We start from the raw sequence: 1130294 nt of genomic DNA on the forward strand, positions 1-1130294 counted from the left end.
AGGGACTTGTTCAACTACCTGAAGGAGCTTTTTTGTTTGGCATGGACACAACGTGAACACATTCTTTCACATTAAGAGCTGCAGAGGAAGAAATTCATTCACTCCCTTTTATGGTGACGTAGCCATGGCATTCATGTGTTTTTAACCTTGAATAATGTTTGTCTCTAAAGCTCCAAACAAGTTTTATCCTGTCCACAGGTCAGTTTTGTTACAAAGGCCAATTAGCAGTGCTACCTTAGCCTGCAGCAAAAAGCCAAGTAATGGTGGGGGCAAGCCCCATGGAGAGGTGATGAATAGCCCATAGAGCTATAATTTGAGAGAGGAGGAAAAGGGGGCTGGGGTGGGGAGGGGGCTTTGAAGCATTTACCTTACATGGAACTCCATTGTCACTGCAGGCTGTTTGATCTTAAAATAATTTACTTAATGATCTCACCATGGAAGCAACCGGCAGAGGCGAGATTAGGTTGTAAGGGCCTAATGGACATGGGAAAAACTTTAAATTATTCCACCAAGAAAAAAGTACGCACAGGATTGTGATTTTGCTCTTTGAATAGGCAAAGCTGCCTGTAACACTGACTTTGCATATGCTGTCAGAGGAAGTCAGGAGAATATCCAGCATTTGTTTAACGTTCCTTACCGTTTTAATACCTGTCATTTGACTTTTTACATAAATCACTGAGATTAGGGTTCTGTTCTTCAAATATTAAATAATTCCTTGTTCCAAACTTCCATTGCCAAAAATGCTCGTTTCACAGCATAATTATTCACAAAAGGACATTTCAGGATAAATGTAGGAAATTAGCTTTAGGGGGATTTGATGGAAGTATGAGATGGCTGTGGCTGAGATCCAAAGGAAAGCTTCAGTGTGTGCAGTGCTTTTTATTTCTTTTTTTCTTTTTCCAAATAGCAAATCCATACACACTGCTTTTAAAAGTCCATGAAAGGATAAAATGTTTAGGAAATCTAAGACCAAAGCCCCTATACTAGTTTATACTATTCTTTGATCTCAACTCATAGTAAGGGTGCAACCTTGGTATTTGTTTTTTAATGTACCGGTACTTTTTAGCATCCAAAAAGCTATGTTTTACAGCACACAGTGTACAGCTGCTGTAGAGGCATTCACACTGTAAAAGTTTATCATGAAGAATCACTTTACAATACTGCATATTGAGAAACTGCAAAGCCTTTCATAATACCCATAGAATAGTACCTGGCTACATTAAATGGAAATGAAGGGCTGCACTCAACAAACTCTTACTCAGAATAGGCACATTGAAATGAAATGCCATGGCTAACTCAAGTCCATTAATTTCAGTGGGTCTACTCTGATGAAAGGTTAGCTGAATGCAACTTATGATGCACTGCCTATTCTGAGCATACCAGTCGCTAACCTTTTTAACTAGTTCCAAATACAATGAGTCTTAAATACAATAAGTTGTGTTATTTCCTGTACTTATATATCTGTTTGTTGTGTTGTTGAAAAAAAGATAATAAGGCAGAAGTGAGATATTAGATTGTGTCTAAAATAATTTATTGTTTGTTCTGCTATATGCACTTATGAAAGACAGAAGCATTTTAACGTGTGGATTTTATTAAAAGAGATACAGGCATTTTCGTTAAAATAAACAATTACCAACACTGTTAGAGTGTTCAATGCACTGAGTGCTGCTGCCCTACAACTTTCATTTTTTATTCAAAATGCTAGTAGAGTCCGGACAATTCTCTGCATGCACTCAAAAGACATTATGAGGGGAAACCAGACAGGCTAGCCTCGCCTCCTGCCACTGATATACCATGTGACACACACACACACACACTGACATACACTCTTCATGAGAAGAGGCTCTATGTGTGCAGTTCTCTACACAAGGGGGGTTGGGGCAATGACTGGGTCATTCACTCTTGCATGGAGGCACTGTATGTGTGAGTTTGTGGCAACTATGAATGGCAAGAGGCATGACTCCTGGGTGCAAGCAGGGGAGAGGAGGCTTAGCAAGCCCCTCTCACACATTCTTGGAATCTGTTGGAATCTGTCATTTGAACCTTTCCCTCGCCCAACTGTGTTTAACTCAGCTTGCCATATCTGGCTCAAGCCTTGAATGTGCTGTTGTGAGTCACAGGATATTCAAGATTATTCTAATTTCTGGTGATGAGGAATCTGTCCATCACAAAATACTGAAAACCAAGCCACCTTCTTTGAGGGGACCAAAAGGGCTTTTGATTGGGACAAATGCTTACATGAGGGTCTACATACAAGAGGGTTGCTTGATGCAGGAGAGCTGTAAAAATGGAGAAGTTGAAAAGCCTGGATTAGCCAGAGGAAGAGATAACCTTCACACAATATTTATATGGGATGTCAAGATTGAGAGGCAACTGCTATGTTTGGATGTCATAATAAACCATTGTTTACTGTGATGGAAATGAACTACAACAGTTCTCAAGTCCACACACTCCCTCTTGTCCTTCAGAGCAACTATGAGATCAGAAGCTTTAATCTTAACGATGGTTTGATCAAACAAGCCAGCTTTCCCACTTGCGATTTGACGTTGCCTTGTTTCAAACAAACCATAGTTAATATTAACCGCAGTTTGTGTGTTCAGAAGAAATGACAAGCTCTGTTTGATATTAAAAAAATAAAAATGCAGAGGCTCCTTTGACATCTAAATGCAGCCACTTTTATTTCATTTCACTTTCTAAATATCATGTCATATAAATTCTGAAGAGTGCAATTGTTCCATCATTTATGCCCATGCAACGATGCTTTCAGCATGATTAAGCAAAATAAATGCATATCAGGACACTTTTGTCAGCATAATGCCACATCTATATTATACACCTTGAGCTGCATTTCAATTCTCCCACAGCAAGGATACAAATTGGAACATGAAAAGAGTGCTCACAAAGGGGCAGCAATTCTGTTATATTTTGCTCTTTTACAGTAATCCAATTTATTCACAGATGTCCCTATTATTCTCTGGCATCCTAAAGGCAGAGATGGTAATGTTATAACCTTATTAAGGGACTCTAAACATAGCACTGGGGACGCGGGTGGCGCTGTGGTCTAAATCACTGAGCCTAGGGCTTGCTGATCGGAAGGTCGGCGGTTCGAATCCCCGCAACGGGGTGAGCTCCCATTGCTCGGTCCCTGCTCCTGCCAACCTAGCAGTTCAAAAGCACATCAAAGTGCAAGTAGATAAATAGGTACCACTCCGGTGGGAAGGTAAACAGCATTTCCGTGCGCTGCTCTGGTTCGCCAGAAGTGGCTTAGTCATGCTGGCCACATGACCTGGAAGCTGTAAGCCGGCTCCCTCGCGAGTAAAGCGAGATGAGCGCCGCAACCCCAGAGTCATCCGAGACTGGACTTAACTGTCAGGGGTCCTTTACTTCTACCTTTTTAAAGATAGCACCAGATTTAGGTAGTGCAGGCAGTTCACCTGCAAAGGGCTCTGAGCTGAGGGGGTGCAAAATTGAGAAGATCCATAACTGAGAAGATCTATTTGGCAGCACCAAATTTTGGGCTCATTCAGGGCACCATATTACCAAACATTATCAAAATCCACCCCTGTTAGACACCTCAGGTGATGAGGCATTGCAGGGATAACCATGCTAGCTCTGATCTCCCGCATCACCTTAATGAGTTGGGAAACATAACTTTGGAAGCAAAGAGCCTGGTGTACTTTTGTAGGCTCCCTGTGCAGTGTACAGCTCTTATTTTGAATTCTCCACCATGATCTGCAGATCAGTTCTTAGGAAACCTTTGAGATATGTGTTGAACCAAAAGGGAGAAAACTGCGATCTCAACTTATCAGAAACCAAAATATTTTTGAGGCCCATTGACTGCAGTGGGGGAGATGAGTACCGTATTGCATCTGATCTCATTGATCTACAAGGGACTTACTCCTAAATAAATTTGTGTTGGGTGACTTTAGGTCCCATGGAAATCATTGGGAAGTGCTAAACTGTCATCATAGATGGGAGTTATTAATGACACACATTTAAGGACAAACTGTTAATAAACAATGAAGAAGAAGAAAAACTTGTATTTGAATCTAAGGCAAGTTCAACAATCCAAATTATACAACTGACATATGAGAATATCTACTCTGGATATTCATCCCTTTAGTGCTTAGGCACTAATCTAAGCAATCACTCATTTTTACTATTGTGTAGTTTGTATTTAATAAGCTATTTAATTAACTCAGGTCCTGCATTCTGCTAGAAGGATCTAGAGAGCTGTTCTAAGTGACCTTTTTGTTTGACATGCTAGAATTCTACCAGCTAATCTATTTCACTATTATCAGTGTCAGGCCTTTTGTCTTACCTTGATGGCAAATGGCCACTTTTTAGAACTTAGTGTTAAGATGTGTTTGAATACTTTTCAATCTGCTGAAGTGTTTTAAGACTACTAATATTACTCTGAGAATTGACTTGCTTGAGAAGGAGGGTTAGTGCTCTGCATAAAACCTGCTTTTTAAACTCCTTCAGAAAGGGTCAAAGACCAGGAAATGCTCTCTCTATAATTCTCGTTTTCAAGTGAATTGGCCATGGCAACTGCATGAAGAATGTAAGTGTGAATTTCATTATGTTCCAGAAACCTTTAACTTAGCATCATAATGACTCACAGTACAACAGAATTCAACTGCAACCATTTTCAATGCAGCATACTTTAATTTATAATTTAATAAAGCAGCATTTTAACTGTAGTTACTTTCAAACACAGAGAAAGAAATGGTTGATTTGATAGCTACTAAATGCATCCTTTTGCATGTTACCTGAAAAAATATCCTGTGCTTGCTGACAGGTTAAATGTATACTCTACACAGAGAACCAGCCTTTGTCTTTGTAAGACCGCAGCAGCCTTCACAGCTTTCTTATTATTTTAAACCTCTCCATTGTCTTCTAAACACCATAATTAGAAGCTGAAACTCTTATGGCAAACCAAACTCAATAAATTCCCATAATAAACAAAATATTTTAGTGTTGCTCAACAAGTGACCTATGTAGTCCAACATGCTACAGCTTTCCTTTCTGTGTTTTAGGTCTACTGTTTTCCCTTTACCGACCCTTCCATGAATCAGTGCAATCAACTGCTACAATGTTATCTGCCAAAATATACAATCATATTCATGCTATCCCCCATAATTACTGAATCTCTTTCCTCCTCTTTCCCACATGCAGACCCAGCACCACCAGCATATAACATCCTTAGACAGCTGCCGGAGTTCTATCAGGGACCGCTGCCATAGGACAAAGGACCCCAATGACGTCACTTAGGGGCACTTTGCACAGAACCCCCTCAAATCTGCAGCCAGTCCTGCCCAGTCCCTACAAGCTAGCTTTTCTGCTTAGCTATTGAGTTTACACAACCTTCTTTTTCTAGCAGGGCTCTTGAAAGCTTCATGGCAGATGTAAGAGGCAGATTTCACAATCACTGCATCCCGAAGCTATGTATGGCAGTACCACATGTATAACTATGGGGCTTTCAGTGGTACAGGAGCCCTGATAGAACAAACACGTAGCACACACACCTCTCAGAACAGCTCAGTTCACTCTGGTAAGTCAGTCCTGCTGCTTTTAAGTCTTGCCTGTGGTCTGCTGACAGAAATCCTCAGCTTCACTATAACAACCTCTTCTTCACAGTGTTAAATGCTTGTTGCAACTGTGGTAATCACAGTCAGCCAGACAGATAACAGGACCTTATGCAGATGGGTGCAATAGGAAAAGTCACCATTAAAAATAATTCATTAGTGTGGCTCCATAGCCCAGATACAAGCTGTGGTAGCAACAGGGGAGATTTTTTGTATGGCAGGAAGTGATCTCAATAGTTTACTCTTCTAGCAATTAAGGGGTATGAGTTAAGGAAAACTTGCAGAGTTAGGATCTGCAAGTCTCAGCAGGATTAGCCATGTGTATGCCTGTCTTTATGTTTATAATATATACTCCTATCTGCTATTAGTGATAGAAGTTGGTCCACCCTCTTCTATAAACACAGTTATAGAACTTAATGAGGAAATTTCTGATTTCAGGAAGCCAATGCTGCTGTGCATTCTATTTTACCCCAACATATACCTCATCTCCAGATCTTTAAATGGTGAGGAAAGTTAGCCAAAGGGGAAATGAGAGTTGCATGAACAACGTTTAAGAGCTTGATGATGTTGTAACTGTATCAAGCTTGTAACTGCCTTGGTCCTCAATCATCGGATGTGCAGTACTAGTTATCTCATTTGCGATCTACCTGTTCGCATAACATCCAAGCTCTTCCTATGCATTCAAAGGTAAAGATAATTACACAGTATTGTTTTCTTCACCCCTAGCCCAAAGGGAAACACCCTGTTTGTTTGATTGGTGGTGGGTTTTGTTTTTGATCATTTATTTTATGCCAATGGGTACAGGGACATAAGCCAATAAGTTACTGAAACAACTGAGCACTGCATTTAGAATTAAGTATGGTGGAGCTTCCTAGTCTCTCAGCTTGGGACTTTAAGGTCTGTACCCAATAAACTGTTGGTAGCTTTATGGCTTCAGCTTTCTAATGGAATGTGGTTAGCAGGTCTAGGGTAGTTGTAAAGGTAAAGGGACCCCTGACCATTAGGTCCAGTCGTGACTGACTCTGGGGTTGCGGCACTCATCTCGCTTTATTGGCCGAGGGAGCCGGCGTACCGCTTCCGGGTCATGTGGCCAGCATGACTAAGCCGCTTCTGGTGAACCAGAGCAGCACATGGAAACGCCGTTTACCTTCCCGCTGGAGCGGTACCTATTTATCTACTTGCACTTTGACGTGCTTTCAAACTGCTAGGTTGGCAGGTAGTTGTAGATACACCCAAATAATATGGCAGCCTCTCCTATATAAACTTTCATCTTGGGGAAAACAGGAAAATGTTCCATATTCAAAGTTTATTAGCATGGCCATGCTTTGATCCTGTGAACACTTACTAAGTAGACTTACTATGCACAGTTGAACACAGTAAGAAATGATTACAAGGAAGCATACAATGGACATCATTGCGGACCTGGCATCGGAGACTCTGGGGTTCACATTTTTTGCTCAAGTTATGAACTTTCCAGGTAGACCTAGACAGGGAAGTGTCCTGGCACTGATTCTCCCTTTATAAAATGTTCACAAAATGACATCACATTGTTATGGACTGTGTTCTACCAAATGTAGCTCATAAACTCAACTGAACTAACAGTGAACTCCCCTTCGCAGTAACTGAGAGACAATAACTACAACATTTTGCATACATTAAGCACAGAACTTAATGTTATATGCTTATTTTTATTACAGAAAAGCTACTTTGGGAGGGGCAATTTTGGAGGAGATAAATTATGGGAGCAGCGCTTAAGCTTTTTCTGTTGCAGCTTCTCCCAATCTGCTCTCTCTTGCACACACACACAGATGCATGTCAGGTTAAGCAAGCATGTGTACTGGAAAACCTGTGGAGAAAGGAAGTGGTAGAAAAGTGGCAAAAGAAAGGATTCACATCCTCTCAGCCCCCCCCCCCCCCCCGTATTTCTTTGCTCCAAATTGCCAATCCAAAAGTCAAAAGTGATTTTCTCTAGGAAACGTGGCCATCCCTATTTTTGTAGACATGTTTGCATGTCATATTCCATAAAGCACTCAGAATACAATATAAAAAGCTAGATGTGGCGGCTTTCTGTTATCTGAGAGAAAGGGCCGAGCTTTCGGGTCTTACAAAAATAGCACTGAGAATAAATGTGCAAAGATTTAGTGATGACAGAGCTGCAATATCAGGCCCTTAAACTTTACAAGTGATATTCAGTATAAATGTACAAAGGCAGAGGAAAAGCATACATTGACTTTCAGGACTCCTGGAGGTGGGAGAGAAGTACAAAACACGCTTTTCTTTAACCACAACAGCAATCTTCTAACAGCATACCCACTCACTCAAAAGCTCAGAACTCAAGGGCTGATAATCATCTTTCGGCTCAGGTTATTGCATGCAATTTTTTCACATTCATTCAGCTTTTCTTCATACAGCTCTTAGTAAAGTAACTCTCTTAACAATAAAAGCTTTTATTGTGGCCCATTACAGTGGAGAACTAACCACTCCTATTTTTTTATTTTTTTTATTGGCTTTTTGGAATATTTATAGCAGTCTTTGTTCTCTTTGCAAGCTTATGCAGTTGGGTGTGTATGGCCATTTGGGGGTGAGGGTGCCGGAGAGAGCTGCAATTCAGTATATTTTACATTTGTGAGGTTTAAAGTTTTATCCCTGTTTTTCTACCATATATTCTTTATGATTGCCACTCACACGAGCATTTCTCCCCCGTCTTCGCTGTTTAATGTTCAAATATATGCAGGTGGCCAATTTTCATTCCACGTTGCTTGGCATAAAACTTTATATGCCACAGTGCTTCTTCCTGACAAACTGGTTGTATTGTACACAGAGGTGGAGTTGAAGCCGGCTATTAGGAACAACGCAAAATCCCTTCGCTTCAAAAAAGCGGATTAAATTTCACGTGTATGGACTTCACTTTTTAAAAACAAAACCCCATAAGGGGGGGTGGGGGGGAATCCACATAGTACGGTGAATGGGCACTTTGGCATTGATTGGCTGACTAATCACAATAGCTCTCAGGAAAGTGAGTTATTCAAACACATATGTTCACATTACTTGTCATACTTGTAATTGTCTAAATACAAAAGAGGTGGTCTTATTGCAGAGAGCTGGACCTCCTGTCATGGTTTTATATTCCCTTTTAGCTTTCATTCTTTTGTTTCCTTATTCATATCATTCCATATTATTTTATTCTGGTGCGGCAGCCATGTTAGACAGTTGTAGAAAAACAACAAAGAGTTCTGTGCCACTTTAAACACCAATTTATTTTTTGATGATAATTTATAAATCATAATTTATTATTTATAAGCCGCCCATCTGGCTGGGTTTCCCCAGCCACTCTGGGCAGCTTCCAACAAGAGATTAAAAATACATTAAAACATCAGTCATTAAAAACTTCCCTAAACAGGGCTGCCTTCAGATGTCTTCTAAACGTCACATAGTTGTTTATTTCTTTGGCATCAGGTGGGAGGCATTCCACAAGGTGGGCGCCACTACTGAGAAGGCCTTCTGCCTGGTTTCCTGTAACCTCACATCTCGCAGTGAGGGAACCACCAAAAGGCCCTTGGAGCTGGACCTCAGCGCTGGACCTAATAATTCCATTTATAGCCTGCTTTCGCTTCCAAATGAGGAATTTGCCTCTATGTAAATATAGCAGTCTTAAGATGCTTAAGGAAACCTTGATAATATTGTTCTTAGTAACCTAGATACACACAAAAAAACCACTGGATTCAGACCCTGCAATTTAACCTCTATATTTCAGAACTAGGCTCACATAATATTTTCTAAGTACTCTAGAGTACCTTCTATCTTCTCCATACCCCAGTAGCACCGTTCAGGCATGCTGAGAATTATGGTGCAGTAACCCTTCCCTAACTGTGAAGTCAACGCACTGATGCCAGCCTGTGATAATAGATAACTATAATCACCAGAACAAACTGGGGAAGAGAGTAGGAGAAATGATTGCCTTCATGAAGTGCCACTATACATCAATGAAGCATCTTCACCTGATAAGCCACCCACTTGTCACTCACAGCAGCCTTCAAAAAATTAAGCTTGAATAGCTCTCAAACCAACTGGCCTCCCCATGCATCATTATAATCCATTTGTGCCAGCACATACATGGGGAATTGGGGGTATACCTGCATTGGCTAATGCCATTATTTCGCTACTTGCAGTACATCTCACGCAGGGTTTCTGCAGACACATATTCACTGGAGGGGCCCTGCAATGGACCTTGCTCATACACCCAGATTATGTCCCAGCAGGCTTGTTTGTGGCTAATAAATCACTGATACCCTAAATTCCGGGCTTATTCAAGTACTGCCAGAGCGGTACGAGAACAACTTCTGGGTGGCTGGATCCCACATCCCCATGTAATGTATAGCGGGGGAAACATGGAACAAACAATATAACTTCAGTCCGATGCCTTAGCTTAGCACTATCTCCTTAGCTTAGCGTTCTCCATAGTTATACAAGGCCAAGTAGAATTTAGCATGGGTTTTCTTCCAAACAAGTGATTAATCTATACCACCTAAGGTGGCATGTAAATAAATAAATAATGATAATTCTGGTGGTTCCCTCCCCACGAGAAGTGAAGCTACAGGGAACCAGGCAGAGGGCCTTCTCAGTGGTGGCACCCGCCCTGTGGAATGCCCTCCCATCAGATGTCAAGGATGTTAAAAAAATGTTTTTAATATTCTGTTGGGAGCCGCCCAGAGCGGCTGGGGAAACCCAGCCAGATGGGCGAGGTATAAATAATAAATTTAATATTTACTTATTCATTCATTCATTCTTCACAGCTAAAATATTCTGGTATAAGGCAATCTCAGTTCATAAACTAAGATAGGGCCAGGTCTTATGGCCGGATCAAAGTGACTGCATAGAATAGACTGGGAAATTGATTAAGAAACAGAGACACTGACAGAGAAGAGAGAAGGTTGCATCTAGAGAGCATGGTGATAAAATGATTGTCTTCTCCATTACATTTCAGATATAGCACCCTGCAGTTCTTTTTCCAGTTAAGCATCTTTACATCCTGTGGATTTAAACTGGAGAATGAAGCACAAGGCTGTATTTTCCTCTTAAAATGAATTGGGCTTAAAATGCTTAACTATGGCAAGATTGTGCTTCGGTTATTTTCTTAGTTTAGGGAACAAGAAAAGAGGTATCGTCAATTGAGATTATGGGTCATGAAAGTCTGAAGTGCTTTAATGTTTCATGATAACTATTATTTTTATATATTTGCAGGCTTTGCTTTATTCACCTGTAACAATAGTAATAAAATACGTGTTTTCAACTTTTCTTGCGTGGAAGTTTTAGGGGCTAAGCAAGAGCATGTCACTGTGATATATTAAAGGTCTACTTTGAATTTCTTTCACTGAGAAATAAATTTATTAAAAGTCAAGTTACGAAGCTCTCCTATTCTTTGCTTATTTATGGAGCCAGAAATTCTATGTATGGGGGGGGGGAACAATCAGTAAGAAAAATAAACAACATGGATTATTTAACTCGGGCGAATGTCAGTTACTTACAATTTGCAATCTTTATTCCAGTATAAAGTTAAAACTATGCCCACTTACCTGGGAGTAAGACCCACTGGACTCAGTAGGATTTACTTCTCGGAAGACATGTATAGAATATTGTGCCAATATATGCTTTTTCAAACCCGCAAGAAGCTGTTATGTCAATTATCTGCTCCAAGGACTGTCACTCAATTGCAGTGCCATAGGTCTTAGAGATATTAAAATCTCGGATGGTGGTGATTTTGCATAGTGTTGCATGGAAAGGCAGAGTGGCTGTGATCAGGAGTTTGTTTTGATGACATAAAATACTCTGGGTACTAAATGATGCCAGTAGCAGAAATATAAAAGCAAACAAAAAATAAAACATAGCTAACTAATAATTTGAGGTCAGCTGGCTCCCTCAGCCAATAAAGCGAGATGAGTGCCGCAACCCCAGTCGGTCACGACTGGACCTAATGGTCAGGGGTCCCTTTACCTTTACTAGCTTCTTAGTCTCAAACTTTAGGGCTTACCTTTCTAACTGCCTTCAGGCTCAAGCGCCCCTAGAATTTAGTTTAACGCCATCTTTGTCAGGTTTGCCATGCTTCTGCCAAACATGGATTTCCTAGTTTTTGGGAAGCACTGTGGGTTAAACCACAGAATCTAGGACTTGTCGATCAGAAGGTCAGCGGTTCGAATCCCCTCGACGGGGTGAGCTCCCATTGCTCTGTCCCAGATCCTGCTAACCTAGCAGTTTGAAAGCATGTCAAAGTGCAAGTAGATAAATAGGTACCACTCCGGCGGGAAGGTAAACGGCGTTTCTGTGCGCTGCTCTGGTTTGCCAGAAGCGGCTTAGTCATGCTGGCCACATGACCCGGAAGCGGTACGCCTGCTCCCTCAGCCAATAAAGCGAGATGAGCGCCGCAACCCCAGAGTCGGCCACAACTGGACCTAATGGTCAGGGGTCCCTTTACCTTTACGGTTGTGGTTCCAGCAACAGAACTTCTCCCATCAACACCATCTACATAGCCATTCGTTCCCTGCAAAACTGATGAAAACACCTCATGTCGCCACCTCGTATACCCTTATATCCTGGAACATCTTATTCACAGCCATGCCTGGTGGTGTCATTTATTCTCACATGGACGAACAACATATGATAGGTCTGGGCAAGTTGGGCTTCACAACCTGGATCTGCAGACTGGGGAGACAGCAAGCTTAACACAGCACAATTGGGAATAACCAGTCACCACCATGGTTCTCCGCCTGCTCCTCTGGCAGTGGTTGAGCCACTTCTTTCCCTGAAAGGCCAAGAGTCTTCTTTTGCACTTAGTTGAGCTTTCTGTAGCTGTTCTCCATCAGGATCCTCAAAGCCACCCTCACTGGAAATATATTAAGGCACAGTTCTGTTTCTGACCAACCACTCGCTTCCATGCAGTTTCTTCCCCCTTGTGGTTCTCAAGAACTCTTCACTTTCCTTTCAAGAAGTCCTCATCTGATGAGGCCATGTGTGGAAACTTGCTTCTTACTTGGCCTCATCAGAGAAAATGAGGATACAGTTTCACTTGGAAGTCATGAAGGTGGTTCCTGTATAGAATGTGCATGACGCTGCAGGCTTTCTTGTCCCAGAAGCATGGAAGTTCCACTAGGGATACATGGAACTACCTGTCTGTATGGCCTTGGCCATTTATTTAAATGGAGGAAGCAAATCATCAAGCGCATTCCTTCATGCATAAAGATGTTCCATTGAATGGAATGGAAACAGTACTCCTGCGTATCCTTTCTGTATGTACTGGAGTGCAGATGAGGCTCTGAAAGAGGTGTGTGGCTAACAATTTTAATTTATTTTATTAAATGTAATTTTCAGGGTCAAGGGGAGTGAAAAGGGTAAAATTCTCACTTTAATTGGGCAGGGATTCTAAATCATTTCCCCTGGTTTTCTGTTTTGTATAACTGAACAAAGATTTTGCTCAACATTTTACTATATTAAACACGTCCATGATGTTAGTAAGTATTGTGGTAATCAATTGAGGAAGGGGGGATGCTGTATAAGAGTAATTATGCTTTTACTCTCCCGTGAAAGCTCACAAAGCATCGTTCTGTACAAGATCATTAGCAGAAAGGATGGGAAATAAAATAGTCTTCCTGTTACATGATGCAGTTTATGAAAATATCCCTAGACAATTCATTAGTTTTAAGCTGACATGAAAATCAATTAATTTTAATAGGGAATAACAGATTATGTGTTTAATAATTCATCTAATTTCATGAGGCAAAGCAAATTAGACAATGCAGTGTAAATCTAATAACAGTTCTCACCACATAATTCGACTGTTTGTCAAGAGTAAAGCTTAGTAACTCATCAAGAATTAAGCACGTAGCCATGCAAAAAATTAATTGTGTGTAAACTGAATGACAATTTTATAAACTCCAAAGGCTGCAGGTACAGAGTAGCCATATATTTTAAACTCTTTGAAATTTGTTGTTTTAAACACAAAAAGATGTATTTTAATTTAAAAAAAAACACAAATTAATAATCAGGGTGGGGAAACGTTTCTTACATTTTCAGCTTATGAGTTAAGACTTCCTGCTAAGCAAACAGCTGTATGAAAATTAGGCTGAAATCCTACCCCCACTTATGTGGAAGTAAGCGCTACTATATTCAACAGGATTCACTTCTGAGTTAATTTAGGGTCATACTAATAGTCTATGTTCTATATACAGGTGTGCGGGGAACCTTTAGTCCTCCAGATGCTGCTGAAGTACAACTCCCATCAGCCCCAGCAAGCACAGCCAATGGCCAGGGATGATGCAAGCCACATCTGGAGGGCCAAAACTTCTCCACACTTGTTCTATAGTCATGAAACAATAGTACCTGGATGTCAGGGACTGGCTGGACACTAAGGAGTGAATGGTGGCCAGATACTGATGAGAGGGCACTGTGAGAAGGGGGGTTGGAGACCGACTTGGAATAAGGGATCAGTGAACTGGGGGAACCTGTAACAGCCAGGAGACAAGAGTCAGAAGCAAGAGAAGCTGCAGGATTGGGGAGTGAAGCACAGGTGCAGGAGGAGGGAGAGATAGCTCAGACTGGTGTGAAGTCAAGGGCTTTCACACCTCCTTCTCCTGCACAATTGTCCCAGGCAGTACAGTCTTTAGCATATGCGCTGCCGGGGTGGAAAGATCTGCCCAGCACCCCCAAATTAGCCCCTAAATTAACTTTTATTATGCTTATATCAGACACCATGCTTGCGCCTTATCTCTTGATTATGAAAGAAGCGAGGAAAAAGAAACAAACTTATTTATTTGCTCATTTATTTACAATACACTTATACTTAAGTATACAACACCACCACACTTAAACTAATTAGTATCGTTTAGGCACCTACTTAGGAGAAACATCAGTCGTGTCAAAGGTGCCGCTGACCCTGCTGCCGCATAGCAGCGCCGCTCAATACAATACGTAACATAAAATTTTGATGTAAGAGTTAATTTCGCGTGCACGGGGCCGTTGAGAATGACAAGCATCGCCGCTGGCGTGGCGCGTCTTTGGTAAATGAGCACACAAAGTCAAAAGTCCTTTAGTGAAACAGTACGTATACATTTCGGTAATATCTGGGTATATATGTATTTTGTTTTTATAGCTTGATCAAAATTATTTATTATTTCCTAACAGGTAGATAGTTAAGAGCTTAGGCAGCTTCAGTGATGGGCACCTGGCACCCCCCAGAATTCGGTGCCCGGGTGCCCCGCACCCCTTTCACCCCCAGGTAAAGACAGCCCTGGTCCCAGGACCAGGCAAGGACTGAAGCGGAAGAAGCAGAAACAGGTTACACACAAACATAGTCTTTGCCTGTTTGTGTGCAGCTCAGGTGGGGGAGATACATAAGAAGAGTTGGGGGGGAAGCTCTCTGTTGCGGCAACTGCCTCATCAGGTGCACACCTAGAAGTAGCTGAGAGACTTAGGACGGATGGACCTGCCTTTTTATAACTTGTAAGTGTGCTTTTGATAATAAAGAGTTAATTCCTCACACTGGACATTCCTTGCCCGACGGCATGGTGACAGGGAATTGGGGGGGGGGGAGCACCAAGCAATTTGGAGCAGAGCGAAGTGCTGTTTACCATATTAAAATATTTTATTTGGAGGGAAAGTTCAACTCACTGAATCACCATTTATTCTTGTTTTAGAGAATGCCTGAATGGACAGAAGACAAAATCATAGTGGGCTGGTCACTATCGACACACATCAGAAAAGAATAGATGAAGTGCTTGGTTACGTGTATGTTATGCACCAATCCTGAAACCCAGACAAACCTGACTATATCTGGGAAAACGCAAGTGTCACTAAATAAAGATGAGAATGTTGCTGCCATGTCTGAAATATTAGATGGCTGGGCACTGCTTGTTGCCCCAGCCCCATACAGATATTATGTCCAGCGTAGGCATTTCTATATTCTCGCTTTTACACATCAAGAAATGTACATATTTCCGAGTTTCTTACCCCCAAATATCCATGTATACATGCTTTTATTTGTTTGTTTAAATTTTATACTCCTTAATATGATAAAAATGTCTCTAAGCAGTCAACACAAAGACAATAAAAATACAACACTCAATAAAATGTCCTAAAAACTAGATTAAAACCAAAATGCAACGGTACGTCACAAATAAAACTGAGGGGTGTACAAATAAAATTTGTACAGAGTTGGGAGTCCAAGAACTCTTGGGTAAACAGAGAAGCTTTAAGAGGCATTTAACGGTCATTACTGTCTCCACCTCACAAATTACCCAATTTTGGAAGATGGGGGCTAGCACTGAGAAGGCCCACTTCTGCATTATCATCAAGTGACAGTCCTCTCACTGGTTGTGGAACTCCTCATAAAATCTTAAAGATTGGCCTAGTTATGTACCTGGGGAATGTAGTCTGCTAGGTAAGAAATAATAATAATAATAATAATAATAATTGCTTGTGGAAGGGGGGTTATTGCTTTATTTTTGTTTTATTATGTATTTTGTATTCTCACTTTGTATTTTTCTGTTGTGAACTGTCTTCAGATCTTTGGATGAAGGGCAGTACAGTGGTACCTCAGGTTAAGTACTTAATTCGTTCCGGAGGTCTGTTCTTAACCTGAAGCACCACTTTAGCTAATGGGGCCTCCCGCTGCCGCTGTGCCACCAGAGCACGATTTCTGTTCTCATCCTGAAGCAAAGTTCTTAACCCGAGGTACTATTTCTGGGTTAGCGGAGTCTGTAATCTGAAGCATATGTAACCTGAAGCATATGTAACCTGAAGCATATGTAACCTGAAGCGTATGTAACCCGAGGTACCACTGTATACAGACATATATTGGCGGGAGGGGGGCATTTGATAGAGAAGCTGAGGTTTCAGCCCAGTCCTGACAGAAAATGATAATTACCATGGGGGGGGGCGGGAATTGAATATTTTAGGGGAAGTGGCTGTTGGGAAGAGTAGGAAGGCATTATAATTTCCTTTTTGGGGGCCCAGCTTTTCCACAGACATGGCAGCAACCACATCTCTCCCTCTCTCTGGTCACATCTAACTGGGGTAATAAGGATTAAAGGAGAAGGAGGGAAAGGGGGAAACTGGAGAATCAGGCTGCTTGGCACTTACATTTAATGTGTCCTGTTAATCAGGAAGCAATAAGGGATGCTTGTGTGGTTGCCTGGCAACTGTATACAATGTCTCTCCGCCTCCCACAATTCCTCCACCCTTCCCTTTCCAGTTTAACTTTTGTGAATCCAGCCAGCATGAACATTACCTCACTTTAATTAAAAATGTCAATTGGGGAGAGAAAGGAGCAATACCCCTCCCACAATCCTTCCATGCACAGTATCAGGGTCACCCCAAGTTATTTTGTTGCCTGAGGCAGAAAATGGTGATCCTCCCCAAGTTAAGCGACACAGTATCGAAAGTAAGTCAGGAAATCCCACAAGCATCTCTTCTTGGGAGTAAAAACACAATAAAAATAAAATAAGCAAGTATCAATTTGCTGCCATTTCATTACACTCAGCTGCCTGAAGCAGTCACCTTATTTTGCCTTATGACAGAGCCCAGCCTGCTCAGTGTTGCCCTGAGAGCTAACTCTGCAGCCTTTCCTGCACCATATTCTGCCTGTGAGCTGATAGTTGCTATAATATAGCCTATGAATTAAAGTATAGCAACTGGAAATGCAAAACAGAAAAATTAATTCTAATATATTCAGTAGCTTACACTCATTTGTGAAAAAACACTGGCAAAGAGAAAGACACTTGATGGAAGTAGATATTAGGTTCATTATTCTTTTTGATCAAACTTTTGTTTGGTACAGAATATCGCTGGTTGGTTGGTTGTTAAAGAATAAAAGGAGAATTCCATGGATGCCTAGATCCAGGTTTGGGGCAAGTACTCTTTGGTGAGAGAGATTTAAAATCACAAAGCATGCAGCAAAGTAAAGAGTGGAAATATAGACTGCTAGACCTTTAAAATATCCTCTTCTTAATCGCTTCAAAGGCTACTCATTTCCCTTAGCATGTTTGATAAGTTAAAAATGGTTTACTTACAAACTCTTCAAAGGTCAGATTCATGTGCATTTCCATACAGCAGCAAGAAAAGGCAGGCACTACAACTTAGTTTCAAAAATGGCAAAGGTTTCTAAACTATTTGTATAGAAAAACAAAGATTGCTTGCTTAAGCCATGCGGTCTGGGCTTGGAGCAACCAGCCCAGACATCCTTATTGGTCAGTTCACATGGCAGGAAAGAGAGAGAATGAAGAATTTGGTAACCCTTCCTCCCCATGTGAGAGGGTGTGACCTAGCTATGCCTGACAGGATAGTTTACTCTATGGTCTTAACCTCTTCATGCATGAATTAGAGTTAAGCATGTTAGTTATAAGAAGCTGATTTACCCCACAAATGTCACTGTTGAGTGTGAAATATGAAAGAGGGGGCTGGAACCAAGGAGAGGGGCTTCTTAACATTTCTTCTCAGCAAAAATTTTTGGAAATTGAGGTTTGTTAAGGGTGATGGGACACGTAGTTCTGTGAGGGGCGAACTACAGTTCCTAGGATTCTTTGGTGGGAGCCATGTGCTTTAAACGTACCGTGTATACACATCCTAAACATCACAAACACACACACATAGTGCTTTTACATCCATTGGGGGAATATATGAATCCGCATACCACCTCCTGAACTGAGGTAAAAGCAGTTGGTGTGTATTTTTGGCAGGAAAATAGCCCAAGGGGAAAGGTTAATAAGCCCTTATCCCCATCCCCCATAGTTTCTCCCTTCAAATTGCAGCCTCAGTGGCTGCATTCCATTAAAAACAAACCTGTCCCTAAAAACAATAATGGCACTACATGCAGTGTGTCATTCTGCCATCAGTAAAATATCAAGTAATTCTTAGGTAACATAGCATGCGTTGCTTTTAATTCCACCATTTAAACAAATCTATTATTACAGGCTTGAGAGAAATGAGAAGATGTACGTGGAGCTTTCTGTTCAATTAAATTTTAAAAGAATTATAGGTCAGTTTGAACAGAATTCTATTGATCCTCCTAGTTAATAAAGAGTTAAAAAATAAGCTGAGGGTGGTTTTTTTGTTTTTTTTTTTAAGTAAGTGCTCTAAAGGTGCTGGAAAGTGAAAGCAGAGTCTTAAGTGGTCATGTGGCTACTGCCATTCATCTTGGTAGTGACTATCTGTCAGAAGTGGCAAGAGCCCCTTGTTAACAGCCCTGACCTGTACAGTAATGAAGGGAGAGTGCACCGCAAAGTGTCCATTATCATGCAGTTGGGAGCAGTAAATTGGTGCCGTTTGCCTCAATCTTGCAGCAAGTTGAGATGTAAGATAGTGGGGATCAGCAAGAGGCAATTTTTTCCTATGATCATTTATGTCAGATCACATCATAGCAGGAACTTAGTCACATTTGTGATTTCAATTAAACAGGTCTCCATGCTAAATAACCACTTCTGGAGAAGTGTGTTCTGGTTATCTATGAATGAGCAAGCAAACTCACCTGTTAATATTTAGACAAGAAGCAATGATGGGAGAAATAGGAAGCGCTAAGATGACAATCACGTAGACAAGTGCCACATTCCTTGGCCATATTCTTAGTTATCTCAGACCCTCTAAGTGTCCCTATTTTCCAGGAGCAGTCTTGGATTTAGAGAAGCCATCCCAGTTTCTGATTTGATCCTGGTATGTCCCACTTTCCCTTAAAGGTAAAGGGACCCCTGACCATTAGGTCCAGTCGCGGACGACTCTGGGGTTGTGGCGCTCATCTCACTTTACTGGCTGAGGGAGCCGGCGTACAACTTCTGGGTCATGTGGCCAGCATGACTAAGCCGCTTCTGGCGAACCAGAGCAGCGCACAGAAACACCGTATACCTTCCCTATTTATCTACTTGCACTTTGACGTGCTTTCGAACTGCTAGGTTGGCAGGAGCAGGGACCGAGCAACGGGAGCTCACCCCGTCGCGGGGATTCGAACCGCTGACCTTCTGATCAGCAAGCCCTAGGCTCTGGACGCCCCTATTTTCATCAGAAAAATGGTTGGAGGGTATGGAGTTATGTAACCCCCTCAAGCCAAGGAGATAAGTAACAATACAACCTTGAGAAGACATCTGAAGGCAGCCCTGTATGGGGAAGTAGTTTTTTAAAAAATGTTTAATGTTGTATTATGTTTTTATATATGTTGGAAGCTGCCCAGAGTGGCTGGGGCTACCCAGTCAGTTGGGTAGGGTATTATTATTATTAAGGAAATATTTTCATCAGATAAATGTTGGAGGTTATGTTATCTCTGTGTTTTACCCAACCTATCCATGTTTTCCTAGAAAGCATGGCGCAATGTCCATTGTATTACATAGGAACATAGGAAGTGGTCTTATACTGTCAGACTGCTATTCCATCTAACTCAATGTTATTGACCTTGACTGGCAGCAGCACGCCAGTGTTTCAGATACAATTTTTTTCCTAAACCAACCAGGAGATGCTGGGAGATTCAAAGCAGATGTTCTACCACTGAGCTTCAGCCCTAGGTTTGCCAGTGACTGCAATCTTAAAATACCTTTCTCTTTAAATGGGACAACTCAGGAATATCTATGGAGTGCTAAGTTTTGAGCAAAGGGGTATACTGATTTGAACTTAATAAAAAAAACGGGAATCAAACCTGCAACCTTGGCATTATCAGCACATTGCTTTAACCAACTGAACTATGTCCAAGTCAAACAGTCAGGCTAGGATACAATGGCTCCCAGTATCAAAGGACATTTAGGGGAATTTTATGCAAGAGACTTCCTAAATTGCTTGGATTTGCACACTTTCTGGGAAACAGTTTCAAGCCTTGATAAACAGGGAAAACCCGTAACATTGGCTGGGACAAGAAGAGCAATCCCAGGCCTTAAAATAGACCTTCCCTACCTATTGTGTTTATTGTGGGTCCCCTTAGTCTCCACAATCTGTTGATGGTGTAAATTGAGTGTTTTAAACCAATGCAAAGTGGCCAGGAATTTAGGAGAGGTTAAAAATAATTGTTGGTGTTATACACGTGGTGATTTTCTCTTGCATATTAGCCTGGCTGTTTTAAAAGCCTGTCATTATTGGGGGGGGGGGCAGGTTAGAACTTTGCAGCAGTACTCCCAAATAGAGTTTGTCACTACATAGGTAAATCTATCCATCCATCGCATGTCTGAATTTACATACACAAACTGACACGCACACCCCACCTGCATTGTTCATTTCTTACTCCTCAAACCATCCATATTTCACAGAATGAATATTAATTAAAGAAGGAGAGAAGCAAATCTATTTTGGCACTGCACCACCAGTGCATCATTATGTATACAAAAATTTGTTTTCAACGCATAATTTCCCCACTTGCCAGCGGAGGTGTCTTCTGAACAGTTCCACCCCACCTTCCCCCTTGTCTGCTAGTTTCTCTTTTACTTCTTAAATTTTGCACATTGACAGAGTCAAAAACCATTATGTTAATAGAACACAAGCAAAATTGGGATTCCAGTATACCTGCTAGCAAAGGTCTCAAGGTCTGTTTTAGTAAGGAGCATATTTCTCCACAAAATAGGTTTCATTTGATAACCTATTATTTGGCTTTATAAAGCCTTTCCATCATATTAGCAATTATTGATGAGGTTAAGTACACATTTCTTGAGAATTAAAGCTAAAATATCACACGCTATTAAATGCCCTCGATTTATGCTGCCAACAAAATTCTTATTAGACAAGGGTGGATACCATCTGTCAATCTCAGCGTAACTGTATAGCTCCACAGGTGAGATATTAAAGACATTGCTGAAGATGAGCCTCTCTCTTTTTTTTGCACAAAGTCTCTTCAGATATAAACGAAACGGAATTGTTATTTGTGCTCACTTGGCTGATAAGTACAACTTTAATTGTGGGGGGTTCTTCAGTTTGCTTCGCCACATTCAGATCCGTTCCAGACTGAATTAAACAGGTGGCATACCACCTGTACATAATGATTAACTTTGCTTATGCAATAATTTATGCAAAAATGCTTATCGAACCCTGATAGCTCCACATCTGCTACTAAAGTAGGATCTACTCTGGTGCGATACTTTCTTTTTTTAAAAAAACAAGATAGAATTGGGAGATGTTTATAGTGTTGCCAAGAGAAACGTTTAAAAACTGAGGAATCTGAAGTATCTGAAGAAGTGTGCATGCACACGAAAGCTCATAACAATAACAAACTTAGTTGGTCTCTAAGGTGCTACTGGAAGGATTTTTTTTATTTTGTTTTGTTTAAAAACAAAGTTCCTCTTCATGACAAGTTAATAGGACTTCCTATAAGGCACGCATTTCACACCAAACTTCTCAGTGGTGTCACCCTGACTGTGGAAAGATCTTGCCAGGGAGGTTTGCCTGTGGGTGAGAACTCTGAGGTCTTTTCATCATGTGGAAATTTTAAAAAAAGGAATTTAAAATCTTTTATATTATTTTCTGTTACTCTTATATACTGTTCTTTCACTTTTACAACTGTTTGTATTTCATTACAGTAGTACCTTGGAAGTCGAACGGAATCCGTTCCGGAAATCCGTTCAACTTCCAAAACCAAATTGCGGCTTCTGATTGGCTGCAGGAAGCTCTTGCAGCCAATTGGAAGCCCCGTCAGACATTCGGCTTCCAAAAATAGTTTGAAAACGAGAATAGTCACTTCCAGGTTTGTGACGTTCGGGAGCCAAAATGTTCAGGAACTAAGCTGTTTGACTTCCAAGGTACGACTGTATTATAATTTGCAAACTGCCCTAGGAATATTGAAGGGCAACCCAATTATTTAAAATACAATAATGGCAAACGATTAAGAGCAGAATTCATTAGTAAGCTCTACTGGCTGGGGCAATGCAGCCAGATGGGCAGGCTATAAATAACAAACTTATTATTTATTATTACTAATATTACTACTATAGGGACGCAGGTGGCGCTGTGGGTTAAACCACAGAGCCTAGGGCTTGCCGATCAGAAGGTTGGCGGTTCGAAGCCCCGCTTATGCTCCTAGATTCTTCAGAGCATGCTCAGAAGTTTTAATTGCCACTGGAGAGAATGAAAAATGCTCAGGACTTTTAGCAGAACGGAACTGGGTTCCACATTTTCCCAGGCTCCCTGATGTAAATAGACAAGGAGACTTTCTGGAAAGTTCCAGGCCTTGAAAGTCACTTCTACCACATCTAAAACGTTCAACTCCAGTCTTCTTGGCCATTGGTTCCCCAGGTTACTACTGCAAGCTAGGCCCAATTTTCTGCAAGGTCTGAGCTAGGCTCAGTTCATAATGACTCATGGCTCTCTGCACTTAGGAAGCTCCTAAATAAAATCTTGCATTTTAGCACCATTATTTTTTGTATATTAGCTTGACTGAATTGTAAAGGAGTTTTACAATGTGGAAGAGAATGAAAAATGAAACCCCAAAGCCTTTAAATAAAATAGCAAAAATAAAACAGTGCTCTAGGGGGGAAAACTTGCTTGAAATTCTTGTTGGAGTTGGATATTTCCATTCTTCAAGTGCATATGGCCATAGATGCACAAAAGTATGTTAGGTACAATGCAGTGAATCTGAAGCAAGTATGTATGTAGCTGATATCTTACTTGATATTTTTAAATTATATGTAAAGTGAAGGATGGAAAGAAAAATTAATTCACATTTGACTAAACCCCTAACACAAATGGAAAAATGCAAAATACCAGATATTTTCCATGCAGACCTATTATTGAATACTAACATTTCAGATGAAACATAAAGCTTTTACTTTGGATATGGCGAGAGTTAAAATGCTTTCTACTAGATGGCTAAAAACATGCCACCTACAATTCACGATGGGTTTTTTAATGTCTTTGGGTAAAACTGATAGCTGGAGGTCAAATTACAGACAGCACTGGGAATCTACCTCATACAGAGGTACAGCGTGTTTTTGTGCTACAGTCCATAAGGAATCCTCCTGGTTAACCGTGGAGCCATAAGTAATTGTCTTAATTTGTGAACTACACATTAAGCATATCGTCAGCTGTTGTAAATGCGTAACCAACAACAAACCATTATGTATCTTTCATCTAATTATACATGCTTATTATCCACCTGCACAAGTGTACCCAGCTAGTATCTGTAACAGTTGTGGTTTGTTCCATCAAAACAGCTTTAGGATTGTAAAGTTGCTTTAGAGTTCATAGTCTGCCCAACTTGTGGAATAATTTTGGTTCCGTGCAGCACACAAAATAGTCGCAGCTATTCATTTTCGTATTATATTAGCTTGCATGCTTATTTTGCTGCAACCTCCCTTTTCTCTAATCGTGAATTGGCCACAGATGTAACTACTGAAATGCGAAGTACAGTTGAAGGAGGGTTAAGAGCAGGGGTCAGCAACCTTTTTCAGCCGTGAGCCGGTCCACCATCTCTCAGACCATGTGGTGGGCTGGACCATATTTTGGAGAGAGAGAAAAGAACGAATTCCTGTGCCCTACAAATAACCCAGAGATGCATTTTAAATAAAAGCACACATTCTACTCATGTAAAAACACCAGGCAGGCCCCACAAATAACCCAGAGATGCCTTTTAAATAAAAGGACACATTCTACTCATGTAAAATCACACTGATTCCCGGAGCGTCCGCGGGCCGGATTTAGAAGGCGATTGGGCCAGATCCAACCCCCGGGCCTTAGTTTGCCTACTCCTGGTTAAAAGCAACATTAAATTTGAGAGTGAATGGGCTTCAGCCCAAAAGAAATGCAATTCATACAGAGTGCACCTGCAAGAAAGACATATTCATCCCATAATGCTACTTGCCACTGCAAATATCCTGACAACAGGCCATAACTGTAGATGGTTCCACAGTGAATGGCTTTTTGCTATGCCCTTCATCTCTTCCCACACTTACACATTATCCCGCCCCCCTCATTTCTGAGCTATGTAGAAACCATTCAACCACACACACTGCTATGTTCCAAAGCAACACACAAGTCTCTCCAGCTGTACCATAAAGTGCAAGTTCTGCTTGTGGCACCAGAGCCCCATGGAAAATCGCTCTCTATCTTGATTGAATGATTCTTAGATAAACACACACATAAATGACACTGTTTTTCTATTAAGGTGTTGCTCAGGCAGGTGGGGCAAGGGAAGATCTAGGAGATCTTTCATTACTTACCTAATGGATTTCCTGCAGAGCCCAAAGTCCAGTTAATATTGAAATTCTCACAGTTTAGCCAGTATCATGCCAATGAAACCTATAGTTGTAATAACTAATCTTAAGGTCTGCTACACTAAGAAAACATGTCGAGATATACCAGCTGCTGCATCAGTTCAGTTTCAGAAAATGATGCTAATATCAGAATCACAGTGTTTTCCTCGGAGAGGTACTGTCCACAATATTATGATTTAAATGGCATTGTACCTAGCAGAACAGCTTCAATGTAATACAATTAATTCATTGTACTTAGTTGGAGTAAAATATTAACGGAATGAGTGGCTTTTTCTTAAATCATATATTGCATGCATTCAAATGCAGTTTACAACATTTTTAATTACCATTATATACTGTTTAAATACCATATACTAACTTGCACGAAACATACATTAAAACTTTATGGCCACAGGACTGTATTTCACTCAAAACCTGTTAAGCTTTTCACATTCTCTCTTTTCCTGGGGGAAAAGGTGAGGTTACGCTATGGAAGACAACACATGTTATGATGAACATAATCCTATTATCATAATGGAAATAATACTATTACAAAGGAATAAACAACAAATGGTGCATGAAGCCCTTGGAAAATTCAAATTCATTTGGGACTCCCTAAGGGAATAACACCAGTCTCAGAGCTGAATTTGATAGTTTCTTAGGAAGTCAAAAGCATATTGAAATAAGCAGCACGTTCTACAGAAATATCTGCAAATTAAGTCACAATAGAATAACCTCGGTGTTACAGCTGACAGAAAAAATGTGCAAATGATTATTTGGATGGGAAATGTGGAATTACGGGGTGCTGTTCCTACACAAAAATTAAATGAGATGCTCCCTGTTGGTCGTAAAGATATTATAAAATGTTTTAAATCTTTTTAAATCTAAAAAAATCATCAGATCAAATAAAACATACAAATAGATATGACTATTCTATTATAGTAAGTAATATAAAGCAGGTAAATGCTCTTGGTCCAGTGATTACTAAAGTTATACTGTGTGTTGTTTAGTTTTAGTCAACATAGGCTTCATGTGCCTTGTAAATGCACATCTTGGGAAATTTCTTAGGAAATTTCCAAACAGGGACAGGAAAGCAAGAAAGAATACATGATAAGAATGGTTAAAGAAAACTGTTTACCTTTCTAGCATTCTAGCATGCTCTGCTAGATTATTCTTTCTTCCTTAGTAAATTATTCTTTCTTCCTTAGTCATTTTTCCTTTCATCTAATATCGCCTTCAGCCTCACTGTTAACAACCATGCCCAGTGGGATTTTTGAATGTTTTTCTTTGAGCAGCACATCCCTATGCCTTATCACAATCTATTTCTGAAATCTCCTTCTCCACTTTTCAAAAGCAGCTTGGCACAGGGCACTGCTGGTTGAGAAAATAATGCTCAGAGCTCCATTAGGCACATAATATATGCTTTATGGTCCCATCCTAAGTATATATGTAGCATTTTCCTTACATTTTCGGTTTTTCATCTATGTATCTCAGCAATCTTTATGATATCTGCATAAGGTAGCCCTGTATTGCCACTGGGGTGAGAAACTACAAAAGAGGAGCTTTCCAAAGAACAACCTATAGTTCATGACTGGCTAGAAATTTTAACTTGGGGTTTTCAGTTCAGAGTTTTGTGTACAAACACTATTCTCTACTAGCTTCACAATCACAGGTGTCTCATTCGGCTGTAACTGAGGCTGAGCCTTGAAGGAAACTCGGGCTCGTTCCTTCCTTCCCACGCACAATTAGGATAATTAGTTACTTTCCAGTTTTCAGTAAACCCTGGTTTGCAATCCTGGTTTGTAGGGGAAGCACAAGCCATGGTTTGCTGGTTTAGAAGTAATGGTAACCTGTGGATTGCCAAAAAACAGGAAGTTACTATTATTCTGGGGATATGAGGAACACCCTCCCATCAGATGTCCAGGAAATAAACAACTATCTGACTTTTAGAAGACATCTGAAGGCAGCCGTGTTTAGGGAAGTTTTTAATGTTTGATGTTTTATCGTGTTTTTAATATTCTGTTGGGAGCCGCCCAGAGTGGCTGGGGAAACCCAGTCAGATGGCAGGAGATAGATATAGATATAGATGATATAGAGATAGAGATAGATATTATTATTATTATTATTATTATTATTATTATTATTATTATTATTATTAGAGCTGGGGAAGAAAGAGATGGAGTACAGAAGTCCAAGGCTCCTTCCATGATCATTCTTGTAGAGGAAAGCCACAATTTGGCATTATATGTGAAATGTCACACTATGTATTTTCACCTATGGCTGCTGTAATCACTGATGTGGGTAAGCATATTTCAAAAAGCCATTGAATAAGAGGCTGCAAAATTAAGCCAATCTGGAGTTCAGTTCTAAGTGAAAGCATAAGAATCCATGCTTACAAAGGTGTATATCAGAATTAGTCCCCAAACCTAAACATATTACATGAAAAGAGGTTCCAATGATTTAAATTTGCCTTAATACCCGATAGTATATTAAAACTGGGTGCCAGTCAAAGGAAATGTTACCATTCCAGCAAACTATTTTGTGGATTGAGATGTTATGCCTTTCTATAAACAGTTGAACACCTTCTCCGACTGCAAGTTAGGATTTTTAAATGGTTCAGTTGCTGCAGCTGGATCAACTCTGATGCACTTAGAAAATATTCCGTTTCCCTTCACAGGAAAAATGAAAGAAGAAACCATATAGAAAGAATGTGTTGCCTGTTTTCTGCCCCCAGGCTAAGTCTATGCCTTCAGTTCGACTCTTGTGTTATTTAATTGGACTTTATAACTATTCTGTTACTTTCCAAGCTATAGAAGTGAAGATCAAGTAAAGCGTTACTTACCATTCTCCATCGGTTCTACTTGCTTCCAGAGTACAAGGGCTCCAGGATGCTCTTTCTCTGCATATGTAGATTACCTTTGGTGACATACCTTTTTATTACGGGTCACGGTCTTTTAAGATTAAATTCTCTCAAAGCAGAATGTGTCACCTGCAGGGGGAAAAACAACTAAGTGGGGATTGCTGTTTGCTTATTTGTTGGTGTGCATTTTATGCAGAGAGCAGGTAATATTACCTTTTCACTTGCTAGCAAGTCTGGACTATCTTTTCAAAAAACAAAAAAACCTTTCATTACAATCTTCAATAGATGACTCATTTTGTTTGTTTTTAAACAAAACAAGCACAGCCACAGCTACTTTTGCTTAGCATCCTCATTTCCAAGCGATATTGATCCTTTTTTCCTGTTTTGTGGTTATGTTCTTGTGGCTGGAATAGATGCCAATATGCATCATAGCTGATGCTGCTTTTATGCAAAACTGAGTGTTTGCACTCCCAATTTCCTGTAGGATCTCCAAGGTCAGAGAATAGCAGGGTTGTCTTTAAAATATCTGTTGCAACAAGTGGCGTTAGATTGCAACACAGTGCCCCAGGCTATGCACATCTGAAACGGGGAAAACAGACTTTATACTTGGCCTTCCCGATGTCTTGAACTGTGAGCACAAATTCACATGATTGTTGGTAAAGGGTGACAGGCAAGTTGGAAATTTTAATACCTTACCCTAGCCCATATTGTAATACAGGTTTGGGATTTCTAGTGCTCTATGAATATTCTAAAACACATCAAGGATTTTACGCTCTTTACGTATTTCTCAAATCTCCTTCTTATGGATCTGTTGAAAGGTAAAGGTGTAAAGGACCCGTGGATGGATAAGTCCAGTCAAATTCGACTATGGGGTGTGGCACTCATCTCATTTTTCAGGCCGAGGGAGCCAGCGTTTGTCCACAGACACCTTTCCAGGTCATGTGGCCAGCATGACTAAAATGCTTCTGGCACAACGGGACACCGTGATGAGTGCCAGAGTGCATGGAAATGCCATTTACCTTCCCGCTGCAGCAGTACCTATTTATCTACTTTCACTGGTGTGCTTTCAACACACCACTTAAGGAACAGGGGTGGCACTGTGGTCTTAACTACTGAGGCTCTTGGGCTTGCTGATCGTAAGGTCAGTGGTTCAAATGTGACGGTGATGAGCTCCCGATGCTCTGTACCCAGCTCCTGCCAACCTTTTGATATTCTGACCATGGCTAGAAGAGAAGTTTGAATTAGTGAATTCATCACTAATTAAGATAACTTGGCAAGTTACTTGCTGTCAGCTTAACCTACTTTACTAGTCTGTGTGACATTTGAATCCTGCTGGAATCTGGTTGGAAGAAAGGACAGCAAGCACATGCTTCCTATCTGGGGTGGGAATGCTTGCAACACTTCAGGTGTCGCTGGATCACATCGCTAATCAGCTCTGATCGTTGGGGCTGATGAAGTCCAACAATATTTGGCAGGCCACAGGTTCTTGACACCTAATTTAAATTGTGTTTGACCTTACACCACCCATCATCTTGACATCTTTCCACAGGGCCTGTAAGACGGAGCTGTTCCACCAGGTCTTTGGTCAGGGCCTAGTCTGACCCCTCTCCTCCTACAAAGCCCTATACAGTCATACATCGGGTTGAATGTGCTTCAGGTTGAGTGCTTTCGGGTTGAGCTCCGTGGCAACAGAGTGTGTGCATGCGCAGACACTCAAAATGATGTCATGTGCAGAAGCGACAAAATGTGACCCACGCATGCGCAGACGTGCCGTCACGTCTTATGTTTTGTTCAGGATGCGAACGGGGCTCCGAAACGGATCCCGTTCGCATCCCGAGGTACCACTGTATATAAGAGGCCTCTCTAACTCCTCTCACCAGCTCATATAAATAGCTGAGCCTGGTGAGTACCTAAGGTTCCCAACCCCTATAGTCATAATTTGCTGGTTGCCTTCTGATCTTATTTGATTTCAATCCGATTTTAATCTGTATTTCAGTCGATTGCAGGATATTAAGTTTTAATGTATTTATATTTTGATGTTAGCCACCCTGAGTCCGGTTATGGGTGGGGAGGGCGGGATATAAATAAAATTATTATTATTATTATTATTATTATTATTATTATTATTATTATTATTATCATACAAGCCAACTCCTAGGAGGCCAAGGTCCCTTCAGCCCCGCCAATAAAATATTTAAGGGGGCAGTCCCCACAAAGTTAATAGGCACTGCCATTCAGATAGTGTGACTGTGTTGCATCTTGTGATTGATTATGTAGGTTTGAGCTTACCTGGGCCCTCCCAATATTTTATTCAAGTTGGCACCCCTGCCATCCATATAAGGAAGGCTATTATTAACCACGTTTTAGCAATGGACTGTTGCACAATACAGGCAGATAAGCTATTTTGGATTGAGATTCAAGGCAGGTAAATGTATACTTTTCACTGCTGGTGCTCTATTATTTGTTTTACATTTTATTTTAGTTTTTTTAAAAAAACTTAGTATGGATCTACATGGAGTGCTACAGCTTTAAGCAGCTGCTCTTTGATAGGTCCTGTGATATTGCCTGCAATTAGCAAACCATTAAGCAGGTTTTAAAATATTCTTTAGAGTTTTGCCCCAGTCTGATCTCTTTCTCTCCAAGGCTACATCAAACACTAAGGCTTTGGGCCACCATATTGTGTCTCACTTGTAATAAACAGCATTTCTGGTTATCAAACACCTTGGATTCATTGCTCTGTGGCCTTCAGTCACCCACAAAAGGTATTTATTGCCTCATATACGCCTCCACTATGAACACTAGCTTCTAATTAATACCACTTAAATCTACAAGTATTGCCACAAAGAGACACTTAGGAGCATGCTTGATGCTCAGTATTACTCACAACTGGAAACATGCTTGAAAACCTTCCAGCTGTCTGACACAGAAATTTGAGAGGACACTCAGTAAAGGACCAATTTCACTGAATCATCGGCTAATGTGCTGTATTATATACAGGCAGCACTGGACAAACGGTAGCCTAACTTCTAGCAGAATAGAGCCAGGAGTTGCAGTGGGAAATGGTTCCCACCCCACCCCAAAGTCATTTGTGTTCCAGAAGGGCTTAATCCCTGAAAACAAAGACATAGTTTATAGGTGTGTGTAGAGACACATGTTCCAAGCAAGTGGGATAACAAGTGCATACACTGATTAGTATGATAAGAGGCTAGTATATTTTTCAAACTTTTTTATTACAATGTCAGAATTAGGCCTTTTCTGGAAAATTAGTACATGGTGTAACAAGTGTGTATTTATTGCTTAGGTTCCAGACATCTTTCCTTGATTAAAGGCTTCTGTTTGGGGGCAGGGAGGGAGAAGGGTCTACAATTAAAACTGCAAAAACTGCACAAAGCATTGTTGAACACCCTGCACGTTGGCTGATATTGATGTCAAATGGATGGGAGAACCGGTCAAAGTTGGCCTGCCGGGGTGGCAGAGATAAAAGGTATGGCCTTGGAGCAAAAAGGTTTCCCACCCGAGAGATAGAAGGTAACAAGGTAGGGCCTCTGCCTGAGACTCTGGAAATCAACAGCCAATCAGATTAGAGAATACTGGTGAACAAATAGTCTGATCTGGTATAGGGCAGCTTCTGAGTACGTAAATAAGTAAAAATTCAATTAGCTTCATAAATTAGCTGAATTTAAGATCAACAATTACTTTAAATGAGAAAATATATCCAACCCCCTACAATTGAGCTTGCTCTCCCCACCTCCACCCCATATTTTGCTTTCCAAAAATTCATACTTCTAACAAAATACCATTCCTATGTAATAATAAAGTTTAAGATATGCTATCGTGTCTCAGGATACTAAGAGTTAATCTGGTGTAATTTTCTTAATAAAACTCAGAGCTATATATTATTTTTGTAATCTATGTCACACGGTTTGACACCATGTAATTTTTGAGGTATTTTATAATTTGCAAGGCAAACAACAACAATGCCTACTGTCTTCTTAAAACTCTTTGGCTGCCAAAGAAACAGCCATTTGCTTTGTCACGATTACCACAGTAAATCTTAGAGTGAATGTATTTAATGATGGCTACAAAGCTTCCCTTTATTTTGCCATGGAAAGGAAAGCTTCAGAACCACACTGACCAATTCTGCTCTCTATCTCAAGGAAATGAAAGATCACTCACTGGAGCCTACTTACCCAAATTTACCTGCTTAGAGAAATAACGGCTAATAAAAGACCAGGAGTTTGAAGCAAACTTCTCTTGCGCACTAGCAGATTAAATTGACTTTGGACCATTCTCTGAAATAATTATGGACTGAAAAGTATGTTGGCATATATATATAGGACTCATTTTAGCCTTTAAATTGAGCATACCAAGGAGAGTGGATGCATGGAGGCCTTGTGTACAACCCACTAAGAACTGTTCCACCGCATGCACACCCCTAAAAAACATCTTGCTATAATTCAATGGGCCTGCACAGTTACTGTATTGCCGCTGGTTTGTGACCCTCAACCCTCTTCTCCCATGGACAAACAAAGAATTGTTTCTTTCCCAAATCTGCTCAAATGCCCAATTCTGATGAGGTGACTTGCTTATTACACCAACATCCATGACAAAGCGTGTTCTCATTAAAGAGAGAGCACGTGTTGCGGATGGGGCCAGACAAACATCCTTAGTTGCCAGCCAGGCTGTTGCAAGGGAATTGAATTGATTGGTGATGGTTGTTACTGGGGTAAATTTGATGTTGCCAATTAAGGGGTGGGGTCAGAGGTTATTTATACTGGGTCCACAGCTTGTTCCTTTCTCTTTCGCTGGGGACACCGGATCACCCGCCCGCCCTCCCTTGAAGGGGCTTCTGCTTGACCTTGCTATGCCTGTCATGGGGTCGCTCACATTGGTGCGGGGGCCCGGTAGGAATTTTTCCTTTTGGCTGATTAGTGTGTGCCAATTGGGTTTTGCCTACTGCGTAGCAAATCGTCACAACTTGTAAGGTTGGCGGTTAGGCATTGGTTAAATTGGTTGGTGGAGGGGTATGGATTGGCTGTGCCTACCCCTCCAATGCTGCTGCTGCATGGGAATTCCGTTAAAGGAATTCTGGGGCTTACCATCCCCTTGTCCAAACCCCTGGAATCGGGTGCGGGCCGTGTAAGACCCCAAGGCGCATGCAGGGAGGAACTGAAGGGTCTGTAACGCAGCCCCAGTTGCCCTGTTTGTTCCTCCACACTGACTCACGCTGGAATCCGGGAGTCAGTGCTATCCCCCAAGGCGGGGGGGATAGCTAGTCATAACCAATGCCTACGCAACCACTCACAATTTGTATGTTAATAAAAGTTGTGGCCAAAATTATGCCAAAAACCTTAAACAAAAATTATGTGTGATGTGTGCGTTATTGGGTTAGGGATGATTTGGGGGACCTCAGCACGCAAATACCTCAAAAGTTAAGTCACCTGGTTGCAGGTTACGCTTTCAAACTCCATTATGCTCCAAATCACATATCAGATCTAACAATTCATTTCATTCATCATGTTTGAGTTTTCACTGTGCAGATATAGGAAATCAATTAAACCTATACTTCCCTTTGAATATTCATCTCTTTTACATTTACAGCAACCAGTCTATCTTTGTGGGAACTCTTCAGAGAAGGTTTTTGTTTGCTGAGCCAGCCCTGACGCAGAGGGATTTAGGGTTGTGGGTCTGGCTGACCACATTGTCCTTGTCCACACTGATGCAATCACTCCCTTACACACATTCAGCAGAGAACAAAACAAATATATGTCTAGCACACAGAGAGAAGTCAGTTTCTAGTTTATTTCACAACCTTACATACATCACCGAAATCAGTCAGCAACCTGTGGTCTGAGGGACACATGCCCCTCAGCCTAATTTTGGCCTAATTTTTTGGCCTAATTTCATGCACATGGGGGTTGCCTGGAGGGAGAGGCGTAATGATGCTGAAACCTAAGCTTCATATAAAGAATTAAAATCTCTAAAATGGGCAGCCCTTCTCTCCTGTTTTTCTTCAAGACCTGTGCATCTTGAGGTCTACTCAGAACCAATCGGCTGCCTGAATTCTAGAACCAAAGCTGTGATTTCCCCTCGCCTTCAGCTGAAAACTGAAACCATGACTCCAGAGAGGATATAAAACACATAGTACCATGCCACTCGTTTATTGTGCTCACCTGTTGATGAAAGCACTTTTAAAGGTTAAAGCAAATTGTTTTATGTTGTTACACACACACACACACACACACACACACACACACACACACAAACTCTCCTTACGGTAATTCTGCGCCATATCATATATTCTAACATTGATTTGGCATTACCATAAAAGAATAATGTCCAATATATGAATTAGGTATCTCAATCTCATCATTATTACCACTATAAAATGTTAAAAGAGTATTTCATGAGCAGAGCACAATTTTTTCCTTTGTAGGGGAAATTAGGTAGTATATCAATTAATACTAAATTGCAGTATCACTCGGAATACTTACGACATTCAGATGAATACCAAATGAATTCATTATGATAAGTGCTAACACAATGAATACCGAATGAATTAATATTAGTCAAACCATTATCAAGCATTGCAGTGATATTTGCCTGATTCAATATTAGGGATAGATTTGAACACATCATTAAATAGTATGGGTCAGATTCTGCTTCTGCTGAAGGAAGCAGGATCACTTCAAGGGAACTAGGATTGTACTGCGCTGTGATTTAGAATAACATTGATGTAGGGACAAGGAAAATATACAATGGATGCCTTCATACCATAAAAAGTCCTTTACTCACCGAAGTGCGCTATGTGTCTTCTCTTTATTAATATATGTGCTGCTTTGTGAGAGAATAACTTAACTTTTTGATAAGGAATGGTCTTCCTCAATGATTGACCTGGAGCAGCACACTATCATGAGGGCAAATACTGAGGCCCCAGTTTGAAAGAAATGGTGTGAATATAACAATGTCCATTCATTGTTTGTGCTTCAGACCATAGTAAAGATAAACTAGGCTGCACCCGTAATATTTATGTGTTCCGATGCAATGCATTTCAACAATTTATATCTATTAGAGATTTAGTAAGACATGAAGGCATAAGTGGATTTAATCAGACATGTAATTATTTTTACGCCTGCAATACAAAAATATGCATAAATGAATTTATGGTTATTTGGCAATCAGGAGGAATAGTGTTTATAAATGTTGAAACAGCTGCTGGCAAATCTATGTGCAAAAGCAAGGAAAACAGCTTTTAGCATCTACTAGGCAGGTGAGCAATAAAGGGCTTAGTGAGGCTTGTTTAGTATCTTATGGATGTGTGGGTAAATTTGGGGCAATTTCACGCAAGTCTGCTAAATGTTAGTGGTTGCGTGCATATCTGTTTTGACAGTGCAAGCCTGTCCTCAGTTAGCTGACTGGACAATGATAGGATTGTCATTGTAAGGGGAGAAAATGAAGATGGGCATGCTGGGGAAGTAAGGAAATAGCCAGGTTAGTTGGTTACCAAGCCTTCAGCAGGGCTAGATCGTGTTTCATAGAATCATAGAATTACAGTTGGATGGGACTGCAAGGGTAATCTAGTCCAACCCCCTGCAATGCAGCTAAAGCAGGGGTCAGCAACCTTTTTCAGCTGTGGGCCAGTCCACCATCCCTCAGACCATGTGGTGGGCCAGACTATATTTTGGGGGGGAAATGAACGAATTCCTATGCCCCACAAATAACCCAGAAACGCATTTTAAATAAAAGGACACATTCTACTCATGTAAAAACACGCTGATTCCTGGACTGTCCGCGGGCCGGATTGAGAAGGCGATTGGGCCGTATCCGGCCCACGAGTCTTAGGTTGCCTACCCCTGAGTTAAAGCATCCATCACAGATGGTCATCCAACCTCTGCTTCATGTGTCAGAAGAACACCAGCAAAATAGATGTTATAATTAATACACACCCATTGGAGTCAATAAAGAGTCCAAGATGAATGCTCCACCCACTCCAACCTGGTATGGATGCAAGTTAACTGTGTCTAATTTATGACTCAGCACCAAGATGAACATAAGCCTCAGCAAGGAAAGATAATTAGATTATCAAAGAGAGCAGCATGGGGCTACATCACTCTGTCACCATGTCTTCTGACCAAAGTTGGGGAACTTGCAGCGCATGGGCCAAATGTGGTTGGCCCCCCAGGCCTCTGCCTGGCCCATGGAACTCTCCCTAGGCAATGTCCATCCTATGGGGGAGGGCAATGACAAGCACATTCAAGCAGAAATGAGGCATGGCTCTGACCCTCTGCTTTCCCAGCCTAATGTCTTGCTTTCAGCTTCTTCCTTCCTGCTCACATGACTCAACTTTCAACTCTGGTCTTTGTCTTTCTAACTACCAGCAAGCAGTTTTTTTGTCTGGCGCAGAACCACTTCCATTGTTTCCTTAAGGCTCATAGGCTACCATCGCACCAGGAAGTTAGCCTGAATATTCCAGGAATTTTAATCCTTGTTTTAGATTTTAACACTTGCTGGATCCAGCATACTGCCTACTCCCCGCCGCCCCCAAACCCATAACAATATAATAAATGAACAAAATTAAATCAAGCAGGTTTACATCCTTGCTTAACAACCTGGGTCACAGATACAGAATTTGTTCAAAATCCAGTGGAATAAGAAGTAACAAATGGTCAAGTAAAGAACTTTAATTAGTGGAAGCTACTGACATTCCAAATTTTTATTTAAATCCAATTAAAAGTGGCACTTTCTAATGTCAAAAGTGGCCAGATCTATGACGAACAAAAGAACATTATTTACTGTCACAGATTCATGAGCAAATGAGTGACCCACCCCATGGTTGAATGGGCAGCTCTGATTCCAGCCTGCTCCTCAGCAAAAACCAAAAAGATATGTAATCAGGATCTGCTCAACTCTCAGGTTTGAGAAGTAAATAGTTGGAGCATAAATTAGGCACAATGTTGGTTAGGTTTATAGGTCTATAATTTGAAAGAAACGTCCTATCCCACTTCTTAACAGATTGGAACTGCATTGCTTATATTCCAGCCAGTGGGAATAGCTCTCATTGAAATGATTACATTGAAAGACTTGCTAATAACTTTGACCTACCACTCTTAAGTTGTATGTGTGTGTTTTCAAACTTGCTAGGAATGCCATTTCTTCCGAGGGCTTTGAAAGGATGAGAACAGAAATTGTGCTCTGGCGGCGCGGCGGCAGCAGAAGGCCCCATTAGCTAAAGTGGTGCTTCAGGTTAAGAACAGTTTCAGGTTAAGAACAGACCTCCGGAACGAATTAAGTACTTAACCCGAGGTACCACTGTAATGCCCTGTGTTTCAGTGTCTTGAAATACTTTATTACACACAGAAAAGATACTGTTCCTATGCATTATCATCAAACTAAACACTTGTTAAGTTTATGGTGTTTGCTGGCACCTTTCCCTAAAAAAAAGAGAAGGGGATGGGATCCATATCAGAACTGTGGAAGCGGTTAACCCTTTGACTCCTGTCATGTTCCCAATGAAAATTAAGTCAGCCTTCTAAAAGCCCCAACTAAACGTTATGTGATCTTTCCTCATAGGGAACCTTCCCTGCTGCTTGCAGGAGCTGTGTCTGTAACATCCAATATGAGCTTGCTAAATGTATGTTAGGATACTTTCCATTTCATTTGAATTATAGTGCAATCTGAACTTCCAAATATGTCAACTGGGAGAGGTTAGGCTATGTGGAATATCTCTCCACTGTGCTTCCCCCTATCTGTTTACACCTGGTGATAGAGAGCCCTGGTCGTGTTAGCTACACCCATGTACAGTGGCACAAGGGTGGGGAATTGTTGTGTTGGGGGTGAGGCATAAACAAAATTGCACCGCACCCTAATTTCCATCATTCACTGAGTCCACCCACAGAACTTGGTGTAACTTACATCACCAAAAATACAGCTATAAGTCAACCAGTCCCTTAGGAGTCAATGGAAGGGCAGAACACTGACCCCCAACTCCAGCCACAGACCCTCTGGACACAAGCAGTTAAGGTGATACACCAGCATATCTGCCTTGTTAGGATTGCTCTGCCCTCTGTCACTTTATATATCTTTTGCATAACTTTAACAGGTATCATTAATGGAGAAACAATGGCATTCTGTTAATGTCAAATCAAACACTGAGTTCATTTTTTCATCAAACCAGTTGACATTATCGTGTTTGCTAAATGCTACTGTGCAAGAAATAATCCCATGTGATTACTTTGTTAAAAGCAGTTGCACCCACATCGCTACCACTGTCCTGGTATCATTCTAATTGGTGGCAAAATTTCCTCTGAGATAACAGGTTAGAAGTATTTATACTTCAGCATTTGCTGAACAAGTATCCTAACATTTAGTTTTGCTCCTTTTTTAAAAAAACAGGCTATTTTCCCACTTTGATCTGCCACAACTAATATGATTGAAAAGATCGTATTAGTAATGAAGGGAAGAGACAATGGCTTTCTCTATTGCAATTATTATGGTATTTTTGTCACTAATGTAGTAGCTCCGGAATAGTCAACATATTATCAAGCAATGTATGCAAGTAAGTTACTTAGTATCATTTGTGTCACATTAAAAAGTCTGAAGATAAACATTCAGATATATGTTAATACAGCACAGAATAAATAAGGGCATTTTTGAACACGGTTTCATTAAGTGTCCATCAGCTGAATGCTGATAATTTCAAAGCAAGCAAATATCTGGCTGAAAAATAATGATGTGTATTTTACAGACATAACTGTCTCTGGTATCTGGTGTGTTTTTTCCCCCTTCAAATGATGGGGTTCTCTTTCATTCATGTATTAGATGTTATTGCAAAGATCAGTAATGTTTCCAATAAATTATAGATTGACCAGTCTGCATGCTTCTGTTTGTTGTTGAATCTTGCTCTTCTACAACCTCAGCCTGTCAGAGCTGCATTCAGCCCTCTAAGACAGCTGCCGAATCTTTTAAAACTGCAGACTGCCCTCTGTTGCTCAAAAAGAGGCTGCATCCTATGCAATCTCATTGCGTTCTCAACAAGAAATGTGAGTTTCATAATTCAGCGGCCGCAAAATGCCAACATTGCAAAAACCGAACGCATTAGTTTAAAATATTAAATGAATGTCGCACTGATGCTGTGAAAACACAGCGAAATAAGCATGCAAACATGCACATAAATACTGATTGAATTAGCTAGCTGATTTCTTTCCCCCCTTCTGTTTCAATAGCAAAATATGTTGGCCAGGATACAGAACCGCACGCGCCCCCCCACATCAAACACAAATGGTTCTGTAAGACCAAGTGGCTTTTAGGCTTGTTTTGCCTCAAATGGCGCCCCGCCATGCTGCACGGCAAACTGCTTTGAAAGTGAGGGGAGGATCAGAAGTAGGTTGTAATATGGTAAAGGTATCAGCTGTTTAAAGAAGTTAAAAAATATATATCTACAGAACTGGCTCCCTGTGTGGGCCTCACCAGCTCGTTCAATCCCCGCCATTAATCTGAGGAGGGCAGGCTTATATTGGAGGGAGGACACCAATAGTTAACAGAATTTGGAGAAAAAAATGCAAAGTGTGGTACACTTGGCAGGAAAGGAAACTCAACAGCTAGGTAACTCAGCAGAAAAACAAAACCGTCTAGTAGATTATTATTGCCCAGCCCTGATTAGGCATGAAAGAGCAAAACAGCTGAACATAGCATTTATGTCTATGGGGGGGGGGGGGATGATGCTGTGGATATGCTGGTGGCACTTTCAAGCTTATCTTCTTCAGTGCCTTAATAAAACAGTACAGTGCACATGTTTGTACAATGGTACACTTAAGGCTGATTTCACTCCCCCTCCCTTCACCTTATTCACTTCTAATTGATTAATAATTAGGAGAGGAAAACATTTACAAAGCTTGAATGTGCTGCATCAAATGGCAACAGCAACTTGACTTGTTTTCGTTTGTTTGTATGACAGGCTTTTTATTGACTTTAGCCAAAATTTAAAAAGTGCATGATAAGAGATAAATGTAGAGGTCCAGTATCATGACATATGTACATCCATAAGCTCCTAACAAAATATCCTTCCCTTGGACTTTTAAAAAAATGCTTTTATAAGAATTGTCTTTATTATAGGTAACATGCCCATTCACACTACACAGTAAAAAGAAAAAAAACATATTGGGAACAAGTAGGCATTCATGGATTTCATTTTTTTTTAAAAACTTTTTTGTAGCTGAAATGTATTTAGCTTACATCAAGGACAAAATAATAGACACTATGCATGCTCCCAGTTCATATGTTTTGACTTAAATAGCATGGCAAACATTTACTGAAGAAGCTGGGAATGTTTATTCATTCAGAAATACAATCCGAAAAATAAAAGCACCCATGCTACAAATATTTCAAGTTGCCATTTTGATGCTGGCAAGGGCGAACAATGGAATTGCATAGTTGTAGCTATAATTTTTCAAATGCAAATGTTGACATGAAAACAGTAAGAAGGAATTTAAAGATGAAGAGAGAGAAAAGGAAAACTCAGTTATTGAAGGTTCATACGCTCTCGCCTGCTTAGCATTTTTCTGCAAATCAGATTTTCTTCCTAATGTTATGATTAAAACATGTATTCATGAAACTGATGTTTTAGTATATTGAGAATATGGTAATGCCAAATCTTCTAATGTGCATTCATCATACCATTTTGCATATGATCACATTTTTTGTCAAGGCCGTAGATTAAAGCTTTCTTATCTCTGAATTTTAAAGATATCATGCATGATTCCTTATTTAAAAACAAATAGCAAACACACAACAGAGAACAAGAAAGCCCAACATATGTTTAAAGTTAACAAATGCCACTAGTATTTATTTTCACTACATCTATTTGCAACATGTTATTTAAAATTTTATTTTTGCTATAAATGTTTAGAAGAAAGTATCATATTGTTGATATTTTACATACATAAACTATATTTAGCTGGACATCTTTCACCTACACTCTCTTGTAAAATCCATGGCATGCCTTATATTCAACAGTGCCATATATTAACCCACCTATATTTCACATGATGGGAAAATCCAATGTGTACCACACAAAGGTCTTCGGAAAAGAGACAGGTTACAAATGTGATTTGATGGTGATAACCATTTTATTTTACAAGTAACTCACTATTGATGACTTTAAGTTTCAGAAGGGCAGCCATTTTGGACTGTTGCAACTAAAGGAACAAATGGCACAGTCCTATTCATGTCTACTCTAAAGTAAGTGTCACTGAATTCAGTGGGTCTTACTCTCAGGTAAGTGTCTCTAGATTGCAGCCAGAGTCTTGTGGCACTTTCAGGAATGAGAGTTTATATTTATGACATAACTAAGGTGGCACAAAATTGTTTTTTAGAAGGCTTGCACGGTGGTGGTGGTTCTGAGCTCTATTTTTAAAAATCCTTTTAACGTATGATGGCCACAAACACTGCATTAGCTATGAAGTCGTATTTTGGTTCTAGTCTCTATGGTCATTCTTGAATGTGCCCCCCCCCCCCGATCTTTTATGAGCCACATTACCTGTGATCATATCTGAATCTTCTCCAGCCTCAAAGGCCACCACATTCTCCCACCTGTCTGGTCCAGAAAGCATGCAGCACAGACGACACAAGGAGCCAATGAACTTTGATCCACAAATCTAAATCCACCTCCCTGCACAGTTCTCAATTATTTTTTTAAAAATATGCATGTGTAATTTAAAGCTACATACTGCCCCTCACTTATGCATACAATACAAGAAAGGCCAAGGGTTATTTTTCTAGGCTTCTATCCTATAGCCACTTACCTTGGCATAAGTCCCGTTGAACTCAATGACACTGATTTCAGTTGTGTGTACAAATGCAGAGGACTGTGTGTGTAGTGTTACTGTAGAAATATGGCCAAAAAGTAACTAGCCAGTTCTGATGATTAGAGTACTGGATTAGAAATGGGTTAGACCCACATTCAAATCCCCATTCATACACAAAGCTCCCTAGCTAACCATGGGGCGCTCACTTTATCTCAGACGTTGCCTACCTCACAGGGTTGCTGTTGGAATATTCTCACAAGCTTCCTGTGAAGATAAAAGGTTTGGATTGGTTCCAAAGTGCTTGTGCCAAAGAGCAGGACAAAAAGAGCATAAATAGCTAAATAGTCCTTGATAAACTCATTTAACCATATATTCAGGACTGATTGAATTTAGTGCTGGTTAATTTCTTAACTAAAATACAATTTAGATATCTTTTCTTGAACTCTTGTTTGGTGAGTAACTCCTGCTCTGCTCTCCCTGCAGATTTCTTTAACTGCAGCATATTCCCATGACAACACCGGATACCTTATCCGTGTGATTTTGACATCCCTTTATTTTAATTCTAGCAGACACTGACCACAAGAGGGCACAAAAGGGTTTTTGTTGTGATTTGTGTGAATTTGTAGCTAGGTTTTCCGGGCCTGGATCTATGTAGTTTATCATTCATTTTAAAACATACTTTTGATTTTAAAAGGATTGAGGTATCATTACAGAATAAGCAGTACCACACTAAATAAATCACCAACCATCATGACGAGGTTGTCCCATTGATTTCAACGGGATCCAAGTTCTGATAACTTCTTCTCAATCCAACCCATCACCTGTACATTTTTTAAAAAAACGTGCTCTCTATTCTAGGCCAACAGAGGTTGCTAATGTGATGCACATGAGCCCATAGAGGCCTTCCCTGCCACACACACACACACACACACACACACACACACATTTGGAAAAAGCATTCTGTTGTAGCCAATAGAAGTGTGGGGGTAGGTGGGGGTGCTGGAACCACCAAGTGGGTTGTGAATAGTATTGCCATACATCCAGGATTTCCGGAATACTGCAGTTGGCATCAATGCCCGGGTGGAAATCGTGAAAAAATGTCTGGGAAAATCCAGACATATGGCAGTGCCATTTCCCCATAAAAATAGCTTAACAATTGCATTTTGCAATGCAGAACTTAAAAACCCTAGTTGTGAAGGAACAATGCTTGGGATGAATTTAGGAGGCATATTTGGAAGCCAAACTACAAGCCTGAAATGTGTCTTTGTGTGGAAAAATAGGATCGGTAACTAGGAAGTTGTTTTTCTTTAATCAGCAATAATTAATGCCAGGGAAAGGTTTGACAGGGAGTTTACTTACACTATAAAGAATATTCGTTTTATTTAATTTTTGCCATTTTCATATGGACATGTAGTTGCCTTCGTTACATTTTTGGTTTGCTGTGGTCTGTTGGTTGCTTGTAAGTTGCTTTGGGCAAGATAAAGTGGCTAACAAATGTAATAAGTAAATAAAGACGATAATCTTAATCTGGTTAAAGGACTAAACTGTGTAGCATAGTACAGTCGCACCTTTGAAGTCGAACGGAATCCGTTCCGGAAGTCTGATTGACTTCCAAAACATTTGAAAACCAAATCGCAGCTTCTGGTTGGCTGCAGGAAGCCCCGATGGACGTTCAGGTTCCAAAAGAACGTTTGCAAACTGGAACAATCACTTCCAGGTTTGCGGCATTCGGGAGCCAAAACGTCCGAGTTCCAGGGCGTTCGGCAACCAAGGTACGACTGTATAACCTAACTATGATTCAAAGAGGCGAAATTATGTTGTAATGCAGAATTTATGCTGAAATCCTATGCACATTTCCTTTGGAGTAAAATTCCATTCACTTCTGAGAAGATGCATAGGTTGCACATTTATAGATTGATAGATTTATTTTTCCCTTTTCACACAAGTGTTCCCAAGGCACTTACAAAGAATGCAAAACTGGATTACATTGTTTTGTAGAGTGCTTTTTGCTGATCTTACAAACTCATTTCCAAGAAGTGCTTATTTGTTTAGAAAGTCTGAAACTGATGAGAATAATAAAAACAAATTCTGAAAACCAAATTTCAAAGAAGATTCTAAGTGAAAAAATTTAAATATCCAAATGTCATCAGATTTCCCATGGTCACCATGCTAACATTGAATGAGACATCTGAACTTTATATTTCAATTCATATTTCGTATTTTTCATGTGAAACTGGATGCTTTCAATATCAGTATCTCTTGATGGTTTTTATTTGAGCAGGCTTGAAATTATTATTGTTATTTATTAAATTTGTATACTGCTCTTCATCAGGAGATCACAGGGCAGTTCACAACAGAAAAAAACAAAATGAGAGCATAACTTATGTAATAAAACAAACAAGCCAATACACCACTCCCACAAATACATTATAATGCCATGGAATTTTAATCAGCCAAAGGCCGGGTTATAGAGAAACATTTTTGCCTGGCACCTAAAGATAAGCAGTGAAGGTGCCATTCCACAAATGGGAAGCCACCACAGAAAAGGCCCATTTTGGCTTTGCTGCTCTCTAGACAGCAATTTTTAATGTATTTTTAATCTTTGTTGGAAGCCGCCCAGAGTGGCTGGGGAAACCCAGCCAGATGGGCGGGGTACAAATAAATTATTATTATTATTATTATTATTATTATTATTATTATTATTATTACTACTACTACTAATACAGTGGTACCTCGGGTTACATACGCTTCAGGTTACATACGCTTCAGGTTATAGACTCCGCTAATCCAGAAATAGTGCTTCAGGATGAGAACAGAAATCGTGCTTTGGCGGCGCGGCAGCAGCGGGAGGCCTCATTAGCTAAAGTGGTGCTTCAGGTTAAGAACAGTTTCAGGTTAAGAACGGACCTCTGGAACGAATTAAGTACTTAACCCGAGGTACCACTGTATTATTATTATTATTATTATTATTATTATTATTATTATTAAGACCTCTCCTGGAGGGGGTACATGAAGAAGGGCCTCAGATGATAATCACAGGGTCCAGGTTGGTTAATGTGGGGAGAGGCAGTCTTTGAGGTATTGCAGTCCCAAGGCATTTAAGGCTTTATAGGTCAAAACCAGCACTTTGAATTGGGCTTGGAAACTAATTGCCAGACAGGGCAGTCGGGGTACGATCGGTGCAATATGCTCCAACTGTCTTGCTCCGGTGAGCGACCTAGCCACGGAATTCTGCACCGACTGAAGTTTCTAAACCGTCTTCAGAGGCAGCCCTACATATAACACATTGCAGTAATCTAACCTAGAGGTTACAAGAGCACAGACAACAGAAGTTAGGGGTGCAGCTGGGCCGCTAGCCGAAGCTGATGGAAGGCACTCTGTGCTGCTGAGGCTGCTGAGGCTGCAAAGGCTCCAGAGGTTCCCACAAGCTATGTACCTGCTGCCTGCCCTTGTTTACCCCACAAAGCAGCTCCCCACAAAGGGGCACCCCTCTGGTCAGCCCAGATCTCGATATATCCCTCACTCCCAGATGGATTCTCAATCAGTCATTCAGTGGGGCAGGCTTCCCTCTGCCAGCCAAAGATGCACAACGGCTGGCTTCCTCAAGAGGAGGAGGAATTCCAGCAGCTGTGAAGTGTGGCCAGATGAACAGCTCACTTCCCCCTCCGATGATCTCTGGCTGCTGCTACCTCCAAGAGCAAAATGTCAGTTCTCCACAGAAGCTGCCAACCCTCAAATTCCAAATAACGCCACATGTTAACTATCAAAAAACCATTGCATGTCAATTATCAAATACTGTTAAATATCAGATATCAAACACTGAATTAAAATATAATTGGACGTCAAACACAAAGCATTTGACATTTTCCCCACAACTTACATCTATGTCAGAAAAAGTGTCATCAGCTTAATTGTTGTCTTTCTGACTTGTCAGTCATATTGATTTATATGCCACTAGCCGAGTTGCAAAGCCTAAGCAAATTAAAAATTAATATAGTATGGGTGCCACGTGCTAAAAACTAAATAGTGGATTTTTCTGAAAAAGAGAAAAAAAGCAACATTTTCATTTGTTCCAGCTTTCTAAAGTAAGTGTATTAACTGTTTTTAATATTGTTCTAGTCAGCATAACTGGCAGGCCCTGGAGGAGTGTGTGGTGGAGGCCACAGGGCCAGAGTCCGATACAGGGGAAGGGGGCAGCAATTTATGGGGTTTTGCGCCTCCTGCGAGACAGGAGCCAGGGCTAGAAGGACAGGATGAGCCAGGGGTGGAGGAACAGAGGGTGCCTGAAGCAGGGCAGTAGAATCCCCTCTATCCCCTTCCCAGCTGTTCCCCAGGGTCAGGAGGGGCTTGAAGAGACAGGCATAGTGGCAACTTAGGTGTAGGAGAAGTCACAGGTTGCTTGTGCAAGCTTCATCAGGTGAGGGTACTTAAGTTCAGGTGGGGGCATGGTCGCACTGTTGCTCCAATAAAATGGCTCCGCTTTTGGGGGGGGGCTGTGTTGGGGGCGGCAACCTGGGACCTCCCAGTGACCCGGCTGTGGGCAGAGGGATGCTGCCCATGTCATTAGGACTCCAAGCCATCGTGTCACGCCCCCTGGCTGACCAATCGAGTTAGCCAGGGGGTGTGGCCATATGGTGTTTAAATTGCAGTGCGGCTGGGGAGGGCAGCCTCCATTCGTCTCCTCCATTGGATCTCCCAGCCCGCCCACCCTCTTTTCTTGCATTGCTTGACCATGGCCTTGCTATGACTAATGTTGGTCACCTGGAAGGGGTATAAATAATAAATTAAAAAAAAACCTGGTTGTTGGGGCTGGGTAGGAATTTTTCCATTTGGCAAATTGGCACCAGCCATTTGGTTTTCGCCTACCTAGTAGCAATCATCACAACTTTGTAAGGCCTGATCAACCACATGGCCTGATCAATTCAGGGAAACACCACTGTGAATACTAGATTCTACAAATGCACTGACACAACCAGGTGTAAAACAGCAACAACCAAAATCTTCTACTGTGTGGCAGAGTGGGAAACTCCAACTCCCAACAGCCTTAGTCACCATTGCCAAAAGTCAGGTATGATGGGAATTGTAGTCTAACAACTCAGGGTGGGGAACTGTACATTGGCTACTCCTGGCTTACAGCTCAAAATGTTCCTAACAGAGGCTACAGAACATGGGGTGGAGGAGTACCCCAAAATTATATCACAAAATCCATCCAGAGATTTAAACTCATAAAAGAAATATCTGAGGATGTGGACATTCTTTTTATTCATTCTGAGCAAAAACACTTGTATCATTGCTGGCAGCAAATAAATGGTATACTACTACCTAAGCGAATCAAGTCTTTTCTGCTCAAAGACTGTCTCGGAGGACAAGATGTAACTAAAAGACTAGATGGAATCAGACTGAGACCAGAAGTTGATCCTTAACAGGATTTCCTGTTAATAGAAAATTCTATTTAATATTATTGATGTGGGCGTTACGGCGCTCCAGAGCATGTCACCTTCTTGGAAAGCCCTGTAATTCCTTTAGTAAGACAACTGTAAAGAACTCTGCCTCTCCTTTGATAACTGACCCAGAGGGTATTTTACGGAGTTCAAAGAGATGGAAAAGATATGAATTTCCCCCCTTAAAGGAAGACTCCCTGTGGAACAAGATACAGAAAATATATATACTGTTTTCTTTTTCTTTCTTTTTTTTTAAGGCTCAGTGATCAATTCCATGCCACTTCCAAAAACCTATTTGAAAAGAATTTCAAGTTTATGATATAAAGCATTCAAAAAAGGGGAAGCGAATTAATTGCATTGTCAGTCCTACTTACTCACTTGCTCACACTTATTTCCTCCAGAAGATGCCTGATTATTATTATTTTTTTGAAAGCTCAGACTTGCACATATCGAACATCTTTCAGAGCAATCCTAAACTCAAATTATGCTGGCTGGGAGAGCTATGGCATTTGGTGGAAGCCACACTACGCTGGCAGAGGACTAGATATGTCATGGCATGACAGATGAGCTGACAGAATTGTCCAAATGTGCCCATGGAACATTCTGCCAGTCATAGGAGCCAACTCCTAGGGGCCGAGGTCCCTTCGGGGCCCCCAGTAAAATATTTGAGGGGGCCGGGCTGTCCCAAAGTTGATGGGCATTGCCATTCAAAGGATGTGCATGCACCACATCATGTGATTGATTGTGCGGAGCAGGATTTAACCCCCCCCCCCCCATTTTATTCAAGTTGGCACCCCTGCCATGTGTGCCAACTTCCTATATTCACCCATATCCTATATTCACCGGGGCAAACAGTGCCAGGAGCATGGCAAAGCTGCTCCTGCCCCATACATAGTCCCCCGTCCTCTCCCCCCAGGCCAGGAAGAGAGAGAGTGAGGAAGGAAGGGGAAAGGCCAGCAATGCAGCACAGCTCCCCCCCCCCCCCCGCCCCCAGTATGCGGCCAGGAGCAGCGAGGAATGGAGCAGCTTGTATTCAGGTATTTTTTCTCTCCCCCCCCCCCCCCAATTATAAAGTTGCGGCTTATATTCAGATGTGGCTTATATTTGGGCCAATATGGTAACTATCTTGGACCTGATCCTCACCAACTGGGAAGAACTAGTCAATGAGGTGGAAGTAGTGGGAACCCTGGGAGGAAGTGACCACATCTTCTTGGGATTCACTATACAGAAGCAAGGGGAAAGTGAGGAAGGAAGAGAGTCAAAGGTCTGGAAACGATGCCTTATGAGGAACGGCTAAGGGAGCTGGGCATGTTTAGCCTGGAGAAGAGGAGGTTAAGGGGTGATATGATAGCCATGTTCAAATATATAAAAGGATGTCATATAGAGGAGGGAGAAAGGTTGTTTTCTGCTGCTCCAGAGAAGCGGACACGGAGCAATGGATCCAAACTACAAGAAAGAAGATTCCACCTAAACATTAGGAAGAACTTCCTGACAGTAAGAGCTGTTTGACAGTGGAATTTGCTGCCAAGGAGTGTGGTGGAGTCTCCTTCTTTGGAGGTCTTTAAGCAGAGGCTTGACAACCATATGTCAGGAGTGCTCTGATGGTGTTTCCTGCTTGGCAGGGGGTTGGACTCGATGGCCCTTGTGGTCTCTTCCAACTCTATGATTCTATAATTCTATGAAAGTGAGTGCCATCTGGACTTTTAAAAAGTTGATTTCAAACAGCTTAAGGAACTACAGAGTGAGATCCCATGGAGTTCGTGGTGGATGGTTCTTAAATTGTAAACAATTCCAACTAGAAAGAAAAGTAAGAGGCATCTGATTTTGAGTGACTGCTCAACACCTACTTTAAATCTGTCTTCATCCGAAAGCAAAGCAGTGCCCAACCTGGTGATATTAGGATAAATGATGCAGAGAAGGAGTTGTAGCCCAAGAAGAGGCATTTCTAGGCTCCCTTGCACCCAGGCTGCCCTACTGGGCGCTCTGCCACTCAGAGTCAGAACCATGATTTTGGTTCTCCCCCTGGGCCTGCGCCCTTGGTGGGTATCAACCTGGCTAACCCCTAGGTATGTCCCTGTGCCCGATAGATGGTAAGGGAATGCCTGGCTACTTCGAAAGAATTCAGATCTCTAGGGCCTAATGAACTGCATCCAAGGGTACTAAAGGAGCTTGCAGATGTAACCTCAGAGCCTCTTTCTATAACCTTTGACAATTCTTGGAGAGCAGGTGAGGGCTATCGTCAGCACTTACATCTTGAAAACATAGAATTGCCAGATAGGATTGCTTTGGCCACCTAAATAATCATGCAAAACAGGCTTAAATATGCTGGCCTTTTATGTAACATGAGCATATTAGTAAATAGATTTACTGGACCTATCCTTTTGAGTGGAGAGACTGCACACTTGTTCCACTTTAAATGACAGGAAATAGTTTGGTCTAACATTGCCTCTTCATGACAAAAGGAAACCTCATTTCTTTACTTTTGTTTTCACCCACTTCCTACAGTGAGCATTGGAAACTGATGTAAGAGGTGCCAAGGGGTTGTCATTAATAGGAAGATCATGAACAGAGATTCAATATTTGCCCTTTCTAAAAGGTTTCAGAGCCACTGTACTAATGGCATCCCCACAGAGTGGAAATGTGAACATATATGTCCATGCCAGTGGCACAATAAATCAACTGCTTTGGTAGCTCTTTTGTGCTGCTCTGGAACACAGATGATCGCCTGTTTTATTTCCTAGATGCAGATAAAACATCTTACCACTGAGTCTGTGCTTGCAGCTTTTACTCCTATTTGAAGCTAATAGAACTATGTAGTCCATGCTCACCCCATACAAGCAATATAAAAAGGTAAAAGGACTCCTGACAGTTAAGTCCAGTCGTGAACGACTCTGGGGTTGCAGTGTTCATCTCGCTTTACAGGCCGAGGGAGCCAACGTTTGTCCGCTCTGCAGTTTTTCCGGGTCATGTGGCCAGCATGACTAAGCTGCTTCTGGCGCAATGGAACACCGACACCAGAGCAGTGCACGGAAACACCATTTACCTTCCTGCCAGAGCGGTATCTATTAATCTACTTGTACTTTTTGGGGTGCTTTCAAACTGCTAGGTTGGCGGGAGCTGGGACCGAGCAATGGAAGCTCACCCCATTGCAGGGATTCGAATCATCGACCTTTTGATCGGCAAGCCCAAGGCTCAGTGGTTTAGACCACAGCGCCACCTGCATCCCACACATGCAATATAAGGTAAAAGGTAAAGGTACCCCTGCCCATACGGGCCAGTCTTGACAGACTCTGGGGTTGTGCGCTCATCTCACTCTATAGACCGGGAGCCAGCGCTGTCCGCAGACACTTCCGGGTCACGTGGCCAGCGTGACGAAGCTGCTCTGGCGAGCCAGAGCCGCACACGGAAACGCCGTTTACCTTCCCCCTAGTAAGCGGTCCCTATTTATCTACTTGCACCCCGGGGTGCTTTCGAACTGCTAGGTTGGCAGGTTCTGGGACCGAGCAACGGGAGCGCACCCCGCCGCGGGGATTCGAACCACCGACCATGCAATCGGCAAGTCCTAGGCGCTGGGGTTTTACCCACAGCGCCACCCGCGTCCCTACATGCAATATAAATACATACAAAAAGCAGGCATTATACCCAGCATGGGCTTTCTTCTGTTAAAATAGTTAAAATATGAGGGAGTTGGCAAAAAGTTAGTTAGAACATTAAGAGGGTCATAGAATCATAGAACTGAGGCATTGGAAGGGATTGCAAGGGTCCTCTAGTTCGACCTTTGCAATGCAGGAATCACAGTTAAAGAATCACTGACAGAAGAACATCCAAACTGTGTTTGAAAGCCTCCAATGAAGGAGAGTCCACCACTTTATGAGGTGGCCCCTCCCGCTGTCGAACAGCTATTACTGCCGGAAAGTTCTTCCTAATGTTTAGTCAAAAGTGCCTTTCTTTTAATTTGAGGAGGGGGTGGCCATTGGCAAACAGAGTGAGCACATGCCAGGGACACAGCCCTGGTGACCAGCAAGTGGACTGAGGGGTCATGCCAAAGGCAACTGTTTAGGACCATGGACTAAAAAACGCCTTGGCTGTGCTGGGCCACAAGGGTTCACCTGACAACTTCATTCATATTTCACAAAATTTATGCACTACTTGATCGTAAAAACAAACAAAATGGTTTGCAAAACAGTGAAATCGAGAAAAAGTCACAGCCTTACGTTAAAACATACAAAAGTAAAAATACTCAAAAGAGTTTACAATTACCTCAACTTCCTAAGCATCTGGGTGGGCTTGTCTAAATGAGAATGTTTTCAGCAGGTACCGAAAAGAGTACAGGTTTTGACCTATAAAGACTTAAACAGCTCAGGACCACAATACCTCAAGAACTACCTCTTTCCATGTAAACCTTCCCAGACCCTGAGATCACCTTCTGAGGCCCTTCTTCGTGTGCCCCTCCTCGAGAGGTCTGGAGGGTGGCAACATGAGAACCGGCCTTCTCTGCAGTGGCTCCCCATCTGTGGAATGCTCTCCTCAGGAAATTTCACCTGGCACCTTCATTATACATCTTTAGGCACCAGGCAAAAATGTTCCGTTTTAACCAGGCCTTTGGTTGATCCGATTTATATCCTATGCCCTTTGTGTGCTTTTTTGGTGGGGGTGCCTTGGGTTTTGGGTTGTTTTTATTTTTATGATGTATTTTGTGGTTTTATATCTTGATTTATATCTTGAGACTCCTGGGTATAGGGCAGTATATAAATTCTAATAATAATAATAATAATACAAAAAAGGTGCCTGCTTTATCTCAATAGACAGGCAGTTCCAAAGTGTAGGCACTGGCACGCTAAAAAATCGAGTTCTTACAAATGTGGAACTGGTATCATGTGGCACCTGTAGTAGTGTCAATTCCACAGATTGAAGCGGTTGAGTGGGCTGATGTGAGGTATGGTAATGGGAACATTCTTGTATATAATAGCGCATCCACCACCACCACTCTGTAGTTATCTAGGGGTATAAGTCACAGGGACTCCACGTGGACTGCATCTTCAGAATCCCGAAAGTCTGCTTATCACTATCATGGTGGCCCAGTATAGTCTATTGTACTGTGTCATGGGCCTCGAATATCTGTGAGTGATGGAGTTAAAATGGTTTCAGTGGTGTCAGGGAACTGCCATCGGAAGGACAGGAGGTGGAAGGGCTCACTGAGGTTGAGACAGACTTAGCAGCTGAAGAGGGAACCAGCAGGGGGAGAGGAGGAGCTCCAAGGGAAAGTGAGTCGGAGGGATGGCTCAGAGACACTTCCAGCGAAAACAGTGGGGAGGTTTCAAGACCTCCTATAGGGACACCCACTCCTCGCCGGAAACTGTCGCGCCGAGAGTCCAGAAGACGTGTTTCTGTTAAGGAGCTTTTATGCTGGAAGAGATTCCGTAAGCGCCCACTTTCGGATTCTGCTAGCGACTGACGGAGCCATGCTTGAGGGGCTCCGTCGTAGGCAGAGGTTTGCGGATTCGACCAAACTCTGAGGGACTAGGATTTTACGCACAAGCAGCTCATCATCCCATCACAAGTGGGTATCCATAGTCATGTGTTTTTTCCCCTAACAGAAGGAGGGGAATCCTTGCTCTGTGAGGCGGTATGTGTCTCAAAAGTGGATGTTGCAACAGATGGGCATCTCAGGTGGGGAAGGTCTGGATGCTTGAAGGAGTGTTCCAAACCTCTCTCCACAGGGCCAGTCCTCTGTAAGGTGGTGTTATGTACTGTGCTTGGATCCTAGAATAGGCAGGTAGGACGCAGCAACCTGAATGCAGCCTGCAGGAGTCGCCCAATGAGGCCCCAGGAGGAAATGAATCAGCCTATTACTAGAACAATAGGCAGGTAGGATCCTAGAATGCAGCAACTGATTGGCCTGCAGGAGCAGCCCAGTCAGGCTCCAGGAGGGGAGCAGAATCAGCCAATCATGCGGGACCCATTGTGTAAATAATGTATATAAAGCCAGAGGTTTGGGGGAAAATTCATTCACTGTTTTCTACAAGCTGCAATAAAGAACATGAAATCACTACTCAACTCTGAGTATATTTCAGGGTGAATTTTACCTTATAATATGGAGTACTTTTCTTCCTGCCCAACAAAGAAGGAGAGATAGGAACACTCTAGCACTCATGCTTCAGCTAAGGGTGTATAGGTTCCCTTGGTGGACTCAAGTCCACTTTGTTGGATACAAGAAGTGAAATCTTAGCTGGGAGCAATGTAAAAAGAGGAGTTGAAATGGCAATGACATGCAAAAATTACAGGCAATGAAAATTAGAGGTGAAATTTATGTTAAATAGGGATAACTTCACAGTAGCAGATGGGTGATCATTTGTGTAACATTTTTGAAATTATTGCAGCAATACATGTAGTGGAGCAAAGAATCACACACAAGAAACAGCCATAAATAAAGTAGGTATCTGTCCATTGGTCAGCTAGTAAACACGTATATTGTGATAAATTTGTCTCAAAAGTGAATGTCTCATTTAACCGGTTTTCTTTTCTTTCTTCTTTCTTCTTCTTTGGCAATCACTCATAGCCGAGTAAGATTGTCTTTTTTATAGTTTTAACAATGAGTCCGTAAGTGACTGTGGAGGCCAATTCTGGATCCACAGGTCTTTCCACAGTGAGGACATTGGTTTCTGGATGGGAGTTGATTATGGAGTGGATTTGTCAAGTGTGCCTTCCTCTTAGCATGTTTCTCCCTTGCGTCCTGAGTTCAAGTGTCTTCAAAGCCCATGACACCTTTGGTAGAGGCTGTTCTCCAACTGGAGTGCTCGCAGGCCAGTGTTTCCCAGTTGTCAGTGTTTATACTACATTTTTTTAGATTTGCCTTGAGACAGTCTTTAAACCTCTTTTGTTGACGACCAGCATTACGCTTTCCATTCTTAAGTTCAGAATAGAGTAGTTGCTTTGGAAGACGATCATCAGGCACAACATGACCAGTCCAACGAAGTTGATGTTGAAGTATCATTGTTTCAACACTGGTGATCTTTTCTTCTTCCGTCACTTGGGAAGACAGGCGAACTAATATCAGTGTTTCTTTTCTTTATTTATAGCTTACCTAAATATGCTTTAATGTGACCATTGGTGTTTTTGAGTGGTTTGATCTGTTCTTTCCAATTGTACTGTTACTGATGCTTAACAAAATGTTGCTATTGTCTTTTTATTTTTATTTTTGCATTACTATCACAGTTGCTACCTGTCTTGGGTGCTATATGTAGAAAGGTGGATTATAAATTGAATTTATAACAATATAGATTAAATAACAGATTAAGCTTTCCATGTAGTCCCTTGCTTTGGGCCAATGTACAGCATTGTTTGTTTTTTCTCATCGCTCTTCACCCCCATCTTCCAAGAGTTCAGACCACATCCTGTTAAACTGATCAAACCTCCATTTATTTTAATGAAGATAAGAGTGCGCTGTTAATGTGCATATTTCAGCATACACAGATTCACAGTTCACTTTAATGCCCACTTTTCTGAACATTTAAATAATGCAACAAGTTTTTTGTATACCAAGTTAGACTGGGTGTTAAGACCCATCTTTTTAGCTTAATGGTGTCTTTGCTGCAACTAGCTTAATGGCTTTGGCACAGCGTTCCTTCATTTGTCATTACAAACATGCATTTTAGCAGGAAACCACATCAGTTGAATTAGGATTTCCTGTTGAGCTTTCAGAGCAGTCAAAAGCTGTTGAAGCGTCTGGGTAGTTTACAGTTGTTATCTACCATTATAGGAGATACAACTTTGACATAAAAGCACTTTAGTAGTTCTTCACTGGTAGACTAAAGTGTCTGGGTTACATGGTGTCAAATTAGTTCTGTCCACCTTTGTGGATTGCTTGCAGAAACATGCAGCTACTGGTGCTAGCAAAGTACAATAAATTGCAGCCTAAGAAAGCTGCCTTTGATGTCAGACAACTCTGCTTGTGCTCCAAGATAAAAAATACGTACACACAACCATAAATCAAGGTGCACTTCTTAGGCAGATGGGGATCTGTTCATGGCCATGCTCTTTTCCCACCTCCAAGTAAACGAGGTTGAACTCTTTTATTTCTTAGCAACGACGTTTTCAAGCACCACATAATTCCAAGGAGTATCAGAAAGCAATTTTCTTTTCTCTCACACATAATAACTAAACCTTGAAGAAAAAGAAAGAATTTTGATATGATTTATAATTTGATTTTTTTTTTAAAAAAAGAAGAAATTCTGTTTTTTCTGTCACACAAAAAGCACTTCTCATGTGTCTGTCATAATTCAATCAAAGAAAAAACAAGCATGACCACTATGAAAGAATAGGGACATTTTCTTAAGATATTGCTCTCAATTTCCCCTTTTTAGAAAAACATTAAGTCACCGCTGTACCCTGGGAAGATGACAGACTGGAAGTCAATGGCACTTGCAATTTAAATGTGTTCAAAACTGAGGTGTTGGTTGAAATGGGTTAGTGGAAACTACCGTATTTTTCGTTCTATAAGATGCACCAGACCATAAGACGCACCTAGTTTTTGGAGGAGGAAAAGAAGAAAAAAAAATATTCTGAATCCCAGAAGCCAGAACAGCAAGAGGGATCTGGCTTCTGGGAAAGCCTCTTGCTGTCCTGGCTTATGGGATAGCCGTGCGCAGCCTCTCCCGGGCAGGGGGATGAAGGCTCTCCCAAGAGCCGTGCTCTCTTTAAAGAGCGCACGGAGTGTGTGTGCGGCTCTTGGGGGCTTTTCCTCGGGGAAAAGCCCCCAAGAGCCGCACACACACTCCACGTGGCTCTTTAAAGGGAGCGCTGAGCAGAGCCTCCCGCCTGCATCTGCTCCTGAAGACGCACACACATTTCCCTTTACTTTTTAGGAGGGGGAAAGTGCGTCTTATAGAGTGAAAAACACGGTAACTCCATGTCTACAGTCACTGCTAATCATTATTACCTCTAGACTTTGAAACATTTGGCTATGACATTCATGGAAGTACACCATGGTTAACACTGCTTACAGCCCTAGAGATGTATCCATGTTCAAAAACATTCTTAAATAATCAATGTAAAAAAAAACCCCCAAAAAACCACCACTGTCCACTGGGCAGTATCTGACTAAACAGATCCTCTAGTGGAAATGCTTTTGGCTATGCAAAGGAAAAGCTCTTCCTCTTCTCTCCCCACGCATTCCTGTATCTCCTTAAATCTGTTTTGAGTTTCCCCCCATTCCTCCAGAGCAGATCTGTGATCTGTGTGGAGGGCACAGGGAGAGGAGAGCGAGGGGAAGTTCTGTTTCACAAGTGCATGTCATTATGGTAATTAGTGGATCGATTCAGTTGGATAATGCCCATCTCTAGCAGCGTGCGAATACTGCAAGGTATAGGTCAGCCTTTTAAATAAGCCCCCATTAAAGTTACTAGCCTGCAAAATAAAAAAAAAAATGGGTGGCTTGCAGAAGTAGAACAGAGTTCCTGCAGCAGCACTTCTATGATTGTGTGTATTTCTACAATTGGGTGCAGTTGCCTGCATGCAATTCCTTGGGGCCTCTGGCCACTAGGCTAGTGCTTTCATGTGGCAATTAAAACTGTACTAAGCCTTAATAATATGAACAGAATCTTGGTTTTAAAAGGTTGCACTGCACACCAATCCTAGATACTTTTTCAGGCAGGCTGCTCCTATGCAGTGAAGCACTCCTATGCCCACTGAAACAGATTCATCAAACATGCCTACACTCTGCATAGGATTGTAGCCTCAATGTGTATTTCTTTATTATTCAGACAGCTCATTTCAGCACCACTCTGCAGCTCTTTAAGCATGTGGGGAAACCTGTGTGGTGTTGGCATACAATGATGATTATGGAACTGTCCCCACAAAGGAAAACTAGCAAGTAGAGCCTGATTTTATGCAGGGTTACTCAGAAGTATCACCATGTCTTCAACTGAACTTATTCCCGAATAAATGTGTATAGGATTTCAGCATAAGTTCCAATTACCCATGAAACTGAATCACAAAAATCTCTTTTGCTACAAAATACTTTATCTGAGAGTTTGCAGTACCCCACTATAAGGTGCCCACTTTCCCCCACTTAAGGACAAAGAAAGAGCCCTATCTCAGCCCTACCACGTCCAGCCTTGTTCTCACAATGGACATGCAGATGAACATAATAGTGCTGTTCTGCCTATAAGACAGCATACTGGCTCCGATACCGGAAGAAATATAGCCATTATGACTAGTAGCCATGGATCTTATCCTCCATGGGTTTGTCTCGGCAAAATGCTTGTGCCTTTAACAGCTGCATGGCAGGAGAAAATCCTGCAAACTGCACCTCCATGCTGAGAAAAGTATCACCTGTTGAAGTCTGCCTATTTCCTAATTGTTGATGGGAAAGGACGCCTGCCAGGAAAAAGTGGCAACTGCAGCAATCATTCTTCAGAAAAGGTTTTACGTTAAGGAATGTTGGAACATTCAGCAGTAGCTGCCTATGCTCCTAGCCTATTTTGCTGTATAGAGTAGCAGGAAGCAACCTCCTCTCCAAGTGTGATTTTAATCAAAGGAATTTTGGTCATGATTTAAGTTGTCATGAAGGGACAGTAGACATGAACCTGCCCCCTTCTCTTCACATTGAATCTACACACACTTTTAAAGGTGGGCAGAAATACCTGGGCAGAAAGGTATTTCCTATTAAAGTAAAAAACTACCTATCTTCCTCACTAGTTTCTTCTAATGGCTTAGGACAGTGATGGCCAAACTCAGCCCTCCAGTTTATTTGGGACTACAATTCACGTCATCCCTGACCACTGGTCCTGTTAGCTAGAGATGATGGGAGTTGTAGTCCCAAAACAGCTGGAGGGCCAAGTTTGGCCATCACTGGCTTAGGACATGCTTTGTGCAAATTACGTTTCACTTCAACTAGTAGTCCAAGGCCACCTGAAGGAGGCAGTACTGTAGTAAGACCATTCCAGAAGAGGCCTTCACTAGAGCCAGAAGATCTCTTTTGTCCCCCATGTTGTTCAATATCTGCATACAATTGCTGAGTGGAGTGTGTTGTCACCAGTATGCCGATAGGTAGAGGTAAAGGACCCCTGGACGGTTAAGTCCAGTCAAAGGCGACTAAGGGGTGCAGCGCTCATTTCGCTTTCAGGCCGAGGGAGCCGGCGTTTGTCCACAGACAACTTTCCGGGTCAAGTGGCCAGCAAGATTAAACCGCTTCTGGCACAACGGGACACTGTGACAAGTGCCAGAGCGCATGGAAACGCCGTTTACCTTCCCACTACAGTGGTACCTATTTATCTACTTGCACTGGTGTGCTTTCAAACTGCTAGGTTGGCAGGAGCTGGAACAGAGCAACGGGAGCTCACGGATTCGATCTGCCAACCTCTCAAACAGCAAGCCCAAGAGGCTCAGTGGTTTAAACCACAGAGCCACCCGCGCTAATAACACACAGCTGTTACTCCTTCTCCTTTTCTGTAGGTGAGGCAGTGGATGTACTGAATTGGTGCCTGGTTGCAATAATGGACTGGGTGAAGGGTGATAAATTTAAGCTTAATCTGAACAAAACTGAGATACTGTTAGTGGGTGGTTCCTCTGACCAGCTGAGTGGTGTGAGGCCTGTCTCAGAAGGAACAGGCTCATAGTTTATGGGTTTGCCTGGATCCATTGCTCTTACTTGAGGCCCAGTGCCTTCCAACAGCTTATGCTGGTGGTCCAAATATGACCATATCTGGACAGGAATAATTTGGTTGCAACAAACTATGCTCTGGCAACCTCAAGATAGCCCTATCGCAATGAGCGTTATATGAGGAAATGGTCCAGAAGCTTCAATTAGTGCATAATGCAACTGCCCAGTTATTAAGCGGTTTGAGGCGAACACCAATATCATAACACCAATTCTGTTACAGCTAGAATCATATGGTTGTATGATTCTGGGCCCAATTCAAAATTATGATTTTGACCTTTACAGTTCTTTATGGCTCAGGATCTTCTGAAACACCTCTTCCAATATAAATCTAACCATACAGCTGAGATCCTCATCTGATGGCATTCTCCCAATCCCATCTCTGAGGAAACCTCGGAAGAATATAAGAAGGGAGAGAGTATTTTTAGTTGTTGCTCCCTATCTTTCCCCAGTGAGGTGTGCCTGGTGCCTTCGCTGACTTCTTTTCAGTACCAGATTTAGGATGGTTTGTGCTGTTAGTATGCTGCCAAAGCTTCATGAGGTTGTTATGGGGGGTGGGTGGGTGGCGTTGTTTTGTATATCTTTATGTTTTATATGCCTGTTTTTAATGAATGTGTTAATTTTATAATGTACTTACGGTTATGTTTTTAAATATGTTTTTAAGTTGCTTGGAGACATCTGTGAAACAAGTGACTAATATCTAATAGTAACAGATGCCTTGGCTGTGATTCCTGCATTGCAGGGGGTTGGACTGCGTGACTTCTCGTGTCCCTTTCAACTCTACAGTTCTATGATTCTATGACTAATTAAGCACACTGCAGAGCTCAGGAAGGTGGTGGGCATAAAACGGTGCTAACCAGATCATCTAGATGAGATCAGTGGATAATGCTGGGTTGGCATTTTCCAACAGCTCTCAAAGCGGTAAATGTGGCAATGAAAGCAGGACAGTAACTGAGCTTGCAGCCACAAGTTCTCCAGATCTCACCTCAGAGGCTTGAATCTCCTGGAACCCAAAGATAGTGAAGGTTGTTACATAGGCTACTGCCTAAGAAGACCCCCAAGATGCAAGGAAATTACAGACTATCATTCTCATAAACCTGCAGATAGGGGACCTGAAATTTGTTATTTGATTCCTTCTCCCTGCTACTACGCTGTGTTTGTGTGTGTGGCAAAACCCCTCCTACAAACAGCTGCATGCTTGAAAAAGCACCAGGAGATCCAGTCATGGAACTACCACATAATGGGTACTTTCCTTCTGAACCATGGCATCTCCTGAACTAAGAAACAGTTCCAGAGTCTGTATATGAACATGAAGAAATGTAAACCAGAGTGCCTGCTACACCCTTGTTGGAATTCTTATTTGAATTTCTTTATACTTCTGTCTTCTGGGTTTGGACCTTGCCACACCTGCCATAAACAAACTGAAAGAATATTCTAGATTTTGGTTGTTCAGAAATTCAACCTGTAGAGCAGGGATGAGGAACTCGCAGCTCTCCAGATGGTGTTAAGACTCCAACTCTTTATTAGCCTCAGCCAGAATGGATGACGGGAGTTGTATTACAGCAACCTCTGGAGGGCCACAGGTACCCCACTTCTGGTGCAGATGCTTCCAACTGCGTCTAAAGAAAAAACTGCCAAAATGAGCTTCATTCTGCACTCTTCTTTCCTTCTAAAGTTCAGAAAACAACAGCAAGGTTAACTCCCACGCTCGCAACGTGTAGCAGAGACATGACAGCTCGCAGCAAGAGATTAAGGAGCCTCAATCCAATCTAGGTTCAATTTACAGCAAAGCACCTGTCTAGCATTGCGCACGCGCGGGCTCTCTCGAGCACTACACTTCCCCACATGCAGCGCGCTGCACTAAAACCAATCACAAGCCAGGGTTCGAGCCCCGCCTATCCCCCGCCAAAAAAAACTCCTCTGAATTCGTATCCTGCGGCGGCGGGGGGGGGGAGCTGTCTCCCCGCGCCCCAGCAAAGGCAATAAATAAATAAACGGTCTAGGTTAGCTAAAAGAAGAACTAATAGGGCTGCCCCGATCAGTTTAAGGAGCGAGGCCTTCCTTCCGAAGGATGGGCGCCAGCAGCGGGCGGGCGCGTCTGCGGCAGCGCATCCTTCCCGCGCTGTCAGTTACAGGCGCGCGAGTTGGCTCTCGCCTCCCCTTTTCATTCGTCGCCTGGCTCTCCTGGACTTGTCAATCAACGGCTTCGGCGGCTGTGAGCGCCGGCAGCGGCTAGCAGAGGGGCGGATGGAGAACAGAAACCTTTCGGCTTCGCCCCGCCCTTGATCCCGCCTCCCTTTCCCCTTTCGCGCGCGCAAATCCCCCCCGAAATCCCCCCGCCACCTCACAACGGCGGTTAATAGCCCCGCTCCTTCCCCTCACCCAATACGCCCTCTAGCCACGCCCACCCGCCCCCTCCTCGCACCGCCGCGAGTTCTTCTGTATAGGCCGGCCGGCCTATTTCAAGGCGAGGGCCTGGCTCGTGCGGCTCTCACGCCGCCCTGGCTCCTCCCCTTTCCCCGCCTCCCTTTCCGCCAGGCCGGCCGCCCTGCTCTCTCAGAGGCTTAAGCCTGCTTTGGGTTCCTTCCTCAGTGGGTGTCAGCCTAGGCCTCGCCGGGCTCCGCCCCTCCTCCTCCTCCTCCTTCTCCACCCCCGGCGCCCTCTCTCTCCTCTCGCCCCCTCCCTCTTCCAGCTCCCAGTTGTCAATCAGGCGCTGGCGCTGAGGCCAGGCGGCGACGGCGGGAGGAGAGACGGGCACCTACGCCACAGCCCAGCGGCGGCCATTCGTGGAAAAATAGGCCCGCCTGCTCCTCCCAGCTCCGGCAGCGACCGGCCTTCTCGCCGCCGCTACACCCCCAGCACCCCGCCCTCCGTCCCTCCCCTCCTCCTCCTCGAGCCGCGCCTCAGCGGGCGTTAATGCGGGATGAGCGGTACGTAGCCCCCCTCCGCCCCTTCCCTTCCCCGCCGCCGCCCCCGCGCGCCTTCCCGCTTCCCCGTCCCCTCTGGGTCCCTCTGTCTCCCCCGGTCTATCCCTCCCTCTGCCCCTCCTTCTTCCATCCCCCCTTTCCTTCCCGGCCCTCCCTCCCCGTGCACATCCATCCCTCCTTCGTTTCTGTTTCCTCCCATTTTCCCCTCCCTTGCGCCTCCCTCCTCCTGCCCCTAAAGCATCCTGGGCCACTCAGTAGCCGTAGATGCTTTAGGGGCAGGAGGAGGAGGAGGGCTGTGGGTGGTTTTCCGCCACCACCACCCCCCCCCACCCGGCCCGCCTTACAGTCTCCGAGAGCAAGAAACCAATCAAGCCTCCCCTTTTTTTCTGGATGTTCGCACGCCAGCCCCCCGTGGGCCGGGTTTCCCAAACCACGTTTTATTTTATTTTTATTTTTTAGGACTCCCTTTTCTGCAATAGTAATAATATGGACTGAGTTAAGAATGGAGGGCTGGCGAGAATGTCCTGACAGATTTGCTCCTGGTTGCAGATTCAAAGTGAACAGCTATGTCTAATAGGTTGTGTGTTTGTTTTGTCTTTTGGTAGATCAAAAGAAGGAGGAAGCTATGCCCTCGGAGGGAGAGAAATCTCCTGAGGCTGAAAACAACAACAATAAGAAAAGCAAAACTGGAGCCTCTCAGGTAAAACATAGAGGGAAACGAAGCAAGGCTTAATTACTTTCAGTTCATTTCAAGGGATACTGCCTTGTGGCTTATAGGATGGGTACAAGTCTTTATGGCCTAGACATGTTTGGGGAAGGGGCAAGTTTTCTTGTATTTACTACAGATGTTTGTGGGGGGCTATGAAACCTTTGGCTGGATAAGCTATTCATTGCCATTTGTTCAGTTGTCATGTTTTCTAGCATTCTTTAATACTCAGGATACTGCTTTTTAGTTTGCAAGTACTATTTATCTCCTAATACACTATGTCTCTGTTAGGATTCTCAGCCTTCTCCTCTGGCTCTGCTGGCAGCAACTTGCAGCAAAATAGGGACTCCTGGTGAGAATCAAGCAACTGGACAGCAGCTTATTATAGATCCAAGCCAAGGTTTGGTGCAACTTCAAAATCAGCCACAACAGTTAGAATTAGTAACGACTCAGCTTGCTGGAAATGCTTGGCAGCTTGTTGCGGCTGCTGCTGCTCCTCCTACTTCAAAAGAGAACAACATCCAACAGGCACCTTCTGTTGCTTCTAGTGCAGCAAGTCCCTCCAGTAGTAACAACGGAAATGCATCCCCTTCAAAGACGAAGACAAGCAATTCTTCTGCGGCAACTCCAGGACAGTTTCAAGTCATACAAGTACAGAATCCTGGAGGTACTGTTCAGTACCAAGTGATTCCACAGATTCAAACGACAGAAGGTCAACAAATTCAGATCAATCCTGCTACTACTACAACTCTGCAAGATTTACAGGGTCAAATCCAGCTCATCCCTGCAGGAAATAATCAAGCTATTCTTACAGCTACAAATAGGACAGCTTCTGGGAATATTATTGCTCAGAACTTGGCGAATCAAACAGTGCCAGTCCAGATTAGGCCTGGTGTTTCTATTCCATTGCAGCTGCCTATTGCCGGCACTCAGGCACAAGTTGTAACTTCATTGCCTATAAACATTGGGGGAGTGACTCTAGCATTACCTGTAATAAATGTTGCTGCTAGTGGTAGTACTGGACAGGTTACACAGTCCAGTGATAGTGGAGTTTCCAATGGAAATCAGCTACTGTCCACACCTGTCACAACCACTGCTGTTAGTACTATGCCAGATTCTCCTTCTTCCACTTGCACAACTACTGCCTCCACTTCGCTTACAAGCAGTGAAACTTTAGTAAGTACAGCAGAAACAGGCCGGTATGCAAACACAGCAACAAGTTCTGAGTCTAGTACTGAAGAACCTCAAACAGCCACATCAGAAACAGAGACTCAGAACTCTAGTCAGTCTAATGGATTGCAAAATGTGCAGGATCAGACAAACTCACTGCAGCAGGTGCAAATAGTAGGCCAGCCTATTCTGCAGCAGATCCAGATCCAGCAGCCACAGCAGCAGATCATTCAGGCTATTTCTCCACAGTCTTTTCAGCTCCAGTCGGGACAAACTATTCAGACAATTCAGCAGCAGCCTTTGCAAAATGTTCAGTTACAAGCAGTGAGTCCAACTCAAGTTCTCATAAGAGCACCAACTTTAACCCCATCAGGACAGATCAGCTGGCACACAGTACAGGTCCAAAATCTTCAAAGCCTTTCAAATCTTCAAGTACAAAATGCTGGATTGCCCCAGCAACTAACCATTACCCCTGTATCTTCAAGTGGTGGTACTATAGCTCAAATTGCACCAGTAGCTGTTGCTGGTACACCAATAACGCTAAATGCTGCCCAGATTGCTTCAGTGCCTAATCTTCAAACAGTAAGTGTAGCCAACTTGGGTGCTGCAGGTGTTCAAGTGCAAGGAGTTCCAGTCACCATTACAAGTGTTGCTGGTAAGTGCTGTTAAGAATATCCTTTAGTGATGGTATTGGTGTAATGATAATATTTTACTATGATATGGGCATTTCTGCTTTTAAGTCTCAATAGCAAAATAGTAGATTATATATGCTCAACATTAACAATGCCTACAAAATACTGACTCCTTTTTGCTTGCACTAAATTGACTGCTGAAACAGAGGGTCCCTGGACCATCAAGAATGTGTTTTTGGGTGATGCAAGAGCCTGGGTTGGAAATGGGGAAGCCCCAGTGTCCCAGTGTAAAAAGTCCTAGTATGTGTGTGGAGAACACAAGTGGCACCTTGAGTTTCAGCTATACAGTATAAGAAACAGCTTACAGATTGCAGTACTAAAAGTTACATTGGCTTGTGCTCAACTTTTGTCTTTCACCAACAGTTGTGGTTGGCAGCTCTAATTATTCTCATTATTTTAGCTGTCTCTTGTGAATGGATGAATAAATGTGTACATGGTTTAAGTCATAAATCACTACTTAAAAGTCTTGATTACAATGCCTAAGTTGGAATGTGGCTACATCCTGCAACTAAAGAATAATTGAATATTATTACCTGAATTACCGTAATATGTACAATGTGTGTGTTCATCTAATGTTGTTCTGATTCTGTTCAGGAGCCTGGAATTCACTATGCAAACTGACTGCTTATTTGATTCTCCGAGGAAAAGTTGCAGATCTTTTTTTAAACCAGCAAAACAGAAATATAAATTATGTTGTAAGATGTAGAAACACGTGTGCAAGTTAATGCCCTGTCAAAATCAGTTGGAATTGCATACGATACAACTTGTATGTAGGATTGTAGTGTCTGAAACTTCGTAGAATTAGTTAATTGTTCCTAATGCAAGAAAATAGCTATGGCAAATAATAATTCTACTAGTGAATGAAATGAATTACAGTGGTACCTCGGGTTACATACGCTTCAGGTTACACACTCCGCTAACCCAGAAATTGTTCTTCAGGTTAAGAACTTTGTTTCAGGATGAGAACAGAAATCGTGCTCTGGCAGCACGGCAGCAGCGGGAGGCCCCATTAGCTAAAGTGATGCTTCAGGTTAAGAACAGTTTCAGGTTAAGAACGGACCTCCGGAACGAATTAAGTACTTAACCCGAGGTACCACTGTAAAAGTAAGGTATTGTTTGTAGAAATGGAACACTTAACATATTGAATAATGGTTTGGCCCCATTTCCAACTTGGAAAACAAGTAGGTATAACGTGTATGGAGGGTTGGCATTTACATGCCATGTAAATCACAGAGAGGTACCAGTGTTTCTCAAAACCAGTTATTCTCCCCCCCACCTTGAATAAAGGAATACTTAAAGAATTGCTTAAAAGTAGCATTTCTCTTCAAGTGTGTGATACGAAATAAACCTCAAAACTTGTTTCACTTTAAGGATATTCAGATATAAAGCTTCTTCCCTCCTTGCCTTTCCCTTCCCTTGCATGCAGTAAAAACAAAAACAAAAAAAACCATTTGTGGTTTATTGGCAATTATAGCTGGTCATTTTGGCATAATTAGTCAGGTTACAATTTGGAAGTTTCTAAGTGCCATGAGGGAGAGGCAAGGGAAGGAGGTAGTGCGTAAGCCCAAAGCTCATGCCATGGCTTACCATTGTGTTTCAATCGTCCCAATCTATGTTCTAGCATTTTCCATGTAACTCGAGTTTTCATCTGGAGGTCAGGCTCAATTCTGATATATGTCCTGGAGACTTAAGTATATGTTGCGTTCTGACAGGATGTAGTTGTCATGTCCTGCTGAATTTTATAAAGGGAAGACCAATAAGTGGTAGTAGATACTGAATTGTTTACTTTTATTTCTCACTGAACCTCCCTCCGAGATGTTTGTCTTCTGATGGGCAGGAATGTAATAGGGAGGGAAAGTTTTGGGGATAGATTTCTTTAAAAGGATCCCCTTTCCCCTTCCTATGCTTTTCAACAGCATCACTGAATAACCTCATCCCTGTTTTATAGGAATGTGGCAGCAACCCATATTCTGATTCTGTCATGTCTAGCTTTCCCCACAAGCTGGAGAATCTTTGAAAACTGATCTCTTGCTCTCACCTTAATTTATTGGTTGTATGGATTTGACGCCTTGCTGAATATGTATGGTGTGCATTATATAATACTTAATATTTTATTTTTAATCACAAACCTGGCTCTGCTGTTTCCAGGGCTTTTGCTTTGGCATAACTGTGCACCATAACAGTAAGTGAAAAGTAACTGTCTTGATGTATGAAGAGAGAATTGTAGATAAGTTGTACAGAGACTGTATAAACAGCTGTTTCCTCCCCGCAGAACTTCAATAAAACATTACAAACTTGGTTCCATATAAGTTCATTTGTAGACATAAGCTGTAAATTGCATCCTGGTGTGCCATGTTGGGACTCCTGGTGTGTAGCTTCAGCGTACCAGGCCTCTTTCAGTACACATATTGGTGATGGCTGCCAGTTCCTTTAGTGTCAGCAATAACTTTCCACTACTTCTCTCCCCCTCCCCCCCTTTTACTCCCTTGCTAAAACCATGTAGATTTAGTCAGAAGTAACAACCTTTGTCTCTCACATACTTCATTTTTAAACCATGGTGGGACCAGTGTTATTGGTTTAGTAAGAGATGCCCATCTGTAGAATAAACATAAGAAGAGCCTGCAGGATCAGTTCAGTGGCCCATTTAGTCCAGCATCCTGTTTTTAGAGTGGGTTTGAAAGTGTCTCTTGCACATAGAAGACCTCTAGTAAGCAGCCTCTTTTTTGGACATAATGACCATTATTGTGTTACAGCATTTCCATCTTGCCTAGATAACATAGGAAGTAGCAAGGTGGCAGTAGATACTAATCTCTTAAGGACTCCATTTATTACTCTTCAGTAGTGTACATTATATTTATTAATGGTGAGGAGTAAGCAACTTTATGAATAAGGATTCCTTATATATTATGGCCACCAGCCAACACACATGGCTGGTGGCCATAATACATAGTCCCATCTTTCAAATTCATTCCTACAGGACAAGCACTAGATAGTTTCAAGTCCCGGCTACACATTGACAGAATGAGGTGCTAGGAAGGATTGTGCAAGTGGATAACTTTTGTTAAAATTACCATAATAGCTTTACCAACCCCCCAACCCCCCCCAACCTCTATGCAAATAGAAAACTAGCGCAACAGCAAGAAGGCTGGATTAGAACTTTTCTCCCTAACACGCTAGCTTTCTATTTGCATATGGCAGCACTAACAAAACCTGGTATCATCCAACAGGATCTGAAGCGACAGTCAACTTTTACTCCTTGTAATTCTGCTACCTCATCATTCGTATGTGTAGACGACACTCAAGACTAGCTGACCCCTCATGGGGTTTCCCACTTTCTACTCACTTAAGCTTTTATTTATTTTGTGTTTAAGTCCTCTGTTCAAATTGCAATGTGATATTACATATTCTAATAGAAGGACTAATTATGGTTAATTCAGTAGTGAGTCAAGCCACTTAAATTAGTTGGTGAAAGTGATCCAGAATCATCTCATGAAGTGCAAGTCTTCAACTGGAAATTATTTGAAACTAAAAGAGAATTAGCATGTTTAGCATGTTTGGAACAGGCGTTCTATTTCAGAAAATGACCTTTGTTTAGCTATTATCTGTTTACCCAATTTTAAGTCCCCTTTCCCCATATACATTTCTTGTGCTTTAAGTGTGGAACTTCAGAAAATTAAAGCAATTACTGATGCAGGCAAATATCTAAGTTTTAATCACCACCTTTTATTACAAATATCACTAGGTCTATATGTGTATGTTTAACAAGGTTTTCTACTTTGTGCTTAGTATTTCAGCCCTGAAAGGTTCATTTTCACTGATATAACTGGGCATCAGCTTACTTATGATGATTCATAAATAGAGTACATAGTAGCTCTACTACTATTGTTGATCTAATTTAAACTTTAAGTCTGTTAAGGAGCTTGTTCTTTCTATATAGATTAAGACAGGACTGTTTCGCTGTTATATGTTAATGTTTGTATAGATACTTTCTTTTTGTCTGGTTGCTTGCCTTCTGTAACCTATACTCTTGTCTGAGTTGGATGACTATCTTGCTGCCTAGGTACTGAGAAGAAGAGTTACCATATAGCTATTCTTCTGTAAGAAACGTGGAAAACAAGGAGCCTTGGAATAGTGAAAAGCACTTAAAATTTAACTTAAAAATTTAAGCCATTAAAAATCTTATCTGTCTCAATTTAGAGCCCCAGACTATACAACCTAATTATTTCATGTGAGCTCCATTGACCCTGAGCTGGTTCGCATATATTGTAAGCCAAACTATGGTTTACCAAGACTGTATGGGCTCCTGGAGAGGAGCATGTTGCCACTTAGCTCCTCCCTGGTCTTTTTTTACTGCTGCAGTAAACCAAGGTTTGGCTTAGCATGTCATCCATGCTGGAATGAGTGGTTTTGCTCTCTCCTCACCACGAGTTGTTACCACACCTTGATTACAGCTCATGGTTAGCTTAACCATGAGTTCCAGTTCAGATGACATGCTGTCAAACCTTGGCTTAGCTCAGTGTGATGTTACAGTGAAAAACCAAGTTGGAAATTATTCTGTGCAAGACTGCTTTTTTATGTGGTCTCAGTAAGCCATAGTTTATTTGCCATGCTATTATCCTCACTAAAAATTCATTAGCTTTGTACGGCACAAATGATTGACTTCAAATTTCTCCCCTTCTTTTTTCCCCTTCCAAAAATAGTAGCTGTGGCAGACCATAGCAGAAATAGCAGGTTTGCTCTCCTGTGTCAAAGATACAGCTAGCACTAAAGTTCAGCTACTACAGGTTAAACTTACAATCTTTGGGAAACATTGAGCTCATAAATAAAGCTCATATCACTGAGGCACTTCTAAAACAGACTGTCTACTGTGTTTAATAACACAGGGTTTAAAGGCAATCCCTTGCTACTATTTATTATCCAAGCAGTTACCTAGCTCATTGAAAAAACCCTGTTGCTTTCACTGAAGGTATGTGCACAGTTGGGTTGTACATTAGAACTGGACTTGCTACTGCTGGTTTTCAATATTGTATTTATACTTCGGATCACAGCTCAAATTCTTTAAATCAGACATTTTAGCTTGCAGTTGGAAAAACGTTACGGCTCCAAGTGCTCCTTGGCCAATTAGATTTTATTCTTTTCCCAATGTTTCATCAAAAAGGCTTTTCATTTCAGAGCTTTGAGCCTCTGTAAAAGAATTCCAAATAGTTTGTATCCAACCAGGCTGAGTCAAGGGATGGGTAGACTTGGTATTGTCAGGTTATAAATCTTCAACTGTAGCATGAGAGCAGCTTTTACAGATGAGACATGGTCTCTTGAGTCTCAGCAGTAGGATAATAAATTGTCTCAACAGTACTGGTGCTGTGTTAGAACACTGAAATGCCAGATGAGCTGAACAGTTCAATTACCAGTTTAATTACACTTTCCTTGGAGAAAGGTGCTTACCTTGGTGCCATATCTGGTATACATTTTGACTTTAGGGGGATACACTTTTCACCAAGTCTTGTAATGCATCACAGTCCCTTAATATTGACAGAGTAAAGGACTGCACTAACACACAAGGCTAACTCAAAAATGTATGAGTGACATGTATTAGAAGGTTGGGACTGTGGCCTGGCCCCACTTTCACACATTTCCTCATGTGTTCCAAGTTGTCTGTACAGAAGGCAACTTGCATAGGGTTCTGATCACATCTTTACCTAGAGACAATTACGGTTAATTTATCCCACTTTTTGACCCAAAGGCTGCAAAGTGGTGAACAGCATATTAATACAAAATAAGCACTAAAAGTATAATAAATCTATCATCAAAACAATATAAAAAAGCAAAATCAAGATACACCCATACATCACACTGTATATGCGTTAGGAATGCCAGTTAACCCTGTGGCAAAGAAACAGAAAAATCAGCAATCAAGGCACCTCTTATCTCACACCAAGTGTGTATAACCCTCCTGTCTCACTCAGGGTGTGGGGCTGTGGACAAGTTACACCAACAGGCTTTTACCCTGGGCCAGAAACCACTTCTCTCTCCCACTGTAGTTAACTAGTCAGTAGACAAAATACTTATCAGCTGAGTGTTATAATAACCAGAGCCTGGAGGGGGGGAAAAGACTTGCCATATAATACTTGTCACCTTCCTCTCTCCTATGGGGGGCGGGCAAGATCCCACAACAGCAGGTGCTCACTGTGAAGCATCATAACTTCCTTCTCTCCCTGCTACTGTCCCCAGAAACAGGTAATAAACACCCAACTGTTACATAAGACCCTAGCTTTGAAAAAGCACCAGATCAACAAACTCAAAAAGGAGGTTCTGCCATCACTTTTAGTATCATCTTTTCAGGGTTGTCTGGAAAAGGGTGGCCTGCCACACTGAATACTGAGGGGCCCAGTCTTCAGAAAGAGCCACAGCTGCCCAAATCTTCCTTGTCTCCGTCCTAGCAAGCTGGGCTTTGTTGCAGCGTGTTTTCAGCTAGGCAAGCAAGGTTACCAGGAGTGGGCAGGGGGTAGAGTTATGTTATAAATAGAGGCCACACCCATAAGGGTGAATGTGCCTAGGCACCTGTGCATATGCGATTTCAAAAGTAGGCTGGTAGTGGGGCCAGTCAGTGCCCCTTCACTCCTTCCAAACATTCTTCTGTACAGAATGAATGTCTTAACAGAATCAGTTGCTCTTACAGTTTATGCCTGTCTTAGGGGAATCTCAAGATCTGCCTTGTGGAACAGATGGCACTAGCTCTAGGTGGTTTCTGGTTTCAGTATAAATTATCAGTGCAGGCACTGAATTCACTTGGAAATGAAAACAGAAACATCCTCAAGAGTATCGAATGCAAGAGCAAAAATTGACCTGGCTTCTCTTTACTCTCCAAGTATTGTATTTCATGTGCAAAATGTCAGCATCAATATGAACAATACTTGTCATTTCCCATGAAAATGGAACGCTGGAAAGTTTTTAGTCAATCCTGTTCTGAACAGATGGAACCAATCAGAGATTTGGTGGCAGAGTGTGCATCTGTGGGCAGCACCCATCACCCATATTCTTTCATGTTAGCTAAATGTAATGTAAGCTTGGAGCCAGTGCACTTTAATAATGATATTAACAATATTTACTATGACTTTTATTTTATTTGTACCCTGCCCATCTGACGGGGCTGAAGGATCACCTTACATTATATATGCCCACTCAATTCCTTTGATTTGCAAGTGCCACATAATGTTCTTTCCATATTTCCAAGGAATCAGTCCTTCAGTGTGGTAGCATCTACTGTCATGGACACTAGGCAAGCGCCTGCTAAAAACTGTTTTGTTTAAGCAAGCCTATACTATCAAGTTAGATAAATTTGACGTGTTTCTTAAGATGTAATTTTATTTTATAATGTAATTTTTAAAACTCCTTTTATTTATTTATAAGGTTAACTTTTTAACATCTGATTTTATTGCAAATTTTAATGTCTATTTTATGTACACTGTTCAGAGGGTTAGATGATTAAGTTGTACAGTATATAAATCCTATTAAAGAAAGAACGAACTAGTTGAAGCCCTTACTAAAGAAAATGAAATACTGGAGAGTGATAGAAACCTAAATTTTCTATTTCAAAGAACTAATCAATATATGACTTGGAAGGTGGTATTTTTTTCTTTTTTGTAGTTAAGGTCTTCAGTCTCAGAAAAGCATTTTGTAACTATTTTAGACAATTGTGGTGGTGATTTTAATTCTTAAATGTATCATTCTGACTTATATCTCCCCTATTTTTAAATTTATTAATGTTAACTTTTTAGTAAAAGCAAATACATATCATTTCATATAAGCTTTTAGAGATTTAAGCTTTCATGTGGAGTTTAAATGTGTTTTCTTTTCTTTTTTGATATGGTCTGCAGACTAATTCAATACATTTTATTGGTCATTCAAGTTGTTTAGAACCACATTGCCACTTACAGAAAAACATGGACCTCTACATTTGCACTGGAGTTTTTGTAGGTGTTACTCACAGGGTGGAAAATGTGGCAGTTAGGTTCAGAGATATAAAGGCCTGAAATAAGCCAGGGGAAATAGTGGGTGGGTTTGTAAAAATTGGGTCTTCTGCTTTTCTGTTCGGCTTTTTGTAAATTATGTAATTTGTATGGTAAATGTATATATGTCATTCTGCTGGCGTGTTGTAATGTGCTATTTGATTGCTGATCATCTTGAAAATGGTGTGGGTTTCAATTTCAAAAGGTAGGGCCAGATATAATATGGTGTTGTGTTTGGTTTTTTTAAAAAAAGGAAACCAAAATAGATAGACAACTGAGTTTGGGGAGTATCTTATATATTGGGTAATAAAGTGAATAGAAGATTTAGTACTACTGTATTTAAACTTGTGCTTTTATAAGAACTCAGGGTAGGCAACATTAGTTTAGAAATAAATCAGTTGTTTGAATTCAAAATATATGCTTCAAAACACATGCTTAGTGACATAGCTATAGCCATCTAAATCCAGTCCAATAGAAAAGCCTTCCACCATGTCCAACATCTGTTGACCATGATTTTTGAATAGACAATGCTGTGTATTCAATCTGATACTGAGTATGTTCAGCTTTCAAAGCTTCTTAGTTAGGTCTGCCAGCCCTGTGTGACTTATTCACAGTAGAAGTTAGCATCCATCTATATGGTTTGTTTTGAGGAAAGGATTGACCCAGCTACAAGAGTAATCTTGTTATCTTAAACACATTTCCTTCAACATAAATTCCACTAAAATAGTAATTAATTTCAAGTGATCAGGGATCAGGCAGATTGAGAAAATAGGTTTTTCACAACTTTTTAAAATGAGGGTGAAAGGATTCTCTCTTGTCTGTTCAGTCCAAATTGAAGCCTTCTGATTCTAGCCTGGTTTGCAGTTGCAAAATTTGCTCCAGCTTTCTAAATTGATCTTCACCATCAAACCATATATCTTTCATGTAATCCCATAGTAAGCTTTGTGCCCAGGACATATTTCTTGGAGCGTGCCATGGTCTTAAAGGATCATAAATACTCACCTGAGAGTGAAGTAATCTCTAGATGATCCATTTTAAACCAAGGACTGTTTCATAAATTATTTGAGGACTCCCCTGCCTTGTCTTCCAAGAAAAATACTTCTCAGTCAGTCTTGCTCACTAGAAATATAAAAAAAGAAACTAGAATGATGAGTCTTTCTTACTTCAAACAGAGCACTGGTGATGACAAAAAATGAGCCTTTTTTCCAGAATAAGAATAATTGTACCTTTCCTTTCACAGCAAGAGGTAATACAGGCTTTTGGAACAGTGCCCTCACTTTAGGTCTATTCTCTTTTGCTGTCTTTTCAACATAATTCTCTGCCAAACCTACCTGTGATTGACTAAACTGAACCAGCCCACCAGTAGTGCCGATAAAAGTCCCCCCTCCCCATATGTTGCCAGTCTTGAGTCTGAAAAATTAGGCGGAGCTGACAAGCACCTGTTAATTCACAATACGTGGCTCATGGGCCATATTCAGTGAAGCATGCCTTATGTTGTGCAGGCATATTCTGTATTGACTACAACCAACCTTAGTGACTCTTTTCTTCAAAGTATCCATTAATGTTGATTTTCGCATGGCATTCTGATGATCAGTCACCAAGTTTGGAGAGATTCTTCTGGAGTTCTGTTGCAGCCTGCTCTGGATTTAATCATCTTGAATGCTTTAGTTTTACCTGAGACCTCCGGGTATAGGGTGGTACAGTGGTACCTTGAGTTACAAACGCCTCAGGTTACAAATGCTTCAGGTTACAAACTCTGCTAACCTTGAAGAGTTACCTCGAGTTGAGAACTTTGCCCCAGGATGAGAACGGAAATTGTGTGCTGGCGGTGTAGCGGCAGCAAGAGGCCCCATTAGCGAAAGCACGCCTCTAGTTAAGAACAGTTTCAGGTTAAGAACAGACCTCCAGAACGAATTAAGTTCGTAACTAGAGGTACCACTGTATATGAATTCAATAAATAATAATAATGATGATACCTGCATAGTTGGCTGTACCATTTCCCACCTGTTTATCCAGATCATTTATTAATACATTTTAGTACAGTGGTACCTCAGGTTACATACGCTTCAGGTTACATACACTTCAGGTTACAGACTCAGCTAACCCAGAAATAGTGCTTCAGGTTAAGAACTTTGCTTCAGGATGACAACAGAAATCGTGCTCTGGCAGTGTGGCAGCAGCAGGAGCCCCATTAGCTAAAGTGGTGCTTCTGGTTAAGAACAATTTCAGGTTAAGTATGGACCTCTGGAATGAATTAAGTACTTAACCCGAGGTACCACTGTAATGGGTTTTACTTGCGTCTTGCTTGTGAAATTAAAACACAGTTCCATTAGGAAGATCAAAGGAAAATGAGTTATATTGGAGAGCAGTGACTTTAGCAGTACAGTCGTACCTTGGTTTTTGAACAGAATGCGTTACGGGAGTGCATTCAAAAACCAAAGGGTGGCTTCCAATTGGCTGCAGGAGCATCCTGCAGTGAATTGTAAGCTGCAGCAGATGTTCGGCTTCCGAAAATCGTTAGAAAACCGGAACACTAACTTCTGGGTTTTGATCATTCGGGAGCCAATTTGTTTAGGAGCCCTGAGCTCCTTTGGGAGAAAGAGTGGGATATAAATTCAACCAATCAGTGTAGGAGAAGATAGTCCTTTGTATGATCTTATCCTCAAGCCATGCAAGGCTTTGGTAGTCATAAGCAGCACTTTTAATTGTGCCCAGAAATGAACTTTTAGATGTTCACAAGCCAATCAAATGACTTCCTTTATTGGAAGTATTCACTAAACTCTAAAACTGCTGCAGCACATGAGCCTTGTATTCAACATTGAAATTTGAAGCTGGTCCCACTCGTTTCCATACTGCAGATTGTATTTCTGTTCATAAGTGTCCTGGAGGGATGAGCAGTGAGCTAGCCAAGTTTGCTGATGACACCCAATTGTTCAGGATGGTAAGAACAAAAGGGATTGTGAAACACTCCCAAATGAACTATGTAAAGGAGGGGAACAGGGATAAAAATGGCAAATGCAATTCAATGTAAGCAATTGTAAAGTGGCACACATTGTTTGCTTATGTGGTCTGAACTGGTGGTGCCTTGATGAAAATGTCAGCCCAAAAAAGCTTTTCTGGAAGGGAGAAAATTTGGTGCACTCCAAGAGATCTTGAATCTTTCAGAAAGTTCTGATGGCTGGCCTTGGAAATGAGGAGTCCCATATTATTATTAAATTACTATGTTATTAAAACTGTGTATTCCCATATTATTATTAAATTACTATGTTATTAAAACTGTGTATCTTGTATTATCTACAGCTTTTAAGGTGACTTAACAACATTATTAAATTTACAGAGACCAGTTGAAGAGCAGCTGGTATAGGCAAATGCAACAGTTTTTATGCCCACAATTTCATTTATTTTTACACTGTATTACAGTGTTCGAAACTATCATTGTTCTAGGCACATTTTGCGACAGGGAATTTCATTAGTGTGAGCAGTTTCTGAGCTCTGGGCGCAGAACTGCGCTTAAGATTTCAGATTAAAACTGCAGAGTGGAAGGAAAGGAGGACTTTTTTTCTGCCTCCCCACTTCCAGCTACTGTCTGAAGACTGGAAAAGAGACCCTCTTAATAATATTAGGGGGATGGGCAGGGGAAGGACTAGAAGACCATGTGAAAAATGAACATAATATTTTAGCTGCAGTTCATTCATTTTCAGCTTTGTATTCTTGTTATAAAAAAGTGTGCCTAGACATTCCATTGTGCCCATAACCTAGGTTTAAGGTGCCATTTCGCTCCTAGCTTTCATATCTCAGTTTCTAACACTGCTGTACTGTACTAGTACCAACTTTTACAGTAGTGACTTCCAACAATGGATTCACTGCCCAAATTGGTAACTAGCTGCAGCCATTCTGGCAAAGTGCCACCCTGGATAAGGAATTCAGCAATTTTGTAATCATGAGTTCTCCCTTTGCGTTTGCAATTAGTATAACATAATTTGCAAGCCCAACTGTTTCCTTTTATATTAAAAAGGTGTTGGGTTTATTACTTTTTGGGAGAGACAATTCTTCCAGTCCTAAAGTATTATGCATATAAATAAATTTAATTGACTTTTCTCCATCTTACATTGGAATGAATATGACATTGAAACCATGTTGTGATTTTACTGTGATTAACTAAAGAAGTCACTGTGTTCTTATTTTACAGGTCAACAACAAGGACAGGATGGAGGCGTAAAAGTACAGCAAGCTACACCAACTCCTGTCACTGTAGCAGTAGGAGGCATCACAAATGCAGCCATTGGTGCTGTTAGTCCCGATCAGATAATTCAGGTGCAGTTGCATGAAGCCCAGCAAGCTTCTGATCAAGACGTGCAACCTGGCAAAAGGTTAAGAAGAGTTGCTTGTTCATGCCCTAATTGCAGAGAAGGAGAAGGAAGGTAATTCCCATAATAGCTGTAAAGTGCCAAGCATTTCAGGGCCAACGGTGATCCTTTTGCTCTTGCATTTCTGTTCCTGCTTTGAACACTGAGTAGACTGCTGTTTAAAACATTTTTTTCTATCTCATTAAAAATCATTTCCCAATGATCTTTAACCTTTTTACATGCCCACAACATATGAAAAAAGTTCCCTCCATTTCCAACACAAATCTGATTCTGCTTTATACATCTTAGCCAGTCTACTCGACTGTTCCTGTTGAAACGGGCCAGGATAATTTGTTTCATTCAATAATGTTTGCAACTGACCTGCCATGACCGTCTCAAGTCACCTTCCCCCGAAAGCAGGTGTTTGTGACTGGGCTGTTGCAATCCGATAGCGTTCAGGGTGGGGTTTTTCAGGAGTAGTTAGATCAAATTGTTTTTCTTAATGTGTTTTACAAAATTGTACTTTGGTTCACCATTAGTGTTTTGTGCTTGGTAGAAGCAGTAATGAACCAGGAAAAAAGAAGCAACATATCTGCCATATTGAAGGTTGCGGAAAGGTTTATGGGAAAACATCTCATCTCCGGGCACACCTTCGCTGGCATACTGGAGAAAGGCCATTTGTATGCAATTGGATCTTCTGTGGGAAAAGATTTACAAGGAGTGATGAACTGCAGAGACATAGGCGAACCCATACAGGTCAGTGAATAATTTGTACAAATGTTTTAAAGTGTATTTTATATTTTATAATATACTTATTGTGCTACAGGTATATGCGCTCTCATTTTTAAATGACTATAGAACTTAAAAGTGTTTCTCCTAATCAGAACCTTGCATGGGTAAGAATGCTTTCTTTTATCTTTCCTTCATCTTCCAAAATTTATCTGTCCTGAATCTTCCAACATTCAGCTTCATCCCACAAGTTATGAGAGAGGTAGAAAAACTTTTCTCTATCCACTTTTCTGTGCCACACAGAATTTTATAAACTTCTACCTTGTCACTTTTTACACACCTGTCCTCTAAACTAAAAAGTCTCAAACGCTGCTAAAGTCCCAAACTCTGAAACACTTCATCCCCTTGATCATTTTGGCTGCCCTTTTTTGAACCTCAATGCCACTTACTAGGACGAACAGGAGGGGCAAGGCAGCAGCAAGATTGAGGCAGCATGCCATGGGAGAGGCAGATTGATTCTGCAGATGAATTCACATGGCTCCAGCCTCCCTGCCGTCTCATCCTCCCTGGTAAGCGACAGTGACACTGTTGCCTGGAGGCTGTTAACAGTTCTCTCCCACCAGCTTATGTCCAGTGAGATTACACCTACAGGAGACTTTCTTCTACAGAGCACAGTGATCAGTTGGTTAGATAATGGGTGAGATAATAGATTCCGTTTACTACTCCCCGAGACAGCTGGGACCACTGCCTCCTGCAAGGATATGTCGACCATACCCTGGATCCAGGAAGCTCATTTGACAGTACAGTGGTACCTCCAGTTACGAAAGGGATCCGGAGGCCCAGCCATATCCTGAAAATTCTGTAACTGGAGGAATGCTTCTGCGCACGCACGCAAACCCACTTCCGGGTTTGCTGCGTTCGCAACCCAAAAGTTACTTTACCCGAAGGGAAGGTAACCCGAGGGTCCACTGTAATTGATATGGACAACATTTACCATGTTAGGCACTCTGATGGTCTCTTGAAGTTTTCTTAAGAATTGCATATTTTCACATTCATGTCTTTGTAGACCAATGGAAACATCATGTAAAAAAGGGTTACTTGAATCTGTTCACAATACTTGCATATATCAGTACACATTTTTACTGTGAGAAAAGTCACGTATAAAGGTTTTTAATTGATTTCCATATGGTGAAAGAAAAACGTCCTAAATCTTCCAGGAAGCTCATAAAAGTAGCAGTTGCTGCAGATAGTACTAGCACTTTAAACTACCGTATTTTTCACTCTATAAGACGCACCCAGTTTTTGGAGGAGGAAAACAAGAAAAAAATATTCTGAATCTCAGAAGCCAGAACAACAAGAGGGATCGCTGCTTTCGCTGTGCAGCGATCCCTCTTGCTGTTCTGGCTTCTGGGATAGCTGCGCAGCCTGCATTCACTCCATAAGATGCACACACATTTCCCCTTACTTTTTAGGAGGGAAAAAGTGAGTCTTATAGAACAAAAAATACGGTAAATTCATGTATGGGTACACATGCATGTACACTAGTTGTTTCGCTGTGTGGTCCCATAAATTCATGCTTCTGGTCTTCAAAATAATACTTTTTAAAAGACAAAATTAAGACGACATAACAAGTTGAAATTACTGTAGCTATACTGCTGATTGTAGCCAGATAATTGTCCCATAATAGAAAAATTAATTACTGAACAACTCTTGTTTTGTTTTTTCCACAATAGGTGAGAAGAGATTTGAATGCCCAGAGTGTTCTAAAAGATTTATGCGAAGTGACCATCTCTCCAAGCATGTCAAAACACACCAGAACAAGAAAGGTGGGGGAACAGCCCTCACTATTGTTACCTCAGGTGAATTGGACCCTTCAGTTACTGAGGTGCTCGGATCTCCGAGGATTGTCACAGTTGCAGCCATTTCTCAAGATTCAAACCCAGCAACCCCTACTGTTTCAACAAACATGGAAGAATTCTGAAGGAACATTATTCAAATGCCTAGAGTTGCACTTAAGTTTACATACCTTTCAAGATACGAAAGTGGGCTGGTAAAAGTGTATTACAGAACAGGAAATCATGTAGTCAGTCTTGATTTCTGTAAGTATTCCAAGTTGGAGGACTAGCACAGGAAGTGTACTTTGTATAACAAGATAAAAAAAATAATAATCAAAAATAAATACAGGGCCAATTGTCATAGATAAATTATGGATACAGCAGATGAAGAAAAGATTGCTTCCACACTGTACTAATTTATGTAGCTATATCACGAAAATGATTTTAATTGGATTTTCCTTCTCTTCACATTCTGTGTAAATGTTTGTTGTAACAACAAACAGTACAAATATACAACAGGTTGTCTGTTGGTTAGGGTTGTTTTCACATGAATGTCTCTGGAATTTTCACAGGAACTTTCTTTCTTCAAACGGCACAACAAAAACGCATAATCTAGTAAAGATGAAAACTTTTTGTTTCTTTTTGGTTTGTGAAACATATAGTAAACCTGGCCATCTTTGGTCATTTTTAAAAAATAATTCAGATGGCAGCATGTTAAATGGTTCTGAGGTGCACCTCAGATAATTTTGGCCACTACATTATAGTAGTGTGTATAATGACAATCAGTAAACACAAATTATTCTCTAGGAGAGATAAAGAGATCTATAGAGCCAGTGTACACTGTAGCAAATATTGAATCTTAGAAATATATTGACATAAGATTTTAATTAATTTCTATGTAAAAGTTAAATATAGGAACCTATGTGATAAGTCCTATACTTTTAACACATCCCATTTCAAGACATGGGTGATCCATTGCTAAGCCTTGGTTAACTTCATTTATAAAAAATGTAATTTAAATATTTAATTTTTATTAGAATACTTGGAAATGGTGGGATATAGGATATTGTAGTAGACCTCATGCACCAATGTCAACCTTTTGTCAGTAGCAAATACTGTGGTTATCATACTGAGTTCTTTAGACTTTGACATAACAGCCAAAGAAATGGATGAATACTTTCAACCAAAAATATGAATCTAAATTAACCTGTTCTGTTTCTTTCATTTCAAAAAACTACTGTCCAGGATCCAAAAAGCTACTTTTGGCTTGTCCAAAGGCACACTCAGTAAGGTTATTTGAACTGCAGGCCCTTGTGCCTTATCAGAAATTCCTTTTGAAAATCCCCTTGGTATCAAAAGTGGCTTGCTATATGGCATTGGGGGCTGCTATTTGAGAGGCTCAAGCCATAAGTCACTTTGGAAGCATAGAGGTAGTTGCAAGTGTTGTTTTGTTTTGGTTTTGTTGTTTCTTTTTCTTTCGGGGTTTTTTTTATCCCATCAAAATCTTACACACACACCCCAGTAGATAGGCTAGCAAATAAAATTATTTAAATATTTTTGTTGGATCAATAATTTTAATTCTTCAGAAAGAAAACATATTTTAAAAATATGACTGCTGTATATTGGTAGAGGTAAGCTATTACTTCCTCAGTATGCATTTTGTTAAGCCATTACAGTTCAAAAAGCACCAGTTTGTTTTTTGTCACAGATTCAGCTGTAGTCACTGACTACTAGTCGCCCTGGACAAAGATGCATATTCCAGATGAGGCTCACAATGCAGGGATAGGGATGCACTTCCAGATAAACAGCTGCATCCATATCGTCTACACATGCAAATTGTTGTTTTTGTGTGTAGCTCTGCTTTTTTAGATTGAGGCATCTGTGCAAATTTGAGTATACAACAGAAATATGGCCAAATATATTTTGGAATTTAAAACATTTCCCATAGACATAAATATTATATTTTGCAAATCCACCGTTTGGTAAAGATCACATGACTTTCTGGTTTTTATGTTTTTACACCAAAATATTTCGATGATGGAACTTGCAAGTACAGTGCAAGAAATTAATGTGTATCCTTTAAAAATTATGATTTATGTTTTTAACCTTATATAAACTATCAGTTTTGTGGCATTGCATGCATTTTTAAAGACAAAGATCTACCATTTTGTACTATGTACACTTAGGGATGCCCAGTGTAGTGAAATAGAAGCTGAAAGTCTTTTATACTTTCCACTTGCATACATAGTAAAGAAAACAATTTTACACATTTCTACACTGTGGTTATAAGTGAAAGTTTCTTAAACCTTTTGTAGGCATTTAATAAGTATTTCCATTTTAGTTGGGTTTTTATATATTATTTTGTATATTTTATTTAAAATATTTTCAAGCTGATTTTATCTGGCTTTAAAACCTCAGACTCAATTTGATGATACATTTAATACAGATGACCATTAAGTAATGCTAATTATTATTTTTGCAGATCAGATGAAGCATCAAACACATATTTTATCATTAGGCTTCACAATCAGTGCTATAGAAGTAAAGCAAATAAAATGTTCTTAAAGAATCATGTTTAACTTAGTATTTTATTTTGTAAACAGAAGGTATGAGTGCTCTGCACAGCTGGTAAATATTCTTTTTTGCATATTTTATGTATTCAGATAGGAAATGGAAATTATTTTTTAATCTGCAGCAAATCCCTATTACAAGTGTATCAAAATCTGGTTGGCATCACAGAATCTTAATATAGATTAATCTGTGTTAGCAGGTGCACTTACTATTCCTGGAATTGGAAAGGTTTTAATAATCTGTTCTGCATACCATTCTGAGTCCACTTTTCAGTCTTAGAAGGATCGTAAATTTCAATGTCCTTTATTTGACTCAGTGGGATGTAACTTGTATGTAATAGGGCACAGATGTGCAGTAGTAGCTTATTTAATGCCACTTCACTGTTCATTCCCTTTGCCACAATTACAAGGTTTTGTTTTATCGTACTTATCAGTGCAAAGTGTAACTATCATGGTAGAACTCCAGTGTTGGAATAGGTTTTTTCTTTTCTTTTCAAAATGCTTTCTTGGGATAGGGTTGTGTATGTGTTTCCTGATTACATTAGAAATTGGTGTTAAGTCATTATTTATCACACTGTTTCATGAGAGAAGTAATAAAAGTGTGTTATTTAGAAGAAAAGGTTTATTTGTTAAACTTAGGTAAGCATGATGTTTGGGTCCTATTTTTCAATTTTATAACTGTTTTATTGCAACAATATTTGTATTTAAGTCTCCCATTTCTAATGCCTTGTGATTTTTTTATGCATGTCACTAAATTGTCATCCCGCAAAAATTGATGTGCAGCATAGGGTGTTAAATCTACATAAAGATTTTGAAACAGAAAAAAAAATAGTTGGTGGTAAAATTGTAAATGTTTTGCAGAAAACCTTATAAAAAGTTTTGTAGTAATATTTCACTTGTAAATTTTTTTGTAAGAAAAAGAGGGGGGAAGGGGGTGGGGAAGACAAGAAACACCCATTCTAGAATCTGCAAATTAATTCTGCCAGCAAAGCCTCTAAGGCATTAATTTTTACTATGCTAATTTGTATACATTTTGTGTGTTTTTGTGGATTTGAAACTAAAATTGTGTAGACGTTGTTGCCTGCAATAATACTTTGCAAGTAACCTATTAAAATTCTCTTGAGTTTGAATGTATGTTTATTTTTAAAAAAACTTGTATTTATTTATAATATTTGTATTGTGTGTACTAATTTAAAATATTTGAGTCCTATTTCCACTCAGACTCAGTATTCAAGCTGGTGTATACATAAACAACCTTTAAAACATCAAGATTGTAATAAGATAGTGTGTAAGCATATATCCTAATAAACATGCATAGGATTGTGCTATAAAACTAATATGTAGTTCAGCAGCAGGAAGACACATTCCTAATCAAGAACCATCAAAGGGTGAGAGAAGGTGTGCCCCCCCACCATATATTTCTGAACTACAACTCCCATTAGCCCCAGCCTACTTGGCCAATAGGGACGTGGGTGGCGCTGTGGGTTAAACCACAGAGCCTAGGACTTGCCGATCAGAAGGTCGGCGGTTCAAATCCCCACGACCGGGTGAGCTCCTATTGCTCGGTCCCTGCTCCTGCCAAACTAGCAGTTCGAAAGCATGTCAAAGTGCAAGTAGAAGGTAAACTGCGTTTCCGTGCACTGCTCTGGTTTACCAGAAGCAGCTTAGTCATGCTGGCCACATGACCCGGAAGCTGTATGCCGGCTCCCTCAGCCAATAAAGCGAGATGAGCGCCGCAACCCCAGTCAGTTACGACTGGACCTAATGGCCAGGGGTCCCTTTACCTTTACCTTACTTGGCCAATAACCAGGGGTGATGAGAGTTGTAGTTTAGCAACATCGGGAGAGCAAAGTTTGCTCACACTTCTGTTAGAACCTCAGCAATGTGACAAATGTTTTATGTCTAGGCTGGGTCTTAGACAAAAAGGGTATTTGCATCTGTAAAGAATGAGCCTCCCAAATGGATCTCCCATCTGCAGCTGTGGCAGAGGAAGTGCTAGATTGATGTCTTGCCTCAGTAAGAGTCAGAATGAGAGCCAATAAACAAGCTTAATCCAGACACGACTGAGGTACTGTTAGGGAGTGGATGTGATGTGGCCTGCTCTGGATGGAATTACACTCCCTCTGAAGGAGCAGATATGTCATAATTTCAGGGTACTTCTAGATCCATTATTGTTGGCTTGAGGCTCAAGTAGCCACAGTGCCACCAAGTGCCTTCCAGCAGCTTTGACTGTGGTTCCAACTGTGTCCCTTTGGACAGAGGCAACTAACTTGTCTTGTCTTTGCCCTGATAACCTCTAGGTTGGATTACTGCAGTGTGCTGCCCTTTAAGACAATTCAGAAACTGCAGCTGGTGCAGAATGTGGCACAACTGCACTGGCTACCAATTAGTTTTCAGGCTTAATTCAAAGTGCCGGTTTGGACCTATAAAGCCATATGCGGCTGAGGCTCTTCTTCATGTGACCCATCCACAGGCAACAAAGGGTGGCCATACGAGAATAGGCCTTTTCAGTGGTGCCTCTGTGGAATTCTCTTCCTAGGAAGACATTCCCACTGCCACCTTTATTTTTAGGTGCCAGGCAAATACTATCCTGTTTATCCAGGCTTTTGGCTTTTAATTTGAAGGGTTTCAGGAACTTGTGGCCTCTTTTAATATCGTGAAATCTGTTAACACCCATCTTTAATTTTAGAGAAGCATTTTCAGGCTTTTATTGGTTGTATTTGTCCTAATGTGTTTTAATGTACCGGAAAGTCACTTTGGGTCACTTTTGACCCAGTGAATCAGAACAGCAACATATGTAGGATCCAGGCTGTTAAGACAGCCCCCGTTTTCTTTTCCAAAGAAAACTAGCAACAATAAATACTGGGATTCAAAAATCTATGAAGGCTGCTTCTAATAACTCAATTAAATGACTGTCTTTAAACAGCAGACAATCCACTTCACTCCTATTCCACATCACAAGCTGCTTTTGAAGCTTCACTCAGTTTCAGAAGCCGTTTATCACTAACAATCTGCTTAATGGACAAATACAGGCAAGCCTTCCTAGAGGGAGATGAAGTTACGACTAACTTGCTAGTGTGTCAGGCGTGAGCCAGCAGTAAATCACACTGTGCAAGTTAAGAGTTAACAATTAGCAAAAACGCAATCTGCAAAGGAGTGTCAGGCTTAATGAGCACAGCAATCCATCTCCAATCATAGCTGTCAACCGTCCCTTATTTGGCAGGAAAGTCCCTTATCCCAGTGTCGTGTCCCGCTGCTGTCCCTTATTGATGATGTCCCTTAAATTTCCCGGTTTTCAAAGGAAGCAGCTCCTCTCCCTCCCTCCCTGCCAGCCAGGGAGGAGGGAGGCTCCAACTGTGTTGCTTGGCTGCGTTGCTCACCCAGTAAGGAGTCTAAGAACGACAGGGGTGGAGCTTGCATGCTTTGTGCCAATCAAATTGGCCGTGTTGCCTGGGGACTCGCCTTTGCTCAGCGCTTCCCAGTGGAGAGGTGATGGTGGCTTTCCTTGCTGCATCCCCTTTGCTGGGTTGCTGTGCTGTAGCAACCACCGCTTGAGGCTTCATTTGGCTGCTGGTTGACTAAAATCCCTTATTTTGGCTGCTGATCCCTTATTTTTGAGGCTGCTGGTCCCTTATTTTCAAATCTGTAAGCTGACAGCTATGTCTCCGATAGGTCTTGCCCCCCATGAAGCAGTTGCTGAGACTGAAGATCCCTGTCTCCCCACAACTGCCTAAGTTCGCTCCTCTCCAGGTTTTCCCCCCAAGCAATCGAAGACTGTGTCTGCATGCTGCCAATCTCTCCTCTGCCCTTTTCATGCCTCTTCCTGTTCCGGGAGACAAGTGGGGTGAAGATTTTGTTGCAGCAGGAGGAGGCACTCATGCCTCTTCACTAGCTGACTCATCTCTGCCTCTTGGCCACCCTCTTCTGCTTCCATCTCTGCTTCTGGACTTCTCTCTGCCACAGACTCCCTTTCCTCACTTAGCCCTGTTACCTCCTCAGCATCTAACACAGGCATAGGCAAACTCAGCCCTCCAGATGTTTTGGGACTACAACTCCCATCATCTCTAGCTAACAGGACCAGTGGTCAGGGATGATGGGAATTGTAGTCTCAAAACATCTGGAGGGACAAGTTTGCCTATGCCTGATCTGACACCTTCTCCTTCCTGTCTTCTCTCTGTGACCACTGGTCATGGTCCCAACACAACTCCCTAGGCTCTGAGCCTTCTTCCCTTGGTACCTCCCAGCTGGTACCTCCCACTAGTCCTCTGTGCCCAACCAGTCCATGACACAATGTCACACAAGAATCACAGCACATCTAGCTCCTGAAGATTTTTGTAATAATATTACTGATATTATAAAGGTAAAAAGGCAAAGGACCCCTGGATGGTTAAGTCCAGTCAAAGGAGACTGGGGTTGTGGTGCTCATCTCATTTTCAAGATGAGAGAGCCAGCATTTGTCCACAGGCAGCTTTCTGGGTCATGTGACCAGCATGACTAAATCGCTTCTGACGCAACGGGACACCATGATGGGAGCCAGAGCGCACGGAAACGCAGTTTACCTTCCCGCCACAGTAGTACCTATTTATCTACTTACACTGGTGTGCTTTTGAACTGCTAGGTTGGCAGAGCAATGGGCGCTCATCCAGTCAAGCAGATTTGAACCGCCGACCTTCTGATCGGCAAGCCCAAGAGGCACATTTTTCTTCAGCTCTTGAAAGCAAAAGTTCTAGTTTAATATTCTTCCTAGTCACTAGTGGTCTAAAAACAGTAACAGGGAAGGAAACAAACAAACAAACAAACAAACCACTGGCCAGTTTTTGACGCACTTCCCTAATATTCTCCGTGAATCTGCAGCTTGCCTACTTCGCCATTTCAGAACTCTGAGAAACTGAAGCCATTGGCTGCAAGTTGGGCTTCTGCGACCACCTGCCCAGAAGCACTTGGATAGCGGCACCCGCCCTTGCCCAAATGAAAACACCGTTTGGAAACCTTATAAAAAACCAATGCATATATCGAGCGGCTAGTTTTGCTGCCTTGAAGCGAGCCAGTCCATTTGCTCGTGGGGAGGACCTTTCACTCTTCCGCGCGCGGGGGCAGAGACCCCCTGGAGGTGTGTCGCTAAACATCCGTGTGACGCACCAGGCATTTAAAAACCTTCGCCTGCCCTTAGCTTCTCCGTTTTCCCCCCTTCCCACCCCCGGCGTCGCAGCGGCTGATGGTTCCTTCCTGGCAAGCCGTGGCCCTAATTGGCCAGGGCCGTGATTTGTTTCCCTTGAGGAGCGGCTTGTGGGTGGCCCGGCCGTGACTTTTTTCGCTCGTCCCCAGGGCAACGGGACGCCGCCGCTGATTGGAGCAGACGGAGCAGCGAGTTGAACCGGACGCTGGCGGGGGCGTGGGGAGCAACTCCGGGGCCGGCAATGAGCGCCAAGGAGCAGCAGCAGCAGCAGCAGGTGAGCTGCCCGCGCGCTAATTAGCGGGCGCTCCAGAACTGCGCGGGGAAGGCGAGGAAAGGGCGTCCAGCTCCGCGTCGCCGAGAGAAGTTGGGAAGGGCGCGCAGCCGCGAAGGGGAGCATTGCCAGCCAAGTGCCCCAGTTGCTGCAGCTGCAGCGCCGCCGCCGCCGCCGCCTCCTCTGTGGACGCCGGGCTGGAGATGGAAGAGGACGAGGACGAGACGGCGCAGGAGAAAAGTTTCGCGGAGGACGCGAGGGCCCAGTTCGTGGGGCGCCGCGTGGCGCACTTGCTGAAGCTGAAAGACGACAAATGGAGCCAGTTCCTGGCGGAGGAAGACAACCAGAAGCTCCTGCAGGACTTTCTGGAGAACAGCCGCCTCACTTTGCTGGCTTTCTGCCTCCCTCTATCAGGAGGGCTGGCAGCTGGGACGAAGGTAAATAATGGCCGGGGAGGTGTTTGGGTGGGGCTTCCAGAACAGGGGCGCCCTTCTTGCAGGGCGCCAAGTGGACTGGTTTCTCCCTTGCCCCCTGGGGGCTCCGCCAACACCCAGCCATGTGGATGTGTTTGGTATGGGTGACTTCCAAATCTCGAGGCCACCCTGGGGTGCCAACGTGAATAAAATATTGGGGGGGGGGACAGCTAAGCCCCACCCCACATAATAGATCACATGTCGTGGGGCGCACACACCATCTGAATGGCATTTCCCATCAACTTTAAGGGGTGTGGACCCCTCCAATATTTTATTGGGGGAGCTGAAGGGGCCTTGGCTCCCATGGAGCCATTCTAGAAGATGTTAACTCCAAAAGTCATCAGGTGTTGGGAAAAGGTGGTCAGTCAGGTATGTCTGTACACAGACCTGATGTTCTACTATGTACACATCTCATAAGATTTTTATGTTGATATACTTGTGCTATAGGACTATAACTTCAGATTGCTTATACAGTGGTGCCTCGCAAGGCGAAATTAATTCGTTCCGCGAGTTTTGTCGTCTTGCGATTTTTTTCGTCTTGCGAAGCACAGTGTCGGGAAAGTTTTGGAAAAGCTTCAAAAACCTCAAAAAGCTTTAAAAACCTCAAAAAAGGCTACCACACCGCGTTCTATGAGTTGCTCCTCGAAGTCAAGTCGCAACTGTATTAACGGTGTTAAGAAAAAGGAAACTTGCAAGACGGTTCCGTCTTGTGAAGCAAGCCCATAGGGAAAATCGTCTTGCGAAGCAGCTCAAAAAACAAAAAACCCTTTCGTCTAGCGAGTTTTTTGTCTTGCGAGGCATTCGTCTTGCGAGGTACCACTGTACACAAGTTCTCTATGTGATTGTACCCATGTATACAGTCACTTTCTTGTGAATTGGGTTGAACTGACCATAGTCCACAGTGGACTGTTGTCATTTTCATAACCGGGGGGGGGGGGGGGGGCTGCTTAGCTCAGTCAGTAGAGCATGAGACTCTTAATCTCAGGGCTGTGGGTTTGAGCCCTATGTTGGGCAAAAAAGATTTCTGCATTGCAGGAGGTTGGACTAGGTCCCTTCCAAATGTATGCTTCTGTGATTTTATGATTCTATCCCACCCAACCTCCAATGACAAGAAATATTGCTGGCTATTGTGGGCCTACCTGTGGGCTGTAACCACCTGCAACCTGTTTGTTTTCTTTACAGCATCCATACATAATGAAGAAAATTGCCTGGTTTAGTTGTGGGGACTGTTCCTGAGAAGTTTCTAATTCATAGTTCTTACTTCAGAATGAGTTTGCATTATTTAACACTAATCCCTAGACTAGAGCTATGTACCACTGGTCTGTCAATATATTTCCATTTGGTTATAAAAAGTGCACAGGTAATTCATTGATAGAACCTCATCTCACATATCCTGTTTGAAACATGTTCAGTGCTGTAATCCTGTCTGGTTGCCCCAAAATATAGAACACCTTTCCTTTGAGACCTGCTAAAGCTCAAGTCTAAGCTCTTTTTGGAAAATGTTGTAAGACCTTTGTGCCTGAGCTGGTTTTTTATTTATTTGCAAGTCTGATTTATCTGTTTTATTTATATGCAAGTCTGATTTATCTGTTGCGAACTATAGTTTGATTGTGTTGTTTCTGTATTGTAACTCACCAAAAGCCTAAGCAATGTTACAGGTTACAAACTCAAACAAATGCCAGTAAGTGTGGCCGTTGTTTCTGAATCTGTAATGTAAACAATGTAGGTGCATTTTCTGCCTGTTTGCTGAAGAGTATGTTTACTTATTTGAGAGACATTCTCTGCTGTAGTAAAAATGCTATTGTGTATTGTATGTAACACTTGTTAATTTGCTAAGAAACTGAATTTCAGAAAGATTTGTATTGGTAATTGCTTCCATGTGATTCACAGCTTTCAAAAGCTTCTTTTCACAACTTATTTATCACAAGCTGTTAACTTGGGGTGGTTATGCTAAATTATCTCACCTTGACTTTACATGAGGTAAGATTGCAACTTGGATTGTGATGTAACTTCTGAGTTATGATACCAGTTCATAGGGGAGGGGAAGTGAAGTCTAATACAGTGGTACCTCAGGTTAAATATGCTTCAGGTTACATATGCTTCAGGTTACAGACTCCACTAACCCAGAAATAGTACCTTGGGTTAAGTACTTTGCTTCAGGATGAGAACAGAAATCGTGCTCCGGCGGCGCAGCAGCAGCAAGAGGCCCCATTAGCTAAAGTGGTGCTTCAGGTTAAGAACAGTTTCAGGTTAAGAATGGACCTCCGGAACGAATTAAGTTCTTAACCCAAGGTACCACTGTACTTCTTTCCTACTGCTGTGTCTGTGATGAGAAGGTTCATGGTCTGATTATCTGGAATTCTCTTTTGTTCTTGGTTTACTTTTTACTTCAGATTTGATCTTCATAACAACACACTTACTTTATAAATTCAGGTGGGAAAGGCCAAACAAAACTAGATAAAACTAGATAAAACTCGTATCAATATGTTGCAACTAGAGTTAAAAGTTCTAAATTTCATTATAAGACAATTCTTTTAAAGCCATTTCATTGCACAAAGTAATAGAACAAAAATCAAAGCAACCCACTACAGTAGCTAATAATTTTGAAGTATGCTTCATACTCTCAGCAGTATGTAATAAATCTGGATCAACCCTAATTAAATAAGGTATCCAGATTAAAATTGAGTTTACTAATTAGGGTTGCCATATGTCCTCTTTTTCCAGGACACATCGTCTTTTTCATGGGTATGTAAAACAAGTCGTCATAGAGATCCATAGTTAAAAGTAAAAGTTGGCAAATGTTTTCTTTTTTGCTCTTCAAAATATGGCAATCCTAAAAGTTTACTTTATTTTTCAAATTTATTAATCTAACATCAAGGTTATTTCGTGTTGGTATACTTCGGTATAAATTGCCTCCATAATGCTGCATTGTGGGAAAATAAATGACCAGAAATAAGTTTCCATACATAGATTGTCCTTCAGTAGAGCAGCAAGGCTGTGACTAGGGAGATGGGGAATCCAGCAGCCCTATAAAAGGTAAAGGTAAAGGTACCCCTGCCCATACGGGCCAGTCTTGACAGACTCTAGGGTTGTGCGCCCATCTCACTCTATAGGCCTGGGGCCAGCGCTGTCTGCAGACACTTCCGGGTCACGTGGCCAGCGTGACAAGCTGCATCTGGCGAGCCAGCGCAGCACACAGAAACGCCGTTTACCTTCCCGCTAGTAAGCGGTCCCTATTTATCTACTTGCACCCGAGGGTGCTTTCGAACTGCTAGGTTGGCAGGCGCTGGGACCGAGCAACGGGAGTGCACCCCGCTGCGGGGATTCGAACCGCCGACCTTTCGATCGGCAAGTCCTAGGTGCTGAGGCTTTAACCCACAGCGCCACCCGCGTCCTTATAGCAGCAGCCTTATACACACACACAAATAAAACACACACACACACACACACACACACACACGAGTGGAAGCTCCAATCCAGAAGCATATAAGCACCACAGCAGGATATACAACCACTAATTCACTTGTTGAATCTTCTGTACATCGTACAAGTGTGCACATCATTCCAGTCATCAAAGGGCTTTTTTTTGTTTGGGATACATCGCAGCTGTCCTGGAAAACTTGTGCCCCATAGTTTCCAAAGTTGTTTATGGAATGTTGCAACATGCGAGCATGAATCTTGGCAGTCCTGGTACTGCGTTATGGTAATCCTCTGTAGTTGTAATATTATGGACCAAACCTATTGTGTTGAAGAGCTATTCCACTCTGGTCTGGTTTGCATGGAGCATGGTTATTTATCTTAATCATGGTTCCTAATCTTAATTCCCAGATTGGCACAGTTATAGTGTTGCATGCCACCCTACAATCTCCAAGCAGTGCAAGATTCCAGCGGTTCCAGGAACTTGCCCAGTTTCCTCAGAAAGAAGGACAGTGGTCAGTGAAGACTGTGGTGTCTTCATATGACGTATGGTTTATTTGCACATATATGCATGCGAGCCTATGATGGAGGGGTTCACGGCATTAACATCCCAATAAGGTCTTGCTTCTCCCATAGCCACAGCCTTGGATTCCAGCAGAAATCATGCATAGTTCTGTCTCTCAGCTGCCCAGACTGCTTCCTACTTCTGGTTCTAGCTCACACACCTCAATTCAGGCTTTTGTCTTTCAAACTACCAGTAAACTGAGGGAGGCCCCCCCCCCCACTCATTTGTAGTCTGGCACAGAACCACTTTCTTTGTTACTTTAATGACCCATTACCAAGAAACTTGTCTGGCTATTCCAGCAATTGGATTCTTGTTGAGTCCAGGAATGAGAAGGGACTCTGGCATTCAGCCTCCCCCCCCCCCCAAAAAAAAACCCTCACAACATTGTATAAATTATCAAATGAATGAGTACATATGGTCACAATTCATTCACTTGAGAATTGTAACATATCTTTCTGGTTTAGATACCCAGTGGCGTGAAACTCAAAACCGTTTGTATTATGAAGAACACAGACTGCGTTGGAGCAGAAAACTGCAATGAAGCCCTCAAATTTGCAGAATTGTCTGGAGCACCTATGGAGCATGTAATGATTTTCTTAGAAGAGGTACTTCTAGCTTATGTATTTCTGCGTAATTTTAACTTCTCAGTCTTTAACCACACTACAACAAATAGATGGATTTCAAACCTCCCCCAAACTTGCGAAAGGGTGGAAAATCCTTTGTAACTTCCGATTTAGATCAAATGGTTTGACCTGGATGTTGGTTAATTGGGTTTATGAAGAAGAAGGGGTAGCATGGGCCCGTAGCTATACAGAGCTGGGGGGCCTGGTCTCTCAGGTAAAAAAACAAAACAAGGTATCTTTTACCAGAATATTCAACCCTCCTTTTTTTCCTTGTAAAGTAAAATATAAGGAAGAGTATGCAGACAGTAACACCCGGTAGCTCACAAAAGCAAACAGAATTTTACACATCACACTGACCATTGTTTAAAACAAACTATGGTTTAATGTGAAAGAGCATGTTGTTGGCATGGTGTATAAAATATCTTGCAGCTCTTCCCCCACCCTGCTGCCCTTCTGTACAATGTTATCATCTGAACTTGGTTTCATTGTTTGTTTCCCCCAAACAATCCTAGAGCAGTAACCAAGGTTTGTTCTTGGCTTACTGCTTGTAGTTTGCTTAAAGAAAACCATGAATGAGCCCATGCCGGGAAGATACAACAAGCCAGCCTCTGGTTTGTTTTGTCTGCAGCAGAAGGGGGAAGGAGTGACAACTTTTCAGCACTCTGCCCCAATGTGCTGTGCATTCACATTAAACCATAGTTTAAAACCATGTCTTGTTGACAACACAGGAACCAGGTCATTGATTAGGATTTCTGCTTCAGGGTTTATTCTGGGGAAGTCAAAATGTCATTAATGAAGACTTAGTTTTCTCATAATATGTTGCAGAGAGCATTGTCCTTGCATGCTTTCCACTTAAAATGGCAGGCCGGGGTAGATGTTAATGAAAATGGCTATTTGAGAGCAAATTTACTTGTTAAATAAGTGATCAGTCTGCTTTTGCACTATTGCTTACTCTTAAAAGTTCCCTCTAACATATACAAAAGTGGAGATAGCAAATGAAAAGGGATCCTTTAACCCAAGTTATGGAAACTTAACACCTGGTGTCTCCTCTGTAGTTTTATATGTGGCAGGCAAGAACTTTTCTAATCCCCTAGGCTTTTCAACTAATTCTTAAATACTTTTTAGAAGCTGAGATTTTTACTGTACAGCTCAGCCTGTAGGCATTAAGCGCTCTTGGTGTTTATATTGTTTATAATTTTTATGTTCTGAACTGCCCTGCGATATACATTATGAAGAGTGGTATATAAAAGCACTAAATAAATAAATAAATAAATAGTCTCCATGTTATTCCTTTATTGCAAGCAGATTGGACTAGAGACTGGAAATAAAAGGGTGAAATGGGATTTAGCAAGCATTAAGTTTAACCAGCAAGTTTGCATTTAGCAAACATTATCACTCTGGGAGATGTGTAGCAACAAGCAAGTGTATGTGAATGCAGTGGTTACAAATCATATTTATAGTGCCGCTGTGGCTGTTTACTTAACTAATTTATTGCACAGAGATCAGCTGAGAATTTCACAACAGCAGAAATGCCTAGTCAAATATTTAATGTAAAGATCTTGCATTGCTCAACATGCTTTTGATTATTTCTTACTAGATACCTGTCCAAAGTATTCATGCCATGTTGGGGTTTTTTTATTAAAAAAAATTCTTTATTTAAAAAAGACTCAAAAGTGTGAAGATAAGAGACAGAAATGCTAGCCATTTCACAATCAATCAAGGATCTTCGTTTTCCTCATTATCCTCATGCAAAAACCTGACACTTCCTAGAACATACTACAAAGAGTAAAATCTGTATCTCTATCCCTAATTCCTTTTTTAAATATAATAAATTACTCGACACCATCTATTAGTTTCCAGCTATTCAACACTTGTGCATATTCCCCTTTACCATCAAAGATAATTTTTCTACTAATTAGGTTTGATTTACTTGACATTCAAGTGTTCTTCCATGACCTAATGTACAATTTTTTTTGCCATTGTTTTTATAAAGCCATGCCCAGTATAATCCAAAATGGAGCAGGATGGGCCTGAAAAAGAAAACATGTTGAGGCATGTCACTAAGAAACTGAAAGTGTTGCTAGGTTTGAAGCCTCCCCCCGCCCCCCGCAATGCATTTATATTAGGCTTGGCATATTTCAAAAAGTTAAAAACCAGGACACCTCCAAAGCTGTTGAGCTTTTTAAAGACAAAAATGCGAAAAGAAATGTGATTGACTTGCCGAAGATCCAGGACAAAGTGCCACATTTCAGAAATTCCCCCCCGGACGTCAATTCTGCCTTTGAAACCCAGGGAATATACGGATGTATGGATAGCAGCCATAGTTTATATGTTGTGTTTTTCCTCTATCCCACCACTGTTTTCTCACTTCTTTCAGGTTGTACTGCCCATTCTTTCCAATAAGAAAAATTATGAAACGTGGCCACATGTTGTTTCCCTGGACATGGAACGGCATGTAGAAATCATGAAAAATAAGGCATATGTTATGACTGGAGCTATGTCAGGAAGAACTCTCCTTCCCATTCCAACAGTTGCAAGAGAGACTGAGTTGCATGAGATATGTACTGAAAATAAGTAAGGAGACTCTCTCTCTCTCTCTCTCTCTCTCTCTCTCTCTGTGTGTGTGTGTGTGTGTGTTTACATCAAAAAGAAATACATTTTGCTTCTTGTTTAAGCAGAAGGTAAAACGTTTTGGTAGAATCCTTAAAAATGCCAATAAAACTGAGTGGTAGGAGGCACCTGTCAATGTGAGATGTACAATACCAAACAAAGCAATGTGTACTTCAAGTCTTTGGAATGTAATTGCAATGAGTGAAATAAGTAACGGATGTATTGATTACTGCATTATTTTTATTTTATTTTTTTAGAAAAGCACAAATTACTAAAGCCTATTTTACGCCAAAATTAATATGGTATAGTGATAATCAACATTAGATTTTATTTCACAGAAAAAGAAGTTGTTGGTTTTTTTAAGGCAGATTTTATTAAACCATTAACAACGATACCTTTTTAAAATGGCAAAATAAGAGTTTGAAACTGGATGGTCACAAAAACAATTTGGCTTACAATTTGGTTTGCCAAATCTGAACAAATTTGCCTGGTTGGACACTGTTCATTTAGAATAGGGGTGAAATATGCTGGAAATGGGGTAGAAAAGTTTTTAGTGTAAAACTGGAAATCAGCACTTCCTAATGTAAAAGAGAGACTGTTCCAAGATGAAAAACAGACAGAAAATGAGACAAACCAAAAAATGTGATGGAGGGGCTTACAATGCTAAGCAATATAAACTGATCTAAGTACAAAGTAAGGCAGGAATATAGAATGGTTACATGCACTGTAAAATGTCACTGAATTTAAGAATGTGGGAATCCTGCCATTTTCCTAACTTGCAGGCAAGACTCTTTCACAAGATCAGTACTGCATGCAATAGAATCAATGGTTATCAAGTGGTCGCATCAAATACAAGACACTGTGGGAAGGAATTCAGCTGAAACTCTTCTTCATGGCTTTCACTCAGATCCTCAGGTTGAGCTAAAGTTTTGGGAAGAAAGAAAGGATAATCTCTTGTGCATATATGACCAGGTAAGCAATTAGCAGTTCATGATCATTGTTGTACTTTTATCCTTGTATATAATGTGAGTTGGAGCTGAAAATTTGGATAGTAGTTTTTAACTTGTAGATACTGCCAAGCAAGCTGAAGTTTGTTGTCTGTGCTCTGGTAGTCTCTAGGTTAGATTACTGCAACATGTTATATGTAGGGCTGCCTCTGAGGATTGTTTAGAAATGTCAGCTGTTGTAGAATTCAGTGGCCAGATGGTTTGAGCATATAATGACATCTTGGCCTCACTGCACTTAGTTTCTGGACCCAATTCAAAGTGCTGGTTTTGACTTATAAAGTCTTATACAGTTCAGACTGCAATACCTCAAGGACTGCCTCTCCCCATATGAACCGACCCAGACCCTGCAGTCAGCATCTGAGAGCCTTCTTCATGTGACCCCTCCACAAGAGGTCTGGAGGGTGGCAACATGAGAACTTGCCTTTTCTGTGGTGGCTCCCTGTTTGTGGAATGCTCTCCCCAGGGCGGCTTGCCTGGCATCCTCTTCAGGCACCAGTCCAAAGGCCTCTATAAGCAGGCCTTTGGCCTTTAAATATCTATGGCCTTTAGAAGTGGGTGGGATTTTTTAAAAAATGTATTTCTCTTTCCTCTTGGTTTTAATGCACCCATGTGGGGTTCATTTTCTGTTGGTTTGGTTGTAAGTCACTTTGGGTTGCCCTGGGCAAGATAAAAGTGACTTACAAAGTAAATAAAGGATAAATAAATTGTGACTACAACTTCCAGTATCCTTGAGCATTGGTCAGGCTGGGGCTGATGGGAGTTGGATTCTAGCAACATCTGCAGGGCTTCATATTCCATACCCCTGCACTAAACTACAAGAGAATATTATATTCACCAAATACCTACAACTAGTCAGGTTTCCCTGGGATAATATTCCACCCTTGGGGGGGGGCACCACTGAGAAGGGGGAGGCACCCAGAGCAAGACCGCTGATGGGCTTTAAAGAATGGCCGGGCTCATAAAGATGCAGATGGTCTGTCAGATACCTTGGTACTAACTAAGCCATAGCAAAGTTTAAAAAATGAATAAATACTAGTGACCCAAGTTCTAAGGGACCAGTTCCACTTGAAACATGTTTTGAACCAACTGAAGTTGCTTCAAAGGCTGCTCCACATGCAGTATATAGCAGAAATTAGTTTTGATTCTTACCTAGGAGGTGGATACCTGTGGTAAAGCTAACTCTGTCCAGGAGGGGATATAGCAGGTAAAACCGCGTACTTGATCCTTATGTTAAAAAGGGGCTGTGGCAGTTGAGATTTGGGGCAATAAACTTTCAGCTCCAAGACTCAACATTTTAAATAATTTTCTGGCCATCAACTTCAAGGGTATGATTTGTTAGGATTGGAAATTAATTTTCAAATGTATATCCAACGATTTGTGAAACCCCGCTGCTTGGTCTGTCCAAAGTTTGTTTATTTGAACACTGCCCACTGCATTTTGTGATAAAACGAATTCTTAAAATATACTGGATAGTTGCTGGAGATTCATTGTTCTGTTCTAATTCCAGCTTAAGAGTCCCATCGTTCAGAAAATGATTAGGATCTTAAAAGTGAAGATGAGCAGCTATTATCCCACTTTTCAAGACATTTACAAGGAAGTAGAAAATGGTAAATTTCTCTGAATGAAATGTGTATATTCTGTATACATTTATGTGTGCGTGTTATGGAATAATCCATAATACTTCCTGATGTATTGCTGCAAGCATTAATTAACTGCCTGCGCTTTGGGACAGCCTTAGGTGTCCTCATAATTTATATGTATAAAGTTTGGATATTTTTACTTCCATATAACGCAAGATAAAATGTTTAAGCAATTAGATTAACACAGAGTGTTTTGTAAACATTATTTAGAGACTGTTCCATGTGGTAAAACTGTTACTAGGTAGTTTTAGTTCTAACATAAAACAGTTAAAGTTTGTGTATTACCCAGTTGGTCATGTTTTACTATTTTGTTTGCATATTGATCAAATGAAATGTCAATGAAATCTCATTATTTTTATAGGGTACTTTGTACTTTGTACAAATGTACAAAGAGTTCAGCAAGTGATTTAGCTTGCATGGTCCTTGCTAGGCGGGCAAATATTCTTTCTTTTACACTTTGGAGGAAAGTATCAAAATTTATATTTGAAAGTTAATCTTGTGTGTAAACAGCCACCAGGAGAAATTATTCTCTTGCATGTTGGCCAAAATTCATTAAAGCAGCTAGAATTTCTTCACAGATTTTGGAAAGTGTTGGCCGTTAAAGGTGACACAGGAAAGCAGTGCTTCACTTTCATTTTTTGATGGGGCATTTTTTTTAAAATCCCCTAGATCGGAATAAATTATCACTTCCTTCCTAAATTGAGAGTAGCTGAAAGGAAACTTGGTAGTCTGTGATAACTAGTTTGGCATTCTAATGTTCTGTGATTGGTTGGTTCATGTGTTCAATAATTAGGTACACAGCCTGTTCTGGGAGAGGTTGCACTCCCCCTAAAGAAACTTGTCACTGGAGTCTCTAGTGACTAGGAGTGCTTATGCCTAGCTTAGGCACCTTGTGGTTGAGCAGTGAGTGTATCCCCTTTTCTTCCACTATAAAAATGACTTCATATATGAAATAGGTGTTCCATTCTGATGCCGTATTAGGAATCTCAGCTAAAGCAACCATGACAAATGACCGAGCAACCTCTCCTTAAAAACCTTCAATGAAGGAGAGCCCACCATATTCTGAGGGAGTCCGTTCCACTGTTGAACAGCTCTTACTGCCAGAAAGGTTCTTCCTGAGGTTGAGTTGGAATCTCTTTTCTTGAAATTTGAACCCATTGGTTCAGGCCCTGGCCTCTGGAGCAGGAGAAATTGTTCAATAGTTCATGTGGACTGCTGCTGTTTCATATGTGAGGTCAGCTGAATGGTGGATGGTGATGCTTGCTTTTCTACTTTGCAAAGAGTAATGTCACAGAAACAAAATGTGTGAATTGGAGTAAAGCATTCAAATTTTTCCTAAACACCATGCTGCCACACTGTTGGGAGATTCAGCAGGCTTTATTGTAGGTACAGGGATTGCTTTTTATGCCCTTTTTGTAGAAACTCTCAAAGTGTTTTTATCTCTGACTCACCACCATTTACTATACTTGATTCTTTTCTTTTTCTCAGCACTCATTGAAGCCCAGGATATTGAGCTTTACCTGCGACCTCTGCAAAGACATATTCAGCATCTTCAAGATACAGAATTTCCAAAGATACATATTTTAATTCCCCCTTTGCTCCACACCATCTGTCTGATCTGGAGTCACTCCAAGTTTTACAATACGCCAGCAAGAATCATTTCTCTGCTGCAGGAATTCTGCAATCTTCTCATTAGCCAGGTAGTACAACGTGTGAATAGAAAACAAGATAAGCATGAAAAGCATAATCCTATAAATGCCTACTCAGGAGTAGTTTTATAGATTTCAGTGTGTCTTTCTCTCAGGGAAATGTGCATAGCATTTCAGCCTTAGTCAATAAGAGTCAATCAATACAGGAGAATTGTTTAGACAAGAGAGTATAAATTTATCTGGTGTTAGTTATTTTTTAGCTCCCATCTCCCAAAGTATTTATCGTGAATTTTCCAAAGTCCCAAGATACTGTTTCTACAACTAAAGCTATATAACACACAAATAATTATAGTCATAAATTCTGCTATTTTATGTGCTCTCTATTAAAAATACAATACGCTGTTTGTCTGACAAAGAGGCGGCATTCTTTAAAGATCACATAGCTTTTTACAAACTGTTTTTCATGTCGACAGCTGTGTGCAACATCCATTTTTAATATATTGTTAATGGAAATTGCTTATCAGATAGCAAAACTATAATGGCAATATCTGCTAAGTTCAAGACCACAGGGGATTTATTAGTGAACTGGTTTACTGCTAGGTTACTTCATAGTCTGACATCGATAAACTGCCCTAATTGTAAAAGAGGCAATTCCAATAACTTAACAGAACTCTTAACTCTGATCTGTAAACAAAATCTCTTGGTGCATTGACTGTTTCAGTGGTTGCAGTTTTTCTGCTTTTTCCGTGCCAGTACCTTAGCTTCTACCTCTCTTGGGGAAAGCAGCAAGCATAGGGACTATATAGATAGGGTGGTTGCAGAACTTAAACTCCAGATTGTGGGCAGCCTGGCCTCCATCAGATCAGAAAAGAGAATGTCTGTGAACAAAGCCCATTGAGATGCATTGCACATGTGCAATATACAGTGAGGGGGGAAAGTATTTGATACCCTTCTAAATTTGCCCGTTTGCCCTCTGACAAAGAAATGACCAGTCCATAATTTTAATGGAAGGTTTATTGTAGCTGTAAGAGACAGAATAACAACAGGAAAACCCCCTCACCGTGTTTGGAGGAGGAGGAATGCTGCCTATGATCCCAATAACACCATCCCCACCGTCAAACATGGAGAGGGGATATATTATGCTTTGGGGGTGTTTTTCTGCTAAGGGGACAGGACACCTTCACCGCATCGAAGGGACGATGGACGGGACCATGTATGGGGAAATCTTGGGTGAGCACCACCTTCCCTCAGCCAGGGCATTGAAAATGGGTCGAGGATGGGTATTCCAGCATGACAATGTCCCAAAACACACGACCAAGGCAACAAAGGAGTGGCTCAAGAAGAAGCACCTTAAGGTCCTGGAGTGGCCTAGCCAGTCTCCAGACCTTAAACCCATCAAAAATCTGTGGAGGGAGCTGAAGATTCGAGTAGCTACACATCAGCCTCGAAATCTTACTGACTTGGAGAGGATCTGCAAAGAGGAGTGGGACAAAATACCTCCTGAGATGTATGCAAACCTGGTGGTCACCTACAAGAAATGTCTGACCTCTGTAATTGCCAACAAGGGTTTTGCCACCAAGTACTAAGTCATCTTTTGCATAGGGAAAAATACTTATTTCACTCATTATAATGCACATCAATCTCTGACTTTTGTCTTCTGGGTTTCTGGGGTTTTTCCTGTTGTTATTCTGTCTCTCACAGCTGCAATAAACCTACCATTAAAATTATGGACTGGTCATTTCTTCATCAGAGGGTAAACGGGCAAATTTAGCATGGGATTAAATACTTTTTCCCCTCTCTGTACTTGACTGTCTTCATAGACCCCACTCTATCTGTCACAACTGTGGGTAGTTCACTAGTTAGAGCAGTCCCCCCCCCCCCAAAAAAAAGCTGGTTGTTGGTTATGCTGTAAGCTAGTCATGGCACATACTGTGAAAAACTGTAGCAAGCCAATTATAATATCAACCTGATGGTTGTGTGATTAACCTCCAATGAAATTCTACTTGCAATGCAATACACTAGCAGTAAAAAGATGTTCACAGTTGAGCTTATGTATGTAAGAAGCACATATATACTACTTGCAGTAGACATGAAGGTTTTGAAAATGTACAGAATTTGTTTGACTTTTTTTGCTAAGTGATGTCAACAGACTTCACTTTCATTTATATAGTTGTGTGTTGCTGCAAACATACTGTCTTTTAAAATACTGGAATGGCACTACCTTCCTGCCAGTGGCTCTTAGTTTTCATTTATTGGTGGTACATTTTAAAAATGTTATTACTTCCTCTCTGTAGGCTATATCATACCTTTCACCAGAAGATATTATGAAAAGAGAAACGGAAGAAACTTTGGAACAAGTGCAAGAGGCTCTTCATACTTTAAGAAGTTTTAAGGATAACTTTTTTATCCAAAGGGAAAAAATTACAACCTATTTCGCCAATAGTGAAGAGGTTAAACCATGGGATTTTCAGCCAAATATGGTCTTTCTTAGGTTCAATATGTTTCTAAATCACTTGGAAAAGATAGAGGTATTTCTTACCAACTACTATCATATTTACTAATATTACAGTTGAGAGTAAACTACATAGGAAAATCTACTGCTGCTTATTTTAAGTGAGGACATTCCTTTACACACGTTGGTAGTGCCATTTATAGAGAAATTAATGATTAGCTTTTAGTTTAGGATAGAATCAGTCTTCCCTGAAAGCTTTTTCAATTGGAACTTCACATTAAACTAAAGGCAGAAAAGCAGCATGCTCTTTGCAGTAATATTGTTCTGTTTGCCCTGTTTATGTATACTTAGAGATGTATCTCACTGAATTAAATAGGGCTTGCTCTGGTTAGGTGTATATAAGATCTAGGCTTATTAAACTGAGGCTGCAGCCCTGCACACAAGGGGTGAAGAACCTCAGGGCTGGGAGCCAAGGTCTGTCTAGCACTCAGGATTCTTCCCATTACACACTTCTTAACCAGTCCTACTCTTGGACCCTCCTGAGCTGTTTTCAGGTGGCTGGAATGTATCCTTGATCTTTTATGCTGTCGTTTGCTTGCCCAGGTGGAGAATTTAAAGGTGTGTACGTGTAGAAAACTGACCTTTGTGTGCCTGGAATGTAAGATCACATCTGCTGCTCCACCCACTTTTGCCCCAGCCACTTTGGGTTTCCCCTTGCCTGCCTCCCCCCACCAGTATACAACTCCTGGAATCTTGAGAATATGACTGTCTGGGCGAAGAAGGCTTTCGCCCCGTATTTACCAGAGACTAAGTCCAACTAAAGTCAATGAGACTTACTTCTGATTAGACAGGAATAGAATTGCAGTGTGAACATAGATATGATGAATGTAATGTTCATAATTTATGTGGCCCAGGGAGCTGCACTAAGCCAATGGCAAAGAAAGACACGAAATGGGTACCAATGGTGACGTAGAAGGTCACTTTTGTTCTTAAAAACCCCCCAACCCTGATGCATTTAGAGTTACAAAGCTCTTCCTCAATGTTTTTCCTCCCTCCCTTCAGTGCATTCTCTCTCTCTCTCTCTCTGCAAACCTATCGATGCTTCATATTTAAACATGTACACATAGCAATCCTATGCACCATTTACATGGGGAAGGGAGTAGGGATGCCACTGCTGTATTGGTAGAAAGACCCCCATATTCTAACGCAGAAGGGGAAGTGGAAAACACACAACCAGGAAGTCCAACCCCCCCCCCCCCAAATAAATCACCTCTGCCGAACATTCTCCAAGAGTTTCTTTGTGGATAAACATCTTTGTGAAAGAAACCTGGTTTCTAGCTATGGGGTTCTTTTCTATCCCCACTTCACTAGGTAATAGCAAACATGTGTATATACAGTAAGTATATATACATATATATACATATATATATATACACACACAGACACACACACACACACACACATATATATATATATATATATATATATATATATATATATACATATACATATATACACGCACATATGTATATATGTGTGTGTATATATATGCAACATGCTTTTCATTCTAAGTTAAATGTGGAATGCAGGGTTGTAGAGCAACACACACACAAAATCAGTTTTTCATTGTGGCAGGAATTGTGGTTACTTATAACGTTTATTGTTTTAGGATATTTTTGTTACTACGCTTGAGTTCGAGAAGCTGGAGAAACTGGAGTTTGGTGGAATCAAGGGGAAAATTTTGAATGACCAAATCTGCAAGTTGAATGAAGAATTCATGAAGTCTTGCAACATTTTTAAAGAGCAGACATATGATCCCTTAGATTACAACAATGTGGTAATATAGCATTTTTCATATTTGCGTTTGGGTGTTGTTGTTTTTAATCCTAAAGAAATTGCAAGACTATACAGTGGCAACACATGTGCATCATGGTAAGCCCATAAGCCATTCCTTATTGTGCACGAGTGAATTGTACCTGGTTTGCTCCTCCCTACTAGCATTCAGAGGTGACATCCCATGATCCCTGGCTTAGAGTTACATCCAGTTGTTGTAATCTTTGTTTCTTTCACCAAAACAAGCCATGATAGGTCCAGGTTTGTTTCTGTCTCACCAATCATTAAGGTTTGGAGCAAAACTGACCACAATCCCACCAAAATGCTAAGCCAAGGACCGCGTTTTGTTTGCTCCTAGCTCTGTTGAGCAAAGTTGGTGCAATTTGCACATGCATTATAATCCATGTTATATAGCTTGCCACAAGGATGGGGAACCTCAGTGCTGTGAGCCAAATGCAGCCCCTCAGGGCTCTCTGGCCCTTGAGACTCTCCTCAGGCCCTGAGCCATGGTTCTCCCCTTACCAGCCCTTATTTGCACTATCTGTCTTGGCCTGGCTGGAATGTGTCCTTGAATTCTGATGCTTCTTGCTTGCCTGGATGGAGAGGTAAATTTTGCATTTGTTTCTCTGACCACTTTTGCCTCTGGAACCATCTGTCATGGGTTTATGACCCGCAGATGGAAATAACAACTCTTGGGAGAAAGGTTTCCCACCTCTGTTCTACTGTGACTTGCAAACTTAGTGTCTGGAAGGGAAGCACAACGTAGAGAAGAAATTAACAAATTTAAAGCCTGATCTAAGAATGTTCTCAGTGAGAATAAATGGTTCAGACTTGAGGCATGTCTTCAATTAAGCTTGAGGCTCTTAATCTCGGGGTTTTATGTTTGAGCCCCATATTGGACAAAATATTTCTGTATTGCAGGGCGTTGGACTAAATGACCCTTGTGGTCCTTTCTAACTCTACAATTCTGTGATTCCATAAAAGTTTTCAGTAACTTTAAGCTGCTTCTTCCTCAAGTGTGTGTTCTTGGTAATTCGAATGTCAGTTTTGGCGATAGGGTACCAAGTTTAAGCTCCTTATCCATATTTCATATTTTGAAATTTTTACTCTGCCTTCTATTAATGAATGTTTGAAATAGGTTTTGCATTGTACTTGAGCAATACCTGTTGATTTTATTTCACTGAATGCTGTTTAAAATTAATATATGGTTCCTGGAAAACATTAAACACATTCACATGTTTTATGCTGCTCAGGACTGATGTGCAATACAGAAAGTTTTCAAACAATTCTGGTTTGGAGCTGGTTGACTTTTTAGCTTAATAGTTGCTCAAGCATATTATACAAGTTTGAAGGTGGCTGCAGATAAAAGAAACCTTATTTACCTGTGCAGCTTTGATATTGACAAAAAGCTAAGAACTAACCAGTTATGCTTTTCTTGTCATCACTATACATTTGTTTTCATTCACATTATCAGGAACTGTTTGTCTTTGGGTTTTGGAGTGAATAAGCTAAGAAAAAGTAAAATAAGAATATTTCTTTCCTTGACAAGGGAATTGTTGTTTCAAGTTGGGTTTGGGGCAGGAGAAAAGCATTCAGATTTATCACACCTGCATTTTGAAGCAGTGCTGTTTGAGGAGGGATTTTTTTGAACATGATTGCGTATGCATTTTTTTGAACATGATTGCGTAAGTCATCTGATATTGTGGTGGTTCTCTCAGCAATTAAATCCATGGCAAACTAGCTACAGGCTTCAGGCAGAGAATCAAACCTAAATAGCTTGATCCTATGTACTTAGTGTTATGAGTTTGGCAAGGTGAGGGTGGGAAATGGAGTATGCTGCGTGCCAGTAACCTTCTAACCTAAGTAAGGATTCAAATTCCTGGAATAGCCAGGCTAGTTTCCTGACAACACAACAAGCCAGACCATGGCTTATTCCCGGCAGTGTCATGGGAGTGGGGCAGAACCAAACTGCCCACGATTTCAGCAGTCTGCACTATGGTTTGATGGGATGTGTGAACCAGGATATGTTTGAGGAAATAGCAATTCCAGCCTACATTTTTTATTTGGTCTGTTGTCCTAGATAACTCAGTTTTCAACAAAGAGTTGTGATCTGTGCTCCATGCTCTTCTCTCATGTGTGGAGTGTTTCAGGTGCAGCTATTTGGGTGCCCTTGTGCATAGAGTTAGGCAACCAGCTCTAACTGAAGTAAATGAGACTTGAACAGCCTTTGAGCCGGATTGCAGGCTCAATCACTTGGAGACCAAACCAAACAATAGTTAACAATATTGCAGTGAAATATTTCATTGCATTACATTCTATAATCACACAGAAATTACTGTTGTGATCAAAAGCACTTGGTTGCTGCTGCCGCTTTACAGAAAGCATATAGAATACTGAGGTTTTTCTAAAGTTACTGTTTATGTAGCAAAGTCTATAGACAATAAATAAAACTGTGCTAAATGGCATCTAAGAGTCTGAGTCATTGCTTACTCTATTGACGTAAACGGTAGCGTATTTGAACAGCAGGTATTGTTGGTTGGTACAGCACGATAAAGTAACAAAAAAAGGGAACTGCAAGGCTTGTTAAAACTTGCTAGAATACTAACTTGAGATAAGACAGGTGGGGACCGTTGTTAGTTGACACCAATCCAAATTTATCTGCTTGGACACCGTCTAGCAAATGTTAAATCCCATAAAGTCCCATTGGGCATGGTCCTGGCCTTATTAATTATGAAGTATTTAAGATTTTGAGCTTTTCATTTGTGCTCTTTGGAGTGTTGATTGTGCTATCACTTCTGCAAATGGACCTAATAAACAACTTTATCCCGCCTTTATCTGGAATTCACTGCAGCTGTCATCCTATCCATGTTTGTTGGGGGATACTAAAACTTGCTGGTGGGGCTAGGATTTGGCTGTATGATAGGATAATTTACTTCAAGGAACTTCAGACAATGATTTTAAATCAGTTCAGTGGTAAAACAAATATACTTCATTGTACATTTCATAGTTATTCACTTCATCTTTGGCTTGAGTGGTCTCCATAAGTAGGCCCAGTTTTGTTGCTTATGTCCTACATTTTACAATACATTTTAAAAGAGATTTCCTTTAAAATCTAACTGGTTGTAAATTTGTATTCCACAGGAATTTGAAGAAGACTATGTGGATTTTAAACACAAGACTCTGGAGTTTGAAAGACGCCTTGGATCAATTTTTTGTGTGGGATTCCTTGATTGTTCAGGCTTGGAATCAGCACTTAAGGTCAGTTATGAACAATGAAAATGTTGCTTCAATCTGTTGCCACCATTTAGAGCCATTACAGTAATTGCAATATCGGTTTGTGGGTGGAATGTGCAAGTTACTACGAAGGGTATAAAAATTCAGTGGAAAACTGCCAGTATTTTAATACAGGGTGGGCAGTGCAATCTTTTATAGGTCTACTAAGAAGTAAGCCCTGCTGAATTCACTGGGACTAACTCACAGGTAAATGGGATTAGGATTAGAGCCTCAATGTGTGATAACTTTGCATGCATTTCGGCCCATGAATTGTCATAAAGCCTATTTGTGAATATGTCAGTAGATTTGCTTAATACTGACTAGGATTGAAATAGTTGCTTTAGGAGAATCTTGAGTAATGTACATTGGGACTTTTTTACCTTTCGCTTTTGAACCTTATGAAACAGCTTTTTAATTTCAATTGACTATGCTGAGGTTTGCCATTGCAGAGGTGTAGGAGGCAGCTGTTTGAGGAACCCAAATTTAAGTATTCACACCTGCTCTTGAGATTCAGGCAATACATCAACAATAATAAATTCAACTCACACGAGTTGAACTGAGAACTGAGATAATTTAGTAGCTCCCGTTTGATGCTTGGCATCTTGCATAATTTGGTCATCAGGCACTGCCAGACACTTTGTACTCTTCAAAAGAAAAGTAACCTTTTCTGGTATTGATTTTATATGTCAGAATTTTTTAAAGGCAAGCATGCACTATGTTTAGCTTATTTAGTCTACGGCTATAAGAAGAATAGTATTTGCAAACAGCATATTTAATGTTAACGTTGAGGCAGAAATTTGGTGTGGAATGGTCAGAATATAGAGTTACTGCCTGTATTTAAATGCAACATAAGAAGGCAATTCTTGGAATATATATATATAATATCTGCTTCCCTTTGTCACTAAAACATGCTTTCAGTTGGAATAACTGTTATGTATAATTGTAATTACCGAACTTTTTCATGTATAAGACAAGTTTATTTTCTTTTAAAATGTTGCTAAAAAGTGGAGGTTGTCTTATCCATGGATAGTGCATAGGGTAGACGTCTGATTGGCAGCTGCTGTGGCTGTCAGCGGCTATTGGGCGTGTTATTTGTTGCTGCGTCAATGGCTGGTGTTGATTGGTTTATGCTGTGGCAATTGGGTGGGTGATTGGCAGCTTCTCCCCGTGAGGGGACAGACGGGAGGCGGATTTTGCTACACATGTGGGTGTGTGATTTTCGGCAATTCCCCCTAAAAAAAGCTCAACAACCCTGTTCCATCTCCCCCCATTATCTTAAATCCGAGTCCCCCAAAATAGGGGGCATCTTATACATGGGGGCATCTAATACACGGGAAACTAAGGTATTTTGTACAGTGGTACCTTGGGTTACATACGTTTCAGGTTACATACGCTTCAGGTTACAGACTCCACTAACCCAAAAATAGTACCTCGGGTTAAGTACTTTGCTTCAGGATGAGAACAGAAATCGTGCTCCGGGGGCGTGGCAGCAGCGGGAGGCCCCATTAGCTAAAGTGGTGCTTCAGGTTAAGAACAGTTTCAGGTTGAACGGACCTCCGGAACGAATTAAGTACTTAACCCAAGGTACCACTGTACTTTTTAGTAGCAGCTGCACTCAGTTAATATTCACATTGGGCCAGCTGGAGTAAAACTTTCTAGATAATAAACTATAGTTTCTTATGCCAGGAACATGTGTCGGACCAAAATAGCTCTCCCTCTTCTTTACCTCTTGTATGCTACCTTGGTGCTTTCATCAACCACAGTATCAAATTACATCTGAAATGAAGAACTGTTGTTTGAATGTTACTTTGTTAATGAGGTCCTGATTAGTAAACCACAGTTCCCTATTTTGGACATACTGAGAAACTGCCTTAAGGGGACCAGAATAAAAGTGCAAAAGTTGATGTGCACGGGGCGGGGGCGGCAAGGGGGCAGGACAAGGTGGGAGCTTGAAGGTCCAGTGCTTGCTTCTAGCTTAAGCAAGGAATGTGACCTCTCAGGCTGCCCATTGTGTGTAGTTTCACTTCTGCCACTTCTAAATTTCTGTGCTTGGTTAGTCTGGACATAGAATGAAATTCTGTATAAACTCTGGATTTATTTATTTTTAAGTACCAAACTAACCCATATTTCCAGAAACATCAACACAGTTCTGAATCTGTACAAATTAACCAAATTGCATATATTCCCTTTTCTTGGATTGCTGATAGGTATGTTTGCTTATTGTTTTTTTCTGACAAACTTATTATTTCTGGTTAAATAGGAAAAGGCAATTAAAGCAATAATCAGATCTTTAGCAGTTTTGTGATATGCAGATTTTGCTCCAAATTTTCATTAATTCTTGTAGAATATTCTATTTTGGTTTATTATAATGCTGCTTTCTGCATTGAGAAAATTGGATTTGTGTATCTGGGAAATCTGACACTGTCTTTTATTTATATAGCTTCTAGTGATTTTGGGATATTTTCTGGAGAAGCCTGTTATAGCAGACATTTTCAGCAAAAATTACAAAATTTTACTACAGATGTTTGATGAAGAGTTAGATAATTGCAAACACTTCTATGATGAGCACATTAAGCAGGTACATGACACCGTAAGTGCAAAATGTTCCATGTTCAATCCTCACAATTACTTTATTCAGAATAACTTATCTGGGGTTTTTTTAACCACCACAGGTGGAAGCGGGGAATGAAATAATTAATAAAAACATGCCATTTACATCAGGAAACCTTAAATGGTCCCAAGAAATTAAAGCTCGCATACAGTCATTCTGGTCAAAATTATCATTTGTTCCATATCCGTAAGTATATCTCTTTGGGATTGGAAATTGTTCATGAAAAATAGTCAGACTATTGCTTGATTGCTTTTGAGTTTCCTGCTTCCATATCAAATAGTTTCCTAGAATGAATGCAACGATCACATAAATTTACAGCACAATCCTGTATGTGTCTCACTCCATATATGCTGGCAGCCTTAGTCCATATTTGTACACTTTATAACAAAAAGGGAAAAGCAGGGGAAAGAGGCTATTTTCTATAATGGGCAGCCATTCCCAGCTTGTTTCTGGCCTTGGCTGCCTGTCTCACCTAGTTGCCTTTTCCCAACACACAGACAGAACCGTTGAGAGAGGCCCTTGACCTAGCAAACAGGCCGAGAGAGGCTGTCCCCACCAACTATCACTCGTGTACATGTGTTGCTGTGTTCACACGATGCACGTTGGTGCATATTGGTGCATTGTTTGGACAGCAAGCAGGCACTAGGCAAAGAAATGAGGGAGAAGTGATGAGATGTTTGAAGGCACACACCTTTGTGTGTGCCACAAAGCGTAATCCACTAAGCTCACATGCTGGAGGGTGCTGTCCTATTGCCAGTTTTCAACTGCAGGTCTGCTTTGTTTCAGTCAGCAAAATGTCTTAGCATACCTCAGGGTGCTTCCAGATGACCTGCTTTATTGAGCAGTCATCCTAACTTGTTTTCGAAAGATTAGGTGATGTTGGCTATTCATTCTGAGTTGTTTGCGGGGGAGGTTTGATGATGTGTCAAAGCAAGTGCTTTCCCACATTTGACAGTGCATCTTCTCATCATTTCCCTCATGCTAGAAGTCTGATATTTTGAGGGAATATGTTTGTTGCACAAGACCCTCACACTCGGCCTCATTGCATGGATGTGGTCACACATCCATTCATATTTCCACCATCTGTGGGCATCTTTCTAGTATAAAACAATGTCTTCTTTTTTTAGAATCTTAGAAAGCACAGAGGGTGCTTTAATCTATCAGAAATACATAGAGATGCTGACCTTGCTTGACCAGAATGAAGATCAGATCTATTGTAACTGGAAATCCAAGGTGGATGAAGTTTGCCAGTTCAATTTAGATCAACCCCTAATTAAGCGCAGTGATAAAGATGGTCTCCTTAGTGTGAATTTTGATCCTAAGGTACAGTGCAAGCACTTTTGTTGTCTTTGTAAATTAATCTACTAAGAATCTTAACACAATAAACAATGGGGAAAACTCAGTAAGAATGCATGTGAATAACAGGGCACAATGGCTCAAGAAGTAAGTTCCATTGAACTCCCAGGTAAGTGTGCCTGTGATTGCAGCCTGAGTCCTTTGTAATAATTGAATTTGTTATTAAGAAAAAAGTACATGGATCCTACGTTTAATGTTGAGTTGATGGTTTTTGATTTAATTTGTGAGCCTTGGGGTCCCTCTACAATTCTGATTCATCCCTGGGTGGGTTCGAACCACTAACCTCCTAAATAACAGGCAGATGCACTGACCTATTGCACCATGGGGCTTCTGCACATGACTTAACAGCAGGATTTACTTCAAGCATGGGAAACTTTGGTCCTCCAGATGTTACTGAACTACCACTCCCTTCATTCATGGTGACTGGCAATGCCTACAAGTTCCAATGGAATTGTAGTTCAGCAACATTTGATGGGCTTGAAGTTCCCCATTTATCATCTACAGTGGTACCTTGGTTCTCAAACTCAATCCGTTCTGGAAGTCCGTTCAACTTCCAAAATGTTCGAAAACCAAGGCGCGGCTTCTGATTGGCTGATTGGCCCTGGAAACAATGCCAACAGCCAAAACGGACGTTCGGCTTCCGAAAAACGTTCGCAAACCAGAACACTTACTTCCAGATTTGCGGTGTTTGGGAGCCGATTTGTTCGTCAACTAACCTGTTTGGGAACCAAGGTACCACTGTACTTGGTTACATTGTAATCAAGGATTTCCCCCCCCCCCCTCAAAAGTGCTTCCTTCTGTGAAACTAGAACCTTGGAAAGTGTCGCTCCTTAACTACCCTATGAAAGATTATATTGTGTATTGTTCTTTGCAGCTGGTGGCTATTTTAAGAGATGTGAAATATCTCTTGTTTTTGGATCGATCCGATATTCCACATTCAGCCCTGGAGTTATACAAGAAAAGGGGGACATTTGCTAAGGTATGTGTTTTTAAGAATCTTCAGTTTTGCCTGAGTGTGTATTCTGCAGATTCTCCTTAGTACAGATGACATTTTCTTCCTCACAATTGAATGTAAACTGAAAAGCCTGGACAATTCAACCTTAAACACTCCAGAGGGCCTTCTCAACAAAGGTATTCTGGTTATGGAAGTCTAGCTGGAGCCTCCATTCTATGTATCTAGTTAGTCAGGTGGTTGACCCACATGTCTAAGTGACCCATGATTTGGGGACATTTGGATTTGAGCTAATTGTTAGGTTGGGGTCATAGTGTTTTCATGGTAGAGATTTGAACATTCTGTTGTTTTCTACACAAACAGTATATAGGGAACCTTGAACTCGTGGTCCAGTGGTATAACAAGGTTAAACAGACTGTTTTGGAAGTAGAATACCCTCTCATCGAAAGTGAGCTGAGGAACATTGATGATCAGCTAATGGAAGCAGAAGAAATATTCACATGGCAGGAAGAGAACTGCTGGGAGTACATTGAGTTTGTGAAAGCTATGGTTCATGACTTAGAGCAGAGACTTCAAAGGTCAAAGGACAATATTAAGGCCATTCAGGAAATTATGAAGCATTGGATGGAGCATCCCCTCTTTTCTAGAAAGGACAATAGAAAAGATGCTTTGTTGAACTTGGAAGACAAAGAAGATAGACTTACTAAGAGATTCATGCTATTCCAAGAAGATGGCTGCAAGATTCACAGGCTTACAGAGGTAATATCTGGAACAAGTCACCATGATAATGAGACGAGTATGAAATTTGATAAGGCGGTCCCTTGGGTTACACACACTTCAGGTTACAAATGCTTCAGGTTACAGATTCTGCTAACCCAGAAATAGTACCTCGGGTTAAGTACTTTGCTTCAGGATGAGAACAGAAATCGTGCTCCTGCGGCGCAGCAGCAGCAGGAGGCTCCATTAGCTAAAGTGGTGCTTCAGGTTAAGAACAGTTTCAGGTTAAGAACGGACCTCCGGAACAAATTAAGTACTTAACCCAAGGTACCACTGTACTTCTTTCCTACTGCTGTGCATGTATGCAACATGCACACAACATCTTTTCAACTCACTGCAAAATAAATATATTCAAGTTCGGATGTTAACTGGTAGTAATAAAATGGTGTTTTAATATTTAAGGTCCTTTAACATGCACACTATTATCAGATTCATTTATAAACACATTTTGGTGCTAATTTTCTACACATATAAGTAGCTTAATTCCCCATGTGGATCTGATAGTTACCTAGTTATGTTTTTGTTTTTTTTAAAAATGAAATTTGTCTCAACAGTAGAATTGAAAGTGCCTGTTTTGGGATGTGTGTTTTTAGGAAAACTCCATGCTCTTTAAAGCAGACCTGGATTCAGATTACTGGAAAATTTACCTGGAGTTCATTGATGACATCATAATTGATGGCCTTTTTAATGCCATAATGCACAATTTAAATTTCTTCTTGGAAAACACAGAGAAAACATTGAAGCCAGCTCCGTTATTCCAGCTTCAAATGATCCTAAGTGTCCCAGAAATTGAATTCAAACCTTCACTGGACAAGGAAGCTGCTGATGGCTTTTATGATTTAATAGATGAACTTTTAAGCAACGTTTTCAAAATATCTGCCCAAGTGAAGAGAGTGGCAAAACATCTGGGAATACAACATTACCAGGTAATGGTAATTACTAATCCCCCCCCCCCAATTAGAAGAAAGATACAATGCACTGATTAAAACAATATATGTGTTGTTCACATATAGAGGAACAGTAGTACAGTCATTGAAATAACTCCCCTCCGCTTTGTTTTTTTGGCTTTAGAATGACATGGACAGCATCCCAGAGCTGACTGAGACCAGGCAAAGAGTTATGGAGAGAGTGGCAGATGTTATAACCAAAACTGTGGACTTCAAAAACTCTCTTGAAACTTACGCGTATCTATGGGTGGATGACAGATCAGAATTTATGAAACAATTTCTGTTCTACAGTCGTGTGTTGAATCCCGAAGAAACAGAAACCCGTGCTGACATTGGCATCCCTGATCAATGCCCAATAACTGAGCAATTCAAAGAGCAGGCAAGGAAGTGGAATGCCTGCATGTATTTATATATTCAGAGTCCCTTTCAGCTTAAAAAAAATAATTAAATCTTTTATCCTTGTAATATGTACTTATCTGTTGTAGATTGACATCTATGAGAATCTTTACATTCAAATGAGAAAATTTGAAGACTTCAGGATATTTGAAGGCTGGCTTAAATTGGACACGAAACCTTTCAAAATTAGCTTGCTAAATATTATTAAGAAGTGGAGCTGGATGTTCAAGGAATACCTTTTAAGATTTGTCATTGACAGGTACGAATGGTATTTTTTGGGGTAAAATAATAGTTCTGATTTATTGATCTATTCTTCTCTTTTATTCAAAAGTGACAAGTTGAGACCTTTGAAAATTCACAGGGGAAAATTCACAGTAGAAATGAGGTCAGAGGAACAGCACTCACCCCAAATCCACTTTTCTTGTGATAGGAACAGAGGAAGCTGCCTTATATTGAGTTAGACAAGTAGTCCATTTAACTCAGTACCGTGTACACTGGCTGGCACTAATTCTGGAGGAGTTTTTCCTAGCCAACCTAGGAGCAGATACTGAGAAGGATGAAAGAAGCAAAAGAGATCTATTCCTCTGCTCCTTTCCATTGCTTTTCAGTAAGGACAGCATAAACCTAGCAGTTTCCAAGAAAATTTGAAATCATAGTCTAAACAGCAGCAGTCCAATGGTTATCGTTCTCAGTGCTCATTCACTGTGTACATATATCAGAAAAAGATTCTAGTATTGAAAATCCTTTTTTTTTTCATAGCCTTGCTGACCTAGAAGAATTCATTAAAATGACTGATGTTGGGCTGCAAAAAGAGCTAAAGGAAGGAGATTATGATGGACTCATAGATGTTATGGTTCACCTCCTGGCTGTGAGAAACAGACAGGCAGCTACTGATGAGCTTTTTGAGCCTTTAAAAGATACGATTATGCTATTGGAAAGCTATGGACAGAAGATGCCAGATCACGTTTATGTTCAATTAGAGGTACTGTACATTCAGGAATATAATATTCCATAATTCTATCTATCTGTGAAGATCATCGCTGAACAACCACCTCTCATTTCCAGAAAAGAAATAATTATAATGAAGCTTTCTCTTCACTCCACATTGCTCCCTCCAGTATTAAGAGGTCAAGGGTGTGTCATACATGTGTGTACACACACATACACATGATTTTCCCCCCTGTACACTAAAGGTTATTAAAATGAATGGAAACTGCATGACAGCTCTTTTATTTCTCGTTCATTTCGGTAGGGCTTGGTATGGAGAACTTCATGGCAGACACTGTCTATTCTTCCTCCCAAGTTTTTGCATTATTTTTTTTGCATTGTGTAAATAAGTGTCGTGACAAGAATGAAAAACAAAAGTGAAGCCGTTGAACTTAAATTAGGCTACTGTGTACTAATTTATACAGGGGGAGTCTTTTAAAAGACGCACCATGGAACATGTGTACTCTGTATCCACAGGGCCTCTTTTAAAGGACTCACCCTGTATCTGATTCCAACTACAAGGTTAGAAGCTTTTGGGTTTTTTGTAGCTAAATTCTGGTTCAGACAACTTGGCGACCTAAAGAGAGCTGGTTCAGATGCCGAAACGGGTGACATGTATCTGGAAGAAAGTTGGAATTGATCACTGAAATATATGAAAAGAATGAAATATACTGGTCAAGAGTTAAAGAACCATATAACTAGTTATTTTGGGAACACAGTGACTCTGGATTTCTGTTTTTTCAGTCAACAGCTCCAGGATTTTACATCAGTGACTTACGAGACTTCTAAAGAATATAGTGTTTGGGTCTTTCCCTTTTCCTACAGCTACAGAGATAAGTTGACATTTTTGGCAAAAACCACCCATCTTTGCCAGTTATGCATTGAAAAGTGTCACGAACTGGTTTTCACTTGCGTTGAAAAGTTGAGAGTAGCATTAATTGCAGTTGAATTTGAGCCAGGCAGTTTTATATATATACCCACCATCCTAAATAGTTGTGGGGAAGTATCCTAGCCCTTCCAGAGTGACTCATGAAAGAACAGCTCCTACAGTTTGCAGAATGTGCCTGACCAAACTGTCCTGCAGTATGAAGTCTCCAGAAACTCTCACGACATCAATTTGTCTTTGTTCTTCAGGAACTGCCTGAAAGATGGAATGCCACCAAAAAACTCGCAGTGTCTATAAAGCATGAAGTGGCCCCTCTCCTGACTTCTGAGGTTACCCTTTTCAGAAAGAAATGTGCTGCTTTTGATGTAAGCTAAAAGGATGTGTGTGTGTTTTAGAATTTGTGTGTGTGTGTATATATACACATGGTGTTTTTATGAGGACAAGATTGTTCACAAAATTTATTGCCTGCGTTTCTTTCATCAGGGGAAGCAGATAGGATTCAGAGAGAGATTTAGAGTGTATGCTCCCTTTTGCTTTGATGCCCAAAGCCCATATGCTCTTCTTGATAAGGTAATGGAGAAATCTCAGAGGCGCATGTTATGCTGGTAATCGTTCATTATAAAACGGAGATCTCTATTTACATATTGTGCAATTTGTATTTGACATGTTTTTGTGTGAGCGAAGCTTGACATTTAAGTGCTGAATTTAACGTGCCCACTTGTTTTCTTTTAGAGCAGCCTTAACATTTTAGAAAACAGCACATGCACATTTTAAAAATGCTCACAGATTTTGAAAAATAGCTCAGTAACATTTGTGTCGAATGAAATGTTGTCTTCCTCCACTTGATATTTGTATGCAGTTCACAGACGATAGCTGCAGTCCTGAACTATTAAAAAGAACAAAAGTTTTCTATGTCTAGGTGGATGAAGAGAGCATGCTATGAATTGATGCCTCAGAAGGGCTTGGGCAAAGCTGTGTTGGGTGGGTTTGTGCTTCCTGTCTTTGGAACAAAGAGTCTGTAACCAATTTATATTTAAGTGATCAACATAATAAAATTAAAATAGGCATTTTTTAAAAATAGTACTTCTACAATCCTACCTGCTATTGAATATAGTGCATGTATGCTCAAATCTTTGGTGTTTGTATGTGCCATTCTATGGATGTAAATGTACAAATCATGAGAAGGAGAGGTTCAGGTGATAGAAATCAGTGCTACTGAAGTGAGTGTGATTTATGCTAGCTGAAGAATTGGCCCATAAATGAACCTTGTCTGTCTTTTGGAATATCGAAAATGAAAATGAAACATGCACTATTCCTACAAAAAGTCCTGTGAAATCCACCTGCGTAGGTCCTTTTGTCTGTTATCCTGATTGGATTTTAACCAAACTTAACTTGTCTGTTACATCTCTAAGGCAAATCAGGAACTGGAAGCACTGGAAGAAGAAATGTTACACATCCAGGAATCTGCCAGTCTTTTTGAAGTGGTCATTCCCGATTACAAACAAGTGAAACAATGTCGGAAGGAAATAAAGTTGCTGAAGGGAGTGTGGGATATTAACATTTATGTCACAGTAAGCGTTTTTTGTTTGTTTGTTTGTTTCAAAAGAGCATTGCGCGACTGGCAGTTGTGTGGAACTGAAAAAATTTGAAAGAGTGGCAGTGTTGTCATGGCTTTTGAAAAGTAAAAAAATGTTCTTCCCTCAAAGTAATTCTAAGACCTTAAAAAAAGAATCAGCACTATTTATTTTTATTTGACTTTTAGAAGACATCTGAAGGCAGCCCTGTTTAGGGAAGTTTCTAATGTTTGATTCTATTTTTAATATTCCGTTGGGAGCCGCCCAGAGTGGCTGGGGAAACCCAGCCAGATGGGAGTGGTATAAATAATGTATTACTACTACTACTACTACTACTACTACTACTTATTTTATTATAATGCAAGGCTACAAGAGTTCAGCTGTGGACTCAAACCTATGGAATCAAAATGGAAGAGATGAGGAAATGAGAGAGAAAACCCTCCGCAACAAAGCAGAAAGAGAATGAGGGAGCACCAGCCTGACATTTTGGTGGCTAGTACAGTACATGAATTGCAGTGCCTTGCCACATACTTACTTAGCAGAATTTATATACCACCTCATTGCACTAAAACCACTAAGAAATATTAAAATTATAAACAAAAGGAGTTAAAACAAATGCTTAAAGAAAATTAAAATTAACAGTTAAAAAAATATGTACAGTGGTACCTCGGGTTACAGGTGCTTCAGGATACATGCGCTTCAGGTTACAGACTCTGCTAACCCAGAAATAGTACCTCGGGTTAAGAATTTTGCTTCAGGGTGAGAACAAAAAAAGTGGCAGCATCACAGCGGCAGTGGGAGGCACCATTAGCTAAAGTGGTACCTCAGGTTAGGAACAGTTTCAGGTTAAGAACGGACCTCTGGAACAAATTAAGTTCTTAACCCAAGGTACCACTGTACTTGCAATTCTATATTACAAAATTGGTTACTGTTTTCTGCAGCAGAACAATGCACGTATTTTTGTAAACTAAGAAATCTTAATTTTTTTAAAAGAATATTGAAGGGAGAAATAACATTTACTTCAATTTAAAAAAAAAAAAAATACAAAGGAGAAGATTTTTAGGCTAACCCTTTCCTTGATGGGTTTTTGTGTTTATTTCTTAGTTAGACAGAAGTCATTCGAACATGCAATGCCTTAAAATAGTCCAGCAAATGTAAACTCGGCGCAAAACTTGTACCAGTGTGAATGAATCTCAAAGGACAAGAGGGAAGTTGGTGCACTTTTTATAGGTCTGAAGTTTGAACAACCTCAGAATGCACACGAGGGAACACTTCTCTGAAAACATTCCCATTCTATTGATTTTGGGGGTTGTTTTAAACAAACTTTTAGTCGCTTTGTACGTTACCATGATATGTATATGAGGAAGACAATAAATAAATAATAGCTGCCACATTGAAGGTTTATTATTTATAAAAAATATTTATATACTGCTTGCCATGGGTGAAGAAATCAGTGGTTTACAACTTCTGTACATACAATCATACAATATAAGTCATATGGAAATGTTAAAAACAGCAAACTGTTGTGGAAAGATGCATTCCTAATTGCCTGAATAAACCCTATTGGAAAAGAGAAGTTTTCAGCATGCATTTAAAAGTTGAAACGGAAAGCGCCTGCTGAATCTCACATTGACCGAGTTTTCCACAAGACTGGGCCAATGACGCTAAAGGCTCAATTTCTTGTAGCAGTCCCGTGAGCCTTTCCAACTAGGGGAATGGCTGGCGAAGTGCCTACAATTCAAAGTGTTGGTGCTGACCTTTAAAGCCCTAAACTGCCTCGGTTCAGTATACCTGAAGGAGCATCTCCACCCCCATCGTTCTATCCGGACACTGAGGTCCAGCGCCAGGGGTTTTCTGGCGGTTCCCTCACTGCGAGAAGCCAAGTTACAGGGAACCAGGCAGAGGGCCTTCTCGGTAGTGGCACCCGCCCTGTGGAATGCCCTCCCACCAGATATGTATTTTAATATTTTGTTGGAAGCTGCCCAGAGTGGGGTATTTTTATTATTATTATTTATTTATTATTATTACTTTGCCTCTGCCTATTCACAGAACAGATTCAAGTAGAATTAAGCAGGGATGGGCAGTACTGTCTAGAAAACAGGCCAGAATTTGCAGCTGCATCTTTATCTGCCCCACATCTGGCAAGTGTGGCTTGGGGTATGGGAGCAGCATTGCGAGCCAAATTAGGCTGGCAGGCTAGGGGTTCTCTAGTGCTGTTGTAGGGCTAAGTTAGGTAACTTGTGTGACTGAAGTCCTCCTGGATTGGTGGTTGCATCAACTCCTGGTCATCTACCTTGATGGTGCTGCAATGCCGGAGGGATCAAACCAGCACTTCCTTCTACCTGCAAGCTCTCTTGGTGATAGCAGGGGTAAAGCACTTGAGCAGTGCCACTAGTTACCCTAATTCATTACCCTGCACACATTCCTCTGGCTTGTTTCGCTAGTTTCTGTGTTGATGGCGGTATACACCTTAAAAGTAACGCACTTAACAAAAACAGCAACCTGTAATCTGCCCTACCTTAACTATCATTTTGTTTCCTTGCAGAAACTTGTCTCTACCAAATGTCATTGACATTTCTCTCTGTTTCTCCTGTTTCAGAGCAGCATTAATGATTGGACAAAAAGCCACTGGAGAGAAATCAGTATGGAGCAGATGGATACAGAACTCAGAAGATTTGCCAAAGCAAGTCCCATAGCTTCTCATATTTCCTCCATTTCTTTGGCTTCTTTAGCTTCCTTTCCCCCTGCTCATGCAGTGTTTCTTGTTTTCCCAAAGTATCAATTCTTTCAACCTTCACACTCTTTTTCGACTCAAGCTTAGATCTCTGATGCATGGAAAGTATAAAATGATGCTGTCGCTTTTATTTTTCCTGACACAACATATCACGTTAGATCTACACAGCGAACTAGCATAAAGCAAGATGCTAGAAGCAGATAGAATTTGCATTATTTCTCTCTCGGTGCTGTTTAAAAGTAAAAACCCAATTCTGGCAACATGATTACAACAATAGCGATAAAAGCATACATCATAAATAAATCTGCTAAGTCTTTATGGTGCCACAACACTTTTTTGCTGCTTTTAATATTTTACCAGTGATATTAAATAATGATACCAAGTGTTGTGTGACGCAGTGTTGTGATGCAACATTGTCATAACATTGTTGCGATGCTTTTCCTTAGGAGATGTGGTCGTTGGATAAAGAAGTCCGCTCCTGGAATGTGTATATGAATCTGGAGTTAACCATAAAGAACCTGTTGACATCACTGAGGATTGTAAGCGAGTTGCAGAATCCAGCAATGAGAGACAGACACTGGTATCAGCTGATGGATGCAATAGGTGTAAGTATTGTTTTTTTTAAAATTCCTTTGTAAAGATCTCTTGGCTGTTGTGTCATAAATATTGCTTCACTCACCCTCCCACCACTCACTTGTGGCATGGGAGGTGGCATTCTGCTTCGTTGCCTTACAGACTGTGGTGGCACAACTGCCCACTGGGATGGGGCCGGGGCAGCACAGGGTTGGGGTAGCAGTGGGTTGTCTGTAGTGACAGGCACAGATCTGCATGCACTTAGACACTGACAACCTGGTGCTTGACCTGCCCTTGACCCGCATTGCACTCCCTTGCCCCAACCTGGTGCACAGCACCATCACTTCAGCCAGGTAGGCAGCACAGTGGTGATTCCCATGATTTCTATGTTTGCACTTTTGATTCTCAGAAACAGTTCATAAAACTCCAATGCAACCAGCTCACGGACTTTGTATAGCAGCTTCAGGACTATAGTCAAGAGACTCCCTTTTCTTTTTGAATGTTAGTAGTTCATACTTCAAAATGGAACACAATCCACCAGGTCTTTCTCCTTCACAAGCTCTGTGAGCGATAAGAACAGAACAGGAGAAGGCTGAAGGTCAAAACATCACCGCTTTCCATGTTTTACCTCCATGGATACATATTGCATAAATGTTTTCTTTCCAAATTCTGTCTCAATATTGATCTCACAAATTAAGGGTGATTCCCAACCCTTAATCAGAGTTGATTTCAGTAGGTCTACTCTTGAGTATGGCTGATAGTTATGTAGGTCATCCACCACTGTAGTCATAGCCTGACTTCTTCTTTCTCAAATCAAAAAGCTTGTTCTTTATCTGTTCCCCCCCCCCCCATAACATATAATTGTATTTTATTTATTACATAAAATTTATATACCATTTGACGGGGGGGGGGGGGAATGATGCATTTGGACTCTCACACCTTGCCCATGTAGAGATGTGAGCTTCATAAGTTGTATGGGTAATTCACTCATTAAAAGAAAAACAGGCAAAACTGTGTTGAAAGCCTGTTGCTACTTTGCTGTATTTTGCAGCTTCATTTTTCAATAACCGAAGATACAACATTAGCAGACCTGCTGTCATTGAAGCTGCATAAGGTGGAAGATGATGTCCGGAACATTGTTGACAAAGCAGTGAAAGAACTTGGGACTGAAAAGGTTAGTCTGCTTTTCTCCTCCAAATTTCTCCTTGGATTTTGGAATTTTGAATTACCTATTCTTGTTTTCAAAGCAGAACTGATCCACCATTGTTGGCTTTCCTTCTTTCCCTACTTTTTGTACAGAGTAAGGTACAGTCAGAGTTTATTTACTTTTTCAGTACCTTTAAATTTATTTTTGTCTTTCTTTTCCCTCCAAAGAATGTTCATGTAGGCAATGAAAAACACTGTAAAACACAGCAGATGACTCTGTGGTTTAAACCACTGAGCCTCTTAAGCTTGCTGATCGTAAGGTTGGCAGTTCGAATCCATGTGACAGGGTGAGCTCACATTGCTCTGTCCCAGCTTCTGCCAACCTAGCAGTTTGAAAGCATACCAGTGTGAGTAGATAAATAGGTACCACTGCGGTAGGAAGGTAAATGGCGTTTCTATGTGCTCTAGCTTCTGTCCCAGTGTCCCATTGCATCAGAAGCATCATGCTGGCCAAATGACCCAGAAAGCTGTCTGTGGACAAATGCCAGCTCCCTCGGCCTGAAAGCAGAGATGAGCACCGCACCCCATAGTCTAATTCGACTGGACTTAACTGTTCAGGGGTCCTCTATTACCTGTAAAAAAAAAGCAACCTTGCTGTGCTTGTATATTTATGATTGCATCATTATTTTTGCATGCTCATTTTTACTGATAAAACGTTGCAGAAAAGCAATCTTAATCAAGTCTTAACATCAAGTCTTGAACAATATGCAGGAGCACCACTAAATAAAACAGCATTCACAAAGAGTCTAGATGTGATTGGATGGAGATTGCACATTTGCAGTGTTTTATCAGTGTGCACAAGTACACACTGAATCCCAATAAAACTGAATCCCCGAAAGAGTCACAGTGCAGTAATGCCTACTATCATATTGACACTGCTCGTTTCAATGTTTTTCGGCGTTTTATCAATGCACATTTGCCCTGATAATGTACAAAGCTAGAATTGTGAAAATGAATGAAAGCTTAGCCACGCTGTACATTTTCGAAATCCAGAATTAATTTTAGATAGTATCCTAGTTCAAGTGAATTCAGGGGGAGGGGAATGCAGACAGGGTGAACCAAATGTGCAGAATGTGAAAAAAAATCGCCATCCTTACTTTTCTCTTCTGGTTATATTTGACCAAAAATGTGTGGATTTATGTAAGGATTTCAAGTAATATTTCCATGACCTGAGATGAGGTGGGAAACCTGTGACCTTCCTGATGTTGTTAGACTACAACCTCCATGAGTAACAGCCAATATGACCACTGCTTGAGGATGATGAGAGTTGTAGTCCATCTGGAAGCCACAGGTTTCCCCACCCCAACCTAAGGAGTACATGAAATCTCACCACAACCAATAAGAAAATGGTACCACTTTAGATGGATTTGGGCAGCATAGGAGAACTATGTAGCCTATTGATTGGGTAATAACACTTGATTTAAATATATTTCAAACCCATGTTCTAATGTGTTAACCAGATTCTCATAGAAATCAGTCAAATATGGGCTGCCATGGAGTTTTCGTATGAAGAGCATTACAGGACCAGTATTCCGTTGTTGAAAAGTGATGAACAGCTTTTTGAGACTTTAGACAATAACCAAGTAAGATGTTGTTTGCTAATGTAAATAGTAAATGTGCTTGTTGCTGAATTACTAATGTGTTTTTATAATTGGACTAAACCTAAGGCACTGTTTCCAGAATCTGTATTTACAGTGAATCTTAGCTGTCCCAGATGTTAAGTCTGTGAAATTATACGTGTCCTTGACTGTATACGGTTTTAACAAAAATTCCTGTCTGTGTAGGAGTTAGCAAAATTACAGGTCCTTGGTCTCTCTCTTTTTTTCCTAGATAGTATGGAATCATTTAATAATATGCTGTCCATTTGCAAGGTTTGAAAATGTCATTTGCTGTGATTTACTGTAATAATAGCTTGCACAAGATTTTTTTGTAAAACTTTTGTAGCTATGACTCCTATGCCTGTTAAGTAATTTTATTTATCCTTTAATTTTATTCCCACTCTTCTTCTTTTTTTTCAAGGTTCAGCTGCAAATAATTCTACAAAGTAAATATGTTGAGTATTTCATTGAACAAGTCTTAGGCTGGCAAAAAAAGCTGAATGTGGCAGATGCCGTCATTTTCATTTGGATGGAAGTTCAACGTACATGGTCTCATCTTGAAAGCATTTTCATTGGCTCGGATGATATCAGAGACCAGCTTCCTGAAGATTCGAAGCGATTTGATGGCATTGATGCAGATTTCAAGGTTAATGAGGAATATCATGATTAAAATCAACCATTCCATTGTCCCCTTTTCTTTTTAGCAAAAACATTCTTACAATCTTATATGTCAATGAAATCTCAATATCCAGCTCCCAGGATTGGATGTGTAATATATATTAAATCTTTCTATACCGCTCTCCAAATATGCAGTACTCCTGTGATGTTTATGCATTCTTGGATCAGAATTACCCAGTTACTGGTGTTCGTGTGTGGAAGGAGGTGGAATGTTTGGAGGCAGCGATCTCTCACACTGTCACTTGACTGTTCCAAATAATATATTACAAGCTAAGATAGAATTATAAATGAATGCTGGCTGGATCCCTCCACTCTCAGCTGGTGCCTCTGCCCAGTTTCCTGCAATCACCCTGCTCCTTCTCAGTCAACCATGCCACAGACCAACCCTTCCAGTAGGGTCTTCACCATCCCCCACAGTTTAGGGGAGCCTTTTGGGTGACCTAAACTATAAGAGTTTGAATCCCCGCGAGGGGTGACCTCCCGTTGCTCGGTCCCTGCTCCTGCCAACCTAGTAGTTTGAAAGCACGTCAAAGTGCAAGTAGATAAATAGGTACCACTCCGGCAGGAAGGTCAACGGCGTTTTCGTGCACTGCTCTGGTTCGCCAGAAGCGGCTTAGTCATGCTGGCCGCATGACCCGGAAGCTGTACGCCAGCTTCCTCGGACAATAAAGCGAGATAAGCGCCGCAACCCCAGAGTCAGTCACGACTGGACCTAATGGTCAGGGGTCCCTTTACCTTTAAACTATAAGAAGAAACAGCTTTCTTGAGCATGACTTTCATCTGCAGATTTAGGGTTGCCATACGTCCTCTTTTTCCAAGACACGGCCTCTTTTTCAGGGGTATAATTTCTGTCTGGGAATTTTTTTAAAAAATTACCAAAATGTTCAGGTTTTCTTTTTTGTTTCTCCCTTCTTGCCAGGCTGCCCCCTTCTCCTAGCGGTGCCTCCTCCACTTGAGCCTCCTTTGCCGGTATGGCTCAGCCCTGCCTGGGGACCATTACACGCCGCCTGCCACCTCCTCTCACCCGCTGCCTCTTTCTCTCCCGGTCCCTCTTTGTATAATAATCCTATACACACACACACACACACACAGCTTCTATTGCCTACATATAGTAACGTAAGGGTAAAGGGACCCCTGACCATTAGGTCCAGTCGTGACCGACTCTGGGGTTGCGGCGCTCATCTCGCTTTATTGGCCGAGGGAGCTGCTGTAGAGCTTCTGGGTCATGGCAGACCTAGGATAGCTGCTAGTGAAAATGTGAATGAACCATTTTTTGTCTTAACAAAAAGTATAAGGAAAGGCTTGTGAGCATTAAATATTGAAATGATTATTTCTGCACCTATACCCAGGAATTAATGAATGACTCAGCAAATACAAAAAATGTATTGGAAGCAACAACCAAGCCCAATTTATATGAAAAGCTTGAGGATTTGCAACGCAGGTAAAACTGAGCTAATTGTTTTCTCTAATATATTCCAGTATACAATAATCAGCAGCAAAGGATTGTAGAAGAGATGGTCTGTATAGTTTGCTTTGGGATTCATCCTGTTTTAGATTATTTTTAAAAAATTAAACATGCATTTATAATGCTTAACAATATTAAGCAGTGTGCTACAAACAGTGATGGAATGATAATCTGAAAGAAATATAATACTGGCTAACTGCTGACCCTTTAATTGAGAATGGAAAACTACAATGGTACTCATTCCCCAGCAAATACTTTTTTGGTTTTAAGGTTTTGAAATTTGAGGTGTGCATTAGATTCGATGGCGCATTAGATTCGCGTAAATACAGTATTTATATGCTGGAGTTTGATAAGACCAGTTTTTCAAACTTGTTTAAATGTCTGTGCATTTTAATGACCCTAATTATGTTATTTGGGCATTTGAATTCAGCATTCCTAATTAGGAACACCACAAAGGCTGAACAAACGCCATTCCATTAATTAACAGTAAGAGCAATTCTAGACTCTAGTTGGATGTGGCAGGTTTGTTCATGTTAACAGATGTATACAGAACTGCCCAATCTGCTGAAGTAAATGGAGAAGCCAGCAGGAGCTATGTGTACTCATCAAAGCAAACGATAAGGGAGAAAATTCTGTTCAGCTTGCATTTAAAGGTGAACCTATCTAATTAGCACTTTCTGAAATAATACATGAAGCTAAACAACTGCCTTTCAAAACTTCACACTTTTCTGAATTTTGCAGTGCAGTTCTCCAGCCAAGAAATTAGTACAAAAAGCATATACCAGTGTAAAGTATGCACACACACACACATATATCTATATCTATGTCTATGTCTATATCTATATCTATCTATATCTATATCATCTATATATCTATATCTATATCATCTATATCTATATCTATATCTATATCTATATCTATATCATCTATATCTATATCTATATCTATATATGAAAGTAAATACTATAAATACAAGAAGGCAATATATAAGTGCTGCCTGGTCCAAAACGCTCCTTTTTCGGTAAGATGGTAGCCAAGCAGTTACAGGTATTCCTGAAAGATACAAATTACCTGAATCCATTTTAGTCTGTGTTCAGGTGCAGTTTGGGGACTGAATTGGTCTCTGTTGCCTTGATGGATGACCTGTATTGACAGCAGGATGGGGGAGTGTGACTCTGCTTCTGCTTCTTAATCTCTTTGCAACTTTTGAGGCCATGGTATTGTCCCGGGCCAGTTTTTTGGGATTGGTGTTGGGGCATTGTTTTACAGTGCTTTTGCTCCTACACTAGAGGGTTGTGTCCAAAGAGTAGCACTGGGAGACAGTTTCAGCTCCATGGTCTGTGTGCTGTGGTGTACTCAAGGTACAACCTTGTCCCCAATGTGGGTTAACATCTGCATGAAGCCAATTTGGGTCCAGGATCCCTTACATTCCTGTTTGATATTTGGAGGAGTCACTGTTAATTGTCCCCCATCATGGAATTTCCTGAAGTCAGATAGGTTCCTTCCCTACTAAACTTCTGGCATCTGCTGAAGTCTTCTTTATTCAAGCAGGCATTTTAGTGTAGTTTGATTTTACGCTTTTAACGAATCTTTATTTTTCTGTAATGTAAAGTGCTTGGAGAATCTTGTTGTTAAGTGGTGTATAAATTGTTTAAATAAATGAATTAAAAGTATGTGCTGTTTTCAGTTGCAGTTGTATTGTTTGTGTATTTTTTCTTGTGGCACAGTTGAACGCGGACGAACATTCATATTGCTATGCTGAAGGCAAGCGATTTAAGGTTGCAATCAGCAGTGGTGCTGCGAGAGGAAGGGCAGTGATGAAGGGCATGGAGCACATGCACCATCAGAAACTGTTGGGTGCTCCTGCCAGCATATTTAAATCTCGTTGCCGCCCAGCCCCTCCCAGTATGCAGAACTGACTCCGCCAGAGGGAGGCATGGCTCCACTACCCCATCTGCCACTGGCTGCAGTGCTGTACATACTTATCGTATTTTTCGCTCTATAAGACGCACCAGACCACAAGACGCACCTAGTTTTTGGTGGAGGAAAACAAGAAAAAAATAATTCTGAATCTCAGAAGCCAGAACAGCAAGAGGGATCGCTGAACAGTGAAAGCAGCAATCCCTCTTGCTCTCCCGGCTTCAGCGATAGCTGCACAGCCTGCATTCGCTCCATAAGACTCACACACATTTCCCCTTACTTTTTAGGAGGGAAAAAGTGAGTCTTATAGAGCAAAAAATACGGTAACTGAAAAATAAGTCCCATTGAACTCAGTGGAATTTCTGAGTAGATAAGCATAAAGAGGAATGCTACTGTCCTTGAAAACCAGATTCCATCCATCCATCCATCCATCCATACATGTTTTGGTGCAGAAAGTGCCATAGATAATTAAATGTGAATATCCAAAGTGTTCCCCTTCTCATTTTCAGGCTTTCTCTTTGCGAAAAAGCTCTCGCGGAATACTTGGAAACCAAGCGCTTAGCTTTCCCTCGGTTCTATTTCGTTTCATCTGCTGATCTGCTTGACATTCTCTCAAAAGGAGCACAGCCAAAACAGGTAAAGTTTCTTGTAATCGTGTTTAAAGCATTATCTGCAAAGAAATGCGATAGCAGAAAGTGAAAGAGAAGGTGATTAAAATCTGAGCAAAGCTGGGGTGACTGAGTTCCTTAATTGTGTGCTGCTGTTTGAATGCAGGTGACTTGTCATCTTATTAAACTTTTTGACAACACTGCTGATCTTAAATTTCAAGATGACAAAGAGCAGTCCAGCAATATTGCCCTAGGAATGTACAGCAAAGAAAAGGAATATGTCCCATTCACTGCTGAATTCAAGTGTGGTGGCCAGGTATGTTGGCTTTTTTGATGGCAAAACTATACCTATCTGCTAAAATTGGAGGAAATGTGAAAGTAAATTGGGGTGGAAACATTCATACTGCTTTGCCAGAGAAGGGCGATTGGAAGCTGCAATATTGTACAGATGTAGCCACTGAATTCAATAGGACTTACTTTTGAGTAGACATGCATAAGGTGGTGCTATAAGAGTACCTGAAACATATTTTTGATGAGGCATGAATATATATACATAATGAAATTTTGCCTCCATAAATTCTTTTGCTTTTTTTAAAACAACAACAACAACCCTCTTATCTACCACCTGGTTTTAAAAAAACATGAAGTTACAAGGGAAAACAATAAGTCTGTTGGGTATTGAAATGTTTAACAATGTAATTATGCATCTTTGCAACAAACTTTTCAAAACAACTCTCCCCCTCCCAAATCATACACACATGTGGGTAGAGCACTTCTTCTTTTTTTAAGACAGGTAGGAAGCTTTTAAATAATAATAAGCCAACTAATCCAAAGGAGGAATTCAACATCTCGCTATTGTGATTGTTCTATTTGTGCAAGCATGTCTGCTTAATAAACCCAGGACTACCCTGGAGAGGGCTACTGGACTGGTATTTGAGAATACAGTGGTGGTAACAATACCAGTCTTTTTTACTGTCGGCACTGCAACATAAGAAGCATGATTATGAGCTGTAACGTGTGCAGCTGGCTTCATAGTAAGTCTTGGCTTATCCATCCATTGTCTGCCTTGCTTCAACATCTACATCTCTCCGGAATAACAAGGAGTTGAACAGGCACCACAGTACTGGAGAGAGCACCCATAAGCAATTTTTTCGCTGACCTCTTGCATCTCTTCATAGTGAGACTTAATGTCTCAGCAGAATTATAAGCAATGCCCAACAGAAATCTTGCTAAGCTCAGGTGGCTGTGGGGATGGAATGGAAAAACTGTGTGGAAGTTGTTTATTTTGTAATGTTCATCTAGGATACCGTATACCATGGGTTGCTTTAAATAATAATAATAATAATAATAATAATAATAATAATAATAATAATAATAATAAATAATTTTTATTTATACCCCGCCCTCCTCAGCCAAGGCCAGGCTCAGGGCAGCTAACAAGCAATAATAAAAACAAGTTGAATGAATACAACTTAAAAACAAGATTAAAATACAACATTAAAATATCGAAACTTTAAAATGCAGCCTCATCACAGGAGGAGAAAGGAAAAAGAAAGAGGGGGAGGGAATCAAATTGGCTCCAAGCCAAAGGCCAGGCGGAACAACAACAACTCTGTCTTACAGGACCCGTGGAAAGAAATCAGATCCTGCAGGGCCCTGGTCTCATGAGACAGAGCGTTCCACCAAGCCGGAGCCAGTGTTGAAAAGGCCCTGGCTCTGGTTGAAGCTAATCTAACTTCCTTAGGGCCCAGGACCACTAGGGTGTTGCTATTTATGCAGGGGCAAACCATGGTTTGCTGCTTTGTGAGTGAGACCTGTACTCACATTCTCTCCCATTACCCTCCACATGGGCATTCCAGTTCCTTTCCTTTCCTTCTGATTTAGTGACAAACCTCAACTGGTTGTTACTTTCTTGGTTTACATACATTTGGAAGTGGCAGAGAGAATTTGACCATATGAGGGAAGGAGGGGTGGGAAGAGGGAATATATGGACACTGGACATTCCCACAATTCAAACTGTGTTAATTCTGAATTGGCCCAGTACGTTGACTACAGGCTAATTTAGGTCTCATTGTAATCAGTGGGGCAAGTTTGGCACGATTTCCAAGGGACGAGTCCACCTAAATTGGTCTGCACCCAAACCTAACACCTGCAATGGTTTGTTTTTCCAAAAGGTGGAAACCTGGTTAAAACGCCTTGAAGAAGTCATGTGTGAAACAGTGCGTCATCACATCACAGAAGCTGTAGCTGTCTATGAGGAAAAGCCCAGAGACCAGTGGATCTTTGACTATCCTGCACAAGTAGCACTCACTGGCTCTCAAATCTGGTGGACCACTGATGTGGGAATAGCATTTGACAGGCTGGAAGAAGGGTTTGAAACAGCCTTGAAGGATTATCATAAGAAACAAGTATTGATAGATTCCTTATTTATGTAACAGTCAAGCCATATGTAAAACAGGGCTAGTTTACAAAGCTTGCAGCTAGGGGCGAAGGAAGGCTCTCTGGCCTCTGGTGTGGGGTGTCGAGGGGCAGGGCAAACCACCGCTACGTACGGTGGCGGGGTGAGCTGCGGGGAGGGTGATTCCCTGCGCACGTCGGGGGCAGGGCAGTTTTGTCACCCCTCCTCAGGGATGGCACTCGGGTCGGACCGCCCCCCGCCCCCTTCCTCCACCACTGCTTGCAACATCAAGTTGGTAAACCTGAACTTTACTGCTTTAGGTTGCAGGTGCACATGTAGGATGTTGCTTGTTTGAATGCTTCCACAAAGCACAGAGTCTTCCTTCATATAGAAAAGTGACATGTCAAGGAAAGGCCAGTTTTTGCTGTTTTCCTTGGCTTGGTAGTGCACAAAGCTTTCTTCATGGAGTAATACTGGAAAATTCAGTTCCCCTTTCTATGCAAGCTGGAAGTGGCACAGTCCTGCAAAACCTTATGACTCAGTTCTTGCCAATTGTGTTAACGGGCGTTAAGACAAATGAAATATGTCTGTAGGAGTGATTTAGCTAGAGCGTTAAATAATGCCCTGTCAAGCTGTATTTATTGTCTACTCACTTTTATCTGTGATAAAAGAAGCATTTCCTTTGCCTGTTCATAGATAAGATTGTTTCTGTGTCTTTGCAAACACACCACAAAAAGTTTTGGGCACCTTACAGACAAACAAATTTTATTATGCTTAATAGCCAATGTGTAGTTTTCACAGGCTTGTATTACAGTAAGAATGAATATAAACGAAGGGAATAAAAGCATTTGTTTGATTGCAGTACCAATTACTAGCATTGTCTAAGCTAGTGCATGTACTGCATATACATGTTTTGCATTGGGGGGGGGTCATACTATAGTACAACAAAATTGCTATAGCAGTTGAATTAACTAATTGCATACAATAAACCAGCAAGTGGTCTTAAGGCTAGTGGAGTTCCATTCAATAACATTTCTTTCCTTGTGCCTTTTTCAAGATCACTCAGCTAAATGCTCTTATCTCTCTATTGTTGGGAGAGCTGACATCAAGTGACAGACAGAAGATCATGACTATTTGCACAATAGATGTTCATGCAAGAGACGTGGTAGCAAAGCTTGTTGCTCAGAAGGTAAGGTTAAATCTCCATCTTGTCTTCCATAGCAGGGTCCAAGGACTGGTTCATACTACTTTATTTTACTTGTTTGTTTGTTTGTTTGTTTGTTTGTTTCATATTTCATTTTCCCTGCTGCAGTCCTAAATGTGTCCCAAATATACTTTTTTTGAAGTAAAACTCATCCTAGTGGTGCAGCAATAAAACTGCTAGCACATTTGCAAAGCTAAACTGGGTCCAGTTTTGGATGGGGGACTGCATGCTGAGATTCTGCATTGTGGGGGGGATTGGACTAGATGACTCTTGGGGTCCCTTCCAGCTCTGCGATTTTATGAAATAAATGAGTAATTAGCATAAGTAAATGCTTTCCAGAGGATCAGGTTTTTAATTGTCATGCATGCAGGGTGATCCGAAATATGTTTACTAACGTTAACCTCACTTAGTCTTCTGTGACTAAGGCTGCAACGCAAACTATAGCTTAATGCTATGTGCATAAGCCTATAATTACTATGAGCAATGCCAAGTCATGAGCCTTGGGCTCATCTGCTCATCACCTCTAGCTGCAATGTAGGTGGAAGGAGGAGGTTGGCAGCATCCACTTATTTTGAACCAGAGTTCCTTTTTACATTTGAATGACAGGAATACTATGGTTTGTTATCAAGGCAAGTTCATGAATCATGGTTTTATCGTAGCCTTTTTTTGAATAAGCCAATATTTAACTATTCATTGGATAAATTTATGTACCACTCATATTGCATAGTTATCTTGATGGTTTGCAAACCCAATTAAAACTAGAATAGCAAACCAAAAAATAGAAGCAATAAAACAATTATAAATAATACAAACAGAAAAATGGTATATATAAAAAATCAACATTGGGAGAGCAGCTAAATATTGAGTAAGATGAATGTGAGTGTGTGGAACATTTTGGGCACTTTTGGGGGCGAGCACTTTTAAAAATTGAATGCTTACTGCTCCAGGTTAGCCAAACTTTGGCAATCATTCTCATATGGGCCATGTTCCCTGCATATTCCATAACTCAACAGCAAATAATGGGTTGTGCAGGTTAATTTGCAGGGATTCTCATGTGCACTTGTTGCTGAAGGTGAGGATATGTAGTTAAGGGCATTAACTCAACACTGAATTTAGAAGAGGTATACAGGGCATAGCTGCCCCCCCTGTTAAAACACATCCAGGAAATTGCTACTTGGACAAAACAACAAACACCTCTTCCTGAGTTCTTTTTTCTTTTAAAATCAGATTGGGATGATGGAAACAGTGGTCATGTAGTTACTCCCACAAATAAGATGTGTATCAGTGAGGTTCTCTGACATAGGGCATTCAGTCTACTCAGGCCTTGTCTGGTGTGGGGAGAAAGCCTCGGGATCATTTATTTCCCTGAAATGTCACTTCTTCAGGTGTCACATATCTCCCCTGGGGAGGAGGGCTCAGAACCGCTTGTTTATCATCTCTGAAGCCATGAGGGCCTTGGAGCAGGCAGCTGAGAAAAATGTAGGAACAGGAACCAGTAAAATTGGAGTTTTGAGCTCCTGCTTTGTCACAGCACCTTGGCACCAGTTTGTTGGTGTAGAAGAGCTGGGTGTCTTTGAAGCTATTTGATGAGGAAAGAATCTGCTTTCAGAAGTTTTGCTCATGGGTTGTGATCCATACATGAGTAGGGAATGAGTCTGTGTCAGCTAGCACCACCCTAGTAACCCTATGTTGAACATGGATGTCTGAAGTGGGGAAGCCTAAGTGCATAGGTTGGAACCATGTATATATGTGTGCATAGAGCTCTTATGTGCTTGACACATGGATGTCAGGGGATGGGCCATGAGCAAAACTTTTAAAAGGTCTGTTCAGACAAACCACTGATGCTTCTGTTTTGTGGTACGTCTATGGGTCGGCACTTGCATAGCTTGTGGGCTCCACCTGGTTAGATGGTTTCAGCTTCCCTCCACTGGAGACTGAGAGAAAGGGGATAGGAGAACCGTAAGTAGACTTTGCTATCTGCAATTGAGAGAAAAAATATTTGTGTGCCAAAGGCAGGCACCAGCCCTACATCACCTGCCTGTGACACAAAGGGCTCTGTTTCCACTGATATTTTAGAGACAGTACTGTACAGTATGAGATTAAAAGGGCAGGTGAGAAACAAATGAGACATCAAATATATAATTGTTTCATGGAGCCCAGGGGATATTATTAAGGAAATATGAAATTGAGTCATATCAAATCCCCAGAGTTGGTTTATTGTAAAAGGTGAAAGAGATCTTGGCAGAAGAAGTTGTAATGTCTGCTGCAACAAAAGCCTCTATTAAACAGCTCTTACATTATACTTGCCTCTGTATGGTGTGGAAATGCCCAAGAGTGCATATAATCCCTTATAATTGCCAGTATGAGGGATGTTGCTTGGGAAAGATTGGGGATGAGGCGTGAAAATGAGTGATGACAGTTTTGACATTTTGGCATGTCTGCTTTCTTTCATCTCTTAACACCCTCGGCATAGTAGTTGTGCAATGGAGATGTGGTTATTTGCTCTTGTTTTCTTAGGTCACCAGTTCCCAAGCTTTTGCTTGGCTGTCACAGCTGCGCCATAGATGGGATTGGGCCCAAAAACACTGCTTTGCCAACATATGTGATGCTCAGTTCCAGTACTACTATGAGTATTTGGGAAATACCCCTCGGCTGGTTATTACACCTTTAACTGACAGGTAAAATCTGCTTTGGCTAATAGTGGGCTACCTCGACTTGATCCATCTTGTAGAATGCGAAGGCTAAATATGAAATGAGCTGCCATTCTCCCCTGTGAGAAATCCTTAACATTGCAAATGAGACATTTTGACAAAAACAGTCACATTGTAAAGTAAAATAATTGCGTTGGGAATAAAAGGTATCCCCCATATAATCTGAACAGTTATGTGTTGTGTTGCATGACAAGGAAGGAAAGGGATAGCCTTACACCTAAGAATGGTTGGACAAGACCTCCTAGAGTTTTCTTTTTACCCCCAGTGGGATTTTTCCCATATTGGCATGAAATCACAGCTTTCTTGTATTATAGCTCCGTAGTCACGAGGTTGCCAGCCTTTCTGAGTGCATGGGCATGTTTGGAATTTTGAGAGAGTGCCATGGGCACCGGCCCCTCTGGTTGCTTCTCACACGTACCCTCCCCACACCAGACAGAAAGAGGCAGAGGACACGCAGGCAAGGGCATGTGTTCTTGCGCACCCACATTCTTTAGAGTCTAGGTAAAAGTTGTATCCCGTGGAATGAAAAAGGATTTTATTGAATTTGCATGACTTTAAGGCTTACATTGGGAGTAGACTGCACAAATAAAAATCAAATACCTGGTGTTTGCCAGCAACATAGTGCTCTGATTCTGAGCTGGAGTGGGAAGTAGCCGAGGATGAGGAACTAGCTGTTGTAGCTGGCCTTGTCATCTCAGCATCTGTAGAGGGGTGGCTGTTCCATGCAATTGGAACTTCTGCATGATTGGGGGTCCTGATTACATGGCACACCTAAATGTGAGCAGCTGTTCACGTGCGATTGCTCCTTTGCAGATGTGGGGGTCTGCTTCCTATCTGCTCTTTGAGCCCCTCCTTACAAATGATGTGTAAAGGAAGATTACCCAATATATAGATGTGTAATGGAGGGTTTTGAAATATATTGGCATTGTCTTTGGCCCGCTTTCAACACTAATTAAACTCATTTTTATTTTCCCAGGCTTTCAGTAGGGACTGATGGGATATATTTTGCCAGATTCTGTGTACCCACTGTGGTACTATTGCCGAATAAGTATTTGCTGTATCTTGATGCAATTTTTTTGCAGGCTACTTTCTGTTGTGTTTTATTGTAGATTGCTTAATTTCGTTTTAGCTCTTAACATTGTTACCTGCTCTTGGATCATGAAAATAATGGGCAAAATGTAACGAATAAAATGAAATGTTTTATCATCTGGCATCTGCTTATTTGTAAGCCACTTTTCCACAAGAAGTAGCTCACAACATAGCAAATGAACAGTAAGCATAACCATTCAGAACATATTAGAAGCAGTCATACATAATCATAATATCAGGAAGCTCAAAAAATCAATCCATACAACATTGTGTAAAGCAGTATGAAGAAGGAAACATAATTAAATAATTGAAGCTAAACAGATGAGGGGAGGGGAAATTCTTGGTTTGTTTTTGTTCTTACTTTTATTATATATTTTGTGTTTTTTATATTGTATTTTTATTTTGTAAACTGCCTTGAAATCTACAAATGAAGGGTGGTATACAAATTTAATAATAATACTAATAATAATAATAATAATAATAAAATAAAAATTGTGTTATTGTTAAACAACAGACCTCTTAAACAAGAGGCAGCCCCTCTAGGTACTTGATGATAGAATAGGAGGATATAAATATTCAACAACAACAGTTTATAATAATGATACCCTTACTGCAAGTTTATCAACTATAATGTCCCTGCATTTTTGTGGATTTGGAATGTCAGCCACTAAAGTAATAGGCTGTCGGCGTGTTAATAGTAACTGTGCTTTTGCTTGTTAAAGGTGTTACATCACTCTTACGCAGTCCCTTAATCTAACAATGAGTGGAGCTCCTGCAGGTCCAGCTGGGACAGGCAAAACGGAGACAACCAAGGATTTGGGCCATGCGCTTGGGATGATGGTCTATGTCTTCAACTGTTCTGAACAGATGGATTACAAGGTGCTGAGCCCATATTGAGGGGGAAGCTGTATGAGGGAAGACTATCATAATAAGTGTGTTGTTATACGCACAGACACGTTTGCATCCCATTTTGTGGCCACTGTTGATGGAAAGCTGGGACACCAAATATCAAAATGTGCAGATTTTTCCCCATGTCCTGAGCACACTCAGACCTATGAGAAATGTTTGGAAGTTTATTTCTTTGTTGGCAAAGCCCTTGGTTGCATCAGCTCCTAAGGTACAAGGGTTATACAGACCGCCCCTGCTAAATAGCTGGATAGGCAATCTACCTCTACAGTCCTAGGCTCTGACCCGGATAGTTGGAGCAACAGCATTATCACGCCCCTTTCAGCTTATTTAAACTCGCTTATCTGACGCAGTATGGACAAGTGCCCTATGATTCCTTCTGAGTTTTAAGCCCCTCCTTGTGCATGGAGACAGAAGGATATGGGAGATTCCAAAGGCATGGCTCTCTCTGGGACTGACACTGTCTCTTCCACCTCTGAGATGCCCTGCAATTCTCTTTCCGCCTCCTTTCCCCCGTCTCTGGCTACCTGGTCTCTTCCCCTTGACTCTTCCACCATCCCTGGCACCTGCCTCATTGGTGGCACAGAACCCCACAAACCTCTGACCCTTGATCCTCTGGATCAACCTCCTGCCCTCTGCCTGCACATCACCCCTCTCCTCAAACTTCTTCCTGCCCCTGACATCCCATTGCAGCATTGTCCCCAACTGCAGCTTATCTCCATAGGAATGAAACCCACAAATTGGGGGGAGGGGGAGAATAGGTGCATCAAGGTTGCCTTTTATGCCCCTCTCTTTTACATGGATATTGCTGTGATTCCTTTTAACAAGTCAATAAAAAAGGGGTGAATTCCAGACATTTGTATTCAGGAAAATCAAGGCACACCATTGGAATGTGTGTCCTCTGAATTACATCCCAGATTGCAAACAGGCACGTCCAACTCCCAAGACACTGCAATCTACTCCCAGTATAACAAAACTGGCAGTGATCTACCCATTGTCATTCAAGGGAGGAGGAGCATGTGTGGGGTGGGTGGGCAGAAGAGGAAGATTGCCCATAGTTGTTGAACTTTTGGGGGGAGGGGAGTCCTGAGTTGTTGAGCTATTTTTGTGGGGGGATTACATAAACAACGCCGCTAACAAACGCACACACCGCTAAAGCAGACACCAAACGGATGCCCACAAGATGCAATGGAGGGACAAAGGAAGGGGGACAGGGGGAAATCGACCACGATCACCAGGGGATCTACCTGTAGATCGCAGTCAACTGGTTGGACATGTGTGCTGTAGAACAAAGCCAGTTCCTATATGCACAGTTCAGTGCCATCTTCTGCATAATGCTGTGATTTCTTGAATGCACTAGACAGAATAACCAGGCAACTAGTATAGATAAAGTAGATGGAAGTGCAGTAATACAGGGTTTTGTGATTAATTAGTTGTATATCACTCACTTACATGGGCAGCTTATAAATGCAACAAATGATTGACTGTTGCTTTACATATAAGAAAAAAAAACTTTGCATTTTCAGAAAGAAAACTATAAAATCTGAATTTTATACATTTATTTATTATAGTCCATTGGAAACATCTATAAAGGTTTGGCCCAGACAGGTGCTTGGGGCTGCTTTGATGAATTCAACCGAATTTCAGTAGAAGTTCTTTCCGTTGTGGCTGTGCAAGTAAAGACTATCCATGATGCCATAAGAAATAAGAAAAAGCAGTGAGTATATTAATAGATACATTCTTCACAATTGTTTAATGTATTCAATGTAATTTGAAGATGATGCAGCATATGAAGAAACCACCCACTGGTGCTAACTTTCACATCCTCTTTGAAAAGGCATTTGCATTTGTGACTGTCAGTCTGTCAGTCTATCTTTCTATCTTTCTATCTATCTAGAATGAGGATAATTTGCTGCTGTTTTATTGGGGGTGGGGTTTATTCTGTGTATCAATTGTGACAGCCTGCTAAGCCTAATTCTTCTGATTTATTTGTTATATTTGGTAATAAATAAATACTTTCACATTTAAAATGTTTTATTTAATTTTTCATCTGTTGCTCCAGTCCAAATGGATTCAGAGGAGTTGAACTTTCACCTGAAAGGTTTAGGCTGAAGTCTCGCATGTGCCATATACAGATTATGTGGCCTTGGACAAGGCACTATTTCTTGGCCTTGGTTTCCACTGTGTAAAACAGAAATATTTCATACCTCCGTAACAACAATTATAAAGCATTTTTTCACAGTTGAAATGCAATTAAAGTCAAGTGCAATGATTGCACATCATGTGATATTAGTTGGAAATCGGATCCAAAAATCTGACTGGCATATTATGCGGTGTATTACCCCCTTGTTAGTTATGAATTTCATTTTTATGAATTTTGGGTTGTTTATTAATTGAATCTGTTTTGCTTAGCTATTCAGTGGGAAATCTATAGACCTATTTAGCATTTTTAACCGTTAACACTTCATGTTGGGATAGATCCAAAGTGAGCTAGTCACACAAGCTAGGCTGCAGATCTACTCATGATCTGCGCTGATGGAAGGGGTTATGATTCAGCAGACATCCTTGTCCGTTAACCTATGCCAGCTTCCACCTCAGAGACCTCTTCTGCAGAAAATACCATTGGCAAATAACTCAAATCAGGGAGCCTGGGGGTGTGTGGGAGAAGTGGAGCAGGGTCAGTTATGGATCTGCCAGATCCTATACAGGTCTAGCTCCTGGAGAGGAGTCTGATCTGAACCTTTCTGCTACGCCAGCATGGAGCTGGCACCAGAAAAGAATGGGGGTATGAATTTACTTCCCTACCATCTGTCCTGGCAGGTCTATGCGACATCTCTCTCGCTCTGTTCCACCTACCTGCTCCCCAGCTAGGCATAGGTTTGTTCTGCTTGTTACAACTAACTTAAATTTCATGGATTTCACTGGGGTGAACATGTGACCTAAAGGTCTGGACTCAACCCATTGTTTAGTTATTGTTTGATACTGTTGTATGGAATGCTGAAAAGAAGTGAAATCAAACTACTTTAGGCATTCTGAAAGGTTCAGGTCTGCCCTGTCCAGTATGAAACAGCAGTCCTCCCATAACATAGCATTAGCATATTTTATTTTAGTTTTGAAAGTCACCTCAGTTTCAAAATAAGTTCTGCTATGCAATACCAGAGTGGGGTAAGTGAGCAGCAAAGCACAAGGCCCAAATCATCTTGGGTATTCAGAACTAGCTGTGTGAATTTGAGTCCTGGCCACAGTGTGTGTGTTTGAGAGGGAAATGGAGTCAAAGAGAATTGCTTAAATCCCAACCAATTTCAGCCACTTCTTTCCTTATATCGTGCAATTGATGCAGATTTTTATTCCTTGGAGAAAACATTGCACTGAAAGCATCGGTTGGAATATTTATTACTATGAACCCGGGTTATGCAGGCCGAACAGAATTACCTGAAAATCTCAAAGCTCTTTTCAGGCAAGTATGAAGCCAATTCACATTCTGAGTACTTATGCCACCTAATGTCAGTTGTTTGATTTGCACTTGACTTGTTGCACAATGATGGTGTGAAAGACTTTTCCGAAGTTGCAGTATTGATAGCTTAACCAAGGGAGACAAATTCTTTCCGTATCTTTGCTAAGTGTGCAGTAGAAGAAGTTGTTCTGTGAAAAATCGAGTTGCAATACAAAAATAAATGAGTTAGGCTGAAAACCTAAAACTGACCGAATTCTCTTAAAGCACTGAACAGTATCTCCCTATTACTAAAAAAAAAAGGCCCACAACTCATTTATTATGATGCAAGACAAAGAGCTAGTCACAAGTTCCTTGCCTTCCTGGGCAGCAGGAGAACTTAGCACATTCCTTCCTGAATGTCTCTTTCACCCCGAACAAGAAAAAAAACTCCCTAAGTTCCCAGCTTTCCGTTCCCTGGACAGACGTTTGGTTTCTTGTTTCAGATCTTTAAAATATGGCATATGAGACCCACATTTCAGACAGTCCTGTACATTGTAACTGCCTTAATGTGTCTCTTCCATGCCTGATGCTGACTTATTTTCAATGACCTTTCACTGGATCGAGGTGGGGAAGCACTTTTAGCTTGAGGGACACATTTCCTTGTAGGCAGGAAGCCCTCCAGGGGCTTGCATGCCATTGGTGGGCTGGGCTGGAAGCAAAAGTAGTCAAAGCAACAGATGTGGCCAACTGTATGAAGGAAGTCACATTCCAGCCATGCAAAATTTGGAGGTTTCCATAAACACGCTACAAGCAAGAGGTATTGTCCCAGTTCAAAGACACAATACTCAAGGGCATGGCTTGGGAAGAGCCCCAAGGTCCAGGTAGGCTTGGCGGGTCACATTTGGCCCCCAGATCCGAGGTGTCCCCCCGCCACTGGATAACCTACTGTTCCAAAACCATCTATGTTATGTGCTTAATGCAGTATTTTAATTAGCTATTTGGTCTCACATCACGAAACTAATAAACTATTATTTTGCACACACTCTAATTGGAACTATTGGGAACAGTATCATTTTGCCAGAATTCCATTCTGGAAGAAATCAAGTTGAAACTGGTGGTTTGTCTAGTCTTGCTTTCTACCAACATAAAGGGCCATCTTGCAGATTCCCTGTAACAGCATCTTAGATTTTTGTGATTTGTCTATAGGGGACTTGCAAAGCCTACACCGTCAGCTGATTCCTTTGAAATAGCACTGGTAGGAAATGCTAATAATTGCCAATGAGTAATTAGCCAATTTTTTTGCTTTGAAAGTGCTTGTTAGCAATGAGTGACACACATAATTGTGACTCTCTTGAGCTCTGCTAAAATGTTTGTAGACATCACTGTCTTGAATTTAGGTGAGATGGGCATTTGTTATTCTCACAATGTTTAAATACTAATCCCTGTCTTTGGTTCTTACACTTTTTTTAGACCCTGTGCAATGGTTGTCCCTGACATTGAACTAATTTGTGAAATCATGCTGGTTGCTGAGGGGTTTGTTGATGCACGCTTGTTAGCCAGGAAGTTTATTACCTTGTATACTCTCTGTAGAGAACTTCTCTCTAAACAGGTAAGGGAGCTCTTTTGGACCTTGAGATTTCTCCCATGCTAATCAAATGGTATTGTGCTACAGTATAAACTTGCAAAATAAAATGTAGGATGCTTTTAGGATGCTTTTGAAAGCAAAAAAATTACTCGAGCTATTCACAGTATCTGAGAAAGCACACATTATCTGCAATATATCACATCTACATGCATTGGGGGCCCCATAAAATTATTTATGTTCTCCCAGTAAAGCCCTGTAGCCTACAGCAGATGAAGCAGAACAGATGGAATTAAATGAAAAGGGAATTGCTTACCTTTTCATATGTACAACTTTGTCATGTCTGTTGAATATTGATTTAGTTTGGCTTTATTCATTTATTTCAGCATTATTGGAAACAATTGAAATGGTTTCTGTGTTGGTGTTTTGTTTTAGACAATGTAATGTTTGCTTGGATCTGATTACTGTAATCAATCTTCTAGTCTGTAAGCATTCTAATGTTCCAAAGGAAATACTTGCCTATGTAATCCTATTAAATATTTTTTTACATTCTAATCTCTTAAAATGTTTATTTGGAAGTAATCTTCATTGATTTCAGTGAAACTTGATTCCAAGTATTTTACAAGTAATCTCTTTTTCATTTGCTGGATTGCTACAAAAATATGAGTCTCTTTGAGATTGGCATATGTTGAGAGTCAGGTTATGTATGGACTCTGCCCATTGCTTACCACAGTGACTCCTCAAAGCATTGAGGACAATGGGCTATCAGAGGCCCATGAGCCCAAGGGGTCTGCTCCAAGAACACATTGTTGCTGGTGTGATTTGAGATTAGTAGCCATGAGTTCTCTGGGAACCTGAAAGCACAACATTAGGGGCAAAAGGTGAGGTTGGTAACACTAGAATATTCTGGGAAGAATATTCACTGGGAAGAGTGAAAAGCAGGATACAGACACAGGTGAAAGAAAAAACAAGATGGGTTCTGAAAGCAAGGAGCAACTCAAAAGGGAAGGAGCTAATAAAAAGGTTGAGGCAAAGAAACAGCAATTATTTGAGGAGCCCTAATCCTAACCTGTAACAATCTTACTAATGAATTACTATTATGGTCACAGACCAATAAAATTGATACAAACAGGATGAAATACATAATACAGTCATACCTTGGATCCTGAACATCTTGCGAGTCAAACGCTTTGGCTCCCAAACGCCGCAAACCCAGAAGTGACTGTTCCGGTTTGCGAACTATTTTTGGAAGCCAAACTTACGACGGGGCTTCCATGGCTTCTGATTGGCTGCAGGAGCTTCCTTGGTTTCAGAACATTTTGGAAGTCGAACGGACTTCCGGAACAGATTCCGTTTGACTTCTAAGGTACGACTGTAATAATACATACAGATTTACCCTACCAAGACAACAGTTCCTTAATCAAGCACAACTGTGCCCAACAGAGCAGTCCTATAGTGGGAGTGGGAGTGGTGGGGAACAGAATCCATGGCAGAGCAAGAATAGGATCCACTTTAGATGGACTGTGGTGGCATTCTGTGACACCCCCCAGCCATCTTCCCAGGGAGCATAGGATTGCTTCCAAAGAGTAATGCTCCAGGGAGGGTCTCCTCACGAACCGGAGGCACAGTGCGACTTTGTTGAGGCTCTTCAGGTCTCTCCCCCCACTTATGGGTTTCTGATGCTGCACGCATGCACAGTTGCACATGACATGAACGCACGTAAATGGGTGGGATGCCTGTATATGGATTTGGAGACTTTGACTGAATATTCTCATTTTTAGAATTTTTTTCTCACCCCACCATAGGCAACACTCATAATATCGTCAAAAAGAAAAGCGTAGCAGAGCAACTTTGGTTCCCAGATTTTGAGAATTTATTTATTTAGCCATGTTTCACAGGTGAGCATTTAACCTTTCCCCCCTTATATCTTCACCACAGGATCATTATGACTGGGGCCTTCGTGCTGTTAAGTCTGTTTTGGTAGTTGCCGGCTCACTGAAGCGAGGCGACAAGGCTAGACCTGAAGATCAGGTATGTATAGTAGCACAGATTGGTGCTTCATAAACATAATGTTGGAATAGCTTTTCCCACAGTTTGATTTTAATTATAAAATTACCTCTTTAGAGCAGGAGTAAGAAACATTATTTTCTGCTAAAGGCCACATTTCCTTAGGGGTAATTTGTCATGCTAGCCGTGGGCAGAAATGGAGCCCAAAGTGGGTTGCAACACAGTGGTACCTCGGGTTACATACGCTTCAGGTTACATACGCTTCAGGTTACAGACTCCCCTAGCCCAGAAATAGTACCTTGGGTTAAGAACTTTGCTTCAGGATGAGAACAGAAATCGCACTGCGGCGGCACTGGAGAGCCAGTGTGGTGTAGTGGTTAAGAGTGGTAGTCTCGTAATCTGGGGAACTGGGTTCGCGTCTCCGCTCCTCCACATGCAGCTGCTGGGTGACCTTGGGCCAGTCACACTTCTTTGAAGTCTCTCAGCCCCACTCACCTCACAGAGTGTTTGTTGTGGGGGAGGAAAGGGAAAGGAGAATGTTAGCTGCTTTGAGACTCCTTCGGGTAGTGATAAAGCGGGATATCAAATCCAAACTCTCTTCTTCAGTGGGAGGCCCCATTATCTAAAGTGGTGCTTCAGGTTAAGAACAGTTTCAGGTTAAGAACTGACATCCAGAACGAATTAAGTATGTAACCAGAGGTACCACTGTATTGCAAAGCACGCTTCCTCTGTGTGTCTGTCTCTGCTATCCCATCTCCCTCAATCTCTGTGATTCCTCCGTCTATTTTGTCTCTTTCCTTTCACCACCCACATTAACATAGTTTCCTTTCTCCTTCCATTGCTCCTCTCGTTCCCATTCCCACCCTCCTCCTACCTTCATTTCCACCCCCTCTGGATTGCCTCCATCATGGAGTACACACAAAACTGAAAATGAAAAGTGATGCGCAGAGGGGTGGTGTGCAGAGCAAGACTGGCCCAGTAATGGTCCAGGGGGCTTTAGGCTGTGGGTTGAGGGTTCCTCACCGCTGCTTTTAATGGATGCCCATATTTGTTTTTTACTCAGAGGAACGAATGCTTCTTCAGCTCTGTTACTACAAAAACGTATTTTCTGTTGATTGAAAGCTCTTGCAGGTGTGATAACGTGTGGTTGACTGTCCTTTTCCAGGTACTTATGCGAGCCTTAAGGGACTTCAACTTGCCCAAGATAGTGACAGATGATATCCCCATTTTCATGGGCTTAATCAGTGACCTGTTTCCGGCTCTGGATGTTCCAAGGAAAAGGGACTTGCAATTTGAACAGATGGTTAAACAGTCTACCCTGGAGCTTCGCTTGCAGCCTGAGGAGAGCTTTATTCTCAAAGTAAAATAATCCATTGCCTCTAATTACACCCCTTAAGAATTTCAATCAAAAAATAATTGCAGACAGGTTGTGTTGAATGTGAAGGTTATGCTTGTGTACAATGATAGCATTCCTATTGTGTCCTGGAAGTGGTGGTTTTTCAGTAATATTCCTGTACATGTGCAGGCCAATGTTTATAAGTAAAGATTTGGGTTTCCGAAATAATATGTAGGAGCTACTGGTCCTATCTAGTCATGAAAATGTTTCCTTCCTTCACTGCCAAATGTCCTTAACTTGCTCAGATTTTTGTCAGTGACCAGTGGTTATTAATAGTAGGTTTTCATTCTTCACATAGTACTGAATTTGGGGTGCTGGGGTTGTCATTTGTTTTGCTGTGTCCCTTTATTCAATCAAAATAGAAGAGAAAGATAAATTAATCTTTGTAGTGTAGGAGAGTTCTGTGTGGACTTTTTCTTTTTCTTAGCTGCATTCAAATTGTGCCTCCGAAGATTTTAAACACAACAGCCGCACTTGCTTGCCTTTAGAGAAGATGGGTGACTGTTAGTATGAGGCTCACTGTGAATCACAGAAGCAGAAGAAGCCATCGCAGCACATCTCATGTGGATCCAGCTCTCGTGTTTGCAGACAGGCCATTAGAAACAGCAGTCATGATATGATTTAGAAGTCATCTAAATGAGATCTAAGCCCACTGTTGTGTCTTGTTTGTGGACAATAGCCCTGAATGAGGGAATTCAGACTGATTGAAGCTGTCCACAGTGGGATGTTTGGTGAGGAGGAGCAGAGACCTGTGCTGCCAGCCTCATGCTCCATTGAAAGAGTCTGCTTGGATCAGCCCAACCCACAGTTTTGCATGTCCATACCTCTCTTATAATATATTTGGCCAGCTAATTTGAATTCATTTTGTGAGTCTTGCTGCCCCTTTAGTATTTTTTTTTTTATCTTCAGTCCCTGAAAAGGGACTTGTGCACTTTAAAAAGATGCCTAGAAAGAGGAGTTTTGCCTACATTTGCCACCCGTCCTGTAGTTACTTGACATCAAGCAGTCGGTGACATTTGACATTAGTGTTTTCTTCATTTTGCCAGGATATGGTTGTGTGGCTTAACAAACAAAAAAGGATGGGGAGATTTGCTTTCATTTCTTGAGGCTCATTCATTAATTCAAGTCTGGGTGTAGGGCCTTGAGAGACTAATGTGCCGTCTTCAGGTTATCCTGTTTGAAGTTATTTGGAGGGGGAAAATTTCCTGGCTACAGGAGAGGGTGGGAAGCTGCTTTGTGGGAGGTAATTGGTGTCGGTGGTGATGGGAGGACAAGGAAACAAAACCACTGGCTGTGTATTAATTCTGTTTGACAGATTGTTCAGCTTGAGGAGCTTCTGGCAGTGCGTCACTCTGTCTTTGTAGTCGGAAATGCAGGCACTGGAAAAAGCAAGGTACAGCGTGGTGCTTTAACAGTCATTTTTTTATGGCAGATTTTGCAAATGGAAGGGGGGAAAAGCAGCTCTACGCCAGCTGGCATAACCCTGCATGCTTCACTTCAGGCATCCCCCTCAACTCTGATTTTAAAGTGAAAAGTTGAGCATTGTTATGGTCAGGCTAATCATGACAGAGATGTAACTTCGCCCCCGCCCTCCCTGAGACTCAAACTACCCAGGGATTAGTTCACATACAACAACCACTTAATTAGGAAAGGATTCCTCCCTTCCTCTTTCAGCTGGTCACCCAGATGGGAAAGACAAAATCCAGTGGAGAAATAAAAGTTCAAGCGTGGGTGTGTTTAGGGGGCAGTAATGATTTGGAGTGGCTTCCTTTTATAGTGGAAGCAGAGGCTCAGCAGGAGCAGTCTGGAATACTATGATTCTGGGACCTCCCCCCACAATTATTCTCTCTCAGGAACAATACTTCCTCTGTTTGTTAGTTTCCTATTATTCCTGCTCAGTCTCAAAGCCTTAAGAAAATGCAGTAGTATTTAGGTAAGTTTAATATAGGTTTCTAGAGCCATTGCTCCCACATCTTTTTCACCCCATTGTCATTTCTCATCAAAAGGTCTTACAGTTTTTAAATTTTAATTTACTGCTGAATTTTTATACCCTACCTTTCCTGCAAGGAGCTCAAGGTGGTTGTCCCCAGACTCAGAAAACAGAGCTCCTAAAATCCAAACGTTGTAAACTGAGGGTTGAGTTCAGACTAAGGCAGTGGAATTTAGGATGCATTAAAATTAATGGGGGGGATTAATCATGACTCAGCTTGTCTCTTTGATTTAAGTGGGAACTAGTTTAATCTGGATCTGCCCCCAAGACATTATGGAAAACTGGAAAAGCAGGGTCAATATTTATATAAGAACCTAACACTTTCCCCCCAAATTGAGACCTGGATCCTAACAAGAGAGTCTTCTCCTGGCTGTTCATCAGGTTCTGAAAACGCTGAACAGGACTTATAGGAACATGAAGCGGAAGCCTGTTTGGAATGACTTGAACCCCAAAGCTGTGACTACTGATGAACTCTTTGGTTTCATACATCATGCTACTCGAGAATGGAAAGATGGCAAGTAGAGGATATATTTTAATTACTGTAACATTCACCACACATTCTTCATGTTTTCCTGCAAAATATCCCTCAGCTGATGTTTATTTTGCTAGGATACTCAGACAGAGAAATCACGTAGTGTAGGCTTCCTGGGGCCACACCGTTTTATACTGCAGGCGAAGGGTAGGAAAGATCATGCTTGAATAATCCCAACTTTTTTGTTCTTAAACCCTTTCTTTGTGTACAAAATGTAGCATGTTAAAAAGATTCTGCTGACCCTCCTCACTACTTTTCTACATGCAGGCAGTTATGGAGAAGTATTCAACTTAGAGTTCTTTCCCACTTGCAGTCTGAGGTGGTACTGCCTAGGGCAGACTTAACATGCAGATCAAGCTATTTGCCTGCACAATCTTCTTCATCATATGCTCTATGTCCTCTCTCAGTTGCCAAAGTATTCCAGGACTTTGTCACACAGTTCTGCTGTCAGCACTGTGGTATACAAGTAGGACTGCTGAACTTGATTCTGATGTCAGGCAGGATTTCCCCTGCCATATAGATTACGTTGCCCGGACCCAAAGGATTCCTGTTTTTGAATCCTGTCCTCCAAGTATAATATATGCTTTCTGTAGCCAGAACAAAAAATCAGGGAAACTCCAGGACATACTTGGAAGTCTTTGTGCCCAGGGTTCTTTGGACCCCAGTTGGATTTTTATTTTTTTTATTTTTCATCATTTAAAAGTTCCTTTGCCCAAAACGTATTTGCCTCCCGTTTTTCAGGACTCTTCTCATCTCTTTTGAGAGAGCAAGCTAATATGACCCATAATTGGCCCAAGTGGATTGTCTTAGATGGGGACATCGATCCTATGTGGATTGAGTCGCTCAATACCGTTATGGATGATAATAAGGTGAGCAAAAAGCAAATATATTCTCTTTTCCATTGGACAACTCTGTATGTTACCTCCTTCTTTGTTTCCTCATTTGTTTTCCTTTGCCATACCTCCTCCATGTTTCTGATAGGTAGAATGTGCACCCTATGTTTTACATGGCATCTTTCCCCATGGTCAGAGTTCATCCACAACCCTGTTTGGCCTGCCACTTTCCCCCGGGAAAGCCCGTGGTTTCCTACTGATCAGATCAACTGGCAATCAAGATTCCCAGGACAAAACCATTCAGACCCATTCCTGGAAAGCAAAGGGCAAGCCTTTCTAAGCACAGGGCAAGTGGAAGTGTGGGTGAGCCCTGTGTCTTCAAAACCAGGTTGCATTACTTTCTTGCATTCTAGTACCATTCATTAAAATTAAGGCTCATTTATACGTTTCCCGCCATGTTTAACACAGCATGGCAAACCCCAGTCTCAAATGAGTCTGTTCTCATGTGTGCTAGGGCAGAGGCTGAAAATATGTGCTTCTTGTTGAAAACAAAACAGTTCCTAAGTAAATCCAACCCTTGGGGATTGTGGTTGCTTATACTCTAGTTAATTCAACAAGCCAAGTTCAAACCTGGGTTTCTGATCCTCTTTTGTTGACTTAGGAATTGGTGATTTGCTTGAACTCACAAAACTGAGTTCGGATGTAATAGGAAATTGCGGTTTGTTTAAAAGCTGAAGTGTTCTTCTGGCATATGGCAAAGGACAGGAAAGGGAGAGTACGTAAGTCAACAGGTTGCTACAATTTGTCCCATGAAGTGGGAAACCATGGCCTTCTATAACTTCTTTTTTTAAAAAAATTATTTTTATTCAATTTCCAATACAAGATTTAAACATACATTTTCAATATTGTCACAGATACATAATTTTGACTTCCTTCAGCTCATCCACGAATCTTCCGTTTTCTAATCTTCTATCCGCAATTCTAAATTTAACATTGCCTTTTGTTTTAAATAAACCTATTCCCTTGTTCCCTTTTTACAGTGTTTCTAATATTATTTCTTCACAAAGCTTCCTGTAAAACCACAAACGTTATTTGTGCATCACATATGCTTTTCATATAGTCCACAAATTTACTCCAGTCCTCGGTAAACTTGTGATCTCGTCGGTTTCGGACCCTTCCTGTTAATTTATCTAATTCTGCGTAGTCCATTAATCTCATTCTCCATTCTTCTATCGATGGTAATTCTTCCTGCTTCCATTTTTGGGCCAGTAGTATCCTTGCTGCTGTTACTGCATATAAAAATAATTTATGGTCATTTCTATTTATTTCATTTCCAACCATCCCTAACAAAAAAGCTTCTGGTTTTTTAACAAATGTATATTTCAACTTTTTTTTAAATTTCATTGTATACCAATTCCTAGAAGACTCTCACCTTTTTACACTCCCACCACATATGATAAAATGTTCCCTCTTTTTCTTTACATTTCCAACACTTATTACATACTTTATACATTTTTGCTAATTTTACTGGAGTAATATACCATCTATAGACCATCTTCATCATATTTTCTTTTAATGCAGTACAGGCTGTAAATTTTATCCTTTCATTCAACAATTTAATCCACTCATCTAATTGTATATTATACCCAAAATCTCTGGCCCAATGGATCATAACTGATTTTATCTCTTCGTCTTTAGTGTACCATTCTAGCAGCAGTTTATACATTTTAGACAATTTTTTAAATTTGTTACTCAATATCTCCCTTTGAAACTTTGATTCTTTTTCCGAAAAACCTCTGTCCTTTATCACCCTTTTAGACATTTCATTAATCTGATAGTAATGCAACCAATCATTTACATAATCTTTAACTTCCTCATATGGCTTTAACTTCCATTTTCCTTCTTCTTTAATAATCATATCCCCATATGTTATCCACCCCCCTCTCATATTGATTTTTTTCGCACTCATCACTTCTAATGGAGATAACCAATGCGGTGTTTTTGTTTCTAATAGGTTCTTATACCTATCCCAGACTTCCAAAAGAGATCTTCGAATGATGTGGTTTTCAAAACCTTTATGTACTTTTTTCTTATCGTACCATAAATAAGCGTGCCAACCGAATCTATTGTCAAATCCTTCCAAATCCAACAATTACGTACAATTCCAAATCCAAAAATTCTCTAATTTCATCCACTCCTTCAACCAACAGAGACAAGATGCTTCATAATATAATTTCAGGTCCGGCAGGACAAAGCCTCCTCTTTCTTTCGCATCTGTTAACAATTTAAATTGTATTCTTGGCTTCTTACCCTGCCATATATACCTTGAAATTATTTTTTGCCATTCCTTAAATATCATTGCCCCTTTGATTACCGGGATTGTCTGAAATAAAAATAACATTTTCGGCAAAACACTCATCTTTATCTTCGAAATTCTTCCCCAAAAAGATAATTTCATCCTTCCCCACACCTCTAGATCCCTTTTAATTCCATCCCACATTGGTATATAATTATTTTGGAATAAATCAATATTTTGGGGGGTCACCCAAATTCCCAAATATTTAACTCTCTTCACCACCTCTATCTCTGTCTGTTGTTGCATTCTATTTGTCATATCTTGGTCCATATTTTTAGCAATCATTTTAGTTTTCTTCCTATTCAAAATAAATCCTGCCATTTGTCCAAATTGTTCTATTTGTCAAAATTGTTCTGGTCGAAATGAATATAAGGTTAAAGCCTTTGCCGATGATCTGGTTTTAACAGTAGAAGAACCGGTAAAAAGTGTTAAGGAGGTACTGGAGGAAATCTATAACTTCTTATTGAGTCCTTTGTGTAGATCAACTTGTATGGAGAGATGAGTTGATACTTTACATCTAAGAATATTTTTCACAGCAGTAAACCACAGCTCTCTTTCTACACACAAGTGCATCTCTCCTAAGTTTTTTTTTTTTTTTTTTTTTTTTTTAAATATTTTATTAAGGATTTTCTTGTTTTACAGAAGTGTAGTGCCTCATATATATTTTTCCCCATGTAACATTTTTACAAATCCGTTTCATTTGTTGAGGCATTAGGGGGAGAAGAAAATAAAAATAAAAATAAAAAAAGGAGAGAAAAGAGAAAGGGGGGTGGAGAGAGGGAAGATGGATAAGGGTGGGATTGGGTGGCGGTGTTTCTATTATGTTTAATGTGTGTAGAGTTTGGTGTCAGCGTGCTTGTGTTGTTCACTTGTGTTCCTTTGGTGGTGAGAGAGGTTGGGGTTGGCCTAGGGTGTGATTGTTTGCTTGTGATTGGCTGTGGTGATCTTTGTTTTCGTGTGTGAGTGAGGTGGGTGGGTGTTTTGGATCAGGTTAGCCATATTGATTTGTATGCTGTTGGTGGATTATTGTCATTGTCCTGTTGGGCTGTGTGTGTGATAAAGGGGAGCCATACCGGGGTGAAGGCATCTTCTTCTGTTTGTCCCCGTGTCAGTTTCAGTTTATTAGTTAATTTTTCTAGTAGGGCTGTTTCCCATACTATTTGATACCATTGGTCCATGCTTACTCCTGACAGGTCTCTCCAGTGTCTGGTTATGGTGTTTCTGGCTGCTGAGAGCAGGTGGGTTATGAGTTCTTTGTGGTGTAAATGGGCATTGTTGTCTTGGAAGATGTTTAGTAGGGCCAATTCTGGGGTGGTGTCTATTACTTGCTTAGTTATTTTACAAATTTCTTGTATGGCTGTTGTCCAGAATAGTTGGATTTTGGGACACTCCCACCACATGTGGAAGTATGTGCCTGTGGAGGTGCACCCTCTCCAGCATTTTGGTGAGGTTCCTGGGTGTATTAGCGCTAGTTTCCTTGGTGTTAGGTACCACCTGTAGGTGAGTTTCAGTGTGAGTTCTTTTCTTTTCGTTGATATGGATTTAAAGGGGGGTTTAGACCACATTCTGGTCCATTGAGTGGGGTTTATCTCATAGCCTATGTCATTCTCCCATTGATTTTTGATTGCGTCTAGGGGATTTGCGAGATTTTGGAGTAGTATTTTGTATATTGCGGATACCATCCCTTTACCGTTTCCCTTTGTTGTTAGGAGGAGGTTTTCGAAGGTTGTCAGGGGCCTAGTTGCTGCTGATTTTACTGTTGGGTTGTTTAAGAGGGCATGTAGTTGGTGTTGTGTTAACCAGGGCATTTGGGTGTCTTCTAGTTTGTCTTGTATTTCTTGTGTTGACAAGGGTTTGTTATTTTTATAAAAGTCTATTAGGCGATACAAGCCTTTGGTTCGCCAGGTTTTTATCTGGAGGTTTTGTGCTGCATGGTGGAATAATGGGTGGTATGCCAGGGGGATTAGTGGGGATGGGGTTGGGGATAGTTTGCCTATTTGTGTTTTCCATGCTTTGAGCATGGTCTGTGTGTACCTGTTAAGTGTTGTGGGAATTTTCTTTAGTTTGTTTGGGAGGAGTGGGTATGTTGTGGTGCAGGTGTTTTCAATTGTGTCCTTCTCTAGGTGTACCCATTGTTTTGTCTCATCTTCTAGTATATATGGGATTATATGGCGTATTTGGTTGGCGTTGTAATATGCTTCTATGTTGGGGATTCCCCATCCTCCTTCTGAGGTGGGGAGGTGCAGGTATTTGGGGCTTATTCTTGGTTTTTTATGTGAGAAGATGAAAGAGTGTAGTTTTCTCTGCCAACTGTGAAGTTGGGTTGAGGGGATCCAGATTGGGAGGGTTTGGAATAGGTAGGTTAGTTTTGGGAGTGTGATCATTTTGATCATGGCTATTTTGTCTGAGAGAGTGAGGTTCATGTTATTCCATCTCTTTAGGTCTTTGTTAATTTGTCGCCACAGGGGCTTGTAGTTGTGGAGGTATAATTTATTGAGGTTTCTGGTTATTTGTACCCCTAGGTATCTGAACTTGGTGTGGCAAAGTTTTATTTTGGTGACCTTCGTGAGTTCTTTTTGGGTGTGAGGAGGGGTGTTGAAGCACATAGCTTCTGACTTTGTGAAATTTACCTGTAGGCCCGACACCATTGCAAATGCGTTGAGTTCTCTGATTAGGGAGGTTGCTGTGCTTATGGGGTCTGGTGTTGTGACCATTAGGTCATCTGCAAAGAGCCCTAATTTATAGGTCCTGCCTTTTATTTCCACTCCCTTGATGTCTGTGGCTGCTCGGATGCGGATTGCTAGGGGTTCCAGAGCCAGGATAAATAAGAAGGGAGACAGTGGGCATCCTTGTTTCGTGCCTCTTTGGATAGCTATAGTGTTAGAATCCATATTGTTAGTTCTGCATTTTGCTGAGGCTTGGGAGTATATTTGTTTGAGGATTTGTAGGAAGTTGGGGCCAAATTTCATGTTAGTTAGTACTGCTAATATGTATTTCCACTCCAAGCAATCAAAGGCTTTGAGTATGTCTAGGGACATAATTGTCAATGGGAGTTTGGTTGCCTTGCTGTGTTCGATCAGGTTCAGTAGTTTCCTGATGGGGTCTGTTATATTGCGGCCAGGGACAAAGCCAGTCTGGTCTGGGGCTATTAACTTGTGTAGGAAGATTTTTAGGCGGTTGGCCAAGATTGATGTGAATATCTTGTAGTCTTGGTTTATTAATGAGATTGGGCGGTATGATTCTACTTTGAGGCTGTCTTTTAGTGGTTTTGGGATGGAGACTATTTTGGAGTGGGTCCAGGTTTTGGGGATGGGGCCTCCTTTTATGATGTCGTTGAATAGGCGGGTCATGTAGGGCATCAAGGGTTCTTTGAATTTCTTATAGAATTCTGCTGTGAAGCCGTCTGGGCCTGGGGCTTTGTGTGGTTTCAAGTTTTTGAGGACCGCATCTATTTCCTCTGGGGTGATAGGGCTATCCATGAATTCCTGTTCCTCATCAGTTAGGGTAGGCATGGTCAGTCCTGCTAGAAATTTTTCGATTTCCCTCTCTGGTGGGTTATGGGAGGTGTATAGGTTGGAGTAAAATTCTGCAAATTCTGAAATTATTTCTTTGGGGGAGAATGTTATGTTGCCGTCTTTTTTGGTGATGCAGTGTATTCTTGTTTTGAGTGCTTTTTTCCTACATCTATTTGCTAGTATTCTGGAGTTTTTCCCTCCAAATTCATAGAAACGTTGTTTAGAGTATAGAATGTTGATCATTGTTTTGTTGATTTCTAAGGAGTCTAGTTCTCTCCTTTTCTGTTCTATAAGTTTGAGGAGTTTTTTAGATCCTGTTTGTTTGTAGCGTGATGAGAGGGCTGTGATGTCTTGTTCTATTTTGCTAATTTTTGAGGAGGTTTGTTTTTTAAGGAATGTTTTCTCTTTTATGCAAGCTCCTCTGGTGACCGCTTTCATTGCGTCCCATAGGAGGGGGGTTGTTGTATTGTTTACATCGTTTTCTTTGAAGTAGTTTTGGAGGGTTTTTGTGAGACTCTCTCTAATTTGTTTGTTTGTAGTTAGGATGGGACTGAAGGACCAGGATGGGGTGGTTTGTGTTCCTTCTCCTATTTTAACAGTGACTTCTACTGGGGCGTGATCTGTGATTTTAATGTTACCTATGTTTGTTGATTCTACTGAGGGAATCAGACCCTGTGTGAGTAGAATGCTGTCCAGTCTGGACACTGTATCATGGCGTCCCGATTGGAATGTATGGCTGATGTCTCCCGGGTTTTGCTCACCCCAAATGTCATAGAGACCCCTGTTTTTTAGCATTTTTAGTAACTTGTAAGAGTTCCTGGTTGTTGGGGGTTTCCTTCGGAGGAAGGTTGCCCATGGGGTTGTGGGGTGGATATCTTTCAGGGATATACCTTTCATATTTAGATTGAGGTCCCCTCCTAGGATTGCTTCCCCTTCAGAGAAGGAGAGGAATTTGTTTAGTGTTTTCTGGAAGAATTCTAGTTGTTTCGTGTTTGGGGCATATATGGAGCCGATTGTCAGTTTGATTTTGCCATCTAGTGTCCCTTTAGCGAAAATGAATCTGCCTTTTTTGTCCTTGAGGACTGTTGTGGCAGTGAAGTTCAGGTCCCTACTGAGTATTATGGCTACACCACGGGCTTTCCCTGAGCCTTGTGCGACCCACTGTTGACTAAAGCGGGGGTCGCTCAGGAGTTTGCTGCCTTTGGGTGGATTGTGTATTTCTTGTAGGAAGGTGATGTGTGGTTTCATGGTGTTTATGTATGAGGTGATGCGTTTTCTTTTGATGGGGTTTCCCAGCCCCCTCACGTTTAATGTAATTGCTTTTAGGTTAGCCATTTTGTTTATCTATTATGTGGGGCGATTCCATGCCAACCCGTTCGGGTTGTCTTGTGTCTCTCTCTTCGTGTTGTTTAAAGAACCAGTGGGGTTGCGCTGACCTAGGGTGTGGTGGATGGGGGGCTAGTAGGATTAGAGTGAGATTTGGGTTAAAGAGTAGGGGGTAAGTTGTAGGGAGTTTCCTATATGTAGTCATATAGGTGTTTGTTTGGGGTATTTTGGGCCATCTGGCATTTAGCCAGTTGGTCCTAGGTCTCAGCTGGTGTGGAAGGCCGTGTTCAAGGACAGGCCGTCCCCCCTGTTGTCTGCGATAGGGGGTGATCAGCGAGACAGTGTGAAGTGACTTTGTAACGTCGCTGTCAGGTATAAGGTTTGTAAGCAGTGTTGCCAGTATTATGAGCAACATTGTTGGTGTGTTGGGGTGGGGATGTGGGTGCTGGTACGCTCTGGTGCCACCATAGTGCTGGTTGGGTATCAGATTTTAGCCTGATTGTGGGTTGTGTTATTAAGGTTGGAGTTGTTTTTCCTTAGTATGGAGTATGAGGATGTTGAAGGTGTGGGTGATGGGGAATGTGGTTGAGGTCGTATGGACTGGTGTTGGGGTGGGGATTTCTGTGGGGGTGCGGGGCTGGGGGGGGTGTTGATGGTGTTAACTAAATCTATGTTTTGGGGGGGAGGGGGAAAAAAAGGGGGGGAAATCACCAGTCCTTCAGTTTGTGGTTTTTTCCTGGTTGCTTCTTTCAGCCGGGGTTGTTGTTGTTGTAGGGTTGTCCATCTGCGATGAGTTGGTTTGGTTGATCTTGGTCTGGTTTCTTGTGTCGTATGGTCGGCGGGACGGTTCTGAGCATGATGCTTGCCTGTATTGGTTTGCGTTGTTGCGCCGCTTCTGTTGTATCTTTTTCTTCTGTACCATTGTCCAGTTGTTTGCTGTTGTTTCCTCATGGTTGGGGCTGTCGCTTGGTGGGTTTGTCGGTTTCCATTCTGGTGGGAGGTCGAGTTCAAGGTTCTTTAGTAGTTGCAGGGCCTCGGGTATGTTGGTAGCCATGTGTTGTGTTGTGTTCGTTGTTACAATGAGGCGGAAGGGGAAGCCCCATCGGTATTTGATCCCTGCTTGTTGGAGACGCTGGGTGCATGGGCGCAGGCTTTTCCTCCGGTTTAGGGTATCCTGCGATAGGTCCTGTAAGGCCAGAATGGGGGTTTCTCCATATCGAAGGTTGCTTGAGTTTCTGAGTTGATGCCATATTTCTTCCTTCTTTCGGTAGCGTGTGAAACATACAATGATGTCTCTTGGGGGGGCGCTGGGTTTTGGCATAGGTTTTAGGGCTCTGTGAGCCCTCTCCAAGTCCTCTGCCTCAAGTTTCAGGCTTGGGATTGTGTTTTTCAGCCAGCGTATAATTAGGTCCGCTGGGCTTTTCTCCTCTGTTTTTTCAGGAAAGTTGCGGAAGCGGATGTTACAACGTCTATTGCGGTCTTCAAGGTCGGCTTGCTTAATTTTCATCTCGTTGTGTTCTGCTTCCATTTGGTTTACCAGTTCGTCCAGTTTCTTGTTCACACGTGCGTTCTCCTCCCGGTATTGTTCTATTATTCTTTCTTGCATTTGGTTCTTGTTCTCTAGAGCTTCCACTTTGGAGGTTAGATTGTTGATTAGTACCTGCATGGGAGCCATTGTGGCCTTCAGTGCTTCTTCTAATCGTGCTTCCATTTCCCTCAGATCTCGTTTCGTTATTGGGTGGTCATCATCTTGAAGGGGAGCTACCATCTTAGCATTGTTTGCCATCTCCCTGGTTGGTGTCATCTCGGTCTCCCTGATGGTTTTGGTTTGAGGTTGGCTTGGCGTCCTCTTGGGGTTGGGCGTGTGATGGTTAGGAGTTGTGGCAGTGGTGATTCCTGGGTATTGTTGGGTTGCTGAGCTGATCAGGCTTTGTTGGCTGGTGGCTTTTACAGAGCGTTTCGATTAGGTGGTCATTTGTGTCACTTCTAGCCTGTGTTTTAAGAACTTCTCTAGGGCTTCTGTAGATGCCTCAGCGGTGCCGCCGAGGCGGGGGGGGGGGGGGCAGGTAAGCAGAGATGGGTAGACTAATGGACAGACAGTTCATATAAAGGGAAGGGGGTTAGCAGGTAGAGATGCAAGAGATTAGAGGGTATATGTTTAATTTTCCTCCATTTTTAATTACTTTCCCACAAGCAAAAAATAACAACAATAACCAGGGGGAAATATTATTCTTAAGAAAAACAAATCTAACAAAACCATGCAGTTATTTTTTGTTCTCCAAATGGGTATATGGAGGAAATTTTTGTTTTAAAAGAGAGTGGTGGTCGTAGCTGGGGGCGAAAGATTCCCCCCTCAGGAGCAGGCGAACAAGAGCTTTAAAAAGAGAAAGAAAAGAAGAATAATTGTATGGCTCTGCTCTGTCTTTTAAAAAATAATAATAATATGTCCCCCCAACCACCGCCACCACTCTCCGTCTGCAGAAAAGCAACCAAAAATGTACGGGTAAAAGATAAAAATGAGAATTAAAGGTAAAAAAAAAAAAAAAAGGGGGGGTGTCTTTAAATAGAGCTTTTTATTTATTTATTTATTTTTTTAATGAGTAAAGTATAGGTAAAAGAGGGTAGGTAAAAGAGAGTGGAAAGTCTGGGGCGGAGTGGCAGTCCCAGGAAATGGCCTGTGATGGTTCAGGGCTGTTTTCTGGATACTGCCATTTTAAATCTTAAGAGGGGGGTTTGAGGTGGAAATAAAATGAGGTTTAAATTGAGGATGTGTGTGTGGAAAAGTGTGTCTTTAAATAGTGAGTAGAAAAGATAGAAATAAAAGTAAAGATTCAAATAAAGGGTGGCTGCAGCAGCAGTGGCCCCTCTTTTAAAAAGAAAAGTGGTAAAAGTAGGTATATGGGGGGGGGAGGGATAAGAAAGATGTATATATATATTTTCTTTAAAGGGAGGGAGGGAGGGGGAGGAAGGGGTTAAAAAAAAGGGGGTGTTAAAAAAAAAAAAAAAAGGGGGGGGAAGGTTGTTTTTTCTTTTCTGTGGTCTCCTTTGTTATGCAGCTTCTCTGTGTTCTCCTTGCCGCTGGAGCTCCCGGTAGGGCTCAGCCACGTGCGTTGTTTTTTTTTTTCCCTTCCTCCCCGAAGCCTATTTTGCCTTCACCGTGCTCACCTACCTCTCCTCTGCTTTCCCGTCGGCAGAGATGGGGGCAGCAACGGTAAATTTGGGGCTCCTTTTTCTTTCTTTCTTCTTCTTCCTCTCTCCCTTTCTTTCTCCCTCTTTGCGTTAGTTCCACTGTCCTCCGGGTTTTGGAGCTCCTCTCGGCTGTTGGGGGGGGGGGTCGGGTGCCTTTCCGGCTCAATCAAGGTCGTGGGGGGGTGTTTTGGCTCCTTTGATAGATGCCCGGGCACCCCCAATTCCTCTCCGTTGGCAGTGCTGGCAGCAGCAGTTCTGGGGGGTCCGGGAATCGGTCACCAGAGCCTTTTACTCTGGCTGGCTTCAGGAGCTCTTTTCTTCTGCTGCTGCCGCCATGCTGCCTCGCCGGAAGTCCCGCATCTCTCCTAAGTTAACCAATTGTAAGTTATGTGCAAGTATTTTTTGAAATTGCCTTGAAATTAATTCGAACTATAAAAATAAGCTTATCTGGTGTTTTCCTCACCCCGTAGGAATTGGTGGCCTTCCTTATATATAAATTGTGGCCAGGCATATTTCAGAATGTAGAATTATCCTTATGAAGGCCAAAGTATATTTTAATTTTAACATAGCCTTTAAATATTAACAGATATTTTCACGATAGCAATTCTCTGATTTATTATCAGAAGGCAAACAGTGGATACAGCTGTCAGAATAACTTGATTCTGTGCTGCTGATGTCTAGGTGCTGACTCTTGCTAGCAATGAACGGGTTTCTTTGACACCGTCCATGAGACTGCTGTTTGAGATACACCATTTGAAAACGGCCACTCCTGCCACGGTATCTAGGGCAGGTATTTTGTACATAAACCCGCAGGACCTTGGCTGGAATCCGTAAGTACCTCCTATGGCTCACTTGGTAAAGCATTGAGACTCTTACTCTCAGGGTTGTGGGTTCGAGCCCTGTGTTTGGCAGAAAATTCCTGCATTGCAGGGGGCTGGACTAGATCACCCTCTTGGTCCCTTCCAACTCTACAATTCAATGAGTATGATTCTATGACATTCTGCTGTCAACTTTAACAAAATTTTATGGAAAAACAGCTGGCATCTGATGTCTCGAGCTTGATTTATATTTTCCTTTTTATATTTCTCAGTTGTTGAAAGTGACTTCAAGGTTTCCACGAGGCTAACAAAGTCTCCCAAAACTCTAAAATAGAGAGTGTTGTAAACATGAATGTTGGAGTATAGCTAAGAAATAAGTTTGGGGTTTTTGGGCTCTGCAACTTTTTGGTCCGATGGCACAAATTTCTGATTTAGTTCAGTTTGTAGGTTACAAATATTGTAATAAATAAGAAAACAAAGCCTGGGATTTTTCTCTAGTCGCTTTCCAGTATTACTGCACATTAGCAATTTGTTGTTTTTATTAGTTTTCACAGTAATAATACTCTAATGTAGGAATAGCCAACTGGTGTCCCAGAGGGCAACTCGCTTTCACTTGGCTCCCAGCACTTCAAAGCCCAGATCCTAGTGCCTTTCGTGCTGCTGCCATCCCAGACGGTATTGCTTGGCAAAAAGTTGTGCCAATTGTGGCTCTCTTAACCCAGTTAGGCAACTATTTCTGAATTTTCTCAGCACTAACGGGAAAGTACCGTATTTTTCTATTACACGCAGATTTTTTCTCCTAAAAAGGAAGGGGAAATGTCTGTGCGTGTTATGGAGCGAATGGGGGGGGGGGTCCCTGGAGCCGATTAGGGGAGCGCAGGAACAAAAATCAACAAAAATCAACCGTGCGTTGTGTCCGAGAGGGAAACCTGAAAAGAGGAAGTGGTTGCTTTCCTGCATTCTGCCTCAGGGTCTTACTGCCCACCCCCCTCTGTTTCGTTGCTGTGTTTGCTCAAACGGAACAAAGAGCAGGCAAATCCCCTCCCCTCCAGGCAAGCAGAGGGGAAAGCAGAGGTCTTTCCTTCTACCGGTAATTCCTCTCCGTGCTCCTCGCAGGCAGCCAGAAAACATGCAGGAGGAGAGAGAAAGCTGGCTTCGGTTTGTGGAAACTTTTGCCTTCTTTCTTCCCTCCCGTAAAATCCCTCTCCTGCTTTCTTAGCCAGCTGCTTCTCTGCACACCGCTCTCTTGTCCCTTCTGTGTTTTTCCTTCACTCCCCACTTAAAATGTAGTTACAAAGCATGGATCCACATGGATCCTCAGGATCTTTGCATTGGGCCACCCCAAATTCACCATCAGATCACATAGCAGCCTGCCCCCCCAAAATCACACACCCACTGTTGCCTGGGGCTGCAATGGTGCAAAAACGTGGTTAAAAAGCATGGATCCACATGGATCCTCAGGATCTTTGCATTGGGCCACCCCAAATTCACCATCAGATCACATAGCAGCCTGCCCCCCTAAAATCACACACCCACTGTTGCCTGGGGCTGCAATGGTGCAAAAACGTGGTTAAAAAGCATGGATCCACATGGATCCTCAGGATCTTTGCATTGGGCCACCCCAAATTCACCATCAGATCACATAGCAGCCTGCCCCCCAAAAATCACACACCCACTGTTGCCTGGGGCTGCAATGGTGCAAAAATGTGGTTAAAAAGCATGGATCCACATGGATCCTCAGGATCTTTGCATTGGGCCACCCCAAATTCACCATCAGATCACATAGCAGCCTGCCCCCCCAAAATCACCCACCCACTGTTGCCTGGGGCTGCAATGGTGCAAAAATGTGGTTAAAAAGCATGGATCCACATGGATCCTCAGGATCTTTGCATTGGGCCACCCCAAATTCACCATCAGATCACATAGCAGCCTGCCCCCCCAAAATCACCCACCCACTGTTGCCTGGGGCTGCAATGGTGCAAAAACGTGGTTAAAAAGCATGGATCCACATGGATCCTCAGGATCTTTGCATTGGGCCACCCCAAATTCACCATCAGATCACATAGCAGCCTGCCCCCCAAAAATCACACACCCACTGTTGCCTGGGGCTGCAATGGTGCAAAAATGTGGTTAAAAAGCATGGATCCACATGGATCCTCAGGATCTTTGGATTGGGCCACCCCAAATTCACCATCAGATCACATGTCTGTGGCCACAGCATGAAGCACAAAAATGATACATCCACTGTTTCATTCAGAATTTTTTCCCTTGTTTTCCTCCTCTAAAAACGATGTGCGTGTTATGGTCAGGTGCGTGTTATAGAGCGAAAAATACGGTAATTGTAAGTCCCTGCACTGATCCAGCAAATCTATGCAGAAACCATTGTGTTTTCTTTCTTTCAGATACGTTGCAAGCTGGATAGAGACAAGGAGTCACCAATCTGAAAAAGCCAATTTGACAATTCTCTTTGATAAATACATTCCTCCATGCTTAGATCAGCTCAAAACTAACTTTAAGACGATCACGCCCATCCCTGAGAATAGCATGGTTCAGGTATGTTTTTACTTGTGCAGATACTGTTATTATCACCATTGTCTTCATTTATGTAACCAACCCATCTTTCTGCAACAAAGTGTACTACAAAAAACATATAAAAAGGCAATGAATAACACAAATATGCTACAAGCCAGCTTCAAGCCCCATGTGTGGCAAAGGATTCCTGCATTGCAACGGGTAGTATTAGGTGATCCTTGTGGCGCCTTCAGCTTTACAATTCTGCAATGGATTGGAGCTGATACAGACAGAAAGACAATAAATGAGCACTATGTATGTACAGTTGTATGGAAGCAGATTACCACGGACAGCTTCACCCACATGATGCTGTGTTTTTATTTCCAGGTGTCTGAAAAAGTCTTCAGTGTAATCTTCATTAGAGTTACATTCAGGTTTATTTATATAATTGGGGAGTTGGTACCTCAGTGCTACAAAACAGAGCATGTTAACCAGCAGCAGTTAGCTCAGTTGGTTAGAGTGTGGTGCTGATAATGCCGACGTCGTGGGTTTGACCCCCATCAGGGGCCACCTGCATATTCCTGCATTACAGGAGTTCGGTTGGGGTCCCTATTGACACTACAATTCTACGATTTTATGTTTTGTATGCAAACGGTCTTGGGAATGTCCAGGAAACACCCGTGCTTGAAACATTGGAGAGACACTGCCAATCCCTGTACAACTAGATAGCCCAGTGTTCTGACTTGATATAAGTCAAATTCCTAAGTACTCGTAACCTGCAAAATATTTTTAATGTTTTGTTTTTGCTCTCTTTCGTTATACAGACACTTTGTTCTCTCCTTGACTGCTTACTGACTCCAGAAAATGTGCCCCTTGATGGTCCGAGAGAACTGTATGAGACATATTTTGCCTTTGCCTGTGTGTGGGCATTTGGAGGTGCCGTCTTTCAAGATCAGGTAGGCAGGAAGCAGTTTGCTTTGAGCTGTACTCGGATAAGCAAACTCTTCTCTTCCTCTATGACAGGCATGTCCAACTCCCAAGAGACTGCGATCTACTCCCACGATAAAAAAACTGGCAGTGATCTACCCATTGGATTGACCAAAGTTGTTGAGCTTTTTTTTGGGGGGGGAGAATTCACCAAAGTTTAGCACTTTGGGGGGGGGGGCATTGCTCGGGATCACATACAATTGATCAGGGACGCCCCACGATTGACCGGTAGATTGTGATCTGTTCTGTGACATGTACAATGAAACCATAGTGAAAATCCACTAATTTGACTGTGAGAGAATCAGATGGAAGTCTCAAGTGTTGGAGACGGTATTTGTGTTGGGGCTCAAAGCCCAAGACCGAACGTCTTGGATCACTAACCTCCCATAATTGCTGAAAGGAAGAATTGGGGTTCTAAATCCTAAAATGCAAGGAGAAAACGGCAATGAAAATTTTTTGCAGGGAAGCTGATTAGAATTGCCACTGAAGAAGGAATTTCGAGCACTTTGAGCAGTATCAACATATTGTTGCACACCAACCCAATCTCCAAGTGGTGCAAGATTTCAGGGGTTCTAGGCACTTACCCAGGGTTCCAAGAGGAAACATGACACAGCACAGACTGTGCTGTCTTTATGATCTATGGTTTAGTGGGACGTGGGTGGTGCTGTGGCCTAAACCATTGAGCCTCTTGGGCTTGCCGATCAGAAGGTCGGCTGTTCGAATCCCTGCAATGGAGTGAGCTTCCGTTGCTCTATCCCAGCTCCTGCCAACCTAGCAGTTCAGAAGCACGCCAGTGCAAGTAGATAAATAGGTACCACTGTGGCGGGAAGGTAAACAGCGTTTCCGTGCACTCTTGTTTCCGTCACGGTGTTCAGTTTGGGATGTTTATCACATCTTCTTTAATCTGTAAGGGAAATGTTCATGGCCACTAAAACAATGTGCAGAAGCAATTAATTTATTTGACATAGAATTTTCAATATCTGGTTTGGTCTTTCACAGGAAGATGCCAGCTAAGTTCTTCATTCTCCCCAGTGGAAATGGTTACCATCATTGGGGCAATAAAGAAGCTCATAGTTTCATGTAATTTGAATAATTTTATAAGCCTGTATTTAACCATCAAACTTGCTATGTACATTGAACAATTTACATACCCCCCCCAAAAAACCTAAGAACCTATTTAAAATTTTCTAGCTTTCTAATTATCAAGCTGAGTTTAGCCGCTGGTGGCTGAAAGAGATGAAAGCTGTGAAGTTTCCATCGCATGGAACCATCTTTGATTATTACATTGACCCCAAAACCAAGAAATTCCTGCCTTGGAGTGATAAAATTATCAGTTTTGACATGGATCCGGATACACCATTGCAGGTAAGCACATGTTTAATATAAAATGAGTGCATGCAGCTTTTCATTTTCTCCTCTGGTGTTTTCATTGTTTCCCGCTCATTGGAAAATGAAGCTGTTGGGGATTTTGCATGTACAGCGGTACCTCGGGTTTAGTATTTAATTCGTTCTGGAGGTCTGTTTTTAACCTGAAACCATTATTAACCTGAAGCACCACTTTAGCTAATGGGGCCTCCTGCTGCCGCCGCGCCGCCAGAGCCCGATTTCTGTTATCATCCTGAAGCAAAGTTCTTAACCTGAGGTAATATTTCTGGGTTAGCGGAGTCTGTAATCTGAAGCGTATGTAATCCAAGGTACCACTGTAATGTTAGTTTTAGTCTTTGTGTCTGTATCTGATAATGAGAAGAAATGTAATGGTTTGTGGTGGGGGCTTTTTTACAAAGATTAACTTCATTTCTTTACTTGCTATACAATGAAATAAGTTAACATTTTATAAAGAGGGAATTTAAGGCATAATAGTTACCCGGTTAGGGGTGGGCAGTGATTGCGGCCCATTGCATCCTGCTCTGACATGCCTATTTAGGTGACCAGCCATTGAGAAACCCCCAGGCTGGCTGCGGGGCACAGTGGGAGTTGCCTCCAGCCACCAATTTGAAATTAGGCCATGCATGTGAAAATGCTCTATGTTCACATCTAAACATACATAAGGGACGCGGGTGGCGCTGTGGGTTAAACCACAGAGTCTAGGACTTGCCGACCAGAAGGTCGGCTGTTCAAATCCCTGCGACAGGGTGAGCTCCCATTGCTCGGTCCCTGCTCCTGCCAACCTAGCAGTTCGAAAGCACATCTAAGTGCAAGTAGATAAATAGGTAACGCTCCAGCGGGAAGGTAAACAACATTTCCGTGCGCTGCTCTGGTTCGCCAGAAGCGGCTTAGTCATGCTGGCCACATGACCCGGAAACTGTACGCCGGCTCCCTCGGCCAATAAAGCGAGATGAGTGCCGCAACACCAGAGTCGGTCACGACTGGACCTAATGGTCGGATGTCCCTTTACCTTTATCTTTAAGCATACATGCTCCTAGCAGTCACTTAGATTTTCACCCTTACGTTGCAGAGAAATGAAAATTGAAGCACATAAAAGGAATGAAGTTATTTATTTTTATTTTTAAGAAAATGCTGTTTCAGTGGCATGTTAATATTAACATAAGTCCTTTTGATGCCTCAGGCAGTCCTTGTTCACACATCTGAGACCACGTGTCTCAGATACTTCACAGATTTGCTCTTGAAGAAAGGCAAGCCTGTTATGCTTGTTGGAAATGCCGGAGTGGGGAAAACAGTATTTATTGAGCAGTGCCTTGCTGGCCTCTCTGAAGATTTCCTGGTGTCCAAAGTCCCCTTCAACTATTACACCACATCAGCAGCACTACAAAGTAAGTTCCCAAGCAGACAATGTTGCATGTGGAAGTCTGGTTACAATGAGGGAGTTGGCTATTTATAAATAATCAAAATTAAAAGAAAGGGTGTATTATAACATGAATCAATAAAAACAGATTACTCAGAACAATCAAATTATGCCCGTTTTGGTCCCTGATTTAGCCCCCAAACAGTGGGGAGACAGAGCAGTGGGCATCTGCTGACTTCCTGTGCATTTGCCACCAGCAAGTGGCTGTTCTGGTTGTCATTATTATTGTTACTATTTATTAATTTTGTATACTGCCTTTACGCTAATATCACAGAGCGGTTCACAACTTGAAAATACAATGTGAGAACACAAAATACATAATGAAACGAAAACAGAAACAAACCAGTAACTCCCCTTCCCACAAACATTTGAAAGGCCATAGAATGTTAATCAGCCCAGAGGCCTGGTACCTAAAGGCACCGTATTTTTCGCTCTATAAGACGCACCAGACCACAAGACGCACCTAGTTTTTGGAGGAGGAAAACAAGAAAAAAAATATTCTGAATCTCAGAAGCCAGAACAGCAAGAGGGATCGCTGCGCAGTGAAAGCAGCAATCCCTCTTGCTGTTCTGGCTTCTGTGATAGCTGCGCAGCCTGCATTCGCTCCATAAGGCGCGCACACATTTCCCCTTACTTTTTAGGAGGGAAAAAGTGAGTCTTATAGAGCAAAAAATACGGTATTTAATTGTTAAATATATGGTTGCCAGGGACACTGGGAGTAGGGAATGGCACTACTACCCCCGATTCCTTTCCAACACTGGACGTTGTACGGCTAAATTATACCCACACTTTCTTTGGACAGGTTAGATTCTTTTGAATATATTCAACTTGTTCACGACTGTTAATGAAGGGTTCCTGAAACTGAAAACATATATGCAGTTGCATGCCTTCCCCCTCCCCCCTCTTAGTGATGAATGCAAAGTTTTTATTTCAGAGACAGAAAGTGAAGATTGCATTTTATTGACACGGGTATGGTGTATTTTACACTCCCACACATTTCATGGATAAATTTAGAGTGCTTCTCAAATATCTTATACCTCATATCACAGCTAAAAAGCATTACAGCAGCAAGCAACACCAACTAGTTAATGCCATTTTTGAGAACTATAATTCAAGCCTTAAGGCATTAAAACACGCCAGAAAGTTCAGTATTACTCTGTTGGTTTGCCTGCTGTTTTAATAAGATTATTGCAGCGCAATATGTATTAAAACATTGTGTACCCAGTCTTAGTATTGGAACAATGATAACTGTTAACAGAGCTTATGAAATGCTCCACACAAAGGTTGCATTTTCCCCCCTAATTTGCTTTTGTGTTTGCATTCAAATATCATTTTCTGCTATATTTTTGGCATTTGTGTAAGAGAGAGAAAAAGGGGAAGGAGAAAGGCATTAAAGTTTAACAGTTTTTAAGAGAAATAGTTAATAAAGTACTTGCTGCGGTTTTCTCAGGAAATAGTTAACAAATAATATTTCACAGTTCTTTCATTAGCGTCTGTATTTCAAAGCTAACAGGCAGGGTTAAATGTTAATATGCAGAAGATTATTTTTTCTTAAAACCTAGTTCATTCCAAGATAGAAACCACCCAATACCTGGTACTCTGGAAGCGCCTGCCTAGGACCCTAAAAAATATGAGTGCAGATCGGACTACAGCAAAGCTTCCCATGTTAGTGCTGGGAAGTTAGTGAATCATGCTTTAAAGTGATTAATAACCAGTTACTGTATAAGTAACTTTAATAATGAATGCTGCTTCACAGCAAGAAAACAACAAAGGCTAGTAATTACATTTGTTACTGTAGAATGCCTTGTTTAGGAGGGCATTTAACCCAGGTTGCCGGTGGGCACGTATGACCCTATAACAAAGGCGGGGATGGGAGGGGAATGGTCATAAAAGTGCATATGCACGATCATGCAGCCTGCTTCCATTCCTTAAACTGTTATCAGTATTGAGCCTGAACTTAGCCAGTGTGGTTTGAAGAATCACTTGTGCCTAACACCATAGGTTAATACCTTTCCCAACAAATGGTCCAGATTTGGTGAGCTCTGTCTTTTCCAGAAACGCCAGCATAACGAGTAGCATAATTTATGGCCACTGCATATTTGTAACTGCATTTGGAGTCCCCTTATGGGCTTACTATGCCATGATACTCTGCACTACAAAGTGAGAAGGATCCTTGTCACATCACCAATAGAGTGGAAAAAGTTAAATGCACTGCTGTAACAAACGCAGCTTCTGCTTTGATTTGGAGCTGAATTTGAGTCCCTGCACTGTATACATACCTTTTATACATTTCTGTCTCTTATTTGCATGTTGTCTAGTTACTAGCCTCTGCAGTATTTCACCCAGTAGTCATGTAGCATAATCCATTTCAGAGATTCTTGAAAAACCATTGGAGAAAAAAGCGGGTCGTAAATTTGGTCCAGTAGGAAACAAGAAACTGATTTACTTTATTGATGATATGAACATGCCGGAAGTGGATGCTTATGGAACAGTTCAGCCTCACACACTGATTCGACAACATATAGATTATGGACATTGGTAAGTGACTCCATTTTGATGTTAAGTCAGACTTGTGTAATTTTTGAACGAAGAAGTAATTCTGCTGATAAAAACTGTTAGTGCAAGTTTGAATCAACTGATAAGATAAATTTTAGATTTTCCATATCTGGATAATTGTTAATTTTCCTCCTGCTTGCTCAGATTTGCCCTTTATATCTTTGTTTACATTTTAATGCAAGCTGAATAGTCAACCTATCTGATACCTGTGTTCTGTGTCATCATCATTGTGGTGTCATCTATAATAATTGATAAATTAATTCTAGATGTTTAAATATTTTTTCTGCCTCAGGTATGATAGACAGGCATTAACCGTAAAAGAAATTCATAATTGTCAGTATGTTGCCTGTATGAATCCAACGGTCGGCAGCTTCACCATCAACCCGCGACTTCAGGTAAGGTTGCAAATTGTTTCATAGAAACCGCAATAAAGTGTATGCTTAGAGATTCTCGTTACTGAAGCCTTGACAGATTATTTAGACAAGATCTTTGTACTGCATTCACAAAATACAGATTGTGGTTTGGAGTAGAGTTGACTTATGAGGCAACACAATGTTTTGCTGAGATCTGTGACAGAGGACATGCTATTCATGTGAACCTGCCACATTTCCTTGGGCTGGAGTATATTTGAAGCGCATATGAGGAACAAATCTGCTTCATCACCACTTAATTGTGACATAAACAAGGCCTAGAAACTGTAGCCAAGCACTACAGGGCAAGTTCTTTGGGATGCTATTAAATGTTGTGTCGCAGACACCAAATGGATTCCCTTTCAGTGCATCCCAAACTACTGTCTGCTCCCAATCTGCATATCAGGCATATTAAATCATAGAAAGAGCATGGGTCCTGGTTGTATCACACCCTATAGCATTTTCGTGATGGCTTTCTCCTATTCACAGAGAGCTTTCCAAGGTAGCTGTAAAAATTAGTTGCATTGTGCCTTTTTTGTTTCAATCAGGTTGGATTCCTATAGTACCAGACTCGTAAACTAGGGAGCTCTAACGGAGGAGTGGTTCCAGGTTGTGCACCTGTGTGCACAAAATTCCCAATCCAGGAAGAAGTGGAGGACTTGAAATTCTGTTTAGGGAAGTCATGGAGAGCCCAATGCGAGCTATTCCTGTTGCGGGATAAGCTATTTCTAGTTCCTTGCATTACTTACAGAGATTTAGGGACTAGAGCAATATTTTGTAGGAAGTGATTGGACAAACAAGCTTTGCAACCAGAGACAAAAAGTCCGTTGTGGTCTTTCAAGGATTCTCATTTAGTGAAGGCTAGGTGGTAAATTATTTGCTCCCATATACCTGGATGCTTGTGTGGAGAAGAACAGCTCTTAAAACTTACTCCTTGACAATAGCTTTTGATCTGAAAAATAAATAGCACAAGGACACTTGTGCCAAAGTAATGGTTACACCCTTTGCTAACCGAAATTCTGCCCTACGTTTATTCACGTCATCAGTTATTCACAAATACGTACATAATTTATCATTGATAAGTACCTAAAGCAAGCATTTTCTTCATGTTTTAGAGGCACTTTGCAGTGTTTGCAATGAACTTCCCATCTACTGATGCTCTAAGCACCATCTATAGCAAGATCCTTGATTTCCACTTTCAGCAGCATGGCTTTAATCCATCAGTATTGAAACATGCAGCTGCCACCATCCAAGCAGCAATATGGCTCCACCAGACAATGGTTCAGAACTTTCTCCCCACAGCTGTTAAATTTCATTATATTTTCAACCTTCGAGACCTCTCCAACATCTTCCAGGTTTGTTGTGTCTCTCTCTGTGTGTGTACAGATGCTGATACTGATAGAGACATAAATATGATGTGTGCTTCTCTCTCAAGTTTGGACTTCCTGGGCCTAATATATGCATATGCACATGCATGTGTATGGTGTTAAATTGTCATTTGCATGCAATAATTCAAGCTAGTTAATAAAGTTACAATTCCAGTTTATAGGGTTTTGGTGTTTTGTTGTCGTTGGGTTTTTTTTAAAAAATAGATTCTATCTGCACATGCAGTCTATTTGCATGAAAACTCTTTTTTACTTCTCAGAATTACAGGTTAGAATTTATCCATTTTGGAGTGTGTATCAAATGCTGAAGTGCACAAGAGAGTCTGTAATTAAGTTTGCCTTGCTGTTGAGGCTCAAACTATACATGACAGTGCCAGGTCTGTGTTTTGTTTGTTAAAATACCTAGAGATAGCCTGATTGTGTATGCAGGGATGTGCACAGGCGAGGAACTCATTCTGAAGAGGGAAAAGGGTGCTCAGGTGAAAGGAACTGAACCCTCCTTGCTTTTATGACTCACCCCACAAAAGCCATCTCTTAAGCTGTGTTCCTTCCCTCATCTCTGCTAGAGTCTGATAGCAGAAGTAAGCTTGGTGATTTGAAAAGTGCATAGGTGGGCGGGGGGCAGTGAGAAGAGGAAAGATATCTTCATCTGCATACCGCCTACCTCTTTTTATGTGATTGGGCATTTTAAGCAAAAATAGGGTTGCCATATTTCTTCCCCCATTTTTTATGTTTTTTGTCCAAAAGTGGATGAGCTTTTTGGGCAAAATCACAAAAAAATGGATGGCAAAAACGGCACTGCCAACACGCATTGCTGTGCATCCAGATTTTCCTTGACATTTTGCTGATTTCCAAAAGCAGTGTTCTGGGTATGTCCGTGAAATTCCGGACATATGGCAACCCTTAACAAATAGAGTTTCCATCATCTCAGACAAAAGTAATGTAGGAATATGCAGCTATCAGGATTGGTGTCTTGCAGTAATTGTCTTTTACCAGTATTATAAACATATTCTTTCTGGGGGGTTTTGTAGGGAATTTTATTTGCTAAACAGGAGTGTCTAAAGCATCCAAATGATCTTGTACGTTTGTGGCTTCATGAATCTTCACGTGTTTATGGAGATAAACTGGTGGAAGCAAAAGATTGCAGTTCATTTCATAAAAAGCTGACAGACACTGCACACAGATTCTTTGAGGTAAAGCTCTGGACTGGTAATGGTTGCCTAATACTGCAGCACTGATGACAAGTTTGCCAATCTGAAAACTATTTAGGGTCAAAGTCAATCTCCCAAGAAAACTAATATGGCCCAAATAATAAGCTGTTTTGCTTTTCTTTCTAATAACAAAGCATAGGAAGAAAATATATATATGTCAGATTGATTAAGAGAATTTAGTATGGGACGTGGGGAAATCACAGAAGTGAGGTGTTTTTTGATAGGGGTTCATTTAAGAACCCAAATCCATCCTGTAATAAGATAACCGACCAAGACTGATAGTGCAAACTGTGCAGCTGCAGCTAAACTTCAGTGGCACTCTCTTTAATTAGAAAAAAATAGAAATGCAATAAATTATTATTATTTTTATAAATAATAGCTTTAGTAACTAAAAAGTAACTTATTTAAAACATGTCTAATTTTGCTTTTTTTTGCCACTAATGTTTCTAGATGTATGGCAACCCATATTTTCAACTTTTTTTATATCTTGCCCTTAAAACAATGACACAAAACAGCATATTCTTAGTAGCAGTTCTGAGTGGGGGAAAATACAGTGGTGCCTCGCAAGACGAAAAGAATCCGTTCCGTGATTCTCTTCGTCTAGCGGTTTTTTCGTCTTGCGAAGCAACCCCATTGACAGCTTAGCGGATTAGTGCTACAGCTGTCTAGCGGCTTTTCGTGATCAGCTGTTAAGCGGGTTATCAGCGGAACAGCTGATAGGCGGCTTAGCAGCTTAGGAAAAGGGGGGGGAAAGTGAAAAAAACCTGCGGGGCCGCGCAAGATTTTTTCGTCTTGTGAAGCAACCCCATAGGGAAATTCGTTTTGCGAAGCGCCTCCGCGACGGAAAACCCTTTCGTCTAGCGGGTTTTCTGTCTTGCGAGGCGTTCGTCTTGCGGGGCACCACTGTAACTTAATTGCATGTAGCCTGCACTTAACTCTCCAGATGAGTTTGCTAGTACATGGTGATAGAAACAAATGATGAACACTAGCAAGCTGAGGAAGATTTAGTAAAAGAAACTTGATGAGCACTTAGCAAAGAAGACTTAGAATGGAAAATAAAGTGGTACTATTACTTCTCTTGATCTGGAGACAATACTTTGGTTGATGCAGCTTAAAATTGTGTTACCTGTTTGCTGCTGCATCCCACTGTTGATTCATGTTAAGCTTGTGGTCTACTAAGGTCCCCAGATCCTTTTCACATGTACTTTTGTCACGCCAGACGTCCCCCATCCTATATATGTGCATCTGATTCTTCCTGCCTAAGTGCAGAACCTTACATTTGTTTCTGTTGAAATTCATTTTGTTAGTTTTGGCCCAGTTCTCCAATCTTGTTTAGGTTATCTTGAATCCTGATTCTATGTTATTGGGCATTGAATCCATTTATTATACTCAGAGATGACTGAATATATCTCATGACTTTTGTTCAACCCCTTGGCCATTGGCTTTTCAGGCTCTGCAGGGTTCCATCTTGTTTCCGATACTTCTTAACAGCTACATGAAACTACTGGGATAGGTTGTCCAGGATTTTGGTGCTGGATGCTATCAATACACTGACACATTTTGTTTATTTATTTATAATGCTGAGTAACAACCTCTGATCTTGGCAGTATGTAGGGCATTCTCTGCACATTTAAGGTAGGGTGAATAGCAATGCATTTCCAAGTTATGTGTATCCCTGTGTTTCAGTCTCTCCTTTTGATGTTATGTTGCCAACTTAATAGGATCTGGACGATCACATTCTTCTCCAGCAACCACTTATTTACTGTCATTTTGCAAATGGTGTAGCAGAGCCTAACTATATGCCTGTCAAGGATTGGGAAGGGCTAAGAAATATCCTTGTGGAGGCTCTAGAGAACTACAATGAACTGAATGCATCTATGAACTTAGTCTTATTTGAGGATGCTATACAACACGTGTAAGTAAATGTCTTGTCTATGGCCTGAATTCAGCAAAGTTCGTTTATTTTTATTACTGCTACATATTATTAAAAAACATTGTACATGGTTTACACAAAAACATTAACACTACAAACTATAATTTTAAATAAATTTGCTAGAAAGTAGGTTAAAACAGAACAAAATTTTCACATACAACTTGTAAATTCTAGCTTGGAGTTATCCATTTTTGTATGTAGAATATCAAGGAGAAAGCCACAAAATGCTGCTACTGCACCACTTTCATGTAGGACAGTTGGTGTAGTATGCGGTTAATAGAATTGTTTTCTGCAGTGGTGCCGTAGCTTCAAAATTCCCTCTCCATAAAGGTACAGCTGGTTCCACAATTACAATCTCCTTGGCAGCAGGTTCTCTCTCTCTCTGTGTACAATAGTACCTCTGGTTAAGAACTTAATTCATTCCGGAGGTCCGTTCTTAACCTGAGGTACCACTTTAGCTAATGGGGCCTCCTGCTGCTGCCACGCCGCTGCAGCGTGATTTCTGTTCTCATCCTGAGGTAAAGTTCTTAACCCGAGGTACTATTTCTGGGTTAGTGGAGTCTGTAACCTGAAGCGTATGTAACCTGAAGTATTTGTAACCTGAGGTACCACTCTGTGTGTGTCTGTGTGTGTGTGTGTGTGTGTGGCATTCTAAGGGTTATATCGCCTCAACCTGCTTTTAGTTTTATAGTCTTTTGTTGCTTCTGAGTCTATAAATTGTTTGAATGTATGTTTTGAGGTGTGTCAATGTATTTTAAATTAATTTCTACATTTATTATACACTCCCCCCTTAAACGTCCCCTTTGGGACGCGGGTGGCGCTGTGGGTAAAAGCCTCAGTGCCTAGGGCTTGCTGATCGAAAGGTCGGCGGTTCGAATCCCCGCAGCGGGGTGCGCTCCCGTCGTTCGGTCCCAGCGCCTGACAACCTAGCAGTTCGAAAGCACCCCCGGGTGCAAGTAGATAAATAGGTACCGCTTTCTAGCGGGAAGGTAAACGGCATTTCCGTGTGCGGCTCTGGCTCGCCAGAGCAGCGATGTCACGCTGGCCACGTGACCCGGAAGTGTCTCCGGACAGCGCTGGCCCCTGGCCTCTTGAGTGAGATGGGCGCACAACCCCAGAGTCTGGCAAGACTGGCCCGTACGGGCAGGGGTACCTTTACCTTTACCTTACCCCCCTTAAAATGCATCAGATGAAGGGTGCTTTCAAAATATTTTAAAAATTAAAGATAAAATAACTCTTCTGTGGCCATTAGTCATGTTGCTCCTTTTCCATCATCAGATGTCGCATTAGCCGAATCTTGCAGTCCTCTCGTGGCTATGCGCTTTTGATTGGAGTGGGTGGCAGTGGAAAACAAAGCTTATCAAGACTGGCCGCCTATATTGGATCTCTTGAAGTGTTTCAGATTACACTGAAGAAAGACTACACAATTCAAGACCTCAGGGTAAAAACAACAATTATTACATAATTGCCCTTGGAATTGCTAGGCTTGAAAGCAGGCTATTTAGAATCTGAGGGGTTGAAGTGAAGCATTCTTAATGTGTGGCTTGTGGTGCTAGTGAGAAGGTATCATCCAGGGGCTGGGAAAAGTTACTACTTAGTTTGTTCCCACCACAAATTATTGTAAGCGGTGGGAAGGCAGGGATCTTTATTTGGGCAAGACCTGCTGGGAAGAGTTGCTATGATATCTTGGCCTGAGCTGTTTTGTTTCTTTAAATAAAGAGTTAACTTCATTGGCACTTTGTGGGTTATTGCTGACCGACTCCCACTTTGACAGGGATACAAATTCCATGAGAGAGACCCATGCGATGAACCCCACCTATGTGGCTGGGGAACTTGCTGAACTGCATGGGATCTGATTATGTTAATAAGGTCTGACTGACAACCTGGAGAATATTTAGTAGGCACCGTTGCAAAGATGTCTTGTGACCCTCAGCAGTTGCTCAAATAACCTGAATTGTGTACCTCTGCATTTTTCCCCCTTTGTGAATTCATTTTGATATTTCTCCTGAAAATAGAATTGAGTATGCAGTGAAATACTTCCAACCCATGAAACAGGCATTATTAATACGATTGAAGTGTTCTTGATGCTGATTTGTTTGGCAGAACATTAATAACAATTTCCTGAATACTAGGGGAAAGATTTTCTTTCATTGATTACTGCTTGTTTCCTTTTTTCCTTGCAAACTTATCAAACCACAGTTCTCTTCACCTGGTATCTTAAAACACATCTGGGTTTGTTTGTTTGTTTGTTTGTTTGTTTGTTTGTTTTAAAAATCCTCTGGAAAAGGATATGCCACGAAAATGAAGCAAAGATGCTAAACAGCAGCGAATAGCTCTCAAGTGGCATGTATTTTCACATTGGTTACCGTGCCACCCAGTTTTCTTTCAACGTTTTATTGTAACATGAATGATTGCCTACTTTCCTTACAGGTAGATCTTGCCAATCTGTATATAAAGACGGGAGCCAAGAACATTCCCACTGTGTTTTTGCTGACAGATGCTCAAGTTCCAGATGAACGCTTTCTTGTGCTGATTAATGACTTGTTGGCATCAGGTGATTAGACCTACACATTTCTTGAAAGATCCTCCCAATGACAAATTATCTGCCGTTTCAATGAACTTTAAAAAGGAGATTATTTGTCTTTGAGATGCTTTCTGGTATGGCTAGGATGTCCTTTGGGAAAAAGTGTATTAACCCAGCTAAGTTGGGTATTGTGCCTACTTTGCTTAAAAACAATGTTGCTCTTCAGAAGCTAATATCAAGGTCATGGAATGTATAGGTGCAAGTTCCATTTGTAGGTGTTTCTTTTATATTGATTCACTTACACTGATTGAATGGATTGACTCCATCATGCCAGAAAGTGGGACAGGGTAGTTTTTACATGTGCTTTGATCAATAGTGGTAAAATCGTAGTGATTTCAATGAGAGCATTTTAGTTAGGTTAAGCATTTTCTGTGAACCACCCTGAGACCTTCAGGTATAAGGTGGTATATTATTATTATTATTATTATTATTATTATTATTATTATTATTATTAAATAATACCATCAACATATTCTTCCGGTTAAGAGAGGCAATTTTTATAGTAATATTAGAGACATTACAGAAACCATATTTGGGAGGCATGATGATGTCCTAACCCAGGCATCCCAAACCTTCGGCCCTCCAGATGTTTTGGACTACAATTCCCATCATCCCTGACCACTGGTCCTGTTAGCTAGGGATCATGGGAATTGTAGGCCAAAACATCTGGAGGGCCGCAGGTTGGGGATGCCTGTCCTAGCCTGTAGTTTTGCAAGGCACATTTTCCAAAACAAAATGGTCTAGAATGGAACTGTTTATGTTTGTAGCAAGGGAATTGTTATTAAATATACAAGATTTGTGACTGCATTTTTTGAACTGCCTTATCTTAAAGATCAGTGGGACGCGGGTGGCGCTGTGGGTAAAACCTCAGTGCCTAGGACTTGCTGATCGTATGGTCGGCGGTTCGAATCCCCGCGGCGGGGTGAGCTCCCGTCGTTAGGTCCCAGCTCCTGCCCACCTAGCAGTTCGAAAGCGCTCTTAAGTGCAAGTAGATAAATAGGTACCGCTTTATAGCGGGAAGGTAAACGGCGTTTCTGTGTGCTGCGCTGGTGCTGGCTCGCCAGCTGTAGCTTCGTCACGCTGGCCACGTGACCTGGAAGTGTCTTCGGACGGCGCCAGCTCACGGCCTCTAGAGCGAGATGATCACGCAACCCTAGAGTCGGACACGACTGGCCTGTACGGGCAGGGGTACCTTTACCTTTATCTTAAAGATCACAAGGTGGACAAACTAGTAGAAAACTCAATACAGATATAACAGTAGTTTAAAGCAAAACTGGGTTAACCCATATCTAATGCCATTTCTCAGACACTTGTTACCAGAGTCAGCCAAATTTAAAAAGTGTTTCTAGGTTTAGAGCCAAAAGAGCAAAACATATTGAAACTTGTAATTTGGTTGTGTTCATTTTGTAATTGTGGGTACTTCTTCACCCCCGTTTTTTATTTCATTGTAGGAGAAGTTCCAGATCTATTCAGTGATGAAGATATGGATGATATAATTGCGGGAATTAGGAGTGAGATACGGGGACTTGGTGTTATTGACAGTAGAGAAAACTGCTGGAGATTCTTTTTAGATAGAGTACGACTGCAGCTAAAAGTAAGAAACAATGGATCTGGGGTTATAAATAAGAATACTGAACTTATTTTTAACTAGTGATGAACAGCTAAATACTAGGTATATGAACGCCATAGATATTACAACACCGTACAAAGCCATCTTCCTTTCCTCTATGTTTAGTGTCTAGCAAATTCAGAACCTGTGTTTTCAAGATTTAAGTTTTCTGTGTCACATTTTGCCTGTGCCCATCTAGGGATAAATATTCCCAATGTCTTTGATATCTTCCATAAGCTATGATTTCTAGGTATACGTTGCCATATTGTTTTCTAGTTTGTCCACCACTTCCTTGAGCTCTGGTGGCCAGAAATTATTGATGTGTGCACAGTACTCTATGATAGTAAAGACAGCATTCTCCACCTGCTATATATTATAGAACTGTTTCCTGCCTGCATTTTTAAGAGCCCTTGGGGTGAGGATAATGTCGGCAGTATGGAGCAAAATAAAGACACTAACATGACAGTAAAACTTTTTTTCCAATTGAAATTGGTCTATGCCTTACTTTGGACAACTGTTCAATATCACACATTGCTTCAAGAAGACTGGTTTTTATGTTTTATATGGAGGAAATTTTGGCTCTCAAAAGGTTTGGCTCTAGCTACTGCTTTTTGGAGGAGGGGTGTACATAGTAACATATATCTCTTCTAAACTCCTTCCTTCCATTGTCTTCGATCCTCTAATTTCACTCATGACTTCATTATTTTTAACAGCTTTTTAGAAACTGCTTTCAGAATGTGCATTGCCTTGCTACTGCTTTGCAGGTGTCCCACTGTGCAAAATTAGTACTTCCAGAGTCAGCTATAGGAAGTATCTATTCAGACTTTAAAGTAGAGACTGTGTGTTGCAGAAGATATTAGTTAAAACATCTGGAAGACAACATGTACTGATGGAAGGGGAGAACGTCTGTTGTGACTTAGGACTTCAGTTACTGGGTGCTAAATTCTATTTAAATCTGTTGGACTTTCTTCAAAGTGTCTAGGATGTGAGGCACAGCAAAGCATAATTTTACCGGATTATTTGGAAATATATGGGCATTTATCTAGTTCTTATTATAAAAATTTATTAGAAAAAAGTGGTTCCTATTAGGAAAATCTCAAGGATGGCAGTGATATATTGCATCAAAACCAAAAACTCACCCAAATAGGAATATATTTGTTTATTTAAATATCTCGGATCACACTGACCCTGCACAGGATCAGAAACCCAAGAAGTGGTGTTATGTCAAATTGATTGCTCTGTTGACTGAATATGATTGTTAGGATTTTGCTTTGTTGATTAATACATATGAAGTTCATTAACTGATACTGGACCTAGGTGGGGAGGTAACCCACAAGTGGGAAGATTTTTGGTGAAGCATCAAGCACAGTGCAAGTGAATAAAACATTGTTTTTTTGGGTGTAAAGTCCTAATTTGCCTAAATTCATTAGCTGCTAGGTAGATTGCATTTTCATTTGTGAGCCTGATTGCAGTGGCTCACTGCCACCACAGTTGACTGAGTTCCTCTCTCTTTGATCGCCATGTAATATACTTCATTCTTTCTTTCTTTCCCTCCTCATCTGCACAGATCATTCTGTGTTTCTCTCCTGTCGGTTCCACACTGAGAGTTAGAGCTCGGAAGTTCCCAGCCATAGTTAACTGCACAGCTATTGACTGGTTTCATGAGTGGCCGCAGGAGGCCCTGCAGTCCGTCAGCAGGAGGTTCATTGAGGAGGCGCCTGGGATTAAGGTACAGAGTTTCAAACTTGCCAGTCATATGCAAAAGCAGCAGCACAGCTCTCAGGAAGATCAATCATGGACAAGCTGGGGGGGGCATCCTTTTTGTTTCTTCTCATATTTGTCTTCATTTAAGGTTGCAGAGTTCATGGCAGTTACCTAATACTGTGCAGCCAGTTTCTTCAGTGCAATTTTGACAGTTTGAAATAGGGAGAATTTGTTTTTTTAAGGCAAAATGTACAACGATCCCAACATCTGTACATGAACTATTAGCGATCTCACTGAAATGGAACTCTACCAATTCAGGGGCTTTGCTTAAGTTTTTTTTGGGGGGGCGTGTTTGGGGGTTTGGGGTTTTTTGTGTGCAATTAAACAAATGCACTTGAATACCTGAAAATAGAAGGAATTGAACATTGCAACCCTGCAGTGATTTAATTCTGACATTTTTCTTCATTTTCTAAGGTTCTCCAAAGGTAGAAAGCTGTGCATAAAAATATGAGAACTCAGGTCTCTCTTTAAAAGGGCATCTAAGTTGACAACATTTTGTCTTCTCTTTTCTTGCAGATTTTTGCAAGATGTAAGTACAGAATAAATAACACTGGGATTATTAACTACAATCTAAAAAAATCAAAGTCAGAACTGAATACTGTATGTTGTAATGAAAGCTTATCAATTATTCAGCTTCATTTTCCTCTTTAGTTCCCCACACACACGCCAGCTTTCTCTTGAGGGTGATAAAGAGCCAGATGGAGAAATGCTCATAAAACATTGTCCTCCAGCTCTACAAGGTGTTTTTGTTATGTTCATCATTTGACTTCCCCCTGGATCAACTTTGACCAGGAATGGGAAGTTCAAGAAAGGTTAAGATTTGCATCAAGGTGATTAACCATTGAGGAAAGCCAAATATTAATGACCTGATATCAATACTGGTGCTGATGACAGAGACTGATGTAAAAGAAGATTCAGTTCCTGCTACAGAAGGCATTTCTACTGTATAGTTAAAAAACTTGAAAAAACAGCACTCTAGAAATGAAACAGAATTTTCTTCCATAAACATTTTTAAGGAAGGAAAGCAAAAGAAAACTAGACCTTTGTTTTGGCTATTATTCCAGTATTTTAGTTTGATATAGCAGTGAGCGTTCAGTAGCATTGGTATCTGTTTGCTGTGATGCTAACAAGTTATGTAAGGAATTTGTAACGATGGGAAGTATAGAATTTCAAGAGGGCTGCATGCATCAGTTCTCAGTAGTTCATTGCTTTCCTGTCCTAGAAAAGAAAATTTTGTGGCAGAAAGACACTGTTGCAATGCTACAAAGGCAGCCATTAAAGGTCTGGTCTTAACAGCAATTAAAAATCCATGCTATGCTTCTGGAAATGCGTAAACTGATCGGTGCTCGGTAAATGTATTTACTTAACTTCAGCAAGAAGCCCATTTCAGCGGTCAGGGTAATGCCCCTTCTTGTGAGAAATGATACTTTAAAAAAACAAACAAACCAACAACTTCCATTTCATCTAAATGCAATAATACCAAATGATTGGAAAACAGTCAAAAAGAGGGCTAGGGTATGAAATTTAGTTTTAATTCCTTTACCTCTTCTGCTGCCAGTATTGAGCTGTGAAACAGCTTTTCTGATATTACGAAGAGTGACCAATGACATCTACTGGCCATGGAGAGACTTGTCTTTATTTTCTGTTCAGGGCAGTGTAGAATATTAGTGCAGTTTTTCAGAAATTTAGAGCTGTCATTTCTTGTGATGCATTCAGTTTCTGAGTACATTTAGTTTCTGGGATTCCCAAAGCTTTACTTTTATTCTATGTGGGGGTTTTTCCCCCAGTATGTGAAACTCTGGATGCTTATCAACATATATATGTTTACATATTCCTTTAAAAAAGAAAATATGCCAGACTTACCTCTCCCTCTTAGCAATGCTTCAAAATAAAACAAATTTTAGGAAAGAAACTGAATATGTTAAGAGCTACCCACAATGAATACTGGTCAAGGTCGTCGCTGAAGATTGCCTTGATAAACCTAGCAGAAGTTAGTTACTGCAATTATTAATGCTAGAAATCAAAGGTAAATACTGTACATAGTAAACCCTGCACATGTAATGGTGTACACTAGCAAACTTATAATATTGGATGAGGGCTAGTGCAACTGTAGCAGTTAAGAGGAAAGTCATGACACTTCCTACAGATGTTATTCTGCACATGCCATTTTACATCCACTGAAGTTAATGATCCAGCGACATACATATTGGTGATGCAGCCTAGTTGGGTTCCTAACTCAAGAGAGATGTTCAGGTACCCTTACTGAACAAAACACTATTGCGTCGATGTATTGGATAAATTTGTTGCTAGAATCTATTGCCTTTCTGAGTGTAAGAATGAGAATAAAATTATGAACCACTCCTCACTGATTAAAGGGGGAAATACATACTTTAAAAACAGTGGATATTATACCAATACTTTAGCCCACGTGGATTTTAATTAGGAACTGCTCTTAAATTATTAAGCTTTATGATACAATAGGCTATGGACATCTAGATGGAAATTAAAATTAATCTATGTTCCATCATTTTTAATAACCTTCCCATCAGAGTTTAAATCCCTCACTAAGTCCCCCCCCCCCACAAAATTCACACTCTTCCTATATTTTGCAGACCCATCTCCATACCTTATTGCAAATCCTGCCCCCTCTGCAAGCACAAATTGGCAGCCAGCATCGTTTTTATATCATATTGTCACGACATAATTCTATTTGTTTCAGTGCTTGTGCTGACAGAACAAATTACCTGTTTTGTGGTTCAGGGCAAGGGATGTGCTAGTGGCTTGAGTGACTAGGTGGAACTAGACGGATGTTTTGAGTACAGTCACTTTTGTGAGAAACTGCCTGCATGGCATGAACTGAATGAGAGAGGTCCTGGAAGAATATGGCAGCAGCAACAACAAAAATGTTAATTGGGGCCTACAAAGATAATTCCTGTAGAAGGAATTGAGATGTACAGCAGAACCCCAAGATACGGTTTTGCTAAAGGGAAGCCATGTTTTTCCAATTCTTAAATTGTTCTTGTCTTAAGTATTTTAGGGGAGGGGGAGAGAGAAAGAGAGAGAGAGAGAAAGAGAGAGAGAAAGAGAGAAGCTGCCTCTTCAGAGCTTGCACAAAACTGATTTTGCAGTTCTAAGGGTTTTGTGAAATGTAGCAGCTCTTCAATTAACCTGCAGGCAGTGTTGCATCCTGTTTTAATAATGTACCTATTATATATAGGAAATATAGTAAATAATAATAATAATAATAATAATAATAATAATAATAATAATAAGGCCACTCTATGGCACACTTCTTTGGGCATCTCACAAATAAAATGGTAACGTACAACTTAAAATTTAGGAGCATAAAATACTGCAAAGGGAAGAATAAAAGCAGGCAACTAGAAATATACGGCACATAAACAATGGTTCAGAACACTAAAAACACAGATTTTTTAAAAGGCCTGGAAGAAGAAGAAAAGTCTTCACCTGCTCACGAAAATATTGATTGAAAGAAGGTGCCTTTGGGAAGGGGGGTATTCCACAGCTGAGGGTAGAAGAGTAAGCAATTGATTCATGCTTGGCTCAGCACAGCACCACTAACCCAAGTGCACATGGAGTCTGGGTTTTGCCCATTTGTTTTTAGCCTCCAATCAACAACAGCGCTCAAAGGCTAAAAGGAGCATTATGCTCAACATAGTGACAGGCGTAACAGGTAGTGGGAGAAATAATGGGGAGGTGTAAAGCTGTACTCGGTGCCTTGATTTGAGGAAGTACATTTCCTTTAAAAAGAGGGATGAGATGAAAGAGTGTTATAATCAAAATCAAAACATACTATGCATGAGAGTTATTAGATAGCACATTTAAAAAATGATACGTAAACTCCTTGGGGGGAAAATAAAATTCCTGCTCCCTTTCTCTAGTGTATACAGTCAGCTGAAGATTGATGGATGTAGAGTGGCTTTCTCTCTTATTTTACAATTTACTCCACACTGATTTTAGATATCTGGGGGAAACCTTTTATTTCCATTTGTTTAAAGGACAGTTGACCACATATAATGGTCATTAGTGTGCATGAGCTGCATTATCCAGTAAACTTGCGACAACAAATTCAAGATCTATAATTAAATTCATTAGTAGAACCTAGAGTCAACTTCTAATTGACCCAACCCCATGATTTACAAAGCTATAGTAATTGCATTGAATGAGACACTGTTAAGAAAAAATCAAAAATCAAGGCAGGCTGGAAGTTTGGGAGGATGAAATAATCAATCAAAATGAGACGTCGCAGCCAAGTTTGCATTTCGAATGGAATTATTGGACAGTGTTGCTGCCTACATGAAAAATGTACACATAGAGCTCCCATGTGAGTTGGCATGCAAATTTACATCAGAACTGGGAGGAACTCCACATGTAGATTGGTGATGCCTGCCTGCGTGGAACTCCTCCCTGTGATAAAAGTCCAAAGGAAAACCATTTGGCCTCAGTTCATAACAATGAGCTGCATTCATACTACTACTTCCTCTGGTGATCTTCTCTGCCGGTGATTGCTGCTGTTTTTGACAACGTATTTTCTATTTCAAACACAATTCAACATATAATATCTCACAAAGTGTAATTCCATAGACCAACACATCATGCAAAGAGAGCATATCAAGAGAAATTAAAGTCCCATGGATGGTCAGGAGATAAAGTTGATTCGGTTCCTAAATTGGCATATTGGCAATAACCACAATATGGTATGCTTATGATGTTCCACGTGTCGCTGCTTTGAGGATTCTAACGTTCCTTGTATGTAGATATCAGATTAGATGGAAAACTTGAAGATATGGCACATGTAGATATCGGATCAGATTGGATACTTGAAGGTATGGCATGACAAGGATTCCAGGATAATACCTTGTTTCGCCCAACTGGGCTTCGTCAGCCGTGCATACTCTAAATTAAACAAACATGATGTAACATAATCCATATACAAACTAAGTAACATACAAATTAAACAACAAGTTTACATACCGTATTCTTGTATGACGGAAACATGGAACAAAATAAATTCAGTTAATCCAATCACTGGCCAGGGAAGAAGAAGGACACCAGGAATCAGTACCTCAAAACTAACCTAAGCAGCTAATTATCAGACGGCAGCAACCACCTGTGTAGCAATGCATCCTGGTTCTAAAGCATACTGCGGACATGGCAACAGGTGCTGGCTACAGGGCTTTCCTGCTCCATTCTTCATCCTTTTATGTGTATGGTAAAATGTTTTAAAGGGATATCAATGCATGGAAATTTATTTCTAATTGCTTGCTAGATCAGGGCTTGTCTGTGTGTATGTGAGCATGTACATGTGTATATGTTTGAAGAACAGACCTTAAAGGATTTCCTAGTTGTCCCTGGGAACATTTTAAAACATTTTATTTAGAGGAAATTTGTGTTGGTTATTGGTTTACTGCTGTTTAATCCTTCAGAGTTAAATAAAAAGGGGCAATTTGCATAATTCTTTTTTTTAAAAGGGTCAAATTAGCATTAATCATATTGTTTGCCTTGCTGCCTGATGGAGCTGATACAGCGGGGGGGGGGGCAGGAATAAGGTGTAGTATTGAACAAAACACCACCAAAACCTTGGAGATAAATGAACGGCAGAATAAATAATTTATGCTAATGAAATTACTGCAATTAGTAGTTCCACAATGACCCTTTTAGAAGCCACAGCTGTTAATGTCAGGAAGTGCTGTCACTGCTGACCTTATCATAAGAGAAAGTGACAAATTGAAAATGCAGGGAAGACCAATCATCAAAGAGGTCTGCTCAGAACGATTAGGGTTTTCTGAAAAACAGTGTGAATTACAACCAGCTGCTCTCTGGCCCAGCATGCCTCCCATGCTGTGCCATTTTGTTAAGCTTGACAACAATAGTTATTTTGCCCCACTGGGACAAGTTGTCTCAAGCCACTTCCAGCTCTACCGGAACCACCAGCTACTACCCAGGCTGGTTTTAAAATGAAACTGTTGTTACCAAAGGCTTTTCGGAACTGCTGCCTAAAGGTCTCTCATAAGGATCATGGCTGGGAAGAAGCCAGTCGTTCTGTAGGAAAGTCCCCGTGGCAGAGAGAGAGAGAGAGAGAAGAGAGAAAATGATGGGCTGAGTAATTTAGCCTCTTAAGCTCTAAGGCGGATTCTGGTCTCATCAAAAAGTTATTTGAACATAGACAAAACATTTCTTTGGGGAAGCGGGAGTTTGGTCACTTTGCACCCAACTTGTATACTGATTCCATGTATTTAAATTGCACTCTCATTACTGTAGTTTAGAGGCAGCTCTTTTTAAACGAAGCTGTGTTTAAAAATAAGTTTTGTTTCGGAGATAAATTACAAGTTGTCTAAATGAACCTGTTTGTAATATTAATTATGCTGGCTCGAAACGTTTAGCTGTATCAACAACCGCTCATGAGTAATTTTCCTAAAGCTCTCCTAAGTATTATTGACAATTCTTTGGTAAATTATGTGTGACTTTTCTAAGAGTTGCAGTAGCTCATTTAATTCATATTAATTGATTTTTAAGTTTCCCCTGATTAATTGAACTGGGTACATCTTGTATTGAATGCAATAAATAATCATTAAAATGAGGGAGATGTGATTCCACAAATTAGAAAGTTAAGTATGGTAGAAGTCACTGAGGACGAAATGGAAATTGCTTACATTGATAGTGCAGCATTTTAAGTAGTGTGTGTAGGTGTGGGTGGGTGTGTATCTCACATGTCGAGACATACTGTACATAAATACACAATATAGGTATAATGAAAAATAATGTTTTATAAATGTCTAGGTACTTTTAAATGTTAAAATTCATATGTTTGTGCATACTTGTCTTAGAATCAGTAGTTTCTGCTACAGTTGGCTATATATTTTGTTAGCTGAATTTTTAACACTTGAAATTTAAATGCCCTTTCATGCCCTTTTATGTTTTCAGCCACAGTTTCATGACTCTATTTGCCGTTTCATGGCCTATGCCCACACCAGTGTAAATGAGATGAGTGCAAAGTTTCGGCTGAATGAGAGGAGATACAACTATACAACTCCCAAAAGCTTTCTGGAACAAATCATGCTTTATAAGAACCTCCTGGAGAAGAAAATCCAGAAAATGTACCAGCACAAGGAACACCTTGTGAATGGCATTCAGAAGCTGAAAACAACAGCTTCTCAGGTAGTAATAGTAGTAGTAATAAACAGTAGCAGTAATTAATCACAATTCATAGCAGCTGCTAGCTTATATAATTGCAAATTGCTTTATATAGTAAATTGCTCCAGGGTGCCTCATGGACAGTAAATGAAATTAAGAGGAACAACAATAATAATATGTAAGTCCAAGAGCTTGGTGTAGATCTATATAATTATTCATATACAGTGGTGCCTTGGTTCTCAAACTTGACCCGTTCCAGAAGTCCGTTTGACTCCTGAAATGGTTAGAAAAACAAGGCGCAGCTTCCGACTGGCTGCAGGAGCTTTCTGCACTCAATCACAAGCCGCAGAAGCCGTGTCAGACATTTGGCTTTCAAAAAACGTTTGCAAACTGGAACACTTACTTCTGGGTTTGTGGCGTTCAGGAGCCAATTTGTTCGGGAGCCAAGTTCTTTGAGTACCAAAGTACCACTGTACAGCTAAAGGAGCCCCAGGCAGCATGACTGACCACCCTTCACTTCAGAGATCCAGGTTTGTCCCAGAGGCAGCTAATACATCCATGGTTTATCATGAAAGTAGGTCTCATTCCAAGTATCACTCCAGTTGGATATCTGAGCAAGGGCCCATTTAATATTCTACTCCATCATCTTCTCTGCTTCCAGAAGAGGCCAGGCTGATGCTTCTGGGAAACCCATAAACCAGGTCTTGAGGGCGAGAGCTTTCTCCTATAGTTTGTTCCCTAGGAAACTGAAATCCAGTGATACACCGCCCCTGAACATGGGGTTTTTATTTAGTTATCATAACTCATGCTCTTTATTAGACCTGTTCTCCATGGAAAATGGTAAATTACTCAGTTTTGTACAGGTAACTTTCCCTTTTTAGTAGAGTGTAATACTAGCAATCAATACTTCAATTAATACGCAGTCTCAGTCCAGTGATTATGAGTGTATGAAACATACCAATAATATAATAGTAAACCTGGTTTAGATGTTCATTCTGTCTTTTAAAACTGGGAGCTCTGTGTGCTTTCATTTAACTGCTTGAAGATAGGCAAGTATGCATTTCTTTAACGGATAAAGGGAAGGGAAGAAAAAGGTGTGCCCAACAGTGTTCACTTATTAAGCAATTAAGGCAGATCAAATCATTACTTGGGGTCTTGTTGCAGTTAATAGTCACAAAAACGCTCTCATTGATATCCAGCTGTTGAGAACCCACCTTTTCAGAAAGCTGTCTCTACTAAACACAGTTTCCAGAAACACCTGTTCCAAACTAATACCTTTGCTGTTCCTTAGGTGGAGGACTTAAAACACAGACTTGCCTCTCAAGAGGCAGAGCTGCAACTGAGAAATCAAGATGCTGAAGCTTTGATTACCAAGATAGGGCTTCAGACTGAGAAAGTGGGCAAGGAAAAGGCCATCGCTGATGCAGAGGAGCAAAAGGTCAGTGCAATTCCACAATTTAGTGTTGTTGAGCTATATTTAGTACATAATAAACCTTTGTAGGTGAACAATTTTGAACACCTACCTCTCCAGGGAGCATAAAATCTAAAGAATTATTATACTTGCACATGTTTCAACATTTCACACCATGATTACCACTTGACCTTTCTTTACATTATGCATTTTTCCAACCTTTTAGCTCTTTTAATGATATGAAAGAACAATAAGCACTGAACTCCTTCAAGCATATAATGGATGGGGATCTTGGGAATCGGGCCTGTATGTAATACAGTAAAGGTCAGAGAGTCATCTCTGAGCACTTCAGGTTTTTAAAGGCTTTTGCTTTTTTTTTTAGTTCAATTGAACAGCTCAATTGTTCTTGAAGTCCATTTCACTGACCTGCAGTTTCACTTCCAAATTTTGCATTCTGTGATGTACTTTCTAGGGTTCAGCATTAGCTGTCCAGATTCCGTGTCTTTCTGCATACTGAACTCATGTTTCACGTTAACATTACTTATATTTGGCTTCATTAACCAACATACTGTACTTTTTTAGTTCTGTTACATAAGACTAGATACATGCAGAAAGTATGATTAAAAAAAGAAAGTGTCAAATCTTGCTATTTCCCAACCTAATGACTTGTAGACCAGAACAACTTAGGAAATATGAGCCAAAAGGCATTTCCACTCATTCCCCGTATTTCCTTTGAACTCTCCTGCTACAGGCCCTGTACCACATCCCACACCATGTTGATGTATCCCTCAGCCAGCAGGAATAGTTTGGCAGTGGCTGGGAGCTGCCGTGAAGCCTTACTGCACGAGTAGGCTCTCATGATACTAGCACGTGGAGTCATCCAATAAAGCTGAGTGTTGAAAGATTCAAGTTAGAGTCTAACCCAGTGATGGCCAAACTTGGCCCTCCAGCTGTTTTGGGACTACAGTTCCCATCATCCCTGACTGCTGGTCCTGTTCGCTAGGGATGATGGGAGTTGTAGTCCCCAAGCAGTTGGAGGGCCAAATTTGGCCATCACTGGGTTTAGACTACAGTGGTACCTCGGGTTACATACGCTTCAGGTTACACACTCCGCTAACCTAGAAATAGTGCTTCAGGTTAAGAACTTTGCTTCAGGATAAGAACAGAAATCGGGCTCCGGCAGCACAGTGGCAGCAGGAGGCCCCATTAGCTAAAGTGGTGCTTCAGGTTAAGAGCAGTTTCAGGTTAAGTACGGACCTCCGGAACGAATTAAGTACTTAACCCGAGGTACCACTGTAAAGGAAATGCTTCTTCACATGGTACATAGTTAAATTCCCACAAGATGTAGAGATGAACACCATCAGTGACCACAGTATGCCTCTGAACACCATTTTAGGTCTTTGGACTGACCCTGTTCTTACGATGTTCAGAGCCCCACTCATACATACTCTCCCAAGCACACCTGCAGCTCCTGCACCCACAAACCCAGCATTTAAAGCCCTCCACACCCCAGTTGTAGCATCTGCAAAATGTAAAAGGCAGAGTTTCCACCCATTCCAGGGATGAGGTGTGGGGAAAATGCTTCCTATTCCTCTCAAAAGAGCAGGCAGGGAGCTTTGTCTTTTATCACAGTGCTGTGGAATTTAGCACTAAGATCAAATATCCTCTCTGGCTACTCTTTAGAGAGCATATCTGCTATCTAGGGATCACTGTACAGACCAAGCAGGTGGTCCACAATTTGTGACTTGGCAGGTCAGATTTGACCCACCAGTTGTAGATTAGCTACTCCTGATTTAAAGGTCAACACCGGCGCCTTGAATTGACCTCGGAATACAAACTTGCAGTCAGTGCAGGTTGTGTAAAACTGACAGGATAGAACCAAAGTGCCTGGCACTCACCAACAACCTGAGCGCAGTTTTTTGTACAGTGGTACCTCGGGTTAAGTACTTAATTCATTCTGGAGGTCCGTACTTAACCTGAAACTGTTCTTAACCTGAAGCACCACTTTAGCTAATGGGGCCTCCTCCTGCCGCCGCACCATCTGAGCACGATTTCTGTTCTCATCCTGAAGCAAAGTTCTTAACCTGAAGCACTATTTCTGGGATAGCAGAGTCTGTAACCTGAAGCGTATGTAACCTGAGGTACCACTGTACTAGGGATCCCTCCCTTGCTGAGCCTCCGATTGCTGTTATTCGGTATTGTTCTGATGGTGCTAGGATTGGGGGATGCTGTTGACGTGTTTCAAAACACACTTTTTGAAGCAATAAGCTTCAGCACATAGTGTGATTTTCAGGAGATAACATCCTGTCAACACTTTAAAGAATAAGACTTACTTTTTGTGACCCTCAAAATAATCTCATCATATATTTCCTTAACTGCTTGCCAAAAACACTTTCAAAATGAATGATCAACATTATCACTGATTATAATAAATTTAAAACCTTGTCGGTAGTGACACCCGCCCTGTAGAACACCCTCCCATCAGATGTCAAGGAAATAAACAGCTATCTGACTTTTAGAAGACACCTGAAGGCAGTTCTGTTTGGGGAAATTTTTAATGTCTTATGTTTTTACAAATTTTTATATGCTGTAAGCCGCCCAGAGTGGCTTGGGAAACCAGCCAGATGGACAGGGTATAAATGATAACATTATTTATTTATTTAAATTAAAACTGCCTCAAAAGGCTTAAATTGGTCTACAAAGATTAAACAATATAATTTATTCAAATTAAGAGGGCATTAGACAACAGATATATCCTTATATCTTTCAACTACAGAGATCCAGAAACATTTTAATGCTACATATTGCAATAATTAACACTGGTCATCCCTTTTTTTTTAACCTGTTGAAATAATAGTGGTTCATCATGTACGGAACACGATAAATACATTAGTTTTAATAATGGCTTTAGCAATACTGCAATGTCAGGTACTCACTGCCTTCCCTACATTCTATTCCTAACCGTGTTTGCTCAGAATTAAGTCTCAATTGATTTAATTGAAGCCTACTTTGAAGTAATTAATTCCATGATTGCTGCCTTAATCAAAACTTAAGAGTGTGTGTTCAAATAGGTTGTTGCCATCCAAGCAGAAGTATCTCGGAAACAGAAAGAGTGTGAGGATGACCTGGTGAAAGCAGAACCTGCCCTGGTGGCTGCTACTGCAGCTTTAAATACGCTTAATAAGGTAAATAGCAAACTGTGGTATGGTTGTCTGCCATGTGATGTGTTGACTGCAAATTCCCACCCCCCGCCACCCCAAATACATCCTGCTCGCTTTTCCAAGAATGTAATTTGGGATGATTACTAGCGTAGTTTTCATGCTCTCGTGGAGTCTTTTTTCTCTTTGTCGGTCTTTCCAGATTATTCCATTTTTCATGTAATGAATGCCAAGCTATATTAAATTATTTCATGGCATCCAAACAGCATTCCTTCAGTTTGGATATGTTGCATTTTACCAGCGCTCCAAGCACATTAATTTGCCCTGGGTAATCTTTTCAACACTTCTGTGTTTTGGAATGTACCTTTTGTGACAATGACGTGTATCAATTTGATAGTTTTAATGAAAGTTGAAAGCCTTCATGAACCCATTCTAGCGATCAGTTTTTGCATCATATTCCATTTGAAATTGCATCTACTTGCGTGAAACAAACAAGCTTCTAGCTCCACTGTGTGATAAAATGTGATACGCTTATCCTAGTTAAACACAGAGCAGTATAATTAATAACACAAAAATATCCAAACCAATTAATATTTCCCCCATTAGAACTTAGACAGTATCTCTTATGCAACCATGGAAACAGTGACATCCCAGTTGTGACTATATATTGGGTGCAGAGTGTTGTACTGCGTGATCTTTTGCTCTGATACAATAACACCCGTTATATTCTTACAGTTTTCATTTGTTCTCTACTTATAGACATCTTCTTAGCATTTCTAAAATGCATAAACTTGAGCCGTTGAGCAAATGCATAACAAGAACACAGCTCTCTCCTTTATCAGTCACGGCAAGGATGACCTTGGCTGTCCCAGTGGAATAGGGATGACACTCTAGGTCTTATCTTACGTCCTGACGCACAGACCTAGTCCGGGAACAGCACCAGAGTATGTTCTTGGAGTTGGTGACCTCTTGCTCCAATATAAGAGTAGGAACAGGAATATCCTTTTATGGTCAGAAGTACAGGAAGGAATACCCTTTTATGGTTAAGGATACCAGAGCAGGAACATATGTGATGTCAACCTGCGTGTATAGGCTGATGTGGTTGGATTCCTGGGGGAGGGGGTGCCTGGAGGATATATATACTGCATGAAATTTCTCATTTCTTTGGACTTGCTGTGGACTGACCACGCAAGTGCCTTTCTGCTGTTCCGGAGAGCAGAAATAAAGAACTCTTTCTCTGAACCAACCCTCGGTGTCATTTGACTTCCTTCCTCCTGTTCAGGAGCAACACAGACCCAATCGGTGAACTCCAATAAGGCTACAGTTACATTGACTGTCAACCGATCCAAGGGCGCCCCTGGCTGACCCTGAAATGCCTCAGGTTGAGTCTTGCCACCCACACACCTATGTGCACGCAGCGTTCCACAAGCATACTTGGGCAGAGTGATCCTAACCCTTGCCAATCTCTTCAAGTTGTCACAATGCTTTTTGTTCTCCCAGCACGCGTTTGGCTTTCTTTCAACACCATCTTTGTTGCTGTTCTTCAGGTGAACCTTTCTGAACTGAAAGCCTTCCCTAACCCACCAATTGCAGTGACCAACGTTACAGCTGCTGTAATGGTCCTAATGGCGAATAAAGGGAAAGTACCAAAAGACCGAACCTGGAATGCAGCTAGACTCTTCATGGGAAAGGTTCTTGCAACATTATCACCATATGTAAACTGCATTGCAACCTGATGATATGACTTTGAATTTAAATAATAATGTTCATGTATATATTGAGACACAGGAGTAAACTTCCTCAGGGTTGTGGATTTGAGCCCCATGTTGGGCAAAATATTCCTGCATGATGAGTTCACTAGATGATCCTTGTGGTCCCTTCCATCTACAATTCTATGCTTCTAGGATTCTACTTATCATTTGCAAGTGCATATGCATAAAATGACTTACTTTTTAGATCAATACTTATTTGCTATTTTAAAAACGGGGGTCACTACGCTTGTTTGGGTTTTAACCTTTTGTATTTTGAAATCAACTTGCAGGCTTGAAGTGTTATTCAACAATAATAAGTTAAGTGCATTAACTGCCTTCCAGGTTGATGAATTCTTGCAAGCTTTAATTAACTACGACAAGGAGCACATCCCAGGGAATTGTCTAAAAGTGGTCAAAGAACATTACTTGAAAGACACGGAATTCAACCCAAACCTGGTTCGCACTAAGTCATTTGCAGCAGCTGGCCTCTGTGCTTGGGTTATCAACATAGTGAAATTCTATGAGGTAATGAATGTGTTTGTTGCAATTGGAGAAATAAATTGGGGAAATAGCTTAGGTATCTGGTGGCCGCTCATTGGAGAAGCAATATTTTCAGCAGAGAATAGCAAGATGAAGGTTGCACAGGGTACAAACTTTGTGTAACTTATTTTTATTAGAACATATCAAATGGATGTCCCTCATAAGTTATGATCTAGCTGCTAAGATATGTGAGCAAGTTCAATTCAAGCTTTCTCTTCACCATGAACTTACCAGGTGGTCTTACGCAAGTCCCCATCTCTCAGCCTCAAAAGCACTGGAAAATGCCTTATCGGGGTGTTACCATCATTAGTGAAATAATGTATGTGAAACACTTTGAACACTCTAAATGCACAATGGAAATGCTGAATAGTATTTTGCACTCTATTAGAATGTGAAGAACAGCATGGCAAAGCCAAGTTTTCAGACTATGGCACAACATAAGGAATCCAACCTTGTGATATGTGTGTGGGTACAGTGAAAGCAATGGGACTTAAATCAGGCATGATTAGTATGTCCTTAACTTGGTTTTAGTGAGGCTAAAGAATGGCTGATACAGTCTGGATACAACCCAGTATTTTTTTTAAAAAAAACACCATGCCACCATCCTTTCATGTACACCATCAAGTAAACCTCACAAGGATAGGGTGTTGGGTTCATAAAGCACCTTGCAATGTAACGAGAGAAAACCAATGGTGAGTGGATGGGATGGGTAGGGTAGAAGGAGATCAACAGTAGGTGGAGCTAGAGCTAATGATGTAAAGAATTGCAGCCAATGACAGGCAAAACCAACTCATTCTGCCCCCTCCTCCCTGATTAGTTTTACAAAGGCAAAACAGAGATTGAGGAGGAGGAAATGAACAGGCAGTGCCATTCTCCTGGGCAGGGTGTAAATAAGAAGTCAGGCAAGGGCAGGGGGCAGGTTGAAGTTGGTGGGCCAATGCTCTGTTTGTCCTAATAAACCAGCCTCCCCTGGAGACATCAGACTTTTCAGCAAAGGAAGGAAAAGACTTCCATTCATATTGGAGGCTAAGATTGTGATGCACCAAATAACAAATGCAGAGCAATCTGATAGCAAATGGTTACTGAAATACAAGTGTTAGATTATCTATCACATTCCAGGACGTTACTTTTAATTAAATGTTTATCTAATGCATCCAATTTATCTATTCTGTGATGTTTCTTCCTATGACTTGCAAGTGCGTCTTGAAAACTTGAAAAGAAGGGAGGGTGTGATCAATTCCGGCTGAAATATTGCCTAATAAACTGTGGAAACAACTGAAGGTGGATCACCTTGCGATAAAAACATGACCGTTTCATCACTTCTTGTTAAAACTTTTTTGTGTTATCATAGTTTTAAGAATTTCTAATATTGGAATTCCCAGGTATACTGTGATGTGGAGCCAAAACGCCAAGCATTGGCCCAAGCAAATGCTGAACTTGCAGCAGCTACTGAAAAGCTGGAAGCCATCAGGAAAAAACTTGGGGTAGGCCTTACTCCAATCCTAATCTTGCACTACTTCGTAGCAAATCTAACAAGCTAGCATTCTTTGTGGCAATGCACAGAGGCTGTCTGTAAAGATAAGGTGTTTTATTGCCAGGTTATGAAGCTATTGTTTTGGTGTCTAATATATGATATAGTTATATTGGGCGTTATTGCATTTCCCCCCATAAACCAATTGAATATATCTTCTTTTTTTGTTTGGGGTGGGCACTGAATCTTTTAACATGGAATTAGAGAATTTCCCCCCAAACCCATTCAGCCACATTATTAACATAATATACATTTATTTAAATAAATATAATTGTTATTGATCACTTTTTGCAAATGTGCAAGATACAAAACTAGTCATCTTCTAGATTAATTCAAAGCAAATTCTAGCCATGGGGGATATGACCTCCTATTACTTGCAAGATAAATTGTGTGCTATTTTGATTACCCACCCTTTCAAAATATAATTAAAGATCTCAGCTACTTTCAAATTCAACTATGTAGCCCATTCCTCACTCCTTAATTTGAGTTCTCTGCCAGTGCTTATAATGAGATTAGATGCTGTGCCTTGTACATTTGTATGGTGGTAACTTTTCTATCAAGTAGCATCCTTTATCAATACTTGATCCATTTTCTCATTGGCCTTCAGTTCTCAATGCATCCCTCAGCATTATGTCTGTTTGCCATTTATTGGCCTACTATTCTTTCTATCGTTCAGCAAACCTAACGCCTTTGAAAAATAGAGTCACAGGTAGTCGTCCCCATCTTATGGATTTCCAATGGAATCCTGTCCCATAAACCAGTGCTTTTCTATTGGGAAAGCATGGTTCTAATTTTTCATACAGAAGTATTCTTTTTACCTAGTAATTTTCTGTAATGATTAATAAATGTTGCAGCTATTACTTGGTAATCAATAACACATCATCAATTTGGATGGCACTGTGCTAACAACCCTTCATTTTTAATGCCTGCTAAAATATATTTCAAAATGACAAATTAAATCCTTGTCAGCTGTATGCAACAGCAAAATTAATGTTGTTGAAACGGATGTTATTATTTTTAAATCTTTCCATGAAAATATTTTACATGATTCAAAAGGTTTATTTCATTCTACACAACTCTTTCTATGTCTCTAATATGTAAACTTTGCTTCTATCTATGTGGTGCAGAAACATTTAAGCTGTGGCCTGTGTACCCTCGCAATGACTGAGGAGAGCCCCTGCATTTAGTACCACATTGCACACTAGTATCCAAAGACTGTCTATTCACATTTAGAGGCAATAAATGTTGTTAAAACATATTTTAGAGTGCAATTCACCTATGGATGTAAGAGGTCTCTGAGCAGACCTCCGAATGCTCTTACACCCACGTTTTATGCAGAAGTAAGCCTCACTGTGTTCATTGGGGCATAATCCCCTTTTAATGAGCTGGACCATAAAGAAGGCCGATCGCCGAAGAATTGATGCTTTTGAATTATGGTGCTGGAGGAGACTCTTGAGAGTCCCATGGACTGCAAGAAGATCAAACGCATCCATTCTTAAGGAAATCAGACCTGAGTGCTCACTGGAAGGACAGATCGTGAAGTTGAGGCTCCAATACTTTGGCCACCTCATGAGAAGAGAAGACTCCCTGGAAAAGACCCTGATGTTGGGAAAGATGGAGGGCACAAGGAGAAGGGGACGACAGAGGATGAGATGGATGGATAGTGTTCTCGAAGCTACAAACATGAGCCTGACCAAACTGTGGGAGGCGGTGGAAGACAGGAGTGCCTGGCGTGCTCTGGTCCAAGGGGTCACGAAGAGTCGGACACGACTAAACGACTAAACAACAACAACAACAATGGTGTTCAGGATTGTAGCCTCAATTTTCCCAAACATATTTCTCAAACTCAAAAACCAATGAAATGACACCAAACAAAATTAAGTTGTAACCAAAGCTTTCAGTGGCTTTGAAATTCACCCTTCAGTCTGGTCTGTAATAATCTAGAAAGGTTTGTCTGGATTTCCCAAACTGGCTTCATTTTGAAGCTGACTGTAAAACTGCTATATACCAGGCCGCCCTCTCACAAATCTTAGGTTTTGGTTTTTAGTTTTGTTTTACTATATATATATATATAGTAATATATATATTACTATATATATAGTATATATTAGCTTTCGTAGATTTTCACGGGTACAGGAATGCAGGTTTTGGTGTCCTCGGGTGTCTTCCCGTGTAAAAGTTGGGGTGTCTAGGCGACGTTTCGACGAGGTCTCACTCGTCATCTTCAGGCTGGTGCTTTCGGCTTCTTGTTACTGGAACAGAGCAGGATCTCAGTGTTTGAGTTCCTATAAATACTGTTGAGGAGGTGTGGCCTCTAATGTTCTTGGGCAGAGAGGAAGTTCCCAGGCTAGTGTGCCTTTTCTTCTTTTGTTTCTTAATTACTTGAGGGATATCTTGAGTGATTTCTTGAGTTGTATCCTGAGTACCACTTAGGTGGGTCATTAGGTGTGGATTAGTTGCTAAAGCCTTTGTGTCTTGACCTCTTGAACTTTGTGAAGAGTTTTTCTGGGAAGATGGTTGTACTGCATTTTGTTGTGCTCTGGCTTGGCTTCGTGTATAGGGGCGAGCTGTGGTTTTGTGGTCTGTGCCAGCCAGATCTGTGTAGGGATTGCAGGGGGGTGCAGCATCCGGAGGTGCCACCATGGTTTGGCTACTGGATGGTATCTGTAATTCATCTGTGGAGAGGGTCTGGGTTTGGGTCTGGTGTGGTTGATTGGTGATGGCGTTCTGTGTGCCTCTGGCTCTGGTGTCAGTTTTTGTGGGGAGGGCTAATTTCCAGATGTCTGGCAAGCGGGATGTGTCGTCACGCTTGTTCATGTTGTGAGGGTGTTTCTCTATCTCGATGGCTTCCATGATTATTCTCTTGTGGTGATGTTCCATGTTAAAGAGCAATTTGGAATCTGCAAAATTAATTTCGTGTCCTGTTTCTTTCATGTGTTGGAAAAGAGAGGAAGTTTTTTCTTCTTTTTTGACGGCATTCTTGTGTTCTGCGATACGTGCATTTATTCGTCTGTTAGTTTGTCCAATGTACGTGGCTGGGCAGACTTTGCAGGGTATTTCATAGACCCCTTGGTTTTCCAACTGGATTTTATCCTTGGGGTTTCTGAGGATATTGGCTATTTTTTGGTTGGTGCAAAAGGCTGTTTTGATATTGTGTTTATGGAGGATTTTGCTAATTTTATCTGTAGTGCCCTTGATATAAGGAAGGAGGGCCATGCCATTGTTTTCTTCTGTGTCTTGGTTTTTGGGGGGTGTTTCTTTTTGGATTAGCTTCGTAACCCTGTTTTGCTGGTATCCATTGGCAATTAACACATTTGAGAGATTCTGTAACTCAGTTGTCAAGTGGTTTTTGTCAGCCAGGCGTTTGGTTCTGGAGATGAGAGTCTTGGCTACGGAGTTTATTTGTCAAATAAACAGCCTTTTGCACCAACCAAAAAATAGCCAATATCCTCAGAAACCCCAAGGATAAAATCCAGTTGGAAAACCAAGGGGTCTATGAAATACCCTGCAAAGTCTGCCCAGCCACGTACATTGGACAAACTAACAGACGAATAAATGCACGTATCGCAGAACACAAGAATGCCGTCAAAAAAGAAGAAAAAACTTCCTCTCTTTTCCAACACATGAAAGAAACAGGACACGAAATTAATTTTGCAGATTCCAAATTGCTCTTTAACATGGAACATCACCACAAGAGAATAATCATGGAAGCCATCGAGATAGAGAAACACCCTCACAACATGAACAAGCGTGACGACACATCCCGCTTGCCAGACATCTGGAAATTAGCCCTCCCCACAAAAACTGACACCAGAGCCAGAGGCACACAGAACGCCATCACCAATCAACCACACCAGACCCAAACCCAGACCCTCTCCACAGATGAATTACAGATACCATCCAGTAGCCAAACCATGGTGGCACCTCCGGATGCTGCACCCCCCTGCAATCCCTACACAGATCTGGCTGGCACAGACCACAAAACCACAGCTCGCCCCTATACACGAAGCCAAGCCAGAGCACAACAAAATGCAGTACAACCATCTTCCCAGAAAAACTCTTCACAAAGTTCAAGAGGTCAAGACACAAAGGCTTTAGCAACTAATCCACACCTAATGACCCACCTAAGTGGTACTCAGGATACAACTCAAGAAATCACTCAAGATATCCCTCAAGTAATTAAGAAACAAAAGAAGAAAAGGCACACTAGCCTGGGAACTTCCTCTCTGCCCAAGAACATTAGAGGCCACACCTCCTCAACAGTATTTATAGGAACTCAAACACTGAGATCCTGCTCTGTTCCAGTAACAAGAAGCCGAAAGCACCAGCCTGAAGATGACGAGTGAGACCTCGTCGAAACGTCGCCTAGACACCCCAACTTTTACACGGGAAGACACCCGAGGACACCAAAACCTGCATAGTATATATTACTATATATACTATATATATAACAATATATATATATATATTGTTTTAATATATAACATTAATCACTGGATTAGAAACCAGTGATTCAGAAGTGTGTGCCTAAGTGTGCCAGCATTCTATCCCAGACTCCCATGTTGGAATGCTCCTAAAGAAAAGCCCTCAACAATTTTAGAGCTACTGTGCCTTTAATTAATTTCTTCTGTGTTTAAAATGAAAAGTCCCGCCCCCCTCCGAGGGGGTAAATCTTTTATTAAAGCCTCCCAGGAACAAAAATGACAATTAAATGAGAGTTTTCAAAGGGCAGATAAGGCGTAATTTATTCCTAATCTCCGGCTATGCTTAGAAGAGAGAATGAAGGTTAAATCTGGTAGGAAGGTTTTCATTAACACTGGAAAGTACCTTTTGTTGAATGGTAAAGGTAAAGGGTCCCCTGACCATTAGGTCCAGTCGTGACCGACTCTGGGGTTGCGACGCTCATCTCACTTCACTGGCCGAAGGAGCCGGTGGACAGCTTCCAGGTCATGTGGCCAGCATGACTAAGCCGCTTCTGGCGAACCAGAGCAGCGCACTGAAATGCTGTTTACCTTCCCCCTGGAGCGGTACCTATTTATCTACTTGCACTTTGACATGCTTTCGAACTGCTAGGTGGGCAGGAGCAGGGACCGAGCAACGGGAACTCACCCCGTCGCGGGGATTCAAACTGCCCACCTTCTGATCGGCAAGTCCTAGGCTCCGTGGTTTATCCCACAGCGCCACCCGCGTCCCTTTTTTGTTGAATGGAACCTGTAGGTAAATCTTAGAGGACACTTGACTATGGATAACAACACTGCTAGATATTAGTACACTACTATGTGGAACCTTGGTGAACTCATGGGACTGGACCAGTTTCACAGAAAAGTGTTTTGCTGATAAATTATGTGAGAATCTTCTGTTTCACAGACACCCAGACTGCTGGAGAATCTCAAGCCCTACCATATAATATACATTTTTTGTGGTGAAGAATTTTGGACTCAGTTGTGGATTTGGTTTTAATATTGTTGAAGAAAGCAATAGGTTCTGGCTCTGCTCCTTCCAGTCCTCCTTTCCTTCTTGGTGGTGTTGGTTCAATTAATACTGAGCAAAATATTTCTCAGGAGATACTTTTCTTCCTGTTGGAGCATTCCGTCACCTTGCGGAGAACTGTTGGTGAAATGGCTCCAACAGTTTCACCTCCCAGGCACATAAAATTTTGGCAGTCCATTTGCACTCAGCCCTTCCTCACTGTCAATTGACTGCAGGAAATGAAAAGCTCAGAAGCGTTAAATGGCCCTAGCATGTAATCATTTACATTTACATCTTCCTGAATTGCATTCTGGCATACCCAGGTACAGGCTGCATGGTTGTTTTTTTAAAAAACCCTATCCCAACATCATCCAACCTGGCACTTGAATCATAAAGAACAGTTCCAAGACTCACAACTTGCAACCCACAGAGCCATGCATTGCCCACCACCTATTAGGACCTGCTTAATATAAGACAATCCCACCTTACTTTGAAGACAGAGGCAGGCACAAAAGAACAAGAAGTTTATTAAGCTGTTGGTGAATTGCCCTACACAGCTGATGAGCTGAATTTGGCATGATGATTCACAAGTTTTGCAGGGAAAAAACAATCAAAGGCAACTAGAAAAATATGGGGAGGAGTTAGCTTGTAACTCCCATCTAATGAACAGCAAACAAACTTTGCTGATTATTCCCTTCAATGAGATATATAAGATCCATCTTAATGGAAACAGACTCACTCCCCACCCTCCCAAAAAAGAGCCTGTTGGTATTTTATTCAGTTCTGGGCACTAGAAGTATGCGGGGGGGGGGCAGGTGTCCACATTAGCCTTCTTGCTACTTGCTACATTCAAGACTTGTTCATAGTCCATTAAACATCATAGGATCACAGTTAATGTTCCACATTGCTCAAGTCTCCATTTAAAAGCTCTCGGAAGAGCTGGTGGCATTTTGCCATGCAGAATGGGTCAACCTTCAAATCATTACCATAAATGCCTCCATAAACAAAATTGGATCAGCTACCTCATTACCCACATGAATTCTAGTCACACTTGTGCATTTGGTTAACCAGGCATTGCGGCTATTTCACTTCTCTACAATTTTATCATTCCCAATTTTATAACTCTTGGGTTTCCCCCACCCCTGTGGTTCCTGAATTAGCTTTGGGTGGTCTCCCTGTCCATGGCTATAAAATACATTACAATGGCTCTGAAATTATAGCTAGATTTTATACGATTGCAAAATGCAACATATTCTTGAGGTTATAGTGGCACACAGAATACCAAGGTAAAATACTGGCATTGAAGACTTTACATCAGCCTTCAACTGTCTGGTGCCCTCCAGCTGTTCTGGATTGCACTTTCTATCGGGCCCTAATAGACATGTTGGCAAAAGCCACTTAACATCATTGACAGTTTCAGATGGATTTTATCTGATAAGCAGCTCAGGAGTTCTGTCCATTTCAGCTGATCTGCACAAGCAAGATTTCTTTTGAAAGTCCTCATATATTTGCATAAATTGCTCAAAGAGTTTGGAATGTGGATCCAGCTGTTTCTCTATTGCCAAAGCGACTATTATGTCAACTAAAGCTTTCTTAACATCAAAGGTTGTGACATCAGCAGCTGAGACGATGGCAGCTAGGGGGCATGATATGGGCAACTGAGATTCTTGCATGAATTATAAATGCGACATGAGATGTCCAATGGAAATGAGTGAGAGAAGATGAAGGAAATAGTAGTGAGGCAAATAGCATAAAACATTTGACACTTGTGGCCTGCCATTTTGGTGAGGCTTCAGATGGTTACTGTATGAAAGTATTACCATTACAGTGGTTCCTCGGGTTACATACACTTCAGGTTACATACGCTTCAGGTTACAGACTCCGCTAACCCAGAAATATTACCTCGGGTTAAGAACTTTGCTTCAGGATGAGAACAGAAATCGTGCAGCGGTAGTGCAGCGGCATCAGGAGGCCCCATTAGCTAAAGTGGTGCTTCAGGTTAAGAACAGTTTCAGGTTAAGAACAGACCACCAGAATGAATTAAGTTCTTAACCCGAGGTACCACTGTATTTTTATTATTCACCAACAGGAGTATGTGAAGAATGAATGATGAATAAGTGAATGAAAACTAACTGTCTCTCTCTTTAGGAACTGGATCTCAATCTGTGCAAACTCACAGCATCCTTTGAAAAAGCAACAGCAGAAAAAGTCAGATGTCAAGAAGACGTCAGCCGAACCAATAAGACTATAGAGCTGGCTAACAGGCTTGTTAAAGGACTTGAGGCAAGTAGGATATTCATTAATATCATTCTCAGGAGTTCTGATCAAAGCAGGTGAACCTGTATTCAAGAGAAGGGTCTTGGTGAAATGAAATATTTCTGGAGTGTCAGGTTTTAGATGCCTGAAATGAGAGCCGCTTTAAACTAACAGGAAGAGGAAAAATGCTAACCAATATGGCGACATGGATATTGTGCAGGCTGCCCCAGCAAGGAGCACCTTGCTTGCTCTCCTTCCCTACCTACTGGAGTGGTGTAGGTTAATGTGTGCACACGAAAGGATTAATTTGAGGCAGAGTTTATTGGAGCTTAGCTCCAGAACCAGTTTTCAGTACCAGGACTGAACTCTGTGAAATAATAACACATTTCCATTGAGCAGAAGAAGACTCTATCTTACTACTTAAGTAATCGTCCTCATTGCTCCTTATTATCCATGACTAAAGTGTGCACCAAAGACTTCACCTTCCAGTTACATGCAGCAGTGAGACTCCTTGATCTGAACTCTAGGAGAAAGTTTGCTACTTATTGGGAAATTATTGGGAAAAGCAGCTTATATAGCATTCCTTCTCTCTCGTTGAATAGAAGATGTAGAGAATTATTTTAATTTTTATTGAACAATAGATGGAACTTCATAGATGATGGCTCCTGGATGGTTCCTGAAAAGTCTGGGTCTGTTCAGGCTCCAATAGCTAGGTTGGTTAGATTAGAGATTGCCTGGGCTAGAAATTAACATCATTTTTTTTAACTGGGACTTCATCTTAATCACCATGCGCTCCACCACCAGACATACTTAAGAAGTTCATTTCCATATGTCCCAGTGAGATGCTAAGATAATTGTTTATTTATTCCTTTAAGGAGCTCTATGAGTACGCACACTTCAGAACTCTGGAATAATTATACTGTAGAAATTTATTTTTTGGTGGGTGGGGAGATATTGTTGCAGGTGCCTTCCCCTACAGTGTATTTAGCCTAATTGGCTATCCAGCCCTAGACATTATGCTGCTGTTTTTGCATCATATGCGATATGTTTGCTCCGTGGGTTGTATATCCCCAGAGAAAGGTCTCTGTAACTAAGTCGCTAGATCTGTACAGAAAAGTGAACACTTTCTGACAGCATAGTCAGCCTTTGGTTAATGAGCACTGAGACTGAATAATCTTCAGGTCAGGACAGAGTCATTTTGTATCCACCCACAATGCACTTAACCTTTGGATAAGTGGGCTACAGTCAGTGCATTGTTTCTTATGTTCATAAAAGGCATTAATCTTATTCTAATAAGTATAGAATATACACTTAATTCAGTGTTTCCCAAACTTTTTTGGGCAACGGCACACCTGTTTACTGAAAAAAAATCTCACGGCACACCACCATTAAAGCCCCGCCCCGTGACGTCAGCGCGCAGCGTCACGCCGGGAGGGACGCACGAAAGTGAAAGTTTTTTCCCTCCCCCTTGCCGGGGAACCTCCAAGCTTTGGGGGTGGGAGGAGGCAGCAGAGCGAGGGACTGAGGGACGGCGGCAACTGAGGCGGCGGCGGCTGTTGTGGTGGTGGCGGCGATAGCGGGCGGAGGAGGGGGCAGCGGCGGGGCTTGAGGAGCCGTCGCCGGGAGTTGCTGCTGCTGTTGTTGCTGCTGCTGCCCGGACATGCCGGCCTCCTCCTCCTCCGCTGTCTCGCGCTCCTCCCTTTTGCACGCGCTGCCCCGCCGCTCGGCACCACCACCGCGGAGCCGCCCCCGGCTCGACGCGGATCCTCGCCGCCGCCGCCTCTCACCGCCCGACTCGCCCGCCTCCCTCCCACGGCACACCAGCCAATGTCTGACGGCACAGTAGTGTGCCGCGGAACACCGGTTGGGAAACACTGACTTAATTAACAAAAAAGCACACCCTCTATAAGGAGTTTAGTTTTCTAATTATTTCCATCTGCAGAAAAGCATCTTCATATCAAAAGAGATGATGATTTAATGGTTAGTTTGCACATAGTTGTTTTAATTATTTAATTATTTATTTAATAATTTTAACATAATGGCACTAAGCCAGTGAAATCAGTGGGATCCAGGGAACCCATTTGTGTGTATGGGAAAACAGACAGGCATGCACAGAGAATGCGCACAAGGAATTTCAAAAGTGGTTTGTTGGTCGTTCCTGCAACCCATCGGAAGCCGTGCCTTGGTTTTTGAACGGTTCTGGGAGTCAATTGGACTCCCAGAACGCATCGTGTTCAGCAACCAAGGCAAAACTGCATAGCAAGAGTGGGAAGTGTTTGGACGTCCAGATCTTGATGAACTACAACTTACCTTACTCCTAGCAAGCATGACCAGTGGCCGGGGATGATGGGAGTTGTGGTTCATCAATACCAGGTAGGCCAAAGGTCCCCATATCTAATGTATAGGATTGAGCTGTTGGAAACCAGTAGAATGCACAGGAGTAAGTCTCACTGGAATCTATGGTCTTACTTATGATTAAACCTGCGTAGGATTGCACTGCTAAAAATAATACTATTAGAGCTGAAGTGCCCTGCAGCTTGCATTCCATTTACTCCAGAGTAGTTTTGAAGGGAAAATTGCATTGCATCAACATTATAAGTTGGTAAAAGATTTTTTAAAAAAGAATTGCATATCCTTCATTGGGTCCTGCAATGCCTTGCTTATATCTTGAGTTGCTACTGTGTTAGAATTCTCCAAGTTTCTGTTACTACCAAACAGTGACAGTCCTCTCCACTTTAAAAGTACTTGTGTAAGCTAAGAAAGAAAAAGAAAATATAACAATTAATTGAGAGCATCAACACTTTTCCTCAGAGAATAAATTCTTTTTGACTTAAACAGGAGACAGTTAACTTCTGAAAAGCATCAAGACTGATGATTTTGTCTATATGCCATTGACCTGGAAGCTCAACCATTCAGACTAATAAATCAGGCAATTTATATTTAATCATTAACTAACTCCCGAGCTGAACAGCTGTTCAAAATTAGAAATGGGTCACCCCGGCCAGGATGATATTACAGGCAATCTATAATGCATTAGAATAAAATTATAGTGATTTTTAACTGTCTGGAAATTTATTACACTACATGTTCCAACTCTTAAACCCTTGTTAGCCAATGTCACTTGTGATTTATGATGCTGGGGTGGTACAGTAAAATTACTGAAGATTTAAATAGACAATCATTCTATGTTTAGTAAATCTTCAGATTTCAAAGCTAGTTTGTAGAATGAGGTAGGTGCACTTTATTGTTTATGACTTACCAGCCAGTGACAATGAGGGAAAGAGAATGGATAAATCAAAATTCCCTCCTGCAAGTTAATGGGTTTGTTTGGTTCACTTCAGCTAGTGATTTAAGAAAGGAACTAATAGGTTCTGTAAAAGATACCAGATAGCAAGAATGTTTTATATTGAAATAATATAGAATTGTGGAGTGTAATAGCTGCTACTTTAAACAGCAAAAACTGTTGTAATCTCCTTTGCTGGGCATACTTTCTGCATATTGAAGTTCAGTTTCATAGCTGTGTTTTGAAATTTCAGCTTCATTCTCTGAGAGCCTGTGAATGTGTAGCTGTTTGTTTATTGATTATAGGATTTGTATCCTGTCCCTCATCACAAGTGGTGTCAGGGCAGATCACAAAAAGGGAACAATATAAAATTTTTAAACCATGATCACCACTCCATTTATTAAATGTTGCATTATGGCCATGTTACCATGTGCATGACATCTACATTGCAAGCACTCACACCACCAATTGGGAAGACCTGGTGGAAGAGGAGACCTTCAGTTGGCGCCACAAGATACACAAAGTAGGCACCAGCCGAAGGCCCTCTGCCAAATCACAGATCTTGTTATAACACTGGGGTTTCTTCCCAGCAAGAGGTTTGATGGGCACCTAAGTTTTGCCATGGGTACGAAATGATTAGACAGATCGCGTTTTTGTACGTATCTCTGCTTAATATGTGCTAAAAGCTGTTAATGGGTTGGCCAGCAATGATAGCCCCATATGGTCTGGCTTGGGACCTTGGACCTCACTGACAACCATGGGGCTGTCTCAGTATATCATTGATTCATCACATGTTGCTTGGCATACCTTTTTTCCTGGTCTTTGCCATAGAGCATATTACTAATGCTCCGTTGATTGGTGGACTGTTTATGTGTTTTGTCTCAAATGCACTCAACCTGCCTAAATCTACTGTATTGATCTTCACATTTTGGCAGAAACTCTAATCTGAGACAAAAAACAAACCACTTGTGTGATTTCCCCATGCTATTTTATAATTTTGTCTTTCAGTCTGAAAACGTTCGCTGGACCCAATCTATTAAAACATTTGAAGCGCAAGAAATAACAGTGTGTGGGGATGTTTTATTAACGGCAGCTTTTGTTTCTTACATTGGATCCTTTACCAAACCCTATCGCCAAGAGCTGATGGAACGCATGTGGCTTCCATTTCTGAAATCTCAAGAAGTGAGTGTTTGCAATGCAAAACTTGGTATGGAACTCTTGTGTCTCTGGATTCTGTTTCAGCATGGTGTTGTTGTTTTTACGAAAATGCAGTTCAGCTTTTCTCCAACTGAATGCAATTTATTTACCCAATGTGCCATTGCCAAATAGATTATGTCTGCCCTTATTCACAATACCATCTTGTTGGCTCTTTTGTTAACTTTATTATAAAGTTATATTTCTCTTTGCTTCAAAGATTCGCATTCCAGTCAGTGAAGACTTAGACGTGATTGCCATGTTGACGGATGATGCAACAATTGCAGCATGGAATAATGAAGGTCTGCCCAGTGACAGAATGTCAACCGAAAACGCCTCTATTCTTACAAACTGCGAGCGCTGGCCACTTCTCATAGACCCTCAACTTCAAGGAATAAAATGGATAAAGAATAAATATGGAGCTGACCTTAAAATCATACATCTAGGACAGAAGGGGTATGTGTGCATTGAAAAGGTACTCCTATGCATAAATGACAACATGATACATTTCTTTTCCAGACAAGGTGGTTTTTAACCTATATAGTCTAAAGTTGGCATTGCTGCTTCAGAATAGATTTCCTCTCACTTCTGTTTAACTCTGTGCTTATCAAATCTGCCACTGCAGGGAGCCCTCCTAGTTCACTGAATGTATCTCAGGTGCTTCACTGCAATGTATAAAACTGTTAAACTTGAACGCAGGCATCGGGTAATGCTCTCTGGTAGCTGTTTTCCAGTGCTACGGAACAGGAGGTCTCTGATTTGGCCATTGGGATCCTCCCTCCATCAAGGATACAATTGTTCAAGCTTCCTCAGGTGTATCTAGGGCAAAACAAAAACAGGTAGCCTGGACGCTTTCACTTTTGCATGAATCCAAAGATTGAGCAGGGAGTGGAAGCAAGGAGCCAGATCATCACTAGCCTACTGTAAGGTTTTTGTAGGATGGGAAGCTTTGGGGAAAGTTTGCTGACCTCTCTTGTGCTGTAGCGTAGAACACTCTTATATTGTGTGTGGGAGGGGGGAGTCTCTCAGTGCTCGCTCCCCCCCCCCCTTGATCCATTCAAGATTCCTGCTGGGAAGGGGAATAGAGAGGTATGTGCCACCACTGACAACAAACAGTCCCATACAGAGAGAGAAATTCAGAAAGCAGTAGTGTCATATAACCCAAATTTACTTACATGGGTACTTCTGCTGCACTACCATTCCCCCTGCTCATCCACGTCAGATTTCTTCACTTCCCAGCTTCCCAAATTTCTTCACTTTCTACAGACGTTAGTAATCCACCCGTAGTATCATCTTCTAATCCTATTTTATGTTGTTACATAAAGGTTCCTGAAAACTATTGAAAGAGCTTTGGCTTGTGGGGATGTTGTCTTGATTGAAAATTTGGATGAAGCAGTAGACCCTGTCCTTGATCCCCTGCTTGGAAGAAACACGGTTAAAAAAGGGAAGTAAGTACCTTCTGGAAGAGGTAGATGATGCTCCTGTGCCTTTTTATGTATTGTTCCTTTAGGCAGTGCATTGTGAAACAGGTGTATTGATACTGGAAATATGGATGTGGCTCTTGGAGAATCTAAATCTTTATGCAAACATCAGAATCCTAATAGAAACAACGTAATTTATTGATACACTTATTGTCCCTAGTTAGGCACAACAGAGTCTGAACACTGGTCCACCTAACTCGATGTTATCTAACACTGTCTAGCAGTGTCTCTCCAGAGTTTTAGACATGGGTCATTCCTACCTGTATAGAGAAGTTTTAAACGTTTGTTGCTTCATTGTGTTTTTAGATTTTGTTGGAAGCTGTCCAGAGTGGCAACCTCAGTCAGATGGGCGGGGTAAATAATAAAGTAGTTGTTGCTGCTGTTGTTGTTACCAGCTATATCTGGCATTGATTACTACCTGTACCTGGCATTGACTAGGAGAAACACCTGTCTGAAACCCTGGAGAGGTGCTGCCAGTCATTGTAGACAATATTGAACTTGGTGGACCAGTGGTCTGACTCTGTCGTTCCTAATTGTGCCCATTCAAATAGTCTTCCATTTAGTTGAGAAAAGTTGTCTTAAAGAAAGGGAAATGTGCCACCAGGAAATTAAAAGTTTTGGGTTCTCACAATATATTCTTGACAATAGGCCTACATATACAACATGTGTGGGTGTATATCTGGGGGGATGTGTCGCTGCTTGACCAGCTTGCAACCTCCTCTCACTCTTCCCTCCACCTCCATCCTGTCTCCCTTTCACCCTGCCTTGGCAACCCTTTAGACTTTCTCCTTTCCACTTCAGCAGTTGCTATGGATCCCAAGGCTCCTGCCTGAGGGAGGGAGTGATAAACCCTCCAAACCAGGTGCCACTTACCTGTGGGGAAAGACATTAAAGGTACTAAGGAGGGACAGCTACATCTCTCCCCACACTTCTTAAACCTCACCAAGCGGCCTCCTCCCCTTAGACTTTCTCCTGTGAGGAAGAGGGAGGTGGTCCAGGTGAGCCATGAAGGAACACTCCACTTTCTTTAGACCTTCTCCCACAAGGAGAGGAAGGAAGGGTCGGTGGCCCAGGCAAACCACAGACAAACACACCACTCTCTTGTGTAAGAGCATCTTGTGTAAGAAGGCAAAAGGTTGTAGCAGCCGAGGGAAGCCATGAAGGAACCCCCTGTTAGGATATAGTTCCGTTCCACCTTTAGAACAGGCATGTGGAGTTATTGTATGTCACATGTCTGTTTACTTCCAGCACAGTCTGCTGGGTACGTCTGTTATATATAGCTATTGCTATACTGCTGTTTTGCTCGGACACGAAGGGAAGCAGACATGTTTTCCCTTTGTTCCTGATGCTGAATAAATGCCTGTAAATATGCTTACATATGCCTCTTCCGCCACTTCCGTTGTGAAGATTTATTCCTTCTGCTGATTAGAGCGTGCTCAGTCTCTGAAGGCTTCTGAGGCTTGAGTCGCTGCTAGATGCTGTTCCGAGAACCGGATTTCGCCCGGCTGCTGGCCTGTGGCTGGAGCCAGCTGGGGGCCTGCCAAATGCCCCCGTCTCCCCAGACGCATCCCAATCCCCCCCAACCCCCTTTAGACCAATGTTTCTCAAACTTGGGTCTCCAGCTGCTTTTGGTCTACAATTCCCATCATCCCTGACCACTGGTCTTACTAGCTAGGGATGATGGGAGTTGTAGTCGAACAACAGTTGGAGAGCCAAGTTTGGGAAACACTGCTTTAGACCTTCTCTCATGAGGAGGAGGAGGGAGGCGGTAGGCTGCAGAGGTAGAGTCACAACAGCCTAGGACAGCTCTTCGCCAGCCATCCTGCTTGGAGGAGAAGGCTGAAATGGCATAATTTGTGCAGGGGCAGCAGAGCCCCGATCTGTTGTGACAGTTCTCTTGTAGCTCGCCTGGACCATTTGTTGGGCCACCTGCTGCTGCTGCTGCTCTGTGATGGCCTGGCAGCTCTCAGAAGATGGTCATATTGCTGTAGTTCACAGAGCCACCTGTCTGTGACTTAAGGAAACTGCAACATGACAAGACTTAAAATTGCATGTATGGAGATGGGGATGGGGACATTCTTTGAGTTTATGTGAACTACATTATTTGAACTTTTGTGAACTTAATTGTCATCAGACACTTAGGTGTATTGTTAATTGTAAATGATAAATTAATACAAGGGTATAGAGGATTTTTTTTTTACATTTTGTTTTTTTTTGTTGAAGTTGGACAAACTTGTGCCCAATCACAGCTACAGTCAAATAATTTCCCCCATTTGATTTCAAATACCATATTTTCCCATTTATAAGATGATATTTTTTCCTTAGAAATAATAGGCCAAAATTGCGGGTTGTCTTATACACAGATAGCAGAGGGTGGATGGGCGATTGGTGGCAGAAGCCAGCAGGAGATTGGCAGCAGTGATTGGGCATGTGATTGGTTGCTGTGGCAACTGGGCAGTCGATTTACGGCAGTTGGCAGCGAGTGTGCAGACAATTGTTGGCTGTGGCGATGTATGCAATTTGCAGTGGTGGGCAGGCAGGCTGTGCCCCCCCCCAAAGAAGCTCAATGACTCTGGGCAATCCCCCCCCCCAAAAAAAAGCTCAATAACTTTGGACAATTCACCCCCCTTTTTTTGTTGCGGTCCCAAAAAATAGGGGTCGACTTATACATGGGGGCGTGTTATACACAAAAAAATACGGTACTTTTTTTACTTAGACAAATCTTGGGCTTACCCCCCAGGTCTCCTGATGCCTCACTGTTGGTGGTTGGGTGAATTGTGGGGCTTTGGCTACATCTGTAGATGAATTAAATTGGTGTGTGTGTGTGTGTGTGTGTGTGTGTGTGTGTGAATGAGAGACGAGGGGATCTTCCAAATGAGGATACACTTCACTAACAAAAGTGAATGCTGCAATAAATATATTCATTTCTGGAGGTGCCACAAGACTCTCTGTTGGTGTAATGCATGGTTCTCCCCATAGAATTGAATAAGCAGTGATTGATTTAATTGGTCTGTGCATACGACGTGAGTCCTTCCTTTCATTTTAAAAACACAATCCATTAAATAGTGGATCACATGTTGTACAGGTCTCAAGCACCAGTTTTTGCAGCAAAGTTTAGCAAAGTTTTCAACATTTTATGCTTCCTTAATTTTAGGAATTGTGTCAGTGTTTGTCCCTCCCCCCCCCCTTCCTAATAAAGAAAGACTGGAAAGAGGCAGATGATAGATATGGTGCAGACCAACATTTGAAGTTCATTAATAATTGGAATGTTGTAGAGTATGAAGTAATGAATACTAATTACTCCTTTCATGTCTGACAGCACCCTGTGGACCAATACATCAGCTCAGACTTTAATTTGCTTCTAGTAATGCTTTTATCAATAGTAAATTAATTCTGTGTTTGAAAAGATATACAGTTGAACCTGACCCACACACTTGCTACTGCTGTCATAAAATGACCACATACTGACAACAACTGGGTAATTGCAAATAATTAGATCCACTGAGCTTCAGACAATCCTAATTTTAAGTAAAATATATCTTACAATAGCAATCGACAGAAAGCATCGCTGGGAAGATTTATCAACTTGTGCTCCTTCCAAAGCAAATTTACTAGCTTTGCATATTGGCAAACCTTCTGCTCTATGAAGCCACTTCATAAAATTTTATCCTGGCTCCGTTTTATTAAGATTATTCTTGAGCTGAAAACTTGCTACGTTGTTGAAGATGTAGCCCTGCAATGTGGTGTCTTAGAGATGGCACAGCTGTTGTTCTGTGTACTAGTAGTAGCTTTGAGCACTGGTCTAGAGAGAGATATACGCATAAGATGTGGCTCACAAATATTGTGCATGGATAATAGCCATCCATAGTGTAAGGAGATATCAATACAGTTGTTATAATCCCCCCAGCAGAGCCCACCAATGACCTGAGCCAAAAATCCTTTTTTCACCACCACTAGGTAAGCCTACCAGGGCTAAGAAGAGGGCAGTTAATATTTGTTGGATTCTATGTTTTGCTATATATAGGTATCCAATATTTATCTGTCTGTCTGTCTATCTATCTATCTATCTATCTATCTATCTATCATCTATCATCTATCTATATATCTATATATCTATCTATCTATCTCCTGCTAAGGGATTCTACCATGAAGCAGTCAGGTGTTCCCACCAGTTTATGGGTGGAGTGTAGTTGGTAAAGTATTTAGAGAAGATTATCTAAGGGATGCGGGTGGCGCTGTGGGTTAAACCACAGAGCCTAGGACTTGCTGATCAGAAGGTTGGCGGTTCGAATCCCCGCGACGGGGTGAGCTCCCGTTCCTCTATCCCAGCTCCTGCCAACCTAGCAGTTCAAAAGCACATCAAAGTGCAAGTAGATAATAGGTACTGCTCCGGCGGGAAGGTAAATGGCGTTTCCATGCGCTGCTCTGGTTCACCAGAAGTGGCTTAGTCATGCTGGCCACATGACCCGGAAGCTGTACGCCAGCTCCCTCGGCCAATAAAGCGAGATGAGCGCCGCAACCCCAGAGTCGGTCACGACTGGACCTAATGGTCAGGGGTCCCTTTACCTTTTTATCTCTCTAAGTTAGCCCCTTGAATAGAGCATCTACCTGTAAATAATTTTTTATTTTATTTTTTGCATCTTGTTCCCCAGATTGTTTAGGATACCTGAAAGGAGCTTCTACTGCTTTTCTCATATTTTTGATTGACAGCAAAGTTATATATATGTTTGTGTACTAGTATCTGTAGATCAGAAAGACAGTCTCTCTGCATTCAACGGTCTTTTAACAACCAAATAGTTTTATTATTACCATAATTATAATTGAGTTTTCACAGTGATTCCTGTCACCAGAGGTAATTCCCTCTAATGCAACTCTCTAGTTATGCCAACACAGTTATGAGCCAAAGAGAAGGCCTGAAAAACAGATCTGTGTTCTGTGCTAAATCAGGCCTTCTGAAACATCAACTACACTTCAAGACCTTACGCTACTGATAGCATCAATGACTTGGTTCAAACATAATGCTAAATCATATTTTTTTTAAATGAGCCTCAACTGCACAGGCCAAGGAAAAGGGGGGAGGCTATGAACCTCAGGGACACTGCAGCTCAGCCTCATAGCATTATATACATCCCCTCATGGGATGCATTTAATAATATTTAACAGATAATATTAAACAGTTTCCTTCTATCTTAAATTAGACAGTTCTGTGTGTCTTTGTGCAGCAGCAAGATTATTAACTCACTTTTTTGATACATAGGAAATGCTCCTCTTTTTTTGCCTCGAACTTCAGGCTAGCTGTGCAACTTTCAGAATTTTTTCTCTTCTCCAGTAGTTTCACCAACTTGAACAGTTGGCCTGCTGTGATTGCTAAGTAACAACTCTACACCTGATATGTTCAGATTCACTCTCTGCATTAGCTGCTAGAGTTCGCCAGTTGGATGTGGAAGCTTTTAACTTCAAACAGCAGGCTTTGAAGCAGGGCTTTTTAGATGTTTTTTGAAAAAACACTTTCCCCCCTTAAAACATGAAGATACTGCTCACATTTTCTTTCTTTCCCAGGAATCTGCCTGCCACTTTTTTTCACCTTAAAGGTTCACCTAAGCTGTTCTCAAATGCAGTAGTTTGTTTGCTTGTGGGTTTTTGTTCTCCTTCCCCTCCCCATCAGTATTTTAGGCCCACTAACCATGTTCATTTGAGCTGTTTTTGTCATCCAAAGTCCTGGCCTAATTTCTCTCTAAAGTGTTTTGTACTACAGCTGATTTTGGGGTTCCCTTGAGGCTACTGATACCTCCACCTTTAGCAAAAATGGAGACAGTTTGGCTATTTTAAAAACCCAGATTCATAGAACAAGTTTGCTATTGGTACATATGATTAGACATTATTAGGTTTGCATATTGTTCTAAATGTTGTTGTAGTCAACCTGAAAGTGACCAATGTGTGGACTGGGGATTTTGTTGAGGGGACAAAGATGGAATTTCATAGCATGACATATGGAGAAGCTTTCGTTGAAAATGTGATAGAAAAGTAAACAGCAAGGTTTGTACATTTATTTTAGTTTTGCATTTCCTTTGACTGTAGGAGAACATTTGTGTACATAAATGACTTGACCCAAGGTCACAATATAAATCTGGGCTGATATCTCTCTGAGTAAGAGTGAACTCAGTTGCTTTTTCATTTTCCTCTAGAGGTCTCTACATAAACTTTAGATTCTCTTCTGCAACATGGAGGTGAAGTCCCAGCATATTTGTCTAAGAATTTTACTCACATCACCTATTCAAGGTTCTAAAACCTGAGCCCATGCTTGCTACACCATCATCTACTATACCATGGGTGGGCAAACTAAGGCCCGGGGGCCGGATCCGGCCCAGTCACCTTCTAAATCCGGCCCGCAGATGGTCCAGGAATCTGTGTTTTTACATGAGTAGAATATGTGCTTTTATTTAAAATGAATCTCAGGGTTATTTGTGGGGCATAGGAATTCGTTCATTTCCCCCCCAAAAATATAGTCAGCTCCCCCCCCCCCAAGTTCTGAGGGACAGTGGACCGGCCCCCTGCTGAAAATACTATGCTAGACATAAATGTCTGGCTGAATCTGATATACTGATTCTGTGGTCTCTTCTCCTACTTTTGGCTAATGTCATAGCTGACCCATAAGAGCAATAGCACAAACATTTATTTCCCCCACACCTGCAATTAACAAAAAACCCAACGTAGCTGCAGTGATAAAACTCACTGAGTCATTGTGCAGTGCTTGCCTTTCATAGCTAATAACCACAGAAATTGGGGGTGATTTATTACTTCTGTGCAATGAGCACCTATAAAGTAGAATCTCAGTGCAAGACTCCAGAACTCATTTTACAACAAGACATTTTAGCGTTGCGGTAGCAGAATATTGTTCCCCAGGTAAGGTTCTTGATAAACAAACAAGAACAGTGAGTTACAAAATTGCCCTCTTTGTTCTGTTGCTAATTTCTGAGCTCGGTCTTCCGTTGTCCCCCTGCATTATGGACCTGCAGTCAGCTTAGTCAAATGTTCAGCATATATGGTGCACCCAACCTTTTCCTACACATTGAAATGGCAGTGGAAACTTGTTCTTTTATTTAGCTTGATAAAATAGTACCCTACCAAAAAGAGATCTGTCCGTGCATGTCGATAGTTGTTTTGGGCTGTCTATAATTGGGTGCGTACATCCTTCAGAATGGAAGTTGGCACGATTTTTTTCTCCTTGGGGAAGTAGCAATCAACAGGGTGCCGCAGGTAGAGCAGCGTTGCTCACCAGGCATCCCAAAGGTGAGTGTCGCTGCCAGTTACGAAGAGGCAAGGCTGTCGTTCCCTCTGCTGCCTGCATTTTTACACCCTCTTGATCGAGGGGATGGGGGTGGCATCTCAGAATTGCCCTGCCTTCTGCCTGCTGCTCTACGCCTCTCCCCTTCCCCCCTCTGAGTGCAGAGATTGTCTCACTCTCATGCACCTCTTCCTCCCCGGAAGGAGCTGGAAAGATGAGGTGAAGGAATAGGTGAGAATCAATGGATACTTGCCTCTCCCCCTCCCTGTCACTAGTCTCTGATGCTCTGCCCCTTAGCAGTGGACCCCATAGCCCACTGGGCCCCTCCTCAGGTTCATCCTCTCCCCATTCTGTGCTACCCCTGGGCTCAACCTCCTCCTGGCTCTGTCAGCCCTTGACAATGTTGTCAGTGTCCCCAATGGCCATACTCCTGTTTTTAGCTCATTTGACATTTTTAGTTCATTGGTATTTTTAGTTCTCCTACTCCCCGTGTAGGTTAGAGAACAGGACATGATCCACCAGGGAAAGGGGGACAATAAAGGGGGATAAAAAGAGAAGTGAAATTATTCACGTGTGTTAGAAAACTGAACTAGCTTCACTTTAAGGGGTCAAGTTTGAAATAGGGAAAGATATACGGTATATGGGGAATCAGTAAGAAGTACTGTACATTACTGGCAAACATGGATGTCAGCACATTCCTCGCTACAAGCATGTTCCTCAGGAGGGGAAGAACACACAGAATACATCCTGCATTTCATATAATTAGTTTTGAAATGCAGATGTCCAAAACTGTTCATAAGTATCCCTCTTGCAGAATTGCTCAGTCTATATTTATTGCATCCTTACAAATCGTTTGTAACCCAAACAAAAAATTAGACAGATGTTTATTACAACTTAGAAAATTGTAAAGATGAATGGAAAAACTGGAAGCAACTGCAACATAATTTCTGTGTTCATATAAATAAGCAAATATAATACTTTTCAGCCTTTCTCAGACTAGTTCAGAAAACAGAGAAGTGGAACATGAGCAAGTGAAACCATTGATACCAATAGGAGTAACTGATGGACCTGGCCTTCATTCTATAAATTTTGGGTTAATCTGGCATCCTTATTTAATATCCTCAACAGGCTGCTCATGTCAGGTGCATTCTTACTAACATCAGAAGTGAAAAGTATTAGTGTTGGTGTCAATAATGGGAAATGGATAATCCCTTTCTCAAGCAGGTGTAGTAGTCAGAGGCATATAAGTGGAATGCACCGTCGTACAACTCTGTCCCATGTGAAATAGTTTCTGTGTTCATCGTAAGATGCTGATAAGCTGCATTAATCAATGCTGTGCTTTGTAACAGTTTTCATTTTAATTGATATCAGGTATATTAAGATTGAAGATCGAGAATGTGAATTCAACAAGGATTTCCGTCTCATCCTTCACACTAAGCTGGCTAATCCTCACTACAAGCCAGAGTTGCAGGCTCAGACCACACTAATTAATTTCACGGTTACAAAGGATGGTTTGGAGGACCAGCTGTTGGCTGAGGCTGTTAGTATTGAAAGACCTGATTTGGAGACTGTGAAGGTAAACCCACGTGTGAATTAGTCAGTTCCCTAGCACTTTCAGTGCCCTCTACAAAATCTGTGTATCTCTTGTCATTTGTACTGCTTACTAGTGAATATGATGGTATTATGGCATCACACAGTAAATCAGAGTTAGCTTTGTGACGGCATCACTAAGTGGAAAATAACGCTTTCCAGTTGTCTTTAGATTAGACTAAATGTGTACGTTCAGGGCAGAGAATGCATTTCCATCACCCGGCCAACTAATCTTATACCCTTTTTGTAGGGATTTGGTAGAAATTCAATTCATTTCTCATTTAAAGTTAAGCCTGTCTAACTCGCACTTCTTGAAACAATGTGTGTTCCAAAACAGAGCCATCCTGCCAGATTCACAATTTCCCGAATTTTGCAATGCTATTCTCAAGCCAGGTAATGTGTACAAAAATGCTTATACTGGGGTAAACTTTGCATAGAATGCATATTTTAGTGAAAATCACATACAGGAATTCATTATATTAAGGAAGATTGCATTGCAAAAATGGGTGCATTGGAAGAAATTTCATTCAAAACGGTACAGTGGTACCTTGGAAGTCGAACAGAATCCGTTCCGGAAGTCTGTTCAACTTCCAAAATGTTCAGAAACCAAGGCATGACTTCCGATGAAGCTCCTGCAGACAATTAGAAACTGCAAAAATCACGTCAGACATTCAGGTTCCAAAGAACGTTCGAAAACCGGAACAATCACTTCAGGTTTTCAGTCATTCGGGAGCCAAAACGTTCTGACTCCTAAGGTGTTTGAAAACCAAGGTACAACTGTATATTGATTCATCTTTGTGAAGACTTTAAAAAATATATCATAAACTGATGCTGCCACATGCCGTTAGGAGTGTAGGTCAGTGCTAAAGATGAATGTTAGAAGGATAAGCCATCATACCAAAATTTTAAGTGGATCTTGCATGCAAAAAATAATATGTAGACCATGCTTAAATTCCATTAAACTTTAATAAGCAGGGGATAACAACATACCTTGCATGTTCCACACAAGTCTGCCTGGGTATGCATTCAGGTGAACAAATATATAAGCTTGGTAGTACACTTACACTGTGATAGTCTGTTTCACACCCAAAGATGGCTGGAAGCACTCATAGGCACATACAATGCACTGTGAGAATAGGTTCTAAAAACTTCTTCTTGCTATCAGTTATCCACATTTACAACTAAAACTTTTTCCATTGTGTTTGCCAGTCTCTTTTGACAAAACAACAGAATGATTTCAAGATTCAGCTGAAGCGCTTGGAGGACGATCTGCTGTTTCGCCTTTCCGCTGCTGAGGGCAGTTTCTTGGGAGACACTGAACTTGTGGAGAAACTTGAGACCACAAAGTCGACTGCTGCAGAGATAGAGATTAAGGCACTTGCAGTTTTACTGTTTGATACTTGTCTATTTCAAAGCAACATGTTATGTCCATACAATGCCTCATGGAGAGAGCAATGTGCAAATCACAAGTGAAGACAGAAGGGGCGAGGCTTACTCCTTTCCAGTCATTTTGGCTCAGTATAGTTTGGAGTTGGTGGGGTGGGGATAGATAGATAGATAGATAGATAGATAGATAGATAGATAGATGATAGAACTCCTTTCTCCATGTTTCAAGGTTCACTCATTTTGATGATGGAGCGTTGAGTAAATGCAAAATAATGGAAGGCAATTTGTCCCACTTGGAATGGAGAGGGGCTTACCGTGGTGGTTGGATGAGAGTTGCTTACTTTTCCCCACTTTTCTTTCCTTTTAAAAAATGGGTGGCTAAACTCTAGCCCTTCCCTTGTTGTTGGGCTACAACTCACGTCATTCCTAACCATTGACCATGCTGTCTGGGGGTGATGGGAATAGCAATGACATCTGGAGAACTTCCTGACATGTTACTGAAGCCACTGATAGGGCCTACAGCATATGAACACTAATGAAAGGATAAAAACGTAAGAAGACTACCTTCTGCCACCATGGAAACCATTTCAGGGACTGAGTTACAGCTCGTGAAGCTCCAATTCACCATAAGTGGCTCACCACACGTGTTCATTATTTTGGATATGATTTCTTCAGATGTTTGAAGACTCTTCTAGAATGGAGGCCCGTGTCTTTCCATCTTATATTTGGTGTAGCTAATCCCTCCTCTGTCCTCAGTTTCAAGATAGATTAAAATCTGTTGAAGTAGATGCTAGATTAACAGCACAGCCCTATACATATAACAATGATGGTTTTCTTGACTTACTTTCAAACATGTTGTTCTACAGGTAGCAGAAGCCAAAGAAAATGAAGTTAACATTAACGAAGCCAGAGAACATTACAGGCCAGCAGCTGCAAGAGCATCCCTTCTTTATTTCGCCATTCATGATCTGAGCAAAATCAATCCCATCTATCAGTTTTCATTGAAGGTTCGTTCTCATCCTTATTCTGATACTAAAAAATAAACATAGTGTAGTAAACCTCATGAGATTTGCACTATTTTTCAGAAATGTGGAAGTGGAGCCACTAATACTCATGTTTAGGTACATTCATTTATATATGTACCCCAATTTATGTGACCAAGCACACTTTCTGAGTTTTTGCAGTACATTAAAAGCTTGCAGTAACTGTTTGATCACAAGAGTTATGGGAAGGAAAAAAGAAAGAGGCATATACACTGTGCAAAAATGGCTCTGCCATACCACCTTCTTAAAAACTTGTTGATCTCCAGCTTCAAAGGGAGATATATCAGCATGATGCAGTTTAGAAGAGGTTATCACAATGTCGATCAGTCTGTGTGTGTGTGTGTGTGTGTGTGTTTGTGTGTGTGTGTGTGTGTGTGTGTGTGTGTGTGTGTGTGTAGGTCTCCTGAGGCTTCCTGAGGGCATTTTACATGACATGTCCCTCTGGATCAGATATGCAGGGCCCAAGTTTCTTGATTAAGCCGATCAACAGTGGCTGCAAATCCCCACTTGGGCAAAGAGGAAAGGAAAGAACGTTGAAGTGGGCCAGATCCTATTCCTCATCCCGGTCTACAGCAACAGGAAATGTCATGAATAATCTCTGTACACCTGAGGTTTACATTCTTATGGTGGCATCCAATGGCACCTTCTGTCTTGCACAGTGTAAATCTGCTTGCAGAATGTGGCCCCTGGTTTCTCTGCCCCCAAAACTCGTGTGTCCCAAAAATTTGCTCCAGAGGGTCCTCCACTCCTCCAGAGCAGATCTGACGTATTCAAGGTGATATGGAAGGAAGGAGAAGCCCTCTTGCACAAGCAGATGTAGACTTGTGCTACAGTGGATCCACCCTTACTAGTTTTAAGAGTAAATACCACTTCATTTCAACAACAGCAGACCAATCCAGAGATTACATCAGCTAGTTTGAAGCAATTAGCATCTTCTTTCTTTAAGAGATGATATTACGTTGTTGACCTTGTTTTTAAAGCATTCTGAATTACTGTGCTTTTGAATTATAGAAGCCAAATCCAGGTTTCAAAAATATTACTCAAGAAAAGGAAATTCTGATGTGAGAAATTAATTCTACGTTCCTTTAGGCTTTCAACACTGTCTTCCGTAAAGCAATTGAGCGAGCAGAAGCATCGGATGATATCCAAGGACGCATCTCCAACCTAACAGAAGCTATTACGTATTTCACCTTTCTTTACGTAGGCCAGGGACTTTTTGAAAGGGACAAGCTAATTTTTCTGGGCCAGACAACATTTCAGGTGAGAAAAAGCCAACTTTAATTGCTTGCATCAATTCAGACTAGAGATACACATGTTGGTACAACATAAGAACAGAGGGGAATTAGCATGAAAGACTCAGGGGATATGACACAATCGGGCATGCTCAGTTGTGTAGAGACTTAACTTCCAATCCCTCAAAGTTCCAATCCCTCAAAGTCCCTGCTTTAAATGTAGTTGAAAAGAATTTTGTTACTTCATTCAGTTTAATTATAAGTCAAAGCTAGACGAGGCAAATTATTTGTATGGGAGAGAATGTCTACCAGGAATTTCTCCTTTGGGAAGAGAATTTTTGTTCAGCAACAGATATTTAAGGTCATTATTTGTTACACCAACATCATGCCCCAGCGGGGGGAATAGCAAACCTTTTCAGCATTTAAAGGAACAAATAATTTGATGGCGATTTACCAAATAAAGTATTGAGCATGTCTAAGGAGTCTTTCCATAGTTTCCTATAGTCTGCTCTGCCAAAGGATTTTCAAAATATTAAAAACCTACATTTTGTTTTCTCCAGAAAGTAGGTTGTCTTATTCAGGTGTGCACATTTTTTGTATACTATTCCAAAGCAGATTGCATACTTTCACTTTCCAAGCTGTAAAATGATTAGCTGCTATGATTGAGAGGGGATGAGGAACACCAGCAGATCTCTGCAATGGCCATGTTAGGCCCCATCTATACTCCTTGGCAGGAGTGCCAACTTGGCCCTGCGACCATGGGTGCCCGGCGCTGTGGGTGCTATACAGCGTTCATGGCCCTGGCACTGAAATGTGTGGGTGCCTGGCCCCTTCATGGAATTTTTTAGGTGCTCAGGCACCAAGGACCCCAGAGAATTGGCACCTATGACTCCTGGCATTAAAAACAGCAAGCTGACCAGTGAATGAATGCCTGTCTAGACTCCGTAGTGTGCCCTTCCCAGTCTCACTATCCACCTCACTAGACTCTTCCCCAGGCTACTCTCACACAAACCCTGCTCTGCACTTGCCTGAAGCGCATTTGCCTCACTGAAATGTGTCCTTGTTATGATGATGATGATGATGATGATGATGATGATGATGATGATGATAATAATAATAATAATAATAATAATAATAATAATAATAATATATTTATTATTTATACCCTGCCCAACTGGCTGGGTTTCCCCAACTACTCTGGGCGGCTTCCAACAGAACACTAAAATGCAATAACCTATTAAATGTTAAAAGCTTCCCTAAACAGGGCTGCCTTCAGATGTCTTCTAAAGGTTTGGTAGTTATTTTTCTCTTTGACATCTGGTGGGAGGGTGTTCCACAGGGCGGACACCACTACGAAGAAGGCCCTCTGCCTGGTTCCCTGTAACTTGGCTTCTCGCAGTGAGGGAACCGCCAGAAGGCCCTCGGCGCTGGACCTCAGTGTCCGGGCAGAATGATGGAGGTGGAGACGCTCCTTCAGGTATACTGGGCCGAGGCCGTTTAGGGCTTTAAAGGTCAGCACCAACACTTTGAATTGTGCTTGGAAACGTACTGGGAGCCAGCGTAGGACTTTCAAGACCAGTGTTATATGGTCTCGGCGGCCGCTCCCAGTCACCAGTCTAGCTGCCGGATTCTGGATTAGTTGACAATACCTCTTTCCTTCCTGAATTGCGTATTGAGAGATGTAACTGGTTGTGTGTGTCAAAACTTCATATTGCGTGTGTGGTAGAAGGTAGCTTGAAGTCATGTCTATAGCGCTGCCCACTTTGGACTGTGGCCCCCACTCGGCCTCTGGCATGCAACCCCAAGAAGGATGCCCATAATGTAACGCAGCTTTTGAGCAGGGGAAAAAATAAATATTCGCTGCTTCTCTAGAAGCAGGGAAACCATTTTTGAGCTCAAAGGCTTTGTTCAATCCCAGGGACAACATCCACTCCAGTGGTTGGCAGGGCCCGTGTTCAAGGACACATTCCAGCCAGGCCAAAATGCTCAAGGAAGGTGTGAACCAGGGCCAGTCAGGAGTGTGGCCTAAGGAGATGGGGACATGGGTAGGAAGAATCATGAGGGCCAGATAAGGAGCCCTGAGATGCTGCATTTTTGCCCCCAGGCCTAAAGTTCCACACATCCATATTGGAAAGGATGATTGCCTAAGAACTGTTCATTTGAGAAATGTGTATGTGTCCAATTTCTTCTTCTTTTTTAGTAGTGCTGATTTCACATTTTGGAGCGTCGTGAAGGGAATATATGGGCCTGACACTCCCTTCTTCTTTTCCTGTAATTTTGTTGGGAGCAGCCCAGAGTAGCTGAGTACAGATGGGTGGATTGGAAAATTACTATTATTATCATTATCATTATCAACATCATAATCATCAGACCAAGTGCAAAAAATGTATGTCTAACCAGAGCGGTCATGAAGGCAGAGATACTCAATACTTTGCGCTACTTCTGTATAAAATAGAATTATGGCAGTGCAGAACATTATAGAGTAACACCCTTCTTTGAAATGACTCTCATGGTATTTCCCAATTTTGTTCACTTCCTAGATTTTGTTGAGAAGTAAAGAAATAGAACTCACTGAACTGAATTTCCTGCTACGATTTACAATTGAACACACCTACAAAAGTCCTGTGGACTTTTTAACTACTCAGTCATGGAGTGCCATTAGGGTAAGTTTCACGACTAACCAGCTGCCTATAAGGAACCAAGCAGATGCCTGCATATACCCAGACAGCTTTATGCTTAGCTGTGAGCACCTTTTACACTTTTTAATGTGCTTCTCTACATTGCACAAAATATTCTGTTTTATATAGGAATGGCTTCTGTTTCTCTCCTGCTCCCACATAAAGAAGCAGGCTTGAGGGCCTTGCCATCTGCAACCCACTCCAGCATGCAGGATGTGAGCAAGGAATTACACTCCCCCCCCTACACACACACACACACACACACACACCCCACACACTTTTCTGCTTCCATCTCAGTACCGAGAAAGACCTGGAAGCAGAGGACTGCATGGCTACCTGCCTGTCTGCATTGCCACTTTTCTTTAGGGGCTTCTCTACCTTTCTCAGTGTAATTAATTAATTAATTGATATTCGTATGCCACCCTTCCTCAGTAGATCTCAGGGTTATTCATAATATGAAGCACCCCCACATGCTTACTCACTCCCAGATCTCTTCTTCAGAGGCTGTCATGTGTAAGAGCATGAGAACAGCCTGTTGGATCAAGCCAGTGGCCAATCAGATGCTTGATTCTGTTCTCACAGTGGCCAATCAGATGCTTGATTCTGTTCTCACAGTGGCCAATCAGATGCTTGAGAGAAGCCTGCAAGCAGGACATGAGCACAACAACAGTCTGCCCATCTGTGATTTCCAGCGACTGGTATGCAGAGACAGATGTCTCTGGCAGTGGATGTAGAACATGCCCCTCATGGCTAGTAGCCATTGATAGTTTTGTCCTCCATGAATTTTCAGAAGAGAAGTAAGGGTGTCTACTCAGATGGGAAGGGAGGGCGTGTTCAAACAAGGGAGACCATATATGAGAGAGGAGGAGCTGCTCTGAGTGGGGAAGGAAAAAACCTTTATGGGGCAGGTTTTGGACTAAAGTAGCTTGGGACTGCTTGTGGCCACCAAAGAAAACTTTGCTGGCTGTTTGTGTGCCCGTAGATGTGCCACACTGGCAGTGCCCACACTAAGGTTTAGTGGTCCATGGTGAAATTGCTAAGGTTTGGCGAAATCCTACACACTTTGGTATATTGCAAGAGAGTGTAATATGTGTGGTGGGAGAGGGTAAACAGCATCTCAATAATTGCCACTTATTTCTCTCTTAGTGCGAACAGTTGACGTGTCAATAAAACAGGCTTGCCATTGTTCTGTTTCAGGCCATTGCCTTAATGGATGAATTTCGAGGATTAGATAGAGACATAGAAGGTTCTGCCAAGAGATGGAAAAAATGGGTAGATTCAGAATGCCCAGAAAAGGAAAAGTTCCCTCAGGAATGGAAAAGCAAAACTTCTTTTCAGAAGCTTATCATGCTACGAGCATTACGCCCAGATCGGATGACATATGCTCTGAGGTACTGCATGTTTGACTTTGTGAACTCCTTTTATATTTATCACATTTATTTATATATTCAATTTATTTATGTGTACAAGTTGCATGATCTGTCAAATAGCACTTACAGAAATAACTAAAAAATAGCATCAAACACATCAGCAGATGGCTGTACAGTGGCCATTCTAAATCTATGTGCGTGTCATGAGGTAATCCATTCATATAATACTCCTCCTTCCCAAACACTTTTCCTTTTGTAAGCCTGTGGGTGGGGGCTGTCTTATTTTGCTGTTGCTATTTATTGATTGATTTGTAAGCTGTTCTGGGAGCCTTTTTGGCTGAAGAGCAGGATTTTAAAATTAATTAAATAAGTATCTAGCCACTTGTCTCACAGAACTGTCAATTCTAACACACCATTGCAGTCTCTCTTTCTCGTTACGGTGATGTTCAACTCAGTGTGTGTATTTCACTACAAGGCAAGTGATACATATGAAGTGACTGTTACATGGAGAGTCTTCAGTGCACTCTGGATTTAAAACACCAATACGAAACAACACTCATATATGTGAATTAGACCTTAGGATTGTGGCTCCTGGATAATTTAGAAACAACAGTTCATCAATTGGGATGTTTTCCCTTCAAGCCATACAACAGAACTTAGCTCAGCTTCTTGGGTTTTCTACATGTTGGTGGAATAGAATATATTTGAAAGAATATTTAGGAAAATAGAGAATGTGAGACTTGGGACCTAGAAAAACAGCTGAGACACTAAGGATGTATGCTTCAACCACCTCTTTCCCATCAACACGTGCAGACTGTATGCTAGACTCTTATGTTCTGAATCAGGCTTCCCCAACCTGGCGCACTCCATATGTTTGGAACTACAAATCTCTTCAGCCCCATCCAGGGTGGCCAATGACCAGAATGGTGGGAATTGTTGTCCAAAACATCTGTATGGCACCAGGATAAGGAAGCTTTCTCTATATATGTTAACATATGTTCATTATATATACCTTATATATTTTTGTAGAAACTTTGTAGAGGAAAAGCTCGGCTCAAAGTATGTGGATGGCACAAGAATAGACTTGGCAAAATCTTATGAAGAAAGCAGTCCAGCTACTCCGATATTTTTCATTCTTTCTCCTGGAGTCGATCCTCTTAAAGATGTGGAGGCACTTGGTAAGCATGTTTTGTCGAGGAGGTATTGTTGGGCTGGTTTTTAAAACACGGGCAGGTGAATTGGCAACATTCCAAATCTTGCAAAACACAAAATGCGAACAGAATTTGTCATGTTCATGTGGAATGCTGTGAACCGTGGTTTAATGCTACATGGACAAACCTCACTGAGCCCTAGCAAAGTGTGTTATTAGGGAGTGCTGGAAAAGAGAATGCATGTTTGATGATGGAAAGGGCCCTCATTTTGACATGCGACATTCAGAGGCATTCTGGTAGGAATTCTGACATGGCTGTGGGTAACAGGAACTCTCTCCAATAGTTGTTAATGTTGCTGATTTGCAAAGTCCGCAGAGCTTTTCTTAATGCATAGTTTATGATTGGGAACAACAGGGGTTTGTGCTTTGAGTTAGACAGAGCGGGAGTCGGTCTTTAATTAATGCATGTTAAGCTAACACAAAAAAAGCCCACAAATAGTCATTATCAAGGAATAAAGCAGATTTAAATTTGGAATTGTTTTCCTCAACAAGAGTTAAGTTTTAAAGATTTCCCCCTCTCTTGCCCTAGCCCTCCATTCACTCTGGAAGGGTGGATAAAAAGTGTGAGGCTATTAACGCTGCAGCGTGAAGAAATTTTTAGATTGAACATTCCTCTGCTTGGCATAATGCAGGCTCTTTTGTGCTGTTTCTTACCTTTTGAGTAGATGAGGGCCAGAGGGCAATTTTCTCCATGCTCATGTAATCTTGTGCCCCCTGTGACTAAATAATGGTCATTATACAAACTATATTCAATTGTGTAAGAAACTGTCGCTTTGTACTTAGGATTACTATTCCCCACTGACTCTGCTGAGAATACCAGGTTAATACAGCTGTGACCTGACTGTGCTCAATTTAAACTCGGGCCTCACAAGGTGAGAGGCTTGCACATTTACCCACTGAACCAATCAGTTAAAAAACTGATGTGATAGCTACCACATGTTGCTCCCTTTTTTTATAAGGGAAATGGCTTGCACCCCCTGTAAGAGTTTATAAAGCTCTGTAACAATACCTAGCATCTATCAAAATGTCAAAAGGTTCGTTATCTTAAAACCAAGGGAGCAGATTTCTGCAGGGTTTTTCCCCTAATACCAGCCATAAGGCTGCTGTTGAGAGCTCGCAATTTTGCTTGTTGAAATTGTGTTGAGTGACGAACTAATGTGTATTGTCCCAGTGATTGGTGAAATTAATGGGGCATTATCTTTCCCCCCACCTCTTTCCCTCCATCCCCTTCCTCCTTTCCACTTTTGCTCGCCTCCCCACCTCCGTTGCTCCACTTGCAGGCAAAAAACTTGACTTCACAATTGATTCTGGGAAATTTCATAATATCTCTTTGGGGCAAGGGCAAGAGGTTGTTGCGGAAGAGGCAATAAAGAAAGCTGCCAGGCATGGGCACTGGGTTATTCTGCAGGTAAGTGTGCAATGGCATGATTTGACGTTCCTTATGTGTTCTGTCGTGGGGCTTACTCTGCACATACTTAACCTGTGAAATGTCTGCCTGTAACAAAAATCATCCACAAGAAACAACCTTCTGAGGAATTCTGAGAGAAGACAACTTCACCTAGCATTATTTCTTTTCACCAATCATGATAGCGGATCAAAGAGTTTGTAGAGTGGTTTGTGGGATTTGTTACTTAACTTCCTGAAGTTAAGCACACAAATGGCACCACCTGCTTTATTACTGCTTGGTTCTTTTGGCTCTTCCAAAATGGCTGCCACAGGAATGGGAGATCATCTTTCATCAAAAATATCTTTGAGGTTAGTTTTGCAAGATGGAGAATTTTCCTCTGTCCCTCAGTATCCCTTATGCAGTGACAAACTTGCAAGAGGAAAGTTAACAAAAAAATAAGGATTGGCAAACATGTCAATTTCATTATTCTTCTTTTATCCAATCTTAATTTCAGTCCTACACATTTCTACATCTGACTTTGCAAAACAGCATTTTTGTGCAAATTCCCCCTTCTGTACGCATTTTTTATGTGCCACTCTGTCTCATAAACACATTTATGTGAAGCAATTTTCCCCTATGTAATCCATTTTTAATATTATTTTCATTAATGTATGCATTTATATGCACGCTTTACCATTGTATATGCATTTTTTTTTTGTACACATTGTTTGGCTGAAGAATTGCATTGCAAAGTTCAGATAACTGCAAAGTTCAAATGATGGCTGCGTTTTGGTTCACATATTGATGTGGAAAATGTGAATTTTGTAAGTTTACCTTTAAATATGAACAGAATTGTATTTGTCCCCTACCCCTACTAAGGGTAGGTAAGCATGTGTGCATAAGATTCACACATGTCCACACAATTTTGGGGAAGATGTCCAAAGAAAAATATCCAGCTATGGAAAAGTTCTGTGCCTCTATGTCCAGGTCATTGCTAGACTTTGGGACCGTGATACTTAGCAGTCAGACATTAGTACTTTTTTCAGCTTCTGATTTGTCGCTTTTGTTAATCGTCCCAGCGTTCCTAAATCCTACTGAACATTATCTGAGCTCTGGAGAGAGTTAGCAGGCTTAAGTGCATGGGTGGTTATAGTTGACATGATTTATATATGCTAGTGCTTAGCAAATCAAGGCCTAATAGCACCTAGAGATAATGAAGTCCTTCCTAATGTAACATATTAAAATAAAGTCTCTATCTTTTACTCCTCTCTGCTCTTGAAATTTAGAATTAAATCATATTTGGAGTATTGGCTGTTTTGTTCTTGTTATGCAACTGAGATAATTAAAGCTACATTTAAAATAATAAACTTGCTCTTATAATTGAAGTGTTGCATGCTCTCAAACAGAACATACACCTCGTAGTCAAATGGCTAGGGACGTTAGAGAAGCTACTGGAGGAACACAGCAGAGAAAGTCACCCCGACTACCGTGTCTTTATAAGTGCAGAACCAGCTCCAAGTCCGGAAGAACACGTCATACCTCAAGGAATATTAGAGAACAGTCTTAAAATTATTAACGAGCCCCCTACTGGTATGCTGGCAAATCTTCATGCTGCTCTCTATAATTTTGACCAGGTGAGGAGAAAATGTTCACTGGTAGTTTTGCTTTATTTCTTCTTCAGAATGAGGCATTCTGGGTGAGCACTTGCACTGTCTACCACATTGGGTTGTAGGGTTTAGAAAGTTATTTATTTGACATAATTTAAAAACTGCTTGGTTGTAAAAGTGTAAGAAACAGTGTTTGAATTTTAAACAAGGTTTCTGTCTGTGGCGTTGCAGGCGCCCTTGGCGGCCATCTTGTCACAAATGCCTTGCTCTGGGAAAGGACCCCGTTTGCCCTTTCTCGTGACACGGCAGGGAGGAAGTGGCAACAGAGAAGTGACCAGTGCTGTTGCCACAAACCAGAAATCAGAAAAAACTAATGAGGGTTGAGAGGAGGAGGAGGAGGAATGGGGACAACAGCTGGGAGGAGGAACAGGCAGCAGTAAGAGGGATGGCGCAAGAATGGAGTGCCCATCTTAGGAGGTGTAATCCTTTTTTGCTGGTCCTGCAAACTTACTTTCAGTTTTACCTTTTGCTAAGATGAAAATATTAATAGGTTCTTATTGTTGCTGTTTAGGTGTCATTAATTCTAGTAAGAAAACTACAGTTATCGTCTCTAAAGCTTGTTGGTGATGTGACAGAAATACTGTTGTTTTTTCATAATCCTTTGTTTTAACAGGATACACTTGAATTGTGTACCCGAGAACAAGAGTTCAAAAGTATCTTCTTTTCCCTCTGCTACTTTCACACCTGTGTTGCTGGGAGACTCAAGTTTGGACCTCAAGGATGGAATCGAAGATACCCTTTTAACGTAGGAGATCTCACCATTTGTGTCAATGTCCTCTACAACTACCTGGAAGCAAACTCTAAGGTAACAACTTGGAGACCAAGTGTCTTCTTCTGGCCAAGATGGTGGTGATATTTTTTGGTTTTTGTTCCTTAGTTTTAGAAGTGAACAAGGGAAGGTGAAATATATTTCTTTAGTGAAATAGTTGAAATGTGTATCTGCTGTTGGGTATACAAATTGGGCAGATCAAAGGTTTTCCACAGAGGATGCTTAAATTTCATAACATAGGTTGAACCAGTTGCACACTTGGTGGGTTTACTAAAGTAAGTAAGTAAGTGAGTGAGTGAGTGAGTAAATAAATAAATAAATAAATATGCCCTTCATTATGTTAACGAAAACAGTGCTTTACATGTGCATATATGCCAAATTCATTAGGCAGGTAATGAAGCATTTTGCACAACTGTAATTACATACAGCAGTCCTGACAGTTCATAACATTGCATTAATAATCACTACAATTAATTCTGATGATGGAAGCAATTTACAGCACGTCACATATATAAATAATGGTGTATTTCCTTCATGTGTCGTTATTATGTATTAAGGAGGCCACCTTGTTGTGACTTTCTCAGGAATGTTCCCCTTGAGTTCAAGTTTAAAACTAGATGAATGATTTACTCTGTTTTGAGATTGGTTGCCAATCGGAAGATGCAAAACCATTCAGGTGTTACCATTCATTAAACCAATTATTCACATATGTAGCAAAGGTAGTACTTTCTAAGTCTAGCAAAGACTTAGTAGGTTGGTACTTGCACTTAGGCACATGCAATTTGGTTAGTAATTAAGCTATCCAGTATCCTCACTCTAGCCTGGGAATTAGTTTTGTGTAACTTGCTTACTTGCAATTGCAATATGCTTCGGAATACTGCAATTTCTAGCTTTTCCAGATTAGATAAATAAAAAAACTGGATATCTACTGTGAACCGGTTATTTTGTGAATGTGATATTCGGTGTCACCATTTCAGTAAGCGTTTTATTCTATAGTGATGCACATGGGACTTGATGCAAAACATTGCAATTTTTCCGACCTTCCCTATGAACCAGGAGGCAAGTGGGAGAATATCCTTAATTGGTTCCTAAGCTGTTGTGGTCATGAAGGTTCTCTCACACTCTGACCAAGGCAGCCAGGCCTGGTCAGGGGTCTCACTCATCCAAACAGTTCTACCTTTAGTCTCAAATCCCCTAAACTTAGTGAGCCAGCAGCCATATTTAGGCCTGGCCTGGCCTGCCCTCTGAAGGAAGGCTAAACAAAATTGTCCACCCAAACTCCTTCCACAAGTCCAGCATGGGGAGAACACAAAGCATAGCGGATAATTTTTACAGTCCTCATTTACCTTTTCCCCTTCCCCTTACATATTCTTACTTAGTAAGATATATACTCAGTAACTGACAATGAGATGGGGCATTGCTGTTCACTTGACCTCTGATTAGTCATGTAGCTGCTGCTTACTAGAAGGCAGAGGACAAGGAAGTTGACCAGTGTACGTTCACCAAGAGACATGTCGGATTGTCTCCATCAGCGCCTTTGCACTGTGCTGACCTCCCTGCTGCTTCACCCCCCTTCTCTGTTTGGTAGTAAGTAGCAGCAAGGCAACTGACTGGAGGTCAAGTGAGCAGCAGCATCTCCCCATGCCGTCTACTGCTTCGTATCTCTGGGTTCCCTCTAGGGTAGCCACATGTAAACAGGGCTCCAGCTCCTTTAATAACTCTATAGAAGAGGGAGTTTCAGCAGGTGTACCTTGTCATGACAAGCAACATGCACTTTCCTCTTCTCCATAACTATGAAAGGTGCAGAAGGCCTGCTCCCCCCTCCCTTTTTTTTTTTTTTGCATCTGGCTCCCTTAGATCCCTCCTATATTTGGAAAACTTCAGTTTGTTTGTGGTCATATTTTGCTTCCAAATCATTGGAATGAGCCTACCAACATCACAGTTAATGACTGCAAAACTGGTTTTACAAGCACAGTCCTGTATATGCAGAAATTCACTGGGACTTATTCCCAGGTAAGTTGCTATAGGATTACTGCCATAGTTTGCAATGTTGTTTAAGCAATGTATACTAGACCAGTGTTTCCCAACCGGTGTTCCGCGGCACACTAGTGTGTCGCGAGACGTTACCTGGTGTGCCGTGGGAGGGAGGCGGGCGCTTTCTCGTTCGCGCCCTGCAGCGAGAAGGGCAGCGCAGTGCCGCAGAAGAGGCCCAGGAGGCAGCAGGCGCCCAGTGCACGCCCGAGTCCCGCCCAGCTCGCCATGTCCGCCCGCAGCATTGGCGACCCGAGCCAGGCTCCGCGCGCGACGCCCGTCTTATGGTGCGCGCCTCTGCCGAACGCTCAGCCCCGGCGCAAGCAGCTTAGCAACGCCGTCCAATCAGGGCGCATCTCGGCTGGGCGGCCGCGGCATTCTGGGAAATGTAGTCCTCGGGCAGCAGCGGCATTCTGAGAAGGCGTGCTTCTTCGCCGCTGCGCCTTTTCTTCCTCATTCCTTCTTTGCTGGCAACGCAAAAAGAGGCGGAGGAGGAAGAGCTGCTGGAAATGCCTGCGTGGGCATCGGTGCGCGCAGGAGATTTAGGCCGGGTGGGGTTGTTAGAGTCAAGATTTTATTTTGTTTATGTCCATCTTGCTGTTCGTGATACTAAACTACTCTTTATAGATCTCGTTATAACTTGTGTGGGGATTGCTTAATTTCGTTGTGGGCGCTTTGATACGGTTTCTTATGAGTGCATTTGGGTAATTATGTAAATATTGCCATGTCGTAAGCCGCCTCGAGCATGGTTTTTAACTATGGAAACAGCATGCAAATGACGATGATATCTAGGGAGGTTTCAAAGGCTTTGTAAGCAGAGTGAAGGAAAGAAATCCAGATGTGATTGTTACGCATTGTTTTTTGCACCGTGAGGCCCTCGTAGCCAAGACTTTACCAGCAGACCTAGTTCATGTGTTGGATGATGTTGTGCGCATGGTAAACAGGCCCAGGTTGCGCACTGAATAAAGTATTTTATAATTTTTCATATTTCTGTTTACTTACTATTTCATAATAAAGTAATTATAAAATACTATCTTTGTGTTTATTTGATTCCTATTAAAGAGAGTTACTTTATATATAGTCAATATAGGCACAGAGTTAATTTTTTAAACATTTTCTAATGGTGGTGTGCCTCGAGATTTTTTTCATGAAACAAGTGTGCCTTTGCCCAAAAAAGGTTGGGAAACACTGTACTAGACTAGATTTCATTTCTCATTACGATTGAACTTTGTCTGTTCCAAACCACTGCCCCTTAGTACTTTTCTCCTTTACTGCATTGTTCTTCTCATGTGCCACTTTACTGCCTTTTACTTTTCTCTAATATAATATATGCATTTTAGGCAGTTACTGTATTGCAGAGTAGGGTTACAAAACAGGCTACTGGAGCCTACTAAATATAGTGCAGCCTACTTCTAATGCATAACTTTGTGCAGCCCTAATGTGGCTGGTACAAATCTTCTCTAGTAAACTTGTTTCTCTAATTACATGATCAATTTCACTTTACACATTTCCTTCTGTGTAGTTTTGCCCCCTCGGGGCATTTGCTGCTTACTTTTACAAAGGCCATGAGACCTTTGGGACGGCTGACTGCACTTTCTTCAGTCTTTTATTATTGATTTCTGAAAAGCTGGAGAACTTTGCTCTGTACTAAAGCAATCTAACTAATCCAGTAGTCTTCTGCTGGTCCAGAATAAACTCCAGCACCAGAGTCTTTCCAACTAAAGCAAGCAACTGCATGAGTAGGGATTATTTGGGGTGGGGTAGATTGTCTGGATTAGGTGGTAATGGTATTGTAGGATTTAGTGTGCAAGATCTAGTATAAAATGGCATAAAGTGTTATGGAAAAGCTTGAAGGACAAAAGAAGAAATAGGATGAGTGGCCAACTGTTCATGACCTTCAAGTCTCCAGCCATTTAAAATGATAGAGAGCATCAGCAGTACGTTTTAATGTTTAAAATAAAATTGAAGTGGCTACTATTAGCCCCTGCGAATTACTTTGCTAACCTGAGTTCATTTCAATGTGCGACACAGCAGCAATGAATAATTGTTTGTTCTTGAATAATGTGTCCTTGATAAATAGAGGCAAGCTTATTTTGATAATGTAGGCTAAATGTATCAGCCCTCCAATACCACATGAATATATTGTTTTAAACAAAACACACAAATTCCTGATGCATTTTACCTTTAAAAACGTATAGCTTGAGATAAAGGTTTTGAAGTAATTTGTTAAAGAGACTTCTATAGAAACTGATTTTTGTTTGTTCACTGAGGAACTTTTAAAATCCAGAATTCATACAGTTTTGAAATTATCTCAACACAGAATATGAATTTAATTATTTTAGAAATGTAACTTTTAAGGCATTGAGCAGTGATGTTTTGACATTTTTGTCACTGTTTGGGGCCTTTTTCATCCTTCCCCTGCAAGATTTCTAATAACATATTGAAATATAGTATTGTCTTTTTGGTCTCCGGATTGCAGAGATCTGTATGATTTGCAAAACCCTTTCCCTCCAAAATAGAAAACCCATATGTCTCTGAGAGTAGTCATACCACCCATAATTTGTCAGGGCCTGCATTGCTTATAAATAATACCACTGAGAACATAGGCAAAACAAAAATGAATCAGTTTTACTGAATCACAATTATTAAATAGCTGGAAAGCATCCATGTTTACTTCTGAAATTTATTTTACAAAGCATAATAAGAAAAACAAATTATCATGTTAGTTTTGAAATTTAATAATAAAAAAATTCCTTCCAGTAGCACCTTAGAGAATAATTAAGTTTGTTATTGGTATGAGCTTTTGTGTGCATGCACACTGAAGAAGTGTGCATGCACACAAAAGCTCATACCAATAACAAACTTAGTTGGTCTCTAAGGTGCTACTGGAAGGAATTTTTTTATTTGTTTCGACTACGGCAGGCCAACATGGCTACCTACCTATAACTTGATATTTAATGTGCATTTTGTATTTTATGTCCAAAGAGAATTATATATTTTGAATTCATTTCTTTTGATAGTCTAATACTGTCTGTTAATGTATTTTGATACTCATTTATTGAGACAAATTTGCATCAAGCACTCTGCAGTAGCTGAATCTATTTTCCTTACTTTGCTCTGCCACATAATGAGAACCGTAAGACCTAAAATTAAGTTTTTCCTTGAACTCTTGGAAGGCAAAATACTGCCCCAGAGTATGTAAAAGTTCCTGTCCAGAAAGGCTTCATCATAAACTGTTAACTATTTTGTAAACCAAGGCTAGGGAGGAAACTTGCTCTTTTTTAAAACGTAGCATTGACTTTTTGAGTAACACACATCCTTGTCATTAATCGCGAGCTAATGGACTTGCATTATGATCCCTACAAAGAACTCTCAAGTGAGTATCTCGTGACAGAAGGAATATTTCTTCTATTCTTGCTGAAATCTGACACTGCATCTCGAATCAAAGTAAGACATTTGTCACTCTATTTCCCCCTGAGAGGATGTTCATTACATGAAGGGTCACATAATAAACTCTTTTTGTTTCACCGAATTGTGCTGTCACATCTCACATAGTGGCCATGCCCACACATCATGCCAAACCAACCTTCCCCAATTGTGTGCCTTCCAGTAGTTTTGGATTTCTGCTTCCATCAATCCAGGCAACATGACTAATGGTGAGGGATTTATCCATTGTGTTTAGCAAGTTGAGGTGTGCATGGACACGGTTTAGCAAGAAGGACTTGTAGCAAACATCTAGCTTCTCCACTGCCATGCCTCTCCTTCAAGGAGAACTTCAGAATCTCCAGCCACCCAACCTAGGCTCCCTTAAATTGGACTTGCCTTGTTGTCCATACCAGCAATCTTGGTTGATCACTAACTGGTCGATTTCAAAACAAGCTGGTGGAAGGTGGCTTGTTGAATTAAACCAGAGTTGGGAATCAACTGCAATCCCTGGTGCTGACAATGCAACAAACCAGCTGACTTGAAGGGAAACAATTAAAAATCTCCCAAAATCTGCCTCCTGGCTGTGAGGGAGGAAGGAGAGCACAAGCCCAAGACTCACAGCTCTCTCCTGTTTGTGCACATATTGCTATACCATGGTTTAGCATACTACTCAAGCATGGTCACTGTTCTCAAAGGAATCTGCTGCTGCCACACAGCTTTCTTCTGAATCAGGAAAACAACGGAGTATTGTAGCACCTTAAAGACTTGACAGAATTTATTGCTGTATAAGCTTCTGCGGATTAGAGTCCACTTTCTCAGCTGAATTGTGTTATACATGGGAAGAGTGGAGAACAAAATTCTAAGCAATGGCTGCAAAATGAAAAAAAAAAGTACAGCCAGTGACAATTCTGTGCACTTTTATGATGAGCAAGTTATAATTCCTTCAGCAGTAGTTGATGCGACACAATCATTGTAGCTTTGCTGTCTTAATTAGCACTGGAAAAGGAAGCAATTTTCTTAACTGAAAGCAAAGAGGATAGAATCAGGTGCATTGAAAAGTTTTAATTTTTATTGAGTATCACAGCCACTGGGCTCCACTCTTTACCATTTTTGTTTTTGTTCTACCTGTGTTTATTTCATATATGCACACACACCAACCAATGGCAGCAGAATGTGTCAGTGGTCCCATTATGATTATGTGCTTGTAAACACACACACACACCACTCTTGGGATAATACGATGCACTTCGTGCTGATGAAATCCATGTTTTATTATGCCAGAGCTTTGCCAAGTGACTTAGCTGTGTCCTCCTTAGAAAGCTAACTGGTTCTTTAATTACACATTCCATTGTATTCCATAGGTTCCCTGGGAAGATTTGCGTTATCTCTTTGGTGAAATTATGTACGGTGGACACATCACTGATGACTGGGACCGCAGACTCTGCCGCACGTATTTAGAAGAATTTATGAACCCTTCTCTGGTAATGTATAGATTGGGGGAGACGAGGAAAAGTTTGTAGACTAAATGTTAGGAAGAACTTCCTTACAGCGTGACCAGTTCAACAATGGAACAGACTGCCTCAGGAGGTGGTGGGCACTTTTGTTAGAGATTTTTTTAAGCAGAGACACCTTTCAGGGATTCTGTAGTAGTAGATTTCCCGCACTGGCAGCTTGACAGACCATTTGAGGTCCCTTCCAACAAAGATTCTCTTCCACTTGCATTAGCAACATTGGCAAGCAATACATCCTGGTCTTAAAAGGCACATCACAATCTTAAGTGTGTTTAGAAGTAAATACAGATGGTTTTGATGGAATTTATTTCTAGGTAAGTGTCCTTAGGGTTGCGGCACAAAAGTGTAATCTAGGCCAGAATCATTTCTACATAACGCAATCAGTTTCACTGGGGTTTAAGAATGCCCAGATGGAATAGCAACCTAGCTGTTCTGTCTTTTCCAAAAGTTAACCATTTATCTGGAGGCAGTAGGGGATGGCAAGTAGAGCATCAAAAGATCACTTCTGCTATGCAACATAGATAGCCCTAAGGACATTCCATTTCCCCCCATTGATTCTGCAGTTGGAAGTGTGTGCAGTGGTTTGAAGTGAAGTGAGTTTGCTTGCATCTATTCACTCTGTAATGACTAGGTTTTCATGTGTCACAAAGCCACATTCAGTTTAGCACAATTGGAAGTCAATTGGAAGACCCAGGAGTGAGTTACCATGGAGATGGGAAGGATAAACACTACTGTACTTCTGACCTCCATGGAAGCTGATTTCTCTAAATGACAGTTAAGGTCAAGGGGACATGTGGGAAGCTTATTCCGCTGGTACCTCCTCTGCATCTAGCCCATGGATAAGAATTACTATTTCTAGACCAGGCAGTCCATTAACCTTCAGAAGCCTGAACTTCCATTCAAATATGTGTCAAATACAGGTACAGAACCTGAAAATGGTGTGAATTAGGTGCTCTTAGTTAACTAACCCTAGGTGCAGGTCTACTTACATATTCAGAAACAAGATAATTCATTTTGGTTCAATTGAACAATGGTCTCCTGCAAAGCATACCAAAAGAAACAAAAATTCCTTCATTGACAGACAAGGTAAACGTAAGCAATGGCCAATGGATATACCACATTTGTCTTAGTTTTATGCCTAACTGGGATCTGGCATGTTTATTTGAATTTATATTTGCATATTTTTATTTGCATTTGTTAACAGGTTAAAGTTGCATTTAATCATTAAGGTAGTCAATAGATCATGCATTTTGTGAAGCACTTAAATGGGACTAGGCATATATTTAACCAAATAAAACACTGCTGATTGATGGCTAGATAGAAAGGCAATGATTGCAGCCCTAAATATTTTAACCCAAAGCCGTTGGGTGGTGGAAGTGATTGAACTGCCTTATCCTAAGGTGTCCATGTCCAAAGTGAGGATGGGTGCCTTCTCTGGATCCATCGGATTGCACCCTTCAGTAATAAAATAGCCCTAATTATAGCAGATATAAAATGTTTACACAAAGTGTGAACTGACGATAAGGAAAACATTATTCTTTCAAAATATTCAAAAAATGCAGGTTCAAAACGGAAGGAATTCCTACTGTAAGTTTTTTAAAAAAAAAAACAACCCCCAAAAAACAACCCAGAAATGTTGGGTTGACTTTTTTGTTTTTCCCTTTATATGCCCGCACTCTACAGTTCTGCTGCAGATTGGTAATTACCACACTCCTGCTAGTGATAAGACTGCAGAAGCGCTACATGCACAAGGCCATGCAGACAGGTGCATTTTGATTACAGTGGGGAAATATTGGGGTTTCTCATCAGCAAGCACATAACGTGAGGATGCCTTTGAGAAACCTGACAGCCAGGTTTCCTGAAAGCATCTACCGTACATGGCTGTGTAAAAAATGCACATATAACACATCAAATATACACATTTTTTCACAGCCATAACAGGTGGAGTTGCCATTCATCTATGGCAGAATAGGGTTTGTAGACTTCTAGGTTTTGCTTAGAACGTTTGTTTTCAACAGCTTGAGCCCAATCTCTCCCTCAGCAAACCTGGGATCCTCTGTGCCAACAGAATTGGGGCCTGGTCAGGGGCACCATCTGGGAGGGGCTGAGGGCCCCCCCAAAAGAATTTCAAGAGGGGTGCAGGCTGCAGCTTGCCCACCGGATATTCCCATGGCTGTGGCAGGCCCCACTGGGCATGCCTGCCTTCATGGACGCACTTCTTTCAAGCCAATCTATTCAGCTCCTCCTAGTTCCTGGTTGTCACCCCCCGCATAAACATTCCATGGATATCGAGTCATCATTGGGCTATTTAAGTTGGTCTCCCCCCCCTTAGGTTTTTTTCCTGGGCCAATCTAAAAATTACCCCAAGTTTTCTGATTCCTTCCTCCTGTGCATAGGTGGTAGTTTTGCATAAGCACTGAAAAACTTGGACCAGAAGTTCCTGTGGCATGGAGAAGGGGGTGGGGAAATTAGGGGTGGAATTCGGAATCATGCTAGTGTCATTCCATCAGAACAAGCATATCCCTTCCCCTCTTCTCTGCCACCGCCCCTGCTGTTCTGGGGATTTTCGCAATCCCTCAGAGCCAATTGTGGGGGGCACACGGGGAGGACAGGGGAAAGCTCGATTGTGTGAGCAGGATTCATTCCACTAACTCCCACTAGCACAACTATTGAGTTGAATCCAGCCCTGTGTTTCATCTGTTTCTTAGTCTGCTGCTGTCATCAAAGGTGTGTCCCATGAATTGACACTGCTTAAAGACATCTTGAGTTTTCAAAGACCAGATTGTCTGAAATATGCAAAATGAATACTCAACATCATTTCCCCTTTCTCCCATCAACTACAGCTTGAAGGTGACTTTGCATTGGCTCCAGGTTTCCTTGCTCCTCCCAATTTGGATTACTCAGGATACCACAAGTATATAGATGAAATGCTTCCACTTGAAAACCCTGTACTGTATGGTCTTCACCCGAATGCCGAGATAGATTTCTTGACAGTTCTGTCAGAAAACCTTTTCAAAACACTCTTGGAAATGCAACCCAGAAATCTACTTGCTGGAGAGGTATCAGGACAGTCAGTAGAAGAAAAGGTGAGATTACGGTACTCTGCAAAATCTTAGTTCCATAGGCTTATTTCGACCTCAATACACGGCTTACTATGTAGGTCATAAAGAACGTACAACAATCTCTGTGAATCCCTCCTTCCCCAGGTTCCAGCCAGACTTAATAAAAAACCAAAACAGGTTTCAACACAGGAAAATTCAGCACTGACAAGTACATTGGCCATTAGTTTTTAGATCACTTTTTTTTCAGTTGGAGTGCTTCTCCTGTGAGAAGTGCTAGTCCTTTGTTGGTGGTGTGGCCTTGCCCCCTCAAGTGAAGGAAATACAAGCGAACAATCCATGTGTTCTTAGTCCCAGTTCACAAAGACCCCAGGATGATTACCACCCTTGTACAGTAATTTTTCACCTTCTGTTATGCTGTCAATTACTTGTGTGAAAAGGGTGCTGCCCATCAACACCCAGTTGTGTGGAATGGGAGGGGAGGATAATGTGTATAAGCCTTCTGAGGCCCTGGTTATGATTCTACAATAGTGCAGAATAATGCATAGCTAAACAGAAAGCTACTAGGAAACATAGCTTTTAGTAAGGTAAAATACCTACTTAGCATAATTGCAATGATGGAGGAGCTTGTACATTTGCAGACTCCATTTTGGCTAGTAGGGTGGTCCGCTTCTTTAGTGTGGCATCTATCAATACCACACTGCAGAATTAGAGGGCATGAGTGATGAGTGAATTAAAAATTAAATTGAAGACAATTTAATTTGAAATTGGGACACTCTAATCCAAGTTTCTCTTTCTTAGCTTGTTCTCCCCCTTCTAAATGCTGAACTGGCACTTTTAGCAGTGCCACATAATGTTCGTTCTGTACTTGCAATGAATCAATCTCTCAGTGCAACTGCCTCTACTCTTTGAAAGTCCCTCATAATATCAGGCCACCTTTGCTGTGCTGTTTTTGGAGCCTGCTTAGCTTACTAGTTTAGGCAAGCCTACCCAGACACGTTAATTCATATATTTGTTTTAAAGCAGATAAGATTTATTTATGTTGGTTTATGCAAACCATTTTAAATGTTTTTGTTATATATAAATTTTGCAAATAAATAGCCTTTAACTTCTGCCTCCACCCATCTAGCATCAACAACCTGTTTTACAGAGTTGGTTATATCTGGTGTTGTGCAAGAAGTCTGCCAGTGTAGCAAAAATTCAGAGGTAGCTGGGTCAGGGCATTAGCAGCAGCAAAATACTAAATAAACACACAAAGTGGTTTGCAGGGCACATACTGGAGGGACTTTCAAGGGAACGTGCATGTGGCCAAGCAACTTCTGGTGATTTTGCTTTGTATTTTTGTTTCAAGGTGAAGAATGTCCTGGATGAAATTCTGGAGAAGTTGCCAGAGGAGTTTAACATGGCTGAAATCATGCAAAAATCTACCATACGGAGCCCTTACACTCTTGTTTGTTTTCAAGAATGTGAGAGGATGAACATTCTCATTCAAGAGATACGGAAGTCGCTTAAACAACTAGACCTCGGTCTCAAAGTAAGAGAAATAGATTTATTATGAAAATGTATTTAAAAGAACTTGGGATTTAATTTTTCTCCCTCCAAATGTCTAGGGCGAGCTGACGTTTTCTGTTACCATGGAAGCTGTGCAGTCATCACTGTTTTATGACCTGGTGCCAGATGCATGGACCAAACTGGCTTATCCATCCACTTACAGCCTTGCCCAATGGTATGTTCAATCCTAGTCATTCACTTTACCTGTCTTCCACATAACAAGGATTCCAATTCTGTTAAACACTGAGCATGTTTGACCAATAACTGCATTTTGATGTTAATCATGAATGTTTCAGGATTTAAGAGGGGAAGGCCTCTTTTTCTAGGATACATCTAAAGGCAGGGAAAGTGGGTACCTCCAATTATTATTGAAAGACTGCATTCTTACATCTCGGGTAAAGATACAAAAGGAGGGCACAGTTTCCCCATTCATTAGTTTCATGTCTGCCAAGAAAGCACAATCCCTTAAAGAGAAGTAATAATAATCCACCAAAAAAAGGCTATAGATTATAGGCTAGCAAATCACAATTTTATTTTTTAAATTATCACTTCTCATGACACGTTGATCCCTTTGCTGCTTTTCCTTCAGGTTTAACGACCTTCTCATGCGATGCCGAGAACTTGATATCTGGACACAAGATCTAGTACTTCCTGCAGTGGTGTGGCTTTCTGGCTTTTTTAACCCTCAGTCTTTTTTGACTGGTATGTACTATTGACTTATAAAGGTCAAGTAAATTAGATCGCACAGTAGGGCTACAATTTTTATATAATGGCTTACTGAGGGTTACCTTTGTGGAATTTCCAATGTAACTAGCTCTTAAGAAATATGAATATGAAGTGCTAGTGTATCACAGATGGAACAAATGAGAGCACTTCATTATAAAACTTTTTCAGGGCTAAAATGCTGTAAGTCAAGGCACTGACAATTGAGTGACATACTGAATCAGTAATGCTTTAAGTAATACTTGAGATAGCACGATCTAGAAGTATCAAAAGCTGTAATGCAGCTGAATATAATAAGCAGGCATGGGGCCTTATCAGTACTTGGATGAGAGCCAGGATGGAAGCATAATTTGAGATATTATCTTAAGAATGCACTAAAATTATATTAAATTAGGTTCTATTAATTACAATACTATTTCCACAATCAAGAAAAGTTTAGCAGTTCACTTCTGTAGAAAGCATGTAACTAGACTGCAAAATGACTGTGCATCTAGGATCATTTTATTTCAGTGGGAATACATTGCTTCTGCAAAAATCTGTGACACAAAAAAACCATAGGCCCAAATTTTTAAGAAAATGTAGATTTATTCTTGCAGCAGAGTTAGGTTAATTATATGTTCTTTGCTATGTTTAAGATTACCCCACACCACCCACAGTCATAGTTTTTAGCCATAAAATGATACATCCACCTAACCCTTTTTTCCCCTTGAAAGCCATTATGCAAAGCATGGCACGGAAGAACAACTGGTCTCTGGATAAGATGTGTCTGACTACGGATGTTACCAAAAAAAGTAGAGAGGACTATGGTCATCCACCAAGGGAAGGGGCATATATATTTGGCCTTTTTATGGAAGGTAAGTTTACTAGAGTCTGTAAACATTATTGACTCAAAAATGAAATGTAGATTTAGGCACCCACTCATGAAATGTGTCAGACACAGAAAATGAAAGTATACAACAAGTACCAATGTTGCAATCCAGAAGCTGTTGGAGGTCTAAACACTTGTCTTTTTTCCTTCAAGGGTGCTGTGCAGCCCAAATGGTACAAAAGAGTGAGAAATCAAGTTTATATTCTTTTCTGCTGTTCCAATTTCGAAAGCTTACATGAAATGAGGTGCTAGCAATCTTCTCTGAAAAAGCCACACTCAATAGCTTGACCCACTGTCTCAACAGAATACCAGAGGTAGCCACTATTGTGCCCTCTGGCAATTAATGACCCAGAATGGTCATGAATGATAGAAACTGTAGTCCACTAACACAGTGGCGTAGCGTGGGTTGTCAGCACCCGGGGCAAGGCAAGTAATTTGCGCCCCCTAACCCGTGGATTTGTGCCCCCTAACCCGTGGATTTGCGCCCCCTAACCTGTGGATTTGCCCTAACCCCAGATGTTGCGCCCGGTGCGGCCGGGCCCCCCTGCACCCCCCACGCTACGCCACTGCACTAACATCTGGAGGCACCACACTGGCTATCCTTACAGAACAAAATTACATACTACTGTTTTATTGTTAAATTCACTACTATTATGCAGCATTTTATATTAGCTGAGATACCTTCCACGCAATTCTATAGGTCCTTACTTGAAGATATAAACACTCCCAATATTCTCTATAGTATTCCAAAAATCTGTGAGTCAGCACATGCCTGGCATTATGCTATGGCTGTGTTTACTATACTAGTGATATAACTCCCAGAGATACATTCAATGGTATTCTCTTAAACTACTCTTTTTAAAATTTAAGTAAAAAACTGTGTTTCTCTGGTTACAGGAGCTAGATGGGACATTCAAGCTGGAGTCATAGCCGAAGCCCGACTAAAGGAATTGACTCCAGTGATGCCAGTCATCTTTGTAAGAGCCATCCCAGCAGACAGGCAAGAAACGAAAAACATTTATAAATGCCCAGTTTACAAGACGAAAATTAGAGGGCCTACATATGTCTGGACTTTTAACCTCAAAAGCAAAGAAAAGCCAGCCAAGTGGGTGCTTGCTGGAGTAGCCTTGCTTCTGGCAGTTTAGCAGGTACAAAATTCTAGCCCAGCCTTTGCTATGGTATATTATGTATTGCTGCTTGGCGTTCTCACACGCAGCCCTAGGGATAGTGACACACTGCTTGATATCAAAGCTCTCTAATATGCAGAACCTAAAAATGCACCTACAACTAGACATCTCAAAAGCAGATGAGTAATTTAACAGTGTGTGCAACTTACACCTGAAACATTGTTTGTAGGCAGAGGTACACCCCCCAAAAAAAATTCTTTAAAGGATGTGTATCTCAAGAAATGTGCTGTCCTGATCATTTTAACATCAATATAAAAATATATTAAAATAAACCTTAGGTTAAATACTCCAGTGTATAAAGTGGTCATCTTATTGCCACAATCAGTTTGCTGCAACAGCCAATGTACTGCCTGTCTGCACCACATTCGATCTCCTTTTGCAGTTCTTGCAACCTGCATGCACGTGACTGTGTAGAAAGATATGCGTGTAGCAGGATATACGTGTGTAGCAGGATATACATATCCTGGCCAGGGCGTATGGGTGCAGACTAACTTGGAACGGTGGCCCCCAGGAGTTCAAAAGCTTTTGAAGTAACACCTACTTATATGGGAATTAATATTTTGGGGTAGGTTTAGTTTAATATGCCAAAGAGATTTGTTGCAGTTGAAATAATAAACAGTAGGATGCTAGGAATTCTCTCTCTAGCACTGTTTCTAAAATACTTGTCGCCCTGCTGCGTTGTTGGACTCCTGACTCAATTGTCAGCGATAAGGACAGTTGTAGTCCAACAACTGAGGGAATACAGGTGCTTCATCCCTTTTCTAAAAGCAATGGACTGCAGCTATGTAGAATATTAAACCATTGGCAGCTGGAGTCTAAGCAGCAAAAAAACCTCCATAGAAATGAATAGAAGCTGTTTTAGTCTCCAAAGTTTTTTGCAGCATACTGTGACAAATAATGTACAACACAGATTCCTTTAGCAGGTACTTTCCTGAGAAATCTTTGTCATATGTACAATATCTGTTTTTAAAAGTAATGACTTCTGTCCTATATTTTATAAACATCATTGTAGTAAAACTCTGATTAAGTACAAAAAGGAAAGAAAAGTTGAGAAGGTTTGCAATCCGGTATTTTCAGTCATCTTCAGCAAGTTGCTTTTGCAAGCTGAAAAAGAAAAAGGAGAATGGGACTGTTTTATGAGGGGCAGAGTGTGATGGTGACATATCGTAGATTAAGCAGTCACCGCTCCCGCGTCCCTCTGCCACCATACCACTGAAGGGCATGCAGCTCAGTGGAACACTTTAACAAAGGCCCCACTCGGACTTGATGAGCTGAGAAGCAGCCTTCCTTCAAAAGTCCGCTTCTCGGCTGATCAAGTCCCCCCACTTTCAGCTACCGGGGGCTTTGTGAAACTGCTCTGCTGATGTGCATGCCCCTCAGTGGAGCAGTTTAATGAAGCCGCCCACCTGTGCCTCAACTACCTTGGGGCAGCTGGCTCCCCCTTTCTCCCAGGAGGAAGAGGCTGGCCGCCCACCCGTGGCCAAGGCGGCAGCAAAGCACTTCAGCCATCCTTCTAAAATTTGGTTGGATTCATTCCCTCAGAAGGGCAACTTGTCTGCAGATTTCATCCATTTTCTGCCCCAAAATAACAAGCTACCGTATTTTTCGCTCTATAGGACGCACCTAGTTTTTAGAGGAGGAAAACAAGTAAAAAAATTTTTTGAATCAAATCAGTGTTGGGGCTGAAGGGGGAAGCCCGGGGTTTCCCCATAAAGCCCCGGCATCCCCAAGCTAGAACAGCAAGACGCTGCGTAGCGCTCCGTCTCTCTGTTCTGGCTTCGGGGACAGCCTTTCAAGCCTCTGCAGGGCAGCGGGGTGCCTTTACCCCACTGCCCTGCAGAGTCTTTGCTCAGCTAACCCCCAAGCCTTTGGAGCGCAGCGGGAACTCGCGCTGGGCTCCAAAGGCTTCAGGCGGCTATCCCTAAGGCCTGGAGAGCGAGAGGGGTCGGTGCGCACTGACCCCTCAGGGATAGCCGCTTGAAGCCTTCAGAGCGCAGCGCGAGTTCCTGCTGCGCTCCGCAGGCTTCGGGTTCCTTTCGCTGAAGCCGGGAGAGTCTTGCTGGCGGGGAAGCAGCACTTCCCCCCACCAGCCCCAAAAAGCAGGTCGAAAGGAATCCGAAGCCTCCAGAGCCCAGCGGGAACTCCCACCGCGCTCCTGAGGCTTCGTTGAACGCACCTTGTTTTAGAAGGGGCTGCCACTTCGCTGAGGGGGAGAATTTTTTCTTCTTCTTCTCCCACTCTAAAACAAGGTGCATCCTATAGAGCGAAAAATACAGTACCTCTAATCAAGATGAGTTATCTAGTACAGTGGTGCCTCGCAAGACGAAATTAATTCGTTCCGCAAGTTTTTTCTTCTTGCGAGTTTTTCGTCTTGCGATGCACGGTTTCCCATAGGAATGCATTGAAAATCAATTAATGCGTTCCTATGGAAACCGCTTGCCAGGCTGGCGGTGCGGAGAAGGACTTTTCTCCCCACCGGAAGCCTTCAGGACAGGTACGGGAACAGAGGGGAAGGCGCGCAGCGCTTTTCCTCTGTTCCCGGGGCTTGCGTGGGAGGAGGGTTTTTCCTCCCCACCGCCAACATTCAGAACAGCATTCTGAATGTTGGCGGTGGGAAGGAAAACCCTTCTCCCACCCCAAGTCTTCAGGACAGCCTTCCGAAGCCGGGCGACGGGAGGAGGTCTCTCCACCCCCCCGTCCGGCTTCGGAGCATCCTTCCGAAGCCGGGCGGCGGGAGGAGGTGTCCCCGCCCCGCCGCCAGGCTTCGGAGGAGGTCCGAGGACAGTGGGGAAGACGCGCTGCGCTTCCCCGCTGTCCCGGAGATTTCCCTATGGGCTTTCATCTTGCGAAGGAAGCCCATAGGGAAATTCGTTTTGCGAAGCGCCTCCAAAACGGAAAACCCTTTCGTCTACCGGGTTTTCCGTCTTGCGAGGCGTTCGTCTTGCGGGGCACCACTGTATTAGGTACAAACACAAGTAGACATTCAGATAAGTAGGCTAATTTCAGAATTTATGGAAAATCCACAAGCAACTCATGCTTATGTGTACTTCCAAAGCAGAACTCATGCTTTGAGATGAGAGTGTCTCTACACATCAAGCGATCACATCTCATCATGTGGGGTGGATAAGTTCTGTTTGGGATGTAATGAACAGACTATGAAACACATATAGTTCAGTTACTGACTGGGAAGTTCTTTGTTACCTGCCATGTTCTCAAAACACCAAAGTTCAGTGGTTCCTCGTGTACTTCTGTGTTTCAGTTTCTTACTTTTATCCCTAACCTTAACCCTGTGTAGCTTTTATCACCTGTGTAAATCCAAACAAAATCTGGATGCGTACCACTGATATAAAATTCCAATAGCTTCCTACCTTTCAAGATATTCTTTTACATTATCATGACCGTAAAACTTTGCCAAGTGAATGAGCATTCCTGTGGCACAACGACCATCACGTTTGCGACAGTAGCTGCAGTTACAGATCCCACGGCACGGAGGGCAGAACCAGTCCTTAGAGAGAAAGGGGCATTAATTTAGTCAACAAATATAGGTGCTCTGGCTTAGCACAGAAACAGGAAGGGAGGTAGAGACACAAGGATATCATGTTTTTTAAGACTCGTATGCTAGCAATGCATCTACGAGAGCTCCCATAATTTAAGTAGCTTGACAATACATTGATATCCCTCAACCTGAACAGTTCAGATACCTACTGGGTCTAGAAGTGCTGCTTTCACATCTTCTCCATAGCGATTACGTAGGCATGGTCCGCAGAACTGTCCCCTCACACCCCCACAGCCTTCGTTACGACAAACTGTCTTGGTATCGATAGTCTTCTGTCGACACTGATGGCACGTGCTTCCCTAGCATGATCAGTAAGAGAATTATATAAAAGAACAGTGTTTGGAAATCAACACAGTAGACTTCTTGATGCTTCTACAGAATTTCACAATATTACTGCTAGTGCAACTAGGTTCCCCAACCCCTGCCCACACATCAAGAGGATACACACTCCATCCCAAACAAAAAAATGCTAAGCCCCTGAGAAACATCATTGTTCGCTTTAGCTCCTTCATAAATTAAAGTCTGACTTATATCAAAAGCTAAGGACACTGCAAAAAATCATAATAGAAAATTCAATGGTAGACATCTCTGCCCGGGAATGCTGAAATTGCAGATGTGAACTGAAAATTTACAACACAGCACTCTGTGAAACAGGCATAAAGTACTGGTGGAGTTACCCATTCAAACGCCTAAAAACTTACGAAGGAGTAACTAAAGCGGTCTCCGCACAACCGGAAGCTACAAAATTATTTAATCAACTGGGACTGCAATCAAACAACTGAGAGAAGGGGAGGAGACAGAATTCAGAAAAGGACAGTCAACAAATGGGGAAAAGGGAATAAACCACCAGCACAAAGATGACTTCTCTGTCTGTGGTGCCACTGAAATTACCAACTAAGTCTTCCCAAGAGCTATGAGCTCTATAACGAAAACAAGACAAGAATTGGCCTATTATTCTCTTATTTTGTTAGCAACATAATGTAAAACAGTTTCTGCTTCTGTGGGGAGGTGGTTAATGTTTACATCCTCCAATTGCACCCTAGCTCATGAGCTTTTGGCTCATGAAGGAAAAGACAGGCTATTATACTCTCAGCCAACATATGCAGGAATTATTCTGTTGGGAAGGAGTTTGAATGTTGAAGTTACTCCCTTTGGGGAATTCAAAGCATACAGTGGAACCTCAGGTAACGTAAACTTCGGGTTCCAAAAGCAGCAAACCCGGAAGTGTTTCGCGGCATGCACAGAAGTGGTCTCTCCAGTTGTGAAAACTTTGGGATACAGCTGGACCTCCAGAACGGATCAGTTCGCAACCGGCGGTACCATGGTATTTATTTTGTGCTGATGGAATATGATAACACTGAAATTACTATGATGCATAATACAGTGGTGCCTCGCAAGACGAAATTAATTCGTTCCGCAAGTTTTTTCTTCTTGCGAGTTTTTCGTCTTGCGAAGCACGGTTTCCCATAGGAATGCATTGAAAATCAATTAATACATTCCTATGGAGACCGCTTGCCAGGCTGGCGGTGCGGAGAAGGGCTTTTCTCCCCACCGCAAGCCTTCAGGACAGGTACGGGAACAGAGGGGAAGGCGCGCAGCGCTTCTCCTCTGTTCCCGGGGCTTGCGGTGGGAGGAGGGTTTTTCCTCCCCACCGCCAACATTCAGAACAGCATTCTGAATGTTGGCGGTGGGAAGGAAAACCCTCCTCCCACCGCAAGTCTTCAGGACAGCCATCCGAAGGCTGGCGGCAGGAGGAGGTCTTCCGAAGGCTGGTGGCGGGAGGAGGTCTCTCCGCCCCGCCGCCAGCCTTCGGAGGAGGTCCGAGGACAGAGGGGAAGACGCGCTGCGCTTCCCCGGAGATTTCCCTACGGGCTTTCGTCTTGCGAAGGAAGCCCATAGGGAAATTCGTTTTGCGAAGCGCCTCCAAAATGGAAAACCCTTTTGTCTAGCGGGTTTTCCGTCTTGCGGGGCACCACTGTAGATATATTGTCTGGTACAGGCTGCATAATTTTAAATTAACCTTACAGTGCCCAGAGGCGTAGGAAGGGGGGTGCGGGCCGCCCCAGGTGTCATCGCTGAGGGGGGTGACATTCGGCGCACCACGCACCCGCGACTCCCAAGCCTACCCTGAGTACCCCAATGTGAGGGGGGTGACAAAAAAAAATCTGCACTGACCTTGCTACACCTCTGACAGTGCCATACTTAATTGCAGTAATGTAATGTAAATGGCCTGGGTAAGCCAGTTAAAAGGGTATGGTCTGCTTTAGAGCAAGATAACCCTGACCTTATTTTTTAACAAGACACACAACAACAAAAACACTGATACAAAATCCTTTCTCCAAAGCAGAGTTGGAATGGTACGCCTCACAAGGCGCTTCCAAAATGCAGGGAGGTCAGCAATCTGGGTTTCTCTCAAACTTGATTTTTAGTTAAAAGACATACTAAGTGACCCTAATGTAAGATTTATCTTCCTCAAAGGTCTGTTTGATTATTCCTGTTCAACATTATGCTCTATTTATGTTTGCAATACCTGACAAGAACAATTTCTGGATGAAACTTTTACATTACTGCATTCATTTAAACAAGGTAAAGCGGGAATAGGTGGTAGCTTACATCTTGTACTTAATGATTATTTTTGATAAAAGCAGAATGTTTCAAAACCCACACAAACTGCCTTCTTTGAAAACATCCCTCTGCAACATACTACATAAACACAATTATTTTGATGTTTGGTGCATAACCAATCGAAAAGCTATACATATATGTCAGCATTCGATTGCCTTTCTAGAAACGCCTAAAACTACACCATCAGCTACTATTTTTCTTTCTTTACTTTGAAACAACTAATTTGTTTCCCTGTATGGGCATGTTTTATTACTTGAAATTAAAAATAAAAACTTTAAAAAGGCTAATAGAAAGACAATTGTTTTTCTATTAATACCCTGACTGGGTGGTCAAGCCCATTGATGGTTAGCAGAAGCATGTCCTGCCCTGTCTGTTCTGCCGCACTTTGTCATAGTGTCCACACACAAAAACATGATGAGAGTGCAGCTAACATTTGGAGGACTAATGGGAGGGAAGATACCTTGCAGCTCCAGCCATTTATGCAATAAGCTCTCTCATAATCATTCAACACTTCCTAGAACATCCTTCCACATGGCAGCCTCCACCCCAAGCCTGGAGGCTAAGAAATTCTTTTGGCAAAAAATAAATGAGGGTAGAAGCTCAGGAGATGCCTGGTGCCATTGGTCTGATGCTACATGACCCTCCTAAAAGTGGGTTTACAGTCTCCCACTGTTTACTGGGTGTCTTCTACATGCAGTCAGCAGGAAAGGACACATCTAAATCAATACAAACAGTGCTGTGGCAATTTGATTACTACATAAATTCTAACACCATGTAAAGAAACTAAAGAAGTCAAAATAGCTTAATCTCAAGCATTACATGTGCTCAAAAAGTTAGTTTCATCAAACCCAAGAAGGAGAGATGCACCTACCAGGACTTTATCGTAGATTTTATCTTTAACTGTTATTGCAATGTTTTCTAACTCTTCGTCTGTAATATCTTCAACTGTTCGGTTTGAACAGTATTTTGATGATCTTCGTCTTTTAGGTGTCCCCAAATTGTTCTATGAAAGAAACTCACATCAGTGTCTCTAAACCAGACTTTATGCTCCACTATTTTAAGAACAATAAAAACCCCATATATATATATATATATATATATATATATATATATATATATATATATGAGAGAGCAATCCCTCTCATTATTCATGCAGGTGTTTCCCCTGCAACTCAGTGTGCTTCTTTTTCCTTTCCTCCTCAAATTGTCTGCTTAGAACGCAACTGAAATAAAAATAAAAACAACCTCCCTATACTCTTTGTGCTCACTTCCTAACCTTATCACTCTAGAAAGGAGTCTCATTTCTTTCCTATCCTGTGCACATTACATATATTCCATTCCAAACTGTGCTACGAAAATGTAGAATATCCCCCTCCCCTCATGAGCAGTATTTTAGGATTCATATTGCATTTCTTTAAAATACAATACATACTACATATAGGAATAAAAATATTCTATTTGATCTACTATAATGTATAATACTGGTTTTTCATTTACAGCATCCATTATTTTCTATAGCTTATAATAAAAACAAATGAACTAATCCCCCCAAAAAAGAACTAATCCAATCACCAACCTTTTGAGACCTATTTACAAACCAGAGATACTTTCATAGTCACCAAACACAAATTGCTACCAAGCACACACCACAGCCTATTCTATTTGGCTGTAATAAAATACAGTGGTGCCCCGCAAGACGAATGCCTCGCAAGACAGAAAACCCGCTAGACAAAAGGGTTTTCTATTTTGGAAGTGCTTCGCAAAACAAATTTCCCTATGGGCTTGCTTCGCAAGATGAAAATGTCTTGCGAGTCTTGCCATTCCCCCCCCCCCGCTTTCCCCCCTTTTTCTAAGCCGCTAATAGCCTTTTAGCAGCTTAGCCGCTAATCCTTTAATAGCCGCTAAACCGCTAATAGCGCTAATCCGCTATTGGGGTTGCTTCGCAAGACGAAAAAACCGCTAGACGAAGAGAATCGCGGAACGGATTCTTTTCGTCTTGCGAGGCACCACTGTACTAGCTTGTTTTCGGATCACTTTGCCCTTAGTGTCCCAGTCCTTGTTACCAAAAATACTCTGGGGTTAGGTGAGGTGGTTTCTAAAAGCAACACAAACTAAAAATTGAACTAGTCCGGTATGTACCCCTTTTAGTCTTTTCTTTAAGAGCTTTTGTTGTCTGAAACTGTTAAGCTGCTCTGCAAATCTGACTGCAGAAGCAGTGAAGTTTTCCAAGGCAAATTTCTCTGGGGGACGAGCATTTCTGGTTGGGTTTGTTCGACGCTCTATCTGGCCTTCTGAAAACATTCTCCTTGGCGTTTTCTTCTGTTTCTAGAAAAAACCACAGCGTTTTATAATGAGTCACCATAGGTCTGTTTTAATTTTGTACAATGTAGCTGTGTTAATGAATAGATGCAACTTCTTTAACCTTTCCAAATTCACCCTTTTGAGGGTCTTGTTTTATACCACAGTGCCAATCTCCACATATAAAATGAACTTATTTGGGCCAAACTACAATTGATAGCGCAAATGTATTTTACACTTCTACAAATAGCAGCTGCACTCCTCCATCCTGATCTGGGATCCTGGGGGAAGGGATTAACCCCTTTCTCCACTGAACATTTCAGCCATGCTCTCCTTTTTCAAAGCTGCTATTTGCCCCAACTGGAAACACATGCAATGCCTAACAGCATTTGCATGTTTTTTCCCCAATTGATAAGTAGATATATTCTAAAGGATAATGTCCTAGGAGGGGGAGGGCTAATCCCACTGCTCCATGGTTGCTTTTTATAAAAGTCTGAGATGGAGATCCGTTCACAATGTTCATCATTATGTCTAACTTGGCCCTTTTCTTATGGCTGTTAATGCTACAGTAGCAATTTTTGTAGTGTAAAAAGGAGGTGCACAAAACTGTACGAAGTTGCTCTTCGTACCCTTCAGTTAATTTGCAGGGGGGTTATAAACACATTTATTCTTTCTGAATCTCCTAAACAGAATAAATGCATATAACATAAAGCTGGTTATGAAAGAATGCAATTGTATAGTAACTGGAAGGGAAAAGTCACAAAATACACTAGTGAGAGCCCAATAATTTCCTAGTCATATGTATATGAAGGGCAGGGAAAAGCTGGTATTTCTGTATGCACAAACTTCATAACAGACATGATATTTGTTTTTAATGTTGGCCTGAAAATTTAAGTCCAGAATGTCTCCTAAGAAGCAGTTCTTACACAGCACGGTATCACTGGGGGGTGGGGGTAGCACCTATTGGAAAATACAGAAAGAAAGCCACACAGCCAATCTTAGCAGTGCATTGCAGGTTTCCCAAAAGTATTTACTGATACTTACCGAAGGAGTTGAGGTAGGGGTTTTCACTGGAAATAAGTCAGGTATAGAATTCAGTTCCGCTAATAAGTGAGCAAGCTGAAATGAGAAAAATGACACTGAATTTCTTCTGTATAGATAAATATTTAATATATGCATTGTCCTTTGCAATTTTCATTTTTTTCTTGTTTTTCCGTTTCTTTGTGTAAATTATTATGGTTTCTTTGATGTGAAATTATAAGTCCTGTAATGCTACATCTTAAGAAAGTAAATCTGTTTATAGCGGTTCAGTTTCAAAGTGTGTTTTCAAAATACCAAAATTAAAGTGCACATTTTCAAAATTGCAATGACTCCACGTATTAATCCAGTGTGGATGGGTTTTGTCATTAACTTGAAAGGAGAAGATACTGTAATGTGGTGCTTCCTTTGAATAAAGCTGTATGCCACAGAATATGCACCCCAAAAAAAGTTCTTCTGTTTTAGATTAACTTAGCTTGTTGACATCCAAACATGGACTAACTGTGGTAAGCAGAAACAAGCAACTTCAAATCATAGTTTATGAAGCCAGCTTGTTTTCACTAACCTCTGGCTTAGAGTAGCCAGAGTTTAGAATTTGGCTGACATTGCAAACTGTGCTTAATCTAAAACAAATAGAAAATTCTGATCTTCTGGTGTTAGTACCTGCAAAGAGTTGGAGAGCCCAGAAACTTAAGGCTCATTCTCATAATGCTCAGCCATGCTTTAGCAGAGGGATGGGAAATCTGTGACCCTTTATTCATCAAATTTCGAAGGAATGCCAGTTCCCTATCCCTGGTTCAGTGGCATGACCAAATGCTGCTACTAACAGTTGCTTTCAGATTCAATTCAAGGTACTCTGTGCCTTCTTTTAAAGAGGCCTGACATGAGCATGCATAGGGCTAGGCATTCATAGTGTTGGTGCTTATATTGTGAGCAGCCTGCCCACATTTTTGTTCCAGAAAGCTTTTTCAGTTTGACTATAACGGGCTATGTATTTTGTGTTGCGCACTGATAAAGTAAGGTAAGGCAAATTAAATTTTTAAACATACATGTACTTTTGGGTCTAGAATTGCCATGTCCGTAGCAGCCTGCAATTTCCTTCTGTCTTCTTCGTTATTAGTGCAAACTAAGACTGTTGAAATATATTTTTACAGTTTGTGTACAACAATGTCACCTGCATCCCAGTTCTTACCATGGCTTTATTTTCTTTTATATTCATGGCTCTTTTGAGCAGAGCACTAGAGCTTTCATTTGATGCCTCTTTAGAATCTTCCTCTTTAGAATCTTCCTCTGACCCTGAAGATGCGTCCTGATCTGCCACTTTCCAAGTTTTATTATTTTTTATTTGTGTAAGAGAGCCAGGGTGTTTACTGTCCATCAAGCAGAACTTAGAAGAACGTCTTTTAGGTGCCCTCTTCTCAGCAGATTTCTTGGTAGGGAACTGCAATGCCACACGAAGGCCAAAGCTACTTCTCCTGGAGGAAGCATTTGCTCTACCTTCCTCCATCTCCACTTCTTCTTCTGGTTCTGCCGCCATCAAGGATAATGGATCATTTTCTGGATCTGATTCCACTGCCTGAAAACAATGCATGAAACAACCTATAATAAAATTGCATCTATCACACAATGATTTCCAGTTCCACTAATGAATGAAAAACACCATTTTCATTATTTCTACACAGGCCTTACTGAAAATGCATGTTTTTAAAAGTAATCTAACTTTTAATTTAAATGGACAAACTTCATGTAAATCAAGACAGCCTTGAGCATAGGGACACATCACTCCTTGTATGTGCTGAAACAAAACAAGGCCAAGAATGATATAAATCACGACGGTGCTCAATTATAGACCAAAATGAGGCTCTAGAATAGCCAGTGAATTAACTGCAGAAACACTACTGACTTCACAGGCACCATACTTTATCTAAAATCCTTCAACAAATAATGCATTACACTTAATGTACAGAAATTAGTTGTGGGGGCAGAACTAAGCTTGCAATTAATTTAGGCTGTAATCCTATACACATTTGCCTGGAAGTAAATCTCACTGAACACAAAGAACATTACTTCTGAGTAGCTATGCGCAACACTGTTTTGCAATAAATAATTCCAGGTTGAGGATCACAGCTCAGTAGCAGAGTATATGGTTTGCATGCAGAAGGGCCCATGTTCAATGATCAGGTAGCAAGTAGAAGTTGTATACCTAAGATCTTGGAGAGTTCAAATTGGGATTTAAATCTTATTGTCCCTTCACTGCACAATAACAACTCAGTTTCACATGACAAAAGGAATGTCAGAAGACCCAGACAGTGGTCTTGGGAGAAACCTCCTCCTCTGGACAGTAAGCCAACAGTGACATTGGAAGGAGCTGCAGCATTGGTTACCAGTTCTGATGTTACCTTTATGGTACAGAAAGGAGATAAATTGCAGCAGTACCCACACTGCAAAGGTCAATGTGAGAAGGGGTATGAGAAAATCTTGTTTAGTAGGCTGTAAGTTTCAATCAATTTTTTGCAGCCTTCTCAGTCCTGAACCTCAGTGCAAGTCACAGTCCTAAACCACAATATTTATTAAAACAAGAGGCAAATCCACAGGAGAGACCAAGGTATATGAAGATAAATACTATGAAAAATGTGGCCTGTACCTCCATATCATCCTCTCCATTTACTTCAAATCCTTCAAACGCTTCATTTTCTGACTCAATGTCTTCTCTGAAAATCTCTCTCAGTTTCTCAGTCAGGTACTTGGGCTGACAATGAATGTCCTGCAACACAAGCACAAAACACATTGTTCACTGAACAATGAAGCAAAAAGGAAAACAGCCAAAAGATCCTATCAAAATCAGAGTAGACTGCTTAACAGTTTACTGCATAGATGATGTGAGCCAGGAAAGAACACAACCCTGCTGAAGGAGATGGGAGGGTAAATGCAACCCTGGATAAAGCAACCAAGATAATTCAGGTGAGCAACTCCTTCCTGCTCCCCTCCCTTTGGAAAATGCAACTTTCTCCTTCCACTGATGTGTCTTTAAAATGTCTACTCATTGGCTTGAATACTAAGATAACTTTAGAAAGCTGAAGGAAGGAAAACTTCCCATCCCTTCCTCAGCTCCGTAGCCATTATAAAGATGGCTTCCTGAACATTGCCACCCCCATGTGTGTGGAGGGGGGGGGGGAACAATAGGCTTAAGGTAAAGGGACCCCTGACCATTAGGTCCAGTCATGGCAGACTCTGGGGTTGTGGCGCTCATCTCGCTTTATTGGCCGAGGGAGCCGGCGTACAGCTTCCAGGTCATGTGGCCAGCATGACAAAGCCGCTTCTGGAGAACCAGAGCAGCACACGGAAACACCGCTTACCTTCCCGCCGGAGCGGTACCTATTTATCTACTTGCACTTTGACGTGCTTACGAACTGCTAGGTTGGCAGGAGCAGGGACCGAGCAATGGGAGCTCACCCCATCACAGGGATTTGAACTGCCAACCTTCTGATTGGCAAGTCCTAGGCTCTGTGGTTTAACCCACAGCGCCACCCGCGAATAAAAAAAATTAAATCAGCTGAGACATGAAAACGGTTAATGCAGCATAAGGTTATCAAACTGACATGTGGGGAAGGTGTGGGAGAAGGGAGAAAGGGGGAAGAAAGGGACCCAAGACTTACTTGGGGCAATTGCTCCTCCCCCTTCAGCCCCTCATGTGCCATCCCACCTTGTGCCCATCCAGAACTTTCTCAGAACGGCAGGAAAGGACCAGGTAGTTTCCTTCCATGACTTTCTTAAGGTACCTTAGGAGTCAAGCCAATATGTTAACACAGTCTGAATGTCTGTCTCTCTCTGGCCAGATCCACACAACTTTTAAAACATATGCAGCACATATTAAAGCTTGTGACTCCCCCTGAAGAATCCTGAGGACCGTAGGGTGCTGAGAACCAGCTTTGTAAGGGTGGAAACTACAGATCCCAGGCTTCTTTGGGGGAAGTCATGTGCTTTACACGTTTGTTGGAACTGTTTTAAATGTATGGTGTGGATCTGCCCCTCCCTCCCTGTGCCCACCATCCCATACTCATGCGGTGTAAGTAAATAACTTCCCATGATTGCTCTAGTATCAAAAAGTTATAGAGGTGTTTTTTTTCTTGCAAGTTTAATTTTGTTTTATTATGCACATAGAAGAGTCACAATGAACTTTATGAAATCAGGTGGAGAGGTTTGTAAAAGAAAATATTTCAAAGCACCTGTCAATCTTTCTACCTTTCTAAGGCTTTCATTCTAAGGCTAGTGTAGGGCGAGGGATGGGAGACTCACACGCATATGCAGAAAATGTCAATCTATGGAGAGTCACAACTCTGCATTATGAGAGCAGTTCCCTTGTTTTTCTTTGCGGCTTCCTCCTGCCATGCAAGACTAAATGACCTTTCATACAACTGCACTTCACTAAGTATCTTTATTCCCTTTTACAATGCTGCCCTCACTTCCCTGTATTTAATTATACACTTCTTTATATTGAGATAATGTAAGTGAAAAACAGTTACAATAGATTAAGAGAAAAACTTTGAGGGGAACACAAGAGAAAGAATCGTTTATATACTGTTCCTTTAAACTCGAAAATCATCTCCTATGATAATTGGAGGGGTTCTCTTTGTAAAATTACTTCTTATGCTGATAGCTGCGGTGCAGCTGCTTCAGAGTGGGGGGGGGAGCGTACACACAAAAGGAAAGTTACTTTAAATGAGAAATTGTATTTATAGTTGAAACAGATTGAAACAGGAATGTTGACATGGTTCTTGGAGCGGGATGTACATATCTCCTGGAAGGGACCTCACAGATAATTCAGTTCAACCCCGTGTCAATGCAGAAAATCTGCAGCTGCAGAAATATTCCTAGTGAAGCAGAGTCCTCCAGTATGGTGTCATCTGCAAGTGTCATTAGCTTTGTCTCTATTCCTGGGTCCAAGTCATTTATATCAAAGATGTTGAAAAACCCTGCAGTATCCTACTTCTCACTTCTCTTAGAAATATGAGGACCCATTGATGAGCACTCTTTTGATATAGGCTACAATTCCACCTATCAGCAACACTGTCAAGAACACATTTTACCAGCTTTTCAATGAGAATATTGTGGGGGACCTTGACGACAGTCTTGCTGAAATCAAGATATATTACATCTACAGCAGCTCACTGATCTACCAAATTAGTAACTATTAAAAAAGAATCCTAAGATTTTGTTGTTGTTTAGTCGTGTCCGACTCTTTGTAACCCCATGGACCAGAGCACACCAGGCACTTCTGTCTTCCACTGCCTCCCGCAGTTTGGTCAAACTCATGCTGGTAGCTTCGAGAACACTATCCAACCATCTCGTCCTCTGTCGTCCCCTTCTCCTTGTGCCCTCCATCTTTCCCAACATCAGGGTCTTTTCCAGGGAGTCTTCTCTTCTCATGAGGTGGCCAAAGTATTGGAGCCTCAGCTTCATGATCCGTCCTTCGAGTGAGCACTCAGGGCTGATTTCCTTAAAAATGGATAGGTTTGTTCTTCTTGCAGTCCACGGGACTCTCAAGAGTCTCCTCCAGCACCATAATTCAAAAGCATCAATTCTTCGGCGATCAGCCTTCTTTATGGTCCAGCTCTCACTTCCATACATCACTACTGGGAAAACCATAGCTTTTACTATACGGAACTTTGTTGGCAAGGTGATGTCTCTACTTTTTAAGATGCTGTCTAATCCTAAGATTAGTTTAGCATAAATAGTTCTTGAGAAACCTGTGCTGGAATCACAGCATTCTTTTCTAAACAGATAAAAGAATTGTTCTAGTACCTTCAGCAGAACCTTCAGACATTAAGATGTCATGTCAGTAGTTGCCTGCATCCACTCTTGCCCTGCCTAAGCCCACATTTTAGTGTGCAACTGTTAGTACTGAATGCCACTGAAAGGCCAAAGTTAACCATCAGTACGGTATTTTCTGCATCATCTGGCAAGTTTTGGAATAGGAGACAATGCCCTTTCAGTGGCTCTGCCCATACCTGTTAGATAGGATCCAAAAGTTGTCTCACACCAAGGCTCTGTCCTATGGAAATTAACCTGCAGGGTATTGAAAACTTCCATCTTTTACCCCATGCTGTTTGTCCTCTACATGAAGCCGCTGGAAAAGGCCATGTGAGATTTGAAGCTTGGGCGTCATTAGTATGTTGTGGACACCAATTATCTGTCCTTTCCCTCAGATTCCACTAAAGCAGTAGCTCCTTGAATAGGTGCCAGGAGTCAGTAGCAGGCTGTATGAGAGCCAATAAACTCCATCAAATTGTTGAGGTGATCATGCTCAAATTGGAGTGGGTTACCAGCGTGTTCTTGACTTCCTGACCCTCTCCCCAAAGAATCACTCAAGTTTAGATGTAGTCCTGAACCCAATTTTCCTGCTTGCGTGCTGGTTGCTGTGACCAAAACTATTTCTGACATCCAGTGGTATACCACTGCATCATCTTGAAAATGTCGTCTAGCCACCAATTAATACATGGTCTAACAACCTCTATATAAGACTGTTGTTGTTGTTTAGTCGTGTCCGACTCTTCATGACCCCATGGACCAGAGCACACCAGGCACTCCTATCTTCCACTGCCTCCCACAGTTTGGTCAAACTCATGTTGGTAGCTTTGAGAACACTGTCCAGCCATCTTGTCCTCTGTCATCCCCTTCTCCTTGTGCCCTCAATCTTTTCCAACATCAAGGTCTTTTCCAGGGAGTCTTCTCTTCTCATGAGGTGGCCAAAGACTACCTCTTAATAAATCTACACATTAAACCTAAGGTTACTCAAGGCATTCTTTGCTTTTATCATTTCTACTGCAATTTGTTAAACTGACCTCAGAGATCAAAGCAGCAACTATTACTAAATCACATTCAAGCAAATATCTGGGTAGATTATCTTCTCCACCAAGTTGAAAATTAATCATAAACTGCTAAAGGGCAGTGGTATGCATCTATTTAGGCTACAGTCATGTCCTAAGCCTTGCTGTAATCAGAATCAAGCAAGTTTAAGATGGGAGACATAATCAAGCCCTTACTATCTGAAACACGGTGAAGTCAATGTATTAAAGAGATTTAGATTTAGGAGACTTGAATTTAAGTCCTACCTCTGCAACCAACAAGTTTTTCAGTGCTTTTCTGCCTCATTTATTTCAACAGGAGAGTGCTAAAGAATGCACTTAAGGGTGTTTAATCTTCAATAGATAGTCTATGCAAAAAGTCAAAAGCACTACATTCCAAAAGCATTTTTAGAAAACAATTTCAGAAGAAGGATAATCTATTTTAGTTTTCACCGTGGTTAAATATAATGTTTCAGATTTATAGGAAATTTACAAGATTTCCCTACCTTTTTTCTTGACTCTAGTGAATCAAAACTCTCACAGCTGTCTTCCAGTGACAGTGTTTCCATGGGAACATCTGCTCCAAACCCAATAAAATCTTCATCATCACTTGGGGTATTAAATATATCAGCCAATTTGAGCATCTGTTTTCAGTTTGTAAAGAGAAATGGAAGATAAAGTTAGCTATAGTAGTTATTAGTAGCATCTTTCACAAGAATGGCATGTTATTAACTCACCACTCAGTTCAATTAAACATACATAGAACACATGAAACTACACAGGTCAAAACACAGAGGATGCTAGGAAGGCTGGTTTAGGTTGCAAATCACTTGACACTTGCTCAGGAGTAAGGACCAGGTGCTCACCCACCCTTGTCACAGCAGGATGGAACCCTGGCTCTGTCAAGAGATAGGAACCCAAACCTGGCCCTACAGGCAGAGAGAGGCCATCCAACTCCCCATTGCAGCTCAAAGCTCGAGCTATGCCGCTTCCCTCTGTGTCTGAGAGACCTTCTGAGCAAAGAGCAAACGGATGTCCCTCCACTTCTCCCTTTCAACCCTGAGCTTTCTTCTGCACCCGAGGAACACCACAACTCTGAGCATCTGTCAGGTAGTGAACCAAAGCAAGCCTCTGCCCCCTCCCAGCACTGTGCTGGATGGACGGTTGGGGTCCCAGCTTCAATTTTAAGAGATGGAAAGAGAAGTGATTTCTTCCTGGCCTCCTACAGTGGAGGGATAGTAAGGGATTGCAGATTCCCTTGTCATTTAATTGTTTTTAAATTATATATTAGTTTTCACTGTTGATACACAGTTCCAGTCTTATAAACTTTTACAAACTATCTCAGATTTTGCCTAACAGGACAGTTCAAGACACAGGAGTTTGTAATACCGTATTTTTCGCACGATTGGACGCACCGGACCATAGGACGCACCTAGTTTTTTGGGGGGGAAATAAAGGAAAAAATTTTTCCCTTTATTTCCCCCCCAAAAGCAGGTCAGGGAAACCGAACCAGGTCGAGGAACAGCGGGATAGTGGCGCTGCGCCTCCCTGCTGTCCCCCGAGCTTGTGGGGCTGGCTGATGTCTGCCTGGCGCGCGGGGCGCTCTGCTTCAGGGCGCCCCACCCGCCAGGCAGCAGGCTGCTATCCGCAGCGTGGGGAGCCCTGTGGGGAACTCCTGCAAGGCTCCCCACTCTGCGGATGTCTGCCTGGCGCGAGGGGCGCTCTGCTTCAGGGCGCCCCACCCGCCAGGCAGCAGGCTGCTATCCGCAGCGTGGGGAGCCCTGTGGGGAACTCCTGCAAGCCTCCCCACGCTGCGGATGTGTTCCCAAAGCGCCTGGAGCTCTGCTTTCAGGGCGCCCGACGCTCCAGGAAGCAGGCTGCTATGGCTAGCAGAGCGCTAATCCCGAACCTTGGGGCGTGCGGAGCTCAGCGCGCCCCAAGCTTCTGGGCGCCGGCAAGGTCTCCGCTAGCCTAGCGGAGACCTTGCCGGCGCCCAGAAGCTTGGGGCGCGCTGAGCTCGCACGCCCCAAGCTTCGGGATTAGCGCAGCGGTCCGCTAGCCCTGGGAGAGCCGCGCGACGTCGCGGGGCTCTCCCAGGGCTAGCGGAGACCCTGCTTGCACCCAGAAGCTTGGGGCGCGCTGCGCTCCGCACGCCCCAAGCTTTGGGATTAATGCTGCGCTCCGCTAGCGGTGGGAGAGCTGGGTCTCCCACGGCTAGCGGATAGCTTCCTGAAGCCTGGAGAGCGAGAGGGGTCGGTGCGCACCGACCCCTCTCACTCTCCAGGCTTCAGCGAAAGCCTGCATTCGCTCCATAGGACGCACACACATTTTCCCTTGCTTTTTAGGAGGGAAAAAGTGCGTCCTATGGTGCGAAAAATACGGTACCTCAAGAACACAGGGTTGTGTCCAATGCTAATCTTACTCCAAGCAGACCCAGTGAAACCAAAGGTCAGGATTCACTTATGCTTATTATTTCCAGTGTCTCTATTCTGAGTAGAACTTAGTTGGCTACAACAACCAGCCTCTTAACTTTGTGATGTTTCAAGTGCAGCTCTAAAACAGCAAGCCAGTTCGCTACCCAGAAAGGAGGATATTCTTCAAATGTTTAAAAGAGCACCCTAAGGGTTGGAGGGTGGGGGGACCTATGAATTGAACTGAAGAAATCAACATTACAATGCTAAAACTTTAGAAATGTATTTGGTATGCACTGCCACTATACAGTGGTACCTCGGGTTAAGAACTTAATTCGTTCTGGAGGTCCGTTCTTAACCTGAAACTGTTCTTAATCTGAGGTACCACTTTAGCTAATGGGGCCTCCCTCTGCCGCTGCGCCGCCGGAGCACAATTTCTGTTCTCACCCTGAAACAAAGTTCTTAACCCGAGGTACTATTTCTGGGTTAGCAGAGTCTGTAACCTGAAGCGTATGTAACCTGAGGTACCACTGTATATGCAAATACCTACGATGAAGTATCACTAGAATATTCCTCAAACTCTATTGACTACCTGAGAAAATATGTAAAACAGGCAGGCACTGTCTAAGTGAGGCTGACTGGTTTGCTTTTAATATGAAGTTCACAATGATAGTGATGATGATGAAAAAGCAAGAATTAGAAAATCTAACTCCAGTATATACACTGTACATTTTTCCTCCACACTCATACACATTTTTATATCTTATTTTTATAACATGTTTTTCAGCACTGGAAAATGATTACAGAGTATGTAATTTTTAATTTTCACTTTCCATAAACTTACAAATTGTGCTCACATTCCCATATTTCTTTTCTTCATTGTTTCTCCCTGCTCTCATTTGAGACACTAACTTATATAACAAGGCTGTTTTCCCCTTATTTTCCTCATCCATTCTCATATGGGTGGTTTTTATTTTTTCCAGTGAGGACCAAGGCATAGCCTTATACATATTAGAAGTCAAGTAACTAAGTGTATGCCAGTTTTCCACTTCTGCCCAGATTGTGTACAAAAGAATTGTTTTGAAACTTCTTGGTAATTACATTTCCTGTATAATTTCCAAAATACACTTATTAAAAATGATAGTACTGTGTTGAATAACCAAGTCTGTTCTTCCAGTTACATATGCCATTTACCAATCAGTAAATCTTCCTCCCACTTCTTTTTAAAAGGTGGGAATAACTGCTTATCCTTAGTATGATAACATTTGATATATTCTGCTTATTAAACTTTTTGATCTGGATTAATCAGAAGCTTTTCAAAGGGAATGTATGCACCCAGGGGTACATATTTGGCTTTCAATTCTGCAACAATGCTTAGGGGGTTTAATCTATGAAAATAACAGACTATGAACTGTTGCCCAATAAGTTTGGAAAACAAAACATGCTGAGATTTATAGATGGATAGTGTAATTTGTAAGTTTGGGGGCTGGGCACGGCCCCTGACCTGAACCATGGAAGCACTTGACTCATTTAAGGCCCTGATATTTTTTGGGGGGTGGGACTTTTAATTAGTTTTTAAAGACCTGTTAAATCAGGAGGGGAGCACGGAAAGGAAGCACTGCTGCTCCTTTTCCTGTCCTCTTAACTGCACTACAGAGAGGAGGAAAGTCCAGTCCTGCTGGGTTCTGCTTCACCAACACATTCCCTGTAGGAAACACGCTGGTGAAACAGACCCCTACAGCCAACAGGACTGCATCCTTGATGTGCAGTTCCTGCGGTGCTGCTGCATGGGCTCTGCCAGGCCTGCTTGGCCACCTCCTCCCGCTCCATGGCCACACTTCAGGTCGGATTTCAGACAACGAGTCTTTGCCATCCCTACCTGGAGGTGCCAGGGAATGAACCCGGGACCAGCAACAGCTTTCCCCAAAACGAAACAAGTCAACAAAGTTCTCAGTGCGACTGGGAAAGAGGAGTTAAAAATGAAGCGCGATAATACTGAACATTTTAGTGCCGTAATGCAAAATGCATATGAGGAGCTGTGGAGTCTAGTTGCTATGAATAACTGGCTTCCAGGAGCAAGTGCATTAGTTCCTGAACTATTGTACAGCTGAGCTAGCCGCTGCTGCGATTATCGTATGCCTAACTAATTTCTTCTTCTGCATCTGTACCAGAGGAGTCATTACGGGGGTGTAATTACAGATTATTAACGAAGAGGGGGGGAACCCTTTTCGAGTAAAGTCCCTTTTTTGATCTCTGTGTATTGGTATGGAGGGACTCTGAATAAAGTAACACTGCAGAGGCTTGAAAACAGCCTTTTGCATTCCAAGCCCTCTTCCCTCCATATTGATTTTCAATAGCCTTATTAAAAACATTCAGGAGCCCCAATGCCTTAATTTAAATGAGAGCTGTATAACATACAAGATTGATACAAGATAGACCTTGTCAATCAATGAGTTTTGCACAGAACAACTGTGGCAGTGCATCAAACAGGCTGGTTTCCTGCCACCAAGAACTCACAACTTTTTACTTTAAAATGTTTATAAGTAATTTTGCATGTAACCACTATGCAGCCTTGACACAATAACTAACTGATTCATCTTAAAAGCTTCTACTCTGTTAAAAAAGAAACATCAACCTTGAAGGAAAGTGAATGTTTTGAAGTGGGTGGATCTACTGACATGGTGAGAATTTTGTGAAATTAGCAGTTTGTCTACACCACAGGCCTACAACTGGTAGGCTGAGACCCACAAGCTACTTGCATTCTTAGCTAGGGTGGTCTGAACCTGTGGTTCCTTCTGGCAGCTGGGGAACACCCAAAGGTGCTCAAAGCATCTCCAATGCACAGCACCAAAACACATCCCAACCCCCCCCTCCCCAGCTAGTCAAGAGAAAACTAGGGATTGTTAAAGCAGATTAGGCTGATTGAACCTTGCCTCAAACAGCCAAACAACTGTTTCCAACAGATTGCAAATCTTTCAGTGGAAGTCAAGCTTCTCATTAAATATCACTGGGGATAAAATAGCGTCCTACTGCATAACTCCCACGGTAGTGAAAATCACTCTTCTCATACTACTTTCTAGACTTGGTAGCTGGGACCAGAGCCACTGTAACACAGTTGCCCCAATTCTCATTGAATGGAGTTGGTCCAGAAGGATTCCATGGTCAATATAAGAAAGCAGTGTTCAAAACTCCCAGGAATTTCAGGAGCAGCTTCTGAGCTCTGGGAGCAGTACTGCGCCCAAGATTTCAGATTAAAATTGCAGAGTGGATGGAAAGGACAGGACCTTTTTCTGCCTCCCCACTTCCAGCTACTCTCTTAAGACTGGAGAAGAGACCCTCTTAAGAATATTAGGGGGGTGGGCAGGGGAAGGACTAGACCATGGGGGAAATGAACATAATATTTAAGCTGTAATTCATTCATTTTCAGCTTTGTATTCTTGATGTAGGTCAAACATAAAACATTGTTATAACCAATAATAATGGAAATAATGTTTCCATTGGTATAAATTAGCACACTAGGCACAAACAAACCCTACTGGTATATAGCAAACCAAGAGGGGGCAGCGGCAAATAAAATCTAAAGCAATGGCAGTAGAAGGTCTGACCAATGCTTAACAGTAGGATCTTCTGCATTTAAAATTCCAGAGTAACTTATACCAAATACTTCTTGAAAACCAAGTCATTGAAGGTAGACTTGGACTGCAGGGTAGTTCATGAACACATTGCAGTATGGCAATCAGTGCAGATAAATTTTATCTATCCGCTATATTAAAAGTGAATGCTCTCCACTAGGGGTGGGGATGCTCTGGTACTCCAAATGGTACTCTAGATATTCCGTTGTTGCGTCCGTAACCTAGGTTTATGGTGCCATTTAGCTCCTAGCTTTCATATCTCTGTTTCTAACACTGCAAAAAAGGTAAAGATGCAGGAGCAAAGTTGAAATTCCCTTGTCCTGCTCCCAGTAGAGGGTATCAGGGTAACCAAGACCAGCTCAGTCTCATAGTGAGGTCTGAACCCAAATTAGAGTGGGACTAGATAATCCGTATCATCCAAGAACGTAATGAACCATTAACAACTCTGGACCTAATTAATCACTCCCTAGACCTACTGATTAAATCTGTGAGATTTAGTAAATCAAGAGGGTATGTGGTTGGGTGTGTTGCCACAAGCACCTTGTCTACATCACTAGGCTTCATAAACTGAAACACATCCCACAACACATCAGACTGTGGCACTGGATACTTCCGTTGGAACTGCAACAACTGCTAAGTGAAGGTGACTCCAGAGTAAAGTGACTTTATCCTCAAAATGTGCAGCTAGTTGGACAAAGCAAGTCACTGAATGACCCAAGGGGCTTTCCCCCACAATGTCAACCATGAGACTGCTCAGAATAGCTCCACCAGTCAGTTACTAGCAAGCTCTTAACTTACATGCCAAAATTATACAGAACTTCATGGCAAGAAGAGATCGCAAAAGCCCTGTACAGTATAATAAAACAAAGATAAAAACCAATTCAAATAAAAAAACCAAAGTCAACAAAGACAAAGCAATCAACAAAAAGCAGCAGCAACCAAACCAAGCTTCTTGAATATGCAACAGGAGCTCATGGAAGGCGTTTCCACAGCTCTGGGACTTTCATGAGAAGGCTGTGTTTTTCATGAAGGACATTCTGGCCTTCACCTGAAGCTTCTCAGCTGACTTTGAACTGCAAGGAGGTTCACATGGGAGTAGCCACAATGGCCAATAGTCAGGGATGATGTGAGCTGCAGTCCAACAAATCTCTTGAGTGTCACAGTTTCACCATCCCTAACAGGGCTTCACAGGTCAAATGGGGAAGCGGGGATGCTATGAACCAAAAAGACGAGATGACCCGGATGTATCATTAAACCAGCTCAGAGCATAGGATGCAGGATTATGCTGACTCAGACCACTGATCCACCAGCACAGGTACCTGTTACACTAACTGGTAGCAGCTCTTGCAGATCTCCCGGTTTTCAGACTATCATTTACTGAGGGCAATGCTTTCAAAGTAGGTCAAACATAAAACATTGTTATAACCAATAATAATGGAAATAATGTTTCCATTGGTATAAATTAGCACACTAGGCACAAACAAACCCTACTGGTATATAGCAAACCAAGAGGGGGCAGCGGCAAATAAAATCTAAAGCAATGGCAGTAGAAGGTCTGACCAATGCTTAACAGTAGGATCTTCTGCATTTAAAATTCCAGAGTAACTTATACCAAATACTTCTTGAAAACCAAGTCATTGAAGGTAGACTTGGACTGCAGGGTAGTTCATGAACACATTGCAGTATGGCAATCAGTGCAGATAAATTTTATCTATCCGCTATATTAAAAGTGAATGCTCTCCACTAGGGGTGGGGATGCTCTGGTACTCCAAATGCTGTTTATTGTTTATTTAGAGTATTTGTGCCTTGCTGTTCAGTCAGTGAAAGGCTCCCAAGGCAGCTTACATACAATGAAAACAAGAGAGTTCCTACTCATAGGCTTACAGTCTAAAACACACACACAAGGAAAAAGGGACAGGCTGTCAGAGCTGATAGGAGCTGCAGTCTGTTTTTGGCCTTCCAACACCACTGAAAGCCAAGAAGTTGTAGTCTGGCAAGTCTCTGGAAGGCCACAGGTTCCCCACTTGTCAAAACACTTCTCTAAGAGCTTGCGATCCAAAACCATGCATGCCTACTTGGATATAGGGCCATCAACAAATTAAATAAATTTTGGTTTCCATATAACATACTCAGTGCTGTTTTTCAGGGGGAAAGGTCCCAGAACTCACCATGAACACCTCCCTTCACACATGTGGTGTGCATGTGTCACCACAGGTACTATTAGAGGAATTTCCTCCTGAGTAGGTGGACTGGCTCCTCTGAGATAGTGCTTGCCACCTGTGTGGTTTTTTCCTTTTCTTTTTTTAGAAAGAAACACTCTTATTTTAAAAAGCTTCGACGTTTTAAATAAATCTAGGGAGCTTTTGTATTTACTTAAAAACAGAAATAGTATCTTTGTATAGATGAGAAATACTTTTCGGGAGTAACACTCGCTGAAACATTTAAGGAAAACTTTGTAAGGTTTCTTTATTAACTGGGAAGTTTTATGAGTCAGCTTACATCTGAGTTCGCCGCAATGCAAGAGAGTTTATTTGCCAAACGCCCCCTTCTTTCGCTCCTTTTTCAGATTCCTTCACTTCCATGACTATCCTTACTGTAAAAAAAAAGTGACCAGGCAACCCTGTACGGGGCGGGGGGGGCAACTTTCGCGGCAAGGCCATTTTCACCAGCCATTTCCCGGACTCCTCGAATCCGGGCAACTACAGAGAAGCACACAAACTAGGGAAGGATGCAAACAAAGGCAGCGAGGTATTTCACTCGACTGCCCCCAACCCTGCCGGGTTTAACAGCAAGAGATAACGCAAAAGGAGGAGAAAAGCTGCAGTTAAGCAATGAATCCAAAGGCTGTTAGGGCGAGTTGGGCAGATTCTCTCTTTTCTCGCCCCCCGCCCAATTTCCACATTTGCAGAAAAGTCCGTCCCGCTGGACGCACGTGGCTGCTCTGTGGAGAAAAGCCAGGCAGTTCTATTGGGAGACGTCCATGACTGCAAGGCCTGGCGCTGCAAGCAAGGCGTCGGGGCCATGTTTGGCGAGAGGGGGCTCCAAAGGAGACCACCACACCCCCTGGGCAACCCCATATATTCTGCTCGCCAGTGAGGAGCGCGCGCGAGAGTCTGAGAAAGTGGCGCCAAACTCCCTGCGCCCGGCGCGCGCCGCGAAAACCCGAAGCTCTGCGAACGCCCGCGGGGCGCTTCCGCCTCACCTTGCTCCTCGGGGTCTCCGGGGCCATCCTGCTCGCGCGCCCACAAGCCCGCCGCGCGCCCGCGCCCACAAGCCCGCGCTCGCTCACGCGCCCCTTTCTTGCGAGAAGCTGCTAGAGCTCGAACCAGCCGCCTGCAGACGTCGGGAGCCGGATTGTACGACCCTTGGTCGTTCAAGGGGGAGACGAGTAGGGCTTTTTGCCGTCTTCCCCTCTCCCTTTCTATTCCATCTTACGCTTTGGAAGAAGTTATGCCCTCGGCGCTGTTTTAACAGCTCCTTACCAGGTCTGCTGGGCAGAGGAGCTTGTGGTTGGGGTCTCCGTGCGCTCTGGGCACCAAGGACTCTCCCCGAGATCGGAATGGAACAGTCCGGTGGCGGGAGATGCGAAGGGGCTGAGCGGCGCGGGTTCTTTCGAAACTTTCCCCGCAGAAAATAGTCGCGCGGGTCTAGATACAGGGGCAGTTGTTCCAGTGCCCTGCAAATCTTCACGGGGGGGTGAGCCGAGGCCAATATTGGCGCCTACCGGAATACAGTACATCTTTCCCCGCCTTTTGGGGGCGTGGAAGCCGTTCAAACTGAGAGTCGCCGCCTTTTCCCCTAGGCCTGGCTCCAAACATTACTAGTTGCAGTTGCAGGCGGTCATTCGCCAGGTGAAACTTTTCCCCTGCTTAAAGATGTAGGACTCAACGGGAAGTATGTGCATCTTGGATTAACCGGGCTATTGCGCAGCTGTGAGCGATGCAGACGACCTGTTGGGATAGTTAGATCTTATAAACACGAAGTCGTAATAGGAGTCAAAAACTTTCACTCCCCTCAATTGCGAAGGGAAAAGCCCAGGATTGAATCTCAAGGAGGGATTGCAACGAGCAAGGACGATTCACCCATCCTCAACGTGAGCGGAAAACAGAGATGTACCAATCTTTAATTCTTTACATAATGACTCAAAGCTGCAAATGCAGCCTGGATCTGGTCCTCTGGAGTTTAAACAGTCTAAATTCTAGATTCGCCTTAGGCTATCCCAAATCATTTGTTAAAGTCATTGGGAAACTACTTCCTATGAATTAGTGAGTGATTACAAAAACACATTTGTCTGTAAATGTACTCTCAAGCAGGGTGTTAATATTGAATACAAAAATAAGAGTAAAGCAAAGTATTTAATAGATATTGCTCTCTTGAGAACGGGCATGGATGTGACACTGAGATACTGCTTACAATATTTACAATTTTGTCCTACGTATGGATACCAAAGTTTTATTCAAATCTAAGCTACGTAACTTAAATTTATTTTACATCCACTGGCCCCCTTTGAAAAGAGATCAGAAAGTCAAGCAGATTTCTGATCTTCAAACTTGTAACTACATTTCTAGTTTTGCTGAGATCTCAGCCTTCAAGTCAATTACCGGTACATGTGCTCTGTATTTAGATTTCCTTTAGACCCCTTCAAAACAGGTACAGTGATCAAAGTGAGCTTTTAATTTGAAATGGGTATTTTTTAAAAAAGCACACCAATAATTTTTGAAAATAATTTATTTTTGAAAATAAATGTAGGGTTGAGTTTTGTGTTTCATGCTTAAAATGCAGGATGCTGTTCTGCACAGAACTTTGATTCTAGTATCCAACTATTCCCTGGTCTCATTTAGTTATCACATTACAATCAAACTTACACTGAAAATGCCAAAGGGTCAAATTGAACCAAAAACATTTCTGCTTTCACCTAGTGAATGAATATTGAGATTTAATAACCTCTTCAGCTGAAAAACACTCTTCACACTGCTCAGCAAGATAGAATACCCACCTAAACTTTACAAAATTGTGTCCTTCCATGAGAACATACACACCAACATCCAGTTATGACAGCTCATTCTCCAGCACTTTCCCTATAAAGAGCAGTGTGAAACAATATACCAATACAGTGGTACCTCGGGTTACATACGCTTCAGGTTACAGACTCCGCTAACCCAGAAATATTACCTCGGGTTAAGAACTTTGCTTCAGGATGAGAACAGAAATCGTGCAGCAGTGGCAGCAAGAGGCCCCATTAGCTAAAGTGGTGCTTCAGGTTAAGAACAGTTTCAGGTTAAGAACAGACCTCCAGAACGAATTAAGTTCTTAACCCAAGGTACCACTGTATACCAATTCTCTTTGGTATATACTTTCCTCTGTTGCTTTCCTATGCCTTCAGCTCCACTTTCATTTCAGCTGTACTTTCATTCAAGGAGCGATGGGGGTCTGTTCAACCTGGCATGTCCCTGTGCCAAGACAAGTGCAGCTTGTTCCACATTTTCCTGTCTCTGTCTTTGCCAGAACCTATAAAAACAATTCTGCAACTTTAAAGCTAAAGCTTGCTTTCTCTTCTCTCACCACCCCATTTTCTTTTTGCATCATGTCTATATATGGGCCTTGGGGTCAGGGAAGAAGACATGATTCCTGCCTACTGCTGTAGCTGAGTGTTTAGGAAACTACGGTACTCTGTTTCTGGTGTAGACTTGAGTCTTGGGAGCCCCTTTTGCCTCTGGCATGACTGTTTCTGGCTAGACACTCAAAAGTAAATAGGGCCATATTCACTCCTTCCATCTCTTGCTTCCCAATCCTACACAGTGATCTACTGGGGAGTCCATGATCCATGTTTATTACTTCTTTATCTATAAACCACTTCTCAGCCCGAGGCTATCAAAGTTGTTTACAACAGAATTAAAATAGGATAAACAAAACCATTCTAAAAACAAAACCATTCCTACAGATGTAAAACCAATATTTCATAAGTGACTGGGTCACATCTCAGTCAAATACGTCTTCAGCAAGCAACTGAACATGATGGCTCTGGGTGTCTGTCTAATTTTAGCTGGTAATTGATTCCCTGTGCATCTGTGGCTGCCCTTGTTTGCATGTCATGGCTGCTACCTTTGACTACTTTTCTCCCTGTGTCCCAGGGGACTGCGTGTACTCTCTGCAGGCCTCTTCTGCAGATAGCAACGTGCGAGTTGTCTTGTGTGACCCCTTCTTCCTCCCTTTGGTTGTTGTGCACCAAAACAGATGTGAGGAGCGTAAGGTGAACTGAATCCCTGACTGTACAGATATTAGGCACCAGCACTGGTGATGCAGGGGATGAGCTTGGGACATGTACCTTTGCCTCTGACACTATTGGCTCCCTTTGTATGTGGACACCTTTGCCAGTGTAGTCCCCACATGTTAGGCTCTGGCAGTGTTTCTTGAGATGCTGGAGATGTGTCTATGGTTTTGATAACATACAGGGATTTTCTGAATTTTGAGTTTTCTCTTCCTCACAGGCTGAACATAAGGGAAGTAGCAGAACAGCAGCATATCTCCTGTCCCAGTGTCATTAGTATATACAGTGGTACTTCAAGTTACGAACTTAATTTGTTCCAGAGATCCGTTCTTAACCTGAAACCATTCTTAACCTGAGGTACCACTTTAGCTAATGGGGCCCCCCGTTGCCGCTGCGCCACTGCCACACGATTTCTGTTCTCATCCTGGGGCAAAGTTCTTAACCCGAGGTACTACATCCAGGTTAGTGGAGTCTGTAACCTGAAGTGTTTGTAACCCAAGATACCACTGTATAGGAATGGTCGGCACAGGTTATCCAGCCCACCATTCTCATTTTTTAGTTAGACTCAGTGCTTTTTTTCTTTAAAAAATGTTTAGGGGTACTCTCATTTTCCTACTCATATTGAAATACTGCCCCTCAGTTAGGCCAAGCTTAGATTCACAAGAAATAAAACATTAAAAAATATGCAACCAAACTGAACAATTTCCACATAAATGATAACAAAATCTTTAAAAAGATACAAAAAAACCTAACAGCAACCGCCCTTCCAACAAAAAAAGCGCCGGACACCCGAACTCAAGAGATTGACACAAACTAACCAGTCAAACATACACACCCTCAAACATACACACCCTATAGCTTTAATCACCTTGGGCTATCCTTGGGCTATCCTTGCTGCTACCAAATCAGCTTCTATGCTAACCTTCTTAGCCTAAATTCCAAATGTGCAGATGCTAGTAGTGGTTAATCAGTGGCAAGGAAAATGCTGTCTGCACAAGTTCAAATGTACTCTCTTCTTTTGGATATTACAGGGCTGAGTGCTAGCTTTAGAACAAAGACCACCTCCAGACCTCCTTTTTTATTGCAAATCCATGATGACTTGTTCTCACGGTGTTATCAGGGCAGTCATATATTATCTCACTTTCAGTACTGTTCGTACTGTACTTGAAAAAGTTTTGGGATGCCCACATCGCTTCATTTCCAATCAGTGCATATACCATAACTCCCTTCTCTGGAACATTTCAGACCACAAATGTTTGGGTTTATTCCCCACCCCACCCCACTCTTTTGCTGTGCTATAGCCCTTCCAAGACAACCATAATGTGGTCAATAACATCTTGCAGAATACACCCGTGATAAAACACCAGTCTGGAGGGACCCAAAGTTTCAGCTTCAGAAAAGATAAACTCTGGCTTGCAAGAATACCTTATGTTACTGCTTCAGAAATGTCTATAATCTCCACCTGTAGGCTGCAGAACAGACGTATGCATATACATCCACTAGTGTTCATGTAGTTTAGCAATGAAAGCAATATTTGATCTGACACAATGTAACAAGCTCTCATTGATTATGATATTGTCATCCAATTAAAAACATCCTTGGCTACATTTTAGACTATATCAGAGCTAATAGTGGCGAGTAAAGGGGCTGCCCACACACAGAACCATCACAGTACCGTACATCAAATCACAGCCTATATAAATGTTAGTTTGCATTGCATCTCCCCAACAGAGAAAGATACAGTTGCCACTTATGGGTGTGAATAAGGAGCTTTATTGAAATGGGGGAAATAAAGTGGGGAAAATGAACACTACCAAAGTTTCTTGTGAAAGTGGAGACTTCTGTGTTCTCAAGATGCTTTTTGTGGTTTCTGCTTTTGCCTGTCCTGGCATTCAACATTATGAAGCATTTCCATTTAGCAAAGCTGTCCAGGAGTTCATGCAAACCATGAAGGACTGATCTGAAATGACTGCAGTAGAATGTCCTGTACATTTCATTGAATTAAAATTGCACTGCATTATAATACAAATGTGCAGCTACTTTCAGAACTGTCAAATATTCTTTGGAACTGTATAATATCCAGGGCTATTTTATCCAGCTTGCTGCTTTCTTCCCTCTTTTTTTAAAAACTTTACACTTTTATACAGTTATCCTTTTTATATGCAGTCATTCTTTTCACCAGTATTTCATTTTAAAATGTTTGGCGATTAGGCTGTTCTTTCTGCTTTTAACTTAACAATAGAGTCCACTTCTTCATTTTACTGGAATTAATTTGGCTGTAACCTCCCCAACTGTATCTCAAATACCTCTCACTTTACCACTGTGGATTTCCCATGCATTACTGAATTTCTGCCACTTTTCAAAAACCTCTTTTCACCTTTACTTCAAAGTCTTCTCCTCTAAGCTCTGATCGTCTTTGTGTTATTACCTTTTCTATAGACTCTCATCAGTGTCTTCAGACTTGATGTTATAGCTAGATCCTAGGTGCTCTTCAGCTGCAACCCGATATATCACATTTGGTGTATTTTATAACTATTGGGTCTGGACTAGCCTTTGACTTTTCTCATCATCTTATGAGAGTATTTCTGATGATTGCCCAGCCCTTTGAATATAAACCATGCAGTGAAATTCATAACCATAATTCTGCTCGAGACTTATGATACACCCTATAATTGGGCTGAAGCACTTTTGAACTGCTGCTTTCTGAGCAGAATAAATGTGTACATGAAGACATTATTAGCTGCTATGAAAACGTACCACATCTGTCCACTTATACAAGTCCCCTTCATTGTAGTCTTATAGTGGCATAAAATATAATTATACAATAAGGGCATCATCTGTTAAATGACCTTGCAAAAGGGGGCAAGTATGTTTTAATTGAATAAATGCTGTATCTTGATGTTTTGTTTGTTGATTCTCAAAATACAAGCAGTAAACTAAAATCCATTTCATAAGCTCCATTTTTCATTCGTGCTTCTAACAGTTTCTAATTTGGGGGTCGTGGGGTCTATTGTAATAAGCACTCTGAAGATTTCTGATCCCAAGTTCCTGCCACCACATTTCTCCTAGACCTGTCAAGCATTTTAAGTAGCCTGCACTTTCCCACACTTCTCAATGAATACTGACATACCTAACTTAAAAGGATTACTTGCTGCTGAGAGGAATTGTAATCCTCTTTTTCCTGCTCTGTAAATCCTCCGGTAAGTAAAAAAGAACGGCTGAGACCTGTTTGGCAATGCAGGGTAATCACCATCTCATAAGATATAGCTCCATACCAAAAAACAAAAAAACCTTAAAATTTACTTATGGTCACACTTGTCCAGGCACAGAGTCTAGGTGTTTTAATCGACGACTCTCTCATTTCCTCAGCCTTTCAATATTTGTACTACTTTTTTTTTAAAAAACCCACATTTTTTTTATATCCACAGTTTTAATGTCAGCCATTTGCATAAGAGCCTGAATCTTATAGACAACACAAGAAAATGTTACTCCACATGACACAGGCAAGAAAGCTTGTGAGCTCCTTGTGCTTTTTAGATTTCCTTTTTAGCTAACAACATTCACAGATCTTATTTGTGGTCATGAGCAGCTTATGGATTTCACTACGGAAGAATTGCAGAAGTTCCATTCAAACAATAAAGGAGGAGGAGGATTCATTCTTATTCTTTCCTTGCTGATATGCAATATATTAACTTGCTGTTGGTGGTTCAATGTAGGGTTAAATCTAGACTTTGAGCTAGGCTTGTCCTTCAGTAAATGAAAGGACTCCTTCGATCTAGAGGCTTCCTCTGGTGGATGTGAGGAGGTGATTTTCACCAATTCCCACCCACTCAGTCCCCACACCACCTTACATACTACTTTGAAGGATCCATTAACTCTCGAGTAGTTCTGCAGAGCACAGGAGGCTGCAGGAGGAAAGGGGATCAGTGAAAATCACCCTTCCTTTCCAGTAGCAGGCGCATCCCATTCCCATAAATGTGATTTGTTATGGATCCAAGTCAAAGGCTGCATACCTTATACAGCCAAATGATCTGTATTTGGGCTGCCAAACTGATCTATGGTGCTGATGTTCCATCACCAGGTAGCCACAAAGCATAACACAATGCTTTGTGACCTGGTAGATGTGGCAACCCTTCCTAAGTACATATACGCTGGGATTGGTTTCTGATGACTGCATCTTGGAGCAACTTACTATTTCCTAAACTAGCCAGCAACAATACCTAAAAATGTGCTGAGTTTTTAAGTGGGTCTATTTCCAATTAATGGGACGCGGGTGGCACTGTGGGTAAAAGCCTCAGCGCCTAGGGCTTGCCGATCGAAAGGTCGGCAGTTCGAATCCCCGCGGCGGGGTGCGCTCCCGTTGCTCGGTCCCAGCGCCTGCCAACCTAGCAGTTCGAAAGCACCTCCGGGTGCAAGTAGATAAATAGGGACCGCTTACTAGCGGGAAGGTAAACAGCGTTTCCGTGTGCGGCTCTGGCTCGCCAGAGCAGCGATGTCACGCTGGCCACGTGACCCGCAAGTGGGCACACAACCCTAGAGTCTGTCAAGACTGGCCCGTACGGGCAGGGGTACCTTTACCTTTACCTTATTTCCAATTAACAGAGATTAAGGAATCATCTTTCAGCAGCACGTGAACTGCCATGATCTTGCTCTTGGTTTGCAGAGGTTTGGTCACTAGCTTAGCCTCGAAGAACCAAGAGTTCTTCTCAATGCCTTTTTTTCAGCCGGAGCACAGTTCCGGCACCACTCAGGTGGGTGCCAATGTGGGCCAGCGCTCCCTCCATCGGCTTCTTGCCTTTACGTGCTTCTGAGAAGCCCAAAATGAACATTCCAAGTCAAAATGGAAGCTGGCCAATGTGTGAGAATCTACACTTCCTTCATCTGGGCAAGCACCTTCTACTCGCAACAGCATCCCAGAGTCTCACACAAAGTTCTTTCTCATTCCTGCTGCCCAAGATAACTTTTCCTGGAGATGCCATGGACTGCCCTTAGGACCTTCTGCATACAAATTATGTACTCTTATCACTGAGGTCTGGACTCTTGGCAGATTAGAGCTGTTCTTCTCTGCTAGGCCTTGCATGGAAATCTTTACAGGGTTCTTTAAAGCACAGATTCCCCATCAGCCACCTCACACACTAAGAAAAGGAGGAAAGCGTCATACATAAAGCATGCTTTCCTTCTGGCTTATACTCTATCAGTGCTGGTTTCTTCATAAGAGTTGGTATTTCTTATCTACTATCAATGCTATTCACTTATGAATCTTGCTTAGTTTGGTAAATAGCAGGCATTAATAAAAAAAAAAGGAGTACTTTAAGGGTATTTGCTATGTAAACCTGCAGGTGAAGAAGATCAGGTTCTGTCCAAAGAAGAGGACATTTTATAGGGTTTCGGCAGTCTCTTTTAAGTATGAAAAGTGGGCACACTGTAGCCTTATATAATTTGAATACAGTCCCTGTCATTGCCTGTCATTTAAGTGCTTAATAAACATGCACCCAAAGCTTGTATTTTTTCAGCTTTCAGTTTCCAACTCTACATTTTGTGTCCAACTGCATCCTAAAAAAACCTTGAATGTTTTAGCTTTGTTTTTATTCTGGCTGTGCTTGGGTTTTTTTTATAAAAAATAATAATTTCAGGCCTTAATGTCTTATATTATTGACCACGCTTTGTGGGTTTGTTTGTTTTTTTCAATCAAGCAGAACATCAATATTATGAAACAAATTGATTTCAATGGGACTTAACCATGACCAACTTTTCACATTGTATATTAGGGTGCCATTTTATGTTACAGAATGCAGGGAAGAAATTTGAAAAGGCTATTTTTGTTCTTTTGTTCAACACATACATAAATGCATGTTTGAATCCTACTATAAAGTCAACTCGGCTACTGTTATTTCTTAACTGGGCAGTTTATAACCATGTATGTATATGTAAATAGAAATATATGTGCCAGCTGAACAGAACGCTTTAGGCACCTGATAAAGAAAGCCTTGATCCATGAAAGTTGATGTCACAATAAATCTATTTGTCCTTTAATGGGGATAGGGAACAGGGAGGATCTGCCAGATATTGTCACAGCAGAACTCCCATCATTCCTGGCAATTAGCCATGCTGGCTGTAGCTGATGGGAGCAGCAAACCAACATCTGGAGGGTCATAGGTTTCCCACTTCAGATCTAGGGTTTCCTGAGTCCTAGATACCCAGATTTTCTAGGAGGTACCCACGTTAGCAGGGTATCCATGTTAGCAGGGACGCGAGTGGCACTGTGGGTTAAACCACAGAGCCTAGGACTTGCTGATCAGAAGGTCGGTGGTTCGAATCCCCACAACGGGGTGAGCTCCCGTTCTTCGGTCCCTGCTCCTGCCAACCTAGCAGTTCGAAAGCACATCAAAGTGCAAGTAGATAAATAGGTACCGCTCCGGTGGGAAGGTAAACGGCGTTTACGTGCACTGCTCTGGTTCGCCAGAAGCGGCTTAGTCATGCTGGCCACATGACCCAGAAGCTGTACGCCGGCTCCCTCAGCCAATAAAGCGATATGAGCGCCACAACCCCAGAGTCGGCCACGACTGGACCTAATGGTCAGGGGTCTCTTTACCTTTACTTTTATCCACGTTAGTCTATGGCAGAAAAAGCAACAAAAGAACCCTGAGGTATTTGAAAAGATCAAGATATTTATTATAGCATAAGCTTTCATGGACTTTCAGCTGAAAAGAGAACTCAGAGCCATGAAACTTGATGCCATAATAAATTTGTTAGTCTTTAAGGTGCTGCAAGGCTCTTCATTGTTCTAGATGCCTAGTGTAAGCCGCATAACCTGCTTACCGGTTCTTTGAATACGCCATAGTGCTAAAGTACTATCATTGGGTCTTTTTATTACAATTTAATGCACAGATAAGAAAATGAATCAATCAGAAGACCCTGAAAAGTCATTGCATTTTCTTCTTTCAGTTGGAGCACCTCAAAAGAAATAGATTCCGGGGGGAGGGTTATATCTTCTAAATTTAGGATATGGTAACTCCTCTTCTAATGCCTTGGAGTGCTTATCCTCTTCTGCAAATTGTCAATATTATCCCCCTTAATTATGTAAACTGAGAATGAACATCTAAAAATGCAGGCAGTTTAAGCAGTAGATATTTATATTTTCACAGCATCTTTCTCACTCTATTTTGATTATTTAAATTTGCAGCTGTCCTCTCGTTGCTGAGATTCTTTCTCCACCCACTAGATTCAAACATTTCTCATCTCTTGTAGATTCTTTTTTTCCTGTTTTTACACTCGTTTGGGTGTCATTTAATTTTACAAGGAACAAAGCTTGCCTTTATTCTCAGTTTTTTTCCTCTCCTAGCAAAACTAAACAGCAGCCAAAACAACAGCTTTTCTTCAGATTTCTATAGAATTTGGAACAAATGAAATCTTGTAGAATTTGGAACAAACAGAAACAAATGAGGAACAAAACAGCGCCAAAAACTGATATACTGACTGTAGAAACGTGTTTTTTAAAAAATTCATAAAGCAATGATTATATCTTAGGCCCAATTCATACAATATGTCGTTTCTGAGTAGGAAATTGCTTGAATCCTACCAGTTGCGGTAAGATCCACCAAATGTGTCTCCCTGTTCTCTATGCACACTGAAATTGTGAAATATGTGAGTATGAACTAACTTAGGAAAAATGAAGGAAAAGATCGTACTGGGGAGGAAAGGTCTCTTATTACTAAACAATATATTACTCAGTAGTCTGTCTACAGATTAATACTCAAAATAAAAGGCCCAAATAAAGGTGGAAGAGGAACTTGCACCATTGCTGAAATCAAACGTACATTTGGGTGCCATTGCTAACAATAAGAAACCTCATAGAAAATTTAGTTCCTATTTTATGAGGTAGCAATTTTACAGCAAAGCTCCCTGGAGAGGGAATATATCTGTGGAGAGCACACAGAATGGACTGCAAACGCTACTAGGGCTATTTATGAGAATAAATCAACCAAAAATCAATTGGGGCAGATATATTTTCCCAAAGCCAAATAAATATTTGTCAGCCTTTGTTACTAGGTTCGTAATTAATATTCTTTCTGGAAAACAACTATATTTATAAAGTTTTTGCAGAAAATTCTGGTTTGGTTATTTTTTACTGGGCAGGAATAGGCTTATCTCACTTTCCCAGAAAGAAGCACTGGTATAGAACAGCTATGGAAACTTGCCACGCCGCCCCAGGAATAACATAATGGTTAAAAAACCAATGCCAGGAAATTCTCTGAATCCTCAACCCTAAAATTCAGTTCACGAGACATTTCGAAAACCTGTTGTCTTTGAGTGCTCTGCTCTTCTTTTAGGATTAGATAAGCTCCTTTCCCAAAATCTAACTACAACTACATTCTTCTTTTCCCTACATTCTTCTTGAAAGGTTAGCTGTAAAGCAGCTAGCCATCTCATACTGAAACTATCCTTGTTTTTATTCTGTTGATTTGTAATGAAAACTGGTGTTCAGAGATGGGCAAAGCATAGATGTGACCTAATTTGCATCTTTGGATAGTGTTTTCGAGGTTACCAGCATGAGTTTGACCAAACTGCGGGAAGTAGTGGAGGACAGAGGTGCCTGGCGTGCTCTGGTCCATGGGGTCACGAAGAGTCGGACATGACTAAACGACTAAACAACAACAAATTTGCATCTTTGTTTAACTCGCTGCAGAAAAACACTGCCTGCTTCTTGTACAGAGCCTTTTACCATTATCAGTGTATGTTATCACCTAATAATGAGAATCATATTTAAGGATGCAGAAGAAATTCGATTCAGTACACATTTAGATCATAGAATCAGGGTTGGAAGGGACCCTGAGGATCATCTAGTTCAACCCCTTGCAATGCAGGAATATGCAGCTGTCCCTGCAACCTGCAACCTTGGTGTTATGAGCACCACACTCTAACGGTCTAACCAACTGAGCTATCCAGGCTGATAAAAGGAAGGTCATTAATAGACACTGAAAATATCATAGAATCCTGAATCCGTCAAAGTTGCACTTTCTAAAACAATATATGAACCAAAACACAACTATCCTTCAAAACTACCTTTTAGCTACACACTTACCCCTAATAATAATAATAATAATAATAATAATAAATTTTATTTATATCCCACCCTCCCCAGCCGAAGCCGGGCTCAGGGCGGCTAACAACAATAAAACAGTACAACAGTACAGCACAACACATCACTCTAAAATCATTCCTTATAAAATTAATTCAAATTAAACCACTGGCAACCATTGGGCCAGAGCTCTGCGAAGATTGCCGAAGGAGGGAGTCAGGCTGTGCCCTGGCCAAAGGCCTGGTGGAACAGCTCTGCGGAAGGATGTCAAGTCTGTTCCCTGAACGTTCACCCCAGTTTGATTGCACGGAAATTAGACGATGTTGGCTATTTGTTGAGGATTCATTCTGATCAGTTTGAGGAAAATTAGACGAGCCTTGCATCAAGTAAATGTTATGCCACACTTCCTAGTGCATTTTCCTGACCTTTACCTTATTAAAAAGGTAAGGTAAAGGTACCCCTGCCCGTATGGACCAGTCTTGCCAGACTCTGGGGTTGTGCGCCCATCTCACTCAAGAGGCCGGGGGCCAGCGCTGTCCGGAGACACTTCCAGATCACGTGGCCAGTGTGACATCACTGCTCTGGCGAGCCAGAACCGCACACGGAAACGCCGTTTACCTTCCCGCTAGAAAGCGGTCCCTATTTATCTACTTGCACCCGGGGGTGCTTTCGAACTGCTAGGTTGGCAGGCTCTAGGACCGAGCAACAGGAGCGCACCCCGCCGCGGGGATTCGAACCGCCGACCTTTCGATCAGCAAGCCCTAGGCGCTGAGGCTTTTACCCACAGCGCCACCCGCGTCCCTTACCTTATTACAGGAAGTCTAATATTGGGGGAAGCACGTTTGCTGCGCAAGGGTGCAAAGTCAACTTGAATTGTGCAACTTGAATTTGCTGGTATGCAACTGATCCTACCAGAAAATAGAGACAGACTGGAAGCATCCTAAAAGGCCACAAAGTGGTGCCCAAGTCTATAGTGCTGCTGGCTGATTGGGGAGAACCTAAGAAACAACGGGGGCGGGGGTGGTGGTATTGGAAGGCAAAACAATTGATGCATTAATCAGACAGCCTCAGCTGGCTACCTAATGAGGCACAGGGTTAAGAATGTTGGTTTCTGACCTGGGTTCAAATCAGTGATGAGCAATGAGCTTACTGAACAGCACTCAGCTTGTTAAGTCTCTTAAGCATGAATTCCCTTGCTGGTGGCATAGAAATATAAATGACCTGACTCACAGGCTGCACTGAACAAGATAAGGATCATAAACCTTACATGCCAAGTGTGTTAGTGAAATGCATGTTTGCAACGTTTGCTTAACTATATAAAATTAAATATTTTAAGTGATAGGAACACAGCAGTATGGCATTTCTGCACCTTAGCAGGCGTGCACTCTGCCACTGGCAGTGCTCAAAGTAGGGGAGTGTCCTCCACTGTATTTGGGTCTGGCCTAATCTGAAATGAAATCACCACACTTACTTTTCTCTCCAACTTTCAGTACACGTCACTGCAGAACACCAATGATGGTGGTTCAGTGAAGGGCACTGTTAGGAGAAGGATCATGGATCTTTTGTGCCAGCCCTCCCTTTTCTTTTCTTTTTTTTTTAAAACTGTACTTACAAGACAAATGGGTGCACTGCAAAGTGCAATGCTGCTGAGACACCAGTCACCCACCATTTTAATTTGCCCAGAGGCATATGTACTTATAAATTAGTATGTGCAAGTTTCATGTATGGCATGCGCTAGTACCCAGAGAATCCTTAATGTTCCTAGCAATGCCCTGGGTTCAACTAGTCTGATATTTTCTAAGAGGCAGTAAGAAAAAATGCTATACTCCTCCTCTCTCGAAACACACTATCAGACCATTTTAGGACATGTTATAGTAGACATCCTGAAACTGTACCATTTCAGAATGCTGGTGGGAGATCAAAAGTCTGAAAGACTAAAAGATATTAGGTTAAATATTCACACCACCACTCTAAGATGTTAAGCTTCGGTTTTTATTTCCAACTAAAGTTACTGCTTTTCCTTTTTGTGTGTTTTAGTTTCCAGACTCTGTTTAAAATAAAAAAGGAATAAAATATGTTTCTAATATTATTACAACTACCGGTAATTATTTCATATGAGAGACTTTTTTTAAACTTTGAAAGGACATTTAAACATATACTCTAGCATGTATACATGTACAAATCACATCGGTCTTTCTCAATCAGAAGAAAGCACACATATAATATTTGGCACGTTCCCTTTTGGCTGTTTTTGTTTGTATTAGGTGAGGTTGCCAGTCACCAGTTTTACTGAGTCCTGTACAGCAGCCTGAGGTAACGTTTTCTGGCATGGAGATAAAACAGGAGACTTCCCTCTCGTTTCTTCATGCGTCAGACAGAGAGGAGCAAGGTAAGAAGATAAAATGGAAGGGGGGCCTTTTATTTTAGGGAAGGACAAGGGCTCATTTTGAGAACATGTGTCTTCCATGCAAAAGTTCCCTGGTTCAGTAGTTGAGTGCTCTAGGATGTCCAGGGTAGGACTGGGAAGGCTCCAGGCTGAGTCATTGCCTATCTCCAAACACTGAGCTAGATGGATCAATTCTCTGACTAAATATACAGCAGCTCCTTTGCTCTTAGCAATCTTATCCGAACAGCAAGTAAAATTAATAAGAATAAAATTCTCCAAAGTGGTGCTAAGGAAAAGGGTCAGGCCTCTCATCAAATATAGTTGAGATATTGTTCTTTGAAGGAAAGTGATCCTGGATAGCCATGTGTCTTGCAAGAGCAGATAAAACTTATTCTTATTGACTATTTTCATGAATATTTACTTCTTTATGCATCGTTTGAGAAATGCTAGGCCAATAGGATACAATGCAATCCAAGAGATCAAGGAGCGAGTTGTTTTTAAGCCAACAAACATGAAACATGCTCTCTCTCGCTCTCTCTCTTTTTTTTACAGTGCACCCACTTGTAAAGTTTTGGTACAGTTTCTCAGTTATAAGTCTGTGATGGTTTTTGTGTAGCAACACTGCCATCTGCTGGGCAACAAAATCTACCTTCAACGTTACCCTGTGAATTCACAGGCAGAAAGACAAGGAAATTCTATTTTAATAGCTCTTTTTCTTTTAAGGAACAAAGTTAGTTTGACTTCTCTTATTTGCTTTGTTCCCTTCCAAGTATTATTTACATATTTCATTTCTTTATATACAACCATCTGAAATACAGAGCAGAAATTAGTAGTGTGCGGTGTGGGACAAAATGAAAATCCTACACACAGTGAAGTCAACTTAAATATCGTTTCATTTCAATTGCCTTGCTCCCAGCTAACAAGAACTAGATATTTACAAAATGTGGGTTATCTTTTGCCTGGCAATTACTGATAGATGGCAGAACAACATATAGAAAGCAACCTTTCACATATATCAATCTCAGATTTCCCCCTACATACTGGAATTTGCTAGAAGTGTCTTAGTCATCTCAAAAAACTTAAATTTACAATCTGCATCTTTTATGTAAACCATATTGATTCCCATACCACTTTTGTAGGTCTTGGTAAGTAGGGAAAAATCAGCACATATATTTAATGTATATAGCACCAAGTGTTTCAAATAGTTTGTCCCTATGTACAAGAGTCAAGGCATAGCAAACCAGCCCCTCCTGGAGGCCAATATTGCAAGCTCCAGCCCTTTCCTTACGACTCTGCAAATACTTTGCCTACTTTTCTCTTTTTCATTCACCCACTCACATATGCATGTATGCACATGCACACACGCACACAGAGAGAGAGAGAGAGAGAGAGAGAGAGAGAGGTCTACATCAACACAGACCAGCAAGCGCTGTGGGTCAAATGCTATTAGAATACAAGCCATATACAAGCCAGAGGTTAAAATACATATGCAATACAAATATTAAAACATCTTAATCCAATGAAAACACAAAGACCATCATTATGAAAAATCCGCAACAAAACAACATAGGATTGGAAGACAGAACAGCCATAAGAACCAAATGGATTTCACCAAAGCCATTTAAAATCAGTAGGCATTCAACACCTCTTGACTTAGCTAACTAATTTTGGGGCACACAGAAGCGTCTGTTAATTACCATAATGCTCTGATAAGATTCATACTCAAGGATGCAATCCTTCAGGTACCCCGATTCCAAAATATATAGAAATAGTAGCAGTAATTTTGGAAGTGGCACAGCTTTATTACACCCACCAAAATGTCACAAAATGGTGTGCAAGATTTTGAGGCCCCCACAACTCTCCACCAGGCTAAATAGTAACTCCTATTAGGAACTTGCATAGTAATGCTCACATGATATTTGGGTTTGCCAATTATCAGAAGTGATCCTCAAAGACCAAAACAAACGGAAGCTGTTCTCCCTTCTCATCTGTTGTAGATTAACATAGAAATGCTTAAACCTTTGGAAATGCACAAAAAGGAATAACAGCGAGAAGTGGTTCTGTGGGGTGCAGCAAGAGGGAAAAAAAGTTTTTGCTTTTTTAACATTTGGGTAGGGAAATGACTGTACTGAACTTACGCAATTCCGATTCTACTTCAAGTGGTGTTAGTAAGTAACAACTCCATTGAAACAAATAGAGAGGTAATGGAATGAAACAACAGTCGCTGAAAAATGTGTATTTATATGCTATTGAATGCTGCTGGCATTTGCTTGCTAGAAATGACTGTTATAAATGCACATGAATTTATCCATAGTACATCGTATCATGGGAAGCTTTGTTTTATTGCTGTTGATCATTCTCTCTTATTATTTCTTCAAAGAAATGCAGGGTTATTATCCCAAGCATTAGCCAGCTGGCCTGCTGAAGTTTCCTTTCTGGATTTCCTTTCTAAAAAAAAATTCCCCATAGGCTAATCCAAAACAGTTTTTGGCTGCAGAATGTGTTTTGTCATTACTACCTGTCGATTAGAAATTTTATTTAGCGTAGGTGGTACTAATTGTTTACTACTGGGAACCTTATTAGAATCAAAACTGATTGGAATAAATGTGAGTCATTACTATGAATAAAGCTGGATTCTTTTCATCAGATGATTTAGAATTTGTCCTTTTTAATGTTTAACTATTTAATGTCAGTTTTGCTTATAATTGCCTAATCCGCAATTGTAGGATGTTCAAGTGATATATGAAATTGCTCTTAAATCAGTGAGACCCTTAAAGGACATTCTGTTAAACCAGGAATGTCAAACCCCAGGGGCCTTCTAGCTATTGTATTACTAGTTCCATTATTTCTGGCCATTGACCATGCTGGCTGGGCTGATGGGGGGTGGAGTCCACTAACATTTGAAGGTCACTTATTTTCCCATACCTATGCCAAGTAATTGGAATTAACCAGATGTGAAAAATAGGGGGATTTAAGATGACCAAGTACAGTGTATTGGTCACTTCTAACTTGTTGGCATAATTTGATGCATCGACTTAGGGAAGAGATTGTAGCAATAAAAATAGCACAGCCAGTGTTACCTTGCCCTGACTTTCTTTCAGCTTGCTGTATTTGCAGAGTACAATAAGACTGCCTTCATTGCAGTGCTGTTCACTACAAGATGACTGGCTTCCCACATGAGCAGAACCACTCTGTCTAGTGGACAAGCTTACTTGTTGCACCAGCTTAGGTCATCATACAGGGCGACCAAAGCAGTTTCTGTGCCAAAACTGGGCCAAAACCCCGATTGAAATGGATCCAGAAAATCTGTTTCTTCCAAAAGCGTCTGGATCTGGTCTGTGACCACTCACTTCAGAACCTTGCTCATGAAAGGGAGATTAGCAACTGGCCAGTAGATAGTTGGTTTTCCAAATCCAGGGAAGGTTTCTTAAGGAGTGGTTTTACCACTGCCTCCTTCAAACAGTCCCATTGCAGCATGGTATCTTGCTGTGAAAATGATTTCCTTTGGTTCTCCACAACAGGCTTCCTCAACCTCGGCCCTCCAGATTTTTTTGGCCTACGATTCCCATGATCCCTAGCTAGCAAGACCAGTGGTCAGGGATGATGGGAATTGTAGTCTCAAAACATCTGGAGGGTCGAGGTTGAGGAAGCCTGCTCCACAACATACACTGTTGTTTTTAACATACATACATTACTGTATACATACATAGATTGCTTTGCAATATAAATTGCTTTGCAATATATGTTATTTATATATTCATTTATGGGTGCCTCTTCCCATCTATATTTTCTGAAATTTTTTTGCTGTCAAAGGCAGCCTATGTGCACTAAGACTGCAAGCCTAACCACATCTATATCCACAGAAGTAAACCCCACTGAATTAAGTGGTGCTTACTCCCAGAGGTGTTGGTTAGAATTTTGACCTTAATCTGCATCTTATTGTGAATTTAAAAAACCAATGGACAGCATCTCTCACTTTTCTTTTCAAAAAGTTATTTAAAATCCTCTTAAAGTGCTCTTCTTTGTCAAAGTGGGGAGAATCACCTGGATTTGACTCCGCATTTTGACGACCTGAAGGGTGTTTTTTTAATCTTGAGTTATAATCAGACCATCCTTCCCCAATTCCTGACTGGGGTAAATGGGATAGGATGACAAATGTATAATGAATTGTGAAATAAAGTAGTGAAAGTAGCTGTAGTCCTAGCCCCTTGGCTGTAACATGACACACTGAATTCAATGGAACTTACTTCTGAGTAGATATACTAAGGTTTGCAGCCATGGTTGGCTTTGTGATGAGTCATTCACTTTCATTAACTTTGAAATGAAACACGCAGGGGAGGTAATTGGTTTGCAGATATCTGTTGATAGCTAATATATGTGTGCCTATTATGTGTTACATAAAAAAGAAGTATATTTCCACATCAGTGAATTAAGAAACAGAACAAAGATTTGGGCCAAATAAACCAACTGCAGCAGAACATAAATTACTAGATGAAATTGCAAATGAATATCCAAATGGATTGAGGTATATTTGTACAGCACTAACTATGACTCAGCATACTTGAGTTAAATCATTTTGAAAAGACTTTATTGGATATCGTGAGTTCATTTTGGAGCATTTGCAAAAGCCAGTCAGTATGCCAAAATCACCGAAAAAGCTAACTACTGGTCAGATCAGCATGCCCTCAAAATGGTTGCATTATTTTTGTTTATTTGAAAGTCTCCATTTGTGGAGCCTTGACCATAGCTATTATTAAACTCATCTGCCTGTACTTGATGCTCATGGGCTACTCCAGTCTGAGAAGGTAAGCAACTTTGGATAAATGAAAGGGGTTAGTTGGTAGTGCTGAATCCATTCACAAGATCCAGTTTATTTTCTGCAGTGGAACCAAGGCCAAAGGATGTTTGCCACACCCCACTACCACTTGCCCTTTGACAAGTAGCTAAGGCACACATATTCCATTAGGCTTCCCTTTTAAAAAATGCCCTTGCATTTTTTATCAACATTGTATTTGTAATGCAGTTTTAGTTTAATTTACAAATGTATGAAGTTTGCTATATTATTTTAATTTTTGATTATGCTGTTTGTACTGAGAGCAGGATGGAAATATTGAAAGTAAGCAAATGGACAAAAGAAATCTTAAAGCAGGTACAGAACCAGTTTAAAAGCAAAATGAATTTGACTACTTTCTGCCTAGACCTACCGTATTTTTCGCTCTATAAGACGCACCAGACCACAAGACGCACCTAATTTTTGGAGGAGGAAAACAAGAAAAAAATATTCTGAATCTCAGAAGCCAGAACAGCAAGAGGGATCGCTGTGCAGTGAAAACAGCAATCCCTCTTGCTGTTCTGGCTTTTGGGATAGCTGCGCAGCCTGCATTCGCTCCATAAGACGCACACACATTTCCCCTTACTTTTCAGGAGGAAAAAAGTGAGTCTTATAGAGCAAAAAATACGGTAATTATCCAAAGGTGTAATTCAGGACTACTTGCAGCAGAGTGACTACTTAATTGAGGAAGCCCCTCTTAAAAACACTGATCAAATGAACTGGATAAAGCTACTTCTAAATTATGATTTCTGACACTGTGGTTATAAATTATGGTTTGGGGACAGAAATATGTAGAAGGTAGCGATGTAGAAAACACAATCTGGCTAATTTTAGAATATTTAATCACATATCTGCTGTTCATACATTAAAGCATCCGAACAGAGGATTTCCATTTTGTGAAACAGTAATTTTTTTGCTATTAAACCCTCTTTTCTCCCCTCTGTACTTCTGGCTTAAATGAATGTTGTGGGGACACATGTCTGGCTTGGTGAATTTGAGCACTTAGCAATACTAAGACCAGATGCCTACTAAATAGAATGCCAAATATAAGTGCTGGCATCATCCATGTTTTGGACAAAAGATTGGACGTTGATGATTCCATGGCAACCTGCTCTGCAGGTACTTGGAAAGTACTGCTACAGTCCACAGAACGCGCCACCCTTTCATGAATCCTAAGGAAGGCACATCATCCTAAACCAGCATCAGTTTCCTATAGGCAACAGAACCCTCAAAGGGGGCACTGCTGCTTTTTGCCAGCTGACTTGCTAGTTTCTCTGACCAGAGACAAACACATTGACAAACTAACTGTAAAGCTGTTCTTTCTCTCACACATCTCCATTCCAGGTTTAAGAAACGTCAGTGGATTACCCGTGCCCACTGAGCAAACTCCATTAGCTATCAAACTGTACAAAAGCCTAGAAGTGATCATCTCAATGCTTTACAACAGAACTGCATGACTGAACAATGAAGGGGAAGAGTGCCATCCCAAGTCTAATAAAATGCTCCCCACACAACCTCCTCCACTCCTGTCCTTGAACTTTTGTCATGGCAAAAGTGTCAGTAACACAGGCAAGCCTACAAGCTCTTACTTGCCTTGCTCTGAGGAAGAATCCTGCATCTGTAGGGTCCTTCCACAGACTGAGACATCTAGGACCTCAAACATTTTAAGGCTTATGGTCTAGTAGTACCTTGAAAATATCCTGAAACTGTTCCAACTCCAGCTATAGAAAAATAGCCAAGAGAACAAGAGTTTTATGCCATTTTTTGTGTGTATCCCAAAATTCCTGGTGCAAAAATTGTTTGTTGAGACAGGACTCCCCTTTGTAGAAACTATGCTAATTCTTCTCCAGCTTGGTTCTTCTATATGCTTGATATTTTTATCTTGAACTATGTTTTTCACCATAACAGACAGTGAGCTTACCCACCCACCTCAATTGCTTAAAAAATAGTACATTGGCCACTTTCCAGTCCTCTGGTATGGAAGCTGATTTTAAAGACAAGTTGCATATTTTTGTTAGGATAGCAACAATTCCCCCAATGAATTCTTTAAGAACTCTCTGGGGGATTCTACTCAGTCCCAGTGATTTGTTACTTTTTAATTTGTGAATAAAGCCTTGAACTTCATCTCATGGGACCAATATTTGCCTACATTCAGGAAACCTCCTTCCCAAAAAGGTCAGTTCAGACCCAGGTATCTGCCATGCATCTTCCACAGCAAACAAAAGACGTAGATATATAAGGTTTCTATCACACACTTGTGCAGCAGTGTGGGGGACACTCAAGCACAGTCAGATTCCTTGTTCCATGGACCACAATGGGACACATGCATGCAAGTAATACAATCCCAACAGGATGTTGATTTCTGAAGACATTTACCCTTCAACATTACTCAGATGAAAATAGGGACATTCTGTTTTACCTCAGGAAGCTTCTCCCACATTTGTATATGACGTATATGTGTGAGGTGAGATCAAACATGGGAAATGTATAAGATCTCCCAATTACCTCTTTATACAGTGATATATTTTGCCCTGCCTATGAAATGTAATTTAACAGGAAACAGTTGCTGTAATTTGGAAGAATCAGGAAAGGAGAGAGAGAAAGAAAGAAGAAAAGGGGGAAGAGAAGAATGAAAAGAAAGAAAAGGGAAAAGGGGGCAGAAAGAGAAAAAGAAAGTGAAGATGAAAGGAAGGGAAAATGAAAAAGGAAGAAAAGGAAGGACTGGGGAAAGGAAGGGAAGAAGGAAGGAAGGAAGGAAGGAAGGAAGGGAAAGGGGAAGAAAGGGAGGGGAAAGAGAAAGAAGTGAGAGGGGAAGGAAGAGGAAAAGATTGGAAACGGGGGGGAGAGGATAAGGACATTTTTGGAAAAGGAGAAAGGAAGAAAGAGAATCAGAATTGGTGACAGGGTTAGGAGAAAGAGGAAATATAGGCTGGAAAAAGGTGTGTGTGGGGGGGGAGAAGTGGGTACAGTTATCATGAATGGGAAGGTATTTAGCCAAAGAAAGTTATTTGTGAATGGTGCCCCCCCCCTTTAATAACCTACAAAATGATGGATGAATGAATGAAATGATAAATGGGAGGAATTGTGTTTAAAAGGGGCAGGCTGAAAGAAGGGGTGTGGGGGCGGCTTAAGAGTGGTGGGGATTTTATTTTATTTTTGCGGGCCAGGGGTAGTATTTCTTATTGGTTCTCCAAGAAGGAGAAGACTCTAAAATATGCAGGGAAAACCTCTGCCTGACTTCTCCCTTGCCCCCATATGCCTTCCTCTCCACTGCCCTCTTTCTCTTGCCTGGTCACACATTCCTAGGCTCTATTTACTTAGGGGGCAAGGCATGTGCTGAATGGTGGGTGAATGGAGCTGTGTAGCAACGAATGGGGCTAACATGTGTCATTGTGGTGCAAAAAGCAGAATGGGGAGGAATTGTGGAGGGGGGTAGAATATGAAGGGGAGAGGAGATGGAGGGAAGGGGAGAGAGAGCAAAGGCAGTTCCAGCATCTCAGCAGGGTAGGCTCCTATTTTGAAAGCGCTCTCTCCCTTCTCCTGTCTGCCAGGTGCTGCAGACTCCAAAAACCACCTTTGCTCACACATGCCCTCCACCACCAGGGTTTGCTCCCCCACACCGGGTCTTCTCCTTCTCACAACATACCCATGGGCAGGGGCAGAAGACGGGAGCCAAACTACTCTTAAAGGGACCTTGGGTTAAATTGCAGCTGTGGCAAAGGAAGAAGCCGTGATGGCTTAATTGTTTCTGTGGTGGTGCCAGCAAATTCAGGGCAGCTGAAGGGTATGTCATGGGGTTATGTTATTGACATATATATATATTACTGCATGGAGGGTTCTCGCCATGATGAAGCAGTACCCAATATTGGGGTGTGTGTGTGTGTGTGTGTGTGTGTGTGTGTGTGTGTGTGTGTAAAGGACACCTAAGAAAGTGAGGGTTGTGTGTCTTATCAAGGCCTAACAGGGTGAAACAAGGACTAACTGGCACTCATAGTGCTGACTTTCGTTTAGTTGTAGAGGGATTAAATTACATTCTTCACTTCAATTTAATGCATTTTAATGTTTATTTCTATATATGCAGGACTCCTTAATTTAGCATAATTATTGAGATGAACTTCAGCTAACATTACAAGAAAATTGTAACTTGTCATAAAACAAGAGGCCCATATTGTAGCTGAGCTGTTAACACACTGAGATACCCTGTTAGAATATCTTAATAATGCAAATAAGTCCTCCTCACTCCCCACTATGATAATGCTTTGGTGGCTTGATTAATTATTATGAAGCCAAATGGCTAACAAAAGAGGGTATAAATAAAAATATCTTCTCATGTCCAATAAAAGAGTGTAAATTTTAACTACGGCGCATGACAGCAAGTGTAAGCAAGAATTATACACAATACAACTCACTGAATGAGTTAATATGCTCAGGGCCTTTGTTGCTAGAAATAGTTTGCTCTATATTATAATCATCCATTGTAGCTGCACTCAGCTGCAATTTTGGTTTCTCCTTTAAGTGTATTCAATGACATTTCTAGTACAGCGCAGGCTTCCAGTGCTAGTTATGTCTGACATAAAGGGATGGTGTCTGTACAGGTGCACCTACCTAGACACTTCAATCCTCACATTTTTAAGACCCTCTCAGTAGCAGGGGAACCGAGAACATAAGTAGACTTCCCTTTTGGAAAAGTGCCACAGCGTTCAAGTTTCCACAGTTTTCCATAGATTTAACTTCGGATTCTTCTGTTGAGCCTGAAGTTAACAGAGAGGGTTTGGTAAAAGCAAGGGACAGCCTATGAAGCAAGACATTTGGTAGGAAATTTGGGACAGACAGAAGGAAGTACTTATTCATCCAAAGCGTGATTAATATATGGAATTCATTGCCAAAGGATGGGGTGGTGGCCATGAGCTTTAATGGCTTAATATCTAGTACTAGGCAAACCATTGTTTGTTTAGAATACTTATATCCCACTTTATAGCTCTGAGTGGCTCTCAAAGCAGTGGTGTTGCATCTTTTGCCAGAGCCCAGGGCGTGTGCTCCAGGCAGGGGTGGGTGGGCGAACAAAACCCACAGCACCAGCTAGCCCTTGTTGCTGCCGCTGTGGGGACACACACGCTGGGCAGGGGCCGGGCTCAGAAGTTTGACAGAGCCCACTGTGTCAGCCCAGCCCTCACTACCACAGCAAAGTAGGGCCACGCTGCACCGTCTGCCCACCTGCGCAGGGAGAAGCCTAGCCAGATGACGCTGGTCTTGGTGGGCAAAACCCTCTGACATTGGCTGGGCAGCCTTTCAACAAGGGGACTAGGGATGCAGCAGCGAGGCCAGACCCAAAGACTGCCGGTGGCAGACAGGACAGGATGCGGATCCCTGGGGGGCACCTGGTTCGTGCCCCCCTCAAAATCATGCGCCCAGGGCTACGCCCCCCCCCGGCGCCCTTCCGCTATGCCCGTGTCTCAAGCAGCTGACCACATAGTCTCAAAATAAAACCATGCTCAAATCTGGCACAGACCAGTCTAGCTTTGATGGTTTTAAAAAGGGAGAAGTAGTTTATTTACATGGAGAATATTGGGTAAGTATTTCCAGTGCTTTTTTTTTTTTTACAAAAAAAATGAGGTGCCAACACTCACATGTTGATAAAAGTGCCATGAGTAGCACAAAAACAGCTTATTGGTGAGCACTGTCCCCCAAAAGCACTGGGTCTTTCATGACAATTTTTTTCTGTTTAGGATGTTGGGAGCTATAAAAGGAGGCTTTTGATAAGGAGATTAAATCAACACACTTTTGCCTAATGAAGAACAGTTAAAAATATATAATAACCACTTAGTCAACCATTTCCTTTGAGGTTCACTCTCCCACCAGGATGACTCACTAGAATATAAACCCACAGTAGGGGGATCTAACTTGGAGACAAATACAATGAATCGTGTGATTTTGACAAACAATTTACTCTGTGGGGATACCCCTAACTCACCACTAGCATTCTTTCATTGAGACCATTTTATTTTTCTTTGCCACAGCAGGGACAATAAATTTCCCTCATTTTTACACCAAAACAACCTTGCCAGTCCAAGTGAGAGAAGAATATGGCCCTAGGAGAGGGAAAGGATGTCATCACTCTTGAGATCCTAAATAGATGTGCTGCTGGTTAAAACCATGTGTATGTATATTTTCTTTTATGTTATTTTGATTTTGAATTCAAATGGATCACAAACGGTTTGGGGGGGGGGAGGTCAAGGGGGAAGAAAGTAAAGAATTCAGAGATTAAGAACAAAGGATTGGCTTTCATTCATTCAGCTCAGTAGGTTGTTGCCCCCAGCAGGTGGGTTCAATTTGTTTCACTGTCACATCAAAATTTTACAAGTCAATACATTCTGAAGTTTCATTGAAAACCAGAAATTAACATGATGCATAAGCAGCTTCCTTTATATTTGCCACATTTTAGTCATTTAACACTTGCATCACTAGACTGTGATAAAATGTACTTCTGTTTTTTATCTGGGAGGTGGAGCAAGGCCTGGATTTTATCCCCTCTGGTTCCTTTACTGCCCCAAAGTTGACCAGTACGACTGCCGCTTATCTGACAGGCCTATGTGTACACCCAGCTGGATTGGCGCCACATACACAACAGAGAGGTTTCCTTCCCAGTGCCCTTGTTGTCAAAGAGATCCATGTACTCTTGTAACCAGTGGTGTTTGCGGTGGGGTGGAGGGGCAAGGGAGCACAAGCCCCCTCTAATTCTAAATGCATTTATTTATTTTCATGTGCATTGATATACACATATCCAGCTAGTCAACAAGAGGTTTAGAATGACCTCTGAAACCACTCCTATTGACAGTGGCTGCCAGGCTTGGATTCTCTGCACTTTTCTGCAAGAGAGCCATCCCAGGCCAGTAGACAGCTTAGATGAATGCTACTTGTTCTGATCGAATGCTGCCACTTCTGCAAATGATACAAGATTTGGAAGGCCTAAAAACACAATTATAAACAAAGGAGTTCCGGTGCCTTTTTATGATCTGGTGAGGAACTTGGGAGTGCTGCTGGACACAGCCCTGCCTTTTGAAGGGCAGATGGGGGTGGTAGTAGCCAGGAATAGAAAGCAAAGGTGTCCATCAAGGCTCTTGGGAAATGGGTTCTCATGAAGAGGCTTCTAACTTCCTTTCTGTCATGAGCAGGAAAAAGGTGTCAGTTGAACAGCGACTGAAAAAGCCACATGCAAATGCTATAGAGGAAAATGAACAGAAGCTGTACTATGTGAAATATAGTGGACTAAAAAAAATAATACAAAAATATCTGTGTGTTTGCAGAAAATCACATAAGCATTGTCTCCCAATGCAAGCAATCAGCAGGATAAAGCAACATGGACAACAACTTTTATTGTTTGTCTTGTGATAACAAATATTATTCCCTGCTAGAGCCAGACACCCAAGCTCTGCAGTCTGTGAAGTTAGATGTAATGAAAATGAAATCACATATACAAGAGTTACTGGGGATAATGGAACAACACAGGAAAACTAGTGAGGAAACTTTTAGCAAAATAATAATGAAGTGCAATTGCAGATGAAGTTGATGTGGAACTTATAGCACCTAGACAAACAAGAGAAAAACCATGCCACTCATCACAACCAATCTGCACAAGAGCTCTGCCAGTGGTCCATCTACATTTCCTACCTGCATTTGTTTATTACATCAGTGAGGACTTGTTTCAGTGATGAAACCCAACCTGCTTACATTTTTCTCAGATTTACCACACTGAAGAAAAAGTCATTCAAGCCCATGTCAATTCCATTCAGGAACTTTACAATTTTGAAAACTTTGTGGCTGTATCTGTGACTCAGTATGTGTTGTGGGCAAACAGACATAACAAAGAAACAGCCTTACTGATCTATTGGAACACACCAAACTGTTCCAAGCTATTGAAATAGCCCTCCCTGCAGCACTTTCCCTCCCAGGTACAGCACACACAGTTGAAACAAGGCACTCTCAAGCCCCACAATTTGTTACACCCCAATTGCTAGACTCCCGTCATTAACGTATACTGTTTTCTTTCAGAGATCTTAACATGCGGGACACAACTCTCACATCTAAATCTACTTTGCTGCTCCTGTTTACACACACACACACACACACACACACACACACACACACACACACGTGCCATCACTGCCCCAAATACACATACTGGAGGGATGCAGCTTGATGATGCTCATGTGTCTTCTTTGTAATGTGTTTTTGGTTCTCATATAATTCTTTCATTCTAAATATAGTTAACATTTAAAATTGTTATAGAAGGCAAGCAGCAGTAATCATCTTCTTTGCCCTAATGCCTCTCTAATTGGCAGATTGGAGTGCATATATGCATAAAAAAGGCTAAATAAAAACCCAGAACCAAGTAGCACAAATGTTGAAACTATGAGAGTAAAACCAAACACACAAATCTAGGAATACCATACAAAAATGGATTGAGGGAGCAGGGTCCCCCCCCCCCCGCTCCAACCTAATAAAATATCCTTCATAAACTGCTGATAGTCTATGGTTAATGAAGTAGATGCTGAAAGCTGACCAGTGTATTGGAAATGAATGCAGGGGGAAAGAAATTATTATACACAAAATTGGCAGAACAGAACAGTGTGTCTATTAAGCAAAAGGAAATAGGGTGTAGCTGAATATTTTCTCTGACCAGCTGGTGAGAACAGACAGGGAGCAAAAGAAAACTGTAAAATGTAAAGCAAAAAATAAAAAGGACAGACATGATGGATGTCCTGTGGAGAACTAAATAAACAAAACTGCTGATATTATACAAGTTCAGGATGTTGTAATTAACATTATTTTGCAAAGCAATGATTGGTCAAGATCATTTATCAGATATTGTTGGTGGAATGCAAAAGTCCTTTACCAGTTACTTCATGAATGGTATAGTGAAATATTCATATCTTATTTTTCTAAAATGCAAAGTTTATTGGTTTTTAAGTTTTTCCATAACAGTACAAAGAAGGAAAAAGAAAACCTATCAGTAAAGGATGTCAATTCACAATACCATTTTGCAAAATCAGGCACATGTGGTCAAAATCAAGTATTAAAAAGAAGGAAAAGGTGAAGGGTGGGTTGGATAGGGGGATGTATGGGCAGAGCCCATGTGGCATGTATACCACGCAAATAGTTCAAAATAGGGGTCTCAGATCTCAAAAAAGTTATGCTCTTTGCACTTGCAGGCAAACATAGATTTTTTCATATGTTGCAGAAGATGAAAGGTCCTCCAACCAACAAGCTATCAGAGGAGCCTCGTCCAGTTCTTTAATCAGCAATAATGTGTAGGTGATTTTCCTGTCCAAATGAATTCTTGAGTTTTGCTCCCATCTTTCTCCCTGCTGCTATAAAGGGTAGAACTGAGACTAAGATGGAGAATCTGACAGATGTTGATGGCAGACTGAAGTTGCTGGGGCAGTGTCCCTTTCACCCAAACAGACCAGCCTCCATTCCTGTCATGGGATATTTATATACAGAAACAAGATTTGGGGATAAATGTTATTTTTTACTTCCAATATCCTTCCTATCTAGGAAAATGGGAAAGAACTTCAAAACCTAAACTCTGTTCAATATTCTTGAATAATTATTCATGATTGTCAGTTGTTTTATATATAATCCAGTGTAAGCCAAATTCCAAGATACTTTATAGATTTTGCCAACAAATGTATTTTTGTTATTTGGAACCAATTGTTTCTTCATGTTTTACTCCCAGCCTTCAGATTTACTACAGTTTATTTTTATATCCTAGATTTGTGCAGTGTTTTAATGAATTTTCATATGATTCTTTTTAATATTTGCTGTAAGTCACTGTTACAGGGCAGCCTACAAATGTTATTGATAAAGAAACAATAAATGTTCAAGTGAAACTTCATTTAAAATATGTTTTCAAAGAAAATTGATCACGGTGGTGGAAACAAATGAAAAAGTTTATTTCTCAACCATGGCTGCACATCACCACTAGAGGGTGCTCCTAGGGGAAATGAAACATTGCTGATCCAGCATTTTTTTTCTCCAGCCCAAACGGAAAGCAGAGAAGAGCACAGCATTTAGAAAAAAAAAGTCCACAGGCTAATGGCCACTAGAGGGAGACTTCACTGACTCTGGGAAATTGGGGACATTGATCAGAGACAATTCTGGGGTTGAGCCGTTTATTCAGTCATTAATGTATTTGAGGCAGGAATTGTACTCTGGATTTGGAGGACTGGAGACATCTAGCAAATCTATCTGGAGCTTTTTCAAAGATTTGCAGAGGTATATGAAGTCCGAGAAAATATATAAAAAGAAGTAGGAAGGCACTTTTAAAAAGCCACCAAGCTCTAAGACAGCCAATGGTAGAAAATAAATTCATAAAGAGCAGAGAAAACAGTAAGTGTGCTTTGGAAACCTGAAACTAATGCGCAATATTAAGTACTAGGGTTGCCGAATTTCAAAAAGTAAAAAATCAGGACACCCCAAAAGTTGTTTTTACAAATGCGATTTTTTGATTGACTTGCCTAAGATCCAGGACAAAACACACCACCTTTCGGACACACACACCCCGACGTCATTCCCCCTTTGAAATTCCGGTAATGTCCAGGAAATTCCAGACCTATGACATCCCTACTAAGGACAGAAGAGAGTTCTAAAAAATGCTAGGTTGCAGGATTCACAACTGTACAGAAAGGAGGACCAGATTAAAATGGCTCAGTGGGAATAGTTAATGGAATATTTTAGAGCATATAACACAATTTCAAAAATGTGCCCATGGGGAATGTTTTCTTTGCAGGGTTGCCAACTTCAATGAAATATTACAGGGCCCCATGTAACTCCCGCCTCGCATAATCGATCATATGGCACAGTGCACACACCCCATTTGAATGGGATTGCCCATCAACTTTGTGGGGGCCCGGCCCCTGCAAATGTTTTATTGTGGGGGCCAAAGCCCCCACAACCCCTGGGAGTTGGCTCCTATATTTCTTTGTATGTGTACAACCTATTCTATAACTAAGTCTGTTATATTGCTCTCCCTCAGCACAGGCATCACTTGTCATCTGTCTCACAAGTCACAGAACCGTTTTATACCAATTCAAGCATTCTCCATTCGCCAACTTTCTGCCACCGATATCACAATTCTTTAGGCAGAGTTAAGCAAAGGAAACTTCATTGACCCACACTGGTCAGATGCCTTCCCCAGGTTTTGCCTCTGAACAAGAAAGATCCATTTCTTGAATCCTCCCTTTAAGACCCTCTAAAATCATTGCTATAGTCCTATCTTAAGAAGCTATGTGGAAGTTATTTTATTTGGAAAACCATTTTCAGAAGTTGAAATCAGTTACAAAAGCATGAACATCTTTCCTCTCCCATATAATCTATTTTGTGGTTCCTTTTGAGCACTTTCATGCACTTTAGAGAATGTGCACAAGCTAAATGAAACAACTGGGTTAAATCTCTATAATAGATGCCTACAACAGCAGTAGTTTTTGAAACTGACCTAAAACTTCACATCTTTATGACACTTCAGTCATGGATGCAATTCCTATGTCCTTCAAATGCAACATGCCCATTATTACACAGGAAAATTTGTTGGAAACTGAACTCATACCCCCAAATCATCTTGACTATGTGTGTTTGTTAAGACTATACATACAGAATCTATTCCCTAGATTCCCAGAACCAAGATGTTTTGATTGGGAAGTGAAGTTACTTGTCTTGTCAACAACATTTATAATTTGACTTTACAAAGCGCAGCTCTGTAACGTGTGTTATTTGACCAAAGGAATCTGCAGGCTCTAATCTAGCTTGTTAGTAGTTTGAAAAGTGTGGTTTGCATGAAGCTGCATGAATCAAAATGAATTATGAATCTGAAAATTGGCAATTATGTTGCATCACACAGCTCAGAGCACAATGATAAACCACAATCCAGATTTTTCAGTTTAAATGGTTTTACATTCATGCAAGCAAATTAACCATAAAATGGTTGTGGGGGGGAGAGAAAAACAAAATATCCCAAGAAAGAATAAACTGCAGATAATAAGCACCAATCTGGTGTTGAATGCTGCCCAAGATACCAATTGTTTTAAGTCACGACAAAGACAGCTGAATGCTCATCTTGTGGATATAGAGCATGGATGATTGCTTGCCATGAGTATCTTCTCTCACAAATAACAGTTTTTTCGCTCTTAATTTTCTGCTAAATTGGAAGCTAACTGCTTCCCACATTGTCATTGGAACACCTGCAGCTGTGCTGGATTTCTGCGCACCATTTCTTTTAGGTAAAACAGCACTCCACTTTCCTTCAGTTCCTCATTATGCTTATGTCTTCCTTTCATTGCGCTACAGCACTAATGATTCAGGCAGGCTGGTCAGTCATTAAGTGACAAGCAAATGATACCGTATGCAACGTGTGACTAATCGGTCTGAACAAATGAAATCACAGACTTGCTTTTCCCATCATTCATTTCCCAAACAGTAGCAATGTGGTGCACAGCAGGTAGTTCAGTTAAAACCAGCCTTGTAAAACAAATTTCCTGCAGCCGTTTTAAGTGCACGCGCTGTGATGGGTTTGAGATGCTGCAGTTAGGAGTCTGTGCCCAAGGGAATGAAGAAAGGTTTGGGGTGGAAGCAAAATAGGGATGCAGGGGAGAAGGAGGAGGAATCCTCAGTACATACATTACTGTAATTAAGGGTTTAGTATCTTATTGATGTGGTTTCTGTTTGGATAGCTCTCAGAAATGACTGTTGCATTAGCAAACCCCAAACATAAAGCACTTATCATGGAATGAGCAAGGAGAAAAGGGAACACTTGTTTCAACCAAATTTTCAAAGATGCATGTTTAATATAATCTAAAACCAAAAATATTTACTATATGCAAAGCGTGACACCATTTTTAAAAAGCAGGAGAAATAAGCGCATGGAAAAATCTAAAAGCTGGCCATAATTTTACAGTATTTCATATGGTTTGGAAGCTTTTAATATTTTCTTATGAAGATTTTTAAAGTGGCAATATATTTGTTAGTTATGTTTGTCAACATCAGACTGATTTGCACACAATTTACCAATCATAACTGAAATTAGAATATAGTTACAGGGATCAATTGGCACAGAATGTCCTATATTTGGGACATTTGGCTGAAATGTCCAAATGTTCACACTTTCAGTTATCCCATTTTTTGATCTGGTTTTAACTACACTACCCTATTCCAGGTAGTGAATTTTTACCCAGTGTCTTCCTGAGAATGATCAGGCAAAATGAGATCACATCACCTCTATTCCCAGGGCGGTGCACTGGTTGTGAGCTACCAGGCCAAATTAAATGTGTTACAGTATAGAAAACCATTAAATGACTTCAGTGTCAAGTACTTCTAAGAGCAACAAATTTAAAACAATAAATGAACAAAAGTTATGACATGAACACTGCTTTACATGACATTATCTATTGTATGGAGAGAGCTGTCTGTGTTCATTGGTTTATAATGTGGACTTGGTAACCTTTTTTGGTCAGGGATGCTTGTTGCAGTGTACCCTGATCTAGCTTTTGTGGGGGCAGGTTGGACTACAATCCTGCAGTCTGTTCCGGTCTTATGAGTCTATCAAGCCCAGCTATTAAGATCTGATAATTGGTTTAGATCCAAGATTCCAGATATTTCCACAAATGATGTGGATGTATCTACATTATTAAATGATGTGTATACACTACCAATATATACTGGTTTTATTATATCACTTCAAGTCTTCCCCCAAAGGATCAGGCAGTGAGGTACTGACAATTCTTTGCTAGAGATTTCTTATAACCTTTGCTGCTGCAAACTATAAAATGATGTCGCAGAAATGTGGAGCAAACAAACCTTACTAGAACTTGGCTCAAAATTGCAGCAGCTTCCCCTAGGTTCAGTTTTCACCTGTTTTCAGAGCTGCTTTCCTCCATGCACCCATTCATCGAATACTATAGTTCTAATTATCATCACATCTCCCATGAAATGAAATATTACTCTAGCAGATTTTCCTCTTTCTCTTTTGATATAGTGATAGGTGTCTTACAGAACATACCTAATCAGAAGTTAGCCCAAAATGAGTTCAAATGAGAATTTCTTTAGGGGCACTTTGCGGTGGAAGCAATTCATTAGTTCTGTGAATACACTATTGCTTGTCTGTGTTTGGTGCAAGTATATCTGGGTTTTCTGTTGCTATATACAGTACATCAATGGGGTACAATGTTCAGTACTTGGCAGATTTCTTCTATGGTTCCTGTAAACAGCTGCATCATTATTTTGAACCAAACACAATCTTGGCATCATACTGTTGTTCATTTTGTAGATATTTTGCAAATTTCCACACTCAATTTTTAGAGATGGCAACTGGTTATTTTTCATATTTTGCAAAGCACAAAACATGCATGTTGGTCCACTAGGAAAAACATACACCAAAAATGGCAGTATTTAAGTAAAGAAGTTACCCTACTGTTACTTGGAGGGGGCGTGGGCGTATTTCTGCTGCTTGACATCTGGTACCTGATTGTGCACCAGGTCTTTTAACCTTCCCAAATACAGAGCTTCTTAAACCCTTATTTTACCTATTCCCTATTATTCTTATATGTGGTATTAAGCACTTCTTCTTTTTTACATCTTTTGAAACTATTGATCTGTTATGTTTAACAACTACCTACTGTAGATAAATCCATGAAGAGAACTTTTTCCCTAGGGAGATCTGCCTCACCTCTTCTTTATTATTGTTTAGATGTCAGGTGATTTTGGGCTGTGATATTCAAACTTATTTCTTTTTTAAAAAACCGATAAGAAAAACAAATAAGAATAGAAAACATCCAAAAATCTGCCGAAGCTTTGGGATTCCAGCAGCTAATTCAAGTACATCTTTTCCCTTTATCTCAAACTATTTAGTGCAGCAGGGCTTGTTGCACTGTCATGATAGTCCTTTCTATATGCACTTGAGTTGTGGCATCCTTTTGTTTAAATATAATAACCATTTCCATCTAAATGCCCAGCCATCAATCTCTCCCCACACTGCCCTCCCTCATAACATTCGTCAGTGCTCCCCTGTCACTTCTAACTGCCATCACCTGTTTCTCCTCAACATTCCCAAAGGAAGTTCCCGCCAATTCCTTGCCTATCAAACAAAAGATTCTAAATTACCTCAAACCATTTGCCAGTTTGTAATCACTCCTATAACAGTTATACAAAAATACACAGCCCTGCAGCATATAGACAAACAACTATATAATAATTCTATCCCTCATATACATATTTTTAAAGCCACCCATAGTTCAGTTTGTCACAAAGAGTTCAACTCTGAAGCATACAACAAGCAGAAGATTCATCTCAACAGGTGTAGAGAATCCATTTCCCTCATAACTGAGGGTTGTGTCCAACTCAGAGGAGACCCACTGGAATGAATGGACTTAAGTCAGTCATGTCCATTCATTCCAGGCCTCTTTATCCAGTCATTAGGATTCTCCTCAGATCACAAAGGTGCTGAGGTCCCTTTGGGGTCACAAATAAAATAATTGCGGGCGTCGGGAGCCCCCAAAGTTGATGGGCATTGCCATTCAAATGGTGTGGGTACACCCTGTCATATGATCGATTATGCAGGGCAGGGCCCCCCAATATTTTATTCAAGTTGGCACCCCTGATCCTCTTAGAGTGCTTTTGCTGGGCCGGAATATGTCCTTGGACTTTCATAATGCTTCTTGCTTGCCTGTATGGAGGCAGAACCATAGCTAGGTGATCTTGCACCCCTGGCAGAACCATCCAGATTGCTCCCCCTAGCCACAGACAATTAGCTCTTCTTTCTGCCTCTCCTCCAACCTCCTTCCTTCCACCCATTCAATTCACTCTCTATTTAAAACCATTTCTTATGAGACAACAATCAATATTTTTATTTATGGACGTATTTTTAGCCAATTTTGCAGGGGGGGGCGCAATAGCCTGCAACTCCAGTGGGGGCCCACCTTGCCACCCCATAGCTATGGCCCTGTATGGAGGTGTGCATGGGTGCAAACCTCTGACTTTTGCATGGCAGGAATTTAACCTGCTGCACAAATAAGAGCTGCAGTTGTTCTGCACACTTTTGTCTCTGGCTTCCTTCACACAAAAAGGCAACTGACCTAGAAGTAAAAAGTTGTGTCCATTTATTATGGCTTCTTATCAACCCTATGTACCACTTAGGTGGTACCTAATCTTTGAGGGGCTGCTACCTTTTCATGTGTACTACTAACTTGAAGAGTAACATAGAATGATGCCATCTTCTCAATTATTTTCATTCATGATCCATCTGTGATGAAATAGAGACACGCTTTTAGCAGATGAGGTGAGCAATCTCATTTGCACATGCAGAGACTTAAATAAGTCATAGCACCTTGTTACCTCAGACTAAAAGGATGAATGAATGTATGATTCAAATATCACACCATTCAGCTTAAATTTAAGGAGTTAGTCTATACTGATTTCATTCCCAAATACTTTTATCAATCTACTGTCAAAAAACAGGAACAGAGGCGAGTGTATGCATTATATTACATGGGGGGGGGGGGATCAGGTGTGGGACAAAACAGTAACTGACTTAAGAATGTGACAATTTTCACATTAATGCTGTCCCAGCAGTTTAATTAACTTCAGTATGTTATTGTAAGCCCTCAGTTTCTGTCCATGACAATATATATTAAACATTTTATATGCAGGCAATATAATGTTGACTTATGAATGATTGTATTATTATTTTACCTTTTCCACCGAGAAGTAAATTAACCCCAGCAATTTTAGTACAAGAAATAATAAATGTGTAGAGTTTAACTTGTTTTCAAGGGGGAACCTTCACTCACAACAGTTTATGTACAAGTCTGATTTATGTGGCGTGAACATTCAGACACTTTTATTTGCTTTCATACCTTTTATAGCAAATTGCACAGTGCTTTGAAATACAAAGTGGAAAGTAAAGCTTTTGTGTACCAAATGCTATGCAAGGGATTTAATAGACAACTTTTGCATAAATATGCAGCACTTCCTACAAAATCCTGGAAAGCATTCTTTATTCAGATAAAACAACTACTGTCAACAACAGTGGGGAGTGTACTGTGTAAGTTTAATTATATTTATTGATTTTAAACAATAAAGAGGGCTAGCTGAATGTCTGCCATAACTGCAAAGCTGCCTGGTATCCAGTTATGGAACAATTCACAAAAATGAAAGAAAGAAAAGGGGGGGGGGAAAGATTGTCTGAAGACACCTCTTCTATATGCTCTTCTCTATGGAAAATGTGCCCCCTCACCCCTTCCCCAAGCCACTTCTGGCTCTCCTTGAATTTGACACCCTTTAATTAACACTTTTTTTGGTTGGCAGTGTATACTGTAGGTTGCTTGCGTGACTGGATTCCTACCCCTGCAGCGCTATTAGGCACCCCGTGGAGCACAAACAAAAAGCCCCAGAGAGCCCGACCCAACTATTTTCCTATGAATAGAACACCCTTTCTTTATCAGGATGAAAAGGAGATGCGAGTTCGCCTGGGCTGTGTATCTGGGGGAGGGGAAATGGAGGGCTGCTATACATAGATAAATAATTAGTGTGCACCTGTTTGAGGCAATATTTGCTAATATACTAAAGTGTGTGTGCATGCGTGTGTGGCTAAAGGGACTGACAGCAACAACGTTTTGAGTTGGCATACAGAATGCATACAAATGATAAATTCATAGCTACTGTTATGAATAACTCTGATCAGAATGACCCTTCTCATACATCTAAAAAACACTTGCACTTTTCAAGAATAAATGGCAAATATCAAGGAAGTGGGGTAGTCAGTAACTACTTAGAATAAAATAAGAATGTGCAAGGGTATTTTCTGCTATAGACCAAGCTTAGTCCCTGCCAATACCCTTTCTTAAAACTGCTGCCCCAATTTTACAGAGAAATAGAACCTTAGATGCTACGTGAATGCACGGGGAGAATGGTGTTGCACATAACCTTCTCTATGCATTTTAATAAGGTCTGAAAAGAGAACCTATGTGTATAATTGCGCACAGGGTACATAGACCTCGCTCCATGTGACTAAAATGCCCAAACAACAGGGGTTCCAATCATGCAGAAAACCTTACAGTTGTATGTCCAAGGGGCTCTTTTTAGAAAGCTTGTCTGCATGTAGGGAAAATAGAATCCTGAGGTAGCAGAGTGGATGGTACTGCTTCAGACTACTGATGGGAGATCACTTTTTTTTAAACATTCCTCCATGTAAACTCCCCTGTAAGCTAAAAAAGAATTAGTAGTACATCAGGAAGAAGGTTCTAGCCCAGACTTGCTCCCTGCTGTGCTTGTTTTCTACTTTGAGGAACTGTGTTCTGTTTTTTTGCTTTTGTTTTTACATAAATGAATTTTCACAGATATCTTTACCCTGTAGACTAAAGTAGCAGCAGCTTGCTCTCTTTTTTACTACATTTGTAGCTCATGCTAGAGTCAGACAGAGCCAGTGTCAGATTTCAGGAGGCACTGAAGAGCTTCCTGGGAGCAGCTGGGTGGGTGGTGGCACTTGTGATAAAATCACTTACAATTTCTGGAGTTCAAAGGCCTTATTCATGCATGAACTATTTGTAGGATGAGTGGAGATGAGAGAGAGAGAGAGAGAGAGAGAGAGAGAGAGAGAGAGAGAGGAAAAAATCAGACATTTTGTTTGTCTCAAGTTGAGAAAGAGCAATAAAACAAAATGGCTCAGCATTTATGGATGAAGTTAACTTAGGCAGAGAAGCTACAAACAGAAGGTGGCTAGATCACTAGACAAAGAGTGCCCTCATGTGGTTTAAAGTAACAAGTGTATCAAATGCAAACTCAAGAGAAGGAAAAGTATTTGCTTTTCTCTAATATATGGGTTCATGTCATCTTTAGGCATGGGACTAAAATGGCATGTGCTTTGCTCCTTCCCCTCTCCCTCCTCCTGAGCTGCTGGGAGCTGAGTCTTGGTTTGCTTTAGTGTTACATCTGGGTTCATGGTTTGTTTCCCCCCCCAAAAAAACTTCAAAAAAGAAAAATCTCTATGTCTTGGTGTTCATGTGCCAACCAAAATATGCACAAATACAACATGCACTCATTCAAAAATATAGCAGCACAATCCTATACAGGTTTTCTCAAAAGTAACTCCAACTGAGTTCAATGAGATCTTTGCATGCATGGAATTGCAGGCTAAACTTCCAAATGCTCTGTGAAGGGAGCCAATACACCCTGATGAATGACAATGTTAGCAACTCTCACTAACAAAAATTTAACACAGCTTCTACAAAATAGGGACAAAATCGGGGACAGGGATTTACAAGTGACCATAAAAGAGGGACAGCATATGCCATAATTGTGGTAGAACTTCTAGCTTTCCAGGGTTGCACTGTCAAAAGCAGCTACTCTTACATTCTGGAGGGTTCAATATAGTTGAGCTGAAGCTTTCTTTTCCGCTCAATAGGTTCTTTCATGCTTTCTGCGCCAACTGGAGGTACGTTTTACAGTCAAGTTAGTTCCTATTTATATTTCCTGCAGGAAGGCTATTTACTTTTTAAATAACAGCAAAGTGGCAGGCATCCATTATGAAAGGAATGGAATTTGTAGGGCATAAAAAGTGGCAAAATGAAAGGCTGCATTCTGGCTCCGCATCTGCTACTTGTACGATTACAAAAAGATTTGATGGTTCTGAGTTTTTTCCCTCCCTCAATGAATACTCAAACCCTAGAGGAGTGGCAACCTAGAAAAATGAAAACAGCTCCCTAGAAGCCACAGCCACTGGAATCTAGATGCCTTGAGGGTGGTTTTTGCTGGTCCACCCAGTTGATAACATAATAGTGCTGCCACACACTTCAGAATCAAGCCAGCAATCTCTTGTCAGCTGAGCTGTACAAATAACTTTGCTTCCTTTTACTGCTGTTTTAAGTAGCTAGAATAAGAAAGAATAATTAAAAACTACTACTTTAGCACTCATTGAAAAGTGAAAGATTAAAAGCTGCCTTGGCAGGCGACAAGTGCTGCTGAAAGACACAGCTGGGCCAGGTGGGTGTTTGGCAAGAGCATCTGGCCAAGCGAGCAGATCAGCAGGAGTTTCTGAGGGTGGGCTGTGACTTGCAGAAGAAAGAGCTGCTGTGAGGAGGATCAGTAAGCATTTCTTCCTACTCCACACTACAATATTGGATGCGATGGTCAGCCAAACCAGCAAAGCACACTGTACGGATAAGTTCAGGGATCAGGAAAGAGAAGATCTCTGAAATGGTGAGGCCCAAATATCTCAAGTCATTGTTGCAAATCGATCTTGAGGATGCTTTCAGATGCCAAGATCACTGGCTGTAATACTCATGTTTGTTTTCCAAAGCAACACTTGTGAATAGGGGGTGACCATTTTAGGCACATCCAATTGACGCACGATCACCGACCTGCAGGTACTTTTGGGCCCAGAAGGCGGCAGTATGGGGGTGAAATGGGGTGGGGCGTGCTTATATGTGCTCCAGCAATGTGCACAGGGGCTGGGAACAGAACCCCTGTGCAAAATGGTCACCACCTGTACCTTTTAGTGCCCGTTTTTAAATGATTCATTCACATAAAGACAGGCTTGCCATACGTCAGGAAAAATCCGGACATGGCCTGGTTTTGGGGTGTAAAAATGGCGCCAGGAGAGAATTTTGCCAAATTTGCAAAATGTCAGGGGAAACCCATAAAAAGCAGTGGAAACAGTTCCAAAAGCTTAAAATCACTATTTTGTGGGGAAGTTCCCCCCCCCCCCCAAAGCTCAACAATTTAGGTGTTTTTCTTTGCGAGTGTCAGCAATTTTACTTTTTGAAATATGGCAATCCTACATAAATATTTAAAGATCAACTAAAATGTATTAATTAACCTAGTTTTAAGAAGCACCCCCTGTTGTTTGCGAATGATTAGTTCCCCTACACATGCATGCGCGTGCACACACACACACACACACACACACACACACACAGAGTGTGCTCACCAACATATCTCAAAGCTGGATACAAGTTCAGTTCAGTTCGGCTGAGAGAGCTGAGCAACTTGTCAGTGAGGGGATGAATGCAAGAAATGAGCCATGAGCCCTGTTGAAAATACCAGAGTGTTCTCACTGGAGCGGACAGGGAGCAGGCTGCTGGAAATAGCCAAATTGAGCAACTTGTCAGTGAGGGAGGAACAACTGCAAGGAAGAGCACTCTCAGAGGCAGGCAGGGACCAAATGAAGGGAGCAAATGAAGGACAGTCGAGTGGTCAAATGCTCCGGAAATGCGTATTACAGTGGTACCTCGGGTTATATACGCTTCAGGTTACATACGCTTCAGGTTACAGACCCCGCTAACCCAGAAATAGTGCTTCAGGTTAAGAACTTTGCTTCAGGATGAGAACAGAAATTGTGCTCCGGCGGCGCAGCAGCAGCAGGAGGCCCCATTAGCTAAAGTGGTGCTTCAGGTTAAGAACAGTTTCAGGTTAAGTACGTGTTATGTTGTGGGTGAACAAATCAGACGACACAGCGATTCTTCAAACAGCTCTTGTTTATTCACAGGCCAGGACAGAACTGAACTGAAGGGCTCAGTCAGCCTGCTTATATAGAGCTCCAGTACCACATTACTGTAACAACTTTCTAAAACTATCCAATCACTGAACGTTACTTTTGATCCTTCATTTGCATAACTATCTACAGTATCCATCCAATCACTGAACGTCACTTTTGATCCTTCATTTGCATAACTATCTACAGTATCCCCCTGCTGGCCCAGGGTGAGAACTTCAGTACATAACAGTACGGACCTCCGGAACGAATTAAGTACTTAACCCGAGGTACCACTGTATAGAGTTTATCAGGGTAGAAGGTGGAAGCTACAGACACTATAGATTCCCCCCCCCCCAACTTCACAGAGGCCTTCAAACAAGATGTGGTTGTAGCCATCGCTACCCCAAATTTCCCTAGTACGATTGCTACATGTGACTTACATGTAGGTCTGTTTTATTATTTTTGCTGCCACCAGAGATACTGCTGCTTCAGCCAAATTCAGTAGGTGGCTGAGGAGCCAGCCCTGCAGAGGTTCATAATTCCTGCATATAAGCTCTCTTTCACTGTGTGTGTCCATTTTCAGAAATGCCTCCAGTTATGGGGCATGGTAGTAGAAGCTGGGCCATGCTGGAAGCAAGGGATCCTTACTCAGTGCTGGCAGGATATGTTGCCGCCAGCAGTCTGCCTTTTTCATTTGCTTAGAGAGAGAGGCAGCATGTGTAGTAACCTCTGGCTGCTACTGAAAAGCAATTGTGTGGAGGAAGATTCCCGTACTTATCATAAACTATTGGGAAGTGATGGTTGAGGCAGGAGGCACCTCAGTCAACGCCACCCAAGTACGTGATTGCTGACAGGTCAGCTGCCCATGCTGATATCAGCAGCTCATATAAGTTAAGGGTGCTGGGAATTATAGCTCTGTGGAGGTCAACTACACTTCCCAAGATTATTTGGGGGTAACTGGGTGCTTTACAAGTATGGTGTAAATCCTACCTATAAAACTACTAATTACTTGTAATAAATATTCACTCTCTTTTTTATTTTAAGAACTGTATGAGGCACCTTTCTGGACCATGCCCACCTAAGCAGTTGTCTCTTCTTTAAATGGCTTGGGGCACTGGCTTGTGCCATACATTTGCCTCTAGGCAATAGCTTGGGTCTCACCAGCACCAGTGCTTTGCAGTGGCCTGTGCCACCTTGTAAGCAAAGTTAATAAAATATGGTGGTACCTCTGGTTACGTACTTAATTCGTTCCGGAGGTCCGTTCTTAACCTGAAACCATTCTTAATCTGAGGTACCACTTTAGCTAATGGGGCCTCCTGCTGCCACTGCACCGCTGGTGCACTATTTTTGTTCTCACCTGAGATAAAGTTCTTAACCCAATGTACTACTTCCGGGTTAGCGGAGTCTGTAACCTGAAGTGTTTGTAACCTGAGGTGTTTGTAACCCGAGGTACCACTATAACAAAGCAGGAAAGGGCAGGTGCCCAGTGCAAAAGACCCAGAGTTCACCCCCTAATAACATCCCTGGTCCCACTGCCCTGTGGCCTATTGCAATCAAGGCCAGCTTCACAAGACTACAATTCCATCCATGTGCCAATTGCAGAGTGCACAGAATAAAACTAAAATCTTTAGAATAACGGAGTTCTGAATTTCTCCGATTTATTTTTTTTTGCTCAGAGATTTAGGTAAAGGTAAAGGTAATATAAAGGTAAGCTACCAGCATGAGTTTGACCAAACTGAGGGAGGCAGTGGAAGACAGAAGTGCCTGGCGTGCTCTGGTCCATGGGGTCACAAAGAGTCGGACACGACTAAATGACTAAACAACAACAAAAAGGTAATATAAATGACCCCTGGATGGCTAAGTCCAGTCAAAGGCGACTATGGGGTTGCTGCACTCATCTCGATTCAGGCCAAGGGAGCTTCATTTGTCCACACACAGCTTTCTGGGTCATGTGGCCAGCATGACTAAACCACTTCTGGTGCAACAGAGCACTGTGATGGAAGCCAGAGTGCACAGAAATGCTGTTTACCTTCCTGCCACAGCGGTACCTATTTATCTACTTGCACTGGTATGCTCTCAAACTGCTAGGTTGGCAGAAGCTGGGTCAGAGCCATGGGAGCTCACCCTGTTACACGGATTCCAACTTTCAACCTTCTGATTGGCAAGCCCCAGAGGCTCAGTGGTTTAGACCACAGTGCCACCTGCATCCCTTGCTCATGAAATTATTCATACATTGAAGTATGTCACCTGTACACCTTTATGACGGATGCAAAAATATCAGCCACTGGATAATTGCAGGACCATGAGGAAGGCCCCATCATAACTTTAAATATTTACTTTTTTAAAAAAAATAAGATTTCAGTTCCATGGCATTTTTTGTGTGGCTCTTTTCAGCTTTGCCTCTCCATTATCTTGCAGCTGTAGCTATTGACCGCAATCTAACGAAGCCACACTTCCCCTACCATAGTGACACCTGCTAAGATTGTCGGGTACATGAGTTGCATTATAACAGCAGCTTTCCCTCCCTCTCTCCACAAGGCTGCAAAATGTTTGGCGCTTGCCATCAATATATTACACCAGCACAGCTGGCGTGCTCACAACAAGTAAAAATCCTACACATTGTCATTATAAACTCACCCTTCGGCACCAGATTAAGTCATCCAGAAGACAAAGAAGTGCTGAGTGGAATGTCAAGGAAGCCAATGAGGACAGAGATATAACTAAGTTGCTAAACAGATGGTATTTCCGGCAATAGTCTATGCATGCACAGGCATTTTTTTTTTCAGAGGAAGAATAAAGAGTTTCAGAAGTAGCATTTTCCAGAGGGCTGCTTTTCATGTTTCTTTTTATACACACACATCTTAAATTGTGTATGCAAGAATGTTCAGGTGCTTTTATACTCCTCTGACACACATTTGACCAGTTCGTTGCTAGAGCTTTTCTGAATGCTTGTATCCTGTGATGGCATTACACAGGAACCTGATTAAGTCAACATCAAGCTACTACAACATTCTGCCTGGCTTTCTCTGCTGAAAACAAACACTGAATATAGATGAATAATTCCAAGTCCTCAGTTTGGTACATTAAAATTAAAGACTACCATAAAAAGGTTATTTGTCTCCCGGTTTCTCAGCTGATTTCAGATTAAGAATACCTGATTGGTAAATTCTTTAATAGGCCAGCTCATGACTGCCATTGTCTATGTGGACCAGACCAGACTGAGGACAATTTCACCTTGGAACAGATTTCTTCATCCAGCCCAGAATTCCTTATAAGGTCTATCAAATGATTTCCAAATTAGAAGGCTGCCAAGCCATCGGGACAAGTTTGTAACCCACAGCATATTCTTATATGTGTTAGCAATGACAAAGTTATAGACTACTTTTTGGATCCAAAACAGTGATGCCTGCCAAGCAGATTTTTTAAATCAAAATGATTTGGGGAACTTTATAATCTTATGCCTTGATAATCTGCTTGGGAAACTGATACGATTTAATTTCTGTTTTGATTGGATTGTCTGTCTGCTTTTTTGTGATGAATGTTATAATTACCAGCGGCTCAAACAATAGAGAAAACTCCCTGGAAAAGACCCTGATGTTGGGAAAGATTGAGGAGAAGGGGACGACAGAGGACGAGATGGTTGGACAATTTTTCTCGAAGCTACCAGCATGAGTTTGACCAAACTGCGGGAGGCAGTGGAAGACAGGAGTGCCTGGCGTGCTCTGGTCCATGGGGTCACGAAGAGTCGGACACGACTAAACGACTAAACAACAACAACAAACAATAGAAATCTGATTGACTAACTGAATGTATTTATTATTAATATAATAATTAAATCTGCACCAGTAATACAAAGCATAACTAGAAATCTTCAACCATCAGGTTAAGCATTTGTTTGGATGTGGTTAAATTTAGCTGCTTTAATTTATAGCCCATCTTAATAATGAATATGCATTTGAATTAAACACAGGTTCTCACTATCATATGGCTGATGCATTTAGCTAGAAACAGCTATGCCAGGGTGGCTCTCATGTTGGGGCTCACTAAGATAAGCCTCTTTTCCTCTCTTTGTAGTTGGGTTTTTCATCTCTTCTCCGCCTCCACTGTCCTATCTTCCACTAATTAATTTAGCAGCATATTTTTAAATTTTTAAAATCCTTTTTTCATGCAAGTACTTATCAAAATGCAGAATTCCATCCTATACAAGAAAAGGATGGAGCCTCTTCAGTGCAGATCATTTAAAAAACAAAGAAATAGGCTTTTATTTCCTTCAGAACTTTTTGCATATGCAATATCCCTTCAATTTAATTGATCAAAATTAAAACTCACATAATTGACTAAGATTTCTTCAATCTGGTGACAGCCTAAAATACATTAACCACTCAAGTAATTAAAATCTATTTTCATCCACTGAATCTAATCATTGCTATTATAGAACAGCGATAAATATAAAAGCCACTAGATGGTGCTCAAGGATTCCTATTGCAGATATGTAAATATTAATGTACCAGCTGGAATATCCTGTTTCTTTGTGCTTTGCAACACAAAATGGAAACAAATCAAACACATGGTTATTGCATCTACTTTTCCTTGTAAGAGGATCATTCACAATCCCTTTTCCATAGCAGTGTGGCCTGGACCGTACAGCACTGTAGCCCATTTCTCCTTTTTTGCTGTGATGCTTAGATGGGTTTTGCAGTTTAATATAGCCTATATTAGGTCCAGTCACAGACGACTCTGGGGTTGCGGCGCTCATCTCGCTTTATTGGCCGAGGGAGCCGGCGTACAGCTTCCTGGTCATGTGGCCAGCATGACTAAGCCACTTCTGGCGAACCAGAGCAGCACACAGAAACACTGTTTACCTTCCCGCTGGAGCGGTACCTATTTATCTACTTGCAGTTTGACGTGCTTTTGAACTGCTAGGTTGGCAGGAGCTGGGACCGAGCAACGGGAGCTCACCCTGTCGCAGGGATTCGAACCGCCAACCTTCTGATCGGCAAGTCCTAGGCTCTGTGGTTTAACCCACAGCGCCACCCGCTTCCCATATTAGGTATAGCTCTTTGTAATTTGAGGGGGGGGGGGAGAGACTACAATTCCTTACATCTGACAGTCATAAGGTCATAAGCAGATATAAAGATTGCCATCATTTTTCATATTGTAGGTTAACAAATATACTGACAAAATGCCTTTTGTGTCATTTAACACGCCAGCAGAAAGCTCTCTGTCTGCACAACTGTTGTTTACTGGTACTGTAAACAGAAGCTTGCTGGTACAAATTCATGTAGTACCCTATGAAAAGAAAGCTAGCTATGAAGAGGTGATTCCACCCTAGGAATGTAGGGTCTCCCCAGCATCCTGATTAAATCCTAAGAATGTGTAAGGAGAGCCCTACTGAGTTAGGCAAGGGCCCATCAAGTCCAGCATCCTGTTCTCACACTGACCAGTGACATGCCTATGAGAATCCCACATGCGGGGCCTTCATGCAACAGCACTGTCCCTACTTGTGCTTCCCAGCAACTGGAACTTGCCTGACACCTTCATTACATCTCTTTAGGCACCAGGCAAAAACATTTCATTATAACTAGGCATTTGGTTGATTAACATTCTATGGCCTTATAAACATGTCGGGTGGTTGTGGTGGTGGTGGTGGTTATCACTGTGCTTTTGTTTTATTATGTATTCTCCTTTTGTATTTTTATGTTGTGAACCACCCTGTGATGTTTGGATGAAGGGCAGTATACAAATTTAATAAATAATGCTGCTGCTGATCTATCCAGACAATGAGATTATTCTCTCTTGTCGTTTTTGCAAATATGTGTTTCTTCCTCTCTCCTCTTGCAGCTGCCTGGTTCCATTTGCCTCCTTCTGGCTTCCTCTCAATAGTAAGCCAGGATTATGTGCCTGCTGAGCATGTTTAGCTCCAGGGGTGCCAACTTGAATAAAATATTGGAGGACCTAGGTCAACCCCGCCCCACATAATCTTTCACATGACATGGCACACATACACTCTTTGACCTATCAACTTTGGGGTGGTGCCTCAAATATTTTAATGGGGGGCCGAAGGACCTCGACCCCTAGAAGTTGGCTCCTATACTTAGCCTTGGGGTGTTTAGGGGCATCTCACCAAAATATTTTATTAAGGCTGTAAAAAGAGGTAGTTAAATATAGCCTAGTCCCTCTTGCTGAGAGAACAGATCTTTGCATGACTAGAGAAATGTCCAAGAAGGATGTTTCCAAAAGCAAAGCCTTCTATTTTGAAGGGCTGTCAGAGAACAGCCCTGATGTCCTCAATTTGAGAGCTTCTTTTGGTTTCTAAAGAAAGATGCATCTCATTAGAGTGGTGAATTGTGTCCCTGCTTAGTCCTCTGATCATAATCTGCTGAGCAACATCAAGGCTTCTACTCCTACTCTTTTTTATCTTTAAACCAGTAAATATCTCTAGAATTTCACCTACACATATAGATCATCATATGCAAATATCATTCAAACTGTTGTCCTCTTTTGCCGTGTGTGTGTGTGTGTGTGTGTGTGTGTGTGTGTGTGTGTGTGTCTGATACAGTCCCCATGTTTGGCAATGTATAACTGACCGCCCTATGGCCAAGTATACATGATGTTTGGCCACAGAAACGCCTAAAGATATTTCTGGAAGGGGACATATTTTTCTTCCCCTTCTGTCTTAGCTGGAGGTGATGTCATCAAACCGCATGTGAAACAAAATATTGGCAGTCTTGAAACCAGATCTGAAAGAGACACATAGGCCTGACTTGCTCTCTGTAAGAAACTAAAGCTATAGCACTGGTAGCCCCCTAGAAACCTAATGGGTAAGCAGGATCTGTTGGATTGTTGATGCTGTGAACTAGTTTTATGCTCAGCTTGTATATACATGTAATTTAAAGATTATGTTGCAGAAATGCCCTTAGTCTCTAGTCACCTTCATTTCAAAGAAACCAAAGCCAAGGTACATATTTGACCCCTGAAATCTTATATATTTCAAAACGATATCCATATAAACTTACAGATATGGAAATATGCACTGATGTTTAATAAATCCTTCAATCTTGTAGATAACAATTTTCTAATTAGACCCAGTTTGTCGCTTTATTAATAAATACATAAACAAATAAAATTCAGGTCTTCAAGTGAGCCATGTTTTATAAGTATAATAATGAGAGGAAAGTATAAAACAGGAAATAGCTAAATCCTGTCAGGGTATGTATTGAAAGTACAATTCCCACCACCCAGAGCTATGACACAGGGTAGGGAAAGCAATAATAGCCATTAAAAGGAGGCAATTGTAATCCTGAGGAGATTAAAGGAAGCCAAGCCAAGCCAGCTCTTTTGAAAGAGTACAAGCAATGCCAGGCAAGGAGATCTTTGTACTGCATGGAAAACAGAGCCATTGTCTCAAAATGCAGAGGCAAAGCCGTGCCATGCAAACAAGGAGGAACATCAATTGATGCCCAAATACACCACATCTATAGCATTATCTTCAGTTTGCCACCACCCCCTCTCTCCCCAATATATTTTGTTTTACACTGCTGCTTGAAGTCAACACAGAATTGTACCATATGGTTCATCTCGCCTTGTGGGTGTGGAAGGAGAAAACTTAAGGGATAGCAGCTCTTCCCACCCAAATTGGCCATGCAGCTGAGGAATCTGGCTCACAGAGGTCAAAATCCAATAATTGTCATGAAACTCTGTATGGACCACCTCATCTTCCTTGCTGCCCCCAAATGCCTGGTAACATTCATCATAACGCACCCCCACATATATAGTGCCACCTCTTGCATTCATCTTTATTACTGTTTTCTGTGAAGCCTATTCTTCTACACTCCAAGTTCTGTACCAGTTAATTCTTGAGCTTTCATAGGACAGCTAAAAAGGCAGTATAATCAAATGCTAATTAACTGGCCAGTTGGTATAATTCAGGTTCTCACATTACTTTAACACACACCGAAACCTTATTTTGATTATTAGCTGAGTGTTAGGTTGCTCAGTAGACATGATTACAGATAGGTAGCCGTGTTGGTCTGCCAGGTATCTGAAGAAGTGTGCATGCACACGAAAGCTCATACCAAGAACTAACTTAGTTGGTCTTTAAGGTGCTACTGGAAGGAATTTTTGTTTTGTTTTCAGTAGACATGGTAGACCTTTGGCTAATGGTATGGGTGGAACTCCTACCATTACAGTCTGAACTACTCTGATTTGCTGCTGTGAGCGACATATCAGAATGCCATAGTATTCTTCCTTTTAGCATCTAGACAGCATCGATGTGCACTCTCGTCATAAAGCAGAAAGCAAAAGCAACTAGGAAAAGGTTCAACAGAAAAGCTCAGTAAACATTCTCCTCCAGGAGCATAGAGCCAACAAATCTAATGCACAAATTAAAGCAAGTGTGGCACAGAATCGACCCATCCTGAGAAATCACAAAATCACAGATTAAACAGTCAGCAGGGATCCTGCCTTCAAGACACTAGATGTCAGTGATGTCTGCAGTTTTGCAGGCATCCTGGAAAGAACATACTAGTTATGAAGAAATCCCTTTTGTGGCAAACTTTTGTTTTAGCTTCCACGTGTCTGGGCAGCAGGAAAATCTTCTGGACTACTAGTTTAGGCTGGTCACCACTGATTAAGCCTAGCAGCTCATTTTAGGGATCTTAATTCAGAATTTTCCAAGTTATATTCAAAGGGTTATAACAAAAGGGAAGGAAACTACAGTAAGCTCACAACTTACATGGGAGTTATGTTCCAGGGATTGCACTCAAAGCCAAAAACATGTATAGTCAAAACATCGGGTTCAATGGAGGGTGGGATTGCCAAAATCATTCCACCCCACACCCTCCCCACCTGCTTTTATTTGTATTTTTGCCATGTGTGTAAAGCTGTATATGCACAAGTTAAATGTGCATAACTTGCAGACTTATTATACTATGTGTATATGTGTAAGCCCCGAACCCCAGTGTACTCTGAGGTAAGACCCAAAAGTGCACACAATCCCAAGGAAAACAGCAGAGGGTCAAAAAGTTAAATGATCAAATACAGCTTCAGGTCCAATGCAATGAGAAAGGTTCAAAGTGAAACTCTAAGGCCAGGTTACCGTCTCTGAAGAAGACCCAGGGTTGGAATCCTAGGGTGAGCCCTGAAAGCATTGTCCAGTGGCATTTCCGAAACAGCCAAGCCATAGCCCATCAACGATGAAGGTTGAGCAGGCACAAAGTCTCTGCCTTGTGTCTCTTTTGTTTCTCCCAATCTTACTTGATGCACCTGAGCTTGCTTCAGCTGTGTCTCTCATCTTAACAAAGCATGTGATCCTCACCTGCCCTGAGCTTCATCAAGCTGAGTGTTCACAAAACTCCTCCCACAACTAACAAGTCCCACGATCTTCACCTGAGCAGCTAGTAAGCTGGCTGTGTTCTTTTGCCTGCCTTAGTATCTTAAAGCAGTGTTTCCCAAACGTTTTTGGGCAACGGCACACCTGTTTACCGGAAAAAAATCTCGCGGCACACCACCATTAAAGCCCCGCCCCGTGACGTCAGCGCGCAGCGTCACGCCGGGAGGGACGCACAAAAGTGAAAGTTTTTTCCCTCCCCCTTGCCGGGGTGGGAGGAGGCAGCAGAGCGAGGGACTGAGGGACGGCGGCAGCTGAGGCGGCCACCCCTCGACGCCGTCCCAAAAGCCGCCAAAAAGCCCTAAAAAAAGAGGAGCAGCACAAAAAACACACCACACACGGGGGGCGTGTTCTAATTTGCTTCTAACTCCGGGTTAGAGCGCAGCACGTGGAGGATGGGTGGGGAAAGAGAGAGGAGGCGCACTGATAGAACGCCAGGCACGGGGGCCGCCAGGGAGAGCCAGCGCGCGCCCCACCCCGGACGCTCGCGGCCACCGCCATCCCTCCCTCCCAGGGAAGGCGGGATTAGAGCAAGCGCCCGGGCAGCAAGAAGCGCGCGCGCGCCGGCCCTGCCCTGGATCCCTCAGAACCGCCAGTCTCTGGGAAAGTGGGCGTGGCTTCAGAACTCTCAGGCAGCAGCACCCGCCGCCCGGCAAGGCTTCCCATTGGGAGGCGCGAATGCTTTAGTGGGCGGGGATTGGTGCAAATATAGGCAGGGCGGGCTGAGAGGAGGAGCCGCCGCCGAGGAGCAGCGACACCAGCAGCGTTTCCTCTCCCCCCTCCCCTCCCGTGTCAACAAGCGGGGCGCCTGCGCCGGGGGTTTGCGCGTCAGGCAGGCATCCAGGCAGGCAGACGGCGAGAGCCCCGCGCTGGGCAGCCGCTGCTCGCCGCCGCCGCCCCGCGTCTCGCCGCCCGACTCGCCCGCCTCCCTCCCACGGCACACCAGCCGATGTCTCACGGCACAGTAGTGTGCCGCGGAACACCGGTTGGGAAACACTGTCTTAAAGTATATCTCCCACTGTTCTCACTGTTCATGGAGACGAGGACCCTTCTGGTTCTTGTGATGTGTCCACTTCCCCTGTCTCCTGTGAGCTGGCAGCTGCCCCTTTGACGTCCTCTGATGTCCCTTGAGTACTTCCTAAGTCCCCAATCTCCCCTTCCCCATCTTCAGCTTGCCCTGGTGTGCACCAGTTGTGGTTACATTGCTCACTGGGATCCCCTTCCCCTTCTTCGGTGTCCTGCCAGTTCATGACAGTGTATATCAGAACTTAGACTTTTCAGAGTAATATTAGAGAGGAAGCATGGGCCCTCCTGCACAAACATGACCTTCTCTAGTACCAACATGAACCCATCTCTGTCAGAATATGCACCTCCCTGAATTTTGTGGTGCGGTTCCCCAAAACTTTAAAAAAATCTGAATAAAAAGTATTTATTAGTGAAAATAGCATACAAGAATGCATTAGGGAACGTTGCTTGCAGATATATGCATATTCAGTAAAACTGCATACAAAAATGTGTATAATAGGAAGAATATGCACTAGTATGCAGACATTTTTTTTTAGAATTGCTGCAGAAATGTGGTGAACTGAACTTCAAGACCAGAAAAATGAGAAACTAAAATTTAAAGATTTAACTGTACCCATTCCAGAAGGAATATGATCAATGATTTCACACAGACTCTCTGGTTTATGCTGTTATGAGGTTGGGGGAGGGGCATCAGTCTGGATAATACCCTAGACCTCCTCTATTTGTGTAAAGGTAAAGGTACCCCTGCCCGTACGGGCCAGTCGTGACCGACTCTAGGGTTGCGCGCTCATCTCGCTCAAGAGGCCGGGAGCCGGTGCTGTCCAAAGACACTTCCGGGTCACGTGGCCAGCGTGACAAAGCTGCACTGGCGAGCCAGCACCAGCGCCGCACACAGAAACGCCGTTTACCTTCCCGCTATAAAGTGGTCCCTATTTATCTACTTGCACTTAGGGGTGCTTTCGAACTGCTAGGTGGGCAGGGGCTGGGACCGAACGACGGGAGCTCACCCCGCCGTGGGGATTCGAACTGCCAACCTTTCGATCAGCAAGTCCTAGGCACTGAGGTTTTACCCACAGCGCCACCCACGTCCCAACCTCTATTTGTGAGTGTAGAACAAATAGGGGGAAGCATACCAAGCCAGTTCTTTTTTTAAGGTAATGGCTTTGGCTGGCTAGCTAAGTGCCGCAATTTATTATAACCAAAGAAGTTGCTCTTGGCCACAGAACAAATGGGTGGGCCTCTCCCCACCCCCACCTGGCTGGTACATAGGAGAACAATAGCTAGAGTTGAGTGTGTAAGGGGGAAAAGCTGGAATGCTGGAAGCTGCAGACAGACAGGTTGCTATGTGCTGGACATTGGAGGTCCCCTGGAAATTTAAAGGCGAAGCCAAGATCCATGGGGGTGTTAATGCTGTGACCCCTCCATCCTATGCTCAGGTTATATGTGTGGAAATAAAACCATCTATCTAATAGATAGCAGTTTCCACTGAAACTGAAATCTGGGAAAGCAGGTACCTCTGGAGACTCTTGCTGCTCAGAGATTGGGTTGGCATTTAACAAGATATGGGGGCAGTGACTCCTTGTGATGCTTCACCTAAGTGTATAGAACCTCAGAGATGTACTAAGAATGGGGTCGGAACAGTAAAAGGTGATTCAGGACAAAGGTGGATCTAGAGGAGTGTGACCGGTGTGGTCACATGGGGTGAAGAGCTTCAGGGGGAGCCACAACTGTGACATCCAATGGGATGAGAGGTGGATGGGGTGGGTGCCAGATTTTAGCATCCACAGGGTGCCAATGAAATTTGATACGCCAAGGTCCACCACTGTTCCAGGAGCACTAGAACCAGTTGCAAACACACCATCCCTTCCATAGGTCCTTCCCTAGTTTCTTTCTACTCATCCTCACAAGAGATCACTACGTTCTGTCATAGACAACAATATAGAGGAAGACAGGTAACTTGGAGGTACAATTCATCTGCACCGTCAGAATGCACCATCAGAAGCATTTATAACTAGGCCAAATCACGAGGAACATCCAGAAAGGGCATAATGAGGCTTGGGAGAACAATACTGTTCTTTCTATATAACTTAACCTATTTCCAGCAGCTCACAGTAAGGTATACCTGTGCATGTTGTTGTTGTTTAGTCGTTTAGTCGTGTCCGACTCTTCGTGACCCCATGGACCAGAGCACGCCAGGCACCTCTGTCCTCCACTACCTCCTGCAGTTTGGTCAAACTCATGCTGGTAACCTCGAAAACACTATCCAACCATCTCGTCTTCTGTCGCCCCCTTCTCCTTATGCCCTCCATCTTTCCCAGCATCAGTGTCTTCTCCAGGGAGTCTTCTCATGAGGTGGCCAAAGTACTGGAGCCTCAGCTTCACGATCTGTCCTTCCAGTGAGCACTCAGGGCTGATTTCCTTAAGAATGGATGCGTTTGATCTTCTTGCAGTCCATGGGACTCTCAAGAGTCTCCTCCAGCACCATAATTCAAAAGCATCAATTCTTCGGCGATCAGCCTTCTTTATGGTCCAGCTCTCACTTCCATACATCACTACTGGATACCTGTGCATAGAACAGTCATTTCCCAGTTTGAGCTTGGCTGCTCCCGACATTAGAACCGTTCAGGTTTTGGAAGATCATTTTTGTCTTTCAGTTCAAACTTAAGATGCTGTATGTTCTGGCTATGCCGCTGCCGTGACTGGATATAAATAGCCCTAACTTATGGACTGCACATATTGCTGATGAGGCTGCAGGTGGATAATATTGTGGACCAGTGACTATCCCATTGCTTTCCATAACTGCTCCCAGCATTCTCTCAGAAATCATTACAGCAATCATCAGCTAGGCTATTATTATCAACCCCATATTTCTCTCTTTCTCTCTCTCTCTCTCTCTCTCTCTCCCTCTCTCCCTCTCTCCCTCTCTCTCTCTCTCTCTCTGTGTGTGTGTGTGTGTGTGTGTGTGTAAAGCCGAGAAATGATGTTCTGGCTAAGGTCACCCAGGGAGTTAATGACTATATTGAAATTTGAAAGCAGGACTCTCATGCTCATGTTCCACAGCAGCAGCCCATGAAGTCTGCGATTTAGAAACAAAGGTCAATATAGACTCACACAGACAATTTAATTAATATGGTTTTATATTTTGAAAAGCAATATTAAAAAAGTTTAAACATTAACATTTGCTTTTACAAGTTTTACCTTCGTATTGCTTGGCCATTTCGACATATAAATTATTGCTTATTAGCAATTGCTTCTTAGCTCTCATAAATACACAACACAATGATATATACAGAGGCCAACAAGCATGAAATATGTAAAGGAATACATTGGCAACCGTGATCCTGGTAAATCAGAGCATTTCATACATACCAGTTCTAATAATGTTGGATAAGTACAAGGTGTGGTCCCTGAGAAGTTAGGCAAATAACCTTGGCTTGGGCAATCTAGTCTATTACTGTTAATGCAAGTTGACACCATGAGGGCACTCTAGAGATGGTAGAATGGACAATGCAAGTAGTCTCTCCTCTATTTGTTGACAGTGCCTCAGTATCTAACAGTGTTTAGAAGAATGCAATAAATAGGCTATGCAAATAAATAGTAATTTAACTCTGCTAAAAAGGTTAATATTTACAGCTCACTCTGTAGCTTTTTTACAACACATTTTTTTCATTGAATTGTTGCAGCTTTCCCCTTTGCTTACTAGAAACTAATACATTAAACTCATGAAGAGACTGTACATCAAAGTACTGCTGCAGAACACTGTTTATTCTTAACCCCCGTTTTAATTGCTGACTCTCTTACAACTACTGAGGTCTGTATATATAGATTAATAGAGGGGAACGAGCCAGAATTTACAGCACAATTTATGCAGGTTTAATTCCAGAATAGGTCACACTGTGTTCAATGAAACTTTCTCCCAGGTGAGTGTGTCTAGGACTAGAGACTCTTGAGTCCCTGGATTTTAATGGGAGAATAAAGCATATATTAACATTTTTCTATTAAAGCCAGTGAGATTTAGAGTATGTACAGAAATAACAGCAGTTTTTTCTCCCAGCGGGCTCTCTCTGTTTCCTTCCCATTTGTAAATGAAAGATGTACATACTACCTACCTGAATGCTGGTTCAATCATCAATCTTAACTCTCCCCTCATGCTTCAGAAGGGCAGCCCATGTTTTATTCTGAAGTGCCATATGTACATTTATTTATGTTCATCTGACATCTTTTCCCCCCTTTTTTTCTTTAAAGCAACAATCTTTTCTTTTTTATAAAAAAAAAGTTGCAGAACTGCTCCAGGGATGGGGGAGAGGTAGGTTTGTGATGGCCCAGGTACTAACCAATCAGCACTGCCCACAGCTTGTCTGTGCTGCAAACTTACACACCTGATTTTCCTGAGCTGAACCCTGGAGACAAAATTGTACATTTTAACAGAACACAATCTGAGTGCATTTCTCAAGAAGCCCTACCATTTGGTTGTTTAGCAGTAAGACAACAACTGAGAATAACTGTCTTCTTTGTAACAGTGTATCAGTGCGTGTCCACGTTATTAAAAAAAGTATTTTAGAAAGCACAATCGTTTCTGCATACTTGGTAGACAGAATCTAGCTAAGTCCCCGAAATTTTAAATCAGTGAAACCAGAAGACACTTCACCTCCCAGATGCCATATATAACCAACCTTGAAATTCCAAAACAGCGAAGGGCTTTCACTCTGGTCTGCTGCCAGGCCCTTCCTTCAACCATTCAGGAAGGCTGATTTAGGGAGACACCGTATGAGGAAAGGAAAGGCCCATGTGGCTCTGGGCAACTAGAAAAAGAACATGTCTTTTTTCACTGCCAATATAGATATACGAGCTAGGTTCATCTTGCCTATACAGTGGTACCTCGGGTTACAGACTCTGCTAACCCGGAAGTAGTACCTCGAGTTAAGAATTTTACCTCAGGATGAGAACAGAAATCGTGTGGCGGCAGCGGGAGGCCCCATTAGCTAAAGTGGTACAGTGGTGCCCCGCAAGACGAATGCCTCGCAAGACGAAAAACTCGTTAGACGAAAGGGTTTTCCGTTTTTTGAGTCGTTCCGCAAGACGAATTTCCCTATGGGCTTGCTTCGCAAGACGAAACGTCTTGCGAGTTCTTGCGAGTTTGTTTCCTTTTTCTTAAAGCTGCTAAGCCGTCAATAGCTGCTAAGCCGCTAATAGCCGCTAAGCCGCTAATAGCCGTGCTTCGCAAGACGAAAAAACCGCAAGACGAAGAGACTCACGGAACGGATTAATTTCGTCTTGCGAGGCACCACTGTACCTCAGATTAAAACAGTTTCAGGTTAAGAACGGACCTCTAGAACGAATTACGTTCTTAACCAGAGGTACCACTGTAATACATAAATTCCCAGGTCGCACAGAACAACTTTATACTTCCCTGCTTCTTCAGGATGAAAACCCAAATGCTACACACTCAGTTGCTAGCTAGATTCTTCGCTGCCATGATGGATATTTGTCGAAGGATGGTTTGCGCCACAAACTAGGCCCAAAATGCATGACCTGTGCTCCTTCACACTCCCTCCCTTAGAGTTGCTTTTAACTGTTTGTCCCTTTTTAAGTATGTTTGATATAACCTACTTTTAATTGCTAGTTTTTATTCCTTACCTGTTTTAAGTCATCTGTGTTCAGTTTATCCGTTATGTTTTATCTCATGCTGGTTTGTGACCGTAAGAAAGTTTGATACTACTGATACTGAAGGTTGGGAGTTCTAGACCATTCCCCTATTTTTTCATGGGCCTTATATTATACATATACCAATCAACCATCTCTCATGTATGCTAGGCCAAATCAAAGTCCATAACACTGGTTCATTTCTGGAAAACAAGGGATAATAATCGTAATTTAGTTTTGGCTTGTCCTTTTGCCTGAATCCTGGCCACTGAATATCTTGAAGATGTTATCCGTTACTTCAGTAACTGTCAACAGGGAAACTGCCTATGGAGTACAGCACTGCTTTACCATATCTTATAGAGATTTAAATATCTTTTTAAAATCATTACATATTTGCATTGTACCACACTCAAGAATAAGCAAAACAAGTCCTCTCATGAAATTGGGAAGTGACTTTCAAATCAGCAACTGAACAAGGAAGCCAGAGCTGAAAATACATTATTGCCTTGCAAAAAAAGAAAAGAAAAAAGGATTAACTGTGGTAGGATCTGTGCATTATACCAGCAAACACATGCTAGTCAATGTATATGTGTGGGCAAGGTGGCATTAACAAGTGAAGATTTAGTAAGTGGGGTGTGATGTTAACTAGTCTTGTATCAATCAAATAATCCCCCCAGTCCATTTTTACTCACACAGTCAAGCTTCTTACGGTCTCAAAACCCACATATGGATGTCAGGGGCATTTTGCTGACAAGAATAACAGGTGTGGGAAGGGTTTGTTTTGATTTCATAAATTTATATCCTGCCTTTGGGAACTTTTCCGACAAGGTGATATATGATAACCTATGAACTTTGCAACCATGTCCTGATTCTCTCTTACAATGTTCCCTCTGCATTAGTGTTTTTAGGCAAACATGGGCATGAGAACCTCATTTTATTATGTTTAGATCTACTACCTGAAGGTCTGGTGGCTCAACACCACAGATGAGGAACTGATAACTTCTAAGACTAATTGGGCCCGACAGTTCCCCACCCCCAAGTTAGCCTCATACGCATAAAAGGGGTTATTTACAACAACTGCAATTAAAATAAAGCTACTTACATGTATGCGGTTGGAAATAATGCATGCAGCCCAACAGCTCTCTTTTTTCTTTGTCATAGCAAATCCCACTGCCTAAGAGACAAGCTGCTTTTCGGTTTTTTAAAAAATCCTTGCCTCTTCAGCTGAGTTGCTTTAGGGAAAACCTCATATAAAACTCCATTCATATGCCTAAATAGGTTATCTGGATTGTTTCTAACATGTGCAACCACCTACATAAATGCATACTGAATATTTACTCAAAGGGCAGCCAGTTTTTCCCTTTTACTGGGTTAAAAAAAGCAGCTGCCAGGAGAACATGTATAGCATATTCATAATATAGTTACAATTCTGAAACCTCTTGTCTTTACATTACACTGTACAGTATTTCCACAATTTTCATACTGGGGAGGCCAAAATGCATTGGAAAGAATCTCCATCCTGCTGAAAAAACCCTACCACTTAAAGCTGATTTTATTTCTCTTCCAATAGGACACAATCCCTTGGGGTGGAGATTGTGCAGAAAAAAGTTCCTGAATGATTATACCCTAGCAGCTGTAATAAAAAAGGAGGATTCATTTGCTTTAGTAGACTCACATTTCAAAGAACAATACATTTTACCCACAGTATCTCCTGTCTGGCATAGTATCACAAGAAGTATGTTCCCATTTCTGCTATAAAACAGTATATTGTATAAAGATGCATATAAATAGATTTTTCACAGTGAAATGCATTGTTTTGCATCGTATTTATCACACTCACTAGGCAAATCCTTGCAACCCTTTACTGTCATTCTTTGTTCACCTTTGACTCATGTTTTGACATTAAAGGCTGTGACCCTTTGATACAAGCTTTTGAGAAAGGAGTTGAAAGAAGATAGTATATAGCCCAAGAAATCTGCAAGCATCAGAGTCAGGTATCTTCAACAAACCAGTTTTGCACCAGAGAGTATCACATTTCCCTCGCTAGAGAGCTATACTTCTGCCAGAAGTGTGGCTATGGAATTGTCAAAAAAGTTGTTGGATAGGACCCATCATAGTTGATCCTCTGCTATGCTGCACTACACTGTGATTCCAAAAAGAGCGCTTGACTTTCAAGGAGATTCTCACCCACATGAACCAAAACTGACTACTCTCAAGACAATATGAAAAGGTGCCTCTTGTCAGATTCAAGCCCCACAGCTTGAAAGTTTGAACTAATAGTGTGGATAAGCCCTTAGGTCTATTTGGTCTTTCAAAGTGAAAAAGAATGAAGTGTGCGCACTCACAGCAGGTTAGGTTTCACCTAGCTGTAAAGTATTTATCATTTTCAGTCTTAATAATAACGATTGATGGGCATGCCACTTAGTAGCTCTTCCAGCTTTCCCTCAGGTAGTTTTGTATGCTAATTTTATTGGAGACCCATAAGACTCTTACAGAAATCTAGTTCCTTGAGTGGGTAGGTAAAGGAGCTACTTCAATTAGCAAAAGTTTTCATTGGCAGTGTAAGTAATGCCCTTGGCAAACATTCCAGAACACCCCTCCAATATTGAGCTACAGATGTTTTTGCTTTTGTGACATTTAACCTAAGAGTAATTGAGGTCTTTCCCCTTATTGGAAGCTGCTGGTTGTTGCAATCTCATAGATTCTTGCTTATTTACTTAACCACTGCTTAGAAGTCACATTACACCCATCTAAAGGCAACTGCAGTAATCTTATGGTACAGATATCAAGGAGTAAAGCATACTGCATTCCTTTTGTAATAAACTATAAGCATGTTGGCTCATGAGTTTGAGTATCTAAATTAGACTAATTGGAAAGGGAGTTCTAACTAAAAAAAAAAAAGCTGAGAGAAACATTCAAGAAAGCACTGTGCACTCTGCTACTCAATCCCGTGTAGAAACACTGCACTTGTTGCTGCAAACAGTTTAACAGTGTGAAATTTTGCTTTATGCTGTGGAACACATTCAGAAGGGAAGGCTGCTAAAATGAAGTATCACCTCCTGCTTGTCCAATTCTACAATTTGTTTGAATGAGTCTGTATGCTGTGCTCTAACAAGTTGTCATTCTTTATGTTCATGCAGCAGTGGTTGCTACATATCCCAGGAAAGTTTACGTACTTCTTTTTCTTCAGTACGTACTTCTTTTTCTCTGTTTTCATCTATTTTCTTTTTGGCAACAAACAATCCTTTTGGCAGCTTATAATGATTAGTGAGGCGCATCCGTGTGTGGCAAATTATGAGTGCCTTTCTCACACAGTGCTGCCTGCTAAAACGTTTCTTCATAGTGACACAATGTTTCTTTTCCCCCAATTTAACACTGATAAGAGTCTGAATTGAAAGCTACTCTGGACCAAGGTTTTTTTTTTTTTTAAGAAGTCAAGTCTTTGTATATGAAGAATGCTGTTTCTCTCTTTCCCCGTCTGTAGTTGAATGGATATGGCATTTCTCTCATCCCAGAAGGCTGGTGCGAACAGCTCCTCTTTCTGCTTTGCAAGAGATGGCTGTGCTTGTTATGGCATCAGCTACTGATAAAACTCAGTATTCACCTCTCTCCAAGGGAAGCAACATGCTTGGCATAAACATTCACTTAATTGAAAGTGCTGCAGGTATGTGAATCTGCGTGAACTCACACGCGAGGCTCTATCCTATGAGAAAGCTCAAACAACATCTGCTGGTTATCGATGATGTGCAAGTGATGGACGTAGGGCTTCAGCTCCTGATGTTCTTTTTGGGGAACTTCATTTCCTAGACAAACGAAAAACGAATGAATGAGATCAGTTACTTTACAGCTTCTTCCCCCTGAACTCATGCCCAAAATGCAATTAACTACAGGCGTCAACATTTCAAATAAAAAAGAAGAAGTTTATTTCCAGACTAACTGTGATAATCAATTAAACAGATATGGCTGAGGATGGTGACTCTCCAAAGACTTCTAATTTCACCTGGGCCTAAGGCGATTAGCTCTGCAGATCTTCTCTCCTCAGATGACCTCTAAGCTAGCAAGTAACTTGTCTGTGCATACATTCTCTATATGTGTAGAAAAGGTCTATCAACTCAGACAAATAGCCTCAATCATGAATAATATGAACAAAATTGAAAATATGAACATAAAAAAGATTGCATCAAACAAGAAAGTTGATCCCTTTTCAGCATAAATCCTTTTAGTTCATTCATTGGATTATTTCTAAGCAGTCAACAAACAATAAACAATGGTGTATGTAAATGCCAGATGTACTGGTTCAGTTGTATTTCTCAAGCTTATGCTACAGTGAATAGTCTTTAAGATGCCCATCATGAGTCTCTGTTGCTTTGGGCAAAAAATGGTTTATTGCTGTCATATGGGCTGGTCAGAGAGACCTGCTATGAGGAAGGTTTTTATATTTGTTCAAAGGTTAGCTAAAGAGAGAAATCTTTACTCACCATACTGGTTGTGTCTGCAGTGCCTCAAAGACCGGACTGTGTCTGCAATCATGTGCTGTGAAGATAATATACAAAAGGCACCACTGAATATTAATCCAATAGAATATATATATATATTACAAAAAAAGCTACTCTGGTAGTTGTACAAGAAGAGCAGGCATAACTTTTCCTTTAGCATGGGAGGCAAGCCATATTCTCTTCCCATTTCCAGATTTTTTTTGGTGGGGGGGATGTGAAAATGTAAGATCTTCTAAGAGAAAGCTATCATGGATAACTTCAAGCATTGATTCAGGGCTGCTTTGATACGTTACAGGAGCAGTGGGAAATTATCTGAATTCTGCATGTATCTGTGGTATAAGAATTCAGTATGTGTGTGTTAACATCAGCATTGTTTACAAAAATGACTAGCAATCCAGGCAGGCCCCACATTTTTTCCATTAGTGAAATGACATTCAAATGAATGAAGCTTCTATCTAAATGGGGATTAGATGGCATGACATAAGAAGGAAGAGAATTCTTAACTTCAGAGAAAACATTCTACCCAGTATGCCTCTGGGATTGCAATAGTTGAGTATGAATAGTTATTTAAAAAGAGTTCATTCCTATGCTGTTCTTTTCTTAGGCAATATAGGTCACAGATGGCTGCACCGATTAGAGAGAGGAAAACCTTTCCAATTTCATTGCACATGTATGATTGGATCTTGGGCTGATTTGAACTGGCATAGATTCATGAAGCTACATTGATTTGCTCCAGCTGAGGGCTTGGTCCATAACGTTTTCCTGCAATTATTATTTGATCACAATTGCAATATAAGCAGAGGAGACATTCAACCAGACCCAAACAATTCTTAGTAGCTAAACTTGAAGCAACCTGTCTGAAATTAGCTCTCACTAGTGATATTATATATATATATATAAAAGCACAAACTGCCTAACTTCCAAAGAAGAAAAACTGATTGCCTACTAAAAAATTAGCCCCTGTTTTGTTTGGCATAATATAGATCATGCCACAGTTGTGAGTTATAAAAATGCTGTTGAATGGAATAGCTCTGTGGAAATGCCAGATTACCAATGTGCAAATCATATTTCTGATAATATGGCTCTGAAGTTGCCCTGTTTGCCAGACAAGCCACCAAGAACTCATAATGAGGCTCCTCCTTGAGATTCAAGAGAGCAGCTCTTCCTAGTTTTCTGCCTGGTGCAAAAACATGCCATTAATATAAACTTCGTATTAATATAAACTTCGAAGCAGCTACGAGTCTTCAGTTTTTGTCCCTTTATACTCTGGGAGCAGGAGGCGGGTGGCGCTGTGGTCTAAACCACTGAGCCTCTTCGGCTTGCAGATCAGAAGGCTGGCGGTTTGAATCCCCGCAACAGGGTGAGCACCCGTTGCTCGGTCCCTGCTCCTGCCAACCTAGCAGTTCGAAAGCACCCCAAGAAGTGCAAGTAGATAAATAGGTACCGCTCCGGAAGGGAAGGTACACGGCATTTCCGTGCACTGCTCTGGTTTGCCAGAAGCGGCTTAGTCATGCTGGCAGCATGACCTGGAAGCTATACGTCGGCTCCCTCGGTCAGTAAAGCGAGATGAGCGCCGCAACCCCAGAGTTGTCCGCAACTGGACCTAACGGTCATGGGTCCCTTTACTCTGGGAGCAGGATGAAAGAATGTGTCTTTCACTTGATTTCTCCATTGTTGTGCCCTGCTCTCAATAACTAATCCTGTTTTTTAGCCATACGGCACACCTGGGAGCATGCTTTCTTGCAGGCTGTGCTCCCCACACCAGCCATCTTGCTTCCCCCTCTTGCAAAGAACGTTAAGACAACCTTTGCTTAATGGTAGAACTGTTGGCTTGCCACCTTCTTATCTGTGACACCCTACTGCCCTGCAGCAGATTTGCCTCTTAAGATAGCAGCAGCAGTAAAATTTGCTAAGTATGTTGAAGACCTAAATGCTGGGGGTAAAGTCACAATAATGTGTGCATCAAGGGTTATTTTACTTTTCGTGCTAATGTGACACATTTCAAAGAGAGATCAATAAAGTTGTAGTCAGAGATAAATGTATTTGGGCAAGAAAGTACTTAATTAAATGCAGATACTATTTTATAAGCTCATTGGCAGACAAAAATTGTAATATAAATGTAATAAATTAAAAATACGCCGGCCCAAAATATCACAACACAATATGCAGTTCCGCTTGTAGACAGGCAACCCAAAGTCTGCAAGAAATATTATCACCTGACACTAGTGAAAACAACAAACTGGAATTTATATTATGATTTTTTCTTATGCAGATTCATTTTTTTATTGGACTAATCTTGTGTCCAATCTTTGAAAATATAATAAAATAGCATCTAGCTGAACCTTTGTTTAAAAGCTCATTATCCTACTGTTATTGTAGAAACTCTCAATGGAAAGCAGAATCAAATGAGGAATAAACAGTATCCCTGCTTCTAAAGAAACACTATTCAGAAAAACTAGAATTAACCAAAAAAAATTAAAAAATGGAATGTGGATAAGTGACAATGTAGCAAGCCTTCCATCCTGCCACAATATTGGACTTAAAAACAGAAAATGTTACCTACCAGCTTTTCAAAGTTAACAAGGTTATCCAGAAAAGTTTTATTCCCTTCATGTATAAATGTTACATCTAAAAAAAACAAGACAAACATGAAAATTTGTAAACTGCACTGTGATTCTTGGTTGAAGGGTGGTATAGAAATTTAATAAATATAATAAATAAATATCCCCCATTTTTACGCTACATGGCATGAAATGGTGACAGTAATGTAACACAGTGTTCCATTCTTCTTAAGATTTTCTCTGAACTGATCGGTGAAAAACTCTGAGTAAGGGGAAAGCCTCAAATTTTAAAGAACTGCGGGGGAGAGAAACAGTATTGGAAAAGCAGAAGTTCATGTATTGTCAATTTCTTGATGAAATCATGCACATTAGGTACTTTTCTCTTTTTTTTACATTACAAGAGATTCTGACTGACCATTAGGAAGAACTTTCTTACTATAAGAGCGATTTGACAGTGGCATGGACCACCTCAGAAGGTGGTAGACTCTGCTTCATTGTATGTTTTTAAACAAAGGCTGGATGGCCATTTGTCAGGGATTCTTTTGCTGGGATTCCTGCACTGTAGGGAGTTGGACTAGATGACTCTTGGGGTCCGTTCCAACTCTACAACCCTCTGTACATTATTGCATTATTTGCTGAAGAATTCATCTAGGAAACCAGAATGTGTGAATTTCGACTTTTTCAGTCCTTTAAAATATGTGTTCTTCCCCCCTCTCCACAGCTGAAGCACACATCTCCCTTACTTTAAAACCATGGTTCCCAACGTGGGGCACACACCCTACAGGGGACGATTTGATTTTTAAAGGGGGCAATTCGAGAATGTGTTAGACCAAGTTAATGGTCTTTCAGGCTTCCTCCATGCGAATAGGCGTTCACTTTTTGAATATTAAGAATTATATGTCACCGGGCGGGGGGGGGGGGATCAGGATTGTAGAGATGCGTAGGTGGGGCATGGCCAAAAAAAAAGTTTGGGAACCACTGCTTTAAAACAAACAGGAAATTTGTCCAACTTATAAGATCAGTAGCTTGAGGCTTCTGGGCAAAAGCTGACTATCCTGAAAGAAGCCACCTAGCACCCTAAAGAGCACATCTGTACATGGCAGCAGCAGCAGCAGCAGCAGCAGCAGAAGAAGAAGAAGAAGAAGAAGAAGAAGAAGAAGAAGAGGAGGAGTTTGAACTTGATATCCTGCCTTTCCCTCCCCTTAAGGAGTCTCAAAGCGGCTTACAATCTCCTTTCTCTTCCTCCCCCACAACAAACACTCTGTGAGTGAGGCTGAGAGACTTCAGAGAAGTGTGACTAGCCCAAGGTCACCCAGCAGCTGCATGTGGAGGAGTGGGGAAGCGAACCCGGTTCACCAGATTATGAGTCCACTGCTCTTCACACCACACCACACTGGCTCTCTTCTTCTGGTTAAGGGTCGGAGTGAACAAACGGGCATACCTGTTTATAGAGAAGGGTGGTCCCTTTCTCTTTTTTTTGGTAAGGAACACACCCACATATACAAATTTAGCAGTACAATATAAACAGCATCAATCGGCTACCTACTTCCTATTGGATTTTTCTTCAGACGTTAGCATAAACAAAGGGCTGCAACGCTGAAAATACCAAGACCACTAATGCGTTCCTTTGCTTTCTTAAACTTTTCAGAACTGGTCCCTTTGAAACAGGATGCCTTGGTTGATGCTCACTTTTCCACTCTTTCCACACTGCTGTGCTTTCTGTCAACCTCACCTCCTAGACTCAGGTGCCAACATTGCGTATTCTACACTCCCCGCTGCAATGCCTTGCCTGCCCTGTCACTAAGGCAAAATGGAGAAGGTGAAATTGTTACTGTCAATGCTAATAAAGAAGGCATTCCGCTGAAAAGCCTGAAGTGTGCTTTTTTTTTTATTAAAAAAACTTTAAAGACTGAAGTAAAAGCCTTATGAGGAACAGGGAGGGAGGAGAAAGAATGAAAAAAAAAAAGGATAGAAATTTGCTTTGCTGCCAACAACTATGAGCCTGGATAAATTCAGTGGAGCAGAAAATTGCATCTGAGCTGTATTGTAAAGAGCAAAACAGTGTTTTATTAAATATTTGAAAAATCAGCGAGATTTTCAAAAGCACTGTCTGTGAAACAACAGAGTTTGCTGTAGAAATTCAATTACTTAAAAAGGGGTATTGTTGTTGAGGTACTTTTTACCTATTTAAGAAAGGGGTTATTTCAAATTTCCTTTCCGACACCTGCTTTACTTACTCTTACTTAAAAGGTGTTAATTCCCTCCCACACTTCTCCTTGGAGGGCCCATTCAAGGCTGCTGGGGAGGGGGAAAGCACTTGATATAAAAAAGAAAAAAGGCACAGCTGCTTTTAAAATGACTGCTGCGGAAAAGCCGATAGGAGATGAGAAGCATCCAGTTTGGGACAAACCATCCTCCAGAAGTGAGGATGAAAATATTCAAAAACTGTCCAGAGAACTAGGCATTGGAAGTACACTGAAAGAAGCCAAAGCACTCTGGTGATGAAACATATGCCCCAAAGACATCTGCAGAGACAGACAAGACGATAAATGCATTCCTGCGCTAATGCTAGAAGCCTCCAAGTGAAGATGGGCAAGTTGAGGGGACTGGTCTAAAATAGAGCATAGAAACAGCTTACAAAATGGAAACCTGGTGGGATGGAGAAAAGCAGTGGGACATGGTTATTTTTGGAGCATCATGGAGGTACGTCAAAGAGGACACAGAATCCAACAATTTAGAAATGTCAAGAGGGACAGACTTCTTTGCAGGAGTGCTATGGGTGGTAATACCAGGCCTCAAGAATAATTTAGTACTGGGCATATACTAACACAGACACAGACAGAAAGAAACACACACACACACACACACACACACACACACACACACACACACAGTGCCCAAGGAGAATGAAAAAAGATGAGGCACCCAAAGGAGGAAATGTTGTCATCACCCTCAGATATACCAGGTATGTGCACGTTCCAGTCATGGCAAAGAGGTAAAATTTCTAGATACCCTAAAACAACTGTAACTGGGCATGGCTCACAAAACCCATTTAAGCCACACAACATTGTAGGTGACTGTGCTGACCTTGACCCTGACCTTTAGACTTTTTTCTTCTTTAAAGTTTGTGCCCTAAAACACAGCCTCTTCAAAGATGACTTTATAACTAAAGACTTCGTTGCAATATGTTAACACTCTCGAACAATGAATCCCATTGTGCTAAGGAGATGTTTCTTTATATGAAGATATGCCAAAGGGCTTTAATCCCTTTGCCTACAGAAAAGGGAAAAAGGCAGCCGAGGCCGTTCGTGGTGACTCAAAGGAGTCTCTACAAATAGCTTTCCAGAAAAGAGGGGTGGGGTGGTTAGAGAAGACAGAAACAAAGGCCGATTATAAATCGTAGGATAGAGCTATTGGAAGAAGCCGAGTGCTCAGCAGAATTGCAGGCACTGCAATGTGTTCCGTTAAAAGATGCACCCAAGTGTGACCTATATCCATTATACATAGCCTGTAGGGACTACAAGATCACAGGCACAAAACAGAGCAAGACATGCTGCTGAGAATTTTGGCTTAGCATTGCTAGTTAAGGCCTGAGGCGGCAGGAACTGAGCAAGCTGCTTTATGAAGAGGCAGTCCATAGGTCCATCTTGCCTGGTACTGTCTGCAACATGGACAAGTAGCTCTCAAGCAGCATGTCCCAGACCTACCAGGTATGGAAGCCTGCAGCTTCTGCATCCAAAGCATGCTGTTACTGAGCTGCGGTTATGCCTTAAAGCGGAGCTGCCTTACACTGAATTAGATCATTGGTTCATTTAAATCTGTACGCTCACTTTTGACCAGCAGTGGGGCTCCAATATCTCTCTTTATTTTTTAAATGAAGATACTGAAGATTGAGGATGAATGCAAAGCATGTTCTGTAGAGCTGAGCTATGGGCCCTCCTAATTTTATCCTCCACCATCCAAGGCTGAAGGCAGCAAAAGGTGCAACAGAAGATCAGCGGTCATGAAAAAAGCACAGCAAAATCTCAGGGTCATCAGAAAAAGGGGGGAGCAGGGAACCTATCAGAATTAAAGATGGCCAGCCTACAGTAGGGTGGAATTTTACTTTTGAACATGCACTCTCCTTAATCAGGACATCTCACTTATTGGACGACAGAAACAGGAAAAGAACGGCTTTTTATTAAGCTAACTTTTGAATTCTCAGCTGAAGAACAAAAGGGTTTCTAGACGCTATCTTAGGTCTCATCTTATCTTACAGTTCCATTATTCACCCTCTCTGCTGCCACTCTTGTCAGCACATAATCTCTCTTCTTGATCCTTGGTTTCTCCGTCCATAATGTGCAACATATATCTGTTATCAATATGCACAGCTGCACTGCATTCAGTTACCCTTGCACTCGCTGGTAAACTGCACAGAACAGCAGCAATACGCTTAAAAATTTATCTCACCCATTTGGTACTCATACATAATGTTAGGAAGATGTTTAATGTGGACAAACTGTATTACCTTTAAGGAGCAAAGGCATGAAGGGGATTTTCGGTGACTTCATTTTCTTGAATGCATCTCTGTAGGCTTTGTGATTCAAGGAAGGGTCCTACCGAAACAATTTGATTGCGATGAAAGGAAAGAAGAAAATCAATACTCTTTCTAAAGGATGGCAATTTGTAATCTGTTACACACCCACAAGCTCAATATGCTTTAAATATAAAAGGTTTCCTTGGAAAATGAGGCAGATAAATGTTTCTCAAAGAAAGAGGACTGACTGAGTGAAATAAGAGGTCATTCACTCTAGGGGCTAATAGAGAGTTTGGAGCTACATATGTCTGAAGTAAGCTAAAAAGCTAAGGATCCCAGCTTTAGATGATGAGGTTTACATCAACCAAGGGCTGATGAAACTCTAGATCTAGTTGAACTGCCACACCTATTATCTCTGACCATTGGGCATCCCAGCTGTCGCTGATGGGAACTGGAGTCCAACAATATCTGGAGGGCCACAGGTTCCTAATCACTGCATTAAGCTCTGGAAGAGAACAGCTGGAGAAATCAAAGTCTTTTCTGTAGAAAGTATACTTACTGTCAAACTTTCAAGTTCAGCAAACAGCTTCTTAAACTTTCCAGGGATTCTCTGCAATACACAAAAAAATATCAAAGGGAATGGGATTCGATAGGGGGTGAATCAAGTATGCTGAAAAGTATTTAATATTTCTTTCAGTGACTAGCCATAATAAAAAAACTCATAAAAAATCAAGTTGCTCATCATGAATAATGTTTAAGAGTGATGCAAATCCTTTTGCATTTTGAGACTGCCCCTCTCATAATTCTTTTATAATTGCTTCCTAAAATCTGTGTTCATTTTATTCACTAACATCTCTGTCTGCCTCATTTGTCTTAAGGCCTCTCTGATTATTTCATTTTAAAAAGTAAAACGTATCAACAGTATATTAGTGCTAGCCTGAACTGATACTAAAATCTCCTTGGAGCAGTGGGGATAGCTACGTTTCAGGGGGAAAGCTAGCTTTTCTGATTTTATTATTTTAAATAGGGAAGAATTGTGTCCTCTGCATCTATCTCCCAATGTCATCCCAAGATTTAAAGGAACCACTTGGAAGTGGGCCCTCAGTACCTGATTGTGCACCATGCTGACCTGATGGTTCTTCCATCACCCTCAAACTCAGGGAATGACTCCTGTTGCAGCTTCTCCTATTTCACAACAACGCAGGAGCATGTGACAGAAGACTCTGTTACAATCCCTTTGAGGATTACAGACAGCTCTCTAAGGGAGGGCAGAGCTGCTTGGAAGGGTTCTACCATACCCTCTTAAGCCTTCAAACAACTCTGGTCTTTGTGGGAAATTGCCATCAAACATAACTAGCAAGCTTAGGCATAGTTAAGGCACGAAGGGGTTAAGACCACAGAAATGTATTCCTAGAATCAGCTAGGTCACACCCCTCACCTGAAAGGAAGTTAAGTTTTCTCCTTTGTTCATTTTCTTTCCTCATGTGAACTCGCCAAGATAGGACAAGCCTGAGTTTGCTCGCTACATGCTTAGACCGCATACTTAGAGCTATTTCTGTATTTTGTAAACCCAGTATTTCTACCTGTGTTCTGCATGAGACAACATACGAATCCAACCTTTGGCATTTGTAAGTAAAGTATTTAAACTTACTAACCGTGTGGTCTGTTTATTGTGGGGGGGGGGGGGAAGTGCTATAAGTGGCTAGAACAGGTTATTGTAAAGGTCTATCAGACTATTATTCCTACGCTTAACTGTGCTGCATCATTTTGTGTTTTTCAATTCTCTGCTGGGGGCTCTCTCGTGATGGAAAGTGTGTTTAGCTCCATACTTTAGACCTGGGGATCCAGCCAATTCTTTTATCAATTACCCCACATGGGGCATCCATATATCTATCCCCCCCCCCCCCAGTATTTTGCTAAGTCAACATCTTTAGCACTTTAATCCCCACTCATCTGCTAATGAGCAGAAATTAAATCTTGCTTCCTTGACTGCAGAATCTTGTTCCCTGCTGGGAACAGGGCACACAATCACTGCATGATTAAACCCTGTCCTCCTGCTCATCAGCTGATGTCACAAGTGATGTCAGCTGGAGAGTGGGTGGGTGTGATTTGGGGGAAATGACCTCATGAACCAAATTGGCCTCCTAGGTGTGCCAAGGTTGGCCTGTGGGCTGCAAGCTAAAACAAGAATTTTAATGAATTTTAAATACAAAATACTTGTATTACCTCCCAGGTCTGAGAAAGCCGACTGACGGATGCAGTGTTGAGACCCATAACAATGGCAAAGAATGAATTCAGATTTCTTTGGGCTTTGCAGCTATGAAAATAAAAAATACAAAAAACAAGCACATGGTGTAACTTTCTATATATTCAAAGTCTTAATACTACTAGCGTGGAGAGGCATGGTAGATTAACTGTTCCAAGTATAGTAACACTAAGTTCTGTAGTGACCCAATTAGGTGCAGGCCCAATAAGATGCCCCCCAAATCACTGTTTTTCCCTGTTCCTCAATTTTAATGTAACCACTAGCCCCTTCAAAGGTGCTTCCAGAGTTCTTGTACCTGTATGCAGTCTGTTTCCCAGATCTGTGGCTGCCCTGACACCATTTTTGTTTTACTTAAAGGGACAATGCAGGCAATCTTCTTATTTTTTAGCCCTACTGACAGTCCCCTTAGTATGTGTAGTGACATTTGACTTTAAAAACAACTGAGGATTTAAGACTAATAGAACAATCCTATGCAAGTCCCACTTGCTCAATGGACCTGACCCCATTTTTACGATTGCAGCCTGAGATTTGTGGCTGTGCATTCATGTGAATTTGCACATTTCACTTGTGCCGAGGAAGAGCCAAGCGGCTGCTTCTTGTACTCCATTCTTAATAATAGTTGCACTGTCCCTGAGGTTCACTGCCCTGTGCAATCAAACTGGCTGTGCTCCCCTAAATCCACCTCTGAAATTCATTCACATCTTGGATTATAATACAGAGATATGATAGTCCAAGTGCAGCAATAAGCACAGAAGTTTCACTATATTTATTAGAAACTGTGGCATACTTCTTCCAAATGTTTCATTTTTCTATTATTAAGATTCAAATGTCTTCTCAAATCTACCAATCATTAACAAGCAATCATGTTTCTGTTTCTTTATCCTGGAATTAGTATTGCTTAGTAGCACAGCTCTGAGCTTATCTAAATTAAATCTCTCCCAATGTTGTTTACACATATGCCTACAATCCTGAATCATTTTTCTTTTTCTTTTGCAACCTCCAGTTTATTTTGTTGTTTATTGACACAAATTTAATTAATGTGCAACCTATATATTCCCCTGATCATTTATTAGCTACCTTTGGTCACATTTGGATTATCAAACAGGTGCTTCCTGCTTGTCTATGTAACTATGTTCCACATAGCAATTGCATTAACAATGGTAGTGCTGTCTGGTGGGAGAATTTCACTTTCTCAGCAACACAAAATTGCAATTTACATGCTTGGAAAATGCAACTCAAGAAACACTGCTGCAAAAATGGATGGATTTCATGCATTTAATGAGTGACATTTGCAGAGTATACTGCATTATAAATGGATTATCTAGAAATACTTTTTTACTTGCTTATCTGCAAGTTAATAAAATAGTTGTATTTTTCACACTAAGCTACACAGATGGGAATTCCTATTCCATGTATTTCATGTATTTTAGGGTTTTATGTCATGCTCTTCAAGAAGTTTCCAAGGTGGGGTATAAATGCACAGTATACTTTAACTAATCTGAAGGAACAGTTTTAAAAATGTATTTTAACTGAATGCCAGTGTACTAAGTTGATTGATACTAGAATTGCTGAGCAAATGAGGTAATACATAGACAACATATCCATGTTTTAGTCCAGATGACAAAACATTTGGTAACTTTTGAGTACCTAATTGAAGTGGATCATGAAGAGTTCCCTGTCAGCAACAACAGGGAATGCAAAAAAGAGAGCATTTTACTGATTCATAGTTTAATGTTGTTTAAGACTACAACCCGCATGCTGAACACAGAAGATATGAAGAGTAAAACAAGAAAGAGGTTCTACACACAGAACTCTATCTCTGTGTACACACACACTAAGTTCTATGGTCTATCTGTGATCTATATATAGGTGTGCGCTGAATCTTTTAAAAATATATAATCATTTTTATTAAAGATTTCTTAGTTTACAAAAATATGTGCATTGTTTTTTCTACAGATCAGTTTCATTTGTTGCGAGACATTAGTGTTGCATGCAGTATAAGGCTGGGAAGTAAAGAGGGGTGGAGGGTGGGGCTGCTTCTATTCTTCTACTTAGTGTATGTGTGGGGTTTTGTGTCAGAGTCACTTGTGTAGGTTCTCTTTCTATTCACTTATTAGCTTTCCTTGGTGGTGAAAGAGGTTGAGGGGTGGCCTAAGGCGTGGTTGGTTGGTTGGTTGGTTGGTTGGCTGTAGTGATATTTGTTTATGTGTGTGTGACTGTGAGGGAGTGGATTTTTGGATCAGGTTAGCTATATTGATTCATATGCTGTTAGCGGATTCTTGTTGTTGTCTTGTTGGGCTATGTTTGTGATGAAGGGGAACCATACTGGAGTGAAAGTGTCTTCCTCCATTTGTCCCCGTGTCAGTTTCAGTTTATTGGTTAGCTTTTCTAGTAAGGCCGTTTCCCATACAATTTGATACTATTGGTCCATGTTTACTCCTAACAGTTCTCTCCAGTGTCTGGTTAGGATGCTTCTGGCTGCTGAGAGTAGGTGGGTTATGAGCTCTTTATAATGTAAGTGGGCATTATTATTGGAAGATGTTCAGTAGGGCCAGTTCTGGGGTGGCTTCTAATGCCCGCCGGTTCTTCTTTTTTTTAATCTTCCACTACAGTCTGAACAATCTATACTATTGCTGTCCCAGCTGCGTCTTGGCTGTGAAAAGCTCACATTATTAAATTTGTGTGTGCGTGTGTGTTTAAGACAAAATAGTCTGTCCTTGCCTCGCGTAGCATTTTATATGCACATCACAAAGTACTAGTCAAATTCATGGCATAGCAACACACCTTTCTATCATTTCATTATCCTTAAGTACAGTTTTAAAAGACTGAATGTGAATTCAACATTGACATTGGTTGAAACTTACTGAGAAGCAATTTTAACGAACTTTTTCACTAGCTGTACACGTTTACAGAGCTGGTTGCAAAGGAGAATTTCTGTAGCAACCCAGAGTTGAACTTCATTGCATCTTTGAAGCAGAAGACTAAGATTCACAGTGTTTTCCCCATTGCCCTTTCTGCTGAAGGTGAAGTATATCAGCTCTTGCTGGAAGACAGTTAAAAGAGTAATTAGGCTTTTAAAAAATGCAAATGAGAATTTAACCATTCTGAAAAGTGTAACTGTTGATACTTGGCCAGACAACTCCTTTTAATAATTTATGAACGAACCTCAAGCAGTTCAGAAAGAGTCCAGAATTTCAAGTAATCTTGTGAGATTTTCAGCAATTATCCTCCTGGACATAGTTATGAAAAATGCAAGAACGGTTTGTTTCCAACTTGGCATCCACTAATTGCTGCTATAGGTTTCAATCTGAGAACTAATGACAGCCTGATGAACTCTGTTCTTTTTAGTTCCTCAAAGTCTCAAGTAATTTAGATTTTTAAAATTAATTTGGGTGGCAGTAAAAATTAGCTCCATTAAGCAATGAGAGACACTTTGCATTTTACTTATGCACACGAATTTTGGTTCAAAGTTTAACCCATTTGTATCCTGCCCTTGTATTGGTCACAGAAAGTTGCATACTATGAGATGACCAGAAGAAGGCATTACATGAGCAAACATTTGGTTGAAAACAGCCCAAACTGGAGAACTGAGCACTGATTACAGCAAGCATTTCCATCCATTGCACCTTACCTCATGAACCAAGTTGAAGAGACTCCAGTCAAAATTGGTTAATTCCAAAGCAAGGTCCCACGTGTTAATTCCCAGAATTCTCACTGACCTTTGTTGGGCTTCCTCATTTTCAGCAAAAGGGTTCTAAATCAATAACAGATTGAAATAGTTCCTGAACAAGCATACATAATTGAAATCTTGACCATAAAGCAATGTTTTTTCAGTACCTTGTCTAAACTGTTTGCCTTGAAAGAATTATGGGCCCCAAGACTGAATTAGCTTTCAATACTAAGGAGATCAATCCATTCTTATTGCATTAGGCAACTCCACCACTCTTAAGAATCAATTACACACACACAGACACACACACAACACAACACAACACAACACAACACAACACAACACATCACAAAAAACCATAAGCCCAGTTCAGGCATAAAGCTTGTGCAGAAAATACAAGCACAGGTAAGTGACATCAGGCCACACATATTGTGCCCTCTCTGTTTCCCCAAGTTGAAAAAGGAACATCTGAAGGGGACTTCTACTCATGCTCACCTGAATGCTCATGGAAACCTCAGTGTGATCAGACACAGTGTTTCCAATCATGCAGGGGTTATATATGCACTGAAGTGAAAGCAGGTAAATATTCATCTTCAGATGTTTCTACTCTAGCCAGAAAGGTTGGAAGCTGAGAGAGTAGAAAGAGTGCTTATGCGGGCAATGGGGACAGAACTGGTACACATGGCCCTATGCCCCATGCTCCCATTAATATTTATGACTCAGACATAATACCTGAGGAAGGGGGGAGATGGAGTATGCATTTAAAGATGAATTGATCAATTTCACACTTTCTGAAATATGATAATTGAAACAACTATCCTCTGAAATTGCACTTATATATATAATTTGACTGATTGATTGAACTTTGTCAGCCAAACAATGTTTACAAAGATGCAAATATACTGGGAATGTGTGCATAAAAACAAATATATTAGTGAAAATAACATGCAAAAATGCATTGTATTGGGAGAAATTGCTTGCAGAAATGTGTGTATTAGTCGAAACTGTAGTTTGAAAGTGTTTATTAGGAGAAATTCACACTCATATGTTGTTTTACTGTGTTTTTATATATGCTGTAAGCCGCCCAGAGTGGCTGGGGAAACCCAGCCAGATGCACAAGATATAAATAATGAAATTGTTGTTGTTGTTATGGTTGTTGTTGTTATTATTGTGGATGTTGTTATTATTATTAAGCTAATAATAAATAAGAATTTTCATGAGGATTAAAAAAAATAAATCCCAAATTTCTGCAAAATGTGGAGAGCTGAATTTAAGAATGGAAAAATTAGAAACCGAGAGAACAAAAATGGACAGATCCTGTCATTCCTAATAATGCCTCAACACAGCTATACTGAAACCAACATCTCAAATGTGTTTGGCCTATGAACTGAATTTCTACACCAGCGAGGTTTGTGTTCCAAGTAAAATGTTTTATTATGTTCAACAGAAAACAAATGCATTATATTTTATAGTACGAGTGCCAAACATGGTTCCATTCAGAATCCATGATAAAAGACTTCATAAAAAAAAAAATCTATGATGAAAAATGATTGATTCGAGACACACTGGACATGAAGACATTTTTTAAAAAAGAAAATGAAACAGCTGTCCCTTAAAGGTGAGATTGGCTGTTACTTGTGCACATTTAGATTGCATCTGTTTTCCAAAGCGAGTAAAACCAAAGCTGTTATCTATTAGTTCTTAAGTTGATATGACACCAAACTCCTAGCAGGTATACACAGCATATGAGTGATATTTTCTTCTAAGACAAAGGCTTGTATTCAACACCAAAGCAGTTAGTATGAATGCCCTCTCCCTCAATGAGAAATGCCAGTTTCCATTTGACGGAATTACCCATCTTAAGATGCATGTAGTGCAGGTGTCACTTAAAACAAAATTCACAGTATAGATAAAACATATCTCTATAAGGCTTTGGTAAAAATAATTAATCTCATTTTCTAATAATGTTTTCCTGGCTGTAAAGGTTGTGTAAAAAGCTGTGACGCGAAGTCCACGGGATTTAACTGTGCAATTTAAATGCTTTTTACAGCCATACAAAGAAAACACATTAGATGAAGCCAGCACATTAGACAGAGCCTCATTTGGCTTTTTACTACCTTCTCAAGACTCTCAGCTGATGTAGACTCAAGGCTTCAACACCAGCTGTTTTTTCTCTCTCCCTTCCGAGGCTTTATTCTAGTCCAATGAAGAGTTCTAGGGAACTCAAAAGCTTGCACATTATTTTGGAACACTTTGCTTGGCCTAATAAAGGTACCTAGCATGGTTTTTAGTACAGCCTTACAACTCACAGCTACTTTGGGTACTGAGGGAAACAGAAGATTTTGGAACCCTGCACACACAACCTTACCAGAGTATCTGTCAGATTCTTCCGAAATACGAACATACGAGCCGACGATTCAAGGGATTTGGAGATTGCCAGGTCATTTGGTTGTAATTCATGCTTTTCTTTAGTATAGAAGAAAAACAGAAATATTGACATATTTTGCAGAACAAAATGCATTCTTACAGTCAGAATTCACTGTATCTATCATAAGTACATCTATGCTTCTTATAGTTTCTGAAACCACTAAGAGTAGTTTCTCCAGGAATTTATCTATCAGCCCAATCTCATTCACTTACTACTACTCCCCTACTGGCAGATGATAACTAAATCTCCCATTGCTCCTGTTGCTTTCAGGTCCATCTCCTGTCTTTACATCCCTGAACTGAATGGGTATAACAGCTCTTGACCTACTGCTGTGCGGCTTATGCAGCAAAAGTGCCTCATTAATATGGGCAGAAAACAGTAAATAGTAAACATGTTAAAACAAAGCAGTCTATATGTGCCGGGCACACACATGTACACCTTTGAATCTACACTGTGTAATATATCCACTCAGTTGCCTTTTGATAAACCCCATCACATTTTCGGTTTAACCATTTTCTATGCATTTTCCCCGTATAATATCATGATGTAACAAAATTAAGTGTATTTCCGGGGACTCTAAAATCCTACTGTAAAATACCAAAGCCAGGCTGATCAAACAGATCAACTGCAGTAGTCTAATTCCCACCCACCCCCAAAGGGGCAGTTAATTGGGCCTTGGTTGTTGTCTTTTAAAGAATTAAATATGAAAACTTATTTCTCACAATGATGTGTGGACTCTAGGCAGGGGTCTTTTAAAACTGAGGGGGGGGGGGGAAACCCCATTACTTACATTGTCTTACAAAACATACATTTTTCCAGAAGTCGTATTTTTTCAGTTTCCTCCCCCTTCTTTCCTCCATGTACAAATACACTTCAGCTAGTCCAAAGGGGAAATATCTCTTTCACAGTCACGTCCCTTTTTACAGCTACCTCTCAGGTTAGCTTAAATTATGAACTGGGAGATTTATCTCTTAATGGCAAACCTTATAACATGTTTCTGAACACGAGAACACTCCTTTGCAATCCAGACCCGATGTGGAAATACATTATCCAACAGTACCAAAGAATTAGCAGTTGCCATGGAAACTCCTCTCTGCTAAGTAGCTCCTTATTGTAACTATGGTCATCCAGCTGTGGACCCATAGGGGAACAGCCCTATCCTTGCACTAGAAAGTGCCAGCCCTCTCTTTATAGATAAGATACAGAAAATGAAGGAGAATAAAACTGGGTCTACTGATAGCTGAAAATAATTTACCCCCAGAGAATGAAAGAGCCACCAGAGCCAAGTCTTCCTGCGAATGCTGGAGCTTTTCTGCTACAATTTTCAAGATCTCTTGAGCTGAAGTGGATACTTTAGTTTTTACGCTGACATAAGAATGTTCTGTTATATACACACGACAAAAAACTGTGAAAAGAGAGAAAATAATTCAATCAACAGACAGAAGCAGATTTCACTGAAGGGTGCAACATCTCCAAATTGCTGGGATGCTTTGGCTAACATCTGGTTTGACAGCTATTCCTCAACAGCTGAAGCCACAGCTGCTGCCACATGGACCTACAGGCACATTTCCTAGAAAAATGCAAGGACAAAAAAACCTAATACTGCTTCCAGACCAAAACCAAGTCACAATTTGAATGTGTAAAATGCTATACTGGCAATAAAGGTGACCCCTGGATGGTTAAGTCCAGTCAAAGATGACTATGAGGTGCGGTGCTTATCTCGCTTTTCAGGCTGAGGGAGTTGGCGTTTGTCCACAGCATTCCAGATCATGTGGCCAGCACAACTAATCATCTTCTGGTGCAACAGGATACCATGACAAGTGCCAGAGCGTGTGGAAATGCCATTTACCTTCCCACCACAGCAGTACCCATTTATCCACTTGCACTGGCGTGCTTTCAAACTGCTAGGTTGGCAGGAGCTGTGACAGATGAACAGGTGCTCATCCTCCTGTTGCGCAGATTCAGACCACAGCACCACCATTCTGGTTTCTGTCACTGGTTTCCGTCACGGTGTCCCGTTGCACCAAAGCGGTTTAGTCATGCTGGCCACATGACCCGGAAAGCTGTCTGCGGACAAATGCTGGCTCCCTTGGCCTGAAGCGAAATGAGCACCACACCCTATAGTGGCCTTTGACTGGACTTAACTGTCCAGAGGTCCTTTGCTTTTTTTTTTTTACTGGCAATAAACCTGACCAGCACAGTATTTAGTTCTTCATGCAAAGGACACCCTTCTTCAGAGAGGATAGCTATGCTGGGGAAACATTACCCATTAGCATTCTCTCCTTAACTGGATCGTTTTATTTTCATAAATCAGCTTGGGGGGGCGGGAGAGCTAGAAAAGTACTCTAGCCAATGAATGAATTCATAGCAATGACTGGCATTTAGGAAAGCAAATCTGGCCCATTAGACAAAGAGGAAACTAGAGTGAATACCCATTATTTATCTTGGCTTGTTTTTAAGCAACTTAAGTTGGTATTAAGTTGGTGGAGATGTGGTGCACTATAGAAAACCATTCAGATATCCAGAATCTTAGTGTAGCTGTGACTGGGGAGCAGTGCATCAAATCAAAAACAAAAGATAATAGCAAAGACTAAAGCTCCTGATCTTTCTAACTCAGGTCAAAAACAGTTTTTAAAAATGCTGTTGATGCCAATGCAGATACCATCCATCATTATCAAACTGCAGTAGGCAGGAGCACAGATGAGAGAGTGTGGGTTACGCCAGTCCTGAAAAGTGTTGTTATACTCATTTTGCTGACAGGAGTGGGATGGATATATATAGGAAAACACTGAAGTGTAGTCTAGTATTGTTAAGCTACCCAGGGAGGTATGAAGTACAAGGGGGAGGGGCTATGATGCTTATTGTAGCAGCAGTGCAATTGATTAAGGGTTGGGGGGAGATGAAATTAGCCAGACAAAGTACTGAGGTTTTCAGCAGTAAGCCAAAAGCAGTCATCTGGGCGCCAGATTCACCACTAGATGGAGAGCAGGTCTATCAATTGACAACCAATGAAGGAATACAACTTTTTCAGAGGTCAGGTTTAGCTACCCAGGCTGTGTAACCACTCAGTCAATTCCTGCCGATGCCCATGCTGATTAGAGTTGTCCTATCAGCCCCAGTCAACATTGATAATGGTCAGGAATGATGGGACATTTGGAGGGCCACAGGTTACCCAATCAATCATGTTAAAGGCCGAACATATAATCTGGCAACTCAGGTTTCATCTTTAGCTGAGTTAATATTAAACTCTTAAGGCATTTCACCTGAAAGGTTGAAATGTAAATACATGAAATGATCCCAATATCCAATTTATTTTTCAAACTATTATATATTTTCACCTCCACCATGTGATTTTTTTATCCTTATTATAGATGCTGGGAGAAAATTTAATGTAGCAGTTGACACTTTACATTTCCATAGGAAGAGAGCCATATTTGACACAAGACTAAACATTATTTTCATTGCATTGGATGCTTTTCACCTCATAGCTCTATGGTCTTTTAAGTGGTTTTACCTTTGTCACTGAAAACGGTTCTTTATTTCCAACATATATGCAGAAATATAGTATAATGACATCCTCCTTGTTTCCTTTGCTCCACATCCATTATGCTTACCTTCCTCTGTTTCATTCACAGTCCCTCTGTTCTGGAGCCAGTTCTCCTTGAGACTGAACTGATGTAAAATGGCTTTATGCTATGAGGGAGGGAGGTGGAAGAAAAGAAAAATGAACAAAATGCAATTACTGAAACATTGAAAATAAATCTGACTGCAAATGGTTGGGCGGTTTAAAAAAAGAAAGAAAAGGGAACAAGAAATCCACCTCCCCTGTTTGGGCTAAATAAACTGGGAGCTATCATTTTGGACAAGTGGAAGTAGTACAAATTTGAAAGAATTCTGAGAATAACTGCAAGAAGGTTTTGTAATAAATTTCAGCACAATCTTATTTTCTGCTTTCTATGCTTCCACCGTCATATTTTGAAGAGTATTGTACCCCTAAGCTTTAATATAGTGAACGCCTTGACCACAATATCACATTTCCACAGCAACACAGTCTGGCCTAAATTTTTGGATAACATTTTCGTCTCTCTCTCCCCCCCCCCCTCTCTCTGGGTAACATTCTCCCCTCTCTCTCTCCCTCTCTCTGTCTCCCACACACACTACACAACACAACACAACACCCTCTATTCCAACAGAGCCCCCTGACATTTGCAATCAGTATCTCTTACAGATTTGCTTGCTGAAATCTGCTCCATTTCAGAGCTGTCTAACTTGAAGCAGGCAAGGACATGCTGACTGGGTTTTGCTGAATTCTGGCATCTCAGAACAGACTAGTTAAACACTAATAATGCCAGAGCGACTTTAGCTTAGCTTGCATGACTAGAAGCAGAGGTGAACTGTCAAGAACAAATGCTTTTAGCAATGCTACCTGTACAGAACAGTGTATTTAATGGCCATTTGCCATTATAGATTGAAAGAACTAGACAGTTTAAAAAAAGAAAGGTACACACCAGTAACCAATTATATGCATTACCTTTCTGTGAGGTGAATATTCATCTACAGTGCTGAAACAAAAAGACAATACATTAGTCTTGCTATTCAGAAACTAACTGTTGATATATTCCAGATCTTTACCGTTAACAAGAGCAAAGAGAAGAGGGCATTAAAAGCTATGCCCAAGGAACAAGTGTAGCATTACCTGGAAATAAGTCCTACTGAATTCAATACGGCCTGTGCAGATATGAGCTTGCAGTTTACTGAGAAGTCATGATGCTACAACTGACCTCAACTGTATGTAAGGCAGAAGTGCTTGTCATTAACTAGCACCTTGTTTCATATGACAAGAAATAATTTTACAAGATTTAAGTGCTTATTTTCCTATGGAAATTTTCTTACAAAACTGCAGATCTTAACATTGCACACCTAAAAGCCAAATGGATCAGCATTCTGTGCTAACCAGCAATGTAGGAATTTAAAGTTTATTTAAAATCTATACGTAGCGCATCTTCAGCCAGTAAGTTCTTTGGCAATACTTAACATCCAGTCTTTCAACAATTATATAATTTTAATGACTGTGCATCATATAACATAGTGCATGCCTTAATGTAGGAGTCAAATGTATTTAGCTCACACTCCTGTAAGAAAAAAACACACAGTTATTTGTGCTTAAATCTCCAACTTAGGTCCACAATTTTGTCAGCTGCTTTAGGATATGGTGTAACCACAGTCAAAAAACTGAAAGGAATGAAGGATGTCTGAAAAAGGAAGAAGGCTGCAATGTGCAAAAGTTTCAGAACCACTAGCACAGCTAACAGGAAAATACAGAAGTAACCAGGAATACACTGTCAACCATTGTTGAGCAATTACTTGCTTTAAATTGTGAAATAATTTCAATCACTCGTCATGTATTTTGAAAAATACAGGAAACCAGGTGTGACCACAACAGACTTAAAAAATGATAAGGATTGGCCACCAGCTCAAAGGTTCTTCCCATATAGAGAAATCAATAATGGCTGCTTACCCAGCCACAGGGTGGGTGGCAGTTGTGGCCCATCAGCAAGGCCTCTCAATTCTGGGGAGGCAGGGAGCACTCCCTCGTGGTCTGGTCATTGGGGAATTCCCCTGACCAGCTGCTTAGGATGGTGGGATAGCCCGCCATCCATTAAATTCAGATGGCCCGATCCTGGGCAAGCTGGGGGGCGCAGTGCTTGGGTGGCAGACCAGAGCGGAAAAGTCTTCACTCTGGTCCGCTGCCAGCTGTGCCTGAGTTTGGGACAACAGTTGGCCAAAGAGCACAGTGAGTGGGTGGGTTTGCGACGGGTTCTGTTGTCTAAATTCTTAAATACAATTCCCTCCCTCCTGAAAATATTAAAGACATATTAATGTAACAACTAGCTACAAATCTTCTTTTTACAATACAAGTCATAGTAGAAGGATGAATTAGTGTGACGGAATCAGAATTACTCTATTTCTGCTAACGCTGTATGTGTCAAACACGTCATATCAAATTATTCCTTTGTAGTTGCCTGAACAAATATTAAACGCATGGAATGACACTTACGCTGCTTCTGGCCTCACTTCACTCAAGTAACAAAAGCATAAATTGTCAACTGAAAACTAATTATAACTCTGCAAAAGGCCTTAAAAAGCAAAGCAGCAACTTACTGACGACGATGCATTCCCAGCAATTTTTGAAATTCTTTCAGGTCTTTCTCAAGCACAGGGTATTCGTAGACATCATCTAACACATTCCTGTATATTGTCTTGAAAGTAAGGAGTGGTTGAGAGAGAGAGAAAGAAACACACACAGAGAATCAATCAATCAAATTGATCTGATGGCTAAAGTACAAAACATCATACCACCCCTTTCAGGAAATCAGTTGTTAGCTTGTTAAAGCAAAACTGCACAAATGCTTTCAAGCTAAAATCTCTCAGCGCATAATTTGTTTAAAACACATCCACCAGTCAACGATAGCTGATGCCTTAAGAGGCAGTCTCCGTACCCTTCCTAAGTAACGGTGTTAAAAGTGTCAACTCTCATTAGTCAGTGCAAACATTCTAAAGTGACACTTCAGGATGTTACTTAAAGCCTGCCATAAGCTCCCAAGCATCTCTCTCTCCTCGGCGGAATACTAGATTCATCACAACTCTGCCGCCCAACAATCAAAAGTACAACAGCAATACTAACAAATAGTAGACTGTACTTATACTGTCTTGAATACAGTAATGAATTTCAAATCTCAGGATCTTATCGCTTTATATTTATAAGCCTTTAATAAAACAAAACAATAGAAACATAGAAAGCTGCCTTATGCTGGGTCAGACTATTGAACCATCCAAGTTGGTACTGTGTACATAGATTTGCAGTGGTTCTCCAGGGTTCTCACCCAGCTCTGCCTGGAGATCCTGGGTACTGAACCTGGGATCTTCTGTGTGGAAAGAAGATGACCTGCCACTAAGCTACAGTCCTGTTTAGCTTCTGAGCTTGTTTTAGCATAAAGTTCTGGGCAGCTCCAGCTCAGCAGGAGTCTTGGTCACTCTCTCTCACTCTCCCTTACTACAATGTGCATACAGATGGTTCTTTTTCAAAAGAAAGATTCTTCCCCCAGGTAGCCTTGTCTTAACTCCTTTAATAATGCCTTTCCAAACAGATACCCCAACAATAGGATGATCAGTTTTATCTGAATGGTGGTACACTTGTCATAAATGCCACTGATGCTTCAATAATGCTGACACAAAACTTATAAAAGGTCACAAAAATAGAAGACCTCATGCATTCTGATCAAATAAGCTGCAGATCTTAGTCATAATAGATTCCCTTTAATATCAACTCTCCAACAGAGAGAATTGTGCTAGAGTCAAATGGTAGTCATGAGGCAGGGTGATGATTATGATCTTAGAAAAGTAGTGGTGAACCTTAGTGGCAAATATGCCACAAATCAAGTCCAGAGTTTGAGATGGTAGCACTCAAGTGAAGTGGACACTTCAGTACTGTACAGCTTCACCCCAGTGCCTTGGTAGGTTTATCTTTCCAGGCTTCTCCATTACGCAGCAAGGTGACATGGGGTAGGCAGACAGAAGTGGGGGACTGACTAGGCAAATTCACCTGCTGTGGTAAAGATGCATCATAAATCCCACAATGCATGCCAAGCCACACATGCAACAGGTCCACCACCCATGCTCAGAGAGAGAGAGCAATGCCCTTCAATTATAGTAATCTGTAAAGTTGTCTTTGCATTTAATAAGTTCACTTCCCATCTGTTTCTCAATTTACAAGCATATATCAATGACATTATCACATAGTGTTGAAACGCAGCTGTGTGGACATACCTTCAGAAATTGCTTAAGATGCTCATCTTCATGTAACCAGTCTTTGTAAAGTGAAGTCCACTGAGACACCAAGTGCAATACTTTTCGTTTTCTGCAAGAAACATCTATAATTTCTTCCTTCCCTTGATGGTTTTTAGCACAATAAGTATTCCAAGTTAAGGAACCCACAACCAAGCAAACATTAAATCTCAGATTTAAGAAATGAAGAAGGTTCATTTGGTCCTCCTCCACGACTCATATTTAAAAGCTAATGTAAAGTGGGTTAGGGAATATTAAATTAATGCACCAGTGAAGGATATTGCCTTAGCAGAGCTTGACACAAATCATCTGTTGTCATGAAGACTGTATATGTGAGAAGGAAGTCATCTAGAAGAGTCTCTGCAAAGAAAGTTGAAAAAAAATATTTTTTAAAAATCACAGTACAACTAAAATGTTGGGTAGGCATGATGCCATAGCTAATACTCAAAACATGGCAGGAATAAAGTGGCAATAAGTATGGAAGATCACTCAGTATCAAAAACACTCTGTTCCCAGGCTCATCCCAAATCACTGAACTAGATCATTGATTAGTTTGCTAAAGACTCATAAACCAGAAGGGTTCTGGGTTAGAATTGTGGTCCATCAGTGGGGGAACATGTCTCATTTCAGTTTCTTACACCTCCATCCCTGTACCAGGGGATATGTATGCCATGGGGTTAGAAATAATCACAATTATACAATGCTATAACCCAAATCAAACACCCAAAAGTTGAATTGTTTGACATATTCAGTCTGTGGTTCTTAGTTGTGTAGCTTGGAATACCCAAAATGTAGACAGTAAAAGGACAAATAATTCGCAACTTGTGTCTTTAAAAGAAAATGAAATTTATTATAGGAACAGTTGTAGTATACAACATATATAAAGTAACTATGTACACAGACTGCATGAATAAAAATATATTTCTCGTTGGAAGATCACCAACCAGGGCTCAGAGCCAGGGCTCAGTCACCAAATCCCTACCAAATGCACTTCAGACGTTGGTGGAAAAAGGACAGAAAGGCCTTTCTTACAACATATTAAAACATGAGTGAAATCCTATAGGAGATGGTAACCTGGTACCCAGCTGTTAGGGCTTTATCAATATACTGTGAAGGACACAGAAATATTAAAGTTTGCTTTCTAATGACAATTAGTGGCTTTTATTTGATCCTAAACTGGAAAAATAACTGAACTTGCCCTTTAGTATCCTCAACATTTCTGTGATTTCCCAGTGCAGGTATTTGAATTTAACTAGTTAGAAGTCAGGCAATTCATCAGTTGAAATTTCTAATGTCTGACAGCCCTAAGACAAAGGATTTAATAGGCTTGTAGCTGATATGTGATTTACTGCTGTGAAGCAGGTACTTGGGTATGGCCAATGAATAATCAAAATGAAATCAAATGTAATTTTCAAACGCTGGTGCGATTAATACCTGAAGTATGGAAACTAAACATTAAAAATCATCTAGCATTGTCTTTTTACCAGCTGAAATATTTTAAAAAAGAGATAATAGGCAAAATATCCAAAGCTTCTATTATTCTGGGAGCCTCTTGAATCCCACTGATTTCAAAGCAGAGTTTTCTAGTTTAAAGAATCAAAAGCCAATCATGCTTTGGATAGAAAGAGCTCCATGTTAGAAGTATGAAACTCCATGGGTCCAATTTCTGCATCATTTGCACATTCCCATTTTCACTGAACTCTACATGCATGCGTGAAATTGACTGGATAATAAGACCTCGGGAGGTTTAACATTCAGGATTTCCTAATCACCATTCTGAAAGACAAGGGGATGTTCTCTTCCAATGAACGGGAGCGACTCTCAGAAGGTAACAAGAATGCTGATTGCAAATGTTCTCACAGAAAGGCAGGGAGAAGCATCTCCAGTAGTCCGTACTGCAGAGATAGCATGGTCATCTCAACCTATGCCTTTTGTGCAGGCCCAGCTTATCTCCAAATGTTCCCCAGTGCCCACCAACTCCAACCCTCACCAACTGGCACCGTTGTCTCATCCACTCAGTGAGACTACACAGCTGTGCCATTCTAGTTGGCACTGCATGTGGAGCCAGCAGCATCCCTGAGAAAGCCATCTTTCAAACTACAACCCAGAAGCCTATATTTTGCTTCCAGAATATCACAACTACATTTCCCAGTGTCATTGGTGCCAACCTGCACCATAACCGGTGTCTTTTCCCCTACACATATCAACCAGGCTATCTAGCTGAGAGGCGACACCCACCACTTTCTCTGCAGACCCTTCACATACCCAGCTCCCTGTGTCCCTAAAGACATAATCACTCACTACCAGCTTTTCTCAACCTTCTGGAGGAGTAGCCTTGGCATGAGAGGATAACTACCCATCACACAAGGAATGAGTCCCTTCTTAAGAATCACTTCCTCCTCCTCTCAGAGTGATGACCTCCTTCCCCAAAGACACTCATTCTCCATGACAGCAGGGAAGCTATCATCCTGGAACTGGGACACACCAAAATACAGTATCCCCAAAGGCAGCATGCACTACCCTCTCTGCTTCTCCAGGTCAACCACCTTGGCCTCAAGGGAAAATCCTGTTCCCTGAGGGCCAGGAGCTCATTTACTAATCTCTCAACTGATGCAAAACAATTAAAAGCAAACTATATTTGGATTTAGTAAATTATTTTATACTATTCAATGAAAAGATTCCAGTATACTATGAAGTTATCTCACTACTATCTAGTCTGCACTCTTTTGTCCCTATATAAATTGTTAGTTTTGCCATTATGGCCAAATCCCACATTTTATCTAAGTAATATGTAAAGGATAATTAATTTGGAAACTTGCAATTATTTGCATAGCGTGTTTTGGCAACAGAAAGCCTGTAAGACACTAATTTCTTACGTTTTTGATTTACTAATCTCTTAATGTAATTCAAAATAAAAATAGATAGATAGAATATCCTAATACCTTTTCTCCTATAAGCTTAAATTTTGTCCCACAGTTTTGAGCAAGTTTTAAGTTGTGCAGTTTTTTTGTTTATGGAGCCTATTGTCTTCACAAATGTAACAAATACACTCTTTCAATGTAAAACACTGAACACAACTTGTAAGCTAAAGGGCATTATCCATTCTCTTCTCTACTCTTTGAAGGGCAACATGAATAGAGATTTTCACAATTTGTTTCTTTGTATACTTGTTTAAGGAATCAACTACCTCATTCCCTGCAATACCACTCCCATAGTTCATTCTTAAAATACAATGGTTGAGAGAGCCATTGAATTCGGAAACAGATTTACAGCTCAGGCTCAGTTTGTAACTGTGTAGAAGATTTAGATCACACAGGTGTTTATTCGCAAAATACAATTGTAAAGAGCAACTTCACACTTGTGCATTCCCATTAAAGCCACAAAAATGACAGCTAAGGATGAAAACAAAATTTTGGAACATCTAGAAGTGCTTTCAGACAATTAAAAAGCCCTATATTTTATTCTCAGATATAACACAGGCTGTCTGCATTCAAGCCGCACTTCCTCCATTCAGCCTCCTGCCTGGCTGAAGCAATTTTCCATCTTAGTGACAGTTAAGCAGCTTTTTGGAGCCAATGGTCTGGCTCGCACAACCAAGGCGGAGCAAAGCGTGGCTTAGCATGACTGTGTAATCACGTGGGCTCTGGTGGGAGATTGCAGCTGCTTTGCTCCGCCTTGGTTATCCTGCTGCTGTCTGAACCTGGGCTTGTGATTTAGCTTTCGCCAAACTACAAGCTGCGACCTATGGCCTCCAGCTTGTAGTTTGTCCAGTGAGAGCTAAACTGGTCCCTGATAACCTCAGTTACCAGGAAACCAGAGTTATCAGGAATCAGAATTGTCTGCAACAGTGTTTCCTGGGTTATTTATGCTAGTCTGGACTTAGTCCCTCTCTCAAAAGGCTTTGTATTGTTTTGAAGCATTACGCATATTTAGAAAGTTATGTTTCGTAGGAGAGTAGACATGTTGCCAGAAAATCCCCTCGAAAGGAATATATCAAGTAGCAGCTTGCATATCATAATTTGTCACCCATATCACATTGTCCCTTAGAATATTTCCTCAGTATGTTTTCTGTGTAGAATTAAAAGCTCAAAACATCTGACCTCTCAATATACTGAACAAAGAAACACTTTATGAACACTAGGCAGTAAATAAAATGAAATAACTTGAAGTAAATAATGTCTAATTACTGAATTGTAATAATGTGGAGTAGCAGCCTAGACTAAAGCTCACTAAACCATTTCTCAATTAGTTTCAATTCCCTGAGAAGTATTTCAACACTTGACATGTACTATTACATGTCTATTAAAGGACATTGCTTAGTAAACTGGTCTATCTTACTATTAAAGGACATTGCTTAGTAAACTGGTCTATCTTGATGAGCAATTTGCCTTTCTGGAAGTATCATAAGCTATTATAATTGCATTTTAATATCTACTCATAAATAATTTTTATAATCATGAAAATAGATACATCCGCTATACCACAATAAACAAACAAAAAGCAGTGTATCATTACATAACTCAAAATCATAAGCTACCAAAGAAATAAATAATTTCTTACCACAATATCACTGTAGAACAGTTTAACTGGAAGGGAATGACAGAGAGGAGATAATTCATTGCTCTATAGACTATGGCTTCCCTCCCTTCTTACAGACCACTTTTCCTGAACTGTTCGTGGTGGCACCAAATCTGGAGTTTAGTTGTCGTTCCCATGAGGAAGATGTGTGACTTCCTGTTTCAGATGAAGTATAGAACAAAGGAAGCCATGGGCAGTGGTCACCAACTGTTTTGGGCCCATGAGTATATTGCTCTGGTAACCTCTAGGTTAGATTACTGCAATGTGTTATATGTGGGGTTGCCTCTGAAAATGGTTTGGAAACCCCAGCTGGTGCAGAATTCCAAGGCCAGATTGCTCACCAGGACAACGACAATTTGAGGACATTACACTGATCCTGGCTTGACTGCACAGGCTGCCAATTTGTTTCCGGGTCCAATTCAATGTAACATTTTGAACTGATAAAGCCTTAAATGGCTCAGGTCTTAAATACCTCACTCTCCCCATATGAATTGACCCGGACATCAGGAGAGGGTTGGAGGGTGGCAACATGGGAGCGGGCGTTTTCTGCAGTGGTTCCCCATTCGTGGAATGCTCTCCCCAAGTAGACTCGCCTGGAGCCTTCATCGTCATCATAGTACAGTCGTACCTTGGATCCCAAATGCCTTGCGAGGTGAATGTTTTGGCTCCTGAATGCTGCAAACCCAGAAGTGAGTGTACCGCAGCTTCCGCATCCAATCGGAAGCCACACCTTGGTTTCCGAAAGTTTTGGAAGTCGAATGGACTTCCAGAATGGATTCAGTTCGACTTCCAAGGTACCACTGTATTTTGAAAAGATATTCATTACATATCTTTAGAAGCCAGGCCAAATCATCTCTCTTAAACAGGCGTTTGGCTGATTAACATTCTATGGTCTGTGGGAGGTTCATTTTATTTTGCTCCTCTTTTATTATGTATTTTATGTTTTTAATTTGTATTTTTATCTTGTGAACCGCCCTGTGATCTTCAGGGTGGTATACAAATTTAACTTAATAATAACAATAACAATAACAATTTTACAAACCACAAAAACAATTGGGGGCCCTACATGCATACCTCCCAAGCTCTCTCTCTCCCTCTCTCTGCAGTGATTAGTCGGGGGGGGACGGACACGGCACATTTTATTGGCTAAGGCAGGCTTCTTTCACGCCAAATTTAAGCTGAGTGTGTGTGGCAAGAGCAGGTCCATGAAAGCGCATTATGTGCTTACAGGTGTCACAGTAACATGTGAACAAACTGAATTTTAAAGACACTACAGATAATTATAGTGAAAATGACGGAAAATTCAGAAGAAGAAAACACATTAACACAAACTTTATATAGCCACCCACAAATTGGCATACTAATCTATCATCAGAACCCTCTTTTACAATCAGCCTAATAATTTCAAACTGAAAAAAGAATGCCTGAACCTTAAGATCTTGGGGTTTGCCCCTTTCTCTGGAACATTACTGTGTGAACGATTAAGGATGTTGGCTGGAGTCCATAAGAAATTTTCTTCTAAAAAACAGATTCTGCCAATGCAATTTGTTTCACAGCCAAAGTTGATTACCATAACTGGAGTTGAGGCAGCAATGATTTCGCTGTGGATGTGTAGCTTATCTAACTCATTTTCATTATCTGGAACACTGTGTTCTGCAATATAACCCGAAGGGAGCCTGATCTTGCCACAACATGCAGAATGAATTTGAAGGAATCCGAGACCTTTCCAGCCCCATCATTCTAAGATACCAAGCCTAGGTTCTGTATTAATAATTGCATACAATGGTCATTTAAGGAAACAGCCAACAGTTACCAAGCTTTATTTTAGAGCAGCAACATGGAATAACCAGTGTAACATGATGTTACAGTGGAAATAGAATGCCATGTAAAATATTTTAAGTGCTTTTGAACCACATCTGTAAATTTTCTGCTGACGGATGTTTCCACAAAGGAAACTAAATTCACCACAAATTACACATTGCAAATGATTCATTCAGCTGTGAGCAAAGCTCTGCAGAAACAGCTCTAAGAGTGCAACTTGGTTTGATTAAATATAAACAGGATTCCATCTATAGTCTTCATCTGAATTTTAAATATATTCTGCCATGCAGATGATCTTCTTGTTCTACTTTTTTTCTAAAAGGGACTAACACTTCATCTCACAACTTTTAAACTGTCCCTCTTTGTTCTACCTCACACATACATTCGCATCCTATAACAACACAGCGGTGCCTCAGTTTTAGAACTTAATCCATTCCAGAAAACCGTTCGAGTTCTGAAATGTTTGAAAACTGAAAACTCAATAGCCGACAGCTAGGCCTCAGGATCTTACACTCAGAGGAAGCTACGTGGCATGTTTGACTTTCAAGGCATGTTAGAAAACCAAAGCATTTCCTTCTGGGTTTATGGCGTTCAAAAACCAAAATGTTCGTCAACGGAGACATCCGAAAACCGAGGTACCATAAAGGGGCTGGGTCCAGGCAGAAAGGGGCTGGGCTGAGAGCAGACTGAGGTTGGTGGGGCAATGCCTCCACTGGGAGGAGCTCTGCATTAACATATAACTACTTGTATATTTATACAAAAAGGTGGGTTTAAGGTGGTTTTAGCCATCTTCCAAAAACAGAAGAAACAATGGAAGTAAAGTACATAGTAAAACATCACAATTTCCTAAATCCAACCTAGTTCAGCAGCCTGGGGAATTATTCTAACTCAATATAGTACTGTATTGTATAATATAATAATTCTTCATTTATCCTCACAAATGAGAGCACTCCCCCATGACAAGGGATCATAATTATATTTTACAGTTTCCAGCTGGAAGAAAACAGAGGCCATAACATGATTTGTCCAATATTACACATTGTTTTTTCCTTGAATGAGCTGCAATCTGTATATCACCCATGTCCAGATCCATTTTCACTATTCTGTTGGTATCTTTCTTTTCCAAGGTACTGTGACAACACCCAGAGTCTAAAGCCTTTGGGTCAAGCCTCTTAAAGAAATGATAATTAAAGCACATTCTATGAAACTCCTAGCATCATTTAAAATTTTAATTTTAGACACAAACAAACATTAAAAAAGCTACTATCTACACTTCACAAAATAATTAATGAGTTAACAATTGGACAACGTAATTCTATAAAATGACAATGGGAATCTAAGCTAGATATATAAACTGAGGAGGTGCACTGGAATAATTTGTGGGCTAAAAAACCTTTTAAATCAGTGTCAACTCGCATATGAGAGAACACATTTAAATTACTACAGCGATGGCATCTGACACCATTAGGATATAGCTACATCAGCAAAACACTCCCATTCCAGTGCTGGAGAGGCTGCAACAGGATAGATATAACATTCCACATGTGGTGGGCATGTGACCATGTACAGCCCTTCTAGCAGAGTGTATTTGTGGACATAAGCCATATCACGGGGTCAACATGTAGAATGTACCCCAAGTTTGGGGCTATTAACCATTTTCAGAGAAGAGCAACTGGACGTCTGTTACAAATAATTAACCACTTTTCTTCTGGTGGCAGCATGCATGCTAGTAGCACAGAAAGGAATGGAACCTCTGCTTATATCTCATTGGATTGAACAATACAAGAGACTGATGACTTTATTAAAATTTGACATCCTTTTATAAAACATTCCATTGATAATTCCACTGACCTTATTAAAATGTGGCATGCTCTTATAAAATATTCAATTGATAATCCTGAAAAATGACATCCACTGGAATCACAAACTGGATTTGGCAAAACTTAATAGACTGATCTGTCCTGGGGGAAAGTGGGGGGTAAGTTGGGATGGGAGGGAAACTCTATGTAATTATGTTTATATGTTGAAAATTAACAAAACTTCTTATAAAAGAAAGAAATGACCAGGGCTAATAGCCACTGATAGTCCTATCATGCTGTCCTGGCTACTTTGGGTGGGAGGGAAAGATATAGGTAATTTTAATACATGAATGATAAAAAATCATATTCTATTAATTTGTTAAACTCTTTAGTAAAGCCATCTAAGCTAGTACTCATCTTGCAGCAATTAATTTCATGTTAATTGTATGATGTATGACAAATTTGTTTTCGACTGCCTTGAACCTGCCACAAATACATTTTAGGATGACCTATAAATAAGTAAGTAGTAATCAATTTTTATTTTATAAATGTTGTCTGTGTGCGTGTGCACATGTGTGGTGTGAGATGAAAAACAAGATGTTATTTTGTGTCCTGGGAGTGTCCTGGGAAACTGCGCTGAGATTTATTTTATCATTGGCGGGTTTCAAGCAGGTTTCTCTGCAAGAGGAGCGAATATACATCTCACTTGCAGCTTTTATCCCGTATGATGGATTGTGACAGAATTAAAGTTTAATGTAGGAGGGGAATAGCATGGCAAAACAGTGACCAGATGACAGACTACACATAAAAGCGGGGCTTAGTATGCAGAAGTTTGAAGACTGTCATTTTATGCTCACATCTCCTGTGACCCTATTTGGCACTGTAGACTGCATATAATTTATCACAAGTGTCTCTCTCGCTCTCTCTCCCTGAAACTGGGGCCTTTATGAAACTTCCTTCAGTGCATACTGAAGGAGCACAACACAGCCATGGCACCCCTGAATTTCCACCACCACTGGAGTGTGTACCACTGAGGTGTTCAGGCGCAAGCCTTGCTGCTCTCTTTGCTTCTGGCACGAGCTCATCCTCTACTAATTGAAAGGTGAAACAAATGGGAAACATTGACATCGGAGCAACACATAACCACATTTTCTATTCAATGCTAAGACTAGCTGGCAGGGCCAACTCCTGCGAAAAGTACCCTCTGACAATGGGTTTACCTGGCCATGATGAGCACTGACTGTACTCAAACTTGTGCTAGGTAGCTAAATTTAGCCACCATTCTCCCAATATGGGCCTTATAGGAAATTAAAATGGCAGCTAGACCCAGTTGGAGCACCAAGGCCTGAAATTTTAAAGGGGGAATCTACAGCAAGCATCTGAGGTGGACCCTGATGGGTTCTTGTCAGCCGCCTACAGATGCTGGGTGTTGATGGCAGCATTGATAGGCTGTGCAGACTAGTCTAATCTGCTTTCTATGTCAAACCCATCAATCTACTTGCCTTTGCCCGCCTACCACCTTTTGAAGAGAAGAGAAGCCCATCTGAGAAAACGAGGTGGAAAGGAACACTAATCCCACATGTCTATAGTGGCTATGATGTCATGAGCTTGTTTCCCTGCTCCTTGGCCCTCTTTCCTGTCAGAATACAGCATGCTGTTCTGGTCGTCTCATCTCTGAGAAGAAAGATTGTAGGGCTGAAAAAAGGTGCAGAAAAGGTCAACCACAATGATCTAACATCTTCCCTACGCTAATGCATTTAAGGGAATTTAACTATAATAAAATATATCTGAGGGGAAACATTACAGAGGTTTATAACACTATTCAATGTACACTGGGTGGAAGATTCCTCCCTCTTCTCTCTTCAATAAAATAACTCCCAGTCACCAAATGAAGCTGACTTTCAGGAGATTTATGACAGAAAAGGACATATTTCTTTAACTTGTGAAGCTGTTACAAGATGTGACAATGGCTAATATCCACTGTCTTATGACACTGTAAAGCCATTTAATCTGGTGCCTCCGGTAGCTAAATGGAACCTGCTAGTCACTGTGGGAACAGGACTCTGGACTAGAAGGGCACTTGGTCTGCTGCCCCAGGGCTCCTAAGAGAATCTGGGCCAGGAATCAATTCAAGCAGCGGGAAGAGGGGGGAGATGATGAGATTTTGGATTGCAAAAAAACACACACGCATTGGAGAAAAGGAATACCTGGCCATGATGCATTGTTATCAACTGAGGCACAGATAAGGGAATATTAGGAATTGGAAAAAATAAGGACAAGGTAATCCGGTATCTGAACACAAATCCCATTATGCCAACTATACTTTCACAATCAACAGACTAGTATTAAGAACTAAGATGACAGGTCTTGGAACAGTTGCTGGCATTCCACAAATAAAGCATCAATACTCCAAGGTTTATTGCTGATACTGTACTTTTAGCTGGGGTTTCCCAAACTTGGGTCTTCAGCTGGTTTTGTACTACAATTCCTATCATCCCTGGCCACTGGTCCTATTAGCTAGGGCTGATGGGAATTGTAGTCCAACAACAGCTGGAGACCCAAGTTTGGGGATGCCTGCTTTAAGTAATTTCTTTCCTGTTCCTAGATATTTCCCAGCTCTGTTCAGGTCCTTTTGTTCTTTTACTTGCTTCTGTTTTTGTTAAAACAATTTTAATTACAAATTGCAACTTCCACCGTTACACAGCCATTTCTGTGCAGCCATATCGTAAGACCACCTGGGTCGGTGACAGACGAGAGTTTTATAATATCATCATTATATTCTGCATAACAATAGCTCATGCTAATCAGCTTCCTTTGAAAACTCTGCAGCACTCTGAACCCAAATCAATTCCACACTGGGTTTTAACATTTCAAGATGTAGGGAACACAGACGTATAATTTTAAATAAATCTACACAAAGCCATAACCTGGGGTGGGGGGTGGGGTATTAACTTGTAATACTAACATGCTGAATCACAAGTATTCAAAAAACGTGAGTTATAAGTGTGATATAAAACTGAATGTGGGCCTGAAATAATGGCATTTTGGGAAATGCTACAAGTCCTTAAATGACTATTTAGGATGGAGGAGCTAGAACAGATGCTGAACTATAACTCCCATCAGCTGCAACAAGCATGACAGCTGTAGTTCAGCAATAACTGGAGGGCCAAAGGTTCCCCATACCTAAGCCAGAACCAAGAGGCCTAACACAACTTACAAATCTCTGTTTTAAAGTCTGTAAGTTTCAGGTACTCATGGATAAGAGTTTTTGATAAAAGATATGTCTTTATTTTAAAAAATCCTTTTCCTTTTAAGTAAGAGAAAAGATGCCTTGTGAAATACATACAGAATACAGTGGTACCTCAGGTTAAGTACAGTGGTGCCTCGCAAGACGAAAAGAATCCGTTCCGCGAGTCTCTTCATCTTGCGGTTTTTTCGTCTTGCGAAGCAAGCCCATTAGCGGCTTAGCGGATTAGCGCTATTAGCGGGCTTAGCGGATCAGCTGATAAGCGGCTTAGCGGATCAGCTGATAAGCGGCTTAGCGATCAGCTGTTAAGCGGCTTAGCGGATCAGCTGTTAAGCGGCTTAGCGGATCAGCTGATAAGCGGCTTAGCGGCTTGGGGAAAAGGGGGGGGGGGGGAAAACCCTGCAGGAACTCGCAAGACATTTTCGTCTTGCGGAGCAAGCCCATAGGAAATTCGTTTTGCGAAGCACCTCCAAAACGGAAAACCCTTTCGTCTAGCGGGTTTTCCGTCTTGCGAGGCATTCGTCTTGCGGGGCACCACTGTACTTAATTCGTTCCGGAGGTCTGTACTTAATCTGAAACTGTTCTTAACCTGAAGCACCACTTTAGCTAATGGGGCCTCCTGCTGCTGCCGTGCTGCCGGAGCATGGTTTCTGTTCTCATCCTGAAGCAAAGTTCTTAACCTGAAGCACTATTTCTGGGTTAGCGGAGTCTGTAACCTGAAGCGTATGTAACCTGAAGCGTATGTAACCTGAGGTACCACTGTACATCTGAAAAGACTGAAAAGACAGTCCTGCTTCAGTTAAGAAGATGTATTTTTGCTATTTTAACAAGGTTGTTTATCACTTCCTTAAACTAAAATTCATAAAATGAGATAAATTAACAGTCATGCCTCAGGGCAGAAAATTGCCAGGCTGGGGGTTCTCTAGACATGACTTCTGAAAAATCTGTGCAATGTTCCAAATCTTTCAGTAGTGCAAATGCATTGCCCATCAGGTTTTAATAAGGAGGCGGTGTTGTTATTTTTAAAAAAGGACCAGCAACAAAGACACTGAAGCATTGGAATATATGTACTTTAGCAGCCTGTTATTACAGCAGTGAACTGAAACAGCAGCTGGACCTCTTTTGCCGGAAACATGCTTTTAATACCAGTTACAATTGCATGACCAAACATTCAATGCCCCCATGCTCTTGACCACAGTTAAGAGATTGTAAATGGGCTAAAGGATGTCTACTTCCTCCTGATTCATGTTTCTCTCAGAAGTGAACTTCCCCTTTCCCATCTGTGATTAGCAATTACATTAGCATGAACATTAAGCCAAACCAGGGTATCATTTAACCAAGAATTGGAACAAATTTTAGCACTTCACCTTGGTTTCAAATCCTACCTAAGTGGGAATTCTGCTTTGCATTAATGCTTAACACCGCAGTTAAAGAGGGATAGTGAAATTCCATTCCAAGAGGGTGGGTCTTTTGTATTTCTGCACTGAGCCTCTGTGGAATCATATAGTTATACTCAATTTTTGTTTTGAATAACAATAATTCATATGCCCAACTGTGGACATGCACATCTTTGCAGTTTATGTGGGTATAGCTTTTATATTTGAAGAAAGCCGTAAAGCGAAAACTAGGCTTTAACATGAAAAATGTTACACCAACATAAGAACACAATATGAGAGAGAGAAAATGAAAATTACATTGGTTTTCTGTATTCATGGACCTTTTCCTCCCAACGTGTAACGTGCTGATAATGCATTAAAGTAATTGCCGCACAGCTCCAACAATGGATGCATAGAAGTCTCTCTGCACCAAAAGAGCAAGTCATCTATTTATTTTAGGCATTAGGGTACCCAAATTAGTTAATTTATCCTACACTCAGTAAATTAATATTCCCATTTTGGGAAATATTTAAGTAGTCAGCATTCAATATGCTTGACCTTACTTTGAAGCCTGAAAAGAGAGTTAATATCTTTTGCCAGAGTTATGTAACAGTTACTGCTACTATTAAACATGGTCGCTAACTTGAAGATACCTGAACATGAAAAAAGTGTTTGATTAAACATCCCTTTATTTTAAGTGGAATGCATCCATACTAGATGAAAAAAATATACTGCTGTTCCAATATATTTGCACCATCATTTATGTCTTTTTATTTATGGACTAGGAATAATCACTAGAAGCTATCCAGGCCCCAATTGCCTAGGGGTGAAGAATAAAAGTCTGCATTTTATATTTCCCTGCTAATAATTCAAGAGATGGTAACTATTTCATTTGACAGGCAAGTAGTGACTCACTGTGCTCCAGCTCATCCTTTTGTTCCTATTTATGCTCAGAAATCAAAGCTTGGATGATTTCCAATCATATGTAGAAAAATAACTTCTTCCAGGGAAGTTTGGTCTGCACCCATTTCCATAGCTATCTCATAGCTGGGATAACCTGTATTATTACCATTATCTAGACGGGGCGCCTAACCCGGTACCCTTCAGATGTTACTGAACGGCAACTCCCATCAGTTCCAGTGGTCAGGGATGATAGGAGTTGAACTCCAGCAACATTTGGAGGGCCACAAGTTTCCCACTCTTGATTTACATGAACACAGCTGAATGGGTTTATTACTACTACTACTACTACTACTACTACTACTACTACTACTATTGTTAGCCACAGTTTGAAGAAATTAGATGCACAAATAAAGCATACAGCTAGTTAAAGTAAAAGTGACAGCTAAATAAAAAAATAAAACAAAAATAAAACAAAATAAAATACATATAAATGTGTATCCCCCGACTCAACAACAACAACAACAACAACAACAACAAAAAAGCCAGGCATAAACATAGAATATGTATCCACTTTATAAGACAAAGTTAATCCTTAACTGTATAATACTCGTAATTGGCCATTATTACTATATTTAAACTTATAATATACAGGTGTAGAATTCAACTCATTATATTTGGATATAAAGGCTCTGATCTTTAGGCTCTGATCTCCACATTTAGTCCATGGAGTTCACTTCTGAATAGACAGCTATAAGACTGCACTGCCGATTAATTACTTTTTCCCCACTCACGTTTTCAAAGGATAACTTAAGAATGAAATGTGGGGTTCTCAGTCATATAAAGAGCCTTGCAGACCACTGCCCATCTCTGCTTTCAAGACTGAAACACAGCAAATCATCACTATACTGGCATCCCCCACTTCCCACCACCCATCAAAACAAGCAACATTTTCTTTTTGTTCTAGTTGCATTGAGCACATTCCATTGACAGTAAATGACAGGGATTGCTTCATTATGTTTTTCTCTGATTACTATTGAATACTTCTCCAAGTTCATTGACTTAAGATTGGGACACGTTGGCCAGGAAGCCTTGCAATCTAAGCTTCCGAATTAATTTTGGCTGGCGGCTGGCGTCCACATCCCTTTTTTGGTACAAAAATAAAGATGCTAGTAATGTGCTGGAAAGAAATCTTGCATTTCTGTGCCAGTATTGCCTTGCTTTACTTCCAACAGAAGACATAAACAATTCATACAGGCCAAAAATAGTGCGATAAGTAAGGAGCCTTTGGAAGCTTGGAGCTTATAAAATAGAAAGAGAATTAGGCTGCAAACCTGGGAGCGACTCCCATTGAACTCATCGGGGTTTACTTCTGAGCAGACATGCGTGGAATTGTGGTATTACTGTGCAGTTTCCTTTTGTTCATCAAGAAGGAGAGAAATCAGCAAAGAATTAACACCTTTCACATAAGGCACGGTGAGCAAAACTATAAATGGGGTACTGCAGGGCCACATATTGTCCCCCATGCTGTAACATCTATTTCAGGGGTGTGGAACCTCAAGCCAGACCTCTCTGTCCAACCTTTGAGACTCTCGACAGGCTTCATACCCTACCTGGCCTTGCCCTCTACCTTCTTGAGTGCTGAGGGAGAATGGAGAGCGGGGCATTTAGCAGCATAGAAACCTCTGTTTTTTGTGGTGGGAATGTCATCTACAGTACAAAAGAATCACATCCATTGTTCCATCCACTTTTGTCTCTAGTCCCACCCACCACCTGGATGTGGCCAGTGGAATGTTCCACACAAGAAGTCAGGCATCAAACAGAAAATGGTTCCCAAACACTGGCTTATATGAAGTGACTGGGCGAGGTCAGATGCATTAGCGCTGGGTGCCATCAATATGCCATATGAGTCAGTCTATGAGGGCGCTGAATTGCTGTCTGGACACTGTAACAGATTACATGAGGGACAATAAACTGAGACTGAATTCAACAAGATGGAAGTTCTGTGGTTTGCAATTCTCATGTCTGGGACTTGGGTAAATTACATGGCTTAGATGGAATGGCACTCTCTTTAAAGCAGGAGGTGTGTATTCTGGGATTACTCCAAATCCATCTGGAGACCCAAGTGACCCCAAAGTTCTGTTGGCCAACTTTGAGTGACACACAAGCTACAGCTGTTCCTGAAAAGAAGTACCTTGGCCACAGTAGTCTGTGCTCTGGTAACCTACTGGTCACTGCAATGCGTTCCATGTGGGGCTGTTTTTGAAGATGACATAGAAGTTACAGCTAACGCAGAATACAGCAGTGAAGCTGCTTAATGGAACTGTGTTGGCCTTGGTTGGCCTAATGGATGACCTCTGTAGAAAATAGGGTGGGGCTGCCTGTATTTATTTGTTTGTTTTTTTAAAAAAATGCTATCACTCTTAAATGGCAGCTGAAGCTTCCTTTCCTTGCTCTTTAATGGCCAGTTGCTCATTATGTTTGCCCCATACATGTTTAACAAAAAACAGTGGTCCTGATCTGGTCTAACCAAACACTAAACTATATTCTGCATTTAACTTACGTTTCTATTCTCTTTATGTCCTAATTATTCTTACTTAAACTGCTTTTAAGACTTATTAACATCAATGAAAGTACTACATGCGTAATTATTATCAAGGACATGAAACAATATAGCACACAGATGCAAATATACTATATCAGTGCATGCTAATACATAATTAAAAATACATCTTCCACTATTATTAATGACAAAGCCAAGGAAATGAAAGGAGAGATTTCCTTTCACACAAGAAAACCATGACAACTTCAAACTGCAAGCTTATGTTACAGCCTCATAGTGACACTGCAATAAAAGCAATAATAAAAGTATTTGCTTGTTCTGTTTAAAGATGATACACAGATACAATGCAACCAGGACAAACATTATTTGTATTTTAGTAGCCTAGGGCTATTCACAGCAACTGCCAAAGCTACAATTTCAGACAGCAAAAACACAGTATTACTGTGCAAAGACCCATTGTGCAGCCTTCATTGTTCCTTCCAGCCATCTGCTCCATGCAATAGATTAATGCTACACCTTCATGAAAGAGCTCTTTTATTTGATGCTGATCAAGTTACATTTTCATCCTTAAAGAGGTGTGACCTCAGTTGCGTGACCAAACTGTTCCATGTTTACTTAGATTTGTTGTTTGTGTGATTGGTTTAAATGAATCATTACTAAATATTGTTGGTGGTGTTTTACTTAAAAGATAGCCATTTCACTCCACTATCACCTCACGTTTTAATGCCCCCTGATCTTTTATTTATGCACAATACACATGCTCATTTCACAGGCTTTTGAACACAAGCATCAATAATATTCTATGGCCTTCCCTCAGAATTTCTGTTGTGTACAATGTGTATTATAAAATATACTAACTGAAGACTTTTAGATTACTACAAAACATTGTAAGTGGGGTTTTGAAAACTACTCAGAAACTTCAATTAGTTCAGAATATGGTAGCTAGATATTCAATTGGAACTAGCTGACTGGGTCATATTGCACCACGATTCAAAAACCTGCACTGCTTCCAATTTGTCCCGAGGAATTCAATCTGCCAGTTTTAATCTATAAATCCCAAATTGCTTGGGACCAGGCTATGTAATTCACCAAAAACTATCTAAGCTCTGAGACCCTGGTGGACTGTCAAGTCTTCACATCACAATGCAAACACTGGCCAACTTCACACATTGCCAACTAGGTTGCTAAAAAAAACTTTGAACGAACTGTCTGTAGCCATGATTTGTTTCCCAGACCCACAGAACAATCTGAAAAAAAAATGTTTTCTGTTGGTCATTGCTAATTTAAAAACAGACAAGTCCAGAAAAGGTTCCTCACAACTTGCTCTAACATCTATATGAAGGTACTGGGGGAGGTCACGAGGAGTTGCGTACCCTGACAGTTCCCCGTCCCCCAGGAGCCAGGCCTCAGATAAATGAGTAGACATGACAACATATTTGGGATTAAAATGGCCACAACTTTATTGAATTCAGATGTAGACCTTGGCATAGGCACTGGGCATGTATCCCTTTCAGCCCCTTGCTGGGGGTCTGAGGCATGACAGGGTCATTTGGGGGAAGATGGGACCAACGCAAAACACGTGTTTATGCAGTTGATCCCTCCCCCAAATTGCTGTGGGGGGCTCTATGGCCCATCCATCATGTGCTTGTGAACAGAGACTCCCCTCATGACCCCTCTAACAAAGTACCCTGTTACTGCCGCCGCAGGAAGCGGGTAAGTCACCACTTCACCCTTTCTACAGATGTTAGGCTAAAGGATTCTGTCCCAAGGCCTAAACTGTCAAAGTTGTGACAATTGCTATGGGGAAGGAAAATTCCTGCCCGGCCCTACAAAAACAGCAACCATTGTTAAGACCATATCTGGAAAGAAAAATGGTTAGCCTGCAAGAAAGAGAGAGATGAGTGGGTGGGTGGGCTGGGCGGGTGATGCTCTGGGACCGACTGCACTGCTGAGAGCAGCGCCGGACCCCTTTTAACCATCTGAAGCAGAGCGGAGCCTCCGCCCGCATGGTCCGCACCACAGGTCGCTGCACAAGACCAGAAATTACAAATCTGGGTTTGCCAGGAACCCAGCAAGCACTGCAGCAACCAGGAAAGAGGAGCTAATGGTAGGGGCAAACATGGCGTGGCTTTGCGTTGATGGGGGAGGCATTGCAATGGGCCGCCCATGGCTGTATGGGGTAAGCAGCCAATTTGGAGCATCGCGTTACCAGTATGCTGATAACATGTAGTTCTAGTTCTCATTATCATCAGAAACAGATGCTTGGAAACAGTTATATTGCTCATTTCCCTGGTGTGGAGAGATCCTTCTGAAGCTCTCTGAAATCCATGTTTGCTTTTACCACCATCATAATTTGGTGTCATCCACAAACTTGTCCACTTCACTGCTCACTCTAACGCCAGATGATTCATGGATAAGTTTAAAAGCACCAACCCCCAATACAGATCCTTGGGGTGCCCCACCTCTTACATCTTTATTAGTGTGAGTTGATGGAAAAGGGAAGAGGGAGAATGCTAGAGAGTTAAGGACGGAAGCTTTGGCTCAACTTGTTAATAAACATATTGCAAAGGAGAGCTGTTTTTTAACTTTGCCATTCTTCAAATGCTGTGGGGCGGCAATGAATATACGCTTTTATACTTCACAGAAAACATTACAAACAAGAAAATCTTTGTACTAGAAACCTTTGAGCCTATGCTACACTGGAAACACTGGAATGAATGTGCACAATGAACACAGAAACAGGGTTGTGCTCTCTCACTAAAAGTAAGGGTTTTGTTCTGCAATTTGGTGCATTTGGTGCTCTTGTATTCTGTAGTATTTTTATATATGATAAGACAAATAAATGTGCATTCTCCAAGTACAGAAACATTCCCAGCTGCTAAGGAAAAAGGCCCCAGCATCCAAGGATTGTTGAATCATGGGAAGGGGTGAATTCTTACACACCTGTGACCTGCAAGATATGGCTTGCTCCTATTTTGAGTGCTGTTTAAAATTAGGAAGCAGATTCTATGCAAGTTTTGAATATAGCTTATTAAACTGCTTCATTTTCACTGGTCAGGTTGACATGTGTTTTGTAACAGTTGTCATTTATACTGAGCTAACGAAATACGACCAGAGGAATGCTAAACTAAATTACTACATATGAAACAAAGGCATTTGTCCAGAGTATAAAAAGATTACTGTTCGCCAGTAGACATAGTTAGGACTTCTCACTGGGAAGGCCAACTCTAAATACTCGACTACTGGCTAGCAAGGTGAAACATCCCAGAATAGAAACAGCTTGGATACCTCAGTGAGAGTTAATAAGAGACAATAAGAGATCTGAATTTAAGCTGACCACTGATTTGTTACTGGGGCAGAGGGTCACATGGCCAATCCAGGCAGGGCTGAGAGAAACTGCTGTATGAAGAAATAGCTGCTGCTGATCAGCACGGTCAACACTGAACAAAATGGGCGAAAGTGAGTCCTTCCACTTATCTTCTCTCTTTCTCCTTATAGAGTTCAGTGGCAACAGCACACACTGTTAAGAGGTATGCTGTCTCAGATGAAGAACCCATCTAGCATTGCATCCCACTTTCCACAGTGGCCACGCAATTGCCTCTGGGCAGCTCACAAGCAGGATATGAGAGCAATAGTCCTCTTTAAGTGCTTGGTTTCCCAGCAACTGATTTCCAGAGGCAAGCTGCCTCTGATTCCAGACATAATACTCTCCAGAATACTACAGCGATATACAGTACAGTGCTCACACTATATACATCTGTATAAAGGTACAAGGCTCACTGTTTTTACATTGCAATTTTTACATAGGGAATTTCAGATGAAGTGGACTGTGCAGAGTGGCTGCAAGAGGATGGAAAAAACTGAATGCAGGAAGAGGAGGAGCAATGCATTCTATTCTATATATTACTGCTTTTTATAGGTACAGATAGGTAGCCGTGTTGGTCTGCCATAGTCAAAACAAAAAAATTTCCTTCCAGTAGCACCTTAAAGACCAAGTTAGTTAGTTCTTGGTATGAGCTTTCGTGTGCATGCACACTTCTTCAGATACACTGAAACAGAAGTTGCCAGATCCTTCTATATAGTGAGAAGGTGGGGAGGGGTATTACTCAGAAGGGTGGTGGGAATGGGTGATTGGCAGATAGCTGTGATGAGCATGTTGACGTCTCTTAACGACTGCAATAGGTCTTACAGGAAAAAGCAAGGGGTGAGAAGGTGAAAAATGGCTTTGTCATGTATAATGAGATAAGAATCCAATGTCTTTGTTCAGACCAGGTCTCTCCATGGTTTTAAGTTTGGTAATAAGTTGCAATTCAGCAGCTTCTCTTTCCAGTCTATTTCTGAAATTCCTTTGTAGTAAAACAGCTACTTTGAGATCTTGTATAGAATGTCCTGGGAGATTGAAGTGTTCTCCTTCTGGCCAAACCTTACGCCAAAGAATAAACATGCACACGAAAGCTCATACCAAGAACTAACTTAGTTGGTCTTTAAGGTGCTACTGGAAGGAATTTTTTTTGTTTTGCTTTTTATAGGGTTAGGTGGGCCTTAGATCTTTCAACAACGATGCAGAAAAAGAACCACAAATTTGGAATTCTCAGGGTCCAAAAGCAATTCTGCAGACTTGCTTGAGTGCTGGGAATATTTAAAAACAAAACAAAACAAAACCACACAACTCTTAGGGTTGTCTCCAACTACTCTGAATAGACCCAATGAATTTAATGGACCTAAGTTAGTCATACCTTTTAATCTCAGTGGGTTGAGTCTTCGTAAAACTTTTTAAAAACAACTTGTAGTATTAATGCTGTTACTTCTACTGCTAAGAATAAGCCTGATGTGGTTTATATAGGTCATGCTCCTTACTAGCTACTTGTTTCATAAGAATTTTTTCCCTCTATGAACACTCTTTATTGTAGACAAATACTCTCCCCCAGCACACTCTGCTTATCCAGTATATGAGGCAAATATTGAATGAATACATACATATTTCAGGCTATGAAAAGTGGGCAGATGTGGAAGCATAAGCCTCACTTGGATATAAAAAATTATGATGATCTTAAATCCTGAAAATATGATACCACTACACACACCTAGTAGATTTTTCTTGCATGAACACCACACATAGAGACACAGGTGTAAGTTTCTGAATCATTTCATCTCTGTGGACTAGGGCTGGGAAATAACTGGATTTCAATATCGCAATGTATCACCAGCTAAACATAATGATATATCAAAGTATCATGATATCTGAAATAAGGAAAGAACTACGCAGAGGCGAACAACACAACGTCCTGGCAACTGCTACTACTTAATGGTCTAAAACTGAGAAATGATTATTATTATCAATCACCTTATGGTCACTTTCAGCAGCAGCCAAGCCAAAATGCATCCGAATGAGACTTTTGGTTTTGGACTTGGCTACCAAACGGTGGCATTCAGGACAATTCAAAGTATGGTGATGAGTCATAGTGAGTACAAATAATCTGGGACTGCCAGACTGCAAGCAAGCCTGCTAGGCAGCAGAAGCAACAGTAGCCTGGCGGTGGCAGAATCAACAATAGCTGGGGGGGGGGGGGGGAGGCAGAATCAGCAGCAGCCTGGCAGCAGCGGCATAATAATCAGCAATCTGCAAAGCCTTACCACAGTAATGGGCGGCAGCAGCAGAAGCGGCGGCGGCAGCCTGCGAGGCCTTGTCATGGTGGTGGTGGTAGTGGTGGCCTGCAAGGCCTTGCAGCAGTGGCAAAAGCGGCAACGGCCTGTAAAGCCTTGTCATAACAGTGGCAGTAGCAGTGGCCTGCAGGGCCTTGTGGTGGCGGCAGGAGATGGTGGCAGAAGCAGAGATGGCCTGCAAAGCCTCACTGAGGCAGCCTGTCACAATGTCTGCCACCGCCTTCCACTACCGCCTGGAGGACTTGCAGGCCGCCATCACTTATTGCCTCCATGGCGAGGCCTCACAATCCCCACTGCTTCTGTCACCACAAGGCCTTGCAGGCTGTCGCTACTATTGCCGCCATCTCCCGTTGCCACCACAAGGCCTTGCAGGATGCCGCTACTATGGTCACCTCCTGTCACTGCCACGAGTCCCTGCAGGCCTCTGCCACGAGGACTCGCAGTCCACTGCCACTGCCGCTGCTCCCTGTCACTGCTCTGAGTCCTTGCAGGCCACCACGGTTACTGCTGCAACCTCCCGTCACCGCTGCGAGAATTCGCAGGCCACCACTAATTGTGCTGCCACCGCGAGACCTTGAAGGTTTTCGCCACTACTGCCTACATGTACCATGGTCATGGCAAGCTGTTTCTGCCACTGCTGCTTCTGCCTCCTAGCAGACAGTCTCAGATTATTTGCATTCACTATGACTCATTGCCGTACTTTGAATTGTCCTGAATACCACCATTTGGTAGCCAAGCTCAAAAACAAAAGTCCTGTTGGGATGCATTTTGGCTTGTCTGTTGATGAAACTGAGTCTGTAATGATTGATAATATTGCCATTTATCCGTTTTAGACCCCTAAGTAGTAGCAGTTGCCAGGGCATTGTCCTGTTCACCTCTGTATAGTTCCATCCTTATTTCAGAGATTGTGGTAGATTGCAATGTTTAGCTGGTGATAACATTGCCATTTAGCTGGTGATATTGTGAAGTTTAGCTGCTGATAACATTGCAGTGTTTAGCTGGTGAGTTATCGCAATGTTGAAAACCAGATATTGCTTAGCCCACATATTGTGATTTGCGCTATATTGCCACCTCAAACATTATGAAACAATTATCACAATGTGAACTTCAAAACAGTTTTGGACGATATATTGATATATTGCCCAGCCCTACTGTGGACATACTGCTTTGTTGTTAGGAAACAGGCATCCAAAGAAAATGTGGACAGAATATAAGAAAATAAAAGAACTTCCCCATATTACTGTGTGCAAATGATCCAAAAGGAAAAGCAACAGAATATATAATAATTATGTGCAATCACAACATTAGGAGGACGTAGCTATCAATAGCTGAATATTCAGCAGTGGCTGACAGCCTGCAATCTCTGTGCCTCAAAACCCACACAAGGATTTTGGAGAGAAACTGAGGTTTTCAGATTAGATTAAAGGGCTATGAATATGGAACAGGTGATGTCTTGAAAATTGGTTATTGTAATTAATCCTTTTTTGTTATGGACATTCATGACTTCACTGCAGTTGGGTATACTGTGCCGTCCTTGATCCCAGTATACAATGCAGCCATCCACCCACATTCATGCATTGCAGCTTTTGATCTCTGGCATCTCCACTAGCAAGGCTGGAACAGACCTTTGCCAGAGACAGTTGCTGGCAGAGAAGTCAATACTAGGTTAAAATGGCCTGCTGACTTGCCTCTAAATAAAGTGATTCCTTGCTGCTTTGTATTTCAGGTACTTTGAGGGTCTATAAACCAAAGAGCACATAGGTTGATTTTGACTGAACATAAAGAAGACAAATTTGAAAAAGAAAGAAAAGATTTTGCTACCCCCCTTTTTTCAAGAACAGAAAACTTAGCACTCAGCATAATGAGAAATGGGGTGGGGGTGGGGGACGGGACCAGAACAATGAATGTAAACTGCAAGGAAGCAAAGTTGATAATTTTAGACGACAGGCACAAACCTAGATTTTAGAAGCTGCAAAGAATATAATACAAAAATGGGTGTACTTATATATACTTGTGACAGTCAAATCAAGTGACTGAGAGGTGTTCTCAGCTTACAAAAGCCTATGTCCCACATCTTTGCTGAACCACAAAAACATCTATGCACCAAAGCAGAAGAAAGAAATGGACTTTAAGTGCTTTGTCAGACACTGCACATTGGTATGGAGGAGAGACTGAGAGGGATCCTCCTATGAAGGTATCATAGATATTGCTGGAAGGAACCTTGGAGGTCATCTGGTCCAAACTTTGCTCAATGCAGCATCCCTGACAGATGGCTGTCTAGCCTCTGCTTACAGTATCTTCAGCAAACAAGAGCCCAACACCTCCCAAGGCGGTCTGTTCTACTGTGAAATATCTGCTTACTATTAAGATGTTTCTCCTAACGTTCCGTTGAAATCTGTTTCCTTGCAATTTCCACCCGTTGGTACAAATTGTGCTCTCTGGAGCAATGGAGAACAATCTTCAGTAAAACAGACCTTCAGATATTTGAAGAGCCCTATCCTGTCCCGTCCCCCCCCCCCCTCATAAAATTTGCTCATCCCGGGCAAAACAAGCAAATATTAGTCATGGGAATTGGGTTTCCAGATCTCCTCACCATCCTGGTCACTCTTCTCTGCACATACAAAAAAGATTCCTGCATTGTAAGGGGTTTGGACTTGATGACCCTCGGGGTGCCTTCCAACTCTGCAATTTTATGGTTCTACTCCAGTTTGTCAATATCCTCCTTAAAATGTGTCTTGCAGAAATGGACACAATATTCAAGATGCAATGCTGAACAGAAGAGAAGTATTACTTCGTGATCTGGACCCTATGCTTCTGTTAATGCTAGATTGCATTAGCCTTTTAAATCAGCAACATCACAATGCTGGCTCATGTACAGCTAAGACCAATTTACTGCTCCAAAGCCAGGTCTCCCGCATCCTGGACCTGGACTGTGTGTGTGTGTGTGTGTGTGTGTGTGTGTGTGTGTGCGTGTGTGTGCGTGCACGCACACACACACACTTAAAACACAAGACTTTACTTTACCCCTGAGAAATTTCATCTTGCTCATTTTTGCCTAGCATCGCAGCCTGTCAATATCATTTTGAATCTTGATTCTGTCTCCTACAATGCTAGCTATATTTCCCAGTTTCTTGTCCACTGAAGATTTGATAAACATCCCCTCTACGTCCTCATCCAAGTCATTTATAAAAATGTTAAACAGCACAGGACATAGGGCAGAGCCCTGTGGCACTCTGCTCGCTTTTATTTTTTGGCTTTTGCCATTTGTTTCTTAACGTCTACAGCAGCTTCTGCATATGTTTTGTTTACTCCTATATATCCACATCCTGGAGAGAGGGTCATGGTTCAACGGCAGAGCACAAGCTTCGGCTGCAGAAAGCACCAGACTCAACCCCTGAGATTTAACTACAAATGTCACGTGCCAGGCTGGGAATAATAGCTTTTGCCCAAAACGCTGGAGAGCCACTGCCAGTCTAAGTAGCTGATATTGGTCCATACAGGCCAATTGTTAGATTCAATATATGACAGTTTCATATGTATCTCATTTAAGAATGTCTGGACATGACCATAAGGATGCACAGATTCAGAGCTTAAATGAAACTTTGCAGATGTGCATAAAAGCAAATGTTGATTCAAACCTTGTGCACAAACGGCCAAAAGTTCTCACTAAGGCCAACAAGTAGCGCAGCTCTGGCTTCAGCTTACTGAAAACAGCATGTGCTAGTTTTGAAATAGCATGTGCTGGTTTTGAGCACGCTCACTTGAAGCCAATCATGGCGAACTTCAAGGTGGAAGAGGATAATGAGAGAATGAATTGGAATGTTGCCAGAATATTGCCTGGCTACCAGCCAGATTCAGACGACAGCTAGAAAAGCTCATGGATTGCAGTGGCTCAGAGGAACTGTTAGGTGAGAAACTGTTCTACAGGATCAGTGATCTGGTGCCCTACCCAATCCAATCTTGCAGCACAAGCAAAACGTGAGCACAGGAACAGGCACAAGGCTGGCAGTTCAGAAGAAGCTGGGGGTAGCAACAGTCAACGCTGAACTGGTTGAGGGCAAGCACAGAAAGGTCCAAAATGCCCAGCCAGAGGTTGCCTCCAGTCCGTCAGGTAACTATTTAGATCTATCAGCCTGACTAAGCCAGGGGAATCCTGATTAAGTCAAGTCCTGCACAGGACTTTGGAAGGGACCTATATTTACTGAGAAGCTTTATGGAATCGATCCTCAACATCAAGCAGCAAAAGGGACTGCAGTGAACAGCTGATGAGAGATGCTGCTCTGCTACCAGAATGTGCGCCCTGCAGTTGTTCATATGCCTAGTTGTTTTGCCTACACCCACAATGTAATATCGGAAAATATATCTCAAATCAATTTCTTGAGCCACTTCTTTCAGCTTAACAGTTTTTTTTATATATATATATCATTTATAGTTCATTTATTGTACTTAGAAACGCACCCTGCTACATGGACATGACTGACAGGGTCAGCTTTCAAGGGGTGTGATAAGGGTGGAAGGATGTAGAGGGGAATCAGCCAACCACAAAATATATTATCATCTCAGCCAGCCGTCCTCAAATGGCCATTTTTCACCTATAGAACAATAAAATGTTAATGAGCAGCTGGGTTTAAGTTTGAGAAACGAGGAGGCGGAAATGGAACGTAACAATGAGCTGTTGAACAGTTAAATGCTATCTGGGGGCACTCTTTTTAGAAACTAAAAGCATCTAACAATAATGCACTACATTCCCAGGGAGTCTATCCTCGTTCAGGAGGAGTCCAAAGATGTATGAATAAAGCTGGCAGCAATCTACGGGAAGAGGTTAACCAATTGCTCCGAACCAAAATGCACAAGGAACCAGAAGGGATTCCCCTTGCCCCATGGGATCTATGCAAGCTAGCCAAGAGCATTCTGGCATGAACCACCTCTATTATATAGCCTATGATTTGGCACCAGTAAAATTACAAACAACATTATTATGATTATACCTGAGGAAGCACAGCAGTCAGACAGCGGTGCTTTCTCTGCACAAAATATTAATCTCTGGCCACAGAGAAGGAGCTCAACGGACAGCACAATAAATCACACACTTGGTTTTTCTTTTGGTTTATTCTGTAGTAAATCCACATTGTGCATTTAAGCACAAATGCTTCATGCCTGACAATATTCCACTGATTTGTGGACAGAGAACCTGGCTCAAGAGTGCTGTAGGAATTCACAGATGTTATTTATGCTTTAATCCTTTTAATCCTTGTAAATGTGTTTATTTTTAGTAATCTCATTTGGAAAAGAGCACTAAGAATGTGCACTGAAGCTCCATTGAGAACAATAAGAAAAAGCAAACCCTGGGACCAACTCCATTTCCAGCCTACTACAATTCAGTCCTTCTGCAATTATATTGAAAACTCTGAAGGATAACCACAAGGCTGCTTTAATTAAAACTGTAAATAAATTGCAGGTGATCCTGATAAACTACCAAAGGAGCTTCAGTGACACCAACGTGTGCATTAAAGTCGGGAGATCAAGCTGAAAAATAACCTGCACGTCAAGCAGTCTGATCAATATAATAATTGCTTCAGGCTGGAACAAAATTACAATTCCTGGTTAAAGACAGATAAGTACTACAGCAGGTGACATTGCTGCATATCGTGTCATGAAGCGAAGTCTACAAGACACCTCAGAATGCTCTGTCAAAGCACTACAAGGATGGTAAACATCTGAATTTATAAGAAAACGTACTGAAACACAAAATGCACAATAAAGACACCTGATCAATATAGCAATAGCTTCAGTTTGCATAGATTCATGGTACAGGAGAAGAGTAATTAGTATTGCATTTTGTACACGACAGCATTGCTATGGGTGCAATAGGTAAGCTATTAATTCAAAGAAGTTGGTATTAAACAAGTAGCTGCTGAGTACATTACAAAAATAACTGTGGACGTATCTGCCTAGCAGCTATAAACCTCAGTTTACTACCTCATGCGTGTCACCTCCTGCATAACACACACCCTTCTTTCAGTTCCTTGCATTTGATATATCAAGATGCAAATGAGCTACTGAAAAGGATAAAGGGGAGGGGGCAATCATTTCCTAAAAGTAACTTTCTTTCCCAGGTTTGATCTCCTTTTGCTCAAACCTGATGACACACTAGCTTAAAATGATCAAATATAAATTTAAACACAATGCACATGAAACAGTAACATCTTACGTACTGTAAATTATAATCACTTGAAGTGAAAACGCTGGCAGGGAAACATCATACTGAATACTTGCACATGGGTGAATACTTGCACTATGTGTGCCAGCAGCATCCGAAGGTGCAGACAGCTGCTTTTCAGTAGACGGTACAGGGTTGCAGTTTACCTGTTTCTTTGTCCTGCACTTCTTCCAGGTGCAAGTCGTTCAGGAGGTGCTCCAAAATCTTTTCTGGTGTCCCGGATACCACCACGTATCTGTCAGAAAGCAGAGAGTCCACAGAGTCATCCTCCGTTGAGGACTGCGAGCGGCTGCTCCATTCATCCTCCTCATCCTCCTCGTCAATGTATTTAAAATAAGGCACATCAAACGTGGGCAGAGGCAGCTCCCTGCCTAGAGACAGAGCAGAATCCTTCCTCTCTATGTGCGGCTCAAAGATCCTCAGCCTGGAACTTCCCATACTGCAGGCAAAAACAACAAAGGTATTCCCCCCTACATACTGCTCTGTCTTTCCCCTTCAGTTCTGCTGCCAGCAACCGAGTTCGTCTGGCTGCTGAGGGGAGCTCTGCAGTCAGCTTGTGAGCGCGGCTGTGTCTGAGCACCCAAGGAAAAAACTCTTACCTCCAATCACTCTCGGCACTCCCTGATGTGGGGGCTGGGCTATGTGACGACACTTTCCTAAGCACCAACACATCTTGGTCCAGTTCCTTCACTTGAATAGTAGTCACTTCATCATCCAGCTTTAATTTGGAGAGGGGCACAAATGACAAAGAGAGAGAGAAATGAGTGAAATCTCCAGGGACTGACAAAAGGAAGGTGGGGGAAGCCTTGATTAGAGCTACATTTTCTCTCTCCCTCCCTCTCTCTCAGTGCCGCGGTTTGCAGCAGTCACTGCCCTTGATTTACATTCTGAAAAGTCACAATGCACCAGAATTTTAGCAGAGCTCCCCTTTCCCAGAGGCACAGAGAGTGTACGTCTATGCTTTAACTGCAAAATACAATATTCAAGCGCATAAATGAAGCGGGTGGTTAATAACAAGAAAGGAATTTTAGTATCTTTACCAGTTTCCAGTTTGTTTCAATGGGCTGCTGTTCACTGTTACTGAGCATTTCCGCTTAATGCATGTTATGTTTTACTGATGTGGCCAACGACTAAACAAATAAAATTAAACTGCCAAGGCAGTTTACAGTCATAAAAAACATACTTTACAGCATCTCAACAAGGGTGCAGCTGCTACAGAGACAAAATATACAGTCTGATGAAGCTACTTTCATTCTTTGGGACAGACAATGAAGCCAGTCGGAAATCCCCCCCCCACACACGATATTGTTTCCTGCACTTAAAACTCACAACTTCAATAATTAACTTTTGGAAACAAAAACTTCTAAAGGTTTTGGACAAGATGTGCAAACAGATGACCATGACCCTATGCAAAGCTATATCTGGGTTTCACATATGACCCTGATGACTTTTTCCACCTTAGGTCCTCTAAATGTGAAGGTTTGAGCATTGTTGCTGAATATATAGCATATATACACAAAATGGGTGATGATACAGTGCCTAATAAGGCTTTGGTATTGACTGAATAGTCTATAAAGAAACATATTGATGGATGAAAGGCTCCCATTATTTCCTTCTGAGAGCTTCCGAGAAACCCCCCAGTGTAGCAAGAGGCTCAGCAAAAGCCATAGTCTAATTATATTTTAATTAAGTCCAATGTTAACAGTAATGTGGCTTACAGTGATACTGTTTAATATGCAGGAATATTATTTGTACGTCCTGAAAGAATACAAACATTGGATAGTATCAAACTGGCATTCTAAAATTAAAATGGCCCTTTGCAAGAGAAGATTTATGTTAGATGGGGAACATTACAATGCAATGTCATTTGATGGTTAACCTTTTTCTTCTCCATTATATCTTAATGGCATGAAGGAATTCAGAAACTAATGAATAGTAGAATCATGCTCTGTTAGACACTGGAGGAACCTGCACACACAAAAATGGTCTTACCCCAAAGAGCTGTAAATTCAGGAACATCTTTTCTACTGATTTCTCTCTCCCTTACACACACACACACACACACACACACACACACTGCAATTATTAGATTTTTGCCATGTCAGACATACAGGTACTGAGGTAATTAACATAGGGTATTTGTTGAAAAATTCCCTGGGGACATTAGCAAGACATCATGTTGCAGGAATACTGAAGCATAATTGCACTTTCATTTCATGGTATATGCTTTTGTTGCCTACAATTTATAACACAGCCATAAAATAATGAGATAAGAGTAGACCATAACCTAAAAATTATTGCGTTAAAAAGAAGTCCCAGCACACAGATTTCAATTCATTTTTTTAAGTACTCAGATGCTCATAGGCACTGAACTATACCTGCAAAAATAGGCTTTCAATAGCACTCCTCTCACATATAAGCTACTGCATCTCCAGTTAAAAACAAAAACTATGTAAATAATTAAGATCATTTAAACTGATGGTTAACTTCATTTTGCACTACTGGAACTTTATTCTATGCCATTTATTCCTCCACTCTATAAAAACAAAGTAAATGAGTAAGGAATTCTGAGGTCTCTATTGTTTTATTTATCTCTATGCACCACTTTGTGAGGACTTGGTCCTGAAAAGCAACTAATAAATAATTAGAATAAACAAACAAACAAACAAACAAACAAACAAACACTCAATATTGGTTGGGATACAAACTACCACATGCATAGATAAAGGTTCTACAGCTTCTACTTTTTGTCTTTTCAAAAGTCCACTAATAGTTGGGGTCCTCAGGTGGTATGACACAATTTTGTCAGAAGGAAAATATTGGCAACGCTCCCAAGTTTTCCTGTGTGCACACATAAGTGATTGGCACTTGCTTCCTTTTATCAGGAAAAAAAATATCAAAATTTCTTCATGAGAGCCCCCATAAACAATGGCCACTTACCCAGTCTCTGGGTGGACGTTAGTTGCAGCCAGTCACAGCAAGCCTCAGCTCCACAGAGCAAAGGCTTCCCCATCATGTGGCTGGGAGTTGGGGAATTCCCCCAGCCGGCAGCAAAGGAGGACAGAATAGCCCACCATGCACTGGCTTTTAAATTGGCCAATCAGGTGGCTAGAGGACCAGGCTATGAAGGCTGGCTGCACCTGGCTTTTGGCAGTGGCCTCAGAGGGCCACCTAGGTAGACCACATCTTGAGGATGTCCTATAATCCCAGGCATGACACTGTTTAAGTGTTAGCCCCCCAACTGGAAGCTGAGAATGAACATATACCCAATGCCTGAACCAAAGCCTACCTGCAACTGTAATCAATAAAAGTTGCGGACAATTTTAAACCCCGGGATGTTGTCTTATGCAGTTTGGTACACCTTACATTGTCTAGTCCTTTGCTCCCTGGGGCAGGGGTCACTGCGAGTGGGGCCACAATTCAGCCAGAGTTCATGTTCAGGTCAATGGGAATGTTATGTGCATGAGTCAGCCAAAGTTAAGCACTAAGTGGGACTTAGAAGTGCATAGCTTAGGCTGGATCACGTCCAGTATAAATGTTGATGCCCCTAAATGAAATGAACTAACCAGGACCCTTTACAGAGCAAGTTTTAACGTGCAGGTCTCTTTTGATTAACTGGATATATGACTCAGTTATCTTGAGCATAAAGCTTATTCAAGAATAAACTACAGCAGATACATGCTATTTATTCTGCTTACACTTGCCAGTTAGAATACTTTCCTTCCCTGCTATATAAAAGTATGCAGGACAGTTTCAGAGAAAATCTGACCCTGCCAATTTAAGTACCAGCAAGAACAAAAGAGAGATAAAAGACCGATTCAAATGACTGTGTTAACTAAATAAGGTATTCAAACTACACAAGTCTATACACTGACTTTCTGAATCATGAACAGTGACTTTAAAATACAAAAGGGAGCTCTTTGTATTAGGAGGCAGCGGAGCAAAATGTTTTGGTTTTTTTGGTTTTTTAAAAAAGGCTGCAAGTTAAATCCATTAACAAAAGCAATACCTTTATTATAAGGCCATGCAAAGCAGGAAACTTGTTTTCACAGCTGCATCTGCTGAAACTGACACAGCAAAAGTAGATAGTGCTGATGCATCTAACACTTGTCTACTCTTCCACCTTCTCACAATCTGATGCTGGTACCAGGGCATGACCTTGAGTGATAAGGCAAAGGTACATTGGAGGGGACTAAACCAGCAGCTTTTGAAGGTACCAGTAGCACTGAGGGCTCCTTTCAAAAGGCAACATATTCAGAAGTCAGATGCTAGTGATCCTACATTTCTATTCATACATGTGGAATTAAACCTCTCTCTCTCTGGTTTTGTCATTCAGGCATAGTATTGGAAATGGCTTGAAAACTCTTTCATCCAACTCTGTGCGCTGTGGTAACAATCGGAAAATTGTGGGGGGGGGGAGTTTTTTTAAGGACATCTGCATATAGTTCTATGTCAAATCTTCAAAATGCAATGGTTTCCAAAGGACAGTTTGCACATTTGGATGCAAGTAAGGTATTACGTGAGGGACGCAGGTGGCGCTGTGGGTAAAACCTCAGTGCCTAGGACTTGCTGATCGCAAGGTCGGCGGTTCGAATCCCCGCGGCAGGGTGAACTCCCGTCGTTCGGTCCCAGCTCCTGCCCACCTAGCAGTTCGAAAGCACCCCTAAGTGCAAGTAGATAAATAGGTACCGCTCTGGCGGGAAGGTAAACGGCGTTTCCGTGTGCGGCACTGGCTTGCCAGATGCCGCTTTGTCATGCTGGCCACGTGACCCGGAAGTGTCTCCGGACAGCGCTGGCTCCCGACCTCTTGAGCGAGATGAGCGCGCAACCCTAGAGTCGGACACGACTGGCCCGTACGGGCAGGGGTACCTTTACCTTTACGTTATTACGTTGATGATATATATGCATGAATTAGTCATCTGTAAGAAGTCTTTGTAGCCTGTTCTGTAAACATATTAGAGTTTATGAAAGCTAAGAAGAATGAGTAGGAATAGTAGGCTAGAATGCAGCTTACTGCACCAGGGGAAAAGTCACATCAACTGTTCCACCCATTTTTGCCTTTGGCCCTGCTCACCACCAGCATGCAGTCCCTGGAAGGTTTTCTACAAAGGAACGCAGCCCTCATGCTGAAAAATATTCTCCACCCTTGAAGTACAGGCAACATAATGTGGGACATACCCAAGCAATATATGTATCTGTATTGTAATAGAGAACATGAAGCCTCCTTTGTCTGGAGTTCTCTGAACCCCTTAAGTGTCCATGTAGGCATTCTGGACATCCAAACCCAGTGTCACCATTAAGGCCATACTAGGAAGTGATGCAATTATGACTTCAGGAATAGATATATCGTATTTACTAATCTAGGTCAAACAAATTTAAATCAATGGAACAATTCACAACTTACTTGTTTGTTTAATTTGAACACTGCCCTTCATCTGAAGATCACAGAGCAGTTCACAACATAAAAACACAAAATTGGGTTGTACTCAGTGAAGTTGTCCTGTTGGTGCAATGACTTCCACTTGTGCAACAGAAGTTCCACTACACCTGCTCTCTACCGCACCCCCCACAAAATCTATGCTGGAGGGTCAGGGAAACTACCAGAACAGATTTGGGGGACACCCAGGGAGAGGAGCAGGAAGAGAAGTTCCACTACACAAGCCTAAGTCCTTGCACTGATGGAACACCTTTGTTGGCTACAACTCATTATCTTAAGGTGCTTCATTTTGCTTAATTCTAAAAGGGAAGTATCTGAGAAAGCTGTTGACAAAAAAATTCACTCAGTCAGTATCATATTTTTTCCCCAGTATTTCTTTTCTGCTTATTTTGACCCTACAAAATTTTAAATGTGTGTGCATGCAAATAATTCAACAATTATGGAAGGGCAGGTGTGTACAGAATGTAGACAATTTATATAGAGCATCTCTTCAAACAGTGCTCCCATCATTAGCATAGTATAAATTAACATCAGATGAAGCAGGCTCTAGCCTTAAAAAGTCACAATAAATTAAATTCTTTAAGATGCCACAAAGCCCACCCATTTTTATGCTATTTTGCTGTTATAAATGCAGCTATTAAGATGGCACAAAACTCCCTCCCAATTTTGCTAAAATAAATGCAGCTATTTAGAATTTGCCATTTTGAAAAGCGCTGAAGTAGATGTTCATCTATTTCTTAAGGAAACGTACGTGTGTGTGTGTGTGTGCGCGCGCGCGCGCGCGCACCTGGCTTAATCACAGAGAGCACCTTTGAGCACTTTAGGAAACCAGAACTCTAGTGTAGAAAGGGATGAAAAAGACTGCTGTGGCTTGTTGCTTATTCTTGCTACATCATCTTGCTATGGTTTGTTGCTTTTTTCTTGGTATATTTAATAACAAGAACTCCAGCTTATTTATATGGTTTGTCGCTGGGCTAGGAAAGTTATATCTGAACAAGGCTACTAAGTCTCCAATGCTCTTCCTCCCAAGGAAACTAAACCATGTAGTGCAGCTTCTGAAATGTTATGTCACAAGTAGGAACATTCACAAAAGCACTCCTGATTAAATGCTTTCATGAGCAAGACTTCGGAGAGTACAGCCATACCCCTACTTGCTGTGAACAGGACCTCAACCTCCTTCTCCTTCTCCTCCTCCTTCTACTTCAGCTTCTTCTTCGTTGTCTTATTCGTCTCTTCCTCCTCCTCCTCCCCTTCCCCAAGACCCCTGAAACTTATCCACGCACAAGAAGAAGGTGGCAATGGGCACTTCCCAGGGTCCTAGAAGAACGTCTTCTCTTGCCATGGACAGGAACTATCCATAATTCCATGGGGGGGTGGGGGTGGGGCTTACACTCTGAATATCATTTCCACTACAGAAAAAACCCTCCATAGAGGCACGATAAGCACCCCCATCTCTGTTGCTGCCTTCCCCCATCCTGCCTGAAGTCATTTAATGCTAAGTTTAATGCTAAGGTTAAGTGAAATTGCTGTTCCGTGACAGAGACATACACCTGTACAGTGAAAAGCCCTCATCCTACCTTTAGAAAATGCAGCCATCATGAAATATCAACATTTATCAAAATATGCCGAGACAAGAAAATCCTTTTTATCTGAAATAAATCAGAACTGCTCTGCTGTCAATATTTTCTTAAACACAAGATCAAGTGAAATAATGCATGCACAAAGCACTTCTTTTAAATAATAATAATAATAATAATGCTGATGCTGTCATTTTGGCAGCAACTTTATTATAAAGACATAATTAGTAAAAATCCTTTCAAATGGAACAAGGGGTGGGGAGGTGGATACCCTCCATACTAATTTGCAAGTATACTAAAACTATACTATTTAAGAAGAAAATACACCCAGTGTTTCTCCCACTACCTACTGCTGCAATGTACCTATTCAATCTGGGGTTGTAACTGAGGTAAGGTGGGCAAGGAAAATCTAAGAGGCAGGGAGTATGAATTCAGATTATTTTTTAAATTATTTTCCCAAACCAGTGGACAACAATTACCGTATTTTTCACCCTATAGGACGCACTTTTTCCCCTCCAAAAATGAAGGGGAAATGTGTGTGCGTCCTATGGGGCAAATGCAGGCTTTCGCTGAAGCCTGGAGAGTGAGAGGGGTCGGTGCGCACCAACCCCTCTCGCTCTCCAGGCTTCAGGAAGTTCTGCGCAACCCTTGGGAGACAAGCACGCCGGTCTCCCAAGGGTTGCGCAGAGCTGCCTGCATGCCGAAGCCTGGGGCGCGCTGAAGGGCGCCCCTCGAGCTTCGCACAGCTCTCCGCAACCCTAGGGACTTCCCGCCGGGCTCCCTAGGCTTGCGGATAGCAGCCTGTTCTGGGGTTGGGGGAAGCTCAGGCTTCCCCCGCCCCAGCCCCGTGCCTGGGGGGGGGGGAATAAAAATGTTTTTCTTTATTTCCCCCCCCCCCCCAAAAAAAAACTAGGTGCGCCCTATGGGGCAAAAAATACAGTACCTGAAAGTAAAACAATGTTTAAGACGCCTCAAGTTCACCTCTTTTCACATAAGACTATACAAAGAGGCTTTATTTAAGAAAGTGAAAGTAAGAGGAATCGAAATGATCCTTTCAGCAGCAATTTATCTAGGCCGGAAATTCCCACACTTGCTCCAGCTATATCCATTTATTGCTTTTCTATGTAAACACATGCACGGGTCATAAAACTAAAGCAGGGTGGCTAAGGGATTGAGATACAACTCATGGCCCTTCCTATGACTGACTAGGTGACCACTTTCTCTCAAGCTTGTTTTCCCCCCCCAAAACAGAGACAAAAACCAATTTACATTTTTTGCTTACTTCAACCTTATAGGGCCGTTGTAAAAAATACAGTTAGATAACGCATACAAAGGGCTCTGAATACTCTAAAGTTTAAATAAAGCAATCCCGACACTGCATTACAAACTTTTTTGTTGCTGGATGAAGACCTTCCTATTTGCACAGCCAATTTTAAGATCGTCAATTATTTTGGGGATTCTGCTCCCCCCCCCCCCCGGATTTTTATGTTGTTGCATTTTAAAGAGCATTTGTATGTTCTGTGAATTGCATTTTCTTCTCTCTTTTATACACCATCCTAGAATCATTCAATGAAGGGCATCTAAGGAATGTTTTTAAAATAAATAAACAATTGTGCCTTGAGCACTTTCCCTCAAGGTGATAGGCAGTAAGCAGTTATTGTGTCTATTTTTCTGTGACTGTTGGAGAGTCGTTGGCTAGCTCTAGGCCTTCAATCTTTCCATGTCTTCTTGTGGCCTAAATATCAGTGTTTGATAAAGGCTGATCAAAGGCAAGTCAGGTCCACACTACACCAGACATAGGGAGATCCCTGGCTAAGGCTGAATCTCATAGCCCCCCCCCCCCCATGTATTTGTGGATGGGAGAGAAACTGGATCAGGACTGTGCTTCTGGTAAAGGGGTTGCTCCGTCACCAATCCATCACAATTCCTGTTTTCTATGACTTCCCCTGCCTCAGCTCCACACTCTTCTCTGTCTGCAGATCAGATCAGCCTTTGGTCTGTCTCCCCAGACCTCTACTGCTCTTCCCAAGGCACAAAAACCACCAAATGCAATGTCACATGGCTAGGAACTGCATTATGTAAGCAGCAAGACCCAAAAAGATTTAAATAGAAGTCTCATCAACTTCAAACTAACTTACGTCTACATACACGCACTTATGGTGACACCTGAGGCACATGGGGTACGTGTTAATCCTTTGAGAATTACCCACCACCTGGACTTTGCTTTTCATCGGTCTGCAGGGCAATGACTCATTTTTCATAATAAAGTGCTTAGCAAACAAGTGCATCAGCAGCTGGCCCAGGCTTAAGATAAATTCTAAAAATGAAAATAATGCTGTTGCATAAGTATCCTTGCTTGCTCACAGCAAATTCCAAGATCAACCCCAGGACATTGTCTTCCGAATGAAAAGATACTACAACGATATCTCCCAGAGATTTTAAAAATACTTCCAAAAATTTGAAGTAAGTTCGCCTAACATAAACACGCAATTACTTTAATAACTTGGGAGGCAGGTTACAGTGTGGATAGCAAGGACCTTTCCTAATTACTTGTCTGTATCTCAATAAAAGTGCAGTCCGTTGAGTATAGTTCTTCTGTTGTGAGGATATAGCATCTTCCTAGCATTCATACTACTATTTTGTTGCTGGGAAAATAAGTTCCCCTTCTCTCAATTCACGGGGCAGCATGTTAATGGCATCAGGAAACGTAGTGTGAAATGTGCTGCTGCAAACACCATCAGAACTCAAGGTGGGTCATGTGACATCATAAGCAAGAGATTATCTTAAGTCTGCATTATTTTATGAACTATTTGAATATTCTAAATTCTTTGATGAATCACTCCTCTGCTGTACCACTCATACAATCCTTTAAAAGGGGGGGGGGAGCACCATCAGCATTGTTATGCCTTATACCATTGGCATATTTGTATGGTCTTGCACAAGGTTATTTCCTGGTTTTGCTTTTTTTGGTCGTTTTCAACTGATTTTCTGTTGCTGTTTTAATGCTGGCTTTCAGTTGGTTTCTCTTCTGAGGTCCTGTATTCTTTATACAATCGTACCTTGGTTGTCAAACGGAATCAGTTCCAAAAGTCCATTCGACTTCCGAAAACATTCGACAACCAAGGCGCAGCTTCTGATTGGCTGCAGGAGCTTCCTGCAGCCAATCAGAAGCTGCGGTAGCTGTGTCGGAAGTTCGGGTTCCAAAGAACGTTCACAAACCGGAACACTCACTTCCGGGTTTGCGGCGTTCGGGAGCCAAAACGTCCGAGTCACAAGGCGTTCAGGATCCAAGGTATGACTGTAACTGGTTTAAAACTTTGGATTGCATACTGTTATTTTTTCCAAAAAACAAACAAACAAACAAACAAACAAACCAAGTTGTGAACTGCCAAGAGATCTTAAAATACATGAGCAGTATATAAATGCAATACATCAGGAGTGGGGAGCATCTGGTCTGCAGGCCCAAACCATGTCCATTCACCCCACAACTAACATCATGGCATCAAAGGAACCATTGGGAGTCCAAGTGAACTCCCAATGGTTCCTTTGCTGAAGAAAGGGGCATTCTTACCGCTTATCAAGTCAATGAGCCATGCCTTGCTCTGGGAGGTGGCAACCACTGCTAAGATGCATTCTCCCCTGCCCCCCCCCATCATTTTAACAGTGGTTTCAGTGGGAACCCCTTCCAGGGGTGGGGGGGAGCCTTCAAACAGCCCATAGCTGTCAACTTACAGATTTGAAAATAAGGGACTGGCAGCCTCGAAAATAAGGGATCAGCAGCCAAAATAAGGGATTTGCCGGGCACAGGTATGTTCAACTTTTGAGCCCCTCTGAGCCAAAAGCAGAAAGCCCAGCCAGCAATCAAACAAAGCCTCAAGGAAAACCACTGTCACCTCTCCGCTGGGAAGCACTGAGCAAAGGCGAGTTCCCAGGCAACGCAGCCGATTTGATCAGCACAAGGCATGCAAGCTGCACCCCCCAGTTATTCTTAGACTTCTTATTGGGTGAGCAACGCAGCCAAGCAACACAGTTGGAGCCTCCCTTCTCCCTGGCCGGCAGGGAGGGAGGGAGAGGAGCTGCTTCCTTTGAAACCCGGGAAATTTAAGGGACACCATCAATAAGGGACAGCAGTGGGACATGGCGCTGGGATAAGGGACTGTCCCGCCAAATAAGGGATGCTTGACAGCTATGAAACAGCCCTTCTACCTATGTCACAAGGGCCAATCCCTTAAACTGCTGCAACTCAGGCTCTGTTTGTAATGCTGCACTGTACATCCCTGAGCAGGAAGCAAGGAATATGTACAGACCTGCCCTGCTCTTTGAACCTCCGGTTTTATTCATTGAATAAATAAAGGAGAAAAATCAGGCCTGCACTGCTCTTTGAACTTCCTGCTTATTTCTTGAGTAAATAAAGAAAGAAAACATCAGCAATACCCAGCCGAAGGAAGCATCCTTAGTATCCAGCAATACCTTAGGGGGTTTGGAAACCTTTTCAAAAATACTATGACATCTTTACATGGCATTTAAAAACTATTATGGTTTTCAAAGGATAGAGATGCATACTTTTATTTTTTACTCTGGCTCCTTGATTTATTTTCTCTCCAGTCAAGAGTGTACCAGGTATGAGTGGATAAGCTCAAGTACTAGAGACTCTCAAACCTTGTACTCTGACTGGAGCAGAAATAACATCTAGACTCCTAGATGCAGGAAAATGGTGTTCTGTTTCTCTAATACGCTTAAGTGCCAAACTACTGTAGCGTATCACTGAAAAATTATGTGAACTTTCTTTATTTTATTGTTTTACCATGTTAACTTGGCACAGGGAGGGGATGGATGGATTAGGAACATGGTGCATGGGCAGGAGGGTATAACTCTTTCGTTCCCTGAGACAGTAGGGATGGAAATCTCTCACTCTGTCTCACGCTCTCTCACAGCTAGTATTAGCTACAGGCAGGAAGGTCACATTACGGCAGCAGGATCCATGGTGCTGCTTTTCTATCTACAGCCAAGGCAATATCCCAACCCAGTGCAAAGGGGCCAGTGTAAGGTACGTTTTGAGAGATGTTGGTGAAGAAAGGCAGGTTTAGGGTCATGGCTCAATGACAGAGGATCTGCTCTGGATACAGAAGATTCCCACGTTCAGTCCTCAGATTCTCCAGCTAAAACTGGGGGTGTCCCCTGCCTGAAACCTCAGAGAGTCGCTGCTAAGCAGCACAGACAAAATTGAGCTAGATGGACCCATTCGTTATAAAGGCATTCCTATGACCTATTGAGGTACGTGGGTGGCACTGTGGGTTAAACCACAGAGCCTAGGACTTGCCAATCAGAAGGTCGGTGGTTCGAATCCCTGCAACGGGGTGAGTGCCCATTGCTCGGTCCCTGCTCCTGCCAACCTAGCAGTTCGAAAGCACTTCAAAGTGCAAGTAGATAAATAGGTACCGCTCCGGCGGGAAGGCAAACGCTGTTCCTGTGCGCCGCTCTGGTTCGCCAGAAGCGGCTTAGTCATGCTGGCCACATGACCCAGAAGCTGTATGCCGGCTCCCTCAGCCAGTAAAGCGAGATGAGCGCCGCAATCCCAGAGTCGGCCACGACTGGACCTAATGGTCAGGGGTCCCTTTACCTTTACCTTATGACTTATTAGGAGGTATAGGAGCAGAAGGACCACCTGAAAACCACTGTGCCTGTTAAAGACCACTTCCCCTTTATGGACTTTGATCTGCTACAATTACACATGTCGGTTTTTGTCAGGGGACTGGGATTTGAGAAGTCAGAGGCGTACAGCTGGACCCTTCTACCTACATCCCAAGGGCTGCTCCTTTAAGCTGCTGCAGCTGAAGCTCTGTATGTACTATCACAGGGTATATCCTAAGCAGGAAGCCAGAAAGGAATTAACACCCTGCCCCACTCTCCTTGTAGAAGCATTTCATCATTTCTTAATCGTTTTTTTTTTTTTTTTTAAATGCTCAATCATGTCCCTGTGTGATTTGGCATATCAATGAGGGCTCAATCTCTTTTGTATTTGAAGGCACCAAGGGAGATAAAAAGGTGCTTTTTCTCCTTTTGAGGCTGAGTGAAAAATATTTCATTGCTTGAAAATTAACAATATTATACATCACACAGGAACATCCACACAGTGGGGGGAAAGGAACATCTTATCCAGGATTTATCAAGTGCTCCTGCCATTTTGAGGCACACTGCTTATTTTAGACCACCGCAGTAGCTCTATGAAACAGACAGGATTGCTCCTTATCTCAAAGCACTGCAAACACAGAGCAAAAATAAAAATGCATTGCATTATTCCTTAAAACACACATACACACCACCCGTTACTATCTGGCGTTTCTGCCATTCCTCTGTGAGAGGAATTGCGTAGGGCAATATTTTTTACGTCGGTTCTGGGATAGTACAATTCCAAATATTTTATTGGTTTCTCTCTAGTTACGAGGATTTGGCATTTCCTGTGTAACAAAAGCTAAAAAAGATAGAATAAAAAACTTCATTGCGCAGTAATACTAAGATATATTTCATCAGTATAGTGATGCTAAATAAATCTTGACGCAGAATACTCACACTTTGCCTGCTCTTTTCGTTCCAGAAGCTTTGCTATCCTTCCTAACGAACTAGATACAAACGCCAATTAAAAATCCACCCATGTCAGTGGGGCTTGTGCATAACACATTCTTGATATGCCATTTATTGAGGGCTGGACCACTAATAATATAGTAATGGTACATTGCTATCTTACCTTTACTACTGTTGCCTCTAATAATAATTTGTTCATTGTTTTATTTCATTAAAAAGAGGAGGGGAGCTTAAAACTAGAATAATTGTTCCGACTAAAATAACTGAAATTGCTTTATATATCATCCATAGTTCTATCAGTTTAAAACAGAGCACATTTCTTTCTCTTTCTCTCTCTCTCTCTCTCTCTCTCTCTCTCTCTCTCTCTCTTTCTCTCTCCAGGCATTGCTTTCATTATCATTATTCTGCGCAGTGGTATACAACTTCAAGAAGGGAATAAGTTATCCCAACAAGGGCAATCTGAGCATTTATGGAAGTTAGGGAATGAAAAATGCATAGCTACCATGGTAACAACTAAGTCACATGGTAGCTGCCATGAAATGCAAAGCATCTTAAGTAAACACTGGCATGTTTTGTTTTGTCCTGCAATCTCCAAGAATTCTCTTGTGTTGAACAATGCAAAGCACATACTAGTAACCATCCATTTCCACACACACACACACACACCCAAGGTTCTTTTAATTCTTCAGAATATATCAGTGAAAGAAAAGTTTTTCCCATTATTTTGTGCATCTCAGGAAAAAAACTTTTTAGAACAGCTTGCAGATAGCCATCATGGCAGACCAGGAAATACGTAAAATTAAAATATTGAAGTACAGTGGTACCTCGGGTTAAGAACTTAATTTGTCTGGAAGTCTGTTCTTAACCTGAAACTGTTCTTAACCTGAGGTACCACTTTAGCTAATGGGGCCTCCCGCTGCCGCCGCCACGCGATTTCTGTTCTCATCCTGAAGCAAAGTTCTTAATCCGAGGTACTATTTCTGGGTTATCAGAGTCTGTAACCTGAAGTGTCTGTAACCCAAGGTACCACTGTAATCTTATTTCCAACGTAGGTCAGAAGGGTGTTCCCATTTCTGGGTTGACCAAATATCAGTGGTCCAAGAGTGAAAAGAGTCAGCTATGCATGGGGTTTTAAAATACAGTGTGTCAAAGCATAAAAAACAGCTGTCATCCCTCACTCCCCAACCTTTAGGCATGTTTACATCTACATAAGCCTATGTCAAAATGCCAAATGTGGCTGGAATGAGCAAAAGTGATGACAACAGCAGCAACCGGAAGCATCAGATAGTGGCACAGCTCCTCAATCTCCAAATACTTAAACACAAATACAAGTACTGCCCACTCCCATGCGCAAAGCCTTCGAGTTGGTTTGAAATTATGATAAAAGTAGGGGGGAAAGTACACACTGCTTACACTGCTCTTTTATGACATATGAAGCGGTACTACTGGATCGCACCAAAAACCTTGCGTGGTGTGTTCAGAGATCACATCTGTTGCAAAATCCACACACATCCTGCTTCACATCTTCCAGAAATAGCAGGAGGGGCATAGGTAATAAGCAAGTGAATCAGAATAATTTTCCAGGGAAACAGTATTTTAGATTACAGTGGTACCTTGGTTCTCAAATGGCTTAGTTGATGAACAAATCGGCTCCGGGACGCCGAAAACCCGGAAATAAGTGTTCCAGTTTTTGAACGCTTTTCGGAAGCTGAATGTATGACGCAGCTTCCGCTTGAGTGCAGGATGCTCCTGCAACCAATCGGAAACTGCACCTTGGTTTTCTAACGGACTTCCGGAACAGATTAAGTTCGAGAACCAAGGTACCACTGTATTTGCCTTTGCTTGTTTAGAACTTAGCTCAAGCTCCAAATCCTTAGTTCAAAAACAATAATCTTTTAAAAAATAAACTGCACACCCTAAGTGTTATGTACTGAAGTTCTCACTCTGGGCCAGCAGGGGGATACTGTAGAGAGTTTTCACTCAGGTCCACATATGCAAATAAGGGATTGAAAGTGACGTTCAGTGATTGGATAGTTACAGAAAGTGTTACAGTTGCGTTGTAGTGGAGCACTATATAAGCAGGTTGGCTGAACCCTTCAGTTCAGTTCTGTTCTGGCCTGTGAATAAACCAGAGCTGTTTGAAGAATCGCTGTGTCGTCTGATATGTTCACCCACAACTTAACACTAAGGAGTTTAAATGCTTGTGTTTAGAAGAAAAATATATATACACACATTTGGTTTTACAACTCACCCCATCCCAGTGTAATATATTTACTAAAATGCAGCAGCATGCAACTGAAGGAAACTTATTGAAGCAAGGACGAACAAATTAAATCCTAAAATTTTAAATATACCTAGGGGGGGAAACAGAATGCAGTGTTCTGTAAAATATGCATGCAGGCAGCTATGAGACTGTGTGACATTGGCACCATTTCCCCACGATGAAGCAGTTTTGCCCCAGCTTTCATTTCTATAAAAGCCCTTGCTCATTTAGCATTCGGTTCCTCTCCGCAACAATGCAGTGCAGCTGATGTACATTAGGCATATTGTCTATGGAAAGGAGAGGGGAGCTTGCAGTGGCAAGCACTTAACATGCACATGGTAAATTGGAAGCGAGAGGCTGTAAAAGGATTGGAACCATTAAACTGTCATAAAAGCAGAAGTGACACATGCACTCTTTCCTGGCTCCGACTTGATCCAATTCTCAAAATGCTGGACTGGCACCAGCCCCATTTATTTCAACAGGGCTCACGTTTTCAGAGTAGATTCCCGTATTGACATGCCTGTGTTCTCTCCTGTGTCACACAGGAAATGAGTTAAGCCGCCAAAGGAGATAAATTCCCATAATGAACCATGTTTTATATCTTAATTAAGGTTTATTCCCAGGTGTGGAAAACACTCCACCTGTCTATACAAATCTGTTCCACGTGCTGGTGTATAAAATTCAAGAAGAGTTTCATCCAATAAATTATGCAGTAATGTGGTGGGCTTAAAAATAATAAAAAAAAGTGAATGAAGGTACAGCAGGATTATTATTTTTTTACATTATTAGCAGCACAGTGCTGTTTATGTGTAATTATGTTGAATTTACACCAGAAATGCATTGGTTGCTTTACAGAATAGTAGAACAAAAGAAGGAAGTATTTTAATAGCCTCCTTGTTTAACATTTCTGCACAAGACTCATACTTATTTCTATATAGCACTTTGATGATTAATTCAAGAGCTAGCGTCAAACAAGTGGACGATTCCAAAGGGGCTCCACAGCAGTAGATGAACTTCACGCCCAAGTCACCATTCTAATGTGCCATTGGTATATATGGGGCCACAGAACAGAGTTTTGTTTTTTCAAAAGAAGAATAGAGTCATCAAGCTTGATAATCTAGGTTAAGGGTAGAAAACTTTTTTTGGCTCCAAGGGCCAGATCTTTATCAAGATTGGCCTCACTGGTCAAATGTTAATATCATAATGACCCCATGTGATTGACAGGTGGGTGTGTACAGGATAGCAGCCTTAAAGTACCAAAAAGCCAAGGCGTTTTCCTCAGAACCACGGGTGGGCCACCAAGTGGCAACTGCTCTATAGGAGTCTTAGTACACTGGACATCAGCAGCATCAGCATCACAACAACAACAATTTATTTTCTGTACCGTGCCCATCTGGCTGGGCTGTCCCAGCCACTCTGGATGACATGTTAGACTCCCCACGCTATAGTGTTAACAACTACACTGATTATTCTCCAAAAGGAACAAAACAAGGCTTTACTCTTAAACAATATAATACTATGGAAGTAGCAGAAGGGGTTTTTGAGAGCTACCGTATTTTTTGCTCTATAAGACTCACTTTTTCCCTCCTAAAAGTAAGGGGAAATGTGTGTGCGTCTTATGGAGCGAATGCCGGCTGCGCAGCTATCCCAGAAGCCAGAGCAGCAAGAGGGACTGCTGCTTTCACTGCGTAGCGAACCCTCTTGCTGTTCTGGCTTCTGAGATTCAGAATACTTTTTTTCTTGTTTTCCTCCTCCAAAAACTAGGTGCGTCTTGTGGTCTGGTGCGTCTTATAGAGCGAAAAATGGTATTTGACCTTAAGGGCCCATGGGAAAATTTGCAAACCAGAGAGGCTATAATGGCCGCCACCACCCACAGCTCAACCTATATGCACTGTATGGACAGAGCTTTTTTAAAAAGCCCACCCCTATTTCGCAAACATGATGAGAGGATGGCTGACAAGTAAGGATTGAAAACAGAAGAAAACAAAAGCCCACTGTAAGGGGTTTGGGTCAAAATCACTCACATGCATCAAACTGCATGTATCCTACATCTATATGTTAATGTGTGACAAGTGCATTCGTGACTATATTGCCACACATATACAGGCGACAGGAAGCCTGGATTGCTGTCAGAATTCTGCAGCATGAGCACAATGTGGGATTCACAATGCCCTAGTGTGGTCACCGTCTCTAACAGTAATGTGTGAAGAGGTCTTGGGCAGTGAGTGGAAGAGCTGGAGGCAAGTCTCCTTCTGTGAGGAGGTACATATTAATAGCAAGGTGCTGACTGTGTATGTCCTTAGCACTGCACCTAATTAGTTTTAAATCACCAAGAAAAACATATAAATGAATCCAGGAATTATGATTTCTATAGTACAATCTTATACGTGTTGACTCATTAGTCCAGGAAAGTGGATATAGGACTACAGACATGATTTCCAATAGTCTTTTATGAGGTGGCCCTCTCTCTTCAAAGCCAGCTTTATATTTGGTCAAGCAAAATCACCACATGGACATATAGAGAAGCAGGGGAAGCTCTTATCAATTTGCTTTCTCAAATTAAATTAATATGTAGCGATTTCCTGACTTGTTGCCCCCTAGCTTTCCATTCCTTCCTGCATTTTGAAAGACCTAAGTCTATCTCATGGCTGTTAAGTGATTACAGAATTGCTTTCACGAGTCACAGTTTACACTGGTAAGTTGCGGATAAAATGCCTTATTATCACACTGTAGAAAAACTGTGGGGTGCTGCACTGTGTTCTGTTCAGTCCACTCTTTCACTAAGAGAATAAGCTCAAATTCATCCAGGTACTCATTCATTTCAGGTCCAGCTGAATAACCATCAAGTTTCTTTGCCGTCAGTAAGAATTTTTTCCATTTTCAAGATGTGATTACCAGTTGTAAAACTTGCTTAGAATAACAGACATAGAGGTCTTAAAATTAAACTGACAGAACTGCAAGATGAAAAATAGAAACTCAGCTAAGCCCTAAGAACATAGAACAGCACCACCTAGTGGTTGGAGGTGCTGCTTATAGAATCATGACCATTTCTCTTCTCCACGTCTACACATACAGAGATTAGGTACAGTTTTTAGGCTCATTCATTTCCTCCCTAACTTGCCTCAATGCACAAAGACACCTGGGACAGGGAAATCACAGAGTTATCTGAAGATTCCATTCATAGTTATACCTATTATAAGGTACTCTCATTGACAGCCATCATTAAAACCTAGTTAATAGAGCTAACATTTTTCCATCTATTTGTGTCAGTGTAAGTCCCACAGGTATTGTGCATAGCTGAACATGTTCTAATATTCACTTCAACCCATTTGCAACAACTGTTATTAATACAATTAAAACAACCAGGAGAAATCTCAGTACTGAAAAATCAAAATTGACTGCTCCACCCCCCCCCCCGCACGTGAATTTTGTGTCTGTTTATGGATTAAGCCTAATCATCATTCAATTATCTCAATCAGATAAGTATATAATACTATCATTCACCAACACATCCAGTATTCTAAACCAGTATGAGGCTTTATACTGCGTGATATCATTGATCTATCTATCTAGCTCAGTACAGTGGTACCTCGGGTTAAGTACTTAATTCGTTCCGGAGGTCCGTTCTTAACCTGAAACTGTTCTTAACCTGAAGCACCACTTTAGCTAATGGGGCCTCCTGCTGCCACTGCGCCACCGGAGCACAATTTCTGTTCTCATCCTGAAGCAAAGTTCTTAACCTGAAGCACTATTTCTGGGTTAGCGAAGTCTGTAACCTGAAGCGTATGTAACCCGAGGTACCACTGTACTGCCTGCAGTGACTGGGAGCAGTTCTCCAAGGTTTCAGACAGGCTACAATCCCAGTCCCAACTCATATATTTTTGGTACGATGGGAAGAGAAGCAATAAAAAGCATATTGCACCTCTGGGGGAAAATGAGGAAATGCAGTATACTGTTCCAGGTGTTCCAGTTAGCATGCATGTGTCTCTTGAGAAACTGTTTAGCCCTTGCATCCAAGGATTTGCTTCTTGGAGTCTACTTTAATGTGAGAGGTATCTGGCAACAAGTAAGGCCAACAAAGTGGCAGCGAAAATAATATTACAGTGGTGTTATAGAAGCATATTTTAAAGAAATCATCCTTTTTTTAAAAAAAAAAAGTATGAAATATATATACCCGTCTAAATTTTCCAGTAAAGTGAAGCCTGAACTGTGCCTCTGCTTTCATCAGAACCTCTGATTATTAAGAATTGTTGGCCTCAGCTGGTTTTTGAATGGCTCTTCCTGAAGGAGGAAGTGTGGCTTTTCCTCCCTGTACTTTCCCTTAAGTTCTGTTGTGCATTAAATTGAGTAGAAGCCAGGCTCAGACTGCTGGATGACTGGATTAGAGATGGGTGGGTAGGTCAAAAGAGGTGAAATGTATGCCAGCAGTTTTGTACATATAAACTGGGTGTGGGGGGGGGAAAAAGGTCTGGATTTATTTTACTTAAAGATATATTAATACAGTCTTGCCTTGGTTCTCGAACGAAATCCGTTCCAGAAGTCCATTCGACTTCTGAAAACATTAAAAAACCAAGGTGCGGCTTCTGATTGGCTGCAGGAGCTTCCTGCATTCAAGCGGAAGCAGCGGAAGCAGCGGAAGCCGCATTGGACGTTCGGCTTCCAAAAAACGTTCACAAACCAGAACATTTACTTCTAGGTTTTCGGCATTCAGGATCCAAAATGTTCAAGTCGCAAGGTGTTCGAGAACCAAGGTAAGACTGTATCTCACAAATTTGACATCAGAAACGGTTACTAAGAAACAGCGATGGAACATTTCGATGTTCCAGGTAATTTTGTAAACTCTGAGCTAAGGGTTTTCATCCTGGAGGAAAGGAACATCAAAGTGAGACTGCAACATGAAACACTAAATTAGGATACATCAAGAGATTCAATGCTGCCACTTGTGGATTGAAGCAAATGTTTTTTTTAGCACGTTGTATGTGTTGAATAGGCAAACCAAAGTTGGGATATATGTTCTACCAACAACTGTTTAGTGCATTACCGCTGTTAAACCAGGTATTTCACACTGTCCATACTTTTCTATGTTTCATTCTCCCATCCCAAGCGCGCTCTCTCTCTCTCTCTCTCTGTACCTACCTCATGTATCTGTAACTCAGTACAGCACTTATGCATTCAGCGAAGTAGTCTGTAGCATACAGAAGTTTATGCTTTTTGTTAGGGTTGTAGTCAACAAAGTCCTACTCAGATCAGATCCACTGAAATTAATGAATTAAAGTCAGTTATGCCCATTAACTTTGCTGGGTCTCCTCTGAGTAGGACTAGCATTGAATAGCACCATTTAGTCTTTAAGGTGCTGTAAAACTCTGTTTTAATTAATAAAAAATGGCTGCAGTCAATACCCTGCATTTTGCCAAACATTCTTTTATTGTGTGCCAAGGAAGATCAAATTCTAGTCAGTCTTAATCATGCAAATTGCTGGATTGCATCCATCCATATGCTTATATATATATATTTCTGCTTCCAAAACTTTTTGATGTGTTTCCACTGGTCTTGTCTGCTTAATATGTTGTTTTAAGGTTCCCCTTATGCATTAGTAGCTAATACTTACCATGCCATAACAAGCTATAGCCTGCAGTAGTTCTTTCCAGCATGCTAACCATTACCACCTGGGGGTGCATTTAGATAACATATTCACCACATGAACAGAAACGATAAAATCATTATATGGAGACATCAGTGCATCAAGTTTTTTTAAGTCTGTAGGTTGTGTACAAAGCAACAGAGATGAAAGGTCTTAATGACTGGAAGATACCTGTCCTTATCAAGATATAATCTATTATTGCCATAGGAAAGACAGACTATAGGAAAGGGGGAATGTTGCAAAAATCAGTCTCCTAATAACTAGAAACAATGGCCTAGTCCTTGTTTTCTGAACCTTCACCACATCACAGGGTAGTTTACAATAAACAGACACCATGCTTACAGGAAGGTCCAGCTGAGGACATTGTGGGGTTTTCAGAATGTGCAGACACCCAGAATGGAGGGCAGCCCAAAGTTTTACACCAAGTAGGCAGCAAGATATGGAACCTGTGAGCCGCACTCTGCCTTATCGCAAGGGGGTGGGAAGGCCAAAACTTGATGCCCCCCCCCCCCCCGGCTAGCCCTCATGCTCCCTTCCTAAAGGCAGCTAGGCAAGGTGCCTGGTTTTGGAAAGCGGGTGCAAGGGCTCTGGCAGGGATCCAGAGCCCTCCCACATCCTTCTCAAAGCTGGGAAAGCATTAACTAGGCTTTGAGAAGGAGAAGGGAGGATTCTAGAACCCTGTTAGAGCCCTCATGCCTCCCTTCCCAAAGCCCGTGGGGGTGGACATCAAATGTTACCAAGGGCCACCAAAAAAGCTTTGGCCCTCAGGCTGTGCATTGGATCACCCTAATTTAGATGAAGGAAAGAGGACACACACATGCCCCTCACACACCTTGAAAGTGTGCTAAAACCATGCAACCCCAACCATCAGAATTTCTCTGAAATTTTCTCTCTTCTCTGATAATTTTCAAGTGCAATTTACGGTACTGTTGAACAAATTTCAGTGGTGCTCTCAAATAAAGTTTAATTTCCTTTGTTTGTTTGGGGAAAACAAGAACAAAAACAAAAGGCCCACCCCATTTTGGCATGTTATTTTGCTAGCTTGCCACAAGGATTCTGCAAGATCAGTTTGTGTTTAAAGAAAATATTGGTGATCTGCGCGCGCGCACACACACACACGCACACACACACTGCTACAATCTTTTTGTTTTTGTTTCTGGGCGGTTCTAAACTAGCATGCAGCTAGGAAAAATATTTTCTAATCTACAAACAAAATATCATAGAGAGAACAAAACAAGTTATCCAATAAAGCACGTGGGCCTTTTATTTAATGTCTACCATCTGTATGACTACTTTAGGACAGAATTTGTTTCTATTCATCTCTTCACCTAGGTCTTGGGGAAAGGGAGGGATGGCTTTGAGGACTGTTCTAATTAGTGAATTCTGTATTTTAATTTGTATTTAATGTAACAGCCAAAATTTAAAACAAGAGCACATTAGGTTGTCTTTTAAAGTTGCAGACTGCCTTGGGACTGGCATGGATTGAAATATATACTTGCTTAAAAATAGATGAATAACCAAACAAACAAAAAATTTCCCCAAGTAGCCTCTAAACCATGTTCATTTTTAAAAAGAAGAAGAAAGTAAGTACAAAACTGCCCTTTAGGACAACTCAGAAGCTGCAGCTGGTTCAGAATACCGTGGCTTGTTCCCATAATAAATCTTGAGAGGCAATATATGCATTAACCTGGTTTTGCCACAATTGCACGGGCTGCCTTGTCAGCTTCTGGGCCCAATTCAAGGTGTTGGTGCATATTTGCAAAGCCCTTCATGGCTGGCCATCAACATACCTGCCAGATTGCCTCTCCCTGCACAAAGCCAACTGTGATACCGCAACCAGGCCATCCTATGTATACCTGTGCTATAGGAAATAAAATTTACTAGGCACAAGGCCTTTTCCACAGTTGCCCCTGAAGCCCTAGACTTACCTCCTCCCAGGGAGATCAAGCCCATTCTCCCCACAAAGTATTGCTGAAGGGCTGTAAATCCTACTGGATGACTCTTGGCAGCTGATTGAAAGGCTAATTTAATTTGACTGCTTGATTTATTTATTTTTGGCCAGATTCTATCACTTACAGCCTTGGTTTATGTTTGGTCACAGTGTTAAATTTCTACGTAAACCAGGTCCAATGAAAAAGCAATATAATCATTTAAAATATTTATAAAGTAAAAACAAATCAATTTGAATGCATTTAATGTGTTTCTTAATATCTCAGATTCTACTGAAAGAATGTTATTTGAACAACAAAATTTCATCAGAACTGTTGGTTTCCACAAACATCTCCTCAGGAGAGTGCAAACTTTTCCTAAAGGGAACTTATTTCTGACTTGACATGCATAGATTTGCACTCAAATTAAGTTCCATTGATTCCATTGGGAACTAGTCATGACTCACTTTGCAGAACTGTAAACAGTGAGCTTACTCAAAAACCAAAAACTGAAAAAATGTCCTACCTGATCTGTCTTCTCTTGCTCTTTTTTATCTGTCTGTAGAAGGTTTTCTCTTGCCAGTTTCTGGACAAGTTCAAGGCGTCCAATATCCTCTCGTTCATGAAGCTTGCACATAACTCCTGCCTTGAGAGTTGGAGGGAAAGCAAAGAGATACTTAAATCCACAATCCCAGGACATGGCACTCCAGACTTCTAACTTTAAAAGAAGAACATATTCCACATCAAGCTTCCTCACAACTCTGCAGTTTTGAGCAGAGCAGAATTATAATGTTCTCCCTTGGGTGAAAAGGCTCCCGAAGTTCCTTTTCCTTCTTTTTGTGCTATATAGTGTCTGCTTAGCAAAATGAAGACAGCATGAACTAAATCAGCTGCTGTTATGTGTGCAGCTGATATGCTAACAGTGCGTTTGTTCCCGTCAACCTATTTCCTGTTACGTAAGAGAACCGAAGCAAGAGGTTAGAAATCCATGGGAAAGTTAGCCAAGAACAGCCCTGGAAAAGGATGGAGAGCAGGAGAGTCACCCCTAAAAATAACAGCACAATCTTCTATTTCTCACACTCCACCCTTCTCTTTATGGCTAAAATACAACCGCTGAAATAAGTCAAGAGCAAATGATAGAAGAAAATAAAGAAATTCTTGTGTGCTTCAGACACACAGAACTGGAGAACGGTATAAAAGTGAGTGCTTTGCTTGGTGATCATAATACTACCATGGGAACTAACATAGCATTTTGATTTATTTTTTTGTATTTAGTGGTGTATGCGCATCTATTCTATGCCTACTCGTGTCACTGCAAATGGAAACAGAAGTCTGGAATATACAAACTAATTCTCACCCCAACAAGTTAGAGACAGCACCTCAACTATCAGCATATTATCCTCATAGTATTTATCTGTATTATCCGGGGTTCAACAAGCCAAAAACCAGTCAAGAGAAGAGATAGCGCCAGCAAACCTCAGTAAATCACAAGTTATACACACTCTTTTCATATTTACAATGATGGGGAAGTGAAATCATGCTTGTTGGTCCTATCCTCTGTGTACTGGCTCAAAGGTAAGACTAGACCCTACGCACACACGACAATATAAGCACAGGATCTATACCTGTGATTGGGAAAACCTGATTAGCCATGTAATTGGAAGCTCTCTGCAATTGCAAGCACATAAAGCCTTTTCTCACATTCCATACCAACGCATGGAGTCTGGCATTATAGCATTCTATTCCCATGCATTTTGCCTTATGCATACATGTGAGGTATGTGTAGCAAGATACTCATCAAATTAATGGGATGGAAAAATATTCCCACTCTAAGCTTTAATGTATGTTATCCCCATCAATGTGTGGGTGATTGTATGTGGTTCCTATGTGGGTTGGATGGATCAGGCTGCTACAGCACACAACTTGTAGAGAAACACTCCAAAACAGCACAAGAAGTTTCTGTGTTTTTACACAAAAGAAAAATTACAAGCTTTTTTTTGGCTTTGGCAACAGCCATTGACCAAAGTGTTGACACAGCCCTTTTGGTTGCAAAGCAAGTCCTGGAAAAGACGTCCCTAGAGGAAAGCCGTAACATTGATAAATGAATAAGCTAGAAGTGGCGAGAAGCTGAAATATTGGATCTCCAGAGAAATAGAGGGCAAATCGCTTTCACCACGTTCAACTCAAAGTTCCAAGCAAGATTTACCCTCAGAGATAGTTTAGCTTTACACAAGGACCACAGAAACTCCTGCTGGCTGCAAACAAAACTGTAAAAGCAGTTCTCTTTGCTTCCACTAAACCTGTAAAGTTTTGTGTGCCCTCAATTAAACCATATAAAGCTGGTGTAGGAAACATGTTCCTCCCAGATGTTGCAGGACTAAAACATCCACCAACGCCAGCCAATATGGCCAGTGGTCAGGGATGATGGGAGCTGAAGTCCAGCAATATCTGGAAAGTATCGTATTTTTCTGTCTATAAGACTCCCCCATTTCTGGGGACACATTAAGAAAATGGAGGGAGATGTATCTGTGTATAAGACGCCCCCTAATTTTTCACATTGTTTTTAAGGGGGGGAAACCCAGTCTTATACACTGAAAAATATGGTACAGTGGTACTTCTGGATGCGAACGGGATCCCATTCCGGAGCCCCGTTCACATCCTGAAGCGAATGCAACCAGTGTCTGCGCGTGTCGCGATTCGCTGCTTCTGCGCATGCCCGTGATGTCATTTTGAGCATCTGTACAAGCGGCGAAACCTGGAAGTAACGCGTTCCGTTACTTCTGGGTCGCCGCAGAGCCCAATCCGAAAATGCTCAACCTGAAGCAACTTCAACCCAAGGTACGACTGTACTTCATCCCTGATACTGATCATTTAGGTAGTGTGCATATAATCAGTTGGTGAGCCAGTCATTGTCCTGCCAAGTGTTTTGACACTTTGCCACCTGATCAGAAATCTAGGGAAGCAGGAGACTGGCAAGATTCTGTTCCACACTTGAGCAAGACGATGCTGCTGACCGGATTCTCACTGAATGATAATAGATACATAATCAACCGCCAGCCATTACAGTTTATGTACAAGGTACAAATAAAAACACAACTGAACAGATAAAATTGATTTTTTTAAAAAAAAATATACAAATTAAAATCACTATAAATTTTGGAGACTCTGCTACCACCTGACTGTCTCAATCTGCAAGGAGAAAAGTTACGTAAACATCAGCTAAGCATCCTAGATCAGAAACTAATATTGGAGTAGTTCGTTGTTTGTGCAGATATCTATTAAAAAAAGTATCAAACAGACCGTGTCTCAAGAGATCTCTTGCTTTGCTGAGACCTACAGTTAGTACATTTTGTGGTGAAATGTCACAAAAACATAACCTTAAGTGAATGGCTGTCATCCAACTGCTCTCATGTGAGTTAAGCACAACTAAGGGAAGCAAGCCAGAGAGGTCTAAATACAACTAAAACCAGCAGTTGAATGTCTGTATGAAAATAAGAAAACCAGCTTCTGATTGCAAAGAGTAATTTGAGTCACATTCAGGTACATGTGACTGGTCTAAGGATTTGGGCAATGGTTGCAAATAGACGTCAATCCAAATTTGACTCCAGTAAAATAATTAAGCTCAGGCTTTAGTCTTAAAAACTTCAAGCCTGCATGTATAAAATTTTGGCCTTTTCCCACAGGCAAAAATGCACTACAATTCTGATGCTCTGCACAGTAGACACATATTCCAGATGATTCAAAACTTATGACCTAAACTGTGTACACACTAAAGACCTTTAAAACACATCTGAAGCACATTCTTTCCCTGAAAGCATTCTGGGTCTTGTAGTTTACCCATCACAGAGTTACAGTTCCCACCAGCCCTTAACAAGCTTCAGCGCCCAGAATTATTTGAGGGGAAACATGTGCTTGATGTGTTTTAAAGGTATAGATTACACACAGCTCCCAGATTTGAAGACTTTAACTGGTTCAATTAGCTCTGTGGCCAAAAACTCTTTTGGGTGTTTAGATAACACCAGTATCTAGTCCAATCCCCTGCAATGCAGAAATCTCAGCTAAAGCATCCATGACAGATGGCCATCCAACCTCTGCTGAAAAACCTCCAAGGAAGGAGAGTTCACCACCACTCATGGGAGTCTGTTCCACTGCCCAACAGCTCTTACGATCAGAAAGTTTAGTCGGAATCTCCTTTCTTCTAACTTGAAGCCATTGTCTCGAGTCCTACCCCCCAGAGCAGGAGAAAACAAGTACGCTCCCTCTTCCATGTGGCAGCCCTTAAGATATTTGAAGATGGCTATCATATCTGCTCTCAGTCTCTGCTTGTGTAATGGGATTCTCGTTCTTGTGCAGCCCACCTGCACCCTCAAAATATGCCTTGGGGTTGGGGAGCCCTCTGGAGCAGATTTGAGGGGCACATGAGAACTGCCAGGGTAGGAAAGGAAGGCAAAGTCCCACTGCACAAGTCAAAGTCCACCCGCACATCAATGAATCCCCCCCAATAGGATATAGTCCTGCCAATACCCATTTTTGTCCCGTTTCAATACTCCAAACAATTTCCACGAAGTCAAAATAAGACAGTAACTAATATACCCTTTGAAAATTTCACAAATTTTGTCAAGTAGCTTCCACACAAATTGAATGACTGAATTCACTGAAATTAAATTACTGTTGTTTTCTATAATCCACCCATATAATCTTATTAGCATGCTGCTTATTAGAGCAGATGAACACTTAATGAATTCTTTTGTTTTTAAATATTGAGCAACAAAACCTTGAAATGAGCATTCAGATAAACTAATTATTATACCATGCAGAACCAGACTGATGAGGAAATTTATAGACATGAGAAGCAGCTAAACGAAGGATCATTTCAGCTGCACTGGGATAAATTATTTAATTATAATGGATTCTGTTTACTTCTGAATGAAATAAGCCATCCACTTCTATCAATACCTGCAGAGTTTTCTAGTGTATTGGAGCAACTAGAACCAGTGCAGGAAATACTTATGTATGTCATCATCTGCGGGGGAAATAGCAGGTTGTAGGAAGCTTTGCATTGGCATAAATGGCACGGTGGAAGGTTGAATGCCCCTTCATCAGTGCCACAAACCTGATTTGGGATAGGCACTGCAACTACTATTAAAGTTTTAAAAAACATTCATCGCAGATACTCTGTGCCATGTCTAGTGTGACCTTATAAGTGTGACTGAAACACATTCCACACATGAAATTCTGTAAATGACAAATCTGATTTTAGGATATTCAGTAGGGACAATCAGCTCCATGAAGGAAGGAGTTAAGTAGAGATTGCTCAAACTGTGTGCGCCAATATGCTTAGGCACTGCCAATTTGCAAATCTATGGCAATGTTGTGTCCAAAAGCAGCCATGTCTACAAGAGACTATTTTTTAAAAAAATCAGGATGATGAAGTCTAATGGCATAACGCATATGTAAGAAATATCAAGAAGGGGCTATACAGTCACATAGATTGCCAAGATATTAGAACTTCAATTGCAGGAAACTGCAAGATCAATACACTTTCAATATCACGCTGAACTGCATAGGAGTCATCTTTCTCTTCAGGACAGGGTTCAAGTGTTACCCTAGCAAGTGATATTACTTCAAACAGAAGTCCAGGCTCCTGAATGCTTATTAGAAATATTTTTCTACCTGTGCATCATAGACATCCTTCAGATCGTCTTGAGCTGCTTCTTCTTCAGTGCTGTTTTCACCACTTTGACTCATTGCTAAAATGAGAGGAAATGAAAGACATTTATAACACAGGCTTATTGGCTCCATTCCCCACCCTTCACCAGAAGGTCCCTGAGCAGAAGGTACAGCGATACAAAACACAACATTAAAAAGAAATACAATCACAACTAGAGTGAGTCCTAAAATGTGTGTCTCAAGGCCAAGTTAAAGAGATGTGTCTTCAGCATTTGATGAAAGCTGCACAGTGAAGGTGCACCTCTGTGGGGAGCTCTTTGGGGAGGGAATGCCACAACTTAGGAGCTGCCACAGGGCTCTCTCAGGTCGTCATCACTCACCTGTTAGGGAGGAGGAACTACCAAGAGGGCCCCCTCTGCTGATCTTGACACCTTAGAGTGGCTGTGAGTAAGGAGGCGGTCTTTCAGATATCTGGGGCTGTAGTCATTTAGGGCTTTAAACACTAGCACGAAGACCTTGAATTGGCCCAGAAATGCAGTGGCAACCAGTGGATATAAAAGTTCTAATGGAAGCCACAGCCAGCAATGTGGCCGCTGCATTTTGGACCAGCTTGACATTTGCAAGTCATCTTCAAGGGCAGCCCCACACAAAGCCCATTGTAATCATCCTATGTAGAAGTTACCAAGGTATGGAGTCATCTCTCTCCAAAAGGGGCCATAATTGTCTGATCCCAGCAGGTTAAGGGGTGGAGATCCGCCCCCTGAAGGAAGCCAGGACAATGATCCACCCTAGGCCTTGCAGCTGGTGTGTGTGTGTGTGTGTGCACACTTATCACACCTCTGATGGGCTTAGGCTGTATAATAACGACACTCAGAAGGGCTTTCGCTATACAACCCCAAACCCTGGAATGCCCTTAGACTGGAAAATGTATAGAAAATAAGAAAGCGGCAACTCAGATGAGTCAGTTTCAATTGGTAAAAATATAGCTCAAGGGGAAAAAGAGTTAAGCTCTTATTCTCCAAGCCAGTTCAGGCCTCCATATGGTGGTCATTTTAAAGCTTTTAAGGCATCAGGGCATCTCCCACATCACATATACTTTGTTCTAGACAAGGTCTATAAAAGTTGGCATAGATGTCATATACAGGCACATGTTGAACCACAATGTGCTTTAAAATTTCTATTAACCATATATAAATATGCTTTTAAAAAAATAATTCTGTTGTAGCATTTTTATCCTGTGGGGAAGTAAAGGAACTGAAAATGCCTCTTCTGCCTCTTTTGTGCATCAAGCAAATCTCAAGACAAACAGGCTGTCTATAAATCAAATTTTCAAGCACAACAAAACTCCAGGCAACAGAGTTGGAATAATTATTTTGCCATAATGCCACTTATGTATATGGCACTTAAAAGAGTAGCAGAAACAAAGATACAGATCTCTGCTCCGAGGAGCTTACAATTTGTCCCCCTCCCCATTGTGAAAATGCAAAGGCAGAGGCAAGCCTGACAGAGAAAGGGAACATCATTTAGTGTCAAGCCAAAACTTCATGAAAAGCCAAAACTTCATGAAAGACATGGCTTCTAAGAGGAAGTTCCAGGCAGAACAGGAAGCAAGAGTGGAGATACATCGGAGCTAAAGATGAGTAAAGGAGCAGGTCGCATTGTCTGTCTTGATATCAAAACAATATCAACTCTTTAAACTGCAGCACGTTGTGCTCAAATTTATGAATCACCTGAGAAGGAAAATTATATACTGCATTTTTGCTACAGTTAAGAACTCATGAATATCCCCAAGAATTCATGAATACTAAAACAAACATATGGCTGTGAAAATTAGGTGGTGCAAAATGTACTGTGCAAATACGATGCTGAATTTCTCTCATAAAGTATCAAAATTGGGCAATAATTTTACACTTTCTGGTACTCAACTTTATTCTTTTTTTCTTTAAAAGTGAACATTCCCTGCTTTATCACCACCGTAATGCAAAAAGGTGGGATGAGAAAAATGCTAGAATATGTTGAGTCTTTGAGAGTTCCTTCAAAATCTGACATGACTTACAATCTCTGGGTTGTAGCCAGGCCATGTAATAAAATTTCCTGCTCTGCCAACATAAACTGTGCTCCTCCATTCGTCCTCCAGCCAAGAGCAAAGGAAGCTACTTTTATTGTTTTAAATACAAAAGCAGTGTTTATGAGAGCCACACATCTGTTTGGTGTGGCACGCACAGTGTGACTAGAGTGCAAAGACTGCAATCAGGTTTTATTACAGCCACTCCCCATTTCTACCTATCCTATAAATCCTGTTCTAGCCATGGAAAAGGTCACCATGAATAAAAGAATGAGAGGATGTTAAATGAGCATCAGCTTGCTGAAGTGCAATTTCAAATGCGTCCATCTGCAAATGAGCCGAAGGAGTTCAGGTTGTTGATTTTTTAATGGTCACTTAAAGATCAGGAGGCTATGCCTTGATTTAATTTCCTTGCTCCCTTGTGGGCTACAGGAAGGATTTTCCCTTCAAGATATTCTGTAAAACCAATAATAATGTAAAGGCTTGCTCCAGGAAAGAGACTCGGTATAGTTATACACAAAGGGGATTATTGTTCCTGCTAAGTAAGGCTTATTTAATTTCTTCAGAGCTCTTTTAGAGAGAGAAATAACCTACTTTGACCTTAATGGAAGATTCACTTAAGATGGGTAATAATCATATGTCATTTGTTGCAGCCTAAATTAAGACTGGTTCAGCACTTCTATTATAACTCCCTGCTTTCCAGTAGGTTACCACTCAACTGGAGATAATTCTGTTCTAAAATTACAATCTGGCAAACGGAACCCCCACACAAGAGATGGTTTGCAGGGGACCTTGAGAGATGAACATAAGGGCAAGGGTCTATAATCAGACCTGTGGGTAAAGTTACACAACCCCTAAAGTGAAATCAATTCCAATTAAGTGTCTTTAATATGTATCAACTTTTTGAAATCTTCTGTTTCTAGAATTTGGATTTTTAACAAAAGGAGCTTGGGTTTAATAGCTGGAATAGAGATACTGGGGATATCTAGCCAATAAACTGGGGATGAGGGAGAGAAACAAATCATCACCAGAGATAGCAAGATATGCCTAAATATGTATGTAGTACATATAACACTATGCCTGGCTGTGATACAGAAAAGGGGGTTGTTTCCAAAGGAACAAAAGCTTAAATTTAAATGCAGTTAATATGTAATCCACTGTGTATTGCTTCCTGAGATCTTGGGTGTCCACTTCCATCCAAAATGGTATTTAAATACAAACAGCAGACATTACAAGAGACGTCAGGCAAATGCAATGAAATTCCTTTTTTAAAATATAGTAGCGTAAGGATCATCTGGAGTTATAAGGTCCTAACAACATATTTATATTTTTTTAAGCTATCCACTAAGGCATTATTCAGAAGCTCTGAATATGTATGGGCTGCTTATATATTTTATAAAATACATGTATACCTCACCTTTCTTGTTAGCTTATTGCAAATGCTCATTTTGTGTCATACATAGTCCAGAACTTCCTTGGTTAAAAAAACAACATTGTTTTTAAGTGTTTATTCCTAATTACAAAAAGAGCCATAAAACTCTTGGCATTTGGCTTGTCTATTGCACTGTGTAGGTTTAAAAAAAAATTATACTACTTCTGGTTGGCAAGATAAACTTCTCTACACAAACTAATGAATTATGGGGAAGAGATTTTTGCAGCCAAACAGACTAGAAACAATAAAGTCTAGGAAGGTGTGAATTTCCTCCCTTTAACTTTATAGGGTGTTAACATTTAACACTTACCATTGACCATTTTGTGCTGAATGATTCAGCAGACACACAGGCTAGTACCCTTGTTGGCATGTGAAGACCCCACCCATGTACCATTGACCCACTCATTAGTAATGTTCTTCAATTTGCAGGAAGGGATCTCAAAGCATTTAAGACTAATTGACCATAATAATTTGGTGTGTGTTAATGGGCCATGGGAGGTTCCTTCCTTGCCACAGGACTTAAGGTTAACTCTTTCTATAGACCAAATTCCAGGGACCATACACACAAAAATTAATACCTATGCACTATCCATTCTTAAGGAAATCAGCCCTGAGTGCTCACTGGAAGGACAGATCCTGAAGTTGAGGCTCCAATACTTTGGCCACCTCATGAGAAGAGAAGACTCCCTGGAAAAGACCCTGATGTTGGGAAAGATGGAGGGCACAAGGAGAAGGGGACGACAGAGGACGAGATGGTTGGATAGTGTTCTCGAAGCTACCAGCATGAGTTTGACCAAACTGCGGGAGGCAGTGGAAGACAGGAGTGCCTGGCGTGCTCTGGTCCAAGGGGTCACGAAGAGTTGGACATGACTAAACAACAACATTTAGGGTTTAGTCGTGCACTCAGTCGTGAAATCTGTTCAGCAATGTTTTTAAGTCTCAGCCTTCATCCTTAACCATTCTTGTTATCTATGCATTTTGGCACATGCAAAACCAATGATGTCTCCCATCTGTTTTTAGCCTTTTTTTTTTAATTTTGGGAAAGATTTGTATTCAGCTGGTTTGAATAGTTCTCTTTGTGACACTTTATGCGACACCTTAGTTCTCTGCCAACTAGCTGATAGAGAGCATTTTGTATGCTTTTGTTTCAAAATATATGCATAGGCAGGACAAAGCAAGAACCACACAACTTAATGACAACCCAGAACATACGCAGTATTGAATTCTTGCATTCTAAGCCATTTCAAACCTTTCCTGAGTTTTTTTTAGTTTCTTTGCTTTATGTGGTTTTACAATCCTCCATATAGGATTGACAATACATTGCAAGTATTATACCTTTTTTGGTGCTATATGAACATAAGAACCACCTGCTGAATCTAGCATTCTTATGTCACAGTGGCTGACCTGTGGAAAGCTTTATTATTATTTAAGTTCCTTTATCTCCTTGTCAAGCTGTGGAACCTCCGTCTGCTTAACTTGCCTTGATGCTTGTCAGTTGCAGCTCACGGACAGGCTCCCTTTGCTAGCTTAGTCTATATTTACATCTACATAACTGCGGGACGCGGGTGGCGCTGTGGGTAAAAGCCTCAGTGCCTAGGGCTTGCCGATCGAAAGGTCGGCGGTTCAAATCCCTGCGGCGGGGTGCGCTCCCGTTGTTCGGTCCCAGCGCCTGCCAACCTAGCAGTTCGAAAGCACTCCCGGGTGCAAGTAGATAAATAGGGACCGCTTACTAGCGGGAAGGTAAACGGTGTTTCCGTGTGCGGCTCTGACTCGCCAGAGCAGCGATGTCACGCCGGCCACGTGACCCGGAAGTGTCTCCGGACAGCGCTGGCCCCCGGCCTCTTGAGTGAGATGGGCGCACAACCCTAGAGTCTGTCAAGACTGGCCCGTACGGGCAGGGGTACCTTTACCTTTACCTTTAACTGACAGGCTGTGTAGGCATAGGCAAACTCGGCCCTCCAGATGTTTTGAGACTACAATTCCTATCATTCCTGACCACTAGTCCTGTTAGCTAGGGATGTTGGGAGTTGTAGTCCCAAAACATCTGGAGGGCCGAGTTTGCCTATGCCTGTTCTAGTGCATTGTTGTTGTTTAGTCATTTAGTTGTGCCTGACTCTTTGTGACCCCATGGACCAGAGCACGCCAGGTACTCCTGTCTTCCACTGCCTCCCGCAGTTTGGTCAAACTCATGTTTGTAGCTTCGAGAACACTGTCCAACCATCACGTCCTCTGTCGTCCCCTTCTCCTTGTGCCCTCCGCTCCATCTTTCTGAGCACGCGCAGGCTTCAGCATGCAGGCAAGTCTCCGCAAGCAGTAGGAGCGCTCCCGCTGCTTGGGGAGAGGTCCGCGAAGCCTGGTCGCGCTGAGCTCAGCGCGCGCAGGCTTCAGCATGCAGGCAACTCTCCGCAAGCAGCGGGAGCCCTCTCGCTCTCCAGGCTTCAGCGAAAGCCTGCATTCGCCCCATAGGACGCACACACATTTCCCCTTCATTTTTGGAGGGGGAAAAGTGCGTCCTATAGGGCAAAAAATACGGTACACCATTGATTCAATAAGGTATACTGGTCTGAATCCAAATTAGTAATACATATATTAGTGGTTTAACTCACAGCGGGTGGCGCTTTGGGTTAAACCACAGAGCCTAGGTCTTGCCAATCAGAAGGTCGGCGGTTCGAATCCCCACGACAAGGTGAGCTCGGTCCCTGCTCCTGCCAACCTAGCAGTTCAAAAGCATGTCAAAGTGCAAATAGATAAATAGGTACCGCTCCGGCAGGAAGATAAACGGCATTTCCATGTGCTGCTCTTTTTCGCCAGAAGCGGCTTAGTCATGCTGGCTGCATGACCCGGAAGCTGTACACCAGCTCCCTCGGCCAATAAAACGAGATGAGCACTGCAACCCCAGAGTCGTCCGCGACTGGACCTAATGGTCAGGGGTCCCTTTACTTTTACCTCTATAGGAAACACCCATATAAAATGGACTTTTATGTTGCTTTTGTAGCAACAGTTCCTGCCGCGAAAGAGATAAGAGGTTTTTAGTTTGAAAGGCAAGTTGTTTCTGATAGTGGAATCCACTGCAGCAAATGCAAATATGCACAGAAAACAAAAGCTCTTGCTACATATGCAGCTCTTTCTCCTCCTCCCACCAAGCAAGCATATCAATTTTTTACATCCCGGTTGTCATTTCTGTATCTCTCCTATCCATTGGGATCATTGTGGCAAGAACTGCCTGTATCAAATTTAAGTGTCATTGATGCTAGATTTTCCCCCTCTTGTTGAAGTGTTCTTGGGTGTCCTCATGATTATAGCGTGTAATTTAAATCAATCTAACTATACATTACTCCAGTGTAATGCTGTATTTTTTTAAACTGGAAGCCTTATGAAATGCAAGGAAAATTCCTATCTCTGGTGTGCAAATGGTCATTAACTTTTTTTTAACCTGAGGTGTAAAGCTAATATTGAATTTGCAGAGAAGGCTACTCATTATGCTAGTTTAGTTTCCAGATAGAGAATCAGTCCCGAAGGATCTGTTTCTAAGATACCAAATAGGAAACAGGATTCTACCAGCCCATCTCTGCAAATATAAAGGAGTATTTGCTAGTGTTTAGAAATAAGCAGCAGATGATAGCTTATAGCAGGATGTTAAGCAAGGAAGAAAGTCTTATCATTAAAAAAGCCATCTGCAATTAAAATTAAAAATTTAGAATGTGGCCTGTTTGACATTGCATTACACACGGAGTTAATTAGTGTTCATTTTCTCTACTCTAGCTAAATTGACCGCAAGAGAGATAAGCCACAAATTTAAGCACCAGAAACTAGGCATGCTTGCATTAAATAACAAGTATTAAAATGCTATGTACACTGACTTATAATCTACAATGAGTACCAGTTATTATTATTTTAAATCCATTTCCTGAAATAGGGGTTTTTTTTCTCCATGTCATCAGTTAACCTAATTGTTCCACATGTAAATGTAAGTGATTGTCAGTGATAACATGTCGCATGATAACATGACATGTGAAACCATCATCAATGATATTTGCCCGTCATTTTCTTCATTGTTTGTACCCAGTGGCCATTACTATATAAAATCACCAAAAAAAACCCAAGACAAGTTAAAGCATATCCATTTTCAGAGCTGCAAACTATGAACACTTAAAATTATAAAGTTCCCAAAATAATTTAGAATTTAAAAAATCTCCTTGGCAGTAAATATTTTTCTGGCTTTGTAACTTTCTTGCTGCTAGCGCATGTAAAGCTACCATCTAATTTTGAAATCATCTGATTGACCTTCTAAAGAATATTGGAATGAATAGGGGGATCTATTCCTAGGTGAATTGTATAAAGGGCAATAACGAATACAGTGGACAATGTATTCAACCTGGCCTGATCCACAAATACAATGACTGTCACTTGTTATGTTAGTATATTAAAGAATTTACCAGTCAGATATTTTGTGGGCATAGTTTGAAATCTGAACAAACAGGAATAAAGTTAGGTAAGCAGCCCCTCTGTGGTTGAATTTAAATTTATTCTACCAAATTTGGGATTTGGAATTCTTCATATATTCCAATATCATTTTGGCATCTTCAGCAAAAATGACATTACAGATCTTTCTGTCAGAAATACCCTAAGATGCCATTACAAGGGAAGCTAAATAAGTAGACATTGTTACAACATTGTGCCTAGGCTTCTCTATACTGAGTGTTTAAATGCTGGCGGGTGGAGCTGTGGTCTAAACCACTGAGCCTCTTGGACCTGCCGATCAGAACGTTGTGGGTTTGAATCCCCACAACAGGGTGAGCTCCCGTTGCTCTGTCCCAGCTCCTGCCCACCTAGCAGTTTGAAAGCACGCCTGTGCAAGTAGATAAATAGGTACTGCTGCGGCAGGAAGGTAAACAGCGTTTCTGTGCACTCTGTTTTCCATCACGGTGTTCCGTTGCACCAGAAGAGATTTACTTATGCTGGCCACATGACCCAGAAAGCTGTCTGTGGACAAACACCTGAAGCAAGATGAGCACTGCACCCCATAGTCGCCTTTGACTGGACTTAACTGTCCAGGGGTCCTTTACCTTTACCTATTTATGACTGCATATTTTTAGAGAAGGGAGAGACGTACTTCAGGTTTAGGCAGTGCACCAGGTGTACTGTGCAACACACTAGACAAATAGTATGGCATGTGAGACTCGTATATTTATCTGCTAACATGATTAAGCACAAGGTCAGAACACAACCCTGCTCCCTTGCGAGACAAGGGTCCTGGAAAGAACAAACTTTTGGATAGCCACCAAGTCTAGGAAATATTTGCCATCACTGTTTTTAGCTCCTTTGGGTCCCCCGCCCCCTTTAATAGATGTGTATTCATCTAATACTGTAGTGTCAGCTTAATAGTGTATGAAAGGTATGCACTTTTTCAACCTGCAAAACAATGCACTCCTGTTGTCTTTATAAGAGCCTAATAAAGAACTTTAAAATTAACTCTTTTAGTTTTCTACGTTTGACTCACAGAACAATCCCCCTCATTCAAAGAAAGGGGTTACAGCAGGAGCAACAAAGAATCCTGTGGATTTTCTTTTTTTTTTAAGAAACTTGCTTTCCTTCAATGTACCACAAACCGCTGCTGAAAACTCCCCAGGCTTTGTAACATGGGCATCACGCAAGCACGATTATTCCAAAGGTCTCCTGGGCACATAAAACTACTTGTGAGGTTCTTTAGAACTTTGTTGTGGTATCTTTATAATCCCAATACTGTTTCTTCTGCATCCTATCCTGAAAGGCGTTTCCCCATTACTGTCCTGTTTAGAAGATAGATCTTATCTTCTCTGCTGTCTTAGAAGAATTAATTGCATTTTTGATAACCTATACCTCAAGTCTGTTCCTGTTGTGACAACTTGACACTATTTTTCTTACCAGCACATGACTTAGCTTCAGAGACACTTCATTCTTCTTCTTAACAATCCACAAAAAAGTCTTTTTAAATCGGATGGAATAGCTTTTGCAATAAAAAGTCCTTAAATTATCATTATGACTGTTTCTTTTCATATGCTGCTGTAGGGTTTTTGCTTTGGATTTTTTGAATCACGTCCAAATCTCATTTAAGTTCCTAAATTATTTGGCACAATCCTCCTGGTTCAACCCCAGAAAACACTATTACTGGTTATGCTTTTCTATAATCCAGTTCTTTCCACCTTATTTACTTTTTGAAGAAGCAAACCATGAATTCTCCACTATAACAAGGACACATCTGATTCTCATACACAGCCATCTGCATTGTGGAATGGATCTTTTGGGATTTCTAATTACATTTTCCTTCATAGTCAGTTCACAGTAGGCACTAACTTGCAAGTGTGTACATCCCACACCAGCAAAATTTGCTTAAAGCTTTAAAATAACAGCAGTACTGTTGCCAGATAATCTGGCTGCAAATCTTTACTCAAAAGCTAATGCTTTTCCATACATGAACATCGAATCCATCAACAGAGCTCCCAAATTTTGCAACACTGAAAAAAGTAATCAAAGCACCCTATTAAACCAGCTCCTATTATCAGAGTGTGTATTGATAAAACTGTACTATAATTAAGCCTGCCTGATTTATTATTTTAAAAATTATTAACTTTTAAATCAACTTTTACAGTCACGATTGGTCCAGAAATCATCTTACATGCATTACTTCAAAAGAAAAGATGTTGTAATATGAAGTAAAGTGTTCAGTTCAATAGTTTAAGAAGCCTGCATACAGACTCAAACTTCCAAGTACTGTACTTGCCACTTCAACTACTCAACTCAGCACTGCAGAGTGACTAATACCTAAAATACTGTACTACACTAATTAAGATCTAATTCCACTAGCAATAATACTGTTCCAGATCTGGGGTAACAGAGTTTGGGGGTGCAAGGGAACTCATAACTACTAGAGTTAGTGAATGTCAATCTGGAGTATTGACGGAAAGATGCCAGGGCAGTGGAAAATACAGGCTAAGTCTTTTTTCCAGGCCAGGGCCTCACCTGGGATAGAAGTTGTTGAGAATGACAAAAGGTGTTGGGAGCAAATGATTAAGCTATCAATGGAAACCGTCAACCAGGCAGGAGGCTCTGCAGGTGATGGGGGCGTGATGCCATATATGGGGGGAAATGTATCCTTTTGAAATTTAGGGGTTGTGGGAAAAGGAGAAGTGGATGAGTTGGTGTGAAGGCCAGAGCATATTGGCAGGCTGTGAGAGAGGCACAGATGTGCCTGGGAATCCAATGCTGGGCTGCGGTGAAGGATAGGGCCCCTCCTGAGGTGAGAATGCTGTGAAATCTCTCTTTACTTAAAGCTTCCAGTGTAAATATCTGTAAATAAGTCTTATTTCAAAGACACTGTAGACTCCACCATGCCTCATTGTCCCCAAAGGAACACAGACCCTGGTTGAGTGCCAAGACCCTTAAGAATCTCATGCACCCTTCCACAGATATTGGGGCAGCCAATGACACTATTCTAGTTCCTCTACCAACCCAAAGCCCACACAGTTTATTGGTGCTGTTCACTAACTGTTCACAACATCCACATTTTGGAAACTCTCATTTTGTACCTGACACAACGTTAAATGACTGATGTTGACAAATGCCTGAAACATGGAACAAACTGAGAGTAGCCACAAATCAGGCAGTTATGCTTTTCCATGTATCCCATTTGCCTTTGTTGAGTATCAGCAAGCAATACATACAAGTAATATTAACGGAAGTTAAAGGAGTGGGGGGGGCAGGAAATATATTAAGGTATATCCCTTTTGTATATTTCTCAAAGTCCACATATCATGCTCATGCCTAAACCAAACTATGATGGGCTCAGCTTTAAAAAGAACAGGTTCATGCAACCTTGGCAAGCCTTGTGATTTAACTCATGTGTTATATTTAGGAAGAAAGATTTATTTTTTTTAAAAAAAAGGAAAAGTCATATGGTACTATTGCAAAACATAACTCTTATGCATGGTTGGTGACAAAAAAAAACAATCTTCAAAATCTGAATGTATACGTTTCAACTGAAGGCAATGGATATACAAGCATTAATATACAAAATATAAAAAGATAAGCAAAAAGAACACTTGACTTGTAGGAGAAGCTGTTACAAACAGCTTAGACTAGTAGATCAATTATTATAATAGCTCATCAGGTGAACATTTACTGAAGAGTAGGAAAGAAGGAAAACAGAAGAAAATGTCAAGCAGTTCTTGTCGCATTAAATAAGCTTTATACTATATTTCTTTCTTTTAATATGGTCTGAAAATGCAAAATCCAAACCTGAATACACTCACCTGATTTTCTTGCCTTAATAGCAAGAACAGCCGCCAATTCTCTCTGCACCTAACACACCAAAAAGACAAAGTGTTACAGTCGTGCCCATAAGCAGGAAGTTGTTACATACACTGAGCAAACCATCTACTCTAGCAATCTGGATCTCTTAAGAGTTAGGCTACAATCCTCAGCACAGTTGTCCAAAAGAAAGAGCCGCTGAAAATTGTTCATGCTTCTGAATGAACTCAGATAGGATAGTGCTATTTCCTAAGTGGCAGTATGCTCATAAAAAATATATTTGATTCAGTTCAGCAATTAGCAACCACATTAACACAACTGGCATAAGCAAAGATAGCTACACAAAAGGAAAACAATATGCAACTGTTCGTTTCATCAGTGCCATCATCCTCCCTCCCATGCAGCTTAATGGATCAGCACTGGGTGTTTATAGAACATAATGGGTGGTTTCCAACGAAGTGCTTCTGTTAGCACTTCTGGCTAAACAACAAAACTTATCCTCTTCCTAGAGGCTCCCTAAATCTGTTCTGGGGGTTCTCCCAAACCACTGAGGTAGATTTGGGAGGGGGGAGGGAAGGCACACAGGGCACACAAGGAGAGATGGAGAAGAAGTTCTGTTGCACAATCAAAAATCCTTGTGCTAGAGGAAGCACTTCATTGGTTACCACCCAATATTTATGTCATGAGATGTTCCTTTTCTACAATAAAAGGTAAAAGGTTCCTTCTACAACACCCCAAACATCACTGAATGCCCTGAAATTACTATCAGCAGAAGCATACAGCCAGTGAATCTATGCGTTGTGCTTTGTTATAATGCAAAGATTAATATCCAAGGAGTCTTCTTTCCTGGCAAACAGCTATTGCTGTGACCATTATGGCCAATGTAGGAAATACTGGGAAAGCATGAGATTGGATCCCATATTTCAAAAAAGAAATACTAATATCGGGAGCCACATAAGCGCGTAGAAATAATTGCCTATCAAGTGAGCAAGGTTTTTGTGCAAATACTTAATTTCACCCAAAAAAGTGTTGTTTTTTTTAATTTACCTAGTATGCATCACTGCCTTTGGAACATGACTGTCAGCTTATCCCTTACTATAGGAGTGGGATAAGAGTACATAATGCCATATGTGGTGGTCCTGTCCACAGACTCAATCCTTTTGGGTTGCTCTTTTTGATGAAGTTCAAAAGATAACACATCACTGCAACTGACACTCCTTAATCTCTTTTTGAATAGCAACAGGGATACCACTAGCAAGATTTCTATTGGCCACCTTTTAATGGCTGTGAGGTTAACAATAGCTGAAATTTGGAAAGACCTCAAGGGAGCAACCATTGACCGCTGCAGGGAAGATTATTTTCTTGGTGCAACGATCAGATTATGTTTTTCTTCTTCTACAGCCACTTCATTGGCTGCCCATTAACTCAAATATTTTATAAACCTCTTGTCTTTACTTCTAAAGCTCTTCATGGTCAGTCTCTTTCCTATCTCTCAGACTTAGTGTCCTAATATACATCTAGTCACTCTCTTTGTTCTTCTAATTCTGTGCTTCTTATTCATCCAAGTGCTTATTGTGTCTCCATCCTTTTCCTCTTGCTACTCCATATGCTTGAAATCCTCTTCCAGAACATTTGTGGGCTCACTTCATATGTTCAAATCTCTATTTAAAATATTGTTTTCCCCTGAGTTGTTTTGGTCCGGCTACCTAGTTTTATTCACTGGGTTGTGTATTGTGCATATTAGACTACTGATTTTTATTGTACTGTTCATATTTGTTGTTTCAGATTGTATACCCTTTGGTGCAGAATTTATTGTTTTAGTTGTGCACAGAGCCACATACATTAATGGTGCTATATAAATAAATGTTAATTATTAATACAGGTACCATAAAGCAAAGGTGAGGAACTCTTGATCCTCCAGATGTTGCTGAACAACAACTCCCATCATGCCCAGCATGTGTGACCAAAGAATAAGGATGATGGGAGTTTTAGTTCAGCACCATCTGGAGGACCAAAGTTCCCCACAACTGCCATAAAGTCCGATATTTGGCATATGTGGAAAAATTAACAAGTAAAACAAGAACAGCACAAGGCCTCAGAAAAAGAATTCTGAAGAATCCCCAAGAATTCCTTTTTCTTTAACTTTCAATATTGGAAATGGAATTTGCACATTGGCATTAGCTTGAGATTGCTCCAAGCACTCAGCACTTCCATATATCAGCAAGAGTTCATATTCATATTAATCATTTTTGATATCCCCTTAATAATCCTTTTAATAATTTAAAGTCTACACAGTTGAAACCCAGATGGATCATCATGAGGGAAAAGGTCAGATATCATGGTTACAAGATTAGAGATGACATGGCCATGGAAAAGATGAATACTGTAGATCAGTCATCGTGGAGATACCATCTGAGACTACTGTCAGATTCACAAGGAATCATTCAATCAATTTATGCAATTAGTATGTTCAGGACCTTTCCTGCATATGCAACCCAAAACTTACTGAACATTAAATTTCAAGAGATTGACACTGTGTCGACCAGTAAAACCGAAGCAGCTTTCATAAAGGTTGTAATCACCCAAATTTAATTATTACTTTATGGAACCCACGGATCTCTCTTTGAAAAGGAACAGTAAAAAAATAATAATCATTTTCAGGCCAGGAAAGATTTACATTTAAAAAAGCACAAATTAAGGCTTTCTGCAGATTTAAAACCTGAAGTGGAGAATGCCCTTGTATATTCAATATCCTGCGAACTTTGGGGGAAATTTAGTTTTTATTCTAACAGAGTGCAAGACTAATTCTTTCTCATTATGCTTGCCACATATTTTGCCAGCTTAAGAAATTAGTTCATTTTGAGACTCCTAAATAATATTAGAGATGGGGTGTGTGTCTGGATATCTTAGACTAGTAAGCATGATGGGTTAATATTTGCATCCTGATGTTAAGACACTTGCTCAAATCTTTTGCTGCTTTGCCTCTCAAGGGTTGTGCATGTGTGTACCAAATCTTCCAAGAAAGCCAAATAGCATACAATAGAGTTAAATGTTTGTGTTCCTTCCTGTTCTTGGGTTTTTCTATTTTTCTATGCTTCTATTTTATTTATTAAATCTGTCAGTCGCTTTATCTTGCCCAGGGAAACCCAAAACAACTTGCAACCATACAAATAGACAACAAGCCCCCACACAGATACATTTCAAAGGGAATTTCAAAGGTGGAATTGACATCTAGGGCGGTGGGATTTCTGAAAGACGATGCTTTGTCCTGGATCTTAGGCAAGTCAATCGAAAAATTCCGTCAACTCAGGCAGGGAGACTGTTGGGCAGTGAGGCAAGTGGTAAACCAGCAGAATCTCTCATTTATCCCGGTTGCTCTACACCAGAAACACACACACTAGATCCCTACTCAACTAGACAGAGAAGTGACATTTCTATAGACGACAGCAACCCATCTCCTTGACCCTCAAGTTTCTGTACCATTTCAAATACAGCCCACATATCAAATATTCATTCTTTTATGTTTCACATGTATTACACTTTATTACACACTATGCCACATTAGGAAGGATTTCTCATCAGGTGGAAAGACAAAGCAGTAAATGTAATTTATAATAATTAATATATTATGTTTCTGACACAAAAGCAAATGCTTTGCTGTTGTTTCCTGCAACCTGACCAACTTGGCACCATTCCACACAGCTATTATCGCTCAAGAAGTCCCTCGCCCTTCCATTGTTTCAAACAAGTATGTGTTTCCTTTTACCAACAGGTTCTAGCCAGACTCGAGAAAAAGAAGCTTGTACTATTAATTCTGAGAAAATATACCTTCTAAAAGCTCAGTTACAGATACTGAACCCTTGTGGGAATTGAGCAGGGGGAGATACAAGAAAACATACCTCATTGGTTCTAAAAAGCATTCTGCCAAGTGACAGGAAAAGCAGTATTACACACGCAGGCATAATTAGTTCTTCACTAGCCTTGGCTTCAGTTCATGTGGCTAAAATTCACATTAGTATTTTATGTGTCGATTATTGTTACACTCTGAATTGGCAAACAATCCTTCTGCACGCATTTCAACACTGATAAAAGCAGACCTTTGTTCACTTTGTGGAAATTTTGTATGGGGTTTAGACTCCCAACAATTCCAATAAAACTATTTACTCAAATAGTTCGACTATTTTGCCTTGCTTTAAATATAGGCAACCCCCTATTTACGTGGTGGTTATATTCTGGGTCATCGCGCACATTGGCAGAGCGTGCATAAGCCTGCTTGTCCCCGTTCCATCCTCTTCTGGTGCTGAACCTGGCACGCGCATGCGTGGTCACACATGAATCGAACATGTGCAAAATGGGAGTTGCCTACAATGGCACTGCCACACCCATTGTCAGAATCAGCTAGGAGACCCTCAAGTGGGAGCCTTGTGGTCAATTTGTTAGTGCCTCTTGTGTGGAAGAATCAACAAAAAACAGTGCCAAATTCCAATATGTCTACATTCCCCTCCTTCCCACACCTACACTTTGGGGTTATAAGGTGTTATATTTTAAAACTGCCTTTGTTTTAATGCTCTACTGACCTGTATTTTAATACCGATGATTTATTTTAAAAAAGTAACTGTTTTAATTTTTAGCCACTGTTAGAGGTATCGGTTTGTTGGTTGCTCGAGAGCAATCAGGCAAGATGCCTCCAAAGCGTGCTCTAAGGCTTTCTTATTAGTGATAAAACCTTTAGAATGCAGAGCGCCTGTATTCCGTGTCTTGCTCATTCACTGACAGAATCTGAGAGTGGGCAGTCCTTAAACCTTCCCCAGCAGAGTAGTTTCTTGACGCCCAATCTGCGCCTCCCCTCTCTGCGCGGAAGTTTTCTGCCCAAGGAAGGCTTGGGTAACGGGGGACCTCCCTCCTCCCCGCTTTGCTCCGGCAAGGTGTCCTGGCACCGCCTTGCCTCCTCCGCCCCCTGCCTCTCCTCTCCACTAGAGGCGTGGCTACCTTCCTCCGCTGAGGACGTGCTGCTTCCCACGATCTTTGGGGGCTCTCTGTAATCCACCCAGCCTTTTCCCTCTCGCCCCTGAGCCGATGGCAGTTCCCTGACAGCCACCCTGAGAATCTTTCAGCGTTGAAGGCCAAAATACAAATATATTACAGTTTTAATCTATTGTCATTAAAATTATGCGCAAGAGATTAGAACCATGATGTGAGCATTACAGTTTCTTGAGACCACAGTCGGTCACAAACATATCACTTTTCAATACAGTAAAGAAAAGCTTGTCGAAAGACTCACCGCAGAAGTGAGACGGGCAAGAATTTCAGCATTGGTCTCAGTTGTGTCTTCAATTTTTCTATTGCTCCTGTTAAAACAAAAAGTTTTTTTTTTTAAAAAGGAAAGGTTTGTAAAGGATTGCTCTGATTTGCCTGGTGCCCTCCAGATAATGTGAACTACAGCATCCATCATCTATTAGGAATGTTGGTTGAGCCTTTAACATATTGGGAACACCACCTTGGAAAAGCTGAATTAGACCTTAAGTTAAAGGATGTGCTTAAAAACAGGGAAGTGAGGTGTGTGGACTAAAATATTCTGATTAAGACATGTCATGCTATAACTGAAGTGTCCCATCAATTTGTCTTCCTCTAAATGCTTTTATTTATTCAAACTTGCCCAAGTTAAGAAGAAATGCCACTGTAGAAGCCAAAGGGTACAATAATCTAGTACAATAATTCACAGTGACATATACAGAGGCTGAACTGCAGCCCTGCTTCAGGAATGGCACCCAAAGGAATTAAACTCTTACATTTTAAGGTCAATCAAAGGGTGGCAAGACACCACCCTGTTATCTGTAATCAAATGAGGGGTGCAAGGAGGTCTGAGCTGAAGCAGGACTTGTCTTCATCATGGCAGCTTCTCATGAACTACAGCGAAAACCTAACTGGAGTAACTGGGACCCAGCCTAACCCCAGCTTGCCCTTGGCACCCTCTCTTATTGTTGTGAATTTGGCTAGTTGATTCAAATCAGTTCATGAAATTAACATCCTTTCTTTGATGCCTCTTGACTTTCAGGTCTACAATGGAGGAGGCCTCTGGCTTATGTATCTCATAAGTGTAAGGTAAAGGTAAAGGGACCCCTGACCATTAGGTCCAGTCATGGCCGACTCTGGGGTTGCGGCGCTCATCTCGCTTTATTGGCCGAGGGAGCTGGTGTACAGCTTCCGGGTCATGTGGCCAGCATGACTAAGCCGCTTCTGGCAAACCAGAGCAGCGCACGGAAACACTGTTTACCTTCCCACTGGAGTGGTACCTATTTATCTACTTGCACTTTGACGTGCTTTCGAACTGCTAGGTTAGCAGGAGCAGGGACTGAGCAACGGGAGCTCACCCCATCGCGGGGATTCGAACCGCCGACCTTCTGAGCAGCAAGTCCTAGGCTCTGTGGTTTAACCCACAGCGCCGCCTGTGTCCCTATCTCATAAGTGCACAGGAACACTTACAGCAAGGAGACCCATCAGCCCTATGCCTCCCTTATACAGAGACAGACCCTTGCCTGTCCACTTCCTTTCTACCTGACCTTAGACCCTCTATGACAGTGGTTCCCAAACTCATCCCCCCCGGATAGCTTGAAAATTGATGAAGGTCTTGGTGGACCACTAAATGATTTTGCTGCCTGCTGTAGCAATTGCAATGCTATATTATCTTTAATTGTATTTTTATTGCTTCTGTAATTTCTTAATAGATAGAATTCAAATTGTAATACAATAAATATACAATATGAGAAATAAAAAGCAATAAAAATACAATTAAAAACAGATATGAATATTTAATGTGGACTTCTTCGTGGACCACCTGAATGAAGCTTGTGAACCACTGAGCTCCATGTACCAGTTTGGGAACCACTGGGATACAAGTTACTATAGTAACTCAAACTTACTTAAAATCATTCAATAAAATATGGCTAACCTGCTGCAAGACTTCTTTCCCATAAGAGTGCTTCCTATAAATAATACAGGGCCAGCTATAGGCTGATTTAGGTAACACAAACCATGTAGCCACACAGTTTATACAATGTAAGTAGGAAGATTATGGTAGGAGTTTTCACAGGCAACAGCCTCTGTGATAATATGCATAAAGTAGAAGGGAAGGCTGGTAGATTATTTAACAGATATAACCCAGTCATCTGCCAAACTTTCAGAAAGAATTGCATGGAGAATATACTTACAGATTACAGGTATTAATCCTTGGAGGAATAACAGGCACTAGCTGCAATAAGAGTTTCACACCATTTTTCCATCCATCATCTCTTTCATATTCACAGAAAAGATATGTACACTCATCAGCTGAGAACTGGTAGAAAACGTACTTGTCTTGAAAATAAATCTGTTTATCCACTGTGTAAAAAGAGGGGGGATAATTCTATTACTCTTAGAAAGTGTTTTCTATCAGCTTGCCACAAAACCAAAAACTTGAAGTAACTGCTAAGCAAGTATTGGAAATTAATCCAGTAATTTAGCTTCAGTTGACAATGAAGGGCTAGTTCACACGTACAGACCAACCATATAAGATACGTTTTGAATACAAATCATGTGGAAAACACACTGTGAACTGGGCTATACACTGGGCTATATACAGATACAGCCTGCAGCAACCATTTCAACATTTTAAGCAACATAAAAAACCCAACATGAAGTAGCTTCATGTGAAGTAGCTTCTCCTGCAATATCAAGCATGCTAACAAAAGCAATTACCCAAAACAGGGATTGCTTTAGCATGGCTGGAAGTGTGTGAGGAGGTGCTTTACACAGACAGCTTGAAGTTGGAATAATCTTTACGAATTGCTTTTTTAAGCAGCTACCATGCTGCAAAGGCCATGTACAAATCAAGTTATAGTCAGTGGCAATGACACAGAATCCCTTCAAAGTAAGACAAGGGTAAATAAAAACTGGTGCAGAAGTGACATGAAGCTTGAAAGAATGGAGCAGACACAATCCCAGCCATGGAAGAGAAAAATTACATTACACAGGGAATTTTGAAATTCCCAAAGACATGAGACAAGGCTTAATGGAGCCCCAACATGTAAAGAACCACAACAGAGATGAGAGGTGACTAGGTGGTTCAGCAATAAATGGAGAAAGGGAGCCATCTCTTGTTAAGGAGGCAGAAGACTTGGCAGCGGCCTGAACGTGGATAAATGATTGTGAGCTTGAAAACAGCGACAGAAGAAAAGCTGCAAAGGTAAAGAGTACTCCTTATTCAAAGCCATCCTTCAAGAATTCATTTATTTATAAAATATAGGGTCATCGGTGTGCATACACGTTATGGAGTACAAGATGTAAACTCCTTGTTATGCAGAGCTTGCTATCTAAAACGTAATACAGGGGAAACAGGGACAGAATTTGCAATTCTTCAGTCAAAGGTTCCTTTCAATATACTAAAAAGGCTCCACCATAATCATATGGTGAACTACTGTATTGTTTACTCAGCTGCACAGTATTTAGCAACAGGATAAGGAAAGTATCAAGGTAAAAGGAGGGAGGGAGTAGGGGAGAGAAAAGAATGTACATTCTGAAAGTTGACAAGTATGTCCCTGGGCAAAAATATCTAGTAAATATCTCATCATAATTATTCAGGATATGAAAGATCGCATGTGAAATATATACCAAAGCAGCACAGAGGGAGCCCAACAGAACAACAGATATCTGTCTTTTTCTCTCCCCCTTTGTAAACATAATAAATCTAATGCCCAGGGAAAGATGAGGACAGGAAGGGAAATTGAATACCTTCGTAAAACGGGTTAGACTTGCTTTCATAAAACTGACCTGATAACACAATTCTCATATTCAGTAGGAGCTGCCAGATACCAGCTGCTGTAGATCTGCTCTTTATGAAAGGACAGCGCTTTAAAAGCCAGTCTACGAGTTCAGATCCAATGCAACTTCTCCTAAACAAGCAAAAAAAATTATGGATTTATGTAGTGATATTTGTAAGATTGAGCGATTTGATTTCCTCCCTTTTCTTTATGCTTGGCTAGTCGATTACTTTGATGATAATTCCCCGATTGCTTTATTTGTTCGTGTGTTATTGAGCGTATATTTTGGGGAAATTTCATGTTGTCCACTTATTTTTACTCTTATGTTTGCTGTAAACAAATGTATAGGTTCCTGCAGCCAATTGGAAGTCGCGGAAGTTGCAGACTTTCGGGTTCCAAAGAACACTCACAAACCAGAACACTCACTTCCGGGTTTGTGGCGTTCAGGAGCCAAAACATTCAACTCGCAAGGCATTCGGGATTCAAGGTACAACTGTATGTCACCAAAAAGCAGCAACTGTCTGCAAGTGCCCAATCTGTCCAGGAATGGGGGACCTCATGCCTTCCAGATAATTTTACACTACAACTTCCATCATTCCTGACAACTGACCATCATGTTTGGGGCTGATGGGAATTGGAGCCCAACAGCATCTGGAGGGCTACAAGTTCCCCAATCCTGAAGTACAAAATGAACCACATCGTTCAAAAACTTGCATTTCATCCTACAAACAATTTCTCCTCCTCCAGAAGATTCTTCCTTATTATCTCAAGATGCAACTAGTTGCAACTAGACATCCCCCTCAGGCTAAACTTCTACTAGCTTCCCTACAAGCTAATCTACACATATAATGTAACTTCCCTAGAAGTCACTTATTTCATCTTCTCCCAACCTTAAAGTCTGGCTGTACCATTAACATGGGATATTATGTTGGCAACAGAGAGGCAACACATTTCAACATCAGGCACATGTATGAGATCTTTGCACAGTCAACAAACCAACTCCTACATTTAAAATGTGAGCAAACTTCATCCTTTCAGGAAAGAATTGGCAGACAGCGTCACCATTTTTCAGTTTGGCATAATAATAAATCTGCATGCATTTTTTAAAGATGGGAATTTACAAAAAGAATTGCATTTTTTAAAGATCCTTTCAATTATTTGTTATAAAAACAAGAAAACCAGTTTTGCTATATGTTTGGTTAGCTAATCAATTTGTTCTCAAGTAGTCTGGAAGTTTCTCTACAAAGAACATATACCAAATGCTATAAATAAAAGATTATTTTTTTATTGATTGCATTTCAATCAAAAGGTAAGAAACATCGCTCAAGTCAGAAGCACCGCTACACTGCCTCCCTGAGGGCAGATTCTTATGACAGGGTCATGAAAACAATCTCCATCCTTTGTAGATTCCACCCCCCTTACCAGAGAAGAGATGCACATTATTTGGCAACACATGCATACATTATATTAGATCAACCAAAGTTTGTTACTAACAAAATATTTTCAGGAATAGCACACAAAAGCAACAAAACACAAAATGGGAATAAAATTAATAAGCAAAACTGTCAGCTTTGATCACATCCAAGTTCATTGTCATTAGTAATAGGATCCTGGTATACGAAAAACATTCTAGGATAAGGAGGGACAGTTTGCTTCTCCTTGCCCCAGGAAGATATCTGCCAATGCAGGTAACATATGGTAGCCAGTCCAGTGCTGCAAATGCAAGGGAGTGAGAAATAGTAAGGAGAAAACTGTTTTGTTAAACTAAGGCAAACATGGCTACCTGCAAAGTCCCATCAGAGACATTCTGTCTTTCATCAGATCAGAAGCTTGTAGAATGAAAACATTTCTGAGAGCTCTCCCAGCGCATGAGGCACCCTCTCCATAAATCTAAAAGAAAAGACAAATTGGACAAACAATAAATTATGCAAGCATACAAGGTTATAGCATTAGCACTACATAAAAGTTACAGAATGCATTTGACAAGTACAAGCATGATTTCACCAAGCTTTTCGTATTTGGATAAGGGATTCCTTATCAGCGATATTAAAATCTATTGACATTAGAAAGCTGTAACCCACATTAGCTGTTACAAACTCGAAGATGAACAAATGTACCTAGCTTCAAGGCAGCATTAATGAAATACATATCTCAAAAGAATGAAGGCATGAAAGAGTTGTTAAATGAGGTTTTTAAAAAATTACCTTGCCTGGAGGATTTTCCAGATAGGGATTTGAAATTCTCCTGGTTATAATCTGCAAGAAAAAATATATTACAATCACCATCATTATCTAACAAACATTCAAAGCATGACAAAGAATCTGTTAGGCTGCTGGTGCATTAGGGTGTAGGTTTTGAAAGCATTAGGGCAGCAAATTCATAGGAACGTTCAAATATTGGTGCTGGTACTTTGTCTATAAAGTACTTAATTTATTTTGCTGTTTTTAACACAACAACCTACCCTGTTCCCCTCGCCCAGATAATTCTCCTTTCAGCCCTCAGCTTTGCTCACAAAACACGATCTACTTCTTTATTATAACATTTAATAATACACAAATTTCAGACTGAAAGCTCTCCAAAGATTACAAATATTTAAACCATACATAACAATAAAATACTTTAAAACACACACATACAATATCAGGGTGTTCCCATTCCCATTAGAACATACCAACCCATCACTTGGCTCAGGAAATTGATTCCCCGGGGGGGTAGGGAAATTGAACATCCTGGGGGTAGGGAAAGGATAGAGAAGGTATGGCTGGACTACAGATCCCATTACGTTTGACCACTGGCCATGATGGCTGTGGCTGGTAGGAGCAGGAACCCAACAAAACCAGTTTTGTTTTACAGAAGAGACCAAGAGGTCCAACCCTCTGAAATATTACCGTTACATTTTAATATAACTATATTAATAAGAAGGGCCAGATCTAGAACATCAGATGCACTGTTCAGATCAGTCTTATTGTACGTGGGTAGAAGAGTAAGTGGGTCATACAGCATAAGCTATAATTATAATTAAATTTGTACCTCTCTCTACAGGGGGAAACTTGCGGGTAATGGTAAGTGTGTGAGCTGCATATTGAAATAATTGACTGGCTGGGTCCCACATTTGTGAAATATTACAACTCCCTCTGCCTATATGTATGCAAAGTAAAACAATATATTATTGTTTCAGAGGTTGCTACCAAAGTCTCAGGACTCTGCCTTCTATGAAATTCAAACAGCACAACAACAAAAAAGAGCAGCACAGAACATTGCTAGACCTCCTTCGCTCTCCCTGTGATTAAATATGCATATAATAAAAAGTGCCAGAATGCTTTACAGCCCATTTACTCTTGCTAGCATGCATATCTTCAGCACCCCATTCCTCCATCAGTCTACGTGCTAATGTCCCTGTTTGTTTCCAAACTTTACTGTGTATTTGATCAACAGAAGAGGCACAAATTTCCTTTTTTCAGCACACCCTGGCTGATAAACAGAGAGAAGAGTTAAACCTAAACAATACACACCCCACTTCCCCCAAAGACTGAACTTGTTTGGGCCCATTAGGCCAGAGGAGAGAATTATAGCTGCAGCTCCCACAGGGAAGGGTCACAGATCATCTGCCTTGCATGCAGATTCAATCACTGGTGTATCCAGGCAGCAGCGGCATAGATAGCGCTGGAGTATCTGGGGTACCTCTTCACACCACCCCACAGAGGCCTCAGAAGAAGATGCCCCCAGCCTTAGAGACCCAACAGGGACTGGCTGAAGGTGAATGTGAGACCACCATCTTGCTGCCGGCACAGCATGGTGGAAAGGCTCCCCTTCAGTGCCGGGCACTCGGCTCCCAGGCAGGTACTGCACACAGCAAGCACAAGAAAGGCCAGAACACCCTGCCTGCCTGCCTGCCTGCCTGCCTGGCCTCCCACTTGTCTGTCCATTCCCAACAGCTGGGGCTAGTGGGCTGGCTGGCTGGGCTCCCTCACCCAATTGCTTACGTCAAGGCCACCTCAGCTCCTGGCAACCAGCACCCCCTGGCCAGCCCCAGAGGAACCATTCGCCTGGGGAGCTTGTAGCCCGAGCTGCTGCAACAAATAGTCACACAAGCCTTTGGGAGGCAGAGACTCAAAGGGCATCAGAAGAGGGAGGAAAAGAAAGGTGAACAGAGGCCAGTGTTGCCCACGGCACCCCTGACTATCATTCAAGGCACCCCAGGGTGCCATAGCGCACTGGTTGAAAACCACTGGCTTAAATTATCAAAATCACACACAGAGCCATTTCACGAAGTTTCCCATGCGGAACGGCACACGAATTTTCAAGTGGAAGCTATCCCACTGTATCAATGTATGAAGCAAGGCTGTGTTTCTTTCTTTTTGTTGCATTTTGCCCTACCTTGTTTTACAGCCTTAGCTCCCTATTTCTGCCAGCCAAACTGCTGAACATCCTTAGAAAGGGTTGCACTTTGGGTAGAATCATGGCGTTCCATACAAGAACTTCCCGTCCCTTTTGTTTCTTCTTCCTCAGCATTGTGTTATCTCATCCAGCAGCAGCCCACATAAATTGAGCAAATTGAAACTGAGTGAAAGCACTTGTGCAAGATATTGGATTTATAAATCCAACTGGCAAGTCTTTGCACTTTGATCCACTTTCTTGGATTACAGCGTATCATTCTTTATAGTCCCTGTGGGTAAGAGTATTTTCAGCTCTGCCAGAACAGCAGAACAAAAAAAAAAAAAAACCCAAATCAAAACCCAAGTCCCAACATGCCATGGAACATACCTTTCGAGTACTCCATGCATGAGAAGCACATCTGATTTGAGTGCCTCGTCGCCTACTGATCTCCACCTAGCCCAATTTTAAAGCAGTTGGTGTCACTGGCTTCCTACTCTGTTAAAATCAAGATACTGCAAATCTATAAATCAACGTCAGTTTTCAAAACACACATGCTTTTTAAAACACTAAGGGGGAAAAACAAATCAAGAGAGCACTAAAAACACATACACCTAATTATATAGGTAAAAATAAAGACATGGATATACATACACATCCATGTTGGGGAAATACAGATTTTGTAAACTTTTTATGTTGCCAAAGTAGTTAAGCCACCTAAAAAGAGCTACATGTCACTGTGATTATGGTCAACGGCAAGTGGTATTGAGGTGTCTCATGCATTTTCAACTCTGAAGCTGGAGCTGCAGCTTCATAGTAGAACATACTGTGGTACCTCAGGTTACAGACACTTCAGGTTACAGACGCTTCAGGTTACAGCCTCCGCTAACCCAGAAATAGTACCTCGGGTTAAGAACATTGCTTCAGGATGAGAACAGAAATCGTGTGGTGGCGGCATGGCGGCAGCGGGAGGCCCCAATAGCTAAAGTGGTACCTCAGGTCAAGAACAGTTTCAGTTTAAGAATGGACCTCCAGAACGAATTTAGTTCTTAACCCGAGGTACCACTGTATCCCCTTTTCTCCTTTATGCTTATGGTGCTCCATGTGATATGTTACGGAAGGCACAAGTCCCTCGTTGGTCAACTCCAAGCCAATTTTTTTGCATTCTTTTTAATCCACTTCTACTCAGGAGCTATATAGTCATAATGGTGACATAATGGTGAAATGCCATTCAGGCAAACTAGGCAGACACCATTGCTATTACAAAAGCTAATAGAGAGTTCCTTGGGTGCTTTTTTTAATTAACTGTAAAGTATCACCAAAAATGGAAATCAGTAGTTTACATCCTCTAAGATTACAGTGAAGTCGTTTCCTCAAAGAGAGGGAAACTCTGGAAGGAAATGCCTGCAACAGAAAGACCAAGAGGAATTTCCAACGTCATTTTTGCAATAATGGACCTCCAAACATTCAGACAGAAATACCTCTACTTTTAACATCATGTTTCCAACATCCTGCCATAGGTGAGGTCATTCAATTCTTTTGACAGAAAGGGAAATTAGTGGCAGCAAAATGCACAGGGAATTGTGTTCATAAACCCATTGTAAGATGCAGTGCAAGAGAGAAATAGATCCATTGCAACTTACCCCATAAAGTACACCCAAGCGTTTAATAGGAAGAATCAAAATGGAAATAAAAGGTCCAGCAATATTTTCTCGTTTTTTCAATTTAATGTTAAAGCTATGCCAGTAAATGCTTATGAAATTCTGCAAAAAATACTCTGACTTTAAATTAAATTTTAAATGCCAGCATTAACCAATTTAGGATGTAATCCAATGCCCACTAACCCAGAGGTAAGCCCCACTGAGGTCAATGGAATTCAGTTCTGACCAGATACAGAGGGGGTTGCAGTAATTCTATCTATACAATAGAGAGTGGGAAAGTTTGAGAGTAGCATAAGGGCAGAATTTTATTCTGGCTCCATAATAAAAAAAAGAAACCTCTCTGAAACAAAATACGCTCTGAAATCACTATTAGATTCCTTGCATACTCCAAGCTTGTCTAAAAATGTACTGTAGCTCCAACATGCATCTGAGGACTTCAGCCCTCATTTGCCTCCTAAGTCCCGAGAATCTGTATTGTGAGGCATAGACCTGCTGATGAGATGGAAGCCCCTCACCTGCAGAACATAGTGATCAGGTTAATATATGCAAAAGGTGAGACTATTTTTCAGGTATCTTGGTCCAAAGTGAACAGGGCTTTATACACCAAGACCAGCTTCTGGAACTTAGCATGGTAGCTAATTGGCAGCCAGTGCCACTTATATATGTAAATGTACAAGAATATGCTCTATTCTCTGATGTTTGGACTTAGTCATCCGAAGTCCTTTGCTGAGTCTCCTCCGGGGACCCTGAATAAGCAATCTGAATACAGATCGAAGAATAGTAAAATCTCATTTTAAAAGTTACAAAGGCCACTTGCATCTCTCAAAACCAATACAAAGTCTCCTTGAACAGATGCTATCCAAATTCAGTGTCAACACAGGATCTATTAGCTCCACATTGCTCAGAATGAAGCTTCCCCCTGCTCTGCTTTATTGTGATACTATAACTGCCTATGTTGCTTTCTCTGAACTAGAGGCCATTCCTGGAAAAGTCCCATAAGGCAGGTTTTGGGGGTTTCTAAGCAAAGGTTGCATGGCCACCTGTCATCTAGCTGAGATTCCTGCATTGAAGGGGGTTGGACTAGATAATGACCCTCAGGGTCCCTTCCAATGCTACAATTCTATGGTTCTACGATAAAAAGAATGCTGTCAGTGATAGCGGAAAAACTCCTACGGCGCTCTATCAACTGTTTTGGTTGTGATTCCCTACACACTGTAGTCCCTATGAAAGTCAGGTCACATACCTCTACCTAGGATTAAAGAGCTGTAAAAAAAATATGCACACAATTAACATAGCATGCAGGTAGGCCTGGTCTAGAGAGGTAGTTCCAAAAGGAGCAGGAGAAAGTAAGGAGCCCATGGAGATAGAATTGAAAGAGAGGTAGGGTGGATGGATGCCACAATGCTGGAAACAAGCACTAGAAGGCTTAGGACAGAGGATGAAGTCAGACAGACTGGAAGACCAAAGAGTCCCAGTTCAAGGCAAGGGTAGATGAACCAGGCAGCGCGGTGGGAGTCATATGGTACAGCTCACCATAAAGATTTGATCTGGTCGCGAAAGGGTAATTCCGTTCAGTACCATCAAGAAAGGAATAATGAGGAAGCCAAGTAAAATATTCGCTACTTTTATTCCCATGTCAGGTTCACCTTAGAAGTGTCTGAATAATATACTATTCTGTAGCTTTTGTACTTTAGAAGGGAGAAGAACAGATCAAAGAATAAGTTTTGGCAGTATACTAGAAAACATTCAGTAAACAGGTTTTTTAAAACACTTGAAAAACAATCTGTATGTTGTGTTTCCTAAACTGCGTTTCAGACAGTTGCTCTGGTTTTCAGACGGCAGACTGAAATTTGTCTTCCAATGAAGCCTAAAAGCAGAGGGTGATCACACACTGGACTGTAATTGAAAATGCACTACCTTAAGCATATTTACTAAGAAGTCACTATCTCTACATGCACTGGGTGCATAGGATTGTGCAGTCTTTAGTAGTTAAAACACTGTATTTATCTTTAAGCAACTCATTAATAATGTGTCTCATTAATACTGTGCGCTATATCCCCACATGCATGCCCCTTCTGAATTTAAGCTATCATCAAGCACAAGAGCTCTCATCCACTAAAGTTGGTTGCGACGAACTCCTATTAAACTCAGTAAAACCACTTGGTGATTAGCTTAAATCCCATTGCTTTCAGTCCAGTCCTATTCAGGTTTACTCATATGCTACTTTCTCCAATGTTTATGTTTAGGTCCCACCTTTTCTCCAAGGAGCTGAAAGTTATCTCTTTACACCTTTTATCCTCATAACAACTCTGTGAAGTAGGTTAGGCAGGTAGGCTGGGCTGAGAAACCACGACTGGCCCAAGGTAACCCTGTGAGCTTCATGGCTGAGTGAGGATTTGAACTGTGGTCTCCCAGGTCCTACTCCAACACTTTAACCATTGCACTTCGCTGGCTGTCTACACCACACATAAATCCCAATCCGTTGGGTTCACTTCCAAGTATGCACGCACAGAATGGCAGTCTTAGCTACAACTAACGTCAGTTTGATTGGGATTGAATAGTTTAATGCCTTTGTGTCGTCTCTCTAGATCAGGGGTCAGCAACGTAAGGCCCACGGGCCGGAAGTGGCCCATGGAGGTCATTTGACTGGCCCATGAGCTGCTCCCGAACTGAGGCGCCCGCTCATGTGCTGTGCTAAACCAGCGCAGCGCGGGGACTTGCTTGCCCAGCTCTGGAAATTGCGTCTACACAGATGTCGGAAATCGTAGGCGCACACGCACAGATGCTGAGAAACGCGGGTGTGCACACTCACGCGCCATCCAACCCAGAGGGATCTCCGCGGGACCGATCCAGCCCAGGAAAGATAAATCTTGCCTAGGTAAAGGTAAAGGGACCCCTTGACAGTTAAGTCCAGTCGTAGACGACTCTGGGGTTGCGGCGCTCATCTTGCTTTACTGGCTGAGGGAGCCATTGCTTGTCCGCAGACAGCTTCCGGGTCATGTGGCCGGCATGACTAAGCCGCTTCTGGCAAAACCAGAGCAGCGCACTTAAACGCCGTTTACCTTCCCGCTGGAGCGGTACCTATTTATCTACTTGCACTTTGACGTGCTTTCGAACTGCTATGTTGGCAGGAGCTGGGACCAAACAACGGGAGCTCACGCTGTCATGGGGATTCAAACCACCGACCTACCCCTGCTCTAGATCTTGGCTCATAAGCAATTTCAGAGACTCTGCTGTGTGTGGATGTGTTGGGAGGTGGGGGGTTCATATCACACTTAGCTGAAGAGTTCAAAGGCTTAAAGAGGCCATCAGCTCCAGCATCCACCCAGCTGCAAGAGAAAACGTTGCAACACATGTTAACCAGACCTAACTATATACAGAGGCAGAGACATTCCACCATAATAGATCCAAGTGATACAGACAAGAGGAAGAGGACCAGACAGAAGAAAGTAGACACAAAACCAGCAAGGTTATTCCCTGATTGATGAACCTGAAATACCAAGCACACCAACAGACCTGGGTTTTACTTCTTTTAAAAACTGGGCCGATTCAACTATTTCAGATTTAGTGTGGCTTGTTTTGTTTCAGCATTAATGAAAAACAAACTAACAGCAGCTATGTCAGCTGTTCTTCAAAAAATATGCACACTAAACACCTCGGCTATTTCCGGGTGTTTACTTAATGCGATAAGTTAGCTTTGGTATCATGGAAGAAGTCAACAAAAACTGGCTCAAGAAGAACACCTGTTTAGATTTCAAGAAGCTCAGTGTATTTTGTAGCAGCTGACTCAAAATTATAAAGTTATTTTTTTCTGTAAATATGCACCAAACTCAGCATTAGATCAAAATCTTGTTCTTCAACTTAAAAAGGAATTGAGCTCTGCTTCACATCTTCAAATGTCAAGATGAACAGCCTTGAATAAATTGTAGGTCTTCCTCTCTTTCCTTGATTAAAGAGAATAAGTGGTATTCAAGACTTATAGTGGCTTCACTATTTGGCTGCCGTTTGGACAATTACTATTTAGGCTAGTCAAGGGCTTTCAGATGTTAACACAAACCAACAACTGGGGTTGTTGAATAAGTTTCTACATATAATCATGCTCTCCCAAACTTTATCCGTCTACTGCTCCTCAGAATTAAAAATTAAGAGGAAAAAGTTTGTGGTTTTGAAACCCATGAATGAGTACAGTACGGTTATGCTTCAACTGAGTCCATGTCAGTCCAAATGAAAAGCACTCTCAGCACTAAAGACAGGTAGAAATTTGCTTGAAGCTACTAAGGCATGGGTAGGCAAACTAAGGCCCGGGGGCTGGATCCGGCCCAATCGCCTTCTCAATCCAGCCGTGGATGGTCTGGGAATCAGCGTGTTTTTACATGAGTAGAATGTGTTCTTTTATTTAAAATGCATCTGTAGGTTATTTGTGGGGCCTGCCTGGTGTTTTTACATGAGTAAAATGTGTGCTTTTATTTAAAACGCATCTCTGGGTTATTTGTGGGGCATAGGAATTCATTCACACACACACCCCAAATATAGTCCTGCTCCCCCACAAGGTCTGAGGGGCAGTGGACTGACCCCCTGCTGAAAAAGTTTGCTGACCCATGTACTAAGGGGTGAACACAGAACAAGTTGAAGCTAGGCACTGCATGAGGAGACACTAAACTTGGCATCCTGGCTAAAAGGGAGAGAAAATCATGTCCTATCCTGCTCCTCCTCCGCCTCTTCTTTTTTTTTAAGAGGAACATTGATCTACATTCACTGAAACTTATTTTATGGGCTTGTTGCTGGACTTAAATGGGATCACTGGAGCCCAGTCTGGTGTCTGTTTCCAATGTAAAGGTTTAAATTTGGTATATGAACAGATTAAATTATCCACTCAGAACATGTTCAGACTGCATTTTCTTTACTTCTGAGTAAATAAGAGGGAAAGTAGTACTCCAGGGATTAGGGTGTTGATAAACTTCAGTCCCAGCATCTCTTCCCTCACAAAATTAAATACTACTAAAGAATTTAGTAGTATTTTTAGATTTAGGAAGGCTGTACAGAATTTGTTCTAAGGCTGCAATTCCTTAAAGAGTTACTAAGGAGTAGACCCAGCAGGCAGTCATTTCTCATGTGTGTCTGTGTGCTTTGTTTTTTGTTTGCTAAAGATACAATAAATTCTAAATAAAATATTTTTAAAGCATAGTAACAAAAGAAGAAAGAAAAATATGAGACTTAATGAGAAAAGAATCAGCAGAATGCAAAAGTGAAAAATGAATACACAAAAATTAAAATGTGAAAGAACAGCAGAAACTTTTTTAAAAAATAGATACATAAATAATTTAAATTTAATGGAAAATTTAAAATGTGACTAGTAAGGTCACAAGAAAAGCCTGCTGGATCTGGCCAATAACCTATCAAGACCAGCATTCTGTTCTCAAAGTGGCCAACAAGATGCCTATAGGAACCCCAAACTGGTTTCCCCAAACTGGTATTCATAAGTTTACTTCCTTCAACAGTGGTACTCCAGCAGTAACAGTTAAAAAATGAAAATACATTATCATATTATTCAGGGGTCAGCAAATTTTTTCAGCAGGGGGCCGGTCCACTGTCCCTCAGACCTTGAGGAGGGCCGGACTATATTTTTTTTTGGGGGGGGGGGAATAATGAATGAATTCCTATGCCCCACAAATAACCCCGAGATGCATTTTAAATAAAAGGACACATTCTACTCATGTAAAAACATGCTGATTCCCATATCATCCGCGGGCCGGATTTAGAAGGCGATTGGGCCGGATCCGGTCCCCAGGCCTTAGTTTGCCTACCCATGTATTATATTGTCTATTTTGTTGTGATTTTAATTGTTCCAATGCTATTTACATTGTGAATAATGACATTGGGTTTTCTTTTGTTTTTGTTTTCATTTTGTAACCTATCTTAGAACCTTTCAAAATAAAATGTCAGATGTGGGTGGATGACAGGTAGTAGTAGAATGCAAGACAGAAATAGAGGCTGAATGTAAAAATCCTATCCATGTCTACTCAAAAGTAAGTCCAACTGCCCTTGATGGGACTTAAAAGGTAAAGGTACCCCTGCCCGTACGGGCCAGTCTTGACAGACTCTAGGGTTGTGCGCCCATCTCACTCTATAGGCCGGGGGCCAGCGCTGTCCGGAGACACTTCCGGGTCACATGGCCAGCGTGACATCACTGCTCTGGCGAGCCAGAGCCGCACACGGAAACGCTGTTTACCTTCCCGCTAGTAAGCGGTCCCTATTTATCTACTTGCACTCGGAGGTGCTTTCGAACTGCTAGGTTGGCAGGCGCTGGGACCGAGCAACGGGAGCGCACCCCGCTGCGGGGATTCGAACCGCCGACCTTTCGATCGGCAAGCCCTAGGCGCTGAGGCTTTTACCCACAGCGCCACCCGCGTCCCTTGATGGGACTTACTTACATGTTAATTGTGTATACTTATAGGATTGCAGTCTTAACCTGGAAGCAAGGCTATTTTATGTTATTCAGTTATTAGATTTAGAAACCACTCTTCATCGTAAGATCCCAGGGTGGTTCACGGAATAAAATACAGGATTAAAAACATGAGAATAAGTAAAATGAAAACAGCAAAACAATAACCCCCCTTCCCTCAGACACAATTAAAAGGCTGTAGAATATTAATCAGCCAAAGACCTGGTTGAAGGGGTATGTTTTCGCCTGGTGCCTAAAAGCGAACTCTGGAATGTAGTCAATGCCCACCAAAAGAGAGGCTTGAAGACAGTGCAGATCATTGGTGACATCAAGCTCAGATGGGATTGGCCAGAATATTCTTTTGCAGGAAAACTTGATCTCAAGCTACACAGCAAAGGAAAAATGCTTCAACTGACACCATGGCGATTCCAGTTGATTGACAGGTAGGCAGCCATGCCACATGTCAAAGTGACCCACAAGGAGTGAGGGAGCCAAGGATCTGGTCCAGAAGGCTGAAAAGGTTCCCCACCCCTGAAATTTACGTTAATCCAAACAATGCAAAAGAGAGATAATTAACTAAAAGTGTGGGGAGTGTTGGTTCTATTTTAGATCAACATAAAAGGAAGAAATACTAGCAACATTTAACAACTGAAAGAACCTTAGCTGCTGATTATATCTGAAATGAAATAGAAGTATTTTATCCTTTGTTCACGTACTTCAACGGTTGCTGCAAGGACCAGTTAAAAGGGTAAAGAAAAAGCCAAGAGATTCTAATCTTGATTTATTTCACTTAGGGAATACATAAACAGAGGATTACAATAAGAAAAGCTCAGTATTATACATATGGGGTCTATTTTTAGTCGCATAATGACACCTGCTACAAATTATCCAAATGGAATCTCCATGGCAATAAACGCTCAGGCTGTACAAAAATAAAAAAATAAAGGCCACCAATATAAATTACAGTTTCAAAGTAAATGCTACTTCTATACAAACTAAGTCACCCATTTCAAATATTCATGGAATCATTGGGACTGGCTTAATCTACTGACCTAAGGTTTTCCATGCACTAATGCAAACCATACAATGAATATCTTAAGATATAAAACCCATTATTCGACTATATTATGAAAACAAAGCAAAATGCCTCTCACAAGACCAAGCAACAGGATGTATTTATCCCCTTTATTTAATACTTCTATACAAAATATGGTATACAGGTGTAGCAGTAGATATAGGCCTCACATATACAAAATAAGCTTCAACAGAAAATACCAGCATTACAACACTTGATCAACACATGAGTTTTTTCTGCACTATCTACAGCACAGATTGTGGTCCCTTGCCTTCCTACAACATAGGAATATAGGAAATGGTTGGTTGGTTAGTTGGCTGGTTTCTATCCTACATTTCCTCTAAGGAGCTCATGGCTCCCCCTCCCATTTTATACTCCCAACACCCCTGTGAGGTAGGTCAGCTGAAAGATACCAGCCCAAGGTTACCAAGTTAGCTTCATGGTTGAGGAGAGACTAGAACCCCAGTCTCCCAGGCCCTAGTCCAGCTCTCTAACCACTACGTCACATTGACTCCCTGGTTCTCTTGGTCTTCAACACATATTTGCTATCACGTAGCTTCACAATTAATACTGTGCGTACAGCAATAACAATAACCACACATTAGCATGCACAGAGTGCTAGCAGCATCCAATTACAGCAGCAGGACTGCTTGCATGTATGCATGAGCCCTTGCTGCTCATTAACCCTCACCTTATTATACTCCCACATAAATCAATTGCATTATATGGTCAAGCTCACATGTGGGTGGGTCCACAGCCATGTCACAACATGCCAGGTTGGCTGAGGACTGAGTCTCTCAACATCTCATCCATCATACCTTTCACACCAACAGTGCTTTCTAAATGCTTTGCCACCTGTGTACAGCTTCCCCCACAACTAGCAGCTAATAGAGGGCATTATATCCAATTGCAGCGCAATAATTTCCACCTTGGACTTCTCTACAGTTCTTTGATTTTGCTGTTCGAGTCATCGTCATACCAGTGGCCTTGAGAAACCGCAGATAACCTTCCTTCCTAGAATTTCCATGGCAAAAAGTTTCACAATTAAAACTACCATGTAGAATCTTCCTGTCTTTTTCAAAAATTACCCAGTTCAATAAAACTAGCATACACTGTTTGGTCTCCCAACTTGTTAGTCAAGCCTGAAACTTTCTTCTGCTGCTGTGCTGCCAGCATTAAGGATAGGCAAGCAGAGGCAACAATCTGGAAGTCAGGGAACTATGCAGTCTTTATGCTTTTTTCAAGTCAAAGTGTCACATGTTCCCATTGTAAAGATCTATATTTCCATTTCCACTGTGATCAGAGCACATGCATACATACTGATGAGGTCATCAATGGCTACTGGTCATAATGGGTACAGCTTGTGAATACCAGTTGCTGGAAACCACAAGAAGAGAGAGTTGCTGGAAACCACAAGAGGACTCTTGTGCTCAGGTCATTTTTCAGAGATTCCCACAGGCATCTATCTGGTTGGCCACTGTGAGAACAGGATGCTGGACTAAATAGGCCATTGGCCTGATCCAGCGGGCATTTCTTATGTTCTTACCTATATCTGATCAAGTTTTCAGAATGTTTTGATTGCCTAATGAGTAAACAACGTCTGCCTGATGTTGTAGACACAAAATAAGCCACATCATCCACATATATCAGGCTGCCAACTTTACAATTTATTTTTCATCTGTTCTTGTTTGTGTACACATAACTTATGACTAATAGCTAGTTTCTGAAATGTATGACTAGAAGGGAAGGAGTTTTAGCTACGTTTCCGGTTCTGTCACTCAGATGCCTTGCAATTGTCATGTACCTGTACTAAATATCCGGATGCCCTTACTTGCAAAATGGGAGATGACAAAACAATTACGCTTTGATAACTCATAGACTAATGAAGGTCTGCCTTAACTAGGATGCTATTTCTGAGCAACCTCGTTTCAAAGCTTCTAGATGCCATACAAGTATAATCTTCATATGTAATTACTGTTTGAAGAGAGCTTTGGGCACGCATATAATATTAAAGATAATTATTCTGACATATGAACAACTTACATACAACAGCATTTAAATGCCATGGGTAACCTATCCCCATGAGGAATCTTGCCTCCAACCTGAACTATTCACATGTTCCCAAATGTCAGATCCAAGTGAACAGTTATAGCTATGAACAATCCCTAAAAAGACTTTCAATGAACGTGGCATCAAATGTAACATATGGGTGATATAATCACATAATTCAGCTATAATTAAACATAACTACCTCTAGTATTAAAGTTACATGTGAAAAAAGCTTTGTTTTATGAGCCTTGATAGCTCAGTTAGTAGAGCATTAGACTATCAGGGTTTGAGCTGCCCGTTATGGGTCTGAGCCCCACTTTGGGCAAAATCCTCATGCGTTGCAGGGGGTGGACTAGATGACCCTCGTGGTCCCTTCCAACTCTACAATTCCATGATTCTATGTCTACAGATTGAATGAGATCATAAAGACAACCTAGGACTTCTTTACAGAGATGCATAATTGCAATAGGCATGTTTTCCCCCAGCAAGTACATTTTTAATACAAGTACTTCTAAAAACTGCAAATAGTGAACAACATCTTAAGAAGTATTACCCATTCTCACAAACTTACAGAAAGAATGCCTCTTTTAAGATGATGCCTGCTACAGCACATGTATACATCATCCAAAAACAATGCATGCTTCTTGCTTCAGAATTGTATATGCAAAATTACCGGATGCAAATGTAAACAGTAGATATGGCTAAAAATTATTTGATCAGATTGCAGCCCTAACCATTAACAGATGATTCATCAATGGAATACAGAATCTATACTATACATATATCAAAGATGGATGGAGCAAACAAGTAGGGCCAGTAGACACAAGGTATGGTCTCTGACAGGGACAACCCATATAAACTGCCAGTAGAAATTTCCTTGACCAAGGACCAGGAGAATTGCTGCTGATTGTATCTTGTTGTTGTTTAGTTGTGTCCAACTCTTCATGACCCCATGGACCAGAGCACGCCAGGCACTCCTGTCTTCCACTGCCTCCCGCGGTTTGGTCAGACTCATGTTGGTAGCTTCGAGAACACTGTCTAACCATCTCATCTTCTGTCGTCATAGATTGTATCTATGATCAACCAATTCACATGCTACCTTGTCCCCGGGGATGATGACTAGAAGAACCTATTATCCTTGCCTGGGAATAAGTTCTACTGAGCACCACAGCACATTAAACTGCAAACCAGCAAAAGGAGTTGAGATACATTCAGAAATGGCACAACATTTTACTCCTTAACTGGTTTATTGAAGTGTAGGGAATAGACTCAATAAACCAAATGGTCTCCAAGGTGCCACAATGATTTCTAACAGCAAGAACCAATCTTGCCAATGATTACCTACCTGGGAGACAACCCCAATGAACACAGCAGGGCTTACTTTTGAGTAAGCATGCCAAAGATGGGTCTGCAAGCCTAATTTCTCTCAAGTAAATCATTCCTCAGATAAGCCAGTGGCTTCCTCTTCCTTTTCTGTCCACAGCCAGAATATGTACCATATAGAGCAAGGCCTCCTTCCAACCCGCGACCACAACTACAGGACGTTAACTCTCTTTAACTTCAGCATGTTTGGGAATTCAAGGCCCCAGAATCGCCACAAATACTGTGCAAATTCCACAGACTTAAACGAGATTTGTGCAAGGGTACCAATATATATATATAGGGCTGCAGCTTCAATCCCAATGCCCAATCCCATTCTTTTATGTGTGTAAGAGTCTCACGCGTCGCGTTGCCATTGCATACCCCCCTGCAAAGTGCAAAGCCTGCGCACGGAGAAAACTCCCCAAGGCTTTGCCCTGTGGAGGCCGGTGGGGGTGGGGGCTTAACTACCAAATGCAGGGCAGATCCCCTACCTTGGGAGGTATACGGCCGGTCACATACACACACACACGCGGGCACACACTCTTACCCGGCCCCCGGCGGCTGAGCTCTTCCTCCGCAGCGTGAGTCCGCTCCGGAGCAGCGCCGGCAGTTCCCTCAGCTTTTGCCGCAGCTGCACTTGCTGCTCCTGGTCTCTGGCGCCGGCGGAGCTCTTGCCGATGAGCAGAGAGTCGGCCCTGTCACACAGGGGCTGCATCTTGACGGAGCCCCCAGCCATGCATGCTACATTCCCGAGGAGACACCCCCCCTCCTCTCTCCTTCCCTCCCTCGCTTGCTCGCTCCGGCCGCGTCCCTCTTCCTGCCTCTCAGCAGCCTCACTCAAGCCCGCTGGCGCGCGCGCGCGCACACACACACACACCTTTCGCTTGTTATGCAAAGCGCGCCTTGCAGGCGAAGGCGTTCGTAGCTGTCAGAGCAGTAGCGGCGCCCCCCGCCTCCCTTCTGGGCTTGGGAAGGGGGCAGGGAGGAAACACGCCTGCCTGCTCCTCAAATTGCGCTGCCCCCAGCCGAGGTAGGCCCGGGCGGGAAGTCTTGGTCGCACAGGTGCAGGGAAATGCGGCAGGAGCCTGGCGCGCTTTAGCCCGCCACTTTTCCCTCCCTCCCCTTCTCTCTCGTTCCTCTCGCCGCCTGGCTATGACGGGGACAAACAAAAGTCCAGGTAACCTGAAAAGGGGCGGACACAATAGTCACGACCTGCTGTTTTACCTGAAACCTCTCCCTCTTTTTCTATTCCTGCCCAAACGCTCCTTCAGGCACCTTATAGGGGCCACTGCAAGGGTGCTTCCACTCACCCACCCCCGTTTCGCTTCTAAGGAAATCACACAGGAGACTTCAAATTAGGTGTCTTGCCCGAAGTATGTTCTGAAATAAATAATAACAATGTTCACTTTGCTGGATTATTTCCATTAAAAAATAATAATGAGCAAGTTTTACTAATGGAATCCAGAATGTGCCGCTCATCCCTCTCTAGCTGATGCTTGGTAAACAAGGCACATGAGCAGCGAATGCCATGTCTTAAATACAGTATCCACAACTCCCATCAATCCGGCAAGCCCATTTTCACATTTTTTATGTTGTCAACAAATTTGTTGAACAATAAATGTTTATCGTAAGGCAAAACGGCTCTCCCTTAATGTTCTGAGATTAACAAAATTTAGTACACTCATGGGTGAACTAGGTCCCAATTGAGGCACGTGTTATTGTGCCAGCCCAATAGCTGACTTGTAAGTTGGTAACTAGGTACAAATTCAGTCTATAACAACAACCGTAGAAATGGTTTAACAATATGGTACAGTTCCCATTTTCTAACAACGTTCTGTTATGTGCATATGTATTGCATATACAAATATGCTACAACAAACTGTTGGCACTTACAATTTTAGGATGAAATAATGGAGGGAGACCTTTGACCTTTTCTCTGTCTCCTGGCTAACTTTACTCAGCATGCAAGGAGTGGCTGGTGCTGGCACTGACCCAACCAAAAGGCCAAAGGGGCAGGGCAGACAAACTCTTAATCCCAGGGTTGTGGGTTTGAGCCCCACATTGGGCAAAAGATTCCTGCATTGAAGGGGGTTGGACTAGATGACCCTTGCGGTCCCTTCCGACTCGACAGTTCTGTGATTCTAAGTGAGAGGCACCTGGCAACAAAGTTAGCCTGAAAGTAGCCCAAGGTCTACAGGTGGTTCCCAGCCCACTGCTTGAGAGACAGCTCCAGTATAGAAGTACATGTAAGAGGCAGACCTTTAAAATTCAGATTGTATTGCATTATACCAGTCTATCAAGTTCAATAGGTGAAAAGGAAAATGGAGGGATGAGTTCTAATCTTTTCTCCAAATTGGCACTCTTCTTTTTTCCTCCAAAACTTCCTATCAATCACTGAAATCATTGCCCTGATAGGGCTAGTACCTTTTTGAAAATCTGATCTTGTCCCTATGGAGCTAGAGGGGAGGAAGAAGGCTTTACATCCTAATTCCTATATTTTAATTTTGCTGCGAAGGATGAGTCTATAAACTCCGTTCAACCCACACATGTGGGCACCTAGAGGGATAGATTGCAATTCATATATGCCTCTCCTAGCTATTAAAACCCACCCCACAGGACAGACTCCCATCTGAAATCCTGGCAAGCTGTTGCCAGTGTAAACAATACTGCACTTGATGGACCGATGGCCTGACTCAGTATAAGGCAACTTCCTACATTACTATGTCCGGTGTGTGTGTGTGTGTGTGTGTGTGTGTGTGTGTGTGTGTGTTTTGTATTCTGGGTCATGTGTGTTTTGTATTCTGGAGGGTTGTGCTCCAAAACAGTGGTTGTGAGGGACATAATGGGATTTGAACATTTGCCTGGAAGGATACCTGGAGACTAGTAGCAACAGGGTTATTGCTGGTTGTGCCACTGGGGCTGAGGGGAGTGAGGGGAGGAGCTGTGGCATCATGTATGTTGTTATACAGGGGGTGGATTGAGGGCACGTCCCCATTATAATGAGTTCATTGGCTTCTGGCATTTATGGGTGATGTGGGTATAGTTGCTAGCACAGTTCCTGATTGGTGGACACTGGTATAGTTTCCAAGGATTCTGGGAAGATTCCCATTATGCTTCTGATTTTTATTTGTATTTTGTATTTTCTGGTTGTGTGTCTTTCCCCTCCCAGGCAAACCACCCACTGGATACAGTGGCCGTTCCATCAACACAGAGCATCTGTACCTCCTTCTTTCCAAGAGTAATGTACTGTATTTTTCGCCCCATAGGGCGCACCGCCCCATAGGACGCACCTAGTTTTTTTGGGGGGGGAATAAAGAAAAAAAATTATTTCCCCCCCAGGCATGGGGCTGGCGTGGGGGAAGCCCGAGCTTCCCCCAATCCCAGCCCTGAGAACAGCCTGCTATCCGCAAGCCTAGGGAGGCCAGCAGTAAGTCGCGCCAGTCTCCCCAGGCTTCGGAATGCAGGCAGCTCTGCGCAGGTAGCCATCGGGAGGCGGGCCCGATTTTGCGCCCCGCTCCGGATGGCTGTGCAGAGCTGCGCTGGCCCCAGGACAGCAGGCAGCTCTGCGCAGCCATCGGGAGGCGGGCCCGACTTCGCGCCCCACTCCGGATGGCTGCGCAGAGCTGCGCTCACCCCGGGACTGCAGGCAGCTCTGCGCAGCCATTGGGAAGCGGGCGTGAAGTGGCGCCGGTCTCCCGAGGGTTTTGCAGAGCTTCCTGAAGCCTGGAGAGTGAGAGCCTGCATTCGCCCCATAGGACGCACACACATTTCCCCTTCATTTTTGGAGGGGGAAAAGTGCGTCCTATAGGGCGAAAAATACGGTAAGTGCAGAATGCTTCTGTTAAGTTCTGCCTTTGGGTTTATTAATCTTCCGTGTGTGTTATTTTGTTTGTTTGTACATTTGGTTTTAAACGAAGAGTAAAATGAACTAAGAGTAAAATCCAAGCTGGGTTTTTGTGTGTGTGTGTTTTTCCAAATTTTGAAATATGTGACTAGATCTCTCGCCACAGTCCTGCATTGTCGCTGTTGTTTTAATATATCTGAAAAGAACATTGGCCTAAACAAGAAAACTGCTTTGACCACAGGATCTGCTGTACCTCAGCTACAAATATCAGCTCACGTCACCAATAATATTGTCATTTTAACAAATTAGAGGAAAGGGTTGGGGTTGTTATGTCTCCTTGGGGAAATTAAAGCTGTTAACACTTTTATTGGGCATCTCTGCTTCTGTGTCATAAAAATGCCGTTGCTAATATACTGCCTTCCCCCCCTTGCAGATCAAGGTTAAACTGAAGAAATGCTCTGTGTTGAGACAAGCTAACCATTTGTTTTCTAAGGATGTGAAAATGTGTACTACACACACAAAACTCCTAGAAATAAATCAGGGATTCAATAGGTGCATGATCCAAGTTGAGATGTAAAATGCATAGGCTGTGTGAATACAATGTTAAGACTGGTTTTTCAATTGTGCTGTTTGGTCCTCTATATGCATATATATTTCCTTATGGGTCATGAAATTGAGGGCCAAACCGCATGTTATTTTGAGCACTTATAAGTGGGTGTCGCTGGTTTAGATCAGAAATACTGCTATGGCCTAAGAAGAATCTTTAACCCATTATTTCCTTGTATTATTTTCCCATTGAAAGGCCACCAGCAGCAGCACATATATCACATGCTATCACAAATGCTAGTGTTGGGTACCAAAGATGATGCCTAGTCAACATCCAGCATCAATTTATCCCCGGGATATAGGGGGGGGGAATCTGCAGGGGAAAGGCCAGCTTTTAAATTGCAGGGCTGATTAACATAAGAGACTCCATAAGAAACACAGGCCAGCACACATTTTCATTTGGCTTGGCCTAACAGGCAGTTTGCCATGGCGCCTGCCAGCAACGCAGCGCAGCCAGTTGCAGCCAGGATCCAAAGAGCTGCTTAAGCTTACACAAGGAACATGAATGAGCCCAGTAGAAATCTAGAGTTTCATTTCACTTTCAACAGCTGTTCTTCTACCATGCCATATCACAGACACTTTTGAAGCACCCGTCAGTTCCACAGCAAAACAGTTTTCACTTGCAAAATTAGATTCATGGCTCCAGAGTGTTTTTCTGTGAGTTTCTTATTTGTTCTTCTGTGGGTTTGGAACCTTATTTGATATATGTGATATATTTGACACATGCATTTCAGTTGTGTGTGGACAGGGGCAAACCACCTGCACAGCCAGATGTGCGTTTGATGCTTTTGCTGCAGTATCAGAGGCAGATTTGGGGGAGCGTGACTGGTTCGGATGCATTGGTCACAGAGACTCAAGAGCTTCAGTTGCAACATAGAATGGAAGACGAGAGGCAGGGGAGCTCCACATTTTGGCGTAACACGGGATGCTGCTGAAATTTGAGACCCCTAAGTCCAGCACTGGCAGTGATATACGGTAAGTCACTGTTCACCTTCTGCAGACTCACAACTTTAAATAATAGCTTGTCACTCAAGCAGAGGGGAATGCTGCAGAAAATCTCTGACAATGTATATGTGCACTCCCGCTCCTAATATTTCTTTAAATTAATTAAAATTAGATTAGGCACACCATATGTTGTGGAGCATAATCCAAATGCAATGATTAAGTGCCATCATTTTGCGATGAAGGAGGAAAAAAGTACAACACCTGCATAATTTCAAAAGAAAGTCAGGAATGAGGATGGATACACAGCTGCAATGTATTAACACTATAGAAGATTCAGTTTTATAGCATTGCTTAGCTGCAACGAATGCGGGTTGCCCCAGGCAATTGTTCATGGCCTCACTCTTATGGGAACAGAACAATACATTTCTCCTAGGTAAAACAGTAGGAGGCCAAGAAGCACCTGATCCATCTTTCAACACATTTGATAACATGGGACAGCACTGAGCAATTGTTTGTAATACATGTAATTGTTTGTAGTACATGGTGATTCCATTTGTTTCTTGTGTACCAAATCAGCTTGTTTCTCTAGGCTGCACCAGCTGTTGGACTTTTTAAAATAATAATTGCAAAAGTCAATATAATTCCTTTTTAATTTTCTGCCTGCCTGTTAGGAAATCAAAGACAGCTGTGTTTCATCTGCAAAACTGTATTTGTGGGCACTATTATTGAGTGCCCCCAACATATTTGATCTCATACAGAATACAAACATCCCATGTCTCTTGCCCAGAGGATTTATAATCCAAACATTAATGAATAATATTCATGGTTACTTAGCAAACATCAGTGACCTCCATCTAAACAATTTTCATTTCCACTTTGCTCACATCCACCATGGGCAAGGAGTAATAAAAATAAATCCTCCCCCCACCCCCACGTTCTTATGGATAAAGGGTGGGCACTTTGAACTACATGAGTGATTGCGACTACCAATCAAGAGTAGTTACTACTCCATATCACACAATCTTGAGCAAAAGCGTGCAGTCTTCTAAATATGGCAACACAGTGATGACTTAATAATATTTGGGAGTAATGCAGTCCAGTTTAATCGGTTTCAGATCCCACTGGTTTCAATAAAAAGGATAATAAAGTACGGGTCAAAATTGAAAACTTTTAAAGTCACTTTGGCTTACCTTCTGTATGTGGATCACCTCCTCACATGCAGAAGTTCCCAAACATCTTTAGGTAGTGCTGAGAGCGACTCCTCCCTTAAACTCTGGAGAGCCACTGCCAGTGAATATAGTCAGTGTTAAGCTAGATGGAGCAATAGTCTGGCTTGGTATGAGGCAGCTATGCTTCTATGTAAGAAGTGTGATGGGGTAGAGAATTGTCCATCTCATGGCCATCTATTATTTCGGGAAAGACAGAAAACATCACAGGAAATATTTGAGCAGTTGAGTGTAGATCTTTGTGCATCCTTCTGAAACTTAGGGGGTGGGAGAGGCATACAGTTCAGTCCCTCATTGCGGTTATTCTCACTTGGATCCCAGTCTAGCAGTCAAAAATATGAAACAGGCTTAGAACCACGAGATCTGAAAGCTACAAAAGGAGAGCTATGAAAACTTCTTCTTTTTTTTTGAACCTCGAGGAGAAACTCATAAGTTTTTTAAAGCTTTTCTTCCCAACCTTGAATTGAAGGGCAAAATAGAAATGGCTTAAATTAAACAATGATATCTAGAGACTTCTCTGTTTCAGGTGAAAGAAAGCTCAGATACCTTGACTTTTAACAACTCAAGTGATCGTTGAAAAAACAGCTATAGGAAATGAACTCCACGTGCGTTTGTTGCTGGCATAGATCCTTTAAAATGTTATATTTTTTATCATCGTTTGTATTGAGTCAGGATTGTGTCCTTATGCATAGACAAAAATAGTCATATTGGCAATGCAGCTTAGGAAACAAAAAAATATTCACAGATTTGATACCGACCTTGAAAGGGTCCCTTGAGCGAGAAACAAAATAAAACTCTTCAAGGTGTAGATTTGCCTCCCTCAGCCACACTTTAACACCACCTGTTCTATAAGAAGAATAGCAATTTGACAGTCTGCCTTCAGGAAAGGCATTGAAGTAGACTCAGCTGGATTCCTTGGGAATTTCAGAAAGCTCAGGCATGTGAAAGAGAAGGCTTTCTAAATGGTAGATGTGTTTAATAATACAAAAGCTGCAGAAGCTCCATCCAAATATTTGTTTTATCTCCTCATATCCTAATATGTTCAGTGCTCTCCTGCATTCTCCTTGAATTTTATTTGGCTTCCTCTTTGTAGCTTTGTCCCCCCCCCCCCTTTGTTTTGGCAGGTAGTTAAAATGCTCCCATCATACTCATCATAATATAAGGAGTGACTCTGGAGGGGGGGAGTTAGGTGTGGTATCTCTGCTTATATTAACAAGGCTAAGCAGAAGATGGAGGGTTCACAGCATTAACTGTCCAACAAATCTTGTTCCCCCATTAGTTTTCTAGTGGTCAAAAAAAACCTCTGCATCATTCCAGCTGTAGTCTCAGGATTGATTTGCTACTGTTCTCCCTCATGCACTCAGATACATTGCAAAATGCCAACTCCAGTCAAGAAGCAGAGGTGACAGGCTCCCTTATTAATTATGATTGTTGTTGTTGTTGTTGTTGTTGTTGTTGTTATTTGTCTACCACCCTTCATCCAAAGATCCAGCGCGGTTCACAACATATAAATACAAAATGAGAACACAAAATACATAATAAAATCCAGCCCTGAGGAACCCCATGTTGAAGGCCCAAAGAGCCCTCCCCAAGTATTACCATGTGGAAATAATGTTCATCCAAGTAAGACCGGAACCACCACCACTGCTACCTCGGACAGCTCCTCCAACTGCCTATATCAGCAATTGTCAAGGCTGAATTAGGTCAACTGTGACTATCTGCTAGAAGAAATGTGAAGGCTTCAGGCACTACAGGAACTAAAACCATACAGAGCTCCTCAGCAATGTGTGTTTATCATGCTATCATGGGTTTGAAGGAAGCGCAATACACATTACCTTGTGCATAGTACATACGTATTCCTCAGGAATTTTGCATTACATACACACATTGCACAACCACAAGCAAATGTTGTAAGATTTCTTTCAGTTGGCTATAAAAAATATGCAAAAGTCCTTTTTAATAGTAAATAATGAAGCTTCCAATAACTAGATTTTTTTAAACCTTTGAGATACATGTTTTTTCTATTTTAAATCCTTGAGGTTTTATATTTTGGAGGTTTAATTTATGTTTTAAAATTTTTATATTATATATTTTATTGTTCTATGCTGCTTTGAGACCTACATGGTAAAAAGCACAAGTAAACAAACAATGATAATTAACAATAGCATTATTCAAATATGACTTTTAGGAATTAATCCAAATACAATTGAACCAGGCTATAAACTCTTATTTTGCTAAATTTCATATTGCAGTCATAAGTCTAACTCTCAACCCCAAAATAAGTTCACTTCATTTTTCTGTTTGGTTTTCACAAAGTCAAAATAGTCAGAACATTAGTTGGGGGGGGACAAACCAGGACTGTAGTTTCTTCCCACACATTTCACAAGTGTCATCGAAGCCTAAAGCAAATTATAGATGCAGCCATATAAACTCCCCAAAATAGGTTTTTATGGTGAGAATTGTTGACAATGTGTGAAGTCAGTGAGGCAGAGTTGCTGCAGGTGTTCCTATGATGAATCAGACAGCATAGCTTAATATTTGTCCCACCTGTGTTGCTTGGTTGAAATGCTGTCTTCACTGTCATAAAAACAAGTATGGAATGCTCTTTTAAATGTGTAATAGAATATAACACTTTCAATAAATAGGTCGTACATTTGCTAACTCACAAGACACATATATGAAAGATCCCACTGCTATGTTTTTCACCTATATAATTGTACAGTTCCATAATTAATGGAGGGGTGTTTTTTTTTTTTAATACTACAGTCCTTTCCATTATCTCACATGCCTTTTCACTTATTTTAAAGGTAGACCCTCCTTGCTAACCTGTAAACAGCCTTTAACACTCTCCCAAGGTTCATAATGTCTGGCTTGCCAGTCAACACAAGAAGGGGAACAGGAGGGAGCAGGGACCTCCTTTTGAAAGAAAAGTAAGTTTAAAGCTACACTGAGTGCACAGACTTAGTTACAGTAACTGTACACATCTCTGGACTGTTTCAGTCTGTGCAAGTAGTCCAATTCATGGGGAAGCTCAGTGTAGCTTTAAAGATTTTTATTCTGAATGAGTTGACCTCTTCAAGAGATCTTCATGTGCCTATCCTATGACTCCATTCTACTCCAGATCATACCACAACATATCTGGAAATATTTCTGGATGAGTTATCTCAACCAGTGCCGGATTTACGTATAAGCTAAACAAGCTATAGCTTAGGGCCCCACTCTCTTGGGGCCCCCAAAAAAATTAAAGAAAAAAACAACTGGATGTACATTTCCAAAATATAAGATAAAAAACAAATAAAATAAAACCTACATACAGCAACAGGGTTTTGTGTTGTGTAGGCTCCTATGATGTAAGTAATGGACCCCGCCTGCTAGCCTACTCCCTAAAATATCACACATAAAGGGCCCCATTACTTTCAGTAGTTTAGGGCCTCATCAAACCTAAATCCGGCCCTGATCTCAACATATGCAAATCCACTGAAAAGGTCTTGTGTTGACTTCTGTTTAGGGTAGGAGGAAGAAACCCGTTGTGCAAACCGATCTTTGTGAAAAACAAACAAAAAACAACAACAGTGTCATTTAACATGCACTACCACAACCAACAGTGGCTATCCCAGGTGGACTCTAGACACATATAAAAACTATTCTGATTTAAAAAAATTAAAGTGTTTTTAAAAATACGTTGAATTTTCCATAAGGCTCACCATCGACATCTAGTGTTACATTGTATATTGCACTTAAAAAAAACACTTAAAACGTTTTCTTTGCAATTGTATAGATGAGCCCCCCAGTTGGTTTGCTGGTATGAATTTGTCTCTTTGACTGAAGGGCAATTCTAAAGCATGTTAATTAGGCGGGGGGGGGGGATCATGATTCAACTTGTGATCAAGTGCTTGAGAAAAATTTAAGCAGCATGGCCAAAGCCTTATTGTCTTACCCCAGGCATGGCCAAACTTGGCCCTCTATAAGGACTATAACTCCCATCATCCCTAGATAACAGGACCAGTGGTCAGGGATGATGGGAATTGTAGTCCCAAAACATCTGGAGGGCCAAGTTTGGCCATGCCTGGCCTTACCCCCAGGCTTAGGTCCTAAACCTCACTACTTCATTTCTAATGTAGGTAGTACTTTTATCTAGCCTTTTAGCCACATGTTGTACTGCGCATTTATTTTTAAAGTAGTACATATAGATATAGAACACACCCACAAAACAATACATATTTTATAAATAATGTCCAAAATGGTGAACCATGACATCCACATGACACCCCTTGACGGATTTGTCTGAAGACAGATATATATTTCCCCACTTTTCAGACATATTGAATGCAGTGTTACATTAAATTTTGGGCCCCACATTAAAAATTGTCCGGGATTATCAAGAGTCACATGCGAGAGTCAACCTTCCCAAGTTGTGAACATGTACTGTTACATCAGCTGCACACAGGAAATTAGGTAGGACAAGCCTATAATATGATTATGTCCCCCCCCCCCACACCTCTTGTAATGTTAACAAAACAAAAAAAATCCTCATGTCTACATTCTGTGATTTCAAATCTTCTTTCATTCAGTAGTGAAAAAGAAGCGATAAAACAAAATCTGCATTCTAAAGAAGTTTGAAGTCAAAAAGCTCGCAGATCTAAGCTCCATTATTAAGCAAGCTGTTTCAAGTAAGGCGCTGCAAAATTTAAGCCTTCCGACAGAATGATCCAGTCCTATCTTGTTCTCACTAGGTATTAGGAGAACAATGTAGCTGATAAAAGCAGCAACTGTATTGCCTGTAGTTTTTGAGCAGATTAAAATGTTGCTGGGAACAATTCACAAAAGAGGGCTGTCAAGTTGCCTTTCCTGTTCTATGTGGGATGTTCGACTATGACCCAGTTAAGGCAGCCATCTAGAACAGGATGCAAATAGCCCTCAAGGTCAATCACACTTATTGGGAGACAACCCGCCATAGGCTTCTGACATTTCCCGTCATCAGACAGCTGTAGCGTTCTCACTAGAGCCAGCAATTGTTAAAACATCAGTAATCAGCAAGGTACTTGTGTTTCCACTGTGGGCGGCCAGTGTGCATTCAGCCCAACAGAGCCCCGGGCACTCCTGGGTGATTACTTTCAGTGTAAAAACCAAAACTGTAATGCAAGGAACAATAGGCCTTTCTGGCTTCCGTGACAACTGAAAGGATGATGTGGAGTCCTCGTCCCCCCCCCCCCACTTCTGCTCCCACACATAACAAAGGCTAGTTTGCTGAATCCAGATATATTTTGCACAGCACAGCTCTTGTTGTAAGACCTGACAGGTGTTCAGTAGCAAAAATGCACCTACTGGTCCAGTAAGGTATAAACAAGAACTCTCCCCCAGCAAGCTAATGCTTTTCTTCAGTTCTATGGAAATTGACCAGGCTTTAAATCCCATTTCAGGCTTAATTTCAAAAAAAAAAAAAAAAAAAAAAGGAAACTAAGCTGTGTTTTCCTATAGATACAACAAAAAGCTACTGGTGAGCCCCATCAACATGCAAAACTTCCTAAGGTGCCTAATACGAGAAAATAACAATAATCAATGGAATCCCCATTAAATATGTTGCATAAACAGTGTACTTCGTTGTTCTAGTGTGCCAGTTCCCTAACTTTATGCACTAAAGTTATACAATCTCAAAGTAGCTGTTTTACTACAAAGGAATTTCAGAAATAGACTGGAAAGAGAAGCTGCTGAATTGCAACTCATTACGAAACTTAAAACCATGGAGAAACCTGGTCTGAACAAAGACATTGGATTCTTATCTCATTATACATGACAAAGCCATTTTTCACCTTCTCACCCCTTGCTTTTTCCTGTAAGACCTATTGCAGTCGTTAGAGCCGTCAACAGGCTCATCACAGCTATCTGCCAATCACCCATTCCCACCACCCTTCTGAGTAATACCCCTCCCCACCTTCTCACTATATAGAAGGATCTGGCAACTTCTGTTTCAGTGTATCTGAAGAAGTGTGCATGCACACAAAAGCTCATACCAAGAACTAACTTAGTTGGTCTTTAAGGTGCTACTGGAAGGAATTTTTTGACTATGGCAGACCAACACGGCTACCTATCTGTAACTGGATTTATGCACTAAAAGCACTAATTAGTCGATAGCAATTAAGTGTTCAGAATATATTTACTCTTGTATATCAAAATGCCTAAGTTTTGCCGTTTTTGTTTGGTCATATTGACCTTTGCTACACTCAAGCCACTTAGCTGTTTGCTTCAGCCATTGATTTAGAACCTCCTGACACAACCACTTTGGCAGATAGTAACTATAGGAAAAGCCTGCACATATATCAGCTGTCAGCACTGGCCTGTAGGCAGCTGAACATTTGAAAGACTGATGAAGTGCAAGTTCCAGTACAACTGGGACTGAGGCTGGATGATGTACTGGAGCACAATGGCAGGATAGTCAATTTAAAAACCAAGAGGCAGGTGCAAAGACAGAATCTGAGCTGGAAAGTCCATTCTGACTGGAAGTTCTGAGGCAGGAGGGGTTAACCGAGAGGGGATACAGCTAGAGAATGATGAAGAAGAAACAGGCAGAAAATCAAACTAGCAAGCAAGGATTCAAATTCCTGCATTCCAGGATTCAAATTCCTAGAAGAGCTAGACTAACTCTCTGGTGAGGTGATAGCCTAGGCCAGGGGTCCTTAAACTTTTTAAACAGGGGCCAGTTCACTGTCCATCAGACACTGTCGGGGGCCAGACAGGAAGTTTTGGAGAGTGGGCTGGCGTGCTCGTGGGAGCTGGGCGCCTTGGAAGCTGGGAGCCTGCAGGAGCTGGCGAAGAGCGATGCACACTGGCACACTGCCCAGTGCACCTCTTCAAGAAGCATGGAGACGGAGACAAGGACAAGCTGGTTCCTTACCTGAAGCTGCTGCCCCTTGCGGGCATTTTTGCCCCTTTGTCCTCCTGCTCCCTGGAGGTGAAGGCCGCTGCCTGGGCCACTTTGCCACCGGCCTCATCAGCCTCCATCATCACGTTGGCCACCAATGGGAGCACAGAAGCGGCAGCCCTGCTGAGCCCTAGCCCATGCTGGCTGTCCTCCTCCAGGGATGCAGAGCGGCAGCAGCCACAGGAGCACCAAAGCGGTGGTGGCAGGAAGAAGAGGCCGAGCAACAGCAGCTCTGCCAATAAAACGCTGCACCTGGTTTACCTCAGCACAGCACGGCATTTGCTTGGGAGAGATGTCCCCACGCTGAGGTAAACCAGGCGCAGCGTTTTATTGGTAGAGACGTCCCCACGCTGAGGTAAACCAGGTGTGGCGTTTCATTGGCAGAGCCGTCGCTACTCGGCCTCTTCCTCCCGTCACCGAGAGTCTTGGCTTTGTGGCAGGTTCTTAAATGGCTGGGCGGGCCAGATTTAGAACCCTGGCAGGCCTGATCCGGCCTGGGGACCGTAGTTTGCCTGGCCTAGGCAATGGGCTATTAAGGGCTCAAAGAAAGTGGTTCTGTGCCAGAGGACAAATGGGTGGGGCCCAACTCCCTCAAACTACCTGGTAGTTAGGAATACAAAGGCAAGAGTGGAGAGTGTAGTCATGTGAGCTGGAATCAAAGCAGCAGGCTGGGAAGCCAGAGGGTCAGAACCATGACTGATTTCTGTTTGAATCCAAAGCTGTGGCTATTGGAAAAGCAAGACTCTTTTGGGGTGTTAATGCTGTGAGCTTTTCCATTGTAGGCTTAGGTTGCATATATGTGTAAATAAACCATGTACCATAAAGGTCCGTGCACTGCTCTGGTTTGCCAGAAGCGGCTTAGTCATGCTGGCCACATGACCCGGAAGCTGTACGCCAGCTCCCTCGGCCAATAAAGCGATATAAGTGCCACAACCCCAGAGTCGGCCACGACTGGACCTAATGGTCAGGGGTCTCTTTACCCTTTATCTTTACCTTTACCTTTACCATAAAGGAAAGCAAATCCTGGGAATCTCCTGGAATCTCACACCACTCAGGGTGGTGTGTGACAATTCAAATGTTAAAATGATGGTGATTATCAGCATCACCATTAGATTTCTTACTTGGCCTTTCACCATAAGGTCCCAATGCAAGTTTTAACAATACAATGTAGAGTTACTAAGGTAAGTAAAACGTAGTTACGGTCATAAAAACGAGTATTGTTTTGGGAGTGGATCCAGACTTAGTTGTGCTTAGAGGAAACCCACTGAAAACAATGGGATGTTAAGTGATGCTTTATTTCTACAAAATGGTATACAACAGTTTTAAGAAAATTAATTCACACAACAATTTAAAATCAGCAATATGCATAACAAAAATACTCCAAGGCAAAACAAAAGCCCCCAAATATTGAAACAGAACAGAACACAATTCTAAACATCTACAATTTAAAGCACCTGGCTAACTAAAGTCTACTGAAACCATGACTGAATCTGGGTCAGCCTAATGTCATATTATATATATTTTATTATTTTCATTTACTTGCTTTCATTTGATGTCCTACAGAGGCAATCCTCCTTAAATATGGAGGATTACATATTTAAGCCCCACATGATCAACTATCATGGGACTGTCAAACCTTACTAAGATTTTCCTCTCAGACATTTACATTTATTTGGTTTAATGATGCATTGCTTAATGTTATGCAGTAGCAGGAAAGTAAGGAGGAAAATGATGTGTTGATTGTTAAGTTCCTTGACGTTTTACTTATTATTTTATGAGATCAGAGGAACTTCTAGTTATCTATACCCAGCATGGAAGTCTCTTTCACTGCTGTGAAATAAAATATGGAATTCATTGCGGCCATAAAATGTCACTCACTATAGATGAAGTTGAAATTTCTCAACTGTCACATAACTTCACCGCTGAGAAAAAAGTGCCATGCAAATTATATTTCAAACTTAAGAGTAGTATTAAACTATGAGCTGGTTTGCACTTAGCACTAGGCCAAACTATGGCTTAGCATAAATGTGAGCTTCTGAAGAGGAGAGCTCCTTCGCTAGTCTTCATGCTGCTGTGCTGCTGTGGCTCAGCTTATCATCTCATCCAAATCCAAACTCATGGTTTGTCTTGCTTCAAACCACAAGAGGTAACCAAGGTTTGCTCTACGTGGTATACTCCATGGTTTGTCTGGAGGAGACCAACCACTACCCTGGCTTTGGAAGACACACCACATGAAACCAAACCATGGCTTCAGTCTCTGCAGTACAGCAGTAGAAAGACAGGGGAGGAGTACAGTGGCCACAATCTCATCTCTAAGAACCCTCATGCTTCTATGTTCATGGTAAGGCATAATTTAATAACCAAACCAGCAGTATGAATATTTCAATCGCTGGCTTCCCTTCTGTGCTGATCCACAGTTTGAGTTGTTCCTGATGATGCTTCCAGATATAAATAATGTCCAAAAGAAGAATCTGAAGGGCTTCGGTTTATTTATCAGAAAGGGGCATTGGTAGTGATCACACTGACCCATGGGTGGGGGAGAAATAACTTAATAAGGATAACAGCCAAATATTATAATTGTGCAAAGGTGCCTGAGCTTCTCGGGCTTGCTGATTGGAAGATCAGTGGTTCAAATCCGCTGTCCCAGCTCCTGCCAACCTAGCAGTTCGAAAGCACAGCAGGGCAAGTAGATAAATAGGTACCGCTGTGGCGGGAAGGTAAACGGCATTTCCATGTGCTTTGGCACTCATCACAGTGTCCCGTTGCATGAGAAGCGGTTTAGTCGTGCTGGCCACATGATCCGGAAGGCTGTTTGTGGACAAATGCTGGCTCCCTTGGCCTGAAAAGCGAGATGAGCGCTGCACCCCATCGTCGCCTTTGTCTGGACTTAACCGTCCAGGGGTCCTTTACCTTAACTTTTTTTTTTTACCTATTATAATTATGCAAACATGTAAAGGGCACCTTTACAGAATGTGGAACATAGGAAGCTGCCTTATATTGCAGGTCAGACCTCTTGTCCCTCCAGCCCAGTGCTTACTCTTGACTGGCAGAAACTTTGCAGCGTCTCAGAGGTCTTTTCATCACCTGATCCTTTTAATTGGTGGTGCCCAGAATTGAACATGAAACCTTCTTAATGCAAAGTATGTGAGTAATGTAGTGCCTTCCCTAAAGTGTGCATGGAATATGTTAAACCAAAGGCTAGAATACATACAATGTTCTGTTAAATGTTCATTGCTTATATTCTCTTCTACATGGCTGATGCTTTGCAACATTATTGTGAGAGGGAATAAGCAACTCAGTCAAAGGAACATGTGCCTGGATGTAGTAAGTTTTTAAGCAGATGTTCTGGCTGGTGTCGTAAGTTAGATCACTGTGGCAGGCAGAGTTCTACTACACAAATGTCTAGGATGTAGTGACAATGATATGGGGTTGATTAAACTTCCTGGATGACTTCATCCAAAGGGCTCTGCAAGCTGCTGATAAGGATCAGAGAGCTTTGGCTAGAGCCTCAAAAGGGAAAGGGAAGGGAAGGGAAGGGAGGATAAAGAACTTTCTGCCAACATGTGCTTCTGTCCTTGTTCTTGCTTCTCAACACCTGCAGTAGACCGAAACATTAAGAGCTCTTTACTGCTTGCTCTGACTGAATTTAAACAAAGGGAGCCAAATAGGTCAAATATGCAGGTGGATGGACAAACATGTGACCTTGTAGTGGCAAATTTCAAAATATTAGGCTTCCTCCTTTTGCACACACCTCTGTTCTATGGAACTGAAAAAGATGATGGTTTTGTTTCCTTGCCTGATTCTGGATTAATAATTTTGCTAAACTCAAATTGCTAACGGCAGACATCACAGCTTGCACAAGAACCTTGTTTTAATTAGTCTACAGGACACTCAAATGCCAGAAAGCATTTTCCTAAGTCTTTTATCCTCATATTTGCACAATTATGCACCAGAAGTATGTTTAGTATTATGTTAAAAATTATACATAGGGTGGCAGATAATTAAACTTTTCACCAAAAGGGTGTGGGGAAAGATAAAAGACCAACATCTTCTGGCCTCTGGGATCAGAAAAATTGCTGCTCGACAAAAACCATACTGTCTTGGGTCAGTTACATTCCCATGGGCAATAGCCCAGAGAACTCTCACACTCTATTAAAGTTTAGCTACTTGTTCATCTCCTAGATTTGCAGAGCTACCTAGTTGCAGAGCTTTGGTGATCATACTATAAATTTCAATCCAACCTGTATATTGACTTCATGTGCTTGTTTGGTCCGTGTGCCTAATAGTGCAACCCAAACCCTGTCTTACTCAAAAGTAAGTCCTATTTAATTCAACGGGGCTTACTCCCAGGTAATTGGGGTTAGGATGTGACTTTGTGCCACAGAGACACCAACCCCGTGAGGTTAGCAATTAGAGGGATCAGGCTATTAAGAGAATATCTAACTCAGGCTTGCATAACTTGTGACCTATCAGCCATGTATGGTGGCCCATCAGGGACTTGGTAAACGTCCACACTTTTTTGCTTGCCTGCGGGAATGCTAAAACAATTGAGTTGTTAAGCACACTGCAAGCCACAAGTTAAGGCTAGTGAGTTGTGTATTCAGATTCTCCAGTTACAAGTTGTATAAATCTACGCCAAGTTTTTATGGAGCAGTTGTGTTTCCTGTTTTGTTTTTTTAATCTATAATGTGCAAAGTCAGGAAGCCTTTCTAAAAGCTGAACTTTTGCCACCAGTCCCAAGACCAGACAAAATTGTCTTAGCTCACAGATTGCCAGTTGCCAGGTCCTTGGTGTAATCTGCATATTGATTGGGTAATTTAGGGTTAGTGGCATTGGCGCTAATGGACAATCCCAGCTATTGAAGAAGTCAGTGATAGTTACACTTAGCAAAATCACATGCTTTAGATGTCACAGGAGGAGCTGCTGCTTACTGTTATTGCCGCTTTTAAAAGATTGCTAGATTTCAAGGCAGCTAAAAAAAGGCACACAAAACAAATGGACAAAAACAATGTCTAGCTCTAGCTAGCCAATGCAGGCTAATTATAAGTTTTAAACAATCTAACTCAAATACCTAGGACAGAGAAAGCACAATTAAGGATGCACTGAACAGGCTGGGGTTTCAGTCCAATTTCCACTAAACAAGCAATTACGACCTTAGGAATTATGAGACCTGGCCAGGTGGGATAAAGCAAATACGGACAAGGATGAAGCCAAGGGTAGCTCTCCCATCTACTTAGCCTGCAGTCATGGAGTGGCTCCCACAAGGCTCTAAGCCAGGTGTGGGGAACTTCTGGCCCTCCAGATGTAGCTGAACTACAACTTCCATCACCTCTGGCCATTGGCTATGCATGCCAAGGTTGATGGGAGTTGTAGTTCAGCAGCAATTAGAGGGCCAGAGATTCTTCGCACCTACTCTAAGCCCACAAGCAGCATCACACACCAGGTACTTATGAGGGAGATGTGACTAAGGGGTGGGAGTGGAGCTACAAGAGCACCCTACTCACTTTTATCTTTGTCTGCTGTTATTTAGAGGAGAGAGGCATTGCTGAGCAACAAAAGCCAAAATGAGGGTGTACGCCTTATACTACAGAGCAGGGATTGAGAACCTGTGTCTTCTAGATGTTGTTGGACTCCAACTCATATCAGCCCTAGTCAGCACAGCCAGTGATCAGGGATGATGGTAATTGTAGTCCAACAACATCTGGAGGGACACAGGTTTACCATCTCTGCTATAAGGTTGGAGCATGTGTATTTCACATGCAAAAAAATAGCCTTTTGCTATTATGCATTAGTGTGCTCACAGGACCAATGAAGTAGCCTAGCTGGTGAATTTTGACCATTGTTGCTGGGATGTAGTACATATCTATCATCTACCTACCTACCTACCTACACACACACACACACACACACCTAGTAGCATCAGTCACGCATCACCATCCTGTGCCATTGGACTAATTTCCAAGCAATCATATACAAATACCAGAACAAGCTCCAGTGGTATTATTATCCAGTAGACAAAATACCATACATCTGAAGCACTGGTTCACTGAGATACCTTGGACAAGTCATGATCATGTTATCTCAAACCTGTGCATGCTCACTCAGAACAGAAGTACATTTTTACTGTGTTCAGTGGGACTTACTTCCTAGTGTTCACGGTTGCTGCCTTAATCTGGAATATATTATCAGTGAATATTGTTAATGCAGGATCAAAAGAAGAGAGCAATTTATGAACAGAATGTGAATTCTAGCCTTTACAAACACAAGAAACATATTTAAGCACCCCTTGCAAAAAAAAAAAGTAGTCTGCACAATAGGTCTGTTAATCATGATTCTGCTGATTTCAGGTCGCCAGGTCAGCCTAGTGAGAATTATTTAGAAATTGTGTTATATATTCCTAGCACAGCTTTGCCTTTCTGGCAAGCTTCCCAGGGTTTCTGCTGACTGACTTTATGTGATCTGACAGCCTAAGTGGAACCCTCCAAGCTGAGCAGAGATACACCACTTCTCATGTTTATGTACTACTTATATAAACAGACAATGATAGCTTTCTCACAAGCAAAAATATTAAATAAGTTTTTACTGAAATCTCTCACCTGTACCATTCTAGTCCATGTTTTATTAATGCTCTATTTAAAAAACAGCCTGGTACAGCTAAAGTTAGGTCTGAACTATCTTTCCTTACGCATACATTTTTTAAGAGCATATTTAAGTTTGCCACTTTTATGTTGAAGGAAAAGCAGCCACTTGGGACAGTGGCGGACTTTGGGCTCTCAAATTTCAGCAGCATCCTGTGCCATGCGCTCCGTTCTACAGCTTTGTTGTGGCGCCCCCTGCAGCATGGCGCCCAGTGTGGCCACACCGGTTGTGCTTGGGACTCTGATCAGGAACATGATCCAGATCAGGACCCCACACAAACAGGATTGCCTTTCCCTGGCTGTTGGGGGAAAGCGGCAACTGGGAGTGGCAAATGTTGGTGAGAAACTGGTGCTGTTTCCTTATCAGTTTCCCAAGTGGCTTCTTTTCATCCATCCATCCATCCATCCATCCATCCATCCATCCATCCATCCATTTGTCCAGTTTCATCTACAGAGACATCACCTTGCCAACAAATGTCCATATAGTTAAAGCTATGGTTTCCCCAGTAGTGATGTATGGAAGTGAGAGCTGGACCATAAAGAAGGCTGATTGCCAAAGAATTGATGCTTTTGAATTATGGTGCTGGAGGAGACTCTTGAGAGTCCCATGGACTGCAAGAAGATCAAACCTCTCCATTCTTAAGGAAATCAGCCCTGAGTGCTCACTGGAAGGACAGATCCTGAAGCTGAGGCTCCAATACTTTGGCCACCTCATAAGAAGAGAAGACTCCCTGAAAAAGACCCTGATGTTGGGAAGGATTGAGGGCACAAGGAGAAGGGGATGACAGAGGACGAGATGGTTGGACAGTGTTCTCAAGGCTACCAGCATGAGTTTGACCAAGCTGCGGTGGAGGACAGGGGTGCCTGGCGTGCTCTGGTCCATGGGGTCATGAAGAGTCGGACACAACTAAACGACTAAACAACAACAACTCTTTATTTAGTTACCCAAGCTTCTTCTGACTGATATTTTTAATTGCTTCTTCTTTTTACTGCTATTTTTGGTGCTTATTTCAGTTTTTTGCACACTGCTTTTATATTTTATGTGAGTGGTTTATAAACCTTTAAAAAATGAAACAACTTGCTGTTTGTTTAAAATGGGCTTGCTTCTGTGTTAACATGCACAGGTCAGAGCTGTAAATTACCCTAATTTCAACAGGAATTACACCCACATAGGGTCTGCAGCCTTATTCTGGAGTCCCACACTTAGCTGGGAGTAAGCTCCACTGAACTCCACAGTGCTTCAGAATGGGCCTGTTTTGGGACTGCAGTGTTAGCCACTATGGTTTCTGGATCAGGCCCCTATTACTGAAGGCCCTTCCCTGTCTCTGAAAAACTTCCAGGGTGGACAGATTTCATATATGGTTTCACAGCTCCAAAAGGTGGAAGATACTCATGTTGTTACCTTCTATGCCCACATTTCTCATGCGCTCTTTGATTCCCAGAAGTTCAAAATGATTTCTATATAGTTACCAGCTTGAGATATTAAAAAAGAAGGAAAATAACCGAAACAATGGCTTTCATCCTGAAGCAAGCATGTATGGAATTCTTTTTTGAAAGGAGTCATCAATATTTATTGGGGGCATAGTGTTCATTAAATAGGATTGCCTACCTCAGTATCTCAGAATATTTGGTGGTCTCACAGTGCTTGTGAATAAAACATCAATCATCCTTGATTTAATTCAGACTGAGCTTGTTGATATCAGTTGACTCCAGACAATTACTCATTGCCCCATCAGCAAAGTGTTGCAGCTTGGAAGTTATCAGCAACTCTCTTTCTTTTTCTTTTTTCTTATTTTATTTTCTTATTCTAATAATTTATCTCCTGTTTTCTCTTATCAAAGAACCTTACAAAAAAAGCTTACAAATACAGCATTAAGGTTAATAGTCAATGTACACTTATAAAGGAATATGCTCAGATGAAAATAATTACTTCTGAGTAGACTTGTATATATGAATGTCACTTGATTTACAGTGCAGCCCTATATACAAGTCTTTCCCTTTTTTTGCAATCAAACATCAAACATTAAAAGCTTCCCTAAACAGGGGAAAGTGGCCGGGGCAACTCAGCCAGATGGGCATGGTATATATGATAAAAAATATTATTATTATTATTATTATTATTATTATTATTATTATTATTATTATTATTTGCCAGCAGAATTCATTGTAACTATAGCAGGATGAGCCTAGCTCTGAAAAAGCCAGCTTCTCTATTCATGCCTTAAGGACTACAATACTGGAGCCTGGTGCATCTCGTTGTCAAGGCTGGCCCACTCATTAGCCGCACTGAGATTTTTGTGGCTCAGGATCAGTGGTGGATCTGTGCACCCTAGCCACACATCCACAGCCATTTAACCCTCTAGAAACTTTGCTTGCAGTGTGGCAGTGCTCCTACAGGACTGTCCAGCAACACCAGGTCACCCACGTTTTGTTCTGTGGTTTAACCATTTACTATAGTTCAACAGTGTACTACTGTGAAATTTGTTCCCGCTACAGCAAACCAGTATTAGCACAGGCACTCTTCAAATCCACTTTGCCCCCAATGCCTTCCTTTCTTAAACCAGCGTTTCTCAACCTTTTTCTTCACTTCTCACTTCCCCCTGTGGCCCCCTAGTCTTGTGCCATGGCCCCCCCATTTATGCAATTTCCACCTGTGCCCCTTTGGAATATTCTGTGGGAGGCCCAGGGGACCATATGGCCCCTGTTTGGGAAACGCTGCTTTAGACCCAACATCTCCTAGGGTCCATTGTCAGAATGAGTCATTGTTTGGTGCATGGCCCTGTACATGTTTGGTACTGCCATACACCCACTGTTGATGCAACAGCAGCAACGGGGGGGGGGGGGGAGGAGGGTAGCGCACAGAAGCTGCATGCAGGAACATAGGTCACCTGCCTCAGTTGGCCTATTGCATCAGCCTTGCTCTCTGTGGAAAGCATGCCACAGAATTGGTGCCAACACCAAGAAGGCCCTGCTGCAAGCCTCAGTTTCTGAAGAGTTATAAGCAAGTAAAGCAGCCATGTACGTTCCCAGAAGCCAAGCAACAACAAACATTTCAAGGAGTGCCTGCTGTCTTGTGAGGAAATAATCAATTTGAGGTTTCCACCTCCTCCTGCTTGAGTGAGTAAAGCTTCAGGTGGTGATCCATAGAGGTGACATGTGTGCAGCCAGAATTGTGCTTGCTTACTGTTTCTGTTATAAAGAGCTTCCCCTGCTGAAGAGACAAGATATTTCAACAAACTGAATGGTAGCTTGTTTGTTGCCTCGGGGAAGTGCTACAACAGCTCGACAAAACAGCTTTGGCTCCATGTGTGGCTCTGCACTGCCTCATCTTAACACACCTTTGGATCATAGCCATAGCTGATTAATTACACTGATTAGTGGATTAAAGCTTACAGCTTGCTTTCATATGGCAGAGCCTGCATGAGTCAATCTCAGTGGTATGGTGAATGCTCTTGTAAGTGCTCTGACACGTGCCAAAGCTGCAGCTCTCCTCATCTTGAAAAACTTTTGAAATCGGGGTTGAACAATGCAGAATAGCCCACTGAACTGGAATCAAGTTAAACTTAATACTTCCATTTCTTTTGGGGGCGAGCAATGCCTTGAAGGAGAATCGCATTTCCAGAGGTTATTTATAATATAGAGGAGAGAGTCAAAGCATTTTATTACCAGTGAGCAAAAATAATATTCAAGAGGTTTATCGCATGGGTAGTGGCTTCAGATCAGTATGATCGTTGAAAACCTTGACAGTCAGGGGAATTCCCAGAACAGCTTTGTATAAATCCCTGCAGATATTCGTTTTAAAGAGAAGTGCAGAATCCATGACCTGAAGCAAACAAGCATGATTGAACTGGTTGAGGATCCCAGCTCTCACAGGGAAGAGACATTTCTGAGATTGCTGCAACCTTATACCTTGATTTATTCCAGCAACTTTGGAATCTCCGCATTAAGGGTGGGAACAATAATAAGACAATAGAGAAAGAAGGGGGGCGTCAGGAAGTCTTGTTGATGCTTGAACCGTGTATGTCATTGGCCTGCGTTGCTTACCTTAGGCCTAATTTGTAAGATGTTTCCTAACCCAGGCAGTGAGGCACACAAAAGTAAAAGGGGAAAAGAAGGTGTGTGTGTGTTCTTTTTTAAATAAAAGGACTGGATTCAGTGGTTAACAAACAAGTCAACCACAGCTTTCAGCACAATGCTTTCCTGAGAATGGAGCAGGATCAAAGCCTGCCTTTCAGACTGCAAAAAAGGCATAATTAACATTTAGGGCAGGTTCACTATCCATCCCAATTTTACCACCTTTTTAGCTAGTCGCTTAATATCTGATTTCAAATGGCACCTGTGATGCCACTCTCAGTGGCACCGTAAACCCTTGTGTTCTACCTTATAGAGCATAGTCCTCTATCTTGGAGGGCTGTCGGAGTACAGCCCTTTGTTTGAAGATGCCCTCGATTTTTCATGGCTGTCTAACTGAAGTCTGGTTTTAAATATAAGAAACCTTAAAAAGGGGAAATAGGAACCTTAAAGTTGCCCAGCAAAGATCACCAGACTAATTGGACACACAAGTCCCATGTTCCTGCATCTTCTGCAAATAAATAAAGTAGTTTATTGTGTATATTATCATGCTCTTTTTAGCCATTCTGTAACTTGGCTTCAATATTTCAAACAAGAAACCGTACTTTGTTGTTGTTTAGTCGTTTAGTTCGTGACCCCATGGATCAGAGCACGCCAGGCACTCCTGTCTTCCACTGCCTCCCGCAGTTTGGTCAAACTCATGCTGGTAGCTTCGAGAACACTGTCCAACCATCTCATCCTCTGTCGTCCCCATCTCCTTGTGCCCTCCATCTTTCACAGCATCAGGGTCTTTTCCAGGGAGTCTTCTCTTCTCATGAGGTGACCAAAGTATTGGAGCCTCAGCTTCAGAGAAACCGTACACTTTACCGCAACTCAAGGCCAGATAGGCTTATACAACCCGCATTCTTGCTATGCAGGCTTGGTTGCGTGAATTGGCTTTTAAAGAATAGTGGGTTTTTTAAGCCTTTCAGAACATGTTAAGCTTGCTTCTTCTTTTTTTACCAGCGGCCTTACAGTAACTGGCTTCTACAGCTTTCTTTCTTTTTTAAAGTTTCTTTGCCAGCCAGATAAGTATGAGTACACTGGCACCATCTAGTGTGCAAAACTAGAACAAAATCCTATTCTGAATCTGTAGTATGTGTGTTAACAGTTATTTGAAGTTGATCCTCAGTTATATTAGTGTTAGATAAACACTAATTTATTTTGAGTAAGAGAATGCCCTTTGAGTTGAGCTTCATTCTCTAGTAGTATTGGATGGCCAGAGTTCTAATGCAAACATTAGCACCAGATGTGGAGAACCAGTAACCCTCTGGTCCCATCAGCAAAAGGCAGCATGGTCAGTGGTGGGGGATGTTGAGAACTAGCTGTAGTACAGCAATATTCAGAGGGCAGAGGTTCCCGAGCCATAATGAATACATACAGCACCCACAAAAAATACTTTCTGTTTCATCTCTTTAGGTCCTCATTTTCCTTTATAGCTCTCTGTGCATAGCATTATTCTTTTATCTGTGTGCTTCACATACACATACACACACAAACACACACACACACACACACAGACAGAGAGAATATTATTTAACATAATTAACTTTAATCAGAAAATATATTTCCTCTGAACTAGCTCACTGATCTGGAGAGAATAGCACAATGACATCTTCCAGCATTCTACCACCTTAACAGTTTTATGGAGAAATGAATTTGAATAAGAGTTAACCTAGAAATGCAATCCTTCAGTCTGTGGTGGAATACAGAATGAAATTACTGTGACCTAAAGCTTTATAGATCCATAGCTTATTTGTTCAGTGAACATAATGCCAGTGTTTTACTATGTATCTGAACAGTGTGTCATATTACACAGTTCTCAAGCAATTGCAGTATTAATTTCTACAGTCAATGCAATTTCTAGTAAATAATGAAGAATCGCAGGGCAACCTAGTATTCCCTTTCCCATTATAAGTGGGACTAAGGTAGTGACTGCGATTAGGGGTGAGGTATTTCATGGTAGCAAGCCTCCTCCACTGACACATTTCACATACACCCATTCTAAAGATAAAAAATGACTTAACCCCTGGATGGTTAAAGTCCAGTCAAAGACTACTATGGGGTTGCAGCACTCATCTCGCTTTCAGGCCAAAGGAGCCAGCGTTTGTCCACAAACAGCTTTCTGGGTCATGTGGCCAGCATGACTAAACAGCTTCTGGCGCAACGAAACACTATGATGGAAACCAGAGAGCACCGAAATATGTTTTACCTTCCCACCGCAGCGGTACCTATTTATCTACTTGCACTGGCCTGCTTTCAAACTGCCAGGTTGGCAGGAGCTGGGACAGAGCATTGGGAGCTCACTCCGTCACGGGGATTCAAACCGCCAACCTTCTGATTAGCAAGCCCAAGAGGCTCAGTGGTTTAGACCACAGCGTCACCCGCATCCCCACCCATTCTAGCTGACAGGAAAAAAGGGAATCCCTCCTACATAACATTATTTTTGACTCCACCTATAGAACAAGCTGAACACACCTACAATTTTAGACTATGCTCTTGGGGGGGGGACACCCCATTTTAGACCCTATACTTTTTTGGGGGAAACCCCATCAATATTTTCCATTTCTGCACGCTCCCTTTGGTATAACCAATATACCTTAGTTCATTATTTAATGATGGGGGGGGGGTTTAAATCTATTTTGCAGATTACAGTTAAGACACCTGAGCACTGTGATTACAGAGGAAGGGTCAGGACGGAAAGGTTCTTAAAGTAAATAGCTTACAGAATAATTTATATAGGATAAATTAGGTTGATAAATGGGTTAACCAGCCTTTCATAGTTTCTTTAAAAATGTCCACATCATATAAAAAGCAAGAAAAAGAAAACCTTTCCTTTGGGAGCAATCAGTTTTCATTTCTTGCAAGTTTCGGATTTTTATTTTTTAAGATCAAAAGGGAACTCTGTAAATTGCACTGCTTCACTTAATAGCCATTTGCATCAAAAGGAAAGTGTAAGTTGCTCAACATCTGGAAGTTACCTTTGTACCAATACATTTCTTCATTATCTGTTCTCATATGCAGGGGGGGGGGACAGGCCAGGTTCTGAACTGCCTGCCAAAACCAATGGTGAGATTCTCCCTCCCAACATACATTCTCAAAGCGGTTTATCTTGTATGCACCCTTACTTAACAGTAAGGCCTTTTTAGTGGCCCTCAGCAACCTTTTACCCTCCTCCTCCCCCCAGCCACCTCCTTGCCTTCCCAAAGCCAGGTAAACAAGGAACTGGGCTCTGAGAAGGAGATGTGAATCTCTGACAGTGTCCTAGAGTCCTCCCGCCTGCTTCCCAAAGCCTAGTTAGCACTTGCCCAGCTTGGGAAAGAGGTGGGAGGGCCTCGCACCTCCATCCCAAAGCCCAGTGCCTCGTTTAGCGGGCTTTGGGAAGGCAACATGAGAGCCTAGATGGGGTAGTGTCAATTTTTGGCCTCAGCCTCCTCCTTGTGCACATTGCAGCTCTTTAGCTCCTGCATACATGCTCAACAGTAGGGCTGGGTGATATCTGGTTTCCAACATTGCAATAAATTACCAGCTAAACATCATGCTGTACTGATATATTACAATCTCTGAAATAAGGGTAGAGCTATATAAAGGCATTGGCTGGCTTGACGGGATTTTCCCCACATTGTGATTTTTGCACACACACACACACATCATGAATCTCAATATATTGCCAGGTAAAAAATTATGAAGCCTATATCATGATATGGACTTGAAATCAGTTTTGGATGATATATCAATATATTGCCCAGCCCTGCTCAACAGGTGTAGGGGTGGTGTGGTGGATTGCACTGGGGGGCCTTAGCCTGTGCATTGTGCACCCACCACCGCATCCCCACCGACTTCAGAATGCCATGCCTGTTACAAGGAGCAAACACAGGGACAGCTCTATGAACATAGCTTCCACTTTATAGACCATTATAGGAAGGTCCATAGCTCAGTGGTAGAGCAAATTGCTTTGCATGCGGCAAGTTTCTGGTTCAATCCCTGGCACTCCAGGTTGGGCTGCCAGTCAGCAAAGGCAATACTGAGTTAGATCCACTAACAGCCTAACATAGTGTATGGCAGCTTCTTAAGTTCCTAGGTCCCAGAGAGGTAGTGTGTGCTCTCTGCAGACACTCTGTCCTAGGAGTTATGTCGGTGCTGCATTAGGTGAGCAAGATGTTCTGAACAGGCATAAGGAAACTTCCTATGTTCCCATGTGGATGTTGGCAGCAGGCCCAAGAGTTGTGGCCCCTGTTCTCCTTTGTATGTGTTTGGGGAATATGTGGAAGGAGGTCAAAATAGGACTGAAGTCCACCATCTAACCACAGACTGAGAGTCAGTGTGATGTAGTGGCTAACCTTTGTTGGATTTCATAGCAGGACGACCCAGGTTCAACCATGAAACTTACTGATTGCTTTTGAGCTAGTCACTATGTGTCTGACTAATCTTTCTCAGAGAGTTCGTGTGGGAATAAAGTTTGGGGAGAGCCAGGTATGCTGCCTTGAGGGCCTGGGGGTGGGGACGGTGGGATTTTAAAAAGAAGACCTGTCACATTCAACTGCAACTGGTTTTGTGTCAAACTGGAAGGAAGCCAAAATGCACTTTTCAACAAGCAAAATATATACAGTGGTATCTCAGTTTTCGAATGTAATCTGTTCCCAAAGACTGTTTGAGTTCCGAAACGTTCAGAAACCAAAAACTCAATATGGAAAACTCAGTACGGAAGTGTTGTAGCATGTTCGACTTCCAAAAATTGTTCGAAAACCGAAGCATTTACTTCTGGGTTTACGGCGTTCGAAAACTAAAACGTTCGTCAATGGAGACATTCGAAAACCGAGTTACCACTGTATGTGAAGTGACTTCAGGATGTCATCTTAACCAAGGAATTGCTTGCAAGGGTATATAACTATTTACAAATTTAATACTAACCTTGACACTAGCATTTAGCTAGGTGGAGAAGAACCATGTAATCTGCTAAAAACTGCTAGCAGGAGCTCCAATGGGCATTTCCCACAACCTACGCAGGTTGACCTGCAGGCAAAATCACTTCTGTTTTGTTTTGTTTTGTTTTAAACTACCCAGAAGACTAGCTATGCAAATAAGGCTTGTGGTCTTGCACTAGTTAACCACAACTCCAGCTACAGCTGACATGAGAGCTGTGTAGGAAAGGAGAATAACCAAAGGTCACTTTTCCAGAAGTACAACTGGAGTGGAGGGTACAATCCAGAAAAAGCAAAATCCAGGTGGAGGGTAGGGATTCATTAATGGTGACTTTTGGTGATAAAATATATTCTCAAGTGGCTTAGCCTCAGCATGACCCACCTCCATCTTCCTTCTTCACTGGAAAAGCTCTGCTCCAACCAGCGACCCCCAAATGTTGTTGGACTTCAGCTTCCATCAGCGTCAGACAGCATAGCCAATGGCAAGGGATGATGAGAGCTGTAATTCAGCAACATCTGGAGAACAACAGGATCCCCCATCCCTGCACCACTTGCTTTGAGTATCATTATGGTACCCCTATGTTTAATTCCATTGAAGTAATAGGAGACTTTGGGGAGGAGTTAATTAAACCAGGAAACAGTGCAGAAGGAAAGGGTTCTATCTATCTATCTATCTATCTAGAGAGAGAGAGAGAGAGAGAGAGAGAGAGAGATCCATGAACAGGGTCTCATACTCACATTGTCAGAGAAGTGCTGTGGGGATACAGTTTCTCTGGCATAGTCTACCATTGCCTTTAGACTACAAACCTAAAACCAAAGGAATCCATTGACCACTGAAAAGCTGAGCCAATATAAGCCGCAGTTAATCTGACTGAGAATTACTTATATTAGAGCTTTCCTCAGGGCAATCCCCTAGTCAAGCATCTGCATAATTATGATGCACTCATTAAAAGACCAGTGAGGGACAGCCAGAAACCTCATTCTAGGGACTTACCACAGTGCATCAGCTACAGATTTCCTTACTGTGTCAGCTGTCTTTCTTCTGCTTTGTCTGTGAGGGGAAAGACCTACTTAGTCCCAACCAAGCAATAGACATTTTCCATTTTAGTCTGTATTTTTAATATATTATTCACAACCACATGTCACGTTGATACAGGTGATGGCAGCTTTCATTGGTGCTGGTCTATCGCATACTATCTTCCTTCCTTCCTTCCAGAGAATCACTCGTTCCCCTTTTTCTCTCAAGAACTGTTATGTACTGAGTTGAATAGGATCCAAACGGCAGCAGTCTGATTGGTCCTAGAACAATAGGATTCAGAATGCAGCAGTCTGGTTGGTCCTAGAACAATGCAGCAGTATGATTGGTTGGCAGGAACTACCCAATCATGCTCCAGATAGAAGTGAATCCACAACCTGATTGGCTTACAGTAGAATTCCGGAATTAGCCAATCATGTGCAGCCCATTGTGTAAATAATGTATATAAAGCAGATACTTTGAGGGGACTTTCATTCATTCCTCCTCACCACTATGAGCTGAATAAAGAGCATGAAATCACTTTGCGACTCTGAGTATATTTCAAGATCACACTCAGATACACCAGCTCTATCACACAATGGGGCACGATGCTTCAAAAGCCCCAACCAACTTGCTGCCCTGACCTACTCAGCACCCCATTGCAATTATTTGCCTAGGGGCAAATGAACAGGAATGTGTTAGGCCCAAGTAGCATCAAAGCAAGTATTCCGATACTGGACCTGCTTAATCAAGTGCCTTATTTTCTTACTGTCATTTCTGACAGGGAAGAAAATATGTATTTCACAGTAACACTCCCATCTCAAACATATTTGTTCTGATACAAGTCGATATAGAATATTATACTGTATTTATTACAGAAACATTTCTTTCAAGCCTTACACTGCCATACATTGCATTCCAAAAATGAACAAAGCAATACCATCTTTCAACAAAGTTACCATTCTGCAATCTTCCTTCTCTCCTTTGAATCTAGTCTATTGATTTATCCATCTCAGCCAATTCTAAATACTTTGTTAACCATTCCTAGTCAGAAGGGGCTTGGGACATTTCCATTTTCTTCCCCGCACTCTCGTAGCTGCTACCAACAATACTCAGACCAATGGTTTCTAATTCATGGTCACCTCATCACACTGACCAGGATCAGCATTGGGGTGAGACTTAATGTGACCCCAATCATGACTGAAATAGGTCATACTATCTACTGTATTTCCAGTAACTAGTTACAATTGTACATTTTCACTACACATGTAACACATGTGCATTCCATGCTGCACATTTCCAACATTTGAAGTCAGTCACTTAGTGAATTTAATTAATCTTGCACCACTGCAATACTACCACAATAATTTCTATTGTGCTGCAGGAATGGATAAACTTAATTACAATCTTTCAACCTGACTCCAGTTGCTCTGTTGTTGTTCTTCTGAGACTGACCAACCCAGTTCCCTTTTCCATCTTATTCTACTAACTGTATTTTCCCTCCTCAAATCCACCAATATCTTACTGGGGTGGTTTTTTTTTTTGGTTTTTTTAAAAACAAGACCCCCATTGTTTCGTTTACTTGCATTTCACTCCCAAACTGACCCATGTCTTAAGCATACGTTGGGCCCAGTATTTCCAGCAACAACAAAAATAGAAATATTTATGTCATAGTGGCAACCATCTTGCATTCTGAAAGTTTTCTTGTCTTGTCTATTCAATCTCCAAATATTGAAACCCCTTTCTTTTCCCAGTTAATGAAATCTGACACCCAGCTTCTTCTAAGCATTCTATTATGTCTTATTATAGAAGCTAGAGAGGTAATATCTGGACTTAATTTATTTTCATACTCATCCCACACTTCAGTAATTGTGACAATATCATGTTTCGTTTCATGGCTTCTCCTCTCTCATTTCTTGCTGCCCACATCAAAGTTTCTCATGGGGGTTTCAGTAAACGATTGTTCCAGGTAGTATAAATCTTCATCATTATGAGATAACCAGGTCCTCAGCCACCTTAACTTTGCTGCCTACTAATGTATACTTAAATCAGGGATCACTAAACCTACCTTCTGTTTGGGGGCTTGCACAGTGTTGACATAAAATCTGGGCCATTTATAGTGCCAGATAAAGCTGCCCAGGGTCTTCTATCAACTTTTTAGTTCTATCCACTGATGGACGTACTACAATAAACAGAAACAGAAATCTTGACAGAATAACCATCCTCATTATCCTATTGTTTTGATGGAATTAACTTTCAATACTTATAGCAGCCTTATTTTAAATTTCCATTTTATGATTCAGTTCTAATTTGTATGTGGAAGGTGCTTTTTCTTCAAGTAACCACAGGTATCCAGCAATGGGGATGGATGGGGATGGTAGATTGAGAGTGAGCTAACTCATAATGTGCTGTGAAATTATCTTCTTCACTTGTCTGTGTCACTCTGCCTTTGCCAACCAGGTGTCCGCCAGATATTTTTAGACTATAATTTTTATCAGCCCCACCCAGTCCAAAACATCTGGAAGTCACCACCACAGTGAGCACAACCAGCAAAGATGGCCTGGCAAAAACTGGCTTATTTCTCCTGGCAATCTACAAAACAACAAAATGTCGAAATATGGCATGCTTCTCTATAGTATGCCAGCCAGCCAGCCATGCCTTTTTGCAGGCCACACCATTCCATTCCCTCCTCTCGCCAAACCCAGTTTCCCACTTCTGCTCCTTTCCCTAACAGCCAGTCAGGATTCCATGAACATTGATCAGGTTTGGCCCTCATTAGACTATTTGAGGGGATTTTCCCCTTTAGGGATTTCTTCCTAAGGATTTTTTGTACTTCTGCAAACTATGGGGTTTCCCTGAGACTGTGGCTACCTCCTCTCTTGGGCATGGATGGTGCCAATTTGGCAACAAAACCACAAATGTCACAGTTTGACTACATTTGTTTCATGAAGCTACCTCAGTATTCTTGTGCTTCACCAACACGTAAGCATTCAAGGCTCCTTTAACACCTGAAGGTGACTATTTATGGGGCCTGTTTTTTTTCTTGACATTTTAGGGGTGACCGTAGGACCCTCGAAAGCCCAGCACAGCAATGACTTCTCTGAAAGTTGAACCAGGTTCTGAAAAAAAATTGCTGCTATGCATTCTCCCAGAAGGTGGCTGTAGTTCACTAGGAGCATTGTAGCTCTTGTGTAATACACATTTCATCTTGGACTCTTGTTTCTTTGAATAATCTACGGAGGTTCTGAACAAAGAACAAATGAAGAGAGACTTAGCAACAGAGATTCATACTGTGCACGGTGAAGCAGGCGTGAAAATTATGGCATGAAGTTTTGTAAAGAGTGATTGAGCCTGTGGGAGGAGTAGTTTGTTGCACAGATGTGAGCAATTGTTGTTTCTAAGTAATACTCTTAACAAATTGACTACTGCTAAGAGCTTCTTTTGTGCTGCAACATTTTCTCTTTGCTTGGAATTGGTACATTCAGTAATAGCCCTGCGGCTTAGAAGCATAAATGCTATTTGTTTCAGAATTAATAGGTTTGCCTTTAAGGTCTTTTCTTTCTTTCAGGGGGAAAAGGCAGGGGAAGGATGATTCACCCAACTGCCCATTTGCAGTTCCTGATTGTTCAGAATCAGACTTCATTTTTTGCAAGCCACTAACTCCCTGTTCCTGCCAACCTAGCAGTTGGAAAGCCCGTCAAAGTGCAAGTAGATAAATAGGTACCGCTCCAGCGGGAAGGTAAACAGCGTTTCTGTGTGCTGCTCTGGTTCGCCAGAAGCGGCTTAGTCATGCTGGCCACATGACCCGGAAGCTGTATGTTGACTCCCTTGGCCAGTAAAGCGATATGAGCGCCGCAACCCCAGAGTTGGCCACGACTGGACCCTAATGGTCAGGGGTCCCTTTACCTTTAACTCCCAAATTGCAAATATGATACCTTTGGACATACCTCTCATGAGAACTGCCAAGGGTGTCTTCCTGCATTTCCACTCCGTTTTCTCAGGTGCAATATAGAAGCGGGAATAAACTTCAAAAAGACAGATGTGGGGCTGAGAGGAAAGTCCTCTGCATAAGGATCAGGGAAACAGCAATGCCTTTTAAAGATAAGCTACTTAAATGCATCTTATTCTTATTTTCAGTCCTTTTTTTCTGTGGGGATGCAGGGGTACACATACCCCTAAATATTTTGTGAATCTATGTACTTTTGTCTATTTACTGTATTTATTTTCCCCGATTTGAACTATAAAATAGTGGTTTTTCTTGAGTCAAAATGAGAGTGCCCCTAAACAATTTGTAAGGGGGGGAAAGCACTGCTTATTTTTATACAGATCCTAGAGAAGCTCCCTATCCCTGTAGAAGGGTCTACACTTTGCAGTGCAGGGGAGAATGTGTGCCTTTACAAGCAAAATGCAAACAGGGCATGCACAGGTTATTTATATGTAACATCAACCTCTGCCCCTACAGGAAACTCTGTGAGGTAGTCACAGTGGCCAATGCATTTAGGGGTGAGGTGAACCAAAGCCACCTACCATGATTCAATTCACAGGGCTCTGAGTATGACTGGAAATTGTCTCCATTAAGGGGCAGGGGGTCTTTCCAACCACAGCCCTTTGAATTCTGCTGATTTCCATTCCAAAGGGTCTTCCAACCTTCAAAAACATTGGGGGTGGGGTTACAAGGGTCTGCAATGAGAAGGATAGGCCAACAAATATCCTTTGCACATGTAGCCCCTTGAATCCCAACTAATGTACCGGCACCCCTGACCAATGCCACCCCACCCCAGATTGCCAAACAGTGATTGGGTGGGCTGGCAGAATGCATTTTGGAACTGGGGAATTTAGCAGTGAGGGTGACTGGAGCGGTTATGCAGGCTGCACTGGAAGCCTCTGAACCTGTGGATTGTCCATATGTGAACTACACTGTACAGCATGGGAGGCAGCGCATCCATTGCATTAAAAAATTGTATTGACTTCTGGCTGTATTTTTTGTTGCTTTTCTTTTTTCTTATATTTTTTCTTATTTTTTTTTTTACTTTTTCTTATATTTTTCTTATGTATTTGTGCTTGGTTCTCCAGTTGTACAGCTAGGGAGAGGAAGGTGCTCCAGAAGGTCATAACCACAGCCCAAAGGATTATTGGTCATCCTCTCCCATCTTTGGAAGAACTGTACGGTTCCCGTTGTCTTAGGAAAGCAAACAACATCCTGCAGGATTCATCTCACCCGGGACACAGTCTGTTTGCACTACTGCCTTCTGGCAGGAGATATAGAAACATCAAGTCAAGGACAAATAGACTGAAAAACAGTTTCTATCCAAGAGCTGTGGCCTTTTTGAATGCTGTAACTCGATAGTGTGACCTGGGAGTTTGATGGGTGTTGGTGTGGGTGTGGCTGGAATGTGGTTTGTTTGGTTGTTGTTGTTGTTTTGCTTTTGTTGTTTTTAAGGGATGGCATCCAATTTCGTTGCACTTGTGCAATGTTGCACTTGTGTAATGACAATAAAGAATCTATTCTATTCTATTCTATTCTATTCTATTCTATTTTATATATTACAAGTCTGTGGAATTCAGATTGTAATACAATAAATCACAATGTTTACAAAATAAAAGAAACAATAAAAATATAATTACAAATCATACATCTTCTAGCAAGAGCCAGCGTGGTGTAGTGGTTAAGAGTGGTGGACTCGTAATCTGGTGAACCGGGTTCGATTCCCCACTCCTCCACATGCAGCTGCTGGGTGACCTTGGGCTAGTCACACTTCTCTGAAGTCTCTCAGCCCCACTCACCTCACAGAGTGTTTGTTGTGGGGGAGGAAGGGAAAAGGAGATTGTGAGCCGCTTTGAGACTCCTTAGGGTAGTGATAAAGTGGGATATCAAATCCAAACCCTTCTTCAAAGTATATTACAATTACCACAAAAGGCAGAAAAGTCATTATGTGGTCCACAAAGACCCTCAGCGTTATTCAAGTGGCCTGCAAAGCAAAAAAAAAAAAAAAAAAAAGTTTGGGAACCACTGAGCTAGGATATGCATTTGAGAGGGAGCTTTTTCCCCCTCCTCTCCATTATTTGTCCTTTGGAGATGAGCCCATTCCAGAGAGGATGGAGTCTCCTGAACCTGGAAAAACAGAGCACATTTTAATCCACATGAATGCTTTGCAGAAAGTGGTGCGATACACTATATTATTGGTAGTAGTAATAATAATAATACGTGATTTTCAGGGATAAAAATAGTCAGGGCATTTATACTAAATTTCTCTCTGTCGTCAGCAAAAATTGTAATCATTTTGCTGATGATTCCCATAATGCTGAAAATAGCACCTTATGTAAATCAAGAGGTTTAAGTAGGTGGGAGACAGCAACACTCCAATTCCACTCCTCTTGCATTTTAAACTATGACAATTCTTTTGCCATCTGATCCAGAAAGGCAAAACAAGATGATATGACAAATGCTTTTTTATAGTAAAATTAGCAAGTACAATAATAAGATGACTGCGGTAGCTGTTCAATCTATGTGATTAATCTATCACATTTAATTTGTGAATGAAAGCAAAAGTATAAAAGAAAGGAATACTTCCTACATGCAGCACTTTTGATAGCAAAAAGCACGGCAACATTTCTGGTTTTCACTCCTCCTCCATATGACCTTCACTACACTCAGCAATGTAGAGGAGCACTGAGGAGGCAGCTTTTGAAGTAGTGTGGGGAAGGCAAATTTCTAGCCTCTGTGATTTTAGCTGATGGAACTAGGAATAGAACTGCAAAGCTTGAAACAACATCCTCTCTACATATATTCTATGTGTTTCATTTCAATACAGTTCATTAACAATTTACAAAAGGCTCTAGTTGCCATTTGATCCTGCCGTTGCTGCATTCGAGTTGTGACGGGTGTAATTCAGTGTTCATTAGCCTCTTCCATGAATCACCTCGATATATACCATGTTTTCCTGGTCTCATTCCCATCATATCCAATATATTACCCCAATCAACAGTATCCAACGTTTACTACTTTGTAGCGCAATATTGATTCATTCATTTTACAGTGGTACCTTGGTTTGCAACCGTTTTGGATTACAACCATGTCAAACCCGGAAGTGTGTGTTCCCTTTTTTGGATTACAACCCTTTTTTTTTTATTACAACTCCCCCCCCCCTTTTTTTTTTTTTTGAGGCCCCATTGGTGAAAGTGCACCTTGGCTTACAACCTGTTTTGAGTTACAACCAGACCTCTGGAACGGATTATGGTTATAAACCAGGGTTCCACTGTATACCCCACCCTTTTCTCCCAAAGGAGCCCAGGCCAACAAACAAGTAATAAAACAATAAAAGCATATTTAAAAAAAAAAATCCAGTACAGATTCAAGATATCAGCTTAAAAGGCTTGTTGAAAGATGAAAGTCTTCAATGTGTGCCAAAAAGACACCAGAGGTGGTGCCTAATATTCAAGGGAAGGGCATTCCAAAGGCTAGGTACAATAACACTAAAGGCCCAGTTCCTACAGTGTAAGGAACAGAACTTCTGAGAAGATGGTATCTCCAGGAGGACTTCACCTGGCAGAGCAGAGTGACTGATTGGTTATATAAGGGGTGAGATTACCTCTGAGTTATCCTGGTCCCAAGCTCTATACAGTATGATCATGTCTTATGCAGGAGCTCAGTTCCAAGGGTTTCGTGTATATGCAAAAATATGTATTCTCAAAGCCTTGGAACCAACTCCCCATGTGAGCATCCTGAGGCTTCTGGCACCAGCCCCAGAATTAAGATCCCATGGGGCAGGCATCCCCAAACTCGACCCTCCAGCTGTTTTGGGACTACAACTCCCACCATCCCTAGCTAACAGGACCAGTGGTCAGGGATGATGGGAATTGTAGTCCCAAAACATCTGGAGGGCCAAGTCTGGGGGTGCCTGCCATGGGGCCTCCCAAGTTCCCATTAGATCTCATGGGAGCATCCCAGACCTTCCAAGAGGAGAGCCTTGCTTGGAAAGCAAGACTCTCTTCTCATGCCAGCTCTGCATTTAACTTGTAGGATTTCAACCAGCTGGACTTCAACTGCATGTAGCTGAAATCACACAAGTTAAATGCATGTTAGATGCAATCATGCAGTACACCAAAACCAGCCCCTTGAAGTTAGTGCAGCAGCTAATTGGTGATATTCTGCCAGAGTGAGCAGGTGAGCCACTGGATTTTGTACCAGCTGCATCTTCCAGATCAAACTCAAGGGCAGCCTTGCAGTAACCCAGCCTTGAGGTTACCAGTACATGAAAAACAGTGGTCATCACACAGAGCATGATTTGCAGTTCCTTCTACATAGTACCAAGAGCTGTCCAGTGCAGAAAATATTATAGCTTTGTATTGTGGTGCAATGGGATGGGGATCCATGTCAGATGTACTCTGAATACAGACATTAAAAAGAAGAAGTAGTTCACAACCAGCAGCTAACACACGTAGGCAATGTTGGAGCAACAGTATATTTAATAGAAACTATGTCAAATTATGCAACCAAGCGGGAGGAAAGCCCTCAAGCCTTACTACAATATCGTCACAAGATGTTTCTGGGTATTTTGTGGTGGGGAGTGCCTTTGCATAATACACTTAGAAAGTAAAACCAAGGCGCTATGTGAAAAAACATAACTGTTTACTAAGATCTTTAAGAAACCTAAGAAGTCCTTCGTTTGCATATATGCTGCAATCCAAGTCATTCTACGACAAATGGTGCTGACTCATTGCAGACTCTCTTGCATGACATCTGACTTTTCCGTTTTCAAGTTAATTGGTTTTCTCACTATTCATATAGGGGATTTTTTTTTACTCAGGAGGAGCAAACTAGATTTTATGTTGGGGCATGTCTAGGGCACATCAAGAGAAGAATCAGTCAACCGCTGTGATATATTCTAGATGCAAAAGTATTCTTGAGGCAACTAATTAATTCCATCCATTGCTGCCGCCACTCAGAAAAATGCATCATCTGACTTTTGCCAAATACCTCTTAAACTGCAAATACAGCTCTGCCACACATGAATGCTCTAGGAAGTACAGTCATGTGAAAGTCCCCTACACCCTTCATTGCCACTGAGTGAAATTCTGCAGAACAAGTAATAACCACCCTTACTATTAAAAAAGGAAAATCCTTTTACTTAAGCCGATAATGCCTGTGACAATGGGTCATATCTGGCACCATATTAAGTATTGTTGCATGCCATTCCAATCTCTGAGCAGTACAAGATTCCAGGAGTTCCAGGGTTCATGTTTCCTTTTGGGAATGAGGCACAGTGGAGACTGCAATGTCTTTATGATATATGGTTTATTTACACATATATACAACCTGAGCCTACAATGGATGGGGTTTCACAGCATTAACACCCCAAAAGGGTATTGTTTCTCTCATAGCTGAAGCCTTGGAATCAGAAATCAACCATCGTGCTCTTGCTGTCTCTCAAGCTTTCTACCTTTAACAGCCTGAAACCTTTCTCCCTCTATCTAGGTCATATCATGGCCAATCTTAAAAACTCTCTTTCAAACGCTGCCTTTGTCTTCTAACTACCTGTGAGTTGATTTGTCATCTGGAACAGAGCCCCCTCTCTTTGGCTTTGCTCCTGGCTCATCACCTTCCCTTTGTTCTCCTAATGGCCCATCACTCCAGGCGGTTTCCTCATCAGGGGTTCAGTGTCTGGCACCCATAACCCAGGGGAGTCTGGAGCTCATAACACAGGGGCGTATGGTACCCATAACAATACCTTAACATAGAATATGAGTTGGATCCAAAGAAGCATGTGAATAGAACACTGCTGTCTGCCCAGACCATAAATGGAAGAGGGAGCCCACCAGTTTGTGCTCCCTAGGACTCACCAAAACCTGAAGTGTGGGGTTTACTGCATGCCATGCAATCATATCCCTCTGACAGCAAGGAATCAAGGAGGAGGTATCAGCATACTTGGGAAACCTGAAGTTTATAGAAGTACAAATTATTTAAAAAATTAAACCCCCCAAAACAACACAATGAAGACTTTGCATGCTGAGTTGCCATGGAATGCTGGGTATCTATCAATCAATCAATCAATCAATCAATCAATCTTTAGTGCGGTCAATTGGTCATCAGTTGGAAAGGCAAAATGAAAAGCAGGAAGTGTGTGGAATGGAATCCTCTGCTGCAGCCAGTAACAGTTTATAGCTATTGAAGGAGCATGTATTTGGCTACAACGCTGAACAGAAAAGCTTCTGCTATGAGGAGAGGATATGGTATATTTTTTGCAGGTCCTACTTGTTCTTAGTGCAACTAGTAATGGGTGTACTGACCTTATTACAGTTCAACTCCCAATTTATGTGGGGGTTACGTCCCAACACACCACATGTTTAAGTGAAATCACGTATATTTGAAACACCATTTAAAAGGCCTACAAAGAATCCATTCTGCCCCCGCCCTGTTCTGCCTCTTTTTGTGGTGTTTTTGCATTACTTGCATGCTGCACACATGCACAGTCACATTCACATCAGAAGTGCTTAAGACTTCCTGCATGGTATCTGAAGGTTGAATCTAATGTTATAATCTCATATGAAAATTCTCCCGGATTATGAGATTTCAAATGATTTTTGAGATTTTGTACACAATGCTCAGAGTATGCTATGGTTTTTCAACCCCAAGCATCACAATGTCATATTACAATATATACTTCTCTGATTAACTTATCACATATTATTTCTTTACAATAATGCTCTGTTTCCTGAACCTTTTCTGAAACTATCCTCTGAAACTTTCCCCAACTAAACAACCTCCCTTATTAGAATTATTCATTGATTCTGACAACCCTAATAGAAAATCCTCTTCAGATAAAACCCATAATCTAAAACATTGTAGGGAAAAAATGCTGATGGAATGCTGCACACCAGTTTGGTGAAACTTTCTTGTTGCTTTAACAACAGTGAAACATTTTCTTCCAATATTCATTGGCAAGTATTGCCTCAATCTGAGAAGAGTTCAGTCGGTGTACCAACTAGATAATCACATCTAACCTATATTTAAACTATAGTCTCCCATCTGAAAATTACAATTACATTTAAACTGTTACGATATGGATGCAATGCAACCGCGAGCAGCAGGTGGCTTGAAAGCAAAACATAATGGGAATGTTGGAACTGTTCCGTGGGAACAGAGGGAGAGTCTGTTTTCAGTGCAAAGCACCGGAAATAGCTCAGAGTGACCTGTACAGGAAGTACAGGAGGTGGAGTTTACTCTCCTCTTCTGATGGACTCTGATGGGAGAGGACGTGTTTCTCTGTAATGCTGCAAAGACAGAAATAAAGGCATGTAAATACATTTCTGCCTATCTCTTTCCCCTGCCTGGGGGAGGGCAGGGAAGAGTGGTGTGTTCTTCTCACGTTTGAGGAGGATCGCCGATCGAGACCTTGCCTGCATCTGCCGGGAATGCAGACAGAGAGGTCACCAGGAGATCATGCCGGGTGCCTGGAGAGTGGCCAGTTTCTCCCGAGAAGAGGAGATATGGCAGATCTTCTAACATAAACTGGGCTTGAATTTTTGACAATGAGAAAATTGTCTTAGGATGGATCAGACAGCAATGTAATTGGTCCCAACAGCTTTATGTTCATTTAACCACTTCCTGTTTCTATGGGTGTAGAACTCACCATCAGAGCATCCTTCTTCCTTGTCATTCCTCCAATCAAAACACACACAAACTCTTCTTCAATACTTCTTCACACAGCACATAGTTAAACTACTATACATAGTAGTGATGGCCACCAACTTGGATGCCTTTGAAAGAGGATGAGACAAATTCATGGAGGAGAGGACGATTGATGCCTACTAGCCATGATGGCTATGTGCTCTATCTCCACAGCTGGAGGCGGGAATGCTTCTGAAAACCAGTTGCCGGAAACCACAGGAGGTGAGAGGTCTCTTGTGCTCAGATCCTGCTTGCAGGTTTACCACAGGCATCTGGTTGGCCACTGTGAGAACAGGATGCTTGACTAAATGGGCTTTTGGCCTGACCCAGCTGGCTCTTCTTATTTTTTATAGCATGCCTATGAATAACAGACAACTGCCTGGCCACTAAGGGAGAAGAAGAAGAAGAGTTTAGATTTGATATCCCGCTTTATCACTACCCGAAGGAGTCCCAAAGTGGCTAACATTCTCCTTTCCCTTCCTCCCCCACAACAAACACTCTGAGGTGAGTGGGGCTGAAAGACTTCACAGAAGTGTGACTGGCCCAAGGTCACCCAGCAGCTGCATGTGGAGGAGTGGAGACGCGAACCCAGTTCACCAGATTACGAGTCTACCACTCTTAACCAGTAGCAGAATGCTGAACTAGAGAAGCATTTGTCCTAACCTAGCAGAGTTCTTATTATATTCTTATAAAACTGTATGCCGACCATGACAATTTCCCATTTGTAAAATACTCATCTGTATTCATTCATTTGTATTCACAGTATACCTAAGGCATTCCTTTGGTCTGAATTCTCCTGAGAAAATAAGCCTGCCAACATATCACAACTTAAATACACAAGTTATCCCATAGTTTCTGAATGGCTCCTCTCTTCTCATCTGAATCCTTGATGTCTAAACTTCACGTGTTCCAACAAAGTTTTCATGTCTCTCTATCTTTGTAGATGTCATTTGTTGGACAAATACAACAATCTTCACAAATCTTTAGCAAGAGTTGTTTCGTGGTTTTGCTGTAGAAGTACATTATGGCTTTAAATCCTCTTTGTGACACGGCAGGTGTATGGGGGAGGTATCTACATGCATTTGTAGCTAAAAGACTTCTAGATTTATGCCTAGTTACTACAATTAGGTACACATGCACTGTGGAGAACAGCACACATTACATATATATAAACTGTTGAAAATTAATTGCCCCTTCAGGGTCTTTACAGTGAACAGTAGAAGGTCAAAATGCATCGGATGTGCCTCTTCAGAAACAAAATCAAACAAAAGACAAACCTCCCTATACCTAGGCCTCCCAATTCTGGGTGGGGAGTCTAACCCTATCCTCAACATTATGCAGAACCTGATGCTGATAAACCAGTGGAATTGCTAGCATATCAAATGTGTGTTCAGTCCAAGAGGAAAATGGGAAAAACACAAAATCCCAGATCCTATGGCCCCGAGACTCAGTGTAACTCTAGAATTGCACCCTTAATTTGGGGAAGATTTGACTGTAGATTTGACATTGTGAATGCCAAGACAAACTGTTATGATCAGAGATCCTTCCAAACTAGATTCCAAACTAGATTCCAGCACTGATTTGTGATTACATTTTTTCAACGTAATTGTTAAGCCAGCTATAAAGTATGAATATATCAGTAAAGAGTTACTGCTTTAGCTTTTGGTCAGTTGAATTTGCCTGATAAGATTCTCCCTTCCAATATAAATATTTTTGTATTAACGTGCAAACCTAGCAATGTGCACTCAGAAGTTCCACTGAATTTAATGGTGCCTACTCTCAGCTATGTAGGATTACAAATGCTGCTTGAATAAGTGACAAGTTGTACAAGGAAGGGTAAAATATGGTTCTCAACTGACTTTATATGGTAGTATCAATACAGATTGGGGAGGGATATGTCATAATTGTCTCATCTTAAATGAAATTCAGCTGTTCTAAATATCATCCAAGTTTTAAAGGCATATGAAATATTAACAATTTCCACATCGGTTATTGAATCCTTCTAGAGCAAGTTGACATGTGGGACTCTTTTGGCTTAACTTCAAGAATTTAGAGAATGGTTTATCTGCTGATAAATACTATTCCTCAGAACAATTATTTTCTTTATAGCAAATTCTTTGGAAAGAGAACTCTGGTATATTTTTAGCATAGTCAGGAAAAGTGTAAAAAAAACCCAACAACCTCTCAACAGTGCAACATACTGTATTACTAGGTCAATAGCATTAAATGCATTATTGGCATAATTTGTGTTGTTAATGAAAGCTACAGGTTAATATGGGCCTTTGGTCTCCTAGGTTACCCTCACACAAGCTGGTATCACTTGCACGGTGATAAGAGGCACCTTCAAGGGAAATAAAAGTTTTAAAAGCATTGTAGAGGAAAGCTAGTACAGTATAGCTTTATACAATACTCAAAGTAGAATAAGCAAACTAATTGTGAAAATGTTGACAGGCAGCTTGACTAACCTTGGGAGTCAACTGATTTGAGTTGACACACACAGCAGGGCTAACCCTGGTTGGGCAGCAATGAGGATTGATGGAGCAGCAAGGCTACTGCCGCACCCACGTCCCTGCCATTCATGCTGCTCAAGGTGGAAGGTGGGGCCCAGGCCACCTCAGTTCCTCCCTGTTTTAAGTCTTTGTGCCTTAAAATCCCACCAGAAATACTTCCACTCACTTGCACTTTGTGTGGGTGGAATTGGGAGCTCCGTGCTGGAGTCAGGCAGTCAGAGTCCCGGCTTGGTACGTCGGGACCAGGGTAGAGAATGGGAAGCAGGAATCAGCAGTCCAGGGATCCGAAAGCCAAGGGTCCAGGAGTCAGGAAACCAGGAGTCCGGAAACCAAGAGTATGAGGGTCAGAAGACCAGGAGTCAGGACCTGAAGCACAGCTAGGTGGGTAGCATGTTGCTGTGGCAAAAAGCCAGAGAGAAATGCTGGTCTTATATACCCCTCCTGGCCCTTGCCACCAGGTGCTACGAGTCTTCTGTCAAGCCTCACCTGTGCGGCCGTGCCTTGCCCTTCCAGGGCAAACTCAGGAAGGCCCCAGTCCTGCGAAGCCCTACCAGTCACAGCGCCTGGCTCCTGCACACACTCCTGGCATGGATGAAATGACTCCAAAGACTAGCAGCAGCGGGTGGGGGTAGGTCAGGTGTGGTAGCATTGCCCACCTGGTTTCCCAATGCTGTGCATGGCTGCTGGCTACCAAGAGAACGAGGGTCAAGGCAGTGGGGAGCTGGGTGTGCCGTGTGGGCCAACCCACCACTCCTGCCACTGTTGCCTTGCCTCTTCCCCTCTCTGTAATTGCCAGCAACACACAACATTGGGAAGCCAGGTGGGGAGCTCTACCAGCTGCTGCCACCGCAGGCAAAGGCTGGCAGAACTGTTTTGGTCTGGGCAGAGGCACTCCCCTACCTCATCCAACCCACTCACCCCCACCCCATAGCAGAGCAGGGATTTGGATTGCAGCATTGTTGTTGTTTTTCTGATAACCACAGGGCATAAGGGCAGCAAGGCAATCCTGTTTTTGGGTTTCCAGCACTTAAAGGTATACTGGTTCTGAACACTGAAATTCCATTTGGTTATCATTACTAACAGCTGCTTATGGACTGATCATTATACTTCTAGAGAACATCATCTTTATCCTAGTTGTCTTGCGGATGTGGTTCTTTCTGCCCTCCTCCGTAGTTTCAGTATTACTTTTAGGCATGCTTCTTCAGCCTGCCCATGCACCCATTCTTTCTCCTCTGTTTTCATACCGATTTTTCAAAATAGGAGAGTTCAAATTGAACTAGTCACCAACAGCTCTGAAAAAAATAAGAGGACACGCAAAATATGAAGAATGCTTAATTTCAGAGAGGTTGTTTTTGGTTTTTTTTACTTCCAGCTGATCCAAATAACTGATTCAAAATCTGAAATCACTGCTGTTACATTAGACAGAATACAGTGACATTACTAAAATATGTATTTTTGTTATTTCTCATGGGAGCAGAAACTGATTTTGAATGGGAAAATGATGAGTCAAGCTAAATACAAGAGAACATGCTGAACCTTTAAAATGTAGAGCTTGTTCTGCTGGATAAATGGCTCACATATGATGAATGACAACCCCTGTTTCACAAACTACAGATACTGGGATGTGAATCACATAGAATCAGCAACAGAAAAGACTTGTGCCACTGTTGCAGCAATACTTAGGAGCAGAACACAATATCAGGCATGCAGAGAAAAGTGCAATCCATTCCTATTTCCAATCTACAACCACCTATCATTATATAAAGGCAGTTTTCTCTACGAAGTTGCCATGTTTTCGTAATGCAAAACGGTGGCAGAAACTTGACCAGAATGCAACCAGATGAGCAAGGCAGCCATTCTGGCTCAATATATTCCATGGTCAGCTTAAACACACACACACACACACAGAGAGAGAGAGAGAGAGAGAGAGAGAGAGAGAGAGAGATAATAAGTAGATGACCACTACAGCAGTACAGCAGTTAACCATGCACACTACCAAAGAAACATATGGGGAAAGTTATGAGTTCAGGGGTTTTTTGTTTTGTTTTCCCAATCCCCTCGTTTGATAGCCAGGTAGAGATAAGGGAAAAATCCAGGAAACTGGCAACCCTGCATGCCCCATGTGCATCACATAACCACAGGGTCACATTCTATGCTATTCCACAACCAGTCTCTGTGTTTGTGGCCAGCACCTAGTGCTGGAGCTAAGCCGGGAAGTTTCAGGAACTGCGCCAGGGTGAACTCAGTCGGGAGCTGTTAACCCAGTTAGGGTCCAGAGAAAACAGAGAGACTTGTAGTCCCACTGCTAGCTCCACCTCTTTCTGGTCATCTGCTTGGTCAATATTTACAGCTGGATCTTCCCCTTGCTCCTAAATAAGGCTTTCCTCCCAAGACATCTGGCTATAGAGCCTCCTGCTAGCACAAACAGATGTTTCAGCCTCCCCCGAGCTGCAAAAACAAAGGGGGAAGGGGGGAATGCCCCCCTTCCCCCGACAGCTCGGGGTAGGCTTTGGAGTCTAGGGTGGGCGGTGCACCAAATGTCACCCCCCTCAGCGAAGACACCTGGGGCGGTCCGCCCCCACTGCTCACCGCTTCCTCCAGCCTTGCTTGACATCACCCGCAAAGGCGCACTCCTCCATTTCTTCCTGAGACAGAGGAATGCCAACAACTGCCTCACACAAATCTACCTATTTTCCTTCTGGTTTTGAATTGTGGTGCCATTAATTTCATACAGAAAAAAACACGGCAAGAGTTAAGATTTTAAAGAGAAAGTGGAAAAGAGGAACAAAAACTTAAGTCACCTCGAGGGTTTACAGTTAGGATGACTGAAATTTAAACTATGTCTTGAGAGAAAAAAATAGATTACATTTCGGTTACATCAAAAGCCTTTGGTCATTTGACATCCTGTCTCCTTGTCCTCCAGTGACGTCTGTGTTGCTTTGATTCCACTGCTTCTCGTATTCAGAAATCTGAAGGGAGTGAGGGAATTAAAGTATTGAAACCATTCTTAATTCTATTCATGTTCAGGATATTTCAGAATTTCAAAACCTCAGTTGCCATGTTTCATTCATATTTTTTTCCATGGGCATATGCAATACAGTTTCCATGGCACAATTTCAAAATAAATATCCTGTTTTCAGAATTATATCCTGCCTACTATGACTGCTGATTTTTTGATATTCTTCTTTCGTTCCTGGAAGTTGAAAGCAGAAGGAGACAAATGAGGCAAGCAGAGTTTAGGAGTTTATCACACTTAATAGTATTTGGGGGGGAAACAGGCAGCCCCTTGTTTTATATAAAACAAAATAAAATAACTAACATTATTATTGATTTATTAAAAATATATATTCTGCCCTTTCCACTCATAGAGCACTTAAGACAGATAACCTGTAAACTGTAAGAACAACAAAATATGAATAAATATATAAGGTGGGCAAAAACTATAAATTCAGAGAACCCAGAAAGCAATATAAAGACAATTCCACAGGCTAGAAATCTACCTAAATGAAAACATTTGCAATTTCCAGCAGAAACTCAGAGGCAAGGAAATTAGATGGATCTCCCAGGGCAGGAAGTTCCACAGTTTGGAAGTTAGAGCAGAAAACACTGTCTCATGCGTCTCTACCAAGCACAACTCAGAAGGTGGCACAGCAGGACATTAGAAGAGGACCCTCAGTGGCCAGGACATTTCATACAGAGGTACACAGTTAACTTGACCCTGAGCTGCTTAGAACGTGTGGCTCGGGGTAGGCTTGGGAGTCTAGGGCGGGTGGTGCGCCAAATGTCACTCCCCTCAGCGAAGACACCTGTGGCAGTCTGCCCCCACCCACCCCGCTTCCACTGAGCTCATGGGTTTTCCCCAGACTACAGCCCCTCTCAGCCACCACTGAGCAAGTTTTGGATGCAATAGTATTTCCACTGACAGACTACCAACAGCCACAGATTCCTGTAGTTTGGATTGCTCTGCCTGATCATTTTTGAGAGGAGAAGGGACCATGTGGCTAAGGAAGACCGGCATTTAAACAATGCTATAGGTCATTTCACTTGTAAAATAAGTTATACATGGGTGTTCCTGAGACTGTCTTAACAAATACTTAGAGAAACCTCAGAATTCTGCCACAGATGTGAACTGTGTGGAGGTAGTTCTCTGTGTTCAAAATGTACACCTTACAGAAATGATTTTTACGTACTTAATCCCTTGCAAAGCCATCTAACTCTTTGTCCTGAGCCTCCAACAAAACGTTTACCTTTTAAACAGCATCTTTCAGCCAAGAGTTAACAGAATAAATTAAAACTGTAACTAGACACAAAGGAATGGGTTTTTAAGCACTGGATTCCCATGCATATTGTTTACTGTAGTTTCACGCAAGGCAAAGGTTGAAGAGACAGAAATTAGTAATGGGCATTGGAAACAGGCCTCAAATAAAATCCAGGTATGTGACAGTTAATAAGATAGTGCAACTGGCTGCGTAATAGGATCAGACAGATTTAATTAGATGTTATCACATCACTTACAGATCACAATAAAGCTTTGCCATTTGTGCCACATTTTTGCTTCTAACAGATGTCTCAAATATTGGAAGAGATACCCAGTGAAATGAAAGTTGTGATATTAATTATCTACCAACACATCAGCGCATGAGACATTTCTGCTTTGCTCTGATGATATGGACTGTCGCATAGATGCTAATGTCTGTTATCATCACCCTGCTTTTCATAATTAAAGATCACCGGAGCCAAAAATGGCACGAGGATGGTGAAAGGTGTTTGTCAGCTGCCAAGATACATTTCATACTGCTGGGCATATAAACCAGAGGTCAGAGCATCCATCATTGAGCCTTCATTGTTAGTTTCTCTAAACTGAAAACACTAAAAACCTAGCTGAGAAACCAGCCCTTTCTATTAATATTGGGTTAGAGCCAGACTTACAATGCAATCCTAACCACGACTACAGAGAATTAAGTTGCACTGAATTCAGTGGGACTTACTCCCAGGTAAATGCTGCAGAGTCACTATCATACACAGCTGCGGCAGCAGGAAGACAGGCAGTTGGGACTTTATCCCTGTGCCAGTTCCAGGCTGGTGCAGCAATCAGGCCAGGATCAGGCCTAGTGCTAGCCAGTGAAGGCTGTGAGAATGACTCAGTATCCAGCAGATTCCAAGCCAGCTCAGTGCCTGCCCTGGGAATACCCCGTTTGGTGGGCATAAGGGGGAGATCTGTGCTGAAAGAAGTTCAGCTAAGCCAGCAGAAGGAAACAGAGGGACAACTTTGCCCAATCCAACACCCCCTACCTCATCCCAGCACAAGGGAAGTTTGGATTGCAGCCTTGGTCACCTAATGATTTCTCTGAAGTGTAACTGACTCCAGGAAGAATGCCAATTACCCAAGAGCACTTAGTCATAATAGGGTTAGAATTTTACATAAATCTGGAAAGTTAGATTTTTTAATTTATTTATTCCTAATTACAGAATCTACTTATTTTGCAAATTTTTAAAGCAACTGAAGAGTCTTGGACTCAGAGTCTAGAACAGGAATTGCAGAAGAAGAAGAGAATGGCACCATAGCATATCAGACACTGAGGTAGACAAGACTTTAGAGCTTTGGAGCCAACAACAAGAGAAATGCAAAGACAGAAACACACGTGCTTTTTATTACACTGAACTCTAAATAGTTTAGAACCAGGATATCTGAGGACCCATTCTTCCAGTCCCATTTAAACCTGCCTTTGCCCTTAGGTTCAAAAACTGAGGCCCTGTTCCATGTTCAGAGATGGAATTTAAGTGGAAACAAGAGTGAACCTTTTCATTTCTGGCCACCTCAATTGTGGAACGAACCCCAGAGATGTTTAGTTCTCACATGGTTTTTTGAATATGTAAAGTTCTGAAACATACGGTAATATGAAGATGCTTTTGTTTAGCTAGGGTTTGGGTCTTTGCTGAATCCTTCCACCTCCTTCCACCTAGCTGTGATATTTATGGTTTCATCACAGACTCCTGTGTTTAATATTTTAATATTTCTGTTCTGTGCTCTCACATTTTATTGTAAATGTGAATTTAATTGCAAGCTGCCAAGGGCTCTTGTTAGGACCAAACCATGAGGGCACAAAGTAGCTTTTGGGGAATGAGTCACAAAACAAAATACTCTTATTGGATCCCTTTGTAAGACTAAGTGAAATTGCTTTTTTTTTTAATGTAGTCTGGATACATTGCCTGTTGTGATACTGGAAGAGATCTGTCCAGAAGTCCTAAAGTGAGGAAGGGGTTCTTATTTCAAATTCTGCATTGATTTGCCCAGTTAAGAAAAGGTGGCTTATTGGAAAGGGAGAAATAATGACCCAATGGCATAGTTAAAATCTCTTTTTGCAAGACTGGTTTTAGCTAAGTTTAACAGAAAGATGCTTTATGCATGACCTTTTGTTTGCTCAAAGGTTCCCTGCCTGAAGGGCAAAAGACAAAGGACAGGGAGTTGAGAAGGAAATGAGGTGGAATTGTTCAGAAACACCTGCAGAAGAATAAGCCTCGGGCATATTCATTATCTTCCCACCTGGTATAGCATTTCTTGAACACTTCTCAGAGAAAACAACAATTCTTGGCTCCCCTACCCTACACACACACTGCCCCCCCCCCCAAATGAATGTGGTTGCTGCATGAAATTGATTTTATGCAGCATATCATTATGGCAGTCATGACAAAGCTGCTTAATACTTTCACAGGAAAACTCTTCTGCCTGTACTAACAGGCAGTAATGTGAATTTTAGTCCTCCTTAGGTTCATTTTTTGTTTTGTTTTCTAATGTAAATATCGAAACCACCTCTCCTTTTTCTGCAGATTCCCAATATTGTTACTGTCATTATATCCAAAAAAGCACTGTCTCCGAATTCCAAGAACACAAGATGGATTGGTGAGAGCCTCCTCTCTGACTATATAACATGCAGGGCCATTGTTTTGTAAAGGCTTCTCCGTGTTCCAAGCAGGAGCAATCCTAATCAGATCAATGTGTGAAAGGATGCCAAGTAGGCCTGATGACCAGTGGAGGGCAGGTGGAGCACCTCCCCACCAAGCTCAGTCAGTCCTTGACCAGTTCCCACCTACCTATCTTCTTAGTTCCCAACCTAGGGCAGAGTTCCCCAACCTGTGGTTTGTGAAACCTGTGCAAGCAGGTTGTGGACTTTATAAGCAAACCCCAAATAATGACTGATTGTAATCCTTAGCTAGCATGATGACTACCTCCTACAACCTCCCCCCCCCCATTGGCAGGATATCATGCTGTGTTGACACCAATCACCAAATGTCAGAAATACTCACATTTTAACATTTTGGAACTGTTCTCTAACAACTCTATAAAAACTGGAATCTTTCTAGGTATTCACATCAAGCTGCCCCATGGATAGTTGACTAGATTCCCTCCCTCCATTTTTTTTTTTAAAGATGGGGTCAACATTTGGCCACCTCTGGTTTTGTGTTCCTTTACCTGCTTTCCAAGAAAATTAAAAACATGAAATTACATCTAATAGTACTTTTAGTATACATTGGTACCTCGGGTTAAGTACTTAATTCGTTCCAGAGGTCCGTTCTTAACCTGAAACTGTTCTTAACCTGAAGCACCACTTTAGCTAATGGGGCCTCCTGCTACTGCCGCGCCGGTGGAGCACGATTTCTGTTCTCATCCTGAAGCAAAGTTCTTAACCCGAGGTACTATTTCTGGGTTAGCGGAGTCTATAACCTGAAGCGTATGTAACCCGAGGTACCACTGTATCAGGATGCAATTCATTTGGCCCTGAAGACTTGGTTTCATTTAGAGTGGCTAGATAATCCCATGCTATCTTTTTACTTATCTTGGGCTACAACTCCTTCTCCATAATTTGATTTGTTCTTGCTAGGTAGAACACAGTTTCCCCTGTGTGATAAACTGATACAAAGTAGCAGCTGAGCAATTCCACGTTCTCTCTGCCACTTGCTAACATTTCTCTATGGACCTACTGTTTCCTTGTTCTTCCTTTTGCTTCATACATACCAAACCCCTCCTCCTTTTGTTATTATTAACTCTCCCTCCCTCCCTCCCTCCCTCCCTCCCTCTCTTCTTAAGCCTGAGCTTATTTTCAGCTGTAGCTCAGTGTCATATCTAAAATTCCACCTATGAAAGCTAAACCAGTCCTGACTCTGAAGATGGATGATCAGGATGATCTTCCCTGGCTTCATTTTGCAAACGAAAATCTCATAGGACTGCTTTGGAGTGTTCTAATACAGTGTGTTTAGTTCTTTCCTCCTTTATTGAACAGCCTCAGGGTAGGGAAAGATTTTAAATTTTCCCTCAAACAGGACCAGCCCAATAAATTTTGCTACTCAGTCAAGGTGCATAACCATAGTGCCCAAGGCCAGTGATGTAACTTTGACACCTGAAGCAGAAAATACCACAAGTGCCTCTTCCCATCCCTGACAAGAGGAATAAATTAGAAAACAATTTCCTTCACTTTCATAACACCCACCATGAGCTGCCTGAGGTTGTTGTCATACTGTACTCTCTCGAATGATAGGCAAACCCTGTGACTTGCACAAAGGCACCAATTCCCCAAGCTGGAAAGCAGCCCTGTGGAGTTGCTAATTAGCAAACCAGAAACCTCTGAAGTTCCTTAACATGTTGACCCTGAGAGTTCATGTCTAATATAGCAAAGGCAGCTAGTACTATGTGACCTTCCGGATGTTGCAGGACTCCAACTCCCATCAATCCCAGCCAACATGATGGGAGTTGGAGTCCAACAACATCTGGAGGTCCACAGAGTAGCCAGCCCTGCTCTATAGGGTTTCTTCGAGATACTGTAATATATTTGCACCATGGACCCTGTTATGTACTGAGTTGAATAGGATCCAAAAGGCAGCAGTCTGATTGGTCCTAAAACAATAGGATCCAGAATGCAGCAGTCTTACTGGTCCACAGGAGCCACCCAATCCAGCTCCAGGTGGAAGGGAATCCGCAACCTGATTGGCCTACAGGAGAGTATTAGCCAATCACGTGGGGCCCATTGTGTACTGTAAATAATGTATATAAGGCAGACATTCTGGGGGAACTCAATTCCTCCTCACCACTATGAGCTGAATAAAGAGCATGAAATCCACTCTTGACTCCAGGTATATTTCAGACCCCAAATATTTTTTGTTGCAGAGTGCAGCTAAAGGATGTAGACTGATAAATATGACTTGGACAAACTAATTGGCTGTTGTTGTTCTTAGTGCCAGTTACAACTCCTTCCTCCTGCCTTTCCCCCCCTTAACATGACATAACAAATAATGGTCATGATATAATTTAAATGTGTTGTAGGAGGACAAGGGGAGTTTACCTGTGCAGCATTGCAAACGTCCAGCATTTTAAGAATGACTGCTATGTGTGTAGTGACAGCACACTATTGCAGCACCTGTCTGGGCCATGTGTCCCAGCTGTGCTAAAATGTACACATACCAGCTGAGGGCCCAGTTTATATGAGACTCTGGTACATGAAAGGCAGCATGGGTAATTTCTTCTTGCCCAACCTTGTCATGTTTAAATTGGGCCTACAGTGAAAATCAGCCAGGGAAGGTTGTAATTGAATCTCTCTCGGCCTGTGCAAACACACCCGTTTCTCCCACAACTTCTCTTTCTTTTTGACACGTGGAATAAATCCTCACTTCATGGATAACAGCCTGTGACAAATTATAATGAGAACAGGCAGACCGCGATGCCATCCGTTCTCGAATTCATTCTTCCCAGTCCCGTGGAACTGGGGGACAATGTCACATGTGACACAGATAACAGCACCATTCCATTAATACAGTTTGATGTTGTATGTCACCTCTGAAGATCGGAACATATGAAAGTGCAGTCAGTGTTGTGTGAAATATTGTGGATTGAAAAGCGCATGAAGCATAAGGCTGTCAAACTCTGTTTTGCAAGTAGCGTTCCCTGACACAGCAGGTTGCTAAGCAACCTCCACCATGGCTCACCTATGTACTTCCTGAGAAAGCCAAACAATGGCATGCTTAGGATGCATTCTTAGATTCTTCCCTTTTATTCCCTTCAGTCATCTAGAATCATTTAGGATTGTACTCCCATAACCGCTATCTCAGGATGCATCTATTCTTAACATACCTTTCCCAGAAGTAGTTCTGTCTCTGGCTTACACCCACAGTTATTCCTTTACTTCAGATCGTCTTCTCTTCGACACCCCTTGGTGTTGTACGCTACTCAGACAAGATACAAAAAGCAGCCTCATATTGAGAATTCGCAGCAGAAACCTGCACCGTAGCCACAGAAAGATGGAAGATGAGTGTCTGCTGTTTAGATCACTTGGTGATCTGCAGTAGTTCGTGGGTTTCTGACTCTTGGTTGTCTAATAAAAGTAACAGGAAGCAACTCAACCCACTTAAATAGATTGCTGAAGCAAAGAGACCATTAGGGGTTCAACCACACTTCCGCTTGTCCAGAGCCTATAATGCATAGGTCCGAGCAGTTTCCCCCTTGCTCCTCTCCTTTCGCATGTGTGAACCCATCACCGTTCCTTAACCATTATTGGTTTGACCACTCCACGCCTGATGTTCACCTTGTTCTGCAAAACAAATCATGAATTGGAGAAACAAGAAGCCACGATTTGTTTAATCGTTAACCTGTGCTTTGTAAAACCATGGCTTAGTGCTACATGCAACCATAGAAGGGAAGAACACACAAGGGTGAAAGAAAGGGATTTCTTTTTTTACATAGTCTTCAGATTAAGACCTCCTAAGAGAAAGCATTTGACAAGATTCACCAACGTATTAGTCAGCATTCAAGTTGTCAGAAGTTTCCTTTATTAAGAAAACAACAACTGAAAGTTTGTGTGCTTGGCAAGCCTTGTTAAAAAGAGCATGCAGAGATGGGAAATCAGTTCCAAGGAACAGAAACTGTGAACCGCCCTGAAACCTCCAGGAATAGGGTGGAATATAAATCCAATAAATAATAATAATAGGAAGGCCAGTTATCCCCTACACAGAATTAGAAACAGGGGGGGGGGGGTTCTGGATGCAGTGGAATGCTAAACAAGGAAACTGACGGTCTCTTTGCTAACTCAAGACTCTGGTTGCAATTACTGCAACTAATATTCTGGTGGGTACATATAGAAGATACATGAGACAAGCCATGCCATTAATTTATGTGCAAGAGCAACTTTAGGAATGAGATACTTGGGACACACTTTATTTTCCTGTGGTTCCCCCTACCCCTGCCCGCAACACACATTGTCCTGATTTTGTCTTCAGTCTGAAAACATCATTTCAGAATAATCTTAAATTGTTTGTTTATTTATTTGGGGTTGGAGTGTATATATTCCCATGACTGCATCCTTTTTTCTTTTTGAAAAATCCCACATTGTGCAATGGCATTCATTGGGACCTGGTTTCCCCTGTACCAATCTACCCATGACTTAAACTCTTCTGGGGAGGCCTTGCTAATAGTTCCAGTTTCAAAGGAAGCTCAGTGGTCTCTGACCTGCTGAATGGTCTTCTCAGGAATAGCGCCACTTGTAGAACACACACCTCTGGCATATACAGTATGTTGTTTAGAACCTTAAATAGTACTTAAAGTTCTCTCCCCCCCCCAAGATGGGCAATTGGTGGAGCCTGTTATAAAAAGGCCGGTAGGCATAGCAGTCACCCAAATGTGCCATGGGGTTGAGATCTGGGGTGAGGGCAGCACCACTTTGTTAGAAATGCTTTAAAATGGGTTCATTTGCTTTATTCCCTGGGTAATCCAACTCTGCTGGCAGCATAGACATATTTGCCTTCTATTGAGTCAAGCATTAATAAAAGCAATGAGTCAGTATTGGTGCAGACTGAACTGTCTGCTTGAAGACTTCCAAAGAAGTGTTGGTATGGACAACTAAAACTGGGACGATAGAAGAGAATGAATACATTTCAATTTCTGCTGGCCAAGTGTCCGTGCTTGGCTTTCAAGCTAGGTCTAATGAGCACATTGAAAGAGTTCACATACCATCCCTTCATAGAGAAGTGATCTGTGGAAATGATTGTATACAGGATTTAGTTCATTATTTGAACATTATTTGCATTGCCCTTTGTGTGCCTCTCCTGTAAATAAATTCCTATCTTATTAAGTGTTGCAATGCAATTCAGGACACAGTGATTCATCCGTTATCTTATTAATAAGAGTACATAACCTGTCAAGTTGTGTGGCGTACAGTGGAAGCTCCTCTGTTAGGAAAAGTGGGGCATAGCCCTACCAAGATTCTGAGCCCCCCAAAACATCCAGAGTCATAGTCCAGTCTTTCTCCTGTTGCCTACAGTCATTATTAATACATTTCCACCAACCAAGAGGCTTCCTAAATGCTTCTGCCCATCTCCTCTGCTTAGCCAATCAAAACAATCAGCATCTGCAGGTCTAGCCTCTGTCTCCAGCACCTCCCTCCCACAGTAATGGCTTTGGTAGGGCAGTGGATTGGTTTGCTCATTTCCCTTCCTTTTTACTCTGTAAGAAGCTAGGGAGAGAGAGAGAAGCCCGCAAAAATGTATAGGGGGGAGCACAACACTGTTAAGTCCTCCTTGTCAATCAGTCCACCCTAAGCCAATCGGAACTTCTAAAACTAAGCAATTCAGTTATTCAGACTCCAATCACATCTAGAAGCCATGGAATTTAGCGGGGCTTACTTCTGAGTAATGCATGGTCATTGTGATGTTAACACACACTAGAAATTGAGGCAGCAGGGACCCCTCAACCTTTGCTGTTCACTTTCCAATGGACAACAAAGATTGCTTCATTTCAGCAAACATTCTCCAAGTTGTTTTTATGTTGCTGATTTTCAGTCTTTTGAGCTGCAATCCTATATTCACTTACCTGGGAGTAAATCCAATTGAACTTAATCTGCCTTACTTCTGAGTAGACATTTACTGTACAGGATTGCACTGCATCTTAGTTTTCAGATGCTCCAGAAACCGGACAATGTAAAAAGAAAAAGAAAAAGAAAGCGGTATAATCCTATATGTCTTCCATTTAGATGTTGGTTTTTAATTGTTTGTGGGATTTTTCTTTGCTTTGTTTTCATTTATATTACAGTTCATCCTTCACTAACCTGGTGCCCTCCAGATGTTTTTGTCTACAGCTCCCATCAGCCCCAGCTGACAACAGCTGTAAATAAATGATAATGAAATTAAATAAGCCAAGGAAACATGTTATCAGAACCGACTCAGATTTGAACTCCACGGTCTTGGGTGAATTAAAGGGATGCTCTCTGTCTCCTACAAGATGTGATCTTTGAAAGTGGGATTAGCTACCAAGACCTGTGAAGCAACACTTTCAACATGCAGGGCTCTAACTAGAGTAACTTCAGTGGAGCTAAAGGAAAGCAGAACAATATCAATGTCTGTTGAACTCCCAAGTAAATAGGTATAGAGTTCAGCCTTAGCAATATGAAAAGCTAGCAATCAGATGCATATGAGCTTTTGCGATTTGTTTTGTATCTTGCCTACCAACTACCCTATGTGCATTATTATTTGCATCCCTTTCACCGCTCTTCAGCTTCACAGCTCTAAGAGGTAGCAACTTGCCAAAGATAAGCAGTGAATGTTGCAACCAAATGGTGTGAATATCTCATTTCATGTCCACATTCTAACCACAATACCACAAAGCGCTCTCTCGCTCATACAGTGTGTGTGTGTGTGTGTGTGTGTGTGTGTGGTCAGTATTTATTCATAAGCAAAGGGCAGCATCTAAAATCTAGACTGAAGACAGAGGCAATATGAAAAGAGAGCTGGCTATGTGTCCCTTGAAATGCGGTGAGCCTAGCATTCAAAATGACAGACATTACTAGCAGCTAATCAAAGGCTGTCTATAGCCATCAGTCTTAAGGTGTTTCTGTATAAGCCGGAATCAGGCTGGCTTTTTCTTACAGGTATATTCTGCAACATGTGATAGACACAATAACAGAGTATTTGTGGTGGATTTATACTGGACTGTCTACACTTCATTCTGATTTGTTAATTGTTCTGCTATGCTTCCCTAAAGTTACCACTTGATTGCCATCTTGCCCTGGTTGGCATCTGTCTGTCTCCAGAGACAATGGAGTGTGTCTCCAGGGATGAAGTCAAACTGCTGTGTTAGCAGCACTGACGTGACCTCCCCAGGGCACAAGCCTGGACGGTGTGTATAGAGGGAGGTTCTGGATGACAAGACCGCCCTCTCGGCCTCATCGATGTGGTCCAAAGCAACAAAAGTGGGATTTCATCTAGAAGCTACAGGACTAGTAGTATGACCACCCCAAAGGTTTTGTAGGTTTTCAAGTGCATTGAAAACGGGATTACATATAATTGCCTTGATACCATTATAATTACAAATCAGCACACCATAAAAAGGATGCCAGGATGCCTGGACGAGCTTTTACTCCTCTTCTCATGCTTCACATGGGACATATAAAGGTAAAAAGGTAAAGGTAAAGGACCCCTGGATGGTTAAGTCCAGACAAAGGTGACTGTGGGGTGCAGCGCTCATCTCTCTTTCAGGCCAAGGGAGCCGGTGTTTGTCCACACACAGTTTTCCGGGTCATGTGGCCAGCATGACTAAACCGCTTCTAGCACAACGGAACACTGATGGAAACCAGAGTGTTCAGAAATGCTGTTTACCTTCCCGCTGCAGCGGTACCTATTTATCTGTTTGCACTGGCATGCTTTCGAACTGCTAGGTTGGCAGGAACTGGGACAGAGCAACGGGAGCTCACTCAGTCACGAGGATTCGAACTGCCGACCTTCTGATTAGCAAGCCCAAGAAGCTCAGTGGTAGACCACAGCGCCACTTGCGATGGGACATTTACTCCCTAGCCTGACCCTTTAAAAAATGCACCAATTTTCATAGATAAGCTTTCTTGGTAACCTTATGGGGAGGACAGCCAGTCAGTGCCACAAACAGCCAGATCTGCTTCAAATATAACAAACTTTCCTTATCACAGAATTCAAGTCTCAAAAGAAACTGGTCTGTTTAAACATTTCACAGTAGAAGGGTGTTCAGAGTATCCCTACTTCTCTAAAACCCTGGTGTGTATTTTCACCTTCACTCTCTGTTTTGAAAGAGGCCAGGACTTGAAACACTGACTTACGTAATAAATTTGGTTGTGGATTTGAAAAAGGAGTTTTGTTTTTTTGTGGGTTTTGGATTTTTTTTATTTATTTTTTGAATTTCATAACTTTAAGCATTGTGAGGAAGTTTAACATTGCGCCAGACGTGGGTGGGTGTTTAGTCGGTGTGAGATTCTGAGTTTCAGCAGGCTATTTTGTAGCAGAGAAAAGTCAAAAGTCCATTAGGCATTTTGGTGGCCCAGGACAGATCCTCAAAGATGAGAGAAGATCACATATTTATAATGGATTTTTATTCTTGGGTGTGGTTTCTGTCTCTTGAATAACTCTGGAGCATAAACAAGAAGCCTGCATCCATGGCACACCGGCTGTATTCAGATCTCTTAAATAAAATATACGAATCTCCAGGATAGCTAACTGTAAAACAGTAGCTGCCTCACTTTCCCTTACAAAATATTATTCAACCCTTTACACGGTTAATTGGAAGCAGGCCTCATTGTGTTCAGTGTTCAGGGGACTTACTTCCACATCAGTATAAGCAGGATTTGATTAATCACCATAGTAGATTATAGTCCTGTTATACTTGATGAGTTTCGGTTGTTATTTCTTATTTATTAAATTTCTATACCGCCTTTCATCCGAGGATCACAGGGCAGTTTAAAATATAAAAACACAAAAATACATGCCATAATAACAAACAAAAACAATAGCCCCACCACACACAGTGGCCATAAGGTTGAAAGTTAGTAAGGCTCAAGGATATGGACAAGGTGCCTGGATCAGTCAGGACAACCACTTGCATTCTAGATCCTCGTGCTCTTGGAGGAAACTGATTTTCTAGATCCATTTCAGTCAGGGTTTAGGCCTGGTTTTTGCACAGAAAATTGTTTTGGTCGTCCAACAGAGGACTTCTGTTGGAAGAGAGACAGGGAGGATGTGTCCTTGTTAATTCTCCTAGACATCTCAGCAGCTTTTGATGCCATCAACTATGGTATCCTTCTGGAGCGGCTGTCCTAGTTAAGGGTGAGTGGCACCTCTTTGCAGTGATTCCAGTCCTACTTGGATGGTCATTTCCATAGGGTGATGCGTGTGGAGCGCTCCCCATGCAGCCTTCAATGTGGGGTTTCCTCAGGGTTCAATTTTACTCCCCATGCTGTTTAACATCTATATGAAACGGCTGAGCGGGGTCATCTGGAGTTTTGGCATATATTGTCAGCAATATGCTGATGACACTCATCTCTGCTTCTCCTTTACATCTGCAGGTGAGGCAGTGATGTACTGGACTGTTGTCTTGCCTCAGTAATTGACTAGATGAGAGCCAACAAACTGTAGTTCAATTCAGATAAAACTGAGGCACTGTTAGTGGGTGGTTCCCTAGACCAGATGGATGGGAGGTTGCTTGATCTTGGTGGGGTTATACTCCCTCTGAAGGAGAGGGTATATGGCTTGGAGGTACTTCTGGGTCCATTGCTGTGGCTCGAGGCTCAGGTGGCACAGAGTGCCTTCCATCAGCTTTGGCTGGTGCTCCAGCTGTGTCCCTGCCTGGACAGGGATAGCCTAACTCCTGTTGTCTGTGCTATGGAAACCTCTAGGTTAGATTACTGCAACATGTTATACCTAGGGCTGCCTCTGAAGAGAGCATAGGCACCATCCATTTTCTATGGCCCTTGTAATTGGAGAGGGGGGAGGGAGGGAGGGAGGGAGGAGAGAGAGAGAGAGAGAATGCTCTGTGGGGCTAAAGAGGAAGTGGCTCCTGGTTTCTCTGCAGATTGCCATTTGTTTTCCAGGGGAAAGTGGTGGGACAACGGCAAAACGACTTGGACTTGTGCTTTCCAAGACAAGCAGAAGTGTGGACCAGCATTAAGTCTGAGAAGGACTCCCTCCACCTCTTAATCTGGATCACTTGATAAAAAAAAAAACTGAGTCCAGAGAAACTCAGGCTGTTTTCTTTCACCTTTCATCATCACAGTTTTGTATCTCTTTCATTATTATTTTTTTGAATGGGCCAATGACCCCTCCTTCCTTCGGGGGAAATCATTTTCGGAACTATTATCAGGAGAGAGAGAAAATCTGAACTTCCCCAAAACAAGCGTCAATGGCAATTCTTAGGCTATTTTTAGGCTGGGCACTTGAAGCAACAACCAAGAAACTAAACGTTTTTAATTAATTTTCTACTGAAGACTAGAAAATGTAAGAAGACATTAAGGTCACTTCCAGGCAGTGTGTTTATTGAGCATTCATTTTGATTTGTTTCAGGGGAGATTAGATGACATTGCGCCAAGCAAATGTCACCCTGTGGTTTCAGCCACATCTCCCCTTCACTTTCCTTATTGCAATAAACCCAATATTTTTGGGGAGCAGACTTTTTGCACAAGACCCTCTAATCAACTATAATTGTGACAGGCAGCTGAATTTGCCAGTGTATGATCGAATCCTTCCTTTAAATAGCAGCAGTGCTCTTTGAAGCAGCTGCAGAGGGTACACCATTAGAATTCAACATTAGAACCCTGATTCAATGTTTTCCTCAATACTGACGACCCCCCCCCCCCAGCACATGATTTGTGTGCAATGGGGTCCCATGGGGAGTGCGCTGGTGGGTGGGAGACAACCTTAAGTTAAGTTTGAAGGCTACATTTATAATGCTCTGCAGGGGTGGGTGGGTGGGTGAGGGCCTGTCCCCCTGCCCTCACGTAAACTCAAATCTGCATTTTATTTTGATTGGTTCAGGTGCAGGAAGGAGAGAGATTTTTTCATAGGTATTGAGGAGGTGATGAGACCCAGTGAGGAGCCATCAGAGCTGTAGAGGCAGAGGGAGCTATGGAGGGGAGAGACAGTTCTATTATCATCAAAGAACCAGGATTAAGTCCTGGATAGCTGTGGTTTTACCATTCAGTGGCCTGCTGTTGACAATCACAGAACTGATCCACAACAGGGTGCTGGTTGGCCCCATACCATCCCCCTGTTTTAAATAGCTTTGGATTGGGTTGGGCTAGATGAGGGGTTGTCAACCTGGTCCCTACCACCCACTAGTGGGTGCTTTAGGATTCTAGGTGGGCAGTAGGGGGTTCTACGGCACAAGCTGAATCCTCCTTCCATCAAGCACTGGTGGGCGGTAAGGAAATTTTACCATCAAGGAAGATGCATTAGTGAGCGGTAGGTATAAAAAGGTTGACTACCCCTCGGCTAGATGATCCTCAGGGTCCCTTCCAACTCTACAATTCTGTGATTGTCAACAGCAGGCCAGTGAATGGTAAAACCACAGCAATCCTGGTTGAACAAGCTGACCTGGTTTGTATTACAGAGGACTGGTCGGATGAAGCTGGTGTGTGTGTGTGTGTGTTAATCTCTCTCAGCTCTACCCATTGGGATTCTCTGCACACAGGGTTGGACTAGATTGCTTCTGAGGTCTGTTCCAGTGCTATAATTGTGTGCCGAAAGCACTCTTTAAATGATTTGACTGATTTGCAACTGTCTTTCCTGGCAGATCAAAGCAACTACCAATTATAATTAGAAACAAAAGCAAAAAGTCATATGAAATGTCATCCTTTTAAATAAGAACTGCCTTCATTGCAGTAATTGGAGCAAGTGTATATCTACCGCTGCGATTACATTTGATCACATAAATAATGCCTCTTCACATTTGTTGCTGCTGGCTGTGCTGTCTCATGGCAACTGTATGGTCTACGTCATGTGTGTACCCAACATTTGTGACTTAAGAGTAGAAAGAGATCACAATGCCACTAGCATTGCTATCCCATTTTCCTGTGTAGGATTTGATAAGATTGTTCAAGGCAATTTATCATATAAAGATTTTTTTTTTTAAAGGCCACTGTTAGTTTTTAATCCTTGGCACTGATTTTGTGGCAATTCCAATATGTAATGCAGAAGACGTTTTATAACTCCTTTGGCTTTATTTGTTTACTGTTCCGCTTTTTCATAAGAACAGAAGGCTTGATTTGAATACTTTCCACATAGAAAAACACGATTATGTCCTACAAAGCCAAATGGCAACATGACATATCATTTTTTCTCCAGGAAGTAAGCATAAAAATCTGAAAAGCTGCACTGACTAAGGGTTTTGCAATGCACCCAGAGAGTTCCCCAGTACGTCACAGGCAATTTGTGTGTACAGTACTTTGAGCAAGTGTCTAGTTATATACTATCTAGGAGGCCTGTAGTTGTCATTTTTAAAAATAGTTTCAGCTGAAAGCAAAAAAAGGGCGTAGAAGGGAGAAGAACAGTTTCTTCCATTAAAATTTCCCAACTAGTTTGTATTGTGTGGCAACAAAGCAGAGGAACCAAAGATCTTGCCATGCAACAGCCACAAAATTCCTGTTGCATTATACAGAAATAACCTGGATAGAGGTAGTCATGATGGTTGGTGGTAACTATTTACTAGCCTAGCGTAAACGTGTGATTCCTATGACTTTCTGTATGTGTACATGGAACAGGTCATGGGCATTAAATAGAGTGCTTCTTTCTGCAATAAAATGGTGCAAGAAATCACTTTTCTCTATCTGTATCTAACAATATATAAAGTTAGTGATGTGTTACCATTAAGTATTTTACCAAGACTTTAATCATCTGCAAGCGAGCTGACACGGCACTTGTTGTGAAAAATGCTTTAGATAATAAGCATATTACAGGTCGGAGTGAAACAATATAAACTGAAAGCATTTGCAGATGACTTGGTTTTAACATTACAGGAGCCAGAATCTAGTACAAAAAGAGTGTTAGAACTGATTCAGGAATTTGGTCGGGTGGCGGGATTTAAGTTGAACAAGCAAAAAACTAAGGTTTTGGCTAAAAATTTGACATCTACAGAAACGGATGGGTTTCAGAGAGAGACAGGATTAAGTGTGGTTAAAAAAGTGAAATACCTGGGGGTTCATTTGTCCTCTAAAAATTTGAATTTATTCAAAGACAATTATGAAAAATGTTGGGTAGAAATCAAAAAAGATTTGGAAATTTGGTCAAGACTGAAATTTTCCTTGTTGGGTCGAATTGCAGCTATAAAAATGAATGTATTGCCGAAAATGTTATTTTTGTTCCAAGCCCTACAGATTGTGGACAGAGTGGAATGTTTTGGAAAGTGGCAGAGGGATATCTCCAAATTTGTCTGGCAGGGCAAAAAGCCCCGAATAAAGTTTAAAATACTAACTGACTCGAAAGAAAGAGGGGGGTTTGCCCTGCCAGATTTGAGGTTGTATTATGAATCTGCAGCCTTCTGCTGGTTGAAGGACTGGTTTTTGTTGGAGAACACTGATGTCCTAGATCTGGAAGGGTTTGACAATGCCTTTGGTTGGCATGCATATTTGTGGTACGACAAGGTTAAAGTTCACAAATTGTTTAAAAACCATATTGTCAGAAAAGCATTATTTATGGTCTGGATGAAATACAAAGACTTGCTGGAGGGCAAGACCCCGAGGTGGCTATCACCGATGGAGGCCAAGGCTCGAAAAAGACCTAACATGGAGGCCTACTGGCCGAAATATTGGGAAATAATTGAAAAAATTGGAGACAATTGGAGGCTCCAGAGCCAGGAGAAATTAAAAAATAAGGTGCGAGACTGGTTACATTATGCTCAAATTCAAGAGGTGTTTAAAATAGATAAAAAAGTTGGTTTCCAGGTGGAAAAATCGAAATTAGAGACGGAACTGTTAGAACCAAAGACTAAGATACTTTCTAGAATGTACAACTTGCTGCTTAAATGGAATACACAGGATGAGACAGTAAAATCTGCCATGATAAAGTGGGCGCAGGACATTGGGCATAACATTATGTTTGAGGACTGGGAAAGGTTATGGAACACCGGAATGAAGTTCACGGCATGTAATGCCTTGAAGGAAAACATTATGAAAATGATATACCGGTGGTACATGACCCCAGTCAAGCTTGCTAAGATATACCATTTGTCTGACAATAAATGCTGGAAATGTAAGGAGGCTGAAGGGACATTCTTTCACCTCTGGTGGACCTGCCCAAAAGTGAAGGCCTTCTGGGAAATGATACACAATGAGCTAAAAAAGGTATTTAGGTATACCTTTCCCAAGAAACCAGAGGCCTTCCTCCTGGGCATGGTGGACCAGAAAGTGTTAAAGAAGGATAGAACTTTGTTTATGTATGCTACTACAGCAGCAAGAATTCTCATTGCAAAGCACTGGAAGACACCAGATTTACCCACGCTGGAAGAATGGCAGACGCAGTTGATGGACTACATGGAACTGGCTGAAATGACTGGCAGAATCCGTGATTTGGGAGAAGAAATAATGGAGGAGGACTGGAAAAAATTTAAGGACTATTTGCAAAAACATTATAAGTTGTATGAATGTTAAGAATGTGTACGATTAGGAAACTTTTGCTTCAGCAACATGAATAGGTGAATTGGAAATTAAGTTATAAGAAAGATGAGGCAGACAACATGAAGTAACCATACTATGTTTATTTATAGGGTACAAATAACTGAGATACAGTATTTTAAATTTGGAAACATAGTATTTGAAAGATACAGTAAGACATGAAATAAGGTAACAAATTGCTGATGCTACAATTGCAAAGAACGCAGAATTCGGAAGATGTGGGGAAGTCCGATTGGAATTGTTAAAGTATTTTGGAAAGTTGGAATTTATGTATACTTTCTTTTTCTTACTTTTATTTTCTACTTTTTATTCTGTAAATTTCTGAATATCTGAAAGAAAACTTAATAAAATATTTTTTTTAAAAAAAATAGATAATAAGCATATTAGAGAAAATCCTTTGGTTTTTTTATTTTTCTGTTTGATGTCCATTGCCTTTTGTTTTAACCACTTTTATAGCATTTTGCGGTGAAGATGTCCTTAAAATGCCTTAACAGAGAGATTTCTTAAGCCACTGAGATTCAGAGACCTCTATCTACAGAAAGAGGGGACGCGGGTGGCGCTGAGGGTAAAAGCCTCAGCGCCTAGGGCTTGCCGATCGAAAGGTCGGCGGTTCGAATCCCCGCGGCGGGGTGCGCTCCCGTTGCTCGGTCCCAGCGCCTGCCAACCTAGCAGTTCGAAAGCACCTTCGGGTGCAAGTAGATAAATAGGGACCGCTTACCAGCGGGAAGGTAAACGGCGTTCCGTGTGCTGCGCTGGCCTACCAGATGCAGCTTTGTCACGCTGGCCACGTGACCCGGAAGTGTCTCCGGACAGCGCTGGCCCCCGACCTCTTGAGTGAGATGGGCGCACAACCCTAGAGTCTGTCAAGACTGGCCCGTACGGGCAGGGGTACCTTTACCTTACCTTTATCTACAGAAAGAAAACTGAGTGCACTTCAGCCATTTATCCTTGCTGACTACGTGCAGCACCTTGATTCACAGAAGGGCAACATATGATCCTCTTTCTACTCCCTTCAACCTGATTCACACTTTAAGCATGTGAACAAATTAGAGGCTGACGTGAGGACAGGTAATATGATCCCAGGATAACAGAGAATAGCAGCCTACAGAGGCTCCCTCAACCTTAAAAGCAAGCCTTATGTACAGCGAGAGACCAGAGTGCTGTTGACATATTCCAGGAACTTTATTTACTAAGATTTTTTTCAGGGTGGATCTATGAGTTTGTTTGGACCCTGGACAAGGGTCTGGAGGCTGAGAAGTGTTGGGTGGAGAGGTGTGTCAGAAGGAGAAGGGACGGCTATCTCTGCACACTTATTAGTAATTTGTATTATCAGTGGAGGAGAGCGGAATGACCCGCAGGCCCTTGACAGCTCTATCCCATCCATCCAAAGAAATCTCCCCAGGAGCCACTGGTGGCCTGTGAGTCAGCTCTCTAGCAGGTGCAGGAGACTGGAAGCCTCCAAGGTCTTGAAGTCATGCGCACTGTCAAGCATCATGGCACTCACATAAGATGCCCTGGGCCTCATAGGTGGCCAAGGCATTGATCAAATACTGATGGAGCTATCATTGCACCTGAGGTGAGTCCCCAATGGGCTGCACATGTGCTGTATACCAGTACTCTGTTCTCTGTACTGCAGGGCGGCCCTTTCTGTGCTTGCAACAAAGGCTCCCACCTACTTTTTGCATTGTGCCGTGTGCTTTCCCATGCATCCTTATCATACATGACATGTGCGCACAGTCATAGGAACTGCTTGGGGTGGGTGTGATCACTCCCTGCTGCTATGGAACAGTTTGGATGCAATTTGGACTAGGATTTCTCCATAGCCAGCATTGTTCCATAACAGAGCTTTTCCAAAGAAAAAGCTGAATTGCTTTTTGTTTATTATTTCAAATGACTACTCTCACTCCTTCATGAGAACTTTTTTTTCTCTCCAACACACACAGAGAGGAAATGAAAGAGGGGTCATCGGTCTGCCTTGCACACTTTAAAGTCTGTAAGCGGTCCACAAGAACATTAATCGAAGTAGGCTAAAAGGCATCTTCAGTTCCCTGTGACCTCACGCCTTACTCCAGTATTTCCCAGCAGATGCCCCCATGCTTCATTATACTACTTTTTTAAAAAAAGAAACCACCGCAAAAAAAAACCGCGGTAGTTCTTAATCAACGTTGGATTTCCCCAAGTGCAGTCAGACCCATCCAATAAATAGGTTCAGAAATGCCCTACAACTCACTCAGCTCCACAGCCCCCAAAGCTACAAAGCTTCTGGAGGCAGCAAAGAGGGTCAAGCCTAAGAAGAGAAGGCCATGCAGGCTCGGCTGGCATGTGAGTTGGCAGCCGCCTTGGCGGGCTCCTCCCGTCCTGCAAGGGAGCGTCTCCAACTTGGCCGGGCAGCCTGGTGCGCAGCTGCAGCCGGCGGGAACCTCCTTGGTTCAGCTTGCCTAACTTCCTCGTTTTTCTCCCATCAGGCGTTTTTGGGGCTGCCGTCGCTCTCCTGCTGCTGCTGCTCCTGAGGGCAGAGGCTATGCCCGTCGGGGATTCCTCCGGGGAGTCCGAATTCAGCGACGACTCCTCGGCCAGGACGGTGCCGCCCGAGCGCCTCCAGCTGCAGAAATGCGTGGACCTGGCGCGCTGGCTGCAGGGAAGAGCGGCCGGCTTGACTCGAGAGGTGAGAGCGAGCGCGCAGAGCGCAACGAGAAACGAGCGCGCGTCCTTTCTTGGGGCGGGGACTCGGGCATCTCCTTTCCTTCTCTTAGCTGGGGTGTTGCAACTTTTCAAGCTTAGTGCAGGAGCTCCTTCTGCTCCTAAGCCTGGAGAAGGGAGTGCATCTTTCCGATGGTTCAAGGGCGGACAGAGCCTCGCAACAACGCCTTGGGGCGTTTGCGCATCCAGGACACCAGCAGCTAGAGACAGATCTCTTTGCAGAAGGACGGTTGAGATAAGAAAAGCATTTATTGCAAACGAACAGCAGCAGTGAAGTGGATTCTAGCAGGCCAAAAAGCATGCAGGCACGTCCAACAGGTAGATCGTGATCTAGCAGTAGATCACTGGGTGTCTGTGGCAGATCACCGGTAGATCAGTGGCTCCCCCCACAGAAGTTAAAAAACTTTGCCTCCCCTGAAAAAAGCTCAACACCTTTGCCCTGCACCCCTAAAAAACGGGGCTTTCCTCCCTAAAAAAAGCTCAACACCTCTTTCCTCCTCTCCAAAGGTCAACAACTTTGATCTGAACCCCCCAAAAAGGGGGTAGATCACTGCCAGTTTTTATCTCTGTGAGTAGATCACAGTCTCTTGGAAGTTGGCCAACCCTGTACAGGAACCCAGGAAAGGCAGGCTACAGGACTGAGCAGTGCTTTTTATTATTATTTGGGAACTCCCAATAATGTAAGTGTCCAATAACAATTTTGTTTGAAGTGCCCCCAAGAATTTCTAAAGCATTTTAAGATTACATTTATATCCCACCTGTCCTCCAAGGGGCTAAAGGTGGGCTACAGGGTTCTCAGACCATTTGAATGGCAATGTCCATCAACTATGGGAAGTGGCCCCCTCAAATTTTTTTGAGGGGGCAGCAAAGGAACCTGAGCCCTTAGGAGCTGGTTCCTATGCTCCATAATAACCCTGTGAAGTAAGTTAGGCCTAGAAGTGACTCGAGATCTCCTGCTGGGCTTCAGAGCTGAGTGGGGATTTGTACCCTCATCCAACACTGTGAGGATACTGAAATGTAGAGCAGAAACCTTCAGAGCAGAACCAGGAAAGGCCAGTATGCACATAGGAAGCATTTAATAGAACTATATTTATTTAAAACAGCTTGTGTACATAAAGTATGTCACAATGCAAAGGATGATAAAGCAACAGGTAAACTGTGGGTAGACGGTTCCCATGTCAGGAAGTTGGTGGTTCATTACCTGCTCAGGACCAAGGAGGTGCTTCCTTGAAGGAACAAATTTGTAGAGCTAGTTTTGTCACTTGTGGCTAAGAGTGCCTTCTACCAGTTTCAGCTGATTGGCCAGTTATGACCATTCCTGGGCAGAGAAAATCTCAGGAACTGACTACTGCAATGCACCCTATATGGGTCTGCCCTTGAGTTTGGTCCAGATGGTGCAGTTACTACTGCTATCTCATCAGCCTATTACACCTTTCCTCCAACAATCTACTCTTTCAGTGTGATTATGACCCTTTCATTTTCTGAATGAATTTTTAAAAATATCTTCTGGCATTCTACTGTTATTTCAACTGTTATTCTTTTGTGCATTCTTTATATTTTTGGTTTTCTGAACACCACTGAGACATTTTACTGTGTCATAAATCTGTGTAATTTTTTTAAAAATACACATGCCTGCCAATACTTTCAGAGCCTCCATACAGTAACCCTCTAAACCCTACATTCCTTGTATATATTACAAACTTAAGTTGCAGTCTTATGTGCTGCCATAGGTGCCGCCAGCTCCCTGGGTGCCCGAGCACCCACAAAATTCCCCATGAAGGGGCCAGGCACCCACAAATTTTGGTGCCAGGGCCATGCAAGCTGCATGGCACCCACGGCCCCGGGCACCCACAGTCGTGGGGCCAAGCTTGCACTTTTGTGTTCCACTTACCTGGGAGTTACTTCTGAGGCTACATGGTTAGGTATGGGCTGATAGGCAGAGTTTGAGTGATGGTGAAGTGCTGGGTATTTCTAGGAGAATCGTTCAGCATGATGTATCCTATATTGGTCACTCTTTATTTAGGAATACACATTTGTTTTAGTAGCAGTATGTGCTTTTCTATATATAAAAATACAGTGCTCAATACATTCCTGTTCTCTCTTTCCTTATTCACTTATTACTTAATACTAATATTCACCAAAGAAGTTAAGATTTAGAGAAAAATGAATGATTTGAGATTTGAAGTCTTGTTTTTTGTTTTGTTTTCCAGGGTTGGGAAATTTGGTACCCTGGCTAAACATAGTGAAGAACCCAATTATTTTGCAGGGAAGTTCAAAATGCAGGGGCACACCTAAGTCAGTTTTTATAGGAAATGTTTAAAAAGTGGAGTTACAGTTGCAAATTGACATTCAGAATCCCTTTTTCTCAGTATACATTACAATTCCAATTTGAAATTGACCTAGCATTGCGAATACTGCTGCATCTTCAGATTAGGGATAGCTGCAGGGGTCAGAAGATAACAGGAAAAGCAGTTTTGGACCACTTAATGAATGTCAGTGATGGAGAGAGGTTTACATCTTCCATGGGGTATACGGATGGTCTGGAATATAACATTAAAGTGATCATAGGGGGGAAAGTCTGATTAAACCTTGTTGTGTATTACTAGCTATGTAAGAAGGAGGCCGCCTGTCAAGGCAAGATGGAACTGACCCTGAATAATCTCAACCTTCCAAAGATCACTCAAGAAGATAAATGCTATGACACTGGATTTGAAAAGGCAAGTTTATTAATACATTACCAGTGGGACCAACAACAAAATGCTGCTTGAATTCTGCTGTTCAGGATTCCTGCCACTCCATCCCATTCCCAATAGTCAAGTAGCATTCAATCTATGGTTACTGAACATGCTCAGACCTCATTGTGCTCTTTTTGGAGTTTCCCTTTTTAGAACTAAGCATTTTTAATATGTTTGCAAATGCTGAGGTTCCCTAAGCCTGCTGATGTTGACTACATAAGCAACAGCACTTATAGTCTGGATTGATAAAGACTGTGCATTTGTGTAGCATGAAAGCAAGAATTAAGGAGGAATGACTGTTTGGTGTATATAGTCAACTATATTATTTCCAAAGCTGTTTGTAATATTTTGTTCATCTCAGAGTATTTTGACTGCTTACCCCAGTCATACAGTATTATTGCACCATAAAATATTTGTTAAGGAATGTAATGAGTGTAATATTTCTGACTCATAAATTTCCGTTAACAACTTTTTATTTATTCTCCTGTTTTAGGAAACATGTCTGGGAAGACTTTCAAGTGGTCTTTATGCTTTCGGGACGTTCTTTGAATATTTAGAAGAGGCCTCTGTTGAGACTGCAGAAACCTTTCGGCCAAGCACACAGCACCTGGCAAATACCTTGAGATCAATGGTAAGTTCTATTACATTTAATCCTACATAAATGTTCTGGGAGATAAGGAGATGGAGTGAGAAGATTATGAAGTTCTGGAAGACAACACACAATGCACTCTGGTTAAGGACACATAACACTATAGGCACTAAATGGAAACGTTTTTTCCCCATTTGGTGTTTTACTTCTTTTTATTTAATTTATTTAATTTTTATACCACCCTTCATTCGAGGATCACAGGGTGGTTTACAATGGAAAAACAAACAAATACATAACCTAAAAAGCCATTGTTAGTTATGCTTATGACTGCTGTAACAATAAGCCTTATTAATAAGGAGGGGGAACTATGTATTAGGTTGATAGACAAAGGGGAAAAAAGACTTTTCAATTTCCCCCTCCATGTGGAATTAGGACCCGTCTATGTGTAAAGTTCTATACATGTATTTTAAAATACAATTTAAGTAGGTCCTTAACTTTTGAAACAGTGAGTTATTACCATTACCCAAAATAATTCCTATATAGGAAAAAGGGTTAGGGGTTATAATGCAGAACTTGCCCCTTACAAAAGTTGGTGTGTGAACGGTTTGGTTTAAGATAGAGAATACTGAGAGAGAAACTGTATCCAATAATATTTTGGGTTCTGGATGAGAAGAGTGTATGCATAACTGTTCCTTTGAGTGATCTGCATTATGCTCTTAAAAGCATTATAATTTATTTATTTAATAAAATTCATCTACCGCTTGATTATAGAAAACCTCCACATTCACGGCTTAACCCCAAGAAACCTGGGAACTGTAGCTTGTTAAAGGTGCTAAGAGTTGTTAGGAGACCCCTAGTCTCCTTGGACTACAGTTCCAAGAGTGGATTCACAATCAATCCCTCTTCTTAAGAGAACTTAAACATATAGCATTGCATGTTACAAAGGGTTCTGCAATCTGTAAATATTTCCAACTAGCATCTTGCCTGAAGATGAGTAAAATCCATTTGTCTGATTAAAAAAAACAGCATCATAACCAGCAACTTTTATTATTTCCTCCCCTTAACAGATGAACAATCCTGAAACTGTGACCTTGCCGGATCCAGCCGCTCAGAAAATTCTTGCCGCAAAGCTTCGAGAACACAGAGGCTGGACTGTTACAGTTATCAAACACTTCATACTTCAAGATTTTACTTTATTTATGCAGAAAACTACAAGGGCTCTCCGTGTCTTATGAGAGGCCAGGAGTTCTGGTGCCTTTTAAAAACTGGGCACATCAGTTCTCAAAACATCTGCAGTTGAAGCAGAGGCTCATGTTGTTCTCCTTTTTGAGAACTCACTATGTTGTTTCTTTAATTGGGAATATACTATTTGCAGTTATTTATGATATTTAATATATTTATTAAATTTGTGTATGCATTTTTACTCCCAAGACTCACAGCCAATTTTAACAGGGAGTCAGCACCACACCATTTCAGTATTCACTGAATATTTTACTTGAAAATTATGGATCGAGAATATACAGCTAAATTATACCATTATTTTTTTTGAAAAGTATATTTAATATATTTTTAGAAAGCAAAAACAATTTGTATGGGTTTACAGTAAAAGACAATCTGTTTTATTGCTGCTTTAACTGATTTTAATATTTAATATTTTATACTGTACTGTTGTAACCCACCCTGGGGCCTTATGGAGAATAAACCAAATAAATTATTAAAAAAACTACTTCATTGCACTGCATCTGTATTATGGGATAATACCAGGTTTACTGCAAATGTCCTTTACTTTTAGTAGATCAAAATGTTTTCAACATTTGTTCATTCCAAAAGTGAGCTAGAAAATGTTAAACATGAGATGTAGTTACCAATGGGAGCTGTAACAAAAGGTTGCAGTACAGAGTGCTTCCGTTCTTCCAATATACTCTACTCCATTCTTCACAACAGACATTTTACATTCTAGGGCCAGTGAACATACAGAATCTTCAGTGGGCTGTTTTTCAAGGGGATGGGCTCCATATTTATATTGGTTCTCTCTCTCTCTCTCTCTCTCTCTCTCTAAATATATATATATATAGAGAGAGAGAGAGAGAGATGTTGCATGTTTCAGTTTGCAGACCACCATATATATATATATATATAGAGAGAGAGAGAGAGAGAGAGCGCTACAGTAATGGTTAAAATTAATGCTGGAGACCAGATGCATTTCAAACTGCAAGGGCTCTTCATATTTTTATGTTTGCTTTTATTTGAGGAAGATTAAATTTGAATTTGTGTGTGTGCGCGCGCGCCAAACTACATATATCACATTGCTCACACTCAATTTTGTGCCTTTGATTTATATTCCACTTTTCGGCATTTTCACATCCTAAGGCAGCTTACCTGTCATCAAATAACAACAGTGGAAAACTACATCAACAAAAGAAATAGTAACAAAAAGTAGCAATTTGTTTAAATTACCTTATGTTGCTTCTTCTTTGCATGTTTTAGTTTGCAGACCACCTATCCACCCCTTCATGCTGCTGCTGCTGCTGAGATTTGAAACAGCACTCCCATTCAGGTACTGGTTAGAGAGTTAGAGCTCATTACGCTCCATTGTACAAATTGCTTCAGTTCAGGGGTGGCTGCTTCCCCACATCCCTCTGGTAGTCTGCACAATGGCAGATGCAGAGTGGTAACAGGCTCTCAGAAGCTGAATGTAGGAACAATGGAAGGGAGCCTGGCTGATGTTTCCTTTTCTGATAGCCACAATAAAGGCATGATGGAAGACTGATTTTCTTTTCCCAAAGGGGGAAGATGATATTCTTAAAAGACAGCAGTGGGTTTTGTTTGGGCGGCTGCTGCGTGTTGGAAAGAAGTGCCTGTATGCACTTTGATAATTGATATTTCTGTTATATAAGTAACAAGCCTACCTAATAGACATTAGCAGTTAGAGTGAATTAATAATACTTAAGACTGAAATTCTCTGTACACTTTTGGGAGTAAGTACCACTGAACCAAATAAGTCTTTCATCTTTGTCCCGCTTCCTCATTAGATCTCTTGATGTAGTGCTTTTTCTAAATACTTAAATCCAAATGCATTATCATAGTAATCCTTGGGAAAGCCCTGATAGGCAATGCTGTATTACAATATCCAACCTATAGGTGGGCAGCTGAAGCCAAGAAACAGCTACTTGTCTAAAGCCACTCAGCAAATCCAGAGCTGAAGTGAAGCTTGGACCAGATATTTCATAATTCATTCTCTTAACTGCACTACAAAGTTGACGCAGCTTCCTCTCGCCATCTTTCTGCTTTACTGGGCGCTCTTCAGGCATAGCAAGAAGGAAATAGTCTGACTCGCTCAGAACTGCCATCTGGCTACGTACACCAACTCTTAACTTCTGCATCCTGGACTCTTCTGGGAACCGAAAGAACATGTATCATGGAGTTAAATGTACTGACATATCAGTCTTTATTGGATGTCAAGTTTGAGTCCGGACATAGTAAGGTCCCCAATGCTTTATGCTTAGATCCTCTCACAAACAACTGGCAAATCACCTACATCCCTCCAAAAATAAAACAGAGAACAAAAAGACAGGAAACACCCCACCTCAAAAAGGCACTCCCACCACCCCCATCCCAAACTGAAACCAGGAGCAGAGGGCCTTGTTGAGTGCTAAGGGGTGTGTCTGAAGACACTATGCTGGGAACACTAGACTTAAGGGAATCTTGCCTGTTGGCAAGTCAGCAGCCAGAGGTCATCACCAAAGTGGTGGATAGGTATAGGCATGTACATATTCAGACCTTATCAAAATCTTAGCAGATTCTGACAACTGGTTCCTCAGCTAGTTACCCCCTTTATTCTTTGGGGGAAGGCAGGGTGTTTTTTTGAGCCCCATCTCTGTTCAACAAATTGTCAGTACACTGACTGGGAAGCAGTGCTCTGCATCCCCCATTAGGGCACTGGGCTTCACTCACGCCAACACTGTATTCTTCTTTTTCTGCCACTGCCAAGACTAACAGGGGTCTGATCAAATCTTCCTGACCTTCCAAGCTTTTGCTTAGCCACTGATGTAGACTGACGGGCTGACCCAGTGAGCTTTTGAAATGTTGGACACTGGTAAAGCCATTATTGATCTTCTTTCTTTGTGTATGCAAAGGACGAACACATAGCAGTGCCCCCTATACTACGTCAAACACATTCTAATGGAAAACTAAACAGTGGCTTATTGGTTGGTACATTCCTTACCACTTAGCAATGGCTTCCTCACAAGTAGCCAGGACTCTTTTGGAAGTACGGTGTTTTCTCCAAGCCACAACTAACAAACAGATATATCACCACCCCACTCTTGCCAGGAAAGCTAGGTTTGTAAAAAAAATAACAGTACCTTCTATGTTTCTGTAGCTTCATAGCTGCAGTCTCTGGCTCCCAGACATGCCTAAGGTTTGTCAAGGTTGAACTGTCTGTACTATTATTGTAGGTATGTGGAAAGGAGGGAATTGTTGAAGATATATGCATATGCAGCATTTTTCCTCTGTGGTGTCACCAAAGAGATTACTTTGTCCAATCCATGAACGAACAACCCAGTGTCTGAGTACTACAAAGATGAGGTTGAAATAATAAGGCTATGTTTGGCCTGAACACATTAAACTGGAGAGCTGTCACACATAAGATGGAGCAAGCTTGTTTCTGCTGCTCCGGAGGATAGGACTCAACCCAATGCATTCAAATTACAAGAAATGAGATTCTGACTAAACATTAGGAAGAACCTTCTGACTGTAGGAGATGTTAAGACAGTGGAACAAAGTACCTCGGAAGATAGTAGACTCTCCCTCATGGGATTTTTTAAAACAGAAGTTGGATGGCCATCTGTCTGGGATTTTTTGGCTGTGATTCTCACGCTGCAGGGGGGTTGAACTAGATGGCCCTTAGGGTCCCTTCCAACAATTCTATGAAATCCAGCAGTTGGATGTAAAGGGAAATGAGTCTTAACATGTGTCATGACCTGCAAAAATTAGATTTCCTCATTAAAGAATTTCAGACAAAATATTTATTCTAAAGGGAAAAAATGAAAGTGTAACACAAATAAATTAGACAGATGGAAATTCCATTATGTTGTAAGCATATTCCATGTTGTCAGGGAAGTCTGCCTGCCAGTGGCATAGCTCAGTGTTGTTTTTCCTAGCCTTTGGAATGCATGCATCTCCATCTTTTTTTCCTGCTCAGCAGCCGGCTTCCAGAATGCTGTGGTTAACGCCTTCATCCCCATAGTAGACTAAGAGAGGTGGAGGAAGAAAAAAGGGGAAAAAATTAAGTTGATCACAACTCTTATAATGCTGTTACCAGCAGAACAGCTCTTTCAAGAAATACTAAAAAGTACAACTTTGTCACTTACAGCACAGTTCTATACATGTCTAGTGAGAAGCAAGTCCTGTTGATTTCAATGTTGTAATTATTATGTAATTGAGTACAGAGCTGCAGCTTTACACATTCAATAACGTATTCAGCAGTGGAAGGCCATCCAGTGAAGATGCAAGCCATATTAATTAACAGAACAGAGCAAATGTAGAATCATTAGAAGAGACTAGGGATACTTTATTCAGTTCCACTCTGATAATCATCTGAAGCTGAGGGATAGTCAGCCTAGGCTACCCAACAGTGACAGAGGTGGGGCTTGGATTCAGGTTTGAATTCAATCATCAGTAGTAACAGATACTGAGGTGGCCATTAGGAACACCATCATATTTAAAGTGCTAAATGCACCCAACCATATAAGATGGAATTAACACTCATGTGACTGTAGAATACATTTGGGGGTATTTTATCTGCCTTCTAGTTTCTCTCTCACTCTCTCTCTCTCTTTCTTAGTATACTGTCACATTCTTTCAGTGCAATTCTGAGGTGGCTTAAAGAAATTGTAATATTATGACTGATCTTGAAACTAACCTATATTGACACAGACAAGTAATATTAAGGCTTATCCATATTACACTGCTCTCCAAAAATGCTCACAATCCCAACTGTTATTTTCAAGAGAACCTGGCAATCCATCATGGACTCTAGAAATAAAATTCTAGATATTATTCTATCTATTATCACTCATACCAGGATGAAATCAAAGATGAAACATGTAACATAATAAGCGACTGAAGTTATGATAGCTTAGTTGACTGGTTGGAAAGGCCAAATAATAGCTAGAAAGACAGTTTCTGCTTTTAAAAGTCAGCAAGATTATTTAGGTACTAAATAATATGGTTCAAGCCACAAACAAGAAATCGGTGGCATCTTCTCAATGCTTCATCTCATTTACACTCATTTTAAGCAAATTTATGATATTGTGTATTTAGGCTGCCATTTTACCTAGGAGTAAGTCCCATTGAGTCCCAGTTTTTGAGTAAACATAAGAGTTCACTGTCAGTGTCCACCCCAATTAGGGTACTAAACTATCCCCCAAAGTAGTAAACACAATGATCACATCCATTTTTTCTCTCTGCCCATCCATTGGTTGCAGCCTTCAAGATTCCAAGGACTGACAAAAATATAAAATAGTTAAAGGGGAGCACATTCTTCCCTTACTTTCCCAACCCATTTCATTACTACTACAAAGACTTATTAAATGTGTTGCCCATTTCAAATATGTGTGACACATCACAATTATAAATAAATAAATAAATGGGGGAGATATGCTGTATATGCAGTGAGTGTGGGGAGGGGTGTTCACATGTGCACATTATGTAAGTGCAGGTGTGTGTAGTGTGCTGGATGCTTGGCGAGTACATGTGTATTGGGGGTGTATGCTGCATACAATCCAACAAAGCCAATTTGGGCATCATGCACTTCACTTAACAGAACAAGTCGCATTTAATTGAATATCCTAAACATACTGGATAATACAAGAAAGTCTTGTATTAAGAAGCGGATGCATTTTATCTTTTAAATCTCATAAATGCAAAAACTCACAGGCAGATGACAAGACATAAAATTGAATAAATTGATCACCTGCAGATTTTTTAAACAGACAATGGGATTTTACATGACAGTTTAATTACAGGAGTCTAAACAGTAGTCAGACAGCAGAGTGTAGAATATTAAATGATAAAATGTTACATTAATGCCAAGTCTCAGTAGCATCCATACAATAAAGTGTCACCATGCAGAAGTGCCATAAATGCAAGGAGAAATTAATGAAAAGCTTCAATGGTTTTTTCTATTACTTCCAGAATTTTATAAGAAAGGAAAGTCCTTCTGCCAATCTGGTTTGTTTTGAATTTAAAACAAAAAACAAAACACACACACACAAAAACCAGCAATTTTTTAACCACCTCTGAGATCACATAGGACACAGGTGGAGAACCTGTCACCTTGCAAATGTTGTTGGACTTTAACTCATATCAGCCCCAGGAATGGTGGGAGTCCACCAATACCTGGAAGGTAGATTCTGACTGGTGATATACAACTAAATCATACTCAAAACAGACCCAATGAAATCATTGGACTTAAGTCCACTGATTTAAATTGACTTGCTCTCAGTAGGAGTAACATTAGTAGTCATTCATAAACTTTATACTTATTCATGCCTCAGCAACTGCAAAAAAAAAGTTTCTGTTAGGCTTCAGAGTAGATTAGTTTTATTAGGCTTTATTAGGCTTTTTATTAGGCTTTATTAGTCTAGTTTTATTAGGCTCCTACTCTCCACCTCATTCCAACTGTTAACATGTAACCACTTATATTTTCCACGAGGCCTTATTAGTGCCATCAGGCAACAACAAAATGAAACAGAAGGCCTATGCCTTGTACATTGATCAAACAACAACCAACATAAACTGCCTTTTTAAAAATTCAGTTTCAAGCAGTGTAAGCTGTCGGTGTTTAAATCCTTCAATGGTTATCAGTTCTTGGTTTGTAATGTTACTGAAGCAAGCTCATTCCAAGAGAAAGAGGACTTGACAAAATCAGGTCATATCTCTTGATGATATACTTAAGTCAGCAACCAAAAAATAGAACATTTCCTTCTTATGCTGTGTCCCTTAAATTAAAAAATGGTAGCACCAAATCCTGACCTACACCTTACATGAGAATATAGCAACAGTTAAAATATAATTTGTGTGATATTTCTGTAAGTGCAATCCTAGATGTATAAATGGAATGGGACTTACTCTTAGGTAAGTGAGTGTAGGATTGTAGCATAAGTTTCAAACTCTCCCCTCCAAGTTAATCACAAAGCACATGTTCTGTTTTCTCCTTTAGCAGGCATTATTTCTGCAGAGGTATTAACTAGTGAAAACATACCTCAGAACGGTTGGCTCAGGCATTCCAGGATCTGCACCTCTCTTAAAACCTAGTTACAAAAAAACGTATCTGTCAGTTTATATCATGAATATATTATTGCTCTTTTACATATAATAAATATTTCTAGAATTAATACACACATGACTAGCCACAGTAATGTAATAGATAACATTGCATTTTGATACAGTCTCCTGCACTCCTGCACTCGCCACCCCAATATGCCATCAAGTAGAAGTGCAAAGAAAGGGGTCCATTCTATTGCATGGTCAGCAACACACATTGAAAACCCCACTCCTCTGCACCAGCAGGTGACTTGGGCTGCAAGCCTAACCCCATCCTTACCTGAGTGCAAGCCCCATTAAATGTATTAGGATTTACTTCCAAGTTAGAATTGCACTGATAATCTGCCTGGGAAGAAAAAATACTCTTCTAAAGAAAGAATACTCTTCTAAAGTATCTCTGACATCTAAAACAGTCCTTATTTGTGGCATGATGTATGTTGCCCACCAAATCCACCAGACAGAGAAAGACAGTCTCTGATCTTACTAATAAATAGGACTTTACTGCATTGTTAATGGAATTCAGTAAGAAATGTCCTGCACAACAGGCCCATGGATAATAGAATATTTTTTCCCAGCAAATGAAAAAGAGGTTGATGACACTTCATAGGACAGAATCATTGCTGAACTAATTGAGCTTGGACTGGGAAATTCTGACTAAGAACATTCTAAAAATTGGCCTCTAGTTTTCAGAAATCTGCTGACTTCTAAGCAAACTCCTGATACCACAAGTGAAAGAACACACCTGTGATCAATTTTAACCATGTTTACCTTTGTGTCATGCCTAAACACATTTAGGAGTTCACATAATCGTGAAATACAGAATTCTGAAAGCTAAAACTATTATTTATAAGCAACTTCAGTCTGCCTTGCAAACTGGGGTGGGGAGATTGTCAGTGATTATTCACCAATTCCTCCATTCAGCTCCCTCAAGCAGAAAGCTAGCACACCAGAGAGACAAGTGTAGCCCAGCTTACTGCTGGATATAATAATTTCTTCTTGCAAGGTGTTTATAACTTTCAGTGCACAAGAGCATCCAACAGTTGTGTGGCCCACAGACAGTCTGAAGCAGTGTTTTCCAAACTCGGGACTCCAGCTGTTTTTGGGACTACAACTCCCATCATCCCTAGCGGGCAAGGCCAGTGAGGTCAGGGATGATGGGAATTCTTGTCCGAAAACAGCTGGAGACCCGCGTTTGGGAAACACTGAAGGTCACAGGAGTTCTTTCTATCACCATATTCACACAAGCTCGCCTTCTAACGAGTACTAGGAAAGGAAAGAAAAAACAGGAGGGCTTTCACGATACAGCCTGCTTGCCTCTTCTCTAGGCTAAATCCGAAACTAGCAGCGCTAAAGTGAGCTGTGAAGCGGAGAATTTGGGTTCAGGGAACGGAAGCGGACAAGGGCAATAAGCCACTTCTGCCCCACAGGGCGCTCTCCCCGCTAATCACGAGGAGCTGAGGGGAATAGGCCACGTGACTCGCCGGTTGCGTCACTATCGCCGCCGCGTTCCAAGAAGACGCGCCGCGCGCGCTCGAACCAGCCGTTGGCGGGAAGACCGTTAGCGGACCGTTAACGGTTCGGGAAGCTGCCCCGCCCCGCCCCCGCCGCCTGCCTTCTCGCTCGCCCTCAAGTCAGAGTATACCGAGTCTTCCGTGACCAAGCCGCCCGCGGCAACCTTCTTGCTCTCCCCAGCTCAGGACTGACCTAGATAGAGTACTACCGGGATGAAGCCCCACCGGATGGCAAACTGCCCGCCCTTGAACAAGTGCTGCAGGCGCTGCTTGGACTCTTTGCTCAGCTTCGGCATGGCGGCGGCCGCGTCGTCGTCTCGGAGGCAGCGAAGGGCGAGAGGCGAGGGTGGTAAAGAAAGGCCTGCCTTTTGCTTCCTGGCGCTACGGCGCATGCGCGCGGAGGGGAGGCCTACCCGGCGAGGATTTGTGGTCGGGCAGCGGCGCCGCCTCAGGCCGGCTGGGAAAGGCGGGAACGGCAGCCGCTGCTGAGGAAACCTAGAGCCGAGCTTGCCGCGTAAAAGAATGTGTTGAAATCGGCTCCGCTTCATGACTGGCGGGTGAGGACGCGCCCAATATTGAATGGAAATTCCTACATGCAGGAGTCGGGTTTTTTTCACCTTTTCCGCCGCAGTGGGTCCATTTTTTTGCTCTTCCCGGCTCATAGTAGTGCCTGCCTATCTCCGCCGGAGTAAGTCGTGGCAAATATCCCCCCCCCCACACCCCGTTTCTGAGCATTACGCACACGCACCTCGCTACACGCTTGTTCTTCACACATGATCTAAAACGGAGTTTCCCCCCTCTAACATCACAGAAGTGTTTTTTAAGGGCCAGCTCGCACGTTACGTTTTTTTAGTGGAAAAGTTGTTAGCACGTGGACCGACCCTCGTGGTAGGCCACCCACACTTGAGGTTAAGAGGGAGAAGGCAGAGGATGTGAGTTCCGCAGGCTTCCTGGCAAACGCCAAGAGTGGAAGTTCAGTTTTGCTTCCAAAGCCCGCATGGAAGTCAACAGCATTTCCTTTTGCATGTACTGTAAATTCTCTGTTCTACCACTGGCCTAACCTAAGGTTACCAGATGTCGCCGTTTCCCGGGGACAGTCCCCGGATTTACAAATCAGTCTCCTGACAAAATCCATCTATTTAGTAGGAAGTTGAAAAGTGTCCCTGGATTCATTGAAAAAAATCTGGTAACCTTAGCCTAACCCTGTTTGTCTGGATTTAGCACTCTGACAGGTGCTGCCTTCGAAAGTGGATTTTCTGTCATGTATTTTTCTGCTGCTGCTTAAAACATTTCCTGGCTATTGGCCTTCACCAAATGGTGTAGTAGCCAATTACATTTGGATGGAGAAATATTTTCATTTACATATCTTGAACCTTCAACCAAGAAATTAATTTTTTTAAAAAAAAAAAAACCTTGAAAAAATAATAGCCACTTTCTCTACGCTATGCACAGTTTTTTAAACCTTTGTCATGTCCTGCTTTTGTCATCTCTCCCCCCACCCCCAGCTGATGTTCAAGTAAGCCAACCCTTGTAGATCTGCCCTATGAGTTTTGAATAAATTTGCATATGGGAAAATGATTGAATAAGAAAAAAGCATGCTTCCTTTGTTGGGTGGATCATGAAATCAGTATTGTAGAGTTGGAAGGGATCCTGAGGGTCATCTACTCTAACCCTCAATGCAGGAATCACAACTAGATCATATATGTGATAGACATCCAAACTCTGCTTGAAAACCTCCAAGAAAGGAGAGTCCATCACCTCTCATGGGAGTCTGTTCCACTGTTCCTGTCAGAAAGTTCTTCCTGATGTTTAGTCAGAATCTCTTCTTGTTAACTTGAACCCATTGGTTTGGGTCCTAGGCTCTGGAGCAGGAGAAAACAAGCTCGCTCCATGCAACAGTGTTTAAGATATTTGAAGATGGCTATCCTATCTCCTCTCGGTCTCTTCTTTTCAAGCTAAACATACCCAATTCATTCAACCATTCCTCATAAGGCATCTATCTACTCCAGCATCTTGTTCCCAGATGCCAAAGGGCATTCAGCAGTCTCCCCACTTGGCGTGTTTATCAACTCATATTCAGAGATCTATTGCCTCTTAACCATGGAGGTAGTATAAAACCACTATGGCTAGTCGCCATGAATTTATCTACATGAATTTGTCCATCCTCCATGAATTTATCTGCAGTGAATTCAGATGCCATTAGTGTATAGATTTGGCCAGTATGTGTCATTTTGCTCTTACCTGCATTGAACCTGATTTGCCATTTTATCATCGGTTCACCCAGTTTGTAGAGACTTTTCTGGAGTGTTTCAGATGCAGTAGGGAGATTGCCTGTCTTGGGTTTCTTCTTAGCCTACCCTTCACTGAAATTGTATGAGCTGTTGCCTATCTTTAGGGGCCATACTTAACAAGCTGGAGAAACTCTTTTGGGCATCACGCAAACACTGCAACCAGTACTGATAACTCCAGTAGAATTTGGGTTTTCAGCAAGGGAGGCACCAGGGAAAGCATGTGTGCCCACAGGTGCCACATCAGCATTTCCTGATACACATCTCTATTAGAACAGTTACATTTTATCAGTTTTGCATTGGCATGAATGTAAACCAAATTGTAGTGTGATTGAATCTCAGTTATGAAATATATAAATGAGCTAACCTGCCAGTTTCAGAAATTTTATTACTATTTAAAATTCTGCTCCTCTACAAACACTGATAGAGAATGTTGGAGGCAGTCCTTGCACTGCCTTCCCAAAGCTGGGTAAATGAGGTGCTAGGCTAGGCTATGGGCAGGAGGCATAAGGGCTCTTGCCAGGGTCCTCGAGTTCTTCCTAAGGCATATTGAGCACTTTTCCAGCTTTGTGAAGGAGGTGGGAGAGCTCTAAGACCCTGCCAGAGCCTTGCACCTCCTTTCAAAAGCCTGGCACCTTGCGTAGCTTAACTGTCTGGGGGGGGGGGGTGACCCATGGGTTCCATGTCAAAATACTATTGCAGCCCACTTGGTATGAAGCTAGAGGCTTGTGTGCCTCACTGTTTAGAACCCAGCTTGGAAGAGTGACTTGTTGACCCACAATCTACCTTATTTTGTCAATTGGACATTGTAGGTTTGGGAGGCTGAATAAACCCAGAACAATTGTGTCCAGACTAACAAATATTTGCAGCATAAAGAGCATCCACAAACCAAGCAGAGCCCATCCACTAGCTAGCTGGTTTTTTGTCTTTCATACCTTGAATTCCAAAGCTGGGGTAATTTGGAAACTTCTCAAACAGCCTCCAATGTGACAGTTGAAGCATTAGAAAAATGTGTGATCCTCTAAGAAGCAGCAAATTGCAAAATGCTTAAAAATTGCCATGCTAGGAGGATAACATTTAGCTGAGAGAGAAAGCTATTATTTACAGCACTGTAGTCTTGGTGTGCACAGCTTCTTATACTTCTTCAAATTCTAGCACAAGGAGTTTGCAGTATAAATTGAGTTACTAATTTGGAGTGAGAGGAAAGGAGGAAAAGAAAGGGGGGAATGTGATGTCTTAACTTAGCTTCTTCTTTGACAAGGTATATGTAGAAATGTCAAATTACCAGGGCTCTTTTTCAGGAGGAACTCAGTTCTGGCACCTCTTGGGTGAGTTCTGGCACATCTCAGGAGGGTGCCATTACCATTTAAGAGAACAAGGGATGTGTTCATGGTGAGTTCTGGCAATTCTATTTCTAGAAAAATAGCATTGCAAGTTACTAACTACATACAGTAGTAACAGCTCATGTTGGTGGCAGTTGCTTAGTTCTTAGTGTAACATTTGACGTTGGCCCAAATTTTTGACTGCTTACAACTTTAATTCGAGTCAGTGCTGTACAAGTTGTGCTACAGAGGTTGATATAAAAGTTGTGCTACAGAGGTTGTATAAAATAAGGTCTAAGAAATAAAATTTAAAAATAGTAAGGATTTTCAGGAAGCTGATAATAATTTATTAAAATGGTATTGAATAAATACGAATTCAACTCTTAAAAAAGGATGAATTTAATCACTGAAGTTTCAAAGAATGAGGATTGTATGTGAAGATTATCTTGCATGAAGGTGGACCAACAAAATACTTTTCCAAATGTTAATCCTAGATTTCCTTTTTCTTTTTGTAGATTCTATAATAAAAGATGCAGATTTACAACATTGCCATGTATTACTTCCATCTAAGGTATATTGCAATGTTCTTGCCTAGTATTGCCTCAGTTTATGTTATTGTGAATAGAATATCTGGCCAAAGATGAAAACCATGAACTGATTGTGGATACTTCTATAAAGTGTTATACACAGATCTGATGGCTCAAAGGATTTTCTGAGGCCAGATAGACAGATAGAGTATGTTTAGATTTACCTTTACAGTTATTTTAATAATGTTTACGAGATTTATAGACACTTGTCTTTCTAGAAAACCTAGCTAAGTACATCTAGGTTAACTATTAGTAACCTAGGGACAATATCATAGTTTCATAAAGTGCAAAACAGAGGTAACTAATGAGCTACCTAATGTGGTGACCTGCTGATGTTGCTGGACTACAGTTCTTAACAACCAGGAACCATACCGGCTTCCCCTGCTGTGAAAGGTTTATCATGTGTCACTTCCTCTGTCTTTCAAAAAGCAAAACCTACAGAATATATTTAAGCTAAAAGGAAACAAATATCTCCTAATACTAAGTTTTGCCATTGTTTTTATATTCCTGGGTTCCTTTGGAAGGAAGGGTGAGATATAAATTTAATAAAATAAATAAATTTCTGTCACACAACTCCTTTGGGCTAACTTTATTCCATAGTGACCTGGCTGGTTCTATGTACCAATGTGCATCTTTGCAGAAACTGCTCCTCAATATAATAAAATTTTATGTTCCCTGTGCCCAAAGACACTAAGCCTTCTAAGACACTAAGCCTTCAAATTATTTCAACATGATTTGAAAAGACACACTTTCCTTAGCAGTTTGGCTAGCTACTTTATTTTACTTTATTACTTTATTCTGCTTCTGGAAATAATTTCCCTCTCCCTGTCTTCAATGGAGTTTGCTCAAGCTACCTCTGGACCTCCTGTACTACCAGCAAATCTCTGCCCTTTCTGAGCTAAGGAAAGGGGCAATAGTTAACATAAAAAAGATAATAAAAGCAGAGCATAAATTTGGAGTGTGAGACTAGAGGATGGTCAGTATTTCATAGTAAAAGGAGTACAGTTGCAACATGAAAAATGATCAAGCAGGAAATTTTGTTTTGCTAAGTTAAGTTGCTAATAATTTGAGTGAACTTACAAAAATATTTTATTCTGGAGTTTTAGAAAGACGGAGGAGATAGTCAGCAGGATATCAAAGAGAAGTTCTTCAGAGTTCGGTTACCAACAGTGCAATTCTACGCAGTCTAATCGTTTAATGGGACTTCCTACCAGGTAAGAGGGTATAGGATTGCAGCCTAAAGAAGGTTAGACATTTATGGAAATGTGGAAAAGGATTGTGGAATGTAGGATAAACTAGAAGTAGTTTTTCAAAGGTGTGTCAGCAGTTGGAATTTACATAATTTGAAGCGTTTTTAAGACCAAAGGAGTTTGCTCGGAGAGAGTTTCAGGAATAAGATTTAAGACAGCACAATATAGCAAGAGGAGCTAGGGGAAGGTGGTATTTTAAAGAAATGTTTGAAGTGCGATTTTTTAAAAGTTCTGATTTTTAAATAAAATATTGAATAATAAATTTATATTAAATACATAAATATTTAAATGAATTCAGAAGACAAAAATGCATAAACATTTACTAAACTCTGTATGTTCTTAACCAGAGGAAATGGTAGACTATTGCCGTTTTAAAAGGGTAATTTTATCTTTCACCACTAGATGGCAGTGTTTAACAGAAAAGACTTTAACTTCTGCCACAGTCTGCCGATTTCTTGAAAAAGATCACTTGAGTGAAGCCAAGGATGATGACGGTATTTAAAATTCTGCAATTCACAGTTTCTCCTCTAAAGGACATCAGAAAACTTCATCAAAATTTGTTTGTCAATCAATCTTTATTACGGTCCAGAAACCCAGCAAGAATTTGTTTGTCTAAGTTTGTCACTTTCAATGTACAGAATGCGGACAACCTCTCTTGAGACATTATGGCCCTTAATTCATTTTTAATTCTTTTGAATCTTGGAAAAACTACTCTCTCCCGAGCTGTTAGTGACCATAAAGCTAAGAAATAGCCACAAAATTGCTTCCACATTAGGAATAGCTTCTGGGTATGCTTCCCTCAACAGTTCAACACCTTGCTGAATTTCTTGCTTGGATGCTATCAGGATAGGAAGAATGGAAAATAATTGTGGAATATCACTGTACACAGTACTTTTTAAATTGGCTTCAAGTGCATCCAATATAGGAATAAATGATTTTATCCTAAACTTATCTCTTAAAGAAAGTGCATCTAAGGCATCAGGTGCACTTCTGTCATTTCTTTGTCGTTCCCTCACTCTTTGTCTCCTTGTTTTGTGGTTAACATTTGGCAAGGTTGCTTTTGCTTTGTTTCTCAAGCTCATCAAAATCTTCTCTAATTTTCCTTTAAAAAATCCAGAAGTGAACTGTACAAACTTGCACAAGAACTCAATAGCAGGCCTGATTTCTGAACGGCTTTGCTGACCCTGTGAAAATGACCTAGCACAAGGATTTATATCTCTAAGATTTTGCAGACTTTGGCTGTGAACTAGGGCCCCGCAAAAAAATTTCAAGTTGGGCCCTCGAGTTTAAAATTGGGCCCCGCTGGCTGGCCCTGAGTTTCATAGTTGCTGGGCCCGAGTTGCCCTGCCCTTGCATGAAGTCTTGGGTTTGCAATTTGGGGAGAGGGGAGACTGCCCGCTGGGTGGGCTGGGGAGGCCCCCTAGATTTAGAGGCCCTAGGCTTCAGCCTACTTAGCCTATACATAAATCTGGCACTTTCTAGCCCACTCAGGGTAAACTCAGTCACCTTGCTATGCAATCATTACCGTATGGAAAATACAACTTGTCCTCCCTTAGAATTTAGACACAATAATACAGCTTTTCCCCAGCTGGCATAAATAATAGTTTTCCATTTCTGATTGTCTTTTCATTGTGAATTTTACAGCATTTTCTGTAATTTTATTATAGACATAATCTGCCCTGAGCCCGTAGGGTGAAGGATGGACTATGAAAAAATAAACATCAAAGCTTTTGAGTGTGCATACTTAGCAAACAAAATTAGCAAAACAATTGCAATCATATTACTCAAAGTCTTAAGCATACAGAAATCTGGCAAAATGACTGTTGTACCTTCTGTGCTTCCGCATATATAAATGCTTTTTCAGCAGGCTTCAAGCCAGTGAAGCAACTGCCCATTTATTACAGTGACCTCTAGTCGCTTTTTACTAGTAATTTCATGCATTAGCTTGTGTTGGTCCAGGAGCCAAAAAGTTCTGTGTGAGTTGAAAGCACTTATTTTCTTGGACAGGACAGTGAGCAGGGGGGGAAGAATGACTATTAACCAGTATTTCCAATAGCAGCCATTTGTGTAATATTCCAGGAGCAGCTTCACAGGGGTGCAAGTACCTGTAGTGTGAGAGGAGATTGGAAAAATGCCCATTGTAAGCTTGGAACTCCACATCCTGGCCATGGAGTGAAGCATGATATTTACTCCATGATTTCAAAAATGAATGGCACTACAACATTTGGTATCAGATACAAATTTCATCAGGCACATTAGCGTTGAGCAGAAAGTTGACAAAGGTTGGAATTAGACAGAAACCTCATGCTGAGTTTTCCTTTTTTTTACCCATAAGGCAGGGGTAGGCCAATGGGAATTGTAGAGTTAACAACGTCTGGAGGGCCACAGGCTCCCCACCTCTGCCATAAAGTTTACCCATGTTGTTTCTCCACCTTGTACCCGATCTACATGGTTCACCACTGGTGGCTGATTGTTGGTAGTTGTGACGGGGACAAGCAACATATGTAAGTAACTACATATGTAGTCAATATGCCCATGGATGGAATATGCTTCTGCACAGTGAACATCAAGACTTTCAAATAAGAGTACTTCCCTCCACCCACCTTATCAGGGTGACCTCCACTATGTAACTAGTCATCCAGTTACTTTATATAGCCCCTGTTATCAATAGTTCAAATAGAACATTTATCATTCCTAAGATATAAGAACATAAGAAAAGCCCTGCTGCAGTGGACCAAAAGGCCCATCTAATCCAGCATCCTCTTCTCACTGGCCAACTAAATGCCTATGGGAAGCCTGCAAGCAGGACCTGGGTTCAACACTGCACTCCTCACTTGTGATTCACCAAGGCATACTGTCTCTGGCATCTGGCAGTAGAGACAGAACATCATCCATAAAAGCTTGTGCCATAATAAAAGTGCTAGTCTTTTAAAATGCCAGAAGACTATTGTAATAGAAATAAAATACATCACACCATAGTGGGGAGGACAGTGACCAGATATGCTGTACAAGTACAAACCGTTGAAGGACAATCTTGCCCTCCCTACGTGTGGTTCTTTAGCTTTAAGTTAATTTGATCTAGTTGAGATTCCTGTGTTGCAGGGAGTTGGACTAGATGACCCTCAGGGTGCCTTCCTGTTTTGAACCACAGAGCCAAAGGAGAACCTGTGTGAGTGGATGCAGAATTCATCAAAGGAGTGATAAATTCTAGTGCTGTATTAAAAGAAAGGTGTAAACTTACAGCAAATCAGCCAACCAGGTCTCCCAGGCTTTACAGGCACGGGACAGACACTGCCGCAAATAGATGGCTTGTTCCCAGCTAAGCAAACATTCATACATTCTTTATACACAAAAGTCACTTTGCCCAGGACTTCATATCACTTGATGAGGGCATAGGTGGCAAATAAAGATAGTTCCCCTTTCTGGGCTCAGAGCCCAGCACTCCAGTCCCACAGATAAGGATAACATCAAAACAGTCCAATTAGCTTAAAGCAAGTGAATATAAACATATATGAGGTCATTGTTACAACAACTGCCAATTAATTGTGGGGTTATCTTGACTGCCACGATGGTGTTGCAGAGCTTCTGGAACAGTTCACCTTTGGTTCAACACAATTCCAACTCTACAATTCTATGATTCTATGAAATGGAGGATTCCTTCACAATGTATAGTTCATATATTACTGAAAGAAGAACACATATTAAGTGGCTCCAGAAAGAAAACAGTAACTTAGGACATTTTAAGTATTGAACTTGGAAAGGAACAAGTGAAGGAAAACAATGTAAGAAGAATGTGCCTTTGTGCAACAACGAACTGCTTTTCTTTTACCATTCACTAAACAGAACTGTCCTCAATTCTGGGATAAGCATTAAGAGTTTCCAGGGCAGAGGATGAAGGGCGCCTCTGCCAATTCTAGAACAGTTTCTAAACAGTATTGTGAACAAACTGAAGCTTTACTTAAGCCTTGCTGCTGGAGGACCAGCTGAATGCATCACAGAATTCTAAAGCAATAGCTTGTCTGCAGTCCAATTAAACAGTTTGGTGAGTTACCTTTCAGAACAATGTTCTTCATAACATTTACTCTACTTGCCCTATGGGCTAAGGGGAGGGCATGTCAGGAACATTTCAGTGCTTGTTGCACACACCCCCAACCATCCTATATAGAACAGCACCGACAGCATGAGCTATTAACATTTTTTCCTTGAAAAGACATTGTGTTGGACCATACTTCAGTTCCAATCAGTGGGGATGGTTAGTCATGACAAGTCCTATTGTTTTTAATTTAAACTGTGCAACTAACAGTCTGGAACAACCTGTTGCTTTATCTGACATTTAGGAAAGCCACTCAAAACATCCCCATCTGTCCACCTTTGAAATCAAGAAAGGTGTGGTGGCCTGGGACTCGGGCTCAGACTCAGAGCTGGAGGAGTCTCAGTCTGCACCGGATCCTCTGCCTCAGGCGGCATCTGAACCAAGTGTGGGGCCTGATTCTGAAGAGCCCCAGTCTGCACAGGTTCCCCTGCAACAAGCACCAGCAGGGCTGAGTCAGGAGCCTGAGCCTGCCCTGGCTCCAGATGTGAAGATTACCTCGTTGCCCTCTGCTGTGCAATCACGTACAGCTGCTCCACTACCAGTTGGGTCAGGAGACACTGAGGCAGCCTCTGGGTTTAGTAACCCACCGACATCTCCCGAGCTGCAGAGACTCGGGTCTGAGAGAAGGAGAGACCTGAGTACTCACAGGAGAAGGGCTCGCCTTCGGGCAAGACAGGGAGGTGAGTCACCGGGGGATCAGGACCAGCTGTTATCCCGTCAGAGATAAAAGGCTGCCGGACCCTGCCCCAGGTTGCGGGAGCAACATTGCTGCTTGCTGGAACCTGCCTGAGACCTTGTGCCTGACCTAGCCCGGTTTCCTGCCTTGCCCTGTTGGACTGACTCCTCATGGAATCCTTGGATTCGGGACCGAACCTGGACCGCGTGGCTTGGATTAACCCCCGGGCCTAGCACAGTTTGCTCCCGCCACAACCCGCACTCCCCCTTCGTGGGGGTGTGTTCGGGTAATTCAGAAGCCATGGCCAACCCGGTGGCCGCGCTGGTGACCTTGGCTCAGGACAACCAGACCATGGCCCATACCATCCAGCAGTTGAGTGACGCCGTCACGCCGTTAAAACAGCATTTGGCATGCCATATTGATGAATATCATCGAAGAGGTTGGCAAGTTGGACAACAGGAGAGTGCTTGATACTGCTGGCTTCTAGAACCACTTTGTATCACTAATATATTGGAAAATAGTCACAATACAAAGTTTGTGGGGATATAGGCCTTCTAAAGAATAATAATACATAATCTGCCTTGCTGTCAAAATCCTGGTGAACAAGATCTAAATCTAATGTCCACTTGGAAGGCTTGTATGAGAATCTGTTACATTCTTACTACAGTGGTACCACAGGTTACATACGCTTCAGGTTATGTACGCTTCAGGTTACAGACTCCGCTAACCCAGAAATAGTGCTTCAGGTTAAGAACTTTGCTTCAGGATGAGAACAGAAATCGTGCTCCGGCGGCGCGGCTGCAGCAGGAGGCCCCATTAGCTAAAGTGGTGCTTCAGGTTAAGAACAGTTTCAGGTTAAGTACGGACCTCCAGAACGAATTAAGTACTTAACCCGAGGTACCACTGTATAAGGATAGCCAATATTGGGCCGTCCAGATGCTGTTGGACTCTTAACTTTCATCAGCCCCACACAGCATGTCCAAAGATCAAGGATGGTGGGAGATGGAGTCCAACATCTGGAGGGTGCCAAGTTGGCTACCCATTGTTTAGTAGCATAAACTCAATGGCAAAAATGCAGTGAAAACACTGTGTATGTTCTACTAGCAATGGTGCTGGTGGGGAAAATGTGAAGTTAATGTGGTTTGAAGTAGGAAAATCAAAGGCGTTCGAAGACAGAATACATTCTATTTCTACAACAAATTTTCCTCTGAAGTCAGTTGCTGCTTTACAGTACAAGATTTATTTAACAGGGTTGAGCAGGACAACATACAAAACGTTACTCTGGATAATTCAGCATTGAACAAACTAGTTCCATAGACCACCATATAGATCATTAAATAATGAGCAACAATGATACTGTATTCCTAATGAGAACCCCTAATTTATAGAGAAGCACTCTTCTGTAGTGTTTTATTAGAAGTATAAATGAGTCATCTACCCCCGATTCCTGGGGGTAGGATGCAAGCCTAATATGTTTTTAAAAAGACACAAAGCTGGCATTATTATATTGGAAATCTAAAAATCAAGCATGTGTTCAAGAATGTAATTCAGAAGCAAAATGCAAAAATCTTCTTGACTAATTAGAAACGCACCGTCTGGCAGAAAGACAGATTACTCCTACTATAAGTCTGACACTAGGAATGATAGTCCTGATTACAGGCAAGCATGCCAGGACTGCTTTCTCACCACCCCTCTACCCACACTGAGATATTCCCAGCCCATGTCAGCACGGTACATACGCTTCAGAAGTCATGGAGTGACTACAGCAGTTTTCCCTATGGATTCATTGTAGTCTCAAACTCGGCACTTTAAAGAGCACCTTTTGTTCTGAGTCCTCATTCATTTTATGTATGGACAGTAGGCTATCCTAGTCCAATCCCCTGTACAACTTAAGGAAATTCAGAGCTAGGGCATCCTCAACAGATACTGTCCAAGATCTGCTTGAAGATTTACTGTGAGAGAGCCACTATATATAATTTGTAAATGAAAGGAGAACAGGGGACTTATAGCAGACCTGATCAGTCTTCTCTAACATGGTGAGATGTATTATGTATTTCTATTTAAACAATAGTAATTTCTAAATTTCCATGTATGCAAATTTGTCCCCTCTCTTTTTGGGGAGGATGCATTGCCTCTTGGCAGTGTGTAAGCGGACATCCTCTGCAGAAGTTTCAAGTGTCAAATAAGACATATCTATAACACTTCTACTTTCTCAAGCCTTCAGACTATTTCAGAATGCATAGCAGGACACAGCCAATCCTTCTGCACACAGCATTTTCATGGTTGAAATATCCCCCAGTCACTTTTAGCTCTGTGGAGTAAAACGTATGTGTACCTGTATATTTTGCCTTGAAGGGCAATAGCAGTTGGGGGGCGGGTGTAAACCAGAAGCGTGAGACAGAAAGGGAGTGGGGAAATTGCAAACTCCCCCAGCTACAGCACTCCTGCCTTGTAAGTGAGAGCACACCTGGGCTTTAGATAAAGTGGTTAAAATAACTTTGGTTCCCCCCCTCCAAGAAAACATTTTAAATCCATAACATAGGATTTCAGCCATAAGTATTATCTCCTTGTAGCGGGAAGTAACACAGACTCTGGTTTCCTGGGCTCACCAGTTCTCTAAGCCAAGCTAACGTACTGACTGGCACTGGCTCTGATTGGTTAGAAAGAGCCAGAGGGCACACCCACCATTGTCAGCAGAGAGAGCATTTAAAAGCCAAGGTTCCCTTGCAGCTTTGTTCCATCTCATTACAAGGGATCTAGGCCATGCCTTCCAAACTACCAGGATGTTGATTATCCTCATGGCCTATTCAGACTAGATCTAGTATACAAAAGTGGACAGGTCAGAATTCAGGGGCAGCCCATCCCATTTTGCTGCCTGAGAAGAAATGGGAAGGTGCTGCCTCCCCTGCCGCTCCCCCACCAAAGTCTTGCTTACCAGAGTTGTGCAGCAGCAGGGGTACCACCCAGCAGGATTCCTCCACCCAAAACAGCTGCTTCCACCCATTTCATGGGTGGGCTGCCCCTACCAAGAGTAGTTTAGTTGTGGAGCCACAGTGCTCAATTTAGTTTGTATTCTGTTTGACCTGTTGCCTGCTTTCCCCCACCTGTTATTTCAAGTCAAGTTCCACAGTTGAGCTAGTGGAGTCAGTGTGTGATTGCCCCTCAGGCTTTGGGAATCCTCACATGTAGATCTCTCTGGTTCCAACACTATTGGAAGTCAAAGGCCAGAGTGGTAAAACCAGAAATTTGACTTATTCTCAGGAAGAAACAGGGCTGGAGAGCTGGCTTTATGCTCTGTGCAAATTGCAAAGGATTGATTGGAGCCGTGGTGTGTGCTGGTCCAGGATTCTTGGCTTTAACAATTACTACTACTACTACTACTACTACTACTACTAATAATAATAATAATTACTTATACCCCGCCCATCTGGCCGGGCCTCCCCAGCCACTCTGGACAGCTTTCAACAGGATATTAAAAACACAATAAAACATCAAACATTAAAAACTTCCCTAAAGAGGGCTGCCTTCAGATGTCTTCTAAAAGTCATTGTTTCTCTCTTGTTTCTAGGGCTGTAGGTGACCTTTTTAAAAAAGAGGTGGTGGTAGCAACTACTGTACTGGATAGTAAGATCTGACTGCCAGCAGGGCTGTTAAGCAGCAGTTGGGGAAGGAAGGGGATGGGAGAGGCTCATTTGAATATCCCCCCCCCTTCCCCACAGGGAAAATTTAGATAAGGAAGTTCCAGATAGCTGAGGTTATATTATAAGAAATGCAGCTACCATCAGCATATGAATATGCGGAAAATTCCCTTTATACCCTTATCTAAGACCAAAATTACAGAGTGCTCAAAAAGTAATTGCAAACCATAATTAGCCATTGTAACAAGTTTTCGCACCACACAAAAAAGCAATGGTTTCTGTTTATACAAATGGATTAGATTTCAGCCCAGTGCTGTCTGTTCCACATATTTTGTAATTTAAGAAATTAAAGATTCTCTAGCTGTTAATATATCATTATTATGATAACCAGATTCCAATAATTATAGTGCAGCAAATATCCTTGCTTGTTAAAAAGGATATTAGTGTTAAAAAGTACACAAGTTTCATTTATTTACCAGCTCATGTGCCGCAGAAATTAGTCATAACCAGTGTTCTTAAGACACATTATATACCAGGCATACAAGATGGGGGTGGGGGATTTATTGCACACAGCATTGTTTGACTCAAGTCCATCATGTGCTGCAAAAGAAAAATGGTTTTGGACAAAATGAATAGTGTCTGAAACATGCATATAGAAATAGCATACTGAGTTTTGTGACAATATTGGCAATGAGTTTCACGCAGTCAAAAAGAAAGTATTTTCTGTCTCATGTGACCCCCCCTATAGTACAATGAGTTGGTACTGTGAGGTGATTTGATGCTACATAGATTAATCCACTGGGAAACTTCTCAAGCCAACATGAAAAGTTTCCAGCTATTCAGCTTAAGAGCTGGCAGCTGCTGTGCATTTTGATGTTTCCATATGGCATCAAAACATTGTGCTGCAGCGTTCAGTATGGTTTTAAGCAAAATGGCAAGGCTATCCTTGTATGACGGTTACAACAAAATCTATTTTAATCAGGGAAAGCACCTGTTTGGAATCTTTCAATCCAGTGATTTCAAATCTGATGATTTCAAATGTTAATTTTAGTTTTTCAAAATATATGATGGGTTTCTGTATTCTTTTTGAATACATATTTTAAAAGCTAATCTAATGGACACTTTCCTTAGAAGTGGATATAAGTGCTGGGGGTCTTGGAAGTCCTACCCCTCATTGGAATGCATCACTCAGAAAGCATTGTAGGAAAAAGCAATTTTTCTACTTTGGACTAAGGAAGTCTCTTGCTGTTATGATGTGGATCCAGGAGAAGGGATAGGAGAATGCAGGTGGATGGAAAGCTTATAAAGAGCGCAGAAAAAACTCACATGCTCTGTGTAGCTCCTCGTTTTCGTCATACTAACCCGACATTTTCTGCTCCAGCTGTAAGGAACTCTGTAGGCTGGGGTGACTAATCAAGGCCCTCCAGATGAAGTCACCTGTGACCATTGGCCTTGTTGCCTGGGGCTTATGGGAGCTGGAGGCCAACAATATTTGGGCAGCCATAGGGTAGTCAGGCCTGCTATAGGCCCTATTGTCAGCAGTGAAACTGGGCAGTGCATTTTGGCTCATATATTTGTGCCTATACATACAGGAATAAATTGGCATATAGGCTCTAATTAGCAATTAAGCACAAAAAGAACAAACAGCAACATGGAAGGGGCAGTAATAGCAGCAACCACTATTTTAACTTCTGGAAGAGGCTTGAACTGGGGGAACAGGAAAAATTCCCATATCGGGTTTTGGAGTGGCTATAAGCAGTAGGAATGTTGTGAAATTTGACTAGAACGTGGGAGGATTACATCAGGGGTGAGGACCCATATGAGCTTGAGGCCTACATTCCCTTATGGCAACTTTCTGATAGCCACATGCCAGCTATAGGCAGAGTGTGAGGCCGAAGTGAGCAGTGCAATGAGTATTCATTTCCCCTTTGTAAAGTAGGCTAGCTTGTACACACTCAGGTTTCATGAATACTGAACTACTTATGCACTAATGGAAAGGAGTCCATTCTGCACAACATCTAAGAATTAGTTTAATTAGACACTAATGACAACTTTATCTAAATTGTTAGAGCAATTTTAAATAATCCCCTCTAGTGCAATTTGGTGTAGAGATTTACAGTGTTCTACAATCCTTAGCAATCACTAGTATCCTGGGCAGCTCCCCAATAGCTAAGAATCTAAAACCAAGTTAAAATCCCCAGATGGCTTATGTTTTGCACATTAGAAGATCTTGTTCTAATTTTAATTTCCCTTTGCTTTGCTTTCTTCCTCACCTGTTTGTTCATTCTAATCCTGGCTTTGACGCAAAAGCAGGATTACCACAAAGCAAAACGCATGTGCTCAAGAAGTGCATAGTTCAGGCCGGGAATTTGAGCTGTGGAGCACCAGTTATAGTAGTGCCTTGTGATGTTACAGGAACACATTTTGGAATAAATATAGGATGAGTTCTAATCACATCTGATTACTCAGCATTCCACTGTTGTTTTGGGATGCTTTCTGCAAGAGGAAAATTGGGGGGGGGGGAGTGCTTTCTGCAAAATGAAACAGAACATCAGACACATTACTCAACTATAAAGAAAGAGAATTTAGACTGTTCATTACCCATCTCATTCTTTAAGAAATCAGTGTTGTTACCCGAGATGCAGCAAAATGGACTCCCATTTGGTGTTTAAATCCACTGGAGAGACAGCTCATACACTATTTTCAGGTAAGTATAGCAGTTTGCCTGGCCCATGCCCCTCATCTTCATCCAGTGCAACTTCTCATGCAAGGTAAATGTTCTAGAAATAGGTATCCATGTGAATGGGCTTCCATGTGCACCTGCCCTTTCTTAAGAAATGGAATTACACAAGTTTTGTTCCCATTTATGAAACCATTTGGTGAAAGGGTACATGAACATGAAGCTGGATGGCTTTCCGCCCACTGCATGCATGCTCTTGGTTTCTTTCTCCCACATGATTTCCCTGGAGAGACCAACTGGAACATGTTCAGCCAATACATTTTTCAATAGCTTCTAGACCAACTTAGTTCCTTTGATTTGGGTTCAGACTTAAAGTAACTGAACTTGTGTCCCATAGATTTTAGTGGAACCTGAGTGATGGTTAACTTGTCGCTTTGATTTCATTGGGAACTTAAGTGCAACAAGTCTGAATCCAACCCTCTGTCCTGAATGAAACCCAGACTGTACATCAGCAAATCCTGTCAGACTGGACATTTGCACAAATGTTCGCTTCCTGCATACACACAACTATCCACATAGAACACCTGCAGTTGTAAAAACACTGCAGTCTTGACACAATTGTCACTCACCTTCACATAGATTAGCATTTTCAATTACGTCCTTAAGAAACTAGGAACACTATTGAGTTGTTGTTTTTCCCTATTTACCCAAAACTGCCTATTGAAATGAAAGAAAACAAAGAAAATTTGCCAGAACTCTGGGCTTTCCATCATAAAAAAGCTCAACAACTCTGGTCAGTCCTCCCCCCACAAAGCTCAACAACTGTGGACCCTCCACTCTTAAAAAAAATAAAATAGGTAGATCACTGCCAGTTTTATACTGGGAGTAGAATGCAGTCTCTATAGAGAGTTGGATGTGCCTGCTTTAGGGCAACTCTCACACTTAAAATTAAGGGGCCTTACATACTTTGTGATCGGTTGGAATATATAAATTTAATACGACCATTACAGGCCACCTTTTAATAAGCAACTCTTCCTAATCTAGTTTACATAAAACATTGGTCATCCATTTGGCAAGTGGCTGTCCATTTGACATCATTTCTAGAATATGCATCCTTTGGTGCCTTGATGTGGTTTTGCCTCTGGTCTACTGAGCCAAGGAACAGGCCTCAGAACAGTGCAGAAGGGTGCAGCCTTACAGGTCAGGCCTACAATTCATCTTGTCCCTGTCAATGAACTGTGCCATCTGTTTCACAGGCTGAACTTCTATGACTTAAATCATCCAATACCCAAAGGGTCAAGAGCTTCTGACTTTACTAGGAGCAACTCAACTCAAGAAGCTGCAGATAGTTGGGAGGTGATTTTAGTTGGGATCCTGACTGGATGGGGGGAGAATTAAACTCTCTCCACAGCCCCGGCAGTAGCTGCTTACATAACAAAAAGTTCATGTAATCATCACATTTTTTTTGTCCATTAGCATGTGCACTAATCATACAATCTTTTTAGCCTAGTAATACTGCAAAGAAAGTACTGGGGTAAGAAGGAACAATTTTTACCACATTAGGAAGTGTTTTTGAGAAGAAATCCTACATTCATCTTAGTCTCTTTTGTGCTTCAAACCATGAAGATTGGAATTTATTTTACCCATTGGTTTTACTTTATGCAATTGCATGAACTTAAGAAAAATGGATGCAGCTGCACAGGAGGGAAATGCTAAATTACAGTTCTTACCAGGAATATAAAAACTTTGGGGAAAGGAAACAGAAAGATCAAGGCTCAAAAGTTTACTCACAATTTAGCCATCTTAGAACCACCCAATTGGGTTGACCACAAAGGATAAAATTCTAATACAAGAGCAGTAGTAACAACTGATGAGGTAAAATTCTGTTGAAAGTTGTAACCCCCAATTCCTAGTGGATCTGGCAACTGCACTGAGTAAAACACATCAACCAGCAAATGGGCTCAATGATCAGATCCCTGCGCTGTGCCGCACCAAACTTACTATTCTGTATTCTGTAAATAAAGTAGTCTTATTTCAATAGAAACTCTAGTCTCATGTCTCTTATTTTCAGTCTGATTCCCTCCTGCACCACTGCTAGTGGGTTCACAAATTATTATGAAATTCTGATCCAGTAGTAACATACTGGAGGTTGTATTTGCTTTATATATGTGAGGCTTTGACAACAGAAATACAAAGGATGTTATATATATATATATATATATATATATATATATATATATATATATATATATATATATATATAAAATAGTATTAATAGGCATGGTTTAAATAAGGTATGGTGTTTGTGGTGATACTTTAATTGCATTTAAAAAGTGGTAAATACTGAATATTGGAATCTCTCTTGGCTACAATTTCAAAAACCACACCACAACCAAGAAGCATAATTTCAATTCACATGTAAGTATTCACAGTGTACATAATCTCAGAAACCAAGACCCCTGTTGGTTTATTAAAAAACAACACCACCAGATTCCTTATTTTAGGAATGTGAATTCTAGATAGGCAATTTATTTAATAAACTATACAAAACAAGCATTTTGTTACCAAAACAGAAAATATTCACAAACTACAGTACAAAAGAGAAAGTGGCACACTTAATTTAATCTTTCTCATATTGTTATGGAACAATGTATCAACTGGTGTTAAGTCTTCCCTGTAATAAGCAAGTTATTAAAAATATACATAGAGCCAGTTGTTTTCAAAAGTGGAACTATGCAAAAGGATGCACTAAAGATTCAGAGAAAGTAATCTAGCCCATTTAAAAACCAAAACATGAAAAATATGTGCCCATCACTGAAAGATACATTTATAAATTTTATGTATCTGATCAAAGGCTGGCTTCCTCAATAAGATTGCTAAAATCTTTCAGTACTTGTTCTGCCAAAGTTGTGGTCTTCAATTTTTTCATTAATGTTAATTTCTTTTAAAGAAAACAACTATTTGCCACCACAGCAAAGTCTAACAAAGGCAACCCAACTATGTTATAATTGTCTCACTATGGGACAAGTGTTAGTTCAACTGACTTTGATCAGAATTCAAACTCAGCAATGAGTCAATAAATGAACCAAGTAGTGTGTGTGTGTGTGTGTGTGTGTGTGTGTGTGTGTGTAAAATGAAATGTTTCTATTTTGTAATTTAAATAGTAGATAACATTCATCCAGTCACAGAAGCAACCTCCCTAAAACATTATTTAACAAACCTTTTTGAAGCCTAGTTTCCTAGTTTTCAGTTGCCCCAACCACAAGAATGTTTCAGTACTGATAAAATGTAATTATCTAACAAAGCAAAAGTAGCTTTTATATTCCAGAGCTGGTATGAAACATGAAAGTGAGCAACACAGTGTTATTTCAGAATGGAAACTGCTACTCACTAAATAAAACTGTTATACAAGTCTAAAGGTCCCAGGCATTATAAACCTCATGGTTATGTGATAATTTTTCCAGGTCCAAGATCATTGTAGGCATTTTGAGCAAGCTGGGACAAAGTTCAAGAGAATATCCCCATCATACTTTACAATTTAAATACTTGTACAGTGGTACCTCGCAAGACGAATGCCTCGCAAGACGGAAAACCCGCAAGACGAAAGGGTTTTTGGTTTTTTGAGTTGCTTTGCAAGACGATTTTCCCTATGGGCTTGCTTTGCAAGACGGAAACGTCTTGCAAGTTTGTTTCCTTTTTCTTAACACCGTTAATACAGTTGCGACTTGACTTCGAGGAGCAACTCATAGCACACGGTGTGGTAGCCTTTTTTGAGGTTTTTGAAGACTTTGGTGATTTTTGAAGCTTTTCCAAAACTTTCTCGACACTGTGCTTCGCAAGACGAAAAAAATCGCAAGACGACAAAACTCGCGGAACGAATTAATTTCGTCTTGCGAGGCACCACTGTATCATAAGGCCAGAGTGGGGGGAAAAGTCAGTTTTATGAGAATTATTTAAAATATTCCAAATCAGTATTCCATATAGGTAGGATTATACAAATCACCCTTTCATGGTGTATAAAGGTGCAAGTTGCCTTTGAAGTCTAACAATATTTATGAAGAATTGTTTTTGATCAAAATGCCTGTCTGTCTTTGATTTTGTCCATACGTAAGTATGCCTGAAAGTTCTGTAGCTGTCCACTCCAGCTGTACTTTGGATCATATATAAATATAATTGCACATCTACAGAAAATCTCTTCTTGTATCAGGATGTATGCATGGAGGAAATATGAAAACTGTCATATATCCTATTTCAAAGTTACTTTGAGCAACAAGCCTGATTGCTAACTGAAGTATGTAGATATATATTATTTTAACCTTTCTGGCAGTTTATGGTGTAATTCTAGAACAAGATTACTTAAATGTGCAAAAAACCCAAAATATTTTCATTAAAACAAAAGTATCAACTACTGTTCCAAAACTACATCACTGTAAACATTGTTTAAAAACATAATATTGTATCATGGCATTTTAAATAGTCATAGGAAGAAGTTTAGCTCACTTTAATTTACAATGGCTATATATTCCTGTATAAAAGTTATTCTCTTCTGCCTATACTAGATAAAATATTAAAAGCCAGTAAAATATGGTGAAAACTGTAGATGCTTTCGCTTGTAAAAAGTCAGGTATAATACTGTTATAATAAGTAAATCAGTGATTAAACAAAATATAGGCCCACGAGTTTTTAAATTTCATTCTGTTGAGGGGGGAAAAGATTTTTTTTGAAACTGTCTAGTTCAGTTAGATAAAAGCTGCTAATTTTGCTTAGAGAATTTAGATTTCTAGAAATGAAGAGAATCCCTTTGAATTGATGGTACAATTTCCAACGATACCCATTGAAATCAATGGAACTTATTTAAGTTTGATCTAACTAATATTCTTACTTTATATCCAGTCCTTATGTTCACAAGGTTTTCAGCTGCTTGTGACCTAAAGCATAAAGCTAATGAAGCACAAGAGAACCAAATTATATACTATTATGCAGTTCTGAGTTGAAATGTACTTCAGCTGAAATTTAATACTAACTAGAGGGGATGGGAGGACACATAGGTACAACTATTGTTACACTTTTAGATTACACCTTGGAGCCAGATTCCATAAACAAACACAAGGCACTCCAGCTTACACTGTGGTGTGCCATTGATTCCTCCCTTCCCACTCTCACATCCAACCAACAATCTCCAAAAAGTCCATCTGAATCTAGTTGGGGGGGGGGGGAGTGCAGCATACCCCCATGAACAGAAACACCTTTCACAGAAGCCCATGGAAATGGCCTTGAAGTCTGTAACAAGATCATTTTAAAAAATCATTGTACCAATATCAGGTTTGTCATTTTATACTTTCAGGTAAACAAAAACAAATATTAATTTGCCCTTCCAAAATATTTAATGGGTACATCTGTTCCAACACAGCCCACAACCCATATAAATAAGGCTCACCATTTTAATGAGATGCAACTCATAAGACTGGCTTAATGCAAGAAATGAGTGACGATATAAACAGCTAATCTACTGCCATACTTTAGTTTAATGGAAATATTAAAGCTTCTGAAACCTTCAAGATGCATGATTTTGTTCAAACCTAACAACTCAGTAGAAACTGGAAACCAATGTTTCTTGTGTTGATTTACAGGCTCTGAATAGGGAAGGAAAGTTTGTTGCTTTATGAATTCACCTGTCGTGTAAAAAAGCTGCCCTGAAAAAAGCTGCCCTGTGCTGATGTTTGAAATGCACATGAAATGGGAAGAATTAGGGTCACACCATCCTGCTTCATGCTTGCTTGTGCACTGCATTTCAAGCTTACGTAGAGATGTACATGCACAATATACTGATCTGTGTACCACCACAATCAAGGTGTACAGATAGGACAATACAAGAATTGAGCTCCATGTATTTAAGTCCGCATACACATGTGGCATTCAACAGGTGAATAGCAGCTGGGTCAAACACACCAGGGGGCAGCTCAGCACAAATCTTGGATCTTTGCATGTGTTTTAAATACAAGAATAGGGCTAGTGTGCCTAAAAAGATACAAAGCTTCATTTCCGCCTCTATGGATCAGATATACACACTATATTTTGAAAAATGTTTGTTGCAGGTGACTTCAGAAACCAGAAAACATAGATTTCAATGTTTCAAACTTAACACAATGACCTCTATCCAGAATTCTGATTTATTTCCAAATATGTTTTTTTTTTCATTACAAGCTACTGCATTGAGTGGACTCCTAAAATTGCTTTGATGAATATAAAAAAAGCATCATCCTCTTGTAGTAAAATGGCACATATATTCTGGATTGCAATCCATTGTTCACCAAAAACATGTAACTGAAGCTTGCACAAGCAGCACAACCCATATTTTAAAAATTTCCCTGGTACAGGTTCATCATGTATTAGATTTTCAGTACAAACCTTATTGTAGTACCATTACAAATGTCAATCCTCAAATTAAGAATCTCAAAGACTGTGACATTATTATTATAAAATACTTAGAATTGTCTACCCTATTCTTTTTAAACACTGCAATCCTTAAAATTTGCAATTTAGACATTATTTTCAACTAAGAAAATCTTTAAAGATATCTCCAAAGATTTTTTTTTTAAAAAAAAGGGTATCAGGGCTATAGTACTAGCAACTGAATCTCTTTTATACTGACAAATTAGTCAGGTGCTCCTTAGTCTGCTGACAAAGTTATGCTGATGGTAGGTGGTCGCTGCTGATTTGGCTGTTTGCTTGAAATAGGAAGTTCTATTCTGTCGGCTCCAAAAATCAGATTCTCCTCTTGCAGACTACAGACTGAAAATCTGTTTGCTTCTGTGCCACTGTGGTGATTATTTGGAACTACACCACCACTGACCTGCTCAAAGGATTTGCTAAAAAGAGTAGTGCTAGTTCTAGCCAAACTATGACTGCCTGGCTTAGGCAGAGATTGGCTGCTAGTCAGGGTCAGTCTCTTTAAAGACAGAAGCTCTAAATTCTCACTCATTGCTCGCTGGTTTTGTTTACGAGACAGGTGATCTTTGTAGGCTTCACCAACAGTTTCTTTTTCCTTTCCTCCAACCTTGCTTCCTCCAGGCCTCCGCTGACTCTTGCTTAGCTGAGTCTTGGTACTGCTGTTGCTGCTGAAAGCAGAATGATTTGTGGTGGAAGGAGCCCTAGAGTAAAAACCCTCATCAACTTCAGACACTTCAATCAGTTCTTCTTCTGGAATGCCTAGTTCATTACCTGCATAGAAAAAGATGACAATTAACATATGAATTTACTCAACCACGTTTTGCAAGTGATTGCATCCAGTACTGTTAAGATTTTGGCATTTCTTAGCACAAAGCAAAAGATTAAGGAGAAGATAGAAAACTTACCAATTATCTCAAATTGACAAAAAGTGTACAGTAGAATTTATATCAGAATAGTAAAGTAAATTTATTAGAAGCATGCTTATAATCTCATTTTGTAGCAATTTTAAAAAGCACTCATTATTCATGCAAAAGATTAGAAAGATGTTAGATATATTACAGAAAGATATTTATTCCAAATATGTGCAAAGGCATCTACATACTATCTGCATAGCGAATCAATCATGGCGCTAGATAATCAGGGCACCATAAAAGCCAATACGGCATCACCTGCAGGTTCTCAAATTTTAGCAAACCCAACAGTGCTTATATTTCAAGGACTGAAAGGTCACATTCTGCAGTACAAAGTTGTTTAATGAGAAGTCTAGAAACCTTACACACTGGAGTATTAGCTCTCATGGCTGCAAAGATTTAAAATGATAAAAATAAAAAATAGGATGAACTGACATGGTTTATGTACATTTCGAAGAAATTTTTCCTTAAGTGACTTTGTATAGCTAAAAGATTAGTACTGATCTAAAAATAACTCAATTGCCCGCCAATTTGAAGTCTCTCAGTGTGGTTTCCCAAGCTAAAACTTAAGAACTACCAGCATGCTAACAATGTATTCAGCACAAAGATCCGTTCTATGTGCAAAGCATGCAATTGTGTTTTATTCAAGGTAACATGCAAATATATTTATTGTATACTGTAATCTTCCAAACATGCAGCAGTGACCCTTTCAATCGATACCTTCTGAGTGTAGCTACAAAGTGCTCTGCTAAAACTGCACTCTGCCAGGTGAGCTTATTCCATCCTCCATAATTTTTCTTACAGATTTTTGCCTCCTGATCTCTGGCATGCCTTTGCTGTCAACTCTAGGATCTGTAGGTGCTTCCTGCACACCCTGTATATGCTGAGCATCATTCTCTGTTGGTGCTCTGCTTTTTTCCCCATTCCCGGTTCTCTCTCCAGTCACATTTGTAACACTAATCTCGGGTATGACAAAGCTGCCCGATTCAGTAGTGTCATTAGCATTATCTGGTTGTTCTAGAATTAAAAAATGGATAAGACAAAACAAAAAAAATGGCTGAAACAAAAACATGGAGACAAAAGAAAAAAAAGACAAAACTAGAAGGCTGAATGTTATGAAGTCAGATGTTTTGCTTACTGTCCTATTATTTAGCAATATTAGTAGGAAGGGCATACATTATTTCTGAGAGTAAAGTGATTCTGCTGCCACTAGACCATTTAAAAATGAAACTCTAGACATTTCAATTATAGCCCATGTCTTACCTGTCAGCTGCTGCTACTGTAGTAAATAGGTAAATAAATACATTCACTCTAAAGTTATCACGTAAAAGTAAACTATAATAAATCCAGAAGCAGCATAATAAAGTAATTTCCTTGTAGGTTGCACCGTAATATATTGGAATTTATCTGACTCACAGAGTTGTATTATAATCAACATTATTTCTGTATTAATTTTACATTACATAAAATTGACATTTATCCTACATATGGAGATTCACTATGCTAAATGTTTTTACAGAAAATATTTTTAAACCTTTCTGAAGCCAGGCAAATGTGACATCTCCGCTTTGTCTCCCTCTGGGCTTCAACATATGGCCCATCACCCTGTGGACTGATCCCTATTTGAGCCCTGTTTCTTTGGGTAGGTACATGAGCATTCAGCCTATATAAAAGATCATAAAAAGGCTGTGAATCTTCCCCAATGTTAGTAAAATAATTTCTAACATTTGTATCACACCTTTATTATGAAACACTCATGGCAGCTTAAGAAAACGATAAATAATGTTACAAAGAAAACTATAAAACATCAGTAAAAAATGAATCCTAAAAATTGCCAATAAGTGATATTTCAGCCAAATATTACAAGTCCTTTGTGTTGTGGATCTTCACGCTGCCAACCTTGATTTGTTATAGGAAGAATATGGTATTAAACTGAGGAAGAAACAGTTAGTTGCACTGCTGTCATGATTGCCTTAATCTATGAAGGCTTCCTTATGCACATTTAACACTTGATCTGCACAACTTCTAGCACACATTTTGGAAGTTTTCTGTTGCCATTTACATCACTTCTAAGGGGAAAGCAGTAACAAATACCAGCACCATAGTACACTTGTAGCGCTACTGAAATGTTGAACTTTACTATATTAGCATGCAAAACTTACTGGCCCTTTGTGTTGCTGAGCAACTTAAAATAACTAAGAGGTTCTGCTGGTTGTTGGACAGACAAAAACTAAAGGGTTTTTAAAAAGTGTTGAATGATTATTGGGGGCCAACGCGACTAGTAGAATCAGCTTCATTAAAAGGAAAAAAATGAGGGCGATAGATTCAACCAAATTTGGAACAAAACAGGGCCTGAATATCTAAAGGTCATAAGGAGGTCATGAGCTTTGTAACAAAATGGAATGCTCAGTCTAAATGGAAAATGAACAGACTACAAAAATGCATAGACACTGTCCAATCAGATTTTGAAAGTTCAATCAGTGGAAGGGAGATGGGCAGCACTGGAAAGAGCTGCATCATCAACTGCATTTTTACAAGTTAAGCACCCTGAAAACCATATAGAAAAACAGAGGCTTAACACATCTTTGCAACATTAGTCACAGTATTCAGTAATTCATAGGGGTTTTTTTACTTTAATAGCACATTTAAAAAGCTGAACTGGCACACTAAAGAAAAGAAACACAGAATTACATTTTGTCCTTCTACGGCATTTTGACTCTGATTAACTGGAATCTTAACCTCAAAGATTCAGATAGCTGGCTATCACCCTATGGCACTAAGTCATACTCAGAATAGACCCAGTGAAGTCCATTATTTCAATGAGTCTACTCTCCAAATCACCCATAATGTATTTACAGTCTCAGAATATATTTTTCCTTTTCTAAAATCAAGCAGTTAGAACAATAAATATAAAAGAAAGACACTGTATTTTTATGTTAGAGTTGTACAGATGATTTCTGTTTTAAAGAATACTATTACAAGTCAAACTTGTACAATACTATTTAAAGAATACTATTACAAGGTGCTGGAGGAGACTCTTGAGAGTCCCATGGACTGCAAGAAGATCAAACGTATCCATTCTTAAGGAAATCAGCCCTGAGTGCTCACTGGAAGGACAGATCGTGAAGCTGAGGCTCCAATACTTTGGCCACCTCATGAGAAGAGAAGACTCCCTGGAAAAGACCCCGATGTTGGGAAAGATGGAGGGCTCAAGGAGAAGGGGACGACAGAGGACGAGATGGTTGGACAGTGTTCTCGAAGCTACAAACATGAGCCTGACCAGGCTGCGGGAGGCAGTGGAAGACAGAAGTGCCTGGCGTGCTCTGGTCCATGGGGTCACGAAGAGTCGGTCACGACTAAACGACTAAACAACAACAACAATTACAAGTCAGCAAGTGTTTTTAGGAAGACAGGATTGAAAATATTGAAGAGCTGGGAGCCAAGTAGTTTTGAGGTCAATTGATTAAAAATAAAAATTATAATCGTTCCATTTTATATCAAATTCAGGGAATCAAGTACCTATCAGTTTCAAAGCGAAACAGGACAATCAAAAATAAATGTATGGTTTCTATATACTAGGAGAATCCTATATTAAAATAAATGAAGAATTGTAAAACTCCAAGAGTAACCCAAATGCACACCACTGGAGATTCAAAACTCCCCAAAAATGTTGAGGACAATTGAGCTTACATGGGGAGAAAGGGGGGTATAAAAGGAACCAGATGTCTGGCAGATTGTGTGGAACATGGAAGGTAGGGAACGAGAGGACACCATCCTGCTCAAACCCCTAACAGCTCACAATGAAGTGGGATTAGTTTAGGGAAACATGAACTCAAAGATTTTTAAAAACCCTGCCTCCATGGTACTACATAGGGATGTTTTAGGAAAAACAATACATTTTGCTGCTCATCAGAAATCCTTGCCATATATCTCTAAAATGCTCAGGTTGCAGGCTGGAAGCCCCTTCTCAACAGAGCAGGGAAAGCTGTGGGAAGGAGGAAAAAGAAGCAAAGAACCACAAAAAGGAGTCCTTTTCCTTTGCCCCACTCCTGCAAGGACTAAACAGGACTACTAGGCTCCTGTTCCAGGCTGCTTGCTGTTCTTTTAGGGCTGGGGAATATACCCCCAATATTTTGTTCCAAGTCCCAGTTCTTCATTCTTATACAGAACTCGAGATCTTCAAAGCATGCCAATTCAATAAAATTGGCTTGGCTAAAAATTAACCACCTTTTTTGGCATCCACATATACACTTTGTGTCATTATACCATCGTTTACGAGAATTGACATCCTTTTCTAAGCATTCATGTTCTATGTTGCTCTCACCAATATCTGATTTGATTTCTCTCAAGCTACTAAGTATGGACACGGGTGGCGCTGTGGTCTAAACCACAGAGCTTAGGGCTCGCCGATCAGAAGGTCGGCAGTTTGAATCCCCGCGATGGGATGAGCTCCCATTGCTCGGTCCCAGCTCCTGCCCACCAAGCAGTTCAAAAGCACGTCGGGTGCAAGTAAATAAATAGGTACCGCTCCGATGGAAAGGTAAATGGCGTTTCCATGTGCTGCTCTAGTTCGCCAGAAGTAGCTTAGTCATGCTGGCCACATGACCCGGAAGCTGTCTGTGGACAAACGCCGGCTCCCTTGGCCTATAGAGCGAGATGAGCGTGCAACCCCAGAGTCGTCCGTGACTGGACCTAACGGTGAGGGGTACCTTTACCTTTATTAAGTAATGGAGCATAGCTTCCTAAGCTCAATGCTCAAGAAATTAAGAACTCACTAGAGCAGTACTTTTCTTATGCAAATTAACTTAATAGGAAATGAGAATAATAATGCTATTGTTGTAATATACATAGACACACAGAGAGAAGAATCCAAGCCCAAATCTTTCAAATTCTAAAACTGCAACCTGATGAATGACCAACTAAGTTTACCATCTTTGAGTTAAAAACTATGTGACGTGTTCTCTACAGAAACACATGGAACTAAATTCCATGCCTCTACTAACACTGAAAATCTCTCCCACTTAGTGGCATGTTTCCATATAGAGAATTTATGACATTGATCTGGACCTCTAATAATCTGGGAGTTCCTGTTTTAATGCCCACAGTACATGTTTTGCTAAATCATTTTGCCCCACACCTGTGTGAAGTGGTCAGGTTGCAGCAGTAGGGTTTATGTTCTTCTAGGCAGTTGCAATAGGTTGGTGTAGCAGGCTTAGTGAGACCAAGTAGATGCCACCTACATGCACACTGGTTAATGACACAAAGTAGCAAAGGAGGTAGTTAATTGGAGATGACTGCAATGGAACAGGGAAATGCCTCTTTTCTACTCTGAATCAAAGCTTTGAAGCAAAACACTGTTTTCCTTTGTGGTGAGAAGGTCAATGCCTGGAAACCCCCAATATTTTCTTCTAGATTATTTTTAAACACAGTTAAGTTATAAAAGTTCTCTTTCAGGAGACAAAGAACTCCCCCCCCCCCCCCATTTTACACAATATCATGACATCACCTTCCTGAATTGAAAGCTCGCAATTTACTAACTCTTAGGAGTCTGCAGCAACACTTGCATACCTGGCAAATAATTGTTCTTCTTAACAAAGTAACTGTTCATCTTTTATTGGAGTCTGTTGCTTTACTAATACTATCAAGCCTCTTTCCTTACTGTTATCTGCTGCAGCAAACACTTGTCCTAACCATTGACTCGTGAACTTCAGCACCTGTATCATCAAGTATGACTCCTGCAGGAAGGCAATATTAAAGAATGGTTTGGTTTCTAAAAAGTGCAAGGTATTTAACTTTTCTGGACTATCAATATATTTAGTTTCATAAAAAGATACAAAATTGTATTAGTTAGAAGGAAGCAGTGCTACGTGTCCTTGGACCATTATTCTGCAAGTTACAGAATTTAGAAATGCTAAGGTTTAAACTGTATAGAAATGCCTGAAACAAATAAATAAGTGAAATTTGGGCAACACTCCAAATCTTTCTTAACAGTTTCTTAACAAGGAGGAGACAAAACAGAAGCAGCAGCTAGCCAAATCAGTAATCAAATGTACTTCTTAGTAGTAGTTTTTTGTTTTTTTTAAAAAAAGCATTCTGCTGCAGTTCATTTAGAAGACAGCAACATCTCTGTATGATCAGATTCGTCACAACAGATACCACTAACCTGTACAAATTGAGCTTTAAACCATAGGACTGAAGTGAAATACTCTACCGATCTCCAAGATAGTCAGAAAACATCACTGGGACTATTAATAGGTTCTCCAGTGACTTTATATCCGTAGATAAAATTGGAAAAAGGTTCCCAGTCCAAAGGTTGTTGAAGTGGTAGGATAAGCTTATCAATCTACTTTTTGATCCATAATGGATATAAATCCATTATGTTAGTGATAAATCCCAGTAAATCTTGATCCTGCCCCTCAATATGTTGTAGATTATAGATGTTGTCTTGTTTTATACTAAGTATGCCTAATTTCTCTCTCTCAATAGAATATGTTGTTTTGTGCAGGATGAAATAAGCCTCAGATCACCCAACTGGGGAGAAGGGTACATTCAAGATCCATTCTAATGATCAAAAGTTGTGATTAAATAATTTCATAGTGACTATCCCATAAACAAATGAAAGTAAAAGGCCTTGTACATGGGGATGCTACTGCTTTGCAACATATTCTTAACACAAAACCTACACGGACACTTTAAGAGCAAAACAACTATAATAAAAACCACTGATTTGATAAACTTCACTGTTTAAAATAATGAAGTTCTAGTTACAGTTGTGCCTCACAAGACAAAATTAATCCGTTCCGCGAGTCTCTTCGTCTAGCGGTTTTTTCGTCTTGTGAAGCAACCCTATTAGCGGATTAGCGCTATTAGCGGTTTAGCGGCTTAGCGGCTATTAAAGCCTTAGCGGCTAAAAGGCTATTAGCGGCTTAGCGGCTTAGAAAAGGCGGGGGGAGGGGGAAAAAATCGCAAGACTCGGAAGACTTTTTCGTCTTGCGAAGCAAGCACATAGGGAAAATCGTCTTGCGAAGCAACTCAAAAACGGAAAACCCTTTCGTCTAGCGGGTTTTCCGTCTTGCGAGGCATTCGTCTTGCGGGGCACCACTGTATCTTAATTTACGCAGTTTAATTTACTCTTGGGAATTCAATCTATTATTTTGCTCCTTAACGAAATTATATACAGAAGCTTTCAACTTGGGATGAAAATTCCAGTTACGATGAAATTCTAGATAGAGGCAGCTGAGGTGCACACCCACACTAATTTTGCAGTGTTCATATTAAAATTTAGGAATAATGAATGGTAAACTGAATAAGCATGGAGTACTGATAGAGGAAGTCATAGTATCTCTTTGTATAAAAGAAATTAAATAACACAATTAATTCATCAGCCAATTTAATGACATTCTGGAAGCCTTGACTTCTAGAATTTAGTTAATAAATTGTAGTTTCATTAACTGCATTTCTTACCATGCCTTTTCCATCTATGGCCCCGAATAGACATGCTGGTCACTGCATTTCTTGATATTCTAGATGCAGTAGGTGTAATTTCAACCTGAATACATTTTGTACCTTCTTTATTAGATTTTATGGCACCCTGAGGCAATGAAGCTTTTATTGCATTAGCAACCTAAGAAATCAACAAAAAGGTGTGATAAATTTTCAACATTAACACCAGATTTTGAATTAAAGCAACAACATTTCATATGTACCAAGGAAAGCATCACTATAGATATGATTAAAGTCAAAACAAAAAACAGTTTGACTTCCATCTGTTCAATTATGGCTTTAGAAGATTAGTAAACCATTCAGACTGAACACTTGCCTTAAAAGCTGTTGCAGAAGTCCATTTATAATCATGTTTCCCCCTCCTGGCTGTCTTTTAACTATCCACTGTCATTCCAAGTGTACAGAAGTCCTTGTTTCTATTTACTGTGTGCTCTTAAAAATTGAGAGACTATTATTCCTTAGGCTTTGGGTCCCCAATATTGTATCCATGGACACTACAGCACCTCAGTGGCAATCACCAAGGCCCCTTGTCCCTCTCAATTTGCAAATGTTCTTAACATAGTTTTTTGCCCTTTTTGGGTTGATGTAGGAGGTGGTGCTTGCTTTTTGGTCTCTGTATTGTATTTTTGAAGGGGTGTCCAGGTGCTTTTATTGGGAAGGGTTCTGAGCATCACCAGACTGTCTTGTGAAATGAGAATTTTGTGTTGCCAACGACCGTTTTAGATTTCCAAATGTACCCCCAGGCCCAAAGAAATGGAGTTGGGCCCTCCTGTTTTAGAGGCAGCTTTGCCCTTGGAAGGCTAGGCAGCCATGGCCAGGAGTGTGTTTGTATAGCTTAGGCCAACTGTACATATTCCTGGAGAATGCATGTCTGCCCTTGATTATGCATGTCCTAGTTTACATCTAGAGCTTCCAATCAATTTCCAGTCCTAATTTAAGAAGCTACTCATAAGTTCTTGAACCCTATATATCCAAGAACCAGGCTATTTAAAGGACAACCTCCTCCTACATAAAGCTACCCATCCACTTGGATCACTGGTGAAGACACTTTGGTATCTCCTGTTGCTATTAGAGGTATGGAGGGTGGTATTGAGGGAGATTGCCTTTACCACAGTAGTTCCAAGGTTATGGAGCTCCCTCTTTGAGGATATCCATCTGGCTCCTACTCTGCCTGTGTTTTTAGCAAATACATGGCCAGACTAGTGTCCAATTTGTTTTCTTCTCCAATATTTTATCTTTTTCTGGAAGGTTTTATTAGCTCATTGCCTATGATTTGCTTTTTAATTGTTACAGAAGATTGTTTTTAATATTTAGCTTACATTACTTTGGCAAGTTCATATGAGCTGGGAAATCAGGATATAAATGTTTTAAATAAAATGTACAAATGCTATAGAAGAATTTAACACAAGATGCTTACCAACAGTGGTTCTGGATATAACTCCAGTTGTGCTCTATATAAAATATCATCCATTGCTTTACGAGCTAGATCCCATTCTCCATTATAACTAGAAAGTTAGCAGAGACACAAAATCAGAACTGATTAGAATGATTATTCATTTCAACATCACAGCCATACATGTTATTCATTATAGATCCATCTGGATGAATCATTTATCATAATAGAAATAAAATGCACAACAATATATTCAATAAATAATAGAAGCTATTTGGAAACACTGATATTTACGATGATATTTTCTAGTCATTAACTCTGTCTGGTGATCCCCAGCCAGCATGGCCAATGGTCAGAGATAATGGAAGGACCCAGAATTGGATAAACCTGGTGTAAAGGAGCACATCTAAAGTGCTGCTTGGTCTGCCACTGCTTCTGGATGCCCAGGTGGTAACTTTACTCAAATGTGGCTGGTGCTCCATGAGAACATCAGAATAGCCCTGCTGGATCAGATCAGTGGCCATGTATACTCTCCAACCATTAATGTACTATTCTTTTTTAAATATAGGACATAACATTTCCTGAACTTACAAAGCATAATAAATCCCAGTTAACATCTGCACCATGAATTCAGACGAAATTGGAATCCTGCTGTTTATGCCTTTGTATTTCCTTACTTGTTGACGAGGATATCCGCAAACACAGATTCTAAAAGAATATAATTAGTATTAGTATTGTTATTTTAGATTGCTTGATTGTGTGTTAAAAAGAGGAAATATAGTGTGCAGTTGTTATGTTGAAAAGTATAAAAGAATCCTGAAATGCATGTTCTTTTTTTAGGTTAAATAAGAGTGCATCTAACTAGCCAATTCCATCTTTTCAGAGTTGTCTCCTACAAACCAAATCATTGCTCTTATCTGGTCAAATTTCTATTAAATCAAGTTCAATTAGCAATCCAGCTCATAAAAGATTCCAGCAGGATTCCTGAAGAGCTTTGCCTTGGATACAATAGTCTGACAAACCAATTAATTAAACTTAGGAATTTGAGTGTACATCTGACTGATTCAGGGTGGGGAATTGTTTGGACTCCATGGGGCAGATCCTTATTAGGATCAGTCTTATGGGCTAAATGTGACGAGCAGGGTCGCCTACCTCTCAAGAATATGACTTCCCCTACAGGGAGCTCTCTTGCATACCCATTCTTCTTTTACACTGTGGAGAGACAGCGATCCTGTTTAGGGCTGGGATCCAAAAGTACTGTTTGAAGCACCTGCCCTCCTCTTTTAGATTACTGTTTTCCATGTACCAAGGAACCTGTGTGTTTCACCTAAGAATGGTGACAAACCTGCATAACAGCTGGCTTATGCATTTCCAGAAATGAAAAATCACCCACTGGAGTTTTAACGTGTACCAAGCTCTACAGACTGGAACAGACACCTTAGGATTACAATTTAAAAATACTATTCCCAGTTCAACCAAGAAAGAAAACTTACCTTGAGCAGATTTGACATAAAGATTGAAGAGAAACTGCAGGCATATAGCTTAAGGCAGCATTGTAACGCAACAAAAGGAATGCCAATACTTCAAACCTATGAACAAATAAAGAATTCTGATTCATTGAAAAAATACACACGGCTTGATACACATTATGAACTGTTATCAAGAACATACCACAAACATATAAACTATACTATTAAAAGTTCTGTTAAGTGTGGGATATGAAGATAACATGGAAGGCTAGTTGATAAGTGGCCAAGTGTGGTTTTTTTGTCTAAGACTGAAAGCAACAGCATGCATTTTTACCTGTTTTGTGCTGTTAACATCTCTCTCTGCAAATGAGGTCCGCTATACACAACCCTGGATAAGCCATGCTGAGATAGAGCACCCTCAGTAAGAGCCATTGACCCAATACTGGAAGGCTAAGAAAAACAGATACTTGAATACATCACTAAGAACAGGAGTACTGAATATATATATATATATTTAAAAAGCACAAAGAAACTAAAATAGACAGCTGATTGTTGACAAACATAAAAGTATAAAATTTAACTGAATGTTACATGGTACGCAGTACACTCATAAGTAAAATGGGGAAAGGCCACTAAAATATAGTACAGAAGATTCATTGTGCCACTTCAATAGTAACTTAAGAGTGGTAACAAGATCAGTTTACTGGCACAGGTGGGTTAGAAAGGGGAGCTGAACTCTTCCCTGTGCAATTCCAAGTGAAACTATTTTTAAAAAGAGCTAATGACCTCTTAACAGGAGTTTCCTCTAATATTGGAGCCTCATCAGGAGAAAACCAGCTAAAACATGGGGGCGGGGTAGGCTCAGTTCCTGCCTTCAGCCCAACTTGTGCTATGTTCCCAATTTCCCTTGCAGCTAGGGATTTGGCAACAGACCTAACTTTGCAAGAGGGTCTGTTGCTATCATGTGTCCTTATACTTCAGTGCTAAACGTTTCGCTGAAACACATCAAATTTTTTGGTTATCACAGTTTTCATCCACTTAAACTCTAACCAACAAGAGACATTTTATTCTCATTTTATCTTCAGCTTTATTATTCCACTGACCAATCTAATGTAAAATATTTCATAATTTTAAATAAGTTAGGTTCTACATCAGGCATAGGCAAACTCGGCCCTCCAGCTGTTTTGGGACTACAACTCCCATCATCCATAGCTAACAGGACCAATGGTCAGGGATCATGGGAACTGTAGCCTCAAAACATATGGCGGGCCGAGTTTGCCTATGCCTGTTCTACATAGTTACACCTGAAACTCATTAGAACTTTAGCCATGACAATACTTCTCAGATAATTTAAATGCAACATTATATATTCTAGAACACTGAAGCCCATCATATTTTACTTCAAATATTTCACATTAAGGATACTTTTAGAACAGTCTTTCCCAAACTGATCCCCACCCCCAATGCTTTGTAGTAGAGCTCTCATCATCCCTGACCACTGGCCATTTCCCCCTGGGGCTGATGGGAGACAATTTAAACACCTGGAGGGCATAGGACAATTAATTAATCAGCGTGCAAAACCCAGGTACTCTCGTGTTCATCCTTGCCCTAATCACTTGTGCCTTTGTAAGAAACAGCAACTAGTTGCACTACCAGCAGACTTTTAAAACAAAAATATTTATCCTTAAGATGACAAAATCAAGGCCAGATGACATTCATGCAAGGGAGGCTACAACAAAACTACACACACATATGGAAACAGAAGTGTCTATTAAACTTACTTCATGATATATGGAAGGTTTGGATAAGGATGGAATTGTAAAACTTAATACCCTACTGTGCCCCTCTTTGTCAACTATTTCCTGTAAGGTATAAAAGAAAGTTATGACATATAATGAAAAATATATGGAAGTTTGTTTAGATTAGAAATCATTTGAGCAACTGCAACAGAGTAGGGCATGAACTTCCCATCCCTCATTAGCTCTTTAATTATGCCCAGAGCTACTAAATGGATGCACATGTGAACACTTGAATTTACAAGATGATGAATGTGGAAATCCAGCATCTTCTTATTCTTAACATCTAGGATGTCCTAATCAAAAAGCATCTGACAGCTGACATATTAGAAGTTTTACTCAAGTGGAAATATTTACTAAGTCTAATCTTGCTCAATATGTTTGCATCTTTAGAGTCCTGAATAAATCTTATGGGTCATATCTAATACCATACACCAGTTAATGGAAAGTTCTCTTGATCCAGCAGAGATTTCTATCACAAGGAACAGAGAAAGAAAACTATTTATCATTAATGGCTGATAGTCACACTCATTTTTATAGGTTCTGAAAGTCACTTGTGCTTTACATAGCACCGTGACTCAGCCGTCTCTTAAATTGCTTGACTTTGGGGGCTCCCTTGACAGACCCTTGATTATTCTGATCTCTCTGTCCTCAAGGTATATAAGCTTACCCACAAGATGAACACAGTGTGTTTTGCAAAGTAGACTCTGTTTATTATTATATGAGACTACTGCTTTAAGTACAGATAGAATGAGAAATGAGTTTCCTTTAAGCCTCCATCAAAGACATTCCACATTTAAACACCACTGATGCAGTGAAACACCAATTCTGAGCTTAATACAGAAAAAGTAATTACCATGGTTATAAACTCAGGTAGATAGCCATTAACTGTATCAGCTAATCACATTCTTTTCATTAGTATGCTTATGCATATTAACCAGAGTACAGAAATGGAAATGCCTTCCCAGAATACAGACCATGTTTGTCTCTCCCACCCCCTCCAAAGACACAGAGTAGAGCCAAGGAAAGTTTAGGAAAGGCACATTGTTAATCTATTGCTCCATTATCTTGTAATAGAAAGCAAGACAATGCTTTGTAGTCTCTCTCACTCACCCACTTTGCCCTTCCTCCCAATGTCTTTCACTTTCAAGCAGAAGAAAAGGGTGTTGGGAATTCTACAGCAAAGAGCAGATCCTCCACATACTTTCTTCCCCCACTCCAATATCAGATGTACTTTGGATTGCTTCCTGCTGCAGCAACCCCCCACTCATTTTCTCACCAATATCTCACATACCACATCAGGAGATACTGAGGGGTGGGTGGAGAGAGACTATAGAAGGAAGCAGGGAACCTACTTCCAACCCTGTTTTCCTTTTAGAATAATACACAGCCCATTTTACCATGCAACTCTCCCAAATATTTAGTCAGAGGGACGCTCCAGGGAGGAGTTATCCTACTACTATCACAATGAGCTTAGAAGGTAAACATGTGATATGAAGAATGCCTACTGATGAATGCCGCATAGCTCAACTGTTTTAAAACAGCTTCCTTCATCCCACTGTGCTAAATCTACAGAATACAATTGCTAAATCCAACTAATGTCAATACAGAGAATACCAAACCAGAGCAAGTTAATATTCCAGATTTTTGGCTTGTTTTCTGACAAAACCACATGAACATTTCTGCTAATAGCAGTATGTCACAGGGATTTAGATCTAACTGGTTAAGAGGCCCCCGGGACGTTACACTGTAATTTGCACTTTATCCCAAGAGAGAATAATTAATTTCTCAAGTGTGAATACAAACCAAGTTATAAACTCCTAAGAGAAGTGCTTCTATGCAGCCACTGCTTTGTAGGTCCTTACTGGCAGAAACAGCAAGATAGCACCATATCAGTTCTGGAAGAAACTGCAGTGTGAACTGAAGCAGAAGTTCCTCACCACTACGATAAAATTCAAACAGCTGATGACAGACTGGTTCTAGCAGCTGAAACAAAATCAAACATTAAATATTTTGTTAGTGGATTAACACATCAGTATGCTTTTCTACACTTTTTAAAGAAGCAAAATTTATCAATTCTTAAAAGAAACAGTTCTGTATTGTAAATGTTAAATTAGTATGCCCCATTCTCCCCTTATGCCATACTCAATCAGAGCTGCTCTTTCATCACCACAAAAGAGAGAAATAGGCAAACTGTGAATTTCTGTCTTTGATCAGAAATGCAGCAGGAAAGAAAACAGTTAAAACTCTCTCCCACAATTCCAATAATTATCTAATTATTGATACATTTAATTTCACATCTAGTTTGGCTCTCAGCTGAAAAGGGTACTCTTTAAAATCAGATTTCCAGTCTTAGCAGCACCATAGAAAAGTTGAAATATACAAAGGTAGTATCTACAGAAAGTCAAAACAAGAGGTCTAAAGCAGGGTCTCGTAAAGAAGAGGACAAGGTTTAGTGCTCTGTGTTGTTCTTACTTCTGCTCACCCTGCCCACTTCTTAAGAACTTAGTGCTGCAGTGAAACAGCATGCACCATTTATTCTCAACAGTTCTCCCAACCCCAATTATAATTCTGTACACATTTACCTACCTCACTTTGTGGATCCTGAATAACTTTATAAAGAGATGAAACCAGAGAACTCTTGTCTTTCAGATTTTTAGCATAGCTTGGTATAGATGCTTCTGGCACTGTCTAACACAAAACATTTTAAGACACAGTAAGCCAATATATAAGTTTCTTTGCAATTAAGATATTTATTTCCCCTTCTTCATATGGGGTATTCATCCTATTTTTTCAGGCTGTATTTTTCTTGTGGGCAAAAGTACCTCATAAATTTTTTTTTATTAAATTTGTATACCACCCTTCAGCTGAAGATCATAGGGCAGTTCACAACATGAAAATACAAAATGAGGACACAAAATATATACCGGTAATAAAACAAACAGACCGATAACCTCCCTCCCACAAACTCATTTAAAAGGACACAGAATTTTAATCAGTCCACGCCAAAGACCTGGTTAAAGAGAAACGTTTTGCCTGGCACCTAAACTTATATAAAGGTATATTCTAGCCATTCATATACATAGAAAAAAGGGAAAAGTAGAAAATGGGGAATAGAGGGAGAGTTTGAAGGACAATGTTCTTGCGAGAAAGGGTCCATGTATGCCTTTTGGTGGTGATATGGGACAAAAAGAAAGTATGAATGGTAATGTTGCAAAGAAGACTAAATTAGATAGAGATTTTATTTATCTATTTCATAAACTTTATATGCCACTTGATTGAGGTACAAAAGTGGTCTACAAAGAGAATAAAACAACAAAAGTATTGGTAGAAAGAAGTTAAAACTATTATATAAACATTTGAAAAAAACGGGGGGGGGGTCAGCAATAAACTAAAAACAATCAAACCACATATAAACATGCCACATTATCTGGGTAGGCTTGTCTAAACAAAAAATATTTTTAGCAGGAGCTAAAAAGAGTAAAGTGTGTGCGCCTGCCTGGTATCAATAGGCTGGGGGATCCAAAGTGTAAGTGCTGCCACATTAAAAGATTGATTTCTTATGAATGCAGAACGGGTATTATGTGGCACCTATAACAGTGCCAGTTCCGCAGGTCGAAGTAGTCGAGTGGACATATATAGGGTAAGATGATATTGTAAGTAACTAGTCTGAAGTTGTTAAGGGCTTTATATACTGTACTATGAGTAACATCTTGAACCTGGCCCTGTACCCAGACTGACAACCTGTAAAGATCTCTGTGCAATGGTATTAAGTCCTGACAAGGTCTTGGGTTTCTGATAGGTATGACTCCCATGATGCCATTCTGTGAAGGATTCTATAAAATAGCTAATGTGTCCACAATATCCGAAAGGTTTGGGACCTCTGCTCTACACTATACTGGCTCTACTACTATGGATGATTGCTAGCATTTAATTCTTGAAAATGAATATTTATTTTTGGGAACCATATATTACCTTGTATTCTGATAACCATTCTTCTACGATCCCTTTGTCCACCGCCAACATCTTCCAACATCTGTTCTGAAATCTTCAGCCTTAAGATTTGGAGCAAAAAGTTTAACTATTATGCAATACACTTGTTTTCTGCAAAAGTGGAACCACTAAGGAGTAGATATATAGCCTTATGATGCAACCACTTACTCCCGTTTCCATAGCTATGCAACTCCTTTTTTTATCTTAAATGCTGGAATGTTAAGAAGAGGGGGAAACCTATATTTTACTGAAGACCAGCAGATGTTCAGACTATACACATCTTCTCTGAAACCTTTAGATGTATATGAAAGCATGTCTCAACTTTTATATGCTAAGATATGGAAATGAATATATTCCTCTCAAACGTACAGTCTGCTGAAGTAGAATTAGTGGTGTAATATTTTCATTTCAATATTTTTCCAGAATCTTTTTTTGGGAGGAGAGTCATGAGATACCATCAACTCTGCCCCTCAAACTGGCAAGAGTAGCACACCAGATTTCACACAATACATTTTCAATTATGTTGACAGGGAAGACTGCCACAATTTTTTTATTTCTATCCACAAAAGGACATGCTAGGATTCTCAGTATCACCAGTTACATGGGAAATACACAGATTTATAGCCATATAATGTCCACATGTATGAAATTACTCAACAGAAATTACTGGTTGTGGGGGGAAGCCTGTAAGATTCGAAGATGTGTAGTGTAAAGTACAATTACCAAACAATTACCTCTGTTAAAGCTTTTGGAACCCAGTTCAACCAATCATTTTAGTCCTGAGTTTAAGGTACAACACACTCCATACATTTAAAGCACTGTCCCCCACAAGAAACTATAGCTTGGGAACTATAGCTTGTTATGGATGCTGGGAATTGTAGCTCCCTGTGAGGTAAACTACAGTTCTTATGACTTTTTAGTGAGGGAATATGCTTAAAACGTATGGAGTATAAGCAGCCCCAGGGCACTCAACATGCAAAATCATTCATCTAAGTACTACTTCTTGGCTAACTTTATTTTCATGAAGACATGTAATGAAATCCGGAAGGTGGAATATAAATTGTTTCCCTTGGAACTGAAGACAGCCACAGCAATAGAATTTGTCTGAAGAAACAACCTAACACTTTCCTCTTTGCTGTCTTTGGTTGCATAGGAAACCTTGACATCAGGTTGTTAGGTTCAGTGGAGACGCATGTAAAGAGTAATGAAGGCCACTTGATCAAGGCCTTTTTACTTTGAACAAACACTGGTAATATCTTAGACAGCAAATCAAAATGTGAGCGTTAGGAACATTGAAGAAATAAATAAAACCAGACTCAGGATCAACTTTGTAGTAGATCTGGAAATGCACATCGGCTGACCCCCAAAGTCATGCCTAATGACTTTACAGGCTGCTTTCTTAACTTTTTCCATATGTCCCAACCCCAGTTCATGAAAAATATAAAATTCATAGCACCAAATAGCAACAACAAAAGTACCTAACTAATCGGGGTCCATTTGTTCAAATTATTCTAGTTGCAGAGTCGGGGGAGGGAGGGGGGAAAGGAGAAATGACAGCATGTATTTCCAGAAGCCTAAGATGCATTAGCTCTGAGTTGTTCAGGAAAGCACAAGAAACCAAGAACTCTTGTCTGAAGTATATTTATAACTGCAGAGAAATGTGACTCATTCAGGAACACTAAATACTCTTTAGAATGCTTTTTCTATTATGGAAAATTGTGTTTAATAAATATGAGAACTGAAACTATTTCAACCTTATCTAGTAACTTCTTGGAATGTTCTATACATTCCCTACTCTTCTTCTGGTATATAGTTACAAAGGCTCAAAGCAACTTAAAAAGCCATAATGCACATCCCTTTGTCAAAAGATGAAGGAAAGAGAAAATGTGTCTCTCCAAGTAGCTCATTATAACGTGGTTTATAAAGAGTATGAGTCATCCAACCAAGACCTTTTCAAGAAAATAACAGAGTATTATTTAAAGCAGAATGCTTTTGTTGTGCAATTGTGATGTCAACATACTACTTTTGGTCAATTTCACAAGTTCAGATCTATAGCAATTAGGAGAGAAAAATAGAACTAATCAATTTTCATGTACATGTTATTAGGTAGTCACGCAAACTGAACCTCCATAGGAAGTCCTGCATGTGAACAGGAAATTGCTTATCCCTGCTGATAAGCTCGGCAGTACTCAAGTTTTAGTGTATTTATGGTACTATTTTTTCTGGATTACTCCATAGCTTTTCCTATTATTTATTTAAACTAGACCAATGCAGCACCATGTTAAATAATGATATATATAATCTCATGCATGGAATCATGCTGAAAAAAATCAGTTGCATGTTCATTTATATTATATGATTTGTCATCTATCAATTTACAATTATAACAGCTGTGTGTCAGCCAAAATACTTTTCTTTCCCACATTTATTCTTCCTTATAAAGTCAAGCCCAATCAAATCCACTCCATTGCACTGTTTTGGAAATATAGGCTCTGCTGTAAAACTAAAGACAAGCCAACCAAATCTGAAGGCAGGCATTCTTGGTTCCTCAGAAATGCTAACAATAGCAAACTGATTATTCTATATCAAAGAAGTTTGGTTTGCTTAATAATAGAAACTGTAACAAATGTTAACAGATTAACAACTATTGATGAAAGATCAAGCTGAGACTCTCCAATATAACTCCACTGAAATTTATCTGAGATAAATATTTTTTTAAAAATACTTACTTTGAAATAATGTTACATTAATTTGGTACCGATGCAAGACATATAACAAGATAAAGTGAAAGGCCTTGTCTTTCATTATAATGTTAAATTGCACTATTAATTTTATCAGATGAATTATTTATGAACAATCCACAATTAAAATGAAGTTCATACAGTGCAGAAGCAAACATCCATTTGGTGCCAACAGCAGGAAGCTACAAAACAGCATGGTTTTAGTTGCTTCAAGTCAGACTACTACATGCAGATTGAAACCAAGTGATATTTTTCATGAAAAGGTCAACTTTTTAAATTTAAAAACCATAGTGATATGTGATACCTTATTTTATTTCCCTAAGCCTATATCAAACAACTTTGTGCTGTATTTGCTGGTAGACAGTTAATCTGTTTACTTGTCACAGTTTCAGTTAATGTTTGGCTGTTTTCTCACACTAAGCTGACTATACTATATTAATATTTGGAACACAGAATAAATATATAGTCATAATTACCACCCATTTATTATTCAAAAACAACAAGACAAGAGCCTTAGCCTACTGAGACTACTGCTTTTATGCTCCTAGAGTTTATTCCAGACATCTTTATACACTTAGGAAATAATTTCCAAATAGTCCATCTACTCCAGCATCCTGTTTTCACACTTGCCAACCAGATGCCTAAGGGGAACTTTCAAGCTGAGTCTGAGCACAAGAGTATTCTTCCCTCCTGCAGTCTTCAGTACCTGGTATTTGGAAACATTACTGCCTCAAGCTGTGGAGGCATAGCATAGCCATCATGGCTAGAAGCCATTGATGGTTTTCTCCATGAACTGGTCCAACACTCTTTTAAAGCCATCTAAGTTGGTGGCCATCACTGCCTCCTGTAGCAGAAAGTTCTATAGTTTAAGCGCTGCGTGAATGTTTCAGTCATTTGAATCTTTATAGTAAAGTTTATTTTGAAAGAATAATTTAAGACCACTTGCAGTCTTCCATGATTCTTGGAAGGATTAAATCACCAACAGTCTTACAGAAGGCTACATAGGTGATAATATGAGGTGGAACAGTGGAAAAAGGAGGGTTTAAGGAAAAGAAAGAGACATATAACCTCTGCTTAGTTCCCAAAACAGTTCTACTGTTTCAAACTGGCCAGCAAATAGGCAATAATTCTCCTAACTAGGTTAGAAGTTTGCTAAATGTAATAAAGAAAGTGAATACTGCAGGGGAGAAAAGCTTTTTACCTTCATCTTGAAGCACTGTTTTACATATTAAATATTACTATGAAATTATGTAAAGATTCTCACCAACTGTTGAATATTGTAAGAAAAGCGATATGACTAGTATAAAAAGGAAAAACTGATAATTTTCAAAGGGTGCAACACAAAACTGAAGAGACATTTTTCAGAGATTTGAATCTTACCACATACATTCTTGAACTATGAGCAAACATGTAACAGTTTCAGAAAACTTATTCCAACTCCACCCTGATTTAATACTCTACAGTGCTCTCACAAACAATGCACATCACAGAGCACAAGAATTATCATTTTATTGTCATTAAAATAGTGACTGACAGTCAAAGAAAACATATGAAAGCCAACTGCTTCATATGCTTGCAAAATAGCCTTATAATCTAAATGCTACCACATTTCAGAGGCATACAAAGGGCTTGTTTATAAAACAGCTCCTAAGAATGCTGACTCAAGAACAAAAAAGCAGAAGTTGGGTGTGGTCAGCACCCTGTCATTTTGTACAATTTACAGCATACATTTTCAAGAATTATCAAGCCTATTTCCCCTCATACATTGAGTTTGAAAGGTTTTTCTATTGATTCAATTTTCACTTATGACTATAACTATCTGTATTCCTAATGGACTCTGAAGCTCCATTAGACAATTAGGCAAAGATCAGAACTATATTTTGTGAGGAACATGGCTTAGGAAAGGCAAGTTATCCATGAGAGATATTAGAAGTAAATTGAACCATCTTATTCACCCAGAAAAAGTCTTAGTAACCTACTTGGCCAAATGTAGCTGTGCTCCAATGCAATCCTATACATGTCAACTCAAAAGACCTACTGAGTTAAATGGGGTTTACATCCAAATACATGTGTACCGGATTGTAACTTTCATCATTTGTGAACCTGAAAGTAAAATGAAAATACTCTCTACTTGGTCATTTGCAAGACAATAACATTCATCATATGTTTGTCAGTCATTTACAAACTTGTCATGAAGAAATTACAGAACAGAACTGAGCTCAGGATTTATAAGGCCAAATACCTCATTTTCCCATGCACTCAGATTGGTCCCAGTGCTGGATTTACGTATAAGCTAAACAAGCTATAGCTTAGGGCCACACTCTCTTGGGGGCCCCCAAAAAATGTAAAGGAAAAAACAACCTGGATGTACATTTCTAATTGTATTTCAGTCCAACAATTAATTGCTTTGATAACATATTCTGTTATGAGCAAATGGCCTTAGTTACCTACTACTGTAGGTCCATAAATTACCATACAGAATATATTCAACACAAAAACAGTGACAATTTGTTGTTGACAAAGGACAACTGGACATATAGGCCCCATTACCTTCAGTAGCTTAGGGCCTCATCAAACCTAAATCTGGCCCTGATTGGTCCTAGTGCTATCAGTGCTTCTATTTCAACACAGGAGGGAAATACTTATATAGAACACAGGAATGCCGTGCAAAGAAGTGGAGAGAAATGACAGGGCAGTCAGCTTGTGCCATACTCAAGGTTTCTGCAACACAGCCCTATGCCAGCTAGAAAATGCAACAAGCTTGCTTCTGGCTTTTAAAGGTAATCGGGCAGAGTAGTTTCTCTCAGGTCAACCACACAGGATGCACTCCAACTTAAGCTTCAACAGCTACAGGAGGGGAAAATAGGATTGGTCTAGTCCTCCACAAATAGAAATGCATCAACATAGGCACTTTTAAAGAAACTTTTAATTTTAAATAGGGTATTAAACATTAGCCTCCTACAGAAAAACAATGAAAATATGCATCACATGCTTTTGAAAGCTATAATGCATTGCAAGAACTTAAGGAAATCGTTATTACATCTGCTCTTCGTCCACAATTTTAAAATGAGTTATGGATAGTACACCAACACCAGTGAACATTACATTAATATATACACATGGCTCACAGTGCAGTTTGGCATCATTGAGGAAACCTTCACGCATACGTATGTTTGTACAAGACCTTACTAGTACATACTTAAGAGAAGCAGAAGAGAAACAACTATGCAAATGTAATTGGCAAAGCAAACCCTAGCATTTAACTGAGCCACCAGGAATACAATATCACATGAAAGCAAAAGCTCACAAATATATGGTACCAGAATCATGTATGTCAAATCTGTTTTTGTCCACATTAAATATTTAAAACATCAATAAAGTGTGCTGCAATGCACTACAGAGATTAAATGTTCTTACACAGCTTTATAATGTTTATATAGTTTTATTTACATTTCTGCTTTGAACAGAATGTAGATTACTTCTAGCAGAGCAAATGTTTGACAACTGACTTTAGTGTTAATTTAATTATAATATTTAAAGTTTGTTCCTTTAATTCTGTTCTTCCCAATAGTAATTATGAGATCTATGCATAATAAAATTCTTTAATACAAACGCCAAAAATGACATCATTTTGAGTCTTACATAGAAAAAAATGTCACTGATAACTAAAGTATTATTTGTGGCATGCATGTAAAATTCTAAATACAACAGCCGATTAAAGCTTTAAGATAATAAATATAGAGCAAAAAACTTGCATGTAATATTCTGGTTGTGTGTTTAAGACTATACTGAATTAGCAAAACCTGTATGTTCTTTTCATGAAGAATAAAAATTCAGTGCAGGATCAAAGCATGACTGAAGACTGCAATATACAGTAGAACCTCTGGATGCAAACAGGATCCGTTCCGGAACCCCGTTCGCATCCTGAAGCGTGGGTCACGATTCGCTGCTTCGGCGCATGCGTGTGATGTCATTTTGAGCACAAGGGGCAAAACCTGGAAGGAACGCGCTCCGTTACTTCTGGATCACCGCGGAGCACAACCCGAAAACGCTCAACCTGAAGCTACTTCAACCCAAGGTATGAATGCAGAGCCAAGCAAAGTAATTACAGCAGCATTACGGTCTGTTTTCCAAAAGCAACCCTTCGAAGTTCTCCTGTGCGGTATTTAAACCTCCCTGGTGAGTCTTCCTGAAAGCAATTTTATTTTGTTTTAACCCACAAAAACACAGAGAAGGAAGATAAACCACATATATTATATACGCCATTGTCAAATGTTTCTTTTAAAGAGTCAACTTTCAGTACCAATAAAAGAAATAAAACTGTGTTCAAAACAAACAAAATAATCTGTATAAATACAGCCAAAGCCACTGCTTTAACTGTTAGTTTTACAAGCAGTAAAATGATAGCAGGCCCCATCCTCCGTGAGCTGGTGTCAGTAGGAAGGTAACTCTGGAGAACAGAGAACAGAAACAGTAGGACAGTAGCTATTTCAAGATCAGCTATAGTAAGAGTTGCAAGAGTTGTACAAATATTGTTTAACTTGGGTCTCTTGTGTGGCATCATAAAGTTTGCAGCAATAAAAATTACAAACTATTTAAACACACTCCAGTGAAACACATAGGACACTAATGGGTTTTGGGGATGCATTAAGAACTGTCTTTACATACTACAGTGAATAAAGAGATTACAGGACTGCATTATGCCTATTGGGCAAAGATAGGATCACTCTCAAATCCTACACCAACTATAGAAGAATCAAAATAACCAGTAGCAACATCCTTGCTCTGGAAGAGGCTGCTGGGGACAGACAAGAGACAGAGGGAAAAGAGAAGGTAGAACAGGGACACACTGGTAGGGGAACATAAATTTTAAAAGGGATGCTAAGCTCCCTAGGGATTCTTGTCTAGCACCAGCCCTTGATAGTGTTTCACAGGTGTGGGCAATTCTTTTCTGTTAAAAGCAACATTCCCTTAGGAAAATCTGTTGGTGGAGATAGTGGTGGGTGGAGCCAGAGACAGAATTTCTAGTCCTATGCAAGTCTACTCAGAACTAAACCCTACTGGGTTTCATGGGATTACTTTCAAATAAGTACTGTATACAGAAAATAATTTCTTTTAGTACAAACAAACCCATAGGGCCACAGTTCTAGAAAGCAAGTGAAAGTGTGCCACACACAATACAGAAGCCTATGAATTTCTTCTCACACTTTTCCCTGCCAAGCCATACAGTCAGGAAAAAAGTTTTTAAAAACCATTTAGCTAATAAAATACTATTCCTTCCAACTGAATACACTCCAAATGATTTTTCATATGCATTGCTCTCAACCTACATATCTAGCTATCTCTTGCAGTTAGGAGCTCCTTCCTTCTCTCTGGCTGTGGCTTTTTCCATGGCAAAGGTGTTGTTTATAGCTGCTGCAACCCTTTCCTGTTGCTGGCTCCATTTGACAATTTCAACCCATTTGAGCGAATGACTTAGAAAGCTTGATGATTACAAATGTCAGTTGTTATTATTATCTATTAAATTTCTAGGACTTGGTAACTACAAAGGTCAGTTGCTGCCCACCTGCCCATTAAACCATGGTGGCTTCTGACAAGGGAGGCAATCTGGACACTTCCAGACAGTATGTTTGTGCGCTGTGCATGGGACCAAGTGGACTTGGCAAGGAACAATTATAATAGCATTTGTACAACAAGTACCCTATGCTGGTGGGTGCTACTAATGTTGGGCATTACGTCTGTGCAATTATGTGATGATGAGTGGTGGTGTTCGAGTTTCCAGTGATACTATGGGCACATTTGTAGATGCATCTATACAATATTTTGATTCTAGAGTAGTTTTGGTGCTTTTGACTTTGCAGCTGGTGGCAATCGGAGACTCTATAGGTCCTTTTGCCACTAAAAAAATGGTTTTAATTTTAGTATTCAAATATGGTAATTACATCAGGATTGGGGGATATTTATTCCCTGGGGTGTCTCATATGACCTACCTTACATTGTGCCATGATCTTTAGAAACATACTTGGTTACTATGAGGACTGTAAAGGCATTCCATTCCCAAAGACTATGAGGGCATTCTCTCAAGTGTTGTTTATTATTATTTTTAAATTGCATGGTACAATAATGTGGGTGCCATGGTAAGGACAGGGAGACCCAGCTTTAAACGATGGCTCATGTACAAAGCTTCAAGAAATAATTCTCTCCCACTGAATATGGTGGACAAAATGGGAGAGGGAGAACTATGTATACTGGGGGGCACTGATGGATATGCATATTGGTGCCCGTGGGCACCATGCTGGCAATCCCTGATGCACATCACTTCCAAGCTCTTTGGAAAAAAGGTGGAATGAAAATGTAATTAGTAATTCCTCCACTGCACAGTGGGAATATATGTACCAGAGGCAACAGATAAGCAGGAGCTACCCATGTAACTGTAAAATATAGTCAAGCTTATTCTATATAAGCTTATTCTCTGTAAGGAATACTGCACTGGCTTTGAAAAAAATAATAATTTCAAAGTGTCCATTTATAGTAACCCCTTGTATATAAGATGGCTACCATGATCAGTTACTATTAGGCAAATAGCCAACATCATAGTGAAATCTACTTCAATGAAATGTACTCCATAAATGCTGTTTCATTTTCTGTGTGTGTCTGGACTGCATGTCAAGTGAATATGCAGTTTGGGTGCCAAAACAAGCAGCCATTAAAATAACTATATTCTGTCTGTCCACTCTACCCTTTTAATGAGTGTCAGAATATATTTCATCTGCATAGTCAATATAAATTTTAATGCAGAAATCCCCATGCCTGCATTAACAATTTGCATTTTTGATGTGTAAATTCCCTACAATGCATTCACAGGGCAAGCATTCATATTTTCAAGATTGCACAAGGAGACACAAAAACACACTAATTTCTGCACCAGAGGTTTAAAGGTTTGTGTTAGAGGTTTAAAAATTGCAACACTAAATATGTGCCTGAACCTGTTAAGCAGATTGAAAAAAAATCTACTGAGACAAATGATCTCAACTCCGCAGCTACCTTCAATCACAACAGACTTAAGCAGATTTAAATGTAATAAAAGGATTACAGGAAGGTAGCCTATCTAATCAGAAGACAGCAACATCAGATTTTAAGTTATGATCTTCAAAAAGCATGTAAAGTTTTAAGTACTTAAATAAAAATAAGAGTTCTTGAGCACAATTTCCAATAGTATTTGAGAAGTCAAGTTCTGACAGGAAAGAAACACTTTCCTTTTTATAGCAAGATTTTGAGATGCATGGCAGTGACCCCTAAAAGCAAAATAAGATGAAAGCAAATATATTAGTGAAAACTATAGGGACAGTCAGAGCAAGAATGTCTGTTAATGGTGATGAAATAGATGGTATGGCAGCAGTGCAACTTGTGTCTTACTGTTACTGAATGCTGTCCCATTACAAGGTAGATAGAACGTATTTCTACAGCATGCATATACAGTTATCCACTTTATTAATAACTGGCCTTTGAAAAGTACCCTTGTGGTTATTTCCACAGTTTTTGTTAGGCCTCCTTGGCAAAACAGCAAGTTGCAGACAATTTAACTTTCGAATGAAGATGTCCTCAGTGCCAGCTAGCTTTCACTGCCTATATACTAAAACTCTTTCATTTTTTTCCTTAATAACCAAAGATACCATCAACCAAATCTACACCCACCTCATTACTTTGGGGCTGCATGGATTCTGTGAGGGCAAAGCACTGTAAAACTACCTCGATGATCACACCCTTCTTCTTCTGCAACCCCATTTAGATATGCCAGCTAAGGATAACCCTTCAAGCAATAGAGGAAGTGGGCTCTCTTCCGCAAAAGCTTATTCTACAATAAATGTGCCCGTCTTCAAAGTGCCACAAGACTGTCGGGTTTGGGGTTATTGTTTTTTGCTGCAACAGACTAACTCAGCCACTCTCTCTGGAAGTTCTGAAGACACTGGTTTTTCCCCCCTAGTTGCCTCTGCGTGGAAACGGCCAAAAAAAGACAGCAGCAGCAGCAACAACAGCAACAAAAGAGTACTGTATTGTGGCTGGCACCTTAAAGGGTGTGTTTCGGTGCAAAGTGCTCGTGGTCTAAAGCCCCACTTTATCCGGCAGCCTTCCAAGGCGCCACGAGAATCCTTTTTGTTCTCGCCCGAGCACAGCTAACACCCTCTGGAATGTGCAGGGCAAAAGGAGGCGGCGGCGGCGGCGGCGGAGCTGCACGTTGACCCTGGCATGCCCCGCCATCCTCGGCTTGTTTACGCGGAGATCAGCCCCGTTGATATTAATAGGGCTCCCTCTCGAGTCATTAAAGGAGCGGATTGCAGGCAGAGCTCCGAGGACAGCCCTGGAGGCGCGAAGAGCCAACTATCCCCAGCCGACCCCCACCCCCTGACCGCAGCCAGCGGGCGTCGCGCCCCGCCACGGGACGGATACCCGTCGCCTCCCACAGTCCCAAGCAAGATCGAGGGGCGCCAGATGCCAAGCGGCCTCCCCCTCGTTTCTCACAGCGACCCGCCGCTGCCGCCCACTCCGTTGCCGGCGCTTCCCCCGTTGTCCCCTCAGGTCGAGACCAGAGGGCGGCGGCCAGCTCCCTCGCGCCCCTGCCTGCCTTTCCCAAAAACAGAAAGGGGGAAGGAGAGGAGACGAAGAGGGCGGGCGGGCGGGGGTCTGCCTCGAGAAGGAGGGGGGAGTGGTTCAAACCTGCGACCTCGCGAGGAGAAAGGAAGCCCCCCGCACTCCATGCCGACGAGCCGTTAACTGAACTGCCCGCTCCTGCCAACCGTTCCAACGCTCCTTTTCCAACGGAAAAAGAACCAGTCGACGTTCAAATTCTTTTCTTTCCTCTTTTCGCGGCGGGGGCGGGGGACGAGGGAAGAAAGGAAGGACAGAAAGAAGGGAAACCAAAAGTTCCCTCAGCGCAAGCGAGCGCCCGCTGCCCAGGCTCACCCGTCGTCCACCCTCCAGCGCCTCTCCGACGCCGCTCACCCCTCGCGGGAGCGATGCCCCGCTTCGCCGCTCAAAACGCTACTCGCTTAGGAGGACCATCAAAAGTGCAGGAAGGAGAAAGAAAGACTGACTAGCTGGCTGCCTCGACGCGGAGGGGGGCACGGAGCACGGCAGATGCCCGCACCGCCCAGCGAATCCGATTGCTGAGTGGCTCGACAAGCAAAACCAATCGCGACGCCGCAGCCATCTACGACGCCAATAGACGCTCTCCGGGAGGGCGGGGAATGCAACAAGTCCCGCCTTTTTATTCCTTTCCCAAAGGGGTGGCGCAACTCCGCGCCGAAGAGAGCTGAGGTGTGAGATGACAGGCGCGCGGTCCGAGATAAAGCTCGAGGGGCGGGATTTCGTTGGTGCCGTCATCGACTGATTGACAATAAAGACTACAATCGAGTTCCTCGGAGGTCAGAGGAGGTGAAGGTCTCCGTCCTTTCGATCGCCTGCTGCTTTGTGCCCGCCGGTCGGGACGCCTATGCAAGTGACGAATCTCATCCATCCCCTGTCCGCAGCCCCACGTTTCACAGACTAATGAGGCTCAGTTCGGATTACTGGAATACATCGGATAATTCCAGGGACCCAGCCACAGAAACAATGCCCCCACTTTATACAAATTCGGCACCGCCTAACTCCACGACATGTAGTTTACCTCTCAGAGAGAGCAATTTGCCAGCCCAGCCACCATTCGATGGGCAAAGAAATGAGCTTTCAACCCCAGTGATCACTACAGCACACTTTCCCAAACAGGTAGCAAAAGGGGTAAATACAATTTCAGATTTCAACATACAGCTATTTGGTAAAGACGCAGTGTCACCCCAAAGATACAGGCATGCCTGTAGACTCTTAATCTCAGGGTTGTGGGTTTGAGCTCCACATTTGGTCAAACGATTCCTGCAATGCAGGAGAGCAGAGTAGATGGCCTTCATGGTCCCTTCCATCTCTACAATTCTATGATTCTGTGAAGACATGTTGTCTGAAATGTGTGGGAAAGGCAATCCCCTAGCCTTTCCCAATGTAAATTATATTTCTCAAAGGCTTGTTCTTTCACTTCTGAAATGCAAGAGCTCAGCACGATCACATCTAGTTATGGACTGCACATACCATCCTCATACAATTGTTTTATAACTGCATGCAGATTTAGGGTTGTTGGCACTTTGATAACAAAAGCTGTATTGCTCGCTCATTCCATTTCAGCTTGATGGCATGTGGGTATCTAGCACATATGACTTGCTCAACATCTGAAACTGTTAAGGTTCAAGAAGACTCGGAATACACTGCATGCCATTTTAACCATGGCAGCAACTCTCTAGGAAAAATCTGAAGACAAATCATTGAAGGAAAGAGACTGATCAGAGATTTCTTAAATTGACCCTTACTGGTCAATTACAAGCAATCCATTTGTGTTTCTAACACACCCTTCTCCCCAAATATCTCGGGGTGGGGTACAATGAAACACACACCCGTGTGTGTGTGTGTGTGTGTGTGTGTGTGTTGCCACAATACAAATGCACACAGGGCAGAAATTACAGAAACTAGGATAGCAAATAACAAATCCACAGAAAACCAAATACAGAGTGCCTGGGTTAAGAGTTAGGTTTCAGGCTGCTGGGGGAAGCCCAGCAGTGTAGATGTCAAACCAGTTGGAATAGGGTGGTATTCTACAATTGGGGTACCATGGCAGAGAAGACCCTTTCACTGGTTACTGCACAACAGATGCCATTCCCATATGGAGTCACTAACAAGCCTTCCTCATTATCTTAACTCAAGAGGCTGGTTGGTATGGAAGAAGGTCTCTAAGTATCTATAGATGCAATCTATTTCTAGCTTTATAAGCCATCACAAACACCTAGTGGAACACTGGCAGCCAATGCAGCACTTTCAGGACTGTTACCGTCTTGATAATCGAATCCACTCAGTGACAGAGTAGCTGCATTCTGCACAAGTTGTGGCTCCTGGACTCTCTTTGCCATAATATTCATAGTAATCGAACTGTCTCATTAATCCCTGCCCAGGAACAGCTGTAGCTGATCAACCGGTAGCTGGTAGAAGATGTTCCTAGCCACCAAAGCCAACAGGACCTTCAGTGGCAATGACGGATCAAGGCAAACCTCCAAGAAGACACACAAGTCATGCAGTAGTTACAATGCCGCACCAGGGCTGCAGAAACCCAGGTTCAAATTCACACTCAGCCATCAAGCTTGCACCTTGTGCCTGTCACCATCCCTCAGCCTTACCCTAACCCAAAGGGTTTGTGTGAGGACAAACTGGAGAGGGGATTATCATATGCATAAGAACCTAAGAAGAACCCTATTGGGTCAGCCTGTCTAGTCCTCCTGTTATCATGGAGGCAAACCAGATCCCTACTGAAAGCCCACAAGGACATGAACACAGGACGTTCCACTGTTTTTCGGCAATACTTGTTCTTCTTTATGCTTGGCAATTTATATATTTAATCATGGTTCCAACCAGTTTCCCCAGAACACTTGTTAATGTAAGTAGCCTGTGATTTCCTGAATTCCCACCCCTCTCCCAGATCTCTCTTGAAGAATTTGTGTTACATTGACCACTTTCTAATATTCAAGTATGGATGTCAATCTCAGGAACAAGTTATATATATCTTGGTTAAAAAGGTAAAGGTACCCTTGCCCGTACGGGCCAGTCGTGTCCGACTTTAGGGTTGTGCGCCCATCTCACTTAAGAGGCTGGGGGCCAGCGCTGTCCAGAGACACTTCCGGGTCACGTGGCCAGCGTGACGAAGCTGCTCTGGCGAGCCTGCACCAGCGCAGCACACGGAAACACCGTTTACCTTCCCGCTATAAAGCGGCACCTATTTATCTACTTGCACTTAAGGGTGCTTTCGAACTGCTAGGTGGGCAGGAGCTGGGACCGAAAGACGGGAGCTCACCCCGCCGCGGGGATTCGAACCGCCGACCATGAGATCGGCAAGCCCCAGGCACTGAGGTTTTACCCACAGCACTATCCGCGTCCCCATATATTGGTTAGAAGATCAAAAATTTTACATCTGCGTTATTTAAGAACTGTTGGGTAGATACCATCTAGAACTGGTGAATTGTTAGTTTTGAGTTATCAATAAGGCATCTCTCATCACCACTATTTGCCTAAGTCTTTCAGATTTCCTTCCAGGTGCATCAGTTCAGGCACAGGCTTCTGCCCTGTTTTCCACAATGAAAACAAATGCAATTAATTCCATTTCTCTGCAATCTCCTTTTCTTCCTTTAGCACACTTTTAATTCTACTGCCATCCAACTGCCTCTGCTGCTGGGCTCCTACTAATACAGTGGTACCTCGGGTTAAGTATTTAATTCGTTCCGGAGAACCGTTCTTAACCTGAAACTGATCTTAACCTGAAGCACCACTTTAGCTAATGGGGCCTCCTGCTGCTGCCGCGACGCCGGAGCACCATTTCTGTTCTCATCCTGAAGCAAAGTTCTTAACCCGAGGTACTATTTCTGGGTTAGCGGAGTCTGTAACCTGAAGCGTATGTAACCCGAGGTACCACTGTAATATATTTAAAGGATTGTTATTGTTGGTCGTAATGTTTTCATCCATATGTTCTCTGAGCCCTTTTTTGAATTCCTTATTGTCTGCTTGCCTTCCCTTGCCAAAGTTGTGTTCCTTTTCGTTCTCATTTGGGATCACTTTAAAAGGTGTTCTGCCAACTTTTTGATTTTAAGAGCCAACAGTTTCCACTCTATGCTTCCTTGAGTTCCTTGGAAGAAAGGTAAGATATAAATGCAATAAAATAAACAGCAACTAACATGCACATGTCAGGAAGCCAGTAATTGGACAGGCATTTGGCTCCCATAATATATGCAAAGTGCCTTAAGAGAAAGCAAGAGGAGGAAGTTCAGTTGGCAGTACTAATTCTTATTCCAGGTTTGGGACCAGACCAATGGTAAATGGACAGAAGAGAACCACTTGACCTCACAAGGTATTAAGAAAATAAGTTGCAGAGGAACTGGAAAGGGATTTCAAGCTCATGTAAGATTTCAGCTACAAGCACAAACATAATATGCAAATCATGATGTGCTAATTAATAGCTTGCTTCCAGTACCCTTTGTCCTTCTTAACAACTTCCATCCCAGGTGAGGCCCTGGTATCTTCCCTTCAATACTGCAAATATTATCTAAATTATACCATTCATTAATTCTAGCACTTATGAGTGCCTTTGCACCCCCAAACTCTGTAACCCCAGAGCTGTAACAATATGTAGAACATGGCTGTAAGAGTACTTAAAAATTGAATTGAAAGCATATAATTGTTCAGTAGCAATGGTGTTTATTGCTGAACACTCTTAGGATCATCTTGTTCTTAGCAATGGAAACTGTGCCAGACTTTTGAATGTTTACTTAAAAAAAATTAACAGGAAAGTCATGTGATTAATCATCCTTCCTTTGATCTTTTTGTATGCCTGGTTTTGGCCACTCAGGGACCCTCCCCCTACCAGCTGACAGTTGTATGTATGAAATCTCTTCTTAGGATCTTTCAAAATGGGGAAAAAATAGATGATTATAGGCTTACTAAATCAATCATCAAGAAGAACCATCTGGCATCTCCCATCATGGATTTCTTTAACACATAATGATAGTGATTTTGGTTTTTCATACAAAAAAACCCCCTGAAAGGTGGGTGGCCTTTAAAAAAAATAAAGTCAATTTTTAATTTAAATCTTTTGGTACAATATGAACTTTTTAAAACTTGTCATATATTATAACCAAGGGTATATTAACCCAAAAGAGTTTTTATATAACTGATCTTACACAAAAATGCCCTAAAGATTTAAAAGATTATTCATTAATTTTCTACATGCACCTATCTTGCAGTAGGGAGGATTAGCAAGGATTGGATGAGTCATTACTGGTTCAATTTAATATATGACACAGGAGCAGAAAAGTTGCAACTTGCCTGTAACTTTTCTCCTGACCTGGGTGTCTCCTTGTTGGAACTCATTTCCCTCCCTCTCTCTCTCTCTCTCTCTCTCTCTCTCTCTCTCACACACACACACACACACACAGAGAGAGAGAGAGAAAGAGAGAGAGATTAAGGGGAATTATTCATTTTCCATAGAATACATGTAATGTGCATTTTTTGCAAAAAAGAAACCATACACATTTCTACTGCCAGTTTTCTGTAGTTTATTTTTTAAACATTCATTACTCACCTCTCCTTATCTATACAGCAGTTTATCATCTTACAACAGCCTCCACAGAATTTCAGTACAGTATCTAAAGGTGCAAACTTTCATAAACTTCTGCTTAACTAATGTTTTTATTTGGCAATAAAGGTTTTAATGCAACAGTTTAGTTTTAGTGTATGCACTACTAGATAATGATGTAATATAGCCTTGCTCTTGCTTATTTAATTTTCCAGCCATAACAGCTGGGGCTTTTCAACACAGGATACAAAAAACTTCAGTGCTTTTCCATGGCAAAAAGAACCAGACCTTCATAGTGAATAATTTCAGAAGCCAGCCAGGGTCAAGAAGTACAGAGTTATATTTAATGAAAGAACACTGGGAAAGAGATAATTTTGGAACACATCTAGCAGATTTCTCTGCTCCCTCTTTTCTTTGTCGTGCAAAGAGAACGCCATCAATTTTCAAGTACTGCTGATGAACTACCTTCTAAGCAACAGAAAAATCTGGCTCAGACTATACTGTACAGTACTGCTATACGCAAAACAAACCAAAGAATAAAAATCACATTTATCCTTTCCTCTTGCACTATTTCCCTAATTTAAGATCCCTCTCCAAGATGCTGTTAATGCCCTCAGGCAGTTGGTGGTGCCTCAACCAGGTCCATGATGGACCCCTTTCAAGCACTCTTTACTCAGTGTCGAACCACCACATAAATTTCTAATAATGTTCTCTGGTTCCCCTGAAGCCCTCACCCCAGGATGGGAGTCTGGGGCATAGCTGTCAACCTTCCCTTTTTTGGTGGGAAATTCCCTTATTCCAGTGCTGTTTCCCGCTGCTATCCCGGATTGTTAGATATCCCATAGACTGTCCCCAGGACAGGTGAGGCTGCTGATCCCTTATTTTCAAGGCTGCTAATCCCTTATTTTCAAATCTGAAAGTTGACAGCTATGGTCTGGGGTGATTAAGAAATGAAGTGCTAGGCACCAGTACACCCACTGGTACCTCCTATCATGCTCAGCAGATATCTCCAAAAACCTGCAATGGACAGGAGATGGCTTTTCCTCTTCAATTCCTGGCTTTTCCTGTGTTGAACAATGATCCCTTAAACACAGTCACATTTTATTCAACACCCACCCTACCTTCCAAACAGAGGATAGGTGAATATAATAGGCATGCCCATGCCATTTTGTGGTTGTGTCTCTTTCTGTGCTTTTAAACATGGCAGCCATTTTCTGTTATGCCATGCCCCCATGGCAGCCATTTTGTGGCTGGCACCCCTGGCAGACCCTCCAAGTGTCCCTATTTTCCAGGGACACCCCTGATTTACAGAAGCCATCCCGGTTTCTGATTTGATCCTGGTATGTCCTGCTTTTCCTTAGGACGTCCCTGTATTTCATCGGAGAAACGTTAAAAGATATGTTTTAAGGCATTCTGCAGCCTGCTCTGCTAGGAGCAGGTTTGGAGAATCAAGATGGAGCTGTTTGTGTAGTTTTTGCAACATTTATTACAAACTGTTTTGATTTTCTGTCAATTAAAACTTCCGTAGTATAGTACCAATACTGTAATTACCTTTTAAAAAATTATATAGCAGTAAGGCCCAATGTGATAAACAATTTGCTAATTATTTGTTTAAGTAAAACAGTTGGTAGCTACACCCCTGCTATCATTCACACACACACACACACACACACACACACACACACACACTTTTAAATTTCACTTTCATCTTCAAACTGTTCCTCTTCCTGTGTTATTGAGCTGCAAATTTGGATCCAGCAAAACTAGACTCAGTGGGAAGACCTTCCAGTCCCTTCTCACAACCCAAGAAATCTACCACCATTATTTGCCATCCACAAGTTGAGAGTTTAGACAGGAAATTAAAGTGAAGTTATTCTCTGGATATTACTGACAAATTAAAAATTAACAGATCACTAGTTCCAGGTGATAGCCACTTGAGAGTTATCAAGGAACTTCAATGACCTTTGAACAAAAATATGTAAAAAAAGAACAGAATTCAAATAAACAATCTGAAAATCAACAAAAAGAAAACACAAGGATCCAAGAACCAGCAGGGCAAAGCCAAAAATTCAACATGTCAAAGCGTAATGGCGATCCCTCAGTGATTAGATGAACTCAAAAACTTAAGAGAGAGCTAGGGAAAATCTGCAAGCAGGGCATGAACCCAAACAGCAAGTGCTTTGGAGTCAGTCAGAGACATAGGCTGCATACACACCATACAGTTAAAACACACGAGGAGGTTTTCAACTTTTTTTTTTTACTCAAAGTAGACCTGCTGAAATCAGTTAACACCACTAAATTAGGTCCACTAATTTCAAAGGATTTACTCCAAGTAAAGGCAACTGAATGCCATTCATGACTTCCCCTAAAGAATCATGGGAACTGTAGTTTGTTAAGGATGCTGGGAATTGTAGCTCTGTGAGGGGAAAACTACAGTTCCTGGAATCCTTGAGGGAAAATGTGCTTTAAATGTGTGGTGTACATATCTGGTACACAGCCTTGGCCGGCCACAGTTAAAAGCAAATCAGAGGTGCTTACTGTAGTATATGATGCGTCCATCTATGCTTATGAGGGTTGATTCAGATTTCCAGAAGAGGGGCAATGTTTACTTTACAGTATTCCACTAGCCAACAATGCTGATTAAAATATCAATGGATTTAGTATTCCAGAAAAGGAAAGCAGTTCAACCAGTTCCTTCCAAAGCATTTACAAGTATTTTAAGGTTAGTTGGACAATAGATGGAAAGGGTTGGAAGATCTAGTTTCTTCTTGTAGTTTCAGTCCACTGTTAAGCTGTTTTTCTGGCTGTGAAGATGGAATTTTGCCCTTTTAAAAACAGCTGGCAACGAGAGCTGGTGTAGCATAGGGACTAAGGCTGCAATCCTAAACATGTGTACCTAGGAGTAAGTCTCATGAACAGAGAGGAATATACGTCAGAGTAAGCATGCATAGTACTGTACTGTGTTGTAAGTTCTCTGCATGCTTCCATAATATGCATGCTTTTTTGGGAGGAGCAATTTTTTTTTTAGTTTTGCCCAAAGTTGTTGAGCTTTTGTGCAAAATACCCCCCCCCCCCCACAGGTTGCCATATCTCCCCATATTCTGACATAGGGGGCCATATATCCATACAGCAGTTTATTGTGGACTCATCTTGCTGCTCACGCATGCAATATTGTGTAATAGTGTCCATATGACACTCTCCTCATTCTGTGGTTTTATACAACGCTTCCTAGTTTGTCAAGCCATCATTTTACCTGATGTCCAGATTAGCAAACCATGCTTTGAATGATACATCCGAAGCAGGATTGTACCACACATTTTATTTTACTGCAAATATTTATACACCACCCATCACTTTCTAAATTCCAAGGCAATTCACAACTGAATCACATACCCACCAACCCAGCGAAACACAGTACAATAAAAGCAGCAAAACACTACAATATAAAAAGAAAGATCAAAACAAGCAGCACATATCATGGCTAGTTTACAGAAAACATGTCATCAAAGCTTATGGAAAAATTATCATAACAAATACTGAGATCGTTAACATCACGCCAGTGATGTAGTATACTGTATATGGTTAGGGTGTTGGACAAGGACCTGGGCTATCAGGGTTTAAATCCCCAGTCATTTACAAAACTGACCGAAGACCTTGAGCCAATCACTATATTTCAGCCTAACCTACTTCTTTACAGGGTTGTTAGGATAAAATGGGGAAGGGGAGACTCACTTGTGCCACCTTGAGCTCCTTGGAGGACAGGTAGTTTATTTATTTATTATTACATTTATATCCTAACAGCTTGCATATATTTCTAATTGGTTTACATTGGCAGGTCTCATGGGGTATCACAATGCCACTTACGTTGCCAGCTATTTAAAACATGCTTATATGTTTATACTGCATTAGTTCACTGAACCTAACAAGACAGACAAACAAAAATGCTGAAATAACTACTGTATCAGCCTGGATGTTTGCCAAATTCTGCTTTGCAAAACTTCAAATTTATGATCAAGTCAAATCTGGCAGGGTAATTTAAACGACACTTTTTTAAAAAAACCCAAAAACCAAACCTATGCCAGAATCTTATATAATTAAAGGATAATGTTTGCAACACTAGAGAACAGAAACAATAGCTGTCCTCAGATTAATGGAACGTTGTAGGAAATCTGCTGCAAGGCATCTGATACTAGCAAAGTCTATTTATTCCAGTGCTATAAATGTTACTGCTCTAATATTATATGGCAAGTGAAAAAATACACCATGAAACTGAATATAAGAGTGTCAAAGCGTTGCTCAAAAGCAAATACTTTTACAAAGCTGGGTCAACAACAGGAAGAAATAGTTGTATAAAGGAAGACACAGGTACAGGACATCTAGCTTCAAAAGCAAAGATGATGCAGCACTGACACCAAACCCTACATATAGTAAGTAAAATAGAAACATCGCCACCCGACCCGACCCCAACTCATCTTTTCCCCCCCTCCACCTCTCTCCCCCTTTTCTTCCCAATGTCTCAACAAATGAAACTGACTTGTAAAAATGTTACATGGGAAAAAATATACAAGAGAGAGACATTGCACACACTTTTGTAAATCAAGAAAATCCTTTTTTTTTAAAAAAAGCAAAGATTATACCAGACATTTTTTAATGGAATATGGCAGAACTTTATTGCATGCACAAACACTACAGGCAGGCAGCAAGTGCTTGCACTACCATCTTTTTAGAATTCACAATACATAGTAGTTGGTAAATGTCCCTTAACTTGAACCTGAGAACTACCGATTATGTTTCTTGCAATAGATGAGCAGGGTGTGGCATAGAAACTGGTACTTTGCCAAGATGTATACAGGCAACTCCCAATTTATCCGTGGGTTACGATCCAAGACACCGCATGTCTAAATGAAATTGCGTATATTTGAAACACCATTGAAAAAGCCTGCAAACACCCATCTTTCGTTGTTGTTTACAGTTGTGTTTCTTTTTTGTTGACTGTAACCAGTGGTATCTTCTAGGGAAAAAAGGGGCCAATACTGCATATCATTGAGTATCCCGGGGGGGAAAGCACTGACTGTATACCATTTTTTTATTTAAGAAAAAAAAAAGCTATGGTGATATCTGCAGATTGGTTGGGGTCCCTGTGAGCTAGAGGAGGAATAGAGACTGACTCATATGTGCTCCTTTTGGGTAACCCAGTACTGCAGTGCAGGGTTGGCCAAAAGCATAGCAGGAATGCCATGTTTCACTTGGGTGGCATCCTTGCTTCCCACTTCCTGTTCAGGACGTTTTGCAAGAAGCAGCACTTTGCATATCCTACTTGGTGCAAAGAATGGGCAGAGAACGTTAGAGAAAATGGTAGTGGGAAACAAGCAATCTACAGGCAATCACTTGGCCACTTTCAATTTAGGTAGAAGATTTCACTTATGGTGTTGCATATACATGATAGCACCGGAGGCATGTTAGCATTGTTACATGAGATGTTTAGCAATTCTGTTTCTTTCAGATGAGTGAGGGAGAGTTTGTGGAGGGAAGAGCTGGACTTTATAATGCAATGGACCAAGTCAGGTTTGTTCACACTTGTCTTAGTGTCCCAGATTTTTTATACAGGGCTTATCCAGATAAGCTTGTTATTTATTGAGCATTCATCCTGATTTGCTTGCACAAAATTTACACAGAGGTTAGATTATATCTGGTCTTTGTTGAGCATTTGTTGAGATTTATTTATGGCCAGGTTATGCAACAATGAGTGTTCATCCTGATTCACTAGCAGGCTGTTTATATGTATTCCTGTTCAGCATTTGTTCATTCCACACTTTTCAGTGTGTTTCCAGGCCACTTAAAAGTGGATTTGCTGTACCAGGGTGACAGTGATTTAATCCACTTTAACTGTGCAAACCTACAGTTCCCAGTATGTGCCCAGATCCCTCCCATAAAATACTGACAGTCTGAAGCCCTTGCTTTGCTGGGTGTTTGTTTAGACTCCTGGTTTTCTTACTTCTTTCTATCTCCCTCCTAATTTACCTGGACATGGCATTTTATATTTCTCCATTCACCACCAGAAATATCCAGTAAACCACCCTAAATATTACAGAGGAGAAAATTATATGCGCACTTGCCATTGCTGGTGACAGCAGAGCATTTAATGCAACACACAGTTCTAACCTAAGATGTGCAACCAACACTTTAAAGGCACAGGATTATTCCATTCTGTCATTTTCATGCCTAAGAACAAATTAATACATCTCTTACCTGCATGAGCATCACACAAAATTCATTCCTGTTCCAGTCTGACCCTTGAATTGTTGATTTTCCAAATCCTCCTGTGTTTTTGAAACATAATGAGAGAAACAACTGCACCTGAAAGGAAATAAATTCATTTGTTGAATAAAAAGACAGACAATGTTTACCAAAACCAGGCATGAGGAACTCCCATAGGCCTAATCTGGCCTATTCCTTGGCCTCTGGCCTATCCCTCAGTCCTTGCCAAAGCCACACACACCCAGCCACACCCTTCCCAGTCCTCCGAGGATGAACAGCTGAGGAGGCGGGAGGGCCTGACCTTCACCCCTTGCAGTGTGCCGGGTGAGAAAGTTTAGCCCACTCTGCGCAGTGCACCACAAGAGGGAAGAAGTCCACAAAACCCCTTCATCCTCAGTTGATCCCCACAGATCACTAGGAAGCAGGAGCAGAATTCGAAAGTTGCTTACATTCTGCCTTTCTGTTTTGCCTTACGCTGAAAATGGTTAAGAAAGATATAAATAATTGTCAGCTCTGCTTCTGGTCCCACTTCTGGTTCCTGGAACGCTCAGAACCCGCCGTGGTCTCTTGTACTCAGAGCACCCTCTGGTGGGGAACTGACTCAAAGAGCGCCATTGTCACAGCACTCCACTCTGCTTCGGTTTTTATGCACTGTATTCTGTCCTGCCTTCTCTTACTCCGTTCTTATCCTGGCTCTTTTGGTACTGTGTCCTCTTCTGCCCACTTTTCCACCTCTCTCTCTCTCTGGCTCACCACTAGCGATGACAACCCTAGATAGACTCTTTCTCCTCTTCTTGCCCCTGCTGAGGCAGCCCAGATACCTTTTGCAGCTCGCCTCTTTTCCCTTTACTTCCTCCTCCCTGTATAAATCTCTCCCCTTGGTCTCTGAAACACTCTGGCATCCTTTGTCTGTATTTCTCCTTGGTAGCTCTATTATCCCTCCTCCTCCTCCTTCCTGCAGGGACCCAGCAAGAATGCTCTCAGATGCTAACCTTTCATCTCCCGAAGCTTCCTTATCTGTCAACATGTTGCATCAAGTGGGGAGTGCCAGCATCTATCAGAATCCCTTCACAGCAACTTGTACATAACGCCAAGTAATAAAACAGGTGTAATGATTAAAACAAGCAGCAGAATGTCAATAAAATCAACTAAAAGCGCAAAGAGAAAACAGGGCAGCATTGGGAGCTCCTGCAAAAATGCCTTCCAGAACACAAGCATTTCTTCATACTTTTGGAAGGCAAGGAGCGAGAGAACAGACATGCTTCTGAAACCTAGAGGTGACATAAAAACCCAGACACATAAAAACACTGTCTGGGCAAACTCATCTTAAACTCAAATGTTCAGGAAACAGAAATTCAGCTGAAGACCCGAGGAAGAGCAGAGTTCCTATGAAAGGAGGAAGTCCTCAAACTATCCTGGATCATTTAGTGCTTTAAAGGTCCTAACCAACACTTTGAGGACTGCCCCCACAAAGAAAAATTTCAACAAAGCAGTGCTCTCTTTCCACCCCCACAGTTCAGGAGCAAATTTACTACATTATCTGTTGTGTGTATATAGATCAGCTCTAAGCTAATCATAAATGCATATCCTGTATCAATTGTCCTACACCTGGGCGTAAGCTTTACTGAACGCAACTTATTTTGCGACGTGGAAGACGGGGGGGGGTGAATCCAGGGGCATACAAGCAAGCGATGCCTCAAACATCTGTTCTTCAGTGCTTTGCGTCATTAGCATGAAGATCTGAAGAGTTTTAAAAAGCACGTCGAATGTGCATAAAAACCCTCTTCAGTCCTTCACACTATTTGTACCCAGGGACACTGGGAGTGAGGGTTGCATGCACGCCGTTGCCTCAGTCCTGGGTTTCCCACATCTTACATTCCGGGAAATCCCTGAACACAGCCACCATATGATAGTGACTAACTAATTATTCAATTTAGCCACTATATGCTAATGATTAACTAATGTAGTGATAAAGGTCTCATTCGCACCATACATATGAAGTAGTTTTATATCACTTGGAGGTCCTGAGAAGTATAGTTTGTTTACTAAAGGTACTAGTGGTTGTAGCTCTGTGAGGTCGGTACCCTTATCAAACTGTGGTTCCCAGGTTTCTTTGGAGGAAGCCATTCATGACAGCTGAAGTCACTCATGACAGTATGAGTGCTTTAAATGCATGGTATAATCACAGAGCTATCTCCATTATTTCCTTTTTACAGAATCTGGCCACTTTTGTCTGAATACTATTTTCCCCACCACCATCGGTCCTGTGCTGCTTATTGAAGGGCAATCCTCCCCCAACCTTTTCTCCCTCACTATTTTTAGCTTGAAGAATATTTGTCTCTAAGACCTTGCACATGTGTGAAGGCCTGTGTGACCAGCTTGGGACTGAACAGAGCCAAGAGGAGAGAGCCGCCAACTAATTTCCATTCAAAGGCATTACCCTGATCATTGGTATATGCGTGTTTGTGAATTGTTAGTGCTTTTTTCTAAAAAAAATGTTTAGGGGTACTCCCATTTTGACTCAATAAAATCACTGTTTTATAGTTCAAATCGGGGGAAATAAATACAGTAAATGGACAAAAGTACAAAGATTTACAAAATGTTTAGGGGTATGCGAACCCCTGCGTCCCCCCAGAAAAAAAGGACTGGTTATTGATAAAACAAACAATTGAATGGGGGTCTGTTTCAAGAGTAAAATGCCTTTAACTTTAAATGCTCTGCTTTTTTGACCTAAACATTCGACTATGGGCTATGATTACATGCACCTAAGAGCAAGTCCGGGACGCGGGTGGCGCTGTGGGTAAAGCCTCAGCGCCTAGGGCTTTTGTTCGGTCCCAGCGCCTGCCAACCTAGCAGTTCGAAAGCACCCCTGGGTGCAAGTAGATAAATAGGGACCGCTTACTGGCGGGAAGGTAAACGGCGTTTCCGTGTGCGGCTCTGGCTCGCCAGAGCAGCGATGTCACGCTGGCCACGTGACCCGGAAGTGTCTCCGGACAGCGCTGGCCCCCGGCCTCTTGAGTGAGATGGGCGCACAACCCTAGAGTCTGGCAAGACTGGCATGTACGGGCAGGGGTACCTTTACCTTTACCTAAGAGCAAGTCCTACTGAACACAGTGGGATTTACTTCCGAGTAAATATAGACAAGACTACACTGTGAAAAGTGTAATCCTAATATTGAAAAACATTAGATGCAGCTTTTGAAGATGAGGAGGGTGAGCAGAAATCATACCTGAATCTTTGTTAGACATCAGCTGCAGAGAAGATCAGGTTATCTTTAAAAAAAAAAAAAATTATTGGTTTTTCACATTTTATAAAGACATAACACACACATAAAAGACAAAGACAAAAACATGTATAATTTCAAAGATCTTACTTTCTTAACTTCGGTCCTTGACTTCCCCCCACCCCCCCTTCATGCATCCCAATTCCCATAATTGTGTCAGCAAGTTATCATTTTCCCTTCTTACCATGTTAATATTACATCTTTTATAAAAAAAAAAATTAATTCTTATCCTAAGTTGAACTCAAATTCCCTTCCATCGATTTCACAATTTTTATGAAATATAAACATATTGACTGAACCCAAAAAACATAAGTGTTGTTTTTTTTTAAAGAAAAGAAAAATTTCTGTTTTCCCCCCTCCCATCCCCGGTTTTCGTCCCTTCCAAATATATGTCCAAAATAACAGTCCTTAGCCTGGATTCCTGACATCCGAGGCCTTCAAGTCTCTTTCCGTTCCTCTCCGCCGAATTTGTTGGTAGTCCTTCATGTTGGTCTTTGGATCTCTAAGGAGTTCTGTCCCAATCAAGCCAGATTTTGTTCCCTCAGAAACGCTTAAAGAGAACTGCTGCAAAAGTTCCACCAATCCTTCATATTCGAGGTCAGAATGGAGGCCCCAGTCATATTTCTTCTTTCTTTTGAGTTCTTGAATTCCAAGTATTCCAGGGGCTTCCTCCTTCATCTTTCGCTTCTTTTGCAGATTTATAATCCATGTAATCCAAAGGTCTTTTTGTTTGTAATCCACTTGTGTAGGCTTCTGGTTGGTACTTTCCATCTGTGCTCTCTCCTTTGCTTGTTTTGTCTCCTTCACTTCTTGCGATATCTCTTCCAGTTCAGCTGCAGGTTTTTTCTCATACAATTCCTCATTACATTCAGCAGAGCTACTTATTCCAGAAGTCAAGGTCATAAGTTGTTTATTCATTGCAAGACTCTGCTCTTGTAGGATTCCCAGAAGGTAGAATGTTCTTTCTATCTCAGCTAGTAAATTTCCATCCGCAGCCATTGTAATGTCTCAAGGTTCCCCCTAGGGGGAATCTAGTTACTTAATAGTCTTTTCCCAACAATCTTTTACTTCACTACTTGTTTCTTTGTTTCCAACCACTTAAGTTCAATTGTATCACATTTAATCCAGAGAGGTCTTAAATAGCAAGCTTTTTCCCTTTAAGTTGTCCGTTTGACAGCTTTTGACAGCTGTCAAACTCCTTTCCTTTTCAACAGGCTCAAAGACAGGGCGCTCCCGGGCCCGGGGGGGGGGGGGGTTTACATGCAGCAAAAGTAAAACTTCTGAAAGTCCACTCTTACACTCCAGCTCAAAACTTCTTTTACCAAATCGTGGAAGTTAATGTTGTTTTTTTTTTTAACTCACCCCAAAAGGGTAGGCTCTCCAACTTAGTTCTACTTTTCCGTTGCTTTAAATGTCATGCAGTCCGGGGAGGCAGACTTCCTTGATTTATGCCTTTCCCGTTTTCAGCCAAATTTCCAAACTCAATTTAGATGTCCCGTTTAAATTTCTCAGTCTTACTCATGAGTATTGTGGTCGAATTTCAGATTCAGGAAGGAATCGGCGCTCTCCGTTAATGGCGATGCGGCTTCACTCCGCGGGCTGGGTTGCGACTCTCAGCACCGCGTTCACTCCCGATGCCGCTCCGGAGCCTTTAAAAAGGCTCTTTCGCGATACCGGGGGGCGCAAAGGTGCCCACCGAGTCTCCTTGCTCACAGGCTTCTGCGCCTGTGATTTTAGGGGTCCCCCCGCTCGCCGTAGCGGGTCAGACCCGAACCCGCGGAGCAGTCCTGCCTCGGAGCTCGAGGCAAGGACCGCCATTAAGCGCTGGCGCCGACCGGAAGTCTCCAGAGAAGATCAGGTTATCATCCATTCTGTCTTACAACAGCTAGATATCCATGGCTCATTTTGAAATACTTCTGTGCTACAAAATAAATCCCTGTGGGCATCCAAATGTCAATGCTTGTGTTGCCTATATATACCAGCTAACCTGCTGCTTTACTGATGTTCTCTACAGATTTTCTCTTCACTTAATGCATTAAGGTGATTACTGAACAGCTTTACAGTGCCAAAGCTGCAGGTAACACTTAATAATCATAGTAAAAATGCTCCCTCAATTCTGATTAATGTGACTCATCAATTCAGATGAAAAGAGGGTGTGGGAGCTTGTTTATGAAGAGACAATGGTAGGAGGATTTCCTCAGCGTTTTCAAATGGAGTCTTACACGACAGAACATAGAAGGGCACCTTGGGAAAACAATACACATGCTAACACAAATGAGATTTACAACAGTGTGTGTGGGTGTGTGCAGTTACATACTATGAAATTTACTCAGAAATACATCTTCACTGTCATTAATGGGATTTATTCCCGCCTGAAACTACTTAAGATTGCAATCAAATAATCCGATTGCACACATCAGTTCTGTGCCACTGTTGTACGGTGGATCTCCTGCCAACCTAGCAGTTCGAAAGCACGCCAGTGCAAGTAGATAAATAGGTACCGCTGTGGTGGGAAGGTAAATGGCGTTTCCGTGTGCTCTGGTTTCCTTCTTTATGTTCTGTTGTGCCAGACGCATTTTAGTCATGCTGGCCACACGACCTGGGAAGCTGCCTGTGGAAAAACGCCAGCTCCCTCAGCCTGAAAGTGAGAGGAGCGCCACAGCCCCATAGTCGCCTTTGACTGGACAACCATCCAGGGGTCCTTTATTATTATGGATTCTCGAGGTGGGCAGGGTAACGGATAGATCAGATTTAAGGGCTTATGGAGTGGAGACAAACAAGCTTATTACGTAATTGTCATAGTGCTGTTGCATTGTAGTTGCTGCCTTACTGTAGGTGTGGTGAAACCTTGGCTCTCCAGGTGTTACTTACTGAACTACAACTCCTCACAGGACCCAGCAAGCATAGCCAATGGCCAGGAGTGATGGGAGTTGTATTTCAGCAACATCTAGATGATCAAAGGTTCCTCACACTTGCCTTACTGGCTTCTTCCAAAAGCCTTGCGTTGCTCTTTGTGTGTTGGTGTTGGTGGAATTCCAGGAGATAAGTTAATTTACCAGCACCTCCTCCAGTCCCTTACCTGAAGGAGCGTCTCCATCCCCATCGTTCTACCCGGACACTGAGGTCCAGCACCAAGGGCCTTCTGGCGGTTCCCTCACTGCAAAAAGCCAAGTTACAGGGAACCAGGCAGAGGGCCTTCTCGGTAGTGGCACCTTCCCTGTGGAACACCCTCCCACCAGATGTCAAAGAGGACAACAACTACCAGGCTTTTAGAAGACATCTGAAGGCAGCCCTGTTTAGGGAAGCTTTTAATGATTGATGTATTTTAATATTCTTTTGGAAGCCGCCCAGAGTGTCTGGGGAAGCCCAGCCAGATGGGTGGGGTATAAATAAATTATTATTATTATTATTATTATTATTATTATTATTATTATTATTACCTGTCACACACTAGTGCAGGGAATGGAGTCTTGCACAGAATTATAGAACTGTAGAGTTGGAAGGGACCCCGAGGGTCATCCAGGCCAGTTCCCTGCAATGCAGGAATCCAGCCGTCCCTCGGTGGGCTCGAACCACCAACCTTCTGGTTAACAGCCAGGCACACTGACCCGTTGTGCCACTGAACAGTTTGCATGTGCAACACTCATACAAATATAAAGAATCAGGGCTGCAACATTTGGTCGATTAATTTGTTAGCCTATTTGAGTACAAATGTTTTGCTCAATTAAAAAAAAAAGAGTGATCTCAATTAATCCAGCAACAGGTTTGTAACAAAAACTTATTTGGTTTTTTAATTTATTTAGCTAAGTTCATTATTTCACTGGGCTATCATATAAGAATTATATCTCTATTACCACTGCTATAATGACATCTACTGGTGAAAGCAGGTTTTGACTTCAGATGGGGGGGGGGGGGAAATCCTGCCTTTTACTGCTAGCAATGTACACACAGTAGTTTATGCAACCCCACTTGGCTCCCTTTGCCTGGACTCTTTCTCTTGTGGTCTTTATGCAGTCCTAGAATACTTTTTTTAAACTATAAATTCACCCAGCATTCTATTGATCTTCTTGCATGCTCCTGATCCTCTGCTGTCTGAATCTTGTTCAATTGTTTTGTTTTTAGCATTTTTAAAAAAATCACTGTGTGATGGTCACCCTAAAAGAGAGGTTGAAATATATTAAATAAATACCTTGCAGCCATCTGAGGAGTAACTGTGCAACCTTGTAAAAGATGCCACTGGAGAAGACCTCAAAGAGATAAATTTTGTTTAATGATACCATCAATTCTAAGCTTAGCTTTCATGATGCAAGCAGAGATTTGTATCACACAACAGGTAAAACAACATCCCAAAATCCCTTCAAGCTGATTACTACAGCTCTGTGCAGGTGTGCTAGGGAGATGTGGTCAGCTCCCCAAGGTGTACTCCAATCAAGTACTTTACACAACCGTTTTGCATGGGGCAGGTGCATGGGCATAGCCAGGATTTTTGTTAGGGGCGGCAGGCCTTTTGGGGGGGCAGCAGAACCTTAGTTTGCTATGTATTTTTATTGATTTAGAGGGGCAGGTGCCCCTCCCTGGCTATGCCCATGGGCAGGTGGTATTTTCCAGCACATCAGCTTCAATAGCAATGGCTGCTGCCCTCGTAGAGAGGGTGGGTGAGTTCCTGCACTGATGCCAAGCCATCTGTTGAATGTCTTGGAGTAGCAATTGGATCTGGCTCCGTGACAGAAGACTCCAAATCATAGCAGAACCTGTGGCCCGACCCAGTCAGCTGATTTAGAATCTATGATATTGAAAGCCTCTGAGAGATCCAGGAGGACCTCTGAGATCACACACCCAGCCCAGCTCTGGCAGACATCACCAGCCAGGATGGACAAGCATCCAGGAAGAACTGCACGCCTCCTAGTAGATAGTCCATAACTTCAGGTTGTAGAAGCTAAAAGTTAGCCGTATTAACCAGAACAAACGGGCCACTAGTCCCACCTATCTCTGACTCTATACCAGCTATGTAATCCAAGTTGGCATGACCAGCGTGGTGTTTTATTTTTGCTGGCGGAGCGAGAGATCAGAGGGCCCAAGGAATTGAGTTAAGTTAGCCATATTGATTCGTATGTCGTCGGGCTGGGGGGGGGGGGGATTGGTCTTGTTGGCCTGTATATGTGATAAAGGGTCCACATCTCTGTTGTGCCCCATTGTCCCAAAAGGGAACACAGATGCTGGTAAGCGCACCTGCAATCCATGGAATCTTGCACCAATGGTTGGAGATTGGGGTAGCTGTAACCAGGGCTTTTCTGCGGCCAAAACTCACTTGAACTCAGTTCCTGCACCTACCTCTCAGGTGGGCACCATTGCCATTATAAGAGAACAAGGGAGGTGTTCATGGTAAGTTCTGTTTCCTCTTCTTATAGAAAAATAGCACTGGCTATAACAATATTTTTCTGAGGGGCCCAAGACCCCACTGGTTTTGGCAGCAGCAGCAGAAAGAAGGAAGAATAAAAGTAGATAAAAGACCCCTGGACAGTTAAGTCCAGTCAAAGGCAACTATGGGGTGTGGCGCTCATCTTGCTTCAGGTCAAGGGAGCTTTCTACAGCTTTCTGGATCATGTGGCCAGCATGACTAAACCGCTTCTGGCGCAACGGAACACCATGACGGAAACCAGAGCAAACGGAAATGTCGTTTACTTTCCCGCCACAGGGTTCCTATTTATCTACTTGCACTGGTGTGCTTTCAAACTGCTAGGTTGGCAGGAGCTGGGACAGAGCAACAGGAGCTCACCTCCGTCAAGTGGATTCAAACTGCCGACCATCCGATTGGCAAGCCCAAGAGGCTCAGTGGTTTGGACCACAGTGCCACCCGCTCCCTCCAAGAAAAAAAGTAGGGTGCTGGGGTGGTTGGAGTTTTAAACCTCTGCTCCCAGTTCAGCCACTATTGGGGATGCATGTTGCCCTTCCTCCTCCTCCACATCTGGATCACTGTATGCGTTCAGATGATCTGCACGTACTTCTCATGCCAAAGAAGATGGTCCTGGTTTCAACCCCTGCCATTCCCATCTAAGGTAAAGGTAAAGGGACCCCTGACCATTAGGTCCAGTCGTGGCCGACTCTGGGGTTGCGGCGCTCATCTCGCTTTATTGGCCGAGGGAGCCGGTGTACAGCTTCCGGGTCATGTGGCCAGCATGACTAAGCCGCTTCTGGAGAACCAGAGCAGCGCACGGAAACACCGTTTACCTTCCTGCCGGAGCGGTACCTATTTATCTACTTGCACTTAGATGTGCTTTTGAACTGCTAGGTTGGCAGGAGCAGGGACCGAGCAACGGCAGCTCACCCCGTCGCAGGGATTCGAACCGCTGACCGTCTGATCGGCAAGCCTTAGGCTCTGTGGTTTAATCCACAGCACCATCTACGGGGACAACGGAGCGGAGCCTTCGGCAGGCAGCGCACACCACAGACGGGCCAATGCTTTTCCTGTGTTCTGCCAAGCCACCACCTTTAAGAAAGAGGCGTATCTCTACAATCCTGAGTGTTTCTATACTGGGCGACTGAGCGACCCACCCTCCTCGGGAAGACGCGTGCTCCTCTGACACACTTCAGGGACCAAGCTGCCCACATCCACACATGCGCACCTGGCGCCTACCCACAACTCCCCACCTCCTCCCGCCCCCCGCTCTCATTGTCTCGGGCAGGTCGTGCGCTTCGGCGTGACGTCACGGCGCGCCGGCTCCTTCTTTGTTTACCTCTCCCACCCGCTGAATCTTCGCCGGCTCCCGAGAAGGGGCGGACTTGTGTTGGCGGACAGCGAGTCCGCGAGCTGCCTCCTGATTGGCCAGGGGAGCCTATATTCGGGGGTGTAGGAAGAGGGCCTGCAACTGCTGGGCGGAGGGAGACCTCTTTTTTTCGCAGAGCGAGGCCGGGGCTGCCGCTTTGCGTTAGCCGTTGGAGCCTGGCTGACTGCCGTTTATGACCGGGCGTCGGTTGGGGAAGCCTTCGGTTCGTCGCCGGCGAGAGGAAGGCGAGGGAAGGGGAAGGGAGCATGGCGGCCTCGGCGTCGGAGAAGAGCAACAAGAAGAAGACGGAGAAGAAACTCGCCGCCCGGGAAGAAGCCAAATTGCTGGCCAGCTTCATGGGGGTCATGAACACCATGAGGAAGCAAGTAAGGCGGGGTGTGGGGTGACCGGCCTCCTAGGGCTCTTTGACCTGTGGGGTCCAATAGGAACATGTTTCTATCTCCCCCCCCCCCCCCCGAGCCTGGCACAAGGGCATTTGTGAAGCCGGAGGAGTTGTAGGAGAAGAAACCCATGGCGGGGGGGACACAGCTAACACAAAGTGCTTGGCATTGTTTTGTTGCTGTGTTTACAACAGTCCTGTAAAGTAGGCCAGTAAGGACTCCCATATTGCAGAGGTGGGGGAAGGCTGACGAAGCTCACGGATGACGCCTTGCCTAAGAATCATAGAATTGTAGAGTTGGAAGGGACCCCAAGGATCATCTACTCCCACCCCCTGCAATGCAGGAATCTCAGCAAAAGCGTCTGTGACAGATGGGCATCCAACCTCTCCAAGGAGAGCCCACAACCTCCCGAGGGAGACTTTCACTGACAGATCTTACTGTCGGGAAAGTTTTTCCGTGTGTTTAGAAGGAATCTCCTTTCTTGTAACTTGACTACCTGATGGTCTTTAAGGTGCTACTGGAAGGAATTTTTTTTTGTGATGAGTTCCTGTTAGAGGTGAGATTTGAACGAGCAGCATCGGGATTTGTAGTGCAGTCCCTTATGTTTGGGCACTACCATGCTGCAAGGGATCTCTGGTACACAGAGCAGTTGATGTGAAGCCAAGACCATCCCGTTGCATTCTTTGCTCATTTATCTGGTGTAACTATTTGTTGTTCAACCCACAAGGATGCACTGGGGAAAAATGAGAATATTCCCAACTTCTGTTACCCTGGCAAATGTGTAAACTTAATTCAGATTCATCTTCCTTTATCTCTAGCATATGTCACCCAAGTGGATAGTATTCTAGAGATACAGAAAGGTGATCACAACAGCATAGGACAGGCGGAGGAAAACTCGGCCCTCCAGATGTTTTGGGACTATAGCTCCCATCATCCCTAGCTAACAGGACCAGTGGTCAGGGATGATGGGAGTTGTAGTCCCAAAACATCTGGAGGGCCTAGTTTGCCTATGCCTGGCATAGGAGTTAATAGCTAACTTTTTGTGCAGGAAAGCTATTACCAGAACAACTGTTAACAGGCTGTAGGAGTTGCAGCTGGCAAGCTGCATCAGCCCCCTTCCAGAAGGTACAAGTTAGTCATGTGCTCAGTGAAGATGACTAGTGTATGACTATGAAACTGGGGTGAAAGCTGCTAGTTCAATTGTGTACTTAACAGATGTGTTTGGGTAGTACCAGTCTACTGATCTATGAGGCTTAATATTTGCCTTGCTAACCTGTGGCTTGTATTCACCTTTTGCTCAGAGTAGACCTATTACAATTAATCCTAAGTAATGGACATTAATTTCAATGGGTCTACACTGAGTTGAATGCAACCAATTTTCTTCATAATCTGCTTTAGTGGTGATTTGTATTGTTGTTACTTGCTAGAACTGCCACTGTACCAATTTTAAGATCATTAACATATTTTAGCTCAGTAACAGCTTTGCTCTTGTTCAGTTGCCTTGAGGTGCTTATCTATATTTCAAGTTAAAAATGCTACACACATTGGCCAATATTCTAGCAACTATAAACACTTAAATGGTAGTCTTTCTCCCAAATAGTGGGAGGTCTAAATGGAGACAACTGGTCTAAATGGAGACAATATTAAGTTTCCTTCACTGTCATTTCCACAACAGAGAAAAATAATTGTCAATGTCTTTCTTTTTCTACCTTTTCTACCTTTAGAAATTAGTTCAGCAGCTTTTAAATGAGGACAGAATAATAAGAGCATCCATTAAAGTATACACAGAGAGTACTTTTTAGGAACCTGGTCTCATTTAAAAGCTACTTAACTAACACATTAGTCACTCTGCTATTTTGGTCTATTGTGGAAATGACAATAAAGAAAGAAGCAAATGTTCAAGTTGTTTCTATTTAGACCTCCCATAAGCATTTGGGACAATGAGTGCTATTTTAAGTATGTGTTGCTGGCTACAGTATTAAGCCTGCAATCTTCTACATGCTTACCTGGAAGTAAGCCCTATTAAACTAACTAAGAATTATTTCTGAGTAGATAGGCATAGCTTTACAATGTAGGGTTTGCCAAACTGTATACAAAAATCTCATACTTGGAGCTGAAGAGCAGCAAAATTGTAATTGTTCATATTGTAAATGTAATTCAGTTACAAGACCAGAGTTTGAATTCCCGCCACTATGAAGCTCAATGGATGAACTTGGGCCAGTCATTGCCTCTCAGCCTAACCTACTTCACAGGGTTGTTGTGAGGATTAAATGAGGAGAGGAAGAATCGCATATACTGCCTTGAGCTCCTTTGAAAAATGGTGATTTTGTCTTCAATAGTGTTTGTTGTACATTTCTGTAGGTAACTAATTTAGCAAAAAAATAAGACTTTCTACACATTTCTCTGAAATATTACATGTTTTGTCATCATTTTGACTTTTTTTGTGCTAGAAAACACTCTGTGATGTCATTCTCATGGTCCAGGAAAGGAAGATCCCAGCTCATCGTGTTGTACTTGCTTCAGCAAGTCACTTCTTTAACTTGATGTTTACCAGTAAGTCTTCAGCTACTCAACTTCTACTGGTTTAAATCATCATCTACTGACCAGCAGTGTTCAAAATTAGCCAGGCACATTTTGCTACTGGCACAGGTTCAATTGCGACTATGTGGAGATTTCTGGGCTCCAGGTTGGCGACCGCAATTAAAAAACCTCTGCCTTAGTTCATAATTAATACAATTTCCACTGTGTGTGTTTCTCTTTCTTGCATACTTGGACAAGTGGATTGTTGTAAGAGCAAGCTACAGTCAAGCAATTAGTTGAAATCAGAATTGTAGTGTTGGAAGGGATCCCGAGGGTCATTTAGTCCAACCCCCACAGATAAGACATTCCGTTGTGGTAACGGCAACCTGCAGTAGATTCAAGATACCATTTGGCAACAAGCTTATGTACTGAGTTGATAACATTGCAGGCCTGCAAAGAAAGGGAGATTTGGTTTAATAACATGTAAGTAGAAACTCTTGAATCTTGTCCAGTTATCTTTACAGTGATATTTCTTCCTTGTCTTTCATCTCTGGTGCTGGACCAACTGTCAGCCTAAGTGCAGTTTAGTAGCACCATGCAGGAGAACAGCTTTAAGCCAAACCATGGCTTAGCATGAATATACTGTCTCCCAAGAGGACGATTGCAGCCACTTTGCTTCTTCCTAGGCTTTTTAGGTTGGTACAGCAGCTAAACCAAGATTTGGCTTAGTGTGTGATCCAATCCCTGGATCATAGTTCAGGTCTCTCTTCAATCGTGACTTGAGGCCAAAGGACAAGCTTTGGCCACAGATGATGGTTGAGGACAGGTGTTAACAACAGCCCCAGAATCAGACAACACACTTAGCAAAAACATGGCTTAACTGCCACCGCACTGACCTAAAATGTCTAAGGAGGAGTAAAGCACCCATGGTCTCGGTGGGAGCCAGTATGTATGTGTGGTCACAGTAAGCCACACACTGACTTACCATGTCTTACATGTGAACCAGTGAAGCCACTGATTTTCCACTTGTCTTCCTAAAACTCTTTCTCACATGCAGTCAGTATATAATAAGACTTGCCAAAAATACACCTGCTTCAGAGAGACTGGCATATTTGCGACCGCCAAGCTTAATATTTGAATGTCTTTAAAAATGGGCTCTAGAGGAAAAGGTGTCCTCTTTTTATCTAACTTTAGGTCAGATGTTTCTAAGGTCAGAACTCGTTCATACCACACTAATTCATCTTTTCTAATTAAATGTTTTGGAGAAGTTTCCTGTAGAGGTAGAGTTCTGCAGCTTTGTCTCCTTTGCAATTTGAGAATACCATGGTAGCAACTTAAGTGCAATGCACTGAAGTGTGACTAGGATTAGTCTGTTTTTTCTTTAATTTTTACATCAAGGATAGGGAAACCTGTAGTCCTCCAGATGTTCTTGGACTGTCTCCCATCAGCCTCAGCTGGCACAGCCAATGGTGAGGGATGATGGGAGTTGTTAAACAGGAAGGCCACAGGTTCCCATTCCTACCTTGTGCTGGGTTGAAATGTATGTAAGTCTGGGATGTAGTTTTGAGACCAGAAGTTCTTGATACACCTATTCTTAGTGTACTTGTTTTTCTATAAATAAGATTTCTATAAGTAATACGGAATTAGGAAAACAGTTGTTAATACATTTAAATCTAGATACCAGCTTGGTCAATTCTAGGTTCTGTTGCTCATTTTGTAACTGATCTCTGCGACTGTCTTGAAGTTTGCTTAACTACTTCCATTGCAACTGTCCCCCCCCTAAATTAGAGCAGCAGGTCCTTTGAGATGTGGGTGCAGGGGTGGAATTGTTGTTCAGGTTAGATAATGGTGTTATGTATCTAATTGCAGCAAATATGATTGAATCAAAGTCTTACGAAGTGGAGTTAAAAGATGCAGAGCCAGATATTATTGAGCAGCTTGTGGAGTTTGCTTATACTGCAAGGTAGGTTTATTTATAACTCTTAATATCTGCCTATCAGATAGCTTCATGTGAAGCCCAGAAAAGCTGTTAGGTGAATTAATGTTATTTTAATTATGCTATTTTAATTATTTGTTCAACAGGTACTACTGTATCTGCCTGTAACATACTGTGTTGCTGTTCTAGTGGTTGAAAATCCTAATTTAATCTAGCTATGTGTATTATCATGTTCCCAGTTCTTGTTGAAAATGTTTTGGTCATAGTAATGTTGCTACTTTTTTCAGAATTTCCGTAAACAGCAACAATGTCCAGTCATTGTTAGATGCTGCAAATCAATATCAAATTGAACCTGTGAAAAAAATGTGTGTGGACTTCTTAAAAGAGCAAGTTGATGCTTCAAATTGTCTTGGTAAGACGGCTCACTCTATACTGTTTCGAAGAACTCTTGATATTTTTCAAAATTAGCACTTTGGGTCCTTGATTATTTCATTTTTAGGACAGTCTTGCTAATGATACATTTCATGTATTATTCTACTGGAAAACAAGTTTTATGATTTGAAAATGTATTTATGTCATGCGTATAGTACTGCTACAGTGCCTGCCACCTCTGATTAGCTTTCAGATAAGCCAGACTGAACTATTGTCTTCTATATAGAATGTGACTACTGTTAAAGATTTTCTTCCAAGTTGCTAACATGACATCATTGTCTCTCTAGTACTTAGTGCATGACAAATTCATAGATTTCATCAATTATTTTACTTCTCAAGATAACTATTTTGGTCATTACTTTTGCCACTGAAAAGAAAAAAAACTTATATTAAATTATTAATAACATAGTGTTTCACATAAAAAATAAATGGGCAGCATTCTGCTCTGTCAACAGAAACTCTGCGCAAGGGGGCTTCCCCCCTCTACTTCTCCCACGCCCGCCCTGAAACTGGCAGGAGGGAATTGGGATAACCCAAAAGGGAGGGGGCAAGAATGAGTGTTCCATCTAGCAAGCTGCAATGCTTGTGCAGATGGAACATTCGTAAGAGCACAATGTTTAATTCCAACCAATATGCTTTTTCATGAATTTTAAACATCTTTTCATAATTTTTTACTATCTTGTACTAGGTATAAGTGTGTTAGCAGAGTGTCTTGACTGCCCAGAGCTCAAGGCTACTGCAGATGACTTTATCCACCAGCATTTCACAGAGGTTTACAAGACAGACGAGTTTCTGCAGCTAGATGTCAAACGTGTAACACATCTCCTGAATCAAGACACGCTAACTGTAAGAGCAGAAGATCAGGTGAGGGTCCAGTTTCATAGCTATTATAGTCTTGCATCTGAAATAAGGCTTTGTGTTTTTAGCTATTTTGCTGTAAATATGCAATCTGTGTGGAAACATTTCCTGTCAAAAGTGGAATGCAAATAATTGCTGGCAGAACTTTTAGTGCCTGTATAAGTTTCCAACCAGATTCTCCAGCTTTTCAGGTCTCATCTCCCCACAAAGTCAAATGACTTAATGGAGCAGCCTTCAAAGTGGCATGGGGAGTTGTAATGTGAAAAAGGCCTCAAATATAGGAGTGCTTAACTGCATCAAAACTAAAGGATCAGTATTTGATTAATTTTTGGCAGGAAAAAAGGCTGGAACATCAGGTGCTTGAAGTAGGAGTTGCTCTGGTATCCTATTTTTTTTTATGAGAAATGTTGTTTAAAAAGTGCCCTCAAGGAAAGATTTGTTCCAAAACAGATTGAGACTTTCTGGCATCTGATATTTCCCCCCTCCTTTTTGCTGTTTGTGGCATTTTCTCAGTTTTGTAGTTGGTTTTCTATCTCGTTCTTGGATATCATGGTGTAATGTTTGACAGTTGAAGCGACTCTTTCTAAAAACATTGAGAGTAGTTACTATGAAGGACCAAAAGGTATTAGCATAGCTACTACTATATCTGGGATTTTTCCACATTATCTGGTTGCTTCAAGAAAGTGTAAACTTTTCACTGAAACAAAGTTAGATCCTTTCAGTGTGGTGGATCCCATTTAGTGTGGGGGGACATAAAAATTGTTTCAGTGGCTGAAATATGTTAGAAGTGAACTTGTATTTTCCAGGTAAGTGGCAGCCCTGTGAGTTATTTCACTCCAATTTACACATGCATGTTCACTTTGTAATAATTATCATAAAATAACTTGGTCTATCTTAGTTCAGCTGTTGCTTGTGGTTTCACAACTCTGAATAGTCATGGCTTTGAATTTTTTTATCTCAGGAGATCAGAAGCAGCTTTTAAATTTGGGATTTCTTCTTAGCCATTCCTGAATGAGGGACTTAAACCCATCTAACTGGCAATATAAGGTATAGCAAGTAATTATTTTTAAAAGCCCTTTGAAGATCCTAAGTTAGACTTCCTTTTTGTAACAGCTGAGCTATCAATTTCCTGGTTCTATAGATGGCTGCAACTATAAGTACACAGATGTATTTTTCTTTCTTATTTCTAGGTTTATGATGCTGCCGTCAGGTGGCTGAAGTATGACGAGCCAAACCGTCAGCCTTACATGGTTGACATTCTTGCTAAAGTCAGGTTTCCTTTAATTTCAAAGAATTTCCTCAGTAAAACAGTACAAGCTGAGCCACTTATCCAGGACAACCCTGAGTGCCTCAAAATGGTTATAAGTAAGTTTATCTTCCAAGTTGTCTCAACTCTCTGTAAAGTTTTTCTTTAAGAAGAAAATTTAAATTTAGATCCATTTAAATACATTTTAGCATGTAAATACAAAAGAAAGGTAGGATTAACCCTGTTCTCTCTGTGCCAGGAAGCTGAATCAAAGCTGACTAGTAGCCCTTAATATCGGCATTCTATTTCCTGCAGTTAGAACTATGTCTAATAAACTGCAGAATATATGAGCTTCATTGTCCAGAGTCTGCCACCTTCTCATTTGTGTGTCACAGCCTTGAACAGTGGATACCAAAATAAGGAAATGCCTTGTCGTTACGGGACAGCTTCAAGCAGTTATGGGTCACTTCAGAGTTTCATAAAATTATAAGAGCCTGCTGGATCAGACCAAGTTGCTCATCTAGTCAAGCATCCTGTTCTCACAGTGGCCAACCAGATGCCTATGGGAAGCCTAACAGCAGGAGCTGAGCACAAGAGCAGTGTCCCCTCCTGCAGTTTCCAGCAACTAGTAGCATACTGCCTCCAATTGTGGAGGCAGAGCATAGCCTTTGTGGTTAGTGATAGCCTTATCCTCCATAAATAACCATCGTTTAAAGCCATCCAAGTTGGTCACCATCACTGCCTCCTGTGGGAGTGAAGTCCATAGCATAACAGTGTACTGTGTAAAGAACTACTATTGTCTGTCCTGAATCCTCAGTATTTAGCTTCATTGGTTGTTCATGAGTTTGTGTTATGAGATGGGGGGGGGGGGAGACTTATTTGTATCCACTTTTCCCATACCATGGTTCATCTTATACACTTCTATGTCACCTCTTACTTGCTTTCTCTCTAAACTAAAGAGGCCCCAATGCTACAACCTCTCCTCCCAGGGGAGTTGCTCTATCCCCTTGATCACGGTTGCCCTTTTCTGAGTGCAATTGCACCATTGATTTGTATAGTAGTTCTGCTGATGCAGTAGTTTTCCTGGTGCTTGTCGGGTGATACTCTGGGCTCCAAGCACCCATTGAAGCAGGCAGCCCTGCTTGCATGTTGAGCACACTGCTTTATGGAAGTGAGTCGTGGGCAACTTACAATCACCAGAAGCCTTCCACATTTGCTATATCAGGAAGATTTTGGGCATCACATGACAGGACAGAATCTCAAAAAAGGATGTGCTCTCCCAAGCCTACATTCCCAGCACTCCTGTCTTAAAGTCTTCAGTGGCTTGGTCATGTCCACAGAATGGAAGATGGCAGGATCCCCAAAGACGTGCTCTACAGGGAGTTGGCTTCAGACACCAGGCCCATTGGCAGTCCAACTCTGTGTTACAAAGTGGTATGCAAACGTGACATGAATGATGGCAATATCAATCCCACAGTGTGGAAATCCCTTGGAGATGACCGAGTACCTAGAGACAGTCAGTCAGCAACAAAACATGTCTCTCCTGCATCAGTCTCTACAGCCACAGCAGACATCGTATCTCTCCAACAGTTTGACTTCACCCCTAAAGGCACACTCCTCCATTGTCTCCTGAGATAGATGCCAAGAACTACGGTGAACATAGTCCTCCAGTGTTTAAAGGGCTTCACCTATATTTCAGTTTGCTTTTGAGCCTAATTGAATTCTTTTGTGTGCCCTTTAAACCCTAAATGGTCTGGGACCAGGGAATCTGGAGGACTGCATTTTCTCCATTGTATCAATTTAGATTTCCCAAGGTCTGACTCCAGTTTTCCCCACCACTTAATAATAGTAGAAGGCCTTCTCTGTGTTGGCACCTTGGTTGTAGAATTCCCTCGGCTACAAGTTCAAGTTGGTTTGTCTTTGTGCCCTTGTGCACTTTTTGTTGCAGCTGGAGTGAAGATGAAGAAAGTGCTCTAGGATTTTTCTGGGATGTCCTATTTGGATGAGTGGGGGGATGGCAGCAATGATCCTGGGAATCCTGTACAAAGACAAGTATAATCAACATCTTCCTTCCCCCTTTCCTTCTGTTGATTACTGCAGCCATGGGTTGGTGGCTAGCCAGCATCCATCCACCTTTCACCTAACCCCAGGAAAACACCCCCACCAAATCATCCCACCCTCCTCTTCGCTAAAGTAACTTATTTCAATAAACTGGGCCCCACTTTAAGATGCAAAATAGAAGATATTAGAGTATTCATTACCAAAGGCCACCTTAATACCTGAAAAAAGTTATTGGAAGGATCAGTATGCCTTTAAAACCAGCTCGTATGTTTCAGATTTCTTAGGCTTCAGATATAATTGGTAAGAACATTAATATCTATACAAAAATAGCCTGAGTAATGACATTTCTCTCAGCTGTTGAAGAACAGCAAACCTACGCACCACCATCTGTGTCTTCAATGCAGATCCGGGCTGCTTCTCAAGTATATGCTAAGTCAAAACAAAGAAAAAGAAGGAAAGACTGGATAAAACCTTTAAGCTGTGTTCTTGTTTAGATGTAGTGAGAAATATTTTATAGATACTAAGCTTTGATTATTTAAAACATATTGGATGTTGATGTTTCTTCCCAGTGTATTTGATGACATACTTAGTGGCATAATATTCTGAGAGGTTTATTCCATGGTAATCAGTTTGTCTCACTGTACAGGTACTTTATACATATCAGTGAATATAGAAACATGTTTTAAAGACACTGCATCATTTTTTTTGTGGCAGCCTTTCTGTATTTCAAAGGTTGCATGTGATTTTTGAAAACAGACTTTTATTTTTCCCCTCCTCTTTAATTTTTGTCTATTTCCTTGCTTTGGAAACAGAGATTTCTCATAGAATTACATGGAATCATTGTGTGTGCCTTCTGGTTTAGGTGGCATGAGATACCATCTGCTTTCTCCAGAAGACAGAGAAGAGTTGGTGGATGGCACTCGCCCGCGAAGAAAAAAGCATGATTACCGCATTGCCTTGTTTGGTGGCTCACAGCCACAGTCATGTCGGTATTTTAATCCAAAGGTAGCTCTGATCTTTCAGAATTTCAACAGATAGTGTGTAGCCGAAAAATTCATCATCTCTTTCATTATATAACCAGTTTCATCACTACAGATATAGATACGAGAATAGATATAAAATTAGTTTGTTCTTGCACTTGTGAGATTTCACAAAACAAGCGTTTTTGTTGTTAAATTGTGGGAGGACAGGTTGTAAGGAACAATGTAATAAGGGATAGCAAGATGATACAGGGAACTTTCTGTAGTGCAGAGCTATTTTGAGGTTTCTATGGCAACTTTAATGTTTCTTACACTTACGTATGGACTTTCATTGTTGCCAGAAATAGATTTCTATTTTGTATAGTCGTTTATAAATTAAAATCCCCAAATAGTTGATCATTATTAAAGTAACAAATTTGAATCCTGTGAAAACTCACATGGGGAAATGGGGAAAACTGGTCTGAGAGGAAGTATGTCCTCAAAGCCCAATAAATCCCCCTCTTGTGATCATTTCAGCAAATGGAGTAGTCTGTCAGAAGGATGCTTTGTGGGAGCGAAGGCCCCTCTTATTTGAACAACCTAAAAGTGAGCATTAGTTACTTGTTTCATGGCTTTCAGAATCCTTGCTGTGGTGCCTCAGCAATGTCTATTGGGGTGGGAGTTACTGAATTGTCATCTTATGCTTGCTATCTTTTGAAGATGTTCTGTCAGCCTCTGCTAGTGCAAGATGTTGCTGGACTAGAAAGCTATAATGATTATTGACTATATTTTTAAATGTCAGTTTTTTCCTACTCACTGCAATTCAACATATTGGCAGATAAATGCTCTATCAGTTGTTTTAAAGTATATTTTCATGTGACTAATTGCACCCAGATTGAGAAAAGCACATGAATGACCATCCCATTGAGATAGTGCAGGTAAATAGAATCTTGTTTAGATGATCATCTTATTTATACCTGAGGTTTTTGATACAACAGGGGATACACAGGTATGCTGGCTCAGGCAATATTATTATGATTATTAATTAAATTTATAAACCCCCTATACCCACAGGTCTCACGGTTCACAAGATAAAATTACAACATAAAAACACAAAATACATAAACAAAATATAAACATAAACAGCTGAATAACCCCATAAAACAGTTAAAAACAATTTTTAAAAATAAAAAATTACAATTAAAAAGCAGTTTTAAATAATGTAGTGTTGTCTTGTACTTTGACTGTGATATAGCTAGGATCTTACTGCTTTTTGCTGCTTTTTGTAACTATCTGGTTCTTGGAATGTGCATTAATTTCCATTAATTTATCCCAGTTGCTCAAATTTGGCTGTGTTTGTTTATACATTTTCAACCCTACTGATGACTCTGCTGGTGTTTTTTGCAGCACCATTTGTAGTTTATTACAGGTAAACCAACTGAAGGTACATTATATATCATTTGTAGCATGGAGAATGAGTTATTGGTTGCCATGACAACAAATTTCCCCCAGTTCTATTTTATCTGATTCTATTCCTTAAGATCTGCTATTTTCTTCTAAGCACTTTTTTGTATTGTTCTGTTCTCTTTCTTGACTCCATTTATCTATTGAATTTTAAAATCAAGCCAACTAATAACAGCCAGGAGTTTCTCAAAACAGATTCTCAGTTGGTTACTTTTGCCCTCCTCTCCGCCCCCATCCTTCAGTTAATTATTGTTGATGCCCCAAGTGTAAGGAAGATGTGAAGATAACACATTAACATGATTAATCTCTGCAAACGGGTGTGAAGGAAGTTTTCAATAATTATGATGTTGTCTGAGCAGTGTGTCCGCTGCAGACAGGATTCCACCTATAATAAAACAGTGGTAAAGACGGTAACAGTGGCCTATTAGATCTAAGCCCCATTTTTTTCAACACCCACTGTAATACATGCAAACAAGTTTTCCACCGTTCCGTAAACTCACATTTATTTATTTATTTATTTAAGATACCGTACACCACTTTTCAGGCAGACATCATAAAGCGGTTTGCATAAAACATTAAAATCAATCAACGCTATGCAGTGAAATAGCAAATACATGCTACAAGGGGAGAAAAAAAAATTGTGAAAACTAAAACTCCTGTCAGAGCAAAATGGTTCCTGAATCAAACTTGTAGTGGCAGTTGGTTGGGAAAGGCCACTCGGAGAATACCAGGAGCTAGATAGCAGACAGCTTTCCAGGCTCCCCTCCACATCGCTTCCCAACATACAAATGTGGTGTACTACTATTATCAAGGTACTGCTCATTTTTATAAAAGCCTAGTGGTTAGAGTGTTGGACTAAGACTAGGGGCATGCAAGTTGAAGTCCTTACTTCATTATAAAGCTTCTATGACTTTGAGAGTCACTATCTGTCAGCCTAAATTACCCTGCAACGTAATTTTGAGGGTAAAATGGACAGGGGGAAGAACCATGTATGCCACACCAGCTTGATTGGACAAATAAATAAATAACAATGGTCTCAGAATTCTGAAGAATTTACACAGCACAGTATTCTCTCCCAAACATCTGTATTTTCTCATACAGGATTACAGTTGGACAGACATCCGATGTCCCTTTGAAAAGCGGAGGGATGCAGCTTGTGTTTTCTGGGACAACGTGGTTTATATTTTGGGCGGCTCCCAACTTTTTCCTATAAAGCGAATGGACTGTTACAATGTTGTGAAAGACAGCTGGTATTCCAAGCTGGGGCCTCCAACACCTCGGGATAGCCTTGCAGCTTGTGCAGCAGAGGGTAAAATATATACATCTGGTGGTTCTGAAGTAGGTAAGACACTCGAAGGGTCTGCTGGTGGGTCTGTAAAGTAGAAGTTGTGTGTGGCACCCTAATGTTGTCATTGAATTTTACTTTTAAAAAGAAATGGCACTCACTGCCAAAACTCAGAAGCCAGCTTATCCAATGTGGGCCTTAAAACATAGAGCAAAAACCAAAAAAATCAGTGAACTGTATCCAACTAAGTTCTACTCTGAATACGCTCTTTGAAATTAATGGACCTAAGTTAGTCATGCCCCTGAATTTGAATAGGACTAGTCTTAGTATAGGGACACGGGTGGCGCTGTGGGTAAAAGCCTCAGTGCCTGGGACTTGCCGATCGAAAGGTCGGCGGTTCGAATCCCCGCGGCGGGGTGCGCTCCCGTTGCTCGGTCCCAGCGCCTGCCAACCTAGCAGTTCGAAAGCACCCCCGGGTACAAGTAAATAAATAGGGACCGCTTACTGGCGGGAAGGTAAACGGCGTTTCCGTGTGCTGCGCTGGCTCGCCAGATGCAGCTTGTCACGCTGGCCACGTGACCCGGAAGTGTCTCCGGACAGCGCTGGCCCCCGGCCTCTTAAGTGAGATGGGTGCACAACCCTAGAGTCTGTCAAGACTGGCCCGTACGGGCAGGGGTACCTTTACCTTTACCTAGTCTTAGTATGACTGGTATTGGATACAAGAGTGTATTTTTAGAAGGGATATTTGTCATGTCAGCTTCATTTAGCCACCTAAATCTGGAAATGAAAGTACTGTATATTTCTGACATTTATCTGTAACTTACAGCACACCTGGTACAGATAGCAAGAGTTCATGGTTTACCTCACCCCCAGGCTGCAACCCTATGCCCACTTGTATTTTTGTGGGACAGCTCAGAAAATACTACAGTTGGGACATCATAGATAGTGAGCATTTGCAGGGGATAATGAACATGTGTGGGATAGATTAAATGCCGACTAGTTCTCGCCTGCAAATTCATTTCTCCAAGTTTATGAGGCAAACTTGCTTCATAATGTGTATCTCTAGTACAGATCTATTGGACTGTTGCAGCAAGTGAAGCTCAGTCCACCTTTCCTAATTGTTTTGCCAGTTTGCGCTCACTATGGGGAGAGTGAGTGTCTTCCTTCTGTGGTTCTATCTTTGCTGCCATCTTTGCTTTGTGAGAGAAGGTCTCCAACCTTTTCGGTATTTATTCATGTTCAAAAAGGAGAACACCAGTGCTCTGTTATGTGGCATCTTTCTATCTAAGAAAGCCAGAGCAGATAACAAAGAACAACAAAAATAGAATAGCCAAAACCTAAAATACCAAACAGAACACATTCATAGATTTAACATCAGCTAAACAGTAAAGCAGGAGCTGCTTCATTCTCTTCCTTCCATTCCTTAAGTGCTTGCCTGAAAAAAACTGGCTTGGAGCTGAAAGGATAAGACAGAGAATGCTAAGTCAACATCTCTGGAAAGGGTGTTGCAAAGTCTGAGCACCAGCACTGAGAGAATATACCAGATATCCACCTGCTTAATCTCTGATGCCAGGGCATTCAGAGCAGGACTGCGAGTAGTGATATCAGCAAATGGGCAGTTCCATGTGGATTATGCTAGTGCTGCAAAGGAAGACTTTGTTCCCTGAATTGTATATATTTTAGATGCAGATGGCACAGAAAAGATTTTTTTTTAAAGGATTATCAGTATCACAGGAAGGTTGCTTGTATATAGGATCACGTACCTTGTTTTGGAAAACATAACCTTAAAACCGTACAGCTTGAAGTGTCATGTGAAGCATTCAACTGCTGCACTAGAAGACAAATTACAACAATGACCTTATTGCAGTGTTGCATGTAATTCATAGAATCTCCAAATATTCTCTAAATCAGGTTGCTTGTCTCTTTATTTAAAGGAAATTCTGCATTATATTTGTTTGAATGCTATGATACCAGAACAGAAAGTTGGCACACAAAGCCCAGTATGTTGACTCAGCGATGCAGTCATGGGATGGTAGAGGCAAATGGTCTCATATATGTATGTGGAGGAAGTTTAGGAAACAATGTTTCTGGAAGAGTCTTGAATTCCTGTGAAGTTTATGACCCAGCAACAGAAACGTATGTATTGATTTCAATCAATTTTATTGTGTGTTTAACCATCTACAGGCCAATTACACAAATGCAACTTCTTCTGGAGTGCCCTTCCCTGGCAGATTTGTGAGGCTCTTTCACTGCTTGCATTAGGAGGGCAGTTAAAACTTTTAAATCGGGTTTTAAAGCCTTTTAGATATTTCAGATGCTGTGAATTTTGTTTGTTGTTAATATTGTTCTACCGTTTATTATGTAATGTATTTTTATAAGGAGCAAGAGCTTTTAAGCAACCAAAATTAGCTTAGATCTGAGCTCCATTTTAACTGACAGTTCCTCTGGCATGCTTTCGCCATAGTGGAACTAAATCATGTTAACTATAAATTCCCTTCTCTGCAACTTTGGTATTTACCATACTTGATGGAAAAAGAACTGCTCATAGTATGAAATTGAGTGAACGTGTTTTTAAAATTACATGCTTTAAATATTTTCAGGTGGACAGAGTTGTGTCCGATGCTTGAAGCCCGAAAAAATCATGGACTTGTGTTTGTGAAAGACAAAATATTTGCCGTTGGGGGACAGAATGGCTTAGGTAATTGATAATTTTTATTAAAATCTGCTGTGCCAGAGGTAAGATGTACAAATAATTGTGCCAGCTACAGCTTCTCAAAATTGGCCAGCTTTGGATGGATGTGAGTTTCAAGTCAACTGACTGGTGAAGATTGTTGGACCACCAGCTTAGTGGCAGAATGAGCTGTGTCTCTGCATGTTTTTTAGGGTGGTTAGTGGAAGGAGTCTTGCAGTCATGCCTCACTACAAGAGTGAATATGAGATGTTTGCTGTTTGACCAGACTTGTCCAGACCTGCAGTTTTGCTGTTAATGGTATCACATGTAGAGTATTGTTTAAAAATAAACACTTCTCTACCAGTACACTGTAATTTTACATACTCTCCCATATATGAAAGTCATCTACAAAGCATATATCCATCATGACTGGGATGACCTATAAAGGTAAAGGGACCCCTGACCATTAGGTCCAGTCGTGGCCGACACTGGGGTTGTGGCACTCATCTCGCTTTATTGGCCGAGGGAGCTGGTGTACAGCTTCCGGGTCATGTAGCCAGCATGACTAAGCCGCTTCTGGCGAACCAGAGCAGCGCACAGAAACGCCATTTGCCTTCCCACCGGAGCGGTACCTATTTATCTACTTGCACTTTGATGTGCTTTCGAACTGCTAGGTTGGCAGGAGCAGGGACCGAGCAACGGGAGCTCACCCCATCACGGGGAATTCGAACCGCCGACCTTCTGGTGTCCGTGGGATTGTCCTATACATAGGGTTAAATACCATTTATATAGAAAATTAAAATAATTTCTCCTTAAAGCAGTGGAAATTGAGACTTTTAAGAGAACAATTCTATACCTACATACCTCAGAGTAAGTGCCATTGAATTCAATGGCAGTTACTTCTGAGTAGACATTTAGAAGGCTTGCACTGTAAATTTTGAATTATTATCACCCTGCGATAACTTTGATCTTGTTTTCAAACCTTGGATTTTGTTTCCTTTCCTCAGTTATTAAGTCCCAGATAATTTTAGATGCTAAATTTTTCAAACCATCCTTGCAGCTATTGCTTTTACTTCACCATACTAGAGGAAGTTCAATTTGGGAAGGATTCTGTATCTCAAGTGATCACTATGTTGGAAGTTTGAGAAATCATGGTTGATACTTATCCGTGTGTTTTCTCTTCTCTTTATAGGTGGCTTAGACAATGTGGAATATTATGACATTAAAGTGAATGAGTGGAAGATGGTCTCTCCCATGCCATGGAAAGGTGTGACTGTAAAATGTGCTGCTGTGGGTTCCATAGTTTATGTCTTAGCAGGCTTTCAGGGTGTAGGTCGTTTGGGACACATCCTTGAATATAATACTGAAACTGATAAATGGATAGCCAACTCTAAAGTCCGTGCTTTCCCAGTGACCAGCTGTTTAATCTGTGTAGTGGATACTTGCGGAGCAAATGAGGAGACACTAGAAACATGAAGATTTCAGGATTGCTACTTATGATGTTTCTGCATTTCAATTTCATCTTGTCAAGATGTCGGTACTACAGAATTTTTTTGGATGAAATCCTTCACTTTATCTCCACTATGTGTATAAGGTGGATTTGCTTGTCAAAGTTTTTTTTTTTTTTTTTGGAAGTAACTCAAGAATCTACAACCCTAGATTGAAGACACATGAAGTTTCCTTAAGATGCATGTGTGCAGTTTTGCCACAAACTCTGCTGTCTAGGTATATTGTGAAATATTCCAACAAGAGATTATTATTTTTTAGTAACCTTCATTTTTCAGAGTTTGAAATAATTAATATCTTCAGGTAGCAAAAATGAATGAAACAAACCCTATTAGTTGGAGTAACTTTGCTCAGACATCTGTTCTGCTGAAACATCTGTTCTACAAAGAGAGATACTGCATTACTTCAATGCAGGTCCCCCACAGGATGGTATCCAGTTACTGAGTGAAAAGTTACTGAGTGCTTTCTAACTTTATGCACCTTCTTCTGGTACTGAGCAGGCTCAGATAACTAGGGGCATATCTTATATGAGCATCTTTCACGCAACTGGAATGGTGACTGGCAACAGGCAGTTACTCCCTCCTCCATGTTCTTAATGCCATCTGTGCAAAGCTACAAACCTGTGGTATGTTTCCACTATGTCCTCTCCGCCATGTGCATGGGATATGATGCTTTTTCATTAGTGCATCTACTTCCTAAAATATTTACTGTGCAGATGAGGGTACAAACTGCACCTCTCTACAGGAGTCCTACCTAGACATACTAGAAGGCAGCTGTTCATTTACAGGAGAAAGTAAATGTGTTGTTAGGAATAGTTGGAGTGGAACTAAACTTGCCCAGGCAATTTCCATTCATTGGTTTTGTCCCTAATTGCAGTCTAATAAGTGTAGGGTAGCCGAAGTAAAACCCAGGAAATAAGTTTGTTTAGAATGTCTGTTCCTTCCAATTCCTTCTTCTCATTGGGGTAGATCAAAATTCATACCATTTTTTACATGCCTGATTTAATATGCATCTAAAGTTCCAAAAACTGCATAGTGTGTACTGTAAAAAGATTGACATAAGTTTACATGTGATAAAGTGAACGACTTATGACTTGTGCAAAAACACGTTTGGGGTATAATATGTGCTTTAGGTTGAGAACATCCTATATTATTTAAAGTACATTTTTGTATACTTTGTAATACTGCCTTTAATACTATGTTAAAGTGATACACATACCTGCAGAGTGATGCAAGTCTAATATTTAAAATGACTATTTTTTCATGTTGGGTCTTTAAAAAAATTCTGAAGCACATTTTTTATATTATGTTTTAAAGTATTTCCCTCATCAAACCTTTTGCCAAAAATTGAATAATTTGATCAATAAGAAACTTAAATCTAGCAGATGCTAGTTTTAACTTTTTTGTTTTTAAAGGGGGTTCCCATATAGTGCACATTTAACTTCCATCAGTCCAAATATGGACCATCCAGTATGAAAACTCATTTTCCTTAATTCTAGATATATCCCTGTTACGTAACTAGACATTGTGTGACAAAACGGATTCATTGTCAGTTCTTAGTAAATGGACTCGGTGCAACAAGTTTTATTGGACTGTTTTTGTGTATTAACAAATAATGTATTGATAAACCTTGCCTACTGATTACTTTTGCTAAGTAGAAGCAATTTTTTTGGAAACATACCTCAGTGAGGCTTGTTGTCAGTAAACTTTGTTAAATAAATATGTTTTTCTTAAGGTGGTCATGAAGTGTTCATTTAATAGTCCATGTTAAAATATGTGAAGAGACTTTATTTCCATAACCTGGACTATCTTTTAGGGGAAATCAGTAGCATTATCTTTGGTAAGAAAAGATCTGTCAAATTTAATTTGGCTGGGAAGAGCCAGAAAGTTCCAGCCCTTTCCCAATTGTATTCTTCATTCAAGGAAAAGCTCATTCTAATATGGGAGTCCATATTAAAAGATAGAAAAGAAATCTAAGCAAATTTTATGAATACACAAGTAGAGGAAGAAACTCTTTAAGGCAGCAATTTGTAGGGCTGACAATGAAGTAGTACATAGAATCGAATAAGGAATAGAATACTTGACAAGAGTGTCTGCTTTCAAATAGGCCTGCCTGTACATTAAGATTGATGTGGAATGCTGCCTTGACTGTGCCACATCTGCCTGGAATTCAATATGTGCCGACATGGAAAAAAGGATTCTTGTTACAGGTGCCTTGAATTCACTTGCTTCTCAAATACAAGTGGCACCAACTCTTGGTACCAGTTGAAGAGTAGTTCACCCAGGTGTTTGGGTAAATCTGCTGCCTATGATGATTTTATTGGTTTTTGCATATTTTATTCTGCTGTTCTATTATGTATTTTTAATTTAACCTGCTTTTGAATTTTAGTAATAGTAAAATAATACATTAAATAAAAAAACCTAGAACTTAGGAGCAAACACATATCTGTGGGTGCTCTTATTGTACACTTTTCTCATTTAACAACCTTTTTGAATGCTGCCAATAGAGTTGTGAGGAATAGAAATCAAGGTGCATGAAGGTTACGGTACTTTCAAGTGTGTGTTAGCATTGGAAGTAGTAGATATGGAAGCCAACTTCCAGTGCACATTGCTTTTCATTAAGGTTAATCTCTGCTATTTCATACCGCTGTTCTTTGACAGCTGAAGGCGTGGTTTGAAAAAGACACCTATCTAAACTCTAGTGCAAGTTAAGAAGTAGAGGGGTAGATATTGATAAATTAAACCTAGAACAACAGACACTGCTCTTTGGACATTTGTTAAGTGATTGCTGCTGGGAAATGGTTCCTATCATTTGGAGTCTCCAAAGAAGAAAAAGCAAGTAAAGGTACAACTTTAAGAAAAGAGAAAGAGAACTACATTGACACACTCACATCTCTATTTGGATTTAGAGTCAAAATAAAATGACAAAATGTTGATGTATAGTCTTATTTCTATATTACTGTTCAGGGCTCTTAATGTGAACTTAGTCACACATGATCTTTGGATGAAGGGTGGCATATAAATTTAATAAAGAAATAATAAAGAAATAAGTAAGAACCACCCTACTGCCTTGGCATAAAAGGCTCATCTAGTAGGCAATAGCCACTGGGAATCCTAAGTAGTCCCATGGGCGTAGCCAGGATTTATGTTGGGGTGACAGGCTTTAAGTTAGTGGGGCAGAACCTCAGTTACTTAGTATTTTTTATTGATTTACTTGATTTGGGGGTGGCACCAAACCCCCTTGGCTACACTCATGAGTAATTGCTTTCCAAAACCCCATAGCTGCCACACAAAGCAAATAGCCTTTGTGTGCTTTTGCTCTCCAGGAACTAGCATTCAGAGACTTAAGCGTCCCCTGAACCTGGAAAGTCACCATCAGGAGGAGAGTTAAGGGTGAGGGTGGAGGAATAAAACAAAAAGACACCTGTTCATGTGTTTTTCCTAGCTAACCCTGCAGCATTTGGGGGCTGACAGTGCACTATGACGTATAGTGCTTGCCAAATTTCTGTCATACACAGACTCTTAGCTCATCTGACGACGTCGGCTCTACGAGAGCTGACGGGTTTTGCCATCACTTAGCGCCGCGCTACCGTGCTGCCTGCGGTCTTAACCCGCCGTCGCTTCCTCGTAGGAGAAGAAACCCCCACCGCATTCAACAGCCCCCGTTGCTGAGCAGACCTGGGCAGGAGGACGGCGCTGCCGCACGTCGTCTCCTCTGGAAAGTCACGCCATAGTTTGGAAGAGCTAGGAAACGGCGCTTCGAAGCCTCGCCGCGGCTCCTCAACGGCCGCTCCCAACGGCTCTGCGCGCGCCGAAGCGGTTTGTTGTTTTTTCGTTTCCACCAACTGCCAGCGGGCTGCTGACGTCTTAGGAAAGAGCCGCTCGGAGAGGGCTCGCGCTCGCCCAGCGAGGCTGCTGCCGACGCCCGCGCGTCATCAACACGAGCCCTGAAAGCAGAGCCTACCGTCGTGCGTAAGGCAGCGGCGGCTGCGGTTCTTCATATTCTTGCTTTCGAGGAGTTGCTTTCGGGAGCTGCCGCCGGGGAAGCTCCGCCATGGCGCGCAACTCCGGCCAGGTCTGCCACTACTTCTTGCAGGGCCACTGCCGCTTCGGCGACAACTGCTGGAACGAGCACCCGCGCCAACACGCCGGCAGAGCCAACGCGGGTAAGAACGGGAGGCTGTCCCGCTCCGCCTCTCCGCCGGCGGCTTCTCTCCGTCCCCTCGCGCCGGCCGACCTGCTGCCCTCCAGATGGGCGCCGGCTAGGGCTGCCCCCTCTATACTGGCACCATGCGGGGTGGGGCGGTTGGAGGGGGGCCGAATTTTTTTTCATCTGGTGCTGAAGTGACTTCAGAGTAATCCGTTTCAGTCTTATTGTATCCAGGGCCGGATTTAGTTTTGATGAGGCCCTAAGCTACTGAAGGTAATGGGGCCCCTTGTATGTCCAGCTGTCCTTTGTCAACAATAAACTGTCGCTGTTTTTTGTGTTGAATATATGCTATATGGTAATTTATGGACCTAATAGGTATCTAAAGCCATTTGCACATAACAAAATATGTAATGGTTGAACTGAAATACAATTGAGAAGTATATGAATAGTGAAATTATTATTAAGCTTTAACTTAAAATGATTTTTTATTCATAACAAACTTAATAACGCAAACACATTGGCATTTGGCAATAACAAAAGTTCCTTTAGAAAGACAATTTACGAAGACTCATAATCTAGTCACTAGAAACTTGCTATAACATGAAATAATAATAGCAAACCGGTGATATTTTAGGAAGCAGGCGGGGCCCATTACTTATATCATAGGAGCCTACACAACATACAACACTGTTGCTGCATTTAGATTTTATTTTATTTGTTTTTTATCTTATATTTTGGAAATGTACATTCAGGGTTTTTTCCCTTCAAATTTTTGGGGGGCCCCCAAGAGAGTGGGGCCGTAAGCTATAGCTTGTTTAGCTTATACGTAAATCTGGCACTGATTGTATCCTAACAGGACGGGCCCTCTGGAATTTGCTATGCATGCACACACACGAATTTGTAAATGTGCATGGCTACACAGAGCTTAGCTATAGGACCTTTCCAACACATGCATGTGGAGAAGATCCCTAACTTGGCAGAGGGGTTGAGAGAAAGAAAGGAGACCTAAAATACAGGACAAAACTGTATCAATACAAGATGTAGTATTTTACATTGAAATATGGGACAATCCTGGACAGGTGGCAACCCTAGCGTTGGCTAGGGCTGATGGGAGCTGTAGTCCAGAACATCAGGAGGGCACTGGGTTGGCGAAGGGTGGCTTTGAAGCGAGGGAAGGGAAGCAGCCAATGCCGCTCTCTCTCCCTGGTGTGGCTGACCCAGTGGGCTGAGCTGAGAGTGGTGTTGCCGTGATCATATTGTTTGCGGCTCTCTTGCATTCCCCAGCCACTGCCACCATCCTCCAGAGAAAAAAACAGGGCACGTCTAGACCAGCCTTTTCACAACCTTGGGTCCCTGGATGTTCTTGGACTACAACTCCCATCATTCCTAGCCAGCATGGCTAGTGATCAGGGATGATGGGAGTTGTAGTTCAAAAACATATTGGGGGGGGGGGGACACCAGAAGTTGAGAAAGGCTGGTTTAGACTAACAAGACAATCCTAACCTTAGCTAGGTAGCAGTGGGCGTAATGTAGCCTTGCTCTGTGCCAGGTCACCCTGGAGCAGGTGTAGCGATTGGTCCAATGCCTTGCCTCCCCACCCCCCAGGATACTAGATTTTGAGACTTTCTGCAGGCTGCCACAGGTGAAAATTCAACAGGCAGCAGGAGTAGTGAAGCTGGTGTCTCTCATAACTCTTACTTAACACATCTCTTTCTTTCCCAACTGAAGGCTCCGGTCGAAGAGTAGCATGGAGTGGACATAATCAGAGATACAGTAACCCTGTACAGACATCCAGTTTTTCCAAGTCAACCAGCTGGCACAACAGAGATTCTGGCTTTTCACAGAATAGATATGCTGCATTAAACTCCACTGAAAATGTTGGTAATAGTGGCATTGTAGATGAGGAAGATAAACTTCTGTAAGTAGCAATTTCCTATCTCTCTAGTTTTAATAGACTTTAAATAAATTTTATTGAATGGCTAATTAAAAAACAAACCTGAACCCTATGGCTGCAGTCCTGTACACAATTGTTAATATCCCAGTGAGATAAATAGGAGTTAAGAAGAATTAACTGTGTACAGAATGCCTACCTGTGACATTTTCTTCATAGTGGCCTTTGCTCATAAAAGTTCATAATATTAAGAGCCAGTTTGGGCATAATTAGGCTGAATGAGTGTTGGTCATGCTTATTTCTTATGCTATTGGCACTTTGATCCTGTTTAAAGCAAATCCTGCTGTGTCTGAAGTGGTAGACCATGGCTTAATGATGCTTTAGTTAACATTCATCCAGAGTTTCCTGTTTCAAATGTAATGGAAACTGGTTTCCTTTAAACAAGATCAAACTGCCAAAGCTGGCACTCAACGAGAGGGATGAGGGAGGAGCATGTGAGGCTGACACTTGGTCTTGTCTTCATAAACTGCATTTGGGAATGAAAAAGGGGAAAGACTAGCCTAAGATTCCTATCCTATTAACAGAGAAGAATTGTTTCTTTTCAGATAATTTCAATCATGTTGATGTTTCATTGGTGTAGCTAATTTTTGTTCTGACAGCTATTTAAAAAATGTGACTTGGTACAAATATGTTTCAGATTGGTTTGATATTGGCTCTGATGCAGCTCTTGCTTCTTAGTTGTGCAAAACTAGAGGCTCTAGATGGGGATGTGCATTGCCATCTGCATCAGGCTGGATTGGCATCTGTGCCCCCAAATGATGCAGATGTGGATTTCTCACACTGAATCACTTAACAATTTTTTTTCATTCACTTGTGATTTTCTCTGCTTATTCAAGTACTTCCTGTTTATATTTGATCTTGCACCCACTCTTTCCACTTGTTTTCTTTGAATTTTAGAAACTGAAAAAGAGTATTGTAGCAAGCCACTTATAAAACATACTGTTTCGTCTTATCACAGTAAACCTTTGACTTGGCTCTGTATTTTTTAAAAAACACATTGAATCTAGCTTTAAGTAGGTCTTCACTGCCTATCTTCGGTTTCATTTGGCTTATGACTTTTGAATGTCATTTATTCAGTGAAATTATAATGAAAGACATGGAGAGTTGGGAATCTTCAGGACAATGGATGTTTTCCACCTATTCACCTATGAAAGAAAAGCCGAATATATCAGGTAGAATCTTTCCTAATCCTCTTAATTACCCACATATGCTTAGGTTTATTTCTCACTTGAATACTGTTATTGGATCCCAAAGAATGAGAAGTGTGCTTATATAAGTGAACAAAAGGTGTCTGTCTTTTATCTTTCTTTCTTTTTTAATGAGTATGGTATGGAGTATGGTATAATTGGTATGGACAATGCTTCTAAAATTTCTACTCATTCTAGTATTTATTTAACTAACCCAAAGTGGGAGTTTTTGCAAGACCACAATCTAACTACATTATCAGGTGGGCAATTTACAATAATGTGATTTGCTTACTTGGCCTCCTTGTATTATTTAACCCAGCTTTATTTGTTGCTGACTGTCATGGCAGCTATAGGCTCCATGAGAGAAAGAAGAGTTCTGAAACCAATTTTTCCTTTATGATTTTAGTAGTGTGTAGTTGGGGTATGTACAGAAGATGTTTCATTGGCAATAGAGAAGGATTAAAAACCTACCATTGAGCTGTTTGGTCTTTTGCTGTCTCTGATTCTTCATTGCTAATATTACTGCTCCTGGACAGTGTTTCCTTTCCCCCTTTCCCAGCACTCAGCCAGGCTCAAAAAGTGAGCCCAGCTTTGGGAAGGACGGACGTAGAAGGCACCTGAAAAGGAGAATTGAGAGGCTCAGAAGGGGCTAAACCAGGCATAGGCAAACTCGGCCCTCCAGATGTTTTGGGACTGCAACTCCCATCATCTCTAGCTGACAGGACCAGTGGCCAGGGATGATGGGAGTTGTAGTCCCAAAACATCTGGAGGGCCAAGTTTGCCTATGCCTGGGCTAAACACTTACAAGTTCTCCCTACCATGCATTGCTTGTAACCTGAATAAATGTAGAGTTGAAACTGCATTTCTTCACACGATGTCTTGAATGGATAAATGATTAATTTGCAAGCTGGCATAAGCTCTAAATTAAGAAAGTACAAGTTAGCACAGATCACAGAATATGCTACATACCATGCATTGAAGTAACTTCTGGAGTTTTTGAAGTATCATGCTTTTGAAATAAGACCCCAATGCATGGTGAAAGCTATTAATTGATTCTCTGGTGCCATTGTCATTTGCTTTTATTCTTGGCCAGTGTCTCTTCTCAACAAACATGAGAGTTGTTGGGGGATGCATTTACTATGATTTCATAGCTGGGGGTAAGAGCAGTATTATCTGTCTTTCCAGGTTTTGACTGTTCCTCTTCCTGCAGGGTTTCCAGACTTCTTGCCAGAAGAGTTGCGTCTTGAATATTATAATAGCAGAGCAAACAACAATGTACAAAATTATGTGAGTCTCTACATATTGATAATAAATAACAAGATGAAAGATAAAAAAATTATTAAAAGATTATCCAAAAAGAACTCCCTTAAAGAGAATCAAGTCTCTTTATCTTAAGACAGTCTTTAAAATAATCTCCCCCCCCCCAATTCCCCCCCCCCCTAATTCCAGTAGCATCTTAAAGACCAACTAAGTATAAGCTTTCTAGGTATGAGCTTTTGTGTGTATACACACTTCTTCAGATACTCTGAAGCAGAGGTTGCTCCAACCTTATAACTGTTGATGACTGTTAATGATGGCAGTTGGTTCCACAGGGAAGGGCAAGGGATTTTTAAAGGGATAGATAACGAAAATTAGACATGAATCCAATATCTCTATTCAGACCAGGTCTCTCCATAGTTTTTAGTTTGGTAATGAGTTGTAACTTCTTTTTCAAGTGTATTTCTAAAATTCTTTTGCAATAAGACAGCTACTTTAAGATCTTGCATAGAATGTCCTGGGAGATTGAAGTGTTCTCCTATTGGTTTCTTTGTTTTATGATTCCTGATGTCAGATTTATGTCCATTTATCCTTTGGCATAAGGTTTGTCCTGCTCGTCCAATATAGAGAGCTGAAGGGCACTGTTGGCATTCGATAGCATATATAATGTTGGAAGACGGACAAATAAATAGGCCTGGGATGTTATGTTTGATGTTATTGGGGCCAATAATGATGTTGCCCGGGTGTATGTGGCAGCAAAGTTGGCATCTAGATTTATTGCAGGCTCTTGTGCCAGTGTCCATGTTAAGTCTGGTTGTTGTATTATTGTGTGTGAGGACTTGTTTAAGATTGGGTGGCTTTCTGTAGACGAGGAAAGATTTTCCTCTCGGAGCTTGGGAAAGAGAGCTGTCATTATCTAAGAAAGGTTGTAAATCTCTGATGATGCGTTGAACTGTTTTTAACTTGAGAGCTGTATGTGATTACTAGTGGTGTAATATTCTTTAGTGTAAATGGCTGTGATTTGGAATCAAGACCACCGCCCCCAAAATATATACATTTGAATTTTGGGATAGTAATGACATTCTTCTGGTTCTGAATGTGCCAACATATTTTAATCACAGCTGCTCAGAAATTCTATTCCTTCTTGGTTTGATTGGCAGGGTCCTAACACAGTCTAATCTCACTTTTTCCCCAGATCAATTCAGTCCAGCAGTTAGCAAGCCAGTGGAGAAGTCGGTTGCTTGAGCTGAAGAATATAAATGCATCTACTAAAGCGGCATTGGTGAGTGTAATAGAGAAAATGAAAAGGTCTTCATTTAAAGTTTCAAATTTATTTTGCAAGGTTTGTAAATCTTTCAGTCATGTTTCGCGAAGCAGTTCACAATAATAGAATCAGATTTGTTGATAGAAGATACTGTCTCTACAATCAACATCCAGAGTAAGGGGTATTATTCATTGGCATTGTTCAGCTTCTGGCTCTGCTTCCTTGAAAGATGGTGGTGGCCAAGGGGCTTCAAGAAGGCAGAAAAATAGGTTACTAAGAGGGCAGGTGTTCGAGAGAGAGGGGGAGAGAGAGTGAGTTTTGGAGAACTGATGCTTTGCTCTCAGAAGTAGCAGCAGCCGGAGACCATCCATGGAGGAGGTAACTCTTACACAGCAGCTGGAATTCCTCCTCCTCTTGAGGAAGCCGGCCTTTTTGCACCTTGGACTGGCAGAGGGAAGCCTGTTCCACCCTGACCCCTGCTCCTGTTCCACCCTGACCCCTGCTGGCTGACCAACTGAGAACTCCTCTAGGCTCAATTTATCACAGGAGTGGGGGCTGTGCTGACCAGGGTGGGGGTGCCCTTTGTGGGAATCAAGGGGAAGGAGCAGGCTTGTAGTTTGTGGGAACCTCTGGATCCTCTGCTGTTGCTTGAGGCTCAGGTGGCCTCAGCAGCACAGAGTGCCTTCCATCAGCTTCGGCTGACAGCCCAGCTGCGCCCCTATCTGGACACGAGTAGGCTAACCTCTGTTGTCTATGCTTTGGTCACCTCCAGATTAGATTACTGCAGTGTGTTATATGTAAATAGGGCTGCCTCTGATGACAGTACAGAGATCTGTTCATTTACCTGTGGCCTTCCAGGTGTTGCTGGACTTCAGCTCCTCTCAGCATCAGCTAGTATGGCCAGGAGTTGGGGATGGTGGGAGGAGTTGTCCAACATCTGGAGGACCTTAGATTCCTCATCCCTGCTGTAGATCCACACCACAAATAAAGTGAAATCATAGTGATGGTTATGTACCGTATTTTTCGCCCTATAGGACGCACTTTTTCCCCTCCAAAAATGAAGGGGAAATGTGTGTGCATCCTATGGGGCGAATGCAGGCTTTCGCTGAAGCCTGGAGAGCCCCACCGCCAGCCCCACAAGCTCGGGGGACAGCGGGGAGGCGGAACGCCGCCATCCCGCTGTCTCCCAACGTGGTTTGGAGGCTGGCGGCGGGGAGACGCGTGCTTCTCCCCGCCGCCAGCCCCACAAGCTCGGGGGACAGCGGGGAGGCGCAGCGCGCCATCCCACTGTCTCCCAACGTGGTTTGGAGGCTGGCGGCGGGCTTCCCCCTCCCCCAGCCCCGCATGCTCCCAGAGTGGGCTTCGCGCAGCTCTCCGCAAGCTGTGGGAGCCCAGCGCGACTTCGCGCTGGCTTCCAAGGCTTGCGGAGAGCTGCCTGTTTTGGGGGCTGGGGTGGGGGAAGCTCGGACTTCTCCCACCCCAGCCCCATGCCTGGGGGGGGGAGATAAAAAAAAATCCTTTATTCCCCCCCCCCCAAAAAATCTAGATGCGTCCTATGGGCCGGTGCGTCCTATAGGGCAAAAAATACGGTAAGTTGTCTTATTCTATATCAAAGATTTGTTCACTTCTAATTCTGCATTTTATATTGAATTGGAAGCAATAGTACCTTTTTTCTTCTGTAACATGTAGAACTACTTCTCATTGTTTTAAGATATCTGAATTTAAGAACACGGCTAGTCAGCCACCACCTGCATTTGGGTTTGGAGGACAGCAGGCATCGGCTTTTGGATCATCAGGTAGGGATTTGTTTTGGCTGGTGGTGGGTGGAGGTTTGCATATTCTTAGTTCCGATAGTCCTGGGATTACTATTGTTTCTTTGACCTTACTATTGCAAACTATTGCTTTTCTTTGTGTGACAATTGCAGCCTTTCCTGTGGATAATAAATCTACTCAAGCCTTCTCCTTCAAACCAGCTTCTGAACTTGGCAGCATCTCCTCTGGAAGCACACCTGCGTTTGGGAGCCTCACGAGCAGCCAGGGCACCGCATCTTCCACCACTGCGCCCCATGCCGTCAGCTTTGGAGATCAACCTGCTTCATCGGCATCTTCCTTTTCATTTAAAATGGCTACAACCACTCCAGGTGGGTTTGGAGCTTCTGGTTTTTCAGGGTTTGGCAAACCTTTTCCAGCAAGTTCCCCGGAGACTGCACCTGCATCGGTGTTTGGGACAGCGGCCATTACCCCTGCTTTGAATCCCGGATTTGGCAAATCTTTTCCTGCCAGCTCCTCAGACTCCACATCTGCTTCGGTGTTTGGAACAGCTGCTGCTTCCGCTTCTTTGAATTCGGGGAACACACTGTTTGGGCAGCCGGCAAGTCTCTTTGGGGGTAATGCAACATTGCCCCCTTCCACAACCCCTCCCAGCACCACCTCTGCAAAGTTATTTACCCCAGAGTCGGAACTGTCTGCTGAAGAACTGGAGCAATTTAAGGCGAAGAAATTCACACTCGGAAAAATCCCTTCCAAGCCACCACCAGCAGCACTTCTAAATCTGTAACGTGGCCTGAGGTTGTTCTTACTATCTTTTCGGTGTGTGTGAATATCAGAGACACTTTGATTTAATCCTTCGGAAGTTAAATTCATCTATGGCTCACCGTATTGTTTCAGAGAAGTTACATTTGTTTCTAGAAATGTGTGATCTATTTGACTTGTTGGCTCCAGAATGAATATTTAACTTGAGAGTATTGCATAGCAAAATGTAGCTTTGCAATGAACTTGAAAATGTAGGAAACCCAAGCTGCTCTTTTCTTTGGTGGAGTTGGCTTCCATACTTTATGGCAATGAAATGTTGTGCTAATTATCTAAAAGGTACCGTATTTTTCGCTCTATAGGACGCACCCAACCACAGGACGCACCTTGTTTTAGAGGGGGGGAAATCTCCCCCTCTCTGTGCAGCGCCCCTTCAGTGAAGCGGCAGGAGAAACAGAGCCCCTTCCATTTCTCCTCTCGCTTCGCTGAAGGGGCGCTGCACAGCTCTCCCTCTCCCACATTGCCTTCACCTTCAGTGAAGGCAACCCGAAGCCTCTGGAGCGCAGCGGGAGTTCCCGCTGTGCTCCAGAGACTTCGGGTTCCTTCCGCTGAAGCCAGGAGAGTCTTGCTCTCCAGGCTCCAGGCTTCAGTGAAAGCAACCCGAAGCCTCCGGAGTGCGGTGGGAGCGCTCCCACTGCACTTCTGAGGCTTCGCATTGCTATCGCTGAAGCCAAGGAGCCTGCATTCACTCCATAAGATGCACACACATTTCCCCTTAATTTTTGGAGGGGAAAATGTGCGTCTTATAGAGCGAAAAATACGGTACCTTAAAGTCCCCAAATCATACCTTTTGGACACACCAACTATTCCCCAGCTATACCAAAGTTATAGAACCCACAACTCCTCCTTGCTCTTTCTGTTGCTATAATCTGGCCTCAACAGCTTCAGTACCACAGTGGTCCTCAGCCTTAGCTTTTCTAGCTATAATTGGTTGATTTAAATGAGCACATCTATCTGCTGTGATTTGGCGCTGGGACCAGTTGTTACCACAGTGCTCTGCCTTACTGTAATTCTGAGTATATCCTCTTAGCACCTAGTCTACTAAAGCCTTCCTCTGTGTGTGACTGTTTTAGCACAACACAGGAAGCAAGCAATAGCATAAACTAGCTTTCCTCCCAGATAGCAGTTGGGCTTACCCTCATTTTCTGTGAGGTATAAGGACTCCAGATTCATGCAAATACTTTAGTTTTATTTTATTTTTTGCGTACTGCAATGTGTGCCTTTGTTTGGTCATTCTGATGCCCCAGACAACAAAAACCACTTTCTCATCAGGTAAATTTTGGTACGGAAACCAGTACTGAATTTGATTATGACACTGAATTATTTTTGTTTCAATTTTACTTGTGGTTAATGATGGTTTTAATTTTAATGCCTGCCACCTTGGGACCTTTTTGGTGAAGGGTGGATTACAAATATCTAAAACAACTAAATGAATTGCTAGTCATTGACAATAGTAAAGATTAAGCCCCTCGCCATCTCCTGTCTGTGCACACAATCGCTTTTGCACTCAGAACTTCATGCGAGAGGCTCGTCGTCAAGCAGATCAATTTGAACTTCGGATCCCTTCTTCGCTTCGCACATGGTGCCCCACCTCTTACCTTTTCATCCAGTGTCAAAAGCTGAGCAGTGCAAAAGCTGCCAAAATCGTGGGCATAACCAGCCACTCTGCTTTGCCTGCCCATGTGAATGTAAATAATGCGTAGTTGCAAAGGGTCAGTAACTTTCGCATGAAGGGAAAACATTATGTAAACCGATGATTTTTTAAAAAGAGAGTGAGAGCAGGTCTTTTATTTCTGTGCATTAATTTTGTACTGAAAATGAAAATTTAATAGATAGCTATCCAGCTGGTTTAGAGACCCTTTAATATAAATGCATGACCCCATAGTAAAGGTAAATAGGTAAAGGACCCCTGGATGGTTAAGTCCAAAGGCGACTATGGGGTTGAGGCACCCATCTCGCTTTCAGGCCGAGAGAGCCGGTGTTTGTCCACACACAGCTTTCCAGGTCATGTGGCCAACATGACTAAACCGCTTCTGGCACAACGGGACACCGTGACAGAAGCCAGAGCGCATGGAAATGCCGTTTACCTTCCCGCTGCAGTGGTGGCTATCTATCTACTTGCATTGACGTGCTTTTGAACTGCTAGGTTGGCAGGCGCTGGGACAGAGCAACAAGAGCTCATCCTGTCACAGGGATTCGAACCGCCAACCTTCCAATCGGCAAGCCCAAGAGGCTCAGTGGTTTAGACCACAGCGCCACCCGCGTCCCATAATGACCCCATAGTATGGCACCCTGAATAACAGGAAGTACTATGCTTTCAACTACTGCGGGTGGGGGGAGTGGGGAGGAATGAGGTGAAAAACTGTTATGTGTCCTCACGTCTCAGACTAGTTTCATGTGATTACGACCACTACTTTCTTTGAATTATAGAATGTGAGAGTCATTGATTTTTCACTAATGTAGGTCAAATTTGGAATGGTTTGAAGTTTAGCAGGCACACTGCTTCTGTCTTGAACATCTAAGGGAGGCAGGGCTAGGGAAGCCGCAGAGCTCTCCCCATGTTGCTGGGCTCCAGCTCCCATCATGCTCAGCTGGCATGTCCAATGGTCAGAAATGATGGAAGCTGGAATTCAGCAACGTCCAAGGGGCCGAAGGTTCTCCTGCTCTGATCTAAGGGCTGTGTAGAAATTTGTCTGCTGTACAAAAGGAACATAAGCATTTCTTGCTCTGTCCACACTGGCCTCTGGTTCCTGGAAGGTTGCCCAGAAAAGAATGCAGCTCATGGTTCCCTAGGCTGCCTTGAGAGCATGCCTATATCTTCTTTTGTTGAAGGAGTCCATCCTTCCTTGCCAACTCCACATAGCCTTAAGCAAACTGCCCTTTTTGTCTGAAGGCATGTTTACAGAAAAGCTTTGGAAATCCCCAAAGACCGATACTGTAATTAATTAATCTCTTTATCCTTTGCAGATCTACTTAGCTGCTGTTCCCTCTTGAAATAAAAGCACAGGGCAATTTATAAACTCGGGCCATTAATTTAGATATCAATACCCCCTCTCAATGTTGATATCCAAAATGCTACAAGGAATGCTTTACTACAGACATGAGGAGTCTAATTGCCCCTTTCCCTTCGGTCATAAAGTAATTGTCAATAAAAGCAATTAGGTTTGCCTTCCACAGTGCATTCTCCCTTGTATTCCCGCTATGTGCAATAGATACTTCTAGTGCTCTATTGCTTTTCAAAATAACTGTGGAACAGAAAGCTTATCTGCTTCTTAGAGTCCAGCAACCAGATCTATGACTTTGCCAAAGCAATGCTTACACTTGGGGGGTGGGGTGCTTGCGCTGGCATACCAAAGCTTGTGGTGGCAGCTGATTCTGTAAGTGCATTAAGCACTGTTGTAGCACGTTGGCAGTGCCATGCTGGCAAGCTTACAGATGGGGTAAATGCAAGGCCATTGAGGCTGCTGAGCTCAGGTCCTGCTTTCAGGCTCCTCGTAGGCAACTGGTTGGCCACTGAGAACAGGATACTGGACTAGGTAGGCCATTGGCCTCATCCAGCATATGTCCTTTGACAGGCCTAGCCCATCTGTATGATAAAAATAGTTCTTTCCAGAAGGTTTGGCAATAAAATCCAACGATGGCATTGCCAGGACAACTTTAGTTCCATGTGGTCAGGCTGCCCAAGGCATTTATTAATCTGGGCTAATTAGCATTCCCAAGCCTTGACTCACGTGTCACAAGGATTCTCTTACCTGCTACTGTCATTTCCTTCCATTCTTCAGACTTCATTAAAAGGCAATCCAGAATGAAATTGGTCAGTGAATGTGAACAGTGAATGGACCTGTCTCATTCATCACCATCACCCGCCTCCAGGAACATAGCCTGGTCCTTTTTGAGTAAGCCCAGCTGTACTAGCAGAACATTACAAACCCAGATAGATTAAAATATTAGCAGCTGTGCTGGCCTCGCTGAGTAGCAAATGTCAAGGAAGAGAGGTGCTCTTTAGTGCTAAATTGGAGTAGAAGTCAATCCAGAGAAAACCCGAATGACTCTTGCTCCAATTCTGTGCTAAACAGCAGGTTTCATCAGGGGAAAGTGGTAGGAGCAGTGGAACTGTGGAGGAGCCCTCCATGTAAGACAGCTTCCTATGTTCAGGTGCTCATCACAAAACTGCCAGAAAGTGTGCAGCTAGTGTGATATCACATGTACAGGTTATGGCTGATTCTGAAGAGTGCTGGTTGATCATGCAAAGGTTCCTCAACTAAGGAATGGGAACCCTCATCAATCAGCGTACTTGCCCAACCCCATGTTGGAAACTTTTTGTGCAGAGAACTAGCCCCCTTCAGACTCTGCTGACTGGAAGGAAGATAAGCAAACCAGAGGCAATGTCAGCAAGGAAGAAGAAAATCTGGGCCAGGGCTGTGGGCCTCAATAGGTAGCCCAGTTAGACCTCTGACATCAGCCCCAAATTTAAAAATATGCCATATTCAATTTCCAGCTTTCATATTTCCAAATTGCTCTTATATTGCACGCAAACTGCCACATCCCAGTTACACAAGCTGATTGGTGGTGAAAGGGTGGGAAGAAAACAAACCAACTTTAGAGGTGTTGATCCTACAACTGCGATTACTTTGGAGCAGGGATGGAGAACTTGTGACCCGCCGGATGATGTTGGACCGGGGCTGATGGGAACTGGAATTGGAATTCATCAACATCTTGGTGGCCGCATGTTCCCCATTCTTGCTCTACAGTGAACTTTTAAAAAAGGGTTGCCAGAGAAGATTTAGTGTCTGTGTTCTTGTTGCTTTGTGTACTCAGTGCTTTCCTGTCAGCCTTTTAGCCACATCCCTGCAAAACCTCTTGCTTTATTCTTGCAGATCACATGAAATGTGGTTCCAGCATATGCTCTGTCATGTGCTCAAGGTAATTAGATTGCTTCTGATTATGCAGAATGGGTCCGATGCTCCGGACATGTGCCCTTTTTCCATTCTTGCTTTATTTAGTCTTGGGTGTGTAGATGTAGCATCTACACTATAGAAAACGGTTGCAGAAGAAGTCAAATGAGGCGCGTGCCTTATACTGTAAAACCAATGCAATTTGAACCATGCCTGTGCCTTAACAAAGATGTAGGGTAAGCATGCCACAGAAATCTTAGAAAATTTCAGTGTAGAATGTAAGAGCCCTGTTGGTCTATCATGTTTCCCAGGGCAGCCAACAAGATGCAACAGTCTTGGTCCCCAGCAACAGCAGACCCTCCAAGTTTCCCTATTTTCCAGGGACAGTTCTGGATTTACAGAAGCCGTCCCGGTTTCTGATTTGATTTTGGAGGGTATGGAGTTATGCGACCTCCAAGCCAAGGAGAAAAGTAACTATGCAATCTTTAGAAGACATCTAAAGGCAGCCTTGTATGAGAAAACCTTTTTAAATGTTTAATGTTTTATTATGCTTTTATATATGTTGGAAGCTGCCCAGCATGGCTGGGACAACCCAGTCAGATGGGAGGGATTTAAATAAAAAAAATATTTATTTATTTATTTATTACTGAATAAAGGTAAAGGTAAAGGTACCCCTGCCCGTACAGGCCAGTCTTGACAGACTCTAGGGTTGTGCGCCCATCTCACTCAAGAGGCCGGGGGCCAGCGCTGTCCGAAGACACTTCCGGGTCACGTGGCCAGCGTGACAAGCTGCATCTGGCAAGCCATAGCCGCACACGGAAACGCCGTTTACCTTCCCGCTAGTAAGCGGTCCCTATTTATCTACTTGCACCCGGGGGTGCTTTCGAACTGCTAGGTTGGCAGGTGCTGGGACCGAACAACGGGAGCGCACCCCGCCGCGGGGATTCGAACCGCTGACCTTTCAATCGGCAAGCCCTAGGCGCTGAGGCTTTTACCCACAGCGCCACCCGCGTCCTATTACTGAATAGGACATGCATATTTTTATCAGAGAAATGTTGGAGGGTATGCAACAGGTATCTAGAGGCATGTTGCCTCTGATCTTGGAAACAGTAAATAAATCATTACCATAAGCCCTTCATTTAAGATAGTTGCCAGGTATAACTGAAGGTCAGGCCCACCTCCCAGTTGTCCAAACTCTGCATGGTACCCCCCCCATATGCTCTGACCAGGGCTCCCCCCCCCCCCCAATTCCTACCACGGTTCAGGTTATTTGTGCTGACTTCTCTGGGAGTTCATTTCAGCTCCATTACTGACATGAGGAAGCCCTATGCAGCATGATCAATAAAAGGCATGATTCATTTGAGGCCAGGGTGTTATAATACGTAGTCTTCAAAAGCTGCATGGCCTAGACCCCTAGAGCACATAATCTGGATAAAGAAGATCAAATTGTCCTATTTTCAAAGCCACAGTACGTACACATTTATAAACGCCTGCTGTCAAGTGCCCTGAGATGCATGACATGGGCTGAAACGTCTCCAGAAAATTGCACGAGGGACCTTGATCTACTGTCGTGTCTGCTGACAGTACTTCCTCTAATTTTTCAAGATAGCAACTCCTGCAACTTTCTCCACACAAGCAAGAATGCCCACGGAATCAACAATTTTCTCGTCTACTGGAAAATGTCAAATCCTGCCTCCTTAAAAAAAGAAAAGAAGCAGGGGCTAAAAAAAAATTCCAACGCATATTTCCCCCGCCCCCCATTTCAAGTCCTCTGTCAGTCTAGTGTTTACAACCTTTTGCTCAATCCACAGTTGTGTGTGTTCAGTGCTCTTGATCTGGTCCCTGCGATAAGAGCATTTGCCCCTTTCATTAAAGTGAGTGAGAACGCCATTGTGCACAGAGGGGCTTCATGTGCTCCTGCACCCTCAGGGAGCATTTGGATTCAGGCACTGATGTGGCTTTTTTTGCGCAAGCTGTTTTACAACCTGGATATATATATATTTTTCCACCGCACGTGACATTTTCTTCCAGGTGAGCTTCAGATGTGGAAAAAATCCCAATGACCTTACCTTCATGGTTTTTTAAAAACCTCAAAAATTGTTCTGCCTTTTTTTAAAGGCAGGAGAAGGGGAATCTGTGGGCCTTCGGATATCTTTGGACTACCATCTTGCAACATCCCTGAGGTGAAACAGGAATGTGCCTTCCTCTGCCCACCCACCACTACGGAAGCGATGGTGCCGGAGGGGTGGGAGAGATGCTTCACCCAACCACATGGGTGGGCAGGGTCTGGCTGGGGCTGATGGGACTTGGAGTCCAACAACATCTGGAAGGGCACCAATTCCCCTTCCCTGATTTGATTCCAGCTAATCTGTAAAGACTGTAACTTTAGCCTCATGTCCGAGTTTGCTTTTTTCCTCCTTCCTCCGAATCCCTTTTTCCTTTCACGTCATGTCTTTTAGATTGAAAGCCTGAGGGCAGGCCCTGTCTTACAGCTGATTTTTGAAACCCACTCTGGGAGCCCTTCCCCCCCCCTTTGATGAATAGGAGGCTAAAAATGTTTTAACTAAATACTTAAAAACAAATTACTGCCAGATATACGCACTTGCTTTATTTATTTATCTCTTTCTCTGCTAGCCACTCAAAGTGTTTCTAGACTTCCTTACTGTTATTCTGCAACATTTAGTTGATTAATAGTGGGATTAAGGGATTCAAAATGTTTTGATTGATTACTCAGGGACATTGTTTAAGGCTCATTGGCTTCCTTTCTTTTTAAGATTTCCCTCAAGACAGCAGTTCTAGAATGACAGACTTAGAAGGTGTAGGTTTATTTGAAGCAATGTGACAAGAAAACATCCTTTGTTCTTAGGGATGCCCTGTGTGTACTGAAACCTCAACTGTCACCTAGTGGCAGCCATTCATTCAGACTAGCTGAACTGTTGCATTCCAGCTAGCCTGGAAAAACTTACATTTTCAGCTGGTGGATGAACTTGTTCTTTTCCTCTTCCATCTGCACCTTGTTTTCCTTCTGTGCTGTGCTTTTTAGATTGAAAGCCCGAGGCCTGCCTTATTTACAATATTTGAAAGTGGTGAGGCACTGGTAATTGGCAAATGTCTCTATGAATATAATGAAGAAACAAGAATTTCAGGATCTTCATGGAAATATGAGATGATATTCAGCATTATGGACAAAAAAGAGGACATATTATTAGAAGGAAAAGCCATCTCTAGTATTTTATTTTGTATTCCCTAACATAATGCATCAGGGCAAAATAACTTAAGCCAATAAACAAATGTGGTTAGAACTTTCTGATAAATCAGTTAGTTTTTATTAATAGTACAGTGGTACCTCTGGTTACGAACTTACCGGTAATTCGTTCTGGAGGTCTGTTCTTAACCTGAAACTGTTCTTAACCTGAGGTACCACTTTAGCTAATGGGGCCTCCTGCTGCTGCCGGGCCGCCGGCGTGCGATTTCTGTTCTCATCCTGAGGTAAAGTTCTTAACCTGAGGTACTACTTCCGGGTTAGCGGAGTCTGTAACCCAAGGTGTTTGTAATCTGAGGTACCACTGTAATAATAAATAAATTATTATACCCCATAAATCTGGCTGGGTTTCCACAGCCACTCTGGGTGGCTTACAGCAATACAGTAGAGGAATCAACTATGAATATTCAAACCACAGCCCTAATTTAAAGCACAGAAGATTTGAGTCCATCTAAGATGGTCAAATAGATGCCATCATGATGGAGTGGCATGAAACAAGTGAGATGTTATTGTGACACCACAGTGGTGCTTTTACAGTCATTTTGTATAAGTGAATGAATGATAGTCTTTGTGTCAGTTGCAATAACTAGAAGCAGCGTAACCAAGCTCATTACACATATTGCCGCCATGTAATTAGCAATTTCATATCACATTTGATGTTCAAGATTAGAAAACTGCTAAGTCGCTTAGTTTGCTATTCTTTGGTTTACAAATGAATAGAGAGAACAGGAATGATATTGTGAGTGTATTGTTTAATATCACACAGAAAAAACCAGACATTCCCATTCTTGTCCCATTGGCCATTAGGTACGGTGAGGCAGCTACCTCAGGTGGCAGATGCTTGGGGGGCAGGAACTGACAGCAAGGTGTTAAAGGACAGATCAGTGTGTGGCTTGTGACCTACCCAGCACCCTCTGAGCTAGCCTGCTGCCCTTAAATGTGATGGAGGATTCAGAGTCATCACCAGTGTTGAAGATTCAACTGTTAATCTGCTTGGTTTAAGTATGAGGGCATCACTTTCTCAATCAAATTAGAGCTCTCCAAAGCGGTTCTGAAGTAAATAAAAATATATTGGGCAAGCTGATCATGAACTACCTCCCTCACATTTATTTTGGAAGGGCTTGCGCTAGAACCCAGTGTTTTGTTTTGTTTTTAACAAACTTTTTTCTTTGGAGCAGTCGATCTCCACGTCACATCCCAAACTGCTTTTGAAATGTCTGTCACTTTTGAAAGCGACTTGCCATGAGGCGTGTGGGACGCTGTGCTTTGATTAGATTTCCCGTGAGCACACGGAATTCGTTTTATTGTTCTTTGGGTCTTTGCCATTAATTTGTTCTCATCATTAATGCTTCTATTAATTTTTTCATTTTGCTTAACACAAATCACAGGTAGGAATGGCAGAAAGGGTGAGGGACAAGGAGCTAAAGGGAAGTTACATAAACCTACAAACACTTTCCAGTTCACAAAGTTGCTTGAGCTATATCATATGACAACATGCAGACTTTTGCGGCAACAATCTAACACAGTCACTACTCTGGAATTTATCACATGACAAGTCTTCAAAGTATATAGATATAAATCTCTGTGTGTAATCAGACAAACAGTTATGCATGGACATTTTTGTTGTCTGAGCTGCTTCTGAGTACTATGTTGATATGAGGTCTCTGGGAGAAGAGGAGCTGTAGCCTCTACCTGCCTATAAGAACAGGCTGGTGTGTTTTCCAGTCATAACATTTGGTGGGGCAGGACTGAGCCCCTAGCAGTCGTATGGAGGCCATTTTAAATCTTGAATAAAGGTTTCTTAATGTGGAGTCAACTACGTGTAGGAGTTGGTCACAATGAGTTCCCACTCCTTAATATGCATCCAGATTTACCAGCCATACAGAGTGTATGATACCCCACTACCGTTTCAAAAATAGCTCCAACCCTATTTCCACACCGAAATAATCCTGATTAGCTTGTGAAGACTTTCCTGTACCTTTAAAAGCTGCATAGAAGGTAGACAAGTTTGCCACCCCTGAATTCTGCATCACTGTGATGACACTGTGTCACAACTTTTACTGACACGCAACGGGGTCTTGCTTAGATTTATGAGCTTGCAGACAAACATGGATACAGCAAAGTGGCTCTGGCCCACAGTTTAATGCTTTGATTTAGAACTTGGTCAATATAAAAAAATTTCCCCTCAAATGCTTAAAGCATCTTTTTTTATCATTTATAACAACTCTCATATATTACGTAATTCAACACAACAGCTGTCCTGGGCTCACAAGCCACAGTACTGAAGCAAGAAAGATAATTGAAAAAGGGATAGGATCAGTCAGGAGAGCATGAGACTCTTAATCTCAGGGTTGTGGGTTTGAGCCCCACATTGGGCTGCCCAGACGACAAGACCCCTTTCTTGGACTTCCATTCAGCTTCTGGAACATGGTTGATACAGTCAGTTCGGAGTCCATTAAACAATAATATTTTGCTCCATAATATTGCCTCAAAGGCTTTACCCAAGAATGAATCTACAATAGAGCATTCCCACCACATTTGATAATATGTGACCCCAGTGGCGGGTTTCTTTTGCCATCTTCATGGTGGCTCTCTGGTATTAAACAAGGCAGTGTATCACGTAAGTATCCTCTGTGGTGTAGTGGTTAAGAGTGGTAGATTTGTAATCTGGTGAACCAGGTTCGCATCCCCGCTCCTCCACTTGCAGCTACTGGGTGACCTTGGGCCAGTCACACTTCTCTGAAGTCTCTCAGCCCCACTCAGCTCACAGAGTGTTTGTTGTGGGGGAAGAAGGGAAAGGAGAATGTTAGCCGCTTTGAGACTCCTTCGGGTAGTGATAAAGCAGGATATCAAATCCAAACTCCTCCTCTTCCTCCTCCTCCTCCTCCTCCTCCTCCTCCTCTTCTTCTTCTTCTTCTTCTTCTTCTTCTTCTTCTTCTTCTTCTTCTTCTTCTTCTTCTTCTTCTTCTTCTTCTTCTGCGTTCCCTAAGGGCTCCTCTCATATTATGTAAGGAGCTGTACACCTTGTCACATGGAAGGAAAATAAATTTGTTAGAGAAAATGAGAAATACTATATTTTGACATTAGACCTCTTGGTGGTCTATAATCCCTTGGACATGCCTGAAGTATATTAGCTCCAGTAATTCTTGCTGCTAGGTGGCACTGATTCCATTATATAAAAAAACTTTTCGAGATATACTCCTGATCCTTTAACCACTATCTGGAGAGCAGAAATGGTCTCCAAAGAACGCAGGAGCTGGTCATCCCTGAACATCTGTAGGAATTAACAACTTGGTGTAAGATAAACAGCTACACCCTCTGTGAAAGGTGCAAGATTGCTCCAGAAATGCCTGAGAGGCAAAAGGCCATTGCATCTAAGCAAAGCTGTTAAAAATCCCAGTGGATGTAGAAAGTGAGAGGCATGAGTCATAAGCACATGAGCTGGAGGGAGGGAAAGGAAAGCCAAAGACACAAAATCATGCATCTCTCCTTAATGCCATCACATGATGAGCCCTGGGGCTTTAATTTAATCAGAAGGGAGGAGGGCAGCAGGCAAACTTTATTCCCAGTTCTGTTCTGAAGAGGTTTGGAGAAACAGCAGGCTGATCCATGCAAGTTCTGTGCTTGTGAGTCCAGCTGTGCATTTCCAGTTATGAAGGGGGCCTGCCTCTTCTTCCTCCTTGGATACCTGCTTGCGGCTGAAGGAGTTCAGTCTGCTGTGGCCACCAGACGTGAGTGCCTTGCTCCCCTTCTCTATGCTCCCTAGCACAGCAAAAATATTACTTGCAATAGCACTGTTCTTACATCTTTAAGAACAGGTTGATCTGTAGGAATAACAAGTGAAGCTCAGAGGTAAGTTGAAGCATCCAGATCAAGAAGCTAGCAGCACAAGATCAAGGGTCAGGGCAAATGGGGGCATCACCCATTTGCAGAGATGGAGTTTTAGGAAAGATGGTGATGCTTTCACCATCACTAGATCTGAGCTATACCCACTTACTTGGGGGTATCAATGAGCTCAGTGGTTACTTCTGAGAGGGTAAGTATAGGATTGCACGATTGCATTCCATATTCAAGATCACTTAGTCCAGATTAGAGTGGCTGGGGAAACCCAGCCAGATGGGCGAGGTATAAATTAAAAAAATATATGTTGTTTTTGTTGTTTTTAACCTCTCTTAACTTTTAATCAATTACTCTGGGTAATGAGAATTTCCCCTTCCTTTCCAATGCTTTCTTACAGGGGGCAGGGGTTCTGATTCAGACTTTTGAATTTGGAATACAGGAGGGGAATTAACCCTTCTGAATTAATTAACATGGAGTGTGAAGTCTGCATGTGGCGTGAGCACGATTTTATTTCTGAAACTGCGCTCTCCAGACTTCATCAAACGTTGCTGGACTGGATAAGTGATGGCATTTTGGTTGGTTGCAGAGGTATACACTGCATACCAACTCCCTCTGCCTCCTGAAGCAACAGAGATTGAGGGAGACAACGCTTCTCTTGACTCCGCCATAGGATACGGTGGTGTTGCCATCTTTCTTTCCAGCAGGGCTCTGGTGGACCCCTCACTCGGTGATGCCCCTTAGGGACTGATTGCATACTACATACTCACGCATGTAACCACTTGTTTTATTCTTGATGTAGTTCAGCCATTTACAGAATCATAAAATTGTAAATTGGAAGGACCCTAAGGAACATCTATCCCAACCCCCTACAATGCAGGAATATGCAGCTGTCCCATATGGGGATCGATCCTGCAACCTTGGCATTATCAGCACCATGCTTTAGCCAGCTGAGCTATCCAGGCACACTGCTTAATGCCATCATTTCTAAGCAGCATATGATAAGGTTGCCAAAAGGGATACCACTTTTATAAAGTCATGCCCCAGCAGCATTCTTCTGAAAAATGAAAAAAAGGAAGAAAGGGGGAGGATGTTAAAATGGCAGAGGGGTTGCACTGCTTTTCCCGCTCCAGTTTCTCTCCCTCCCACCCCATGTGTGAGAGTGCAAGCACACACTTTGAACTTGGAGTAGGGAGGATCTCTTGGGGAGCAAATTTTGTATCTGTGAAATTGGAAGTGGGGAGAAAGCAGAGCAGCCCCCTCTCCTGCCACTTCTGCTTTAAAACAATTGTTGGGGCATTGTTGCACACCTTCGTCCCTAACATGTCACTTGCCCCTTAGGGACATGGATGAGTGGAAGAAGGATTTGGGCAAGCTCTGTGCAGAAATTACAGCAATAGTTAATATAGGAGTGCAGGGATGATATGACTGCAAATTTCCTTCTTTGTCAACCCTACCTCTCATGTTCAGAGTTGATTTCATCGCTTGTCTGGCCCTGATAAGAGAGACTGGGGATTTATCAGCGCTTTAGTGTTTTAATATGAAACCAGACGTGTGGAATGCAGGGCCTATAGGAACAAGATACAGCTTTGCATGGTGCAAGAGAAAACATCGTTTCCCTCTTTCTATGTGTGCTGCACATGTGGAGCTCAGGATATGGAGAAGGGCTCAGTGGTAGAGGATCTGCCTTGCATGCAGGTCCTGGGTTTGATCCCAGGGATCTCAAGGCAGGGCTGAGACAATCCCCTGTCTGAAACCCAGTCACTGTAGACAGTACGGAGGTAGATGAGCCTGTGGTCTGACTCAGTATAAAGCTGCTTTTCTGTTCTCAAAACCTAGGGTATTATTGAGTGTGCAATGTGAGCATATTGGGAAATCGACATGAGCTGGGTGCTCTGTGCCCTGCAGGTCTTATTGGTGCCAGTAACACCGATTCAGCTCTCTTCTGGGGCACACAGCAGCCATGGGGAAGGGGGAATCTCGACTTGGGACCATGACCAGGACAGAGTTCAATCCTCCCTCTGTCCACACCAAGGTCCCAGTCTGGGTTGATCTCTCCTGTGGTTGCTATTGATAAAAAAACCAACCCACTACATAGCCACATATGAAGCTTCCAGACCATTGGCTCATCTAGTTTAGTGTCGTTTACATTGACTGGCAGCAGCTCTCTTGGGTTTCAGACTGGGTCCTATCCCAGCCCTACCTGAAGATGCTGGGGATTGAACCTGGGATCTTCTGCATTCAAAGCAGATGCTCTCCAACTGAGCTACAGCCCTTTCCCCAAGGTGACCAGGAGGGGATTGTGAATGTGCATATGGGTTGTGCACGCTGAATGCCACGCCTAGTTTGACCATCAGATGTGCAGGAGGAATGTGCTCAGAACTTCTGCAAAATCTGTATGCTCCTCCTGTGTCCTCTGAAACCCTGAACGCCAAATGATTCCTATCTCTCTGAACCAGGGCTGTGTCGAGGGAGCACAAAGAGCTCTTAAGTTTGCTGTTTTCTCTCAAGAGGCAGCCCATATGCTTGGAGCAGAGAGGCGAGTCCAGGAGGGCGAGAACAGTTCTCAGCCCAGCCTCAGTTCTAGGATTGTTTAGTTTGACGATCATGAGATCAATCAGACTTTCTTCCAGGAAAGAGCATAAAGGGCTGGGCTTATGAGTTGCAAGCTCAAGATCACTTGACACAGTTGGGGTGTCTGCTACCTCGCACTCTCCATCTTACGACCCTTAGCCACATCTCTCTCTCTCTCTCTCTCCCTCTCCCTCTCCCTCTCCCTCTCTTGCCCACACACTGATATATACAACCATCTAGGCTGATGTCGCATTCTAAAGAACTTGAAACTATGTGTAGGACTTTTTAAAATACTATTTTAAGGTTGGCCTACTAGAGCTTGACCTACTTTCTTTTCATGGCCCAACATGGCCGCCATGACTTCTTGTATGACGCAGACTGTTCTCCAGTTATGGTTTTCACTAGGGGCTGCCACACAGGATGCCTGCCTGAGGTTCTTAGTCCTGGGCCTGGGGGTCTTGTAAGGTGTAGGAGAGCACCACACCTCTGTCAATCATGAGCCAGGTGTGAGTTGGCACATTGCTGCCAATGAGATGTCAAAACCAGGCTAGCTAAGTAAAAATATGATTATAAATGAATAAATAAATTCCCGACCATTCCAGTTGGGGAAGCGATTCTAATCCACATTAGTGATGGTGAATACAAAACCAAGTGGAATGGCGATTGCTCCAGGTGAAAATAATTTGGAGTTACACATTGCATAGAGTCAGAACTTGCAACTCTTTCTGAACTATTCACCGTAATGTTGGCTGTTTTGATGAACAAAGTCTCTCTTCATCTGGTAGCAATTTATTATTGCTCTTTCATAACAAGGGGGGGGAAACTGTCATAGGCATTCTTTCCTTGTTGTTGAGGCTGACACAAGTGTGATCACTGTACGAAGTGTCTTGAAGTTCACTAGAAATGAGCACAATCTTTAAAGGAATTTTTCTACGGCATTCATCCACTAGGCCAGATGATGTGATTAACAATTTCATTTATAATAAGCGATATTTTTGTACCAGTAAAGTAAAAAAATCCTATTATTTGACTCATGCATTTTTCAAGTGGGGGGGGGGAGTGGGTAATGAAGTCTCAGTCTCTATGAAGTGGTGGTGAAGTGGAGTTCAGACAGCCTTGAGCTAATTATTTGGTAAGTTATATGTGGAAACTCAGTGGGGAAAATGTAAGCACAACATTCTGCACCCCCCACAAAAAGGCTTGCTTTTGGACTGCACTTAGGGAGGTATTTAATAATACTAGCCCTACTCAGAGTTGACACATTGAAAGTAATAGACATGACTAACACAGGTTCATTGGGACGCAGGTGGCACTGTGGGTTAAACCACAGAGCCTAGGACTTGCCAATCAGAAGGTTGGCGGTTCGAATTCCCTCGACGGGGTGAGCTCCTGTTGCTCAGTCCCAGCTCCTGCCAACCTAGCAGTTCGAAAGCATGTCAAAGCGCAAGTAGATAAATAGGTACTGCTCCGGCGGGAAGGTAAATGGCGTTTCCATGTGCTGCTCTGGTTCGCCAGAAGTGGCTTAGTCATGCTGGCCACATGACCCGGAAGCTGTACGCCGGCTCTCTCGGCCAATAAAGTGAGATGTGCACCACAACCCCAGAGTTGGTCACGACTGGACCTAATGGTCAGGGGTCCCTTTACCTTTACCTTTACTCTGAATAGGACATCATAGCATATAATCCTTAAGGACCAACATGAAGCAGAAACATTTTGTGAAGTCTCCACAAATAAATCAGTGGTGTCTGTCACCATCATTGATTTCAGGTGCTCATGTTTGTTTAAACCTTTATCACAGGTTTTTTTGGCCTGGTGGAACAGATATTTATCTCTCTCTCCCCCCACCCACCCCATTGGCCAGTTTTGGCAGCTGGGGGTCCCACCAACCTATCACAATCAATTAATTTGGTAGGGAATTTGTTTCACCTTTGCATTCCTCACAGGAAAGGTACTGATGAAGCTGTTCCGTCCACAACTCCCCACACATCAGCTGATGAGTTTAGACTTCAGTTCTGCTTTCTGCAGGGGACTCCGCCATCAGCACATTCCCCGAACAGAAGGAACTGGCAAAGCAGCACCAACTCTACCCCTTGACCATTAGGTGATGTCACCCAGTGACACCGGATGATTGACGGGTGGGCAAGGGGAAATGTCCTTGCAGACCAGATTGGTGGGCCAAGATTGGCTCATATGCCAGAGGTGCCCCATTCCCCATTTAGAAGAACCAAAGAATCACTAGGTCGTAAGAACTTCCCACATTTTGAGTTTAGCACCACATTGTATCAGAAACTCTGGAAGTTAAAAACATCTACCAAAAGCTTTTACAATAATGGGAACTTTTTGAAACCTGAATGAAAATGCAAAGCAGTTGAGCGGAAGGCAGGAACATGCAGCAATCCCATCATATGATACGCGATTATGATCTTCCGCAAGGTGTAGCCTTAGAAATGTCCTGGCTCCTGGCTCAGATTCTGCTTTTAACAAGTGTGTTCTTGCTCCACTGCAACGCACAATTAAGGCAGGCTGTTGATTAATTAAGCCACCTCGAGTAACATGACAGGTAAGTCATTCCTTAAAGACCTGTGGCAGGGATGTGGAAAGGATTTCTCAACTCTTTACCAGCCCTGCTCACACGAAGCAAGATTTATTTATTTATTTATTTTTGCACAGAAATGTCTGCGCCATCCCTCTTGTGCCTATGCACTACTCAGAGGGGCTTATGGCAATTTAAAATGAAACCAAACCAGAGGGTATGCACTGGCACCCCTGCAAACTCACCACATTGTGATTGTGGCGCATGGAAACAATACATTGCGAGCAAAGCTTACAAGGAGAGTTTGTGTCATAGTATGAGAACCTCAGTTGGTTCAGTCATGGTGCTGATAGTACCAAGGTTGCGGTTCAGTCCCCGTATGGGACAGCTGCATATTCCTGTATTGCAGGGGGTTGGACTAAATGATCTTCAGGTTCCCTTCCAACTCTACAATTCTATGAATGTGAGCTGTTGTTGTGTTTCCTATGATTTCACTCATCGCAGTTATGTAAACATGGACACGTGTCAAACATGCATTCTTTAAACTTCTAAATATAATTTTGTAATGTTCCTTCAAACATCCAGCTGCAATTGGTTTGCATGCAACTGTTACTCATTTACAATCCCCAAAAAACATTTTTAGAGTGTTCTTGAGAAAGCAAAGATGAGCATTATAGAATGTTCATTCATTCCCCTCTGCATTTATAAAAGTCCCACAGGCAAAGGAAAAATCTCAGAGAGTTATAGCTCAGACATGTGCTTTCTTTGCAATGTTTTGTTATGGGGTTTGCCTTGGCAGTTCAGTGTATGTCAAATAAGTCAAAGGGACTGTGCTAACACTTTCTCCCTTGTTAACCCTTTGTTCTAGAATTTCGAGATGTGATGAGTCGAGGAAGGGCACCTTCTCACGCCAAGTTCCATAGGGGGCTAAGCAGCTGGTCCTCTGATCACAACAACTGGAATGACAAGCTTTACCCATATTGGGAAGAAGGAGATCCCAGATGGAAAGATTGCTGGAAAGGTAAAACATGAAAAATCAGTCTGGCTCAATGGGAGGAGATGCAGGGTCAGTATGTACGGTAATAATGTTGATGACACATTGCAAATAGGAACAAGGTCAGAACGATATTTTTGTTCTGCATTTAACATTTAAAATGGCTCCTATTTTTATGCCAACACTTAGGAATATAGGAAGCTGCCTCAGAACTTTTCGGCTTTAAAACCTGTTTGTATATGTGAAAATGTTATTTATTGTCATTTCTGAATTATCTGGTCTCTTAGCTTAATAGTGGTGTTTCCCCATCCATTTTTGGTGCCATACGCAATTGCTTTCTTTAGTTTTCTGAATATTTTTTAGAATTCCCAGTGGGTTAACAATCTAGTCCCCTTCACAGGGAACTCTGAGAATCGTAGCTTTGTGAGGGAAATTGGGGTCTCCTAACGACTCTCAGCACCTTATGAATCTACAACCTTGATTTCTGAAAGGAGCCAGACTTGAGTGCTGACAGATCTGTCCAGGGAGCGATTTTAGAACAGGGGAGAACAAATGAAAAAGACCTCTGACAAATAGTGAATCAGACTGAATTTTGTGGGAGAGACTGAGCAAACTCTATCACTCCCATTTGAAATAAAAGTATAAATTGTTATACTATTGGTATTTGTGTTGTGTTGGAGTTTGTTCAGCGACTGGGGTGATGGAATAAAAACTTGCCCGCAATATCTTTGCTTACTTTATTTTTCAATAATAATCAAACAACTGCAAAACACCCCTTCTCACCACCATTCCTCAATAGCATTCCTTAACAGTATTCCTATAAAAGTAGACACAACACCACTTGATCAACTTACATACAGTTTTAAAATAATCAATTACCCTATCACATTGCTGCATTCGGTGCAGCAGGTAAACTCCCCCTGCTAATTAGTTAAATTGTTAAGATACCACAGGTGTGCTGACTTGTCAAGAGCTCACAGATGTGCTGCTATGCAGGTTATAATTACAAACACACCTCTGAGTAGCACCATCGACCACATCAATATTAAGAAAACCCGACAATTTGATGCCATGCAAAATATAAAAACAATACATACACATATACATGTTGTGTTTGCGGTTATTATTAGCAGACTGCATCTATATGTGGTGGTCATGTTCTATTATCCAAACATTTTGGATCCATTCAGAGACATTGGAGGTATTAGGAGAATAACAAGATATAAATGTTCCTTAGGTCTTTAAATAATGCTATTAGAAAAATAGTTATCTGAGCATATTGAAATCATATTGCTCAATAGTTTCAGACTAACACCTGCAAAATTGATTATTGCAAAAGACGCAATAAATGCAAGACACCTACATGCAGATAACAGATAAGTGGAGGATGGCAATTAGCATAACAAAACAAACTGCAGTGCAACTGAATTCTAAACCTGTGATATTATGCTGCTTTATTTGAATATAAATTAATGCAATTAAATAACATTCTCAAAAGGGGGGGGGGAGTCTGTTCCATGTTACAGTGTAGTTTTGAAGATCACCAATGAATAAGAAATGTTTTGGAAATATCCTGCATAATGTACAGGGCTGCCTATGAGGATAAAATGGAGAGGGGGTGCGGGGAGGAAACATTGCATGCTGCTTTGAAATCCTATATGAAACGCGAGATATAACCGGAAGTGATAAACAAATGCATCTTGACTTCCTCAGGGGGAAGGGTTGTGGCCAGTCTGACCAGTGACAGTCCAGCTCTGGTGGGATCCAATGTGTCTTTTAATGTGATCCTCAAGTTTCCCAGATGTCAAAGAGAAGATAATGACAGCAATATAATATACGATCAACACTGCATCAACGGCAAGTAATGAAAGTACCTGCATATGCTAGGAGTGTGAATGGTTCTCAAGCTTTGCCCTGCGTCTTGTATCTGTACACTTTCAAAAATTCTATTCTGTACAAAAAAAGCAAAGTGGCAGAGCCTCTGTGGCTTGGTGGCGGTCCTGATGGGACTCATAGAGATTTACGGACATTGTGCTTTGACTCCAGTGGGATGGGAGACCCTGGTGATAGGCAGACATATTCCTGATGTACTAGGAAAGTTCTTTACTTCTCCTCCTTTTTCAATTTCTTACATGATACGTGGGATAGCTGACATGATATGTTTGCTGGGAGTGACTTGTGGGACGCACTGCTCATAACAGATGAGATTTCCTTGGTTATAATTATGATGCTTCCTTGAAGTACTGTATTTAATTTACAAACATTTGCTGGGAGTTTTGTGGCATTGCAAGCCACAAATCCAAGTTCATATAAATGCCAGGTCGCTGTTTTAGTCCATAGACAAGTGCTGTGCTGTCCTACACATGTTTACTCAGAAATAAGGCCTGCTGTGTTCAGCTACACAGCAGCAGATAAAACGTTTTGAGTGTGTTTTAGGTGCAATATACAATGTGACACTAGGTGTGGTGGTGAGCCTTATGGAAAATTCAATGTATTTTTAAAAACGCTTTTTAAAAAAAGCATTTTCAAAGCGGTTTTTATATATGTCTAGATTCCACCTGAGTCTTTACTGACTTTCCTGAAAAGGTTTCCTTCTTTTCATTTTTCCTTTCCTTTGCTTCAAGGTTCTTCTGATTATGCAAATCTTCCCGACCTGTATGTTTACAACTGGACTCAGTGGATTGACGATTGTGACGGGCAGAATTGCTCTCATAACAGTAGTCACAATGTGTTTCCAGATGGCAGACCTTTCCCTCGCCACAAAGACTGGAGGAGGAGAAACTTCATCTATGTGTTTCACACTCTCGGTCAGTCCTAAAAATGCACCTTTAGCTTACCGTGTTATTACTAATAATTAGTAGTACTTGTTGCTACTAATAGTATTTGTTACTTCTAATATTAGTACTTCTTGCAACTAATAAAATCATAACAATAATTATTTAGCTTTAAAAAGAAGACACTTAAGATGCTTTATAAACTTCTTTACATATACAGTGGTACCTTGGGTTACATATGCTTCAGGTTACATAGGCTTCAGGTTACAGACTCTGCTAACCCAGAAATAGTGCTTCAGGTTAAGAACTTTGCTTCAGGATGAGAACAGAAATCGTGCTGTGGTGGTGCGGCAGCAGCAGGAGGCCCCATTAGCTAAAGTGGTGCTTCAGGTTAAGAACAGTTTCAGGTTAAGTACAGACCTCTGGAACGAATTAAGTACTTAACCCGAGGTACCACTGTAAAGAAAGACTTATATGAGATAATGTGGTCCTCATGTGAGAGGACAGTCAGTTCAGAGCTGCTCTGAGACTACAGAAGCTGTTTTGTTGACATTCTGAATTTTGGAAGTCAGACACCTTTTTTCAAATGCAGTCTTTCCTGAGTTGATTTACAGTTTATAGGAGAACAGCTCAATATGACAGGCATTTAAACAACTCTGGGAAAGCAGGATATATACAATTATGATATGTGTTTGTAATTAGGAAGTATTTTGATATTGTGCATTTTAATGGCCATAAGAGTTTCATATTTAAGGTGGGATTGCTGACTTGAAATGCTCTTTCTGTTTTGTTTTGTTTTAACTTTTGATGTTTAGTTTTAAAACTTGCCCTTCATATTGTATATGCTGCCTTGGGAAGATGTTAATATTTTGTAAGGTGATCTAGAAATCTACTAAATAATAAGAATAAGAATAGGGTTGTTTATTGTCTGTTTTGATCTTGTTGGTGAGAGATAATGTCAGGGGTTCAGGGACAGAGGCACAGGTGAGGGAGGAGACGGAGAGCGAGGGGGAAGAATCCCAGGGCAGCGAGGAAGAGGATGACAATGACTTGAGGGATTCCATGAGTCTTTCAAGTGAATCGGAGGATTCCCAGAAGGGGGCGCCTGTGGTCAGGCCAAGGGGAGTCACAGGGGGGACTCGTCAGGAGCAGGGGACCAGCGGGGGAACCCAGAGTGGGAGCTGGGAGTCGGAACCGGCTTCTCTGCCAGAGCGCAGTGAAGGGGGTGGAGATTCCAGCGTGACAGGGGAAGCAGGTCCGAAAGCAGAGAGGGAGGGGAGATCGGAGCAAGACATCCTCCCGGAAGGGGAGGGGAGTAGCGCAGGGAGTAGTGTAACTGTCAAGAGGAAGGTTAGAGGTTGCGAACGCGCGCCAAGTTCAAATGTGGAGGCGCGCGGAAGCACAGGGAGTCCGGAGGAGGAGCCAGGTCCCAAAGCACGCAGGAGGGGGGAAGAGCTGTCTGGGGATTCCGCGTCAGGGGAATCCAGGAGGGGCGAAACCCCAGGGGGCAGGAAGACCCTGCGGAAAAGGAAAGAAAGGAAGAGGTGGAGCAGCACAAGCCTCTTAAAGTGGTGCAGAGGCGGGACTGACTCAGAGGGGACTTCAGCGGTCTAAGCGTAACAGACGTGGGGCTGCGCGCCTTGGCTGTGGAGCATACAATACACTTCAATAAACGTCTTTGTATATAAACTGGACTTGGCGTTGGTCTCTTGTGAGCTGGGACCTGAGGCAGCCCTGACAGATAATAAAGTTATTTTCTAGCTCCCCTTGGTATGTCCTCTGATGCCTTCCATGATATGAGCAGTGATTGCGCAACAGAAAACAATGGGGAGGGATCCTAATTCAGTGGTGGAGCATCCATTTTGCACCCAATGGTAGTCAATGCCAGTATTGGTTTATTCAGGTTTGTACAGTCACTGTGAGACTGTCTTGGGCTTTTAAGTGCAAGTGGATAGAACATTGATCTTGGATGGAGGGAACCTGTGTCCCAATTCCTGCTCCGTCATGAACTTAAATGAGTGACCTTGGTTTAATCTCCATCTCTCCCCTATCTCATCCCAAAGAGCTGTGGAGGTAAAATGGCATAACCACCACATACATTTCCCTGACCTCTGTCTAATAATGATTGGAACAATTGCAATCCCTTTATAGAACTGTTTCCGGAAAGTTTTATTGATTTATTTACTAACTTGTGGGAAAGGATAAGTGTGTTTACCTACTCGAGTGAAATGGGTGCCTATGTTCAAAAGGAAAAAAAATGCAAGCCTGACCAGTTCCACAGCGATAATCCTTTTTTTCATATTTCCCGTTTTTCGCAGGCCAGTATTATCAGACGACAGGTGGTTCTTCAGCTATGGTGTCCATCAACACAACAAATATCACACTTGGCAATCAAATTATGGAATTATCAGTTTATAGGCGAAATTATCGATCCTTTCAACCAGTAGCCACAGCAAATGTTGTTTATGTCGTAACAGGTAAGTGGGTAAGTTAAATAAATAATAACTTAGCAAACCTGAATGGTTTAAATAACATAGTACAAGAGTGTTTTAATTGTATTGTGTGCATGTGAACTTTGTATACCACAACAAACGTTGGTTTGTGCAAAGACATCTCCTAAATATGAGAGCTTCGTCAAATTTTGTTACCTCTATGGTTTTTCAGTTCCCAAGGATTACCTATCTTGAGTCCAACCACAATCTCATCCTTTTGCTTGACTTCATTTTCTATGCAGATAAAATCCCTTTCTATGTGAACATGACTCAGAAGAATGATCGCAACGCCTCAGACTACATTTTCATCAAGGATATCCCTATTACATTTGATGTCCAGATTCACGATCCTAGCCACTACCTGAACCGCTCTGCTATTTCCTACCGCTGGAATTTTGGAGATGGCAGCGGCTTATTTGTTTCCAACAGTTCTGTTCAGATGCACACATATACACTTCTGGGAAATTTCAGCCTTGACTTGTCTGTCCACGCTCTTATACCTGCCCCTTGTGGACCACCAACACCTCTTCCACCAACACCTCTTCCACCAACACCTCTTCCACCAGGTAAGAGGCCATGGCTCCAGGCTAAGTTGAAATAAATCAAAAGGGTTCATTATATGGAATAATTGACCAGACAATTTTTCATGATAATAATGAGCATATTGGTTAACAAAGAATTGTGGCATACTTACGGTGTTTCCCTTTCTTACAGGAGTGCTGGAAGGGAATAGTTGAAGTAGGCCATTGGCATTTCAGTGTCCTAGGACAAATGTTTTTAATATATAGTAAGAATACTGACGCGGGTGGCGCTGTGGGTAAAACCTCAGTGCCTAGGACTTGCCGATCGTCAGGTCAGCGGTTCGAATCCCCGCGGCAGCGCCGTTCAGTCCCAACGTCTGCCAACCTAGCAGTTCAAAAGCACCCCCAGGTGCAAGTAGATAAATAGGGACCGCTTACTAGCGGGAAGGTAAACGGCGTTCCGTGTGCTGCGCTGGCTCGCCAGATGCAGCTTGTCACGCTGGCCACGTGACCCGGAAGTGTCTCCGGACAGTGCTGGCCCCCAGCCTCTTGAGTGAGATGGGCGCACAACCCTAGAGTCGGACACGACTGGCCCGTACGGCCAGGGGTACCTTTACCTTTAAGAATACTGAAGTGGCTTCTTTCACTCTCCCTACATTATGCAGCACCAGAGCTACAAAAATAAAATAAAATAAAATAAAATAAAATAAAATAAAATAAAATAATGATGATGGTATTGCTTTTGCTGCATTAATTTCTACATTTCCTCCCAGGAGCTCAAGGCAGTGCACATGGTGCTTTTTATCCACACAAGAAACCCTTGAGCTAGATTAGTCTGAGAGGGAGAGTAAATGTCCCAAGATCAGCCATTGACCTCTGTGGCTTAGTGGGGATTGGAACCTGGGTCTCCCTAGTCCTAGACCAACACTCTAAACGCACTGGCTCTCTGTTTGTAAGTTTACAGACTTGTAAGTTTACAGGGTCTAGATGCAAGTGAAGAAAGAAGAGGAAGAGAGGGTGTATTCAAAACTAGGGACCAGCAAGAAATAAAGCTGGGGAAACATGTGAAGAAGTAAGACTTTCAGGATTTTTTAAAGTATGGCAAGCTGGACCAAGAGAGATATTGGGGGAGAAATTATAAATAGAAGGTGTAATAAGATATGTAAAAGAATGGATTCAGAAAAGCGAAGGACAAGAGGACAAATATTTAGTTATTTATTAAAAATGTATATTCTGCCCATCACATAAGGTCACAAGGTGGGTTACACAACATCAAGCAATGTACACAATAAATAGAATAATAAATGCATAATTAAATCAGCGTTGCCATAGAGATTATGTTATACATACTAGATAAGGCAAACTCTTTCTGTTCAGTAAACGGTATATACAAAAAAACTCTGTCGGTCATCCAACTCCCAAGGCCAAAAAAACTAGGTGTAATAAGTGTTTTACTCGCCTTTGCTTAGTTGTGTGAAATACACAAATCCAGTTGATATCTGGCCATAACACGTCCGATTGGAATTTATGGGAGCTAAGCAAGAGTGCAAGACTTGCAGGCGTTCCAGATAAATTCTGTTTGTTATGCTCAAAATGTTTTGCTAAAAGTGCAAATACATTAACTCATTTCCCTTTCCCTTGTTTCAGTAACTACCCCGCTGCCTTCGAATGTAACTCCCAGCTTCAATAGTTTAATAGAGGTGCCAACAGGACAGTCTCCTGTCGAAGGATGCCATATTGCTCGATCTGGACCTTATAAAGCATCTCTCTTCATTGCAGGTATGCATCTACATCCGTAAGGAAATAATGTGGTTTGATAGGTAATAAAGGGAATTCGTTTGAACTTGTGCGTGTCATTAAAGTGGCTTTTCTGAAGCTGCTCTTGCTGGCTGGCTGCTGTTTTGTTTTGCTCAAGAGACAAATTTCGGAAGAGTACCAATAAAGAATATCAATAGCTGGCAACTAGTGGCAGCTGGCGGGGCAGAAGGCCAGGAGGCCAACTGTAGATGGAGCCAGAGCCAAGGACAGGCAGAACCAACCCATTCTGCTTTTATCCCCATCCTCCTCCCTGCTGAGTTATACAAGAGCAACACTAAGACTAAGGAGGAGGAAGGTGTCAGCCAGGACAGCCAGGGAGGTGAGGTCTGGCTGAAGGCAGACTGAGGTTGGTGGGGCAGTGCCCCATTTGTCCTAATGGACCAGTCTCCACTGTTGACAAGATCAACTCTCTTATTTTTGCAGGTCAGGTTCATAGCTGTCAACTTTCCCCTTTGCTTGTGAGGAATCCTATTCAGAGTAAGAGAATTTCCCTTAAAAAGGGGGAAATGTTGACAGCTATGGTCAGGTTGCATGCAGCAGACATTGTGGGTTGGATCCAAAAATTCCCTTCTGTAAACTGAAGGAAGCCTCTTCCAACAGGAGGGCCTGAGGAAGAGATTCCTTCTGCCCAACAACAAATCCCATTCACAGGGGGGAATCTTTGAATCCAACTCAATGAAGTAATGTTTTTCGGCCTTTACCAAACATAAAAGGTAAAGGTAAAGGGACCCCTGACCATTAGGTCCAGTCGGGACCGACTCTAGGGTTGCAGCGGTCATCTCGCTTTATTGGCCAAGGGAGCCGGCGTACAGCTTCCGGGTCATGTGGCCAGCATGACTAAGCCGCTTCTGGCAAACCAGAGCAGCACACGGAAACACTGTTTACCTTCCCGCCAGAGTGGTACCTACTTGCACTTTGACGTGCTTTCGAACTGCTAGGTTGGCAGGAGCTGGGACCGAGCAACAGGAGCTCGCCCTGTCGCGGGGATTCGAACTGCTGACCTTCTGATCAGCAAGTCCTAGGCTCTGTGGTTTAACATACTCACCTGTAAATGTTTTTTCTTGGTTAGGAGATGGTCTGTGAAGTCTCCCCACCTTTCTTGGGTGTCCCCTATACACACCCGCTGCTCCAACATCTCTGCAATGCTGTTGTCTCATTTTGTGACGTTGATGCAGCTGTTCCTCATCACCTCTCTGGCGGTGTAGTTTTCTCAGGCTAGGAAGTCCTTCTTCCAATGATATTGTTGACAGCCCATTGGTTTCAACAGGACTTACATCTAATTTAGGAGTGCTTAAGGCTGCAAGCTTAAGCTACTATTCCAAACAGATGGCTATAAAAATCCTGTAGAAGAGATCAGCCGTGAAATATATTAAAGCAGTTGTAAATTCTCGGCACCCATTTTTCAGAATAACTTACTATGCAATATCTAGCGTAGAAAATTCTAACGTGGTTTACCTGTGCAGATTTCTGGTTTTCTGCAAATCAAAGGGATTGCAGGTGGGGAAATATAGTTCAGGAGTACTCTGGAAATAGTTACAAGCCTAGCTGGGGAAGAAATTAATGTACGGAGGAACTAGTGGGTGTGCGAAGGGGAGCGGCAGAAACTGAGGATAGATCTGCCCACTCCAAAACACTGGAACAAATAGTCTGGGACCCCAAGTGCAGCACTTGCAGCCCAATTTCCCACAGTTTATTGGATTATCCTTGTATGGTAAGCCTGAATTCACAAGGGGAAAGCATCTAGACTGGTGTTGTGAGGGTAGTACCATGTGGGCTATGCAAATAAAATGGGAACACAAACAGTTGCAAGCACACAATAAATTCTGGGGTGGACCATCCCAAAGTGTCTGGAGTACTGAGGTGCCTTAAAAATGTTAATTTCAAGAACAGCAGGAATCTAATACAATGGTCAAAACAAAATAAGTTGCAATGCATTTCCACACTCTTTTGAATTGTGTATCCATTATGACAAAATGTAGGCGAGCTCCATTTGCAGGCAGCCTTCGGATCCAATTAAGATCATTCTAAAACAATTCATTCTCTACATTTCCAAGTGGAATTTTTTATTTTTGCTGTCAAAGTTCTTGTCTCAGAAATTCTGACATTTTGCCAATTTGTTTCTTTGGCCAGAGGGGATCCTTGGGGTCAATATTATCCAAATGACAAGTGTCCAGGTGGCCACTACTCAGGTTGAAAACTCCATGGTTGATTTTGTGGTAACCTGTCAAGGGAGGTAAGTGCTTTCATTAATTCTGATAGCTCTGCTTCTTGTAAAACTTAGACCATGAAGTGCTACAGACATTTAAGTTGTTCCGTTGCAGCAGCGCTCATCTTAGCTCACTGAACTTCTTGCTGATAAAGTGGTATTCCTGAGGATGGTTCACGGAGCAGAAGTTCTGGGTCTTTTGTGATAGTCACCAGATCTCTGGCCTCTTCCCCCCTGTGCTTATAAGGCAGTGTTGGTGAGACCCACACACCATCTTAGTCTCCCAGAGGCATATATAGGGATAAATTATTATGTGCAAATTTTATACAGATTTGTTTCAGGAGCCCATGCTCCAAGTTCTTAAAGCAGCTAACAGTGTCCCTGCTCACATAAAAACCTTGCATCAGGATTTATAAAAAGGCTGGTTCACCAAGGTTTGTGAATTGTTAAATATTACAGAATACCTTTATTTTCTGTTAGCCTTTGCTGAATAATGCTGCTAGTTTTTACTCCTGAGTTTTGATAGCCTTTGGGTGTTGCTTTCATTTGGTTTCTGATTTTTGTACTTTACTGCTTTTTATTGTGTTGTGTTGGTTTTAAATATATATTTTAAGATAAATCCATCTGAACATAGCTTTCACAGAAAAGCAGAACAGAAATGTGATAAACATGTTGACTTCTGCGAAATGAAAACTGATGAAAAGTCCATAATTTCATCCATCTTTCTTTCTTCCCGCGCCCTAGTCTTCCTACAGATGCCTGCACAATAATTGCTGACCCCACCTGCCAGGTGTTACAGAGCGAGGCATGTGACCCTGTTGACATAGATGAGTGCCTACTGACCATAAGACGGACCTTTAACGAATCCGGAACCTATTGTGTGAACATTACACTGGGTGATGCAGCGAGCCTGGCTCTCACAAGCACTTTGATATCCATCAATGGAGGTGAGTCCTGGCTGAACATCTGCATTCATTTGCAGTCAGCACCTTGTGGCTCATGAAGTGTGGTGGAGTTGTCTCCCAACACTCCCATAGCTGCTGGTTGTCAGGACAGGATGGAGGCAGGCAGTGGCAAGGTCAGGACTGTGCAGTTGCATTGGCAAGAGTGCAGGATTGGTGTCACATGCAGGGCCGGCCCTAACATTAGTCAGGTGGCTGCCTCAGGCAACTAATTGTGGATGCCCTGAAAGATCAGGAAATGCCTTGTTATTTAATGTATTATTATTGTAACTAAATAACCAAGGAGAGAGGGGTGCTTCAGCCTCAGTGGTCAAAATAACTTGGCTGGGTAAAGGTAAAGGAGCCCTGGGCAGTTAAGTCCAGTCAAAGGCAACTATGGGGTGTGGCGCTCATCTCACTTCAGGCTGAGGGAGCTGGCGTTTGTCCGCAGACAGCTTTCCAGGTCATGTGGCTAGCATGACAAAACTGCTTCTGGCGCCACGGGACACCGTGATGAGTGCCAAAGCGCACGGAAATGCTGTTTACATTCCTGATGCAGTGGTACCTATTTATCTACTCGTGTTGGTATGCTTTTGAACTGCTAGGTTGGCAGGAGCTGGGACAGAGCAATGGGAGCTCACCCCGTTGTGCAGATTCAAATTGCCGACTTTCTGATCAGCAAGCCCAAGAGGCTCAGTGGTTTAGACCACAGCGCCACCTGCTCCCTACAACTTGGCTGAACTAAGCTACTGTGACTTGGAAGGGGTCACAAAATTATTTGGGCAGCTCTGGAATAAGACAGGCACCATTTCTCCATTCCAACAAAGAATGTGTGCTGTGTCTACAGCAGTTCCCATCAGCTGCAATGATGTCCAGTGTCAGTGGTAGTATCAGGCACATGTAGACTGCCGAGATATTTTATGCTGTAAGACAGTCTTTGTCAAGGTAGTGCCTTCCAGATGTTTTGAACTATAAATCCCCTCAGCCCCTGCCAGCACCATCATGCTGGCTAGGCTAATGGTAATTGTAGCCCAAAACATCTGCATGCCACTAGGTTAGTGAAGGCTGCTATGAGAGTACTGACCTCCAAGTTGAGGAGTGTGAACTAACATTATGGCCTTTAACTTTGTCATTCAAGCTGCAGGGTCATTTTCAAGGACAGCAGAAGGAGTTCTGCTCGCTTGCGGTTTCTTGGTGGTGTTTGTTGCCATCGCGACTTTTTTCCTTTACAAGTAAGTTGCTTGGCCCAGACCTTAAAAACAGTGTCTGTTTATTTTACGATCTCCAACGCTCACCATTTTTAATGTTCACAAGGAACATTGACAATACAGATTGACCAGTTATATGATCTGAGGAGAAACCAGTGTTACCTTGGAAGGAGATTCCTGCAAGAGTACTGATTTCATTGTGTTTTATCTATGTATAAATTATATCCTGCTGTAAAGCCAATATTGGATCCCATGGCATTGCATTTAAAATGCATAAAGGTACCATATATTAGGGATACATTGTGGTGTGGGCAACACTCCCTTCTTGACCTTGGCAGCTGAGGTCCACCTTCTGGTGGCATTGTGGTATTTGTTGGCACCTGGGGTGTGTGTGTATGTGTGCACAGTGCAGAGGGTGAACAGTACCTGCCGTGCCAGCAATGCTGCCAGGTGGGCACGCTGGGTGGGGGCAGAGGGCAGAGGGTTCACAGAGCCTGCCTCATGGCCCAGCCCTTGCTACTGGAGCCACACAATGCCACCTGTCCACCTATGCTAGGGGGAGCCTGGTTGGCCAACATGGCCCTTGATGGATGAATCCCTCTGACACTGGCTGGAAGGCCATTCAGCAAGAGGGCCTGGGATCTGGTGGTGAGGCCAGGCCAGTCTCCAGGGCCCAGAGACTCCTGGCAGCGTGCAGGGTGGGATGGGGGTCCCTGCATGCGGACGCCTGGTTCGTGCCCCCACAAAATTGTGTGCCTTTGGTTCATGCATTGTTTTGAGAAGTGTGCATTACCAAAATGAATCCCTCCTCCACCCCTTGTCCTAATCTGACGCTCTAACCACTGCATCACATTGGATCGCTTAAAAAAAAAAGGTTACAGAACAACAACCCCAAATATAATTTTTCTCTTTCATGGTTTAGCCTATGGAAAGTATTTGCAGAGTAGTTTGTTGTTGGGTGAGAAGCACACCACAAGTCTTTCTAAGCATCAAATAGATCATTTTATACACACACACTTACCAGTTTTTCTCTGGCAATAAGCTCTTGCACATGCCATAGAATTTTTCAAAATACTGACCTGGGCAGCAACATTTTGCACAGGAGAATAAAGTGGCTTGTTTTGTTTGTTCTCATCCCAGCCACAGTACTGGCATAGCAATGCACCATGAAGGGAATACTTTTCAGTAAATTAATTTTGAAAATTCCTTCCAGGAGATATAAAGAATACAAGCCTATTGAAAGAAAAACTGGAGACGAGGCCAGTAACGAAGGACTGAGTGTTTATTTCAACAATGTCAAGGCTGTCCTCTTCCCGGCAAACAATGAGAAACATCCTCTGCTGAAAAATAAGCCAGGAATTGTTTAACTCTTCAGTATAATCACTTATATTTGTATGCATTTGGGGATTTGCATTGAACTGTCATTCAATGGAAGAATACCTAAGTGTTAAAATCAGGATTTATGTGGTAAGCTTGCAGTACAATAGAATGGCTGGTGTTGTGTTGACTTGTCTTAGAAGGTTAAAATGGCATCTCACGGAGAAATTGATCATACATTTTGCTTGCTTATGTTCTTGGATCTGCTACGGTATATTAGCTAATAAATCATTTAAGGTTGATACGGTTTCCTAGACTAGTTACTCCTCCTGAGTATTGCTAAGTGTCTTCTTGGCAGAAAGATTTTCTCCAAAGAATTTAAGCTTAGGCTGAACTCCTAGCAAGTCAAGTCCCACCAAACTTGAGGGAGCTTGCTTTGGGGTAAACATGGAGAGGATCATGCTGTTAAATTGGAATTTCCCTAGTTCCCTAATGAGTGATAATGTGGCTGCTTTGAAAATTATAATAGGTACCTAAGAAATGATCAGCATGTAGCATCACTTACCCCAATGGCTTCAGATGAATAGTAGACATACCCAATATACTCTCCACCAGATGAGCAACTTGCAGTTGTTACATGACTGCTCTTGGTTCTGTTTCCTCTGCCTACTATATTCCTTATACTTGAGATACATGAGAGCAGGATCTACATTCTGCACCCAAAGGAGCAGCAGGCAATGTGCACTGAAATATCCATGGCTCTGCTCCCTTGGGATGTGTTTGTGTGGGACTGTTTTTGAGTAGCCTACATGCTCCTAAGTCTTCAGGCCTCACTAGTCCCCACTTCTCTGCTCAGCAGAATATGCCATGTGGTATTGACATGGAGTGATCCTACACAGCTCTATGGTTTTTTTTTTACTAGACAGCTTTCCTGAACACCTGTGGTTTCATGGCAAAGCACTTAGCGGGAAGTGTGAGAAGTTCTCTTAGAAATGCGCCCTAGCACAAAGATATATTTGCACGATTTCAGTCTGAAACCAGAGGACTAAGCAAGGCTTCCCTGGTGCTGCTTGCTTTTATGCAATAATTATGTTATGCTATCCCCATCAAGCTGGGAAATTCACACTGGCACACAGGACAAGTTGATTCTAGTACTACATAATCTGAGTTTAGCAATGCTGTAAACTTTGGAAATACGCAGACTTTGAAAATAAGCAATATATTTGGGTGAAAACTGCGGCAAGGAGGGTAGCACAATAGGCACAGTAGGATTTATGAAATACTGTTATGCAATATGCCATTTATAATGCAGGAAGTTCTGAAGCCAACCATATAAGTTTATATGGTTGGCTTCAGAACTTTCTGCATCTTACAGCTTATTCTACTCAAGAAAATTATGTGGAACTATCTGCCTGCCTTTCTGGAAAATGCACAAAGGGTTTTTGATTAAATCTGTTCAGTATAAATCTGCTTTATTTTGATTTGCAGTTATTTGGCTGCTTAGGTATCTGCCTGATCCTGCAGATTGTGTAGAATACTTTGCTCCACTCATGTCCACACAGGGCTGCTGAAGACATTTTATATCTGAGGCCAAGCCCTCATCTCAACTACTGAGATGAAGGGAGCACACAAAGGTTGTTGAAGGATTGGGGAACTTCGGGATAGAAAGAAGGGGGAAAGCCTTTTCTTTATTCCTTTGTCTGCTTCCCCCTTTCTCTGCAAATCATTGAGATGGGACAGGGAGGAAGAAAGGAGGACCAAAAATACGAGTCCTTTCCCCCTTCCCTTTCCCATCTCACAATTTTTCCAGGTGTTAAAAACATGGCAATAGCACCCAAAGTTGGAGGCAATCACTTTGCACTGCCTCACAGCACCTGTTCCCAACAAGTTTAATCTTTGCAGTGGTGTTTATGATATAGGCAAGGTAGTGTCCTCTTTGATAGCAATGTTTCCCCTGCAGGAATAGGCACAGTGAGCTCTAGATGCAAAGAAGCACAGCTCTCCTGTAACTTTAATAACGGTGTAGTTATCATGGCACTGTGGATGTTATGTATAGTCATGCAGGCAATTTAAGTTTAACAATGGTGAATTAATGTTTTCATCCCACACAACTGCTGTTTTGCAGCACATGACTGGTATGCCACCACACTGGTGTAAACATTTTTTACTAACTAGTAGGTGCAGCATAGTGGCCAGAGACTGAGCTGTGAATCTAGAAGACCCTAGTTTGCACCATCTCTTTTGCAATGAACTCATTAAGTAGCTTGAAGCAATATAGTGGCTTACAAGGTTGTTGTTCAAAATGCAGCTATATAACGCATGCTAAATGCTTTTGAAGACTTGAAAGCACGCTATAGAAGTGTTAAGTATTACTGCTCCTAAATTACTAATGGCACGGAACTGGAATGCTGGACGAATGTTTACCTGAATGTTGTTCAATAAATCTGCAGTATTGCAAAGGACAGTTTAGCTATGTAAAGTCTGCATGACCCAATGCTGGTTCTAAACAGAGGTAGCCCCACTGAAATTAAAATGTCACATACAGTGCACTCCTATATATGTCTGCTCAGATCAGAAGTCCCACTTAGTTAAATGGGGCATACTCCCTGGTAAGTGTGCAGTCTTAATATAGTATGATGGGTCTATAAGCTTTACAGGATAAGTGTATTTTAAAGGTTTGGAAGTATGAATTAGTATTATCAACTTTTATTTTTCTATCTTGTAGAAGTGCACATACTTTTATACAAAAGGCTAGGAAGAGGAGGAAGTGTAAATGATTATAGTTTTAATGTCATGGAAGAAATTGTAAGTAGAATGTGTCTTGCCTTACAATGAAACATCACTATTTCAGTCTGAGACAAGAAATAATAAGAATGATTTGCCCCACTTATTGCAACTCTGTTAAGTTACACTATTATAGTTTAGGTTCTGTCTTTTATAACCTACCATTTCCTGGCATGACTTAGAAATGTAGTATGTTTGATATTTTAGTCTATGGAGATCCTTGCAAAATCTTACAGGTTCCTTGCGAAGAGAAAATGTATGTTTTCTGTCCTTTCCTCTTGCAACTCTCAATAAAAGTATTGATTTTATCTAATATATTGTTCTGATTTTATTAAAGTCCTTTGCTATATTTTCCAAGACCAAAATGCTCTATATCAATCCCTGTCTGAAAACAATCTGCTTTTGTGACTTCTTTTGCTCCGCCCCCACTCCTCAATGGGTAAGAAGTAATATACATATCAAAGGACTTCTATTCTTTACATAGGGCCTCTTCATGGGCTACAAATGCAGGAATCTTTTGCCCAATGTGGGGCTCGAACTCACAGCCCTGAGATTAAGAGTTTTATGCTCTACCAACTGAGATATGTTGGTATCAGGTGCCACAAGTCCTGCTCCAGCCTTTTTGTCACATGACTCCCCCCCCTTAAGGTACCATGCTGCTCAGGGACGGGGATGGCGCTGTGAGTTAAACCACAGAGCCTAGGACTTGCCGATCAGAAGGTCAGCGGTTCGAATCCCCGCAACGGGGTGAGCTCCCATTGTTCGGTCCCTGCTCCTGCCCACCTAGCAGTTCAAAAGCACGTCAAGTGCAAGTAGATAAATAGGTACCGCTCCAGGGGGAAGGTAAACGGCGTTTCTGTGCACTGCTCTGGTTCGCCAGAAGCGGCTTAGCCATGCTGGCCACATGACCCGGAAGCTGTGCGCCGGCTCCCTCGGCCAATAAAGCGAGATGAGCGCCGCAACCCCAGAGTCGTCCACGACTGGGCCTAATGGTCAGGGGTCCCTTTACCTTACCATGCTGCTCACTGCATGTTCATAGGTTGCTTCCCATTGGAAAGATCCTCTGATGGGGATGGCAAGGGAAAGTTTGGGATCTGGCTCCTTCAGTGCATTTAACACAATAGAGAAGTGTTGTTAGAGGCCAAAAGAATCAGGGTGATTTTGATTCCCATATATCAGCTGTGTGTAAACAGGAGTGATGTTAATACTGAACCTCATATCGCTCACACTTACTTATAGACAGGCTATGTCACAGATAGCTGAAGCCCTGGCAATGCACTCAATGATTCAGTTCTTTAACAATGTCCCTGCTCAATTCCACACACCCCACATGACTGATATACGCATGGAACACCTTACTGCTTTTATTGGAGTTGATAAATGCCATTTTATCATAGAAACCAATAAAACATTGTAAAAATAAATGTCACAAGCTTTATTGTTGCTGGAGCTGCAACAGGCTTAAGAGGGCTACCCCTCTAAAGATACTGGAAATGAATCAGTTGTATGCGGTTTTATCCTCCGTTGAGAGTTGCGTGTGGGTTGACATAACCCAATACAGTGTTAGCACCGTAAGATTATCATGTATCTAAAGTGCTTTATGGAAAATTTAAGCTTGAAAATAGTGCTCTGCAAAATGGAAATTCCCTCTTTTGGGTTTTCAAAAATTGTGCACCTGGGTTTTGTTACTTTATTCTTTATTCCATTATGACCAGTTAACACCTCAGCCTTGAACATGTGACTTAGTTGTATATAGGTGCGTGCTACACAATAAAAACATGGCCCTTGTGCTCATGTCCTACTCACAGGCTTCCCATAGGCATTATGCTGGCCCCTGTGAGCTCAGGATGCTGGGCTATATCCAGCAGGGCTCCTCTCACATTTTAGAGCAAGGTATTGGATGATGACTGGAGATTAGCAGAAGGAACGAATGGAAAAAGTTGGTCCTTAGGGTACCTGGCCAGGTAACAGTTCCAACACTTAGAATGAGATACCTGCACTCTTTGTGCAGCCTGATTTTATGGCTTTTACGAAGTCCACTTCCTTCACCTGAAAATCACAGAATTGTAGAATTGGGGCTCTCACAACCCTGAGATTAAGAGCCTTAAGAAACTCGATTTCAGAAATTATTAAAAGAATGGGGATGTGCTAAAGAGTATATGAAAAAACATTGTTCTGGAATAAGCATATCGGTATGTAATGAATGATGCTTTACAGGGTTAAAGAAAAAGAAAAAATGGTGTAAAAAAGTACAAAGATGGAAGTAGTCTACATTAGACACAACAATACAGTAAGAGTAAAAAATCTGAGGTCTTAGAACAAAGGAAGGAAGTCAATATGTGTATATTTATGTATTGACTAGATTAGAATGATGATATGATTTTATTTGTAGATGTATTTTTTTTGTTTTGTTTTCCTTTTTTGTATGTTCTGTTTTCCTTTTTTGTTTGTATAGTAGTATTTTGGATTAAATGTAATTTTTGTTATGATTTTGCGTTGAAAATAAAATAATTTTTAAAAAAACTCGATTTCTAAGGCGGAGCCGAGAGTCTCGTTAAGCCCCATTAAGACCAGCAAATTGATGATGGCACAAAGTTTTGTGGGCTGGAGTCCATTTCATCAGCTGCATCGTTGGTCTTCAGGGCAGCCACCAAACTTTCTTAGCTGGGTTGTGTTTTCCATCAACTGTTCCACAGTCTCCGGAGCAGGTTCTCGGAAAGGAGCGCGCCGCGCCGTGGCGAAAGAAAGGCGCTCCGATAGCTCAGTCTCTCCCCCACTACTCCTGGAGTGGCTTCCCGAAAAGCTTGTGCGCCTGCGCTCACCGCCCCCAGCTTTCACGTGAGGAGGCGCGCGGCCAATCGCCAGCGGCCTCGGCACCGCGTCAGCCTGCGCGCCGAGGAGGGGGAGTTTCCCGGAGAGATTCCATTTGGAACGTTGAGTGTTGGTAAGTTCCATCCGCCGAAGGTCGGGGCTCCTCCTCGGGAACCGACGGCCCGCCATGTGGCGGAGCAGCCGCTGCTTGCGGGCGCTGCTGAGGCTGAGGCCTTGGCAAGCCGCGGGAAGAGGAGGAAGCAGCGGGTTGCGCGAGGCTGCGGCGGCGGCTCCCCGCGTTCTCTCTCGCGCGGGCTCGCTGGGGTTGCGGAGATTCAGCGCGGCGGGCAGCTCGGAGCTGCGGGATGCAGAGGTGGAGCAAGGCTTGCAAGACGACGGGGCAGCCGGGCAAGAGCAGCGCATTCGCTCCGGTGCCGGAGAGGCTGCGGGTGCGTCTGGTAAGTAGCGCTCGGGGTCGCCGTCGCTGCTTGGATCGGGGCAGGCGGGTGGGCCTTGGAAGCTGTAACCTCCTCGTACGGTGGTGCAGGGTCAGGGAGCGAAAGGTCCTGGGGTTCAGCCCCCGGAATCTCCAGGCAGAGCTCGGAAAGGAAACCTTGGAGCGCCGCTGCCTGTTCGTGGGGGCATCGGTGCGTTGGAAGCACGGGTAGTTTTGGCGGTGCAAGCTGCTCTCCTATGATCAAGGGCCAGAACGACTGGCCGTCTGCAGGGGCAACCCTACTAAGCTTTTCGACGTGCGATGCGGATGGGTCCTCCTTTCATAGAGTTGGAAGGGGACCCGAGGGACATCTAATCAAGCCCCCTGCAGTGCAGGATTTACAGCATGATGCTGTTGCCCTAAGAGGAGTTTGTAGAAACTGCAGTGTGGACTTTCTGCTACATCACGGATGGAGAACATGCATGGCCCTCCAGATGCTGTTGAGCTCCAACCCCATCAGCCCCAGTCCCAGCCCGTGGTCAGGCCTGATGGGAGTTGTAGTCCGAAAAGATCTGGACGGACACTGTTCTAAAGCCTTTGATACCCACCATGTGCGTGGAAGTGGTGGCTATGTTCCATTAATACCCCTAGAGACTGTGCATATTTAATTTTATTTATAGGAATATATATTCACACACACACACAAGCTCATTAAGAAAATCAAGATAAATACAGTAAATACTTCAAAGCATGTAATATTTTCAAATGTTCTCCCCATAGCTAGTGCAGGAGGAGAGGCAGCTGGCCAACTGCTTCCATACTTGTGTACAAGTAGAGGAGCCATCTCCAACCTGGTGCCCTCCAGACGTTGTGGACCACACCTCCTAAAAGCCCCAGCCAGCAAGGCCAATGACAAGGGATGAATTCCTTGGCTGCTTTCCACCAGAGCGCAGATCCAAAAGCATCATAGCTCACCAGACTTCACTTTCAAAGTCCTCTTCAGTGAGCTTTCAGATCCTTGCAAGCTCAGTGGACAGGGGGCGCTGAGTTTTAGCTGACACCCCAAAGGAGCTGTATATTACCAGGTCCTGTAGCTTGATCCACACTAGGTTTGGCGCCATTTCATGAAAAGCTGCTTTCCGTCTATTAAACCTCTGTAAGAATAGAAGCAAGTCAACCCAGATTTATTGGAAGGAAAGAGGGTATGATGTGTACGCAACCTGGCTATGATATATGATACCTTCCAGGGTATGATGTGTACGTAACCTGGGACATTGGTGTAACGATGGAAGAGAAGGGACTGAGAGCTGGAGTGCAACTTGAGAGGGCCAATTCCATTCCAGAATAAAATTCAAACAATTTGTAATTTAAGCAATCACAAGTTTCAAGGGGTGGTGGGAAAGTTTAAACTGTGAAACAATAGCACGTCTCTTGCTTACAGCCTAGGGTACTTTTGCCTGCAGCCAATGAGGGATCTCGATTGCTTAGTTTCAGTAGTGAACCACCAGCTGCTCTTGTTGGTAACACACAACACATTGAGCTAAATTGTAAATAAAATCTTTTGGGGATTATTCATTATTTGGGTCACCTCACTGATTACCTCAATTAGTCCCCTCAGAATAATAAGCAGTTAACTCTTTCCAGAGATTTCTGCATCCCCCCCCCCCCCAGGGATTTGTTATGCAGTTTGAAAGGATAAGGCAGATGTGCCTGGCTGCTTTTCTCTTCTTCAAATGTGACTCATTTAAAAGTGATATGCCGTAAGAAAAATTGTATTTATGTGGTGTTCCCATGCAGCATTCCCTGGGTTCAGTATCTTGTTTAAACTGGGTCATAGCCACTGTGCGTGTATCTGTGTGTAGTATGAACTCACCATAATTGCATCCAGGCAGAAAACATGCTGGCATGCTAACAACGTATGTTTAGATGAATTGATCCAGCTTAGAAGCAGTGTGTGTGAGATGCCACTTGTGAAAGTTTCTCTTGCACACTGGTGTCAAATTTAAAAACTGCCACAGAATGGAAATGGGTTGGAGAGTATACTTCAGTTTGAGTTTGGCAAACCAAAATAGTGGAACGGCATATTCCAAAATCCTAGTCCAGAGTTAATAGAGGCACTCTTTGTAAACCATAGGTAAAGGTAAAGGTACCCCTGCCCGTACGGGCCAGTCGTGTCCGACTCTAGGGTTGTGCGCCCATCTCGCTTAAGAGGCCGGGGGCCAGCGCTGTCCAAAGACACTTCCGGGTCATGTGGCCAGCGTGACGAAGCTGCTCTGGTGAGCCAGCACCAGCACAGCACACGGAAACGCCGTTTACCTTCCCGCTATAAAGCGGTACCTATTTATCTACTTGCACTTAGGGGTGCTTTCGAACTGCTAGGTGGGCAGGAGCTGGGACCGAAAGACGGGAGCTCACCCCGCCGCGGGGATTCGAACCGCCGACCTGACGATCGGCAAGTCCTAGGCACTGAGGTTTTACCCACAGCGCCACCCACGTCCCTTTGTAAACCATAGTTTGCAAATAAGGAACTAACCCCAGGAATGCATGCACCCCTTTCCTTCCTGCAATCTTTTTTTCTTTTCCACATTTTCATTTTTATCATTCTGTTGCCTCTTTCAGATCATGTCTCTTCAGTATTCAGCATTGACTACATGGTATCGCTTCTGAGACAAGAAAATGCCAAGGACATTTGCGTTATTGAGTTGCCTCCAGAACTGAAATACAGCCATTATTTTATAATTGTCAGCGGGACATCTCCCAGGCACCTCCATGCCATGGCTCAGTACCTGGTCAAAATGGTAGGTCAACTGCTCTGCACTCTTCTTAGCTTGGAGAAGCTTATTAACAGGGATGGCTGGGTATATACAAAGTATCCTTGCAAATTTGCCCATTAGGGGAAAAATAGTAGATAATAAAATATAAGGCCCTGAGTATACCAAAGATTTCTGAATTTCAAAGGAGATAAATTGGCTTCAACTAAGAGTGGGATTCCAGGAAAAAAGGTGCCCCAACAGGAAATTTGAGGAATATGGGAAAGGCTGGAGGAAAAGGCATGATTTATCCCATAGATGGGGGACCTCTGGCTCACCATGTTGCTGGACTGCAGCTCCTTGCCATTAGTGGCACTAATGTTGCTCTCAAATAGTTACTTTTCAGGGGTAGTAGGGGAATGGGACTCAGCTGACCAGGCAAGAGCTTTTCCTGCCTGCCTTTCCCCACCCTCCAGCCTTCATAAGGGAGCAGTTTCCAGAGGAGGAGCTGGGAGAGGAATGGGACTCTATGCTGGCCACCAGGGAAGAGCTTGTTCCACCTGTCTTGACCTATCCTCCAGCCCTCAGAGCTTTCAGAAGGAAGTTGCTACCATGGCCATTCTGTGAATGTGTTTTGATGTAGTCTTCTGCTCAGTTCAGGTCATGGGGGCGGCGAGCGTGCGTGTGTGAATTCAGCAGTGCTTGTTTTGTTTTTGTTAACGTTAATATTTTGTGGATTATGAGTGTTGCAAATTTTACGTGACTTTTTGTGTGGTTGTGCTGTTTAATCTATTTTTTATGTTTTGTTAATAGTGTTTTGTAGAAGGTAGTTGTTTTATTTAATGTAATTTATGTTGCAATTGTGATGTTCTACTATGTTATTATTTATTGTATGTATGCCACTTTGTGACTTGTGAGAGTGAAAAGCAGCACAGAAATATAATAAATGAAATGAAATGGCAGAAACCAAATAACCTAATAAAATAAATGATGATGATGATGATGATTTTTATTATTTATATCCCACCAATCTGGCCAGGTTACCCCAGCCACTCTAGGTGGCTTACAGCATATGTAAAAACATAGTAAAACATCAAACATTAAAACAATTATTAAAACAATAATTGTGACATAGGTCTCGTTTACTGCCAATGTTGTATGAGGGCGATGTATAGCATACCACACTTGTGAGTGGCAGCAACCATTTAATGGGTTTAATAACTACTGGTTTTCTGTTTCAGTACAAGCATTTGAGGACAGACTGGGATCCCCATGTTGTAATTGAAGGGAAAGATAGCGAAGATTGGATTTGCATAGATTTTGGTAAATCGTTTTGTTTCTAGTAATGAAGCGCCAGGCCGGAGCTTGAGAGCGTCCTGGGTATAACTACAAACTATCAGAACACATTTGGATAGAAGTGGCTTCTTGCACCCAAACATACAGTGGTGCATAATTTGTTAACACAGATATTAATATCCTGCTTTCTGACCCTGAAGAAGGCATGTGCCAGTTTGGCGAGTTGTTCTGGCTTGGATACGAAGTACTTAAATTCTGGTGCTGTAGCAGTGAACTACATTGCAGGATTGTTGTATACTACTCTCTCAACCCAGCTGGCTGTGTGGGGCTGAAAATGTTTCAGCTCAGTGCCCAGTAGTATTCTGGGCTTTTGTAAAGTGCTGAGCTGCAGTATTCACTCTTCTACATTTCCTTCCAAGCTGCATTACTACAGACATGCTACATAAGCATGATACCTTTCCCCTGAAGATCAGAAATAAGTTGGTTTACTTTAATGAGAATTAAAGCATTTAAATCCCTTTTCCTTAGGAGGGGAAAGTCTGTTTCCTGCCCTTATTTAAGGGGAAATGAAAGTGGGTGGCTTGATTCAATCTTAAACTATAGTTTGGAACTGTAGAGGAAGAGGAAGTTGTGGCAGGCTTCAGGTTCTTACACTCCCCTCTTCCCATTCCACCAGTCCTGGTGTGTTCATAGACTGAAACCTGGCCAGTGTTGAGAGCTGGCATGGTCAGGCACCTGCCAAGGGCTCACATGCAGGGGGGCCATTGACAATAACCTGCTGGATTTGTTCATTACAACCACCACCCAGGTCCATGGGGAGCAGGGATGAGCAAGCAACTAACTGGGGGAGGAATGCCAACAGCTGCCACTTTTGATAAGAAGTTTCCTCTTAGCTTATGGACTAAACTGCTTTAAATTAAGTAAATTGGTTCTCGAGTTTACATGTAACAGGAAATTGTGATTTGGTTAAGTGGAAGCTTTTATATTGCTCTTCTCGTGTGCAAAAGAGGGCAGGGAAAAGGGAGTGCTAACATCAATTCATCCCCAATTACAGCAAGCCTGTGAGATGCTTAGCTGGTGGGTTGATTAGAAGTTTTAGTGGGGTTATGTCCAACGCAAAACACACTTATCTGTAGGAGAACCATATAGACCAAATTCACTGTTGCTTACTGTGACTCTTCTCATCCTCACAGGTAATATTGTGATCCATTTCATGTTGCCAGAGACACGCGAAATCTATGAACTGGAAAAGCTGTGGACACTCCGATCTTACGATGATCAGTTGGCACAGATACTGCCAGAATCCTTGCCTGACGATTTCATAATTGGGTTAACTCCTGAACAGCAGTGATTCGTCTCCCAAGTAGGGGAAAGAACAGGTCTGCATACACCGCACAGCTGAGACTTGGGTGCCAGTTCTTGGGAAATGCAGCAGGAAGAGAGGACAGAAGCCACAATTGGAGACCTTGGTGGCAAACAGAATCATACAGAATACTCCTCAAGTGAATATAAAAAAGGAAACTTGGTTTATGTATTGCAAAAAGCCTATGTTGTGGGTATAAAGCAGAGATTGACTTCTGAGAGCCTAGTCATAATTCCCCACCCCACCCCAGAATCTGGGTTTTCTTACAAGTAGCTGCTGGTGGAACAAAAGTTGGTTGCTGTACTACATTATTGGCAACAGGTGAAAGTCTGTCTGAAAGGTATTTTGGTTAGTAATTTAGCCCAAAGTGGAAGAAATACATTCATTCTAAAATGGTTTCAGAATTTTATTCATTAACCTGGGCACATGTTGCCTATTGCTATAGGTCAGTTGTAGTCCCAAAACATATGGAGGGCTGAGTTTGCCTATGCCTGCTATAGGTGCTCCTATAACATCAGCTTGGGGGTAATGATTGGCTGATCCATTTTCCTTTTCCAGAGGTTTATTAAGAGCAAACGAGAGAAGCCACAAGGGCCATTTGGATTTTGGTGCAGACCATTCTAATAGGCCCAGCAGAGTTTAGAAAGCTCAGTAGACCTACTACCATGTAGTCGCCTGTCTGCAACAACAGAACTGCTTTGAGTTGTCTTACTCACCAACCACCATCATCCCATTCAACATCCACCCAGAGCTGTATGAGTGTCCCATTGTTGTCACACAAGCAACCAAAGGGAGCCACATCTAATGGAACTGTCTCAACATGAATGTTGGAAGTACTACGACATACCCAAGTTTAGGGAACTCAAAGGTCAATCCAACTAATTTAGGCAGAAAGGTTGTTGTGTGCTAGATGGCTAGTGGCCCAAGTCTGATTATTCTAGCCCGGGCATCCCCAATCTTCGGGCCCTCCAGATGTTTTGGACTACAATTCCCAACATCCCTGACCACTGGTCCTGTTAGCTAGGGATCATGGGAGTTGTAGGCCAAAACATCTGGAGGGCTGCAGGTTAGGGATGCCTATCCTAGCCAGTATGAGTACAGGCTTTCAGACTAACATAAGGGCTAGTTTCCTCTTCTGCCATCACTTTAAATGGAAACATGGAAAATTCAAGAAAGCATAAATGCTTCTATATTTTGAATATAAGTAGTATATACAATAGATGAAACAAATTTAAGGTAACTTGGAAGAAAACATTCTAGGATAGTGAATTTAAATTAATGATGAATAAAGGCTTGTTTGAAAGAGCGTACAACCGGTTTTGAGCAATAAAACCTTGCTTCATTTCATCTATGGCAGGAAGGAAGAATGAACTGATCTAACGTCACAAAGTTGCTACAAATACAACTTAGATTCATTGCTTTCTCTGCACAGAAGAACTAACTTCCAGACACACTGGTGAAGTCCTCCATTCTGTTCTAGAAAAATGTGGCAAACATTAATTTCATTAAAACAGTCCAAAGAAATGGTTTTCGAACACAGCTATTATTGCATGTAAGGGAAATGACTGTCACAAGAAAAAGCGCTCATAAAGCAATTGGAACTTTAAAATGGAAGTTGAGTACTTGACAACTAAGGTTTGCACCCAATGTAACCTCTCCTTCCATCTCAGCACTATGATGGCTAGGACTCCCCTACCCCACCCCAACACCTGTATTTGCACACGGAAATGTATATTTGGCAATGTGCACCACTGGCATGTAACCCATGGAGGGTTAAGGCAACACTTGGAAGTGGTCCTTAGGTAGCCACCACTACCCAAGAGTGCGGACCCTTAGATTATAGAGTGCGGACCCTAAAGTGGCTTTTGTTACCAAGAAGTGATTTGGGTGGGTGTCATTCTCCATTCTAGCTTTTTAAAGGATCACTAACACAAAAACCAGTATGCAGCAACATGCAGCCATATTGAAATAGTTTTGTCCTCTCATTACTGGTTTGCATGTTTCTGTTCATTAAACATTTGAAATACATCAATTTAATGCTTTGAAATATTTTACTTTGTCATGAGAGAACGGGCCCTGTTCTCTCTCTCCCCCTCTGATTTCTACCATTGGACTGGGGGTTTTGTTTCTCATTTCTACACCATTGCTGCTGTGCAAGTTGTCCCTGCATGGGATACTTCACACACCACTTTCAAGGAAGTGCCAGGTGTGCTGTAAATTATTTCAGAGAAATGTAACATTAGGAGAGAGTTAAAAGCAAGCAAGCATTTGACAGCCTTACTTTATATCTTGTTAATGAAGTGGCACATGGTATGAAACAAGTTTACACTGGGATAGAACTACCATTGTCTTCTACATGTTGACATGCTATTGGTCTATATAATTGCATTCTGATGCTTGACATTTATTTGAACAGTGGCACTTAGCATATGAGGGGATGCAGGTGGCGCTGTGGGTAAAAGCCTCAGCGCCTAGGGCTTGCCGATCGAAAGGTCGGCGGTTCGAATCCCTGCGGCGGGGTGCGCTCCCGTCGTTCGGTCCCAGCGCCTGCCAACCTAGCAGTTCGAAAGCACCCCCGGGTGCAAGTAGATAAATAGGGTCCGCTTACTGGCGGGAAGGTAAACGGTGTTGTGTGCTGCGCTGGCTCACCAGATGCAGCTTGTCATGCTAGCCACGTGACCCGGAAGTGTCTCCGGACAGCGCTGGCCCCCGGCCTCTTAAGTGAGATGGGCGCACAACCCTAGAGTCTGTCAAGACTGGCCCGTACGGGCAGGGGTACCTTTACCTTTACCTTACTTAGCATATAAATTTGTCGTTTTTACTGCCCCGCAGCACACTGATGACTGCAGAAACCCTGTGCATGCATGTAAATTTGCAGCGGTCTCCATGTGCACCATTATACTGCATCTCATCGCCATTAAAAATCTGTTCCTTCTTGTCATAGGCCACTGGAAGAGGACTCATCCCCATTATCTTAAGACTGCTAAGTTTTAAGCTTATATTGAAGGTCTTTGTACATGGAGAGTATTGGGTTGATGGGCAGTTTAAACTGCTCTCTTCAAGTCCAAATTCCCTAAGCAAATTTCAGGTGTTTGCAGCTATTCAGCGTTAACCAAGGTAGGCAAGGATGCCATAACACAGAACAACCAGTGCCTTCTCTGTAAGGTTGCAAAAGAATGCTAAGATCTCATTTCAACAACAAATCATTTAACTGCCATGTTGTGGAAGAAGGGAACACAAAAGCAGTCACATATGTCTGATAATAGGAGTTAAACTCTTTATTCCATTCAGAGGCATCTGGCAAGTGAAGCTGCATTGGGGGCACATTACAGAGGAGAAATGATCAATACTTTTGTGAATACTGAAGTCATTTACAGAATCACTTCCTACCTATTTCCAAGTACTCCAAATTACCAAGTCTCAATTGAAAGTAAAAGACATGATTTTACCATTCTAATGCCTAGAAGTTTAAGAAAAATTACAATATTTAAACCAGCAGATGTAAATGCAGCACTTATTTTGCAAAATAAAACTGTTATGGAAAACAAGTCAATCTTTCCCCAATATTAAGAAAAGGATATTGAATTCAGACAACAAAAATTCACACTATGACCTTCTCTCAATTCTTCAGTAAATGTAAATTCATTGTAAGAAAAGTCTCCTAAAGATTAGGTTAAGTACTGTCCAAAATAGAAAAGAAACTTTCATTTTTCCCTTCTGCTAAACTACAACAAAGATTTGTGGTTTTTAAACCAATTAGTAAAGAAAAGATCCAGTAAAAAAAGAGAGAGAGAGATCATTTTTCAAAAGTTATCTAACCTGTACAACAACGATCTTTGGGAAAATGATCTATTCTATGAAGAAATGCCTCTATTTTAATATCAATCTAAGAGGTAGATCAACAAAATGGTGAAACAAACTTTTTTTTTGTTTTTGCTAATTGTGCCCCTCAAATCAGTGCAGCGTAGCAGTTCCAATCCTCTCATGCACAGAAACATCACAAACAAAAGGGTCCGAGGTAATAGCAAGGCTCGTGTACACGGGCAGGCGCGTACGCACACAGCAGTCTTTATGCACCATGTGTTGCCACATTGTTAAAACTGAGGTAGACTGAAGTTTATTGTAGAAACTCGAATGCATATTACCACAATCATGATTCAAATTACATTCTGAAATTAAAAATAAAAATAAATTTGGTAAATTTCCTGCGATCCCTGCCTTTTGATAAGTTTTCTTCCTCCTTTTTTGTGGTCAGTTGCAGAATGTGCATAAATCTTGCTGTTATCTTATTTCATTAGCCAAGCCTGAGGTTGTATTATTTTTATTTTATTTTATTTTTTAAAAACCTTCGAAGTGGCTTAGTGTGGCCCTTAGTAGCGGCTGGATATGTAAACTTAGCCTTTCAATACCTTTAAATGAGATCAAACAGCGTTCGATTCCTCCTCCTCCCCCCACCCAATATTATGGTAACTGAAAACGGTATGGAGCTATCTGCTGGAGGCGCAGAGAATCCACACCTCTGAACTGCTCCAGAAGATGAAGAATCCTACCAAACTGAAGATGAAGCTTGCTCTCTGAAACAGAACCGGCAAAGTACAAATGGGCTGCAAATGTTTAGGTGTAGCGTTAGTAGGTAGGTTGTGATGGTCAAAGGCACAAAGGGTTCATGCATTCAATCAAGTACAAAAAGAAAAAAAAAGTCCAGTCTCCAAAAGACCTTCTAAAATTTACCCCCAAGCCCCAGCCTCTTGCCATCACTTCCTTGTTCTGTTCCCAACAAAAGTACCATCAAAAACTTTTTCATCCCATCGTAAAAGAAAAAATAATGGCATTGCTGCTATCAGAATGTTGGCATTTGTTTAAGTATCGTTTGAACATTCACTGATTCCCTACCCACCCCCACCCTAAATGATTGTGTTGACACCCTCAGATATAATCAAAGACTCTATTTTTCCATCTCACTCCTGTCAGCCAGCAGTTAGAAACAATCTACTATATTTCTTTCCCTTCCCCCGCTCAATAAACTCTGTAGTGCTCCTGACTATTGGCTGATCAAATTTTTCTTTTTTTAAAAAAATAAAATGCTTAAGAACTATTAGCTTTATAAAGTATACAAAATACCAAAAAGAAAAAAAAGGAAAAAAGAAGAAGCAAAAAAGGAACAATTTCTTATTTGAGGTATTAAATGCCTGAGGTAGTTTAGTAAAATGCATATTTATCTTTTCATGCCCTGGCCAACACCAATGAACACTTCCCTTAGTTTACACATGGCAGTGTTATGTAAAAATGCAACCAAATGTTTAAAAGAAATGCCACTTGGTTAACATTGGGAGTAACACGTAACCTCGTTGTCAATGCCCTTGTTCCAAACCCCGCCCTCCCTCCCCAAACCCCACCCTCCAATTATCTTTTCTTCTTTTACAAATGGACCTAGAAGAGCAATGCCTTTTCTTGTTAAATCAGAGAAAGCTTCATTAAACCAAGTTCTAAAATTGCTGGGGAATAGCAAGAACAATAAAAGAAGACTAACAAGTTTATGTTAAACTGTGAGGAATAGAACAAAAGGGAAGTGAAGGGGTCCTTAAGTTTAAAGCTGGGTTTCAAAAGCAAGAGAGCCTAAAGAATACATTCTCAGAGACAGCATGCCAACTGTGGCCTGGTCCTCAAACAAGTGACTGGCTTTGTGAAACATCTGCATATCATTCCAACAGGTGCCCAGAACCTGTCCGTTACAGTCTCTCTCTTTGGTCTGGCATCTGTCTCCGAAGGGTCTTTTCCTAAACCTTTATTTCCGTCTCTGCTGCGGCTGTCCACTTTGCACTGTCTTTTGTTGCTGCTGCTGCCTTCTTACCTGAGCCAGAATTTCCTGAATTTTTCGCTGGGCAAGCTGCAGGGAGTTAAAAAAATTCCAACCGTCACCTGTCATGTTAGGTTAACTTTCGTACCGCTTGCTTTCTCATCTCTTTCTCTCACCCCCCCCCCCCAATTATGTTATTCAAATGCATTTGTGACTATAAATACCTTCAAAATAAAGAAGACTGCAATTATAAATGTGCACAGCAGATAGCACATTTGGTCCCTGAAAAATGCTGCTACAATGATTAAACCATTAAAATGTTCTCTCTCGACAGCAAATTAAATATACCAGTACATATATAAAAACAACCACATAAAAATCATTAACTTATACAGAACCAAATGTGTAAAAATGAGTTTTTGCTGCTCACCAAAAGACAAGAAGCGAGGGGACAGGTGAGAATCGCACAATTTAAAATAATCCAGTATTTACTGATAGTTGAACTAGTAACAATATTTCCCCCTTGTTTTCTTGTCAGGACTACAAAGGTAATGGTGAAATTTCAATGGGTTCAAGGGGAAATTTCATGCCAGCTCATTTTTAACTAAATTTCTATTCTCGTCTTTGGGGTACATCACTGAAAAAATCGAAGGTCTCTGTTTACACCTACCTGGCATGCATAGAAATGGCCAGTAATTTTCACAACCACCTGATCATTCTCATCTGGTGTCTGGTCACGAGGAACTACAACTTCGGCACTTGTCAAATTCTGAAGCTCATTTACCTGTGTAAAACAAATCGTACAATCACTGCACTGCTGTACCATGTTTTATAACATAAATTGGGTTTGTTTTTTTAAAAAAGTAATTGGTTAATTAGTCAACTTTTCGTCAGCTACTTGCCGTTTTGCCTCCTTTACCAATAACTCTACCAGCAGCATAGGACGGCACTTTTATATGAGCTTCAAGTTTCACTTCTTCCTTAGGTCCAAAGAAATTTTCTTCCTTAAGTTTCCCATAGATTCTTCCTTGGGCCTTTAAAATAAAATATATGCCAATCAAATCAGTCTGCCACTAAATTCAGCCCTACATACCAACCCCATGAAGCTACAGAAAAGATTACGTTTCCTTTCTAATTCCATGTTATCAGCAATAGGCATAATGGTAGAAACAAATCTGAAGATTATGTTCAAAAAAATTAAATTACAGTTTTGATAAATTCATACAATCATTTTACATTTTGGCACCTGACACAAATGACATCAGGATGAGAATGTGCAAGCTTCTGGTGGTGACTAGAAGAGGGCAGAAGTAACTATTAGGAGAAAGAAAATGAAAACCCCTAAACCACACCAGGAGCATTGAATTTGCAGTTATGGAAGCACAGTGCAGAGAGACATGGAAGCCCTATTTCTGCGAATGAGCAATTTGAACTGAGGACTGCAAATAACACTACCATGATTTTGCTGATTGGCTGCATTTAAAACAGTCGCCACATAGTTTCTTCTACCTACATTTAAAAATGTTAACAGGTATACATACGCTTTTATGCTTAACATGATGGCAGAAAGTGAGGAGGAATTAAAGAACCTTTTAATGAGGGTGAAAGAGGAGAGTGCAAAATATGGTCTGAAGCTCAACATCAAAAAAACAAAGATCATGGCCACTGGTGCCATCACCTGGCAAATAGAAGGGGAAGAAATGGAGGCAGTGAGAGATTTTACTTTCTTGGGCTCCATGATCACTGCAGATGGTGACAGCAGTCACAAAATTAAAAGATGCCTGCTTCTTAGGAGAAAAGCAATGACAAACCTAGACAGCATCTTAAGAAGCAGAGACATCACCTTGCCGACAAAGGTCCGTATAGTTAAAGCTATAGTTTTCCCACTAGTGATGTATGGAAGTGAGAGCTGGACCATAAAGAAGGCTGACTGCAGAAGGATTGATGCTTGTGAATTATGGTGCTGGAGGAGACTCTTGAGAGTCCCATGGACTGCAAGAAGATCAAACCTATCAATTCTTATGGAAATCAGCCCTGAGTGCTCACTGGAAGGACAGATCCTGAAGCTGAGGCTCCAATACTTTGGCCACCTCATGAGAAGAGAAGACTCCCTGGAAAAGACACTGATGTTGGGAAAGATGGAGGGCACAAGGAGAAGGGGACGACAGAGGACGAGATGGTTGGACAGTGTTCTCAAAGCTACCAACATGAGTTTGACCAAGCTGTGGGAGGCAGTGGAAGACAGGAGTGCCTGGTGTGCTCTGGTCCATGGGGTCACGAAGAGTCGGACACGACTAAACAACAAATGGAACATCACACATAAGCAACTTACTCAATTAACAAGGCAGAAGGATTTTCACCTTCTCTTGACTATGCATGTTTTGTCTTAAAACTATGAATGAAAGTCAAGATAGCACAAGAGCCAGATAGTTGCTGAACACTGTACCTTGAACTGTGCCTCTGGTGGTCCAGTGATTATCACCATTCTCAGCTTTGCATCTGGTCCTTCGGCAGGTGCAATCTAGAAAAGAAGTGACAGATTAGGAACTTCTTGGATGCCCTCTCCTCACTACTCAATGAGATGAATAATAGGGTGGTGTTGTTTTTAAATGAAAACCACCACCATCTTGCTGTTCCAGTACAAATGCACTGGCAACATTAAGCATGGATATTAGTGTTAATGTTTTCCTACAAATTGTGAACCCTTATATGAGGGTACAAATCCACTGGTGATTGCTTTTAAAAAGGGAAATAATGTGCTCCTGATGTCAGTCAATCTTACTACTCCATCCATGTATTTGTGATTATAGGCTAAGCCATACCACTTTCCTAGAAAATGGAGCTGGATAAAGCTGAGAGGTGAGATCATGGAAAATTTCAGTAGTGCCAGCAGAACTGGGGGGGGGGGGGGTGGAGCAGGAAGAGAGAGACAGGGAGAATGATGTATGAAGAGGTAAGATCACTAGTCAGATACACTGTATGACACAATCACTGAAAAAATCCTTTGAACAGTAACAGAGAAAAATTCTAACCAATAACCTCTTATCCCCACTTCAAAACAAGAAAGGTGAATGCAAGTCCTACCCACATACCCTCTGCTATGTTGGATCAACCATCAAGGCAGACTCAGAATTGTTGATAATGAACTGTATTTATAGCACAATCCTATACTTGCCCATACAAAAGTAAACTCCACTGATTTCAACAAGGCTTACACCCAGGTAATAAGGGCTGCAGCCTTAATTCTAGAGAGTGGATTTTCCAAACTGTAATCACCTCACAGGCGAACTATACGCTCCTCTTCTTTTGAACTAAAAACATTTGAAGGAACATGAGAAGCACAACAGTTAAATTGCTTTCATGTTTGTTAACAAAATCTCATTTTCAGCTCTGTACATTATGGCAAAATAAGCTTCAATTAAAAAACATGGCCCAAAGGTCTAAACCATCTTAAAGAACAAAAAGTCAAGCCCACCAAGGTGGCAGGTTTTTTTTTACAGCTTATATTTCACCCCTCAAAGAACTTTTGGAAACATGTTTGCAATTATCTTGTCTCTGAAGCAGAGAGTACCATTTACTGCTTTACAGTCAAAGCAGGGTGTCTAAGGTAGACGAAAGAACAGAGCAAACTTGCAGAAACTTGCTGACAGTTACAAAGATTGGGGATATTCGAAGTTGATCAGTTTAATATTACCTTAATAGATGCACCTGCAAAACGAGAAAGTTGTTTGATGTGTTGCCCCTGCTTGCCAATAATGGCACCCACTGCCAAGGCTGGGATGAACAGATGAACAGTCTCAGACTCTGGCTGTTGCTGGAATAGGTAAGTGGGGGGAAAGGTCAGGCAATGAACCATCTGAACGGGAGCAATCAAGCTGTAGTTGCCAACTGAAAGCAAACAGATACGCCTTATTTCCAACCACCATGTGTGGCTGAGTAGCTGTTTTCTAACAACGAAGAAATTCATTCTAATTGAAAGATTAAATGCACCAGATTTCTAAATATGCAACTCTAGATTTTTGTGTTTTAAGAACTACTCACAAGAGGTTTGGAACAAACATAATGTAGCAAAAAAAAATTGCATTACATGATCAGCGGCAAACTTTAAGGTTACAACCAGATGTCAAGGAAATAAACTACTATCTGACTTTTAGAAGACTTCTGAAAGCAGCCCTATATAGGAAAGTTTTAAATGTCTGATATTTTACTCTGTTTGATGTTTAAATTTATTGGAAGCTGCCCAGAGTAGCTGGGGCAACCCTGTCAGTAGGGGGGCGTATAAATAAAAATGTTTTATTATTACTAAGGAAGTCTCTTGCGTGCAGCACCTGGATTCTCTTGGCAGCAATCCCATAACATTAAAAAAGGACTTTAACTGTCTATCTATTGTTATATATCTATCTATTGTTCTGTTTAGCCGTTTAGTCGTGTCCGACTCTTCGTGACCCCATGGACTGATTTATAAAGAATAACTGGTTGATTAAGGTGTTCTGCTATTTAATACACAATGAATTACAATGTCTGACATATTGGGTTGACATCTTTCTGTTAATACACAATTCCATTATTACCTCTATTGAAAAGCCATATGTAGCACAAAACAAATTGTTTTTTCAGTCATTTATTGTAAGAGATATCCCTCTAGACTCAGTTACTATGTCCAATACATCCTGAAGTAATCTTATAAAATGAGTTCATTATCTTTACTGAGGTCAGATTATGCAGACGTATTATGCTTCAGCTATATTTAAAAACAGAAAACCAAAGCACACAAAGAAAATCCAGGGAACAAAACCAAACACGAACTTCTTGGTGGTGACAGAACTTAGAGCACTAGTGTAGGCTCTGATTCACGTATTGAAAGAAGCACAAACAATATTGCAAGTAAAAACATATAAAATAATCAGTTATGTTAAGCATAGCTAAAACAATTTCACAATTTGTTAGCTCCAAAGGTTCCTGTGGAGGAATAAAAGCTTTGGATCAAACACCACATGTTTCCCTGTCATATATGTCGCCATATGCATACTTATGCACTAGTAGAAACTCTTTGGTCTAAGCTCCTCCAATAGCCAATTCTGATGGTGAGTGCCAATAGGACTGGAGCAAAAACGAGACAACTGCTGGGGGCGGGGGAGAAGAACTATCACAATAGGCCCAGACCACCCATTAATAGCTCAGCTTGTTTGATATCATGTGATGTTGACTGTCATTGTAAAAGAAAAGCTCCTGAAGAGATTACAGTGCGGACTAGGATGCCTTCCAGGACATGCAAATTTCTAGATGCCTAAGCCACAGTTAATATTTGTCTGCACAGCATTTTGAGTGGCAACATGAACACTGTCCTGAAAATCACTCTTCTTTTGAGTCACCATTTGTGCACCCAGGGTGATTTCTGGGTTAACATTTCTCAGAGGTTTTCAGGATGGTGGTGGCTTTCCTTAAAAATACCTTCTAGGGCTGAGATGGGGATGGTTTATATTTAAACAAGATGGGGCATTTGTATCTCCTCTTTTTAAAGAAAAATATCACACACCATCTCCTTCCAAGCCTCTGCGATGTACTCCACTTCCAGGATTCCAGGTCCAGAATCTCCATGGAATCATGACCCAGAAGTGGAATGTGGTTTGGAGGGAGCTGGCATGCAACACTTTTTTTAAGCTGGGGGGGGGGCGGGAAAAAGCTTCCTCCCATGTCTTAGTAATTACTAGGGCAAGCTACACCTAATACCTCAAAACTTTGGAAAAATTTCCCCTTTCCGCCTCTTTTTTGGCACATTTCGATTTTGTCCCTCATTCCCATGAATGGACAAAATCAGGTACGCTGAAATTATCTGCATAGTTCTAGACAACATCTTTAGATGGCTCCCTCTTCTGCCTCGCTCCAGTTTTCTTCTTTTCTTAAATGTGCCTGTCATCTTTTGGCAAGCTCACTAGAACACAGTCTAGCTGGAACCTGCCTCTTATGTCAAAGGCAGAAGTTGTTTTGGGAGTGAGCACTGAGACTTTGCCTCCTATGGTATGAAATTGGAGACTCCCTTTCCAGCCCAGAGGACAGGCCCTCTTCCCATGCCGGTTGCTGTCCTCCCATCAAAGCGACTTTAAAAAGGATGTCTTTGGGGAATAAACTTAATGCCCCAATTAGCTTCTCCTCTGTACTGCCAGTGATGCTAGTAGTTCCATCCCTTTCTGTTACCTCACACCACCATGTAGTGTGCTCTAATGTAACTTTTGAGGTGTTTTAATTATTTCACTGTACACCAACAACAGATGTAGGGAAGAACACAGGGCTTCTCAATGCATCGTTTATCTTCCCTCCTCTATTATAGAATCCATGTTGCTGTTGCATTAACGTTTCAATTAAGTGGCCTAAAAAATAAATATGTTGCTCTTATAATATCTGAATTTTCTTGTTTCTAGTGTATTTTGGATTATGTAAGCTGAAGGTTGGAACGGCTATGCCCTAAAAGGCAGCCTATAATCACATGTATGTGCTATTTATAAAAATATTAGTATATCGATATATCATAAAGCTATATAAAAGTGGTTTACAACAGTAAAAACATAAAACTACAGTAAAAGTTAAAAACAACTCAAAAATAAATATCAGTAAACCACGGTGGTAGGATGTACTCTTAATTGCCTGCAAAGGCATGACAGAATAGAAAAGTTTTCAGCAGGCATTTGAAAGTTGGCACAGAAGGCATCTGCTGAATCTCTATTGGCAGAGTATTTCACAGGACTGGGCTGATGACATTAAAGGCTCGGTTTCTCATTATCAAATGAACCTCACCAAGTCAGGGAAAGACCATTGACACTCCTGCAGATCTCAGTGATCCAGCTGGGATATCAGGGTTCTGGCAGTCCCTGAGCTACCCTGGTCCTAAATTTATCAGAGCTTTGTAAATTAATACAGGAAGTTTCAACAATTGTGTCACATTTTCTTGACCAGAAGCTGCCATCAGCAATCTGGTTGTTGCATTCTGCACCAGCTGGAACTTACAAACCAGCCCCACATAGAGTGCATTAAAGTAATCCAGCCTTCAGATTACCAACACCTGGACTAAAGTGGTCAGGCTGGTGGTATGAAGCTGGTAAAAGGCACTGCTAGCCAAAGAGGACCCTGAGGCCTCTAGTGAGAAAGATGTACCCAGGAGTACCTAAAAGTGATGCACTTGTTCCTTCAGAGGGAATGCAACCCCATTCACAAGGGGCAGATTGCCAATTTCCCAAACATGCAAATATGTCAATGCTGTCCAAAGACTTGGCTAATTCTGTTAATGGTGTTTCAGTTATTCACTTCCCCTTACTACTCCCTCTTATGTTGAATTTACACATTACTTAATACAATGCACACTAGAGGGATGTGCAGTCCTGTATCACTTGCCTTGCTTAACAAGATGTATAGGGAAAGGAATCACATAGACCAACCTCAGGATTCAACACTAATGGCTGGGTATGCCCTTATCATGCAAAAATACAAAAGGTGAGTCACCTACATAAGATGTCTGTTACAATAATTTTCATTCCTTCTTGTTTGTATGCTGCTCAATGGAATCTTGGATCAGAACACACGGTGAGGTACAACCTAGCTCTCTGTTACAATCTAATTATAAGCCCAATTCTCACCTATAGGTACCAGTGATTCCAAACATGAAGAGCTATAACCAAGTGCCTGCAATAAAGGAAGATATATAATTACCCCAAATGGAGGATATGAAGAGGCAGCAGCAGCTGAAGCAACACCTACTGTGGGAGGTGGTATCCCTGAAGAAGAAGGTGGGAAGAGACCCAAGGCATTCAGATTTAATCCTGGAATTAAATGTGCTTGAAGCTGCAATGATACAGGAGATGATTAGCCACTCCCTCTTAATAACATGCTCTTGTTCAAATTTCAAAATGTTTTAACTTAGAGACATTCAACCTGGCAAACAACAAGTGTCAAAATCCTGTATCATTTTTTAAATGTTCAACGTGAAGTAGGACAGATGTCACTATTCTGCTAGAAGCAATTGTACTTTGACTCTATGAACCACTGTGTTAGCCAAAAAAAGAGGTTTAAATAAAATGCACCTTATGGTGCTATGGCAGTATTGCAAGTCAGATTAAGCAATCAGTGTGAAATGCATGCAGCACAGCCAATAACAAACTCATATTCGTTCAACAAATGTAATGAAACTTTTTCCAGAAGCACCCTACAACAGGGATGGGGAAATGGTGACCCCATACTGTTGGACTCTGACACTCATCAACCCAAGCAAATGCAGCAAATGGCCAGGGATGATTGGTTTGATGTGTGTGTACTGAACTAGACTGGTTTTCCATCTGAAGGGACAAACATATGCATCAGTCTCTCTCTATGAAGCTGATGGTTGGGTACCAGTCTTCCCCTGCATGCTTTCCTCCACTGAAGTAAAAAAGATACAATATATTTATTGGGAGGAAATCAAATAAATGACTAACTTACCCACCTCCCAACCCCCAGATTAGAAATCAACTTACATTCATAGCAGCTATATCATTTTCATACGACTCCCTGATTTTCTTCATTATTTCTTCCTCAGCCTTGGCACATGTTTCAATACTGCCTTTAACTGTAATGGTCCTTTCTGGATTATAGAGCGTCAAGTCCTGTAATCTACAAAGCAGAAAGCAGTCAACTGCTATGCATGTAATGGTTTGTATTTAAAGCTGAAACAGAAAGTAGTTATACCTTGAAAACTTCAGAAATGCACTCTGTGGAATGTGCACGACCTAATTATCCTAGCTGCTGAAACCCCAGGGAGAGGTAGTCCCTGAAACTGTCGCTTGTATACAGAAGTACTGTTTTTGGGGGACAGGAAGCGGGTGGGTGTGGGGGATTCCCTGGTCCTGAATGGGGTAACTGTGCCCCTGAAGGACCAGGTGCGCAGCCTGGGAGCCATTTTGGACTCACAGCTGTCCATGGAGGCGCAGGTTAACTCTGTGTCCAGGGCAGCTGTCTACCAGCTCCACCTGGTACGCAGGCTAAGACCCTACCTGCCCACAGACTGTCTCGCCAGTGGTGCATGCTCTGGTTATCTCCCGCTTGGACTACTGCAACGCGCTCTACGTGGGGCTACCTTTGAAGGTGACCTGGAAACTGCAATTAATCCAGAATGCGGCAGCTAGACTAGTGACTGGGAGTGGCCGCCGGGACCACATAACACCGGTTCTGAGAGATCTGCACTGGCTCCCAGTACGTTTCCGAGCACGATTCAAAGTGTTGGTGCTGACCTTTAAAGCCCTAAACGGCCTCGGTCCTGTATACCTGAAGGAGCGTCTCCACCCCCATCGTTCAGCCCGGACACTGAGATCCAGCGCTGAGGGCCTTCTGGCAGTTCCCTCATTGTGAGAAGTGAGGCTACAGGGAACCAGACAGAGGGCCTTCTCGGTGGTGGCGCCCGCCCTGTGGAACGCCCTCCCATCAGATGTCAAAGAGATAAACAACTACCTGACATTCAGAACACATCTTAAGGCAGCCCTGTTCAGGGAAGTTTTTAATATGTAATGCTGTACTGTTTTTAACAGTCGATTGGGAGCCGCCCAAGTGGCTGGGGAAACTCAGCCAGATGGGCGGGGTATAAATAATAAATTATTATTATTATTGGATCCCATGGCCAAGACTGCCTGCAAGCCAGCCCTCCTTCAGACATTATAGCTGGGTCTTACCAAACTACTAGTTGTTGGAGCAGGCACAGTCTCCTTCGAGAACCACATTTGGCCAGAGCAACACGCCAAGTAAGCAGAACTAGATGGCTCAAGGAAGGAGCCTTCTCCTGTGCAGCAATCTAATGGGAATAATCTGCCTGCCTACTTTTCTATACTTGCCCTGCAGAGGTGTCTCTAATAAGGCAGCAAAACATACATACATACATACATACATACATACATACATACATACAAACAAACAAAAACCCACCCATGGATTGCAAGCAGATATACTGTTCAGATTTAAAGGGGCTCTTTCCCCATCTCCACTCAGAAAACAATTGAAAAAGGCACTCCTGTCTATTCCCTTCCTTGAATTTCAGCCAAAGAAAATGGAGAAGAGCTTAAATAACAGTTAAATGGTTGAAAGGAGGATGAAAGTGTTATTTTTGTTTCGAGGGGGTGGAAACGAAATGGCAGATGCAACAAAATGGTGGTGGAAATGGGCACTAAAATGGTGGGTGGACACCAGGAATAAAAGTATAACACTATTACACACACATCACAGACAAAGCAGAGGCAGACAGAGGAAGAAAACACAAGTTGAAACGATGGAGGCACAAGATAGAAAGTATGTTGAGAATAATTAGTCCGAGGAGAACATACATGAGGCAACAGCAACCATGGCTGAATTCAATGGAGGCAGGAAGCAAATCACAGCATCAACCTACTTCCAAAGCGTTTGTTCCTGCCTTGACCATAAGGTGGAGTCCGGCTAGCCCAAGAGAAATAGCAGAGCCAAGAATCCTTCTAGCCCCAGGAGGCGAGGAAGGAGTCCAAGCTTTCAGTCTTTGCTAGTTTAAAGATACCCATATGTATGCTAAATGACAATCACTTCTCAAATCAGTTTACTGTTTAGCGAAGAACACATTGTTGCATACAAGTACATCAAACACACAACATAATTTGTTGTGATTTGTGTCTTAGTGTTGCACACCGATTTACATTTTTGTTTAAGATATATGTGTTGAATTCAATTTGCTACAGATGAAAAGGACTTCACAGTTCATTTCATTTGTATTGCTACCAGCCATAAACTTGGCAAACAGCAACAAAAATCCAACAAAACGTATATAGTTCAGACAGAAATGAAATGTATCTAATTTATAAACATTTGTTAACAATCTTCGACCACAAGACACCAAGATAAAATTACCTTTCCTGTCCTATAAAGCAAAAGGCTCCAAATCACATCACCTGGCACCCCATTTTCCCAAGCGTATTGTCAATTATTCAAACAGAACTGACCCAAGGGATATTTCAACTACAGCAGAACATTACGATAAATTTATAGGATGTGACCTGGTAAACTTTTGGGGGGCATTTCCCATAAAGCAGTGATGGCCAAACTTGGCCCTCCAGCTGTTTTGGGACTACAATTCCCATCATCCCTGACCTGACCACTGGTCCTGTTAGCTAGGGATGATGGGAGTTGTAGTCCCAAAACAGCTGGAGGGCCAAGTTTGGCCATCACTGCCATAAAGCAAAAGCTTTAAGTTTCCAACAGAGTAGGAAAGACCCTGCTCAAAAAAGTAAGGATCAGTAGTTGCTCTTGTTTGCTGATGCAATGGTCAAAATGCATTATTGCCTGAGCTCCACAGAAGCAGGGCTTTAAAGCAATTACAGCAACCTTTCAAGACACTAGAATGGAGGACTGGACTCACTGAACAGTGCTACTTCTCTCCAGAGACAAGAAGTCCTATGAAAATGTTTCTTGTATCAACTAGCATCTCCAAAAAGGAAAACACAGGAGAAAAATGTGGAGAGAACAGTGGGTTCTCCCCAAAGACTTGGCTTGAGCTCCAGGTGGTACCGCAGTCAAGGAAATAAGAGCGGCAAACCAAAAGCCCCTTAGCAGTCGCTGGGAAACGTTTCACAAGAACAACAAGCTAAGATGAGCGATCAGGCTGCCCTTCTGCCTTCTGAAGGTATTATTGTTCTGTTTCCAAGCAGGATCCAAGTAAAGGCACCCGATCCAGATCACTCTACAAGCATGCAAAACATGTGAATTGTTCTCCTAAGGATGGGATGAAAGCAGGAGACACAAAGCTACTGAGAATATCCTACATGAATGACAGGCAGATCTGTCTATGTAGAAAACACGAAGATCTTGCAGAATTGACAAGAGGCAAATTTGAGCCAAAGTCACTGCAGCCTGGAACAAAACTTTTGAGGATTGTCAGCTTCCAAGGACAATGGGCATATGGCCTGAGAGTGTCAGGTGCAACCTCCATGAAAGAAGTCTGTGGACAGTAAGCAAGGCAGAAAAAGGGACCCCCCTTCTGCGAAACTGAAGATACTCCTTATTCATATTTTTGTAGCTGCCTAGTGCCAAGAGAACCTGTCCGTGGAGAAGGATGTTTAGAAGGCCCATGGATAACTTCCAATGGTCAGTAAGATTTCATTGTGTAACCTCATCCCCAGGGGATATTACTATTGCCCCTTTGGGTCTCAACAGATCTGATCCCTGTTGGGGCTCTTGTACCATTCCTATGAATTCCAAGAATCTTAAACACCTTTATTAAGACAGACCACAAGTTTTGAAACCCTATTTAAACAGTGGCCCTGGCCCCAAACTTATTTTGGACTAGATCTGGGATGTTCCCAAGTCAGGTAAACCTGATGCCATGGGGCAGATTGGGGGCGGTGGCGGTTGTGCCTTAATAGATATTTTTTATGATAGTGTTTGTAGACAAGGGAACCCAAAGGACGTAACATACGAAATATGTAAAACAGGCAAATAAAAATTACTATAAACACACACACAAAAGGACGTAACATACTGAAGACAACTAGTAAGTAATTTCTATGCACAGCCAAATATATTTACTGGAATTAGCAATGCTTTCAACACAGGGACTCTAGCTTTCAGGAAACCTCCCTGGTCATTAAACTAGTTCTGATAAAAACACCATTTAAAGTTGCCAGCTCACCATATGGCTTCCTAGAAAAGGTTTCATCCTATCCTCAGTAAAAAGTGGATTTGGTTGTTGATTTATGGATCTATTAATTTGTATTAGCTCTGTGGCTGAAACTTGGGGAGGAAGCTCTTAAAAGTGATAGCACTTTTTAAAAACTAAGATATACCATTTAACAAGAATTGAATACTTACGGGGATATTGTGATCTTAGTGTCTGTGTCCTGCTCGATTTTCTTCAAATTCCTTCCTTCTTTGCCAATGAGACGGCCAACAAAATTGTTATGTGCTAGTATCTTCAAGGGAATTTCTTCTGTACTGTAAGCAGTCCAGAGAATTGCATGAACTCAAGAGTCACATAATTCACTATCAGTAACAAATCAAAAAGTTGAGTCATTCTCCAATGACTCAGGGCTCAGACAGTTAACCATGTAATCAGGAGGCTCTTAAACTGTCATGATAAATTCCTCTAAGTCAAGAAAAAACCTGCTTGATTTCCTCAAGTGTAATTAATTGTTCTGCTTAATCCATAGGAATAACTAATGGAAAAGGCTGTTCTACAGAAGGAACTTTTCTGCCATTTCCATGACCCTTGAGCAGGATTCCTTCACACCTATTAGACGCAGATTCCTTCCATCTCTGGGTAGAAAACAGAGCAGGCTGCATCTGTTACACTTCGTGTATTCTCAATTACCAAAGAAAGCTCAGTCTTCTTTTCTACCCAACAGCCACAGGCATTCTTGGACACCAGTTTGAGGGTGGGGTGAGAGGAAGAGGAGAATGAATTTGTCAACAGCCGTAACGGCATTTGCTGCTTTAGTTTCAACTTGATACAACAGAGCTTAAGCAAGAACTCAGGTGTATTCCCCTCTTCCAGCTTACAAGTGAAGCAAAACAGGCATGAAGTGTGGGAAGAGAGAAGGCTGCCCTTCTCCCATAGGTTTCTTTCACAAAGGATATTTGTCTTTCATTTGCTGCATGTTAGGTTTGAATACCATAACAATTACTTCTGCTACTAGTTATCCGGCTTTTCAGACATTATTTACCTAACCTTTGCTAGCTGGCCTGGGAATGGCTCACTATGGAAGCCTGTATGCCTGGTTCAGGAGTATCATTCCTAACCATCAAATGTCAGGAATTTATCTGAAAAGTAAGCAACCACCCATCCTCTTACATTTTCTTTTAATTGCACAAAAAGATGCTGAAAGGTGTAACAAACAAAAACCTCTTACTTTTCTGCTTCAGAATTGCTCACCAGTCGCCTTCTGCTATTTTATAATTATATTACACATAAACATAGCACAAGGATCAAGACCTGACATTCCTATGGGTTCACTTTTCAGTTCCATTCTTACAAACTGTCAATTATCTACTTCAGACGGACTATTAAAAAACCCAATGACCTCTTAATAAAAGCATTCTTTACTCACAATTTAGTATCTTGCGCTTCCTTCTGCATTATCTCCATGATAATTTTACAAGCGGTTGAGCACCCTTCTGGAGTAGAATGGATCGTAATTGGTTTTTCAGCAGCCCCTGCATTTTCTTTACGATGAATATCAATTCTGCAAAGAAAGAAAAAGTAGTAAAAATTGTGCATTCAGTCTTGAGAGAGCAGTCTTGAGTTCTGCTTTGGTAGATAAAATTGCCTATGAACTTGTAGGCCTTGATACAGTTCAGGTTGCATGCAACAGCTAAAGGTTCCAGATGTGGATATGCATCCTCATTCATACCAAAAAAAGCATCTATCCTGTTCAGTGGAGCCCAGATGAATATTGTAATACAAAAAAGAGTGGTCATCCATCATCAGCTGTGCATGCATGCAAAAAACAATTTCTGTACACATTTCTTACAGCATCAGAACAAGCAACTCTGAAGAAAGTCATTCTATTTAAAGTTTGAGTATCCAGCAAAATTCTATAAAAATGATACTCACTCACTACAATAAAACTGGATAAAGCAACACATTGCTGAAACTGTTAACTTCATGGGCAGGGTCAGTTCCACTAATATATTATATCTAGGGACTGTCCACATCTTGTTATGCCCTCCTATAAACCACTACCCTCAAGCTCTTTCTCTGTTGCAAGTGACAAGACATGTCAAACTTTGGTCAGTTGCTTGTCATTCATTTCACTACTTGTACCACTGCTCTACTACAAATCCTCCAATTCAGTTGAATGTCTTACTTAGAAGTTCTGAAATAACCCTAGAGCACTAACATGGCTGTATAAATTAAAGTCTGCACTGAGTTGAAATACAAAGTCTTGATTTCTTTGGACAGAACCCCTTGACTAAGTTTTAATGAGAATCCATTACAGATCCACACTGGCCCAGATCAGACACTGGACCTTACCCTACAGGCTTGGCATGCTCCTCCCCTCTTCTCCTGCCTTGTCCTTGAAAATTCCTCCCTCCCTTCTTCAATTCACATTTTAAGTATGGCTCAACATACAACAATTATCACTAACAGTAGGTAGTCACTAAACAGAAAACTGAAACCAGGATGAGAAAGTGAGACTAGCAACTGAGGGTGGAGCAAAATAAAATATTTTGCAAAAAACCAAGCAGTTATATTAAATGATTTTAAAAACAACCTGGTTTAAAAAGATATCTGAATGTAATGCAACGTTTGGCTTGGTCATGTTTGTAACATAACGGCCAGGTGAAGACATAAAAATACTGAGCGGATAATAATGTAGTGATCTCTCTCCATGGAAAATGGCCAAAGCAAGTAGTACTTGGCTTTCACACACTGGTCCTGACCACCAAAATTAGCAATGCTAACAACTTGGACGTAAAGGGGAAGAGTACAAGGCAGGCTTCATGTTGCCCATCCCTGCTGCCATATAACATCAATCTTATTTCACATACCGGTACTGTACTTCTTTTGACAGTTCTGTTTCACTTTCATTACCCGAGGCCTCAGCACTCATAGCATCAGTATGAAATATTCCCAATACCGATCTATTTTCTCAAATTTGGTAATATACCGTAAAGCAAAAGTTCACAGCAATAGTACTGAGGCATGCCTGGTCAGGACCAGAATCCTTGCTCACATGACCTGCTGATCCAACAGAAAAGAGTTCTTCTCTTCCTATATATTACCACACCCCAATTGTTAAACTAGTCATACCTTGGGCTAAATATGCTTCAGGTTGAGCGTTTTCAGGTTACGCTCCGCGGCAACGGAACACGTTACTTCTGGGTTTTGCCGCTCACACAGACACTCAAAATGACATCACACGCATGCGCAGAAGTGGCGAAACACGACCCACGCAGACGCGTGTTACGTTCTACTCAGGATACGAATGGGGCTCCGGAACGGATCCCCTTCGCATCCAGAGGTACCACTGTATTGAACTATTTTATTATCAAAACCTCAGCAACCATGAAATAAAAACACCCTAGAAAGATGTAATGGGACAACTTACTTTGACTGTGTCTGCTTTGTGATGTTCCTTATGGTGGCTCCTTCTTTTCCAATAATGGCTCCTACAAACTGGGTAGGAACCAGCATCCGTAGTGGAACATCAGACTGTGGTTTTTGCCTTGTACCTGCGCCAGGCGAACCTTGCCTGGGAGGACCCCTCTGCCCAAATCCACGTCTCCCCTGTGGATGCTGTTGAGGAGGTGGCTGCGCTGCCATTTCATCAGGAATATATGCAACTTTCAGTGAGTAGTTTTCAAGTTGGAATCCGTTCAGTTTTTCTATTGCTCTGTACAGGTTTGCAAGGAAGGGAAGATTTTGTAAGTGGGAACTGGCAGAACAAGAAATCATTATGCTAGGCATTTTCGCTCACAAGTAACATTTTCGCTCACAAGTAAGCTTGTAGGGAGAGCTCTAGTATTTTATTCACCATCATGTAAAACATAATAATGCCCTTGAAACAAGAAACAAGCATTTGAACCATGAAATAGTATTTGTTCTTATCATTATTTATTTAACAATCCTATGATTTCCCATACTGTGAAACAAGGACCTCAAATATCAGGACACCTGGGGTCAAGTGGCACGGCCTAATTACCAAATTTCATAATTTGCACTATGGTTTATATTGGTTCTGCTAACTTTCACAAGCCCATAAAGCACACATGCCTTTAAGTACTGGAGAACAATTCCTTCGGGAATGAATTCAGGCATGCTAATGGAAGCCGCCCTCCCTCCTGCTTAAATACAGTTCTTTCTCTGTGGTTCCTACAGTTTTCGATCTGTGTTAGATCAGTTTTCGAGGTGTTAGAAGTAAACATACCTGAAAACAACTCCTTTACCATCATATTGTAAGTAACTATGGTAAAATTCTGAAGTAGTACTTAACCACCTCAGCAAATGAGTAAAATCCTCTTTGAAACACATGAGTGTGATCTGGTCTTCAGAAGAAGTGAGGTATAGAGATGAAAAAGAGGTTTCAGTTAGAAACTGAACTCTGACTTTTATCACACCACACAATCTTTTGTATGTGAGTGAACAACTGACAGCTCAGTTTTATACAGCGTTTGGCACACTCATAGGGATGGGAAACTGAGTAAGGCTGGGGCTCTAAAATGAGCATTGGATACACATTACCTTGGTGTAGAAAAAGATCCAATCTCAATGTAGGAAAAGGCATGGCCAAATCCTTTCTGGTTAGCTGTACTGAGTTACTTTAAAGTACTACTATACGGAATACTTGAAAGCAAATAGCAACAAGCATCTCTAAAAACACAAATGACCAACAGTATTAATTTCAGGAAATTAAGGAAAGTTAAAAGTTTCCATAGCAACTGAGCTGCTCCCGAGTAGCATGCATTATAATAGAATTTTAACATGAACAAATATAAGTGCTATGATGAAAGATTTAACTGTTTAACTGTTCTCAAAATTCTTATGTTTTCAGGGGAAGGGGAATTGTTTGCTCGTCTTATTTTCCCTATCCCTAAAGGTCAGCAAACAAGGTGACATTTTCGACAGTGCAATCCTATTCATTCAGAAGTAAGCACCATTATATTTAGACTTTCAAAAAGATGTCTTACAACTGCCACCTGGTCACGTTGTCTTCTGTCACTATTCACCATACACAGAGTACAAAAAGAAGAGGGCTGGGGCAGACTTCAAGCACCTTAGCAAATAATTTAAAAGCCTTGTTCAATAGTGGGATTTTTGTCACGGCCTGAAGTGGGCAATGTTGGACTAAGCTTCAGTGCTTTAAAATCAATTCTGTAAGCATGAAGAACCTTGCAAGAAGGGATTGTTGACTGCCTACCACTCTTCCATGTATTCCCATGGTCATACAGGAGAAACTCTAGAATGCTTTCCCAACATATAGGAAGGATGATTGTTCAGTGGCAGAGCACATGCTTTGCAGAACATCCCAAATGGAGCTATGCTGCTGAACAATCAGACCTGGGATAAGGCAGCATCGTATGTTCCAACGAATATATCACTACTTATGTTTTATTATTAACATACTTTGGAATGTAGAATGGTTTGTTTTTATCTCCTCATGGCCAGAACTCATATTTTATGCCTTTTGAGACCAGTGCCCCCATAAATGACTTGCTAGTGCTAAGTGGGTTGAAATACATGTTTACAGAATTCCAGCAAACTGATAGAAGAGAAAGTGCTGCTTATCTATATCAGGGGTCAGCAAGGTTTACCTTGCTTGGGCCGGTTCACTCCAGCAGAGATCCCTCTGTGGGCCAGATCACCCACGCCTGCAATTTTCGGCATCTGTGCAGATGTGATTTCAGGTGTCTGCGTCTGCGCAGATGAGATTTCCGTCGCCGCGGAAGCAAGTGACTGCGCCGTGCTGGTTTAGTGCAGTGTGCGGGGAGTCGCCGAGCGGGCAGCTCGGTTCAAGGGCTGCTTGTGGGCCAGTTAACCCCCCCCGGGCCGCTTGTGGTCCATAGGCCTTAGGTTGCCGACCCCTGTCCTATATAGATCTGAGTTTCAAATCCCTCAGAAAGTTGGTTTCTTTCAATCTGGCTGGTTCTTCTGCAACGCCACAGTTAAGTTCTTTTAAAGACCCATTTATTAAAACTGGAAAACTGAATGCATGTTTGACTTCCACTGAAATCAATGGGATTCAAATACTGGATTTTGTGCTGGAGATTATGTCCAAGGTGGTGGGCTCTCCTTTACTGGAGGTTTTCAAACAGAGGTTGACCAGCTGTCATGTATGATCTAGTTGAGATTCCTGCACTGCAGAAGGTTGGGCTAGATGACCATCAGGGTCCCTTCCAACTCTGCGATTCGATGATTCTATTATCACTTTTGCCTGAGGGAATGCAAAAATGTTGCTTGCACACACACGCGGATATCAGCCGAAACACATGCCTCAATAATTTGCCCTTTTAATGTATCAGGATGTACTCACTTTTAAATAAGTCAATGGGGAATGAAGTGGTGTCTTGTATATAATAAAAAGCAGTCAGTTACAGATTAGAGTTTTTAGACACAGCAGCGAATAGCACCCTTACTCGCTTTCTCCAGGCAGGGCAAGGAGCCAACCAGACTTGGCAAACTCACTCTCTGCCTCTTTTGCTGCTCACACACACCTGCTGTGGGGCTGCACCTGGTTGCCTAGAGGCAAGTGCTACTTCCCCACAAGCAATCACATAAATAGCTAATTGCAATATTGCATAAAGGCACATTAAGCTGTCAGTTGGTTAGCACTGACCAATTTGTAGCATTCAACAAGTCCCTTCATGGTATATGATCCAGAACAGATCTCATGGGAGATGGGGTGATTTTCTCCACACACACAACTGGTCTCAGCATCGCCTTTGCAACATTCTTACATGAAACTAACAGTTCTTGAATTCCTTCTCAGTTTTCCAATGGATCTCATTTTAATTCTTTTGTAGTGGTTTAACAGGACAGTGAGAGTGTAGTTTAAGTATTTTATAACTCCTGCTTCAGTTTAAAGCTTGCATTCCACAGCAATGCAGCTATACATTTTCCTAGAGGATGTTACACAACAGGTGGGAGGATGGAACAACTGTCAAGAGCAGCTTATTTCAAAGGAACAGCACAGTAAACAAGATATTCAAGACAGTGCAAGTTTTGAAAGAGACAGACTATTACTGTATCTTTTAACTGCTTTTTGTTTTTATGAGGTTCATGTGAAAGTGAGGGGTGGGGAAAGAGAGAATAATTATGCTCACAGGAAGCAGAATTCTATCCAAAGTGTCCATATGAGAAGGTGCACTTATACATGCATTTTCTGCATCCAATTTAACATAGCAGATTGGTGGAATATAGAGCAGGAATTTTGAAATCTGCTGCTGAGGGGGGTTGTTATATGGTCCTGTCAGCCAGTCCCAGTCACCAGTCTAGCTGCCACATTCAGGATTAGTTGCAGTTTCTGAGTCACCTTCAAAGGAAGCCCCATGTAGAGTGCATTGCAGTAATCCAAGCAGGAGATAACCAGAGCATGCACCATTCTGGTGAGACAGTGCGCAGGCAGGTAGGAACCAGATGGAACTGGTAGACAGCTGCCTTGGATACAAATACAGGGCAAAAGACCCAACTTGCCTTGTCACAAATAAAAAGGTGGGTCCACTCTAGTGCTATCATCACTGAGAAGCAGCAGTTCCTAGGGTCTTTGTCAGAGGCATTTCCCTGACTGCTACCAGGTCACTGAATCAAACTAAGCCAGTGATTACTGAGTTTCAAATTTACCCTTGTTCACAGAACTCTGGATCTGACCATTCATTGGATCTAGGCAAGGCTACAACTAAGCTCATCAAATCAAATGTTCATAGCTAGTGAGAATGGGAGCAATAATACTCTGAACATTGATGCTGTCCAGTCATCTCTGGCTATGCAGCTTTGAAGGTGTGAGATGTTCTAGCATTCAATGTTGGGCTAGAAAATTATATTCAACTGTGACCGGTGTATCTTTTTATCAACTCTCCCTTTTGTTGTGACTTGCTCATGAGTCTTGACAACTGTACTGTTGCTGCAGAGGCTAGACAATGCACTACAAACCAAAACACATTACACTAGAGCTCAAGCATCTGGACATAAATAAAACTGATGTTTTATCCTTATAAAACCTTTGATCCTGCATATCTCAGAGACTTCTTCCTCACTTATGTGCCACTGTGACCTTTAAAAGCACTCTCTTGACTTTACTTACAGAGAAGCTATTTAAAAAGCAAGGGCATGTAAATATTGTTCCCAGTGGCTGCCTACTACTATGGAATTCGATTCTGCAGGAGACCTAGCAAATTTTGAACCCTGATCATTTTGCAGAATACTTTAAAATTTTGCTTGAACTAGCGTTTAAGAGCCAAGGTTAAAGGCAGACCATTTTGGGTGATGGCAGAAGTTTTATATCATAATGTATATTTCATCAGACATGCTGTAAAGCCACTGATAAATGTTAATACCCTCTCCCTGACCCCTCAGAATGAAACAGAATACTATGAATGCTCAGACGATGTAACAAGCTTACATTACATCCAATTCTGAAATCCTCGGATATATTAACTAGAAATTAGGAACAGGCTTAATCCTCCAAAAGGTAAGAAAAATACTGGACTAGAAGACTTGTGTCAAACTAGAGATATAAATTGTATTTTTACATATATGCTGCACAAACTTTTATGGCATTTTCCACAAACGCCAATTAAGATTTCTATCAGCTTCAATGGAACTGCCATTCAATCAGACAAGAAGTTACGGCAATTGCATTAGCCCACAATTTTGAATTTTAGTCCATAGAATTGAATCTTATAGTATAATCCTAGCCACGTTTAGTCTGATGTAAGTCTCAGATATAAAATCCAAGTAAATAGACACTTACTGTCTGGCCTGATCCTTATTGCCATATGTTACATTAACTACTGCAGTCTCTGTCTCCGTGTTCACTAGAAAAAGAAAGAAAAGGAAAAGGGTTATTATGGGGGGGGCGCATAATTTTATGCTTACGTCCCTAATTTTTTTCTTTAATTGTCTGACTTTAGTGTTACCTTGCTCACAGTTCTCCACTGTTCCATACTGTGCTAACAATCCGTCTAGCACCTGTGAAAAAGGAGCACATTAAAATTAGTTTCTATGGTAGCTGTATGTGAAAAGAGCCTGTAAGAAACTCCAAATTATGTTTGCTTTTTACAAAACTATTGGGTATGGCTTTCCCCCGAACCGTCCGAAAGTTTCTCCATCTTGTGTTCTCTATTTGAACTCCAAGTATAGTTCAAGGACTAGCAACAAAATGAATGCATACAACAAACCTATTGTGAAAACTAGCATTTACAGCATGTCAGTCAGTTCTCCATAGCTATGAATGGGGGGGGGGGATTTAGACAAGAAGAGAAAACAAAATAAAATACAAACAAAACAGGAACTAGTCTGGTTAGTGTAATGCTAAATTTACAGTTCTCTGCTCTAACTCCTTTGCTCCTATATCACAGTCTTTCAATTACTCTTTATTATATAATTTTGGTCCTTATAGTGAAATTGTTGAATTATATTAACAACAACAACAACTATCATAGTGCGATTAAAACTGAAAATGCTCATTAAACATAAAGTTGAATCGAAATAAGCAACCCTTGAAATATTTCAAATGCACCTTGTGTGTTCAGTTACTGTATCTACTACTTACTAAAAGTCATGTGATGCAAAAAGTACTTTACAATCTTTATTTTATAAACATGTTCACTCAGTGAGGTGTACTGTAATCCCACTAATTTGAATGGATCTTGCATGGTAGTTAATATGTTTAGGACTGCATCATAAAGTTATTAACAAGTGAATGATATTATTTAAACATTTTCACTGACATCTGAATAAGAATTTACTTGTGTATGCCTGGAATGTAACCTTTCAAGTCCAACCAACCAACAACATCTTTGTTAATCATACTCAGACTAAATTCAGCAAGAATTGTAAGAATATTTCGTTAGGTACAATGCCAAAGTACTTGGAAGGACTTTAAAACACACCTCAGATTTTAGCATCACAAAAGCTACTTATACTTTAGCCCTCTTATTTTAAGATTCAAAAGACCCCTTTAAAAAGGAAACTAATTTTTGGAAATACAGCTTTTTGCCCCATAAGCATTAGGCTACTAGCCTGTTTAACTGCAAACAGGCTTGCTAGCCTGTTTAACTGTTAATTTTACTTATTTTAATTGTTTTTAACTGTTCTTATTGATAATTTTAATATTTCTTGTAAATTGCTTAGAGGTTTCACTACAATCAAGTGGTATATAGATTTTGCTGAATAAAAATAAATTATTTGGGGGCTAATGGGAAGCATTGTAAAGAACCCAGGATAAAGTAACATGATGCTTTTTGCTTCCTTTTTGATATAGAACAAAGGGTGGAGGTGGCAGAAATGATTTAAGGTATTTGATGTGGCTTGGGCATGTCTGTGTGTGACCAACAATTTAGTATGGGGCAATGTATGATAAATTCTTGGTGGCTACATTTGTAAGCAGGTTAAATGTTTTATTTACAATTGGTATAAAAATGCAGTTAAATAAATAGATATATTTACAATAATATAAATGTTTAGCTGTGGAAAGAATATTCAAACTTCCATGATTGCATGATGCTATTAATATATGAAATATGGTAATAACACTTTTGAGCTAAAACCTCTATTTGGACATTGGAAGAAAAATACCATAGCTATTTGCTAGCAGACGTGATATAACATTGTTCCCTCTCCCTTAAGTTAAAGCAGTATTCTTGTATGAGAGTGTAATACAGTGAAGTGTAATTTTCCTCTCTTACTATTAATACTATGTTTGAGACAGCTGAATACTGTTATATTATTATTGTGGGGTGTCAAATGATGTCTTGCTTCTTCAAGACATGTCTTGATTCTTCAAAAAATTCAGGATTATAAAGGAAATTATAGAGGCTGTTGTAATTTTTTTTGGTGTGTGTGTGTGGGGGGGGGGGAGTAATGCCAAGATAAACTACTGTGCTGTTTATAATGAAAGTTCTGTTCTTTCTTCTTTTTTTTGTTCTTTTTAGAAAAGATACACACATGTGCACAACACATATAAACGTTTCTAAGTAGGTACAATGTTATAGAAATGTTTGGGTAAATCATTAGTGGAGATTCTGTTTATTAATTTTCATCAGCCTTTTGAGTTGATCTGGTTTAGGTGTCTGACATGGTTGAAGGTGTTATTTGTATTATAGCATGACCAAATAGTTAAGGAGTCTAAAGATCAGCATACTGCAATAGGGGAGACTTTATCATTGTTTGTTGTGTTGACATACATAAAAAATTGTGTCCATTTCCAAGGATGTGTTAGAAGTAAGTATACAGACAGACAGACAGACAGGTTCCCCTGGTTACCCTCACAGACTGAAGGAAATATGAGGAACCAAGCTTGCATATAAATATGAGAATTTGCCACCAAATATTTAGCTCACTGTTCACCAGCACACAATAACACCCTTGCTCATGTTGGACAAGTTGGAAAACTGCAAGGCCAAATTACAACACCATCACATGAAAACATAACAAATAATAAGAATGCCACCAAGAGAGGACCATGCCACAAAAAACCACCACGCCTCAAGCACCAAAATACTGGTACAAAAATTTTAAATCAACATGTATATGAATGCATTAGAAACCCCTTCAGCATTAATTAAAATTAGCTTTTGCATTCTAGATTCTTTATACGCTTGAGTTTCATTACACACTTTTCATACTATCTAGGCTCCTGCTTCCTGCTTGATTTGGACATTACCCACCCCCCCATCACTTTACATTTTATTTCAAACAGCCAAATCCTCTCGCTCTACTTTGAGACAAGCCAGTTTTGTCTGAACTCCTCATCCGCCTCCCTATCACCACGTGCAGCCGTGTTGGGCAACGAAAACCAATTTTCTAGCCAAGTTGGTAGTGCGATAGCAATCCTGATGAGCAGCTGAAAAGAAAAGTTTGTTTGTATAAATATTTACTCCAGCTAGAAAATAATTCATTCCTTTTTTATGAAGGAACTCTGGCTTTGTCTACATTGGGTCTCCTCCTCTTGTTATAACACAGATGCCTCTTTCTTGCACACAAAAAGCTGCAGTCTTACACTGTGGACTTTCATTCATCAGACTCTAAAAGCCAACTCTTGACTGTGTTATAAACAGTACTATCCTACACCAAAACTCTAGGGGAGTTAATCTTTGAAGTGTTTCAATTCAAACCCAGTTTTCTCATTCATTCTCATACATATCTATATATCTATATCTACGTCGAGTTATCACACACATGGAGTGATCTTATTCACACAGTTGTTGCTAAGGTGTTATGAGCATGGTTGTCAGCTGAGCAACTTAAAACGATAGCACAGGGTCGACTGCACACATGGAAATCAATAAAGGCTTTAAAAACTACAATATAGACTAATATTTAAAAGGAATACCATAAGCAAAACTATGCTTTCAAGCTACACTGACGCCACAATACTTGGAAGATTTTTAACAGCTTGTTTTAAAAGGCAAGCCTACACATTTTTACACTGGCATTCTTAAAATTTAATGCTAGACCACCGAACTAAAATCTAGAAATGGGGGTAATGGAATAAGAAGATCCAAACATACTTGGTGCATATTTGTAATTTAATGGAAAACTAGTGATGACAGAAAGTGGTAGTTATGTCAGGAAAAAGACTTTCACATGTAGTAACTTGGTAGGCAAAAATGGAAGTTTGGAAAAATACATTTTACTGAACTAGCAAAATCACAGAATTGCAGAGTTGGAAGGGGCACAGAGGGTCATCTAGTCCAACCCCCTGCAATGTAGGAACTGCAAGACGTGGCTCCTCATCCAATGTGAAAGCATACTGGACCCTACTTAACTTTGCAAATGTGCTAGCAGTTTTCTTGCTGCACAGGGAGGATGCTCAACATGAAATGCGTAGCTGGCCCACTAGTTGATATCTGCATCAAACCAAATTTTTCATGAATAGGATAGATGAAAGTTTTGATGTATACAGAACTGGTCTTTATACAAAAGGAGATACTGGCTGGAGAAAAGCTGCCTACACAGGATGACATTATAGTTGTGGCAGCACAAACTTCCAGATTTTTGTTGAAGCTGCACCTTTCTTCTTAAGGGAGGGCTAGTATACAGCAGTAGCAGGACTGGAGGTAACACCACAATCCCCCTACCCCTTTTAGACCTTGTAAAGAAAACCAATTTGTTTGAACTGCTTTTAATGGATATTGTGTCAGTCACATTGTGATGTATGTTGCAATGTGTTTGATGGGGGAAGTCTGGTAAGGTGAACTTTGGTTTATCTGTCACTGAGGGGCCTTAAGTGACAGCTGAGTAGGGGTTGGAAACAGAACTCTCAGTATGCAAAAGAAGGATAGAAAGTATGCATAGTATCTTGGTGGTTGCGGTTCATAATTCTTATTGTGACTGGCTGGGGCTAGACCGGGAGTTGGGAGGCAGAAAAAATGAATATATGGCTGGGTGCTAGTCAGTCAGGGTCGGATTGTTTTGGTTGATGGTTGGCCTCTGTGGTGAATTCAGAAGAAGATGACAACAACCAAGGAGAAGAACTGAGGAAGAAGGAAGAAGACCTGAAAGGAAGGCAGAGTGACTAGGTAGCCTAAGACTTACTAGGGTAGCTGAATCACTTGGCATGGATGATGAGAATATAACCTGTCTATGAAGAGCAGAAGTGAGAGGCAGTATGGAATACTAGGCTCTGGTGTCTGGCAGGAGAGGCAGAGAAAAGAGTCCAGGACAGGACAGCAAAAACAGACCTTCGATTCAATAGGTCAGGTAGGGTTTGAAATAGAGCTCTCAAATGTGTTGGTGGGGCTTAAATGGGGTGCAGTAAATACAAGAGCAGTCTAGCAGAGGAGCTTTCATAATGACTGGTTCCTCTAAGCTCTCTTAGTTTAGTAACAGTAGTGCAAAATAAGCTGTTGGCATTTAAAATGACAGCAAGAAGTTATCAATGTGTTTACCTGGGCTCCTTTGGGAGGAAGGGCAGGATAGAAATTTAGATAGATAGATAGATAAACAAACAAACCCATTTAAAGAGACAGTACTATATTAAAGTACCCACACAAACCTGTGCAATATGTAATCCTGTATTAAATAAAATTTTTAATATCTTTGTTAAATATAGTACCTAGACCTGATTGGCTTTGTTCCATAGAATATTGGTAAGTTAAGACAGCAAAGAGTGTAAATGATATTAAATGGTGGCAGCGTACTGGTTCAGGAAAACCACTGGAGCAGAATGCATCTGGCTTTCCTTCTGAGAAACTGAAAATAGCATTTGGGATATGCATGTGAAAATAATATGATAGAAGAATTATGAAATAGTGAACAGTGCAGGAATAGCCAAATTGTGGCTCAGGCTAGGACCAGACAGATCTGGGTTCAAATTCCTGTTCAGTCGGCGAACCACTTCATAACCTAACCTACATCACATGGGTGCTGAGAGGATGAACTTGGTTAGTGGAGAATCACATACATGGCCCCAAGCTCCTTGGAGCAGGAACAAGAGGTAAGTGAAATAAGCCTTTCTTAAATTTGTTAGTTCTTTTACGAACTAGCTTTCTACTCTGCTGCACAAATTAAAGAGGTGCAATGCTTTTTATCCACAGAAGAATGCTAAGACTAGTTTGCTTACTCGTCAGCTCTGGGAGTGAATAGAGTGTCTAAGAGTGATCAGCTTATTCAAAAACAATGGTTCAATCTTACACTCAGCACACACAAGCTCAGTCTTCAGTAGGATTCAAATGCACATAGCTAGGAATGGGACAGCTGTAATCCACTATACCAGTCCCTTCCTGAAATTTTTGTGCTAGGATAATGAGCATCCTGGAGGCCAAGCAACAATCAAGGACTTTACCAAGGTTTCATTCTTACCATTTACTTAACAAGCTCCAACTTATGTGAGCGGGTGGCAGGATTTCCACCTGGAAATCATTAAAAAAATGCTAAAAAATGGAGGCCTACAGGACATCTGGGGTGAAAAAACCCAGGAGACACCAGTCACACATTTCAGTCCGGGCGCCATGGCACAACGTTCAGACTGGATAGCATTCTGCTCACATAAAGCCTGATCTCCTTGGTTGAAACAACAAACATTGGTAACATCAAGGTAACAGACCATGCCCTGTGGAAACTACCCTTAAATTAGGAGAGGGAACACAAACCACTCCATCATGGTCCTTTAGCCCTATCCTAACCACAAACCAAGTAACTGGAGAAAGTCTCATGAAAACTCTTCAAAACTATTTCAAGGAAAATGATGCAGACAACTTAACAAGCCCCCTTCTCTGGGACGCAATGAAAGTGGTCGCTAGAGGAGCTTGCATAAAAGAGAAAGCATCACTCAAAAAACAAACCTCCTCAAAAATTAGCAAGCGTCTTGCCACAGCTCTTTCAACACGATACAAACAAGCAGGAGCTTAAAAAACTGCATAAATTCATAGAACAAAAAGGAAGGGAGATTGACTCACCAGTAAATAATAAAACCATGATCAACATTCTATACTCAAAACAACAATTTTACAAGTATGGAGGGGAAAACTCTAGACTATTAGCAAACAGGTGCAGGGGAAAAATCACTTAAAACAAGACTACACTGCATTACTAAAAAAAGATGAAACACAACATTATCCTCAAAGGAATAACTTCAGAATTTGTGGAATTTAACTCTAATCTGTACTCTTCTCAGAACCCATATGAGTAAGAAATCAAAACCTTTTTAGCAGGAGTATCGAATTCATGGACAGTCCTATCACCTCAAAGGAATTAGAGATGCTCCTCAAAAACCTGAAACCCAGGCCCAGATGGCTTCACAGCAGAATTCTATTTCTAAAAAATCAAGGTAAGTCTGGCGCCCTACATGACTCGCCTATTTATTGACATCCTATAAGGACCCCCCATCCCAAAAACCTGGACCTCCTCCAAAATAGTCTCTATCCCAAAAGCATTCAAAGATAGCCTCAAAGTAGAATTATATTGCCCGATCTCACTGATAAATCAGGAGTACAAAATATTCACATCAATCCTGGCTAAGTCTTCCTGCACAAACTAATAGCCCCAGACTGAGCTGGCTTCATCCCTTGTTGCAACATAACAAATCCCATCAGTAAGTTACTCAACCTGATAAACCACAGCAAAACAATTAAAAACCCACCGACAATTATGTCCCTAGATATACTAAAAGCCTTTGATTGCTTCGAGTGGAAATACCTACTAGCAGTATTACCAGCATGAACTTCAGTCCTTCTGTACTACAAACCCCCAGACAAATTTACTCCCAAGCCTCAGCTAAATGCATAATCAACAATATGGATTCCACCACCATTGCAATCCAAAGAGGCATGAAACAAGGATGCCCGCTGTCTCCCTTTCTATTCATCCTGACTCTTTGCTGATTACTTGATGATCATGACACTAGGCCCAATTAAAACAGCAACCACTCTGACTGAAGAACTCAACACCTTTGCAATGGTGTCAGGCCTTCAGGTGAACTTTGCTAAATCTGAGGCAATGTGCTTCAACACTCCCTCTCATATCCAAAAAGAATTCACCAACATCACAAAGATAAAGCTCCGCCATACCAAGTTTAGATACTGAGGGGTACAAATAACCAGAAACCTTAACAAATTACACCTCCAAAATTACAAGCCTCTCTGGCAATAAATTGACAAAGACCTAAAAAGATGGAATAAATCTAACTTTACTCTCTCAGATAAAATAGCCAGATAAAAACAATCATTCTCCCAAAACTAACCTACTTATTCCAAACCCTTCCAATCTGGATCCAACTCCGTAAATGGCAAAAAACCCCAAACCCCTAGTTATTCATTTTCTCATACAAAAAGTCAAGAATAAGCCCAAAATATTTGCACCTCCTCCCCTCAGAAGGGGGTTGGGGAATTCCCAACATAGAATTGTATTATAGCGCTTATCAAGTGTGCCACATAATCCCATACATTTTGGAAGATGAGACCACGCAATAGATACACTTGGAAATGGACACATTGGACTGCACTCCCACTACTGCATACCCACTCCTCCAACACAAGCTGAAAAAACTCCCCTCAACACTATCCATGCTTAAGGCCTGGAAACAAAAAGTAGGTGTTTTGTCACTAACCCATCCCCACTAATCCCCTTGGCTCATCACCAGTTCTTCTGTCATGCAGCTCAAACCTTCCACATAGAAACATGGCAAACCAAAGGCCTATACTCATAGCAACATAGGAAATACAGGATAAATTAGGAGACATTCAAGTACCCTGGTTAAAACACCATCAACTACCATATTTTTCCGTGTATAAGACTAGGTTTTTTCCCTTAAAAATAATGACAAAAATTAGGGGGCGTCTTATACACAGATACATCCCATTTTCTTAAATCTGAGTCCCCCAAAATGGGGGGCGTCTTATACATGGGGGTGTCTTATAGACGGAAAAATACGGTACATGCTTTTCTAAATAACCTAGCAGTAAAAGCAGTGGCCACTAGGCCCTTGACCACCTTTGAAAGCCTTCTTTTGTTGGCAGATGGACATAGTAGGGGGATGATATCCACGATATACTGCTCCACAACCCAGCAATATTATCACCTGACACTATTAAAAAACAATGGGAACATGACAAAGGTTACAAAATAAACCCTACCCAATGTGGTCCAAATCTCCCTTCAAATCTCAGCCAAAAGAAGGAAACTCGTTTTGAAAATTAACAATAGCATCTGACACTGAGGAAATTGAAATTACAGTGGAACCTCGTGTTACGTATCATCCTCCTTGCGAACGCGGCGGGTTACGAGCTCCGCTAACCCAGAAGTAAATCCCCTTGTTGTGAACTTTGCCCCGGGATGCGAGCGGAAGTCGTATGGCAGCAGCGCGAGGCGTAACCGGAGGTACCACTGTAACACATCCAGGAAGCTTACCAAAATGCTGGAGAGGCTGTACTTATACAGGCACATGCCTTCACATGTGGTGGCAATGTCCCTGAATCCAACCCTTTTGGACAGAAGTCCTACAAAAAGCATGTAACACAACTAAACACTTATTAGAACCTACCCCAGAATTGGCCCTACTAAATATTTTCCAAGACAATAATGCTCACTTGCACCATAAAGACCTTATAACCTACCTACTCTCAGCAGCCATAAATGTCATAGTTAAGACAGTGAAGTGACTTGTCTGAAGTAAGCATGGACCACTGGTACCAATTGTATGGGAAACGGCCTTGTTAGAAAAGTTAACCAACAAACTAAAACTGACATGAGGACAAAAGAAAGATGACACATTCACCCCGGTATGGCTCAAACTGACAACAGTAATAGCAGGGATCTTCCACCAGCATACTGATCAATATGGTTAACTTGACCCAATATTCCATATCCCCCTTCCGCAAACACATACAAATCTCACTACGGTTAATCAAAGGCAATTAAAGGCAAACAAACATGCCCTGCCCCCCTCCAAATCTTCTTTCATCGCCAATATAAACCAACAAATATACAGAATTGACACCAACGTGAAAACCCCTCTTCCCCTACCTTTAGAAACATATTGTTTTACATTTTACATTGAATGTACCAAAATACTTTATAATCTGATCAAAAAAAGAGAAAGAAATTGAAAGTTCTTTGTAGTTCATGAAAATCTTTAATAAAAACTATTTTTCAAAAAAACTTTGGCATTTCTTAAGCATCTTGTTTATGGCATAAGTATAATGAACAGATTTTTTCTGCACTTCCATTATCATTACGCCATTGCATCTGGATTTGCCCCTTATCCAGGAGTCTTGACATATATACCATCAAACTATTTTCCTTCTACTGCTGTGTGCATTAGGCAGAATGAGAAGTTCAGTAAGCTTGGCAACATGTCAGAACTACATAATACTGGGGACTGAGAGGGCACAGGAAGGAATATGAAAGGGACTGAATAGTTGGAAGGAAAGCTTGAATTATAACCAAGAAGTGCGGAATCGATGGCGAGACTGAAGCACTGAGCGCTGTAGTGTGATGTGGTAAGTATGGGGCTGATGAAAATTAAAAGCAGAAATCTGCTGTTGACTTAATGAAATCTGTCATTCCATTATTATTGTACTTTGTCTGCAGAAATTAAGGGTTTGAGTCAAAGGTTTCCTTCCTTTGGGAGGAAAGCTTTAAAATGTTTGAGTTCTTTATAGATATTGCACCAGCTTTGTATGCAATGTATAGCTTTATGCCACAAATATACCTAGTTTTTATATTACTTTCTAACCTTGTTAAATCAGGGTATGAGGCTGGGAGCGTATGGGAGATACAGGGCATTTTTGGCATGATAGCATAAGTCTGGCAGGCCCTTGACGTGGCCCTCTGGCTAGCTTAGCCCTCCAAGGCCCATAGCAAGCAGTGTTAGAAACTCATGTATCTATAAGCTAGGCGCAAAATGGCATCTTAAACCTAGATTACAGTCACCACACCAGAATGTCTATTCGCCAGGGAGTTGGACCAGATGACCCTTAGGGTCCTTTCCAACACTGCAATTCTATGGTCTCAACTACATTGCTTGACTGTAGCCTGCTCTTTCAACAATTCACTTGTCCCAGTATACAAGAAGGAGAAACATGCACAGTGGAAATGGAAATGGTATTAACTATGGATTAAGGCAGAGGTTTTTAAACTGGGGTTCGTTAGTTCCATTTGGGTGGCCTGTGGAAAGGTTGCAGCAGTGTCAAATATATCTGTACTCAGCTCTGCCCTTACTTTCCTTGATGTGGTGATGGAGGACTGTGCGTGAGTCAACTAGCTCTATGCAGAAGTCAGTTGCTAACTGGGCACCCAGAAATCTTCACTTGGTTGCAACTGGACCCACGCCAGTAGCAAAACGCACCTGGGGAATTTCAAGCACTGGCTGAGCAAGCGTACCTGTGACTGTACCCCTAACCCTACGCCTACTCCCATGTGCTAGTCTGATAATCTAATCTCTCCACTGCATTGGTATTGGTGATCATAGCAGTAGTGTGTCAAGTATTTCTAAGGCATCATATTTGATAAAGGCACTATCCCTGGAGAACAAACCTACCTATTGTTGGTATAACAACTTATTTAAAAATAAATTCAGGAGCAGACATCAGAATATGTACATAGGATTTCAGAACCCTTCAGACATGCACAAGGAAGAGATCACCTACAATCTCTTATGATGTTATATATGTTGGAAGCTGCCCAGAATGTCTGGGACAATCCAGTCAGATGGGTGGGGGTACAATTTTAAAAATACTACTACTACTTCTACTACTACTATTATTATTGGGATACCACACAAAGAAGCTATCAGCAGGGGATTTTTGTGTTCAACATGCATGTGATACAAGGTCATAACCCAGAAACAAAAAACAATCTACTAAGTTGTGGAGTAACTGCTAGAATGAACTGCTGAAAACAATGGGAGTAAACTGAATGTTTTGGCGACACTAATCTACACTCCTAAAAGCCGATCTTATGGACATTGTTTTAAGCCCTTATGACAAACCATGCTGTGTACAAACACTCTGTGGAATCCTCAATCCCTTACTCCACACAAGGTGAAAATGAAGCTGGAAAGGATAAAGGGACATGACTCATCACAGACTATAAACCTTTGGTGACCTTGATGAAAACAAATTATTTGAACCAAGTACAATGATGATGCCAACATCTTCTAAGAAGAATGATTCAACCCAGTAGCACAGTATGTTCCTGGAAAAGAGCTCCTCACAGCAGATACTTTGCCACACAATGTAAGTAAACACAATTTAGAGAAGGAGGTTAAGGCTTACATTTGTGCTGTACATGCTTCTCTATTACCATCCATAAGTCAGTTTCACTAGATCAAAACAACTATTCATGGCGCTCCAGAACTTCACAACTTTTTATACTATATCAGATCAAATACCTTAGCAATGTGTCAGAGATGACTAGAAAGTATTTTCCTGACCATGGACAAGTGAGTGAATTGGAAGGCCTAATAACAAAATGGAAATGTATTTTATTTTTGGTTTTTCTGAACCACAATCTACAAGGCAAGAAATTCTAGACCTTATCCACCAAGGGCATCAAGGTTTAACCAAATGTCACAATCAAGCCAAGCTGACCCTATATGGCAACCTTGTGTTAGAAATATCAGATACACACGTTTAGTAACTGCACATGTTAACCACAGCAAGCAACTGCCCCATCCCTGCCAATTACCACAAAGAACCATAGCAAAGGTGGTTTATTTTCTCTATTTACTTATGAAGTAATTCATATGCTGCCTTTGGGGGCATAACCCACTGAAAACAGCTTACAACGATATAAATACAAAATAATCCAAATTAACAAAGGCAACATCACTGAGTCATTAAAATGCCAATTCAAACAGTACAGCAACTAACAAAAGACAGCTCTGCAGAATTTTTTAAAAATAAGACATTTACCGTATTTTTTGCTCTATAAGACTCACTTTTTCCCTCCTAAAAAGTAAGGGGAAATGTGTGTAAGGGGAATGCAGGCTGCACAGCTATCCCAGAAGCCAGAACAGCAAGAGGGATTGCTGCTTTCACTGTGTAGTGATCCCTCTTGCTGTTCTGGCTTCTGAGATTCAGAATATTTTTTTCTTGTTTTCCTCCTCCAAAAACTAGGTGTGTCTTGTGGTCTGGTGCGTCTTATAGAGCGAAAAATACGGTGTGTGTGTGTGTGTGTGTGTATGTATGTGTGTGTGTATATATATATATATATATATATATATATATATATATATATATATATAAATAAAAATAAATTACTTTTTATACACCATTTTAAAAACCCACAGTGCAGAGATCATGCAGATCTGAGGGAAGAGAGTTCCACAACATGGAAACCACCACAGAAAAGGCCCCATCTCTCATGCCTGCCAGGCAAGATCATAAGCAGAGCCTCTGAGGCTGATCTCAATGCGCAGGCAGGTTACGATAGGGACGGCAGGCAGTCCTTAAAATAAGTCCTTCTTAGTACGGTACAAGCTGGCTGCCTCAAAATATCTTTTTTAAAGAGACAATGTTTTGAATAAACTTGTAGAAAAACCTACAAAATGTGGATCACTATTAAGTAAGATTTAACATCCATGTTTTATACTATGAATTTAATTTGAGATTTAGCTGCTGGTAACCCCAAAAGGGAACAGATATGCTTTCTTCTCTCTGTGCATTCAAAATGGTGACTACAGTTAGTGGGCAGTTGGTTCAGGTAGTAGTGTTCACTGTGTTCAGACAGGGTTGTAACCACCACCACCACCCCGCCCCAGCCAAAGGATCATTTCTGAAGTCTGGGGAATGCTCATAGATCCAGCCTAGAAAGCCAAGAGGTGTCAGTGACAAAGCCTTTTCCGGCATAACCCTGCCTGTTCCAGATCTTGCTCTCTAAGGTGAGGCAGGTTGTAATAACAGACAGACCTTGGGTCAGCCTCCTGGTGGCCCAGAAACCAATCAGGATTGGGAGGAGTTTTGTCCAATCAGGAAAGAATAGTGAGCTTGAACCATTAAACATTCAAATAGAGCTTGTTTGTCAGTTATTTAGGACTTGGTAAGTGCCTATATAGGGATCTGTTTTGAGCCTTGTTAGGGCTGAATTAGGGATTAGCTAGACAGGGCAACCCAGATTGTATCCCTGAGGGTAAGGTAAAGGTCCTACAAGAAGTTCTAAGAGTCATTAGTCAATTCAGAGACAGGTTTAATTTTAAGGATATTTTAAGCTATCTCTGTAAAGAACATGCATCTGAAACAAAGTGTTGTGCCTATTAAAGGTATAGGTAACCCTGACCATTAGGTCCAGTCGCAGACGACTCTGGGGTTGTGGTGCTCATCTTGCTCTATAGGCCGAGGGAGCTGGCATTTGTCCGCAGACAGCTTCTGGGTCATGTGGCCAGCATGACTAAGCCTCTTCTGGCAAACCAGAGCAGCACATGGAAACACTGTTTACCTTCCCGCCAGAGTGGTGCCTATTTATCTACTTGCACTTTGACGTGCTTTCGAACTGCTAGGTTGGCAGAAGCTGGGACCGAACAACAGGAGCTCTAGGCTCTGTAGTTTAGCCCACAGCGCCACCCGCATCCCTATGTTGTGCCTATTAGAGTAATTATTAAGATATAACCCTCATCATCTGTATGTAAATAAAATTCTAGTTTTATTCTGAAAGTGCCTCATCCTTACTTTGATTCTCTGGGTGAGGACAAATTCTCCTTTCACATAACTGTCATACCTTGCTGCTTGTTATTAAGAGATAATAACAGACCTTTCAAGTGTTCTGACAGAGAGAGTGTACATTTTAAAAACACTAAAAGAAATCCAGTCACATTACATCACTCCCATCCTTATTGAGGGAAGTTGCCACACAGGTAGTGGCTAAGGAAAGGGCTTTTATAGTTGTGGCACCCCACATGCAAATTCTTCCCTGAAGGGTGAGGTGGGGGTTTGTGTTATACCTCTTTCAATATCCTTCTTGCATCAAGCAAATACCTTTTTATTTCCCCAGGCCTTTAAAAATTTTACAAGTTGTTTTAATCCTGTTATTTTATCTGCTGTTTTATTGTTGAGAAATGTTCTGTTAATTCACTGAAGCATTTTTTTTCTTTTATGTTAAAAGTCATCTTGGAAATATTATACTAAAGAGTGGCACAAAATTTGTAAGTTAATATACATATATTCACTAATTTTGGCTTTAAAAATACTGCCAGTTCTTGAGCATCTTCTCTACACAAACCTCTGCTTGATCAGTTGTTTATACAATTCATGTGTGTGTCATCAAATTGCAGCAGTAAGGGGCTTGTTTATATTTAACTATATTGAGGTTAAAAAAGGTAAAGGGACCCCCGACTGTTAAGTCCAGTCATGGACGACTCTGGGGTTGTGGCGCTCATCTCGCGTTACTGGCTGAGGGAGCCGGCGTTTTGTCTGCAGACAGCTTTCCGGGTCATGTGGCCAGTATGACTAAGCTGCTTCTGGCGAACCAGAGCAGTGCACGGAAATGCCGTTTAGCTTCCCACCAGAGCGGTACCTATTTATCTACTTGCACTTTGACGTGCTTTCGAACTGCTAGGTTGGCTGGAGCTGGGACTGAGCAATGGGAGCTCACCCCATCACGGGGATTTGAACCACCAACCTTCTGATCGGCAAGCCCTAGGCTCTGTGGTTTAGACCACAGCTCCATCCGCGTCCCTGGCATATTAAGGTTAAAAAGTAAAGGTAAAGGTACCCCTCCCGTACAGGCCAGTCGTGACTGACTCTAGGGTTGTGCGCTCATCTCACTCAAGAGACCGGGAGCCGGCGCCGTCCGAAGACACTTCTGGGTCACGTGGCCAGCGTGACAAAGCTGCACTAGTGAGCCAGCACCAGTGCCGCACACGGAAACGCCATTTACCTTCCCGCTATACAGCGGTACCTATTTATCTACTTGCATTTAGGGGTGCTTTCGAACTGCTAGGTGGGCAGGAGCTGGGACCAAACGACGGGAGCTCACCCCGCCGCGGGGATTTGAACCGCCGACCATACGATCAGCAAGTCCTAGGCACTGAGGTTTTACCCACAGCGCCACCCGCGTCCCTATACTAAGGTTAAGAGGCACAAATAAAAATACACGTTTTTACAAAAATCTATATTCTGTTACCTAGTTATCATAGAGCTTCTGAAATTATGATGTGCTGCTGAGGAAATAACTAGTGGCAAAAGAATTACAAGAAAAAGGTAGAGAGTTTCTATTTCTAAAAGTTGCTAAAATGTTAATGTTTATACAGAGAAGAGAGGCTCAGATCAGCTTTTAAGACATAAAATGAATCAGGAAATTGCCAGTCACCTGAAAATGTACTGTAGAACCCTTAAATATATCTCCAACTGCCTAACATTAACGGCAGCTGTTAAGAAATATTTGGAAGGTTCTGTTATTCAGTTTTGCAAATTATCCTTCAAAGAACAAAATTGCTCTTGCCAACAATTTGCATGTGTTAGAAGACCAAGAAAAAGGAGTGAGAAAACAAGGGAGAGGGCGAAAGAGGCAAAAGGTGAAAAACAAAGCACCAATTTATCCTCTTAAAACAGGTTGAAAACAAAGATGAATGCCTACCTCCCACTGCAAGTGTGGCGGGATATTTCTGATTTGAAGTTTTCGACTCCTGGGGATGGAGAGAGAGAGCCTGTTATTTAAACACAAAAAATGTACACTCCATAACACATCTCTGAAAATTACTAGGTCAAAATGAGTTCTATAGTAAGAAGCAATTATCACAAAATAATTTCATTATATGCCTACAAATAATTATATACCTTATGCTCACCAGTAAGAGTCAATTGAAGAGATACTACTAAAAAAACCGCTCCTCTTCACAGTATTTTCTTGGCACATTGAAGCATTTCTTAACACATGAAACAGCTTTGCTTCAAGAATATTGTGTCTCCTATCATACTGTTTAAATATGGTGGCATTATTTTTAGACTTGTAAAAACTATCCCCAAATTTGAAACTTCACAAAATGGTGCATGAGAGAAAGAAAGAATATGTAAATTCTAAAACCATGGTCAATTTAATTAGCACTTGAATTCCTAACATTCCAGGCTTCTGAAATCTTGACTAGCTGTTGTATTGTCACCTTTGTTTCAAAGATATATTGGCCCTCACTCATCTATCTTGCAATAAAAGCATTTGCTTTGTAATAGTATAAACAAGGCCCAGTGGCATCCGGAATGGAATAGCCAAACCTTTTCACCTCTCATTCCTTTTCACCTGAAGAAGAATAAATGCACACCCAGAATGCTACATAACCTTGGGATCTTCAGCAATGTACAGATAAAAAAGGTTCTGTACATCAAATGGGAAGTGTATGTACTTCCTCAAAGCTAGAAAGGCTTATTCATACAAGAACTCAGAAAATTCACAATTAAGGAGATTTCTTGATAGACAAAAAACAAAAAAAGAATGCAATAAATATAATCAAGGCAACAACCCTATACACGTACTTAGTAATAAGTCCCACTGAGATCAACGAGACTTAATTCTGAACAGACAGACATAGGATTATACTGCAAATGTTACATTGGTGTGGTTCACAAAAAGTTAAACCAACTAAGTCATACTAAGAGTAGAACCACTGAATTCAATGAACTTGTCATATTCAGTGTCATATCCACTGACCTAAATGAGTATGACTTTGTCGTATACAACACATACAAAATAAACTATAGTCAATGTGCATGAGCAATTCACTCTTCCCTCACTCTCGACTATGCCACATGAGAGAAAGGAAACAAGTCAAAGCCTTGTTTCCATGAAATGCTTATCACTCATAACATGTTGACTTCTCATTGTTTCTTTGGAGAGAAACAAACGATGAGCCCACAGGACCCACAAGACTCTTGATTTGTTTAGGGTTCACTTGCTTCCCTCCCTGTGTGGCACAGTCAGAAATGTGGTGGAAGCAAAGCTCTTGTGCACATTAAACCATACTTTATATTTTAAACTGTGGTTTAATGTTACGTAAGAACTGCTCACTCGTCAACTGGATTTAGGTGAAAACAACTAAAATCTTGTGGCACCTTGAAGACTAAGACATTAATTATGGCCTAAGTTTTCATGGATTACACTAATGAAAAGGAATGTAAGCCAATGAAAGGTTATATGGTACAATGAACGCTAGTGTTTAAGGTGCATCAGGAAATTGCATTAGGTGAATTGCTATACATCCAGCCTTTTCAAACTACAACTCCCATCAGCATGGCCAGTAATCAGGGATGACAGTTGTGTCCAACAGCATCTGGGGGCACTCAGCTGGGAGGGCTGCTATAAATGAAGAACCTGGAAAAGCTTTCTTTAAAAAAATATTTGATTCTACTTTGTTATATTGCAGGGATGCAGTAGTAGCTTTGTCCACTACATACAACCCAACAGAAATTTCTCTTGCGCAGGAATTGCTGAAAGGAGAATTTCCTAACAGATGTGTTCAGTTCTAGATATGCTTTGCTTTCAATGTCATTATTTCCTATTCCAAGGTCTATACCCCTTAAAAGATAAAGCAATAATCCTAAACATAAATTCTAGCAGCCTTACATAAATGAGCATAGGGAAATGCATGCACTACTGCTTGATATGCTATGGAATTAATTCTCCTTTCCTACAAAAGAGGTTTTAACTTTCGTAATGAAGTTTCATCATTAACTATTTGGTGTCCTTTTTGGACCTTCCTTCTAATTTTGCTTTAAAACATTTCATGTCTAACTTGACCACAAGCAATTTAGCTTTATGGACTGTGTGACAGCAGACAAGATGCAGTCCAAACCCACTGCTTTTAAATGAATCCAGTATCTTTACTCGTGCTATTACAATTTTAAATAATAATAATAAATCCTCCATCAAAACCATTGGGCCAATGCTTAACAGGGTATAAGGCATGCCCACAAAGAGGCAATCAAAAGCTAAATATTTGGGCAATATAATATGTTACTGAGGAAACATGCTAGTTGAGAGGGTAACAGTTGTGTTCGAGAGGTGAAGTTTTCATAACTACTGGCAGTCCACTATCCCCAGTATCAGCACTGAACACCTAACATATAATAACCTTGTTACAATAACTTGCTTTTTAAATTAGACTTTGTATTTAAGTACAGTGCAATCATAAGTTATGCAAGGATTATCCTACCAGGGGTTGAGTGTAAAAGCAAAATCAGAACTACTCACAACACCCAAGAACTCAGAGCCTCCCAAAGCCTGGTAAGTAAGGTGAATAACTTAAATAAAGCTATTTTGCGCAATTTTCCCCTGTACAAAAAGTTTGCCGGGCTCTGAGATGCTTGTGCAAATGCTCTGGGAGGTTCCCACGAGATCTCACAGGGCTGCCAGTCCCAGCAATAAGCACCAACCAACTCATCATTGCTGAATGCAAGCCTGCTTTCTGAAGGAATTGCTTCCACTTAAACCCATTCAAGTGGGAGCTTGCATCGTGCATTATTCTTAATAGGCAATAAATATAATTCCTGCTTGCCAAAGAACAAGCAGGTTCTCATTTTTTGAAACAACAACAGCAATCCCCATAAATTTCCATTTTTTCAATTGAAAAGTTTGGAGAAGTCTCAGAAAAAACATGGGGTACTCCTTCCCATTGCTGTTTTTTTTCCTCCTGAGCCTTCATACCTCTTTTTGGTAGCAAGCCCTATAGCACACAGTAGAATTCAGTTCTCAATAAACATACATGTGATAGTGTTGTAAAAGTCCTTTCAAAAATAAACACAATATAGCAGTTTTCTTCCACAGAAGTATTTTTAGACGCCAAAATCAAAAGCAGCTAGGACAAATTTCACACGGTTATTTTAAGAATTTCCACCCTCTATACTAGCCTTCTAGTTTCAATATTAGGTAGCTAATATTGCACATAAGGTTGAAGGAAGAAGCTAGAAGAGTGATGCTCTCTCCCACTTCCTCTTCCATAACTGCTTTATCAAGGCGCTGACTGGCATCCGAGCAGCTAAATCTGAATGCAGAATGACTGAGAGGGCAGGAAGAAAATAAGACTGTTCTGGTAAGACTGGGAAGGGAGCAACAGGGGCAGGGGTGGAGAGACAGGAATGGAGTACCACAGGACGAGAAGGACAGAGCATCAGAAAGGATGCAAATGCACAATCACATCAGATCTCATAAAATGGATGCTCTTGAAACTGCATAAGCTATCCTTCACCCAATCAAATAATAGATTACATCTGTCTCCACTGGCTGAACCATTAAACCACTGATCAGCTCAGTACTGCCATGGTGCAAAAACAGATCTGAGGCATAGGTCCTCCTAATATCCCAAATGTGTCTGTGAGGCCAGAAAGGTTAGCAGTCTACACCTTTACAGTAAATCTCACTGAACTCAATAGGCTAATGGAGTAGACATGTATAGCTGGAGTGCTTAACCTGTAGTTCTCTATGCTGGTAATGCTGTCTAGGGATGATAGAAGTCCAAGTCCAACATCATCTGAAGGGCCACAGATTAGCCACCACTGGAGTATAAGACTGCACTGAAAGACAACTTTCCAGAAACGTACAAAACAAAAACTGACATACTTCTGGGCACACGCAAACCATTTTGGATGCTGAATTATGACTAGCACAACATGGCTGAGATCCAAAGAGCTATTTTAGACATGTCCAAGGGTTTGGAACATGCCCAGTGCGATTTTCCCCCTTTCAATAAGTAGACCCTTGCCCATAACAACCACTTTTGGTTCAATTTCAAAAGTGTCTTCCTAGGTGGCCTGGTGGCCTGCTGTTTGAAAAACAAAAACCACAACCTCCCTTGGGTACATGGAACTATGTTTTTCTTCTGAACCATATTGGCTAAGAGCTAAAATATACCAGCCACACTATTCTATAGTAAAACCAAGCAACGGGGGAGGGGGGAGCAATTTCATACAAGATGGAATGCAAGTAGAAAAGTTGTATCTTCCTTCATGAAAATTAGATGTGAAAATGAGGTCAACACATGGAAGGAGAATTGAACAGCAGCATTTCTAAACCTGGTACCCTCCAGATATTTTGAATACTGTTTTTACTCTGGAGGGAACTAGGTTGAAGAAGGCTGCTTGCACATGACCTGCCAACTTCCCCATGCTTGTAAGGAGTCAAGCTCCTTACAAGAAGTTAAAAAATTAACTTCTGTACAACATGTGTACTTGAAAGTATTGCACAAGGACTTCCAACTGTTCTTCACACTTCTTAGGCTATAAAAACTTACATTCATAATTTGATAATTCCCAAGTGTGACTTAGCAAAAGGATTTAGTAAAGCAGCTACAACTCTTGTGCCAAGTACTTAAATATATCTTTGCATTTTCCTACCAATTTCCATAATGGAATACAACTGAAACAAGTCTTTAAAAAGTGATAGAAAACTTTACATGGTTTATGGTAAACATTGCAATCTATCAACATTGCATCATCTTCCTTCCATTCTTAATTCTGATTTTCAGCAAAATGGTTCACATCCTATTTCCCCCACCATATATTTGAGAATCTACACGTTAAGAAATACGGATTGCTTTTTTACCAAAGTGTGGAAAGCACTACAACAGACAGACAGACAACTCTACTTCAGTTCAGGGATTATGTCAGTTCAACAGTTTCCATGGGCCTCTTTTACAAATTTCAATACCAAGTGCCTTTATAACCTATCTCAACCATAGGAGATGTCCCATCTCTTCCCACTGTCACTTACTCCTCTCTTGATACGATGGATCCAAATGCCTCAACTGTCAAGCCCCAACCCTCCTAGCTCAGGGGAAAGGAAGTGTTGGGTGCGAACTTTCCTTTGTGGCCTAAAACCCTGTAACAAAGGGTCCCTCCATGTTTCCTCCAACCCTAATCCCTCATTGGGCCAGTGAGGAAAGGGGCACAGTGCTTAGGGTGGGGTAGTGAGAAGGAAAAATAGCGGAATAATTACCACAGAACTCTGAAACAACCTTGCTTCCAAGCCATAACAAAGCGTCAATAAGGAAGGAAGGAATTTCCTGAAGAGGAGGTGGTGCTTTTCCACTTGTAAAAACTGCCCTTTTGTCTCCTGAGAAAGAAATGTTTTTTCTTGTCTATTTTCACGGTTTATTCTAAAATGCGTAATTCAGTTTTCCATCTAGTTAGTTTAGGGTGTGGTAATTTATGTTTTAAAAAGTCAAGGCAAATCACTAAAATCCCCACTAGTAAACACATAAAACATAAAAAATATCATCAGCAATCTTGCATCCAATGTGATGGTTCAGATGCAACACAAAACCATGGCTTGACATTATGTGAGGAAGCAGAAATGAACCTTAGAATTGAATGCTCCCTCCCTCTAACTAGTCTGATTCTACTTTGCGGAGAAAGTGTTAAACCAACCAAAAGCTTACATCTACCTTAAAGGAAGAGAGGACCACTTCTATGCCCTAGGAGGTCACAGCTGGAAAGGGTAGGAAAGGCAAGGGCTTGTTCCCATAAAATTAAACCTTGCAGACATTCAGAAAACAGTGCCACCTCTCCCTTTGCCAGAGTTGAAGGAAGTGTGAGCATTCTTCCTCTCATTATACATGCCATGTTAAAAGATGGACCTGCAAGCAGCAAGTGCATTAATGAACCCTTACCACTCATCCTTCTCCTGGTTTTAAGAGATGATAGAAGTATCTAGCTCAGAAGGGAAACGCATCGACAGGGGTGCCATTCCATTACTCGGTACACTTACTGGATTGAGTAAGTGTAGATTGAGTAATAGATTGAGACTTTGAGACTGGATTGAGTAATAGATTGAGACTTTGGGGATGATGACCATGCTCTTCTAGATGCCTAAAAACTGGGCCACAAGAGGAATGATGCAAATCTCTAGAAAGGCTGCTAGATGGATCCCTCCTGTGCTTAAAACCATAAAAGTAGCTATTGCCTCTTGCAGTGGTGGTCATGATTGTGGGAATGTCTGTATTCTACTGAAGGGGCTAACCTGCTCCTCTTCCAACACCTATTTCCTCTTTTGCTCCTCTGCTGGTTAAAATCCTTGGATTTCATTTCCTCAGCAATCAATTATTTAACCCATCTCAATACATAAAATCCAGCAAACCTCTTAGCAATAGGCTAAGCGGGTCAAGCAGTTGCTGAATGGGGTAACATATATAAAAATTCCAGGGAACATTCATTCGTCTGATCAACCAGGAAACACTGCTATTTATGCTTCACCTTTCCTTTATCTATTCCTTTCCCCTGGACTCCCCTGGAAGCTAGGACAACAGCTTCCTAACTGTATACAACACACAAGCATCGTCAATTAAGTAAATATTTCTATGAACTGGTAACTTTCTGACACTTCCCAATTTGTAGATCATTTAATGAATTTTTATCATTTAATGAAAATTACAAATGCAGCACTCAAGAACTACACATATAGAAGTTTACCATTAAGTTATCAATCACTATACATTCATAATAGACTACGTGATTGACGGTAGCTTCAATTCCTGTAGAGCTGGTATACAAAAGATGCCTTGCAGATCTACGTTAGCAAACAAAAGCAGTATTTTAACCAATGCTTTATTTTATTTTTTCTTTAAGCTTCCAGTATTACCCAAGAATACACAACAAAAACAAAATCTTCAAACCTAACAATTTCATTTTGAGAGTCATTAAGGTTGTCCTAATATAACTGCCAGATGGCAATATTTCAAATCACAGGACTACTCTTTAAAACCAGGTCAGAGGCTACACTTAAAGGATCATATTCAAAACATCATCCATTAGCTTTACCACTTATTATTCAGTTTATCTAAATCCACTTGGTACATAAATTATTTCTATTAATGCACTTTTTGCATAATAATTATTTCTTGACAATGTCTTATTGTTAAGTTTTAACATGTGAGTTCAATTTATCTCTATTTAATTCTTAGGTTGCAAACAAATGCCAGATACAGAGAGGACATTTGTGTAAGCATGCACATAAGCAAAGTACTTATATGAGCATGGCACATATGGAGGATCCCCCCCCCCTTTAGCACCAACTCCTCATGCAATGGAGCATACGGGAAGCTAGAAAGTTTCCATGTGCATGCAGATAAGTGGCAACAGAATCAAACACTAAAAGTAAAATTTGTTCCATCAATAAAGGCAGAACAATGTTTGCATCTGTGAGTAAGCATTAATGATTAAGAATTTTAAAATTCCCAGAGTAGGTTAGTTGGGAGATTCAATGAATCAACAGAAAACCATCAGCAACTGCACTATGAGCCAAGATCTGACATTTCAATGTATATTGTTTACAAGTAATTTAAAATTAATGTAAAGTATATCAGAAAAAAGTGTGTAAATTTTAAAGCATTAATTTTTATATGGTGTCTCTTGTGAATAATTCCTTAAAGTATATCATACACATCTCCCATTTCAGTTAATGTATTTAAGGCGTAGTGTTGACTATGCAATGAAATGCCCCAAAATAACAACTACAATATAGCTTGATAATAAATCAAACCGAGGCCCCAACTTCCCAAACGACCAGCAACTTCCAGCATTATCCTTGGGCAGCAGCAGCAGACAACTGTCATCTTGAACTGACTGAATAGGGGAAATAAACCGAGAAAGCTCAGCAGCTGTTAAGAGCCCCCACATATAGGCTATTGTTACAATTTTACAGATGAGGAACCAGAGCTGAGAGATACTGGCTGGCAACATTAAACCTCCAAGAGAAACCCAAATTCTTTATCTCCCCATGACAACCGATTACCTTGGATACTGAGCCAATATCTGCTGATGGGACAAATCGCCAGTTTCATCTGAATAAATATTACTTCTCTGAAACACTTGTGAGTGCTTTCAAGTATCATTTATCAGATTCATATACCGTGGTACCTCGGGTTATGAAATTAATTTGATCCGGAGGTCCGTTCTTAACCCGAATCCGTTCTTGATCTGAGGCTCGCTTTGGCTAATGGGGCCTCCTGCCGCAAGTGCGCGATTTCCGTTCTCATCCTGGGGCAAAGTTCTCAACCCAAGGTACTACTTCCGGGTTAGTGGAGTTTGTAACCTGAAGTGTTTGTAACCCGAGGTACCACTGTATTGAGGGTGATCTGGGCTCTGTGACTCAATACCAACTACAACTCTACAGTGGTACCTCGGGTTACATACGCTTCAGGTTACAGACTCCGCTAACCCAGAAATAGTACCTCAGGTTAAGAACTTTGCTTCAGGATGAGAACAGAAATCGTGCTCTGGCGGCACGGCAGCAGCAGGAGGCCCCATTAACTAAAGTGGTGCTTCAGGTTAAGAACAGTTTCAGGTTAAGAATGGACCTCGGGAACAAATTAAGTACGTAACCAGAGATACCATTGTATTGGACAGACAGCCTAGCTACACTTATCCATTTGGTTTACTGCAATGTACCGTACATGGGGATGTGGTCTGGAAGCATCATCCCATTGAAGAGAAGGAGGCAAGATTGCCCACAAGGACTGGCTGATACAGTCATATATTGACAATGCTTTCTGTAAAAACTGATTTCCAGTTGTTTCTGCGCCCACTTCAGAGTGTTGGTATTAAACATTTAATTTAGTACCGGCATGCAGTGGATTCAAAGAATCCAGCAAAGCTGGATGTGTCCAAGGTTCTCCATACCAAATTAAGGACTTCATTTCATGGCACTTCAGATCACACCCCTCAAAAAAACACAGCACACAAGTATGTGATAAACCTGAAAATAGTGTAAAGTTTACCATACACTGAAAATGCCAGAGTAGAGGGAGGAAGGGAAGAGAAAGGACAAGCTTGTAATCAGAGGTAATGATTTTATCAGAACTCTCCAATCCCATTTCTGCTTAAACAGAAGGATGCTGAAGTACAACCTAGGGCATGTATGAGGCTATTGAATTGGAACCTACAAAGTTACCACAGCAAATTCCTCCCCCGTCCCCCACAAACACCCCATAATTTTAAATACCTCTTGCACAAAAAACACTGGACCTATTTCTATATAATTTGAGAGGCTTCTAACTTGTGAGCCACTTCAGATCAACTGGCCACAAAACACTGGGAGAAATCAAATGATTTCTCCTGAAAACTGTAAATGCTTTTCTGGACATTTTATTGCTTTGATTTTTTACTTGCAAACCACCCAAAGTGTTTGGTTGCTATATAAATATGGAAAGTAAAATGAATGCAAATAGCACTAGACACTGTACTTTACCAAGTAACAAACCAAAAGGACAGGAATCAAATACAAAATCAAAAGGGCTTGCAGACACAAAACCTCAAAAAGGATGAATAAATAAGAGCTTTAATTTAAAATCTGGTTGTATTTTGCCAAGGTGCTTTTTCTGTGATATCTATTCATGACTGACCTGCATTACAGCTAATAATTTTACTAGGATCATAAGCTATAAAACAAACAGTACCTAGCTTAATTCCACAAGTTACTGACAACCCCATTTTAAGGCCCATGTAATTGGAAGGAACTGTGCTGACAGATTTGCAGGGGGTGGGGTGGGAAGAAATAGTATTGTTTTACACCAGGAATGTTGTCACAATGGGGGTATAACCAGTCACTAATCATTCAGTCAGATAACAGGCTAAATGGGGATGGGGAATGATAAACAATTTGAAGACACGTTAGGAACAATTTTATCCATAAGCAAAATCTAGAAAACAATATATTTTTGTCTTACATCTTTATAGTGAAGCTCCCCAAAAATCATTTCAATACCTTTTTATGTCCAGCCCAATTGAACCCTCTTGGGGCCCAATCCTGAAACTGAATGTTATCCATTTTGGGATTCTTGTTTCTTTAACCTATTTTTAGGGGGCTGGATGGAAGAAAGGCACTCAATTTATGGACAACATAGCTGATAGTTGCAATCTACATTTTGAGAACTTTACACATTTTGAGAGCTTTCCTTAAACACATAATTATAACAACTACAAAGATTTGGGGCATGTGAATGACTGGAGTCGTCTGTCGCTTTTAAACTATCTGAAGGGTAGAATTTAAATATTTATTTCGTTTCTATTATATACAGGAACAACAGTGAAACCTTCAGATAACTTTTTGGAGCTACCTGACAGAAAGAATAAATGGCAAAGCTAATCGAGTTTTGATGGAATAAGAAATGGATAACAATCATTTTATTGAAAATTTTATTGAATTTTATTGATGTTAACTCAATACCACAGGGAACACCATAATTACTAAAATTTCAATTTTTGGTGTTGGGGGAGAATAGCAAGAGTTTGGTACTGTAAAGCTCTTTCAGAATTGAACACTGCCTCACTTGTCATCAAACATACTGAAAGGGCCCTGCCAATATTTGATAATTTCTTTACAGGGAAAAGGACACACAAAATGCAAATGGGATAATGACATATTTTCATTAAAATACTGTTTGCCTACTTCTCTCTGTGCAAACGCTAGCCTAAATGTGAAGGCTAGGGGTGCTAAATACAGTAGGCATCAGTTGCAAGTATTTCAGCGTTTCCTCTGTGTAGTACTGTTAAGTTCTCCTAGCCCAAAATGGTCAAAGCTAGTCTGTTTTGCATACAAATGACAGTGTTATTACAGAGAACCAAGACTGCAGAGCACACCAAGAAACTATGCACCTTGTTTCTCTAGCCAATGGGTGTGTGTGTGTGATAGCACAATAGCATTAATGTTCTGATGTTACATTAGTCTTTCCACTGCATGCATGTATTTACTGCACTAAAGTTTCCAGCATTAGCCCAATTCCACAGGTGATCCCCAGTTGCCTACTGCTGAAAGACACACACGTATCAATCTTTCATCAATCTCTTAGCCAATTTATGTATTGTAATACAATACATACCATATTCATCTCCTTAACATTAGCACAAATTAAAAAGGTTGCTCAACCACTGATTCTTATTCTGGAAAAAGTGGTTTATTTACTGTGCTCGCTTTGGCAGCACATATATACAAAAAAGTGGTTTATTTACTATATATACAACTTGGGAAGCAATACATAAAGAGAAGCCAAACAAAGAAATGGAAGAAGAAAAGCTACAGACAACTGGTTGAAGTGAGGCTTTCCCTCTTGCTGTTACAGGCATCCATCTGCCTCAAGAGACAATGGAGTGTGCCTCCAGGGGTGGTCAAACTATTGACTTAGCAGCACTGAAGTTACCTTCCTGGGACACAAGCCTGGGCAGTGTGTATGGAGGTCCTGGACTGCCCGGACAACAACACCGCCTCCCTCAGCCTCGCTGATGTGGTCCAAAGGAAAGCCCAGCTTGGCTGCAGGAGTTGCTGGAAAGAGGTGTGAAAGGGACTCAACCGCAGATTTGAGTAGGATTTACTTCTTAGTCATTTCTTCCCCTGAAGCGATCCCACAAGGTAGCAGAGGTTTTAGATGGGCTACCTTCCCAGCCATGTTAGAAACTCAGATATATATAAAAGAGAACGTCTGGTTGCCAGCGTGGGGCCAGACGGCTTGAAAATCTTATTTTTCAACACAACTTTTTGGTTCCTGAAATTTGTTCTGATGGTGCCACAAATAGAATTCAACAGGATGTGTTGTTAGTGTGTGAAAACAGGAAAGATCCAAGGATCCCCAGGCATACAACTCTAGATGGTGGAGACCTCAGATGCCATCCTAGCACAAGTGCATCTTCACTTGGTCACAAGTGGTTGACAGCCAGGTGCAAAATGCATCTGCTGCCATGTGCAGATACCACCTTCTTGACTGTTGGACCCACTACTGGTCTTTTCTGCTCAATCCACCAGAGCCTAACTGACTGAGGGACTGAGACCCATCAGCTACCTTCACCTGGTTTAGCAAGCCAGATAAAGCAGTTTTCCAGGGTGTGGCTGCTGTCACATTCTGACAGCATCTAAATGCAGCAGATTCTGGTAGAGTCCTAAGACAACAGATAGGGTGGGCAGCTTTAAGGCTTGCAAGAGGCACTTCATTTTTCCACTAACTAGAGCTGTGAAGTGTGGCTCAGGAAGGCAGACACAGAATTATGACACAAGGTGCTCTGAGAACATGCTCAGGCTGAGAATTCAAGCTTCCTAGATTTCAGCAGCCCACTAGGCTGCACACACAGAATACCTTTAAAGCACAAACAATTCTGTGCACTGTAGCTTACACCTTACAAAGTTAAAATTCCCAACAGCCCTTACAAACTCCAGTATCCAGAATTCTTTGTGGACGGAAATATGCTTCAAATGTGCCTTAAAGGTACAGTGTTTATACTACCAAAGCAGTAAAAAAAATATTTGTTATTGTTGCTATGGTTAAACCACTGGGAACTGGAAGCCCATTCTGAGATGCAACCAGTAGATCCCAAACTATATTGTGTGCTGCAATGGACTACACCAATTCAAACTTCGGAGGGGGGCGGTTTACTGCTCTCTCATGTTCAAAACTTCCCGCAAGTGAAAACACAACTGGAAAAAAAGATCTATCCTGCTCATTCCCTGCAGTGCTAGTTTTCTGACTGCAAAGTGATTTCGATATATAGACAAAAGTTTTAAAAATGCGACTTCCCCTTCATTATCCAGTGTGACTTTTCCATTTTATTGGACTACATATGCACCACAAACTCGGAACTGCTTAATATCAACTTAGCAGTACATAATTTAAAAAGCACAAACATAGAAAAGACACCAAATCAGCTATTATACTAAAAAGCTCCTTAGACAGTTTCCGGAAGCTTTGATCAAGAAAAGGGCATACAGTCAACAAAAAGCCATTTTGCAGATTTGTTCTTAGCAGTACTCAACCTTGTAATTTTAAAAAGCTTGCTAAAAATTCTTATCCATGAGACAATACACTTCTACTTCCAGCGTAGACAAGTTCTACACTGCTTCCAGGATAGAAAAGTTCTAGGCACATCCACAAGCAATTAAACCCGCATGCACTGATGAGGTTTTTAATCTCACACATCTCAAAAAAAGTGAGGAGCAATTCACTTTACCAAATCCCAGTTCAAAGGCATTTGTGTGTTCACAGGATAGAACTAGGCAGATACCCTCACTACATTGCATTACACACCTGCCAATTTTTTTTTAGTTGCAGCAAGCCTATCCAAGCACATGATTTAGTTACTATATTAATTTTTAAAATTTAACTGATTTTATCTATTTTATAATTATGTATATATATTTAAAAACAGTTTGTGGATTTTAACTGTGTTTTATCTACAATTTTATTATGTACATCATTTAGAAAGCTATTTGATTAAGCAGTTAATACATTTTTTCCAAGCAAATAAAAAAATAACCACACACAGATACTCAAAGATACACACTTATGCCTGGCAGGCATACACACAGTGTAAAAAGAAGAATATTAAATCACACGTTTAAAGTTTGTAGTTTCCCTGAAATTCTTACATATAGATAAGTGCTTTCATGTCTGAAGCAAGACATGAATATGCTACATCTAAGCCAAAATTAATGACATCTTCTATATAAACTAAACATTTCAAAATATTCCTTATGTAAAGTAAATGCCATTTCAGATACATCTGATAGGCAAGAACTGAGCCCCATTAACAGACTCATCTTTTAGATTTCTAGAATTAAAGGGCTCTAACGTAAGTATTTTAAACTTTTACGTATTTAAAAGATGCAGGAAAATAATAGCATTTGTATGGCTTATAAAAGGAACATCAGAAAGCTTCTCTAAAAACATATTGTACATTTTCTCTACACAATTTAAACTAGCTTTTTTGTAACTTTCTTCTACTCCTGCCTATTTATAGAATGACTATTTATAGAATCATCTACATTTGATGATTGTGTACTACCGAAGGATGATAAAACTCAAAGTGCACCGACAGTGTAAGAGCACAAACTACAAGCAGCAAATCATTCTTTCTCTGAGCGTCCCCTGTGTCTGCACACAGCCAGAGAAAGAGGAACACCTTATTCAGGATTAAATGAAGCACGTTTCATTTGACCGAGGAGGGAAACAAATTATATGGACAAGGAGTAATAATCAAAAGCATTCACTAACACAGGCTCTCCAGACTCTCTTTAAAGAGGAATTCTTGATGAAGTGTTAAAGCAAAATGTAAATGCACAGGTATAATACTTAGAAAATGTTCACATGGAGCGTCCAGTGTTCTTTTGTGCTGATTAGACCTCAAAGTACTGAAGAACATCTGTCCAGTTCCATAAGATTTAGCACTCGCATTTCCAAAAACTTCACATTAGGAATCTCAAATGAACCATCCCACTGAGACAATGTTAGTTTACTCAGCCAGCACAGAAATATTAACCACCAAAATAGCCCTTGTGCCTGTGGTTTCTTTTCTTTCTTTTTCTAATAGATACAGGAAAATGTGTCCATTGCCATTCACAGACAAACAGGGACTAATCACTTTGGCAAACTACTCTTAATATGCAAACTGAACATGATGAGCTAATTAATGCAGACATTTGACTAGACTGCAACTTTGGTACTTGTTACTTCTCCATTAAAGAGAGATGTGCATAGGTCCAAGAGTCAGTACACATTCAAAGTAGTCAATGTATCGATTAAATAAATGAAGAACAGTCGTACCTTGGTTTTCGAACAGCTTAGTTCTCAAACGTTTTGGCTCCCGAACGTCGCAAATCCGGAAGTGCCTGTTCTGGTTTGCAAACTATTTTTGGAAGCCGAATATCCGACGGGGCTTCTGATTCGCTGCAGGAGCTTCCAGCAGCCAATCAGAAGCCGTGATTTGGTTTTCAAACGTTTTGGAAGTCGAACAGACTTCCGGAATGGATTTCGTTCAACTTCCAAGGTACAACTGTATCTTCTAAAGAAAACAGCCAGTTCAGTCAACTAGTGATACCTGTTCTGCAAGCACTTTACTTTTTACTTGTAGCAACCTGAACCTTTGGGTTCCATTTAAATGATTGTAATCCAAGTTAGCAGAGTAAATATTGGAAATCCTGAAGTAGGTCCACAATATCTAGAGAAGCCACACTCAGGTATCAACTTTTGCTTTGGAGCATTCTGATTTACTTTTTAAAAAACAGGAGGACAAATACCGTAGACTCTGTTCACCACATTACAACAATCAACATGGAGGATGAGTATATAACTAAATGTAATGCTGATCAAAAGTAAGATTCTTCTGGATATGATTCAACTCAGCACCCAAGAGGTACAGGTAGCATTAATTAAGCTTCCTTTGCCTGGGAAGCATTTGTAATTTCATTTATTATACTTTCCCCAGGTCTTCCTTTTTCGGTTGGGGAGAAACTGAATCACACACAGAATTCTAGGTTCAACCATCACATCCTATACTACAGAAATGGCATGTTACATACATACATACAAACATACAAGACACTAACAGGCATAGGAGGAGGGCAGCAGATTGCTCCTGTTCCTGCACATTAGCATACCCAAGGAGCCGTGGAAATCAAAGGCTATGGAATCAAGGCTGAAGGAAAGCTGAGACTGGCAGGCCTTCGTGTCTGAGGCAAAAGAGAGATGCAGCCTTGGAGAATATGCACCTCATCAAACCTATCACCTCACCACATACAGACTCCTTTAAATGACCGGAGTGAACCTATTCTTCAACTTCAGGAATCTCACAAGGTAAAATGAAATTGGCCCCATGAAATGGGCGCCTTCCAAGGTGCCAAAGAATATCCTTAAAGTCGTGAGGGACCATTCCATCTCAAAACGTAAAGATGTTGGGGAGGTGTGCTGGCTTCAGGAAGTGACACATCACAAAATTTGCTTCCCTTGGAGTTGGGTTTAATAGGGAGGTTGCCAGAGGGGAAAAGGAATGAGAATGGATCTTCCCTTTCATTAACTATGCCACTGTTTTGAGATCGGCAGTATGCTTTGCTATGTTCATTTCCAAGACAAACCTCTAAGATGACTTTGAGGCTTAGTCAGGAGTGAGAGCGCTCACATATACAACATTCAGCCAACAAAGGCATTGTAGGGACTGAAAGGCCACTACTCTGACTCCTTTGCTCAACCAGAGGAGAACCTGAGCTATCTATTGAGCAGGGCAGTGTGGGAAAATGGGATGGTAAAAGGACGAAAGCAATTTCATCCTCTTTGTCTTGACCTTCTTCTCGCCTTCAATAACGTTTTGTCACAGGTACTTAAAAGCTTCAACTCCTTACCCAGCAATTCCTAACAAGTTAATTTGCAATTTTTCACTGCCACATCACACTGTACCGCTTATTTTACTCAGCCTTCTATCTACAATGCCCCTGAGATCTGATTTCCAAGTAATCACAACCTAATTAGACCCTTTCTCCCCAATCAAAAAAGAAAAAGCACACTTCTTCCATAAGGCTTTTGTAACAATTTTATCCCCTGCGTCTGTTTTTATACTGTTATTTATATAATTTTGTTGTTTGGCGCCTGTGTGTTTTGTTACATAAACCAATTTGGAAAACTTTTTTTGGAAAAGCTATTTTAACAAATAAATTTGAGTACTAATTATCTACAAGTATTAACTATAGGGCCTGAGGGCCCCCTCAGAATATGTTGTAGAATGTTCATCTGTGTTAATCCAGCTGGTGAAATACAGCATTACACAGTGGCTGCCATGTCTGTGCTGTCTCCCTCAGACCTGGCAGGAACAGAGTGTGCCCAGTTCGTGGGCAGCCACAGCATGCCGGCATTTATTCCTAGCAAGGAAGCCTAGTACAGCAACATATACAACCAAAGACTGCGTCAGTCCCTCCCCTGCCATCTGACTTTACAGCCACAAAGTAGAAAAGAAGCTACAAGAGCAAGTAGTTAGCAGCTGCACATCCTTGCACCCTCCGTTTCTGCTGGCTTTAAGGGGAGAAAGGCACTGATCACCTCCTGAATTATAACTTGCAAAGCGCAGTCAAATAGTTCAGCAATGCCACATTTCATTTCTTTAAGGAATTATTGAAATAATGTCATTCTTTCTGAACAAAATATAATTGCATTTTCTACTACTCAGAAAAAGCATCCTATTCTAACCCAGACATGTAATTAAGCCTGGATTTGGGTTTTACAAACACTATTTTTAGAAGAATAGCAACAGCAAGTAAGAGGACAGATTTATTTATTTGAATTTATAAAATTCATACCCTGCCCTTCCATTCAAAGGAGCCAGGGGCAGATTCACGTTATATGAATACAAACGTAGGCTTGCTTCATTTATCAGGAAAAAGTGCGAATGGGATACCAATTAATAAGAGCAACAAGGGTCAGAAGTGTTATTTCCTAAACTAATATACAAAAGGCTTACATTGGAAGGAAACAAATTTAAATGCTAACTGTGTGTTACTAACCAAATCTATGTATTGGGATGGTTTAGAAATGGACAATCCTGCTTCAGTATAAGGTGTTAGATGTGGTTCCCCATGGTTATTCTTTTAGTCATACTGTCTTACTGAAGCATCCTCAAGCTTATCTACTAACATGAAAACATATTGATGAAAAGACATTTTCCAGCAGCACCATACCTTACATTCCATTTTGGAAGGGTCAGTCTTTGTATCACACTGTAGAAATTAACAAGAACTGTCAGAAGAGTTTCAGTTTCCTACATTTAAAAAGGTCCAAATAGCCATATACTTTCTATGGATGTTTAGTATAATTTATATTGAACGTTACTTAGAACTCTGCCCAAAATACAGTAAGATTATCATGCTGCCACAGACATTAAAGGTTTTTTTCTTTTATATAAAGGACTGCAAACTGTAAATTCACACTTTATAAAAGATTTGTGCTTTCTCCAGACCAGGGGCAAGAGTCCTGTGGCTATCCAGATGATGATGTACTACAGCTCCCATCATTCCCGATCACTAACCATGTGGGCTGGGTTGTTGGGAGTCCAACAACATTTGGAGGGTCATAAATTCCCCATCCCATTTTAGGACATGCCATTTTAACAGATCTTTGAGGTATCCACATAATTTTCTTAATAACTAATGTAGAAACAAACTGTTTTATTCTGACAGGCTTTCGGTATATGTGGCAGATTATATTTTTATGTTTGTTTTTAAACTGTTCTGTTTTATACTGTTCTTTTTATATTTTTAAAAATGTTGTTAGCCCACCAAAAGGGAAGGATATACATGTTTTGATAAACAAATATTTGGAAACTATAAACTTGAATTTTGTAACCTGCCTGCTTGAAGTGACTCTAAACAAAACTTGATATGTTTTGCAAAGACCAGTTTTGTATAGGATAGGAAGGCAAATGTAGAATGAAGCACAAGAAGCAAATAATGTGTTGCTGCATGGAAGACACGAAGAGGAACATGGAGCACAACATCTGCTCAATGTAACTACTGTAATAGCTACCTGAGCTCCCACCTCACCCCAAATCATCACTGGATCCTCAGCCTTCTTCCTTGCCTAAATACTTCCAGGACCATATTATCCAAAGGCTAAGCCGTTTTTGCTTTTAAAATTTGCTGATTCCATAGATTCTATATTGCACTTGGCATGGTATTCGCAACGAATAAGAGAAATCCTGATTACAACACAGCCCAACCTTATGTTGTGGTTCAGTTTCTGAAAACCAAACCATGACTCCCATGTGGTTAGGGAAACATGAAATTTTGTTTTGAAACCCACAGGGGAAAACAAAAGTGATACAAAAAATGGGTTGGCATCCAATCTTGAAGCAGAAACAGTACTATAATACGGATTCTAGTTTTAGTGAATAAATGTCAGAAATACGAAATCTATAAGGATTTAACAAGACTCAAGCTCATCAAGTACTGACTCAATACGCAGCCCCCAGCTGGCCAGTATCAGATCCCCACCCACCTCCCTGCCAAGCTAAACCATCCATCACACAACAAATGACATCAGTGCTATTTGAATAATCAGTTTCCAGTATGTATATTGCCCCACCAAGATAACAGCTGCTCTTGTGGCAAGCTAGGGAGTATCTAAAGGGCTTGTACAAAAGTTTTCCAATATACATGTACTATCTTGTTTTGCATAATTTTTTCCCAAACATTTGTGGTTGCTGATGATCACAGCTAAGAATACTCCACATTCTTTTTGTAACATGTGACTAGCAGCCCGCATTGTTACAATGCCATTTCCAAGTTTTGAATGAAGTGATCCAAGCTTCCCTAAAGTATCTGGAAGGTTTTCTATGATCCATGAGGTTATGAATGCAAAAATTTTACATTCCTTTCATATTCCCTTGAGGTTTCCATAGTAAGACAGAAATCAGCTTCTGGCTAGAGCCATATTATAAACAGCTCTCTCTCTCTGCTCTCAACTAAAATCTAGACCATTCCCTCTATCCCAACTCAATCACAATATAGCCTATTTGCCTGTCTCAACGACCATTCTAGAACACCAGAGTCCTAAACAGCCTTTCACAGCAGGTATAAAGGTTGCTTTTGCGAGTGTGGGTGTGTCCTCTTTCAATCTAAAAGTCCAAACTGCTGGAATGCAACTGCTGAGCCTTAAAACTCCCTTTAAATAACAAACCAGGCTATCTTTACAGAGACTGGCCTTTCAAATTTAATTTAGTTTAGTTTTGTAAGAGCTCCTAACACTATTATGAGAGGATATGGATTGACAATATCCCCATGTCTACCCCTAGTGCACAATCTCACCACAATGAATGAAGGGAGAATATCTACAACTACACAGCATGAACTATATATTCTATAGTAGTAGATCTATAACTAAATAGATGAGAACGTTCATATCAGCAGTGCTCAATGATAAAGATTAATATACTACTGTGCACTGCTTTGAACTTTTTGAAAAATATCAATACATTTTAATAAATATATTTTACGGGACTTCACCATATTCTGTATCAAACTACTTCTTAATTCTAACTGAAGCATTTATCCAACCAAAAGTCCCTGACCCACTGGTAATAACTGCATGCACCCTCTGTTTAAAATGAAAAAGGGAGGGAGGAAGAGAGTTTAAGAAATGAAAGGGTGAAGAAGTAATTTCACCTAGGGTTCCAAAACAGCAAATTCCTAGATACATCTTATGATGTACAGATCAATTGATCTGGAAGTCTTACATGAACTCAGAGAAACATCTGTAAATAACATTATTTCTTCATCTTTTTTGGGTAGGACATTACGACAGTTATTTATCTGTACACTACACAAGACAGCTCCATGGCACAGAAAGTCCATTCCTTAGATACAAAGTGGAAGAATGGCACACTTTTGAAATGTTGGCCATCAAACACAAACACAGAGACTATACTTTACAGTCCAATGCATGATTCAGTATGAAGCAAGTCTCACTGAGTTCAATGGGAATTATTCCAAAACATAACTAGAATTGCAGCGTATGTTTTAAATTAGGTTCCATATCAAAGATGCTTAAGTCCACAAAGCACATGTGTCTGTATATTTCATTAAAGATTTGTATCTCCGTTATATAAAATTCTATTAAGGATGAAAATACAGCAAAAATCTTAAAAAAGAAAATTTTGTGCATCACAAAATTACTTTAAACAAATTTTCACATGTTTCTTCAAAGCTACTTGTAGCATTCATGCACATCATTTTTAACTGCACACCAAAAAGCAGGAGGAAAGGAAGAAAAAAGTAAGAATTAATCAGGAAGTGAATATTTTAAAATCACATTTTCATTACTACACCACAGCAACAAGACAACATAATTAATATTCACTATTACAAGTATTTCTGGAGTACAGTAAGATTTCCATTTACACATACAACCATTACTTTACTACCTTACATTATACTATACTGAAAATACTGAAAATGGCTAGGGTACACAAAAGAATTGATCCTTTAAGTAAACAGATACATATTATTAGTAAAGAAGTTGAATTAGCCCATTTTCAATGCAGACAGTGTGTAAACAAAACAAGTATTAAGCATACCAGAATGCATGCCAATAGATACAATATGCCTCAGTACATTAACAGAGGTTGCTTCCTAATTGTATTAGTCCACAAATCTCTTCTGGTTCCAACGTAAATTTTCATACAATGTTCAATAAGCCTTGCATATTTTAATTCTCCAAAGTAAATGATAACAATCAGCAGCTAACACTTCCAAACAACTATTTTAGAGGCCTAAAAATGCCTGTCTCTTTAAGAAAAGCTTTTTCATCTGGACTGTATTCTTACCTAGGTACAGAATAAGATTTTAAATAAGCATCTGCTAAATGTGAGATACAAGCACAATAAAGATTGCTTCATAATCTATACATTTATGAAAGCAGATTTAACTACTCCAGGAAAGTTTTTGATTTAGATTCAAGCAACCTTTGTATCTACCTGGCCCACAGAAGCTGTATTATTTGGTGTAAAGTATTCTTTTCACAAAAAAACAGAAAAAGTTAACTATGTATCAACTGTACCTTGCATTTTAAAAAAAAAAGTCTCCCATATTGCCATACAGAAATATATGGTGATAATCAGCTTGCAGTGCAATCTTAATCATGTCTACTCAATGGGGCTTACTCCAAGGTAAGTGGGGATACAGACTCAAATAAAACTTTCTCTACATAAATATTATACAAACTTCAACAAAAACACGAGATGGGCAAGGTGTTTGTAGTTTGTCTATTTCCACAGTTCAACACACTGATTCTTAATGCTCCACTACTTCCTAACTACAATATGAAATTGTTCAAATGTTTTACTCTTGACCATCTATGACTGTTCAACTTTCTTTTAAAGCCACAGCTACCTGACAGCATTCATCATTAATATAAGAACAACATTACTGAATATCACAAATTAATGAGTGATTTAATATCACAAAGTAATAATTGATGTTTAGGCTGCTAAACATCAGATCAACTTGCTTCCAGTTTCTTCTGAACGATGAAGATTTCCATTCACAAAGGGGGGGAGGAGATAAAAGAAAATAAATTCATTACGTACCTTTGTCTTTTGGGAACTGAATGTTCAACCTCTATGAGTTTACCATGCAGTTCAACTTTACCTACAAACAGTAATACAAGTGGTTTTAGAATTGGGTGCTCTCCCACCCCTACTCCCGATATGAATTTATGATGATGTAAAACAGCAAAGGAAACACAAATGCAACATGTTATAGAGTTTGCTCACCAAAAGTTACAGGGCAGCAACTGAAGCATGGTGGGAATGATAAATAGCCACACGCCAAGAACCTGGCGTACAGTAGAGCCAGTTCCGAGAGAAATGGTTGAAAATGTATTCAGGGCAACTCTCAAGCAGGAAGTTATTCTCTTTTAACCTCTACTATCCTCCAGTGTGATACGTTAAAACTCAGTTGTACATACACACACATGCATATATGTACGCCTCCCCTGATGAGATTAACAGGCCTCTAAGAACTCGTCACGAGGAAACAGGAACTGGTGGTTTGGGTGAAAAAGGAGTGTGTTCCCCACGCGTTTTCCCCTGGAAATGCACCCGTTTAAGCTCTTTTCATATGCCCCCTCCTACCACGACCCGCTGGGCCAAAGTCGCCCCCCCCCCCATCGCCCCTCATGAAGCGGAGTAGAGCAAAAACCAAGACCCAAACAAGCCCGCCCAACCAACCAAACAACCCTCCCTCGTTCAGCCCGCCAAGCTGCCTTTCGCGCGCGCGCACACACAAAAACAGGATGTAGAAGAGAAGCTAAGAAAAACTGACATGCTTTACTCGGGGCGCGAGAGCCCAAAGCGAAAGCGAAATAAAATGACCCCCAAGGTGCAGGCGCGCGCGTTCCCGAGGCGGGCCTCCAGGCCTCGACCTCTGTCCCAAGCGCGCCGCGGGGAACGGGAAAACAGGGGGCCTTTCCGTTTACACGTCCAAAGTTTGGCGTCTCGTGTTAACACGCCAAGGCTTTGAGCAAGCCGGGAGATTGCGCGCCCTCGCTCAGAGGGAGAGCCGAGCGAGGGCACCGAATTGGAGGGAGGCTGGCGCGTCTTTGCGCCGCGGACCGAGGGCGTTTGCCCTTGGCGGGGTGGGTGGGTGGGTGTGGGGGAACCCCCCTTACTTTGCCCCCCCGCCACCTGCCCTCCGGCCTCTCCCGCCAGAGCGCGGGGAGGCCGAGGGTTTTCGCGTGCGCGAGTGTGAGGTGCTCTTGTGGCGAACGGAGAAACCCCTCGCAAGAGGGGGGGGGGGACTGGCGGTTGCTGGCTGGGCCCTGGCATGCGTCTGAGGCGAGCGAACGGGAGCGTGCCCGCCCGCGCGCGCGGAAGGGGCGATGTTTTTTGCGCGCCTCGCTCCCCACCCCCTCCTCCTCCTCCCGCAAACGCAGCTCTCTTTTCACCTCGCGCGCGCACACCTCTCCGCCAATATTTTTTTTTAAGATTATATACTCATGCTAGGAATGTGGGGAAGAAGCTCTTCCAAGCGCAGCAGCGGCCTTGCGCGCTCCACATTCCCGCTTCCCATTAGGGGAGGGGGTGAGGGGGGCGAGGTTTTCTTAAAGCCAACAGTTTGCGCGTCTAAGAGTTGCAAATGGGGGTGGGTGGGGGAGAAGAGGAGAGCAGAAGGCCGGCCCAGCAGCACCAGCAGCCTTAGCCTTCCCCCCCACCCCACCCCTCGTTCAAGGCCCCAGATTATAACGCCGCCGAAGCCCTCCGAAATAAATTCAGTTCAACCCAGCGCGGCAACGCCTGGCCGAGCAACTGCCCTCGGCTACAAACCGGGGCATCCTTGCACGGCCGGTCAATTAGATTTAAAGCGTTGCGGGCAGCCGGGCAGCCCCCCGGGGGTGGGTGGGAGTAATAGCTCGGGGTCTGGGCAGGAGAAGGGGCAGGATGGCGCCCAGGAAGAAAGAAGGATGGATAGTGGGGACCAAAAGCGGAGACGCCGGTGGGAGGAAGAGGAGGAGGAGGAGAAGGACCCACCTGAAAGTGCCTCGATGGCCTTCATAGCCCAGTTCTCATCGGGGCAGTCCACGAACGCGTATCCCGTCTTCACGAGAAACTGGCCGGTGAAAGGGATCTTGGACTCTTTAAAGAGACTTTCTAGCTCCAGAGGGCTTACGTTTTCGCCCAGGTTCCCGATGTACAGCTTGTTCATCTTCTCGTTTTAATTAAAAAAATAGAGCTCTGCTTAATAGTAATAATGTTTTTGTAAAAATAAAAAAAAACCACGACGACGGCGACGACGCCACCACCACGCGCCGTCTTGTAACAATAATGCAAAAAATATATATAAACGCCCCCTCAAACGATCCAGGGAGTAAAATAAAAATGCCAAGGGGCTTTAAAAACACACACACACAAAAACACAACTGCAGCTTGTATCCGTCCGTCCCCCACCCACCCCGTTCTCTCTCCCTCTTTCACTCCCTCTCTCTCTCTCACACACCAGTTAAAAAAAAAAAGGAAAGAAGCCCGTGACCAAATCCGAATACTGAAGGTTCACAACGTTATCCGAACCGATAGTGGAAATCACGACGCTTTTGGAACTAGGATGGCGGTTAAAAAAAAGAAAAGATAGGAAAGGGAGGAGAGATGGGGGGCAGAGAAACTACTTTTTTTGTCTTGCCCCCAAGCCCCTTTGGCAGCAGCAGGCGGAGTATGAAAATGTTACAATACGTGAATGTAGGCACCGCCCCTCCCAAAAAGGGAGGAAGGGAAGGGAAAAAAAAAAACAGAGTGGGAGGAGGGGAGGGGAGGAGAGAGAGAGAAAGAGAGAAATCACTTGAATATTCCGGCTTTTTGAATGAGCCACGTGTTCAAACTACAAATCAACTTCTCACGTGAGGAATCCCAACGCCTCAATTAGATAGCTGCAGGTTTTAAGCTCGCATAACACACAAAGGAGGAGGAGAAGCGAAGTTGGCTTTGGCTGTCCAGGACAAGTTTTTAAGACTGGGAGGTTGGATGGGCGCGGAGCCCGGACCGCGTGGTCTCTCTCCCCTCCCCCTGTTTACTACTTTCTGCGGCGGCGTTTGGTTGCTCCACACGCGCACAAACACATATCAAAAGCTTCGCTTCCGACGTTCAAAAAATAAAAAATCCTTCGCCGGGAGGAGGAGGAGGGGGCAAAGGAGCAACCTTATACAGCAAGGGCTGCGGGAACTATCTCTACGTTTCGCAACGCAATCGGAAAGGGTTGGTTGGTTAAAGGGAGGGGGCGAGATCGAACAAGGAAGGAGGCCAAATGCAGCCTTAAAGGGCCACTGGGTGCCTTTCCTGGCGCAAAGTGCCACCGCTTAGCGCGGGGTGCCAACTGCAGCTCGTGGTCGAGGGGAACCGGCGAGCTCGATTGGGGAAGGGGGCACCCCCCCCTTACATTGCTTTCCTCGTCGGGGCGACCCATGTGCTCCACTGCCACTTTTTTGTCTGCGATTTCGTGTTTGGTGGCGCTGCCTGCGCCCTCGCTCGCCATTGGCTGCGCGCCAGAGAAAAAGCGAGGGGTCTCGCCGAGGGCGGGAGGGAGGGAGGGAGAAGCGAGGGTCTCCTTGAAACAGCTCCTACCCCCACCCCCACCCACCCGCTTTTCCTTCCTGCATAGTAATGCTCCTGGCGGTTTTGATGAGCGTTGGCTGCAGCGGTTCTAGCGCTCAAACGTTATGAATCGGAGAGGACAAAGGGGGTGGAGGCCAGTTGGAGGGTGATTAAAAAGTGGGAGTGCGCAGGGGCAGAGATGAGCGTGCTACTCCGGACACATCCTGCCCCCCCTTTCCTTCCCTCCCCACCTCCACCCCAAGCTGTTTCCTTCCCCTTTTTCTTTTAAACCGAGTTAATGGTGGTTTTTCTAGCTCAGAAAAAAAATGGGGATGATTGGACAACATAGCCCTCGGATTACCATAGCACACAGAGAAATCCACCCACCTACCCCCATTCTCCCCTCCCCCCTCCCCTCTTGGTTCAAGGAACCATTCATAATTTTCAACATTTGTAAAGCACAATGGTGGGTTTGTGGGGGGAGGGGTCAGAGTGTGAGGAGCCTTGTTCCAGAGCAAACAAAATGTTGCCTGAAGATGAAGAAAAGGATACGGAAATGAAAGCCAACACTGTTTTAATATATAGGAATCCAGTAGGTTTTGTTTAAGAATTCACTTTAGTAAAAGGGTTCATTTATGCTGCAAAGACTGGGGAGGGAGGAATTGGGTCATAATGGGTATAGTAAACAGTTAAGTACTTTTATTAGTTACATAGTGACAATCACATTCACTATATTTTTGTGAGAAAATAGGGGTGGGTTGTTGTTGTTTTTGCTATAACTTACTAACTCCAGTCCTAAAACTATAAAGTAAGCAAAAGTAATTTTAATCTTCAAAAGTATCATTAATGAATGCCTTTGTTAGAGCTGTGCTTTTGTCAGACAAAAGTAGCAATCAAATGTTTTGGTATGTATGCTTTGCAAATGGAAAACAGGATAGTACTTGCAATAGAATGACAAGATGCAGAAATGTAGAGTATTTTAAACCATGTAAAACTTGTAACTAGCCCCTGTAACTAATTGTTATAGCGAAGCAACTTTGTTCATGAACAGGTATTATTTCATAAATTTATTTAGACAAGATGGATTAGACTTTGTTATAGAACAAAATTCTAATTTAGAACAAAAGTTCTAATTTATGGAAAAATCTTATAATTTAGATCATTGTTCAGAAATCTAACCTTTCTTCGTTCAGTGTTGAAGTGTATAATTTCGTACAATTGTTTCTGAGCCTCTGATAGAATACTTGTGAATAAAAAAGGGTGAAGTCTTTGAATATGCGTTTTCTAGAATTCATTTTACCAATAATTAAGTTGGGAGTTTTGGTCTGCAATTATTCTGCAAAAACTGCATGTATGTTTCTTTGAATACGAGGTACGAACACAGCTTACTATAAATGTATAATTGTTTGCTTGACTTAAACATTCTTCTATTTTACATTCACTAGTTTAAAAATAACTAAATTAAACTGAAATTTAGGAAAGCTTATTCAAAGATGTAAGTTGCATTGTGTTCCACTGAATTGGTTCCACAGAGCTCAACAGAATTTACTACACTGGAACAAACATGTTTTGAATCTGCCACTTTTCTAAAAAATCAATCAGATTGTTCCATAAATGTTTTCTTTAAAATAATTGAATTCATTTTTGTAAAAGAGAAGCAGGCCAAGGACTGGCTAGTTTTAAAAAATTAAAATCCTGATAGTATATAAAAAGCATTTCTGATGTTAAGAGAAAATTAAGAGCCCAATCTGCAAGCAAATTATTTCAGCTTGACTTGCAAAAATTAAACTAAGTAAACAGTAAACTAATGTTTTCTTAACTACAAGTTAATTTGTTTCAGTTTATTTGATAAATATACATTTAATGCTGAAAATGCAGTGGTCTTGTTTTATAGTATTTCAAAATACTTCCAAGACTATAATGTATTAGTTTGGTTGATTTGGGGAGCTTCCTGGTAATAAGCTGTGTTCATTTAACTTTACTTGGGAATAAAATAAAAACATCCAAAGATTTCTATTGCATTAACTGGTAAATGTTTTCTATCAGAACAGACTGAAGAGGTTAATATTGTAAGTAGCATGAATAGTTAATAGGTCTTGCTGTAGGTCTTTGGTTTTTATTTTATTTTTTAAAGGATCAGAAACCAAAAATATCTTAAACATTCTTGGATGACCAAACCAATTTGATTAAATATAAATTGATTTTTTTTGTTGCAGTAGCCTAAATGAGGAATTTATCTTCTAATTAAGGCTGCAATGCTATATTCAGCTGGTACTAAGCCCCCTGAATTCCATGGGACTTACTCCTGAGTAGACTTGCATGGGTTCACATGGCAAGCGACCAATGGGTTTCAAAAAGTTGTTTATGGCTGAGCAGAAGTGTAATATTGGAAGTAGAAACACTGGAAAGGGTTTTGAAAGGCTATCTATGAAAGCCAAGACTAAGCTGTCAGTTGTTCAATTAAAAAATGATAAAAACACTAAATAATGGTACACTTGCTGTAGAAAAAGCAAGCCTGTTTGTTTGTCTACTCCTGTTATGAAGTCCTGGGCCTGATCTAATGAACTATGACCTATTTTTTACTGTTGGGTTTCCCGGGATTCTCTGCAAGCAATATGGAGAACATTCACCCTGCTTTTAGGAATACAGCTGAGCTGCCTATAACTGTTGTTTTTTGGGGGGTTGGGAGAGCGCGCGTGTGTCGAGAAAGCTCCTGTTTTTCAACGCGCTGGGGGGGGGGGGGAGGGTCTGGATGTCTGAAATGGCTGCACCTCGGGGAGAAGCAGCTAACCCCCAACCCTGTCAGCAGCATTATTCCATTTTAAAGAAAAAGTGCCCTTGATTAGCACTGCAGTACGTCGGTTTTGGGTGGGTTTTTTTTGCCACCCCCATCCTGCCCCTCGCTTTGCCTCTGGCATAACGCATTGCTTCCCCTCGCATGCCATGGACACAGATTTAATTGGCTCCAACATACCCACAGCTGACTCATGCGCGAAACACCCTTTTTAAGACACGTTTCTTGCCCCTGCGCTGTGTGTCATAATCGCATAAACCGCGCAGATCCTCTACTCCCCACCCACCACCGGGGGAGGGGAAAAAAAACTCTAAAATATATGTAACCTTTAAAAAGAAAGGTGTGTGTGTGGGGGGGAAATCATTCTTCTAGCTGGCCTTAGGTTTTCCTATGCAAGCTCCGTGGAAACTGCGAAGGAGGCGCCCTCCCCGCCCGCCCCCATTGCCCCCCCCCCAGCCTCGATCACGCAGGACGAGGTTGCAATTCAGCAACAAGCGCGCGCGCGCTGCATGGGAGTAGCCGTAGTAATCGTAGTAAGCCGCGCGTGAGCTCCGGGATGAGTCTCCCCGGCTGTGTGTGTAGAGAGAGGAGCAAGGCCGGCTCCCGATTGGACGAGGGCTGCACCTACCAGCGCGCTCGGCCTCGTTTGCGCCGGCGCCCTCGGCTCCCTGATTCGCTCGCCTTTCTCTCCATTCACGGGCTCCTTGGGCCGTCGCGGCCGCTCTTGTCTTTGTGGCGCGAAAAGGAGGCTCGCCGCCTCGCGCCATTGCAGCTCGGGGAACCTCTTTTGTTCCCTTCCCCTTCCCCTTCCCCTTCCCCCTCCTCCTCCTTCCCCCTCTGGCTGCGCTGAGGGGGCTCCTTGAAATAAAGAGGAGGAAGCGCGGCTCTCCTTCGCAGCCCAGGGGCTTCCTGCGCTCCCTCCTGCCTCCTTTCCCCTCAGCCTTGCAATAATGGCTGCTCCAGGACTCCTCCTTGGGGCTTTGCCATTTCACCTCAACTTGTAGCTTCTGGCTTGGCGAGGCTTTTTTTTCCCCCCCACGCGCGTTTCCACAGAGCTCCGCTTCTCCCTACACTTTGCAAGTTGGCAGCCTCACCTTGCAATTTTGGATGGTTCGTTGGGTATTTTAAGTATTCCGAATTGTACATCGCTTTTAGTATTCGAATTGGGTGGGGAGGGAATTGTGTTATAAACTCGGCTTATGGCTTTCCTTAACTCGTTTGGGAGCCTGGGATATTGCCTAATATGCAACGAGGAAACGCCCACAATGGTTGTCTTTTCCCCCCCACTGACAGTTGCCACTTTTTCGAATGGAAGCTGCACTTTTTGTTGCTGAAATGTTTAAAGGTGCAGAGTCTTCTATGAAACGTGCCTGGTGGTAACACTTTAAGGAATAACAACAGACCATTTAAAGGCTCAGCAGAGGTGAACGGCTCGTTCTTCCTGTGCACTGCAGTTTTCTGGAGGATCTAAGGAAAGAAGGCAAAACTACTCAGCAGTCTTTTAAAAAATTAGTATTTAAAGAAGAGTCTCATCGTTAGCTGTGGAAGCTTAAAAGTTCCCTCCAGCAGTGTGCTGCTGCTAAATTTCTGCAGCAGCTTGATAATGCAGTACATGCTAGCACCTTTCTCGTCAGCCAGGGCTTCTGTAGATTTAAATAGCTGCATGAGAAGGAAACAATTGAGCAGGTGAAAGAAAGGCTGTCCTTGGATGCATGTCTACACCAGGGAAGTCTTCACAATGATGAAAAGGACCATGCAGAGAACCTGCCAGAAAAAGAGGTGACAAGCTTGGTTCTTAAGTGATACCAGTTGGGGTCAAAATAAACATAACACATGGTAAATTCAATGGAATAGTTCTCTCTTGTTATCTAATATATAGGATGTTTGTTTGCATTCTACTGTTCCATGTATTTTTTTAATCTGGAGTTATATAAAGGGAGTAACTAATTTCCTTAGCATAACAAATTCAGAAGTAACCAGATTTTTTTTCACTATAGAAATTAATTACTAACTTGTCTGCTTACATGGTTTATTGTAGCTCAACTGTTCATCTGTGTTTTTAACATAACATTGCAAGCCGTTTATAGGAATTGGCATAATCTAATATAGTACTTTCAAGTGTGTAAACATTATTGTATTCTGTTAGCTGGAAAGCCACAACATGCAATAATATCCACAATTTGTCCACTGATTTACTGCTGATTTTTGCAATTAAGTGGCTAAAAATGTTTGAAATAAATATTGTTTGCATGTCTGCATTGGATTCACACATGCTACAAACGAAAAACAAATAGTCCTGAAAGATTAAGCAATGTGACATAAATATATGAAATTTGAAGCAAAATGTATGTTTACAGTTTGCAGGATGAAACAAAAATATGTCTTGTACTTCTATATTTTCAGTAGACAAGGTGTCTGTAAAACAGTTTATAAAACTTATGTAAAGCCTAGATTCTGAAGAATTAAGATGATCAGCAAATATATGAGAATAGTAATTGTTTTGTATAGCTTTTAATATGTGTAGGATTTAGATGGGTGTTTGTGAATTAGGAATCCCACCCCACTAATATTTTCATAGATGCTGCAGACACTCCAGATGCCTGGGTTAATCTCACTTAGTTTAAGATTTTGATTATCATTTGAATAAAATAAAAGTTTTGCAAAGGGGTGGATTATATAAACTGTAGTCCTATTCTTGTTTAACTGGGAGTAAGTCTCATTGATTTCAATGGATTTAATTCAATGTATGAAAACCCCCTGTAGTTAATCATGATTATTAAATTATTTTGATATTCCATACATCATTCAGCATCATAAGTAGCTGATGGACTGTCTCACTACCAGTCTTTAAAAAATGGGAGTGAATACCATTGATTGGTTTTATGTGGGTAATTTTAGGACCGCATCTGTGAAATATTAATTATGTGCACTGTGTTTAGTGAGGCTTACTCCCAAGTAAGTGTGTGTTGGGGTTTCAGCCTAAATGTTTGTTTAATAACTTGCTAGGATTTGTTCTAGATTCATAAACTACTTTTAGTGTTTGCATCTCAGTTGCTTCACTTTTCTTAGAATCAACATACCTGCGGCAAATATTTTTACATTTCAGGAATAAGAAGCATAAAATGGATTCCTTCCTTATGTTTCCAAAGCAATACTCAGGTAATACTAGTAGTTTTGTTAAAATTTCAAAATAGTTTTAACACTATTACATTCCTTTCTAAAACATTTCATAAGAACGACAAAATGGGAGAAATACCTTGAATGATGAGGTTTAGTAATAATTTATAGTTGCACAATTTTCTAATATTTGTTATGCTGGCATTTTCTCTTGCAGCCCAAAGCTTATTTACTTGGAAGCAAGAACCACTGATTCCTGTGAGATATGCTTGCAAATAAGTATACCTAGGACTGCAGACTTTAAGAGACTAAGATCCACTTAGGCAACAACCCCAAACCCACATACCTGGGAGTAAACAGCCCTGAATTCAGAAGGACTGACTTCTGAGCATACATGGTTAAGATTGTGCCATTAATCTGGATGCAATCCTATAAACTCTTCAGTAGGTCCCACTGAACTTAGTAGTACTCACTTCTGAGTAGAAATGCATATGATTGTGCTGTTGAATTAATGTGAACAGTTGGTCATGACTAAGTCCCATTTATTTCAGTGGAACCAAGGTGGCCAGTTAAAAAAAAAGAGGACAAGGCTCTGATATATTTTATAGTTGTACAGAAGCTACACCTGATGATGTTCCCTCTTCTTGATAACTATTAAAGGTATAGGAGTCCTGTTTTGTTCACCTGACTACCCTAATGGGAATTAGCTACAGCTAATTTACAGCACAATCCTTTGTGTACCTACTCAGAAGTATGTTCCATGTGGCCAGTGGAACTTTCTCCTAGGCTGGTGTGTATCAGATTGGATCCTTAGTCTGGATCCAAACCACTATATGATATTCAGGAATATACTAGAATCATAGAGTTGGAAGAGACCACAAGGGCCATCGAGTCCAACCCCCTGCCAAGCAGGAAACACCATCAGAGCACTCCTGACATATGGTTGTCAAGCCTCTGCTTAAAGACCTCCAAAGAAGGAGACTCCACCACACTCCTTGGCAGCAAATTCCACTGTCGAACAGCTCTTACTGTCAGGAAGTTCTTCCTATATATATGAAGCAAAGCAGTTCTTTTGTGTTATATCTGTTCTTCTAGCCAGACATTTCTACACATTCTCTCATGAAAAACTATACTAAATACATTGTCAGATGAATTCAGTCTTCATTATAAGCTGCTATCTTTATACTTTGCAAAATTACAAAGCAATTTGTGAATTTAAATATTATCTAGTTCTCTACTCAATTTGTTCGTTTGAACCTGAAAATTAGAACCTGGAAACGTGCTTGAAAATAGTTTAGTATAAGGTATATTATTTTTACCTAGTAAATCTGTGATTTGGTCGTCCCCCCTAGTTCATTTGCTAGTTCTGAAGCAAATCATATACAAAATATAAAGTAAGTAGTATAAAAATAATGGGTAGGAAGATTATTTCAGCTGCAATCCCAACCATGTCTACTTGGAAGTCAGTGCTATTGTATTCAGTGAGGTTTACTTCCAAGTAAGTAAGGGGTTTGGGGTGGAAACCGTAATGATTATACATTTCTGTTAACCTTGAACCTGGCAATTCAAGAGTTAAGCAGATAGGTATCAGTTTACTTAGGTTATCACATGTTGTAAAATATTACTTGGCTGTAACTCAGGCCCAAGTAATTTGAACTCCCTGAAAAATAATAGTTGGGGAGGTATCTTTCAGTCAGTAAGTTTTTACTCCCTAGAGCTTCAGACTACTCCATTCTTGACAAGCATCTTATAGCACTTCAGTGTGATAGATTTCACAGATGAATGCTCCCTCCAATAGTTCTGTTTCCAAATCAACCAATTTTTGGTTCTAAATTTGTTATAGATTATTATCTATAGGGCAATGTAATAGGTTCCTTGGCACTGGTATCTATTTCATGAAAACCTTTTTAATTGAAATAAATCCTACTGCTGCATGCCACAGCTTTTAAATTTTTTTTTAAAAAAGAATTATTAGTGCAATATCAGTAAGCCTACAGCTGGAAACAGCAGTAGCAACACACAACACTGCAGGAAAATAAGTTTCAGTACTGTAGTTGATTTAGCTAAATTAAATTTCAACTATCCTAGACAAAGCAGTGGTCGCATTCATTTGTTATGAGCTGGACATTGTAGAAGAATACTCTCTCTCTCACACACATGGGTAGTAACTTCTGAGAATGCAGGTTAACAAAGTTCCCCAATAGAGGTCACTGAGGGCAGAGGGAAACTGAAGTTTTGTTGCATCAGACCTGTGGAAAAGCAGCAACCTATGAGCAAACAAGAGTATCCTACTAGCAGTTAAGGGAAAGTAAATATCCACTTTACCTGCTGCATCTAACTTGTTCTAAAACTCTGGCATATGCATTGGAATAATAATAATACACTTTTTGAGAAATCCCTGGGAGGAAGATCTGCTTTCTTTATTTGTACAATTTAAGTTTGTTCCCAAAAAAATCCTGTTTGCATACCACATGGGTGGTATCTAACATTGAGTGCAGGCATTTTTTGCTGCATTCTTCAGTCTTAAAACATGTCACACACTTACACACACTGGCAGTGCAGAATCATTCCTCTCCTATGACGGAAGTCTGAAATGATGATTTTGAAACTGGTGAAAAAAGAACCCTCCCCCTCCAGACTAATCAAAACCAGTAGTTAAAATATCCAAGAGGAAAAGTTACAAAGGCTACAATAAAATTTGTTTATTGCAAGTGCATCAAGACTTCAATTTACAGCCTTAAGAAGTGAAGGACAGATGAGATAATACAAAGAAACAAAACTATTAATTTCAGATGGCTGAAATGTTAAAACATTTCTGTTTTGGATTGTTCAATCTTTGAGTGGAATTTCTATTGCAGTCTTCAGGTATGAGTACATATAAGACACGAGGTGTGGGGGGCAAGGGTATACTAGAAAACCTTTACTATTTTATTTTAAATCAAAACAAGCATCAATTATTAGCTAGGAGGAACCAGTAGAATATTCTTGAAAAGTGCACATTTAATGCGCTAGGCAAAGTTTTGCTGGCAATTTCTTCTAAAGCAAATATAGGTTTCTCTAATTTTTCTGGGCAATGCTCAGAATGAGAATTTAAATCAGAAGCAGGCAAAGTTTAAAGTGTTTACCAGTATGAAGAACTGAGGAAGTTGCACATGTTGGGTATCTACCTCCCATGTAACTTTAAAGCTCATAAAAAGTTTACAGCTTTAATTATCCATCTACTTTTTCTCCTTCACTTTCCTTTGCCAGAGAGAACTAGTGATGTCAAGTTTTCAAAGCTCATGTGTTTATAGTGATGGAGTGGTGGCAGGGGATAGCAGATTATTGGTACTGGAACAAATAGAATTATCTTTGTAAATAGACAATCTCACATCCAACTTTTATAGTTCTTGGGAGACGTTCTACTTTTCTGAAATTTAACCAAGAGGCTTTCACCAAGTAGAACACAACTGCGGTGTAAATATTAAGCAGTGACTTTGTCATGTAAAATGCAGACTAGCAAGAGTAGAGAAATGTGATTTGTCTTAAACAACCAAGAGTCTTGTGGCACCTTGGGGGCTAACAGATGGTCATGCTATAAGCCAGAGTCCTGTTTGTACAGGTTTTATCCTGCATTAGAGATATATAAACACATGGGGGGTTGGGGGGGGTGCAACCTGTGTGAAGCTGTTGTTGTCGTTTAGTTGTCTCCAAGGTCTTTACAAAATGACAAACATACATTTGAAAAGTTCAGATAGCAGTACTAACCTCTGAGGATCTTGCAGTTCAAACTGCTTGTATACCAGGACGGTAAACTGATGTCTTATTTAGCACCAGTTTTTGTTTGTTTGTTTATTTGAGTTACCAAAACCTCTTCCACAAACTAAAGGTTGCATTTTCCTATCAGAAAAAAGGGAGAAAAATGTGTTTCTGAGAGGAAGCATAGTGTCAAGCTATGCCTGAAGTAATGTCATGGTGGTAATGGAGAAAGCCCTGTAAAGATTTTTGTTAGCCCCAATAAAGGCGGTGTTTTATGGAAGGCGTAAGGAGAACTCAAGACAGTGTCCACAAATGCCGGCTGGTCACTTGGATTCTTGCAAAGAGTTGGATTCGGTGGACCTTGATCCGGAAAAGGCAATCCTCATATTCTTTAAAGCAAGTGCTCAGGGCTATTTAACACATACTAGTTATGTCAGAACTGCTGAGAGATGCTGAGTATGCTCTCTAGGTTTGAATATTTAAAACGTTGGTTGGGCATTGTTACGTATTTACTGTATTTCCATTCTAAACTACTCTGAACTCTAGTAAGATGAAAGGCAGTACATAAATACTTCATATTTTAAAAAAATGCTTTAAATATATACATCTGTTTAAAGTAGACCACTCAAAATAGATGGTAACCACCCGTTTTATGGTCCCTGGTTAGTTTCCCCGCTGAATAGACCAGTGTAATGCCTTTCCTCAAAAGTTATTACAACATTATCTTCTTTTTCTGTGTCCATTGTTATGTTTCTAGCTGGACAAGAAATGTTCTCTTTCTGTTGCAATGTTTAAAACAGAACACCAGTGAACTAGATCTGAATTCTATTTATTAAAGACTGATACTGTGGCATGCTGAAAATTGTCAAAAGTCCACGCCTCTCGCTCATTTCCTCAAGTTAACAAAGGGTGATGGCCAACCATTACACTTGATAATATGCTCACTGAAATAAATGGGACTTATATAAATTTATATCCTGCTCTTCCAAAATGTAGAGCAGCAAACAAGTGATAAAACAATAAGAACATCTTAAAAACAATTCAGTACAAATCCAGACTGGAAAAGATCTCTGCAAAGAAGCCTTGTTGAAGGAGGTACATCTTCAGGAGGTGTTGAAAAGACAGGAGAGGCTGCCTGTCTAATATTCAAGGGGAGGGAGTTCCCCAGTATTTATTTTAATGGGTGGTCTGAGGATGACAAACGTTGGCTGTTGCCCAAAAATGTTTCCATAGTGATCCTGGAGAATTCATAGTCGTAATATTCAGTGGCGACACTACCTGCAAGTTAATCCTGCAGTAATAACAAGTAAGCAGAGGAGAGAGGCTGATTTTGAGAAGTAGCTCGGTTTACGTCTTAAGTACCTGCCATTGTCAGCTTCTGTAATGGCATAATGGCAAACCTGAATGGAAATAAATATTTACTATAGCAAGGAGTAAATTTAGCCGTTTCCTCTGAACAAGCAATCACATTTCTTCCGTAAGGAAAAAAAAAGCACAATGGAATAGAAGCTATTACATTTTAATATCTGATGAACTTGATCACTGCTAGGGCAAGTGTGTGAAATAATGCCATCCTAAATATGCATTGTGGAAATTTTGGTCTGTGTAGGCTGAATTTCAGACCCCCAGTCCAGGGACATATGGACTGTTCTTGTAACTGTAGATGCGGGTTTACAGGTTTTGTAACTTGACATGATACAAATAAAGTGCTTTTCCTATCTCTGTTGCAGAAGAACCCTTTGATGTAGGTGTAGGTCATTGTTGTTCCCACTTTAAAAATGGGGAGTGGGCGGTTGTATACAGTACCTGGTCTATGGCCACACACAATGGACCCATGGGGAATGTTTTTCAATTTGGGTCTAGAGTTAAAGTTGGTTATCTATCTAGTGGACTTAATTGACTCAGTATATTTCATGGAACTCAAGTAACATAATTGGAATCAGGGTGCTGCTCACCTTCCTTTGAGAAAGATGCAAGTTGCTAATGTTGTTACAATTAGACAAACGCTATACAGTATTTGCAGGCGGTAATGTCTTATGTGTAAAATCCACAACCCCTTCTGTTCCAGATTTACTTTGGTCAACCCCTGAACAGAGGCTAAATTGAGATCTGCAGTGGATGCTAAGATCCAAGATGCTTAATGACATTTACAAGCCTATAAAACTGGTTAAACTGTTTTAGGGCCAATCCAGGAGATAATCCAAGGATGGTAGCAAAAGTTGGCTTTAGAAGGACAGGAGTCCTTTGGGTATTCCCAAACAAAAAAATTGATCTAGAATATGCAAGTGGTAGTGTGTTCATATTCACAATTTTGAAATAAGCAGAAAAAGAGCTGGAAAGTAACTGAATTTGGACCTTTTCACTTCCTAATATATATATTCCATATCTATAAATACCTATATCTATATATAACCCACAGTAGATAAAAATAAAAATGGATGTACTGTAATCTTTTTGATGACTTACCTGTTTTATTTGAAATCTTTCAGAGAGCTTGTGGAGCATAACAGTGCAAATCCTACAGTGAAGAGGATTTACATGCCAATCCTGAATATTTACCTTGGTGTAAGACTGTAACCCTATATTGTGCTGTTAACTGTGTGAATTGTGAACCAGAAATGTTGAGGCTGCATATAGACCATACATTTAAAGTACACATCTGCACCGTCCAAGAATCCTGGCAACTGTAGAGTGTTAAGGGTGCTGGGGATTGTAGCTCCTGGGGGAGGGGAACTAGAGTTCCCAGGATCCTTTTTTTCACTTGGGGAAGGTGCTTTAAATGTGTGATGCATATGCAGCCTCAATTTCAAATCTCATCGCAGCCACGAAAGTCAGTTGGTCGCATCAGGAAATCTCTATTGTCTCAGATTCAGTGCCTTGAAGATAATAATTTTGACCTACTTTTCAGGTTACTGTCAGAACCATTGAGTAAATGTATATGAAGCACTTTAAACACTGGGGAATAGCACCAGGTAAATATATATATGGATCAATATGAAAATCATCACTCTGCCAGCAATTGAAAGGATGGAAACAGCAAAGCCAAAATATGACACAATTGTTGGATGCACAGGTTGCCTTTAAAGCATGAGAAGCCTTTGGTGGAGCCTTGAGCTAGACTGAATTTCCAAAAGCAGGGGTAAGATTTTCAGCTGTTTTAATGCTTTGTTTCTGAAGGGTTCTTCTTCTGGCTGAATTGTCGGTTTGAAGGTGTTGCTTATGAAGAAAATGATGTTCCTTCCGTGAGCTGTGCTGTACATAACTGTTGTTGGAATTGGAAATTAACTGTTCATGAGTGACCCTCCCAAAAAACCTGTGTTTGTAGTTAACTAATTTCAAACCCAGCGTGTATGTATATATGCGCCATAAAACTAATCCCATGGAACTTCAGCTTGAAGAAACTATTCTTGAGATGAGATGAGAATGTTAACCCTCGTAACCTAAGAGCAGCCTTATAATAATACACCGTGGGGAGGGGAGACCTTCGGAGATATGCAAGCCTGGCTCTCTGGGGATGCAGATATACCATCTGCCCTTCCCCCACCCTTCTCCCAGCTGTCTTAGCCCTCCCATCCCCCACACAGCTGCCAAATGTCCTTCTCCATCAGACCAGGCTCTTCCTGCATCCCTCCCCCAATCAAGCTTCAGCAGCCAGGACTGGGCTTAAGGGAAGGGAGTTGGGAGAGAGAAAATAAATGGTGATCAAGAGGTCTCACTGCTTCAGAGGTAGAGCTCTGTGCCCACATTTGAAAAAAACGGTTCGGTCAGGAGCTTGTGTAAATGATGTGGGACACATTTTTGCATCAGCCCTTTTATAACAACAACCCAGGCAAGTGAAACCATGAGCTCAAGCAGTAGTTATATATTCATCTTTCTGGGGTCTGATCCACACCGTACATGTAAAGCGCACGCACCCTGCAAGAATTCTGGGAACTGTAGTTTACCCTTCAGAGCTTCCCAGGATTCGTTGCGGGAAGCCACATGAATTAACATTTGCTCTGAATATAAGGTGCGGATGTGACCGTCTCCGAAGAAAAGGCAGTGATGGCTCCCCCTCCAGGGCTCCCTCATGCAACCAGACGTACAGAGTAGCTTACCCCAAGCCTGTCTCCTTTGTGCACTGCGTTTTCACCCTTGAAAGCCTGGGATGGTCAGTCCTGTTTTTGCACCTGTGCAAAAAGCATCCTCGCAATGCGCAACGCGCAAACATGACCCACAACAGCTGGTCTGGGTATAACAGGTGCCACTTTGAGGCCGAGCCCCACAGCCTCACTTGGATTGATGTCTGGTGCATGGACACTAGGTCCATTATTTGGGCAGCCTGCTGCTTATAAAATTTGGTTTAGGATTGTGCATCAGGGTTACCTGTCATGTTGTTCTTTCTGGGAGAGGTACAGAAAGATGGGACTGATGCCAAGAGAATGGCAGAAATCAAGCGGCAGGTGGGAGTGGGTGGGTGCAGCAGTTAGTGGCTGTTCCTCCTGAGTCCCCAGAGATTCCCCTTGGAGAACAGAGAACAGATCCAACAGGCACATCCAAGCGGCTACTGTGAAATTAGGATGCTGAACTTGATGGGCTACCGGCTTAATTCCGCAGGACTCTTATGTTCCTAGAATTGTGCATGCCACCTGTGCTGTCCTGCTTCATTTACATTAGCCAGCTACCCTTGAGAGAGCTAACCTGCAGCAAGTATTGAAGTCCTATTCAAATGCCAATCCAGCTTTCTGTATGTGGAATTGGGGAGGGTCAACGTTTTGTCCTTCGTTGTGGCCTGCAAAATGTCTTGCACTGGCCCTGCTAGTTCCATGTGTCTAAGAGCACTTCGGACTTGCAAGACTTTAAAATCAAAGGGAATTTCGAAAGCTGTTAGTGGCATGGTATGGTGAGAGGGTCCCATCAAAAGATGGCACCTTAAATTCTGGAGGTGACTATAAGCATGTATGCACATATGTGTATACATACATTTAAAGCACTCCCCTGAGCATTGGGAACTGTAGTTTAAGGGTACTGGGAATCTTAGCTTTCCTGTGAACTACAGGAGTCTTTGAACGGAGACAATGTGCTGTAAATGTATGGTGTGTTCACAGCCTGTGTGAACAGATGGGCTTAAATCTGAATTTTGACATTGTTTCTGCTGCATAGGAGTTGATTGACAATCCCAGGCCTGCCAAATGTAATGGGAGAAGAGTTATGTTAACATCATGGCAGGAACGTGGATTAGAGGCATAGGGCTCTTGCACCCATATACAAACCTCCAGATTACACACCCTGCAGTGTTTTAAAGTCTGCACATGGAGGATGCATGATTTATATTCAGCATTGTTGATTGTTTTGTCACATTCTTAATTTTGTACTTAGCATCTCAATTTACTGGCTCATTCAGATCTGAAGGGGAGGCTCTTCTGGGGCTCAATGGTTGTAGAGGGACTATTATAAATCATTGGGCCTTTTAATGGGATGTGATATAGTGTTAATAAAACCTAAATCATGGATTTGGGATTTGCAATTGCACCAGACGGGCTCTCCCTACCATGGAGTTAATTTGGCCCCATCTCTCCTGTCCGCCACCTACTGAAAACATTTTTTATTCCAAAGGTTTTACTCACCAGGCTGAGATATGTATATATCCAAGTTATTTTACCCTGGTCTTCAGCTGAAAAGAGACTCCAAAACAGTTTAGAAATGACAGTGACAGATCCTGCCCTCAGGCTTGCAATCTAAAAGACATCACAAAACAAGGATTGGGAGAGAGGAAAAAACTCAGGCACTAGTTCTTATTTACAAAATAATTATAGCAGCCAGCTGGATGCTTTATTTCCCCATTTATATCCCACCTATCCTGAAATCCAAGGCAACGAAAATATGGTTGTTAGGTAGGCTCCCATGCAGGCAATGACCAAACCCAGAGCTGCTGAAACAGGTAAGGCAGAGAGGCCTCATATGCCTTCCTGACCAGGAATGGAAACCATTGAAGAGAGGAGCCAAATGGTCTCTCTGCTGAGCCAATGGACACCCTCCAGCTGTGTTTCTTCCTCTGTTGAAGCCCAGTGGAACGTCTTCTTGATGACTGTTAAGCGATGATCCTGATGGAGCTGGTGTCTCAGCAGAGTGGATGGAGATCCTATCATCTCAGATGTCTCTCCTCCAGACCAACAGTATTTTCAGATGGGTTTTTGTGGACTGATCTGTGCAATATTGCCTCTGTCTTAATGCTGTTCTATTTGAATCAATTTCTGTTAAAACTTTTAATTTTTTGTAAGTTGCCCTCAGTACTGCAATGGAAGGACTGGGTACAAATGGTCTTAACAAGTAAATGAACAAGCAGACTTGGATGTGGAAGCTTCCACAAACACACACACTGCATAATTCCGACCCACCTTTAGGGCGTGAAGAAAGGCCAAATCTTCAAGCCCAATTTGGTACCCATCCTTTGTGCAAACATTTGATATTCTGTGCATGCAACCCCAGAGTCGTTTGCGACTGGACTTAACTGTCAGGGGACCTTTACCTTTTTTAACTATCCCTGGAAATGCCAGAATTATTTAATTATGTATGATAGATCCCTTCCTACTAAGCTACAAAACGACTGAATCTAAGCTGGTTACTCTAATCAGCTGCTTAACTGTTCTGCTTTATTTCATGTTGTGTGTGTTCATAAACTAGGTTCTCTGGGACTGCTTTTCATTGGCTCTACGTGGACCAATCACAACAGCTTTTTACTCTTATGTAAACACAACAATCATTCGCAGAACCATAAGCTTTCCTTAAGCCTTATTTCCAATTCTCTCACTTTTTAATTAAGTACACCTATTAATTTTGCAAATGTATTTTGGCCACAGTACGATTTGATTTCCTTTCCCCAATTTCCTTTCCCTATAATAAGCTGGTTAGATCATTTGTCAGTCTATACCAGAGGTTTTAAACCTTTTTGAGTCCATGGCTCCCTTGACACAACTATAGCGGGTAAAGGTAAAGGGACCCCTGACCATTAGGTCCAGTCGTGACCGACTCTGGGGTTGCGGCGCTCATCTCGCTTTATTGGCCGAGGGAGCCGGCGTACAGCTTCCGGGTCATGTGGCCAGTATGACTAAGCCGCTTCTGGTGAACCAGAGCAGCGCACGGAAACGCCGTTTACCTTCCCGCCGGAGCGGTACCTATTTATCTAACTGCACTTTGACATGCTTTTGAACTGCTAGGTGGGCAGGAGCAGGGACTGAGCAACGGGAGCTCACCCCATCGCGGGGATTCGAACCACCAACCTTCTGATCGGCAAGTCCTAGGCTCTGGCTTAACTCACAGCTCCACCCGCGTCCCAACTATAGCGGTACCTCGGGTTAAGTACCTTAATTCGTTCCAGAGGTCCGTTCTTAACCTGAAACTGTTCTTAACCTGAAGCACCACTTTAGCTAATGGGGCCTCCTGCTGCCGCCGTGCCGCCAGAGCACGATTTCTGTTCTCATCCTGAAGCAAAGTTCTTAACCCGAGGTACTATTTCTGGGTTAGTGGAGTCTGTAAGCTGAAGCGTATGTAACCCGAGGTACCACTGTATGTTCTTTCTGAGGCACCCCTGTAGGACTCAGGAGCCCAGTCACATCACCCCTTGCCTGCAGAGCTGGCAGCCTCACCCTTTTTTGAACACCCTGCTTTGTGGAGTGTTTCCTCCACTCCTTTCCCCTCCCCTTGGGAGTCCTCTGGGCAGTCGCAGCTGTGGCCCCTGGTCTCTGAGCTGCCCCCTTGCCCCCAAAAGAGGTGCCTCCTCACACTGTCCCACAGGGGCCTGGGAAGCGCCCCCTGGCCAACCCCAGAGGCACCACTCACCTGGGGAGCTTGTAGCCAGGCCTGCTGCAACAAACAGCTACGCAAGCCTTTGGGAGGCAGAGACAAGACTGCATCAGAGAGAGGGAAAGAAAGGGGGGCAGAGGCCAGTGTTGCCTGCAGCACCCCTGACAATCATTCGAGGCACCCCAGTGTGTCATGGCACACTGGTTGAAAACTACTGGTCTAGATCCTTACTATCCCGTTTGACTACCAGCAGCTCCTTGTAACCAGTTGCTATCTCTTCCTTTAAACTAGCGATAGCAGGCATTGAAGCTAGGTAAAGGTAAAGGGACCCCTGACCATTAGGTCCAGTCGTGACCGACTCTGGGGTTGCGGCGCTCATCTCGCTTTATTGGCCCAGGGAGCCGGCGTACAGCTTCCGGGTCATGTGGCCAGTATGACTAAGCAGCTTCTGGTGAACCAGAGCAGCGCACGGAAACGCCGTTTACCTTCCCACCGGAGTGGTACCTATTTATCTAACTGCACCTTGACATGCTTTCGAACTGCTAGGTGGGCAGGAGCAGGGACCAAGCAACGGGAGCTTACCCCGTCGCGGGGATTTGAACCGCCGACTTTCTGATTGGCTAGTCCTAGGCTCTCTGGTTTAACCCACAGTGCCACCCACGTCCCTAGGACCTTGTAAATCCAAAGCCTATATTTTGCCACCCTGCTGTGCTCCCTCCTAATGGTCTCACTATATAGGCAGCCAAATAATTAGCAGCTTCGTTTTTTAGTTGTTGACTATGCATACTTCCCCACTGCCCTTGCTACAGTGATATCAATTGTTGAATTGCAGGACTAAAAAGGCTTATTGTTCTGTGCAGCTTGCGAGGGGCTGGAAGGCTTCTTGCGTAGGATTTAGAATAAAACCTCCAGATGCATCATCACCTGTGCCAATCATCCACATGCCTCAGTGACAGTATGCATGCTCACAGTAAACGCATGCTTGGGAAAGCCAGGGCCAACCACAGTCCAACGTGACTACAAACCTAAAAAAGGCACATACGTTATCGTTGCATCCGTTAATCAGCATGTGTCATGGTAGATGCTTTCCCTCCCTGCAAAGTGCTTTCCAAGTAGGAAATGTGTACCATATGACACAGCCTTTCTAGAGATAACAATGGTTGATAAGGGGCTTGCCTGTACTGAGTTTTATTTACAGGTTGAGTACTGCATGCCCTTTTATAGTTTGCAACTTAAAACTCTGGGGATGTGTATGCACTGAGCTGGTATTCAGGTACTGTACTGGTTTGAAAAGAATCGTACAATTGGAAGGGATCACAAGGGTCATCTAGCCCAACCCCTTGTAATGCAGGAATGTTTTTGCCCAACATGGGGCTCAAATCCACAACCTTAAGATTAAGTCTCTTGCTCTACTGACTGAGCTGTCTGGGGTTTTTTGCCTTGCAGGCCCACTTTAAACCCCAAAGACCTGTTTTCAGCTTGCTACCCATTCAAAACTGCTTTGATGTAAATCATGCCAGTGAGATGCTTTAGCTGTCACTTGGGTTGTGGCCAAGAACTATCTGCTTCCTTATTACCACTATGTATTGCTCTGCTCTTTCTCGTGTGCTGAACTGCCCTTGGCTCTCTGTTGCTCCAGGGCTGCTGGTCCCCTGGAGTGGATCAAAATATGGTTTGTTACTGTAAATTGCTGGTATACACTATCAAGGAACCCAACACATGTGCTACTAGGTGACTCTTGAGAGTCTGCAGTATACAAGGCTACAAAATGCAAGCAATGGTTTGCTGAAAAGCAGCTTTGTTCATGCGTATCATATAAAGCTAGAAGCTTTATATACCTGTTTAGGGAAGTTTTTAATGTTTGAATTTCTATTCTGTTTTTAATGTTCTGTTGAAAGCCGCCCAGAGTGGCTGGGGAAACACAGCCAGATGGGTGGGGTAGAAATAATAAGTTACTATTATTATTATCATCATCATCATCATCATCATCATCATCATCACCACTACCACCACATTCACACATCTCGCAAAAGAGGAAAAAACCAGAACTGTGGAAAGTGTTTAAAATCAAGCCAGTCCTCTTTGGAGCCAGCCCCGCTGCCCAAGAAATACTCTGTGTGTTTGGGCACAAGGATTCTGAATAAGATCACAATGTGAACTAAGCATTTCATCTAACAGTGCAGAGGTGGTGCAGAGATGGGGTAAATGAAGTTAAATGGCACAGGAAGATTAGGTGCTGTTATGTGAAAAAATTAAGCTAGGTAGCGCCTTTGCTAATGAAGTCACCCAAAAAGCTTATTAAAAAATCAATGACTTAAGCTCGGTTGTGTGTCCTGAAGCTAATTACATGGACATCCAGTTGGCATTTTCCTTTTTGAGGTGCGGTGACCTGAACGGCACACATATACAGGTGTTTTCTATAAAAGATCAACATTTTTCATGTACTGGATTTTCCAGCAACAATTGTAAGAGAAGACAGCAAGATAGGCAAAATAATTGATATAATCAAGGCAGCTGGAGAACTATGGGATAAAATAACGCAATATGTTGGCTAGAAATTGTTCTTATCAACAAGATAGGACACATTATTAACTCAAGCATAAGACTGAAGGGTCAATCTTTCAAGGTCACTGGGAGGACAGGTTAAAAGAAACAACAGACAGAAGAAGAAGAATCACAAAGCAACTTCCATATTTTACAAACACAGAAGTTCATGGATATTTGACGAACTGCAAGTTGGTGTCCCTGTTCTTGAAAAATTGAGAAATTCTGTGTCTCATTAAATGGCTGTTGTGCTGGAATCAGAGTTAGCTTATTGGAAGAACTGAAAACCCTTCTGGGGAGTACTTAGAAGACCTGATTCTTCTTCTTCCGAAGGACAATCAACTGTTATTTCTATCCCTCTCCTTTCTTCCATCTAACAAAAAAATACCCCTTTTGCCTGAATTTTCTGCAGCAATGTCCTTGGATTAAGATCAAACAGCACAAACTAACATAGCACTGACATTTGAATTTCAGTTATTCTAAAGAAGGGATAAACATATTAAACAAAAGTAACCCAAGCAACTCACAACAATAAATAACACATACATTAAAAACAGCATAAAAAACCCTGCAGCAGATCTAAAACTTGGCATGCAAAAGGATCCCAGAAAACCCATTAAACGCTGGAGAGCCACTGCTGGTTAATGCATACAATATTAAGCTACATGGACCAGTGTACTGACTTGGTATGGCTTCCCATGTTCTTAAGACACACCAGACTTTTCAGTGTAGATTAGCCAGTGCTGCTCCCTCTGCATTCAGGAAGCTAGTACCAGTTTCAAAGTTGTATTTCATCTCCATTGATGTACTCTTGTTAAGGCAATTACAGGCACCACATGTATAATGTAACTGGGATGTACCCCAGGGTGCTTCGGAGAGCCCTTATCCCTCTCCTTTAACCTGCTCCCTAGGGGAGTGGCAAATGATGTTTGCCAACACATCACTAGGAAGAAGTACTTTCCCGCTTCCTTGCTGCAGCAGCTAAAGTGCTGACTGTTAAGAAATACTGCCACCTAAGGCTGTGTCTGAGAATAGCAGTCTACACTATAAGCTGGTTATACAGTTAAACGTAAACATTTACAGCTCAAAAGGCTTAAACCAGGGGTCAGCAAACTTTTTCAGCAGGGGGCTGGTCCACTGTCCCTGAGACCTTATTGGGGGGCTGCAGTGGCGTAGCGTGGGGGGTGCAGGGGGGGCCAGCCGCACCGGGCACAACATCTGGGGTTAGGGCAAATCCACGGGTTAGGGGGCGCAAATTACTTGCCTTGCCCCAGGTGCTGACAACCCACGCTACGTCACTGGGGGGCTGGACTATATTGGGGGGGGGTGTGGATGAACAAATTCTTATGCCCCACAAATAACCCAGAGATGCATTTTTAATAAAAGCACATTCTATTCATGTAAAAACACCAGGCAGGCCCCACAAATAACCCAGAGATGCATTTTTAATAAAAGGACACATTCTATTCATGTAAAAACACCAGGCAGGCCCCACAAATAACCCAGAGATGCATTTTTAATAAAAGGACACATTCTACTCATGTAAAAACACGCTGATTCCCGGACTGCCCACGGGCCGGATTTAGAAGGCGATTGGGCCTGATCCGGCCTCTGGGCCTTAGTTTGCTTACCCATGGCTTGAACAGTTTTAAAGGCTGTGTGAAAAGACTTCCATAGAACGTGAAAGCCTGTACATGCAGGCACATTTAGCATAGTGATTTGGTTCAAACATCTTTATCAGTTTTTCATCAATACCACTACTTACCTTATTTGGATTAATAAAATAAAATAGCTGCATCAACTCCCTGCTCCCACATTCAGCCTCTCTTACAATGCAGGGTGCCTCTGCCGAAGCAGTAATAGTTTTGTGAAAGGGACGGTTGTGTGTAAAAGGAATGGGAGAGAGACACCACACCAAAAGTGATCCAAGTGTACAGTGGTACCTCAGGGTAAGTACTTAATTCGTTCCGGTGGTCCGAACTTAACCTGAAACTGTTCTTAACCTGAAGCACCACTTTAGCTAATGGGGCCTCCCGCCACCAGAGAACGATTTCTGTTCTCATCCTGAAGCAAAGTTCTTAACCTGAAGCACTATTTCTGGGTTAGCAGACTCTGTAACCTGAAGCGTATGTAACCTGAAGCGTATGTAACCCAAGGTACCACTGTAATCCGAATTGCTCAGTACATTTAATGGGACCTCCTAGAATGTGAGCAAGGAGGCAGCTATCAGTAGCTACCCAGCAACCACCTTGCAGGGTTGTGAGGATCAAATGGATTGGGGAGCTCTCTGAAGTCACACAACTGGGTCTGTTGATTTGAAACAGGATCGCATTTGGTGGGTGGGGGAGAAGAGTTAAAGGCCCTTTCCACCCATGCTGCGCTCTAACTGGATCAGAGACCCATGTCTGTAGTTTGATTTTTTAAAAATCCTACATGCTAGGGATGACCACATGACTTGGGCCTTATTGAAGGTTACCAATGCATGCTAAACCAATGTGTTCAGACTTTGATTGGTGGTAGTGTAAAATATGTTGACTATTTTAAAATGCTTCGTTTCTTTACTGTTTTGAGGCGAAGTATTTTAAATGTTAAACTGTTTGTGGAACAGAATATGAAAGTGGTAACAGCAGACATGTTCAACAAATCATGTAACCTAATCCTTTTATTATTTCCTAATCCAAGTGGATAGTTCAGTTGGTTAGAGCGTGGTGCTGATAATGCTAAGGCTGCAGGTTCGATCCCTATTTGGGACATAGATGATTCTCAGATGAACTCTATGCTTCTATAATAGATACAAAGAAATGCACATCAGCACAGGCTATTTCTGATCTAATTTAGTGAGTCTTCCTCACACAGCAACCTCTACTTGCCCATAACATTACTTTTCATCCCAGCGGGTTCTTCCAAGCATTACACAAACATGCACAAACAAACAAATTGTGTGTGTGAGACAAACAATAGGCACATTATTCTCAATCACCCACCCTTCATCCTTAGTTCCCAATGTGGGTTATAACAATTTAAACACAGCGTAAAAAAGTTTAAAACAGCTTACATCAAGTTACATCTAAAAACATAGGACTCAAGTGTCAAAAGCCAGGGTAAAAAGGTGTGTCTTTATGAGCAGAGGTGAACACTCATCAAGTAAATTGAGCTATACCTTTTTCATTTTCTTTTTTATTTTATTTTAAATGTAGTTCAAAGGACCCTTCAAGTTAAGCTGTTTACATATTAAAAGGCTTAAGAGACAAGACCCCCTCTGTCCTAGCCAACAACAGAGATGTTGCCTCACCTTTCATCCCAGGCTAAATTGCAGTTACACGTTTTCTGAAACAGAGCTGCCGGTGTAAAAATAGTTACCTAATGTAACAGGCTCCACTTCCGAGGCTTACACTACAATGATATATGGACTGCAAATATGCAACTGAAAACCATCACTCAACAGCTCACTCTAATGGTCGTCTCTAATCCACTAATACATTTTGTGAAGGATAAAACGGCACCAGGGTAACAACAGTGAGGACTGTGGAGACTGGTGAATGCTGACCATCAGCCAGAAGGTGTAGGGTACAGGCACTACAAAGCCTTCATCCTTTTCTGAATGCATGCTATTTTAAACTAAGTCGTCAGGAAGTAATACATTTTCAGCACTCTGCAGCAGGTGCTAAAATCTGCAGTACAGCCAGAAACTGGTACATTAGCTTCTCCAAACTTCTTGTAGTCAAGCAGAGGGGGCAAGAAAACAAAGGAGTGGCCACAGTTAATTTCTCTCCACTCCAGACTGCCACCTATCACCAAAAACGGGAAGGAAGCACAGTTGTTTCTTCCAGCAGGTTTTTATTTTTTTATTTTGCAAAACCAATACCTCCAAGGTTTGTCAGAAAGGTGCACTGAAGCTAATTTTTCTATTTTGGAAGTTTTTCTGTGCAACGGTTGGGGGGGGGGGGGTTAGTTGGTTAGGCAACAGGGTAATAATCTGCTTCAGTGTTACATTTAGTTTCCTATGGATTGGCCTCAAAATAAGTATGAGTTTCCTGCATACCACTGTGACCTGGTATCAAACAACCTTCAGAGAATCAAATTGAGAAAGGAGTATTTTTTTTTAAAGTGCTAGGATCTATAACGTTCTAGCCAAAGGGAGCTGTTCCTGCTGTTCAACATACTGAGACAAGAATTTAAGAAAATTGATCTCTCCCAATGATCTTTATGACAGATTGTTCTTTTAAACCTGAAGACTAAGGATCTAAAAAACAAAACAAAGACAATCTGACTATACCAAGTATAGAATGTTTCAGTACAAGAGTCAGAGAGTGATAAACACTTTGATCGAAACATTTTACCCCAAAGCTGTCCAAGCAGAGAGCAAGCTGGCAAATAATTATGAGTTAAAGATGACAAAATAATGAAAACTAGAAAGGGGGTGTTGTTTTTAGATACAACTCTGCTCACCTTGGGGAGAACACTAGCCAGTTCAAACCTGTCTTTTCAGAAATAAACTACCACCTTACAGGGAAGTGATCAGAAGCAAATTGCTGAGCAACCATGACTATTGTCTCCATAGTCACCAGACAACAGAAGCCCTGTTCAGGTATTTAAACTTGCTTGTTCTCCACTAGGTGAGTGGGGACGTGCTAAATAATTCTATTCCTCCATACCATTCCTGAAAGTCCCATAGTACTCCACATGTTGAGGCTGAATTTATGCAATCGTGCAAATTTCCCACTTGATTTAGTATCTAGGTTGTAAATCACAGGAGCTGCCTGAGGATCATCAGCTCCCACTACAAACTTTCACCCTACAACAGGCTTCCTCAACCTCGGCCCTCCAGATGTTTTTGGCCTACAACTCCCATGATCCCTAGCTAGCAGGACCAGTGGTCAGGGATGATGGGAACTGTAGCCTCAAAACATCTGGAGGGCCGAGGTTGAGGAAGCCTGCCCTGCCCTACAATGTAGATGGCCTGTCATGGTGATGTGATGTAGTTGGCTTAATATGTGTATACCTGCTGTACTCCACTTGCATAATAAACATCTGAACAGGAATATAGCTTAGAGAAAAATCTCATCAACTGTCATCCCCCTCCCGGGCTTTCCCACCTTACATGGCTTACGACTCAGCTACATTCGTCACAATAATATGTTTTGAATACATTATAAACATCCAACACCAGATAACGCCAGAGAGCAAAAAGGAATTTATATGGATTGTTATATGTTTCCCCCCCTTTTGTTGTAACAATTTAATTTCTGACTTGTTTATAGCGTTTTTAACCTGTGTCTAGATCCACCCTTAATTTCCCCCCAGTAAGAGTTAGTTTTAACTTCCGTTAACATAGATGTAAAACCGATACACAATGAGCTCCACCAGATTACTATAAAATGCACAGTATTTTGTAGTAATGAATCTCTTCCTGTGACAAATGCATGCATCCACATGGATCCCAAGTAGTTCTGGTGTCAGGACACCTAAACAGATACATTCAACTCCCATGCAAATTACACCTGAAATAATATTTAGATGACATGATATGATTGTGAAACCATTAGTAATGCATCTTAGGTTCAAAAGTGGCAGGATTTAAAAATCCTTCCTATCTATCTAAAATAAAAGTGGAGAAATATCAGAGGACAAGGGCATGTAAATTGATTAGTGATGTGAACAAATAAACCCAATGCATGCTTTTTAAGTACCACACAAAAGGAGAGCACTTGGATGAAAAAGAAACTTTAGGAAATAGGAATCCTAACATTATCGCTTTTGGGAAACGAAGTTGCTTAGCATCTTAAATTTATAGTGATATGAGATTACCTGTTGCAACAGGCTTAACAGCACTACTCTTCCAGAATTCATAAGTTTGCAGTATGACTCCTCTTCAGGAATTCACATTTAACATGCAAAAGAACAAGCGGTAGCGAACTGGGTGAGCCCCAGCTAATGTGCAATTGGTGTTAAGCAGTTTCCGTGTGTATAGGGATGGGAACTCTCATCAATCGGGTTTCCCATCCTCAATATGTGAGTAAAGCAGCCCCTTTCAGATTAATGACACTCATACATTAGCCAGGCACACTCTGCAGCCAATGCAGTGTAACCGGGGGCGGGGGTAGGGCTTGACAGACTGCTTGCCCCTTGTGAGTTCAAACTAAATGCCTAAAAATGGTGAAGATTCTCAATCATTCCAAGTGCCTGTAAATTTCAGATGAGACAGGATATGGAACATTTGTCTTACATATTGAATGCTTTGAAATTATATACCGAACCATTCTGCACATCAAACATTATCCGCGGAGACCAGTACGCATTTGAGCTGGTAAATGAGGGAAAAGGGAGGCAATTTGTGTGTACAAATGAAAGGAAATCTCCACATCACAGTATGAGACTCAAAAGGATGAAGTCAAAGCTTCTGTCAAGAAAGAAGTACTTTTTTCTTCCTTGGCCACAGATATTTGTATTACTTTAGGTTATGCAAGTATGTATTGTATAAGCACTTATGCTTAAGCCTAACCATGCTTAATGATAGAAAGTTTGGGTTGTACATACTTGCTCCTCTTTGTTTTCCAAGTAAATATCATGCGTTCTAATGCTGTTTTTTAAAAAGTTTTGTTGTGGGTGCCTTCCAGTTCATCCCCTACACCAAGATTTGAAGAGTTTACTCAACACAGAAGCTACACACAGTATTGTAGTATGGTTGACCATTAGTTGTACCACAAAGTGGTGTTTGCTCCCAGAAAGGACAACTAGGGAAAAGAAAATGTTTGCCTGTTTTTAAATACTGAGCTTTCCTGGAATTTTGGTACTCTTGCAAGACAAACCAAAAAGTGAGGCAGGAGGTGATGTGGGCATCATGACTTTTTTTAGCGTCTTGCAGTGTATGGGGCAATGGCAATTGCTCCCACCTAGGATGTAACACACACCAAGATGCCAGTTCTCCCTCTCCCCCAGTGATTCCTGCTTCTCTTCAGTTTGGGACCTGTCTTTGGCCAGCTGAGGGCTCAACCCCTCCATGCTGTTTTCTGCTACCTATATTTGCATGCAGCATGAGAGCTATGCACATACACAGCTCCTGTTGATTCTGGGGAGAAGCTCTCTTCTAACGAACTAATAATATATATATATATTTTTTGCATGCCCATATGCTCTATCCCATTTATTGGGTTCCCATCTTGCCCCATCTCTCCATCCATTTTGCTGTTCGATATATCTGCACACTCACTTTACTAATATAGGGAGTGATACACCAGAGCTTAATCACTCAATTTTTTTCCATGTGCTGAATTTCAATGACACCAGATTGTCCATAGTTTTAGGGAAGATGCTGTTGGATCTCTCTCCAGAAGCAGACTCATATGTTTTATTGTGCACACCGCTACTCCAACTCTAAATCTAAGGGTTGGTTGCAGTCTAATTTAGCTGAAATTGATGGGACTTAAAGAGCAGCTAACCTAGGTTGGATCCAATACCAAGATTTCAGGATATACTACTTGTTAATTCCTTGCAAGAAACTTAACATATCTAACCAATTGTATGAAATGCTGAAACACTGCACTGGTAGAATTTAAATTTATTTTGAGAAGCAAAATAATAGTTTTGAAATCCATAGTACCAAACAGAACCTGCTTAACCATAATTTTATTTCCATATAGAACTGCTGAGAACAGATCAAATATTTTCTACGCCCAGTAAATTAGGCCTGTCCTGATTATGGGGCAAACATAAGAACGTTTTCCAGTCAATTTAATATTAACCAAATTTCAAATGTCACCCATATTAACACTGTGATTATATTAAACACATGCCAAGGTGAAATTTGTAGTATACGAGAATTTTGTTTTTTCAAAGACTTCCCTCCAATGTTTTTTATTATTATTATTAAATCACTGCATTGAGAAAATGAGTGAAAATGCTCTGGTTTAAGAGCATGCACTGACTTGGGCTATAACTGAAGATACAGAACAACACTTTCTTCCTCAAAAGTAATAGGCAGAAAGATGAACAGTTCATTAAAATAGTAGATTTCTACTGAAACACAACATGCAGGGCTTTAACACACTTCTGTTTTCCTTCCCCATTACGTTCAACAAAAATCCACTTGCTTTAAAAAAAATTTCACAAAACGTATTACCACTTTGGGTTTCCTATTTAGTTTTCGCTTAAAGATATTTAAGTACATAAAGCTACAACAATTACACCTGGAGTATTACAATAAGAAGAGATGGAAAACTGGTATTTCAACTGAAAATACATATATTCTAAATGAACCAAGGACCTTTTAATAGGGTTTCAGATAACTGCAGGGGATCTATAGGGAAAGCGAAGTTCGGAACTTGCTGTTTAAAAATTGTATTTGCAACTGTGACTAGCTTCTCTTCTTCAATAGCGCCCTGAAAGAAAGAAGAGGGAGCATTGTAACCATCAGTTCATAATTCCATATTCATTTTTTTCTCCTTCCACCCAGGATCAGTGCATTCCCCTTCTGTCACACTTCATTTTGCTAAAAACAACTTCTACTACATACAAATGGTTTGCTTAGGGTTGCAATCCTATGGTCCCTGTGAAGGTGTTGCATGCGCTATAGGATTTTGCGGATCCCCGTCTGCAAGCGGAGAGGGAGATCCACAGACGGAACAGGAGCTCTGAACATGGTATCCTTGCTACTGTCTAATCACTATAGGATATCCAAAAGGCAAATTGGAAGGATTTTTTTAAGGGGGATGGGAACAGGCGGGAAGCCTGACATTGCTTCGAATTGATGTTTCCTCCGCTGTAACCACTCTGGTGAGACTGCTGTTATACTTACTTGGGCTGTAGGAACGGGATCTTGACCGTGATCTGTAACGACTATAGTAAGGTGAAGGTGATCGCCTCCTTTGAAGAAAGTATATAAATACATTTGTTAGCAGTGGCTCTAGTACATGTGGCATATGTACTATTCAAGAGTTTAAAAAATATTGTCAAATGATTTGTACAGCATCCACATTTTTACCAAATGGAAGAACCAAGCTTCATTTGCATGGTTTCTTTCTCCCCCACAGCATATTGGACAGATTTAAAGACACCTATTTTTAAATGGTATTCCACAGTGATTTAAGGTGCTGATTAATATGGAAACATTGTTTTTACAAACCATAAGACATTAACAGATTAAGAAAACACACACACACACACACACACACCTCTTTTTCACATAAGTCTGTATCTTTAAGCTCTCATAAGTATCTACTGTTATACCTGACCAAATGTAAGGCAGACTAATTTCTGGGTACCATACTCATGGGCATGTTATTTTCACCCTCAAACGTGCTCCTGCAGCTGCAACAAATAGTGGTTCTTGTGCCAAAGAAACCTGGAGTTGAAAGGGACTACAAAGATAATCTAGTCCTCCTCAACCCAGTCATTTCAACACCAACGTCATATGGCACACTAAGATGTAATACTACGTATACACAACTTGCTATCCAAGCTCCCTGGTTAGAAGAGATGTTGGATAAGTTTGGATTTTCAGAGAGATGTAACTAGACTGGTGTGAAAAAAACACATATATGATTACAACATGCTACTATAAACTGTTGACCATAGGTTAGCTTTTATATGGAATAGTTTTAATTCCCTGTTTTATCAGGTACTGGGTTTTTTTGTTTTCTCGGTTCTAAGATGTTTAAGCTATTTTACTTGGCTGATTTGGCTTTAATTATTTCGTTTCAAAATATTTATTGTTATATGCTTTGAGACTACTGCAGAGTTTGTAAAACAGGCTAAACGTGCTTTAATAAATTGGAAAGCAGTTATATGGATGCAATAATCTTATTTGCAACAAACCATAAATCACTATACAAACTATAGATCACTATATGAACTAACAGAATTTTTGAAGACTATAAACTTATCTCAAAATTTCTATCCCTAGGGGCTACTTGAGGGCTAATATTAGTGGGGCCCACCAGTCACAAAATGGTAGTGGAAGGATGGAGCCAGCAATTAAATGATGAATGAACCCAGAGATCAGCACAATTGCCTGGCAATTACAGACATTTTCTATTGACATTTAACCCTTCTTTAGAAACAGCTCAATTCTATGCTGGAGCAATCTTCTTGCAGCAGGGAGCTCAAGTACTGACATGACTTTGGATCAGCAAATTCTGCTTAAAGCAGGGAGGGTAAGTGAAGGCAGCTTTTAATATTCTTATCCCAACCACCAATGTTTCATCTGTTTTCTGTGTTCCTTTCACATTAACTTCCTCTTCCTAAAACAGCTACCCACTCTTATCCCTTTCCCTACTTTATTACTACTTTTGAAATATAAACCTTTCATCTAGTTTGCCAGCAAACCAAACAGGAATAAAGGGGGGACTGGTATGTGTGTCCAGAAGACAAAGAAGCACAGGGACCAGAAGGCTCTACAGCAACCCAAGGCTTCTCCTTTTCTTCTTGCTCAGTCTGCTTGTCCCTTTAGACCTGGCACAGGCAAACTCCAGCCCTCCAGATGTTTTGAGACTACTGTTCCCATCACCCCTGACTACTGGCCCTGTTAGCTACAGGTGATGGGAGTTGTAGGCCCAAAACACCTGGAGGGCCGGAGTTTGCCTATGCCTGCTGTAGAACCCATCTTTCCCATTCACTCTCCCCTCACACTCAGTGGGCCACACGATCCCTTTCTTCTTTTACCTTCTTCTCCAACTTTGCATACTACAGCCTCACTCTCTAACCAGCTCCTGCCCATGTGTCTGCCTATGCCTATGCAATGTTCATGCTTGTGACAAAGATTTCCTCTGAGCCTTTTCATTTAAATCAGAATGCATACCTGTAACGGTAATCATATTCTTCGTATCTGTCATAGCCTCGGTCATATCCTCTGTCGTAATAGGAATCACGGCGACGGCCAGCTCCTCCACCTCCTCCTCCTCCGCCACCACCTCCACTACTTTTTTGGGAGAGAAGATGCATTATGCAAATATATTAGGATTTCTCTTATTTCAAGAAAAAAACCCCACATTTTTAACATTTAAACTTGCAGCTCGCAGGGTTTCCCATTCAAGGTATTACTCGGGTCCACGGACTGGCTTAAGCTACAGGATTAGATAGCTCTTTAGACCATTCAACGGGCAGAGTTCACATTTAAAAAGTTATCCAGAACTGTCTGCCTTTAATTGTATTTGTAATTATTGTTCACAGTGCATTGTAATGCATGCTACTCAGCAACAGTGAGTTATAAGGTGGCATGGAAATAATGACAATAAGTTTAAAGAACATGAAACGAATGGATCTTCAAAAGGGATTTCTCGAGTAAGACAGTGATTAGCCTATGAAGAGACAGAACTATTGCATTTATTAACAACATAGTTTCTTATGAATCACAGACTCTAAAATGGAGTTCTTCTGATTAAGCCAGGAAAACTCCTTACTGGGTTGGCCTGCCCATGTAGATTCCAGGGGTGGGCGTGTGTGCTCTCTTTGTGATAGAATAATCCACCCGGATTCTCCTGCCATCCAGCTCCATTCCATTCGCATGTTCCATTGCCTGCAAAGAAGGCAGACACTTTAGTTCCAGTAACGCGAAATTAGTGCTTATTCTCATTAAGCAAAATCAGCTTGTCTTTAGTTATTAGTATCCTGCTAATCAGTGGACCGTCTTTTCTATAGCAGAGAGAATTAAAATGTCTCCACTGACTTGGGGCATTAAAGTTAGTGAAATAGGATCCCTTTTAAAGCCAGCACCCTGCTAAGAAGCTGATGCATTCCTGACACTTTGCCTTTAAAGCTCCCCAAAAGGTAATCAGGGAGCCATTTCCCTTGAAGCAAAGGGACCGCACACTAGTGTGGCTTCCTGCAGGGTGCACATGGCTGGGTTACTACTGCTGTTCAGCTGCCATTTCATGCTTTCTCTGTCTCCTACCATCTCACTTACAAGGACCTATTCCAGCAGAGCTTAGTAAAATGGCAGGTTCAGCCTATACGACTTCCTAATTACTCACTCACCACTCGGCAGTTCACTCAAACAATGCATTAAGGAACTGACTCCACATCAGGCACTATCTCCAACACACTCTCATGTATATTCTATGCTTTGCCTCAATTAACAGTGAGTTTTTAGCTCTATTCTTAATCATGCAAATTAGACAGCATCAATAATTTACAATCAGGTGATATAATGATTTATTAAATTTCTATACCACCTGTCATCTGAAGATCACAGGGCAGTTCACAATATAAAAACACTAAAATACATTCAAAGAAAAATATTACCCCTATTTTATTAATCCATGAGCAAATTTACATAAATCCTGTTAAAAGGTTTGACCCTTGCTCCCTTGTGTGTGTGTGGTTGTGGTGAAGATTCTTGGTTGCTACCTACTCCATGTCTGTTGATGCAAATATTTTTCTTTCCCCCCCTTTTTTTCTCTTTTTGCTTAATTTGGACTGGAGAAAATATATGGCACTGCTTTGCCACAAATGCTTATGGAAGTACTAGCAAAGAGTTTGTTTATCTACAACAGGTAGGCTCTACAGCAACCGTCATGCTTGCAGTTGTTCAAGAATGCCACAGTATGCCTTTTTGTGAGCAGGCAACCCCTTCTTTGGACAAAATGGTAGCTTTTGACCCAACCTAAACATTATAGTTGTACCTCAGAAGTCGAACAGAATCCGAAAACCAAAGTGTGGCTTCTGACTGGCTGCAGCAAGCTCCTTCAGCCAATCAGAAGCCGCAGAAGCCTCGTCAGAAAACCGGAACACTCACTTCAGGTTTCTGATTGTATTACATTCTTGGCTCTGGATTTTTGTTTAACTCCAGCCCTAGAAGAAAGGCTTATTCATAATTTAGGGCCTAAACTAGGGGAAAATCAAGTTCCACATGGTTACTGTTTACATTGTAAGAAATTAAAAATAAAAACTAGAACATTCTACACTTCAATTCAGTACTTCGAATGTGATTAAATGTGGACTATATCGCCACCTAGCGATTTCTTTCTATCACTGAAACACAGCAAACACTATTTTAAAGAATCTTCTCTCACCAAAAGGTCCACACTACAAAAACAAATGAAATTCCTGAATCAAAGCATCATAGATTATAGCACTAGTCATACCAATATATAGTTACTCCAAGACAATTTGGAAAATGCTATTATGCAAAGGAACATCAACAAAGACTACCATTCAAATTTCATACTTTTATCAAACAGCTTCACATAAGTACTGACACTTCATCAACGTAGTCTCTGGAATCAAACAGACCCAAATGACATAGCATAGTTGTTGTTTTTTTAAAAAAGCCTGAAGTATATCCTCCCCCTCATGAATGAGGCACAACCAAGTAGATTTAAGAATTACAGTAACCAGCAGATCAAATTTCTTATTATATATGATTGTGTAAACACAAGGAAACATTCTCAGTCAAAATTATGCATTATAGCAGCCACATGATTTGATTAAAACTATATTACTACTTTATTTACTGAAGCTAACAACTGAAATTTAAGTTTTAATGCCAGTTTATTTTTCAGAAGCTTATTATGCTTCTCCTCTCTCAAATGCAGTTTTTTCAAATGCCTAGTTTGAAATCCTGGTTAGTGTTTACTTTTATCAGGTGTAACCCTACAGTGTGGTTAAGAGGGAATTTACATACAAGTGGGCACAGAGTGTACACTCTCAGAGTCTTCATTTAGTCTTGATTATTATTAGCAATCAGGAGGGAGGTTTGCACTGGACAACTGTGGCTGATTCACAGATTTATACAGTACTATTACAACTTTTTTAAAAGAGAGAGAGAGAGAGAGAGAGAGAGAGAGTGTTTAATTTGCCTTTCATTATATGCTTATGTTCTGCCTTGGCCCCAAGGCTTGTGTGACTCCTCCAGGCCTCTCAAATGACCTGGAAGTCTCCAGGGAATCTCAACTCTGTGGGGAAACCTCTACAGCCTCATAATCACTGGTAAACTTTGCAACCTTCCCAACTTAATAAATTTACCTCTTTAGAATCATCTATTCTTTCAAAGTAAACAAAAGCAAATCCTCTTGATCGTCCAGTTCGTTGATCATAAACCACATTGACACCGCTCAAAGGTCCGTAACGAGAGAAGACTTCACGAAGATCCCTCTCAGTAGTATACAAACTGAGGCCAAACACGCCAAGGCATGTATTAGGATCTGGATTAGCCTAAAAAGAAATGAACCAAATTCAAGTATCAAAGCATGTCTAGAACAGTGCCAGTTGCACACTCACTCATTCTTTCACTGACATAGGCAGCAAGGTATTTTAGATAACTGCACATTCTGAGTAACACAAGAAGGGAAAGGAAGATCTATTATGCCTACTCCACCACTGGATCCAATTCTCATAATGAAAGAGGATTCAGAAGGTCTCGCTTCATTATGCTGACTAGGGGGAGGGGCACATTGGCTGCAGAGAGAGTACAGCAAATTGGCTGGACTTACTACAGAGCAGCTAATCCTACAGAGGTTTGACAATATACTGGCTAGAGGGTTTCTAATGCAGTTATGGCAAGATGCAGGGGTAGCCAACATGGTGCACTCCAGATGTTTTGGGCTACAAGATTATATTGCAGGGGTAGCCAACATGGGGTTCTCCAGATGTTTTGAACTTACAACTTCTATCAGCCCCAGTCGGCATGACCAAAGCTTAGGGATGATAGAAACTGCAGCCCACAACATGCAAAGGGCATGTTTGCTGCAAACAAGAGAATTAATTCTTTGAAATCTGACCAAAATGCTGCATTCTGTTGATGTCATGATGGTTCCATCTTTTACAGCTTAAAACATGTATTTACCATCTAGTGATGGGTAGATGGAATGATATAGCATTCTGGTTTCAACACTGACTGGAGACTGTGTTTCAGACATTTGCCTGCAATTCTCCTTTCTGTTCAAGAACAACTTCCTTGAAGTAGCCAAACAGGTCTTGTTAATTTCCTCAGTGTCTTATTGCAAAAGAGGGAACATTTAATCAGCCATACAATGGAAACATACCTGCTTTGTACCAACCACACATGTGCTCCAAAACTCTCCAAGGAGAGTAGAAAGGATCTCAAGTTCCTTTCCCACTCCTAAAATCAGATCAGTTTAACAAATGGAGCCTTAAGATGTTGTAATTCCATAATTTTAAAATGTATAATCATTTCTATATACAGTATAGGAAATATAGAAACACCTGACTTTTGGCTTGCAGGATCCCCCCCCCCTTTTTTTTGCCAGAGCCAGCAGGCAAAATGGTGGCTTGGAATGGGAGTGAGTTACAAAGACTCCTGCATCCCATAATGCCTCAATATTTACATAAATAATTTTTATGTAAATTAGAGTAACTCAGAGTATCCTACCAGCCTACCACAAGGGATGCGGCATAGCAAAACCAGAATAGAGGCAAAGACAGAGTCCTGTGCCCATAACTATCAGAGGGGTTTTGCCAATTTCAGCTGCTTCCACCATACCTCAATTTCAAAAGGGAAGGTGGGGCCAAAAATAACCACTAAATTTGCCTGGCCACTTAAAGTCAATCAACAGTTTATCATGAAATGCCTCTGACATATAACTTTCCCTAAACTGGCACAGGATAGATGCAAAATCTCTGAAGAAACTGTATCTGTGATTCCTGCTGACAGGGGCTGATAGTTGTAGTCCAAAACATCTGTAAGACACCATGCTGGGGACAGCTGATCTAGTCTACCCAAATATCTTCATACCAGCAAGGATTTAAATCTCATTTCCCACACCCAACTTTAAATCTTTTGAAAGCTATTAAGATATCAAAGTTGTCTGTTCTTGCAAAGAACTACACACCTCTTGGGTTTGGTTTTTTTTGGGGGGGGCCTCCTCCCATAAAGCCACCAGTTCTTTCCACCACCAGCACCCCCCGCCCCTTAAGAGAAAATCAGGGTGCTCCTCTCCCCTACACTTCCTTGTTTGGGAAAGTACTGTGGGGTATTCATACTGCTGGTTGCTAGGGTAAACGCTAATAGACCTGACAAGCAGAAAATGCCAAGGCTCCTCTTATTCTTGACCGCAGAAACCTGCAAGCTGTGGATGTTATGCCTAATCAACAAAAATAAATTAGTTAAATGGATTAGCTTTTCTTATACATATATTCATAGTGAGATTTAAAATAATTTCCCTACAAGCTTACACTACATACTCTGCTGCCAGTGTGCCTTCTTCGGTTAGACATTGGAGAGTGACTGCGGCTCCTTCGACGCCGGTACTCTGGAGTGTATGATCTGCTTCGTGATCGCCTTCTATGAGAATGGGATCTAGAGCGAGTGTAACGCCTGTGAGAATGCCTTCTTGACCTGGACCTTCAAATGATACATTTTATTTGTTATATGAAAACATCTGTGAAGCACCATAGAAATATTGAAGTTTTCATAAATTCATGCATATATTTTTTTATATATGCGCCTGAAAGCATATCAAAGTAAGTTTCTGGCACAGTTTTAAAATATCAAGTAATTTAAAATAAACGTTTTGTAAAATGTAAATAACATTTTCAACATTTATCTGTTCCAGGGGCCCCCAAACTTCCCCCCACAAGGACCACATGAAAATTGCTTAGGGTCTTGTTGGACTCCTGTTGTGCTTGGTCTGTCGTGGAACCAAGTTAAATCATGAGTAGAAGCTAAAGGAGAACAAAACCAGCCTTGTGATTTGTTTCTCTTGGTTCCAGGCAGAGTGAAGCAAAGCAGGAGTGGTTGTGCAGTGTGCGCACATGTTTCTCATTCACAGGATACCATGGTTTATTTCTTAGGTGATTTATTGTTGTGTGAAAATCAAGCCATTGTATGGAATGCCGGTTTATGGAAGCTTCACTATCACTGGCGACAGAAAGGAGATAGCTTTTCTTACATTTTAGGATCTGATTTGTCTTATGTTTTGTCTTATGTGATGGTAATCTACAAACTGTTCTCCAGTTAGAGGCACAAAGCCTTGTGACATCAGAAAGGAGAATTTTCATATCTCCTATAGCTATCAGGGTAATTTTCAGAGCACTTCCATGGTGGAAAATTTTCAGAGCACTTCCATAGTATAGTTGGTGCTGCTACTAGGCCATGAGGAGGTACAACAACCTCACTGTGGAGAAGGGTTGTAGCTGCATGGCACAGGAAAAGCTTCACATGCCAAAGGTTCAGTTTCAAACCCCAGCATCTCCCGATAGGGCTGTCTGAAGCTCTGGGTAGTGACAAGCAGCGAGCGTACACAGTATTGAGTGAGATGGACAAGTGGTCTACTGTATAAGGGAGCTTCCTATAATTCTATGCTACTCTGAGTAGCAGTTCAACCTTGCTAAAGAACAAGGTCTGACGTTTTAAAACAATCCATATAAAATATTCTTTAAAAGTACAACTCAAAATCTCTTCCATGAAACCCCTCAATACCTTGAAGCCCAAAATAAGTAAGTTTTATGCAAAGACAGAATGTATAACAACAGACACATACCTGGATTTTGATCTTGATCGAGAGTGTGACTCAGAATGTTTAGAAGCTCTTGATGGGCTACGCGATCCTGACCTGCTCTCAGATTTTACACGAGCAGGACTCCCAGCTGGAGATTTTGACTGGGAGCGCGACTCCTAACAAAAAAAGCAGTATTACAAATGGTAGTGGTTGCACAAATGCCTACCTTCTTATATTAAAGTAACTATATTTTATTGATTGTGCCTGAAAAACAAATGGTTAGGCAATACCCTCCAGGACAAACTTCTGTTTAACCCACTGTTAACTTTGCGTGATTTCCTCAAATAGTTCCCTACTCGAACCGGATGACCAATGCTCTATTAACTAAGTAATCATGCAAATTCATCTACAACTTGATCATACAGACACTGGAACATAAACCATACATTTACTTAACCTAGGACCCATTCATTCTTCCAGATTCTTTTAATTCTACTTCACTCTTGCTTTCTACTTTTCTTCATTCTTCATTGAGTTTTTCATTTTTCATACTTCGTGTATTCTTCCCCAATTCAAACAATTCATTATAGCCTTAAAAATATTCAAGTGCTTCTATCTGACCAATCTTCTGTTCAATTTTTTCCCCCATTCAATTTTAATTTTCTGATCTTTAACACTTTTCATTAGCCTTCTTTTATCTTGATTTATCTTCCACATTCTTGGAAAAAACTCTTCCATTTCTTCACGAACATTAACCTTAATGGAAAAAGAACATTTAGTATATTTAAGCATGTGGGGATTATAAAACTCTGCTGGAGTTTCAGACTTTTATCTACGAAAATTGAATAGCCAGCAGGTAAAGTGCAAATAACTAATTTATAAAAGCATTTTTTCAAAAAAAAAATCTTTTAACTGGTGTAATCATATAGGCTCTAAAAATGAGTCCACTGATTTCCTTGCAACATTTCCCAAATGTTCTAAATCTATTCTGCTCCTTTTCTAACTTTAATCTCGCTCAATTCCATATGATACACACAGACTTCAGTGTTACCTTAAATACTAGGATTGCCTGAAGTTAAAAATGTCAAACAAAACTTATAGGCCAGATTTCAAAGAGCTACACTAGATGCAAACAGGGAGTTAGACATGCCTAATATAATGCCCAGCTCCCCTTCACCCCAGGCCGCATCACAAACTTTTTAACTCCCAGCTTCAAGAAGTTTAACATGCAGCTTGGGGAGCAGTTGTTCATGACAGACAAGTACCAAGTCCAACTAGCTGCAGTTCTTGGGATTCAGGCCACAGATGTGCCAGTGATCTGAATATTCCAAAATAATTTTTTTCCTAAACCTAACCATTCTATCCAAAACCTACAAAATATGTGCATAGTAGGGAAGAAATGAAGCCAATTTAAGGCTCTTCTTCAGTAACAGCTTAAATAGTGGCTGCCATGTGAAGTTACTTATAGAACTGGGACTGTTATTCTGTATTCCTTGTCAGAACAACAGATGAATCAAACAAGCAATACAGGAAAATAAGATATTTGAATAAGCACACTCAAAAGAGGTGATTGGGCAAACAGAGAAACTAAAACAGATCAAGAATTTTATGGAAAGATATTGCATATTTGAATTTGAATCTTCACTGTATGTATCATGAACATTACATTAAGATACATCAAAACTGTGCCCTCCTTTTCGCATTTGCACAGCAATCTGTACTGCTCTGTCTAGCTTATTCCCTTTTTAGCCAATGAAAACTTCTTACTGCATTTATTTTGCCAAATGTCATTTTGTCTTATAGTTCTTACTGTTTTGTTTCTCATTAAAGATGCCATTTTATCATTTCATTTCAGACCTGTTTTCCCATATTTATGTCATATTGAAGAGTGAAGTAGTGAATTTTTCAGAAGGGAATCTGCATACTCGCGATAGTCTAAACGTGCACATTTTAATAGCACCATTACTTTCCCCGACGAAAATACCATATTGTGGAGCTGTGTCTAATTGTCAAAACAAGACAATGTTCTTTAAAAAAAAAACATTAGGAGGAATGGGTAAGAAAGACAGGGAAATTGATGGTGGAAAAAGGCTTAACCAAAGAAAATATTAAATATGAAAGTGGGGCAGGGTGCCTCATTTTTCATGCTTGCCCATTAAAAATAAAAAGCCCACTTCATTGACTAAGTTTCTAACCCAAACATCCCACCAGCAAACTTCCACAAGAATCAGTTAGTAAAGAAGGAGTATACTGTGCAGTGCCAGGTTAACACTCTCACAAGGTGGCAGCAAAAATATACTCATAATAATTTTTTTCATATATGCAATTGTTTCACACTGGCAAGGCAATCTCAGGCATGCCTACTCAAAAGTAAGCCCCATGGAGCAGTAATTCGATAGGAATTATCCACCGGTAAGTGAGTAAAGGATAACAGACTAAATTAAGGTGCTAAGAGAAGACTTAATAGTCAGATTCCAACTACTGTTGATTAAGCTTTCTTTCTGTTGCCTTCAGATAACTATGTTCATAACATAAAAGTGTCAAGAATGTAGGACAAACTTTCTGAGCAGAATCAAAGGTATAAACCCTTTAGACTAGCATTTATTCACATGTTTAACTTACACCCAACCATAGGGGAGCCGTGACTGAATCTTGAGGTCGTCATCTGCAACCATGGATCTCTTCCTGGCAGCTACTTGCCCAATCCAATCACAACTTGAGACTCTTTCCCAGAGCTCTCTGTGCAGAGGACTCAGACAAGAGGTCAGGAAAACCACAAGTAATCACTAGGTCCACCAAAATTTGTGACTCTTAATATTCAAAATGTAAATAGGTATATATGAACGTGGAAGAAAGCTAAATTCTTTATCTAGTGTGTGATGACTGGGATGGTTTGGGACCCAATATAAACAAATTTACAGGACAATGCTATACACAGAAGCAAGTACCACCAAATTCAGTAAGACTTACTCCTGAGTGTGCAGCCTTAAGAGTCTTGTGAGAAACAACCATTCAAATTTGAAGACTGCCATAAACAAAGCGGAATGGAAGGTACCACTGATATTGTAGATAAACAACTAGGTTTTGTATTATATGATGCGTGGGATATATGAACCACCCAGAGATATTTGGATGAAGGGCAGAATACAAATTTAATAAATAAATAATAAACTATTTTTAAAAAGGATTTGTCAAATGAGCCCTTTCAAATACAATGATACTGTTATATAACATTGATAAATGTATACAAATAGGAATCTAAAAATAGTTAATTTTATTTTGCTGATACCTTCAACAAGACAGGACAATAAATTTTCTCAAGCACTTTAAAATGGGCCTAAAGAGTTGCAAGAGTAAATCAATTAAAAGGTGTGATCAATTGAAAAAAATCATCTTCAATTACATTTCCCCTCATGACAACAGGGGTATCTTTTTACCAGTCTAAACCCTAGTGCAAGGGGGGGGGGTTGCTATGCCCTGGCAAGTCCAAGACCTAGGTCCAAATTCCTAATGAGCCACATAATTTCTGTGCTCACCATCATTCAACCTAACAAGGTTGTTGAGAGGTTGAATAAGAGAAGATGAATAGAACTGGCATTGTAAAGCAGTTTTACACCAGAGTGCTATAGAAATAGAAGTTTTACAGCTAGCAATAAAAGCTCAATAAAGCTAATTAAGATACCATCAACTCCAAATAAAACCAGTATGCTCAGGGGGCACTCGGTGAAGAAGGGCAATGATCTGGTTCACAGGCAATTCTGTCTGCACAGAAAGTACTTCCAGTATCCTCAAAGAGCACCAATTCAGGAACCCCATGTTCCCTAGAGTTGAGAGCACTCCAAAGTTTGTACTAACTACAGACCACTCAGACCCAATGCCGTAAGTCAAGGATGTCCAACCAGTGGTAGATCACGGGATCCTCATTGTGTACAAAATGTTATTGGGGGAAAGCTAAAAAAACTCTGTGCAATCTTCCCCAAAAAAACCTCAACAACTCTGGGCACTTCTCTCCTCCCTTCAATGACAATGGGTAGATCACTGCCAGTTTTTTTTATACTGGGAATAGATCGCAGTCTCTTGGGAGTTGGCCAAACCTGCCTTAAGCTATAGAAAAGGAGATCAGGCGAATTCATGAAAGTGTGAGATTCTGTAGCCTAGTAACTATAAAAACAGCATGGTATCTGCTCTGGTCCTTGGGGAACCAATATACCATGCTGTTTTTATAGTGCAGAAGACAACTCTGTATCTTTCGTGGAGACATTTTCCGCCTCTCTGAGGCCAGGCTGGGGTTCCTACTGTAAGCAGCTGTGCTGAACTTGGCTTGGAGGACAGCTGATTGCCCATCAGCTTGCCCTATGGGCTGCTCCCCATGGCCCTGCACTGGTCCCTGCTGCCACGGGAAAGCGAAAACTTCCAAGGACCACATGCTGGGATTGTTTCCACACACTCTCTCAGACAACCCTCTCTATCTTCCATCCAGACTAGCAAAAGGATTATCAAAGCTCAAGGACCCATTTTAGCCAGGCAAAAACACTCAAGGATAGTGAAAAGCAGAAATGATGAGGAGTGAGGCCTGGCAGTGAATCTTAAGAGGACAAACAGAGCGGTTTGGAGGGCCAGATTTGGCCCCCAGGGCCCAAGATTCCCCACTGCTGCTTTACATCAACATTCCAACATGGAACACACATTCTGAGTCCATTTCTGAATGTATGTTTAGAACCCAATAGCTCAAAGGCATAACTGGAAGTAGCACCAATGTAACATAGCTAACACTTGAATTGTTTGCCTTTGTTATGTTAAACGTATGGACAGGATAAACACACCAGTGCAGGTTAGAAATATAGTTCCCTTAAACTTCATCCAAAGCTGAGAACTCAGCCCTAGAATTTCTTCTAAGCATTCATGTTTAGCCTTCAAATGTTTAGAAACAATAAAGGAGGGCACTGCCTTCATTACTAAATAATCAGAGCAAAGGCCTAAACTTCTAGGATTAGGGTAACAGCACTCCAAGGCCCAAGAGTGTGGTTGCTAGACAGGCTCCCATGTTAGAATCTAAAAGGGGTTCAGACATTACATGGCAGTGTTTTTCAACACTACAATAAAGGTAAGCAATTATAATACAGATCCAACATACAGCCTGACAAAAATCCTTTAAAAAGTTATTAGAAGTCTGCATCTATGTTTTTTAGGTATGGTCCAATCATAGGACTACCAATATTTTGTTAAATCCCCAAGCATCAAACATCCAATCACCTGCAATTTCTCAATACTTTATGCAACTATTTAGGATTAAGAAAATACAGTGGTGCCTCGCAAGACGAAATTAATCCGTTCCGCGAGTCTCTTCGTCTTGCGGTTTTTTCGTCTTGCGAAGCACGGCTATTAGCGGCTTAGCGGCTTTAAGAAAAAGGAAACAAACTTGCAAGAACCCGCAAGATGTTTTGTCTTGCGGAACGACTCAAAAAAACGGAAAACCCTTTCGTCTAGCAAGTTTTTCGTCTTGCGAGGCATTAGTCTTGCGGGGCACCACTGTATAGAATTAACTTTGAACCTCTCAAGTTGTCAAGTATTTATCGGAAACAGTAGTAGTGTTTAGTCCTGCTTCAAAATGCACTTCTACAACTGAAGCCTTCAAGTAACTGTCAGGTTGGCATGTTTTTTGTTTTGTTTTTGTTTTGGCTGTCTCTGAGAAACACTAGCCCAAACTTTCTCAAATGTATTCAGCCTTTTCCTACAAAAACTACTAATATAAGAGCAAGCATGCTCTGCTACAGAACTAGGGCATTTAACATACAAAATTGCCCTGAGCCAAGCCACAACTCTAATATAGATATGAATGATAAGACTGGCTCCAGGAAGGCAGGCAAGGAATGAATTAAGCGAAGAAGAAGAAGAAGAAGAAGAAGAAGAAGAAGAAGAAGAAGAAGAACCACCAACACAGGTATAGCAGAGTATTTGTGGGCTCATTTACAAGCTATTTAAAATTTTCTTTTGAGCACCAAGTGTTTTATCATCAAACCCATTATCAGTACGGAGCACCAAACCACTGAAAACCAAACAGATACATTCTATGTATCCCAAATGACTACAAAGCATTCTGTAATAGAACACCACTTTTGATGCAGCAGTTTGCTTTGAATTGTGCAGATCTGTTCTAAGTGTAGTGAACTAGTTGAACAGATACTCTGCCCTAACTTTCTACAGAACTATGTGGCTCTATATATTTAACACACAGTCATCATCACAGGTTAAACACGTTATTTTATTTTGTGCACATTCAAAACTAAATTTGAATGGACAAAGAATGCAAGATATTTTCTTGGAATGTTCAATCAGCATTAAATACTACCGCTCAGGTTTTAGAGCTCCAGGCCAGTTAATGTGAAAGCTCTGGTGCTAGCTGGCAACTTTTCACTTCATATAATGAGGGAATACGCAGAATGCTTTGATCAAATCACCACAGCTGGAATTAGGGTACATATAGACAAGGCTGGCCCACCCGATGCAAGGTGAAATGACTGCCTCATGTGGCAAGCTTCACTGGGGTAGCAGATCCCCATGTCAATCTCCCTTCACCTTGTTTCTGATGTAGATTTCCCCCCACCCCTTCTTCCCTAATGGGGATCTGCCTCTGGTGCCAAAATATATTGGGCTAGCCCTGCATATAGATATAAATGGTTCTAGATAGGGTGGTCTAGACCACGAAAGATTTATAAGGCAAGCACAGGAACTCTGAATTGGGCACAGAAGTTTACAGGCTGAAGTGGACATCCCTGCTTTTAAAAACAGAGCAGTGGAGAAGTGGAGCTGGTAAAAAGTGTTCCTGGACCATCACTACCTGCTTATCCATAAACAAAGCATTCCAAAAAAACAGAACTAGCATTCTCTCTATGGTAAAAAATGGATATGGAAACAAATAGTGTCCTTTTCCTGTTAAGACATGTTGTATGCATGCATGCGTGCATGTGTTAAATATAGCATAGTAGACAGTACAGTACTGCAGAGTTAGTCATGCAGTGAATCTGCGTCCAGCTACTTTACTACCCCCTCCCCACCAAAGACTTAGGTGGTGGTAGTGGGTGATCCCATGTCTTCTTTGGCCTAATTTCATTTTGTTTTGTCTTAGCCACCATACGTTGGTTCAACACTGACAGCCACTCCTGGATGCTTACATAAGAGAATAGAGATGGATGTGATCAGCATATTGATATGGCAGGCCCTATTCCCACAGCACTAAGCGAGTCTTCCAAATATCCTTATGCTGAATGTAGCCAATTTAAAAAACAACATGGAATCATTCTGACCAACAGCCCAGACATTCTGTCTAGAAGTTCAAACTGGAATTGAAGAATGGAATGACCTAAAAGGTGCTGAGAGGTCCAAAAAAAGTTTCTCCCTGTTCACCTCCAAGTATAGATCATTCACCAAGTGTAACTAATGCTGTTCCAGTCCCACATCCAGCCCAGTCTGACCATAATTGCCAAGGGTCAAATAAATGTATTCCACCCAAGAATGGCTGGAATTGTTTGGCTTACAACACTCACCCAAACCTCCCTATTGCTACTTTTCAGATTTATATGGGAAATTGTGAGTTGCAAGCTGTGCCAAAGACACGTATTTCAGAATCATGAAATTCCCTCATACTTCTTTATACTGGAGGGCAGGGGAAAGGGAGTCTCTCAAGCTGCTGTATAGTGGTAGATAAACACTAGTATAAAACACCCTGATAAATCAAGCTAGGATAATGCACTTTTCCCAGGCATGAATCGCAATGCCATTACTAAATAATGCCTCCAATTCTTTTGAGAGAGGATTCACACCTCTCCTTCAGAAAGCTTCCAAGGGGGTCAATCGAAGGATTTCCTACAACATATATAACAATAATAAATAACAAAACAGCGCGGGTGAAGCACAGGCGCGGGCTTTGGATCAAACCGTTGAGTTACTAACAACAAACCTAAACAGAGCAAAATGTCTGCCGCCACCCCAGACACAACAAAAAATTGATTCTGGCTTTCCTTGTTTAAACTAGAAGTCGTACTGGAGATACAAGAAGGCTGCCTAGGAGGACGCTGACCTTCAACCGCAGAGTAGGAACCCTGACCTAAAGCTGGGTCGCTACAGAACCACCGTCATAGCAATGTATCAGTAAAAAAATAATTAAGAGGTAGGTCCCCAATTGCATGTGTGGGCTAAAGGTGGGTCTTCGGTCTGAAAAGATTGAGCCGGAGGGAAAAGAGCCTTTTCTGCCTAAGAAAGAAGAGCGCCTCGGTCCTCACGCGCCGGATTTCCTGATCTACACGAGGCGTTGAGATCCCTCCCTACCAAACAAATCCTAACTTCGCTCAGGATTTGGCGGTCGGGGCCTTGGAAAATAAGAAAGCGGGGATGGTTTTGCAGTTTTAAACATAATATATATAGAGATTCATCGGGTTCTAGCGATAACAGCAGAGCTCAGAACTAGAAACTGGGAAGGGGGTGGGCTAGGAATCAGGAGAGCGTAACAACCGGAATCCCAGGATCGTGTTTTTTGGGGTTTTGTTTTGTTTTTTTAAGACTAAAGGTCCCGGTTCAAAAAAGGGAGGGCGGGAAAGCCAGGCCCGGAACAGAAACCGCGAAAACGGCCCCCGCGGGCGTCAGCGCGGCCCCCACCTCAGGCGAAGGAAACCATTTTGGAGGAACAACGGCGCTCTCCTCCGGGTGGCTCCGCCCCGCTCCGCGCCCGGCTGGGAGGCTCCGTTTCCCCCGCGTCTCGAGCGACTTCGTGCCCTCGGGGCCAGGCCAGGCCTCCGACACCTCGGCCTGGACAGAGAAGCGCTCACTACTCACCCTCCCCTCGAAGTTGTTCTCCTCCACGTCACTCATGGCGGCGCTTTCCTCCCAACCCGGCAGGCGGACGAAACGAGCGGGAACCCGGGCGAGGAGCGCTGGAGCGCCGCGACCTTCTCCTGAGGCTGCCTCCTCAGTCAACCAGCTACCCTCTTGTGGCGGCGGCGGAGGCGGCGGCAGCGGCAGTAGCAGCAGCAGCGCAAAATGGCGCCTCGCTCCGTAAGGTCTGCGCCCGACACTGCGCGAGGGGGCGGAGCTACCGAACGCCCCGCCCCATAGGCCACAATGGAGGCGACGCCGCCGTCAGGAGCGAAGCGGGAGGCGGGAGGAGTGGCGCAAGCGCAGTGGAGTCCACGCAGCCCCTCCTGTTTAGGCCGTTGCTAGGCTTACGTTGTAGTGATTACAGTTCCTTTAGGTCTATAGTGAACAGCTGTTTTGTTTCTGGGTTCAAAGCCTTGGCTTTCTTTCTCCTCTGGATCTGTGGAGGAATATGAACATGGAATGTGGCTCCTGCCTGCTGCCTGCTGCCTTTCCCTGTAGGGCTTGTAATAAAGGATGTATTATATATTATAGGATTTCCACAGCATCTACATTGGGAACGACTCTAGGCTGGACTAACTCCTGTGTAAGTTTGGGCAGGATCCCCACGCAACATTATCTCCAGATGTCCATTCCTTCTATATACACTGTAGCTGCTAAACCAATAGATACTGCCGGTGATCCCTTTAGCTTCGAAGCTCCACAACACACATTCTCTTTAAAGGCCATGACAGGTGCCACATAATACCTATCCCACTTTTGTAATAACTCAGTTACATAGTGTGGCAGCAGCTGCACTTTAGAACACCCTGCCTCTTGAGATCAAACAGGTACCTGCCCAAAACATTCCTGTTTAGACAAACCTACCCAGATGCTGAGAAAGTTGAGGTAATTTTAATCGGTTTTAGTATTTTAACTTTAGTATGTTTTAAAGTAGGGTTGTAAATTCTTCCTGAGTTTACTGTTTTTATTTTTTGTAATCCGCTTTTAGGGATTTTTATTTTGGGGTTTTTTTTGCAATTAAGCTGTTTATAAATTTTGTAAGTCAATAAATCAGTAATGATGTTCCAGCCATATTTGCCCTCAACTGCTCACTTCCATGTGAAGTCATGAAGTATAGCAGGGATGTCCAACTGGTTGATCTGGTCGATCGATTGTGGGACCCTGATGGCCCCCCCCAAAAGCTTGACAACTCTGGTCAATCCAATGGGTAGATCACTGCCAGTTTTTTATAGTTTGAGTAGATCACAGTCTCTTGGAAGTTGGACGTGCCTGAGGTAGGGTTGTCATATTTTGAAAAGCAGAAAAGAGAACACTATGATGGCCGTTCAAAGCAAATGCAATTTGTCTCAAATTTAACCCCTGAAAAAGAGGATTTGTCCTAGAAAAAGAGGACACATGGCAACCCTAGATGGGCTCTGCCAACTGCATCAATTGCTGTTAACACCAGGGAGAGACTTCCTTTTTAAAGCCCTTTATATTTGTTTTAGAGTACGGTGGAGAAAGTGACTGAAGTGTGTAATGGGCAAATCAGAGGCTATGCCATGACCTAGGACTAGGTACGTAATCTCCCCTGCCTACTCACCCACCACCTCTGCAATCCCTGTAACAGGCCTCAAAACAAAATTAAAAAATTCCAGTAGCACCTTAGAGACCAACTAAGTTTGTTATTGGTATGAGCTTTCATGTGCATGCACACTTCTTCAGATACCACAGGCCTATTCTGTTGTCTGGCATGCCTGCACATGTTGACTTGTGAGCAGCATGCATTGCCCAAGCAGTCACAGTATGCTGGATTATATATACTTTAAAAAAAAAATTAGGAATCATCTCTTTCCCATCCTCCCACACTCTTAAAACGGATACCAATGCAGACTTTATAAGTTTGAACACCAAACCATCACCTTTCTCCTTATTCCTCTTTGCTTAACATGCAGCCTCGTGACGAGTTCTGGACAAAAAAAGCTAGTCTACTATTTTGATTGGCCTAATTACTTCACAAATTATGCATGCATGAGGGAAGTTTGGGTTTGGGTTTCTAAAATAGCAGCTCCCCGATGCCACCCAGCAAACTCCTTTTGTAAGTGAGAAGAGTTTCAAAAGCAGTTTGTGTTATATTATAGTGAGTGCTCTTCAGAGAGTGGGGGAAATTCCATTGGGATACGCCTAAAATAAAGCTGAAATCATATACATATTTAATTAGGTGTTAATTCAGTGAGACAGAATTGGATTGCAGTGTAAAACTGGATTCTGGACAGTTAGAATCCTAAGGTCTTATGTTAGCAAAAGAGGTGGTTGGGTTTATAAGTCAAAAGACTCACAACGAATTTGATGGAATTGGAGAACCAAATAAATACATTGCACCTGTCTCATATACCTGCTGCAGAGGATAAGATTAACTCTGCCCTCAGTCATAGCACAACCCAGCAGCACATTTATTGGCAACCTATACTATAACAAGTAATTTCGTTGTCCCCGAGAGGGGGCAATGACAATAAAGATATTATTATTATTATTATTATTAAGATTATCAAACAGACAGTGAGGCATAATAATTGGACAAATAGGCGAAATGACAGGACACAACGTGGGAGTCCTCTAGCTGACAAAAACTGCCAGTATAATTACTATTCATGTAATATACTATTTATTTAAGTAAATTAGTATTTATGGGTAAGGGGGGAAAAGCCTATTAGGCATTTAAAACGAAACTAGGCGTGGGTTGAAAGCTGAAATGCAAACTTTCGGATTGCAACGAGTAAAAACTTCTGATGAAACGTCAGATCAGACATACACGGTCCATCATCACTGATGTTGCGTTTGATATCCCAGACTTTCCCTCCGTATTCGGTGCTCCCTCCCCCGAAGTAGCCGGAAGTGAAGTCCGCATGCGCCTCGACCGCGCTGGTCTTCCTATGTACAACGTAGTAAGCGGAGGCTGGCGTCCGGCGGGCGGAGCTTAACCGGGGCGTTTGCCGTGCGCGCGGAGAGCTCCGGCAGAGCGTGCGGGGTTGCATGGTAACCCCCGTTGAGGATCGGAGAGCGTGATCTGGGTGAGAAGCAGATCGCGGGCCGGAAGGGCGGACGCGCTTGCCTATATGGCTTAGGTGGGCTGGAGAACATAAGATGCTGATGGACAGCCCATGGCCCTTGGGGAGCGCTGCGTTTTCAGCCAGCTGTGCTTGCAAGGTAAGATCTGATGTTTGTTTCCTTTGAGGCAGAGGTGACGCGTTCTAGGCAAAACCTCATGTTTCTTTCGCAATGGCAACTTCCCCTCTTTAAAGAGAGGCTGTTGTGTTCCGGCTCTCCTGTCCCGAATCCCTAAATCCTCCTGTGCCTTCAGAAATCCCCTCCCCGCCATTTCTCTCTTTTTTCAGCTTACTGTTTGTAGGCTGCAAAACCGAGCAAGCTTCTTTTTTAGACCGACTTCCTGCCGGTGGTAGACTTACACTTAACTGAATCGTTATGTTTCGGTTGGCTATCCCTTTCATGATTATTTTAATCTGTTACACTCAAAGACTTGGCCAAGTCAATGCCCGAGACTAATAGCGCAATCCTTTATAGATATTTACTTGGAAGTAAGCCCAATTGAGCTCCGATGTGCTTTCTACTAAGTAGACATACTGTATATGGGATCGCAATCTTTCAAGTACAAGATAGGTTTACACTGCCTGGTGTAAAAATACACAAGCTTCTGTGTTACATGGAACTCTTTATTCAGATTTATTGCAGAGTTTGGAGTACAGTAGTGCTGCATAAATGTTGCTACGTGAACGAAACACTGTTTTTGAGAGAGTCTTGTAGTATCACCTAGGAAGTGGTTGATGTAGCCCATCTGCCTTACTTTTTATCTAGATGTATTCATTTGGTATAGATCAGGCAGCTTGGCTTTGTTGTCTATGGATGGATAGCGAGTATCTAAGTAATCATTCTCTCCCCAATTCATAAATCATAATGGTTTGGAATTGCTTTCCTCCTTTTCAATGCAATGTGTACTTTGTAGCAAAAATGGTAAATTTGCCTGATGAAGAGCTTTGTGTAACTTTGAACTTTACGTCTCCTACAGAGCCAGGCCCATTAAAAATAATAATAAAGCCTGATAAACAAAGCACAAAAGAAATTTAAGAGGTATTACGAAATAATTGTTTATTATTAGAAATTGAGGTTTAAGCAGAATGTGGATTAAGCTAGGATTCATTTTTCACATGCATAGATGTGACCTAGAGGTAACAGCCCAAATACTAATTGGGGTGAGTGGGTTAGTCATTTATTATACTGTATTGTAAATTATTAATAATTTCAAATTTGAACTTTAAGTATTTTGTGGATTTAGGGATTAACTATGAAATTTTATTATTTTATCTTGCATAATATTTTCTCAATTATATCTAAATTCCTAGTGATAACAGCCTAAATAAACTCTCACATTTTCTTCTCTTCAAAGATTCCCCATCATCTAAATGGCTGCCAGTTGAGCTATTTGCTCTGATAACTAAAGAAAGCATCAGACTAGCTAATGTAAGTTAACTTATACTGCCTTTAGCATTTTTGACTTGCAGTCTGTTGATCAGTTCTGGTCTACTCCAGTTCAAATGATAGTTTTATTAAAGCAAATAAACTGTAAATTATATTTATCTCCAAAATGCACCTGTTTTGTGATTTTGATAATATGCCATTTTTATTTGTTAGTTTTAATTAAACAATGGATTAATCTGATAAGGCACATTATTAATTATAACATGTTTAGTTTATAAGAACCATGATAAGACTTAAAGCACAATCCTATACATTTCGATGTCTCACTTTGTCCAACGTTCTTGCTTTGCAGATTCTAATGTGTTTAGGACTGCAGCTTAAAAGTTACCTAGGAATGACAGTGCAATTCTGTGCATGCCTACATAGAAAAGTAAGTCCCATTGTTTTCTATGGGATGTGCTCTCATGGAGGTACACATAGTAGTGGTGGGGAACTTGTGGCCCTTCAGATGGAACTGGACTAACATTGGCCCCAGCACACATGACCAATAGTCAAGAATGATGGAAGTTTTAGTCCAGCAACATCTGGAAGCCTACAGCTTTCCCACGGCGTGTATAGTGGCACTTACTTCTGAGTAGACATGTACAGGATTGCTCTCTCTCACTGTTTTCTGATGTGCTCCTAGTGCTTCATATACTCTGTCTTGGTCTTACAAGAACTGTGTAAAGTAGGCCATTGTTATTCCCATATTATAGATGTAGAGCTAAAGAAGTGAAGATACCAGACAAGTTCATGGTTGAACTCCAGGTTGCATCATGGACTTGCAACTCATGCTTTAAGGACTGCCCAGTGGCAAATCATAGGCTTTGTTTAATTTACGTGTCTCTGATGAATGGTGAAGTTAAATTTGGAAGTTGGTCATAATAAAGCTCATCTTACAAAGACTTAAGACTGATAATATTTTTTTAACATAATGTTTCAGGAATCAACCATGTCCGTTGGGAAACGTTTACAGAATGATCTCTCCGGAAGGGTAACTCTGTTGTGAATTTTTATTTTTATTTTTTTTACTACCATGGAAATACTGTGACTTGAGCCTTGGTTCCTTATGTTGACATTTTGGCCTGCTCAGAAATGTTTTTTGCATTTTCGAGAAAAAACGTGTCCCAGAAATTGAGCTTACTTCTGCTGGTGTTTGGTTTTATCTGGGGCATAATGTTACTGCGCTACACCTTTCAGCATCCAAGGCAGCAGAGCAGTGCTGAATTGCGTGAACAAATACTTGACTTAAGTAAAAGGTATGTTAGAGCACTGGCAGAAGAAAACAAGAATATCATGAATGGTGGTAATGGAGTCTCGATGGCAGGATATGGTAAGACATAATAATCTTTCTTTGAGGTCATGTCTCTATTTAATTCTTAATTTTAGAATTATGAAATGCAATACCAAGCATACTTTCAAAAGTTCTTATTTATTTTGTAGAACTATTGTCTAATTATTAACAGGGAAACTGTTATGGAAACAATCATGGCTATGAAATCCCACATTCAGCTGAGGTTAAGAAATGCACAGTGTTTTATATCCTTGAGAAAAGTTGTTGGTTTATTGAGGGTATTAGGATACACATAACATTCATTTGTGTATGAATTATATATCCATATTTTGGAGCCCTAGATAATGCCACACCTGGAAAGGTTTAACAGAAGCAGTAAAGGTATCAAATTGAAAAAAACTAGAATTGGCTAGGTATATAATTTTGAAAAATGTACACTGTAGAATATGGTGGTACCTTGGTTCTCGAACTTAATCTGTTCTTCCTGCACTCAAGCGGAAGCTGTTGAAGTCGTGTCGGATGTTCAGCTTCCAAAAAAGTTTGCAAACTGGAACACTTACTTCCGGGTTCACGGCGTTCAGGAGCCAATTTGTTTAGAAGCCAAGCTGTTCGGGACAAAGGTACCACTGTATCCGAATTAGAGAGCAGCTGGTAGAATTAAATGCATATGTTTAAACACAGTCATTCTTTTTATATGCTATGCACAATATTTCCTAGAACTCACTTACCAGTGGTGTGGATAAACAACAAGAAGAAAAAAAACCAAAGAGAGATGGCTAGTTCTGTGCCAGTTGGACTGAATGAAATGAGAAAGAATAAGAAATCAATTCTCTGTGTGACTGTTCCTGAAGAAAAAACCTAGATGAAGCAAATAAATAAATAATCAATATAACCAGATATGTTATTTAATGCCTAAATGCACTAATTGGAAAGGGGTGGGTCTAGGACCAATAAAACAAAAATTTGGTTGTGGGGGGACTTGCATCTCCCTTTGTAATTCCTGTTCTTCAGCTATCTTGGCACAGTAAATCACTGAGCCTCTTGGGCTTGCCGATCAGAAGGTCGGCGGTTCGAATTCCCGTGATGGAGTGAGTTCCTATTGCTCTGTCCCAGATCCTGCCAACCTAGCAGTTTGGAAGCAGCCTGTGCAAGTAGATAAATAGGTACTGCTCTGGCGGGAAGGTAAACAGCGTTTCTGTGCGCTGTGGTTTCTGTCACGGGGTCCTGTTGCACCAGAAGCGGTTTAGTCATGCTGGCCACCTGACCCAGAAAGCTGTCTGTGGACAAACGCCGGCTCCCTCGGCCTGAAAGCGAGATGAGCGCTGCAACCCCATAGTTGCCTTTCACTGGATTTAACTGTCCAGGGGTCCTTTACCTTTAGTAGGAGCACCTATGCTTCTTTCACTATTGATAGTTCCACTGTGGAGTGCAAAATAGACAGGATTCCTTTTTGTGTTTCTGTTTTTCTCTAGCTGATCTAAAACGAACGATCGCAGTTCTTCTAGATGACATCTTGCAACGCTTGGTCAAACTGGAAAACAAGGTTGATTACATGGTTGTAAATGGCTCAGCAACAAATACTACAAATGGGAACTTGATGCCAGCAACTACAAGCAAACGGGTAAACAAAGTGATTCTGACTCGTGTCTAGTTCTGTTACAATAGGAAAAAATCCACAAACCAATGGTTGGCATGGAGGTCTGCATCCTGTTGCAACAGGAAATGCTGAATACAGTTCTAACTTCTTTTATATCAAGCTCTAAAACCTTTTAAAGATAGCTCTTTCATAAAGCAACACTGTACAACATCTTATTTAAAAGAGATGCTGGAAACATAGCTAGTGTAGTAAGGAAAGTAGATAATGTGTACATCCATATGTGAGGTTCTATGATAATCATGGAGATTATGATCGTGAAAAAGAGGTAGATTTAATATCTAAATATCTATTTAAATATAAATCTAACACATCTTTGGAAATTTTAGCTTAATCTTGTGACCTGGTTTACTAATGCATAGCAATGAAGGATAATATGAGCCTTTAATATGAGTGCTGGAAATTTATGTATGTGTAAAGTATATTTTAACATCACCTTTGGCTGACTGATTTCTACAATGGATATCATGTTGTGGATAACATCCTAAAATGGTGATCCAAAGAATGTCTTTTATTTGCACTATCTGTGAAATAGCTAGAGAGAATGTATTAAAAATACTATCGTTTGTAAAAGCTTAAAAGGGCGACCTGCCCAAGTGCACACACACTTGCTACAGAAATTAGGACGCTTAGATGATCAAAGATAATCTGTGATGGTACATAGCGGTTAACAATAAATAAATGTATGTATTTAGCAACTGAAGATAAAAACCTTAAGTGATAGAAGCCACACTTACCAGGTATTGAACACTGCTAGCTTTTCGTCCATTGTTTTTTTGGTGAATATTTGAGTATCCTACAGCCTATGATGAATGTAACACTAGCTCTTAAGTTACTCTTTTTAAAGAAAACCAAGAGTGACAAGCTGGATTTAGATGAAGGGAAGCAAGGCACCTTGATACTTACTGAAAAGATGAGCTAGAGGGGTACAGTCTCTCAGGCACTGCTGATTTGCAATGGCCTTTTGAATGAGTGTTGGTTGTGAAACGGTAGTAAACCCTGGTGGATTTGAACCCGAGCTCTCCCATGGTGGACTTTAAATTGAGTGGGAGCAAAGGTGAACATTGCCTTATATCCATGTTAGCCTTATAGCAGAGAATTTGCAGCAAGGGTACACTATGTTACACAGTGTGCTTTTTGTATCCTAAATTATAAAAATGAAGTGCCAGTCTTGAGTTTTTGCATCTATACGGAATGATCTCTAAAGGGTTTGTTTTGGTATTTTATGCTTAAAATATGCTGTGTAGGTTTTTTGGGTTTTTTTAAAGAACTTTTATTTAAAGGGAGAACAAGATTTGCGGTGCTAGATTATATACCGTCCTGAATTATTATCCCTGCAGATGATTATAGCATCTGGATAGAATAAAATAAATAAAGTGAAATATATGGTCAAAGGTTTTGAGTGTCCAATAAGTTCTTATCCTCAGTAGGAGTGTATTCATGATTTTGCACAAAATGAAAATCTTTTAACTGTTGCTTTAAAAATTAAATGACTAGAAGTCACATATCACAGGCTAGACTTGGTAAATAAAAACACTAATGGTATATTCTATTCTACTCAGAAGTAAACCTAGGAATAATCCTTGCTAAACTCAGCGAGGCTAGCTTTGGAGTACAGTGGTACCTCAGGTTACATACACTTCAGGTTACAGAGTCCGCTAACCCAGAAATAGTGCTTCAGGTTAAGAACTTTGCTTCAGGATGAGAACAGAAATTGTGCTCCGGCGGCGCGGCAGCAGCAGGAGGCCCCATTAGCTAAAGTGGTGATTCAGGTTAAGAACAGTTTCAGGTTAAGTACGGACCTCCGGAACGAATTAAGTACTTAACCAGAGGTACCACTGTATACATTTCACAGGATTATATCATAAGGCTACATTCCTGAGCACATACATTTCTAAGCCTCCTGAAACTTTTTTTGGTCAGTAAATTTAATTGGGACTTGATTCACAAGCTACGGGACAGTCTATCCCTTAACATGAGGATAAGGGAACATACAAGAGGCCAGCATTGTATGAATCCTTGGGTTTATCTACCACCTTTGAAAGTTTGATGCAGAATTTCTCTTTGCTGTGTGACATTCTCCACTAGTCATATACAGGAGCAGACCTGACGGATCAGGGCCAAATGCCCATCTAGTCTAGGATTCTTTTTTCATAGTGCTCAGCCAGATGCCTATGGAAAGTCTGTAAGGAGGTTTTGAGTGCCATTGTACTCTTTCCCACTAGTGATTCCGAAAGTATGATATACAACATTGGATGTAGATCATAGCCATCATAGCTAGTAGCCATTTGAAGCTTTACTCTTCATGAATCTGTCTAATTCTCTTTTAAAGTCAGCCAAGTTAGTGGCTGTTACCACATATTGTGGGGTGAATTCTGCAGTTTATGCATGGGATGAAGAAGCACTTTATTTCATCTGTCCTAAATCTTGCAGCATTCAGCTACATTGAATAATAATAATAATAAATACTGGGCTGCTCCCAACAGAATATTAATAATAAAAAAGCGACAACATCAAACATAAAAACTTCCCTAAACAGGGCTGCCTTCAGATACCTTCTAAAAGTCAGATAGTTGTTTATTTCCTTGACATCTGATGGGAGGGCGTTCCACAGAGCGGGCACCACCACCACCAACAAGAAGTCCCTCTGCCTGGTTCCCTGCAACCTCACATTTTGCAGTGAGGGAACCACCAGAAGGCCCTCAGAGCTGGACCTCCGTGTCCGGGCTGAATGATGGGGGTGGAGATGCTCCTTCAGGTATACTGGGCCGAGGCCTATTATGAGAGAGGGGTTGAACTGGAAGTTAAGAGAACTGTGTGCAAAATAAATACAGCACTTTTTTTTTTAAAAAAAAAGTTTTTCACATAGCAACTCTCACACTTGAGGAGGCGAGCTCCTTTTTAGTTTAAAATCAGCTTGTCTTTTCTCCTGGATATGCTACAGAGAAACCTAAACTAATGTTTTGGTTCCGTGTTCTTTCTCTAGCTTGATTTTTTTTGGGGGGAGGCAATATTATTTGTGTATTAATGAATTGTATGGAGAGCTTAATATAAAAGGTGAAATATCAAAAGAACCACGTCTTCTGCTGCTAGTCTCAACAAATGTAAATAATGAGACATTACTAAATGTTTGTAGCAGGACATCGTCACCAGCTCTGCTCCTGGGCCTGATCTGGAGTGAAGAATGCTTTCAAGGACGGCAAGGACAGCTTGAACCAACACTGCCAGTGGCCAGGCAGGAGGGGAACTCCACCCCTGTCCCCCTGTGATAATTTTCCTTGCAATCAAGCCAGAGGACACTTAGTCAAAAATCCCTCACAAAATGGCTACGAGGTTTTTTAGGCTGCAGGGCTTCTTTTTCTTTCTTTCTTTCTTTCTTTCTTTCTTTCTTTCTTTCTTTCTTTCTTTCTTTCCAGTGCATAAGGGTGGTAGCAGCTACCTGGAGACACATGAGGTTGCAAGGCTGAGGGTGTTTGGATCCCTGGGGTCCAAAAACCATGAGTGAGGGCAGCGAGCTGAGTTCAGATTCCGTTCCTCAGGTCCAAGCGTTTTGCTGTTACCTTGAGAGTTTAAAATTCCAAGTCTGCAGCACAACTGAAGTGGTGTGAGCCATCTTTTAAAATGGATTAAAACGCTCTGTGTTATACATATTGATGTAAAAATTGGGGTTTGGCTTTTGGTGCCCCAACTCCCCATGGGATTCCATGGGTCCCCTAAGTCCATGATCGGTCAGAGAAGAATGGATGGAGGCAGGATCCAGTGGAAAGCAAGGCAGAGATTTGGTTTTCTGTTGCAACAGAGTTCCCTTCCCTTCCTTCCAAGGAGGGAGAGACCCCGAACAAAAGTGTGCAGGAACCTTTTGCCCAACCCCCTTAGCAAAAGACCATCCCAAAATCATCACATACATCATAGGAGGTGGGTCTACAGCAGAAATACTGTCTGCCAGGATACCTAAGAATGGTCCCTGATTGCATTGCCTGGGCAATCATTTTGTGATGACTATTACTGTTGTTGTTGTTGATTAGTCCTTTAGTTGTGTCCGACTCTTTGTGACCCCATGGACCAGAGCACGCCAGGCACTCCTGTCTTCCACTGCCTCCCACAGTTTGGCCAAACTCATGCTGGTAGCTTTGAGAACACTGTCCAACCATCTCGTCCTCTGTCGTCCCCTTCTCCTTGTGCCCTCAATCTTTCACAGCATCAGGGTCTTTTCCAGGGAGTCTTCTCTTCTCATGAAAAAGTATGGCCAAAGTATTGGAGCCTCAGCTTCATGATGTCCTTCCAGTGAGCACTCAGGGCTGATTTCCATAAGAATGGATAGGTTTGATCTTCTTGCAGTCCATGGGACTATTACTTTACTTGACCTGAATCCAGGTCACAGGCTCGCCCTATTCATACACAAAGACTCTTTTAAAACAGGATTTGTAAGGGGGAGGGGAGAAAACGGGCTGGCTTTCCCCATTTGCCTCCCTTAACCGCAGAGGAATACAGTATTTGAGGTCAAAATGGCTTCAGGATTGCTCTCAAAACACGGTTTATATAGTCAGATACGTGTGCATTTATGAATATTTATAGTTGGGGCCTTAGGGTTGCCTATAATAATATTAAACTGGGTTAAGTTCGAACCATCGAGGGGGAGTTAGCGAGGCGTGAGGGGTTTCTCACCCCGTCAGCAAAAAGCGAAAGCCGGCGCTGAAAGGCGCGCTTGGAACCGTCGCTTAGAGACCCAACAAACGGCGAGGGTTGGCGAAGCAGCCGCCTCTCCCGCCTCTCCTGGTGGCGGGGAAGGGAAAGGGGAGGGCCGCCTCTTTGTCTCCCGCGAGGCCCTTCAGCCCTCGCCGCCGCGTGCCTCCCTCTTTCGGTAGGAAAATCCGGCCGCGGGGAAGGCTCATCCCGGCCATGGAGCGGCTGACTTTGCAACCGGGGGCCGCCGCGGCCATAGACGAATACCTGGAATACAAGAGGTGAGCGGGACCGAGGGGGACGAAAGGCCGCCGGGGGGGAGGAGGAGGGGATCGCTAGCGGCGATCGCCACTGCGTAGGTAGCGGGCCGAGGGGACGGGACGCTCCGCTCAGGTCTCCTCCACTTTTTGTTGGGGCTCGAAGTCTTTTCGCTCGGAAAACCCAAAACTCACGATGGGCCCTCTGAGCATGTGCAAAGGGCACGTCCTTCACCCCGAGCAACCTAAAGGACCGTCTTTCCGCACAGATCCTGGCAACCTGCACAGATCCTGGCAACCTTCTTCACTACTAAGCGTGATACTCCTGAGCGATGCGCCACCTAGGCATGATTTTATTGTTTTTTTGTACGACGCTCTGAGGTTTTCTCTTTCCCCCTCACAATCAATCAGTGAGCAAAACACATAAGAGACCTGTCCGTGGGGCACCAGTCTTGCTTTAACAAGGTGGGTGTCTTTAACAGGGCTAGCCTCTGATTGTTAAGAGCTTGAAAGAGTATTTAATTCCAACCGAATCTAAAGATAGCTCCTTTTTGTGGTGAGTTGAAATCGGTTATAGGTTTTAGTTTAAGGTGTGAGTGACTAGGTCCTAGGATATGAAGTCGTATGGAATACATGTTTAAACTTTATGATTTATAGCCTTTTTAAAGAATGAAGTCCTCAACCGCTTCCTCCAGTTAGAGGCAGTTAAACGGGAATGTTCCATGAAATATGCTGAGGATTGTAGCACTGTTTTGATGTTGGGACATATATATGAGCAGAAATAGAACACCCGGCAAACATTGTCTCTTCACTTTCTACTTTCTCCCAAGCCACAGACATTTCAACAGTCTTCATTTTTGTGTGTGTGTTATCAGAACATTGATGTTTGTAATTAAACATGCAACGCTTCTTCGTAGAATTGTAGGCGAAGATGATGGAGGGAAACTTTTTACTCCTGAAGAATATGAAAAGTACAAGAAAAAAATGTTACCAATACGCTTACAAAACAGACTGTTTGTGAGCTGGAGATCACCAACTGGCATGGACTGCAAACTCGTGGGCCCCGAAACCCCATGCTTTTGTACACACAGGTGAGGCATTCTGTGCCCTACATAGACATTTCCTGTTCAAAGGAAGTATTTTTTTGTTGTGCAGTTAGCTTGAGAACTTGTGGCTTGCAAAGCTTTAGGAAGCATTTATTTTTATTTATTCAATTACTGTACCGCCTTTCATCCAAGGATCACAGGGCGGTTTAGAATATTTCTTAGATCAGGAAAATTGTTTCATAATATTCCATATAAATTATAAATGCATCAAAAATGGAAAAGAGCATCTTCAGGTTATGTTTCAAGTACCTTGGGATGACATTCAAAGGTATATTCCAAATAATTTGAATGGTCTACAAATTTAAGTGTCTAGATATTTTACTGGGATCCCCCTCTGCCATGGTCCACATAATGCTAAGCTACGGTTTATAGACAATTGCTTACTAAATGAGGGTTTAACACGAACATCCAGCCCAGCACCTTAGCCATGGTTTATTGACCACAAACAAACCATGCTTGTAAGCCACAGTTTGTTATTGGTTTATAAACCTTGGTTAGCATTACCAATGGCTTTAACATTACAATGTGCCTTCATTTCCCCCCGGCACATGTAATGTTCAGACTTATTTCAGTCATGGCTTTGAAGAAGCAGCAATAATTTTTCTCGGCAAGACTAGCACACAGTAAAAGACTGACTCACTGCCATAGAAATTCTCTATGTGCCAGAAGATTCGAGAGAGAGGCTGGGTTGGTGGCAACCTCAGTAAAGTGGTTTATTGAACCTGGTCCCATTCATAAAAGATTGGGACATGATTGCTTAGAATAATATTTTTTAAAAAGCTCAACTGTTGTCTGGGGACAGCCATTCCAGCAGTGGCACAGCGGAGAAGCAGGGCCCACTCCATCAGTTCTGCTGCGACAGGCCACCTTCATCAGGCCTCCCCATCCCTTCAACCATCATCTGGGAGCAGCTATCAGGCTGCCTCAGTGGGAGTGACAGGAAGCCGGGCTCATCGCATCTGCTTTGCTATAGGCCCTGCTCCACCTCCTGCCTCTGAACTGTGCCAGCTGCTCAATATAGGAACAGCTATCTAGAAAGTGATGCCTGAGTTTTGAGTTTTATTTTCCTTTTTCCTCCTTGTCCTTATCCCCTCGTGCATTGTATTTAAAATTAATAATAATAATAATAATAATAAATTAAGAATTTAAGTAGGGCGTGTCTTGTTTTGTTTTGCTCTGGGTCTGCCTTTTTGTCTGAAGAGTAGGGTACAAATTCTCTAAATAAATGATAAATAAATAAATAAAGCAAATGATCGCTGAATAGTATGTTTACATTTCCCTTCCCCCAGGTATAAACAACACAAAACAGACTTTGAAGAGATCCCAAAGGAACGTCCTATTTCTTTACCCTGTAGGGTGGGCCATTGCCCATGCAAATCTTATAACTTCGTTCCTCTCAATGGGACTCAGCCCATCCGCTGTAGATGTAAGCACTTTGCTGATCAGCACAGTGCGGCACCCGGGTTTCCATGCAACACATGTAAGTGAGTTTTGGATAAATAAGCATGTCATATGTAAGTGTAGCAGTTTTTCATTACACAGATATGTCCCTTGAGGCATTGTGTGATATTATAACCATGTATATTTGTAGGTGTGGAGAGTACTAATGAAAATGTGCTGGGTTCTGTAACTAGAAAACTCATATTCAGCAGGCAAACTCAACATTGTATTTCACATTCCAAATCTGGTTAATCTGCATATTATTAAACCCTTTCCTGATTTATGCTACTTCCGTATTTGGGAGTCTGAACCTGGGCTTTTTGAAGGATTCTTTTTCTACCACTGGCAGCTTCCTGTATAAGTAGAGTCCATCTGCACATTATTGTTTAAATATGTTTCATTGTACCGGTAGAATAAATAGTATTTATGACCTCAAAATATTGTAGGCCTTAGATTTACACCATGTCTGCCCTTACACATCCTATTAAGCTGTTTCCAGCTGTAGCAATTGTTTGTGTAGTTGGGGCTACAGAGAGGAAATACTCAAAACAAAACTGCCACTGAGTGAAAGGGAGTCAAATATTTTGGTCTATCTGATGCTGTCTTAAAATGTTTTGAATTAGGTTCCAAATGTTCAGGGTTTCACAGTTGCTTTACTTGTGGATGTGGGCAGCCAACATATGCTCATGAAACAGTAGTGGAAACAAAAGAGGAACGCTTAGCCCAAGGAAAACCAGTGGGGCAAGATGTCCCATATGCCGCCATGGGAGGACTAACAGGCTTTAGTTCACTAGCAGAAGGATACATGAGACTTGATGACAGTGGGATAGGTAAGAATCGGGGGACTTGAAATGAAAAATTGAATTTACATCTATCTGTTTTTTGCTTTATTGATAGTTCCAAAGTGTATCAGATAATTTAACCAGATTGCAACGTCTATGTAGTTTTAAATTATAAATATAGGTGCAGAAGTACCAATCTGGTTGTCTGATGCCCCACAAAATGAATGGTATGTTTTTCCTAGCAATGTGCAGTTGGAAAGACTAGGTCAGCACCATGGGGTTTGACCTGTGGTACCCCTCAAGCAGGGATGTGGGTGGCGCTGTGGGTTAAAGCCTCAGTGCCTAGGACTTGCCGATCGAAAGGTCGGCGGTTCGAATCCCCGCGGCGGGGTGCGCTCCTCTCGCTCGGTCCCAGCGCCTGCCAACCTAGCAGTTCGAAAGCACCCCCGGGTGCAAGTAGATAAATAGGGACCGCTTACTAGCGGGAAGGTAAACGGCGTTCCATGTGCTGCGCTGGCTCGCCAGATGCAGCTTGTCACGCTGGCCACGTGACCCGGAAGTGTCTGCGGACAGCGCTGACCCCTGGCCTATAGAGTGAGATGGGCGCACAACCCTAGAGTCTGTCAAGACTGGCCCGTATGGGCAGGGGTACCTTTACCTTTTACCCCTCAAGCCTTGGCCTTATTGCCATGCAGTTTAACATTCATATGAAGCCATTGGAAGAGATAATTTGGAGCTTTGAAGTTGGGTGTGGCCAAACTGATGATTCCCAAATCTATGGGTGGTATTTAACTAAATTTTACTCATTGTGGACCTCTTGACATTGATAGACTTAATTTAGTTGTCTTATTTCATTTCAAATATTTGAGTAAAACTTGGTTGACTACCACTCTATATTTCTTGGCATTTTAACCCTATATCAGTTTGGAAGCTGGGGACAAATGATAAAGTAAAATAATAAATAACCTGAAACTGATTCCAAAGAAAACAAGTTCTCATGGGGGACTTGCTGTGTCTTTTTTGGGTAAAATACTATTCATCCTATCGAAACAGGTACAGATCCATGGATATCTCCTAGAGCCTACTTTGTCCTGGAAAAGCAGATAATAGAGTACATTTTTATCATGGGTAGGCAAACTAAGGCCCGGGGGCCGGATCCGGCCCATTCGCCTTCTATATCCGACCCGCGGACCATCCAGGAATCAGCGTGTTTTTACATGAGTGGAATGTGTCCTTTTATTTAAAATGCATCTCTGGGTTATTTGTGGGGCATAGGAATTTGTTCATTTCCCCCCTTCAAAATATAGTCTGGCCCCCCACAAGGTCTGAGGGACAGTGGACCAGCCCCCTGCTGAAAAAGTTTGCTGACCCCTGATTTTATCATTTGTATCTGTTGCAAGGGCTCTGACGCAGAGGGGGTCTTGTTATTCTTATCCACATTTTTGTAGCCTTGAGGATTGACTGTAGTACAGGGAGCTGTATCTGAAGATGACTTGGAAACTATAGCAGCAGGATGTTGCCCCCTTCTTCCTAAATAAATACAAGGTTTGGAATCCTGGCCCCATTTCGTGGCAACTATCATGACTGCCCATGCTCTTCCAGGCCTAATGTGATTGGTGCTTTCTTTTGAAATGCTGCACAGCCTGTGACCAATATAGTAGAGCTCCTCCCTGCACAATTTATAACACCCCCCCCCCATTTCAAATGACCCCCAGGGAGGAATTGCACATGAAACAATATAATAATTAAATGCTGAATACCACCACCAACAAAATAGGAAACATCAGCTGCAAATTAACAGAACGTAGGCAGACAGCAAGTGATAAAATCTGAGCCATGGGCATATTACACTTAGCTCCTTCCAAAGCCAAAGTAATAAATCTGGCACACATCCGTTTTTGTTATGCTTTTGTCTATATTTTCAAACATTTGTTTTAATTTAATAACATCAGGTATAATTCTAAAATGCTCAGTGTTTTTTTAATGAGACCAATAACTGGTCTTCCATTCAGGGTGCCATTTTATATCTCCGTGGCAGATGACCACATTTCTTTTTCAAGACAGAGTAAGCTAACTTTGTTGGACTTGCTTCTTGATTGTCTTACTGAAGCAGCAACATTTTTAATTTGTTTTTCATCAGTGGCTGCAATTCTTCATGTTTCTTGTTAATTTGGATTTCTTCTCCCTAAATTGCTGATTTCATTTTAAGGAGCACCTTCCATCCAGTTCCTAGAATCTCCTGTAACCAACATGGATCATCCCTTCCTAAGAGCATTGCAGGGACCTTCTAGTTCCACGCAAGGACGTCCCCAGTTAACAAATGGTAAAGGAATTACTTTTCTTTCTTTAAGTAGTCAATGTGTTACCTGATTAAATACACTGTGAGCAGCTGAATAAATGCTGCCTTTCCAGATACGTGACCTAGTATCAGCGATGGTGTAATGGTTGCAGCCTTTAGGGGATTTAAGTTTAGCACACATTTAAAATGTGTTTACTCCTGGGACAGTTCAGCAGTTAAGAGGTTGGAGTGCCTAGTTCAGAAAAGGTACTCTATACAAGGTTGGCCCACCTATGAGGCTCAGTGAGGCAATCACCAGTGTGGTGTAGTGGTTAAGAGCGGTAGACCTGTAATCTGGTGAACCGGGTTCGCTTCCCCGCTCGGCCACATGCAGCTGCTGGGTGACCTTGGGCCAGTCACACTTCTCTGAAGTCTCTCAGCCTCACTCACCTCACAAAGTGTTTGTTGTTGGGAAGGAAGGGAAAGTAGAATGTTAGCCGCTTTGAGACTCCTTTGGGTAGTGATAAAGTGGGATAGCAAATCCAAACTCTTCTTCTTCACCTGGGAGTGGGTACATGTGGCAGATCTGAGCCTCTGAGGAATGCATTGCTAGCTGCCTCCTGTGCTTGTCACCTGCTTTCTCTGTCGCCCCACTAGGGGCGTAGCTAGCTGCTCCGGCACTCAGAGTGGTGGGAGCGGGGGGAGCCGCCCATGGGAGGGCCGCAGTGATCCGTGCTCCGCCCAGAGTGGGGGGCGCCACACCAAACGCCCAGAGGGGTGCCCTGGCAAGCTGCCCACGGAGTACGCCTGGTCTACACAAGCCCCACACTGCTGTTTCGGGCAGCGTGGGGCCCTGAGCCACTACATCACTCCCAGGAGAGACATGTGGCTCGGGCGCGCTACAGGCCAGGCCCCATGGTAAGTGCCAACTCCTGTGGTGTGCCATTTTGTCACCCTCTCAGGGATGACACCCAGGGTGGGCTGCACCCCCCCACCCCTTCCTATGCCCCTGCACCCCACCACTGCTTGTTCTTCTCCAGCCTCCATTACAGTGGTACATCGGGTTAAGAACTTAATTCGTTCTGGAGGTACGTTCTTAACCTGAAACTGTTCTTAGCCTGAGGTACCACTTTAGCTAATGGGGCCTCCCACTGCCGCCGCGCGATTTCTGTTCTCATCCTGAGGTCAAGTTCTTAACCCAAGGTACTATTTCTGGGTTAGCGAAGTCTGTAACCTGAAGTGTCTGTAACCTGAGGTACCACTGTATTCTCCCCTGCCACCTTCAGCATGCTAAGGTTTCCCAGGGCTGCCTCCAGTCGCCTCAGGCGGAAGAGATGGCGGGGAGAGCGGTGGCGGTGGAAGGGGCGGCGCCATTTTCTGTTTTGCCTCAAGTGGTAGAACATTCTGGGCCAACCCAAACTGTGCATTAGTCATTATGTGCAAATTCAACAGAAAAAGAAAACTCAAGTCACTCTAGGCAGAGCGTAATGAAGACTCGGTAGGGTACTCTGGCAGAGAGCAAGGGCGTGTATGTGATCTCCTGAGGACTGAGAGTACATAATACAGTTCCTGGTGTTCTGACAACTAGAATAAGCTTCCTTCCAGGATTCCCTGTACAGTTGGAGTCCAGGGAGTTGATGGAAGAAGAGAGGAAGATGACAGAGGGTCTGAGAGAAACTACTATGCCCGGTAGGGATGCGGGTGGCGTTGTGGTCTAAACCACTGAGCCTCTTGGGCTTGCCGATCAGAAGGTCAGCGGTTCGAATCTGCTCAATGGGGTGAGCTCCCGTTGCTCTGTCCCAGCTCCTGCCTACCTAGCAGTTCAAAAGCACACCAGTGCAAGTAGATAAATAGGTCTTGTTGTGCCAGAAGTGGTTTAGTCATGCTGGCCACATGACCCAGAAAGCTGTCTGTGGACAAACGCCGGCTCCCTTGGCCTGAAAGAGAGATGAGCGCCGCAACCCCATAACTACCTTTGACTGAACTTAACCATCCAGGGGTCCTTTACCTTTACCTTTTTTACCTTACTATGTCTGGTGTTAAACTTGGGATACATTTTCTCATTGATGCTGTTCCTATAAATAGGTATTTAAGGTGGGCTGATGCATTTGCTAGTATGTTTTGGTTTGACGTACTAAGGATTGAACAATGAGGGCAAGTCAAAAGCAGCAGTGAACCTTATTTACACATATTCTCTTGTCAAACAAGCTGATTCAAGATGGTAGTTATCTGTTTAATTTCATGTGCTGCCAAGTGTGATTATAGGAGAGATTAGAGGTGCTAAGCATGTTTATTTGGTTCAATTGAGTTCAATTGATTTCAGTGAGTTTTGCTTTCCAGTAAGTATGCTTACAAAATTCTAATGAAATGAAATTTCAATACATTCTGATCTGAGAAGCTCTGGAACAAGAGATGATATCCACTTGAGCCATACTCAACAGAGACGACCCCTTGATCTACTTGAGTATGAGTTACATTTGATACAATTCTAGAATTTATCTAATTAAAAGTATGTTGCTTTTAAGGAGGTGCAAGTACAGCAATGCAAGTTGCCTCTTTAAGAAGACCTGACGAAGATGACATGGCTTATTTTGAAAGACAGTATCAGGAACGGGTAAGCCATTGCATACGTAGTTTAAAGCAAAAGCATTTCTTTAAAGTTGAAGATAATCCGCTTTTGCTGAATGTGAGACATTTTTAATTTCTTTATAACTTTGTTAAAATACGTTAGGGCATTATATTGGTATCTCAGAATCAAATGTGGTTGTAGAGAAGGAACTATCAGGTTTCTCATAATTTATTAAGTGATAGAAATTTAAGTAGACAAACACCGCAAACTTGTCAAATGGATTTACCGAGAGCAATGGTTTCCTGTGGTAAGTTTGCTTAGTATTGGCTTGTGGTGATGCAGAGGTGGGCTTTTTCCCTGGTGGCACTGGTATTGTGGCATAATTTCCCTGCTGAAATATGAGAGGCCTCATCTGTCTTGACATTCCACCAACTTTTGAAGCAATACCTGCTTACCCAAGCATTCACTTGATCTCTTGGCCAGAGCCTGTTGTTTTAATTGCTGTGCTGTTTTAAGGGAATTGTTTTATTGTATATTTTAATTATGGTGTATTTTTTAAAATAGTCTGTATTTCTAACAATGTTGTGCAGTTACGTTTTCATGTTTTGTAAACCATCTGGGCATTAAGCAGCAAATGAATAAATTAATTATAGCAATAATGATTATTTTTTCCCCGTGCTCCCTCCATCTCCTATTGCAGTCTCAACATTACAGTGGACCCCCGGGTTACATTACCTTCGGGTAATGTAACTTTTGGGTTTTGCCACACACACACGCGCAGAAGTGCTCTATTGCGCCGCGTGCGTGCGCAGAAATGGTGCCTCTAGATGCGGACTTTTTGGGGTATGTACGGACCCCCAGAACAAATTAAGTTCGTATCTAGTGGGTCCACTGTACTCCAATCTTGGTTTTGCTCTGTAGTGGTCAGCTACTTCAACTGTGAAAAGAAGTGGTGAAAAGAAGGAAGAAACCAGAAAGTATATAGCACACCAGAGTGGCTCACAATGAGAAATGACATTAATGCTAATAGCGAAGAAAAGTGGCTGGATTTAGGTTGGCTGCAGCTAAGTACAGGCAATGTGAAATTTGGCTCACTCCTTGAATCTGCTTCATTTTATAATTGGCTAGGTCTTTAAGTCAAAAGAGGTTATTTTATAAGTGAATGTATTTTAATGTTTTTTTTCTTTTTCTTTTTCATCACAGTTGAAGCAAGAGAAGGCTGCTGCAAAACAGAAAGGAAAGCGTCCAGTCACAAAAAATTCATGATAACCAATAAAACAAAAGAATACACTTTTTTATTCATTGTGATTTATTAGTGTTTAGATAAGTTTTCCTTAATGAATTCAGTATGTGAAGATTTTTCTATAAGATAATATGTGGTAGTACATCTATTTCTTTCTAGGCATGGAAGCAAAAATAATGTCATCCAACTAGATAGAATATGCCAAAGACAATGGTTTTCTCACTCACATGTTAAGTATCAGCAAAACATGTTTGAATACAGAGATCAAATAATAAAATTATATCCCTTTTTTTAGCTGTTTGGAGCTTCTTTTCTTCTACATAAATTTACACCAGTCAAAGGGTGATTTGTTTTATTTCCTTCAAAGTTTTAAAATGTGATCATTATCTATTTCTAATAAAAATATCAAGCTACCAGTGATAAAAACTCTGGATTTGAAAGGACAGCATGGGACCAAAATACTCATAAAATTAGACTGTTAAGGTTATGATTTTCATCCTATGAAAGGAATGAACATTAACAATACAGTGAACAATAAGCAATCTATCTGTATACTTTATTGAGCAAAACAGGATGAGATAATACTAAGAAGTGAACTTATTTGATAGCCACCTGCTGATACTTACAGGTTTATGTCCAGTAGTTCCATTAGAGGCTGAAGAAAACTAAGCGGGTTTAACATGAAGCTATACAGCAGAAATGTTGGCATACCAGATATGTGGAGCCAAATTGTACACATGTTTAATTTACTTGAAACAGGTCCTACTTGGTTCAATTAAACTTATAACTAACAGCACAATCCTTAACTACGTCTGCTTAGAAGCATTCTTATTGCTGTTAGTATTATTTCGATTTGAATTCCCATTCGATTCAAGGTAAATGGAATTAGGCTTGTAGCCCAACTTCTTTTAAAACGACAGCCTGACAGTGTGATCCTACTGTTTATTTCAGAATTAAATCTCATTGAGTGTGCTCACACTTGCCTCCTAGTAAGGGTGCTTAGGGGCGCACTGTTAGAAACACTACTATGAATTTGTTAATACAGTGGTACCTCGGATCTTGAACTCAATATGTTCTAGAAGTCTGTTTGACTTCCAAAACATTTGGAAACCAAGGCACGGCTTCTGATAGGCTGATTGGCCCCGGAAACAATGCCAGCAGCCAAAATGAACGTTTGGCTTCCGAAAAACATTCACAAACCGGAACGCGGTGTTCGGGAGCCAATTTGTTCGTCAACTAAGCAATTCGGGAACCGAGGTACCATTGTATAGTACAGTCATTATCAATCAGTGCACTTCATAAAGTACATTTTGTCTTCTCTTTTACTCTGTAGCGCAGAACCCTCTTTAAGACAGGGCCACGTGCCAGTGGTGAGTGGGGACCAGAGGCAAAAGTGGGTAGAGGAGCAAATGTACATTTTACCTTTGTCCAGACTAGTTTTTACGCTCGCTCACCCACACTCCTGTCCTCCATCCACACCAGCAAGAGGCATTTTTCAGAGTTGAAGGACACATTGCAGCCAGGCAAAAAACACTGGGTACAAAATCGTGAGGGATGTGGCCAGAGGCGGACTTTGGTATTTCAAATTTCAGCAGTGGTCTGTGCAAGACCAAAAATCAGTACCTCCTATATCTCGCTTTCCGTTCTTCCCAATTCAGCCAAACATAGTTGCAACACCCCTAGGCTCAGTGTAGAAAAAGAAGACCACATTTGGCCCCCAGGTCTGAGGTTCTCAACCCTCACACTATACATCAGATATGGACATCCTATGCCTTCCAGACGTTGAGACTACAACTCCCACAATCCTACACCATTGGCCATACTGGCTGGGGTTGATGGTAGTTGGAGTCTTAACAACAAACAATGGGCTCAAAGTACTCCAGTTCTGCTACAGATCCTTTTGACGTGTGTGTGTTTGTGGTGGGGAATGTCCTGTGGAATAGCGAATACATGGCCCAACCAAGTGTTAGGCTTTGATTATTTCAGAAGCTTTTGTTCAGAGAGAAACTACACAGTCCATGCATACTGGACGGGAAGAAAGGAGGGTTTTGCTACTTGCCCTTTCAAGGAAGGCAAGTCACGGAAAACCGCTTGAAAAGAACAAGTGAACAGCTTCAAGGCGACCTCCCAGTAAACAGGCATAAGAAAGATCGGGTTGCAAACCCCTTTAGATTCTGCGAGCACGTAGTTCAATTGTATGTCTCCCTAAAGACGCCATGTACTGATCGTCAGATTTCAGCTTTGATGGTGCGCCCTGTAATCTTTCCACTCACCTTTGCGATCCTTCGCCTTCAGGTGTCAGATATCTGCCAATGCCTGCGGTTTGAGGGTTTGGTCGGGCTTGGCAGCTCCTCCCCGGGTCCTCTATTGGACCGCGTTTTATCCACACACCCTCTTCCATAGCGCCCAGCCTGCAGATACAAATAGGAGGAGCATGTGAGATTTCAGGCGGACCCACCCTGCGATTTGTTTGAACGACGGGGTAGCATCTCTGTTTGAAATCAAATATTGATACAAGTGGTTTGTCCGCGCTTAACTCGGTATAGAGATCCGGCTCTCAAGGGGTAACTAAGAAAGTCTTTAAAAATGCATTTCTGAATTCGCACGTTTAGGAATTCAACATTTATTGCACCAGCCATGCCCCCCCCGGCAACTTAAGTGTTATTTATTAAATTTATATATACCGCCTTTCCTTCTTGGATCTCAGGGCGGTTCACAACATAAAATAAAGTCGCTTAAGTGCCTAGGATCGCAGCTAGATCATACGCGTGTTTGTTTTTCCAAAGTCTCTGCGTTCAATACTGCTCCTTTCCCTGCGCAGGAGTAAGTCCCATTGAAATCAGCGGGGGTTCAATGTCGTCCAGCAGCACCACCGAGCGCCCTGGCACTTTTAAATTATTATTACTATTTCTTTTGCGTCTCAACGCGCCTGTGCGTCAACAGGAGGCGCAGCGGGGCCCATGAAAGCGCGCAAGTCCTACGAAGTCCGCGCTGGTCCATCCTCCCAATTACCGTCGGCCGCCGCGTGGCTTGCAAAGGGCGCAAATTTGCGCTTGCTGGTGCCTTGCGGAGGGGTGTGTGGGGGACTTTCTGTGATTTTCCCGCCGACTCCGCTTCTCGTTCAAGGTTCTGTGCCATTCATAAGGACTGGTGCGTTCCTGGGCGGACAGAGAGAGCAAGAGGAGGAGGCGGCGGCGGCTGAGGGCGACGCGTAAGTGGCGTCGAGCCTTAGCAAAATGGCGGGGCGTCTTCTTCCAGGGGCCAGATTATGGAAAGGCTTCCTCTGAGGGAATAACAGGCCTGTTACCGTGTGCCTCTGCTTTCCTTTGAATCTTAAATATGTGAGGGGTGTGTGTATGTGTTTTAAGGCAGGTGGACGGCAGGTTTTTTTGCATTTATATAGCGCTTTACACCCCCCAGTACTTTTATCTCTGCAAACCTGACGGCTCTCCAGAAAGAGATATTAATATTAACATCCTCGGGTTTCAGGGGCGGGGTGGGGGGAGAGACTAAAAGCCTTTTGTAGTGTCTTCACACATGTGGTAAAACTTCGGTGTGGAGGAGACCTGACAGCTCACATTTTTACACATACTGTCCTTGCCGTATGTTGTAGGTTTAGGAATAGATTTAGGACATAGAAATTAATAAAATTCTAGGATTATTATTTGGGCTGGGAAGGGAGAAATACAATATGCAAAGGAATTATTGGGTATTCTTCTTTAGCGATAACTCGTAGCCGAGTAAGATTGTCTTCCTTAAACACGGTTTTAACAATGAGTCCATAAGTGATTGTGGAGGCCAATTCTGGATCCACACGTCCTTCCACAGTGGGGACATTGGTTTCCAGGTGGGAGTTGATCACGGTGAGGGTTTGCCAAGCATGCCTTCTTCTTAGCACGTTTCTCCCTTGCGTCCTGAGTTCGAGTGTCTTCAAAGCCCAGGACACCTTTGGTAAAGGCTGTTCTCCAACTGGAGCACTCACAGGCCAGTGTTTCCCAGTTGTCAGTGTTGATACTACATTTTTTTAGATTTGCCTTGAGACAGCATTATGCTTTCCATTTTTAAGTTCGGAATAGAGTGGCCAAGTTAAGGCCATTAAGGGAAGAACAGGGAGCCATTAAGGGTCGTTAACAAGACAAGGGCCCTAGGTATGACCAGAGACTGGGGATTTGGAAGGTTGCCTTGGTAACTGCTCTGGGTAAGGGCAAGGGGTTTCTGGGAAGAAGAAGGGGGAGGGGAAGGCTGGGATACATCTTTGAGGGAAGCTGCCTCTGGAAATGTGCATGCTGAAGGTGCAAATAGGCAAATAAACCCTATCTAGGGTTGCCATGTTTCAGAAAGTGAAAATCCAGACCACGAAAGTTGTTGAGCTGCTTTATTGGGGTGGGGGCACAAAGTTGTTGAGCTCAATCAGGAAAGAGATATTTGGTTCATGGTAGATTGAAAGTGTTAATGCCGTCTGCTGGCAGCTGCAAAGAATACAAATTCCATGCTAGGGATTATTGGGAAATTCCATGGTAGGGATTATTCGCTGAAAATAGAACTGGCTGTATTGAAATACTCTATATATGTCCTTGATTGGAATATTGTGTACAGTTGCCATATACCGAAAGGATCTTGTAAGGCTGGAAAATGGCAACCAAATTTATGGTGGGATTGAAACACCTTGCCTATGAGGAAAGGCTAAAGCAGCTGGCACTTTTTAGTTTAGAAGGTAGGTGTGTAAGGTGGGACATGATGTGAGGCTTCTAACATTATGTACGGTGTGGAGAAAGTTGTTAGAACATAAGAACCTTTCTGGATCAGGCCTAAGGTTCATTTAGTCCAGCATCCCATCTTCACAGTGACTGACCAGATACCTATGGGAAGCCTTCTAGGCAGGACTTGAGTGTAATACTTCTACTTATATAGCCACAATGGTTAGTAGCCATTGGTAGCCTTATTCTCCATTCTTGAAAAATCTTCCACATAGATTTGTGTTCTGATGTAAGATGTGCATTTTTAAGGCTCTGGAAATGTGCTGAAGTTGGGTGATGGGGATTGCTGAAAGTAATGGGAGGAAGAGAAGGATGTAAAAACTCCATAGTATAGAATTTATAAGTTACTTCTAACTTAAGGTTACCAGATTTTTTTCAATGAATCTGGGGACACTTTTCAACGTCAACTGATTTTGTATGGGGACTGATTTGTAAATCCGGGGACTGTCCCCGGGAAACGGGGATGTCTGGTAACCTTATTCTAGCTGCTTTCTATAGGTTCTGCCGTGGCCATGGGGAAGCCTGCTCCCCCCACAGGTCAGGCCAGGTAGCACCAGAATCTCTTCATCCCCAGGTAGGCAGTTGGACTGTCTGTGACACCTAGATCTTCCTGGAGGCAATCGTATGGTATCTGATGAACATCCTGGGGAAGGAGGAGGAGACAAAACAGTGATGTAAAATTTGCACTTCAAAGTCTATAGGGGTACTAAGCTGTGTATCTCATGTTTAATCAACATGGCACTCCGCTTTTGACTATTGTTACATAAACATTTTTCTCATGTCTTGTTTTAGATTCTGCTGATATGGAAGAGGATTCAGGATATAATAAAGGTACACATACTAATACTGTTTTACTTCTTTAACGCTGAATTCATGAGCTGACTTGTAATTCTTTCTGCCCACAGTTGTTAGCTGCCATGTTGAAGATGCTATAACATTTTGGGCACAGGTAAGGTTAAGATTGTGGGAAGTGATGAATGACTAACTGAATAAAGTGGGATCAGGGCAACTAACTAATTATTAAATTTGGCAAAAGCAAGTCTTTGCCCATATTTTTATGAGCACGCCTTAAAACTTAAAACCTTCTTATGCTTCTTATGCTAGTAGTGTAAAAGGCCTTTCATATAAATGTTGACTTCGAGTTTAATTTGTGCCGTTCAGGATATTCATAGACATAGCGACATACTGAAGACTAGCCGTTCTCTAGCTGAAATCTGTCCTCTAGCCAGCCCAGTCTTTGGCAATCCTGATCTTACCAGGGTAAGTTGTACATGTTGTTTCTTGGTTCCTATAAGTATAAGAACATCTAGTAGGCATCATTTGAATTTACAGTCCTGTGTATGCAAATTTGAAAAATTCAGTTGTGTTTTTTGACTCGGGAAGTGGGGTTACAGTGGTAAAGATGAATTGTATCAGTTGTTCAGTTGCCCATTTGGTAAACTTGGCATTTTTGGTTGAATTTGAAGGTTTTCTTCTTGATTGTTATCTTTATTACAGTGGTAACACTTTTGGAATGCAGAGTTAAATTTTCTACTGTGTGTAAGCTTGGTTGACAGTACATTTAAGTGACTTCCTTAAGAACTAGTGTTATACTGCATACTTCTGCATAATTGTATGTGTTCAAACATTTAAGCATCTTCAAAAGGCAGCTCTATATCTGTATTCATGAGAAGGTTGCCTTCCACCTAAACACTACAGAATAAGCCACTGAATTAAAAACATCTGAAGAAAATGGCTTACAAATACATGCAGGCTTATGAAATGACCTGTGGTTGTTGTTTTTTTAATTTGCAGATCTATGGAGGGTGCTTTTCTGAAGATAAATGTTGGTACAGATGCAAAGTACTGAAGGTTATCAATATTGAAAAGGCAAGGAATTCCTACTCAGATTGATTTCCGAAATACAGTCTGCAATCTTTTAAGTTCAAATCTTAGTTGATAATAGCTTGGGTACTGTCTTGCTGAAATCATTGAGTCCAAATCTTACTTGATAGTGCTATTTCATGTTGATGGTTTCAAGTCTAATGATGAGCCCTGCTTGATCAGGCCTAGCTAATCCAATATCTTTCTGCCTAGTTTCTGTACTAAACTTTAAGGAACTGCTAACTTGGATTTTAAGTAATAGGGCAGAAACTTCTCAAATAACATAAGATTACTGTCATTTCTTTGGGCTTTTTAATTCTATTTTTAGTAGCTAGATGTGTGCAGAAATACTTCCTATAACTAAATTATTTTCTGTAAGTGCTTAACCTTCTTTAGTAGTGGTTGCAGATTCCTAACTATTTTTTTAGTTAAAGTTGTGTGCATGTAGGAATGCAAAGACAACTGGGGAGTGAGTCCCCTTGAACTCAGTGCAGCTTACTTCCAGATAGACATAATGTACTGTGAACGCCGTAAGCTATAACTCCAATAGGCAATTGGTTCTTATTTATTTGTTTTACTGGTTTTTGTTTTATTACAGTGCCAGGTATTATATATTGACTATGGAAACTCTGAGGTTCTCAATCGATCAGAAATAGTTGAGATTCCAGAAAACTTGCAGTTTCCTAGTGTGGCAAAAAAGTACAGGCTGTGGGGATTACAGATTTCAGCTAATCAAGATTTAAATCATTTTGACCAGGTGAGACAGACTTTTCACATGTGTATGAACAGTTCAGCAATCAGGAATGTAAAAAGGCAGTTGATTTCTGTTTTAACCTGTCGTGTTACAATCAGTGCTCTTTCCAGTCTTCTGTGGTTCAGTTTCCACTAAATGCTATGTTGCCCATCTTGCTGTCTCCTACTTAATTTATGTAACTATTTACATAGGTTTAACATAATTATTTCACACAGTCCATTTCAGTGTAGAGGAAATGTCAAAACAGTGTTTAGAAAAGAAGTAATTATGTATCGGTTGCAATCTTAAAAAACAACAACAAAACCCCAAAGAAGATTACAAACAAATACCAATCATAGTCCCTGGATTGGATTGATTTCTGTTCTGAATTTCAGGCAGAATTGCAAACAGCAGCTATTTCTGTTCCCAATGGAATTCTCAAAACATACCTTAGTGGTCAAGCAATTTCCATTGGAGTAGAGGGAATCAAATACAGCTCGTACAGTGGAAGCTCAGGTTGCGAACGTGATCCGTTGTCTGCAACCCGCAGCGGTGTGTCTGCACGCGTGGGTTGCGATTCGGCGCGTCTGCACATGCGCAAAGTGCAATTTAGTGCTTCTGTACATGCGCAACTGCCAAAACCTGGAAGTAACCCGTTCTGGTACTTCCGGGTTTCGGCAGTCCGCAACCCGAAAAAATGCAACCTGCAGCGTTTCTAACCCGAGGTATGACTGTATTTGAAACCAGGAAGAAAAACACCTGCTTGATTTCTTCATAGTTGCCAAAGATTGCAGTTTGCCTGGGTTTTGTGTTCCTCTAGAAATCTTGCAATAAGCTGACACTTGCCTTTTCACTGTAGAATTTAGGTTTATAGATGTAATATTATATTATGTTCCCTTTTTTGATTATGAAGTTTGTCATTTCAAACTAAGTGACCCCATTCACATGTCCTTTTAAGCCATGCTTTATGGTGGTGTGTCCAAGCTGCAGTGTACCTTGGGTGTGTGTGCTCCATTTTAGTCATCCTATATGACCAAGAGGAGGATTTTGGAGTATTGCTTCTGCTTTTACATAACCACAGTTTTCTGTATCGTCCGAACTGAGAGCTGTCATTAATACTTACCATGATGAATTCCAACAAGCCAACTTTGTAACCCATGGGTTGAAATTGGTGTGGCGTTCGTACGGAGCCCCCAGTCGTCTCATGGACTATCGACCCGTACACCACTAATCCACTGTCACCAACCAGGTCCTCCCCGGTAAATCACTTAGTCTCAGTCAGTTCTTAAGTTAACAAAGAAGAGTGTAGTTTATTGCAGACACAAATAAAATTTAACTGCATTCAACTTTAACTGCACTCTTTACCCTCTTAGTCTTATTTTATTCTGTCTCTAACTCTTCTACCTCCCCTCACACAAGAACCAACTTCACTAACTGTCTCTCTAATTCCAACTGTCTGCTAACTGCTTTCCCAACTGCCTTTTCCCAACCAACCAGCCAACTACTAACTAACCTCGGGCTAAGCCCTTTTATAAACAGGTAGGCTCTGCCTCTGGCTTTTCTATTGGTCTACCTATTAACTCTTTCTCTCCCCCTGTACAGACATTTTCAAACGAATGGGCAAACACCACAGTTGGCTTGTTGGAATTGAACTTTATTTAGTGTTACCAAAGTTTGTTGTGCCAAACCATACAACAAATTGCAATTAAGGGAAAGTTATAGCAGAAGTCTTTGAGTTCCTCCTTACAGCCATGCAGGGATGGGGGAGTGTGTGACGCCAAGGCTCACTGAGGCTCATTTATGTCACATACACCATTTTTCTATCTGGATTATTATTGCATTTGGGTTATTACCGCATTTTTCATTAAGTGTGGTCAGCCAGTTTTGGTAAGTGGACAGCACAAGTGTCAAATTAATGCTTGAGCTGATTATAAGAGTGGCTTTGTGTATTCTTTATTCAAGTTATAAAAATGCTTGCCACACCTTTGCATACCTGACGTGGTTTCTACTAACCCTGAGTTAGGGACCAAAAGCAATACAGATTGGTAAAGCCACAGTCCTGGATCTTGAAAGGATTTATCAGCCCCTTTATAGCTTCTGAGATTTTAACTGAGCACAGCCCATACATTTCCCAGGTTTCTCTGAAGCTGTAAACTTGATTTCCAAAAATTAAAAATTAGATCTTTCTGTGCCTGTCAGATAAATTTGCACAATTGCAAATGCTGCATGTACACCACAGCCTTGATTGTAAAACTTACACAACAAACTATTTCATAAACTTTTCTGAACTTTCCCCTCCTTTTCTTTTTTTCAGGCCAGGAGATTTCTGCATAGCTTGATTTTTGAAAAAGAAATAAAGACGAGAATCAAAGCCACATATCAGGATGGTACCATTGTGGCTGAAGCAGAGTGTGGGCTACTGGATATTGGGGAAGAAATGGCCAAAAAAGGATTTGCTGAAAGATGCAAGTCTCCTGTAAATAGTAATCCCTGTGATACAAAAATGGATTTCTCTCTCTGCCAATCCAGGAATGCAAATTCTCCAGCTCCAGTGTGGTCCAGCAGAGCCAGTTCTCCATTAAGCAACAGAGTAGGCATGGGCTTTGGTGACAATCCACCACTGAATGGAAGGAATGAGAAAAACGGTTCAAACCATGTGCCTTTTATTAAGTAAGTCACAGTGGGAAAACATTTTCTGATGTAAGAAATGGTTTGAGATGTAGTTTGAGATGAAGTCCAATATAACATGCTTTTGAAGGATGCTGGGGGCTCCTGGCCTTGAAACCATGGCCTTTTAACTGGAAGATCTTGCTTTGAAATCTCTGATTGTGTTGGGCTGGTGCCTGTTATGTAGTGGTGAGAGGCATTCCACACATGTCCAGAGGCACTTTTTAATTCAAGTGATCCAGTGCTTAAACCTCTGAGGCTGCAGATTGGTTCTGAATTTTTGTTACATTCTGGTTCCCTGGTGCAGGAGGAATCCAGATAACCATTGGTCAGCTGCTCCCAAAGTCCCGGACTGACAGGGACATGTGACCAAATTTTGTGCTAACTAGCCAGCTCCTGAGTCACTCCTCCCAAGTCATTTTGATGCCCCCTGCAGAAATACAGTACTTGTTCAGCTCTCTGCTTCACCACTCTTAGCTGTGTTGTTCTTGGCTCTCTCTTATGCTAGTCTTTATTTTTCTCACCACCTGTTCATTTGTCATTTCCTTTGCTCTTGCTTTTCCTCTTTCCCGCCAAACATGTTTCTCTCTTTTTTTTTGGGGGGGGGGGTTTGTTTGTTTTCTCCCCCTCACTCTTCCCACCTCCTTTTCTCTGGCCATAGCATTGTTGGGAAATAAATGTCTGGCCCTGCAGGAAGATAGGTGAATTAAATGTGATGCGGTCTAAAGCAGACACAGCTAAATAAAGACATGGGTGCCGCAAGCAAGAGCGGTGGGAGACATTGCTGGGACCCTCCATGCTGCTGCTGCCATCAGGGGCTGGTTGGAGTTGAGAAATAAATAGATGTAATTCTGGCTGCAGAGGCAGTTTGTGATTCCAACCGGGTTTGGGGTTGACATTTCCTGCTTCTGATTTAGTAGGCCAATCTAGTGTGGCACCATCTTGGAATGAATAATTCATGGCAGCGCCCTCATCTGGCCAATAGAGGACCTCCATGCCTAGGCTAGAGACATCATGAAATGACAACTAATTTGCATCTTTTCTGCCACTGCCACCATTTCAGCAGTGCCTGTTTTGCCCTTGGGAAATCTGGTAGTTATCTGTGGCTGCAGAAGACTTCCATTTCCCTGGTATATTGAGAGTGCCCTTTAAGTGCCCTTTTAGGGGGAACATGTACAATAAAGGTGGTCTTTACCAATTAAGCATCTAAGCCAGCTTTCGCCACTCTCGTGCTCTCCAGATATTTTGAACCTATAACTCCCAAAATCACCAGTCAGCATGGCTATGTTGGCTGGAGGTAATGAGTCGAAATCATTTGGAGGGCACTAGTTTGGACTTGGAATCTCTTGAGTGCTCTCTTGAAGTCTTGCATCAACTTGTATTTATTTTTCAATAGGGAGAAAATGGTGACTTGCGACTTTAGAAGGGTCTCAAACATTAGCTTGGAAAAAATAAAGCAAGACCAGAAAATGATAGAGGAGAATGAAAAGTTGAAAGCGGAGAAAGAGGCTCTCAGAGTGAAAAATGAGGATCTTCTCCATCAGTGTGAAGAACTGGAGTCAACAGTTAAGAAGCTTACTTGTGATCTGGAGGTACAGCCAACAGATTGATTCTGCATCCCAGAGATACTTAACTGTAGAGTCGGCTTGCACGTGAGGCGGGGCGAAGCACCCACCTAAGGCGACGGAAGCACAAGAGGCAGAGCTCTGCCCACCGTACCACTTCTGTCACCACCAGAATGCCCTGTTCTCACCAGTGAGATGGAGACATTCTGGCGTGTTGCTGCTCCTCTTCCCTGCCCCCAGGGCAGAGAAACCGAGCAGCAATGCCGTCCGGAACAGCTTGGCTCCTGCCGAGTTCAGCAAGAGCTGGGGTGTTTCTGTGCGCAGCGTTGCCACTAAGGTGGTAAAACGGGCTGGGCTGCCCCTGCTTAACTGATAGCCTTACAATAGTGATCTGGGTTCTCCTGTTGTTGATATAACTGATACACGGAAGATTTAATTCTTCTGTGCTACTTGAAGAGGAAGTACTTAAAGAATGGTTCTCCTCCCCACTGCCCACCCTTTTATGGTTCCCATTTCCCATGCCTCCTATCACAGTCGCCACCTTGTTCACCTTCAGCAGACAGGAATGCTGGCCAAACCCGATGGATAGTAAATGTGGGTGCCTGATTGCGGTCCCTTGTGTGCCTAGTTGCAAGTAAGCCCCGCTGAATTCAGTGAACTTCCCCCTTGAAAAGTTTGTATAATATTATAGCCTAAGGCAGCAGAATTCAAGTGACTTTCTAGGTTAATTGGAAATTCCTCTGCAGGACCAAAACTGCTCTCTGGGTCTTTGGTTAGTTCAGGGTATGATGGCAGTTGTGCCACTCATCTACTTTCCAATTTGCTTCCTGTTATGCCAGACAAGTGACTGAAACCAAAAGCTGTGTGTGTGCCACAAACATAAAAACACACTGCACAGTGCAAACGTTCTTCAATTAAAGCCTGGTCATCTGGAAACACATTGCATGTAATACTGAGCACCTTGGAGGAAGGCTGTTTATACAAATGTAGCGTAAGTTAGCATAATTCTGTGTTTAATAGTCAGTGAAAGCCAAATCTACTGCCCTTATATTCTCTTAGCTCCATGTTTGCATGTGGATATTTTGATGATTTTTTTTTTATTTTAAAAAATGCTTTGGTGCTTGGCAGAAATGGTGTAATACTAATGCTCTAATCCTTTTCTTCTTCTCCAATGCCGTAGGAGAAGAAAAGATACAAGGAAACTTTTGAGGTGTTGGAAAACACTCTATCAACATATATAGGAACGACAGTGAGAAACTTGGCTGACAAGTTCGAGAAATTGAAAGAAGCTAGGTATAGTGTACATTTCCCCACCTCAACTAAAACATTTCCTCGAGCGATGGGTTTCTGTTGTGAATCACAATTTTTAAAAGGTTCTTCTCAAAAAACAAACCTTGATCTAGCATTGTTTTGAGAAGAGCCTCAATCATTTTGTCGTTTAAAAAATGTTTTGTTTTTTTAATTTGTTATTTTAATGCAGTAGAACAGTGTTTGATTGTCAGTAATGGTCAGAGAGTTCAGATTTTAGCTGAGTTTCAGTGACATATTCCCTGCCTTTTGAAGTTGAGTCACTGGCTGGAGGCTTTCTTCCCTGAAAAGTGCATACAACTCAAGGAGGAAGTGAGGAAGAGCATCACTCTTCCAATATCCTCCTTGGACAGCTGATGGTTGTCCAAGACTCTTTGTACTTCTGAAATGTTTATCTTCACTTGCATGAAGTTTAGGTGTTAAGTGCACATTGCATCCACAGGTAGCAGTAAAGCTGAGCAGAGGGGAAGGAATGATGCAGGAGAAAAGCCAGGCCACAGCTTTACAGGGTGCAGCATATAAGAAGTAAGGCAGGGGTGGGCGAGTTACAGGCAAGGATCCTATTTCTTGCACCCCATGTGCTGTCAGAAATTTATGGCTCAGCCTTCCTGCTAGGTAGATGTTAGGAGCTGGGAAGCTACCTCTTAACAGCTTGAGCTGTTCCAGTGACTGCTGCCCAAACAGCCAGGGGCATAGCAATGACACCAAGCCATGAAGTGGACAGGCTGGTGTGCACTGACCTCTCTTTAAGTGAGGGAGCGGAGCGCCCATCCCTCTCACCTCTTCGCCCAGGGATCTTGCCTGATGTCCCAGCACCAGACATAGAATACAGCTTCAGTTGCTCCTTGAAGTTCCTTGTTTTGGATAAGTGAAGATAGACAGAGGAAGATGATAGACATGAGAAGAAGGGCCTTGCATGAGAAGCAGGGTAGAGAGGATCTTCCAGGGTGGGAGGCTGGGGCAAGAGGGGGAAGCTCCCAGTTGTGTGTGTGGAATAAGGGGTATGATACAATTGTGATAGAGGGGTTTGTATTTCCCCCTTTGCTGCTCTTTTCCTTCTCATTCTTTTTTTATTATTATTAATTTTCTCTCTTTAGATTAGCTCAGCTTTTATTGTATTTTATGTGGAAAACTTTCAGTAAAAATTGAATAAAAAAAGAAAAAAAGCCCCCAGAAGGAAAAGGAAAGAGAAAGTAGTCTGATAATTATGATAGGAAAGGCAAAAAAACTACAGGTCAGCTGAAGCCCATTGTGATCTCGGGCAAAATTGCTTCCTAGCCCCATCAACTGGTGGCTAATGCTAAATCGATAGCAATGTGCAGCATGGGATAATGCAGTAAAGAAACACAGTGAGTGAGTGGTCAGGCTGGGAATGCAGTGATCTGGTCCCTAGAGAGAGGCCCTACTTTTAATAGGCAGTGAGCCTGTGAGAGGGAGAAGTTGCCTCTGGTCTCCTTGGATCAGGCATTTCTGCTCCCTCAAAACACCACTTGATTGACTGAAGTAATTCAAAGCTGGCTCCCTCTGCGCTGCCTTCATCTTGATGTGGGGCAGAAAGTTTATCCCGATGTAAATGGGGATCCAGGATGTAATGAAGCTACGGAGTACCATGGGCTAAAGACAGAAAAGAAGGGACCCTTTCCTATTGGTAAAAGTTATACCTGCACTTATCTCCTATGTCAGTGATTTGCCCATAAAATAATAGTTCCAAGCAGATAGTTGTTTGGTCGCATACCAAAGGGCAGCATTCTGATAGGTAACAGGCTGCCATATATCAAAATTTTGTGTTTTCTTCTTTACAAGGGTGTAAAATCAGACAGTCCAGTCTAACCAGACAGAAGGCCTAAGTTATTACCATTTTAATTAAGCTGCATTTTCCATGATTTTCTGTGCTTTTCCTGATAGTTACACACACATACATAGTGTGTATGTATATATATATATATATAAATAATCTATTACATATAAAAATGAGAGTACAACTGTTGATAGGGAAGCTTAAATGCTCTATTCATTTTCAAATCTCTTTCACCCAGACAAGTCAGTCTGAATGCTCGTTTTGGAGAAGACCTTTCAGAAGCTATTAAAGTGGTTACCGAAGGATGCCTTGCTGCTCCCCTGTCCTTGGAAAAACTGGAGAAAATTTGGATCGACTATAACGCTTTTCAAGAGGAAATATGTGCATGTAAATGTGTGGTATGTAGAATAGCTTGTGCCCTTTTTTGCTGAGGAATAATGATCTCCCATTTCAGGCTTTTTTGTTTATAGTTTATTTTAAAAATTCATTTCTGGAATTAACTTGACATGTGACATATTCAGTGATGGGGGATATAATTATGCTAGATCTGAGTTTGCTGAGAGAAGGGGATGCATGGTCTATTATTATAAGAATAATATAATAATTTCCCCATCCCACACAACCCATTGGGCACAGGGTAGCCAAGCAGGGCTTCTGAGTGCTGGAAATGCAGGAGAAAACTACTGAAAGTCAACTAACAGCTCAGGGCTTTCTCCCCTCTCCCTTTCTCTGTGGGTCATTCCTTGCTTGCAGCACACCTCACACTTTCTCTCCCAAATCCCAAGCCTATAATGTGGTTTTTGTCTGAGAGGGTCATAGAACGTGGCTTGGAAAGGGCCAGATGGCTGAATTAGAAGTGTTTTGATGAAAGTTTTAAGTAACATAAGAACTCTCAAATTAGCCAGGCAGCATGCAGCCAAGCAAAAAAGGCCACTTAAAGCTTGGAGACTCTAAGAACTTAGATAAAGCAATCAGACACCTCAAAAGAATGCTAGCTGTTGTCAACTAGCATACCTTGCACTTGCATCACTTCCTGCTGCAATGTGACCTGTGCTAGCCTGTATTGTGGGCAGGTAAAAAACCGCAGCACTTGTAGTTCCAGTGATATTGGATTGACGCCAGTACCCTCTTAGTGTGTCTGTGAATGCATTTGCAGATTGGGACTTGCTGGATAGTTTTTCCTCTTGCAGCTGAAGCCCTTCTTTACATTTGGCAGACACACATGCACCAGTAAATGTTTGTGGTGATTCAGTAGTCTTTTCCTTATACACCCTCTGTAAACAAACCTTTGGACCAGACAGAGGCCAGTCTCACAAGCAGTAGTTTGTGTGAATTGTTTTCTCACTTAACTGGATGAGTTGCAGGTACACTTTCCCATGAATATAATATATTCACTTCACCACCTGAAGCAAAGGACAAGAACATTAGATTGTAAAAATAATTTCTTTTCTCCCAGCTGTCACAGAGTTTGTTTCTTATGAGTGTGTATCTGTAGCAATCCGGGTGGTAGTAGTTCTGTAGCCCACATGCTCTTGCCATACAAGTAGGGTCAGTAGGCTGCAAAATGTTCGAGAGCATCAACCAGGACAGTAATCTGAAGCTGCTGTCTTTGCTCTTCATCTGTAGTTAGCAAAGGAAAAGCTCTACTTAAGTCCTTGAGAAACTGTCAGCTTGCTTAAGTATACACTGAAGCCTGACTGCATCTGAGCCTAGTGATTTTTCTAGCTGCCTTCAGTAGCTCTGTAATTGCAGACAGCAACCAGAAAGATGCCTCAGCGCTCCCTTTGCATTCTGGGCTTGGTTTAGTTAGGTGGAGGTAAATTAGAGCATTCTCAGATGGATCCCTCTCTAGAAAACTGAGCTACACAGAAAACACAGTTTCTAAAGTAAAGACTACCTCTTAACCATTGAAAAGAACAATTGGCCTTACCTGTGAAGGGGATACCATGTGCATGTAAGAAGCCACAATGATAGCAGATTACAGGCACATGGGATTGGATCGTTTACTACTCCCTAACCTAGCTCCCATAGTTCTTCCTTTTTTAAAAAAAATCCTCTCCCAGGATGCAAATGGCAGCCTTCTGAGGCTAGATGGCATGCAGTTAATTGTGCTTTCTTCTCTAGGTGGCTACTACTGGGATAGTTTGTTCCCTCATGGCTTTGGCATACATACACCAGAATCAGTTTTCAAAACATTATAATAACTGCTTTCATTGGACAAGGAAGGATAGGGATGTAATTTGTTTCTAGCAAATTCACATTGGGGACAGACAGCTTTGGTTGTTGATTGCCCAGATGTAGTTTCCCCTGAGTTCAGTCTGGGAAAGATTGTGCACCTGAACAAAATGCAGCAATTGTGCTTCCAGAAAGAGACCACTGCTCTTAGATGTTTAGTGTGTACTTTACCGTTCAAATGCAAGATTGTGTGACAGCTAAGTTAATTTTTGCACAATTTGGCTCACCACATACTCAGTAGTCTATTGCCCTGTGAGTGAATTAAGAGAGTTTCGGGGGGGTTATTCCTGACCTTGCTTTTCCCTTCAACACAGGACGAAGTGCAGAGCTTGATTCAACGTAGAAACGAAGTGCAGCAGAGCTTGTATTCTACAGTGCAAGAATATATTATGGAAGTGGATGATTTACCCCTTTCAGAGCGCTTGGAAACATTGCAGGTTGGGAACAGAGCTGCATGCATGTCCTATCTGTGCACCATTTTGTTTTGTTGTGTCAAAAACTGTGTTATGCTGGTAATGTCCCGTACATGGTAACATGATAGGACATCCTATCAAGAACATTTCCTTGCTTCTCAAGGTATATTGATATTACAGTCTGCTGTGTCTGGTGTCCGACTGGAGAGTGGTGGAAGCAGAGGGTGTTACTTATTCCTGTTTCCCAGTGCTTAGTCCACAAAGGCTAGAAAAATATACATAGAGTAGAACTTCATGTGAAATGTTACATGCTGTTAACCAGTCTAGGCGCTCTTTGAAATAGATGTTTAGGATGAGACATGAACCAATTGCATGCTATCTATAAAATAGGTAAAGGGACCCCTGACCATTAGGTCCAGTCGTGGACGACTCTGGGGTTGCGGCGCTCACATTTCCGTTTACCTTCCCGCCGGAGTGGTACCTATCTATCTACTTGCACTTTGACGTGCTTTTGAACTGCTAGGTTGACAGGAGCAGGGACCGAGCAACAGGAGCTCATCCCTTTGCGGGGATTTGAACCACCGACCTTCTGATCGGCAAGTCCTAGGCTCTGTGGTTTAACCCACAGCGCCACCTGCGTCCCATCTATAAAATAGGTAGTGTCTTTTATTTAGCATATCGTAGTCTCTTAAAACATTTCTGCATCCATTTGAGTTGCACAAAGGTGACTGCGTCTGGCATAGCCGATGAGGGAATTTTTCTCTAGTGCGATACAGTACAGCAAATGTTATGTTAATCTATGCCCACGAGGTGGCAGCCTGCAAACACTTTGCTGAGAGCTGCAGCAAACATACATTTTACTGTGTGTCTGACAAGCCTTTATAAAATTCAGTGATAGAATTTTATTCTATGATAAATCAATGATTTATCAGGTCTGGTGTTCATGATAGTTTGAACCCCAAGACATAGCGGGCAGTTTGCAGCACGCTCAGCAACAACGCCCCCTTGCCAAAAACCCCTGTTGCATCAACTCTTGGAAATGGGCATTTGAAATCACTTTTGTGTTGCAGGATGTATAAAAACATACTTCAGGACAGCAATTTTCACTATTTTTTCCCTTCCTAGGATGTACCCAAATTTCTCTCCCTTCTGCTTTGTAAAATATGTATTTACCACAGTTCCAAAATTACTCAGTTATTTGTTTTCTTAATTTTTTTAGCAGGGGTCCTTCGCTGTTGGCAGGGTTGTGTGTTCAAAGGCAGCATGGTGTCTTTGGGCATCAGATTGGGGATCAGAAATTTGAGCTGTTAGAAATGTTCCATCTCCATCCCTCCTCTCTTGTGGCCATTTTGCTTAGATACTTTGACATGTTTTCACATCTTGGGGACTTGTTCCGGCCTCTTGATTTAAGGACTGTGTTGCATTACATGTGAACCCAGTTTTTCTTCAGGTCTCTTGGTACACTTGGAAGTCCCGGGACAGTTGGGGGGAGAGCACAGACTAAGCTGGTTCCCTCCTCCCCAAGAACCATTAGAGAAATGCTCATATAACAAGGTCCCCAAGGCCCAAGGTGTTTTTGTTTCATTTTATAGAATATAGCTTTCTTTATTCAATATAGTCTTTCCCTCCTTTCAGTCTCCGCTCCCCAGTCCTATTGTTCTTTACCTTTATATTCCACAGAAATTGCAGGATTCCTTGGAAGTCGTATATGGTCAGGTTTATAAAGTAGAGAGTTCTGAAGGAGCTTTTGAGAAGTTCGCTGAGTGGAAAAACATTAAGTTGGAGGAATTCAGTAGTGTCAGAAATGCCACAGATGCTTCTCTGCAAAATTTGGTGACCTGTTTCAGCAGGATAATCCAGGTAAAGACAAAGTTACTTTGACTTAAGACAGGCCTTGATTTCACATGGGTGGAAAAAAAGAGAAACACTTTTTGGCTCCTTCCTTATCAACCCTATGCAGTCCCTGACAGATTACCTTGAGGGAACATGACCCTTGGGCAGAAAAACAGCCGCCCACCCTTGTTGTGGGTATAATGTCAGACTAAGATCTAGGAGACCAGGATTCTAATTCCCACTCAACCATGAAACTCACCAGGTGAACTTGGGCCAGCCACCATCTGTCAGCCTAAACTACCTCACAGGGCTATTGAAGGGACGGTGGGGTAGAAATAATAAAAAAGCAAAGTTCAGATCATGATTTTGGTCCCAGCTGCATGTTGTGTTGCTGGAAGGTCTCCATGTATTACTTTATTTTGTAAAAGCTGTGGCTGAGTGACTGCATTTAGCTGCAGAGCGGGGACAATTCGTGGCCCTGCAAGTTTTTCCTTCTATGGTTAATGATATCTCTTGGACAGGGATCTGGATCAAGCCTATATGGTAGGGTGGGGAAGAATATTGGGCTTTTCCTACACTGTGACTTTAACCCAGATAAGGACCTTTTGTCATTGCTTTTTTGGTGGAGGGGTCACATTGGGAGGTTCAAATGTGGAGCTCCAACAAAATGTGTAACTTGTCCCTTTGACATTAGCTATCTAAATTGAGATTTGCTGGCCAATGATTCTGGGGTTTTTTTTGGTAATGGAACATGGGAAGGGTTACTCTGACGAATGGGTACTTGGCCATTTCCCTTTCTGCTATTGTTTTGGCTCTTACTTTGGGCAGATTTTTGTGTTAAAATATGAAACGAAACTGTGTTTATCATTAAGTGGATACGCTGTTGGGTTATACTTGGGAAGCTTTCTAGGAACTTGAAAGGTGAAGTGGGAACATAGCATTCGTGTGATGTAGCATACGCATTGGAGCAGCTGATAGAACATTCTTTCATCACTCTGGATTTGATGACTAGGGAAGCTCCTATTACAGTCTTTGCTCCGTAACCCTTGACGGCGTGACCCACTTTTATATAATCATCCTTCCAAAAAAAAAAAAAAAAAAAAAAAAATTCTGGGGCAGCTTACTGCATTCATGATAATGATTAATGATCACTTCTAAGCACATATAAGTTCTTTATAGAGCTTTAAAAAAATCAAATACTGTCCCTGCCTGCATGCTCACAATTTAGACATGAGGCAAAAGGAAATATAAATGTGGAGGGTAGAGGAAAACAAGCATTGGAGCAGAATGTTCTCTTTGGCAGGAACTGCTGCTTCTCTGGGCGATGGATGGGGTCAGACTGACCTCCCTTTCCCCATTCCTTTCTTCCTGGGAGGCAGCTGTCCCAGTCATCTTTTGTTCCCCGGCTGGTGACAGAGACCGGAGTGTGCTTTCCTTCTGTTCTGCAGCATCAGGACAATTTACAACAAAATCACCAAATATAATATCGTTCATGCACCTTCTACAATCTCATGTTCTTTAGCACTAAGCAGCAGTAGAAAGTATGTGTTCCTGTGCAACTGGACTACACACACATTATTAAAATTCACAAATAAAAGTGCTGTTGACTCGAAGTTTTTAGTAAAGAAGCAGGAAACGTATGACTGCCTAAAGCTTTAAAGGGACAGCATCTGACACACCTCTATAGGGAGGGCGTTCCACATTTTGGGGGCCATTATTTACTTTGCCAACACTGTTAATATTTGTATAGATAACTCCTTTTCTCTCTTAACTATTTACCTTCCAAGTTCTTTGACATGACGTCAGGCATACTTTTGAAATCTGAGGATGTAGGTGACAACATGGATGACGTTCTCAAGAATGCCGAGTTGAACATTTCCCAAGAACTGAACATTTTTCTAACTGTAAGTTAGCTTTCTTTTGTTACAGTACTTTTGTAATGGCTTCATGTCTTTTGGGTAAAAGCCATGTCTGAAATTTCCAGTGGAATATTAGAAGCAGGATTTTCTGCAACAAAATTCCTCAGTCCTAGTCAAATACTGAAAGACCATAGTCACAAATCTACCAGCTAATTTAACATGGTGGCCTGCAAGATAAAATCTCACTTTGAGAGGGGGTGGGAGTTGCGAGTTGCCATCTTTCCTGTGTTTAGTTAACTAGTTTGTCCCCGAATTGAAGCCAGCAGCTTTCTTCTCCCCTTCTGCTTGGGGCCTAAATGGATGAGGGTGGAATTGAATTTGATAGTCACTAACGTCTCCAGGCCCATTTTCTCCCTTGTTTATTGTCTTCTTTGCGGCTGAAGAAGTAGCAAGGTCTTTTTCTCCATCTCCCCTGAGGCCATCATGAGGGTTTGAGTAACTTGCTTTAGGGTATGAATGCACCTTGCCATGCTCATCTTCTGAGCCCGGCAGGTGAGGCTGTGACTAACCCCCATTGTGTGGATGTAATGAGGCAGTGATTTCCGCCCTGCCTGGGTTAATCACAGTCATTGCCATTGGGGGCGTGAAGCGGTGACCCATGCCCCCCCCCCCCCGGTGGTGATCCCAGGGTTCCCCATTAAAGGGGTTATTTGAGGGGAGGCATTGGCCATACGCCAATAGGTTGTCATTGCTCTCCCCTGTGACAGCAGCAAAATGCAGGGTGGGCTCTCTGCTTGAACATAAGTTCTCCAGAGCCAGCCCAATCTCCACTCATTCTGGATAACCCTGATGTTCCCCAGCTCCCCCGCCAGGGACTGGGAAGGATAAACACCCAATGCCTAAGCCAAGGTCTCCCTACATCTGAAGTCTTAATAAAGTTTTGGCCAATTTTAATACCATAACATAGTCATTATTCCACCTGGGGGTCGCCTGGGGTTGGGGGGACTCCGCCTGTCCACACAATTATTGCCATTTCTGTTCGGCTGCAGTTCAGCTTCCACCGAAATGTATGTTGTTTGTCTTGCAATCAGCTATGGCCAAAACTAAACTGTTTAATTACATAACCAATTTCGACGCATTTCAGTGGAGAGGGGAAGCGTAAGACCCAATGCAGAAAGTAGCAATAATTTACATGTTTGCAGACTAAGAAAATAATTATAGTGAGTGCCATGATATTCTTAGACATCCCTACCCCAGAGTAAGCTGCATAGTGCCCTATTATCTCCAGGAGCCAAGTGCCTTGATCCAGCTAGGGAAGACCACTTAACGCAAGTAGGCTTCCATGCTGTTGTTGCTTGCTGGATCAGCAATTGCAGGAATTAATTGGATTCACATCCTAATACACATCAGAGCTCAGTTGCCTTCTATTTGAATAGTGTTGCTTTATATGGAACGTGCATTTGAAAAGCTGCTTAGCTTTGCTCAGCCTTATTTCTTCCTTCTCTGAAAATATTTTTCATGGCTCCATACATAATTTCAAATCAAAAGGTGGCTGGACTTGAAAGTGGCTGTTGAGGGGCAGCAGAACATAACATACCCAAAGACAATAGTAAAATACACAAACTCTGAATGTTTTTGACATGTACTCTACACTTGGTTTTTAATACATTGTTGACTGTTCCAGGTAGAAGAAGCCAAGATAAAAAGCAGCAAACCTCTGATTTACAGTTCAGCTAATGGTTCAATTTGCAGTTCAACTTGTGGTCCTTTTACTGCAGTCTGCTGCAAAACAGGAGTCCACGGTTATTCCTGATTGAATCATTTGACAAACTCGCCACACCAGAGCTGCTGAACATTGGGGTGGAGGTTGTGTCCCATGGAAATGTCAAACTACATTAATTTAAACTGCTTGGTAGCCTCTACTTATTTTACAAATAAAAACTGATAAGCCTTCCCATTAAGAATAGCCTTCATTCCTATCGGTGTTGAAATCCTCAACCTTCATCTAGCTGCAGGTATGTTATCTGTATGTTTGTGTCTGATTCCATTTAGGAGCTGGATGAAGCAGATAAAAAAATAATCTTGAACGTGTACAGTGAAGTTATGCAGAAGATCAACCAAGAAAGAAATCTCTTAAGCGTTATATATCACAAGTATCTGGACAGCATTGAGGTCAGTTTGTCATACTAGGTTATTTTTTTGTATTCTCAGAATTAAAGCAGACCACGTCTTGAAACTTTAGGAAAGCTTTTTGGTGATACTGTTTCGTCAATGAATTGCCCTTCAGCCACTTCAAAAGAAAAATTGGCTTGTAATTATTATTATTTTTTTCTGCAAAAGCAAAGTTCTGTTTCTTGCTCCAGCAGGAAAGATTTGTACAGTGGTACCTTGGGTTACATACACTTCAGGTTACATAGGCTTCAGGTTACACACTCCACTAACCCAGAAATAGTGCTTCAGGTTAAGAACTTTGCTTCAGGATAAGTACAGAAATCGGGCTCTGGCGGCACGGCAGCAGCAGGAGGCCCCATTAGCTAAAGTGGTGCTTCCGGTTAAGAACAGTTTCAGCTTAAGAATGGGCCATTGGCTTGTAATTATAAAATGACCCATTGATAGGTTCCTCTAAACTAGATATTGTTTTATTGCTGCCTAAGACTCGGTTGCTATTTAAGACATAAGGATGAGTCTAATGTGTACAAATAGCAATCTTCCTTGAAACTAATTTGAGCAATGAAAACACTGTTCTTTCACTTCCATGTTTTCTTTGTGTTTTTTTGTTTTACACTTTAGTTCATAAAGCAGATAGTGGAGTGGCTGGAGACAAGTCCCAACGTTGACGTTCTGCTACAGATTAAGAAGAGAGTGAAAAAGCTGAAGGCTCAGCTGAGGTGGAAGCTGGTTGAAAGAAACAACTTGGAAGAAGTATGGAAATAAGTGCTGTTTTTAAAAGGCTTTTCTGTAAGATAGAACTAGCGGATGAGGGAGAGCATTCTGCCCCTACTGTCCGTTAGGAAACAAAATGGATTGAGTATGTGGGAAAAGCTGGTACTATCTGGCATTTGAGAAATCTCATTTTTTAACAAAGATGTAATTTATTCACGTAAAACTTAAGGCAAATAAAATCCGAAGGAAAAGTAGATTAAAACTATGTAGATCAGACAGTGTTTCTCTCATTGCTGAGTGGGTGGGATGTCAGCAGTGAGCTTGTGCAATAATGGGCCTATAAAACAATGGGATATCAGATTTTCCTTCTGTGTGTGTGCGCGCGCATGCGTGCTATACTGATTCCACACTATCTTAGCATGTGCTCTCCTCAGGATATCAATGGCTGCTAGTGATGATGGACCACATACTGCTTCCATGACCAGAGGCACTATGCCTTTCAATGTTTCGAAGGCTGCCTGCATCCCTTCCGAGCTTCTTGGGTGTTATGATCTGCAGAGGGCACCCTCTTGGGAGTTTTCAGGAATGGCTTCCTGGGTGAGGGGTTTCTCTATGGCAGCGCCTGCGTTGCAGAGCTCTCCCCCCACAGAACTGTCTCCAGATTCTTTATTGTACAGCTTTTGCTGTAGGCTGAAGATGCAAGTCTTTGCCCTGGCCTTTGACAGTTAAGGTGTTTTGCTTGTGGGAGGGACCCACCTCTTTCACAGAGTTTATAAATTTGTCTAGTTCTTTTTAAATCTAGTGGTAAATCTAGAGAGTCCACTGGAAAGGAAGCAGTTCCTCAAATTTAAGAAACACGAGCTTGGAACAACAAAAGCACCTTTAACAGTTTTCTGCTCTCTAATGAGTTCACATTGAAAAGTAGTCTTGGTCTCATTTCAGTTGCAGCAGTATAGGCATCTAAGGCCTTTTTCTGGTGCCACTCTTACATTGAATATACTATATTGAGTATACTATAACAAGAAGTTGACACTATTCATCTTCTTCCGTCCTGTCCTTGTGTGTGTTGTGTTGCATGTTGTATGTGTGTTGGGCACTGGCACAGAAGTTGCAGCTTACTTTGTTAGGGACAAGTAACCTTTCAATTAAACAGCAGCAGTAATCCAAACCCAGGACAACCTTCTGGGATGTTTTATATCAGGGTGGCCAACTCTGACTTCTCACAGATTCTTCCTCCCCAGCTTTCAGTAGCTTGGCTCCCAAGCTGAACTCAGTGAGCTGTTTCTTTCCTGACCCGCTGAAGAAGTGGCTGATAGTTTTGTGAATTAGCCCAGGCATATGAAAACATTTATTAATCCTCGTGAAAAAGTTGTTATTTCTGAGAAGAAGACATTGGTGACAGTTCAGCCATAGAATTGAGTCCCGGTGCCCTTTCCAACTGGCATTTTAATTTTGTCTCCACATCACTTTCAAGGAGTAAGAAAGGGTATTAACCTAACAGATGGAAAGCAGGAAAGTACATCCAGTAAATCTGGTGGCTCAGGCCTAGAATGTGTTATTGAAAACCAGTAGTTATTCTCAATGTGTAATAAGATGGTTACCTGATACAATAATACCTTAATCCTCTGAGGTGATGATTTTACATTTCTACCTTTTAGTCTGATGATGACAGCGAGCCCAAAATGGCAAAAATAAAAGAAGAAATAACTGGACTAAGAAATAATGTATTTGAGGAAATATACAAGGAACAAGAAGAATACGTAAGTGTTCAATTGCATAAGCACCATTGAAACAAGTAATTACATTGAATAAACTTTTGATTTTTCAGAATGAATTGCATATATTCTTACTGAGTAGGATGAAGAGGATGATCATTTCTGAATCTAATGAAGGCATGCTTAAGCATGCAACTTGTAAATTTAAAAAGCTATCACGAGTGGAGAAATGGTTATAAACTTCTCTTATCAAAAACCAAGGGCATGTCCCTTTTATGGCTTACTCTGGCTTCAATGCGTTCTCATCCCTGTTCTTTGAATCCATGTACACATGACGTTACCTACAATCCACAGGTTATCTTGTAGTTTCTACTGAAATGCTGTGTTTTGATGTGGTTTTCCCTGGGCCAGCTTTACTCCCTCGTGACTATTCAGTGCATGGCAAATCCCAAGTGGATACAGTTGTACCTTGGAAGTTGAACGGAATCCGTTGGACTTCCAAAACGTTTGGAAACCAAAGTGCAGCTTCTGGTTGGCTTCAGGAAGCTCCTGCAGCCAATTCGAAGCTGCGCCGGACGTTTGGGTTCTAAAGAATGTTTGCAAACCAGAACACTCACTTCCAGGTTTGTGGTGTTTGGGAGCCAAAACGTTTGAGTAACAAGGCGTTCTGAATCCAAGGAACGATACTACTGTGGAAAGGTTTGCTGGGGGAGATGTGTTGTGCAGGAGAAACAAAAACTGAACTATCTCCAGGAGGCAGCTGAGGAGGATAACGGGTGTAGAGTGCTGCAAAGAGGCAAAGAACCAAGGAGTGCAAAGTTCGTCCAAACAATTCAGAGCCCAGAATGCACAAGCACCCCCCATGCCTCTTATACTACTCCCCCCCCCCCGTGTATCAGTTGCACAAGTTGCCTCTCACCGGGGGGGGGGGGGGGGAGGATTGCTGGCTTTTAAGAAAGGTGGCTGGAGGCAGGGTAGAGGGATGTGTAAAATGCAGAGCTAGAAATGCCAACAAGTCAACTCTGGTGTGTTCCCTTGGTCTTTTAGTCTCTTATTCAGGAGTAAATCCCATGGCTGCAAATGACAAGCACAGGAAGATGATTTTGGGGGGGGGGGCACGACGTGGGATAACACCTTCAGTAGGAGTGAGTGGAGGGCCTTTACTTTGTGTTCAATGGAGTAGCTGTGTCTTCTGTATCATAAAGTGTATGACTTCTGCATTGGGGAATGAGTATAAATCCAGCAGTACCATGTGAAGAGGAATCTAATTACGTACTGATGCTTATCTGTGAATCACTTCTTCATTTGCAAATTCGCTACTTGCGTGCCACAGGTTAATCTAGTTCCCAACGTATTGCTGTGTTCTGTTTTCATGCTGAGATGGGTATTGCAAAAATTTATCTTTTAATTTAGGAGAAGCTCAATCACTTGGTACAGAAATGGTTCCCTGAGCTCCCACTTCTTCATCCTGAAGCAGGAATTCTACAATATATGGTAAGAAATATATGGTAAGGGTTGTTTGGTTTTGTTTTGGCATTTCTGGAGAGAAAGATATGAGGAAACTCCTCATGGATATAGGTCAGGAATTACCAGCTCGGTGTCTGTGGGTTCCTGGTTGTTGGCATTCGTGTATTTTTCTGGATTGGTGGGAGTGGAGATGCTTTTCTGAATTTAGGGCAGGTACTCAAGTATTCTTTGAGTGGGAGAGAGGAGGAATATAGGGATGTGTGGTCTCTGAAAAAGAGGGAGAGATGTAGTTGAGGGACAGAAATGGAGAGGTGGATAATAATAATAATAATAATAATAATAATAATAATAATAATAATTTATTATTTGTACCCCGCCCATCTGGCTGGGTTTCCCCAGCCACTCTGGGCGGCTTCCATAGAAACCAAAAAACACTAAAATATCATACATTAAAAACTTCCCTGAACAGGGCTGCCTTAAGATGTCTTCTGAATGTCAGGTAGTTGTTTATCGTTTTGACATCTGATGGGAGGGCGTTCCACAGGGCGGGCACCACTACCGAAAAGGCCCTCTGCCTGGTTCCCTGTAGCTTTGCTTCTTGCAATGAGGGAACCGCCAGAAGGCCCTCGGCGCTGGACCTCAGCGTCCGGGCAGAACGATGGGGGTGGAGACGCTCCTTCAGGTATACTGGGCCGAGGCCGTTTAGGGCTTTAAAGGTCAACACCAACACTTTGAATTGTGCTCGGAAACGTACTGGGAGCCAATGTAGGTCTTTGTAGGATGTGTTGCTATTTATATGTGAAGCATATGAGACATTTGAACACAAAAGAGAGTGCAGTGTGGCCCACCTCTATTGTTGTTGTTGTTGTTGTTGTTGTTGTTGTTATTATTATTATTATTTGCTACTGGGAAATGCCTCCTGCTATTGACTAACAGCATCGTTTGGGTGTGTGCGGGGAATAACTATTATGTGATCTCTGCAATCATGACCAGTAGGACATAGCTTACTTGCCATGCTAAATATTGAGGGTGGAGGCCAAGAGAGGAAACAGCAATGGTTCTACACCCCCTCAATCTGTGTTAGATCATGTCCCTTATGGAAGCCATTTTGTTACAAATTTGAGGCACAGAATGTGCTTGCTGGTTCAGAAAAGGTTGTTGACACCTGTTCTAGGTTATGATTGTTAAGTTCTGCATTATTTTTATATATTAGCCATCTGCCAGGCCTGCCATTCCTTGTGACCAGGCCGTTCTCAGGGTGCTTCTTATCCTTTATCCATTAGTTCTTCTCAAAAAATTGCCTGATGGTTCTGTTGCTGTTCATGGTCACCTTGTTTTGCTGGCAGTAAAGCCAATAACGTGATTTCCTGTTAGACCAAAAGGGTAAAATGGCAGGTTTTGTTTATCCTGTTTTAAGATCACAGCAGCTTCTGGATGGAAGAGAAAGGGTACCATTGTGCTAAGATCTTCACATCTTGTTTTTTAAAACTAACAAATTTGGGATGGCGTGCTTAGACGTGCTGTCAACTTGGCAGAGAAACGCACCAGCCCAAAATAGGAAGTGGTTTCTGCACATTCATGGGAGCCTTAGTTTGTAAATGAAAAGACAAACAGCCCCCAGCCCACAATGCCCCCTCTCTGCCCCTGCCACTGCTGCATGGCAAGAACCTAGGCTCAGTGGTTTTCAAGACCAGTGGAATTATGGTGTTAATTGACAGGAAAGAAAAGGAGGGCATTGGCTTGTTTTGACCAAGAACAGCTTACAGTATACGGTGGATACCCATTTAGTGTACCCAACAGGATTGAGGGGAGGTCAAAAGCTCACTTCTATGTGGAGAAACCCCTTTTCTCCTCTCCAGAAACCTCCTCTCTTGCTTCAAACCTGATCCCTTTATAGAACAACAAGGAAAGTTTCAGGAGGGTTGGGAAATAAAGAGCTACGGCTACCTTTCCCCCTAAACAATGCTGCAAGGTTCCTGCTCCAAGCTGGTTGTGGAGCCTTGTGCAGGAGTGCTCCAGTTACAGCCCAAGGATACAGGTCCCCCACCTTGTTTATTACCTATAGATAATGTGACTCTCTTCTGTGATCTACACATATTTATATTTTGTGCAGTGTTGGGATTTATAAGGTGACTGGCAAATCCTGTTTGTTCAGAACTCAGGGGGACTTCTGACAGTCAGTTTGGAGCGTGATCTTCTAGATGCTGAACCAATGAGAGAACTGAGCACGAAACGTCCTCTGGTTTGCTCAGAAGTTCAAGGGCGGAAGGTTCTCTTAAAGGTATACTTTCAAGTTCACTTTTTAAAAAGCTAGTAATAAGAGGCAAGTCGATGACTAAACTGGAAAGCTTTCAGGTTTTGAGATATCATTATTGAACATCTGGGTGCTTGTTGGTCTCTGCTAAGCCGAAGAAACACATTTCAGGTCTCTAGAATGTGATTTTGTGCCTGAGCAGCTAAGCACTTAGGGATTTTTGGAGCCTTGATCTTTGAGTTTGAATAAATCAGCCTTTTAAGTCTAGTTTATGGAGAGTTAGGCTTAGTTATAACCAACCTATTAGAAAGCTCATTTTCATACAGCTTAGGAACTTTTGGGGGTTGGGGAGGAAAGTCTCAGTCCTTAGTTGCATATACAGAAGCTGTTCATATAGTTGTTATAGTTAGAGCAAGTCCTTCTGGACAGATAGAAATCCTTTCCAGTCCTATTATTTTAACTGGTTCCTAGGTTTGCCCAGCACCATCACTGTGAAATGGGATGAACGTAACACTAATCTCAGTTGGTATTTGTCTTGGATTTGAATGGATTTTATGTATGTGCCATTATTGTTTTAAACTGTTTGTGTATTTATACTTGTTTTTATATATGCAATGGTTTCTGTGTTTATTTAATATGCATTCAACTTTCTTTCATATATGTTATATTGTAATTTGCTTCATGATGTCTCTTGGGAAGTGATTCACAAATAAAAGAACAAAGTAAAATAAATCACAAAGCAGAATACAATAGATGCTACAAGGAAATTGCAGCCATCTTGATATTTTATAGCCCCACAGCTTTTAACATTCACAAAGAAAGAAGTAGGTATATGCATTGCATCTCAAATGCAGTGTACAAGTTGTTTGTACACTTTTTAGGGTCTTTTTAAAATGAGAAAAATAACATTTCAAAGTATACCTATCCAATTCATAGCCAACTTTTTTTTTAACCACCTTAGGGATATGCTGTGGATATGAATACTGAAGCCGAAGTGATAGAAAGAGCAGCAAAGTATCACAGACTCTGGAGAGAACAGAAGGAAGAATCCGGTTTGATGCAGCTGATGTTTCTATTCTTATGCAAGGCAAGTTATAAACTGTCCATGCAGTCTTTTTTTTTTTTTTAAAAAAAAAGATAAATCTTTAAACCTAATACTTTTACTCAGTAAGCCTTTCTACGATGAATAAAGGTACATATTTATTTATTTATTTATTTATTTATTGCAGTATGTGTTAAATAATTGTAGAAATGTTGCAGTAATTTGACATATGATACATACCACTTTTTGTGTCCATTCAGTCTGATCCTCTGGCATATCTGATGGTCCCATATTATGCTGAAGCAAGCCTGGGCATATTGCAGACTACTGCACCTTTAACTCCAGAAGTAAGTAATGTGATCTGGTGGGAGTAGGGTGGAGAGAGAACACCCCCCTGTTCATTAAGATGTTGATTAACTCAATTCTTACTATAAACTGTTCCATTATGGTATGCAGTGAATCCATGCAGTGAAAACAGGGCATTTAGTGCTTCATTTTTTGCTCCAATGCTCTGTTTGTCCTCCCACCCCAGTTTCTTTCAAAAAACAACATACTTATTTGCCATATTTTAATATACTGTATATTAAGTGATGGACCCGGGTAGCGCTGTGGTCTAAACCACTGAGCCTAGGGCTTGCTGATCAGAAGGTTGGTGGTTCGAATCCCCGTGACGGGTTGAGTTCCCCTTGCTCGGTCCCAGCTCCTGCCCACCTAGCAGTTCGAAAGCATGTCAAAGTGCAAGTAGATAAATAGGTACCGCTCCGACGGGAAGGTAAATGGCGTTTCCGTGTGTTGCTCTGATTTGCCAAAAGTGGCTTAGTCATGCTGGCCACATGACCCGGAAGCTGTACGCCGGCTCCCTCAGCCAGTAAAGCGAGATGAGTGCCACAACCGCAGAGTCTGCGACTGAACTTAACAGTTTTTATATTAAATGATAGTCTGATTCCGGTTGCAGAACAGTTTACTACAGGAGACTCTGGTTAAAAAGTCACCTCTTCTCTATAATCTGTTAATGAGTTCTACAATGATAACAAACAAATTGGTATCGGAAAAAATGAAATGAATTGCTATAGTCTTGGTACGACAAAGAAGATTTACAACACAAATGTAACACCAAGGATCCAAATGCAAAATATAAGCATAAAACCTTTTGCATTTTGGCCAAAAGGTCCCATTCAGTGGTCACTAATGCCCCCATGTACCTGTGCTTCATTTTTGTTGTTGTGGGCTTTGCTGCATGCTCTCTGATATTTTTCAGACTATTCTGAATTTAGCAGTTGCTTAAAACAATTGTAGGCAAGACATTTTTCCTCAATCTGGAGTAACTTGTAATCCTGATTTACAGCCACATTGCAAGGAGTTTCATAAGTGGCTTTGTACCTACCTCCAATAGAGTTTGTGTTTGAAAGACTAATGGAACTCTTGAGGTTCATCTCTTATGATTTTTAACTAGGAAACTTTGAAGGTGATGAAAGGAGTAGCTCGTGGTCTGCATACGCTACACAAAGCTGGTATAATCCACGGATCCCTGCATAAAAACAACGTATTTGCTGTAAACCGAGAGCAAGGAATTGTTGGAGACTTTGACTTCACCAAATCAGTGGTAAAGAAGCTATCCTTTAAATATAAACAAATGAACTTCTTTCTTGTTGCTAATTAACGCAGTTCCTCTGCTTTTGAGCACATGCAAAATCTAGTGGTTTTCCAATTGGATTTTCTTGGGGGGAGCAAATCTTAAAACATCAGTGTAAACAAAAAATGAAGTATAAATGTGTGTGTGTGGTGGTGGTGCTGGAGGCAGTTGAGACTGACCTGTCCTCTAGAATGCTGCTACCAGAATATCTCTCTCTCTCTCTCTCCTTTCATTCCTAGAAGAGTCAAATGTGCAGCTTCTATAACACACTTGTCTGGTAATGTGTGCTGGCCTGAGGAAGATGTACAGGCGTTTCTCATAAAATATTACACAGCAGTTTGCAGACTAAAAACAAAAACATCAGTGATAGCTGGTCGGGATAGAAACTCAAGTTCGAAAGGCCTATCAGAGTAATGCAGTTTTTAGAAGGTGTCTAAAAACAAGCAGCGATGACTCCTGCTGAACCCACATTGGCAAGGAGTTCCACAGGGTTAGGGCCAGCCACGCACCCATTAAAGTGCCAGTAGCCCTCCACTTAGCAGAGCTTTGGCTCTCTCTGGTAGAGAATGGAGGAAGGAGGTGCTAACTCATACCATGTTAAACACAGAACACGACTAGACAGTATGCATTATACAGACACATACCCTTTCTCCTGGTGCTATAAAGGGGTTACTGGCTTGTTAACTAATTGCCAGAGAGAGTTAGTGGCATATATGTGTTCAGTGCCCAAACTGCCACTGCACTGAGAATGGAAAGGTGGCTATTGCAATAGATGCATTGCTTCCTCTCTCAATTCAGGAGGTAGGATGATTTTCAGGCCTGTTGCCTAGGCTAGCATAGATCATCTGTTTTATAGGCAACGTTCCAATTGTAATTCCAAGCTGTGGGGTTTTAATTTTTAGAGTCAGCGTGCTTCAATGAACTCTGTGCTCCTGAATGGCTTGAACTTAATTTCTCCTGAAGTAAGGCAGGGACAACCACCTTCTCCTGCTTCAGATATGTATGCTTTTGGTTGCCTCCTTTACTGGGTAAGTAGCTCTTCATTTATAAATGCAAAGGCTTCGTAATGTAATGCAGGCTGAATTATTGTGTTCCCTAAAGTTGCAAGCGAAGCTGTGAGCGGAATTGCCATAACTGCTCAAGTGTGAAAGTAGATCTACATTTATTAGTCTTTGTTTTGTCCCTTCGATCATCTACAGATTTTAGCCAGGGGCTCTCATTTCCCCCCATTTTGCTTTCTTAAAGAGGTTGTCAGATTGTTCTCTGAATTTGGGAATGGATATGAATATGAAGTGTGATCAGCTTTACGCGTGCAACAAAATGAAATGGCAGAGTAGGCTGTGCATTTTCAGACTGTAGGCGATGAATATTCCATCTTTGAATGCTGCCCCTTATCAAGGCCCCATCTACACTAAACATTTAAAGCAGTATTATATACCATTTTAATCAGTCATGGCTTCCACCTTTGAGTTCACTGTTAGTATATAGGGACTTACTAAGAAATCTAGACTTTGTGTGAAATATAATTGATGTTGCAGGTTACATATTTTACTTATTTAAGACAATAGGCAAATGTACAGTGGACCCTCCGGATACGAGCTTAATTCATTCCAGGGGTCCATACATACCCCGAAAAGTCCGCACCTAGAGGTGCCGCTTCTGTGCATGTGTGTAGCGTGATAGAGTGATTTTGCGCATGCGCGCGGTGCACTTCTGTGCATGCATGGTGAAACCTGGGAGTGTACACTTCCGGTTTTGCCGTGTTTGCAACCCAAAAGTTACATTACCTGAAGGTAACGTAAACCGAGGGTCCACTGTATATCTTATTTTGTGCAATGATTATTTTTGTCAAGGAAGCATAAATTTTAGGTCAGCAGAATAAATGTAGCACAAAGAGCTGTAATGGGGGGGGGGGGTTGTTAAATATACAGTGAACTGTTCTTTGCTTACCTTTTTTTTATCCCTCTGTAAACTGGAAGTGACTGTCAGAATAGAATGGGCTAACATAATTTGGTTTTCTAGAATTGATGTTTGAGCTAATTTTGTCATCTTTTAAAATTTATAGCTGGTTCTTGGAAAACAGGAGTTTAAAATAAAGAGAGATGGAACTCCTGAAGTGGATGGCCACTATATGGTATGTTTGTTTTCTTACCTACATGAACTATTTCAAATAATAGTGCAGAACTGCCTAAATCATTTCATTTAGTTAATACTAAATGATGCATCTTTAAATATTTAAAACATATGGGTGCAAGATCAAAGTGCAACATTTGTTGGTGTAAAGAAGAAGGAATGTGGACCCTGATCGTCAGGAAAATGGAAACATATCATTTGGAAAGTATTATGAATGGTAGGCAAGTGTAATTAATGGTAAAGTAAGGCTAAGTAATTTGAATATCAGACATGCCTGTACACTGACTCAGGGAAAATGAAATTGATGCCTGTGCAAACAGGAATTTCTTAATTTTCCTCTGAAAGTGAATAGTGAGGACTCAACTCACTAAGGGAGGGCATTCCACAAATAGGGGAACCACCACTGAGAAGGCCCTGTCATGGGTCACTGTCAACTGGGCAAGCCTCAGTGTAATTATAGTAGTAATCTCTGCTGCTGTCTTGAAGGTGGTAAGGATTGCTAAGCACTTTGCTTTCTAACAGTGCATATGGGTGATAGTTCCATAAATGTGTCTGCTAGCAGTGATCACGCCCATCCTCCTGGCATAAACCCAGCTTGCAGGTAAGAAGCTACCCATCTCTTCCTTGGTGGAGAAAGAAAGGGGACAGGTAGCGTCTCTCTTCCAATCCAGGCTCATGGAAGAAAGGGGTGGTTGCTTCTGCGTCTTGGGTGCCTTACAAAGTGTTGCATGGATTGCTGATTTTGCTACTTTTTCCTGAATTCTGGGATTCTTACGTTAATGCTTATTTTATTAAAATGTTATTTTAATACATAAAACCAGAATTTTATGTACTGTTTCTAGGTATATGCAATTTTTATTACTGTAAGCCACCTGGAGTTTTTTTTTTTAAAGAATATAAGTATTTCTAAATACTTATTCTACATATTCTAAAATAAATATGAAATATCTGCACATGTCACAGGACTTGGGCAGGTTGGTGAAGACCTCAAATTATAATACATTTTTCTTTCTTTCTCTTTAAGGATGCTAAAGTTAAATCTCTGCTCATGAAACTCCTCTGCTTTAACAATCGAATGACCTCAGAGGAGGTGCTGAATGACGACTGTTTCCTGTTGCATGAAGTGATCCCTGTTTCAGTGGAAAGTGAGCCAACTGAACCTGGAAATGGAGAGGCAACAACAGAAAATGAAGTTGTTCTGCCTGCCATCAAAAACTATGTGACAGAACCTTTTCCAGATAATATGGAGACAAACAGTGATGCCTGTGTTTAAAATGCAAAGCCAAACTAGATTAGTATAATTTGGGTCCAAGAGGTAGAGTTTTCTCGACTTGTAACTTTAAATGGCAGAACAAGAAGATCTTGAAAATTTATATGTATTTGTTTCCTTCTTTAGTGCATATATTTCTTTTAACAAATTTGATATGCATCTAGGATAGTTGCTAACCAGGCCCGAATTTCAGTTTTGCAAACGCCTAATTTTCCCATCACATACCTTTCCCACTTGCCTTCCAGGGTTACAGGTATTCCTTTCCTCAATACAAGAAACTTCCCAAGTTGTTTTAGGGAACTGTTTGCTTAAGTTTCTGAGCAGAAGGGGCTGCTTTTCAGGGAGAAGATGGAGCTTGGCTCCAGTGATCTGGCACATTATCCCCGTTAAAGAACTTGCTGGCATTAGCATTCCTGAAAGAGTGGAGTCTACCACTTGGTTAGTCAACCTAAAATTAGGTTCTTTAAAACAAGCATTGAAAAGAGCCCTCACAGAAGATAAATACATCAAAACCTAGAAATAATACATTGTGCCATATTCATTGACGAGCAGTGATTGCTGGTTTTGTTGTTTGTTCACATTTTTACAGGGATGTTGGTGAAATACTTGTGTATAGAACATTCAGTTTATTTCCTTATATTTCTCCTCCCCCTGATCTGTTTTGGGAAAGAGCATTTTTGAGAAATGAGACTTCTTTGAATAAACTTTTGAAGCGAGCCTACGGTTTACACTTTTGGTGTTCTTGGTAAATCTCTTACAAACTTTTAAGAGGCTGGATAGGAAAGTACTTGACTTCTCTTCCTCCCCCCCCCCTTTCTTTTTCAGTGTTGTATCACAGTTTCGCATCCGACCACTAGGTGGCACTCTTTACTTTGTCCTTTTGAGCAGGATAGCTGCCAGAAACAAGTGTGTGGTGCAGTAGGGAACAGCTCATGACTGGGTCAGGCTGGTCATATAAAAATGCGCATGCATATATATAAATGTATATATAGCACGATGCAGCTTTAAAGAATGTACAATGCAGCTTTTTAATATTGGGAAGAGAAGCCATTTCCAAACATTTGTAAAGCTATTAAAAATGGGACTGGCAAAATGCTTATGGTACCATTTCCCCCCAAAGTAATTTGTCTTTTGATCAGTGTATATAAATAACAAGCAGCTTCATTAAAAGGCAAATCACATAAAAACCCTACTAAAATGTAAAGCTACTTCATTCCCGTTGATAAAAAATTATGGAATATGGATGAAGTCCATTAATCATACTTGGAGTAGACTTCATTGGGTTCACTCAGACTAAGTTGGATGTTTAGAAGTTAAGAAGGTGTCAGTTATACTATGGAACACTAAGAAAACCAACCTAATTGATGTCCTGCAAGGCCAGTTATTAACTTGCATTGAGTTGGGTGTCTTCTTGTTTTGGTTGGCTGAGGCAGAACATCACTTCCTGCTTATACCAATGAGGGGCTCCTTCATTTGCTTTTGCTCTGTAGAGCAGGGGTCAGCAAGGTTTATCTTGCCTGGGCTGGATCGGTCCCGCAGAGATCCCTCCGTGGGCCGGATCTCGTGTGATTTTTGACATCGGCGCAGACGCGATTTTCGGCATCTGTGTCTGCGCAGACCCAGTTTTTGGTGCCGCAGAAGCGAGTCTCCATGCCGTGCTGTGTCGGTGGCTCAGTTCAGGGCTGGCTCTTGGACCGGTCAAATGACCTCCACGAGCCACTTCTGGCCCATGGGCCTTAGGTTGCTGACCCCTGCTATAGAGGATAGAAATGTTGGAGAATTTAGTTTGATGTGCCTTTTTAAGCAAATCAACACAATTTGTACTTCCTAGACTGTTATGTGGATTTCGACTGCACACTTCTAAATTTTGAGAAGCATTTTTTGGGGGGGGGATGCAGAAAACATGACAGAATAGATTGAGGAGTGACACTGACTAAAATATATATTGAACTATTCATCCCCAGTAGAGGCTGCCTATCAACAAACCAGTCTAAAAAGTCTATTTTTTTAAAAAAAGTAAACAGCAAGGCAACAAAAATTAAAACCAAAAAGTTCCTTAAAACAAAATTTACCTCCTTGATTGAAAACACCCAAGTGAATGAAAAGGTCTTCATGTGTCATCCAAAGCAGTGTAAAGAAATGTGTCAGTAGGGTTCTCAACCTATCTGAATGAGTATTTCTTTATCTCTCATATTGATTGTGCCACATCCTTGGTGCCGTTCAGTTCAGTAATATGTTTAAAATGTCTCCATTGATAATGAAAGCCATCAGAGTATTCTGAAGGAGTGAGGTGTATATACTATGGCTGGTACCACCTTCTGATTTAATATTTGCAGGGCTTTAGTAAAGGTGAGCCAGTGATCCTAGGGAATACTGTCCCCAAGTCAGCATGGCGATATCTGTTGCTTGTGATGGGGAAGGAAACCTGGGAGACCCATCACTTAATTCTTGTGCAAGGTTCTGTAGTATGCATTGGGGGGGGGGGGTCACTTGGAAATGTAATTAAGTGTGCAAGTATATCAGTTAAAACGCTTCATCTGAGCTGTATTTGATGATACTTTCCAAAAGGTTGAGCAAACGCGTTTTATTGCAGCTACATTAACTACAGGTAGTTAAAGGGACAGATCCAGTCTGTTTCTGATCTCTCCATTGCACTTGTGTTCATAAGTCCCTTTTGCTCTATTTTCTGGTCCGATTGCAACTGGACACCAATTAGTTTCCGGGCCCAATTCAAAGTGCTGGTTCTGACCTATAAAGCCTTAAACGGCTCAGGACCGCAATACCTCAAGGATCGCCACTTTCCATATGAAGCTACCTGGACCCTGAGATCATCTTCTGAGGCCCTCTGTGCGCTTCCTCCTTGAGAAGTTTGGAGGGTGGCAACACAAGAACGGGCCTTCTCTGCAGTGGCTCCCCATCTGTGGAATGCCCTCCCCAGGGAAATTCGCCTGGCGCCTTCATTATACACCTTTAGGCACCAGGCAAAAATGTTCATTTTTAACCAGGCCTTCAGTTGATTTGATTGACATCCCATGCCCTTTTAAAATGGGGGTGTTTTTTTGGCGGTGGGTGGTTATTGGGTTGTTTTTATTTTGATTATATATTTTGTGGTTTTGTATTTTGATTTTGTTCTGTGAACTGCTCTGAGACCTCTGGGTATAGGGCGGAATATAAATTCAGTTAATAGTAGTAATAAAAATTTCCACATTAATCTCCGCTTTAAAAAAAACCACATGAAGATAAATATATATATATTTGATCACAATGTACACATTTCTAAACATATTTGATCCTAAAATATCCACTGACACATTTTGGTACGTTTCTTTTTGAGCTGAGAGCTGCATCACAAATTTGGATATGTGTGAAATGTGTCTTTCAATCCACATAACGTTGGCTGGGAAGTACAGATTAGGTCACTTCACAGAAATAAAATCCATCAAGCATCCCTGCTACAGACAACAACAGTTGGCTAAAAATGTTTAACTGAAGGGCACTTCAACTGTTTTATGTTACTTTAATACCTTGACATTTTTGAAAATCATCTTGAGCTTTGACTTCTTTGGGTATGTGTGCTTTAGTTTAGTTCACAACAGAGTTCTCTCTCTTAAAAGCTCCGTTTGTGCCTGTTGTCCACTAGTGGCAACTGAAAATTGTGATCACAGCAGTGGAATACATAAAATATGTAAATAGTATCATTTAGAAGAAAAATATTGGTAGACTGAGTCACCAGTTCCATCATTCTCTGCAGTGTCATTTTTTATGATTCATAAGTTCTGTTCCTTACTATTTCTGCATGTCAGCTGAAAAGATTGCAAGCACCTTCCAAAGCATTTTAACAATACATCTAAAGCAGGGCGGCCCAACTTTTCCATACAAAGTACTTCAATGTGGAACCTGCAGGCCACACACTGTCTTGTTGTACAGGGTGGGGGAGGAAAGCTGGGAAAGCACTAACTAGGCTTTGGGAAAGAAATGGGAGGACTCTAGGACCCTGTCAAGAGTCCTCACACCTCATTCCTAAAGCCCAGTACCTCACTCAGCTATGGGAAGGCAGCGCAAAGACTGGTTGGAAGGGGCATCAAATGTTGCCGAGGGCCGCCAGAAAGGGCTTGGAGGGCCGCTTGAGGACCTAGGGGCACGCATTGGACCACCTTGGTCTAAAAGGTAAAGGGACCCCTGACCATTAGGTCCAGTCGTGGCCGACTTTGGGGTTGCGGCGCTCATCTTGCTTTATTGGCCGAGGGAGCCGGCGTACAGCTTCCGGGTCATGTGGCCAGCATGACTAAGCTGCTTCTGGCAAACCAGAGCAGCGCATGGAAACACCGTTTACCTTCCTGCTGGAGTGGTACCTATTTATCTACTTGCACTTTGACGTGCTTTCAAACTGCTAGGTTGGCAGGAGCAAGGACTGAGCAACGGGAGCTCACCCCGTTGCGGGGATTCGAACCGCCGGCCTTCTGATCGGCAAGTCCTAGGCTCTGTGGTTTAACCCACAGTGCCACGCGCGTCCCAATCGGGCAAGGAAGTCTGAACATATTGCACTAATCCTGGCCCAGTCCCTATTTGAAGTGCCCTAACCCTAACCCTGTAGGGCCTTAAACGGCTAAGGATTGCAGTGCCTCAAGGTCTGGAGGGTGGCAAGCAACCTCAGAGTCGGCCACGACTGGACCTAATGGTCAGGGGTCTCTTTACCTTTACCTTTTTACCTTGCCCGGTTAGCAACCTGGCCGCCAAAGCCTGCACCAGCTGAAGACTCCGAACCGTAATCTGAGGCAGCCCCAACATATAAAGCTCTCTACCTGAAACACAGTTGAATCTAGGAACCAAATTGGGAATGTGAGAAGCTGTCTTGTGCTGCATCCGACCGTTGATCCATCTAGCTCATTATTGTCTACACTGACTGCCAGCAACTCTCCAGGGTTTTAGGCAGGGAACTCTCCCAGGCCTGATGCCTCAGACTGAACTGGGTACCTTTTGCTTGCAAAAGAGATGCTCTGCCGCTGAGCTATGCCCCTTAAAATTTGGGCGCGTGAACTGCATATGGAACATTACTTAGTGCTTATGTTTCTGATACAAAGTCTGTATATTTTCTCCCTCTCTCAGTTAAGCTTCCGAATTTATGCTAATATAAATCTTGTTACATAAGCTTAATTCTCTGGAGGATTAGCTGTAGGCACAGGCAGACATCTTGATAACCAATAGTAGCAGTGTAATCACAGGGTGCCAGGGGAAAAAATAGAGTTACAGTGAAATCTACAACAGGCTTCTGCATCACCAGGGCTTCCCACTGTGTAGCTGGTTGCTTGTTACTTCCGCTCTAATTATGCGGCATGTAACGTGGTTATATATACCTGTACATTTTAATGTGTGTTAAATTCATGCTGTGAGCTGTCTATCTGATTAAACTGTGTCGTTGGAATAGCCTGAGTTGGGAAAATGTTGAAAATCAGAGGCACCGGAATCCTAAATTTTAAGTGCCTTGGAATTTTTTTTTAGCCCTGTGAGTAACTTTGTGGTGGAACTGAAATGTTGAATGATTCCTTCAGTTGTCAGGCAAATAAGTGTTTATCAAAAAAGAAAGAAAAAGAAAAGAGAGAGAGAGAGAGAGAGAGAGAGAGAGAGAGAGCGAGCGCTTTACATTAGGATAAATATGCAGGAAAGTACTGATGAATCTTCACGACTATTTAAAAAGAAGAAAGAAAATTATTCTGATCTGAAAATGTGGAGAATTGAAGATTGGAAAAATGAGAAACTGGGAGAAACCAAAATTGGCCTGTCCCTGCTTCAGCAGAAAGTTGTTTTTGTGCTTGCTTAGTCCCCTGTCCTCACCTTCCAAGGAGGATAGGAATTTACAGCTTAATACCATAATTTCATTTTTCTATGCTTGCTGTCGGGAAAAGCCATAGGAACATAGAAAGCTGCCTTATCTCATGTCAGAATATTGGTGTGTCTAGCTTGGTGTTAATCTAATTGACTGGCAGCTGCTCTCCAGGTTTTCTGATGGGGTCTGATGGGGATTGAATCTAGGGTCTGATGGATGCAAAGGATATGCTTTATTACCAAGCTCTGGACCTTTCCCCTATAAACTCAGTCCTCTATTACTCCTAGCAGAAAACAGTTGCTTATTCTGCTTTGTATCAGCCCAGTTGCTCTCTGCAAGTCATTTTGGATTTCTGAATACTGGGCTTGGCGTTGTGGATTTAGTCTCATTTTCGTACATTTGTGAATTGCATTTAGACTCTTGTTCCCTCTGGATAAAGCGAGTGGTTGCAAGCAACGTACATATCTCTTCTAGCCAAAATGCCATGCACATTTGATTAGAGCAGGGGTCTGCAACCTTTAAGACAAAAAGAGCCACTTGGACCCATTTCCAAAGAAAAAACAACAACTGGGAGCCGCAAAACCATTGCGACATTTAAAACAAATATATCTCCGGAGCCGCGATCTGACAGCGGGCGGGAAGGTGACGTTGGGACGGTGCGTGACTAATGCACGCACCGCCCCCATGCGACGTCACAGCCAGTACAGCGCCCGCCACAGTGAGGAGTGTCGGGGCGCACAATGCGCCTCCTCCCCTCGCTAGTATCCGCCCCGGAGCCGCGGCAAAGATGTAAAAGAGCCACATGCGGCTCCGGAGCCGCAGGTTGCAGACCCCTGGATTAGAGGCTTGTTTTGATATTGCCCTTCCTACTCCTCTATATTGCCCCATAGAAATCTGCTGTCTTGTCTTGTTTGCTGTGCCAAATCGCATCAGTAGGAGGATAGAAAGGGGTGTGTGTGTGAAAAGTATTGCACCGTTCTGTGGCATGCAGTCATAAGCAAAAGCTGGTGGGGAGGGAGAGCTGAGCTGTCTCTGAGTCACTATCCCAGCAGTAATTATTAGGAGAGGAGGGGAGAAGCTTTTTAAAACAGTTGTATTCCTTCCTGAAATATACTTGGAGTCGAGAGTGGATTTCATGCTCTTTATCCAGCTCATAGTGGTGAGGAGGAATGGAAGTTCCCCCAGAATGTCTGCTTTATATACATTATTTACACAATGGGCCCCATGTGATTAGCTAATTCCGGGATTCTCCTGTAGGCCAATCAGGTTGCGGATTCACTTCCACCTGGAGCTGGATTGGGTGGCTCCTGTGGACCAATCAGACTGCTGCATTCTGGGTCCTATTGTTCTAGGACCAATCAGACTGCTGCATTCTGAATCCTAGGACCAATCAGACTGCTGCATTCTGGGTCCTATTGTTCTAGGACCAACGAGACTGCTGCATTCTGAATAATATTGTTCTAGGACCAATCAGACTGCTGCATTTTGGATCCTATTCAACTCAGTACATAACACTGCCCGTTTCCCCAATCCTGAAATTTAGAGAACTGGCACTTAGGATGGGGAGAACTTAAATTCATTTTGCATTTAAAGGTGAATTTGCCTTCTTTGTACTTTCTGAAACATTATAAAGGATGAAGCGCAGTCATCTTTAGAAATTTGCACTTCCCCAAATTTCGCACTGCAGTTCCCTATCCAAATAATATAAACAAAAACATGTAATAGGGTAAAGTGTGCATTAAATGGCATATATTCATGAAAATAACATACGAAAACCGCAACATATTAGGGGGATATTGCTTGCAGAAATGAGTAGATCAGGAGAAAATTGCACTAAAGCACTGATAAATTTTCACAAGGACTTAAAGCTTTGCAAATTGAGGTGAAAATGTGGAGAATTGAATTTAGGTTTAGAAATTTGCCCATCCCTAATCCTGGTGATATATTTTTGCCCCCTTCTTCCAAATTAGTTCTAAATCCTATTTTTATGCAGCCTGGATCTTTATTCCCTCTAGTTCAATCTGTTGTTTCCTCACCTAAGAAAAGGTCCATGTTTGTTTTGGTAACCTTTGGAATGGGAAGCTGCTGTTATTTAGTCACTGCTGCCTTCGGATGGAGGGCAAACAGGAGCATGATGCTGGGCATCCACAGTCTGGGCCCAAGTTGGCACCGCTGCTCCATGCCAACTGAAAACTGTTCCTGTTAAGTTGTGGGCTGCATCTGGCTGTGCTCTGATGTCCATCAATCCCATCCTCGTCGCGAGTGTTAAGTTGTGGGTGAACATATCAGACGACACAGCGATTCTTCAAACAGCTCTTGTTTATTCACAGGCCAGAATAGAACTGAACTGAAGGGTTCAGCCAGCCTGCTTATATAGAGCTCCACTACAATGCAACAGTAACCACTTTCTTTAACTATCCAATCACTGAACGTCACTTTCAATCCCTTATTTGCATATGTGGACCTGAGTGAAAACTATCTACAGTATCCCCCTGCTGGCCCAGGGTGAGAACTTCAGTACATAACAGGCAGGGCACCCACAGCAAAAAAATTATGGGTGCCCAGGCATCCAGGGCCTCCTGGAGTTGGCACCCCTGGCATAGAGGGTTGCGTTTTGGAAGCAAAGAGTCAAGTTCCACTGCACACATGAGGTGCTAGCCTCTGGGCAGAAGGCAGCACATCACAAGCTATTAAATACTTGGGACATGTGCTACTAATCTCTAGAAACCAGCATGTCATCTTGGCCTGCAAACTTGGAGCAGTGGCAGATTTGTTGTGTTTTTGTGCAAGTTGTAGCGTAAGAGGAGCCTGGCTGTGCTTTTAAGGCTCCTGCTTGTCTCAGTGAATAATACACAGTTAAAATATCAGTTCACGGAGCAAATGTGCAGCCTCATAAAAGCTGGATCTCTGTGCTGAAGTTGTTGGTATATATTTGGTTTTGTTCCTTGCCTGGGGTCATGACTCAAGTTTTACTTTCCAGACGGCACTGCTTCTGAGATCTGCAGCTCCTGCAGTGTCGGGCCATTATCTCAGTACGGCTCTGTTTTCCTGTCAAGACACAATTCCCCACAGGTTGGTGTGTTACTGGCACCAGCCAGGGCTGACCATGGTTCTTTCTGCCAGCTTTCCCGGAGTTTGGCTGAGTCGAGCGTGGCTTGTTCACCTTGTCAGGACTGTTGCCGAACTTGTTTACTCACCCCCTGAGCTGTTCTGACTCATATGCCTCAGCCCCTTTGTATTCACAGAGGCTGGCACTTTTTTTTAATCAATATATTTAACAACTCAAAGATGAGAGATAGCCAAACCACAAAGCACATCACAACTTGTGAATCATTAAGACCTATGTTTTTAATCTGTGGGGTTTTTTTTATAACTGTTATTAACTACATCAACCTGCAACCATGCTTTCTCAGTTGAAAGTTAATTACTCCGATAGGTCATTCTTGACCTTGCAGTTCCAAAACAAGCAATCGTAGATAAATTAGCAAATTTGTACGAAGTACAATACAACGGAAAACCATTAACTACATTTGATGCTATAAATGAGAACATCAGAGTGATTGGGGAACATGCTGTTTTTTTCTCCTGACAGTCTATATTCTTTTTAAAAGGAGGAGTAGGGAGAAGAACCAAATATTGATAAAGGAGTCTGGACCAGTGAATTTTTACCTCATAGGTTAATTAGTGCATAATTACTAGGACTGTTTCCAACAATGTTTTAGTCAGATTAGACACACTGCAATGAATGGACCTAAGTTAGTCATTGCCATTACTTCCTGTGGGTCTACTTTGTGTGTGTTGAGGTGACCGTCGCATGGATCACTGTGGACAGATCAGGGCGAGAAAGGTAAGGGACCAACTGCTTGATACGGTGGAGATAGAAAAATGCCACCTTTGCTGTGGCTGCAACCTGCGCCTCCATGAAAAGGGAGGTGTCGAAGGTTACACCCAAGCTCTTGACAGAAGGCGCTGGCACTAATTGAGTCCCCACAAGAGATGGGAGTTGGCCCCCCAGCCCCATGTCGTCCCGACCCAACCAGAAGACCTCTTGTCTTCGAAGGATTTAACTTCAACCGGCTCCCACGCAGCCATCCAGCCACAAATTCCAAGCATCTGGTCAGTGTGTCCGGGACTGAGTTAGGGCAGCCGTCCATCAACAGATAAAGCTGGGTGTCATCAGCATATTGATGACAACCCAGCCCCAAACTCCAGACAATCTGGGCAAGGGGACGCACAAAGATATTGAAAAGCATCGGGGAAAGAATTGCGCCCTGCGGGACTCCACACACCAAGGAGTTCCACGGCAACAACTCCTTCCCTAGCGCCATCCTCTGTCTCCGACCTGAAATAAAGGAGTGCAGCCATTGTCGGACTGTGCCCTGAATCCCCACGCTGGCAAGGTGGTGGTCCAAAAGTTCGCGATCGACCATATCAACACATATTCTAGTGTCAGGTGCTTCCCCAGTGTGGTGTAGTGGTTAAGAGCCGTAGACTTGTAATCTGGTGAACCGGGTTCGCTTCCTCACTCCTCCACATGCAGCTGCGGGGTGACCTTGGGCCAGTCACACTTCTCTGAAGTCTCTCAGCCCCACTCACCTCACAGAGTGTTTGTTGTGGGGGAGGAAGGGAAAGGAGAATGTTAGCCGCTTTGAGACTCCTTAGGATAGTGATAAAGTGGGATATCAAATCCAAACTCCTCTTCTTTCCCAGAGGCAAGTGAAGTGGTTCTGCCACAGTGGTCTGGGTATACAGTGTCACTGAGGTGGGCCTTTCCTCTGATAACTCACTCTATGTCTCCCAAATACCCTAGGATCCAGCTCTGCACTCTCATCACTCCCAGCCAGCCCTGCCAAGACGTCCCCACGGAGCTCACGACAGACTTTTTGCTCCTTATACTGGAACACGCTACAAGACGTCATCCAACCGTCTTAGGGACTCCACTCTGGATTTACTCCTTAGCCTTTTCCTCTCCTGGAGATACCCCACAAGGCGACAGAGGCTTAGGGACAGAGTTTTCCATTCTTAGATGGGCTACTTTCCCAGGTTGGCGAGCCCCACCTGCCCCTCAGGCTTACAATCTTACAAAAGACACAACATAAAAGGAAAAACGATTGGGCAGCAGGAGGAAATAAGCAATCTTGGGTGAAAGCTCCTGGGTACAAATTCTTCTATTGATCAGCTGGGTTGGAAAAATTCCAAGGAGGGGAGATGCTCAAAGGTTGCTGGTCTCTCCGTTGTGTTGATGTTAATGGCTGCTGCCAGGTGATTGTTTACTTATATGTATTAGATGCCTCATAAATTCTCCAGGCAACATACAGCTTTTAAGTATATATAAAACGATTAGAAACATGATGCTGCAATCAAACATCAAACCATTGAAAACCCAGCACAAGAAGAAAACTCAGACACGTAATTTTACACATCAGAAGAGCTAATCACTTCAAATACTAAAACCCATCAGCCGGCAAAGATTGATAATCTGTCTTTACAATTATCAAATCTGTAAGAACTTAAAGATTCCATTGATGTTAAAGTAAGTATGAAATTGATGTTAAAATTCCTAGGAGAATAAAATAAAATAATTTTTTTTGCCGTGAGAGTGTGTTCCACAGTAAGATTGAGGGTGGAATCTGGTGTTTGTGTCTGAAATTGATCATCAGTCTTCCAGTCCTGGAAAGTGGCTCCTAGATCCATTCTAACTAGCTGTTTTGCCCTGCATTGCGCTCCCATTTTTTTTTACATTTCTAACCTTGCTTTCATTAGAGTCAGTTCAATCCAGCTGAATCCCCTTTCACTGTGCACCCACACCTGCTATAAACACAGCTGGAACAGGATGACATGGGGAATTGCATGAGAAATACCCCCCCCCATTTCAATTCATTGGTCTCCCGCCTTTTCTACAAGGAGGTTGAGGTGGCATACATGGTTTTCCATCTCCTCACAACAGCCCTGTGAGGTAGGTTATGAAGACAGAAAGTGATTGGCCGAAGGTCACACCGTGAGCTTCATGGCCTTCTGTGAGTATGAGGAAGTTTTTAATTTCAGGTAGGTAGTCATTTTGATCTGACGCAGGCGAAATAAAAACAAAATAAAAAATTGTCTAGTAGCATCTTATAGATGGATTGGCAGCTGAAGCTTGCTTCAGTGATGGCAACAGGATGAGGCCCTGCAGCATACCTGAGCACAGCAGGTGTATTTAGGGGGTGCAAGGCAGACGGTGTGGCACACACAATTCTGTCCTCCAATCCAGGGACTCCAGAGGAAGGTCAGAAGGCTGCCACCCCTGTCTCCAGCATCCGCCACCAGAGGCAAACGTCTCACTCTAATGATAGGGCTGGCCCTGTATGGAAGTAACCCCACATTTACAGGAAATTATAGTTTTTATGGTCCTGCAGGAAGTCTAAGCAGCCAGCCTCTACCTCTCTCCCCCTTCCCCCTTCCTATCACTCCACGTATCTCCAATTTTCACATGCCTTGCACCGCAGGAGTGTCTTCTCATGTCACAGGATCAGGGAAGCAAGTTAGGAATTTGAAAAATCCTACGAATACAGTAGTACGCTTCAGGTTACATACGCTTCAGGTTACAGACTCTGCTAACCCAGAAATATTACCTCGGGTTAAGAACTTTGTTTCAGGGTGAGAACAGAAATCGTGCTCCGGCGGCGCAGCGGCAGCAGGAGGCCCCATTAGCTAAAGTGGTGCTTCAGGTTAAGAACAGTTTCAGGTTAAGAACGGACCTCCGGAACGAATTAAATACTTAACCCAAGGTACCACTGTATGAAGAACACATTTTCTTTTCAGAAGACTGTTGAAAATGCATGCATTTTTTAAAAAAAAAATATATATCCTGATGCCTAATCATTTCATGTTTCCTAACACACCGCAGGACTTTTGGAAGAAATTAGCTATATAACTGGTACACTTAAAGGTGTGGGCAATCCCATGCTATAGGGTGCTAGGATTTTGTTACTTTAGAAACTTACAGGGGTTTATAGCCTCTGAATAATAGTATCAGTGACCCAAATTATATTTTTGCAGTGGAGGTTTCGATGGCATTGCTTCTGACTTTTCCTCCTGAGCAATAATCTCTCACAGTTGCAAGTGTGGAGTCAGAAGGGCATATTAATGCACTCCTGCTGGCAAAAGTACCCCCTGGTGCCCAGTTCCCGCATCAAGGAACAAACTCTTAATTTCTGTGGGAAGTCAAATGAGACACACTTGCAGAGTTTCATTTTCTTTGAATTCAGGTGCACTGCCGTGTTTTGAGCAAATAAAACCAGGTAATACAGAATAGCATGTTGATGTTCAAAGAATTCTAACCTTTCCCTATTTGCTACTTCAGCTAAGTAGCGTCAAACAATTTGGCATATACAGGCAGATTATGTGGCAGTATTCAGGTGACTGGAAGAGTACAGAGTGCCGTTTTTATTTGAAAATATAATTTGGTCACCAATGTTTTGTTTTTTTTTAAATGGGGAAAATCCACCACACTCTATAAGCACAAGATATACAAATCCACAGAAAAAGAAATATTGGGCTGCATCCATTTGTGTGCCCCTCTAGTAATAATATTAATAATATGATTTTTTTATACCCTGCCCATCTAGCTGGCTTTCCCCAGGCCCTCTGGGCAGCTTCCAGCACACATAAAAACATAATAAAATGTCAAACATTAAAACTTCGAAATAGAAATAAATAAATAAAAAAAATATCTAGTCGCACCTTTTAGACCAACTAAGTTTGTTCTGGTATAAGCTTTCGCGTGCATGCACACTTCTTCAGATACACTGAAACAGAAATCAGCAGACCCTTATATATAGTGGGAGGGTGGGGTGGGGTATTTCTCAGAAGGGTGGTGGGCGATGGATGATTGGCTGAATGGGTATGGTAAACCTGTTGACGACTGTTAATGAATGCAATTAGTCGTACAGGAACTGGTTTGGGTTCTTCTTTGATCTGGTGTTTTATAACAGTTGAACCACAAAGATGGAATTGCAGAAGAAGAAGAAGAAGAAGAGGAGGAGGAGGAGTTTGGATTTGATATCCCACTTTATCACTACCCGAAGGAGTCTCAAAGCGCTAACATTCTCCTTTCCCTTCCTCCCCCACAACAAACACTCTGTGAGGTGAGTGAGGCTGAGAGACTTCAAAGAAGCGTGACTGGCCCAAGGTCACCCAGCAGCTGCATGTGGAGGAGCGGGGATGCGAACCCGGTTCACCAGATTACGAGACTACCGCTCTTAACCACTACCCAGGGTGGACAATGGCAAGAGGCTTTATGTGGTATCACCTAGTTTCTGCTATAACACCTGAAACCCACTGCTTTTTTTAAGTGCATTTCTACTGCCAGGACTCTCTGTATTGTCCTTAAGCTCCCCTGTCTTGTTCTGCTGTTGATGTTTAATCCACAAAGCAAAGAGCGCCAGACATTTAGTGCTGAATTTTAAGGGCTTATCCACACTTCCTCTTCTCCCACTGCTTTCCCCTTAGCACTCAATCAGGAGCAAATGGCAGTTTGGATTTTCTCCAGATAGGCATTTGCTTTGATTTAGCACTTCAGAGCAGGTGTTTCCTGGGAAAGGAGTAGAGCAAAGGGGAAAACTGTTCAGAGCCCTTTCTAGAAAGTGTGGCAGAAGTGTAGATGAGCCCTAAGTGTGAATATCAGAATGGACTTTAGCAACATGTAAAATATTTGCTCCTTTTGAACATTAGTGATGAATGCATTTCTGTTTTGGACAAGGCCTGATGCGCCCACCATACATTTAAATCACTTTACTTCCCTCAAATAATCTTGGGATCTGTAGTTTGTTAAGGGTGCTGGGAATTATAGCTCTGTGAGGGGGTAAGCTATATTTCCCATGATTCCTTGGGGGAAGTTATGTGCTTTAAATGTATGGTTTCTACACAGCCAAGGTAGAACTGACAACTTCCTGCCTCTGCACTGACAATGTGGTGGATGCTATAAGGCTAATGCAATTTTCCAACTCAGTCAGTAGCTGGTAGGCATGGAAGGAGCTGTCCATTTCAGATCTCTCTGTTTCTCATTTTTCCAATCTTAAATTCAGCTCTACACATTCCTGCAGCAGTTTATTATTGTTGTTTTAAATCCTCATGAAAATTCTTCAGCATTTTAGTGCTAATTTCTCCTAATAAACATTTTTATATGCAGTTTTGAATAATGTCTACATTTTTGGAAGCAAGCTCTCTTTACATTTCAATGTTATTTTCATTAATATTATTTTTTAATGTACGTACAGTGGTACCTCGGGTTAAGAACTTAATTCGTTCTGGAGGTCCGTTCTTAACCTGAAACTGTTCTTAACCTGAGGTGCAACTTTAGCTAATGGGGCCTCCCACTGCCGTCACTGCGCGATTTCTGTTCTCATCCTGAGGTAAAGTTTTTAACCCGAGGTACTATTTCTGGGTTAGCGGAGTGTGTAACCTGAAGCATCTGTAACCTGAAGCATCTGTAACCTGAGGTACCACTGTATACTTTTACCTAAGATATGCTTATCTGTTTGGTTGCAAAATTCAAATAGCCAAGTTTGGTTCTCATATTGTTTTGAAAATGCAAATTAGATAGATTTGGCTTTAAATACAAACTGCATTGTTTCTCTTTCTCTTTCCTCCCCCCCCCCCACGCCCCTAGTAGCTGGGTACTAGTAACAAGCTAACTCTCTGAAAACATCCATTTTCATTTTTTTTAAAATACTATTTTATTAGGTTTTTTCCAAAAAATTAACAACCAACAAAAATCACAAAAACAAACCACAAACATCAGAAATCCCAAACAAAAAAAAGCGAAGAAGAATGTAAAAGAAAAAATTTAGCATAAAAAATCTCTCTTTCATATTGGTAACCTTCAAAACCTTATTCTCTTTGCCTCCACCCGCCTTCCCTTCTTGTATCCACTTTAAAAATTAATTCAGCAAGATCATTCATTATTTATATTAATCCTTAATCCCTCCCTTTGTAATCTTATTTATCTTAATCACTAGAACCCCTTCGTTTCATTTTCAGAGCCCTCAGCATTCACAAATTTTACAATATTTTTGTAGATAAACTTTAAACTTCTTCCAATCCTCTTCCACCTGCTCTTCTCCTTGATCTCGGATTCTGCCGGTCATTTCTGCCAGTTCCATATAGTCTATTACTTGCGTCTGCCATTCTTCCAAGGTGGGTAGATCTTGCATCTTCCAATTCTTTGCAATAAGTATTCTTGCTGCTGCTGCAGCATACATAAAAAAGGTTCTATCCTTCTTTGGCACCAATTGGCCGACGATGCCCAGGAGAAAGGCCTCTGGTTTCTTCAGAAAAGTATACTTAAATACCTTTTTCAGTTCATTATAGATCATTTCCCAGAACGCCTTGATCCTTGGGCACGTCCACCAAAGGTGAAAGAATGTTCCTTCAGTTTCTTTGCATTTCCAACATTTATTATCAGGCAAATGATAAATTTTTGCAAGCTTGACTTGTGTCATGTACCACCTATAAATCATTTTCATAATATTTTCTCTTAAGGCATTACATGCCGTAAAATTCATCCATTTTCACCATGTCAACTTTTCTGTTTTCAAATCTTTCTCTATATTAGGATATGCACTACGGGAGGAAAATGGAAACTAATTTGTGCAATTATATTAATCTTTTTGGCATCAATGGGAAAGTTGTGTACCTCCTAATGGACCAAGGCAATTTATAAACTTGCTGTGTTCTGGCCTCTTTTTACGAGCCTCCCAAATTGTGGGTGACAATATTTATTTTCTATCTTGTTGCTTCAGGGTTCTGCTCCTGCTTGCATTGTTGTTTTGGCTCAGTACCTTTCCTTATGCCGTTTGTTGTTCAGGGACTATTTTAGCTGCTGTTTCCCTGAAAATACATAGATGTGACAAAGGCCGGCACGCACATCCATATCTGCAGGCGACCAACTTGCCGTCTGATTCAACCTCATTAATTGCCCCTAGCCACGACAGCATCAGGTCTGTACGGCTAATCTCTGCAGAAAGGCACCAGCATTGCTGACACCCAGAATGAGTTGCTTTGTCAGTTTTATTGCTACTGAGGCCAATAACTTAACTGCCCGGTGTTTCTTGGCTCCAGATGCTGCCACTGATGGAGTATGAAATATCTTGAGAGCAGCCTCGGAGTAAGGGCTGGTTTTTTCACGTAATGCCAAAGAAAAAAACAACAACAAAAAACCTTACCCATTTCAGGAATGTTATTAGTACCCAAAACTACTCACAGGTATATCTTCGTGGTTATCAGATGTAAACCTACAGTTAAAAACAGGAAGTGAATGCTAGACTGCCCATTTCTCAAGCATGTTGGCACTATTTACAGTACAAGGGGGGGAAATGGCGTTATTTTAGTTCCAAGGTCAATTTTACACACAGGAAGAGCTAATCGCCTTAAAAACTAAAACCCATCGACTGTCAAGGCTGATATTCTATCTTTGCAACTATCAAATCTGTAAGAACTGACAAATTCTGCTGATGTTAAGTAAGTATTAGCCTGATGTTTGAAGGCTGAGGAGATGGGATTGCCTGTCAACAAAAAAACCCACACCTACGTGAGTTCCAGGCAGTTTTGGAATTGAGTGGATCAGCGCAGGTTTTGATGATTACTCACGTTACCGCTTCGCTGTGCATATTTAGTGTGGCTCCCTCCGGATCTTTGGGACGATGACAACCACCATCTTTGGCAATTGAACATGCTAATAGGAACTGATAAGAGTTGTAGTCTACAGACTGAGGTCACTAGGTTGGCTATTCCTGCATGAAGCTCGCTTTCTGTGCTCCCACAGAGCTGCCGAAAGCTAAGTTTCCCAGTTTCATCTGTGGACAAGTTAAACATGGTGAGGAGGAATGGCCCAGCCCTGAGGTTTGCCTCAATAGGAGCTGATCTGAGAATGTGCTTTCTGTGTACACAGGTATGCAGTGAGGGCTTGAGAAGCGCATTCTCAGACACAAACAGACTACGCTATAACTATTCCAGAAGAATGCGTTTTGGATGGACAAATGGTGTGAGGCAGGGGTGGCGTAGCGTATGTGTGTACAGCACATACACACACCCAAAAAAGGTGCCCACGTCAGTATGGAGCTCCTGGTAAACTATACAACATATGCATGATACCTGTTTTGCAGGGGATTGGACTCAATGACCCTTTGGATCCCTTCCAACTTGACAATTCTATGATTCCATGATTAAAACACAGTGTGTACACACCTCTAGGCTGCTGAAATGGAAAAAGACTCATTTATTACTGTAGGATTTCCTTTCCAAAACCACCACCACCACCACCAAGCAGTGTTTACAGGGCAAATGATGGTGAAAAGAACCAAGGAATATGACAATAAAGGGTCCTGCGTGAGAGACAGGCTGGAGAGAGGATGTGAGACTGAGGGAAGAAGGGGAAGCACCCAGGTGAGAGCTGGAAGGCTTTGCTCTTCTGTGTGTGGAATGAGGATGAATATATAATTGTGATAGAGAGCTTGGTAATATATATGCAAATAGTTTCTTCTTCTTGCTTGTTCCATTCTTTATTTTTCTCTTGGTTTGTTTCTTATCTATCTACTTTAGTTCGACTCAGGGCCGTCTTTAGCAGATGCGGCAGCGGGGTGCAAATATCCGCCCAGCGTCCCCAAATTACCAGGGATAGTGTTGGGGTGGCCATAGCTGCACACTGGCAGCCATCCGGGGGGCGGGTGCAACTCTCCCCCATGCCGCTGTGGGAGAGTGATCCCTGCAGAGGCTTGGGGGTGAAGTTGCACCCCTCCCAAGCCTCCTCGGGAGGAGAGCGATCCCCACAGAGGCTTGGGAGGGAAGCTTCACACCTGCCAACTTTATGGTTGGCGGGGCACAGGTGGTGGGTGTGCAGGGAAAGAGGAGGCCGCCGGCAAAGCCGTGCAGCTCCCCCACTTGCTGGGGCGCCCCTGAGAGGCCGGCGCCCTGGTGCGATGCACCACTAAGCCCTATGGAAAAGATAGCTCTGGTTCAACTTCTACTATGTTGAAAGCTCTCAGTAACAAGAGAATTTTCAAAAGGGGAAAGAACCAAGGAAGCTTTTGCAATCATTTCTGTATAAGTCGCTGGTGTCTACCTGCGGCTCTTGCAAGAACAGTTACTGATGCTCCGCAGACGCCGTGACAAGCTGCAAATATCAACACCTGCAGCCATTATGTATGCAAAATGAGTCATGGCAGCTACTTTGCTGGTGGCGGAGCTACTAGTGGACGACAGCAGCTGCCTTGGATCATGGAGTTCGCCGAGCTTTTTTCACACATGCCCTTTGACGCACCAGCAGGATGATCTTCTCATGAGTGTTCTTACACCCCTTTCACTGCCTCAGAAGCCTCTCAAGATTATTTTGCTCACTTGCAGTCAGCACTCATGATGTCCTCCCTGGGGGATAGAAGCCACAGCAGCTGCCCTATGATAAGGAAGGAATGACCTTTCAGAATCTGGTCCACCCCTCCGCTTCCAAAATGCTGTGAAAATGCAGCACTGGAGAAGATGGATATTTACCATCTTCCTCAAGCGCCTCTAAATGTCTCAAACTGGATATGACACGTGTGGTATTGTTCTGCCCTACCAAGTGCTATTTTTCTAGGGGAAAAAGGTGCCGGAACTCACCATGAAACCTCCATCTTTCTCTTAGAATGGCAATGGCGCCTGCCTGAGAGGTGCTGGAACCAAATTCCGGAAAGTTCCAGTTGAAAAAAAAAGCCCTGGCCCTACCCTTTATCTGCAGTTTACTCTGCTTCCATTCCACAGAGGCTGTCAGGCTTTGGGGAATTGGCTCCCCCCTCCCCCGGCAGTAGATAAGAAGATCAAACGAAAGGAACGTCTTACCAGTTAGAATCTTTAATAATCACAGTGAGAGAACAAAGAACACATCTCCTAGAAATGGCGGTGCTCCCAATTAAGGGATACTCCCTCCCTCCGTCCCTATTAATCTATACCACCACTCCTACGTCTTGTAATCTGAGTTTGTAACCTCTGCACTTTCTGTTCTGACACTTTCTGAGCTCTCTGTGATTTTGGAGATGGGGCATGAATGCTGTCCAGAGACTGTGAATCTGTTAACTCTCTCTTCTAGTGTTTCTTCTGCTAGCTGTTCCCCATCCAGTATTTCCCAGCTTCTGCCTTCTGAACTATGCCCCTCTGCAAACCACTCTTCCAAATCTATGCTATTCTCCTGCTCCTGGGAAGATGCAGGATCAGAATTGGGGGAGGTTCCCACCATTCATCCTCAGTGCAGCCCTCCTTAGCACGGTCTCTGACACATAGGTGGAGAGAGCTCGAACCTCCCGCCAAGTCTGAAATGAAAGCTAGCTTGCTAGCCGAGAAATGGGGAGGGACATAGATGGCCTCCTCTCTCAGACTTTGAATGCTTGTTTTTACTTTATTATTATTAATGCTTTTAACTTTTTATGATTCTGCTGTATGGTTTTAAGTCTTTCTATTGTTGTAAATGGCTGTGATATATATTTTCTATGACACAGCGGTAGATAAATATTTTTGCAAATAAATAGATAGAAATAGTGGCCTGCCTTCTGCCGCCATCATGTGGAAGCCATTTTATTCATAGTAAATGGCTTTCATTAGAATTCTGAACTAGGGGAAGATTGACACTTTTTCTCTCCTCCCCCCAAATTACACTGATGTCTAATTAAGAAATACCATGTGTCAAACCAATTTTTAAAAATCTGTATCTGTGGATGAAAAAACAGACAAACTCCTGTCAGTCTAATCAACTGACAAACCGGGAGGCTAATGACGTTAATTGTTACTCTTCTAGGAGAGAAGGGGGATTTTTTTTGTCAGCAAGCAGGTATACACGTAATTATGGCATGCTTTTGTTGTAAGAAAAAAATTAATGAAATGACTAATCTTGTCAGATTCTGAAAGTGACAGCTGAAATGAACCTGGTACCCTCATCAACTGTAATCTTTTTATCTTTCCTTGTACCACACTAAATAAGTGATTTTCTTTGAAATTACCCACATCAGCCTGTTTTCACATGGAAGCAAAAATCAGCATGGAACTAAAATTCAGTGCATACTTATCTGGTAGTAAGCACCACAGGGAAAAACAACAACAACATACTTTTCAGTTGACGTTTCTGTAATTGTGTTGTTGAGATGTCTTTTTTGCATCTCTATTTTTGCATCCTAGTTCCCCTCCAGTGGGGGGGAAAAGAGGGAGACCCGGAAAATGGGTGGGTGGAGAGAACCATCAGCACATTTCATTCTTAACAGGACTTTTTTTTGGGGGGGGGGTAGAGATGGTGGTATTTCATTCAAAGGAAAAAGTGATACCACTTTCACTTAGGCAGAAGATCATATTGTTAGGCCTTCTCTTCTTCTCTGTACAGCAAGAGTTTCTGGGGCACAGCACCTTGTTTAAGCTGGCTTCTTTTGGAAGAAGGCCACTAGAGGTTCTGTTATGTACTAAGCTTGGATCCTAGAACAATAGGCAAGTAAGATTGTAGAATGCAACAACTGATTGGCTTGCAGGAAAAGACCAATCAGGCTCCAAGAGGAAGTTAATCAGCCTATTAGGCTGGTAGGATCGTAGAATGCAGCAACTGATTGGCTTGCAGGAAAAGACCAGTCAGGCTCCAGGAGGGAAGAAGAATCAGCCAATCAGACTGGACTCATTGTGTAAATAATGTATGGTATATAAAGCCTGAGGTTTGTGGGGCAATTCAATCACTGTTTTACAAGCTGCAACAAAGAGCATGAAATCACTACAGGACTCCGAGTATATTTCAGGTTCATTGGCATTTTTCAACATTAGTGCACGTTCATAGATGGTACAAGGTGAGCATAGATGGAGGAAAAGCATAAGAGGTTCCCAAGAGGTAACCAAAGTCCTCTGGTCTCACATCAGATCTCCAGAAAGACACAGCCAGCCCCCTCGCAATACTGTTAGACGATAGATAGATAGATAGATAGATAGATAGATAGATAGATGATAGATAGATAGATAGTGTGGCCTCCCCCTCATGTAGAGAATCTCCTAACATTCTGTGGGAGGACTAAGGAGTGAATTTGGATGATGGCCAGTTGCTTTGGTGCCCTCTGCACAGGTTTTAGAAAGATATCTACTTCCAACCAATCCCACAATCCTCTCTCCGCTGTGCTCGACCCTCACAGTGCACCGCGGCTGCCACTCAGGTAGGTTGTCAAGCTACTGCCTATCGGGTGTTGCAGAGGATACTTGACTTGCCCCGGGCACTGGCAACCCACTCTATGCCACAGCAGGGGGTCACCAACCCCTTGGACCCCATCTGCAAATGAGAGAGACCCTGGGGAGGTGCCTGCAATCTGCCTATACCGCAACAGTGTGTATACCTCAACCACACCCGCCCTCTCAATTAGGCTTGGGGGGAAGCCTTCTATTGGCTGCAATAGAAGACGTCTTTCGAACCAAGCCTAATTTCAATGGAAATTGGGAGAGGAAGGCCTCTTTCAGCACCAGAGGTGTACCTAGAGTCCCTTCTTTTTTTTTTCTTTTTTTCCCCAAAATATTTTTATTAAGTTTTCTTTCAAACAGTCAGAAATTTACAGAATAAAGAATAAAGAATGAAGATACAAGAAAAAAGAAATACATAAAAACCAACTTTCCAGAATATTTTTACCATTCCAACCGGACTTCCCCACATCTTCCGAACCCTGCGTTCTTTGCAATTAAAACATCAGCAATTTGTTACCTTATTTCATATCTTACTGTATCTTTCAAATACTATGTTTCTAAATTCAAAATACTGTATCCCTGTTATTTGTACCTTCAAAATAAACATAGTATAGTTATTTCATGTTATCCACCTCGTCTTTCTTATAACTTAGTTTCCAATTCCCCTATTCAAGTTGCTGAAGCAAAAGTTTCCTAATCGTACACATTCTTAACATTCATACAACTTATATTGTTTTTGCAAATAGTCCTTAATTTTTTTCCAGTCCTCCTCCATTATTTCCTCTCCCAAATCTCGGATTCTGCCAGTCATTTCAGCCAGTTCCATGTAGTCCATCAACTGCGTCTGCCATTCCTCCAGCGTGGGTAAATCTGGTGTCTTCCAATACTTTGCGATGAGGATTCTTGCTGCTGTAGTAGCATACATAAACAGAGATCTATCCTTCTTTGACACCTTCTGGTCCACCATGCCCAGGAGGAAGGCCTCTGGTTTCTTGGGAAAGGTATATCTAAATACCTTTTTTAACTCATTATAAATCACTTCCCAGAAGGCCTTCTAGAGTCCCTTCTGGCCTTGGCAAGGAATTGTATCAGTGCCACCTCCCCAGAACCCCCCCCCCCCCCGTTCTCTAGCATTTGATCCAGCCATGACAGTGGCGATGTGTTGCCACACACATTTACGACATGAGCTCCATAATCTCCAGCAGTTTACCTTCGTGCTTCCTTGTCATTTCTTCTACTATTCAGCTCCGAGTTCTTGTCTAAACTTGTGACCTTCATGGAGAGATTTCTGGGCTGGTTTCGCTGACCCCTAGGTATGCTTCTGCTGAGCATATGTGTACCTGGGAAAAGCATGTTGGCAATCCATGACCTAAAAAGGGGTAAAGGGACCCCTGACCATTAGGTCCAGTCGTGGACGACTCTGGGGTTGTGGCGCTCATCTCACTTTATTGGCCGAGGGAGCCGGCGTACAGCTTCCGGGTCATGTGGCCAGCATGACTAAGCCGCTTCTGGTGAACCAGAGCAGCACATGGAAACGCCATTTACCTTCCCGCCGGAGCGGTACCTGTTTATCAACTTGCACTTTGAGGTGCTTTCGAACTGCTAGGTGGGCAGGAGCAGGGACCGAGCAACGGGAGCTCACCCCGTTGCGGGGATTCGAACTGCCGACCTTCTGATCGGCAAGTCCTAGGCTCTGTGGCTTTACCCACAGCGCCACCCGTGTCCCTTGACCTACATCCATGACCTACAGCACCCCAAATTCAGCACCCTCTCCTTTTAGTTCTGCTTGAAAGCTGCAGTCTATTCCCTTTGTTTCCTTCAGAGACACAGGTCCATTACACCATCCTTTGCGGCTGATGGCAATGGGTTGCTTTTGCCCCATTCAGAAGACTTAAGGAGGATGATCTAATAATTAGTTCCCATGGAAACACATAGCTGTGATTGGCAATTTTGCCAGGGCCATTAAAGGGAGTCTGGAGCAGTACTTTTGGCTCTATTAACCCTCTCCTGCACAAAACCTTTCCCATCTCACAATATGGAAACTGTCAAGCTCTGTTTAGTTCTAGGGCAGTCTGTAATTATGTTTTTGCATAGCTTCCCTTCAAAACCCACGCATCATATAGTTATGCGTCGCTGAAATTAAATGAACATTTGGGGAAGTTAACCAAACAGCGTGGAAGTTGTAAAACTGACATCTTGTAATTTCAATTATCTCCATTCCCTTTAAACAACAACAACAACATTATTTTTCTTACAGTTTTGCTATTTCTGCTGACGTCAGTCCAAAAAAAGTTTTGGAAAAAATGTGATAATATTGATTTGATCTTGCACGAACGTGAGTGAATATCTTTTGTTCTTAGAACAGAGAAAGGAGACTGAAGTGCGGGGAAAGAGCTGGGCTGCATGTGAACAGCTGTGTCACGAATGTGCCCATGTTTTGATCTGTGAAATTTGGCAGGACAGCATGTTTGTCTTTACCTGCCCCTACTTTAATTCTGCAATAAACCCAGTCAGTTGATCTCTATATGGGGTAGATAGGCACAGCAGGTTCCTGCCTTCTTGAAGTGATACTTGAAAGCTTTGCCTGTGCTTCCTGCCATGGGTTGTAATAGAGAAGCCAAAAGAATATAGGAGGTCGGAATGTAGAAATGTCCAAATAACGGGGAACCAGGAACTCAGCACTGCTGATCCCAGCCATTTTTTTCAGACTTAGCTGATGCAATCACTTAATTATTGCTTTCACCCAGCTTACACTCTGATATGTTTGCCCTGCAGATCCTCTAAGGGGGTTTAGACATAGGGATGAAGCTGATGTACAATTCTGGGATATAGGAAGGAAGGAAGGAAGGAAGGAAGGAAGGAAGGAAGGAAGGAAGGAAGGAAGGAAAGAAGGAAGAAAGGAAAGAAGGAACAGCAGCAGCGTTAGGTACTGCCCATAGCCACTACAATGCCAACTACAATATATACTACAGTATAAGCGGTAAATTTTGCTTGCTTAGCATTCTTGTAATAACACTAGCTGATTGATTTTGAAAGGGCACCAAAAATAGTTGTATAGGGCTACGTACACACAATATATTTAAAGTACAGGACTTCCTCAAAGAATCCTGTTGCTTACCCCTCCCAGAGCTACAATTCCCAGCTCCTTTAAACTACGGTCCCCAAGATTATTATTATTTTGGGTGGGAAGTTATGTGCTTTGAATATGTGGCGTGTGCACAGCCTGGATCACATTTATTTACACAGTGTGTAACTGTTGCCTCAAGTTGTGGTGATGGGCATTTGTTTTGATGACTTGAAAATGGGACAAATGGACAAATTCAATGCGAACAAATCTATTGGCAGCTATTTGTCATAGCAGTTAACTGGAGCCTCTGAGTTCAAGTTCTCATGTATATTAATCAGCATAGAAGTGTGCATTTCCCCTAAAATATACACCTTTGTATGCAATTTGGTATAATTCTCAGTGCCTTCTATACGTGCTGTGTCAGAGGTACATATAGGGCATCGCGTGGCAGGACAGAGTGTAAAACAAAGATGTGCTCTCCCCCAGAATGGAAGATGGCAGGATCCTGAAGGACATGCTCTACGGGGAGCTGGCTTCAAGCATCAGCCCCATTGTCAGACCAACTCAGGCCCGCCATGTGGGAATCCACTGCAGACAACCGCAATGCCCAGACACAGACAGTCAGGTTATGTATCCACAGCAGTGACCAGGGAGGAACAACTGCTGGGAGGAGCACAGAGAGAAGAAATGCTCTGGTGCATCTGCAGCAGCATAACTGGACACCCTCCTCTGCCCCACATGCAACAAAGCCTGTCTCTCCCATATCGGTCTCTACAGCCACAGAAAACGCTGTAACTCTCCAACAGTTTCACTTTATCCTTGAAGGCACACTCTTCCATGGTCTCCTGAGGCAGACGGATGCCAACAACAGATTTCCCCCTCAGTGATTTTCCCTGATAGAATCCATTTTGGCACATTGTTTTTACCAATATATGCATTTTTAGGCACACTTTACCCCAGTATTTGTGTATACATTGCTTGGCCTGAAAATCACACTGCAAAATTCCAGTAAGTGTGACTGCCAAAGGATGGCTGCCCCTACGGTTAGCGTATTGCTTCAGAATGTGTGAATTAGGCAGGTTCACCTTTAAAAGTGAACCGAATAAAATGTACCCCCTATGCTTTATTTGTCACGCAAGCGGGCTGAACTCCTGTTGGTCACAGTACGACATGTTCACACCTGGAAGTGTATGTTGTTCAGAGGCCTTGCATTATTTTTAATGTGGCGGTTGACAGCAGCAGCTGCTGTTATTCATAATGCATTTCTGTTGCTTTTTGCTCTGATGTGCCCCCCCGCCCCCCCATCCCATTTCCAACAAAAGAGTATGACTGTTTCTACAGCTCCCTTCCAGGGCTTGCTTCCTCCCCCTTTTTTTGGCGTTGGTGACTTTGTCACACCTTTTAAAACCTACTCATGTGTCAACATATCATCCAAGAAAATATTCCCCCACTGTTCCTTGACTGAAGCAGAATAATTAAATCCAAAGACCCCTTATTTAAAAGAAACCTTTGCTTTCTGAGATTGCGAAACAATTAGAGTGCATCAAGTTAGCGTGAAAAGTTATGTGTGGGCCCAACTGAGGCAAGAACAGCAACAACAGCTCCCCCCCCCCCCCATATTTGCTGAGAAGCTAGCGCCTTGTAATCGGAATGAGTAATTTATTTCCAGATAATGGAGTCTTGTAAAGTGCCTGCCAAGGTCCTAACTCTCTAAATACCTCTCAGAACATTATTGTAGCATTGACCCAGTAGTAGTGTAGCAAAGGTTATGCTTAATTGACTAATTTATGGTTAATGCTTTCTAGCTTGGAGGCTGCCATTTTGTCTAATGATAATGGCCCACTTGTTTCCTCCTTAGGAAAAACAGCCTTGATGAGTAAAAACTGAACATATTATGTATCTGTCATTTCACAGAAAATGCACAGAAACCTGTGTGAACTTTCGTACTCAAAGGGACTCTTCAGCAGAGAGGTTTTGCACCCTTTTAGCGATAGCAATTTAGAAGCCAATACCACCGTGGGCAGTCGTTTCGTGGACTCGATAATATCAGTTCAAAGTGTTAACAGACGCTTTTGAGTTAACCTCACAGGGGAAGAATAGGAGCCTCAGTCATTGCTAGATCATTGCTGTTGTAAACACCCAGAGCTGTGGAACAAGTCTTTGATTCCGTTGATGGATATTAATTTGGAAGATAAATTCATAGAGGAGAAGGCTACCCATGGCTACTAGACATGATGGCTATGTTCTCCCTCCAGGGTCAGAGGCAGTAATGTGTGCTCTTGTGCTTGGGTCCTTCTGTCTACAGGTATACCCCAGGCATCTGGTTGGCCACTGTGAGCACTGGATAGGCTGTTGGGCTGACCCAGGAGGCTCTGTGTTCTTCTGATGTCATGAGTCCCACAGTGCTGTTGGGTCAGGTTTAGACTGACAGGCTCTGCCGCAGTAGGAGGAGGAGAAGGAAGAAACAGATGGGGTTCTGAATGGTGGGAACCTGGGTTGTAAGAAGGGGAATCTCCCCTTTCTGTACAAACTTCAGCTGGTTTGGAAGGGAGAGCAGGGATGTGGGCTCTTTCCCTCAAACTTCCTGTGGAGTGGAGAGCCTCAGTGAAGGTGGGGGTGGTCTGTGATGGGGGAGGCACAGCAGAAGGGAGCAGCGACTGACAGCAACCTGAGCGGGCAGGTTCAGACTTGTCTGCTGGAATCAGGCACCACCTTGCAGACGTGAGCAATGGAGAACGTGCATTTGCAATCCCAACGTTCTCACGTGGCAAGCGAGACTGTGAAAGCTTGTTAAGACATCTTTGTTGTTTCTTTCCAGTTCTGAACTTATTGCCTTATTCCCGAACTCCTGAATCACGACTCCTGAGCATTATGTCTGCTGCTAAGCCTGTACTGTTACTTACCTGAAGAAAGATCTCTTTCTTACAAGTAAGAACTTTTGTCAGTGTGTGTTGGGCAGGAACTATCATGGGCCAGGAGTCAGCTTCACCTGGTGAGCAGCAGCCTGAAGTGGGAGAAGCCAGAGTGACTCCACCTGCAGCTGATCAGGACAAAGAAGAGAAGGCACTGATGGAACCAGTTGGCTCCGGCCTTCTTAGAAAGAGCTTCCAGCAGCAGTCAGATGCTGGAAACAACGCCTGTGGTTCCTACATTGCTGCCCTTGGCTCTGTGATTATCTGGATTCCCAGAGCTCTGGACTTTGTGACTTCAAATGTGGATTCTTCATAAGTGTTCCTCAGAGAACACTTGCTTTCTGTGCAACGGGACTAGGACAGGAACAGGACTATTACAACTACTCCAGGTTTCTTCCAAGCCTGCAGATATACTAATTGTCCTTATTGCTTCAGTGTTACATGTCCCTCTCCAATTATCTCAGCACAGACACCTCTGATCGTGTCCTCAGCACTGCAAGGATGGAAATAAGGACACCCTTGTAATATCCCTATTCTCATATTAAGGATTGCTTTGGACACTGTCTAACCTCCACTCTTACACAGCAATGAAGGCTTGTCACTCCTTGGTGGATACTATATTCATTTGCTATGTGATAGCCTCTCCTTCACTGTCTTAAAAGCCGAGAGCTTGATGACTTGCTTGGTTTAAGGAAACGCACATCTATATCTGTTTCTTCATTGTCCTATGACATCACGCTGCCAACAACTGAAAATAGAGAGAATAGAGTGTGAAAAGGCCGCCGGCTATGAGCCCTAATATTTATGTGCATAGTGAATTTATTTAAATTTGTACTAGCGATAAGAAGCAGACCACCAGCCCACTCAGAGATGTAACTTCCAGATAATTTGGGACCTTCTAGATATGTATTTATTGTGGAATGCCCATGCCTTATTCTTATTTTTTTAGGGTGTTTGTGTGTCTAAATGTCACCACCATCTTGTGTAATCAGTTTCCCCCATGATCGTCCCATGTTTTTTCTCACAGTAGAAAATCTGACAATAGCAGAAACTCCGACTTTTCAAGACTCCTCCAGCTGGTTTTTGCCTAATTAATTATTTCCTCCATCCTCTGAGTTCCTGAGGCCTGTAGAGAGTTTCTGTTGCGCATATATATATATATATATATATATATATATATATATATATATGTGTGTGTTTAATTACTCTGGCAGCAAAGAGGGAAGGAATTTCAGTTTCTTAGGATGGGCGGAACTTGCACTTTTTATTAGCACAGCCAGAGGGAAAGTCACTCTGCATAAGCTCCTTTACTGACTCATGTTGCGAGGACAGAAACCATTTCTGGAAATGATTAAGTAACCCAAGGGGTTGGGAGAAAGGAGAGGAGATTCAATTCTCACTATGCGGACAGAACATAGCAGAATTGTCCAGAAGATTTACAGGAAAATGACGAACATCACTTGCAGTGTGGGTGGGGGGTGGGAGACAGACTTGCTGGACCATAGCTTTGGATTTTGGGATGCAGAAGGAAATACTAGCAGGGTTCTGCCCCATCCTGCCCTAAAGGCAGCACATCCTTCAACTATGGAACTCTCTCCCCACAAGGAGGCCAACCACTTGGCTGACTTTAAAAGGATTAGAGAAATTCATGGAGGATTAAGGCTATCGATGGCTACTAGCGATGATGGCTATGGGAGAAGACTCTAGTGCTGGGGTTCTGTTTGTGAGTTTCCTCTAGGCATCTGGTCAGCCACAGTGAGAACAGGATGCTGGACTAGATGGGCCATTGGCCTGATCCAGCATCTTCTAATGTTCTACGGAAGGAAAGATGGCACAATTTGTTGTGAGTGGAGTGGAGTGGGAGTGGAGCTGGGGGGAAAGAGACAATAAGATGAAGAAAACTGGAAATTATTACTGAATGGAACCCCCCGGAAACCCACTCCCACACAAACTAACAATAGACAAAGAACTGTGTAAGTACAAACAAGAACAAAAAAATCTGCAGAAGGGGCCTAGAAGAGATTTAAGAGCCTCGGACACCAGAACACCAGATTGATGGACTAAGTAATGGACAGAAAGGACTGATATGACCCGAAACCAGGAAGAAGGGACGTTGGATGAAAATTAGAAATACGAAGGGAACTTTTTTATGTTAACTTTGGAATTAATGCAATATTATGGAAATTTGAGGGATTTTGCCGGAAAGGAACTAAATTGGCTTTAGTAGAAATGTTTTTAAGGAAAAATGCATGAATATGTTGTGTTTTTGAAATTTTAAGTTTTTTAACATAAGATAAGGTTAAATGGAGTAAGGTAAATTGAATAACAGATTACATTAAAAGAGGGAAAGGCTATGTTGATTAATGAATAAGATAGAATGTCATGATTAACTATTTAAATTAAAATTGAGAAATTTGGGAAGAATTTGCTGAAATAACGAATTAAACTAGAATACAAAAGGGGAGGTGTGAGGAGGTTCAAGAATTAAGCAAATGAAAATTGTGATTGGAGATTTGTATTTTTTCTTTTTCTTTTAATTTTATTTTTTTATTTTTTTGGGCTAGGGTTGGGGATTTTGTATGTATTGATGAAACTCTGAAGAAATATTATTATTATTTAAAAAAAAACAATTTGTTGTGATTACAAAAATGGGGATGTTTGTAGACCCAGCAGATGCATATATCGACATCAGCACCAGAGCACCTTGTTTTTCTCTTATGCTTCATGTGGAATATTTACCTTTGCCAGCTCTTAAGAGTGCTGAGTTCCACTGCCCACCCACTCGCTCTCTCTCTCTGGTGTAACATCATCTTTGTTCAACTAATCTTCATCCATCTCATTTTTTAATGCCCACATGAGTCATATTTGTTTATAACAGTAGTGCATTAACTAAATTAGTTTGAACTCTTTACTCTGTGAAAACTGCTTGTAGATTGGCTTCAGGCTTTGGCTAAAAGGCTTTCAGATGGTTGCAGATTATATGAAATGTTGTTATAGAGAAGCAAATTAATTTAATTTTACCTTATGAAACCTGGAAGGATTTCCCCATTAGGAGTTGGTCCTTGTTTATCCACTGGTGGTTTTTTTTTTGCTTCTTGTAATTTAAAGCAATCAGTCACAGGGAACATAAAATACATCAGTCAACATGAACAGATTAGTTCAACATGCAGAGGTTTGGAGTCTAATGAAACAGAAGTAAATAGAAGACATGGCAGTAAAGGGAAGCTGTCAATCACCTTCTAAACAACAAGGCATGTTTATGGTTGTTTTCCCCCCTGGAAGGGGGATATTGGTGCAGAATTTTCTATTCCATGCCAAACCCCAAGACTACAGGCCTAAATACTTTAATGTCCTTTATACAGTCTAGTGAGCAGAAATTTTAGTTGCGTGGCAATACTCCACCCCCATTGTGAAATGAAGACACGGGACACAATATTTAAGGTTAATGGGCATAAAAAGGCCACAACTTTATTGATTACAGAATTGAAAGGTATTGGCTTTAGGCATTGGCTCCTATCGACTACCCGGCATGGTGACAGGGAGGGTTGTCCACAAACCGTGGGGGGTCCTGTTGAAGTACGCCAACTAGGATCCCACGGGTGTCACCGCTCGGGGGCGTGCCGGCGGCCCTTACCTCCGTAGGTTTCGGACAAGGCAACGCCCCCCGGAGTCCTCTACCGGACTACCCCTTTATTTGGGGGAAGGTGATGGTGCTTCCTTCCCCCCTCTCATTTGCGTATCAATCCCCCTGCCAATGCCTAACCGCCAACACCAGAGAAGTTGTGACGTTTGCTACGAGGTAGGCGAAAAAACCAAAAGGCACGAGGTGCGCCAACTTGGAAAAATTCCTACCAGGCCCCTTGCGGCGACCAACCGAAGTCCATAGCAAGGCCAAGACTAGCTAAACCTATGGGTGGGTGGGATGGGAAAAACCTCTCTGGTGTCCAGGTGGAAAGAGGGCGATCCCCGGGCGTGCCTGGCCTTAAATAGGCCAGGTCCCGCCTCCCCGGCCAGCCAATAGGCTGGCCGGTTCAGTGACACGCCCGGGGATTCCCTGTTCTCGCGCGGGGGAAAAGCCAGCCCCCGCGCGGGAGTGGGGTGGAGCAAGCCCGCAACCCCATCTCCTTGGAGCCGGAAATGGCTTTGTATAGGAACACTATACCCTGCAAGTGTCCTGGAAAAACTGGGACATCCTGTGTTTTATCACGAGAGAACAGTGGTCATTTTGGTTACTGTGATCTTGAGCAATTTTGCAGCTTGATTCCCCCTGAAAAAGCACTTTTTAAAAAGAGCCATAATCTCGTGTTCGGGCACTGTGCCTGAAGAAGCGCTTTTTGGAGGTGGGGAACTGCGGTGTGAATTCATGCGAGATCACAACAACCAAAATGGCCACTGTGCTCTCGTGATAAAAAAAAGACAAAAAGATGGTATCCCACATTTTGGTTTCAAGGGGTTAAAGGATATGCATGTATGTCCAGCTGACAAATAGGAAGCTAAGGCAAGATAACTTTCCATGTGCTTCTGTGGAAACCAGAAACAGTTCCTCTTCTGTGCTCTATGCAGACACACGTGAACAAGCCACAAAAAGTTATGTGCAACGCTGTGCTTGTAAATTCTGAAAGTGCAGCTACTCTTCCCAGCAAGGCCCATAGTCATGCTACCATATCCAGACTCCTAAGACTGCCACAAAAAATGAATTTTTGACCAATGCAGACATAACGGGGCAGATCTGTTAGAGTTATGTGAACAGAATTCCCTGATTGGGACCTTGTGCGGAGTATGAATCAATAAGCTCACCACACCGAGAATGTGTTCCGTTGTTTTACTGCAAATTGACTTTAAACTTGTTACAACAAAAAAATGTTGTAAATATAAATCAAGAAATTGCTCTTAAGCAGCTAGCAGTGAGGTCCAGTTTTCCTCAGGTTCTTGTTAATATAGTCTCTTGGACTTTGAGAGAAAAATGACGGCACAACAGACAAGAAAACCTTTCTCTGCGGGCATGAGTGAATGGCCAAATATCTCTGCTGGCCAGATCTCTCTCTGCTAATGCATCCCCAGTTATTATTATTTTAAGCACTTAAAAAACAACAGTGCTGCAATGAATATGCTTGATTTGCATAATTAGCAAGCAATTTGCATAATATGCCAATTAGGATCCTTGGATTTGAGGAACTGAGAGGTATGGGCAGTCTAACCTAACTGCAACAATGTCCCCAAATATTTTAAATGGACAGTTGGTGTCAGATGTGTACAAGTGGATATTTCTTCTCATCTAAAGTTGTCAGCCGTGTTGTTGTTTCTGTAACTTACCTGTCAGATTTGTATCTCCTGTACTGTATGGGAAATGTTCTGATGCAACTTCAGTGTGTTGTACTTGCCTTGTACAAACTAGCTGGATGGAGGTATGCCACTGAACAGAATGTAATTACAGTTTATTGATTGTAGTTTTTAACAAACCTAACTTGTACTTGCAATTTGTGTGTGTGTGTGTGTGTGTGTGTGTGTGTTGGTGGTGAGTACAGGCAATTTCACTCGAGCCCATAGGACCAGTTTCTGTTGTTTTTAAGTGACTAAAGTTTCTCTCTTAATACTGCTCGGTGATCCAAAGTAAATCCATAACTGAGAGCATGAGTCGAGTTGCAAGACTCAGAACAGTCTCTCTTGCTCCCACTTCCCCTCACAACCCCACCAATGAAATGGTGAAATGCACTTGATCAGACCACTTAACTCAGTCATATTAATGGAAAATCATGCAGCAGAAGACATGTTGCTGCAATAGTCAACCGAAAGGAGGAAAGAACATTTTAAACCAAGTTTGGTTTCTTGAGAGTTTTGTCTTCTGAAATTAACTTAAAATAACTTCCCCTTAAAGAAATACTTTCACCAGGACAACAATACATCTTCTAAACCTGATAATCTGTAGCTCATTTTAATATTTCATATCATTTTAATCTTGGATGTTATGGTGCAAAAAATACGGTAACTTTTTCCAATTCCTTTGACTGACTTTTGTACTCTCTCTCTCTCTCTCTCTCTCTCTCTCTCTCTCTCTCTCTCTCACACACACACACACACACACACACACACACACACACTGACTAGGTATGTCTGAATAAATTGAAGAAGAAATGTTAACTCCTGGACTTAAAATGCCAGATTTGTACTAATGATGCTTTTCACCACTGAATGTATTAACTATTTATGCCTTAGTTCAGCTTGTGGAATAAGGTTAAATGGAATCAAGCTGGGAATCTAATGACGGACTGAATCAATCCCAAAACCTACTTTTCAAGACAAAGCCCACTTTACATGTAAAGCAATGAGGAACTTGTGGCTCTCTGGATAATGGACTCCAACTCCCATCAGCCAGCATGGACTCCAACTCCCATCAGCCAGCATTGCCAGATAAAATGGGAGCAGCAGTCCAACAGCACCTGGAAGGCTGCAGGTTATCCATCCCTAACTAGACTGTCCAGCCAGCTTGGTGTTGTCTACTTTGACCAGCCAGCAGTGGCTCTCCAAGGTCCCAGATGGAGGTATTTCCCATCACCTGTGACCTGATTTGTTTAATGAGCAATGTGAGAGATCACACCTGAGGCCTTCTGCGTGCATTGCACTCACCCTGCCAAATAGCTTTGGTCCCTCTCTCCTGGTGGCACCATGGCTCTGACCATATGCACCAACTCCTAGGGGCCAAGGCAATTTTGCCCCCCCCCAATGGTTTTTTTTTTAGGGGGTCGGGCCCCCTCAATGTTCCAAGGGTGTTTGACTCTGCCCCTTGGCTCCTTGTGACATTGTGCGCATGACATCAGGATGTCGGGTCCCCTCAATCATCTTGAGAAGATGGCACCTCTGAACATATCAGAGCTGATATGGGGCTGGTGTTGGTGGAGTTCCAGCATCCTACCTCTGCCCCAAAGGAGGCATGAACCCTGGGTAAGTGCTGGGAACCCCTGGAGTCTCACACCGCTCAGAGATTGAGGTGACAAACAATAATATCAAAGCTTTCTCTCAATAAAAGTGAATGGGAAAACCTTGATGAGTCTCGGCTTATTCTGGCTTGCCAGTTCACCTGCTTGTTCTCCCCTGCAAATACCTTCTCCACTTCCCACCAGTTCGCCAAAAAATGCAAATCTCTCAATATCAGCTATTATGATTACCTATGGTGCTCCTTTTACCCTTCCTATCCACCTTCAGAATGCCCAAGTCTGTTGGCAACGTCTACTGAGTACCTTCCAAACAAGAACACAAACAGCTTCATCATGGGAATTTCTGTCCCTACACATTCAGCCATTGCCACCACTTATAGAGAGTTCCTTTTATCAAGGGAGAGACTGTGTCTTGAAGTCCACTTGCCTCGGTGAAACCCCTTGGCATCTTCCATTTGAAAAAGTGAACTGAGACTTTTCCTTTGGAAAAGGAGACAAACACCCACTAATTAGCTGGAAACATTTTCGAATTCACACAAACCTGTTGATTTTTTTGTAATGGTTAAAGACCCTCTTCAAGATCCTTCAGTTGTTTTCCTCTTGGCTTTGCTTCCCTGTCATTTGAATGCATTTCCTTTCAATTAGTCTAACCAATGAATAGTATATTTTCTGTAGCTGTGTACTTCACTCATAAATACAGCCCCAGCCCATTCTTGCAACAGGCTGTGTAGTGATATTTTGTCTATTTAATCTGCAATCCCCCCCCCATTTTTTTTTAATGACTAGTTATATGGAACTTATATGGCAGTGATGGTCACCAATTTGGATGACTTTAAAAGACGATGAGACAAATTCATGGAAGAAAAGGCAATTGGTGGCTACTAGCCTTGATGTCTATGCCTCCACGTTTGGAAGTAGTGATGCTTTTAAATTCCACTTGGTGGAAACCACAGGAGGGGAGAGGGCTCTTGAGCTCAGATCCTGCTTCCACGTTTTCCACAGGCATCTGGTTGGCCACTGTGAGAAGAGGGTGCTGGACTAGATGGGCCATTGGTTCTCCTTATGTTCCTTTGTTTCATAGTGGTCTCACAGCTGAGTTTATATACATCTGTGTCTCATCTAAATGCGTTTACTTCAAACCCATTCCACATGCAGGTTTGCTTTGATACGTCTTCAGGTATGGTTGCAATGAAGTGATAGGTATCAAAAGAGCAATGGCCCTTTTTTCCTTTCAAACTAAGACACTGACTTCTTCCTCTCTCACTTTTTATAGCCCCAGTGATGGGTTTCTGCAATTCCTAAACTTTTGACAATGTATTCATCAACTTAGCGGTAACTTGTGCTAACAAGAATGTTTCAACTTGCGACAGACGGATCTGGTTATACTTAGTGTAGAATTGCTAAAGCTCAAAAATATTCACTAGCATTTAGTAATGAGATACAGGCACTTACAGGGGAGATGAAAGTGAAACACAGGAACATTTTGTGTTCATGTTCATTCACGTCAAAGTTAGGGATGGATGAATCCGCGAATGTTGGTTATCTAAGTGTCTTTCCAATCTTAAATTCAGTTCCCCACATTTCTGCAGCAATTTTCAAGTTTGAAAAATGCTCATAAAAAATTATTGTGAATTTCTTGCAATGAACACATTTTTTAAAACAGTTTTGACTAATAAACACATTTTTGCACACAAATTTCTCCAATATAAAGCACTTTTGTATCCTGTTCTCACTAATATATGAGGTTCTATTCACAATTACGTCGCTGGAGTGTATGGCGCTATTACTTTTGAAACATTTCAAATGTTTATTTCATTTATACTTCAGAACATTACAACAATCCAAAGCATTGGGGGCAGGGGAAGAAGAGATCACCTTATCATACCCAAACACCAAAATCCCCAGTAAAATTGACACATTTCACCCCAAAAGCATCTTCCACAGCTGACTTTGTGCCCAGAAATTATACATAATGCTCTTTCTGTTTGACTGGTATCTACCTTTTTTTACCAGTTTGTGGTGTCCCCCCCCCCAGAGAGCCCCCAAATCCAGGCCAGTACTAGTATTTTGTGGGCCCATGGAGGACAGAGTACCAGTCCTTTCAGAGGAGGCTTTTCCATTCTGCTTGCCACTGCTGTCTTGTGTGGTGATTTGGCCATAAGGGAGAATAGTGAATAAATGGGCATTTTCAACTGTTTTTGGGTGTGAAAAGGCTGGAGACTGTGACTCATAAAAGAGTGGGGCAAGTTGTTGTTGTTGCTGCTGCTGTTGTTGTTAATTACATTTATACAGTCATACCTCAGGTTACAGATGCGTCAGGTTGCGTTTTTTCAGGTTATGGATGCGCCGAAATCTGGAATTACCGGAATGGGTTACTTCCGGGTTTTGGGGGTCGCACATGTGCAGAAGCGCTAAATCGTGCTTTGTGCAGAAGTGCCAAATCACAACCTGCGCATGTGCAGACGCGGCGTTGCAGGTTGCGAATGCTGCGGGTTGTGAACGTGCCTCCCGCACGGATCACATTTGCAACCCGAGTGTCCACTGTATACCACCTTTATTTTCCAAGGATCTCAAGATGGTGTACATGGTTCTCTCCCCTCCCTCCATTTCATCCTCAAAACAACCCTGTGAGCCAGGTCACCCAATGAGCTTCATGGCTGAGTTGGGGATTTGAAGCCTGCACACAGTAACCGGAGCCCTTGAAGCTACTTACGTGTGCTTGGTTGTCCTTCATACATATGGGGAACAGAAATTTGTCATCTCAAATGCCCATGACTCCATGCTCCTCTGAGATATCTTATACCGTTCCGTGTCTGCATGTCTTAGGCTGTGCTTGTGGTGGGTGATAGCTATGGGCTGCTTAAAGCAGGATAGACAAGAGCATCAGTAGGAGGAAGGCTGGTCGCATCTGAGACTGGCGGGTTTATTAGAGTGACAGCGATGTGAGAGCACCAGCCTAGTTTCAGGACAAAGATTAGCACGAGAGGGGGGGGGGGGACCCTGTCTAATTCAAGGCTGCTCTCCTTCCACTTTCTTGAAGTGGCAGATAACAGCTGAGAGGCAAGAGGACTATATCTATGTAGACAGGCTCATTATGGAAAGGAAATGGAAGATTTAAGCCAATCTTGACTCTCATTGCTACAGCTGATACAAAATCCTGGGGCTCCACACGATCTTCAGTCAAGCCCTCCTCTGTTTGCCCTTATATACCCATTCGCAGTAAACAAGGCAGGGGTTTTCATTTAGGCTCTTCCAGAGACTGAAGTGTATTGACAAGGCAAATGTGTCAAAGATGCTTGTGAATATTATTGTCTAATAATATAGCTGCTTGTGTCTTCCCAGAGGCTTTTTCCAGCAGGTGCACAAATGGAAGCCGAGCCTGTTCTCTGATTATTAAAAATCTTTCCCTCCAATAGTTCAAGTTACGTGATTATCCTCTCTCTTCTAAGCACAATTTAGACCACGCATGTCATGAGTACTTGGTGGGACTTAATCAAATACATTGTTTTAATTAAAAATGTCCTTCTCAAAAAAAAGGGTGTGTGTGAAATTGGATAAAATCATTCCTAATTACAAGATTTTTGATCAGTTTTGTGTGTGTGGAGGTTTTGAAACACTGCAGTATATGTATAACTAGTTTCTCTCTGTGTGAAATATATTCAAAATTGAAGCTTACATATTTTTAAAAGGAAAAAAAATGTGACTAGGGGTCAGCTTCTTCAGCTGTATACAGTGGTAACTCAGGTTAAGTACTTAATTCGTTCCAGAGGTCCGTACTTAACCTGAAACTGTACTTAACCTGAAGCACCACTTTAGCTAATGGGGCCTCCTGCTGCTGCCACGCCGCCAGAGCACAATTTCTGTTCTCATCCTGAAGCAAAGTTCTTAACCTAAAGCACTATTTCTGGGTTAGTGGAGTCTGTAACCTGAAGCGTATGTAACCTGAAGCGTATGTAACCTGAGGTACCACTGTATTTTGAATGAGGCCCTGAGGTTTGAATTAAGTTTTCCTCAGAGTAGGCCAACTGAAACGAATGGGAGGATCTACTGTGTGTGAAACTTAGCTGTGTGTTTTGGGGCACTACGCAAGATCATGGTCCCGAAAAACACATTTTTTTGTGGGGTGGGGTGGCGAGATTGCAGTGTGAGATCCAAAATGGCTGCCATGCTCTCACATGAAAAAAATGGTATGTCCTGGTTTTACTAGGACAGTTGAGGGGTATGGAGATATACTACAGCTCCTTTGCGGAAAGCCACAACTGTTGAAGTGGTATAAATGTGCTTTAAATGTACCGTGTGCGTGTGACCTTAATCTAAATGCATGTTGACTTTCAAGGGTGTGCATAGCTGTGATCCACACAGTTGAACCCTCTTCAAATCAAGGGCCTTTTGAGTCCTTAGGGCTCTGTATCGTCACACAGAATTGGCCGGAGTCTGCCATTCTTCATTCCAGCATTTGACACCCTGTAGAACTGTGTGACCTCCATCATCTTGGGGGAGGCATTCTATTATATCGTTTCTCTCTTTCTCTCCTGAATAGATAATTAATGCTGTCATAAAACCCCAAACTCCTCATGATGAGAAGTGACTCACTGCTTAGTTGATTCATCTTCTTAAGCAGTTTTTTGGGGGGTTTGAGGCGTCAGTTGTGCATAGCCAATGGGGTATGATTGACGGACGTTTCCAGTTTGGCAGAAGTCGGAATATTATATATGTCAGGATTATCTTAGCTGCAACACACTGATACCACTCCCCCCCGCCCCCGCCCTCCGCCACCTCCATTGATTCTAAAACCTCACTGAAAGGAAAATTTCCTGTCCCCAAAAATCTCCTAGCTACCTCATTGGAACCGGCTCTGTTGGGATCTCATTAGCTGAAACCCAGAGAAAGGAACTTCATGCATCAGCTGTGTATACACATATCGTGTGTTCAGACTTTTGTGCTTGAAACAAAAGTCATCAGTTAAATTACTTGCTGGGAAGTATTACACAAAATACTGCAAATTGCATTCCTTTCACCTCAAATTGCTCTCAGTGCCTGATGTAAATGCGCGGGGGGGGGGGGGAGGGAAAGGTTGCTCATTTCTGTAAGACTAACAAAAGAACGGGGAGCACGTTGAGCAGGTGCCAAGTGTAGCTGTCAGGTGCATCAATGCAGCGAAGAGAAAAGAATGCATTTTAATTTTCATGCGGCAAAGGAAACTCTTTTTCCTCGTTGCTTTTCTCAGACATCACCAGCCCTTAGAGTTGCTTGGGTTTATAAAATCCTTTGAAGCATCAATGAGGGTTTATTACCTTTGTGTGAGCTGAAACTATGTTCTTTTTTCTTTTTTAACTCCTTGAAAAATGGCATCGAGTGTTTTCATCGAACACCTTGCTTTTGCCAGTTGTCTCATTTGAATGTTACTGCGGAAAGAAGAGTTAAAAGGAAGAAAGTGTAGGGAGAAGAATAGCCCTGAGATTATAATTAATTGCCAGGTGGCAGGCATTATCGAATGGCATTGTATCTTAAGGAGTGGCAATTTTGCTTAGCATAGAGGGCGGTTTTGCTGGGCCATGAAAATACATGGTCATTTAGAGGACTAATGGTGCAATCTTAAGCATGTTTATTGATAAATTAAGTTCAATGGGACATACAAGCCAATCTGATATATGTGGAAGCAAGTACTACTGAGTTCAGTGGATCACAGCCTATATACTAATTGCTATTATAACTTGCATTTAATTTTAATTCATGGTCGACGGGAGGTGATAACCACAGCCATCATTCCTCATGCTTTAATTTCCATGACAGGTAAGCTTTCAAAACATTTCCAGCTTCTTTTCTACCTAGACTTCTTCTTAATTTCTTCATTGTTTCCAGTCCTGTCTAATTATGTAGTGTTGCGTTACAGATGCTTCATGTTATAGACGCTTCAGGTTACAGACTCTGCTAACCCAGAAATAGTACCTCGGGTTAAGAACTTTGCTTCAGGATGAGAACAGAAATTGAGTGGTGGTGGCGTGGCGGCAGCAGGAGGCCCCATTAGCTAAAGTGGTACCTCAGGTTAAGAACAGTTTCAGGTTAAGAACGGACCTCCAGAACGAATTAAGTTCTTAACCCAAGGTACCACCGTACAATAAGAATCAAACTAGTCTATGGAATGAAAATATTGTGGATCGAGGGCCCGACCCCCGCTATGTGAAATAAACACACAAGGACACGTGATATAAGGTTAATGGGCAAGAAAAGGCCACAACTTTATTGATTACAGCAGTGAAAAGGTATTGGCTTAGGCATTGGATGACTATAGGAGGTGGGTTTATTCAACAGTAGGTGGAGCCTGTTGATGCTAATCCAACTATAGGCTCACCCCTGATGTCACCGAGGGTCGTGCCATGGCCTCCCGCTGCAGGACGACGACGACTGAGGAGGCGGCGGAGCTGGAGCCGCAGCATTAAGCTGCTAAACACGCCCCCCGGAGACACCTGGTTGGCTGCCTCCGGTGGGCGTGGGCGCCAGCCAGGTGAGAAGGGGCGGGGGCTAAGGCCCCCGGCCAGGAGGCGGAGCTCGGGCTCCCGCCCACAACCACTCCCCTCTCTTCCAGGGAGGAGAGTCTTTAAAAAACCCAAAAGGAAAAAAAAGGAAGAAGAAAGACTCACAAGTCCCTTTACCGTATTTATATCATATATATACACAGTCATTTATCCACAGACAGAGAGTTAGATTCTCCCATATCCCACCAGGGAGCTTCTCATTGGAACCATTTGTACTAAGAGAAAGATTCTTAAGAGAAGACCTCAGCATGCTAAGATACTTTGGAGTCCAGCAAGATGTATTGTTTTGTGAAGAAAAAGGAACAGGACACCACTGGCTAAAACCCCTTGAAGGCCCCAAATAAGAGAAGTATGATTGTCCTACATGGCTTCTAGATCACCAGTGATAAGTTGTGCTACCTTTACACAATAAATTTAAAGCAGTATGACACTACTTTAAATAGTCATGGTTTCTCCACAAAGATTTCTGGGAAGTACAGTTTGTTAAGGTACTGGAAATTGTGGTAGAGATCCCTGTTCTTCTCAGAGCGCTAAAATTCCCAGAGTTCCCTGAAAAGAGAAATCAATTGTTAAACCACTCTGGGAACTGTAGTTCTGTGAGGGGGATAAGGGCCTCCTAACCACTCTCAGCATCCTTAGCCAACTACAGCTCCCACAATTCTTTTGGGGGGGGGAAGCCATGACTGTTCTGAGTGGTATCGTAAATGTGTGAACGTGGCCTAACATATCAATGATGATTTATGACACATGCAATATGCCTCTCTTATTTGGAGCCCTGTGTGTTAGGGCCGCCGTTGCTTACAGACAACCCTCTTAATCAAAAGTGACCACTCAGCATTCAAAACAGGCCTTGTAATAAACTCAGATGCCAACTCTTAACTCCATATTCCCTCAAGCAACACTATGGCAGCAGCTACTGCGCAATAAGGGTATCATCCCCTAGTGTGCTATATGGTAGCAGATGAACTGCCAATAATTCTCTCACTATGGGACAGACTGACAAGTGCCAGGTCTATGCAAAAGAATAAATTGACGTAAACCTGACATCAAAAATAGTAGAAATCTGCCAGGCTATTTCAGTCTCCCAGGACACTTTGCTGCCAGCTCATGTTTACCACCCTGATACTGGTCTTGTGGATGGTTCTTGTGTTTGTTTTATGTACTTTTCAGCTTTACAGACAATACTTCAAACAACTCATGACCATTTGACTATGTCGTTTATGCTTTCCTCTCTCTGATTTTATGCTGCCCACCTTGGCACTATTTTATAAAAAGTGTGATAATTTGAGATGCAGTTGTGACCTCTTGTTTTAAGTGTCTAATAAAGGAATGGTTATGACAGGTGAAAAAGTATTTCAGTACTGCTGTACATTTTACTCTGTGTCCCCTGGGGCTCTGTGAATGATTCTGAGGTTCAGAGAAGGAATTATCTTTTACTAAAAATTTGAACTTCTGGTGTACTTTTTTTTTTTTTTTAAGTAATCTTGTTCTGCTGATTGAATTTAGAAAATGGAGATATTAAAAGTCACCAGGTTTCTGTGCTTCAAACTGACTGATTTTTGAAGACTTAAGAAGAGGAAAGAATGCCAAATATTAAAGGATGCGAAAAATGGGCCAGAGCATCAGCCACCAGTTCCCATCTTCTTCTCAGGCATATATGTATCCTTAAGGTAAAGGTAAAGGGACCCCTGACCATTAGGTCCAGTTGTGGATGACTCTGGGGTTGAGGCGCTCATCTCACTTTATTGGCCGAGGGAGCCGCCGTACAGCTTCTGGGTCATGTGGCCAGCATGACTAACCAGAGCAGCGCACGGAAACGCCATTTACCTTCCCGCTGGAGCGGTACCTATTTATCTACTTGCACTTTGATGTGCTTTCGAACTGCTAGGTTGGCAGGAGCAGGGACCGAGCAACGGGAGCTCACCCCATCGCAGGGATTCGAACCGCCACCCTTCTGATCGGCAAGTCCTAGGCTCTGTGGTTTAACCCACAGTGCCACCTGCATCCCATTTGTATCCTTAGCAAATAGGAAAAGGGCAAAAACTATTCCACAGGCTTGGAAGAAACAACCAAGAATGCATGTGGGACACTCAGAAGTGAGCCACAAATAACCTGTCCTGTACAAATACCCTCAAACTGGTGAGCATTTTGCATAGTACAATATCCTTATGTGATTTATGGTTTGCAGAAGAATTGTGTGTGTGTTTTATGATACCCAGCTCCTTCAACTGTTCCTCAGAAGGCTTGGTTTCCAGACCCTTGATCATCTGTACACGTTCCAGCTTGTTAAATTGTTGTCCTCAGAACTGAACACTATCCCAGTGGATCAGACCAAAGTTCTGTCTGGGCCAACATCCTGTCTCCAGCACTGACCAATCAGATGACTACAATAAACTCACAAGTGGGGTGCAAAAGCAGCCACCCAGCTTCTAACCACTGTTCGTTCTCTTACAATACTTGATTAAAACAAATATTTAGTAATAAACAAATATGTCAGATATGAGCAGTGCTGTTTCTAGAAGAAGTAGTTCCTGAACTCATCATTAACGCCTCCCTTGTTCTCTTATAATGGCAAGGGCACCCACCTGAGAGGTGCCAGAACTGGGTTCTGATGAGTTCCAGCTGAAAAAAAGCCCTGGCTATGGGCAACCTTTGGCCCACCAGATGTTACTGAACTGCTCCTGCCCCCTGCCCCCAACAGCATGGCCAATGGCCAGGGATGATGGCAGGTGTAGTTCAGCAACATCTGGAGGGCCACACCTGCCTTATGTCTTCCTAGGGAAAAATATTATTTCTATTGCTGGGATCTGCAGAGTTGTGCTGTCAATTCCAAGGGGGCTTATTGCATTTTTCTGAAGGCAAGTATTTCATACCATGTCCCAACTAGTGCATATTATAAACGAAGAATGCCACCAAATTCCTCTGCACCCCACTGGTAACAAAATGTGGCAGGGATTCTGTCTGGAACATTAGTTGATCTTGATGGGAGATACATGGTCCAGAGGCTAGTTTCTGCGTGTTTCTGAAGGGCAGAGATAAGAAAATTAATTTACTGGAATTCAGCCAGGGAGTCAAGATGGAATTTATCTTAACCTATGAACCAAAGCGTTAATGTCAGCTTTACTTTGTCAGACTATTTCATCAACAAATAGCAAAGGAACACGAAAATCCAGCAGTGCCAGATCTGTGGCGGGCTTTGCCTGGACTGCAAACTCAACTTTCTAAATAAAGAGTGGATTTTAAAATTTATTATTTTTAATCTTTTCGGTGAGGCATCTGTTGGCCCTAATTCCTACCTCAGAAGAGCAAACAAAAGCATATGGATTATTCTCTTTCTTTGACGAATGGAAAAGGGTTTGTGCTCTTGGGATGGTGCACCCCACCTTCTGCAGGAGAAGGAGAAGGAGAAGGAGAAGGAGGAGGAGGGAGAGAATCGATTCATTTTGCATCTAAAGACAAACCTATTTTGCATTTTCCGAAACAACACATGAACCAAAACTCAACCACCCTTTGAAATTTCCTAGTCACTGAATTTTGCAATGCAGTTCTTTTGTGGGTTAATGTGTACAAAAATAATATGCACATATTATTGAAAATAACATACAGAAATACATTATAGTAGGAAAAACTCAGTGCCTGTGGTTGGCGACTTGTGTATACTCTTCCTTCGTGATTTGTCCTTTCTTCCATTTCTTATATATGCCCTTCTTACATCTGAACTCACCTGTAAGATGAGAGAAACACAGGTTTATTTAGGTGCCTCCCACTTTTCTTGTTGGAATTGTCTGCCTTTGTGCCTTCAATATTTCACCTTTAAGAAACTCCCATCGATTTTGGACTCCCTTCTCTTTGCGTATCTCTGACCACAGGACTTCACCCAGTAGTTACTTGAGATTTTTGAAATCGGCCTTCTTAATGTCCAGAGTGCATGTCCGGCTACAGTCAGCTTTCCTTTTGTGCTGGTCCCGAGGGTTATCCGTACGGCAAGGTCCGAGTCTGGTCCGAGGTCGAGGGAGGCTGTCCCACAAAGCTGTAGCTGGGTCCAAGGCAGGGAGTCAGGTGAGGTTAGGAGATCCAGCAGGAAAGGGTGCAGGCAGGAACAGGCCAGCAACAACGTTGCTGCCGCCGCAACCTGGGACTGGGGCTGGCTGGCTTTTATCTGCATAGGGCGGCTCCGGTCCACAGGTGACTCTCCTCTCCTGGCCTGGAGGCGAGCACTCCTCCTGCAGGAACTTAGTTCCCTCCGCCTCTCTGCCCTGAGCCTCTGCAGCTCAGGATAGGCTGGAGGTTTACCGGACCCAGAGGCAACCTCCTCTTCCCCTGACAGGGCTGAGAGTGGAGCACCTGCAGGCAATGGGTCCTCCATCACCTCAGGGGCCAGAGCAGACTCAGCTGCTGCCTGCACCTGAGGATCCAGCATAGGTGAGGACCCTTCAGGCTCAAGCCCCAGCCCTGGCTCAGCTGGTTCTGGAGGTGGGGACTCCTGTGCAGGCTGGGATTCCTCAGGTTCAGCCTCCGAGTCTGAATCCCAGGCCACCACACCCTTGCTTATGTATAATGAAACCCAAGAGGACACAATCACTTCCTCCCAAGGTTCCCCGTCCTTTCACATTGTCAATCAGTTCCTCCCTGTTGCTTCTTCCACCTTCTGGGAAATGATATTGTCAATGAGGTAACTGAGGAATTTGCCGTTCTGCCGACCGTGCTGAGGGAGTCAGGAATGGCTGGCTTTTATGCGTTGCTGGCCAACCGGACGTGGGAGCAGCCAATACCCACTTAGTCAGCAAGGCACCGCCCACAGGGAGAGGCCTGTGATTGGCCCATTTAAAATTTGCTTTATGATGGGCAGTTCACCCCTCTGCCTGGCTGGCTGAGGAAATTCCTGAACGACCAGCCAAACACGTGCGCTCTAACTGCCGGGGATGGAGACCGAACGCTAGGGGCCACACCACCACCCACCTGGGAAAGGGGTAAGGGGCCATTCTTGGCAGTATTGACATTCCCACACATATAGGGGCAGTGCTGATGAATTTTCATTTAAAAATTTGAAAGTTGATGCAGAAATGTAGAGAAGTGAAGTTTAAGACTGGACGAATGAGAAACCAAGAGAAGCCAAAATTGAGGAATTTTTCTATCTCTACAACCTCCTGGAAAGGAATTCTGGAGCCTGGGCCCAAAGCCATAGAGAAAGCTGGTATGCCCATTCTAACCAATGACAATTCAGATACTGATGGCACATGAAGGAAAACCTCAAAGGATCTAAAGAGCAGGCAGGCTCCTACGGCATGAGACAATCCTTTTAGGTATCCTGGTTCCAAGCTGTTGAAGGCTGTGCAGGTCCAAGAGAGCATTCTGAATTGGGCCAGGAATTAGACAAAGCCAGTATGATAAAGGAGGAACACGCTCTTATTGGATCTAGTTCAACGGTCTGGCTGCCACATTCGGGGCCAGCTGGAGTTTCCAGACAATTTTCAAAGGCAGCCCCATGCAGAGCAAATCACAATGTAAATAAGGCATGTGTCACCATGCCCAGAGCTGCCAGATCTGACTTTGGTTTTATCTCCTTGTGCAGTTCCATGCTCCTTTCCTGCCCTGCTGTTTTATTGTGGATAATTTGATTGTTGGTTTGGCCATTGCACTCGTTCCTATTTTGTAAGCTGCCCCGGGGAGCAGTAACATTGAAAATTTTAAAAAAATATATAAGAAATGCTGCGGGATTATACTTCATCTTTTATTTTTCTTTTTTTCAATGGCAGGATCAGGTATCAAAATCACACATGCTGGTATGACAAATGTTAACTACCCTTGTGGCAGCTAAGTCCATTTTTTATTGAGATTGTAGTGGACAGGGCAGAAGGATTTGCTTTATAATAAGAGATCTGTAGCTGCTGGAATTGGATGTGCCCATATGTCAGGGCCAGCCCTATCATTGGGTAGAGTGAGATGACTGCCGTACGCAGTGGATGCTGGTGTATACAGTATGCACTACATGTGGGCAGCTGGGACAGCACCTGGGAGATTCTTCCCGAGCCCTTTGCTCTTCTCCTCTGGTGGATAATTGAGAAGTGTGTGTGCTGTACAGCCTGCTCTATGCCCTGAAAGCTGCCCTTTGGATCCGATGGAGAAAGTGCGATGGTCGGGCCCCATATGCATATTTAAAGTGGTATTATATCACTTTAAACAATGATAGTTTCCCCTAAAGAAATGTAGTTCCTTAAGGGCAGGCATAGGCAAACTCTGGCCCTCCAGATGTTTGGGACTACAATTCCCATCATCTGTAGCTAACACGACCAGTGGCCAGGGATGATGGGAATTGTAGTCCCAAACATCTGGAGAGCCAGAGTTTGCCTATGCTTGCTTAAGGGTGGTGGTGCACAGCTACAGTTCTCAGATTGATTTAACCCTCAACCTGCCTTTGTAGGGAACTCTGGGAATTGTAGTTCAGCACCTTAACCAACCACAGTTCCCAAGAGTTTTGGGCGGAAACCATGACTGTTTAAAGTTGTATAATATTGCTTTCAAGGTATAGTGCGGAAGAGGCCTCTGTGTTGAAATAAGAGTCTCCATTTGTAAGTCTAATTAGCTTCTGTGTGCAGAACGGGCACAATGACATCCACCTTGTCCTTTGCCAAGGGCAGCAAAATGTCTTGGGTCATCCCTGTCGTGCTCCTTTAGATGCAGGAACAGGCACGGCAGTGAGAAATGGCTATGACCTGCTGCGTTGAGTGGACATTACTGATGCTTTTGACAGCAGATTAGGCGCTATGGCGCATAGATTCTTTTGGAAAGTGGCTTTGTAATTAGAAACTGTATTTCAGAAGTATCGTGTATCTGCTTATCTCTGCAGAGGCTGAAAAAGATGAAAGCGGAGTGCCTTCTCTTTCTACTCACCAGGGAGCAAAGAGGTGGAGAGGGCGATGGTTCTTTTAGAGCTGCCCCTCTGCTTTCTTTCCCCATTTGATTGAGTGTCAGACGAGGCATGACTTTAAGCACCCGATTCAGAGAATGGCTCTTTGTTTACAAAAATGTAAACCTTTACCTTTACCTTTTTACTACAGCGTAGAGGGACCATATCCAATGCCATTAGGAAAAAACACATTTTTTGAGGAAAATAGTAGTTTCTAAGGTGTGGAGTTTTTGTCTGTTTGTTTGTTTACAGGGAAATGGCATGCAGGAGAGGGTTAGCCCCCATGCTTCACAATCCTGGACCAGACTGGGACACCTTGTGGTCACGTTCCGTACACAAACAGGCAAGGTCCGTCCAGGCATGTTTTTGAATTATGTGCTTGAAGACACGCCTTGTTTGAATGAAAAAGCCATGTTAGCAGCATGCTTTGTGTGATATAGGAACGACTGGACACAGTGCGGCTATCATGAGGGGGTACAATATATACTTCTCTAGGTTCCTTGAAGAAAGGGGGGGATACAATAAACACAACATATGTTTGTCTCATTTACATATATAGAATGCAGTGATGGTGGAATCTTACTAGGAAGCAAATGACAGTTCAAACTCTCCTCCTCCCCACCTATCTGCATCCTCAATGGGTTGCTGTACTTGCTATTTTCTTCTTCAATTGCCAGCTCTAATACTAGGGGCAGAAATGCACCCTATATTCAATGCACATTTAAAGCACACGATTCCTTGTGGGGACTGTAGTTTCCCTCTTAAAGGTAAAGGTAAAGGGACCCCTGACTATTAGGTCCAGTCGTGACCGACTCTGGGGTTGCGGTGCTCATCTCGCTTTATTGGCCGAGGGAGCTGGCATACAGCTGGTAATGTGGCCAGCATGACTAAGCCGCTTCTGGCGAACCAGAGCAGTGCACGGAAACGCCATTTACCTTCCTGCCGGAGTGGTACCTATTTATCTACTTGCACTTTGTGCTTTTGAACTGCTAGGTTGGCAGGAGCAGGGACCGAGCAACAGGAGCTCACCCTGTCGTGGGGATTCGAACCGCCGACCTTCTGATTGGCAAGTCCTAGGCTCAGTGGTTCAACCCACAGCACCACCCATGTCCCAGTTTCCCTCTTGCAGAGCTATAATTCCTAGCATCCTTCGCAAACTACTGTTCCCAGAATTCTCTGGGGAAAGGCTTTAAATGTGTTTTAATGTATTATATGGATCTTTTTCAGCAGCTGAAAAAAAGGGAAGGTAGGGCGTCAGATTGAAGGGGAGGGGTGGCGTGGAGAGAGAAGCTAACCTTACTGAGAAGTAAGTTCTGTTGAATTTAATTGGGCTTACTCCCAGCTAAATGTGGTTAGTATTTCAACCTTAATGTAACTGGGATTTTGCACAAATGTTTCCATCCAACCCACCCTCAAAATATAAAATGGAACAAAATACCCAGATGAAGACCTCCCCAAAAACAGTCCAATGAAAACTGAGTATGCTCAGTACAAAATACCAGCTGACTTTTGAGGAGGGCAATAAAACTAGAAGGATGTGGGTTGGAATGAAATTGCTGGAACCCCATGTTGCAACATTTTGTTGCAGAGCCATACTTTTACTGTACATAATTTGCAATGCTGTGGGTTTTATATGAGAGGTATTGTGATTTTATAATTTTTTTAAAAATGAAAAGAATTAAGTTCGTTAGCAATTAAACAAGACGGTATATTTTATAATTTCTGGAAGCTTCAAACGGTGATATTATTTTACTGTAACAAACACTGATGAATACTATGCCTTTTTAAAAAAAACCCCAGTAACCTATTATGCTTAACTATGCCCTGTTTTCTGCCTGGTCCAGTACTCAGTTAAAACGCCAGAGTTAGAAAGAAAGTGTTTGACTATATGTGCTAATCATAATGACTTGGTTAGCTACCACACAACCGTGGGAATCACAAACATCCTAGTTTAAGCTCCAGTTTCTGCAGTTAATATTGTTGACATGGACTACAGTAAAAAGAGGGCCATTTCTGATTCTTTCATTTCCCCACATCCAGTGACGGAGCTGCATGCTCTGGTACTGGGGGGCGGAGAGCAGGGGGGCAGGGCTGGCACGCATCCTGGGGGTGTGGCATGCAGGGGCGTGGTGCCCAGCGCTGGTGAGGGGGCAGCCGCAATGGCACCCCATTGAGATCACGCTGCCGGGGGCGGTGCGCTCCCCCTGCACTCCTCTTCCTCCGCCAGTGCCCATATCATCATAACTAAATTACTCCATGAGAAGACGGTGAACATTATAGTTTTATAATAATATGCTGATTTGATAAGTTAAATGTAATGAAACCATCTCATTTCTAAGAAATATTCTGGGTAATGCTTTTTCATTCAGTGACATATAATATAGCTTCTCGCTTTTAATACAGTTTCATGCTCTTGGGAGATGTGAGATCATATTCAAAACTAATACAATATTTGCAGGCTCCCCTCTTGTCTAGGAAGCGAGTCAATGCCATCTGATATCCTTTGTGGTATTTTATCTCCTTTGTAAGATATAATGGGCTTCCCTTAAATACACAAAAAATTATGGTGGGGGGCCGATTATCACAAAATTGGGGTTAAAGATGAAAGTGCAGGCCATACTTTAGCCATTCTAAAGTGCTAGTGTGAAATCCAGGCAGTGCTCTAATATTTGGAGACTCTGGTGTACACCTGTACAGGTTGGTGCCATATGCATTTATGACTGAATATCGGCGGAGTCCATGAAGGAAAGCAGGACCACAATTAGCTCAGTGTGGAGCTGGATAGAGTCTCACTAAATACATGGCTCCCCAAGAAGAGCCAGTTAGGTTGCTGCTCCATCAATAACTTCAAGCCAGCTGAGGATGCTTTCAGCTCCATCCTCTCTGAGGAAACTATTGGAACTTAAAATGGCCATATGTTATTCCTGAGGTGCTGGCTGCTGAAGAACTGGGGAGACTTCCCTTTTAAGAGCGTGGGTGGCGCTGTGGGTTAAACCACAGAGCCTAGGACTTACCGATCAGAAGGTCGGCGGTTTGAATCCCTGTGACGGGGTGAGCTCCCGTTGCTTGGTCCCTGCTCCTGCCAACCTAGCAGTTTGAAAGCACGTCAAAGTGCAAGTAGATAAATAGGTACCGCTCTAGCGGGAACGTAAACGGCGTTTCTGTGTGCTGCTGTGGTTCTCCAGAAGTGGCTTAGTCATGCTGGCCACATGACCCGGAAGTTGTACGCCGGCTCCCTCGGCCAGTAAAGCGAGATGAGCGCCGCAACCCCAGAGTTGGCCCCGACTGGACCTAATGGTCAGGGGTCCTTTTACCTTTACCTTTAGCAGCTCAATGCCCTCCTTAGTACTGGGGCTTCTAAGTAGTCCTCTTCAGAGGAGGATGGCAGGACTCCCTCCTCAGGTATCTAGGGTTCCTCTTCTGTGGGTGTTTCTTGCAGCACTATATGGGGCGCCCTCTGAGATTGGTTCCTCCACCCAGTCTTCCCCATTCTTATGGTTCTGACATTGTCTCTGGTAGTACTAGATATAGCTCCTGAGATTTGACAGAAATTCTGAGCTTCAGAAGGCCCTTCATGGCCTGAGATGGAAACATACTTTAGTGATCTTTCAAAGACTTTGTCTGCTCAGGTCTTGGTGTCTGGTGGACAAACGCCAACTCCCTCGGCCTGAAGCAAGATGGGTGCTGCACCCCATAGTTGCCTTTGTCTGGACTTAACAGTCCAGGGGCCCTTTACCTTTTACCTTTATTTATACAAGTGATGTGAGTTCTGTCGGGATTTTCTCAGCACCTCCTCTTATCTTTTTCCAATTTTCCCTCGACTCTTCTCACAGCGGTAGTTGTACATGCTGCTGCCTCAGTGCTTTACGTCTCTTGTCTGTCTCTTCCTGTTCTGTTTTTGATTTCTGCTGGACTCCCTGGGATCGTGTGAAACCAAGAAATAGCTTGTAAAATCTGTGAGTCATTCATGCCATCTTAACTTGGGGTTTGGAGCAAAATAAACTCCAGTAAATGTTGTTGATTTATGATGACTGCCAAATGCTCTCGCATCTTCTGTATTTAGAATCAGTGCACAGGATGGCCATGAGAATAGAGTGATGTGGGAACTTGCCTTTTACCAGACTTGGTCCTTCTAGTTTAGTATTGTTTATTCCAGGGGCGGGGAACATGTGGCCCTTCAGATGTTCTTGGACCCTAATAATAATAATAATAATAATAATAATAATAATAATAAATAATTTATTTATACCCCGTCCATCTGGCTGGGTTTCCTCAGCCATTCTGGGTGGCTCCCAACAGAGTAATAAAAACACAATAAAACATCAAACATGAAAAGCTTCCCTAAACAGATGTCTTCTAAAAGTCAGATAGATGTTTATTTCCTTGATATCTGATGGGAGGGTGTTCCACAGGGCGGGTGCCACTACCGAGAAGGCCCTCTCCCATTAGCCCCAGTCAGCATAGCCAATGGTCAGGGATGGTGGGAATTGTAGTTCAATAAATATCTGAAGGGTTATGGGCTCCCCATTCCTGTTCTCATCTGCTACCTAATTATTTGAAGCTGAGCCCTTCTCAAAGACTGGAAGTGGAGAATAAAAGAGAAGTATTACAAGTTGACATGTAGAAGGTTCTTTCTGCCTACGAGGATGGTATATATATACACGGTATCCCTTTTTCTTCCATGATGTTAAGGAGATAATACATAGCAGATGCTGTCAGTGAAAGGTCTCAGTAAATATCTTCTCAGCAGGACTAGATTAAGACCTCTGGAGGACCTAAGCACTTAAAAGACTTTGGTGCCTATAAATATATATCTGATTCAAAATATAAGCAATAATAGACCATAACATAAAATTTTATTTTTTGAAATGAAACAAAACCCACAGTAAGATAGAAAATGATGTTTCTTTTTGTATACTTCCACTTTATTTATATTTTGGGGGGGGGGAATTCTCCTACTTTTTTCAAATGGCAAAGTCTTTGATCAGATCCTCAAAACTAACCTTATGTAACACATCTGCTTCTATACTTAGTAGAGATAAGGCATCCAGCCTGCCTTGTTGCATAGTTATCTGGCAATGTAAAATTTCTGTGGTGGCCCCCTTCCCTTGATGCCCTTAGCATGGGCATATTTTGCTCAATGTTTAATCCAGCCCTGCTCTTCAGAAATCCACAGGGTGTGAGAGACTGTTTACTCTTTCTGCTCGGCCCTTTTGTATTGGCTAAGCTCCTCCTTCACTGAACTCTTATTAATCATTTCCTTGGAAATGTTGGACACCCATCCTTCCATCCATTCAGAGCAGAGAAGAGATACAAAGACCTTTTAGCTTTGTGAGTGTGGCAGTGCCTGATGTAGGTGCTTCCCAGCCCCTTGTTAGAGTAGATGATTGGTGGAGTGGTGAGAATGTCAGCATCATTTTCTGGTCCTGTCTCTTTTTCTGGTGGCAGCCATTTTGTCTTCTGCCAAACAGCACAACAGCCATCTTGTGACGGATGTCAATGGCACTTTCTCAAAATGCCAACTGTGATTACTGGCCCCAAAGGTTGGCATCCCCCATACGTACAAGATATAGATCCTGAGAAGTGATGCTTTATTGGTACTACTACTAATATATTCATTTTTATTTTTTGTAAGCAGTTATCAAATTTTGATAGAGGCATAGGTGGCCAGTGGTGCTCCCACTTGGAGACCCTAACAGACAGCAATTTCTGATCATTTCCGTTATTAATTCTTTCTACAGAACTGAGTTGGCTTTCTCTGGATTTATGCTGGGGTTATATCTGTTTGCTGACAGTTCTAATAGTGTTTGAGGACCCAGGAGGGCAAATGTTGCAACAAAGGCAGCTCAATAAAAATATTGAATCATAAACGCGGCAATTATATGGATAAGTCACAAATGTCCTCCCAGCCCCCCCCCCAGCCCTTCTTTTCAAAGATGCCTTAACCATTTGGTGGTGACATAGTAATGGAAATAGCTCAAATGCATTAATTTTATTAAGGCATCTGAAAATGGGAGTCATAATGGCTGGGAAATCAGCCCAGCACGCAGCTTCTTTTACCTCTCTTTGAAACAATAATTGCCCCTGTTGATAGCAGCGGACTGTAATAAAGTGTAATTTGTTTTGTCTGAGTTCTCTGAAACCTCTTGCATATTAGGTCTTTGGAAAGAGCAGTTTGCATACCTCGTAATTGATGCAAAAGTTACGGAATCCATTTCCCCCTCTTGGGAGCAATCTGAGCGGTACTTCGGCTTCCCCTCCCCCCTTTTTGAGGGTTGAAAGAGGTCAGGTTGCAACTGTTTGTGTTTTTCCAATAATGAGACTAGAAGTGTTAAGCTAGTGGGTGCTCGCCTTGGCCCCGTGACAATCAAGGAATAACACGTGCCTGTAAATGGATTTCCAGTCCATTAATAATAGCCCAGTGCTGGGAATTTATGTATAAATAGCAAATGTTCTTTGATATGCTTGCCAAATCCAGTGAAATTTGCTTCAGTGTTATTATCAAGAAACAGTGATCAGTGGAGGGGCTAAAATAAAGTAGCTTATTAAAAAACCCTAAGAACACAATCTGACATACTGCTTGACCAATGAAACTAACCTGGGCCACATCCACTCCATAAAAAACACATTTAAAGCCGATAACTTCCCCCCAAAGACTCATGGTTTGTTAAGGACTCTGGGAATTGTAGCTCTGGGAGGGGTAAACTATGGTTCTTTGAGGGAAGCCATGACTGGTGTAAATGTGCATTAAATGTAAGGGGACAGAAGGGGAATTGGCCTGAAGGAGGTTTTACGACAAACAAAGAGAGATAAACATGGGCACAAAAGCTTTCTGGTTGTTGGGTCTCAATCTTGCCAGGACATTGAACCTGAGGTCTCCTCAGATGAAAAAAACCCCACCCATGATTATTATGACCTCCTAGTGGCGCAGCAATAAAATTGCTAGTGCCTTTGCAAAGCTAAGCAGGGTCTGGTATGGTTTCGAATTGGATGGGTGACTGCATGTTGAGATAGCTGCATTGTAGGGGGTTGGACTAGATAACTCTTGGGGGTCCCTTCCAGCTCTAAAATTCTCTGATTCTATATTTAAATACACAAAACAATACAAGGGGTGTAATACTTTGTTCCTCTCTTACAACAGCCATGTGAGGTAGGTTAGGCTGAGAGCTGGTGACTGGCCCAAGAAAGGAAGTAAGCAAAAACAAAGACGAGTTTGTTTTTGAAAATCCATCTAAAATGTGAAATTGCACATGTTCAGAGTATGTTCGTATTTGTTTAGTAAGCCTGGCAAAATGGTTTTGTTTGCATGTGTCTTGCTGTCAGTTGTGTAACTCTACAGACTCTGACTATTTTTTGTAGCTTAGAAAAGCTTAAGGCATAACAAATATGTTAGTCTTTAAGACATCACATTGCTTATTTTGTGGTACCTTATTTCACGTGTTTTGGGAATTGCACCAGAGCCCCAAACCACCTTAATCCAGCCTTCTAAAGGGCCCTGGTGAGGAAGTAACTGTGGAATAGTGAATAAGTAAATTATGTACGTCTAGCAGCAGATGTACAGAGAGCCATTTATTTTCTTTTTCCACATAACAAACTTTTGGGCCTCATCACAGCCCTGTGTGAGTGTGGGCGGGCAACAATAGTTCACAAAAATGATGCATCTACAAGCAGAATAAATTATTTCATTCCCACCTCAGGATATTGGAATGAGGACACACGCACATGCTTTTCAACCCTTTCAAGGCTTTCTACCAACAGAATATTTCAGTGTCTGTAAGATGTTTAAATAGCTGAAGGCAAGTCACTCAATGGTATCCAAAGCCTCGGGCAATAACATGAGGTGAAAGCATAGTATAAAAACGCAGGACAGTGCTCCCTTTTTGTGCCTATCAAGCACTGCCGCAGCATTCAAGTCTGATTTAAATTCTCAACAAAAGAAAGTTCAGTGTAGACATTCATCTCAGATAGCAGGGGGGGGGGGGGAGGAAAGGAAAAGGAAAAGAAAATAGGTATAAAGAATCCCAGGAGAGTAACTGTCACAGTCAATAACGCCAAGAAGACAAAAACGTGTTGTGGCAAATTTATGCACTCCCTGGTTTCCTGTGGAAGGTGTTTTTATTATTTTTTATTTTAAGGAGATTAGATGTAGATTTACTGTGTTGTAAAAGCCAAAGGCCATAGCAACAGGAATATACAGGGGCAATGACAGAGAAACAAGGCTAAGCTAGCAAAACAAATTTGTGAGCATTAAATAGATACGGTACATTGCATGTTCAGACCCAGAGACCTCTCCCCTAAATAAAAACACATTTGACTCAAATTTTAGTTGGGTTTTTGGCAGAATTTAGGCCGCAACTTTATTGATTACAGAAAGTGAGTGGTTGCATAGGCTCTGGTTCGACTAGCTCTCTGCACCCTTGCAGGCAGCGCTGGCCCAGAGCTCTATCATAGGTCACCCAAGGGTGAACACCTGAGGTAGGTAGAAAGCCTGGGTACAGGCTATGTACACTCCCCAGATGCTCCCCTGGACTCAGGCATGGGCACAACCCCCTCTCAGGGTTGACCAAACCAAGTTGAGTCCCTGGATTCCTTTAACGGAATACCCTTCACATAGGGATGGCAAGACCGTTCACCTGAACCAGTGCCTATCCGCCACACGAGCTGTTCCGATGCACGAGCCGAAAGAGGAATCTCTGGATCTCGTGCATAGGTATTTATAGGTCCCTTGGTCCGTTGAGATAGCACCCCATTGGCCAGATTAAATCCAGCAATGAGGGACCTACCAGTCGGATGTTGTGGCTATCCAAGAAACCCACCTACAACAAGAAGGTCAGTCTCCAGGTCTCACCGCAACATGTGCCCTCTTTTTAGGGAGGACACGACACGCTTTAACACAGCCTTCCCTAACCTGGTGCCAGAAATATTAGACTATGAACCACCATCCCTGACAATTGGACAAGTTGGGGGGCGGGGCAGCAGGAGATGAAGTCTGGCAGGGCGGGGGCATCAAGGTGGGGAACACTTCAGTACGGATTAATATGTTAGAAAGACATGTGCTTTTTTCATCTTTCAACTGCACCAACCTTAGTTGCATATCTTTCCCACCTTTTTCTCCAAGGAGGTAAAGGCGGCATACATGGTTTCCCCGCTCCTCATTTAGTCCTCACAACACACCTGTGAGGGAGATTAGGTTGAGAGGCATTGCCTTGCCCAAGGTCACTCAGCGAGCTTTATGGCTAAATGGGGATTTGAACCTTAGTTTCTCACATCCTAGTCTGACACTCTAACTACTAAGCCACACTACATCAGGTACATATAATCCATCTAATGCATACCCTCCAACTGTCCCTATTCTTCTGGGACGTTCCTGGAATTTCAGAAGCCACCTTGGCTTCTGATTTGACCCTGGAACATCCCAGGAATGAGCTGGTGCTCACAGTGGTGCTGATGGGGTTGAATATGCGTATAATCCTTTCAAGGTAAAATCGAATCCTTCATCAAGTGCAACAGGGAGATCATGTGTAGCTAAATCTTGTTCTCTCCAGTAAAGATTTCTGGTTGCTTCCAGACCACCTGCTTATTGAGCAGCCACTCCTATCTGTTTGAATAAAGGTTGCGAGAGACTTAGATGGTGTCAGCTGTGTTCATTCTCATCTGTTTGCATGGAGGTTTTCCAGTGTCACAACAAGCGAGTGCCATCCCACGCTTTCCGCAGCATTTCCCTATCCCTTTCTTCGTCACAAAAAGTTCAATTTCAGAGGGGAAATGGGTTTGCTGCATAAGAGAGCTCCAAATCAACTTTAATGGCAGAACGTGAATTTCCAGTATGCAACTGACTCACACACTAAAATAGCACCCGTCTGCAGGCTTCCTCCATTTCCCCTGAAATCTTGCCTGCTTGCTTATATCGGGGATGGAGAACGTATGGCCCTTCAGGTGTCATTGGACTACAACTCCCATTGTTCCTGACTATTGACTATGGTGTCTGGGGCTGATGGGAGTTGGAGTCCAACAACCTCTGGGGGAGCAGAGATACCCATCCCTCTCTTATATCAACAAGCATTTAACCAACTAAAAATAACCCAAAAACCATCCTACACAATTTGGATTAGGCTGCATCCACACCAGCTCCTACTCAACAAACCAGTAAGTTCTTAATTAGGCTGGCTTCTCTGCTGCTTTATGCACATTTACAGTTTACACATTGAAAAGTAAGACTTCGAATACTGGAAAGGGCAATTGCCTCTAGGCTTCCTTTCCTTAAATTGTTCTTTATATCAATGGATCCTCTTAATGGATCTTTTGTCCAAGTAAGCTTTGAGAAGTAACAGGGTTCCTTTGTGTCCAGCAAGAGCCAGTTCTGAAGTCTGTTCTCCTATGAAACCAGATGTTGCTGTTAATATGTGAGGCCTAATGGAAGCTGGATCCAATTAGGATGCTAGGGAACTGCAAGTATTTATTATTAGTTATTGAATTTGTATACCATCCTTTATCAAAGGATCTCAGGGTGTGGTGTGCATTTGGGGGAGAGGGCCCAGCAGCAATTGACAAGAAGCCCCAAAGGTGGAGAGATGAAGTCTCAAAATTATGCCTGGATGATGATGATGATGATCATGAATATGCCAAATGTATTCCAGTGACTTACCATCTTAAAGGCAACACAAGTTCAGTGTTTAGATACAGTGGAAAGAGTGGGATTTGCTGCTGATGACATTATGCTGAAATGTGATTGGTATACTAAGTTGTAAGTTCGTAAATGGCTGCTAAGGGAGTTACCAGTGACATAGAAGATGAAGTCTGGGGGACACTCATTGTGGAAGATGATGATGATATGCCGATCATCTGACCGGGTTGCCCGAACCATTCTGGGTGGCTTCCAACAAATTAAAAACAGTAAGACATCAAACATTTAAAAAATTCCCAATACAGGGCTGCTATAATACTATAATGGATCTTTTGTTAAAGCCAGAAAAGCATTAACAATGCCCCCTTTTCATTTTAAAGTCAACATTTCCAGATTAAACAGTCTTAGTCATTTGGCAAGAGTTTATTTCCCCCCGCCTTTCATTTTTTTCTGCCTTCCAAAATCTTTTTGTGCTTTCTTTCTGCTCAGCGCTATGTTCCAGAATTATTTCTATTGGGCTGCTGTAGTCCTTCCAGGCCCCTTTCCCAATTTGGCCGTCAAATGAAAAGGATATATCAGGTAATGGAGGCCTTGGCCTGGTGTGTTTTTATTAAACTTCTTTTTTTATATGGGAGAGTAAATATTGAAGTGAACTGTGTGTTTCAGCCTTGGAAACGAAGCGTTTTTAAAACCCTAAGCTTTGTAAGGCTGACCTACATTGGGTCGGAGAGAGTGTACTGAGCAAATAATAAGTGAGAACAACTGCTTGGAGAACCATTCCTGAGTCAAACTAAAACAGTGCTATTTGAAAATATTGTTGCCTGTTGGTTATGTGGCTGGCTTGGCTGCTTTGGCATGCTTTCTTTAACCCGATGCTCTTCAGATGTTGCTGGACTAAAATGCCCATCAGCCCAGGCCAGCATAACCAGTAGTCAGGGATGATGGGAGTTTCAGTCCAACAATTGGAATGCACCAGGTTGGTAAAGGCCAGGGTTCAAATCCCCAGTAAACCATGAAGTCCACTGAGTGACCTCGGGCCAGTTATTATGGCCTTGGTTTCATTAATCTGGTGTACTAGTGGAAGACAGCGCTTTTGCTTGTTTTGCTGAAGACCTCTCCCCCATCCTATTTAAATCACTCCGTCTACTTAGTGGACTCCTGCTAGTCCCCTCCTGTTTTCTTTCTCTCCCTTGGGGGACCAGGCACCCCCAAACTTGGCTCTCCAGATGTTTTGAGACTACAGTTCCCATCATCCCTGACCACTGGTCCTGTTAGCTAGGGATGATGGGAGTTGTAGTCCCAAAACATCTGGAGGGCTGAGTTTGGGGATGAGTTAGGATGTAGTTAAGATGAGGGCACATAACATTGGGCTGTTTCTTGCAGGCAGCCCCAGAGCGATTGGCTCACCACCCCTGCAGTACACAACGAGAGTTTCACCACCAGCAACATTTTTTCATAGGCATTCACAGGTCTTTCATCGGGTTGAACTAAACATATGTGTAAGGATGAACAGATACAAGGAAAAGATACAAGGAAAGAGTAAGGATGCTATCAACAGAGAGATCATGTATGGATGCTCAAGATCTTCCCATGGGTTATAATTGTCGGAACTGGCCCCAGCTGGAGTGTCTCCCCTCAGCTTTGCCACTGTGGAGATCCATCAACCTCTGCTCCAATGTGCATCTGTGACTCAAGCTTTCAGGCTTGAGCACACATTACTCAGCAGTGTAAACTGCACAACAGAAGAGGCTTGAGGCTGTAGATACAATACTAAGGCTACACATTTATTATACATAAATCAGGACAAAGAAAACATGGCATCTCTCCTTGCCGTCTTCTCCGAGAGAGACTGAAAACAAAAGCAACACAGAGCGGAAGTTCCGCTCACGCCAGCAATCTGTGCTGGAATGTAAACAGACATGTGACATGTAGCAATCCCATATCTGCAGCAAAGGGTGGAATGGAATTCTCAACAATAATGTGGGGAACTTTAACATCAATCCCATGCCTGACCTTTCGTACTCCTTTCCTTTCAGAGCGATGAGGAATAAGAACTGATGAGACAGTGTGTTTAACTTCCTGTTTTAAGCAAATGTGTTATAGCTGATAGCTTCACAATGAAGAGTATAACATACCATACTGTGAGTGAATTTCCCTTTTGTCTGCTATATAATTTGGCTAAGACAGTACTTATCTAAGAAATTATACAGTATCAGATATAAGCAGCCAGTGCTTTTACAAAACTGGATATTATTGAGACCTGTTGTATCAATGTGTTAAATTATTTCCAGATGAAATACTTGGAAAGCTATCATTTAACACATTGTTGAGATTTAGGCTTCTTGATGCTTAAAACATTGCCCACTGAAACATTTCACGAAGGTATAATTTAAAATACCACTTGTTTCAACTCATTGTAGGAGAAAGGCTGTAGGAGGCTTCACTTTAACGGGGTCTTTAATAAAATACAAATGTCACCACACTAAGAAAATACAGTTGAAGCAATATTGCTTTTCTACAGTGGATTGTGGATGGTTTCTGTGTGTTTAACCCAATAACACCACTGTATATTCTGCTTCCCCTCCCCTCCTACCATATACCTGTGTTGCAAATTGCAAACAATGTAGCTAGTGAGGGAAGACCAGGAATTCACAAAACAATCCATTAAATTATCTGTAGGCTTTTGCTTAGAAGCCTGTGATTCAGCAGAAGAATGATCTCTGCTGGTTATTTTAAATTGTTTAAAAATAAAGGATAAAAAATGATTTTAATATTTGCAACGTTTTAGGGCAATTATGTTGTGTTGGTCCCACAATAATTTGGATCTTTCATCGCATCAGCAAGTTGAAGAAAGCCAGAGTGACTCTTACAGGACATGTCCAGACTTTTCACTGTTTTCAGGTGGGATTCAATCATATCCTGACAAATGCAGGTTGTGCAATGATAGTTGATTGGAAGGTCTTGTGCAACAAGCCTGCTTCCTCCAAAGAGTGGACTTTATAAGAAAAGTATAAGGAGAATGCGCTGGAAAGTGTGGGATGGCACTTGTTTTGATGCAACATCATCTAACCACCCTGTTAGCAAATCAGAATGAATGCTCATTAAGTAGCTAACATCATCTCTTTTCCTTGAAAACAAATCACGATGAATGCTCAATAAAGAGGTCATCTGAAAGCGCGCCGGATCTCAGGTTAAAACAATCAATGTGCCAAAACATGGACTATTGGGTGGGAAATTTAGCATCTAAATGAAGTAAACAAAGGAGAGGCTTGGGGCCTTTCCAAGCAGTACCAAACTGTGGTGTTGTTTGGATCTTGCGAAGTAATGAGCAATGCGCTCCTGAAGATTTCTGCTCCAGATGAGGGTGTAGCAATCTTGACAGCAGTGGAAGGGAAGTCAGTCCTTACCAGCCCCTGACGCTTTGGTTCTACATTCCAGTCTCATATTGGTAGCAAAGCTGAGACTGATAAGACTTTCCTTTACCTCGGCAGCAAGTTCAGATAAGGCTTTTCTATCTTGTATGAAATTGCCATCAATTTTCTTCTAAGAACTTTATAGTAGAGGAGAGCATAGGTATGGTCAGTGAGGAAAGCAAGAGGGATGGACACTTTAGTAAAACAGAAACAAAATGTGTGGCGCTGTGGGTTAAACCACAGAGCCTAGGACTTGCCGATCAGAAGGTTGGCGGTTCGAATCCCCATGAAGGGGTGAGCTCCTGTTGCTCGGTCCCTGCTCCTGCCAACCTAGCAGTTCGAAAGCACGTCAAAGTGCAAGTAGATAAATAAGTACCGCTCCGGTGGGAAGGTAAACGGCGTTTCCGTGGGCTGCTCTGGTTCCCCAGAAGCGGCTTAGTCATGCTGGCCACATGACCCGGAAGCTGGACACCGGCTCCCTCGGCTAATAAAGTGAGATGAGCACTGCAAGCCCAGAGTCGGTCACAACTGGACCTAATGGTCAGGGGTCCCTTTACCTTTACCTATGGAAATGAAAGTTATGAATGAGTGAATCTTTCAGTTTCTCTCAGTTTCTAATTTTTCCAATCTTAAATTCAGTTCTCCACCTTTCCACATCAGTTTGCGATTTCTTTTTTCAAAAAATCCCCACGAAAATTCTTCAGCCAGTGCTGCTAATTCAGCAGTTTGTTTTCACCCCCACCCCCGGAGGTGCGCTCCATTTTCTCTCGAGACAAATGAGTGTCAACAACAATCCAAGTGCAAATTTATCCCATTATTCACATTTTCATATGTGACTTTGCCCAATATACACATTTTTGTAAAGTCATTTTCCCCAATATAATGCATTTTTCCCATGTTGTTTTCTCTGATATATGCATTTATATGTGCAAATTTGTACACGTTACTTGGCTGGAGACCTGCATTGCAAAATTCAGAGACATGCAGATTTTGAAGGACACCGTGTTTTGGTTCTCCTGTTGTTTTAGAAAGCTGTTTTGTTTAGATAAATGGAACAAAAATTTCTCCCCCGTCTCAGCAACAGTTTAGGAGAAACATCTTTTGGAATCTCAGGAATAAATGAGCGAATGCATGTCGCTCTTACCAGAGGAAATGGCCTGTGCGGAAACACTCTCGGTAAGTGAAAATCTATTGCTCTGTAGCAAGTTAAATTTTTAATGATCACTTGAGTCCTACAGCATATCTTCTAGAGTGAGTTGTTCTGGTTTGTGGGTGGGAAATGGGAAATGGCAACCGAATAGCAGATGCTGTTGAGTTCTTTGTTTCAGCAGTTGATGTTGTACATGGAAAAGTCATCCTTTATGCATGAGGGAGCCAGAGAAGCAGAGAGCATTTAAGAACAGCAGTGTAGGAAACAAGACAGATGTTTAGCAATAGGAGAAACAGCGAGGCAATCTGTTGGGTGGCGTGGCGGTGGGCACATTGCACATCAAGTGGAAGCAGAGAGGGTATTAGTAAAATTTACAAAGGGGGTCCAAGGATTTTAGAACATGATAATGGTACACTCCTTGAAATGATGCCTGAGCCATGTGAAATCTTCTGGAGTAGAACTTTTGAAATGTTATTTATTTTCTTACGGTGTAGTTGTATGTCATAAAGACTCTTTGAGGTAATTGAGCTGGGGTTTGCCACGTCATGGGAATCGTATAAACGAATTCTTGCAGCAAGAGAAGCAGAATGCATGGGGGAGGGGGAAAACAACACTCCCATTAGCATACAGTGGTACCTCTGGTTACGAACTTAATTCATTCCGGAGGTCCGTTCTGAAGCTGAAACTGTTCTTAACCTGAAGCACCACTTTAGCTAATGGGGCCTCCTGCTGCCACACGATTCCTGTTCTCATCCTGAGGTAAAGTTCTTAACCCAAGGTACTACTTCCGAGTTAGCAGAGTCTGTAACCCAAAGTGTTTGTAACCTGAGGTGTTTGTAACCCAAGGTACCACTGTACTTTCCAGTCTGTCCTGGATGTGTATTGATCCTCTGGCTGTAGCTAGGCACCAGGTTCAATGCATCTTTCCGTTTAATGTGCACAAATAACATCTGCCAGAGGGGTGCTGGTAATTATCGCAGCAGGTATAGATGCAGAGTCTATCATTTTTGTCCCATACTGAGGTTGAGCTAAAAATCATTCCTTTTGAAGCTTTTAGTTGGATTGGAGGAAATAGTTAAATCGCTCCTGTCACTCCTTCTAAACACCTGATAATGATCTCTCTCTCTCTCTCTCTCTCTCTCTCTCTCTCTCTCACACACACACACACACACACACACATTTTAATGAGCACATTTAATGCAATTACACATTTATCATCATGTGTAGCAATACCCAAAGTGTGTAAAAATGTCAATTTGGGGCAAGCTTTCTATGAATACAAAATATCCATGCAGCCAACTATGTGTTGAACACTTGATTGTGCTTTTAGAACCAGATTGCAACATTTCCTTCTCTTTGTATCTGTGTCTCAGTGTTGCTTGAAAAACTAATGAGATGCTTTTATCCAGTAACTAGTAAAATGCTCTTGATTTTTTTTTTGCAAAATTTAGTTCCTCACCACCCCATGCCATTAATTAAACAATTTCTTTTGATCACTGTTTCCCCCTGAAATGTTAAGTTCTTGGAAAGTTCCCTTAAATTTGAACCCGTTTGTGAATCTAGCCATCATAACAGAAATGATGCCCATGCTAACTTTGATCAGTTTTATTTGTGCACATGCCATCTGTGCATTAGAAGATAATGATGTTCCTTTCTCATGACTAATGAAATGTAAGCTTCTAACAAACTGTGGTCAAGGTTTATCTTATCCCCATAAACCGATCATTTACATTTGTCCATTGATGTGAAGTTAACAGAGTCAGAAACAAATTGTGTTTTGCAAACTGACTGCAGTCCACATGAAAGTGCTTTGTCAATTGAATTCATTTTTTTTTGGGGGGGGGGTGCTTATATGCCTCCTTAGAGATAGTGAAGCTTTATGGTTTATGTGATGAACCACATATTTTCCCCCATACTGAAAAGAATAAGTAATATTAATTTCTAAAAAAATTATTGGTGCTTGATTCTCCTGCCCAGTCTTGGTGAAGAATTCTAGATCTGATGTAGAACGTGCAATGAAGCTGTAAGAGAGTGGCATATCTTTCCCTTTCGTCATGTTGAAATCTCTGTAGATTTTCATCTAATGAAGCTCGATTTTGGAAGATTTGGGACATAAAAAAAAGAAAGTACCTCTTCACCCAGTGCATAGTTAAACTACGGAACTTGCTCCCTCAGAAGGCAGTGATGTCCACCAACTTAAAGGTAAAGGTACCCCTGCCCGTACGGGCCAGTCTTGACAGACTCTGGGGTTGTGCGCCCATCTCACTCAAGAGGCCGGGGGCCAGCGCTGTCCGCAGACACTTCCGGGTCACGTGGCCAGCGTGACAAGCTGCATCTGGCGAGCCAGCGCAGCACACGGAACGCCGTTTACCTTCCCGCTGGTAAGCGGTCCCTATTTATCTACTTGCACCCGGGGGTGCTTTCGAAGTGCTAGGTTGGCAGGCGCTGGGACCGAGCAGCGGGAGCGCACCCCGCCGTGGGGATTTGAACCGCCGACCTTTCGAACGGCAAGCCCTAGGCGCTGAGGCTTTTACCCACAGCGCCACCCGCATCCCTCAGCCACCAACTTAGATGGCTTTAAAAGAGGAGTTGACATCGGCCTGATCCATTAGGCTCTTCTGGTGTTCTTAAGGTGGTTTTTGAGAAAGCCTACATTCCAAAGGAAGAAAAAGACCATCGGCATGATGAAAATACTATTATAGATCAGATCATGCTCTTCAGACATTTGCAAAAGGGTACGCCTAATGAGTACTTTGTCAGACTTGTGCTTCTGTTCTCACAACCAGGTGGATGATTTAAATGGCATGTTGGAGAAAAAGTTTCTTTGAGAAGGGGACTGTCTGCATACACAACTGGCTGGATTTCAGACTTGGGTAGCGGTCTTGATTTTTGAAAACAAGAACAGAATTTGTAGCAGCATAGAGGAAATATATATATCTATATATCTATAGATATACTTTATAGACATAAATGTTACCTGTAGGTCAAAGCAACCATCAATGGTTGTCAAAATAGTTTTATTTTTGTCCTTTAAATTCTTTAAGTTTTTGAATTGTGCCTGGTTTTTTTGAAAGATTTGACCATATTTTACTATATCGTTGGAAAAATACAGAGGAGTGTTGGCTAGTTTGTGGTGTGTGGTTTTTTACTGTCTGGAAATGAGTGTAAGACATGTATTGTATGGTGGTATATTTATCCTCTCTAACGTAACAGGCTAGCAGCCGGGTGTGTGTGTGTGTGTGTGTGTGTGTGTGTGTGTTCTCCAGGAGCCAACCTTGCTCATTGCAGACTAGATGGATATAATGCACTCTGCAGGGAGCTGCTGCTGAAGTTGGTTTAGAAACTTCCATCGGTCCAAACCGTGACTGCCAGAATTCTCAGAGGAGCAATCACACTGTGATTACTCTGATACTTTATTATCCACATTGATTGCCAATTTGTCTCTGAATTCAATACGAGGTACTGGCTTTGACCTCCACAATGCAATGCTTTACATGTCTATACCAATGTAGGCCCTGATTAGTTCAATGGAACCAGCAAACAATGTAGAGAATTGCAGCCTCAAAGATCTAAGCAGCCTGAGTGTATCAATAATCACATTCCCACAAAGACACCTAGTGTCAGTTGTGTGACATTGGCAGGTAGTCACAGGAGAGAGGGCCTTTTCAGTTGTGGCATTCTGAATTTGTGACATCCTTTCAAGGGAAGCCTGGCTGGTTTGACTACTATTTAATTTTCAATGGGCAGCAAAAGATGTTTTTATTTCAGCAGCTGTTTTTCTTCTTCAGCTGAGATTTGATTGCTGCTGCTCTTGTGATCTTTGCAGTAAATAGTTTCATTATTTGATTGACATTATTTGCTTTGTTTTTGCTGTTAGCTGCCGTTAGCATTTCATAGAACGAAAGGCACAATAAGCACAAATATAAGAGAATTCTGTTTGTTAAAAGCATCTAGAACTCAAAAAATACGTAGGCTGTACATAATGAGCTTGGAGATGGGCGTCTGAAATTGGCTGAGATTTATGGACAATACCAGCCTAGTAGGCACTGTTAAGACAGAGAGGGACGATCAAGTCATACAGGGCGAGCAGATGGCCTTGTAAACTGAATTAACAGAATTGAAATTAAACCTGGTAGCACAGTGTGTAATACAATTGATACATTTAGCCATTTTTTAAAATTTGTGCTAATCCAGGTATTACAACAGCGTTCTTTGCTTTCTTTTTCTTCTTGTAATGGATTGACCAGCTGTCTTCTGGGGGTTGCCTATACTTAGGTAAAGGTAAAGGGACCCCTGACCATTAGGTCCAGTCGTGGCCGACTCTGGGGTTGCGGTGCTCATCTTGCTTTATTGGCCAAGGGAGCCGGCATATAGATATATAGATATAACTTATACTTTATAGACATAAATGTTACCTGTAGGTCAAAGCAACCATCAATGGTTGCCAAAATACTAAGCATGACTAAGCCGCTTCTGGTGAACCAGAGCAGCGCACAGAAACGCCGTTTACCTTCCCGCCGGAGCGGTACTTATTTATCTACTTGCACTTTGACATGCTTTCCAACTGCTAGGTTGGCAGGAGCAGGGACTGAGCAACGGGAGCTCACCCCATCGCGGGGATTTGAACTGCTGACCTTCTGATCGGCAAGTCCTAGGCTCTGTGGTTTAACCCACAGCGCCACCCGCGTCCCTTGCCTATACTTAGCCATAGTTAAATATGAAATGCTTTGGTGATATCAGTAAGGACACTTTTTCTGGAGGGGTCTTTGCCTCCTGTGAAAATTTGGTTGCTGATGATGGAGTCAAGATTAATTCAAACTGATACGAAGCAGAGAACTAGAAGGATTGTACTGCAAGGCTGGCTAACTTTTCTTGGCACCCGAGGTCTGAATTCATTCTTGGACAACTCTCTGGGGCCCACATGCCAGCAGTGGGTGTAGCCACACTCTCACATGCAAATGTAAATGTTCACAGGCCTGCACACACACATGCAGGCACACAAACCTCCTCCTCAGCTGATTTGTGCAGATCAGCAGAAGAGGGGACTTATCCCCCACCCCGCTCATTAAATGATTGCTCTGATGACTGGAGAGCAGGGATGTTGGAGAATGCGGAAGAAAATGGAAAAGGGAGTGGGAATTGTGGCAGTTCACATGTTTGCCTGTGGTCAGAAATGGAAATCAGTTGAGTGACCATGACTTGCAATTCATTCACATCATCGTTGGGGGTTTCTAAGTCTGTAAATGACACATAACGGCTTTTTAAAACATTGTTTTGCTGTCCCCTTTCCAATGAAATGGTTGTAACTTAGCATTAAATAGCTGACAGTGAGATGAATAGCATGGTGTGTTGCGGGCTATGTGTGTTGTTGTTTTTGTTTGTTAGTATGTTATGCATTTTTTATGTTTTTATATATTGTAAAACCACCCCGTGATCCTTCAGTATAGAAATTTAATAACAAAAAAATAAAAATAAAATAAAATAGTATTTGGCAGAAAATGAGCTGCAGTGGAACAGAAACAGCAGTGATTGTGATTAATTCAGGCCAGAATGGAAATTGCTAGTTTCTTACACCCTTGTGAGAGAGCGGGCAATTCATTTCTCCATTAGTACTCTGCTCACCTCAGCACTGGCTTTTACTTACTTACTTACTTTTGGAGAGGCCACCAAAATAGGATGTGTCTTAGAAAGATGGGGGGGGGGGGATGATTGGGAGAGCAGATCAGGTCCCTGAACTTGAGGTTTGCCATCGCTGGATGGAGAATTTAGCAGCAGAGACATCACATTTATGTTTCAAATAGGAAACCATGGGGTAGGCCAGCACCTTAAATGTTTTTTGTGGGAGTGGAAGCCTTGGGAGATGATAGCTAAAGGAAGCCGTGGATGAATAAAGAATGAATAACAACACATTTAATTTGGAGAATATTTGTGCTCTCTGCTTTTAAAACACCCTTTCTAGAAATTAACTTCCTATTGTTGGAAGAGGTTTAATGAAAGCTATGTGCTTGAGTCAGGAAGTTCAGAGTGACTAGAAGGATGGTTTGCCACACTGCCATTTGGGTATAGGATAATGGCACTGTGTGTCCCATGGTAAATATTGCTGTTTGTTGGTTGACAAAGGTCTGATTCACAAATGCCTTTGTGTCAACAGATCACTCAGCGTTCAGTGATTCATACCTGTGCAAACTGCCTCTGTGATGGCAGAGTATGTTGGGGATTGTGTCAGTCTGAAAGCTCTGGCCTGCTTCATACCTGAAGTCATCACCTCATGCTGCAGCCCTGTGTGAATTCATCCTTTGTGTGAATTCAAGAGAGCAGTCTCATTTGGTGGCTGAAATGATGATGCCACCAGGGGAGAGCCATATAATTGCACTAGTTAGTGTTTTGTACACTTGACTCACATCACATTTCAAAGCTGGAAAATCTGTGTGCCTGTGGAACTTGTTCTGTTCTTAACCCTTTGGTTCTGCTGCTACAGTTCCCAAATATCTGCAGGCCTCAATGTCGGTTCCTGTAATGGCAACTTCCCTCCTGAAGTTCCTTTGAAAAGTGGGAGTTACCATCTTAGGGACTTCACTCCAGATTTGTGTAGCCTTTTCTTCTCCCAAAGATATCCTGCAAGGCAGCAGAGGAAATGCCACATAGATCATAGAACTGTAGAGTTGGAAGGGACCACAAGGGTCATCTAGGCTCAAACCCTTGACCCTGAGATTAAGATTAAGTTGGTGTTGGCTGGAGATCACCAGAAGGTAAATGATCAACTATTTTAACAGGACTTACCATTGTTGTTGTTTAGTCGTTTAGTCGTGTCCGACTCTTCGTGACCCCATGGACCAGAGCACGCCAGGCACTCCTGTCTTCCACTGCCTCCCTCAGTTTGGTCAAACTCATGTTTGTAGCTTTGAGAACACTGTCCAACCATCTCGTCCTCTGTTGCCCCCTTCTCCTTGTGCCCTCCATCTTTCCCAGCAGGGTCTTTTCCAGGGAGTCTTCTCTTCTCATGAGGTGGCCAAAGTATTGGAGCCTCAGCTTACCGTATATTGCCCCTATTACTATAGCATTCTCATTAGCTCTGCCCAGTAGGTTTGGCAATAGTTGCCACAATGGCCACATATCGGGCAACGTTCAGACTGGGACACGGCTTCCATCTTTTCCAGGGCAGGTCTGAAAGGTGGAGAGTATTTCATTGAATATTTTTTTCTTCCTTGCCATTTTTTCCAGTTTCAGGATGTGTTACACATAAAGCTGTTTGCTTCGGATGGGTACATTTGCATTATCAGCAGAGGGAAGATAGAGAACGGCACAATTTTAGTTGATTGCTAGCGAAAGAGCCCTTCAACACAGTGCTGTAATTTCAATCCCTTCTTCGCTTGCTGGCTTCTTCAACAAAGTCTACGAACCAATTTACGCAACAGCATTCAGCTGTGCTGCACTGTGGATCAGCCAGAGGCTGCAGCAACTTCCTGCTTCCTTTGTCTGAAGCATCTGTTATGATAAAATAGTAAACAATTTATGGTTTTTTTGAACGATTCTCAGAAATTTTAATTCTGCGCAATTCACTCCGAGGAAACCGTAGATAGCATGTAGATCCTTCTTTTGTTTCTCGTGCTCAAGAATTCATTCCTTTATTATGTGTGGAGCCAAATCAGCTCTATTAACCAAAATGAGTAAGTGCCACGATTGTGTTGCAGAGTGGCTGACCTTTTCATGCATCCAATGAACAATAAAATGGCAGACCAATCAAGGACACCCAGGGAGCAGATGAGGGACATAATAGTTCCCCTCATCCACTTTTTCTTGTAACATAAGGACAGACTGCTTGTGGTGTGTGGCCAGTCTCTTTAAGAGGCATACCTTTAATGTAGCAGAAACTCCTCTCTGGGTGTGGTTTCCGTTATGTATTCAGTGGTCTGTGTTGCCGCAGCTTGAGTCTGGACCAAGGATTCTGAGCCCCTGTGTTCTGATTCATTACATGATATCCAATCACACAACATTTCAGGACTTGGGCCTCTGCCATTGGCCCTTGAACTCTGACTTATGATTCGCAGCTTGGAAGTTTAGACAGCAAATCATGTTGGGAGTGGGCGTGGTCCAGGCCTCCAGAAATGTATACAGTGGTACCTCGGGTTACATATGCTTCAGGTTACAGACTCCACTAACCCAGAAATAGTACCTTGGGTGAAGAACTTTGCTTCAGGATGAGAACAGAAATCACACGCTGGCGGTGCAGCGGCAGTGGGAGGCCCCATTAGCTAAAGTGGTACCTCAGGTTAAGAACAGTTTCAGGTTAAGAACGGACCTCCAGAACAAATTAAGTTCTTAACCCGAGGTACTACTGTATAAGCAGTTGCTTTGCCCCATTGTCCAGTTCTGTAATTCAATAAAGGTTCTTGCTGTTATCACTATGACTTGCCTTGTGGGAAGCCACTTACACTTCAGTTTCCTCAATAGCAGACCCTCCAAGTGTCCCTATTTTCCAGGGACAGTCCCGGATTTAAAGAGGCCACTTCGGTTTCTGATTTGATCCTGGAATGTCCTGCTTTTCCTTAGGATATCCCTATTTTCATCGGAGAAATGCTAGAGGGTATGGTGATAAGTAACTATACAACCTTTAGAAGACATCTGAAGGCGGCCCTGTACAGAGAAGTGTGTTAATGTTTAATGTTTTGTTACGTTTACAAATAATAAAATTATTATTATTATTACAGTGGTACCTGTGGTTGCGAATGGGATCCGTTCTGGAGGCCCGTTCGCAACATGAATAGAATGCAACCCGCAGTGGCGCGTCTGCGCACACGCGGGTTGCGATTTGCTGCTTCTGCGCATGTGTGTGACATCATTTTGTGCATCTGCACATGCACGAGCGGTGAAACCCGGAAGTAAACCTTTCTGGTACTTCCGGGTCGCCGTGGGACGCAACCTGCAAAAACCTATCATGAAGCAAACGTAACATGAGGTATGACTGTATTATTATTATGGAATGGGGCACCCCTATTTCCATTGGAGAAATTTTGGAGGGTATGTAATTGTTGGCATGCAGGTCTTCTTTACGAGGAGAGAAGCCATTTACACCAAGCCCCACTGCTGAAGATGAACCAATTGCTGTTCTGGGGAAACAGAAGATGGCTAATGATTTAAGCCTGATCAGTGGTCCTAATTTCCGTTGCTTTTTAAGCACAGCTGCCTTGCTGCTGATGAAGTCTCCATCCTGCTCCTTTGAGCAATTCTCTTCACTGCAAGGTTGCTGAAGAACTACAGTGCCTCTTAAGGTTGCCAGGCAGAGACTACTGGCTCACAAAGGACACCATTGTCCCAGCAAGAGTGATAAAGGGCACAGTGTCAGGGAGCCCTAAAGCAAAGGAATGAATACGATCAAGATGTAACACCAACAATAAACTGAAGTAAATCTATCACCCTTAGTCTAGGGAGTTATGACGGTATTGACAATCAGCATTTTTTTTTAAGAAAAGAAAACTTCATTTTGCACCTTGGGAGAGTTCACATCTCTAGTAAATAAACCATGTCTGAAAGCCCTTTTGATAGCATGACAAAAGCCAGTCTTTTGAAGATCAAAACTTTGGGAGTGTGACCCAATTTCTCCTCCCAATCCAATTTGCTCTGATAAAAGATTAAACTGAATGCTGTCATTACACTGGACAAAATACCAGTCCTGTCTCATTTCTGCAGATATTTGGTTCGAATCACCTTTTATTAAGACTCCATTGGGATTGAACTGTGCTGCCCTTGGAGGCTCACTTTTCTCCAGCTGCCTCTTCATTGCTTGGTAAACCTTAAGTGAATTCTTTTAATGTTCAGTTTGACTCAGAAATGTCAACCTGTCAAGAGCGAGGCTCACCCCCTCACATATTTCCCATGTGTCACAGGGATAACTGGTAGAGGCAACTCTTCTCTGCAGTCAGATGTGATTAGTCACTGGCTATGTATGTACCATTGTCAGGGGACTTTATAGAAAATGAAATGTTAACACCTGAAATAGTTCATATCAGCTCAGTGCCAACAGTTAAAAGCAAAGAAAGTCGATGATTTCCTTTGTCTCATGGGATTGCTATTCTGAGTAGGCCCTTCACTGAACTAAGGATGGAACTGCCTGTAATTTCACAGGATTCCATCATCTCTCCTCATTGGGGTGTCTAGACTCTGTAATCGCTGTAATTTCTTCCCAAATAAATGAAAGAAGTAACCAATTTAGTTCTGTGAAAAACTATTGAAATACCTTTCATGAAACATAGATTTGTCCAAGAGATGTTGGACATTTCCTCATGGAGGTCCTTGTGGATTGTGGGCATTGCTCATTTAGAACAAATGAACCAGCAATAAATCACACGGAGTAAGTCAAGTTATCTCTTTATTGAAAAAATAAAGAGATAAAGGATCGTCTCAGGAGTGCCCGGCCTAGTGAGCACAGAAACTCTTCAATAGGCCTTGCCCCTATGAATGTGGCTCTATAGCGGTTTGTTTTTAAAAAAACAATTATAAAGTTTGAAAGTTTGAATGCTTGAATATTAATAAATTAATTGTGAGAATTGTGAGAAAGAAAGTAAAATGAAACAAAATGAGTGAAAATGGCAGAGCATTGTGTGAGCAGAAGTTCTTCCAGGCCTGAGGAAACTGGTGATGGTGGAGAGAGTGGCAGAAAGTGGGATAGTCAGACAATTTCCCCACTTTTAAACACCTCCCACTTTTGGTTCTGCTCACTTTTGGTTCACTTTGGACAGAACCCCCACCCGCTACTTCCTCCAGCCTCATCTCCAGTCAGGATGTGCCTACTGATAGGCTACACCTGAGGAACTATGGCCGTCCTTGACACAATACAGGCCCTCCAAATGTCCCTATTTTTCAGGTTACAGGTAGGTAACCATGTTGGTCTGCCGTAGTTGAAACAACATAAAAAAATTCCTTCCAGTAGCACCTTAGAGTGCACACTTCTTCAGATACCTGAAGAATCACCCAGGCTAAAGAAGTATCTGAAGAAGTGTGCATGCACACAAAAGCTCATACCAATAACAAATTTAGTTGGTCTCTAAGGTCCTATTTTTCAGGGACAGTCCTGGATTTACAGAAGCTGTCCCAGTTTCTAATTTGATCCTGGAATGTCCCGCTTTTCCTTAGAAGGTCCCTATTTTCATCAGAGAAATGTTGGAAGGTATGGAATTATGCACCCCCTGAGCCAAGAAAATAAGTAACTGTGCAACTTTTAGGAGACATCTGAAGGCATCCCTGTAAAGGGACGTTTCATACCTTCCAACATTTCTCTGATGAAAATAGGGGTGTCCTATTCTATAATACTGGAATAAATTTACTATTTATACCCCACCCATCTGGCTGGGTTGCCCCAGCCATTCTGGGCAGCTTCCAACATAAATAAAAAACATAATAAAACATTAACTGTTTAAAAAACTTCCCTATGCAGGGCTGCCTTCAGATGGCTCGGGGGTCAGATAACTCCATACCCTCAACATTTCTCTGATGAAAATAGGGACATCCTACCATAATTGCCAGTATTTCTCTGATGAAAAGAGGGATGTCCTAAGGAAAAGCTGGACATTCTGGGATCAAATCAGAAACCAAGACAGCTTCTGTAAATCTGAGACTGTCCTCGGAAAATAGAGACACTTGGAGGGCCTGAAGTTTTTTTAAAATGTTTAATATTTTATTATGTTTTAATATACGTTTGAAGTTGCCCAGAATGGCTGTGGCAACCCAGTCAGATGGGCAGGGTATAACAACAACAACAACAACAATAACAACAACAATAACAATAACAATAACAATGGAATAGGACAAACCCCCTTTTTCATCAGAGAAAGGTTGGAGGGTATGGTATAAATGTTCTCCATCCCTGCTTGAAGGACATATCCAAACACAAACTTCCCATGCTTCTGCTTTTAGCTCTAACAATGAAAAAACAACAACAAGAACCATGTCCTCAAAAGAGATTCTCATGGTAATATGGCTCCTCCAGACCATCCATGCTAGGCCTGGATGATTGCAGTCAGGCAGGAAGGCAGCATAGACTAAAGGCGGAAGCTGAATGTGCATGAGAAACTGTTCACCAGACGCATGTGAAACGACTTTGGGGTGTGTGAGCAGTAGATGCACAGGCTCTTGTTATGCTCCCTGCATTCGGGCATATGGGTTCCAAAGGGATGTTAATCAGTAATAACAAGTTTTCTGTTACAGTTCTGAAAACTTCTTTCTGGGATTCTTGTCAATAAAATAGGTTCTGAAACTGCTCCAAAAGAGAAAATAAATGTCTGTGGTTTCCCCAGTATTCTTTCTTCCTACGTTCTCTATATTTTGTTCTGAAGCTTTGTTTTTCTGATATTTAGAGTTCCCCATTTACTAGCCATGAATTTTATCTGAAGCAAAGTCTGCACTGTAATTTCCACCCATTATAAACTGAAAGCTTAACTGCTTCAAAACAGCATAAGGAAAGGCATGGGTATTTACTATAATGCCTGCATATGCGAACACACACATCCAGACAACTTCTGTAGCTCTTTTTTCTTTATCGCATCTGGTTGGATGATAAAAATGACAATTCCAGCTTACTGAGTATTTAATTATTTGGGTTTCTGTAGCCTTTCTAATATATTATTTCTTAGAAGCAAATCTGGGAACAACTTCTAACATCTTTATGGGCCTTTATCTGGGATAGAAAATATCTTACAATTGTTAAAAATAATAATGGATGGGCCTTTTGTGGTCGAATGAAAACGCTAGATTGACATTTTAAAGCTTACAATATAATTAAACAGGATTTGATCCATCATTATGTTTCCTCCAAATGCTATTGAAAAGCACAAATGCCTCAAATATCTTGTTCACCCCTTTCTATTGTTGTTAAAAATCAGCATTATTTAGATCAATACATAGACACGAGGTGCTTGTGTGGATCCAACCCCCATGGTCGGTGGCCAGGAAGAGATAAGACAAGGAAAAGTTCTTACCAACTCCTTTTTATTCAATATTCACAGAAAGAGTCCTGGAAATGTAGCCTCTTGGAATAATAGTGTTGCCCCGAGTGAGTCTCCACCCCGTCACTCTCTTCCTTAATGCGTCATCAGTACGGGTGCTGTTATGTGCCCTCTGCTCTCTGCTCTCCTACTTTCAATGCTTGCCAGGTTCTGGGAGAGGGGGGTCTGGAATGCTTTCTAAAGACGCCGTGTCCATCAGCTGTCCCCCCTTGGTGTTTCTTCTTCTTCCTCCTTTCCCATTATTTCCCAGCTTTCCCCCTCATCTGTCTCTGAGCTGTGATCTCCCTCAAACCCCTGTTGTAATTTCTGAACTGTCTTCTTCTTCTCTGGAAGGGTCAGGCTGGGAAGACAGTCTCTACCATCCTCCTCTGCCCAGTCCCTGACAGCTCATCCTCAACCTCTTTTTTGGTTACTTGACTTCTGGGTAAGACTGTGAAGGGGAGCACTATAGCTCTGTGCTAGGACACTTGCTTAGCATGAAGAAGAATCAGATAGCAGATGAGGGGTCCTGAAATCCAGTAGATCAGAGATGTCCAACTTTCAAGAGACTGTGATCTACTCCCACTATAAAAACACTGGCAGTGATGTACCCATTGGGTTAACCAAAATTGCTGAGCTTTTTGGGGGGAGTCAGACCCAAAGTTGTTGAGCTTTTGGGGGGAGGGGTGATCACTCAGGATTATGTGATTGACCAGGATCGACCAGGGGCACCCCACGATTGACCGGTAGATCGCAATGGACAGCCCTGCAGTAGATCAACTCCCAGTCAGAGTAGGCAACACTCTACTAAGTGGATCTGGTATAAAGTAGCTTCTCGTGTGATTAGGCCAAGTGTAACATGTTAAGAGACGAGGTACTTCTAGACCCTTTCTAGGTTAGGATGATTTGGGTCTTTCATTGCATCAGCATGTTTTGGGAAGACAGTTGGAGTAACTCTTAGGCTGAGCACACACTCTCCCATTTGCAGGACAAAAATGTAGTTTTTCTACTCAATATGATCCAGTGCAGATTCCAGTATATAGCTAGCAGAGTAAAAACATTGCAGGATTCCCCAAAAATAGACCAGAGGCAACTGTATTTCATCTAGCAGAGCTTTACTGCTACTGAAGGCAAATGAACATAATGGTCACAAATCCAATACAATCAGGATTGGCACTGTCCATAAGAAATCCAGTTGCAGCAGAATTAACTTAAACTTAAAACAACTTATAATCAGTTTAAACCTCAACACTAAGCATACTATGTACAGAACACCACACCAGAAGGAAGAGAGAGAGAGAGAGAGAGAGAGAGAGAGAGAGAGAGAGAGAGAAAGTGAAACCCAGGCTCCTTCTGGCCCTACTTTTATAGTCAGCATGACCTTGACAGAAGAGATAACAGAACCGGTTTAAGCCAGCTGTACTCAGCTTCTCTATAGTAGCCGAGTCCCAGACTGAATCTAGATCCTGCTTTGCTATACATTCGAAAACTCTCCTCTTGATTATCCATGCCTTTTCTTCCTTGCATTTGTCACAGGTAGCTCAAATAGAAAGTGGGGATTGCAATCTTGGTACACGCCCCCTACGCAATGTATTTGGGTCGATGTGGATGCATCCTTCATTGCTGGGACATATTTCATCTGTTTCCAAATGGACATGCTGTGTGGTCATGCAGGCTCAATCTATTTTCCGAATGAAAGCAGTTTCTCGAGAGGTGCTTTTTAGAGGCAAAACAAATACGCAACGGATCTCAATCGTGCATGGACCACATAGAAAAAACATGTACTCCGTTGATTCTAGAATAAAATGTTGTGTGTACACACCCTGATGGGGCACTTCAAGGAGACCAGTAGGTAGGGGAGCTCCATCACATACCAGCAAATTGGGTTGTGCAATTGTAGTTCGTTGGGAACTCATGCCCATGAAACCCACTTCCTCAAAGGACTTTTTGTGATAAGGAATGTGATATGAAATTGCATTGGGACACCATGTGCTTTGGTGCAACGTCATCTATCCTCCCCGCAAACATATCAGAATGAATGTGCACTACATATCCAACATCCTGTGCAAATATATGAGGATGAATCCTCAATAAACAGGTTGTCTGGAAGCATCCTAGGTGGGGTTTGAACAGACCTAAATGGCCCTCTTGTGTGATAAGATTGACAGCTGTCCCATCTGTTGTTAGGCCAGCAATCAGAGAGCTAAATTTGTGACGGAGAAGCAGAAAAGTGACTGTTCTGAATAGATAATAACTAGTAATATTTTAATTGTATCTGCATTTGAGGGTTTTGAGTCATGATTCAAATCATCAAGAATCTATATTCAGCCCTGCAGCAAAGAAAATGACACATTTTATGTTGCTTGTCGCTAGTCAGTTTTATACTGTACTTAGTTTCTAACCTTAATTCTAAATACTGACAGCATCAGCTGGAATTTCAAACAAATGGTAAGAATTCATCACCATACGAATTGAAGTGTTGTGTGTGGAACGAATTCCTGATTTAAATGCCTTCCTCATTTACATTGCTGCAGCTTCCATTTTGTTGAGCGTGATGCAGACGATTAAATGGGAAGCATAATTATTACCGAAAGAGAATTTGTTGTCCTATTTCACAGTTTCCTGACCAGGTGCAGGCTTTATAGATTCACACTCTGTATGCCTGTCAGCCTTAGGAACAAGTGAGCAAAACAAGTGATTGATTTCTTGTTATAATCCAAGTGGAACTTTTCAACAGATTGTTCCTTTTTTCCACCTGCCATTCAGTTGTCCTAATGTAGTCCATGACTGCTAAGTTTCAGGCCAGGGAGAAGAGAGAGGAGGAGAAAAGTTTATTCTAACTACTAATGCAGAAATCTCCAAGGTAACGTGTGAGTAGGGAAAGGGAGACTTACCAAGGTTTTCCTTTACAGTTTACTGATTCTTCTGCAGTATTTGTGTGAAAAATCCAAGCCTCCACAGTGTAAAATCTTCTTTGAAACTTGCCCCAACCTGCCTCCTGCTTTCTAATTCCGTTTTCTCCAGCAGGATAAGAGGCTGGTGTTTCAGTTCTGCAGATGATTTGTCAACTCTGCTGCTTTTCAAATGCCATAAGGTGATTGTCATGGACTGGCTAGATGCAGAGGAGAGGTGGGAGACACCAGCCGGGGAGCCCCCAGGGGAAGGAGGCTCAGAGCCAGGAAATTGGTGGTGGGATGATGATGAGTGGTCAGAGGGAGAAGGAATAGACTGGGAGGAGGAGGTATCAGAGGCGGAAGACGTGACAGGATTTAGTGAGCAAGAAGAGGCTATGACAGAGTGCAGTTAAGACTCCGAGGCAGAAGCAGAAGCTAGGGAGTCCCCTCATCCTGCTGCAACCAGTTCCCCTCTCCCCTGGTCTCCTAGAACAGAGGTTTTTATCTTTTTTGGGTCCACGGCTCCCTTGACCAGCTACCCCTGTCGGCCCCAAAAGCCTAGTTTTGTCACCCCTTGCCTGCAGAGCCAGCAGCCCCTCAAACACCCTCCCTTGTGGTGTGTTCCCTCAGCCTCCTCTCTTCTCCCCTCACATTGGGAGTCCTCTGGGCAGCTGCAGCTGCTGCCCCTGGTCTCTAAGCTGCTTCCCTGCCCAAAGAGAGGTGCCTCCTCACACTACCCCACAGGGGCCTGCGAAGCAGCCCCTGGGCAGCCCCAGAGGCACCATTCAGGGAGCTTATAGCCAGAGCTGCTGCAACACACAGCTGTACAAGCCTTTGGGAGAGGCCATCAGTGGAAGGGAGGGAAGGAAAGAGGGACAAAGGCCATTGTTGCCCGTGGCACCCGTGACCATCATTTGAGACACCTCAGTGTGCCATGGCACACTGGTTGAAAACCACTGTCCTAGAACACACAGAGCAGATGGTAGTGCACAGACACAGCCTGAGACTATGTGGGAAAGACCCAGGAGAGGAAAAGTCCTAGTGGCACTCTCCTAGAAAAAGTTGCTGAGACCACTAGGCCTGATCTGTGGTTGTTCCCTTGAATAAAGAGTCTATTTCACCGGCTTTGGGTGATTTATTGTGCTGTTGCTGACCTGCACCTGACTCCAACCCTATCAGTGATGCAGGTTGGATGGAGGTTGAAGTGTAGGCGTGTCTTGCCACAAAGCAAGACACAGTTATGGCAGCAGGAACCTTTACTGAATTAACAGAACTGGACAACAGGTGCAAAGCAACTGCCTATATAGATTTCTGAAGGCCTGAGCCACTCCCGCTCCCAACGTGATTGGCTATCTAAACTTCCAAGCTGCAAATCATAACTCAGAGTTTAAGGTCCAATGGCAGAGCCCCCAAACCTGAAATGTTCTGTGGTTGGGTATCCTGTATTGAATCAGAACACAGGGGCTCAGAATCCTTACTCCAGACTCAAGCTCAGGAAAACACAGACCACTGAATACAGTGGCGCTGAGCTTTTCACACCCAGGTTGCTTAACTTTTGAGCAAATCAGGAAAAATTCAGCATGTATTGGGAGTGGGCATCACATCAACGGTCCGTGCCCTCTATTCAAGGCTTGTTCCAGGTTTGTATGGGCCCTTGGGATGGTCCCCTTGTTGTGCCCTCTTGCAGTGGCCCATGGTTGGCCTTAACTCCCCACTCCTCCTCTGTCTTATAAACACGTGCTATTGGCCAATGGGTCAGCTAGACCTCTGCACACTGAGCAGGCAAGGAGAGCAGCAGCAACTCTGCCAAGTAAGAAGTAGAAGCAGCATTGTGGAGGGGGAAGTGGAGAGCAGCAGTGCCAGGCTGTCAGTACTTATTCACTGGAGAGCAGAAGGTCTGGCCAGCAGACATTATTCTGAGCCTCCCTGCCACCTTTTACTTGCATTGACTATTACCTGATTTGTGGGAACATAAACCTAGGCTGCTTCCCAGAGGGGTGTTTACTGTGGGATCGGTGCTCTTTATGCCAGCCCATATTTTTCCTCCATTTAATCCAGATCAACCCTTTCCAGGGAAAATCCAGTAAATTAAAAGAAGAAAAGAATCCTATATTCCAGGGGGTTGGACCTTGCGGTCCCTTCCAGCTCTACAATTTTATGATTCTGTAGAGAACAACCTTCTGCCAATGACCTGTTTGCCATATTATGGCCCCATCTGGAACTGAGATATCAAGACGCATGAAATGATGCAAACAAATCACTTTATTGGGTTTATATTTGTTTGCATGCATGATCTTGGATATTTGGGGGGGGGGGGATTCTCAGCCAAAACACTAATTTCAAGAAATGATTGCGGGATTTGGCTTATGGTTTGCAACATCCACTCCTCTAATTTTAGACGCACGGCGTATATTGCTTGCTAATTTATTGCAGTTTGTCAAAGAATGCGCAGTGGGAGAGTTCTGACGTTGTCTCGAGTTGGGCCAAGACCGTTTCATTTCCTTTTGTTGGCAATACTCTCGCATGCATTTTGCCATTAAAATAATTGCGTATTCTGACTCTTTTGCTGTGGGGAGTCGCCTTTCACAGTTCATCATGTGCCTTCTTGGCCTCAAAGGAGTGCTATTTGGCAGCTGAGTGTAGGTGTAAGGGGATTGTAGTAAGTCACTACTCCTAATGATAAACCAAGCTGATTTAATTATCACTGCAGCCAAGTTGAAAGAAAGAGGTTGCTTATTCAGGGCTAAAATAACTTTCAGCTGCACAGCAAATTTCTTACAAGCTGAATGTTCTGAATCCAATTGCCACCTTTATTCTGTCCAATCTCTCCCAGTCGACCTCTTCTCAATACAATTAATTATTCCTTTGCCATCATTCTCACCTGTGGTCCTTGTAGGGGGCAGCAACCGGATTATGGTTTGCAACATCCATTCTGTTGCCACCTGAAGCAGCTGTTTCACTCAGCCTAATGGTAGGAATGGCCCTGGAGGAAACCCATAGAACATTAAACCAGTAGAGAATTGCTCCAATTGCAATACAGACATAACCGCATCTTCACATTCTCCTTCGTTACCCCAGAATTTCTTTCTGTTTCGTTAAAAGCCCAAATGTTGTAATGCCACTGTTGGGACTCGTTCCCCATGACCCCCTTGTGGGTTCTCTGACCTTCTGGCTGAAGACTAATGAAGTGGGGGGTTTTGTCTGTGCACAATCTAGTGAACCATTGATCACATTTACCTGGAGAACGTGATCCAAGACCAAGAAGCCTTTATTTTTTCATACTCCCTGCTTCCCCAAAGAAGAGCAGAAAGGAATCCCAGGACTCCTTTCCTCGCGAAAAAGAGAACATTGAAGTCTTGTGGTTTATTTGGCAGTATCTGATCTTCTGCAAACTCACAGGCTGTCCACAGATCATAGTATGGGGAAGCCAGCAAGCCCATAGATAGGCCCATCGCAGCTTCAAAACAGCATAACATCCATGCCACTTCTCCAGACTTGTTTTCGCAGCAGCTGGCTCCAAACAATTTAAACTGCTTATCTCTGTGTTCAGATTTTAAACAGCTCGTTCTTTTCCCCCTCTGCTGGCACACGACCTTCCAGACAGAACATTGGTCTCTGGCAGGTATTCCAAGCGCTACAGACATTTGGAAAGTGATGGTGAGATTGAGAAGCCACTTGTGGTGATTGCAAATGATCAGGCTACACTAAGCCAGCCGAGAAAACTGCATAGCACAGGACAGCTTGTCTACCATCACTTAATCAGACCATGGAACATTTGTACAGCATTTTCAGGTTTTCAAAGAGCTTCACATGCATTTGTCTAAACTGTTGTTGGCATCTGTCTGTCTCGGAAGACAATGGAGGAGTGTGCCTTCAGGGGTGATGTCCAAGTGTTGGAAGGTTGCCACAAAAGAGAGGTCCCACCTCCAACCTCAGCTTATATATCTCCCTCAACTGAGTTGTGGTTCGAGGACCCGAACCCCGCGCAGTGGAATGAAACACAAGGACACGTGATATAAGGTTAATGGGCAAGAAAAGGCCACAACTTTATTGATTACAGCAAGTGAAAAGGTATTGGCTTAGGCATTGGATTACGTCAGCTGACTCCACCCACTCGGAGAGGGGTGAGTCTAAAAAACAAACAAACAAACAAACAAACAAAGGGGGTTTATTCACCAGTAGGTGGAGCCTGTTGATGCTAATCCAACTATAGGCTCTCCCCTGATGTAACCGAGGGTCGTGCCATGGCCTCCCGCCAAGCAGGCATCGGACAGAATACACGACCGCCGGATTCCTTTAACGGAATACCCAAAAATTGAAGGCGCAGGCGATGGCCACACCTAGCCCTTCGACACCACAACACATTATTCCAATGCCTAACCTACCCACCAATACCACGAAAGTTGTGACGATTGCTACGAGGTAGGCGAAAAAACCAAAAAGCCTAATGCCAAATGGAAAAATTCCTACCAGGCCCCCCGGACAACCAGGGCGACCAACCTAAGGTCCATAGCAAGGCCAAAAGAAAACTGGAAACCCTGCTCTAAGGGCGTGGAGGGTGGGTGACTCGCGACGGGACGACAAAAGTGAGGGCTGGAGACTGGCGCCGCAGCAATTCAGGCTGCTGTACACGCCCCCTTGAAGGCACCTGGTTGGGTGCCTGGCCGAGGGCGTGGGCGCCAGCCAGGTGAGTGGGAGGCAGGGGACAAACGCCCCCTGCTTGAGGCAGAGTCCGGCTCCCGGCCACAACCACTCCCCTCTCTTGCAGGGAGGAGAGTCTCTACGCACAAGGAAGCAAAGACTATGCCTGGGTGTTACTTGTTTCTGCTCCTCCTGCTTCAGTCCTCTCCTGGTCCTGGGAGACAATGAGATGTGGAGGCAGCAGGAGGAGAAGGTGTGGAAGCCCTTGACTCTTACCTCAGCCTCACCTCATAGCTGTCAACTTACAGATTTGAAAATAAGTGACCAACAGCCTTGAAAATAAGGGATCAGCAGCCAAAATAAGGGATTTTGCTTAGCTTATGAGTTCCATCGGCCCTTCCCCGCCCAAGAGGGAGGGAGAGAGACTCTCGCCCACACTGCCTGTGAGCCCAGCATGAGGCGGTGGCGGCGCCACGGTGGCCGCTGAAGCGCCGTCCTTCTGCGTCCCTCCCCATCTCCTCTTCCTCCTCCCTCAGGCCACCTCCTCAGCCACCGCTGCCGCCTCCGGCTTCCCTGGCAGTGCAGCGGAAGTCTCGCAAGAGAGGGGCTGCCTGCCCGCTCGCCGCCACCCGTCTCCTCACAACGCGCCCCTGAGGGAGAAAAGAGAGAGACGGAAATGCGGCAGCTCGTGCGCACGCTCTCTCGAGGCGGAGGACCCTGAGCTGCTGCTTCCCTCACGAGCTGGGCGAGCATGAAACCCGGGAAATTTAAGGGACATCATCAATCCGGGACAGCAGTGGGACACGGTGCTGGGATAAGGGAGTTTCCTGCCACATAAGGGACGGTTGACAGCTATGCCTCACCTATCTCTTCCTCTCCAATCCTGCAGCTTCTCCTGCCTCTGACTCTTGTCTCCCGGCTGTTACAGGTTCCCCCAAATCACTGATTCCCTTCTTCCAAGCCAGTCTCCAACCCCACTTCTCCCAGTGCCTACACCTCAGAATCCAGCCACCACTTCTCATTGTCCAACCAGCCCCTGACATCAAGGACAACTCTCCTCATCCCTGACCACTGGAAACACTGACTGGGGCTCTAATGCACAAAGGGAAATTGTGCAGATAAAAGTATCCATTGAAGTGAATGGGACATCTGTTGTTGTATCAGATCTTCTGTGTGCATTGGACTGTCAACACAAAACCCCAAGATAAATTCCCAGGCAATTGGTCATTAGATTAACAGCTTGAATAGACACGTTTCAACTGACATTGCTGATGTATTTATTAAGTAGAATAAATTAATAAATTGAGTTTAGAAATATATGCATTAAATGGTCTAAGTTTGGCAAACATACATGCAGGTTGGTTTGTTTTTTTTTAAAGCTATAAAACTGGAAACAAAATGGGAAGGGATTTCCTTTCCCATGAAAATAGAGGCAGTTGTTGTTGTCTCTTGGCAGAAAGGGAAAGGATGTTTTCTAAAGATACCAGCTACTCAAGCAGAACAACAAACAGGAACTGATTTGAAAATAATTTGCCTGACCACACAGTTTTTTTTTTTGGGGGGGGGGGGGAGGGAATTGCTCTTTGTCAATACACAGCTACGCAAGATCCAATGGTACATAATGTCTCAAAAAACAATGTGTTATTTGGGGTAGTATCTTAGCAGTGGATGATGAAATTGTGGTTTGCTTTAAAAGAATGAAGGTATTTCCTTTCATCTGAATATGCTTTCCTAATGAAAACAGCCAAAATAAGCCAGGCCATATTCACACCATACATTTAAAGCACTATGATAGCGCTTTAAAGAGCCTTGGATTCCCCCAAAGAATTCTGAAAACTGTAGTTTGTTAAAGGTGCTGAGAGTTGTTAGACCTAGATATCTCATTGAGTGTATCCTTTGTTGTACTTAAAGTAACTCTAGATAAGGGTGTGGAACCTCCAAGTTGTGTGCCTAATTCAGCCTGGACCTGGGCCCCAATTTTGCCAGCAAAATCCCCAAAATCTTACACACCTGATATTGTATGTGACATCAAGTATAGAGCAGGTAAGGCTGTGGTTCTGATAGTTCCTTTCCAATGAACCAGCTTACTGACAGCACTGATCAGCTGCTTGGTAGTGATAGTGGGCCCCAGTGTGATTGGCTGCCCTAGACAGTTCTCCATCAGAAAGCTGAGAGGGTTGATCAGCTAATTGGGGCTGAAAGTGAGTTTCATTGAAGGTGCAGAATCGACTGAATGCTCACTTTGAAGTCCCGTCAAAGGAGGTCAGAGCGAGCCCTGCTTTGCTCATTCACAACTGGCACAGCTTGTATTCAAACCATGTGTGGAAATCGACATTTCCCCTCTGCAGACACCTTGCTGGTTCTCAGAGGAAAAATGTCAGGTGCTGTCTGAATCCAAACCTGCCTGCAAATGGAGTTCAGAGGGGCCTCCTGATCAGCTGGTTGACAGTTGCAGCAGGCCTCTCTGAAGGTGTGATCGGATGTCCTAATGATGCCAGGTGATTGACAGGTGGTAACCCTGCCCATCTGTGCAAGTTGGCCCAGAGAGGGTGGAGGAGATCCAATCATCCATCCTCGCTCTAGATCCTAGTCTCAATTTCCAAAGCTAGTGGGATCTTACCGATCAAATTAATCTCATCCAGTTGAGCACCTATTACTGTTATCAAAATTTTGATGCTTAGGCATATGGAAGCTTTTTAATTGGGCTGTGTTGTGCATATACATCTCAGAAATTGGGCAAAATCCACTGCTAGTATCATTCGTGTGAAGCCTCTTTTCCAAACCCTGACAAGCTGAACTCAAATGGAACTTGGCCAAGTCATTAATGACCAGACCTATTAGGTGGGCTGTGTCATCCACACTGATTATTGCACTTGCCGTTTTTTAAGAGCGCATCGTTGGTTCTGTTCGAAGCACTCCCTGCCATGAGCCCCTGGAGACTTCTTAGCAATAAAGAGATTGATTTGGCTGACATTAAGAGAATAAGGCTTGAATTAAAATGTGCATGCCAATAAAGAAATGTTTTAAACCATGAAAACAGTGGGTGGGAAGTAATTTGTTCTCTCCGTTTATTAGATAATTGAGAAAAATCCCCTATTGTTTTATAGACACGAATTTGTACATGAATTAGTTCTTGGATTACACATCCTTTCTTACAGCCTTGGGTTTCAGTTTTCATATTTTCATTTAATATAACACCGATGATCCGGACGTATTCATTTCATCAACCATATTAACCCCCCTTTTATGGAAATGAGATACTTCCAGTCTCGCAAACGTGTGCTCTGTTCTCTATTGCTTGCTAGTCAGCAGCTTGACCTATGAGATTTTTCCCATGGAGCCAGAAAAATGCAGCAAGATCTTTAAGCCAACCATCTGGTTTTATTAAAACTTCTTTAGCACAAACAAATATGTAGAGTGAGTCTTGCCAGGCTTTTTCATGGATGCATGACCAGGTTCAAACCGTGAAGTAAGAGAACATAATCCTATCCATGTCTACGCAGAAGTGATATTTAATTCAATTGATTTGATTTATTAGACATATGTATTTTACGAGTATCAACGTGCTCTACAATATTTATAATGCAATGAAAACATATTAAACAATGGGCATCATTCCAGGTAAGTATATATAGCAGGGATGGGAAGCTTGTGGCCCTCCAGATGTTGTAGGATTCCAAGTACCATCAGGCCCACCCAACAAGGCCAGTGGTCAGGGATAATGGGAGCTGGAATCCAACAACATCTGTAGAACCACAGATTCCCCATTATCAATGCACAAGATTGCAGCTTGAGTCGTAGGTAAAACCTGGGTTGGACTTCTGCAGATACTGCAGGTATGTGCTAGGCAGAAATTCTAAGCATGCTCATGGGACTTCGCTTATTATGAGTACGTGTGCATTGACTTGTTGCTGCTAGAAAACATGGAATGCAGTTCTCAGCACGGTACCAGGTTCAACAGTTCTTCTGAATCAGAAAGTACAAGTTATGATCAGCTGATGCATGAAGACTCCTTCTGAGACTGCAGTACCAACCAATGCATCAAGGCCATCACTCTCCTAGAGCCTGCAAAGTTATTCCATACTCAGCTCAGTGCCCTCTTCTGGAAGACGGCTGAATATGCAAGCAGCCAAGAGGGAATCAATGAAAATGAATTCCAACTTGGGGCTCAGGTAACACAGCTCTGACAGTGGGTGTTGATTTGAAAAACTGATCATTATGAGTGTGTATTGGAAGGTTTGTGTCTCTCTGTCACCCCGGTGAGGGTGGGGTTGGGGTGTAATGGTACATGCAGTGTATTTTCTGGTAAAATGATATGCGTGGGAAGGCTTGTCTTGCTCCCATTGGATTAGCTCAGGCATCCCTAACCTTTGGCCCTCCGGATGTTTTGGACTACAATTCCCATCATCCCTGACCACTGGTCCTGTTAGCTAGGGATCATGGGAGTTGTAGGCCAAAACAATTGGAGGGTCGCAGGTTGGGAATGCCTGGATTAGCTGCTCTGATGCTATTGATACGTTTACCAACCTGTATACCAAGCAGCTGAAATGTTAGTGCAAGGGTCAGGTGCCTGTGGCCCTAGGGCCACATACAATTTAATGTAACCCTTTTGCCTAATTTCATGCAGCTGGTAAAGAGGGGAGAAAGGGGATAGCATAAAGGAGAAGAGGGGGAGAGCAAGAAAGGGAGGGAAAATGGAACAGCTCCATGGGCCTTTAGCTGCTTTTGGCTGCAGCCCTTCCCATTTTTGACTTTGTATCCATCCCCTGTTGCCATGTGGAGTTTGACAGGTTGCCCCCATGGAAATGTGGTCCTCACCAGACAAAACGGTTGTCCAGTCCTGACCTGGCTCCATTGGACTTTGGAGATGTTAAAATCTGAATTCTATCTCTGTTAACTAGGATATCCTTCTCTAAACAAGAACGCTATTGGGCACTGGAAAAATATTGCATTGATACGCATCAATTCTTGGTTCTTTTGAAGGAAAAAGGATGGGGAATGTTGTGATGATGCTTTGTTAAATGATGCTCTACCTGCTGTCTAGCCAATGCTTACAATCAAAGGATCATTTAAAAGATAACTATTTTGTAGAGATGTGCTGCAAAATCCAACATTGGCAAGACCTGATCTGAGAACAGACTGGACTCCAGAAACCACCAACATAATAATGGGCACCATTTGTCTTTGCAGTGAAACTTGTGCCTATAAAGGGATTAGATTATTGCCTCAGAGGAAGGTGTGAAATGATTAGAACCACAGTCCAAAAGCCAAAAAGTCAAGATGTGCTAAACAATGGCATTTACTCCAAGTCAGTCAGTGGCAAACAGGTGACTTAGGGTGATAGTGTCTGTCTTGTTTCAAATCTACTGGGATAAATTACCGTAAGCATTAGGGTAAAAAGCACAGGAGACTTTATATGCCAATACTGTCAAACACACACAACTCACCCTGCACACTATTTGAACAGCATCCTATAAACTGAATCAAGAAACTGCTGCAAATTCTGTCCATTGTGCTTTAGAATTGTCTGCTTAAACTGTGGTCCACTTAAAATGATGTTGATAACACAGAGTTCTTCAGCAAAATCTTAAAAAAAACGAATAGCTACATTCTTAGATGACATTTCTTGCTATAAAATATATAGTTTTGGTGACAGATGGGGAGGAATGGGGAGGAATGAATCTGCCAATTTCAATTCCTCATTTCCCCAGGATTAAATTCAGATCACCAACATTTCCGCATCAGCTTATGATGGTCTTGTTTTTCTTGAGCCTTCACAAAAATTCATCAGCATTTTAGTACACATTTCTCCTCATGTATACATTTTTTTTTGGTATGACATTTACCCAACAGAACCATTTTGCAAGCAATGTACCCTTAATGTAAAGTATTTTGGTACATTATTTTCACTAACATATGCAATTTTATGGACATGACCCTAATTCACCAGTTTTTGTACGATGTTTGAGTTTGGTCGGAGAATCACGTCATAAAATTTGGGGAAGTGAGAATTTGGAAGGGTAGCTGCATGTCAGCCTGGGTGTTACTGGGAAGAGCAAATAAAGTAGGTTCACATTAAAATGCAAACTGAACCAAATTCCTCCCCTGATGCTACCGGCACCCTTTCTTTCTGACCTTATAAAACTACAGGCAAGGTGTCTAAAATAACTGTCCTTTCCAATTATGTAAGCTTATTCTGTCAAGGAAAGAAATAGTGCAGAATTAGAATCCTGTGCATGGATGCAATGAAGGCGTGAGATCATTTCACGCATTTCTCAAAGTTACTTGTTTGTTTGTTTATTACATTTCTACCCCACCTTTGCTTGAAGGAGCTCAGGGTGCCATGCACAGCTCACCTCCTTCCCATTTTATCCTCACAGCAATCCTGCAAGGGAGGCTAGGCTGAGAAAGGCAGTGACTGGGCCAAACTCACCTAGTGAAGTTCATGGCTGAGTGAAGATTCGAACTCTGGTCTCCCAGGTCCTAATCTGACACTCTAACCCAGGGGTCAGCAAACTTTTCAGCCATGAACCAGTCCACTGTCCCTCAGACCTTGGGGGGGCAGACTATTTTTTTTTTGGGGGGGAATCAACAAATTCCTATGCCCCACAAATAACCCAGAGATGCATTTTAAATAAAAACACACATTCTACTCATGTAATAAATACCAGGCAGGCCCCACAAATAACCCAGAGATGCATTTTAAATAAAAGGACACATTCTACTCATGTAAAAACACACTGATTCCCAGACCATCCATGGGCCGGATTTAGAAGGCGATTGGGCCAGGCCCCCGGGCCTTAGTTTGCCTACCCATGCTCTAACCACAGCACCATACTGGCTCTTTGAAAGAAAGGACATTCTGGCTATTTTTTAAACAAAATCGTAGGATTTTCATATTGCATCTTGACTCACCGGCCAGGAGCCAAACAGCCACAAACTTCTTTCCATAAGCCTCTAGGGGAATTTTGACCAGGTCTTGACTGACATGACTGGTTTTGAAACCAGGGATGTTCTTAAAAGTGGTCTGTGACATGGAATGAGAATCAGTTTTATAGTGGTGTAAAATAAAACTGTGGGCTTGTACATGAGCCTAACTAGCTCTCTGAGCTATTCTGTAGACTTTGGAGAGATCATGCTCATCCCAAGTTCTATGAAGTTGAAACAATAGGAGATTTTCCACAGAACGTTGTTTTCAGGGCAATCACAATAAAAGACTATAAAGCATTTTGCAACTTAAAAGTGTGCTATAAATGTTAATGATTTTTCATTACTGCAGTGCCTTGTGGTATTTACTGTTCCACAGAGTTCATGGATGTGTTTCATGGACATCAACTGCACTTACTTTCAATTAATGTGTTTTAAATATGGGAAATCTGAAAAGGGAACAAAGTAATGGGCTGACCACCAGCACGCCAGCTAATTCACTATCTACTCGTGTAATGCTGCTGGAACAAATCAAAGTGGGTTAAAGATTGACTTGGTCCAATGGCTTTAACAATAATTGACTCTTTCTACGAGAGTTTCTGTGTACCCTGATATCTTGTGGGAAATGTTGGGAAATATGGACATGTGAATGTTCTTTGGATAGTTTAGGCGATATTAGTCACAACGTTAAATGTCAGCGAGTGTTTCATGTTGATTTAGAAACCAGTGAAGAATGCATTAAATAAATCTTGCAGCCAGATGCATATTATTGTGTGCCACCCCAATCTCTGAGATGTGGGAAATTCCAGGGTTTCAAGTGCTTCCCTGGGGCCTGTGTTTCCTTTGTGAGGCACAGTGGAGACTGTGGCGTCTTTAGGATACCTTGGTTCTCAAACCAAGTTCTAAACAACTTGGAACCCAAACACCTCAAACCCGGAAGTAAGTGTTCCAGTTTGTGAACTTTTTTCAGAAGTTGAACGTGCTCCGTTGTGAGTGTTACGCTTCCGATTTGAGTGCCACACTTCCGTTTGGAGTGTTACACTGAGGTCTGTCTGGTTTTGCTATTTATTTTGTGTTTTTGTGGCTCTTTTTGTGTGCGTGTGACTGTGTGGAACCCAGTTCAGCTACTGATTATGTGACTTCAGTACATTGTTTATTGCTTTCATTTTATGGATCAGTGGTCTTGTTAGATAGTAAAATTCATGTTAAATTGTTGTTTGGGGGATTGTTATTAAAAGTCTGGAATGGATTAATCCATTTTGCATTACTTTCTATGGGAAAGCGTGCCTTGGTTTTGGAACACTTTGGTTTTGGAATGGACTTCCGGAACAGATTAAGTTTGAGAACTAAGGTACCACTGTATTTGGTTTGTTTACACATATATACAACCTGAGCCTATGATGGAGGGGTTCACAGCATCCCCAAAGGGTCTTGCTTCCCCCTTAGCAGCAGCCTTGGGTTCATGCAGAGACCCAGCCTGACCTTCTCTCTCTTTTCTTTTCCAGGCTGCCCCTTTGGCATCCAGCGTGTTGCTCACATAACACAACAGTTATGGGAGGTGTATAGTTACAGAGGTGCATTTTGAACTGTGGAGGACATATAGGGCAATTGTGTTTTCCCTCCAGTGTATCTTTAACGAGAAGAGCAGGAAGAACCCCCAACTCTCCTAGCTTTTTTTAATCAGTAGACAATTTAGGTGATCATGTAGGAAATAAACACAGCATACAAAAAGGGACTGGGTCAGGGAGCGGGAGGTTCCCTTCTAAGGGAAAGAGGAGTGGAAATATTTTGTTTTTCATTTGGTCTTCAAATTAGACTTATCCTGCACATGGATGCCTGTATATCAATGACTCTATTACTTGGACATCTATTAACCTTATGCCCTTATTTCAAAAGTTTCTAGCTTGTGATTCTTGCCAACCACTCTGAAAGGAATGGCTTTCTAATGGTTCGTGCTTTTATATATGCAGGTGAGGTTTGATTGGCTCTCTGCTGCTTTTAATGTTGGCTATTTTCAGTACCTAATGCCAGGGCCATCTGCTCTCAGCTCACAAATGGTGTTAAGGGCACACTAAGATCATTTGATGGTATTGATGTAAGCATTGTGATGAGCAAGTAAACAGAAGAACGAACTAAGATTGGCCTTTATTCATGCATCTTTTATAGCCATGTATCAATGCTAATTTGATGACGTTGCAGTACCGCTGCATAGTATATGTTGCAACAGTACTGCACAGTATAATGTGGCTATTAGCAATTGCAGTACAAGATACAGAGGCTGAGGTCCTGCACATTTTGCAAATGCTGTACTGAAATCTTGGAGAGTTGCTGCCATTGTGGACAATGCTAAGCTAGATGGACAACTAGTCTGACTTGGTATAAGGCAACTTCCTGTGTTCCTATGATGGTATTAGACCACCCGAACAAAATGTAACAAATTGTTTTAAATAACTGGGTGAGCTGCAATCGTTTCTTACCCTCCATGCACTCACAGAGCAAAAAGCAGCTTGGCTATATCAACACCATCCTGTAGCCAGGATACATACCGTCTCTGAAATCAGTCCCATTGGTTTTATTACCTGGGTTATTCCCGGGTAAGCATGCAGAGTGTGAGGAACCTTTGGTCCACCAAATATTGCTCAACTATAACTCTCATTGGCTCCAGCAAGAATGACCCATGGGAGCTATAGTTCAGACACATCTCAAGGTCCAAAGTTCCTCACACCTATGTGAGGTGTAGAGAATTGCAGCCTAAAGTTTATAAGTTTAGGAACCACTCAGTAGTATATTTTGGTAGAAAAGTTGTGTGGGAGACATAGTCAGATCTCGGCTACCCATAGTGTGGTATGGGCTTCTCCCCTGAGCTCTGTGATAACTATGGAGAACAGTGAGTGACTATCCAGAGTGACTATCCAGAGTGACTATGGGCATGAGCCTTACCATGTCTACTCAAAAGTTCATCCTATTGAATTCAGTGGGGCTCGTCCTCAGGTCAGTGGGCTTGGGACTGAGCCTGACTCTTGCAAGACTCAAAGGCTAGGTGGTGCCATTGTGTTAGTTTTGCAATATGGACCATATAAAAGCTGTAGTGAGTGCCAGATGAGGACATGATGCCAATGCCGCTCCAGGCTGAAGAGGTTGCATTGCCTTCTTCAGACTCTTGAGGACCAGCTTAGAAGCCATAGTTGAACCACAGACTCCTTCACGCCACCAGAGTAGATGGCTCGTAAAACAGGCTGGGCCCCTTTAAGAGCTGAGGCTCCACCCCTCAGGGTCAGAGCAAGCTGGAAGCTACACTCTTTCAATAGGCTCAGTTTGGGCTTGCTGGTGGTTGGAGCAGTATTCAAGTTTTCCCCGCCTGAGCTCCAGCTTGCTCCACTTGGAGCTCTCCAAGGTGCTACCCACTTGGCTTGGTTGCCTTTTTCCGATTCTGATGCCTGCTTCCCCTGACTTTGCTTATCGGGATCCACTGTCTTCTGTGCTTGACTGTGCTCACTAAAACTTGACCCTGCTCATCAAAATCTGACTTCAGGTTATTTGAATTTGCCCTCGTGGGACATGACCTTTGCTTGATTTGATGTTGCTTCCCAGATCCTGGATTAGGACTAGTAAACCTAATCCATGCCTCCACGTTGGCTAGAACACCTTTCTGCCCCCAAGTTGGTACCACTGCCTGGAACAGAACAGTGGACCGAAGCTGTCCCTGGTTCCCCTAATCCGATTTAGGGGATATGATGGATATATACACAGTCTTCTCAGCTGCTCACCCCAGAATATATAGCTGCTCACCCAAGAATCTGGGGACAGACAAACCATTTATTTATGTTCTTCAATGTTGATTAAAGGTGCCTCATTCTGTCCATAGGAGCACCATTTTTTTTGCTGCACTGTACTATGCAAATAGTAGCTCTGTGCGTTTGGTGATTGCTGCACTGCTTAACATTTAAAGACCAAAGCCCATTTTGTGTTTGATCCTCTTGCTTCATCATAGCAGCAGAATTTGTGAATGATTTGATATGTAAGAAATGAAAAGCAAATCATGATTGTGCAAAGGAAATACAACCCCATGCTTCCTTGTAGGGAGATTATAAAATATTTGTGGCGTATCTGCATGTTAAGTGATTTGACCTTCCTGGATTTGTAAAAATCCATCCGTACTTACCTGCTTTGCTAAATAGAATTTAAGGCATATGTATTTTTCTGAATCAAGTCCTATAATTGGCCTTTGGGTTTAAGATGTAAAATTTACCTATGCTCATAAAATGGGTTGATTTGCATAGTTTAATGCTGGCAGTCATTATTAATCCTCACAAATGCAAACAATGACATTTACATGGACTGCATGTCTTCAATTCTGGAATCGAATCCTGGGCAAACCCCATCACCTTTCAGGAGTGGGCAGCTGCTTATTTTAAGTCTTGATATTTAACCAGCCATTGATTGAACTCTCCTGGGAAAATGAAGAATTGTGTGCTTTTGAATGGTTGTACAGTACAAGATTTGAGCTGGCTCTTTCAGGTCATTGGATAGTGAAGATTTTATTTGATTGGTTTTACTTGTTGATTTTTCTCTCCCATATGTGTACACACACACACACACACACACACACACACTGTCTTGAATTTAAAAATAAAGGGTGTCCCAGATGGAACAGTTTAAAAATAGTGTCCTGAGTATGGGGTCCCTATGAACCTGAGAAGACGGTATTGGATCCGATAGTGCCCTTCTGTAATCAGAAAACCTCTTCCACTCATGATAGGGCTGTTTCCAATTTAGTAGCTGAATCTTGCATGAGAAAATTATCTGAAATACAAAGAGATCCAACTGTTTCTATATGTCCTGTTGCAACCGTTGGCACAAGGTTGCTCTGTATCTTTAATGGCATAAGAAGACAAGAAGAGCCTTGCAGAATCTGACTAAAGGCCTGTCAACTTCAGCATCCTGTTTCTCACAGGACTGATGACTGTGTGCACACGCAACCTTTGTCTGCCCAGGCCCAAGAATTCCTCTTAGATGGGCCATCAACACCTTTTGTCATGACCCCGCTTCTATCCCAGGTGAGGCCCTGGCTTGGAAAGGAAGCTTAGCCTGCATTTTTTCCACTGGCCTGCAATCTTCCCTTTGATACTCCAAATAATCAAAATCCTACCATTTATTAATTTCTAGGGATTAGCCCACCCCCCAAATCTATAACAATGTAATATGTAACATTGCCCATCTGCACATCTAGGTCAGAGTATGTGGCTTCCACAATCAAATGCATCTTATTTTAGGGTTATGGTGCTAGACAGGAACACAGGTAGACCAGTGCTATTCACATACCAAAGAGAAATGTACAGAAACACAAGGAAGGCACTACTGGATCAAACCAAAGGTCCCTTTAGACTAGCATCCCACATTGGCCAACCAGGTAGCTCGCAATCAGGGTGTGAAGGCAATTGATTTCCCCCACTGTTTCCCCCCATCTTAGCAACTGATATTCAGGAATATATTCTGGATATAGACCAGATAGTCATCATGGCTAATAGTCATTTATACAATTCCCCTTTAAACCAGTGCCCCTTGTCATCTCTTGTAGCAGTAAGTTGCATGAATTCATTACAGAATGTGTAAAGAAGTACTTGAATCTCCCATCAATTTCACTGAGTCCAAGTATTGCAAGAGAATGAGAAACTCTACTCTCCATCCCCTCTCCCCACTCATTCTGGATCCAAAGGCTAGCAATGGCAAATGGGCATTTATGTCTGGGCTACTGACTGAACCAATTAAGCCATTTTTGTTTTTAATACATCTCGGTGCATTGTGCCATTGGAACAATTACCAGGGCACACAGCATTCTTTTTAAAAGCTTTTATTTATAAGTCAATGTAAATAAAAGTCCTCTCTGAACCAAAAGGTGCTCTGTGAGTAAAAAGCAAGCTGCCAGTCCAATAGGATCAGATGCCAATGACTGGCTTCTCTCTCAGTCCACTGCCCAGTGAAACCCAAAGAGTTGTCTTCCATCTATTTGATCCACATATTCTGGGATTCAATTCAATAAAGTCCACGTACATTGACTTGATTATCAGTTGAGCAGCTAGAGATCTGAGGCTGGAGCCCTGCATGTGGTAAGCCTGCTTTAATCCTTCCAAAAGCAACAGAGTTTTAAATGCTGCAATTGTACAAATGACTCCATCTTGATTCTAGGAACTCTGAAGTAAGTACCAATATTCAATGGGACTTACTCCCAAGTACCCATGGGAACTTTCCTTCCCAGAATAATAGCAGTCATTAGGGCTGGGTGATGCCTGGCTTTCAACATCGTGATATATCACCAGCTAAACATCGTGATACCGATATATTTCAATGTCTGAAATAAGGAGGTAACTACCGTATTTACACGAATCTAATGTGCCATCGAATCTAATGTGCACCTCAATTTTCAAAACCTTGAAATCAAAAAGGTTTGCTGGCGAATGTAAATGTGTTCTCAAATCTAACACGCACCCTAATTTTTGTGACGTAATTTGCCCAAAAAAGGTGTGCATTACATTCGAGTAAATATGGTGCATAGAAGCGCACGGGCTAATGTCCTGGCAACTGCTGCTACGTAGGTGTCTCAAAAGGATACATTTTTAATTCCCTTTAACATATTCTTACAGCTATTAATTTCTAGTACAGAGCAACATGAGAGAAGTGATGATCAGCGTCACAGTTTTCCCCATATCGTGATTTTTTTTTACATAGCGCGCACACACATTGCAATATATTGCAATATATCACCATGTCAAATATTATGAAACTGTTATCACAATGTGGACTTCAAACAGATCTTGGACTATGTATCGATACATCGCCCAGCCCTAGCAGTGCGCATGCGTGGTGGGGGATGGGGAGAGGCACTTTTCATTTGTGACTGCATGAGGGAATAATGATAATGATAATAATACAGTAAATGCCCATCTGGCTGGGTTTCCCCAGTCACTCTGGGCGGCTTGCAACAGAATATTAAAAACAGGATAAAAGATCAAACATTAAAAACTTCCCTATCTAGGGCTGCCTTCAGATGTCTTCTAAAGGTTGTATAGTTGTTTATTTCCTTGACATCTGAGGGGAGGGCATTCCACAGGGCGGGTGCCACTACCAAGAAGGCCCTCTGCCTGGTTCCCTGTAACTTCACTTCTCTCAGGGAAGGAACTGCCAGAAGGCCCTCAGAGCTGGACCTCAGTATCCGGGCAGAATGATGGGGGTGGAGGCGCTCCTTCAGGTATACTGGAATTAAACAGTTAACCCCCTCCTCTCACCTTCTGGTCCAGACAAAAATCCCAGCGCCTGACTACTACAGTGGTACCTCTAGTTACGAACTTAATTCATTCCAGAGGTCCGTTGTTAACCTGAAACTGTTCTTAACTAGAGACGTGCTTTCGTTAATGGGGCCTCTTGCTGCTGTTGCGCCACTGGCACATGATTTCCGTTCTCATCCTGGGGCAAAGTTCTCAACTTGAGGTAACTCTCCCAGGTTAGCGGCGATTGTAACCTGAAGCATTTGTAACCTGAGGCGTTTGTAACTCGAGGTACCACTGTATTAATGAATGCTCACCCCCAGATGCAGTTCCTAACATCATGATAATGTGTGGTCCTCAGTATGCTAGGAGTGGGGCTAGCTTTTGATTTTTTTAAATAAATGATTTAAAAAAAATGCATTTGAGTCTCTTTCTCAAGCTGTCTATGCCGCCTGTGGATGCTGCTAATACAATAAAAGAAAATCTGATGTGCATTCCTGGGTAGCACATTCTTATCATCTAGAGGCCTAAAATCAATGTTTTGGCTTGCAAATGCCAAGGGGTACAGTCTATTCCTCCAACCTGCCATCAAGATACCCTATCAGCAAAACAAGGGAGAATCTCCCCTTCCCAACTCCATATCACGTACCACTTTCTTATCTATCACTTTCTCCCCGCCTGATATACGTGCTGTTTCTGGTGAGGCTTCCTCACTGCTGTAAGCACATTACAAGAGTGCAAAGCAATTTATGTTCACTGTAAATAAAATGCCCTTTGCTCTGTGCTGGCTGCAACCACCTTGGAAAGAGATCTCGAGGCATAGTAAAAAGCTCACAGACAGTGGCAGCTCATATGTTGAAGCCATGGAAAGAAGACATTAAGGCTGCAGTATAATACAAACCAACCTCAGAGCAGACTTGCACTGTACTCAGTAGGATTTCTACTGCTGTGATGAAATCTGTCTTCCAACCCTATGGTTCTATGAAACTCCATTCATGAGAGTGTCATTGAATTTTCAAGTGTGATTTCTTATCTCAGTTGAAGAATGGCTAAAAAAAATAAATGGAGAAGAATGAAGAAATAAACTGAAAACACCTGGTGAGTTATCACAATGATATGAATCATTGGTGTGGCTATATTTGGGATCCAGTGTGTGGTTCTAATGTCTACACACAAGGTACAGAAAACAGGATCCCAAGAACTGGAGCATCTTTCTCACACAGATGACATGTGTCAATGTCACACCTGTTCACGTCTCCACATTCTATGGCATTGATTGGAATCGGGACAAACACCAGTTTGCTATTTAGCCATTCGATGCAATATCAACCCGAAGAATTCCTTGCCACACGTTGCATATTTCAGTGGGTGTATTAACTGTATCCCATATACAGCACGTAACGAAAGCATACCCTTGAAATGTGAGAGCTTTGTGTATGGAACAGCGCATGGGTGTATTCATTAGCCAAAGACAATTGCACTTTTAGAACCGTGAATCACAACACAGGTTAGCGAATGGATTTTTCCAAGAAAGCAGCCTGTGTGGTCACTCCTTTGTCCATAGCTCAACGAACATCTGCTTTGCAGAAGGTCTTGGGCTGATTCACTGGCAGCTCCAGGAAATGTCTCCTGTCTGAAACGGGAGAATCACTGCCAGTCAGTGAAGGCAATACTGAGCTCAATGGACTAACGACTTCCCACAATTGATATATAGCTATGCACATGCATTTATGTACTCAGGACACACATCTGCTCCCCCCCCCAATGGAAATTAATCTCTTGTGTCCGAAAAGTAATGTGTGAAGTCTAGGGATATGTTGGTGAAATCTGCGTGGAATGCGAAGGACTCTTTCTTTGCCTCTCTTCAGTTGGCGGGAGCTTTGCAGACGAAATTTGGCAGGACTCAATCTTCGGATTTGTGCGTTTGCCACTCTGCAGCCGCCGCGTGGGATTACAAGAAGGGCTGAGCTCTCTTAGGGATCATTGTCTTCTCTGCTTCGAGATCAAAGTTGGAGTGGAAGAGGGAAAGGGGGCGGGCAGCTTTTCAGATGCCGCCTGTCAGGTCCTAGCATTTGAATCTCCTCGGTGCAAGCAGGAAAGCATTTAGTCTCCCTTTGAAGTCTACAGACTCGTGTGTGTGTGTGTGTGTGTGTGTGTGTGTAGCGCTATTTGCCCTCCGTTCAAATCCTGCTTTGCCAGCTAGACATCTGAGTGTCCCTAGTTCTCATTGATGAAATGGCTCCCCTCCATTTCTTTCTGTTTAGGGGGCATGGATGGAGTTGTTGTTGTTGTTTAGTCGTTTAGTCGTGTCCGACTCTTCGTGACCCCATGGACCAGAGGACGCCAGGCACTCCTGTCTTCCACGGCCTCCTGCAGTTTAGTCAAACTCATGCTGGTAGCTTCGAGAACACTATCCAACCATCTCGTCCTCTGTCGTCCCCTTCTCCTTGTGCCCTCCATCTTTCCCAACATCAGGGTCTTTTCCAGGGAGTCTTCTCTTCTCATGAGGTGGCCAAAGTATTGGAGCCTCAGCTTCAGGATCTGTCCTTCCAGTGAGCACTCAGGGCTGATTTCCTTAAGAATTGATAGGTTTGATCTTCTTGCAGTCCATGGGACTCTCAAGAGTCTCCTCCAGCACCATAATTCACAAGCATCAATCCTTCTGCAATCAGCCTTCTTTATGGTCCAGCTCTCACTTCCATACATCACTACTGGGAAAACCATAGCTTGAACAATACGGACCTTACGGATGGAGTGAGGATCCCTAAATCCCCCCCAGCTTCCCGGATGCCCTAAGGAAGGAATTTGGCTCCACTAAATTGCTGCGAGTGTATTGATGGGGGAAGTGGCCAAACCAAACCAAAAACTTTCTCTGGAGTGATCGAGGGGCCTCTAGCGCGGCGCCTGGCTGGAGATGGCTGAGGCAAGTCGGGCTACTCTCCCACGGACCCCTTTTCCTTCCCTCTCCCCCTCCACTCCCTTCCCTGGTCCCCCCCCCCCCCATGTCCATGTCAAGCGATCGCCAATCCCAGGGCAGCAGGAGGGCGCAGGCGGAGAGGCGGTGATGGAGACGGGGGGGGGGGGGGGGCCTCGGAGTCAGCGCTGCGTGATCGCTCGAAGCCCCTCCCGCCTGCTGGAAAAGCCATAAAAAACCTCGCCGAGGCGCGCAGCCCCACACTGGAGAGCGGAGCCACTTCGCGAAGGAAGCGACGCCCAAGCCACACTCCGGAGGAGCAGCACTGCCAGAGAACCTCAGCCACACACACGGTGAGTCCTCGTCTCCCCTCCCCACGCGTCATCTCACATCCCCATCTCTCTTGGTCTCCGTTTGTCCTGCTCCTCCTAAGTTTCCCAGGACGCTTCTCCTCTCCATCTGCTAAAAGCCCCCTCTTTAGGGTTTCAACTCGACTGTCTTTCGCTTTCCAATCTCATCGGTGCTTAAATCTGCGGAGATTTTTTTCCCCATTTCGGGGTTTCCCCTCTTTTCTCCACGCGTCAAAGATTTGACGTGTTTCCAAGGCTTCTTGCAACTTTTTCTCCGCGCGCTCCTCCTTCGCGTTAGAGTTTGCTCCGGGAGAAGGCTGCCAGCCTGTACCCACTTCCTCGGGAGTAAGCCCCACTGGGATCAACGGGACTAACTTTTGAGTAGATCGGTGGATAGGTTTGTCCCACAGAATTCAAGTCCTTAATGCCGCCAGTCGGTTTGAAAGTTCTCCGTCGCCATTCCTGGATTTTAAACAAATTCCCTTTGTGAAAATAACTTTTTCCTTCCCATGTTTGCCTGCTTTTCAGGGATTGGAGTTCCCTTCCTATGGACACTGGCTGTTTGAGCCGTTTCACTGGGAAAGGTGATGATGAACCCCTAGGAGGAACACGAATGGTTGATCTGGGGCATAATAACATTTGGAGCCCATCAATTGTTGTCTATTGTCTTCTAGTTCAGTGGCAGAGCAAAACACCTGCTTTTGTCCACAACGCTGAGCCAGAGGAACCAATAGTTCTTCCCCACACTGCTTATTACAAACATAAACTCCCTTCTCCAAAGGAAAAAAAACTTGCCAGTTCAGTGGGGTTTGTTCTTTTTTCTAAAGGAACCTTGGGGAAAGATTGTTGGGATTTCCATGATTGATTGATTGATTGATTGATTTTTAAGAGAGAATTTAAGAGAGACTAAAAAATAAACTAAAACCAGAATGTTGACTGAAGCAATGTACTTGGAGAAAGGATGTGAAAGCTGTTAAGCTTCCTAGATTTATTCTTTACTCAGCAGAAATGAAAGAACGACTTACGAACTCTGTAAAATCCTCTGAAGCTTTAATTAACAAACAAACGTACAACCAAAAGGAATGTCGTCTAATATTGATTCTAAATATGGGAAATACAGGGCTGAATTTAGTTTGCCTTGCTCCGACTTGCTCCCAGAATCCATTTTCAACACCACCACGATGCAGTCTTGGAGCATGTCCTGAGTCATTAATTTTATTTAGCTATTTAAAAGATGTCTATGCCCCCTTCATTTTTTCCCCCAGTGAGGGGCACAGTGCGGTCGGTTCAAACCATAAAACCTACAAACCACACTTATCCTTCCCCATTAAGAAACTACAACCAATTGGCACACTAGGTGGTCATTTAGCTTGTTCTCCAAGCAGACCTAACTCCCAGCAAGTCTTGCTTTAGAAGAAATTTAGCCAAGGACCTACAATATTCAATACATCAGAGTAGTTTTGCTAGTTGATGGGTTCTTCCGAATACAACAAGGGACTGGGGACCACCCCTTTCACTGTCTTTTTGCCCCTGCCCCCAAAACAATGGTTAGCGAGAAACATTTAATGTGATGCTTTCTGCCTTGCCTTGCCTTGCCTCACCCTTCCACCCGGCATCCTCCCCTGGTCTCCTACAGATGCAAGGGATGATGCGGTTGTGGCTGTCTGCGATGACGCTTGCCCTGTGCCTGCTGATCTGCCTGGGGACTCTGGCAGAAGCATATCCATCCAAACCGGACAGCCCTGGCGAGGATGCTCCTGCAGAAGACATGGCCAGATACTACTCGGCACTGAGGCATTACATCAACCTCATCACACGACAGAGGTAGGTGCCAAAGGGGGGCATCGCCACCGTCACTCTGGGCGGCAAGAGCGACGTCATGGTTAAGGACACCTACCACGTATCATGGATCCATTATACAACTGCCGGATGTGATACAATGTTAGTTCTTCATCGTGAGTTTCATCAGGGGTGGCTAACCTGTGCCCCTCCCCAAGTGTTGTTGCATCCTCGCTCCCATCAGCTCCCATCAGCATTGTCAGTGGTCAGGGATGATGGGAGTCGTCATCCAACATGATACGGAGGACCACTGTTTAGCCATCCCTGATTTATAGCCTGCCCAGTTCCAGAATGGGCAATGCACATAGGAAGATCTACATATTTGAAGGGCTCCCAGCCTCATTCTAGTGCAGGCACCCCCAAACTTGGCCTTCCAGACGTTTTGGGACTACAACTCCCATCAACCCTAGCTAACAGGACCAGTGGTCAGGAATGATGGGAATTGTAGTCCCAAAACAGCTGGAGGGCTGAGTTTGGGGATGCCTCCTCTAGTGGTACACCCACTCATCCCGCATGGAAATATAAAAATGAAAAAATGCAGCCTATCGCTTATTTTTTACCTTGAATTGCTATTAGGTCCTACTTTCTTGTGTAGAAAGGCAATATTTATTATTATTATTATTATTATTATTATTATTATTATTATTATTATTACCATTGCACATTTGACACTACTGCAGCACTATGGCAGGGCAAGCTGCACTTGGTGAACATCTTCCCTTCTACGCAACAATTAAATGCATAGGAGCCTAGAGCCTATAGGAAACTCAGGGGTGTTTGCATACTTGCTATTTACTCATCCCTTTACTTCTGGGAATCCAGATGTGGTTCATTCCTAAATGTTGTATTCATGCATTTTTTCTATTATCACCCTAATCCTTCCTCGTTCCTAATAGTGATCATCTGTTGCAATTTAAGCAGACAGCTGTTCCTCATAGTTGCAGTGCAATAGTTCAGGTGCGAAGCAATGCTATTATTTTTCCCTCAGTGGATGTGCAGTTGGTGCTGCTGCTGATGACTGGGTAATCTCACCCCTCAAAGGGCTGCTGATGTTTCATTTTCACTTCATTTCACTTTTAATTTGTATACTGCCTTTCTATGTTGCTATACTCAAGGCAGTTTACAAAAAAACAAAAGATCACACACTTTATGATAATTTGTTCCAATACAAAAAATGTCGTAATAAAAACACAATAAGCAACTCATATCAAATAAAGTAATATTCAATAATCCATCAGAATATAAAAGTAGCCAATAAAAATAACTCTCAAAATACCAGCAAATAATAATTACACAGAAATCCACTCTTAACAATTACATTACATAATTACTAAACAATAATCAATAAAAATAACTGCAAGTCACAATGCACAAAAAAACAATACATACAAAACCATGTAAATTTGTAAATGGATCAAATTGAGAAACAAATTATTTTTAACCTGGATCTTCCCAGATGTTGTTGGACTACAACTCCCATCATCCCTGACCATTGGCCAAGCTGGAGAGGGCAGATGGGTGTTGAATTCGCACATCTGGAGAGTACCATATTGGCGACCCCTGGTGTTCACCATGGGAAGCAAAGCCCATCTTCTAAAACTCCTTCCCCCTTCATTCCAGCCTAATGGAGGTATCTATAAATGTAAGGACTAGAAGCCTGAGATTTGTTGCAGAAAGTGCAGGGCAGGATATTTGTTCCATACGTTCATAATTTGAGTAAACCATCATAGGCTTGGACTGTTTAATGTGCAAAAAATGCCATTTAGCAACCTCTCTGGGAAGCTGGTCACAAGAGCATGCATTATAGAAATGCTTCAGTCATTCTCCAATGACACTTATTCCTGTGTTCCTATATCAGAGGAGCCTTGTGCTGCCTTAGATCCAGCAGGTTCAGAAACTTGATCCATTCAGTCATACAGTTCAAACATTTTTGTTTAGGCAAGCAGTAGATTTTTTTATATATATATAAAAGGTTTTGTTTTTGTTTTTTTTAAAAAAACAACTTTGGATTATATATCCCTTTTTCTGATGCACTTATTGGACTATTTTGGATAATTTTTGTCTTATATTTTATAGTAATTAATGGTTTCATTGTTCTCCACTTTTAAAGCATTTTCTGTTAAAAAGTGGATTTTTTAAAAATGGAAGGAGAAGAAATTAAATATCTTTAGTTACAGGCCTTTAGAATGTATGTATGATAAAGATTAGGCTGCAATATCCTTTTAGGAAAAGGGGGGAAAAGATTGCATCCTGGTTGATGGAAGAGAGATATTCTGCTATGGCATCAAGTTCAAAGTTCAAATAAAAACTAAAATTCCCAGGAATAATCTCTCCATTTGGATGCCCACAATAACTTAATTCAAATGGTCATTAGATGTTGTTCTATTTAGTCCCAGGAAGTGATTACAACACAGTTCAGGTTTGGTTCATGTCCTAATTGAGTTACTATTCAAACCAGAGGAGATAGTTTTAATTAGGTTGCCACTGGTTCTGTGCTCTCACAGTTGGGGGGGGATTGAATTAGAAGGCAGAATGATCATTTCATCTTGTTAAAGACGCCTTAGCAAACTGGTAATTTAGTGTCTGTGCAATAAAATATGCCCCCCCAAACCCCCCGATGAAGAGCCCACTGGAAAAGCCTCTCATCAAAAGGAGTTTAATGGCATGTGCTCACAAGAATAAGTCTACCATGTGAGCCAATGGATTTTAGATATAACAAGCGCAATTTCCAGTAATCGTTGCAATTTCTTCAGGTATATTTACTATTGCCTGTATTCACTCATCCTTTTATTTTTATCACTTCTCTCCATGTGTTCATACAAAGAGCAAGTCAGGATTGTTCTTCTGGACAATCCAGCCTTGTGTGAAAATCCAGCCCTTTGTAGGGTTTGGTACTTGAAGAACTAAAAAAAAAAGAGGAACAGATTGTGGTACTGTAAGAAAATTGCATATATGTCACACACTGGAATTGGGTGAGAGAGAAATTTGATTCATATTTTAATGCAAATCGACCTGATTCACACTTCCGAAAGCAACATGTGAATTGAAATGTAGCTATCCTTTGAAATATGATTTTTTTTTTAAAAAGGACTTTGTAATGCCAAAACACGTACCTGAAAATGGGTGCATTAGGTGAGAGTGTGCATAAACACGCATACGTTAGTGAAAAAAGCTTACAAAATTGCATTATATTAGGGAAAACTGCATACAAAAATGTGTATATTAGGAGAAAGGCAAATCCGAACGTGCTGACAAAAATATTTGCCAGACTGATGCAGAAATGTGGTGGACAGAACATAATAGTGGAAAAATTAGGAACAGAGAGAAACTGAAATTGACCGATTTGTCCATCTCTGGTCAGAACAGCCAGCTCCCTGTCACTGTGTGTGTTGTGAAAAAAAATGAGAAATAAAAGAAGAGGAAAGGAGCTAACTGTATTTCTTTATTAACTTGAAAAAGGAATACCTTACAGCATTTTAATGCTAGATAAGGAACCATTCCTTAGTAAGGAACAAATAGCAAAGCATTTAGAAGTGATGGAATAAGAGCTGTTCAACAGTGGAACTGACTCCCTTGGAAGGTGATGGACTCTCCTTCCTTGGAGATTTCTAAGCAGAGGTGGGATGTTACAATTTTATGATTCAGATTAATTGATCCACATCAAAGTACCAGGTATAAGAAGAGGACGAAGTGAGAAAATGTGTTTCCACCAGTATATTTTGTCTAATTAGACCACTTCTACAGAAGACTTTGGGGGGGAAAACAACCCTTAGCTTTCCATTCACAATTTCTGCCGTATGGAAATATTAATCTTGGATAGAAAACAGGTCGGTTTTTTTTTTGAAGTGAAATGTACATTACAACCAGCGTAAGTTGTACATTTCCATTATGGAACAATTAAAACAAAACCTGGTTAAAGCCTTGCATGTGAAAAGGTTTTAAGAGAGGGTGGAATGTACCACTTTTCAACAAAGAACTCCTATAAGGCAAACAAGAAACAAATGGGAATACCAAACCTCTGTCTGTTTCAAGCCCTCATCTCCTTTTGTAGAAGAAGACACAAGCTGGAGGAGAAAGATCCATGCCTTGCTACGCCTCTAGCAATTCAGGATCTCAGCCCTGCGTCCCTCTGTTCCTTTGATAGGATCCAAGTGAACAGGCTACAAGGTTTGGGGTTTTGTAGAAAAAAGGAGAGCAAAGGTGGATGTGAATGAAGTTTGCCAAATTGTGCATAGCGTAGCGAAAGCAGAATGGGAGACAATTTTCTTCCTCTCACATAATGTACAGCCCAGATCACTCAACGAAGCTGAATGCTGAAAGGCTGAGGGCATAGTTGAGCTATGGAATTCATTGCCACAAAATGCAGTGATGGCTGCCAACTTTAATGGCTTAAAAAAAAGGCAATCGGAAAACTTCAGGAGGTGGGGGCGGGATCAGGCTCTCAATGGTGACTAACCATGATGGCTATATACTGCCTTCAGTGTTGAAGGTGGTATCGTGATGAGAAGATCCTGAGTGGGAGAGTGCCACTCTGCTCAAGCCCTGCTTGTGGGCTTCCCATGGGTGTTTGGGTGGTAGCTGCAAATGCAGATTGCTTGACTCGATGGGCCTCTGGTCTGATTCATCTCTCATCTGAGTGTTTCCCACAGTGGGAGATGATGCAACAGATAGAGGGGAGAAGCTGGCTTTCCAACCAGATCTCATCCTCTGTGCCTTGTTTGGTTTCCAAGAATCACCTATACAGGCTTAGGGCTGTAGTGGTAGAGGAACAGCCAGACCAGCAACATACAGAAATTGTCAGGAGTTCAGCCTACACTCGAGTAGGACCCTGGCAGTGACACATGCCCAACTGCCATGTTCTCTCCCTCCTGGTCTTTCGTTCGGGAGCTTCAAAAGCTTTCTTCAGCCCGAATGTCACAGCGACCGTCGCCAACCGACACTGGCACACTTAGGGATCCACATCATGCGTGACAGACCTCAGCAACTCAGTATTTTGGCTAATCTATTTTATTTACATATAAAGCCCTGCAACATGGCTCCCTCTCTCTCTAGCATCAGACAGCAAAGGGAAAAAGAACAAAGGACAATAGTCCCACTTCACGGAACACAGTAACACAAACATCCTGTCTCCATCACTTCCCACTCTGTGGAGTCAAAACATATACGGTCATGTGAAAGACAACAATCCCATGACTGCAGTCACGGAGCAGGAATTCTAACAGAAATAACCCATTTAATCCCCATAATGCAGGGCCTTCTGGTGTGTACATTGTGAACATACCCTCTGAGGGATTTCTATGTGCCAGATATCTTACACCATGAGAAATATCTCAAAAGCGTTTCTTACAACAGAACATTCAAACACCCCTTACCAGCAACAAGAAGAGTGTGCCCCCCCCCAAAAAAAACCATACTGGTAGATTTTTGCAGCTCAAAAGCTTTGCTTTCAGCCCAGCCCACAGCCTCTTCTTTCTCCCCATGAGACATGGCTCAGCAGCACTCTAGCAGTTAATGAAACTCCAGCAGTGCCTGTCAGTGATGTTGGATTTGTGACGTCGGCTGCGTTCACCCCACACATTCAAGGCCCATTTAAAGCACATGTTTTCTGCAACATAATGTATACATGCATTTTTGTGCTCCCTCCTGAGCTATGCACAGTCTTGTGCCTGTCTTTGGGTTGGAGAACTGCACCATAACATTCAGAGGAGAGAACATAACAATAATAAAAAAGCAACAACATCAAACATTAAAAGCTTCCCTAAACAGGGCTGCCTTCAGATGTCTTCTAAAAGTCAGATAGTTGTTTATTTCCTTGACATCTAAAGGGAGGGCCTTCCGCAGGGTGGGCGCCACTCCCGAGAAGGCCCTCTGCCTGGTTCAACAAGGAGTCTTATGGAACTGCTGGAGTAGGCCAATGGCCCATCTAGCCCCACATCCTTTTCACACAGTGGCGAGAAGCCCCCAGGCAAGACCCACTTCTGTGGTTTCCAGCAACTGCAATTTAGAAGCTTTGCTGTCTCAGACAGTGGAGGCAGAGTGTGAGCTGGATAGCACAGCTGCATCACATTCAGTTGGCCTGTTGGTTCAGGAACTGTGAATTGCATAGTGAAGCGAACCAAATTTTGCCCCGATCCCTGGCAATCATTCCACAAATAACATGATCATCTGAATCCACCTCTAGTAAAAGCATCTTGCCAACATCGGTTCTTCTTGGAAATCAAAGACTAGAACTAGAAATCAAAACAGTCTTTGGCTGCCATCCCAAGCAGCTACATACCTCTGAGGAGTAAACCCCATGGAATTCAATAGGACTTCCTTCCGAGTCAACAGACATAGGGTCGGTTAGGGTTATTCACTCATGAGATGATGTTAAAACAAACAAACCACAGGCAAAGGTAGGTTTCCAGTTTGTTCTTTTAAAAATAGTTCCATAAGACTCCTTGTTGAACCAGACAGAGGGCCTTCTCAGTAGTGGCACTCACCTTGTGGAATGCCCTCCCTTCAGATGTCAAGGAAATAAACAACCATCTGACTTTTAGAAGACATCTGAAGGCAGCCCTGTTTAGGGAAGCTTTAATGTTTGATGTTGTTGCTTTTTTATTATTGTTACTGGTGTTCTGTTGGGAGCGGCCCACAGTGGCTGGGAAAACCCAGCCAGATGGGCGGGGTATAAATAATACATTATTATTATTATTAGGTTAAAAAATTATCTCATGGTGAGGGAGGAATTCTAGAGAACACATCTGTTTTGGGACTGCAAGATGCAACCTAACAAATGAACCGAGTCTCATGGTATTAGAGCTGTTTTTCCCCTTTTAAATTGGGGCCCTGGTTTATGGCATTCAAGCAAGAGTGGGTGGCAATTTTGCTTGAATTCCATTATATTTACTGCAGCTGAATCTCCTCTTTATTGTGAAAGACATCATCCAGAAGTACTATTAATTGACATCAACGAGGGTTTTGGCTCATAATGGGCAGCGGGATCAGAGTCTTAATTTGGTAAACTAATATAAAAAGCCCAGGCATTTTCCTTAAGGATATTAACTCATTCTATCGCTGGAGCTCTGGCCATGTCTCAATTCACCGGAGAAAGGAAGCAGAAGCAAGCCTCAGATCATTTGGGGCTAGAGAACATTTGAATTTAGCATTATGCTTCATTAAATTATTGTATGGGTGGTTGATTAAAGCAGCTGGTTCTCTTCATATTCTTCACTTCAGAAATGCTTTGTCTGTATGGCATAAAGAAATCTCATTGGCTAAATGCAAAAGGGAATGCCTTTGTTATAGTGAAGCTAGTATGTACCATTGAAATGGGGAAAATGTTTTTTTTTTAAATAATAATACTGAAAATAGGTTATTGGAAGTGCAGGAAGAAGACTTATTATACTCAGTCAGACCACTGGTCCCTGTAGTTCAGTATTATCTGCTACCCAGACTGACTGGCTCTCCAAGGTTTCAGATATAAGCTTTCCATTGGCTGCAGGAGCTTTCCGAGCTCAAGCTGAAGCAGACGTTCGGTTTCCGAAAAATGTTCAAAAACAGGAACACTTACTTCCAGGTTTGGGGTGTTCGGGAGCTGATTTGTTTGGCAACTATGCCATTTGGGAACGAAGGTACCACTGTAGGTCTTTTTGAGCCCTACCTAGCAAAGTTGGGGATTGGATCCAGGAAGTTTTTCAAGCAGTGAATGTCCTCTATCACTGAGCTATGGGCCTTCCCGTGCCATTAACATGGTCGTGTCCATCAATGGTCAAATGAGACAAGCAGGGGATGTTTATCCCCATCTTGTCCTGGTTTCGAGCTTCCCAGGATCTTCTGACTGGGATTTACCGTATTTTTCGCTCTATAACACGCACCCGACCATAACACGCACGTAGTTTTTAGAGGAGGAAAATCCGTAGGCATGCCACCCGTAGGCATTCCCTCCATAACATGCACAGACAATTCCCCTTACTTTCTAGGAGGAAAAAAGTGAGTGTTATGGTGCAAAAAATACGGCATTTATTTTTCTAGTCCTCTGGAGACTGTTTGTTGGGCTTAGTTAGACTTTGTTCTACAGTACCACGGGAATTCTAATACAGTGGTACCTCCGGTTGCGGATGGGATCTGTTCTGGAGGTCCGGTCAGATCCCGAGGTTTCCTCAACCTGAGGACCGCTTCTGCACATGGCAAAACCTGGTAAAATACTTTCGGGTTTGCCGCTTTCGCATCCCGAAGTTTACGTAACCGGAGGTATCACTGTACATGTTTAATAAATTGTACTTCTGCCCTCTCAGGTATGCCACAATATACCCCCCCTCCAAAGACTAGAGGGTTTTAAAATTCCGTCTTTCAGCCTCTGCTCCCTCTCTGGAAAATAGGAACTTTGGTTTCTGTAAGGCTGAATGATATATGGCATACATATTACTTCTAGTAACACACTCAAAACCTAACCTCCCTCCCTCCCTCCTTCCCTCCCTCCTTCCCAGGCTTGTTGTGAGGAAGATGGAATTATGTGATCAGCCTGGGCTCCTTGAGGGAAGGATGGGATTGGGTTTTTTTAAACGCAACAAATAAAACAGGGCAAATGCGTTCTAAGAGAAGTGAGCAATAGCTCAGTTGGTTAGAGCATGCTGCTGATAATGCCAAGGTTGCAGGTTTAATACAATACGATAATCTTTATTGTCATTGTCCCACATAGAAAAAACAAAATTGAAAAAAATATACATCAGACATTCAAAAACCAACAAGCCTGCTATCCCAGCTATCCTAGCCTGGTTAACCCCTAAAAACTCTGATACCCCATAATTAAATACAATATACTCCCACAGAGATTACCTTAAGTAAAGGTAAAGATACCCCTGCCCGTACGGGCCAGTCTTGACAGACTCTAGGGTTGTGCGCCCATCTCACTCAAGAGGCCGGGGGCCAGCGCTGTCCGGAGACACTTCCGGGTCACGTGGCCAGCGTGACATCGCTGCTCTGGCGAGCCAGAGCCGCACACGGAAACACCGTTTACCTTCCCGCTAGTAAGCGGTCCCTATTTATCTACTTGCACCCGGGGGTGCTTTCGAACTGCTAGGTTGGCAGGCGCTGGGACCGAGCAGCGGGAGCGCACCCCGCTGCGGGGATTCGAACCGCGACCTTTCAATCGGCAAGCCCTAGGCGCTGAGGCTTTTACCCACAGCGCCACCCGCGTCAACCAAAATCGCGTTTGGATAAAAACTGTTTCTCAGGCGGCTAGTCCTAGTCTTTATAACCCTGTACCTTCTTCCAGAAGGCAGAAGCTGAAAGAGATCAATTCCAGGGTGCGTACCATCCTATTCTCATATGGGACAGCTGCATATTCCTTTATTGCAGGGGGTTGGACTAGATGATCCTCAGGGTCCCTTCCAACTCTACAATGCTATGATTCTGGAGTAGGTGCTTCACACAGCCACTGCTGGAAAGTGGAGAACAGCAGCAAGATGGTGGAGGAGCTGGGAGAGTCATGTGTCGGGCCAACCCAATATATTTTGGCACCGGGGAGAACCGCAGAATGCCACTCCCTTCCCCTGCCAGTTTAGTAAGAGGGAGGCGATGGTGTTGAAGAAAGTTTGCTTTATCTGAGAAAAGTACAAAGCCAGCCTTCTGAACGCAACTCCCAACACTGTGTAGCCCTCCCAACACTCTTCACAGTCTGTATTCCTCACACAATGAAGCACACAAAAGTCAAGCTGTAGTGTTTTGTGCCCTCTGGAAATTTCAAGCAGTTACATTTTTTAGCATTCTGATTGTTATGTACCAAGGATCATTGTGAATTTTATCTGTGTGAGTTAGATGCTTTCAGTTTTTTCCTCTGTCTGTCTCACGTCTTTGAACAAAGTGTCCCTTGTTGAATAAGGTATTGTCTTTTTTTTTTATTAAAAAAACCTCTCTTTTACCCATCACTCCCGCACTAAAAAATAAATAAATTCAGCTCTATAGGGGATTAGACCAAGAAAATTGATAAGTGGTTTTAGTCAGTGCTTTTTTTCTAGAAATATAAGTGCTGGTACTTACCATGAAGTTGTTACAGTAAGTGCTACACTTTTAACCAGTGCTTTTCATCTAAAAAAAAAAAAAAAAAAAGGTGCCGGTACTGCGTACCCTTGAATACACCCTGAAAAAAAGCACTGGTTTTTAGTAATGCATGACTTCTCTTCTGCACAGTACCCAACGCATTGTTAGCAAGCTATAATAGCTGCCCCACCAGCCAGTGTAATTCAAAGAAGCAAAACTCAAATTAGTTGACTTGCACTAACTCTTTAGCCATGCTCACCATACCAGGATAACAACAAAACTGAAAGTGCAGATTATTGGAACCAACTTGATAACAGCTTGTGACTTGTGGGGAAGGGTGGAGAAGAAAGCACAAGAGTTCAATGCTACGGCCAGGAGGCTATTGCTGTGGCTTCACCCCACCAGATGATCCTCTTCTGGTCTAGCAACATCTGGGTGGGCATCTGCTCTGGGGTCTCAGGCAGGGGTCTTTCACATTGGTTGCTACCTGGTCCTTTTAGTAGAGAAGCCAGGGAGATGCCTACAAGCAGCAGATGTGCTTCTACCACAGAACTATGGCCTTATGCGTGTTCACACTGCATTATATGGGAAATTTGAGGAAAGTGCTGTGTGGTTGAAGCACCAGGCAACACATTTGACTTAATTCTCGTCATGTTTTTACATGTTTCAACTTAATCTGTTTTTAAGATACTTCTTATTTAAAAACAAAACTGATTCAACAGGTATGGAAAGCGATCCAGCCCAGAGACACTGCTCTCCGACCTCTTGTTGAGAGAAAGCACAGAAAATATTCCTAGATCTAGGTACGTATAAAAGTCTTTTTGTGATCATTATTATCACTGAGTTGCTTAAGCCCTTGCTCTAAACTACCAACCCTTCTTTTTGTAAAAAAAGAAAAAGAAATATTGAACAAATAAGAGGTTATTTTTTACTTTGCACATTCTAGAACCGTATCCAGTTCTGGACCCCTGCTTTAAAGCTAAAGGGCAGGGGGAGGGGGAGTTACTATAGAATTTGTTGAAGTTTACATTCAAAACTTTTTACATGCCAAAAAGTTTGCATAAATCTTCATCGATGTGAGACCAAATAGTAGGACCATGATGAATTACCCCACCCACAACATTGCATGCTTCTCCCCCAACAACCATGAATGGCTGTAGGGAATCGGGACTTTCCATGTATAGTTGTATGCACAAGGGTTCTCCAAGATCTAGAACCGTAGGGTTCCAGATCTCTGGGAAGCCTTCAGGCATACAACTTATACATGTGATGTTCTCCACCCTGTGTACCACCATGCTGTACACACAGTTGTTGAGGAAGGAACATACATTGTCCAAAGGGGGTCTACTCAACATGACCACACTCCTTGCTCCTATGTCAGGCATAGGCAAACTCGGCCCTCCAGATGTTTTGGAACTACAACTCCCACCATCCCTAGCTAACAGGACCAGTGGTCGGGGATGATGGGAATTGTAGTCCCAAAACATCTGGAGAGCCGAGTTTGCCTGTGCCTGTCCTATGTTGACAAACATTGAACCAAATAATGCCAGAATAGAGCTATAGATACTAGAGATTCTGCAATTGTGGTACAAACGTACAGAGTGTTACACGAAGAACTGGGCTTTAATGAATTGCAAATATCTTCTGTCTCCCTCCCTCCCTCTGAATATAATTTCATCCAAGCCATCCTGCATCTACCTTATTCAAACAGGATGATGTTCTGTCAAAGCTAAGCCAGTGGCTTCAATGGCAGAGAGCTAAGCAAGCGCTCAAGAATTCTGTGAAAAATGCATGTTTAAAATTAGCTGAATTTGACTAACTTAAGTCCATTGGTTTCAATGGGTCTACACTAAGGAAGACTTAGTCAGATACCAGCCAGTAGTGAGACTCACTTCAGAGCAAGGAACAATCCTTTATAATATAATTCAACAGTTTTTACTTCATCTACTGCAGCTTGCACATAATCAAACTTTAAAGGGAAAACTAGAATATTACACACACATACACAGAATCCGATTTTCAACACATTGTTAACAAAATAATGTGATTATCTGCAACACAGACAGAGAGAAATAAGTCTAGTCACCAACTAATATGGTGAGCAATGCTATGTTCTATTGGTCTTTTGATTTCAAATACATTTGTTGTTTTTTATTATTCGTGTTGCTGACTTCTATTTTTATTACTTTTTTCTTTTGCTGTTGGAAAGCCACTTGCCCTGAGAAGTGGCCTACGAATATTTTAAAGTAAATTAAAGATAAAAAAGTAACAATTCAGTTCCCAGGTGCATTTCAACCATGTGGCCTTCTTCAATGGTATAGAAACCAATGATTTTACTGGATTGGCTGCATTACAGTAGGATTAAATTCAGATGCCTAAATCAGAGTGGAGGACTCTCCTTTCCAGGAAGAAGGCGCATGATATATATGGGCAGGTGATGTGTCTTCCATGCCTTCCTAGGAAATTAACACCAAAGCCTTCAGACACTCGGCTCATCCTGTGTTGAACAGCATCCTCCTCTGTGAAAGTTCTTCTTGGGCTCCTCATCCATCTGTCCCTGCATCCAACAAAGCCATTGTCTGAGCAAAACATCTCCTCCTCACACCACAGAACTTCTCTCTCTGTGTGCCACTGGACCCCATGTGCTCTGGGTACTTCCCAAATCTACCAGAACAGATTCAGGGCAGTGCATGTGGGAGGGTGGAGAAGGAAGAGAAGTTCTGTGGTGCAAGCAGAAATTGGTCTGCTCATGCAAGGATTTCACTGGATTCAACCTAGAACGTCCTTAATATAAAACTATTATTTCCATTATTCGGTGTACAAATCTCACTTGTATCCCTCCTTGTCTATGAATTGGGTTGCACGTGGTAACTCATCATATATGTCTTTGAGTGAACTTATAGTAGTCCTGAAAAACAGTTTAAATATTTCTACTCTCTCACTGAGCACCAGGATATGTTTTTCTCTGTGCTACAGGTACGAGGATCCTTCCATGTGGTGATGGGAATGAATCACCTTCAGTATTTTTCCTAGTTTTCACTTCATGTCCCATTGCTAAGAAGACCAGCTGGGAGTATCACACCCGCCAAATGCATGCAGCCATCGTAATGAATTCTGTAGTGTTCTCCCTTCCTTCTCCTTGTACATACATTTGTTTAAATAAATTAATTGTGCACTCCAAATGGTAACATTTTAAATGTGTGTGTCAAGAAAAGGCCCATTATAATGGGCAAGGGTTTCTTTTTTTAAAAGCTATTAAAACTGAGTTACAACCTCTTTACTGTCTCAAGTAGCATGAACAACAATCAGAGTACCAACTTCAGTACAGTAGTTGTAAAAAGTGACATTTGTTTGACAATTTTTCTGGCCTCGGGACTCACTTTTAATATTTATTTTATAGAACATTATTTGTTCCATTACAATTATTGGCCATGATGCAACTGAGATAAAAAAATAAAAATAAAAAAATGTGGAAAGTGCATATTTTATTAATCAGTGTACAGAATATTATTTATTGCTTTGACAAATCTCTTAATATTGATAGCATTTTTAGAGGACAGAAACTTTCCTGTGCCTGTGAATTAGACTATCAAAACCAATTCGAAAAAGTGCTCTAAACCTATTGCTGCTTTGTTTTGAAAAAAGAACCCTTATTTTTTATTTAAGATAACAGAAGGATGAGTTTAGGAAAGATTTGTGTTGCTCAAAGCATTGAACATTTAGTGCAGGTCTCCACAACTAAGTGGAACTAAATATAGGCCACCAGCCGTGAAGTATGGCCTGCCAGGATCCTGGTAACCCCTCCTTTTTCCTTCCTTCCTTCCTTCCTTCCTTCCTTCCTTCCTTCCTTCCTTCCACCCTGGTGGCACTACCATTCATGGCTGATGGGCTTCCATATGACCTTATGGCTCTCAAGACTCTCATTCCCAGCAGGCAAGCAAATGGAGCTGATGGGAGTTGTAGTTCAAAATATTTGGAGGGCACCAGATCAAGGGAGACTTTTATATTTATACATACAACCACCAGGATTAGAGGCCATGTGCTTTTGAATATCCAACAGAGGGACTGATATTGCCTTCATGTCCTGCTGGAGGGACATTCATAGATATCTGGTTGGCCATGTGGGAACAGGATGCTAGACTAGATAGGCATTTGGTCTGATCCAGTAAAGCTCTTCTTATCTTCCTTTTGGCGCTCTGGTCTAAACCACTGAGCCTCTTGGGCTTGCCGATCAAAACATCAGGGGTTAGAATTCCCGCGACAGAGTGAGCTCCCATTGCTCGGTCCGGGCTCCTACCAACCTAGCAGTTCGAAAGCACTCAAAAAACTGCAAGTTGATAAATAGGTACCACTGTGGCGGAAAGGTAAATGGCGTTTCCATGCGCTCTGGTTTCTGTCACGGTGTTCCGTTGCACCAGAAGCGGTTTAGTTATGCTGGACACATGGCCCGGAAAGCTGTCTGTGGACAAATGCTGGGTCCCTTGGCCTGAAAGCGAGATGAGCGCTGCAACCCCAGAGTCGCCTTTGACTGGACTTAACCATCCACGGGTCTTTTACCTTAATATGAAACAGTCTGCATTCTCCAACAATTCTCCAAGCATGGAACCTTATTTAGCCAAAACGACACCATCTGTGCAAAGGAGGGAAGGAGCACCAGGCCGGGAAGAACTGTAAGTCTGCAGAAGTTTTTTAAAAACCTTTAGAAAGCAACCTTATGCAGGGGGACAACCAGAACCATCCCATGAGAACAGAGCATATTTAGCAACCATGGAATTCTGGCAGATTATTGTGGGAAGCAGTCATGGTCCCAAGGTGGGGCACTTACCTGCTCTCCCATCACTGGCATTGCTATTGCTTCCCTGGAGGTAAGGGAAGGTGGCTATGAGATTGTTGTTGTACAAATGCACTGGTGGAAGCATGGATTGGCTCCGCCGGTGTGTTTGCAGTCTTATGGTCTCACTGCCTACTCCCCTCTCGCCCTCCTGGGAAGCCATAATGACACTGGTGATGGGAGGTGAGGTGATTGCTGCTGCCCCACCGTCTGCTACTGGGAGGGGAGGGGAGATAGAGGAGACAGAGGGGAGATTGAATGGGCTATTGTGGAAGGAGGCAGACTGTGGGTGGTTGTCTGGCAGACCCTCTGAAGCGACTTGGTTCGGCTCCACGCTGGCAGTTTGCGAGGGAGGTGTAGGTGGAGCCTCGCCATCTGTAAGTGTCTCTTCTGGAGCCACAAGCGCAGTTGGGGGCACCACGGTAGTGTCCAAGTCCCCAACCCTGCGCCTAAGCTGGTCTATGTGCCGGCGCCACAAGCGTCCGTCTTCAAGTGCCACCTGGTACGAGCGAGGTCCAGTGACTCCCACTACTGTGGCTGGCACCCAAGGAATGTCCCCCACATAGTTCCGGGCAAAGACCTGGTTTCCTGGAACAAATGACCGTGGCGCGTTGGCATAGCCTGGGGGTTCGGCCACGGCAAAGTCCGGGTGCAGCCGGTCAAGCGGTGACCTGAAGCAGCGGCCCATAAGCAGTTCAGCAGGACTCTGCCCTGTGGCCGTATGAGGGGTGATGTGTTGCACGAACAAGTATTCGGCGACCCGCTCGTGCCAGTCTCCCCGGTCCAGGCGCGCCAGTGCCTCTTTTGCCGAGCGCAGCATTCTCTCCGCTTGCCCGTTGCTGGATGGATGAAAGGGTGCCGTTAGGGCATGGCGGATGCCCAGTCCCAAAAGATACCGCTCAAAAGTGCCTGACATGAACTGCGGTCCGTTGTCGGAGACAAGGACATCAGGACACCCATGCATCGCAAACAGGCCTCGCAGCACCCAGATGACGGCCTCGGTAGTGGTGGGGGGCATCAGGGCCACCTCCAGCCATTTGGAATAGGCGTCCACCACTACCATAAAGGTCCGGCCGTGAAAGGGGCCAGCCAGATCGATGTGCACCCTCACCCAGGGTGTCTTTGGTGTCTCCCAGGTGTGTCCCTTAGCTGCCGGTGGTGCAGGCCTTGATTCTTGGCACGCTTGACAGGCGGACACCCAGGCAGTGATGGCATCGTCCATGTTAGGCCACCAGACGTAACACCGAGCCAACGCCTTCATTTTGACAATTCCCGGGTGGCCAACGTGCAGAGCCTCCAGGACGCGTTGATGGAGTCTTTGGGGAATCATGACGCGGTCTCCCCACAGCAGACAGCCGCGATGAGCCGAGAGTTCATGTTGTCTGGTTGCGAAGAGGTGGAACTCCGATGCAAAAGGCCCACTGTCCCTGAGACCTTGTGGGGGGCCGGAATGTATTTTGAAAAAAATAAATGAACGAATTCCTATGCCCCACAAATAACCCAGAAATGCATTTTAAATAAAAGCAAACATTCTGCTCGTGTAAAAACACAAGGCAGGCCCCACAAATAACCCAGAGATGCATTTTAAATAAAAGGACACATTCTATTCATGTAAAAACACACTGATTCCCTGACTGTCCACAGGCCGGGTTGAGAAGGCGATTGGGCCAGATCCGGCCCCCGGGCCTCAGTTTGCCTACCCATGGGTTAGATCCTATACATGAAAAGTCTTCCCTGCAATGTTTTGTTGCAGGCCTTGCTCAATCAAACACTCCTACTATTTGAGGTTCGCAATGCAGAATCAAAAAGATTTCACAAAACGGTGCCGTTTCCAGATACAACCGGGAATGCCACAAACTGGGGAGGTTTATGCGATATTTCCAAATGTGAAAACTTAGAGCGTGGCTCGCTAACCATGTGGAGGCAGTCACTCAAGTGGAGAGATCAGCACAGGGCTCAACACAACTGTCCCCTCCTCCTGACACTCTCAGATCTTCCTCTCACCTACGCATGTGCAGTAGGAGGTGCTTGAGGGTCTCCCATTCCTAGTGGCAGACCAGCATTTCAGTACACGCATACTGAGGAAGTATGGTGGTGGTGAAATACATGCTTCATGGCTGCTCTGTCAACATGTGATGGATTATACCTTGAATTATGCTTATGCAACAGGTACTCAGGGACGCGGGTGGCGCTGTGGGTAAAAGCCTCAGCGCCTAGGGCTTGCCGATCGAAAGGTCGGCGGTTCGAATCCCCGCAGCGGGGTGCGCTCCCGTTGTTTGGTTCCAGCGCCTGCCAACCTAGCAGTTCAAAAGCACTCCCGGGTGCAAGTAGATAAATAGGGACCGCTTACTAGCGGGAAGGTAAATGGTGTTTCCGTGTGCGGCTCTGGCTCGCCAGAGCAGCGATGTCACGCTGGCCACGTGACCTGGAAGTGTCTCCGGACAGCGCTGGCCCCCGGCCTCTTGAGTGAGATGGGCGCACAACCCTAGAGTCTGTCAAGACTGGCTCGTACGGGCAGGGGTACCTTTACCTTTACCTTTAACAGGTACTCAGCCATATTGCTGTGGGTTATTTAAGAAAGCAACATATTCTTGCCTTCACTCCATCTCAGTGAGGACTCTTATGGAAGGCAAGGGGTTTTTCCCCAAGGAGCAGCTCTCCATAGGGAATTGCATTAAGCTCATGCATGATGGCAGCACATGTCTATTTCTCAATGACTGGCCATGGTGTCACAGTGAAATTGTACATACAGTGAAATTGATAGGTGGGCAATTATCACAGATGATCTACTTTTCGGTTTTTACTGATTCATTTATATAAACATACAAAAACCAAAAAAACTCTGCGCATAACATGTTACACACTACTGCACAGTCTAATGTTCCCTCAAAAATCAACTCGCTCCCTTCTAGATGATTCTACATCAACATTAAAATTATGTATTCAATACAACACATATATAATACTCTCTATAAATTCACATTCTATTACATAAATTTTTATTGTATGAATAAATGATTGAAGTAACAATGAATCAATGATAGCAGGGAATAGCTTTAAATAATTTTATTTGATGTTATCATTCCACCTACTTAATAAAGGGCAGCATTGATTCTCACACTGCTCATTTCTTTATCTACCTTCCCTTAAGTGAACCATTTCCTTTCATTTTGCCATTATTGGCAGATTATACCAATTTTACTAAACAATTCTGATTCGGTTGGGATGATCAGAGCACACCATTTATCTGCTATTAACGTTTGAGCCTCAGTTAACAAAACTCCCGACTAAATTCTGATTTTTTTCTACCTATCCCAAAAGAACTGTAAGTGGGTTCATTTGTATACGGTGCCCAATTATTTCTTGTAAAAGCTCAATAAGTTTAGTCCCAAAGCATCTACCTCTCAGGGACTGAGCAGAGGAGGAATGGTGGAGACTGCCTCCCCATCCTGACCCTTCCAGGGAGAAGGAAGAGGAAGACAATATAGATTTACAACAGGACTTTGAGGGAGATCACAGCTCAGAGGCAGATGAGGGGGAAAGTTGGGAAATCATGGGAGAGCCAGACCAACACCTGGCTGACACATTGTCATTAGAAAGCATTCCAGACCCACCATCTCCCAGAACCTGGCGAGGCTTAAAAGTAGGAGAGCAAAGAGCTCAAAGACAGAGGGGACTTAGCAGCACCCATAGAAGTGACGAATGAGGAAGTGGGAGAGATGGGTTGGAGATTCACTCGGGACAACACCGTTATCCAAGAGGCTGGGTTCTACGGCCTCTCTCTGTAAAGATTGAAATAAAAAAGGACATTAAGAAACGTTTCCTTGTCCCTATACTTTCCTGGGCAACCAGCTGGGAGCCTCTGACAGCATCCTGACACCATCAGACATGAGTATACAGTGGTACCTCAGGTTACAAACACCTCGGGTTACAAACACTTTGGGTTACAGACTCCGCTAACCTGGAAGTAGTACATCGGGTTAAGAACTTTACCTCAGAACAAAAACAGAAATTGCATGCCGGGGCACGTCGGCAGCGGGAGGCCCCATTAGCTAAAGTGGTACCTCAGGTTAAGAACGGTTTCAGGTTAAGAACAGACCTCCGGAACGAATTAAGTTCATAATCAGAGGTACCACTGCAATCCACATCTTCGTCCCGATATTCCCTATGTGCTCTGCTAACCTTGTGGTGGCTCACCACATTGCTCTCTGTACTGCGTGTGGTCAGCCAGATGGCGGAAGACAACTCAGCTGAGCATCCATCGCCACACTACAGCTTAGGGATGGGATGTCAGAGCACACTGACTGCGGATCCTCACTGGGCAGTTGTCCCAGGGCAGGGCAGCAATCACTTTAGCAGCCACTTTCTGGAGCTCTATGGGCAAAAATTTATGTTTTTCCTAAGGGAATTCAGCTGAAGCCTCTGATCCACTTATTCAAAAGCCATCTTCCTCCATTCTTCAGCCACCATAATAACCCCTTATTTGTCCAATACATGGTATGTAGAAGATCTGTCGAAATGCCACTTGCAGCACCTTATCAATTGCTGCTATCTCTGAATATCTCTTTGCTAAATGTTTGGGGGTTTCAATACAAGCTGCAAAACTAAATGTTTCTTTTATATCTACCTCTACCCAAATATACACAGATGATTTATATTTGTTGTATTTATTACTTCATTTCTTTATTCTGTTTAGATTCTCCCAGTGCACGCCCAAGGTGGCTCACAGCATAAATGAAAACAGAACTAAACACACACGGTAAATATTTTTAAATAGATAAATGAACAATCCTATTAAAAACAGCACGGACAATTCTTAAAACCGTTTAAAAGCACAAGACAAAAAGACGAGAGTTCGCACTGATTTCTACAACATCGTCTGGTACAACAACCCTTTTATTTATGCACCACAGGAAGGTGCCTGAATGCATAAAGATCCTTTTATTTGTACATCTTTTTCAGCCGGAGGGCCACATTCACTTCTGGGCAACTTTTCAAGGGCCACATGCCAGGGATGTGTAGGGCCCCTATGTATAGTGGGCTAGTTTTCACACAAACTCACACATCCAGAGGCACCAAGTTCCGTCCAATATTTTTTGGGGGGGAGGGCAGGCACTTCACCATGTGTGCATGATGTCACACATGTGACACATATGTGTGATGTTGGACTGTGAGGCCTGGTGACACCTCCCATCACCACAGGGAAGCCCCTCAAGGCCCAGGCCCTCAAGGAGGGGCTCAGTCCCATTCCCACATAGTAGAGTTTGCACCTATGCACATTGCACAAATTCCTCCCTCCCCAGCCAGGCAAACAAGAGGGATTCCTCAACTCTGAACATACCAGATTTCTTTTCAGATGGTGTTCTGAATGCACCTCAAAACCCCAGATTAAGGCCTTTTTGGTCATAGCTCTGGATTAGTGATGCAACAGGGGATGGCGTTCTCCTTCTAGAAGGAGTTTTCTTGACAAAAGAATGGCCAATGTAATCATTAATAGATAACTGAAAGATGAGTTATTCATTAAAATAATTCAGGTGTTTTCAGATTATTCATTTTATACAAAAAAACTGAGTCATTATTCAGCTGCTTTGGAGCACTTGAACATTTTCACTCAAAAGGAATGCTGTGGTGTCTCGATGTTGCAGTTCTGTTTGAGGTGACAGAGGATTTTTTTCCACCTAGCACTCAGACCGGAGTATTGCTGCTGGGGAAATGCCATTTTCCTACCAACGAGCACTGCTGTGAATATTTCATGGACTGTAATTGCATGAGAGCCACAAGCACCTATTGGATAGTGCCCATGATGTCACGCATGATCATGGATAAAACTCTACCTACCCTCTTCACCCTTGTTAAATGCCTTGCAAATTTGGTGACCCCAATCAAAAGTGAAGCAGAATCGAGGAGTTCTACAATCATATTTCTTTATCATTTTTTTTGGCAGCTGATTTGATCAAAAGCATTCTTAAAGTGGTTTAATTTTTTTTAAAAAAATAAAACTAAGCTTTACAAACTAAAATTTAACATGTTTCAGTTTATATAGATTCTTCCTTAAGGAACTATCTGTTATGTTTAAAGAGCCATTATCTCTTGCTATGACGGAAGAGATATCAAGTGCATGCATGAATAAGCCCACACTCTCCACTAAGAGGCAGTGACGCTGGCCAAATTACATTACAGCACATCCCCTAATTTAACTGAAGTCTCGACTCCGCTATAATGTATTTATCCTAATGGCTAATTCATGCTTAACTAAGGCTACAATCAGTAGTGCAGTTAGGTAATTTTAGACTCTGGGCTGAATGGTTGTATGGGTGATGGTGGCCTTTATAGATAGTAATGTGCATTGCTTAACTTACTTCAAAATGTAGATCCATTTTACTGAGAGTAAGGCGCACCCCCGAACTCAGTGGGCCTTATTTATTCATTGTATTTAGGGATCTCTATACTGCCTTTACTAAGCATCCACAGTGTGTGTGTGTGTGTGTGTGTGTGAGAGAGAGAGAGAGAGAGAGAGAATTAAAAATGCCATAGAATGCATAATCTAAAACAATGAAATAATTTAAAACAGCAAACGAAAATAACAGCAACAATATTGGCAAAATGGAAGCATTTCCAATGGTTCCAGAATTGTGAGTAAACTTACAAAGAACTGTGCTGCAAGGCACAGAGTTGACAAATAGCCCCAGAACTGGCCCAAGATATTTTGCTGCCTGAGGCAAACATCCCATGTATAGATGTCAACTGGACACCCACAATGCTGGTGATGGGACAGCATACTCTACGGCACCTGAGGACAGCCATCTAACTTAGGATATGCTGGACAGGTTCTATAGTACACACAGCTCTGTCCCCTCTGTGTCCCTCAGAAACTGCCCCTTGAGACAGGCATCTCAATCTGCCTAATGGTAGGGCTGGCCCTGATGGGCCCGCCCATGTTGTAACTCACAGCAGCCTAAGAAGTAACTCCTCGTAGCTCTTTCTCCTCTCCACTGGCTGTTGGATTGACCTTTGTATTCTTTAATTCAATTGTGAAGCACCCTGATTCATTGATGATGCAAGTACAGAACAGATGCACCGAAGAATCACATATCTATGGCTACTGTCATCATGATACAAAAGTGGCCGAGCACTTCAACAGCAATTATGCAGGCAGCTCAATCAGTTGCTGAGTTGTGATGGAAAATTATTGCTCTTTCCACTTAGCAATTACAGGAAAAGATGGCCTGCCGTTGAATGGCTGAAGAGACAGGCATCAAATAATGGGGCCATGGTGTGAATAATTTCATTTGCATCGCTCCATTTCTTTCTTTTAAAAAGAATGGAAAGTGATCTTTGAAATGGCAGCGCAGGCACTGGCAAGTCCCATAGAGAAGGATGCTTCATCTTAATCCCAGCCTTGATAATATTTAACAGCAAGCCAATATTCACTAAGCAGTGAGTCTTCCTCTGGACTAAGTGGGACTTACTTCTGAGCAGACATGTATAGGATTCCTTTATTACGGTCTGAAACCTAATTACAAAAGAAAGCTCTACTTCTTTTCCCTACTGTGTGTGGTTTTTACCTGTTCTCATTGTATTGCAGTGGTTCTGAAGGTAGAAAACAAATCAATGAATAGATCAAACTTTCTCCCAGCTCTTTAAAATCCATGACGACAACCAAGAGTCAAAGACTAATGAATGACATAAACCACAATAGATCCAAGTCTCGTGTGGTTTATCCTCTAATGTTACCTAGTATTTTTAGCTCATGAGATAACACTGTTAAGTGATGTTGCACTGCGGTTACTGCTCTGGAACTATCCATAATAATACTGTGGGGTTTGGTTTTGTTGTTGTTTTTGCCATGGTTGGAGGCTCATAAGATGGGAACAATACAGGGAGAAAAGGTATTGTGGAATTTTGGTTGCAAAATTGACAGGAAAATCTTAATATTTAAAAAATGCCTACTGTGGTTCAAGTGGTTGAGCTGAGATGGAGTTGCTCAAGAGGTGTACTTACTACACAACATCCTTGTCATACAGACTTGTTTCTCTTCTGGGTCACCAACAGAAAAAAAACCAACAGTTCCACCAATTTGTTTGGGAATTTGGTTGTGCACAGCAGTGACTGGCTTCGCACTCAGATTTCTTAATCCTCCCTCTCTCCCATTTTCAGAGCAATTTTGCAACTGTTTAACATTGATTTCCCTTTGTGAAAGTCAATAAACAAGGGGGCAAAAGAACATTTGGTTGATGCACTTTTTTTAAGGCAGAGACACTGCTTGATGGATGGGAGATGGGGCAAGACTGATGACTCAATCAGTGTTGAAACAGCTCATAAGTACTTCTGCCGGACTGCATGGGAATCCAAGCAACATAAAAAGGAGTAAAAAATATAAATAAGTTGGGAGCTGCTGTTTCAGCACAGGCTTGTGTGCAGCCTTGGCCTTAATCACGCCTGTACAAAAACGATAAAGGCAACCTGCAGAAATGCAAAGAGGAGCTACCGGAATGATCCCCAAAATGGGCAAAAGCTTAAAAGAGCATCCAAGGCCAATTTGGCTCTGGGGAAAAGGAGGCTAAGAAGGGATAGGATTTCCTTCCAAAGTTACTTAACCTGTTATGGAAGCCTGAGGATGGCAATGAACAAGTTCATTATTTCCCCCCTTTTATGTGGACTCATGTTCAGAAAAAGTTTCTGAACTATAACAGGTGTATTTCAGACAACGCTGCAAGATTTTGGATTCTAATATTAATTGCACAGTGCAAATTTACAGATTCCATTAATATTAGTGCCTTCATGTCTTAGAGCAAACTGTTTGCTTATGAGGGAAAAGAGCATGGAAGCAAGCGGAAATGTTGAAGTACTGAAGTGGCTGCTGTTCTCATATTTATTTGCTCCTCAAACACACTTTGATCCAGATGTATATATTTTCTATCACAGATGCTTGAAGATGCATTGGAGGGGAAATCTGGTAAGACGGAGGTGATTGGTTTGTATGATACAGGCACCATCATCTCTTCATTCTGTTGTTGATAAAAGGTGGGACTTAAGTGCCTTCTGGGAGCCAGAACAAATGCAAATTAATTTCCTCCTTGTGCAGGCAGATTTCACATGCTTGAAACTAATATCAGAAACTTCATATTCTATTCATGTGGGTTGTTTTTTTTTAAGAAAACTCAGATTATTTAATGAGAGTGGGTTATCACTGCAACCATATGCTAAAACTTTGTTGGAAATTGATGGCGCAAAGTCTCTTCGAGCTTGTCGCCGTGAGAAAGTTAGTCACCGCCTAAACTATTTCCCAACAACTACTATTAATTTGGCTGTGAGTTAACACATCAGGGCTACTCCTTATCGCACTGCTTTTCGCAAGCCCCTGAAGCTACAGACAGGATCCCCAATCAACTGATGTTAAGGGCAGAAAATGAATATTATTCATGGAACGTTAGCAGCCACGGCCAGACTGGGATGGCTCTTTTCAGGCAAAGCACATCAGTCGAACTGAGTGGGTGAGCAACGTCTCTCAGAAATGATGAGCAGTCCTTTTTACGTTTATAGCTGGCAGAGTGCGGGTGTGTGTAATTTGCTGTTGTGTCCTGCCTCCAAACCAACACTGAGGAATGAAGAAAATAGTATGATGACGTCTGATGTGTAAACTATGTGTTTGATGCACTGTTTTTCTTCAGATAAATCTACATTGAAGTGATGAGTCGTATTTAGAACTGCATAAAACTCCAGCTGCAACGGGACTACCTTATCTGGCTGAACCAGAAATGCTGTTCATGTGCCAAGGCAGGCTCATTTTGCTGCAGCTCCTCCTGTGTCAGAAACGCTTCTGCTTTTCCCTGTTCTTCATGGTTATCGCAATGTCGTTGCAATGGATGGGGAGAAAAACCTTTAATTCCTTTCTTTCCACTACCGCCAGCCTGGGTAGGCCAGCACTGTCAGAGGCTATCAAGAAGGCAGCCATGACATTTCCCTCAGTAATCTGTTCCCTGAGATGGGAAAGATTTCTGGGGAGTCCAAAGCAGGCATTTAGGAAGGGAGACAGAAGAAATACCAGCCCTACCCAAATCTTTTCTTCCCTGAGTCTAACATAGTTTGCTTTCCCCTGTGAGACCCCGACTCAGACACACATTTAAAGCACAACACCAAAAGGGTCTAGGCATGTGAGAGGAAAGCAGTCTGGCAAAAATGCAGATAAGGGCCTGGCAGCCAATATTATGACATTTATTAAGAATTAAACAGAAATAAGATGGATAGGTGGCAGAGGCAGGAGGTTGCTTTGAGAAAATAATGGAAATAGCCTAGTCTAAGCTCACCTGTCCTACTGCAGCTGCTTTACAACCAGGTTTTGGGACTCCTCAAGTGGCTGTTTTGATGGTCAGCTGAGAGGAAGGACAAGAGCAGGGCCGGCCCAGGATGTTTTGCTCCCCTAGCCAAAATTGAAAATGAGGTGGCCCAGGCAGTAAAAGGAGGCAGGCAGTGGCAGCGTTTGTGCATGTGGTGGCATAGGGCGGTGTGTTTATGCAGCTGTGCCACTGCCAGGAGGATCCACCACCTGAGGCAATTGCCTCACCCTGCCTCATAGGTGAGCCGGGCCTGAACAAGAGGCTATATGGCTACAGTCCACTTTTAAGAGTATCTGACGCAGATGGGTCTCTCGAATGACAGCTGGCATTGTCCACCTAATCACAATGTATTCAGGTGGCTGGGAGAATGCCCACTCAGAGTAGCAATAGGCTGGAAACAACCGTAGGGCTGCCATACGTCTGGAATTTCATGGACATATCTGGGATTCATCCATCAAAAATAGTGTCCGGGCGGAATTTCCGAAGATCGATAAAAATGTCCAGGAAAACCCGGGCGTAGGGCAACCCATGTCGGAAGTGTAGATTTTTTTGATGAATGTCCTAAAAAAATAGCTCAAAAACTTATTTGGGGGGGGGGAGGAGCTTTTGCAAAAAGAAGCTCAATAACTTTGCCCCCCAACACTGAAATATGTCAACCCTAAACAATAGCCTTTCCTCCGCATGGCCAATGGTCAAACATGATGGGAGCTGTAGTTCAACAACATAGGACTATAAATATCTGAATTAAGCAAATGTTCCTGTGTTGATTTATTCTCCTTCTTCTTTATCTTAAAATTTCTTTCAAAACTACTTTTTTATTATTATTAGTACCCACCCCCTCTCTTTTATACTTAAATGAACCTGCCTGTGGTGCTAAATTATAATGTGCTTCCATTCTCCTTCTCTCTCCCTTCCACTCTCTTCTTCTTTATTATAAGAGTGTAAAATTCATTTTCTGCAGTAGATAATTTAATTTGTAATCCAGCCGCAAGCTTCAGAGTACTTGATGAATTGAACGGGGAAAACATACCAAGTAACAATGAGATTCATTTTTAGAACCATGGTGCAAAAATAAAGGTCCTCATCTATTGCTCATAAAGGAATGCCTGCAAACTACTTTTGTTTAATTGAGGGAGATCGGGTGTATTAGAAGTGATGTGCACACACTTTTCATTAATGTAGCTGTGGGTTATAAGGGGCCGTCCATAAATTACGTCACATTTTAAAAACTTCATGTGGCCTCCATCTTTCTTGTTGTCCTACTTTGACCTATTTTCACTCCATCTACATCTTGGTCAAAATATTATTTGCCCACTTGCCTGTGGGGGTATGAAATACTCTGTGAATGGTCCCTAAGCCTAAAAGACAATGTATAGCGGATTGTCCTTATATTCCTTCTTTTCACCCTCAGAAGCCATATAAACCAGGAGTAGCCAGCATGATGTCTTCTAGGAGCTGCTGAAGTACAATTCCTACCATCTTTGACCATTGGACATGCTGGCTGGGAGCTGTAGTCTAAAGTAAAGGACCCCTGGACAGTTAAGTCCAGTCAAAGGTGACTATAGGGTTGCGGCACTCATCTCGCTTTCAGGCTGAGGGAGCCGGCGTTTGTCCACAGACAGCTTTCTGGGTCATGTGGCCAGCATGACTAAACCGCTTCTGGCACAACGGAACACCGTGATGGAAACCAGAGCGCATGGAAACACCATTTACCTTCTCGCTGCAGTGGTACCCATTTATCTAATTGCACTGGTGTGCTTTTGAACCCCGTTGTGGGGATTCGAACTGCTGACCTTCTGATCAGGAAGCCCAAGAGGCTCAGTGGTTTAGACCACTGCGCCACCTGCACCTAAGAACATCTAGAAGGCACCGTGTTATTCCCACTAATTTAGGGTTTATACCCCACCTCCAGCGCTGAGAACCTAGAGCTAATATCAGACTCTGACCAACTTCTCCTGTCAGCTGTGACAACACAGTTATTACCCCGGCTGAGCAAATAGGAGTCATTAACAGTATGCCTATGGTGCATAATGTACCGCTGCCTTTGCCTCTTAACTGTTCTGAATGGTGGCATACAACAGAAGAAAAGCATCGCATAAGAACTGCCCCTGCAATCTCCAAAATAAATGATTGCATACATAATAGGAATGAGCAGGAGAAGATAAAAAAATTAATTTACATAGCCATAAGCTAAATTAATTTGTTCCTCCTGTGTGCTCATGGCTATTGTGTAAGGCATTGTAAATGGGGGAAAAAAACACCTTGTAATGTTTGCTAAAATGAAAAATCACCCCATTTCACACATGGTGTTCCACAGTAGCAATGCTCATCTGGAACCAGTTTGAACAATATGCTCATTTCATGTCTAAAAAACTGATGCATTGCATTGCCTACCGCACTGTTATGCTGGCATAGTTTTTCACCCAGTACAAGACAAGTACATCTTTTTCGCTGCGCAATTTGATGTTTAATGGCGTTCTGTACAATCTTACGGCAATAAAATCTATCAGGGTTGGCGTATTATTTACCTAGGTGGCTCTTTCCACTGCGGGGTAAGAAAACATGCTAATTAGACTGTGTTTCAGGCTGCAATCCTAAGCACACATAGTCGAAAGGAAGCCCCATTAAACATTGTGAGACTTACTTCTGAGTAAGCAGGCAAAGGACTGGGTAGTCCACAAGAATAATGAAGGCACAACCGAGCAGGGGGTTTCACTGATTTCCACTGACTCACTCCTCTAGATGTAGCCCAATTTGCAAACCAGAGGTTTTCAACCTTTTTGAGTCCATGGCTCCCTTGACCAACTTCTTTTTGTGGCTCCCTTGTGGGGAAATGCACTCAGAGTCTCAGTTATGCCACCCCTTTCATGCCAAGCCGTCAGCCCCTCACCCTCTTTTTGGACAACACCCTACCTTATGGAAGATCCCCTCAGCCTCCTCTCCCCTCTCCTTGGGAATCCTCACCCGCCTGCTTGCTTCCTCTGAGGCCCCGGCCCCAGAGGCACCATTCACCTGGGAAGCACGTAGCCAGGGCTGCTGCAACAAACAACCACATAAGCCTTTGAAGTCAGATACATGAGAAGGCATCAGAGGAGGGAGGGAAGGAAGGAGGGAAGGAGGTTTGTGGTGCCTTTGGCGCACCTGATCCCCATTCAAGGCACCCTAGGGTGCCACGCGCACTGCCATATACTATACTTCATGAGAAGTATAGGCACCACAGAGCCCTAGGCCGCTCTCACTTCAGAGTAGACCTGGTGGGTCCCATGCATTTAGCTTACCGGTACCCTTCTGATCAGTGGACCTTCCTGTGGGTTTCCCCTAGTTTTCGACTCTTAGGTTCCAAGCTCTTCTGTCATGTCTACAACTGTTTGCAACGTTGAAGACACTATATTCTTGTCCTCTCGGCAATATTCCCTTAGGTCTTCATAAAGAAGGGTCTCTCCTTCTTACTTATTGGACGCATGTAAAATGGTCTTTAAAGATAATGATATATGTTTGCAGATGAAGATATATCCTTATTGCTTCTGCCCTCTCTCGCAGATAATAATGACCATGACCTATTTCACACAGCTGTGGTAGATATCAGAGAGCTATATGCTGTATAAATGATAATAAATAAATGAAATACACCCATAGAGACACTTGTCTCTTGTGAACTAGGAGGATAACATTGTCCATGAATACAATAAGTATTTTTTGTGCCGTGACCTATTGCCCATTATGGCTTGCTCATTCATGTGCTCTGCCCCTTATAAAAGGTATATTATTTATTGTTTATTTTGTTCAATAAAAGTTAACTTAATAGAAGAATTTGTGTCTAGGTGTGAGGTTGCCCTGTTAAGTCTCAGCCTCCTTTATAAGACCAGTGGTAACAGTTGGCCCTGGAGAATATTAACCACTCTCAGTTTTACCCGTGGACTGCCATCTGTCCAGATTTTAATTTGCTCTGAACTAATTTTAAGATGTATTTTAATTAATTGATTGCCTGTTTTTATGTTCTTTGTATACTGTGTTAGTTTTATGATGTTAGTCGCCCTGAGCCTGGCTCTGGCTGGGGAGAAGGGGGATACAAATAGAAATTTATTGTTATTATAAGAACAATTTGACTGCATTTCAGGTGACTACTCTGCAGTCAGTGGTTACAAAATGCTGCATGTGTTTCCCTAAACGACTTTCATCACTGTTTCATTTAGGGCAGGTACGCATAAATCATATTCCGAAACTGATTCCTCTTGCATCTTGCTTGTTGTTAGCCTCTTGCTGTGAGTAAGCTTTTAAAATTACTTTGCCTCTCATGAAACTAATAGTTTTGGGGGCTTCAACCAGAGATGTTCAATGATTGTTACAGCAGGAGGCCTAATTGCACTCAGCCCTCTAAGGTACTGTGTTACAAAGCAGTAAAAGAACATATACACATGGTGGAAAGCAAGGCTGCATGCTTCAGTTACATGGGTTAGTTTAAACTGACCTAATGTGGAAAAGTTGAATGAGCTGGGGATGAATAGCCTGGTGATGACTATATTGCAGCCAGATACAATATAGTCTTTGAATATTGATGGAACAATTTTTTCTTTTGCTGCAGAGGGTAGGACGCAAACAAGTTTCCATTACAAGAAAAGGGACTGGGATGGACAAATATGCCAAATTTGAGTTCTCTTTTCCCCCTTATTTTCCCAGACTTTCTGTATCAGTTTGCATTTTGTGTGTGTGTGTGTGTGGAGGGGGTGGGTTCTCATGAAAATTCATAAGTGAATTTTTCCTCCTATACCCTTCTACGCAATATTTCCTACCATACATGTTCCTACAAAGTGATTTCTCTAACATCATGCCTTTTTCTATGTTGTTTTCACTGTATTTTCATGCTTGTATATTCCAGCCCAGTACATGGAGTTTTGTACACATCACTTGGCTGGAGAACTACACTGAAAAATTCAGAGAAATCTGAATTTTGCATGATGGCTGTGTCTCAGTTCCTGTATTATTTCAGACCGTCACACCAAGGAACAGAAGTGTAAATCAGGGATAAGCAACCTGCCGCTCTGCAGCCTACTAGTGCAGACTTCTAGCAAGCAGAATTGTTTCCCCTTTTCCCCTCCTCAGTCTGCTGGGCATGGAGAAAGAGGGATTGAGAGACAGAGAGGGAGAAGGGAGGGAAATAGAATGGGGTGGCAGAAGGAAAGAGAGAAAGATGATCCTGCCCACCATTGGTTCTGACCCCACCCACCATTGGTTCTGGCTCCGCCCATAGCTAAATCTGGCTCCGCCCACCACTACCCCCTAACAAATTAGCCCTGAGGGAATGTGGTCTTTGGCAGACAAACATTTACCCACCCCAAGTGCAAATAATATGTATAAAATAAAATTATTCTGCACATGAATGATGTAGGCAATTGAGAGAAGCAAAGGTCAGGATCGACAGGCAAAGGTCACGGGGTCTTCCTCAGGTTTTCAGTGGTGAGCAGCCTGACTGGCACAGGGCTGATAGCCTTGATCAGCAGAAATTACATGCCTCCAGCACACATGTTGTTTCATTTCAAAAAGCAAGATGTAAAATACTGGGGGATAAGCACACGCAGGGAACAATTCTGCTCTGAATGGCAATGATTTGATGAAACTGACTCACTGGTTGATTGCGAGGAGCTTTCGAGGGGCCAGTCTCTGGAACGGCACAGCAATATCTTTTCAGACTTACGGGAAGACAAAGGAAAAATTAAGAGGTACGGCAACAGTGAATGCAAATTACGCCACCCACCTTGCACTTCGACGCCATCATCTGCCAAGCTCTGCCTCAGCTGGAGGCGGAGATGACAAACAGATAATTAATGGCTCTCCAAACTTGTCAGCTAAGAACCACTCGGAGAAAAGAGGTCACTTGGTTATGCCAATTACGCAATTTATTCTTTATAATTTCACACCAAGCAGAGAAATTGCTTTCTGCGCTATTATCGTGATTATGCTATCCGTGATCAGAGCTAATCGTTGTTCTGAAGGAACACCGAGGTGTGTTATTTACCAGAGAAATATTTGGACTGACAGTTAAAACAGATGGTCAGGATGTGGCCACTTGAGGAGTTCCTTGGTGTAAACTCCTCGGAGGAGTCCGCAGCTGGTGTAAAAACAGCATATCGTCTGTTAACCATCTCCTGATTGCAGTGGTTTGCATTGAGAGTCTGCTGTGTGCAGATGCACATTTGAACATTCCTAAAATGCCTGAGTGTTGATGACCATGCTGAGATATAGCTGGGCCACTGTAGTCCTCACATTGGTAGTCTCAAGTCTGGATTGCTGCATTGTGCCGTAATAACCCCTGAGCTTAACTCAGACACTACAGCCATTGCAGAATGCAGCCACTGGGTTTTCAGCTGGGGTGTTCCATCAACACAATAGAACACCTCTGCTGAGGGAGCGGCTCTGGTTGATAATATATTACCAGGCACAATTCAGGGTTTTACTTTTAATTCTTAAAGCCCTAAAATCAGAACTGGGTTAACTAAGGAAATATTACAAGCAACTGTGCTTCTCAGATAGGGCACTGCTAAGAGCATGGCATGTCCCAGAAGTGAGCTTGGTACTAGACGTTGGGCTTTTAGTATTGCATCTCCAGCACTCTGGAATGAATTACCAGCTGAAATTAGAGATGTGCTTTGTGTCTTGTTATTTAGGTGACTGCTAAAGACTCTATTAAGGGACGCGGGTGGCACTGTGGGTTAAACCACAGAGCCTAGGGCTTGCCAGTCAGAAGGTCAGCGGTTCGAATCCCCGCAACAGGGTGAGCTTCCGTTGCTCGGTCCCTGCTCCTGCCAACCTAGCAGTTCAAAAGCACGCCAACGTGCAAGTAGATACCTTCCTCTGGCGGGAAGGTAAACGGCGTTTCCGTGTGCTGCTCTGGTTTGCCAGAAGCGGCTTAGTCATGCTGGCCACATGACCCGGAAGCTGTACGCTGGCTCCCTCGGCCAGTAAAGCGAGATGAGCTCCGCAACCCCAGAGTCAGCCACGACTGGACCTAATGGTCAGGGGTCCCTTTACCTTTACCTTTAAAGACTCTATTGTTTAAGAAGGCATTCCCTAAAGTGTAGTACTTGTTTTATTGTTTTCAGAGTCTGCATTTTTGTATTTTATCTTGTCTTATCTAATTGTACACCACTTGGGTAGCTTCTGCCTATAGGATAAATAAATAAACAAAACAAAAAATATTTATGCAACCACACACACACATAAAATGTTGTGAATAGTTGGTGGTGGGTTTTTTTGGGTGGGGGTTATCAATAAACACACACATTTCTTCTGTTTAGAGGGGATAAAATAACCAAAATAATGGGAAAGTGGTGGCATAATGGCACGGACACATCATTCAGTATATCTGGAAGAATGATTTGTTAGGATTCGTAGGACATTGATCCTCCTTCAGAAATAGAGGCCAGGTAATTCAGTCCTCCAGGGAGAAATTCAGAAGCAAATTTCAGGAGCATGAATGCCCCCACCCCAATATATTCCTATCTATATGAATAAGTGGGAGCAAACTCTGGTCAGCTTCATACTAATAATATCTACCTGAATTGTTCTTTCGGCACTTAATGATTATGCTTATCGAAAGGAAAGGTGGGAAGGAATACAGGTAATTAAATGAAGGCAGTTATCCAAATGCAATTGCGCCACTTGTCACCTCATATACCTAGCTTGCTTGCTCATTTTCTTTCTCTCTCTCTCCTTGTCAGCATTTACAAAGTCATTGCTGACACTGCATGCTACAGGGGAAAGTTTTAAAGAATTCTTTCTGCTGATTGCAGAACAATAGCTTGCTATTGAGGTTGCTCACCTGCCCCATCTGCATGTAATGCCAAACTAGCCTTCCCCAACATGGTCTGGTCAATTTTATTGTATATAGCCAAAGGCCTTTACAATGAATGATAGAGAATAAAAGGAAAACTTTCCTCTAAGATCATACAACGTGGCCTCTAGCAGTTTACAACATAAAAAGAAATTTACTACATCAAATTTTAAAATTGGAGTGCATTCACATAGCTGGAACGAAGATTCTTGGCTGCTGGCGCAGGTTTGGCTACCTGGTGTGTTTATCTATTGTCACTTCCTGTGCTGATTGACCTGGAAGCCAATTAAGAATTGGTGATATAAATTTTCCTCTGGGCATTGTATACAGGGGGCAAATCAGCAGATACTGTGTGATGTCCTCTACCTGACTGCATCCATGTATACATTTGTGATCCATATGGGAAATTCCCCGATATCCTCCCTCTAAATATGCTGAGGGTGTTTGAATCTTAGTTCTACAACTGTGTAGTTGTGGGAAGGTTAGAGTCTCAAGGTAACAGGACTTTGAGTGATTGGTCTTAATTTGGGGGTACCCAGTAGAGTAACGGGCGACAATGATGGATGCTCTATCTTGGTTGGCATCCTGATCAATAATCCAATTTCTAAGGTCACGTGGTGCTCTCTGGATGTTTTGGATTTCAACATCCTGATGGGAGTTGCAGGCTGAAACATCTGAAAGGCCCCAGGTTGGGGAAAACACTGGGTGGATCTAGACACAGGGGGGAAACACATGCTATCAATAAGTCAGAAATTAATCGTTATAACAAAAGTCTCTATGGAAAACCACATTTTAAAATTTCCTGCTCTCTGGCACCATCTGGTGTTGCATACTTGTAGCACATTCAAATCGCTGTTTCTTTATTAATGTAGCTGAGTCCACCGTGCTAAGCAATGATTTAGCATTCCGAAGACGGGGCCCAGTGAGCCACAAGCTCACGCGCTCTCCCATTAAGGCAAAGATATTATATGATGAAGAAAAATGTGCTGGCTTGTTGGTTTCAAATCTGTACTATGTTCTATGTTCTATTTTGTATAGATTGACTGGTGGACTAGATACTGGCTCCAGAATCTTTACTATTCCAATTCAAATGGATCTGATGAAGACTTTCTTGCATAAAGCACAAGGATAAGTTTGGCAAGAAATAAAATAAAATAAAATAAAATATTCATTTCAAAATTGGTTACAGATACACTTAGGGCTGCCATACATCCAGAATTTCCCAGACGTATCTGGAATACTGCAGTCGGAAGCAGTGTCTAGGCGAAAATCAGCAAAATGTCTGATTTTCGAAATCTGGAGAAGAAATAAATGTTTTAGATACAAAACATTTATAAGAACAAGCAATACAATTTACTACTTGGAATAAAGCAAGTATGAACCTGGAGACCCCCCATTGTAGTTCATTTCCAGAGAAGTACAATAATACAGGGATTTGTGGACATTAACTATATGCTAAAATATTTCAAGGAACTTGAAAAATTGGTCAGCAATACCGATTGAGTGGAGTGCTGCAGATGTCCCAAGCCAGGATATTGGTCTTCGTTAGGCTGTTCTTAAATACATATTCAATGTATAAAATATGTTTGGACCCTACCCTTCACACAAATATATTTTACAGGGTGGTTCACAATAGCAAATTACTTTAAATGAGATTACGTTATTCAAATACTACACAAAAACACAGTTAGAGCAAGGGCACTGTGCACGTTCACAGCTTCAGAGCAAATGCAGGTGGCAGAACGGATGAGTCAATCACAGTGTTTAAAACGCAACTTTCTTTCCCATATCTTTTTTTTTAAGCCATTTAAAATGTCTGCAGGAATATAAATAGCTTAACCTGCTACCCAAAAGGCAGCCACTAGATGGACTTCCCTGGGGTGTGTGTGTGTGATTTCTATGATCAGGGTACTGCTGATGAAAAAGTCCTCTGTGGAATTCAAGTTTGGAAATTCTTCTAATTAAATCAAAATTCAGTATAAGGCAGAGCACAGTGGAACTGCAGAACAATAAAGGGATGGGAGGAATCTGCTTCGTTGTTTATTTGCTGCTCCTTTGGCAGAACCAGTGGAGTTGCCCTGCTTCTACTCTGTCCTTCAGCTGTAGCCCAGTGAAATGGGGTAGCCTAATGGAGTAGTGCTGTATGGAAGTGAGAGCTGGACCATAAAGAAGGCTGATCGCCGAAGAATTGATGCTTTTGAATTATGGTCTGGAGGAGACTCTTGAGAGTCCCATGGACTGCAAGAAGAACAAACCTATCCATTCTTAAGGAAATCAACCCTGGGTGCTCACTGGAAGGACAGATCGTGAAGCTGAGGCTCCAATACTTTGGCCACCTCATGAGAAGAGAAGACTCCCTGGAAAAGAACCTGATGTTGGGAAAGATGGAGAAGTTGGCACAAGGAGAAGGGGACAACAGAGGACGAGATGGTTGGACAGCTTTCTAGAAGCTACCAACAGGAGTTTGACCAAACTGCGGGAGGCAGTGGAAGACAGGAGTGCCTGGCGTCCTCTGGTCCATGGGGTCACAAAGAGTCAGACATGACTAAACGACTAAACAACAACAACAAATGGAGTTGGTCTTTCAAGCAGATGCTCTGCTTCCCGTCTCTTCTGCCCAGCGGAACAGCTGCTCTCAGGTGACGGTGGAGGAAGTGAAGACCCAGGGAGCCTGTTGTTTCATCCGAGAAGATTGTGCTTCTTATATCAATGACCTCTATTGGATGACAAGTCCTAGGAACTCACCTGTCTGGTCCAAATATGTTGAAATGGATGCTATAGTTATAGAAAAGCTTTCCATCAAACAGCCTGATCATATTGGGGAACAACAATTTCATTTTTGCACCATAAATTTAATGTCTTCCCTCAGGAAGAATGGAAGATTTTACAGTCACGTAGAAGTAACACCGGTGTCTGTAGCTGTAAAAAGACAATACTTTCTTAGCCACAGGAGACATTACACAGCAATATCTTTTTTTAAGAGCTACCTTCCCCCCCTCTAGTTTTTCAAGAATAATGTGAAGCCAATTGATCTTTGCTTCTAGACAATTAGAACTTCAGAGGCCAGGAATATTGGTATTTTCTTACTCTCTGCCACCGTATTAAAAACTAACATGGCACTGAGAATATGTCACATATTTCTGAATGCATACAGCCTTGAATATAAGTGGTGTGGAGGTTAATTTTGAATGGAAGGCCCTCTCATGACAGCCTCTATAGCTTCCTCCCCAAGAGAGTTTAAAAAATGCAGGCAGCTATATCGACCCATTCTCTCACATACACCAAAGAGCATAGCATAAAACTAAATTTATTAGGATCAACATGACTGCAATCCTATGGATTGTTTCCTGGGAGTAAGCTCCGCTGAACACAGCATTGCTTAACTCTGACATTGGTTCAATCTGTAAAACACATCAAACATTGACTAAAGATTCCTAAAATGCAGCCTTTAGCTTTTCATTAGAACTGCAAACAATCTTGCCAAGAAGATTAGTGTGGAGAAGGAACTCTATCAAGAAAATGGAAAGACTGAAGCAAAGTCTGGATACGTCTTTCCTTTTCCTTGATTGGGTTCCTTCTTCACACCAGAAGTTTAAACACTTATTTGCAAGATAGATCTCCCCCCGCTTTATGTGCCTTCATCTGTGCTAACATGTCACAAACTTGAAAGTGGTATAGTGTAAGGGACTGCATTATCTCCAGTTATATGTCTATTGATGTATTAGCACAATTTTGATAGTTACTTTTGCAAAAACCAAAGAACAACATTAATAAAGCCAAAAACTTGTAAGCCTCAGTCTCACCCCTTTCACTTGCTGGAGCAAGGAGAAGGCATTTGTTCCACTGCTGCTCCAGCAGATAATACCATTGCTTCTGTTCTGCAGGAAGTCCTGGAGTGTCAGGGACTGTGGTGAGGAGGGCTACACTGAGGAGGACTGGTGGAAACCACCCCTCCCCCTGTTCCTGTTCCTGCTCCTGTTCCTGCTCTGAATCTTCCCAGGAGCAGGAGGACAGTATAGATTTGAAAGAGCGGTTTGCAGAGGGGGATAGTTCAGAAGGCAGAAGCTGGGAAATACTGGATGGGGAACAGCTAGGAGAACCACCACTGGGAGAGAGAGGGTTAACAGATTCACAGTCATTGGACAGCATTCCTCCACCACCCTCCCCAAAGTCATGAAGAGCTCAGAAAGTCTCAGAACAGAAAATGCATAGGGTACCAGCTCAGAATTACAAGACATAGGAGTGTCGTAGATTAATAGAGATGGAGGGGGGGGTGATCCTTAATTGAGAGCACCGCCTGTCATGAACACATCTGCCCCAAGTAGAGAAACACAGCATGAGTTAGAAAGCAGTCAGACAGCTGGGAGCAGCCCCCCACCCCCTCCTCCTGACACGGAATGGAATGTAGATAAGGCATTAGCAGAGAGTGGGATGGAGAGAGGTCAGCTCGCTCAAGAAGCACAGGCAGCCTCTGAAAGCAGGAAGAGGAGGCAATTAATCCCCTGAGCCCAAAGAGTAGACATATGGGAAAGGTATTAGACAGGAAACAAACCCAGAAACTTAAGGGTCATAGGTTCAGGATATTCTGCAGAACCAGGAAGCACTCCTCAGAAGGGTCAACTGACTCATAAGGCACGGGCGCTTGGTTAGACGTCCGAGGCTAATTGTTTGTATTGCAATAAATCTTCAGGCTAATTACAACTTGCATGCTGTGTTATCTAGACAGCAGCTTGGGCTTCTGACACTGCCATTCTTGGAGACGTGTTTTTCGTTCTCTCACGGTGATTATTAAAGATTCTAACTGATAGGATGTTCCTTTCATTTGATCCTTTGTTTACTGCCTTGAAACTGCTGGGATACCTCAGCTGATTTAGTGTGAGAGTTGTGAGAGTTTTGATCTCACGGCCATGGGTTCAAGATGGGCAAAAGATTCCTGCATTGCAAAGGGTTGGTCTGGATGCCCCCCAGAACTCTACAGTTCTGTGATTTTATTATGCTCGTGCCAAATTTTGACATGCAAGCTATTTCTAATGAAACATTATGAGATACGTTGATGATAAATGAAGTGAGGGTTGTAGTGCACTGCGTGTTTTTAAAGTTATACTTTTTAAAAAGTTTAATTGTAGGAGGTTTGTTATTATTGTTATGTTGTTGTTGTTGTTGTTGTTGTTGTTGTTGTTGTTGTTGTTGTTGTTGTTGTTGTTGTTTGTGTCCCACTCTGCTCCCAGCCATCTTAGGGCAGTGTACGTGGGGCTATTCTATTTTATCCACACAGCAATCCTATGAAGTAGTTTAGACTTGTTTGGTGGTGTTGGGTAAAAGCCAGGGCTTTTATTGAGCCGGAACTTGCCGGAACTCAGTTCCAGCACCTCTCAGGTGGGCACCATTGCCATTATAAGAGAACAAGTGTTCATGGTGAGTCCCGTCCCCTCTTTTTCTGGAAAAATAGCACTGGTAAAAACTAATAGCTAAGCAGAGACTACTGCACTTATATTAAATGCTGCTGAGTTACCACTTCAAACTGAATCACATTTCTCTTCCATCCCTAGTGGCAGTGGCCCATAGACATGGCTAGAGCAGGAACTCTCTGAGCTCAGCACTGTGGATGGGTTTGCGTAGGCCCTCCTTGCTGACCCCCCCCAAACAGAAGAAAAAACAAATTAGTCTAGTGGTGCACACAGCATTTTCACGAGGTGGGGAAGAGGGCTTATTGACTATTATTAGGGTTGCCATATTTCTGACACCCACGAAGTTGTTGGGTTTCTTGAGCTCTTTGTGGGAACAAAAATCCCCCCAAAATAGGGATTCTAAGCTTTCGGAGCTGTTTCTGCTGCTTTCCCCATCAGTTTTCCCTGACATTTTGCTGATTCTGCAAAATTCCCCCCTGATGCCACTTTTGCACCCAAAAACCGAACTATGGCAAGCCAAACTTCGCTTCTTTTCTAAAGCTACAAACTACAAAATATGTTAAGCTGGATTTAAAAGTATCTTGTTACTGCTGTACAACGCCAAAGCTTTAAGCCTGAGGTTTTATTTTCAGTCAGCCAAGATAGCAACTCTGGTTCTGCTTCAGAAATCTAAAGAAGTTCACAGCTGCAGTTTCTGAGCAAATACTTTTTCTCTTTCTCCCTAACAAGGTCTTGTAGTTTTATCTATTTAGAGTTACAGGCATATGGGGAGTGAGGGGTAGAATTGGCAACAACAATGGAGGGAAATTTGAGAAATGTGATTTGAATTAGTCCTCTGGTGACAATCTAAACAAATAAGTCTACATTTTTTCCTGCACGATTTACTGTAGCGGTACATCTTTCTGACATCAATACGAGCTGCACAGCGCTCCTTGCATTTATCCTCTCTTTAAGGTAGTTTGGAAGATATTGAACTGGAGAAGCCGCAGAGTGAATTGCTTGCTTGCCACCATTCGGTGCAGAACATCTGTAAATAACTGCACACTTGTGAGTTCATATTCTCTGGCCTTGAATACGATAAAACTGTTTGACACTTAAGCCTTTTGCCTCAGTAACGTAGACAGAACATGAAGTGTTGCACGCCGTTAGAACAAAAACTGCCTTCTGTTTCAGGCAAACAGAAAAGGTCTATTCCACTTTGCTACACAACACAATCACCATGAGTCACTGAGACACAGCTGTCAACGTTTCCCTTTTTTAAAGGGAAATTCCCTTATTCCGAATAGGATTCCTCGCAAGAAAAGGGAAAAGTTGACAACTATGCATTGAGAGCTCTGGTGCATGTTCCTGTAAGTGGTGATCACGGAATTATAGAGTTGTTGTCATTCTCTTTAGCAGTAGTAGATATAATAATAAAATTATATGCCACTTGCTAAAATGGCTTCTAAGCAGTTTATAAGTGTAAAACCAGTTATAAAAATATAGCTACACCTAATCAAAATACATAATCATTTCTTATTGTTTTATTCTCAGTCTGGTTTGTTTTTATGTACACCGTGTAGAAATGCTAATGATTACGTGATATATAAAGGGCCTACACAAACAGATAAATAAATAAAACAATCCCACCAAAACATTAGAAACATCCATAATTAAAATGAACAGTAAAACAAACCTGTTAAAACATCATAACAATGAAACAAGTTAAAATAATTAGATCAGGAGGTTCAGGCCCGGAGATCAAGGGAATGCCTGTGGGATGCCAATACTAGGGCCGGTTGACTGAAGCTGCCTCGGGTGGCGGAATCCTGCAGGGCGGTGCCCCTGCTGGTGAAGAATGGTGGCGGTGGCAGCATCCAGTGAGATCTCATGAGATCTCATGAGAAGCTGCCACCGTCTGTCAGGCTTCAGGGAATCCTATCCCTCCCACGATGGCAGCAAAGAAGCAGGTAAAAAAAAAAAGAGTAAGTTCTAGTTATGAATTCATTGCGTTTGGATAAGTGAATCCTCACATAGCAAGTGTTTCTAAAGCAGGATGTGAATGTAGGGGTGAAAATAACATACAAAATGCACTATATTGGGAGAAATTGTTTTGCAAAATTGTATATTTTAGGCAAAATTGCACAGAAAAAATGTGTATTTTAGAAGAACTTTGCACTAAAATGCTGTTGAATTCTCATGAGGACTTAAAACAACAACAACCCACAAAGGGATGTGGATAGCAGTAAGTTTAAGATCTGAAAAATGAGAAACATTGATATTGATAGATTTGCCCATCCCTCTAGCACCAACTGTGATGCCCCTTCTGATACCAGCCAAAGACATTTTTATTTGCCCAAGCATTCGAGCACACAGTGTGAGATTTATTTATTTTTTAAAATGAGGTTTTTTTTGCTCGGCTGGATTTTTATGCTGAATGTTTATGTTGTTACTTGGCTCGCCTTTTTGTTATAAATCACAATTATATAATGGCCCTTAATCCTGTACTGCTGCAGAATTAATAATTTCTTTTCTGAAGGGTTGCCTAACCATCTTTTAAGTAAGCGAATAAACAAACCATTCAACCCTCCTGCAATTAGCATAGCCACCTGGCAATCTGGTCACTGATCCTATCCAGGTTCCCTCCAAAATAAAGTCACATTAAGTTTAAGTAGGGTGACTCCCAAGTAGGTGTGCATGTCACTGTGCTCTTAGGGTGCAATCCTATACTGAAAGGGGCTACAAGATTTGATGGAAGTCCTGCTATGCTGTTGAAATGTAGGAGGAAGTCAGATACGCTGGCAGAATTGCTAAGAAAGGCCAGAGCCCGGGGCAGGATGTATATTTCCTCACTCCATGGCCATGCCCCCATTGACTGCACGACTTTACACTAGACACACATCACGAAGCCCAGTATACCTGAAGGAGCTTCTCCACTCCCATCATTCAGCCCAGGCACTGAGGTCCAGCTCTGAGGGCCTTCTGGTGGTTCCTTCATTGAGAGATGTGAGGTTACAGGGAACCAGGCAGAGGGCCTTCTCAGTAGTGGCGCCCACCCTGTGGAATGCCCTCCCATCAGATGTCAAGGAAATAAACAACTATCTGACTTTCAGAAGACTTCTTAAGGCAGTCCTGTTTAGGGAAGTTTTTAATGTTTGAAGCTTTATAGTCATACCTCATGTTACATTTGCTTCATGTTACATTCCAATGTTCTGGGCAGAGAGGAAGTTCCCAGGCTAGTGTGCCTTTTCTTCTTTTGTTCCTTAATTACTTGAGGGATATCTTGAGTGATTTCTTGAGTGATATCCTGAGTACCACTTAGGTGGGTCATTAGGTGTGGATTAGTTGCTAAGGCCTTTGTGTCTTGACCTCTTGAACTTTGTGAAGAGTTTTTCTGAGAAGATGGCTGTACTGCACTTAGTTGTGCTCTGGCTTGGCTTCGTGTATAGGGGCGAGCTGTGGTTTTGTGGCCTGTGCCAGCCAGATCTGTGTAGGGATTGCAGGGGGGTGCAGCATCCGGAGGTGCCACCATGGTTTGGCTACTGGATGGTGTCTGTAATTTATCTGTGGAGAGGGTCTGGGTTTGGGTCTGGTGTGGTTGATTGGTGATGGCGTTCTGTGTGCCTCTAGCTCTGGTGTCAGTTTTTGTGGGGAGGGCTAATTTCCAGATGTCTGGCAAGCGGGATGTGTCGTCACGCTTGTTCATGTTGTGAGGGTGTTTCTCTATCTCGATGAGAGGAGCACCTATGGGATCACCCCTCTCACCGGTCATCGCAAACCTGTACATGGAACACTTTGAAACCAATGCTTTAGACAAGTCAGAACACAAACCCAAACTTTGGCTCAGATATGTTGACGACACCTTTGTAATTTGGCCACACGGGAAAGAAAAACTGGATAGCTTCCTCACACATCTCAACAGCCTACACCCCAAAATACAATTCACTATGGAAATAGAAGCCAACAACCAACTTCCCTTCCTTGACGTCCTAATCTACAAAAAACCTGATGGCTCCCTAGGACACACTATCTACCGGAAAAAAACACACACCAACCGCTACTTACATGCACAATCACACCACCACCCTGCACAAATAAACTCCGTAGCCAAGACTCTCATCTCCAGAATCTCTCATCTCCAGAACCAAACGCCTGGCTGACAAAGACCACCTGACAACTGAGTTACAGAATCTCTCAAATGTGTTAATTGCCAATGGATACCAGCAAAACAAAAACCAAGACACAGAAGAAAACAATGGCATGGCCCTCCTTCCTTATATCAAGGGCACTACAGATAAAATTAGCAAAATCCTCCATAAACACAATATCAAAACAGCCTTTTGCACCAACCAAAAAATAGCCAATATCCTCAGAAACCCCAAGGATAAAATCCAGTTGGAAAACCAAGGGGTCTATGAAATACCCTGCAAAGTCTGCCCAGCCACGTACATTGGACAAACAAACAGACGAATAAATGCACCATCCAGTAGCCAAACCATGGTGGCACCTCCGGATGCTGCACCCCCCTGCAATCCCTACACAGATCTGGCTGGCACAGGCCACAAAACCACAGCTCGCCCCTATACACGAAGCCAAGCCAGAGCACAACTAAGTGCAGTACAGCCATCTTCTCAGAAAAACTCTTCACAAAGTTCAAGAGGTCAAGACACAAAGGCCTTAGCAACTAATCCACACCTAATGACCCACCTAAGTGGTACTCAGGATATCACTCAAGAAATCACTCAAGATATCCCTCAAGTAATTAAGGAACAAAAGAAGAAAAGGCACACTAGCCTGGGAACTTCCTCTCTGCCCAGAACATTGGAGGCTATACACCACACCTCCTCAACAGTATTTATAGGAACTCAAACACTGAGATCCTGCTCTGTTCCAGTAACAAGAAGCCGAAAGCACCAGCCTGAAGATGACGAGTGAGACCTCGTCGAAACGTCGCCTAGACACCCCATCTTTTACACGGGAAGACACCCGAGGACACCAAAACCTGCATATATATATATATATATATATATATATATATATCATTGGTAAAACCAGGGGTGAGGAACCTCAGACTTGAGAGAGAAATGTATACCTTCTTAGTCATTATTTGGGATTCTCTTCAGGCTGTGCTGCCACCTCAGATCACCCCCCCCTCAACAGACCACATCCCTTACCTGTCCTGCTCTGTGCCCTCCTTAAGTGCTTTGCTTAGCTGGCATGTTTCCTTGATCCGTGATAATATGTATCCATAGGAGCCAACTCCTAGGGGCCACGGTCCCTTTGGCCCACCCCAATGAAATATTTGAAGGACCCCCCCCCCCAAAGTTGATGGGCATTGCCGTCAATTCACGTTGGCCACCCTGCATGTCTTTCTTGTGTAGTTGTGGGTGTATCTGACTTTTGTGTGACTGGGGTGTTGCAGAGCACAAAAGATGCAAGAGGCACACGTGATGCTCCACTCACTGTTAACATGCAGTTCCTGAGGGGGAATGTGCCTAGAATAAGGAAATGAGGGCACCATGAAATTGCACTTGCAGAAAAATTGTATCTCTTTTAAGGGGGGGATCCTTCAGAAAGTAAAGCGCAGACAGTAGAAGATTATGAGATGCTTTGTGATCTGCACCAGCTTCTCTCACCATGAGCTGTAGCTGATTGTGTAAGAAAGGTCTGGATGTACCTTAAGAAAATGACTCCTTGTCTACCTCACACAGGAGATAAGAAGGCATAATGTTCTCCCCATGCTCTGACTGTTCTTTATCAACACTTTCATCCCACCTATCCTCCTAAGAATCCATCTGGGCTGGAGTAATGTCAAATGTTTCCTATAATTTACATGGTAATGATGCCACGGTTATTACATTACACTGACCTGAAACTGCTGCTTAATTTCAGAGCCCCCGTTTACACAGCTTCCATTGGAGGGATTAATTTCACAGCTTTTAGCTTTCCGGTGGTGGTGGTAGGAAGATACCATGTATTTTATGTACCAAAATTAGCAGTTTATTAGAAACATCAACCGTGCCGAAAATCCCAAGGGATCATTTTGCAGCTCTGTAAAAAGGTCACAATGCATGCAATTGTTCCCCGAGTATGCAGTGTGCCTGTATGTCATTAGACCCCAGCCGAGAGCTAATGTCCTTTCATATTCCCACAAACTGCTTTTCTGTCTGCATTGGAGAGAAGAATCAAATCAGATCATTAAGGCTAATAAATTGCCTTTTAAGGTTGGTTCGGGAAAGGCACATAGACATATGTGGCACCTGGAATAGTGGGTGCTATGGAGGGGCATCGGTGTTCACCTGACCTGCAGACAGCTGAGTCACTCCTGCTTTGGGAGAAGGAGGCGGGAGGCAGCAGGGAGGTTGCCGTGGTGCAAATGCACCAGCAGAAGCACCAGATCAACTCTGCCAGTGCACTTGCACTGCGTTGGCCTCCTCTTGCTTTGCTCCTCCTCTTCATGGTAAGTGGTCTTTTTGCCCTAGCAGCAATGAAAATCTGGGCAAGAGTTATTAAGGAGATGGCAGTCGACTGCTTTGGGGGTGCCCTTATTTAATCATAATATATTTTAGAAATTTATGTTTTTTGACTGTATTAAATTTTACCCTGCCGGTATGCAAGTTCCACATACGTTACATGTAATTTATGTAGTATTGTAAAGATGTAGGTTTTATGCAGTGCTTTTTTTTCTAAAAAAATGTTTAGGGGTACTCTCATTTTGACTCAAGAAAATCACCATTTTATAGTTCAAATCGGGAAAAATAAATACAGTAAATGGACAAATGAGATTCGGGAAACACCGGGAAAGGAAATGAAGGTGCCATCGCAGGTGGTAACAAGGAAACTGAGCAATCACTGTGCTAGATTCCAACTCCTACTTTATACAGTGGTGCCCCGCAAGACGAATGCCTCGCAAGACGGAAAACCCGCTAGACGAAAGGGTTTTCCGTTTTGGAGGTTCTTCGCAAAACGAATTTCCTATGGGCTTGCTTCGCAAGACGAAAATGTCTTGCGAGTTCCTGCAGGGTTTTTTCCCTCCCCCCCCTTTTCCCCAAGCCGCTAAGCCGCTTAACAGCTGATCCGCTAAGCCACTAAGCCGCTTAACAGCTGATCCGCTAAGCCGCTTATCAGCTGATCGCTAAGCCCGCTAAGCCGCTAATAGCGCTAATCCGCTACGCCGCTAATGGGCTTGCTTCTCAAGACGAAAAAACCGCAAGACAAAGAGACTCACGGAATGGATTCTTTTCGTCTTGCGAGGCACCACTGTACATTAAACGCTCACTTCCATCTGAGATGCAGGAAACACCGTGACAGAAAATGAGGCCACCATCGGGGGTAGCAACGGAACTGACAATTCACGGTGTTAGAGAAGAAACTAAAAAATAAAATAAAAATTAAATTCACAAAATGTTTAGGGGTATGCGTACCCCTGCGTCCCCCCAGAAAAAAAAGCACTGGTTTTATGTATGATTCTAAGTAGCAACATGATTTTATGCAGTATTTTATACTGTTGCCTTTTATACTGTGCTTATTGATCTTATATGCGAATGGTCTATGGCCCAAGCATTAATTAAACCACAGAGCCTAGGACTTTCCGATCAGAAGGTCGGCGGTTTAAATCCCCATGATGGGATGAGCTCCTGTTGCTCGGTCCCTGCTCCTGCCAAACTAGCAGTTCGAAAGCACGTCAAAGTGCAAGTAGATAAATAGGTACCGCTCCGGCAGGAAGATAAACGGCATTTCCGTGTGCTGCTCTGGTTTCGCCAGAAGCGGCTTAGTCATGCTGGCCACATGACCCGGAAGCTGTACGCCGGCTCCCTCGGCCAATAAAGCGAGATGAGCGCCGCAACCCCAGAGTCGGTCATGACTGGACCTAATGGTCAGGGCTCCCTTTACCTTTACCTTACCCCTTCCTGCTTTGCCCCTCCTCTTCGTGGTAAGTAGCAGCCACTCAGCAGCTGGGAGGTCAGATGAGTGCCTCTGCCCCATGATATCTTATGCCACATGGCATTTAATAAATGGATATTCCTAACTTTGATCTGTGGCCTAGGTTCCCGCCTCCCTTCCACTTGCTAACTGGCAAACACTGGCGGCATTTCCAGGGATCCTGCCAGCATATCTGTCAATTTTACACCATTTGTATTTTCAGCCCAGGTGTAAGTTGTTTGTAGAAGTCATCCCAGGTTGCATTACCCCTATAAATGCTCATCTTCCATAAATATCCCTCTTGCCCAAATGTCACCAAGCCACTTCTACGATGCTGCCCTCTTTCCCCGCTCTGGATCACCTTTTAGAGAATGTCAGCTCCAGTAGAGCAATAATGTTTTTTTTTTACCTTTTCTTACCAAAGAGGGCCATGCAGGCACACAAGAGATCATTTTTATGGGAAGCGAAAGCAGTTTCTGAAATATATATTGCTGAAGCACCCTCTAGTGGGATAACACAAGACAAATTGGATTTTTCAAAGGCAAGTGCTACATATTAAACTCAATTGCTCCAGGCAGAGTATTTATGCTGGTGGCAGTAAATAAGCAGGTTAACAAGTTGTACCAATGGTCTTAATAGCTTTACTATTCCTATAATGTTGCAAGGAACACTTTGCTGTTGCATTTGTGGCAAATATTCTCCCACATTTTGTACTGCTTCCAAGACTTTCCCCTTGACTTTCATAGAACCAGGATGTCCAAAGAACATTTCAATGCAGTACTGAAATAGACATGGGTATTGATTGTACTAAATTTCACCGAGGCAAGATCCTCCATATGCATCACCAACAACAGGCTAACCCACAGAATTTTGCTGACGGGAGCAAGGGACTCCTGGCAGTAGTGTTGCTGCTTCTTACCAGGAATGGGAGATGGACGCAGTGAGGTTGGCGTGATGCAGGGATAGAAGTGGGTTCAATGGATTGGCTGCACTGGGGTCAGGATACTGTCAGTGGCTCCCAGCTGCCCAGGAAAGTATAAAGACAAGGAAAAGTTTCTTCCCATCTGTCAGAGACTGCCTCCCGGTCCCAGCTCACAGAGGACCAACGCTAGCCAGTAGAACTGTACAAAAGTCTTTATTGAAGTTTAGTTTCCATTTTCAAGCCCTAGCGTGCGTCTCTACGTCTAGACCCTAGACCAGCGAAGCCTCGTCTGAGTCTCCGCCCCCTGTACACCAGTTTAAGACTCTAGCCTTACTCCACCTTCTTCGTTTCTCCTTCCGCCTCTGGGTCCTACTACCCCCCGGGGTGCCTTCCTTCCTGGACGCCTCGGAGGCGGACCCCTCGGACTCTTCCCCCTCTCTTCGGCGGGCTTTGGGACCTGGCTCCCTCTCCGGGCTGCTCATTGCGCCACCCTCTTGCACATTTGAACTTGGCGCGCGCGCGCTGCCTCTGACCTTCCTTTTGACCATTTCCTCGCTCTCTGATGCAGGCGTGGCTAACCCTGACTCATGTCCTTCCGCTGACGGAAAGCTGCCTGCTGCCGATGCTTGGGACTCCTCCCCCTTACTGCTCTCCGGTGGGGAAGCTGGTCCCGATTTCCAACTGCTGCTTTCTGAGTCCCCTCTGGCCCCTCCTTCCTGTGGTGTTCCCTCTGGCAACCCCCTAGCTCTGACCACGGGAGCCCCTTTCTGTGAATCCTCTGATTCGCTGGAGAGACTTAGAGACCTCGGACGGCTATCATCGCTGACCTCTCCCTCGGATTCCTCTCCCTCGGTCTCTAATTCCTCCCTTTCCTGTCCCTCTGCTCCTGAACCCCTGACACCATCCTTTTTTATTTCAATCTTTACAGAGAGAGGCAGTAGAACCCAGCCTCTTGGATGGTGGTGTTGTCCCGAGTGAATCTCCACTTGTCACTTCTATGAGTGCTGCTACCTGCCCTCTGTCTTTGAGCTCTTTGCTCTCCTACTTTTAAGGCTCGCCAGGTTCTGGGAGATGGAGGGTCTGGAATGCTTTCTAATGACAACGTGCAGCCAGATGTTTCTCTGGCTCTCCCATGATTTCCCAACTTTCCCCCTCATCTGCTTCTGAGCTGCTACCTCCCTCAAACCCCTGGATGGGGAGGCGGTCTCTGCCCAGTCCCTGACAACTGGTGAACCCACATCACCTCAATCTTGCCGCTAATATGCCCTAGGAACTAACAGTGACCCTGTTGCTGGGAGCCTGGCGCTGTAGTGCTCCCCCTCTCTGCGCTAACCACTCCTGCTACTGAGCACTTTGTTCCAAAGAGAAGTACAAGCATGGCCTTGAGGGGAGGGAACAGTCACCCTCCTATCCCTCCCTGCTATCTTACTTCCCTCCTACCTAACACTCCATTTCAGGATTCTAATTCCCTGCCACCCATTTTGCTCCTCTCAGTTAATTTTTTTTTGTTCTCCTTTCTGCTCCGTTGATTGTCCTGTGATTTCTCCTACTACCCCACACTGCATACCCTCCAACACGTGGTTCAAACACTGGCAAATGGAGGGGACGGGGGGAGCGCACCGCACCGGGTACCATTTGCGGAAAGGGTGCCATCGCGGCCACCCCCCTGGATGCGCGCTGCACCCTCCCGGGACATGCGCCACATGCCACGCAACCTCGGGGTGTGCACCATGCCCCCGTGCCATGCCCCTGGGATGTGCGCCAGCCACACCCCCACCTGTTCTCCACTCCGGGGGCTGCAGCAGGTTGCTCTGCCACTGGGTTCAAATCCAGGGAACCATCCTCCGGGTCTGAAACCCCTTGTGAATCATTGTGTACTCTCGTGGGGAAAAATGGGGTGTTGCTGGTTTTTCTGGGGTATGCTACTGCCACTTCCGTGTTGCTTATCTTCCCCACCCTCCCATTCCTGCTTCCAGTGGTGACTGGGGCCCCCAGGGTCTGGTAGGGCAGAAAACACAGAGGCCATGGGAAGGAGGGTCAGAGCCAATGATAGGAGGACCCAACTCATTCTACTTTTGTTCCCGTCCTCTGCCCTGCTGAGTTTTACAAGAGCAAAACAGAGATTAAGGAGGAGAAAGCAGACAACCAGGGCCATCCTCTGGACTGGTTGTAAGTAAAGGTGCATTCAGACATGGAAAATATTGCATTAGTTTCCTGATTATAGGGGCAGCACCGCTGTCCTGTTTACTTTTCTTTCCCCTTTTTATCATTTGAAAGCAGCATTACAGAATCAAATGCTACAAAAACAAAGAACTGCAACTCCCAATCATCTTCACTGTTGTAATAATAACAATTCCCACATAACAACGACAGGCATTTCTATGAAAAGTTGGGGGGATGTTTTTAAAGAAATCCCCATATTAGCTTAAAACCTAGGGACTAGTTTTCTGTTTTCTAGTGTATTTATGAAGAGAATAAAGTTCCACCACTCTCCAGCATAGTGTCATTGTGTCTTGTTCCTCTTACTGACCACAACTTGTGTGTTAGCTTCTCAGTGAAAGCTATGTGCAACACACTTCTATACCAAGATTTTAAAGTTGCTCCTTTAAGGTCTTTCCAGAAGTTGCCAGTGACCATGCGTGCTCCCAACAGAAGAAATCCAATTAAAGGTTTGTCAGTCGAGTCCTGATTTTTATTTGTAAGTTCAATAATACCAGCTCTGGGGTTTTCATCACTTTCTGGTGTGCACCAATTTCCTCAATTATCTGATCCCAGAATGTTGGCACTTTTGTGCTTGATGTGTTTTCTAATGTTCCTTTCACACTGCGGTGCCTGTTGCATTCTGGAACTGTGACTTTTTGACTGGTATATGGGCATATGTTGCACAAAATTTCATTCACAGCAGTGGGCATGCTGTGACACAACAAGCACCATTGGACACCACCCCTCTTTTCCACACGTATGTGCCTCTATGGTCCCCCCACATTCATCACTTTCCTTCCACAATTTCCTGGGGATTTAACATGGTTGAAAATGAGTGGGGTTTTTTCCCCTAGAAGCAATTAACACAGAAATGAGCACCAAATTTCCACTAGATTCCACTAGAAGTGACTTTTGCATCACGCGGAAGCTCAAATATGATGAGAAAATTAAGAGTAAGGGATTTTTCAGGGAAATGGAATAAACTGCTGTGTGAATGCAGCCTAAGTGCAAACCTCACCAGTGTCGTGACCCTCTTCCTCTCCATCCCCGTTTACACCAGTGATACAGCCAGGAGAAGTTCAGGTGAGTGACGCAGCCCTACCACAACATCTGCTGCTGGTACAGTACCTTCATGCCCTTCTTTTCAAAGTGTGAAGTGAGCTCTACCATCCTTTTTGATAGCTTGTGGGAATACATTCTCGGTATCACTGTAGTGGGAAGGTAAATGCCGTTTCTGTGCACTCTGGCTTCCGTCATGGTGTTCTGTTGCACCAGAAGCGGTTTAGTCATGCTGGCCACATGACTGGGAAGCTGTCTGTGGCAAACGCTGGCTCCCTCGGCCTGAAAGAGAGCCACAACCCATAGTCGCCTTTGACTGGACTTAACCATCCAAGGTTCCTTTACCTTTTACCTTTATACCCTCCAACATTTCTCTGATGAAAATAGGGACATTCTGTTCAATACTGCTGCTGCTGCTGCTACTATTACTACTACCCTGCCTATTTGAATGAGTTGCCCTAGTCACTTTGGGCAGCTTCCAACATATATAAAAACATAATAAAGCATTAAACATTTTTTAAAAAAAAAACTTTCCCTATACAGAGGCTACCTTCAGATGTCTTCTAAAGATTATATAGTTACTTATCTCCTTGGCTTGAGGGTCACATAGCGTCATACCCTCTAATATTTCTCCAATGGAAATAGGGATGTCCTAAGGAAAAGCAAGGGACGCGGGTGGCACTGTGGGTTAAAGCCTCGGCACCTAGGACTTGCCGATCGAAAGGTCGCGGTTTGAATCCCCATGGCGGGGTGCGCTCCCGTTGCTCGGTCCCAGCGTCTGCCAACCTAGCAGTTCGAAAGCACCCTTGTGTGCAAGTAGATAAATAGGGACCGCTTACTAGCGGGAAGGTAAACGGTGTTCTGTGTGCTGCGCTGGCTCACCAGATGCAGCTTGTCACGCTGGCCACGTGACCCGGAAGTGTTTACGGACAGCGCTGACCCCCGGCCTCTTGGGTGAGATGGGCGCACAACCCTAGAGTCTGTCAAGACTGGCCCGTACGGGCAGGGGTACCTTTACCTTTACCTTTACTTAAGGAAAAGCAGGACATTCCAGAATCAAATCAGAAACTGGGACAGCTTCTGTAAATCCATGACTGTCTCTGGAAAATAGGGACACTTGGAGGGTCTGCTGTTCTGCATATTAAAACCAGAAGTTGGTTTGAAATTGCAGAATATCCTGCTGGGACCATCAATGTTTCCGCTCAGATTGAAGACTGCATAAAATGTTCTCTTGCATGAGGAAATCATTAGGTCATGGATTTTAGAGAAGCTTATGAAAACGTCCTACCATCAATCCTTTCCGAAGGTTTTACTATGAAGGTTTTACTTCCTGAATGCTTTACCGCTCATTTTTTGAAGAGGAATGTGAAATTCAGCCCTGTACTTAACTCTCCATAAGCAATTAGAGTTAGAATTACCAATGACAGTTACAGGGAAAACAGCAATAATAACTCTCTTTGCTTTAATCAGGACACTGCTTCACAAATCAAAATACACTTGGCTTTCTTCTACAGATGAAATTTCCAAACTAAACAGGGCTGTGACTGTGGGACAGTTATCGTTTAAGCATCTGATTAATCTCAAATATTGGCTTCATCTGTTAACCTCCAAATATGAAAATGATGAAATTGCACCTTACTTAGCATTTATAGCAGTACTCAATCATACTTAGATGATGCTCATATACCTTTTCTGACACTAGAGGGAGTATATAATTTATTTTGTAAAAGCAAAAGACACATGCACTTAATCACACTGTATTAGATTAAACGTTTCATTTCCTCTTTTCAGGAGTAAAAAAAAATGGAACAATGATCACTCTGCACTTTTTATATACCTTAGCTAATTGTTTAGGGACATTGCAGTAATAGAGGATTTGGTAGTCTTGCTAATCAAAGAGAAAGTGCACCTTACAAATTCAGGCAGAAATATTTATTGTTTTTAAAGTGACTTCTAAACCACCCTTCATTAGTTAAGAACCAGGGCAGTTTACAACCAGAAAAATCAACACATTAAAATAACTGATGGTTTCGAAGCCATCATTAAAGCATGACAAACAGTCATTCATTTACTGCTGGGCTTGTTGGATCAACTTCCTCTTAAGGTCTAGGAAGAGAGATACATTTTCATCTGGTGCCAAAAACAAGACAGTGATAGCACGATCCATAGCTCTGAGGGAAAAGATTTCAACAGATGGGGTACACCACGAAGAAGGCCCTGTCTCATATCACCCAGCAGTGGGACATCAAAAATAGCCTCCCTTGAAGAGCTTAATATAGGGACTGGCTGATGGAGGGGGAGGTATTTGCACCCATTGGAACTGGTAGGGCAGAAGAAGGAAAACCCAACGGCAGGGGGCATCTGAGGGAATGGTAGGCGGAGTCAGCTAATTTTTGTTTTCTCCCCATCCTTTTCCCTGCAGCAGGAGGAAGAAGCTGAAAGGCAGTGCCATGCTGTGTAACTCTTGCAAGTAAGAAGGGAGGGAGGTGGGGGCTGACTGAGGGAGGTTGTTAGGGCAGTGCACTATTCACCTTAATGGACCAGCCCCCACCTGCCTCCCTTCTTACTTGCAAGAAGTAAAGAAGTAATTTATAATCCCTTCTTACTTGCAAGAGTAAGAAGTAATTTATAATTACTAATAAATCTGTTTCCGAATTCTTGAATTGTGGCGACTAAAAGGCTAGCAGTGAGACCATTGGATGCATGTTTACTTGGAAGTAAGCCCCACTGTATTTGTTAGGCTTAATCCCTGAAAAGTGGACACGGGAGCACAGCCTAAAAGACGCTCCTTATTTTGTGCACTTTGGACTGCATTTTATTCATGAGTGGAAATCGGGCTCATGTTAGACACTTTTTGCGAGCGAGCAGATATTATTGGAAGTCAATAAAAATCAACCTTTACATTAAAAGCAAACCAAACAATGCAATAAAAGCATTTGGCAGATCGCCAGATGACCTATCTGTTGTAATTGACTCTTTTGATTAATAACTCGGCTACACAGAATGCAAAAGGTGCTTTTATCCTCCCCCCTCCCCCTGTTATATGGGAAACTGCCATTGTAATTACCGGCTCTCCTGATAGTATGTGACTGTGTTATCCATCATGGAGGGGGTAAATGTGGGTTTTTAACTTTCTAAACTCATCGGTTGCTTTTTAAAGTGGGACACGGGCTACTTTATATTCAACAGCCTCAGGGAAGGGAAGTTACTACACTGGCATCTTTCTCAGTACTCCAGCTATAATTTCTGTGATGCTCTAAGGTGACACCTGTCTAGGTATTTTCAATTGTTAACAGCTAAATGGGGGAATGGGTTAACATGGTGGTAAAAAGGGTTGGCTCAACTATTGCCTCAATGGGACATTTGTCCTGGATAAGCAGCTTTGAAAGGGGTCCAGCAACTACACAGTATGTTATTCTGCATATTGGCAGCTATTCCAACTCGCTCAGCAGAGCTGTCAGTGGGATGCCCCAGTCAAAAACTTTGCTGCTACATTCTGCTCCAGCTGCAGTTTCTGGGTTAAGCCCCATATACATCACACTCCAGCAACCCAGTCTTGAGGTTGCCAGTGCCAAGAACACAATGGCCAAGCTGGCTCAGTCCAGCACCGCCATAACTGTCTTACCAACTGAGGTTACTCCTAATCAATGAGGCTAAATGTGCCTCAGGCTATAAATATAGCTCCAGGAGCATCCACAGACTACATAATTGTTCCTCCAGGTAGAGGGTGATCCCATCCAGAACTGACCTATCTCCAAGACATGGGAACCATTCACAGGGCCTCTGTCTTGCCAAACTCAGTTTCTTGGTGCTCCAAGTCTGCTCCAGAGACTACAAAGACACTCTGATTCAGAAGTTACAGAGAAACAGAGCAGTGTGTGATCAGCATACTTTAGACACTTTGCGCCAAATCCCCTAATGACCAGACCCAACATCTTCATTAAAGACGTTAAACACCATTGGGGACAATATAGTTCCCCAAACACAAAGGGCAGGATGTTGAAGAGCATTCTCCCAGCAGCACTCTCTTGAACGAAACCTACAGTTGGTCTGGAGCTACTGTGTGTCTCCGACACCACCCAACAGAACAGGTCCATTAGGATACCATAGTTGGTGGTATCAAAAACCACGGAGAAATTTAGGTTGAACTCTCCTTGTCCCTCTCCCTCTCCATCAGTGCAAACAAGGCAGATTCAGTCCCCCTAAACATGGTTTACACCCATGAATTTCATTCACTTCAGTGGAGGGGGCAGCACTGCATATATATCACGTTGCATGTATAGAATTGCTCAGTCCATGGAGCTGAACATGGAAGTTTAATGTGTGCACTGGAGTGCTGGGCACATGCAAAGTTTTGCTTGATCAGGGGCACAATTTCTCATTTGTGCCTCTAGATCGGGGATGGGGAACATGTGGCCCTTCAGAGGTTGTTGGACTCCAACTCCCATTAGTCCCAGCTAACATGGTCTATGGCAGGCATCCCCAACCTGCGGCCCTCCAGATGTTTTGGCCTACAACTCCCATGATCCCTAGCTAACAGGACCAATGGTCAGGGATGATGGGAATTGTAGTCCAAAACATCTGTAGGGCCAAAGGTTGGGGATGCCTGGTCTATGGTCAAGGACGATGGGAATTGTCCAACATCTGGAAGCTAGCACATTGGCACCACTGACTGTTGCCTGTCAGCCTGTGTGCCCTCCTCAAGCCATGAGATTGCCCAGAAACATCTGGAGAATCAGAAGCGCCTATCCCTGATAAAATTTCAAATTGGCTTAGGATAAGCCAAGGGTAGCCATCATGGTGCCCTCTAGATGTTTTGGTCTACATTTCCCATAGTCCCTCACCATTGGTGCCAAGTGCCCCCAACACCTTGCTTAGAAGAACCAACCCATATATAGGCCATCAGCTTGAGAAAACACGCCTTAAAGATAGCTCACACAAAGTTGGCATCTGTGCCCATTTGTCTACAATCGTGTGATTTTCCTCAGTCACTTGAAGAACATCGATTTGCAGTTTCTGAATTCCCCAGTTGTGCACTGACTGGAGAAAAACTTCCTGGCAGCCAAGAACAGGTTGTGGAGCCTGAAATGGGAAAGAAAACACAATGTAGTAATTGAGTGCATTGTAAGCCGGTCTTGATCTCTTATGCCAATAGCTGCATGTAAAGAAAGCGGAATCTCTGTTTGGTTTCTTTTAGAGATTTCAGAGAATCCAACTCAGTGTATTTGCACTTCAAATGCAAACTGCTATCAGCATGTGGGCAAAGATAGCTTCAAAGACTTGTTTCAGTAATAAAAGTTCTTTTCACTAGACAAAGAGTTGTCAGAACTCTTTGGAACGGGCCCACGGTTGGAATGCTGAGCCAGCCCATTACAGGGAATCACATTTTCTTATGTGTCTTGGAATGCCCTGCTCAAAGTCAGGCTGGAAGCAACGTGGGCCAACGTTTATCTTTCTGTTATAGATCTGCATTCTCCAAAAGCAGATAAGCCTTAAGCAGGGGGCGAGAGGGATGGTGTGGATTCCATTCTCAGGAATCTGCACTGGTTAGTTCCTCGCAAAGGTGGAATCCCAAGCGCACTTTCTTGCTCTGATACTGTATGTTCCGACAGGCAGTGCTTAAAATAAATAAATATGCAAGAGAACTTTCAGACATGATGCGTCAGTCACCTCCATGCTGCAGTAGAACAGTCTTAGGGGAGCTGCACCAAATGTCCTCCCCACTCCCATAACATTTCAAATAAAGCTAGTGGTCCAAGGAAAGCGTTGATCCCGATAAGTGTTTTAATTTGTTTCTATTTAATTAGCTTAATGCTGATGTTGTTGTGCTTGCGGAGGCACCTGACCAAGCTGTGTAATCCTCAGCTCTGGTGACATTATACTAACTCCTATGATGAGCTTCTGGAGAGGGTATTAACCTTCTTTATCTGGCTCTGAGCCCTTTCTATTTCCTTCCCCTCGAGTGTTCCTTGATTTCTCCCACACACTCGAAGAAGATTATACGCCACCTTCCGATGGAAAGATCCTCTAGGGCAGATGGCGTTGGGCTGCAGTTCCCACCATCCCTGTCATGCTGGCTGGGGCTGATGAGGTTGGAGACCAACAACAACTGGAGGGCCACCATTTCCCCATCCCTGCTTTGAGAGGTGTGCCAATCGCAACAGCACAAATGGAGCAAAGCCTGGTGCGCACACAAACTGCCCAGCAGAGTGGTAGCTTGATCCCCATCAGAGGCAGAGAGGTCAGCAGAAGGTAGAGTGAGAGTCAATGACAAGTGGAGCCAGCTAACTTTAGTTTTGGTGTAGTGGTTAAGAGCAGTGGACTCATAATCTGGTGAACTGGGTTCGATTCCCTGCTCCTCCACATGCAGCTGCTGGGTGACCTTGGGCTAGTCACACTTCTCTGAAGTCTCTCAGCCTCACTCACCTCACAGAGTGTTCGTTGTGGGGGAGGAAGGGAAAGGAGAATGTGAGCCGCTTTGAGACTCCTTAAGGGGAGTGAAAGGCAGGATATCAAGTCCAAACTCCTCCTCCTCCTCTTCTTCTTCTTCTTCTTCTTCTTCCTTCTCCACGTGGAGTTCAACAAAGGTACAGAGATGAAGATGTTGGACTACAAATCCCATGGGTCCTGATCAGTGGCTATGCTGGCTGGAGTTCATGGAAGTTGTAGTCAAACAACCTCTGCAGGGCATCACATTCGCCATGCCTGAGTTAGCCCTTTCTTCTGCTTGGGGAGAGGAGGAGGGGTGTGGTTTAAAAGTTTAAGATTCAGAAAGATTTAAACAACGGTATTCCGGTGGCTCTACTGAATTTTCAGCGGGGCATTAATTACACAACTAAGTTTTGCTTGCTCCTACCAGCCACAACCAGGAGGATTAATTCTGTGCAGTCTCACAAGGCTGTAATCTCAAGCAGGCAAGTAATGGGATCCCATTTTGCAAAGGGGAAAGGGGAGGCTTTGAAAATACAGAAATCCAGGAAAGCGTTGTTGAAAGGAGTAATGACACCCACCCACCCCATAATCAATGACTTAAAAATAATAATTAAGCTGAACTGAAAATGGAATTGAAATGGAACTAAACATAATAATTAATTTTGCTTACGGAGCAATAAACATCTGTTCATTTGCACGTTTCATTTCTCAGAACAATTTTAATGCTATACATGAATGAAGTTGCTCAAGGGCGATGGCCCTTCACTCATTATACCACTGGTCCTCAGTGGATGGGTTATCTCTCACGACTGGGATGCTGTGAGACTTAAGGTGGGATTCAACAGCTCCACCAACATATAAAAACAAATAAATACAAGTTTGGACTCAAAGGTAGCTTCTCCCAGTTCTGAAAAGGTAAAACAATATTTTTCTATGCCTCTAATTACAGGAAAGTCCAATAATGGGGGTGGGGAGGAGCACAAAACATTTTAAGACACCATGAACTCCCCAAACTCCAGATGTGGAGATGCAATAATTATAAGGGGCATTCACACAGCCAACAAGAGACATCGTCAACAAGAGTTACAGCACCCAAAAGATTTTGCTGCCTTCAGATCCAGGACCAAACATAGACCTCCACAGCTACCCTTGTCATTTTAGTTTCAATTGGAGGTCTTAGTTAAATGTGTGTTCCAGAATCTTTCTGTTTAACTGCCTGCTCAATTCAGCAATTAGCAGTTCTTGGCATTTCCCTTTTCTTTGTTTCCACTCTTTTGAAAAGCGGTTAAACACTGGCAGGCGGTGTAGGTGTTTGGTTACAGTGTTAGAAAGCACCAGCACTCTGGGGGGAGCTTGGTTACATTTCCAGCAAGCAGTGACCTTAGGAGGGGGGCAAACTTAAAAGGAATGCGTCCCTTTAATGAAACCGACAAGGCAACCAAAATAAATTGTTCTCGTGTACAAGGCTTGCCGGCGGGGGGTCGCAGCAAAAAGTAGTGCGCTGTAAGTGACATGCGTCTTAATTAATTGCCTTAATTACATATGTTACGTAAAGAAGAATCACCCAAGTACAACCAAGTCACGGTCTAGCATCAAAGACTATAAATGAGCGCGAGGAAGAGAAATCAAAAGAAAAGGCTAAAGAAGAAAATCACTTGTATTCAGGCCTGAAAGTATTGCTCATACCATTCCAGAGGCAATTTGTCATTTGCCACACAGCGCCACTGAAAAGACTGTCCCAATTTTGATTTGGCTTCCAGGCTACATCTTGTCGCACGCCACGCCAATCGCCGAGCGCTGCAAGATTCCAGGGGTTTGAGGCCCTGGTCCAGGATTCGTGTTTCCTTTTGGAAATGAGGCACAGCGGAGACGGCGGTGTCTTTATGATATATGGTTTATTTACACATATATACAACCTGAGCCTGCGATGGAGGGCTTCACAGCATCACACCCCCAATGAGTCTTGTTTCTCCCATAGACTCAGCCTTGGATTCAAGCAGAAATCAAACATTGCTCTCAAACGCTGCTCTGGCTCTCTCCCTCCAACTTGCGGCTTTCCTTCTTCTAGGTCACATCACCACAAACTCTCAACTCTAAGCTCAAGCTTTGTCCTTCGAACTTTCTTCGTGTTGAATGAGGGCCACGCCCACCCATTTTACATCTAGCACAGAGCCGCCTTTCCTTTGTTTTCTTGATGGCCCATCCCCCAGGTTGATCACCTCAACACAGGAAGCTAGCTTGGCTTATATTATTATTATTTATTGAATTTATATACCGCCCTATACCTGGGGGTCTTAGGGTGGTTCACAGAACAAAATCTAGATATAAAACCACAAAATACATAATAAAAATAAAAACAACAACCCAATAGCGCCCCCCCCCAAAAAAACACATTTTAACATTTGCTGGATCCAGGTGTTAGAAGGGTCTCTGTATAAAGCCTACCCCTCCACCCTAAACTCATAGCAATATGATGTAATAGTACAATAGAATCACTTATCTAGTGTTTGTATTGTTATTTAAAAGGGGGAAAACAGTCATTGTTGTTTCTTGGTCTCAGAAACTGTCGTACAACCTGAAATCTGTTTTGTATTTTGCAGGGTCAATTTAATTCAGAAAGACTACACACTAACCAAGAAGAAAGCCACATTGAACCAAGTGAGGCATGCATGCATAAGATTGTACTGCCTGACATTTCCTGCATTTTATCTTCAGACTGCTACAAACTGCCCAGTCTTTTCACCTACCCTGCCTTAAGTTTTGCTTAAGCCCTTGGCCTGAAAAACTCAAAAGCTTGCTTACCGTACCCCACTTTTTTTTTTTAAGGTTTGCAAAACCCATTTACACTCAGTACAAAGAAAGTACAGTGTGTATTGCAGTAATAACCAAAAGGTGGCCACTCGTCTGTTAGTCGAACTGAAGGAACAAATCCACTTCTTCTACATACAATGACAGTTAATTTAGTTATATCTGCAACCTCCAAATAGTTAACTGATCATTCTTGAAACCTTGGAATGTATTAATAGTGGTTTTCCAAAACAAAGCAAGAAGCATCATGGTTAAGACTAATAAGTTTAAGACCAATAACCTTTTTTTGTAAATATTTTTATTAATTTTTTCAAAAATAATAATCAATAAAATAAGAATACAAAAATCAAACCACCACCTAACATTTACACTCGATAAAAAAGCTACTATTTTACAAACCTTCTTTTGAGGTTCTTTAAACCTCAAGACTCCCTTCCACCCCCTACTACTGGTTCTTTACATCTTACATCATTCTCTGTATTTTGTCATCATTTTTATTCACTTGTTACACCTTTACATTCTCTAATTCCTCACTATTTACAAGTGCTTAATCTAAACCTGCCAATGTACCATGTTTAAGATCAATAATCTAACAGGAAGGTGACGTTATCCAGCTTGCTGAATAAGACCACCTTAGGATCCAACATAAAGTTAAACTCATGCTCACCGTTTTATGACATATCAGCAGGTCTTAATAAAAGTATTGAGCTACTGTGACTTTTGATTCCCCATCAACAAAGCCTACATAGTTTGTCAAAATGATATTCCAAGAACATTTAATAGCAGCCAATTTTGTATGCTCTTAGAAGAATTAAACATCTGCATCTTGTCTTATAACCAAACAAAAACAGAAAGACCCCTTTAGTGGGTTAGGGTGAGTCACTAATGTAATGTACACACCATACATTTAAATCACATTTAACAGCCACGGCTCACCCCTGGGTAAAAAGGAAAAGAATCTTGGGAACTGTGGTTTGTTAAGGGTGCTGAGAATTGTAGTTCTGTGACTGGCAAACCACAGTTCCCAGGATTCTTTGGGACAAACCATGACTGTTAAAGTGATAACAAATGGATGGTGTGTGGACGCAGTCTGAAAAAGGATAGGGAACCAGGACATGCCCCATAACTCAGCAGTATTCTGATAGTGTCCTCTCAGATATGATGCTGCAAGCTGAGATATTTGTACTTTGAAAATTTCAATTTAAAATCTTATTAAGAACCAACAATACAGGAACAGCACTGTGGAATGCAAATTGAAGCAGAACTCCTGTACTGTGACCAGCTTGATAAAAGCAGCCTAAAACACAGAGCATTTGCTATGTTTTTGTAGACAAGGCCTCATCCGCCGAGTTCCTCCTGCAGTTTGTTCAGGCAGAGCTTCAGATCCCTGAATTTTCAGGGTTAAATCCCAAATCTTGCAGAAGGGTGCAGAATGGAATGGATAGCAGAGAAGTCCCCGTTGGGAAAAGGAATGAACATATCTCTATTCTATTGCTTCTCTTCTCCAAATCGCTCCCTCCAGAAACCCCTTGTAGAAATTCATCTGTGACATATAGTTCAGCCCCACTATAGGCTGTAGCTGTCTGAGAAAGAGTTATTGAGAGCAAACTGGAAGTAGCAGAAAGATCATTGAAAACTTCAGCCAAGAGTGCTTCATCAGTGAAAAATGAGAGGAACAAAATAAAATGGGATTTTAAATAAAGCAACATGTGTCATAGTGCCAATATACAGTTCTGGGATGTACCGAGAAGAATGTTGTGTGACTCCAAGTAGGCTTGCTACAATGTACAGTGGTACCTCAGGTTACATACGCTTAGGTTACAGACTCCGCTAACCCAGAAATAGTGCTTCAGGTTAAGAACTTTGCTTCAGGATGAAAACAGAAATTGTGCTCCAGCGGCACGGCAGCAGCGGGAGGCCCCATTAGCTAAAGTGGTGCTTCAGGTTAAGAACAGTTTCAGGTTAAGTATGGACCTCCGGAACGAATTAAGTACTTAACCCGAGGTACCACAGTATAAGACTGAATCAGAGACGTGCTGGAGATGCAAAAAGGTAAAGGGAATGTTCTTTCGTATGTGGTGGACTTGTAAAAGGGAAAAATAGTATTGGGAAATGATCCAGAATGAATTGGAAAAAATGTTTAAAAGTACTCCCCCCCCCCAAAAAAAAACCAGAATGAAATTCCCAGGTGTCAAAAAAGGTTATTTACCGTATATATGCCACTACTGCGGCCCATGTTTTGTTAGCCCCAAAATGGAAAAAGAGTGAGGTCCCAACCAAAGAAGAGTGGCAACTTAAATTGACAGAATATGTGCAGCTTACAGACATAACGTATAGAATAAGAGAACAAGAAGAACATACGTTTAGAGAAGATTGGAAAACGTTTATTGAATATATGGGAAATACAGTTGAGAACGCTGGCAGCATTAAGATAAATTCAACAGTGTAAATAAGTTATGGTGGATGTAATAATGGAATACTGAATGGTATAGTTTCTGTAAAATATGCAGGGATTTATGATATGTAAAATGAACCATGAAAAGAGATGAAGGGAAGTCACTGATATTTTAAGGATGTAAAAATGAGTGTTTTAAATTGTAAAACAGAAAATTTTATAAAAATGATATACAAAAAATAATAATAATAAAGACTGTTGTGTGTGCAGATCTCCCCATGTCCAAAAGCATCTCATAATTCATTCTCCGGGTTAGGACCTGAACCAACAGGTTGACATTACAAGAAATTGGATTTTTTCTAAACATTAGGAAGGACTTCCCCATGACACAAGCCCTTCATCAGGAACAGACTGCCTTAGAAGATGGGAGGGTCTCCTCATTCTCAGAGGTTTTAAAGCAGAGGCTGAAGGACCACCTACCATGGACCTTGTAGTGGTGATCTTTTTGCAGTGGCAGGGGGTTGGACTAGATATTATTTGATGTCCCTTTAAACACTAAGGTGTCATGGCCTGGGAAAAGTGCAGGAAGGGGCAACTTGGATGACCAAGGGATTGGAGTACCTTATATTAAAAAAGGTTGGGAAGAGGTGTTATTCTTTTAGTTTAGTTTTTGTTTGGATGGAGATAATGAAAGACATTCAATTATTTATATTTAGAAAGATTTGATCCTATAGTGGCATACAGAACAAATTTATTGATAAAGCACAGCTAAAACCCACAAAACTGTTAGAAAACAAGTATTTTTAAAGTTATTGTGTTTTTTTATATTGAATCAGATTGTTACTTTTAATGTTTGATGTTTTATTATGTTTTTATATGTATTGGAAGTGACCCAAAGTGGCTGGTGCAACCCAGCCAGGTGGATGGGTATAAATATTATTATTATTATTATTATTATTATTATTATTATTATTATTATTATTATTATGAGACAAAACTAGCTGGAGCAGCAGTAGTTGGAGCTCAGCTCAGCAATCCTGAACAAACAAGTTGCTTGTATAGGAGCTCTCTCTGGGACCAGAGAGAGGAAAATTATTGGACTATGTTAAAAAACTTAAGAAGGCTGGGCTGCATTGATAGTTTGTTTAAGAGCAATGGGTTGTGTTGTGTTTTGCAATGTTTATTTTGTAACAAGTTTAAGACAGTTTTGCAATAAAACTTTTTGGAACTCATTCTTGTGGTGGAGCTTATTCATTGCTACTCTGCACAAGGTTCAGATCAGGGAACTCCATTTGCAACAACTTTAGCACTCTGGCGGCAATTCCCATTCATCTTCGAGTCCTTCATTTTGAGCTTCCTAACAGCTTTCAGCCTGCCACACTTGGGGACTTGAGTGCTAGGTGAGAAGGGCCTTGATTGGACCTAGCAAGGGAATTCTTGTGAGATTTTATTTAATCATCATTGCCAGCAAGTCGTCATATTTCGGCGCTGAACAAGTGTCCCAGGAAACAGCCCACTTGAATAATTTACCAGCCCTCGTCTTCATTCTTCTGCCATTTAAACCTCCTGCATTGCATTGCATTGCTTTGAATAGAGAGAACCCTAACAACAGAGAGAAGAAAATAAGTAGGGTAAAAGCTCCACTTACTGGCAATTAAAGAAAACACTACACACTGCACATTGGTGTTATATAACTAACTCCAGGAAACATGGAATAATGCCAGATGAAAGAAAAGGCACAAGCAGCTGCTAAATAGCTCTTTATATGGGATGAAGGTCAGGAAAGCCCAAAATAATCTTTCTTTGACTGGTATGAGGCCACAAATAAACATATTTCTTTGACGGCTGTGAGCATTCGAAGTCTGTAGGTTTCTGTATTGCAAGTGGAGGGAGGGGTGTCAGTGTGTGGATGGATGAGGCATCACACTGACTTTGACTTTTTAACCAACATTGTAGGCTGCTGGGGAAAAGTCATCTGATCTGTGTAGGCCTCAGCCTTCCATTGCTATTCATCAGTCACATTCCATTCCCCCACACATATGCAGTAAGTCCTGCATTTCAGTAGTTGCATAACAATTGCCATTGTTTGATGGGGAGCTTATAGCTTTCCATAGCTTCCAATATTTCTCACATGAAAATAGGGGCGTCCTAAGGAAAGGTAGTGAGTGGGACGCGGGTGGCGCTGTGGGTTAAATCACAGAGCCTAAGACTTGCTGATCAGAAGGTCAGCAGTTCGAATCCCCGTGACGGGGTGAGCTCCCGTTGCTCGGTCCCTGCTCCTGCTCCTAGCAGTTCGAAAGCACGTCAAGGTGCAAGTAGATAAATAGGTACCACTCCAGCGGGAAGGTAAACGGCGTTTCCATGCGCTGCTCTGGTTCGCCAGAAGCGGCTTAGTCATGCTGGCCACATGACCTGGAAGCTGTACGCCGGCTCCCTTGGCCAAAAAGCGAGATGAGCGCCGCAACCCCAGAGTCGGTCACGACTGGACCTAATGGTCAGGGCTACCTTTACCTTTAAGGAAAGGTGGAACATTCTGGAATCAAATCAGAAACCAGGACTGCTTCTGTAAAGCCGGGACTATCCCTGGCAAATATGGACACTTGGAGCACCTGGCTTTAGTGTGCAACATCTGCTCTGTCTTAATGCAACAATTTACCCATGTAACAGGTTATATTTCCCAGATAAAGCATCAAAAATCATGAAGGTGCATGTTCAGAAAACTCTTGATCTGTACCATTTTAAAAATTCATTTGAAATATCCCTATTCCCGTCCCAGAGGTACAATTGCCAGGGTGGCTTATCAGTCAATCCCTTTTCACAGGGAACTCTGAGAATTACAGCTCTGGGAGCTGTGTCTCCTAACAACTCTCAGCACCCTTAACAAACTACAGTTCCCATAATTCTTTTGGAGCAACTGTGGCTGTTAAACTGGTATCGGAGTGCTTTAAATGTTTGGGTGAATGTGTCCCAAGTCTCTGTCCCAAGCTTCCGTTACCGGAATACCACTTTTACCCCCATGCACGGGTATATTTTTTGCAACTTGGAAAAACAACAACACAATACTTCCCCTTCCTCTGCCTGGGACTCATTCCCAGCTCTTGCATTTGCTGTGAGGAATAATTATTATTATTATTATTATTATTATTATTATTATTATTATTAATAATAATAATTTCCCCAGCTACTCTGGGTGGCTCCCAACAGAACATTAAAAGCATGATAAAAGGTCAAACATTAAAAACTTCCCTAAACAGGCCTGCCTTCAGATGTCTTCTCACGTCAGATAGTTGTTTATTTCCTTGACATCTGATGGAAGGGTGTTCCACAGGGTGGGCGCCACTACCGAGAAGGCCCTCTGCCTGGTTCCCTGTAACCTCACTTCTCGCAGTGAGGGAACCGTCAGAAGGCCCTCGGAGCTGGACCTCAGTGTCTGGGCTGGATGACGGGGGTGGAGACGCTCCTTTAGGTATGAAGTGATGAAGAACAACAGGTATAACTATTCCCACAGTTGCCTTACCAATTCTTGAACTGTTCATCTATTTGTTTACTTGCCAGTAAATCTTTGAGCTCTAAAAGGGGGGGGGGGATGACAGTCACATGTCAGGAGACTAATCTGAATGGCTTGCACACTTTCAATAAGTGTGCAATAATAATAATAATAATAATAATAATAATAAGAAGAAGAAGAAGAAGAAGAAGAAGAAGAAGAAGAAGAAGTGCATATAATATAATAAGGCAACATTCTGTGGCAGCCCCAAAGTCGTGGAATTTCCTCCCCAGAGAGATGCGCCTGGCCTCTTCACTATGCAGCTTTCAGCGAATGCTGAAGACACACCTCTATCACAACTGAGATGGGTGTTTTCAGGGTCCACCCTATTGTTGTGTCTGTGACCTGTTTTAACTGTTTTTAATTCTGAATTATAAATCGATGTAAATTGCCCTGGGACAGGCTGATAAAGGGCAGGTAATCATCATCCCTCCTCATCACCAACAACATTTAATAGTGCCATTTAAGACACACACAAACACACAATGCAGACAAGAGCAGATGCCGTTGGAGGAAACAAGCAAGGAAAACAGCTATGGCTTTCCCTGATTTCTCCAACGAGGAAAAGCAAGGCACTGCTGTAAGGGTGAGTGGGTGGCGGCGGCAGCTGTCTTCTTGTTGGGAATGTGGAAGAAGGCAGCAGCTAAAATGGCTTTGCCCGCAGCCATTTGCAATAGCTGTCAGCACCGTGGTGACCACTACAGGCATAGAGAGGCTTCTGCACATAGAGTTTTTCATGAAGAGGTTAATGTGTCAATCAGATTTCAGGCCAGGGACCCGAGTAAGTACTGATCATAATTAATTCCATGTATCAATTAATGATGATCAGGAATTGGATATACAGCTTAGAATATGACAGATGGGTCTAGTTCCTGGTAGATTACACTAAAAATGGTGCAAGATTCTATTTTTAAACAGCCACCATTCTGCTCCTTTTTCTCTCCGTGAAAAGTTCTGACAACTATAATGTATTAGTGAAGAATTAAGCTGCTTGAAAATGTATTCATTTATTCATTCTTCTTCTTCTTTTTTTTACAAAACATGTACTTAACCTGTAGAAAGCTTTCAATTTCCTATTTTGCTTTCTCGGGATGATTTTTTTTAAAAAATGTAATAATAAATGCATTTACAGTATGAATGCATTCACAATATGAATATAATTATTTTTGCTTCCTCTTTTTCTTTTGGTATGTTCTACATCCCCCACGCTCATTCTCAATTCATGGCATCCACTTTTACCAAGCAAAACCTTAACACAATTGGCGATTGTAGTCTACACAAACATAAGTATAGAAAGGAGGAACTTAGTAAAATCCAAGTAGCAGTTAACTTTGCTGTCAGCACTTAGCTTTGTCCACACAAACCTTTTGCCTAGCCTATGCCAACCTGGTACCCTCCAGATGTTTTGGACTACAATTCCCATCAGCCTCAGACAGCACATCTGGAGTGAACAATATTGGAGAATGCTGCTCTATTATAACTATGCTTCTTTCCCCCCATATTCCTGTTTTCATTCTTTATTATTTGTAGGAATGTTCAGGGGTGCAGGAGAGGATATATTGTGGGATTATATCCTTATCCAACTTGTGCTAACAAGTTCCCAAAATATCAGCAGAGTTTATGACATTCCCCTTTAAGTTCGCAACGGTAACGTGTGCACAGGTTCGCTAGAACCTCTATAATAATTACTTTGGTAATTTCCCCTTTGTTCCCTCTTAAAATACAAGACACAACACAGTCTTCATAAAAGTATGAAAGAGTTTACTCACGTTCTGTTCACAATATGATCCCAGAAGGCAGACAGGCTTAAAAAGGTTACATACATCTAGAATCTATCTCATAGGAAGATAGTCCTTTTCTCCTCTCTTGGCTGGAAGCCAAGAGGGCATCTCAGCAGATGTTGCTGCTCCAGAAGATGAAGATGAGAGAGAGATGGCTGCCTGCCCTGTGCTTTTATCATTTACCTGCACAGGTAAGGCCACGCCCACCTCTGGTCACATGAGGAGGAAGTCTGTCCCAGGAAGTTTACCTGCTTGCTGGACAGACATCCCTCCCCATGTCCTAACATGTACACTCTAGGAATGTTGTAATTGACTGCTCCTGTGTTTTACATCCCACATTATTCACATAAGGTATGCTGTGTGGCTCAGGCTGCGATCCTAGACACACTTTCCTGGAAGCAAATCCCATTGAATCACATGGCGTTTACTTCTGAGAATACATGCACAGGATTGCACCATAACGGCACTAATTCTGTTGCTTGGGTGTCTATCTGTGAGGGTGCTTGTGATCTCCAGCCTTTTAAGACTTACAGTATTTTTCCGTGTACAAGACTAGGTTTCCCCCCCTAAAAATAATGTCAAAAAATAGGGGTGTCTTATACACGGGCCATCTCTCCCCATTTTCTTAAATCTGAATCCCCAAAAATAGGGGGCATCTTATACATGGGGGCATCTTATAGACGGAAAAATACAGTACATTGCCTGTTGAACCTTGACTAGTCATTCAGGCTCCACAGGGTTACATACAACTCCTTGGCATTATGCTTAACACTGGCCTGCGGCTGGGGTTTCTCCAAGTCAACAGTAAACGAGGGAGGGAAGGACGGGGCGCCATTAGTCCACTGAAAACAACTCAATGATTGCCTTGATTTTTATTATACACCACACTCTTTTTTACATCAGCTAGGGATGCTACAAGTTTTCGTTCAGTCTGCTTTTGTAGCTGAACCAGCGTGATTCTCATTTCCCAAACGAATATACAGCTTGAATCCTTCAGTTTTCTTACTTTTGTGATACAGTTAAAAAGAAATGTGCCAAAATGCCTACAAAAAGAACTACAGTCATACCTCTTGTTACGTTCGGTTCAGGTTACGTTCTTTCAGGATACGTCCCACAGTGACCCGGAAGTAATGGAACAGGTTACTTCCGGGTTTTGCTGCTCGCTCATGTGCAGACGCTCAAAAGGACATCACGCGCATGCACAGAAGCGGCGAATCGCGACCTGCACATGCGCAGACCCGGGTTGCGTTCTGCTCATGTTGCGAATGGGGGTTTGGAATGGATCCCGTTTGCAACCAGAGGTACCACTGTATTTTAGGATAAAATTGATTTCGTCTGTTTGCATTTTGTCAAGTTACTTGGATACTTTATTTCTCCCAAATGAATAGCAAACATAATAAACAATAATAGTAATAGCAACATTACCAGAATGCATATTTCAGGGTAGAATGAGGACCAGAAATGTGAATTTTCATTGGGACCCCCCCCCCCTGCAAAATGATGCAGAAATGGAGGGAATGGACTTCTTGAATGAACATCATGCAAAGCAGGCATGGGCTAGAAACATGTTGATCCATCTATTCCTAGCGTCCTCTGAACACCTTTTGGGCGGGGGCAGGGAAGACGGTAAGGGATGTCTGCCCCAAAAGTCTATCTGCCTCGTGCCTTTCCTGAAAAGAAGATAGATTCTTAAGTTTCAGGAGGAAGGAGCACCACTGAACTGGGGCCTTCCTTCTCATGGCTTCCAGTTTATTTCACAGGGTGGGGGGATTTGATTCATTTTGCATTCCAAGGCAAACTTACCAAATTTGCATTTTCTGAAACAGTATGTGAACTAAAACGCAGCTATCCTTCAAAAATTCTCATTTCCCTGAGTATTTTCAGTGTAGTCCTCCAGCCAAGTAATGCATGCAAAAATATATAGACTGGATTAATGTGTGCATATAAATGCATAAATTATGACAACAGCATGAAGAAATGCATTACATAACATTGCTTAGACCAAAAAATGTATATTGAAATTTGGATAAGTAAAGCATGTCTAGATTTTAATTTTTTTTACGAGGACCTTTTGTTTTGTTTTTAAATCACAAACTAATGTAGAGATGTAGAGAAGTGAAATGGAGACTGGGAAAAGGATAAACGTAGAAGCCAACACGGACATATTCACCCATACCTAACAAATGGTGGCTCAGCCCTCCTTTCATGCAACTCCACTTCCACCTTGTCCTTCAGAACTGAGAAGCAGAAGATGTGAAGGCGTCCCACTGCCTTCGCCCATTTTTCTTCCTCTCCCTCCTGTCTCGCTTTCCACCATGCCATCAGGCTCTGCCCACCATCAAGCCCTCCAGCACTGACAGGTCTTCCACTGTCGACATCTGAACCACAAGGCCAGGGACAAAAGTAAGCAAGGACAGGCAAATCAGCAATTTTGCTCATGTGGCCATGGAAACGATGTGCAATTCAGGCAGGCAGTTTTTCACCCTGAAATTAACGCGACTTTGTGCTTCTTGGTGCTTTGAAACAGCCTGCAAATGTGATCCCTTTACAGTATTCTTCTGATGGCAAGGATGAATCATTTCCCCTCTCCTCCCTCCCCACCCACCCTGCCCAATTGTATTGTGATGTTGCATATATTTCTGCCTTTGATAGCCTCAGCATGTGATTCAAAGTGAACTCTAGTTGGAGGGTCCTTTTATCTTCATCCTCAAAGGAAATTTTGGTGCGGATTTTTGGCACTGGGGGAATTATGTAGCAACAAGTCAAAATCTGGGACTGAAATGCGGTGATTGTTTAAGAGGCATAGAAGGAGGTGCTACCTACCTGCAACCAGCTGGCCGCTGTAGCCTCTGTTAAAATTCCAGAGCCCATCAAAGCCCTTCCAATAGTTTTGGGGTATAAGGGGATCCATAAAACTACCAGGAAAAAAATACAGTAATATCAGCAGCTTTGTAGGTTCCTTAGGGAGCTCACCATTGCATGCCTCATAATTTCTCCATCTGAGGGAAGATCAGATTGTTTAAAAGAGCCCGTGGCTTCTTCTGAGGGTCTGAGTACATGGACCATGTGCTATGTCTTATTCAGGTCTCCATCTTTTTTTCCAGCCCAAACTAGGTCAACATATGTTTTCTGCTGCTCCTCATTTTAATTAACCAACTAGAGCTCCATCCATGTTTTCTCTTTGATATCCTTCAACTCTCTTGTGTTGTGAGACCCTGAGCACTTAGAAATAAAGTATTCACTTAATGTTTACTCAGAGTAGACCGATTGCAATTAATGGACCTAACTTAGTCACCGTGGTCACTAATTTTAATGGATCTACTAAGAGCAAAACTTAGCTGAATACCACTCAGGTAGTTTTGAGTTGGGATGGGGGACCCATAGTCAAGCTGGCTGTGGGATGGTAGGAGTTGGTGCCTAATAACCTGTGGAGGGCTACAGGTTCCCTATCTGTGGTATGGAGTGTTTTCCACCTTTTGATTTATTTTTATTTATTTAACTTGGACAATTGCTTTGAAGCATGTTTCCCCATTTAGGGGTTTCCGACAGCCTTGTTTGTTTATTTATCACATTTCTGTGGAGCTCTTCCAAAGAGCTCGATATGGTTTTCACCCTACCGATTTTATCTTTATAACAGCCATGTGGGTTAGGTTGTGCTGAGGTACAGTGACTGGCCCAAAGTCACCCACAAAGCTTCAAGGCTGACAGGAGGCTTGAATCCTGGTCTCCTAGGTCCTAGGCCAACACTGTGGCCACTAGACTACACTGCCTCTCACTGGTTCTTGTCATCCCCAACTGCTAGCATTCTACCTCCTCCATCTCTTCTCTACTTCCTTCACCCATGAGTGTTCCAAGTTCACTTTATGTGAGAATGCTCAGAACTTGCATTCTCTGTTCATTGCAATAAACCAAAGTTGGAACACCTGAATGTCTGATTACAAAGTAACCTGTGACATCATACCAACTTAGCCAATGGCTTGAGAGGGCTCTCAGACTGATTGGTAACGAAACAGGTTGCATTTACTAAAATCAGGGATAGCCACCATGATGCCCTCCAAATACTTGTCAGGCTACAACTTCCACCAAACCTAACCATTGGGCCATGCTTGCTGGGGCTGATGGGAGTTGTAGTTCAACATCGTCTTCAAAACATCCCATTGACTCCCCCCTGCACTATATGTTTGCCCCTTGCTGAGTTTTTCTCAGGTTTGTTGTTTCCACGATTTCTTTGCAAATCTGAATGTTCTGCACTCTGTTTCTATGACCATCATAAACAGCCTCAAATGGCAGAGGTATGGAACTGATAATAGGATATCGATTTCTCCGCCTTCCCCTCTGTTCACATGAACAAAGAAGACTCGGGGGGACCATTGTGCATCCCGATCATAGCATTTTATTGTCTGTTGAACTGGAGACAGTCTTCCTTTGATTTCCTTTCATTCTGTGCTCCTTCCTTGATTTACATCGGGCTACGTTGACTATCTTATAATTATAGCTGTCTAGAGAATTTGTGGAATGTGGTAATCTGATGTAACGCCAGTTGTGAGAATAATCATGAGAGTGACGTGCATTGTGTCTTGCTGAGAGGTCTCTGACAAACAACTGAGGTGAACCAGGTGGGTGACTGGAAATTAGTGCAATTCAATCATAGGTTTAGATTCGCAGGAGGGAAGAAATGTGGTACTCAGACAGCTAAGGAAGGAAGCTGGATTGGAAGATATTCAGCAGCAGGAGCCATTGATTGAAAAAGCAACACCAAAGTGGAGCAGAGACTTCTTTTTTGTCCCCCCCCCCAAGAAAGACAAAAACCAAAGAAAGAGATGTGTGGGGAGAAGGGCGATCCAATATTAACAATAACTGAATTATGCAATATGAAGGATTATTATTATTACCCAACCTATTTGGTCTTAGGGGGTTGGTATTGTTGGGCAATCCCAACTCCAATCCCTGATGCCTCCTAGACCTCATTCTCTTCTTCCTGACTTGTTCCTGCATCTTCAACTTGTGGGATGTATCTTCACTGAAGCAGTCAAACACAACATTTCCTGTTTTCTAGAGTGGACAGACAGGGGAATGTTGCTCCAGAAAGAGAGGACTTTCTGTCATACCTGCTCTATAGCATCCTCCCCCTGTATGTGACCAGGTAGATGGGCGTGACCCTAGCAGACCTTATAAAAGGGCTAGCCAATGCAGCCATCTTCCTCTCTTTTGACTCTTTGGCTCTTTGGTCATCTTCCTCTCTGCTTGCTCTTAGCCAGGGGCCCATGGCTCATCCTTACAGAGGCTGGAAACCACAAGGTAGAAATTCTGAGGCCCAGCTCAGACTTCTTTTCTCTACAAATGTAACTGTAACCGCAAGATAAAGCCTGCCTTCGAAACACTACTGTGAACCGAATGTAAGTAAACTTTACCATTACTTTTAAAGAGGATTGTCTTGTTATTATTGTTTTTAAGAGGGAAATAAAGGGGAAATTTACCAGGAACAATCCAACCTAGACAAGCCAGACTGGATTGCTAAACTTAAATGATTCTAACAAATCCATCAACTTGCTTCCAGCAATGTGCAAGGGAATGTGCTCTGCTGCTTGCTGACTAGCGTGAGTGAGGAGGGATAATATTTAGTCAATATATCATCTCCTACTTTCCTCAACATTCCCACATAACTGCCCTCTCCCAGGACTGCAGCAAGAGGATCAAAGCAGTGCCGGATCTACAAATTTTGCCATAGGGGACAAAGGTCTCTCCTTCATGGCTCATTTATGCTACCATCTCTCAGCAGTGGAGACACAAAGGGGACACAAACATCACTGCTGTCATGATCACCACCAAGAGAAGCAAGTCTGCAAGGTCACATCCAGTCCTACCACAGCTTCTCATCTTCCTGCCCCTGGGGTGTGCAAGGAGGCGGGCCTTTCTGTGGCCACCCACCTCTTCAAATGGAACTTCTGCTTTTTAGAAAAGGTGGGTGGGTCCTAGCCAGCCATGCCCCATTGTTGTCAGGGCCTGACTCCTCCTTTACGTTCCTGTCGGCCGCTGCAATACCCACGTGGTGACTCCTTACGCTGTAGCCAGGCTCTGTGTATTAAAAGAGGTGGGTGGGTGGGTCATCAGCAAGGCAGGATGCTGTACTGCCAAAGGCCCCCAATCTGTCCCCCCCCCCCCCCGCTTGTCCTGCTTGAGCCGGGCCTGGGTTGAGGGGAAGGAACAGCAACTTATGCATGCTTTGACCCATCCCTCTGGGAAGTAGTATAGATGGAGAGAAAGGCAAGTGAATGGGCAGCAGAAAGAGCAGTGAGTGCAGTCAGGGTGGGGTTCCCTTGGGAACACCATGCCCAAGTCCAGCCTTGGAACTGGTACTGTTTGGACTCATTCACCTTTCCACATGGAATCTTGGACTCATTCACCTTTCCACGTGGACTCAGTCACCTTTCAACATCGACTCTTGGATTCATTCACCTTTCCATGTGGACTCATAGCAGATAATCCACAGAGTCTCTGAAGCGTTAGTACTAATTCTGCCTTGTGACCTTTGGACACTAAATCAGCGGACAATTAATTAAGGCATGCAAACAGGGCCCATTTAGTAGAGCAGGCAGGCTGACATATCTACAGAATTGGGAAGGTGGGGAATCTTAGCACAAAAGGAACAAATAATTCTTTGAAAGATCAGCAAATGTTGAGAAGCAAGTAGAGGTAGAAAGCGCTATCCTTAAATATTGAAAATTGAGATGAGTGAAGAAGATGAAAAGCCTAAGATGACAATGCAACCTATTAAAGTTCCATGTTTTTCCACGGTAAAAGTTAGTAGAGTCAGGATTCAATTCAGTCTAGCATCAGACACTGTTTTGGGACATGTGGAATTAGGAACTTTATTGTGTAGTTTGTGTTTCAGTTGTCGTAACTCACCCTGGGAGCTTAGGTAATAAATGACAACAACAATAACAACAACAACTGACAGTGCAAAAAAAGAGTAGTGAGCTGGACTCTATTCTATGACATGTTTTGGGGCATCCTCCCTGTATGGAGGGGATGTGTCATTTGGGATGACCCAATGTTTATTTTGAGGTGCATGGCTACAGGTCACTTATTCAAAGCTACAGAACAAGATCATTGCATATTAAGGTTTTGTGTGCAAAAGAAACACTTTTTGCCTCAGAGAACATACCCTCCAACCTTTCTCTGATGAAAATAGGGATGTCCTACTCAATAATCCCCCCACACAGTCAGATGGTGGGGTATAGAGAGTTTATTACTATTAGTTTACTATTTATATCCCACCCATCTGACTGGATTGCCCCAGCCACTCTGGGCAGCTCCCAACATATATAAAAACATTAAGCATTGTAAAAACTGCCTTCAGATGGCTCGGGGGTCTTTAGACGGAGTGCTTTCAGACAGCGGTGGAGCAAGCCAATCGGGCGCCTGGGGCGGTGTGCATGCCCTGCGCCCAGGGGCGGGGCCAGCCGCCCACAGGGATGGAGCCAGCCATCCACAGGGCAGGACGAGCTGGGGCAGGACACTCTGTGGGGCCTCTGAGGACTCTGCCTACCTCCTCCCACTCAGTTGCCCTACAGCTGAGACGGAGGCAGCAGGCGGACCATTTGGGGCAGTGCGGAGCCTGCGGGTGCCCAAGCCACCGCGCCACTCCCAGGAGAGATGTATGGCTCAGGCACGCTGCAGGCCCCGTGGTGAGTGCCGCCCATCATTTTGTCACCCCCCTCAGTGGTGACACCCGGGGCAGCCCACACCCACTGTTCCCCCTTCCTCCGCCCCTGCTTTCAGATGGCTCAGGTATCACTTAACTCCATACCCTCCAACATTTCTCTGCTGGAACCAGGTTCTCAAACTGGAGAACCAGGAATCAGGGCCTTTTGTTACAAGGCCTCCTCAGTAGTGGTTCGCTGCCTGCAGAATGCTTCCTCCCTTCCTATCTCCTCCCTTGATTTTTCGGCTAGTGAAGCACCTTCTTTATTTGTCCAGGCTTTTTAATCCAATGTACTCATTGCTTTTCTGGTGCTTTGTGTTTGTTCTAATTTAGTACTGTTTTTATACTGCTCTTTTATATTACGCAGATCTAATGCTCTTACTAACAATGTTTACGCCTGTAATTTCTGTTATGACCCACTCTGAGGGCCTGAGGTAAGGCCAATCAAACAGGCTATAAATATACTAAAATAAGTATATCCTCATGATTTCCTTGCCCTGTGGTGATCACAAAGTTATGTCATAATTGCCTGTTGTCTGAAACAAGTCTTCAGGCTGCGACTCTGTTGAGTTTTTATCCGTAGATGAGCAATGGAAAGAAAGCTTATATTTGACAGGATTATCACCATGGGAGTGGATCTTACTTAGTCATGTGTATCAGTTATGTACCACATTTGTTCCACATGTCTTGTTTATTTAGATCGGTATCATCCTGGCCTGGTTTGAAAGGTAACATAATATTTTTACACCCTCCAGAAATTATTCCCAGCTAAATGCGTGTCATTACATTGAATTCAAATCCTTCAGCATAAGCGTCTCTTGATCTCCACTAGTTACCGTATTTTTTGCCCTATAAGACGCACCAGACCACAAGACGCACCTAGTTTTTGGAGGAGGAAAACAAGAAAAAAAATACTCTGAATCTCAGAAGCCAGAACAGCAACAGGGATCGTTGTGCAGTGAAAGCAGCAATCCCTCTTGCTGTTCTGGCTTCTGGGATAGCTGTGCAGCCTGCATTTGCTCCATAAGACGCACACACATTTCCCCTTACTTTTTAGGAGGGAAAAAGTGAGTCTTATAGAGCAAAAAATACGGTAGTTTCAAAATCTTTTTATTTAAAGATTCCCTCCACCCACCCATGATTCCACATTAAAATTAACATTCATAATAATCCCAGTAACATGTGTCTGCCAAAATACAAAATAATACACAAGATGAACCATGAGTATAATATTCTCATGGTAAATCTCCTTGAAGATCAGATGTTTGGTCCCCTGAATGGGAAATGTACAATTGCGTCTTCCTGGGTAACTGAGGAGTGCAGGCCATGACTGAGAAATCCCAGCTCTCAAGATTCACTGTATTCTCCTTCGGTACAGATGATATTTTGAGCCAAGCCTCTCCTAGTTGACCTTATAGGTCAGCTGGGTTCATACAGGAGGAACACTGAGCTGCATTATGGTTGATGGTTTCCCAGGAAACAGGCAAGTAGCAAAGGTTATTTCCAGTCACTCTTACCCTCTGCTGCTTAACCGCGTCTTCTCCAGAATGTTAGAAGCCCAAAAGAAACAGGTCTCCTCTGTTTATACACCTATAGCTGAATAAGGGCTGTGGAGCTCACCTTCCTTTCCCTCTCCCATTGACAAATCTCCAGCTTTTCAATATCAATGGTCCCTTTCCTGTCACTTTCCCAGCAGGTTGCACCCCAGTTTTTGGCACATCCGAAAACTGATTGGCGGCACAGCTGCCAATGAGAGAGCTGCTGCTGTGTGCATGCATGCACATGGTGTCAAGAACATTTTAATGTCCTTATGGCCTGTCAAATTACATAGGAGTACCCATCGCAGTGTTCCCACCAGGCCTCAGGGAGATGCAGTAAATCCCAATTTGAAGAAGCCAGGTGGGAAGGAAATTTGCAAACATATTCTCATGACGGAGTGGGACCCTAGCCAGGCAGCAGCCATTTTCAGCTGCAGTTGCACCCCTGATCAAACAGTTGATCAGGCCAGGGAGCTAGAGAGAGTCTGTGAAGATAAAATGAGGAGAGATGTCCCCTTTCCTTCTCCACACGTAGTCACTGAGAATGTGATGACTCAATCTGCAGCTTCTAGAGCTGCTGAAGCGCTAGGGTCCAATTGGAAATTATGTCCCGTTGTCTAGTCGTTCTTTTCTAGCAGAAGCTAGAGAACTGGCCTAGAGCAAATACAACCTACTTTATTAAAATGAGATTCCGACTAAATATTAGAAAGAAATTTCTGATGGCCAATGCTGTTGACAGTGGAACGGACTAACTCAGAAGAAGATTGGGTGGCCGTCTGTCAGGGATTCTTTAGCTGTGATTTCTGTATGGCAGGGAGTTGGACTAGATGACCCCCAGGATCCCGCCCAACTCTATGATTCTATAATCCTATGACAAACATCTTAGGTTGGTGAGGAGGTTATACTGCTGGATGCCAATATATCCAGTGAGAGATGCAATGTAAATTGATGCTTCTAAGGCTGGATTTGGCCCAAGGATTTGGTTTTTGTAATATGCCAGGTTAATATAATTGACAAACATGGCAAGAGTGTAGGGCTTTCTCTGTGGTGGCACCAACCCTCTGGAACACCCTTCAATTTACTCAGTAGGCTGAGTGATAGCTTCAAATGACAGCTGAACAGTCATCTATTCTGGCAGGCTTTCCAATATCCTGTGTTTGTGTTCAAAGTGTGCTGCTACATTATTGGGTTTGTTTGTTTGCCTTTTCTTGTATTTCATAGTATTGTTATATTTTAGAGAAAGAGATTTGTTATGCCACTCAGATACTGTTTCAGTATTAAATAGTGTATAAATATAATAAAAAGGTGGTGAGCCATACAGTTGGACATGAATGGTTCTTTGCTATTTGTGTTTGCAGCTATTTTGTTTCACTGTATAAGAAAGCAGGGAATGCTAGTGTTTTGGCACCAATAAATATCTAGTTTCTACCAAAATGTGCTAGCATGCTTATGAAAGTCAGATCTGGTTCATTGTGGGTCATGTTGTTCATTCCCAGGGATTTGCTAATGGGAGGGACATCAGAGATCTGTGGCATTTAGCGATTAGCACAGAATGCAGGACTCAGCTCATTCCAATCTGAAATCTAGAGGAAAAGGAATACCAGGGGGTCATGAGACAGCTTTCTCTCTGTGTAGCTGATCTGTTGCTCAACCCGTCATTGTAAAATGGACTCGAGGATATGTATTATTGATAGTATTCATTGACAGAATTCCTGGTAGCTGCCTTAACAGCAGCTTCCAAAAGTACCCTGTGAGTTAATTCTATGTCAAGCGGCATTAACTGTAGCTCAGATTTCCAATCAGCAAATCCCTGGGTCAGTCCAGGACAGGGATATGGTGAAGCAATTGGCTCTAGGCTCTGCTCCCTCCAATCCCACCCCACAGAAAATTCAGCATACAAGATGTGCAGCAGAGTAACCTGCATTCAGCCCGAGTTCCCAGATAAAGGTCCTTCCTTTTCTTCTTACCCAAAAGACAGAACGGGCTGCACGTTTGCTTTTTCAACCCACATAAGATTAAAGAACAGCCTGTCATTGTGCATTTCATTACTGCAGCCTTTTTTCAGGGTAGGGCGGATGCATCAAAATTTCCTATACTGAGCTGGAATATTTCCCCCACAACTATTCTATTTATTCCTCTGATCTGCTGCATGCAATATTGGTGCGAATGAGCCTGCAAAGACTGAGGGTGTCTTCACACTTAAATGCACATTTGAGCCTCACTCACTGCATCGGTGTCATGTGAGATTGTTGTTAAGACGAGAAAGATTGCGGAAGATAATGTAGCTGTGCGTTCTGTCTAGGTTTACAAGCACATTGCAGAAGGTTGCTGCCTGTAGCTTCTGGTGTGCAAAACCGCTCTGGATTTTTACGCTTGGCGCAAGGTTAACAGGGTCCCAGTTTCTTATCCATTTGACTGGGACAGAAATGTTAGTGGACTGAATAAGGGGAAATGGGAAGCTGCCTTATACAAATTCAATCAATGATATATCTAGCTGTGTATTGTCCACACCAACAGTGGGCAGAAAATAAATCAGGAATTATACCGTATTTTTCCGTGTATAAGATGCCCCCATGTATAAGACACCCTCTATTTTTAGGGACTAAATTTAAAGAAAATGAGGTGATTTAAAGAAAATGAGGGGGAAATGAGGTGATTTAAAGAAAATGGTTTTTGGACATGATTTTTGAGTAAAAAAACCTCGTCTAACAAACGGAAAAATATGGTAAGTAAGTTTCTATAGTTGCATAGTTGTTTTGTAGCAGAGCACCAAGGATTTCCGAGGTCCAATTGTTTAATGAACAGCTCCCCGCTCCCCCAAATTAGCCTTTTGTTTTTTTGTTTTTAGGGGGGGTGTTAAAAATGGTATGTTTTAATGAGGTGACTTGTTCTGGGACTAGAAGGAAATTTCTGGGCTGAGATGCACTCAGGGGTTCTTTGTGCAATGTCTGCCCCTCTTTCTAAGTCACTATTTGGTGCTTGGTGCTAGCTGAAGGACCTTGGAATTCTAGGTAAAACGAATGTCAGTTCCAGAAGCTTGACGTTTACCCATCCCAGGTCTGGCAGCGACTTTCCAATGTTCCGTACAATGGACTTTCCCAGCCCTTCCCAGAGATGACAAGGAATGAACCCAGCACCTTCTGCATGCAAAAAGATGCGCTTTACTACTGAGCTTTGGCCCATTTTAAATTTAAATAGGTTACCCAAGCCACAGGAAAAAAGGAGCGAGGTCACACATTTGGGGTGAGAGTTTCTGCGTGTTGCACCCTGCACTTCCACATCCCCATAGGTCCTCAGAGCAGCTTGTGTGTTTATCCGTGTCAAATGAGCAAAACAAACAGAAGCCATGCAGATCTGAAACTTCTGGCCCTGCCAAATATATTTCTCTTGGTTCTGGAAGCTCGATGAGGGAAAGCAAAGGACGGAGAAAGGGAAGAGCCAGAAAAGAGCTGGCATTGGGCCAAACTTTCTGATTAGGTTTTGCTTAAAGATTTGAACAAGGGATTTCAAGGGAATCTGGGTCAGGAAAATCAAGGATCAGTATGCATGTCGTTCAGTTATGAAAGGGATGCCATGGATTTAGGAACCGCATATGAACCACATAATTTTGCTTCAAATACACAAACTTACAGTAATTGTCAAATTAATTTACAATACAGTAACCCTTGGTTGTGCGTTCAGTGTTATACTATGGACAAACAAACAAACAAACAAACAAAATAACTAGGAAGGGTTAGATAAAAGGTCCTAAGTATGCACTTTTTATTTACATTGGCTGACATTCAATCATACCTTTAGAGCATGTTTTTCTACACACACACACACACACACACACAAAAACAACAACAAACAAAGTACAGTGGTACCTTGGTTCTCAAACTCAATCCATTCAACTTCCAAAACGTTCAGAAACCAAGGCGCAACTTCTGATTGGCTGATTGGCTCTGGAAACAATGCCGACAGCAGAAATGGATGTTCAGCCTCCAAAAAATGTTGGCAAACCGGAACACTTACTTCCAGGTTTGTGGTGTTTGGGAGCCAATTTGTTCGTCAACTAAGCAGTTCGGGAACCAAGGTACCACTGTACATTAAAACCATTGTCAAATGAGTCACATAACAAAGCACATAAACAATATGATTTAACAAGAAAACCAGACAACATAACATGACAGCAAAATATAACATTTCAATCAACACAACATAGAATCACTCGCCCAATCTCACCATCCATTTTACACAACCACTATAACCCATTCCCTACCTCAAGCATGATATCGAGCAACCACTCATATATAAACCCCTCACACTCGGCAATATTACAACCCATCTACAAAGGACTGCTGCCAAGCATACACATATAAGGCACTCACGTCATCTCTGAAACACTAATGAAATTGTGCTCTACGTCCATTGAACTATATAATAATCTCTCATCGGAGAAGGCCCAGATCTGTACTACAACATGCTCTCACCCTGGAGGGTAGAGAAATAATTGCACCTACTCACACACTACTACTATGGGGACGCGGGTGGCGCTGTGGGTTAAACCACAGAGCCTAGGACTTGCTGATCAGAAGGTCGGTGGTTCGAATCCCCACAACGGAGTGAGCTCCCATTGCTCGGTCCCTACTCCTGCCAACCTAGCAGTTCGAAAGCACGTCAAAGTGCAAGTAGATAAATAGGTACCGCTCCAGCGGGAAGGTAAACGGTGTTTCCGTGTGCTGCTCTGGTTCGCCAGAAGCGGCTTAGTCATGCTGGCCACATGACCTGGAAGCTGTACGCCGGCTCCCTCGGCCAGTAAAGCGAGATGAGCGCCGCAACCCCAGAGTCGGTCACGACTGGACCTAATGGTCAGGGGTCCCTTTACCTTTACCTTTACGCACTACTAACTACAGGCAACTCCTGATTTGTGCGGGTGTTGCATTCTGGGGCATCGCGTGTGACAGCAGAGGACCCATAAACCCGTTACTCCCCCGTTATGTCCTGATTGCACCCCTTCCCTTTCTTCCTCTTTTCCAGCCACTTCTGGATCACTGCAATGCATGTGTCATGAACATATCAAATGTCCGTAAATCGGTTATTACCTGTACATGATCATAACGTGCATAGTACAGTCGTACCTTGGAAGTCGAATGGAATCTGTTCTGGAAGTCCATTGGACTTCCAAAACGTTCAGGAACCAAAGTGCAGCTTCTGATTGGCTGCAGGAAGCTTCTGCAGCCAATCGGAAGCCGCAGAAGCTCCGTCGGACGTTCGGCTTCCAAAAATAGTTCGCAAAGCGGAACAGTCACTTCCGGGTTTGTGGCGTTCGGGAAAACTAAGCTATTCGAAAACCAAGGTACGACTGTACTGCACAACCTCAACAACTGATGAACAATCAGCACTGGCAGCCGACTCATCACTTCAGCCTCATTCTCAAGGTGGCCCTGAAGGTCAACATGAACTCAACTGAATCGCTCCCCACTAACACACTGGTCCCACCCTATATATGTAATACAGTGGTCCCTCGGTCTACAAACAGCCCTGTTAATGAACTATTCGGTAAATGAACTCTGCAAAACCGGAAGTAGGTGTTCCGGTTAGCGAACTTTGCCTCAGAAGATGAACGGAAGCCAAATAGTGGAAGGGTACCGGCGGTGGGTAGGGAAAGCCTCGGTAGGGAAAGCACGCCTCGGTTTAAGAACACTTTGGTTTAAGAACAGACTTCCAGAAGGAATTAAGTTCGTAAACCAATGTACCACTGTATCTGTCATTTTGTGGCCACCAACGCTTTGATTGGAATATATAAATGCAATTCATGGTGCTTTATTGCTAAGCATTGGATATCTGCTAAGGCCTGTTGGGAATTCTTTTTCAATATTCCTCATGTGACTCCACTTAATACCGACTTTAAGTAGTAGCAGCAGTAGTAATTACCTAAAACTCATCTAGGGATTTATTTATTTTTAATTCTCTTTATACTCTTTTAGTTAAAGATGTGATTTGTGAGAACTGCTCCCAAGTCCAGATGGAAGTTGGCAGTAGAAATGGATGCATATGTCTATTTTGGTTTCTCACTTTTGAAAACTTAAGTTCTATATTTGTTTGTTATTTTTGCTGTGTGTGGTGGTGGTGGGATGTCCTCAGAAAATTTTGTCGGTACTGTAGTGTCAATTGCTCCTACTGTACACATTTTTGTATGCAATTTTGTCTAATCTGCACATTTTTGCAAAGCAAGTTCTCCTAATATAATGCTTTTGGTATGCTATTTTCACTAATATGCACATTTATATGCATACTTTACACTAGGGTATGCATTTTTGTACACATTACTTGGCTGGAGGACTGCAATGCAAAATTCAGAGGAATGTGTTTCAATTCTCCTATTGCTTCGGAAACTGTGAATTAGCTTTCTTTCTCCAAATGATCTTCACCTTATCAGTTAGTACTAATTTGCCTCAGACATTCTCTGTTATGTACTCACTTTATGTTGCCCCTTGCCTTATGTTAGTTTCGTTCCTATAACCATAAAACATGATTTATTTGTTATGAAAAAAAATCAAAAGAAAGGAATCGCTAGTTAGCAGTAATGGGAGGTTTCTATTAACAATGATACCTCTGAGAGCATTTGAATCCGAAGGGTGCAAAACTATATGAACTGAAGAATTGCTTTTATGAGTGCCATAAATAAGAAATTCCTCTAAGGAACAAGGCCTCTCCATGTTACAGAATCTTCAAAGATCTGTTATTGACCCTGTTGCAAAGCTCTTGCAAGCTAAGCACACACAAGGCCTTTCTCAGCAGCTGATAACAAAACAGATTCCATGGGTACCACCCTGATGACCTTGTTTACATCTGTGTTTCCCTCCCAGATGTGATTGGCAGTTTATGCATAAGCTGATATATCTAGCAGCTACCACAGAATGATTAATCTGAACAGCCTACCAAGTCGCAGGCAATTCCTAAAGATCAGGAATGAGCAGAAAGTGAAATACGATTAAATGCAAGTGTCTTCCCCGAGTGATAGAAACACGATATCATTCATTTTTATAGAGATACTGAAATTTGTTGTAATGGAGATTTTGGTTCTGTTTGAATGATGTTGCTGGTCCATCTATTTTATTTGTTTCTGCAATAGGGCATTCTAAATATCCAGAAAATATTACAACAAAGTATTTCAAGTTGGCCTTGCGAAGGTCCTTTTCCTCCTCCTCTTCCTCCTTCTTCTCAAGCATTTTATGAGCTGAAATGCAAGTGAATAGCAGAAATATGCTTCTTCCAATGAATGAAAGCTTCTTCAGTTCAAGGAAGGACCTTCCTCTGATGGAGGATGCTTCTCTGGATCCAACTCAATTGACGAAATTCAGCCTTCAGTCAACCTGGTTCCTTCCAGATGTTGCGGATCACAACTCCCATCAGCTCCAGCTACCATGTAGTCCATAACAAACCAGGTCAGGGAAGGTTGATGCAATGAGTAAAGAAATCCAAGATTAGGGTTGATTCATACAACACTCTTTTGTTGTTCTTTTATTGAAGTGCACTCCCTTGTCCCCAAGGAAGGGGACACCCTCTCATTGGTCGTCATAGTTTTTGGCAGTCCAAACAACTCTGCCTTGCCGTTTCCATTTTCCCTCTTGGCAAATATGCAGATAGATGCTGCTATCTGAATGCACTTCCCCTAGACATACTACAAAGGTGATAGCAGCCGGCGATGAGGGATGATGTCACGCACCAGACCTCCCAGCAGCAGAGTTGTTGCAGCTTACCAGGAGGAATAGAGGATGGGGAGAGACAGCAGGGATACTGATGCTGTGTGGGTACACTGGGGGAGACCATCCCTGCCTCTTCCCGTCAGCCACTACTCCTCCACAGAAGGATAACTTTGTGCATTTGACACAATCTCTTCTATTGGATAGAAGCACTTTCAGGTAGGGGAGCCCAAGGCACATTTCAGATCCCAAGGAACCATTGAACTTTCGAATCAGTTCAGTCTAGTGCCCTCAGGTCTCACGCCGATTTTGTGTCAATATTTCAGTTCCATGGTTATTGCTATTTTATTGGAATCTTCAAATGGGATTTATTTATTTATTAACAAGTCACAGCAACAGTTTCGTTTCACTTCCCTGTTCAACCAATTTCGCCGATAAGGCCCTCCAGATTCAAGAGATTTCAAAAAGATGTATGTGGGCACTAATTCGTTATTTTAATTATATCGTGTGCAGACCAACTAGTAATCTGACATGACAGCAAATGTGTGGTTCCTTCAATAAGCACCAATAAACAGATTCTACATTTATTGCAACTAGGAAGCATTAAATTAGCATGCCTTCTGTCTCCTAGAGATTTGTTTTTCATTAACATCTATAATCAAAATTCTCTAGCTTGCTAGAGATAGGAACCAGCTCTGAGCGTTTTAGCAAGATTAATTAATTAATTGCTGCGTTTATATCCCACCGTTTTCTCCAAGGAGCTCAAAGTGACACGCACGGTTCTCCTCCCTCATTTAATCGCCACAACAGCCCTGTGGTGTGGGTTAGGCTGAGAGGCAGTGACTGGCCCAAGGTCACCCAGTGAACTTCATTGCTGAGTGGGGATTTGAACCCTATTCTCCGAGGTCATAGTCCAACACTCTAACCACTACACCACACTGGCTCTCTCTTCTCATAGGGATAGAATTGTTGGATCAGGCCAAAGGCCCATCTACTTCAAGGCCCATCTACTTCAACATCCTGGTCTCCCAGTGCCCATTCAGATGTCTGTACGAAGTCCACAAGCAGGACATGAGCAGAACAGCACTTTCCCCACTTGAGATTCCCAGCAACTGGTATTTAGACAGAGGTTTACTGCTGCCAACACTGGAGGTAATAGAGAACCATCATAGCTAGTAGTCACTGACAGCCTCCTTTTAAAGCCATCCATATTGGTAGTAGTAGTAGTAGTAGTAGTAGTAGTAGTAGTAGTAGTAGTCGTTTAGTCGTGACCGACTCTTCGTGACCCCATGGACCAGAGCACGCCAGGCACCTCTGTCCTCCACTACCTCCCGCAGTTTGATCAAATTCATGCTGGTAGCTTTGAGAAAACTATCCAACCATCTTGTCCTCTGTCGTCCCCTTCTCCTTGTGCCCTCAATCTTTCCCAACATCAGGGTCTTTTCCAGGGAGTCTTCTCTTCTCATGAGGTGGTCAAAGTATTGGAGCCTCAGCTTCAGGATCTGTCCTTCCAGTGAGCACTCAGGGCTGATTTCCTTCAGAATGGATAGGTTTGTTCTTCTTACAGTCCATGGGACTCTCAAGAGTCTCCTCCAGCACCATAATTCAAAAGCATCAATTCTTCGGCGATCAGCTTTCTTTATGGTCCAGCTTTCACTTCCATACATCACTACTGGGAAATCCATTTAATGGCTTTAACTATACGGACCTTTGTTGGCAAGGTGATGTCTCTGCTTTTTAAGATGCTGTCTAGGTTTGTCATTGCTTTTCTCCCAAGAAGCAGGCGTCTTTTAATTTCGTGGCTGCTGTCACCATCTGCGGTGATCATGGAGCCCAAGAAAGTAAAATCTCTCACTGCCTGTAGTAATTTATTATTTATACCCCACCCATCTGACTGGGTTTCCCCAGCCACTCTGGGCAGCTCCCAATCAAATATTAAAAACACAACACAGCATTAAACATTAAAAAATTTCCCTAAACAGGGCTGCCTTCAGATGTCTTTTAAAAGTAGGACAGTTGCTTATTTCCTTGACATCTGAAGGGTGGGCGTTCCACAGGGCAGGTGCCACTACCGAGAAGGCCCTCTGTCTGGTTCCCTGTAACCTCACTTCTTGCAGTGAGGGAACCGCCAGAAGGCCCTCGGAGCTGGACCTCAGTGTCTGGGCTGAACAATGTGGGTGGAGACACTCCTTCAGGTATCCTGGGCCGAGGCCATTTAGGGCTTTAAAGGTCAGCACCAACACTTTGAATTGTGCTCGGAAACATACTAGGAGCCAATGCAAGTCTTTCAGGACCGGTGTTATGTGGTCTCGGCGGCTGCTCCCACTCTAGCTGCCGCATTCTGGATTAGTTGCAGTTTCCGGGTCACCTTCAAAGGGAGCCCCACGTAGAGTGCATTGCAGTAGTCCAAGCGGAAGATAATTAGAGCATGCACCACTCTGGCAAGACAGTCTGTGGGCAGGTAGATGGAGCTGGTAGACAGCCGCCCTGGATATAGAATTAACCTGCGCCTCCATGGACAGTTGTGAGTCCAAAATGACTCCCAGGCTGCACACCTGCTCCTTCAGGGACACAGTTACCCCATTCATATTGATACTCATCTTTACATCTTGCAGGAGCGAATTTCACAGTTTAACTACAGTGGTACCTCGGGTTACATACGCTTCAGGTTACAGACTCCACTAACCCAGAAATAGTACCTCGGGTTAAGAACTTTGCTTCAGGATGAAAACAGAAATCGTGCTCTGGCAGCGCAGCGGCAGCAGGAGGCCCCATTAGCTAAAGTGGTACCTCAGGTTAAGAACAGTTTCAGGTGAAGAATGGACCTCCAGAACGAATTAAGTTCTTAACCCGAGGTACCACTGTATGTTTACTTCTTGTATCCTGTTCTTTAACTGATTACTGATCCATGAGGGCCTCTTCTCTTATTCTGTGACTGCTAAGCCTACTCAAGTGTCTTTGGTGATAAGCTTCCTTGAAGTGTTGACTGCACGACTCTTATTTATAGGCTTCTTGACATACTCATTCTGAATGGTTCGTGAGAATCCATGCTGGTTCTGCATCAGCTAGGCTTGTTCTTCTATATATTTGGCAATTCTGTTTTTAATAATCTTTCCACCAGTTCTACAGAAAACAGGTGTTAAGCTAACTTTCTGCCGATTGGCTGAATACTCTGTGTTCTTACTGAAGTTAACCAAAGTATAAGGACATCCTAATAAACCATGGTTTATCTTGCGGCTAAGGCAGCTTGCACAAGCAAGCAGAAGCAACATGAGGCTCCAACGCATAAAGACTGGATGTCTAAAGCATGGGACATTATTATGATAAAGTACGAGCTGACTTTATAGGCTTGTGGGACTAAAATTCGGGATAACAATCCTTCTCTTCTATTAACATAGTTCTTATTCTTGGTATATATCAGTTCCCCATCTTGGAATGTGGAAGTTCCTTAACACTATAAATCTATTTCCTTAAACTGATGGGGAAAGCAGAAGTTCTCCTAAGACCCTTTGAGAAATACAGTATTTTTTCCATTTCACATGGCTTCTGACAAATCTTCATTCTCTGGCTGATTGAAGATTTTATTAATCATTTCTATCCAGTGATGTAGATTAATCAATGAGCTGTTTTACAGCTTGTATTTCTTGTGGGGTTTTTTTGTTTTTGTTTTTTTTTTTAAATTGAAATCTTCAATAAATAGGCGAAAGAGAGAGAAGGGGAGATGTGTGAGACCTAGGTTCGGTGCAGTTTATTCTAGTCACGATAAATCCTGGTACATCATAGAACTCAGCCCTTAATTTGACTGCATTTATAAATTAAGGGAGGAACTGCCCTCAACATTCTATTGGAAATTTGACTCAAAGCCATTAATAAGATTATACAGTGCAGCTCTGTAGCCCAATGTCTCTATTAATGTATTTAATTATATTTATGGTGCTTGCATATATAAACCATAAATTAAATTATTTATATCTTCACGCATCATCTAACATGAAATTATCTTTTCAAATTCCCTTGATTATGCGCACCAGGGAATTAAACCGGTTGTGCTTGCAATACAAATGCAACATTACTCTTGCTAAATTCAGGGGACTCGATGCCAAAAAAACTGAGCAACAAATCCTTTTTATCAACTTGCATTATTTTTTCCGGTGAGCTGTGTTTTGCTCAGTATATTCAGACACGTAATTTAAAAAAGGTAGCCAAGTGCTGTCAAATTCATTCCTCTGATTGCATTGTGGCTGAGATCTCAGCTCAAAATGCTAATCTCTCTAAGCCCTTCATAATTGTACATTTTAATGTTGAAATATGGAGTCTCCTGAATTCACCAATTAGTTTCCATTCAATTACCAAGTGTTAAACTGGGGGGAAACTGGAAACAGAGGCGCTGGACACTACAGGACTAAATGTTGCTTGGTCAGAGGCTGTAAGGTTTTTATTGAGTATGAAATTAATTCATGGTGCATTTGATACCCAATCCAGAAATTAAGATTTCTCCTCAATGGCTTTTATTACCTTAAAACTTAAAGGTAATAAGGCTTAATTAAGGCATAAAAAGACTATTTCATGCAGTGCCAGGGCAATCATACTACCGTACTTTACGACAATGCGTTTTACTATTATTTAATGGACTGTTGAGCAAAGAGACTTGTATCCGTGGCTCATGCAGCGCCAAACACAACACAGAATACTAAGAAATAAATAAATAAAATTCTCAGCGAAGCGCAACCACCAGGCTGGATAAAGTATAGAAATGGTTGCACTATGCTTTTAATTTAATAGCCAAAGGTGCAAGTAAGGTGAAAGAGGAAGGGTGCAGTGGATTTCCTGTTCAAGAGAAGTGAGAAGAAGATTAGCGATGCAGCTAATGCAGGGGTTAGGGAATCCTGTGACGTTGTGGAACTGTTTTGTGACAGTTCCAGGCAGCAAAGACGGCTCTAAGGGAATGCAACTGGTATGGTCACACTGCGTGCAGAATTTCTGGGGCGCTGAAGCAGTTACCGCCACTATTATGTCCAATGGAAAGTGAGAGGCAGGAGGCACCGGATTTTGGCGCAGATCAAAAAATAGTGTAGACTTGCACATGTTGGCCAGCTTCATAATAATAATAATAATAATAATAATAATAATAATAATAATAGTTGGGCCTCCCCAGCCACTCTGGGCGGCTCCCAACAGAATATTAGAAACACGATAAAAATCAAACATTAAAAGCGTCCCTAAACAGGGCTGCCTTCAGATGTCTTCTAAAAGTCAGATAGTTGTCTATTTCCTTGACATCTGATGGGAGGGTGTTCCACAGGGCGGGTGCCACTACCGAGAAGGCCCTCTGCAACCTCACATTTCGCAGTGAGGGAACCGCCAGAAGGTCCTTGGAGCTGGACCTCAGTGTCTGGGCTGAACGATGGGGGTGGAGACGCTACTTCAGGTATACTGGGCTGAGGCCATTTAAGGCATCAGCACCAAAACTTTGAATTGTGCTCGGAAACGTACTGGGAGCCAATGGAGATCTTTCAGGACCAGTGATATATGGTCTCTTTTGACTTGAAATGTCAATTTTCGGCTTCTCAGAAGTACGTAAAGGCAAGAAATGGGGGGGGGGGAGCAGCGGCCAACCATCTTGTTTGCTGATGGCGGAACCACATCATTCCTATGCAGCCAATTTTGAGGGAGGCACATGAGTTAGTGAATGACGTAGCTGCACTTCTGAATTTGCCACTACACTACAGCTGCCAACATTGGAGTTACCCACGTCTTGTTTCACACTTCTTGTTTCTCAGTCCCATTTTGGCTAGTTAGCTGTCATCATAACTCAGCACCTGAGGGTTGCTGTTTGTGTGAATGATGATTAATTATAATTACAGTGGTACCCCGCAAGACGAACGCCTCACGAGACGAAAAACTCGCAAAACGAAAGGTTTTTTCGTTTTCGAGTTGCCTCGCAAGACGAATTTCCCTATGGGCTTGCTTCGCAAAACGAAGCTTGCCCAGGGGACAGCGGGTCTTCTCTTTTGAAGCAAGGGGCGGCGGGGAGAAGCGATCTTCTCCCCGCAGCCCCAGGTCCGGGGACAGCGGGAAGCGCTTCCCGCTGCCCCCGGACCTCTTTTGAAGCAAGGGTTTGCGGGGAGATCGCTTCTCCCCACCGCCCCTTGCTTCAAAAGAGGTCCGGGGACAGCGGGAAGCGCTTCGCGCTGCCCCGGACCTCTTTTGAAGCAAGGGTTTGCGGGGAAAAGCGATCTCCCCGCAGCCCCTTGCTTCAAAAGAGGTCCGGGGGCAGCGGGAAGCGCAGCGCTTCTTCCCCGCTGCCCCCGGACCTCTTTTGAAGCAAGGGGCTGCGGGGAGATCGCTTCTCCCCACCGCCCCTTGCTTCAAAAGAGGTCCGGGGACAGCGGGAAGCACTTCCCGCTGCCCCCGGACCTCTTTTGAAGCAAGGGGCTGCGGGGAGATCGCTTCTCCCGGTGCTCCGAAGCCGGGCGGGGGGGAGGGAACACCTGCCCCCACCGCCCGGCTTCGGAACGCTGCTCCGAAGCCGGGCGGGGGGGCGGGAACACCTGCCCCAGCCGCCCCGCTTCGGAACGCTGCCCCGAAGCGGGGCGGGGGGGCGGGAACACCTGCCCCAGCCGCCCCGCTTCGGAACACTGCTCCGAAGCGGGGCGGGGGGGCGGGAACACCTGCCCCAGCCGCCCCGCTTCGGAACGCTGCTCCGAAGCCGGGCGGGGGGGAGGGAACACCTGCCCCAGCCGCCCCGCTTCGGAACGCTGCTCCGAAGCCAGGCGGGGGGGCGGGAACACCTGCCCCAGCCGCCCCGCTTCGGAACGCTGCCCCGAAGCGGGGCGGGGGGGGCGGGAACACCTGCCCCAGCCGCCCAGCTTCGGAACGCTGCTCCGAAGCGGGGGGGGGGCGGGAACACCTGCCCCAGCCGCCCCGCTTCGGAACGCTGCTCCGAAGCGGGGCGGGGGGGCGGGAACACCTGCCCCAGCCGCCCCGCTTCGGAACGCTGCTCCGAAGCGGGGCGGGGGGGCGGGAACCTCTCACCCCGCCGCCGGGCATCGGAACGAGGTCCTGGACCTCTTCTGAAGGCAGGCGGGGGCAAAAGTCTTTGCTCCCCCCGCCTGCCTTCCCGGGACAGCGGAGACTTCTCCGCTGCCCCGGGCGATCTTAAAATTCTGGCGGGCGGGAGCGAAGCGTTCGCTGCCGACCCCCAGCATTTTAAAATCTCCTCGGGGCAGCGGAGACTTCGCTCCCGCCCGCCAGCATTTTAAAATCGCCCCAGGACAGCAGGGGCTTTTAAAATGCTGGCGGTCGGCAGCAAAGCCCTCCTGTCCCCGGAGCTTGCGGGGCGGGAGGTGGGAAGAAGGGCTTTTCTTCCCACCGCCAGCCTTCAGAACAGCCTTCTGAAGGCTGGCAGTGGGAAGAAAAGCCCTTGTCCCCCCCCCCCAGCCTTCAGAAGAGGTCGGGGGACAGACTGTCCCCGGACCTGGTCTGAAGGCGGTTTCCCTAGGAACGCATTAATTGATTTTGAATGCATTCCTATGGGAAACCGTGCATCGCAAGACGAAAAAACCGCAAGACGAAGAGACTTGCGGAACGAATTAATTTCGTCTTGCGAGGCACCACTGTATTCTGCTTGCCCATATGTAGTCTTCCACCACAAGCCGCCATTGCGCAAGCAGTGTGGTTGAGCAAAATGGAGGGGTAGAGAAATGCTTAATTTCTGCTGGACTTAAACATATGTTTTCCTTTGGGGGATATCTGCTTCTAGAATTTTACAACAGGTCTTGAGGCACAGTACCTTAAAGACTAGCACATTCATGAACGGCTCTGTTTTTAAGGTTATGTAAAACATAAATGTGTTGTTTTTACTGCAAGATCCTTACATGGCTAGCTCTTCGGAATTTTACAGTTCTTGTTTTTTTAAAGTACTGATTTTCAGTTACAAATGAATTATATATTTTTAAAGGAGAAAAGGAAGAGAATAATGTCAACAATAACAAGTCAGAGCATGGAGCCATCACACACACAAAAAGGGGGAAGTTGTTTTTTTTTTAGTTCATCAGCCATGTTGTATATCTAGTCATAAGACTAGCGGAAGAAAGCCGCGAAATGTACCCAATGGAAGTGTGTATGCATCACGGAGTTATTATTGCTGCTTTGGGTTTGTTTTGTCTTGTTCCAAAGGAAAAACTACTTATCTAGATTGCTTTACAGCAGCTAAAAACTTCTCCAGTGTCCCATATACAGCTCACTTGGAAAAAAGGAAAAGGAAAAAGAAAAGCAGGCAGCATCGAAAACAAATTTCACTGCATAATTTAATAGCGGGGAGGGGTATTCCTCCCCCCCCCAACCCTCTGCAGTTCAGATAGAATAAAAATACTGTTTAAGCATCCTAGTTAGATATGCAAAATGTTCTTCTCCTAAGGCTTTCTTGTTAAGAGTTTGCTGGCTGATGATGCTTGCCCTGATTCCTGAACACACCCTACCCTTCATGAGTGGGAAATGGAGGAAAGAGTTTGATGTTGGAGTTTGGAATGTAACCCACAACGGAGATAGAAATTTGAGTTTTGGAGCTGGCTGGCGAGAAGCAGCCTTGGGGAAAACTAAAAGGCTGTGCATTGTTGTTTGTTTGTGGGGCAGTGGTGGGAGGAACTGATGGCGTTAATCCTATCACTGTCTGCCTTGGTATCTGGCTGCTTCCTTTGTTCAATGTACAAATATAGGAAACTGTAAAGCCAAGATGGGGAACTGCTGGTGTCTGGGCCAGACTTGGACCACTGAGCCTTTTGATCCAGCCCATGTTCTCACCTCTATTGACATTCTTCCTCTCTCCCTCTCCTCCTTGAGATGTACCTGGATTCTGGACCCCAACAAACACCTTGAAGCTTCTTCCTTCTTCTTTTCTGAAGGAATGATCAGGCATGCATAGGGATGAGTGACTCTGTCATTTGATCTTCATTTTGCATTTTTCCACATTGCCACATCAGTTTTCAAATGTTTATTTTTTTAAGTCCTCATCAGAATTCATCAGGATAAGAAAAGGTTATTCTTATATGCCTCAGCCTCAGCCAGACTATTACTTGCTAGGAACTGGAAGGGAGACACTATCCCCACAAAAGAATATTGGATGAGTAAATTATGCGAATTTGTAGGATTGGCCAAACTAACGGCAGCCATGAGACACCAGTCCAACCAGAATTTAAGGAAGGAATGGCAATGCTTTGAGGATTATATGAAAAAACACTGTTTTAAAGAGAACATGTTGATATGTGTAGATTAAGTATGTAAAGTTGATCTAAACTAGGGTAAATTAACAATGGGTATATAACAATTAAGTGACACAGGTGGCACTGTGGTGTAAACCACTGAGCCTAGGACTTGCCAATCAGAAGGTCAGTGGTTCAAATCCCCACGACGGGGTGAGCTCCCGTTGTACGGTCCCAGCTCCTGCCAACCTAGCAGTTTGAAAGCACGCAAAAAAGTGCAAGTAGATAAATAGGTACTGCTCCAGTGGGAAGGTAAATGGCGTTTCCGTGCACTGTTCTGGTTCACCAGAAGTGGCTTAGTCATGCTGGCCACATGACCTGGAAGCTGTCTGTGGACAAAAGTCGGCTCCCTCGGCCAGTAAAGCGAGATGAGCACCTCAACCCCAGAGTCGTCTGCAACTGGACTAAACGGTCAGGAGTCCCTTTACCTTTACTATATAACAATTAATATAAAGACACAATGTAAACAAGATCTTATGCTATAAAGGATGTCAGGGGGTGGCGGAGGGAAGCCACACGGGTGTAAATTATAGTTTTTTTATTCTGGTGTATACGGGTTTGCGTTTGTGAAGTACGGTACATAAAGTGTAATTAGGTTTTTTCTTTTTTGAACAATGAAAAACATTATTGTCACAAAAATTAAAAAATTTAAAGTAATTCAACAGCATTTTAGGGCACATTTCTGTGAATGTACACATTTTTGCCTAATAATACACATATATACACGTGAGCGATTTCCCCTTAATATAATGCATGTTTGTATTTTCACATATATATGTGTGTCCATGCATGCTTTCCCTTAGCACAGGCATGTCCAACCAGTCAATCACGATCTACTGGTTTATTGTGGGGTGTTCCTGGTCGATCCTGGTCGATCTTTGGACTTTGAGTGTTCTCAACCAATCCTCCCCCCTCCAATGACAATGGGTAGATCACTGGCAGTTATTTTATACTGGGAATAGATCGCAGTCTTAATGTGCCTGCCCAGCATATGCATTTTTGTAACATTACATGGCTGGAGAACTAAACTACAAAATTCAGAGAAATGTGATTTTTGAAAGACGGCTGTGTTTTCATTGATGTATCATTTCAGGAATGTTCCCACTATCTTTTGTTCTTAACTTCATGAGGACTAGAAGCATGCCTCAAAATCATACCTGAGATTCTCAAGGGAGGTAGGGAGCATGAAACAGCACCTACCTCAGTTGGTTAGAGCGTGGTGCTGATAATGCCAAGGTCGTGGGTTTGATCCCCATATGGGGCAGCTGCATATTCCTGTTTTGCAGGGGGTTGGACTAGATGATCCTTAGGGTCCCTTCCAACTCTACAATTCTACGATTCTATATTCACAACTAACAGTTAGCCCTTGCATATATTTAACTGCAAGATGTAAACAGATGGTGTACCTATTTGGTCAAAACAGAGCAGAATATGACAATGACTACACTCCTAATGGGCAGCTACAGAGGAAAAACGATTGTAGTGCAAAGAGAAAATGAGATGCGCACACATACAAAAACAGGAAACCTTTCAAAAGCATCGTGATCTGTTGGTTACACGTTCAAAGTAAAAGTCAGCAACAAATAAGCAGACTAGACTTTATGTGGATTTGATGGGCTTAGAAGATTGCTAGTGCTTTTGTCTTTCTGTTTTCCTGTTTTGGATCTATTCCCGAAAAAGTAATGACTATAGGTTTTCACCAAGCGCTGGCTGTTTAGAGGTGTCTGAAAATGACTGGGGGGGGGGGGGTCTATCTAGAGTATTGCTGTCACTGAGTCACACTTTGCCATTTTGTGACATCTCGTTCCTAAATGGGAAACAGGAGAAGAAATTGAAAGCAGAGCATTTCCTTTTCTCCTGCGATCATTTCTACAGCATGAGATGCCTGCAAGGAGACGACTAACCTGGTTGTACACTCCATGGACATTGAGCTGCAAACCATCCCAAGTATCAGGGTTTCTTGGCAGCGAAGGAAAAGCGCTCTCTGCACTAAAGCTGTGCACCTGTGTTTGGGTGAGACCTAGAATACCTTGGAAGTTGAACGGAATCCATTCCGGAAGTCCGTTCGATTTCCAAAACATTTGAAAACCAGAGCATGGCTTCTTTGGTTTGAAAACCAAAGCGTGGCCAATCGGAAGCCCCGATGGACGTTCGGCTTCCAAAAACCATTCAAAAACCGGAACACTCACTTCCGGGTTTTGATTGTTTGGGAGCTGATTTGTTCGGGAGCCAAGGCTTTCAAGATCCAAGGTATGACTGTACATTAAACTGGCAACACTTTGTAGGGATGGGGAAAATGTAGCCCTTCAGAGGTTGTTGGATCCCATCGTTAGCCTCAGCTAGTGTGGCTAACAGACTGGGATGCTCTAAGTTGGGAGAAGTTGCACACAGCTAGTATGGCTAACAGACTGGGATGATTTAAGTTGGGAGAAGTTGCACACAGCACCCATCAATGTGAGGAGAAGATGGCAAAGGCTCCAAGGAGGAGAAAAAGACCACAAGGGGAAGGGCAGAGGGGCGGGGGGGGGGGGGAGTGAGGGAAGAAGATGAGACCCCCATTGGCTGAAGCCATCATGCAGTTGACAAGCTCCACACAACCCCAGCCTGCCTCACATAGTTCATACATCATAGAACTGTAGAGTTATGAGGGACCCTGTGGGTCATCTAGTCCAACCCCAAAAGTCATGTTCCCTGATTTTCATCAGTGGAATGTTGGAGGGTATGAGGGTATGACACAGCAGATAAATAGAGGCATCAGGTTGTGCTTGAGATAAGAACCAGCATGAAGGCCAAGAAGGGACTGACCAGCAAACCTACTCTACCCATGAGCAGGATCTGAATCCTACACCTCATGAGTCAGGATGTACTCAGAGGCATTTTGTTCTTTACCAACATTTCTTCCATCCAACGTCTGAGCCCTGGTATTGAGAAAAGAATCAGGAAATGAGCTCTGGTGAATATTAAGTTCTGCATGTCTGGAAATAACTGGAGAGCTTTGACTCAGACAGGCATTAATTCTCCACATCCTGATTTGAAAAAGTGCTACATTAGCAGGATCCATTAATCAGTAGTATCAAGGAGATTTCTCCATGTTTACTGGATGTGTTCTACTGCCTGGGAACCTGGAATGAGAAGAAGTTTCTGGAAGGCAATCATCTGTGTATTGTTTTGGGCAGCGCCACACAGGGAGAAGCATTTCCTGCTACCTGTAACAACAATATATATATATATTGTTTTGGCAACAGAAGAGGTATTATGGTTTGGGGTATAGAGATAAAAACAGTTTTTATCTCTTTAATGCCATTAATTGCTCTGCTGTATGACCGATGATGAATACAGAGTATTGTTTCTATAAATAGGATCTGTGTGACTATGCTGTTCCTCCTCCCAGAACATGTCCCCACAATATCAAAGAAAGTAAGCAACAGAGAACAAGGAGCAATAATCCTTCGTGCACAGAATGCTGGACTAGAGAGTGCGGACATAGTCAAAGAGATATGGTATTGTGCTCTTTTAACAGAGGCCAGGCCTCGTGGGAGCTTGTCATTTTGTCAAAGGTGCCTGTAAGCCAAGAACAGTGTCAAAGTAAGAAGCTTTCATTAGCATGTAGTATCTATTGTGTGCAAAAATTCTGTTCCCCACAAAATGACAGAATTAATGTTTGGCTAGGAAGCAGGCTACTAAGGATAGCAAAGTGCTGTTAATGAACATTTTTTAGCATTTGAGAGTTTGGTTTGGACTGCATAACTATCTAAGGTTGCCCTCCATCCTTAGAAAAATGGGATCTCCCCGTTTTTGGGCAAAAGTGTCCCCTGTCTCGTTTGGTCTTCTTCCCGTATTTGAGCTCGGCCTGCCCAAAATGGCGGTTGCATCGCTGTTGCTGCGGCTGATGAGGAACCTGGCCCAAAGCAAGCGACCATAGAGAGAAGAAGGAAGGAACGACCTCCTCTGTCTCTCTCACCCCTTCCCTCCTTCCCTCTCGCTGGTGCTCCTCCTCAGCCACTGCCCACCAATCTAGCATGGTGCAGATCTGCCACCGCTTGGCCCCTTCCTCCACCCCAACCTGACCTCTCCTCCTCCTCCAAGTCTCTTCCGACTTGATGTAGCCTGATGTTTTTGGACTACAACTCCCATAAACCCCAGCCAGCATGATCAATGGCCAGGGATGATGAGAGTTGTGGTCCAAAAGATCTGAAGGGCTGTGTTTTGGAGAAAGCTGGTTTACACACTCAGTGAAGGTGGCAAGTACAAGGGGAATCGCCAGGCTGTGACATGGAAACTCTCTTGACAAGTATTCTGGTTTTGCTCCTCTTTTTTTGCAATGAAACCAGAGCACCCAGCCTATATGAAAGCGTCTCATCAGCTCCTACAACAACAGATAATTTGAATGGAGTTTTCTGGAGAGGAGTTGTAGCTCAGTGGCAGAGCACATCTTTTTTTGTATGCAGGTCCCATGCTTAGTCTTCAGTGGGGAAGACCTCCGCCTGATATCTTAGGAAGCTTTTGTAAGTCAAAGTAGACAACGCTAGACCAGAAAAACCAATCATCTGACTCAGGATAATGCACCTTCATATGCTGTGTCTCATAAATCAAGCCTGAGTAATTATATTAGACCCTCAATAACATTTGCATAATTGATGTCATTTTTCTCATTTACTCCGCATGTGGCGAAACTGCACAATTTGTCTTTCTCGGTTGCGGATCTTTGGTTTGTGACGTGCAGTAAACCAGCAGTGTGGAGCGTTGCTGGTTACAAAATGAGATCACGGTGAATGAAAAGCAGGGCAAAAGCAGGACAATAAGTATTCCAATCAGGCATAAGTGTTTCATGGGTTGTGGTTGTTTTTGGGTGGAGGGGTAGGAAAGCGTAAAGAGAGGTCAATAAAAATGACAGCAACAAAATGTAGGCGCCACGTCCTACCTGGAACAGAAATGTCAAATAAAATGGAGAAAGCAGGTGTCTTCGTGATGAGGGTCCATGTTTGTGAGGAGATGCCTCTGTGGAGATTAAGCGTGTGAGAGAAACATAACTGGAGCTGAATATACAGGCCGGCCAGGGAACGAGTCAGCCTCCCACAGCAATCTTGAGGAAAATTGCCACCGTAGATCTTGAGCCGCTTGCCTCAAGCTCCCCAGAGCTTAAAGGACACATGGCAGCAAACACTGCAGTGCGGAAATGGTTTGTACACAATGCGTAACCAAACCATGATGGGGGGAGGCCTCACTGTAGGTTAGATAACCACAAGTACCTAAGTGCAGCGACATTACCCCTCAGATTATATCTCTCTCATATCACTTCTCCCACTGCAAATACAGTGTTCCAAATGCCAGGGGATCAGGGAAATGTGATTTTCCCAGGGGGCCTGATCCTGGTGCCAGGGAAAGAAATGGGAGTGGAGGGGAAGAGAGCAAGGGAGACCTACTTCTTGGCTGTGTTTGCTGTTTCTGTAGTAAACAGCCACAGTCAGTGGGTAATGGCTGGAGGGAAGAACAACTCATTTTTCCCCTTAATTCTTCTCTGGTTTATATTATAATCTGAGCCAGAGAAGAACTATGGAAGACATATTCTCTATTCAGAACATAAATATGCATTACAGGAGTGCCCAATTCATATTCTGAATCTGAAAAATAGATCAACATCTGTAGTCAACAGATATTTGTTGTTGTTTAGTCGTTTAGTCGTGTCCGACTCTTCGTGACCCCATGGACCAGAGCACGCCAGGCACCTCTGTCCTCCACTACCTCCCGCAGTTTGGTCAAACTCATGCTGGTAACCTCAAAAACGCTATCCAACCATCTCGTCCTCTGTCGCCCCCTTCTCCTTGTGCCCTCCATCTTTCCCAGCATCAGTGTCTTCTCCAGGGAGTCTTCTCTTCTCATGAGGTGGCCAAAGTACTGGAGCCTCAGCTTCACGATCTGTCCTTCCAGTGAGCACTCAGGTCTGATTTCCTTAAGAATGGATGCATTTGATCTTCTTGCCGTCCATGGGACTCTCAAGAGTCTTCTCCAGCACCATAATTCAAAAGCATCAATTCTTCGGCGATCAGCCTATATCAACAGATATAGAGACCTCTTAATCTACTGTACTACCCCAGAATCCAGGTGGGGGGGCATTTATTTCCTTTTTTGGGTAGAAATCACACACATCAGGAAGACGTCTTCTGGTCCAATTAAGATGTTTATGAAGAACACGTGGTGCAGTCCTCACAGACCAGTATCACCTTCCAGTATATTGCATAAAGGGGATAACAGATTTGAAAGTGTCTTGATGTCACGTTCCATGTGGAAAGTACCATCCCATGGTCTCCTTCTAAGAGGTTGAACTCGCTTTCCAGCCTTTGCATTCCAAGCAATATTTTACACTTGGAGCTTCCTGGAGACTTGTCATCCTCACAGGTCTTCCAGGGTGACTGAGAGGACTGTGCCACTTAAGTTAAGTGCTGGCAGGTTTGATTTGACTCTAAGCCTAGCTGGAATTAGAAGCTGTTGTTGATGCCAGTGAGCTGAGGCAAGGGTGTTTTGTCAACCTGTGCAATCGACTCCAAATTGCTTCCCAGCAGATCTCTAGAGGCCGAAGAAGAGCTCAGGCCAACTGCGATGGCTGCCACAACTGTCGACGAATGTGCTCGGATAGAGCCTCTCTCATGACAGTCCTGTCAAAAGATAACAACCAGCCCTGTTTGGCTATATATCCTTTAGGCACCGACAACCCTAATAGGTTGGTATGAAAAAGAAATGAAAAGCTCAGCTGTTCATAAAACGTCTGGTCAGCTTATAAACAAAATCAATCCAAACCAAGCAAGGAGAAAGTGATTGTGGGGAAGGGGGGAGTTTGACATCTGGAACTGCTGAGTTGCCCTACCTGCACAACAGGCACAAATTTAACTCAGGCAGTTTATTTTCTCATTCAGTTCATTTCCGCATGCTGAATTTCTATGCATTATGCAGTTATTAAAGGCACATGAGTCCTGGAAGACACGAGAGAGAGAGAGAAAGGAAGCAGATTAGATAGCTATGCTTGGCATTAACTCGTTTTTTAAAATGCCAATTCAAGGTGAATTGATGGCTAGAATAACAGGCTGAATGATTTAATGAGCCCAGGCTATTGGCACACTGCCTTAAATATCTACCTTCAGGGTACAAATCAATCAATCAATCATATGGGTAGGGAGATGCTCAGTCAAAACCACATTATTTGTCTGTGATGATCTTGGTTTCTTTATTGGCATGTGGTTTCATAAAGCCAGAACTACGCTGGGAAGATGGGAAGATATGCCTCTTGTTTGGAATCATTTAAAAAGACAGTTTTCTGCCACAGAGATAGACTTTGGGTAATAAATGTGCCCAGGTAGCTTATATTTGCATTACATGAAATACAGGCTGTCCTTGACTTGAGAAAGTCTGCTGGATGTGAGGTGAATATCATTCAGCGTCATGTACTGTGCAGCTCTGGGTCTTCCTTTGCCATACGCTGTTAAAGTGTTAAAAACTCCCCTAACTAGAGAGAGGAAGGCGTCCTGTTCTGGATTCAACTCAGGTGTGCAGTCTGATGGAACTACTGCAGTTGCCAGCAGAAAATTAAAACAACTTTGGCTCGGCTAATAAAAAGCTGTGGGCATTAACATGTTTCTTTCACGCTGTCAGAAGCATCGAATGTTCAACGTACTGTAGGCAGAGCATGTAGAGATGGGGTACAGAAAGACGGATGGTGTTGTGAGTTTGGTTTTGTTATGCAAGAGGCATGTTTTAGGGTTCCCTCCCCCTCTCCTGGAGTTGCTTTGAGGTTTGGTAAACAGTAATTAGAAAGGGATGCAGGTTCGTCTGTTACCTTTGCAAACAGGTTAACAGCACAATCAAAATCCAAGAGCATCTGGGAGGATGAGCGAGTGGGCTGTCCTGGCTAAGCCAGTATAACTCCTTCAACCTGGCTTAGCCAGGGCTATGCCAGTGGGGCTTACACTGGCCTAAGTCTCAAGAAAGGGGGCATCTTAGGTGTATGGCAGGAGCAAAAGGGGTCAAGGAGGGACTTATGACCCAGCAGCCCTGCAGAACCTACACTAGCAAAACAGATGGCGTAAGTCTAGCTCTGTTTCAAAGGCTTGTTTTCTCCTCTGCCACACAGGCTGGCTCAGCCAGCAGCAGCCCTGCTCCTGAATGGAGTTCAGAATAGGGGTACAGTGGTGCCCCGCAAGACGAATGCCTCGCAAGACGAAAAACTCGCTAGACGAAAGGGTTTTCCGTTTTTTGAGTCGTTCCGCAAGACGAATTTCCCTATGGGCTTGCTTCGCAAGACGAAACGTCTTGCGAGTTCTTGCGAGTTTGTTTCCTTTTTCTTAAAGCCGCTAAGCCGTTAATAGCCGCTAAGCCGCTAATAGCCGTGCTTCACAAGACGAAAAAACCGCAAGACGAAGAGACTCGTGGAACGGATTAATTTCGTCTTGCGAGGCACCACTGTAACTTAAACGGGCTTAACGTAAGCTAGTGTTAAGTTCCACTAACTTCCTATACTTTGCATTGCTCTGTCAGACTGGTATCTGAGGGCGCCAGAAATAAAAATGAATGGCAGTCTGAACAGGAACACACACAAAAAGGAAGGGGGGGGCTTAATGTAGGTCTATGTCCACTGACAACCTCAAGGGCAGGTTCAGATGCAAAACTGGGTGTTTTCAAATGACCACACTGCAAATTAATTAATTAATCCAAATGAATCATAACTTTTCTTTTCGCATTAAAACGCGAGTCAGCACATTAAAATCCGAAGAAACTTTGGGATATCTCTGGGTTGACGATAGTAAAAACAACAACGCGCAAACTGCATTGAACTCACTTTAAAATGTAGTGTGTACACAGCTTCGCCTCATCTGAAAATTATTGGTTCAGGCGGCAGAAGAGACTCCTTGAGTGAAACACCTACAAGTCAAAGGAATAAAAATCACGGTGCCTTCCTGGCCTGTTTTTTCAAGAACTGCTGAACACTCGTGGAAGGCAATCATCATGACAGATTTTCATCCTATTGCTCCTCTGCTTTCATAGCTATGATATGGATGACTATAATAATACATTTTCTTTATCTTGCCTATCTGCCTGGCATACTAAATCCTTTGGAGGAATGATGGATGGCAGCCACTCGACAGGCTCTGGCAGTCGTTCAGGAACAGAGCTGGCCCGGCCACAATGTTTTGCCCCCAGATGAGGCTCTACACTCCACAGAAGGGGCGTTGGAGAGAACTGGCCAATCTGCTTCCCCCTCTCTGAAATCCAGAGCCACAAGGGGCTGCTCTCCATCCCTGAGTGCCAGCCTTCCAGCTCATCTGCTCTTTCTTTCTCCTCCTCTTCCAGCCAAATCATGCTGATGGAGCAGAAACCACCCATGACAGCATACCTTTTTAATCTGTGATCTGTAGTAAGGATAATTGCGTGGACAGACGGAGTCCCCCCAACTCCAGGCGACTCCCGAATGGAATAACGACTCAAGACCTACGGGACCGCCTCTCCTGGTATGTCCCACAGAGAAACTTACAGTCTTCAAATAAAAACATCTTGAAGGTCCCAGGCCACAGAGAGGTTAGGCTGGACTCAACTAGAGCCAGGGCTTTTTCGGCTGTGGCTCCGATCTGGTGGAACACTCTGTCACAAGAGACCAGGGCCCTGCGGGACTTGACATCTTTCCGCAGGGCCTGCAAGACAGAGCTGTTCCACCAGGCCTTTGGCCAGGGCACAGCCTGACTCCCTCCTTTGGCAATCTTCACGGAGCTCTGGCCCAATGGTTGCCAGTGGTTTGTTTTGAATTAATTTTATAATGAATGATTTTAGAGTGTTGTGTTGTACTGTTGTACTGTTTTATTGTTGTTAGCCGCCCTGAGCCCAGCTTCGGCTGGGGAGGGCGGGATATAAATAAAATAATAATAATATTATTATTATTATTATTATTATTATTATTATTATTAAGACGATGTGCTATAGGATTAAAATTGGCCACAACTTTATTAAAGTTTCAGATGTAGGGAGACCCTGGCTTAGGCATTGGGCGTTTATTCTTCCCAGTCCCCAGCCGGGGATCTGGAGAACATCAGGGTTATCCAGAATGAGTGGAATGGGCTGGCTCTGGAGAACATATGTTCAAGCAGAGAGCCCGCCCCGGAGTTCGCCACCATCGCAGGGGAGAGCAATGACAACCTCTCGGCATATGGCCAGTGCCTCCCCTCAAAACAGCACCTTTAACGGGGAACCCTGGGATCTCCGCCGCAAGGGGGATGTAGGTCACCGCTTCACGCCACCCCCACCCCCCATTAAGGGAAGATAGACTAAAGAAGAAGTTTGGATTTGATATCCCGCTTTATCACTACCCGAAGGCATCTCAAAGCGGCTAACATTCTCCTTTCCCTTCCTCTCCCACAACAAACGCTCTGAGATGAGTGGGGCTGAGAGACTTCAGAGAAGTGTGACTGGCCCAAGGTCACCCAGCAACTGCGTGTGGAGGAGCGGAGACACGAACCCAGTTCCCCAGATTACGAGTCTACCGCTCTTAACCACTACACCACACTGGCTCTCAAAGGATTCCGCCCAATGCCTGAAACCGCCAAAGTTGTGACGTTTTGCTATAGGGAAGGCAAAACCTGCCAATGCAGGGGAATTCCTTTCCAGCCCTTCAACAGCAACCATGACGTAGCAGCGCACGCGTACCTGTGGAGAAGAAGTTAAACCTGCAAAGGAAGGCTTAACTGAGGGAGGGCAGGGTGGGAGAAGCTCTGGAGCCAACTGACGATTCCCAGGTAAGATCCACCCTCCATTGTGTGGGTATGGCGGTCCCTCCCCATACCTGTCCAGGTCCCATGGCAATGCCTCCCCAGGTGGGATTGGGTAACTGCTTGAGGTAGGCGGAGACCTCCAGATATCCTGCCTGGGGAGGGCAAAGCCAGGCTATATAGCCGGGAGATGCATAGGATCCAGGGGGTTACGCATGCCCACGCAAAAGGCACCCCCCATTTGATGTGGGGAGCGGTCATTGTTTTAAAATTACCGATTTTATTCTATACAGTATATTGACGATTTGTGTAACTTAAAAAAATGCATGCTTTTATTGGCAATTTTAAAAGAATGTTTTAGATGATCTTTTTGCTAAATGCTTAGAGGTCTCCAGATTGACAAAGCGGTATATAAGTTTTCAAATAACTAAATAAGTTAGTTCAAGGACAAATGGCACAGGATGTTAAACCTATTGTAGCAAGTGCTGCAGGTGGGTGGGTGTGCGCACACACACATATGTATATAGTTTATTATTATTATTATTATTATTATTATTATTATTATTATTATTTACTTATACCCCGTCCATCTGGTCAGGCCTCCCCAACCACTCTGGGCAGCTCCCAACAGAATATTAAAAAAAAATCAAACATTAAAAACTTCCCTAAACAGGACTGTCTTCTAAAAGTCAGATAGTTGTTTATTTCCTTGACATCTGATGGGAGGGCGTTGCACAGGGCGGGTTCCACTACTGAGAAGGCCCTCTGCCTCGTTCCCTGTAACCTCACTTCTTGCAGTGAGGGAACTGCCAGAAGGCGCTCAGAGCTGGACCTCAGTGTCTGGGCTGAAAGATGGGGGTGGAGACACTCTTTCAGGTATCCTGGGCCAAGGTCGTTGAGGACTTTAAAGGTCAGCACCAACACTTTGAATTGTGCTCGGAAACCTTCATCATAAGATCCCAGGGTTGTTCACAGAAATACAGGATAAAAACAAAGTAAAACGAAACAGGAAAACAATAACCTCCCTTTCCCACAGACAAATTTAATAGGCCGTAGGATATTAATTAGCCAAAGACCTGGTTGAAAAGGAATGTTTTCACCTGGCACCTAAAAATATATAATGAAGGTGCCAGGTGAACCTTTCTGGGGAGACCATTTCACAAATGATGTACAGTGGTACCCCGGGTTAAGTATTTAATTCGTTCCGGAGGTCCGTTCTTAACCTGAAACTGTTCTTAACCTGAAGCACCACTTTAGCTAATGGGGCCTCCTGCTGCCGCCGTGCTGCCGGAGCACGATTTCTGTTCTCATCCTGAAGGAAAGTTCTTAACCCGAGGTACTATTTCTGGGTTAGCAGAGTCTGTAACCTGAAGTGTATGTAACCCGAGGTACCACTGTAGATGTATCTGCACACACATGACATTAAACAGTTTCACATGCAAGCCCTGATCAGCATCATGTGTGTGATTCCTGCCGCTGTCCTGATGACAATCCTCCCCCCACCTTGTCACTGAAAGTCTGCTCAGTATTGATCCAGAGTAGATTCCAATGTATAGTTAGCAGAGTAAAAACTTGAAACCCGTTGCAGTATTCCCCCAAAATAGACCAGAGGCAATTGTATTTCAACCAGCAGAGCTTTACTGCTACTGAAGGCAAATGAACATAATGGTCACAAATCCAATACAATCAGGATTGGCACTGCCCATAAGAAATCCAGTTGCAGCAGACTTCACTTAAACTTTCAATACCTTATAATAAGTCTAAATCTCAACACTATATACAGAACACCTCACCAGAAGGAAAAAGAAAGAGTGAAACCCAGGCTCCTTCTGGCCTTACTTTTATAGTCAGCATGACCTTGACAGAAAGAGATAACAGAACTGGTTTAAACCAGCTGTATTCAGCTTCTCTGAAGCTATAACGCAATCATGAACCTTCTGCTTTCTTCTTTCACACAGAGAAGCTTCCAGAACCCTCTTGAATTGAGTAGAATAGGAAAGATCTCTACACATCAGATCAATACTTTCTGCACTAAGAAATGCAAACCGACACACCTTTGCTGTTAACCCTTGACTGGAAGTGCTTGTTGGCATCTCAGTGTTGTGATTAGCAATAACAGGATGGACTTGTGTTAGCTCAAGCTGCCCTAACCATGCCTTTCCATCACCCCCGTGGTCCCAAAGACATCTTGCTGAGTGCAAGATTGCACAGGCCATGCAATCCTATATGTGCTACCTCAGAAGGAAATCCCACCATGTTCAAAGAGCAATCACTCCCAGGTAGAGATGTGGGGAAATTGGAGGGAGGTGAGGATTCAGTTCCATTCAGATTTGAAGACACATTAGTAGCACTTTCGTCTCAGGCAACGCAGTTGGGGGGAAGAAGATGGGGGGCAGAGGAACTACTTCAAACGGCTTGCAGGACCCGATCCAGACAGTGGGCCACCCCTGATCTAAAGGATTAGAGAATAAAAAGCCTAGAAGCTGACCGTTGAGGAGGCCTGACGGACAGAAGAAAGGAAAAGGAGAATGAATTATTGATGTTGGGAAAGCATGGTAACTATGGTAGAAATATGGTGTGAGAATAAGAATTTCACAGGAGTACTAAAACTAGAGTATACAAAAAAAGAGAAAAGAATGATAGACTGTGTCAAAGACACTGAATAAGAAGAACCATCTGCTTCTTAGACAGTTGAATACAATTAAACCAAAAGAGTAACCAGTTTAGAAAAGATCGAAAAAGAGTTCAAGGCAGACAGCAAAACAGACAGTATTAGCAGAACATTGGGAGTGTGGGAACTTCTGAGCATGGGCAGAGGGATAAATGAAGTTGCCGTATTAGGAATAGCAAAGGGAAATAGGAGTACACATGAGAAAGAAAAACAATAGCAGAGGGTCTGGGCAAAGGAAAGCAGAGCAACGTGTTTGACACCAGCTTGGCTGCAGGAGTTGCTGGAAGGACGCATACAAGACGCTCTCTTGGGGCCTCCACTCTAGATTTGGGTAGGATTTACTCCTTAGCCTTTTCTTCTTCCGAAGAGATCGTACAAGGCAGCAGAGGTTTAGGATCAGAGTTTTCTTTCCCCTTAGATGGGCTACCTTCCCAGGTTGACGAGCCCCAACTGTGATGTACCGTTGGTATCTAACGCCAAGTAAAATTGCTAAAATGTAGAAAAACAAGTTCAAAATTGTGTTGGAAATGTAAAGAGACAGAGGGTACTTTTTATCACATGTGGTGGACATGTACATTGGTAAAGGCTTTCTGGGAAATGATATATAATGAATTAAAGAACATGTTTAAAAATACTTTTGTTAAAAAACCAGAAGCCTTTTTACTAGGTACTGTATAATAGGAGAAGAACTACCAAGAGAAGACAAAAGACTTTTTATGTATGCAACAATGGCAGCGGGAATGCTTCTAGCCCAGAGATGGAAAGAAGGAGAAGTACCAACAAAAAAATAATGGCAGATGAAACTGATGGAGTACGTGGAGATGGAGAAACTGATGGGGCAAACCCAAAACCAGGAAGATCAAGTATTTTCTAAAGACTGAATATGTAACTTATTTAAAAGACCACTGTAAACAGTTAAAATCTTTGGCAGGGATGTAATGACGCTTGTAATCTTCAATTATTTATGATAATTATGGTTATATAGCAGATGGGTAATGGTAAAAGATGTAGCAAATTTAAACTTAATATCGAACCCATGGAGGGAGGCAAGGAGGTCCAAAAAACCTTGTATTTTAATGTTTGAAATGGTTATGTTTTATATTATAAAATTATCAAAACCCCTACACACACACACACACACACACACACACACACACACGATGAGCCCCAACCCTAACCCTAGCCCACACTTCTCTCTACAGCATGTGCAGAAACCGCCTTCTTGACCATTGGACCCCCTATTGGTCTTGTCCGCTCAATCCTCCAGAGCCTGTCTTCACAGGCAGGAGGAGTCCCTAACTCACTGAGGGTTTGAGATCCGTCAGCTGCCCTTACCTGGTTTGGCGAACCAATGGAAGTCGTTTCCGGGGTGCAACCCCACTGTCTCATGCTGACAGCTTCTAGGAGCCACAGGTGGGAGCAGAGTGCAGGCTGGGGACCAAAGGTGGACAAACTACTCCAGAAGTAATATGATGTGTTCCTTCTCCCCCAGAAGTACTACCCCTCTCTTAACACCCCACACACCCTGGAGGAAATAATATAGCACAATGATATAAGACAGATAACACTCCATAGAGAATGAAAAAATTACACGCAGAGAAAAAGAAAGCTAGCAAAATTAGAGAAAGAAATAGATATGGAAACACAAGGGCCTGGCAGTTAGAAAACCATAGATAAGATATCCATGTTAGGAAAGAAGCAATTATAAAAAGTTAGGAAATAAATTATAGGAGCTTAAACAAGGAGGAGAAATGTAAATGTGGCTGCTAAAATTGAAATCCTGTGTGTGAGGGGGGAGGAACTACTTTGTGGAAGAAAAGGAGCACCCAGCTGTTTAGAAGGTTAACTCAGTGCGGGGGAAATTGTATTTTTTTATTAAAAAATATAACCAGGGTGTTCATATACTTCATTTCTTCCAAAGACAGGAAGATATAGAGGCAATAAAAATAAGTGGGGGAATCATAGGATTCCATTTAAGCTACATTCATGGTTTTTAGAAATTAATAATAGCATAAAATAGACTGGCATAAATGTGAGCAGAAAAAAGACATGTGCAGAGAAAAAATAAGAAAGTTTCTGGAATAGACTAAAGAAGTGTTTATAATTATATTGTCAAACCAAGAATAACTCCCCACAACAATGAATAATAAGAATGAGTGACTCTTTTTCTGCTGACTGCTTACAGATCTGAATTCCCTCTTTTTAATATCACATTTTTACAATGTTTCTTTGTTGAAATGAAGGGAAGCAGGAAAAAACTGTGGGGAAGCTGAATGCAGCGTTTTATTATTAAAGCATTTTGTTAAAAAGAGGTAATAAAATAGTAGAGATGGGGGAGAAAATTGATTCAGTTTGCATTTAAAGGTGCATCTACCAAATTCACACTTTTTGAAACAATGCACAAAGCAAAGCAAAACCATTCTTCAAATTTCGCACTTCTGAGAATTTTGCATTGCAGTTCTCCAGTCAAGTCATGTGTACAAAAATACATCTGATAGGTGCATTAAAATGCATGTACTGGTGAAAATAACACATGAAATATCCCCTTTTAAAGTCTCTTTCCAAGCTACCCCACTACCCTAGCATAGAAAGAGATCACATGTTTGGTAAGTGATAAAATATCTACAAAACTCTTCAAAGGTCAGATTCATGGGCTTTTCCATACAGCAGTCAGAAAAGATGCACAGGCAGTCAAAATGTTGCTTAGTTACAAAATGTAAAAATGCCAGACTATTGATATAGGGGGGAAAACCCCACTCGTTCTGGACTCTGTTCTGGTCTTAACCAAAGAGGCTGGTTAAAGCCATGCTCAGAGCTCCTTACATATTGAAATCCACACACACACACACACACACACAGAGAGAGAGAGAGAGAGAGAGAGAGATCAAAGACTTGATGACTCATTTCTTCTCAAGGTGGGAAACGGTGACATAGGCGAAGCCTGGCAGGACAGCCTACTCTATGGCTTAACCCCTTCGTGCACTGATTAGATTCAAATATGAGGCTGGAATCCTACAAATGGGGTTACTGAGGGTTGGGAGTGGGCATGGTCAAAGCTAGTAGGCACTGATCTTCCACAGCCAAATCTTGTCAAGTAGTGGTGTAGTGTGGTGTAGTGGTTAAGAGCGGTAGTCTCGTAATCTGGTGAACTGGGTTTGCTTCCCCGCTCCTCCACATGCAGCTGCTGGGTGACCTTGGGCTAGTCACACTTCTGTGAAGTCTCTCAGCCCCACTCACCTCACAGAGTGTTTGTTGTGGGGGAGGAAGGGAAAGGAGATTGTTAGCCGCTTTGAGACTCCTTAAAGGGAGTGAAAGGCGGGATATCAAATCCAAACTCTTCTTCTTCTTCTAGTTACTGCTTCCTCAGAACCTGGCAGGACTTCCAAAAGGCCATTCAAAAGGGCAGGTGTAAATAAATCCAACCCACAGGAGAAAATGGAAGGGAGGAAATTAATTTCACAGAGTGCCTCCCCGCACTTCCCCATCTCATCCATATAATGTTAAACTATGGTTACCATTATGTGGATAATGCATAACCACAGATTTCAGTGTCTGTTTTCAGTAACCCAATGGAAGCTCCAATAGTTCGATGAACATGCAGGACAGGGGAGTAGATAAAATTGCTGCACCAAAAAATTCTACCTTGCCTTATATTCTTTCCAAAATACCTCTGCCTGCGGCGCATAGTCGTAATGAGGCATTTAAAACACGGCTTAGCATCGCTATATAATTTAAGTAAAAAGTCAAACTTTTCTGCAAATGAAGCACACATTTCTGCATGCAAAATCCATTATGTTATTGCTCAAACTCTTGTAAATAAAAATTGGAAGCAACACCTCCACTCTGTCCTGGAGAGGTTCATTCGAAGGAGTTTCAGCACTCAACGACTGCCAGGAATGCCTTTGGCGAACAACAGCCTCTTTCGCAGATGAACCAAGGGAGATTATGTGTTTAATGAGGATAATGATACATTTTTGTTGCGTTGTGCCCATCTGAATAGTTCTGAGAAGGCTTCCCGGTGTGCCTAGATTACATTTTTAAAAAGTAAATTAAATCATGTAAAATATGAGAGAACGATCTATATGAATTACAGAGCCTGGGGTAGTCAAGTAATTATTTTCAAACGCCATGACAACAAAAGAAATGACTTGTGCACCCTGTAACTATCCTTCCTCTGCAGAAATGTGATCTTTGCTGACATCAGTCCAACACAGAGTCCAAACCACAACCACCCCCGCAACGCATGTATTGCAACGAAAGCATTCATGACTGATGGCCATCCGACCTCTGCTTAAAAACCTCCAATGAAGGAGAGTCCTGATTCTGTCTTCTGCAGCATTAACCACCCTTCCCAGTTTGGCCTCATCTGCAGATTTGACAAGCATCCCCTCAATTCCTTCAAGTCATTTAGAAACACACTAAACAACAATGGGCCCTAGGCAGAACCCTGTAGCACTCCAATGGTCAATTATCCCAGGATAATAAGGAACCATTAATGAGCACTCATTGGATTCAGTCAGTCAACCAGATACAAATCCACCTAACAGTTACCTCGTCCAGTCCATATTTTACCACAGGTGAGAGCTGAGTGCAGGGTGGGGACCAAAGGTGGGTAAACGACCCCAGAAGGAGCATTATGTGTCCCTTACCAGTATAAGATTATTGTATAATCTTAGAAGTGACATGGCTTTTAGAAGTGGCATGGCTATGAGGGGGCATGGTTGTGACTATCATGAAGAGACCCTATCCTTCTGAATTTGCTACTACACCACTGTGTACAATGCAGTTAGATCAGGGGTCTGCAACCTGCGGCTCCGGAGCCACATGTGGCTCTTTTACACCTTTGCCGCGGCTCCGGGGCGGATACTAGCGAGGGGAGGAGGCGCATTGTGCGCCCCAACACTCCCCACTGTGGCGGGCGCTGTACTGGCTGTGACGTCGCATGGGGGCGGTGCGTACGTTAGTCACGCACCGTCCCGACGTCACCTTCCCGCCCGCTGTCAGATCAGAGGGCAGCGGCGCGCATGCTTTAAATGTCGCAATGGTTTTGCGACTCCCGGGGTTTTTTTTCTTCGGAAACGGGTCCAAGTGGCTCTTTTTGTCTTAAAGGTTGCAGACCCCTGAGTTAGATGAACCAATATTGTGAATAAGCACAAGCCACTTCCTGTGTTCCTATTTCTCCACCTGCTTACAGAAACCAAACGGGGCATAGTTTGTCCCTCTTCAGAAATGCCTTGTGCTCTTGCCACACCCCTTTTCTCCCTCCTGGTGCTACCACAGGAAGAGCCTTGTAAGTAAGCCCCAGTGCTGGATTTATGTATAGGCTAAGTAGGTTGAAGCCTAGGGCCTCTAAATCTAGGGGGAATCGTGCGGCGGCAGCGGGAGGCCCCATTAGCTAAAGTGATACCTCAGGTTAAGAAGAGTTTCAGGTTAAGAACAGACCCCCGGAACAAATTAAGTTCGTAACCAGAGGTACCTCTGTACTCACCAGCACCTCTTTTTTTAATTCATGGCTTCCCACAATGTGGAATGAAAACATACACCGTCATGTGATATAAACAATCTCATGACTGCAACACGGGAAAAGAATCCTAACATCGGGATGGGGAGGGGCCTCACAAGTGGAGTAGCCTGGGGCCTCTCTTCATCTAAATCTGGCCCTGGTAAGCACTAGAGATCCATTTAATTTTCTTAAAGGCTAGTTCCTGGCACTATAAAATATGATCAGAGTGCAATCTGAGGAATTAACAACCTCTGCAAATTTTGTGGGAGAAGAGACAGTTAAAGGCTCTGGCAGAGACAATTTTTAAGCTCAAGGGTGGAAGTCCAAGAATAATGATGATGATTAATATCGTTGAATTAAATCTTTATCGCCTATTAAAGGGGCTCTGGTTTTTTAAGTTAAGTTCATTATCTAGGGCATCTTTGTCCATTAGATTGCTTAGATGGAGTCAACTGTAGCCTATGGACTATGATAAAATCCCTAATTCCTGCATTTTCTCCCTGCCTTTGGAATATCCTTGCCTCTTGGATTTTGAGAACCAAGAGGCAAGGATATTCCAAAGACAGGAAGAAGATGCAGGAATTAGGGATTTTATCATAGTTTATCATACATTGCATAGGAGACCGTTCCTAAATTATTTTTTTCCCAACTTTTATTGCCTAAAACGAAAATACCACTGTGCTCTACTGAAGCACAATAGATTAAAGAGATGACCAGCATCTTACACAAGTCACATCCATGCCATACAAAGAATCTTAGCAACTGTAGTTAACCCTCCCCAGGGCTACAATTCTCAGCACTCTTAACAAATAACAGTTCCCAGAATTCTTTGGAACAACCCATGTGCTTAAAATGTATGGTGTGGTTATGACCCAGGACTGTATTGTACCACTTCAGGTTCTAGTTTTGTTTTTCATTTTTCAACGCTTCATAATATATAAATCTGATGCATCCATGTCACAAACTGATATATTAAAGAGAGAAGTTTAGCATAGCCCTCTCCTTGATAGGGACGCGGGTAGCGCTGTGGGTTAAACCACAGAACCTAGGACTTGCTGATCAGAAGGTCGGCGGTTCGCATCCCCGTGATGGGATGAGCTCCCATTGCTTGGTCCCTGCTCCTGCCAACCTAGCAGTTCGAAAGCACATCAAAGTGCAAGTAGATAAATAGGTACTGCTCGGGCGGGAAGGTAAACGGCGTTTCAGTGTGCTGCTCTGGTTCACCAGAAGCGGCTTAGTCATGCTGGCCACATGACCCGGAAGCTGTACACCAGCTCCCTCCGCCAATAAAGCGAGATGAGCGCCGCAACCCCAGAGTCAGCCATGACTGGACCTAATGGTCAGGGCTCCCTTTACCTTTTACTCCTTGATATAATAGGGAGAAAGTGTTCTATTGCAAGGCCACATTCAAAAATATGTCCCCTTCTTCCTGCAACCTGAAGTAGCACAGGGTTAACTGTACAGCATGCCAACAAGTACCCTTTAGCTTATGAATTGGGCGTTAATAGAATTGGTTATGCTTCTCACACCTTCCATGAGAAATGTTTCTTTATGAATGATTGCATTTTGAGAGACGTTTTCTCGTTTCTTCAGAGGGCCCGAAATACTGTGTGCAGCAGGAAGGATACTGCTAAAATCAGAATACTTGGTTCAGAGAAATGTAGGTTGTATTGCTTTTGAAAAACATTAGAAGTCCCATAGAGCCACATTGCTCACTCCAGGCTACTCCAACTGTTATACATACAAATGTGAAAGCACAGCAACGGAAATTATATTCCAGTTTGATGGGCTGCTGAGTATGTCCTCTGATCTTGCAGGTCAGCGACCAGGCTGTCACTTTGCCTTGTGGGCAAGTTTTAAAACATTAATCACTTAAAAGTATTAAGCTGTGGATGGGGGTGGGGATTACAGAGCAAGATCCACCCAAAGTTGAGCACTTTTCAGTCTCGTTGATTCAGATCTAGGCTTCCGATCTAAATTTACCTGAGAGTAGGTCCCATCGAACTCAGTAAGATTTACTTCTGAGTAGAAGTAGAAAGACATAGGATTGCACTGTTAAGCACCGGGTTACTATCTTTCTGCAATTAGCTGAAAGTGGAATTAGAGCATCTACAAAGCACTGAATTATCTCAACAGATCCTTCAAGAATGTCTATTCACGTGTAAATTCCATTTAGCAAAGATCCTTTCTAAAGCTGAGGGAAAGCTCCCAATTTGCAGATTCTGTTTGTTTTATTGATTCTTGTTGAACCAGCCTAGGGGATTAGTGAGGAATATCTGCTGCTTTGCCCCTTGCATAGCCCAAGTCTGTCTTGCTATATCCACTTACCTTCAAGTAAGTCACACTGAAATCAAATATTTCTGAATTATTTTTGTTTTTACTTTTCTTTGTTTATTTCTTTGCTTATTGCCCAAGAAAAGCCTCAATAGAAACCAATTCAAAAATAATAATAATTCAGAATAACAAAAGCAAGCTCAAACACTTCTTTACTCATTCATTCATTCATTCATTCATTCGTTTGTTCATTCATTCTAGGGTCCTGTTTCCTTTAGCATAATGATAACTCAATTCGTTTGCACATCACTCTCATCACTAACATCAGAAGGGCCTTTCAGTTCTGCATTTATAGCAACAAGGGCAGTGCCTACTTGCACATCTTCCTCATCTGACTGGACCACAGGAGATTCTCCGTCACTGGCATCTTGGCTGGCAGAATCAGTCCAGGCTGATGTTGTGGAAGACAACTCTCTCAATGCGATTGAGTAGGAACTTGAAGGCTGATTTCATTTTGACCAGTGCTATAGTCTTATCCAGCGGGTGGCGCTGTGGGTTAAACCTCTGAACCTAGGACTTGCCGATCAGAAGGTCGGTGGTTCGAATCCCCGCGACGGGGTGAGCTCCCGTTGCTCGGTCCCTGCTCCTGCCAACCTAGCAGTTCGAAAGCACGTCAAAGTGCAAGTAGATAAATAGGTACCACTCCGGTGGGAAGGTAAATGACGTTCCCGTGCGCTGCTCTGGTTCGCCAGAAGTGGCTTAGCGAGATGAGCGCCACAACCCCAGAGTTGGTCACGACTAGACCTAATGGTCAGGGGTCCCTTTACCTTTACCTTTTTTACAGTCTGATAGGAGATGGCATAGTACTGTCATCTCCTCCTTAATTAAGGAAGATATCTAAGGCTTCTTGGTCAGACATATCCACAAGGTCCATTTGTTCCAATGTGTCCATATTTACTTCCATAGAAGCAATACTATTTTTCTAGAAACAGAGGTGCCAGAACTCACCATGAACGCCTCCCTCGTTCTCTTAGCATGGCAGTGGTGCCCACCTGAGAGGTACCAGAACCGAGAAGCCTTGCATAGAATACATGCTTCTGATCTGACAGGCATCATAGTGTGCTGCAATTCCCTCAATGTCAGTTTCTGCTGAGGTGTAGGGAGGAAATTGTAATACAGTGGTACCTCGGGTTACATATGCTTCAGGTTACAGACTCCGCTAACCCAGAAATAGAACTTTGCTTCAGGATGAGAACAGAAATCGTGCTCTGGCGGTGCAGCAGCAGCAGGAGGCCCCATTAGCTAAAGTGGTGCTTCAGGTTAAGAACAGTTTCAGGTTAAGAACGGACCTCCGGAACGACTTATGTACTTAACCTGATGTACCACTGTAATGTAATAACTGATATCCTGACATGTTTTTTTTATGGTGAATAGAAAAGTTGGAATGAGTAATTAAAGCTTTCCACCCCTGTGGGAAGAGAAACTGACAATGAAGCCACTTAGAGAAGCAAACAAAATGATCACATATATATATATGTGTGTGTGTGTGTGTGTGTGTGTGTGTGTGTGTGTGTGTATATATATATATATATATATATATATATATATATATGAACATTTTGTTTGCCTCTCTATTTCTTTAAGAATTTTCTTTAAAAATTCAGATAGATAGATAGATAGATAGATAGATAGAATAAAGAATTTTTAAAGAAAATATGAATATATCTAACAAATCACACGTTGACTGTATTTTAATTCAATACCTTTGAAATATGTTTTAAGTATGTTTTCTTGTGTGACGATGCAAGAGAATATATGGATAGTACCACATCCATAAGGGAACTGCAATAGTTCCCTCTTTATGCAATAGAAATAAACAGAGGAAGAAGAGAGGCAGGCTATCAGTGTTTTGGAATACTGACTGTGAAGTACAAAAGATGCTGAAATTAACCTTCATAACGGGTGATGGGAGTTGGAGTTCACCAGCAATTGATGGACCACAGCCCCCCCCCCCCCGCTTCCTAAATTTTAGGCAGCACAGATGCTGTTCCTCAGCCACAATGTTTCCTTTCTAGAAAAGAAATGTGCCAGTACTCACTATAAAGATGTTACAGTAAGTGCCACAGTTTTAAATCAGTACTTTACTTCTAGAAAAAAGAGGTGCCAGTACTGCACCAAAAACTTAGGAAAGTTTTTAATGTTTGATATTTTATCGCTTTATTATTATCATCATCATCATTATTGATATTCTGTCGGGAGCTGCCCAGAGTGGCTGGGGAAACTCAGCCAGATGGGCAGGGTATAAGTAATAAATTATTATTATTATTATTATTATTATTATTATTAATTACCCCCAGAAAAGAAGCACTGGTTATGCCTGCCCTCTGTTTCTGACCCTACAAATCTTAAGCTCCCCAACCTTACGTTGCAAAAGAAAGTCTCTACAATGAGCTCATTGCGCCAGCTTTTAGAAACAGCCATACTATAACTTAAGTGTAATAGAAACAACAGAATGGAAGTAACAATAAAAATGGAAGATGATTGGCATACTAGGTTGAGTTCTAAGATGTCCAAGGGCATTCAGTTTCTTATAGCAATGTCCTCAGCTCTCCCACCCCCCAGCATTGAAAAACAGTTCCAGGGCAATACTAAGCTGTGGCTGAATGATGCTATGGACTCCTTTTTGTATCTTGCTGTCACACCTGACCCTTCAACGAAAGAGGGTGGAGCATCACTCCCAGCTAAACAAGATAATCAAAGCATTGCCCAAGGAGCCGTGCAAGCTCAGGGCGATGTCATGGAGCAGAAATAGCAATTCTAAGAATCAAAATGACCTCAGGTTCATTCCTAAGCATGAATCACCTTATCTCTGGCCTCCGTCTTACTTTCAGAGGAAAGCCAAAATTACAATTGGAAAGCATAGCTATTCCGAGGACTGTAAACAGGCTGAAATGTCTGCCAGGGGCAACACAATGGAGTCTACAGACTAGGACTGGGACGTAGCGCCAAGTCGGCAATACTGCAAAGAAGCGGGAGGTTTGTTAGAAGGAAAAGAGTGCTCTGACTCCTCCTGCACTCTTGATCCCTGTGAATCAGTAGTCACGGACTTGACTAAGCAATGTTAATCTTTCTTAATGCCTGTGGATGACTTCCTCTGGGCATTCCAGCTGCAAGGGCGGGGTCTGAAATGAATGTCTCATGGGTGTGTCTACATACCTTCCAACATTTCCCCGATGAAAATGGGTACGTCCTATTTTAATAATAGTAATACCCCACCCACCTGACTGAGTTGCCCCAGCCACTCTGGGCAGCTTATATAACAAATATAAAATATAAAATAATATAAAAACAAATATAAAATATAAAACATATATAAAAATATAAAATATAAAAACATCCATACACCTGGAACCTATTGCACCTCTGCCTATGAACATATAACAAATATAAAAACAAATATAAAATATAAAACAAATATAAAATATAAAAACATATTAACAAATATAAAAACAAAACAAATATAAATATTAAATATAAAACAAATATAAAAACATAATTAGCATTTAACATTAAAACCTTCCCTATACAGGGCTGCCTTCAGATGCCTTCTAAAGTTTGTATATCTACTGAACTCCTTGGCTCAGGGGGTCGCAAAACTCCATACCCTCCAACATTTCTCCGATAAAAATAGGGACATCCTAAGGAAAAGCGGGACATTCCGGGATCAAATCAGAAACTGGGATGGCTTCTGTAAATCTGGGACTGTCCCTGGGAAATAGGGACACTTGGGGGGGTCTATAGCAGCCTTTCTCAACCTGTGGGTCCCCAGATGTTGTTGAACTACAACTCCCATCACCCCTAGCTAGCAAGGCCAGAGCTCAGGGATGATGGGAGTTGTAGTCCCACAACATCTGGGGACCCACAGGCTGAGAACTGCTGGATGGGATTTCTAATTCTTACACAGGAGAGAGTGTGTGGGAGGGCTGGCTTGGAAAACTCTGTCAATATCCAGTGTGGTCGATGGAGGTGCCTGTCTTCCATACTGCAAAGTAAGCAGAACCAGTTGTTGTCTACCTGCTGCTGTCCTTGAAACCCTACTGAGGAGAGGCAGGTTGTCACTCCACTAAGGTGGAACTGGTATAAGTTAATGCTGACAATGTTGGGGAAGCGCACCTGTAACATTACAGTGGCTGAGCGCTCCTGCTAGCATCCCTTCCTCGTGCTCCCCTCCCTCAGCCTGCCAGCATCTATTCCCTTGCCTGGATCAGCAGTTTCTTCTCTTCCATTTGGAGCGGCTAAGAAGAGCGCGTGGCTTGACACACATCCATCTATGCTCCCGCTGTCCTTTCCTGTTGGCAGTGAAACAATCAACTGTAGCCTGTGTGTGTTAAAAACCCTTGCCATCTTCCATTTTGCTTTGCACGGCTCTATGAGCGTGTATATCAACTGGGGAGTGGGGGGTGGAATTTGTTTGAATACTGAGCTAGCAAGAAGGCATGACTCAGAAGGATATGCAAAGCTATCTAATTTAAATCACTGTCCCAACAGGTAAATAAAATCCCACTTCTTAACATGGATTGCTCATATTGAAAGGGCAACCAAAGGATACGTACGATTTGCTAAAGTCAGCATTGACATTTTTCGGGGGATGTAAAAGGGCCTGAATTTTCATAGCACGGCTGGGCTTATGCAAATAGGCAATTAGTACACCACTCAGAGGACTGAAGCTATGTACTCTACACACAGAAATCGCATGTTAATAGGCCATTAATGTATGTCCTGTTGAGCTTCATGGCAGAAGTAATGTACTGCAAAATGTGCCGAGACCATTTAGGGAGCAAACCAAGTGATACCTCAAGCTCAATCCTATGTTCATAGGCAGAGGTGCAATAGGTTCCAGGTGTATGAATTCTACAAAGGTGACCTGGAAACTACAATTAATCCACAATGTGGCAACCAGACTGGTGACTGGGAGTGGCTGCCAAGACCATATTACACTGGTTCTGAAAGATCTTCATTGGCTCCCAGTACATTTTTGAGCACAATTTAGTGTTGGTGCTGACCTTTAAAGCTCTAAATGGAGGTTCCCTCACTGCAAGAAGTGAGGTTACAGGGAACCAGGAAGAGTGACTTCTCGGTCATCATCAGGACAGTGGCAGGAGTCACACACATGATGCTGATCAGGGCTTGCATGTGAAACTGTTTAATGTCATGTGTGTGCAGATACATCTACATCATTTGTGGAATGTTCTCCCCAGAGAGGTTCACCTGGCACCTTCATTATATATATTTTAGGTGCCAGGCGAAAACGGTCCTTTTCAGCCAGGTCTTTGGCTGATTAATATTCTACAGCCTATTAAATGTGTCTGTGGGAAGGGGAAGGTTATTGTTTTGGTGTTTGGTTTTACTTTGTTTTCATCCTCTATTTTATTCTGTGAACAACCCTGGGATCTTATGATGAATGGTGGTATATAAGGTATGTTTCCCAGTATGTTTCCAAGCACAATTCAAAGTGTTGGTGTTGACCTTTAAAGCCCTAAACAGCTTCGGCCCAGTATACCTGAAGGAGCATCTCCACCCCCATCGTTCAGCCCGGACACTGAGATCCAGCTCTGAGGGCCTTCTGGAGGTTCCCGCCCTGTGAGAAGTGAGGTTACAGGGAACCAGGCAGAGGGCCTTCTCAGAAGTGGCACCCGCCGTGTGGAATGCCCTCCTATCAGATGTCAAGGAAATAAACAACTACTTGATTTTTAGAAAACATCTGAAGGCAGCCCTGTTTTAATGTTTGATATTTTATCGCTTTTTAAATATTCTGTTGGGAGCCACCCAGAGTGGCTGGGGAGGCCCAGCCAGATGGATGGGGTATAAGTACAGTGGTACCTCGGGTTACAGATGCTTCAGGTTACAGACGCTTCAGGTTACAGACTCTGCTAACCCAGAAATAGCACCTCGGGTTAAGAACTTTGCTTCAGGATGATAACAGAAATCGCAATGCGGCGGCAGCGGGAGGCCCCATTAACTAAAGTGGTACCTCAGGTTAAGAACAGTTTCAGGTTAAGAACGGACCTCCAGAACAAATTAAGTTCTTAACCCAAGGTACCACTGTATATTATTATTATTATTATTATTATTATTATTATTATTATTATTATTATTACTACATGTAGGAGCAGTTATAAGTTATTGAGGGGCACTGTCACATATGAGTAGTCTAGTATTTAAATAACCGTTGCTGGCATACAGCCCCATACAGAGTGACAAGACCAACGATTACATTGTTCTGCTTCTGCTTGACTTGGTGCTATGGTTTAGTGTGAATTTCATGGAGTAGGGGTCCATCTAGATTGGTATTTTTTGTGGGGTAATATCCAGCTACAGTAATGGGTAACTGCAGTAATGGGTGCAATAATAGAGCATCAGTGGTGGATTTATACTGGACACAATACCACTCTGCAATGTTTCCTTGCTATTATTGCATTATTGCCCTCTGGAAGCGCATTCTTGCACTGTAGCGCAGGAAAAGCGGGACGAAAATAAACCAGAACATTTGTAGGATTTCAGCAGGAAGTTACCAAACATGCATTGATTGCGAGCAAGGCAGTACATCCACCCCATAACTTTTGTAAGGTACCATCATCGCCGGCACAAATAATCATGAATGCACAATAATAATAAAAAGACGCCTGAAAGGACCCTATTTGTGAATCGTTCCAGGATCAAATCAGAAACTGGGGCGGCTTCTGTAAATCCTGTGAAATAGGGTCTGTGAGAAGTGGGCACATCAAAGTTTAAAAATGGGCAGAGACAGAAAAAAGTCATGTGTTTTCTTTATTTACTAATTTACATACCCCTTCTGAAACTGGTGTTTGCCCTAATAGGAAAAACATATATGATAACAGCATCTGCTTTGCAGAGATCCTTGGCCTAGAGCAGGGGTTGGCAATGTGCATCCCATAGGCCGGATGCGGCCCACGAAGACCATTTTACCAGCCCACGAACCGCCCCCAAACCGAGCCGCCCGCTCACTGAGCGGTGCCTAAACTCGTGTCTGCGCAGGCGCGATTTTCGGCATCGGGGCATGCACAGAAGCGATTTCCGGCGCCGCAGACATATGCAGACACGATTTCCGGCATCATGCTGCGCCAGTCCAGCCCACGGACGATCTCTGTGGGAATAATCTGGCCCATGGCCAGTAAACCTTGCTGACCCCTGGCTTAGAGACAGCAGGAGTGGAGAGTTTCTATCTAGAGGTAGCTGAAACTCAGGGCGCAACTTTGGGGAGGTTGCACAAATTGGTCCCGGGAGATCTGCTGCTTGTTTTTATCAGTCTGTTTGCTTTGAGTGGGATCTGTATGCATCTTTGTAAATAAAACAAAAATAGCAAAAAGCAGTATAAGTTTTCAGTACTGTTTCCCTCCCCACCCCTTAATCCAAAGGAAACTAAGTGTTGCAACAGTCATCCTGGAACTTCTCGCTGTTCACAGAAGTGGGGCAATGTGTATAATCCATCCTTTTTTCTTACTATCATTATTTGCTGAGAATGTTCACTGCTAAAACCTCTTAGCAACACTGCTGGTAATTTCTTTTCTATCCCATTTTACACAGAGGCAGAGAGACCCATACAAATGAAAACTTTTTCCTTTCTTTCTGAAAAGCACTCAAGACTTTGCAAACTCTAAAGGGAAAATCCATTTGGGGGATATTTCCATTTCCATTTACAGCTGAAACCTCTGGAGCCACAGTAGGTGCAACATCTGAGTCCTATCATGAAACGTATGTTCAGCTGAGGCTAGGACTGAATTATTTATTTGTTTGTTGAACAAAATGTATATGCCACTAAATTTTAAAAAATGTAAGCAGTTGACATAAAATCATATAAAATATTCATTAAAAATAGCAATAAAAGCAGACTTTCAACACAGTAGGCATAATGCAAATGATTTTAAAAATCAATAAAATTAACAGTTCTTTTTTTAAAAATGTGCAAAATAAAATTACATGTCTGTAATTTATCTTTATTAATTGTCAAGGAGTTCCAGAGAGTATGGCCACATTCATGCCATACATTTATTATTTTTTTCCAACAAAATTATTGATTTTCCACATCTATAACACATATAACATATATAACATACAAAACAAAACACATTACAATACTACAAGAAAAAAAATAAAACACATATTCTTTCTTATATTCATTTTAAATTCCATTGTTGCGTGACTTCCTCAAATCCCCCCTAACTGAATTTCATTATATTCCCTTGTAACAGTTTCCCCAGTCATCTTTCTATTACATTCAGTTCCTTCAATTTACTATCTTCATCTTTTTTCTTATTGTCTTAAATCCATCTTACTATACAACATTCTTATTATAATCCTAGGCCTGTTTAATACTTTCAAGTACCTTCTTAATTACATTCATACCATACATTTAAAGCGATATGATGCCATTTTAAACAGTCATGGTTTTCCCCAAAGAATTCTGGGAGCTGTAGTTTGTTAAGGGTGCTGAGAGTGGTCAGAAGACCCCTCTTCTCCTCCCAGAGCTACAGTTCTCAGAGTTCCCTATGAGTAGGGTTGATTGAAACACTTTGGGAACTGGAGGTCTCATACCCTCCGACATTTCTCCAATGGAAATAGGGACGTCCCATTTTATAATGATAATTTTACTGTTTATACCCCACGCATCTTACTGGGTTGCCCACACCACTCTGGGAGGCTTCCAAAATATATAAAAACACAGTAAAATATGTTGCTGAATTACAACTCATTACCAAACTAAAAACTACGGAGAGACCTGGTCTGAATAGAGATATTGGATTCATACATACTAAAGCTAACCCCTTTAAAAATCCCCTGCCCTTCCCTGTGGAACCAACTGCCATCATTAACAGTCATCAACAGTTGTAAGGTTGTAGCAACCTCTGCTTCAGAGTATCTGAAAAAGTGTGTATGCACACGAAAGCTCATACCTTGAAAGCTTATATTTAGTTGATCTTAAAGGTGCCACTGGAATTATTAAGAAAGATTTTTTTCATCTTTCATCTTGTTATTTATTATAGTAAAACATTAAACGTTAAAAACTTCCCTATACAGGATTGCCTTCAGACCATAGCTGTCAAGTGTCCTTTATTTGAAGGGACAGTCCCTTATTCCAGCGCCATGTCCCGCTGCTGTCCCTTATTGATGGATGTCCCTTAAATGTCCCTTAAATGATGTCCCTTAAATTTCAAAGGAAGCAGCTCCTCTCCCTCCCTTCCTGCCGGCCACGGAGGAGGGAGGCTCCAACTGTGTTGCTTGGCTGTGTTGCTCACCCAATAAGAAGTCTAAGAACGACTGGGGGGGGTGGAGCTTGCATGCCTTTTGTGTGGCTAGTTAATGCAAGCTGAGGGGGTTTTTGAATGCTGGATGCCATTTTGTTGCACGTGCTGCTGCAAACTTTGCAGTGCAAAGCCAGGCTGGGGAGTCATCTTAAGTTGAGGCTGCATAGGCCTTGTGCATGTGATTCAGATTCTATTCGGTTGAACCTCTGGTTACAAAGTTGGTTGGACAGTGTTCTCGAAGCTACCAGCATGAGTTTGACCAGACTGAAGGAGGACAGGAAGACTGGAGTGTCTGGAACAGGTGAGGCTGCAGGTCCCTTATTTTGGCTGCTGGTCCCTTATTTTCAAATCTGTAAGTTGACAGCTATGCTTCAGACGGCTCGGAAGTCACCCTCCATCATTTCTCCAATGAAAATAGGGACATCCTAAGGAAGAGCGGGACGTTCTGGGATCAAATCAGAAACTGAGGTGGCTTCTCTAAATCAGGGGTGTCTCTGGAAAATAGGGATGAGGGCCAGAATGCCGGGCTGGAAGGGATGCACTTCCTGACGTCCCAATTTTGGGGACGAAAATGTCAGAAGGTAAGCTTCCATCTTCCCTATCCACAGGGCAGGTGCCACTACTGAGAAGGCCCTCTGCCTGGTTCCCTGTAACTTCACTTCTTGCAGGGAGGTAACCGCCAAAAGGCCCTCGGCGCTGAACCTCAATGTCTGGGCTGAACGATGCGGGTGGAGACGCTCCTTCAGGTATACTGGACCGAGGTCATTTAGAGCTTTAAAGGTCAGCACCAACACTTTGAATTGTGCTTGAAAACATATTGGGAGCCAGTGTTATATGGTCTCCTATGTGGGAACATGGCTTTGGTATCCAAACGGTGGAAGCATCCTGGACATATTTGAGTTGGTTAGAGTGCTGTGCTGATAATGCCAAGGTTGCAGGTTTGATCCCCGTATGGGACAACTGCATATCCCTTCATTGCAAGGGGTTGGACTAGATGATCGTTCAGGGTCACTTCGAACTGTGCAGTTTTATGATTCCAGTCTGGCCCAAGCCTCTTTTTTAGGTTATGTCCACCAACACCACAGAATTGTATTTACAGATCACTCATAAGTGGTACCTCATATCTCCTAAAATGCCTCCGGTGGTTCCTGAGTCCCCACTAGATTGGAGAGGATGCCATCTTATTGGTTCATATATGCATATGGCGGGAATGGGGCAAAGTGCAAAGTTTATGGGAACTAGTATTCAGAGAAATTGGATGAATTGTGAAACTATCAATCTTGCCCTCTCCACAATCGGCATTGCTGAACTCCTTTTTTGGGAACAATATGCTGATTTTGAAACCACTTGTTACTTGCAGCAACGGCTATTGTTGCCAGACTTATGAAGAACATCAGCATTACTACGTTGAAATCTTGTTTCCAAAGGTCTAACAGGTAGCGCTTCAGGGAAAAAAATTATCAACAAAATGAAAATATTAAAATGGCCAAAGTTAACAATATTTTTGTTAGAACCATCTTGGATTTTACTAAATGTACCAGTGGAAGTGGTCCTTTTCCAGAGTTTGCCCATTTATGGACCTGGTAGTGAAGTAGGATTGTTTTCTTCTTTTTGTAATTAAATATGAATATAACAAAAACATGACTGAGGAATGTGTTTATATGCATTCCCTCCTCCTTTCCATGTAGCTCATTTAAACTTAATTTAAACTGCTTGTGTATGTATTATGATGAAACTTTATCAAAATAAACCCAATAATAACCTGCTACTTCTGTTTCCTGCCACACCAGAATGGTGGATACAGAAGGTGCAGTCACAGTTAACTTGTTACCAACGGTAAGAAAAAGTATCGATTTCTCTCTCACACACACCAGTTGCCATCAGAAATAATTGTAATATGAATGCTGCTGCGTTTGTTATTTTTAAACTTTCCATGGCTCGTGTGTCTGCAGGCGCATTCCTTAGACCAAAAATCGAGCCCACATAGAAAAATAAGCAGATAGTTCCCACACTGACTTCCTAATGTAGAAGCACTCTGGGGATAGCTTGTGTTAGATGACACTATTTCAGAGTAAGTTACTCATACTTTTAGAACTCCCTAGAGGACTAAGAGAAGATCTGCGAATGCAGAGTTTCCTGCAGTTATTCAACTGCACTCAAAATACCGTGTACCTCAAAAAAGATATTGCAGAGATGGAAGAGTTGAGGGAAACAACAATCGAAATGATCAAGGGAGTGAAGCAACTCCCCTCTGAAGAAAGGCTGAGTTTGGGAAATTTTAGTTTGTTTTTTTTTTAAGTGAGTAAGAGGGGTATAAAATGGATGTGAAGAAAATGGGTAGCAGTAGTAATAATAATATATTTATTTATAATAATTATTATTATTTATACCCTGCCCATCTGGCTGGATTTCCCCAGCCACTCTGGGCTGCTCCCAACAGAATATTAAAAACATGATAAAACAACAAACATTAAAACAGGGCTGCCTTCAGATGTCTTCTAAAAGTCGGATAGTTGTTTATTTCCTTGACATCCAATGGGAGGGAGCTCGCCCTCTGCCTGGTTCCCTGTAACCTCACTTCTTGCAGTGAGGGAACCGCCAGAAGGCCCTCGGCGCTGGACCTCAGTGTCCGGGCTGAACGATGGGGGTGGAGACATTCCTTCAGGTATACTGGGCCGAGGCTGTAGTTCTTCTCCCTCTTTTACAAAGCTAGAATTTAGGGCCATCCAATGAAACTGAATGTTGCAAGATTAAGGACCTCAGCTAACTGTGGAACCTCATACCCTCCAACATTTCTCCAATGAAAATAGGAATGTCCCATTCCATACCAACGACAACAATTTTATTATTTATACCCTGCCCATCTGACTGGGCTGCCCCAGTCACTCTGGGCAGCTTCCAACATATGTAAAAAGATAATAAAACATTAAACATTAAGAAAACCTTCCCCCTAAGGGCAGCCTTCAGATGTCTTCTAAAGGTTCTATGGTTACTTATCTCCTTGGCTATTGGGTCACGTAACTCCATACCCTCCAACATTTCTCTGATGAATATAGGGACATCCTAAGGAAAAGTGGGACATTCCAGGATCAAATCCTGGGAAGGAGGTTGTGGACTCTCCTTCCCTGGAAGTTTTTAAGCAGAGGTTGGATGACCATCTGCCATGTTTGTTTTAGCTGAGATTCTTGCATTGCAGGGGGTTGGTCCCTTCCAACTCAACAGTTCTATGAAATCAGGAACCAGGGCTGCTCCTGTATATCCAAGACTGTCCCTGGAAAATAGAAACACTTGGAAGATCTGGTCAACCTGCTTCCTTGGGATGTAGTGATGGTATCCAACTCAAAGGATCCGAAGGGAGATTCGGCAAATTCATGTAGGATGAGGTTGCCACCCCGATGGTTGTGCACTGCCAGTGTTGAAGGCAATTTGCCTCTGAATACCAGTTGCTGGGAATTGTGAGTGCTGTTGTGATTAGGTCCTGCCTGTGGGCTCCCCATAAGTCCGCTGTGAGAAACAGGATGCTGGCCCAATTAGGAATTCTGCCTGATCCATTTGAGCTTCTCATGCATACATATTTCTCCTGATTCAGAAACTCTTGTCTGCTATGATACACACAATGAACTCCTTCCATGTTGTGAGTCATTATTCGCATGATCTGGCTTAGCTTTTGGATCGCTTATAACAAGGCACTGCTGTTCACTTTCAGTTCCTTGCGAAAAACCATTCAATTAAAGAAGTGTTTAATTTGTTAGATTTACAGTAGCTCGTCTCCAGCAAGAATAAAAATCCTGCTTGACACAGCCACAGATGAATGGCACACAGCTAAAAAGCCACCGGCAGTCTCTCTTTCTTTCTCTTTATATATATAAAAAAGACTTTCATCCTACCTTTTGAAGGTAGGAGGTCAACTGTGGCTTTCAGACAATATTCCCCTACCTTGACTCTAGTTGGCAACTTCCCTGCTTTTTTATTTTCCAAAAAGAAACCAGCCCCTTAAAGCTTTAAACACCTCTCACAAGTTGCCTTTTATGTTTCACCCAAAGGTTTAAAAGTGCCTCGGTTGTTGGTAAAATGCATTTTAACATTTTTGTTTTTTTAAAAAAATTACTGTGTGTGTGTGTGTGTGTGTGTGTGTGTGTGTGTGTGTCTCCATGATTAGGGAAATGGAAAAAAGGTAAGGAAAGAAATTATGTGACAGGCCAAAAAGGAAAAAAAGAGGGGGGACGAGAATGAACATTCAAAAAGGAATCCTGTCGTTTTGCTCTAATCATTTGAAAGCATCCTCAGTGTTTCTAACAGAGACTGGCAAGCACAAGTGAGCACGTTTTGGACCAGGCAAGGAGATCAAGGGCCTGTTGGCAGGTTGCATGCGGATTCCCAGGAAGAACATTTGGCAGCAACGAAGCTGTTGCTGGAGGGTGTTTGCTTCCCCCTCTCTGCCAGTTGCCCTGGGACTGATAAGGCTGTTCACACACCATCCATTTATAGTGCATTTTAAGCATGAAACTTCTTCCCAAAGAATCCTGGGGTCTGCTGTTTATTCCTCGCAGGGCTACAATTCCAAGCGCTCTTAACAAATGGCAGCTCCCGGGATTCTGGGTGGGAAGACACGTCCTTAAATGTGCTTTGCGGCATACAGTATTCATCCTACAACACACATGATGACCTGCATGGAAATTCCAAATGGAAATGCTCTCTGTGTGGGAAGTTAGTCATACGGGCCCTGGCAGTGCTTTTTTTCTGGGGGTACTCAAGAGTATGCAATACCGAGAAGCTTTTCTGTTAGGTATAACAGGTGAAGAGATACCAAAAGAGGATAAAAGACTTTTTATTTGTGCAACGACGGTGGCGAGAATGCTTCTAGCCCAGAGATGGAGGGAAGGAGAAGTACCAACAAGAGAAGAGTGGCAGACAAAACTGATGGACTATGCAGAGATGGCGAAGATCAGAAACCAGGAAGATCAAGTATTCTTAAAAGACTGGAGTAAATATTTAATTTATTTTAAAGACCACCGTAAACAGTTAAAATCACTGGCAGGAATGTAATGTCACTTGCAATGTGGAACTAACTATAGCAACTATGGATATATAACAGATGGATAATGGTAAAAGATGCAGAAAAATTTATTTTAAATATGGAACCCATCGAGGGAGAGAGGGAGGTCCAAAGGTTCAAAGGAACCTTTCATTTTAATGTTTGAAATGGTTAAAGTTAGAATGCATAAAATTAGGTAAAACCTCTCTCTCTCTCTCTCTCTCTCTCTCTCTCTCTGTGTGTGTGTGTGTGTGTATGTATGCAGTACCGGTACATTTTCTTCTTTTTTCTTTTAAAAAAGCACTGTCCTGTCCTTGAGAGTCATTCATGTGAAGGCAGGTTGAAGGAGCTGGGTATGTTTAGCCTGGAGAAGAGGTAATTAAGAGTGGATATGATTGCCAAATGTTTTAAGGACCGAAACACAGAAGATGGAGCAAATTAGTTTTCTACCACAACAGAGGGTGGGACATTAACCAACAACTAAACATTGGAATGAACTTCCTGATACGTTGCAAGCTATTTGGCAGTGGAACTAGAGATGAGGAAATATACCAATTTTGTTTTCTCATTTTTCCAGTCATAAGTTTGATTTTCCACATCTGCATCAGTTTTCATTTTTTAAAAGTCCCCGTGATATTTCAGCAGCAGCATTTTAATATGAATTTTGCATGCATTTTTGCCTAATATACATATTTCTGCAATTGGCCCTTGAATAATGCATCTCTGAACATTACTTCCACTAATATTTGTGTTTTTTATGCCACGCTACTCTAGCTTCTGCATTTTTGCACACATTACTTGGCTGGAGAACATCACTGCAAAATTCAGATAATTGCAAATTTTGAAGGATGGCCATGTTTCAATTTGTGTAATTTTTTGTAAAGTCAAATTAGTGATCCAAACTATCCTGAAGTGTAGCAGACTGCCCTGGCAGGTGGTGGAATCTCATTCTTTAGGAGGTTTCAGGCAGCAGCTAGATTGTCACTTCTACCAAGGGGAGAATTACTAATGGATTTCCTGCATGATCAGAGAGTTGGATGAAATAGCCTTTGAAATCCCTCCAAACGCTATGATCTTATTATCTTTGGCATGGCCTAAGTCCAAAGTGTGCAGGATTGGGATTGCAGGGAGGTGAAAGCATGCTGTGCAGGTCTTGAAGAAGCACCAGTCTTAGTGGGGTGCCGACCACAAACAAACTCCTCAACTACCTATTCAACTGCTGAAACAAATAGCACCAACAGTTCATCTTCCTTTGTAAAACTGGCGATGCTTGTGTTGTGTTAACAGTAGGGTTCCCCTCCCCCACTTTATTCATAAGAAAATTCACAGTTCAATGAAGAGTGTGCATGTGAACAATTGTGATCAGATCCACACACGGACATTTATCATCTTACATGGTGATGTATGGAAGTGAGAGCTGGACCATTAAGGCTGACCGCCAAAGAATTGATGCTTTTGAATTATGGTGCTGGAGGAGACTCTTGAGAGTTGCATGGACTGCAAGAAGATCAAACCTATACATTCTTAAGGAAATCAGCCCTGAGTGCTCACTGGAAGGACAGATCCTGAAGCTGAGGCTCCAATACTTTGGCCACCTCATGAGAAGAGAAGACTCCCTGGAAAAGACCCTGATGTTGGGAAAGATGGAGGGCACAAGGAGAAGGGGACGAGAGAGGACGAGATGGTTGGATAGTGTTCTCGAAGCTACCAACATGAGTTTGACCAAACTGCGGGAGGCAGGGGTAGACAGGAGTGCCTGCCGTACGCTGGTCCATGGGGTCACGAAGAGTCAGACACAACCAAATGACTAAACAACAACAACAATGGTGACAGGAATAAAGTGTGCATCAAATTCAGGAAATGGGAAATAAAAAAAGAGAGCAGAAGGCTTGTTCATCATGTGCTGTACCATTTGGCGAAGGGCCAGTCCTGCAAGTACACTCCCTCCAATCAACCTTGCATCTAAAAACAAAGAGCAGATTTATTTGTTTGCCCTCCAAGTGTCCCTATTTTCCAGGGACAGTCCTTGAATTAAGAAAGTATCCCGGCTTCTGATTTGATCCCGGAATGCCCCCCCCCGCCCCCGCCCCCGCCAGTGCCAGCACCAGCACCACTGAGCTCGGGGTGGAGGAGGACCTGGTGCTTGTCCTAAGCTGCACCAGCAGTGGTGGCTGTCAGGGAGCTCCCCATGGCCTCTCTATGGCCACTGCTGGATGCCACCCTTGGGCTGCTGGAGAGCTGGCAAGGAGGAGGAGAGGCTGCCACTGATGAGGTTCAATCTTGTGTGATGCTTCATGTGCAGCCTTTCAGCCATGCAAAATAACCAAATCAAACCAAACTACCAGGATCTTAATGCCCCAGTGTGAAAGAAAAATCTGGTTTCTGTGCTGTTAGTTTGAGACATGTGAAGCATGAATACTTGACAGGATGCCTACAAAAATGTCTATCATAGGAATTTTTTTTTTGTATTTTTAATTTTGTAAAGGCCCCTCATGTGTGCAGCTGGCCTTGGTGCAGGGTGTTCAATGCATAAAATACCATTTTAGGTTGTGTGTGGCAATATCTGACTCACACCCAATGAGTGAAAGGCGTTTAGCTCACCACACAGTTATAAAACCATGAATAGCAGGGTTTGTGAAAGCTTTCTTTGGTATATGCACAGGATTACTGTTCAGAGACACTCCTGTTGGCTCATAACACTTATACAATTTCATTCAGATTTAGATCCTAGCAAGGGACCCTTGTGTGTATTTTCTGAACTGGCCTTTATGAAATTACTGGCTTCCATGTAAACTCTTTTTGAAGGGGAAAACATGGAGGTGTTATTAAAGAGATCAAGACTGCAATCCTATACAGACTTACCTGGCTGTTAGTTCTATCAAACTCAATAGTTTTACTTCTGAGTCAACTGGGCAGGCTTGTATTGTGAAGTATTGCATCTTATCCCAGTCCCCAATTTCTTTATCAGACTTGTCTGAATTTCTTTTTTTATTTTTTGCACTGGCATATTCCCATGGTCCCAGAACATGCTCTGAAGGCCCGTGATACAGCAGCCTTCATGAAACCAAGCAGGTCTTGTTCCAGTCAGTACCAAGATGGGTGACTGCCTTGGAACTTTATGTATACTGTCTTGAGATACAAAGGAAGATGAGAAATACAGTGGTACCTCGGGTTACAGACGCTTCAGGATACAGACGCTTCAGATTACAGACTCCGCTAACCCAGAAATAGTACCTTGGGTTAAGAACTTTGCTTCAGGATGAGAACAGAAATCACACGACGGCGGCGCGGCAGCAGCAGGAGGCCGCATTAGCTAAAGTGGTACCTCAGGTTAAGAACAGTTTCAGGTTAAGAACGGACCTCCAGAACGAATTAAGTTCTTAAACCGAGGTACCACTGTAGATGTGTTTTATGATGTTTGTTATGGTTAACTTAATCCTGTTCATATGCCTGGTGCGTAAGAACATAGGAAGAATCCTATTAGATAATAACATCTGGCTCAGTATCCTATTCTCACAGTGGCCAACCAAATGCTTATGGGAAATTCACTGCAAGAAGAAAATGTTACAGGAAACCAGGCAGAGAGCCTTCTCAGTAGTGGCACCTGTGCCCTCCCATCCGATGTTAAACAGATCCATAACTATCAGACTTTGAGAAGGCATCTGAAGGCAGCACTGTATAGGGAAGTTTATAATATTTGATATTTTACTGTGTTTTTCTATTTTGCTGGAAGCTGCCCAGGGTGGCTGGGGCAACCCAGTCAGATGGGCAGTATATAAATAATAAAATTATTATTAAGCCTGTAAGCAGGACGCGAGCACAATAGCACTATCGCCACTTGTGGGGATAGTATTTGGGTATGTACAGCCATTATGACTAGTGGTCCTTGGTAGCTTAATCCTCCATAAATATGCTTAATTACCCTTTTAAAGCCATCCAAGTTGGCAAGCATCACAATATCTAGTGAGAGCAAATTCTGTGGCTTAACCATGCACTGTGTGAACAGAACGTTATTTTTTCTGTCCCAAATCTTCCCTGTGTTCTACACTATGAGGGAGGGGGGAAAGCTTCTCTCTATTCACTTTCCCCACACCATCCATAACCTTATAGACAGTTTTCGGGTTCTCCATTGACTTTTTTTCAAAGCTAAAAAGCTCCAGTGTTGTAACCTTTCCTCAGAAAGGAGCTTGGTTGCTCTATTCAGCACCTTTTCCAGCTCTACAATATCCGTTTTGAGGAGAAGCCACCAGAAAGGTAAATGGTTTTCCTAGTGTGGTTGCGGCCTGCTTGCCAAGGACTCCCTTAAGACTCCCAATGGTTTCTTTGCCTCAGTGTCTTTACCTGCCCCCCACATATAACATCATGTGTAGCAATAGGTGAGCATGGTTGGTGGGAGAATGTCTGATGGGCTCGATTTGGTTTGTGGTCTGGAGGTTGCCCATGACTGCTTTAATGGGAATGTTTGCTATGTACTTACAGGCAGTGATGGGGGTTTCGTTCCTGGCCTCCACGTGTCAGCAAAGTGCATATAAGTGCCTTCGCCCTGTTACGCCCCACTCCACCCTTGTGCTACCTTCTTCCAGGTCCAAAAGGGCCCACACATTGGCAATTGCACATGAATTGGGCGCACCTAAAATGGTCACCGCCTGTATTTAGAAAATTTATATACAGTGGTACCTCAGGATGTGAATGGGATATGTTCTGGAGCCCCGTTCGCATCCTGAAGCAAACGTAACAAACGACGGTGCATCTGCACATGCGCTGGTTGCGTTTTGCCACTTCCGCGCATGCATCTGTGCATGCGCGAGCGAAGCCCGGAAGTCATGTACTCCGTTACTTCCGGGTTGCCGCAGAGCGCAACTCGAATGCGCTCAACCCAAAGCACATTCAACCCGAGGTATGACTGTACTGTGTAACGTTTTTGGCAGGGACGTGCGTGGTGCTGTGGCCTAAACCACAGAGCCTAGGACTTGCCGATGAGAAGGTCGGAGGTTCGAATCCCCGCGATGGGGTGAGCTCCCATTGCTCGGTCCCTGCTCCTGCCAACCTAGCAGTTCGAAAGCACGTCAAAGTGCAAATAGATAAATAGGTACCGCTCCAGCAGGAAGGTAAACGGTGTTTCTGTGTGCTGCTCTGGTTCGCCAGAAGCAGCTTAGTCATGCTGGCCACATGACCCGGAAGCTGTATGCCGGCTCCCTCGGCCTATAGAGCGGGATGAGCGCGCAACCCCAGAGTCAGTCACGACTGGACCTAATGGTCAGGGGTCCCTTTACCTTTACTTAACACCTGGCAATAAGCAGTATAATGGTTCTCCGGTGGGAAGGTAAACGGTGTTTCTGCATGCTGCTCTCCTTCGCCAGACGCGGCTTAGTCATGCTGGCCACATGACCCGGAAGCTGTACGCCAGCTCCCTAAATCAGTAAAGCAAGATGAGTGCTGCAACCCCAGAGCCGTCCACGACTGGACCTAATGGTCAGGGGTCCCTTTACTTTTAACATTTTTGGCAAAAATCCCTAGGCGATTCAAGCCCCTAAATAATTGGTGTTTGAAAAGTTGTTTGATATTTCTTTAAAAAAGCAACTCACGCTTGATTTCTTTTTACAAAAACATGGTTAAAAGAAAAGAATGTTGCTTGTTTTACTAGGAAATCATTATTTTTCCTTGTCTGCATCCCATGCCCCTCGTTTCCCCTGATGTCCTGGGCTGGCAGAGCCTTCCAGTGGATTTGGTACAGTCACAATATCAGAGCACAGATCACGGAGCCACAGTTGCTACTGTAATTCAAGCAATTGCCACATAGGCATCTAATATTTCAGTCCCTTGACACAGGCCTCACTCACGTGCAGCAAGGCTTTATATTCCTGGTTTTCGAATCTACAAAAGGGTTGTTAAGGGTTGGTTACCGTTTCAATTTCTTCTGGTAGGTCAAATGTAAATCTGTACCTTTTGAGACTCCAGGTATGTGAAATTCAGCTTGTTTGTTGTCAGGTGGAAAGGGCTACTGCTGCCTAGCAAATTAAAATCAATATGTAATAAATTTTGTTTGCAAGTGAACTTTAATCCTGAATGGCTGTGTTCCTGCACCTCATTATTCTCCCCCTGCCACACTTTCTGAGTTCCAGTCTGTCAATATGTATCATCCTCTTTGACTGCAGTGTGAAGGCTAAGTAAGGATGCATTCAAGTTCAGCTCATTTAACAGCACAATCCTCACCTCTTTGGCTCCGAAATAGGTCCTAAGGGGGCTTACTTCCGGGTAAACAAGGTTAGGACTACAGCCATAGTCTCATAGATTTTGGTGGGAGAACATGCAGGTGTGTTTTTTATTAACCCAGCTATCAAAATTAATGAGAGTTGTTCAAACTGCTTACATTTGGGTGCATTTAGCCCCCATATGTTCACTGTGATCTCGTTCTCTCAATAAAGTTCATTACCATGTCTCTGTGCATTCCTAAATGCCATCACAAGAGCCAACAACAGTGGCGTTTTGGCATGGAAATAGAAACATGAAACATCATCTGATTTTATTTTTGCTCACTTGACAGTTTAGATTTTCTTTTGATGGATCAAACTCGTTCCCGAGCCATGAATGCTACGCTGTGGCCATTTGTTTGGATGATTAGCTCCTTTCTTCTGCTTGGATACTTTCCTTGGTACCATTACTGTTGGTCACTGGCTCTGCCTTTTCTCTAGTACAGTGTGTTGATACTGCTGTTAGTGTCAGCAGCAACGATGCGGTAGGGCACACACTTGTGCTTGGTTATTCTCAAATGCCGCCAAATTTTGCAGAGAAATGCGAGAGAGTAAGAGGCAAATGAGTGCACTTGGCTGCAGTCCATAATCTAATTGTTGCAGAGTAGTCCTATTAAGGCAAATATAATGGATACCACAGTGAGTGCACAACAGCAACAACAACAAAAGTCCTTGAGTCTCACTTCTTTCTAAAAACTTCAACTATGGAATGGGCATTTTAGTATCGCAAAACATTTTGCTAAAATATTATATAATAGAAATGTCTCTCAGTATGGCCATTCCCAAAGGCAAAAAAAGGGAAGATCGGTTTTGTTAATTTCAGCAAAGGTCAGTGTCATCCTAACCAACTTGTGCCCACTGGGTAGGATTAAGACTCCAAATCTCTGTGTCAGGAAGGCACAGCACTAAACCAGGTAAAAAAAGGGAAAATGTAAAGGACCCCTGGACAGCTGAGTCCAGTCAAAGGTGACTATGGGGTTGTGGTGCTCATCTGGCTTTCAGGCTGAGGGAGCCGGTGTTTGTCCACAGACAGCTTTCTGGGTCATGTGGCCAGCATGACTAAACCGCTTCTGGAGCAATGGGACACCGTGATGGAAACCAGAGCGCACAGAAACGCTGTTTACTTCCCCACCGCAGCAGTACCTATTTATCTACTTACACTGGTGTGCTTTCGAACTGCTAGGTTGGCAGCAAAAATAATAGTATTGTGCATAGGTGTAGCTGCATCACATGTAGGAGCATAGAAGTTCCCTTGGCAACTTCTGTCCTAGCTCCTCTGGCCCAGAATCCATGTCCAAGGTGAGAGCGTGGAAGCGATTCTGCAACTCTAATGACAAAGTGTGGTTTGTGATTGTCCTACTTCTGTGCGTCACATTCCTCCAGGGGTTAGACTCCAGGGGCAATCTTTCTCCATCCTGGGGGCACCCCCATCTATCTTGATGCTCAATCTCAATCAACTCAGCTCTATCAAGTAACTCTGCATGTTGCCCTGTTGCTTGAGGTTTGGCTAGGTGGGCCTCAAGTTGCTACACCTTCTCTTCCAGTAACACAACCATCCTGCACTTGCTACAAGTGTACTGTTGCTTGTTTTCTGACAGAATGGCAAACATGGCAACAGTGTTACAGGTCACTGCAGCCCTTGCCCTCCATGTCTCTGGTCCTATGCACACCGAGAGACAGAGCTAATTGTTTTGGATAGTGTACAGCAGCCACCCTCTCATCTGCTTTAAATCTGGGTTGCAAACTGTATCTGTTACAAGGAACATTTTGTTTTTGTCTTTTATTGTTTGGGAATTACCGTGTATTGTATTTTTAACATTGCCTTGCTCATAAGTTGCTATGGGGATATTTATTGATGAGATGGTTACATGCATTTTGTAAATAAATAAATTCTGTTTCTTGCATGAGCCTTATGCCACAGTCCTGCACACACTCAGGAAAAAGCCACATTGAAATCAGTTGTACTGGGCTGCCAAATCCTTTCTTCAGTACACAGAAATGCACAGAGGCTTACAGCACAAGAGCTTTTCATCAAATTTCCCTCTAAGTCCTTAGCTTTGTTTCCCTCAAGGTTTCTGTTGAGGTTATCAGGTTAAGATATGCACTAAAACACACACATTGGGCCCCCAAAGGACTGCAGATCAATAACTAAGCACACCTGTCTGCCATTTTTGTAGAAGTGTCAATCTGAGATTGGCACACAGGCCTGGGGCGTGGACCTCACTGAACAAGAAAAAAAGGGGAGAACAATGCATTTGTGACTGTTCAGTCAGAAAACATGTTGAAGCCAGTCTGTAGTATACAATGATATAGGAACAGGAAGTATAGCTATACTGTACTAAAACAGAAAAAGTACTCTGCTACCTCATGGTTGTTTCCTGTTTTTAAGAACAGCCTCTTTCCCTGCTTTTAATACCATTTCCATAGATTATGAAAATCCTCCTGGATCTTTAAACGTGGGAAACAAAGCCTCATAATTGTTATTCATAATTCATGTAGCCTAGGGTTTTCCATTTGGATTTTGTTTGTTATACAGTAACATTATAACACATTGTTATTATCATGGCTATTAATGCTAATATTGCTATTATTAATTATTATTATTAAACAAACAGGCTGTACTGCAAGATCATCCACACAAACTATGAACAAGTGATAACCCATTTGAAGGTCAACTGTATGGAAATCAATAGAGCTTATTGTCAAGAGTATACGTTCGGTCTTGGGTGTAAAAAAAAGTACTGCATGAACAACGGGAGCACATTCTCACTTAGCTCAGATAAAAAGAAGAAACAACCATTTTAATTTTTCATTTTATTTTTAGTATTACACCATTTATGTCCTAACAACAGGTTCAAGGTGGTTCCCTCTTCCTCCTTTTATTCTCACAGCAACTCTGTGAGGGAGGTTAGGCTGCCTATGCACCACGCATTTAAAGCCCAGTCTCTCCCTTTAGAATCCTGGGAACTGTAGTTTAAAGGTGTTGGGAACTGTAGTTCTGTGAGGGGGGGCACAAACTACGATTCCCAGCATTCCTTGGGAGAAGCCATGCGCTTTAAATGCACGGTGTGCCCGCAGCCTACATAAACCCGAGCTACCTTTCCTCCACATCGCGCCCTGCAGTGTGTGTGTGGGGGGAGCCTCTGATAAGAAATCCTATTTACAGTGAAATTCTTGCGACGTTTACTTAGATATTAAAAGCTGCAGCGCTTTACTTCTTCAATCAGGCAACCCTTTGCTCCCAAGAGAAGCGAGGCTGGATCCAACCAACACCAAGACGAGTTGTTAAAAATAAATAAATAAATAAGGGGTTAAAAGGGGGAGGAGCCTTCGAAGAAAAGGGGTGGGGTTTCCCCGTCCTTCCCGCGCGCTCGCTCGCTCCCAGCAAGATCAATTGGCGAGCCGAACGGGAGGGAAAACTTTCGCGCGCGCGTCTCCACCGGGGCGCGCGCGAGAGAGCGCGAGGGCTTCCCGCTTTCTCCTCTGTGCGTGTATTGTGGGAGTGCGCGCGCTCGCGCTCCCACAGAACCACACACGCGACAGATACGGTGCCTCTCTCAAGAGGCAGGGAGCGCTCTACGCGCGCGCGTGCGCCCTGCTGCTGCTGCTGCTGCTGCCGGCGGTAGTGGCGGTGGCGGTTTCGCGGGCTCCTGGCTGGAGACTTCCAGAGCGTTAGATGGGGCTGAGGCAGAGCGGCGCCCACTGAGGAGGAGGCGGCGGAGGGTGCGCGCGCGAGAGAGAGAGCGAGACGAGGCCAAGGCAGCCGACCGACCAACGTTCCAACCAACGAACCAACCAACCAACCAACGGCCGCCTCGCCGGTAACTGCCCCAGCAGCAGCAACTGCCTTCTCAACAGTCCGGCGCGAGCTGGGCGGGCGCCTGCGCCTCTCCACGCGGAGGGGCGGCGCGGCGGTCCTGTTGCTCTCTTTCTCCCCCCCCCCCGGGTGTGTGTGGGTGTTTGTGTGTGGAGCCGGGAGTTTCTCTACTATTCGGGCTGAGGAAAGAGAGGCTCGTGTGGGACGAGGAGGGGGAGGAGGCGGCAGCTGCCCCGTGACTCTCCTCTCAGCGCGAAGGGAGCCATGGGGCGGCCTCCTCGCCTCGCCTGCCTTGGCCTGAGAGGGGCTCCCTCAGGTAGAGAGAAGACCCTTCCCCCCTCCTCCCCGTTGTGCCATAGGGGCTCCTGGCGCCTCTCTTCTGCCCCCCCCCCGCGCCCTTTTCTCGGGCCTCGTATGGCCCCTTCCTCTCTTAGCGCTCCCCTGGATTATCCCCTGAGGAGGAGGAGGAGAAAATACTTGCCGGGGGAGGGAGGGGAGATAATCTTTTCCCTCCCGCCCGGGATTATCTCCCCGCCCTCTGCGGGATTATCCTGTCCGCCCTCCTCCCCCCCCCCCTCCCTCGCTCACCCCGCCTCCTCCAGCAAATCCTCGGGGCGGCGTGGGGACAAATCCCACCCACCCAAGAGTCGCTCCCGCGCGCTCTTCTTCCCCTTCCCCAAAAACCTTGGGCTTCTTCCACCAGGTGAAAGGCACGTATTTTGTTGGGCTGTTGATTATTAATTTATTTTTCGGTTGGTGGTGGTGGTGGGGAAACCGGTGGCTGCGATCCGCAGTGAAACTGAAGGTGGAAAGGGAGAGAAAAAGGGTGGTGGGTGGGCTGCGATTGCCACGGCGGTGCTGTCACCTCGCTGGATTTGGAGCTCAGGAGGGCGGGAGGCAGGGCGAGCGCGTGGATTGGCCGCGGGGGGAGGGAGGCTGGGGGGGGAGAGAAGAAGGTAGGTAAGTGTTGCAATCCGCCACTAATGCAGCGAGGTGGGGGGTTGCGGGTGGCAACGTGCCGGCGGCCCCCCCCCTCCCACGGTAGCATTTCTTGAGTGCCCAGGGTGTTGCTATACGGGGGGGGGGGGGAATGGGAAGGGAGCCAGTCGGTTCCTTGGCTTGATCATGCTTTCTTGGTGTGATCGGCTTCGTCCTTACGAAACTGTAGAGCGTAGCTTTCTCCCACCTACTAACCCACCCCCGCCCACCCACCCCATTTTTTTGGATTTTAACTCTTCGAAATGCCTTGGGTGCCTCTCACGCCACAGCAGTTGAAATAGTTTTACTTAAGGCACAAAATGTGAATGGGGGGGGGGGGGAGAGAAAAAAACCCTGCATGGATGTCATTTGTTGTAAGTTGGGCTGGGCTCTGAATGGAGTGGACTTGCTTCTGGCTTTCCGCCAATTGGTTGTGGCTATTGCTGACAGAAGGAAGGGCGGGCGTCATTTAAATTAATGCTCTGACGACACAGCAGTATAAGATAATCACGTTTGGCTCGTGGTAGAACCAGTGGTGGTGATCTGGTTATGTGGTTCCTTTTCACCTGTTTGAGCTAGGTGCAGCGATCTGGATGACTGGTGCTGCAGAGCTGCTTTCCAATTCTGCTGCACAGAGCTCAGGATTACATCCATCCATTAAACTTCATTTTATTGGCTTTGGGAAGAGGAGGGGCCTTTGAAAACTGAACAGAGGCAGGGTAACTATAAATAGACCTTTGGACTAGAGGAAGCTTTGAGCAAATTCTGGTATATTGTATTTGAACCACTAGTATCTGTTTATTGGATGACTGTCATAATGTTCTTATTATGGCTGATGGCTTCTATCATGTCAGTGAGGGGTTGTTTCTAAAAGGCTAGCTACTGTTCTCTGTCATTCTAATAATCTTGTACTTGATATATAAGCTGATAAAATGGTAGACGGTTCAACCATCTCCTTTTTGCTGTTTGTGGACTACTTGGAAATTATTAATTAGAGCTAGATGTTTATTGCAGCAGGGCATTGTGCCCTGAATGATAATGGAGTTTGTTTTTGGATATATAGGCCACTTAATTTTGTTAAATGTTCCTTTTAGTAACTGTCTTTTGTATATTAATATTACAGTGACATCTCAATATTTCACTGTATGTACACTGTCTCATCTGAGCCTTGATCATATCTAGAGTTTTACTCTTGGATCGTTATTCTGACCATATTTATGTTGTCAATAATTTAATATGGAGACTGACAGAACCCTGAAGAAGTGACTGTCTGCTGTACTGGGACAAATTTTGCAAGCCAAAAATCTTTATGAAAAGCCTGAATAGCTCTTGTAAAATTGGTACAATAATGTTTCTTCTAAATGAAGCAGCTGTATTTACAAATGGCAATAAATTAGTATCATGTATTAATTAACTTCCTATTCCCTTTCATTAAAGGGAATGGCTGTGTGGAAGAAAAAATGATGTCTCACGTATTAGCCTAAAATCCTGATGAAGACGTGTCTAAGCAGGTGTGTTGCAAGCTTTATTAATGAATTGCAGTGTTAGATATGTATTCATATATAATTTTTTGATATTATTTAACAGCTCATTGAAAATAATTCATTGTCAGAAAACATTGATAAGAGGAAGTCATTTTATGCAAACTGCTTAGAGGGTTGAAAAAAAATTATGCTGTATATAAATACTGTTGAAATAAATAAATGACATAAGTGGAAAGCTGTGCATCTAGGGATGAATTTTATTTTCACAATGATTTCCAGGCTTCAGTGCATGCTCAGGTACATTTGGATAAGATTTAAATTATCGAAGCAACTTGTAGATCATAGCACATTATTAGTATGCAGCTGTTGATTGCTGCAAAAAGGACAAGTGAATATTATGTTTGGAGAGAAAGTATTTTCAGATAGCATGAATATGGAATTTGAAGTATCTAGGGGGCTGTTGGATAAGCCGATTTTAGACCTTAGACATCTTCTTGTGTCTTGTTTGCTTTCTCAATCATTTTTAGCCTACTTGGGGAGGGTGCATTGTGTATGTATGATAAGTAAAAACATGTAAATATGGAATATGATATCCGTTCGGTGTCATAGTTTCGAGTTTTGAGAAAAAGGCATAGTGAGTTCTAGTGGGGGTCTCAAGGGTAGGAACACTTTTAAATGTTGTAAACCGACAAATGATATATTGACTTGTGTGGTAATAGTGTGTTGGGATTGAAATGCTACCAGAACATGTTGCAATCCCCAGAATCATTGCCTTATGATGGTGTTCCTTTCTTAAACTTGAAATCTGGAGCCATAGTGCAATATACTGCTTATGAAAGTGGATGTTAGTAAAGACTAGTAGTTCTGCAAATTGGCACTGCATTGATACAATGCCCTGTGGTGTGTTTGCCAATCGTATATCTTTGTCAAATGTGTGATGTGTTTGTCTGATTGTCTTTTGTCACACAAAATCCAATTGAATAAGTCATTCTCTTATGTCACTGGCCTGTGAGTTTTGTACACACATGGTAATACAATGGCCTGAATCTATACATAGTAGACAATCAATAGGGCTCTTGAAAAACATGCTGATGTTAATAAATGAAATGGAATAGATACAATACTAAAGTCACAAAATCTCATCAAATGTTTTGTATCAATTTAAAAAATATTAACTTTAAATAGTGTACTTGAAATAAGCGTGTTTCACTGGAACTTCTTATGTGTCCTTTGGTGCATATCCTGAAATTAAATCTTAAGTTGACATTCTCTCTGTGTTAATCATCAGTTTAAAGCAAGGATTGGGAACTGGGTAACTTCCAGATGTTGCTGAACTATAACTCACATCTTTTCCACCCAGCACCAGCAATGATGGGAGTTACAGTCCAACTATCTGGCAGTCACCAGGGTCCTCTTCCCTTCTTTAAAGCAGTGAAATACTTTTGGAGGGTTAGAAAAGGCAGTTGTAACTTGACATTGCCCACCTGGATTGGGTTAGACCAGAAGTTGTTTTCACGGCCATGCTAAGTGACTATACATCTAAAGCAGGGTTTCCCAAATTTGGGCCTCCAGTTGTTGTTGGACTACAATTCCCATCAGCCCTAGCTAGCACGAACAGTGGTCAGGGATGATGGAAATTGTAGTCCAAAAGCAGCTGGAGACCCAAGTTTGGGAAGTCCTGATCTAAAGATATTCTGGATGGCAATAATTAGCTTGACAGCCTTTCCTATTACAGTAGCAAGTAGTGTAGCATTGAAGTAGTTTCAGCATTCCAAATAATAAAGGAAACTAAAAACTGACTTTATCTAATTCAGTAGGACTCTTATAAACCCACCTTACTTGCCAGGCACTGTGAACCTGTGTTCCTCCAGATGTTGCTGGACTACAACTGGAGATCCCCTGGAGAAGGCTGGGCTACATGTTACTCTGGGGTTATCCAAACACTAGTTACTGACAACCCTTACAAATGTTCAGTCAGCCAAGATTCTGCTAATTTAAGGCACTCCATACACCCAGTCAGTCCAAATGATGAAAGTAACAGCAGTTAACAAACCTACTTAGGACATGCCTTTAATTGTTAGACAGATCTTATATAGATATGGCTGACTCAGATAATCATATATATATATCAGATGGCTGCTGGTTCTTTGGTGAGAGGCTTTTCATGAATGAATACATCAGATGATATCAAGGCGCAGTGTATATAAGAGAGCCTTTGATGTAAGAGCTGGCAATAAAGCTTGCATAGAATACCAACCATATTCAGTGGTTCGTACCACAGATCAGTCTTGTAATGCAAAGGGAAGTTTGGTCAAAATGTATCTCAGAGAAACAAATGTACTGAGTTGTCTTACAGAAGATCTTGATTACTAGGAGCTGACTTATTGCCTAGCACAATGACCTAGAAACTACTATTAGAAGCAGGAGTGATGACCTTTGCTCTGCATTGTTTTGGTTGAAAGAACTTTATTACACTTGGCATGGGGGATATCAGTTTTTCCTATCATCATGTTAAATCTTGCTGTGGAGGATGCAAAACCTTCAGGAGCAGCTTTCAGGGGTGAACTATATACCATTGGAAGATAAGGTGCTGGAAAACTACACCCATAAATGGTATTTGGCTCTTGGTCTCTGTTTTAGTTTTCTCTTCCTCTTAATTATTTTGCATACCAAGCAGAGTCAGCAGCATCTAATGGGGCTCACATATCCCCCAAATGCAAATAATAATTCAGTCAGACTTAGAGGAGTTATGCATGTATTGTGAACAAAGGAACTGTACAAAGCCTCCAAAACATGCAGAAAAAACAATGTTAGAGTAAAATGTTAAGGGTTGTGGATCAAAATGCTTTTGGCTACACCCAAACTGCACTGGAAATCGTTTGTTAGGAGGACTTTTCATAAAAAAATATTCTGAAAAACCCAGTATATGGAGTTCATTTTGCTGAAACCCTTGGAGAATTCAGATAGTTTGGTGGGATGTTACTTACTTTGCTGAAGCTGTGCTGACACTTCTATGCATGGCATGTACATCTATTTTGAACAATTCTTGCCTTGGTGGTTTCCCCCATAATGCTTGTCAAATGTTTGGTTGATGTCCTGTGTATTGATAGCTCCCTGGGTTCTTTTTGAAAGTTTTGTGCTGGCTACCTTTTATTGTCTGATAGGGGCTAAGATTTTGTTAAAAGTTAAATTGCCTTGCCATTTCAGATTTTAAGTGACACCTGATTCTTATGCTTTCTTACAGTTTAATTGATTTTCCTTTCCTTTCCCTTTATTCCCCCTACATGAATGTATGATTCTGTTGTATTGACAAAGTTGTAGCTTAGGTGGTTATTTTTCTTCAGTAGTGTCTGTGATGAAGCAAATAGAATTTTTAAATTAAGGTTTTTCAGGGTTGCTTTTATGACCTTCATCTAATCCTTTCTGTGTCCTGAGTTAGTGCTGCTACTGAGTGTTCTTAAACAGACATCTTGGTGCCCTTTAAAATATAGTTACTTTGCTAGAGTTGTGTTCTTCCGTTTCATCAATTTGGAGAAGGTTTTTCCTTCTATAAAGTCTTCCTTTGCTTTGTAGCTCTTCCTTGGCTCTGTTTAATTACCGGTATATTGGTATTTTCTGGCATTTGTCCTTCGTCAACTGAGGTCTTGATTTTCCAGAATGCATGATATTTGCACCAGTGATACAGATGCAGGTTTGCCTGGGTTACCTGGTCTATCAAGTGAATATGGATCTTCATAATTTGATTGGATACGTGTATTTCTTTTCCTTTGCATCAATCTTCAGTTTTATTATTTATTTATTTATTAAATTTGTATACCGCCCTTCATCTGTAGATCTCGAGGCGGTTCACAGCATAAAAATACAAGATAAAATATATAATACATAATAACAAGCACAAAACAAACCAGTAACCCCCCTCCCGCAAACACATTTAAAAGGGCATAAGATGTTAATCATCTTATGGTTGAAGAGCTATATAATGAAAGTGTCAGCTGAACCTCCCTGGGGAGAGCATTCCACAAATGGAAAGCCACTGCAGAAAAGGCCTTTTTTCACATTGCCACCTCCACACCTCTCATGGAGAAGACACATGAAGAAGGGCCTCCTATTTAATCCTTTAGTAATTCCCATGCTTTCTGCAGTAATCTGATTCTCAACTGTGCGTATTTAGGTTGTTTTTTTTAGCCAATTCTCTTTCTTTCTGGTGCTGTTCTCCTTGAAATTGAATGACTGATACCCTGCCCACATACATGTTGAACTAAATAGTATTATTGTTGTTGCTAGGAGACTTAAGCTGCAATCCTAAACTTACTTGCTTCTTTTGAAGTAAGTACCATTGAAATATTTCTGAGCAAACATGATTAGGATTGGACTGTTAGCAGATTCTCGGCACTATTTGAGTTATTTCTGGTTTCGTTGACTTTCTATTTGTGCCTATCATGAGTTGCCATATGAATGTGTTAAGTTACTCTCTTGTTTGTGTAGCATTTCTGATTTGTTCCATTTCAGTTCACTATAACCATATGACTGAATTGGTTAGATGATTGTAGCCAGATCTTTCTGTTTATGATACAAAATTGTCTCCTTCTCCCGTTCGAATTGACCCGGCCTCTGAAGTTCCCTTAACTTTCTTCTTCTACGCTAGCATACTTCCCTTTTAAAATATGACCAGAATATCATCATCTTTTTTTTTTAAAAAAAAGATATTTATTACTTTTCAACAATTTAAACACAACACTACAAAGAAAAAAGAAAAAAAGAAAAAGAACAGAACAATACAATACAATACAAAAAGACTACATAACACTGACACATTAAACTAACATAACCAAACAAAAACATTTTAAAACACATCAAACAATTTCAGTTTGTTATCTTTCATTCACTTATTTCCACGACCTCCTCACACCTCCCTTTTTGTATTCCACTTCTATTAGTAGTTTCAGCAATTCCTTTCCATCTTCCTCTGTTTTCTATCCTATAATTATCTTAACACATTCTAGCCTTATTTTTTCCTTTAATATTCTATTAATCTATTTATACTTAATTCATTATAACATTTCTACTAAAGCCATATAACTTCATTCCAACCAGAATATCATCTTCTCTGAACCCTTGGTAGGATCCCCTTAACCGCCTTTTCTCAGTTCATTCACATAATTTTCTTGGTTAATGGGGTCTGGGCAGCCATGTATTTTACTTCTGCCTGGTTCTGGAAATGAGAGCCCAAACCATTTGAAGGTACAATAAAGGTTTACATTTGTGTGGTGTGTGCTCCTTGTTCAGACCTCAACTACATCAGGTACTCTTGTCAAAAAACTGGTCTAGGTTACAAGCTGCCCCACAAGTATGAGTGAGCAAGACACCAGTTTCTAGAAGATGCTTGAAAAGCAAGTGATTTAAGCAAGCATACTTAACTGCTAGAGTGAAGGCAGAAAGCCTGGAACGGAACTAGGGAGAATGCAGGAAATCAACCAAGTGCTCCTACTTATTTAATGGCTTTGTATGAATGACATTGTTTACTCGGAAATCCTATTGAGTTAATGAGGCTACCAGGTAATTGGGGTTAGGAATGCAGCTTTAGATTGTTTGGAATGTAATTAGACAAGAAATATGAAAATATTTAATACTGAACTATCACAAAACAGGATGCTGCTAATCGGTCTTACATAGTAGCTCAGTCAACAGTTGCCACATGACACACTTTCATCAACCTGTGTAGGCAGGGTTTGGCAGAAAAGCCATCCTATGTTGGATGACACAAGCTTCAGCTATAGCTCTTGCTGGATTCTTTCCTCTGAGGAGCTTACGACAGTGTTTAAGCCAGACTTGTCCAGTGTATTAATTGAGCTTCTTAGCTGAACAGTGGTTCATTTTTAGGATTCCTACAGCTAAACTGATGACTATGCCAGGTATACAAGGCTGGCTGTTTCCCACCACCTGAGAAATCTGAGTTTGATACAAATTAAATGTACAAATTGTCTGACACACTCTAATCTGCCTTTCAGATAATTGTTTTAACAAACTAAATGTGGATATCTGTTTTCCAGCACAGGGAAGCTTTACAGTGGATGCTCGGGTTGCAAACGTGATCCATGTGGGATGCACGTTCGCAACCCACAGCGTTCACAACCCGCAGCAGCGCGTCTGCGCACACACGGGTTGTGATTTGGCACTTCTGTGCATGCACAAAGTGTGATTTAGCACTTCTGTGCATGCACGACTGCCGAAACCAGGAAGTAACCCATTCCGGTACTTCCAGGTTTCGGCGAGTCTGTAACCCAAAAAAACGCAACCTGAAGCCTCTGTAACCCGGGGTATGACTGTAATCACATTTTAATACTGAAAAAGCCCAAACAGTTTGATTTATAGAGTAAACTTTAGACCACTTCCCTCATCAGCAGTTTTTGACGATTGTAAGTTAATTGATGTGGCTAAATACATAAAACAGCATGCTTTTTTTAAAAAAAAAACTCCATGTCTGATGTCCCATTATGTATGATACTGAGACAACAAAAGACACAAACCCCACTTCTTACAGTGGTAGATTGAGATGAGAAAATTAATTTTAAAGGAATGTGGATTCATTGAAAAATTGTCAAAATGTCTTCCTTTTCAGAAGCACTGCAACTTTCTTTAGTATGTTCACTTCCTCAGTTGGCAGTCTCTTGGAAGCAAGCACTGCTATTGTTCTTTCCAATAAAATTTCTTTAATAATAATCAAAATAGTACATGCATTTGCAACTCTCAGTTTGAAATTTCGAAAGAAAAAAGTTTTTCCCCTGAAAAAGGATGGAGATAGCCAAGTTTTAGACATCCAAGTTTAGCCACTGATGATGACATACCACTTACATCTGTACAGATTGTACAGATTGAAAATCTGCTCATCTGAAAGATTGTAGTCACATTTTTGGTTGGACCCATCTTTTCCTTTAGACATTAGCAGTTACTTAGTCACACACAACATAAGCAGGAATATTGTTAAAGTTTTGGCTGTTAAATTAGAAAGCCTGGCCATTAATATATATTAATATATATATATACACACAGAGAGAATTGTTTCCTGCATAGGTACTTTTGTACCTAAGATTAGAATAAATTTGTCTTGTTCAGTCTTCTGACTATGCAGCTATAAGTGTGGTTAGAAAGTATCAATTAAAAACAATACAGTGTTCAAAGGTTTTTTGGCAGGGTGCTGAAATTAGACTTGAATACATTGATGCAATCTTTTATATACCTTGATTTATTCTTGATGAGCTGCATAATTTTTGGCAAAAGATTCACTATCATTCCTAACAAAGGGTTTACAATCTTCTGGATAATGTTCAAATGGATTTTAGAACATTATTGGTGTTTTCAACAAGAACCAATTTGGCATGTGGGTCTTGGAAGTGGCATACAATTCACTAGTAAAGCAATTAGCATGATAAGTAACTGAGTAACTGAATGTTAATACAGGATCAGGTGAATTGAACAAGGGTGATTCTTAGTATTAGATGACGCATTTCCTCTGCCCTAATAGGAAGCTTTGTTGTTCAGTGTTTTAGATTTAGCATTGGAAGAGTGTATTTTAAGTGGTGAAAACCCCGCTCCAGGTTTTGTGAGGAAACTCATTTAGATCTTGAAATCTGTTTTTTGGACTTACTTTGAAACTGAAATTGCCTTAGTTGCCCTTGCAGATTATCAGTGCTAGGAGATGATCAGGAGGAACATGACCCTATTATCTTTTTTCTTTTTTAACCTATCAGTATCTTATCTTTCTGGACTGCCTAACTGGGATATTAGTGGCACAGGTCACAATGTCCCTGCATCTTGGCTACCACTGAGTCTTATGTTTGCTTTAGGGAAGAGAGACTTCTGTGTGAACTGCATCATGGTTTGTAAAGCTTCTGGGAGGAATCAGTCAAGTGTCAATCTGTCAGTGCTCTTATTACTAGAATTGAAACTCTTGAGGTTGATGCTCCTTTTGAGGCATTGTAATATTTCATTTCCTTTATTTTCCGCTGTAACTATAGGCTTTTTGCAGCTCAGATCTTCCCTCTGTTTATCAGCATGGATTTTCAATAGGCCTGAATCTTACTGCATAATCAGTGACTCCACCAACCCAACCAGCATAATTAAAGTCAGAAACAGGACATGGCTTCCATTGTCATTGTGTGTTCTCTTCTCTTCCTTCTCCTTGTTTTCCATCCATAATAAGCTTCTTTATATGATGTATCCTTGGGATTCTTAATCTTTGTTATTTAGGCTCTTTATCATGAGAGTAAAATCACTCAAGAAGCCCAGATACAGTTTTATTTCCTCTCCTGTCACTGTAATTGTGCGCTCCATATCAGTTGCTAATAAGGCACACGTGCAAGCAGAGTGCAAACTAATATTTTTCTAGTTATGTTTATTAAATTATTTAGAACTTACTGAACTTGGTGCCCTGTTAGATTTCTTTTGGGATAGTGGTACAGCTTTGATATCTTTTTAGCAACTTTCAGTAGATTTGGCTTCAAATGACTAAAGGTAGAGTTCTAGTAGCAGTGCAGCGTACTTCTGCGGTCATTTCATCTTATACATGCAGCTATATAGCGATAGAAATCGCCTATGGCCCTTTGATTACTCCTATTGCTGTGATCATGCCCCTTCCATTTCACAAGCCATAGAAAAACTTCTACAGCTTCAGGCAGTTTTTAACACTTTAAAGTATTATTGGAGCATGCATTAAATCAATAGTCTTAGAAGCAGGAGGAAAGAAAAACTATGGCAGTAGGTGATGGCAAAGCAGATGCTGAAAGTTAAATTGTAAAAATAGCCATTTAAACACTGAAAGCAAGGCTTAAATTTTTCCTCAGAGGACAATTCAGAAAACTTAAAAATGTTGTCATGGAATTTTAGCAATTGCTCAGCTTGTGAATGTGTCAAATAAGGAATACACACACTTAATAAGGAACACACACACTTAGTTGGACATACACACTTCATTCCAGAGCCTTTCATAATGATAGCATGAATAAGGGGTTCCCTAGACAGTAAGCAGTTTGCCCGGGGAGGGCCCCAGTTTGCATTCTCTATAAGCTGATCATTTCTGTCTCCGACAATGATTTTTCTTGCATGACAGGTCCTTTTGGCTCTACTCTTTGCACATAAACCCCTTTGTACCCATGTGTGCACATACATCTGTGTCCTGAGAACACTTCATGGCATGCATCTGACAAAGTCGGCTCTAATCCATGAAACCTTATGCTACCACAAATCTGTTGCTCTTGAAGGTGCCAGAAGACTCATTAAATGTTCACAGGAGTCATCTAAAACACTTGAGGCAATCACTTAACATTTTTGTAACCCCCAAAAGGCATCAGCTAGTATCAGCTTTGCATCTTTCATGGAAAAAAGACCCCTGTGGTTGTTGTTTGTATCCATATATTCATCCCTAGGATCTCCACATAGCTGCTATATATTCCTCAAAATTACTAGAGGCTCTAACCACAATGTAACATTATCTGAAATATAGGGAACTAAACCTTAACTCACCCAGTCCTCTTGGGTACAATTGCAAAATAGAGAAATAGTTGTGGGTAACACATAACCTATGTTGGCTACAATAGGATGCTGCTTTCAAGCTTATAATGTGGGGAGAGGACCCTGCAGGCACTATGTTGGTAATCCCTGCCTTAGGAGAATCAATATAGCTGAGTCGTAGAACACATTCTTGGCATGAAAAGGTCCTAGGTGCAACCTGGCATCTCAAGGCTAAGAACATAAAGAGACCTGCTGGGTCAGACCAAATGTCCAGTATTCTGTTCCCACAGTGGCCAACCAAATGCCTATGGGAAGCCCACAAACAGAAAATGAATGCAATAGTACTCACGTACTATAGAGAGGGCTGGAAAAGGCTGACCTATAGGAAAGCAAAGTCTGAAACCCTGGAGAGCTGATGCCAGTCAGTGCAAACATTGAAATAGATTGGCCTGTGGCAACTTGGTATAAGGCAACTTCCTGTGTTCTTCCTTAACTGAATCAAACTATAATACTTGAGTTGATTCCACTTAGACCGAAGCCCTGGTTTTGAATGATCAATAAACTGTGACTTTTGCATGCAGATCAAGGGTCAGCTTGTACTCTGGCGCAGCATGTGCTCTATGTTCATGGTAGGGTGCCAGGAACAAGTCAGATGTGCCCTACTCTCCAAGTTTGGATGTGGATTTATTCTGTGTATACATATGCTCAGTCAACTTATTTGCCCGCTTTTCTGCCTGTCAAACCTGATGTGGCACATTAACATGTTTGCATGCCACACTAATGTGTGAACTGCTGTGAAACAGCGTGGTGGGTGGGAACAAGCCTGGAAGACCATTCTAACATTTGTGACATTTTCAAACTGAGGGCTTGTATTTGTATGATAGGAGCTGTTGTAACCCAGTTAGGGACCCAATTGGAAATCTAGCAGATAACAAATAATGTTACCGCATCTGTGTCGCTTTCTGATGGGAGTCACTGCTTGTATTGAATTATAAGATTGTTTTCTGTCCTTCAGATGTTCAGTTTCCTCCAGTAGCCTACAAAAGCCATAAATGTCACAGTTGATGTAGAATTGTGGCTGTGATAACAACTGTTGGGAGAACTACATACATGATAAATAGTACGGGCAGATTACTAATGGCAAGCATATTCTAAATATCATGGAGTCCTAATTTATATAGAACATAGTTTTGTAGCTAGGGTGGGAAAATAGAAAGATGTAATCTGTTTAAAGCTTCATTCCTAAGTGCACTTACTTAGAAGCAAGTCTCATTATACTCAACGGGATTTTGGAGTAAGCATGCCTGGAATTGCATTGGGAATTTTGACACTCCATAGCTGCTGTGGATTATGAATAGGTAACTATGCGAGCTTGGAATAAGCAAAGGAGTGGCCTAATTTTGGAAAGCATTTTTTAAAAGAATGGCATTGACCATACTTGTATTAATGCGTAAGAAACAATATTTAAGACTTTAATATATCCACCGTTCTTTACATGATTCTGCTGGAAGCATTGAATTGAAGCTACTCTTGATGGAAAAAATGTATCATTTCCTTCAAAATTGTAGAGTAATAGAATTTGTGTGTGTGTGTGTGTGTGTGTGTGTGTGTGTGAGAGAGAGAGAGAGAGAGAGAGAGAGAGAGACCCTGAAATGAGAAACAGTTGCCTTCAACCTTTTACATTGTACCTTAAGATGAAGAATGTTTGAAATATCCTATGTTTTGCTGTGCCTCTAAACTATGTGGGGAAGGGCCATACCTCAGTGGTACCACGTCTGCTTTGAATGCTGTAAGTCCCAGGTTCAATTCCTGGCATATCCACGTAGGAATGGGAAAGACGCCTCTCTGAAATCCTGGCGAGCTGCTGCCAGTCAGTATCGAGTTAGATGGACCAGGGCTGTTTTCCTAAGATGTGTGTAGCTTTCAGATTAGACGTTATAGTATCACATGCAATCACATGTAAAGGCTTAGGGTTTATAACCTTGATAAATGTGAATTGGTGTTCATGTGGAATATGATGGGCATAATTCATGATGATAAGTAATTGGTTTCTTTAAAAATAACTTGTTTCAAGAGAATTGTATAATTTGTATGTTTACTTTAAAGAAAAGGCCTTCATGCATGGTAGTAAGGAGCTATTGATTAATTGCTGAAGGATATTATCATGGCCAATAGCATGACTGGGTTCAGAAAAAGATTAGACATATCTAAACTGGTAGTCCTGACTTATAGCTATTAACCAGTATGATGAAGCTCATTTGTATGATGCCATTAAAACATTGTCTTCCTTAAGCTTAGAGGGAATTACAGTTCCATATAACTTTTCTTGTAATACATGCCCTTAGAAAGAAATTAGTATACTGGCCACCACAGTTGAATATTACATTCTGGGTTGGACGGACATTAACCTAACCTGTTAGGATCATTTATATCCTGCTGAGGAAGTCTGTGCTTCCTCACAAAGATAAATGTCAGCCACTGCATTTTAATAGTATAGATTAATATAATTTATACAAGACTGATAGTATTGTTGGATACACCGCCACTGCTTGAAAATGGTTGAGATAGTCTTAATTGCCTGTATGTGGAGCTTTATATGAACAACTGTTGATAGAAGTCTAATATGAAGTTGTTTTTTAGAATGGTGGACATGAACATAATGGATTGGGCTGGTTGCCATCTATCTCGGGATTTTGAATAAACGGAATCAACATCCATTAAAATTGCAGACCTATCCACACACTAAATTATTATTTTATATAATCCAAATGACAGTGTGTTAAAATAAAGGACAAATGTCTGTTGAGCAAATGAGTTTTGAAGAGCCAGCCAATCTACACACAGCAGAGAAAGTCAAAATAACTCTAGAGATAGACCATGGTGTCTTTCCTTGTTCCAGCTATAGCAACTGGACAGAGCTGAAATGAGAAGCTGTTGCTCCTCAGACTTCCAGTGGAGTGGCGAGGATATGAGGCAAGATATGAGCAAGCCTGGTGGTAGTGGTATGAATGTGCAAAATTTGTGGATCTGTCCCTGAGATGGGATGGGATGTTGGGAAAAGAAGCCATGGTGATTCACTGCCAGTCACACTGTAATAGGTTATGTTCTAGCCATGGAATTAATTGGGTCATCTTGGGCCAGTCTCGTTTCTCAGAATATCTTCTACCTTACAGGGTTGTTTGGATTAAATAATTGGAATAGAGAGGCGGTGTCATGCACATGCTTCCAAATTTATTAGAAGGAAGTTGTCCCAGCCCACTTTGAGACATCTTCTAAAAACTGAACTGTTTAGATAGGCTTTCACAATATGAGTTTTTCTTTAAACCAACCAGTATCTACTGATGCTTTATTCAGTCTATAGGTATCTATTAAACATAATTAAAGACTGATTTTAATGCTACTATTATGTTGTAAGCAGCCTTGTTACATTTTATGAAAGAGCATATTATTCATTTCCTAATAATAATTCATTTGCTTTTATAACAATTAACAGTTATAATGTGGGCTCATGTTGCAAGATGTGTACCTGAAATGGGCCATATCAAATAAATTACAACAGCAAGACTGATTGTGTTTTGTACAATTGGCACAATATAAATTTTCAAGAGCTACTATATATATTGATTAGGATGTGAGCCTTGGGTTTAGTGAAGTAGAATTTTTTAGCCCCCCCCCCCCGGTATATTCTCAATTATTATACAAATTGGTTCCAGTAATAGGTATTATACAAACATCATTTGTCCCTACCACATGACTCCCTAAGACAATGGCAACTTCAGGTACTGTACTTGGTGAAATATAGCCATTAAGAGACATTTTAGCTGTGTGCCCAGTGAAGAAGTACTTTCTTTTGTCTGTCCTGAACTGTCCTTGCAATATTCAGCTTCACTGGATGGCCCCTGTTCTAGTATGTCTGTTTTTGTTCACACCATGCATAATTTTACACACGTCTGTCACGTCCTTCCCCCTTCCTTTTTCTTGTTTTCTAAACTAAAAAGCTCCCGATAGTGTAACCTTTCATCACAGGGGAGTGGATCATTTGGTTGTCCTTTTCCAGATGTATAATACCTTTTTCTGAGGTGTAGAGACTGGAACTGAACACTATGTAGCTTATACATTTGTCTCAAGCATGTAGAAAACCTGTGGGTGTACACAGACATATTAGATGTGAGAAAAATTTCTGTGCATCTTTCAAGATCTTTGAGTTTAAACAAGGTGGCAGCTTACACTGGTTGTCTTGGTTTCTTTAGGCAGAACTGGAAAAATATTTTAGATGGCTAGGTGTTAGTATCTGTTTCTTCAAGTTCCAGAACAGCCTGGATTATTAACTTGAATTTTCTGCTATGCCTGCGTTGCTCCCCCTAATCTTTATGTTAACTAGCACAACTAAATTATGTTTCAGAAACCTTAAGAGTGATTGGCAACAACCTTGGTTTATCCACTAAAGAAAAAAATCCCCGTTGCTGTCAGAATTTCTGAAAGCATAATGTGACTGTCATTAGCCTCCTACACATGCTTTCAGTGAGAACTTGTTTGCTAGGAAGAAATGGGATGCATTTATTAGAAAGTGTGGGTATAGCAGCTATTCCTTAAAACCCAACTCCATTTCACTTTGAGAATGGTACTATATGGCTGAAAAATTGTACTTAGTACAACTGGCTAGAAAAAGAAATCGTTTTTTGAAGAAGGGGCTATTAAGAGTGTCTTCTGTTCATCTTATACAATAAAGGCAACTGGATTACAACAGTGCAGAATCTATTGGAATTTTCTCAAATGAGATTTGTGTTCTTAACAAACTTGTTGCTTGTGTTTTTGTGGTTTTGAAAGGGGTAGCTGCTTTTTCTTCTCAGCTTATTTCTGAATACCGCCATACCTTCTTTTCTCAATATTATGCACTTAAGATGTTTTGTTTAATGGTGGTGGGATTTTGATCAGCTAAAATTTAATGCAACTGTGAGTGTATACTTGTGCCTTCAAATACAATTGTGGGCCAGTAATTACATCCATTTAGGTTCAGCACTACTGACCATGTCTTTTATATCTCTGTTCTAAGCATACAGATCGGTCCACTTACAACAACATACACAGTAACTGGGTTTGAACTGTGCCATAAGCGCTAATGATGACTTAGTTTTTTACACACTTATATGTAAACTGTTGAAATGCTTCTTTAAAAAATAATCAGATGACGTGAAAACAGTGTGCTTGGGCCTTAAATAGTTTAATGACAGTTTAAAAGGAAAAATCGGCATGCTAAATTTATTTGATTAAGCCTAACTTTTTAAAAAATGATCTCTTGCTCAACTTCTCCCTTTTCATCTTTGTTTTCAGCAGCAATGCAGCAAGTTTTGGACAACCTTACGGACTTGCCTCCATCAGCAGGAGCTGAAGAAATAGACCTTATTTTCTTGAAAGGAATTATGGAGAATCCTATTGTAAGATCACTTGCTAAGGTGACAGTGTTGTTTAAATATATATATATAAATATATATTTAATATATATTAATATTAGCTTCAGAATTTAGCATGAAGGTGGGGCTGGAAAGAGCTCAGTATATGGAGAGTTGCTGGACTTTATCATGTGTGCAGTGGGGTCTAGATTTCTGTGTCTATAACCCTCTTGGTATGGACTAGCAAGATTCTGCAGGGCAATGAGTGTGAATGAGTGTGAAGAACTTGCCTCACACTCACAGCTGAATATGCTTCAAGTCCCTGTGTACAAAGTGATGTCATCCAGCATAGAAAGGGGATTGTAATGTTTTAGTACTGGATTGTAGTATTTAATGTTTTAATGTGTTGAAAACCGATTTCAGATGATTTTTCCTTAATAATACAAAGTGATATAGAAACGAAATGAACTATAATTATAAGCCTTTTGAAAGGCCTGAGCATTTCGGGGGGGTTTTGTCTGCTCCTTTCAACCCGGTGTTCTACTCTTCCCACAGACACTCTAGATATGTTTTTGGTGACTGAGTTCACTGGCAACTATTACTTAAGGCAGTTTCCCATATTATAAACAGTTAGGATCACAAAATTGTATACATAATTTCAGTAAAGGAACGCTGATCTGTTTTTCTAAAACTTACAATGGTTGAGGATACATCTATACTTGTGCCAAAAAAAATGAATCGAGTAGAGAATCTGATGACTGCTTAAAGAGAGAAACTAAATATATGAGTTTAAAGTTTCCATATCAGAATTCTTCAATGCACTTTTAACAGACTTTTAAAGATAAAATATGTATATGCTGGAAATCTGGATATCCAGATTACACTTTGCTAGCAACACTTTCCTTGAATCAAGATCTCAAGGGTTGTGATTACAATTTATTTGTATGCTGGTTTTTTAGCTCAAAGGCACTCATAGCAATGAAGAGCAGACGAAAGTAATAAAGTGCCATAAATAGATCAGTGAGCAAAACAGTATACAAGACAGCAGCATCACAATTCAGGAAGGCCAGAGAAAACCCTTCCCAATGAGGATTTATGATAGCTCAGTTGGGTAGAGCATGGTGCTGATAACACCAAGATCTCAGGTTCGATCCCCAGATAAGACAGCTGCATACTCCTGCATTGCAGAGGGTTGGTCTAGATGATCCTCAGGGTCCCAGCTCTACAATTCTGGGTAAAAGGTCCTTTCACTAACCATATATCACCTACAGCTGCCAACTTTCTTCGCCTATTTATGCTTTAAGAAATCAGTTTCGCATGTATGGTGGTGATGCACAGAATTAAGTGAACACTAGTCACCATAACAGTTGCCAAGGTGAGGAAAAAACCTGCTAACCTTGTTTCTGTGGCTAGATACATTTTATTGCTCCCATAGAGCTGTATGCTAGCCATAGTATCTTGCTTGTATTGCTAGAGGTAGGGGAACCAAATAACTATTCAGAAGATAGAGTTGTATGCTAGACTATCTGAACGAGCAACCAGAGGCAATGCAGTTGGAGAAGCAGAGTTGTTAATCAAAAATTTTCCAGTCAATCTAAGGTCTATTTTCCAATCTTCACAGGCTCATGAACGACTGGAAGATTCTAAGCTTGAGGCTGTCAGTGACAACAATCTGGAATTGGTAAATGAGATTCTTGAAGACATCAGTCCATTAATAAACAAAGATGAAAACATTGCAGAGTTGGTTGGTATACTGAAGGAGCCACACTTTTTGGTAAGATTACTTCATTCTTAACAATAAAAAATACTTTTGTTCACTTACTATAATGTATCAAAATCGATTTTCATCTAATTAAAGATAAAACACTGTGTCCTTTATCCAGAGAGTTAGTTATGTTTTGTGTCCTGCTGAAATGGAAGAAACCTCTGTTAATCTTAAACAATTTGTTGCTCTAGTTTAAATGAGATTTAAGCACCACTTTCTAAACTGCAGAACATGCATAGGAAGAATTACCTTAAAATGAAAACTAGTAAAAAAGGATTAACTAGAAGCTTACTGTCTTGCTCTTTTGACATGCAAATTGAGCTTATGAAATTTTGCAGTGTCCACTTGTTCACAGAAATGTTGAGGAGTTATTACATTTCTCCTTTTCTGACTGTTGGGGCAATTATCACTTAGATAGAAACAAATGTAACTTTAGTAATTACACTGCTACACTCCATTACATATGTATGTATGTATGTTTTGTTTTTTGCAGTCACTCTTGGAAGCCCATGATATTGTGGCATCAAAGTGTTATGAATCTCCTCCCTCTAGCCCAGAAATCAATAATTCTTCAGTGAATAATCAGATAGTGCCCGTGGATGCCATCCGTATACTTGGCATTCACAAAAGAGCAGGGGAGCCGCTGGTAAGTAAATTGTGAAAGAACGTTCCGTTTTCCCACCTTCCCTACATATTCAACATGTCTGTGTGTATTGACTTTCTTGCTTCTCTTAACCTATGTTGTAAGAAGATAAATCCATTCTCAACTGAAGCTATAGCCTAAGGTGGAACAGAAGTAGGGAAGGGAAAACTTCCTAAGTGCATCTGAGTAGTTCAGAGTTTTCAAGAGCTGTTGAAACCTTTAGCTATGTTGGGTAAAATAATGCCATTTACCAGAAACAACTCAGGGGCCTTGGTAACTACAAGCTTGATTTTATATATGTTAACTGGGTAGCATACATTTTTGCTACCTACACCGTGGAATAAACCTTAATGAACTCAGAATTGTCTGGCATCATTCCTGTCAGCTGAAAGCCTGACAAATAGATTTTTGTTAGTCAGTTCCTTATTTGAAGTACTTTTCATTTTTTGGATTTCAGGAACATAAAAGTTTTAACAACTCTCATGTGATACACAATCACAGTATTAAGAGTCTAGTTTTAAAATGTGGATATATGTTGCAGAGATAAACTCTGATGCCCTCCCACTGTTCATTTAGGGTGTGACATTTAGGGTGGAGAATAACGATCTGGTAATTGCAAGAATCCTTCATGGAGGAATGATAGATCGACAAGGTCTTCTACATGTGGGTGATATTATTAAAGAGGTTAATGGTCATGAAGTTGGAAACAATCCAAAAGAGTTGCAAGAACTTCTGAAAAGTATTAGTGGAAGTGTCACTCTGAAGATTCTTCCTAGCTACAGAGATAATATTATTCCCCAACAGGTGAGTAGTACTATGTTTCACTTGAAGGGACTTCATTTGTTTCCTTTCCTTTACTCTAATGTTGATTAAATCAACTATTGCAAGGGATAAATTTGGTTATATGTTTTATTTTTTCTTTATATTTGTGTGTGTGTGTATTCTCATAACTATAGTAATCAGTTGTCTACAGTCAGTGGATCACCAGTGGCCACTTGATGGAATATAAAATCCTTATGTAGAGTATATACTATGCAGGATTAATATGACTCTCTTGTTAGATTATAATCTAACATAATTGCACGAGGTTTTCTTTCACTTAGAATACATACATTGTCAGTGTATCAACAGAGCAGGAGATCACCTCTGAAGCTGCTCTTTACTGTCTACAAAAGGGCTTTATATTACTTTCCTGAAGAAGTTAAGTTTTTGTGAATTCCTCTTAAATGAGAAAAAGTATATCATTTACTTTGATACCTTTGTGTCCAACATATGCTTAAACTATATACAGTTTATAGTTAAAACAAAAAATGAGCTACATTTAGTCTTTTATAAATTCTTAGGTTAGCATTTCGTTTTTCCTCAAGATTACAATTTTCTATATTTAAAAAGTTTATGAACAATATTAAGTTTACACAGTACTAATATGTTGTGAAGCTACATTTGGCTGGCTGGGCTCTGATCCAGTTCTCAAATATGCAGAGTAGAAAAGAAAACCTCATTGCATAAGAAGTGAGCCCATCTTTACAGAAGAAGGATTTGCTGGATCAATTTGTTATGTCAAAAGGGATATTTTTCTTTAAAAAGCACAGAACAAACTATACTGATGAAATGTTTGGAAAGTATTAGTTTTGTCATCAAATGTAAGTTGTTGGCAGAGATTCAAAGTGTTCTCAATTCTTCGGTAATATGTATCTGACTAGTGTTTACCTTTTTGTTTTGATTTTTCCCTAGTATTTTCTCCCAAAAAAGCTCTTGGCTGTTTGCATTTTATAAAAAAATAATAATAAAGCAATAGTATAGAACCACCCATATATGCTCTGCTGACCTGCAGAAAAACTGGAATAAAGCACACCACATAAATTTAAACTTTAAATGCATTCAAAAAGAAGCCTCTTAAGGCTTACTATTCCATTGATAACTGAAGTGGTTGTAGTAGGAGGAGCAAGGAAGCCATATTAGCTGAGCATGTAAAGAGTACATTCCATTCCCACATTCCATTAGTCAACTGCAGCCTTTCTGCACTTGGAACTAAGGAGCAGGTTTCTTTTCATGGTAGATAGCAGGGATTGCCACACAAGTTTCAGTCGTGCACCCTTCTTAATTAAAAATTAAGCATTGCTCTCACCTCCTATGATTATTGTTAGCTAATGTTTGGGAAATATTTTAAACACTTAAAACATAGTTTATGCACTAAGTTTAATGCCCTCATTCATACATCACACAAGTCAAATGTTCATGAGTGAATGTGTGGGCACTCAGAGGGGAAATTGTAGCTGCTGTGCTGCTCTCCAGTTTCATTAATGTGCTTTGCTAAGACAAGTTCATGGTTTGGCTTAGTGTGTTTGAGCCCAGGCTTGTGCGTCAGCTCTCTCTAGACCAGTGTTTCCCAACCTTGTGCCTCCAGCTGTTTTTGGACTACAATTCCCATCATCCCTTGCCACTGGTCTTGCTAGTCAGGGATGATGGGAGTTGTAGTTCAAAAACAGCTGGAGGCCCAAGGTTGGGAAACACTGCTCTAGACAAGCCACAATCTTTAACCACTGTTTACCCTATGGTGTACAGCTTGTGATTTGCTTGGCGTGAGCTAAAGCACAAGTCTGGGTTCAGACAACAAGTTCAGCAAAACAATGGCTTAGCAAAGCACAACAACAGAACAACCAGGGAGGACCAAGCTGGTTGTGTTCTGCTCTCTGGGAGCCCACACGCTTACTCATTTGGGCTAAGCCATGATTAGCCATGGTCAGGGCAAGTGTGATGTGAAAAGCAGACCAATGTCAGTAATTTGTGCCCATTTGTGCTAACTGCTTTTATACTTGCTAGAAACTTAGTTGTCTTCTTAAAAATGTGCATTGGCTGGAGTTAAGCAGTAAGCATCATGTGAACTTGCTAAGCCCTTTCATTATTTGTTACAGGTATTTGTTAAGTGTCACTTCGATTATAATCCATATAACGACAACCTGATTCCATGCAAAGAAGCAGGGCTCAAGTTTTCTAAAGGAGAAATTCTTCAAATTGTGAATCGTGAAGACCCAAACTGGTGGCAGGTTAGAAGACAATAAGTTTAATTCAATCTTCTCTAGACTTGTCATTTCCTCAGCTTTATTCATTTATTTGTTGCATATTTTATCGTTGTGCAAAGTCTTCCTATTCAAATGCACATAGACAGACTGATCTGCCTATGATTCAGTGTCATAAGGGATTGCTTTCAAACTTCAATTGTAGGCAGCTATTTTTAATGTACATCCCCTCGTGGTCAGAATTAGTTCATTCCAAATGGTTGCAATGAATTTTTATATCCAGAAAAATAATGGAATGAGAGAGACAGGAATGTTTTAAATTGGTCCACTGCTGATTACTAGGGAGCCAGGTTACCTGAGGCTGCTTTATTCAATCGGAATATAGCATGAATGTTTTATAGAAAACCTAGTGAGGAACAATGTGTGAGGTGGCAGGTTTCTTATATAACTTTAGGCTAGCGAGGTTGGCAGATTTTGTGTATTTATTGAGCAAAAAAGGATGTGATAGAACTTTGATATTACCTTGGCTCTATGATTCAAAGCATCTTATTTCACTAGGCTCACAGCTGGCCATGCTCTAGAAGCTGTGGTTCATCCTAGCATTCTGTCCACTGCATTCTAGGTTTTTTTCTAGTTTTCTTTCCAGAGCTTGACTGGGGATCCTGCTGTGTAAGTGGAGATCAACCCAGATATTTCAAGAGAAATGGAGGTGGAAGAAACACTTCCTATGGAATTATTTGCCTTATTTCCATATAGCTTAGTACTATAAGCAGCTTTGCTCTGTTTTTGCTCCATTTTTCCTCACTCTCCCACCCCTTGCCAGAATATGAATTTCATGTGAATATTGTGATTTTATTCAAGTTGATTGGATTAGATTGGTTTGCATTTTCTTACATTATTTACAGGTTGTTGGCAACATATGCAAGTTTTTGAATTTGAACTGGATTTAAGTTTATACACCAGTATTAGGAATAAGTATAAGGAGAAAGAACGACACCTGCTATCTTCAACACTTATTGGTTGGGTTACAAAAGTCAAGCTTGTTTATCTTTCTAAGAACACATTCTACTGAAATTAGAGGAAATAGTTGTGGTTTGTGTTGCTTTCTGTTCCAAATAAATTGGTAGAAAGCTTTATTAAATATGATTTTGTCAAGCATATAGAAGAACTATAAAGAAGAATCTGCCTGGGTTCTGCAAAGGGAGTCATTCACTAAACTTTTATAGTTCTTAGTGTCAAGCATGTGGATAGGGGTGATCACGTAGACAGTGCTGTACATGGATTTCCAAAAGGCCTTTGATTTAGTCTTCATCAGTGTCTCCTGAGTAAACTTTAGCACTCATGGAATAAGAGATTCATAACTGGTTAAACACAGAAAGCAAAGAGTAGAAATAAATTGAATGTTTACCATAGAGAGATAATAAGAAGGATTCTCCAGGGATCATTGTTGGAACTGATGCTTCTTAAGTTGCTGGTAAGTGATCTCAAGCTAGGGGTGGGCAGTGAAGTGAGAAATGACACAAAATTACTTAGCATTATATTTAAAAAAGCAGAATGAAGAGCTTTAAATGGAACTCTCCACACTAGATGAATGGGAAACACATGCCATTGGATGTTACAGCATTCCAAAGAACATTGGGATTTTCTGGTTGGCATGTTTAGTGCTTCTGTCAATACCTTGGCCACTCTGTGGAGTTATTAGGCAGTTGGCACAATTGTTCCTAAGCACCATTTTTCTACTAAGAATTACTTCAGTTCCTTAGTATTCAGGGGAGCTGACGACAGTGAAGCAATTATGAAGACTTGTGGAGGGGGTGGAAGACTTCCAGTGAATCTGATCACTGGTTGGAGCTCATTATAGATTAAACCCCATGGCTGGAATGTCAGTAAAGAAGCAGTTCTTTTTTCAACAATGTTTTATCTTCAGGGTGTTTTCCAATGGAACTTTTCTGTGTGGTTCAAGGTCTGCAATTTGGCCCATATGGTGATGATAAGGAATCCAGTGGGACTTGTATGCAAAGCACTCCAATGATAAAGGCACTTGTGTCTGCTGTCTATCAGATGCAGCAATTTAAATCATGTCAGTCTATGAAGTGATTAGAACATTACTTGATCCTGTGGTCTTGATTCAGTTGGATTCAGTTTTTGAGGTTGAGGAATATGGACTACCTGCTTGGACAAGTACAGCCCACTTTGTGTCTTTCCAACCCTTGCCCATCTTGATTCATTACAAACAGCAAGGGATTCATCAGCTGTGTCCAGGAAGGTGTTAAACATCTGCTTGATAGTCAAAGTGGCCCACTTTTAAAAGTGACAGTGGCGTGACTACTTCTGAATAAGCCTACTCTGGGCCCAGAAGTTCTTAATTATTGCTTTGTTGCTGATACTCCTGTTCCGGGCTGAATATACAAGCACAATGTTGCTATAGAACTCCAGGCACATGGATCAGGCAGAGTTTCTAGATCTTCTTCAGTCAGGGTTCAGGTATGGCTTTTGAAGTATGGGCAAGCTATTGAGACTGCTTTGCCCTTCTTAGGCTGGGAGAAAAACAGGAGGAGAGCAAACCATTCTAGACCTCTCAGTGGCTTTTGATAACAGTTGACCATGGTTTCTTTCTGTGTAGGCTTTATGATGTAGGCATTAAGAGGGTTTTGCAGTGGTTCACGAAGGGGCTCTAGAACGGGGCTCTGGCCGTTACTGTCTGATTCCTTGTGGGTAATGCTATCAGATCCTGCAGGCTTTTGTGTTGTCTCTCCTGCGATGCACACGAGGCAGAAAATCATACCTTCACATCAGGGTCTGAACTAGTGGTGGCTAATCGGGAAAGACATTTTTGTTATGGTGGATAGCTCCTAAAGAAGCTGTGGTGTGCAGCAGCTGTGAAAAAAGTGAATTCCATGCTACGAATGATTAGGAAAGAGGTCCAAAATAAAACGTCCAGCATTGTAGTGCCTTTATACAAATCTATGATGTGCTCTGTTGGTCCATCTGTACTTGGAATATTTTGTGCAGTTCTGGATGCTGCACCTCAGAAAAGGATACCCCACAGCTGGAAAAGGTGTAGAAAAAGCCAGTCAAAATGAACAGGGATTGGGTGTAACTTGCAAGAAAAGGCTACAAGATCTGGGGCTTTTTAGTTTAGAAAAGGGGTGAGTAAGGGGAGGGGGAGATGAACAAAGGAACATTATGTCTAAGGTGGAAAAAATGGTCAAAGGATTCTCTCCCTCTCCCGTGATACTTGTACTCTGAAGTAATTTAATGAAGCTGATTGAAAAGAGATAAAGGAGAGACAAGAAAAAAGGAAGGACTCCATACAGTGCTCAGTTAATTTGTGAAATTTGCTGCCACAAGTTCTGGAGATGACCTCTAGATAGATGGTCTCTAGCTTCTTAGAGAATAGACAAATTCATGGAGGATAAGTCTAGTATGGAGTACTAGTCATGATGCAATTTACAGGATCAGAGACAATATGCCACAGCAGCTGATTTTGACAGCAGAAGAAGGCTATGGCTTTCATTTCTTGCTTGTGGGCTTTCAAATGCATCTCCTGGGTCACAGCAAAAAGCAGGATGCTGTAATAGATGGATCTTTGATCTGATTCTGCAAAGCGCTTCCTTGTGTTGGGATGACATTTTAGTTTGCAAAATAACAACAAATGAAGTTCTTGGGAGATTTCTGAAGAAATTGGAAGATTCGTGTAGACCTCAGTCTAAATCTGGCTATAAAATGTTTGAGATTGTTTATGAACCACTTGAGTCAACATTTCATACTAGAAATAAGACTATGAAACGAATGCTTAAACATTTAACTGGTAATAAACCAGCAAAACTACACTCTGGGGATGTTCAATGAAGAGTAAGTTGTAATTGGTTTTTTTGGGTGGAGTGTGGGGGAGAAAATCCAAATCACTGTTTCAGAAGACCCATCTATTCTGACACCCACATTGAACTAAATGTTCTAGTTATTACCTAGTAGCAGTATGTGGTATTGCTTTAAATCCAAACATGTTGATGTAGCTAAACTGCAGCATATTAAATAATATCTTTGTTACATTAGTAGTAGTAGTAGTTGTTGTTTTACTATGGGTTGGTGCCAAAACATGTTTAATTTGATTCCAGGCGAGCCATGTCAAAGAAGGAGGAAGTGCAGGACTTATTCCTAGCCAGTTCTTGGAAGAAAAGAGGAAAGCATTTGTTCGACGGGATTGGGACAATTCAGGTAAGGAGCACAGCAGTGTAGTTCTTTGCATCACTTATGAATCTGCAAGATCAAGAAGGTATGAATAATGGAAGTGCATCAGTGATTTTGACAATTACAAATTATTTGACCCGAGATAAAATAAAAAGCAAGAATTAAAAGATTCACTCCCTTGCAAATTTGAGGCCTTTCTGCCACCTGCTGGTACACAGGCAATATTAAGTAGAAAGCAAACTGACTTTATAAACACAGGTATTTGCATAAACCCAGTTTACTCAAGGGTAGCATAGCTTTTGCTTGTAAAAGATCATTCCAATCTTTCCTAGCATTGATGAAGGTTTATCCTGAGTTACCATGGAGTATATTTTTACTTTTCCCCATTTATTTTCAGGTCCTTTTTGTGGAACAATAAGTAGTAAAAAGAAGAAAAAGATGATGTATCTCACAACTAGAAATGCAGGTATATGAACTTTTAGCATTAAACACTGCATCACAACAGAACAAACCCAGCAGGAACATTTTGAATTGTGCTTGACTTGTATTTTGTTTCTTAATTTATAATTTTCAACACAAGGAGAATATTAATTTGAAAAAAGCGCTTTTATCTTCATTTTCTCCTGTTATGATACTTCTATATTGAGCACCTGTTCTTATCCATACCAGTCCAGAAAATGGCTCCTGGTGAAATTTAGCTTTTCTCTATTTCCATTTGTATATTCTTGCAATCTAACGTAATGTTTTCCAAATCATATTTGGAATATTTTATATTCTTGAAATTTACAATATTTATATGTTGCTTTTTATGATCGCTGTCTTCCCAGTGGCTTCTATGTAGTATTAAAATACAGGACATAACAAAGTAAATGCAGAACCCATAGTAAAAACAATAAACTCCAAAGTGTTTCCCCCATATTGTTTAGTGTTGTGGTGTGCAAGCAGCTCCATGTATATGCAATAAATGTAGAGAGTGGGAGTATACCCACTGGCTCTGCTCTGTGTCTGTATTCAGGACTAGTGAGCAAGGAGTCCCATGTGCATAGGTTCCTCCATTCTATTGGGAACCATGGGGTCATTATTATTCCCAATTTGTGTGAAGGAGTGAACCCCTTTCACAATGCATGGATGTTATGATTCAGTATGTGTATGTAGAGAACATCCGTATACCGCCAAAAGCCCAGCAAGGATGTTAGCATCCTTGGGAATGTTCTGTCCTGGAGGAAATTGTCTGTATCCTAAGGTATAGTAAGAGTGCTGAACAGTGTTGAAACTGTATAATGTTCCACTGTCTTGTTTTTATTATGTTAAATGTGTCCAGAATTTGACCGCCATGAAATTCAGATATATGAGGAAGTAGCCAAAATGCCTCCATTTCAAAGAAAGACATTGGTGTTAATAGGAGCCCAGGGAGTGGGCCGAAGAAGTTTGAAAAACAGGTTTATTGTACTAAATCCCACAAAGTTTGGAACCACAGTGCCATGTAAGTTGTATGTACTGTCACCCTTGATTCTGATCTTTCCCTTCTTTCTCTCTGATGATGTTAGATTCAGGCTGGTATTATATATTGTGATGCAAGAAGAAAGCTAGAGTAACTGCAGATTAAAACACTAGAAATAAGCTTGGCTCATATTTTGTAAGTAAACATTTTTACAGTGCTTTTGGGGTGGTGGTGTAGCTTTGTCTGACTAGCAGTAATTGAGTGCAAGCAAACGGCATACCAAAACACACTCACTTGGGGAGAATAAGCTGCATGGAGCTTGGATTTATTTCTGATTAAACATTGGGCTGTATGTTATGTAAGAATGTCTGCAGTTCCGGTTTAAAAATACCTTGAGAATTTTGTTTATAATTTTAAGAGTGACATTTGATGTTCCTGTTCAGGAACTTCTCAGGTTTTTGGTGCCAACATTTGAGAATACAAATTGGTAAAAATTGGGACCCCACCCTTGGATGAAATGCCATTCCGCTCATGTAGGACACGTTTTGGATCTGAGCCCTGTAAGATCCAATTGCATGAATACACAAGTGGCGATGTCAGTCTAACTTTTGATGTGTTGTGCATTTGTCAAACTTATCTAGTTACATCACGAAAGCCAAGGGATGATGAAAAAGATGGTCAAGCCTACAGGTTTGTGTCCCGAGTTGAAATGGAGGCAGATGTTAAAGCAGGAAGATACCTGGAACATGGAGAATATGAAGGAAACCTTTATGGCACCAAAATAGATTCTATCCTTGAAGTGGTTCAGACTGGAAGGACGTGCATCTTGGATGTAAATCCACAGGTATGCTGGAGTAATACTATATTCAAATAGAAGCATCGAAAGGAAAGATTGTATAGCTGACCATATGAAGGCAATTTTAACCTTAAGAGAGCCTCTGCATTACAGATAGTGACTATAATCCCATTAACTAATCAGTGAAGAGAACATCTGGTTTGCAAGTGACAAAGCATAGCAGAACCCTTCTCATTTAAAGTTCATCCAAAGATACTTTACTGCAGGGCTGCAGCCTTTGGTCACCGTTAGAGAAGCAAGTAACACTCAGTTACGATGTTACATAATTTCTTCTCACTATTTGCTAATTTATTTGAATTGTGCAAGGCTGAATTTTAATATTTTAAATGGGGGAGGTGGAGATTATATATTTTGCGCACTGCCATCGTCTTAAAGTTTCCTGCTTTTAGTGTATGAAGTTGTTTGCAATAATGCTTCTTTCTATCTCAAAATGTTGTGTGATCTAGCTGATGCTCTCTTTCTCTAGGCACTTAAAATATTGCGGACTTCAGAGTTTATGCCCTACGTAGTGTTCATTGCTGCTCCAGAACTTGAGACATTGCGTGCCATGCACAAAGCCGTGGTAGATGCGGGGATTACAACCAAACTTCTTACAGTAAGGCAAATCTAACTTTTAAAAATGTATATATGAACAAACCTGACCCATTGCATCAACACTAACATTTCTATGCCTTGTGTACTTGGTGGCCACCTTCAATCCCTAAGTTTCTTACCTTTCCTGGGTTTTTACACCATGGACACTTCCATACATTGCTGCAGGTGGTACTTTTCCTTCCCCTTGATAACTGCTGCCTTACAGAAGGTCTAGGTAGGCAGATGGCTTTCCTAAGTGATGTTCATAATGGGGTTTGTTTTTTTTTTAACCTCCCAATACACGAGGATTGGGGTGTGTGGATACGATTAATGCAGCAAGTAAAGTTAATTCGGCATTTCCAAGAAATGTGGCTGTTTAATTGAAAAATGGCCTTACACCTTGTTTCTATGAAAGGATGTGATCTTAAAGATGCATTATATTATCTACTTAGCATGGTGCCTGGTTTTTTTCCCTGCCATCCCTCAGTAAAATCACTTGGGGTAGAATGCATTTAAACAATGAAAACAGAAAGTATATAGAAGCTGCATAATGAAACAGGAGGAACAATCAAAGCAACCCATAAATTCACCAGTATGAGTGATGACTTGCTTTACATGTTAAAAACAGCTAGGCAAATTAAAAGGCATTTCCCTGGTGCTAAAATTACATAAAAAGAACGAGTAAAAAGAAAGAGTAAAGGCTCCCTGGGAAGCATATTTCTCAGGTGAGGCATCTCCCAAGTCACCACTCATATAAAACTTCAGATAGAGGAGGGCCGTAGATGATGATCCCAGGATTTGAGCAGATTTGTGTGGTAGAATGCTGTCCTTCAGGTACTTGGGTCCCAGGCTTTTTAGAGCTTTATATATAATCACTAGCTCTTTGAAATGTCTTTGGCAACAAACTGGCATCATTTGTAGGGTTAGGGTTAGTGGTGAGATATGTTGGTACGGATGCAGCTGCTTCACTGTATTACTAAAGTTTTCTAGGGCTTTTTCAAATTCACGTACATTGTATTGCTGTAATCTGATCTGGAGACAATAGTGCTACTTGGAAAAAAATATTTTCAGAGTTGGCTGATGCAGAGCTATTGTCAATTTACTAATGTGCAAATATTATTCTAGAGTGTTTATATGTAATTATGGGCATCGAGGATTCTAGACCTTATATAACAAATAGAGTATTTTCATGCATTGAATAAAACTTGTATTCTTTAGGATATCATTGCATTTCTAAGCCTGTCTCTACCACGTTTTGCTAGGAAGCAGTTCCCACTGAGATCCTCAAGAATGTCTTCTGAATAAATTATGTTTAAAATCTGGCTGCCAGTTTTAAAACCTTAACTGAAGTAAAACAAAAGCAGAATTTATACTTTGCTTTTCATATCATGTTTTTATTTGTTTCAATCTTCAAACAGGACACTGATTTGAAGAAAACAGTTGATGAGAGTGCACGGATTCAGAGAGCTTACAGCCACTATTTTGATCTGATCATTGTGAACGACAATCTAGACAAAGCCTTTGAAAAGTTGCAAACCGCTACAGAGAAGCTGAGGACGGAACCACAGTGGGTTCCAATTAGCTGGGTATACTGACAGTTCTTTTTGAAGACTGGTGTAAGCACCAAACTAGGCTTTCTGCACATCATAAACATTATACCGATAACACATTGTACAGAGGTGCCAGTCACTAACAGCACCTGATGCATTTGTATTCTGTGTATATTTAGATAATGGTATGCTATTCCAAGTTTTTATACAATATATTGAAGGGAAAGTGTACTTAATATGTAATTTATTTTAATTTTTCTAACTTTTTACAAATCTTTCTATTCATACCACATGAAGGAAATGCGTTGAAGCATTTTTATAAATGTTTTGATTTACTACTTTGCCTTTTACTCATCTAAGGAACATTCACTTCTACATCTGGTCTTACATTTTCACTGTGATAAGGAGAAAAATACTTGAAAAAATGTTGTTTTTTTGTAAAACTCTGTTTAAATCAAGTGTTTTATCTGGCTGGTTTTTTCTTATTTAGAAGAAGACACTAATCCTTATCCTAATAAACATGTATCTCTCCTTGACGTGATCAGTATTTTCAATACTTAAGCAACCAGCACTGAGCCATGTTACTGACACCTTTTTGCTTAATGTTTATAGACATGTTTTGCAGTTGTCTTGTCTTAGGCAGATGTACTGTAGACTTCCCTGTATATCTTTTTACTGACAGTAAAAGCAATACCTTGAACTTTCCCTAGGAGGCTGCTCTGGTGAGCCAACATTTCTACCCATTAGAAACAAGTATTACTGTCTGAGTTATGTAATGTGATTCATTGTGTTTGGGATCATGGTGAAATAGCCTAAGAGAGCCTTACAACACAGAACCTTGCAGTGAGGCTCAGCATGTAGGATGTTTGTTCTCACTTGTGAAAAACCATTGCTTTAAAATAACAGAACCTGCTCCTTTACAATGACTTTGCTCTGTATTTCTATATTGTTCTGTGACGCGCTTTTATTTTACGCCAGAATATTATGAGTGATTATGTGTGTTATGAAATATGACGTGATGGGACTTCTGAGCTACATGTTACCTTGTGTTATTCACCAAATAGCTTGTGAACCTAAAATTATTGTCAGTTCCTAAAAATCAATGTTATTTATAAGTGGGTTTATTTATGTTTTACAATCATGTTTCTTTTTCTTCCAGTGTTCATAGTAACTCTTCTCTTTCGGCAAAATTAATTCATCTACTAACTTAGGTCATATTCACTTAAATACTTTTGCTGATGTATATTCTGTTTAATGAATATAAATGCAGATTGTCACTTAGACTAGTCTAGTGACCATAGTTTATATTATGCTTGCTGTTGTAAATACGCTCATTCATCACTAACATGCTAGGTGCCTGAACTGGTTGTCATCTGCCATTTCATTTATTTTTTCCATGTGAAGACAGGCACTTGGCTTCAGATTTTATTTTCAACACCAAAGTTCCATACATAGGATGCCAACAAAGGAGAAGCTTGGAAAAGGCTGAGACAGTGCAAACAAGTTCTTAAAATGTTTTATAATTTTTTTTGATTGTGCACAAGAAAACAGGGTTTAGATAGTTTTTACCTTATACAGAGACACGATGAGACACCAAAAAGGTATTATATATTTAAAACCTTTAAGGTATTTTTTTAAATACTTCAGTATATTTTGTAAATGTTATGCAGATTATTGCATACCTTTGTCTTAATTGCTGTTGCTACTTAAGATTTTAGCTTTTAAATATATAAAATATTTTTTAAGAACTTCTATTATGTTAAATCTCTAGGCTACGTATTTGGAAAATGTATTCAGCTGAGACTGTGGAAAGATTATATTCCTGTGTGGTACCCAGAATGACACTTTAAAAGAGTATGTCTGCAGTTTTGATGCTGTTGTAGGATTAAAGGATGAGGCACAATGTGATGATTACTTTTGGTGGACAAAGCTGTGTTTAAATGGAACCTTGCAAGAGGTCAGTGAATCCTGACCTCAGATGTTAACTCCTGCTCCTTTGTTTTCCAGTCCTTCAGTAGGTTTGGTGCATCATCTTTGGACCAGCTTGAGCAAAGGAAGCCTGGGCTTTGGGGCTCTTCTTGCTCAGATTCCAAACATGAACTATTTTTGAGAGAGAGAATCCTAAGACTGAATAGCCACATAATCTGCTCCCTATCCTCTTAGCGTTCTGTTCTGCTTTTAGCACAGTGGATGGGTATGGCTCACTTGGCTTGGAAAGCAAGAAGAGCTACTAGCAAATAGGTCAGAGTTTCATGAAAAATTTAACAGGAAGTAGATGTTGGTTATAAGTCCCGCAAGCTCTGAAAATGGATAGTGCTGCCCAGGGGCAGTAGACGAAAATAAAAGTGATGGGAAACACTAATGTTTGTCTTAACGGCTGCCTCTAAAGTCAGGCACATTGAGAGAGAGCTAGCGAGCTCTCTGGCCATGCAGTTTTTATACTGCTACTGTGAAGATTTTGGAAGAACTGGTTAAACTGTGTCATTAGGAGCAGCAATAACCAAGCCATGGGTTGATCCTTTGAGTCCAACCATGGTCTGGTGTGTGTTTGAAACAACATGTGTCATTGCCATTCTCCAGCAGGAAACAGATCTAGGAACAACTGTGTTTAACATGAAATCATGCCTTTTCACAAGATGGCAGAATAAACTGACTTTTTGAACTGTGATGCCAAAGGAGGGTTGAGCTAGCTCCTCCCTAATTAATATTCAAAAAGTGATTTTACTTTCCACACCACAGTGCCACTAAATCAACTTTTGCTGTACTTGTACTTGAAAATGCTGAGCTTGCAGCATTTTCAACTGTTGAGCCCGTGTATTGTTATCATACGTTTGGAGGGGAGAGGCAGATAACAGCAGCCAAAATTCCGGTCCTTCTGCTGAGGACAGTGCCATGGCAATGTGCTCAGTATTGTACTGTTGTTGTATCAAGACTTTTTAAAGAGAGGGGCCACAGCTCATTGGCTGAGAATCTGCTTTGCATGCAAATGTACCAGGTTCAGTCCCTGGCACCTCCAGGTAGTCCTGGAAAGACTTTTGTCTGAACTCTCAGAGAACTGTTGCCAGTGTAGCTATAGTCCAAGGCAGATGACCATTTGCCTCTGCGGTTTCCAGTGCATAATGACCCCAAACGATACTGGAAAGAGCACTTGCTACATTATGTGCTTTTAGGGGCTCAAGCTGGGTTTTAAAAAAATTGCTTCCCTCCCTTCTAAAGTGAGAAGAATGCAGGCAACTTCACATGTATTTTCCATTACCTGAGAGTAAGCACAAGTGAACTCAACTGATACATACATACATACATGGTTGTGCTCTACAGTGGTACCTCGGGTTACATACACTTCAGGTTACATACGCTTCAGGTTACACACTCCGCTAACCCAGAAATAGTGCTTCAGGTTAAGAACTTTGCTTCAGGATAAGAACAGAAATTGGGCTCCGGCGGCAGCAGGAGGCCCCATTAGTTAAAGTGGTGCTTCAGGTTAAGAACAGTTTCAGGTTAAGAACGGACCTCCAGAACGAATGAAGTACTTAACCCGAGGTACCACTGTACATTCTAATTACTGAATGAAGCCACTTGTCACTTCTGCCAAAACACAATTGTTTGCTGTCAATGAGGCTTTTTGTCTCATTTACTGAACTGCACGTGATCAGCTGTGTGCCACCTATACAATGGTTTATCCCACTGCCTCTATTGGACATAGTCTAAAGTCACACTGATCAGCAGGAATTAGAAAGATGTGTGGAAATGTCCTACAGTAGTAGGTAAGTCTGATAGAAAACAAATGGAACACCTTTAAAAGTGCATTGGTCATTTTACTACCCACCTTCAAAGAAACATGTGCTCAGTGTCTCTTGAGATAGCTTTTTATTGAGGGATAAAAATCTGGCAATCTTCTAAAAGTGAACTGTAGATCTTAAGCCAACTTATATGGTTGTATTTTTTTTAAGAAAATATTTTATTTTGAATTCCTTGGGTACTATGCAGTTCATTGGGTGATACAGAGTTTAATACTTGTACATAAGCTTAGAATGAGAATACTGGAATTTTGCTTGCAGTTTTTTCACTTGAAAAATTCACACCAAAATGTTGAGGATTGCAGACAATATGGATGAGGCTGATTCAGAGCTACTCAAAGTTAAGTTTAGCTTATATACGACTTATTTGTATGTATCCGGTTACTTGATCTTTTGAACAACAGAGCTGCTATAGTGTTAAAATATTCTCATCAAGTAATTTGTAAATATATTGCCTGGGCCGTTTTCATATTATACTGTAACAAAAGGAGTAGAAGGTATCTAGTGATGGACTATAAGTCTGCAATGTAAAACTACAAGGGTGGAAGTAGAGCCAGGGCAGGGCAAAAGGCATGGGAAATTGAGACTAGGGGTTTTTGGTGAGCAAGTGTTTCCTTTCTGCTTCACATCAGGCAGTGATGCCTTAGAGATACATGTATCTCTTTGTCATCCATGCAGAACCTGGAAACTTCCTGGGTGTGTATGCCAAAAACACAAATCCCTTTGCTTAAGTGTGAGGCCCTGTTTGTCATGTGCTAACAACTTTGCTACAGTTGTAATGAACTCTCTTTTTAGAAAATCTATGAATAAACTGAAGCCATTTAACCTTGGAGAAAACTACAGGAAGGTTGCTAAATCTTGCTTTAGGGGTCACAGATTTCCAAGCATGAGTTTTTCCTGGGAACTTTTTTTTTAAGAAAAGAAAACCCAGCAACTTAAGGCTTCATAAAATAAAAAAAATCAAGTCTGAGTGAAATGTATGGACTAGAAATCTCAAAAGGAAGATGCGGTGGTATATCCAGGGTTTCAGTGCTTTGTTTTTATACTGTCTACAGATGCAGAAGAAACTATATGTCGGTTTGGGTACTGTATTTTATATAGCCTGTAGATTCTTTGGGAGGGTAGTGGCAGCTGCTTTCAAGAACTCCAGTGGAGTCTTGTGAGCAAGGGAGAAAGATGATCAAATGGCACAGATGTGCACAGAGTTGGGTATCAACTAGGAAGTCCATATTGGTTTTCACCCTGGGAATGATGATACTAGACGCAAGCAAAATTCGTTGATGTAATGAAATAGTATGAAACTTGCTGATTTGAGATCTTGAGTATTTTTTTATAACCTCGGAGCAAGGTACAGCATTCCATAAGCCGTAAGAAAGTTGTGTGGTCTAGCTGGGAGAAGTTAATCACAGTTTTGGTATCATTGAATCAAATTTTAAATATTTTCCCAAATTTAAATCAGAAGTTTTTGTCTTGGCTGTAAACTACTTTGGCTTACATTTTAAATTACAGTTCAGTGTTATGACTATAGCTGCTAAAGAGGAACTTTGTCATTATAAAAACTAAATAAACAACAGCTATGAAGAGGATAAAACAGTTGGCCACAATCTAGTTATACCGGTAAGTGCTTTTTTTTGTATTTAAAAGATCTATAAAAAAGTATTGAAGGGCTTTGCCTCCTATGGGTTTATTCTGTAGAATGCTATAGTGCAGCTTCTGTAGTAGACAAACTAGTTTATTGCAGCTAGGAGAGTAATCTCCCCTTAATTTTCCCTACTGAATAGGCATAGGTTGGATCTGTTGTTTTGGCAGCACTGTGGCAGAAAACTTTGATCAGTCTTCCATGAATTAATTTTAACCTGCTTCTTTCAGTTTAAAGACAGGAGAAATGTGTCATTGAGGCTGTCCTAAAATAGCCATTCTTACATGCTACTAGAAAATTGGTAAGCTTTATCAAATGGGCAGTGCACTGATCAGGAAAAACAAACCTTTGTACAGGCATCAGTATTCAAACTAACGTAGCATATCAACTGCCACTAACATGCATTTTTTATATTCAAGTCCTACACAACTGTACATTATTGTTATTATTATTTGTATTTTATAAGGATAGATTCCAAAACTTTGAATTATGTCAAGGTTATACAATTCATAATTTAGATTGCTGGTACTTTTTAGGTTTTTATGAAGCATCTATCACTTATTATTTGGTTTCTGTATGTGCACTGAAGTTGATATGTATTATTTGTGCAATCTGATTAAACCTTGGACTTTAGTCCTCTCCAGGCCTTATTGCCCTAAGAGACAGCATTGGTAGAGGAAGGCTGTGTGTAATTTAAGTAAACTTCTGTGGTGAGGAGACTTGAACCTACCTGGAGGCTTCCTATACAACTGAGAACCAGGAAAGTCAATGTTTGCAGTATCATGGGGAGCTTCAATGGAACTAACAAGGCTCCTCGCTGCAGAAGTTTATTTCAATTGTGCAAAGGGCTGGAAGGATTTGCATGGCCTCGAGCGACAGAGCTAAGTGCACAGCCTTGCGGCTTTATTCTGTTCATGTTGCCTCACTGGGCAGTTACACCCGAAGAGGACTTTCGTTGATAATAATTGTAAGATGTCCCTTGATAGCCTAATCCCGGAAAAATATTATCTGGTGCATTGATCAATTTAGATTATTCTGATGGACCACGGGGAAATTGATTAACTGCTAAAGTAGTTCCATAGAACAAGGCTAAGTGCTACTCAGCTAAACTACAGTAACTTTTTTTTTAAAACCCTCAATGTTTTCACGCTAAAGGCATATGTTGTTCTGTATAATTGTTGAAATGTACAAAGCTGTGAAATCCTGTTAACTCCTAATAAAATATTTTTGTATATATGAAATAAATTTAATATTGGAAAAAGGGTTGCCTCGCAAGTTTTCCTAGCCCTTTCCTGAGTGCCCCTGACGGAATGTTGCTGAACATCATTTTGTAGGGTAAATGTCATCACTGCTTTGCTGAGAAAATGGGGGAAGCAAAGAGGGGCCAGACAGAAATCTATAGATTAGCCATGCTAGTGAATTC

General features: G+C 42.0%; 18 protein-coding genes, 5 long non-coding RNA genes, 1 other non-coding gene and 1 pseudogene across 69 annotated transcripts; 17 read left to right on the forward strand and 8 right to left on the reverse strand.

Moving 5' to 3' along the window:
* The first annotated feature begins 60961 nt into the window (after positions 1–60961).
* SP4 (Sp4 transcription factor) lies at positions 60962–82651 on the forward strand. Of its 2 annotated transcripts, none has more exons than XM_028749974.2 (6): positions 60962–61470; positions 62073–62167; positions 62465–63998; positions 76231–76462; positions 76944–77143; positions 78850–82651. In XM_028749974.2, exons 1-6 carry the CDS (start codon positions 61464–61466, stop codon positions 79095–79097), a joined length of 2316 nt encoding a protein of 771 aa, XP_028605807.2. In that variant the 5' UTR covers positions 60962–61463; the 3' UTR covers positions 79098–82651. The 2 variants fall into 2 exon arrangements, with proteins under 2 accessions (XP_028605807.2, XP_077793126.1); XM_077937000.1 differs by lacking the exon at positions 60962–61470 and adding an exon at positions 61774–61962.
* Positions 82652–86561: 3910 nt separating this feature from the next.
* Positions 86562–244199, forward strand: DNAH11 (dynein axonemal heavy chain 11). Of its 2 annotated transcripts, XM_077937002.1 has the most exons (82): positions 86562–87405; positions 91888–92028; positions 94424–94620; positions 95439–95628; positions 97171–97270; positions 98792–99003; positions 101247–101480; positions 103074–103241; positions 106379–106495; positions 108951–109088; positions 109183–109307; positions 110249–110444; positions 111352–111456; positions 111793–112188; positions 112800–113132; positions 113278–113532; positions 113639–113808; positions 114309–114531; positions 115671–115787; positions 115906–115992; positions 116835–116993; positions 119596–119679; positions 120177–120335; positions 121355–121477; positions 122970–123092; positions 123529–123753; positions 125135–125226; positions 127680–127806; positions 127945–128094; positions 129953–130186; positions 131234–131365; positions 133898–134058; positions 135903–136059; positions 137658–137803; positions 139427–139543; positions 140990–141128; positions 143040–143132; positions 144274–144468; positions 145820–145897; positions 146876–147008; positions 147768–147895; positions 158927–159075; positions 161466–161616; positions 162399–162530; positions 163753–163926; positions 165128–165332; positions 167737–167902; positions 168213–168315; positions 169446–169685; positions 170747–170908; positions 172648–172841; positions 174138–174300; positions 175290–175413; positions 176895–177037; positions 178620–178781; positions 185762–185995; positions 187263–187409; positions 190454–190567; positions 192088–192231; positions 192634–192816; positions 194214–194315; positions 201980–202114; positions 206379–206552; positions 206785–207020; positions 207890–208012; positions 216702–216906; positions 218130–218294; positions 219173–219313; positions 220439–220609; positions 223122–223244; positions 224457–224650; positions 225659–225807; positions 227120–227247; positions 228633–228860; positions 229507–229698; positions 236481–236600; positions 239474–239716; positions 241041–241223; positions 241300–241415; positions 241830–241942; positions 242677–242817; positions 243729–244199. In XM_077937002.1, exons 1-82 carry the CDS (start codon positions 87172–87174, stop codon positions 243974–243976), a joined length of 13413 nt encoding a protein of 4470 aa, XP_077793128.1. In that variant the 5' UTR covers positions 86562–87171; the 3' UTR covers positions 243977–244199. The 2 variants fall into 2 exon arrangements, with proteins under 2 accessions (XP_077793128.1, XP_077793127.1); XM_077937001.1 differs by lacking the exons at positions 86562–87405; positions 91888–92028; positions 94424–94620; ... (13 more) ...; positions 127945–128094; positions 243729–244199 and having other exon boundaries at positions 113643–113808; positions 242677–242849.
* On the reverse strand, positions 242443–270141 carry CDCA7L (cell division cycle associated 7 like). 4 transcript variants are annotated; one of them, XM_028751585.2, is made up of 10 exons: positions 269906–270141; positions 260887–261024; positions 256180–256299; positions 254728–255111; positions 253542–253616; positions 252339–252524; positions 251071–251202; positions 247724–247873; positions 247387–247523; positions 242443–245122 (listed from the first exon to the last, which is right to left on the reverse strand). In XM_028751585.2, exons 2-10 carry the CDS (start codon positions 261022–261024, stop codon positions 245092–245094), a joined length of 1353 nt encoding a protein of 450 aa, XP_028607418.2. In that variant the 5' UTR covers positions 269906–270141; the 3' UTR covers positions 242443–245091. The 4 variants fall into 4 exon arrangements, with proteins under 4 accessions (XP_028607418.2, XP_028607417.2, XP_028607419.2 ...); XM_028751584.2 differs by lacking the exon at positions 269906–270141 and adding an exon at positions 269626–269781; XM_028751586.2 differs by lacking the exon at positions 269906–270141 and adding an exon at positions 269713–269737.
* A 19384-nt stretch (positions 270142–289525) lies between these two features.
* Positions 289526–639405, forward strand: LOC144329323 (uncharacterized). Its single transcript, XR_013394823.1, has 2 exons — positions 289526–289616; positions 635766–639405. It is a non-coding gene; the product is annotated as an uncharacterized LOC144329323 (long non-coding RNA).
* On the reverse strand, positions 328180–450290 carry RAPGEF5 (Rap guanine nucleotide exchange factor 5). 2 transcript variants are annotated; one of them, XM_028750093.2, is made up of 26 exons: positions 449698–450290; positions 434392–434442; positions 433971–434077; positions 432198–432319; positions 430601–430769; positions 428674–428740; positions 423395–423443; positions 411613–411689; positions 406466–406585; positions 383111–383229; positions 382658–382746; positions 354625–354703; positions 354326–354470; positions 352661–352758; positions 351030–351060; positions 350113–350191; positions 347754–347903; positions 346439–346536; positions 344032–344154; positions 343265–343443; positions 340361–340451; positions 338694–338744; positions 338126–338213; positions 333621–333685; positions 331040–331094; positions 328180–330364 (listed from the first exon to the last, which is right to left on the reverse strand). In XM_028750093.2, the coding sequence occupies exons 1-26, from the start codon at positions 449884–449886 to the stop codon at positions 330246–330248; spliced, it is 2610 nt and encodes an 869-aa protein (XP_028605926.2). In that variant the 5' UTR covers positions 449887–450290; the 3' UTR covers positions 328180–330245. The 2 variants fall into 2 exon arrangements, with proteins under 2 accessions (XP_028605926.2, XP_077793130.1); XM_077937004.1 differs by having other exon boundaries at positions 450028–450282.
* Positions 330117–335371, forward strand: LOC114607165 (uncharacterized). Its single transcript, XR_003709097.2, has 3 exons — positions 330117–330225; positions 331662–331804; positions 335267–335371. It is a non-coding gene; the product is annotated as an uncharacterized LOC114607165 (long non-coding RNA).
* Positions 517350–522693, forward strand: IL6 (interleukin 6). The gene is made up of 4 exons (XM_028751165.2): positions 517350–517655; positions 520297–520407; positions 520919–521056; positions 522082–522693. The coding sequence occupies exons 1-4, from the start codon at positions 517512–517514 to the stop codon at positions 522247–522249; spliced, it is 561 nt and encodes a 186-aa protein (XP_028606998.2). The 5' UTR covers positions 517350–517511; the 3' UTR covers positions 522250–522693.
* Positions 526027–531456, reverse strand: TOMM7 (translocase of outer mitochondrial membrane 7). Its single transcript, XM_028750032.2, has 3 exons — positions 531047–531456; positions 529281–529329; positions 526027–526266 (listed from the first exon to the last, which is right to left on the reverse strand). Exons 1-3 carry the CDS (start codon positions 531399–531401, stop codon positions 526251–526253), a joined length of 420 nt encoding a protein of 139 aa, XP_028605865.2. The 5' UTR covers positions 531402–531456; the 3' UTR covers positions 526027–526250.
* On the forward strand, positions 531423–549554 carry LOC144329322 (uncharacterized). Of its 4 annotated transcripts, none has more exons than XR_013394818.1 (4): positions 531423–531541; positions 534979–535034; positions 536157–547414; positions 548644–549554. It is a non-coding gene; the product is annotated as an uncharacterized LOC144329322 (long non-coding RNA). The 4 variants fall into 4 exon arrangements; XR_013394816.1 differs by having other exon boundaries at positions 536157–536264; positions 536703–549554; XR_013394817.1 differs by having other exon boundaries at positions 536157–536264; positions 547326–549554.
* On the forward strand, positions 535095–535184 carry LOC114607958 (small nucleolar RNA SNORD93). The gene has a single exon (XR_003709276.1). It is a non-coding gene; the product is annotated as a small nucleolar RNA SNORD93 (small nucleolar RNA).
* Positions 553539–594108, reverse strand: HYCC1 (hyccin PI4KA lipid kinase complex subunit 1). 9 transcript variants are annotated; one of them, XM_028751459.2, is made up of 12 exons: positions 582605–582743; positions 570885–570964; positions 569499–569600; positions 568716–568895; positions 566895–566975; positions 565448–565563; positions 565138–565233; positions 564236–564352; positions 563669–563756; positions 562213–562372; positions 555469–555765; positions 554472–554608 (listed from the first exon to the last, which is right to left on the reverse strand). In XM_028751459.2, exons 2-11 carry the CDS (start codon positions 570933–570935, stop codon positions 555497–555499), a joined length of 1260 nt encoding a protein of 419 aa, XP_028607292.2. In that variant the 5' UTR covers positions 570936–570964; positions 582605–582743; the 3' UTR covers positions 554472–554608; positions 555469–555496. The 9 variants fall into 9 exon arrangements, 8 of the variants coding, with proteins under 8 accessions (XP_077793132.1, XP_028607290.2, XP_028607288.2 ...); XM_077937007.1 differs by lacking the exon at positions 555469–555765 and adding an exon at positions 560408–560483 and having other exon boundaries at positions 554508–554608; XR_003709238.2 differs by lacking the exon at positions 554472–554608 and adding an exon at positions 560317–560483 and having other exon boundaries at positions 555679–555765.
* On the forward strand, positions 604008–623211 carry KLHL7 (kelch like family member 7). Its single transcript, XM_028749696.2, has 11 exons — positions 604008–604525; positions 606991–607093; positions 608930–609023; positions 609284–609408; positions 610117–610292; positions 611477–611651; positions 614456–614598; positions 617118–617358; positions 619236–619437; positions 619902–619999; positions 621165–623211. The coding sequence occupies exons 1-11, from the start codon at positions 604406–604408 to the stop codon at positions 621446–621448; spliced, it is 1761 nt and encodes a 586-aa protein (XP_028605529.1). The 5' UTR covers positions 604008–604405; the 3' UTR covers positions 621449–623211.
* LOC114607008 (uncharacterized) lies at positions 606655–625313 on the reverse strand. 5 transcript variants are annotated; one of them, XR_013394821.1, is made up of 5 exons: positions 625156–625313; positions 619065–619133; positions 613975–614022; positions 613407–613570; positions 606655–607510 (listed from the first exon to the last, which is right to left on the reverse strand). It is a non-coding gene; the product is annotated as an uncharacterized LOC114607008 (long non-coding RNA). The 5 variants fall into 5 exon arrangements; XR_013394820.1 differs by lacking the exon at positions 606655–607510 and having other exon boundaries at positions 611703–613570; positions 625156–625312; XR_013394822.1 differs by lacking the exons at positions 606655–607510; positions 613975–614022 and having other exon boundaries at positions 611703–613570; positions 625156–625311.
* NUP42 (nucleoporin 42) lies at positions 625458–639405 on the forward strand. The gene is made up of 7 exons (XM_028749697.2): positions 625458–625643; positions 627356–627545; positions 628656–628750; positions 629976–630052; positions 631218–631304; positions 632998–633082; positions 633212–639405. Exons 1-7 carry the CDS (start codon positions 625532–625534, stop codon positions 633841–633843), a joined length of 1278 nt encoding a protein of 425 aa, XP_028605530.1. The 5' UTR covers positions 625458–625531; the 3' UTR covers positions 633844–639405.
* Positions 630220–631104, reverse strand: LOC144329333 (uncharacterized; annotated as a pseudogene).
* Positions 639406–645534: 6129 nt separating the features above from the next.
* Positions 645535–668344, forward strand: GPNMB (glycoprotein nmb). The gene is made up of 11 exons (XM_028750983.2): positions 645535–645763; positions 651845–651997; positions 653684–653827; positions 654595–654777; positions 657063–657221; positions 657479–657802; positions 659405–659536; positions 661706–661808; positions 662526–662728; positions 663861–663954; positions 665144–668344. The coding sequence occupies exons 1-11, from the start codon at positions 645685–645687 to the stop codon at positions 665295–665297; spliced, it is 1728 nt and encodes a 575-aa protein (XP_028606816.2). The 5' UTR covers positions 645535–645684; the 3' UTR covers positions 665298–668344.
* Positions 668345–670941: 2597 nt separating this feature from the next.
* Positions 670942–676905, forward strand: MALSU1 (mitochondrial assembly of ribosomal large subunit 1). Its single transcript, XM_028750498.2, has 4 exons — positions 670942–671300; positions 673898–674076; positions 675270–675351; positions 676518–676905. Exons 1-4 carry the CDS (start codon positions 671030–671032, stop codon positions 676673–676675), a joined length of 690 nt encoding a protein of 229 aa, XP_028606331.2. The 5' UTR covers positions 670942–671029; the 3' UTR covers positions 676676–676905.
* A 3035-nt stretch (positions 676906–679940) lies between these two features.
* Positions 679941–749477, reverse strand: IGF2BP3 (insulin like growth factor 2 mRNA binding protein 3). Of its 4 annotated transcripts, none has more exons than XM_028750493.2 (15): positions 749324–749477; positions 742410–742470; positions 720184–720232; positions 704088–704139; positions 703922–703985; positions 698564–698848; positions 696560–696694; positions 695325–695447; positions 690986–691121; positions 690186–690317; positions 686179–686298; positions 684931–685005; positions 683387–683518; positions 683155–683268; positions 679941–682574 (listed from the first exon to the last, which is right to left on the reverse strand). In XM_028750493.2, the coding sequence occupies exons 1-15, from the start codon at positions 749460–749462 to the stop codon at positions 682473–682475; spliced, it is 1719 nt and encodes a 572-aa protein (XP_028606326.2). In that variant the 5' UTR covers positions 749463–749477; the 3' UTR covers positions 679941–682472. The 4 variants fall into 4 exon arrangements, with proteins under 4 accessions (XP_028606326.2, XP_077793135.1, XP_028606328.2 ...); XM_077937009.1 differs by lacking the exon at positions 749324–749477 and adding an exon at positions 744351–745702 and having other exon boundaries at positions 690234–690317; XM_028750495.2 differs by lacking the exon at positions 749324–749477 and adding an exon at positions 744351–745699.
* Positions 749478–749489: 12 nt separating this feature from the next.
* On the forward strand, positions 749490–753746 carry LOC114607363 (uncharacterized). Its single transcript, XR_003709128.2, has 2 exons — positions 749490–749805; positions 749989–753746. It is a non-coding gene; the product is annotated as an uncharacterized LOC114607363 (long non-coding RNA).
* A 19671-nt stretch (positions 753747–773417) lies between these two features.
* On the reverse strand, positions 773418–792328 carry TRA2A (transformer 2 alpha homolog). 2 transcript variants are annotated; one of them, XM_028751224.2, is made up of 8 exons: positions 792099–792328; positions 783312–783445; positions 782014–782173; positions 779836–780024; positions 777273–777388; positions 776672–776791; positions 774671–774738; positions 773418–774254 (listed from the first exon to the last, which is right to left on the reverse strand). In XM_028751224.2, exons 1-8 carry the CDS (start codon positions 792132–792134, stop codon positions 774244–774246), a joined length of 834 nt encoding a protein of 277 aa, XP_028607057.1. In that variant the 5' UTR covers positions 792135–792328; the 3' UTR covers positions 773418–774243. The 2 variants fall into 2 exon arrangements, with proteins under 2 accessions (XP_028607057.1, XP_028607056.1); XM_028751223.2 differs by having other exon boundaries at positions 782005–782173.
* Positions 792329–795040: 2712 nt separating this feature from the next.
* On the forward strand, positions 795041–800994 carry CCDC126 (coiled-coil domain containing 126). Of its 6 annotated transcripts, XM_028750796.2 has the most exons (5): positions 795042–795326; positions 796582–796655; positions 797596–797646; positions 797853–797985; positions 799419–800994. In XM_028750796.2, exons 1-5 carry the CDS (start codon positions 795281–795283, stop codon positions 799595–799597), a joined length of 483 nt encoding a protein of 160 aa, XP_028606629.2. In that variant the 5' UTR covers positions 795042–795280; the 3' UTR covers positions 799598–800994. The 6 variants fall into 6 exon arrangements, with proteins under 6 accessions (XP_028606630.2, XP_028606629.2, XP_077793137.1 ...); XM_028750797.2 differs by lacking the exon at positions 796582–796655 and having other exon boundaries at positions 795041–795326; XM_077937011.1 differs by having other exon boundaries at positions 795048–795326; positions 797596–797985.
* Positions 800995–804050: 3056 nt separating this feature from the next.
* Positions 804051–814252, forward strand: FAM221A (family with sequence similarity 221 member A). Its single transcript, XM_028750179.2, has 7 exons — positions 804051–804564; positions 805458–805631; positions 806936–807126; positions 807710–807916; positions 810078–810191; positions 812672–812760; positions 813919–814252. The coding sequence occupies exons 1-7, from the start codon at positions 804500–804502 to the stop codon at positions 813979–813981; spliced, it is 903 nt and encodes a 300-aa protein (XP_028606012.2). The 5' UTR covers positions 804051–804499; the 3' UTR covers positions 813982–814252.
* A 2122-nt stretch (positions 814253–816374) lies between these two features.
* On the forward strand, positions 816375–850103 carry STK31 (serine/threonine kinase 31). Of its 6 annotated transcripts, none has more exons than XM_028750171.2 (24): positions 816375–816394; positions 819508–819546; positions 819621–819664; positions 819877–819975; positions 820510–820584; positions 821177–821335; positions 823626–823981; positions 825375–825570; positions 826724–826836; positions 828888–829047; positions 831199–831321; positions 832978–833157; positions 834918–835034; positions 837042–837161; positions 837780–837911; positions 839531–839632; positions 841001–841081; positions 843210–843335; positions 844270–844395; positions 844611–844697; positions 845804–845953; positions 846886–847011; positions 848049–848117; positions 849141–850103. In XM_028750171.2, the coding sequence occupies exons 2-24, from the start codon at positions 819519–819521 to the stop codon at positions 849387–849389; spliced, it is 3018 nt and encodes a 1005-aa protein (XP_028606004.2). In that variant the 5' UTR covers positions 816375–816394; positions 819508–819518; the 3' UTR covers positions 849390–850103. The 6 variants fall into 6 exon arrangements, with proteins under 6 accessions (XP_028606004.2, XP_077793139.1, XP_028606009.2 ...); XM_077937013.1 differs by lacking the exon at positions 816375–816394 and adding an exon at positions 816433–816522; XM_028750176.2 differs by lacking the exon at positions 816375–816394 and adding an exon at positions 816932–817032.
* Positions 850104–950797: 100694 nt separating this feature from the next.
* NPY (neuropeptide Y) lies at positions 950798–966267 on the forward strand. Its single transcript, XM_028751195.2, has 4 exons — positions 950798–950919; positions 952553–952740; positions 963498–963578; positions 965752–966267. The coding sequence occupies exons 2-4, from the start codon at positions 952553–952555 to the stop codon at positions 965774–965776; spliced, it is 294 nt and encodes a 97-aa protein (XP_028607028.1). The 5' UTR covers positions 950798–950919; the 3' UTR covers positions 965777–966267.
* Positions 966268–1091626: 125359 nt separating this feature from the next.
* Positions 1091627–1127108, forward strand: PALS2 (protein associated with LIN7 2, MAGUK p55 family member). Of its 11 annotated transcripts, none has more exons than XM_077937025.1 (13): positions 1091627–1092041; positions 1094453–1094526; positions 1109338–1109441; positions 1111018–1111170; positions 1111655–1111807; positions 1112381–1112608; positions 1114720–1114851; positions 1118943–1119042; positions 1119413–1119481; positions 1120337–1120498; positions 1121098–1121300; positions 1121779–1121907; positions 1123304–1127108. In XM_077937025.1, the coding sequence occupies exons 3-13, from the start codon at positions 1109343–1109345 to the stop codon at positions 1123478–1123480; spliced, it is 1605 nt and encodes a 534-aa protein (XP_077793151.1). In that variant the 5' UTR covers positions 1091627–1092041; positions 1094453–1094526; positions 1109338–1109342; the 3' UTR covers positions 1123481–1127108. The 11 variants fall into 11 exon arrangements, with proteins under 11 accessions (XP_077793151.1, XP_077793152.1, XP_028605810.1 ...); XM_028749977.2 differs by having other exon boundaries at positions 1091628–1092041; positions 1109338–1109459; XM_028749976.2 differs by having other exon boundaries at positions 1091628–1092041; positions 1109341–1109459.
* Positions 1127109–1130294: the final 3186 nt, after the last annotated feature.

This window comes from Podarcis muralis, chromosome 12 (assembly GCF_964188315.1).
Source record: "Podarcis muralis chromosome 12, rPodMur119.hap1.1, whole genome shotgun sequence".
In the NCBI taxonomy this organism is placed as follows: domain Eukaryota; kingdom Metazoa; phylum Chordata; class Lepidosauria; order Squamata; family Lacertidae; genus Podarcis; species Podarcis muralis.

What these genes read in the sequence shown, in the direction of transcription:
- SP4 (XM_028749974.2), top strand. An exon ending in CACCATTACAAGTGTTGCTG is followed by an intron (nt 63,999 to 76,230) that starts GTAAGTGCTGTT and finishes CTTATTTTACAG; the next exon opens with GTCAACAACAAGGACAGGAT. An exon ending in ACATAGGCGAACCCATACAG is followed by an intron (nt 77,144 to 78,849) that starts GTCAGTGAATAA and finishes TTTCCACAATAG; the next exon opens with GTGAGAAGAGATTTGAATGC.
- DNAH11 (XM_077937002.1), top strand. Translation starts at nt 87,172, where the DNA reads ATGGAAGAGGACGAGGACGAGACGGCGCAGGAGAAAAGTTTCGCGGAG. An exon ending in CAGGCACTGGAAAAAGCAAG is followed by an intron (nt 145,898 to 146,875) that starts GTACAGCGTGGT and finishes GCTGTTCATCAG; the next exon opens with GTTCTGAAAACGCTGAACAG. An exon ending in AACTAGACCTCGGTCTCAAA is followed by an intron (nt 241,224 to 241,299) that starts GTAAGAGAAATA and finishes CCAAATGTCTAG; the next exon opens with GGCGAGCTGACGTTTTCTGT.
- CDCA7L (XM_028751584.2), bottom strand. Translation starts at nt 269,652, where the DNA reads ATGGCCCCGGAGACCCCGAGGAGCAAG. An exon ending in CACTAGAGTCAAGAAAAAAG is followed by an intron (nt 256,300 to 260,886) that starts GTAGGGAAATCT and finishes CTTGTGTTGCAG; the next exon opens with GACATTCATTGTCAGCCCAA. An exon ending in ATGGAGAGGATGATATGGAG is followed by an intron (nt 255,112 to 256,179) that starts GTACAGGCCACA and finishes CATTGTTTTCAG; the next exon opens with GCAGTGGAATCAGATCCAGA.
- RAPGEF5 (XM_028750093.2), bottom strand. Translation starts at nt 449,886, where the DNA reads ATGGCTGGGGGCTCCGTCAAGATGCAGCCCCTGTGTGACAGGGCCGAC. An exon ending in AGCAAGAGAAGACAGATCAG is followed by an intron (nt 383,230 to 406,465) that starts GTAGGACATTTT and finishes TCCAAATTAAAG; the next exon opens with CTGGATGATGAAGTGACTAC. An exon ending in TTGTTAACTTTGAAAAGCTG is followed by an intron (nt 331,095 to 333,620) that starts GTAGGTAACATT and finishes TTATCTTCACAG; the next exon opens with CACATGATTGCAGACACAGT.
- IL6 (XM_028751165.2), top strand. Translation starts at nt 517,512, where the DNA reads ATGCCCGTCGGGGATTCCTCCGGGGAGTCCGAATTCAGCGACGACTCC. An exon ending in CGGCCGGCTTGACTCGAGAG is followed by an intron (nt 517,656 to 520,296) that starts GTGAGAGCGAGC and finishes GTGTATTACTAG; the next exon opens with CTATGTAAGAAGGAGGCCGC. An exon ending in ATGACACTGGATTTGAAAAG is followed by an intron (nt 520,408 to 520,918) that starts GCAAGTTTATTA and finishes CTCCTGTTTTAG; the next exon opens with GAAACATGTCTGGGAAGACT.
- TOMM7 (XM_028750032.2), bottom strand. Translation starts at nt 531,401, where the DNA reads ATGAAGCGGAGCCGATTTCAACACATTCTTTTACGCGGCAAGCTCGGC. An exon ending in CCCGGTAGTACTCTATCTAG is followed by an intron (nt 529,330 to 531,046) that starts GTCAGTCCTGAG and finishes TTTTGTAACTAG; the next exon opens with GTTTTAAGAGAGGTGCAGAT.
- HYCC1 (XM_077937006.1), bottom strand. Translation starts at nt 570,935, where the DNA reads ATGTTGGCGGTGGACAAAGGGATCGTAGAAGAATGGTTATCAGAATAC. An exon ending in AACCTTCCATATATCATGAA is followed by an intron (nt 565,564 to 566,894) that starts GTAAGTTTAATA and finishes TGTTTTTCTTAG; the next exon opens with CCTTCCAGTATTGGGTCAAT. An exon ending in TATATCCAGAACCACTGTTG is followed by an intron (nt 562,373 to 563,668) that starts GTAAGCATCTTG and finishes TTGATTTCTTAG; the next exon opens with GTTGCTAATGCAATAAAAGC.
- KLHL7 (XM_028749696.2), top strand. Translation starts at nt 604,406, where the DNA reads ATGGCGGCCTCGGCGTCGGAGAAGAGCAACAAGAAGAAGACGGAGAAG. An exon ending in CTTTAACTTGATGTTTACCA is followed by an intron (nt 607,094 to 608,929) that starts GTAAGTCTTCAG and finishes ATCTAATTGCAG; the next exon opens with CAAATATGATTGAATCAAAG. An exon ending in TATGACCCAGCAACAGAAAC is followed by an intron (nt 619,438 to 619,901) that starts GTATGTATTGAT and finishes AAATATTTTCAG; the next exon opens with GTGGACAGAGTTGTGTCCGA.
- NUP42 (XM_028749697.2), top strand. Translation starts at nt 625,532, where the DNA reads ATGGCGCGCAACTCCGGCCAGGTCTGCCACTACTTCTTGCAGGGCCAC. An exon ending in AGAAAAGCCGAATATATCAG is followed by an intron (nt 628,751 to 629,975) that starts GTAGAATCTTTC and finishes CTCTTCCTGCAG; the next exon opens with GGTTTCCAGACTTCTTGCCA. An exon ending in CATCTACTAAAGCGGCATTG is followed by an intron (nt 631,305 to 632,997) that starts GTGAGTGTAATA and finishes CATTGTTTTAAG; the next exon opens with ATATCTGAATTTAAGAACAC.
- GPNMB (XM_028750983.2), top strand. Translation starts at nt 645,685, where the DNA reads ATGAAGGGGGCCTGCCTCTTCTTCCTCCTTGGATACCTGCTTGCGGCT. An exon ending in ATGGAAAGATTGCTGGAAAG is followed by an intron (nt 651,998 to 653,683) that starts GTAAAACATGAA and finishes TGACTTCCTCAG; the next exon opens with GGGGAAGGGTTGTGGCCAGT. An exon ending in CGATCAACACTGCATCAACG is followed by an intron (nt 653,828 to 654,594) that starts GCAAGTAATGAA and finishes CTTTGCTTCAAG; the next exon opens with GTTCTTCTGATTATGCAAAT.
- MALSU1 (XM_028750498.2), top strand. Translation starts at nt 671,030, where the DNA reads ATGTGGCGGAGCAGCCGCTGCTTGCGGGCGCTGCTGAGGCTGAGGCCT. An exon ending in AGAGGCTGCGGGTGCGTCTG is followed by an intron (nt 671,301 to 673,897) that starts GTAAGTAGCGCT and finishes TGCCTCTTTCAG; the next exon opens with ATCATGTCTCTTCAGTATTC. An exon ending in TTGGATTTGCATAGATTTTG is followed by an intron (nt 675,352 to 676,517) that starts GTAAATCGTTTT and finishes TCATCCTCACAG; the next exon opens with GTAATATTGTGATCCATTTC.
- IGF2BP3 (XM_028750495.2), bottom strand. Translation starts at nt 744,525, where the DNA reads ATGAACAAGCTGTACATCGGGAACCTGGGCGAAAACGTAAGCCCTCTG. An exon ending in CGCCACACTTGCAGTGGGAG is followed by an intron (nt 704,140 to 720,183) that starts GTAGGCATTCAT and finishes CCTTTTTCACAG; the next exon opens with GTGCTAGACGGATTGTTAGC. An exon ending in TTGCAGGTGCATCTATTAAG is followed by an intron (nt 685,006 to 686,178) that starts GTAATATTAAAC and finishes CTTCTTTTCTAG; the next exon opens with ATTGCACCTGCCGAAGGACC.
- TRA2A (XM_028751223.2), bottom strand. Translation starts at nt 792,134, where the DNA reads ATGAGTGACGTGGAGGAGAACAACTTCGAGGGGAGG. An exon ending in TACATGGGCAGGCCAACCCA is followed by an intron (nt 776,792 to 777,272) that starts GTAAGGAGTTTT and finishes CTCCCAAAAAAG; the next exon opens with TAGTGGAGGTGGTGGCGGAG. An exon ending in GAATATGATTACCGTTACAG is followed by an intron (nt 774,739 to 776,671) that starts GTATGCATTCTG and finishes CTTTCTTCAAAG; the next exon opens with GAGGCGATCACCTTCACCTT.
- CCDC126 (XM_077937010.1), top strand. Translation starts at nt 796,897, where the DNA reads ATGATAAGACTTAAAGCACAATCCTATACATTTCGATGTCTCACTTTG. An exon ending in GTGCATGCCTACATAGAAAA is followed by an intron (nt 797,044 to 797,595) that starts GTAAGTCCCATT and finishes ATAATGTTTCAG; the next exon opens with GAATCAACCATGTCCGTTGG. An exon ending in AGTCTCGATGGCAGGATATG is followed by an intron (nt 797,986 to 799,418) that starts GTAAGACATAAT and finishes GTTTTTCTCTAG; the next exon opens with CTGATCTAAAACGAACGATC.
- FAM221A (XM_028750179.2), top strand. Translation starts at nt 804,500, where the DNA reads ATGGAGCGGCTGACTTTGCAACCGGGGGCCGCCGCGGCCATAGACGAA. An exon ending in GAATACCTGGAATACAAGAG is followed by an intron (nt 804,565 to 805,457) that starts GTGAGCGGGACC and finishes GCTTCTTCGTAG; the next exon opens with AATTGTAGGCGAAGATGATG. An exon ending in AAAGACAGTATCAGGAACGG is followed by an intron (nt 812,761 to 813,918) that starts GTAAGCCATTGC and finishes TTTTCATCACAG; the next exon opens with TTGAAGCAAGAGAAGGCTGC.
- STK31 (XM_028750172.2), top strand. Translation starts at nt 818,591, where the DNA reads ATGGCAACCAAATTTATGGTGGGATTGAAACACCTTGCCTATGAGGAA. An exon ending in GTTTCAGCAGGATAATCCAG is followed by an intron (nt 833,158 to 834,917) that starts GTAAAGACAAAG and finishes TTACCTTCCAAG; the next exon opens with TTCTTTGACATGACGTCAGG. An exon ending in TTGGTTGCCTCCTTTACTGG is followed by an intron (nt 847,012 to 848,048) that starts GTAAGTAGCTCT and finishes TAAAATTTATAG; the next exon opens with CTGGTTCTTGGAAAACAGGA.
- NPY (XM_028751195.2), top strand. Translation starts at nt 952,553, where the DNA reads ATGCAAGGGATGATGCGGTTGTGGCTGTCTGCGATGACGCTTGCCCTG. An exon ending in AACCTCATCACACGACAGAG is followed by an intron (nt 952,741 to 963,497) that starts GTAGGTGCCAAA and finishes CTGATTCAACAG; the next exon opens with GTATGGAAAGCGATCCAGCC. An exon ending in GAAAATATTCCTAGATCTAG is followed by an intron (nt 963,579 to 965,751) that starts GTACGTATAAAA and finishes TCTGTGCTACAG; the next exon opens with GTACGAGGATCCTTCCATGT.
- PALS2 (XM_028749977.2), top strand. Translation starts at nt 1,109,343, where the DNA reads ATGCAGCAAGTTTTGGACAACCTTACGGACTTGCCTCCATCAGCAGGA. An exon ending in ATAATATTATTCCCCAACAG is followed by an intron (nt 1,112,609 to 1,114,719) that starts GTGAGTAGTACT and finishes TATTTGTTACAG; the next exon opens with GTATTTGTTAAGTGTCACTT. An exon ending in AAGACCCAAACTGGTGGCAG is followed by an intron (nt 1,114,852 to 1,118,942) that starts GTTAGAAGACAA and finishes ATTTGATTCCAG; the next exon opens with GCGAGCCATGTCAAAGAAGG.